The following is a 908911-nucleotide window of genomic DNA, read 5'->3' on the forward strand; positions in this document are numbered from 1 at the left end:
TATTGAATGAATGAAAGAAGGAAGGAATGCCTTTGCTTCCTGAGCACACTGTATAGTCCGGCACAGAGTATTTGTCCTCCAGAAATATTTACTATGTGAAACTGAATTCACAGAGTCAACATCCAGCGAATGAAGCGGACCTAGCAATTAATCATTAGAGTTTGGTTAAGTCTCTTCTGCATAGAAGTATGTCAAGGGGTAGTCATAGCATACGGGAGAAATTTATAGGTACGATTTACCTGAAATCTAGCATATTGGCAAGTTTTCCAGGCATTAGGAAACTTCATGGTAAGGTGGACATGGTCAAGTCATTGGCCACTTTGTTGTCAGTCCTTTGTGAAAGGACACCAGACCTCTGGGGTTGGGTGTAATACTTCATGGTTTGCTTCTGCCAGGAGTATACACTATCCTTTGTCCTGATCATTCAGAGAATATTCAGGTAGTCATAGATAGTTCTATTAAAGGTTTTATTTTCTCTGAATATAATCATTTTCTTTCTTGCTTTATATTTACTGTTTAATCAAAATTATCTGTGCTCATGGGATTAAAATAAAAGTTTTTTCTACAAGGCTCTTTCCACCTGCCTTTTTTTCCAGCAGCCTCTTTTCCCCTGCCTCCCAACTACTTTAACTTTTAACTACTTCTACTTGATTATTTCTTTTGATTATACTTATATTTATCTAAATAACGTGCTCATACTGTTTCTGTTACTTTTCCTTGGTTCTCTGCAGAAGACTAGAATTTAGGTTTTTCAGCCCCCCATCCTCAGAGTGCGCGTGCGCGCGCGCGCACACACACACACACACACACACACACACACACACATTCCCCTCCCAATATTCTTCTTATGCAATTAGATTGCAATGTTGATTTGGATATGTATATTGTCTTTTTTGTTACTGTAAGGTTGGAGAACACTATTCACATCTAGGTTCTGATAAACTATTACATTTCCTTTCTTTTATTCATTTTTATGTCTGCAGAGTTAGTAACTGTTCTGATTGATTGAGGGGATTGCTTAATTTTCTAGGTACCTATTACTAATTAATCCCCAGACTCTTTACCATAAATGTAAATCTCCTCTTAGCCACACACATTTGGTAAGTCATCGGTTTTTCTTTTTTGAGACATCCCTCCAGAGCCTTCTGACTTCCTGCTCCAATTCACAGTTAATGTTCTCTTTATTTACTGTTGAGATGTCTTCCTGGGATCTCTCTTCACCATCATCTTGGCTATTTCCTTGGCTACTCTTTGTGTCTGATGATTTGTTTCCTGGATCCAATGCCTTTTTATTGACATACTCCTTTGTTTTAGAAGATTCTCTCTTCCAGTAGCTTCCTGAGAAAAGGTACAAGGGAGGAAACTTTTTGGACCTTGAATGTCTGACAGTGTCTTTATTTTCTCCTCTCAGTGGATGGTGGGCTGGGTACAGAATACTAGATTGGAAATCATGCCCCTCAAAATTTTGAAGGCTTGTGTTGATCGTTTATCTCTACTTTCCCGTACGGTATTGAGAAGTTCAAGGCTATTCTGAATCTTGATCATTTGTTTTTACTTTCTGAAAGCTTTATGAAAATGTTTCTTTGCATCTAACGTTCTGAAATTTCGTGATGATGTGCACGCACTTGGGCCTTTTCTATTCATTTTGCTCACACTTGGTAATCCCTCTAATGTGGAAACTCACATACTTACATTCTGGCAATTTTATTTGTAACCTTTCTTAGATTATCTTCTCCTCTCTGTTTTCACTTTCTTTCTTTATGAAACTCTTGTCATTTTGTTCTGAGCCTCTTGGATTGATTATCTATTTTAAAATATTTTTCTCTTATTGTTCACTTATTTGTGTTTTCTCCTTTCTAGAGGAGAAAACTTTATCTTTCAACTCCTCTGTTGAGATTTTCCTACCATACTTGAAAAAAATTTTAAGATTCTTTTCTTAAATGTTCCAGAATGTTTCTTTATAAAGGCTTCCTTTTCTTGTTTCGTGAATGTAATAATCCACCTCAATCTTTTGGAAGTGTTCTTCTTTCTACATTGGCTTTTTTTCTTCCAAATTCCTTTTTTACTCTTTCTTTTTTTTTTTTTTTTCACTTCTGACTTTCAAGTTGGCATATTTCCTATTGCAACTGTTCATCTTTCACTCTCTGCTCACATATGAGTGGGTTGGTAAAGTGCCAATGATAGCTCTTTGCAGGGAGGGCTTGCTGTCAGGTGAAACTCATTATAGAGCAATCTTGTTGGTCATCTTATGAGGGCACTGATGGCCGTAAGAATTTCCAGGTCCCTCTTATCTCTTACCAACTAGTCAGATTCTCCAAGGGAAAAAAATTACAATATACTATCTATAATGTAGTATCCTGACTGTCTGAATATAGGCATCAAATAGTGAAGGGGATGCAGGTAGAGGTTATTTCATAACTCTGTGTGTAAAATTCCACTTATTTCCCCTATTTTGAGCATTCTTAGTGGTCCTGTAGCCGGCTTGCCCCAATTGACAAAAAGCTGATTATATGCCTCTCTTCCCAGTTCCACAATCAGAGACGTTATGTTGTTAGCTTGAAATTAGCTTTGGGGGGAGTATTTCTGCCTCCGAAGTTGGCAAGGACTACAAGTCGTCTCCCCCTCTATGCCCCCGAACCCTGAGTGATTGTTAACATAACCAGTGCGCTCTATGCAGCACACTAAGCCTGCCCCCAACTGTGTCTGGTCTTTCCCCATGCCAGAACTCCTCCGGTTCACCCCTTTAAAAATACACTTTAAGTCTCCTGCCAGGGTTGGGGGAAGGAAACATGTTCATGAGGTTGTGCAGAGTAGGAGAGAGAGCGGGAATCCAGCATCTAACTGCCTCTCAGATTTTCAAACCACTCACCTGTTTTCCACCCTCTCTTCACCCACTCTTTGAAAAGCACCCGGCACCCCCAGGCCTGAGTTTCTGAAGCACAATCAGGTTACTTCTCGTCTTTACGTGCTGCTGGCTGAGGTTTCGGCTTTCTGGGATCGGCCCAGTCAGTGGCCATTCATCCATCCGTTTTCCAGCGTGCAAAATTAGGTTTTTGTTTTCTCCTCTTTGTTTAGGGTTTAGACCGTTCTTTATTTTTCTCTTTTAACCTTTTATAGTCCATTCAGTGGTTTGAGGGAGGAGCACAGTAAACGCAAACTCAATCTGCCTTTTTTTATTTCAAAGTCAAACTGAAGAGTTTATGGTGTTTTAGGGGCAGGCCAAGAGTCAGAGTTGTCCTGAAACACTCCTCCTACCCTGGGCCCACCCAGAAGTACCTCTCAGGGCCATGGGCAGCCCCACAGCCAAGGTGGCCTTCCTTGGGCTCCAGTGAATAATAGGCGGGTCAGAGTTGTTTGGGGCAGAGCAGAACTGCATTAAGTGAGGATGCAGTCACCATGTGTTTGTTAAGTACTGGCTTGATGCTATTCAGGGCTTTGCCAACCGTTACAAACTTGGTAACTCTGACTTTCTGAAAACTCCCTCTGACTGGTCTTTGTAAAACACATACATATTTTCTCTTGGAAAAGTTTCCAAGTACCAGGGCAACCTGAAGAGATCCTGTGGATTTGAGCCATTACCTGTCGGTCTACAAATTGGTTAGGATTTATCTGGCAATTGAGACATAACTAATCTCGCTCCTGTTTCGTGCAGCCTGCAGGTTCACACCATTCGTCTTGTTAAATTCAGCTTTTCAGCTCCAAGAGGTAAGGAGGCATCTCAACACGAATAACTCCGGAGAACAAATGGCACTTCTGGGCAGATTACTTAACAAAAACGTGTCCTGGATAAAGCCTCGCTGATTCCTTTCATTCGGTTCCCGGTGGACCTAGTAGTGGCGAGCGTTGGATGGCTGATGATCGTGGGTTGAAAAACTTTTCCACTTTTGGTTACAAGATTGGCAACAATTTCTGAGACAAACACTGCTGTGACAGCAGGCAACCATGTAGCGCCAAAGTACAATGGGAAACATGCTCCAAAGTGTTGGCCCAGACTCCTGGGAGACCTTGTGTCTGGTGACTGGTGTGCAATATGGTGGGAGCACCTCAGGCCAGTTATTTCCATGCACTTCCTGATTTCACATCTGAGAGAACAACTTCCCCTCTGAGACGAGAGGGAAAGGGATCCATCCCCTCAAGGTTTATCTTTCAGGGACTTCCCCGGTGGTCCAGTGGTTAAGACTTCACACTCCCAATGCAGGGGGCCTGGGTTCAACCCCTGCTAAGGGACCTAGATCCTGCAATGCCACAACAAAAGATCCCACGTGCTGCAACTAAGACCTGGTACAGCCAAATAAATAAACAAATATCTTAAAAGAAGATTTACCTTTCAAGTGTGGGAACAGAGTTGATAAATGATTTGCATACGCATGTGGAGTTAGAAATATGTGGATTCTAACCTCTGCTCCACCAGTCTCTAGCCGTTTGTATTGGGGCAACTGTCCTTTTCTAAACTTCATCTTCTGGAAACTGAAGTGATAATTAGAACTACCTGGGGAAGTTACTGGGAGGGGTAGGTGCAAAGCCGTGGGCTGCAGGCTGGCTCATGAGCTCCCTAAGTGTTTGCTGCTGTGGGGCTGTTCCTGTGGATGGCATGTTTGCCCCCAGCAGCTGAGAGTCCTTCGAGGCGGCTGCTTTTTTTTTTTTTTATGCGGTACGCGGGCCTCTCACTGCTGTGGCCTCTCCCGTTGCGGAGCACAGGCTCCGGACGCGCAGGCTCAGCGGCCATGGCTCACGGGCCCAGCCGCTCTGCGGCATGTGGGATCTTCCCGGACCGGGTCACGAACCCGTGTCCCCTGCATCGGCAGGCGGACTCTCCACCACTGCGCCACCAGGGAAGCCCGAGGCGGCTGCTTTTGAAGGTATGGATCAAGGGGCAGGTTCTGGTCAAGAGCCAGGCTGCTCCCGGAAAAAGCAGAGAATGACTGAGTTGAAACTGAGGAAGACACAGAGTTGACATTAAATATTTACTGAGCGTCCAGAGCGTACCCCAAAGCAGACAGATTTATCTCCAGGAACGTTTCACTTAAGACAAGGCATTAAACATCCATCTGAAGCCTGAATATGTCCTCATTTAAGCGCTAATGAGAAGGTACCATAGGAAGCAGAAGATTACACTCTCTCCCGCCTGCCAGGGCTGCATCTTGCCCCATTCCTTTCTCTGCCCTCTGTTTTACACCCACACAGTTCAGAGGCCCCGCCCTGCATCTCCAGGATAAGGCGGCTCAGCCAGTGTGTCTTGGCTTGAGCACAGACAGGTTTCGTCAACTCCCTACACACAGCAAACACATTTTGTGGAAAGTTCCCAAGTCGCAAGCTGGGTTTGAGTACTTGCTCCTCTCTAGGCATTTTTCATTTGTTTTGAATCGTGAAACGTCCTCTGGGTGTGCACAAGTGTGTGTACAAGTGTGTGTGTGCACACGAGTGCATGTGTATTTCTACTAAGAACGGACCTAATTAGTTCACTTTTCCCTTTAATAATAGTGATTATCACTACAGGAAATCACTTTGGATTTCAGCACATCCTGTGGAAGACACTCACTAACTCTGAGCATATCAGGTATAAGGCATATACATTAGCATAAAAATCTTGAAATTTTCCATGGAAGACAGTAGGTAATAAAGTAATATTGACCTATATCTTATATGATGCTGCCTCTTTGTAGGATCATAGATTTTTGTTTTGAAAATAGACTTTATTTTAGAGCTATTTTCAGTTCACAGCAATACTGAACCAAAGATGCAGAGATTTTCCATAGACCCCCTGCCTCCCCCATTATCAACATCCCCACCAGAGTGGACATTTGTTACAACTGATGAACCTACCCCGACACATCATCATCACCCAAAGTCCATAGTTCATCTTAGGGCTCACTCTTGCTGTTTGTTGTACAGTCTATACGTTTTGATAGATGTATAATGACTTGTGTCCAGGGTTTATTTTAATAGTCCTTTGGGCTTTACCAGATTGAAAGAATAGGACATGAATACAGAGATTTTCCTTCCCAGGTTCCACAGACAGAATTGTCTCAGCTAAGAACATTTTCTAACGATAGAGCAAGGCTCCAACTTAAAAAATTTGTTGTTCTCTTCACAGAATTCTCAAATGAACATTGTCAATAAATGAATGTGTTTCCAGGGACAGAGCCTGCATGGTTATTCTTCTCCCTGTCACTAAGGTGGCCCAGCATCTCTGCTTCTCCACCATTTCTCCTCAGCCATGCCGACTCCTATTCTGTCCAAGGTCAAGCTCACACAGCGGCAGTTTAGGCTGACTGGAGCCTTGACCCACGCCTGACCCGCAGTCATTTCTCTCCCTTTTCTAGTTCCCTCCTGTAGCTGCCCAGAGCCAGGGTGTCTTCAGTGTCCCCTTCCCCTCCCCCCTGCTCCCCGCACGGTGCAGCTTTGTGTCACTGCCTCTGAATTCTGCCGTCTGCCCAGGCACCTCCTTCCTCACTCACTCTCATGAGTCTACAGAGATGTCTTCAAACTACGATTCCTTCTTGTTTCTCATCAAAACCGTGCCCTGGACATCAGAGGAAACAATCTCTGCCATCCTTCCTTGGGTACCCAAATGGATGCTGATTTTAATGCTGCTTCTTTTCTCTCTGGATCTTGAGGGCAGACAAAGCTCTAGTTTTCATTGGCTCTGTGATATTTTTACGGAACCATGCAGCTCCTGAGCTATAACCGGCGTGAGAAATGGCCTATTTCATCTGCAAGCTAAAACATCAGGTACGTATGAGCCTTTCTTTATTTAGTTAGTGGGGGAAAAAAATCATTCTAGATTGTCCATGTGGGACCATTCCTAGCTGCTGGTGGGCTATTGCTTTCTACTCAGCCAAAGTTACAGTACTGGACGGGGAGGCGTGGTTATGGAGACAGAGCTGGGGACAACTGCCAACATGAACATGTATTATATAAACACAGCTCAAATTGCTTTCATACAGTCTGAATTTAGAAATCTCACCAATCCACAGGTGAGAAATATTCCTGCAAGGATCAAAGTCTGGAATAATAAAAAGTGAGTGGACAGTGCCGTGAGTACTAGGAGTACATGAGGCATTTCTCATGCTTCCAGCAACTTGCCTACTTTGCAAGCAACCCAAGAAGCAGGAGAGCCAACCATAGTAGTTCATGTAACTTTTCAAATTTCCAGATGTTGTTCTTGTCTCTGCTGCTGTTTGGACAACTGCCATTGTGTTCCGTTTCCAATAGAATCTAGTGTCCAACACTCTCCTCCAGATACTGCTGCTTTCTACCTCCTTTTCACCAAATTATCCAAACCAAGTAGGGGTCTGCTGTGGTGCACAGAACAGCAGGAGTCCCCCTCAGTCCTGCTGCAGACCCAAGAGTGACCTTTCCACTGAGAGATGGTCAGTGTGTCTTTCCTATCCAAACCAGAAGTGGCCTTGAAGGCCTCATTTTGGTCTCATGCACGTCATCCCCAGAAGTTAATAACCCCTCTGATTGTTGGGGGACCGGCCAAGGTGCCCTGGGAACAAGATATATCCTAGGCATCCCTGGCAACTATTCCTGGCTTTGGGTAGCATGGGAGATTAGCCGTGCATGCTGATGAAAACGCTAGAAGACGACTTGGGGTTCTGAACAGGGAAAAGGCTTTCCGTAAGGTCAGAGTTTCACTCCCTAAACATAAAGGGTACTCCCTCTACAGGACCCTCCCTCTAGGTCTTTCATTACCCACTGGCCATTCTTAAGTCCCCCCCCCCGACCCCGATTAAATGAGATCTCTAGCCAACAACACTCTTCCATTAAGAAGTCATATTTTTAAACTGCAAACCTCATTTCATTCTCAATGAAGTGTTAATTTTATACAGGATATTGGGTGGAATACGAGAAGTGTGTGACATTTTGTCCATGATAGACTGGATCTGTTGTTAGAAAACTTTTCTTTTGAAATGAGAACACCTTCTTCAAATAAAATCTTAAGTAGAAGCCAGCTATACACATCAGATAAAAGTGCACCTGCGGGCTTCCCCGGTGGAGCAGTGGTTGAGAGTCCGCCTGCCGATGCAGGGGACAAGTGTTCGTGCCCTGGTCCGGGAAGATCCCACGTGCCGCGGAGCGGCTGGGCCCGTGAGCCATGGCCGCTGAGCCTGCGCGTCCGGAGCCTGTGCTCCGCAACGGGAGAGGCCACAACAGTGAGAGGCCCGCGTATCGCAAAAAAAAAAGAAAAAAAGAGAGAGGAGTGTCGTGGTTTTAAATGCATAATCTCTGGTGTAACACAATGATAGTCCTGTAGGCAGAAGAGAAGGCTGTGTCAGGACCCTATAGCTGCGGGGCCCTAGTTCAGGTTCCTCCTTCACTGAAAGATGCAGTCCTGGGGGACACTGGTCTTTCCCAGCAGTTGGTGCTAAAGTCATGCTGCTTAGAGCTCACTTGGAGCACACTCTCCCTTTCCCCATTCTGCATGACTCCATATTAATATCACTTAAGCAAACTCTCTTCCTCCATAGCCATCATTTAGCAGCCCCCCAAATAAGTCAGAGTAAAACCACTATACTTTACAAATATATAGCAAAGAATCAAAGCAAAAATACAGGGGGGAGGGTTTACTTAGTATCAATTGTAGTAAGCATGAATCCTAGGAAACAGCTACATTGTAAAATTACAAGGAAATCTCTAGGGTAAAGCCAAATCTCAGCTATCCATAAAACATTACCTGGGAGGTGGAGAAAGGCAAGTACGCTTTATTTAGGTATAAATGTTATGCATTTATACTGCTTAGTCAGCTGGCTCTGGGGACCAGAAAACCAGAAGCCAATATGCCTACTATCGCCAACCTGCTGAAGAGTCGTGTGTAGTTTTGCATCTTAGACTTCCTTCCTGGGTAGCATAGGGCCATTGAGGAATTTGTGAGGTGGAAGGAAGGTCCTTCAACAAATTCTATTGTGTTACCTTCAGGCTGTGACTCCAATCAGCTGAAGTCTGTGTGGTATGATGAGACACACATTGGTCTAACATTGGGAGTGTTTATGTGCAAATGGCTGCTTCTCTGAGGTGATAAAGGACACACCTTAGGAAAGGTTCTCAAGTGTCTCCCTCAATGTTCACTATGTACAACTAGAGGATTATTCCTTTGAGAACAAAGGGCTTTACTGTTTGTTTTGTTTTGTTTTTTTAGTTTTCAGAAGAACCAATAAAAAAACAACATACCTGGGAGGAAAAACACTAATTTTTAAGCCATTGTTGACTAACAGTATATTGCAAAGCTAATTGGCAGCATGAATCTGGACCAGGTAGCTACCTGGGAATTGGGACATGAAGAGTCCTTGGTCCTGAGCGGAGGTGGTTGGTGCTTCTTGGGAAACCAGAAGGACCAAAGACAAGACTGACCACCTTCTGAGTTTTCCTGAGGAACAGCTCTGATTTTTCTCAAGGCAAACTAGAAAATTTTCTATGATACAGAAACAAAGCTAAGTTTTCCAAAGCTGTGTGTTAGTCCTATTCCTTGGGCCACTAGATATATCCCAGATTTCCCTTTAGGGTAAGTCAATTCTCCAGGGATCGTACCTTCAAATTGTTGGTTTTCAGATGGAGGACGGGAAGCTGATGTGGGGTTAGGCTGGGAGGAGAAGCTCAGAGGGAAGCTACGGGCAGGCACGACCCACGCTGAGCGAGCCATTGGCTATTTCAAGCCCATGGGGTGTGTGGGGAGGTGTGTCTGGCTTGGTCACCTCTAGGTCCTGAGGAACTGAGACCTGAGAACAGTTGAGTTTTCATAGCAGTTCCAAACACTTTCAAAGACGTAACCGCGGTGGGAATTGTTTTTAAAGGGCTAGAGACAAAGCCCTTGCATTCAGCATTTGATGATTCTATAGACAGTTAAAAATCAGAGGTGAATATATTATTTCGATAAGACAAGCCAAGTTCCTTTCTTGGTAGGAAATCAAGGACTAATAATTAATGAATTAAAAAATGCACAATTATTAATACCTTACCTTTACTAAACTTTTCTATCAAATCAACCACTTGCTACTGTTTTGTTTACAATTAATAATAAATAGTAAAGTAATAATATGCATTAGTTCTCATTAAATGAGAAGGATAACATCCCTTGGGCTTTTACGTCTCTTGTTCTGCTTCCTCTTTTCCCCTTTGTCAATGTTCCATCTAGAATTGTTACTTAATTTTTTCTTTGTTTTGTAATTAACTTCTCTGGCTCAGTTCCTTAGGTGAAAAACACTGACCGGCAGTGCCTTATTTTAGGGAACCGGATATTCTGAGATATAAAAGCCCCACAAAAAGGTGACCAAGCGCTGGCTGCCTCTGTTGGAGTGGAGGCCCCCTGGTTCCTCAGTTACAGATCCTCAGCCTCTGCACAACGCTGCTTTCCATCTGCCTCCAGGACAAACAAACAGCCCCAGATGATGTAGTAGCTAAGGACTCCAGTTTTGCACCGGAGTGCCTCATGTCATGGGGAACCTGAGTCATTCTGTACTTAGCGTAATCATCGCTTTCCCTGTGCTCCATCCCCACCCCCATCAAAGCTTTGAGGACTTTGAAGTACATTAAATGGTCTATAGAATGTAAGAGAGGAGTGACACTGTGTGTGTAAATTGCAGTGGGCACAGAAGCTTCAAACGAATTGTAAGCATAATATATTTACATTTTAAGACAGGAGAAAAAACTACAAGAATACATGTGTTACTTTTAAGTGAAGGATATCAGCATAGAAGGTAATTGAAAGAATTCTAATATGTATGATTGCCTCTAAATAAACACTATTTCCTCAAAGGAATGGACACAGTTGGGTTTGAGGGCATTTTCCTACTCACATGAAGATGGTTTGCATTTCAGATTTTTTAAAATCACTGAACATACATCATGTCATCAGACCCATTCTATTAAATGCCATCTTAGGAACAAGCTCATGAGAGTTGCAGCTGGAAATTGAATCTAAATGTCAGATGTAGGACAGGTATAAAGACAATTTTGATCATCACTTGGGGTCAAAATGATTACCTTTGGGTTCTTTTCCTATAATAGTCCTTTTTCAGAGAGATTATGGTTTATCGGTTTGCTCTAAATAAAGCATATTATTTTTCATAAGAGAAAAAAACTGAGTTTTTATGATCTAAAGATGGTAACGTGTAGCCAGTATATGAGAAGTAAATATATTCTCTTTATCAGAGACAAGGCAAAAGCCTTTCCAGACATTATTTTTATAAGAATCCGCCAGAGAAAAAGAATGAGATGGACACAGGGAATATTTCTCAGAAGCCAAACCCAAAAGAAAACTCTTAAGAGAGATAAACATTATGTCATGTTTCTGAAACTTCCTGATCATCCTTAAAGTAGACCATCTGTCCTTGATGACAGAACTCACTGGATGAGACCTTGAGGAATGTAACTCATTATAAAATTTCTGAAACAATGAACTTGTTTCCCTGTATTCCAACTTTGTAGCAAATCTGTTACCCAGATGTAAATTTAGAAGCATCAGAGCTCTTGGCCCCCTGAAGGAAGAATTTCAATTGAGGAAAGACATTATAGACTCTAACAAAAGAAGAATCCTCAAAACCTAAATTACCCCAAACAAACCAGGGCTGGACATAAATGAAGTGGATGAAGAATTCGGCCATAGGGGAAGGTGAGCTGCTCTTACCACTGGGAGGAAAATACTGTGACAGCAAACAGAAATGAAACTCACCCATTGACCCAAATGCTAGGCAGATGGTGTGGCTTTGACAAGCGATTCACCTTTTGCAATCATCTTCCTAAGTGTCACTTAGTACATGAACAATTTCAAATCTGACATTCACCAAAGGTGTACGTGTATGCGTTTGTGTGTGAATCTGTAGGTTTATGACCAACTCTCTACAAAGAGGCAGATGGTACCAGTAAAAAAAAAAAAAAAGTTGTCAAACAGAGACCCGCAGTATAAATCATGATAAAATCCTTAAGCAGAGCAAAACCAGGATGAGTTGTAAAAATGCAACAAGAAAAGCTTCAGAAAGGACAAGCAAAACTGCGGAAGGCATCAGGAAGGGGCACCAACTTGGAAAAAGTGAGCAGGAAAAGTGCTAAACAGCAGATTTCTCTTCTACCATAAGAAGAGCAAGAGAATGGGTCCAGTCTCCATGTAAGAAAATTGATGAATGTAACACCTCTTGTGAAGACAGGAGAGGTAAGAGGGGAAGAGGACGAGATGCCAGAGGGCAGAACAGGAGACAGCATCCTCCCTCCGAGCTGTAGAGACTGCTACTCCTTGCTCTGAAGGGGCTGACCGTGGGCATTGTCCCATGTCTGCCCGGTGGAGGGCCATGCAGCCCTCTGGCTGTGGGTGTCCTCAGGGACTCAGACAAGGTTCCCTGTATGTGCTTCGTAAGCTGGACCACACCACACAAGAAGGCTCTTTCCGCTCTACTCCAATAGCCGCCTGAGGGCACTTGAGCACAGTGGTTTGGGACTCAGAAAGACTCACCAAAATGAATCTGACATATTCACAAAATGCCTGCCTAGTAGCCATTGGACATGCGGCAATTATCCCATAAATAGGTCTTATAACTCACTACGTTGCTTTTACACTGCCAAACCAAGGTGGTAATTTTCCATTTCATTAGATTTATCATAGTCACAATAGTATAGTGAAGCCATACACCCACCACCAAGACTGAACAATTATTAACATTCTGCCATGTGTACTTTATTATTTTTTGATGTCCTATTTAAAGTAAACTTTAGACATGGTGACATGTTACTCCTGAAGACGTCCGCAGCATCTCTAAAAACTAAAGACGTTTTCCTATATAATCACCATCCCTTTGCTACACCTACCAAAATTAACAATAATACCTGCATGTTATGCAGTCCTTGGTCCTTATTCAAATTTCCCTCATTGTCTCCCAAATATGTTTTATGACTCATTTATTCAAAGCCGCACCCAATCAAGGTCCACAAATTGTGTTTGGTTTTTCCATTTCTTTTTTTTTTTTTTTTGCGGTACAAAGACCTCTCACTCTTGTGGCCTCTCTCGTTGTGGAGCACAGGCTCCGGACGCGCAGGCTCAGCGGCCATGGCTCACGGGCCCAGCCGCTCCGCGGCATGTGGGATCTTCCCAGACCGGGACACGAACCCACGTCCCCTGCATTGGCAGGCGGACTCTCAACCACTGCGCCACCAGGGAAGCCCAGTCGTCCCATTTGTTAATTCTCTTTGAATCTTGCAGCGCTCCACCACACCTCCTGCCCGTACATTTTTATTTCCACGTTATTGACCAGCAGGGGTAACTGGCAGGGGTCCCACGGAACGCTCCGCCCTCTGGATTTGTCTCGTTACTCACTCCTTGAGTCATTTACCCTGGTTTCTAACCCCTCTGTCTCCTGTAAGCTGGAAGTTAGATAAAACCCAGTTCAAACAGTTTTGGCAGAAATGACTTCACTGATGATGCTGCCTGCTTCAGAGCATAGTGCAGCAGGATCCACGTGTTGTCCCACTTTTTGTGACGTGAAGATGGCTCATAGGTTAAGGTATGGTAATCTGAGCTCTGGCAAAAGCCCACTCTTTAACGGCCAAACCTGCTGGATGAATTGCCCCCAGCAGGCTTTTCTGTGCTTGCACCACACCTAAGCCTGGGCCGAAGTCTCCCTCAGCAAGTCCTTTCCAAGCTCACTGTCCTTCCCTTTCTTGGACCTGACCCATTGGGCTAGACCCTGAGACTTATTCTGTTTCCCGTGCTTGCCGTGTGATGGGCAAGAATAAGTGACAGATGCGAGCATTCATAGATTAAAGCACCTCATCTGCCAAGACAGTTATATTTAAGAATAAACTAACTGGGCTTCCCTGGTGGCGCAGTGGTTGAGAGTCCGCCTGCCGACGCAGGGGACGCGGGTTCGTGCCCCGGTCCGGGAGGATCCCACATGCCGCGGAGCGGCTGGGTCCGTGAGCCATGGCCACTGAGCCTGTGCGTCCGGAGCCTGTGCTCCACAGCGGGAGAGGCCTCAACAGTGAGAGGCCTGCGTACAGCAAAAAAAAAAAAAAGAATAAACTAACTAATATCAGCTAATCTTTGGTTGGATGGGAGGAGGGAGGACAGGAAGGCAGGAAAGAGAACACAAAGGAGTGGAGATTTTATGGGAAGTGAAGAGATGAAGAGACAAAATAAAAATAGGAATTGGGGGGAGACTTCTTCTTTAAACTCGTAGAGTGATATAGCCTGGTACCTGAGCATTTAGACCTAAATCAGGAGACTGGGATTCACACTCCAGCTCTCCTACTGTCTGGCTCTGTGCTCTTGGGTACCTAATTTAACATCACTGGGCCCTGTTTCCTCATCAATAACTACCGGTAATAAGGGCACTTCCCTGGCAGGGTTTCTGGGCAAATCAATGTGTACCAAGCACACAGTACCGGCCACACAGTAAGAGGTGATCAGTGTGTAGAGGTAGCTACTGTTACTAAATCCTGTAATGAGTTTAGGAACCGTTTGCTTGTCCTTTATTTTTCCATTGAACTCTCACAGGAGAAGGCTGAGGGAAAGCCATCAGAAGCTGTAGTTGTATGAGAGTCAGGAACATTGGTTGAAAATCCCTCAAGCCCAACCTGACCCAAGGATGGGTTAGGGATGGGGCTAGAGAGCAGCTAACGTGGAAACTGTCTTTCCCCGCAGTGCCACAGGGCTGGGGTCTTCTCAGATGCAGAAGTTCTTCCTACTCTTCTCCACCACCTGGCCACAGAGTTGAAGAGATTTAAGGGACCAGAAGCTCATTCTGCACCTCCAAGTTCCTTAGGGGACATGATCTGAATTCAGCAGGTGGAAGGGCGATATGGTTTAATGGGTAGTTTATGGTGCAAACTGACATCAACCGACCTAGGAATCAGACAAGATAGGGGCAGGAAAACAGAACATCACCAAATGCCAGGGAGACGCATCAGTGCACCCAGCGTGGGGTGCTCAGTGGATCAGGGACGAGGCAGAAAGCTTTCCCATCCTCCGAAGCGTGCGCTTTCTCATCTGCAACCACTGGCTCAGTGGGCGCCTCTCAGAGAAGAAATCTCGTGCTCCTTTGGGACTTTCCTAATGCGGGGTTTCATTACAATAATCAAGGCATTCTGCATTCCGTAAAAGGGAAAAGCGGTGAATTCTTCCACTTCCAGATTTACCCTGACAGGAATTAATGTGGAAGTTTCCCATTTTATTGAGCCACCCAAGAAAGGGAGCGGAGAAAGCCTGAATTCCTCTGAAAGCTCACGTGCAAGCAAAACAACCCAGATAAACACACCTCAGCTTGAAGGTCAATTCCCCCAAGTTCCATTTTTAACTTTTAGTGCAGAGACACCTTGTCAGGACCCTGATCCCCTTCGATTGGGGCAGGTGCTATAGGGTTTAGGCGTCAGCTCCCAGAGGAAGGAGTCGCTCGCTCAGCCCACACTTACTGGGCGGTGACTCCACCGCAACTTTTGTGCCCATCCTACACAAGGGACTTCAGGAGCTCTGCAAGGCAGCGGCATCGTGAGATATTGCCCCAGCCTCCCCAACAAGTGGGGAGAAGGACGAGCTCAGAGGAGAGAGAGGGGGATGCTACAAGTGAGGAACTCACTCGTCCCCGCCTTCCCCTCCCCACCTACAGCAGAAGAGAAAGGACCCATCTGTCATCTCACTAGCAACTCATCACACCAGTGCCACCAGGGGTCGCGTGGAGCAATGGACAGCATCCCACAGCTGGGAGCCCTGTGCTGCTCTCCTCATGAATGCAAGAGGGTGTGCACTGTGCACTGAAAAGGCTATTCCCACTGAAATCATTGTCAGGGAATGCTTGTCAAGTTTTAAAAACAATTACTATCTATTCTTGTCTCTTTTAGGGTTTGGGTCATGTTCTAGAGCCTCCTGGAAGCCTTAAGAGGTCCTACAGGGCATAAGCGTAGGCTCATTTGGCTTTCTGTCATCTCTCCGTCACCTAAGCATAGTACTGGGCTCATGGAAGGTGCTCAAACATTTCTTGCTGGATTGAACAGAAATAGTCATTAAAGAGCAGTTAAAGACTCTATAATACCTTTTGTTCATTGACTACTTATTGTGTGCCAGCACGTATATGTACATTCATTTCTTCACACGTTACGTCACTGACTTCTCTCAATAACCATGAGAAGAAATGAGTATCGCAGAGGTTTCATACAGGTAGAGGGTGGTGGAGCTGAGATTTAAATACAGGCCCATCTAGCCCCAAAGCTCAAATTTTAAACACGATGAAAAGAGAAGGAAAGGAGGAGGGAGAAAGAAAGAAAGAAAAATGAGGAAAACGCCACTCTTGCCCTCAAGAGATTGATAATCTTACTAGAGGGATGAGGTACATTCCCATGGAATAATTAAATAACAGTGCAACACAGAACACAATAAATTGCCTAAAATAGGCCCTTAGGGTCAGTTAGCAAACGCCAGGAGGGGTCAGAGTTGGTGTTGATTGACACTTGTGGGACGGCTGCTGCAGCAGTGGGATTTGAGGTGGGATTTGGAAGACGGCCAGGCTCTCAGCAGTTGGTGGGATAGGGATGAGAAAGAGGCAGTAAGGCTTCCCTGGTGGCGCAGTGGTTGAGAGTCCGCCTGCCGATGCAGGGGACACGGGTTCGTGCCCTGGTCCGGGAAGATCCCACATGCCGCAGAGCGGCTGGGCCCGTGAGCCATGGCCGCTGAGCCTGCACATCCGGAGCCTGTGCTCCGCAACGGGAGAGGCCACAACAGTGAGAGGCCCGCGTACCACAAAAAAAAAAAAAAAAAAAGAGAGGCAGTAGAACCACACTAGCAGATAGATGGCAGCTGGCCTCGCTCGGGTGTGATGTGCCCTGCGCGAGGAGTAGCAGTAGGAAATTACAGTAGGCAAGGGAAGAGGTGGTGAGTGGAGGGGCTGCAAAGCTTGGTAGATCTTAAAGGGTAAGATGAGGCATTTCTGAGGCAGCTAAAGCAAGCAAGTAGCGTGGTGAGACCAGTGTCTCAAGAAGGCTTGTCCAGAGGTGCTGGGCGGACTTCACTCCAGACAGGGGTCTGGAGATGAAGAAAGCACCTTCCATTGTTTCAGTCCCCAGAAGGACTGAGGGAAAATACAGTGTCTTCCTTCTTTTAGCCATTCCCAGTGGTTGTGGACAGCTCCATGGAGAAGGCCCAGGCATGTGCCGGGGCTGGGACCAGAGTTAGAGATGGGTAAATATTTGCTTTGTCTCAGCTGGAGAAGATGGGTTTTTAACAAAGAGGCCGCATGACTCATGTCACAGAGTGTACCGACAATTCAGGAAAAAGCCACTTCAGACAACGCCAAAAGGCAGGCAGTATCTCTGGATGTGCTCTCAGGAAGGACCCCCGCTGTCTCACACACATACACACAGAGATACACAGACCTACCTGCGCACACACACATATTTTCTCCTCCCAACAGCACGACCCTGTCCTTTGGTGCCACTAGGGGCCTGATAGAGTGTCTTGAGGACACCTGGGGTCTGGTTGCCGCAGTCACCCCAGAGCCCTTGCAGGTCCATCAGTGCGATGTGTTGAACTGTGGCTAGAGGAGGCTGATGGCCAACCAGGCGGTGCTCTACGACGCTCTCACCGTGAACCCCGCCACGGTTTCCGCAGAGAGAATTCCGAGATGGCCCCATGATCTCGGAGCCCCGGTATCACGCCCTATGTAATCCCCTCCCCTCAGGTGTGAGTGGGACCTGGTCGTGCTTGTAATCAATGGAATACGGCAAAGTAATGGGACGTCGCTCCTGTAATTATGTCCCATAACTGTATATACACGACTTGCTCACAGACAAGCAGAGACTCTCTCTGGCTGGCTTTGCAGAGTGAGAAGCTGTGCTGTGAAGGACCTGTGAGGGGCCAGATGGTATCAACCCTGATGGCCCCCAGCTGACAGCCAGTGAGAAAATGGACGCTTCAGTGCGCTAACAGTGAGGAGATAAATTCTGCCAGCAACTTGCGTGAGCCTGCAAGCAAATTCTGCCCTCTTAGAGCCTCCCTATGAGAACACAGCCTGGCTGACACCTTAACTGTAGCCTTCTGAGACCCGCAGAGGACTCAGCCACGCCGTGCCAGGACCTCTGACTTACAGAATTCGTGAGCTGATAGATATGCATTGTTTTAGGCCATTACGTTTGTGGTAATTCGTTATGCAGCGAAGGACAGCTAATCCAGCCTTCGTTTTCCTATCTCCCGAGAGAGCCATGGTGATACATGGGGAGCCAGAGACTCTTCTAAAACAAGCTGGAAGGAAGGAACATGGTACAGAGTTAAACAGCAGGGTGGCGTTAACAGGCTGTGTAATCTTGTCAAGTCATTTTCATTCTCTGGGGCCCAGTTCTCTCCTCTTTCATTTGATAAGATCAGCTGAGAGAGTCTTGGGAGAGACGTTTTCTCCCAACTTTAATAGATTCTGATTTACAGGATTGATGAATGAACGTGTTTCATGTTTGTTGAGCATCTGTCGATGTGGTGTGCTAAATATTGTTACGAGTCATCTCATTTAAATTTCACAAAAGGATCACGCTCGGGTTATTATTACAATTGCTTGCAAAGGCAAGTAAACTGAGGCTCAGAGAAGTTTAATAATTTGCACAAGACTACATGGCTTGAATGTGGTAGAGCAGAGAACCATACTTATGATCTTTTCACTGCATTATGCTGGAACAGAGCCCAAGAGAAAGTCTACTCAACTGTTTAACTGGAAGCAGTCAGGGAAAGAGAAGAGCAGAGAAGCCTTAGGAAGGGACTTGGAGTTGTATTACAATCAAGTAAGGGGCCATGCAAGTGGTAATTCAGTCTGACAGCTAAGACTGAATAGATTCCAAGTGATGGCCTTGAAAAAGTTAAATCATCAGGAAAGTTCATCAGAGATCATTTTAGAGTGGAGAGAAGGGAGAAATTAGGAATTTAGGGGGATATCTTCCAACATACACTAAACACTGATGGCTCTAAATTGCTTTTTGTGGCCCCGACATCTCTCTTTGACTCCAGACTTATCTCTGCAACCCTTCTGGTTGTCTCAATTTCCAACTCAACATGCCTCAAAACCACAGTCATCCTTGTGCCCAGTGTCACCTTCATTCTGGGTCCACAACTGTGGTTCAATGATTTACAATTTACCCACATGGCTTTCTTCCCCAGCAGCTCCCTTTGTCTATTCCTTACTTCTGGGTGGTCCCCTAGACCTATGGATTTCACCTCCTAAGGGTCTTGAATCGTTGTTCCCCTCATCGCCCTAACTCAAATTTCCATCACTTCTCTGCTGGGCTATTTCAATAGCCTCCTAACTTAGCTCCCTGTGCTGCTGGGCACCCCTCTACCCTTCCCCTGCATAGGTCCATCTTCCACATTACTTTCAAGGTGAACTTTCAAAAATGCAAGTCACTGCCATATTTAAAGTCTCTCCAGCACTAATTGGATGCATTTCGACTCCTTGCTGTGGCACCCAAGACACTTATTTCTGGCTTCTGCCTCCGTCTTCCACCTCATCTCCTACCATTCCTCCTCTGTGCACTGAACCCTAGTCTTACCATATCTATAGTTTACCCCCTGTCTGGGTCAATCCCTGCAATGTCCTTCTATGTTTTGTCCACCTACTCAACATTTGAAGGCTCAACTCAAGTGTCTCATCCTCTAGGCAGCCTTTCTGTGGCTTCTCCCGGGGCAGCCATGTGGCCCAACTCCGCGTATTACCTACAGGGTACCCAAGGGCTGCCATTCACAGAGAAAATCTTGCACGTGATCCTCCTGGAAATGCACAGCAGAGCAGCCACGTGCTGCCCTAAGGGAACTCGATCGCCCTCCCAGTAGGAGTAGGTCTGATACCCTATTTGTCTCCTCCTCCAGACATTAAGGTAAGCTCTTAAAACGCAAGGGCCGTGTCTTACTCATCTTTGAACTCCTAACGCCCAATACAATGTCCCACACATTGCAAGCTTTCTATACATCTTTGCTGGATGACTGGACAGTTGGATAAAGTCTTTCAATGTCAGCATGTAAAAGGACAAGAACTTAAACTAGACATTCAAATTCAGAATTGAAAAGAAGGAACAGGTTTCTTGGGCCGGCTTAGGTTGAGCCCTCCTGGCTCTACCCACCAAAAAGAACAATGCCAGCCAATTGACTGGAATGCCATCACTGACTATATTGGTGCAGAAAAATATAGCCAGTTCTTTCCAACTGTTTTTGATATGCACACAAGCTAATTTTGCTCTTGATGAAAAGTTTCAGTGGGCCTGATTCCAGCCACATGGAATGGATTTTTTTTTTTTTTTTTTGTCAACTTAGGAGAAAATTGGCCATTTTGGCACAGTTTAAAATGTGTCTGTGGAAGGTAAATTGGTGTCTCAGTAGCTTTCTGGGGAAATGTAGGTAAATATTTAGTAGTAGCTAAAATATCCAAATCTAGGACTGTAGGAAAACTTCATTTTATTTACACATTAAGAAATGAGGGTTCCCATCCCACTCTGTTTCCTCTAGCTGAACAGCCGGGTGCATGGTTTTAGACTGCAGTGGAGTCTGAGCCTCTCCAGGGATTTTAACTCAGCCACATAACCAGCAGCACAGACAGCAACATATTGGGAAATTGATGATAGTGTTTAGCCTTTCCCAGTTATTTATGGGCCACTTTGGGGTGTGTGTGTGTGTTCATTCCAACGCCTCAGAGCTGTTCTGGTCTAGAAATTCTACTACCACGTGCTCTGGTTCAAAGTAGACCTACTGTCTGGGTAGAACTTCATAACTGAACAGGATATACAGCTTCTCCTTCATTTCAGAACCCAAGACAAAGCTTCTCCGATGTCTCAGTTGTCAGACTCAGAAAAAAGAAACAGAATTCACAGTATAGCTCCAGTCTGGATCGTTAGGAATTAAAAGACAATTAAGACATGGCCTTTATTCTCAAGGAGCTTACCGTAACTATTGGCAAACTGTTTTCCCCACTTTATTCTGACATATTAGGACAAATCTCCAGGATGTGGATTTGGAATCTTCAAGGATAGCCTGGGTTCCAGCCTCCCAGGTCAGTGTGTATCTGAGAAGCATACAGTAGGCTGAGAATTTCTGGAGTTGAGGATTTGCAGGTCAGGAGAATCTCCATTAAAGGAAATCTCTTTTAAGGAAAATATTACATTACACACTGGGTATGCCCCTTGCCCAGGGATTCACAGGTCAGGATTAACTCTCAGAAATCCCCAAGCCCCTTTATATCTCTTTGTAAAGGCTGACAGTGCCAATACAACCACAGCTGACAGATCGTACTGACGTGGTCATTTAAGCTAAAGTAGCTGGGTCTTTGGGGGAGAGGTCAAAATAATTATGCTATTAAATACAAGCTAAAGTAATTGACAGATATGGTCAGTGACTTCGGGTACGTGGTAGAGAATACTGTGTGCTGAAATAAAACACTGTTCAAACTTCTGACTGCGTCAAGCATCACTGCTGGTTGGACAAATGAAACCTGGTTGATGTTATTACCTGAGATAAAGTTGACAGTTTGGGAGCCTGTGAGCTGTGGTGTTATTGAATGCAGGGAGAACCAAGGTGGATGTAAAGGTAATCCTCCAAAGAGACACCATAATTTCCCAGTGAAGCACGGATGCCTGTACGTTCTACAGGCATAGTGGCAAACACTGACTGGGTCACCTGCAGACAGCACCACACTGGGAAATTCTACTAACCATTGGCCCCCGTTGCCTAAACACATATTTGAAAAGGGCTGAGCTCACAAGCTATTGTATGTTGCATAGTCATCAGAAAGATCCTGATATATTGGAAAGTATTTAGGACTGGAAGATGGAAAGAGTAGGATTTTAACTTGGTTCTGGCGTTAATTACCTGGGAGAATTTGGGGTGAGTTATTTCAGTTCTCTGGGTCTCATGTTTTCTCATCCCGGAGTAGAAGTCTTGTACCATGACTTCCAAGATGCCTCTCAGCTTTCAATTTCATTATTAGCTGATTTTCTTTACCCTGCATTCTGTATTCATTATCCCTTATGTCAATATAGACAAGCCCAAAGGCTGAATCTTACTGCTCCAGGCCAGCAAAAAGCAGTATAGGAAGGATAAGAGGTTACCGATATATAAGGTAAGACCTTGAGGGTAAAGACCATGCCTTAATCATCTTTTTGCTGAATGCCCAGCACAGTGCCCCATACATTCTAGAAGTCTGAAAAAGTTAGCTTGTGGAAGGACGATTCCCAGTTAGAACTGTGGCTGGGAATCGGTTGCATAGGCCAGGATGACATTTCCCAGCCTCTCTCGAATTTAAGCGGAGTCATATGACTAGTTTTCCCCAACTGAATATGAACTCTGGTGATAAGTGTCCCTCCCAAGACAAGTGGCTGCCCCTTTTCCACTCTCTTTAAGAGACTTCCGTGCTGAAGATGACAGAGTTCCTGGGTTCCCGAAAGTCCCCCTACTCCATCAAACTGTTCTAAAAGGGAGAAACACACTTCTATGACATTAAGCCACTGAAGTTTAGGAGTTGATTTGCTATGACAGGTGTTTTTACTTTAATGAGTACACAGAGAGTAACAATTGCTTGAATGCCAAAGCACATTAGACTTGCAAGAGATAAGCTGAGGGACTGAGGAAGACAGAAAGAGAGGGGGATGGGAAGGAGAGGGAAAGGAAAAAGGAAGAGTTGGTTTTGTGTTGAAGAGAGTTTTGTTTGGAAGGTTGAAAGGTCAGGCTTGTAGGACTCAGACCATAGAATTTTTACAATAAGTCTAGAACAGGGAAATACCGAGGATGATCTATAAACACGATATAAGCAGTCCCTTCTGCACAGAAAGGGCTGGGCTTTGAACCAAGAGGAGTGTTGCATGGAAGAGCATTGGAATTGGATCAATGTCCCTGAGTAGCTTCGGTCCAGCCCCATTAGTCAAAACCGTGTTCAGGGGAAGGGGCAGATGAGAGGTTAGAAATACCCTCTAACCTCTTATGGAGTTAAGGGGGACTCCATAACCCTCAGGGCCTATGCCCACCATCTATCGGAACCCTGGAAGATTTGGAACACTTTGCATTATGCTCTGAGCAAACATGGTGTCCTTGCACACTTAGGTAAAGAGGGCCTGGGATATTCTCATTGATTCTTCTCCATTAAGTGTAGAGAAAGGCAGCCAAGATGCCAAGAGGGTCAGTGGTCCACAGAGGTCTGGGGTCAGGCTAAGAAGGGATACATGGGCCCCATGATTGGGGTTGCAGCAGAACTATGGACTCAGCAGCAGACACAAGTGCAGGGCACCAGGGACCAGCCACCCCAGTAGGTACAGTGGCCTTCACACAAAGCCCTAGCTGTACAGGACCCCCCAGGATGAGCTAGAACAGAGGACTCCTACCAGACCTCCCTTCCCGAGGCTGGTGGCGCACATCCACCCTGATCTCCCGGAGGAGAAGAAAACACAGAGGACTTCGACAGACTGAATTTAAACTAAGGGTTTCATCTGGAAACGTCTAGTCTTAAGCTGAACTGTCCTCAAGGGGCAAGCGTTTCCCCTCCAGCAGTGGAAATGAAGGCTCATGAGGGAATTTAATGCAGTTACAGAAAAATAAATTTACATTGCTCCGCGTCCTACTTACGCTGCGTCCCTTTTATACCCATTAAATGTACCCACTATCCTTCCAGAGATAACACAGATCTGGTTAAAAAGCCAAGGTTACTGCCTTATTCTGAAGTCTAGGAGAAGTTATTTGGAATTTGATGGCCTTTTCGTAGGGAAGATACCAACCAGAGGTTTGAGGGGTAAGAGTCAGGATCTCTCTTTCAATGACAAGGAGACTGAGGCTGAGAGAGGCTTGATAACTTGCCCCAAAACAGGATGAATAAGTGGCGTGACTACTATTTGAACCCCGTTGCGCTCCAGAGCCACCTCCCGTATGCCCCCCTCCAAGCCCCGCACCCCTCCGTCTACACACAGTGGTTCCTGGCTTCAGTCTTGCGGCAGGGTACTAGACTTAGAAGTCTTTCACCTGTGGGGCCATCACCTCCCTGGCTGGGCACAGGGGACTCCTTAACACCTATCCATGGCTCCCCGGGGAGGGGGCCTGCTGTCCTCCTCTCCAGGACCAGAGCAGACTTGGTTGTGCCCCCAGCCCTGTCTCCTGACTCCTGATTGCAGGGCATGGAGTTTTCTTGCTTTCCTGCTAGAACAGGAAAGGTGGGGTAGAACCCAGAGCCATCGGGACCCAGGGCTAATGTCCACAAGCTCATCACCCGAGGCCAGAAACGGGCCAGAGCCAGACCTGTTGGGGTGACCGTCTGTCCCAGTTTGCCTGGGACTAAGGGGGGACTGGGGAGTTCCTGGAACACAGGACTTCGGGTTAAAACCAGGAAGCTCCCGGGCAAACCTGGATGAGTTGGGTACTCTACTCTCGGCAGAAAGGCCAGGCCAGGTGGAGGGAAGAGCAGAGACCCTCCTGCTGGCTGGAGCATGGATGGCGGGGTCTTGGAGCCCTTCTGGAAGTGCCGAGTTACATAATAAAGTGAAGATGGGTATGATTCATCACTGCCTCCAGTGGAAGAACACACACACACCTAAATATACTTCACAAGTGGCTCCTCTTGATGGCATCGCACAACCAAATTAGCTCCTTGAAAAAAAAAACACCCACTTTAAAGCACAACAGATGATTTGTACTTATGCTCCCAAACAGAAGAATTGGCTCTGGTGGCAGAAACGGTGGAGACAAACAGGATGGGATTTGGTTTCAGTTCTAAGAGAACTGTGCTTATTACTGTACGTCACCCCATGTTCCCGGGCAGCACCTGAGATGCGAGTCCTGATCCAGCTTTCCTATGTCAAATGCTGGCCCTCACGCGTGCAGGGGATTCACGAGCAAGCCGAGTGCACCTTAATCCCTGCACCGCCAGGAAAAGATCGATCATGACTAAGGGAGGGAGAGGGGGCGTAGGCAGGGCTCCTGAAAGCTTGCATCTGGAATGGCAGAAATCTTGACTGTGTTTAGGGATAACGGATTCCTCCCAGGAGAAGCAGCTCAGAGAGGAGGACTGTAACAGTCAACGGGACTGAGGTTTCAAACATCGAGAACTGGGAACGGGGCCTGGCTCAGGGAGTCCCGGAGTGCTGCCCCGCTGAGTTTATTTTGGACGTTTGTTTTGAATTTACAGCACTGCCACTTTAGGAGGGTATTTTCAGATGCTCTGTCAATCCACGAGGGCTCCAAGTAGCTTTTGTTTCTGTGCTCACACAGATGAGGAAACTAATTGAGAGAGTGACCCAAATTTGTGAGCAACACAGACCTCACACTTGGCCTGAATTCGGCACCCTTTGCTCGGATCTGCAGTCATGTCCGTTTGCAAGTCGCTCTTGGAACTGTTGCAAGCAATCCGTCACCCCCATATAAATTGTCAGTGAATCAATTGTTAGTTCCCGCTCCTAAGTGGTGATGTCGCAAGGTCCCAAGAAGAATTTCAAGGGCTCAACTTGGCCAGAGGCTTTTGTTAATATAAACACAGCGTAGCAAAACAATGACTGTTTTCTTTCTTTGTTCAGTCGTGGCACGGTGCAGCTTGTGCTCAGATACCTTCCTTCAACGGAAATAATTTGGACGTCCTAGCGTTGATCTACCCAAGGTTGTAAGGGTAGGAGATTTGCCTTATAATCTTGGAATGTTTTCATTTTTATTCCTCCAAGTCTAGTTTTCTAGCCAAGAGCACTTCAAGTTGTCATCAGAATTTACTGAAGAAAATAAAAGGGAAAAAGTCCTCCTGCCCCTCGGGCTCCCCGCCATGCCTCCTCCCACCCTCTGTACACACAGAGAAAGGGGAGGAGCTATTCAAGGTAATGGACAGAAGTGCAGGTGCTGCCTGGGGGCCTGTCAGAGAAGCTTCATTTCAAATGGGCATTTTCCGTTTAGTTTATACATTTCTTTCTCTCGTTCCTTATTCCCGGCTTTCAATCTCCTTCATGATTAATAGATACGCCAGAAAGCTTCTGATTCTCTCTTTGGGAATTATGCTTATAACAAAGGCTAATGTGCAAAAAAAGCGAGTAGCTGAGGGAGGCTGAGCAAGGGAAGCTCAGGAGCAGGGAAGCAGGAACTGGGAGGTGGCACGGCACAGGCAGGCCGGTGTCCGGCCAAGCTTGGCAGCTGGGGGGAACAGAAGGCTTCAGATGGACACGTCCAGGTCCGGGCTGTAGACGCGCACTTACCTGCACTGCGTCAGCCTCCGCGCTGCCAAGCAGGAGTTTGCCTGGTGTCCAAACTCCAGGTCGACTCAGCTGCTTTCCAAACCCAAACCCAAAGTTCCTCACCCTGGCCCGCTATGGTTTTTTTTCTTAGGCGCGATTCAAATAGGGGTTTGGGAATGGTATGTTATTAAGGTGCACTGAGGGTAGGAAAAGAGAGAGTGAATCAACCACTGAATGGAGGAGAAAAGGAAAGAGAAAGGAAGAAAGAATGAATATTGAATATTTCTAGAGCCTTACTGTTCAAAGTGTGGTCCACTGGCCAGCGGCATGGACATCTGCCAGGATCTTATTAGAAACGCATAATCTCAAGTTTCAACCCTGATCTAGTAAAAAGGAATCTGCAGCTGAACATTCCTGCTGATTCACATGACAAGAGAATGTGAGAAGTGTTGACCTGAGATATCACTTGAGCTTTAAAAACTCTCCAACAGCAATTCGGCATCCCCGAGGTCCTGGGTCAGCTCGCCTGCCGTAGGGCACAGGCCTCGGCAGTTTTTGAAAGCTCCTCAGATGATTTGAATGGGCATCCAGAGTTGAGAACCAACAGTTCCGCAGTAGAACAAAGGTTCTCAAAGTGAGGTCTCCAGACCAGCAACAGCAGCATCACCAGGGAACCTGTTAGAAATGCATATTCTTGGGCCCCACCCAGACCTACTGAATCAGAAAGTTTGGGGGTGGGAGCCAGCAATCAGTGTTTTAACAAACTCTCCAAATATTTATCCAGAACCACTGCCGTAGAAGGATCCAAAACGGGAATAAGAGCTGCAAATATATTCAACTCTACTACTCAAAACCCCCCAGAAATATCCATTATCTGTGGTAGCGAGTACAGACTTTTCAAATGATACACCAAATTCTCCATGAATCAATCCAACATGACTTTCTAAACGTCTCTCCCATAATTCCCTTTAACACCTGCTGCTAAAATGAATGCTTTGGATTCTAGGGTCCCTTCCAGCTATAAAACTTCGTGATTCTATGCTTCCAAAGCTATAACTTTAGCCAAGTTCATTGTCTCCCTGAATATGACACCCTAGGTGCTCAACCTTCTTTGTCTACATAAGTCTCTCTTTCTTCCCATCTTCCCAGGTCAGATGCTGCTTCCTCTTTAAGGCCATGTACAAATGCTGCCTCATCCACGAATTGGTTCCCCAGCCAGAAGGAACCTCTCTCCCCGCATTTCTTATATCATGGCTCATTGCATTCACTTCATTGTTTTCTATTAGTCATTTGCCCAGTGCTTTGGCTCTCAGCCATATTTACTGTTCCTTGAAACAGAACAGTGGTTTATTCTCCCTTAACTACTCCCAGCTTCTAGCACTGCCCTCTGCACACAGAAAGTAGCACATAAATACGGATTGCATTGAAATGAATGGGATTGAGGGCTCTCAGGAGAATTTGGACCTAAGATGAATCATGACGGGTTTTCAAATACAGTAAACAAGCAGAGAATTCCAAACCAGAAAGAGCAACGAGAACACAGATATCATGAGTCTAATAAAGGTGACACTGTTCCAGAGATGTGGTTTCAAAATAAGTCTAAGTCACATCCTCAGCTACAATCCATAAAAAGAAATTATGTCGAATATTACACTGGCTGGCATGGATTAGTCATTCAAAGATTATTTTGTTGGATAAATTTTTGGATGAATATTGATAGAAAATTTTCTAGCAAAAAGCCCTAGAAAACTAAAAATGCTTTCATTTTGAAGACATATATATATATATATATATATATATATAAAACATGTATATATACATACATATATGATACCCTTTATTGAAATTTAATTTGGTTTAACCTTCTGCTAGACACATTACAAATTTTATCTCCTAATCTTCATAATCCTAAGAGAGAGATATTTTTATTCGCCCTTCCCTGGGTAAACTCAGGATCCGAGAGGTTAAATGACTTCCTCAAGGGCATCTGGTTAGAGAAGAGACAGGAAAGGACCCACACTCAGACTCTGTAAGTCCAGAACTTTTAGTCTCTCCAGTATATAAAGATGCTTGGTATTTCAAAGATCCCCGAAGACTTATTCATCCTATTGCGACTATGTAGACTGTGTGTCTGTGCCTCCTTTTATATCCGTCATTGACTGTATCCATTTGGATGGGAAGGCAACCAACATAACTTCATAGAAGTGATTCTTAATGAGCTGCCCTTAGTAAAGCAGAGATTAAAGGAGAGAGGAATAAGGAGGATGAGGCAGGAGCAGAGCCCATGTTCTAGGTAGAGTGTGATGGGTCTGCATCTGTGTGTCTGCTATTCCTCTAAGAACACTACAGAGAGAGGATTTGAATTGCACCTGGTGAAATAACACACACACAGGCATCAGTCACCCACAGCCACACGCCAAGGGGCTTCACAGAGGTCTGTTGCAGGGGCTGCCACCGATGCACTGAGGAAATCTGCAAAATACGTGATGATTTTGCCCCCCAACCTCCCTTCATAAACAGAGCCACCAGCTCATACAAAGTGCCGTCTCATTGGCTCAGGCCCTGGGACCCATCTCCCTACAGAATCATCTTCCTTCTTGCCTCTCGGTATTCCATATTTAAAAATGACCCCGCTTCTCCTCAATCTCCCACCTCTATCCAGGACTGCCAATTTGTCATTGAGTGATAAAGTCACTTTATACTATGGAGTGGATGACTGATAGACATTCCATACTGGGGAATGCATCTGAAAAAAATAAATAAATAAAGACACGTGATCGTAAATGAGTTTTCAATTGGTTCAACATGTGGAATTATTTTGAAAGGTAACCTTGAAATTATATATCTTTTGTGAGTGCTGTTCCCTGGATTCTTTCTTATCTAATCCTTGTTTTCCAGGGCAGAAAATTAATGGCCTTCTACAAGGCAGGAGACTCTTGATCTCAACTCAGTTCTCTGGGATGGGAGTTTTGTTCTTAGATAAACCGAATCAAGCTCATCAATATGTAAACTGAGCTCGGAGAGGCTAGGGTCAAAGTCAAGCACAATGTAAGAACAGAGAGGAACCAGGGATGTTTAGGAAAGAAGAGCTCAGTGCCACAAAGGAGAGATGAAACGAAGCGCTGGAGTCAACGCCACCACAAACAGAGGTTGTCATGGAAACCCCGTTGGAAAGCAGGCAGTTGGATTTTGGAAACTGGATAAAGCAAGACTTGATGGCAAGAGAGAGGGGGAAAGTCTGAAGCCCCAGAATGAAGTCAGACACTGAAGAGGAATGGGGTCCTCATGCTGCCAGTGTGCCCGTGAAAGCGCACATCCCTGTAGCATGACGGATCTGAGAGGCCAATCTGTCCAGTCAGGAGGTCTATGAGGAAACGTGTTAGAATCTCCCGTTTGTGGCATTACAGTGCTCATGACTCATCCTGCAGAACAATGTGATAGGTGGGTGGAATCTCTTTTACATGATTTCCAAGAAGAATAGGTGGTGTGTCCATATCTAATGTTTAGCAAAAACGATTTCTCCACTCAGATATCGAGTAGAGGCAGGTAAAACAATTGCTGCTATGGTTTCCTGGACTAAGTATCCTCTTTTGAATATGGACATGAGGGCTGTACAGGCATACCAAAGATTGATTTCTTTGTTTTCTGGCTGAAACGAAATCTGAAATTATATGATTACGTGGACTTATAACATTGGCACTCGTAATGCACATGGATTGGTTTTCCATAAATTACCTCTTAAAGAAGAGTCTGTAGCACTAAATACACACATGTGGTTACAAAAATTTTCCAGAGAGGAAAAGCAGAGAGGGTGCCAGAGAAAAGAAAGAACTCTTTCAGCAACACACAGCAACTACAGAAGGCTGATTCAAAAGCAGGGTATGTGTGTATGTTTTCGTACCTGAAAATGGAATAAGAGATTATTCAGGACAGCAAATTGTATGTGTGAGGAAAAAGTAAAACAAGTTGTCATAATGTCATATTTAGGGAGAAAAGGGCAGGTGACTTCAGTATAGTGAAGATCTGTCATGAGTAGTTCTGACCAGGCTAACTGGTCTATGCTTCTACGTTAAATAATAGCACGCCCTTTCATTTTGACCTTAGTGACTTCCTTTTGCATTTGTGAGTTATATCCTAACTTGAAGTTGGGTAAAACAAGGACTTGAAGTGCAACTAAAGGGATAGAAAAATGCTATACTTTTAAGCAACTGATACGTTGTTATAATACTATACCCATGACAGGTTTGATTGAAGGACAAGCTGGGACTTCAAGAATAGACTAGCAGTAGAAAGAAAGAAACTAGGACAAAACAGGGATAATGTAGGACCCAGGCCATGGAAGCACACTTGACTGCATGATTTGTCACCTGGAGAGATGGGGCAAACATTCAACCATTCACCAACATTGACTGGAGCCAAAAAGTGAGTAAAGAATGAGAGCAGAAGTTTCCAGGCAGTAATGAATATCAAAGTCAGGTGATGTCAGTCCTTTAGTTCCAGACGGGTTGTCTAATTTGGAGCACAAGTTTAAGAGGTAGAGTAGATAAGGGCCCAGAGTTAAGTTCCCTGATACGAACTTAATTTATTTCCAGCAGCATTTAGAAAATACAAGCCAAGTGGGCTTAATTCTTTAATTAATTATTTATTTATTTTTTTGGCTGAGTTGGGTCTTCGTTGCTGCACGCGGGCTTTCTCTATTTGCGGCGAGTGGGGGCTACTCTTCGTTGCGGTGCACGGGCTTCTCACTGTAGTGGCTTCTCTTGTTGTGGAGCATGGGCTCTAGGCGTGCAGGCTTCAGTAGTTGTGGCACTCAGGCTCAGTAGTTGTGGCGCATGGGTTTAGTTACTCCACAGCATGTGGGATCTTCCCAGACCAGGGCTCGAACCTGTGTCCCCTGCATTGGCAGGCGGATTCTTAACCACAGCACCACCAGGGAAGCCCGAGTGGGATTAACTCTTGCAGAGGATTCAGCATAAAACTCAGGAACTGCAGCAGAAGATTTATGCAACCACAGGTGGGACAGAAGCTTGTATCTCAGTGAGCTCGAAGCTGAGGCTTGGTTTAAACTCATTTCCAAATCATTGGCCCCCTGATTTGTGTTAGTCAAGGTTTCATCAGGAGAATAGAACCTACTCCAGATATTTCCAGAAGAAATGATTAAATGCAGGGTGTTAAAGGCTTGCAAAACTTTTGGGAGGCTAATGGAACACAAGATAATGAAAACTGCTTTTAGAATTTAGGGAATGAGGAAGTGCAGGAATTTCAGGAAATGTTGATTAATGATCTCAGGTGCCTGCACTCAGGTGCTCAGCACTACAGGTGACCTTCAGAAGCAGCCCTGGAAGCCTCACCTAGGTCTTCTGGGGAAGCCTCTAAACCTGCCGGTAGCTGCTCCAGGAACTGTTGAGGTCAAATTCTCTTGCTTGAGATTTTCTTTTTGGAACAATCTATGAGGGAAACCTCTGGAAAGGCTTCTGGGAAATACAGTTTCCAGATTTTACAGCCCACGCTATTTGCGAGAACAGAGAAGGGGGAAAGAGATGATCTGGCCTAAGTGAGAACACTAACAACATCCCGCTTGCTAATGGGGGTGTGATCCTGAAAGGAGTCCCTCAAACGGGGTCGGACTGACCAATGAACTTGATAGGGCTGAGTCTGGGTGGAATTGATGCTGGGCAGCAAGGTCCAGCAGACTCTGTAGAGGTAGCTGAGGGCTGCAGAAGTGCTTGGAAGGATTGCCTGAAGAGGGTGTGGAACCATAAGGGGAACACGGCAGGTCCAGTGTCAGGACCTCCAGGAGTGGCACCATCCCCAGTCCACTTGAGAACTTTCACTGGAGGATGGAGCAGAGATGGGAAACAGACAGCACACTTGACTGAGAGCAGCCAGGTTAGGAGGAAGATTCTAGAGTAACCCAGCCATGCAAGTGATAGTTACTGAAAATGTTTTATAAATAAAACATGATTCCAAATGAAGCAAAAGTTGCAATGGCCCAAATTAGGGCAATGGTGTTGCAACTGGAAAGTAAAAGGCAGCAATGTGAGACCTTGAAAAGGAAGTTGATAAGATCTGACAGCTCAGTGGGGAGCAGGGAGAGGAAAGAAGCCAAAGAAGACCCCCTGGTTTGTGGTCTGGGTAACCTTGTGAATGGCACTACTAACGGAGGTACAGAGCACAGATTAAAAATTGGATTTGAGTAGTTTTGTTTTGGGTCTGCTTAGTGTGAAGCATGTTAGAATGTTAATGGAGAGGTCCAGTAATTGACTGAAGATGGGAATGTGGTCCTAGTAGACCACAAGATAGGTCTTACGTGTAGATGCGAGTAGCAATAACCTACATGTGTAATTTTGGACATTCACTTGTCCTATTCCCTAACCCAGTTTGATGTCTGAAATCTGACTATTAGCACTCCACACCATTAGCTTAAAGTTAAAACCCTTTAAACTTCTGCGCTCGTGTGCCCCTGCAGCATGGGAGACTGGGATTGCCACCTTCATCACGACTTAGCCTGAAGATGGTCCTGAGCATTTATATGTCCCAGTTTCTACTGCTTTCAGATCTAAGGGTGTGGCCAGAAAGAACGAGAAATAGGGAGACTTTCCAATCCTACACAATGCAGTGATAGTCAGAGAGACATGGAGTTTTCGTAGATAGAACATCCCTGCACTTTCTCTTCTGTCTTCACAGGTTCCTTTCCTGCTTTAGAATTTTTATTTCTTTATTAATAACTTGAATGCTGAAATCTCAGGAAATTCCATGCCTATTTCTCCCATCAAAACGAGAGGAACTCATCAGATAGGATCATGAGTCCATAAAGCTTGAATGGTGCATCTCCATTAAACCATGATTTACATTGTAAAACAGATGAATAAAAATGAAAGCACTCTGTTGGAAGGAAACTATATAAAAGAATCTTTCAGGGCTATCGCAATTGCATGAAATAATATCGTGAGAAAACCCAGAGAGAAAGAAAATAAGAGACAGAGAAAGGTATTGACTGAGAAGAGCAGAACTGAAAACCCGCAGGCCTGTTAAGTGGTGTGACTCAGCTACCAGTTCTCCGTAGAGAGCTGAAGCTAGAGGACATTCGGAGCTGCAGACAAACACTTGAATTAGGTGTCCTGGGAGAGCAAGGGCTCCCGCTGCAAAGGCCTGTCCTGCAGCTCGTATGAGGTCATTATTCGTATGTTAATTGTTAGAGCTCCCAAGAGCTCCTCCCAGCCCAAAGCCACGGGTTTTACAAATGGTTTCAGGTAGACCCCAAAGTTGTTCGTTTTAATTTATTCCAAAGAGTTCAAGAAAACAATCACATGTCAAGAGCTATGTCATATGTTCTATAGGATTCTGATTGTTTCAAATCATTAAAAGGTGGGAAGAAACGGAAAGTAGTGATTCCTAGCGATCTCCATAGCTATAGGATGGTAGGGGGCCTAGAACTTTCCACAGTGCCTCAATCAGGCTGGCATTGCTTTGACAGGAAGACCTTTGGCCAAAAGACAGTTTGGAAACCACTGGCTTAAAGGATTGGTATGTCTGACAGAATTAGATGTTAGGTGGAAACAAGATACAGAAAGGCGCGTGAGCAAGGATCAGTGGTCATTCCCCTGAAGAGGGCTTACGTCAAGGATGTGCTGGGCCAGCTCGTGTGTACCAGCTCACGAGAAACGATCATGCCCATATATGTCTCCCCAACTCTGCATTCAGTGACTTCACCTTGGCAGCTTGAAATTGGCCACGGGGCAATTATTTACACCATTGAAATTGGCAAATGACACAAATCAGTCTTTTCTTTCTCTTTCTCTTTTCTTTTTCTCCCCAGAGAGCCAGCCATAAAATACTTATCAGCGTAGCACTGGAACTTAATCCGAAGGTATTTGGCTAGCAAAGCAGCCACAACCCTGTGAGCCTCTGACCCATGGCCTTCTGTGTATGGTCAAGTCAGGGACTATGTGGAAGTTTGTAGAATCTGGGAAGAGGGGAAGGAGTTCTTCTGGGAAAATACACCTTTGTCGTGCAATCGTAGACATGGCCGTAGACCAGGGATCTGACAGTCGATGCGGAAAAGGCCGTGTGGAAGGCACTGCTCGGGAGTGGACTGGGGAACCTTTCTCACTTGACCAAGGACTCCAGATAGAGAAACCGGCTGGGAAGGCCCAGGAAGCTGGGGCTCAGGAGAACTGGTGGACATGGCATTCTGACAGCTAACGTCTGCTTCCTCTGGAGTCCAAACGGAAGAAAAATGGGCTCTGACAACACAAGGCTCAGACACCACAGAGAATGTTCCTAGAGAAGGGTCAGCAAGCCGTTGGCTGAGTCCTGAGTGACGTGGCAGAAGCTCTGTCTGAGAGGTGCTGGGTAGATCCCACCTGTCTGTGAGTCTGCCGTTCCCGCTGGCTGAAACAAAGGTAGGGACATCTCTTCTGCTCTCTTCGTGGGCCCTAAGACTCATCTGGCAGGATGTGTTACTAGCCCTGAAGTGGCTTCCGACAGGCTGGAGGAAGAGTAGAAGTTGTCTAAGGCAGAAGAAGAAAGGTCCTGGAAGACCAGGGCAGGGAAGCTTCCTTCCACTTGGAGGGAGAAGTCGTTTTGTTTGAACGAGTCTGGGACAAGCTGGCCTTTGCCTGAAAAGACAGCCCTCTGTTGAGTCCTTTTGCACCGTATGTGTTGAAGATGCAGGGATCAGCTCGGGCCATCAACACATGCAGCACCGTAGGGCCGTGGAGTAAGCTTCCTCTTCAAACCGGCTGCCTGGCAGTGGTGTGTCATTGTCACTGGGCAGCCTGAGAGTGCAAGCAACAGCGCTTGTTCATCTCAATCCTGTGACCCAAGTTCAAAGGCAATGTCTCCCCAAGAAGGCTGAGAGCAGGCACGTTTTTCTTAGAGGGTGCCACACTTCCCTGATGGCTTAATCTGGAAGAGTAAACTTTGCTTCCTCAAGAAAACACTGACTTGGGGCTTCCCTGGTGGCGCAGTGGTTAAGAATCACCTGCCAATGCAGGGGACACGGGTTCGAGCCCTGGTCCAGAAAGACCCCACATCCCGCGGAACAACTAAGCCCATGCGCCACAACTACTGAGCCTGAGCTCTAGGGTCTGTGAGCCACAACTACTGAACCCGCGTGCCACAACTACTGAAGCCTGTGTGCCTAGAGCCCGTGCTCTGCAACAAGAGAAGCCACCATGATGAGAAGCCAGCACACAGCAACGAAGAGTAGACCCTGCTCGCCACAACTAGAGAAAGCCCGCGTGCAGCAACAAAGACCCAACGCAGCCAAAAATAAATTAAAAATAAAAATAAATAAATGTATGAAATAAAAAAGAAAACACTGACTTAATTATGAAAAGGATCAGAGTACATGAGGACAGCTTTAAGAGCCGATATTCAAAATAGTTAACAAGTATGATATGGACACGGACCAATCAGCACGGATGCTAACCTCAGTGCTGGGCTCCTGGAGACCTGCGGGCCAGCCTTAACCCCTTAGGTGCTGGATTGTGAGGAGGTCTGGAGGGCCCTGGAGCTAGAGCACAGGTCACTGGGCAGCAGGCGGACACCCTGGGAGAAAGGGGAAACACCAAGCACTAGAGAAATACTGCAATGTCTTGACAACCTGTCGAGCTGCTCCTGTATATCTGGCTATGAAAAATCTAACCACCCAGGGTCAAACGGGACAAGTCGGTTCCGGTTGTTTCAGTTTATATCGTTGGGAAGCTAGTACCTGACCTTGTGAGCTTTGAGTTGGAAAGCAGGAGTCCGGGATTTATATTTCTCACATACGTGTTAAATTTCAAGTAGGTTCTTCATTCTCGTCTCCCTCTTAAACTTTTCTGTTTTTTAAGAGCCCCCTTTGAATGTCACTTGGATGACATTTATCTATTATTTTCTCTAAACCTGCTGCGACACTGGTACCTTCAGTCACAATACTGATCCTTGCTTAACATTCTATATTTAGCAACTAGCTCAGAAGAGCTAAGTCTGCATTTAGCCCTAAATAGCTACAAATAAGGGAGTAGCAGCCCTTCAAAAACCTTTGTAGGAAGTGTCATGCCAGGGGTGGTAGGACATCCAGGGAGCTACAGGTGTGCAGAACAGCTACAGGGAAATCCAGGCAGGAGCTGATTACAGGAACCGAGCCGTGTACTATGAAGCAAATTCCCCCCTTTCTTGGAGATGGGTTGTAAGAAAATATTGCAGCGTGTTTGTCTGTCTGCCCAGCCCTATTTAGTGAAAAATGATTGCTCTTTACTTCTTGTTACCATGCTCAGAGGGTACCATGGCAACCAGGCTGCATAAAAGGGAGGGGGGAGGTAGGTGCTGCTTAGCAACTTGAAGATTTTTAAAAGGCAAGTACTCATTTTAACAGCAACAGTTTTTAAAATGCCAGTTTTGAGGCGAGAACAGAGAAGAACATTAGAGAAAGCAAATGGTAATGAAACAGGAGAGGAGTTAAACAAAAAAAAAAGAGAGAGAGAGAGAGACATCATCTGCACGACACCCTCTCAGAGCTCTTTCACATGCATCCTCGCAGAAATCCTGGGAGCCTGGCAGGGTCTCTGTCCACTGATAGGGAAACTGAGGCTCACAGGGGTGAACGGCATCTTACGGGTCAGCTAGTTAGTTAGGGGCAAGGCTGGTACTAACGTGCAGACAAGGCTGATTCTCCAAATTGCACACACTTTATCACACCAGGTTTTAAAAAAAAGATTCAGATGATCTGAGAAGAGGAAAAAAAAGAAAACCCCATGAAACTGTCAACAATGTGAAAAGAGACAGGCAACTGTTTTTCAGGTAGAAGCTCAACAAAAAGGACAAAATACATTTAAATATATTCAGAGGATTCAGTTCAAACTACGAGGCGGCATTTATTTATTTACTTGCTTATTTGGGGCACAAAGTGGCGACCAGTAGACAGTGTTGAATTGCGGCGTCCCTTGAATGAACTGGAGTTTTCTTGCTTCTGGAAACTAGAGCATCTGGAGGGATTCCTGGACCTTGCAAGGATTCAAGGCAGAGAAGGTGGAGAGGGAGGGAGGGGAGAGGGAGGAGAGGGGGCAAGACTTGCTCTGACTTAGGAAGAGACTGTCCAAGTGGCAAAACAGGCCTGAAAATAGATGATCACGTTGTTTCGACCAGGACCATGTAACCAGAGAGGGTTCAAGCACCTACCCCGTCCTCACTGACCAACACTACAGGTCACAGCTCCTCTGCCACGCCAGCCCTCCACTCTGGGAAACGAAATACTAGATGGTTTAAGAACCAGACAGACCTCCAACGTGGAGTGACTATGGTGTTCAGCTTGACCGCAGTGTCCAGTGACAAGGACAGCTGTGAGAAAACAATCGGTCGGGCTCACGAGCGTTCTCTGAGGCAGAACATGGCAGAACGAGTTTCTGTATATTATGCCCTTTCCTTGATATCCCAGGGGTTAGAGATGCCCCTCAAGGCTGAAGGGCTGAATCAGGACCTCGCTGGCGGAAGGTTTGCCCTCGTTTGGGGCGCTCTGTGGGCCGTGTAGATGGGGCGTGAGGGGCTGAAACAAGCTGTTGGCTGAGTTTCCTGCTTGTCACTGGTTCCTCCACGAGCATTTCTGGAGGCCTGCCGTGTGCTGGGCTCCAGCGCGGCCCCCCGCCTGTTCTCCTCACTCTCGTGACCTCAGCTGCCCTGAGAGGGGAGGACCCACAGCTCTGAGGGCCTCAGGCCCCCCAGAAGTGGCCACCGTTTCCTTCCTGCTTAATAACATGGTGCTGACAAGACAAGTCCTGTTTTGGGTTCCAGCGGTCACAACCAAGCTACATGCTGGCTCTTCTAGGCATTGTTTCCACTTGCTCTTAATTGAATGGCTGCAGAGGCAACAAGAAATAGTAAACGGGCTGCTTTCTCCTGTCCTCGTGGTAACCCAAAGGGTCTAGGTGATTCTAGCCAACCATATGTCACCAAGGATCAGTTCTAAAGGGCCAAGTGTTTGAAGGGTGTGGGCTTAGAGGGGCGGGACTGGTCTTCCTCGTGACACAATAAATATGGAATGAGTCGACTTCTGGGTTCTAGTCTAATTTTGCCATTGGCTTCCCCATCCAGCTTTTCATCATCCCCGTCCCCCTACTGAAGTTCCTTAACAGCCCCGAACATACTTCCCCGAATCCGTTCACACTGTCCATCAATCCATGCTAAGCCCTCCCACACAGGGCGACCCACGTGCCATCTTGGACACTGCAAATGGTGACAAGTTACAACTGACATTTGTATGGTATTTTCAAATATACAAATCATTTTCAAATTCATTGTCTCATTTATAGAAAAACAGCTTTAGTTGTTTAGATAGCAACATCCCCATTTTATAGATAATAAGAATCAGAGAGAAGGGGTTTAGCTGGACTCCTCCAGTGTCAACTCAGCCGGGTGACTAGTAGAAGGCTAGTAAGGTTTGGGATAAGGTCCAACTCCAAATCCTCTGCTCCTTAAGGATTTGGAAAACTTCTCTTGTGGCTTATGTTAATTAAACCTAAACCTGCCTTTTAGAGCAAAGCAAAACAAATACGTTCTCTTTTTCAAATACTGGCCCTCCAAATATTTGAAGTCAGCTGCTGGCTGCCCTCCAGGGCCTTGCTTCTCACATTTGAAAGTGCACAGAATTCACCTGGGGAGCTTGGGAAGCATCAGGTTCTGATGCAGCAGATCTAGGTTGGGGTCTGAGACCCCCATTCCCAACAGGCAGCATCGCCTCCCAAATCAGTTGCTCAAGGCAGAAAAAAAATCTTATAAAATTAAGAAGAAGGGGCTTCCCTGGTGGCGCAGTGGTTGAGGGTCCGCCTGCCGATGCAGGGGACACGGGTTTGTGCCCCGGTCCGGGAAGATCCCACATGCCGCGGAGTGGCTGGGCCCGTGAGCCGTGGCCGCTGAGCCTGCGCGTCCGGAGCCTGTGCTCCGCAACGGGAGAGGCCACAACAGTGAGAGGCCCGCGTACCGCAAAAAAAAAAAAAAAAAAATTAAGAAGGCTTTCCATATTCTTGTTTCCTGTTCCCCTGCATTTATAAAAGCTCCTAACTTGCATCGAGCACTTAATAAATGTCCAATATGTTTAGACAGAAGGGAGGTAGACACCGTTAAATCAAATACCTCCCCGCCCCTTCGTCATCCCAGCCCCATCCTTGCTTTAGAAAGAGCCTTTGCCTCTTATGCGTTACTCAACTCCTCCAAATGACACAGTCATCGTCTCTAAATCGGGAATAACTGTGATAATGGCTATCAGGTGCCTTGCACGGTGCCTGGTGCACGGGGGAGGGACGATGCCTAATAAATGCAGTGATTACCCCTCAAACGAAACCGAACCAACGGAAGCAGAAACTTTAAAAAAAAATTGCCAAAACATCGTGTGCTCACTGAAATGAGACAGGAAAAATGCTCCACTGAAAAGAACACGCTGCAAGGATTGATAGCTCGTTAGGCCTCTACGGAAGGGAAACAGCACGGCTCGCAGTGCGCAAACAAGGCTGCGAGGAGCCCGGCCCGTGCTCTGCTGCCCTCTGCTGGGCGGAAAGCCCGCCCGCGCCGGCGTGTCTGGTCGCATCACCACGGCTCCCAGGGGACCTGTATCCTCAGCCAGCAGGTTATGCAACACCAGACTGCAACCAGAGCACGTTGACAAAAGGAAATCACTGACCTCCTGGCGCTTCGATTAAATCGAAATGATAAGAGAAGGAGAGGGCAAGAAAATAGCCAGTGCCTTCCCAGCACCACCGAGCAACGTACTTGAATGTAGTCTGTTCAGGAACCCTTAGAAGCAGGGGGACCGCTCCTGTTTTGTAGATGAGGAACCTGAGGCTCAGGGGAGACTGGGGACATTACTGAAGGGAGCTTAACTAGGGAGAGCCCCGGCCAGGTTTGCAATGAGGGCCTTTCCGACTTCAGTATACACCTGTCTCTTTCGTTCCTTAGCTGTGGGGTTGGACCACATACTCAGTCGTGCTGGGCCTTGGTGCTCTACATTTTCCAAATGCGGGGTGACTGAGGTGAACTTTCAGTTCCGTCTCAGCTCTCACATTCTGAGTACAAGCTTTTGTTACTATTTGCTCTTGTCAAGTAGGAGTAGACTATGGGACCATCTCCCCCCAAGGGCATCATGCATTTCTCCTCAAGCAAAGCTACTAGAGGCTAGCTCCCAACTCCCACCCTGTAGCCCTCAGCATGCCAGGTCCCCGGACCTATTCTCCAGAAGCTACCTGGCTTCTATCCTCCTCCAAATTATATCAAAGGCTTTAGAGCTGTGTTCTCAAAACAGGCCTTCAAGTTTTAAAAATCTGACCATGGGTGAAATTTACCAAAGAGTCAGCCTTGCCCTCCCAAGATGCACGGTTTATGTTGCTGAGGAAGGAACACTACAAACTGAGCTGGTTCATCCCATGCCTGGCAGGGTCCAGGAGACGTGAACATTTTTATATTCTCTGGTCTGAGTTCCTGAGGTCCCACTTAATAAGCTGGTGGTACCTTTAAAAATTTTTTTATCTGCTTTATTGAGGTAAGATTGACATCCAAAAAGCTGTAGATATTTAATGTATACAACTTGATGTGTCTGGAGGTAAGTATATGCGAAAGAATCATTATAATCAATGCCATAAACTTATCTATCACCTCCAAAAATTTCCTCCCCCTCTGTTTTTGTGTTTTGTTTTGTTTTGTTTTTTTATCATTCGCCATTTTCTTCAAGCAAACTTTCTTTCAGTCTGAATCAGTCCTCAAGGAGTTTTAGTTTGGTTCTTTACTGGTAAGAAGTGGGTGGACATTTCGGTCCTGACTAGTTTGGATATTGACTTATGACATTCTTCTATTTCACTGTGATCTTCAGCTCATAAAATATTTCAAGGATTGCTTTATCGACATGGGGCTGTGAAGCACCTCTGCGTCTCAGACAATCTAATGGAAAATTTCAAACTTCCAAAACAAACCAACTGGAAGACACCTTAGAGATTATATGATCCCATTCTCTTATTTTATGGATGACAGTCTGAGCTATTTGTCCAAATGAGGATAGTTCTCTAGAAACAATCAAAGGAGATGGACCAAGCATCTTCTCCAGGATTTCAGATGGTACCTTATATATAGTGGGAGGAAGAAACCAGGAAAGCTGAGGCAATACAGAATGAGGGCAGCCGTCAGAAAGTTAGGATTCAGCCTGGTTATTATATTCACCAGCTAAGAAAGTCAGATCTACCGCCAAAAATAAATTAGCATCTTTCCCAGATCTCTCCCTCTGAATGTGGCACCTGGAGGGCTACTCTAGTTTCATGAAAACACTGTACCTCACATTATCTGAGAAGGCCCAAATGATATCCACTCTTGAACTGATGATAAAATACCAATCAAACGCTAATCAAACCTACTTAGTCAGAGGCTGCCAAGTTGCAGTCAGAGATGGTATCTGGCAGAGTTTCCAGACTGAGAGCACATGCCAAGCATAATTGAACGTGAGTATGATAAACAATGATGGGCCTCTGACAGACTGCTATGCTGTCAGGACAATGTTCCCAGCCGTTCTGGAGTTACGGTGAGATGCGGGGAGGTCCAGCTGCAACGCCCCAAATGCTGTCATCCCAGCTTAGAGAAAACTCCCGCTCCTATTTCCTTAAAAATAAATACATAAGTAACCACTCCATTCTGGTTTTCTGTTTGTTTATTGCATGTTTTTTGGTCCCATGCACTATTTCCCCTATTAACACTGAATTTCTGTGGCTTGTCTTTTATTTCATACCAGGTGGAGAAATAAAACTATACAGGAATGCACAGCCCCTGCAGGGTGCTTGGAAGTGAGGGGGCGGGGCAGGGGCATTCTTGAAGCCCCAGGATGAACTTGGCCTCTGTTCCAGGAACATATTTATAACTCACAGCTTTTATTTTTTGTGGGGGAAGGAGAAAGAGATGACACTGATGAATTACGGAGTAGCGAGTACATTTTACATGGATTCTTAAAACAAAGCACAAGATTTTAAGGAAATTCCTCGTTTGTAGCTGATGGCTTCTAGCTCTTGACCCCCTGAGCTCTTGGGGGACCACGTATGAAAAATATAAGATTAGACATTTCATTCCATCTACAGTTTTTGCCTTGGAAATACGCTTATCCCTACTGCTACCAGGACTGCTTCTACTACTTACTAGTCTTACTATTAGTACAACTACTACTTCTACTACTACAACTACTTCTCCAACTACTACCACTGCTCATAATAACATGCACGCCCATTTTCTTCTATTTTAGAATTTGGAGAAATCCCAGGTCTCCAAGAGGATAGGACTGCTGCTAAGTTCTGTAGAGCCTGAAAATACGATGCTTCCTTAGGTTTCCCTCCTAAAGACACGTCTACATAAGAACTAGTAATGGCTAAAAATAATAATTAGTCATACAGGCCAATCTGCCAACATAGTGGCCATGAGTGCTTGCAAGCTTGTTCAAACCCACCATAGACGTCCCATGCTAACGTTTGCGTGACACACTGGGGTAAGTAGATGAGGCTGTGCACGGCCGGCAGCCTTGGGCAAGGGTCCAGCTGCCCCAGGCCTTCTCACGCTGAACTGAAGGGGCCGACGTCACACCTGTAACCCATCTGTGGCACACCAGAGCATGATCTAATTTACCCTCCTCGTGACAGCAAACAATTTTAACAGTTTTTCAGTTAAGAAAACAGAAGACTTCGCTTTCGACTGATTAATCACAGATGTGAAGGCACTTTCATTGGGAGAAGTCTGCACGTGACGGCGATCACACAGAAGTCCGGGAGAAGTCTGCATGTGACGGCGATCACACAGAAGTCCGGGAGAAGTCTGCACGTGACGGCGATCACACAGAAGTCCGGGAGAAGTCTGCACGTGACGGCGATCACGCAGAAGTCCGGGAGAAGTCTGCACGTGACGGCGATCACGCAGAAGTCCGGGAGAAGTCTGCACGTGACGGCGATCACGCAGAAGTCCGGGAGAAGTCTGCACGTGACGGCGATCACACAGAAGTCCGGGAGAAGTCCGCACGTGACGGCGATCACACAGAAGTCCGTTGTTTTCTCTTCTGGGTCCTGAGATGCCACTTGCTGGTGTTTCCCAAAGGGCTCAGGCTGGGTCTGCTCTTTACTGGAAAAGAACATCATTTGTTCATTCATTCAGCAAACACTTATTGAATTCCCCCCACGTGAGTGAACAACCAGGACATGTTTCCTCCCTCCGTGGAGCTTTTCACTTAGAGAAGGACACGGATACACAAGCGATTTGAAGTAGAAGAAATAAAGAGGGATACGTGGCACGTGAAAACAGTGGAGGCCTGACTTTGGGAATCAGGAAAGACTTCTGGAAGGAAGTACCGAGCCCAAGCCAAGAGCTGGCAGCATTAGGCAAGTTAGATGAGCTTGGTGGCGAGAAGGTTGCAGGCAAAGATGGCAGGGGTTGGAAACCACTGGGGATGCTAAGGGTGGGAGGTCAGGAAGACAGCGGAAGGAGGTAAAGACTGGGGTTCTGGCAAGGGTGGGAACCAGAACCTGCATCATCAGTGTCACCCCAGCCCAGAGCAGCAGAGTCCGTCCTCACTGTTCTCGGCTGGGTAGGCCAGGCCCACCTCGCTGCTGGCACTTAATTTAACCAGGGGCTGTTCTACAGATACACTCCAGTTGTTGGGATCAGGAGACTTCATGTGAATAAATAGGTCTACTGGTAGCTGGATTAATGTTGGCCACTTTCCCCCCAAGCCAGCCATCCAGGCGAAGCCCAGGTCCAGGTTGTCACCCAGGCTAGACCAAGGGGAGGGGAAGGTGTGTTATCCAAGCAGAAACACGCTTCCAGAGCAGCAATGCACGTGGATAGGGCTACGGTGCTCCCTTTTTTGCTTTCTGAAACGTATTTCTAGATCTTCATGATCTCAAAAACTTTATCACAAAGTGGATATATGCGTGCGTGTGTGCGCGCACGTGTGCGTGTGTGTGTGTTCATTTATGTGACGTGGCCTTCCAGTGTTGGGAAGTATTGGGACCAGAGTCTCAAGAAGTCTGAACATCCCTGCTCCTGTAGATTCAGATTTGACTCCATGAACCCAAAACAGAAACCTGAAGGCTAAATAGAGAAAATCCAGCTTGAACTGGAGGGGCTGCGTGCCCAAAGCCATCCAGACATCGGTAGACTCTGGGTGCCGTAGCCTGGCCCCTGCCTGATGCTGGAAGAGCCACAGTCACACTCTTCTCTAAATTCAACTTTTTCACAGCCAACACGAACTTCTATATGAATGCCCATTTCCCTTTTCTTCTGGTCTTCCATACATATTTTTTGAGAACATCCTATGCACCAGATACTACGTGGGCAGCTGGAGACCACCTCATACATTGCTGGTGGGGATGTTCACAGTGGTGCAGCTGCTGTGGAAAGGGTCTCGCAGGCGGTAAGTTTGACTACATTAGAATGAAGAACTATTGTTCACCAAAAAACCCTACAGAGACCGAGACAAACCACTAGCTGGCACACATACACACACACTCACACACAAACCTACCTATAACTGGAGAAAGACTTTGTATCCAGAATATACAAAAAACACACATGAATCAATACGAAAATGACAAATAATGAAGCAAAATGGACACAGGGTTTTGACCAAAGGGGAAACATGAATATCCAATTAAAATCTGAAAAAAATGACAAGCTTTTTAGTAATAATGGAAATGTAAATTAAAACCACAATGAACTACATTTTCCTGCTATCAGATTGGTAAATATTCAAATGCCTGATCAATGCCAAGTGTTGGTGAGGACGGTGGGCTGGCAAGAGTTCATGGTACAAACAATCTGGGAAACAATTTGACATTATCTAGGCATCTGGAGACATATATCCCCTAAAATCCAGCCTTTTCACCCCCATATGTGAGAGGTAAGAAAAATTCTTGAATACTTGCATCAAGGACACATAAAAATAGTCATAGAAGCCTTTTCTGTAATAGGTAACACTAGAAACACCAAAACCAATGGTGGAATGAGTAAATAAGCGTGATGTATTCTTACAGTAGAATATTAGACAGCAGTGAAAAATTATAGCTACGCGCATCGACATAAATGGATCTTAAAACTTAATGTTGATTTCCAACACCAAATAATAAAGAAATATATGCAGTTGATTCAATTTATATAAAGGTCAAAAATAGGCAAACCTAAAGAATTTATGCAACATAGATGGTGATACAGAAAGGCAGGATAAATGGATCCTCTTTTTATTCTTTTCCGCACTTGGAGGTCCTAAAATGGGCATTCATTACCTACACAATAAGAAAAAAGATGTTTGATGGCTATTCCTCCAGAGGTGTCACTAGTAGGAGGACTTGGTCCTTCTGCTGTTCCACTTCTCAGGGCCCGTCTTCTGCCCCTGACCCTGGACGCCATACTAAGACCTCTTACCCTCCGTGAAGTTTCTTTCTTTTGGCCTCTACGTGAGGCTTTAGGATTTTGGGGAAATCTCAGTTTACACAGGACTTAACTGAGAGGAAGTGAGAAAAGACATGTGAAGTCACTCGTTCCTCTGATTTGGGGAATGTTGTAGGAATGAGCAAGGAGATCTCTTCCTGGCACAGAAACATGGATACACTCAGCGGTTGAGTTCAAGAGGACCCCAGTGGTTTCTGAAACTCATGCATCTGAAACACAAGAGAACACTTTGAAAATGGGGACACCGCTTGTTCTTCCAACTACACTTTCCATTTTTTCTGGTTCTATTAGGGTCTGTTTTGCATATCAAAAGCTTGTCCTGTTGCTTCAGAGGCAGGAACTCTAGGAAGCTTAAACTAATCTTGCCTTGAAACCTAACAGTTTGATTCTTTACTTAGCACTGATATAAATCCACATCAGCTCATAATGAAAGTTGTTTCATTATATAAGAAATGGGAACCCTTCACCCTTCTGTATCTTTGATCTTGATATAGTTTTGGAGTGTTTTTCAGATATTTAAATACATTTACTTTTAGTTATTTTAAGCACATCTTAAGGAATGCCTTTAATTTTTTAAAAAAACATTTTTTATTATTGCAGAAGTTAAAGTATTAAGGAAATGTGTGTGTGTAGATTAGGGGTTCGCAATTGGGAGTGAAAATGCTCCCCAGGGAACATTGGTAATGTCTGGAGACAATTTTGGTGGTCCCCACCGGGGAAGGAGTGCTACTGGCATCTAGTGGGTAAAAACTAGAGATGCTGCTAAACATCTGACAATGCACATAACGGGTCCTTGCAACAAAGAATATTCCAGCCGCAAACATCAGTAGGACAGATGTTGAGAATCGCTGGTCTATTTTGTTTTTTGACCGCACCGCACACCTGCAAGATCTTTAGTTCCCTGACCAGGGATTGCACCTGAGCCCTCGACAGTGAAAGTGTGGAGCCCTAACCACTGGCCAACCAAGGAATTCCCTGAGAATCTCTGGTCTTGATAGAGCTGATTGGTGTGCATGAGTTTTTTTTTTTTTTTTTTTTTCTGGTTTTTATTGTTTGTAAGAGACCCATTTTTTTTTAACACCTTTATTGGAGTATAATTGCTTTACAATGTTGTGTTAGTTTCTGCTGTATAACAAAGTGAATCAGCTATATGTATACATATATCCCCATATCTCCTCCCTTTAGCGTCTCCCTCCCACCCTCCCTATCCCACCCCTCTAGGTGGTCACAAAGCACCAAGATGATCTCCCTGTGCTATGTGACTGCTTCCCACTAGCTATCTGTTTTATATTTGGTGGTACATATATGTCCATGCCACTCTCTCACTTTGTCCCAGCTTACCCTTCCCCTACCCGGGTCCTCAAGTCCATTCTCTAGTGGGTCTGTGTCTTTGCTCCCGTCCTGCCGCTAGGTTCTTCATAACCCTTTTCTTTTCTTTTTTTTTTTTTTACATTCCATATATATGTGTAAGCATATGGTATTTGTTTTTGTCTTTCTGACTTACTTCACTGTGTATGACAGACTCTTGGTCCATCCACCTCACTACAAATAACTCAATTTTGTTTCTTCTTATGGTTGAGTAATATTCCATTGTATATATGTGCCACATCTTCTTTATCCATTCATCTGTCAATGGATACTTAAGTTGCTTCCATGTCCTGGCTATTGTAAATAGTGCTGCAATGAACATTGTGGTACATGACTCTTTTTGAATTATGGTTTGCTCAGGGTATATGCGCAGTAGTGGGATTGCTGGGTCATGTGGTAGTTCTATTTTCACTTTCTTAAGGAACCTCCATACTGTTCTCCATAGTGGCTGTATCCATTTACATTCCCACCAACAGTGCAAGAGGGTTCCCTTTTCTCCACACCTTCTCCAGCATTTATCGTTTGTAGATATTTTGATGATTGCCAGTCTGACTGGTGTGAGATGATACCTCACTGTAGTTTTGATTTACATTTCTCTGATGATTAGTGATGTTGAGCATCCTTTCATGTGTTTGTTGGCAGCCTGTATATCTTCTTTGGAGAAATGTCTATTTGGGTCTTCTGCCCATTTTTGGATTGGATTGTTTGTTTTTTGATATTGAGCTGCATGAACTGCTTGTAATATTTGGAGATTAATCCTTTGTCAGTTGCTTCATTTGCAAAAATTTTCTCCCATTTTGAGGGTGTCTTTTCATCTTGTTTATGGTTTCCTTTGCTGTGTAAAAGCTTTTAAGTTTCATTAGGTCCCATTTGTTTATTTTTGTTTTTATTTCCACTTCTCTAGGAGGTGGGTCAAAAAGGATCTTGCTGTGATTTATGTCATAGAGTGTTCTGCCTATGTTTTCTTCTAAGAGTTTTATAGTGTCTGGCCTTACATTTAGGTCTTTAATCCATTTTGAGTTTATTTTTGTGTATGGTGTTAGGAAGTGTTCTAATTTCATTCTTTGACATGTAGCTGTCCAGTTTTCCCAGCACCACTTATTGAAGAGACTGTCTTTTCTCCATTGTATATTCTTGCCTCCTTTATCAAAGATAAGGTGACCATATGTGCATGAGTTTATATCTGGGCTTTCTATACTGTTCCATTGATCTATACTTCTGTTTTTGTGCCAGTACCATACTGTCTTGATTACTGTAGCTTTGTAGTATAGTCTGAAGTCAGGGAGCCTGATTCCTCCAGCTCCGTTTTTCTTTCTCAAGATTGCTTTTGCTATTCAGGGTGTTTTGTGGTTCCATACAAATTGTGACTTTTTTTGTTCTACTTCTGTGAAAATTGCCATTGGTAGTTTGATAGGGATTTCATTGAATCTGTAGATTGCTTGGGGTAGTATAGTCATTTTTACAATGTTGATTCTTCCATTCCAAGAACATAGTATATCTCTTCATCTGTTTGTATCATCTTTAATTTCTTTCATCAGTGCCTTATAATTTTCTGCATACAGGTCTTTTGTCTCCTTAGGTAGGTTTATTCTTAGATATTTTATTCTTTTTGTTGCAATGGCAAATGGGAGTGTTTTCTTAATTTCACTTTCAGATTTTTCATCATTAGTGTATAGGAATGCAAGAGATTTCTGTGCATTAATTTTATACCCTGCTACTTTACCAAATTCATGGATTAGCTCTAGTAGTTTTCTGGTAGCATCTTTAGGTTTCTTTATGTATAGTATCATGTCATCTGCTAACAGTGACAGTTTTACTTCTTCTTTTCCATTTTGGATTCCTTTTATTTCTTTTTCTTCTCTGATTGTTGTAGCTAAAACTTCCAAAACTATGTTGACAATAGTGGTGAGAGTGGGCAACCTTGTCTTGTTCCTGATCTTAGTGGAAATGGTTTCATGTTTTCAACACTGAGAATGATGTTTGCTGTGGGTTTGTCATATATGGGCTTTATTATATTGAGGTAAGTTCCCTCTATGCCTATGTTCTAGAGAGTTTTTATCATAAATGGGTGTTGAAATTTGTCAAAAGCGTTTTCTGCATCTATTGAGATGATCATCTGGTTTTTATCCTTCAGTTTGTTAATATGGTTTATCACATTGATTGATTTGTGTATAATGAGGAATCCTTGCATTCCTGGGATAAACCCCACTTGATCATGGTGTATGATCCATTTAATGTGCTGTTGGATTCTGTTTGCTAGTATTTTATTGAGGGATTTTGCATCTATGTTGATACGTGATATTGGTCTGTAGTTTCCTTTTTTTTGTGATATCTTTGCCTGGTTTTGGTATCAGGGTGATGGTGGCCTCATTTAATGAGTTTGGGAGTGTTCCTGCCTCTGCTATATTTTGGAAAAGTTTGCAAAGCATAGGTGTTAGCTCTTCTCTAAATGTTTGATAGAATTTGCCTGTGAAGCCATCTGGTCCTGAGTTTTTGTTTCTTGGAAGATTTTTAATCACAGTTTCAATTTCAGTGCTTGTCATTGGTCTGTTTATATTTTCTATTTCTTCCTGGTTCAATCTCAGAATGTTGTGCTTTTCTAAGAATTTGTCCATTTCTTCCAGGTTGTCCATTTTATTGGCATAGAGCTGCTTGTAGTAATCTCTCATGATCCTTTGTATTTCTGCAGTGTCAGTTGTTACTTCTTCTTTTTCATTTCTAATTCTGTTGATTTGAGTCTTTTCCCTTTTTTTCTTGATGAGTCTTGTTAATGATTTATCAATTTTGTTTATCTTCTCAAAGAACCAGCTTCTAGTTTTATTGATTTTTGCCATTGCGCCCTTCATTTCTTTTTCATTTATTTCTGATCTGATTTTTACGATTTCTTTCTTTCTACTAACTTTGGGTTATTTTGTTCTTCTTTCTCTAATTGCTTTAGGTGTAAGGTTAGATGGTTTATTTGAGATTTTTCTTGTTTCTTGAGGTAGGATTGTATTGCTAATAACTTTCCTCTTAGAACTGCTTTTGCTGCATCCCATGGTTTTGGGTCATCATGCTTTCATTGCCATTTGTTTCTAGGTATTTTTTGATTTCCTCTTTGATTTCTTCAGTGATCTCTTGGTTATTTAGTAGTGTATTGTTTAGCCTCTATGTGTTTGTATTTTTTACAGTTTTTTTTCCTGTAATTAATACCTAGTGTCATAGCGTTGTGTTCGGAAATGATACTTGATAAGATTTCAATTTTCTTAAATTTACCAAGGCTTGATTTGTGATCCAAGATATGATCTATCCTGGAGAATGTTCCATAAGCACTTGAGGAGAAAGTGTATTCTGTTGTTTTGGGATGGAATGTCCTATAAATATCAATTAAGTCCACATTGTTTAATGTGTCATTTAAAGCTTGTTTTTCCTTATTTATTTTCATTGTGGATGATCTGTCCATTGGTGAAAGTGGGGTGTTAAAGTCCCCTACTATTATTTTGTTACTGTTGATTTCCCCTTTTATGGCTGTTAGCATTTGCCTTATGTATTGAGGTGCTCCTATGTTGGGTGCATAAATATTTACAACTGTTATATCTTCTTCTTGGATTGATCCCTTGATCATTATGTAGTGTCCTCCTTTGTCTTGAAGTAGTCTTTATTTTAAAGTCTATTTTGCCTTTTGCCTTATATGAGAGTTGCTAGTCCAGCTTTCATTTGATTTCCATTTGCATGGAATATCTTTTTCCATTCCCTCACTTTCAGTCTGTATGTGTCCCTAAGTCTGAAGTGGGTTTCTTAGAGACAGCATACATACGGGTCTTGTTTTTGTATCCCTTCAGCCAGTCTGTGTCTTTTGGTGGGAGCATTTAATCCATTTACATTTAAGGTAATTATCAATATGTATGTTCCTATTACCATTTTTTTAATTGTTTTGGGTTTGTTATTGTAGGTCTTTTCCTTGTCTTGTGTTTCCTGCCTAGAGAAGTTCCTTTAGCATTTGTTGTAAAGCTGGTTTGGTGGTGCTGAATTCTCTCAGCTTTTGCTTGTCTGTAAAGGTTTTAATTTCTCCATCAAATCTGAATGAGATCCTGCCGGGTAGAGTAATCTTGTAGTTTTTCCCCTTTTATCACTTTCAATATGTCCTGCCACTCCCTTCTGGCTTGCAGAGTTTCTGCTGAAATATCAGCTTTTAACCTTAAAGGGATTCCCTTGTATGTTATTTGTTGCTTTTCTCTTGCTGCTTTTAATTTTTTTTCTTTGTATTTAATTTTTGATAGTTTGACTAATATGTGTCTTAACATGTTTCTCCTTGGATTTATCCTGTATGGGACTCTCTGCAGTTCCTGGACTTCGTTGACTGTTTCCTTTTCCATGTCGGGGAAGTTTTCAACTATAATCTCTTCAAATATTTTCTCAGTCCCTCTCTTTTTCTCTTCTTCTTCTGTGACCCCTATAATTCGAATGTTGGTGCATTTAAAGTTGTCCCAGAGGTCTCTGAGATTGTCCTCAATTCTTTTCATTCTTTTTTCTTCATTCTGCTCTGCAGTAGTTATTTCCACTATTTTATCTTCCAGGTCACTTATCCATTCTTCTGCCTCAGTTATTCTGCTATTGATTCCTTCTAGAGAATTTTTAATTTCACTTATTATGTTGTTCATCATTGTTTGTTTGGTCTTCAGTTCTTCTAGGTCCTTGTTAAATGTTTCTTGTATTTTCTCCATTCTATTTTCAAGATTTTGGATCATCTTTACTGTCATTACTCTGAATTATTTTTCAGGTAGACTGCCTGTTTCCTCTTCATTATCTTGGTCTGGTGGGTTTTTACCTTGCTTCCATCTGCTTCATATTTGTGTGTCTTCTCATTTTGCTTAACTTACTGTGTTTGTGGTCTCCTTTTCACAGGCTGCAGGTTTGTAGTTCCTGTTGTTTTTGGTGTCGCCCCCAGTGGCTAAGCTTGGTTCAGTGGGCTGTGTAGGGTTTCTGGTGGAGGGGACTGGTGCTTGTGTTCTGGTGGATGAGGCTGGATCTTGTCATTCTGGTAGGCAGGACCGTGTCCAGTGGTGTGTTTTTAGGTGTCTGTGAACTTATTATGATTTTAGGCAGCCTCTCTGCTAACAGGTGGGGTTGTGTTCCTGTCTTGCTAGTTGTTTGTCATGGGGTGTCCAGCACTGGAGCTTCTGGTTGTTGAGTGGAGCTTGCTGGTTGTTGAGTGGAGCTGGGTCTTAGCATTGAGACTGAGATCTCTGGGAGAGCTCTCACTTATTGATATTACATGGGGCCGGGAGGTCTCCGGTGGTCCAATGTCCTGAACTCAGCTCTCCCACCTCAGAGGCTCAGGCCTGACACCCAGACAGAGCACCAAGACCCTGTCAGCCACATGGCTGCTAGTATTGGAGGGTCTACTGCAGAGGCGGAGGTGGGTGTGGCTCATCACGGTGACAAAGACACTGGCAGCAGAATTTCTGGGAATTACTCCTTGGCATGAGCCCCTCCAGAGTCCCTTTTGGTTTGTTTTGAATATTAGAGTCTGTTTTATGCTTTTAGGTTCCCTTCTACATAAAAGACCTTTTGTTATTGTGGTGGTTAGTCAAGTGGTTCAAGACTATGTTTCTGAACAATCAAGATATCTCTTTACCTAGTAGAACACCCTATTTGAGAATTTTTCCTTTTGTCCTACACTACTTCACCTGTTGTCTTAGCTGGGTAACCAAATTTAGCTGCATTAACTCTCTAGGAGTCATAGAGCTAAATGTGTTTCATTTTATATCACTGATGAAATTTAATTCAAAGACCTAGTGTGTATCAATGTCCCAGTGATTAAGGATTTCTCCTTTTTCCTTCAAAATCTAAGCATTTCCATTTCCCAAAGCAATCTAGTTGTGTTAATTTTGGATAATGCATGGAAAATATTCCAATTAAAAATAACCCAAAATCCATGTGAGTGTTAGTACTCAGGCTATAAGTAAACTAATCAGAGACCACAGCCGCTTCAGAAAGACAGTTATACTCTATGTAGCCTAAAATCAATTCTTTTATTTTGATTAACTCTTTTAGGGGGTCTGGTAGAATAGTCACCTGGGTCTCAGTGAGTTGAATAATGCAGATCATGGAAAATAGCACCAGAAAGACTTTAAGACGTTGTTTTGGACCACAGCCTCCATGTTAATCCTGATAAAAATAGTCTATGAAAGATTCACGGGACAGCTTTTTAAAACAGTGCAGATTTCCCGGCTTCACCTTGAGAGCCTCAGATTAGTAGGTCTGGGATGGGAGCCCAGAATACATAACAAGCCCCCCAAGGTGCTCCGAAGCAGGGTGAGAAGCCATGGTTTAGAACAGCGTGCTTAGGCTTCCTTTCTTTCCTGTCGGTAAGTTATTAAAGGCATTTCTCTTTCATGTCTGTCCTTTACTGCAGAGATATGTAATAATGATTTAAAAGAAGTAACCTTGATTTACCACTGCTGTGGAAATGTTTGGCCTCAGCACCACCTTTTTTGCCAAGGTAAAATAAAATTAGATGCTGCGTGTGAAAATGCTTTATAAATGGTAAAGGGGAAAATAAGCCTATTTTCATGCACTCAGCAAATAGCTTATATGTTGCCTCTCACAAGACAAGGTGTGTAGAGGCATGACTAAGCAGAGCAAGCTACAGGATATCGGGATGTGACGCTGCATTGTTCTCTCTCATTTAAACCTTCGGAAACAAGGAGTGGTCACAAGAGACTGACTGTTGATATTCAACAGCATGAAAGGAGCCCCCAGTTGAAAGAAGTTTTGAATCCTTGCAGTCTGTCAAAGTGGAAGGTCATCATTCTGCAGAAGACTCAGCAGAAATACGCAACCTTGCTAAGAGTACAACAGCAGATTTTTCCAGGAAGGCTCACACATTTGGATTTAGAATGTTCTAGAAGGCTTGGGGGCCTGGCCTGGCCACTTACTCTCTTCAGTTCCACTCAGAAAATTACTACATGTCTGACCTTGACAAGATCCTTAAATCCTCTAATATTACTTCCCCCTTTTGTGGCAATGAGGACGATTGTTTTTACCTGAGACAGTTGCTGTGAGGATTAAAAGAAATAATGTGTGATAAGAAACATCTACACAATACAGCACCTGTTTCCCTCTGCTTGAGACTATGTACCAGTGCATAGAATCAAGCAAGGCTCAAAAAGGACTGGGAAGCCGTGTAGTACCTCAAATCCAATTTATTATTACACATCATAGCCAGCTGTCATGGGAGTTTGACAGAGGGGTACTGAGTATATGTAGTGCTAAAGGTCTAAATGTCGTACTTGAAGTCATAATCAATCTACCTAGTCCATCTCGGTGAGGTCTTCTGCTCTACCCTTCAACACCCACAAACACACACACACACACACACACACACACACACACACAAACATGCGTGGGGAGAAAGGAGAGAGAAGGAGAGGGCTTTGGTCTCATTCTCCCCAGCAAAGTCATTCCACCTTTGCAGTAGTGTTCATTCTACCTCTGAAGTCTTGATTACCATCTTTTATCATCTTTTAGCTTCACCGAGAGGTCACGGCATCCTAAAACTTGTCAATAAAAACCTGAACAGGCCTATCCCAGAGGTCAGCTTCACTCATTCAGTCAATTAGCATAGCTGCCCTGGAATTAGCAAGGCTTCATGTGTGCTGTAAATCACACATTTTTCTTGCCTTTATTGGCAAAGGACAGTGGGAGTAAAGTGAAGAGTGGCACAAAGCAGCACACGAGCTGGAGGAAGATTGCCATAGAAAGCTTGCGATTAATCTTGCCAATTAATATGTGTCCATGAGCTCCGCCTGTGTAGGAGGGGGCTCTTCCCACCAGGAATCAGAACTGTAGCATTTATTTAAAACTACCTTCAGAAATAGCTTAAAATCAATAGGAAAATTGGGTCTCCTGATTCTACTTGCACCTCTTTTTTTTTTTTTTTTTTTGTGGTACGCGGACCTCCCACCGCCGTGGCCTCTCCCGCTGCGGAGCACAGGCTCCGGACGCATAGGCTCAGCGGCCATGGCTCACGGGCCCAGCCACTCCGCGGCACATGGGATCTTCCCGGACTGGGGCACGAACCTGCGCCCCCTGCATCGCCAGGCGGACTCTCAACCACTGCGCCACCAGGGAAGCCCTATTTATACATTTTAATGCACTGACATTCCCCTAAAATGGTTTACCCGCAGTTGGTAAAGAAGAAAATCAAAAATCATTTATGTTGACTAAATCAGAAGAATTTTTAAAAATCTTAATGAGAAATAAGTTAGGGGAGATGGTCAAAGGTTATCTCCCAATTTTCTAACCTAGGAGCTTAAAATAACAATGATATACTTCGAAAATGGTTTGTTGTAGGGAAAGTTGATGAGTTATGTTTTAGCTGTGTTGATAAGTGTAGAAATATGATATGTAGAAATATCATGTCAGCTTTTGGAAACAAAGAATATTAGTGAGAAATCATCTATACTTTTACTTATCACTGTCTCTTCTTATGACATCATCCTATTATGACATTATTGATTACCTAGTCTGTTTCAAACAAATGTTTTATCTCTGTAAATATGGTGAATGCAGGATCCATGTCTAGTTTACCTTTGTAAATAAAGTACTACTTTATCTTCCTCAAAATATTAGCATAGTGAATTGTACATGATAGATTTTCAATAAACATTAGTTCTATGAATGAGCAGATTGACAAATGTTTATCAGGGTTTCTCGACCTCAGCTGTACTAACATTTTGGGCTGGTTAGTTCTTTGTTGTGGTGCTGACCTGTGTATTGTAGGTCGTTTAGCACCATCTCTAGCTCCTGTCCACTAGATGCCAATCCTATCCTCACTCCCCAGGTTCTGACAATTAAAAATGTATCCAGACATTGATAAATGTTGTCCCCTGGGGGGTGACATTGGCCCTGGTTGGAGAACCCCTGGTTGAGATAGATGCTGGATTACATATATCAATTTAGGAGTCAACTGATTAAAGATTATGCTTTGAGTCTTGGTTCCAATAAGAAATGGAACATTGAGAAGAGATGGCTGGTGGCTAAGAACAAAGCTTTGTAATGAGTATGAAATTAGGTTTGGGGGCTCGTAAGGGGGTTTCCAAACAAATTGCTAATTCCATGATACATCTACCTATACCTTGTACTCAGTGTCAGCCAGCACTGTCCAATAGAAATATGTGAGCCACAAATGTAATTTTAAATTTCGTAGTAGTTCTATTTTAAAAAGTAAAAATAAACCGATGAAATTAATTTTAATGATTAGTCATTTCATTTATTTATGTATGTCCAGAATATTACTACGTCAACATGTAATCAATATGTAAAAACTATTAATGAGCTACTTTGCATTTTTTTGTATGAAGTCTTTGAGATGTGGTGTGTACTTTACACTTACAGCACACAATTTGATTGTCTGTTCAAGTGCTCTATGGCCACATGTGACTACGGGCTACCACACTGGATGGATCAGGACAATTCAGTCAATTTAAATAAATGTTCATTTGTCCCTTTAATTTACATTATTATCCTTTTCATAGAGGAAGCTACAAGGGCTAGTGATGTATCTGAAAATTTTTATAAATTTACTTTGTAAACAGCAGGTGTTACTTTTTTGGCATAAAGTTCTGTGAATTTTGATAAACACGTGGAAGCATGTGACCATCCCCACAGTCATATACCGAACAATTTTCTTACCCCAATAATTCCCTTGTGCTGTTCTTTTGTAGTCAATTTCTCCCCCACCTTTACTTCCAATTTTTTCTTTTCTTTTCTTTTCTTTTTTTAGGAGTAAGATTTCCCCCTATTACCACCAACAACTATATGTATGTATATATGGAAGAAAAAACAGAGGGGAAACAGAAACACACTAGAGAAGATAGAACCCCACTCCCCCAGGCATTGGGAACATACTGTTTCCAAAGCTCATTGCTCAAAGTGCAATAAGCCCTGCTTTACTTGTAGTCACAGGAGCCTACTCAGACTGGGGGCCATGTGTGCTCCCTTCCCCCACCTTCATCTGTCATTCCTCTGCAGGTTACTGGAATAGGAAGTTCTCTCCCAGAATACTGCATGACACATGACAGATTACTCCAGGACAGACCCAGAGGAGGAACACAGGCAAGCCCTCCACAGGTCGGGGGAGACCCCCATTGCCAGCTAGATATTCCTGACACTCCAGTTTATGGATTCTCAGCTATCTCCATCTTTCCATGGCCTCTTTGCTTTACTAAGGAGAGAAACTCATGAAAAATAGCCCTTTAGTGCAGGTGCAGCTCCTGTAGTGGACAGGCCTGGGCTGCTGCTCTCATCAAAGCATAGATGACCTGGGTTGTGCCAGACACCATGAGAGAAGGTAACCTTGGGCCAACTGACAGCAGTGGCCCTGGCTTTGCCATGCCTCTCAGCAGTCCATTCTGTTCACAAAGCCCAGGGAGCAGATGGGAAGAGGCATGAGGAAGCACCTCCCTCACATGTATGTCACCATTGGCATCCAGGTTGGGAAGGAGAACGTTGCCTGCTTGCTTGATGTCATTCCAGGAGCACATGCCTACTGTGCCGTCCTTAGAATCATGCTACAGAAATTGAGTTCTGCAAGCCACTCACACACCCGCAAACACACACAGACACACAATACACACATGCAGGCACATTGCCGTAGTTCATGTGGTTGAACACTTTGCAATTTGCGATTGTAACAATGCAATTATGGTTCTTAGGGTACCTATTCTTGGACAGCTCTTTAGTATTATCCATATTTTATATACTTCTCCTATTGCTTCTTTTTATCTCCCACCCTCCCTCACATAAAATTTTGAAAAAAAAATCAAGAGATTGCACTCACCCTTCCTCATATAAACATAAAGTTTTGAAAAAAAATCAAGAGATTGCAATGAAATAAAGGAAGGCACTGACCTAAATGTATATGCATTAATTGGCCAAGTTCTTTGAGTAATTATCTTGTAAAATTTAAGTAGGAAAGCATTTCTATCAGAACCAAAAAATCCTTTTAACCTCATATCTCATCCCTTCCACAATCTTCCAGTCACATGCTTATACTGGAAAACCTGGGGACCGTCTGAAAGCATGCTGTGTTCAGTGGATGGCTATCCACTAGTTTATCCAAGTCATTTCAGGTTTACCATGCAGTTCAGCAAAGTCAAGCATCCTCTTTGGCATGTACTTAAAAGGGGGGAATGTCGTGTGGTCGCTGGGACTTTGTAGACCAAGAAGAAAAAGAGGGAAGTAGTGGCAGAGGGAAGAAAGACTATGTGTTCACAGATTCTCATTTCATTTTCCTGCTGGGCATGTGGGAAGGCCACATTTTCCCAGTCTGCCCTGACAACTGAATTCTGGCTAGGACATGTGGACTGGAAGTGACCCATGTCCCATCCAGATCTAGCCCAGAAAACCACCTACCAAAATCTCCATGCACTCTCCTTGTGGGCCGGCCAGACACAAGACATACCATGAAGTCTCAGAGGCCCCTGGAGATGGTGGAGCCATTCAATGGAAGGAGCCTGGATTTCTGCTTGAGCAGAGCCTCTACCTCTAGTCCTCAAACCACACTGGACTGTGAGATGGGCAAGAAATAAAACTCTGTGAGTCACTGAGCTTCTGGAGTTGTCTGTAACAGCGTTTTTTGTTTCCTACAGTTACCAAACACCTGACTCCCAGCTGTCCTCACCTCTGGTCTCAAGATAGGTTCATTGTGCCAGGTGCTCCTTCACTGGGATGTAGCTATGAAGGATATGATGTTTATGACTCTTCGGGGACTAGGGCTTGTCTACTGCCCCATCCAATTTTACTACTGTTCAATTTACTACTGTCTACTGTTCAACTTTTATTTGCTTAGTCCGGTCTCCAGGGGAAATCACTAGTGACAAGCTGGGTCTCCTAACATCACCGGGGTAAACAGCAGTTACACACTTGTTGGAGCCTGATTGGTGGTGAGCTGTCAATGTTTAACAATTGGTTCTCTGGAAAAAATCACAGGCATATATATATATATATATATATATATATATATATATATACATACACACTATATATATATATATACACAAACTATATATATATACACACACCATATATATATGTGTATATATATATATATATACACTAGTCTATTATTAATTTTACCGATAATAATTTGTAGCACACAATTTATAAAAAATAAAATGTATAATACTTTTTAGTGTACGTTTTGTGTAGCCAATTGATTCTCATGGAATGCTTTCATCGCTTTTTGCCAAACTCTTGCATCCGTGGCAACCTATTATTGCAATTCAATCATGATTTGACAAAGTTATGTACCAATCTGCTAATTCTTTTCCTGATACATAGTCTACTACTTCTCAGACTCGAACAAATTACATTCACTGAAATGAAACTTCTTTCAACTTCAGCACTGCCTATATGGGAACTTCACTCATTTGTCAATTACTGAGCAACTTTTTTTGCTGAATTGGTTCATAGTTTTTGACTCCAAGAATATTTTTACAAGTTTTTATGCTAGTCACAATGTCATGGCTGTATGTTTGACCCTTATTATTGTCTCCATTAGTTTCTTTTCTTTTTTTTTTTTTAAATTATTTATTTATTTACGGCTGTGTTGGGTCTTCGTTTCTGTGCGAGGGCTTTCTCTAGTTGTGGCAAGTGGGGGCCACTCTTCATCGCGGTGCGCGGGCCTCTCACTATCGCGGCCTCTCTTGTTGTGGAGCACAGGCTCCAGACGCGCAGGCTCAGTAATTGTGGCTCACGGGCCTAGTTGCTCCGCGGCATGTGGGATCTTCCCAGACCAGGGCTCGAACCCGTGTCCCCTGCATTGGCAGGCAGATTCTCAACCACTGCGCCACCAGGGAAGCCCTCCATTAGCTTCTTAAATCTAGATTAGGGGTTGGCAAAAATTTTCTGTAAAGGGCCAGATAGTTAAAATTTTAGGATTTGTGGGCCAGATGGTCACTCTCACCACTACTCAATTCTGCCACTGTACAAAAGTAGCTGTAGACAACACGTAAACACCTGGGCATGGCTGTTTTCCAATAAAACTTTATAAAAACAGAACATAGGCTGAATTTGCCCCACTGGCTGTAGTTTGCCAAACCCTAAATCAGCGCTTGATGTGTAGCGTTTGCCAGTTTGTTTGGAGTAAGTACTCCCACCATGGTCAATTTCAGACTACTGCTATGACGTCACTGAATGCAGAGCTGTGAAGAGAGGCGCAGTAGCAGAACACTGTGGGATATTTCCACCAAACAGATACAGTAGAGATAACAAGACCATCAATAATACTAAAGTGTAATAAAATAATTAGGAAGTGACACTGGGTATTTATCACCTTTGTTTTTAATGCAATTAAAATGTAAGACTATATAATTTGATTTTTAATAATGGCTGCATTTAACAACTCGCTTACAAAATTCCTGAATATTTATTAATCAGATCTCACAAGACAGTATGAAATGTTTCCAACACAGCAGTTGATCCTGAACAGTTTCTCTTCTCCAAGGCTGCTGGATCAGAGTAGGGGCATATCTCCCACTGATTTATTTTCTCCTGAGGCACAGTTAGAGTTGTTGGCAAGTAACTATTATTGAAACAGTTAACCTGCTCAAAAGATAACCTTGTCAACACTTAAAACTCAAAGCACCCATCAGTTCTTACTCACATCTTCAAAATTATTACAGATTCGTTGCACATTTTAAACCAAAACATGCTCAATGTTTTCCTTAAACACAGTGTGACTTTAACCTATCTGTACTTAAAAGGGTAGATATGATAGATTATGACATTGCATGAAAAATCCTTATGCACAGCCTTTTACCCCTTCTATACATCCATCTCAAGGTGAGGAAATCAAAAACTCAAATGTAAATTCACTACAGCAAAAGAGATCCTTACACTGAAGGTCTATGCATGAGGCAACATGGCTAACTTGAAAAGGATACCATTAGAATCAGAAAAACATAGGTTCAAATCCCTGCTTTGATATGTGCTCACAATGTGATCTAAAGTAAAATTTCTAACCATTTTAAAGTCTCATTCTCCTATTCTGTAAAGTTGATCATGAGATTGTTACGCGGCTTAAATGAGGGAAAAAATGATGTGAAGTACCCCAGTGTTCATGTCTTACAAAGCACTCAGTAAATGGTAGCTATTAGTGTTATTCACTGAAATGTTCATCCCACCCCATTATGTTTTCTAATCATGAAGTTGATGATCACAATAGCTACTTAAATGCCAATGATTAGTCACACTTTTAATCGTTCAAAATTTGGATGGGGGGCCCTGTATTTCAGACACATATGCATCCATCATGCATTGGGTACCAGCAGTTGGGCTGAATGTTCACAATTTTTCAGATCTGCAAGGCTGAATTGGCAGTTACCAATTGCCCATGTGGTACACTGAGCTTCTTCTGCTTTTCAGCTATATATAAGAAGCCAAAAGTGGCATGCTACCATTGAAAAGAACGTAGTGGCTTAACTTCTCAATGATTTGTCCCTACTTGGTAAGGCTCTCTAAGGTGGCTGGCCATAGCTGAGTGGAGGCATTCAGCTTCGAATTAGCTTTACCTTTCCCATTCTGTCTCATGAATGGGTCACACTAGATATTAAGATTGAAGCCTCTGTTGCCTTTTGCACTTCTATAGGAGCATCCTAAACTATCTCCACAAATGTTCACATAATTCTTTAGGAAGATTTCTCTTACTAACTCCAATATGGGGAAAACATGATGCCATCATATGCACTTGAGGGTTCTAACCCAGTATTTAAGGAGCAGATAAGCATCTGTTGGTATTGCCCAGTATTGTCTTTCCCCAATAATCTCTTTATCTCCTACAGCTCTTAACGGTGATGACACAGCCACATTAAAATTTTGATTCACTATTGCACTTCGAATCTTCCCAAGTTCCCACTGAAATGTCCAAAAGTATAGAGGTGATCCCGGACTTCCAATACAATCATCTGATCTTATTAATTTAGACAACCCTGCAGTGAGCAAAACTCATATTCTTGGCCATTTAAGAGTGGCTGGTGACATCGAGCTTATGTCATCATAGCGATAAACTTGATACATTTGGTGAAAGTATTTTCTTCACCATACTTAGCACCCATAGTTGAGAAATAACTATGTGCTCATTTGCTTTGATTTCCTTTAACAGGCTAAATAAAACAGTCACCGGGCCCAATATTGGTCTAAGAGCTTTCTGAAAGGAAGGCGTAAGTGACTTTCTTTCTTTATGATTCTTTTCTTATTTCCTTTTTCCTTTCAAGCAATATGTACTTAAACATGACCTCTATTAGCTATATTTTGATAATCACATACCTTAAAGCAAAATATCTTTATTAAGCTGAGTTGTATTTTGCTCTCTGTATATTTTAATTCTCCAACTTCAAGCACATAGCAAAGCCCTGCCCTCAGCTCTTCCTGCACTGCGTGAAAACCTAAACACACAGAAGAGGTTATACTGGGCTTCCCAGAGGGAACTGGAGGAAATGCAGTACTTAAGAAAGAACATGGGCGAGCTGAACAGGGGAAATATTCTTTAGCAATGGGCTTTGTGAGACATTATCAGAAATGTTTAGTGTGGGCAAAACTGGGTTGGCAGTTTGGGGAAGACTGGTTTTCTTTCTTTCTTTTTTTTTTTAACATCTTTATAGAAGTATAATTGCTTTACAATGGTGTGTTAGTTTCTGCTTTATAACAAAGTGAATCAGCTACACATATACATATATCCCCATATATCCTCTCTCTTGCGTCTCCCTCCCACCCTCCCTATCCTACCCCTCTAGGTGGTCACAAAGCACCGAGCTGATCTCCCTGTGAGAAGACTGGTATTCATAGCCCCAGAGATGATTAGGCTGGAGCAAGGTCTCCACTAAGTCGCAGGGGTCCCTAATGAGAGCAGGGCAGTGGCAAACACAGACAAGAAACTGCTCAACAAGCAGTGGAATTCTCTTCTGAACAGCTCTCTTCACAGGCAGATGAAACTCTACCTAGGCAAAAAGATAGATGATAGATGATAGATAGATAAGATAGATAGATAGATAGATAGGCAGATTTTCCCCCTTCTTTAAGGATAAAAAGATTTGAATATATAAATACATATTCAATATATTCAATACATATTCATTTTCAAGACAACTTATTTAAGCTCCACATACTTGATGTATATAAGCATCTGAAAGGATAGGAAAACAAAGAAAACATTATACAGGAAAAAAAATCCTGTAGTTCAAAAGAAGGCATGCATCTGAGTTATCAGAGGAAACAGTCTATGAGGAAACAGATTATGCACCAGGCAAAATCCAGGAGAAAACTGTTTTTAAAATCTAATTTATATTCTCAATATGATTCCCTAAGATATTATATAAATGAAAAAAAATTGAGAGCAGGGAAGATTACTTTTGGAGGGAAATTGTTATACTAAAAGTGACAAATATAGCAGATGCCCTAAAGAACAGAATGAATAGTAAATCAAGAAATTAGATAAATAGCTCAAAAAATCCTGCTAGGGCTTCCCTGGTGGCGCCGTGGTTGAGAGTCCGCCTGCCGATGCAGGGGACGCGGGTTCGTGCCCCGGTCCGGGAAGATCCCACATACCACAGAGCAACTAAGCCCGTGTGCCACAACTACTGAGCCTGTGCTCTAGAGCCCGCGAGCCACAACTACTGAACCCACACGCCGCAACTACCAAAGCCTGCGTGCTCTAGGGCCCACGTGCCGCAGCTACTGAGCCCGCGTGCTGCAGCTACTGAAGCCTGCACCCCTAGAACCCGTGCTCCGCAACAAGAGAAGCTCGCGCACCACAAGGAAAAGTAGCCCCCGCTCACCGCAACTAGAGAAAGCCCATGAGCAGCAACAAAGACCCAACGCAGCCAAAAATAAATAAATATTAAAAAAAGCTCTGTTGGTAATATTTTAATAAACCTGCTGCTTCTGCACAAAGCAGTCCCCTGTGTAACCTAGAGACTCTCAAGATAAGCCTTGCTAGCCATTGACTAAATAAATCCCCTTTGCTTCTGAGCTGTTACATGAGTTGCTAACAAGAAGCTGCTCAGTTCCAGGTGTTGTCACCTCCACCAGCGACCTTGATTTGGGGACTGTGTCTGAAGATGCTGTTGTTTACCTGATCCATGGCCTCCCTAATTACCCTGGACTGACTTGGCCAGTTGGTAGTCACATCACTTGCTTTTTGCCTCACATCAATTGCAAATCTCTCTGATATGCTCCACCCCACCCCCAAACTCTAATAATGTGAATTTTGAGTATATTCAAGACCTATATTTTAAGTTAAATCAGCCCACTGCTATCTCCCAATTTTTATAAAATTTAGTATCAGGTAGAAAATTGTATTTATAGAGAATTTTCCCATTAAACATGTTTCTCCATTAAACATTTTGAAGAGTAAAAAGAAATACTCCCTAATATGATAAAATGGGTAATATCTGAGTGATAAAATTACAGATGGTTACTCCAGATTATATTAAATGTTAGATTACTTTAGTAATGGTAAGTTTGAATAAGTAAGAAAGCAACCTGGTTCTTTCACAGAAAGTTTTATGATTGTTAATAAATGAATTCTTAAGATTATATTTTATATATGCTTATACACACAAAAATGTGTTATATGTATATGAGTATGTGTATATCTGCAAGTGTATATATTGATATATATGTGCTTATATATGCATACATATATACATATCAAGTCTTAGAGCTAGAAGGACCTTAAAAAATAATCTTGCTTCCTTCACAAAATCTAAAATTATCTGCTGTGGCCTGTGGTCATTTTAAACCTATTTATATTTTAATTTTTATATTAATCAGCTGGTTTGCTGGGAATTGCAGAGAAGCAGGGAGTCATTGGATATTAGAGCCAGAGGAAACTTAATAGCCTCAATTCAGGCCCCTGCCAGGAAAATGATGAATTTATAATCATTAACAAGAGGTGACTAAGGAAATCAAGCCCAATTTCATTAACAGGTGTATCTTGGGAATAATTATGTCTGGGCCAGAAGCCCATTTCAAGATTACTCTCTTCTTCTAAGTAGAGTTTCACGTTCAGTCCCTCACTATGTTTTTGCAATGCCAAACTGACAACTGAACCATTTCAGTCAAAATGTCAAAATAGCATTCATTTCGTTGGTCAACGTGATACCAAACCATCACATTAAGAGATTTGTTTGCCCTAAATTGAACATGTTTTGGTGTCTACTGGCATAATCTTTCTACGTGAATATTTAGGACTTTCTCCTTCAGATGGCCTACACTCCAAAGTATTACCAGGTCAGTTTTAACTCATATAGATATGCCACTCAAAAATCAATTAGTCAATTTCAGATAGATTGAAGACTGACTTAACTGTCAGAGATAAAATAGTAAAGCTTCCGAAAGATAATGTGGGGGAATATTTTCATGACCCAGAGATAGGCAAAGATTTCTCAACAGTACACAAAAAAGCACTGATCAGAAGGTAAAGATGAATAAATTGAAAATTTCTCATCTAAAGACATCATTTGGAGTGAAAAGGCAAAGCCACAACAAGGATAAGACAATTATTTTCAGTGACAGAGAGCTCATATCCAAAATATTTGTCACTTCTATGTATTAATGAGAAATGAATAGATGACTTGAACAAAATACGGACAAAAGATTTGAACAGATACCTCACAAAGAAGGATATCCAAAAGGCCAATAAACATGGAAAGTTATTCAGCATCATTAATCATCAGAAAAATGCAAGTTAAAAACTAAAACACGGTAGCATCGCACATGTAGCAGACCGGCTATAATAATTGGATGACCTGACATTACCAGGTGTTGGTAAGAATGTGGAACAACAGGAATTCAGGCACACTGTGCACGGTGGGGGGGGGGGTAAATTGATACAGTGCCTTTTAGCAGCATCTAGTAAAGCTGCATATCGGTACACCCTATAACCCAGCAATTCCACGCCTATATGTGCTGACACATATACCAAAAAATGACACTTACAAAAATCAACATAGCAACAATATTCATGATAACCATCAACTGGAAGTAATACAAATGTCCAGGAGTAGTAAAACGGATAGATGAATTGTGGCATATTCATATAATGTAATACTACAAGGCAATGAAAGAATAAATGACAGCTATACACAGTGTCTGGATAAATCTCACAAAGATGTTGAGAAAATAAACCAAACACACACAAAAATACAGTACGGTTCCACTTATATAAAGTTCAATTCTACATCAATAAGCAATATTTACAAACAAACTAACACGAGCAATATGCCCAGGTATGTTATAGGCTTGGTCTCAACACAAACCACTTAAAAAGCATGGGTCGTATAAATACAGAACAAACGTATTACTTAGATCTATAACTCATTAATGAGGGAACCAGCTAAAAGGTAAAGCTGGCTCAAATAAGAATTAAAAGAACAGGATTATAAAATCCACCAGGAAAGACATACTGAGATAACTTTCTGAGTTGCAGACAAATCTTTCAATGTCCAACAGGGTAATAAAACTAACCTTTATGATGATCAGCTCCATCAGACTGAAATATGCTCCAGTAGGACGCTGAAGCACCCTGAGCTATCCTTTGTGGGTATCGGTGCTATTAAGCATTTGATTGATCATGTTGAAGGACTGTGTGAAAGGAAGTCAAGACTGAAGAAATAGATATTTTAAATATTTGGAACTACTATAGGTAGTCAAAAATAAAGTTGAAATTTGGTAAACATGGATTCACATTCCAAATTTTCTACAATTCCTCCTGGGCCATCTGCTTGCATATCTGAATGAGTGATATACCAGTAGAAAATGGTACTTGATAAGGGGGTAGGGAAAAATATGAACTTCTTGCTTTGCTGAGAAAGAAACATGAACTAAGTGGGCTATGCGATTTTTGTGGAGACAAGTGGCTGATGAGTGTAAAAACCATGCAGATCCCTCACCTCTCTGCATCCACATATAACTTCCATAAAATGTCTGAGGATGTCCTGTCACTTAAACTGTTTTTAATTTATAAAATTAGGTTACCCTTTCTGTGTGGTCTCAAGTCATTCAGTACTCAACAGACAGAGAATTCTTTCAACGTGGCAGGCACTGTTCAGACGCTGGGTGGCAGGAGTCAATACGTAAGAAGTGAGTGGATACAGTGTGGATATATTTTGATGGTAGAGGATGATTTTCTAATGGATTGAAAATAGGTGGATAGGAGGAGAGATATGGATTAAGTGATCCTGGGGTTTTCTCCTAAGAAGTTAGAAGAATGGTGTTGCAGTTTACCAAGATGGCAGAAAAATACGGGAAGATCAGACATAGGTTGAGATATTTGAAGCTCCCATTTGAACTCATTAGGTTGAAAATGCTTCTTAGACATCCACTGTGGTGATACTGATCAAGCAGGTACATATAGGAGCCTCAAACTTAGCAAGAGGTCCAGCCTGAAGATACAGACGTAGGTAGTTTTAAAGGACTGGATGAGATCATCATGCAGGTGTATATGGGCAGAGACAAGGACTTTGGAGTGAACCTTGGGGGTCCAAAGTTTAGGAATCTGGGTGATGATGAGGAACGAAGCAAAGGAAACAAAGAAGGGACCAAAGAGGTAGCAGGAGAACCAAGAGAGAGCGGGTCCTGGAATAGGAATAGCAGGACAGGCAGAGTTTTAAGACAGCTGCAAGCAGGTTGATTGAGGACAGGTCAAAGTTCTCTCCCGCTTGCTTCTAACTTTCGGTAAAACAGGAAGAAGGGTTACCTGCTAAGAGTTAGGATGGGGCAAAGATACATCGGATTTGGAGAGAGAAAAAGTATAAAATAGTCTATGAGAGTAGGAGAGCGAACCAAGGATGGCTGTGGTCCTAAAGGCACCCCCAAGGTTACGGTCTTGAATAGAAAGGGACATAACAACGTGGTTTTGTGTTTTTCTCCAGCCACTGCCAGATGCTTCGGTGAAGGTGGGGAGAAGGCAGGGAGCTGGATTTACCCAGGGACTGGCCTTTCCCAAATGACTACAGCAAAGGGAGAGAGAGAAGGGAGCTGAGGGTATGTGCAAAGCATATATGATGGACAATGGAAGCTAAGCTGGGTAAGGACAGTGACTCTATGAGGGGTGGGGGGGGGGTGGAAACGTCAGAGGGTCAGTGGATTATAAATCCCAGGGGGTGGTTAAGTTTTTGCGTTGGGGTGTATGAGGGAGTGAGCTGACACAGGATAAGGGGGTGATCTCAAAGTAGGGTGGTGAAATTGAGGTCAGGAAGGGACACAGCACTTAGCAAAGGGCTAGAGTACACTCTGGGAGTAGAGGGCAAGGAGAGGGCAGAGGACCCAGTCACCGGAGAAGAGGAAACCAAAAAGCTGCGACCACAGGGGGCTGGGAGGGTCATTATGATGACCTATCAGGAACTACTGCAGGACCAGTAGTGGGTCACAAACTACAATTTCCTATCAGAGAGGAGGGCCCAGGTCAACGTATAAGGAAACTTCATCCAGGTGGAGGACTTGGTGGTGGGGTCTGATACATGGGCATTCAAGATGAAAGGGCAGGGATGGTCTGAAAGCAACAGTGAAGAGGCCAGGCCCAGGACTGAGAGGACAGAGGAAGAGGAAACCACCAGAGGGGCTGTGAGCAATGCACCATCCTCAGGGGAGACTGTCGCATCTCCTTAGAATGACAGCTTGAGAACACAGTGGCTTTTGCTACTGAGTCGCCTGTTCAGAGGGCATAGTGGAGCGCAGGGGTCTGTGATGGGGTCAGGTTAGGGGGCCCCATAGGAATGGGGGTCCAGGTGTTGAAGAAGGACATGTGACCTTGGGGCTCAGGACACAATGGGCTTGGTGCTGGGCTCTACCCCTCTTTGGTGAGGCTGAGGGCTTGAGAGGGGCATCGAGTTAGAAGGCTCTGGGCCCCTCTTCACTCTGCCCGGGGCAGGGCTGCAGGCTAACGGAGCAGTGGAGTTAGAGGAATTGATTATTGATTATCCCTTCCTCTACAGAGAAGTAAAAATAGGCCCACTAAGTTTTCGAAAGAAGCATTAAGAGCTGAGAAAGAGGAAGAGCAGGTGTCTGCCCCAAACTCTACCACTGTCGCTAACATTTCTAGATCAGGTGGAAGTTTAAGCAGCTCACAGCACAATAAGCGCATGTCGTCAGTGACTAGAATGGCCATCAGGCAATAGAAGAGACGAGACTCCTTCCTGCTGGGGGCTGAGAATAGGGATGGGAATTTTAAACCTTTCCTGTTTGTATGAAAAATCAGGGCACTGGCGAAGAGGACTTTGGACACTGACCATCGGTCAAGGGGCGGCCATTGGCAAATGGATCCACCTGTTGTGTTTTCAACACATCACAAGACACGTGGAGAATAAATATCCTGCTTATGCAGAAGCCAGGGCGTTTTTATGGATGGCGAGGAAGAAAGGACACCAAATTCAGGTGTGCCCGTGGCTGCTGTTACAGAAAGTAAAACAGTTTGAAGCGTAATGGGAAGTGGTGAAAAATGGAAACTCAGCCAAGAACAGAAAACTGCACTTTAAGTGGATAATGGATAATGGAGACCACTACTGTCCTAAGATGCTCTCCTACGAACAGAGGCACCTTTTAAGTGATTTGATTTCACCACTAAATTGTTTGCCCGTAAGATAAGTGGTCAATTAAGGCAGAGAGGGAGCTGCATTTGAAGAGATTAATGTTTCAGCCTTTTAGATGCCATGCAGAAAAGAAAAAAATTAGGAACCAACTGTTTCTTTTACCTGCCAGAATGATGCTTCCTTTCCTCCAAGTAATTGCTGCTGAGAGAGTCCAGCCTTCCTGCATTAGCATTCAACCTGGACCACTTTCCTTAAAGATAATTACTGGTAGGGCAGCTTTGGAGAAGGCCTGAAATGGATTCACGGTGTTGCCTTACACGGAAGGCACACTTTGCCCCAGATAAATCAGAGGGTAATTTGTCTATAATACTTCTTGGCTGGCTGGAAATGTCTACTTGGTTTTTAAACCATAGGTCAGGTTCTCCAGGTCCTGGCATCTCATCTCTAGAAAGCAAGGTCAGTTTTAATGGTGGAAATTAGAATGAGGGAGAGAGGATGTGCTTCAAGGTGACAGGAAGTAGCTGTTTAAATATCTACAATGTTTACCTTTCCCTGATGGTTTCCCAGGCATGCCTGTTTATTCTGGGGAGTGGGCTGGAAATAGTCCCCCTGGCAGGGGTAATTGGAAGACACCGCTGCACACAAGAGTGCAGATATTAAATTCCACTTAAACACTGGATACATTAGTCTCCAGATTCTTCTGGGCACCGCTACCCCTGCTCCCTTGTCTGGGGAGCTCATTTTGTGGAAGGTCCCAAAGAACCATTGATTGTAGTGGCTTTCTTTGTGCTCACCCCTTGTCAAGGTGAAAGGTCAAAAGCAAACTGAACATTAGTGATGCTATGCCCCACCCATCAGGTTTCTATAGTGCTGGAGGAGGGCGAGTGGGCACGATGAACACATGTTCTGAGAACTGTCCAGATGCTGAGTGAGCAGGTGATTTATGCCTGCAGAAAGCCAAGAAGAGATGACTAAAGCGAGCAGGACCCAGGAGATCGGTGACTAAATGATTTCCTAATGACCTGAGACAGTGCCTTCCTCTGTACCTAACGTAATAGCAGGGATGTCCTTTGGACCGGGGAGAGAATCTGGATCATTAACCCTAGCTGGATGACATTTTTTTCCCTAGTTAGATGACTTTTAAGAGGAAAGAGGATGGAAGCTATGGGGAACTGCAGATAGTTGGGAAATTCATTTGTACCGATACGGATGCATCACTAATTTATATTTGTGGTTTCTTGAATCATGGAACACCTCCTTGCAAAACATAAAGTTTTGGACTCTCTCACATTCCAAGGGATGTGCATGAGTGTACATATACACATATCAGATTTGACATACAATTTCAGAGAACTTTTGTGCTCCTAAACTTACCCATTAAGCCCAGTTTAGGAAATTCTGCCTTATATAGAGTATGAGGGAAATGCTCTAAGAACAAAATTCCCCTTTTCAGAAAGTTTAAATATATTTAATTAAGGGGGGGATGGAGTGAGTATTCCTCATGAAAACAAATAGGTAAATATGAGTTTTTAATCTCTGAAGTTAAATTCCTTAATATTTGCTTTTAGTTTCTCTTCCAGCCTTCCCTTGTCAATTTGTCACTTTCATAATTAAATATGGGTAAAACTTACACATCTATTAACAAAGTATGTATTTAGCATTTATAATATTCAAACAAATACGCTAAGCGTCCTGCCAGGTGTGTAGAGATGAACACGGCACATTCTAGATGCTCAAAGAGAATCTGAAAATGCTGTAGAAATGAGATATTTTCAAAAGCAGCTCTGATACTACATAGAATGTGGCTACAAGACAGGAATCCAAGAAGATCAAAGGGGGAGGTTCATTTCTGGATGACATAAGCTGGGAAAGTTTCATAAATGACATGCAATTTAAACTGATGTTAAAAGTTGTTTTCAAACTCTTTTATCCTGAACCTTCAATGAGAAATACATTTCATATCACAATGTAGCACACACAGTCATATATCTATCTGAAATTAAAATTTCACAAAGAGATATTTTCTCTTATTGTGGGTCAGTATACTCTGTTATGTCCTGTTCTCTATTCTACTGTTCTCCACTTATTTTCGTTTAGCCAAAAATCACGATTGGAACCCATGAAGTTTATTTCACAACCCAACTGTTGTCAACAATTTGATAAACACTGCCTTAATGGATAGAAGGGGTGGGGATACTTTGCATGATTAATATCAATTGATATTTTCAGAAATCCTATGCTGGGTACCATGATCATCCCTAATGAGGAAACTGGGATTTGGAGAGATTAAGTAACGTGTTGGAGATCATGCAGCTCTTTGTTAGTGCAATAGGAACTGAACCCAGCTCAGTCTGACTGTGTCAAAGCCCGAGATCATGAAAAGGCCCAGAGGGAGGAAACAGTGTTTGGGGCAATGTTCATTTTGGCTGTAGTGCAGGGGTTAAGTAGGAAAGTTGGGAGAGATGATTATAAAAAGGAATCAGAGTATTATTTTTTTTAAATAATTTAAGTAAAATTCTTCTTTGTCTTTAATTCCTTGTCTCATTCTCAAAATCCTCCTGGAAAATCTCCCTGCAGCCTTAGTTTAATTTTCCCATGCTTGATTTGTAGTTACATCCGTTAAGAAAGACAATTTGACTCATAGGAGATAGTTGAAAACTTATGTGCTTTAATGCTTAGGAAAACAGAAGAAGAAAATATGACAAGAAACCTGTTCTCAAAAAGTCTTACTGGGCAGACAGAACTTACAAAGGTGAAACAAATATAGGTATATTAAACATACACACGTAAAGTGAAACATTATTTTTAAAAATAAAATGTATACGCTCTATTACAGGTACAGTCTGGTGTCAAGAAAGGGAGAAAACATTTTTAGCTGGCTGCTGGAAGGCTTTCGGAAGTAGATGGGATTTAGAAGGGCAATATAGGAGGAAGGCATTCCAGGTAAGGTGATGACAAGGTGAAGCCCAGAGAGCGCTTGGGTAATGGGCAGGGGTAGGGGTGGCAGGCAGAGCGAGAAAGGGGGTGAGAGGTGGAAGGAACTGCAAGCGATTAGAAGGGTGGTGAAGAGAGTCAAGGCTGGGCCCAGGCTGCTGAGGACCGTCAATGCCGTCTTCATTAAATTATCATCTTCTGTAACTAATAGTCAACGTAGACTATACATCTGATATATCTAAAGTGAGAATTTCATCTTTATAACAGTAGAGACAAAAAGTCGAGGATTAAAATCAAAACCCAAAACCTAACTTGTGTTTATCGTTTGAAAAGTTATCTATTGCCTCTTTTAAGTTATCATTAGTATTATTTAGATGAGAGCACCCACATCTTGAACTGATCTGGGGACACTTCAGAGTTAATATACAGTGATTGCTGTATTTACAATCTGAAGAAATAATGAAACCCTCTCATTTTTCCCCCCAATGTTTCACTAAATACCTTCTAAAGTAACGAAAGGCATATATAATGCTTTCAAAAGAAAGCACAGGACTTTGGATAGCTGGGTTTGGGTTCTTAATTATGACTATTACTGCAACGTTCATGATACCACAGATAACAACCCCCTTTCTACTCCAAAAGTAAGCATTTTGTTCTGTGTTAAAATGTGCTGGATTATTTGCCTTTTTCAAGATCTCAAATAGATCTCAAAATACTCTTTTTGATTATTTGTGCTTTACATTCAACATTAATATCATAGAAAGAATAATTCATGAAATAGATTCCACTTTGGCTGGCTATTTGCAGAAAGCAAAGGAATTCAAAAAGGTATCTTTAATATCATCCAAATTCTAAGACAACATCCTCAGTTTCAATTAGAAATATGTTTCCAATAGCCCAGTACTCTCCTTCCAGAACTGGTCCAGTAGAAAAGAGGCAAAGAAGGTTCTTAGCTAATATTAAAGCACTAATTTGGTTACCAGTTGGGGAGAGGGGTGTGTGTGTGCGTGTGTGTGTGCATGTGATTTTGAAGAAAGTAACTACCCAGACCTTATTTTATCTATTTTATATGAATACAGCTAAAAATGGTTGACCATCAAGTATTATACTTGTTCTCAAAATCTGCACCTGTCTGAAACACAATCAGTTCTTGTTTTATGATAGTTAATGATTTACAAAGTTCCTGTGAATACTGAATTAGTGAATACTGAATCATTGTTCCTAGGAGAAATACAGGGTTATGTTCCTTTGAGCCTTTGGTAATTTTTTTTTTAATAGTTTCCAATTTATTTTTTCTCTTCATATATAAGTTAAGCTTTATGGGCTAAGGTGTACGTCTCCTTCATGTCTATAGCAGATACCCCAAAGTCATATAGACAGGGTAGCTTAATAAGTATTGCTGAAGACTGACCAGATTTTATTAAAGAAAGCTATATTAAGCCTCTGGTAACATTTTTGTCAACTGATTAATATATAACTGTGTTTTATGTGTGTTTCTGTTTAAAGACATCTTTTTTTTTTTTTTGCGGTACGCAGGCCTCTCACTGTTGTGGCCTCTCCCGTTGCGGAGCACAGGCTCCAGACGTGCAGGCTGAGTGGCCATGGCTCACGGGCCCAGCCGCTCTGCAGCATGTGGGATCTTCCTGGACCGGGGCACAAACCCATGTTCCCTGCATCAGCAGGCGGACTCTCAACCACTGCGCCACCAGGGAAGCCCAAGACATCTTGTTTTAATATATATTACTGATTCATTAACATTGAACTTAGCCAATAGCACTATCACGCATGCCTGAACAAAGATTACTAAAGGGGTGTCCAATATACCTAAATACTGAAAACTGGAAGTTAAAGAATAATGTGTTTAGTGTATCCCTTTCTTGTAAAAACAAAAATATGTGTATGTATGTGTGTGTTTGGGTTTGCACAAGCATGCAGAACAGAGTTGAAATATAATAGCACCAGGCTGTTAGCATTATCTTAGGGCGGTAAAGGGGGAAATGGGGAGAAGAGTATTAACTTTTTCTTTATGCATTTTATATTTTTTACATGACACATAAAATAAACATGTTTTACTAATGTGTTTAAAATAAATTAAAATGTGTTTTATAAAATTTAATTCCAATTTATTTATTTATAAAGAATAAGAGTGTTAATAAAATTAATAAATCGCTGGCTCTCTTTAGTTAGGCAGAAGAAACCATAAATTAATCTGAAGAGGCATTGTATCTGTGACTACTAATGAGGGGTTTTAATGGTCAAATTAGAATTAGACTGAAATAATGCTAACAGATTTGCAAATCTTGGTAAAAATTCGGTTTTATAGAAAATATAAATGATCAAAATGACTTGAGAAAAAATAGAAAACCTGGAAAAGTAGTAACTTAAAAAATGAAAAAATTATCAAAGAATTACTTCTCCAAAGGGACTAGGCTCTGATGATTTTAGCAGCCAATGCTTTTAAACACATGATTTCAATACCATAAAAACAGTAGAGGGAAGGAAAAATCTATAAAACTACTTTATTCATTCCATTGAAATAGAAATACATATGTGTGTGTGTGTCAAACACACACACACACACACACACACACATTATAAAAAAGAATGCATCTATCACCTTGCTGGGAAAGAAGTGTGAAACTAGAGAGCTGGAAACATTGAACATTTGGAAGAAAAAGCAGACTGGATCGGAAGCGCATGGAAACCAGAGAAAGAAAAGTATCACACACGGAAAAGAAACGTATAGACTAAAACCATACTTTCCGTCCTTGAAGCCCTCAGGCTACTTAAACTTGGAAGGGCTCATGCAATTCACAGAGCAAAATTTGACTTTGAGTTCCAACCTGAAAAATGCAACAATTTTAATCCTGTATGCATTGAATAATATAGATTAATAAAATTTACAGAACTAATAATAAATAATAAAATAAATAAATACTAATTAAAGTGACAGAAGTATAAGGAGAGATTGACAAACCTGCCAAAACAATGGAAAACTTTTCACCTCAAATAATGGATAGACCACAGACCAAAAAACAAAGCAAAACAAAAAATCGGAAAAGACACACAGGATTTAAACAACACAACGAAGAAATGCAATCTAACGGATATTTTGATATTACTAACATACTCACCCACATATCTGTCAGTCAGGAGCCAATCAAGAAAAGAGAAGCCACATTAAGTCTTTAAAACAGGGGTGAGGGGATTTAGTGCAAGAAATGGGTAACATATGTGATGGAAGAGTCGCAGTGACAGATGTGTGTAGTTGAGCCAAGAGATGAGCAACACCAGGAAGCCACCACCACGCCAAAGCCAGGATCAGTAATAACACACAGCTTTGTCAAGCAGCTTTACCGTAATTATTTGGAGAAGGATTTGGGGTCAGGGTTTGGTTTGCTTTTGCTTTTTTAAGGGATCTCTTCCCTTGCCCCTGGAGGAAGAGGTTTTAGGGCTCCTCTTCGCAGCTGCTGGAGGCTGAGGTCCAAGGAGAGAGCAACTTAATAAAGAGCACGTGGTGGTCCAAGTCCGCTTCTTCACTTTCTCAAAAAACAAAAATGCCTAAATATATTATATAAGGATCATTCTCCGAAACAAATTTGCAGACTGAAGCAGCAACATACTGTGTTCCAAAAACACTGTCATGCAGAAAGCTTAACACAGAGGCACATCCTGGTGAAGTGGCTGAACTTCAAAGATGAAGGATTTCTTCAGGCATCCAGACAACAGTATCATACCACCAAAATAGAGAAGGCTGTCAGGCTGGCCTCCAGCTCTCCATGATGATGCTGAATGCCAGAAGACGTCGGTGCTGTGTTCTCAAGGAAGGAGTAACTAAGAACAAGCATGGCAACATGGATGGACCTAGAGATTGTCACACTGAGTGAAGTAAGTCGGACAGAGAAAGACAAATATTGTATGATATCTCTTATATGTGGAATCTTTAAAAATGGTACAAATGAACCTATTTACAAAACATAGATAGAGTCACAGATGTGGAAAACAAACTTATGGTTACCAAGAGGGAAAGTGGGGGGGGAATAAATTGGGAGATTGGGATTGACATATACACACTACTGTCCATACATAGAATAGATAACTAATAAGAACCTAGTGTAGAGCACAGGGAACTCTACTCAGTACGTTGTAATGACCTATATGGGAATAGAATCTAAAAAAGAGTGGATCTATGTGTATGTATAACTGATTCACTTTGTTGTACAGCAGAAACTAACACAACACTGTAAAGCAACTACACTCCAATCAAAAATTAATAATAATAAAAAAATAACTAGCATCACCAAATACCTTGTCTTTCAAGCCAACAGCTACATAATTTGAGGGGTCCCAAAGCAAAATGAAAATGTGGGGTCCCTTATTTAAAAGAATATTAAGAACTTCAAGACTGTGACAGCACAGCGTTAAGACAAGCACGGGGTCCTTCTCAGGGCAGGACCCTTACAGGCCCTGCTTTCCAGTATAGAGGAAACACTCAGGCCTACATACAAAGTACAGTGCGAACCCTCTTCAGCAAATTCCAGAGTGAAGTAAAACAAAGAAGTTAGAGATGAAGAGACTGCACTGGTGGGGAGCACTGAATTTATCTCTATGTAAAGCAAATACTAAACAACTTTGGGAATTATGGTTACAGAATATAAATATTTGACGATTAGAGGAAGGAGAAAGTGGCTAATGCACTTATCTAGCCCTGCAGGTAATCAGCTGATACTGCCTAAAATTGTATTATGTATTTAATGAGACATAATGACTCCACACTCTCAAGATTTTGTTTAGTACCTTTGCTTAATTTTAGAGGGATCTTTTGTTGGGAAATAGCTCATGGAATGAAGAAACGTTTAGGTAAAGCTTAAGGGATCTCCCTTGTTTTATTCAGTTTCTTTTTCTTCTCTTAAATTCAGATAAATTACATTTAATATTGTTTATTGAAAAATATATGACTGTTTTATGAAAGTCCAAGTGTTAATGATTATTCATAGATGATGGGATCTGAGTATTTAACTTTCATCTTTGCCTTTTCTGCAATAATTGAATTCTTTGTAAGTGGCATGTGTAAACAAAAGCTAAATGTATTTTGATTTTATTTATAAGATTTAGTCAGGGCTTCCCTGGTGGCACAGTGGTTGAGAGTCCGCCTGCTGATGCAGGGGACACGGGTTCATGCCCCGGTCCGGGAGGATCCCACATGCCGTGGAGCAGCTAGGCCCGTGAGCCATGGCCGCTGAGCCTGTGCGTCCGGAGCCTGTGCTCTGCAATGGGAAGAGGCCACAACGCTGAGAGGCCCACGTACCACAAAAAATAAATAAATAAAATAAATAAATAATAAATAAATTTAAAATGTAGTCAAATATTCTTCCAACAAAAATCTCCAGGCCAGAGGATTTTATTGGTAAGGTCTAAAACTTCAAGAAACAGAACTGCTATATTTAGGTTGTTTCAAAGCACAGAGAGCTAGAAAATTTCTGACTCGTTCTACAATATATCACTGACACCAAAACAAGACAATCTATTACAAAAAACTATACAGCAATCATTTTGAATATAAATATAAATTGCTTGGAATATAAATGAATATAATAATGCTAAATAAAATACTTCCAGCAGGCTGGACCCCTTCTGACCTGTGTGTGCGTGTGTGGTTGTGTGTAACTGAGAGCTATGCCACTAAGTTGGATGTTGAGACCGAAGCCTCCTTTGGCCTGGAAGTGATGTGATGGAGGTGTTCTCTGCACCCACCTGACCCACTGAAGGACATGGAGAGGGACATGAGGGACATGGAGAGCCATGAGCAACAAAGAAATCTCAGAGATGAGCAGAGCCTAGATTGGGTTCAAACTGTGCAGTCTTAATTATCACAGTGCTTCTTCAGAGAGGGGATACTGTCCTGCATTCCTGAAGATGGTGAATCAAGGAGAGGGGGTGGGAGCAATCCACCCAGAGTGCAGGCAAATAAGAGAGTGCGTTCTGCAGACTGTTTGAAAAACTATAAGAAAAACAGCTTCAGCTACAGGTTAGTCTGCTTTGTATTATCACCATGTGTTTCCAGTTCTACACAATGTAGCGATCAAATGCTCGTTTGTGAAAAAATCAGCTCCTTTCGGAACTAATTTTATACATATGTACATTTTAATTACCCTTCATTTAATAAACATGGCATTTTACATGGAATTTAAGTCAGAGATCTCCAAGTCAGCCGTAAACATGCAGAATTAGCTACCTAGGACTTTTTCAGAGTAAGCTTCTAATGGTCTGGAAACTTTGAGCTTGTTTCAGGAACAAGCTGTATTAACAACCCCGGTAGTGATATAGATCCCTATGTTTAAACAGCAAATTATAAATAAATAATGATACACAATGATTATGAAGACAAAGAAACAAAATGCTATTTCAATTCTATCAATCATGTGATCTCTTGGATTTTTGTTTGGTTTTAAAACTGTGTGAAACAGAGAACTCATTGAAAGGTGTAATATCTTTGGTAAGTGCACATTTTAATTCACATCTGAAATAAACGCATTTTTCTTCGTGATTATTACTAAAGATAATTTTCTAGTACAGAGATGGGGTGATAAAAAGGAATCTCTCTCAGTGTGAAACACTTGCCTGATACCGAAACCCCTGTTGCAATGGTGACATGACGGAGAAATTACAGCAGCAGCAGGGGAAGAGAGGGGAGGAGAAACGTCTCCAAGGCATGGGGCACATTTCCTGTTCTTCATATCTCAGGTGACAGAAGTCAGTACTGAGCCCTCTGGACTGAATAAGAGCCCCAGATTATTATAAGAAGGGGATCCCAGGGAAAAAAGAATGAATTTCTCTTGATTAGTTGGGTAGAGGCTGGTGTTCTTGTTAATTGGATTTTCTGTGAAGGCTTCTGCTTCAGCCATAATACAGGAACTGGAAATGAACTTGCTTTCCCACTATAACCAAGTAGAAAACCAGACAAAATGAGTAAGGCAACTGTGTTCGGAGACTGGACAGCAGGCAGTGCAGAACTGCGATTCCTGCAATTAGGGAAACAAATGACGTGAGCCTCAGCTTTCTTCTCGGAAAGACTTTCTGAATAACAATGCAGAGAGCGAGGATTGGGAGGCTGGTTCTAAACGAGAGCACAGGGGTCCCTCTGAGGTGAGGCAACAGAGATGGGAGTTTGGGAAAGAAGAAGCATCTGGAATTTGTGGGGAAAGTACGGAGAGGAAAGGGCTACATAGAATAAAAGCCCATGCGGAGGTTTTTCCCAGTGTCTGAGGATGAATATGAAGTTTTGGATGCATCGAAAATGCTATGAATTGACCAAAGAACTACCAGGGAGCTTTAATCTGAAGAAGTCTCAGAGCTCACAGAGTGAGAGAACTTCCGGTGCCAACCAGCTAGGCTGGAATGCACACCCAGGCATTCAATAAAGACACCAGAAGAGTCAAGCCTTAGTGGTGGGACTTAGCTGGACCAAGAGGAAAGACTGCTTTAAATGTATGGAAAAAATTGCAAATTCTATATCTGTTAAGGGATTTGTATCTAGTTTATATAAATAACTAACGACTCAATAATAAAAAGACAACTCAACCTCTGCTAAAGGATGAGCAAAGGATCTGAATAGTCATTTCTTCAAAGAAAAAAAATGCAAATAACCAATAAGCACATGAAAAATGTTCAGCATTATTAGTCACTAGGAAAAAGAAAATCAAAACCATATTGAGATACCACTTCACACCCTCTAGGGTGGATATAATTAAAAAGTTAAGTAATAACAAGTGTTGGTGAGGACGTGGAGAAATCAGAACAAAACTATTACACTTGGGCTTCCCTGGTGGCGCAGTGGTTGGGAGTCCGCCAGCCGATGCAGGGGATGCGGGTTCGTGTCCTGGTCCGGGAGGATCCCACATGCCGCGGAGCGGCTGGGCCCGTGAGCCGTGGCCGCTGAGCCTGCGCGTCCGGAGCCTGTGCTCCGCAACAGGAGAGGCAACAGCAGTGAGAGACCCGCCTACCGCAAAAAACAAAAAAACAACAAAAAAGCTATTACACTTATACTTTATACCCTGCTGTGGGAATGTAAAATGCTGCAGACACTTTGAAAAACAGTCTGGCAGTTCCCCAAAAGGTTAAAGACAGCCTAACATTTGACCCAGCAGTTCCATTTCTAGGTATATGCCCAAGAGAAATGAATGCATATGTTCACAAAAAATCTTGTATACAAATGTTTATAGGAGCATTATTCATAATATCCAAGAAGGTAGAAACACCCAAACGTCCATCAACTAATGAATAAGATCAACCAAATATGGTAAACTTATACAGTTGAATTTTGGAGGGTACACTCATGTTCACAGCAGCATTTATTCATAACAGTCAAAAAGTGGAAACAATGCAAACATCCATCAATGAATGAATGAATAAACAAAATGTAGTCTGTTCATACAATGGATTTGGCCAAGAAAAGGGACTAAGTAGTTATATGCCACCACCTGGATGAACCCTGAAAACGTGACGCCAGTCACAAAAGGGTACACATTGTATGATTCTGTTCAGATGAAAGTCCAGAGCAGGGAAATCTTTAGAGAAGGTGGATTAGTCGTTGCTTAGGGCTGGGGGAGGGAATGAGGGGATGGTGGGTTAGTGGGGTGATAGCTAAAGGGTATGGGGTTTCTTTTTGAGGTGATGAAAATGTTCTAAAACTGACTGTGGCGATGGTTGCATATCTGTGAAAATAGTAAAAACCACTGAATTGTACACTTTAAAGAGGTGAACTGTATGGTATATGAAATTATATCTCAGTAAAGCTGTTTTTTAAAAAGTCTGTTTTCTGAAGTCTGTTTTTGGAACCGAGGCATGTGTTGTCAGAGAAATAACACTCTACCTGCAAGTGTCAGGTTCCTACGCCACCTGCAAAGGACTCTGGCCAAGAAACAGCTGCGCCCCTGAGAAGCCAACATTGTACCCTGAACTGCAGCCTAAATCCTTGTTTTTATGAGAAATCATGTGAGGTCAGAAGTCAAGAAGCTGGGGACACCCTGACCTAGACTCCTTCCCAGGATGACAGCTGCCTGTATAGACGGGCACTGGGGGCTCAGAGGTGCCCCAGGAGGTGGCCTGGGTGAGATTCTGGGCCTGCGGTGCCCCCCTCCCTCACTGGGCAGCCTCCCAGAAGCCGGAACCAGGAGCCTCAAGGGCACCTCCGACGGTGTGGCCGGGCCACAACTGGCCTCTGGAAGGCCACACTGCGAGTGTCCAGTTGGGCGGAGACAATGGACGGTGAGGCTACTGGCCACGTGCTCCTCTCTGGGCCTCAGGGCAGTGAGCCGTGCTTGTAGCACCTGCGGGGGAGGGGGGAGCCCAAGCATATCCGTGGGTCACTTCCTGGGTCATATCCAACCCCCAGGCTCCTGCCTCCTGGCCCTTGAAGGAGAAGCTTCTCAGCCTGAGCTGCCAGGTCTCGCGCTCAGAGCCCAGGAGACTGGGGGATGGATATGACCCAGTGGTCACATCCACACATGGTCCACATCACCGGGCACACCCTGGACAGGAGGGGCACCCAGCTGGTGAACCTGCATTTCACCTCCTCCTAGCAATCTGGGGTCTGGTGGAGTCTGTTGAGCAATTCTAGAATTCCAGCCGGCCTCTGCGTGGTCCTCTAAGTCCCATTACTGGAGCACCAGATGCAGCATCTCAGGGTCCCCAGGGCTGACCACCTCCTGCAGGAACGCCCGGACACATTGCCACGTGTCCAAGTGAAACTGAGGGTAATTCTCAGTTAAATCCATCATGTCACCGCCAAAGCCCACTAAGGATGCAGAGGGAGGGTGGTAAACAAATAAGGTAGGTCTAACCTCTTCTCTTGAGCTTAGCCTAGTTTCACTTGCTTCTAGGGGGCTGGGTGCAGAGGCCTTGCACCTAACACGTCAGATTAGAGTTCCCAAAACAGAACCGCTGCACCCATCACCTCGGCCCAGGGGGCGTGTACAAGAGCGCTGAGCATGACACCTCAATTCAAGATGGTGGCAGCGGCAGACCACGTGCAGATGCTGTGCACGACACTGCGATCTGAAGCTTGAGCAGCACAGCTCCGCCCAGCCCGCAAGATCTCCGCCCCCTCCCCTGCTGATGAGACCCCATAACGCAGCCCTCCGCTGGCCTGAGGCGGAGGGCCTGTGCTCTAGAGCGTAGAGCGGGAGCTCCTACCGCCATTCTTTGATCACAGACTAAAGCTTTCCTTTGCTTCTGAACCGAACTGGGTCTCATTCTATTGGCGCCAGCGACACCGGCAGAAGTACACTTGTTGGGGCCTGACTCTGCAGGGTAGGTAACAATTAGACTTTAACCTGCCTTCCCTGATCAAGCTCGCTTTAATTGTGGCTACAAAAGACTTGCAAGTTCTCCAAGCCTCGTGCAGCCTAGGCAATGTTTGCCTGAGTTGTTTTCTAGGAACTTGGAGTTTTCTGTGTCCAGTTCGAGCTGGAGCCCCTTAAGACTGGTTAGGACCACCCACCCTCCAACTGGGCACGTGTGAGTGTCCAGTGACCTTTTGACATCAGAGGGCCCCAAACTCCACCCTCAGCAAACGGGGCCATTTTCATCAACCCCTCCTGCCCAAAAGACTCATACCCTTTCGCTATCCAGTGTCCTTGCTTGGCTGCCTCGTGAACAAACGTTTTCTCTACCTCAGGAGTCTCAGCGCTGGGCTTGCTGTGGGTCAAGCAGACCAACCTGGCTCCGTAATGGAAGGAGGACTCTCAGGGACTCCAGGCTCCCCAGGACACGGCCAGCCCAGCCCAGGAAGGTAGGCCCCCGGGGCCCTCTAGTTAAATGTCACACTGGCAGGCAGCTGTGCAGCACTGCCTCCAGCCCACAGTGCTGGTTAACCCATACCAGGAGGTGCAGCGGGAAGGCGGCCCCAGGGCTGGGCAAGCAGGGGAAGCTCGGCTCCCAGTGGAATATTATTTGACTGTAAAAGGAGTGAAGTAATGACACATACTACGACATGGATGACTCTTGTAGATGTTACGCTAAGTGAAAGAAAGCAGTCACGAAAGACGACATACCCTATGAGTCTGTGTATATGAAATGTCCAGAACAGGCAAATCTGTAAAGACAGAAAGTAAATTAGTGGTTGAGTAGGGATTGGGGGAATGAGATGGTTGGGGTAGGCGTGATAGCTAAAAGGTATGGGTTTTTTGGGGGGTGGTGACGAAAATATTCTAAAATGGATTGCGGTGATAGTTGCATAACTGTGAATATAGTAAAAACCACTGACTTGTACAGTTTAAATGGGTGAATTGTGTGGTATGTGAATTATATCTCAGTAAAGATGTAATAAACAAACATCAAAAAAAGAGTGGGTAAGAGTGTGAAAAAAAACGAGACGTTTCAGATGCTCTGTGTGTAAATTGGGACAGTCACTAGGAAAGCAGTTTCGTAGCACATAGTAAAATGAAAAATCACATACTCTATGACCCAGAAATTCCACTTGTATGTGTGTCATCTGCAGCACTACTCAATCTGTGTTTAGATAAAGGGCTTTGCACCAGAATATAAATCAACGCATCACTTCCGTTCTCTCAAGAGTCTTGTTGTGAAATGTCAAATGAACTAAAAAGTGTGCTTTCTGACATAGATGACCTTTTCTGTCACAGACTCCCTATCTTGCCAAGGACTCTAATAATTTGTGGGTGAATGGCCAGGGTGTGGACACACTTTAAGCAGCACCAGTCTGGAGACACTTGCTCATGTGCACAAAGAAATATTACAAACAATTACAGCAGTTATGGTAGTGAAAAACTAGAAACCATCTAATAATCAATAGTGAATGAATAAATAAATTGTGGAATATTGATTCAATTAAATACCATATAGTTACTGAAGGAATTTAATACATACTTATATACGAATAGGTCTCAAAGTGTGGAATTTTGAATATATAAAGAGTATAATGTCATTTATATTAATAAAAAAGTCCCACACAAATCAATGCTCTTTTATGTTCCTGGAAGCTTAAAATCATTTTTTTGATGGATGAGAAGATAGATAGTAAATTCATGACAACAGCTACCTTTGGAGAGGAAAGGAGAGAATTCAGGCTGTGAATAGAGAGCAAAATGACTTCAATTTTATCCATACTTTATTATATTTACTTTTTTAAAAAAAGATTTGAATCAAATGTGTCAAAAATATTAACAACTTTCAATATTGGGTGGTAGGTTCATGGATACTTGATATGTGTTATTTGTACCTTTCTGTATTTTTAAATTTCTCAAGAAAAGCAACACAATAAGGTGACTATACTTTAGTAAATTACAGTTGCATGTTACCCAGATATCTGCTCCAGTTATATTGAGAAACTGGAAGTGTGAAACTCCACCATCTGTTAAAGAAAGCTTGACATCCACGAAAAGCATGGAAACGTCAAAGGCTGACGTTTAAGCCAGGTAACAGAGCAGATATAGTTGAGGACATTTGGACAACTGTAACCATTTGGGCAACAAATCCGGGAAACAGAAATCAGATTCCGTCACAGAACCGGAAAGGAACATTTAGATCTTCAAGATGAAATTATCAATGATATCGATTAAGGTTTCATTTATGACTTTTCATTAATTTTCTGGCTGGGCGGGACTGAAGAGCTTTCTTTAGTGGAATTAAACTTGTTCAAAGTGCAAGCCCTTCCAAGGAATCCTTATGTCTATTCCAGTCTGTTATTACGGGATTAAAGTGTTAAGTGTGGGGAAGAGCCCAGCGCCGTTTGAAGAATCACAGCTTAAGCCCAGCAGCCCCCCTCCACTAGAAGTGAATTGTCTCTCTGACTCATCTTTGTGCAGACAAATGCGTTAAAAGGCACTTGCATGACTGTGAGGTTATTTCCTCGCTGAACTTTTGACCTGGAGACCTGCTAAGTACTGACCATGGTGCTTGCTAAGTACTTCCTTTGGTAAATAATTCCCCAGTTAAGAACTATTTGTTCAATCGTGACGTCTTCTTTTTTCCATTAAAAATATCCGATGCACTTATGTTCCAATTCCATCCATTGGTTTAAGGCAGACACATCTACAAATTATAAGTCACACTATTGTTCTCCATGAGCTCATAGATCTTAGAAATTTTAGATAAAGTAAAGCTTTGGACTTTATTTACTAATTCAGTTCAACCAACTTTTATGTAGTGTTTACTGAGTCTCAGGTACTGTGTAAGGCACTGAAAATAAATAAATGAAAATTACATTCCCTACCTTATACTGGTTGTCAAATAGTAAGGAAAACAGGTATGTAAACATATAGTTATAGTTCAATGAGATGCTAAAAGATAACTGTGAAGACTTTTAAGCCCCATAAGGACCACCTTTTCCTTTTTCACAGCTATATTCTCAGAACTTATCTTAACACCTAAAGCATTGAATATACTGAATGAATGTCTTATTTATTAAGGAGAAAAAGTACTGCAGAAGAGAAAGTGATTATGATAAAAGCTCTCTTTTTTAAATCAGATGTTATCAAAGACAGTTGGCTAATCAAAAAGTTTGGACAAAGTGAGTACTTAAGAAAAGAACACCTAACGAAACTCAAGCATTTTATTTGAAACAAAACATCCCTTTGGGGGTTGCTGTTGTTTTTTCTTTGTCAATCTTCTGAGAAAGGGTCAAGCCTTTTTCGTGTCTAAGCCCACAGTTTGGAAAACTGAGGCCTCCTTCTTGTGTCAAACCATGTTTCTAATGAATCTTCGATGATTCCAAGTTTCAGTGTTTTTACAGACCAGTGAACCCGAAATGACTCGTATGAAACATCCAAGTTCCCTATCCCTCTAGATTTTTTATTGTTTTCCAAAGATGCACTTTTTCACACTCCTTTTGCCTATTAGTTTTTGCATACTTTTTGTATTTTTGAAGACTTACCCTCAACGAGTCTTCTCAACAGGGCATCCAAATTGTTTTTCAGAGAGATATATCTTTCCCTATGCACATTCTCTTGGTTTGTGTAAGCTTTAATTAAATTACATGATTACAATAATGTGCACAACTGGTACAAGTGGTTTGAAGTGACTCTTGGTGAGCACATGCTGAGATGAAGGGAGAAACCAGCTGGAGCATCGAAGAGCATCCGGAAAGAAGGCTGCCCTGAGTGTGCTGTGGGCATTTTACAGAGCAAGGGACATGCTAGTTAATATGAAAAGCTAGGGATTGGAGAATGTTTAGAGAGACTAGTTAATGTCAGGTGAGTTGATGCCGCAGCCAAATTTAAAAGATGATTAAGATTTGCTAGACTAGGAAGAAAACCGTCCCAGACAAGGAGACGAGTCATGAGAAGATACAAAGATACAAAGGACTATGCTTAGGGGGAATCTGGTTGATTGAGATGTATCCTAATAAGAGTTTTTTTGAACCAGGAATTGCTTCTCCAAGAGAGCTACAACCAGGATTATCAAACACTCTTTATTAAGGTGATTCACTGAGATAATTAATATATCTGCTATCTGTATGATCCTATTATCAGACATACCCTCTCTGCAGAGTTAACATTTGACTTTGCATGGGGATAAAAGGGAGGAAAAAAGAGAAGAAGCAGGGGGAGGTAGGGAGGGAGTATATATAAATTGATTCAAAACAAAAACTTTCTACAAGAAATGTTCTGACTTTTCATTATGTCAGAACCTTACCCTGGTATCTTTATCTAGGGGGTCTTTCATTTCACTAAAATTGAAAGAGCAGCTTCCCAACATACACACACATTCATACATACATACTCAATCCCTTTTTAAAATATTATTTTATTTTAAAATATGACCGTAAGATCTATCATAACCTCATAATTTCAATATTATAGTATTGTAACAAATGATCATTATATTCCAATACCATATGTAAATTTCCATGAAGAGCCTTTCCCTCAGAAAAATGGTATTTCATTATGAGAGCTCATGAGATTTGTAGAATTATTATCGTCCAATCGTTAAAGAGCTATACAAGAGTGGAGATCATCCCTTAGTTGAAAGTTTTTCTTTCACTGAGAAGTTATAATTTTGTATTCCAAAATAGGAAGGTACATGAGATGACTGAAAGCTGACTGTACAGGTTGCTAGATTTTTTAAAGGTTTTTCCAGCAAATTCTTCTCTTACGGTGCTTAAATTCTCCTGTCACAAACCTCTCTCATGTTTCAAAACACCTAGTTTTTGTAGTGGGTTTTAACAGGCTCATTTCAAACTGTACAGAAATATTTTCTCAACAACCATGGAAACAAGCAAATAGAAAATAGAAAAAAATATCATTTTTGCTTTTAGAATTCCTTTATTGCAGCTAGAGAGGGTCTATCTTAATGCTTTCCTCAATTTTTTATGGATAAATATGTATTTTAGTTTCATTGTTACCAAAGTAAGACACACACATGCTTTTAAAAGTTAAAATTTCCATTGAGAGAAAACAGCTCTTCTGTCCATTTTTTCCCCTTCATTTAGAAATCGTATAGGCATTTTTTTCAGGGATTTACCTCATGTTGTTTGTTTTTTTTCTTTGAAGTATAGTTGATTTACAATGTTGTGTTCATTTCAGGTGCACAGCAAAGTGATTCAGTTATACATATATATGTATCTATTCATGTTCAGATCCTTTTCCTTTATAGGTTATTACAAAATATTCTGTACAGTTCCCTGTGCTATACAGTAGGTCTGTGTTGTTTATCTATTTTAAATGTTGTAGTGTGTGTATGTTCATCCTAAACTCCTAATTCACACCTCCTTACCCCTTTGGTAACCATAAGTTTGTTTTCTATGTCTGTGGGTCTATTTCTGTTTTGTATATAAGTTCATTTGTATCATTTTTTAAGATTCCACATCTAAGCAATAACATATTTGTGTTTTTCTGTGTGGCTCAGTTCACTTCGTATGATATTCTCTAGGTCCATCCATGTTGCTGCAAATGTCATTATTTCATTCTTTTTTATGGCTGCATAGTATTCCAGTGGTGTGTGTGTGTGTGTGTGTGTGTGTGTGTGTGTGTGTTTGTGTGTGTGTGTGTGTGTATCACATCTTCTTTTATTTGTTGATGGACATTTAGGTTGTTTCTGTGTCTTGGTTATTGTAAATAGTGATTTTCAAAAATATATGCTTTCTTTGACAAACATATTTTCTGACTGGATATGTAGTCAAAGTTACCGTTAAATTCTAAGGGAAAACAGGGAGGAAACCTCTTACGAGCCTGGAAATAATCATGTCACGTTAAAACCGGCTCTTTTTCAAGTTTTCTACTTGTAAGCAGCATGAGAAAGGAAGATTATGTTGTATCCCCACCTTGTGGCTATAATATGTACCATGAGGCATAAAGAGCTAAAATCCATGCTGGAGATATATATTTTTTCCATTGACTCAGTCTAAAATGTGTCACCCAAATCATCCCCCTTCACCAGACCCCTCATCTGGCATACACTACACCACACTCACACACACACACAAACACACACACACACACAAACAGCCTTAATTCTTGTTAATGACCTCACCGATTTATAGCTTTTCCAATTTTCAGTGGGCTAATATTTATACTTCACGCAGATTGCAATTTGGAATATAAAATTCAAAAGGTTACCTTAAGACACTCCTCTTTTCCACAAGCTTTTTTCCACCCCTCTCCCCACCCCCAATCTCCTGTTTTTGAAAGCTTAGGATTTAACCAGTTGAGTTTTGGAGTGTTTGAAACTTTCACCTTCTCAAAAATTGAATCTCCGACTTAATAGGTAGCTATCACAGGATAACGTAAATTTCAATCCTCTTCTATTCAGCGTTGATCAACTACTGTGCAAATCGGGAAACTCTCACTTTGTCATCCCTGAGCCTCTCACCATCACCAGGATGGGAATAGAAAAAACAGAGGGTCAGGCACCATCTGGCAGACAAATCTTAAAGGCTGTAGTCATGTACCTACCAAGCCCATTGATCAATATACTGAATAAAAATAAACATAGCATAGACTGTGTTTCTTTGAGAGAGATGTCGGAGATCTGGAGGTGCCTATCGTGCATGATACCCAAGAATGTGCAGATTATTTGGCTTAGATGTTCATAGCACCTCCTGAGGTCAGCAAGCACAGAGAGATCTGTAGCTAATGAAACCATAATTTTAAATCAATCTGAGTGATATGCTTTGGGTTGTGTGGAAGTGGGGAGGGTCAGGGGTAGGTAAGACAAGAATCAGTACAGTTTTGTATTTAAAAAAGAGAAAGGAGATTATTGTTTTGTCAAAGTAGAGCTTGAAAGGAAACTCTTTCTGGATGGCGGCTGTGAATCTCTAGGAAGGACTATAGATTTTGAGACGTTCATGTTTATCAAATTGAGCCAAGGATTAAAATCGTAATGAAACACTTGTCTAAGCATGGGGAACGCGCTCCTTACTTTAGGTTCCCTATTCAAAACATTCATTAGATTGGATAGATATTAGAAAGTGGGTTGGTGCCAGGTTCAAAAAGAGTTATTGGACAATAAACATGATCTCCTATTCATATTTACAAACTGCACAAGAAATAATTTAATGTTTACATGGCTTCCTCTGTGTTATGACATGTCTTATTTTAAGTCTTAAAACGCCTCTATGGCAAAGGTTTTGTGGGACAGACCTCCTTAAGACCAAAGCTGTTATAAAAAGTTATTTAAAAAAATATTTTCCATTTCACTTTTTCACAATGAAGGTAATAAGTACTTAGTATAAACAAATAAATTCAAACATTGATAAAGGGGAAAGTGAATGTCCTCTTTATGTAGGGTGAAGATGAGACATGCAATGAGGCTCAGGGCCTGGAGGTCAGAACACTCCCTACCACCATACACAAAAATAAACTCAAAATGGATCAAAGACCTAAATGTAAGGCCAGAAACTATCAAACTCTTAGAGGAAAACATAGGCAGAAACTCTATGCCATAAATCACAGCAAGGTCCTGTTTGACCCACCTCCTAGAGAAATGGAAATAAAAACAAAAATAAACAAATGGGACCTAATGAAACTTAAAAGCTTCTGCACAGCAAAGGAAACTATGAACAAGACCAAAAGACAGCCCTCAGAATGGGAGAAAATATTTGCAAATGAAGCAACTGACAAAGGATTAATCTCCAAAATTTACAAGCAGCTCAATAACAAAAAAACAAACAACCCAATCCAAAAAAGGGCAGAAGACCTAAATAGACATTTCTCCAAAGAAGATATACAGATTGCCAAAAAACACATGAAAGAATGCTCAACATCATTAATCATTAGAGAAATGCAAATCAAAACTACAATGAGATATCATCTCACACCAGTCAGAATGGCCATCATCAAAAAATCTAGAAACAATAAATGCTGGAGAGGGTGTGGAGAAAAGGGAACCCTCTTGCACTGTTGGTGGGAATGTAAATTGATACAGCCACTATGCAGAACAGTATGGAGATTCCTTAAAAAACTAAAAATAGAACTACCATACGACCCAGCAATCCCACTACTGGGCATATACCCTGAGCAAACCATAATTCAAAAAGAGTCATGTACCAATATGTTCATTGCAGCTCTATTTACAGTAGCCAGGACATGGAAGCAACCTAAGATGAATGGATAAAGAAGATGTGGCACATATATACAATGGAATATTACTCAGACATAAAAAGAAACAAAATTGAATTATTTGTAGTGAGGCAGATGGACCTAGAGTCTGTCATACAGAGTGAAGCAAGTCAGAAAGAGAAAAACAAATACCGTATGCTAACACATATATATGGAATCTAAGAAAAAAAAAACAGGTCATGAAGAACCTAGGGGTAAGACAGGAATAAAGACACAGACCTACTAGAGAATGGACTTGAGGATATGGGGACGGGGAAGGGTAAGCTGTGACAAAGTGAGAGAGTGGCATGGACATATATACACTACCAAACATAAAATAGATAGCTAGTGGGAATCAGCCGCATAGCACAGGGAGATCAGCTCGGTGCTTTGTGACCACCTAGAGGGGTGGGATAGGGAGGGTGGGAGGGAGGGAGACGTGAGAGGGAAGAGATATGGAAACATATGTATATGTATAACTGATTCACTTTGTTATAAAGCAGAAACTAACACACCATTATAAAGCAATTATACTCCAATAAAGATGTTAAAACAAACAAACAAAAAAACACCCAGGAGTTTCACACTCCGACAGGACGGTTTTGTGGCAACTCCAACAGAAAGCCAGTGTACAAATATTCACAAGGCCTGCCACAAGGGGGCAGAGAAGACTAACTTTGTGATTGAGTCTTCCCTGTGCCTACTTTCAGGAGAGTTTTTATCATAAATGGGTGTTGAAATTTGTTGAAACATTTTTCTGCATCTATTGAGATGATCATATGGTTTTTATCCTTCACTTTGTTAATATGGTGTATCTCATTGATTGATTTGCGTATATTGAAGCATCCTTGCATTCCTGGGATAACCCCACTTGATCATGGTGTATGATCCTTTTAATGTGCTGTTGGATTCTGTTTGCTAGTATTTTGCTGAGGATTTTTGCATCTATGTACATCAGTGATACCGGCCTGTAGTTTGCTTTTTCTGTGACATCTTTGTTTGCTTTTGGTATCAGGGTGATGGTGGCCTCGTAGAATGAGTTTGGGAGTGTTCCTCCCTCTGCTATATTTTGGAAGAGTTTGAGAAGGATAGGTGTTAGCTCTTCTCTAAATGTTTGATAGAATTTGCCTGTGAAGCCATCTGGTCCTGGGCTTTTGTTTGTTGGAAGATTTTTAATCACAGTTTCAACTTCAGTGCTTGTGATTGGTCTGTTGATATTTTCTATTTCTTCCTGGTTCAGTCTCGGAAGGTTGTGCTTTTCTAAGAATTTGTCCATTCCTTCCAGGTTGTCCATTTTATTGGCATACAGTTGCTTGTAGTAATCTCTCATGATCCTTTGTATTTCTGCAGTGTCAGTTGTTACTTCTCCTTTTTCATTTCTAATTCTATTGATTTGAGTCTTCTCCCTTTTCTTCTTGATGAGTCTGGTTAATGGTTTATCAATTTTGTTTATCTCCTCAAAGAACCATCTTTTAGTTTTATTGATCTTTGCTATCGTTTCCTTCATTTCTTTTTCATTTATTTCTGATCTGATCTTTATGATTTCTTTCCTTCTGCTAACTTTGGGGTTTTTAAAAATTCTTCTTTCGCTAATTGCTTTAGGTGCAAGGTTAGGTTGTTTAGTTGAGATTTTTCTTGTTTCTTGAGGTAGGATTGATTGCAATAAACTTCCCTCTTAAAACTGCTTTTGCTGCATCCCATAGGTTTTGGGTTGTCGCGTTTTCATTGTCATCTGTTTCTAGGTAATTTTTGATTTCCTCGTTGATTTCTTCAGTGATCTCTTGGTTATTTAGTAGTGTATTGTTTAGCCTCTATGTGTTTGTATTTTTTACAGCTTTTTTTCCTGTAATTGATATCTAGCCTCATAGCGTTGTGTTTGGAAATGATACTTGATACGATTTCAATTTTCTTAAATTTACCAAGGCTTGACTTGTGACCCAAGATATGATCTATCCTGGAGAATGTTCCATGAGCACTTGAGAAGAAAGTATATTCTGTTGTTTTTGGATGGAACATCGTATAAATATCAATTAAGTCCATCTGGTTTAATGTGTCCTTTAAAGCTTGTGTTTCCTTATTTATTTTCATTGTGGATGATCTGTCCATTGGTGAAAGTGGGGTGTTAAAGTCCCCGACTATGATTGTGTTACTGTCGATTTCCCTTTTTATGGCTGTTAGCATTTGTCTTATGTATTGAGGTGCTCCTATGTTGGGTGCATAAATATTTACAACTGTTATATCTTCTTCTTGGATTGATCCCTTGATCATTATGTAATGTCCTTCTTTGTCTCTTGTAACAGTCTTTATTTTAAAGTCTATTTTGTCTGATATGAGAATTGCTAGTCCAGCTTTCATTTGATTTCCATTTGCATGGAATATCTTTTTCCATCCCCTCACTTTCAGTGTGTATGTGTCCCTAGGTCTGAAGTGAGTCTTTTGTAGAGAGAGTATATATGGGCCTTGTTTTTGTATCCATTCAGCCAGTCTATGTCTTTTGGTTGGAACACGTAATCCATTTACATTTTAGGTAATTATCAATATTTATGTTCCTATTACCATTTTTTAATTGTTTTGGGTTTGTTATTGTAGGTCGTTTCCTTCTCTTGTGTTTCCTGCCTAGAGAAGTTCCTTTAGCATTTACTGTAGAGCTGGTTTGGTGGTGCTGAATTCACTTAGCTTTTGCTTGTCTGTAAAGGTTCTAATTTCTCCGTCGAATCTGAATGAGATCCTTGCTGGGTAGAGTAATCTTGGTTGTAGGTTCTTCCCTGTCATCACTTTAAATGTGTCCTGCCAGTCCCTTCTGGCTTGCAGAGTTTCAGCTGAAAGATCAGCTGTTAACCTTATGGGGATTCCCTTGTATGTTATTTGTTGCTTTTCCCTTGCTGCTTTTAATATTTTTTCTTTGTATTTAATTTTTGATAGTTTGATTAATATGTGTCTTAGCATGTTTCTCCTTGGATTTATCCTGTATGGGATTCTCTGCGCTTCCTGGACTTGGCTGACTATTTCCTTTCCCATATTAGGGAAGTTTTCCACTATAATCTCTTCAAATATTTCTCAGTCCCTTTCTTTCTTTCTTCTTCCTCTGGGATGCCTATAATTTGAATGTTGGTGCATTTAATGTTGTCCCAGAGGTCTCTGAGCCTGTCCTCATTGCTTTTCATTCGTTTTCTTTATTCTGCCTGTGGTAGTTATTTCTACTATTTTATCTTCCAGGTCACTTATCCTCAGTTATTCTGCTATTGATTCCTTCTAGAGAATTTTTACTTTCATTTATTGTGTTGTTCATCATTGTTTGTTTGCTCTTTAGTTCTTCTAGGTCCTTGTTAAACATTTCTTGTATTTTCTCCATTCTGTCTCCAAGATTTTGGACCATCTTTACTATCATTACTCTGAATTCTTTTTCAGGTAGACTGCCTATTTCCTCCTCATTTGTTTGGTCTGGTGGGTTTTTACCTTGCTCCTTCTTCTGCTGCGTATTTCTCTGTCTTCTCATTTCACTTAACTTACTGTCTTTGGGGTTATTTTTTCGCAGGCTGCAGGTTCATAGTTTCCGTTGTTTTTGGTGTCTGCCCCCAGTGGGTAAAGTTGGTTCAGTGGGTTGTGTAGGCTTCCTGGTGGAGGGGACTGGTGCCTGTGTTCTGGTGGATGAGGCTGGATTTTGTCTTTCTGTTGGGCAGGACCGCATCCGGTGGTGTGTTTTGAGGTGTCTGTGAACTTATTATGATTTTAGGCAGCCTCTCTGCTAATGCATGTGTTTGTGTTACTGTCTTGCTAGTCATTTGGCGTGGAGCATCCAGCACTGTAGCTTGCTGGTCGTTGAGTGGAGCTGGGTCTTAGCGTTGAGATGGAGATCTCTGGGAGAGCTCTCATTGATTGATATTACATGGGGCCGGGAGGTCTCTGGTGGTCCAATGTCCTGAACACGGCTCTCTCACCTCAGAGGTTCAGGCCTGACACCCGGTTGGAGCACCAAGACCCTGTCAGCCACACAGCCAGGTATGTGGTGATTTTCTTGCCTTTTGGGAAGTCTGAGGTCTTCTGCCAGCATTCAGTAGGTATTCTGTCAGAGTTGTTCCATCTGTAGATGTATTTTTGATGTATTTGTGGTGAGGAAGGTGATCTGTACATCTTACTCCTCCACCATCTTGAAGGTCCTCTGGTAATTTATTAAAATAAAAGATAAATAAACAAAGGAAAGCTGTGCTGTATATTTTCACTCATTTCATTAAAAACACTGACAGCTGTGCATTTTTACATGTATGCAGAAGAGCAAAACACACTAGTGAAATAGTGTCTAAGAGTGGAGATCCCAGGACAGCCCAGGGGGTTGTTTCTAGGACCCCTGTGCATACCAAAATTCAAGGATGTGCAAGTCCCTTATATAAAATGTGGTAGTATTTGCATATAACCTATGCACACCCTCCTGCATACTTTTAATCATCTCTAGATGACTTATACTATCTAATGCAATGTAAATGCTATGTAGATCATTGTAAATATCATGTAAATACTTGCCAGTATGCAGCAGCAAGTTCAAGTTTTGCTCTTTGGAACTTTCTGGATTTTTTTTTTTTCTGAACATTTTTGATCCATGGTTGGTTGAATCCAAGGCTGTGGAACCTGCAGATACAAAGGGCCAACTGTATAGGATGAGCGAGGTGAAAGAGTCAGGCAGCAGGGCACTGAGGACACTGTTGGAAGACAGTGTGTTGGTGTGAGCGGCCACGTGAGGTTGGAGAGGTAGTTGCCTTGCAAGATCTTGTAATACAATGTGACTAACAGTCCCTGCAATGTCCAGGTATTCCCCTTTCCCGCTGTATTGTTACCTTTGTAAATGGCAGTAGGCTCCTTTGGGAAAGGACAGGGTGATATTGCTACTGACAGGAAGCATTATCACAGCCCCTGCTGGAGTGAGAACACATAGGGTGACTTCAATGGAGTCCTGGTACAGGGCCAGCTCTCAGTGGCCCATGGACCACACAGCGACAGTTTCCTCAGTCCCAAATGTGTAATGGGAGTGGACACAGGTAGGTTGAAAGAAAAGATATGGGGAAAGTTATACCATGAAAATGCTAAGGGACTTCCCTGGCAGTCCAGTGGTTAAAACTCTATGCTTCCACTGCAAGGGACATGGGTTTGATCCCTGGTCGGGGAGCTAAGATCTTGCATGCTGTGAAGCGTGGCCAAAAAGAAAAGAAAAATGCTAAGAATAGGAATGCTGGTGTGACTACGTTAATGCCAGACAAAGTAGACTTGGAGACAAGGAGTAATGTCAGAGGTATGCAAGGAAATGTCATGAAGATGAAAGAGTCATTTCATCAGAACATAAAAATCATACGCGTATATGCCTCAATAACAGAGCTTCAAAGTACATGAAACAAAAAGTGACAGAATTAAAAGGAGAATAGAGACCATACAATCAAATTTCGGGACTTAACACACTCTCTCAGAAGTTGATGAAACCAGACAAAAAAAATTGGTAAGGATGTTGAAGATTTTAACAACATTACTAACTTTGCCTTATACTCACAATGGCAGAATATTCAATCTTTTCAAGACAACATAAAATATTCCCCAAAATAGACCACATGCTGGTTATTAAATACATTTTAATACATTTCAAAAGATTGCAGAGTGTGTTCTCTGACCACAACATAACTAAATTAAAAATCAGTGACAGGGCTTCCCTGGTGGTGCAGTGGTTGAGAGTGTGCCTGCTAATGCAGGGGACACAGTTTCGAGCCCTGGTCTGGGAAGATCCCACATGCCGTGGAGCAACTAGGCCTGTGAGCCACAACTACTGAGCCTGCGCGTCTGGAGCCTGTGCTCCGCAACAAGAGAGGCCGTGATAGTGAGAGGCCCGCGCAGCGCGATGAAGAGTGGCCCCCGCTTGCCACAACTAGAGAAAGCCCTCGCACACAAACGAAGACCCAACACAGCAAAATAAATTCATTAATTAATAAACTCCTACCCCCAACATCTTCTTTAAAAAAAAAAAATCAGTGACAATAATATATGTTAAAAAGCCCCAAATATTTGGACCCTATTGGTCAAAGAAGAAATCTCAAGGGAAATCAGAATATTTCAAACTGAATAATGATAGAAGTACAGTATATAAAAAATTGAGGGATGCAACTAAAGTAGTGTTAAGTGGGAAATGCTTATATTAGATAATGAGGTAAATTTAAAACCAGTGATGTAAATGCATCTTACAAGACTAGAAACAGAATAGCATCTTAAACCTAAATCATAAGAAATGAAATAGTAAAGAGCAGAAATCACAGAAAAAAGAAAAGGGCAACAATAGAGAAAATTAAAGCCAGAAAATAGTTCTCTGAACAGATTAACAAAGTTGAGAAATAGTAATACTCAGGACAAAAAAGAGAAAACAAAAATTGTAAACATTGAGAATGAAAGAGCATGTTACTACAGATCCTACAATAATGAAAAGGATAGAAAGGGAACAATATGAATAACTTTATGCCAATAAGTTTTAAAAACTCAGATGAAAAATAAAATCTCCCAAACCTGGTACAAAAGAAATAGAACATTTTATTAAAGATATTGGATTTGCTATCAAAAACTTTCTCACAAAGAAAACCTCAGGTCCAGATCATTTCGCTGGTGAATTCTATTAAACATTTGAAGATGAAATCGTGCCAATCTTACACGCTCTTTTAGAAAGTAGAAGGAATACTTCCTAACTCATTTTATGAGGCCACCATCACCTAGATATCAAAACCTTAAAAAAAAAAGAGCTTGCAAGAAAAAGAAGTTACAGGGCAAAATCCCCAAAGAACATACAAGTGAAAATCCTTAACATAATGTTAGCAAATTGAATCCAACAGTATAAAATAAGAATACTTATGAAGTATATATGCTTATACTCAAAAGTTTTCTTTGTTATCTGAAATCCAATTTTAACTGGGCATTACTGTAGTCTAAAGACCAAGGCAGGGCAGTCACAGTGAATCTTAAAATTTTGCTAGAAAATCATTCCACAAGGGAGGCATCACCCTCTCGTTTCAAACTATTTGTGACCTAGGAATTAGTGTTGCTTAGGAGATATAATTGTGAATCTCAGCTTGAGTTGAAGGGGTCCTTTTGCTTCCCTCACAGCACTGAGGGTCAGCCTTTAGCTGTCTTCTCATTACCAACCAGACTGACCAAAGCATAGCCCACATCCAGAAGCAAAGGCTGACGTCATATCCTTTTTGTCAATGAGCTTCCAAAATCATCGGACCAAGTTAGAAGAATGTGCAGATTGATCGTAGAAAAGTTTTCCATAATGACCTCCAAAACAAAATCTTAAAATTTAGCTAGAATATATTTCCCGACTACCACAGGCAAGAGAATTTACTAGAGTACGGTTGACCCCTGAACAATAAGGGTTTGAATTGCACAGGTCTACTTACACACGGGTACTTTTCAATAAATATGATACCTGTATTTTCATTTTACGATCTATATATTAACTAGGTGTAAGGGAAAGTTTGTGTTTGATTAGAGATTGCAATATGTGGAATCAAAAGAACTAGCGTTTGAGTCCTGATTGTATCCAAACTGTTTTAGCTTCCTGCCCTTGGATTTTTGACACAGAGAATGCAGTACCTGGATTTTGGACTGCATGGGTGGTCGGTATCTAACCCCCAAGTTTGTTCAAGGGTCACCTGTATAAGTAAACCTTTTTGAGGAGCAGATATTTTTAGCACCCCAAATAATTGATACAGCTGTAGACAATTATAATTTAAAAGGTATCATATTACTTGATTATGGAATCATTCAAATGGCTAATGATTTTATCCTAATGTTACTGAAAGCAATGATCATGGCAATTTTTCAGAGTAGCAGGATATTTTTTGGGCACGGGGGAATGCACAAAAGTCACAGCCATACTTTCTGGTTTGCCAGGATTGTTCGTGCTTTCCTGCTACCTTCAGGGTGAAGGCAGGGTGCAGAGCAGTGTTTGGTTACTTCTGCATCCCCAGACCCAGCAGAGGTGCTCAGAATGTCTTTATGCGAGCCTCTTGTGAGCCTCATTTCCATTGGTTTGCACACACACACACACACACACACACACACACCCCTCCCCCCGCCAATACAGTACCTCCAGCCTCTTCAAATTCTCTCCCAATTATTTCTAGGCATTGCTAGAGAGTGCCTTAGCATGTGCTCACCAACAAGTTCTGTTTACTACCGCCCTGTGACTCTGGCTTTCTGTTTCCTAGAACTCGTGCTTCGCTTGAGTCCTACTGGCCACGTGGAATGAGAATGGCTCTGTGCTGACTGCACAGGAATTCCTTCCACGTATGCCCAGCCTCCCTCCAGGTGCTGCTGCCTGAGGTAGCAGAGGGAGACCAGGTTGTCTGAAATCCACTGGGCTCTCTGTAAAAGTGTGGAAACACACTCCCTCCATCTTTTGTATAATTCTTGGTCTTCATGCCAAAGCAATATTGGCTTGTATCCAAAGACTTACAGAGATTTTAGTAAAATAGCTCTCATCCTCTCCATCAAGTTTATCGCCAGTGGATGGTAAACGTTCCGTGCTAAGAGGCAACAGAGACATCTGCTGGTGAAGGGAAACATTTTCAGCCACATCTAATTTTTTTTTTTTTTTTTCCCCATTTTTCAGCGTTTATGAAACTTTGTACGCTGGTCAAGACAACACTGACAAATACGAACAGGTCTAATCTCTGATTGGCCAGAAATATTTTATTTTTAAAGTGTTGTTCTGTATATTTCTTTTTTTTTTAAGATTTGTTTTTGATGTGGACCTTTTCAAAGTCTTTATTGAATTTGTTACAATATTGCTTCTGTTTTATGTTTTGGTTTTTTGGCCGTGAGGCCTGTGGGATCTTAGTTCCCCAACCAGAGATCGAACCCACACCCCCTGCACTGGAAAGTGAAGTCTTAACCACTAGACCGCCAGGGAAGTCCTGTGATCTGTGTATTTTCAGTGCTGAGTATATGATATTTACTATTTAAGTAACTTTAGGAGATTCTAACCTAAATGGGTGAGCAGGTCAGGGAATGGTCTAGAAGACCTCTCCTTTCTAGGATTTTTTAACATGGAGAAATATTAATTTGCCAGCTGTTCTCGTACTCTGGAGAGCAAATTTCCACCTCCAGTTCTACAAAGGCACAAAATAAACAAATGGACAACAAACCTGTATCACACTGAACCACGGTGATATAGAATCATGATTCGACATGGGACCTTTAGAGCTATGGAGCGTGGGTTCGAATCGCAACTCTGCCACTAGCAGCCATAACCTTGGGCAAGTAACTGAATTTCTCTGTGGCTCACTTTTCTTATCTATAAAGTGGGAATAAAGATAATAAAACCTATCGCATAAGAGGCAGTCTTGAGCTAGTGTGTGTCAATATGAGCAAATATGGTCTCTGGAATTTAGTAAACACTCTGAGTTTTTGTTTGTTTGTTTGTTTGTTTGTTTGTTTGCGGTACGCGGGCCTCTCACTGCTGTGGCCTCTCCTGTTGCGGAGCACAGGCTCCAGACACGCAGGCTCAGTGGCCATGGCTCACGGGCCCAGCCGCTCTGCGGCATGTGGGATCTTCCCGGACCGGGGCACGAACCCGCGTCCTCTGCATTGGCAGGCGGACTCTCAACCACTGCGCCACCAGGGAAGCCCAACACTCTGAGTTTTAAGGATTATTATGCTATTTAAGTAGTGTTATGAAATGCTTCATATTAATCCTGAATGATTTTCTGGAGAAGACTCGGGAGTGAAAGAAATAAAGAACTTCAGACATGTCAGATATTTCATCATAATCAACATGGAAGCAAAATGAATCCGTCAGGTAATCCTAAAATTTACAAACCTTCCTGCAAATTTAAAGCAAGAAATTTTTTGCTGTTTTAAAAGTTTTACCAATTGTTTTATTTTCACTAGCCATTGAATATACTGAAAAAAAAAATCAAGAGAAAAAATAGAAAGTCATCTTTGCATTAAGATAGAGTTCTCTTTCTTTTAGAATTCCAAATGAATGGTTTTATTTTAGAGTTTAAAAATAGCTTTATGTTTTAAGTATTCATGGATATTAAATCCTAAATGAAATATAAGCAGATCCTGCGCGAGGACTCACATGTGACTCACACGGTTGCAGATCCTGAATTACGATTGTCTACTTCTCCAGGAAAATAAATAAATATAAGCAGATCCCCAAGACTAGCATATTACATGGCATTACTTAAGCAGCATTAATTGAAACTTTACCTAATACTAACAACCACTACAAGAGTGTTTCTTGATTAAGAATATTTTGTTCCCTATATTAAGAGGCAAAAAATAAAAAAAATAACAATGACAACATAATACAAAGAGTTGCCCTGTGGTCAGTACAGATTCAGCCTATACCTCTTTACTGTTTTAAAACAGAGGTTTGGGGCTTCCCTGGTGGCACAGTGGTTAAGAATCTGCCTGCCAATATAGGAGACACGGGTTCGATCCCTGGTCCTGGAAGATCCCACATGCCGCAAAGCAACTAATCCTATGCGCCATAACTACTGAAGCCCACACGCCCTAGAGAGAACAAGAGAAGTGCACTCTGCAACAAGAGAAGCCACAGCAATGAGAAGCCTGTGCACCACAATGAAGAGTAGCCCCCGCTCGCTGCAACTAGAGAAAGCTCGCGTGCAGCAACGAAGACCCAACACAGCCAAAAATAGATAAATAAAATTAATTTTAAAAATTAAAAAAAATATAAAACAGAGGTTTGCACATCTTCTAGGGCCAGAACTATGTTGGAGGGACACAGACTCACAGGAAAACAAAGCGACATTAACAATTGGGGGAAAATTTTTTTTCGTGTTTTTTTTAATCATTAAATTATTATATAATTTAGACAGTAAATATGGTCTATTTTTGCTTCTTTCCAATAGAATACATTTGATCACTTATTTTTTTATATACAGCATGTTCTTATTAGTCATCAATTTTGTACACATCAGTGTATAAGTTTTTGTTTTGTTTTGTTTGTTTTGCGGTACACGGGCCTCTCACTGTTGCGGCCTCTCCCGTTGTGGAGCACAGGCTCCGGACGCGCAGGCTCAGCGGCCATGGCTCACGGGCCCAGCCGCTCCACGGCACGTGGGATCTTCCCAGACCGGGGCATGAACCCGTGTCCCCTGCATCGGCAGGCGGACTCTCAACCACTGCTCCACCAGGGAAGCCCAGTGTGTAAGTTTTTATCAAAAATATGCACAAGTAAAATTAGCAGAATTCCACATCTACACGTTGTCTAATGGAGTAATTCAGGTCAGTTTCAGAATTACTTTGAAAGACAAACTAACATAAGAGAGCAAGCATTGACGAAAGTTTGTATTAAAGTGCCTTCAAATCTGTTTCAGGTCAAAAAGAGGCGGCCTATCAAAAAAAAAAAACTTGTCCTATAAAAAACCTTAAATTTTAATGCGCTGCAAGGACATACTTGAACATCTGACTGATAAACTGAGGTTAATTCAATTTTTACAATATTTGGATGAAAGCAGGGGAATGAAGTACTAAGTGCTTTGCTGATTTTTGTTTTACATATGAAACAGTTTTGATCCATTTGCAGGGAATTTCATGGTAAAATACCCAAATATGTGAGTTGGTTGCCTGTTTCTAATTAAACTCATTTTCAAATGAGAAAAACGTAAGAGAGATTTGCAGATGGGGCCTACCTTGCATCAACACAGTCTACCTATCATTGCTTTCTCCATCAGAAAATGTCTCTCTTGATTTTTTTGGTAAATTCAATGGCTAGTAAAAACAGAAAAATTCATAAAACGTTTGGAAAGCAACTAAAAATATCTCTGGATGAGATGCTCAACTAAGGCTGTAAGTTCTCCTGCACATTCAGCCCAGCCCTGAAGATGTCAGAAGAGAGATGGGAGGTTGATAGAAGATACAGCCACACAAAATGCAGAATCAAAGAGTGAAATAAAGTAAAATATAATAGAATCTCTCTCTAGATATATACTTATCTATAAGAGAGATGAAATTACTATAACCTTGAAAATCAAGATGAAAAAGATAAATTTCTAGCAAAAATGTTTTTTTTTAATTGGCATAAGAAGACATAGAAAATAAAAATGGACTAAAAACCATGTTATATATTGATGCTGTAGTAACTAAAAAAAGCTCCAGGCCAAAAAGGTTGTACAGGTACATCCCACCAAGCTTTTAAGAGGCAGAGAGTCACCGTCTTCTACGGTGTTCTTTTCACTGTGCCATGCAGCCATCTTTGAATCTCAAATAGACATAACAAACAAAATAAATTATAACTTATATTGAAGGATTATCCCAATTTTCTCGACAACTGGTCTCTTAATGTCTGACTGATGTACCCTATCTGAGTGCCTACCACCAGCCTGGGCTTATGTCTCCTTTACTCAATCCTGGTCCACTTGAAGCACTGAGTCCTTGGCCACTCCCTGAACTGAGCTGCTGACCCAACTAAAGCCGATTAGATGAGACCACAACCTTCTGCATCTATCAACTTTTATTCAGGCACAGTTATTGATCTGCAGACAGACATGCTGAGAAGTTTCTTAGCAGGAGGATTTTATGGAATCCTAATTATTTCAGAAAACTGCACTTATGTACTATACCAGCTCAGCCTAACTTTCACAATACACTTGTGAAACCTTGGAACTGTGGGCTGAGTTCTTGCTAATTCATAGGTGGATCAATACAGACAATTTTCAAGTGGTCTTTGGTATAAAACACATTATCTAAACCACTTACAGCTGTGGCCCACAAAAGACGTGTGCTAAAATATTGCCTGAACCAAGCAATTTTCTTTGTGCAGAACTGCCCTTGGCCCTAATTCATCTAGATATGTAAGACAGTACTGTGCTATTACTAGCCATTAAAATGCCTTTGAAGTTATAAACATTTACTCACTCATTCCACAATCCTTTATTTGACCAGCTATAGACTAGATGGAGTTCAAGGTGCCAGGGAGAAACTGATGAACAAGACAGACAAGGTCCTTGCCTTTATGGAATTTGTATTCTAATGGAAGGAGACAAGCAAGTAGCAAATAACACAGCTTCATATAACAAAAAAAATGTAGAAAAGAAGCAGGGTGATGAGATTTATTGGGCTTGGGGGGAAGTTTAGTAGAGTGATATGGGAAGACTTCTTGGACAAGGCACTTGGACCAAACAGAATATGTAGATTAATTGGGAGATTGGGATTGACATTCTACACTAATATGTATACAATGGATAACTAATAAGAACCTGCTGTATAAAAAATAAATAAAATTCAAAAAAAAAAGATGCCCCCCCCCCCAAAAAAAGAATGTGTAGTACTTGAGTCATGGGAAGATCAGGGAACATTTCAGGCAGAACAAGACCTACTATATAGACAGGGAACTCTACTCAATATTCTGTAGTAACCTATACCGGAAAAGAATCTGAAAAAGCATGGATGCATGTGTATTTGTGTAACTGAATCACTTTGCTGTACACCTGAAACTAACACAACGTTGTAAACCAACTATACTCCCATATAAAATAAAAAGTTTAAAAAGAAGTTTAGGAAACATTAACCAAAGAATAAGGTCGAAATTATCAACATATTCAATAAATCTGGAAAGGCCAAATATTTATGAAGGATGCTTACAAGTTTGTGGTGATTAGTTAACAAATTTAAGCCTGTTGTTAAAAGATGCTAAAATATCCCAGAAAAAAAAATCAAAAACCAAAAAACCACCAAGCCTAACGGGCCTAAGATTGGAATGAGCTTGCAGTGTTCTAGAAACAACAAGGCCAAAGTACCTGGAGATAGTGGGTGAGGAAACAGGAAAAAAGGACAGAGAGGTAGATGGTGGTCCAGTCACCTAGCGCCTTGGAAGCCAAGGTAAGGAATACTGTGAAAGAGACACTAAGTAATGCTTTTTAATGAACACTTATTTTAAAACAATCTATTATTACTTACAAATTATTACAAGGAAGAAATGCTTCTTAAATTTCTTCCTAGGTTGAAAAGAATCTGCAATAGTCCTTTTATATGAGTTGGTTTTATTAGAGATGGATGAGGGAGGTCAGAGTGAAATGATTATCCCAAGGTTGTAGGTGAAAATCAATCGCCCATGACGAAACTAGTTAACAACCTTAGGTGAACAAACATTTTTTATTTTTACAACAAAACAATCTTGTAAGTGTGACATCTTATAGTAGACATTTTTAATCTTTTAAGAACACACGCCAACAGTCTCGGAACTTTTAAGAATCCTTTTAAGATTACAGGAAAGTTCTTTGACCTCCTCAGTAAAAAGACAAATGCAAATTCACCCATGAGTTTGTAGGTAGCTAGTATGTATATATACTAGCTACATTTTCCTCTTACTTACCTGACAACAAGTAATGAGAGTTGAACAATTTGTCTTCTCAAGCGCCCAAATCAACAGTCTCCCATTCTTGTAAGATTTCTTACGACACTCTGAAAGGAGGCCTGTGGCTTCTAACTTCAGTTACATTTTCTAAATGAACAGCTATGGGGTTTATAATTTACCTTTTCTACAGGAGTTTGATTGTATTCTAAGTGTAGCAGAAAGCCTTTGGAGGTTACCAAAGTAGAGGAGCAATAGGCTGTAATTCATATTTTAAAAAGAATACTATAGCTGCTGTGTGGAAAATGGATGTGAGTAGTCTAAGAGTGAAAGCAGAAAGATCAGTTAAGAGGTTGCAGTTTACTAGTTCTCAGATTGGTGACTCTGACGATGGGGCAGAAGCGGTGATAAGCAGTCAGATTTGGTAAAAGTTTTGGGACCGGAGCCAGTAGGACCTAGTGATGGATTGCGTGGGGACCTGCTAGAGAGAACAGAATCAGAAATGACTTCCAGGTTTGAAGTTTGAGCGATTGGATGAATGCTGGGATGATTATTTGAGATGGAGAAGATTTCCTGTAGGTGTGGAGCAGTAGAAGACTAGTCCTGTTGCGGGTAGAACTGTATCCCCCCAAAAGATGTATTAAAGTCATAACCCCTGGTTCCTGTGAATGTGATCTTATTTGGAAATAGGGTTTCTGCAGATTCATTAAGGTGTGAGATTAGATGAGGTCCTACTGGCGTAGGGTGGCCCCTTATTCCAATAGGACTGGTGTCCCTAGAGAAGAGAAGGGACACAGAGTCAGACACACACAAAGCGAATGCCATGTGAAGATGGTCATGCAGTGACGGAGACAGAGACTGGGTGATGCATGTACAAACCAAGACATGCCAAGGACTGCCGGCAATACCAGAAGCCAAGAGAAAGGCATGGGACAGACTGTCTTCTAGACCCTTCGTTGAGAGTGGGCCCTGCCAACACCTTGAGTTCAGATTTCTATGCGAGAGACTACTTTTCTGTTGTGTTAAGCTACCGAGTGTGTGGGACTTGATTAAGACAGTCTTTCGTAACTAATACAAGTCCCTGCTGCCTCTTGCAGCCTTGCTGCTCCCCTCCAGGGCTACCTGTTGGAAGGCAAAGGGGAAATGAGGCTTGTGGCGACCTCAGCTCACAAAGCAGGATAAAAAGTGTGAGCTAAGAAACATGAAAATAATAACTGGTACAGCCTCTGAGACCTTGGAGAAGTTGAAAAATTTCTGTGATGCTCAGTTTCCCCACATATAAGCTAGGGAGAATAATACTCTGGGACCTCGTGAGGATGTCCTGAAAATAAATGCAAAAATGCATGTAGCTGACTTAGTTTAGTACCTGCAAAAAGAAAGCACTTAATAAGATACTTCTTAATATACTGAACATTTTCAACATGAGTTGAAACGGAAAGAAAATGTGCTTTATTTCCTGAGGAGATTTATTATGCCCACCCTTCTTTTGGGGAAATGACAGCATGATAAAATTTCAAGTCTCATGACAATTTAAAACCCTTGCATTTGGAGATGCCGGAGAACACATTTGTAACCCCTAAAAATCTATCCAACCAAAAGATGCTACCTGTGAAATAACTTCGCAAATATCCAAATTACCATAAATCCTTAATCCTTTCAGCATCCCTACTAACAACCTGAAACTGAGGAGGAAAACAGAGCAGTCAATTAAAAAAAGAGAGAATTGGGACTTCCCTGGTGGTGCAGTGGTTAAGAATCCGCCTGCCAATGCATGGGACACGGGTTCGAGCCCTGGTCTGGGAAGATCCTGCATGCCGCAGAGCAACGAAGCCCAGCCACCACAACTACTGAGCCTGCGCTCTAGAGCCCGCGAGCCACAACTACTGAGCCCACGTGCCACAACTACTGAGCCCACGTGCCTAGAACCCATGCTCTGCAACAAGAGAAGCCACCACAATGAGAAGCTCGCGCACCGCAATGAAGAGTAGCCCCTGCTCGCAACTAGAGAAAGCCCGCGTGCAGCAACGAAGACCCAACACAAACAAAAATTAAATAAATAAAATAAATAAATTTTAAAAATAATAATGTTATATAACAAACATCAACAATGCCAATACCAAAAACACTGGGCTGCTTTAATTCTTCAAGGAAGTGCCTTCTGCTGCCTCTAACTTGTCTGGGTTGGAATTTTTTATTGCTCCCTGGTCACACAGCACATTTCTTACAAAGCTAAGGGTCATTGCTGAATCCATTTCATTCTCTTCTATTTATGTTAACAAGCTAAGTTTTAAAATGAAAAATAAAAAGTTGAAAACAAATTTGGACTTATTCTAGGAGACAGCTGGAGCAAGTTTGCTCAAGGGAACAACTTTAAAGAGGCTACAGAAATACAGATTCATCTGTGTTTTTCTTAAGCATGTCCATGTTCAGAATTCACAAGGGTTGACTCCAAGGAGAGGGGCAGCATGAAAATTTGGGGTCTACTAATGTACTATGTATATTACAGGGCAATTGCTGGGTCCTGATGATGCCTCACTTGGTCAGGTCCCATAGCTTGATCCCTAAAGACCCCACCTCCCGGCCCCCAAAATAATAACTCTGACTTGTTCAGTGGCTGCTGTGCACCAGACCCTGCACCAGGCATAGGGAAAACAATGGTTAACACAGACTTAAAGCCTAGTGGGGAAGACATGTGATGATTCTTTAGGACTTCCAGAAAGCACTTGTGTTCAGGTCATCCTGGGACTGGCCTCTGGTTACTTGTTAGAGCCTTTAAGGGTTTTCCTTAGTCCAAACTTATTCTTGTGGAGCACAGACATCCAAGACTTGGCGTGCACAGCATGGCTATATGCTGCAGAGTGTCTGGCTTCTGCTGGCCTCTAGGGGCTCTGTGACCAAATCCCTGGATGTCACATGTTGAGTTGCTCCAAATCTATTAGAAATTTACCCAAGAAAATGTTCTGCAAACGTCTGATTCTGAGTCATCCGGCTGTGATGCCTGGGGTTCTGAAGGAGAACTCTGCCAAAAGCAAAAATCTCTTAGGGATCTCTTAGAAGTCTAATGGTGAATGTCCACCAACACGTGGCCACCCAAACACACCAAGTTCAGCTGCACAGGACTGGTGTCCAGTGAGGAGTGCTGGGAGCCTGGTTGAACTGTCCACTCACTCTTCAACACTTAAACATCAAATGAAAACTCATGAGCAAACGTATGAAAAAAGCCATTCAGAGAAAAATACCCCATTTTCTGATATCAAGCGGAGATCTGTAGGGTTTCAGCCTTACTATCTCAAACTCTTAGACTATGGCCTCTTTGTTGCACGTGGCCATGTTGGGGGGGAGTCAGCTGAAATGAATCCAAGATAGTCATTAGCAGAGGCAGAAATAGGGGCAGGCACGTTAAGATTCTATTATTTTTGGATAGAAGTGTCAAAAGACATAAGGGAAGATTCACGAACCAGTGAGTTCTATCAGATTCGAAGAAGGAATAAGTTTGTCATTTTCTTCTCCAGAGCAGCCTTCTCACTAAGACCTCATCTTTTATTTTTCAATTGTGCTGCCCCTTGGTGTGTTTAAATTGCTCTTTATCATCTGACATATACTTTTGACCCTGCAAGAGCCAGAAATGCTATTAGATTCTATTTCATTTATGGGACCGGCATTGTTTCAAAGGAATGATGCAAAGTTCAGTTGTTTAGAGCAAGGGGCCATGAGGAAAGAGAGACATAAACTATACTAGCAAATATGGTGTCCTTGGCAGAATCAGTCCCATGTGTGGGCAGAGCTATTGGCATCTGTAGGACCTGCTTTGAGATTTCCTGAAAGACACCTTCTCCACTAGGCATCCAAGTCTCCTGTCCTGAGTGTTCCATAAAGACTTTCCTAAGGAGCTCTTCAATTTAAATAGACTGACGGATTTTGAGAACTTCAGAGGTGGGAGCGCATTAAGGAGGCTTAGTTTTTATACTTAGACTATTACTATGGCTTTTCATAAAGTTAAAAATAGAGCTCTGAGGGAAAGATACTCACAGAGGATCTTTGAAAGGATTACTATATTGATCTCTTCCATAACTAATTCTACATAATTATTGTCTGTACTAGATATTTGGTACCAGTAAAAGGAGATGGCATGGTGTCAAAGTGAAGTTTGGGCTCTGAAGTTAGACTTCAAGGGTTTCATATTTTGGGGTTTCTTTGTATTTTTTTTAATTGAAGTATAGTTGATTGACAATGTTGTGTTAATTTCTACTGTACAGCAAAGTGATTCAGTTATACATATGTATACATTCTTTTTTATATTCTTTTCCATTCTGGTTTATCACAGGGTGTTGAATATAGTTCCCTGTGCTATACAGTAGGACCTTGTTGTTTATCCCTTCTGTATGTAATAGTTCACATCTACTAACTCCAAACTCCCACTCCATCCCCCCCGCCCTCTGGCAACCACAAGTCTGTTCTCTATGTCTGTGAGTCTGTTTCTGTTTCATAGATAGGTTCAATTTTTAAATAGATCTTTATTGGAGTATAATTGCTTCACAATACTGTGTTAGTTTCTGTTGTACAACAAAGTGAATTAGCTACATGTATACATCTATCCCCATATCCCCTCCCTCTTGAGCCTCCCTCCCACCCTCCCTATCCCACCCCTCTAGGTGGTCACAGAGCACCGAGCTGATCTCCCTGTGCTATGCTGCTGCTTCCAACTAGCTATCTATTTTACATTTGGTAGTGTACATATGTCGATGCTACTCTCACTTCACCCCAGCTTCCCCGCCCCCTGCCGTATCCTCAAGTCCATTCTCTATGTCTATGTCTTTATTCCTGCCCTGCCACCAGGTTCATCAGTACTTTTTTTTTTTTTTAGATTCCATATATATGTGTTAGCATATGGTATTTGTTTTTCTCTTTCTGACTTACTTCACTCTGTATGACAGACTCTAGGTCCATCCACTCACTACAAATAACTCAATTTCGTTTTTCTATGGCTGAGTAATATTCCATTGTATATACATGCCACAGCTTCCTTATCCATTCATCTGTTGATGGACACTTAGGTTGCTTCCATGTCCTGGCTATTGTAAATAGTGCTGCAATGAACATTGTGGTACATGACTCTTACTGAATTATGATTTTCTCAGGGTAAATGCCCAGTAGTGGGATTGCTGGGTCATAAGGTAATTCTATTTTTAGATTTTAAGGAACCTCCATACTGTTCTCCATAGTTGCTGTATCAATTTACATTCCCACCAACAGTGCAGGAGGGTTTCCTTTTCTCCACACCCTCTCCAGCATTTATTGTTTCTGGTTTTTTTGATAATGGCCATTCTGACGTATGAGGTGATATCTCACTGTAGTTTTGATTTGCATTGTTCTAATAATTAGTGATGTTGAACATCTTTTCATGTGCCTCTTGGCTGTCTGTAATCTTCTTCAGTAAGTGGTGCTGGGAAAACTGGACAGCTACATGTAAAAGAATGAAATTAGAACAGTCCCTAACACCATACACAAAAATAAACTCCAAATGGGTTAAAGACCTGAATGTAAGAGCAGACACTATAAAACTCTTAGAGGAAAACATAGGAAAAACACTCTATGACATAAACCACAGCAAGCTCCTTTATGACCCGCCTCCTAGAGTATTGGAAATAAAAATAAACAAATGGGACCTAATGAAACTTCAAAGCTTTTGCACAGCAAAGGAAACCATAAAGAGGATGAAAAGACAGCCCTCAGAATGGGAGAAACTATCTGCAAATGAAATAATGGAAAAAGGATTAATCTCCAAAATATACAAATAGCTCATGGAGCTCAATATTGAAAAAACAAACAATCCAATTAAAAAATGGGTGGAAGACCTAAATAGATAGGTTCATTTGTGTCATCTTTTATATTTCACATATAAGTGATATATGGTATTTGTCTTTCTCTTTCTGACTTACTTCACCTAGTACGATAGTCTCTAGGCCCATCCGTGTTGCTGCAAGTGACATTATTTCATTCTTTTTTATGGGTGAGTAGTATTCCATTGTATATATGTACCACATCTTCTTTATCCGTTCATCTGTCAATGGACATTTAGGTTGTTTCCATGTCTTGGCTATTGTGAATAGTGCTGCTTTGCACACAGGGGTACATGTATGTTTTTGAATTATAGTTTTGTCCAGATGGGTTTCATATTTTGGACCTGCCATTTCCCCACTTTCCTACAGCTATATGACCTACAGAATTATTCAAGATCCCTGCATTTCATTACCTCATACGTAAAATGGGAAGATGAACTGAACCAACTTTATAGCGTGAAGTGTTGTTTGTCATTAGCAATGTATAATGTGGGGAACTAAAAGAGCACATTTGTACCATGTACAGAGTCTTTCCTCCCCACTAGGCTGTGAGCTTATTTCTGATAGGCATGACATCTTAGATACTGTGATTCCACATTGCCTGGCATGGTATTAGGCACTTGCGGGTAATGCCTGACTTTTCAATAGCTCTAAATAGTTTCTTTTAGGGCATATTATTATATGTGCAGTTTTAAAACTTGTTCAGTTTCCCCACGAACCATGAGGTAGGCAAGGAGGTATTTTCGTCTCTAATTTATTATTGAGAAAACAGTAGCCTCCGGAATTAAGTAACTTGTCTCAGCTCATCCAGTTAAAATATCCATAGTCAAACGCTGAACTATGGTTGTTGTTATTTCAAACTCAGTGGCTGCCCGTGTCACCGGGATGTTCTTAGGAGGCTCCCTGTGAATATCTGTGGCCTGGTTTGGTTGATGGATGGGGTCACAGGTCATAGTGAAAGTTGGGCGCCTGGGGAGGTCCCGTAAGATTTGCGAGACACTGAGGGTGTAATGCCTTTCTACTATGTTCTAGACGCAACCGTGCCCACTGGACTCACTCAGCTTCAGGCACGATGTCTCTGGCACCTGCTCCAGCCGAAGGGAGGAGAGAGGGCAGAGAGAGACTGACGGCGAGAGCAGAGGCACAGCCAAACTGGTCTTTGTTTACCCTGGCACACGTGTGGTGCTGAGGTCAGCGCCCAAGGACAAGGAGAGGAGGAGGGTCCTTACTGATCGCACTTAAGAACCGGCATACTGCGCCCCTGCGGGCAGCAGACTCGCTCTCATTCCTTGCTGCTAGAAAAGCGGCAGGGCGGTGAGGGTTCATTTCCTCAGCCCTCCACAGTACACAAAGAGAAAAATGTGACTGGAATGCTGTTTGCTAGAGAAACAGGTGCATTTGGCCCCAAGGTTATTTCTGTTGATATGCAGGTTCACTCTCTGAAATAAGTTAGAGAAATAAGGAGTGGTTGGCAACTTTCCTATTAAGTCTGAGGGGTCCAGATTATTGGCAAAGTCCTTGTCTCCAGTAACTTAATAAGATAAAAGTCTGAAGTGTGCACAGAGTCAGCTTAAAAAATGTCACTTACAAACAGACAACTTGCCATCTTCGTCCTTGAGGTGGGAAACCATGTTACTGCTTCCTCTCCCTCCTCGTGTGTGTGTGTGTGTGTGTGTGTGTGTGTGTGTGTGTGTGTGTGTGTGTGTGTGTGTGTGTTTGTACTCAATGCTGCATTTGCTTTACAAATTTAGGCAAATTTGTAAAGGTCTTTCTCCAGTTCCCCTTTTGCCTCTCACAGCATTATTATCTGTGTATTATCCCCGTTGTGGATGGAAGGCCATTACTGAAAACCTCTGATACATCACATATGTACAAATGCCATGTGCAAAAGACGGCATCACTCAAGGCTCTGAGCTAGAATGACCCAGCATAAATCGGAGGTGGAGGTTCTGTGGCCTGAGACTCATCGAGTTGAGAAGCTTAGGTGCGTGCAGTCGTTGAGACAGAAAACTCTACTAGAAGCTAGAGATAATCCAGCGCGTTCAGAGTTTATGAAATTATTTCGTGACATAGAACAGGGAGCAGTTTATCCTGATTAACTCAATCAAGAAACCAAATTTTGAAGTCTCCCATGGTTTATAAACACGGGGAATAATAACTATGTTTCTTCCCAACTGACACTTCTGAAAACTTCACATAACTTTTCCAAGGTTGAGTCTGTGTCAGTCAAACTAGTGATTTCCTAGTTCAACGGCAGGGCTGACTTCATGGGCATGTGACTCGTGTGGTAGCCCAGGGCCCATGCTCCAAAGACCCCCTCTTTGGGCTTCATGTTCGCTCTTCCTGTCTTGAAAATCTCCTCAATGTTACCTTTGAATTCATGCTTTGTGAGTGAAATATGACGGACAATGGAGTACTTGTCTGGGCAGGGGAGTTAGATGCGACGCGTGTCCATTGTCACTCCTTGCAGCCCATGAAACAGCATTCACGATGCTCGATAATCAAGCAACACTGGGGGACCTATGGGGCATAGGAGTTCAGTTATTCAAAGCAAGTGCAAGGTCAGTGTTACGTCTATGACTAAGTAAGAGGGGGCATTGAGAGCCCCTAGAGGCTATGCTTTCTGTTTGAGCCAGAACTTGCTTTGCACCCAGAAAGAAGGCACTGGTGCTCTAATAAACACTAATGAGCAAGGAACCATAACATGTTATTTTTTTAACTTGTGTTATTTCCCTGAGTGAGCCAGTGAATTATACTGAAAACGATGGCATAGGAAGAAAGGAAAAGATAGGACGGCCCATGATTACTTTCCTTTCAGTCTTCCCTTACTCATCAATATCTGCAGATAGAGTACATAGAAGGTGTGTGTGGAAAAGAATAAAGTAAAACAGCTGGGTTGGTTTTGTGTCATGCTTCCACGGTTACGGTAAAACCAAAATACACATCCATGTAGGTATGAGCTTTGGAATATGGCTTGTGTAATTTTTTTTTTTTTTTGCGGTACGCGGGCCTCTCCCATTGCAGAGCACAGGCTCCGGACGCGCAGGCTCAGCGGCCATGGCTCACGGGCCCAGCCACTCCACGGCATGTGGGATCTTCCCGGACCGGGGCACGAACCCGTGTCCCCTGCATCGGCAGGCGGACTCTCAACCACTGCGCCACCAGGGAAGCCCGGCTTGTGTCATTTTGAGGGTGCTTCATGTAAGTTGGATGCTCTTATATTTGCATTTAAAACTAACACTGCATCATATAAAGACGAATGGTACATTTCATGCTAATAATTTAACATGTTAATTTTTTCTTTACTTAGAATGACATTAAATAGCAACAACAACAAAAAACACCATGACATCAAGAGAGACTGTGGAAGAAAGGAAAAAGATTTATATTTTAAAACCTTTAAAGACACTTTTCTCCCGTTTTTTAAGCATGGAGCCCACATTTTCCTTTTGCAATGGCCCTGCGAATCATAGAGCTGGCCATGCTCAAGGGCTAATAAGTGCGTCGTCCATGGTACAAAAAGAGGCTGCATTAAGTGTCTACTCCAGGGAATAAAATCAGGCAAGAACACTGTTCAAGAGCTCAGCCTTTAAAGGGCAAGTGACTACAATCGCTGGGTACATGTGTGATAAAGCCTAGGCATCCCTGGAGCTGTTCCTTTATCATGACTGGTCTGCAAGGTTGCCTTTAGGAGGAAAGTCTACCAGCACTCACATCCCCCTCACACCCCCTGCTTTCCCCCCACCTGGGCATCACTGTGCTATGACCACAGAGACCAAAGGTAATCAGGTTGGAAAGCAGTTATGAGGCAGCAAAGTGGCAATATTTCTTTTTCAAATAAATGCATAATAACATAACCAAATGCAGATGTATTTCTTCAAAGAATATCACTGAGATTTGGGCAACCTATTTGCCCCTGGTTAAAAATAAAATAAAACAGAAAGCTCTGATATAAGGGCTCAAAGGACATCTAAAACCACAGAACCAGCGATCAGTATATTTTGACATGGGGAGGGTTAAGGGAAGCTTGCAAAGGTCAGGAATAAACCACCTTTGAAGATGGGGTAGAGGTGAGTGAGTCACTTTTTCTCCAAGTATAGGTTACCCAAATGGAGCTTACACTGTCTCTTCAGTTATCAATGGACAATTGTAAGAATTTCACAAAAGTCTGGGTACAGTTAAACTCACAGTTGGGATTAAAGCAGGATTTACAATTAAAGAGGTTTAAAATTTTTCCAATTTAATGAAATATCAGTTTGGTATAATTAGGAAGGGAGGAACAATAAACAGCTTAACGATTTTAACTGACAAGCATACATCAGACACAAAGCAGGAAGGGCAGACTCTGGAGGACTGTCTATGAAAAATGGAAGGAGGAAGACACAGCTGTTATCATTAAATTACTTATGTTTTCATTTTCTCCCTGAAAGTGAGCATGAAGACCAGCCACTCTAAGATTAGACACAATGCTAACTTTCCATTTTAGTTGCATTGCACTGCATTTCAATCTCCTTTTCTTCGTACCAACTTCTCCACACACAGAGCCTGTCCATCACGGAGATGAACTTGTCTGCCTTATTGTTCATAAAGCCCAGGCTAGCTGAAAAATATTTTGGTTCCCTTACTCAAGTCAGATTTCAACTTTGATTTTTCAAAGGTTAATAGGTTAGTACAGTGGTCTGTTGTGTCAACAGGGCCCTGGAAAAAAATTAATCGTGAAAGCAATACCAAAAGGTCAAAAGGAAGAGATTGAAAATGCTATAATAAAGAAATTACAGAGCCTGTTATGGGTTTTTTTTTTTTGAGGCATTTTAATTCAAATGCAGAAACATGACAGATATAATAAGATAGTATTGTGCAATGTGGTCGCTGAAGGGGAAAAGTGACATAAGACTTTAGCAGGGTAGAGAAACAAATTTCAAAAAATGTGAACAATCATTACTTCAGCACCAAAGAATTTGAATCCCTGGACTTCCATCAGCGTGTAAGAGGGATTAATCTTCTGTTCACATGGTGAATAGAACAAGGTGAGGTACAGAAGTCAAGGGCAATCCTGGAACAATTTTCTCCTATCTGCTTCAGACTTAACCATTCTGTCCTTAGTCATGTCATTGGGGCTCACAAAAGTCACAAGTAGCCTTATGGGGACCTCAGCAAAGGAGAGGGTATGGCGGTATTTTTACATGGTGAATGGCAGTGTGTGTGCATGATGGTGATGGAGGGGTGCATTCCTTCATGGTCTTAAGAGGTAAAGACAAAGATAATGTTTGTGTGACATGCTGGTATAATAAAGTTTCCCTTATGCTGGCAAGAGACTTGGCATTGACCCCTGAATCTACTTGTCTTTCATAAAACAAAAAGATAGCTTAAGGAACCATGTGATTCTGGTCCAACATTCTTTTTATAATTTCAAAGGTTCCAAAGAAAAAAATGAGGTAATAAAACCTTAACCACAAGAGTAAACAGCAGAAGATGAAAACCTAAAAACATAAAATATAATATATAATAAATATAACTTGATACATAAATAATATAAGAAATATGAATGACTAACTCTTTAAAGTAAAAACAAGGACAAAAAACACAAAGTTGGTTCTTTTTTTCACACGGTTTCCTGGGATTTCCTTGTTTCTTGGTGGAAACTTGCTGATCAACAATTTGAACTGAACACCTGCCCGAGAGAAAAAATAGTAGATGATAAGGTGCTGAGCACGTTTACTCCACTTCCCAGCTCAAACACTTCTCATGGCTCCCCACTGCCTGTGTCATTAGATAAAGACAGCTTACAAAATCTACGTCCTTTACCTGTTGCCGTATAACAAATGACCACATCTTAGTGGCTTAGAACAACACATGTTTATTATCTTATAGTTTCTGTGAGTCCGGGGTTAGGAGTCCAAGCACAGCTTAGCTGGTTCTCTGCTCAGGGTCTCACCAGGCTGCAATGAAGCTGTTGTCCAGGGCTGAGTTCTTACCAGAGGCTCAGCATGGAAGGACCTACTTCCATTCTCCCTGGGCTGTTAGCAGCAATGGCTTCCTTGGAGGCTGCAGGACTCATGATTCATGGCAGCTTGCTTCTTCAGAGCCAGGGCTGGAGAAAGCGAATTTAGTCTCACCAAAATGTGCTCCCATTCTACTTTTTAGGACTTACCTGTCCCTGCCACTACTCTTCTAGATGTAGTTTTTATTTAATATTTCAGGAGAACTGGACCTCAGGTTATTACCTGAACACTTCCTTCAATCCTCAGCCTCCGTATTTTTATATAGACTGACCTCTCTTCCTGAAAATCCTCCTTAAAAACATCTACCTTCTTATTTGGCCGCACTGCAGGGCTTGTATCATCTCAGTTCCCCTACTAGGGATTGAACCCGGGCCACGGCAGTGAAAGCATCGAATCCTACCACTAGACCACCAGGAATCTCCTCTGACATCTGCCTTGGTCTAAATCCTACCCAAAGTCCTTCTCAAATGTGTGCTGTATTCCTTTTTGAAATGTTAACACTTTGCTGATACTTCCCATGAAAATTGTCAATCCTGACATATATTTTTGGTTCATTTCAGAGGAATCAGCTTTAAGAAGCTCTGGCTGCTGTCCAAAAGGTACATCCCAAGAGGATCATTGGTCCAAGGGCTGAGCCTCAGACTCCAGAGCAGATCCATACTTTACTACTCCTTTTGTTTCTCTTGGTTTTCCAGTCTTGTTTTGTTTTTGCGTTACAGCTGCACATCACCTCCTCAACTTTATGTGGGTACCTGGCAGTCCAGATTGTCATGTGATTGGTTTTCCAAATACTTTCTCTGCTGCGAGTTAAGGCTGCCCTCCCCTGCTAGGAATTGCTCTCCATCCAATCCTCCTCTCCAGTGAAATGCTGGTCCTTTTATTCAGGAATTGCTGTAACTTTAGAGTATAAAAATCACCTGGAGAAAACTTGTTAATATGCAAAACCCTGGAACTTACTCCCAAAGTATGTATCAGTACATCTGCTGTGGGCCCCAGGAATGAACATTTTTTCAAGCACCGTAGGGGTCTCTGATGCAGATAGTCCACGGGCATACCCTGAGAACAAAGGTTGTACCCATTCAACCCACTTTCTAATTTCAAACTTTTCTCAAGGTCGCTTCTTCACAATCTCAATCATCTCAGCAGATGATTTAGCCCGGTGGTTCTCAAACTTTTCTTTATATTATAATCACCAGGGCAGCTTATAAAAATCCCAGTTTCCAATCCACTTCCCATACCAATTAAATCTTCCTTTGGGGTTAATTATTTTTTAATCAAAGTATAAATACATAGAGTATTCTCACACAGATTTTAAGTATCCAGTTCAGTGAGTTTTAACAAATGTATTCATCTCAGTAACCAACATCCTAATCAAGATATAGGACGTTTACGTCAACCTGGAAAGTTTTCTCTTTGCCCATGTGGGTCAACCCTCCTCTCCTTCCAGAAGCAACTACTACTGTAATTTTTATCCTCATAGATGTTGATGATGATGATGATGATGATGATGATGATGATGGTAATGATGATGATGATGATTTTTGCCTGATCTTGATGGAATCATACAAAGTGCGTTCATTGTTTCTGGCTTTTTCTTTTTTTTTCTCAATGTAATGCTTTTGAAATTCAGCCATGGTTGGCATGAGTATTTTTTAAACTTTTTAAAGTATTTACAATGTATAGTCAACTTTGAGAATCAAAATTTATCCTAATCATTTTCAACTTTGTATGGTGTGTTAACAATGAACAAAATGAGGTTTAAAGAAAGAAATGATACAGCTTATAAAGGTAGGAGCCAGAATTCAAACACGTTTATTATTTGCTGAGTCATACCTCACAGCCAGTATTATCGTGTCATGTTCTTGTCCATTAATTATACCAACTCAATCTTTTCTTCACCATTGGCTTTTTTATTTCCCTCACTCTACAATAATGCTTAGGGTTTCTCTAACCTAAAAATAAATAAATATAAAATCTTTCCTTTAAACATGTCAGCCTTCAAGCTACATCCTTGTTTCTTTCTTCCCATCCCTCCTAATTCACTTGTAACTTCCCTCTTTACTGCTCTACCCACTGCACAAACGAGCTTCAGCCCCTACCACGTGACGGAACTGTTCTCGGGCCAGCAGTGATTTCCTAATTGCCCCATTCAGTCTTTCAGCTTAGTGCTCATTCTGTTAAATTCTTGGCCACTCTTTCCCCACGTCCTTTTTCATATGTTCAACTGACTGGACAGAGGCCAGTGGGAGACAGCTTAGTCTCAACTAGTAACTAAAACCTATTTTAGTATTAATCAAGGTCAAATGAGGAATCAGATTCATGGTTATAGTAATAATTGCCTAACAACAGTAGGCAGTTGTAATAGTCTACTATACACAGATTGATGGTGCGGCAATATCCAAAGAGGAGAATATAAACTCCTCTCTCGAGACAGAGACAATTTTGTTGATTAGACAAGACTCAAGTTTTAAAACCATTGTAGTTTATCATACTATTAAACAGTTTCAAATGAATACATGCTAGACTGTATGGTACATACTATAAGTACAGTAAGTATTCAGAGAAGAAAATATATTTCTGGGCAAAGATAGTCACAGACTAGTGGTGTATTTTGTTAAGATTCAAGCCAGAAAGATGAGATGGGAAGGATGGTCCAAGCAGAGGACCCTGCACCAGCAAAGGCAAAGCGCTCATTTTCTTGTTGATGGTTTTCTCCATTCCCTGGCTTTTCTATATGACGTTTTCCTTAGTCTCGAATCTCCATTTCTCCCTGCTTCCATTGGTTACCATACTTCACATTAAAGCTCCTCCTGGTCAGACTGGGAGCCCCGTGCTTAGCTGTGCTCATCCACTAGCTCTACTGACCGCCTGGCTCTTTACCCACCTAGAAGACCCATGCCATCTTCCAGATTATACTGGGATTGGGTCTAAGGTTGGACGACCTAGTCCACCCCTTTCCTAATAGTTCTCTAAATTCCCCAGAAGAGCCTCTTTTCAAAGAACATATCATTGTGAAAACATTTAAAAATCATCAAAAATGTTCACATAGAAGCATAGCAGGGACTCACATTAGCACAGCAATATCATACATAGTGGTCTAAGCAGCTAAGCTTGGAGTTTCTCTTAAGTTTTCAAAACTGAGATCCCTTTAATCTGGAACTGACCTGCCCAACGTCTGCTTTTCCTAGATGGAGAACTAGAAAGGGAATTTCCTCTCCCACCTAATTGAGTTGCTTTCCGAACACTACAATTCAGGTGTCAAACTTCGGGGACTCTCTGCTGTACCATAAAGTCTTCCTCCGCACTGAAGAAATATTGTAGGAATCTGGAAGGCATTGCAATAGCTGAATTTGTTGTCTAGTATAGATCAAAACCTTGCTTTAGGGCTTCCCTGGTGGCGCAGTGGTTGGGAGTCAGCCTGCCGATGCAGGGGACACAGGTTCGTGCCCCGGTCCGGGAAGATCCTGCATGCCACGGAGCGGCTGGGCCCGTGAGCCATGGCCACTGAGCCTGCGCGTCCGGAGCCTGTACTCCGCAACGGGAGAGGCCACAGCAGTAAGAGGCCCGCGTACCGCAAAAAAACAAAACAAAACAAAAAAAAAACCCAAAAAAACCCCCTTGCTTTATCTAAATGACGCATCTTCACTGAGCAATCCATTTTGAAGGCATTAGAAAAAAAGTTAACCTTTTTTCTTTTTTAAATCAAGACAATTCATCTCATGAGAGTACTGCTATCCTACCAAGACGTATCATATTGTGGCCAAAGTTACAAAAAAGCCTGACAAGGCCATGAACACTGTTTCAAAATATACGTTTTGTTATCATTCAGGTGTGGTGAGACCAACATACCAGGGGATGATTGCCATTGAAAAGGTAGTTTGTTATACTCACAGATCCCAAGAGGAGGGGGTACACCACACCTTAGGAGGTCACACAGGGAAGCACCAGTGTGGGTCAGGAGGCAGAAGGAGAGGGGGAAATATGGCAAGAACCTTTACTGTGGTTTCCGTGGGAAGGACCAGGCAAGGCAGGGAATCAGGCTTAGGACTGGCGAGTTTGGATAATTTCAGCAGGCTCTGGGGAATAGGGGCTGACCCTAGTTGTCTGGTACCTGGTCCTGGGATGATTAGGGCAGGGGGATGGTGGACCAGAGTGTGACAGCCCAATAAAGAAGGTGGTTGGGCTATGGGCTCTGGACTGGTTGGTTTGCATTTGAGAGTACACTCTCTGATGAGTTTACTAACTCTAGGAATTGGCTAACTCTGGGAGAGGCAGTCTCTCCCCATCAGCAAAGCCCCACATATCAAAGCATCAGAATAAAAGAACAGAAATGGTTAATACAAATGGTCGGGAATGATGGGGAATGATAACCAGGGGAGAGAGAAACTGTAGGGCCCACATTATCACCAATGACTTTTTCCTTTCTCACTCAACCCTGAAGAAGAGGATAGTTGTAATATGTTACTCCTTCTTCTTCCTCCTGCCTTTGGAGGATGCTCCTTGAATCTGCCTTCTCTGCAGAGTCTCACAGCGCTTTTGGAGGTGCTTCCTAATTAGAGAAATTCTGAGTAGCCAGATTATCGTGGAGCTAAACCCCGTCCCCTGCTTCAGAGGAGCAATTGCAGCACACTGCAGGTGGCACCTGTACTGCTCAAATAGCTATGAATCTAAGTGCTGGAATTCTGTTCTATTGGGTGCTCATTTTAAAGAAGGAAAAGCATTTCTGAATCTGGGCAAGAGACCAATTTTAAAGGGAAGTTGAATTCTACCCTTATATGAGTCTTTGACTTAGGGTTGGTAAAAGACTACTTCCAGATCCAAAATTTGAAGTTTAAAACATAGTCTAAATTAGTGACGTCATTTTTCTAAGGCAAGTTGTTTTAAAGACGTATAAACTATATCATTCTCTTTAATCAGAGATGTTTAAGATCTATCAGTTAGTATTTTATTTTATTTTCTATTTTCCTGGAAATGACTACTTTATTGGTGAGGACTTCAAGTTGTAATAAGAAACAATATTTATAGATAAATATTAAAAGATAAAAAAGACAGTTGCTCATAATCACCTTGTTGATGGAGCCATTTTAGAGTGTTGGGTTAAAGCACGTTGTTTTCTGACAGAGCAATGGCTTCCATCAAGTGGTCCAGCTACCAACAGCACGGTGCAGTGAGAACAGAGGGCTGATGCCTTGGTCTTCCACAGGCCTCCCTGGCTGTGTGCTCAGGCTTGTCACCTGGACGTCTCTAATTCTCAGTGACCTCCTTTGTAAAGTGAGACCGTAACTATGGGTTTTTTAACAGAATTTTAAAAATTGTGGTAAAATACACATGACATAAAAGTTACCGTCTTAACCGTTTTTAGACGTACAGTTGAGTGGCATTAAGTACATTCACGTGTCATGCTCCCATCATTATCGTCATCCTCTGGGCATGAAGACCTATGCCATCTTCAGAGAGTTTCACACAGAACTGTTTTCATCTTTCAAAACTGAACTCTATACCCATTAAACAAACACTTCCCATTCCTTCTACTTCCAGCCTCTGGCCAACACCAGTCTATTTTCTGTCTCTATAAATTTGACTACTCTCAACACCCCATGTAAACAGAATCATACAGTATTTGTCCTTTTAAGACTGGCCTATTTTACTGAATGTAATGTCCTCAAGGTTCATCCATGTTGTAGCATGTGTCAGAACCTCCTTCTTCTCTAAAGCCTGAATAAGGGTCCCTTGTAGGTACATACTACATCTTATTTATCCATTCATCCACCTGTGGACATTTGAGTTGCTTCCCCATTTTGGCTCTTGTGAATGATGCTGCTATGAACATGAGTGTACAAATATCTCTTTGAATCTCTGACTTTGATTCATTGGGGAATATACCCAGAGTGGAATTGCTGGATCATACGGTAATTTTATTTTTAATTTTTTGAGGAGCAATCGTACTGTTTTCCATAGTAGCTGCACCATTTTACATTCCCAGGACTGGATATTTTTAAACGTCCTTTCCACATCTAAAACTCTAGGACCCAATACCTGTTTTTAAATAATCCCTCTAAGCCATTTCCTCTTTATATGGACATCTTGATCACCACGGGAAAATGCTCAAACATCTTTTACTCTGAAAGCTTCTTGTGATCTCTCTCTCTCTCTCTCTCTTACGACTGACTTATAGCACCTCATAGCACCCTTATTTTCCAGGGTCAAACCCTAATCACTTTTTAAATTAACTGTTTATTTTTTTCAGGAATACGAGCTCCTGGAAGGCAGAGATCAAGTTTTATTCTTCTTCAGCTCCCCAGTGCCTGATACAGAATAATCGAGCAGCAAATGTCTGTTGAATGAATGTGTGGATGGATTGGAAATAAATAGGATCAAATAATTCCAAATGAGGAATTGAGGAAGTGATTAAAGATAGTAAAATTGGAGAATAATTTTTCTCTGATGCAAAATATTTCCTGGGAGAGTCTGGGACTCAAATAATGATAAGCATACTAATAAAAATACCTAATATAGTTCTGTCCCAACCATCAGCAAGGGAGGATCTTCTCACTTGGGCTCTGGGATGCCTAGTTTAACATTTTTGCTCCTGCAGGCTGGCCCGCCCAGAGGATGGACTGGTTGCTTTAATGCCCATCAACATGATAGTGCAAAAGGGGCATTCAGTGCCCATTCACGGTGGAGCGGAGAGGGGGCTTTCTCCACGCGTCCCCATCATGCAATACAGAAAACTTGTCTCTGATGCTGTCAGGGACCCCAGGATCCAATGATTCAGAGCCCGGTTCTCTCGGATGGCGTAGCCGGGTTTCAGAGAAGGGAGAATGCTGTTCTCAGGTTATGGCAACAGGGCTGCGTCCTAGATCTGGAGATTCCGACAGGTGCTCTCCCCACACAGTTACAAACTATTTTTACACCACTTTGCTGAGCTGTGGAGGGCAGGCCTGTAATTGCATACAGTGAAAATACCCTCTGGCGGAGGTCTTCAATTTAGAGAGCCGGAATTTAAGTTGCTTCCACCCTATACTAAATGAAAGGCCGTGAACTGTGGACAAGCAGGTGATAGTTCTGGACCCAGACGACAGGACCCAGGACCGCAACTGCCCTGGTGCAAAAGCCCTCCTGCCAGGCTGTGTTTGCTCCTGGGAATACTGCCCAAAGGGAATACTCCCTTTGGGCAGTTTCGCGCAAAACAGACATGGAGGATGTCCAGCGATCCCCGGGAGAGGAAGCTGGTATTCCTGTGTTGGCCATGAAAGTGGGCGAGGGAGGATGCTGTCCTCTGACTGCTGGGCGGGACCGGGGCGCACCTGCTGCGTGGGCTCCGAGCGGTGGGAGGGGCAGGGGCGGCGCGCTGGCCTCTGCTCCTGACTGTCCGGCCGCCAGGGCGCAGCCGCGCTCCGACGGTCACTCGGGGCGCACGGCGGCCGCGCCTGGGGTGCCAGGTGAGCCGCGATCTGGGGGGAGCGGGCCCCGCGGGCGGGAGGGAGCCGGGTATGGGGGACCTGCGCTGATCCGGGAGCGGGGACCCAGGTTGCGGGACGCCCTGAGCCAGCGGGAACAGAGCCTCCCGTCCCCAGCTTCTTATCTCGGGGCAGCAGTAGCAACCCCGCATCCTGGCAGGGGGCAGGGGCGCATCTGGGCAAAATAAAAGCCTAGAATGGCCAGAGATTTACCTCAGGGAGGCCTGGAGAAGTGCCAGACTATGGATTTCTCCTACCTTTTTCACGGCCAAGCGTGGGGACTTTGGGGGCAGAGAGTTCATCTCTGACATCGATTGATTCCGCCCTCCGGATGCGTGCTTAGATCACACCGTATGCTTCTGGGCTTCATGGTGTTAGCAAAGCCCAGAGACGCTGCCCCACAAACCCCTCAGCAAGCACACCAAAAAACCATTTCCCTTTATTATGCCTTTATTATATCTTGTTTTGTGTCTTTGCTATAGATTAAGCGAAAAAGTTTAGGATTGTCTCTAAACCTCCAAATTGGATGTAAAACTTTTGTGTGTCTGTGTGTGCATTTCCATAGATTTTATTTGATTGGAGAATGTCAAAGATCAAATAGCTAAAATCATACCTTTGGGCCCCATCAATGTGGCAGGTCCTAAGACTCGTCGGGGTACCTGAGTTGCAGATTCTTATTTGAAATTTGGGTCTGAGAGAAGAGTTGGGGAAAGGAGTCCTTCAGGGTCCAGGGAGGACAATGTTCACTCTCTTCACAAGTATGTCTGGGCTGAGAACTGGTCCGCTTTCCACAAGTACAAAATTAAATTAGTTTACAAATAGGTAGATGAGGAAATCAAGATGAATCTTTGTGAATGAAAGGTCTATCCAAGGTTCTTCTTGGTAACCACATGCAACCCTAGCTGCGGGGTTTCCAAGGCCTCTGAGGGAGGGTGAGAGGAGCAGTGTTCCAAGTTTATCCCTCCCTGGTCCACTGGAAATTTGGGAAAAGGAGGAGAGAACGGGTGTTAACTTAGCCTTGGGTTTTCAGCACCAGAAGAGCCCAGGGTGTGGCAGGGGGAGCTGCAGAGCAGTTGGGGGCTGTTGGATAAGGAGTTTATTACAAAATTATCAGATACCCTAGAAAAATCACATTGCTTCATTAATCCCACCTGACTTGTTCCCACCAAGTGGGCAAGAATCCTCTATGGACACAAAGTAGCATCTGCTGCACCTGAATAGATACCACGTCCCGCGTCCTGCCATCTTTATCCTCAGAAGCTTGCAATCCCAGTCTGTGAGGTTCATATGCGGGCTGGCCTTAGGATGACGGTCCTGAGCTGTGCATCCCCAAAACACTGACGTCCTGCAGCTAGCCTCAAACACTCCCAATGTCTTCCCAATTTCAGAGAAAAAAGTAGAGGCTAAAATGATGGAGTTTTTTTTCCATCATAAAAAATTCCCAAATCTTTGGTCCTTGCTTTGATTTGTGTGGCATCTACTTTAGTGCAAATGTATCCATCTGGCTATGTTGAAGCTTCATAGATCATTCTTTCGAGTTCATACAGTAGTCCTCGGGGGTCTGTAACCGCCCTATGACTGAGATCCACAGTGGGGAATACAGCACATCGTTCCATAATGTCCTCTGAATGCAAATGGTGCCTTTGTGGTCAGCCGGTGCTCTGGTGGCAGCAGTGAATTGCACAGGACTCTGGAACTGTCGAGGAAAGAAACTGCCTCGTTCTACTTCGCTCACAGCCCTGACCAGTTTTTGTCTCCTGTTCTTAACTTCACGCGTATTTTGTAAACTCAAACCATTCTTTCAGTGAGGTTTAGGGGGAGGGGTGACTCTTCTTGGTCAACCCCGGCTCCCTTACAAGTGGTCAGTCATTGTTCAGTAAATGCCAAGCTGCGCTGTTGTTTTTCAAAACAATAAGGTGGTTGTTTCTACCTACAGCCTGCCTTTTCCTGATACGATTACGGTTTAAAATGGCCCCATAACATGGCAGGGGTTTATTTGCAATAACAGAAATTAATTTTGCACCTTATTTTAAAATCCATGAAAGAATCAAACTTTTCTTTTTTTGAATAACCATTGCTGCTTTACTAGTTTTGCGGCACAAGATATATTTTGCTGGTGTTACTCATGGTTCTTGTATTCAACAATATTTATTGAGGCCCACACAATAAATATGTGTGTCGGCCCCTGGGGTACGAGGTGACTTCCTGCTTCTGCTTTCAAGGAGCTGACGGATAAGCAGTCTTGAACCTTGACTTGCTAAGAACAGACTTCAGAAAGTGCTACTTCAGTGACTCCCTAACCCTGACCATTTTCTTTTGGGTTTAAATGACTGCCTTCTCTCCGTGCATAAGCCCATTATGGCTTTTGGTCAAGGGAAAAGCTCTCCACTGTGGTTTTCTGGCTTCACAGCACCCTTGCTGGTCAGCAGTGCCTAACTCCTGTCACCCTTAGTTCTGTGTCTGTGGTAGTTCTACAAATAGCGATACCAGTGAGAGTAAATTAACTGAACCAGGAGAGAAACATTCGCTTTTGATTGGTAATACATGGTCCCAGGGAGCGCTGGCCTCTCACGTGTGGGTCCTGACAGCTGCCCTCTCGGACTCTGTCACACCTCAGTGCCTGGCAGGCTTCCTATCCCTGAACTATTCTTTCCCCAATTCATTCAGAATAAAAGTAATAAATGTTTAAATGCATTCTGAGATTTCTCTTGAAACCTCTTGAACTCTGTCACACCTCAGTGCCTTTGCACTCGCTATTCCCTTTACCTGGAAGGCCTTTCCTCTCTTCTTGCTAGTTTCAGATGAAATGTTCCCTCCTAAATGATGTTCCTTTAGTGCCCTCTCCTATTCTCTAAGTAGCTGTTCCCTCCCTTCTTTGTAATATCAGTAGCCTTGTACTATTCATCTATCAAAGGACTTAGTGATTAACACCTAACATTTATTGAGCACTTATTATGTGCCCAGTAGTGTTCCAAGTGTTTTTCGTGTCTTTTTTGGGGGGGATATATTGACAGTTCCATGAGATAGCGTTGTATTTTGTTAAAATAATTTCTCTGTCCATCTCCCCGAGTAGACTGAGATAGTGGCTTGTACATCTGTGCATGTTATTCATTTGGTATCTGTAGGACCTGGCAGAGTGCCTAACTAATACACAGTGGGTGCTTCATAAATATGTAAGTGGATGCATTTTACCAACAGCGTTTACATCCGAATAATAACCTAATTGTAAGTCATTCTTCTTTTAAATGATCTTCATGCAGAAATTCACAGTCAAAATTTTAGAAAACACTGAGAAGCAAGAAGAAGAAAGGTTAAAATCCCACTCCTCTCAGCCCTGGAGAGCGTTAGCAACTTGCTTAGGGACACACAACTACTCTTTGGCTAAACAGAGTCAAGGTCAGGGCCTCTGGCAATAGCACCCTAGCTCTTAACACTGCATGAAGCTATTGTTCCTCTTCCCCCTGCAAACACCCCCCCCCCCCACAACATGAGCAAATTATGTTGCCTGTTAAAATGGGTTGGAAGAGCTGAAATTTGAAAATGAAATCTACCAGACATATGATGTTGGAATGCACGAAATCTACATTTTAGCAATGTCTGGTATTCAGTCCCAGTCATGCCTTTGCACTTCCCATTGCATCCCTCATTTAGGGTCATCCAGATTGAGAGGCAGCACAGTGAGGCAGTTTGGAAAGAGAATGGGTTCTAAGTCAGACAAACATAGGTTCAAATCCCAGCTGTGCCACTAGTTGTGTTACCAGGAACAGGTCGCGGTTTTAGTCTCTTCTGTAAAATAGAGATAATAAGAAATGTCCTCAGCGTTTTGTCAAGTTTAGAGGTAACACATTGGTGAGGTGCCTCACGCGTGATTAGTGGTGGAGCTTGCTGTGGTCAAGTCTCTAATGGTGACACTCTAGGGCATACCTCAACAGCAACCTGGCCAAGTCGTCTTCTACAGCTACAACGTGGGGTTTTCCACCCCAGTCCTTCATTTTACTTCTCATAGTATTTAACTTTTATATTATTGTTAGATGTCTTTAGTAACTTGCCTTACAGTCATTTTCTTTGAAATTCAATTTCTTCCTCAGGGTCTCTTTGGAGATTAAAGAGAAAGAGTGGCAAATTTAGGCTGTTAGAGCAATTTTCTTTGAAAAGTGGATCATTGTTTTCATTACCCTACCGTTAATGTTTTCTATTTTCCTTTATCAGCGAGTTACTTTCTCTCGATTCGTATCGCCAAACTGCACTCTCTTGTTTTCTTGCAAAATGAAAGGAGACAACCATGAATGAGCCACTAGATGATGTTGCAAATGCTTCTGATTTCCCCAATTATGCAGCTGCTCTTGGAAACTGCACTGATGAAAAGATCCCACTCAAGACGCACTACCTCCCAGTTATTTATAGCATCATCTTCCTGGTGGGCTTTCCCGGGAACGCAGTAGCAATTTCCACGTACATCTTCAAGATGCGGCCCTGGAGAAGCAGTACGATCATCATGCTGAACCTGGCCTGCACGGACCTGCTGTACCTCACCAGCCTGCCCTTCCTGATTCACTACTACGCCAGCGGAGAAAACTGGATCTTTGGGGATTTCATGTGCAAGTTCATCCGCTTTGGCTTCCATTTTAACCTGTATAGCAGCATCCTCTTTCTCACCTGTTTCAGCATCTTCCGCTACTTTGTCATTATTCACCCGATGAGCTGCTTTTCCATCCATAAAACTCGATGGGCCGTGGTGGCCTGTGGGGTGGTGTGGACCATTTCACTGGTGGCCGTCATGCCCATAACCTTTCTGATCACGTCAACCACCAGGACCAACAGATCCGCCTGCCTCGACCTCACCAGTTCAGATGACCTCACGACCATCAAATGGTACAATCTAATTTTGACGGCGACCAACTTCTGCCTCCCCTTGGTAATCGTGACACTTTGCTATACGATGATTATCTACACCCTAACACAAGGACCTCAGACGCACAGCTGCCTTAAGCAGAAAGCTCGAAGACTAACCATTCTGCTGCTCCTCGTGTTTTATATATGCTTCTTGCCTTTCCATATCTTGAGGGTCATTCGGATTGAATCTCGCCTGCTTTCAATCAGCTGCTCCATTGAGAATCAGATCCACGAGGCGTACATCGTTTCTAGACCGCTGGCTGCCCTGAACACCTTTGGCAACCTGTTACTGTATGTGGTGGTCAGCAACAACTTCCAGCAGGCCGTCTGCTCGATGGTGAGATGCAAAGCAGGTGGGGACCTAGAGCAAGGGAAGAAAGTCAGTCACTCAAACAACCCTTGAAACGTTTCACATGCTCAGCCAAAAAGAAATGCTGGTATTTCACCTGTAACTTCTACGAAGTCCAGACTATCTCCCTCGGTGGAACTCTTAGGACATACTGTGCACTCAGGTAATGATGTGCCGGAGCCAGGGCAGGGCTGCTGTGAGTTCTTTGCAACCTGTCTATTGAGATCCTCAATACTGGTACATGCGTATCAGTAAAGAATTCAGATGCAGAATTGGAACTGTGGGAGGAAATCTAGTCTCACCAACTTTATATATATAAATTTATAAAATTATATATAGTGTGTATATATATATATATAAATTGATGTTCACCCCCTCGCCCTAAATCTCTCAGTATTTAATGCCACAATAAGAGAAAGCCAATCTTTTCATTCACAGTTTCTTGCTTCTTTGTACGCAGGTCTATTTGTATTGAGGCCCTACACTACTCAAGGCATTATTTGTATATTTTTCAATATTCGCTTTTTAAAAAATTTCATATCTTTAATTTTTTTTCAAACTTTGCTTTGAGATTATTAAACTGTGTTTTTCACTAGGCTTTAGTCAGTTGTGTAGAGGAAAGCAACCCAGGTACAATACCCTTGAGACAATTCAAAGATGTCCATACAGATAGCTGTCCATACATAATTATGTATGGACATAATCGATGTCCATACATAATTCCCAAATAGGGGAATTATGTCTGTATTGTTGTAGATCATTTTTAAAATTGTTATTGAATTTATAAAAATGATCAAGTTGTACTAGTAATTATCAACATGTCCTGGGGAAGGAAGGAGCACTTTTAGGGGAACAGAAGTACTTTTCATGTATTTATTGGGTATTAAATAAAATCTAACATTGTTTTGATTTCTGTGGGAAAATATTCCAGGAAACACTAATTCTCTTTAGCTACCTTCTCTTTTGTGCCTCTCTTGAAAATATGTTCTCTATTATAACAGCCAGAGCTATTTTTGAACTGTGTGTATTTAATTATCATTAAATGTAAATATTTGAGAAAATGCCTAGTGTGGATATTCAAAACCCTGGTAAATATGTTGATACAATTAATAAACTAATTTAAAATCACCGAATAGGCTGGTAATAGTTTTCTCTGAAAATGTAGCTTTACCGCTATTATACTTACTGGAAGCTTATGTTCTCCATGTTTACAGAATAAAAATAATTTTAAGAATCAGTTATGGAATAAGGCCGGAAGAGATGATTTAAACAAAGAAAAGGGTATCATAGGAACTCTTCATGATTTTCAGGCTTTTCTAGGACTTAACATCTGACTTAGACCTAAGTGAGGATGCTTGGAGTCCGGAGACACCAGGCGTGTGGAGGAGAAAGACGAAAGCCAGCGGCTCTGTGCATGAACTTCTCTGGATGATGGCATTCTCTCTACCCACTACCTTCTGAGCTGTCTTTTCCTGGGCTTTCTCTTCTTTTTTATTTTTGGCCGCAATGCGAGGCCTGTGGGATCTTAGTTCCCTGACCAGGGATTGAACCCAGGCCCTGGACAGTAGAAGCGTGGAGTCCTATCCCGGGCTTTTTTATAGCATGTAGAATGAGCTCTTTCACTAGAGGGCCCAACTTGCCCCTCTGTGCAGGTGCACAGTGTGGAACTGCGTTCAAAATTCCACTTGGAACCGAGAAGCTGGGTAGCTCTCCTCCCCATACCCACACCCCTGATGCGCAGCTCAGCTCTTGGGCCATCACCAAAGCGTGGCCAGAATAGCCTTTATAGTAATACCACGGTTTTTATTCTAGCCCTTTCCTTTCTCTCTCTCCCTCTCTCTCTTTCTTATTCCAAAGATTTCACCCACCAGAGAAAAGCTGCCTCAATCTCCTTCATCCCAATCTCAACTTGTCACTATAGATTCTTTTATCCTTTTCCTTCTTCCCTCCAGTTTACAGACCAACAAATCATCTCTTTCTTTCTTTTTTTAAGAATTTATTTATTTATTTATGTCTGCGTTGGGTCTTCGTTGCTGCACGCGGACTTTCTCTAGTTGCGGCGAGAGGGGGCTACTCTTCATTGCGGTGTGTGGGCTTCTCACTGCAGTGGCTTCTCTTGTTGCAGAGCGCGGGCTCTAGGCGCGCGGACTTCAGGAGTTGTGATTCTTCCCACCGTGTCTTAGGTCCTTATTCTGCTCTCTTAGGGACTTGCTTCAACACTCAATCCTACTTTCTCAAATTTTTAACGTTTCTCTTACCCTGGATAGTTGACCTTAGTTTGGGAGCATGCATCATTTTCCTTTATCCTCAGAATACCCTCCCTTGACTCAGCAGTTCTGTCATTCTCTTATCTGACTGGTTCCCTGCACTCATGGGTCAGGTGCAGATGACTGTCTGCCCTCCTGCGTTCTGCTGATAGAATATAATAACAAAGATCCAAGCTAAATTAGATTCCAAGGGTCAGTTTTCTTTTCCAAAATAAAGACTTTTGGGCTAATTGTGCTGGAGGATGCAGTTTGGAACTGAGGCCAAAAAAGAGATTGATGATACTTCTGAGAATAGAGTGGGACCTGAACGCCCTTTGCCCAGTTCTCCCAGGTGTAGGCAGAGAAAGTACGAGAACAAAAGAGCAGAGCTCTGACTGTCTGCCAGAGAGGGACCTGCCTGTTCTGCTCACAGCCTAGGAACAAGAAGCAAGTCAGATTCCCTGAACCTGCAGGTGGGGAACCCAGACACACCTGCTCTGAACTTGGGAGACAGTAATCCCCCCACTTCATTTTTAACTTTATATCATGGAAGTTTTCAAATAATCACAAAATTAGAGAAATTAGCAAATGACCTCACATACCCATGGTCTAATTTTATCTATAATCAACATCTTACCATTCTTGTTTCCTCTATCCCTTCCCACAGTTTTTTCTAGAATATTCAAAAGCAAATCCTAGAAAACATAGTAGTTGCACCAATAAATGCTTCAACATTGATCTCTTTCAAAACATACGTAACCAAAACAAAATAAAACATGGTTCCCTCACATTCTTTAATATCTAATCCATATTTTCTTTCCACTGGTTGCCTCAGAAGTGCCTTCTACAGTTGCTTTTTTTTTTTTTCCTGAAATCAAGATCCAAACAAGGTCTATGTGTTACATTTGGTTGATATGTCGGTTAAATTTCTTTTAATCTATTAGAACTACCCCTCCCTTTATGTATCACTGTTTATTTACTGAAGAAATCAAGCTGTTTGTCCTGTGCGATTTCCCACATTGTAGGTGTGGCTGTTTGCATTCCATTTTGTTGTTTATCATGATCCTCCACACCTTGTATTTGCTGTAACTTGGAAGGCAGAGCTAGAGGTTAGATTAGATACAGATTAGATACTTCCTCCCTCCCTCTCTTCCTCCCTCCCTCCATCATCAGATTCTCCAGCCATTTTTGCTTTCATAGTTTTCCAGTCGTTGCTTCTTGTTGTCATGACCCACTAGGCTTTTCACAATGGTGACTTTGAAAATTCTAACGTTCTTCTGCTTTTGTTAGTCATGGCTTTTCTGTAAAGATCTTTGACTCGTCAACGACCTTTACCCCTTCCACTCTGAACATAGCTCCCACTCCTCCACCTTTGGGAAGACACAAGGAAGGGATAGAAAGAGATATGGAAGCTGCCTCTCCATTATTTCCTCCATGAGAGTGTAAGTGTTGACAGAAATTTCGACAGAATTTCCTTTTAATATGAGACCAAGTTTTGTCCTTTAACTCTTTGGGGTTGACAGCCATGCCTGTGATCTACAGGGTTGGAGCTGCCCCCTTGGGGAAGGAGGTTATCAGGGGAGCTTTCTTGCTGCTGCCAGGTTTCTCCTCCGTACCACCTGAGTGCCTTTGTGTGTCCTCTTGGGCCAGTGCAGGCTGTTTTGGTCTTCCCCCAGAGGTTCTGAGAAGGAGCAGAACAAGACATTAATAACTACAAGGCCATGTAACATTTGGGGTCAAACTTCATTTCCTGTTCTAATTTTATTCTTAAATTTTACCCGGCAACATCACTCAATATAATCTACCTGATATTAGATATTAGTGATAGAAGAATAACAACATAAAAATGCCTGAAGGGTGAGAGCCCCTTGTGTTACTGAGTTCCCAGGAAGAAATTAAATCATAATACGCACTGATCTTTTTATTTTTTTTTCAATTCTATTTTCTTTTCTGTGCTTCTAGCTGAACATTTTCTATTGATCCTGCCTTGTACTGTATGCAGTTTGCTACTAAGCCTATCCATTGAATTCCTAGTGTCAGATATTGCATGTTTTTCATTTATAGGATGTACATTAGGTTCCCTTTATTAATTCTACCATGTCAGTGAATTGCTTTGTCTTTTAATCTATGTTGTCCACCTATTCCAATATTTTCTAGAACTGAATAATCATGGTTATTTTAATGTCCTCATCTTTCCATATCTGGATAACCTTCAGGTCTGCTTCCACTGACTGCCATCTTCCTCTTATTTATTGGTCACATGATCCTGTCTCCTGGCATATCTATTAATTTTGACTAAGACAGAAATTGCATGTGAAAGAATCAAAGAGGCTTCCCTGAGAGGTTTTTCTTTCAGTTGTTTTACTTTTCAATTGTCAAATTTCTATTTCTCTCCACTGCTCTCTGAAGTTTGGCTACTCTTTTATTCACTAAATAAATCATTTTTTCCTTTAATTCTTTGAACATATTTAAATAGCTGCTTTAACATCTTTGTCTATTAAGTCCAGCATCTGGCTTGTATTACTTTCCTCTGGATGCTATAACAGTTACCACAAATTTAGTGGCTTCAGTGGCCACACAAGCCTACTCCCTTTCAGAGGTCAGAAGTCTGAAACCAGTTTCACTGGGCTAACGTCTAGGAGCTGGCAGTCCTGCCTCACTTCTGGAAACTCCACAGGGGAAACCATTTCCTTGTGCTTTCCGTCTTCTATAAGCTACCCGCATTCCTTGGTTCATGGCCCCTCTTTCCTCTTCAAAGCCAACAGCGTATCATCTTCAAATCTCTCTGACCTGGGCTTTTACCTGAATATCTCCTCTCTCTGACTCTGATTCTCTTGCCTTCGTTTTCATTGTAACTTTTGCAGTTATGCAGGTAATTCAGAATAATCTCCTCATCTCAAAGTTTGTAATTGAATCACGTCTGCAAAGTCCATTTTACTATGGCATGTAACATGTTTACAGGTTCTGGGGATTAAGATGAGGACGTTTTGGAAAGGTTATCGTGCAGCCTATCACAGTGGTTTCTTAAAGGACAACAAGTTAAAACAACAATAATAACAATATAAAGTGACCTAGAGGTCAGTTTCTAATTGCTTTTTCTTCCTTTGGCTGTGGGACACAATTTTGTTTTGTGTGTCTATCAATTTTTTACTGAATACTGGATATTGTGAATAAATCATTGTAGAGACTCTATATTCTATTATTGTCCTTTGAAGACTGTTGACTTTTCCTCTAACAGACACATCAATTACTTGCTAAGCACCTTGAAATTGTGTTGACTTGTTTTTACAATTTAAGGACAGATTTGTGAAAAGCCCAAGATGTTTTCCAAGCCCTTTTTTTTTTTTTTTTTTGCGGTATGCGGGCCGCTCACGGTTGTGGCCTCTCCCATTGTGGAGCACAGGCTCCGGACGCACAGGCCCAGTGGCCATGGCTCACGGGCCCAGCCGCTCCACTGCATGTGGGGTCTTCCCGGACCGGGACACGAACCCGCGTCCCCTGCATCGGCAGGCGGACTCTCAACCATTGCGCCACCAGGGAAGCCCTTCCAAGCCCTTTTAAGAAGCAGGACCCAACTGCCAAATTCTGTTTTTCCTATGGTTTTGTCCAGACTTGGTTTTAGAGTTTTTTTCAAAGCATGTCTAGAGTAGACCTTACTCTAGGGTGTGGTCTTTATTCCTAAGGTACAGTTTTCTGTTGTCTCTGCAAAATGAGTTCACGGGGCATTAGGAGGTTTTTCCTCTCTAGTTGGGCATGAACACCAATGTTGACCACTAGTATCTCTGATGCCATAACAGCCTCTTTGTGGTTAATCTCAAGAAGGTTCTCCATGCAAGCATGGCCCTTGGTCCAGGAGTCACAGGGAATCTCCGTATATTTCTACCCCTCCTCTCTCATCACTGGTGCTCTGCTTCAAACATTTTAGACACGCTGGCAATGTCAGACTGTGCCCTCTGCCTCCTCGGCTCAGTGGGACCACTGTGCTCTGGTTAGACTCCAGATCTCTACACCACGGTCAGGAAATTCAGCCTAAACGGCGCGCTGGGGTGATTGTGGGGCTCACAGTCTTGCTTTGTCTGTTGTCCCACGCCTGAAAACGCTGAGTGCATATACTTGGCCCAGTTGTATTTTGTCAACAGCAAGAGAACCTCTCCCTTATGTCCTACTATAGTCTACAGCAGCTGAGGGAGCAGGACCCACATGGAACGCTTCCTGCCTTTTCCACACCAAGAGAATGCTAAGCATTTGAGGTTGAACCAGAAAGATTCTTGACACGAGGACAATGTCAAAAAACCTATAATTAATACTCTCAGAAACATCCTTGAAACAAGCCAGGAGGTTCTAAAGGAATGATCATTCAAAGAACAAAAAAGAGCTCTTGTATTCTAAGCTGAAGGAGATGAGCGAGGTTATTCCAAATGCCCTCCACTAACTGCCTACAACTTGATACGTCCTTTGCACCTTTGCACCGGGGAGTTGGGGGTATTCCTGGCATCTTCTTTCAATCTATCCTAACTGTTGGATATCTAGAAGAAAGTCTTAGAGGCTGGTAGTATGATGCCAGAGTTGTTTCCTGATTTCAGTGCAGGTGAAGCATTCTCTGATTTTTATTATTTTGTGTGCATTTGAGTTTAGGAAAGTGGGATTTTTCAAGGTGCACTTAAACCACTGAGTTTCTTGGAGTTGCTCTGTTTCCTTATTCTTATTTTGTCTCTATGATTGCATATTATATGACACGTATAGGAGTATATGTTATATGATAACATAATAGCATATAATTTGTTCTCCATGATTTGGGAATGTGCCCATAGCCTGATCATATTGTTTTTCTTTTTGGAAATGCTTGCTAACACTACATTAATACTCCTAAATGAGGCTTTTTGGATTAATCACAGTACCTTCCACAAACATTTGAAAAGTAAATATAGATGCATAAAATATTCTCTATTCAGTTTATATCTTTGCTCATTGAATGCAGGGATTTAAAGAACAGAGGAACGCACAGCCTACTTGTTTAGGATTATTTTAAATTTCTATTCAGGTTAACTAACACCAGCATCTTCTAAAGCCCTACTATGTGCAAAGTACTGTGCTATGCCCTGGATATATAAACCTTAGTAATAAACAATTCTGCTTTCAAAGATACTACAATCTTGCAAACTAACTGTGTTATTCATATGTGCCTTTTAGGTTGAGTATTTATGTCATGCTGCAAGCAAACCTCAATGAAAAGTTTATCAAGTTCTTTTCACCATTATAGTTTAGCATTATTCTAGTTATATCTAAAGAGCTCAGCCCAAAGGGAGCATTTCAGGAACATATATAATTATCTAAATCCCTCTCACCAATAACCCTAAAGTGTGTTCTAAGTGGCAAATCCACAGAAATTTCCTAGGGTGCTAATTGTACATGGTTCAATGTCCCATTTATCTGTTTAAATCCACCTAGGAGATGAACACCACCACAGTATTTGGTATTAAATACTTAATGTTATCCCATTATTGGAGGCAACATTTTTTTTGGGGGGGGGGAAGGCAACATTTTAAATATCTTAATCTCACATCACAAAGCCAAGAAAAAATCTACATATGCACCACAAATGATGCCCTTGGTATCTAATAAGCTACCTCCATCTTGCAAAACATTTCTGATTCACATAACGCATCTAACAGTTTGAATAATAGTGCTGGTTTTTTCTCTAAACTCCGGGGCAAATCTGAATATTATTCCTATTAAAGAATTCAAACAAGGCCAATCTTAAAGCTTCTATTCAAATTTTAACCATTCACTGTATATATGTACCACATCTTCTTTATCTGTTCATCTGTCAATGGACATTTAGGTTGCTTCCATGTCCTAGCTATTGTAAATAGTGCTGCAATGAACATTGGTATATATATGCAATAGAATATCACTCAGCCATAAAAAGGAATGACATTGGGTCATTTGTAGAGATGTGGATGGACCTAGAGTCTGTCATACAGAGTGAAGTAAGTCAGAAAGAGGAAAACAAATATTGTATATTAAATATTTGTGGAATCTAGAAAAATGGTACAGATGAACCAATCTGCGGGGAAGGAATAGAGATGCAGACACAGAAAATGGACGTGTGGACACAGGAGGGGAAGGGGGGGATGGGATGAATTGGGAGATTACGTTTGACATATATACACTACCAGGTGTAAAACAGATAGCTAGTGGGACCGTGCTGTATAGCACAGGGAGCTCAGCTCGGTGCTCTGTGATGACCTAGATGGGTGGGATGGGGGGGTGGGAGGGAGGTCCAAGAGGGAGGGGATATCTGTATACATAGAGTTGATTTGCTTCGTTGTATAGCAGGAACTGACACAGCATCGTAAAGCAACTATACTCCAATTAAAAAATATTTCTTCTAACCATTCATGAAAGGACTGCTGAAGTTCAGCTTTCGTGAATTTTTCTCTAACCACTCATTCTAAGATAGTCAGTCCTGCCAATTCTTTTTCTTATTCATGAAGCCCTTTGGGCACTTTGTCTTATAGGACTTGGATTATCACTCTTCCGTGTCCATGTGTTCTTTTTCTCCCCAGTAAGATTATTAACTCCTCCAGCGCAAGGTCACATGTGTTTCCAGCTCTTAGCAACATGCTAGAAGGCATGAATATAGAACAACAACAAGCATAAGCCTCTTTTAGAATGCGAAGTACCTGCTTTTTAATCCCTATTCTTACTCAACCAATTTCTGGATATAGGAAATTCATGCTTAAATTGAGCCTTTGGGTTGCCTTTGAAGGCAAAGGGAAAAGACTTCTGTTTCTGGTAACATAGTAGATTAAATCTACTGCACAACCTTCCAATTGGAACTGGTGAAAATGGCTAAATAAAATATTTTCATAAACACCTATAAAATGCTCACTGAGCTGGTACGAAACTAAAGAAAAATTAAATATAAAAATGGAAAACTAGAAGTTGGCAGGCAGCAAAAGCAGCAATTTTCCAAATAGTATCTGCAAAATAGTATCTGCTTTTGAGGCTAAGTTTTTGAGCCTAAGAAATCCGTGTCGGGAAGAGTAGGGTGATCAGACCTCCTGATTTACCCAGGACAGTACTAGTTAGCTTCTGCTGCTCAGGTGTAATCATTCACTGAACCCACTTTCATTCTTAAAAGTGTATGGAATGATACATGCTCATCCTAGGTATAAAAGACAGGACATAATGTATGGAGCTCAAAAAGGTAGGGGTTCTAATAGGAGATCTTTGCAAAATTCTGCACATCAGTGTCAGGGGGAATATTAAATAAGACTACAGGGCTTCCCTGGTGGCGCAGTGGTTGAGAGTCCGCCTGCCAATGCAGGGGACGCGGGTTTGTGCCCCGGTCTGGGGGGATCCCACATGCCGCGGAGCGGCTGCGCCCGTGGGCCATGGCCGCTGAGCATGCGCGTTCGGAGCCTGTGCTCCGCAACGGGAGAGGCCACAACAGTGAGAGTCCCGCGTACCGCCAAAAAATAAATAAATAAATAAAATGAATAAATAAATAAATAAGACTACAAAGCAGAAAGGAACAGCATGTAAAATAGTCTGCATTTACTTTGACACTGGATGGAAGGAAAATGAATTTGCCCCTGAGAAATCATCGTCAGCATCAAGCGCTCATGTAAATTTGTTACCTGCATGTTAAAACTGAAGTTCAAGTGGAGAATTAAATTTAAAGTAATTTCCAGATGGGTAGGACTACCAGGCAACTGGCAGAAGCATATGCAACAACTCTCTGAGGGAACACGACTTTAACCTAGGTCTCCAAGAATTCCTACTGGTAAAATTTCCAAGGAAAATGAGAAGCACATGTAAAAATAAATCGCAGGAAGTGTCAACAAAAAGGCACAATGGGCGAAATACATCAGAATTAGAGGACAGAAGAAGCAGACTGTCAAAGATTTCATATGTGGGAAATATCAGACATTAATTGCAAGATGGAATGTTTATTTTCTGTAAAAAATTGAATCTTGAGAAGAAGAGAGATGGAAGTGAGACTATAATATTATTAAGCAAAACCCCCCCAGACTTCTAGAACTAACAAACATAATCAATTAAAATAAAAATTTTAGGGCTTCCCTGGTGGTGCAGTGGTTGAGAGTCCGCCTGCCGATGCAGGGGACATGGGTTCGTGCCCCGGTCCGGGAGGATCCCACATGCCGCGGAGCGGCTGGGCCCGTGAGCCATGGCCGCTGAGCCTGCGCGTCCGGAGCCTGTGCTCCGCAACGGGAGAGGCCACAGCAGTGAGAGGCCCGCGTACCGCAAAAAATAAATAAATAAAAATAAAAATTTGGATGGATAGGTAAAACAGGAGACCTGACACAGAAAAAGAAAATTAATAAATTGGACATGAAATAAGAAAAAAACTATCTGGAATGCAACCCAAAGCAGCAAGGAAATGAAAAATTTGAAAGAGTTTGGCCTCGGGGAGAAGGTGAGAAGGCCCAATATGTATCTGAGCAGATTTTCAGAAGGTGATGCCAAAGAGGCTGGGGAAAATAACAAAAGCAGTTGGGTAATGAGGTCACATGTTTATTGTATTAATTGACAAGCAAACCAATAGATTACAGAAAGGAAGGCTTTGTATAGAGCAGTGATGACAATCTAAATCATATCCTTCTAAACCAAGGATATGATTAATTCAATTCTGTTCACCTGGGAGTTATAAAAGATGATAGATATCAATTAATCCAAATGAAATCAAGAAAGAGGAAGGAAGAAGAAACAGAAAAGGGGGACAAATAAGGCCATAAAATACAATGGAAAAACAAATATGTCAATAATCACAATAAATGTGAAAAAACTACATATTCCAATCTAATGTGTAGATTTTCAGACCACACTTTAGTATAATCTATTCTCTTTTATTTATTAATTTTATTTTAATTAATAAGTTAATTTATTTGGCCATGCCGTGCAGCATGTGGGATCTTAGTTCCCTGACCAAGGATCAAACCCATGTCCCCTGCATTGGAATCACAGAGTCTTAACCACTGGACTGCCAGGGATGTCCCTCTCTGCTCTTTTAAAGAGACACATCTACAATATAAAACAACTTACTAACTTACAAAGGAATAAAAAAATGAAACATACTTGTAACAGTGAAAGCAATAGAAATTGTCCCAATACAATAGAAGTTCATTACTCATGTAAAAATTCATTATAGGTGTTCCTGGTCAGCTAATGTCCACACAGTGATTCAGGGACCCAAATGCCTTTCAACTCATTACTTCTGCACTGCCTAGGGCTTTGGGGTCTTCTTCTTAACTTCCCTTTTCTAACCACCTTTCTCACATTCCATTGGCAGTAACTCATCACAGCTCTTTTCCAAATGGTCTGGTTGTAGATCCTCATTATCTATTTAGGAATTAAAAGGCTAGTTATCTGGCAACTGTCCCAACCTTAATACATAAAGACAGAGCAAATGAAAGATAACTTCAATATAAAAGCTCCTTCAGAAAAAGGAAAGGATAGAGACAATAGTCATAAGAATTCTGAAATCCTGCCGTGGATACGTTGTAAAGGCCCTGTGCCTTCACTGTGGTGGACACTTCTTGATGAAAACTCAATTCTGCTCCTTAGAAGCAACTTCCTTTCCACTGTTCCCCACTGTCCTGGAAATTCTATTTGATTCTCCTCTAAGGCAGTGGTTTCCAGGTTTAGCAAGCATCAGAGTCCCCTGGAGGGCTTGTTACAACACAGATTGGTGGGCACCATCCCTAGAATTTCCGGATAATTTGTATTTCTAACAAGTTCCTGGGTGATGGCGAGGCTGCTTGTTTGGGGACCACGTTTTGGGAGAAACCACTGCCCTAAGTCTCCATCTGAAACGGGCTGAGGAATATGTCCTCTTTGAGGGCACACCGTTTTCACTACCAGCTTCCCACTGGGACAAGTTTGGACACATGAGGGCTATTTTATAGTCACAGGCTTTTTAAAGCCAGACTGCATTTTATTTAGCAAGACAGTTCTCACAGATGCTTAGCAGGCTTCCAGTAAATCCCATGTGTGGATAACCACGTTAGTGCTTTCCCAGACACAATTCTCACCCTGATTCGTATGTTTGCTTTCTGCTCCCCACCTCCCATGATTGTGTCTTTCACTGCAGTGGGAGGTGCCTTGGGCCATCTCATAAAAGAACCAACCTTGAGTCGGAAAAAAGTAACCTTAATCAGTTCTTTGGCACGAGATCAAATCCCTTCATGTAACTGAGAATTCCTAGTGGACTTTTGTTGCTCAAAGTTCTTTTCATTCTAATTTTTAAATCCTGGTTTAAAGTGCAGAAACAGTCAGCTTTGCCAATTCTTGTAACTCTATAGTTCTGGACTCTTTCCATTCCTTTCCATCTCTGCTCCCAAGCCAACCACTGCTTGCTGGGACTCATCTTTTCCTTTTTACACCTTGCTATAAGCAGTGAGTAGAAACCAACACATGCACTAACATTTCTAGCTCTTTCCAGATAGTTCTTGCAGAGCTATACATCCGCTAGGCACTTAATCTGCTTTAAAAATTACAGCAGGCAAATTTTTACGCTGCCATAAAAAAAAGCTCTATACTTCTGTCTTGCTTTATTTTCCCTTGCTGCCTGCCACCCATCCACAGTGCCAATGCTGCACATTTTAGAATTTGTTAAGGCAGCTTCCCACTTCAAGATACTAATTTCCGTATCAGTTAGGGTAATAGTAGCCGATGAAACAAAATGGCCCCGCAGTGTAGCGGCTCACGGAATAGAATTCTTTTCTTGCTCAAGCGACTGCCCAACATAGGGGTTCCTGGTTGGCAGGCTATTTACCTACGTGCAGTGATTCAAACATCTATGTTCTTTCCACCTGTGGCTTCACCAAAGAGTCCTTGCATCTCTGTGGATGAGGAAAGAGAGAAGGCACACACTTTTTTTTTTTTTGCGTTACACGGGCCTCTCACTGCTGTGGCCTCTCCTGTTGTGGAGCACAGGCTCCGGACGCGCAGGCTCAGCGGCCATGGCCCACGGGCCCAGCCGCTCCGCGGCATGTGGGATCTTCCCGGACCGGGGCACGAACCCGCGTCCCCTGCATCGGCAGGCGGACTCTCAACCACTGCGCCACCAGGGAAGCCCGGCACACACTTCTTCTGTAAGTAGCACACCACTTCTACACACAATCCATTGGCAAGAACTAGTCATGTGGGTCCATCTATCACTGGTTCTTTTTTTTTTTTTTTTCCTTTGGCCATACTGCTCAGCTCGTGGGATCTTAGTTCCCCAGCCAGGGATCGAACCCAGACCCTCTGCAGTGGAAACATGGAGTCTTAACCACTGGACTGTCAGGGAAGTCCCATATGGCTCCATCTAGATGCAGAAATGGATTAACCAATTGCTGACTGAGCAGCTGTTTCCCAACAACAATTCTATCCTCTGGAGAGGGGCAGGGGCATGGAATCTTGGCCGGCAGTTAACTTTCTTTGCCACAAATATGAAAGACAATACAGAAACACCTTAGCAGATTTAGGAGCCTATCTTTAAAATTTGAGGAAGAGCAGGATTTTTAAATAAGCCACAAAAAAATACAAACCATAAATAAAATGATAAATTCAACTACATACAAAATTAAGAGCTTCTGTTCATCAAAATACACCATAAAGAGAGCAAAAAGACAAGTCTCAAACTGTCTTTGAAGGCTGTCTGCCAAAGATTTTGGCTATATTAACAGCTGACCCTACATATCCAAAATATATTAAAAACTCTTACAAGTGAATAAAAGATAATTCAGTAGAAACAATAAGTAAAAATGCATAGATAGCTATTTCCAGAAGACATAGCATGAACGGCCAACAGATATATGGAAAGCTCTTTAACTCACTAGAACTCAGAGGAATGCAAAATTGAACTGCAGTGAGTTGCCATCTTACTTCTATCAGATGGGTAAGTGTTTAAAAGTTGGATAATAAGAAGTATCAGTAAGGAGATGTAGTGAAGTGAATTCTCTGACAGTACTGTTAGGAAAGGACATTTACACACTAATTTGTAAAACAGTTTGGCATTACATCTTAAAGGTAGTGCGTACAAGGGTGTTTGCTTTTTCATTATTCAATAGTAAACTCTGTGTGTGTGTGTGTGTGTGTGTGTGAGAGAGAGAGAGAGAGAGAGAGAGAGATCTATTTCACAATTAAACATTTTAAACAATAATCTTTTGAAATTACACTGTAAGAATTATGGAAAAGATGGTCTTGGTGGTCCCACCTTAATCGCATTGGACACATTCTGTAACATATTATCTTGCTTCTTCCTCCTGCCCACATATTTAGAAATGGTCTTCTGTTTCATCACTGTACAAGCAGTGGATAGCATTACTTCTTAGATTAACGTGAAATGCCAATCTGAACAAATCCACCTCATTATTTTAATCTTTTGAGGATTGGTAGATAAAGGGGTGTGAGGGTAGAGCAATGAAATCTTTTCCATCCCTACATGCTATCCTCTGGAGGAAACTCACAGAGGAAGCATACCTTCTGTTTATGTCAGAGGGGTTAATTAAGAAGAGTTGGTGTCATTTCTAATAATTACTAGGGATCAAAATTTACAGAAGGCATGATGAGGGCCTGGCAGCTCTACCAAAAATAAATCTTCCTTGAACCACACAGCCGCAGCTGTTACCTCTCAGAACATATTTTCCAAATCACCTTGGCTTTCTGAAAGCCCAACCATGAGAATAGCCTCATTTCTACAGGGTTCACTGGACAGGAAGAAGGGCCCCAGCAAATGCCATACGGCTCTACCCAGTGGCTTTAAAAACTGACACGACTCTTCCCATTTCTCCAGGAGTGAATTTTGAAGCTTCTTCTCTAGGATCCAGAATTTAAGGACAGAAATAGGCTCTTCTTTGTTAACTTTCAAAAGAAATAACCAATTCTCATAATAAACTATCAAGCATACTGTAAATGGGACAGAACTTCAAAGAGCTCCATGTTGGGAAGCACAGGAAAAGAGGTTGGAAAAATAAAGCAAAGTCTGAAACTGTCTTTGTGGAATGGGAGGTAACGTCGTCCGAGAATCCCCCTCTCTCAGAGAAGACATCCCCAGAAACCACTTCCAGTACTACAGTGAGTGCACAGCAATCCCCCTCAGGTGAAATTTTGCTACCTAATTGCACATGACCTTGCTTCCAATGCCAGAAACAAAACACTAACCACTAGAGGGCATAGAAAACCTTATTAGAAATAAAAGTGCCTCAGAGAAAACAATCAGTACCTGAAAACATGAAACGCTTGAAATGTTCTCTTAGCCAGGTACAGCTGGGAAAGGCAAAGTGAGGATGCATTTTTAAAAAGCAATCCCTTCTGGACTTCCCTGGTGGCGCAGTGGCTAAGAATCCGCCTGCCAATGCAAGGGACACGGGTTCGATCCCTGGTCTGGGAAAATCCCACATGCTGCAGAGCAACTAAGCCCGTGCACCACAACTACTGAGCCCGCGTGCCACAACTACTGAAGCCGGCGTGCCTAGAGCCCGTGCTCCGCAACAAGAGAAGCCACCGCAGTGAGAAGCCTGTGCACCGCAAGGAAGAGTAGCCCCGGCTCGCCACAACCAGAGAAAGCCCGCGCGCAGCAACGAAGACCCAGTGCAGCCAAAATTAAATAAATAAATAATTTTTTAAAAGATCCAATCTCTTCCTATAAAATCTGATTCTCCTTTTGGAATATGAATTAAATAAGCAAAATCAGTACATGTACCTATTTTCCCATTGATGTGAAGCAATTTCTAACCTACCTTACAATTTAGATTAACCCACAGACATCAGTGTCTTTTTCAAAAGAATTTCATCCAGAAAGGTCCTTTGTAAAAAGTAATGTAGTGGCTATTAAAGATTAATTTGATTGTGCCCTGCGCTCACTGGGCTATAAGGTCATGATCATGTGGCTGGCTAATCCTTCCACTGGTTGGTTTTTGGCCCTGGTTTGCGTTGTGATGCATAGGTGATGGTGGCTGTTGGTGATGTTTGTCTTGTCTGTGGGTCTCTCTCCAGAATGTAAGAAATGCATATCAGCTTTGGAGTCCTGCTTTGCAATAAAAATGAATTATTAGGTCACACTACAACTTCCTTTGCCAGCCACATTCCTCCTGTGTCTGCTGAAGTACCAATTATCTCCATATTACCAAAACCACTGGGCACTACCAGCTAACTCTTAATAAACACTGATGCACAAGGAAGACGTGAGCCTTCCCGGGGACCACACCTGCCTGGGAAAGGATGGAGAAGAGTACGTGGGCTGGAAGGAGACGCGGAAGGAAATTTTGTTTATTCCAACAGAACGTCATTAGTTTTAAACCTGCAGGAAGAAGTCAAGGGAGAAATTGTCAAGAAAGAGTAAAAAATTAACTTGTGAGTTATTTGGTTAAATGGAGCTTGTGGCAGATTCGAAGGAAAAGGAAGAGTGAAGAATGAACCAAATGAGATAACTCATTGTAATAGAGCTTATGTTGATAACGTTTCAACATGGACACTGCTGTTCTCTTTTATCTTTGTGAAAAGAGATGTAGATGAAGGGCCAATGGGAGCTTTTGGGTGACACGCTCATCTCTAGCAACAGGTACAGTTTCTAGACCAAAGAATTCAGTGGAATCTCATCCAAATTCCCTTAGGGGTCATAGGGATCCCGAGTTAGCAGAAGCTGTGAGAATTAAGCTCTCTCCTTGCGAGGCAGTCCTCACACTTATCTACTGTATACTTGCCTTGGCTGTGCTATGGTGGAGACATTGCAAACCAGAATTAAGAGAAACCATTAAACCATATGATAATGATGATGGCAATGATGATGATGATGGTGATGGTGACAGCAAACTCTTTATAATGCTTGATTGTAAGCACCTTACATATATTAACTCATTTATTCCTTACAATAACCCTGTGAATTAGTAATTATTATCAACGTCCCCATTTTATAGATAGAGTTGAAGCACAGAGAGTTTAGGAGACTCATCCAAGGTCATAGAAGTAGTAAATGGTGGAAATGGAGTGGAACTCAAATAATTCATCTCAGAATCTACAAATGTTAACCACTGGTCGAACTGGATAAATGGATAAATATGTTTTGCTAGCATTTTTATCGCCCATTATTTTATTTTATTATATTCTACAATTATATTACTTTATTGCCCATTAGCACTTATTATTGTACGAATGAAATGTAGAAATGAAGTGGTCTGTACACCCTTGTCATTCAGGTGTCCCATGCTAGCTACTTGGATCCCTGGTTAAGAAGATTTCCTCATATCACAGTGAGTGCTACAATCATGTTAGCTCTTGTTATCTGTACACTTTTTCATCCAGATTGGATATCTTAAAATATACTGTAGTACTTCAAATAGTTAATTTCAAGGAAACAAATCTCAACAGTGTTCTTCATGTGAAAAGGAAATCTTCCATGATTTTTCAGGTTCCTGGTCACCTGGGTGGAGTTGTTTGGAGCGATAGGAAGAAGGCAAGTTCAGCCACTGGTGTCTCCAGCTTAACAGCTCACCTCCTCCTTTCTCTCATTCCCCCTTTTTCCTTTTCCTTTTCTAGGCCTTTCCTCATACATAGGACTGTACAAAATTTGCTCTCACCAGGAAGTTCAGAAACCGTAATAGGACTGATACCGTGCAGTGTTGACTCTTTCTCTAAAGGTAAGTTTCCTCCCATTAAGAATTTTTATTAGCACTTTTATTTAATAGTTTTTATTAATTTAATTAATTTTAATGAAGAATTCTATGACTTTGATCAAACCTAAAGAAACTCCTCAACCGGAAAATACTGAGGACGTGCTCACGCAGCACTGCTTGAATTGGCATAATTTGCCTATTTATGTACATCCTGCCACGAGTGAAATAGTTTAAAATGTAGGTTTTATATTTAGTCACATCATGAATTCAGGTCATTTGCTTACCAAGTGTATCTGAGCAACAGCCTGAAATTTTTTAATCATTTCTTTCAGGTAATACTTTAGACATTAAGGAGGTCAGAAAAAAAACTGTAAAACAATGCCACTCTTCTCACAAATATTTTCTGCTTTGGTAAACATAGTTATTTTTCAGAAATATACATTATCTGTGTCAACATGTGATGGGTTTATTGTTGTCATTTTAAATTAATAAATAAAATGTTTTTCAGCTTTAATTTCTAATCTTCTACGTATTGAAAGATATTATCTACATAACCAAAGCTCTTTAAGTACTCAGTACTTTTTTTATGAGTGTAAAATGGTCCTGAGGCCAAAGAGTTTAAAGGCCTCTGCTTTGAACAGCTGGCCTTAGTGGCCACAACCTTCATGTCTGCTTTTAGGCAGGTGCCCTGCTGTAGTGCAAAGACCACAGGGTGGTCCCATCGTGACTCACCCATTTCTGAGCTCTGTGCTCTCCGCTAAGTAACTTAACATCCCTGAGCCCCCCGTCACTTCACCTGTAAGTTGCAGATAATAATAACTATTTCTCCGATTGTTAGAAGGCTTATATGAGTTGCCACAGGTAAGGTGCCTAGCCTGGTGTCTAGAATATAGTAGGCAAGAAATATGTAGTAGCTTCTCTGTTTACCCAGGTGCCTTGTGTCCATCCTACCATTGCATCATATTGTCTCTAATTGTGTAACAAAGAACACTTGCTTATCTCTTTCCTAATCAATACTCTTTCTAAATTTCTCCTCGTGACAAAATCTTCTAACAAAAATTATAGCTTACATTTATGTAGTGCTTGCTATGTGTTAGGCATTGGTCTACATACTTCATCTGTATTAATTCATGTAATCCCCACAACAAACCCAAGAGTTAGGAGTTATATATTATATATATATAGTTATAATAATATTATAATATATAGCTATATATATTATATTATATATATAATTTTTCATATTAATAAACTGAAGTGCAGATAGCAACTGAGATCACACAACCAATAAATGTTGGAGTCCAGGCTTGAACCCAGTGTCTGTGGGCTTAACTTCTACACATGGTGCCAAAGATTCTATGATGGTTCCTAAGGAACTCTGTCCAGGACTCCACTGGTTCTATGTGCATCCAGTTAATATATGACTAATGGCAAATTGACTTAAAGGCATCAATATTTGCTCATTTTAGAAGTAACAACCATGCCTTCTCTCACCTTGCCTCAGTCTCCCCACTTCAAAACAGGCAGAGCTACCATCGTTTAAATAGGTTCGAAACAACCAACCCACTCCTGTTCTTCAAAAAGATAGCTCTTCGTGACTGGAGTTTCTTAAACACAATCAGATAATCACCTCTAGCAGATAAACAGAAACAATTTAATATTTTCCTTCCAAATAATCGCATTTTAATCAATTGATTGGACTGAGCCTTCATTGTCATTTGCTACTCGATAGCTCGTGTTGACCACCTTTAAAGTGCCAGATATGGAGAGAATGGGATGTTGATATTTTTTGCTTATATTGGCATGTTTGTGTCCACAGACACTGGAAAGTTTTTTTAATCACATAATTACATAAATGTCTGCACACATTGTATATACCCCCAAGTAGTAATTTCAAAACACATCATAATTTTTAGAACAGATGCAACACAACTGCCAGATGAATCAGAACAAGCCATTGTTTGGTGCCATGAGCATATGTCTCTTAATTTGCTTTTTTTTCTCACCTAGGCATTAAACGACTGTCATTATTTGTGTCGTCTCCAGAGCCTAAACAAGCTCATCACAGCACGCAATATCCTTCCACAACAGGACATAACTTTTATTAATTTCCGTAAGCTTGGTGAAAAGCTTAGATTCATAGAATATTAAAGCTGGAGAGGCCCGGAGGGACCACCTAGTTTATCCCCCTAATTTTACAGGTGGGGAAATTACTGGTATATGGTTCACAGTGGGGAAGGGAGGCAAGGATCTGGAATGGGGGAAAGACGGTATTTCTATTTCTTTTTCTAACTTTCCTTGCCAATTCTGGTAACTCACTTTCTCTGGAATTCTTTTTTCTTCTATCTTCTTTGATCTCCATCCCTTTCTCTCAATCTTGGCATCAACTGAAATACGGGTCACAGATCTGTCTCCTTCATACTCCAAAAGTTCCAATCATATGATGCTCCCACCAGAGGGAAGAGATTTTCACTGGGGAGAAGTGGAGAATGCCATGGTGGGGTTACGTCTCCTGACCACACGGTAGATGAATTTAAATTGAACCTAAGATTCCTCTTTCATAAGAGTCTCTCTGCCGATTCTGGCGATGTCCATCTCCACTTCCCACCATACTCCCTTTATCTCTTTATCTCTTCAGCCCACTTTTGACCTCTCTCCCCTCTGTTCTCTCCCAGCTCTATATGTCTTTTTAGGGTCACTGTCTCTGTGTTGCTTTTGCTAACCCGTCCCCTCCGGGGCCTTACTTTCTGTTAGCTTCAGCTTTTCAGTGCATTTTCCTAAATAAAAACACTTCTTTCCCAAACAGAAACTCTGGTGCCAACAGCAAAGCAATAATAATTTTTTTTTTTACCCTGTTGTATCATAACTGAAATATATTTAACAGGCCTTTTGAATAACTAGGCGAAAGTGCTTAATTCTACTAGGGAAAGCTGGGTAAGGCAACATTTACCCTGGAAAATGAAGGAGGCAAGACTGGGGAGGAAATCATACCAGGCAAATAGAGCCATCTGGAGGTGAATACATACAGAACAAGTGGAAAACTGTAGGGCATGGAGGGTGCCTGGATTTCACATTTCCTGTGACAGTGCGAGAAAGTGATGTAGGAGCAGATAGCACAGGGACTTTTATATCATTGTAAAGTATTTAGATGGGTACCAGAATCTGTTCTTCTGGTTCTTTAACCCCTTTCTTAAGCATACTTACTCTCCATCCACTCTTGTACCACCATAGTCCAGGCTTCCATATCTTTTTCTTGGACTATTACACTGTTTTGAGGTACAGATACAAGTGAGAACATGATACATTAAGAAAATGAATTGTAAACTCAGGACAGAGTAAAAATGTGTGGAGGAGTGACAGTAGATAAGCTGAAGAGATAAACAGGCACCAAGACTATTTCCAAGGTCAACTTTGCATCTACTCAACTCTCTTTTAGATCCCAGCTAACTAATGATCTACCCAAATCTATCTATTCAACCTCTAGGAGGGAGCATTCCACCACAAAATCTTTTTCCCATGCCCCTCTGAAAAATACACGAATGAATAAAGATTCTAGTAAATTTCCAGTGTAGCATAAAGTTTATTACAAAAACAAATATCAAAATTACAATATTGTATTGATAGAGATCAAAGAAACTAGTAGAGACGCTCCATGTTTACGAGAACGGGTTGTAATGACGTTTAGTTATTCCAGGCCATCTGTGCAAACATGGAAATAGCCTCATTACATGTAAACACACAATAATAGTAGTTATTAAAATTTGATTCTCTTTGTAGTGTACTCAAACAAAATGAGAAACAGAGATGTTAAGGTACATTTTCTATGAATGCAGAATCAGGGAAATAATTAAATGCAAACAAAACAAAACAAAACAAAAAACCTAGAGTTTGAAAATTCTTTATAGGATATCTGAAATTTTTATTAGAAAATCCAAGATGCCCCATAGTTTAACCTAACTATTGGCCTAAACTTCATCACCCAGGGTTGACCATGTCTTACACAAGAAGGTCCACAGTCACTGAAATCAGCAGGCTGTCTTTTGAAGGGTTCTTTCCATACCTTGCTGTGCTGTTGTACTGATTGAGTGAGTCTGTCAAAGACCCTGACACTAAGCCCCTAATAAGTGGTAGCTTCCTGCCCTCGATTGGGTGGGGAAAGGGCTCTACTACCTCAACTGGATTTTTACTATTGCATGTTATGTTTTGATTCTCATGTGGTTGTGTTAAAATATAGCAACACTTTTTTGGGTCCCTAGTCTCTGCCAGGTACTCTGCACAGTATTTTTCATATTCAATTTCAATAACCCCAGCTATTGAATGAGTGCTCAGGACTATAGAATTAATAAGATAAAGAGCCAACATTTAGTTCAGCTTTCTGGTTCTCCAAAGCTAGCATTCTTCTCACACCTTCCTGTTCTCATGCCGTCAGGTTTTTCCATGGGACTTGTAAGGTAGTTGGAGCCTGAAAGACTTTTCTTTGACATACATTGAAAAAAGATGCCCAATAGTTTGAATCACCTAAGTTTCAGTTTCGTGGTTGAAGCACCCTTCCTACTCACTCATTCACACTTGAAATTCCTATGAATACAGGTAGTCCTGTATTTTGCAGATGCAAACTGAAACCATGAAAAGTGATTTTAATAATCAGAGAGGTGTACAGAAAGTCTCCTGTTCCCAGGAGACACACCAGGTCCTGCTCGGTTTCAGTACTCTTTTTTTACAGAGGTCCAACTGGTGATAGGATTTGGAGAAAAGGAGAATATACAGACCAGAGGACCTAGCAAGCTGTGAGGATGCAGGGTCTTGGTGCTCCGGCCAGGTGTCAGGCCTGAGCCTCTGAGATGGGAGAGCCGAGTTCAGGACATTGGACCACCAGAAACCTCCCAGCCCCATGTAATATCAATTGGCGAGAGCTCTCACAGAGATCACTGTCTGAATACTAAGACCCAGCTCCACTAACGACCAGCAAGCTCCAGTACTGGACACCCCATGCCAAACAACTAGCAAGACAAGAACACAACCCCACCCATTAGCAGAGAGGCTGCCTAAAATCATAATAAGTTCACAGACACACCAAAACACAGCACCGGAGGCGATGCTGACCACCAGAAAGACAAGATCCAGCCTCATCCACCAGAACACAGGCACCAGTCCCCTCCACCAGGAAGCCTACACAACCCACCAAACCAAACTTACCCACTGGGGCAGACACCAAAAACAATAGAAACTACAAACCTGCAGCCTGCAAAAAAGAGACCCCAAAGACAGTAAGTTAAGTGAAATGAGAAGACAGAGAAATATGCAGCAGATGAAGGAGCAAGGTAAAAACCCACCAGACCAAACAAATGAAGAGGAAATAGGCAGTCTACCTGAAAAAGAATTCAGAGTAATGATAGTAAAGATGATCCAAAATTTTGGAAATAAAATGGAGAAAATACAAGAAACGTTTAACAAGGACCTAGAAGAACTAAAGAGCAAACAAACAATGATGAACAACACAATAAATGAAAGTAAAAATTCTCTAGAAGGAATCAATAGCAGAATAACTGAGGCAGAAGAACGGATAAGTGACCTGGAAGATAAAATAGTAGAAATAACTATCACAGAGCAGAATAAAGAAAAAAGAATGTAAAGACTGGAAGACAGGCTCAGAGACCTCTGGGACAACATGAAATGCACCAAGATTTGAATTATAGGGGTCCCAGATGAAGAAAAAAAAATAAAGGGACTGAGAAATATTTGAAGAGATTATAGTGGAAAACTTCCCTAATATGGGAAAGGAAATAGTCAACCAAGTCCAGGAAGCGCAGAGAATCCCATACAGGATAAATCCAAGGAGAAACATGCTAAGACACATATTAATCAAACTGTCAAAAATTAAATACAAAGAAAAAATATTAAAAGCAGCAAGGGAAAAGCAACAAATAATATATAAGGGAATCCCCATAAGGTTAACAACTGATCTTTAAGTCGAAACTCTGCAAATCAGAAGAGTGGCAGGACATATTTAAAGTGATGAAAGGGAAAAACCTACAACCAAGATTACTCTACCCAGCAAGGATCTCATTCAGATTCGAAAGAGAGATGAAAACCTTTACTGAGAAGCAAAACCTAAGAAAATTCAGCACCACCAAACCAGCTTTACAACAAACGCTAAAGGAACTTCTCTAGGCACAAAACACAACAGAAGGAAAAGACCTACAAAAACAAACCCCAAACAATTAAGAAAATGGTAATAGAAACATACATATTGATAATTACCTAAAATGTAAATGCATTACGTGCTCCATCCAAAAGGCATAGACTGGCTGAATGGACACAAAAACAAGGCCCATATACATGCTGTCTACAAGAGACCCACTTCAGACCTAGGGACACATACAGACTGAAAGTGAGGGGATGGAAAAAGATATTCCATGCAAATGGAAATCAAAAGAAAGCAGGAGCAGCAGTTCTCATATCAGGCAAAATAGACTTTAAAATAAAGACTCTTACAAGAGACAAAGAAGGATACTACATAATGATCAAGGGATAAATCCAAGATGATATGATCATCTCAATAGATGCAGAAAAATGTTTCAACAAATTTCAACACCGATTTATGATTAAAAACCCTCCAGAAAGTAGGCATAGAGGGAACTTACCTCAGCATAATAAATGCCATATATGACAAACCCACAGCCAACATCATTCTCAATGGTGAAAAACTGAAACCACTTCCTCTAAGATCAGGAGCAAGACAAGGTTGTCCACTCTCACCACTCTTATTCAGCAGAGTTTGGATGTTTTAGCCACAGCAATCAGAGAAGAAAAAGAAATAAAAGAAATCCAGATCAGAACAGAAGAAGTAAAACTGTTACTGTTTGCAGATGACATGATACTATACATAGAAAATCCTAAAGATGCTACCAGAAAACTGCTAGAGCTAATCAATGAATTTGGCAAAGTAGCAGGATACAAAATTAATGCACAGAAATCTCTTGCATTCCTATACACTAATGATGAAAATTCTGAAAGAGAAATTAAGGAAACACTCCCATTTACCATTGCAACAAAAAGAATAGAATACCTAGGAATAAACCTACCTAAGGAGACAAAAGACCTCTAGGCAGAAAACTATACGACACTTATGAAAGAAATTAAAGATGATACAAACATATGGAGAGATATACCATGTTCTTGGATTGGAAGAATCAGCATTGTGAAAATGACTCTACTACCCAAAGAAATCTACAGATACAATGCAATCCCTATCAAACTACCAATGGCATTTTTCACAGAACTAGAACAAAAAATTGCACAATTTGTATGGAAACACAAAAGACCCTGAATAGCCAATGCAATCTTGAGAAAGAAAAATGGAGCTGGAGGAAACAGGCTGCCTGACTGCAGACTATACTACAAAGCTACAGTAATCAAGACACTATGATACTGGTACAAAAACAGAAATATAGATCAATGGAACAGGATAGGAAACCCAGAGATAAACCCACCCACATATGGTCACCTCATCTTTGATAAAGGAGGCAAGAATATACAATGGAGAAAAGACAGCCTCTTCAATAAATGGTGCTGGGAAAACTGGACAGCTACATGTAAAAGAATGAAATTAGAACACTTCCTAACACCATACACAAAAATAAACTCAAAATGGATTAAAGACATAAATGTAAGGCCAGACACTATTAAACTCTTAGAAGAAAACATAGGCAGAACACTCTATGACATAAATGACAGCAAAATCCTTTTTGACCCACCTCCTAGAGAAATGGAAATAAAAACAAAAATAAACAAATGGGATCTAATGAAACTTCAAAGCTTTTGCACAGTAAAGGAAACCATAAACAAGAAGAAAAGGCAACCCTCGGAATGGGAGAAAATATTTGCAAACGAAGCAACTGACAAAGGATTAATCCCCAAAATATACAAGCAGCTCATGCAGCTCAATATCTAAAAAACAAACAACCCAATCCAAAAATGGGCAGGAGACCTAAATACACATTTCTCCAAGGAAGATATACAGACTGCCAACAAACACATGAAAGGATGTTCAAAACATTAATCATTAGAGAAATGCAAATCAAACCTGCCATGAGGTATCACCTCACACTGGTCAGAATGGCCATCATCAAAAAATCTAGAAACAATAAATGCTGAAGAGGATGTGGAGAAAAGGAAACCCTCTTGCACTGTTGGTAGAAATGTAAATTGGTACAGTCACTATGCAGAACAGTATGGAGGTTCCTTAAAAAACTAAAAATAGAACTACCATCTGACCCAGCAATCCCACTACTGGGCATATACCCTGAGAAAACATAATTCAAAAAGAGTCATGTACCACAATGTTCATTGCAGCTCTATCTACAATAGCCAGGACATGGAAGCAACCCTAAGTGTCCATCGACCAATGAATGGATAAAGAAGATGTGGCACATATATACAATGGAATGTTACTCAGCCATAAAAGGAAATGAAATTGAATTATTTGTAGTGAGGTGGATGGACCTAGAGACTGTCATATGGAGTGAAGTAAGCCAGAAAGAGAAAAACAAATACAGTATGCTAACACATATATATTGAATCTAAAAAAAAAAAAACCAAAATGGTTTTGAACAACCTAGGGACAGGACAGGAATAAAGACACAGACATAGAGAATGGACTTGAGGACAGAGAGAGGGGGAAGGGTAAGCTGGGAAGACGTGAGAGAGTGGCATGGACATATATACACTGCCAAACGTAAGGTAGATAGCTAGTGGGAAGCAGCCACATAGCACAGGGAGATCAGCTTGGTGCTTTGTGACCACCTAGAGGGGTGGGATAGGGAAGGTGGGAGGGAGACGCAGGAGGGAGGGGATATGGGGATATATATGTACATATAGCTGATTCACTTTGTTATACAGTAGAAACTAACACAATATTGTAAAGCAATTATACTCCAATAAAGATGTTAAAAAATAATCAATGGGGAAAATTATGATTGCTTCTTGATCTTTAATACTTTTTGTTGAAACATTAAAACCTCTCCATGTCACTTGTAAACATAAAGGGAAATAGTGAAAATATGAATAGTAAAATAGTATGAATTTAGTATACTATAAATGAAAACACTAGACACATTGACAATGAAAATTTTTCATGTTTTTGTAAAAACGTATCAAGAGCAACTTGAACAGAGCTTACTTTCTTCTCATTGTAGAAGTTACAACATGCACGGAGAAAACATCTTTTCCATGCCTTGTTGAATTGTCATACTCCTTTCTAAGACTGGTTCACTTTTCAACATTGTGTTCTTTGTGCCTTCAGTGTCATGAAATATCACTGGGTTTTCTTTTTTGTTTGTTTTTTTTGCCAGCTTCACTTCCTCTGGGACACCTTTATCTTCAAAGAGTTAAAAATAGAACTACCATACGATCCAGCATCCCCATTTGGGGTATATACCAAAAAGAATTGAAATCAGGGTCTCTAAGCCATACCTGCATTCTTGTGTCACTGCAGTACTGTTCACAATAGCCAAGTTACGGAAATAGCCAACATTCCCGTCAACATATGAATGGGTACAAAAAAATGTGGTATATATACACACAACGGAATATTTCTCAGCCTTAAAAATAAGGAAACCCTGCCAGTTGTGACAACATGGATGAACCTGGAATAAGATAAGGCAGTCACAAAAGGATACATACTGTATGATTCCACTTCTATACAGTAGCTACATAAGTCAAATTCAAAGAAGCAGAGAATAGAATGGCGGTTACCAGGGGCCAGGAAGAAAGGGAAATGGGGAGTAGTTGTTCAGTTGGTATAAAGTTTCAATTATGCAAGATGAATAGTTCTAAAGATCTGCTGTACAGCACAGTGCCCATAGTCAACAATACGGTACAATACATGTAACAATTTGTTAAGTTGATAGATTTTATGGTGAGTGTTCTTACCAAAAAAATCCCCAAAGGTACATGAGGAATCTTCGGAGGAGTTGGTTGTATCTATTACCTTGACTGTGGTGATGGTTTTATGGGTATATACAGATATCCAGACTCATCAAGTTGTACATGTTAAATATGTAGTTTACTGTATATCAATTATACAGTTAAAAATTGTTTCTTTTTTTTTATATAAAATCTTCTAAGTTCAGAAAAGGAAAAATGAATTTTCTGGGGAATCTCAAAGCTTTGCTCCTGCTTTCAGTACCATGTGAAAGACTCACTTTTAGTCTTTCTCAACACAAATCTTTAAATCTATTCTTCAGAGAATTATTTCCATGATCATGTATTTGCCCGTTCTTGAAGTCAATGAGAAAACTGCTTTCACTAATATTTACTTACTACTGTTAACACATCTAACTGTTGAATGGCAGCTGGCCACCTCAGTATCCACCGGGAGTTTATCTTCTTTTAGAAATGAATTTGTTTGACTATGTCATGCCAGACTTTCTTTATGATAAGTCAAGATATTTGCTCACATAAATATTTTAGAAAGCAATACAAGGAGCTTCGGAAAGAATTCTTGAAGAGGAGATAGGTTTCAGTCCAGATTCTCCCTGTAAGGCACTTAAACTCTTTCTTCCTGTTCTTTAAACACTGTTCCAAAAAGTACTTCAGCAGTGCACGATCTCCAGATTTGAAGTATCTTCTAGAAAGGGTGTAAAATGTGCCCTACCCAGGGAAGACAGAATAGCTGTCCTTTCTGTACAATGTGGCATGACTTTCATTGTCGTGCAAGACTATGCTGTGATGGAACATGGGAGGAAGAATTCAAAATGATTATCTTGGGGTTTTGAAGAGCCTTAATTATGATAAAAGTGGTATTTTGAGGGCTTCCCTGGTGGCGCAGTGGTTGAGAGTCCGCCTGCCGATGCAGGGGTCACGGCTTTGTGCCCCGGTCCGGGAAGATCCCACATGCCGCAGAGCGGCTGGGCCCGTGAGCCATGGCCGCTGAGCCTGCGCATCCGGAGCCTGTGCTCCGCAACGGGAGAGGCCACAACAGTGAGAGGCCCGCGTACGCAAAAAAAAAAAAAAAAAAAAAAGGTGGTATTTTGACAATTCTTTCAACAATGTGGGGAAAAAAAGGAGGCTTTGTACTTAAATGACTTATTGCCTTAATTATTCTAAAGCTTCGCTGTACGTGAAGAGGGTCAACCCAACTCCCAGACAGTTTTGAGTTCCACAGGGCAGAACACGTCCTTAGACACAAGGACGTGCTTTAATAAAAGAAACAGTGGACCTCAAGCTGCACAGTTGTGATTGTAAACTTTATGCTTCCAAATTTCCCCACACTTTAGAATAGATGAAGTTCAGGGCCTGCTATCTGTACAACAAACAGTAATGGTTCCAGCTGTGTCCTCTCCTATACTACCCTCTTATTTCTTCAAAGAGCTGAGAACAGGAGTCATATTTCAAATAAAAAGCACATGTCCTCTTTTGATAGATTGGGGGCATCTTGGTGTGGTGGAGTAAGCCGTGTGCCTTCCCAAATGAAGTTATACAGCAAGCCTGAATTTGTTGTTTGGCAAATGGCAGTATAACCATCTTCAGGGAATTTAATTGTTAAAGGATGCTCTAAAACACTAAAAAGAAAATGTAAAGAGAAAAAGAGGATTAGCAGTAAAAGTATCAGTAAGTAAATGTCAAAACCAGGGATAATTAATATTAATTCAACAGCTGTTTAATGAGCAAATACTTTATGCCAGGCAGGGCTGCTATTCGTGCAGTGTGTAGACTGCACAAAAGTACCTGGATACACACAAAGAAACCATGTGGGCTAGAGTCCGGAAAGGTTTTCGACTCTGGGGATAACATGGTGAGCCAAAAAGACAAAGTCTCTCTCCTAACAGAGCTTACATTTCAGCGGAGAATGCAGACACATTAGGAGGCAATTACATACATACCAGTGTGTTGGTTGTTACGTGTATGGAGTGCTATAGGCACACACAAGAGGACCCTGATTCAGGTAGGGGATTCCTGGAGATGGTGGCGAATAGGCTGATACCAGAGGGTGAGTAGGATTTAGACAGACCCACACACAGACTCTGGGCAATGGGAGTGTTTCAGACCCAGGGAATGAGATTGGCAAAGGCCCAGAAGTGCTACTGTGGTTGGTACTTTCAAGACTCTGAATGAATTCCATTTTAGTTGGAGCATGAGGCTGGAGAGGTGGGCAAAGCCTCGCTCATGCAGAGGCCAGCTGGCCTTTGCGAAGCGGCTGGAGCAGTGAGCAAATGTTCTCAAGCAGGAGGGGAGGGGGCAGGGTGACAGCATTTGTATTTTGAAGAGACCATTCTGAGTACAAGGGCCAGACTGATTTAAGGGGAATGAGAGGAGAGGGAGCATATAAGTGAGACTGCTTTGAACATATCTCATGTTGTAGTTTTTACTTTGGAGCCATGTAAATAGTGTGTTTCAACAACATTTAAATAAATTAAAAGGTAATCACTTAGAATTGAAAGTAAAATGAAATGGACCACCTTAACTGTGTATCTATTTGGTGACAAAACCACACCGAGAAGAGTTATTCTAAGTGACTTTAAAAAACAATAGAATGGGGCTTCCCTGGTGGCGCAGTGGTTGAGAGTCCGCCTGCCGATGCAGGGGACACGGGTTCATACCCCGGTCCGGGAAGATCCCATATGCCGCGGAGCGGCTGGGCCTGTGAGCCATGGCCGCTGAGCCTGCGCGTCCGGAGCCTGTGCTCCGCAACGGGAGAGGCCACAACAGTGAGAGGCCCGCGTAAAGCAAAAAAATAAAATAATAAAATAAAATAAAAAACAATAGAATGATTGGCCCTAGTAGGATAGATGCAGAGGCAAAAGCACTGTGGAAAAAAAACTTACACTGTTTTCAGCAATTGTTTTGTTAGAAGAAATGTTAATATGATTATTCCGAGATTTTTCTATATGTTTTGTGAACAATATCAAATAAGTAATTACGTGAGATTTTCAGCAGAGTTGAAAGGATATACAAATATAAAATTGACGAGGTTAAATGAAAACTTTATAGGCTTAGATTTGAACTATAACTGTATTACGCTGTATTTTTTTGTCCTGAACATAGTATTTATTTATTTATTTATATTTTATTTAAGGAAAATATATTATTTCCTACTGTGTCCACTGAAAAGGTTAGAAACAATGCCCAGCCCATTTGCCACGATACAATTATACCCAGAATGTTGTCTGTAAATACTGAAGGGGATCAGGGGATCTTTTTCACACTGAAAGAGCCTGTCTGAACTGGCTTCTACCAGCCAAAGGTGAGAAAATTTGTCCATTAATAAGTACAAAGGATTAAAACACAGTACCTTAGTACGTCTCGGCTGCTGTAACAGAAATACCATAGACTGGACAGCTTATAAACAACAGAAATTTCTCACCGCTCTGGAGGCTGGAAATCCAAAATTGGGGGGTCAGCATGGGCAGGTCTGGAGAGCCTCTTCAGGGTTGCAGACAGCTAACTTTTCCTTGTGTCTTAACATGGTGGAGGACAGAGAGAGGAAGCAAGCTCTCTTGTGAGTCATAAAAGGGCACAAATCCCACTCATTAGGGTTCTACCCTCATGACCTTATCTAGTCCTAATTACCCTCCAAAGGCTCCACTTCTTAATACTATCACATTAGGGGGTAGGATTTCAACCTATGAATGTTGGGGAAACACATTCAGTCCATAACACGCTGTAAATATGTTTAAATCCATGAATTCACAATGATACCAGAAATAAACCAATATGGAAACAAAGGAAACAAAACCATCATTGGTCAGTATTAGAGGATGAGAATGACCGGCCTAGTGACCAAGTTTCCTTGAAGGTTTTAGCCATATCTAAACTCTTAGAGCCATACAGTGAGTCCCTGGATACAGGGTCAGACCTCAGATTTAAGCAGTATAACAGGTCTATGTGGTTTCTGTTTTGCAATGCTTAAAAATCCCTTTTACACTATGGGCCCGAGAGAAAACTCATTATTACTTAAAGCAATAGGCCTCGCTCACCAACGTGACACCACCTTTCCCATTATAAATGGGACTACAGCTCTCTTTGGACTGCTACCAAAAATTCTGTCAGGCACATCCAACACATAAAAGAAATTTCCTAATCGTTTACACACATTCTAAAGAAACTGATTCCTTTAAGTTTAAATAAGTAAATGTGTCTTTTAAAAAACATATAAACAGTGACAGCTACAGAAGTAAATATCAAACACAAAAAGGCATTTCTTCCACTAAGTAACTTCCAGAGATTGCCATTTTCTTAAAGGCAAAACAAACAAAGAGAAAGACTTATACAAATTTTAGCTAACTGGGAAAATCTCAAACTTTGCTAATTTATGACACCATTGTGTCTCTTTTTTTTCCTCTAAAAAATGACAGCAAAAATAAATAAAATTGTGGAGCTCTGCAAGATAAAATAAAAGTTACCAGGGAGAAACATATACAGAGTTGCAAATTCTATGCATTTTGTTTGGTTAATTGATTGCTTTTATTATATTTTTAAATGCAGGAAGAGTGACACTAACTTGGGGATACCATAAGACATCGGGTGGTAAACCTTAAAAGTGAGCCAGTTTATATCCAAAACCTCACATCTCCTATCAACCTTTGCTCTCTCTGGTTTAAGAGAATTAGCTACTTGCAACCTAAGCAGAAAAAGGACATCAACTTGCATTCTTAGTGCAAGAGAATATCGTCAATAATATTGTGATAACTTTGTATAGGACAGACGGTAACTAGACTCATAATGGTGATCATTTTGCAATGTTTAGAAATATCGAATCACTGCTGTGTACCTGGAACTAAAGTGGTGTTGCAGGTCAGCTTTACTTCAATAAAAAAAGACAATAGAATCATTTTTAAAATGCTGGAAGAAAAGCAAGATGAAAAGTAATTTGTGCACTTGGTATAAAAAAAATTAAACTGTGAATAGTAATGAAAAGTCAATCTCCACCTGATTGCATGATTATGTTATATAGATTGGAGCACTCATCTTGCTTGACTTTCTTGCTGGCTTTGAGGAAGCAAACAGCCATACTAGGGAACCCCATGTGGCAAAAAAAAACTGCAGGCAGCCTCTAGGAGCTGAGAGTGGCCCCCAACCCCCAATAGTCATTGAGAAATAAAGCCCTCACTCCTACAACCACAAGGACGTGAATTCTGCCAACAATCATGTGAATTTGAAAACAGACCCTTCTCCAGTCACACCTTCAGATGAGAACACAGTCCTGCCTGCCACCTGGGTTGTAGCTTTAGAGAGAGCCTAGCAAAGCCAAGCCCTGATGCCTGACCCACAAAAACTGTGAGATGATAAATGTGCATTGTTCTAGTCACTAAGTGTGTGATAACATTGTTACACAGTGACATAAAATTAATACAGTACCCTCCCACAAATAGGGTACATAAGCAAATGACTTATACTTATTTTCCTCCAGTCTTGGAAATTATTCAACATAGTCGTATATATACATCTGTTATCTTAGTTTTTAAGTCTGTCCTATATTCTAGAGATAGAGTTTCCAAATTTTATTTAACTAGCCCCCATTTAATGGACTTCTAGGTTATTTTCTTGGACCTTCAAAAGATCCCATCCTGTCACCAGGAAAAATATAAAAGTGGCTTCAAATGCCTAAGGACAGTAAACCAATTTTTAACAAACCTCTGCTTGAGTTCCTGGTTACCAGCCCTTTTTGTCTTTCTATCACTGCTTCCAGCTGAGGTTTTAACTAGAGTTACTTACCTTTTGGTTTGCTCAGGACTGATGTTTTTTTCTGGAATGCAGGACTTTTCAGTGTTAAAACTGGGAGAGTCCCAAGGCGAAAAAAAAATGGGATAGTTGATCACCCTGTAACCCCTAAACACCAACCAGTGCCAACAATTGCAGGTGACTTCCACAAACTCAGCCAACAGCGAAGGAAGGACTTGGAAGGTGGGCCTGCTCATCTCAGCTTGGAATTCCCTCTGAGGCTTCCGCTAAAAATGATAATGCAGTGTCTTTATCTAATGCAAGAATGAAAAGAAGCCTTTGAATTTTCCGAATAATAGTCTGCCTCTTATTATCAGAGCAATAAACCACTCAACCTGAAAGCACAGTATCCACACAAGGGCTTGGATTCACCCCTCACAGAACAGCAGGGTTACAGCTGCCGTCAAGCTGGAACAAACAGGCCAGGCAGAAAGAGCCTCTGAAAAAGGATAGGCTGCGAATTTCAAAGGCTTCAGAAAGGCGCTGCAGAGGGTTTGGAGTCAGGCTGGCTAAAGGCCTTGAGCAAATTACGTCCTGGGTCTGAATCTCAGTTTTCTCATCTGTAGGGCCTTGTATGTGGCAGGAGTTAATGCGTATAGGTCCCAGCCCTCTCCCTCTCCCTCTCCTTGGAGGGGACACCTAGGTCGTGCTGGGTGGACAGAGGTGGGTGTGAATTCCAGGAGGAACAGACAAGCACATTGTGACTTGATGCTGCCCCGCATATCAAGTGCCCTGGGAAGGAGGTGCTGGGGCTGAGGTGCTGACGTGGCCGTGCTCCCTGCACACAGAATGGTGAAGAGCGAGGTTCACTGAGCACCTATATACGACAGACCCAGGGACAGAGACATGGCTGATCTGTTCAGGAGCACATCTGGGTGTTTCCACAAGGAAAATTAGTTAGGAGATGCTTTCTCATGCCCACGGGAAAGATTCCCTGCTCTAAGTTTACTACTTCGTGTTTTGTTGTAGGTATTCAAAGCCATCCTTCTGCTTAGGAGGGAAAAAAAAAACCACTTTCAGATGCTAGAAGACTGTAAATTCAAGCACCTTTTAGTCTTCTCTTTCTTGGACTCAAGAAACGCAATTCACATACCATTTCCTCAGGAACAGCAGACGTATTTGTGCAGCAGCTTCGGGCCCTCCAACCACAGCTGTCATCATGCAGTCACTGTGCTCGAAGGCTCTGAGAGGAAGCTGTTACCTGCGCTTTTGCCAGTTTAGCAGTCAGGCTAAGGGGAAGGAAAAGGGGCCCCAGGCAACCGGCACCCTCCTTTCACTCACGATACTTCTAAACAGAGACACTGATGCCTATGTGTTTGCTATTATTTATTTGCGAGGGTCCTATCTGCAGAAGGGCATTTACAAACAAACAAACAAGGACTTCCCTGGTGATGCAGTGGTTAAGAATCCGCCTGCCAATGCAGGGGACACGGGTTCGAGCCCTGGTCCGGGAAGATCCCACATGCAGTGGAGCAACTAAACCCGTGTGCCACAACTACTGAGCCTGCGCTCTAGTGCTGGCGAGCCACAACTACTGAGCCCGTGAGCCACAGCTACTGAAGCCCGCGCGCCTAGAGCCCGTGCTCTGCAACAGGAGAAGCCACAGCAATGAGAAGCCTGCACACCACAACGAAGACCCGACGCAGCCAAAACTAAATAAATAAGTTTATAAAAAATAAAATAAAATAAAATGTATCCCTATCTCAGGAGCCCTTGGGGCCCCTCTAATGGAGGCAAAAATAAAAAACAAACAAACAAACATCTGTTGGGGAAGGAAAACAAAACTAGTAGTTGAGAGTAATGAAAGCTCCTGATGGTTTTTAGAATTGACAGGAATCTGGCGTCTCACTCATTTCACGTAAGAAGTTGTTATCAAAAAGGGAGATTGTTGGGGACTTCCCTGGTGGTCCAGTGGTTAAGACTTCGCCTTCCAATGCAGGGGGTGTGGTTTCAATCCCTGGTCAGAGAGCTAAGATCCCACACGCCTCATGGCCAAAAAACCAAAAACAAAAAACAGAAGCAATATTGTAACAAATTCAATAAAGACTTTAAAAATGGTCCACATGCAAAAAAAAAAAAACTTTAAAAAAAAGATAGAAGAGAGCTGTCATTAAACCACTGTGCCTGGGCTTCCCTGGTGGCGCAGTGGTTGAGAGTCCGCCTGCCGATGCAGGGGACATGGGTTCGTGCCCCAGTCCAGGAAGATCCCACGTGCCGCGGAGCGGCTGGGCCCGTGAGCCATGGCCACTGAGCCTGCGCGTCCGGAGCCTGTGCTCTGCAACGGGAGAGGCCACAATAGCGAGAGGCCCGCGTACCGCAAAAAAAATAAAACAATAAAAAAAACCACTGTGCCTGGGCCATGGGGCCAAGGAAAGGAGACAGAAAACTTGGAAAGAGCAGCAGATGAACTTCCATTTGGCGGTTAAGGCAGCAAAGAAGAAACAAAGTGGGGGAGGTGGTCCATTCTGATCCTTCTCTACATTTTGTCCTCTTAGGTCGCTCGTTCCCCACTCTCACACTCTGCCTCTGAGACCTTTTCGTGATGGGCTTCCTGACCCTGCAAACCTATAATTTATAAAGCCATTTAAGAAGAAGCTAAGATTGCATCCCTGAAAATGTCATTCAAGGTTTTTGCAAGAATCATTCCCGTCTCCTTGGTTACTTCAACCCATCCAGATGACGTGTGCTTCTTTCACAAGTACGTGCAGAGAAGGGGCACTTGAGAACTCCAAGCTTCAGGCAACATTCAATAGCAATCACAGTAGAAAAGGCAAACGTGTAGAGTTGATAAGTAACCCAATAATGATGCACGTTTCCACTTTTGAAGTTTTTTCTGTCCTAAGTCATTCATTCATTTACAGACATTTCTTCAGCCCTAGCCGTCTTCCCCCTCATGTGCCTGATTTTTGCACAGACACCTTAATTCTCTTGCTCCTCTGTACCGTCCTGGTCAATACAATCCTGGAGAAACGAAACATCCACTTATTTCTTTCCTGCAGCTGAGTAGCCAAATATTGGCTTAGCAAAGCACACAGTTTCATGTGTTTGCCTCACTCTAACGCATACATTTCCAATGGGCATACAATGCTGCTTGCTAATCTCATTATAGATCCTTAGCATTCCCTTTCCCACTCCCTAAAGTGACTTTTCGACACATTGCCCTCTCTGCTCAAACGCCTTGCTTCCTCTATGCCCCCTTCACTGTCAACAGATGACCTTGCCCTAAAGCGCTAAGAGAAATTAGGTACAACGAGATAGGTACTCCTTCCCCTTTCCTCCACTAAATTCACCAACCTACAGGATATCAACCTAAATTCTTTACCTGCCCTTCAGCTGGATGAATAATCTATCCCTGCTTCTATCAATCACATATCAACCATCCTCTTTTTCTTTCTCAAGAAGAACCTTACTCTCTGGGTAAGTCACTATCAGAAAACAGGGGTAATTCAATGATTGGGAATGTTTTGTTTTGTTTTGTTTTGTTTTGCAGTCCCTTCTGTCTCCTGCATCATTAATTTCTGCTTTGTACCAGATCATACCAACGTGAAACAAGTGGCTCCAGCCTTTAATACGATACAAAACAGAACCATAAAGACCTCTCTTGACAATTTCCCTATAGCTACCAATTCCTTACTTTCTTACCCTCCCCAAGCAAACATCCTTGAAGAGTTGTCCTGAGTTCCTATCTTCACTGTACCTTGACATCCAGCTAACACTGCTCATCAGAGTTCCCAGCGACCCTCACTTTGTCACATTCCTTTTCTCTTGCTGCCTCACTTGATTTCTAGGTAGTATTTGGGGCAGATGGATGTTCTTTCCTTCTTCAAACTCTTTTTCTCCTTGGCTTCTGTGATATCACTTTCTCGTGATTTTGCCTCTCCTTCACTGGGGCCACTCACTCATGCCCATCACTCCCAGTCTCTTGTTAACTCTTGCTTTTCTTTTTGGCTCTTAAATGTTGGAATGTTCCCAGGGATATGTCCCGGGACCCTTTCTCCTCCCAAACTATACTCTCCCTCGGTAGTTCCTTGTATCCCGTTTAAATGTCACTTATAGGGTGAAAAGTCTTGCAACATACCTTCTAGTCTTTCCCATATCAGTAAGTGACACTTGGAACTGAAGGTCAGAAAGGGGATGGAGTCCTTTTTGTTTTCTCTCTTTCCCTTATGTCTCATATCCAATCCATTAGAAGGTTCTGAGGACTCTTCCTCCAGAAGACGTCCTGAATCAATCTGCTTCTCTGAATGCAATCCACCATCACTACTTCTCTGGATTATTCCATAGCCCCTTAACGTTCTCCCTGCTTCCATGTAGGTATTATCTTTATTTTATGCATGAGGAAACTAAAGCTCAAAGGGCTGAAATGACTTTCTATGTTCATTCAAAAATATTTCTGAGCACCTGCTTTGTCCTGCTGGATGCTTGCCTAAGTTGCATGATGAATAAATGGCAGCTCTAGTTCTATCTGACACTAAAGCCCTATTCTCGGTACATATACTGTACTGCTATCAGGAATGTTCCAGAACATTCTCTCCACTGCAAGAAAGAAATACATAGAAAACAATCCCAGTACATTGTATACAAGTACACTGGTATGTAAATATATCATGTGTTTCCTAAAAGTGAGAACAGACCAACTCAGCCTGAGGGCTTTGGGAAGTTTTCTCAAGGGAGTCAAATTGATCTATGTAAATTTCTCCCAAGGAGCTTGACCGTTTCTCCTTTACCAATGTGGCTTCCTCTACAGGGAATACCTTGCAGGTCACATGCCTGTCTAATAACTACTCAACTCTGCAGAAGCATCACCTTATCTGGGAAGTCTTCCTTAACCTCAACAAAGGGAACAAAGGGAGGGAACAAAGATTCCCTCCCTTTGTGCTCCTTAGTTGTCTGAGTTCGCTGCTCTCATGATACTTATTGCATTGCATTGCATTTTGGGTTTATACCTGCAAATGACTTGGTCAAATGCTTTTAAAAATATTAGGTACAAATGATAAATCTAGATATAGATACTTGAAAAATCCATAGGGAAATCAGTCACTATACCAGGGTTGAAAACAAATACAATCGCTTTCCTTTGGTTTTTCCAACGAATCACTTAAGACTCCTTTGCCTTTCTTAGCAAAATGGCTGTAGGGTGGTGGTGGTGACATTCCTAAGGGCAAAGGATAAATCTGAAACACTTCTTCCATCCCTTCTGGGAAGTGGAGTCTCTGTAATTGTATTGCTAAACACAGAGCCATCCCAACCCTCAAAGGAAGCGGGAACTAGGTGTTTTGTTCTCACATATGGATATACAGACGTATTTTTTTTTATTCAGAATGACTTGAGGTTTAGTTTTAATGGCTGTTGAAACTCTTAATTCAAGGCTCTTCATCTGGAACGCATCTGCATTCTAAGTTGTTTATGGTTGCTTGGAGTAGCAAGGGGGACTACACACCATAGGGAACCGTGGGCTATCTCAGTAAGAGAGCGTTAGGAAGACTCCGTTACAGGATTTGGGCTTCTGTGAAGTGATTTGGGGAGATTCAAGGAAATAAGGTTACTCTCTGGGTAAATCACTGTCAGAAAACAGGGGTAATTCAATGATTGGGAATCTTAATAACTCTTATGTAGAAGCAAAAGGATGGAGTGAGGTTAAAGTTTTAACTGATAAAGAAGAGGTAGTCACTCAAGTTTGCCAGGAGAAACAGATTGCAATATTGCAATTTATAAGAAATATATATATCTGGTCACTCAGATAACCAAAATATTTCTCATATATACTTGGTGTTCATCTATAGTTCCTTGGATCCCTGCAGGATGGCGAGGAGGGACCCATCCCACACCTGAACTTAGTGGTTAGGTTTGGAGAACCACTGACTGAAACCACACGCCCTGGCCAGACCGGATAGTAACCGTTTGCATAAGGTGTCTTGTAACAGGAGACCCTGGCAAGGAATGCGGAACTAACGAGCTATCACTGACCAGCCGGGAAGAATTCAGGAAAGATCAAAAGGAGAAAGGAGACACCAGTCCATAAGTCCTACCAACCTCCCAGAATCCTCCTCGCTGGAATCCATCTCGGCTGAGCGATGCGCACACCACCAGGAAGGACCCTGAGTCAGAATGTTTGGCCAGAGACGACCCGGAAACTATCCCCATGTCCATAAAACCCGAGAATGTGAGCCCCGTGGCAGAGCAGTTCTCCTGGGTTCCCTCACGCTGCTGCTCTCCGCTCCCAGGCGCCCCTTCCCCATAAAGTCTCCTGCTTTGTCAGCACGTGTGCCTCCTCGGGCAGTTCATTTCCGAGCGTTAGACAAAAGCCCACTCCTGGGCCCTGGAAGGGGTCCCCTTCCTGCAACAGTTAGACAAACCCAGTTAGAGCTCCTGGGGTCGGTCTATTATGTAGTAGCTGTGGACCATGCAGGGAGCAGAGTCTGAATTGGTCCTTCCAGTCCCCCGGGCCCTGCAAGGGGCTGCCTCTAAGGCAGAGGTCTTGGGCCAAATGCAGATAAACACACTCTTGGACGTAGTGTACTGGAAGTACCATTTTCCCATGCCTCTTTCTCTCAAGTGTGTACTTTCACACACAATAGATCCCAATAAATCCTGCAAAACTACCACGATTTTCCTGTTTTAAGGAGGACCAGCTTCCAATTACAGGGAAGGGCTGTGCACAGCAAGCACTAATGCTGTAACTCACGAGGATGGGCTGCACATACAGGGACTCCTTGCCTATGAGCTTTTAATGTCTTCTTCCGTCACTGAGGAATATGTTCTGTATACTCTCTGCCAGAGCTTTGCCTTCTGCCCTTCCACTGACCATAAAAGTAATAGCCACTGTTTGCACACGATGACAAATCAGACAAGGCAAATATTATACCTACGGAGTACAAACCCACCTGAACTCTTTCTGATCCCTTCTCACGAGGTTATTTGGATGTGTCAGAGTAAGAGGATTTGGTTCTGTTTCCTTATCAGTGCAAATCCTACAAGCGGGTAGAGCAACTAGGCAAATAGAGTTTGATTTGAGAGTCATAGAGAATGGCCTTTGTCCAACTCCCCATCCTCCACAAAGTCTATCTCCCCCATTGCTCTCTTCCCTAATTTCAAATGCTTCCCTTCGTGGGTATTTGCATCCAAGTCTCGACAAGAGTTTAAGTTGAAGGAATACATTCTTGGTTGTGTAATTCTACATCAGTTAACCTGTGGTGGAGGTACTCGCTTCTGCATGGCTGGTTGAAGTCCAAGGGTATTGAGCTACAATTTACTCTGCATGTGATAGTAGGTTAGGGTCCACTTGGATCTAATAATATAGAAAATTCCTTTTAGACCATATGTTCCACTGTGGCCATTGCTTTATACTTTGGCTCCGTTGCCTGCTTATGATTCTATATTATGAGCAAAGAGCTACCAACATGGATCATGATGAAAATAACTTAATTAGCAGCTTGATAAAAAGGCAGAAATTCTAACATCCCACCTCTGAAGAACCTGTGGTCGTTCCTAGGAGCACATCCCCAAGTGGGTAGAATATCTAGGAGGTTGGAGATAGTTTCTCTAGGGCTATGTTCTAAAGGGAAGCCCATGCTCTTGGGAAAAGAAACCATGGATCAAGGTCAACTAGTAACCGTAGCTTTAACTCCAGGTGCAAGTGATTGCTTCACCATAGAGTACACAGTCTGCAGGCGGTCAGCTGGCTTTATTTGGAAAACGACACATTTCGGAAGCAGCTACTACATGTATTTCTAACAGCCAAACCTCAAGCGAGCTACCCTGTGTTCATTTGCATACTGAATGTCAGAGAAGGGTGTTTATCGGTGAAAAGTATTGATTTGTTGGCTAGTGTGAGGACTGTTAGGAATGGCATCTCATTGGTAAAATCGAAGTTTCTAAGATATATTAGAAATATTTTAGAGACCCCCCTCCCCACCTACCTCTCACAAGGCCACGGTATAAAACCTAGCAACGTCTGTAGCCTGCTTGTGTAGGCAAAACGCCTGAGGTCCCTAAATGTCCCTTGGCCTAGCCATTAGTTAGGGGGGTTTCTGAATGTCTGACTACAGAGCCCGGAATACTATCTCTGCAATGCTGTTGTGTTTGGCTCAAGAGAAACGTTCCTGCAAAGTAAGGCCAGAAAGCTTAAAAAGACTGAAAGTCAGCACTTCACTGAGCTACTGAATATTTTGTGCAAATCAGTGTTGCCTCCTTCCTAATGTTGATTTAATGGATGTCTTGCATGTGCATTAGCATTTATGACACGCTTCTTTAGAATCTGGTAGTGAGGTGAGTAACTATTCCTTATATATCTGAGTCATTTTTGGTAGCCACTATTCTCTAACAAGCAAACAAAAACACAAAGAGTTGTATATGACCTTTTTTTTTTATAACTGTTCAAGATGTAGTTTGACATCATTTTCTAGAAGTCTAATTACATAATATGTAAATATCTTTCTAAATATAGGATCTGTGGGAAATTTCTCTAGAGATATGGGGAACAGGCAAGTGATTACAAAATGGAATAAGAAGGAGATTTGAGTCCTTGAAGTGGAGATGGCATTCAAAGCAAAAAGACTGCTGGAAGGAGTCAGAGAAACAGATTTTTCCTTTGGTTCAGCCACCAGTTACCTGTGGTTGGATTCTCCTCTCGGACTTCATTATTCTCAGCCGCTAAATAAGGAAGATGAATAGCGAAACTTCAAGGGTTCTCAAGTTCTATGACTCTCATTTCCAGGAGTCCCACAGGGCAGAAGCAAGCAGGCTTCCCTACTTCTCTGGCAAGTCAGCAGGAAGCTGATTCTATCCCAAGCAGACTCACCCTTCTGCTTGAAGTTCAGCTAACTGGACCCACATGGAGACAAACAACCCTCCTCTTCAATATGGTATTATTGGAGGAGAGTGGGAAATTTCAAATATTCGCAGCTTAGTGGGAACGAATTTAACTGAATTGCTTTCTTTCTGATGATTGGTAGTTCATGAACAAGAACGTGGGTTGCTTTTCCCTGAGGGGGAGGAGAGGTGAGAAGGAAAAGAAGTGAGAGGTCATTTTGATCTATGGTACAGAACTCGTGATGGGAATGAGGGAGGGGGTGTGTACTGAGAGGTGTGTAGGGCATGTGTGAGCAGGAGTGGTGATTAGTCAAAGCTTGGACATCCAAAATTCACAGGTGTTTGGCAAGTGAGAAGGAAAAATTAGGAAAGGAGGGATAACAAAGGCACATGTAATTGATTAGGGGTCCCGTCTTCTTTCACGGGTCCAGGTCCGATGAACCTTGGACCTTGAGTTCTTAGGTTTTAGAGCAGAGAACACTGTCCAGGAGGGAAGCCTTCCCCAACCTTCCAGAAGCTGCTGCTTCTGCCCTCTCTACACTTTACTTTATGAGCTGACTCACAGGGAAGCCCCACCCAGGTTGGTCCTCACCCACTATGCATGCAGAGCCATTTTTTGTTGAGATCCTCTTCCCTTGTCTGCAGTTCAGGGGGAGCCTAGCTATCTCACCTGGGCACCTCCAACAGAAGCTGACATGGTGTCTTTCTTGACCTGCCAGTGCTTGTGCAACACTCCAAACACAATTCACAAATCTCGCTCAGAGAGCATGGGCTGACACTGCCTTGGAAACCCAAGTCACTGGAAAATCTTACAGTCCAGGGAGGGCAGCAACTGTCTTGTTTTCTTACTGATCATCCAACCAGTTGCCTATCACCTTTGCTGAGAACATCTTCCAGCATTTCTCCAAAAAAGGGAGTATGGGAGGGAAAGGAGAAACTTTGCCTGTCTGTGTTTTCTATTATGTTCCCTACTCACTCTTTATTGATCACCTAGTGGGTATAGAATTCTGGATTGAAAATCGTTTCCTGTTAGAAATTTCAAGGGGACATGCCACTGTCTGCTGGCTTGTAATGGCAGTGTTGAGAGTCTAAAGCCCTTCTGACTCCTCACCCTTTGCTGTTTGTCCCTGGAGCATTTCGGGGTGTTGAATGACACTGTGGTGTTTTGAAATTTGGCAAAGATACACACTGGTGTTCTTGTTTTAATTATGCTGGATACTCATTTTCTTCATTGCTTGGAAATTTATCATATTTCATTGATAACTTCTCCATTTTCTCTATCCTCCCTTTCTAAAAGGCATTTTTAGTTGGTTGTGGTTATGTGCTAGCCTGATTATCTAATTGCTTTTTTCTTCCATTTTTCCAACTTTGTTTTGTTGTTCTGTTTGGCGTTTTGTCAAGAGTATGTTTTCAAAATTCTTTATTGTTATGTTTTTATTCTCCTCAAAATACCTCATTTTAGAGTTTACTCCTCACTTTTCTACCTTAGTCTCTGCATGTTTCTTTTCAGTAGCATCGTTTCAATCAAGAGTCTTCAGGAGGATAAACAAACTAACCAAGCAGACAAAACCCACAAGACTACAAAAGTGTCTTAAAACTGTTGAAATAAAGATGACACTCTTCTTCTTCAGTCCCCCCTCTGTGGCCACGTGGGTTGAGGTACTCTTGTGGCTCTAGCGGCCCATGTTTAAGGTTTTTATCTTACCTCTAAGATTCTGATTCAACCAGAAGTTTCGGGAAAGAACTGAGTTGTCACTGAATCCTTAAATAGAAGTACACAATCCTTGTAGCCAAATCAATGAGCAAAGCCTTATAGTAACACCTTCAAAATCTAGATTCAGACTGTAGAAAATCAGCATTCCAGAGTGGGAAAGTAAACCACCATGATTCTTCTGCTCAGTTCCAGAACTATAAGCCAGGCTGCCTCACTTTCACCAACTCCAGAGGACCAGAAAGGCCATTTAGAATTATCCTTGCTATCAAGAACTTTCTGGCAACTCAAGGTCAAAGTCTAATTGTACCCATATCTCTGTACCTATACGCTGTTGAGATTAATTTTCACAAGGAAAATTTTTTTTCTGGTTTTTGTTTTCCTTTTGGGTATTAAGATCTGAAATTCCATAGTAACAGAGTAGACAATGCTAAAGCTTTTTTTTTTTTAGCACAGGCTGTTCCCTAATAGAAAAGATATATTAAAAGATATATTCCTAATTTGCATTTATCTCCAATTCCAGAGCTGGGGAGTGGGTAGCAGCATGTAAGTGCCCCCCTGCCGAAAGCAAAGGGTTCCTCGGGTCCAGGAGACCAGGAGAGATCAAGGACAGAGACTGGCAGTTTGGCTGAGATTTATGGAGTTTTAAATATGCACTTTTCTGTCCTCTTAGATGCAATGGTAAAAGAAGAAGTGTTGGAAAGGCCTCATTCTCTCCGAGTGGGAGGACTCTTCATGGATCATGACTTTGTCCACTGGGAAATCTGATTTTAGCAGATAAATCGAGTAGGAGGTGTCTTGACAACACTTTCTCATCCGTTCTTTAACTTTATCCCAGAGATACAAACTTATTAATTCCATCAAGATTAAATATTTCCATCAGGATAATAATCTCCAGATCCCATAACTGTGTTATCCCAGTTCTGGAATTTAAGGAAATAATTCTAGGCAAGAAAATATAATGTTACCTGTTCTTTATAGAAAATTATTTTTAATTGCAGGACCATTGAGCTCAACCTTAGTATCATACAAGAGAAATGATATGGAAACTGTGCTACTTCCCTGATGGATCACTGATAGTAAGAATTATTAAACCCATGTAACAGTAAGAAAAAGGATTTACAGTTAAATTTTAGTAAGAAAACAAGAATACAAAATATTATATATTATATTATAATTTATATTTATATTATAATTTATATATTATATATTATCATATATAATATATAAATATATTATAATATTATATTATAATTTATATATTATAATTTATATTATATTATATATTTATAATACATTTATATAGATATTTATAATATAAATATAATATATATTTATAATTTATATAATATAATTTATATTATATTATATATTTATAATACATCTGTAGCCATGCAGATGTATAAATTATATTTATATTATATTAATAATATATATTTATATTATATTATAATTTATATTATATAATTTATATTTATAAATATAATTTATATTTACATTATAATTTATATTTATATTATAATATAATATTTATATATTATATTATAATATAAATATAAATATTACATTATAATATAATTTATATTTATATTATAATTTATATTATAGCTTTATAATATAAAGCTATATTATAACTGCAAATTTTAAAATGTATTAATATGGACCAAGATGAGAAAAAAAAAAAGCCAAAACAAAACTATTTATCAGCAGCTGTTGTTGAATGTTTGGTTGACCTTTCTTTGCTTTTTATTTGTGCTGTGTGCTTACCGTGTAGTCTAATTCTGGAGCAGCTGCTCTATAGAGAAGCAGCTGAGAATCTCTGACCTCTAACAGTGCTCCCTAGGTGTGTTTCATGGTACACTAGTTAGGTCCGGGATGTTAAGGCATTCCATGAAAACAACACAAAGCAAAATAAAAAAGGTTTTTGACCAAATGCATGTTAAATCTATTTGCTCTCGAAACTGTCACCACAGGGCTCCTTAGAGCCTTTGATATGCAGAATATTTCGCAGGAGTGGCCGTTCCTTAAGGTTGAGAGCAACAGTGAGGTATGGGATTAAAGCAAAACAGAAAGCTAATCTTGGTAGGCACCAGAGGTCTTGTCATTCTTCCTTGTGTTCCACAAGCTGACCTTTTGTGTTCCTTTTCCCCTCATCTCGTGGATGCTCTGGTATCACATAGAATGAATCTCGCAGAAGGGAAATAAATATGCAGCTTTTTCAAGACCCCTCAGGCCACAGATGACAACCCCCTGCCCCTCCACAGTGTACACGCAGAGGTGTCCTGTATGACCCGGGTCCTGTCGAGAAAGCTGTGGGTAATTTCTGGTTCTGACTTGAGTTGTCCCTGCTTTGACAGAACGAAGCAAACAGTGCCGCAGTGTTCATAGCGTACTGTGGTAGCCTGGCAATTTCTTTTCCTCTTTTGAGGTCTCTCTTAAGTGTCGCATCTTCTGCGTAAACCTTCCCAACCCCTCCAGGCCAACTAATCCTACTTCTACTTTGTTCCCTTTCCACGTTGCCTTTTGCGAGAGCGCACTGTCCTCTTGGACAATTCTTTGTGTCTGCTCTTCAGCTAGAAGAGCGATTTTCCGTCCTCATTTGTGCCTCAGAATCAACCGGGAACCTTAACACAATACAGATGCCCACAGTACTGTTCCCAGAGTTTCAGTTTCACTGGGTCTGGGGTGAGACCTCGGCAAGGTCTGTTTGGTGACCAGAGAGAGCGGGTCAACTCCTCAAGGCCACGTGCAAGTTTTACTTACTGCTGTATTACTAGTGTCTGTCATTAGTGGGTGGGCACAGACTTTTGCTAAATGCCATCGAGAGAAAAAGGAAACGCTTGTTATGCTTTTGCTTAAGCACTGATTGTCTAATTCCTCCTCGTGAGCTAGATTCCTTCATCTGCCATTTTGGTGATGGAAAGATGGCTACCAGAGCATCCACAAGATGGGGGGAAAAGGAACACAAAAGGTCAGCTTGTGGAACACAAGGAAGAATGACAAGTCTGGTGCCTACCAAGATTAGTTTTCTGTTTTGCTTCAATCCCATACCTCACTGTTGCTCTCAACATTAAGGAACGGCCACTCCTGCGAAATATTCTGCAGTTCAACAGGCCAGGGCCTGGGCTGAGCTGGCCCTCCAATTACTACCCAAAAGGAAGATAGATCAGAGCTTGAATTAGGGCAAGGTGAATGTGGTACTCACCTCAGGGGCCAAAAAAAAAAAAAATCAGTAATCAAGATAAATACTATTTTAATGCAATATTTTAAAAAAACTGAAATGAAAACCAAAAAATCTATGATAAAAAAATCAACACTTTAACCATATCAGAACTTGAGACAAAAGAAAAAATCGGTAATACTGATTCTTCCTTTATTTAAAACTTGGAAAAGAATGTCTATATGTATATAACGGAGTCACTTTGCTGTACAGCAGAGATTGGCAAAACATTGTAAATCAACCAGACTTCCATTAAATAAAATAAAATAACATTTAAATAAAATCAAAACTTGAGTATTAAGTTCATCATTTTTGCATTAATTTTGATTAACAGGTTGTGTGCGTGCAAACTTTGACTATATGACCAAAAGTAAGGAGAAAAAATCCACTGTTGTGTTTTCATATCAGAGAGATCATTGAAAAGGGAACTACAACAGGACTGTCAGATATAGAAGTAGAATTAAAGATTGCTGAAACTATTTTATGTGAAACATTTTGGAATAAAATGAACTAGGGTGGCACAAGAGATTTACAGGCATTCCTGAAGTATTCCTACCAGTGAAGTTAAACTAGGATGAGGGCGTTTGGGAGGCGGTATTGGCCGTTTTTAGGAAAAATCCAAAACAGCTGAGTCAGCGCTAAAGGCCCAAAGCGCCATAGGAGGTAGACGTCATGGTGGGTAAGATCCAGCGACAGGAGACTGTGTTCCAGACACGGCGGGAAGAGGGGCTATGGCGATCTCGACCTCCAGTCAGGGCACTGTCCACTCTCCGCCAGACCTACGAGGCCAATGGACAGGATAGTTGTGACTCACTGGGGCCTCCCTCCTCTCCTACTTAGGAACCCAAGTCTGCACGCAGTAGAAAAATACATGGGAGCATAAGGACAGGGCTACCCAAAGCCTGGGGACTCAGCGTGGCGCCAGAGCTGGTGGGTTAGGGCTCCAGGTATGGAGAGAGCATGCAGAGCTCTGATGAAGAGTGCTGGCCTGGCAGAGCACCAGAGTACCAAGAGAACTGTCCTGCTCTCAGGGGAGTCAAGGAGAGCTTCCTGTAGAGAGGGAGTTGGCCTCTCCCTGCGTGAGGAATGCTCTTGGCTCCGAGCCCCACCTCCAAGTGGGGGCTGAACACCCAGCCTTCCCTCCCAGAGAACCTGCTGGAAACTCCCATTCAGTCCGAAACTAGGACTCCTGAGAAAGAAAGAGAATAAGAGCTGCGATAGAGGAGATCTTGCTTGGGGAGCGTGAGAAATTCGCTTCCTTAAATGCACTGCTTGTTACACTTAAATGCACGGCTCATGGTCTACAAAATACGGGTGATGCGCAGACATGGCTTGCTGTGTGTAGACCGTTTTCTCTTGGGGATCAATGTGAAGCATCATTCAAGTTCCCCAAATAAATGATAGGGTCCTGCCTTTCCCCCATTCCCACATATCACATCAGGATGAAAGTGTGAGCAGCATTAGATGCCCCTGCAGGGGCTGCAGAGATTCTGCTGAGAGAAGTATGTAGCAGAAAAGGAAAAACCAAACAGCTATTGGTGGTACATCGTCTGGTGGCAAACTTCCTTCCTAGTGGGATGAGGAAATTTTTTTTCTTGTATCCAGATACCTTGACAAGCTGTTCACGGCCTCGATAGTCAGGGCAAACCAGAGGGACCCACTTTGCTCTGCCTTCTGAAGTGGGAGATGCTGTGGGTTTCAGAAGTCGCTGTGATGGATGAGATGCCCTCGCTGGAGAATGGAGATGAAAGGAGATGTGATGGGGAGGTTGAAGCAGGGTGAGTGGCTGTGGGGCTTGGGGAGAGAAACCTACCAGGCAGAAACTCACTCTAGAATCGGGCTGTCCGATGCTCTATGCACAGTTACCTGCTGCAGGGGCTTTGCTGTCACCTACAGCCCCGCCCTCACTCGTCCCACCACCAACTTTGTCAGCAAAAGTCTCTCTAACCGCAAGTGGCTTTCACAAATGGTGCTGTGAAGGAAAAGCACAGCAAACCAGGAGGGTTAGTGTTCTGTATTTTGAGTTGAAATACAGTGGGGTGAAAGGGAAATGAAATGAATAGTCACAGAACGGGAGCTACAGGGGAAATTGAGAATGAAACTTAAATAAAACAAGGAAGCAAAAAAGAGAGGAGAAGAAACAAAAGCCCTTGAAATCCCTTGGCCCATGGGAGGTGGGAGATGGAGGGATCAGGAATGAAGTTCCTTCCTCCTGTGCGGGTGGAGCTCCAGCCACCTCATTTCACTATTGCAGTAAAAGGTGCCCCCGTAAGGCTGGCTGAGGTGAGGACTTCCAGGTGACTGACGTTGCAATGAGAGCTTAAATGCCATCACGTGTCACATAATGGCATAATAGTTTCTTTTCCCAGAATAATAATAATGCATTTGACAAAAAGCTTTTACATGAGTAAAGAGAACATAATTTCTGAATATTTCATGCAAAATGGCCATAGAATAAAATGATCATTAAATATGTAAATGCTATTAACACATGCTTATTACACTCATAACTCGTCTCTTATATAATCCGATCTCCGTGCCCTCATTTGTCACTTGGTCATGGGCTCCACAAATCAAAATGTGGTGCAGCGTCTCACAAAGAAGCAAGTTGATGAAATGCACAAAAAAATCTCTTTGTCCACTAACAGGAGGTTTCTACGTTTGGCTTTGTTGGTCTTGAGCAGAGGAGGAAAGACGGCGATCAGCCCCCTACAGAGGATTGATGTGATGCCAGGTGGTAAAGAGCCGTCTAGATGAAAGATAAGCCCAAGTATCCGATCTCAAGTAGAGACTGGTGGTCTCCACAGGCTCCTTTAATGTAGTACTAAGAAAAGATTAAGAAAAAATTTTAAATTACCCTTTGTTCATCATAAGTGAGCCGGTTTGCTAGTTTCTCGTGAGGGCTTCCAACGTGGTATTTATTACTTTAAAAATAAAATAAAATGAACCTGGCAAGAGCAGTCTCCCTTATTCTAACCCTCATTACTGTGCATTTTTTTCCACTTTCATTAGAGGAACCAAGGCCTGCTGCTCAAAGCGCAGTCTGTGGACCCACAGCCGTGGCACCACACACAGTATATTCAAGATGCAGAATCTCAGGCCCCACCCAGAGCTACTGCATCAGAGTCTACATCTAAAATTTTTTTAAATTTTATATTGGAGTATAGTTGATTTACAATGTTGTGTTAGTTTCAGGTGTACAGCAAAGTGATTTAGATATACATATACATGTATCTATTCTTTTTCAGATTCTTTTCCCGTAGAGGTTATTACAGAGTATTGAATAGAGTTCCCTGTGCTATACAGTTGGTCCTTGTTGATTATCTATTTTTTGTATAGTAGTGTGTATATGTTCATTTTAACAGTGTCCACGGGTGTGTTGTATGTACATCGGTGGTGGTTTTAACGACAGTGTCAATTTGGATAAGCTCGAAAGACATTGCTCCTGGAGGGCCCCCAGTTAGAGTGGCCAGAGAGGAATTTGCAGGAACTGGACAAGATGGAAGTGGAGCAGTTTCCCTCGCTCTCTGAGAATCCTCGTAGCCGCCGCGAGACACACAAGTGCATGTTGCTGGGTCCAGGTTTTCCTCACTCTCCCCCATTCCACACACAGTTCTCCTTTCTGACTGTCAGCCCTCCTAACCAAAGGAACTCCAAGCCCACATCCCGACACGGAGGCAACAGCCTCCCATAGATTCACCAGCATCCCTTCTCCTTCCCGCTGGCATCTGAGATATTCCTGAAAGCTCTGACTTGTCCACACAGACCAAATCTTCGGGAAGTTTCCTCAGTGACTTTCCTTTGATTCTTCAATTCCACTTACTGGACTTACTTCCCAGATCATCTCATGATTATAATAGGTTCAATTCCTAGACTAGACCCCTTGCTCCATAGTATTCAGGGTGGTCCTGCTTCCCTGGTGGCACTCTCATTAATGACACATTAAAGTTTGGGAAGCCCTGGTCTACGTTGCATATATGATTAACAAGGAACACTGCAAGTTATCCATTTTAAGCAAGCCCACTGGCCCTATTCCTTAGAGCGTTTATCTGAATGAATTATGTGCTTTTCAAGCAGTGATGTAGGGAGCTTTTGGAGTCTCTGCTAACTGTGTGTGAGTGCCCTTTAGTTGCATTATTACAATTAGTTAAGTGGGGACAGTGCAGCTTGGGGAACCTACTGAAGTCCCTTCAGCTTGGTTGAATGTTTTAGCTCAAAAGAGGTGGAAGGCAGGAGTGAGAAGTTCCCACTTTGGACACCTCCTTATCTGATTCTTATGAGTTTTCCTGGTGCATTTCTGAGTGATCAGCTGTGAGTGCTTTGAGTTCTGTATTGACTCCTTCTCTTTCATTTGCAAACAATAGAAACTGACTCAAAACCAGCCTAAGATGGTTAAAAATACTGTTTTTTCTCACTTGACTGATTCTTTTTTTTTTTTTTAGTTAGGGGGAGGAATCAATCTAGTTTCAGGTGTGAATTGATCCAGGGACTTAGTGATGTCATGAGGACTGAGTTTCTTTCCATCCTTCTGCTCTGTATCCTGTGTTGGCCTCATTTCTGGCAGGATTTCTTTCAGTGGCTGCTAGAGAGACTTCATAGCTCTAAGTCCAATGAAACAAACAAAGAGAACGCCTTCTTTCTGGTCACCTGGGCAAAGATTCTGAGATTAGCCTGATGGGACAAGATGGACTGGCTTGTGTCCCCTGCTTACGCATGACTCATCCACTTGGCCATGAGAAGGGATGCTCTGATGGTCCAGGCCTAGGTCATAGGCATCGGGCCACCCTAGCAGCTGCAGCTGGAATATCGCCACCTGAAGTACCTTACAGTCTTGGGGATTGAGTACCAGTATGGCACAAGGCAGTTCTTTGCAGGGAGAATAGGGAATAGCTATAGGCAGGCACAAATAACCACCACTACTGTACGGAAACTAATAGATAGCTACTTCAGGTCTGTGCTGTAAAACACGTCGGATTTTTTTGTATTAGGTTTTCAGAAAGCAAGTATAATAGGATATCATGGTTTCTAAATTTTTAATTCACTAAGTGTTCATTGTTGAAATTTTAGAAAGTGCAGGAAAGCATAAAATAGGGAGAAAAAAATCACAATAATCTCACCACCAAGAGAAAATCATTGTAATCAGGTAGGTGTGTAAACTTTTTTCCAAGTAACTTACTAAAGAGTATTTTCCATATCATTAAATGTACTTCTACACTGTGTTTTTCAATAGTTGCATAGTTTTCCATTGTATTTTTATATTATTCCACAAGTCTCATATTGTTAGACCTTTTTTATTGTTTCTAAATTATGAACACTGTGTTTAAAATACTTACTGTAAATCTTTGTGACCATCTATAATGATTTCCACAGGATAAATGCCATGCAAAGAACTTGCTGGGTTAAAAGACATGAACGTTTTCCAAATTTCCACCATTTTGCCATCCACAAATGTGTATCAATTTATGTTTCTATCAGATATGCATTTTTCTGCTTCCTCCATGATGATTATTAAAAATATATTTTAAGCTTGCCAATTTGATAAGCAAAAACATGGTCATTGTTTCCTTGGTACCGTTCCATGAAGTTAACACACATTTTTATGTGAATATTGGTGCTTTTATATCTTTTTTGCTAAACTACTTCTTTAGGTCGCTTGCCCATCCTAAAAATTGGAGTATTTATGTTCCTGATTGTTCTGTTGGACACTTTCTATCCTAGGGATATTACTTCTTTATAATATATGTTAGAAATATATTTCGCAGTTTAACACGTACTTTTTAATTATTTTTAATTGAAATTCAGATTTTTCTTTTTCTTTTTTAGACCAAACAATCTTTCTATTTATATAACTTGCCTTTAATACCATTCTTAAAAATGTCTCCTTCACTCCAATAAACAGAAAAAAACAGAAGAAAAAAAAAAGGAAATTCCAAAGTCTCTTCCAGGTATTCTGTGCTTTTAAAGAGATATTTAGTTACCGACTGGTATGAATTATACCAGTTCTGCTGCTGTCTCTCCCAATCTCCTTACCCGCGAAGGGGTAAGTTGTTGACAACCATTTCTGATGTAAATAATGTTATTTTGCACTGCATTTCCCATATGAATTTGGGTTTCTTTTCATTTGGATCATTCGTTTCCAATGATATGTGTGTCTGTTCTAGTCCCAGAAACACAATGTTTAATAACCACTGCTTGGTAGTGTATTGTATTTTCTGCAAGTGCAAGTCACCTCTTATTATTTTGATTATGTAAAATTTGACTATTTTATCATTTTTTGGGATACTTTGTGGGATAATTTCGTCCCACAAGTTCTTCTGAGATTTTTATTGAAATTGCTTTAAATTTATGAATTAACTTGGGGAAAAATATTTCTTCCCATCCAATAGAATGGCATGTCCCTTTTTTTTTTTTTTCTCCAAGAGCATCATCCCCCATTTTAAGCCCCACAAAACCAGGACACCCCTTGCTCTGACATTTGGAAATCTCATGCCTGGGGCTGTCAGTAGTGCAAAGGCTCATCTTTCTTCTTCCTGGATGACCCAATGATCCTTCTGGCATTGCCAAGGCCTTCCAGTGGAGACTGGGGGCTCCCTGGAAAAGTCTTCGCAGCCAAATGAGATCTGAACTTGGAACTCCAGCCCTGCCGTGAGAAAGAGAGAGAATTAATAGGCCCCTCCTATGGTCTTCGCCTTACAGGAAAGAAGACAATTTGCAGACACTCAGCCGGCAGCATTTTCCTCAAGGAAAACTGGCTAGAACTCACAGTGGCAGAACCGGTCATTTTCTTCCACCTCAGAGCAAATTCTTTTAGAGCAGCAGGAAGTGAAATGGTACTCACACTATCAATTACCCCAGCTGTTTACCTAACGGACTCAGCTGCAGAGACAGCCATTTTCAAGACCAAAGGAATATAATAAGCCCATAGTAACCCTGCAGTAACAAGCACCTCGGCAAATTCATGGTCTGAATTCAGGCGATTACAGTCTAGCTGCCAGGAAGATGCCATCCCATTATTGACTTATAATGCCATATTATTTATTGGGATAATTATGCTTTTCTACCCCTCAGGGGCCCAGAATCAGAGAGAGTAAGCAGTTTATTCTTATTCATTCAGCATGTGAACCAATTTCAATTTAGAATAGATCTCTCCAAGATCTAGTACACTATGAGGGGGCATCCTGCAGGCTTTCGTCCCTACCCCTAAAGATTACAGGGCCTTAGAAGGCATTGTGTGAATCAGTGGGAACTTGGTTCTCCTAAGTTCAGTGAAACAAATTTCTGTTTTGTCAGAGCAACTGTGCCGGAACGCTCACTCCCCACACCCGAATGTTAGCATCTTGTTCCTGCTCTCTGAGCTCCTTTATAATATTGTATGTATATAAATGAAAGTTAAAAGAGCACTGCAGGGCTTCCCTGGTGGCGCAGTGGTTAAGAGTCCGCCTGCCGATGCAGGGGACACGGGTTCCTGCCCCGGTCTGGGAGGATCCCACATGCCGCGGAGCGGTTGCCCCCGTGAGCCATGGCCGCTGAGCCTGCGCGTCCGGAGCCTGTGCTCCGCAACGCGAGAGGCCACAACAGGAAGAGGCCCGCGTACCGCAAAAAAAAGAGCATTGCATATATTCCACAGGACCCTGTCCAGGCATTATTATTGCAGCTGAGGAAAGAGAGGCTCAGAGTAGTTAAATGACTTCTTTGGTCTACACAAGTGAATAATTTTCTTTTCACTGAACATAATTCAATTATTTATTTATTTAATTTCCTACCAGGCTCCCATGTCCTTGAAATCAGACATCTTCTAGTTAGATCTCAAATGCCCCAGGCTCTGGTATAGTCCTGATATACAATGGGAGTTTAATAATTGTCTGCTGAATAGGGAGAAAATATTGGGCTAGAAGTCAGTAAAATGCTGGGATCCACTCTCAGTTCTAATAAATATTAGCCTTGTGAACTTGGGTCTATCACTTTTCTCTGACCTTCTCTTTCCTCATCTCTAAAGTGGAGGTAATGATACCAAATCCTACTAAACTTTTCTTCCTCTCCTACAGATTTGTTGTAAGAATTAAATGAAATTTAGTGTAGGAAAGGGTTTGAAATAAATTATGAAGTATAGATAAAATAAAAACCATCTTATTAAATACTTGTTAATGGGAACTGATTAGATAAGAAGAGACCTTGATGACTCATTGCTTTCTTCCCTCTTAGCATGCAGATCAGAGCTGTTTTCAGGACATCAGTGTTTACTGAGTCTATCCCAATGGATCTTTCTTTCTGACCATCTGATCTCTATGCTCTGGACCACTTTGAGTGATGCAGAAGGAAGATCTGTGAATACAAAGGCAAAATATTCAGGTTTGATCGTTGTTTTTCCAGCAATAAGCCATGTGATCAAGTTACTTAAACCCCGGGCTTCAGTTTTTATTTTCTTTCCTATAAAGTAGTGATGGTGATAGGGTTGCCGATGGTATATTTGGAGGGAGAGAGTGGGATGGGAGGAAGCTGACTCGATTAGCTCTAAATTATGCTGTAGCTTTATCATTCTGTGATTCTATGATATGTGTGCTTTGAGGTTTCATTGTTACGATCAAACTAGAGTTTAGAGAAAGTGGTGTGAATAAGATGGGATGCGAGGGTTGGAGTCGTATGTATAAGCACACAGGGTCACTGATAAAGAATGAATCCAGAATATCAGCTCACCTTCTGCCCTACAAGAAGGCGTTTTACATATGGCAGTAGGATGTGAATCCTGACCCAGCTTTGGATCTACTTTCCCTGGGGTTAGACTCCGAATCTATCATTAAGTACCATCTAATTGGATGGCTTCCTCCCTAAGGATCCACTGGTGCTTGGGCGGCCAGGCCAGACTATCAGAACTTGAGATGTTGACTTCTTCAATGGGGGGGCGTGATACCCACGGGGATGTTGTCACAGGCATCTGATGGGACGTTCTGTGACCAGCACAAACTGTTAGCCCACTGCTGTTTTTGTCCTGCTCTGTCCATTACTGCAGCTCTCTCTCCTCCTGGAGGTGTCCCCAGCTCCGACCTTCTCCTCCATGTCTCTAATGAGCATTGTCCAGAAGTTGCAATTCTCCTGCCATATCTCTGAGAAATTCATCACCTTTTTCTGGCAGGCTTTGAACTTTGCTGCTTATTCAGAGGATGGGATCTAAAATAAAACTGGCTTGCTTAGCAGTGAGAATAATACAAATTTCATAAAAATCGAAGTCCCATTTTCTCTGTTGTATTTCACGTGAGTTTCATGTGATTCACACGAGTTGCCATATTTTACGCAAAGAAATTGATGCTTCGTGTGGGGAATAAAAAAACCATGCGTTCACAAAGTTTTCAATGTCAGCTTTTCCTGTATCAACCATGTTACTGCACCTCCTCAGGACTAGCGAGTTACAGATCCTGCTGAGGCCTGATTCATATTCATGGAAAGAGAAAGCAAGCCTCTTAAGACATCCTTGAACTTTAGAGTGAAGAAAAATACCTTGGGGAGACATTTCAGCACCGGAGTACAGCTCAGAGGCACCAAATCTATGAGAAAGCTGATGATGAAAGACAAAAACATTTTCTAGTCATGGATTTTATAAGTTAAACCCTGGGGATTAGTCCTTGGTGCTGGAAGGCTGAGAGAAGCACATGGGCAAACAGAGCAATGAGCAACATTAATGACCTTTCCTATGAATAAAAGAGTTTTATTACTTTGTACCTTTGCTAAGGACAGGGGCCTAAGAAAAGGCAGGTAGGGCAGAGAAAGAGAGTTAGCTGTGACTTCCCTGGTGGAAAATATATTCCCAAAATAATTGCACTGGGTGCTGGCATGCCACTGGAAGGGACTATGTTTTAAAACTTGTGAAATACTGAGATCCAGACCCAACTGGGGTCTCAGTACTGCCCAGCAGTACTTCTATGTTTTTTTAGACTGCTGTCTTCCATTGTTCAGAGTGGTTATTTCAAGGTTTCTCTACTTATCTCCAAGCACCCCATGCCACCTCCTCCACAGATGCCCCAAAGATGACATTGGGTCCAAGTTCATAGTAAAAGTTAACAACCATCGTGTCAGAACTCCCTTGACTTCTTGCCTGTCACGTTCAGATTTACTGCCACTGGTACCCTATTAGCCAGCTAGGGCTGCTGTAACAAAATGCCACAAACTGAGTGGCTTCAGCGGCACAAACGTATTGCCTCGCAGTGCTGGAGGCCAGAAGTCCAAGATCAAGGCTTGCTTTCTTCTGAAGTTGCTAGTGAGGGACCTGCTCCAGGCTTCTCTCCTGACTCCTGGTGGTTTGCTGGGCATCTTCTTTTTTTTTTTTTGTGGTACGCGGGCCTCCCACTGTTGTGGCCTCTCCCGTTGCGGAGCACAGGCTCCGGACGCGCAGGCTCAGCGGGCATGGCTCACGGGCCCAGCCGCTCCGCAGCACGTGGGATCTTCCCGGACCGGGGCACGAACCCATGTCCCCTGCATCGGCAGGCGGACTCTCAACCACTGCGCCACCAGGGAAGCCCTGCTGGGAATCTTTGATGGCTTCTGCTGCATCGCCTTGATCTCTGCCTTCATATTCACATGGTGTACTCCTTGTACGTGCATGTCTGTGTCCAAATGCCCCTTTTTTATAAGGACGCCAGACATATTGGATTGGGGCCCACCATACTCCAGTATGGCCTCATCTTAACTAATTACATCTGCAATGACCTGTTTCTAAATTATGTCACATTCCGAGGTACTGGGGGGTGGGGTGTTAGGACTTCAATATATGAATTTTAGGGAGATGCAATTTAACTCATAACAGGTACCCTGCCTCATCGTTTCAGAAGTTCTGTTCCTATTCTGTGTGGCTACTCCTTCCACAGCTATTATGACGTCCAACCGTTCCTGTCTTTATGGAAACATGGCCCAAGGAGCTATCATTTTTATTTCCAATAACTACAATTGCTCCGTCTATACCAGCTCTTCCCAATCAACATACAAACAAGTTCACTGCTCTCCCAGTTCAAGAAACAAGTGCAACAGCACAAGCTCCCCATGGTCTTGCATCCCACGTCAGCTTTGATCCTGCATTCTTTTCCCTGCAGCCTCCTTCAGCTCTCTCCATTGCTAGCTCCCATTTATTCAGCTCACTCCACCCTGGCCGCCGTTCTCACCTCTTCACTGAAACTGTTCTTGCTAAGAACTGTGAATGACTTCCTTTTTCCTCCATACAATGGCCTCAACAGGCTTCATCTCACCTGACTCTTCATCATGACTTAATATCAGTGACCTACACTGACCCTAGAAGTGGTCACCTATTTCAGCCTCCACAGCTCCCCATTCTCCTGACACTGTGTTGTCTTGGTTTTCTTCCTACCTCATGGGCTGCTACATCACAGTCTTGCTTGCTGCCTCATCTTTCTTTGTCAATCCCTTAAAATGTCAGCATTTCTCAGAGTCCCATCCTCAATACTCTAGACTCAAACTCCTCCAAACTCCAGTGACCATGTGTATGCTGTGACTCTCAAATATAGTTCAAGCTTGGATGGCTCTCCTGAGCTCCAGACCTACATATCTAATATCTATGGTCATCTTCAGGTGGATATCCGCAGCCAGCTCAAACTCGGGTTGTTCCAAATTGAATTCATCACTGATTATTCCGATCTATTTTTCTATCTAAGCCCAATATCTCAATCCATGGTCCTGCAATTTTTCCCAGTGTCTAATCCAGAGGCCTTGGATTCTTCTTTACTTTCTTCTTTCCCACACACCACCTCCAACCACACCTATTCTTTAGATTCTCTTTTGTTACGTTTTGGATTCTCCAGTTCTGCTTCTGGCAGTAACTTATTTCAGGCTGAAAGTTAATGATTGAGATAACTGGAATACCATCCTGTGACTTCCTCAACCAATCAGAGGAGGGTTACACACCCTGAAGCCCTCTTCCCAAATTTTGCCTATGCAAACTTCTTCCCTGAAACCCATTGGAGTGTTCAAGTCCTTTGAGCGTGAGCCACCCATTCTCCTTGCTTAGCCCTTGCAATAAACCATTCTCTGCTGTAAACTCTGACATTTCAGCTTGGCCTCACCATGCATCAGGCACACAAGCTTGGGCTTGATGAAAAAACTACATTTAAAAGCTGTGCATTTTGTTGTGTACCTTTTGTATACCTCTATAATTTTAAAATATTTTTAAAGAAATGCCCCCTCCCCCCATCAATGAGGATGTGAAGTCATAAGATCATGAACTTGAAGCCACGGCATAAGAGGAACATGACGGGTGTGAATCAGGTTCATAGAAATCAGATAGATGATTATCCTGTCTAGATATGTGAACATCTTCCCTCTGGTACATATAAGAAAATGCACACAAGTTGTGAAGATTACTAATTATTGCCCAACGGGAAACACTGACATTTTTAAAGTTTCTAGGGGTTCTTACGTATAGGTTCTACACTTTGTATCCAAGAAAGAAGGGCTTGGGGCTGGGCAGATACTTGCCCAGCTGAGGATTTGATGAAAAATTAAGTGTCAAGCACTTCTTAGATGAGATATATATTCTGCAGCCATTTACTCTACAAGTATTGGCTGAATGACTACCGTCCTCTCGTAGGAGAAAGGGTAAGGTGTCCCTGAAGTAAAAGGAGACAGGTCGGATTTTTGAAACATGATGGTTACATGAGTCTAATATTAACCTTACATGTGTCCATGTGCCTTAAGTGCAAACAAGAGCACTGGCCACCAATTTTCAATAGTTCTCTGGAGGTTAATGCACTGGCTTTCAGCAAGATCGGACACAGCACAGAACAAGGTGTTGTGTTATTAAATACTTGATAATCACAAATAGGTTTATGGTAGAGAAGATCTGATTTGGAAACTACATAGAATGGAATGATCTGTAACTCGCATTAAAAACAGATATTAAGAAAACACTGCATTTGCCTATAGGCTTTGTCCTGAAGGTCAAATATATCGAATCCTTATTATCCCAGCTCTACCTCTGAGGCCCTGGGCCTTCTATAGTCAGTGAGTCTCCTATGTTCTGTAGTTAATGGGCATCAAACACAGGCAGAGGTAAGATGGAGAAACGAGCTGAGATGCAGAGCAGAGGGAATTCTCTGGGCTTCCCTGCTGAGGGGAGATAGTCAGTCTTTTGGGGGTGGGGTGGGGGAGACATGGCAACCAGCCTGCAGAGTTCTGTGGTTCCAATGCAAAAGCATTCTCTGAAGCTCCTCCCCTGTTTACAGCTATACTCTTGCAGATGCCCAACAGTATTCTCAAAATCCAATGTTCTCCAGCACTCACAGAAGACAAGCCCCAAACAGCTGCCGCCTTTCCCAGTATTAGAATGATCACCAATACGCCAGAGATAAGGAACACAATATAATACAAACACTATTTACATAAACTCTTGTGAATCAACTATATAACACAAGTAGTTCAGAGAAGCTGGACAAAGAATGCAGACAGATAATTGGCAAAAGAAGAAATGCTAGTCTCTAATTTACATGAACTAGATCCAAGGGTCACTAGTGAGCAATTTAAAGCAAAATGAGCTAGGGCTTTTCAGGTCTCAGTCTGGTGATGATTTGGAAAACAGTCGTGGGAGTACCGCAAGACAAGCCTCGCAGGACATTTCGTCCTGTCCAAAACATCCATAAGACCTTTGGTCCATGCCAAAATATCCTTGATATTTGTTCCTATCCAAAATATCCCTGAGCATATGTAGTCCATGCCAAGTCGTAGAAACAGACAGTGGTGGTGATTGTACATTTTGAATATAATTAATGGCACACTCAAAATGGTTAAAATGGCAAATTTTGTGTTATGTATATTTTAAGACAATACAAATTTTTTTTTAAGTCTGTAGACAATATATGTAAAAAAGGGTGTTGTGTCACAGAGTTAATATCAATATTGTGTTATTGTTTTCCTGGTTTTTGTGATGTTTGAGGTAAATTTTAGCTTTTAGTTTGTTGTGATTTCTCAATTTGAATAAATTTTAATATTGTTAAAAAAAAAACCTAGATAGAGCCAACGAGTAGCTGATATAGTTGTGGCCCATATGATATACTTGAGGAATAGCTAACTGTTCGACCTCCCTCTGTCTTGTTTAATCCTGCAGCATCCTTGGGCCGTGGGTACCAGTATCCTTTTTCAGTGATTAGGAAAGTGAGCTCAGGAGATGAAGGGACTTGCATCCAGTTCCCTCTGATTCAGAAGCTTGTGCCAATAATCACTGCATGACACTGCCTCTCATTTGAAAATTAGTTTAGGGTATAATATGGTTGAAGAAAATAAGCTCTGTGCACATTCTATAGTTTTATTTTAAGCAAATATATGCAAATAACTGAACATTTTAGACGGAAAACAATGAGCTTTCCCTCTGAAAGAAAAAGCTGCTGTCCTGTCCTGGCTTAGTCACTGACAAGTCGGGGAGCGCAGGCAAAGCCATTTAGCCACTTTGGGCCTCAGTGACGGCATCTGTAAAAGCCAAGTCGATAATATTTATTGAGTGGCCACAAGGCTCAAGACCCCGAGTGAAGATCTGAAGGATGCAGAGGCAGCGTCAGCAGCTCTGCTCCCGGCGAACTCAGGATCTAGTTGAAAAGACAGGATCTAGTTGAGCAGAACAGAAACACCCATGAAAGCTGCCGGGAGCCGGAGGACAGACCATCAATTCTGTCCGCGAGGCAACGCTTGATGAAGTGTGAGAAGGCAATTGATAGGATGTAACTGAGTCACCAGCCTTTGTTTCTTGGGGGCTCGGGGTGAGGGTTCCCAGAAGCAGTCAGTGAAATGGGTTTTTCTGGTTAGCTGTTTGGGTGAACCCTTGCTTTGCTCTCTTTAGTTCTCATTATCTGCGTTGAACGATCTCAAGTGCCTGGAGGTGATTTACAAGGGATGGGCGAGGGGAAGGTCTATTCTCCATTCTTATGCACAGTCCAGGGTGGCATACACTCGTGCGCGTGCACACGCACATACACACACACTCCAGAAAAGGTGAAGTGCTTTGCTTTCATTTCTCAGTAGAGGAATGGCACTGTACAGAGCATGAGAAAAGTAGGAGGCTAGCAGGGAGACCCTCATGCACACTCAGGTCCGTGCGTGTCCTAACCCAGAGCCTCCCTGCCCCCCACTACCCCGCTGCTTGCACCGACAGACTAGTATGTGGACTTTCTCTCACTTACAGGCTCCAGGGAGTAACTATCAGACTCTTTCTCTCTCCTCCCCTCTCTCCCTTTCTCCCTCCCTCTTTCCCCTTCATGGCCCCGCCCCTAAAACTTGCTTGCTTCCTCCTTTAAATCCCCTCATCCCTTGCAGTCTTGACCTCCAGCATTCTCGGGCTGGCCCTCCCTCACTGTTTCTCCTTGGTCTCAGAAAGCTTAGAGTGAGCTGTGAGTCACTCTTTTCCCTTTGCCCTTCGTTTCTGCTGTTGGTTTGGTGGAGGTAGTTGCGGGGGAACTTCGGGTCCTAAGAATGCACGAAGTTACAAGGTCATTTATAAAGAAAGGGATTCTGAATGGTACCCTTTTTGCCTTTCCCTAACCTTTAATTACACCTCACGTTACGTTATCTTTATTTGTCTGTTATTAATTCTTGACTTTTTTCCAAACTTGACAGCTCAAAGGACCACAGATAAAAGACTGTCCCAGCTCAGATACAAAGGAGAGAAAGGTTTTTTGGCAGAGAGAATAGACATGGCAAAGACGAAGAGATGGGAATGTACACAGTACATTAAAGGTATGGAAACAGTCTAGTCTCTGCAGTGAGTGGGGTCCTGGCGGATGGTGGTAGGAAATGAGTTCTCAGAAATACAGTAGGGACACCCCGCGAGAGATCGAGTATTTCAAGTCGACATGGTGGCTTTCACTCTGTAGCAAATGGGAGGTGACAAAGAAAAGTTTCTGGACAACTGATGATATGACTGTGTCTTTGTTTTGCTTAATTCTGATGGTTTTGTAGAATGAATTAAAGGGGAGAGAATCTAGGAAAATAGTGTTTTCAGTAATTCAGCAAATATTTATAAATTGCCTACAGTCTGCCAGGTACTGTGCTAAGTGCTGAAATAGATGGTGAACAAAATGGACAAAAATTCCTGTCCTCACAGAGTTGAAGTGTTATGGGTTAGAATACTGTGGGGCTGTTGTGGCCTAAATGTGCCCGGAGTTTGGGAGACAGGAGAGAACTACAGAGCTGAGAGACATCAGAATACAGGTGATAATGAAAACCATTAGTAGAGTCATCCAGAAAGAATATGTAGGGTGAGAAGAAGAGAAAATGAAGCTCAGAACTTTGGAGGAAATATACCTTTAGCATCAAAAAACAAGAAATGAATGAAGGACTGAGAAAGAGTCATCAAAGAAGTAACAGGAGAAGCAGGAGAGGTGGATGCTTTGGAACTCAGAGGAGGCAAGTGTTTCAGGAAGGGATGAGTAGACGTAAGTATAGGAGGGAGCTCAAGGCGGCTCAAGAGAAGGTCGAGCCAGGATAGAAGCCCTGAGCACGCAGCTTCATTAGGGGAGAAAAGGGCAGTGGCGATGCCTGATTGCATGAAAGGAGCAAAATAAGTGGAAGGCGAGGAAGTACTATAGGGCATTCACGAGCTCTGTACTTCTTAACTTGAGTTTAGGTGTATTAGAAAGAGTAGTTTTTAGGTGTTCTGTGACTGACTCTGTGACACTTACTTGACAAAGTTCCTTTTCTATAATTTGCCCCATGAACCCCAAGAGACTAAATGTAGGGGATGCAGAAGAATCGAACCTCTTCCCAAGGCCAGCAGGGAATGTTCGAGAGACGTCTTGCTCTCACTCCTCACTGAGTTGAGCCTGAATCCCTTCCCCACTGTCCATAGAAAGGATTTGAGAACTGCGGTCCCAGCATCTTAGGACATGGCATGGATGTGTTTCCTCTTTCATAGAGCTACAAGGACGTGGCTTCAGATCAAAGACAACATTCCAATAAAGGCTCCTTTGTGGTCAAGACGTCTAGAGGCTTTTTGACTTCAGAGCTCTTGAACATCCTACAGAAAACAGGGGCCCTTGGACATTTCAGCATCAGTATTTCTGAGGCATCAGAAATCAGTAAATAATTTTCTTTGGATCATGATAAACTGAGTGAACCTCAGCTGAGAGTTCTTACTTGGACCAGATTTAAGGGATCAATAACTCAGCCTTCCTCCCGTCCACAGGCTGACACAGCTTGATGCTGTCATAGGAACACCCAGCACCCCTTTTTGTTTATTGGCTTCAAATTGCCTCTTCTTTCCTCCCATGGCAGTTTTCAGTGAGGTTTGTGGCCAGCTCACACTAATTTATTTGTTCAAGTCTGTCCCCTTCAGTTTTCCACAGAGGCTGCAAAATTAAATGGTTCTGAAGAACCCAGGGGCAGGACAGGAATAAAGATGCAGACGTAGAGAATGGACTTGAGGACACGGGGAGGGGGCAGGGTAAGCTGGGACGACGTGAGAGAGTGGCATGGACATAAACACACTACCAAATGTAAAATAGATAGCTAGTGGGCAGCAGCCGGGTAGCACAGGGAGATCAGGTCGGTGCTTTGTGACCACCTAGAGGGGTGGGATAGGGAGGGTGGGAGAGAGACGCAAGAGGGAGGGCATATGGGGATATATGTATACATATAGCTGATTCACTCTGTTTTACAGCAGAAACTAACACAACATTGTAAAGCAATTAGACTCCAATAAAGATGTTAAAAAAAAAATGTCAGTACCCATAACCGCCTGACCTTTTCAAGTGGAAAAGTTCAGAGACTGGCTAATTGGGACTCAGAGGTAATTCTGCCAGGAGCAACTCTGGCCTCAAACAGTCAAGGTAAATATTTCAATAGCTAAATCATCAGTCAGAGAGCTTGGGCCAAAAAACTACAAATGAGGAGCAAGACACAGGATGTCACAGGTAGAGTAAATTTAACAGGAAAGTTACAGAAATGACATTTCTTAAGAATACAACTTTGGGGGCTTCCCTGGTGGCGCAGTGGTTGAGAGTCCGCCTGCCGATGCAGGGGACACGGGTTCGTGCCCCCCGGTCCGGGAAGATCCCACCTGCCGCGGAGCGGCTGGGCCCGTGAGCCGTGGCCGCTGAGCCTGCGCGTCCAGAGCCTGTGCTCCGCAACGGGAGAGGCCACAACAGTGAGAGGCCCACGTACCGCAAAAAAAAAAAAAGAATACAACTTTGTCAGAAGAGGAGCTTTGAAGTAGAATAATCTAAGACCCAATAAATGACTGTTTTCAAGGGAACGCAGGAGGATGAATGCAAGAATGTGTGAGGGCCTCCATTCATCCTGGACTTTGCACTGTAAGTGCTACATCATCACAAGGGTCAAATTTATTATTTAAAAATTACTCAAAAATTTTTTTCCATCTTATTGGATTGTTTGGTAGCACCAGTAGAAAACAGGCCAAGAAATGCTTTAGTGGATGAGAAAGGAAAAATAAAGTCATAATCACGTGGCTTGCAAAGCCCTCAAAATTCTAGTATCCAAGAGAAATAAACAAATTGGAACCGACTGTAGCTGAAATCCCCATCGTGAAAGTTCTATAAATATAGAGGGTATGAGAAGAGAGAGTGAAAATATTCCCATACATCCATGGCCAACTGGTCTCAACAAGGGTGCCAAGACCATTCAAAAAAGAAAAAAAGGGTCTCTTCAAGAAATGGTGCTGGGACAGCTGAACACCCACATGGAAAAGAACGAAGCTGAACACTCACCTCACATCATATACAGAAGTTAACTTCAAATGGATCGATGACCTAAAGAGAAGAGCTAAAACACTTTCAAAAAAAACATAGGGGTAAATCTTCATAACCTTGGATTTGGCAATGGAGTCTTAGATATGATACTAAAAGCACAGGAAAAAAAAAAGAAAGAAAAAATAGGTAGATTGGACTTCACCAAAATGGAAAATGTTCACAACAAAGGACATTATCAAGAAAGTGAAAAGACAACTTACACATGGGAGAAAATATTTGCAAATCATATATTTGATAAGGGTCTAGTTATGCAGAATATATAAAGAAACTTTACAGCTCAAGAGTAAGAAGATAAACAACACAATTTTGTAAACGGCCGAAGGACTCGAATAGATATTTCTCAAAAGAAGCGATCCAAACGGCCAGTAAGCACGTGAAAAACTGCTCAACAACATTAGTCATTAGGTAAATTCAAGTCAAAACCACAGCGAGAGACCACTTTTCATTCACTAGGATGGCTATAATCAGAAACAAGAAAATAACGACTGTTGTTGAAGATGTGGAGACAGAGAAACCCTTGTACATTTGCTGCTGGAAATGTAAAGTGGTACAGCTGCTGTGGAAAGCAATTTGGTGCCTCCTCAAAAAATTAAGCATAGGGGCTTCCCTGCTGGCGCAGTGGTTAAGAATCCGCCTGCCAATGCAGGGGACACGGGTTCGATCCCTGGTCTGGGAAGATCTCACATGCCGCGGAGCAACTAAGCCCGTGCGCCACAACTACTGAGCATGTGCTCTAGAGCCCACGAGCCACAACTACTGAGCCTGTGTGCCACAACTACTGAAGCCCGTGTGCCTAGAGCCCGTGTTCTGCAACAAGAGAAGCCACAGCAATGAGAAGCCCGCGCGCGGCAACGAAGACCCAATGCAGCCAAAAATTAATTAATTCATTAATTAAATTTAAAAAGTTAAGCATAGAATTATCATATGACCCAGCAATTTTACTCCTAGGTATTGATATATACCCCAAAGAATTAAAAACAGATACTCACAAATACAGGTACATGCACATTCACAGCAGCACTATTGACAGTAACCAAAAGTAGCCCAAAATTTGGGAAACAACCCAAATGTCCATCAACGGATAAGTGGATAAACAAACTGCGATGTATACATATAATGGAGTATTATTCAGCCATAAAAAGGAATGAAGTATGAACACAGGCTACAACATGGATGAACCTTGAAAACATTATGCTAAGTGAAAGAAGTCGGGCACAAAAAGTTACATATTGTATGATTCCGATTATATAAACGATTGAGAATAGGTGAATCTATAGATGCAGAAACTACTTCAGTAGTTGCCTGGGGCTTGGAGGAGGGGAGATTGGGGAGTAACTGTTGACTGAGTATGAGGTTTCCTTTTGAGTGATGACAATATTTTGGAACTAGATAGAGGTCGTGGTTGCACCATGTTGTGAATGTATTAAATGCCACTGAGTTGTTCACTTTAAATTGTTCATTTTATTTTGTGTGAAGTTCACCTCGAAAAAAGTTTTTTAATAGAGAGGTATGGTTCATAAAATTGAAGTCATGAATTCTATACAGAACGACTTGGACTTTCTCTTTCAGGAAGCATTCAAGCCTTGTAATGTAAAGAAACATGGTCTCATAAAGCTTGGCCCAGGGAAATATGTGAAGTAGCTTTTGAGACTTTTTCCTCTCCATTCCGTCCCACAGAGGCTCTGGGTGGTTTCCAGGACAGTCTTCCCCTCAGTTTCGTCCCCTCAGGAAATCTCACGCGTCTTCCGTGCTTTTAACTTGGGATTCCACGGAGGGACAGCGGATAGTAAAGGGCTCATGAAGTACAGCAGTAAATGCATTCCCACTATAGCCATGTGCTTCTTCAAGGAGTTTATTCAGACCCATTCTTCAAGGCTCAGTTACCCTTCTGGGAAGCCTGTCCAGTGTCCTTGGGCAGAATTCCTCCTTCTCTGAACTAGCTCAGCTTGTTCATGCCATTAGCCTCACTGCTCTAGGCCACCTGTCAAAGCTCAGTGTCTAGCCGAGTGCCTGATATACAAGTCATACCAATGCAATGCACTTAGATGGAACTATCCCTGTCGGATAATAACATGTCTCAAACTCAGTACAAATGCACTTGTTCCGTAGTAATATATGCATCAGTGCGAGTGTGTGCATATGTGTGTGTGCATGTGTGTTTGTGTAGGTGGTGAGCTGGGCAGAATATATTGGGTTGGCCAAAAAGTTCATTCGGGTTCTCTGTAGCATCCTGTGGGAAAACCCTGGGAAAACCCGAACAAACTTTTTGGCCACCCCAATATTTGCTTGTGGAAACCTCTTCAAGAACATGGGTCATCTCACCAGAGGACCTCCTGTCAATGCCTGTGGGCATATCAGTCTTGCTGCCACAGAATTTCTGTCCTTCAAAGAGTAAATGTATCATTCAGAAACCAATGAATTTAACCTAATTCTGCCTTCGAAATCAATGGGGAGCTACTTCACCTGAGGCTGGCTCTCTGAGATGGAGATGGGGAGGGACTGGAGAAAGGTGCTTGACGCATATCCAGTCACTGGTTTCTGGGGGACTGTGGTGACCAGGAGGCAAAGAAAACCACCTACCGCTACCGGAGAGGCTTGGGAGCCATCAGTCTCTGGCAGCATCCTTCCGAGAGGGGGAACAGAGAGAGGGAGTGGGGAAATGCAAGAGAGGAAATGCAATCACTAAAGCAGAAATATCTTTTCCTGCCCAGATCCAGAGTCAACCCAGTTACTTCAATTTTTTCATCGTATCAACTCTCTCTGAAAAATGTCTGTTCTGAAGGTGAATTCAGAACCTTGTGTGGAAGGTAGCTTGGTGGTGATGGGACTGGAAGAGTCTGGGGAGTGAGCTGGGCCATTAGAGCGTGCGTTCCCAGCACCCAGACGCCATGCTCCACAGGGCAGAGCAAGGGCTGATTTATTTAACCTAAAATTCCAGATGTGATACATTCCTATTTCACCGAACACTACTGCTGCTGCTACTGCCCACAGCACACTTTGCTTCTAACAGCTTCCAAGGACCTTGTAGTTTATCTCTTCCACTAAACCCTCAGGGGAGGAGTCATCTATCTTGTGTGTGTGTTTTGCTAATACGTTTGCAATTGTTTTCACTCAATTCTTGTGATGGGTCTTACCAGCTCAGACCACTGGAAATCATTTCTTTTTTTTTTTTCTAACATCTTTATTGGAGTATAATTGCTTTACAATGGTGTGTTAGTTTCTGCTGTATAACAAAGTGAATCAGCTATACATATACATATGTTCCCATATCGCCTCCCTCTTGAGTCTCCCTCCCACCCTCCCTATCCCACCCCACTGTAGCTTCCTCTTACCTCATCTAGGTGACTCTTCTGAGGAGAGCTGCGATGAAAAAACTTGACTCAAGTTTGTGATTTTCATAAGAAGAGATGAGAAGAAGTTGGCGTCTGGGGCATGGGCCACACAGGGTGGTGGGAGCTGCCGGAAAGTGGGTACATTGTTGCTACACAATTTTAAAACTACAGTAAAATCAACACAAAGTCAATTTATTACCACCACGTAGCTGCGATTCTCAATCATGTCAGTGTTATAATACTCCTTCCTGCCAGGGCAAACCAAACAATTGGCTTTGGTGTATGACCACGTTTAGCGTGTTCCTGAACTCCTCACTGTAAAATATTTTTGAATGTAGAAACATAGAGTATTAAGACCAAAAGGCAGCTTAGGTATTCTTTCATTCTTCTTTCATTACCTTCTTTCATTATTATGTCCACAGGTAGAGATCATGTTTGCTAAGACCTGCCCCTGCCCTTGAGAAGCTTGTACATCAAAGAAAGAGCAGCTAATGACTTTCTCAAGGTCACCTGAATGCTGAAAGGCTGAGTCAAAGCAGGATCATGATATTTTCAAATGACCTTCCTTCCTTGAGGCGTTTAGAGAAAGTAGAACCACAGCAATGGCAGGGCCTTGAAACACCTCCCAACTTGGACCCAACAAAAAAAGTTTAAAACTCTTGATATTCTTAATGAAAAATGTGTTCTGCGTTTTGCTTTTCCCCTTAGTATACAGATATTTCCCGGAACCTGGCAACGGGTCCTCCGGACACTTAGTATAGGGAGATTTCTCCAGCAGCACAATTGCATTTTGACGTTTCTGCCTCAAAGTTAGTACGAACAGTTGTCTCCCCAGGTGCCTGAGCTGAGGCAAGTCCCATCACAACACCGCCTCCAATGACTTTTAATTAAACCGAACTCAGTCGCTGGTGACTTATGCTTTTTGTGCTTCTGTTTTCTACAAGCGAGGTTCTATTTGTAAACCAGTTAGTCGTATGGGCCACTGGATGTGGAACCTGATTACAGCTGTGCATCACGGCAGGTTAATTCGTTGCCTGTGAAGTGCGGGCTGCACTTGCCTCTCCGGGTTTGTCTGTTGGTTCCATCTTGGGATGCATTTCCTCCAAAAGCCCCAAACCACACACCACTCTGAGGCCATTTCTCTTCGCTTAATGGTCAAAGTGTGTGTTGTGATCCAGGTAGGTGACGACAGCTCCCACACGCCAGCCAGCAGCCATCAGTGACTCGAGATGGGCTTTGGGAAGGTCCCTGGTCAGCACGCCGGGCTCTGATAACCGTACAGCCTGCTGGTGCTAACAGTCTTCAAGGTTAAGGCCCATTCCTCCTCCCATTTTGGATGGAAGCCAGGATTTAAATGAAAGAAAGAAAGAATAGGAAAAAGAAATCCAATAGAAATTCAACCGCGGGAGTCAAGGGCAAGTGAAACTGATTTTAAAGAGCTGGCTTCCAGCCACAGAAACAGAGTTGAGGCGGAAACTGGTCAAATCGCGGCCACTGCTGAGGAGAAGTCTGTAATGAGAACGTGGACAAAAATGCTTCATTTTTAGCTTGCCAGTGTCCTGAAGACTAAGGCAGTGACGCATCCTTTGAAATTAAACATTGCTCCCAGAGTAGTTCTGTCTGCCTGAAATGTAAGAAAGAGGCACTAAAATCAGGGCAAAGTGGGAGGGTGGTGGGAAGAAAAGCACAGCTTGAATTTTATAACTCCACATTACTCTTTAGTATTTGATTTCTCTAAAGTCATATACTTTGCACTGTGTAAATAGGATATCCAAATTTAGACATTATAAGCCCACTTACGTAACTGACTGCAAACAATGTAAGATTTATTGAGAGGTGACATTGCCTTGTGATTAAGGGGGTTGGTGCTAAAGCCAGAATGCCTGAGTTTGAGTGTTGGCTTTACCACTTCCTAGCTGTGTGATTTCAGGCAAATTGCTTGACCTCTCTGAGCCCCAATTTGTTCATCTGTAAAATGGGAACCATACTAATAGTACTTATGTCATAGTGCATAAAATGCCTGACATATGTAAGTGGCCTGAGGCAATATTTGAACATAGTAAGTCCTATATAAAGTGTTTTCTTTTTGGTATTAAGTGTTAATAACATTTTCTGCCACCTCTTTTAGTTACCTATTTAATTTTCCTCAAAAATCATCAACACAAAATATCCATGTGGGAAAAAAATGAATTTTGAGCCATATTAATATTATATACAAAAATTAATTCCAGGGCTTCCCTGGTGGCTCAGTGGTTGAGGGTCCACCTGCCGATGCAGGGGACACGGGTTCGTGCCCTGGTCTGGGAGGATCCCGCATGCCGCGGAGAGGCTGGGCCCGTGAGCCGTGGCCACTGGGCCTGTGTGTCCGGAGCCTGTGCTCTGCAACGGGAGAGGCCACAACAGTGAGAGGCCCGTGTACCGCAAAAAAAAAAAAAAAAAAAAAATTAATTCCAGGTAAATTGTAACTATAAATGCTAAAGTTTCCACATAAATCTCTTCTAAAGGAAGTTGAAAAATAAGATCTTCAGGACTGTGGTAAGGGAAAAACAATTTTAAGCAGAACATAAAAACACTAGCTATAAGAAAAAAAAAAAAAAACACCAGAAAATTAGACTACTTTAAAATGAAGAACTTCTGTTGGTCAAAAAATATATTGAAAGAGGAAAATACAAGCTGCAGAGTGAGAAAAGAAAGATGCAAAGACAGTTACACAGAGTCATATCCAGAATATACAAAGAACTACAATTCAACAAGAAAATATCAGACAATGCAATAGAAAATTGGACAAAAGACTTGCAGAGACACCTTACAGAACATAATATCCAAATGCCCCAGATAAAAAGATGTTCAATGTCACCAGACAAATTTAAATGTTAACCACATTAGGAAATTCCTTAGAACATTCTACAAACATGCTAACGTTATTTTCAAATAAAGTTTTATTCTTCTTTTCAAAAAAAAAAAATGTTAACCACATTAAAATCCTTTATATACCTAACCAGAATGGCTAAAAAAAACGCAAAACGCTGAGTGCTGGTGAGGGTGTAGAGCAATTGGGACTCTTACACACTACTGGTAGGAGGGTACACGGGAACAACCATTGTGGGAAACTGTTCAGCAGTATCTACTAAAACTGACCCTCTGTATATCCTACGACACAGAAATTTCACTTTTAGATTTTTAGTCACAGGTATATGCCCCAAAATGTATGTATAAAAATGTTTATACCATTATTATTATTAATAGCCTCAAACTAGAAATAACTCAAATTCCAACAGTAGAAAGAATGAATAAATTATGACATAGTCCTAAAATGAAATACTACAAAATAGCAACAAAAATGAACAAACTATTGTATGCAAAAATGGGGAGAAATCTCAAAAAACCAAACTTGAATGAAATAAGCCAGACATACAAAATAGCGCTTGTTGTATGGTTCCATTTATATAAAGTGTAAAAAACCCCTAAGTTATGATGCTGAAAGTTAGGATGGTGGATATCTCTAGGGAGAGGGGTTCGTTATCAGAGGAGACAAAGAGTGGGGCAGCACTGAGAGGCTAGTAGTGTTTTATATTTATTCAGTGATGGTTTCAATGACGTGTTCTTGAGAAAATTCATTGAAGTACACACTTACATTTTGTGTATTTCTTTTACATATGTTATACTTCATTAAAGAAATTTTACTTGAAATTATTAAGGCTATGGAATTCTAACAAGTAAATGTGCTAAACAACAAATTTAACCCTTCAGGTCTTAACACTTGGTTATAATCTATTTACCTCTAAATTGAGCTGAGCATGTGTAAGTATGTGTGTGTGCATTGCTAGAATGTAAATTCCATGAAGACAGAGGTTTTTGACTGATGATTTGCTTCTCCTGTCTCTGGCTGCTTCAATAGTGTCCGATACGTAGTAGGCACTCAATAAATATTTGGTGAATGCATGAATGAAAAAATACCTTGCATTTGATAAATTAAAGGAAAGTTCATTTAATACTGTATTTGTGGGCCTGGAAAATAGAATGGGTTACTTCCCAGGAGGTATAAGTATTATGATTGATCTACTTTTATGTTTCCTCCAGCCATTTTTTCTCAAGCAGCATTCATAATTGGAGAGAGTGATATATGAGGAACAGTCAAGAGTGGGAACCAGTGTGCAAGGCCATGAAACATGAAGGAAATTAATTTCTGAGCCCACCAAGATATCTCAGTATCTATCATTTAACAGAATACATACATTCCAGTAAAGACAACTCTAAAGCAATTTCTTTGGTAAAAGGAAATCTATTTTCCTATCGGAACTCTCAGAAGAAGTTGAACAGGTGTTTTTACAGGAAAAAATCCTACAAGAAATGAGAGTTAAGAAAAGTCTTCTAGTGGGAAAAGGTACAAGACAGCGGGCAGTCAGCTTCAAGACGTACTAGAGTAGACATTGTGGCTGCTGTCAGTCTCACCTTGTTTATTATTTGTTTGCATAGGTTTCCCAGACTCAGCATTCTCTATACCCAATCAGGGAACACATTTCTGCGAAATTCTGGCTTCTCGATCTTCTCTTTGGGTTTGGGTATTTTCCATATATAATGAAGCTGGGCTGTAATAGCATGCTTCCCCTGTATCAATAATGATGTCACATTTTAGCTTTAAAATCCCTCGAGTTTGAAGTTAAGGGTTGTGTGAAAGAAATTTCTAATTTGGTAAATTCAAAATCAGGTAAATCAACCTCAATTTTCCTACTGGCTCAACTTGTACAATTTGTGCACATAGATTCTAAAGCAATTGAGTCCGAGCGCCTGAGGGAGCCACGTGGTCCACAATGGTCTTAGCCTCTTAGGAGAGCGGGGGAGTCAAGCCAGAGTCTGAACCCATGTCTGCGGCTCTTGGTTAGGGAGTGACCATGAGCCTCAGTTTCCTCATTTGTAAAAAAGAGATTAAATTTCCTAGCTTGATGCTTTAGTGAGTTAGTGTATGTGCCCCACAGATTAGAAGCTCAGTGAGTGGTACCAGCTTCTTCATCATCATCATCACCATTTGCATCCAAACAGCCAGAAAGTAGCCAAGTCCTGTGAACCCAATGAACCAGCAGTTACTGCTGGTTGCAGTCTGGATGGCAGAGAACTTGAATTTAGCTTCGTTCTAGCTGAGTTAGTTTAGCAGCCTGGCCTGAGACATTACTCAACAGGAGAGACCAGCTATTAGAAAGGCTGTTTCTGGTTCTGTTTTTGAAGAGCAACTCATCACCGTGCTTCATCTGCAAAATGGGGATGAGAACCCACCTCCACTCACCCCAGGAAGCATTTCAACACTGCCCATCTTGGAAACTGGCTGTGGACTAAGCAGAATTAGCAAAGCAGGCAGCAGGGAAGTAGGAAGGCCCTTGGGTTGCTTGTTGGAAGCTGAGAGCTGGAAATAATTTTCTCTGATCTATTGCCTAGAGAGCACCATGAGCCAGCTGGCCCGAGAAGATAAGGGAACTGTTCTTCTCCAGCCTGGGTGGTACCATTACCTAACAAGGAGTTGGGAAAGATGCTTAGGGAGCGGTACTTTCACTGTGTGCCAAAGTCTGCCCGCGTTTCATCTGGATTCCAATTTTTATCCTTTGCCATGTTTAAAAAATTATTTTAGATCTACCCTGGAGGAAGGAACCACAATTTCTCCAGCTCTTCTCAGACAATTTGTTCTAAGTGTAAAGGACTGGAGGTGGGGGTGGGAACAGACATGGAATTAGCCAAATTTGAGAATTTTTAAAAAATGCTTATATTTTAAAAAATGACTTGGAATCACTTTGGAAATCACAGTAGCTTTGCATAAACGCTATAATGCCCTGCATCCCCTCCTTGTTCTGTTTGCATGCTTGTTCTTGCAGCCATATTCTGCCTTAATACAAGCAGTGTCTGGAAAACTAAGAGGAAAAAGAGGAAGCAATTGGTTTTCACCTCTGTAGGATGGTGGCATAAGAACGGAATTGAGCATTGTGATGGGCAATTTTGTGTCAACTTGACTAGGGCGTGGCGTCCATTTGTTTGTTTTAAGACCGATCTAGATGTTGCTGTGAAGATATTTTTTTAGATGTAATTAACATTTAAATCAGTAGATACAATTCTGACACCAGTTCCAATGTGTGGGTTTTCCAGCACCACCAAGCAATTCTCCAACACCAGCTGGGTGTCCTACAACTGAACTCAATTCTGATATTATCTACCAGGAGAGAGCAGCAGATCCCACAGGTTAAGGGCTTAGTCCCACAAGATGGCTCCCCGCACCTCCCCAGATGCCAATTGCAAGTTCAGGTTGTTACCTGTGCTTCTGACGACCCACTTATAGATTGGACGTTCCCACGACACCCTTCTTTAATACATTTGCTAGAATGGCTCATAGAACTCAGAGAAACATTTTACTTACTAGATTACTGGTTTATTATAAAAGAATACAATTCAGGGGCTTCCCTGGTGGCGCAGTGGTTGGGAGTCCGCCTGCCGATTCAGGAGACGCGGGTTCGTGCCCCGGCCCGGGAGGATCCTGCGTGCCGCTGGGCCCGTGGGCCATGGCCGCTGAGCCTGCGCGTCCGGAGCCTGTGCTCCGCAATGGGAGAGTCCACAGCAGTGAGAGGCCCGCATACCGTAAAAAAAAAAAAAAAAGAATATAATTCAGGAACAGCCAGATGGGGAAGAGATGTTTAGGAAAAGGTAAGGGGAAAGGGTGTGGAGCGTCCATGCCCGCTCTGGTGCACCACTCTACCCAGATCTCCACGAGTTCACCAACCCGGAAGCTCTCAGAACCACGCCCTTTTGGGTGTTTATGGAGGCTTCATTACACAGGCAAAATTGATTAAACCATTGGCCATTGGTGGTTGAACTCAATCTCTAGCCCTTCTCCCTTCACCAGAGTCAGGGGGAGGGACTGAAAGTTCCAACCCTTTAATCACACGATTGCTTCCTCCGGGGTCACAAGCCCCCATGACAAGCCCCCACCACCATTAGGTGGCATTCAAAAAGCTACCTCATCAACATAACAAAAGATACCTCTATTGTTCTCCTCACTTACAGAAATCCCAAGGGTTATAGCAGCTCTGTGCCAGGAAGGGGTTGAAAATCAAATAAGTATTTCTTATTATAAATCACACCTCCTAGGGACCAGCATGTCCCCCTTTTGCAGTAAGAGTGAGATGCTAGTATTAGTCAGTATTCTCCAGAGAAACAGAACTGATAGGAGATGATATATAAATAAGAGTTGATGTTACAGTTTCAAGTCCAAAATCTGCAGGGTAACAGGGAGAACTCTTTGCTTACTAATACCAGCATCTCACTCTTATAGCAAAAGGGGGACATGCTGGTCCCCAGGAGTTGTGATTGAAGGGCTGCCATAAGATGGCTCATCCCCAAATATCCCCCCTCCTCTCTTTACCCCCAAGTCTACCAGTCAGACTGCAAATTCATTTTGGAAAGTCGCCGAGAGGGACAACATTACCTATATAGAAGGCCATAGAATTTTCCTTACTATTAGCTTGGCAAATTGCTCAGATTAGCTAGCTGGGCATTGGACCCTGGAAAGAGAGACATAATAATATATTGACTCCTGAAAATGGAGTCCTATTCTGATACTCACAAACCCTGAGGGTCTGGGGCAGATAAGGGCGGTCTAAAGAGTGGGAGCTGGAGCTGGAAGGGATGCTGAGAAGGAAGGTGAAGAGATTCGAGGGAGACCATTTGTTATGTTTAGCAATATTATGAATCATCAGCATTATAATACTGATAAACCCCAGCCCGGGCATCTTGTCACTGGAGACAAATCTCGACGTTCACACCTCCGCAGGCAGCAGTGGCCAGCGGGGCACGAAAATGGCGAAGTGAAGGCCCTCGTCCCTGACCCTTCCGGCCCCCACTGCTCAGCTAAGCAAGGAGCCAGATAACCCCACCCCGTCAGCCACGCCCAAGGACTTCGCTTTCTTGATGTGGGAAAAGGCAGCTCAGAATCTTTCAACTCAACCATTTCTCCTCCCCCAGATCTCATCCCTGTGAACCTAGACCCTATACTGCAGTCGGTCCTTTGCTTGGCAGTAAAACTTTTCCTCTCCCTACTCAATCTTTGGTCTCTTAATGTTCTTTTTCTCCTTAAAAATAATCACCATTGATTCAGTTCCTATTCTCTTATCCTCATTTATAGCCCTTTGGTGTAAATATTGCTCCATCTTGCAAAGGAGGCAACTGAGGCTGAAAGAGCTTTCCCAAGTGTCAGAGGGCAGATTCAAGTCCAGCTTGGTTGAGGGCTGGTACTTAAGCTGACCCACAAGAGATTCCAGAAATGATGGTGACATGCTACAGCTGAGGCACCTTGGAACTGAAAGGGACTCCATGGTCAGGCTCTATGCACAACGGGAAGCAACAGGAGAAAGGAGTTATTTAAAATGAAAATTAAGGGCTCTTTATTCTCTGAATTTAAATGCAGACATGACATTTACAGCATGATAACCCAGGAATACTAACACGCTGCTCGTAATTAGACCTGGCGCGTCTTTACTCTTTGACAGATGCAAAGGATTTCAAAATGTAATTAAACCTTCCAGTACCCTTGTGAGGAGGCGGCATCATATTCATTTTACAGATGGGTGAACTGAGGCCAACAGAAGACAAGTCTCTGAAAGTTAACTCAGGAATTTGTAAGAAAACATTAAGGAAACCCCATGGTTCTCTGCTCCACTGTGCTTCAGCTCCAACCAGCCCAGAGCAGTGGTCTAGAATTTTTAAGGAAGGAATCAAGATTACATGTTGTCAGGAAAACTTTTCACCCATACTTATCCATCAAAATATCTAAAGCAACTAAGTGAGACAACAGAATGAAAATCAGTTCATAAGTGCTTTAAGCCATTATGTTAGTTGCAGTGGATTTATCTAGGATTTCTGCAGACATGCTTGGTCATAGGATTCTCTCATGGTCTTTGGTAATGATCTAGGTTTTCTGGATTCTTTCTTAGAGATTCTGATTCGGTTGGTCTGGGGTGGATCCTAGGAATCTATATTTTTTAGAAGTTTCCAGGTAACTTTTTATAAGCAGGCAAGTGTGGGAAATGCTGGATTAACCATTCTGTAAGTACTTTGCAAGCCTATAATATGCATGCCTGGAACTGTGTTAGGTTCTGTCAGAGAGACTCAGAGTATAAGAAACAACTTAAAAGCTCCCTTCTTCCCCTTACTCAATGTAATGGAGGATGCAACAAATGTTTATTGCACATCTATTCTACTGAAAGCCTTAGTTCCCATTTACGTTGTTATATAACATTGAGCAGAGTTCCCTGTGCTATACAGTAGGTCCTTGTTGGTTGTCCATCTTAAATATAGCAGTGTGTACCTGTCAATCCCAAACTCCCTAACTATCCCTTCGCCGCACCTTTCCCCCCGTAACCATAAGTTCATTCTCTAAGTCTGTGAGTCTGTTGCTGTTTTGTAAATAAGTTCATTTGTATTATTTCTTTATCTTTGCATTTTTAAAGCATGAAATGGGGATCCTCAGAGAAATCCCCAAATGGGTCTTGAAGTCCTATGAGCCATATGGCATTATTTTTTTCCCATTGTGCTTATAAGATCAGAGGCTATTAATATTGTAAATGTTTTTTTGGTCAAGGTAGGCCAAAATTCAGTGCCCCTTTTCCTATAAAATATCTGTGGGTTTACACTGGAGATAAATGAATAATAGATACAAATTCTTCCTTTGAAGTTACTTTGTTTGGGAAGCTTGTCCCCTTAATTTGCCTACAGACTTGTCCCTTGTTTCCCAAATGAACCAGAAGAAACGCCTAATGGAAAGTTGCCGTGAGCCTCATAGGATTAGGCCATGGGGGAGGTTATTAATAGAGTTCATTGTGGGCAGCAACCTTTGCCCCAGGAAAGTTTATTAGAAAAGATCGAGACATGCCCCCAGTTTATGGGAAGAATTCCCCATCGTTCCAGTGATGTGATGGTTGGAGATAAAACTTAGCTACACCCACTCTGGAGTCCAGATCAGTTCAAAGTCGCCAAGAATTTGACCTTTGTTAGAGAGCTGAAAACTGTACGTCATATTTAAAGAGTGACATTTTCGTCATAGTATAATTAAAAGAATCTAAGCCACTCTAGCCCGGAAAGGGGAGACATCCTTAATTTCGGCAGCCCTAAAACAGTCATCTTCACTCATTTGGAAGCTTTCGCATCACTGACCCATGTGATCCCCCCGCCAGGCTCCTGAAGCAGGACAGTGGGCAGGACTGCAATGTGTTCTGGTGACCTGAGGATCCTGAGGAAGGAAAGGGAACACGGGCTTCAGTCCTGGCTCTGTCACCAGGGCCCTCAAGGAAAATAATCTCAGTGGGGTCTGTAAGCAATAGGGCTACTCTCTCTCACTCCCAGGATTAGAGGAAGGGCAAAGTAAGAAAGTATATCCAAAATCATTTGAAAAGGAATAGTGTCCTTTGATGTTTTCTCAAAGGGGAAAAGAAGAAGATTTTGCTGATAATATTTGGGAGGTAAGGGAGGGTGGAACTAGCTGCAGAATAGGGGAAGTTTTGTGCCCAGAGGGAAATACAGATAGATTCAAAGCCAGCAGGCCTGGCTAAATGTGACATGTGACCATCTACAATGCTTTCCGATGGCCCCTCCCTTGATTGGTGACTTGCTTCTAATGACAAAAGATGGCCAAAGTGATGGGACGTCACTTCTGCGATGAGGCTCTAACACACTGTGACTTCCATCTTGCCAGCACTTTCTCACCCTACCTGCTCACGCTGAGGAAGCCAGCTGCCCTTCAGAGCGGCTCATGTAGCAAGAACCGGGGTGGCCTCTGGCCAACAGCTCAGGAGGAGCTGAGACCTGGAGTCCAACAGCTCATCAGAAACTGAAGCCTGCCTACCACTGTTGAGTGAGCTTGGAAGCAGATCCTGCCCAGTTGAGCCTGGAGATAACTCCACCCCCCAGGAGAGACACTGATGGCAGAGGCAAGAGTCTCTTGTGAGAGACTGGGGGCAGAGGCACCCAGATCGGCCATGCCCAGATTCCTGACCAGCAGAAATGGTAAGGTAATAAGTGGGTACTGTATTAAGCTGCTAAAACGTGGGATAATTTTCTACATTTTTTTTTTGTGGTACGCGGGCCTTTCACTGTTGTGGCCTCTCCCGTTGCGGAGCACAGGCTCCGGACGCGCAGGCTCAGCGGCCATGGCTCACGAGCCCAGCCGCTCCGCGGCATGTGGGATCTTCCCGGACCGCGACACGAACCCGTGTCCCCTGCATTGGCAGGCGGACTCTCAACCGCTGCGCCACCAGGGAAGCCCAATGTGGGATAATTTTTTACACTATAGGTAAGTAATTTACCAGTTAACCTAGGATTACCTGGAATGGTTCTGGAGGAAAAGAAACGAAACGTCTGACATAATGAACCTGCGAAGTTGTTAAACCCTGACATGGAAGAAAAGGGGAAAAAAATGCTCCAGTAAGAACCGGGGCAGAGAGGAGAGAGAGAGGGAAACGTAGAAATAAACAAAGAGCAACCAGATGAGAGAAGCAGAGACTATTGATTCAGCGCCTGCTGTAGCAGGGAGTCAGCCACTATCATTTGTGTTTGGCAGAGACTCAAGGGCAGGCAGGGCAGGGGGAGAGCTTCATAGAGGAGAGAAGGGAAGGCTCCACCTGCGCCCTGATTGGAGGCTATTGGCCTGCGGAAGCTGGGGGGCGGGACAACTAGGAAGAGGGCCTCTATGTGATTGGTTGGCGGGCATGTTCGGCTTGCTCTGATTGGCCCCAAGTTGGAAGTGAGGATGGAAATTAGGGAAGCTGGCAGTTATTAAGCAAGTCCCGGCCATTTTTGCCCAAGTGCTAGAAGGGTTATTGTTTAGCTTCCTGGACTGTTGCTAGAGATAGTAGTCTGACTTTCCACAAGTCTGGCTTAGAGCTGGCTGGCCTCTGGGGCTGCTTAGCCTGGATAATGGGCTGTTCAATGCAGATTGTGGTTCAGGGTTCTATTTTTATATATGGTCTAGCCATTGTCCATTTGTATATTCAATCTCTCAGAAGGAAGAGTAGTTATGAAGAAATGGGGTGCTTGAACTAAATTGAGGGGATTCCAGAAATGGACTTCAGATATCCCTAGTCACAGAAGGGAAAGGTATCAGAGGCATCCTGCTGCTTTTTCACAGACTTATAGATAAATCCATGATGAATACCACAGAGAAAGGTTCGTCCATAACATGCTTCAGAAATGTGGACATATGACAAGTCACTGGTCCAGTTCAGGTTCCTTGTGACCATGTTTAAGCCACACCTGTTTTTCCTTTCATTACCTGGATCTGAAAGCAGGTTTGCAAAGCCACTTCTACGGTACGATTTAGAGTCTTTTATATAGTTTGCTTTGCTCTCTGTCACGCTTCCCTCCATAGAGCCAGCATTAAAGTGGACTCTTACATTCCAGGTTTTTTTTAGAACCAGCCCCACCCCCCCCCCGGAGAGTCTTTACCTACATGATCCTGAGTTACAGCCTAGCTTTCTCTGCTGAACTCCTTTTAATACAATCTTTTTCACAGTCAGACTTCGGAGATGGGTTTTTTTTTTTCTTTTTTTTTTCTTCTTTTCGCTTTGCCTTTTTACCTGCTGTTTAACCAGAAAATTACCCTCCACATAGGAAGGTAAATGCTCTCTTCTCCTGTTGTTAGAATAAAAAATTCTCTTGTAACTTTGCACTGTCGGGCAAAACTACATTCAATCAACACTCCTTCTTAGCAAGCAGTGACTTTCAGAAGGGGGACCGGGGCCTGGATAATAACAGCAGAGCTTGTAATCTTCCGTGTGCTAATGAGCGTCACCTCCTACCTGACTTGCAGGCCTTCTGCAGAAGTTAAAGCTTCTCCTTGCTCTAATTAGCGATGGCCGATGGAGGGGGGGAGCCTGCATCTTTAAAGGTACCCATCCTGGCAATTTGAACAACGCAGAGAACAAGTATTTGCAGGCCCAATGGCAAAGATGGTTAATTAAAATAGTGATGATGCTGGTAAGAAGAATGACAAACAGGGGTCCCTCGTTAATGAGCGTGGTCGCATTCTCCGCTCCCTTCTCCCCTTGCTCATCAGGAAATAGCAGAGTGGAGCCCTCAGGAGACTCGTGCTCAATTAGGCCCTGCAGGCAGGGGAAGCTGCCACAGGCCCTGTGAAGAGAAAATTGAACCACCTAATTTGGGAGGGAAGGAGGGAGGGCATGGGCTTTAATGGATTATGCCACAGGCACCTCCAGGCTCACAGCGGATGGGACTGCCACTTGAAATCGTTCCCGAAAAGGCAGACGTGTGGCAGGAGGGAGAGACAGGGGTTTTGAAGTCACACAAGCCTGAGTTGGAATCCTGGTTCTAGAGATGTTACTCTACCGCTCAAAGCCTGTTTTCCCCGTCGAGTGTTGTGTGAGATTATGTGTGTATGTGTGGGAGGATGGCGGCGGGGGGGGGGGGGGCGGGGGAAGGGTGCAGATCACACAGGTGAAAACTGGAAGCCTCCCTTCCCACCTTCCCCTGGCCCAACACACCTGCCCCGATGGACCTTATCCCTCTCTGCCATCTCTGTTGCCCTTCACAGCTGATAGGACCTGTGTATCATGGGCTACACTTTTCCCCAATTCAGTGTTAGCTGGAAGGTTGTCCTAAAGACCTTTCTTGGGCATTATGTGTTATTCCTTCTAGAAGTCAGCCTTCTAAGAACAGGCCCTGTTCCTTCTCTGTCTTTGTCATCTTCCCACCATCAGTGCTCAGCAGACCACAGCGGTGGCACATGAGTTGAAACATCTCCCCCTCCCTACACTGCCCCTAACAAGGGAGGGTCCTTGGAGGGACTCAGGGAGCTAAAGAACCCGAAATCTCGCTCTTTCAGGTTGAGGGAAACCCTCCCTGGTGCTAACACCTACATTTGTAGAGCAGAATCGTCTTGCTATATCGATTTTGTTCTTTCCAATGACCCTGTGAAATTGATGGGCTGGGCAGAGGTTCCCAGAGTTTAATTGACTTGGCAAAGATCTAACTTTTAGGGAGAAGCAGACGTAAAAGCCAGATATTCTGAGGAAAAGCTGGAATATACTTGCCATTCTTCAGGAAATAACCAACATTGATTGGACTCTGTATCACTCAGGATAGGTTAGGAAACTCTCAGTGGCCTTAGACAACCCAGCTTGATTTCTCTCCCAGGGTGCATGTCCATCCCAGGCCACTTGGGGTCCTCCTCGCTCAGTCACCCCCTGTGATCGTCTGTACTCTGAGGGCCAGGCCGATGGAGCAGGCACTCCTCGGAGAATCGCTAATGGCGGGCGCAGAGGGCAAGTCGGGAAGGCTTAAGGACATGCTTGTTCCTAAAGCATCAGCCTGGGAGGTGACGCCCTTCACTGCACTCAGTCTCAGTGACCAGGCCTGAGCTCGGCAGGGCAGGGTGGTGTGACCCTCGCAGAGTGAGGGCTGGACACTTCTGAGGAGTGACACAGTCTCCCATCCACCCCACTGAGCTTTGTCTCCACTCCTGAGGGCTGTTGGAATGAGAGCCGGCTGGGAGATCTACTCAGCCTGGATAGTCACGGGACACTAGACGGAGGATTGTGGACCCCTCTTCCTGCCCTTTCTTGGAAGCAGAGACCCGGGAAAGATATCTACAATAGTGTTTACTTTGGAGGAGATAATTTAGAAGGTAATGTTTAAGCTTGACCATCAATAACATGCTTAAATCCTGGACCAAAAGTTAATATCTTAGCAATTGCAAAGGGAGAGGCTGTATGCCCTCTGCACCCACCTTGGCCTCTCATCACAGGAGTCAAACACTGTTCCAGGTGTGAGATCGCTTCAAAGCCTCAGGCAAAGGTTTACGGTTTTCTCTAAAATGTCCCACATTTTTGTTTGTTTGCTGAAAAGAAAGAGAACAAAGTAACTTGAAAAGAAAGAGAACAAAGTAACGTGCTGGTGACAAAGGCAACATTTCCGCCCTAAGAACAGTAGGAATAGCCTTTCCAGGGTGTTTAGTATTGCCACACAGAACATGGCCAGGGACCTCAAGCAAAGGACCCAGTGACTGGGCTCTCCAGGGCTGGAGCTCTCCCAAGACAGACCACACAGCCTCTCCACTTGTATTTGCAGTGCACAGTTCGTCTTCATCCTATAAAAATGGCTTGTTTGCAAAGAAACAAAAAATAAGAACCCACAGATTCTCCTTCTGGTTCATGCAGCCGGTTCCGTGTGGAAAAACATCAAATACATTTACTTACTGACTGAGACTTCCTTTTTCACCTACTTCCGGGAGGGTTTGTGGCAGGGTCAGCTTTAAACTTTGTGTGAACTAGGACAGCCAGAACTGAAACCAGAGCAGACACTGCGGGGTGGGAGCAGAGCAAGTAGAAGTTTCCACATCCCAGAATAGCCAGCGACCTGTCAAGCACTGACTTGCCTCCGTTAAGTTCTGGGCGCTGAGGTACCAAAGGACCACATCAGCCTCCTTGGAAGGGTCGTGCCTCTGACAGTGCAGGTGATTATGCAGGTGAAGTGTCACTTTGAGCGCTGGCCTCTCCTGCGTAGCTGCACGCGACTACCGGGCCCCTGTCTGGAGGCCCAGGCAAGGCTGGTTTATGACTAGGATAGATGTGCCGTGAAATCTTAGCGCCAGCCTACCCACCAGCAGTGTCCACTGCCCTCTCTCCACTCCGGCCCTGCCTTCCCTCCCAGCTACCTTTCTCGGGAAGAAAAAGAGTCTGATCTATCTCTGTGTTCGTATGTTAGCTGAGAAGACCTTAAGATATGACATGACCCAAGGATTTTTGTTCAATTACCTGTATCTAAAATCAATTTACTGACTAGCTATCAGAGCCAGGAAGTACAGAGATGAAGAGGACAGAGGGTCTGAGCATGAAAACCCTCGGGCCCAGGCCACCAGGGCTCCCAGGCTTAGAGGACCCACTCTGTTCCTCCTCCAATCCTGCCCCTCCCAGGCCCAGGAGGGATGTGCCAACTGAAGCTCGTGAACTTCCCTCCTTCTGCTCCACGTTCTGGGGATCCCAGCGCCCCAGATTCCTTGCCCAAACAACCCGCAACAGCATGCGGGGCCTGGGCAAGCCCCTCCCCAAAGTCCCACCAGGTCTGGTAGGAGTCCATCCAAGGGGTGAACGTTGGGGGAGAGATGACCACGGCTCGGACTTTTGGCCTGAGCTGTCCACAGACTTGAGACCATCTCCCTCTCAGTGTGGGATGGAACAAGGGGTGGGAGGGGGAGTGGGCTGGTCAGCAGGGCAGGGCCTCTACCAGAATGCTTATCCTGGTCCTGAAAACGCGGGGATGGCCTCGTGATTGGGCAATCTGGGAGGCGATGGTAGAGCAAAGGTTAGATGCCAGCAGATCCCAAATCTAGAATGGGTTTCTTTCTGCCAGCAAGGGGTTAATCCACGACCGTTACCTATTCTGATTGTTTACGGGAAGACTTGATCATGAACGGCCAGTGAAAATGTTCAAGAGTCTGATTCTTCTTGTCTATCTAAATTACTATCTCAGGAGGTAAAGCAAACCAATTTACCTTGAGGCTTTCATCAAAGAAATCCATAGACAGTCCCAGAACCACGTGCTAACAAGATAGTGAGTCCTAAAGCAGGAAAACAAACCAAAAAACCAAACTCAAACTAAAAGATATTGCTTCATGATAAACTCCCACTTGTTCAGGCTAAAGAATCCAAGGATAGCAGTATCAGGGAACGTGCAAATATTCTGGTTAACTGAATGTTAAGTTAGAATTATCTGTCCTCACAGAATTAACTAGGACAACATTAAAATTATACATAATACATCCCTCTTTCTGTCACTGAGTCAGTAATTTTGACAGATTGCCTTCCCCACCTCCCACCCTACCTCCAACTTTCTTTTCCTTTTTCCTTTTTTTTTTTTTAACTGCCAATATGTATTTAGGGTCTCTCCTTCAAAGATTGGCTAGGAAGTAGAAGTAGAACAAGAGGGTCCCAGTTGTCCCGTCCTTGTTATGACCAAAGACAGACCCACAAGAACTTTTCCTTAGGGGCCATCAGCAATGTCCCTACAGTCATGGCCTCCTGTATATAGTTTATGGCTTGACTGCTGTGGTGATGCCTCAATATTAGATAGGACTCTTCTCAACTGTTGTCATCAGAGAGAGTGGCACTCACCAGAGAATTCCCTTTAATTAGAGAATTCAGTCTTCTCCACTCTCCCTTCTGCACTGGGGGATGAACAATAGTTGCCTACTTAGCCAAAATGGCCGTCTTGCTATATGAGGTCCTCCGCCTACAGCATGTGCAAATCCCTGTTGTCATTTAATTTCTTCCTTTACCTTCTTGGTTAACTCCATCCTTATCCACTTGATGATCCCCTCAGGCATTTTCCCCCCAGACCATTTGAGAGATTTCTCCAGGAATCTACATAACTGTAGAATATAAGACAGATTTGATAGAGAGCAAGATGACAGCAAAGAGTGTATGTGGTGGGGATGATGGACTCTAAATGCCCCGCTACAGAGAATGTACTTTGACCTTAAAGTCAACAGATCACTATTCACAAGATTGAACGAGTAAGGGACATGACCTTGTGTTTGAAAAGGCAGAGTCAGGCCAACAGGGAAGGTTTTAGAGGTGGGGGGAGAATTCTTGCATGTAGAACTTGGGCTTTGTGTTGAAGTAAAGCTGACTTCAAATCCTACTTCCAGGGACTTCCCTGGTGGTGCAGTGGTTAAGAATCCGCCTGCCAAAGCAGGGAACACGGGTTCGAGTCCTGGTCCGGGAAGATCCCACATGTCGCGGAGCAGCTAAGCGCATGTGCCACAACCACTGAGCCTGCGCACCACAACTACTGAACTCACGTGCCTCGAGCCCGTGCTCCGCAACAAGAGAAGACACCACAATGAGAAGCCCACGCACTGCACCCCCACTCTCTGCAACTAGAGAAAGCCCACGCACAGCAACAGAGACCCAACCCAGCCAAGATAAATAAATAAATAAATTTATTTTTAAAAATCCTATTTCCAATATTTATCAACTACGTATCCATTAGGTGCTTGTTATTCACTTTCTCTCTATTTCCTAATTGGAAAAAGTCATAATGCCTCGCAGTATTGTTGTGAAGATTAAATAGGTATAAGGAGCTCCTACCGGCAAACAGGATGAGACAAGAGGCAGGTCTAAACCAGGGCAGTGGTGGTGGGCATGGAGAGGAGGAGATGGGCTTTGGAGACACCGTCACCGGGATGGGTAAGAGGAATCGAGGGTGGCTAGGTGTTGCATCTTGAGTGACCCGACAAATTGTACACCTCATGGCTGAGTGGGGGTTAAGGAAGGACAGAAGAAGAACAGATCTTTTTCAGATGGAAAAAGGGCAGACAATGAGTTTCATTTTGGACAGTTAAATTGAGAGAGTGAGTGGAAGACATCTAGGTGCCGGTGGTGATTAGTTCACTAAAAACAGGGCTATCCAGAGAGCACTGCCTATTCGGGACTCATCAGAATGTAGGCCCTTATGGTCACTATGGAATTTGCTTGGCTGGCCCAAGAGGACAAGTTGGATCCATTCTCTCATTGATTCTTTCACCTACTAATCCATCAAACATACACTGGGTGTCTCTTATAAGCCATGCTCAGTGATGTTAAACAATGGTGAACAGGCAGAAGTTGTCCCTGACCCTCAGAAACTTATCCTATCCTAGGGTAGAGGATCTGAGATGGCCACAGATACCCCAGCCCTTCAATCCTGTGTGGCCAGGACCCCAAGCCTGTGTGTGGACTGGATGCCAGGTTGCTGAGTGGGGCACAGGGTGGAGTATCACTTGTCTGTTGTTGTGAGTCATGGCACAAGGAGGAGGGAAGACAGTCTTGGCAAGAGTGTCTGAGAACAGAGCAAAATGCAGATCTGGAATAAACAAGGTACAACACAGGACCAGAAAGGTGGAATGTGCAGGTTGAGAGGGTTGAGGGTGAAGAGATTCCCTGATGTATTTCCGGTGAGGGGAGGCAACAGTCTTTTCTGGGGAACCTGTCACTTAGCTATAGGTGCTAAAGTGATTGCTGAAAACAATCGGAAATTAGTATTTTGGATCAGAAGGACCTTACTCTTTTAAATACCTAGCATTGTGCCTGGTAGAACATGCTTAGCGAATGTTTTATAGAATGGAAAGAAAAAGGAATAATACAATGAAAGAAAGGAAGGAAACATTGGAAAGAGTTAAATTACGAGTTTTAGAGTTAGAAGGTAATAAAGATATTGTAGAATGTCTACTGACACTATACTGAGTCATAGAAATTTTTATGGGGATAAAAACTTGATAATCTGAGTTTGGGGACTGCTGAAAATTAATGAAACCATACTCTGATGACTTTGAGTAAAACTGGTCACTAGTAACTCTGTGATGGGCAGCATCAGAATACTATGAGTTAATTGTGTACTTTTCTAAATTTCAGAATCTCACCTAGGGGTGGCTTTGTCTCCTAGAGAGCAAAGAAAATGACATTAGCAGAAGATCATGACTCTTCAGCAGTGACTGAGCTAATACATCGTCCTCAGTGGCTTCCACCTTCATGTGGGGAGTAGTGAGAAGATGGCTGGGGGGTTACTGGCTGTGACCTGCAGCTGCGCGTGTGAATGTGAACCTTCAGCAGTGGCTTCTTAGAAGAACAGTGATACATATGCTTCTGCTCAAGACTTAACTGGCAGGCTTCCTGGCAGAGCTTCTGGCAGTGATGCCCTGATTTGCAAGGACTTGATGACTTGTCATTTAATACCTGCAGGTACAGAGACAAGAGGGGAGGGTATTTGTACATGCCTGTGTCCCCAGAGAGAGTGAGCACCATGGATTTGTGAAGGCACTGTCTTGCCTTTCCAGAAAAGAATTCTTTATGCTATGTTTATTCAATAACTGTTACTTTGATATCAACATTCAGTGTTCTTACTCAGAAATATTTAAAAATGCTATTCTTCAATTTCAAAACTCCTGCTATGTACTACAGAAGATCATTTTCTTTCCTCTCCCCTCTTTTGTGTATATCATGATGGGTTTAGTTAGTCATAAGTTAAACTTGAAAACAATTGTACTTCTAGAGTTCTGATAAAATTTTCACTCCTTTAATTTTCTTTTTTTCCCTCATTGAACGAACATATTATTCACAGGAACAGATGACATCCTGAAAGCTAGATGTCCCCATGGCTTTCAAACACCAAGATGGGAGGTCCCGATTTCCTCTTCATCGTCATATCTTCTTTTCCCACATGCGACAACTGTTTGAATAATTTAAATGATCAGATATGCAAGCATCACCCAGAAGTGTGAGGACTTTGAGTTTGAAATAGCTCAGTATTTCCAGACTAGGATAAGAATAACAGTGTGCCTAATTTACATTTTCTTATCTCTTTTTGATATAGTTATAATGGTAACTGTAGTAATGGTTTAACAGCAGCAATGACAATGTAAATCTCAAGCCCCAGAGACAATGTAAATCTAAGCCCCAGATTACCTCTAATCCAGGGTTCTCACTTCAGGTAATTAAAGCCAACAACTGGAAGTAGGAAGAGGGAAGCATTTAAATGTAAACGACTTCAAATCACACAAAGGAAAGTCAAATAAATATGGTTGGATTCTTAATATTGGTTCCAAGGAAATCATAGCTTATCAGACAATAGAACATAAAACAGAAAAGAAGCATAAGTAGTAGAAATCAAAATGAGAACATCAGAGGATAGCAATCTAAAAGTCATAACAATTCTCAAACTAAAAGACAAAGACTCAGACCATGTGAAGAAAAATGAAGCTACACGTTAACTGCAAATTACAAAAATTTGAAAATAATGTTAAAATGAAAGGAAAATTTAAAACAAAAAGTATTACATGACACAAAGGGGTCATTTTATATTGGAAATGGTAGCCCCCTCAGTAAAAATATGGAAGTCGTAAACACTAAATAACAAGTCACAAAAATATATAAACTAAAACTTATGAAAGGATACAAGCACAGTTATAGTGGGAGATTTTAGCAGGCACTCTGTCTTTGGTAAATTAAATATTTATATATATGTGTATGTACACATATATCATAATTTAAATGATTACATACAAGGATATATATGCAATATATAGTTACCGTATACCTTACATATATTTTTCTATTATATGTAGAGAGATTTCTATAGCTATATAATTTAATAATGCAGTACATATTCTTTTCAGGTATCCATGAAATTTTTACAAAAATTGTGTACATACAAAGCCCCCAGAGAACCTCAGTACAGTTCAGAAAGTAGAAATTGTGCAGGCAGAACTACCTGACCACATGTTGATTAAGAAAAACAGGAATAGAACCAGTACCCACCTCTTTGCCCTGGAAGTGCACTTGTAACCTGTTTCTCCAGGACATCCATCCTTTCTTTCCTCCAGAACTGTTCTCAGGCCTTCAGATTTGGGTCTTGGACTGGAACTACACCACCAGCTTTCCTGGGACTTCAGCTTGCAGAGGGACTTCTCAGCCTCCAAAATTGACCATGTGGCTGACAGGGTCTTAGTGCTCCAGTTGGGTGTCAGGCATGAGCCTCTGAGGTGGGAGAGCCAAGTTCAGGACATTGGACCACCAGAGACTTCCCGGGCCCACGTAATATCAGTTGGTGAGAGCTCTCCCAGAGATCTCTGTCTCAATGCTAAGACCCACCTCTGCTCAACCACCAACAAGCTCCAGTGCTTGACGCCCCATGCCAAACAACCAACAAGACAGGAACACAACCCCATCCATTAGTAGAGAGGCTGCCTAAAATCATACTAAGTTCACAGAAACCCCAAAATACACCACCGGACGTGGTCCAGCCCATTAGAAAGACAAGAGCCAGCCTCATCCACCAGAACACAGGCACCAGTTCCCTCCACCAGGAAGCCTACAAAATCCACTGAACCAACCTTATCCACTGGGGGCAGACACCGAAAAAAACAGGAACTATGAACATGCAACCTGCGGAAAGGAGACCCCCAAACACAGTAAGTTAAACAAAATAAGAAGACAGAGAAATATGCAGCAGATGAAGGAGGAAGGTAAAAACCCACCAGACCAAACAAATGAAGAGGAAATAGGCAGTCTACCTGAAAAAGAATTCAGAGTAATGATAGTAAAGATGATCCAAAATCTTGGAAATAAAATGGAGAAAATACAAGAAACATTTAACAAGGACCTAGAAGAACTAAAGAGCAAACAAACAATGATGAACAACACAATAAATGAAAGTAAAAATTCTCTAGAAGGAATCAATAGCAGAATAACTGAGGCAGAAGAACAGGTAAGTGGCATGGAACATAAAAATAGTGGAAATAACTACCACAGAGCAGAATAAAGAAAAAAGAATGAAAAGAATTGAGGACAGGCTCAGAGACTTCTGGGACAACATTAAATGTTCCAACATTTGAATTATAGGGGTCCCAAAAGAAGAAGAGAAAAAGAAAGGGACTGAGAAAATATTTGAAGAGATTATAGTTGAAAACATCCCTAATATGGGAAAGGAAATAGTCAGTCAAATCCAGGAAGCGCAGAGAGTCACATACAGGATAAATCCAAAGAGAAATATGCCAAGACACATATTAATCAAACTGTCAAAAATTAAATACAAAGAAAAAAAAAAGCAGCAAGGGAAAAGCAACAAATAACATACAAGGAAATCCCCATAAAGTTAACAGCTGATCTTTCAGCAGAAACTCTGCAAGCCAGAAGGGAGTGGTAGGACATACTTAAAATGATGAAAGGGAAAAACGTACAAATAAGTTTACTCTACCCAGCAAGGATCTCATTCAGATTCGATGGAGAAATTTAAAACTTTACAGACAAGCAAAACCTAAGAGAATTCAGCACCACCAAACCAGCTTTACAACAAATGCTAAAGGAACTTCTCTAGGCAGGAAACACAAGAGAAGGAAAAGACCTACAATAACAAACCCAAAACAATTAAGAAAACGGTAATAGGAACATACATATAGATAATTACCTAAAGTGTAAATGGATTAAATGCTCCTACCAAAAGACATAGACTGGCTGAATGGATGCTGTCTACAAGAGACCCGCTTCAGACCTAGGGACACATACAGACTGAAAGTGAGGGGATGGAAAAAGATATTCCATACAAGTGGAAATGAAAAGGAAGCTGGAGTAGCAATTCTCATATCAGACAAAATGGACTTTAAAATAAAGAATCTTACAAGAGACAAAGAAGGACACTACATAATGCTCAAGGGATCGATCCAAGAAGAAGATATAACAATTGTAAATATTTATGCACCCAATATAAGAGCACCTCAATTCATAGGGCAAATGCTAACAACCATAAAAGGGGAAATCGACAGTAACACAGTAATAGTAGGGGACTTTAACTCCCCACTTTCATAAATGGACAGATCATCCACAATGAAAATAAATAAGGAAACACAAGCTTTAAAGGACACATTAAACAAGATGGACTTAATTGATATTTATACGATGTTCCATCCAAAAACAACAGAATACACATTCTTCTCAAGTGCTCATGGAACATTCTCCAGGATAGATCATATCTTGGGTCACAAATCAAGCCTTGGGAAATTTAAGAAAATTGAAATTGTATCAAGTATCTTTTCCGACCACAACGCTATGAGGCTAGATATCAATTACAGGAAAAAACTTGTAAAAAATACAAACAAATGGAGGCTAAACAATATACTACTAAATAACCAAGAGATCACTGAAGAAATCAACGAGGAAATCAAAAATTACCTAGAAACAAATGACAGTGAAAACACGACAACCCAAAACCTATGGGATGCAACAAAAGCAGTTCTAAGAGGGAAGTTTATAACAATACAGTCCTACCTCAAGAAACAAGAAAAATCTCAACTAAACAATCTAACCTTACACCTAAAACAATTAGAGAAAGAAGAATTAAAAAAACCCCAAAGTTAGCAGAAGGAAAGAAATCATAAATATCAGATCAGAAATAAATGAAAAAGAAATGAAGGAAACGATAGCAAAGATCAATAAAACTAAAAGCTGGTTCTTTGAGGAGATAAACAAAATTGATAAGCCATTAGTCAGACTCATCAAGAAAAAAAGGGAGAAGACTCAAATCGACAGAAATAGAAATGAAAAAGAAGTGGCAACTGACACTGCAGAAATACAAAGGATTATGAGAGATTACTACAAGCAACTATATGCCAATAAAATGGACAAAGTGGAAGAAATGGACAAATCTTAGAAAAGCACAACCTTCCAAGACTGAACCAGGAAGAAACAGAAAATATCAACAGACAAATCACAAGCACTGAAATTAAAACTGTGATTAAAAATCTTCCAACAAACGAAAGCCCAGGACCAGATGACTTCACAGGCAAATCCTATCAAACGTTTAGAGCAGAGCTAACACCTATCCTTCTCAAACTCTTCCAAAATATAGCTGAGGGAGGAACACTCCCAAACTAATTCTACAAGGCCACCGTCACCCTCATTCCAAAACTAGGCAAAGATGTCACAAAAAGCAAACTACAGGCCAATATCACTGATGAACATGGATGCAAAAATCCTCAGCAAAATATTAGCAAACAGAATCCAACAGCACATTAAAAGGACCATACACCCTGATCAAGTGAGGTTTATCCCAGGAATGCAAGGATTCTTCAATATACACAAATCACTCAATGTGATACACCATATTAACAAACTGAAGGATAAAAACCAGATGATCATCTCAATAGATGCAGAAAAATCTTTCGACAAAATTCAACACCCATTTATGATAAAAATCCTAAACAATATACTAAACAGAAAGTAGTCATAGAGGGAACTTGCCTCAACACAATAAAGGCCATATTTGACATCCAACAGCAAACATCATTCTCAATGGTGAAAACCTGAAACCGTTTCCACTAAGATCAGGAACAAGAACAAGTTCCCCACTCTCACCACTACTATTCAACATAGTTTAGGAGTTTTAGCTACAGCAATCAGAGAAGGAAAAGAAATAAAAAGAATCCAGATTGGAAAAGAAGAAGTAAAACTCTCACTGTTTGCAGATGACTTGATACTATACACAGAGAATCCTAATGCTACCAGAAAACTAATAGAGCTAATCAATGAATTTGGTAACGTAGCAGGGTACAAAATTAATGTACAGAAATCTCTTGCATTCCTATACACTAATGATGAAAAATCTGAAAGAGAAATTAAGGAAACACTCCCATTTACCATTACAACAAAAAGAATAAAATACCTAGGAATAAACCTACTTAAGGAGACAAAAGAACTGTATGCAGAAAACTATAATACCCTGATGAAAGAAATTAAAGATGATACAAATAGATGGAGAGATATATCATGTTCTTGGATTGGAAGAATCAGCATTGTGAAAATGACTATACTACCCAAAGCAATCTACAGATTCAATGCAATCCCTATGAAACTACAAATGGCATTTTTCACAGAACTAGAACAAAAAATTTCACAATTTGTATGGACACATGAGACCCTGAATAGCCAAAGCAATCTTGAGAAAGAAAAACAGAGCTGGAGGAATTAGGCTCCCTGACTTCAGACTATACTACAAAGCTGCAGTAATGAAGACAGTATGATACTGGTACAAAAACAGAAAGATAGATCAATGGAACAGTATAGAAAGCCCAGATATAAACTCATGCACATATGGTCACCTTATCTTTGATAAAGGAGGCAAGAATATACAATGGAGAAAAGACAGTCTCTTCAATAAGTGGTGCTGGGAAAACTGGACAGCTACATGTCAAAGAATGAAATTAGAACACTTCCTAACACCGTACACAAAAATAAACTCAAAATGGATTAAAGATCTAAATGTAGGGCCAGACACTATAAATCTCTTAGAGGAAAACATAGGCAGAACACTCTATGACATAAATCACAGCAAGATGTTTTTGACCCACCTCCTATAGAAATGGAAATAAAAACAAAAATAAACAAATGGGACCTAATGAAACGTAAAAGCTTTTGCACAGCAAAGGAAATCATAAACAAGAAGAAAACACAGTCCTCAGAATGGCAGAAAATATTTGCAAATGAAGCAACTGACAAAGGATTAATCTCCAAAATTTATAAGCAGCTCATGCAGCTCAATATCTAAAAAACAAACAACCCAATCCAAAAATGGGCAGGAGACCTAAATCGACATTTCTCCAAAGAAGATATACAGACTGCCAACAAACACATGAAAGGATGCTGAACATCACTAATCATTAGAGAAATGCAAATCAAAACTATAGTGAGGTATCACCTGACACCAGTCAGAATGGCCATCATCAAAAAATGCACAAACAATAAATGCTGGAGAGGGTGTGGAGAAAAGGGAACCCTGTTGCACTGTTGGTGGGAATGTAAATTGATACAGCCACTATGGAGAACAGTATGGAGGTTCCTTAAAAAACTACAAATAGAACTACCATATGACCCAGCAATCCCACTACTGGGCATATACCCTGAGAAAACCATAATTCAGAAAGAGTCATGTACCACAATGTTCATTGCAGCACTATTTACATAACCAGGACATGGAAGCAACCTAAGTGTCCATCAACAGATGAATGGATAAAGAAGATGTGGCACATATATACAATGGAATAGTACTCAGCCATAATAAGAAACGAAATTGAGTTATTTGTAGTGAGGTGGATGGACCTAGAGTCTATCATACGGAGTGAAGTAAGTCAGAAAGAGAAAAACAAATACCATATACTAACACATATATGTGGAATCTAAAAAAAAAAGTCATGAAGAACCTAGGGGCAAGACGGGAATAAAGACACAGACCTACTAGAGAATGGACTTGAGGATACGGGGAGGGGGAAGGGTAAGCTTGGACGAAGTGAGAGAGTGGCATGGACATATATACACTACCAACTGTAAAATAGATAGCTAGTCGGAAGCAGCTGCATAGCACAGGGAGATCAGCTCAGTGCTTTGTGACCACCTAGAGGGGTGGGATAGGGAGGGTGGGAGGGAGGGAGACGCAAGAGGGAAGAGATATGGGGATATATGTATATGTATAACTGATTCACTTTGTTATACAGCAGAAACTAACACGCCATTGTAAAGCAGTTATACTCCAATACAGATGCTTAGAAAAAAAAGAAGAAAATTAAGATTAAAAATTCAAGCATAAATGTAAGATTAATAACTGACAACAAACATTAAAAGTGGAAAGGTAAAGTAAAATATATAAAACACATGTGTAAGTGGGAAAATAAATATATTATTGAAGGGAATGAATACAAACAGGTTTTGGAGGAGATAAGCAAACAGAGGGCAAATTCCCTCTGAATAGAAAAGGAGTGAAAGTTAATTGTGAAAATCTGGAGGCTCAAAATAGAAAATGTGATGAAGGGCCGAATAATGGAGAAGCAGTAGAAGCACAGACTCAAAGGAGATTTCAACACTTAAAAGCAGACTCGTTTCTAGAAGCTTGACAGACTGAGCCAGCACAGATTCCTCTTACATCTACAAACAAGTAGAAACGTTGGATCAAATATGTCAAAATAACCTTCCAAAACATAGCTGAGCTCAAAAGATAGGAAGTCTGCAGGTGGCAGAACAAAGAAGAAACACAGCAGAAGGCTGCGGAGGCTAAAACTCGGGGGTCCGTGGCAAGTCTAGGTCCCCGGAGAGCAGAGTCCATGGTAAGATGTGTGTCAAAGCCTGACTGAGGTCACACCTGTGGGGAGAAAGGGCCACAGGATGGGTTGGAAGCAGCCCGTGAACTGAGATGCTTTGCAGTGCTGTCCTCAGCTGAGCCTACAGGGCGTTCTGGAGCTGAGATGTCGCCAGTCAAAAGACCTGACCTTTAGCTCCACAGAAGAGTCATTCTATATGACCTGTTCCCAAAAGGTGGCATGACCCTGGGGGAGGGCAGGTCCTTGAGAGACTCAGCTGGGAGCTGTCAGCCTGCCGCCAGCACCCCCAGCATCTTGGGGAACGAGAGCTTCACTCCAGGGCCAGGAGGGTGGTTTTGGAGACATGCATATAATTTCCTTTGATGCTATGGATAATTTTTATTTCTTTCTTTTATTAACCATTCATTTAGCTCCATCTATATAATTTTGACAATCTTGAATAATTTTTCTTTCCGAGTTCTTGGGAAGATACAATCAAGTGGCCCACTGTCCTCTCGCCAATGGGTGTACAATGACACTTAAATCGATGCCACTTATGTACAAATATATTCACTTCAGTGTTATTTACATTAGCGGAAAAATTGAAAATGAGCAGAATGCCCGCAAATATGGGAATGATAAAATTATATGCAGCTATTAAAATTATGTTTTCAAAGAATGGGTACTACGATGTTAACCTATGTATTTACATCGCACAGATTGTATGATTCTCATTTTCTAAAACATTTGTTATTTTAAATGTTACTCTAATTGCTGATGCATAAAAAATAGGAAAGAAAATAGATCGAAATAATGTCAGAGTTCGGCTCTATAATTTATGGACATTTCAATGCCTTGTATTTCCCAAATTATCTAAGATCATATATTACTTTATAATCATAAAAAACAAGTTGTTTATAAAATAAAGAAATAATTATGCTGAATTAGACTCCATTAATTTGCAAATATATATTTGATAGGAAAAGTGATCTCTGAGAGTGAAACAGTACTATATTGTGAGCAGATTTTCAACAGTATTTTTGACATTTTTTTCAGTCTTATTTTCAACGATATTTTCAAGGTGAATGAGAGAAAGAAGTAAATCTTGAGTATTCCTCAGTCCTACTCTAACTTGTGTGAGGATTTTCTTGGAAAAGTGCCCCATATGTCTCCATGTGTGTGTGTGTGCGTGTGTGTATTTAACTTCTGCTGTCTTTTGGAGCCTTTCGTAAGACGACTCCAATTGCACTAAAGTCAAGTTCCCTTTGCGTATGATTCTCACTAGATAGAGGAACGTGGTCGAATGACATTTTTCTAAGGCTCCAAATCTCACTAACCCACAAGCAAGGAAGGAATCCGCAGTTCCCGCTTTCACAGAACAAAAAGAAAATGATAAATTGTTTCAATCAAGGGATTTTTGAATGAACGAACTTCTCTCCTAGAAGTTAATTTTGTTTCTTTGCTTGTATTATAGGAGCTAGTCATTAAAAACAATCTGCAAACCATGCACACTGAAACTGTGGAGAGACCCATATTAGATTTCATTATTGCTTGTGTTTTCTTCCTCTCTGTCTCTCTCTCTCTGCCTTTCCTCCCTTCCTCTTTCCTCCTTTCTGTTACCTTGAATTCCAAACTCCTTTCCTCTAATTCCTGTTGTTTTCTTCCATCACTCTTAAATCGTTTCCCCCTCATCATCTCCAGGTTGTTTCCTGCATTTCACAGTGAATTTCCTTGTGCCGGGTGGGCAGTGACCAAGGAGACTCACTGAGAACCATGGTTTTAGAAGCTCATGTGTTTGAGAGCCTGTGAAATCCTGCCTGGCCTCAGAGATTTGAAATTGCTTCAATCTATATTTTCTCTGTCTTTTATGCTTTTAAAGTTTCACATCCAATATGCTTTTAAAGTTTCACATTTTTATCCAAAGCATGGATTCTGAGAATTTGACAAAGCTGATCCCCTGTCTGCAATTTCCATAAATCCCTTAAAGTATTTAACCCGCTCTTCTCCTTTTGTAAAAAATGTCTAACAAAATCACAGGGGAAAACAGTCGTTCTCGACATCACAACAGTTTAATACATTAACTTGTTCATTAAATTGTGCTTCACATCAATGGGAATCCTCAGTTCTACAAACTATCATCTTTAAACAGCAATAAAGGTTGATAATGTCACAATACAATCTCTGAGTACCCAAGTTCATACATATTATGGCACAGAAACAAAAAGAAATATCTCTTAGGAGAAATCATTTACTATCTATTGGATAACTATCTTTACGTCTAAAATGGGGCACCAGATAAAAGTCCAGATGCTTCTTTCCAGATGCTTTTTCATTCTGGATACGTTAAATGAAAACTGATGCAAGCAAAACCCAGAAAGTACTTCTGGGGAGGGAGGTGGGGAGAAGAAAGGAAAAAAAAATGACAAGTTGGTGGAAGACAAATGTGACAATGACTAAATCATACACATTCTGCTCCCTCAGACAGTTTTCCCCAGCAAGAACTGAAGCTTTTCAGCACTGACATCTGGCCCTTTGATGAATTCCCACAGTGCAACAGAACGTGCAACCACAGAGGTTCCACTTAATGTGCCAGAGGATGACAGTTGCAGTCTCGTCCATAAACGACTCAGAACACAGGCTCAAGAAACATCTGTGCTGCTGTGTTCTCAGATCCATAGTTTTGTTAGATGACCTCGAGTCCTGGCTTGGAAGTTCAGGGGCTTTTGTCTTGCAGATGTTGCTGGTGTTCATAGCGAGGCCAGTCCTCAGGAAATCTCAGCACCTCTCCAGGGTAGGTTGGTTCTGTAGATGTGTTGCGAAGATGGGTCCATGTGCATTCTGGTTACAAAACACACAGGTCTCAGAACCCGCCCACTTGCCCAGAAGGGCTAATTCAAAGTTTTATGGAGTTCGTTCAGATGCGTCCAGCTGAATGTGGTGAGGGAAAGCAGGCTTACGCCCAGTAGCGATGGAGGGAGGGGGTTAGAAGAAAAGCCGAAAGTGCTTTGGAGAAAGAACCGTTGCATGCTTCCCAGAGGTGGCACTATTGGGTAGAGTCGTCAGACTCAGCCAGCCCCAATACCCACCTGCAGGCTTTCAGCTGGAGCTCTGCTGACCGGTGGACGTATAGTAACTATGCAAAAGAAAAACCTTAGAGACACAGCTGTGATCAGATCACAGTGCTCTGCCTAAGTCTGCCCCAGCTTTCTCTTTGCTCCAACTCCAATTCAGTCCCTAAAACCATCGCAATGCTCTGGTCCTGTCTCACGAGCCTCATGCCTTTTCCTGCTGTTTTCAGTGGCCCAAAGAATCAGTCCACATGGCTCCAGACTGCCCTTGACCCTGAGGATAGAAACTACATTAAGTTACTTTTCTGTGTTTCCATATTCCCTGGCACTTACTTAATTCCTTATCTTTCCACCTTTGAAAGACCTGCCCCCTTTTAGAAGGCCTACTTTCCTCCACAGTTACCCCTACTCTCCCAAACCCCACCTCTGCATGATCCCATCCTACGGGCGATGCATCTCAGCTAGAGGTCAGGGATGGAGAGGAATCAGATGAAACCTCTCTGCGAAGATGTTAGCTCATGACGACTTAAAGCATTTCCTTTCCCGGGCAAATGTGCAAAGGGACTCATTTAACACCAAATAAAATCAAGAACCCAAACAGTATGTTGCTGATAAAATTCCACGGACCTGGGGAAGAAGTAGAGAAGAAGGGAGATTTTTTGAGCAGGAGTTCTAGTGATCTCCCATGAAGCTTCTCTATTCAGGCTGCAGGTGCTTGAGTGGTCGTGCTTCGAGATCTCCCTGCAACACTGTCCATCTCTTGGACATTTCACTCCTAATAAGAGGGTCTCTCCCTGGAGGCAGGGGGTTGAGAGCCAACTCTACCCCCTCCTTAGCACTTTCTAAGTCGCTGCAGCTCCATGAGAAGGTCAGAGAAGATATAAATCAATAAAGATTTAGATTTCATATTCTTGCTATTCTCGATCCCAATACTGATGATGAGCATGAAGTAGTAGAAAATATGAAGTCAGAAGACTGGGGCTCTGAGCACCTGTCTTGTTAGTAAGCTAGACGCTTTAGGAAATCGTTCATCATCCCTGAATCTCCACGTCAAACTGTTGAATGGGATTAATGAATAGAGGTCCTATTTTACATGCAAGAATGTAGTAAAGATCAAATGAGATACTAGATGTAGAAATGTTTTGAAAAGCATTAAATACCATACAAAGTTACAAATTTCAATCTTAGCCTTTGCAAAATAGATGACGAAATAGATGACATTGAAAAGCACTTGAAATATTTTTCAATTTCCTTTTGTGTCAGAGACTGATAGTTTTGATCAGTATTAATTTTCACATTGTTTCTTTAATAACAGAACCCTTATATGTATCAAGGCACATAGCAACCAATAATGATGACATTTCCTGGCCTTGTTTGCAGCTAGATGTATCTAATGGCTAGGTTCTAGCCAACGAGATGTGACTGGAACTGATATGTACAACTTCTCTCCACTTCCTCTCGGCTGTCTTAAATAAAATTGAGATGGCAGGAACTGCAGTAGCCATGTCGGACCTTGAGCTGGAAGCTGCACGTTAGTATGAAAGAGCAATGAGAGGGCCTGGGATTCTGGTAAGATCACACACGAGACCAGTTTGTCTTTAAAGCAAGCAATTGCTTCAATCTTTTGAAGTCACTATTATTTTGAGTTTCTCTGTTAAAGCAGCCAAGTAGGAATCCTACTTAATGGCCTTGTATTTATTTTTTAATGATCTTTGCTCACCTCCTTGCTAGGTCTATCTGGTAGATCTTCTCCCCCATATTCATATGACCTCCAGTCAGACTTTTGAACAAGTCCTTATATTTCAAACCCTTGATCAAACCATTTCTGACACAGTTACCTCCTTTAGAGGATAAGGAACAGATTTTTATAATTTTTAATAACATACGTGATAACCTTAACTGTTGCCTAACACTGATTGCTCATGTTAGCAGTTATTAGAAAGAGCATTCAAATAATTCTCAGGGCAGGTTTTCTCTATTTGTCAGAAGTAGGTTGCCAAAAAGTTAAAAGGAGACAGAATATATAGTATGTACCTCAGACCTTAATAATAATTTAAACACACACACACACAGACATCTTATCCCAGTGTGGTTACTGGAGTTGCCATTGCCAGAGGAGGAAAGGAAGGTCTATCTGGGAATTGTAGGAGCTGGTAGGACACGGAACTTAGGGATGATTGATTGACTGATTGATTGATTGCCTCTTCTTGGCTTTTAACACGAATGTATCTGGAATCGCTTTGGTTTGGGGTCTTAAGGCTGCTGGCTTCCCATGGTTAGGCCCAGAGGCCTCCTGCTGACTGACATCCCTTCCCTGAGCTGAGCATCACTTGGCATGTAGGTGTGCAGCTGACTTTCAGAGAACAAACTGCGTCCCCACCTCTTCGTTTCTATCAACATAGGACCCCAGGGAGAGGATGAGTGTGCTGCTTTAGAATGAAATGATACGAGGGAGGAAGCTCGTGTCTGTCTTTTTAATTTGCTCAGCACTGGCCTCGGGCCAATACAAAGAGAAGGTTTCTCCTCTGAACATCCTGATATCGGGTCTCCAGTGGAGCCCCATACATCACACCTTCAGCAGCAAGGCCGAGGAAAGCCTTTTGATATAAATCCCGAGGCGCCTAAGGAACGGCGTGAAGTTAGCAGAGGCGGCCGCCAAGTCTCAGCTATGCATGAATTCCCTGCCAAAAATGGAAAGTGAGTTTAAAGGAAACAGTCTAAACGCTTTCTAACTTGTTTTGATTTTCCACATGACAAAACACTGGATTGTTACTGTGCACGTGTGTATGCATGTGTGTGTATTCGTGTGTCTGTTTCACAGTGACAGTCAGAACGGTAATGTGCAGCCCTGCCGTTCTAAGCAGCATTAGATCCTAGCATGGAAATGGGAAGACAGAGAAAAGGCTGATCGTGAACCCCAGCTGCAACCCTCCTTCCCCCACTACCTTAGGAACAAGGCATCAGGAAGGGAAACGCTAATCCTCTGTGAGCCTCATCTCTACCAACTAACAAGCGATAGTTACTCGGCCCCTTTAACTCACCCCATCTACGGCTCAAAAAGTACAATTGCCGATGACGTCATCAGTGTCTCACCTCCTTGATGGGTCAGTGATTTGGAAGGGGCTGGACTCACCCAAGGCGACACGGCTCTGGGTCCCTGCTGGCTTGGTGCTGTCACAGCCACATGGGTTAGAGACAAACCCTTCTGGGCAAGAACAGGTGGCTTCTAGCATGATTGGCAGGAAGCTTTTATCCCATATGGAAAACATGATGGAGAAAAAAAAGAGCTTGCCCTTTGCAGTCTGCCAGACGTAGCTCACAACCTTGAGGAAGCTATTTATTGTCTGTGGGCTCACTTTCCTCACCTAATCGGGACTAATACGATCTACCTTCTTGTGACTAGATCTGAGGTATAAAAAGGGTCTCCCAAAGTTTCTGGCACAAGGGAGGCCCCAGGGATGCCTTTTCCCCCAAGACAGAGGAAGCCAAGGGTCGGGTAAGAAGTATCTAAGCCTCTTCTCCAGATCTCTCTTTGATGGAGATGCTGGGCTCCCCTCTGTGCAGGCGAGCACTCCGTGAACGCTTGTGAGTTGATTAACTCTCAACCCCAGAGAGAGTATTCTGGAGGCTGAGACGAGGCTTATGTAAAGCTGGCTTAAACATCAAACATGTTAGATATCAATGAAATAGGCTTTTCAATCTCATTTAGGGGTTTCACTCATTTTGCCTTCAGCTCCTTGAAGGGATTGATCAGATCAACCTGTTCTGAAACTTTCTGCTCACTCTGATCTCCTACTAAATGCTGGGCAAGGATTTTCTATTCCCTCTGCCATAGGCCTCCCCTTATTACTCGAAAATTTTGTGTTATTGTAGTTGCGACTGGGAAAAGGTGAGAGTAAGAAGCGCTTAAGCAATGCAGCACATTTTCCGGTCCTGTTGTAGCCACACTCTCACAGCAGATAGAGATCATGTGAGGAGAAAGTGTTATCAGGCCAGAGATATTCGAGCTATCGGGAGGTAGAGTCTTTCTAAACTCCTGGGATAACCACTCCACTGTGTTCCATGTCTCATGGCCTAAATCAGTTATTTTTTAATTTAGTGATCTTGACTATATTTTGTATACATGCTAGCTGAGTTCCTATTCTTCAGGCCACATTCTTTTTAAACGTCTTTTCCTCTGTGACAGCAGTGTTTCAAACGTGGTGGTCCTGTACCAAAGAAGATGACTGCTCCACAGAGGTCAAACTCTGAAAGAGTCCTTAGAAAACTAAGGCTCTGTAGCCAGATTGGAAATGCTAGACATGTAGTTATCCTCCTGCTTTCCCTGCCCCCGTTAATTTATCATTCATTCCTTACGCTGAAAATAAAAACTGGTAAATGGTGATCTCCGTAGGCATTCGTTAATAAGCACGTTTTCTCCCGAATGCCCCTACCAATGTTCATTTCTCTGAGGCATGCCTGTCCTGAATCTACTAGCCTTTCCTTAAAAGGTGGGGAAGGAAGCATGGCTCAGGGCTAAGATGCAGGGGATGTGAGTCTCCAGTGATGGTCAGTAGCAGGGTAATCTTGTTGAAAAACAACCGTAACAACAAAACATGTTTACACTACTTATGATTTAACCCACATTCAAATAGAGTCCAAAGATGACAGCCAAGTGCCAAGAGAGAGTTGGCGTTAAACCTCATCTAAAGGCTGAAAAAGCCTTCTCTTCCTCTCTCTTTAAACAGCAGTATTTCCATTAAAGAGGCAGTATGAACAGATCCGTTTCAGCAGAACATCCAAGCCATAATTTGGCTTTTCACGTGTGCCTTTGGTGGGTTCCAGTTGCCCAAACTATAACCTATGCCGCCACCGCCGCAAAAATAAAAGATCCCAAGGGCTCTTTCCTTTTTGGTGCTTCTCCCCTTGACCTTCTAAAGCGGTCTATTATTGGATGCATTCCTACCCTACTTAATATCACAGACTGAAAAATGTCAGGAGAAAAAGAAGAAGACGGATCATCTCCAGCTGGATAAAGGTGAAGACAAAGAGGAAGCAGGGGACCCAATCAAGCCACCTACAGCCAGCCAGACGTCCTCAGCATGGTCCCACATTCTCCAAGGTAGGGCAGTGCCCCGGTTAATGCTCCCCCTCCCGTGGAGAGGAGGGGAGGGCAGGGGGTCACCATCTCACCACCTGGCTGTTGTAGTCCTCCGTGACTGCCCCCTCTGGGTTCCCGTCCTGTCTGGGCCACCGGCGGCCCCTGTGCTCCCGCTGCAGCCTCCGCTCCCCGCGCCTCTTTTGCCGGTCCCTCTGGCGCTCCAGCTGCTTGGTACGGTGGTAGCGCTGCTGGAAGAGATCCTTCGCGTACGCGTACAGCTGCACGTCCAAGAAGTTGAGCTCCTCGATGCGCTGGCGGGCACCGTCGTTTATCTCCACGTTGGAAGCCCGCGTGACGTTGAACTGCGTGAAGGGGGAGATGAACTTGAGGTTGAATGTCCTCTCAAAGAGAAATTGCGTCTTCCGCTGGAACTCCGTGAGCCCGAAGAAAGCCATGTTCTTCAGGTTGCTCTTGGCGCTCTGCAGCAGGATGGCGTTCCTCTCGCTCTCGTTCATGAAAGTCAAATTGTAGCAGCCCACCAGGCTGAGGTCGGCCAGCATGCGCACCTGGCGGTTGTTAGCCAGGTTGTAGGTGCAATCCATGAATTCCCGTAGGCTGACCCCAGACCAGTCGTCCCCGGGGTAGCAGGTAGGCAGCTCATCAGGGGTGGGGCTCCTCCCATCGCACACGTGGAGGGAGGTTTTCCACGTGGCCCCTCTCTGGACGTGTTTCCACTCGCTCAGGTACCGGGACACCGGATCCCGCAACATGGTGATGTAATAGAAATTCCTGGAAGAGATTAGACGAAGAGCGTCAGTCCGCCGTAACTATAACCCTGGGACCCCGCGCCTCTGTAGCGTCTGTATCAGCATTGACTCAATGGGTTTTTCTGCCAGATGGTCACGTGACAATATCTGCCTGGATTTGCACCTGTCGGGCCATGTTCCCCTATGTGCGTGTTTCTACGATACAAACACGCATGAATCGGTTTTCAGTACTATTTGCTGGGTTTTTTCTTTCTGCTCCAGGGTGGGGAGGGGCGAAGTTGGGAGAATCGATCAGCAATAATTCATTCAGCAATCATTCACTGTTCAATCACTACCAGCAATAACAATACCTTACATTAAGAGAACACGCCACGTTTGTTGAACTTTATCACCCATCTGATATTTTATTTGATCCTTAAAAGGAACCTTTGTAGTAGACACGGGGGACTATTTGATAGGGAAACAGTGCAAGGGGGTTAGGATGATTTCCCCAAAGTCATGTGACTAGAAAGAGCAAAGCTGGAAGCCAAGTCTCCTTAATCTTTCCTGTTCACAGGGGTGTTCTGGGTTAAGAGGTGGGTGGGGTAGGGGAAGGATGTGTTGTGTGTGGACACTAATATTTACTGAGCAGTTACTGTGTGCTAGAAACTGGGCTGGGTACTTTATGGATACTGGCACAGATCACCTTCAACAGAACTTTGTAAAATGGGTTTTATCATGACTTTTTTAAAAAAAGCTGAGAACACAGAGACTGAGAAAGGTGAAAACTACAGCCCAAGATCCTAGAGCAAATTAATATTTGATGCAATAAAATTTAGGCCTATTTGATTTCAAAGCTTCTGTGCTTTCCTGGGCACCATATTGATATTTTAAAAACAAAAATGTAACTAATATTTATTGAATGCCTACGAATTGTCAGGTGTGGTGGTTATTATAATCACAGGTTTCATCTCATCTAATGGCATCTATTGGAACATTGAGAAGAGATACATTTTATAAACGGCTAGCTTCAGAATGATCAGGTAAAGATTAGGGCACCACTGGCTCAAAAGGGCAAGAGAGGTGTGAAGAGGCCAGAAGAGATGTGGAAAAGTCGACAGATAAAGACACAGCAGTATACATGTGTTAGCATACGGTATTTGTTTTTCTCTTTCTGACTTACTTCACTCTGTATGACAGACTCTAGGTCCATCCACCTCACTACAAATGACTCAGTTTCGTTTCTTTTTATGGCTGAGTACTATTCCATTGTACATACGTGCCACATTTTCTTTATCCATTTGTCTGTCAACGGACACTTAGGTTGCTTCCATGTCCTGGCTATTGTAAATAGAGCTGCAATGAACATTGTGGTACATGACTCTTTTTGAATTATAGTTTTCTCAGGGTATATGCCCAGTAGTGGGATTGCTGGGCCATATGGTAGTTCTATTTTTAGTTTTTTAAGGAACCTCCATACTGTTCTCCGTAGTGGCTGTATCAATTTACATTCCCACCAACAGTGCAGGAATGTTCCCTTTTCTCCACACCCTCTCCAGCATTTATTGTTTGTAGATTTTTTGATAATGGCCATTCTGACTGGTGTGAGGTGATACCTCATTATGCTAACACATATATATGGAATCTAAAAAAAAAAAAATGGTTCTGAAGAACCTAGGGGAAGGACAGGAATAAAGATGCAGACGTAGAGAATGGACTTGAGGACACGGGGAGGGGGAAGGGTAAGCTGGGACGAAGTGAGAGAGTGGCATGGACATATATACACTACCAAATGTAAAATAGATAGCTAGTGGGAAGCAGCCGCAGAGCACAGGGAGATAGCTCTGTGCTTTGTGACCACCTAGAGGGGTGGGATAGGGAGGGTGGGAGGGAGGGAGACACAAGAGGGAAGGGATATGGGGATATATGTGTACGTATAGCTGATTCACTTTGTTATACAGCAGAAACTAACACAACAATGTAAAGCAATTATACTCCAATAAAGATGTTTTTTTTAAAAAAAAGACACAGCAGTAGGCGTTAGAGGAAAGCAAACATTGATTCCAAGTAAGGAAAATCGTTCTCGTCCTTTGAGCAGCCGCCAATGGAATGGGCTGCCCAGCCCACCTTCATCACCAGCGGTGACACTCAGGGTGCCCCTGGGCAGACTAAAACTGTGCCACCAGGGAAGCCCCAGACAGATTTTTGAATGTTCAAATAAGATCACAGATGGGGGGGCTTCCCTGGTGGCCCAGTGGTTGAGAGTCCGTCTGCCGATGCAGGGGACGCGGGTTTGTGCCCCGGTCCGGGAAGATCCCACGTGCCGTGGAGCGGCTGGGCCCGTGAGCCATGGCCGCTGAGCCTGCGCATCCGGAGCCTGTGCTCCGCAACGGGAGAGGCCACAACAGTGAGGGGCCCGCGTACCGCAGGGAAAACAAAAAAGATCACAGATGGGAAATCTGTAAGTTCCCTTGTTAATTGGACAAAACGGAAAACACAAAAGAGGATTTAAACAAGAAAGATGATGACTATCGATCGATAAGACTCAACCCCATTTATGTGTCTCAAATTTAGACATAATCCAGATTTTAAAATAATCATAAGAGCTGGAGGATTTTAGGGCTGGGAATTACAACAGTTTGTGACATAAAGGGTTAACTGGAACTTGCTGCTGGAACCTGAGAGGCTTTGGTTTCACTTGGGAAAATTAACTGGCCATACAGTTCCCTGTGCTTTCTTTGCATTGGACTCCACATGGTCTCAAAGCTAACTGAAACTAGCTTACATTTTAAAATGATCTTGGTTTCAAATTTAACTTTATTCAAGGTAACACTGCATTTAACAAAGACTAGCTAAGTTGTAGAGTGCTGTTTACATGAGTAAAATAAGCCCCAAATGTCTGCAGGTTCTACTAGCCAAATAGGACAGAGGTCCATTTGTAACGAAAACAAACTCTGACATCAAGACACAAAAATGGACTAGGGCAACATTCATATTGATGAAGTACAAAGTTGTCCCATCTCATGGTTCTGGAACCAAGTGCCTAATGGCATTTGGGTATTGCTTTAGTCAGACATATTCTCATGTATGTTTTATTTGTTTGTCTCAATCTTGCAAAGCAGTCAAAATAGAAAGCTAGAATAATAGTAAAAAGAAACTAGGGTTGAAGAACACCTAATTATTGAAGAAGAAAACACAATTTGATTCATTAAAAGCATTTTTTCTCATCTCTATTTTTTTCTCTACTTTCATTTGCTCCTCTACTATCAGACAGAAAACTGCAAAAGTCATTGATGAAATGATGTCTACCTCCAGGCCACACGCCCAACCTTCACTGTGTACAATCTTCACTCCAGTTTCATGACTCTCTTCCCTGCTCCCTAACAACGGAAACTCATTTTCTTCTGCTCCCATAACTCCCAATTTAGTTTCTAAGAAAATTCTTTTTTTTTTTTAGAAAATACAAAATATTTTATTAAAAAATTTTTTATTTTACATTGGGTTATAGTTGATTAACAGTGTTGTGTTAGTTTCAGGTATACGGCAAAGTGATCCAGTTATACATATACCTGTGTCTATTCTTTTTCAAATTCTTTTCCCATTTAGGTAATTACAGAATATTGAACAGAGTTCTCTGTGCTATACAGTCCTTGTTGATTATCTGTTTTGAATACAGCAGTGTGTACATGTCAATCCCAAACTTCCAATCTATCCCAAACTAAGGAAAATTCTTAAAATACTCTGAAATCTGCAACTTTCCTTTTCAAACGTTAATTGTTCAACAGCACAATGGAGGGTAAAACAGAGACCAGAGAAGAAAGAGAAGCAGCTCCCAAGCAAAGGCCATGTGGCCACATACAGAGGCTCTCATCAACACCCGTCTCTTTTTTTTTTTTTTTTTTTTTTTGCGGTACGCGGGCCTCTCGCCGCTGCGGCCCCTCCCGCCGCGGAGCACAGGCTCCGGACGCGCAGGCCCAGCGGCCATGGCTCACGGGCCCAGCCGCTCTGCGGCATGTGGGATCCTCCCAGACCGGGGCACGAACCCGTGTCCCCTGCATCAGCAGGCGGACTCCCAATCACTGCACCACCAGGGAAGCCCAACACCCGTCCCTTTTAACTCAACCTCCTAAGCTGAGGCAGAGTCTCATCTGTTCCAACACTTGTCCTGGCAGTTAAACTTTCCCCAGCTTTTGGAAACATTAATAAGCAAACTATTATTTCCTCCTTTCATCCATCCATTCACTCACCTGGTAATTCTCCAAACATTGATTGAGCCCCTGGTATTTGCCACACACTGGGGCTAGGCAGTGGGGACCCCGAGATCACTAAGACATTGTCCTCGAGGAGATCTCAGGCACCCAGTGATTCTGGTAAAGTGGGAGAAATGCTAACCAACAAGTTAAGGGACTGCTCTGCCTGGACCTGAACGATCCCAAAGACGATAACTTTTTCTGTCTCAGGGACAGCGTGCTGACAGCACATCTTCCATTTGCCACCTGCTTCATTGAGAGTTTGGGCGAATTCATTTACGAATGTCTGAAACACAATTACAACTCTTTAGAATTGTTATTCTTGTGGCCTCAGGGTAATGATGGCAAAGCCCTGTGTACTCAGGGGCATTAGGGGACGGGACACCTTGGGTAGTTCAATGATTATTTTGTTTTGTTTTGTTTTGTTTTCGGTACGCGGGCCTCCCGCCACTGCGGCCTCTCCCGCCGCGGAGCACAGGCTCCAGACGCACAGGCTCAGCGGCCATGGCTCACGGGCCCAGCCGCTCCGCGGCACGTAGGATCCTCCCGGACCGGGGCACGAACCCGTGTGCCCTGCATCGGCAGGCGGACTCTCAACCACTGTACCACCAGGGAAGCCCAGTTCAATAATTATTTTAACTGATGATTATCACAGGGACCATCATGGCTTACAAAAACACAAATACACGGAACACACACTTTTCAGTCTCTTGCTCTGCAGTAAGGTAATCCTATTAAAAAATTCTAAACACAGCACAAGGACATGACTGCCTTCCCTCAGTCTTTGCCTTTTCCTTCACTCATCTGCATCCTGCTCGTCTTTCCCGGCCCAGCTCAAGCCTCATTTCCATCTCCTCTGACCTTTCTGGCCTCGAGGATTTACTGCATCACTTACTGTGCTTTTAACGTGCGTATGAAAGTCTTGGTCACATCTACCCTTTAAGTTCCTCTTTGACCACTGGACCTTAGGCCTGGTGTCCCATGACACCTCCACAAATCCTGCTCTCTGCAGGCATTCAATAAACGATGCTGCGGAAAAGAAGTGACCTTCATACAAGATAAGTGTATTTTAATGACTAAGGTTAATATTGCCTTTGATAAATAGACCCTTCTTTTCTCCCCTAAAAACTAATCTGACATTATTTTTGAATGTCCAAAATGTGTGAAAAGAATAAAAATGCATATAATCTTCTAATACATCCATCATTTGATTGTGATGGTTGATAGGCAGAGAGAGAGATAGAGAGGGAGAGAGAGAGACAGTCAATACAGACTTTGGGTAAAAAGCAGAGTATTTCATACACCAGATAATTAATAGAAATGAGTTTTTTTAATGTTAAACTTAGTAGTTTTCTTCCCCTCTGCTTCAAGAACCTGTATTTCAACAAGCAGTTTATTGTATAATTGCTCATTTTTTTAATTAGCAAGTCAGTTAATTAACACATGCTTATTGAGGGTTTGTTGTATGTAAGGAGCTGCTCTAGGAAATGTGGAGAATAAAAAAAAAATAGAACGTACTCAAGTATTGTAGGTGTAAAAGTGGTAGATTAGAAAAAGAGGCATGGATTAGCAAGTCATGGAGGTAAGCAGTAGACAAAGAATATTTAAGAGAATATTTCAGAAGGTACAGAGAGCAGAGTGGCCTAATGAGACCAGGAAGTTCATGTTGTGCATTTCACTGAAGGTTTGGTCAATAAATGACTGAATGAAAAGAGGGACATAAGCTAGAACAGGAGGCTGAGGCCCAATTGTCATGGGCTCTACGTGCACCTGTGAATTGCTAAAATAGGAAAAGTGTTGATTTAGGAAGACGCACGGAGCAACAGAGTTTGGGATGGATAAATGTAGGCAGAGACCAGGACAGACATTGGACAGCCATGGTGAGAGGCCAGCAGGGAAGAACCCAGAACCGTGGGTACTGATGAGAAAGAATCAGAACTGAAGAACTATCACACACCCAACCTTCACCATTTGTTCCTCTTCCTCAGCTTCCTCTAAACTACCTTTTCCTCCTCCGTATTCCCTTCTTCCTTCTATCTAATCCTTCCCTTTCAATTCTGTGATGTAAAACAGGCAGTGCTGGTATGCGCGTCATAGAAGTCCCTGGAATCACTGTGCCTGTGGTGATTAAAAAATATTCACTTCCATGAGGCTATGACATGCCTGTCCAGTGAGAACATATTTGAAGGAAGCTACAAGATGCCAGGTTCACAAGGAGGGTTAATAAGTATATTCCTTCCACCACCAGCTTACCTCTTGTAAAATCAAGTAACACAGTTAACATCTCCACAATCCACAGTTCGAAGCATTCCTAAAAACCAGTTCAACTAGAAACTCCTCCCATCAGCCTCCTTTGATGTCCTCAGCAGAAGGGATCCTCTCCCTCATCCCCACCTGCTGAAACATGTGCCGCTCATGCTTTTATCTTCATTCCGGGACCAGTGAATATCTTATCCCTTGAACTGGCTTTATGTCTTACTCATCCTTCAGCCTCCAGAGCATATGATACATCACCTTGTACATCATGGATGTTCAGTTGTCCAATGTTCATGGAATTAAAAACTAGATACATTTTATCAGCCACTGTTTTAGGAATTCTCATGGTGATTGTCCCCGGGAAACTTCTGTTGGTGCCTTAGCCAACAGAATTAGCCCAGGCTAATGATTTCCCTTAGCCTAGACCTTGTGAAATGTATAGGAAATAATCTTTCCTCCTTCCTCTTGCCCTGCAGACTTTGAGATGAGTTTTCTCTACATATAATCAAGTTTTGCCAAAGTTCAGCGTCTCACAAAAGAACACCACGAGTGACTGTAAGGTGGCCTTGGGGGCATCTGAAGGAGCTCTTTGGTCCTCACCAGGGAGTAGGCACAGACAACCAGTCCATCTTAAACACAAGCTGATGTGTGCATTTTTAAAAAGTGAAACTTAGCTCTCCCTCCACCCTGCTGTATTGTGTGCAGGAGTCATTTTCCAAATTCTCAGAATGGAATTAATTTCTTGACTCTCTTTAGAGCTGCACACTCATTATGGGCTGCCCATTCTTCATTATCTCAGTAGAGTATTATCTGCACTATTCTGTATCTGATAGGGGGAATCACGGCACTTAGAGCTTGGCAATCAGACTGCCCTTTGACAGAGCGATGAAAGGGCTTTTTATTCGAGCCTTGAAAACAAATTAAGGAATTTAAGAATGATGTTCTAAGCAAATGGGAAATTGGGGACGATGATTGTTAAGTGTTGTAATAAAGAACTTTCGGGGGCTGACAATGGTGTGTGTCAGAGCAATTGGTCCCAAGGATGTCGGGCATTGTGATGAGAAAATGGAAACATTCACATGTTCTTATCTTACTTCATCCAGAAACCCTGCATCCCCTACCAAGCTGCCGTCCTCACCTCCTCCCTGACAGTGACTGACTTACAAAGCAGCCAGACCCTTTTGACTAAGGCATGTTTTATCTTACTTATTACCCAGAGATCTTGACACTTTTCAGTTGGTAAGATATTGGGGAGAGGAAAGCCCATTGTGCTTCCCTCAGGAGGGGAGGGGCTCTCCATCCCTTTTCTTCCCTGTGTACCTGGTAACATTAAAGGGAGAATACTTTGGTTGTAGCTGGTCTTTTTTTTCAAATCATTAATCCCCACCCCCAAACCCCAGTGACAATTAATGCAACACACTGTCATTATGGAAAGTATGAGCAATGCAGAACCGTAAAAAAAGAAGAAGATGAAAATTACTTATAATTACTTCACTTGGATATAACCACAGTTAAATATCTATTTCTTTCTTTTACAGATTTGAGATCATACTGTACATTATATTTTTAACATGTATTTTAAACTTAAAAATACAAGGGGGATATATTTTCCATTTTATTTAATGTTCTTCCTTAAGAGCATACTATTCCAATTACGGATGTCCCAGAATTTATGTGACCCATCTCCCAGTTTTGGACAATTTAGCTGATTCTGTTTGCAGTGGGGGCTACTATAAACAATAATCTGATGAATCATCCTAAACCATAAGTATTTGTGCAGTGACTAAATTGCTAGGAACAGAATTTCTGAGCCGAGAGAATTGCCCTCATTTCATCATTACAATGCTGAAATATAGCCGACCACGGTCAGCATAGGTGAAGACAGGGCCCTTCCATGAGGTCTGACATCTCCGGGTGCCAGGAAACAAGTCTACTTGAAAGTCAAGGGAAGGTCATGAAACAGGCTCCTGGCTCTCCCTCCTCCCAGCTGGACCAGGAAGATGCCCTGTTCAGATCATGAGCCTAAGATGGACATTCCAGGACAGCCAGGCGGGGTTTGTGACGTGGTGGTGAGGAAACATACTTCCTAAAAGATTTATTTTACACTTAATGAGTAGCTGGAATATCAAATTAGAGGCTAAACATTTGTGGAATCAAATCCCACTCATCAACACTGCAGCTATATTAAAGCCGACATCTAGATCAGAAAGAGGGAAGTGCATTACCTGATTATGTTCAGGGCCGGTCCTCACAGAAACAGCCTCTTGAGATGGAGCTTTTCTGCAAGTCTAGGCATCAGCTAACTTTAATAATGGGAAGCTGCACATGTTACTAAACCAACCACACAAAAGCAAGAAATAGAGGTTTCCGGACGATACTGGTCATTTCTCCACGAGGATCAGTCCACCCCCCAAATTCCCCAGAGGAAGAAGTAGTATTTATCAATAAGATAACATTTTAAATCTTGTCACATTGCTTCTTAATATTGACACAAATCCTAGGGGCCTCAGACTCACAGAAATGCCATGATTTTCGTTGTCATGTTTGCTTTCAGTTTCCCCCAAGTGGCTGCTACAAGAATAAATTTCAGGAAATGCATGTTCCAGGGACGTGTTTCTGCTAGCTTGCTGAGTACAGTTCTCCCAGTACAGTTTCAAATGTGCCAGGGAGGGTCCTGCTCTCATGCATTATTCAGGCACTTCTGTGATTATTTGGTTCAGAGGCGCCCTGCTTTGCGTTGCCGCGCTGGGACTTGGGCACGAGGACGTTTCCAGGCGCTCTGCTCTGCAAAGCTGTGGTTTATGCATGCGGGCATCCACCTGAAGCCTGGAGCCGCCCCAGAGTGAGATAAGGCCTAATTCAATCTCACTCACAGCTCTACTCCCAGCCAGGCAAAGCAGAACACCAGATAGTACACTCAGATTGTGTTATTAGGCCGCGCGTGTTCAGTCGTGCTTGCTCTTTAGCTAATTGCTCAGGCGCTGCTTTTCGGGAATGTGAGAATTACAGGGTAGGAGCGAGGAGGTGTCTTCATTGCCATTGTTTTGTAGCAGCCAAGTTGGAAAGGAAAAGTAGTCAATCAGGACATTCAAGGACAAGGCACATGTTTTGACATTTAGGTTTATATCTGGCAGCTTTGATACAGGTGTTCCTAAAACATCACAAAACTGAAAAATAAAACTTCTGTGTCCAGATTTTGCCATATTCTGCCATGAGAGATTCTTTTGGGTTAGGATTTTCCTAGATTCTGCTCTCAGGACTGGGCAATCATTTTAGCATATTCAACAAAATACTTGAGAGATTCCCCACCTGATTCCATCCCTTGCCAGTTCTCAAAGAAAGAGTGCCTTGAAGGTCATCCCCCAAGCAATGATTAAAAGCAAGCTAACTTAAAATACGGAAAGTTCCGTGTGAAATAAAAATGGATATTAATAGCAATAATAATAATGGCTAACATTTATTGAGTACCTACTGTGTCCAAGTACAGTTCTAAATGCTTTAGGTATTAAAACAAAAATGGAAATTTTTATTGAATTTTTAAATTCAGTGTATCTATTGAAAGAAAAATTGGTACTAATAGCAATAATAATAATGGCTAACATTTACTGAGTGCATACTATGTCCAAGTACAGTTCTAAGGACTTCCACTAATCAATTTGGTCATCAAAATAACCCTTTGAGTTACACAGGCTTTTAGATGATATCTGAAATTTCACAAAGTGATGAGAGTTCCCACAGTCTCTTCCATCATCTTGTAAGTGGCAGGCTGTCTTAGAGATACTTTGCGACTTACTGCTGCAGGGGTCCAGGCTTTGGTTGAAGTCAAAGCTCCGGAAGCAAAATAAGCAACTCAGAGTGAGGGATTTGTGTTTGCCTGTGGGTCGATGGGAGCGAGGCAGCACATGGCAGGGGCCGGGGAGGCAGGCGTACCTGTCCCCTCTCAGGGTCAGAGGCTCTCTTAGATGCTTAGAACTTGGCAAAAGTCCTAAACACAGTTTTCCTGAGCTCCCTCACAACTACATAACAAATTCACGCTTGAGGGAAGGGTGTTAGAGACAAGTGGGAATTACTGCAGTTCCATGCGTTTTTAACACTCCCAGGTAACCTGGAAGCCCAAAGCTGCAGTCGTATCAGGACAGTAAAGGGTATCAGAACAGTAAAGGGTGGTTAGAAATAGCGATGCAAGGGAATCCAGATACAGCCAAACCTCACGCAACGCCATCATTCTGTTCCTGGTTTTAAAATAGGTCTTTTTAAACACAATGCTACAAAGACTCAGAACTGTGTCCCAGAAAGGTTACTGGATCCTGAAGTTGGCTGTTCTGATGCCTTTATTCAGGAAGAGAAGATTCGAGGAAAATGCAAGTCAAGCTCTACCATTCGAACGGAGCATGAACACAAAATTTCAGACATGTTGGGAGCATCACCTAAGGCGCTGTGGAAGGAAAATAAGTTTAAAGTTAGAAAGATCTGGTTTCTATGTCAGGTCCATCTCACGTTTGGGGTGAGCTGGTTAGCTTATATGACCTCTGGGGGCCTTAGTTTCCTCATCTAAATAGCCAGGGTATAAATGCTTACTTCATAGGGTTGTGGGACTTAATGACTAAACTAATGACCATAAAGGGTCCAGCAGTAGCTGAGAAGCAGACTCTCAGCATAGTGCACACCCTCCACTTCAAAAATTTCCCTTTCTCGGGCGTCCCTGGTGGCGCAGTGGTTGAGAGTCCGCCTGCCGATGCAGGGGACGAGGGTTCGTGCCCCGGTCTGGGAAGATCCCACGTGCCGCAGAGTGGCTGGGCCCGTGAGCCATGGCCACTGAGCCTGCGCGTCCGGAGCCTGTGCTACGCAATGGGAGAGGCCACGACAGTGAGAGGCCCGCGTACCGCCAAAAAAAAAAAAAAAAAAATTTCCCTTTTTCCATGAATGTCAGAGCCTCAGAAACTACCCAATACAGTGAAATTTTAAATATTGAACAAGCTGTGTTAATAATTAAAAAAACCAGCTGATAGCGCTTTTCTATTTGTATAACATACTTATGGTTTTCAAAACACTTTCCTCATCCATTATTTCACTTGGTTCTCAGTACAAAATCATATCAGAGGCAGAATTTACAGATGAAGGAACTGATGCTCACAGATATGAAAGGATGTTCCTGAGATCAAACAACTAGTGAAGCTGAGACTTTCCTTTTTCTTTCAGCTACTAGACTAGCTTATTTGTTTATCTAAAAATACCTGTTGATTATGTATTTGATGCCAAACACTATGTTAGATTCTCGGGGTGTAACGGTGCACAAGACACAGCCTGATCGCAAGAGCTGACTGTGGAGTCGTCTTATTTTGCCCAAATGTAGTTAAGAGTTAGAAAGAAAACATGTCATGAGCTCATTATTCTACATTTGGGGTTTCACTGGTTTGTACATTAGCTCATTTTCTCCTTGAAACCCACTGAAAAGGGGGACCCAGAAGAAATAGCCAGAAATGCCAAGACATGGATACACCCTCAGGTAGCATTTAAAGTTGTGGAAGATAATCATTCTGAAATAACAAGCTCGTGCTTCTACAGAGGCAGTGCTGTGCACTTCAATCTGGAGGCACTAATACCTGGTGGTCTGCCCTTTTGTGGTACCACAGCCATTGGTGATCATCCGTTAGAGGACTGCAAATGGTGACAGTCAGAATATCCTTTCTTCTTCAGTTTTCAGCTGCCACGCTTCTATGAAGACAAACTTCCCCCATTAACTATCTGATACTCCAAGGCAGATGAATGTTTGACTCGTTCTATGTACTGGTTTTCAAAATAACAGTTTGCTTTCCTAGAATCCTCCAAAGGGGTTTTTGTCAAGGTTGGTTTGCTTGTTTGTTTTAATATCATTACGAGCTCATGCATCTAAACATATAGAATGAGTTTCAATACACTGCAGTCATTATTCAATACATTCAATACATTATCCCTACTGATGTTCAAATTATCTAATTTTGGGCCAGTAGGAGCTTATTTAGATGGAACCTTGGTCCTTCTGATGCAATCCTTGTAGATTTATGCATATTCTTCTTATTATTATTTTTTCTTTTGTGGTACACGGGCCTCTCACTGTTGTGGCCTCTCCCATTGCGGAGCACAGGCTCCAGACGCGCAAGCTCAGCGCCCATGGCTCACGGGCCCAGCTGCTCTGCGGCACGTGGGATCTTGGACCGGGGCACGAACCCGTGTCCCCTGCATCAGCAGGCAGACTCTCAACTGCTGCACCACCAGGGAAGCCCGATTTATGCATATTCTTAAAGGATCTTGCCCAAAAGATCAAGAAAGATGGTGTTAGAGCTTGAAATTTTCTTCAGTTCCTGAAGAATAAAGTGATTCCTTGGCCAGTGTTACCTGCACACCACAGTCTTCTTTTTCACTCCTACAAAGCCACGTAACTGCAGTTTGTGCTAATTACACCTGTGCATCGAAGGGGAAATAGACTAGACACCATCTTTAACTTTCATAGGTTCTATCGAGGCCCAAACACCAGAGGTTTTCCCTTTCATTTTTCCTTTTCTTTTTCTTCTTAAGCTCACATGCATGACATTTTCCTTGGTGGTAGGAATAAAAGGCAGGGCTAGTGATTCATCTGTGACCAGATGCCAATGCCACTCCACAAACTAATCTAGGAGAAACCAAATTATGCTGGAAGTAACTCGGAGCCCTAATCAGGTTCTCTCCAAAATCCACTTATTCACAATAAGAGCCCGAGTTCCTTCCAGAAGCCCAGCTTACCACATGGACACTCAATGACATCTTTCAGCTGCAGTGGGTTCGGAAGTACAGCTGTAATTCTGCCTAATTAATAATGCAATGACAGAAATTTAGAAAAATATATGCACCATAGTTTAAATCTCCCAGAAAAGAAAATCAATCGGTTCTGTCTCAACTTTGCCTTGGGTGTTCCCTTCGCCAATTCAAGTGTGGAGCACAGTGACCTGAAGTTGCAAATATTTTTCTTGAGGCGTGATTGAAGCATCAGAGAAATAATAGCTTTCAGTATTCACAGAGATTTTAAAACACTCAAACAAGGATACTTATTTTCCCACTTTCCTCTGCTATATGTAAATCAGAGATAACAAGCTTTAAGATGTTCAAAATAATGTAGCTTGGGGCTGTGCTAGAGATGGCATCTCCCTTTGGGCGATCAATACCTGGATTAAAAATAAAGAGGAGGGGCTTCCCTGGTGGCGCAGCGGTTGAGAGTCCGCCTGCCGATGCAGGGGACACGGGTTCGTGCACCCCGGTCCGGGAAGATCCCACCTGCCGCGGAGCGGCTGGGCCCGTGAGCCATGGCCACTGAGCCTGCGCGTCCGGAGCCTGTGCTCCGCAACGGGAGAGGCCACAACAGTGAGAGGCCCGCGTACTGCAAAAAAATAAAATAAATAAAATAAAGAGGAGGCATCCCTTAAGAAATGGAATAATGCAACTGCAATTCCCTTGTTTTGTGAACTTTCCCAAACATGTCCCCTCTGCATTTATTATTTCTCTTGGTGATAAGAATCTAAGTTTAATAATCATAAAAGAGAAGTAGCCTGTCCTTTTAAAATTGACACCAGCTACCATCTCTGAGTCCTCCACTGAAATGATGTGGAATATGCTGATGTTAATCTAAAATTTAAAAAATTCAAAACCCTAAAGCAAGCAAACAAATGTAACCGAGAAGAAAGGGGAAAAAATGAACAGAAACGGCAACAAAAAACCAGCTCAAAGCTTCTTTTCATCTGTTTTCAGGTTAGGTTTATGCTAGCCACAAGGGGGACCTCAAAACTTTCCAAGCACAAGGTAAGAGCAAGAGCTGTTTTCCTAGTAATTAATTTCCACCAATCAATATTACTTATTAATGTACATTACAGAGACAAGCTATCGACTTCTGACACTTTACACTCAAGTTAAAGAGACTTTCTTATAAAAATTCTAGGTGCCCCGCAGTGATCGTAAGTCAAAACCAAAATGAGTTGCACCTGTGATTTCCTGCGTCTGCTCTAGCATAAAAATTTCCAACACTGCAAATTTCATCAAAGGTTAAAACTGAATCTGAAGCACTATGTATAGAAAGGAATGCACTGACCTCCAATGGATTTTAAAGGCTATTCTGCCTCCTTCTGTCACATCACGCACCCCCAGAACAGCCATGGAGGCTGACACACAGAAGTTAAAATGCAGACCCTCTCTTGGGGCAGTGGGAAGTTGCTGGAGCCATTAGCTCTGGAGGTTTTCAACTCATGCTGAGAGCTTGATGGTGTTGACGGTGTTTACAGCCTGCACCACAAAAGACACTTGGAAGAAAGAAGGGATTTTAATTTTCTGTTCAAGCTAGAAGATAGGGCAGAATAGTATAGGATATATAATAGATAGTGCTGCCCACAGGCAGAATGGAAGGTTTCAGCAATTAAGGACAGACTGGAAACGTAGCTTTCTCCAAAGCTCCAGCAGAAGACAGAATACCACCTGTCACCCCCTACCACAGGGAAACTATGGGAACAGAAGCACTCCCAGAACATTCCATCAGGTTAGCTAGCTATCAAAATCACCTTGTACAAACCCAGAAAGCCCCTCTGAGCTTTGACATGAAACGACTCTTTGCTGACTGCCTTTTCTCTAATGGTAAAATAATCCCAAAGAAAGGTAAGGATTGCTAACCCTTCTGTTGTCATAGGGCAGGAGTGCTCCCGTGGAATTGCGGGGATGTGGTCTTTCTTTTAGACAGCTCGCTGTCCTGGACCTCAGCACCAGGGGGAGGGCTGAGGAAGACGAGGGACACCGGCTCGGGCAGTGCAGTTGTCACTCCTGATCAGAGTCCCCATACATCATGCTCTCACATTCACTCGTTTCTGAAATTAAGAATTAGCATAGAGTAAACTCCTGGTTCCGAAAGGTCAGTGTTCTGCCTCTGACTCAGGCACCCGGGAGAGGTGTTCTGGAAAATGAAGTTCTCTCTTACGACACCCTACCCTGCTTGACACGTGCCCCCAGTACAAATGGAACCCAACCTTGGTGCAAACTGCGTGGATGTTTAACTTACAGTTTTAGAGCTGGTGCTTCCCCAAGTTTAATTTTCCATTTGAAAAGCAGTAGTCCCTCTTAACGTGCCTTAATCTTTCTTTTCTGAGAATTTCAAAGGGCGCCTTCTAGGAAGCATCGTGTTGTTTTCAGATCTAATCCAGACTTCCGCTTAGATTCTTCCTCTTCGATACTCTGCAAGTTACTTTTGTGCTTTCCCGCATTCATCCCATCTGCCCCATATACTTTTGCTCATTCGTGTACCCCTGGAATAGTGCCCTTCTAGTGGGACAACACTTGTTAAAGCATTCCGGCCATGACCTGGGATTTACGTTTAATCTAGGGATTCTGTGCACAGACAAGAGCCCTCAGCTGGGTCCTGACTCAGAGTCCTGCCCTGCCAGAAGGGCAGGTAGGACTGAGGTAGACCCTATGGAGGAGGGGGCATCAAGCATCAAGCAGGTAGAAACATCCAGATCCTTAACAAATCACGGGGCATTTTGGTTTTGGACAAAGCACATCTAGTCAAGTTTATATACGTATCTTTGAAATACATTTTGATTTGTGTGCTTAAAATAACTCAAATAAAGAGAAGGAATTTCCCACCTCTAAAAGGAAGCCAAAAAATGTTATAGGCTGCATGTTTGTGTCCCCCCCCCAAATTCATATGTTGAAACCCTAACTCGTAATGGATGGTATTAGGACATGGGTCCCTTGGGAGGTGATTAGGTTTAGATGAGGTCTTAAGGGTGGAGCCCCACGTTGGGATTAGTGTTTTCACAAGAAGAAAAAGAGACCAGATCTTACTCTCTCTGCCATGTGAGGAAACCAGAAGACAGCTGTCTGCAAACCAGGAAGAAGGTCCTCACCACACACGGAATCTGCTGGCCCCCTGACCTTGAGCTTCCCAGACTCTAGAACTATGAGAAATACATTCCTGTCGTTTAGCTACCCAGTATGTGGTATCTTGTTATAACACCTGAATTGATTATGATAGTAAAGGTGGGTGTTTTAGAGAAAATAAGGGAACCCTTTCTCCACCATCCTTCCTCTCTCATCTGGTTACAATAGTATATGACCACCAGCTCTCTAAAGAAATTAAATGACTAAATAATCCGCTGAGATGAGGGAGGTTGGGAGTGAGGCTTTGGAGGACTAGTTCTTCTCAACTAGTCTTTCTCAATTCACCAGACCAACTGCCAATCTTTACTAATCAACACAAAACCCGTTATTGATCTCCCACCGAGAGGTGTTATGGGTTGAATTGTTTCCCCCAAAGATGCTGGAGTCTTAGCTCCCAGTACTTGTGAATGTGACTCATTTGGAAATTGGATCTTTGGAGAGAATCAGGTTAAGATGAGGTCATTAGAGTGGGCCCTAATCGACTATGACTGGTGTCTTTATACAGAGGGTAAAGTTGGACACAGAGACAGACAGTGTGAAGACACAAGAAGATGGCCATCTACAAGCCAAGGCATGTCTGAGACTACCAAAAGCTAGGAGAGAGGCGTGGAATAGATTCTCCCTCGAAGCCCTCAGAAGAACCAACCTTGCCTGCACCTTGCTGTGGACGTCTAGCCTCCAGAGGTGTGAGAGAATCAGTTTCTGTTATTTAAGTTTTGTGGTACTTTAACCACAGCAGCCCTGGGAAACTAATGCAAAGGGAGATACTTATTGGAGAAACAGATGAACATAATGGCAGAGGAATTCTCCCTAGCTGCCTGCATTAATAAGACTAGTTTTTGTCTATAAATATGAATGGAACATTAAGGATTATTAAACGTTTGAGAAAAAATGAATAAACAGAATAACTGCCTAGAAGAAATCCACAATTTAAGAAACAAAAATATTATTATGACTATCCTGAGAAGTTACCATATCTATTAAATAAGAATAGGATTGGGCTTCCCTGGTGGCGCAGTGGTTGAGAGTCTGCCTGCTAATGCAGGAGACACGGGTTCGAGTCCTGGTCTGGGAGGATCCCACATGCCGCAGAGCAACTAGGCCCGTGAGCCACAACTACTGAGCCTGCGCATCTGGAGCCTGTGCTCCGCAGCAAGAGAGGCCGCGATAGTGAGAGGCCCGCGCACCGCGATGAAGAGTGGCCCCCGCTCGCCGCAACTAGAGAAAGCCCTCGCACAGAAACGAAGAACCAATACAGCAAAAATAAAATAAATAAATTAATAAACTCCTCCCCTCAACATCTAAAAAAAAAAAAAAGAATAGGATAGTAGGAAGCAAAACATGGAATTCTTAGAAATTAATTTATATTCATATATATCTTGGGCCTGAAAAACATCAGTAGTCGGAATAAAACTGCCAGATATGATGGGGAGGGGAAGATGTGGAAAATATGAGAAATTCAGTTAAGACAGAAGGAGATGGATTCTATAAGTCTAATGCCCATTTAGAAAAGATTCCCAATAGAGAGTAGAGAAAAACAAGAAATCACCGGGGAAAAATAATAAAAGTAAATATAGAATATTTCCTAAGCCTGAAAATACATGACTTTTCAAATTGAAAAAGCCTGTGAAATTCAAAGAGTGTGGATAAAATTTTAGAACTTTAAAGATAAAGACCAAAAAGCTTCCAGAGAGGAGGGACCTGAAAAGAGTTAAGATGGAATAAAAAGCAAATTGCAAACAATTTTCTTTTGTTGTTGTTCTTTCGCGGTACGCGGGCCTCTCACTGTTGTGGTCTCTCCTGTTGCGGAGCACAGGCTCCGGACGCGCAGGTTCAGCGGCCATGGCTCATGGGCCCAGCCGCTCCGTGGCACATGGGATCTTCCCGGACCGGGGCACGAACCCACGTCCCCTGCATCGGCAGGCGGACTCTCAACCACTGTGCCACCAGGGAAGCCTGCCAACAATCTTTAAAATCAGAACTCTGAAAGCTAGAAACATGGGATCAGTGACTTCAAACTCCTGTGGGAACATGATTTTAAACGCTGAATTTTCTACCTAGTCAAATTATCAATTAAGGGTAGAATCAAAAATATTGATATGCTCAGAAAATCTACCTCCTCTACATTTTCTGGAAAAAGAGAATTGTAGTCAAGAAAACATCCCAACATAAGTAAAAAGGAATCCATGAAAAAAGGGTGGGCTCTAAGACACTGGGGTTAATGTCTGCAAGGGAAAGATTTACGAGGATGACAACTCAGATATCTCCAAGAGGAACTTATGTGAGAGAAAAGGGGTTCACTCTCAACAAATACCAGGATTCTTAAATTGAATATTTTGGATAACAATGATGAAAGAGGCATAGAATTCTTCTCTCCACAAGATAAAAGAAAGGCAATTAGCAATTCCAAGAGAAAAAAGCTGAAAGAGAAAGTTACAAACAGAGGTGAAGCAAACAAAATGTGCATGAATTCCATTTTCCATAGTGGAGAGTCAAGACATCTCTGGGTGATGGAGAAATAGATAAGGCATTTATTCCTTGCATACAAGTACTTGTTGAGCCCTAGAGAGCAGAGGCAAGGGTAGAAGCAGCACACTAGTAAACAGGCTGTGGTTCAGGGGTCTCATTCCTCACCGGACAGTGACAATATCCATGACAGTCTAGATGGAGTAGATCCTTCTCAGGATGGAAGGTTGCAGGTTGATGCCTTTTACTACCCTTGCATTCAGCCCAAATTACACGACATGGGACAAACTCTCCTAATGCTGAATGTAGAGTTCCTACCATCCCCCTCTTCTGTATTTTTAACACTTCTGTATTTTTAACACATATTTTTGCTTTTATTCCTGTTTATCAGATCCTAGAATGGCTGTGGGGCAGGTAAACCTGCACTTATGCTTCAATCTTCCTGGAAGTAAATTGCAAAATTTATCTTGAGACCCAACCAGCCTCAGAAGCAAGGAATTTATATATAGCTGCGCTGCCGGACCAGAAATAAGATAAAAGAGCTGGCAGAGCTGATCTCACAGGTGCTGAGATCAGAGAAGAGGGACAGAAGGAATCAGGCCCCGCTATCACCTGAATCCTAAGAAGCTGAGAACCCTGTATCAGATTCCTTCAGGCTCCAATCTGCAGGAGTCCCTGACAACGTGGAACCTTCCAGCAAACCCTAAGTCAGATATCAAAGATATATCTCCAGTGTCCAACACCGATATCTCCCGGGTGTGTGTGTGTGTGTGTGTGTGTGTGTGTGTGTGTGTGTTCATTTTTAAATACAAAGGTAAGTCCTCATATTCGGAAGGAGAAAAGACACCATGATTGGCTGACAACTTTATAATGATCAGAGCTTCAGCTAATAGTTGGAGTAAGCAGTATCTCAAAGCTTAAAGAATGAAATGGGAAGGTTAGCAAGCTAATTAGCAGGAAAACCGCCCTTCGGTGTAGATCTTCATTGTTTTCATGTGCTCTCGAGGAGGGAAAACAATGTCGAAAGGTTGTCTTAAGGGTCAACTTCAGAATTCTTTTCAGGAGAACTGAATTTGCTGAGCAACTTACCTGCATTGGCATGTATTTTTATATAGCAGAAGCTCTGTGCTCAGCATGGAGGGGCTGGGGCCAGATCAAGTGAGGACTCGGACACTTTCTAGAAGAAGCTAACTTGAATTTGGAGTGAGGGGAAGTAGGAAGGAAAAAGAAGTTTCAAGAAAGAGAAAGACAGTGATGGGTCACGCATCAAGGTGGAGGCATGTGGGGAAATGTTAGCCAGCAGGAAGCTTCTGGTGGCACAGTGCTTGAAAGATTTGCAAAAGAGATGACTAATATTAACTTCTAAATTTATTTGAGTGTGATTCTGTCTTGGAAGTCCTCTTTGCTACCCCAAACCATCAGTAAATTCTGCTATACTAACATCTTGCATGGGTGGTAGATTGGGGCAATCAAAGAAAAGAATGTTTGATCCGGGCCAGAGCTGGGATGCCACTGAATTCCGACTGTCTGCCAAAGGTGACCTTGAAAAGGAATGCAGTCCGCCCTCACAGGGCATAGAAAATTTGGAGAAGGATATATGTGCCCTTGCCTGTCCCCCAGGTCCTGATTCCAACTCTAAGACCCCAGCCCATCTGGTCGACCCCAGCCTCACCCCAGCAGGTACATGCACTCTCTGGCCAAGACTCCTCCATTACCTAAGTCTGTTCTAAACATGTTCTTTCTGATCTAATAAAAATATCTCGAGACCCAGATATTCCTGGTTCTTTCATACCTCCATCCTGAGTTTCAAGCCTCAATATTCTTTGTATTTTAAACAAGGCTTTCTTTTGGTGGTAAAAGACTAAATCACAAAGGTAGGTACAAATGTTATTCATTATATGTGTTCAACTTTCTAATTTGTTTTTAATGAGGTCTCCTAGTCATATTTTTTATTCATTAATTCATTCAACAGATACTTAGAAACCTACTATGTTGCAGCCAGTGTATGTTCTATTCCATGAAGTAATTCCACCTTTTTTGTACACTGTAATAAATGTATTTGCTTCCTAATACAGAAAAAGTTGAATAATATTAAGCTTTTCTTTGATATCCTTTTTACAAATAACTTCATTTTTCCTGTTTACATAGAGCTCAAGACATTTATTGAACATTTTCCAAAGATTCTTTAACACTCCAGCCAAGTGGGGAAAAAAAGAATTGCTATTCTGACTCAAAGATGATTTAGGAAAAGGGCCCAAATTGTATCAGAAGTAGAAAAGCCGTTTAAAAATAGGACCATTTCTTCTGGGTCTCTGTGCCAAGGCAGCACAGGGCACGTCTCCTGATGAGGCCTTATCACTTCCTAGCTCACACACTGAATGGATATTTCCTTTGCAGCACGGAGGTCAGTAACAAAAATGGCTTTTCATTTCTGCTGTTGGTCTTACACGAGTAAAAATGTTCACTTTACTTCATTAACCAGAAAAAAGATTCACACTGTCTAGGAACCTGCTGCTCCTTCATATAGAGCATTGTTTTCTTATCACTTGTCCTAAACAGACCCCAGCGAGTTGGGAGGTCTCTAGAGAATGGGGTTCTGGACGGTCCCTATTATTAGTACTTAGTGTACTGTGCACAGCACAGAGGCTATAATTAAGCTGCAGGAGAACCTGAATTGTAATTTCTTCTTTGTGAGTAACACAAGTCATAGAAAAATTAACTAAGCTCTTCAGCTCTATTTTTTGTTGCTGTTTTGTTGTGCATCTCATGGACCGTTTTTCGTTAGACAAAGGCAAAGCAGATTCTCTCACCCCATGACATACACCCAAGCTTTAAGTTGGGAGCAAATTCTCCAAATTCAGGGAAACTCAAGTTTTCCTTCTATTTCAATTTAATTACTAATGCATGTTTAACATTGTCCTACATTTGCTCATTAGACAGAATCCAAGTTTTGACACCATTTACTTGAACAAATTATTTAACCTCTCCAAGCGTTACTTTCCCTGTGTCCAAATGGTGATAAAAATAGTACCAACCGGGCTTCCCTGGTGGCTCAGCGGTTGAGAGTCCGCCTGCCGATGCAGGGGACACGGGTTCGCGCCCCGGTCCGGGAAGATCCCACATGCCACGGAGCGGCTGGGCCCGTGAGCCATGGGCGCTGAGCCTGCGCGTCTGGAGCCTGTGCTCCGCAACGGGAGAGGCCACAACAGTGAGAGGCCCGTGTACCGCAAAAAATAAATAAATAAATAAATAAATAAATAAATAAATAAATAAAAAATAGTACCAACATCTCAGGGCTTCCTGTGAGGATTTGGTGAGACACAATAGGAAGAAATCTCAGCGTGGTCGACCACACAGTAAGCACTAAATAAAGATCAGCTACTCTCATCATTCACAAAGTTTTATGACAATAATGATAATAAATGATAACAACCCAAATAAATACCTTTGATGGGGAGGGGTCCTTCCATTGTGCCTGGTGAGGGGAGGAGATTGGTCTGCTTCCTCCTTCTCTCTTTACCTCTTTGTCTCCCTTCCTCATGGAAGGAAGAAGAAGGGATTTCTAATAATACTGGATAGAGTCCAGAACGTGACGGAGCTACATTTTTTTGATAGGAAAGGCTACCAAACTGTCAAAGTAAGCCTCCATGGTAAGAGCACCTTGTACTTGCTTTTCTCGTGTTAAGGAGTCAGGATGCCTCACTGGGTCATCCAGGTCTATATCACTTTCTCCGAATTAGCCCTTGCCTGATTTCAGCCTTGCGGTGTACTGGATGCAGTCTCAGCCCTGGACGAAGAGGAACTTTGATTCTATTTGGCAGTTCTTCCTTGGTCAGGAACCCCAATGGTAGCAGTTTTGTGTGCTGGTCATAATAGCATCATTACAGTACCAAGATCTCACTCCAAATCCCTTGCCCCAGGCACTGTGCCAAGCTCTGTGGAAACATAGCCTCACTGAAGCTCCGTAATCCTTAGGGAGGCAGGTGTCATTGTATTCAACATTCAGAGGACCAAGCCAGGTCTAGAGAGGTTACAGCCCCTATCCCAGAGCTAATAAGTCTTGCAGCCAGCATGTAAATCCAGGTCTATCCGACTGCAAAGCCGGTGTCTGTAAGTCTTATATAGCTCTGCCCTGAATGTGCTAGGAATTATAATAAGTTCAGGGATACCAAGATAATGAAAACACAGCCCTCCCTTCATAGAACTCAAGGATCAATATTGTGTCCCTCCAAGTGAGGTCTGCAGATGCCCTGAACATAAGGCCTGAGCTATTTCTTAATATGTAGGCTCTTAACTCCCTTGTCTTAGACTATTAGGGCTGCTATAACAACAATAACAACAAAAACAACACAGACTTGGTGGCTTAAACAGCAAGCATTTATTTCTCACAGTTCTGGAGGCTGGGAAGTCCAAGATCAAGGTGCTGGCAGCTTTGGTGTCTGGTGAGGACCCACTTCCTGGTTCATAGAGGGCCATCTTCTTGATGAGTCATCACATAGTAGAAGGGGTGAGAGAACTCTCTGGGGTCTCTCTTATGAAGGCACTAATCCCATTCATGAGTGTTCCACCCTCATGACCTACTCACCTCCCAAAGGCTCTACCCATACCATTCCCATTCAAGATTAGGATTTCAACAAATGAACTTGGCGGGACTCAGGCATTTAGTCTGCAACACCCTTCTTCCCCTATTTATGCTAAATCAGAATCCTTCTGGGGTGGGCCTGAGAATTCTGCATTTTTTAATGTGTCTTCAGGTGATTCTTAAAGTAATTAAAAGTTGACAACTACTAGTTTCCAGTTTAAAAGTAAAAGACAAGACAGAATAAGGTATATTCTCAGGAGATCCTCCTAAAACATTAATCTATAACAGTGCTCTTTTCACCAAACATATCTTTCTAAAATCTTAGCCTGAATATTTTTCTGAGGCTGCTTAAATCCACCAAACATAATTCTTAGAAAGAATCATGTTAGCATTGGATTACAATAAAAATTTTATTACTACACTTAACTTTAGAAAAAAAGAGGACATTATTATAGGGCTAAAAAGAAGCATTACTCAACTGTGACGAACGCAAAATCAGAGGTCCAAGAGCTCTTTCCTTGAGTCTAAAATATTAAGCCAATAGCTCAAATGGTTAGAGGTGAATCTATAAATTCTCCCCATATTAGCATGTATTTTGCTTTTTTTAAGTATTTAAAAAATTTTTAATTTATTTTATTTTTGGCTGCTTTGGGTCTTCGTTGCTGTACACTGGCTTTCTCTGGTTGCGGCAAGCGGGGGCTACCCTTATTTGCGGTGCGCGGGCTTCTCATTGCAGTAGCTTCTCTTGTTGCAGAGCTTGGGCTCTAGGCGCACGGGCTTCAGTAGCTGTGGCACACAGGCTCAGTAGTTGTGGCACATGGGCTCAGCAGTTGTGGCTCGTGGGCTCTGGAGCGCAGGCTCAATAGTTGTGGTGCACAGGCTTAGGTGCTCTGTGGCATGTGGGATCTTCCCAGACCAGGGATCGAACTCTTGTCCCCTGCACTGGCAGGTGGATTCTTAACCACTGCACCACCAGGGAAGCCCTAGCATGTATTTGGTTTTGTTCTTTTTTGTGACTTGAAGGAGAGTAATGCCACCAATTTAGGAAAACTTTTATCTACTCACATCTCATCTGCACCCTGCAGTAGTCAGACTGGGCTCCCTTCTTTAATTCCCATGGACCACTGCCTTCTTATGAATCATCAAATTAACTTCTCACATCTAGCCTCTATTCAAAACCAGTAATAGACTCCTAAAAGAAGTCCCCGCTTCTTACTCTGACATGCAAAATTCTCTGCAATCTGGGCTCTCTTTTCTTTATTTTAGAATCCACTTCTTTTCAAAATTAAGTTTTTTCAAAGAGTTAACCTACTTAAGATTCTACATTCCCATATCTATGCTTTCTCTTTTGCCTTTTCTCCTACAAGTGCTGAATCAGTAAGAATAGGCTGGGTTATCTGTAGTAACAAAACAACCCCTAACTCTCAATGGCTCAAAACGACAAAGGCTTATTTTTTGCTTAGGTCGCACGTCTGTTGTAAGTTAGCACGGGCTGGTCTCATCTGTCACACTACAGACTCAGGGGATGAAGCAGCCATTTTGGACATCGCTGGTTGCCATAGCAGAGAATGAAGACAGCTCAGCAAGATTCAGACTGGCAATAAATGCTTTGACCTGGAAGAGGCACATGTCACTTTCACTGTCCACTCACTCATCAGAAATAGCCACGGGGCCCCACCCAACTACAATAGAGTCAGGATGTACAATGCCACCAGTGGCTGAAATGGGAAAAAACAGTGGTATATAGCATTTCTGAGAGTACTGGTTCAAATTCTATCAGTACTAAAGGCTAAGGTAAAAACTCTCTCCTCTGTTGCTTTTCCCACAGAGTCCAGGTGGATGGCAGTGGTGTTTTTTCCCCTTCACTTTTAGAAACTTTATTTTTTGTTCCATTTATTTAGCGCTATCATATTTAAACATATTTTAAGTTATTATTTCATGCACACGTCTTATCTCCTCTGAGACCGGAAACTCTGTCATTTTGGAAATCATTCACCTGATCTACCACAGTTAAGAGCACATGATAGATGTTTAGTAGCATACTGAGGTATTGATTACCTTTCCAAATTCCATTGAAAATACAGCACCTATCACACTGCACTTTGATTTTGTACCACTGTACATTAGAGCTTCGAACTCCCTGTTTAGCCAGTTTAATTTTTACGATAATCATTTCAAATACTATTTCCTTAGTTGTTTTATCAAGCACTTATATTTTATCAAACACTTATTAAGTATTTCTGATGTTTTACATTGTATCCCGAACACATAGGATAGTGCCTGACAAATAATAATCACCCAATAAATATCTCATTGAATAATTCGTCCTGTGTTCAAAATGACCCTATGAGAGGGCTTCCCTGGTGGCGCAGTGGTTGAGAGTCCGCCTGCCGATGCAGGGGACGCGGGTTCGTGCCCCGGTCCGGGAAGATCCCACATGCCGCGGAGCGGCTGGGCCCGTGAGCCATGGCCGCTGAGCCTGTGCTCCGCAGCGGGAGAGGCCACAACAGTGAGAGGCCCGCGTACCGCAAAAAAAAAAAAAAAAAAATGACCCTATGAGAAACTGTCCTCATTTTACAGATGAAGAAACTGATTGAGGTTTAGGGATGTCTGGCAGATAAGGCAGGATAGTTTCTGATACAAAATAAAATTTGCGAGCTTTGTTCTTGATGGCAATGGGGAGAAGCCATCTTAGCTAACTTAGGCAGAAAAGGCATTTTGGGGGGCGGTGGTAAAGGAGAGCTTGTAGACTTGATGAACTGGTTAAATAATGGGTTGGGAAAGGAAAAGCAGGATTTAAGAGCAGCAAGGCCCAGTGGTACTTCCACAGCAGGAAGTTTGTTGAGGAAGCCCGCCCTGGTGCCCTTCCCACTGGCCCCTGGCTCCACTACTGCGGGACTTGACACTCTGCTGCAACCCTCTGTCCGTCTTCCACTCACCTTGAACCTGTGAGCCACTTCCTCAAGAACTGAGGGGCTGGTACAAGCCTGGTGGAGCCTTTGTACATGTTTGTACCATAGATGCTCAATTATGCAAGACGGGGCCCTACCTCTCTGCCATCTTGGGAGAGATAAGGACAGCAGCACACGAACCAAGATGGCAAATTTCCAATGAGTTATGTGGGGTTAATTAGACCCCATGAGCCGGATTGGCATTTCTGATCTCAAACCAAAAACTACAATCATCACACTACAGATAAACAACAAGGACCTTACTGTATAGCATAGGAAACTATATTCAATATCCTACAATAACCTATAATGAAAAAGAATCTGTAAAAGAATATATATATTCTGTGTGTTTGCATATATATATATATACACACACAACATATATATGTATATGTATAACTTCCCATATAGATAGATAGATCTATATATATATCTGATTCACTTTGCTGTACACCTGAAACTAACACAACATTGTAAATCAACAAGAAAAAACAAAAAACTATGACAAACCCTTGTATCAGACATGAGAGTGCGGAAAGTGTTTCCACATAAATGATCCCTTAGGGGTAGGGAGAACTGCTGTTCTCGTGTCACAGTGGGAAAACCGAGACATCCTAGGTTGCCTGACTAGAACAACAGCACAGTAAGTTAGTGGAGGCTGAGCCTAAGCTTATGTCTTCCTCTACCCAGACACTGTGTTCATTTTACCACATAAGACTATGCTTCAATCTATACTGGAATTCAGGGAAGATAAAATGTTTATTTATAAGAAATAGAACCAAATTTTCTTTAGTGAGAACACTGCTCCCCAATTCCTTCATGTAACGGCACATGTAGAAAACAAGCATTATGATACAGCCCTCTGGGATAAATGGACGAGGCTGCTCGGAGCTGACTCCAGTGAAATCCAGACCCTATCCGGCTCCACAGAAAGCTGAGGGCATCAATATTTTAGATTATACAATGTGGGAAGCTCTGATTTATAAAAGAGCTACATGAAAACAACTGGAGAAAGCATTTTCTAACCAAGGTACCTGGGAGTATAACATTAAATGATACAGCCCATGACCAGGGATAATCCCCCAAACACTGATTTCATATGTAACTATGGGCGAAACTGAGTGGTCAGGGCAGAGAAGACAGGTTCACACACAGGAAGAGCTCAGATTTTCAAAGGAAGCAGAAAATTTCTGTGCAGTGTGGAGTGGCCACAAGCCAAGGAATGCTGGCAGCCACCAGAAACTGGAAGAGGCAACGAACAGATCCTCCCCTGGAGCCTCTAGAAGGAGCATGGCCCTTGCCAACACCTTGATTTTGACCCAGGGATACTGATTTCAGACTTCTGCCCTCTAGATCTGCCAGTGAATTAGGCAAGCTAACTAGGAGCAGAGGTAGACTTTGAACCGAGATATTCAGATCCAGAACCCTTGCTCTTAAACTTTATGACATTCCTTCTGCAGGGAAGTCCACGTAAGAGGGGATCTAATAGGCAATTGTGTCAGGTGAAGATACAGACCTGGCAAATATCATCTTAGAAGAAGTGTGGACATCCTAGAGTCTGTCCAAATCTCAGAATATATGAAACTCACCTGCAATTAAATAGTCAACGTTAACCTGATTCATGGTTATCTTATCCTATGTGTACATCAACCCACCCAATTAAGACCACACTTCACAGCCTGATAACCAGGAAGACTGAAGGTGCAGTGCGTGCTTTGCTGGCACTGATTATGTTTTTGGTAAAGAATTTCATAATATTTACTTTAATATGTTTCCTCCTAAACTGAGATGGTGTGCCCGTAAGCTGACTAAATCCTAATATTCTCTTCAATTTCAGCTGAAATGCCATTTCCTCAGGAAAGTCTTCTCTCACCTGCTCCCACAATAAAGCCAACACCTATTAAGGATGCTCCCAGTTTGTGCACCACAAATCTATCTGATCACGGTTCTACTGGGCTTTATTTTAATCATTAATTTAGTTATCAGTATCTGTTAGTAGACGTACACTCAGTGATGAGAAAGGCTGGATCATTTTGTTTGCATGATGTCTCTAATACCTGCACATCTCAATAAAATTTCTATGAGTGCATGAATACACGCTTTGATTGAACTTTGATTATTCATTATTCTGGGACTTGGAAAAATTTCAAAGTTGTTTAATGAGGTACGTTCTGGTTCCACCCACGGAGATTCTCTGGGGGAATTTACAGTGACCTATTTGCTTATGTGTCTGTGTTGGTCTCTACCACATTTATAAGATGGAATCAATCCCACCTCTAGCGATGGGTGGGATTTAACAAGGGTTATAGATATCTACTATTCCAGGTGCTTGTCAGGGAGCATATTTTAAAAAGCTTGAAATAGAATTTGTGGAACATTGCTTTGATGCTAGAACTATTCATACTTCTAGGTACCCTAAAATATATCCTTGGGTTAGACAAAAGCGTTAGAGCCCTGTGTACCTGGAACAAAGGTGTATAGTTTTCTTACAGAACTTCTTTAACAAACTTGCACTTGGATAACTGTAGCACTGTAGCAACTTTATAGCTTTTCTAATGCTATCGAACTCGTTTAGATTCACCAGCAGAATATATTTGAGGAAACTGGTCACTACAGTTCACTGTGACTGCTTGTTGGTGACTCAGGTTCCATACTCTACTTCCGTTGGAAAATCTGTTTATTTTTATCATATCATCAAGTCTTGGTTTCCTTACCTGAAAGATGAGGACAATAGTAGTATCTACCTCAGAGAGTTTGGGACAAGATAAAATGGGGTAACACCAACAAAATGCCTACTTAGCCCAGTACTGGGTGCGTGGTAAGCGATTAATAAGTATTGTCATCATCATCATTGCCGTCATCCTGCTCACCATCACCATCACACTACTTTCTTGGCATCTATGATTGGAAAGCACCAACTCAACCACGTGAAATTTACTTCACGGACAAAATAACCCTTAACTTCGTTCTTCCAGTCCTACTTTTCCCTTGAACTACGTTTTCATTTACATATTTCTAAGTGCATTTTTGTTCATACTCTTAGATGCTGGCTTACAATCTTTGCGGAACAAAGTGAGTTTTTAGTACGTACAGACGTACACATAGCGGTTTTCAAAGGGCAATGATGTACCACAGAGAGGTGAAATGACTTGATTCAAAGTAGCAAAACAGGAAGAAGTCCTGTGTTCCAAATCTTAGCTTTAGGTCTTTTTTGGCTAGAAGGACACAAGTTTCCCTATGGCTGAATTTCCACGCAATCCCTTCAAAGAGTTTGATGCGGTTTTTGCCACATTCCAGGCTACTTATTGTTGAAATGAGAGCTTTCCCTCTTATTTGGTGCAGAAACTGCATAGAGAAGGACCCTGAGAGAACGGATCACAATAGCTGGAAAGGAAGAAAGGATTCCTGGAGTGTTGTGTACTGCCTAGGTAACCTAAATATCAACTAGTGAACTGATATAAGCAGGGATTTTCATATTATTAACATGAATCCAGCCAGACACAGAGCCCTTGAGGATTTATGGCTATGTGCATGTGATGAACATAAGTTTATAAATACATTTGTAATCCCCAAGCTCTACCTTTCAATACTGAAAGCATCGCCCACTTCCCTCTTGATACCACGTGGCCTTGTAAGCCGCATAAAGGACATTGGGGGCTGCCACCTGCCCTAAGTTTCTTTACAGAGATTGAATTTGTTCTGACCACTTCAGCTGCGTATCTGTCCTCCCTCCACCACTATCACTCCCATCTCTGGCCTTTATGCTTGTATCTTCTCCATGTGGATTTGGTAACTTGACTCCAAAGTATTTGCCTTGGCACAGAGAACCAGAAACCCCACGCGGAACGCTGACACAAGCAACTGCTCCAGTGCCCAGCCTTCAAGTTTATAATCCCAGGTTCCCAGGATTTGCCAGTAAGCATGTCCAGTCTCCTGCAGAGTCAGAGGGAGAGATGGTCCTAGATGTGTTTCCTTCAGATAAACTGCAGCTTTTTATTTTTTTATTTTTTTTTATTTTTTGCGGTATACGGGCCTCGCACTGTTGTGGCCTCTCCCGTTGCGGAGCACAGGCTCCAGACGCGCAGGCTCAGCGGCCATGGCTCACGAGCCCAGCAAACTGCAGCTTTTTGAAGGCGGGGCCCACTTCACTCCCACAGTCTGTAGGTTCTGCAGAGCAGGAATCTTGTTAAAATACCTTTTTCTTTTGGTACGTTCTGCCCCCCACAAAGCCATTTAGGGTTATATTCCACATGACCTGGAAGTGTTTATTTAAGCAGATCATAGGCTAGAAACAAAATCACAATTTCCCACTCCTGTTGTCAAAGGCTCCAGATACTAGAATTACACTCCACCTACCAACACACACAAAACTTCTTGTCTATCCACTCTCAACTGTAAACAAATAAACAAATTCTGGCAAGAGTTCAAATTTGAATATAGGCTGTATGCCAGAAAATACTGAGTTCCAATCCTGGTTTTAACTCAGAGTCTCTTTTTGGTCTTAAAAGAGAAAAACAAAACAAAACACATTTTCTCATCAATTTGTGCAAAGTCATTCTCACCTGCCCCTCCCGGCACAGTGAGGATTAATGACTTCTATTTCCTAACAATACCCCAGACCCTCCCTGGTAGTAAGTTAGGGATATGGACCCATTAACTGCAAATGTCGCTCTAGTGGCCTTAAAGGATTAATGTACCTCCCAAAGCCCTTAACTCACTGGGACAAATCTGGCTCAATGAGTTAATGGGCTAATTCGTTAATTGTCAACTCTGCAAAGATGAGAAGTATTGTTATTTTGCACTTTATTAAATTCTCAAGGATTACCAAGTATGGGGGGAGATGTTAAGAGGATTTGAAAGAGGCTGGATGATCGTGACACACCACAAACTCTTGTCCAGCCTCTACTGGGGGAGGGAGGGGACAACGCCTTTAATTATATCCCAGAGTGGCTGCAAAGAGATTGGAATCCACCAAATAAAAATCCTGTTGATGTGAGAATGCCTCTCCTAAAGTAAAACGAAGCATCAGGGTGGTAGAATAATTGTAAGCTTCTATGCTGTTGACTGAGAGAGACATTATGTAGTGATGTGTCAAGAGAGGCAAGGTCTGGCCTGCAGCATAACTGGATACGCAGAATGGTGAGGTACTTTATAGGGGGGCTTTTTCATGCCCCTTGAAAATATGGTTTACTTTAGAGCCAAAGAAAAGAGCACGGGGAAAGTATTTGAAAATGTGAATATTCTCTAAATAAGAATGAGGTGAGACCAGCACAGGGCATCTGAGTCACAGATACTATTAACAAGGGAAAGTCACTGGAAGACGTTCAAATGGTTAGTTATGACCAGAGATTATATATAGCTCAGGTGACTTGTTTCTAAGGAGAAAACTTTAAAATTGCATGAGCCTCTGGAAGATTTGGGGATGTGTTCAATCCTTTTGCATACCAGTACATTTTGAAAAATTGGAAGTCCTACACATAACAGTCACAGACCAAATGATGGATAATTAAGCATTCCTGGTACCATGGGAAGCATGTTTTATTTAAGGCTCTTGCCAAAAAAGTAGCTCATTAGACGTTTGGAACAAAAGTATGTACAAAGAACAGCTGAAAATGTCTTCTTATCAAAGTGCAGTTTTGTTCAAAGGGAAAAAGGCTTCAAAATGGAACATACACAAACACAAATGTGCAGTCACAGACACTGTGCCTGAAACGCTCCTTGAGGGATGGAGTAGGTTGTCGGTGCAATAGCCATCTTCCCTCTTTCATGATGCCCAAGTCCTGACATTCTGGTTTGCAATCCAATCCCCTTACCCATGAATCAGGTAGATTTAGATAAGTCTAAGGCATTAGTGATGGTTCCACTGCTACAAAGGTGGGCAGTTTATAGGTAGACATGTAGCCAGTTTTGTCAACAAGATGTGAGAAGATGTATACTGGAGAGCTTCTGAAAGTTTTCCTTCATAACAAATTTCGTAGGTAAAAATTATCTCCTTTTCTACTGCTGGATGGTGTTGTATGTTGGTGTGATTCTGTAACTACTTCAGCCATCTTGCAGTTATAAGAAAAAACAGCCTTTAGACGAAACCAACACAGAGAACAGCAAAACAGAGAGCTGGAAAGAGCTTGGAGGCTCCTTTTGAGCTCTGATCTCACTGTGACATAAGTAATAAGTGCATTGAGATGATAAGTTCCATTATTTATTCTAGTTAACCTTTCTCTGTAGCTTACAGCCAAAGGCACTCTACAAATCCAAAAGAAAGTACCACCTCCTGTCCCCAAATTCCCGTTTGCTCTAGAAATGCTAAATGTAACATTGTACATGTATTGAGAGTACCAGCAATAGAGTCAGACGCAGGGATGGATCCTGACTCTGCCAGTGACTGTATGAACTTGGATAAGTCACTTAAACTCTCTACACCTCAAGTTTCTGTCAATGAAACTATGTTGAAGAGCACTTGGAAAGATTATGTAAGAAAAGGCCTGCAAAGTGTACTCAAGGAATAATAACCAACCTAGCAACACACATGCATTCTAAAGGTAACTCTGACGGCTGTTGTCAAATAGGAAACATATCAAGTGAGAAAATAAACACCATTCAAGCAGCAGGATTAAATAAAACTAGAAAGGCATATGGGATTATCAGACAGCATCTGAGTATAGGACTTAAAGCCTATATATATATATATTTTTTGTGGTACGCGGGCCTCTCACTGTTGTGGCCTCTCCCGTTGCGGAGCACAGGCTCCGGACGCGCAGGCTCAGCCGCCATGACTCACGGGCACAGCCGCTCCGCGGCATGTGGGATCCTCCCGGACCGGGGCACGAACCCGTGTCCCCTGAATCGGCAGGCGGACTCTCAACCACTGCGCCACCAGGGAAGCCCAAAGCCTATTTTTTTGACACCTCGTGCAAGATGAAGTACAAAAATATTTGTATTTTTTTCTGATCTCTTAGGAACCTAGAATCTGATGGGAGGATCCCTTAGGAACATGGGGTCTGAGAGGTACTCAGTGTTTTAGGGCTTTGAGATTGTCAGAGAAGGATCACACAACGAGGCTGAGACGGAGTAGCCAGTGATATAAGTAGGGCAAAAAAAAATTGAACATACTGATGCAGAAGCCAAGAGAAGACAGTGTTCCTAAAAGATGGAGTGGACAGCGGTGTGGAATGCGGCTAAGACACCAAGTACAGTAAGAATACAGAAGGGAACATAGGGATTTCCAAGGAGGAAGATGATGAAAAGATGAGTGGAGTGGATTGAGGAATCCATGAGGGTTGAGAGTTTGGAGACAATGGCCATACATACCTTTTGTATCATATTAGGGCAGGATAAAAAGAAATAGGGCAGTAACTGCAGGCCACCAAAGGTGTTTTTCCTTTCTTTCTTTTAGGGTGAGAGATGCTAGGACCTGCCTGTATGCTGACGCAAATGGTGCACTAAAGGGGGAGAAGCTGTCAGAGCCAAGAGAAGAGGGGGGATCACAAGGATAAAGTTCTTGAGGAAGGATAACGATGAAAAATCTGGCCTTAAGTAGGAGCTGGGAAACTGTATACGTTACAATGAGGTAGGAGGTAGGATGTGTGCAGACGGATGCAGGTTCTTTGGTGGATTGGGGAAGATTTCCATCTGTTGGCTTCTATCTTAGACAATGGACAACATGATATAAAAGTCAAAAGATAAAGAACTTCCCAGAAACAGAAAAGTGTTACACATTTACCTTGTTCTGCATTTCAAAGTTTTGACCTTGGGTTAGAATTCAGAATTCTGAGACAGAGGAGCATTTGCCTCTAACTGGAGACCACTCTAATGATTCAGACGCTGAGCTGCCTGGATGAAGAGCTTCTTTGGAGTAGGTACAGTACAAATGCTTTGGGACAGGGTAGTCATGCATTTAACAGGAAACCTATTTCTCTGACTGTTGTCCAACGACTTGGTGGCAGCACAAAGTAGTAGAAAGAAAACAATTTGGGGTCAGAAGAAATGAGGGGCACTCCCAGCGTTAAATCTAACACACATCGAATAATACCGGGCCAGTGTTTTACCTTCTCTGCGCTTCAGTTTCTCTAACTACATAGAAAATTATTATGATGATAATTTGCCTCTGACGGATTTGATATGAAAATAAAATTATATGAAAATAATACGAACAATGTCCCTAATAGTAATAGGGACTATTACTTATTGAGCACCTACTATGATGCAGTAATTCTAAACTCTGCTCTCTCTATATATACTGTTACGGACTGAATCCTGTCCCCCGCAAATTCATTTGTTAACAACCTAATGCCCAGTGTCTCAGAATGTGACTGTATTTGGACATAAGGTCTTTAGGGAGGTGATTAAGTTAAGATAAGGCTGTTAGGGTGGACCCTAATCCAATCTGTCCATTCTGACTGATGTTCTCATAAGAAGAGAAAATTGGACATGCAGAGATATGCCAGGCGTGCACAGGCACAGAGAAAAAGCCATGTGAAGATACAGTGAGAAGGTGGTCATCTGCAAGCCAAGGAGAGAGGCCTCAGAGGAAACCCATTCTGTGGACACCTTGACCTTGAACTTCCAGCCTCCACAACTGTGAGAAAATAAATTTCTGTTGTTTAAGCCACCTAGTCTGTGGTATTTTGTTATATCAGCCCTAGCAAACTAATACATAGTATAGATAGATAGATAGATAGATAGATATAGATATATGTATATATAGGTATAATCTCTTGGCCTCACCTTAACTCTACTAGGTAGGCATTATTATCCTCATGTTATAAATGAAGACACTGAATATACTATGATAAACCATAATGGAAAAGAATATGAAAAAGAATGTGTATATATGTATAACTGAATCACTTTGCTGTACAGCAGGAATTAACACAAACTTGTAAATCAACTATACATCAATAAAGTAAGTTCAAAAAATAAATGAAGACACGGAGATTTAGAGAGATTAAGTGACTTCCTCAAGGTCACATATGACAGGTAATTTCTTACAAAGTGCATATTGACTATAGGATCCCTCTTAAAGGTAACTATAAAAACTGAAGTCATAGAAACAGAAATTAAAAAAAAAAACTGTTTCCCATAACCACTCTCTTAAGATTCCTGGCTTATATGCTACGATTTCATAGCTTTTTTCCCGTCGTTATTTTCAGAGGTCCAACTCCACTATCTCTTCAAGGTTATTAGAATTTTTAAACATCCTTCTTATTGCACCTTTTATTGGCCCCTTGCTGCAATTCTATCACTCAAACTCAATCAACCAGATTGTTTATTCCCTCGACCTTTGTTCCCATCTCAGCTGGATCACTCCAGGGGATTGCAGCTTGCCAGTTCTGAAATGAGGTGCTTAGATCAGAACTCTGAGCTGGACCCCATTTTCTGGGACAGCGTTGCAATCAGATGGCGCCTATGTCAGTGCAGCCTGGGACCTCGTAGCTTGGCCAAACATCTGCGCTCTCTGCTCTCCCCTGCAGCATTTTACTCCCATTAAAAGTGGAGCTTCAAATCTCCCTTGTGCATCCAGGCCTGGGCACTGGGTGACTTCCAGTTAAAGGGTCAATAAATATAATTAAAAGGCTCATCCAACTGGATCTCATGCTCTGAATATCTTCCCTTGGAGGGCCAACTCTCTCCCTCTCATAAATGGATTTTTCAAAAACTGGAGGGCTGTGAAATGTTGCAGATGTCCTCAGCCTACGGAGTTGCATGGCTTTGTGTCTGGCAAGTTGTCTTCGGGGTCCTCAGACTCATAAGAACACATCCGTATGTGCAGAGAGTTAACAGACAGTGTTTACTGCATTATTGCCTGTCCAATGGTCCCCTGATGAAGAAATGGTCATCCACTCAGATCTCCTCATAGACAGACAAGTAATAATGCCATGACCCACCAGGAACTATCAGTGAGACAACAATGGTCACAGCCAGTTTCTTGAGCAACTAATGTATGACAGAGCATTTCTTTGTATTCTGATATACCTTAGTCCTATTCCTTGCCATAACCAGGCAAGCTGTCAATCATTACTTCTCTCTCATTAATAAGGAGACCAGGGGGAATTCCCCCCTGGTGGTCCAGTGGTAAAGAATCCACCTTCCAATGCAAGGGAGGAGGGTTCAATCCCTGGTCACGGAACTAAGGTACCACATGCCACGGGGCAACTAAGCCCACATGCCACAACTACAGAGCCCACGCGCCCTGGAGAGAGAAAACCCGCATGCCACAACTAGAGAGAAGCCCGCACACCACAACGAAGAGCCCGCATGCCTCAACGAAGATCCTGCGTGCTGCAACTAAGACCCGACGCGGCCAAAAATAAATAAAATAAATAAATAATAAGTAAATCTTAAAAAAAAAATAAGGAGACCAAAGCTTGGCGAATATAAGTAATGTATCCAAGGCCTTATAATTATGTGTCTGAGATGGTCTCTCCATCTCCAAAGCTCACGTCTTTTCACTCTATTAAACTTTCTCTCAGCCAATCATCACTGGCACTCCCCAAATATGAGTTTTCTTTAAAAAGTTACCCTTTGAAAATTCATTAAGTTGAATGGTGCTTTCTTATACCAACTGTCTGAGCTGCTCTCCCGTTTTAGAAGTCTAGATGTTCAGTGATCCTTTGAATTATTGGTTTATTGCCATATCATTCAAAAGAAATGACAGTATGGTTCATTTAAAAAATTTCTTTTGCGTCTGAGGTTTTGCCAAGATCTGTTTATTGCTGTCATGTGGAAGAGGAAAATACGATGAGGCTTGAGATGTTCAGATGTGAAGTTTTCATTTTCCCATTCAAATAAGGGCAAGCAACAAATCAAAAGGCGAGGTTTCATTTTCAGTGACTGACTCAGACAAACTAAAGGCGGAATACATGTCAGATGAATTAGACGTGATGACTGCTGCTTAAAATACGTGAATCTTGATACTTTTGAAAGGTAACAGACAGATTGGAAATAGATCTTCTATCAATACTAATGGTGACATCAAGGATCATAATGACGGTAATTTGGGTTTGTGTTACTTTTTCCTTTGCACCATCTCAAAGCTGTCAACAGATGTATCAGGAAGCCAAGACCACAACTGGCCATGTAGAGTGAGCACCCCTGGGCTGGATTACTATGCCTCGTCTCCAACAAACAACAGCCCCTCTAGGATGTGCGGCTCCTTGCCATTTGACGGAGATTGCAAAGGAGAATTCAATCAGATATTTGTTGCTATGGGGATAAGAGTTAGGAAATGAGCTTTTCAATGAAAACTCGTCTCCCAACATAAAACCCTTCCCTTTAGATATGATTCTCTTTGGGGTGTCTGGGGGCCAAGCTGAAAATAATTTGCAAAAAAGTCAGAAACTTGAAGGAGTAACAGCATAATCTTTAAAAATATTTTTTATACTTACATTTCTATTGCATTTTTAAAAACTTTTAATTTTATATTGGAGTCTAGTTGATTACTAATGTTGTAATAGTTTCAGGTGTACAGCAAAGTGATTCAGTTATACATATACATGTACCTATTCTTTTTCAAATTCTTTTCCCATTTAGGTTGTTATATAATATTGGGCAGAGTTCCCTGTGCTATAGAGTAGGTCCTTGTTGGCTATCCATTTTAAATATAGCAGTGCATACCTGTCAATCCCAAACTCCCTAACTATCCCTTCCCCGCACTCTTCCCCCAGGTAACCATAAGTTCGTTGCATTTTTGTTTGAAGAATGTAAGGCAGATATTAATGAATGAGGAACAGAATTATCGTTTATACAATTTTGATAGCTTAGCAGTCAAGATAATGAGATTGGGATTCAAAGAGACTAGCTTCAAATCCTGCTTCTGCCACGTGTTAGTTATGTGGCCTTGGAGAATTTCCTTAACGCCTCTTGTCTTTAGTCTTCTCAACTATGTGAGGGAAACAATGTTTTACTTATAGAGCTGGTGGAAGACTTAAGAGGCAGAATGAATATCCAGCATATTTCAAGTACCTGGCACAAAGATATTAAAAATAGCAGATTTTAATATTAAAATTGATTATTAATATCATTATAGTACTGTGATGACAAGACTGGGTAATAATGTCATCAGTTAGTTAAAAAGGTAGGTTTATAATATGCATTTCCAAAGCTAACAAAGAGGATGAAAAAGAGTGAAGGGTTTGAGAGCTAATAAAAGGACTTGGGCTTGAATGACTTCGCTATAAATAGATTTCTTTGGAGGGTAGGCTATTTTAAAAGAAACTAAGCTGCACATTTTAAAAAACCACACAGTAGGGTACTAAGGTGGAAATCACAGGAGAAAATCAATATTCTTTGCCAAAATATAAATAAGAAAATTCATCAGCTGGAAGAAGCATTGCTACAATGTGCATGTTGCTTCCATCTGAAAGAGAAATGCCGGGAAGAAACTTAATATTCATGACTGACACATTTTCTTTGTACTGTCAGTCAGCTGGAACCAAAATACACAGCTGGTTAGAAAGCCCATCTCTACTTCATGTTTCATCTGATGACCTTATACATCAAATCAAGAATTGTGGGCTGAAACAACGCTCTTCATTCTCATTTATTTTTTTCAGAGGATGGTACAGTGACCAAAATCTGCCACAATGTAGCCTGTTTCCTTTCTTCACCTTTCAAGTTCTTATCAGAAATCAACACCAGAATTCAAAAATAGATGTCCACTTAATAAACCCCTAAAATAAGTGAGAAAAAAATACACACTTGGTCAAATATCTTCTTCACAGGCAAAGTAATTTGTCAAATAGAAGATTCATTTTTGTTTTCAGAGCACTGAAGTTATGTAGTGATATCTTAAATACATTTTTTTTGGGAAACTTGGCCATAAATATTCAGGAAATCTACATGTTGGAAAGATCCGATTGTTAAAATACGTCTATGTTTTTTTGTTGTTGTTGTGTTGTTTTTGCGGTACGCGGGCCTCTCACTGTTGTGGCCTCTCCCGTTGCGGAGCACAGGCTCCGGACGCGCAGGCTCAGCGGCCATGGCTCACGAGCCCAGCCACTCCACGGCACGTGGGATCTTCCCGGACCGGGACACGAACCTGTGTCCCCTGCATCGGCAGGCGGACTCTCAACCACTGTGCCACAAGGGAAGCCCCGTCTATATTTTATAGACTGTAAATTTCTGGCATCAAATTAAACCTTTTATTACACAATTTCCTGGATCTGTAATCTGCATGGAGTATTTATCAGAGAACTTTGCACGAAGTACAAATAACTCATTTACCAAATTATATAAGTTCAGGGCTATACATTTTCGCATTGAAAGGGAGTGTCAAAAGTGTTACTGTTTAATCTGTCATCAGGGATGGAAAGAAGCAAATTGACACATAAAGGATGACACTGAAGCATCTGGTCTCCTCAGAAGAAAATCACTGCCATTTGTCTGAGTCGAAGATGTCATAATTGCAAAATCAGTAGAAACAAAAGTAGTCCGCTAAATGTGCACCTAAGTCTTCCTCCAGAATTCCATTCTTTCTTAGCACGTCATTGTAACCGATCAATAAGAAGATATTTGGGTGATGATGAAAAACTAAAATACGTTATTATCTTTAAACAATATTTTAGGTGGGAGGTAATTCTTAGAACCATAATAATATCCTTATTCCCTTTCCAGGGTTAGCATAGAAGTCCCAGAGCACTGTCGTGGAAATAAATTCCTAGCACTCTGGCCTTCTGAGAATTTACTGCAGATTTATATATATTTTTGCTTGCAGATTTATATATATTTTGCTGCAGATTTATATATATTTTTGCTTGGAGCAGACTGTAAGATCCCAAGATGACAGAGTGTGGTTGTGATTCTGCGGTCCGAGAGATTTAGTCATCAAATGTGCATTGTCTAATGATGGTTGTTTAAATTATCAAGGCACACACTGTAATTCTCACGCCCACATGCCGGAAGATGCATGAGGTAAAAATCCAGTGAATTCCCCTTTGACATAATGGGATGCAGGGAAATACCATGTTACCACCGGCAGGCTCACAGCTCACCAACTTTCCTTCGCTAACGTCTGGGCTGTTTTGTATTTCACAGGTGATTGCTGCTTATTGTCTGTCTCCCAACTACCATGTTTGCTCACCATCACATGGAGCAATTTCGTACCTTGGCTAATTTCACCCTAGAATAATGGTTCTGTTTATGGAAGCCTAGCTTCTGTGGGAAGCAACAACTACTCAGGAGTTTCCAGGGAAGCAATGATAACAGATGCTGGAATGATGAGGAGAGCCTCCCCAATCAGAAACCAGCCCCCACTTGTACGCCCTGTCAGTCCTCACCATCCATCGGGAAGTGGTGATTAGAACCCTGCTGTGCGCAGCTGTACTTCTCAGTACAGCCTGTCGGAGAGTGGGTACAGAGAGGGCACCTCATTACCACGACTTTCAGACTGTAAGGTAAAGAATAATGTAAAATGAACCATTTCAGCTAAAGGTCAGGCGAGGCACAAACTCACTTACTTCTCAGGACTAAGCAATGTGCTTTATTTCCCTCCATCCCTCTCATGTAGAAGGCATGGACCACACGTGACGGAAGAGAAGCGACGCTTGGCCATCGCAATAAACTGGTGTCGTGCCAGGAGGGAAGGAATACTTGATGATCAGAGAAGGATTGATGACTGCAAGTGTTTTCCAGCCATAAACCATCTAGCCAGGTGTCTTTTTTTTTTTTTTTTTTTTTTTTGTGATACGCGGGCCTCTCACTGTTGTGGCCTCTCCTGTTGCGGAGCACAGGCTCCGGACGCGCAGGCTCAGCGGCCATGGCTCACGGGCCCAGCCGCTCCGCGGCATGTGGGATCTTCCCGGACCGGGGCACGAACCCGTGTCCCCTGCATCGGCAGGCGGACTCTCAACCACTGCGTCACCAGGGAAGCCCTAGGCAGCTGTCTTTTAACTAAGATTAATAAACATATGTCACCAGCAAATGTCTCATTACAAGACGCATGATAATGGAGAATCAAAATTTTCAAGTTGCCAAGCTGCCACAGAGTAAAATCTCTCCAGATAAACAAAGCCATGCCAGCTCGAATAGGAAGAACTGCCTTTCTGCACCTGGAATATTTTATGCCCAAGGTAAATAGTCCCCTTTCTTTCTGGAAATTGAACTTGGACCAGAGGTCTCTCTGTTCAGGCCACAACACAGGTTGGACCAAGGCAACATCCTGGCCTCTAAGTTAATGCCTGAAGCCAAGTAAGGGACTATGTTAGAGACTGTCATCGAAATTGGTAGCCAGGGGGCTGGAGAGAGCAACAATTTCACAGGACAGCTACACAAAATATGAAGATGATGGTGACAGGTGTAGGAAACGTTCCATGGAACACCAAAGGGAAACACAAGTGGCCAACTCAAAATTTAGTTTCTCTCGGAATGTCAAAATGGGCCAGGGCTGTGAGTTCTCAGGGAGCCATCTGAGCCATGGTTTGTGTTACAGATTCAGGATCAAAGTGTATTTCCATTCTATAGCTCATGTGTGTAAATCTATCAGTGAACATTAGTTTGAATCTTGCTGTGAAACTCTGGGCAAACTCTTTTCAGAGAGGTAGTTAAGTGCTTTGAAAACAGAGTATCTAAGCTTCTTATCCACAAAAGATAATTTTGCATTCTTCCACTTCCTTGAACTTGTTAGTGGAATGGCAATCCATTTTTCACTTGAGACTCAGGGTAAGGTGTATATAATATATAGTATAATATATTATGTAATATATAATAATACTAATATATATTCACATGTATATATGTATATAAAATATCTGTATACATATACATGTACATATATAAATGCAATATATATGTTACCATATACATGGTGAAGTATATATGTGTATACTATTTATGTATAAAAATATATACATAGAGGAATAATAACCATATTATTTTGTCTATAAAACTATTTTGTTGATGAGAAGTAGACAGGCAAGCCCTTAACAAAAACTTATGGGAATTCATCCTTAATTTAAAAGTTATCTTGTTATCTTCCCAGATTACACACATTATTGCTTTTTCTAGCCTGGCATAGTTATGGCAACTAAATTTCACTGCATGCATCAAGTCTGATGGCTTGCTATGGCTGCCTGGACCCCCTGTGTTGAGAAGGATTCTGAAGCTGCATCTGGGCTCAAGAAGACAAGGGATAATCAGTAAATAATATCTGCTCTGGCAGATGGTGAGTACATAACATATACTTGTCATGATTCACTCCGTACCTACCAGGTGCTTGTTAAATGTTTATTATTGATAACAAAGAATGGAATGTTAGCATGCAAGATGCCAAAACACCAAAGGTCAGAAGTTAGAGGATGGTGAAAATCAGCACAGCAAGGAGAAGCTTCCTCATGAAATAGAGGTTCAACAAGGTTCAATAACTTGAAGAAATGGACTGCTGCCTGAGGAAGTCATCTTCCAATGTAAAAAGAATCTATTTCACATTGCAAAACTTGAGGAGCTGGTACTAGAAACAGTTACCAGGAGCTAAATGAAGAAGCTTCTTCAGAACTGCATCTAATATCAGTGGGAATAGCAGGGAGGAAAAGACCTTTAAAAACACTCTTTCATAATAACAATTATGATATTGTTACCTGAATAACAATTCAGGTAATCAAAATGTATATGTACTTTTGTAATATTACAGAAATGTGTTTAAGGGGAGGAAATGGTACATTCAAGGGAAGGTTAGATAATCATTTATCAGAATTTTGTGAGGGAATTAATTCATGAGATAGCCAAAGTCACTCTGAATCAAGGTGGGGCACCAGAACCACCTGTGGAGACAGCTATCGAGCCATATTATACAAACCTCAATGCCTGGGACCCAGGAATATGTGTTTTATGATGTCCTCAAGAGATTCTGACACATCCTAAATTTGGTAGAAAATAAACTTACAGATTTAAGAAGCTCATAAATCCCAAACAACATAAACTCAAAGAAGTCCATACCCAGACACATCATAATCAAACTGCTGGAAACTAAAGGCAAAGCAACCAGGGAAAGTGTTGTACTATATACAGAGGAAGAATGATTCAAATGGCTATGAGTTTCTCATCAGAAACCAAGGAGGCCAGGGGGCAGCGCATTGTTTATTTAATATTGAAAGAAAAGAACCATCAACTTAGAATTCTATATCCAGCAAAATTATGCTTGAGGAATAAAGGAGAAATGAAGACATTCTCAGAAGGAAAACTAAGAGACTCCATCATCAGCAGCAGACCTGCTTTAAAAGACAAAAGTTCTTCAAAAGAAAGAGAAATGATATCGGTGGGAAACGTGGAACTTCAGGAATGAAGAAAAACAGAAATGGTAGATATTTGGTTGATATGGTAGACTATTTTTTCTCATATTAGTCTTTAAATATGAATGATGGTTGAAGGCAAAAATTATAATATTGTCTGACTGGGGCTTCAAGGTATAGAGATTATGACTACAATGCAATGAATGATGATGATAACATAGAGGGAGAAGGACTAAAGGACTCCTTTAGGTAAAGTTTCCACATTCCACTAGAAGTGACAAAACATTAATTATAACTAGACTACAAAAAGGGAAGTATGTACGTTATAATCTCTAGCCAAGCACTAAGCATTAATGCAAATAGAAATATTAAAAAATTCAATAGATAAACTAAAATGGAATAATAAAAAATTCAAACAATCTAGAAGAAGGCAAGACTATGGGGAAAGAGAAGAGTGTAAAACCAAGGGAACAAATGAACCAAAGCAAATAATAAAAACGGCAGACCTAAATCTGAGCATATCAATAATTACATCAATAATTACATCAAATGTAAACAGTTCATGCAGCAATTAAAAGTGAAAGATTATCAGAATGGCCAAAAACAAAAGACTGAATTATATGCTGTCTAAGACGACCTACTTTAAATATTACCAGGGATAAAGAAGGAATTACAGAATGATATATGGGTCAATTCATCAAAAATATAAAACAATCTTCAGGGTGTATGCACCCAACAGTAGAACTTCAAAAATCATGAAGCAAAAAAACTGATAGAGCTGAAAGGAAAAATGGACAATCCACAATTAAACTCTTTTTTTTTTTTTTTTTTTTGCGGTACGCGGGGCCCTTACTGTTGTGGCCTCTCCCGTTGCGGACGCGCAGCGGCCATGGCTCACGGGCGCAGCCGCTCCGCGGCATGTGGGATCTTCCCGGACCGGGGCACGAACCTCTGTCCCGTGCTTCGGCAGGCGGACTCTCAACCACTGCACCACCAGGGAAGCCCTAACTCTTTTGAATAGAACTGAACAACATCATCAACCAATGGATCTAAGTGACATTTAAAGAACACTCCAAAAAGAGCAGCAAAACTATATGTGAAAACTACAAAAGGCTGATGAAAGAAATCAAAGAACTAATAATTGACCTGACATACCATGTTCACAGATTAAATGACTCAATATAGTTAAGATACAAATTCTCCTCAAATTGATCCATGCATTTAATGCAATTCCAATCAAAATCCCAGGAGGACGTCTTACAGATATAAGCAGGCTGATTCTAAAATTTAAATGGAAAGGCAAAATAGTATAACCAAAACAATTTGGAAAAAGAAGATTAATGTTGGAGGGATCACACTATTTGATTTTAAGACATTATAAAGCTATATTAATCAAAACTGTGTAATTTTGGCAAAGGGATAGACATATAGATCAACAGAACAGAAAAGAGCCCAGAAATAGACCCATACAAGTATACTAAACTGAATTTTGACAAAGCTACAAAAGCGTTTCCAAGGAGGAAGAAAAGTGTTTTCAACAAATGGTGCTGGAGCAATTGGATACCTATAGGCAAAAAAAGAAACTTGACCTCAACCTGACTCCTTATACAAAAATTAAAAATGGATCATCAACCTAAACATAAATGTAAAGCTAGAAATTTATAGGAGAAAACATAGGTGAAAACCTTTCTGACGTTGGGTTAGGTAAAGGGTTCTCAGATAAAATACTGAAAGCATTATCCATAAGAGAAAATTGGAAAACATCAAAACTGAAAAATTTTTGACAGCGCAAACAACACTGCCAAGAGAAAGAATGGACAAGCTACAATCTGGGAGAAAATATTTGCAAATTACATGCCATAAAAATAACTTGATTACAAAATATATAAAGAACTCTTACAATGCAATAATAAGACACAGAACTCAATTTTTAAAATGGGCAAAAACATATGAACAGGCATTTCTGTGAAGAAGATATACAGACGAAAATAAGCATATGAAAAGATTCCCAACATTATTACCCATTGAGGAAATGCAAATTAAAACCAAATGAGATACCACTACACACCTGGTAGAATGGCTAAAATAAATTAGTATAAATAAATATGTATGTACATACATTGATACATAAATGATAAAGCCAAGAGCTTTAAGAATGAGGAACCACTGTAATTCTCATGCACTGATGGTGAGAATGAAAACTGGTACAGCCACTCTGGGAAACACTGTAGCAGTTTCTTAAGCTAAACATGCATTTTCCACTCTTGTGGTAAGAATGACCTGACCCAGCCATCCTACTGCTGGGTATATATGCCAGAGAAATAAAAAAACTTATCTCCACAAAGAAGACTGCGCACCATGTTTATAGCTGCTCAATCTATAATTGTCAAAAAATTGGAAACAACCCAAATGTCATCAACAGGTGAAGAGATAAACTGTGTTACTGTCATACAATGGAATATTGCTCATTAACAACACAGAACAAACAACCAATACATACAACAAATTGGGTGGCTCTTCGTGGAGTTATGCTAGGTGAATAAACGCCCATCTTAAAAGGTTACACATTGTATGATTCCATTTATGACATTCTGAAAAGACAAAACTCTAGTGATGGAGAACAGATGAGTAGTTATCAGTGGTTGAAGCAGGGGAGGATTTAACTGAGAAAGAGCGCCATGAGGATATTTTCATTCTGTGCCCTAGCTGTAGAGACTGTTTCAAGAATCTACACATGTGCTAAAACTCACAGAATTGCACATCTAAAAAAAGTTAATTTTACTATATGTAAATTTAAAAAATAAAAAAATTAGAAGTCTCTTTTGATCATATGTCAAATGTTCCTGTTTGTAACATTTTCATGCAAGTGTGTGTGTGTTTTATTGTGTGTTTTGCCTCTGTGTGTAACTCTCTATTTATCTACATATATACCAACTGGAGATCCTTTCAGTCTAATGGAAGAAACACATGCTTTAGGGGCAAATCTGACCTTAAATTCTTGCCCCCAAACTTTATCCATATATATACTGAGCACCTACTGTATGCCAGGTATGTGTTAGGTTCCTGGAATTGAAGGATAAATAAAACAGAGGTTTAGATATCAAGGAACTTACAGTCTTGTGGGGGAAACAAACAGTAAGCAGAAAAACACTAGAATAGGTAATTCAAGATGATTATAGACTGTGGTGAGTGCTACCCAGAAAATAAACAGGGTGATGAGCTGCAGCAGAATGAAGGAGGGGCCGAGGGGACATTTGAGGTCTGAAGGATGACAATGAACTGCCCACGGAAAGGGCTATGAGACGAGGCACTGCTGCTGCAGGGAACAGCAAGGCTAAGGGAGCAGAGGTAGGAAAGGGCTGGTGCATTCTGGGAACAACAAAGATGCTGATGGGGCTGGAGTGTTGTGAGGGGAAAAGAAAGAGATGAAGTAGCCACATCACAGAGGCTCGTAAGCCATGGCATGAAGTCTGGTTGATGTGAAGAGCAATGGGAAGCCACTGGGTTTTGTTGTGTTTTTGTTTTTTTTAAGCAAGGGAGTGGCCATGGTCTTCTTTATATTATCAGTGTGACCTTTGGAAAGTTCTTTTAACTTTGCATCTCAGTCTCCACATATGCTAAGTGGCGACCATCACACAACAAGCAAAATTTTTGCGAGAATTACATATATTGGTGTCTAGAATTGTGCGGGTTATACTGGGTGCTCAATAAAATTTGAGCTTCTCTTCTTCCATTGTGTGTGTGTGTGTGTGTGTGTGTGTGTCCTTTTATTGCTTTTGTTTGTGTGAACCTCTCAGTTCTGTCTCTTCTTTCTGCTGCTCCATCTTTTGCTTTTCTGTCTGACCTCCAGCACAAGCACAGCCAAAGCCTCTGGTTTCTGCTGTCACTGCCCACTTGCGAGAGTGGGCGGGGAGACAGGCAGCTTTGATTCTGTGTGGTTGAACCATACGAAATGGCTATTTGGTAGATCACACTGATTAAATTAGGGTGAGCCAATTTCACATGATTCAGCTTCGTAGCACACTTAAATGTGACCATCACCGTTCCGAGGTGTTTCTTCATCTGCTACAAATTAGATGATTTTTGAGACCCATTATTGTCCTAAATTCTGTGATTCTAATCAAGCCCATGTTCATCAAAGACATACCCTATCAGGAGCCTCAGAGGCCAGGGCATGGGTCGATCTACTTGAAGTGTTGAAGGAAAGAAGCTGTTAACCAAGAATCCTGTATTTAGCAAAACTGTCCTTCAAAAATGAGGGAGAAATTAAGACATTCCCAGTTAATAGAGAGTTGAGAGAGTTCTTAACCACCAGAACTGCCTGCAGCGGGGAGTCCTTCAGCCTGGGGTGAGGGACCCTGCACAGTAACTCAAAGCCTTATGAAGAAATAAAGATCTCTGGTAAAAGTAGACAGACGGGCGATTAGAAAAGCTAGTACGATTGTAACTTTGGTTTGTAGCTCCACTTTCTGGTTTCTGTTTGATTTAAGAGACTAATATATAATTAAAAACAACAAAAAGACATACCCTTTCTCACTAGTATAAGTGAGCATCCTTCTCTCTGGCTCACTGTCTTGGTGACCAACAGATTGCTGGGTTCTCTTTACAGTCAAAACATTAATATACAAAAGAGTTTTCCCAAGCACTGCCTTCTGTGTCAGAAGTCTTCAATCCTTGTCATCTTTTTATTAGGCAAACTTCATGGTTTCATTGCATGAAACATTATGCCATCACTTCCTTGAGGATGACCCTGACAGAAGGTACAATAAAATTAGAAAATCAAGACTAATACAGTCAGCTGATAAGTCCTAGTTTTCATGTTCTCTGTGAGGCACCCAATTTATAATTCCTTGAGGATGATATGTAACATCTGTAAAATGCATTTTGTACAATGCTTCTTAAGCTAATCTTCGTTTGAAATAGGAATCCATTCTCTACTGCTTTTTAAACAAAGCCAAGTCATTTTATCTGTCCACAAGCAGGAATAGCATTATGACCCTTACCCGAACACTGTCCTACAAGACGATGTGTGTGCCACATGTTAGATTTCAGCATAGGACATTTTATCCAGCTCTCTGCCTCTCCCTTGACAAAAATAAATAGATAAACATTTAAAAGTTACAAATCCTACAAGCTCATTTCCTGAAAAGCAGATTGCAACTCCTTCCCTTTTCTGCCCTTCTTTGCTGCATCTGCTGACTCCACTTTTGAAACACTGGCTTTCACCAGACTGGTCGGTTACGCAGGTCATATTAATTTCCGTAAGGGTTTTCATTCCCACCTTTAATCTTTCCCCAGATCCTCAGGAGGAGATAAAGCAGATATTGATACAAATAAACATGCAACTTATTTATTCGTATCAGATCTCCTCTCTTCTCAGCAGGAAGTGAATTTCAGCCTCAGTCTCCAATCTCCCAATAGTGATGAATCAAAAGGCTACAGCTAGAAGAACTTGAAAATATCAAGATGAAGAGAGGCCTTCAGGGTCTGGCTCTCCTCCGCTCGCTCTTTCTACTGAGTCTTTCTTCGGGGTGTTGTCATTAAGATCCTTGGTAAGTGCTGAGAAGCAGCGTGGTGGGAGTTTCTGAAGATCAATGATGTACCACATATGATGGTTTTAAGGCACCCTCTTCTCGACCCAATCAATAACAGCTTTGATGCGATCCCGTGATGCAAAGTTCTAACACACATTGCTGCCAGGTTCCTCCTAATCACATCTCATGTTGCTATTCAAGAGCTCCTACTGCTGAGAACTGCATTGCTATCTCCCAGTAAAAGGAATTGGTTTATACTGGCTCAAATTGCCTGACAAAACTTCATTGGTTCCATCCTGTCCATAAATCAAGGTACTGACGCCTAAGCCTCTGGAAGACTTTTTTTTTCTTTTCACAAGAGAGAAGAAATACCTTTATTTTTCTAATACCCCATAGTTGTGGGTGGCGGTGGTGGAATTTACAATTTCTTAATAGAAAAAAAAAACTATTTTGGATTTCAAACTCAGAGACAGAAAGGGAGACAGGTGGAAAATATCAGAGATTGCTACAGCCTGCGGCACGCTAAAATTGAATAAAAAATGAAAACTTCAGGCAGCCTTCTTGATGTTTAGCTGGTAGGCTATCAACGCCCTAATGGGACAAGAAGTAAAGAAAACAGAGTCATGACCCAGTATGGGGGCAAATAGCCAAGTTCGGGAGTACAAAGACCAGCTAAGGCTGTTGATGCCCAAGGAATGGTCCCGACACAAAGCCTTCCTGCGCTAAGCGTACGGGCTCATTCAGCGCCATATATTCTGTTTTTATATTCTGGGGGTCATATCCACGTATCCACCTAAGACTCTTCATTCCTGAGACTCTTCGTTCCTTCAATAAATAATATGCTCCGTTTCATTTGATCACATGGTCTGAAATAACTTACTCAACTTATGAATCATTTCAGGTCTGGGGCCTCTGCCTATTCTTACAGACCAGAATTCCTGGCCTCTCAGAGTTCATCTTTCCTGCCATACACAGTAACTGCCCATTTATTCTCTCCCTTCCTAACAGGGAACAGAAATTCCAGCTGGAGTTATTTGGAGGGCTTCTCCTCTCTCTACTTAAAAATGACTGATTTTAAATGAACATCAGATAAGCCTGTTTAAAGAAGCCTCTCAAATTCTAAAATTCCCTTTGTATGTTCACCATTTTAGAGCTGGCTTATGGCCACTTAGCGATTCACTGCCACACATCCATGTGCAAGGAAAGACACGAAAGCTGAATAGGAACAAAGAAAATTCATTCTATCTGGCAATGATGTGACATGTTCATGGCAACCATTCTGGAGACTCTGGAGAAAACTGGCAATCCTTAACTCTGGGATAATTTTACTGTCTTCAGTTTCCTAAATAAATCAATGGCCTTCTTTGCTTGACCATTAACATGTATAACCCGTGGAAACTGGGGGCAGCATCAGAGCTAGACGGGTAAATTGATTATATTCTCTGAAGAGAAGCATCAGACTCTGGGAAAAAAAGAAAGAGTAGCTGAGACAAGCTTGAAATTTCGTAATCAATACGGATGCTAATATATCACAAAATATTTCTATGCATTTTCTTAATAGATTTCTAAGTTACCTACAACCATTCCTGTTTCACAGGAAAAATCTATATGAAGGCTAAGTGGCTATTGGACGTGAGATAATTATTTGGGAATGTATTTATGAAAATAAGATTACTTTTTCAGGGTTTCAGTCCGTGATTTTTCCTTCAAGGTTTGACAACTAACGAACAGTAAGGCCAATGAACACCAGCAGTAACATATTTGTCATTCCACTATAATAGCTAAGTGGAAGCAATTTTAGCTAAACACGATCATCTCTTGCAAACAAGATTTGCATTCACAAGAAGTGAAAAAAGGGTTCATGTTTTCCATAATAATGGAAAAGAGATGATTTTTGAGGCCCAAAGACAACAGAAGTTGTTCTGAATTGGGCTTCATCTCATTATTGATATATTTTCATTTGTTGAACTGCAGCAGAGTTATGATCTGCCCTGGTTTCCTGTTGAGAGTTTTATCTTTCAATTTTTACAGTACATGCTTTTTCAAAAGAGTAAACTTCCAGAGCAATTTATTTAAGAAGATACAGCTACTGAATTTCAAGATCACTGAGCAACTGTCATGAATACACTACAGCTTTTCCTGAGAACAAAGCTTTGTCCTTGGCTCTTCACCTCTGATAGTATTTTAAAAAGACTTGGCTCCAGGCTGCTGTGTAGAGTTGGGCAGGTTGTTCACTGCACAAGAGCATCTAGCCAAGGGGCGAGCGGACTGAAATTCAGCCCATGCTCTGCTTGTTCAGTCGTGTGCCCTGGCATTGGGCTGCCTCCACTTGGAAGAAGGAGGGCCTTTTACTAATCTTCACAGAGGCATTTACATGCTAGTGGAGGCCCTTATTTAGCCTGGCAGCTGACATCGAATAGGAAAACTCCAACATGTTAAGATTAATGTTTGCTCTGCAAAGGGCAGAAGGGAGGGTCTCCACAAGCAAGATGGAGGAATCGGAGATATGGAAGGAAGAATTCCTCAGAGTCAGAAAGATATAGTTATCTGCCTCTGGATAAGTCAAAGCTAACTCCTTCTAGCCTCAGTTTCCTCATCAGTCAATCAGGTGTAATAATGTATACATGGCAAGGTAAAGTGGACCATATAGTGGCTGCCATTAATAGGCCTGCCTTGCTTGGTGGTAGCTGTTGCCACTGCTACTATTTTATTGTGCTATGATTAATATCTCTTCCTTCCCCCTACTCCTAGGAAGACTATCTCTCCACCAGGATCAGCTCATTCATACTTAAAGTGTGCAACAAGGAATAACCAAGAGGTAAGGACATAGCTCAGCTCTACTCTGTCTTCTGCCTGCCCCCCACATATAAGGGGTAGGCAGAGCCTTTAACTTTGCTCCAGAAGGATGCGCTGCAGGGGAGCTGACTTCTTCTCATCCTGGACTAGCATTCTTAGCAGAGGGCGAGAGCAGTCTATGAATCCTATAATTATAGGAAAACATCTGAGGGTCCGTGAGTCCTAGCAAGTCTCTGCTGAGTGAGTCTGTAGCATTCACTCAATTCCGAAAGTGCCTTCAACACAAAGTTTAAGGAGCTCTAGACTGAGGAAAGAAAGAGGGAAGGAATTAAGGAAGATTATCTCTCCCTTTCTCCAGGAAATAGAGTTCTTCTCTGGAATGAATGTGTCAAGAACTGCCTTGTCTAGCTCTTTGCATCCTGTTTATCTCTTTCTATAAGACTTGGCTGTTCACTGAAGGCTGCTGGTTCTTACTAACGCGGGACAATCACTCCTAACTTGAGCTGAAGCAAATACTTGGCATAGTATCAAGGGTCTATCCTCTTGCTTTCTATAGATGCTGTCAGTCTCTCTGCAGGGATCCTTACTCCCAACTATCCACCTGCTCTTGCCAGCTTCTTAGTTCTCGATGCCTACTTCTGTTTTCTTGCGGTATTCCATTCTCCCCAGTTCTAACTTTCACCGTTCCAGATCTGAGTCCCGCCTTAGGGATTGAGTTCCATGCCTGCCGTTGAGACCAATCTCCCCCATGCTTGCCTTCTACCTGCTCTGCTTTTCGATCTCCTGGTCCTAGTTCCCTGCCCTAGTGTCCTGTTCTACTCACACTGATCGAATCAAGCACAGACTTTTAAAATTAATCATGTTATTCAGCAATACATTCCAATAACTGCATTTCCACTCTGGGATTGAACAAAAGGTCGCTGAGCTCTGCAATTTATGATTCATCTTGGCTTCTTTCCAGACCCTCAACTTGAATCACATTCTTGGTGAGCCAGACAAGAAGGATTCAAATTCCCCTGCAAAAAGCAGTGTAAGTAAGATCAGAAGTTTTAATAAAGCAAATATACCTGCTTGATCTTGGGGCAAGTCCAAAAGTCAAAGAGTCATGAGTTATCTCACCTGTGTTCATTGATCTGACCCCATGTTTACTCTTGCACGGTGTGTGGCCCACTCCACAACTTTGGATTTTCATCTACTCTCTTTTTGCATCCTGTATTTTCAACAACTATCACATCCATCCACACATGGATGTTCTGTTAGCTCCTCCATACTCAAAATGTCCAAACCCTCAACCCACTGTTTTCCCCCCAAATGACCTCCAAACTCAGATGCATTTTTAACACTATAGTCATAATGATCTTTCCAACATGCAGCTCTGAGGTAGTTGTTGGCTACCTCAGAAAGTTCCATGAACATCCCATTCCCATAGAACAAATTCCAATAGGGGGAATCTATGAGGAATTCTCATAGAACAGATTCCAAACTTCTTCCATTCCTATAGGACAAATTCCAAAGATGACATTCAAGACTATAGTCTATATGAGGGGGAAGGACCATGCTTTAACCAACATTACAGTAACTTGGAAGGGATGCTCTTCTTATTGAATGTTCATTCTGCACCCACTTATAAACATTGATATACCTACATAACTTGACCTGTATAACTTGGTGCCCCTGATGCTATGCCTGACTCAGTGACGATGCTTAATAAATATTGTTTTATTTCCTCATACCTGTTCTCTTAGGACAAGAAATATTTAACTCTAATATTTCTCCCTATATAATGTTTATTATAAACATATTTATATTACAATATTCTGAGTATTTGATGAGTATTTGATGACCACAGCCCAACAACCAGATGGCTTTTTTGTTCTGGCGTCCATTTTCTTACTCTGTCCAACATAACATTGCTCTTTTTGTTTTTCTTTAACTGGATGTGCTTAAGAGTACAGAATAGTGCTGCAGTCTACCATCCATGTTCCTGGTATGCACTGAAATTAGGCATATCACAAACTCTATTAAAATAAGGTAAACCTTTACCTCTGGAAGGTAAATTGGGGATTGGCAGGGAACCAGCAACTGGTAGTCTCAGTAGCACCAATTCTGACGGCCTTGTTGAGTTTCACGTCCCCCTTGGGTCTCGCCCACCTTGGTCAGTATAGGCTGCGTCAACGTCTTGGCCGCAAATGTGTGCTATTGTCCATATAAACGCTGTCCTATGCATGAACCCAAATACCTTCCCTCATTATCCCTTAGCAAAGCTGGAACACCATGGAATAAAAAAAGAAAAAACAGACTTCGCCAAATACGAAAGCAGAACACAAAAACAACAAAGAAAGAATAAGAAGTGTAAACTCGGTCATGAGTATACCATATAGATTTGTAATATTTCATAGCTAGTATCTCACTGACACTATCCATTGCTCATGCTTGTTAGAACTAGAAGCTAGGGGAAGACGGTCTCCTTGCAAAACACTATATATATTTAGTATCTCCTGGTAGTCTTGCTTCAAGTTGATGCCTGATTAGTTGAGGATTTTTTTCTGTCAGAATGTGATTATGAGTATCAAAAGCAGGCATGTCAAGATCTTCTCTAACTGCCTGGGAGAGAATGGAACGCCTGCTGTGTAACAGGACACAGCTGCCAAAATCTTGGAAGGCTTGGCACCTTGATAGAGGAAACAATGAACATTTGTTTACTGCAACCTTCCTGAAATGTACATATGCTCTTCAACTGGGGGTTGGAATGATTAGGCTTCTCCTCTTGTAACCCCTCAGCCATTTGTGATCTGCTTATGTTATAGCTCTATGAATAGTTGAGCCATTACATCATTAGAATGCTTATTGAGATTTCCTGAATTATTTCAAAAGATGACTTGCTTTCGATATATCATCAAATTTGCTGATCCAGCAAAAGTCATCCTGCCAATGGATTCATTACCTACTACAGCACTACCCTCCTTTCAGAGACAATAACTGTTGAAACATGTGTAACCTCATCAAGACTACTTTTGATACGGTGCCCTAAACACCCCAAAAGTCCCCTAAAGGATGACCACAGACCTCAGATCCCAATTCAAGCTTGATAAAAGTTAGTACTGTTTCAAACTCTTCTATCGACTTCTCACAATTACTACCCAATAATTAATCAATCCATAATTTAATACCAATCTATTGAGTACTCACAGTGCCATAAAATCTATTTTTTTCCTCAACATCTCCTTCTATTTCATCCCCACCAAGAAATTCAAGTATGCTTTGCTCTGCCTCACCGTTTTCTATATATTGCGGCAAACAAATTTTTGCCTTACAAAACCACTATTCATATGATATATAATATTCAATTAAGAATCACTTGGTTCTTTAAGGCAGGCATGTACATAAAACATGAAAGTGTTAGGTCTCACTTATATTTGCCTAAGTTTCTGGTCATTTAAAAAATGAGAACATGTCTGCATTAAAGTTACACTCGAGAGAAATGATTGGAGAAGTGCTAAATGGTCAAAATCACAACCAGCATCCACTTTCAATTCAGCTCATCCACGGGAGCTCCAGTCTGGTGTCTATAAATAACTGAACCGCATTGGGCAAGGAAGCCAATATTTAGAGCCAATAGCTGTGCACACACATAGTTCTGGATAATTTATTATTCTGTACAGTAAATGGCTGGCCCATAATTCACAAGCTGAGAGTTAATGAGAATATCTGTCCCTAATACCCATAAGAAAGATAAGGACTGGTATAATGCGGTTTATCCGGGACTTCTGAGCCTTTCAAGGGCAGAAATGAAAGCCTCTGACAGCAAAATGCAACAAGAAATATTGCACTAACCTACATCCTTCCTGTTCTTCCATCAAACCAATCCATGTGTACATGCATTAAGGAGTAATTCATTCTGAATAACTCTTCCCAAATAACTTGATCCCTTTTAATCACTGGTATAATTAACTTAATGATATAATTGTGTAGCTCCAAATAAGAAAGGGGTAGAATAGGGATAGTAATTTATTTCTTCCTCATAACTCAGCTAGCAAAACTAGAATATATATATATATATATATATATACACACACATATATATACACACACATATATATAATACATATTATATACATTTAAAACTATATATAAAATACATATATTCTCTCTCTATATATATATTCATTCAAAACTATCTATCTAATCTACATGGAGGTATATAGGGGTGAGAAACAAATTAAACAGGGAAAAAGTCCCCCAAATGACTAATTGTTTATCAGTATAAGTGCTTTTATTACAAACTTTTAGAAAGTAAATATATGCTGGGGGTTTCATCAGAGTGGTAATAAATATTAATAATTACCAATTGGCTAGAGGTTTTAAATGGCCCTGCTAAAGCAATGTGTCAGTAATGCTGTGTTCCTAGGAAACACAGAATGGATGTCTGCATTCATGGCTTCTCCTCTGTTTGGGGTTTTAAAGTCAGGGATGTGCTCAGCGGTCTATCCTAATGGCCTTCTAACTCTTTCTGCTATTTCCTTGAAGGTAGTTGAAATGTAAAGAAGATGTGTTACCACTCTATCCTGAAATGAACCTACCAAATCCCCTGCCTTAAATAAAAGCAGATTGTGTGTGTGTTCGCGCGTGTTGTCTTAGGTGCTAACAGTAAGGGGTTCTCAGTGTGGGCCCTTTGGCCAGGATCAGTGCTCCCCCAAGTGGCTCATGGGCCAGCAGTAACAGCATCACCTCAGAAATTGTTCGAGCTGAAAATTCTCAGGCCCCTTCCACGGCCCCCCTATTACATTTCTGGAGCAGAGCCCAGAAATCTGTGTTTACAAGCTCTGCAGGTGATGGGTTCGCTCACTAGAGTTTCTGAAGTATTGGTCTAGAATTTTCCTGTGCTGTGAATAAAGTGGGTATAAGCAAGCAGATATTAGAGACTAAATAACGGGACTGCTGGCATTTTAGATTTTATATAAATGGCTCATAGGCTCAATGGCGTTGCTTGTACGTTCACGGAAGAGTGTGGAGGTTGCTTTTTATGAAGGGCATGTTTCTGGGATCCAAAAAAGTCATATTAAAAATCTTTTTTCCCCCACCTGTATTGTGGCTTACGTAGCAGGAAAGAATCCATTTTATTCTGAGTTTAAACATGCTTCAGTCAGAATAGAAGAAATGGTGTTTGAGTATTTATGTTAAAATTCTAGCCCCTTGAACAACTGTGTCTGAGGAGAAATGAAGGAAAAGCTAGAGAAGAATGCAAAACTGACATAGTTGGAATTCGGGATCATTTGCTAAGAAAGTCTTGCGTATGTACTCAAATGTTCTGCTTGCAGAAGGCAGGTCCCGAATCACTGTTGGCAATTACTTTGCTACGTGGTCAACTAGCTGAGGGAGTGATGCTAAGCATCTCTCTCTTTCATAGACAGTGTTCATTCCCCTTTCCCCTTAATCTATTGCCTCTAAGGCAGTTAAGAGTGGTGTCTGTATGCTGAGCCAGTGTGACCTACCTTCCAAGCATAAGCAAGGTAAACAAAGAGAGGAGGAAGCCGCTGCTAGTGATTGGAAAAATAATGAAAGCATTCTTCTTCCCAGGTCCTCAGAAAGACTGTGAGTCTCTAAGGCTCTACTGTGCCTGCCTGAATGAGAAGCGAAAAAAGAAAACAAGGTATAGGATGACCTCCAGGCTGTTTTCCTTTCCAGGCCCTGGCCTCTTTCTTCTTAGCTAAAACAAGAAAGCAAAACTACTATGGCTTCCAATGGGGGCAGAAGAACAAGGAATTTACCTGATTTTCATATTAGCTCCTTCCAAGGACTCAGGGCATTCCTGGCCCTTAACCAGGCCAGGGTGATGGGTATCTCATTCGATAAAGTTGTGTTGATGCTTTTTTTTTTTTTCACTTTTAATTCAGGGCATGTCCAATTTTTTGACCACTTAATAATTTCTAGGCTGATTGAGATTTGGGCAATATATGAAACTGGCTGGCTTCATGCCTCAACCTGCATTCCTCAATTCCCAGACTAATTTCTTCATCCTGATCCATTTCACATGGCTTTAGGCACTATTTATCACCAAATACCACCCAGACCTCCCACAAGCAGAAATTCTGTCAAAATCCTATCTGCCACCACGTGCATACACCCAGCTTTATTTCAGGGTTGCAATTCAAGAGGTTCTCAGACAAACACGGAAGCAGTGTACAAGATGTGTAACAGGTTACACAAACAGGCAACATTTTTAATGTTTTTGTATTCCCTCCCGCATTTCCCCCCCAAAGTCATAATTTCTCAATATCACACACAGATTGAGACACATCTGACCTTCATTTTCTTAAACCCTACCGTGGGGTGCATGTGTGTTAGTGTGTGCATATACGCATGTGTGTTAATCACAGTGTGCCACATGTCCTGCAGTAGATGTGAAACAAAAAGGCCATGGAGAGGATTTTGATGTGGGTCTGAGGATTCCAGGCCTGATGGCCTCACTACAAGTTTCATAACTAATGGTTATTTATTAACTACAACATAGGAAACTAGCTCAAAGAGTCTGATGGATAGATTGCTGAAAAAAGGTAGGGTAATAATTATACTCTGCACAAAAATACACTAAAGTTACAAATACTTGAGACACTCCACTCAGAGACTGGCTCAATTCAAAAGCAAGAGACCCGTTGTGCGACATTATGCCTAGGTTAACAACATTGCTTTGTACATTTAATTTGCTAAGAGGGTAGATCTCATGTTAAGTGTTCTTATGACACTAAATAAAAATAAATACATGAATAAATGTATGTTATTCATAACAATCATTTTTTTTTAAAGCAAGCTATCCCCGGAGTGAATTTGTTAAGAATGTTAATCCTTTCAGATTAGTAGGGTTCTGACAGGACAAAGTTAGTGCTATGTAATTTCTTGTATGAACCAGAAGAAGTCTCAAACAATCTCGTTGAAGGGCAAACATCCTAGCTGGGGATGGTCTTATAGCTATAAACTATATTTTGGTGACAAAGGGGGGATTGTTTTCATCAGAAAATAAACAGACTGAAGCTAATGCAAGGTTCCTCAGAAATATTTCTCTGTGACACCCCAAAGGAAGTTTATCCTTAGAGAAAACTGCAGTTCTTTTGCTGGGTTGCAAGTGAAAGGATTCCTTTTAAAGATGCTAGAGAGTCTCCAAGTCCCTCAAACAGTGAGCTGCAATCACGTCATCAGTCACCTCCAAGTGTTATCCCACCTAGGCTCATAAAACTTCTACTTAATGATTTTCTCAGGCACCTCCCTCCCAAGGGAACTTCTGCCTGAGGGAAGGAGGGGGAAAAATAGACATATGCTAAGAATCTTCCTAGTTAAGGGGTTGAAATAACAAGCAAAAGACAATTAGCACAGATAATCAGCACATAGGACATTGGCTGCATTCAAGGTTTTAAAATTCCCCCTTTTATGATGATTAATGCCATGTTGTCACAGTTACTTTTCCAAGGGATGTAAACAGAAACTCTGTCTTCCATGATTTTTTTAATCATTTGCTTTAGTTTATAAACCGAGGTTCATAAATGTTTCTCACTGGATAATTAAATGTTGCCCTTTCATTGGAAGTTCTGAGGAAAAAAAGGGAAATTCTAGTCTCTACTATTTTAACCCTCTATTTTTCTTGCTTTTTTTCTTTACTACCTCCGGGTGACAAAGAAGAATGGAACAGGGACCAACTTGTGGTTCTGATGGATTGACAACAGGCTCTACTGCCAGTTTATGCTCAGAAGGTATACATGGAAATTTGGAAGAATTTGCCTTGTACAATCAAATAAAAATCAGCTGCTACCCTGATTTCATTAACTGTAATAGCGTTTATTACAGTGTCATTGCTACATCTCAGATGAAGCTTTTATCTCAAAATAGAATGTGTCCTCATCTCTTCCTGAGACCTGTTTCATAGTAAAACAGCTGCCTACACTCAAAAGAAAAAAAAAAAAGCTCTTTAAAACTCTGAGGCTATATTTAGTACACAAAGCTTTTGTTGAATACATTACCATATTCTTTGCCAAGCACTTGGTTCCAACATACAAGGTGAATATAAGAGAGGTGCATTTTGCAAAATGGAGAGAGAGAGAGAGAGAGAGAGAGAGAGAGAGAGAGAGAGAGATTGGGAGGGAGAGGCTCTGCTCACAGAATCCAAGGCAGTACTGCCAAACTCAAGAAAAGTCCCTGGAAAAATCACAGAACGCTAGTGCCAGAGGGATCTTACCGTCATCTAATCCAATCTCTCCACTCTAGAGATGCGTAGGCTGAGGCTGCGGGAGATAATAGGTAGTGCCTGAAGCAAGGCTAGTGCAACTCAGGGACTGAATTTTTAATTTTGTTTAGTTTGAGTTCCGGCTTCAATTTCAATAGGCTCTTATGGCTAGCGGCCACCCTATTGGACGACCCTATCCTGGCTATTCCTATGTCCTTCTCTACAACTAGGTTTAAAGACATGGACGACGGGTTAAAACTCGAAAGAATTAAAAAGACAAAAGTCACTCACAATTCATGAAATCCCCAAAGCTTTCTGAAATCAACCACAAACATGACAGGCATTCCAAGCGGAAGTGGTCCATAAAACAAAGACCCACGAAAACCAAAACACTCGTGAGGACTTACAACCTTCCTCCGGAGCTGAAAGGATGAGAAAGTGTGAAAGTGGCACAAGGGAACAGGCAGGGCACACACGTGTCCCTCTCACTTCTTAACTAGCAAGAATCCTGCCTGAACAGAAGTGGTGTGAAGGAAAGCTTGCAGAGATGCAATCAATGATTAATAAGAGGGGAGCCACTAAGCAAGATGGCAGGGCTGGAAAGACGGAGAAGATCATCCTGCCCATCTCCTCTCCCCATCACGCGCAAAGTTGATGCCAAGAGGATGAGCAGGCAGCGGACACTAATCAAGTATATTGGATTTTTATCGCTATGTTAGCAAGTTGGAGTGTGACCTTGGGAATCACACTTAACTGGCTATCTCCCTTGCTTCACCTATTTAAAGAAATGATAATGAGACTTGGTTTCAGGTACCTTGGGAAGCCTAAGATGAAAGTGTAAGATATAATCATCACTTGTTCCTTTTCCATCAGGCCATACTTCTCTCTCCAGTTAATAAGACCAATCACTTTCAAACCACAGTCCTAGTTTCTTGTTATAAAAGCCTTCTTTGAAAACAGTCAGGCTTCACACTTTTTTAAGCTTTTTTTAAAATATAACAATCGGGGCTAAAATTAGTGTTGTTCATGTACTCAATAGAAAAGACTTTAAAATATTTAAGGATGGAGCAAAACCATGTGAGGAAATCCCTAGACTCTAAAGAAGTGGATGTGAGTAAACATTGTTCTTACACTAGGAACTATTTTTAATTAAAGGACAAATGGTTGTGATTCTGTAGGTATAACTGCCTGTCGTAATTTCTTTCATTTCTACTGTTTTCCTGCACACCACATTTTCCTTTGGAAATCAGCTTATTTTCTAACTTCAAGGTTATCCAAGAATAACTCTTCAAAAAAGCATATCGATGCAATAACGCTTGTAACCCTCTTGTCCAATTTTTTCCCATTTATTTATTTTTTATTTTATCTACTGAGGAAACTATATAGTGCTTGCTATATGTCCAACATTATTCTAAGCACTTTACAAATATTACCTCATTTAATCAAGTTACCACTATTACCTCCAATTTATAGAGGAGAAAAATGATGCAAAAGGAGGTTAAAAATCTTGTCCAAGCCATGCAGCTCCTAAAGGTGGAGCCAGAGTTTGAACCCTGCCAGTCTGGGTCTCTTAACCTTTAGGTCGTGTTACTTCATTTTAGATATATACTTATGTCAAATTTTAAAACAACCTTGGTAAAATTAACTGGCTTGGAAAACTTTTTAGTAAGCCACTCCCCCCCCCGCCCCCCACAATGCTGTTTACCCACACCCTGTTTCCTCACTTATACTTTACTTCCAAAGAATCTAAATGGGCAATGTGCTACATCATCTCACATTTGCAAATCATTTCTCTCGAAAGGAACTAAATCACCACTTGGACAAGGGTGGTATTAGGATGTGTCATACATTAACATCCCTAGTACTTATTTATCTTATAACTGGAAGGCTGTGCCTTTTGACCACCTTCCTCCAATTCCCCAACTCCCCTGCCCCCATCCTTTGCCTCTCTCTGGTAACCACAAATCTGATCTCTCTTTCTATGAGCTTGGTCTTTTGCTGCTGTCATTGTTTTTTGCTTTGTCTTCATTTTAGACTCCAAATATAAGTGATAGTGACTCTAATATATATAAAAAAAGATAATACATCATGGGCACATATGGTTTGTCAGGGAATGGAAGATTTGTTTAGCATATGAAAATGAATCAATATAATCACAATATTCACTAAAGAAAGAGAAAAATTATATTATCTCAGGTGAAAAGAATTGACAGTATTTAGTACCATTCATCATTTAAAAATTCCCAAAATTACAAAGGGGTTTGACAGTAGAAGTCTCTGCAGACAATTCACCACATTAATAGATAAAAGGAGAAAAAAAAGTCATATATCCTCTCAGTACATGAAGAAAAATTCATGATAAAATTGCTTTACTCCTAATAAATATCACGAGTAAGCTGGAAATAAAAAAGAACTTCTTGGACCCAGTAAAGAGTAGTTCCAACAACCTAGATCCAAAACATCCTTTAGAGTAAAATGTTAGAAGCAATCACTTTAAAATCAAGAGCAAGAGAAGTATGTCCACTATCTGCTTCTATGCAGGTTGTATTATGGGTCCTTGCTTGCATATTCACACAGGAAAACTAAATTTTAAAATATAATAACTAGAATGGAAAAAACAAAAATGTCATTTCTCACAGATGATATAATTATATACACAGAAAATCCAAATTAATTATTAAATTAATAAGAGAGTTTAGCAATCTGGCTAGAAATAAGATGAATACACAATCGCTATACCATCAATAACAATTTTAAAAATGTAGTTTTTTCAAGATATCATTTAAAATAGCAACAGAAATATAAAGTACCTAAAAAAATCTAACAAAAGATTTGTAAGACCACTATGGACAGATTTTTACAGCTTTACTGAAAGACATTAAAGAAGTCATAACTAAATAAAGAGAGTTAGCATCTTCAGGGGAAGGAAGGCTTCCCATCATAAAAGGTACATTCCTCTCCAAATTTATCTAAAGATCCAAATCCCATCAGGGTTGTTTTTTGTTTGTTTGTTTGTTTTTAAGAAATTTGCCCAGGTGATTGTAACATGTATATTAAAAAGCAAAATGGCAAAGGCTATTGAAAAAGAGAAATAGGTGGTGAAGACTTGCCCTACAAGATCAATTTAAGGCTCCAGCAATTAAAACTCTGTAGGATAATTACAGGGATAGACTAGGGAAAAAAAAAAAAACAACAATAAAACTGAATAGACACAACAGACTTATGACAGAGATGGCAACACAAATCTCTCGGAAAACAAGTGCTTCTTCAAGAATGTGCCTTGGGACAACTGGTGAGTGACATGAGAAAGAGATTAAATTTGAACACTACCTCTCACACCATTCACAAAAATCAATGTGAAATCTTTTAACTATAAAAGGCAAAATTTTGCAGCTTTTTGAAGAAAATATAAGAAAACATCTTTATATTCCTGGAGGTTAGAAACAGTTCTAAAAGGACACGAACAAAAAATTTAAAAATTAATAGGTGCATTGAATTCCATTACATTAAGCTTTCATCATCAAGAGATATTATAAAGATGGTGAAAGACAAGGCACAAACTGAGAGAAGATATTTACAACATATGTAACTGACAATATATCTAGAATACGTATAGAAATCTTAAATATCAATATGAAAAGACATGATTCAGTAGAAAAATGAGCAAAAGACATGAATAAATATCTCACACAGTGGGAAACACAAATGGTCTAAAAACTTATTTTAACATGCTCAACCAATTATCAATCAAAAAAATGCAAAATAAGATCATAAGATCCCATTCTGCATTTACTAGATTGGCAAAATAAAAGAGTTACACTACCAAGTTTTGGAAAGTACGTGGAGCAACAGAAAACATTCCTACACCACTGGCAGGAGTGTTAATTGGTGTCAACACATTGGAAAACCAATTTGGCATCATTTTCTACACCTAAACTTGTGCACATCCTGAGAACGTGCAAGTCCAGTACGCAGTGGTACATGCACAGGCATGTTACTTAATAGCAAATACTAGCAAATGCTGCATACAGCTCCGGTATCCATCAGTAGAAAACCAGATGCACAAACAATGAATGTAGCACATGGATCAATTGTAGAAATGTTCATTGAGTGATGAAAGCATCTCTGAAATGACTACATTGACTGTTATACCATTACATAAACTCAAAAGAAAAGCAATATAGTATTTAGGGAAACCTGGCTTTAAAACTTTAAAACACAAGAAGTGAATTTTTTTTTTTTTTTTTTTTTTTTTTTTTGCGGTACGCAGGCCTCTCACTGCTGTGGCCTCTCCCGTTGCGGAGCACAGGCTCCAGACGCGCAGGCTCAGCGGCCATGGCTCACGGGCCCAGCCGCTCCGTGGCATGTGGGATCTTCCTGGACCGGGGCACGAACCCGCGTCCCCTGCATCGGCAGGCGGACTCTCAACCACTGCGCCACCAGGGAGGCCCAAGAAGTGATTTTTTTAAAGTCAGAGTAGTTACATCTGTAGGCTATTCAGGGGCACGAGGGAGCCAGAAGACCACATAAGGAGCTTCATCTGTATTAGTAATAATCCTGTTCTTAAATTTGACGGTCAGTTAATGAGTCTTTGCTTTTAAATTATTTGCTTTAAAATTTTTCTGTTTGCATGAACTCCCTGGCCGTCCAGTGGTTAGGACTCAGCGCTTCCACTGTCGGGGCCTGGTTTCACTCCCTGGTCAGGGAACTAAGATCCCGCAAGCCGCTCGGTGCAGTCAAAAATAAATTCTATTTGCAAGTTATGCAAATGATTATAATCTAAATAATTATATATAATTCAATATGTATCTTAGATTATGTGTGTATATATGCAGTATATGTATGTATTATATGTATTATGCATACACATCACATTTTTTTAAGAGGGGACTTACAGTATACTCTCTCTCTCTCTCTCTCTCTCTCTCTATATATATATATATATATATATACACACACACACACAATATACAATTATACAATATATATCTCTGTCCTGGAAATCAGCTTTCCTTTTTTTTAAACACCATATTCAAGAGAAATCATTGCATTAGCTATGATTAGTTATATACTTACTCTTTTTGAACTACTGGAAATCCAGGCTCCACTTAAACATGTATCCAAATGTATCAATTTCCATGTGTACACAGGTATATTCATTTTCTAGGGCTGATAGAACAAATTACCACAAATTTGTTGGCTTAAAACAACAGAAATTTATTCTCTCACAGCTGTGGTGGTCAGAGCCCCACATCAAGATGGTGCTGGGTCTATGCTCTTTCTAGAGACTCTGGGGCAGGTCCTGTCCCTTTCCTCTTCAGCTTCCAGGGGCTCCTTGTCAGCTTTCCTGGGCTACATCACTCCAATCTCCACCTCTATCTCATCCAGCCCTCTCTCTGTGTCTTTCTCATTTCCCTCTGCCTTCCTGGTATAATGACAAAATTGGATTTATGGCCTACCCAGATAGGCTAGGATGACCTCATCTCAACATCTTTAACTTAATTACATCTGCAAAGACCTTATTTCCAAATAAAGTCATAGTCATAGGTTCCAATGGGTATATCTTGTGGGGAGGGGCATCATTCAACCCACGACAGTAGGTATATCCACATACATTTTATTTTAAATATTATTTATAAATCTGAGATAATATTCACAACATATTATGAGGGGGAAAAATGTTATATGATTCCCTTCATACAAATATACATAGATAGATATCTGAAAAAGTTATGGGTCAGATTATGATTCTCTCCAGGTGGTAGATAATAGGCAATTTTAATTTTACGTTTTTCTATATTGTTTGAAAAGGTGTTTCAATGAACCTGTAATTTTTTGTAAACAAAAAAGTAAGCTCTTTTCACTTTGGAACTAAAATGCTATTGACATGTTTCTTTTTTATATTTTAAAACCTTCACCTACATTTCAACTTAGGTTGACAGAATTTTAAAGGAAGCTAATGATATTTCACAGTAGGCTATGTCATGGCTGATCTCCTGCCTGTTGGGCAAAGTTTCCAGTCTCTCTTGAATGTCTTCATGGTTAATCGCTTTCTCTCAACAGAAGGCACACGGGTCAGACTCAGATCTGAGTTCAAGGCCGGCAGAGCAATTCTTCTTTTAAAAATAGCTGCTTCTTCTTCTTCTTCTTTTTTCTTTTTTTTTTGTCAAAGGCATACAAAGCATTTTGAAAGCATTATCTCATTAACAATAACACTCCTGTTGATATAATGAAAGAGTTATAGGAAGGAGGTATGTGGCATATACCTTTATCTTCACTTCACTGTCAAAGACAGACGGGCTTGTTGAAGATGGGCTGTGGCTTCCCAGTGAGGAAGGGGAGGTCTAGGACTGCACCCGGGGTCATGGTACCATTCCTGTATAGGCTGTAGCTGTAGAATATTGCATCTCTTATAATCCCTGATTTTCCCCAGGGCAGGTACAGAGCTAGGCAGCATGTATAGAAGCAATTTCAAAAGATGGTAGTTTTATTTGGGCCATGTAACTATCACTGTGTGATTTATTTTTTTACCGACTGCCTGCCTTGCAATGGCTGGTAACTGGTACAAGTCTCTTCAATGGTACCAGGGTAATCTAAATATGTAATTGAGGGAATTTGGAGCATCTGATTATTGTCTTCTAGTTATTATGGGCAGAACACTTGTGGGAGATTTCTGCAGCTATTAAGAACCCTTTACACAAAATAATATCTTCTTCCATTTAATTCTAGAAGAGTAGACTGAGAGCCAAGAATTTTAAGTTTGATGTGTTCTTATGCCCATGGAGTAGGGTAATTGATAAATCCATTTAGTCATTAACTCTGGATTATGATACCTAGGGATATTTTGAATTAAATGATAAGTAAAATAAAGCTGAAGAGAGCATAGAGGTAAACTTATAAAAGATAAAAGTAGAAATTAGTTAACTAAAAAACTAAGAGACAGTAGAGCTTAGTAAATATAAGTGTGAAATACACAAAGTTTTGACCAATCTGATAAAGCGGGAAATAAAAATAACATTAGAAAAGGGGCATTTCTGCAGACACAAAGATGATCTTAAAAGTTATGTGAGAGTACTAAGTACAAACGTACTCAACGACTTTTGAAAATATACATGAGAGGAGCAATATTTAATGAAAATATAAATTACCAAAATTGACTCAAAAAGATTTAAAATTCTTCATTGGACAAATGACCAGAGATGAAATAAAAATTTAGTTAAATTTCTATCCCTAATTTAAAGTACCAACCCAGATTATTTTACAAATGAATACCAAAAAAGAAAATAATGGCAATGAAGAATACCGGTCTTATTTAAACTATTCCAAAGCTTAGAAAAGGCTGGGAAGTTTCATGCTCATTCTACAATGATCATATAATATTGACCCAAAACTATAAACTAAACGTGAGAATATTAACAAATTAAATCTAGTGGTGTATTGGAAACTTAATATACACATGCATTTATACATATATTTGCCTATATGTATAATTATATATAATTACATATTTATATATAAAACAAGACAGATTATATATATTGTGCTTTTTCACTTAAAATCTAAAAGAAAAATCTTGACTTCTTATCATCTTCAACAATGGTACTTCATCAGTTGCACAGAATTCCATTAAAATCACCATTTTAAGGCAAAATAAAGAAATAATGTACTCGTGTTAATCACAGAGCATTTTTGCAGTGATACTAGGGAAAAAACAAACACCTGACAGTTACTCATTTTATGCTAGTCTCAGGAACTCCCCAAGTAACTGTGGCATCAACTGTTAATTTTCTATTTTAGTGAGAGATTAACACGGCAGAAAGAGAAGGTGGGCAGTGAGAGGTAATTCTAAAGATCCGGTGAACTAAAAGTAGTTCAATGTCTGGGCTATTTATTTCCTAAACTAAAAGGTAATAAGGGAGCCAGGGGGTAGGAGAGAGAAGGATTTTGAGGGAGGCTACCAAGTGCCAACTCAAATAAAGGCAATTTGAAAACGGCAAGAACTTACACTGTTACACAGCACCTAGTGCCAGACTCTACCAGTCTCTCTACAAAGGGAAGAAAAAAGCATGATAATTCATTTCGCAGACATTTCTGAGGTTCTACTATGAGCCAGGCAGAGTAATATGCAAGACACAATCATTTAATGAAGCCTGAAAATGTACATTGTAATGGATGAGACCAGGCAAAAGATTTATGAAAAGAAGGCAGGCATACAAGGAGAGTGTGTAAGGATTGCATGTGAGACCTTTGCAAGCTAGCTCAGCTCTGAGTAGCTAAATATAACAGCATGAGCTATATTGCTCGATTCTGCATAGGATTAGTCATGGTTAATTAATTCACCAGGACCAAGAGCTTTTCCTCTGTATTAATTGAGGACTTTTGCTTTTGGCTTGCGGTCTTCTTTTCCAGCCGTATTAGAAGCTTTTGCCCCAATTACTTCCCTTTTCATAAGACCTTACACCTCCAGGTCACAGGGGTGCACAACCCTGACCCAAGCAAGCACTGCATCTTTATTTCTCCATCCATAGTTATTGGACCAAGAGAGGATACAAGATCCAAGCAGGGCTACAGAAAATCTTGTCCTGGGAGTTGTATATGGGCTTTGTAAGACACAAGTTCTCTTTATTCTTCTTTGCTGAACAAGGAAGTTAGAAATCTGGAGATACCCATGGCCATCTTTCATGCCATATGGAGAACACATGTTTGCAACAGCAGAGGATGAAGTAAACATAAGGGTGAGAGAGACAAGCTAAGATGAGAGATAGGTCAAGAAAAATGACCTACATGTATGAAGTGAGATTCACCTCCAGCCTTCCCACTTGTATGAGCTAACGAATTTGTTTTTTACATTAGTTAAAATTTCTGACACGTAAAATTAAATGCTTCCTGAATGTATCTTCCTAATATCTGCCCTGCTTCTAAGAGATTTCCATATGTGAATGATTCTGGTGATACCCCCAGCATCACCATGTTTTGATTATACTGTCTCCATGGCCCTGAATCTTAATCTACTTCAAACACCATTGGGCCCTTGTCATTACTCAGAACTGCCACACTATGAAGGGCTATCCTCTAATAATTAGAGAGATACACATATTCATTAGTATCTGGATTACGAAAAATCAGTAGTGACAGATTGCTTAATATAATTAGGTGCTATAAAGTTTTTAAAAGATTCTTTCCTATTTGGGGTAGTAATATTAAAAAAAAAAAGCTCAAGTGTTCGATCTAATTTCTAGCTAAGCATGTGGCACATAAAAGAATAGATCTTGTTAATGATTTTCATGGCCCCTATTTTAAAACACATGGTATTCTTATATATTGATTGGTCTTTAACCAAAATAGACAAAAAGAGAAAACTGTATCATTCCAATCCTGCTGAAAGCTAAATATAATTGATCTTTTTTCCTTCACATTTATTTTAGCCTTATGCTGCATTTTTAGAAAGCATATAGAATTAATTGAATGTGATGAGCGACTGAAGTGTTCTGAGATAGCATTAGGATAATAGAGAGGTAAGGAGCTGGGCCACGGTTAATCATAACAACATCCCACTTAAAAACTGGAATGCATCAGCAATCTGCGGTTGCCATATTGATTTCACTTAGCCCTTCTGGATGGAATATCAGGGAGATTTTTCCAATGCAGAATCAAGACAGATGGTAGGGAGGTTGGGGAAAAAAATAGTCGCGCAGTGTAATGGGAGTCAAAGTAAAGCTTTCTGAAAAATATTATTATAATTCCTTGACAAACAACTACATCAAACTAAAAACATCTATTAGTACCATGGCAAGAATCAGTGGTGTAAGAACCTTCCAGTCTTCAGCGATGTTCACTAGCTTTTCACTTTTTATCAGTGAAGTTAGACTTTGCAGGGCTATCAGTATGACACTCTTATAGATGAGCTCCTCAGATCATTTTAAAAACCAAATGACATAATGCCATTAATTAGACTGGAGTTTCAGGGGAAATCTTGACCTGAAAATGGAATTTTCAAAATGACATTTAATTACAGAGCAAGTGTTTAAATGTTATATCTTTAATAAAAAGATCATATTCATGAATGAAACATTAATGTTGATGGCTCATGATTTCCTATGAGATCAATATAGAAGCCCAAATCATGTTACTCTTGTGATGCAAAAAAGATGGAAGTCCACTCTTATGTAGGAAGTGCCCAGTTTTCTTCATGTTATCCAAAGCTTTGGAAGTGACTACTTTAAACTAGTTACCTCTATATAGTTACTATACTCTACCTTCCTCATGTATATCTTTCACCTACTATCATTTTTTTGATCTTTAGAATTTGAGAGGAACCAAGGTAATTATTATTCTATGTACTTGCAAAAAGAGATAGCCTGGTGAAAAAAAATAGAATTCTGAGGTCAAGGGTTTTAATCCAATCCTACCACATATTAAGTTTTTGACCTTGGACAGTTTACTTAACCTTTTAAACCTTCAATTCCTCAATGCAAAATTGGAATGATATCAAATAATGTTAAACGTTATTAAGAAGATTAAATACATAATTATATAAAAGTGCCTGGATTAGTCCCCTTAACTTTCCCTCATTCTTGGCAAGAAAATCCACTCTCTCTTTAAAGTGGGAGTGGGGCTGGATAATTTTCAAGTGGAATTTCTTGCCTCTTCAATGAGTCTAACGCATTGCTTGGGTCTAGTCGTGATATTGGGGACTGACTCCCTACTTTTTTCTAGCACTGACAATTTATGCTGTAAGGAAAGCCAGTTCAACCAGAAATTGCTGCTCCAACTCATTGCTTGGGCTTCGTCTTTCTGCAGCAGTGGAAAGAGCTGAAGATAAAAGTGAGGCACCAGGACCAAGGCCAAAGGAGTAGAAGCCAAGTTTCAAGGGAAGTCTGCTTCTGCATCAGGCCAACTGCCAGGGGGCTGCAAGAGCAATCCTGGAGTCAAAGCAGAAAGTTCCAGGGGTGTGTATCCAATGGCCTCAAGTGTTGGTCAAGCCAGAGACCTAAGTAACTGAACGCACTGGAATCAGTTCTGAGAGATTAAATATACGCTAACTGTAGCAGACCTGCGCTGGAAACTCTTTGCTCTCCACAGGGAGGTGGCCTTGCCCTCGGCCTCCAAGCCAAAGCCAGTTCACTGAAGGAACTAAGGTGACTTGCACCACTTTTGGTGCATTGCCAAAACATAGCTGTCTCCAGCTCTGCTCTAATACCCGGCTCCTAGAGAGATTTGACTCATCTTTTTGAAAGGCCCTGGAGTCATGCATGTCTCCTGAGACGAGGTCATCGCTTTTATGACTCGGCTGGGCACTGCCTTAAATCCTAGCACATGCTGTCACGACCACTGTTTTGCAGTTTATTTGTTCTCTTTTTGCCTTTTGATCTCCTCCTACTTCCCCTAGAGGTAGGAAAGGCAAGTTCAATTAAGTTAATCGAGGACATAATGCTTGAGCTGGAAGGTGCATTAGAAAATATTTATTTAAATGTCCTCATTTTTACAAAGGCCAGGAGGTCAGGTGACTTGCAGTGGTCATATGATGAGTGGTAGAGACGAGAGTAGAACTCAGATGTTTGGAGTGATGTTTTGTTCTTATGAAACAACATATCTTCTCTTGGATACAAATCATGGAATTTGTCGGATATTTAGTAGGCCTTCAACTATAAATGTTGAATAAGTAGTTGCTTAACAGGTAATTGCCATGTAAGACATGTGATCAGTGACGAGATTCCTCTGTGAAGTTGATGTAAAGTAGAAAATCCGATTTATGTGTCTCCATTTTCTCCCTGTTTCTTTAGATTTGAGAATTGTAAAACACAGCACGAGTGAGTGGAAAGAGCTTAAGTAAACCGTGCTGGCAAATGCACGGGCAACAGATTTGGTTTCGATGGGCAAATGTGGTCATGTTTCCCCCTGTCATCTTGGCTACCTCGCTGCCTCCGAAAGTTCTGCCCTCTGGGCTACAGTGCACTTGCTTATGCGAAGTTGATGTTAAAAATCTGGTTCATCAAAAGAGGAAAAAAAGATGATTGTCACAAGGGGAAGGCTTTTTAGAACTGAAGACAAGCTGCTCCTTTCCAACTGAAAATGTCAAACACTTATTCATATGGTTCTTACCAGACTTGATTTATATGAGCAACTGCCAATCCTCAACTTCCCCCTCATGCAAGTGCAAGTAGGAAGGCTGTTCATTCAGCCATTAATATCACGTTAGTTTTGTTTGATATCCTGAATAGAAAATCACTTTTCTCCTCCATGTAGGAGTTATTGATTTACCCTGTCATTCGCTTTAAAACTCTCGTAGTTTCTAAATATGTTTGTTGTTTACCTGCAGTGTTGTAAAAAAATAGGATTATTTTTCTTATAGTTTTCTAGAAGTTTGGCTTTAAAAAAAAAAATGTTCCTTACAACATGACTTGTAAGTGAAATTCATATTCTCCAAGCCCAGTGAAAATTATACTCTTTATAGGAAGAGAAAAAAATCAAAAGAAGATAAAATTTAATTTATACCATGTTTCCCAGCAATAATATGGCTTATATACTGAAATCTATGCATTTTCTTAAGGACTCAAATATTTAAAATTTTTTACTTCTTTCATTTCTTAGATGAGATATGACTTTTATAGAAATATTCTCTAAATGAACATTCCCAGATAGTGAGAGAATTAACAGGAAAAATGACATGTACACGATTGGGATAGATGAAAACAAGGTTTTCAGTGAAAATAATAAAGAAATAAAAAGAAAAAGGAGCAAGCTTGGCCCTATAGAATGAGGCACTTATTTCAGAAGGAGAAGAGGGAATCAGAAAGCATGATTTATAGTACCATGGTCCAATAAATCACAGCCAGGAAAAAGAGTTGTAAGGTACAAAACATTTCCTGTGATATGCCTCTTCGAGCACCAGACTGACAAATCTTCAAAAATTAGTCCCTACCCCCAAATGTATATTACAACAGAGAACTCTCTTGAAATCTCCCGATTCACAACACCCTCATTGTCAAACTAACAAAGACAGGACCACAAGCTGTGTTTTGGTTTTATTTCATACAGCACAAGGACTACGAGCTCCAGAAAAACTGTAAAGAAACATGCCCCCGTTTCCCCACTTCAAAAAGAATAGAAAGATCAGTTATTCACTGAGCAGGATTTCCACTATTATGGGATTTTACTCACAGTATGTAGCGCTCCTACAAGAGAAGAACAGAGGGTGTTTAATGGCCATGTTCTCCAGGGAAAGCTGGGTCATCACAGAAGCTTTCTCTCCCAGTACAAATGCTCAGTCCAAAGGCTGCCAAAGAGGCGTCAATATCAGAATCACCCGAGTGACTGTTCGATCTCCTTGATATTTTTTTGTTTTGTTTTTTTTGTGGTACGCGGGCCTCTCACTGTTGTGGCCTCTCCCGCTGCGGAGCACAGGCTCCGGACGCGCAGGCTCAGCGGCCATGGCTCACGGGGGCAGCCGCTCCGCGGCATGTGGGATCTTCCCGGACCGGGGCACGAACCCGTGTCCCCTGCATCGGCAGGCGGACTCTCAACCACTGCGCCACCAGGGAAGCCCTCCTTGATATTTTTAAAGCACGAATTTTGAGCCTCTCCACTTTTTTCAAACTCACTTTTTCCACATTAAATGACTTTCTTTTGAGACATGCCTGATGCATAACTCAGAACAAAGAATGACTTGAGACAGCATAACTTAACCACTGGTTGGACCATAAGGAAATAAACCACCTCCTACAGGATTAATGAAATCAGACCCGATCATCCAAGGTTGGCAACGAAGCATGGGAAGGATTGGAGGTCTCTTTGGACATCTCGTACTCATTACTGCAGCCCTATGAGGAAATGTATTACCACGTAAAAAACCAACCATGCTTCTCTGTAAGTCCTGGAGGATAAGAAAAAGGTTAAGGGGGACACTACATATTTCCCGAAGAGATTCTCCCTCCACCCCAACATTGGCAATCTGAACTGGGTTTTATCAAGGATATTGAAAGTCATTCCCTCAATTAGCAAGACAGGATGCAATTTCCTACTGAAATCTCTTTCATATTGAGCGTGGCTTCTTCTTTATCTATAGCATTATAATAAGAAAATGAAATGAATATCGCCAACCATAGGAATGTAACTCTATTTTATGAACATAAACTTAGAAATTGGCATTTTCTAGGAAAAAATAACCCAGAATTTAAAACAAGCCTGAATACTCAGCTGAAATATCATGCACCTGAAACTGTGGTATTTAACTATGTGTTAAATTCCTTCAAGATGTGTAGGAGCTGGAAATCTTACAGCTACAGGTAACAGAATTATATGACTGCAGTGGCCTCAAATACATTTATTGTTAACATCCACCTGGTATATCTTTTTTCCTCCTTTCACTTGCAATCTTTCTCTGTCCTTATATTTTCTCTGTGTCATTTTATGTGTGTCACTTATAAACAGAATATAGTGAATTTCGGTTTTCTTTTATTCAAACTAATATCTCTGCATTTTAAACTAGAGAGTTTGTTCCTCTTATATCAACTGAGACTACTGATATATTTGGAATGAGTTCTAATCATCTTATTTTATTGTTCCCATTTGTCCTGATTTTATCTAGGTTTATTTTTTTCTCTTTTCTGCCATATTTTGGAATCAAATTTTAAAATTTCACTCACCTGCTTTCTGCCACTGGCTAGGACGTGACAAACTATTTCCATTCTCTAGTAGCCATTTATATTAACTAGGATTCATTCAGAGTAAGTGAAGCCCTTTGTACTTTTTTTTTTTTTTTTTTTTTGCGGTACGTGCGCCTCTCACTGTTGTGGCCTTTCCCGTTGCAGAGCATAGGCTCCGGACGCGCAGGCTCAGCGGCCATGGCTCACGGGCCCAGCCGCTCCGTGGCATGTGGGATCCTCCCGGACCGGGGCACGAACCCGTATCCCCTGCATCGGCAGGCAGACTCTCAACCACTGCGCCACCAGGGAAGCCCGCCCTTTGTACTTTTTAACATTATCATAATTACGGGCTTCATACACCCTCTTTTAGTGGGATGTTGGTATAACTTCAAAGCTGACAAGACCTAATCTTGCTTACAGAGACATGGGATATTTTGTTAAACTTGTGAACCACAGAATCACATGAAGGCAGAGCAGCACAGGAGAAAAGCAAGTACATCCACCGCGCTCCCACACTTGGTCTGTGCTGAATTCATTCATCCACTCAGCCACGTACGTAGTCAAAGAGCAGATCTTTGTTGCATGCCCTCATACTGTTGGTATATTACTTGATAATAAAACCAAATCGCTTTATATGCAAGGAGTTTGTCTTCACTGGCTATATTGTGCATTTCAAAGAAACAAAGACACGGTCTTCTATTCATTTTCCATCTTTTCATTCAGTAGTTCTCAAACCTCGGTGAGCATCAGACCCACAGGGGAAGTTTGACAGTCATGGGGGAGATCTGGGGGTCTGCATTTTTAACAAGCACTTTCTCAGATGGAGATGAAGCACAGTCACATGGTCTGTCCAGTCAATTCTGCACTTAGTGGTGATCCATAAATGTTTGCCACTGGGAGGTAGATTGTTGCACTAGAATTGGGGGAGGTAGGAGTCTACATTTCTATAAAACAGTAGTTCAGGTATTAGTTGACAAGGTCTTGATAGTGTGGTGTGCAGACTAAAAGGTAATCAAGAGTAATAATAACCATGGTTACATTTTATCTTTATATTAGTCTGACCCGTTTAATCCTCTAAAGTTGTACCAAGAACCTGATTCTTTCAAAACCATCCTTGGCGGAGAAGCTCGCAAAATAGATGGGGCCATGTAAGATGGCAAGGGAATCTTTGGGATTGCGAAAATGTTGCTCTGTGGCCAGAAAAAAAATGCACATTAAGAGAATTTCAAGACTTTAATAATGCCACGTAATGTCAAATGGCAGCCAATTATACGCTTTTCTAAAAGAAGACATATTTCTGGCGGCAGTGAATTGTTTTCCAGACCAAAAGTTACTTTGAAAAATAATAAAGGATGGATTTTTCCCCTTGTAAGCGTATATTTCAGTTGAAGGGGAAAATGCTTAACGTTAACAAGGTGACTTTGCTTAGCAGCATCATAATCATAACCACTACTTCTAACTCTTTACAGTTACGTGCTAGCTGGTATCTGGCAAAGGTTTGATCAAGCATCGTTTCCGTCCCAGTCTTGTTGCCAGAGACACTGGGTGAGTCTATTTTGTGAGCAGCTATCCATCTGCCACCCTAAGGTTGGTCTTTGTCTTCCTCTTAGGAGAGAAGAAGAAATAATTTTGCTGTGGCTCGAGCTAATTTGATTTTGATCTCAAGAGCCCTGGCAAGTTCTCTTAAAAAGTGGGGCAATGAAACGAGAAAGAAGGAACTAGTGATGGAGAATATCACCAACACTCCTCCTTACTGACTTTTATTAAACTACCATGTAACTAGCCCAAAGCAAAAAGAGCGATGCGTGACCCCAAATGGGGAGGGACTATTTCACACTCCTGGCTCAAAATCTATTACTCCACCCCCAATTTGCAGTTGAGATCAGAGCCTTTATCTAGTATTTTACAATTGTTTGTAAATGGTCTAGTTTGATTGTTTTAAATATGTAACGTGGCATACAATTCAAAGTTTGAAAATAAATAGATGGTCCATTTGTCCCCCAGAAATCCAATTCCCTTCCACAGAGAAGCCTTTGTCATCATTTGCTTGTGTATGCTTCCAGAACTATGCAATGCCCATATAAGGAATTAATAACCCTTTCAGTAAATATTTACTGAGCACTGAATATATGTCAGGCATTGAATATGTGCATATATAAATGAACAAAAGAGTCAATATTCCTTGCCTTCAAGGAGTCTACATTCTAGTGTGGGGAGACAGGCAATCAAATAAGATAAATGTGCTAATTTTGTAGCCTATTAGAACATGATAATTGCTATGGAGAAAATTCAAACAGCGAATGGGGGAAGAAAGTCTTGGGAAGATGTAGAAATGGGTGGTCAGAATAAAGCTTTATAGAGTGACACTTGAGCAGACTTAAAGGAGGACAGATAGTGAGTTCTGTGGTTATCAGGGAAGAGCATCCAGGAAGAGTGAGTTTGGAAGCAAAGAATGAGAAATGAGATCAAGGTACCCAGTGGACTACATCGGGCTGAGATGTGTCACTATAATAAACTTGGCTTTGATTCTGAAGGAAATAGGGAGCGAATGGTGGGGGAGGGGAGTTTGAGCAAGGAGTGACATGATCTGACTTACATTTTAGCAGGATATCCTGGATGTTCTGTTGAGAACAGCCTGAAGAGAAGCAAGACTTATGAGGGCGCTAAGAAGGACTTGGCAAGAATACAGTCAAAAGATGATGACTGGTGGCTTGGACTAGAAGGCAGCAATGGAGGTGGTGAGAAAAGGTCAGATTCTGGATAGACTTTGAAGGCAGAGTCAACAAGAATAGACTATGGCTTGGAAGTGGGCTGAGAAAGGAAGTCGAGAATCAAGAGCGAGTCTAGGGATTTTAGCCGGAACAACTGAGAAAATGGTGGTGTCATTACTGAGACAGGAAGCCTGAAGGGGGAGTAGGCTTTGAGGGGAAAATGAGAAGTTCAGTCTTAGCTACCCTAAGCCCGAGATGCTTATTAGACATCAAACTGGAGATGCTAAGCAAACAGTTGGATATATGAGTATGAAATCGCAGAACAGACCTGAGCTGGGGATACAAATTTGAAAGTCAAGGGCAAATTGATGGTGTTCAAAGCTGTGAGTTTGGAGGAGACCCCGACAGAAGTGAATGCAGGGAAGAAGGGAACAGGGTGGAGCCTTGGAATTCTCCCACAGTTCGTAGTGAAAACGATAAGGAGGAAAAAGCAAGCTGACTGAGAAGAAGCAGCAACGGAGAGGAGGAAAGCAGTGTAAGATGTCCTGGAAGCCAAGGGAAGGAACATATTTCAAGGAGGAGGCATGACAATTGTACCTAATGCTGCTAAACAATTTATCAAGACCAAGGTCAATGGCAATATTGATGAGAAGAGTTTTAGTGGGATCAAAACAAATTAGAATGGATTTAGGAGTTAGGAGCAGAAGAGAAACTTGAGAAAATGTGTATAGATTAAGTCTCTTGAGGAGATTTACTGTAAAAGGAAGCCAAGAAGAGAGGTAATAACTAGAGGGAGAAAATGTGATCAAAAGGAGATTTTTTTTTTAATGGGAGAAATAAAAAGCTTGTTTGAATGCTGATGGGAATGATCTAATAACAAGGGGAAGTGTGTGCGTGTTTACACATATTCATTCTGTTACACATGATATTGGGTTGGCCAAAAAGTTCCTTTAAACCCGAACAAACTTTTTGGCCAATCCAATACATAGTTACACACAAATCTGAACTTTTTTTTCCCCACTTAATGACAGTATTCCATCAAGTTCAAGTTCTCACTGACCAGAACACACACCATTATTATTTTACCTCTCTGAAAGAAACAAATATTCTGCCATTTAAATGTGACAGGCCATTATTTGAAAGACACATCCTGATTCCAGAGATGTTAAAATGGGAAAAAAGAAAAAGCACCTCTCATAAACAATGACATATGATCTGCATTTTGGTGATTTTTTCCATCTCAATTCAAAGAGAAAAGCATGTTTCATGAAAGCCTGAAGAATATTCCTTTTAATCAGTGTACCCTAGCTTATTTAACCAGTTCTTTTTGATGATGACTTACTTATTTTCAATTCTTTGATGTCATAAAAATGCTGCAGTGAGTACCCTAATATATACAGTCTTCTTTACCCTGTCTAGGTGAATCTGTTAAAGAAATTTCTGGAAGTGCAATTGTCATCTTATGGAGAATCCAAATGGCTGTGCATAAAGGTTTTGCCAGCCTTCAGCAATGTCTGAGCATGCTTTCTGACCCACCACCAGCCAACATATGGTGCTGTCAAATATATTAATCTTTGGCAATATTGTGTGGGAGACAGAATAGTGGCCTCCCAAAGATGCCTACATACGAATCTACAGAACCTATGACTATATTCCCTTACATGGCAAAGGCGACTTGGTAATTAATTTAAGGATCTTAAAATGGGGAGATTATCCTGGATTATTTTTGTGGGTCCCACGTAATCACAGGCGTTCTTATAAGTGAAGGAGGGAAGCAGGAGAGCCAGAGAAAGGATGTGAAGACATGTCAGAAAAGCAGAGGCAAGCAATATGATTGGTGGCTTTTTGAAGATGGAAGGGGCCACAGGACAAAGATGAATTCGTCTGGAAACTGGAAAGACAAGGAAACAGGCTCTCCCTTAGAAATGAGAGCTTCATTAAAATAACCTAGAAACTTTCCTCCACTGTTTTATACTCTGAAACAGAACAGCATTGGAATTATCTATTATTTAACATTTCAGTAGAATGGTGCTTTGAAATAATTTGTTATAGAAGTTGGTCTGTATAAAATTTCTATATATTCTATTCTATTTACAAAGTCATCCTCTTCATCCATATTCTTTATTATGTTTGTATAGAGCTGAGCAAAATAGACTGTTATGATTCTTTCAGTTTCTACTGCACTTGTACTCGTCAAATTTTTTTTTTTTGTATTTTGCTTTCTCCCTTTTCTCTAAGTCAGCTAATAATTTATCTTTTTTCTGTTACCTAGCTTTTAGATTTATTTATTAGTTCTATAATTTTTCAATTGTCCCGTTCATTAAAATCTGTTTTTATCGTTCTTCACTATTCCTTTGCTTTTCTAAGTTGGAAGTTTAAATTATTTTTCTTGTTCATTATTAAAGTATTTAGTGCTATGACTTTCTCTGAGCATGACTTTAGATGTATGCTATAAGTTCTGGCATGTCATGCTTTCATCAATTCTTCTAGATGTATTACAATTTGAGTTTTGATTTCTTTACGTCTCAAGGATTAAGAGAAAAATTTGAAATTTCCATATGACTGTTTTTGGTTGTTTTTAAATAGTTATATTTTCAAATTTCTCCTTTTATTGCAATTGATCAAAAAATGGTTCTGATTCTATTCCAGCTTTGGTGAATTTGCTGAAGTTACATTAATGGCCAATATATAAATTTTTGCAAAATTAATTAACTTAATTACATTTCCTGAGCAGCTAAGAAAGAAGTATTCTCTATTTTCAGGGTAGTGTGTCTGATATATATGTGTGTGTGTGTGTATATATATATATATATATATATATATATATATACACACACACATATATATGTATATATATTCCATCTTATAAACTGTTATTTAGGCTTTCTATACCCTTAATCCCTCAATTATTTTTTGTCCATTTGGTCTATTGATGACTGCAATAAGTAACTTAAAGTCTCCAATTTTGCCTTATATTTCTGGTGATTCTTATAATGATCTTGATGTTATATTATTTGGTGACTGGATAGTCACATTGTTTGAGCTTCATTGTGAGCTATACTCTATATCCTTATTAAGGGCCATTCTTTGTCTAGATTTTCTCCGGATTCAGATTCATCTGATAACAACACTGCAGTCAATGCTTTCTTTTTGTTCCTATCTGCCTGGGATGTCCTTGTCTATCCTGTGAGTTCCTCCCCTTGTTGGTCACTTGGTTTTAGGAGTCTGCCTTTTAAACAGAATATAGGTGGGTTCTGTGTTGCATGTCTGAGAGTCTTTCTCTTAGATGAGTTTGACCAGTTTAAATTTAATTATATGATAGCTATAATTATTTCATCGTTTACAGCTTTTACTTTTTAAAAAATTACTCGGAATATGGTAGGAGAGAATACAGGTTCCATTTATTTAGTGCAGAGAATTTAGGAAGTCTGGAGAAAGGGAGACTCTTAAATGCCAGAAATGAAGGTCTTGGTTTTGTCTACCGTTTGTTCCTCAGATACAAGGCAGTGATCTGACTCAACATCCTTTCTATGTTCTGAATACAGTTTTCACATTTTGTATTTAATATCCTTCTTCATATATGTCAACACTTCTTTTATAGTGAACACTTACAATGTATAAGAATTATTTAATTGGCAATAAGTATAGGTAACACCTATGATGAGTTATCGATGTGTTTCTTGATAACTTTCCATTGATTCTCAGCATTTCTAAACCTGCATGGTTTCCTTCCCATAGCTGTGTCCCACCTCTAACACAAAAGACACGTCAACCATTCTCTGATGTTTTAAAATAAAAATAAATTTGCCTTTAGAGATCCTGTGTGTTCCTATGTTTTCTTCTGTAGGTGATTTTCATCATGCATTATCCTGGCCTCTTAAAAAGAATTGTGCAGGTAAATAACACATTAGAACTTATCGGCTAATGAAATGCACCCAGCTAAGCAGTCTACTGAGTTGTTCAACTGAAAGCCCGATGACTTTACTTTCTTTGTCAACTTAATATATTATCTTCCTAACTTGACTGAGTAATAAATGGCAAAATCCTACATCCAAAATAGCCCTGCAGCATCTCAACCTTCAGCTTTTGGGGAGAATGCCAGAGTTTGTTCTATAAGATGATTCTTAACTGCTAATGATTAACACCTCAAAGCCTGGAGGCACTCATGACTCCTCACTGGAAAAAAATACCCAATAGCAGAAGCTGCACGGGTGTGTGTGAACGAAGAAAAACAAATTTCTCCAGACACAGTGTCCTGAAGAGAGAATCAAATGGTGGGTGAGCTGTCACTTGATCATCCTCTGTGTTAATGCTGCTGCAGGCATTGCACATTTTAGTTTTCCGTTAGCAAATAATCTTATTAAAAAGATGGTCATGATAACGCTGACTGATGGACAGGAAGCATGCCTGGTTTAAAATACTCACAGTTTATAATCAACTGCGCTTTAACAATGTAAAAATGTCATTTTAAATGCTGTGTATATTTAATCTACTTCTGAGGGAGCAATTACATCTATACGAAATTCTAATGATTTGAATGTAATGTTCATCAAAGGATTCTCCATTTTCATTCCAGTCCCCTTCTCTTTAACAAATAGTTACTTTCATCTATAAGAACTGCATTCTTGAATACTCAATGATTATGAAATGTCAGTGTCTGGGTAATGAAGGTGGGACCAATGTAGGAGCAATCATAGTTTCACCATTTCTCACAGCTAGATGTCTGAGCAGTCTATTTTAGAACACTGACTTAGAAGTGAAGGATATGATCAAGTTGGGAGAAAAGTCTTTTTCCCTTGCAGCAACAGGACAGAGTATTCCTTCATCCAGCAAATATTTGTGAGTGCCCCCTGTATATTAGGTAATGTGCCAGACAGTACCAGCTATGTATTGAAATGACTGGTTGGTCCCTGTCCTCTTAGAGCTTGTGGTCTGAGGGAAGCAGTCAGATCATAAGTAAATAAGGGGATTGCCTCCTTAGATAGGTTTATTCCTAGGCATTTTATTATTTTTGTTGCAATGGTAAATGGGAGTGCTTCCTTAATTTCTCTTTCTGATTTTTCATCATTAGTGTATAAGAATGCAAGAGATTTCTGTGCATTAATTTTGTATCCTGCTACTTTACCAAATTCATTGATTAGCTCTAGTAGTTTTCTGGTGGCATCTTTAGGATTTTCGATGTATAGTATCATGTCATCTTCAAACAGTGACAGTTTTACTTCTTCTTTTCCAATTTGGATTCCTTTTATTTTTTTTTCTTCTCTAATTGCCACGGCTAAAACTTCCAAAACTATATTGAATAATAGTGGTGAGAGTGGGCACCCTTCTTAATCCTAGAGGAAATGGTTTCAGTTTTTCACCATTGAGAATGATGTTGGCTGTGGGTGTGTCATATATAGCTTTTACTATGTTGAGGTAGGTTCCCTCTATGCCCACTTTCTGGAGAGTTTTTGTGTAAATGGGTGTTGAATTTTGTCAAAAGCTTTTTCTGCATCTATTGAGATTATCATATGTTTTTTATCCTACAGTTTGTTAATATGGTGTATCACACTGATTGATTTGCATATAGTGAAGATTCCTTGCATTCCTGGGATGAAAGAAATCAAAGACAATACAAACAGATGGAAAGATATACGATGTTCTTGGATTGGAAGAATCAACATTGTGAAAATGACTATACTACCCAAATCAATCTACAGATTCAATACAATCCCTATCAAATCACCAATGGCATTTTTCACAGAACTAGAACAAAAAATTTACACTTTGTATGGAAACACAAAAGACCCTGAATAGCCAAAGCAAACGTGAGAAAGAAAAATGGAGCGGGAGGAATCAGGCTCCCTGACTGCAGACTATACTACAAAGCTACAGTAACCAAGACAGTATGGTACTGGCACAAAAACAGAAATATAGATCAATGGAACAGGATAGAAAGCCCAGAGATAAACCCATGCACATATGGTTACCCTATCTTTGATAAAGGAGGCAAGAGTATACAATGGAGAAAAGACAGCCTCTTCAATAAGTGGTGCTGGGAAAACTGGACAGCTACATGTGAAAGAATGAAATTAGAACACTCCCTAACACTGTACACAAAAATAAACTCAAAATGGATCAAAGACCTAAAGGTAAGGCCAGACACTATCAAACTCTTAGAGGAAAACATACACAGAACACTCTATGACATAAATCACAGCAAGATTCTTTTTGACCCACCTCCTAGAGAAATGGAAATAAAAGCAAAAATAAACAACTGGGACCTAATGAAACTTAAAAGTTTTTGCACAGCAAAGGAAACCATAAACAAAACGAAAAGACAACCCTCAGAATGGGAGAAAATATTTGCAAGCAAGTCAACAGACAAAGGATTAATCTCCAAAATATACAAGCAGCTCATGCAGCTCAATATCAAAAAAACAAACAACCCAATCCAAAAATGGGTGGAAGATCTAAATAGACACTTCTCCAAAGTAGACATACAGATTGCCAACAAACACATGAAAAGATGCTCAACATCACTAATCATTAGAGAAATGCAAATCAAAACTATAGTGAGGTATCACCTGACACCAGTCAGAATGGCCATCATCAAAAAATGCACAAACAATAAATGCTGGAGAGGGTGTGGAGAAAAGGGAACCCTCTTGCACTGTTGGTGGGAATGTAAATTGATACAGCCACTATGGAGAATAGTATGGAGGTTCCTTAAAAGACTAAAAATAGAACTACCATATGACCCAGCAATCCCACTACTGGGCATATACCCTGAGAAAACCATAATTCAAAAAGAGTCATGTACCAAAATGTTCATTGCAGCTCTATTTACAATAGCCAGGACATGGAAGCAACCTAAATGTCCATCGACAGATGAATGGATAAAGAAGATGTGGCACATATATACAATGGAATATTACTCATCCATGACAAGGAATGAAATTGAGTTATTTGTAATGAGGTGGATGGACCTAGAGTCTGTCATACAGAGTGAAGTAAGTCAGAAAGAGAAAAACAAATAACGTATGCTAATGCACATATATGGAATCTAAAAAAACGGTACTGATGAACCTAGTGGCAGGGCAGAAATAAAGACGCAGACATAAAGAATGGACTCGAGGACACAAGGGGGTGAAGGGGAAGCTGGGATGAAGTGAGAGAGTAGCATTGACATATATACACTACCAAATGTAAAATGGATGGCTGGTGGGAAGCTGCCGCATAGCACAGGGAGATCAGCTCGATTCTTTGTGATGACCTAGAGGGGTGGGATACGGAGGGTGGAAAGGAGGCTCAAGAGGGAGGGGATATGGGGATATAAGTATACATATAGCTGATTCACTTTGTTGTACAGCAACAAATAGAAACCAACACAACATTGTAAAGCAATTATATGCCAATAAAGATATAAAAAAATAAATTTTTTTTTAAATTGGACTAAAAATAAATAAACAGGGAGTTGGATTTTATTTCAAGTCAGGGAGAAGTCCCTGCAAGGTTTAAGCAATGGAGTGTCAGGATCTAACTTGCACTTTTAAAAGGTTAAATCCAGCTTCAGCGTTAACTAAAGGAAGGCTGAGTTGAACCAAGGAGACTTCAAGTCCTTTGCAGTGACCAGGGGCCCGATAGTGAGGTGGCAGTGGGTAAATCTGAGAAAGTGGTAGTGAGACTAGCTATTGTTTGGATGCAGAGGTGAAAGAGGAGGCCTATCACAGGTCTCTTCTAAATTTCATGCTTGTGCTATGCGGCAGAGGGACCATATACTGTAATCAGGGAAAGGGGGTGGGGATAGGTCCAGAGCCCAACATATGCCAAGAGTTTTCCTAGTGCCTTATTATATTCACAAAACCTCATATGGTTAAACATGATCATCCCCATATCCTTGATGAAGACACCGAGGCTGAAAGGGGTCACATTACTTGCTTGAAGCCACTTATCTCATGAGTAATGGAGTCAGAATTCAACCTTATTCTAGCTTCTCCTCTCTTCTCTCTCCTGCCACTCTTGACATAGTTTAGAAGAACTTTAAAGGTATGTTTTCTTCCTTTCTTTCTCTTTTAATTGTGTCCTCTTTTGTCCTATGATAATTCGTTTTCGTCTTACAGTAAATCCAGATTTATTATAAGCTATCTCAAATCTCATTAGAGGAATTCAGTCCAGTTACAAGGACTTCTTTAAAACTGATTAATGGTAAACTGACTATAGAATATATATATATGTATATATACATGTGTATAAATATATACATATATGCACATATGTATATATATGTGTATAAATATATACATATATACACATATGTATATGGTATTTGGATATACCCCTTGTTAATTATCTATATTAGTACCTGGATTAAGATAGCATCTAAACTATAAAAAGAAATGGAGCATTCTTAATTATTTAAAAGGACTAGAAAAGTGCTAAAAGCTGTCTTAAAAAATCTGTTAAAAAAAGATTTATGTTCTTTTTTCTTTTTTTTTCCTTGGTAGGGGTGGGGAGACCCAAACACACTGAATAACTCAAAGAGCTGGCCTAGTGACCCAATTTACTTCTACTAATGTTTATCTAGTGCTTATTTTCTGCAAGGTACTCTACTAGATTCTGAAACAGTCACAAAATTAATTTAAAATGACTGGCTATAAGCAATATCTGGAGGATTGGAAAGTGGTTGGTGAATCCTCAAAAAAAAAACCCCACAAAAAACACTGATAAAAGGCAACATAATGAACTGCAAAAAGATGACCGGGGGGAGCCAGGGAAGTGAATGTCTGCTGCAGTTCGACCTACAACTTTATTAATCCTCTGGAAGGCAACGAACATTAATGAAATTTCCAGATGATGCTAAATAGGGAATTGTCAAACACACCAGTGAAAACAGAGAAAGACTATTATGTGCAAAGGCTAATAAGAGCAAGAAATAAAGGTCAGGCATACAGAAAAGATGTCACTGCATGTCATTCTACATTAAGAACCACTGTATTCCACATAAAGAGCAAAGATTCAAATAAATAAATAAATAAATGCTAATTGGATTGAGAATGTACCAGAGGTGACAGAGACAAGTAAAACAATAAAATCCAAGGAGAGCAAGGTGTTATATACACAGAAGATGACGAGGAAGCTGGAAAAGCAATTGCTAACCAAATAGACTAAAAATATTTTGGATGTTTTGAATATAGAAAGTATAAACGATTTTTATTTTATTTATTTATTTTGCGGTACACGGGCCTCTCACTGTTGTGGCCTCTCCCGCTGCGGAGCACAGGCTCCGGATGTGCAGGCCCAGCGGCCATGGCTCACGGGCCCAGCCGCTCCGCGGCATGTGGGATCCTCCCGGACCGGGGCACAAACCCGTGTCCCCTGCATCGGCAGGCAGGCTCTCAACCACTGCACCACCAGGGAAGCCCTAAACGATTTTTAAAAGCCTCAAACAAGCAGTGAAGCAAAAGGCAGCCCTGAAAAAGTTTACTGTCTGGAGCATCTTAGGCCATGCAGGTTCTGCCTCCAGCCTCTTGCTTTTCCTAGTTCAGGGTGCAGGATGGCCCACACCTTCTCTCTACTTCTTTGAAGGCAGAGCCTCTTTTTGCATCCTATCAGCTGAAATGATGGAAGAATAGCACTACTTTTTTAAGTCAGTGAAGGCTCTGTGTTCAAAGCACCTCTGGAGGGCTTCCCTGGTGGCGCAGTGGTTAAGAATCCACCTGCCAATGCAGGGGACACGGGTTCGAGCCCTGGTCCGGGAAGATCTCACATGCCGTGGAGCAACTAAGCCCGTGCGCCACAACTACTGAGCCTGCACTCTAGAGCCCGCAAGGCACAGCTACTGAAGCCCGTGCGCCTAGAGCCTGTGCTCTGCAGCAAGAGAAGCCACTGCAATGAGAAGCCTGCACACCGCAATGAAGAGTAGCCCCCGCTCACCACAACTAGAGAAAGCCCGCACATAGCAACAAAGACCCAATGCAGCCAAAAATAAATAAATAAAATAAATAAATTTTTTAAAAAAGAAGCACCTCTGGAGGTTGGTATTCTAGCCCAGAGTGTGCATTCTATTCATTACCCTAGAGGACAGATGCCCTGCCACACCTCACCCCACCATGGACACTGTCATTAACTACTAAAACCTCTTCTTGTTATCTCCTTCTCGTTCTCAGATATACCAATTTTATCTAAGGTTGTCTTTGGATTAGACAGTGAAAGGAGACCTCAAGCCTTGTTCCTCAAGCACCCAATGTGCATTCTCACAGATGAGTCACAGTGCTTAATAAGACATGTATTGCTCAGCTAAAGATGAAAACTCGCAAGTTGATATTAAGCAAATTATCTAGCTCTTTTGCTCTCTCTCTTTCCCATTTACACCAAATGAAGGAGGTAACTTCCACTACCACTACTACTCTGTTTTATAGTTTGGTTGTAGGTTGAATGGTACAAAATACTTTTTCTGAAAGCAGAACTAGCTTTCATTTGGCAATAACTATATGCCAGGCTGCTGGCACACATTAGCTCTTTTATGCTCCATAACAATCCTATGACCTAAAGATCACCAGCTCCATTTTTAGAAAGCACTTCTTTTAGCAAGATCCAGAAAAAAATGTGGCTCTTCTTTGAACATGATTATTTTTCATGTATCTGACCAGGAATGGTTGATTAAAATCATGATTGTAGAAAGGTGCAAGTTTCATTAGGTTCCCAGATAAAACTTTTCAACATTTGAGCCTGTCATACTGTGAATATGGTGACAAAAAAGGTGAAATCATCAACTCTATAACACTGAAAAGGACTCACTATTATATTCATATTTAGCATAATTCAGTAGCTAGAAAAATACTCAAGCAATGGGTGGCCTCCTCCTTCCAGAAGAAGACAATGTTAAATATTAGAAAAAAGAACATTGTCTTTATAAATATTTAAGGCATTCCCTGAGTTACATTTAATCTCAATTCTAAGGTATCTATTTTATCTACATTTTAGGAATACAGAATGATGCCATGGAAACATGAACAGTGAATTTTAGACATAAGTCTAACACAAATTTGGTAAATAGATATAACATTGGGCTTCCTTATTTTTTCAGTAAATATTTATTGAGCACCAACTGGAAGTAATCTCTCTCACATCGGAATTTATACACTGAAAGTATATCTCAGTTATTTATCTTGTATTTTCGGTATTTATGTCCTTGTCCTTTCTACTTTATTTATTTATTCAACAAGTATTTATTGAGTGGGTAAATTTTGTTAGGCTAAGTGCTATGTGGGACTGTTTTTGCCTTCAAGAAGTTTACAATCAGTGGAAGAGACAGAGAAGAAAATAGACAATTACACAACTGGAGTTATGGAGAGGACAATATATGTAAGGAAACTGTCCAAGACCAAGGAGACAGCCACTCTACAAGATTAGAGAAGACATCATTTGGCTTCTCACTCAGGGCTGGGGATTGTACCTGTTCCAGTAGTCAAACTAGATAAACTTAAAATTCACAGGCTATTGAATAAAGTACTATTTTTCTGGCCCCACTTCAAAAAATTAGATGAAAGACTTAATGAATCTATTTCCAAGTAGTGTAACTGAATCCAGGTAGAAGGTTTAAGAATATTTATAGGAATACAAAAATATCCAGCCCAACAAAGTAAAAATGACAATGCCTGGAAGACACTCAAAAATTATCAGACATGCAAAGAAGTAACAAAATACCACCCATAATGAGGAGGAAAATCAATCTAACAGAACCAATACTGAGCCAGATATTAGGATTAGCAGACAAGTATACTAAAACTATATTCAGGATACTATCACTGTATTAACATGTTCAAAAACTTAAGTAGAGACATTGAAATTATAAAAATAACCCCAAATGAAAACGATTTACTGGATGAGATTAATCACAACTGATAAAATATATACTGGATGGGATTAACCACAGATTAGAGACTGCAAAAAAAAAAGAAGAAAGAAAGAAAGATTAGTAAACTGGAAGATATAGTAATGGAAACTATCTAAATAAAACAATCCTTCCTTTTTGTTTTTTTCTTTATTTCAGTGAGAAGAGTACCATTGAGCTATGAGACAACCTCAGGAGGCTTAACATGTATGTAATTACAGAGCCTCAAGGAGAAGGCGGAGAAGGGGGAACAAAACATATATTTGAAGAAATATGGGCTGAAACTCTAAACACAGAGATCCAAGAAGCTTGAGGAGTACCAACCAAAACAAAACAAAACAAAAACAAAAACAGAAACAAAATGAAGAAAATGACACCAAAGCATATCACAATCAAATTGCTCAAAGCAAATGATAAAGAAGAAATCTTAAAAGAAAAAAAAAATCACATAAAACATACAGAGGGTAAAGAAAACAATGACCCTAGATTTCTCTTTGGAAACTATGCAAATGAGAATATAATGGAACTGCAACCTTAAGGTACTGAAAGGAAAATAAATAAATAAATAAAAGTGAAATTTTTTTCAGTCATTCTAAAGGTACAATAATTCATCACCAGCAGACCCTCACTCCAAGAAATGTTAAAGGATGTCTTCCAGACATAATGAAAATGATACTAGAGGGCAATACGGATTAAGAATTAAGACTTAGGAAGTAAATCTGTCTTTATTCTCAGATGACATTATTGTCTACACAGAAAATCTAATAGATTTCCTAATGGATCCAATGGAATCTGAAAGAAAAGCTACAAGAATAATTGAGCTTAGCAAGGTTACCTGATAAAAGTTCAATATTCAAAAATTCATTACTATCCATATATTAGCAACGAACACTGAGGATTCGAAATTTTAAAACATCACCATTTACAATAATATCAAAATATGAAATACTTGGGCACAAATCTGACCAAAGATGTGCAAGACTAGTACCCTGAAAACTGCCAAGTATTTATCAGAGAAATTAAATGAGAGTTATACCATGTTCATGAATAAGAATAATCAGTATTATTAAGATTTCAATTCTCCCCCAACTGAGCTATAGATTTAAAACAATTCAAATTAAAATTCCAGCAGGAATTTTTGTAGACATTTTAAAGTTTTCTAAAATTCATATGGAAATGCAGTGGACCTAGAATAGCCAAAACAGTTTTAGATTAAAAAGAAGTTTGAAAGAGTAGCATCACTTGAACTAACAATGTATGAATCTCAAAATAATTATGCTCAGAATAGAAACCAGACCAAAAAAAAAAAAGAAACATCTATAGTTACAGATAGCAGATCAGTATTTTGTCTGGATGAGAGTGGCAGGGAGGGGTGGAGTTAGGGCCAATGGAAGAATTTACAAAAGGGCACAAGGAGACTCTTGGAGTGAGGAATATGCTCACTATCTTGATTGTGGTGATGGGTTCATGATGCATACGTATGTCAACATTTATCAAATTGTATACTTTAAATATGTATAGTTTATTGTATGTCAATTACATCTCAATTAAACTGCCTAAAAAGTTACAGATGGAACCAAAGTCTCCTATCTTATGCCATTTCCCTCCCTGCTCCCATATATGTAATCACTACTAAAGTCAATTTCTTATGTACTCAGTGCATTTTTTCTTACTTTTTCCACATTGCTGTGTACCCATACAATGTATACTACTGTTCTGTGTGTTTTAAGCATACATAAATGTTAATATAATGTGCACATTATATTTTATTGGCTTTAATCTCTCCAGAGTGTTGTGAAGGATATATGAGCTTCACTTCTGAAGCTGTACTGCCTTCTGGGAAGAAACCAATATAATCCCGAGAGGAATAAAGCAATGAAGAGGAAACTTTTTCTGAAATGGAAAAATGAGACTGAAAAAAAAAAACAAAACAAAGAAAAGATGTGATGAAAAGTTTTGGAAGAGAAGAGGCAAAGAGAAAGCCGAAAAAAAAGTATTTCACGATGAAACACCAAAAGAGTTCTAGAATCGTAAAATAGGAATTAAAGGAATTTAAGATGAAACCATTAAAAAGATCTTTAAGAGGCTGCAGGAAACGAAAGTAGGATAAAGCAGAAATGGCATGGAAAATGCCTTATGTAATAAACTGCTGGTTAAATCAAGATCCCATTGAAGTGTTGGGGAAAGAAGGCATCTGACAGCCCAGGATATGGGGAGGAGGGACCCACAGCTGGGCTGTGAATGCACTGTAGGAATTAACCAGTAAGCCCAAACTGGTAGGTTCCAAAGACCTGCAAAGAGAGTTTATGAGTGCCAGTAAAAAGCGGACTGAGGGTACAGCTCAAGAGAACCAACATCTATTGAAAGCTTTATCAGTTAGAGTTAGGTTCAGCTGTAAGTGTCAGAAATTCCACAATAATTCCATATTAAGCAGAAGAGAACAGGCGGACTGGGCACAGAGTTAGCAGTCTTTATCACAAACTCTTTTAGGCTAAGTGCTTTTATACACATAGATTTTTAACTTTCATATAAACGCTACAAGATAAATATTATTACTCCCACTTTACAGGTGAATAAAATGAGGAATCAAGAGTTCAAGTAGCGTGTCCGGAGCCTGTGCTCCACAACAGGAGAGGCCACAGCAGTGAGAGGCCCGCATACGGCAAAAAAAAGAAAAAATTAAAAAAATTAAAAAAAATTTTAAAAATTAAAAAAATTAAAAATAAAAAAAATAAGAAAGAGTTCAAGTAAATTATAGAAAAGTCACAATAGGATTAAAACCTAGATCTATCTGGCTCCACAGCATCTTTTCACGGTTAAAAATGGGAAATTTAAGAGTCAATCCTGAGGATATGGGGAGGGGGAAGGGTGAGCTGTGACAGGGCGAGAGAGAGGCATGGACGTATATACACTAACAAACGTAAGGTAGATAGCTAGTGGGAAGCAGCTGCATGGCACAGGGATATTGGCTCGGTGCTTTGTGACCACCTAGAGGGGTGGGATAGGGAGGGTGAGAGGGAGGGAGACACAAGAGGGAAGAGATATGGAACATATGTATATGTATAACTGATTCACTTTGCTATTAAGCAGAAACTAACACACCAATGTAAAGCAATTATACCCCAATAAAGATGTTAAAAAAAAAAAAAAAGAGTCAATCCTGAGGGAAAGATTCTTGGGAAAAGCACAAATGTACATGCAAAAATGAGGCAGAAGACCCAAGCAGAATGATTAAAATTTTATAAGAAACAGGACAATGTATTGATAATTTGGGGAAATTGTTCTATGTGATGTCTACGGAACATTTTTTTGTTTTTGTTAGCGAAAACTTGGGCCTTTAACGTATATTTTGTATAGGTTCACAATCTCTTATTTATATGCCAAATCCTCAATTTCTGAAAACCAAATTTTTCCCCCAAATCATTTATTGGCAAAATCTGACTTAAACTGATGTGAGTTATTTTGTGTGACTATTCATAAGTTTCACTGCAGCAGTATCAATGAGCTTGACTATAGGGACTGCTATACATCCCTGGGTAATAATGGTATATGTACAATATTACCTTTCAAAGTCTGAAACTTTGTGTAAGAAATATACCTGGCCCCTAGGGTTCAGCTAAGGGAATATAGACTCTATAAAAACCTTTCTAACTATTGAAAATCAGATAAGGTAACATCTGTGAAAGTGCATGGGGATGACCTGAGAAATTCATAAACGTGTAATATATTATTATTAGCTCATGGCCAGACTGGCTCATTTACCTTTGGCTCGGCAGGTCAATACCTGAGGTATATTTTCCTCCATAGAAAAGAATGTGTCTGTAAATTTACTTTGAATATAAATTTCTTAGACATTATTATTATTAGATAAATATTGTGATTTATGCTAATATTCTAATTAGCCTGGTTCAATTTGGTTGTGGAAATATCTTCCTCAGAGACAACACTTTATGTGAGGTTAATCCCTGAAGGCTCCTGACTAGAACACAAATCAGCTGCAGAGGCAAATATGGGGTCATTAAGTCGAAAAAGATATAAAAATGCCGTGTCATGTTCTAAAATAACATGTCTGAGCACCTTGCACTCAGGTGACATGCACCAGAAAAACACATAAACAGCTTGTTTTTCAACAAGAGGAATTATCATGAGCCTCAGAACACAGGCAATCAGCATGAGAGGGTTTTGAAGAATTTAAAACTTTGCTGCAGTCTGCTTGTTAATTCGCAGCTTCTAGATCCCTACTCTCTGCTCACCATGTGTCTTCCTACAAATAGTATGACTTTTCTTCAGTTTCCTCAGTGGTTATCATTACGTTGTCTTTCACTGAGTGCTTCTGAAGAGATGCAATGAAGACAACAGGAAGATGTGCTAATGTGGATTGTTCTTTTAATGACAACCTTAAACATGCGAGACGAATGACATAAATACTATTTCCTAAGTAAGCAGCGAACTTCCAGATACCACAGGCATATCCACGTCATCAACTTAGGAGCCAGAGGCCTATCAAGATACAGGGATTATGAACAAAGGGAGAAAATCTTTATTTCCATAGGCTTTTCATCAGTAGAAGAGATATCCTTTTGCAGCAGATATTGCCTTTTTTTTTTTTTTTCCATTTCGGATGAGGATAAAAGCAAAGGATAGTGAAATAGCAACAAAACAGGAATAGCAGTGGTTCAGTCAGGTTCGAGAACCATAGCTAACCAGCTATGTTAGCTCACCTAAAAGTCAATTAGCGAGTACACAGAAGACCATGTCACTGAAAATCTTTCTGAGTTCATTCTTTTCCTGACCCCCCTAAACTCCAAGAGGTAAAAGAAAGCTAGTGGCAAACCCTCGGAAGGTAGAAGAATGGACAGTTGCTTCTCCAGGCCAAGCAGAAGCATCCTGCAGGGTTACTCTCTCCTTTCTGTATTCCATTACCACCTACTATTATGAGGAAGGAAGATCACCGTAGACCTTGTGGCGCTCGTAACCTATTTTTCTGAGATAAAAGTACAAGAACAAAACAAATTCTGTGGAAGGCAGTGCCCGTAAGTGACGGCTGGGTCTTAGAACCACTATACACTCCAGCCGTTGAGAGGAGAGAGAGATTATTTAGGACTTCCCCAGAAGCCAAGTGACTTCTTTTATCATTGTCTCCAGTGTCCCGGTGACCTAAAGAGGCAGGCAGGAAGGAGGAGGGGTGGGGAGAAACAGGTGATCCAGAACGAATGCTTTGGCATCTGGGGCCCCAGGGACACACACCTCCAATTTGTCAGCACCTTGTCAGCGAGGATGAGAGAGTGTCTCCTGGAATGCAAGGAGAAATGTGGCTGCCCGTGGAGGTATGAGGTCAGCAGCAGAGAGGGGAGAAGAAATAGAGAGAGAGGATGTTAGGAAGACTGGGATCTCGAGGTAGCGAGGGTTGCGTGGGTGCTCTTGTTCTGGGCTTAACCAAAGACTCTCGAGAACAACTTTGTGGACGTAGGTTCACAGTAATAGGTAACGGCGTAGGTGCTGAATTATTTAACCACATTTTCTTTAGTCCTGCAAGCAAGAGCACCAGTAAACCTGTAGAAAAACTGATCCACCAAAAAAGCCGAGTGCAGATCGCATAATGTAAAACAGTAATTATTCTGGCAATTACTCATTTTAAAGTCTAAGCAAGCTGGCTTTAATAAACCACAAACCACGTATCACCAATATTCTCCTTTTTATTACAATAAAATAGCACTTTCAAGCTTGTAATTGCTTTATAGACCTAGGAATAGAATGTTGATGAGATTATTTCCACAGGGTTCAAATAGTTATGAAAATCCTAATAATTTTAAAAGTCAAAACACAAACATTACCAAAAAAAAGAAAAAACCTCATAAAATGAAACAGCCTCTCTGTTGCATTTTCTGTTGTCTTTAAACCAAGAATTAACACTGGTCTCACACTTTCTGGCTTCTCCAAGTAGGAGCTTCTTAGTTACCATTTCAAAGAAAAGGTTTCATAGAGAAATTTGGATGGTATATGTCTGGGTTATTTCTAAAGGAACAAGCTTCTTTATAAAGGTGCACCTTTACTAAAGCTTTTTACTGAAAAGCTTTATTACTTAAAGAAAGGTTTATAGGTAAGAGAAAAGAGGGGATAAAAAGCGAAAGACAGAGGAGGTCCAGAGATGGCCGATGAGTGAAGTGGAAATTAATGGCCATAATTGCTAATGTGGGCATTTACCAAATGGGCTGTTATAAGAAACTGCCAGAGACTGGGTGGCTTATGAATAGCAGACAACTATTTTTCATAGATCTGGAGGCTGGAAGTTCAAGACCAGGGTCAGGTGCAGCTACTAAACTCTGCTTATGTCCTCAAATGGTAGAGAGCAGAGAGGAAGCAAGCTCTCATAACTTTTATAAGGGCACTAATCCCATTCATTAGGGCTCCACCCTCATGACCTCATCTAACCCTAAATACCTCCCAAAGGCCCTACCTCCCAATACCATCACACTGGGCCCTGAGTTTCAACATTTGAATTTTAGAGGATGCACAGATATTCGGTCCCTAATACCAAATATAGCATTCATTCATTCATTTGTTCACTCACTTAATTCACCTAATTAAAACAGGTTTTAATTAGGGCCTCTTCTGTTACCAGCACTATTTTTTGGAAGTTATATCAGTAGTTATTCAATATTTTTTCAAATTAAATCTCACATTACGTCTTATTATACAAAATAGATTGAAGAGGTATTTTATGAAGCTGGATTGTCATGTCATGAACTCAAGTTTATAATCTTTATTTTCTATGGTTAATCACCAAATAATATGGCTATTTTGATAAGCCCCCCAATTTGACATTGGCAATTATAGCAGTCAGCATCCAATTTATTTTTTGTCCTTCCCTTTTTGTTGTTGTTGGTTCCATTAAAAATCTTGATTCATGCCAGAAAGGAGTCACAGTTGGTAAGAGTTCCTTAACAGCATGACAGCATGTGTCCTGTAATCTCAGGGTACTCTTCAATTAAATAGAGATGAAAGAAAGGCTTTGATCTGAGGTCTGCACAAAAATGACTTAACCTGGTATTTATTTATAGACTCAATAAGTCACTGCTAGGCACATACTGGTGAGAAACTATCTTTGTCAGTCTTGTGAAATTTAAATCTGGTAGACATTAAACAAAATTAATTACACAAGTCATTATTTAATAATCATTGTAATAAATGCTACAGAGTGCTATCTGAGTATGTGGCTGGGATGCTCACTCTGACTGGGGATCCAGGAAATCTCAGGACTGGATGATTGGTTGGGTGTGGAAGGCTGGAATGAGGGAGGTACCAAGGACTGTTGAGTGGAATCTGAGTCAGGGAACTCCAAGGTGGAGCAGGTGTGTTACTCTCATTTTATTTTGCAGGGCAGGGGGAGTCATACATGGTGATCTCCAATGTGTTAAAATTTGGATATCTTACCTCTGAGTGTATTTTATTATATTTTTAATATACAACTGCCCCACACACATGTGGAACATAGAAAGCACCTCCCTAGGATCCTCATGCCGCCCTCCCATCAGAGTAGTTTTGAGGACATAACGCCAGGATTAAGTCCAAGTTCACCACCTCTAGCTTGACACCTGGAAAGTTCTGTCCCATTTCTGAGTGTTGATTTCCTCAGCTGTGAAATGAAAGCAATAGGCCTACCTTATGGAGTTGTGAGGAATAACTAAATGTAAACATGAAGGGCCCCTTGAACAGTCCTTAGTAACTAATAGCCATGTAACATATGTCAATATCAATTTCTTTAGCTCTCTCTTCTTTATACCCCTGCAAAACAGGAATGACGATACACACTTACCAGGGTTAATGTGAGGATAAAATGCCATGCTCCATGTGGAAGCATGTGGTACATAGTATACGCTCAAAAAGTATCAGGAAGGAAAAAAAACTGGAAAAAGCATGAGAAATACAGTACTTCACACTTGGGACTAGACACTGTTACTCTTCCCAGAACCTACTCCCTCTCAGCACATAACCTATCAGCTATAGAAGAGCCAATATGTTCCCCGTCACCTCCCTAAACACTAGTCCCTGGGATGCATCCTTGGAGATCTGCTTCACGCAAGTGGACGGCAAAAATCATATGATCTGCCACACGAGTATCCCTACTCTACGAAACTACACTTTCTCCCCCTTTCTGGACTACATCTCATTCAGATTTATGGGTTAAAAAACTGAGCGATGTACACTGTTCACAAATTACTCCTGGAAGTTTACTGACATCCCAGACACAGAGACTAGAGGTCCTCAGGCTGCCCGGCTTCCGCGCAATTTCCCATCCGAGCTCCACACTTCGGACTTCGTGACTTGAGGCTGGACCCCAACGTCCGGCTCGCCCGTATGGAGGTGAGTGACACCAGGTATTCTTCCATCACGGTCTGTGTTAGTTCGCTAGTTTAGAGGCTAATGGCTGCTCCTCTGTGTGGCCCACTTACCTGCATTAATGAGGGAGTCAGAGCATATTCTATCTTTACGCATGCTCTTCTCCTTTTGCTTGACTTTTACTGTATGCTGTTTTTTAAAAGTCTGAAAACCCCAGGAACAGAAATAAATGGCATAGATATAGGCATATATTTAGATAGATGGATGGCTAGATAGGTGCTAGATGGAGAGATGAAAAATAGATTAGGTAGGTAGGTAGATAGCTAGAGAGATAGATAGGAAGGAAGGTGAGAGAGCTGTGGACAGAATTCTAAAGGTGCCCCCACCTCCAAGAGTCTCCAAACCTCGTTTATTCAATCAAGCACTAATCTAGGTGCTGCTTTGAAGGAATTTTTACAGACGTAATGAAAGCCCCAGGTGGGTCTGATCTCATCAATGAAGCTCTTCAAAGCAGAGAGCTTTCTTTAGCTGGTAGCAGAGGTCAGAGTTTTGAAGTTGGAAGATGGGCAGACATGCAGGCAGCCACTAGGAGCAGAGAGCAACCCTGGCTGACAAGCAGCAGGGAAATGGGACCTCATTCCTAAAACCGCTGGAAAGAATTCTGTTGACCATCTGAATGACTTGGAAGCAGATTCTTTCTCAGAGCCTCTAGACAACAGCCCAGCCCAGCTCACATCCTAATTTAGGTCTTGTGAGACCCCAAGCTGATAACCCATCTAAGTCCACCCATGCTTCTGACCTACAAATCTATGAGCTAAATTTGTGGTAATTTGTTATGCAGTAACATAGAAATAATGCAGATAGGCAGACAAATAGATATCACTGCCAGCGTACTGCATTAATTAAAATATTGGAGAGTTGAAATTACTCAGTGACATGTCATAGGAGGATTATTTGGTGGTGAGTCTAGAACAAGTATACCCTGTTGGTTATTACTAGATCACAGAATTTACATTGTGCCCTTGGTTGCTATTTCTTCCAGAAAGATTTTAACCCCAGTTTAATATAAAACCAAAGATTCAAAAATTCATTGAACATGTCATTTAACAATTATGGGTTATGCTTTCAAGTAGTAGGCTTTAGATTTCTAGTAGGCTACTTCAGTCATCTGTCCAGATTCACTTTTACTTAAAAAAAACTTTCCTAATGGTATCAGCCCCTCACATGGAATGCTTGATATTATGGGACATTTGAACAATTTTCAGAAACAATAATGGTAGCTAATTCAAGAAATAAAAGCAATTAAAATTCCAAGGAAAAGCAAAAAGCAATATGAGAAAAGAAATAAAACCATGATTCACTGTTTGGATCTATTTTAAACTGCATAAAATAATCACAATAATATAAATATTCCTTTTTGATTTTGATCTTTTAGAATTAGCTCAAAGCATGGAGATTTAATTATGATTGTGAAACAGAATGCAGATGTTATTAATCTGAATAGTGTTAAAGCACAAAAGAAAAAGTCTCAAAGGTGGAAGGGGAGGAAAACAGTAAGAAGAACCCATGTTAGGAAGGAAAGGAGCAAGAAACACCATCTGTAATTGATGGAACACGAAATGTAAGATTTAAGTATACACATTTCTTAAAACTCAATATGAACCAATAAAGGAACTAAACATCTCGATATAAATATGTTTAAAAATTGTGGAGGGAAGGTAGGAAGTGGTATAAGTTAGTACAATCATTAACTTTCATCATGGGAAATAGGTAATGTTTCAACTGGTAGGATTTTCATCTTAACTAGAGATAGAGCAGTAACTGCTAGAAGGAATAGCTAAAGGTAGTTAATAACAGTTGCCTCTGGGAAGTGGCACAAGGAATGGAAGGGAGTCTGGATGAGAACCATTGTGTGTGTATGTTTTGTTGTTGTTGTTTGTTATTTTGTTTTGTTTTTGGCCACACTGTGCGGCATGCGGGACCTTAGTTCCCCAACCAGGGATTGAACCCATGCCCCCTGCATTGGAAGCGCAGAGTCTTAACCACTGGACTGCCAGGGAAGTCCTGTGTATGTGTTTTAATTAGAAATAGTTCAAGAATTCAAAAAAAGGAATAGATAATAACAGAATAAACATCAAAGTAAACACAGTTTTATCAAATTCAGTATTTTCCCACATTTGCTCCAGATTTTTTCTAATTTAAAAAGTGTTTAATTTTTTAAAAAAGTAAAATATAATCAAAGAACCTGATGTACCTCTCTAATCTGTCATCTACCTTCCCTCCCCAGAGTTAAAAACTAATTGGAGGTGAGTGTTTTATTCCCTTAATGTTTTGTTTTTCCCTTCATATGAGTAAATCCATAGCATACAAGTACTATTCCGCGTGTTTTGAAACTTGAAATTTCCAGTTTGCCATTTTTTTCTCCAACGTTACTTCTTGAAGATGTACCCATGTTTTCCTTGCTCTACTGCATTCAAGATGTTTGTTTTTGCTATTTAGTATATTTAGCATAATGCTATTTGCATTTTATGACTGCTCTACAATTTTTAAATTAATCCTTCCATCAACGGACAGTTGGGCTGTTTCCAAATCCTCACCATTATAAGCAATCATGAATATCCTTACACATCCACTTGTGTGTTGATTCACCCATGCAAGGGCTCTTCTAGGCTGTGTAGCTAGCAGTGAGTCCTTAGAGAGCAGGGAAGGCACTCTTTCAACATTATCACATCTAGCCAAATTAATACATCAAAAGTAGTGATGCCAATTAAAATTTCTACCATCAATGCATGAGTGTTCCTGTTGCTTCACAATCTTTCCGACTCTTGGTATTCCCAAACATTTCAATTTTGCATACTTGATAAAGTAAAATGGCATTGCTTTGCTTCATTCTGCCTTTACCTGGTCATTAGTGAGGGAGAGCATCATTTTTTTTTTAAATTGGGATATAGTTGCTTTACAATGTTGTGTTAGCTTCTGTTATACAACGAAGTGAGTCAGCTATATGTATACATGTATCCCCTCCGCTTGGACCTCCCTCCCCCGCCATCCCACCCATCTAGGTCACCCCAGAGCACTGAGCTGAGGTCCCTGTACTATACAGCAGGTTCCCACTAGCTATCTGTTTTACACATGGTAGTGTATATATGTCAATCCCAATCTCCCAATTCATCCCATCCCCCCCCTTAAAAGGAGAGCATCTTTTGACATATTTGTTGGACATTTGGGTTTCCTCCTTTGTGATTATCCTACTCTACCCTTTTCCCAATTTTCCATTCCATTGTTTGTTTTTTCTTGGTAATATGTAGAAGTGACCTATAGACTCAGGATGCTAACCCTCTGTTATACCTTACAGATATATTTTTATAGATAGTCTTTCCACTTCGTATATGGTGCATTTTATATAGATGTTACACATTTTAATATAGCTTAATTTATCCATCTTTTCCTTTAAAGTTCGTGGGGTTTTGTACCTTAAGAAATCTCTCCCTGAGGCAAGTTCAGGACATTGGACCACCAGAGACTTCTCGGCCCCACCTAATATCAATCAGCGAGAGCTCTCCCAGAGATCTCCGTCTCAATGTTAAGACCCAGCTCCACTCAACGACCAGCAAGCTCCAGTACTGGACACCCCATGCCAAACAACTAGCAAGGCAGGAACACAACCCCACCCATTAGCAGAGAGGCTGCCTAAAATCATAATAAGTTCACAGGAACCCCAAAACACACCACCGGACACAGTCCTGCCCACCAGAAAGACAAGATCCAGCCTCATCCACCAGAACACAGGCACCAGTCCCCTCTACCAGGAAGCCTACACAACCCACTGAACCAACCTTACCCACGTGGGGCAGACACCAAAAATAACAGGAACTATGAACCTACAGCCTGCGAAAAGGAGACCCCAAACACAGTAAGTTAAGCAAACTGAGAAGACAGAGAAATACGCAGCAGATGAAGGAGCAAGGTGAAAACCCATCAGACCAAACAAATGAAGAGGAAATAGGCAGTTTACCTGAAAAAGAATTCAGAGTAATGATAGTAAAGATGGTCCAAAATCTTGGAAACAGAATGGAGAAAATACAAGAAACGTTTAACAAGGACCTAGAAGAACTAAAGAGCAAACAAACAATGATGAACAACACAATTAATGAAAGTAAAAATTCTCTAGAAGGAATCAATAGCAAAATAACTGAGGCAGAAGAACGGATAAGTGACCTGGAAGATAAAATAGTGGAAATAACTACTGCAGAGCAGAATAAAGAAAAAAGAATGAAAAGAATTGAGGACAGTCTCAGAGACCTCTGGGACAACATTAAACACACCAACATTCAAATTATAGGGGTCTCAGAAGAAGAAGAGAAAAAGAAAGGGATGGAGAAAATATTTGAAGAGATTATCATAGAAAACTTCCCTAATTTGGGAAAGGAAATAGTCAATCAAGTCCAGGAAGCACAGAGAGTCCCATACAGGATAAATCCTAAGAGAAACACGCCAAGAAACATATTAATCAAACTATCAAAAATTAGATACAAAGAAAAAATATTAAACACAGCAAGAGAAAAGCAACAAATAACATACAAGGGAATTCCCATAAGGTAAACAGCTGATCTTTCAGCAGAAACTCTGCAAGCCAGAAGGGTGTGGCAGGACATATTGAAAGTGATGAAAGGGAAAAACCTACAACCAAGATTACTCTACCCGGCAAGGATGTCATTCAGATTCGATGGAGAAATTAAAACCTTCAGAGACAAGCAAATGCTAAGAGAATCCAGCACCACCAAACAAGCTTTACAACAAGTGCTAAAGGAACTTCCCTAGGCAGGAAACACAAGAGAAGGAAAAGAGCTACAATAACAAACCCAAAACAATTAAATGGATTAAATGTTCCAACCAAAAGACATAGACTGGCTGAATGGATACAAAAACAAGACCCATATATTTGCTGTCTACAAGAGACCCACTTCAGACCTAGGGACACATACAGACTAAAAGTGAGGGGATGGAAAATGATATTCCATACAAATAGAAATCAAAAGAAAGCTGGAGTAGCAATTCTCATATCAGACAAAATAGACTTTAAAATAAAGACTATTACAAGAGACAAAGAAGGACACTACATAATGATCAAGGGATCAATCCAAGAAGATATAACAATTGTAAATATTTATGCACCCAACCTAAGAGCACCTCAGTACATAAGGCAAATACTAACAGCCATAAAAGGGGAAATCGACAGTAACACAATAACAGTAGGGAACTTAAATACCCCACTTTCACCAATGGACAGATCAAGCAAAATGAAAATAAATAGGGAAACAAAAGCTTTAAAAGACACATTAAACAAGATGGACTTAACTGATATTTATAGGACATTCCATACAAAAACAGCAGAATAAACTTTCTTCTCAAGTACTCATGGAACATTCTCCAGGATAGATCATATCTTGGGTCACAAATCAAGCCTTGGGAAATTTAAGAAAATTGAAATTTTATCAGGTATCTTTTCTGACCACAACGCTATGAGACTAGATATCAATTACAGGAAAAAAACTGTAAAAAATACAAAAACATGGAGGCTAAGCAATATGCTACTAAATAACCAAGAGATCACTGAAGAAATCAAAGAGGAAATTAAAAAAAAAACCCTAGAAACAAATGACAATGAAAACACAACAACCCAAAACCTATGGGATGCAGCAAAAGTAGTTCTAAGAGAGAGGTGTATAGAAATACAGTCCTACCTCAAGAAACAAGAAAACTCAAATGAACAACCTAAACTTCCACCTAAAGCAATTAAAGAAAGAAGAATTTTAAAAAACCCAAAGTTAGCAAAGAAGAATTTGAAAAACCCCAAAGTTAGCAGAAGGAAAGAAATCATAAAATCAGATCAGAAATAAATGAAAAAGAAATGAAGGAAATGATTGCAAATATCAATAAAACTAAAAGTTGGTTCTTTGAGAAGCTAACAAAATTGATAAACCATTAGCCAGACTCATGAAGAAAAAAAGGGAGATGACTCAAATCAACAGAATTAGAAATGAAAAAGGAGAAGTAACAACTGACACTGCAGAAATACAAAGGATCATGAGAGATTACTACAAGCAACTATATGCCAATAAAATGGACAACCTGGAAGAAATGGACAAATTCGTAGAAAAGCACAACCTTCCAAGACTGAACCAGGATGAAATAGAAAACATAAAGAAACCAATCACAAACAATGAAATTGAAACTGTGATCAAAAATCTTCCAACAAAAAAAAGCCCAGGACGAGATGGCTTCACAGACAAATTCTATCAAATATTTAGAGAAGAGCTAACACCTATCCTTCTCAAACTCTTCCAAAATATAGTACAGGGAGGAACACACCCAAACTCATTCTATGAGGCCACCATCACCCTGATATCAAAACCAGACAAAGATGTCACAAAGAAAGAAAATTACAGGCCCATATCACTGATGAACATAGATGCAAAAATTCTCAGCAAAATACTAGCGAACAGAATCCAAGAGCACTTTAAAAGGATCATACACCATGATAACCCCAAGCGGGGTTATCCCAGGAATGCAAGGATTCTTCAATATACGCAAATCAATCAATGTGATACACCATATTAACAAATTGAAGGATAAAAACCATATGATCATTTCAATAGACGCAGAAAAAGCTTTTGACAAAATTCAACAGCAAGTATAATAAAAACTCTCCATAAAGTAGGTATAGATGGAACTTACCTCAACATAATAAAGGCCATATATGACAAACCCACAGCAAACATCATTCTCAATGGTGAAAAACTGAAACCATTTCCACAAAGATCAGGAACAAGACAAGGTTACCCACTCTCACCACTATTATTCAACAAAGTTTTGGAAGTTTTAGCCACAGCAATCAGAGAAGAAAAGGAAATAAAAAGAATCCAAATTGGAAAGGAAGAAGTAAAACTCTCACTGTTTGCAGATGACATGACACTATACATAGAGAATCCTAAAGAGGTAACCAGAAAACTACTAGAGCTAATCAATGAATTTGGTAAAGTAGTAGGATACAAAATTAATGCACAGAAATCTCTTGCATTCCTATACACCTATGATGCAAATTGTGAAAGAGAAATTAAGGAAACACTCTCATTTATCATTGCAACAAAAAGAATAAAATTCCTAGGAATAAACCAACCTAAGGAGACAAAAACCTGTACTCAGAAAACTATAAGACACTGATGAAAGAAATTAAAGATGAGACAAATAGATGGAGAGATATACCATGTTCTTGGATTGGAAGAATCAGCATTGTGAAAATGACTATACTACCCAAAGCAATCTACAGATTCAATGCAATCCTTATGAAACTACCAATGGCATTTTTCACAGAACTAGAAGAAAAAATGTCACAATTTGTATGGAAACACAAAAGACCCCGAATAGCCAAAGCAATCTTGAGAAAGAAAAACGTAGCTGGAGGAATCAGGCTCCCTGACTTCTGACTATACTACAAAGCTACAGTAATCTAGACAGTATGGTACTGGCACAAAAACAGAAATATAGGTCGATGGAAAAGGATAGAAAGCCCAGAGATAAACCCATGCACATATGGTCACCTTATCTTTGATAAAGGAGGCAAGAGTATACAATGTAGAAAAGACAGCCTCTTCAATAAGTGGTGCTGGGAAAACTGGACAGCTACATGTGAAAGAATGAAATTAGAACACTTCCTAACACCATACACAAAAATAAACTCAAAATGGATTAAAGACCTAAATGTAAGGCTAGACACTCTAAAACTCTTAGAGGAAAACATACAAAGAACACTCTATGACATGAATCATAGCAAGATCCTTTCTGACCCACCTCCCAGAGAAATGGAAATAAAAACAAAAATAAACAAATGGGACCTAATGAAACTTAAAAGCTTTTGCACAGCAAAGGAAACCATAAACAAGACAAAAAGACGACCCTCAGAATGGGAGAAAATATTTGCAAAGGAGTCGATGGACAAAGGATTAATCTCCAAAATATACAAGCAGCTCATGCAGCTCAATATGAAAAAAGCAAACAACCCAATCCAAAAATGTGCAGAAGACCTAAATCAACATTTCTCCAAAGAAGATATACAGATAGCCAACAAACACATGAAAGGATGCTCAACATCACTAATCATTAGAGAAATGCAAATCAAAACTACAATGAGGTATCACTTCACACTGGTCAGAATGGCCATCATCAAAAAATCTACAAAGAATAAATGCTGGAGAGGGTGTGGAGAAAAGTGAACCCTCTTGCACTGTTGGTGGGGATGTAAATTGATACAGCCACTATGGAGAACAGTATGGAGGGTCCTTAGAAAACTACAAATAGAACTACCATATGACCCAGCAATCCCACTCCTGGGCATATACCCTGAGAAAACCATAATTCAAAGAGTCATGTACCACAATGTTCATTGCAGCACTATTTACAGTAGCCAGGACATGGAAGCAACCTAAGTGTCCATCAACAGATGAATGGATAAAGAAGATGTGGCACATATTTACAATGGAATATTACTCAGCTATAAAAAGAAATGAAATTGAGTTATTTGTAGTGAAGGGGATGGACCTAGAGTCTGTCATACCGAATGAAGTCAGAAAGAGAAAAACAAATTCTATATGCTAACACATATATATGGAGTCTAAAAAACCAATATATATATATGGTTCTGATGAATCTAAGGGCAGTACAGGAATAAAGATGCAAATGTAGAGAATGGACTTGAGGACATGGGGAGGGGGAAGGGTAAGCTGGGATGAAGTGAGAGAGTGGCATGGACATATATACACTACCAAATGTAAAATAGCTAGTGGGAAGCAGCTGCCTCACATGGGGTGATCAGCTAGGTGCTTTGTTACCACCTAGAGGGGTGGGCTAGGGAGGGTGGGAGGGAGACGCAAGAGGGAGGGGATACAGCGATATATGTATACGTATAGCTGATTCACTTTGTTATACGGCAGAAACTGACACAACAATGTAAAGCAATTATACTCCAATAAAGATGTTAAAAAATTTTTTTAAATTAAATTTAGAAAGAAAACTCTTCCTACCAAGAGGTCATAATATATTCTCTGAGATTTTCTTCTAAAATTTTAAAAGTTTTTTTCATTTTCACATTTAATTCTTTAGCCCGCACGGAAGCTATTTGGAGCCTAGCGTAAGGTAAGGGTACGATTATCTCCTTGTGGATAACCAGTTATCCCAGCATCATTTGCTGATGTGTCCATTCTTTCTCCACTGGTTTATATGCTACCCCATCTTACCACATTTCCATACATGTGTAGGAGCTTTCTAAGGAGCTTTGTTCTGTTCCAGGGATCATCTGTGTTTCATCATCAGGTCTTCTGAAATATTTATTTTAACCATATATGTATATTAACTTCAAAATAATAAATATTAATAAAATAGAAAATCTAAGCGTTTTTTACTGTAAAGGTAGAGAATTTTCCCTTTTCTTTTGAGCCTCTATTTTTTTTTAAAGTGCTTTCAGTAAAACCATGGATGGCTGCTTCTATCAAAGCACCACTCAAAGCAAATTACTTTTACAAATAGTCACAAAATTGTTGAACGCACGTGCTTTGGAAAATATATTTTATTTAAAACATTGGCTAAATTACTCAGCAGTGTAATCTCCTCTCTTGGTATAAAATAAAATTCATATATGGGAGGTGTTCAGGACCTACTCTTGGAGAGGAGTTATAAACCGTCTCTAACGCATCTTCTGGAGCCATTAAGCCTCGCCAGGTAAATATTGTGTGTTTTAAACATCCCCGAATCTATATTTACAGTCATATGATAAATGGTAATGGCTCCAAAGAGAAACCTTAAGATCTAATGGGCATTTAAAATAGCCCTTCAGTATGTATTTATGCAGGGGATTCAAAGAGACTCAAAAGTGGCTTAGTTCTATTTGATCAATGGCGATCAATGGTTTTGAAAGATGTAGAATGTTTAGAGTCCATATTTAAAACTTCTATAACAAGCAGGCCTACAAGCTTATGGTTATAAATCCTTCTTTGTAGCTTGGGGCAGATGTGGAATTTTGAAAATATCCCAGTAACATCACACCAAAAAAAGGCCAAGAAAATTTAGCACAGAAAAAGATGACATTTCACAATAGTGAAGTTGTAGTACCAAACAAGAAAAGCTGGCTCATCCTTTTTATATCCTCAATTGGATTTTCATTTGAGGTTACTCAGTAGGAGTCATTTTGAAGACAATTTCTCCTGAAAATAAGCTTTGAAGCTTTCCTGTTTTTAAAAATCTCATTTGATTCAGTTTGCACAGGCCTTGGTTTCTATTTCCATTCTCTTCTCCCTTTAGAATCACTTACTTTTCCATTGTATTGTTTGAATCACACTTACTGAATCCTTTCAATGCACTGGATGTGTGGGGGAGGAAGAGGATGTCCCAGAAAGAGAATTTGCATCATATTCTTAGAAAGCCTTTATCGGCTAAATAAAGAGTGTCAGGAAAATGTGAGGGACATTCGGAAGCTACCCAACAGTTGCTTATCAACATATCACCTTGATTGACTTGGATGGTAAGCCAACACTTCTCACTCTAGAAAAATGGCTATTTGACATCTGTAAAGCGTTAAGGTGCCGTCCTGGCGGCTAGCTCATTCTTTCATTGTCTCACCACACACCACCCCTCAACCCTCACCCTGGAGTAACAGAAACTGTATGCTTTTGCTTGCGTGAGTTTGATATCTCATTGAGTTCAACATACGGAATTCCAATCCAACCCAGCCTATCACCATGGAACTCGAATCCCACAGCTCCAATCATCAGGTGATGCCCATGGAACTCGAATCCCACAGCTCCAATCATCAGGTGATGCCCAACCCACCTGTTCCCTGCTTTATTGGTATTCCAGGTTCTTACAAGGCCGTCACATCAGGAAGTATCTACAGAAATCCTGGTGCCAAGAAAGATATATTTGTACTTCTTAGTGTTCATGCCCTAAAACTGTTTAATTCTCTCTACCATTCACCTTAGTTCAATTGTGTTCAATTTAGCCATTTTTCACATATCTCGGCAGCCCTTACACAGTCCCTAAGCTATAGGTCATGGAAGGAAAATCCGAACTGGTTCACACAATAGACAAGAAATGAACTCAGACCATTCCTGGCCTGTAACTTTCGACAAATATTCCATATTAGAGTAAAGCATCTGTTATCCCAGAAAACCAAAGTTCCACATAAGTTATATATTTTATATTCTACTGGGGCAGAGAATCACAATAAAAAAAATCTTAGCTTCACATACAGAATACTAACTGGTCGGCTCAATCTATTACAATTATATTAGATACCATTCTTTATAATAGATATAACTGAGATTATAAAAAATTCAGATTGATCACAATCTAGATTATAAAATCACAAGGTAGGGATATAAATAAGTATGAAGTCATAAAGAAAACCCACAGAGAGAGCGTGGCACAAAATATATTGGGAAACACATGGAAAGTCTGGAATGAGACACGCAACGACACATAAATAGAAAATATGTGGGAAGGCAGCCTCTGAAAAAAGTCCTATGGATATGCAGGTGCTTAACTGATGCTTTAGATGGTGGCTTCATAAGGAGACATCCTTAGAAGTTAGGAGAAAAAAGATACGTATGCAAAGTAGAAACTAAGAGGTTCATGCGAAGTAGAAGCTAAGAGGTTCATAGAAGGACATGAAGTAACAAAAGCCAGAGAGAACGAAGACAGGCAAAGGCGTATCTTGTCTAATTGCTCATATTCTATTTTCATACAGAGAATTACTGAATGAACGTATGTATTTCTCACATAAAAAGGATTCATCTCAATGTTAAAGAGTTTATTTCTTCTTATTTTATTACTACTTATTACTTTATTAATAAATGATATACATCTTTGGGAATCATCAGAGTGCCCAGTTACTTTATTTTCACCATGTAATTATATGACTGACAGGTGCTCTGGCTGGTCAGGCTCTGAGAACTTGAGAGAGTGGGTCATTCAGCCTGGGTTATGAGGGGATATAGGCTGAGGTGTGGCCAACCAGGGGGAAGACAGGTCAGCCTGAGTTTACTGGCCTGTGCAGGTAACGGTCAAAGAAAGATGCCCAAGCTGAGAACGGAAAAGCTCAGTTTCTACAGTTTGCTCACCTCCCTTTGGACTGGGCAGTTTACACACAAGGCCGGTTAAGATGTAGGACAGACTCAGGACAAAAGGTAGATTTTTGTTGATGAGACCAGCGAACGACGAAAGTGTGGAATTATTGAGAAGTCTGAGAGAAACGTGCTATTCTGATACCAGCATAGTTCATTCAGGTCCCGCTGGCTACAAACTCCCATTTCATCTTCAAGTGTTGGGACAGGTCTCTAGGCCTGGTTTCCCCAGGGCACAGATAGATTCCGCTTCCATCCAGAATTCTCCAGCAGGTCCTCCTCGCCCCTGGGAGAGACATTTCTCTGCACACAGAGAGCATCTTATGCCTCATCAGGGGTCTCTCAGTCCGAATTTGGGAGGGGCAGTTGCCTGGGAGGCAGTGCCTGCCAGGAGATGGAAAGATGATGCGGGACCCGCTGCAGCGGGGTCAGCCTGGCAAGACGAGGCTGGGGGCTGGGACTGTGCCTGGCTTGGTAGGTATTTGATGGACATGTGTTGTGTAACCAAGGAAAGAATGAGTTATCTGCCTAATCTGTGCATTTCCTTACAGAGAGAATCCCCTCTGTTATTTGCATTCACCTACTAAATGCCAAGACCTCCCAGAGCCCAGTTTTATCACTTTAGTCTCTGGGACCTGAAGCAGCCAGCTCTGAGTGAGCTGTGCCCCCAAAGCCTTGCTGGTGGGTGTGGGGTTCTGGGGAACCCAGAGTCAGCTGCCTTCAGGCAGAACGCTGCTGAGTCAGCCCCCAAATGAACGTGGCCAGTTCAGGCTGGGACCTGCACTATGGTTTAATTTCTAAATTTATTGTTAAATGATACTGCTTAATATTTCATCCTGTATCTTTTGGCTGTCTTCTTAGCCTTTTTCAAAATCTTAAGCTGTACGTTTAGTAGGCTAATTATATATAGCAGGAGCATTAGAATAATACAAAATTACAATAGACATTAATAGCACAAAGTGATTCTTTACTCTGTACCAGAACTGTTTCAGCTACTGTGCCTCCCTTATATCTTGCAGTGATTGAGAAAGGGCACAGAGTTGCATTTAAGGACAGGGACTGCAGACACAGGTTCAAATATAGCTCTGCCACTTAGAGCCCTTTGTCTGAATTCTAAATTATTTTCTTTACATCTTCTCCAAGTTACAAAATGGTAATCATAATAAGGAAGATGGAGCTGTTTCAATTTACCACTTCACATGGATATTAAAATTAAACAGTATCTTAAAATGCTTCACCTTGAGTCATCTATTTGACATTTATTTATTGCTTACTATCTTAGCTCAGGCTGCTATAACAAAATACCATAGAGTGGGTGGCTTAAACAACAAACATTTATTTCTCACAGTTCTGGAGGCTGGAAGTCTGAGATCAGGGTGCCAGCATGGTCAGGGTCTTGGTGAGGACCCTCGTCTTAGTTTACAAATAGCCAGCTTCTTGCTGTATGTTTACATAAAATCCATCTCTCTCCTTTCTCTTCTTATAAGGGCACAAATTCCATTCCTGAGGGTTCCACCCTCATGACCTATTTAACTCCCAGAAACCCCATCTCCAAATACCATCACACTGGGGGTTAAGACCTCAACAAACAAAATTTAGGGGAATCACAAACATCTAGTCTATAGCACTTACCATTGGGAAAGTTTCCAGGGATACAAAGATGAATAAGATAAAATGCTTTCACCGAAAGAAACTGTACACACGTGCATGTGTGCTCGTATGTGTGAGTCTGAGAAAGAGAGAAAGTAAGAGGGAGACACACAGAAAGAGGGTGGTGATGAAAAGACAGTTTTTAGGAAAAGGGTGGGGGGATGGGTAGTCAAACATTATTTTTTCTCCTATCCTTTCTTTCATCCTATCAACAACTGAACAGCATCTACTTTGTAAAATTTCCTTTCCATTCCCTTGTGCCTCATTGATAGGCATATCATTTTGCATCTTTGTGGCAATGCTGGAGAACTGCTCCACAAATGAGTTGAAGGAGTGATCACATTCCCCCAGCTCAGTTGGCGTGGTCTGACCAGGACCCTTGGGTCCCACACCACTGGGCTATTCTCCCTTGGAGACCCACATCTCTCTGAAGAGAATCAGTCTCTGGGCTGTGTATGAGAGCTGCTTAGTTAAATAAAAGCCTGACCTATGTGTATAGAGAGGACAGGGGCCGTCTGAAGAAGGAAAAGAGAGAGGATAGTGTTATTGGCGATAAGAAAATAAGTGAAGGATATATTAGCAAATTGAACATTACTGCATCATTATTTTTCTGACCTTCCTCAGTGAGACAATTAGCCTAAGAGAGGCCAGAGAAAGACATTGGTGCATTCTCAAATTAGACTGACCATGCCTTGGGAAGTCAGAATACTATTATCGAAAATTTCATGTTACGTGCTACGAATATGAGGTCCAGACTTTTACATGGCCTCATGGTTTTCAGAAACTTAATCCAGTCATGAGCTGGTCTCAGATAATTATGGGCAAAAAATGTAAAGTGACTTCTAAGTGCAATGTTTATTCATTTGCCACAAACATACTGTGAAGTAGGGAACGGGTCAATGATTTCTGACTGCTGTTTTCTTGAACTCATGACACCAGCGCTTAGTGTTTTTCTGCAGGCTGGCTGAAAGGTTCACAAATCCAATATCCCCAGGAGCTATTTCATTAGATTTCCGAACTTTAAAGCCCATCTGGAATGCCCTTGTTCCTTTGCAGCTCTTATCGACTGACGTTGATTATGCCATCAGCAAACCTCACTAACTCAGCTTCTTCATTTAGATCATTAATGGTCAATAGAGGGCCTGAGCTGGTTTACTATCAACTGTTTTGCATTCAGAGGACCTTTCATTCAGAGGACTTTCCTTTGTTTTTCACTGCCTGCTTAGGTTGGCTCTCTATAGGGAGAGGAGAAGAGAGTGAAATGAACAAATCCTGGATTCTTCCTACATCCTTCCTATGTGGACATGAGCCCTGGGATTGTCAGGGCTCCTCATATGAGCTGAACATGCAGAGTGCAAAGGAGGAAGCATCAGGGTGTCTGGCTCCCAGTGCATGTATGTAGAAGCCAGAGGAGGCACGGCCAACATGCAGCACTGCCACAGTCGGCTGCAGTAGTTCTCCAGTGTCAGCTTTTTGGCTCAGGCCTGGCTGGATGCATCTCAATGTCATGGAAAGGCTTGAAAACTGCAGATTCCTGGGTCCCACCTCTAGAGATACTGATACAGTAGAACTGAAGTGGAGCTCAGGAATCTTTTTTTTTTTTTACCTTAAAGCTACTCTGGTGGTTCTAGTGCAAAGTGAAGTTTGGGAACTGCTGTTCAGGGAAGCTTTCAGCATCTCTCCACTGCCCAAAAGCGGCAAGGGTGGGAGAGAGAAGGAAGATTATCTGTTGGCGCTGCCAGAACTACACAGCCACGTGGGTACTCTGAGCAGGTTAATCATTTGCTACTCCTCTAAACTAACTTAAAGCCCATCTGGAATGCCCTTCATTGGGCATTGCCCCCAAAACTGCCCCAAGAAAACAAATTAAAAAATATTTTGGGGCTTCCCTGGTGGTGCAATGGTTGGGAGTCCGCGTGCCGATGCAGGGGACACGGGTTCGTGCCCCGGTCCGGGAGGATCCCACATGCTGCGGAGTGGCTGGGCCCGTGAGCCATGGCTGCTGGGGCTGCGCGTCCAGAGCCTGTGCTCCGCAACGGGAGAGGCCACAGCAGTGAGAGGCCCACATACCACACACACAAAAAATAAATAATAATAAAACACATCCAATAGTTGATTTAAAAAAAAAAATATTTTGTGTGTGTGGGAGAGACAGACTGTTGCGTAAGGAGTGGCAGGATTCTTGGAAACCGTCTTTGTCGTCCTGAGGCTTCAGCTCTGGTCCTAGACTCATAGTATCCCCCCCCAGCCCTGGAAAACAAAAGCCCTCCAGTCACATGGACCCCCTGTCCTGAGAAGAAATGTACTTGACCACTAGTTGTTATCAAAGCCTGCCTTTTGAGAGCCTCAGTATCACCCCATTTAACTCAGCACCTATATTTCTTAACCTACACAGCATTTTGCCTGCTAAATATAAGATATTTGCTTGCTATTATATTTGCACTGATGTTTTAGCTCCCAGAGATTTTTTTTTTTTCACACCTTTTTGTTTGAAGACCCAGGCCGCTAACAGTTCTGCCTGTCCCTCAGTCCAGCTCTGGGTGTAACACACGACCCGAACACAGCTTCCAGGGGCTGCCTGCTCAGTTTCTGGGGGGATGATCCTGGGTGAAGAGAAATGTGCTCATTTCCTTTTTGCTCTTTGGGGACGGATGTACTACAAAGAAGTCAATTTCCTTATTTGTAAAGAGTTAAAAAGACGACTCATTATATTTTGTGGAAAAGTACCACAAGGAAAGGAATCCATGGATTATTCCAAAAAGAAAAAAGATACCTAGATGAGCCTGGATTTGGCAAACACCTGTACTAAAAGTAGAGAACTAACCAGATATCTATGAATAAAAGAGGAAAAAGAGGCAGGAGCCAGTGAGAAGTTACCGTCATCTTCCTTTGTGTGGAGTAAGCAAGAGTTTAATGGCCCCTCCAGCTGGAGATTTGATGAGATCATGGTCACCTGGGCAGGTGTGCAGGTGACCCTTTTCTGCCCACCTGTTAGGTTCCTCATGTGCTGCAGGCAAAGGCTTTCTTTGGGGAAAGAATGCACAAAGCTGATCCCTGAGGATGCGAGTCATGGAGAGGATTCTGAAACCCACCTTTGGGTTTCAGTTGTGGGCCTGTGGGAGGACCATCAAGATCTGGGTGCAAGAGAGGAGCTGTGAGGCGGGGATGGCCAAGCGGGCTCTAGTGTCTTTTTGTGGCGCCCTTATGGAACTTCTGATTCCAGACATGGAAAATTTGCTAAATTGCACAGGAGTCCATGAATGATATCACCTGGAGGAATTTGAGTAAAAAAATCACACTGACAGAAGAGTTAACCTGAGTCATTATTTTGGCTACTTTTGTCTTTCTAAAAGTTATACTTACATTGGTTCATAGGCAATTTTAAAAAATCCTAAGAAGTTAGGGGGAGAGGCAGGATAAATAGGCAAAGCACAGAGGATTTTAAGGCAGTGAGACTATTGTATGATACTGTAATAGTGGGTACATGACATTATACATTTGTCCAAACTCATAGAATGTACAACACCAAGGGTGAATGCTAATGTAAACCACGGACTTCAGGGGATAATGACATGATGACGTAGGTTCATCTGTCGTAATAAACGTCCCACCCTGGTGGGTGATGCTGATAGTGGAGGGAGCTATGCATGTGTGTGGGCAGGGGTTACATAGGAAATCTCTGTTCTTTTCACTTAATTTTTTTATGAACCTAAAATTGTTTTTAAAACATAACGTCTATTTTATAATGCCGTAACAGAGTCTTTTAACAAATTTATTTGCGTTAACAGTTTCTGAAAAAAGGTCAGACAGCACCCCTATGGGATCCCAGGCAACCTGGACCCTTAACAGCTCCCTTCCCATCTCTGGTAGAGACCTCAGGGTGCCTATCAGGTTCAGATATTTAGGAACTCGGGAGAATTTCTCACTCGTCCAGTCCTGTGACTCAAGTCTCCCTGAGGCCTGGTGTCCCAGTTCTCAGTGTCCATCCTGCTTCCTCATACCTGGCTGCTTCTCTGCAAAGCGCCACGAGGTTGACTCTTCAGATGGCCTGGGTCTGCTTTCCTTCTCAGCCTGCTTGTAAGCCCAGGCCCCAGAGCATTCAACTCATGAGCACCATCTTAATTCTAATACAGGCATTTAAGTTTACCACTTCTAGAGAGATCCAATAATTTTATTTTCTGGTCTTTGCTCTTGATCAAACGATAGCATTAATCTATAATTATCTTTCCACTTGAGACGTCCACATCCATTTGCCCCATCTAACTGCTGACGTTTGTCCTTGGCAAGGTGACTAGGGCAGGCCAGCTTGGGAATGAGTCCTGTAAACCATCCAGACAAGATCCAGATCATTCCTAGAGAACCAAAAGCCTTCCAGGTTGGGATTTCGTCTGGAAAATACCTGGTGCGGAATCCCATCTGATCTGTGTGATATTGACCAGAGACAGAGCTTGCTGTCTGCTGCACTGACCTCTCTTTGCTTCAGGGCAGGTTGTGGAGTTGCCTGAGATACTCAGGGCTAATTAGAAGTACCACCTTAGAGCTACTCAGTCCTGGAGGACAAGAACTGACACCAACACGTTTAAGCCAAGTTGTTTGTTTGTTTGTTTGTTTTAATAACAGAAGACGTCTAGCATCCTTTGTTAAGTGCCCCAGGAGTGAAGTAAGTAATCCCAACAAATGCAGCAAACAGAACGTAAGAGAGAGATGATCAGTAAGTAGTGCTAACACTGATGTCTATGAATTTGCTGCATTTTCTCTGTTACCCCCATTCAGACACATGAAAATATTTGCAGCAATTTTATGCGGAACAAAAAGCAAGCGCTCGAGCAGGCTAAGTGCCTCTGATGAGAGCACACCATTATTTTCATTCTCCATTTTTAATTAGGATGCACCAGAAAATTACAGGTTGGTTACTCTTCTCACAACCTTAACAAATGCCGAGGAGCAGAGCTGCTTCCCGGGTTAGTGCTAAAAGTTCTCAATGCCATTTGTTAAATACAGTTCTTAAGCCCAGGGAAAGCCTCAATGATAGGCAATGCCGATGTCAACAGATCATTTAGGAAAGTTAGTGTTTAGTGGAAGCTATCTCATAGGTATACATCGTTTGCTATTTGGAAGCAGAAACTCTTCCTGGTAACAGAATTATGCCCAGTATTAGAATTTGATTTTAACATTAATGGAAGCAATTCAGAGAGCAAATAAGTCCAATATACATGAATGTTTTAAATCAGGACTTGGAGATCCTCAGTTCAACCATTTTATTGGACAAAGAAAGAAGTCTCAGGATAGTTGACTGGGGCAGCTCAAAGTTATAGAGCAGAAAACCCACAAAATAGCACCTAATGCTTTATTAAATTTTATAGTTTAAAAACACTTTCCAGTATACCATTCCTACTGTGCAAACTGAGGCTCACAGAAATTGATCGACTTGCCCCGGTCACTTACCCCCTTCATCTCTCAGTCCCTTTGTTCCGTGTCCAGCTAGCAAGTCTTGTGAACTCAAATATTCATGGTAATTCTTGGGAGGTATTTCAAAGCCCCTTAAAGAGACGTAAATCCAATGATCTTAGTATTTTTTCTCTTGGGACACTTTTCTGAAATTAAAACGCTGAACCCTCCAAAGTTTCTTTGTTCTGTATATATAAGCAAGTGATTTGTTTTGTAGGTTTTCAGTAGAGAATTGGGCAGTAGATTTGATACTGCCATGCTGATGCCCAAGCTGGTATCAGCAAGAAAGGCGTGGGCGATTCTCATTGCACCCTGATGGTTCCAACATTAAAAGTAAGGTAGGAATATGTCTAATTGGTTAACATTATCGATTTGGCTCATTTGTACGTACATTGACAGTATTTCCTTTAAAAAGTGCCAACTGAACTACATGGGAATATTGTCCCCAAAGGGCCATTCTGGATATGAAAACACCAGAACAGTCGGTCTAAAAGGCCCTAAAGACTCTGAATAAAGGCAGAAAAATCCCTATCAGATGCCTTTTGCATCATCTTACTGGGATGACTGCAGACAGCTTTTGCCCAAAGAGGAAGGGACCACATGTTCTTCAATGGTCTCATCTGCAACTATGATTCCTCCCCACAACTAACGTGGAGCAAACAACAAATATTGCCTCTAATTGACTTCACCTAGATATTGAATTCCACAGATTCTGCACAGCCATGCTTACTGCTCCTCTCATCTCCCTCATCACATCCTCTTTCCGTCCCCTGTGAATTCCATTGATCACCTTGATCCAGCCTCTTCCCTTCCATCCATTGTCTACGCTATGTATTGTTTTCTTAATACCCTTTTGCTTATAGGTAATTCTTACATTTTTTTTATCTTCCTCATTAAATTATAAACAATTGGATCATGAAGACTCCTTTTTAAGTCCACCAAGTACCCAGAATACAGTAACGTGCTTTGAGTATTAAATTTTGACTAACTTTTCTTCCCAGCTCTGGGAGTTCTGTACTGTTGGATTTTATTTTCGTGCCCAGAAAAAAAAAAAAATTAAGGCAAGTTAAATATGTTTATTTAACCACTTCCAATAGTTATTTAAAATCCAGCCTCTTCTAATTTTATTCTTAACTATCATCATTGGGATTTGTCTAGACATAATGTAGAATCTCAGTGAGCTACGATGGTATTTGATGAGTCATTCTCTACATCTTCAGACCAGTAATTAACATTTCACCTGTCTCTAATTGCGCAAGTGTCGTAGATGAAATGAAAACAAAGTGAAAGGCTGGCTTTAATAATACGCCACGCCAGTTGTCATAATAGAAATGTTGTGACTTTGGTAACTGAGGCTCCAGAATTTAATTGACAAAAGAAGAATAGTACTTCTTTTGTTAGATGGTAATTTTGATTGATAGATCAACCAGCTATTTAAAACAGCTGATGATTATCCAACATGTTTCTTCTCCCCAAATCAGCTAAAATAAAATTGTTCTGCGTATGATGATGATCAAAACAACTCTGTGAGTAAACAATTCCCCCCTTAGATCGTGACCATGTTATTCCAGGAGGTGAATTTCCATTGGTTGGATTGTTTCTTTGGATGAACTAAATGAGACCTGGATGTCCCAGGGCCCCTGCCATATACAAATAAGGAGTTTACACTCATTAAGTCATTATCTAGCCTAACGATCAAACCCAATGAAATAATAGTGAACCATTCGCTCTACGGGAAGTATGTCACCTATTTTAGGCCAAAAAGAAACGATTTTGCAAATGACCTTTTCCAGTGTGACAAGCAGTGCCTATGGAGCCAGGAAGAAGCCAAAAGAAGGCTTCTTGTTCTCTACAGTGGATAATTTTTCCTCTTCTCCTACACAGACCCAGATATAGTAGGACGACAAGCAAAATATTCAAGTTCTTTCTTTAGCTTTAGGAATAACAGATTTATTAGTTTAGGTTTCATAGGTTAAGATAAAAATCAGCATCTGCAAACATGTTGACAACGTACATGATGGGCTTGTTCGAATAAAAAGAATTGAAAAGGGATAATGCAAAGCTTTGGACATAACTACAAACAAACAAATAAGAAATAAATGCTGAGGTCCTGAGCAAGGGAGATATGTTTTAAGGATACAGAAAGGAAAAATAGTTTAGGGGCTTAAACTGCCAATAAGTTCGATAGGATTCCACAAAAGCTATTGTCACCAAAAGGGCTAATGCAATCTTAATCCACTGCTCAGGAGAAGTAAAGTATTTAAAAGGAGTTATGTAATAAACCTGCACTATTAATCAATGATTAGTCTGTATCTGGTATTTTGTGTTTGCTTCTATGAATCACATTTTTAAATGTATAAAAATATATTATGCTGGCCTCTGGAGAATATTAGAGTAGAATATAAAAATACTCCAAAAAAGAATGAGATAACCCATCACTCCACCATCCAAAAATAACCCCTGGCTGGTAGAATTCTGTGATCCAAACTATTTCCCCTTACAGTTTTAGTTTAAAGGCACTGTACCATTGTCTTCAAGCATGCATTGCTGCTGAGGAGACCTCTTTCAGAGGTTAGATTTATTTTGTTTAAATTTTCTCTTTTTCTGGAAACTTGAAGGATATTTTCTTTACTGTTGGTGTACTAAAATTTCACATGGATGTGTCTAACTCTGGTGTTATCTCATTTGTCCTAGTCAACACTCAGTGGAAACTTTTAAATGGAAGAATCTTGTCTTCCATTAGCTCTAAAAATGTTCTTGCACTGGCTCTTTCCCAGTTTCTCTGGCTGTATTTTCTCTTCTCTTTGGGTGGACCTTTTACTTGTCATATGTTGGAATGCATGGGTCGATTTTAATGTCTCTATTATTTTAGCTCATACTTTCCTGTTACTATTACTTTTATTATTGTTGCCATATATTTTCCTCTTTTTTACACACATACCCACATATTAATTTCTGAGGGACTTTTTTTGGTCCCTTTATCTTGTTCATGTTATCTTCTTCTTGTTTTATGAATGCATCATCTTCTCAAATCTCTCTGAATATAATAGCTGTACATTATCATCTGTTTCTTGAATATTATGTTTTTTTCTGGGGCAGTTTTTCCATTGTGTTTTCTTCCCTTTTCTCTTTTTTTAAATGCTGCATTCTTCTTCAAGTGCCTAAAGATTTTGACTGGCCATTTATATTTAAGGACGAGGAAACAGAGGGGCTGCCTGAGAGGTGTGTCTGCGTCCGTGGACACTTGTGTACTTGTTCGTTGTGTTTTGGTTTGATGTGAGCAGATCTTGAGCTCACTGTCAGGCTAGGGGCCTCTTCTCAACGCCAAATGATGCAGGCTTTACCCTCGTCTGCCAACACCTATGTCCTAATTCTTCCCAGATGTTAGTTCTGCTTCCTTAGAGAAAAACTCTGCAATTTTCCACTCGGCTTTAAAGGTTAGTTGTATGATATAGCACAAGAGCACAAGGAAGAAAGATGTGGGGAAATCAATAGATGTTCAGTAAATATCTACTTTTCTGCCTCACTTCCCAGTCCTGCCTAAAAACTGTCCCTGGGGTTCTGCCAGACTCCCTCCTCTGCTGTCGCCCTGTCAGTGTATTATACATGCTGCGACTTCCTCCTCTCTGATTTATCAGAAGACATTCTGCCGTGCATTGTCTATCTTCTGGTGTGACAGTCAGCTTTGTGTGTCAATTTGGCTTGACTACGCTTCCCAGTTATTCAATCAAACACTAACAGAGCAGTTGCTTCTGAAGGTGTTTGTAGATGAGATTTAAAATCCCCAATCAGTTGACTTTAAATAAGGCAGATTATCCCAGATAATCTGGGTGGTCCCAATTCAATTAGTTGAAAGGCCTATAGCAAAGCTGGGGCTTCTTTGAGAAAGAAGGTATTCCACCTGTTGCCAGCGGCTCAGCCCCTACCTGAGAGTTCCATCCGCCCTTCCTGGCAGCCTGGCCTGTGGATTTTGCAGCTGCCTAGTGAGCCCGGACAGTCATGTAAGCCAATTCCTTGCACTAAAGCTCTTAATATATACTTCCTACTATTTCTCTGTTTGGACCCTGATGGATACATTTAGCAATTTGTTAAGCTCTTCCAACCATTCAGAGACTCCTCCCTACTGTATAGTTCTGCTGTTACGGATTTATATTTTAATAAATTATTATGAAGAAGGTATGAACATATATTCTTAGTCTACCCCTTGGTGCCATTAACCCCTGAAGATTTAAGTCACTCGTTAGTTTTGGATAATCCAGTTTTTCCAAGTTTTCATTATTATTATTATTGGTGTTATTATTAATGTTGTGTTCCATATCACGTGTGTGAACCTTGTACCTCTCAATATTTTTCTACACTAAGTTCCTATAAGAGAAATTGCTGAATCAAAGAGTAAGCACATTTTAAAATCTTTTTGTTATATATTGCCGAATTGTCCTGCAGGAATTTTATGCCTATTTCCCTATCCCACCTGCAGCGTGTGAGAGTGACTATCAAACTTTCTGAGGGGCCATGGAACTGGAAAACCTTCAAATGAGATTGTCCATTACAAAGGAGAGAATCAGAAGTTGTCTTATATTCAAAAGAACTAGGGATGATTGACCTAGAGAAGACTCCGACGGTACAGGAGAACCGTCAATATCTTGTCTCAAAGGAGTAAACTAGGATCAATGAGTAGAATCTAAAAAGAGAGAGATTTTTTTTTTTTTTTCTGGGCAACATTAGAAAGAACATTAAATTAAAAAATTTAAAAATGATAATAATTAAAAATAATTTTAAAAAGGACTACAATAGTACCCTTAGATGAAATGGGTTTTCTCATCACCCATCCTGTTCAAGCACCTAGATGGATGCTATCAGTCATCACATAGCTGGGATTTTGAACCAAAAGATTTTTAAGGATACTTTTAAGCTGGAGTTTCTAGGTGTCTGTGTTTCTGGGCAGATGCATGTGTGTGTGTGTGTGTGCGTGCGTGTGCGTGTGTGTGTATGTGTGTCCCTTATTTTGATACATCAAGTTGGTTTTATTTTCATAAGATTTAATACTATGGACAGGGAAAGAAGAATAGCGGCCTGCAGAGGAGAGAAGGATATTACTGCTTAAGCTCGGTTGCTTTTAGAATGTTAGGTCTGTAGGTTACAAACCGTTGCTGAGAACAGCATGAATTTAAGGGTCAAATCGGGGCCTGTGTTACTTTAATTTAAAGAGGAGTCTCTGTGACAGGGCTAGAGCCAATTTCCAAATGAAAGATGTTTAGAGATTGAGAATGTGAATATGAAAGCAGTCACTCTGGCTTCAACCTTCCTGAGGGATGGTCTCACACTAGCTCTGCCTAATTCCCCCCAAATTGTGCTTAGAGCCAATCATCATTTTACCATGAGACTAAATAGCTGAAACAATTTGGATTATGCAGTAACTCCAATACAACTCTGAAGAATCTAGCTAAATTTTTTAAATGGCATAACAAAGTCGCATATATCTGACATTAGAGAAGCTTGTTCTATATTCAATAATGAGGATGGGATCTGTTTTCATAATTTTATTTATTTATTTTTATTTTTTGGCCGCGCTGTGTGGCTTGCGGGATCTTAGTTCCTCAACCAGGGATCGAACCCGGGCCCCCTGCAGTGAAAATGTGGAGTCCTAACCACTGGACCACCAAGGAATTCCCCATATTTTTATTAAAAACAGGTGAAACAGGACAATAAGCTTTCTGTCTGCAACCTGTAGAGAAAGCAGCCTTACCTGCACAAAAGCAGATAATAGATGAAGGGTGAATTCCATCTTAGAGAACTAAAATGAAATTGTAAATTGGGACTGTAGATGGACATCCACCTTTGGGAGTCACTGCAACTGAATATGAAGCTTAGTTTTTCCAATGGGGTTTATCATTTGGCCACAAATGCCCTTTTCAAGCAAAAATTCCAAGATGAGCTTGGTAAAATATAGATCAGGCCATATTCTTCAAATAGCACATTAAAAAATGCACCAGAGCTTCCCTGGTGGCGCAGTGGTTAAGAGTCCGCCTGCCGATGCAGGGGACACGGGTTCGTGCCCCGGTCCGGGAAGATCCCACATGCCGCGGAGCGGCTGGGCCCGTGAGCCATGGCCGCTGAGCCAGCGCGTCCGGAGCCTGTGCTCCGCAACGGGAGAGGCCACAACAGTGAGAGGCCCAAGTAACGCAAAAAAAAAAAAAAAAAAAAAGTGCACCAAACAACAACATATTTTCTCTTACACAGTGATTTTTGAGAATAGTAATTGGATTTGTATAATTCTGAATACAAGATATAGATAAATAAAACACAAAAGAATTAACAGGAGACCAAAATTAGTAAATAAGCAAATGGAAAACTATACATTTGTGTTTACTAATTTGACCAATAATAACTATGCCAGAAAAAGAAAAGATGTGAAAAATGAACATCTGTTATTCCATGAAACATTATTAATATTCATATAGAAATAGATGCTGCTGAGTCATTCAGTATGGAATCTTAATGCAGTTTAATTATTTTCATCTTCAGGATTTGTACAAGCTCCCTGAAAGCAATCTGTGATTAAAGTTCCCAACAGATTCGGGAATCAGTAGCTGCCTTATAGTATCAAGTGTCCTTGAATATACTGTGAAATCAGTGAGGCCCCCAAGGCTACATAATTCTGAAGAAATATGATTTCCCAGAAATATTTGTTGTTTGAATGAGTCTGAAAATTTCAATCTGAGCTGATTACTGAATGATCAATTTTCATTGTTCTAATTATTAGTCTTTCTCTGACTCACAGTAAACATGATTTAGTTCAGTTAGGGCAGTTGTAGTAAAAGGACACTGTATTTAGGCTTAGGCTCAAGTTTGAATGTCATTTCTCTCAAGTGCAAATTGACCTTGAACATACATTGTTTAACTTCTGCCACTGCTTTTTCTTCTGTAGGGTTGGAATATTAATATGTACCTAATGGTGATTAATTGGGGTAAGAGTTAAATGAGATGAAATAGTGCCTTGATTAAGAATTAGTTAAGAGTTAATTTCTTTAGGGCACACATCCACCAAATTTGCTATTTTTCTTTAAACTCTTCTCTCTGCTGAGTTAGTGTTCAGGTTGTTTTAATGATATAGGATGAGGAAAAAGAAAAAGAAAAGAAAAGAGAAAAGAACTTTTTAAAAAGCATAAAAAAAAAAAGAAAGATAAAAGGAAAGAGAAAGAAAAACTCAGCAGAGTTACCTGAGCTGGCTGTCAAACTCTCAAAAGACCAAATTTGCCATCCTACAAAGTCAAAAACTTAAACTATAATACGTTTATTTAAATTCCAACTAGTTGTTCCTTTCTTCAGTTCTTTCTATATGACTACCAGTAGTGGGAAAAGATACAACGGGCTTCTTTCATTGGCCAACAAGTTGAGAGATTATGAAGATCAAATGAGCCAGGAGAGGGGCATAGGGAAGCTGGCTACCGGTCTTAGATTTAACAGCCCACTTTAAATCCCTTATCTTCAGTAGCCTGTCACCGGCACAATCATTTACACATGACCCTCTGACAACGTATCAATCATGAGCCAGCTGCAAATTAAATATTTTGGCTGAAAACACCCCCTCCTTATGTCAGGACACATTAATTTGAAATAAACATTTTGCTGAGATGTGAAATGAAGCAGATCCAGTAAAGGCGACTAGTCACGTGTTTTGATTTATTACTTTCTGATGTAGGATTTGCTGTTGTGCAGACACAGTAACCGTTGACCAATGTGATGGACTTTCCATGGGACAGGAAGGGAACTGCAAATTATAGGAGGTGTGCTGCATGCCAAGGACAGTGTTAGACACTTTATTTTCCTATTTCCCGATAATAATCTATTAGGTAGGCACTTATTCCCAATTTAGGAGTTGAAACATTTGAAACCTATCACAGCTGAAGTGACAATAAGAAGAATAAAAGCCTTATTCAGATTTTTTTTCTTATATCTCTTGTGGGCATTCATTTCACAAGGTATAAGACCTTCCCATGTGCTCTGAATGGATTTTCTTGTTTCCCTATCCCTGAGAGTTTCCATGCAGAGTAATGGTCTCTGCACAGAGGCACTTTGAAAGTGATCCAGACATGCATTTCCACAATTTCGGAAGTCCTTGACAGTGCTTGAAGGGTAATCTCTATCCAGGTAAACGGAGGTAAAGGTTACCAGATGCCAAAGGCAAGAGTACTTCTTCGTCACTCCCTCCTGGCCTGGGAGATGACTTTCATTTCAGAGGATGCATGAAGGTCCCCAGGCGCACACTAGAGAAGTCTGTGTTGTATTTATAAGATATCCCACTTTCTGGTTTCAAATACCAAGTCGGAAGGGAGCCAGGCATGAGCGTCTAGAAAAGCTTTTGTTATGAAAACTCAAAATACCAATCTATCAAACAAAGATGACTTGATCGCGTTTTGAATAGTAAACCATACACAGTGTACTGGCTGCATATAAATGATAACCTAAGTAATGAAATGCTCTAGTATTCTTGTACTTTAGCCCAATGCTTGGAGTTCGTCTATTCTTTGTTTCCAGTTTTTTTAAGGCTAATTCTCTCCTTTGAATTTCTATTTCATTTAATTCAAAGGTTCATTCATGATTTTAAATCTAATATTTGAAAATGGGATGGTATGAACTTCCTTTGTAAGGACTGAGTCAAATATCTGAAATCTAGGATGCAACGAAGAGGTGATTTCTGTCCATGGATCCGTCACAGGTTTTCTTCACTGTAATTCAAAACATGAGCAATGAAAGGGCACCCAGGGCCTTTCTCAAAATGGGCCAATTTTCCCTGCTTATACCTTCTCCTCTGTGAATCTTTAACCTATCAGTTTATGATATGGCTAAATTATTAACATTGAAACGAAACCCAAACTGGAAGTTGCATATTATAATAAAGAAGGAGGTGTCTGTGGCCAGCATGATCTGAAGTTAATAATATATTTCTCGATAAACATCTACTGACAAATACACTCGTGGATGCTAAATAAAGAAGAATAACCAAGGAAGCAGCCTTCTTCTTTCTAGGAGGAAGGTGGACCAAAATCTGTACTGCATTTCTTTCACACTTATAGAGTAGGTGTATTTATATATTTATTTCTATATGTCAGTCAACCACACAAGTACCAAAAAAACCCAAAACAAACAAACAAAAAACCCTACAAACACAAATCCTGCTGACTAAGCAACAAATGAATTCATTTTGTTGGAGACCCTTTTACTAGGTATAAACTACAAAATTGTGCCTATTCTTACATCACTGGGGATACGGGGCATACATGTAAATTACACCAGAATATAGTTTCGAATAAAGCTAAATTTGCTACAGATCAGTATTTTAGGAACTTAGATGAGGGAAAGATATGGGAAATAAAGAAGAACCTGGATTTTATTGCCCAACAAATTTCAATCTAATTTCCAGTTCCTCCACTTAGTAGCTGCCCAAGACAGTAGTGATTCCTACCTTCCAGGGACCCCTCCGAGGACTGGGAGTGATAAGCGTGTGCCTGGGGCTGACTATGTACACTCAGCAAACCCTTACAGATGCCATTTTATTTAACCCTCAGAACAGTTCTAAAGGGTTGTAGAAGGTTGTATTTTGATTATCTCCATTTTACATAAGATAAAACTAGGACTCAGAGAAAGTAAATAACTTGCCCAGTCAGACTCATGAATCGATATCCACTGCTCTATACTGTCTCATCACCAGCTTACTTGCAGGGAGTACAAGGACCTCACACAGGTGGAGATTACTGGCATTCTCAAATACAGGGTGAGAGGAAAGGCTTCAAGGACAGAATTTCAGCTGGACTTTGAAGCATAAGTAGGGTTCAAATAAACAGGCAGCAATAGGAGGATGCTTAAAATGGGGAGGTTTTGCTAATAAGGACCTACTGTATAGCACGGGGAACTCTACTCAATATTCTGTAATGTCTTATATGGGAAACAAATCTTAAAAAGAGTGGATATATGTATATATATATAACTGATTCACTTTACTGTACAGCATAAACTAATACAACATTGTAAATCAACTATACTGCAATAAAAATTAATTTAAAAAATGGGGAGTCTTGGGTAAATAAGAATTGGCAAATCATCCTTGGTAGGTCCTACGCTGACCACCGTGGCCAGGCAAAAGATATATGCCAGGGACTAGTGGGGCCCTCTACATGGTGACGGACAACTCATTTAATGAAGATTATACATATATTTTATCACACTAAATAGGTCACTGCAGAAGAGAGAGAGTTCATAGACAACTGACAGATTCACAGGTTCAAGAAAAACTCATGAACAAAAGCACACTTAAATTCCGAGGTTGTGAATTTGACAGCTGAGAGGGTTAGAATAAACCTCTCTGTCAAGTAAGCATCTCTTCTCTATTACTCCTTCAGCCATATCCTTCAAGATCTGAAAAGGTGGGGCAGTAATTAAAAACAGAAGGAAGAAAATACCTTCGATCTACCATCCTTTGGCTCTGCACCAAACTAATCCTACCTCTTCATGCTACCAGCTGAAGGAAGTTACATCAATCACAAAGAACAAAATCCATTAAAAAATAAAAGCAAATTTTATTTGCACATAAAAGCATAGCGTCCAGCTGAGCTCCGCAGCCTAGCTTAGTACCACCAGAGGGAGAACCGAAAGGTTTTGGTTGACAAAATTGGAGCCAGAGAGGGTCAATTCATTTCAGAGGTCTATTATCCAAATGACGCAAATGAGGACTAAGCCGGTGTTTGACTGTCTCGTTCATTGTTTTAGCCAATTTTTAATGAGAAATTGCACTGTGTCAGTCACTGTCCCTCACCAGCTTTTTCTTCTTCATCCATTGCCCATCCCCCTAAAAAGACCCTGGGCCTCAATCCTTCCCAGCTTTCCTAACCTTTTACTACTCTGTTGCCAGGGCCACCAATCAACAAGCCTGCCCTCGTCCAGGATAATATTTAGACCCATCCAGCCCATTGTGGGAACTCCCTCTTGGATTGACATACACACTACAAGATCATTTTAGAGATAGAAAGTGTTTCACATTTTTCAGAGATTGGCTGATATGTGAGTTGGAAATATATAATCCTTTCTGCCCTTCATTTCCTGCAAATCTAAAATACCAAAGTGAGCTCAACTGTGAGCTTGTTTAGAGACATTCTGCATATTGTAGTCATTCTTAAAATTCACCCTGTCTAGATGTGTTACAAACATAAGTTGCCTAAATTCAAAGTAATTGACTTTCAGCCAACTGTGACCAAATCAAAAAAAAAGAACACGCTGTGTGTTACACCACGAAAACCCACCCCAGACTCAGAACTTTCCACCCCAAAGGAAACTTTTAATAGTCTGCCTTGAAATCACACACATATTCTACAGTGAATAAAAATAATGTGTTCACTGGGGGTGGAGCGTGTAAATTTGTCTCACTGCACAGATTATTTTTTAACAGAATTATTTTGTCTATTTGTTATACTGAAAATATTCACAAAAGGAACATTTTACCGTCATGTTTGTAAAAAAAAGAAAAAAGATAAATAAAGCCTCTTCTGGCTGTTTCAGAATAAATTTGGTATTTACTCCATGTTTCTTTAACGAAAAGGAGAAAAGAGCCTGGAGGACAGAAAGCAGTAAGCATGCATAAATTAATTGCACTTTTATCTCTGGTGAATATTAAATACCAAACCCACATTTTAATATATCTAATTATCACATGCATTGGACTCCACAATGGGGAATAGTGTAAAAAGTACCTATAGACAATAGATACCAAATCAAATGTATCTAAACATATGGCTATGAATCCCATTCCTCAACACCAATGTTATACACAGTCATCTTCTAAGTTGGTTTCCACGACGGAAAAATTAAGCGCTGGAGCTATAATTTTACATAGGGACAATGGTTAGAGGACTGGAACAAACATATGGCATTTTAACTTTCCTTGACTGTAAGCATGCTTGCTTTATCAAGGAGCCTTTTCTATTTTACTATTTAGTTGCACAGATCATGGGCTTCTTGATGGAAGGGGCTGTCTTGTACATTCAGTGTCTAAGGAATGGAAGTTATTAGATGTACTAAATTAAAACAACAACAAAGCAATAAAAACGACTATCAATCCTTCTCAGATGTGCCTAGACAACAGAAGATAGAACATTAAACCTGAATAGGTTCAGTTCCTTGTATTCGTTTGAAAACTACAATAACTCAAGACATTTTTTTAGATGGCTTTGGTCTCTGAGCTGGATGTACTGAGCACCATTTCAGCACTATTTACACAGGTAATAAACTATAATTATTAAAAGGGAAGAAACGCAGTGCTGTGGGCTAAACCACAATCTGGTCTTCACATCAATAAAAATGCCTTTTCACTGTGACAGTTATTTTCTTGGCTCGAAAGGTCATCATTTGCTGGAATAAATAGGCGAAGAGGAAGGTTTTCAAGCTGTGTTTGTAAGGAAAATGAGACCCCGAATTGGAGGAGACGTGTATGGTAATGAGAAAGTGTGATGATGAGTTGTGTGTAACTGCAGGCAAACACTTTCCTCCTTGTATGAAAATTTAATGATGGGTTACTTTTCCAATGGGAAAGTAATAACTTAGGTGAGTAACGTTGTACACTCCAAAAATGAAATTATTTTCAGTTTTAAAATATAACCCCAATGCCATATACCTGCAACTTTGTCTGCTACTGTCATTAACCGAGAATCTAAAATGAACGTCTCATTCTCTGAATTCCCTCTGGATCTGGCGGGGAGTTAGGTAACATGACATGGATCACGTCTCTCAGCTCCTTGGAAGTTCTGGGAAATTATTCTGGGCAAATGAGTGAAAACAGGAAGGAAATGCAGTCGTTGCCATCTTTCCCATGGTGTGTCTGTGTTTAAGAGGCGATATTTTATGTACTTGGGGTATAATTCTACTTCTTTTCCCTTCGAACCCCATCATGGAGCAAGCACACTGTAGGATGGGAAGGGGACAAAATTCACCCATGGCACACACCTACGGAGCGGAAGATTTCAGCTGCATAATAATACCTCAAATACTGCCTGACGTTCAGCATACGTTGATTGAATTAGTGAATGACCGCCACGTTTATTCTCTACGCAGTATCTCACGCAAATACTATGTGCCGGTTGTATGGAACTCATTACATAAAACAATTAGAAACGTACATTTGTGACGATGTAAACTTGTGTGAAGATACAAAATACAATATGGCCTTTGCCCTTCCACAGTCTTATGCCAGATATTTAAGAATTGACATTCTTTCCACAACCACAAGCATCCGTCCTATTTCCATCTCTTTATGACCAAAAAAAACCCCCAAAAGAATGAGGTAATGAGAAGTACACTAGCCACATATAAACCCTATTGCCCGAAGTAAAATAATCAATTTCTGGTCTACTTAGTGCCAAAGTGATCGGTTTGACCTGCCTTATCTTTTCATTGGATTGTTTTGGAATCACGGCAGAGAGAATAATGGTTAAATGATATTTCTCTATTAAAAATAGAAGACTGTCAGATGAAGAGAACCAGTCCCCTGCCAAATAGATCGATTCCGTGTGCTGTGTGCTGAATGCTCATTTTATGTATTGATCAGTCTTTTTCACCCATATGCTTTTGTTGAAAGCTAAAGAACCAAATAAGAAATGCCGTATGTTTTTGTTGCATATGTGCGTAATACACACACATATGTACATATATATGTATATACACACATATATACACACACCCACAGAGCATTTTTCTACTGTAACTGTCCTGGTAAGCAGCTCCTAAATGCACCTGGTAACTTCTTGCTTGGTTGGGTCTTCTGCTAGCGTCCTTGCTGTCATGTGCCACTGTGGAGTGCATTGTAATTAGCTGTACATTCCATGTCATGGAGCTGCACTATCAAGTGATAACAGGTTAGGGCTGTCAGTTCAAGCATCAGGAGTATGAAAGGATATTAAGTGCAGAGATGACAACACAATACGAAGATTTCAAATCCAGGAGTCACTCAAAATTTAGGCCTCTATCGATCAACAGGCTACCTTTGCAAGAGCATTTATTTGTAGCATCAACTGGTCCTTTTCACTCCCCTCACCAATATGTGCATACGGAGAACTTTAATCTCTGGCTTGAGTTTTGAAGAAGCCTCTAAAATTATACACACAAGTCTCCCAGTCCTATTTCCACTTATATTTCTGACTGCAAGTAAAAACTTCATTGCAAAAGTATTGGCTGCTATCAAATATTAACAGCAACAGTTAACTCAACTCCTTAAGATAGCTCAAAAATTAGAAATCCATTGGTCCTGCACATGGTGTCTCTGGATATACAGAAATGCAGTTTAAAACAGACCACCTTTTGGAGCATCCATGTAGAAACAAACAAAAAGGTACATTAAGGGAAAAAAAACTACACAAGAGAGATGAAGAGAAAAGATAATTATTTTACCCAGGTTCCTAGAAATTTTATATCATAGAAAATACAGAACTTTTTACTCTGAGCAAAATAGTTTATAGTTATTGGGACAACAAATGTATGTGTGAGTTCAGTGTTTAACCTGTGCTACCGAGACCTATTGTCTCCAAAACCACACCTGCTTAACTATTTCTAGGTAAGTAAATATTAACGGGCTTGTAGAAAGTGACTTAGCTCTCTGCTTAACCTTTCAGATTCCCCAGTATACAAAGATTGTTTCAGTTAGAGAGGTGTGCAGAGTAATGTGGCAGAGAAATGCCTATTTCTGTTAAAAACAAACACTAGGGGCTTCCCTGGTGGCGCAGTGGTAGGGGGTCCGCCTGCTGATGCGGGGGACACAGGTTCGTGCCCTGGTCCGGGAGGATCCCACATGCCGCGGAGCGGCTGGAGGGGCCGCAGCAGTGGGAGGCCCGCGTACCGCAAAACAAACAAACAAACAAAACACTAGGTTTCAAATCCATCCACCCACATTTCAGTTGTTTTCAGAGTCTGTGTGGTCGATAATTCTTACACTACAAAGTTTTTATAAACTGAAGATAGCACTAAGTGTGTTCTGTTATGCTAAACGACTTGGAAATTGTTTACATCTTGTTATTATTATTACTGAAGATTTTTCCCCTACAGAAAAATGTTGACTCTTTCTTATGCAAGCAAATAATAGTCCAGTAACACCAACAGAAATGACACATATGATACGAGGGTATTTCCCCCAAACTGAAGACTGTTTAACAACAGTGCAATGACTTCGCCAAATAAACCAAAACCTATAGGTACGAATGGCTACCAATCTTTTTTCCGCAGTGCTTTGGCTAGCACTTGCTTCAAACAAAGTGATGACAATAAAGGAATTATGAACATATTAAGCCAATGATGAAATATCTGCTAGGATTCATGCTCCTACAATGTCTTAATGAACATGCAATAAAAAGGAGAGTGCTTTAGGCAACTGTCTCCATCAGTAAAAATTCTGCTAAGGCACACCAAGGTTTAATTAAAACATCAAGATGCGCGGGAGAAACAATTTGACAGATAAATGTGAATATCATGGCATTGTCACTGAGCTTTTCTAATGAGATTAGATTCTTCTTTAATTGACATTTCCGACTGAGGCACAGATAAAACAGATTTAATGGGAGCAGTTATATATATAGCTGGACTCTAGCTGGATGAACAAGTGTTTGACATTTAAATACTGTAAACGATATATTATACGCTCCCCTCACTAACACACTGTCAATATTAAGAAGGATAAAGAGATATGTTAAATACATAAAGCACAGAGAATAGCACAAGTGATGCAAATAAACCTATGATGACACCGTTGCATCAAACAAACTTGCGTGAAATCAATTTCATTCCGTGCATGTAGGGTCTTCTGTAAGAAATGAAAAAGCCTCGCAAAGAATCACTAAAAGTAATTTAATTTTGTGTTTATAAAAAGGAATGGGAGGATATAAAGTTTCTTCTGAAAGCGTATCAAGGATTTTTTTTTTAAAAGAACGCGAATCAGGTGCTTTTCTGGAATTGTTTTCATTTCGTACGAACAAAAGACATGGGCAAAATCCATCAACTAATGCGAGGTTGCATCATGATCAAGACAAAAAGAAATAAACCCGTCATTTATTTTAAAATATCAATACAAGAGCTTCTTCCTTTATTGGCCTTTAAGCAGCGTTCCACCATGAATGCACCTGAAGTACTTTAGCTTAATGAAGGAAATGTGCGCTTATGAGGTCTCTTTTGTACCAGGCCTAGCGTCCAAGTACTGCAGCTCCAGAATCTATGTGTGATCCACTGCACTCAGTTCTCCAAGAGTCACTGGTGGCCCCTGGAGTCAAAGTCATTCTCCTCCATTTGCCCAATTTCTAGCTGGAGTTCCTCTGATAACTCAGCACGCATCAAAGCATCACTGTGTTTCTACAAATCCTTAACCATAACTACACGAGACCAAATGATAGACTGAACACGAAAAAAACATTCAGCCACAGGAGGCAAGGGTTTCCTAAGCATAGTGAATAGAAAGAGAATATAAATGATATGAAGGTTGTAAAACAGTTATTATGCCACCTAAATATTTATGCACAAGCACGATTTCAGTGAGCTTAATACGTATCTGTGAATATGAAGAGGTCATATATTCATGTATAAAGACATAAATGTTTGCCTATGGACAGGTATCCTGAACATCCAGGCTAATTAATTAATTAATGTTCTTGGAGAGGAATAATAATAATTACGTTTATACATTTTAGTTTTTTAGTTCCCCAAATATTTATGAAGCACACACTATGGTCTAGACACACAGATGAACAATACATGTCATTGGTCTCCAGAAGCTCAGTCTACGGAATAGATAAGGATATACCCAAACAAATATAAGAAACGGACCCTTGGTTTTGCTCGGGTAGTCAGCGCAGGCTCTGCGGAGGTGGGGGAGGATGCCAGATGGAACCCTGTACTAATGGATGAGGAGGTATTTTTCACACAAAAGGAGATTTCTCGATGAGGTGTGAGAACAAGGATTATTCAACAAAAGGCCACAAGTTAGCAAGCCTAGACGAGACGGTGTTTAAAAAATGGGCTACACAGAATCTCTCGGTGCAGGAGGAAAGGAAGAGGGGAGCACATGGAAGAATGAGTGTTGGGGGCTCTTGACCTCGACCCACAGATCAAATAAAGCAGTCTCGTTTCATTCATTTTTCATATCATGCTTGAAATTGGATTTCCTTTGAAGAAGTAGTCTGCTGCTAAGAAAATATATTTGAAAATCAATTCATTAAAAGTACATGTCCACAGTGGGATGTGCAGGGGGAATACTAAAAAGAATCTAGGTTAATGAAGCGCCTTGCGTGAACATCCAAGGGGTTTGGACTTTAATCTTGACAATGAAGAAAATGAATGCCGTAATAGGGTTACTGATAGGATCACTTTTGCTTTTTTTGGAAGGTAAGTGTAGCGGCAACAGGATGGAGAATAGTTCCTAGTGGGGGTAGAATTACAGAAGCTAAGAGACCGACCCATGAGAGTCTACAGCAAAGGAAACTGGGGTGGAGAAAAGGTATTGTCAAGCATTGTGTAGATGAAAGAACAGTCTACACCAATATCCCAGATTTGACAAAGGTGACTGGTTGAAAACAGGTGTCATAATTCCTTATTTCACAAAATATTCTTGCCTTGAGGACAACATAAAACATACTTTTTGTGCCTAGTTTTATTTCAAATAGTCATACATCTAATCGATTCAAACAAAATGTATACAATCAAGTGTTATTATTCTTGCTGGGGCCAAAATTGTGGAGAACCCTATGAAGTGGAGCCCAGTATCCCAACTAGGTGAAGGACGCAACTACTTTCATGGCACATTTTGACGATTTTAGGGAAAAAAAATTAATGATGGCAAGTAGTTTCCCCCCATTTTACAGATTTTAAACTGAGGCCCAGAAAACTTAAATGCCTTACCCAAAGTCATATAGCTAGTTAGTGGTGAAGCCAGCATTCCAAATCAGTTACGTAGCTCCAAATTCATCACACACTTTCTCTACCTTCTCCCACCCTACATGTTCCCAACTCTTTGCTATTATTTTTTTATGATGCCTGGGATTCCAGTGATGACTTTTATGAAGTACGGAATCTTCTAGAAATTTACATATCCCTGGAGTGGGAAGAAAAATATGCCTGGCCTGGAGGAGGGGACAGTTGAACCAAGATGATGGGTCATCTCCTGGTGCAAGAGTCTTCTTGACAAGTTGGCCACGACAGCCCATGCAGATATGACCAAGAGCTGTGGTCTAACAGGAGGATGGTGGTGCTGGAACCTTCCTCAGCAGTGCTAGCATACTCTCTATACCTCTGCGGAAAGACATTTTACTGCATCTACATAAAGGGAAGTGTCCTCTTCCCTGTGTCTCCAAACTGGTGTGCACTAAAGGGGTCTTATTTCATCACAGGGTAGGGGTCCTTAAGCGTTCCACTGCCTGGCTTCTAATAGCATTTTGTCCAAACCCACTCTCCCTACCCTCTCACAAACCTTAAAAATGTGCAGGAGATTTGCCAGGTTACACTCATCCATATTGTAGGGCTCTAACGTGGTGCAATATCTCTTGGGTTCAAGGAGGGGTTGCTGACCCAATGTGGTGAAGACATGACAAGATTCAGGGATGCCATCAAAAAGTGCAGAAATCACTCAGAGGTCAAGGGCTGTGTGGCAGCCTGCTTGGGTCAGTTGTCCTTCAGAAAGAGATGCTAAGATGGGCCTAGGGCCTTTCATAGAAATTTTTCCCATCCATAAACACTGGCATCTCACAGGCAGCAAATCCATCCTGGAGGTCTGTGCTGGGATGGGCTCAGGGTGTCCTTCTTCACAACCCAGGGCTGTATTCTATTTCCCTTTCTTGTACTCCTTCCCCATGTTTTTACCACCTCTGCTTTCAAGCTAAGAATAGGGCCTTTGGGGTCTCAGGAACCCCATTTCTTATTATGCCCAAACTATCCCCATGGATTCTAATGCTCTCTAGGCCAGGACCTAGTCTCTTGGACCTTTTGATCCCGTTATTGGATCCCAGTAAATACCAGATCCTTAAATGTTTGATGAATGAATGTCTGACATCTACCTCAAAGAAAGAAATAGCAAAAAAACAATCTGCTGCGTACAGCACGGTTGCCACAGTAACCAGTGGTTGACCTCCATGAAAGAAGGGGTCTGTGGAGGCAGAAAACTAGGGGAGAGCAACATTTCAAGTGTGCTACTCACAGGAGAACAAAAAGAAATCATGCTACAGAGACTAGTGAGCTGCATAAGCTAAAGGATTAACTGCCTTTGGCTGTGTCTTGCAGCGACTGCTGGGACAGGCTGGGGTCTGAAGGTTGCAGTGGGCGTGGGTGGTAGGCGGGATGAAGAATGGGGGAGTAAATAAAGGTGCCCAAATATACACGTGTGAATGTGTCTGCGCAATTGTTTTCCATTAAGCATTTGTGTGGTTGCTGGGGGGCAGGGTGATAAGGAGTCCCAGGTCCTATCTCCTGGGGTGAGGTAGGCAGAGATGCTGCTGTGGGCCTTGAACAAACCTGCTCAGAGCTTTTTAAGGAGATGCTCATGTTTCTCATCATTCATTGATTAATTAGTTACCTAGTTCAGCCATCAGTCAACTTTTGACTCTTATGTTAAGATGCTGGAATGTGAGCATCTTGTAGATAATATTAAGATGCTCAGAACCCAGAGATAAGTGCTGGTCCTACCCAATAGTCTAATATGGGAACAGGTTGATATCTGAAGATGATGTTGCCTCATGGAAGTGAAATAAGCACGGAGGAACCTGCCAGATGGATGAGGGTCCTGCATTAACTCCCTTTGTCCTGACAGGAGTGACTTCTTTGTCCTATGACCAGTTGAGAAAATACTTTTCCGATCTTCTCTGCACTCAGGGTGAATTTTGGGTTGACATTTTAATAAATTGTTTTATAAATAATAAAAGCACCCATTTGAAATCCTGCTTTCTTTGTTCCTTCTTCCTAATGCTGTGCAGGCTGCATGAATAGCTGAATTGATAAGAAAAGTAAATAAATGATGAAGTGCATAGTGTGGTAATTAGTAGGTGCACAGTTAATGAGGTAAATCAGAATCTGAATCCAAATGACTTGATTCAGAATTATTGTCGATTCTTCACATTGCTTTTGAGTTCAGAAGACCAATCTTGCTTTTATCTGCTTTTCAATATTAGCCAGAAAGCTATAATAATGTATTATAAATAGGAGTATTACCAAATATTGTAGGCCCACGTCCTAAAAAATATTTCTCTACATTAAAGAACTCAGTATGAAACAATAAATAAATAAACGTTTTGACCAAGTACAATATTCACTTAAATTTGAAATGAGATTTATGTGAGTCTAGTATGACTCAAGTTCCCGAGGAGAGGAAAGAGATGTAATCAAATATTTACAACACAATGTCATAAGACGTATAAGAGAATTGAGTGCAAAGTGATATGGGCCCAGATTTGCTAATAATATCCCGAAAATAAATCTCTTTTAAAAAGAAATATAGCGTGGGGAATGAAAATGATACGTAACCTTCTCTTTCACTTTAATTTTTCTTGAACAACAACAAAATATGTTTGATACATATGCGCGTACACACACACACGCACACACACGTATATGCCTAAGTGAAATTTAAAATGCTGAGAAACACTCATGACCATCGTAGGACGACCAGCCCACTCACGTCCTATTTAATAGAGAGGATTTCAATCCATCTAGATGCCACAGCTGCTGGCAAAAGTAGGGGGAGACACAAAGCCAGCCAAATGTAATCAACAGAAATCAGACTCATTCACCTCCCCTTTAAATGGTATTTCTCATTTTACATTTTATTTCATCTTTATTTGTAGAGAACAGGTATACTATCACAATGCAAACCAACCCAAACAACCTGCTTTAGTACAGAAAACTCTGACCCTCAAGACAAGAACATAGATAGATGTTCTTGTACTTTACCTCCATATAATGTAATTTAAGACTCAGTTAATGTGATGAGCAATTTTTTCCTTTAATTTGAAAATGTATCCGACCATCCATAAAGATGACCCATGCTCTACCTCAGAGATCTCCTGCACATATCACGATGCAGTATTTGACAAAAGGCAAATAGAAAGCCACCCGGTCTCTACTGACAATGACCATGACCCCTCTTCCATTTCTAGTTCACTTGGAGAGATTTTCTAACTAAAAATACCTGCTGATCACCACCCCCAAGGAGAGGGTGCTGGAAGAACCAAAATAACTTTCTGGGGAACAAATCACAGCCATCTAAATTACTCCTCTGACAGAGTAATGGATCTTACAGATGAAAGGGGAACAGAAGGTGTCATTTATCTTGACTTCACAAGACTTGTCAAATTTTCTTGGTCTTTCCTGAAGAACACAATCATAAATAATTTAGAAAATTATGACTTAGACCTCAAAAACTTTGAGCTAGACAACCACAACCTGGGAATGGGGACTTTCAAAAACATAGTTGTCTGCATCTCTGAGGGGAGGAATGGGAAACATGAAGCAATTTATCAGGGAAATGTATTTAGCCTGGCACTACCTACAATTGATAGGAGGGACTCCTGTCTTGGATAATTCAACTTCATTTAGTTCAGTAAGCATACATTTGTTTAATGCAGCTGTGATGAAGTTGAACATCGCACCGGGCATGTCAGTTATAGCGTCTGCACCTTAAGAGTTGGTTTCTGGTTCAAGCAGCTCTGCCCCCATAGACCCTGTTAAGAGTTGAATTCTGTCCCCCGAAAAGTTCAGAATTTGAATGCTAACCTCCAGTAGCTAAGAATGTGACTATACTTTGGAGATAAGAGTCTTTAAAGAAGTAATTAAAGTATAATGAGTTGCACGCTAATCCAATATTACTGTTTCCTTCTAGGAAATTAGAACACAGACACAAACAGAGGGAAGATGATGTGAAAACAAAAGGAGCAGATGGCCATCTACAAGCCAAGGAGAGAGGCCTGGAATAGATCCATTTCCTTATAGTTCTCTGAAGGAACTAACCTTACCAACACCTTGGTCTTAGATTTCTAGCCTCTACAATTGAGAGGAAATAAATTTCTGTCATTTAAGCCACCCAGTCTGTGGTACTGTATTACAGCAGCCCTAGCAAATCAATACAAAGGAAGACCTATCCTCAGTGAGGAAGACCTATACTCTGTGAAATAACCCAAATGCCCTCTTTTTAGAATGAAATAAAAATGTATCTTTTAGTATTGGAAATTGAGTATAGAGAATATATATAATATTTATTTATAATAGCATATATATATATAATATAATGATGAATTATTCCCCCTCAAAATTAGAAAATACTGTTCTTGATGTTCTCAAATCTGGATTTAGCTGTAGATTTAGGAAGATCTAAATTTACAGAATTACATTTATACTTAAATTTTCAATTTATACCAGTGTGTGTGTGTGTGTGTGTTGATCTTTTGTTTGCATTCTTGTCCAAGCACTGGCTTCCCAAAGATCAGGAGTGGAAACTGAACTCCTGCAGGAAAGGCATGCAAGTCTGAACTTCTCTCCATCTTACCTTGGAAGAAAGGCTGGGCACGGTGCAGCCAAAGCTGGAATAGATTAGGTGGATGCTACGTTTACTGTTATTTTACACTAAGGTTAAACATGGTAAGCTGAATCCATGCATCTATATTTGCCTTCTCCTGAATCATGACTTTTTAAATTAAAAAAGAAAAAAAGGGCATAAATTCACAAGGATATTTCTCTTGAGAATGGAAGAGGAGACAGAATCAAGTAAGAGACGTCAAGAAAAATGTGTAAAGCAGAGCTGAAATAGAAGTCTACAGTGCGTGGGGCTCGGGGAGGGATGGAGATGGGGGCTGGACCGAGAAGAAATGAGCCAGTGAGCACTTCTGAACCCAGGCTCAGAAAACTGGAAGCCATGTGCTTCCAAGGCTCTGCCCCATCTTGAAGAAGGACTGTTTACTTCTGCTGAGGCGAAATCAGAGTGTGAACTCAGGAACAGTGAGTCCACTTGAGGACCGTGGAAGACAGGCCGAATGGAGGGACTCAATGAAAGTCTGCTCATGAGTGGTGAGAAGCCTGGGTCCTTTCCCCACTCAGCTCCCACAATGCTAGCAGCCTGGCTCAACCCCCTCAGGAGGACGTTAGAGGGTTTCTCTCTAAGAAAAAGGACCACCTATATGAAAAAAAAAGAGAGAGAAATTGACACTTGGAAGTCACCCAGCAAAAAAAGCTGACACACTTGGGGATCATCTTATAAAATTTTATTCCCTCACTATTAAGTATGAGCAAATATCCAGACATTTGGAAAAAATCCTCCCATGTGAAAGAGGGAGGTAAAAGCAGACCATTATTTTTAAAGCACTTGGAAGGAAAAGAGATGATACAAGAAGTTTAAAAAAAACAAATGGAAAAATTCTAAGGGATGAGAAAATATCGTGATCACGAAACAAGAATTGGATGCTATAAAGAGGAGGAACATGATACTAGATATTAAAATTTTAATATCAGACATGTAAAATATTAATAGGAGAATCAGAAGACACAAGTTGAAGAAATCTCTCAGGAACTGGAAGAAAAAGTTCAAGAAACAGAAAACACAAGAGAAAATATAAGTAAATTGGAGGATTCACCTAGAAGGACTTAGGAGTGTCAACAACTGAGAAGTAGGGATTCTTGAAAAAAATAGGTAGGATATAGGAGAAATACATTCAAAGAATCAATAAAGAAAATATTCCTGTAATAAAGGACATGAGTTTCTAGATGAAATTGCCCACAAAGTGCCTACAAAGCAAGATAATTGACAAAAACTAACACCAAAACTCATCAGAAGTGAATTCCTGTTGTTTAAATCACCCAGTCTGTGGTTCTTTGTTATGGCAACTCTAACAGACTAATACGCTTGGGAACTGCGTCATGTCACTTGTTCTATCAAGGGCATGAATCCAGGACACATCCTTGCAGCTAGGCAGAGATTCAGTTGAAGGGAATTGCCACTGTCAGTCATCTTGGGAAGAAGGTAAATCCTGGTGCAGGCAATGAGCAGCCCTTGAAACACATAAGGGAGAAGAGACTTCTTCTGATTTGAGTTCTAAAGGATTTGGGAGATGGGGGAAATGATGGCATTCGGGCCTGGACTCTTACGTTCTGAAAACACTTGCAGTATTCCTAGTAACAGAGTGAGCTACCTGCCGTCAATCCATGTGGAAGCAGAAAGGGAGTTGACCCAGTAGAAATTCTCAGATTTGGAGAGAGGGGGTCCCTTCTTTTCAAAGTTACAAGCTACTCTCTGGTGGTGTACTTTCATTTTCCCTAAGCATTCAGTAAACTGCTCCTTAAGTTCATAGCTGTTCTTGTTGCAAACAGAGATCTGCTCCCAGGTATAGTAGGCCCAGCCAAGGGACAGTCAAAGAGTGGTCGACCCCCAAGGAAGACAGCTGTGCTCAGCAGAAAGCACTTATAAGACCTTTGGCTGCATAAACGACACAACATTTTCCATTTCTGTTAGCTGCGCTTTACCCACTTGGTACAACAGACTTTCAAGCATCCGTGGATTATTCAAAGGCTTGAGAAAATATTTGATTACCTGAAACAAAAATCTGATTCAAATGTAGAAATAGAGCAGTTCAATATTTTATTTAATGAGCCAAATCTCTAAACCTCCTCCATCTGTACCCATATATGCGACTTCTACCCAGCAACCACAGACAGCTCTCCCTAGATGGATCTAGGATCAATACTCCACCTGTGTACTGGATACCATTCCCTGTCTGGAAGTTCCTTTCTCTCTAGGATCACCATTTCTCTCACTTCTCTCTTCTACGGAATTATTTCCACTAGTATAGTCTTGTTGTAAGACCTCATTGCTTAAAAACATGTACTCTTGATATCACAGTCCCCTCTATCACCCAGCTCTCTGTTCCCCTTTATATTAAACTCTGGGAAAAAGATGTCTATATTCACTCATTTGGCTTTTCATCCACCATTCTCTCTTGAATTTACCTCAAATAGACCTTGTCCCTATTACACCACTAAAAATGACTTTGCCAGGGTCAACAAGGACGTCTTTTTGCTCAACCTCTAAGCAGCATTAAACACAGCTGGCGGCTCCCATGTTTTTAAAGCGTTTTCTTTATTTGGTTTCCAGGACACCACATTCTCCCAATATTTTCTATTTCATCTCTGACCTCACTTCTTCTGAGTCTTCTTTGCTGGCTCATTCCCCTCTTTTCAGACCTCAAAATGCCAGAGTGCCCCAAGGGCTCAGTTCTTTCTATATTAACTTCACTTGCTACATTTACTCCTTAGTTGATCTCATACAATCCCATAGCTTTGAAAATAATCCCTAAAGTGATGGCTCTCAAATTTAAATCTCTAGCCTCAATTTGTCTTCCCAACCCCACAATGGTGTACTCTATGATATTTAAGGCTCAAATTTCTATCCCTCCTCCCAGCCCCACTCCACTCCCCTATCTTAAGTTACTGCAGTACCATTGGCTGAGTCAATAGAACGGCTATGATGATAATTTCCTACTACTTTTGTCTTAAAACGAAAGGTCTTTATTATGTACCTCTCTTATTAGAGAATTTTTAATATTTTAAAAATAATATCACTTTCAGGGCAGGATCCAGAACAAAATAGTGATATGAATATCATTTTTTTAAGTGTTTTTAAAGTGACACTTAAAAAAGTTTTTAAACTTTTTTAAACTTTTTTTAGAGTTTTTAAAGTGTTTTTAAAGTGACAAATTAAGTGTTTTTAAAGTGACACATTTTTTTAAGTGACAAAAGGTTACTTCTATCCAAGTAGAGCAAAGTTGGAGAGCCATCAAATCATGCATATCCTCTGGTTACCAACTCTTCAGAGACGGAATAAGAAGATACAGGCTTAAACTACCGCTGGAGAGACGAAGAGAGGCATGAGAGAGGGCTTTCTGGATGTGATCCCAGATGGGTCCTGGCTAGAAATGGGCCACTAGAAAAGGGAGACACGTTATCCCTCCAAGTCCCCATCTGGAGCTTTCTTGGCCTAGGCAAACTCAGGAGCCATGTTTACACCCAAGGAGGTTTTCACATATGTATGCCTCCAGCATAGCTTATTTTATTTTATTTTATTTTAACACATAATGCCCTTCAAGTTTCCTTTGAAGTCTACTGCAAATAACAGGTTTTAGCACATCAGGTGATATGTTGCTTCCTGAAGCATTTAAATTAATTTTCTATTACCAATGCAAATGTGTACCTTCCAATTTACCCACTGCACAATAAAACCTAATTTAAAGCAATTAATGTTCATTAATGGCCCCATCTGCATGTTTATCGCTTTATCCTTAAATACTTGAGACACAGTATCCATATTTTAGAGCTCACTTCTTATCAGCAAGCATTCTTATCCTCGAGGGTAAATGTAAGACTAATGTGGCAGTATCTCAGATCTTTATAAGAAAACCACATTGCCTTTTTTTTTTCCCCTGGAAAAAGCTAGATGATCAAGGTAAATATGCATTATACCAAATGTAGCTAATAAAAAAAAAAAAGAAAAAGAGGGTTTGTAATGGTGTGCTTAGCTCCCTCCACTATGTTTTCTTTTTTTTCCCTAGAACTGGTGTGGCACAGCAGTTACAGGAAGTGCTCTCCGGCCAGTCCTGACAGGATTTTGCCAGGAATGGGTGGAATGCAGCAGCAGCGCCATGAGGTTTTCCTGCCTCGCCCCCTTCAGTAGATCAATGCCTTGTAGGGAAAGGGCAGGTAGGGGGATCTTCTGACATCACAGGGCATTCTGAGCATGCGCGTTAGCAGCAGCCAGGCCTTGCTTTGCCACTTGTTAGTTGCTTTAGTTGTGTAACTGGAGGACACTAGCTAAACTTTCTGAACATCTGTTTTCTCAGCCTGACTGATCAGGTTTTTCTCAGGACTGAATAAGAGAGTATGCTAAGAGATAAAATCATATCGTGATTAAGAGGGTAGTCTCCACCGGTCCAGACTTCCTGAGTTCAGCTACCGGCTTTACCTCTCTCCTGCCTCGGTTCTCTCATCTACAAAATGGGCATCATAACAGTATCTATCTTAAAGCGTTCCTGTAAAAATTAAGATGAGTTAATACCTATAAATAGCTTAAAATAGAGCTTGGCAAATAGTAAAGTCTTGGTGAACATTGGGAAAAAACAAAAACTGTAGATACTTTGGAAACCACAGCTATTTTTATTAAAGGCTTTTCCCTAAAGTCACAGTCTGTGGTGCTAAAATGTGACTTCTGGGCTTAGAGACAAGAATCCTGGCACAAGGAAACATGCAGGTGGCTGGTCTCACACCCCACCCCGTCTTAGAGGAAGGCAGAGTAAGTACCTCTTCTGTGACACTATTATGTCTTAAAGTCCTGACAGCCAATTGCATATGTAATTCTTGAAAGAGAGAGAGAAGGCAAAAACAGAAAAAAAGTTAAAAGTAAATAATATGTTTACACCATTGTAAGAAAAAAAGCAAATGAGTTTGGATGGGATTATTTTTTAATCCTGTTGCTTAACCAAGATAACCCATCTGATTTCTCTACTCCTAAAAAAAAAAAAAAAGAAAGAAAAGTTAATACACGTTCCCACACATGTGATTTCAATGCAGTTTACATTTACGAGTCATTATCATTTTGGTGGAAGGCAAAAAAACGATGTTCAGCTTCTACTGGAGGGGCAGATGGAGATGGAGTTTAGGAAGTTGACACACTAGCTGACAGAGATGAGTAAAATTTACGTTCCAACCCACCTAATGGCAAGCAATTATCTCTGAACTAGGATAACAAATGCGCTTTTTTATCCTCAAAAAGTTGACATGCATTATAGAAATTTCCAGAAGGCGTATTTTCTGTTAAGAAGCAACTGCTTCTGTATTCGGCATTTAGTACAAGAGTTTAATTGGATGCTGACCCTTTCAGAAGATTTTATGAATAGAAAAATCTACCTGAAGTTGTCTGCTACTTTCTATTATCTATTCCTCTGTTTAAATATTGCCTTACAAATGTACTTTTACTACATATTCAATACGATTGACAGATTTTGCCTTTAGCAAAATACAAATTGCTTTATGCACAACTATTTTATGAGTATCACAAATAAAAGTGGGAATTCGGTGTTTATCGTGGTTTAAAAGACCATCTTAGCATGAGAAAGACATTTTTGATTCCATGATTCCATGATTAGTTGACATCCTACATAACAAAAAACTTGGCAAATACAGTGGTGTAAGTTATCATAGGTGACATTATAGAATTAAAATGTATTGATATAAACGTTAAGACAATTTAAATGTCTTATAGTGTGAATTTTGACTCCTAAGTTTATTCTACATAAAAAAGCAACCAAAGTAGATGCAGTGTCCTATCTACAAATTACATACCTTGAAACAGGATGAAATGACTTTCGTTTACTTATTTTCATGAAGGCATAAAATATAGCTACTACATGATAAAAAGTAAGATTTTGAAAATTAAGTTACACAGAAAGACCAGAAATATGCATCCACAGACTGTTAGAAATGGAAATGACCATAGTTATTGTCTAGTTCAAATCCCTTATATTAGAAATAAGGGAGCTGAAGCTAAAAATATTGCCGTAACATTATAACTGTGGTGATGGTAAAGAAAAAATGAAAATATCTTCAGCCCTTTGAAAATTAACCATAGCTCTATTTTAACAGTATTAAAATCTTAATTTAGCAAATATACTGGAAAGAAAGGCATACCAGAAAAAAAAATCAGCATGAAGGTGATCTAGTCCAATGAATTGATGATAGTCCTGTCAGATCAAAGGAAAGTGTGAAAGAAAGGAATAGGAAGAAAAGAAATAACATTGAGTACCTGCTATATAACAATATCACATTAACATAACTTATTCAAAAGACTGAGTTTAAAATGTCTTAACACTTACTTGTCAGTGTCCTTGAGTGATTCAAGCCCTATCAATCTCTGATCCCACATTTCAAAGCGAAGGAAATAATGCCTAGAACGATGTGAGGACTACACAAGAGATGTCTGTTAAGCATTAAATTATCCATGCAGAATAGAAAGACCATCCTGTACTCTTGGATTCTCAGAACGGTTCTATCACTTAATGCTCATAACCATACCATGGCATAAAGTTAGTGGCAGAACTGGGATTCAAATCAGGCCTGTCTAGTCCCAAAGCCAAGCAATACTCATGTATTTGGCCTCAAGATATCTGTACATTTCTCTGCTGGGAATTCTTTCTCCACTCCCCTCTCCTAAATCTTCAACTGCCTGTTAAATCCTATTCATCCTTTACAGTTCATTTTAAATATAACTTTTTCAGTAAACTTTGCCTGGAGCTTCTATTACATGTTCTCTTAGTATTCTCTCATTTTTCCTTGGTTGTATTAATTAATAATTAAAGTTGTTAATTCATCTTCCAATTATTTTTAACTACTGTTTCTCTACTAGACCGTCAGCTCAAGCAGGGGCCATTTCTTTCTTTCCGACCATCATGTCTCCCATCCCTAGGAGGGCACCTGACACAATGCAGGCATTCAATAAAAATTTGTTGGATACATCAATTAATGATAAGTGAAGACTGAAAAAGAGTTTTGGGTTGGCAAATAGTTTTGTTTGGTTTTATTTATGGCCGTGCTTCACGGCTTGCAGAATCCCAGTTCCCTGATCAGGGACTGAACCCGGGCCACAGCGATGAAAGCCCGGAATCCTAACCACTAGGCCGCCAGAGATCTCCCTGGTTTTATTTGTTAATGACAGAATGTTAATAAGATCCCTGAGGATTTCAAAGAACTTGATCCAGGGCACGGAAGCAAGAGCTGCCCGAGAAAAGGAGGAGGAACAGTTCTGACACTGTGATAGGAAAGACAACTGTAAGATCATTGTAGATGCAGAAATATTTTCAAAGGAGATCCCTTCATAGACATTCTACTCGGTAGAGGGTGGTATTTACATGTGAGAATGAGTGACTGAAAGGAGATGGGGTTCTGAAGAGCTTAGTGAAGAGAACGGAAGAAGGTAATAAATGAGAGTCCAGAGCTGCCAGAAAGCATCGAGCATTCAGCCAAAGTTAGATTATGAAGGCTTAGCCTTGCCAATCTACACTGACTCGGGTGGCATTTCCTGCTGCATGGCTCAGCAACCAGGGTCTTGAAGACAGATGGTTAGACTCAGTGTAAAGATGATGATGATGGTGATGACAACATTGATTCACTGTTAACTCCGTCAAGCACTGTGTAAAGCAGTTTCTATGAATTGCTTCATTTCTTACACACACAAAGAATGCTGTGTACATCCATTTGTTTACAAATGAGAATGCTGAGACTTCTTTTTTACACAGTTTTATTAAAGTATTTTTACATGCTATAAAATTCACCCATTGCATATGTAGAATTAAATGATTTTTTATACATTTATACAGTTGGCAATTATCACCACAAGGCAGTTTTAGACCATTTCCATAACTCTAAAAAATTCCCTTGAGCCTGTTTGCACTCAATCCTGCTTCAACCCCCAAACACAGGCAACCACTGATGCACTATCTGTCTCAATAAATTTGCCTTTTCTGGACATCTTATATAAACGGAATCAAAGAATATAGAGATTTGGTTTTTTGTGTGGCTTCTTTCACTTAGGATAATGATTTTGTGGTTCATTCATGCTGTAGTATGTACTGGTATTTTGTTCCTTTTTTATTGCTGAATAGCAATTATATGGCTACACCACATTTTGAAATTCACAGGCATTTTAATTGTTTCCAGTTTTGGACCATTATGAGTAATACTGCTGTGACCATTCACTTACAATTCTTTGTGTGAACATATATTTTTACTTCTCTTGTGTAGATTCCCAGGAGTGGAATTTGGAATTACAACGCTGTGTGATAAGGTTACGTAAGTTTTTAGGAAACTGTCAAAACGTTGTTCAAAGTAGATGTACCGTTGTGTATCCCCACCAGAAAGGCATGTGTCAAATGTGCTTTCTGTGTCTATTGAGATGGTCACGTGGTTTCTGCTGTTGATTCTATTTATGTGGTTATTACATTGGTTGATATTCAGATGTAAAACCAACTTTGCATTCCTACGATAAATCCCACATGCTCATGGTACATAATCCTTTTTATATGCTGCTGAATTTGTTTTGTTAATATTTGTTAAGGAGTTTGCATGTATCTTTTTTTTTTTTTGTGGTACGCGGGCCTCTCGCTGTTGTGGCCTCTCCCGCTGTGGAGCACAGGCTCTGGACGCGCAGGCTCAGCGGCCATGGCTCATGGGCCCAGCCGCTCTGCGGCATGTGGGATCCTCCTGAACTGGGGCACGAACCCGTGTCCCCTGCATCGGCAGGCGGACTCTCAACCACTGTGCCACCAGGGAAGCCCAGTGTGCATCTAACTTTACAAGGGATGTTGGTCTGTCGTTTTCTTGTGATGTTTTTATATGGCTTTGGTATCAGGGTAATTCTGGCCCGAAAAAAAAATGAGAAGTGTTCCCTCTTCATCCATTTTCTCAGTTTATAAAAACTGATATTTCTTCTTTAAATATTTGATAGAATGCACTAATTAAGACATGAGAGAACATGGGCTTTTGTTTGTGGGAAGATTTTAAATTACTAATTAGATTTCTTGTTCTGGTCTCAAGATTTTCTATTTCTTCTTGAGTCCATTTTGGTAATTTGTAAACACAATTTTCTGCTCTAATCGTTATTATTTCCTTCCTTCTGATTACTTTGGATTTGGTTTTCTCTTTTCTAGTTTTTTAAAGGTGAAAGCTTAGGTTATTGGGATTGGAAACTCTTTTTTGGTGTCATAAGCATTTAGAGTTATAAATTTCCCTCTATGCATTGCTTTAGTTGCATTCCATAATTTTCATCTGTTTTTTTTTTAGTTTTCATTCAACTCAGAACAACTTTTGATCCCCTTTTGGTTTCTTCTTTGACCCATGGGTTATTTAGAAGTGTATTTGTACCCAAATATTTGGCACAGATTCTCTTCTATTGTGGATCTCCAATTTAACTTTTTTGTGGTCAGAAAACAACAATTGCATGATTTTAGTTTTTAAAAAATGTACTGAGAATTATTGCAGAGCTCATCCTATAGTCTATTCTGAAGAATATTTCATTCTAAAAATGTGTATTCTGCAGTCCTTGAGTGAAATGTGCAATAATGTCAATTAAGTAACATTGGTTGATAATGTTGTTCAGTCTTTTATACCCTTGCTGATTTTCTGTTGAGTTACCTGTTATATCAATTATTGAAGTGGAGTGTTGAAATCCCCAACTATTACTTCTTTAATTGTCTATTTCTCCTTTCAATTCTGTTAGTTTCTGCTTCAAGCATTTGGGTTTCTGTTATAAGGTGCATATACATTTATAATTGTTATATCTTTCTAATGTATTGATCCTTTTAACATTATGAAATATCTCCCTTTGTTTCTAATAATATTAATATATGAAGGTTTATTTTGCTTTATATTAATATAACTACTCCAGATCCATTATTGTTACTGTTTCATGGTATATCTTTTTCCAGCCTTTACTTTAAAGCTATTTGTGTTTTTGCATCTAAGTTGCATCTCTTCTAGACAGCATATAGACATCACAAAATGCCAAAGAAAACTTGATTTATTTCTCCTTAATTAGCACCTTAAGTGTTTAAATTACGAAGCTAATAAAGACACCATCTACCCTAACCAAGCAATTGTAAGACTAGGTAATGAGATACAGAAATTTCAACACTGTATTCTTAGGAAAGTTTGCACACATTTTCTTTTAGGTAACTCTGAAATTTGGAATTAAATGTTTAACTCTTCTGGGAGACCAGAGATGGATGATTTTGAGTTTCTAGTCACTTTTTGTCTTCTTTCACTGTGGTTTTGATGACTTCAGATACCCTATTAGTTCTAAGGATACAAGGAAAACTTAAAAACATTTCACTATTTATACTAATATTCCTTCACTGAAATTGAAGGAGAATGCAACTTTTTCTTATTGCTTACAATATTATCAACCAGGTAAGTGACTGATGGCAATAGAGCAGGTCTTTCACTTTTATCCTTAACGATTTCATGACTCTTCATAACCTGCCAGTTATGACTCTTTGCTTCTTTACAGCCAACATCACATGTAGATACTTTGTCTTCTTGCTCCCAGTAACACATACTCTTCTCCCAAAGTCTGTGCTTTCAAAACACACGTAATAATATATTGTATTCTCTGTGAATCCAATTGCATCCAATTTCTATCATTCAAGTTTTAGAAAATAACGCTGTTTCCATGTCACTTGGGTTATTATTTCCATGGGCTGACATACAACAGCAGGACACTGAGTTGACTATCACGTCCCAGGGCTGGGACTAGCACACTGAATAAATCCATTTTTCTCTGAACCTCAGGAGGGTGGGACTGAGAGCTGTCCAATGAGCTGAGTGTGAGGAGAAATATCTTGGAATGAGCAGAGGCAGACACATCTCTGTTGAGCTCCACCTTGTGCAAGCTGAAGATGTCAAGGTCATCACGTCTCCTACAGACCATTCTAGAATGTCTAAGAGGACCATCCTTCTGCAGTGTCATTGCTGAAATTGCTAGTGTCCAAGCAATGCATAATTATTATTATTATTATTATTATTTTTTGTGGTACGTGGGCCTCTCACTGTTGTGGCCTCTCCCGTTGCGGAGCACAGGCTCCGGATGCGCAGGCACAGCGGCCATGGCTCACGGGCCCAGCCGCTCCGTGGCACGTGGGATCTTCCCAGACCGGGGCACGAACCTGCGTCCCCGGCATCAGCAGGTGGACTCTCAACCACTGCGCCACCTGGGAAACCCAACACATAATTATTTGACTCCGACCATCCTAAATGTATGGACTGTTTTATTCTCATCATTTCCCTAGGTCTTTGAATTTATGTCTGAGACACCTTCATTCGTTTTTGCAATCTAGGCTGCCAAGTCTACCTACCACGCCTCATCAGGTGGATGAAAAGGAGCACAAAGCTCCTCTTGAAACTTCAAAATCATTTATTTGATTAACCCAACAATTACAGATTTAGGAGGGCTCCAATTTTGGAGATAGGGCAAGTACTTAATACTTAAAAGGTTACTACAATTTAAAGTTCCTGAAGACTGGAGATCTCTCCTGAATTAGAGGCTTGTCCCAGATAAGGTCTGTTTTCTTATGAACAGGCTAAAATGATTTTATGTCTGTCAACTAAGCTAACATGATTTTGTTTGTCGAACATTTATTATTTATCAATAACAAAAACGTTTTTATAACAATTTACATTTTTGAAAGCACTTGTCCATTAATAGGCTTTATTCTTATAATATTTCTGGAGGTAAGTGTTATTATACCCAAATTACAGCTGAGACCTATTCTGCACAGTTAATAAGGGGCAGAATCTTGATTGGAATTCAGTTCTTCTGATGCTGTATTAATATACTTCACACTATACAACAGAGGTTCTCTTCATTAAAAATTTAATTCCCTTGCTAGCCTTACTGCACTTGTATGGAACAAGGGTACATAATGGTTCAGTACATGTAAGAAAAAAAATTTAATAATTGAGTTCAAAAGCCATAAGGGATTAAGTAAATTTCAGTGCATCTATAAATTAAATCCTGTCCATTGAAAGGTACTGTGTTGAATATCATTATCATGAGACTATAACCATAATATACAAGCAGAAAAAATTTACAAAAGACTGTGTGTAAACAGAATGGATAGTCCAGAAAGAGACGCACACATATAGAGTAAACTGCCTTATGACAAAGATGCCAAATATTCAGGAGGAAAAGAATTTATTTTCCATAAATGGTTATGGAGCCACTGGGTATCTCTATGAGAAAAAAAAGAACTTTGTGTCAGTATTTCACATCATACTTAAAAATTAACATGAAATGGACCTTGAACCTAAGTATGAAAGAAAAAACTCACAAAATTTCTAGAAGAAAACAAAGAATATTTTCATACTTTAGGGTAGAAAATTATTTCTTAATTAGTACAAAAATTAATATACATCAAAGAAAAAATGAGAAATTGTATTGCATTAAATTTAAGGATTAATTTCTCAAAAGACACCAGGAAGAGAATGAAGAAAATAATCCAAGAATGAGAGGAGATAGTTATACAGTTGGTCCTGGGTATCCACAGGGGATCTGTATCAGGACCCTCCACAGATATCAGAGTCGGCAGATGCTCAAGTCCGTTAAACAGCCAAAGAACAGTCAGCGCTCCGTATCTCACGGATATGGAGGGCCAACTCTAATACATCTATCCAACAAAAAAGCTTATACATAGTATATCTCAGAAATTCCTTCACACTAATAAGGAAAAGACAAAGAAACCAATTTTTAAAATTGAACAAAAGATTTAAACAGGCACTATATAAAAGGGAATACGTAAGTGACACATTAGCAAAAATCAATAGAATCGTCAGTGTAATGCAAATTAAAATAACTATGCAATACCACTACATCCTCTTTAGAATAGCTAAACCCAAAAGACTGATAATACCACTTGTTGTCAAGTGGTATTATCTGGAACATTAACTGGAACATTCATAGCTTGCTGAAGGAAAACTAAACTGGTGTAACAACTTTAGAAAACTGTTGCCATTACCTATTAAAGCAACATATACCTTTACCCTATGATCCAACGATCACACCCCTACGCATACACCCAAGAGAAACAAGTGCATGTATCTATCAAAAGACATATGCAAGCATATCCACAGAAGCCTTATTCATAATGGCCAGAAACTGGAAACAACCCAAATAATATCAATAGAAGAAGAGAGAAGTAAATCGTGGTACAGAATAGAACAGTAGACAGGATTAAAATTTAACAAGTTAATGATGGATGAACTAATAAGCATAAATCTCATAGACATTTTGTTGAGGAGCCAGATGCCAAAAAAGGTTCATACGGTCTGATTCCATTTATACGAACAGCAGGAACAGGCATCCTATTGATAATGTTGATATGGATGTGGGTGACAGTTATAGGTAACTACAAAGTCAGGTGTCGCTTCAGCTTCAATGTACCTCCTTATGGCCAGTGCCTCTTAATTTTTATTCTGTAAAAGTCTGACTTCGGCTACTAGCTAAGGTGTGCTGTTTTTCCTTCCCAACTGCTTTGATGGTAATTTTGAACAGAACTTTCCCATCTTCCTCCCTTCACTTCCTTTTTCACATCTACAGACAGGTAAGAGTCTAAAAGATTACACTGAATACTTTTGGTGTTGGCGTGACCATTGCCAGGCGGCTTCTTCATGAAAGCTCTTTCTGCAAAAGTCACCAATAGTATCTTTAAACCTCCAGCACTCACAGCAAAGCACTTTTCAAACTTCTAAGACATTTCTTTTGAAATAATGATAACAGGATACATCTGGGCACACTGTTCCTGTATTAACATCTTAAAAGTGAGAGTTCTAGATAATGCCTTTTTCTTTTTCTTTTTAACGTAATCCTTATTATGTTTGTAACTTTGCTTTGCAATAACTAAAAATAAGGGAAGAACATGTATTTTTGTTTGTGCTGAATAAACATTAGAGCTGGTTGGAGTCTACTTTTCTTCTTTTCTTGGCCACACTAATGCAATTAGTGTGGCCACTTGAGGTATGTCTCAAAAAAACACAGAGACACATGCATTTTTCTCTCCCGCTCTGTCTCTCTCTCACTCACTCACTCACACACACACACACACACACACACTTGAAGGAAGTCAGAATAATCCATTTTGCCATGAAACATCTAGGTTTGGACAACTGGCACCCAGCGGAAAGGCATCCCAAATGTGGCTTTAAAGCAACCATGAGACTGTTTTAGGCATAATATACACAGAACCAATCTGTTTGCTCTGAAATTTAAGGTTTAGAACTCACACAAAGCTTGAGGCACAGACATCAGTCCTAGTTTCTGAGTACCTCCAGTTTGTGGGAGAATCTAACCAGGATTTGTGATTGAAATAAAATGACATTTCCCTTAATAAAGGAAAGGGTATGTGACATAATTGGGATTCTGTAAAACATCCTGAGAAATCATGGATGGAAAGCACTATTGGGGAATAAATCACTAATTGCATTAGTGTTCTGCTCTGCTCAACTTAGCATATAACTTTAAACTATACCTGGCATCTAGGTCCATGACCATAATTGACTTTCCTTGCATTTAAAAAATATTCACATGAATTATTTTTAACAATGCTTTTTTCAGATGTTCAAAGATAATCTTCATAATTCCCTTAGTTTATGAATAAAGACACAGAAATATTAATAAACTATGCTCAGCCCACTCCTTTGTTCTTGAGATGCAGGATCTCCTCTCAGAAGATGTAGAGAGACCTGAGCAGCCCGACAGAAGGTTGACAAGTACACAAGGTTAGGAGACGCATCTCTACTCTTTATCACACTGTGGTCTGACTGTCTCGCCATTTTTCCCCAGCCATCCCCACCCAACTTCCGGGGACAAAATGCACATCTGGTCAGTATGGAAGGAGCATGAGCTGTGGGTTTTGGGTATAGTTTCATTTTACCCTTTATCACCAATGTCTGGCTTTCCACAGCACTAGCTGTAGTAATATTCTTCAGCAAACAATCAGAATTTTCTTCCTGGAGAAGGCTCATCACAGATATACCAGAGGGTCTTTGAACAATCTTGTAAATGAAAGGAGTAGTTCTTTTATACAGGCTTCCAATAAGACTGACTATTTGGGCATAGATACAAATGAAAAAACCTAAGCAAAAATCAGCTGTCCTCCCATTAACAGCTCCTTCACAAGTTTTGAGTAAGAATTCAAAATGATGATGTCTTCTATGGCATTCATCCTCCTGGAGATGAGCCATAATCGTGTGCATTCCAAGTACTTTGGTATTCCCCGTTGAACTTGACTTTGAAGCACATTTTCCAACACATGTGAAATGTCCCCTGATTTAACCTCCTTAAGAAAAGTTGACCACCCACCTACTATCAGGGGTGGGGTCACAGTTTCTCGAGTCCCTGCCATTTTAAGTTAGATTGAGGAATTCAGTTGCACTGAAAAGCATGAAGGAAAGAACTAAGATGGTCATTTTGCTCTCCCCTGACAGATATTGGCAGAGAGAAAATATAAACATAACAATGTCCTAAGGGCTTAGGTGATCTTTTCCCTCCACTGATACACACCTCAAAAAATAACAAAAATTGCTAGTAAGCCGGCCAAGACAGCCAAGAAGTTCCCTGAACTCCTGACGGGGAAAAATTGGTACTGACCTTGTCAAATTAAATAACCACTTCAAACAGGTTAACTCTACTTTTTTTTCTAATAACGATAGCTTTCAGAATAGGCACATCTAGGATGTGTAAAAGGTAAAGATGAGATGTCTGTTCTTACACTAATGATTAAAAATAAACCATAGAGAGTCTGGTTCACTACAGACGTCATTAGTTACCATTAGGATATTTATTTTTTGCAAGTGGTACTTCTAAAAACAAAAATTTCAAAAGATTTTATACATTGCCTACTACCCAACCTCTGTTTCTTTGGGAGGGAGTGGAAGACAAGAATCAAATCCACCGTGAACAGACAATTGTGTTTTCTAATCCTCTTGGTTCAAGACCGGTATGAATAAAATGTGAAACTCCCCTGCCTTTGCATTCACCTCAGAAAAGATTTTAGCAAACACAAGACACCAAATAGCACTGGCATTAAAAAAATTGTTTAAAGCATTTCTATTTTCTTGCAGAGCAAACAGTCAGCCATCAGAGTTTGGTCATCAATTCATTGACAACTACTATGATGTGATTGGAATTTTGGAGCACCATAAGAAAATCCTCCCCATTTCCTTTATCAGTGCTGCATTTTTTAATGGCATTTCTAAAAAACAGGCAAATAGGAGGATGAAGATAGCCCAGCAACGCCTTTTTACATTTACAGTTTTAGAGTAATTACGAGCGCTATTGCTGACGGCAGCAATATTTTCAGAACCCGTATCCCCACAAAGTTCCTCAAAGACTGGATGCGTAATTCGCATCCAAAGTTACTAAGTATCTGTTTGACTGCATTTAGTCTTCCCTTCAAAGAAACACAGAAAACAATTTGCTCTAAGGCACTGTACAGTCAAGAACAAACAGGTGAGATGCTTTCAAATCTTAAGGCTGTACACCAACAATTCAATACAAAGTGACGATGGTTACTTTCATCATCAGCTCCTTTTACTGTGTGTACCAAGTACATCGAAGCAGAGTCATACCTTAAAAATAAAGAGTGAGAAAGCAACAAACAGACAAACAGAAGGGGGAAGGAAAGGAGGGAAGGGAGGGAGAGAAAAGGGTAGACAAGAGATGGACTAGAACGGGAAAGGCAAGGAAGCAAAAAGTGTGTTTGAGCATCTCTTCCATAGATACTCAGACCATAGATGGAGACTTGATGACGTGAAGACTGATTGGCAGGGAGTGGATTATCTGTGTTTGAAAGAGGGGGATTTGATTCATACTCAGAGAAGTGGGTTTCTCACACAGAAGAGCAACCAGTATGCCCCAGCCCTACCATTCCCAACACTCCAGAAGGTCTAATCTCTTCCTGGAGAGACAGCTGCTCCCAAGACGAAAAGGCAGTAACGAATAAGGGGGCTGACCCAAGAGGCACAGTGACCTCCCCATTGGGGAGGTCAATGGGACACTCTCACAGCTCACAGCATGTTTCCTGCGCCAAGAGGAGTCCAAGGGGCCTGTGCCGACATGTGTCACTGCTTTCACACACGTGGCCCATGTCTTGCACTCGATGGCCATGACACTGTCTTGCCTGTACTTCCTGCTAGTTAACGAGAGAGATTCCTCGATACGTTTAGCCCAAGGGAAGGTGATGGTATGAAGCTTCTGTTATTGGATTGCATACCAAATTTTATATATATATATTGGACTGCATACCAAATATATAATTTTATCCATTTTATATAATTATATACATACAATATATACACACACATGCAAATATGCATGTATATATCTATTATATTTATACATCAGTTATATACATACAAATGTGTTTACATATATATAAATATAGATATATATATATAGAGAGAGACTATAATATATGACTGCATTATATATACTAGTAGAATTTAATTATATATATGAAATTAAATATATATATGTATTCCTGAGACTATACACCAGGTATTAAGCTTCTACATATCTGATGTGTGTCATGACAGTAATATACGGAGCCAAATACGTATGCATTCTGGGCTTCCCTGGTGGCGCAGTGGTTGAGAGTCCGCCTGCTGATGCAGGGGACACGGGTTCGTGCCCCAGTCCGGGAAGATCCCACATGCCGCGGAGCGGCTGGGCCCATGAGCCATGGCCGCTGAGCCTGCGCGTCCAGAGCCCGTGCTCCGCAACGGGAGAGGCCACAACAGTGAGAGGCCCGCGTACTGCCAAAAAAAAAAAAAAAAAAGTATGCATTCATTCATTCCACAAAAACTTACTAAAGACTTTGTTATGAACAAAGAATCGGACCACATGCTGCTGGGGAAAGAGAGCCAAGGAGAATCTGGTTTCCATAGTCCAAATGAGTTCCAAGCTGCATAAAGGAAAAGACACATAGACAACTCATTGCATACCGAACAGTATGAAGCAAGTGCCCTAACAGAGAGAAAACCAGATGCTGAGAAGACCTGAAGGAAGGAGGGCTTATTATAATATGGTCTGAGGGTAGAAGGAGACGAGGAACTGTTGCTTGAAGGAGATGCCTTTTAGCTAATTTTAATAGCTGGAGAAGGTGTAAGAATTCTGCAAGCCATTAGAGGAATGTGAGCCAGGCCTGCCAGAAGGGAGGAATAACATGCTGAGGAATCACAGGGAGGTTCACCCACCTGAGAGGAGGGTGCAGCAAGGAAGCCATGCCAGGGACAGCAAGAGGGACAAGGTGGCCTATGATGTGGACACTGTGCAGAGTCTAGGTCAGAAGACGAGCAATTACTATACTAATTCAGTCTGAGATGATAATGGGGAAGACAGGGCATTTTAACTAAGTATTGAAAGATAAATATGACTTCTACAGTCAGAAGTGGGATGAAGGGGCTTCCCTGGTGGCGCAGTGCTTAAGAATCCACCTGCCAATGCAGTGGACATGGGTTAGATCCCTGGTCTGGGAAGATCCCACATGCTGCAGAGCAACTAAGCCCGTGCGCCACAACTACTGAGTCCGCGTGCCACAACTACTGAAGCCCGCGTGCCTAGAGCCCGTGCTCTGCAACAAGAGAAACCACCACAATGAGAAGCCCACACACTGCAACGAAGAGTAGCCCCCGCTCGCTGCAACTAGAGAAAGCCCGCGCAGCAACAAAGATCCAACGCAGCCAAAAACAAACAAACAAACAAATAAATAAAAGAAGTGGGATGGAAAAGAACATTCCAGAAAAACAAGATGGCATTAGGAAGGAACTGGGGATAAGAACATATAATGTGGACTTAGGGAATGGTGAATGTACACTTAGGATAAAACACTTTTGTTCATTCCTGACACATGCTAGGAGTTCAATAAATACGTGTTGAATGAATAAATAAATGATTGATCACAGGGAACTAAGGGAGAAAGAGGTTTCAAAATATGGGCTGGAGTTGAACCTTGAATTCCAGACTAAAATGTTGGGACTTAATCCAGTCGCCAATGGGAGGCGCTCAAGGAATTTCAAAGGAAAGAGTGACAGGGTCAGTACTGTGAGTCCAGAACCGAGATAAAGGATGGACTAGAGGGCGAGTAGAGGAAAGAACAGCCTGTCCCTGTATCGCAGACTCAAGATAACAGGGATTTAGGTAATGGTAGGAATTGAACGGATAGAGAGAGAATGAATTTAAGACACATCGGAAAGATGGAGCTATCTACCGCTATTACATAGCTTTCTCAGATGTACCCACTCACAACAGCACGGCTTTGCAGGCCAATATATACACACCACAAGCCCTTCAGGCTTATTTTGGCCATGGTTTGGGCCTTTACATTTTGCTTCCCCTCCAGCATCATTCTTGTATTTCGGTTTTCTGCCCCATTAGTTCAATTGCCTGTTTCCACACAAGCATCCACATCGCTCTTGGACTTATAGGAAGTTCTACTTCCCTGATTTGCGATTCAGCGTTCATTCTTGTACCTTTTTTGTTCCTGGTTGTTTCAGGTATCCCTCACCCCAGCCTCAGCCTTTGGAGCAAACCCCTAACGGTGACCCACTTGTTCAGAACGTTAAAATAAAAGGTTCCTTAAAATAAAATGTCATCAGGATATCTAAATACTCCAACACATATACCATTGGACTTTCCAAATGGTCAATGTGGTTTCCAAGATGTGCTCAAAAACATTTTTTTTAAGGTCATTTGACATTTGGTACAAGGCATTGCACCAACAGCCAATAGGCCTATTACACTGGTTAATACTAAGAAAAGGCACTAGAAAAAAGGTGGTACCGAGATACTTTATTTTGTGTGTGTGTGCAATCAACTTCATTAAAGAAGAACAGAATCAAAAGATGATGGCTAATTCTTAATTATTTAGAAACAAATCATGCTATAGATAACTAGACATATGTTATAACAATCAGACATATGATACGACTTTTTAAAAGCTTTATTTAGCTTTGAGGTACAGCATATGTATGCTAATCCCATTTCTAAAAATTTTCAGGACAATCTCACTATCCTCATAAATGTGTTTGTAATTGTCAAGCCATGTATTCTAATTTTTTTCATTTGAAAAACATGAACACTGTTAGCAGATTTGCTTTGGGCGAAACTAAATTTAGATCCCACCCCCAGTGTCTGCCGGAGGGTGGAGAGCAGCTTACCCAAATCTAAGAAATCCACTATCTAGGGGAAAACGCACCAGAAGCCTAACCCACATGCTCTTTGGGTCTACACTCTTAGGAACGTTCAGCTAGTCCCTGCTTGCTATAATGCTAAATGTTTTCTCAAATTGCTGTTGAATGTTTGCCCTAGTTCTTAGCAGCTGCTCTGATTCAAAAGGGCTCTATGTTCTCAGGACATTGAAATTACGACTTGAAAAGAAAAAAAAAAAAAAGCCCGTTATTGCATTTTTCCTGGTTTGAAAAATCAAGTTGAAGACAGTGACCCTCTTCCAAAGAGCAAGAGCATTGCCTCACGGTTTGGGGTCCTTGAGCAACGTCCCTCAAGGCCTATACATGAAATGAGGACGATACGGAGACCCGAGCGTTCACATAATTGATCCACTTTCATCCGCGTAAAGGGATGAGAAAGTCTCAAATTATTAACAGTCCAGTGCTTTTACAGCTCCCACCTACCACACACTTACTGCCTTCAGATTTCTCCTAATTGAATTACTGAGAGCAGACCAAATGACCTTAGTTGTCCAAGCAGTATTTATCACATTTTAAATGAATTTCATTATTAAAAGAAAACAGTCTCTTAATTCATTTTCCATCTTAGAGTAATTATATCCGTGGTGTCCTAAGTTTTCTGTGACTTTCCTTTTCAAGAAACAACAATTAACTTTCCACAGAGTCAGTGACCTTGTTTGGATGACTCTGTCCCCTCAGGTGACCTTGAGGCAAAAATTACAGAAGCATCAATTGGCAAGTTCGTGAGCATTCAGCAAATCATGAAAAGGGTAAGAGCTCTTCATTTCCCAGCACTGGTATTCATCATGGAAAGACACATAAAAAGAAAGGGCAAATTCCAATGACACGTATCCAGTAAATTGGAGACTCTTGTCACAGTAAATGCCAATTCAGCAGTTTATAATCACAATGCATAACATGCTACATTACTTATTTTTTAACCCTCTAAATTGGGCGTTTTATTACTGTTCCTCTGCGTCACCCTTTGTATCATTGAAAATCCTAAGTTTCTTCTGCTATGAGATCATCTTTCTGAGTCTGTTGAATTTCATCTTGGTTATCAGTAACAAGTCCTCTTCGCAATGGCATCCAATCAAGAATCACAGATTTTGAAGAAATCTGAAAGGTCACTTGGTTCCACGTAGACCATTGTACAAAATGAACTAGAAGGGAAGTAAACTGTAAAATTGTTTCTGAACTATTTGCAAATACAACAAACCACAGAACTTCTCTTAACAATTTGCCTGGCATTTCATCCCTTTTAAGCAGGTAAATGGAGTCCAAATTCTCTTGCCTGCATTGGAGTTAATTTCAAAACCAGCAATCAAGGTGAATCATCATTCCCAGATATATTTATTTATGAGCTAAAGGAGAGTAGTTCAATACAGATTGCACTGGTGTCAACAGTGTCCACAGTAAGTGATGTTCTCTATTAGATGTGCTTGAATTTTTTCACATGGTAAGAATACTATAACCAAAGTGCAGTTAATAAGGTCAAACACATTTCTGGAGATTTCCACACATGTTCAGGTATTCTCACCTCAATATTACATTTCACCTAAGTGGAATATGTGAGGTGGAGCAGTAACATGGAACAAACACTGGACAAGAGGTATCATGGGTATGGAGTTAAGGTCCAGCTCTCTGACTCATGAATTCCATTAGACAGTCACCCAAACTCCCTGGGCCTTAGTTTCCTCATTCATGAAACTATTTCTGAAGTCATATGATTCTACAGGTCGATGTCAAATACCAGATTAACAGCAGGCTTTTGATGTTTTCTCCTAAACCAAAACAAAGCAACGCAAAAACAAAACAAAAAACAGAAAAGGCAACGAGAACACACCTGGCATTAGTTTATACCTAGGTGGTGTTGAATTTCCATCTTTGCAGTATTACTCCCCCAAGCACAGTGAAGAGTATTTAGTATTTAGCAGCAGAGTTATTAACCTATGTTCAGATGTGTCACCATGATGCTTGAATCCTCTTAAACAATATATTTCTTTAAAAAAAAAGTCTCAGGTTTCTGAATCTCTTCACAGTTTATCTCCAGTGACTGAAGCACATATATTAGAATTGAACAGTTAGTATTTCTGGTAGAGGACTGATCCAGGTTATAAGGCAGAATCTATCCTCTACCTAAAACAGAATCTTCTTTGAGATCATCCTTCAAATGATTGCCATTTATGGAAGTATGTCATCTCTGCAGAAAGAGCCACAGAGGAAAACCAATTCCAGAGATTTCTTTTCTGAAGCATGTTTTGTCTATCTGCTATATCAACAAGCAAACAAGGTGTCTGAAAATTTTGTTTTCTTGAGTAAGATGCTCCTATGACATTACTGATCCTAAGGTACAGCCATGGGTTTCTGCTATTGATTTTAGCATCCTATTTAGAGTATGCTATACACCTGTTACAAAGCCAGTCCTCACAACATCCCACCAAGAATGTCAATCAGCTTTCCATGCTGCTTCTGCCCTTTGCACACCACCCCCCTGAGGCAGTGCCCTAAATCATCCCACATAAGCCCTGGCAGATCTCCAGGCCCACGGGCAATGGTGGACTCCAAACTAGACCACTAAAATGATTAACGTCTCCTGCCCATATGATGCTATTTCAGGCATCTCAAGGCCTTCCCTGCCTTAAAATCAAAATTCCACTTTTCTCACTGATGCTTCAAATTCCTTTAAAAGAGATGCTTTGACTCAGTACATCAAAGGAAGAGGAAACATATGACCTGAAATCCATATAATTGATTAATCTGACAAAATTGATTAATATAAAATCCTTTTCTGAGGACAGACATTGATGAGGAGCCTTACTGTAAGGCAGGTGGAATGGGAAAAGTGCAGCAAAAAGAGACGGAAGACACCAAATATTTTGCTTACTTTTTGCTTCATAATCATTTGTAACATAATAATAATGATATTCATCCCATGAGGTTGTTGAGCTAATAATTGATAACAATAAACACCATGTATCGAGTCTTTCAATAGTGAGAGGTAGCATCAGTGAAAATGCTGGTAAGGACATCCGAAAAGCCTCTCCTCTTTATGAAATCAATGAGAACACTGCCAAAAATTGTCAAAGTTGACATTTTTATAACTCCGAAAACTTGCCAAACTCTTGCAGCAATTCGTAGAGCATTTTTTTTAAAAAAGGATAAATTTCATTAAGAAGAGCAAGCTTCACGGTGTTTTAACTTGCCCTATTCCCACCCCCCACCCCCCAGATTTGCAGTACCCTTGAAAACCAAGAGCCACAATCACAGCTAAAGCCAGCAGTCTGGCAGCCGTTGGAAGGGGCAGAATGGGGTTGGAGCATCTTCACAGCCCCATTCCTAGAGAATCGGCCATTGTTTGACCCGGAAAGATCCCACTTGCAAGACTGTCTTTAAATGAGCTGACTTGAAGCTCACCCTATGCAAAAAAGTCTTTTCCCAGGGGTGTTGGAAATAAATCCGGGGCAATTGTTTAGCACTGCAACTCCCTGAAGCAGTGGGTAACAGTTAATACAATAGGCTAAACAAAAGCTTAAAAGGAAAAGATGGGGAATGAGATGGCCATAGGAGGCTTTGAAAATCCCTAGTATATTCCCAGTAATCTAGAAGCCCGTGCATGTGTGTCTGGCTGTGCATCCGGCCAGGACTGTGTGCGTGCTCAGGTGGGCCTAAAACACATTAACCTCTTGCTAAACCTGAGGTTCTATGCAAGCAGAAAACGAAGGCTAAGAAGCAACAGCCCAGCTGAGTGCTGAAGGTATTCTCCAGTTACACACACAGAGCCCTTGGCAAAGACTGGGGGACTTATTAATTACAGGCTTTTAAGGAAGTCTTTGTGGAATAATTAGCTGACCGTTAAGATAATTGAGCAGACTTCAGTGGCCACACACAAAAAAGAATACAGAATTCACAGAATTTGTTCAGAAAAGTCACTAAACAAACATCAAATAGCAACAGCAACAAACCCTGTGGAGGATGGAGAATCTGATTTCCAGAGTTTCCGTATTATATTAACTAAAATGTTTAGTTTTCAACAAAAAGTAGGAGACATACAAAGAAACAAGGAAAGATGGACCGTACACACAATCAATAGAAAAACTGTTCCTGAGGCAGGCCAAACACGGGCACTTACAATGATGAATTTAAATGAGCTTCTAAATATGGTCAAGGACGGCCCGGAGCCAACATCGGCACCCGGGCGGTCCCAGCGTCCCGCCCCCGCCCCCGGCCGCGACACAGTTTCCACAAACAGACACACACGGAGCCCGCGCGGGGGCGAGGCGCCACGGCTTCCCCGCCGGGTCCCCCGGAGGCCGGTCCCCCTCAAGCCGAGCGCACGAATGGGAGCCCGCTGCGCTTTCCCTCCCGAAAGCGGGCTGCAGGGACCCAAGCGTGGACCCTGAGACACGAACACGCGCACCACGCCGCCACGGGGGACAAGAGGCCGGGCGCCGTGCATTTCTGGAATCACCGGGACGCCTGTGTAAATTTCCGTTTGACCTGACATTTTCCAAAGGTCACTCAAGATCAGGGGACAAAATGCCTAGTCTCCAAGGGTCCAGCCAGCCTACCCACTGAAATTAGGGGACAGGATGCCTCCGTTCCAAGGGTCCTGCCAGCCCACCCACTGAAAAAAAAGAATTAAAACCAACTAACTAAATAAGGTCAAGGAACTAAAGAAGTTATAAAAAGGAACCAAATAGAAATTCTGGAGATTAAAAGTACAATAAGTGGGTCTTCCCTGGTGGCGCAGTGGTTGAGAGTCCGCCTGCCGATGCGGGGGACGCGGGTTCGTGCCCGGTTCCGGGAAGATCCCACATGCCACGGAGCGGCTGGGCCCGTGAGCCATGGCCGCTGAGCCTGCGCGTCCGGAGCCTGTGCTCCGCAACGGGAGAGGCCACAACAGTGAGAGACCCGCGTACCGCAAAAAAAAAAAAAAAAAAGTACAATAAGTGAAATGAATAAGCTGATTGATTTCTCATCAGAAGCCACGGAGGCCAGAATGCAGTGATATGACATAATCAAAATGTTGGAAGAAAAAGAATGTCAACTACGAATTCTAAATCCAGCAAAACTATCCTTCAAAACTAAAATAGAGGGGCTTCCCTGGTGGCACAGCGGTTAAGAATCCGCCTGCCAATGCAAGGGACACGGGTTCGAGCCCTGGTCCGGGAAGATCCCACATGCCGCGGAGCAACTAAGCCCATGCGCCACAACTACTGAGCCTGAGCTCTGGAGCCTTCAAGCCACAGCTACTGAAGCCCGCGTGCCTAGAGCCCATGCTCTGCAACACAAGAAGCCACCGCAATAAGCCCACACACAGCAACGAAGACCCAACGTAGCCATAAATAAATAAATTATATATAAAAAAAAACTAAAGTAGAAATTAAGATATTCACAGATGAAAACTGTGAAGAATTTTTTGCTTGCTGAGAGCATTTATTTGCTTGCTTTTCTGCCCTACAAGAAATACTACAGGAAGCCCTTCAGGCTGAAATAAAAAGATGCTAGATAGTAACTCGAATCCACATAAAGACATAAAAAAGCACTAGTAAAGGTACCTATATAGGTAAATACAAAAGATGGTATAAACTTTTGGGTTTTTGGCTTGTAACTCATTTTTCCTCCTATTTTATTTAAAAGACAACTGTGTAAAGTAATACTTGTAAATATGTGTTGATGGGCACACAATGGATAAGGATATCATTTCTATAAAAATAATAGCACAAGTCAGGGTGAAGAAATGGACTATAGGAAAAAAGATTTGTATACTATGGATATTATATTGGTATAAATCCAAAGTAGATTATTATATATTAAAGTGTTAATTATAATCCCCAGGGCAATCACTAAGACAATCACTCAAATAAAATATAATAAGAGAAATAACAAAGGAATTAAAATAATACACTAGAAAATATCTGTGTAATACAAAAGAAGGTTGTAATGAGAAAAACATTAAAGAGATTACACATATAGAAAACAAATAGCAAAATGACAGATGTAAATCATACCTTATCAGTAATTTTATTTAACATAAGTGAACTGAACATTCCAATTAAGAGAAAGAGATTGGCAGAATAGATAAGAAAAAAAAGATCCCATTATATGCTGTCTGCAAAAGACACACTTTTAAAGACACAAATAGATTGGAAGTATAAAAGATATATCATGCAAACAGTAAAAGAGAACTTCAGTGGTTATACTAACATTAGACAAAATAGACCTTAAAACAAAAATTGTTACTAGAAACAAATAAGAACATTTTATAATGATAAAAGGTTAAATCCATCAAAAAGATATGGTCATTATAAACATATATGTTAGGCATAAACATATACCTAACAACAGAGTCCCAAAATACATGTACCAAAAACTGGCAGAATTGAAGAGAGAAATAGACAATTTAATAATAGGTGGAAATTTCAATAACTCATTTTCAATAATGGATAAAACAACTGGTAGACGATCTCAAGAAAATGCAAATCTTGAACAACACTATAAACCTATAGACCTAACAGACATTTTTTAAACACTCTACTCAACACCAGAAGAATACAAATTCTTCTCAAGCGCACATGGAACATTCTCCAGGATATGCCATATGTTAGGCCAAAAAACAAGCCTCAATAATTTTACATGTATATTACTAAAATGTAATGAATTAAAAATCAATGGCCAGGGAATCTTTTAAGTGATTTACAAGCATTATTTTATTTAATTCTCAAAAGTATCCTATGACATATGATATGATTAGGTATAAGAAGTATGGTTAGGTATGGTGAATATCCACTTACTGCAGATGAAGAAACTATAGTAAAGAGGGTTATATACCTTGCCTAAGATTGCACAGTTAATAGGAAACAAAGGTAGGAGCTACAATTAATGTTCTTCTCATGTTTGAGGTCTCAGGGTAAACGTTTCCACCCAATCTGTACAAGGTCCCTTCTATAATTCACTCTGACAGCATCCTATTCTCTTTCTTCATAAAACTTTTCACAATGTGAAATTATAATTCTGGGTCTGAAGACAGACAAGTGGATAATATAAGTAGTGTGAGCAACCTGTTCTTGTTTGCCTGAGACTTTCCTGGGGTTGACACTGATAGTCCCAAGCACTGGAATTCTCTTAGTCCTGAGAAAATCCGGGTGGTTGGTCACACTAAGAAATAAATAAGCTACAAGTGTTAGCTCACTGATGCCACACAACTAGGTGTTCCCTTCGTAAGTCATAAGAGCTATCACCCAGGAGATAAGTGTGCTGCAGCCAACCTTCTTTCCCCCAACAGCCCTAAGTGTCTTATAAACCACAGGAGGGTCTCTGTTTACCCACTACAAAGCACCCTTCTCAGTCACCACGGAAACACCATACAGAAACTAAACAAAGATGAGATTTTTAACCCAGCCTTTGAAAAAAAAAAAAGAGGCTCTCCAAGAAAGCACTACCATTTTGGAAGGAAGGGAGATTGCATTATTGTTTCTTTACTTGTTTATTCTGCTTCTTTCCGGAAGCTATTTACTCCATAAGAGCAGGGGACTCACATTTTCACTCACCATCAAACATTCAGCATCTAGCAAATGCCTGACATCTGGTGCATATTCAATAAATATTTGAGCCAGTGATCATGTAACTTCTAAGTCTTACTCTTAATCACCATCTATTACCTGCCTTGATTTAATACTCTAATTTTCCTGCCTTAATAGAAATACAAACTAACAGTATGAACTATTCACAACATCGCAGGCATGATGTTATCCTAGTAAATTGACAGAATAAGCTTTTGAGGTAATTATCCCCATTTTCCAGATGAAGGAACTGAGGATAAGAGAGATGAAAGAACTTGTCCAAGACCTCAAAGTTTATCTGTATTTGTTCCACAAATGGGTGCTATAACTTCTCAATTCTATCATCCTTCTGGCAAGAAATATTTCTGTACCCACACAATGGAAAACACAGAATATCAGGTGTTTGATATATGCTGCTTTTTTTTTTTTTTTTTTTTTTTTTTTTGCAGTACGCGGGACTGTCACTGTTGTGGCCTCTCCCGTTGCGGAGCACAGGCTCCGGACGCGCAGGCTCAGCGGCCATGGCTAACGGGCCCAGCCGCTCCGCGGCATGTGGGATCTTCCCGGACCGGGGCACGAACCCGTGTCCCCTCCATTGGCAGGCGGACTCTCAGCCACTGCGCCACCAGGGAAGCCCTATGCTTCTTATAGAGACCACTTCTCCATGCCTCCAATATTGTTTATCATACCAATCTGGTAAGCTAAATATTTTTCATATCTGACATAAAAAGAGTCCCAGCCGGGCCCCTCTTCTATTAATAAAGTGCAAATTGACACAAAGTTATGTAAGGCTACAGTAGTTGTAATAATAACCTCTGAATTCATTAAGCACTGGCAAATTTTGAGTCCACCATCATATCTTGCCAAAATTTTTTTCTTCTTCTAGTTTTTAGGAGGCAACCAAAAAATGCAATTTCATTCATTATTTTATTTCTTATTTTATTTTATTGTCCATAACCAATATGGCTCTAAAACCTCTCCTTTTTTCTTCTTTTTTAAAGAGAATCCTCCAGTGTACATGCATGCTATTTAAACTAAGCTCCCTAAAGCTGAATACAATTTATCTTCAAACAGCAGAGAAGGAGGGCAGAAATCTTCAAATATATATAAATTCATAGCCAGCTTCTATCGAACTCCTGCCCTTGTCAACTTGTTTAGAACACAATTTTCCAAATGCCACTGCTTTCTGGGATTCAGGAGAGGATAAGAGAGCTCTTTCACTTCACTAGATTTGTGTCAACTCCATCCTGAGTTTCTAGCAATAGGGCCTCTCAGAAAAATATGCTGAGCTTCCCTTCAGGTCTGGGATGCTGTGATTCTGGCATCGCAAAGCACCGAAAGTAAATAAAATGGCTCACGTTGTGTTCCAGGCACAAGGGGGCCCAAGAGATAGGATGAGAAATCCAGCTGATGTGCCCAAGACCCTACCTCCAATTGCATGCTGCTGTTTTCTCAATATTCAGAGCTGCAGCCATGGCCAAATTGCACACTTGGAGCCAAATTCTCCCCTCAGTTCTGCGTACGCAACTTCATCCAAAGTCGCTAGGTGTAGAGCGCATATCTGAAAGTGACATTTGGCGATAGCGCCATGGAGTTCTCTTATCTGCCACGTACTAACTATGCAATAAGCGCGTTTCTACCAATTTCTGCACAAACATGAGCCTGATTGCTACTCTCAGATGGCAGTGCTTGCTGTACCATTTCCTCACTTTTTAAAGATTTTTGTGTTTTGCCAGTCAGGAACACATTTTGCAAGTCCCTGGCAAACACAAGTGTACTTTCTTCTTGGCTTCAACACTTATGGAAGCCAGATGAAAGGAACAGCTCGCAGGGAAAGCTTTGGATTTTATCAGTCCATCGATGAAGTAGTCCTCTGCCTCTCAGTCAGGTTTTTAAGGGATTGTGTTTCCTTAACTGAAGAAGTAGAAGTGCAGAAGAGGATAAGTGAAGAAAAGAGTTAAAGGTTTGCCTCATTTGAGGAGTATTTTTAGATCCTTCCCTCTACGCTCCCCCGCCCAGGCTAAGTTGGCGGGTTCCACATCCCATGTGCATCTCATATTTTATTGTGTGTGTGTGTGTGGATTTGCTAGGTATTGTCTGATGCTCTCTGAGTCAGAGCCAATATCATGTTTATCTCCATATTTCTAGCCTAGAGCAAGGAGTCTGGCAGTCAGGTCAAGACACATTTATTGTCCACCTACTCTGTGCTAGGCACCGAGCCTCCTCCAGAGATAGAATGTCCTCCCCTTGAGGAACTTAGAGTCTAGTTGGGACATGCATGCATCAGCATAACATTTATGCACAAGGTAACCAGAGGTTACATCGAGTATGACCAAGATGCCAAAGGGAACACAGCAGATGGGTTCGTAATCCTGGTGGTATAGTCAAGAGGACCGCTGGGAGAAGACTTTGCCAGAGCTGGGCCCTGAAAAGAAACAGGAATTAAGTCAAGAGCTAGCAGGGAGGGGAGGGAGTTCCAGGCACGGGCAGCAGCATGAACAGAGGCAAGAGGGCATAGAACGCTATGCAGTTTGCCCTGCAAACTTCAAGGCCCAGGCTGGGAATAGCAGGCCATTAAGACCAGAGAGGTGGGCAGTATCCAGGTAACCAAGGATTGTTTTTAACCTTATCATTTTTGAGAAAGTAGACATTGAAAGAGTTCAACCCTAAGGGAAGCAGGCTCATATCTATGCTTTAAACTGTTCAAACTGGGAAATTAATAAAGGGGCTGGCTTTTCTTTGTGAAAGATTGAAAACAAAGAGCCCAGCTGGGAGGCAATTTTAATCATCTTGGTGAAAGACCATGGGAGCCTGTATTAGGGCTGAGAGTAAGGCTACGCAAGAACTATTGAAAAGGCAGAATGGGAAGGACATTGTGCTGGGTTAGAGGCAGGAAGTGAGTGGCTTGAGATACTCATTAGACCTTGAGATATATGAGCTTGAAGCTCAGGGAAGTGTCAGGGATTAAGATTAAACTATGTGACTCCTAATTTTATAGGAGCTGAAATTACCCTTGAAAGTAGATGAGATTTCCCATGAAGAACTCTTGTTAAAAGAGAGACCCAGTAGCTGGGAATCTTTGGGGAAAAACTATCATTTAAGGGGTGAGCTGGGAAGTGGGTGCCCCTGAAAGTGATAAGGGGACATTTCAGAGACCTGCATGTGAGGCAAAGAGAGTGTGAGGCCCTGAAGGCTCAGGGACTTGCAAAATGTATAGAGATTTTCATAGAAAAGGCAGAAAACAGTGTCAATGCCCCATTGTGGTGAAGTCAATATAGAGTCATGTCCAATAGCTTTGGCAATAAGGAAGTCTTTGAAGACCTTTTCTGTGTCAGAGACACACATGCATATTGTTTAATAAATACATGAATGAATAAATGAATGAATGGATAAGACCAAGTTTTCAGACTCTCTTCCCTTAGGATATAAAAAATGAGGCTTAATTTGTTGGCTGAAGGTTGATTTTCAAAGAAGTCCAAATCTCTAGCCTTAAAAACTCTTAATTAGTATTTGGTGACACAAAAGAAGTCATTCTGTTTCAAGCCTTTTCTTACTGACTTTTCTTCTCCATACCCTTTGCCATGCATTTTAATAATGATAGATGGTAAAAGTATGAGATTAGATCACTCCCTAACACCATACACAAAAATAAGCTCAAAATGGATTAAAGACCTAAATGTAAGGCCAGAAACTATCAAACTCTTAGAGGAAAACATAGGCAGAACACTCTATGACATAAACCACAGCAAGATCCTTTTTGACCCACCTCCTAGAGAAATGGAAATAAAAACAAAAATAAATAAATATTTGCAAATGAAGCAACTGACAAAGGATTAATCTCCAAAATTTATAAGCAGCTCATGCAGCTCAGTAACAAAAAAAAAAAAACAACCCAATCCAAAAATGGGCAGAAGACCTAAATAGACATTTCTCCAAAGAAGATATACAGACTGCCAACAAACACGTGAAAGAATGCTCAACATCACTAATCATTAGAGAAATGCAAATCAAAACTAGAATGAGATATCATCTCACACCAGTCAGAATGGCCATCATCAAAAAATCTAGAAACAATAAATGCTGGAGAGGGTGTGGAGAAAAGGGAACACTCTTGCACTGCTGGTGGGAATGTGAATTCGTACAGCCACTATGGAGAACAGTATGGAGGTTCCTTAAAAAACTACAAATAGAACTACCATATGACCCAGCAATCCCACTCCTGGGCATATACCCTGAGAAAACCATAATTCAAAAAGAATCATGTACCAAAATGTTCATTGCAGCTCTATTTACAATAGCCCGGAGATGGAAACAACCTAAGTGCCCATCATCAGATGAATGGATAAAGAAGATGTGGCACATATATACAATGGAATATTACTCAGCCATAAAAAGAAACAAAATTGAGCTATTTGTAATGAGGTGGATAGACCTAGAGTCTGTCATACAGAGTGAAGTAAGTCAGAAAGAAAAAGACAAATACCGTGTGCTAACACATATATATGGAATTTAAGAAAAAAAAATGTCATGAAGAACCTACGGGTAAGACAGGAATAAAGACCTACTGGAGAGAACGGACTTGAGGATATGGGGAGGGGGAAGGGTAAGCTGTGACAGGGCAAGAGAGAGTCATGGACATATATACACTAACAAACGTAAGGTAGATAGCTAGTGGGAAGCAGCCGCATGGCACAGGGATATCGGCTCGGTGCTTTGTGACCACCTGGAGGGGTGGGATAGGGAGGGTGAGAGGGAGGGAGATGCAAGAGGGAAGAGATATGGGAACATATGTATATGTATAACTGATTCACTTTGTTATAAAGCAGAAACTAACACACCATTGTAAAGCAATTATACCCCAATAAAGATGTTAAAAAAAGTTTTATACAATTAAACTGTTCTAATACAAAAGAAAAAAAATGATAGATGAAGGAAGTCTTAAGGTGGAAATGCAGAATCCAAGGATACTCTCCCTTCATCACTCGCCACGAATAGGACCCACCTCCACATTACACGTGCACTTGGGGTCACAGGTCATCAGAGATGTTTGGAAGCATGGAAAACTAGATGCCACAGGGTCAGAATTTTAACACCAGCCCTTTCTTGGAGCAGCCCATGTCTTGATTTGAAGTAATAGACTAATGGGCTTCAAAACTTTCTTCCACTTTAAAGTTTTTTTCTAGAGTCTTCACCCTCAAATGTTTTGGAGCATCCTAGATTCACTCAGTAAGTGCTCAACAAAGATTTTGGTTGTTAATTCAGTCCTTTGAGACGAAAAGTTTTATCCTTTAGCAAACAGAACTGTTTGCTGTTTGTTCCAGAACCAAGCTGAGATTTACTTTGCTTTCCGCAGTTGCTCTTCATTTCTGCTTTCCCTGTTTGTACATATGCCTTCACTTTATATGCCTGCCTCTCTCTCTGGACGTCTGAGAAACCCTGGTCCCTGCCAATGCACACACCCATGCTGACGGGTCCATGGAATGGTACCAAAACCCACTCCTCCATATTTTGACTCACTGCAGAGAGGAGGCATACTGCCAACTTTGTATCTTCCTGTGTTCGAAGAGTGACAGGAAAGCAAGATGAAGGAGTACGAAAAGAAATAGAAGTGTGGTTACAGCTGATTAAAGTGTGGTTCCCAGCACAGTGAGAGGAGAAACACAAACAAATGACCTGGCTGATTTCACCATAAACATGCACATCTCCTTCACGTATTCCCAGATTTTTACATCTAGTGATGTCTTGCCTGGTGTATTCAGACGACGCACCATATGGACAGAGGCAATGTTTTCCTTAATCCTTAGTGTAGTGTACAGCCTGAACTATCAAAGTTCCACCACCAACACTAACAATAAAAAGAAATGGTATTGCCACTGCAAAACAGTGATTCGCTTTCAGTATGGAAGCTGCTAAGGGCAAAACTCCTGTGTACGTTATGTACTGTTCTCAGAGCTCAGCGGGCAGTGACTAAATGGCAAAACGAGGGAGCCCATCTTCTTTCACTGATATCATACATCTCAGCCCTTAATGATCACCTAAGTTCCCTGTGCTTCCGAGGGCTGGTGCTTCGGAACGGCTTTGCAAAGGTATTTTAAAAGATTTAATTGCAGGAAACAAGCAGGGTTTTGAAGTTCAGAAATCACGTTTTATTAGCTAATATTCTGGGGCCCCAAAGAAACAACTGTCCACCAGTTGATATTCTAGAAAGAAAAGAACTCTCTGTTAGGTTCAGTCAATGGGACAGTCCCTCACTCCTGTCTCCATAAACCTGAGCTCTAACTTGCATGGATTTTCAGATACATCTCCACTGAATTTGTCAAATGGCAGCCCTTTCCACTCTGGTTTGGCATGCAGAGTCCCTTGGTTTTCTTTCAAGGAGATTTTCAGGAGTCCCAGAGTAGTGATTCTGACATCCTATCATTGCAAGAAACGCTTAAGAAATATATAAAATCTCTACCAATGCAAATTAAAATTAATTGCCTTTTTGAGAAATTTGCAATATTATCTGGATATATCTAGAAAAAAACCTTGAGTTGATGTTTAAGAAATAAGACGAACAACCCAAGAATACTGATGTTAGTTGCATTTTAGGAATTTTGCAACATGTCTGGGATATCAGTAGATAACTGTAAGATGTTACAGACTGGAGCTGAGAACCAGTCCTTAACGATGACAAAATCTCCCAATAGAATTCCTGGTAGTAAGGGTTGATGCAGAGAAAAAGAAAAATGGAGTAAGTAGCTATTTCTTTTTCCAAATAAACAACATTGTTTACTCTTAGAACTTTCTTGTTTACCTCATTAAATTTTAAGACTGTTGGATAAAGTCAGTGTCTTACGTTATCAGTCTTTGAGAATGAAATTTACAGCATTCATAGCTGTTATTTCATGATAAAAACATTTATTATTGCTATGCCCTTTGATCTAAATAGGGCCATGGGCTGCTAAACCATTATTTTTAGAAATAGAGAGGAATTAAAAGATGACACCCAGGCACAAAGGAAAGGAAAGGTCCATAATCTATGTGAGAATAAAAGCACTCTGAAGAAACGTTCGAGAAAAGATGAGCTGTTTTGTATATGCCTGACCCTGCCCTTGAAACTAAAGGAGGCTGCCTGACATATTGCCTCCACCTCACAGCTCCTTTGATTACAGCCCAATTCTGTAGACCTTTATTTCCTCAGAGGAAATTAGCAACAAGCTCTATCTCATATGCATTTGCACTCTCACATTTACAATGTTTCTGCCTTGAATTTACATTTAAGAGTACTAAAAACCATTGATTTCTAATTATAATGGTGAGCTGCATTTCTAAAAAAATGTAAAACTCAGTAACATGAATGTCATTCATATCCCTTATTCCAATGGGCACTATTAAAAAAAAAAAAGCCCATTTAGAGAGGACTTCCCATTTCTAAAAGTATGGCAGGCTGAATTTTCTGTTTACCTTTGAAAGCTCCCAAAATGAATGAAAAAATCATTTTTAAAGCATAGCTTTTTTTCCTTAACATCTTTATTGGAGTATAATTGCTTTACAATGGTGTGTTAGTTTCTGCTTTATAACGAAGTGAATCATTTATACATATACATATATCCCCATATCTCCTCCCTCTTGCATCTCCCTCAGCCATCTTGGAAGTCTTGAGGAAAAAAGGAACCCCAGATGAACTGAATCCCCAAAATGAAGCAAAAGCCAGACCCCAGAGAAGTAAGGTAGCATCAAAGCCTCGATTGTCTTGAGGGTATTGGCCAAATCTTGTGACCTTGACTCTCTTTTTGGATGGATTGTCAGGGCATAGCAGGTAAGAGATAAGAGTCAAGGTCTGCAAAGAAAATATTTAATAGAGTTCTAAACAAAGCTGAGATTCCAAAGTGGAAGAGTAAATAATAAACAATCCTCATCCCAGGAAAGGAGAGTAAAGGAAGTTAAAAGACAGTGCCTGCCATAACTTGCCACTCGGTATGAGAAAAAATAAATCTCCCTGAGAATTCATCATCACAAGTCAATCCTTATGGACACTATGGAGTTTGTGACCCACATTTATGCTTTCTGTATGTATTAAAAAACGACAAGCACAGAAAATAATTAAATATGCATCCAGGTTGGTAGTAAGCTTGGACAGCTTCTCTAGAGGAATTCAACATCAAGTTGGAGCTCTAATAGTTATCACAGATAATTCTAAGGAAAACAAGGCAATCACAATAAAAAAAAGATCACCACACACAAGAAAAAGCACACCAAGAATGAGAGATGGCAGAATCATCTACAAATTTCTCAGATACTGAACACATAATATTCTTACTATAAAAGAATTATGTTTAATATGATCTAAGAAATAAAAGATTCAGAAGCATGGAAAACAAGATATTTTAAAAAACAAATCAATGTTTAAAAGAATCCATTGGATTAAATTTTTTAAATGAAATTTAAAACTCAGTAAGATAAATTAGCAAATTCAACACAGCTGAAGAGAGAGAATGAATAAACTTAAAGATAAATTTGAAGTAATCAAACCAGAGAGAAAATTATTAAAAGTAGAAAAATGTTGAAAAGATATAGAGAAGATAGGCTGAGAAGGTTTGAAGTACATCTAAATGGAGTTTCAGAGGGACCTAATGAATAAAATTGGGATAAGGAATTATTCAAAAAAATAATAACTAATACTCTCAACAAATTTTGGAAGATACTGAGCTCATATCCAAAAAGCTCAATGATTTCCAAGCAGACTAAATAAAAAGAGATTCACACCTTGTCATACTGAAAGTAAAATTATATAACAATAAAAATAAAGACCAGGGCTTCCCTGGTGGCGCAGTGGTTGAGAGTCCGCTTGCCGATGCAGGGGACACGGGTTCGTGCCTCGGTCCAGGAGGATCCCACATGCTGCGGAGCGGCTGGGCCCGTGAACCATGGCTGCTGAGCCTGCGCATCTGGAGCCTGTGCTCCGCAACATGAGAGGCCACAAGAGCGAGAGGCCCGCGTACCACAAAAAAAATAAAATAATAAAAAATAAAGACCAGATATTTGAAGGCAGCAGAGGAAAAAAAGAATATCATTTATAAAGGAACAATTATACTGATGACTGACTTCTCAGCACAGCAATAGATACCAGAAGATATAATGCAATACATTGAGACAAAACAACTATCACTCTAGAATTTCACACGCAGTACAACTAACCTTCAAGAAGAAAGACAAGAGCATTTTAGAAAAGTAAAACCTGTAAGTATTCATCATATACATGCTATCCCTAACTGAAACTCTAACGGATATGTTTCAGGAAGGAAGAAAATTAGTCCAGATGGAAGGTCTAAAATACAAGATAGGATTTGAGCAAAGATATTAGTAAATATATGATAAAGACAAACATCGATATACAAAACAGTTTATTGGTGAAGATTAAAAAATATAGAAATAATAAGTGGAAAAGAACAGTATGTAAGTTGAGAGGGTGGTGATGAAACCTAACACATTCAAAGGTTTTTGTACCATTTGAGATAAGAGTAAGGTTATTATTAATTTTAAACTGTGCTAATTAAGCATGTTAAAATATCTACAGTAGCCACTAAAAAAAAAGCACAGAGAGTAAACATCAAAAATAAGTACAGAGATAAAGTTCAAAAGGAAGCAAGATATTAGGGAAAAATGTTAAATAAATCAAGATGTAAATTGAACAAGAAAAGGTAAAATAAAATTCCAAAGAAATAACCTAGCCAGTACTTTTTTAAGATTATTAGAGTAAGCATACACATGATCATTATATAAATACACACACACACACACACACACACACACACACACACACATTCTAACAGCTGAGGATGCAAAAGGATTAGTTATGTCAAATACTAACTGAAAATATCACAAAGAGAAAAGATTTTAAGGTGGAAAAAGTATGAGCAGAGATAAATAAGGTCTCTTCCTAATGATGAAAAGTTTAACTTACCAGTCAGTTATAACAATTTTAGACTTATGTGAAACATACTAATGTATCTTGAATTACATACATTGAAAATTTACAGGTACATAAGGAGAAATTGAAAAATTCACAGGATATTGGAATCCTTTAATACCATCTCTCATAAATTGTTAGCTCCAATAAACAAAAAATACCGGTAAGGAGATGAAGGTTTGGACAGCATAAACTTGATTTAAATGGACATATATAATATAGAACACTGCACCAAACAACTTCAGAATATACCATCCATTTAAGAACACATGAGCTATTTTTGAAAATCGTCCACATAAGAGCCCATAAAATGGGACATCCCTGGTGGCGCAGTGGTTAAGAATCTGCCTGCCAATGCAGGGGACATGGGTTCAAGCCCTGGTCCGGGAAGATCCCACATGCCGCAGAGCAACTAAGCCCGTGCACCACAACTGCTGAGCCTGTGCTCTAGAGCCTGCAAGCCACAACTACTGAAGCCCGCGTGCCTAGAGGCCGTGCTCCGCAACAAGAGAAGCCACCGCAATGAGAAGCCTGCGCACCGCAACGAAGAGTAGCCCCAGCTCACCGCAACTAGAGAAAAGCCTGCGTGCAGCAACAAGACCCAACGCAGACAAGAATAAATTTTTAAATAATTAATTAATTTAAAAAAATGCTTTAAAGAAAGAGGCCATAAAATACATCTCAATATATTTCAAAAGTTGGTATCATATAGATCATATTCTTTAACGTAAATTAAGTTAAAAATCAAAAACAAAAAGCTGTCTAGAACAAGAACTGTATTTGGAAATAAAATACATGCTTCTGAAAAACACATGGATCAAAGAAGAAATCATGATGGAAAATTTTAAATACATTGCTGAATAATAATTAAAGTATACACACACACACACACACGCACACACACACACACACACACACAATGGAATACTCCTCAGCCATAGAAAAGAATGAAATTTTGCCATTTGCAACAACATGGATGGACTTGGAGGGCATCATGCTTAGTGGAATGTCAGACAGAGAAATACAAATACTGTATGATATCACTTATATGTGAAATCTAAAAAATAAAACAAACTAGTGAATATAACAAAAGAGAAGCAGACTCACAGATATAGAGAACAAGCTAGTGGTTACCAGTGGGGAGGGGAAGGGGGGAGGTGCAATACAGGGGTAGGGGATAAAGAGGTACAAGTTTTTATGTATAAAACAAGCTACAAAGATATTGTACAAAACAGGGTATACGCCAAGATTTTATAATAACTATAAATGGAGTCTAACTTTTAAAAATTGTGAATCACTATATTGTATGAAACTTTCATACAGTACTGCTGGGAAGGTAAACTGGTATAGTCATTTCCGTAAATGACTTGTTATACCTTGTGAAGCTGGACATGTGCATGCCTTAAAGCCAGCAATTCTATTCCTTAATATAGACCCAAAGAACCTTCTGTACACGTGCACCAAAATACTGGTTCGAAAATGTCTACAGACCCATTGTTTGATAGACCAAACTGGAAACAACCTAACAAAAATTAACAACAGAAAACCAGAAATTGTGTTATAGTCATTCAATAGTATATGTTTGCATAAATAAATAATACAGCAGCTGCCTGCACCAGCATGGGTGAATACTAAAAGCAATACTGACGAAACAAAAGCAAATTAGAAAAATATTGTATAATTCCATTTATATAAAATCCAAAACCAAGCAAAACTAAAAGAAATGTATTGCCTATGGTTACATATATGTGTGGAGGTGTAAAGAAACCCAATGGTATTAATAAATACAAAAATCAGCAGTGTTACCTCTGAAAGAAGTATGAGTTCTGAGATGTGATAAGTAGAGAGGGCTTCTAAGGAACTGATACTATATTATTATTATTTTTGCCTATTGTAGTTTTTTTTAACATCTTTATTGGAGTATAATTGCTTTACAATGTTGTGTTAGTTTCTGCTGTATAACAAAGTGAATCAGCTATATGTATACATGTAACCCCATATCCCCTCCTTCTTGCATCTCCCTCCCACCCTCCCTATCCCACCCCTCTAGGTGGTCACAAAGCACCGAGCTGATCTCCCTGTGCAATGCGGCTGCTTCCCACTAGCTACCTATTTTACATTTGGTAGTGTATGTATGTCAATGCTACTCTCTCACTTGGTCCCAGCTTACCCTTCCCCCTTCCCAGGTCCTCAAGTCCATTCTCTATGTCTGCGTCTTTATTCCAAGCTAGGTAATGGCACACAGTTTTTTATCTCCTTATTATTCTTTAAGCGGTATATATATGTATATGTGTGTGTGTGGGTGTATACATATATCCATATACATTATGCATGTATGTCTATATATTACATTCTTTTTATATTTGATCTATTTCAACAGTCAAAAAAATATTTCATCAATAATAACACATCACAAAAAAAGCCAACTCCTCTGTTTTTCAGGTACCTAACAAAATTTGACCTAAGATAAATACTTAGTGGAGGTGTGGTCTTTCCGATTTAAAAAAATGATAATTATGTGATCTCCACAAGCCCTGGGCTGTTTCCTGTCATGGAACAAATAGCACTAAATAAGTGTTTGTTGAATTGAACTAAATTAAAATGTGTATAATACAAGGGGCAAATGTGTGACATCAGCTATTTTGAATTGTCCATCTCAGCCATTCTTTGTAACAGAGCTCCAATTTTCACTGTATACTTATCCCTCAACCACACAGTCTATATGCTACTGGGGAAAGTGACCCCACTTTTAGCAACCAAGGTGGACTCTGATTGGCTTAAGTTATTTAGTATCTTCCAATTTTTGACAACAGTGTTTGGTTCAAAACAGTTAACAAAATATGAGCCAGTGAGAGACAAGAAATGAGATACAAGAAAATATTTATGAGAGGTTCGGGGTATGTGTGTGTGTGTGATTTGGGGGTGGGGTGAGGAATCCTCCTAGGTCTTTTGAAAGATACTCAGAGAGGCACTCGCTGTGTTTATTGAACATATGAACAAGACTGGCAACCCATCCCTGCCCCGAGAAGCTGCTAGAGCCACCTATGTGGCATCTGAGGAGCTAGCCTTAAGTGAAGCCCCAGGTAGGTCAGGGCCAGCCCTTCTGGTAATATGGTTGACTAGATAACCTAGACCACTTGCTACAGAACACTTAGAAATGCCAAATAAAATACAACAAACGTCCTTTTAAGTGCATGGCTGAGCCCAAAAGAAAGTAAGGGAAATCTCTCAGTCAGGCCAGTTGATGAGAGCAGAGTCACCTTCCCCAGCATATGTAGGCTGCAGAGGTGAGAAATGAAAATCCAAATGAAAAATAAAGTGGGAACTGAAGACCAGAGCAGGAAGGGTAGACTGGACAAGGGGCAGAGATTGGTTGCCACTTTCTATAACCAAGAAGCTTGCATTTTATAGCCCATGTAGGGACAGGAGATGGTGGCTTAGGTCTGCAAAAAGTCAGAGAGCTGCAACTGGGACCATATGTAGAGTTTAAGGCCTAACTCTCAGAAAAATGGTGGATTAAATATATATATGTCCTCACCCCCTGTAAAAAAAAATACACACACACACACACTCACACACACACACTCACACACACGTACCAGCAGCACAGGGTGATATACTGGTGAATGAAAGTTTATACAGGGTTTGTAAAAGTTTCCTCCGAGAATATATACTCACAAATGTGCTCTCACATAGATTTGCAGTCTGCATCTTTCCTACACCATGATACAGGAACCTACAACCCGAAAATTTAACATACAATACTCCTGCCAGTAATTCTCCTGAGATTCATGCCTCCCACCTCCACCCTAATGCTTAACCCAGGAGGCACGAGATTCCAACAAATAAACTCCCAAGAAAAATAAGTTCACCACCCAAAATTACCAAATAACCCCCCCAAAATTCATCATGTAAAAGTCAACAGATATATAGAAACAGATGTCTGAAAATAGATTTCAGATAATAGGACTACAAGATATAGAATAAAAATTTAGTATATTTTAAATTATTGAGGACATAAAAAGAGAAATTAAAAATATCTTAAAATTATGAGCACTATCACAAAGCCAGGGAGATTTGAAAAATTACCACCTGGAATTTCCAGGAGTAAAATAATTGAAATATAAAACCCAAAAGACAGATTAACAGCTAAATAAGACCTAGATGAAGACAAAATCAGTGAACTAAAATATAGAGATAATAAAATTATTAATAAAGCAGGACTAAAAAAAAGTATAAAATATGAAAGCCATGAAAGATAGAATATGAAGGACAACATTTATTCAAGTTCCAAAACAGCTATATATTTAAGATGTGGGCAGACAATATAGAGACCAATGGGAAGAGAGAGAAATAAGATATTTGGTGATTTTTAAAAGATGCTTGATCAAACCTTGCCTGAAGCCCTTTCCATTCCTCAGCTTTTATACTGTTAGTCTATACATTTTTTAAATTATTTAATCCCATTTATGTTGAGCATTTTGTTCTTTGCAAGCTAAGTTTTCCTAGCTGATATTGGAAGTAAGAAAATAAAGATTAGACTAAGAAAGTTTTTTTAAAAAGTACCTGACCATTAAGCATCTGGAAAAATAGACTCAGACAAATCCAGCTAAAAGTTAACAGGGGACAACACTTCCCCCATATTGCAGCTGTAAAGTATCATAAGGATCACCTCTTCGGGTGACTACTGCTTTTTTACTAAGATGCTTTGGTTTCTAAAATCATTAACTATCAAAAACTTTGTTTGTTAGAAATTATATCAGTAAAAATGAAACATCCCACTCTTGCCTAGAGGATTTAAGCCACTCTGACACAGAGGCAGCCTCAATTTCCAACCCAAGTGCAGAGCTTCTAATAAGGGGTTTCTGGATACAATATTCCACATTTATCTTAACTTTGTAGTTCCCAAGGAAACAGGACCTTAGATCCACTTCACAGTCCAGAGTTGATGTTAAACCCTTCGCACACAGCCCAGCTTTTCTCTGAGCCTATCCAAACACTGCTTTATTTAAATTTAACCTAAACGCCATTATCCTTCAAAATCCTGGGCTTCCCTCGTGGCGCAGTGGTTAAGAATCTGCCTGCCAATGCAGGGGACACGGGTTCGAGTCCTGGTCCGGAAAGATCCCACATGCCGCAGAGCAGCTGGGCCCCTGCGCCACAACTACTGAGCCTGTGCTCTAGAGCCCGCGAGCCACAACTACTGAAGCCCACGCGCCTGGAGCCCATGCGCTGCAGCGGAGAGGCCACCGCAGTGAGAAGCCCACGCACCGCAACGAAGAGTAGCCCCCGCTCACTACAACTAGAGAAAGCCCGTGCACAGCAACAAAGACCCAAGGCAGCCAAAAATAAATAAATAAATTTATTTTAAAAAATCCTATAATAACCTCTGTCTTTTCCTTTATTTGGTGAGATGCCCCACAGTTCCCCTGGCATGCAGTCTCCCTCATTGCAATGGTGCAATAGAACTGACTTTGCTGAATAAAAGGTCATTTCTGGTGACCTTAGGCTGATTAAGCTAGGACAGGAGACAGGGTGAAGCAAACCAAATAAACCAAAATATAAAATTATATTTTTAGCATTTGCCTAAAGATAGTCATATAGAGAGGAATGGAAAAGAGAGGAACAGAAAAGGTAAATGCTGGTTAGAATCATTTGGTTGGACTGAAACTAGAGAGGGTTTTCACTGATGATAGCTTCTTGGAGAAGGCCAGCCTTGAAGAGAGAGAGAGAAAGAAATTGCTTCATGTTCCATTAAGAACATGGAACTAGTGGCAGAAGTGCTTAAAGAAAAAAAGCCCCTTTGCTTCTCTTTGCAGCTGCACATACCCTTCCAGACCGGGACACTTCCTTGTTCCATGCGGGTGGCCCACGGGGCTCCCAGAAAATTGAGTGCAGCCTAAAACAAGTGCCAAAGCACACTCTGGGATCCAGCTGCCTCCCAGGTCTAGGGCTGAGCTCCTGGGCTGTATTTTCATCAGTGAACTGGCAGTCATAAATGTCAAGCCCTGATCAGCATAATCCCCTTAGCTCTTCCAGCTTAGTTCACAGCAAGGAAAGGTGGCATCAAGATTTCCTATTTTGGAAAAAAAAAAAATTGCTGAACTTGGGCTGGCCTAATATTAGCAGTGCTAACGTTCTACATGGCTTTTATCTCCAGTAAGTTCGAGATTACTTAAGCATTTGTGGGACTCAGATTTCTTTGTAATCAAGACAAAGCACAACATTTTGGTACCTTCTCTGATTGCTAAGGATGGCTGTTTTTCAGGTGGAGGAACTAAGGAGAACATATCTGGTGTAACGCTGCAGTAAAAATAAATTAAAAAGTGGGGGGCTTCCCTGGTGGCGCAGTGGTTGAGAGTCCGCCTGCCGATGCAGGGGACGCAGGTTTGTGCCCCGGTCCGGGAAGATCCCACATGCCGTGGAGCGGCTGGGCCCGTGAGCCACGGCCGCTGAGCCTGTGCGTCCGGAGCCTGTGCTCCGCAGCGGGAGAGGCCACAACAGTGAGAGGCCCGCATACTGCAAATAATAATAATAAAAGTGAAGCATCATGAAGATGTAGCTCTCTGCTAGCCTCTGTTTCAAGAAACCCCTGCTACCCCTCTTGCCTTCTTCAGGTCCTATGGCTTCAACCTTGAAAAATAAAGGTCACCCCCAACCCCACAATGCCTAGGTAGGCAGCTCAGAGTGCCTGGAACTCAGAGTATTTGTACAAGTAAACACAGAGGAAAACTACACAAAGACCAAACACAACTGCATTTTTAACAGCTTGAAAACTGTTCTACCCCTAACTAGATCAAATTTAGATTACTATAGCCTCCTGGGCTCTCCCAGTTCATGTGTATACTTTTCTTGTTTTCTTTTTTATACTAAGTATTTTATTGCTGCCAGTGTATATAAAACAATTACCCTTGTGAAACAGAAATTCATGAATATTCAGAGACGTAGATGTTAAGGACTGACAAAAGTACAAGTTTGTATAGTATGGCACGTGTTATAGAGACAGGCTTTTGTACTGGCTTCAAATTCAGCTTCCCGTTGAATATTCACCGGTTTATGAAAAGTGGTTTAGAAAATCTTGCAAAGATTCATTTTATTACAAAAAGGAACAGACTTTCTGGGGTCTGAAGGGATTTGAAGATATTCCAGTCAGCAGCGGGTTATGTTGAGCATTCTGCAGACAGAATTCTTTCAAATCTGCAGCTGCCTGGGAAACCTTCACAGGGTTGAGCCCAGCCTCCAGCCGGGCCTGTTGGACCACTTCACAGCAGCGACGCTGGAAGGACCAGACATGGCGCACGCGACGGCTGGGCAGATCGGCACGCCCACGTGTATGCTTTCCTAAGCAATTTTTAATGCCAAATATGTTGATTTTCTTGACTAAAATCATACTGAAGAAAAAGCATTGTAAAGTGTGTGTGCGCATGTGTGTGTGCATGTGTGTGCGTGTGTGTTGGGGGAGAAGCGTGTTGATTCTAAACTGAACACTGAGAGATTGTTTGAGGACACAACTTTATTTTATAGCAATAGTTTTTGGCATTTTAAATAACTCGATAGGTCATGCATGGATACCCTCTATCCCCAATGGAAAGCATCATCACCAAATTCCATCAGCTTTGCAGAAGCTGCAAAGCTCACCTCACCTGCCAATCTCTACAGGCGTCAGCCTTGCATGAAAACATGACAGCCAGCATCTCAGAAAGGAAAGAGACCTGCCAATTCACCTACCTTGTATATTTCACAGACAGGAAATCTGAAAAGGTTTCAAGTCCCAAAAGTTTGGTTATTTATACTGATCCTGCCACTGATATGTTGCCGGGGCCTGCCACCTGTCAATTTTGTCCAACCTACCCAAAGAAGGAAGCTGGAAGGGTGCGTGTGCCATTCCTGTAGAATATGGGATATTAAAATAAAAAATATTCCAGCTCTTTGATTTCCTTTGATTTTGTGGGTAATACAATAACCAGAATGAGATAGCTGAAACCAATAAAATCTGATTTATAGCATTAAAGGCAATCTTTATAGCACTTATTTATGGTACATTACATCTAAAATCCAATTGCACAGGCTGCTGTTTGAAACTTTCTGTTCAATCATACATACACTACATACACTGTACCTCAGTGCCATAGAGTTAGATTATATAAATGTCTGTACCCCCAGAGGTATTAAAATTCGGTTACCACGGTGGTGAGTGAGCTTGACAGTAATTTTCCTAACCAACTCTTCAACCAAAAAGATCCAGTCAGCACTTGATAAATACTGAAACTGCTAGCACTCCTATCATTAAACCAAAAAAAGAAAAGAAAAAAAAATCACTGCTCAGATAACTCTATATTCTGGAATGAAATTAATTGAAAAGAAGTCGTATAGAAATGCGATAATTGGTGATGCTGAAGGATACTTGCGTTAACGTTGTGGGGTATATTTTCAAGCCAATGAGCAAAAAGTACTTTCTTGCATGACATCATCGGTATTAAGAAAAGACACATGGCTAGGTCTATACATGCGACTTTGGAAATACAATCTGAAGTGTCTACATTCATACACTTGAATGTAGAAGGCTATATGCTCTTCAATTACTATAATCATTGTCAAAGAGGGGGAAAGTATACATGCTGACTTTCAGAGAACTGTCATTTGAATCTTAAGCAACTTCCCATTGATTTAAAAAGGGTTTTATCTTAAAAGAAATTCAACTCTCCAAACACTTCGCTTGCCACGCATTAGATAAACGTAAAGGGAGGCTGGGATCCTCGCCTGATCTGATGAGCAAGGGAACTCCTGCTCTGTGAGCGATCACATCCCTCAGCACTGAAGTTTTGTTTCCTAAATACATTTCAGCCTCATTGTCATCCAGAAAGGTGTACCATGCACCCATCACCTGGCTTATGTGCTATGCTGATAAGTCATCCGCGAATAAAATTCAGGACTCAAATATATCAATAAATGACAAAAAGTGGCAGAAACAGTGAATAGATTCAATACCCAAATAACTGCCCAGCATTGTCCTATTCCGGGAGTGCATTGGGATACTGTGGGGCTTGAAGCTAATATAATTTGAAGTCCTCCTTAAAAAAAAAGAATACCAACTTCAAACCTTAGTATCATTTATAAGGGACTTGTACAAGTGAAAGCCAGACACTTAAGCCTCATTGGCGACAAAGTAAAAGTATTTCTGGATCTTGTTTTTCCCATATCATTTCTGATCCTCACACAAGCCCAGCAAGGACAGCATTATTCTTCAGATGAGGACCTGAGGCTCAGATGCGTTGCCCCAGAGGACTCTGGTAGGGTTCCGTTCATTGGGACGCAAGCTCAAGTTTGTCTCTCTTGAAACCCATGCATACTGCTGCGTTTCGGTTTAAGTTAATTGAGGTTTGGGTTGTTATCACCTGTAGTATCCCGAGATGGGGTGGTGTTCTTGTTTTAGCCCCCAGAGAATTCTCTACAGCAAGGGAAGGCTTAAGCGTGAATCAGAGTCACCTGGAAGTCTTGTGCAGTCACAGATTGTGAGCCCCACCTCCAGGGTTTCTCAATCAGTAGGTCGGGGTGGGGTCTGAGAATTTCCCAGGTGATGTTGATGCTGTTCAGCCAGGACCACGCATTTAGCTGCTGACCTTGAGAAACTGAGCTAATTCCAGCATTCTGCCCATCTATCTTCTTCCTCCAGTGAAACCACAGTTACTGTAGTTCAGGGGTGCTTAACCAGCTCAGCTAAAATGGAGCTAAACCCCACCCCTTCATGAAAGATTTCAGCTGGACTAACAGTAGCTGGAATACAAAATAGGCTGAGAAGGAAAAATGTTAGTGAAGAATTATGTTGGAAGAAAAGATAGTATTAAAATGGAATTCAACAATGAGAAACTCAGTATATTTAAATTAGCCTCACTATAGCACAATTCAAAACTGTTACGTAATGGTAGTTAATGAAAACTCATATAAATACCCTAATTTTTCTGTAAACTAATAGAAAAATAGAATCAATGAATATGGTGAGAAGCCAAGGAAAGAGAATCACCAGGTGGGGGGGGCGGAGCTAAGGGACTAAGGGCATGAAATGTCATTTGAAATTGAGTTAGTAGGGTTTAATCAAGGTATTTAAATGCATTCTACAATAGAGTACAACTTACATTCTGTATTTAAGTGATATTCAATATAATGATGATGGACTTTTATTACAGGAAAGCTATTCAGTGATGCTTATGAAACGACTGTAGACAAATTATCTCTATGACATACTACAAAAGTCACATCCAGAAATTAGTTTAAGATGTGAGCACTAAGTATATTGAGGTTTGAAAGACTTTAGTTCACTCTGAACTCTTAATGACTCGAATATGTTTACAGAGAGAAAAGATGATCCTTTTGCCATTAGTATCTCGTGGATTATTCTGCAGTAAACAACCTGTGTATTTGCTCTTTGGTTGGAAGCCTAGGGGGCTCTTTGTTTATTCAACAAAGAATTATTGACACTTACTAGGTACCAAAGATACACAAATTAATAAGATACTTATTCAAAGAATTAGCCAACTACATTATCCTCTTTCTATTCTACTTGAAGAAAGGAAATAGAATTAATACAACTATCTAGTAATTCATCTCAGAGAAAGAAAAATAATTTGAGCTTTGGGTTCATGGACTTCTTCTTCTGATAGGTGTGCAATCTATAAGAATGGATGGTCAGAGATTCCATAGTTTTCTCACATAGTGATCTTTGTATTGGATAAAAGACTAGTTTTTAAGAAATAATGCGAATATCGGCCCCTTGTTATAATATTTTCTGCTTCCAGGAGCAGAGGTTCTTGGGCAGGGTTTGTGTGCAGTGGAGTTTACACAGGAATTGTTCAAAGAGTGGGAATTGATGGCGATTCTGATAAGGAGAAGAAATTAAGAGTTTTTCCAAATAGGATCACAGATTTTCAGAAAAGGAACCAGTGATTTTCTGAGGAGCTGGTAATAAAATTTGCCTTTGATCTAAAATGATATAAAAGAAAGTTCTGCATTTTCCTAGAAAATGTACCATGAGTGGCAATAAATCTTAGCTCTAACCTCCTGTCAATTATCTACCTTATGGATCAGTGCACAAGAAAACAATGAATTCCCAACAATGATCATGGGATACAGATACCTTCATATAAGAGAGATTTCATAAGAAAATAAATATATGCTCTATAATATCAACATTTAATACCACTCTTGCTTTCTAAAAATGACTTCTATAAATTTATTTTTCACTCCACATTTCATAGGCAGATGGTTGAAAAAAATACTCTAGCAAAAAAAAAAAAAAACCCAAAACAAGAAAGCCAGTTTTTCTTCCCAGTGTCAACTGTATTTCTATTAATTTACAATATCTGAAAATAATTATTTTAATTCTCTTTAACGTTGTTAGCAGAAAAACAACAATTTTCGTGTAGTATAATTAGGGAAATAAAAAATTCCTATTAGAAGCAGATCACTTAAATGTTGCAATTGCCTTACCAAGTAAATTTCAGGTCACATATATCAAATGGTGCTACGGCCAACATGGAACCAGCTTTTGGTACATTCCATCTGAGGAGATGCTGCCCATTTGCAGAATGCCTAGGATAACACGTCCAAATGCACTTCACAGGTTCACAAGGTCTTAAAACTTCCACGCTTCACCGAAATCTTCTAACCGATTCCTCTAATGGTTGTGTTTATTCTGCTTCATTTACTTTCAAGTTCACATCAAGTCTCAGAACTCTGAACTAGGAGAGACCATGGAGATGATTTAGTCTCTTCCCTTCCAAATCATCTTCACGTGTGATTAACTGAGACCTCAAAAAATCTAGTGAGATGTCCAGTGTCTACGTCTGGGTGATGAAAGGGCCAAGATTGATCGAAACTCTGGTCACATGACTCACTGTCCATCGACGTTGCTCTCACGGTGCCATTTGATCAATGATCTTCAGGGAGCCCTGACACCTTCTTTGGAATTACATGTTCTCAACAGCAATCTGAGTGCAGTGCATTTGAAGAGCCAGTAAAAAGAGAAGCAGGAATTTGTACGTGGAATTCTTGAAGTAGCTACCCTTTGTCTAACCCACAGAACTATTACTAGGATCAATTAATATAATGTAGGTAAAGTGATAAAGTGACAGGCTTTGTACATCAGAAAGCATGATACCGATAAAAGGAATTTTCAAGATCATAAAACCTAAGACGTTATTCTGTGAAAGTTTTGTAAAGAAAAACCTAGATGTCTTGCCCAAGATGTATGGAATACCACAAAATATCTATGCCACATTGTACCCACAAATAAAATAACTGGATACATTTTAAAGATATATTATAAACAAATGTTAAAAATAATCTTATTACAAAAATGTATCTGAGATGGAAACAAATCTGAAATTCAGCAAAAATTTAACCAGTGTTTGTAGAACTTTGGTTGCTTTCTAAAACTGTAACAAAATGTCAATTCTCAGAGGAAGAAGTTAAAAATAAAACCATAATCTCACATTTTCATAATTAAAAGGAAATGCATTTTCAACTGCCTATAACATGATAACATCATTTCCTGTCAGCAATTTTTATACATATGCAGTTCTGAGCCTTCAAAATTCTTAAAGCTATTTATAGCGCTAATAAGAAATTGGATTCTCACAAATTAACAGACCTTTTTCCCCGTGAAAGACCAAATTGAACAAGGATTTACAACATGGGAAGTTTCTATTATTCATGCTTTTTTTCTGTCTGGGAAGCCTGTAACCCACTATCATCACCAATACCCACCCCAGACGTCACTCCCAGACCTGAGACAGCTTTGCAAATACTCGCTAGCCTCGTAAGACACCTAACTTCCTCTCCTCCATCGAGCCTTCCTTGTCACCTCTCTGTCTTTGCCTAGTTCTCCAAACACATAACTCTATGTTCCTGCTGTCCCCTGCTAATAATCTTTGTACTTACTTACTAGTCTATCACAGTTCCCCGGACTTTGAACTCCATAGATGTAGGAGTACCTTACGGATCTGTGTACTCACAGCACAGCACAGTGCCCGGCACTTGTGATGATCAAGATAAGCTTGATTACTTTGATAAAGCTAACCTTCCTCATCAAACATCTTTTTATTGACTATTTCCCACAGTGAAATTAAAAAGAGGAACTTTTAGAGACAAGCTTTCTTTTGATTATTTTGCTCAACTCGGTACATGACCATAGAAAAGCAGTCAAGTATTGAATATTTAGTATTTACTGCTGAGTTTACAATAACAGTGTTCTAATAGAAAATGGCATCATGCAGGCAGATTAAAAAGAATCCAGAAAGCCCACACACAAAAAGTTAAGTGTATTCTCAAGATAAATAGTATACGGTGAAGGAACAGAAACAAACTTTCTGATTTTTATCTTTCTGTACTTCCACTGGTTTCTGAACACAGGAGAGATTCTGTACTACCACCTCAACGTAATGTGGTCAAAGTTTATTTATTCACTGAATACTGAGCCAGGCCACGTCCTAGGTACCAGCTCAACAGCGGACAAAACAAAGTCCCTGCTTCCAAAAGACAGCACAACTTAGTAGTGGTGAGGGATGCAGACCACCTGGGTTTGAGTTCAAGCTCCATCACATATGAGCTGTGACATCTTCTGTAAGTTACTTAACCTCTCTGGGCTGCAATTTCCTAGTCTATAAAAATGGGAACAATATTACCTACGTCATGGGTTGTTATGAGTATTCAATGAGTTAATATTTGTAAAGTTCTTTAAAGAGCGCCTGGAATGTATGATATACGTAAATGCTTGACAACATTTCAAGGTGCTTCAATTCTACCCAAAAGAGACAGACACAAAACACAAACATATGTAATTGGTCACGTGGTGATTACTGCTGTGAAGACAGTAAGAGGGGCCAGGGAACAGAGGATGGAGGTCCTTGCTCGCTCATACAAGGTGGTCTTCCCCAGAAGGCCTCTCTGATAATGTGACTTTTGAGCAGAAACCTTAAGAAGTGAGGAAGGAGCTCTGGAAATCTTGGAGGAGTGTCACAGGCAGAGGAACCAACTGAACTAGCTCTGAGGAGGAAGACAGCTTGGAGCATTGACAGAACCACAGGAGCCTAAGGAGAGGTGCTGAAGCAAAGCCAGTGAGGAGGAGAATGGCCAGGGGCCAGGTCAGAGCAGGAACAGAGAGAGGAACCCCGTAGGGCCTTGAAGGAGCTCACATTTTAACGAAAAACGACTGGAGGATTTAGAATGGAAGGGTAATGCTACTGGATTTTTTTTTTTTTTTTTGGTACGCGGGTCTCTCACTGTTGTGGCCTCTCCCGTTGTGGAGCACAGGCTCCGGACGTGCAGGCTCAGTGGCCATTGGCCTGCCAATCAGAGGAACCAAAAACAGCAGCCGGGGCAACAGTGAAGGTCCAGAAACCCACAAAGATGGGGGGAGTCAGAGAACCAAGTGGGCACTTTATTAACTTGGCAAAGGGGCAGCTGGGCAGGCCGAGCAGCCCCCTGCCAGACCCTTCGCTGTGCTCAGGGGCCACTGATAGAGGCAGAGCCGCAGGGCCCAAGCCCTGGACACTATGAGTCCAAGCTGGGCAAGGGCAAGGCTACGGGTGGGGCTAGAGTTGCCGAAAGCAGGCATCAAGTACCAGCCTGCTGCCCCTTCTGAGGCTGGGGGTGGGTCTGAAATGAGTCCCCTCTCCCGTTCCCCACTCCTTGTACAGCTCACGCTCTTCCTGGAGTCAGGAAGCCATGAGTCCCACATCAGCTGTGGTCTGGAAGGTGATGCCGTCCCCCTGGCAACGGGGAGGCCAGGAAGGGCCAGAGCCAGACAATGACCCAGCGGGGCCCCAGGGCCGCCTGCAGGTTGCGGGAGGGGCCCAGGTCGTAAGAGTGCCGCCCCGAGCCCACTCCCACGTGGTCTGGCCCCTCAGCAGCAACATCCCACGGAAGAGCAGTCCAGCCGAGCACAGCGGTGCACACGCCACACACGTGTCGGTCACGAAGGCCAGCGCGAACGGCGCCGCAGACACTGCCTGCGAGGCAGCGGGAGGAGGGCGGTGGTGTGCAGCGCTGTGTGGGCTCGCAGCAGGGCTGGGTCAGGGCCCGGCAGCGCACAGACGTGCAGCAGGATGCCTGCGGCGTGAAGCAGCAGACACACACAGCGCCGGTAGTTGCGGAAGCGCACGCGGCGGCCCAGCGGGCGGCCGTGGTGGTCCCGGCGCAGGATGCAGCGGCGCCAGGCGGAGCAATGCCCGCTGCGCGGTGGCCTCCGGCTTTGGCACTGGTAGCAGTAAGCCCAGCCCTGGCCCTGACCACGGCCGGCCAGCATCACAGCCTGGATGCTGGGGTCCGAGCACAGGAAGAGCCCCCCACGTTGCCCAGTAGGTTGAGCAGCTGGAAGGCTGCCGGCGCAAGCTGCAAGGTCCGGGCCAAGAGTCCCAGCGGGGGTGGCCCGGGACCCAGCACCAGCACGTAGGCCAGTTCCTGGCCCAAGAGGCAGCCGCGCGGACGCCGCCTCCGCGCTCCCCACCGCCCAGGGCTGCCCCATGGCCTGGACCCACTAGCGGTGGATCCCGGGTACCCCGCCGCTTCCCGCTGCTGGATTTTTGTGGTAAACGGATCACCGTAGCTGCTGTGTAGAGAAGAAACTCTAAGACGAGGAGTTAAGAGTCAACACAGGAGGATCAGTGAGGAAACAGCAGGCTAGGTGAGTGATGACGTATCTTGATGAAGATGGAGCGGAACATAAGATGTGGCCAGGTTCGGGTTATTTTCTAGGTTAGTCCCCAGCATTTCCTGACTGAGGGATGTTGGGTGAGAGAGAGAGGAGTCCAGGATGACTCCAAGATTTGGGGTCCAAGCTTCTGCAGGGATGAAGCTGCCACCGACTGAGATGCGCAAACTAAGGGGAAGCGTGATCCATCATAGGTCAGATCATTTTCCTCCTCAGAAATCCTCAGTGGCCGCCGCTTACTTTGTAAAGTAAGTCCCCTGGGCCTTCCATTCAAGGTCCTGTTGACACCACATGCATTTCGTCCATGCTCTTTCTGCTCCAGCCAAGCTGGACCCATTGTCTGGTCCCCAAACCTTCACAATTGGATGACTTTTTCATGATACTCCCTTTCCTGGAAGTACTTCCTCTTCTTGTATGCCTAAGAAAAGGTCACTTAATCCTTCCCTGATTAACTTGGATTTCCAATTCTCTGATGAAGGCTTCTCTGGTATTTCTTGGCAGGTGGCTTTGGGCTTTGTCCTTTTGTCACACATATTCCATTTCACCTTAAGCTATTTTATATAGTTGTTTGTTTCATCAAATAGACCGAAACCTCTTGGAAGGTAGAGCTCATATCTTATCTATGTCAGGGGTCTACAGTTCCTAACACACTGCTTGCATTAAATAAAAATATTTCTGTCCAAATGAAATTAACATGTGTATCACTTCAAATCTTTTGATCTGAAAACAATCAAGTGCTCTCTTTACAATATGTTAATCTTATAATTTTATTTTTCATTTCATCAAATGAAGTGAAATGTCTATGTAAAAATTTCCCTTCATTTATAAAACATTGATAGGTAAATCAGAAAAAGAAAAGAAAGTTATAAGAAAGGGAGAATTGATGTGTCTCCGTTTTTTTGCTTTTGTTTTGAAGCCTGATACGTTTCTTTGGCTGATTATGAAGGTAATACCCTTGAGCTTTACCTGATAAGGTTAAAAATGTCTCTATGATATCCCAGTATATAGTTCAGGCAATGTGCCTTAAGATTTTCTTTTTCCCTTTTTTTTTTTTTTTTTTTAGCACAGCTACAAGCTTCTCTGGGGAACCGGCTATAACACAAAGATTTGGTACTATCTGTCTCTTCCATTTCAGAAAACTAGAAATTATGTGCTTTGAGATACAAGGCAGTAAAATATTGATCGTATAGGACATTTCGGTAGAGTAGAAGGTATTCTAATTAACATGATAATCAACACAGGCTTTTTCATGGAACAGATTGTATAACCGAAAATTTTTATGGATTTTGATAAACATACGTCACTCTCAGAGGGATTTCAAGCTTCTGGTGTTATTTCTCCTTCCTGGACACCATGGTACACAATTAAGGCAAAGGAACAAAGGAAGTTAACTTATAAATCAGCTATCAGTGACTGACTGCGTAAGGGAATAACGCCAGTCCCTGGCATTTCTGAGAGCTATATCATATTGGGGGTGCTGGAAATCACTAATGCCCTGAGAGATTCTCTAGTATTTTTGATATTCATGTGTAAGCCTCATTCTCCATCCAAAATTTTTGCTTAAAAATAAATAATTCTACCTGGGACAGGAAGAGCTCAAGCTTTAATATATGACATAGTTACTTTTTTTTTTTTTTTGGAGCACAAATTCTGCCACTTATGGAACTGAATATTTTATATATAAAATCTTAATTTTCACAATAACCTAGAGGTCATTAACTTTATCCCCAAAGGCACAAACTGAAGCTTGGAGAGATTAAGTCATTTCCCCCAAGGCTACAGAAGCCATTAACTGTAGAAACTGGGGTTTGAACCCAGGCTATCTGATGCCGGAATCCATGCCCAGAGTCATTCCTTTATGTTACTGTCTGTGTCCTGAGATCCGCCTCTGAGCCTGTGTGCCCTGTACTGTGTTCTCACTAGGGATACGTTGGTGAAGAACAGCAGAAAATCTGCTATCATGCAGCTTACCTACGAGCTCTGTAGCAGAGCAAGGAAAAGAACTTCTGTCGTGTATGCTTTCTTGAAGATTTAAGGAGAAGGCTGTATTGCCCTTCCTAGAACACTTTCTATCAACATATTTTATTAGAAACATTAAAGTGTTGTATATTTCAAATTAAAGTATGTTTGAATGGAATTATTTCCACTAACCTCATGGGAAAATTTTCATAGAACATAATGATTTTTCCCCTGTTATATTCCCTCTTTGTCATTGAAGAAAATGTCCCTGTGATCTTGAAAATACATAACTGTGTCAGACATGACCTACTGAGGAATCTACTGGCACATACTGGGAGGCAGTGTCAGCTGAGTTCTGCTCCTGGCATCGCCATGATGGACTCAGTTCTCTACCATAGATGCACGTCATATGCATTTGCATTGTATTGGATTGTTGTCAATAAACACCCATCTATTATTTATGCTTTGTGGGTCATAGGAACATTTTGCACTGTCATCTGTCTGACCACAGATTCTCAGAAACATGCATAGTCTATTTTGAAACTAAATTTTACAAGGACATTAAAAATGAAAAATAAAAATCCTCCAAGGCATAACCACAGAGAAGTCCTCTCTTTACAGTTTGGTGCTATCTGTCCAAACATTTCTATATTCATATTCCTCCAAACAGAAATCCTTGACTTCTTATATTGAATCATTTAAAACACGGACTCATTTAATTTTTGTTTCTCTTTTGCCTGGTCTTTACATTTTAATGGAACCTTCTCTTGAAAAACTTCATAATATATCATTTACTTTATGCATCGGGATACAATAGTGCCAATTTTACTAGATACTCTGGTTAGTAATATGGGGAAAAGTGGCTGTGGGAGATCATATGAACAATATGTGAGGCCCAAGAGACTTACGAAAATATAAGTATGTACTATTTCATAGACAGGTCTAAGGAGTAAATAAAAAGCTATGGCTTTAATCCATTCTGCTCAGGAGAGAGAAGCTATAAGTGAAATACGGTGGGACTAAAACATGTGCTTCTAAGATGGTTCAGCTACTGTAGACCTGGTGATTGGTACGTTGTCATAATTTTCAGAATTTAGTCATTATTTCAAAATAATATTAATGTAGAAGAGGCTCCTATAATCCACAGGAACATCGTTACTAATTATTTTCCATTCCCTCTGTACAAAATACCCCTTATCTTTAAAGGGAATAATATATCTCTACTGATAGGTAAGAATACCCTCAGGTCCCCAAACCTGTAAGAACTGGAGTAGAGGCTTTGAAAAATCTGTTGATAAATTATTTAAAACTGATTGAGCTAGAAAACCACCAGAAGAGAAAATATTTGGTTAATGATGTAGAAATGTTAAAAATCGTCAATACTGGATTATTTTAAAGCTCTTTCCCTGTTCTTCTCCACCTCTCACCTCATCCATCAATTCTCCAAATGTCAGCTTGAACCCTCTGGCCAAATCCTGTTTCAGGGAATTTACTTGTGGACGTGGCACAGCAGGCATTAAAGATGCCATTAAGCTGACATCTGCTCCTGGACACGTGAACCTTAAGTGGCCTGAAAGCATATAATGTGTGCCATGCCAACTAAAGAGAAATCAAAAGAAAAAGCAAAAACAAACAAAACAAAACAAAACCCAGAAACAAATTTAAAATATACTTAAATGAAATTGTAATTTAAGTGTGTGCCTTTGCGTGCACTCACACATACATATATACACAGTCATATGCTCCACTTGCTTTAGATTCGTAGCACTGAGTACAGAATTGGAAAGCCATAAGCTCCATTCCGATAGTGACATATGTTTTACATTATTTTTAAAGAACTAATCCTTACACTCTTTTTGCCAAAGTGTTATATTATCATTGATGCTATTTCCATCTCAGCAACCTTTGGCTATACAGAGAAGGGTTCTCTCTATGTTCTATTCAAATAAGCTCAAACACACATATCTTATAAAACAATGATATGCATCACCCAATATGAACTGTGATCTCAAAGAACTGAAATTCTTTCCCCAGCACCCTGACCCAAAAGATGCTCTCAGTTAGCTCCATCTCTAAAACGCACTTGAAATTAATGGAAAGTTGAATTACACACACTGCCTCTATTTTTAAAAATATTTTTACAAAGTAGCAAATTGTTTCCACTCAGTAAAAATGATGGATTATTGTATAGTTTGAAAAAATTAACAAACAGATGGAATATCAACCCGTTATTCATTAAAATATTTCACTGGGTTAATTCAGCAAATAAAAATGGAGAAGAGAGCAGATGGCCATTTATAGTTCTCTTGATTTCTTAAACTACTTCTTTACAGCCAGAACTGCTCCTATATTTAACTTGAAATGCACAGCTCTCACCATATGCACAGTAAGCAAGCATTCATGTGACCTCATAAACTTTTCATATAACACAGCAATGATTTTTATGATTTAGTTAAAGGAACACTATACACTTACAAAGTGAGTTATTCCCATAGCCCCAATATTCTGGGGATAATGTGAATTTCCTAGACTCAGTAGATACTTACCATCATTATCTGGTCTGAAGTAGGTTCAAGTAGGCACATGGGTAAAATTTCACAAAAGGAAGTGATCAGTTTTGTTACAAACACTGAAGTATGCCAAGCGTGCATAAAATTATTACAGAGTAGGCAGTGTTTCTCTTAAGGCAATACTTTTTTTTCCCATCATATCCTACTCCTGTAAGTTACTGCCTTTTAAAAAAAATTCTATCCTCATGTAGAGCAAATGGGACTCTCACATATGTAAGTGGAATCAACCACTCTGGAAAACTGCTTGACTGTATCTATTACAGCTGAACATATACATACTCTATGGCCCAACAGTTCCACTCCTAGGTATACGCCCCACAGAAATGCATAAATATACTCACAAAAGACACTGATGTGAATATTCATAGATGCACTATTTGTAAAAGCTCAAACCAGGAAGCAATCCAGACAGAATCAATAAATAAGTTGTGACATATTTATACAATGGTATAATAAAGACAATGGAAATCAACAAACTTCTGCTATAAAAACAACAGGAGTGGATATTACAAACATAAAGTTGAGCAAAAGAAGGCAAACACAATAGCATATACTCTGCAATTCCATTTATGTAAATGTCAAAGGTTGACAAAATCACTGTGGTGACAGAAGTCAGCATAGTGGTCGCTTTGGGGGAAAAGTGGGGAACAGTGACTGAGTCAGGCAGGGGCCGGTTTGGGGTGCTGGCCGCGTTCTTTTTCCTGAACTGGGTGGTTGTTACATGGGTAGTTTCCTATTGTGAAAAGGTACTGCATTGCACACTTATGATTTGTGAACTTCTTAATATGTATGATAGACTTCAATTTTTTTTAAGTTTACTTTAGAAGATAAACACTATGAATAAAGAAAAGAGTCCTCTGTAGCAGTGCCAAGTGTAGTACAGAAGTGATACCATAATTAATAGCGAGAATTATATTTCATCAGAGTTAACCCAAGTGACATAATGCAAAAATATTCTCTAAATATTATTTTCATAAAGTTCTCCAACCTCCACATTCGAAGTCCTTGGTAGCCTCCCACTGATACCTTTCCCCTGTTACAGAAGACGTGTGTTTCTCCCAAGCACTGGACCTTCCTCCTTCCTGTGAAACTCCTTTCCCCAATTCCCCTCCACCTGTGCCCCATGACAATCTTCCCAGCTCTGCAGGTGAGGCACAGATGGCTCAAGCCTGAGTTTCTCTCAGACACAAAGTTCTCATTCTGGCAGGACAATTCTTTGTTTTATGGGATTGACCCAGGCACTGTCACAAGGTTAGCTTCCCTGAATCTGAACCCAAGATGCCTGTAGCCTGTAGGGCCTGTAATTCTTATTACATACAGCATGGCGTTCACGATTGGGCTTCTCTCTAAGACATCAGAGACGAGAGACCTGGCATGATGTCCTGTTCATTGTTATTCCACCTAAGCCCAACAGTGCCTGGGTGTGTTACCTTTTCAATAAAGGTCATTTGAAGGTATTTGGCATGTATTCAATAACTGTTTATTGAGCACCTTGATGTGCCAGGCACACCAAGGTCTCTATGAGAAGCAGCTAGGTTGCCCCTCCCCCCAGGACCCACCTGACCCCTTGCAGCCAAGCAGCTACCCCGCTGGGGTGAGGGTGAGGGACTGGACCAAAAATGGGGTTAAGTGAAAATCTACACGTGCTGCTGGGGGAGGGCAGTAGTGGGTAGAGTTGCCAAATAAAATACAGGATATCAAGCTAAACTTGGCTTTCAAATCAACAAAGAATGATTTAATTTTTTTTGTGTAACAAGTCCCCTGCAATATTTGGCACATACTAATATAAAAAATTATTTGTTGTTTCTCTGAAGTCCAAATTTAACTGGGCATCCTTTATTTTTATTTGTAAAAGCTGGCAACTCTATGCATGCATGAATGGACAGATATCTGCATAGGTAAACACAGAATCATATGTACTTGGGAAATGAGCCAACCTGCTATATTTCTCAAATGCAAAAATACAAGGTTTTGCATGAATGGTTTCTATATGTGAAAGAGGCATGTGTTCAAATATATATTGGTTATACAGGAGATCAATTAAGTACCTAATCAATTTTGACATTTATATCTCTCTCTCATTAGTTTAAAATCTCCAACCAGCTTCAGGTGATCCCTCTAGTATCTTACTAAAAGAAGGAACATATATTATAAATTGGTTCTCATTGCTCCCTAAGCTGTTTTCCGTCCCCATCAACCAGGAACCCCAAGTTCAAAATCTTGGGATAGGCTTCTTGCATGACTTTTATCTTCAAATGTGAACTAATAAAATATACAAGTTCTGTCACTTCTTTTACATTTATCTTAAACTAGATTCTCCTTAGGAGTATCAAAGAAAAGGGGGATTGGAACCAGGCAGAACCCTGCAGCACCCCCCAACCACGAAGTCCTCTCCATGTCCCCTGCCTCTTGTTTACAGAAAAGCTGAAGTTTCCCAGCGTCCCCTGAGTCACAAAGTGCAGGGTCAAGCGGCTAATGATTAGCACAATAGAGTCACAGACTCAGTGTCTGATGCACATTCCGGAGTTGTTTTACAGATACTGTAACTGCCACCAGAGGGAAAATGCTAACTGCATGATGACCAGGCTGCAGCCATGACATAAGGTGCTCCATCTTGATCAGTACTGAGTCTACGGCTAGCACAATTCCAAGAACAGCCTTAAGAGAATGGCATTAGCACTATTGCTCATAATAATCTATATCTTTGTGGGCATCAAAATAATTGTAGCTTGTTCTGCTGGTATATGTAAACAGGCAACTAAACTGTCAGCAAAGATATGTTACAGACCCACATAGACATCTTCCACTCTAAGAGTACAGCTCCCTATACAGCATGAAGAAGTTACAGAAGACGGACCTTCGCCCATAATCCCATAGAAGCAGAAAGATGTTCTGACAAGTGGGGATTTGTAAGCAGCTTTTGTCAGGAAAGAGCTCTCCACAGGGGGGCCCCTTTTGTCTTGTTAGTAACCTTAAACAAGTCACACCCATGCTCCACCGATCTCCAGCCCTAGCACACCTTTCAAGTCTTTTGATCACACAATACCTTGCCTAACCTGTTGGTTCTTCCCATAGATCAAAGAAGTAGAAATGAAGAATAAGTAATCAACAGATGACCAGATCTCCTCCCTAGCTTCCCTTGCAGTAATCTCGCGAACAAACCGTGTGAACAAGACAGCATCTAAGGAAAGGCCAGGAGGAGTCGGGAGTCGACAAGTCTGCGCACAGTGGGGCACGTCAAGGACTCTGACCTCCCGATCTCAATGGTTAACTGCGATTACTTCCCTTTTTCCCTTTAAAAACTTTCATGGCCGAGCAGAATCTTCAGAGGTGGTTTTTGAGGGACAACTGAGTCCACCATCTCCCCCGATTGTTGGCATTCTGATTAAAAGCAACTTTCCTTTCTACCGAAAACTGCCTGTCGGTTACTGACTTTCGAGTGGCGAGCACCGGACCTGAGTTCAGTAACACTCTCAGGTTTAAACCTTCCAGTCTTCCTTATCATTGTAAAGAATTGTAAATTGGTCGTTCTTAGGCTGTGTCAGGCTAGCAGATATTTTTAACTTGGCTCACATAGTAGGAACAAAGAATCAATATTTAAGGTTAAGATTTCTTTAAAATCTGGGTGTCTGGCTGCATCTGCAAGATCTGAAGATCTGGCCGCACTGGATCTGCATTTCCCCTTGGCTATACCAGCTGGAGTTGAATAGAAACTTTCTTCTTTACACAGAACATGTAAGTCCTCACCTGCTTAGGTGACTTGGTTGGCATCTAACAGTGTGACCAAAATTGCATTACATGCCAACGCCTCTGTAGCAAACATCAGAGACCTTTCAAAGCTCTTTCCCTGTTCCCCACTTCAGTCCTAGGTCCCAGTTAGGCCAACAGCCCCAAAAGTCTCATTTTTGTTTCCCGCTCCTTCACCACATTTTCTCTTCTTTAACGTAGATTGTTTTTTCTTTGACTTCCTATTTAAATTGTTTCTGTACATCTCACCAACGTTGTTCATTACCTTGGTTTTCTTTCTGAAAGTTAACATGCATATATTCTGTAGGTGTTTTGGGGCACTTGTCTTATCTCACCAAGACTCCTGTGTCAGCTCCCTAAGGACAAGAGCCTTCCTTGATACCTCTTTTAGTAATTCTGGGCATCCCCAAAGCACTCAAAAATTAGTGGTTGCATGAAATGACTACACTGCAATCTAATCAGCATATAAAGAGAAAAGTGGACCTGAACTTATTCCTTTTTTGAACAGTATACTAGTACGGTTTGAAACTGTTTATTTTTCCTGAAATCTACTAGTTTTAAAAAATAGCATGTAAGAAATAGAAACTAAGCAAGCTCTTTTAAAGTTGTTTAAGGTAATTTAATAAAGCCCCCCAATTAAACCACACTATCTCATTTTATTCCATAAATATATTTGATTCTATGACCAATAAAGACTAAAAATTTCATTCATTTTGTTCTTACTTCTCATGAGATTATTAAAACTCAAAGACCCAATTTTCCATCATTTTAAGGAGGCTGATTATTTAAATGTTAAAGACCTGAAGTATTCTCTGTGTATGTATCTAGTAAAACATAAGGGAATAGATGAGAAGCCTGAATTCCAAGAAAAATTTTCTAACTATACGAGCAGATACCAAAATCTATTTAAACAGCTTTGTAAAAAACAGTGAGTTTTAAATAATTTACTTTAGTTACATACCTTAAAAAAGAATAAGATTTAAAGAGAGAGGTCCAAAAAGCTAACATTTCCTCAATCAAAAAAAATTCTTTCCACACAATAATTACCTTTAAAGAAAATTTTAGGAAGGTTCAAAGGAAAAAAATAATTAGTAAGAAATCCACTCACAGTAGGAATTAGCAAACAATCTGTGTTTTCCTAAATCACCTCCTCTTGACGTGTTGTCAGGACCACGAGGCATGACAAATTTTAAGTGGGCTTTTGCTGCCGAGAACTAATCCATAAGGTACAACCATTTCATACACACACACACACACACACACACACACACACACACACACACACACTGCAAAGTGGTGAATAAAGTAGCAAACATGGATTAACTGCTTCCATTACAGCTAGTTAGTGAAGACGAAAATAATATTATAGACAAATCTTTTAGAAAAGGCTCATATGCCAATATGCTTTGCAAAATATGGATTGCATCGTTCATAAACGTATATATATATATATATATATATACACACACACACACATATATATTTCTTGGAAGATGCTTATGCACTAATAAATAAGAAAAAAAATCATTTCCCAGTCAAATTGAATCTTTGGAGGCAGTAAAAAGAATTTGGAAGGAAAAAATATATAAGGACATTAGTTTCTAATTCAATTATATCATATAGTGAATCAAAATTGAAAAAAATGTGAAAAATCACTCGACAGAGAAAATTCATTATCAACTCAAATATAAGATAGCAGTCCTCAATTATCCAAGGGAGATTATATTGTTCCTAACCCAGCACCTGACTTACTGATAACAGAGCATTTGCATAGAATCATATCATATTACATTAGCACTTGGCATCTTAATGAGTGCCTAAGACCTGTCACTCAAGAAATACCACCAGGGAAACCCCCTACAGTGCCTCCTGCAAGGTTGCTTAATTTGTCAGTGACAGAGGAAGGGCTAAAACGTGGGCTTCTTGCTTTAGAAAAAATACTGATGTTTTTTGAATTAGCTGAGGTTAATGATTTGCCCCGCTGAGATCTTGCTTGTTGTTTGTTGATTTTCTTGTTTGTTTGTTTAAACGAGAAACTAAATATTCTACCTGTTATATGAAAATTTGAAAGAGGTGTAAAAGGCTCTTTGGTGAGGGATATGAAAGCACTATTCCCATCAAGAGTAAACCGGGAGGGCTTCCCTGGTGGCGCAGTGGTTGGGAGTCCGCCTGCCGATGCAGGGGACACCGGTTCGTGCCCCGGTCTGGGAGGATCCCACGTGCCGCGGAGCGGCTGGGCCCGTGAGCCATGGCCGCTGAGCCTGCGCGTCCGGAGCCTGTGCTCCGCAACGGGAGAGGCCACAACAGCGAGAGGCCCGCACACACACAAAAAAGTAAACCGGGAAATAGGACTGGAAAGTGACTCTGAGAGATTCTCACGTTCAACCTTATATCTATGAGCAAAGTGAGGTCCAGAGAGGTGATGCAGCTTTCTCTGTGTTACACAGCTAGCTGGTGGCAGGAATCGGACTGAACTCAGTATACCCATATAGTCTAGGGTTCTCTCCTCTGCACCTTGACCTTGAGTTGTGTCTTCAGGGTAAGGCGTCACTATAACATTGAAAAGGAATTCAAATGGCATTCTAATGGCAAAGATAATCACATTAAATGTAAATGCAAACACCACAGTTGAAAATCTGAAATAGATGACGTTTTTTATTATATGTTGATTTTTCAACATATCTATTATTGCTCCTTGTAATTACAATGGATAAACAGTCATTGCCTTGGGGTGTTGCTTATGTGTCTGTAATGTTCATCACAGGCCAACAGGGACCCAGGCACGACCAACAGCTCACAGACTGTAGAATTAAAAGCTGTGTCAAGCACTGGCTGAACCGGTGCACTTAAAGCTTCATCGATTCGGACCATTTTGGGGAGAATGGGGTACAAGGTGGGGACAAGCGAATTGGTAAAAAATAAAGTCAGAAAGTAACTATTTTTGAAGAAATACATAACGATTATTTTTAAGTAAGTGAAAGCAACCACTTAAATACTGTCCAATATCAGTCCTGTAGGGCTTATTTTAATAACTGAATAACTCAACTGTAATTAGCAGATAAATTGTTTACATGCAAATGGCATCAGAAAGCATTTGAAAATACTTCTGCACATCAAAAATGTGCCATCTATTTATTCCAAAGTTTGCACGGAAAACATTTGACTACAGAGAGTAGAGAGGTAAATTTTAGTCTAGTTCTAGTTAAACGATCAAGAATTCTCATAGTGCTAATGCTCTTACTGAAGTGATAATGATAGTATAATGATTCATCTCCAACTCCTCATAGGGAGTCCATATGTATTTTCTAATTTGTGCCCAACAGACTTCTGTGATGTGAGGGTAAACAGAGGTGAAGGAACTTGCCCAAGATATAGTAGCAACTAAGTTCCACATCCTGGACCAGAACCCAGGGGTCCTCTGACCCCTGCTAAGTACTCTTTCACTCTTCCACATGCTCTCCAGGAAGAGCACAGCATTCTGGGTTAGGCTAGATGAGTTCTAATGTCATTTTTCTTTCATTCTCAGGGTCTATATTTCTTTACGTGCAGTGACCTCAAAGAGGAAAGTATACGTTACACATATGTGCGACTGGGGCTTAAATATACTGGATTCCAGGGACTCTGCATTTCCCTTCAGTGGGTTGTTTCAGTATTTCATGGATCAGTATGTGTGTTCAATACCTTAAATCCTTGATGATATGAGCGTAAATACTCAAACTATCTTTGGTTTCTCCAACTCTTTTTCCTAAACACTAGGTTTAATTTATAAATGAAACTGAGTCAAGTATCCCTTAGTCATTCTAATGGCAAGAAAAATGACAGCTCCTTTTCTACCATTAACATTACCAAGACCTAAACTCATGGATAATCTTCTCTTCTCAGGCAACAATTACTGTGAGCCTCACTTTGGTGGGGAGAGCAGAGACACCAAAAGAAAGAATCTTGGAGATTAATTTGTTAAATGGAGAAATACATGCATAATAAACGACTCTATGCTATAAACTTATTAATAAAGAGGAAGCTGAAATAAACATGCACTTATGTTCAACTGTAGAGTCTCTTTCACCTTACCCTACCTGTATGGCAATATCATGTTTATTATTGGCCTTATATTGCTATAAATACGAGCTTCAACACGGCTCAGTTGGGAGCTTCTTAGTGGTGAAATGTCACCTCTTAGTCTTCGTATATAATAGAAGGGAGATCTTTTGTGACTGATGTGTGTGCACATGTATAACTGCCCAGTGACAGCAGATTAGGTTGACCAGATGACTTATGACTGATCCACATGTAGAGCTGAGCAATGTACATGGAGAGGAGGAAAGACGCCTTGAGCTTTAAATAATGCTGTGAATGGATTAAGTGAGCATTCCTGCCATCACTCTAGCAGTCCTTTATCATTTAGAATATTCAGTTAGATTTCTCACCATGCATATCCTCCACCCCCAGACCTCCTGAACTACTTACTCATGGTTACTTCAACAACAATTTTCTGGCTAGTATTCCTTTGCAAATTATGTTTTCTTGGTTGAAATAGTCCCTTTCTCCCTTCGCTTCTCCACCTACAGAATTCTACTCATCTTTTAAATACCCAGCTTATATGTCACTTTCTCAGAGAAGACCTAAGTAAATGTACAGTGGTCCCTCGCTATCTGCAGGGACCCCCGGGGATACCAAAATCTACAGGTGCTCAAATCCTTTGTATAAAATGGCATAGTATTTTCATATAACCTATGAACATCCTCCTATATACTTTAAATCATCTCTAGAGTACTTATAATACCTAATACAATGTAAACGCTTTGTAAATACAATGTAAATGCTGTGTAAACAGTTTCCAGCTTGTGGCAAATTTAAATTCTCCTTTTTGGAACTTTTTGAAAATTTTTTTCAAATACTTACAATTGAAGTTGGTTGAATCCACAGATACGGAACCCACGGATATGCAAGGCCAACTGTACACTCATCTACATTCAAAAGTACTTTGGTCAAGCCATTACTATATCACCGACCATAATATGCTGTCATTACTTGATGAGCTACCTCACCCATTAGATTGCACACCCTTTATGGCCAGGGCTGTTGTGTTATTCCTTGTTATATTTCTGCCACTCCTTGGTCCCCTGCCCCTTACACCTGCCAATATGCTCCCCAGTTTCTTGCATACTGTGGGCATAGATTAAGTTCTATAAATGTTTATTGACTGAACTAGTGTGGGAGTGGCCAGTGGATAGTCAGGATCTAATGGGTCGTTAGAGTTGTGGGTGATGAAAACCTTCCTAAACATAATGTGTTGACCCAAAGGCTCAACTCCCTGACCTTTCATTTAGGCTGCGAACCAGAGTGCATGAATCTTTGTTCATCCTTTTAATGTGTTATCCACTTAGATTTCAGCCCTACATTAATCTGGGATATTAATTCCACCAGCACTTCTGATGGAAGCTATAATTTATAGCACTGAAAAACCTTTCTGTAGCTTAATATCCAGAGGTGTAAGAATACAAGTGACATTAAACATTAACTAGGCAAAGAGCTATGAGTGCAGAAACCGTGCTGTGTGAAAACTCAGAGCCAAAATGCAGGCTAAAACATTTCACAATTAAAATAGGATGAAAGGAGCAAGTGTCACAGGTCCTCCTGCATTAATCAGAAAGCATGTAAAACAAACCAGAGGCATATTTATTGCTTAAAAAAATCCTCAAATCTCTGAAGTACCTATAATTATTAATTATGTATAAACAACACTGGAAGTGTTGACATTGTATATTCCTATAAAATGAAACATAAAATAATAATGCCTCAATCTTATACAATCCTTTCAAGTTAATGATAAGTTGGGAAGGATTCTATGAAGTTTTAGGTGGGCAAGCACTCATGACCACCCAGAAATGGAATCTGTTGTGTTAATACCTAGGTCTCCACTCTTAATAACACACGCGCTCTCTCTGACACTAACACCATATAGAGAGAGTACGAGGTAGCCGATCCAGCCCTGAGATCTAATTTCAATATGCCACAAACTTGCTGAGTGACCCTGAGCAACGTTTGTATTTCCTTGGGCCTAAAGTTCCCCATTTAAAGAAAAGGGCTAGAAGCGCGTACCATTATGTCATTTCAATTTGAATATTCAATCATTCCTATTTCTAAGGTTTATTTGATGTGTTATCCCTGCTCTTACTCTTCTGTTAGAGGAAAATGTCAGTGGCTTGATAAAACATGTGCAATTTTTAGCATATTTGATAACTGCAAAGTTAGCTTATTCTAAAATGCTATCCATTGTGATGCTTCCAGCCTCAAGTACTATAATAGAAAGTCCAACATCGTGCAAAAGTATTATTTCATAAATAGGATATCTAGAGTGTGGATGGGCTCAGGGCTGGGTGAAAGGTATCATCAAGGACCCAGGTTTTTCCCATCTTTCTGCTCTGACTTCCTGGGTGCCAGTCTCCTCTTCAGATTTGTAGCAAGGTGCTTGTCCTAGGGTACAGTAGAGAATATGAAGACCAGACCTATAACGTCAAATCTCTCAGCAAAGCATCTTCTCCTCTCTGTCATATTATTAGTTTGGGAAGTAGCTGTTGAACACCAGTACGATGCTAGGAATTGTTCGTGATACAATAAAAAGAAGTATAAAGGAAAAGCCATTCAGTCTTTCATTGTGGGATCATGACATTCAGAAAATGAAGTACAGTTGCACCACTATTTGGATACCAAAATCGAGGATGCTCAAGTAACTTACATAAAATGGCATAGCGTTCACGTATAATCTATGCACATCCTCCCTATGCTTTAAATCATCTCTAGGTTACTTATAATACCTAATACAATTGCTATGTATATAGCTGCCATTGCATGGCAAATTCAAGTTTTGCTTTTTGAAACTTTCCGGAATTTTTTTTGTGTGTGTGTGCATATTTGCCATCTGAGGTTGGTTGAATTCATGGACGCAGAACCCGCAGATACGGTGAATCAACTGTAAATCTGTTTTAGAACCTTAAACCAGAACAGAAATACTCTTTCCATGAGGTTAGCCCAGCCCTAGCAGAATCTCCAGGTGTGGTTAGACAGTGTGACCTTATTCTTACTTCTGAAGAAAACAAATTCCTTACTTGTAAATTCCATACTTAAGGATGATTTTTCAAAGGAATTTATCATAGACTACACTGACCTTACTTTTTTTCGGCAGTACGCGGGCCTCTCACTGTTGCGGCCTCTCCTGCTGCGGAGCACAGGCTCAGCGGTCATGGCTCACGGGCCCAGCCGCTCCGCGGCATGTGGGATCTTCCCGGACCGGGGCACAAACCCATGTCCCTTGCATCGGCAGGCGGACTCTCAACCACTGCACCACCAGGGAAGCCCCTGACCTTACTTTTGAAGTGACTAAAGCTTGGCAAAGCAGAATGCATTTCAGATTGCAGTGGATTGCAGCCAAGGGTTATTTGAGATATTTAGACTAAGGTTTTCAGCAAGATAAGTATAGTGTAACAGTAAAACATAATCATAGCTGCTATAAATTAAAATATATGGCATATGGTATGTACAATGCATTCCTAAATCCACTGTTCTCAGATATACCCTGTTTTTGTACTGGTAATGTTATACTATGGTCTAAAATTGGACTGTGTGATGAAATAGTAATCATAGTATCCAGGTACTTGAATTTAGAGATTCACAGAGTCAAATGGTAGAAGCTGTTAAAAGCACTGTAGTAAGAATATATTACAGAATACCTAATTGCGTCCCTATTTTATATTTCCAACAATATTGTGGTAATGCCTTCTGCAGCCTATGAGTGACAGTTTCTCTGTGCTGGAGACCTGGTAGTGGAACTCCTTCTGGGTCACAGAGTATATGCACATTCTTCATTTTCATGAATGCTGCCAAATTGCTTCCAAAATGGTTGCACATATTCCCACCAGCTGCATATGAGAGTTTCTGTTTCACTACGTTCTCATAAACACATGATATAAGACATTTTAATTTTTACCAATCTGGTGGGTGAGAAATGGCATCTCATTTTTCTCCTCATTTGCACTTCTCAGATTCCCAATGAGATTAAACTTAAACACTTTCTTCCATGTTCATTAGCCACAATAAGCCTTTCTTCTTCTGAAAAATGCCTATTTGTTCTGTTTGCTCATTTTTCTATTGGGATGTTTTCTATTTCATATTGACATACGTTTTTTCTATATATGTTGGTTCTTGTGGGTTAACGCTTCTTTTACTCCTTTACTCTCATTTTCTTTTTCTCTTTCTTTCTTTCTCTCTCTCTCTTTCTTTCCTTCCTTCCTTTTCTCTCTCCCTCCCTTCCTTCCTTCCTTTTTGGCTGCATTGCGTCTTCGTTGCTGCATGCGGGCTTTCTCTAGTTGGAACGAGCGGGGGCTACTCCATTGCGGTGCGCAGCCTTCTCATTGCGGTGGCTTCTCTTGCTGTGGAGCACGAGCTCTAGGAGCATGGGCTTCAGTAGTTGTGGTGCATGGGCTCAGTAGTTGTGGCTCACGGGCTCTAGAGCACAGGCTCAGTAGTTGTGGCGCATTGGCTTAGTTGCTCCGTGGCATGTGGGATCTTCCTGGACCAGGGCTCCTTCTCATGTCCCCTGCATTGGCAGGAGGATTCTTACCCACTGAGCCACCAGGGAAGTCCATCTCATTTTATTTTTCCCAACTTTATTGAAATATGAGTCACAAATAAAACTTGTATATATGTTTAGGTTGTACAACGTGATTTTTAAAGGGGTACGACATGATGATTATATATATATATAGTGAAACGACTACCACAATCAAATTAATTCACACATCCATCATCTCACAAAGGAGTACTGATATTCCTTTGCCATACTGATTTCATTTCCTTTGGATATACACCCAGACGTGAGATTGCTGAAATATGGTAATAGTTCGATTTTTTTTAAATTGTGAGGGGAAACTTCATACTGTGTTTCATGATGGCTGTACCAATTTACATTTTTACCAATGATATACAAGGGTGCCCTTTCCTCTACACCCTGACCAATACTCGTTATCTCTTGTCTTTTTGATGATAAGCATTCTAACAGGTGAGAGATGATTATCTCATTCTGGTTTTGATTTGCATTTCACTGATGGTTGGAGATGCTGAGCACCTTTTCATATACCCACTGACCATATGTATGGCTCTTTTGGAAAAACATCTGTTCAGGTCCTTGCCCATTTTTTAGTCAGGTTACTTGTTTTACTGCGTTTGATTTATAGGAGATCCTTATATATTATGGATGTTAACCTTTTATCAGATGTATGGATTGTATATATTCCCCCTGCCCCGCTTCTGTAGGTTGTACTTTTACTCTGTTGACTGGTTCCTTTGCTGTGCAGAAACTTTTTAGTTTGAAGTAGTCTCACTTATTTATTGTTGCTTTTGTTGCCTGCGCTTTTATAGTCATAGCCAAAAAAATCATTGTCAATGTCAAGATTTTCCCCTATGTTTTCTTCCAGGAGTTTTACATTTTCAGGTCTTAATTTAAATTCCTTTGCATGTGATTGATGAGTTGTCTCAATATCATTTTGAAGAGACTATTCTTTCCACATTGTGTATCTTGGCACCACTGACCAAGATTAGTTGCACATGTATGTGTGGGTTTATTTCCGGGCCCTCTATTCTGTTCCATTGGTTTATGTGCCTATTCCCATACCAGTACCCTGCTGTTCTGATTTCTGTAGTTTTGTAATAAAGAAATAAAAGATATCCAAATAAGAAAGGAGGAAGTTAAATAGACAGGATAAATCTCACATACAGAAAACCCTAAATACCCCAACAAAAAACTGTTAGAACTAATAAACGAATTCAGTAAGGTTGCAAGATACAAAATCAATATACAAAAATCAGTTGTTTCTATACACTAATAAGGAACTATCTGAAAAATAAATTAAGAAAGCAATCCCATTTACAATAGCAACAAAAATCACTTAGGAATAAATTTAACCAAGGAGGTGAAAAATCTATACGCTGAAAACTATAAGACATTGATAAAAACAAGTGAAGAAGACACAAATAAATGGAACGATATCTCATGTTCATGGATTGGAAGAATTAAAATTGTTAAAATGTCCATCTACTGAGGGCAATCTACAGATTCAATACAATCTCTGTCAAAATTCCAATGGCCTTTTTCACAGAAATAGAAAAATAATCCTAATATTCCTATGGAACCACAATGGACACCAACTAGCCAAAGCAATCCTGAGAAAGAACAAAGCTGGAGGCGTCATACTTCATGATTCCCTTTATTCTCATTTTGTAAGTGTTTTGGAAGAGGAAAGAGATGAATGTATGTGGCCAACCCACGACGTCAACCAGAAGTCCTGAGCTCTCCGCACTTCATACTCTTCACTCTGTCATACGTGCTGGTTTAGGCACTGTAGCTGCAGCTTGCAATGTCACCATGGCCTCTGACCTTGTCCTTCTAATATGACACCCACCACAGCACTTCTAATTTCTCCTCTCATCAAAGAGACAGGTGGAGAGAATGCTTTTATTCTGCAAGTACACATGAAAAATGGGTATTTTCCCATGGATTTTAGTAGAAAGTTTAATTACTATGAGTTCTTTAAATAATTTGGGTTTTGTGTTTGTTCTATTCTTGATATGTTTGAGCATGATCCCAGAAGTTAATTGAGTAATTATTTAGGGTCATGAGGAATAGCTTACTTATTTTAAAACTCGGGATGGGGATGAGGGAAGATTCGGTGTAATGAGATAGTCTGTTATTTCTGTGAATTTAATTAAGAGCTCTTTATTTTAGATTTGCCCAGATCTTTTCATGGAGAAAGCATCCCCACACAAATTCTCATGACCTTGTGCTTTCTTTTCCTTTTATTTTCATGTGTATTTGCTATGGTTTTAAAGAGTCACTCCTAGTCAAATAGGGAATTTCTTCTGGTTTCATGACTAAATGGTGCTTAAGCAGTATGCCAACAAGATATTCATTATGCAAGGTACTAAGGCAAAGCACCCAATGATGTGTGAAGGAAACAGAACTTCATCTTTGGTTTTTTAAAAGTACTTTCCAAGACAGATTAGAGCAGTTCACCATAAAGGGAAAAAAAATAATCTCAAGTAATTTTATAAGACAAAAGAATAGTAAGTATGTACTTTCTTCACTTAAAAACACATAAACTGCACGCAGTCTGAGGTTTTTCCCAAAGAGTTCCTGAACAGGTAGAAGAAAAGTTCTACAAAATGCATCAGCCAGAAGTACTGTGCTAACTTCTCCAATCACTCATGCTCTAAAGAAACTTTCAAAATGCAGTTCACACCTCTTGCTGAACTTTTTAGTTCATTTTCAATTGCAAGGAGCAACAAAGTGGTTTCTTTTTCCTATTTCTGGGCGGTGAAAAATGAGTAAGGTCATAAACTGGATATGTACCATTATCATTTATATCTGAAGAAGCTACAGCCAATTACATTATTTTTTGTGCTATCTGCAGGGCAATAAATAGAGGCAGGAGAAAAGTCAAGATGTTGTTTGCACACAGGCTGGCCGTACAGATATGGCACAGACCTCACACTTGGGACCAAAGCAACGGGAAGGGAGCGAGTGGGGGGCATGCGTTAACGTCTCCTTGGGCTTACTTCTCTTACAGAAGCCCATCATCTCAGGAAGAGGCTGTATCATAAAGGAAGGTGATGAGTTTTGGCATCAGGCATGGTTGCCCAAAACACGGCATTAGCAAGTCACTTAACATTACAAGAAAAAAAGGTATGATAATATATACTTCGGAGGGACTCCATGAAGACATGGCCACACGATGTATTGCACCTAACAGATGCACAATTAAGTTCTTTCAAATCCCTCCTTGCATATTCCGTCCCAATCATTAAACTGGTGTCATTACCATGCTGGGATGCTACACTAAAGAGCAGGGCACACTTTCGAAACCGTTGAGCAGCTACATAAAGTGACGTGATTCTGTGGGACTATTACAGGTCCCCAATACCTGTACACCCCCTAGAGCATCTGCCAGTCAGGTCTGTGGATTATTACCTGTCCTCCTTTCCCTTTCTTATATACTTCAGTTTCTTCCTCCCAAATGTAACCTGAAGTGGTTTTTTTTTTCCCCACTGCTTTAAGACTTCTTCAAGCATAAAAGTAAATATTTGAAAATGAAGCAGCTTTAAAGAAATTTTTTTTAAGACTAATGGGTGTTCATTCTAAAGGAGCAGGGATCAAAAATAATAATAACTTTCAAAGCCAAACAAATGCTGTTGCTCTGTCACTATCTGAGACACCTGGGGTTTGATTTCTTTTTAAGTTTTTTTTTCAGTCCTTTATAATACACGTAAGTGTGATAGGTTCACCCTTTAATCAGGAACGGATCTGAAACAATGTGATAGAAAGAAATCCCTTGCCTAAGCCATGGCCAGACCTGTGTCACGGGATCCTTTTTATTAAAAGCTCTATGTAAGATCATCACAAGTTTGATTTATTAAAAAAATTAAATTGAGATCAAAAGAAAACATTTTATTGGTTGAATCGCCGACTAGCTTTCCAACCTGAGGCTCCTTTTTCGTTTCGTCTAGTTGAATCATGGCTCAGTACAGCTCCTGCTTTCTCTGTCTTAACCAGGAAACCTGAGAGTTTCTGTCTGGATCCCAGAGCTCCACTTTTGTGGCTTTCTCTCTCTGCTCCCCTCCTGACCATCTGTGAACCAAAAACAAGGTACCTCTTGCAGTTTCCAGAACTATAAGATCTCTGGAACTATAAGACTTCCTTGCTGGTGCAGTAGTTAAGACTCTGTGCTCCCAATGCACGGGGCCCAGGTTTGATCCCTGGTCAGGGAACTAGATCCCACATGCGTGCCGCAACTAAGAGTTCGCATGCCACAACTAAGGAGCCTGCCTGCCGCAACTAAGGAGCCCGCCTGCCGCAACTAAGGAGCCCGCCTGCCACAACAAAGACCCAGTGCAACCAAATAAATAAATAAATAAATATTTTTTAAAAAAGACTCCTGGGTACAAGATCAATATGCAAAACAATTAGCAACAAAATCACGAAAAAAGGTATTTAAAAAACAAAACAAAAAAAACCCTATAAGATCTCTTCTGCCTGAATACCACCTACTGCATGGAGAGCGCCTAGCTCCTTCCCTCTGGGAAATATGGTAATAGTTCTCCTGCCTGTTGTGTGTATACAATGCTACACAAGCCACAGAGGCCCTTGTCTGTAAAACATGTATCTGGAATAATATTGGGAGGAAAGTAAATAATTTTTTCCAAACGAAATAAAAGTTACTTTACTGAAATTCATTGGCTACAAGTTTTCTTTTTTTTCCTGTTATAATTCTGAAAGAAAGAGATTCAACTCACCTGGTCAGACCTTTGACTCTATATTTTTAAAAAATCTGAATGTCAAGAACAGTGTAATAAAGATTGTTTAGAAATTGTGTGGGAAATAAATCTAAATTTCCTGGTTAAATATTATCTGTAATGTTCAGCATCGTACTTATAAAAAGCTACCATTTATTAGGTACTTGCTAAGGGCTCAACGCTAAGGGTTTACTTAATACAAATAACCTCATTTAATTCTCACAAGGTCACATTGTTCTCAGAGGCGATTAAGTAATATGCCCAAACAGGTATAGCCTAGTACTAAGTGCACTGCACATCTTTGAACCCAAGCAAGTACACTCAGGAGCCCACACTCAAACTCTCATACCAACATCTACAACATCTACAATGAACAATGTATCTGTCCTTCATTTACTAGATTAGATAAACGTCAGGGTTGTTTCCAGCTATAAGCCTATGGAGGGCCTGCGCTGAAACTCTCCTAGATCTCAACCCTGGAATATGCACGAAGGAATCTTGAATACATGCTTTTTGATTAGGATGATAATAATTAAAAATAAAATTATATGAATGATCATAGGCAATACTGACTAGACCAATTTAATAAAATCCACATCACCATTCCACTAAAGATACATTTTAGAGTCTTGATGATTTAATAGAAGATTGTTACACTGCAATTCCCAGCTGTACAAAACCTATTCTCAAGCATGATCATTATAATCTCGTGCTTTATTAAACATCTGAGAGGAATGGCATAATGGTCCTTCAAGGACAGCTCCATTAGGGGAAAAAAAAATAGAATAATCTACAGTATAATGTGTTTAAAATGCTTTTTAAAATAGTGTTGTCATTAAGGTGATCAGCACCTGGGTTATTCTCATTGAAACAGCCTGAGGTCTGCTGATTAAAGAGAGAGCTACACCCCCTTTTCCTGGCTCATTAAATGAACCAAAGATATAATCCACACACCTCTTCCTATAGTCTAGTTTCATTAGGACGAAAATCCGCAAAAAACAGATATCAGTGCAATAAACTAGGTTGAGAAAAGAGGAATGGAAGGATACATAGTTTTATTGACCAATAAAATTTAATTGACTGTCTATATTCTCACTTAGAAATTGGTCAAAATGGCCCCCAAATTCAGTTTGATACTAATAGAGCTTCCTTTTAAAGTCAGAACATGCTTGTCCAAAAGCACAAGCCTACCATTCTTCATCTTTCCTTGGCCAAAATTATATCAGGTCTTCAGAATGCATCTTGTCCAAGAGTTAATTAATATTCCCCAGTCTACATCTTAAATTGCATGTGGAACCTACTGGTCTGAAAAATGATAATAAGATTAATAAAACTTACATATCTATTATAACATAAAGTCTACAATTTTCATGTCTGTTTCCATTTTTAAATTCTCACATCGACAATATTGATTCCCATTTTCCAGACGAGGAAAATGAGGCTCAAAAAGATTACATGACTTGGGCTTCCCTGATGGCGCAGTGGTTGAGAGTCCACCTGCCGATGCAGGGGACACGGGTTCGTGCCCCAGTCCGGGAAGATCCCACATGCCGCGGTGCGGCTGGGCCGGTGAGCCATGGCCGCTGAGCCTGTGCGTCCGGAGCCTGTGCTCCACAGAGGGAGAGGCCACAACAGTGAGAGGCCCGCGTACCGAAGAAGAAAAAAAAAAAAAGATTACATGACTTGCCTGAGCTGACATTGATCTTAAACGGCTAAAAGAGGATTCCAAGCCAGAACTTCCAACTGGCCCTGGGCTCTTTACAGGACTTGGTCTTTTTAAGTTAAAAATTTCCCCTTACCTGGCCCTTGCCATACAGCACAAATTCTCCAGAACATTATTATACTCTTTGTAAATGAATCTGTAAATGGTTTGTGAAAAATGAACCTCTTATGCTCAGCAGGCAGCAGACAGTGATAACTGTTACCTGCCTGCTGGGGAGCTGAAGGCAAGTTAGTAAATCTCTCTGAAACTTAACTTTCTCTTCTTAATATCAAAATAATAACATACTTGCCTTTGCGAGAAATCAACAAAAGAGCATGTCAGAGGAACTCAGAACTCCGCACGTAGTGAGTTCGCAAGTCCTATTTAATATGCATCTCAGGTTGAGCATTATCAGAACCTACGTGATAATTAAAGCTGTGAATGCAGTTTCTTTCTTTTCAAAGATGGAACTGTTGGAGGTTAAGTAAGTGGAGAGTAGACTTGATGGTTTGGTCATTTGTAAAATAGGAAATAAAAGAGCATTGGGAGGAGATTGAGATAGGAAAAGAGCAAAAAGGTAAAGGTTGAGGGAAGTAAAAAAGAAGAATTTAAAGAAAAATGATACTTACACATATATGCACATATCAGCCTCTGGATAATAATTGAATGACCCAAAGCAGGTATAGCATTCATATCCTTATTAAATCTTCTCACTAAACCTATGAGATGATTATTATTATTATTCTTGTCCCCATTTTACAGAAGAGTCAATTGAGGGACAGAGAGGTTAGGTATCTTACCCAAGGTCACACAGCTGAGATTCAAACCCTGGCTCTCTGACTCCAAAGTCTGCACTCTTATTCCATACTGTTCTGCTCCTGGTCTGAGCTGGGAGTCAAAAGCAGCAGAGGGGTAGAGTAGATGCTGAAAATACTCAATTACTCAACTACAGGACATCTGTGTTGAAGGCAGAAACCACCTGAGTGTGCTCTGGTTTGGACAGACCTGGCCCAGTGCAGCAGGTCACTAGGGGCTTGGGATGATGAGACACAAAGCAGACACTGTTGTTTGTGCACTTGCCAAGACTGTTGAGGGATCACTTAAATCGAGAGGCTGTGGCTGAAAGACAGTAAACTTCCCCAGCAATCCATTCTAAACGTTGAGCTTGTGAGGACTGTCCTTTCGCTGAAAGCTCAGGGAGGGCTGGGCTTCCCCCTCAGTGTGGCATCCTCAGGGCTCTTCTTAGGCTCCTCCCTTCCCTCCTTACTCATAAACACAGCCACTTGAGCTCATCCGTCAGCGGCTCCTTTGCCACACAGACCCTATCCGCTGACGCCCTGCAGTACCAGCTCTGCAGTCAGAGGCAGCCCAGGCCAGGCTGTACCATTGCTAGTTGTGTGACCTTTAACCTCCTTGATATTTAACCTCCTTGAGTACATCTCCATCTACAAAAAAAATGGTACAACAGGATCTAACTCCCAGGGTGGGTGCAAAGGTACAACAAAATTATGCCTGTAAAAGTAATCTGGTGTTCTATCAATATGTACTGAATATGGTTGTCAGTAGCAAATATTACTTATGAATGGCGGGACTGACTGTTTCTAGACCCTCATTGTGGGTGAATCCATCTCAACTTTAAGGATGATCTACAAATCACCTGGATTAAGTAGTTTGAGGAATTGGATGTGACATCAGATACAGGGCCACCTCTTTCCAGCACACCCGACAATGGTGCTTTGCTGTAGCTGCTGCTGCCGACATAACCGCATATAGCCAAAGTACCCTGAGCCATTATTATATATCATTAATGTCACTTTTAGCATTGGAAAACTGCTTTTCTGCCATTTTTATGAGTAATGACTCACCCGTGCCTGGGACACAGTTACTATTGTTAGCTCTTCTCTCATAGAAGTGGATGTTTGGAACACACAAAAGAGTTGGTATCAGAATCAGGATAAAAGCTGCCTCACTTGCATTGCAGAGTCCAATCCTCATTGCCCAGGATTAAAATACACTCATATTTTCAAAGCAAATTATTTTCTCAATTAGCCCAAAAGTACACCCAAGTAGAATTTTTTTTTTTTTTTTTTAAACTGGAGTAATTCCAGTTGACAAATTTAGGGATAATGAATTCTGGCCAAATCTGAGAATGATTATGGAAATTTAAAGGATGCCAGTTTAGATATCAATTTCTAGGAATGGATACCTAAGAATAATGGTAAAACTTAAATAAAATATTGCTTATGATGGAAAGGAACTTTATTTTAAAGCTAAGGAAATGGAGGCCATAACTCAAACGACCTAGTTACACACCTAGTTAGTATAAGAACTAGCGTTAAAACCAAAGTCTCGGGCTTCCCTGGTGGTGCAGTGGTTGAGAGTCCGCCTGCCGATGCAGGGGACACGGGTTCGTGCCCCAGTCCGGGAAGATCCCACATGCCGGGGAGCGGCTAGGCCCGTGAGCCATGGCCGCTGAGCCTGAGAGTCCGGAGCCTGTGCTCCGCAACGGGAGAGGCCACAACAGTGAGAGGTCTGCGTACCAAAAAAAAAAAAAAAAAAGTCTCTTTCCTCCAAGTCCAGTGTTATTTTTTTTTAAAGCATTATAAATATACGGGCATGAAAACCTAAGGCATTCCTATTACTTTATGAGCAACCAGGGCCCTCCTAGTCTAATACTGGGAAAGCCCAGATGTATTTCTCTCTAAATTTAAGAATAGCCTAGAGAGGGCATATGGTCCAGTAGTGGTTGATCGTATGGTCACGATCCATTTCCAATGTAGGAAGAATGGTCTAGTTGCAAGGGGTAAAGGCATAGAGCCACCTTGACCTTCAGACCCTTCCTGAAATTTTCCATTTCTCCTTAATTATATACATTAGGAGATCAAGATATAATAATCTATGGTACTAACTTAAGGTGGCTGAGATACTGGGCAAATAAATTGTTTGAAGCAATTTTACTGCTAAAAAATTGAGAATTTATTGTCTCTGTCTGGCATTTATTGTCATTGACATCTGTGAAGATTTTCAGACAAGAATGTATTGTCTTCCACATCCCACTTCAGTTCAGCGCACTGTATTCCATTCAGGACTTTTTTTTTAAGAACCACCTGTTTAAAATGATTTTATTAATTCCTTTCGGTGTATTTTTTGACACGTCTACAAATTACAGATCATAAATTTTCTAATAACAAATCGTTCATAGAGCTCTAGGCAGAACCTAACGTGAGAATCTAAATATAGAATTGGTATTCACCTGTGCACCCAAGTAACTCTTACATAATGGAAGCCACGTTTGCTATCACTGAGATCATCAGTAGACAAACTCCAGTAACACGGAATATAGTGCAGTGGGACAGTTTCTCTTAGGTCTAGTGAACTCTGCAGGAAGGCTATAATTTTACTCTCATTATAGTCTCTATCTTATCTCATTGTTTTCTTAAAAAATATCATATTTAGGAATTCCCTGGTGGTCCAGTGGTTAAGACTTTGCCTTCCAATGCAGTGGGCGCAGGTTCGATCCCCGGCTGGGGAGTGAAGATCCCACATGCCTCGCAGCCAAAAAGCCAAAACATAAAACGGAAGTAATATTGTAACAAATTTAACAAAGACTTTAAAAATGGTCCACATCAGAAAACTCTAAGAAAGATATCATATTTGACTTGAAGCTTAAGGTATATGTTTCCTGGGAAGTTTGCACTCAGACCATTATTCCTTCATTGTGAATTATTGGATCACTGGCCCACTTTCCACTGCTTTTCAGAAGAGCAGAAGGAGAATTAGGTGTAATACTGTTTGTTTACAAATATCTACGCAGCATCTCACTTTATTCTGCAGAACTTTTCGACCATCACCCGCCATTAAATCCCACAGCGCCTCTCCCAGCTCATGACTGGAAGTAACCAAGGGAGGCTGGGACTCCAGTGCTGGGCTATGAGCCTGCAAAAGGGCATGGCTGCTGCTGAAAGAGAGAGGGCTTTGCTGCCACCCTACAGGGCTCCTTCCTCGACCCAAGGCCCACATATAAGGAGACTGTGCCCAGACTCTTCCCCAGAGAACCCAAATAAAAAGTAATTTGTGCAGTGAATGCTGGTTTTGTTGTCGCAGAAACAGGGAACTTCGGTCAGCTATTTTTTAACTATTTACATTCTGAAAATGGATATTAATGGATGTATGTACTTGTTTGGCTATGATACTCTTATTCATCTTAATTGTTGACTTTTACTGTTCTGTCTATACCCCATTGCAGTTAATTACCCAAACATGTTTGTCATTTTAAAAAAGTTTTTTTTTAATCAAGAGCAAGCTATGATACCTTCTCCATGAAACTCTTATCTCTTGGCTTGGTGACACTTGTCCTTTCCTGTTCTCATCTATTCTGAATTGCCCTTTCTCTGTTTCTTTCTCTTCTCCCTCATTTTTCTTCTGTCCCTTAAATGAGTATGAATGCAAGGTTCCGACCTCTCTTCTGTCTTAATCCCTAACACATCCCCTGAGCTGTGGCACTACATTCTAATTACTGAACATGTTCACATCTATTTCCAGCTAACTGCCTAATCAGGCTATTTGTATTTCAGCTCTCGGCATTCATTCCATAGCCTAGTCAAGTGCACACACACTCACACACACACACACACACACACACACACACACACAAACACACAGGACCAACTCCTCCTTCTAATTTCCCTAATGCTATTTATTGTACCAATATTCTCTGAGTCTACCAGATTCAAACCTGTAGCCATTCTTGGTTCTTTTCTCTCCATCATGAAATTATTCCCATCATGCGTGCTTCGTGTTGGAATCAGGGTTGCACAAGCTTTCTGACATGGCTTTCTTCTTTGAGTCAACATTTAATTTACTTTGGATGAAACCATGCACCTCTTTGGTTGTATTAATCTCATGCATAAAATACTCTGGAACTACCCCATGAAGCTTCAATGTAATTTAGTGCAATTACAGGCAGACCTCATTTGATTGCACTTCACTTTACTGTGCTTCGCAGAAACTGAGTGTCTTACAAATTGACGTTTTTGTGGCAACCCTGCGTCAAGCAAGTTTACTGGCATCAGTTTTCCAACAGCATTTGCTCACTTCCTCTCTCTTCTGTCACATTTTGGTAATTCTTGCAAGATTTCAAGCTTTTTCATTATTATTTGTCCCAGTGATCTGTGATCAGTGATCTCTGATGTTACTATGGTAATTGTTTGGGGGTGTGTGTAAGACGGCAAACTTAATCGAGAAATGTGTGCTCCACGGACTGGCCGTTCCCCCATCTCCCTCCCTCTCCTGGAGCCTCCCTATTCCCTGAGACAGAACAATATTGAAATCAGGCCAGTTAATAACCCTACAATGGCCTCCATGTGTCCTAGTGAAAGGAAGAATCAATCAATTCAGCAAACTTCACTGTTGTCTTATTTTAATAAATTGCCCCCCGCTGTCAGCAACCACTGCCCTCATCAGTCAGAAGCTGTCAAGATGGAGGTGAGACCCTCTGACAACCAAAAGATTACATCTTGCTGAAGGCTCAGATGTTGGGTAGCATTCTTTAGCAATATTGTTAATTAAGGTATGTATATAGTTTTAGACATGATGCTATTGCACACTTAACAGACTGAAGGATAGTGTAAACATAACTTTTCTATGCACTGGAAAACCCCAAGATTCGTGTGGCTCCCTTTATTGCCATATTCTGTAATATTCACGCCATGTGGTGGTCTGGAACCGAACCCACAATATCTCTGAGGTCTGCCTGTAATCTGACACTTAAGACTCTATCAAATGTAGGCATGAGGCATGTCTGTGCAAGCTTACCTTCCCATTCTAACCTTTTGTGTCCTGTTCTCCTAAATGCCCAAGCCTTCCTATCTGAACACCTGCTCTTTCCTTAGGCTTATCTCTTTCCTCTACAGCTACTGAAATGTTACCCCCTTCCAAGGCTCAGCTCAAACGAGATTTCCTCCGAGAAGCCTTCTGTACCTACTCCTGGGAACCCCTTTTTCTGTCCCTGAACTGCTGCAGCACTGCAGACCACTTCGACTACATGTATTCCCTGACTTGTCCCATTTGCATCTGTGTCATAACTCACTGCCTGTGCGTCAGCATCTTGACACTGCACCTATCTGACCACTGTAGCTCCCAGGGCATCCAGCACATGGCCTTGTACACGTAAGGAAAGCATATGTTGAACCTTGAACAATGGGTATTCGAGCTCCCAGGAAGAGGGAAGAGGTGCTATAAACCAAGGAATAGAGGGATCACAACGTAGAACTGACCAGGAATGAGGAAAGTAAACTGTGTGTGTGGGAGCTGCATGGATCTCTTCAAATGCACTTTGAGTTTCATGAAGTCCGGTACCTTCAGTGACCCAAATGTCCACACCCCACGGAGGACTCTCAGATCCCTAATGTCAGGCGATCCTTTCCCAGCCCCTTCCTCACTCCTGTCCCTGTGCCTGGACACCTCAAACCCCTCCCAGATTCCAAGGGCCTTTGCTGCAAGTTTTGCTCTGAATCTTTATCCCAGACATTAAAACTGGGCTTACCTCTCCTTCCACCTAATATTCCAGGTTGGCAGCTGGATTCTTTGCATTATGCTGTGGCTACACCTTGTTAATCTTTCCTGTCCCCTGAGTTTTGGATTTTAGTTTGGGTTTCTCAGTACTGTCCTCATGCCTCCTCCGACATAAACTCCTACGTTGGAACCTCAGCCAGGAGCTGCCTACCTGCTGAAGGAGCTTTTGATACCAAGTGCCCACCTCCTGCAAAGCCCCTGCCAAGCTCCAGCCACTGGTCCACGTGCCCCTACTGGTCTTTACTGTGAACTCTCCCTTGCACTGGCTCTTGCTGCCCTGGATATTTACTTTGGCAGCCCCACTAGATCTGCTCCAAGAGTACGCAACTGGATATCCATCCACAGTGCCCAGAGCAGCCAGGTGAGAAGGTCTGAATTAGGCCCCTGGACCCTTGCTCTCTGACCCTTTCTGCTCTAGCTGACCTGGATCTGACCACAGATGTGACAAGTGGACAGGAGGCCAGCTGCAGAGAACCTAGAAACACAGAGCACAAACACCATACCACCGTCAGAGCAGTCGGGATTGGCTGTTGCCTCTAGCTGCTTCTGCCCTTGGGTGACCCTGTAAGGTTGTGGTCACAAATACATAAAGGAACCTGCTTCAGAGAAGCGGAACATTTTTAAGAGGAAAGACATCGAAAATATCATCCTAAGCTGCTATACTTCTGTAATAGGTACATAGCACGCGTCTGAGCAATAAATACTAGCACTTTGAATTGCTCCAAAACCATTGAAATAAACCAAATTTCACTTTTAATGCATGCAATAAACTTTTTCCCTAGGATATCAGTGAAGAGCGCTCCAACTAAAAGAAAAAAATAACAACTGACTTGTTCTGTATATTCCTACGGCTCAGAATAAATAGATCAACTAACTTTAATGCTGGCAGGTTTACAGTTCTCACAGAGAAGGGAAATTAAAGCCAAACTGAAGATAAAAAGTAAGTATTTTTTATATTTATGAAGTCTTAAAATTACAGAGCTGAACATATAAGGTCAATACAGAGCTGGCAGAGAGCTGCAGTTAGACAGCTCCTACGTTAGCTTTCTTTCCTAAAGTGAGAAAGTGTGATCTAGGGGGTGGAGATGTGGGCTGAGCGGAGACAAACGACGAGCTTTGGTTCCAGGGCTGCAGGCAAACTCTTCATCTTGAATAAACGTTTACAGGTAAATCCCCAACTCTCGGCTCTGGCTAAATCCCTTCCCAAAGATATGTCAAAATATGAATTGTGAAATGTAACACTCTCTACAGTATTTGCAAATAATCATCACGTCTTTATTTTGCAATTATTTTGTGTTTATATTCCTAGGCATTTGCGTTTCCTCACCCCCGCGCGGTAAGCTCCACAGGACAAGATTTCTGAGTGCCGAGAATAAAGCCTGACACGTGGCCGTGTCTCAATAAAAATTTGTTGAATGAATACATTTTTATTCTTACTATGACCCCCTCAAAAGACCTTACTAACCTTAGTACCTATTCAATGTCCCCCAAAAGAAAAAATTTGCTTGTTCACTAAATATATAAGGGCCATAGAAACACTGTAATTTAAGGTGTCACTTTCAAAGGTAACATTTTATTTTATCACTTTGAAAGCCTGTCTCTAAAGCATGAGAAAGAATATTAATCTTCCTTTTGTTTATCTCTCTGATCACTAGACGTTTATTAACATTTAATTGTCTTGAATTTGAATTTGTTTTCCAGGAAGCTTCAAAGAAATAGCACACTCTGAGTAAATCCTTGTAAGATATTAGTTTTTATTCTTAAAGGACAGTTAATTTAGCTTGTTTACATGACAGATTTGGACAGAGTTAAAGGTTAAATTCTACCTTGGAAGTCTAAATATAACTGACAGTTGATATTAATAATTTTATAATTAATGAAGCTATGATTAGAATTGTCTAAATATCTTGTGCTAGTAAAAAGTGTCATGATTCTGACTCATCCTCCTGGGATATGACCTGACTTTTGAATTTTCATTACCCCTAGAATTATCAGCTTCAAAACAGCATTTATGGAAAGAAATTAACATAGACCTTTAAATGAGGTTTTTCTGAAAAGCTACTTGCACGTATAAAATTGAAAGTCAACAATGAAATTACTTAAATTAATCATTCCTGCATTTACTCAGCACATAATTATTGAGTGCCTGGAGTGTGTTGTTTACTCTGCTAAGTTCTAAGGAATGCAAAACTAAAACCAAAGCCAAAACCAAAACCAATCCATGAGATACTATCCTTATTCTTGAGGAGTCTAGCGGAGGAGTCACTTTTTGTTGATTTCATAAGCATTGGTATTTACAAATACAACATGGCTTGGGTTCACATTAGGCTGGAAGCTCCGTGAGGGCAGGAGCTAGTCCGTGCTGCTCGCCATTGAATCTCTAATGTCAGGAGTATCAATAAGTATGTATTTCTTTGTGGCGCTTTCCAAGGTGCTGATGCATTAGAAAGACAGATGTGAAAACAGAGAACAACATACACTGTGACAAGTGAGATAATAAAAGAATGCACAGGGAGCTTTATTGCTTAATGGAATACCTTAGTTGGCCTCCAGAGGGCAAAGAAATACACACTGTTGGGCTGAAGCCCCATTGGGATGAAGCATTATCATGCCAGGCATGAGAGGGTGCTCGCGGCAGACAGACCCGCAAGTACCAAGGCATGGGAGCGGGAAAGAACTCGGCATACTCTAAATCCACAAATGTTTTGTTACAGCTGACAAGGAAATTTGAAGAGTACTGTGGACATAATCAGAATTTTTCTCAGGTTTCCTTATAAACTGTTACCTAAGCAAAAACAATGCTTTTGCAAGTAATCAAAATGAAAAATTATTATTGATTTATTATAATTATTAAATCAAAGGATAAAGAATCTTTCACTATATCATTTACAAAGTTGAAGAGTTTTCTTTTCCAATATTAGTATTTTTGATGACTTTCACAAAAAGAGTTCAACAAGTTTTATATAAGTCTGGAATTAAATCAGAGTTGCAGCTGTTCCTGATGCAATGAGGATTTAATATTCTAATCTTCTATACTCTGAATAAGCCAGCAGTGAAACCTCAAACCCCACACCACCATTTCCCCCAGTCTGATGAACTATCTCAACTGTATATGGAAAAACACAAATAAATTATTACATGCATCCAACCAACAAATAAATGATGATTCTTGGAGGCTGGAGAGTTTCTTTATTTTGTGTGCACACCCAGGAATAACTTCTCCTGAATGCCTTAGGAGAATAAAGCCAAAAACGCAAGTGAGGCTGGTCACCCTTGGAGAAATGGAGAAGGAAAAACAGCTCTTGTCCTTTGGGATAGGACTTCGGGGATGAGGGAGGGTAGGGACAAGACATAGTGCCATTCACAGGAGGGCAACCAGGGTGCTAGTGTATCTGAAACTCAGCTGTATGAGGAATGACTGAAGGTCTAGGGTATTTAGGTTGAAGAACTGCATATTGAAGGGAATAATGAACTGTCTTCAAACGTGGTAGGGAAAGTGTGATGGTTAATTTTATGTCTCAGCTTCACTGGGCCATAGGGTGCTCAGATATTTACCTGCTCAAACATTATTCTGGGTGTTTCTGTAAAGGTATTTTGGATGAGATGAGCATTTAAATCAGTAGACTGAGTAAAGCAGATTGCCCTCTCTTGTGTGGGTGGGCCTCATCCAATCAGTTGAAGGCCTGAATAGAACACAATACTGACCATCCCCCAATTAAGAGAGAATTCTCCAGCCTGACAGCCTTCAGACTGAAAAATATGCTCTTCCTGAAGCTACAGCAGCTTCCAGCCTTTGGACTTGAGCTGGGATACCAGCTCTGCAGATTTTGGACATGCCAGCATCCACAATCATGTGAACCAATTCCTTATAATAAGTCTTGATATATATAGAGAGAGATGGGGAGGGGGGGAGAGAGATAAATGTATCTCCTCCTGGTTCTGTTTCTCTGGAGAACTCTGACTAATATAGAAAGTAATAATGAAGGAGGAACAGCATGAGAAAACATGAAAAGTTAAGTTAGTATAAGACATTTTGGGGTGACAGTGGAGAGGACAGTTTATATAAGCAGAGTTCTTATAGCGGCACTGTGGAGAAGAAGATGGAACAGTTAAATTGGAACCATAAGCTTGATTCCTGCAGGTGTCCACATCACTGGATGTCTTTGAGGGGGTGGGGATATAATTAGCACAATGTTTCAGGAAGATGTGTCTGGATACAAGGCAGAACCTCCTGGAAGAGGAAGCGTCTGGAGGTCCTGGGTCTAGTCACATGCTGAGGAAGAGTAAGCTTCTCTACAGAAACCTAGTTTTCAATCAAAAGAACTGGAAAATATTTTCAGTTAAAAACTGGGTTGGCCAGGGAGGGAAGGGGGAGCCACAGTGCAATGAAAACAAAATCATTGAACAAAATGTAAGAAGACTGGGTTTTGTCCTTCTCTAAACACTACAATTTTGTGATTTTTGTACTTTTTTTGCCATTTCTCCTAAATAAAGCTTCACAGTGGAAGAGAATTGTCATGACTTCCTTGGGTGCTTCAACTTTCAAACAAATTTCTAGGATAAAAAAAGGATTCACAGGCCTTAAAACACCCCATGGTCTTTTAAACCAAAAGCAAACGACAGAGCAAGCAACACTAAGACCTAAAACTGGAACCTTCCCCATTGCAGCAGATCAACACAACTGCTCATAGGAAACACTGGCCAAATCCCGAAAAACCCAGACTACAAATGAAGACAAGGCAGAAACAATCATGGCGGCAGATAACGCAGTGAGACTGTATAAAGGGTAGAGTTGATTAAAATGCCTAAGTTGAGGGCTTCCCTGGTGGCGCAGTGGTTGAAAGTCCGCCTGCCGATGCAGGGTACGTGGGTTCGTATCCCGGTCTGGGAGAATCCCACATGCCGCGAAGCGGCTTCTTATGTGAGCCATGGCCGCTGGGCCTGCGCTCCGCAACGGAAGAGGCCACAACAGTGAGAGGCCCGTGTACCGCCAAAAAAAAAAAAAAAAGAATGCCTAACTCTCTCTCTCTCTGGGCCTTCCACTTTTTTGACGACAAGGAAACCACTAAGATTAATCTTAAGGAAAACTATTCTATTATATTTAAGTTTCAAAAGCAATACTAAGAAAGTAATAAATATCTCATTCATATAGTACCTTTAGTTTGTCTCTAATGAAAGATATCTACTGATGGTAGGCTCTGTTTCCAGTGACTTTTAAGGAATAAAAAATACTAGATAGAGGGGCTGGGCAAACCCCAAAAGGAGGAAAGAGACCCTAGAATGGCTGGTGGATTTACTATGAGCTGATTTTGGCACCAAGTTGATATCCTGATGTTAATAGCTGCCTGAGCCGTACGGGACCTTGCCTGAACCTTCACCCATGCCCTGAACCCCCAGCTGTTCCCTCCAGGTTGAATTTCTTCTAGAGGATGTTTACTGTACCCCTACTGATAGGAGCTCTCCCCAGTATCTCCCCATCTCCACTCTGCTCCCACAGAGCTTGTTAGTAACAGCAAGCTTTCATCTGTTTATTCCCATAAAATAGCCCAACTGTTGCCAGGGACAACCCAGACCACTGTAACTTTTCACTTCTGGAACTTACCATTTTCTCTCTGGCATCAGCCTCGGGCTACCCAGATCATATTCTCCTCCTACTATTACCTGTAAAGGAATTTGCTGGCCCTCTAGGAATTTTCCTTACTTGGTCTCAGGCCAATGCTGAAATATGTATTCTAGGGTAAATGCCCATTGTGACTTGAGAGTTTATTTTAAATTGAATCCTTAATATGCAAATGTGAAATTCACCTGCGGCACCATAAGAATGAAACCTATTGTCCATCCTGTCTTGCGCTCTTACATTAAAGGGAAGAAGAGTAATTTTTAACACACCCCTACGAAGGTTTTATGCAAATTCTTCAAGCTAGGCAAATTATTTTTGTGTTAGAATTTTTCAACGCCATTAAAACAGGAGTTAATTTACGTGGCATTTTAAAGTGATGTTAGGCACATTGTAAAGCTATTTCATCTCATTTATAAAGAAGAGTGAACATAAAAACAGGCCATGGCATAATTAATCGTGAAATGATTTATGGCATCAACTCTTTCTCCATTCATAGTTATGCATTTTCTGTAGCTGGTACAAGCTCCTCCCCTCAGACCCCAATCCCTGCCCTTACCCCAGGAGAGAAACGGTATCAGGCAAAATTCACAATATGGGGCTTAAACTCTCTAACATACCTGCACACATGTACACACACACACCTGCATGCATACCATATCCTATAATAATTTTTCAAATTTTGCTGCACACTAGAATTTCCTGGAGAGCTCTAAAAATAGTGATACCTGGGTTCCACTCCCAGAGGGTCTGCTTTAATTGGCTTGGTGAGCAGCCTGGGGCATTGAGATTTTTAAAAGTTCCCAGGTGAGGCTAATGTAAAGTCCAGATTGAGATTTACTACATTAAAGAATTTTAAGAGTATTAGGCAAATCTACAATATGGAATTTAAATCCCCCCAAGTGAAATAACTTGAAGAGTAAACTCAAAGGTTGTTCCACTTCTAATTCACCCTGAAATTTATTATAGCAAGTTCAACAAATATTTCATGAGCACCTACTATGTGCCAGGCGCTGCAGAAGGCCCTGGAGATACAAGAACAAATAAGACAGACATTCCCTGTCTTCACAGAGTATAGGGTTCAGCAGATGTTTGTGGGCAGCATTTTCTACTTCCTGTATTCCAGCCAATACCTGTTCTTGATATTTAAACTGTATCAGGTGATCCAAGTAGGTATTGGATTTTTCTACTTGGAACTTCTGTTTTTAAATTTCTTATGAATACAGATGAAAACTCGTGAACTCACATATCTTTATAACAGCAATAAGAACACAGGTCATAACATGATTTTGAAACTAATGAGCACTTCAAAGAATCACCCGAAAGATAAACAGGAAACATCTCTTTATGAAGATTTGATCCTCTATTGTGACGTTTGTAAGAGAAGCACAACTGTACTTCCCACTCTTGATAATAATGGTCTGATCTCCATCAGAAGTACAGTACTGAGTTGCATCACTCTTCTCCTTCCTGTGATTATTGACGTGGGTTTGAACATAATTTTAAATAAGCTCTAAAATATTTCTTAAACTTTTCAAAAGAGTAGTTTGGGCTATAAAGGGAGCACAGGACAGTAGATATGCCAGCATCATTTGTAGAATGTCGTTTTATTTCTCTTGACTATGTTCAGCTGAGAAGTCAGCTCACAGTGGCTGGATGAGGTAAATTGAAATAACTGCTTCATTCTTACATGGGAGAACATGAGCACAAGGGGCTGAGTTATCAAATTCATAATCCAAACACAGAGCAGAAATTTGAGCAGGAATTGATTCAAAAGTAAAACAAATTTTAGTCCTGCGTAGAACCCACCACAACTTTCTACACAGGCTGCATAAATAATGCCAGCGAGACTTCGAAAGCAGTATCCAGAGATGTTCTCAAACATTTCCATTACGTATTCACCAGACAAGGAGTGCATTTTCCATTTTGTAATTATCAAAGATTCGTATGATTCTCTCTAGAATACCAATTTTGAAAGAAGTTTCTTCACTGTTATAATTTCCAGATATTCCTCTTAGTACAAGCTTCATTGCAAAGCAATACATGTGTGAATTTCTAACAAGGTTCATTTTTCAATAGTATAATGAGCCGAAGTCACTCCCTGGTAGACTGCTGTGCCTTCCGGGCCATTAGGGGCCCACTTATCGCATTGCATCAGACATCCACTAGCGAAGACGGCATCGCAGCATTTGATGCAAACGTCATGCATGCACAAGAAAGCAGAAAGATGAGGGACTCAAAGCTGGAAAATATTCGTATTTTCATTTTGTGGGTCAAGAATGAAGACCAACAGAAGACAGTCTTGAAGATCATAACTAAAACAAAATAAAGATACCTAACAGTGATTTACACCTGCTCAAGCCCCTGCTTGATCATTTTCAGGGACAAAGCACTCACCAGTTCATTTGGAAGCTTATTCCACGGTTAGACTGTTGCAGTGAAGAATTCCATCTACCCACCATCAGTGCTCTCGTATAACACAGTTTCTATCTACCCATTCTGCCACATGCTAGCCATATAAATATTTAAAGAAACTTACCATGTTTATTATAAGCCTTTTCTTTCTGAATTCAGTTCCAGAAACAGTTCCCTGTACTATACAGCTTCAGATGTCCTTCCATTGGATTCAACCTACTTTGAATGCTCTGTGGTTTGCAGTTATCCCTGTCAGTGAGATAGTCTCCAAATTAGATACAATATTCCAGATTTGAGTTTACCAGGGCAGATGTCTATGAGAATATATCCTCCCCTGTTCTGCCCTTTTGTTGCTATGCCATGCTGTGGACATGGGGTAAGTTCACGGTCTGCTGAAGCTCTCAGGGTCTCTTTTAACATTAACTGTTGTCAAGTCATGTTGGGTCTCCCCAACGCTGAACTAATACAGATAAGGTTTTGAATTCAGTACTTTATATTTATTCCTGTCATATATCATAACCGTGGTTGAAATACATCATTCCATTCTGTTAAGGAAACGTTTTGATTCTGTCATCTATTCTTGGCCTTGGCCTGTTCAACATTTTTTTTTCTAAATAACTTCTATGAAGACATGTTTTAAAATGTATTTGCCATCCTTCATACTTCGTGTCTTACACAAAACTCAGAAGTGTGTTTTCCATGTGTAACTGAAGCACAATTTACCCACATTTTCCTAAAATTTACTTAGACAGAAAAAGAATAGATCCTGAAATTGGTTCCTCTTATACAATGATTATAGGAGAACGTCCTGGTCAAGAAATTGGCTTGGCTCTAAATTTAAGGGAAACTATATTAATTGCAAAGTTTTTGCTCGATATAGCTAAGAGCAAAGAGTTGGCCCACAGGGAATAGGTGGGCCATATTTTTATATCATTATAAATTTCAGTACAAAGAACAAACATCTGCAAATCAGTAATGGTCTTTCATGGGCAGAGGCAACTGTAAAGGTTATGCTTCTTTTTCTCAACATGTGTTTTGTCCTGTCGCTGAGACAAGATTCTTGAGTTTGGGTGTCACTACCCAATGGATGAATACCAAAATGAGTAGACCTATTATACCACAGGCTGGCAAGCAGACTTTGAACCAACCAGACCTGGGAGAGGAGGGTAGCTAAGGTCTCCCAGGGAGTTATTCTAGACTGAATAAATCAGGTACTGAGTAATGCACTGCTACGTCCCAGATTGTCTGGAGGGAAGATGGGAAGACAGACAGAATCCTGTCTGTGAGTAGGGGTTGCATTCCCCATAGGGAGTCAAACTATGGATGTGTGAAGATATGAATATGGGCATGTAAAGAATTAAAAACCATTGTGTCTCTTCCTTCATAACACTAGTTTCTAACTGAAAGCATCATGTTTATTTGATATTTTTTGAGTAGGGTTACCCATCACATTTTTTTCACTTGTGTCCTGGCACCTAGAACAGTGCCTGGAGAGCCTCTTGATGACTATGTGAGGCTACAGGGACATATTGAAAGACAGATCCGCACAGGGCAGGACTTGAAATTAGCAAAGCAAGAACCTAGACCGTGTCCCCAAGAGAAAATCTCTATTAAAGATTAACCTTATTAGTCCTTTTCCCTTTAGTGCACACCTGAAGAGGTCACATGAGCAGTAAAGGGATACAGAGGTAGAGGTCAATGTAGTCACCTCCATGTTTACCACTCTGCTAAGTTCATAGGAAGAAAGATAGAGCAAACATAGGGGACGGTGGTCAGGAAGTGAGAAAGGGACCAGGAATGAAGTGAATGCCCCTGATTGCATTAGCAATATGACACCAACCTCCCCTTTCCCAAATACACCCGAAAAAGTTGACTCTTGAAAGAGTGGGAAGCAGTTATTTTGTTTAATTATGTATTTGCATAATCATGAATAAAAACACCAAATGGGACTCCAGATTACCTTGCAGATGACATGAATCTAATACTTTGCATATAGGTGTTCAATAAGAGTCCATCTGACTCTGTTATCATGACATCCAATTTCTCCCTACTCACCACGAGCACATCCATACCAGTAGAAAAGCAGCTGGATATTGTAATAAAATAAAGATATACTGTATCTATGCTTTATGATTTTTTTCTCCTTCTGCCAGTCCAGTAATCCTAACCACAAATGGGAGAAAGTAACTTTGTCATGTCTTGTTCTTAATGAGCCAGGAACCATCTTTTTCTTATGTAATTGTTCAACGTAATTTGTTAAGTATTTGTTCCAGAGGTTTTGTGCCCCTGGGGATCCTTGAATCAAAAAGGTTTTAGATCTATAAATATGCATAGCGAATCCACAGGAGGTAAAAAATATTTTGATCCAATAAGACTGAGAAAAAAAGTAAAAACAAACCAAAAAAACTATCAGGAAATGCACACCATGTCAAATTTTATTCCTATAGTGTTATACTGGATTTCAACTGACATAAGAAGAACACTTTGTAAATTGTGGAAATGCCTCTAAATCAAATAATACAATGAGTTACAGTCTACCAAGAAAATCACTTCATGAATAATTTAGCACTGATGATGATACCTTATGTGCCGGGCCCCTGGGTGACTATTTTGGGCATCACAGTCGCAAGCCATGACTAATGGACAAACATTCCTAGAGGTTCCATGAGGTCACACGGCATCAGTTGATTGGAAGAGGCACCTCCCATCTGGCCCTGGGCAGACATCATATCATCCCATTTTCAGAGTTTTTTCAGTAAAGTTATTATTCCCATTACATTTTGCATTTTCACAGCCCCTGTAATCATAGCTCCCAGGCACTATCCATTGCTAATTTATTATAGTCATTTCAATTTTGCTAGTTAACTCTCAGGTCTCCTTACGTGTGCAGCCCTAAAATCGGTAGGAAGAACTGAAACTCTTAGGCACTCAAACCAGGGTACTTTCTCAGGAACCAGGAGTCCTGGGTTCTAATGCTGGATTTTCCACACATTGTCTCTGTGGCTAAGAGAAGTCACTTCTGATTTCTAGACCTCAGTCTTCTCATGGGTAAACTATCAGGCTTGGACTAAACAGCCTCTGATACCCTCTTCAGCTCTAAGATTTTCTGGTTTTGTACATCAGCACTCTCAGGAAGATGTATCTGACACGTATCTATGCATAGACATGGATAAATCTGTTCCTGGGGTCACTCTTACTCTATACTCCTTAAGTGCATTATCCATCCTGGTGCTTGCCAGCCTACAGCTCCCCGTGGAGGGCTCCATGTCAAATCTAATTCCTTAAGGTCCTCAGAACCAGAAATAAATAGGAATGCCTAGGGCTAATTTAGATGTCCCAAGCTAAGCAAAGAGAAGTGATTCCTTCATGAGATCTATTTTAGAACAAAAATGGTTTGCAGAGGGAAGTGAGGGAACGGCATTACGTCACAAGAGCATCTCAGTAACTGATGGCATAACTTAAAATGTCAATTTAAGAGGCTATCCTCAGAGAGGGATCCAATGACCAAATTTAAATACTGTTGACGAGGTCCCTTTGCCTGAGGAGGAATTGGGGATGCTGGGTTAGATAGTAGGGATCAGATAATGTCCCTAAATACTTCTTGACCTTTACGTGCTTATAATTTAGCAGCTAAAATGAATCAAACATTTAAGTGAAGGGACAAGTTAAAAAAGAAAAAGAGAGAAATGTATGAACTGACAGCACATGATAAATAGTTGGGAAAACTTGAGGAAGTTTTATACCCAAGTACTGTGACGACCTCGGGATGGGCATTCAGAGAAAGTTAGAATTCGTTTTGGAAAGTGGCTTAGAAGAATAACTACAAATCATACATTGGCAAGTACCTGGGAAGAAATGCAATACAGTTGAATTCACCAGAGTCCATCGTGTATCAAGGCTTAGAGCACTGCTCACCACACAGCAAGACTCAACTTGCCAGAAGATTTCTGAACTCTGCCCGGCCAGCCTAAAGGTAGTTTTCAATGTCATATCCCCATAAAGGAATTCTCCACAACCACTGGGTTTTAGCCAACAGCAACTACTGTTGTATGGCCCATCAGTGACCTATACTCAACACTCTGCTCTTGTTATCCATCAGAGAGACCCAGGGAGTGAAGGCATAAAGCAGATTCTCATACGGAGAAGGTCCAGTCCCTGGGCTACAGGAAGATAGCAAGCACATTTATGGTGTGGGGAGAGGGTAGGAGTAGGAGGTGTGTAATGCAAACTCACAGCACTAGTTAAGGATATTCAACCAGGGAACCAGTAGAACAAGCAGACATGTCAAGATGCGACAGGGAGCCACTGTGGCTTTCTGAACCCAGGAGCAGTTACATGAGGGAACTCAACATCTCTTATTAATCAGTTGATTATCCATCGTAGGGTTTCCCTTTTCAATTCCAGGAATACATTAAAATGGCAGGAAAACAATGAAGAGCCAGCTGGAGATAAACAGACTTTAAAATGAGCACCCAAACCAAGTTGGGCAAATGCCTTTGCTGGTTTGGATTTTATAGTCTTTGTAGTCATATGATAGATACAAATTTGGGCTCAGATTAAAGTTTATAGAGAAAACTAGTAAAACAATACAATGAATGCTAGAACAGGACATAAACTGATAGGGACATTTTTATTTATTTATTTATTTATTTATTTTTTGGTACGCGGGCCTCTCACTGTTGTGGCCTCTTCCGTTGCGGAGCACAAGCTCCAGCCGCGCAGGCTCAGCGGCCATGGCTCACGGGCCCAGCCGCTCCGCGGCATGTGGGATCTTCCCGGACCGGGGCACGAACCTGTGTCGCCTGCATCGGCAGGCAGACTCTCAACCACTGCGCCACCAGGGAAGCCCGATAGGGACATTTTTAAGTGTATAATTTCCCTATTTCCCAACGAGTCTGCCCAAAGTATAAAGAACCTATGTTGTGTCAACCACTCTTTTTTCCAGATGGTCTGGGCATCATTCTCTGTTGAGAAAGACCTTCTGAGAAACCTCAGAGGAATAAGCCACTCTCATGCCTTGATGATATCACAACCTACAGAGACATTGGGGAAGGCAAAATGTTAAGAATATGCAAAAAACACAGAACAAGAGACCTGCCCAAATAGGACTCACAGACCAGCTGGAGATGCAGGATCTCCTCTGCCCCAAGTCCTCTGTAACCTACCTTCACCAAGAAACAGTGAACTGGTTTAAAAAAAATCTTCTGAAAATGTGGAGCTGGTAAAAATTTAGAGGTAAGATTTTTGGTAATATAAGTCTTTAGCTTTTGTATGGTCTAAATATTGCTAAAAAATCAATTTCCACGTACTCAAATATTTCACTAAGACATCTCATAATATTTTAAAACAAAACTATTTTCCTCTTCAATTGTTACTAAGTTTATAATGCAAATGATCTCTATAATTAATATATAAGGCATGGAGAGAGGCATGACCACTGTCTTTTTTTTTTTTTCTTCAAAGTGTGATTAGAATTACCTCATAAATTATTCACATATTCTGCTAGAATAATAAAACGGCATCTCTTTCTACATAAATCACATCACTTATTTGGAGTGTGTAGTAAAATTAGCTCAAAATGTTGTTTTGATAACACAACAGCATCCTACCAGTCATTAGATAAAGACAAGGCACCTCAAGCTATGATCAGCGTTTGGTTCTTCCTATTTTGAAGTCCACAGTGTGAGCATCACACTTGCATTAGCAACTGTTTCATCTGCATCTGTTATACTTGGAGCATAACCTTTAAGGTATGCCAAGCCTTCAGCAGAATTGTGAGGTTGAGGGGAAGAGTTTCTTTATCTCACTCCCTCCACTTTTTCTGGTACCCTCTTTCCCATTTGAAAGCATCACTACCCACACACACTTCCCACCATGCCATACCTGGATCTTAAAATAAACCTCTACAACTGGAAGCAAACCTCTCTCTCTCTCTTGCTCATTTATCAAATATACCTGACATCCAACCTACTATCAAAAATGGATCAGTTCTACCTAGAGATCATCATACTAAGTAAGTCAGAAAGAGAAAGACAAATACTGTATGATATCACTTATGTGTGGAATCTAAAATATGACATAAATGAATTTATCCACGAAGCAGAAACAGACTCACAGACACAGAGAACAGACCCGTGGCTGCCAGGGTGGAGGCGGGGTGGGGAAGTGATGGAGTGGGAGTTTGGGGTTAGCAGATGCAAACTAGTATATATAGGATGGATAAACAACAAGGTCCTACTGCAGAGCACAGGGAACTACATTCAATATCCTGTGATAAACCATAATGGAAAAGAATATAAAAAAGAATATGTATGTACATGTGTGTATATGTGTGTCTGTATATATATGTGTATATATATATGTAGAGCTGAATCATTTTGCTGTATAGCACAAACTAACACAACATTATAAATCAACTATACTTCAATGAAATAAATTTTTTAAAATGTATCAGTCCTAGCATTGGTTTATTTATTAGTGCTCTGCCTTGAGACACATTAATGAAATTAACTGATCCAGGCTAAGATGATTTTTCTCTGTTGTATTATAATGAACACTTAACGATGTGAATAGCATCCTACCGGTCATTAGATACGTCAGTGATACAAGGTGTATAAAACATGCTCCCTGTCCTAAGAAAAGCTTATGATTTTATGATCTATAGGGAAGGAAACACACATGTATAAGTAATGGAATGAATGGTTTGAATGAGGGACCAGCACAGAGAAATAAATGCTCAATACAGGATGGACATGGAACAGGGGACGGGAAGCTCTTTTCATCACGGTTAGTAATAGAGAGCGTTACTCAGGTCTCAGAGGCAAGACAGAAGTGCTTTAGTCTCACTTCCAGGGTATAAGCTTCTCAACGTCTCCTCACATCATACACAGAGCAAAGGGCCTACAGATGTTGAAAGAATAATTTTTCAAGTGAGAAGAGGCTAAAAGGGAGGACCATCAAGTATAGGTAAATGGAAGAGTCTCTCCCCAGAAGTAGGCCATTAGCATCCTTCTAAAACAACACGACTTAGGTAGCACCCACATGGGATGGACGTTTTTTACATAATCATTCATGGAGAAAGTATTGCTCATCACAGACTCTTTGAGAGGCCCTAGGACCACATTCTACCCGGCTGCTTCAGATCTTCCTAAAAGGAGGATGGCAAGTACCAACGTGTCCCTTGGAGACCATAGTTTTCTACTTTGCTCGGCCAACCAAAGACAGCATGGCAGGCACTTTTTTGCCTCTCCTCCCCCCAGGCACAGATGGAGGAGAGCCACAAGTTCCAGCTGTCTAGAAAGAAACTAATGCCCTCAGAGAAGAAAGCCCTTTATATTTGATCATTCAGGATCTGCACAGTTTTTCTCTAAGCATCCCTGTGTGTGTCACGCATGTGGATAGGGAGCATCTTGTTTTTATGTTGTGTCTCTAATAAATTATAAGTGTAACAGCAGGAGCTTTTTCAATACTCTTTGTAAATGCAGCCAGAGGCTATTAAGTGATTGGTGTATCAAATAAATATAATTACTAAATAGCAAAATAACATGTTTGTAAACTGCCTTTGGAAATATGTGATTAGACCAAAGACAACAATTTCTGCCAAAGCTTCTAAGTGTTTCCAAGAGATACCAGAAAAAAATGCCTTAACAATTTCATAACAACTTTGAACATGTTCTATGTAAATCTGCTAAGAAGGTAGACAGTACATTTACTTAGTCCAAATGATTTTTGAATGCCTCGTGTTGAAAATTTAAGTGCAGGGGTATACTTAAGTGCACCATAATTTTTTCAGGGGAGTTAAGATGTGCTTGATTATTGACTCTAAGTTTTTAAATTGGCATTTGATGAGGTTAAAAAGAGTTATAAATATACCTCCACATGCAGAGTGCTCTCAGGCTGCAGAGTTATTCTCAATTACTAACACTTCAAATTATTCCAGCAAGTCAATCAATTTGGAGTGAGGGGAACTCATCTGCCTTTCTCTCTTACCAGCTTTATGAAAGGGAGTTTGCTCCCTGCCAGCAATGGGTTCTCACTGTTGGGCAAATGGAAACTGAAGAGTCATCCAGACCCATTTCTTCTTCCTCAGAGAAATGCAGAGAGATGCTCACGTTTGTCCCTCACTCATCTTTCCTTATCTCATCCCTGGTTTCTGCTGCAAACCCTGCCTCTTGCCCCCAATCCACATTCACTACTCTTTCAAGAACCTCCTTCTCTATGTGACTTCCTGGTAAAGGACCTAAAACAGATCTCTGTGCATATGTATCAGGCCACAAATGTAAACCCTACCTCTCTTTCAAAGCTCTCCACAATTGAGCTCCACCCATATCTATACAATTTAATTTTCTACTAACCTCCAATCAAACCTTCTACTCAAGTCAGGCTGGTCTCCTTAATATCCCCCGGGGCCCACCCACTCCCAGGTACATCTCCGTTCCTCACGTCATTCAGGACTCTCTGCTGCCGTGACTTGCCCTCTAAGACCAAGATCCTTTCTTACTAATGCATATTTCTCCATACACAGCTGAGCAGGCAATATGTTGAAATTCTGTGCGCTTATGGTCTGTTCCGCATTTCCCTGGTATGTTGTTCCTGTATATGTCTTTTCTTTTTTTGTCTTCCCAGGCACTTAGAAATCTCTTCTAGGAAAAGAGCAGATTTTACAAGTCTCTTACCTCCTCTACAACACCAAGACTGAGCTGAGCAAAGAGCATGTAAATAATAACTGTGATGAGGCTCACTTTGACCATGACGGCAACTAATGTATATTGAGTCTTTGCTTATGTGGCAGGCCCTGTGCTACCCAATGCTAATAAATGATTGCATTTAAATCTCATAACAACCACGTGGGATAGATATGGTTAGAAACGCAGTGGTTGGGGGTCCGCCTGCCGATGCAGGGGACACGGGTTCATGCCCCGGTCCGGGAAGATTCCACATGCCGCGGAGCGGCTGGGCCCGTGAGCCATGGCCGCTGAGCCTGTGCGTCCGGAGCCTGTGCTCCGCAACGGGAGAGGCCACAACAGTGAGAGGCCCGCGTACCGCAAACAAACAAACAAAAAAACCCACTTCATTTAAAACATGAGAAAACAGAGGCACATAAAGGTCAGTTTGATTAGCTAGTCAGTTAATCAAACTGAATTTCAGAGAGGCAGGTATACACAATTATTCCTGAGACACTGAGTAATACAATCAGCATACACACCTGGATCAAATTCAGAACTATACGGCTCCTAATCACAGCATTCTGCTGAGTTTCATAAGCATTTATTTACTATTTACTCATTCATTCAATATACATTAATCAAGCCACCTCCATGTGCCATATGCTAATTTCTAAGTTCTGGTGATTTAAAAAAATCAATAAAATATAGCTCCTGCCCTCAAACAGCTCACAGTTTTGGCATTCCACAAAATTACGTCTCTAGTCTTATCTCCCATGGGTTGCAGCCTGGGGGAGAATACTGTTAAATGCTAGAGAAGGAGCATTTTAAAAAGCAATCCGGGGCTTCCCTGGTGGCACAGTGGTTGAGAGTCCGCCTGCCGATGCAGCGGACGTGGGTTCGTGTCCTGTTCCGGGAGGATCCCACATGCCACGGAGCGGCTGGGCCCGTGAGTCATGGCCGCTGAGCCTGCGGGTCCCGAGTCTGTGCTCCGCAACGGGAGAGGCCACAACAGTGAGAGGCCTGCGTACCATTAAAAAAAAAAAAAAAAGCAATCAAGTACAATAGTCATTTTAGGGCCTAGATGATCAGTGCCTGGTGGGGTAAAGAATAATGAGAAAGGAAAGAGGTATATAAGGAAAAGACACATTGGGTAAGTGACTGGGAGAACTGTAATAGAAACTTATAGAAAAGCAAAGACCAAGTAAAGATTTCTAGAAAAATTATCTCTGGACCCCTGGGGCAGTGCACTAAAGCCCATATTTATCTGTCCATAGCAGGGTGTGAATGTGTGCAAAGACCTCAAGGCCATATCAAATGAGACTGCGCTTCTTTCCAGGCTGGGGGCCTCTGGGGATTACTTTAATACCGAGCACTTAGTCACCATGTTTGATGGCTTCGGCAGCCTCATTTATCAAGGATCTATAGTTAAATTTAATTTTCCTGTGAGTGGAGGACAGCCATGGCAGCTAGACTCCTTGTCGCTGATCTGTCCCGGGTGATGCCTTCTGAAGTGGAAATGATGGATTCCACAAGTTCTGGCTGTGATTAAATTTGCTTTGACAAAGCATCATGGAAATCTGATTTTCAATAGACTTCTGCATTTCACCTAGTGCTGAGTAAACAGATACAGAACATAATGCTTACATGGTTGTCAGGCCGATAGCTAATTCATTGTGCCCATCTAATCAGGCTGTTCATTAAATTATTATTTTTCAATAACATGCAGGATCATTTTTGAAGCTCTTGAGGAATGGGAAGCTTGTTTTTAAGTAAATAAACTTGGAGGTCTTGACACCGTCCGGGGATTTTCCGAGGAAGGGCCAAATAACTCATCAGTTTCCATGGCCCCTCTCCCCTGAAGAATCAAAGCACCATTTAAGAAGTTTTTAGTTTCACTTCACTTAGCTCCCATTTCAAATGCAAACAACATCATCCAATTACAACAGAAAAAGAAGCTACAAACATGGACACTTTAGCTCCCCAGTTTATCTTTAAAGGAGAATGAAGCAGAAAATCACATTAAGTATGCATCTTATGTTAGAGCTTTTAACCTCCCGCCTAGCAGCGCTGCGGTGCAGACCACCTCCTAGAAGAGCCTTCTACTTTGGGGGAAACACTGAGGAGAGCTGTCTCATCAGGCCAGTAAAAGTGGAAGAAAGTGTGATTGTTAATCCTTGTTTTTTCCTCCAATCAGTGGGGTAAGTATAAAATCTGGGTTCCTTGGAGTATTCAGAAAGGTTCTCTTTTTATCCTAGCACAACTTTTTCCCCTCCAGCCCTGTTCCCACTCAGACCTCTGCACTTTTAGTACTTTTTGACCTACTAAAATTCAGGCCAAGCATTTTCTCCCTCTTCCGTGAGTCCTTCTTAGAACATTGGGGCCTCCATTAACACCCTCCTTTTAAAATGACTCCTTGGGGCTTCCCTGGTGACACAGTGGTTAAGAATCCGCCTGCCAGTGCAGGGGACACGGGTTCAAGCCCTGGACGGGAATATCCCACATGCCGCGGAGCAAGTAAGCCCATGTGCCACAACTACTGAGCCTGCGCTCTAGAGCCTGCAAGCCACAACTAATGAGCCCACGCGTCACAACTTCTGAGCCCGCGAGCCACAACTACTGAAGCCCATGCGCCTAGAGACTGTGCTCTGCAACAAGAGAAGCCACTGCAATGAGAAGCCTGTGCACCGCAACGAAGAGTAGCCCCCTCTCGCCCGCAAGTAGAGAAAGCCCGCACACAGCAATGAAGACCCAACGCAGCCAAAGTAAATAAATAAGATAAATAAATTTTAAATAAATAAACGAATGAAAAAAATAAAATGACTCCTTGCCAACCACACCCATCTTCCTGAAATATATGTGCTGCTGGAACCCACAGACCTCATACCTTTCATATTACTAAAGGGCTGAAAGCGTGCAGCACACTTGCAAATCCACACTAGCTGAAAGGACTTGAGCAAGTTTCCTAAGTTCTCTAAGCGTCACATGTCTCATTGGAAAAATAATGTGTATATTCAAGTGCAGTGGCGAGGGTTAAATGGAACAGTGTATATGCAGAAGAACTCATTTCCCTTAGTAGTTACTCCTTGTGACCCATCAAATGGGAATTCCCCTCTCTCAGAAGTCCTGGGGAACTAGCTCTCAGCCTCACAGTCTTTGTTGCCTTTCCACAGAGAAGGGGTGACTGCAGTGTGAGGTCTGGATGTTCTCTGGCTTCAGCTGGGGCAGGTCCTACCTCATAAGGCTGGGGTTTCTGCAACAGACTGCAGTCACCTATCTGACTCATGGGCTTTGGGAGGCAGGAACTTTTAATTCAGGTGAGAAGGAGAAGAGATGACTCATGGGCTTTGGGAGGCAGGAACTTTTAATTCAAGTGAGAAGGAGAAGAGATGAAACACTGGTCTTGCGTCCAAGTTGTGTTTTTCCACCCAGCTTTACCTGCAATAAAACTGACATCCATAAGTTGTGTTTATTATTCAAAGGGGAAAGGACTCAGGAGAGAGGCAGCACGAACTATGAGGTACACACATTGCCCCGACGATGAAGACTGGTTCACAGCAGCTACTCCCTTCCCAGTGGCTTTAGCAATAAACAGGTCGTTCCAGGCTATACAGAATTATGGTCTTGCTTCTTCTCTCATTGAGCCCTCATGACACCCCAGGTAGGCAGGGGGGGCAAATAAAATCTTCATTTCCCATGTGAGGAGACTGAGTTTCCTAGATGTCTGGTGATTTGCCTACATTCACAAAAGTAGTAGAACAAGAACCACCAAGCTTCATAATGCATGGAGGGACGGAATCCAGGCAGCAGTCCTCTGGGTTCTGAAGGTCCCTTGGATCTCTCAGTGTAAGCTTTCTTCACAGTTTCCACGACCGCGGGCCACTGTGTTACTTTCCTTTCTCAAAAGCATTTTGTTGCCAAAATACTTGCACCCTCTAGGAAGCTGGCATTTCCGTACCGCTTACGGTAAAGATGGCCATGGATTCGCTGAGAATCCTCTCTCAGCCAGAAGGATGGTTCTAGCTGCGACAGCACTAACAGATCACAGCCCACCCTCTGCCCTGCTGACCTGCACTGGGAGAGCAATAGATATAAGAAACAGTTCCAGCTTTGATGTAATTATCATGAATTGAAATTTATGCTGATTAACACCCAGTCAACAATGAGATGTTCCCACAACACTCTTCTAAAGTTTGGGCTTGTAATGATCTCACAGCAACTACTTGGAAAACAATCAAATCCCACTTTGGGACTTCCCTGGTGGTCCAGTGGTTAAGACTTTGCCTTCCAGTGCAGGGGTTGCGGGTTCAATCCCTGGTTGGGGAGCTAAGATCCCACAGGCCTCGCGGTCAAAATACCAAAACATAAAACAGAAGCAATATTGTAACAAATTCAATAAAGACTTTAAAAAAATGATGCATATCCAAAAAAATCTTTAAAAAGAAAATCTACAGTTTCTCTGAAAGGCAATGAAGGGACATCTGTAAAACCATGTGGTTTTTTTCGTTTTCTTTTTTTTTTACTACGTGTATTTGTTTTTCATGAGTATTTTTTAAGTGAAGTATAGTTGATTTACAATGTTGTGTTAGTTTCTGGTATACAGCAAAGTGATTCAGTTGTATATACACACACACATATATATATATATAGATTATATATTCTCTTTCATATTCTTTTCCATTATAGTTTATTACACGATATTGAGTATAGTTCCCTGTGCTATTCAGTAGATCCTTGTTGTTTATCTATTCTAGATATATAGTAGTTTGTATCTGCTAATCCCAAACTCCTAATTTATCCCTCTCCCCACCCTTTCCCCTTTGGTAACCATAAGACTTTTTTGTATCTGTGAGTCAGTTTCTGTTTTGTAAATAAGTTCTTTTGTATCATATCTTAGATTCCACATACAAGTGATATCATATGATACTTTTCTCTCTCTTTCTGACTTACTTCACTTAGTATGATAATCTCTAGGTCCATCCATGTTGCTGCAAATGGCATTATTGCATTCTTTCTTATGGCTGAGTAGTATTCCATTGTATATATTAACATATACCACAGCTTCTTTATCAATTCATCTGTCGATGGACATTTACATTGATTCCATGTCTTGGCTATTGTAAATAGTGCTGCTATGAACATTAGGGTGCATATATCTTTTCCCATTATAGTTCTGTCCAGATATATGCCCAGGAGTGGGATTGATGGACCATATGGCAACTCTGTTTTTAGTTTTTTAAGGAACCTCCAAACTGTTCTCCACAGTGGCTGCACCAATTTACATTCCCACCAACAGTGTAGGAGGACTCCATTTTCTCCACACCTTCTCCAGCATTAATTATTTGTAGACTTTTTGATGATGGTCATTCTCACTGGTATGAGGTGATACCTCATTGTGGTTTTGATTAGTGATGTTGAGCATCTTTTCGTGTGCCTGTTGGCATCTGTATGTCTTCTTTGGAGAAATGTCTATTTAGGTCTTCTGCTCATTTTTCAATGTGGGTTGTTTGTTTTGTTGTTGAGTTGTATGAGCTGTTTGTATATCTCAGAAATTAAACCCCTGTCAGTCGCATCATTTGCAAATATTTTCTTCCAGTCCATAGATTACCTTTTCGTTTTGTTTATGGTTTCCTTTGACGTGCAAAAGCTTGTAAGTTTGATTAGGTCTTATTTCTTTATTTTTGCTTTTATTTCTATTGCCTAGGGAGACTGACCTAAGAAAACATTGCTACTAGCAAACAAAATCCAACAGCATATTAAAAGGATCACACACTATGATCAAGTGAGGTTCATCCCAGGAATGCAAGGATTCTTCAATATACGTAAATCAATCAACGTGATACACCATATTAACAAACTGAAGGAGAAAAACCATATGATCATCTCAATAGATGTAGAGAAAGCTTTCGACAAAATTCAACACCCATTTATGATAAAAACCCTCCAGAAAGTAGGCATAGAGGGACCTTTCCTCAACATAATACAGGCCATATATGACAAACCCACAGCCAGCATCATCCTCAATGGTGAAAAACTGAAACCATTTCCACTAAGATCAGAAACAAGACAAGGTTACCCACTCTCAACAATATAATTCAACATAGTTTTGGAAGTTTTAGCCACAGCAGAGAAGAAAAAGAAATAAAAGGAATCCAAATCAGAAAAGAAGAAGTAAAGCTGTCACTGTTTGCAGATGACATGATACTATACATAGATAATGCTAAACATGCTACCAGAAAACTACTAGAGCCAATCAATGAATCTGGTAAAGTAGCAGGATACAAAATTAATGCACAGAAATCTCTTGCATTCCTATATACTAATGATAAAAAATCTGAAAGAGAAATTAAGAAAACACTCCCATTTACCATTGCAACAAAAAGAATAAAATATCTAGGAATAAACCTACCTAAGGAGACAAAAGACCTGTATGCAGAAAATTTTAAGACACTGATGAAAGAAATTAAAGATGATACAAATAGATGGAGAGATATACCATGTTCTTGGATTGGAAGAATCAACATTGTGACAATGACTCTACTACCCAAAGCAATCTACAGATTCAATGCAATCCCTATCAAACTACCACTGTCATTTTTCATAGAACTAGAAAAAAAAATGCACAATTTGTATGGAACCACAAAAGACCCCGAATAGCTAAAGCAATCTTGGGAAAGAAAAACGGAACTGGAGGAATCAGGCTCCCTGACCTCAGACTATACTACAAAGCTACAGTAGTCAAGACAGTATAGTACTGGCACAAAAACAGAAAGATAGATCAATGGAACAGGATAGAAAGCCCAGAGATAAACCCACGCACATATGGTCACCTTATCTTTGATAAAGGAGGCAAGAATATACAGTGGAGAAAAGACAGCCTCTTCAATAAGTGGTGCTGGGAAAACTGGAGAGGTACATGTAAAAGTATGAAATTAGAACACTCCCTAACACCATACACAAAAATAAACTCAAAATGGATTAAAGACCTAAATGTAAGGCCAGACACTATCAAACTCTTAGAGGAAAACATAGGCAGAACACTCTATGACATAAATCACAGCAAGATGCCTTCTGACCCACCTCCTAGAGAACTGGAAATAAAAACAAAAATAAACAAATGGGATCTAATGAAACTTCAAAGCTTTTGCACAGCAAAGGAAACCAGAAACAAGACCAAAAGACAACCCTCAGAATGGGAGAAAATATTTGCATATGAAGCAAGTGACAAAGGATTAATCTCCAAAACATACAATCAACTCATGCAGCTCAATATCAAAAAAACAAACAACCCAATCCAAAAATGGGCAAAAGACCTAAATAAACATTTCTCCAAAGAAGATATACAGATTGCCAACAAACATATGAAAGAATGCTCAACATCATTAATCATTAGAGACATGCAAATCAAAACTACAATGAGATATCATCTCACACCAGTCAGAATGGCCATCAGCAAAAAATCTACAAAGAATAAATGCTGGAGAGGGTGTGGAGAAAAGGGAACCCTCTTACACTGTTGGTGGGAATGTAAATTGATACAGCCACTATGGAGAACAGTATGGAGATTCCTTAAAAAACTAAAAATAGAACTACCATACGACCCAGCAATCCCACTACTGGGCATACACCCTGAGAAAACCATAATTCAAAAAGAATCATGTACCAAAATGTTCGTTGCAGTTCTATTTACAATAGCCAGGACATGGAAGCAACCTAAGTGTCCATCAACAGATGAATGGATAAAGAAGATGTGGCACATATATTCAATGGAATATTACTCAGCCATAAAAAGGAATGAAACTGAGTTATTTGTAGTGAGGTGGATGGACATAGAGACCGTCATACAGAGTGAAGTAAGTCAGAAAGAGAAAAACAAATACCATATGCTAACACATATATATGGAATCTTAAAAAGAAAAAGAAAATGTTCAGAAGAACCTAGGGACAAGACGGGAATAAAGATGCAGACCTAGTAGAGAATGGACTTGAGGATATGGGGAGGGGGAAGGGTAAGCTGTGACAAAGTGAGAGAGTGGCATGGACATATATACACTACCAAACGTAAAATAGATAGCTAGTGGGAAGCAGCCTCATAGCACAGGGAGATCAGCTTGGTGCTTTGTGACCACCTAGAGAGGTGGGATAGGGAGGGTGGGAGGGAGGGAGATGCAAGAGGGAAGAGATATGGGGACATATGTATATGTATAACTGATTCACTTTGTTATAAAGCAGAAACTGACACATCACTGTAAAGCAATTATACTCTAATAAAGATGATAAAAAAAAAACATTGCTACAATTTATGTCAGAGAATGTTTTGCCTCTGTTCTCTTCTAGGAGTTTTATGGTGTCATGTCTTATATTTCAGACATTTGTAAAACATGGTTTAATCTAAGGAAAATCTTATTTTTCCAAATATCAGTTTGTCACCAAGCCAGGATAATTTGAAGCTCTCAGAGCCCAGCTGTGTGGACAAGATTGGGGGAAGGGGAGCTTGCAAACTTTTACTTTGTCTCAAATAAATTTACTGTTCATCAGAATAATAACTAGAACAATGATGAGGCCAGAGAGGAGGGAGAATGTGAAAAGAGATGTGGCTAGCAGTAGAGATTGCAGAGTTTCTGATTAGCACTGAATGCCACTGTGAAGACATGCCATTTATAAACCACATGGAGTGACCTAAACACTTGCTACTCATTGTGGTCCATGGACCAGCAGCATAGTGTTCATGTGAAAGTTGTTAGAAATGCAGAATCATCAGATCTACTCAATCAGAATCTGCGATTTCATAAGACCCCAGGTGATTCTAACACACATTAAAATTTGAGAAGCACTCACTGGTTATGGCTTTCTGGATTTTAAAACACGGATTGACAGCATCAGTTCGGTCTTTCAAGTCATGGGGGACCAACAAAAGTAGGGGGATAAATTATTAATAAGGAAAGACCACACCGGGGCAGCCAATTGGGATTCTACTGTGATAGTGCAAGTGAGTGATGATAAAGACCAAACTGATGTTGGAAATAGAATGGAGGGAATAGATTTATTCAGAAGACATATCAGAAATACAAAGAATGGATTTGGAGACTGATCAGATGAAGCACACCTGTGTAAGGGAAGAATTAAGATGAAGTTCTAAGGCTTCCATCTTGGGTCATTTGTCAAATAAGGACTTGTTCACCTGGCACAGAGAAGACGTGCATTTCATATGAGTTGGATGACTGCATGCACTACCTATGGATTTCAAATCATGTTCCACAAACACCTGGGGATCTGAAGAGGTGTTTCAGGAACCATCATGGTGGGGAGAAAGAAATGTGGGCAGTTCTCCAAGTCCTTGCTCCCAAAATTTATCTGTGAAACACACAACAACAACGACATATCTGTCGTGTTTTTCATAATTAACTTATGAATCTTTGAACCATGTAATTTGAGGATCAGTACCAACTCTAATGTCTGGACTATTACCTTCTGTATTCTTGGATTCATGTTATTTTTTGAGGTATTGAGACAAATAAAACTTGGACACGCTCGGCCTTACTATTGGCAACCTCCAGAATAACAGAGGGGAGAAGTAAACATCATTTAATTTGGCAAGTTCCTCTTGTAAACTTGATAACTAAAAGGTAAGGGTGATTCTATCTGAATTTATACTAAAGAAATAATTTGCTAGAAGAAAGCAATTGTTAATATATTCAATGTGATCTATCTATAATATTAAAAAAATAAAATCACCTCAATGTTTTACAAGGAAAAATCATGAAAGTTATGAACATCAGGCCTCTACAAGTGGAAAAAAGTTTATAATAAAATGATAACCAAATAATGAAGAATATAAAATGTAAGATTACTATGGTTGCAATTATATGAATTCATGTATGCATATGGTTAAAAGGTAGAAAGGCATATGGATAAATAAGGATGAGGTAGAGTATTATAGACATCTGAATCATCACTAAATGTCACAGGTTCTACCTTCAAAGTATACTCTGAATCCAATGTATTCTTACCACATCTACCATCACTACTCTGATCCAAGACTCCATCTCTCCCAACTGGCCTCCATACCCCCTCTTTCAATCTATTCTGATCTCTAGTAGCTACAATAATATTTTGCATATAAATTAGATCTTACACTTAGAATACAATCCAAATTTCTAACTCTGGATCAGCTGTTCTCAAATTGGCCTCAGGAGCTCAAAATTTATCATTAGCAGCAATTAAATTCCTAATATTGAGTATCTCAAGGAGCTTTTGAGGTAATATCTACTGATATCTATTGTATTTTACATTAAAAGTAAGGAATATTAAAAATATTAATTTACTAATATGTTTATAAATAGCAATAATAAATCCATTACATGTTAATATAAATAATGCATTTTTATGGAAACAAAGATACTAACCCACCTCCCAAAAAAATCAGTGAGAGGAATGGCATTGTTTGATATTTTCCATCTTTTTAATGGCTGGCTTAAAAAAGACAGTTAATTCTCATTTTTGCTTCTGGGATAATATATTATTTTGGTTGAAGGACATGAGAAAATCTGGCTTCCCACAAATATGTAGTTGGAAAAGGGAGAAATATTTTAATGTCATTTTCAGATAATTCTGGACATTTGTCTTTGGTACCACATGCAAACTTGATGGGTGGTAGTATCTTCATGTTTAGTTACAACATAGAATCTGAAGCTTTACCAGTGAACTTTTGTAAGGTATCATGGTAAAATATATTGGTCTATCTTGCACTTTGAATGAATCTTCTTCTCAGGTATGATTTTTGACATTACACATTGGTCACTGGAAACTATCAGTTTATTGAGTCATGTAGACCATCCAAATGTTGACATATTTCATTACATAATATTTTAAAAGTCACATTTGTTAATATTACTACCAATCTCATCAGTAAAATCTTAAAAGACTTCAAGTATTGGGTACCTGCCATGGAGACTGATACAGGTTTTCCAAAAGTTCTAATTTTCTCCTGAGAGCTCAAAGTTTATCATTAGCACATAATGGTCTTTGTTTCTTTTCAAGTGATAGACTCACTTTCAAAGTGATAGGTTCATTCTTGAGAAAATGTCTGCCAAATACCCAAGTCAGAATAAGCGTAAGTTGAAGACATTATATCAATCAAAAAAATGATGTTCCATGAGAAACATCGCCAGTTCAGCTCACCGTCAATTGCACCAGTGCTTTTCCTTGGGACAACCATCATATTTGGATCTGTGGCAAAATTCTTTAAAGTGTACTTCCCATTTCATGACAAAGAATGTTAAAGAGATGTGTGCTCACAGCTCAATATAATTAATAATTGCAGTGCTTTAGCAAGCTCATTCTTAAGTGAACTTGATACTATGTGCACTGGTCTTGAATGGCAATGAAGTATACAGTGACTAGTACTGTTTAGTGCTCCCGTCTTGATAGACACGAGGGCACCACCCATTGCCTTTCCATCAGGAGTGCAAATATATAAACAGTTAAATAGTTTTGACCTTGCAGAGGTCCCTGAAAGGTCTTGGGATCCCCAAGGGTCTATGAATCACACTTTGGGAACAACGCAGCCTACCTCTCCAAGGTATCTCTTAACCACTCTCCCACCTTACTCGGCCCAGCCACACAGGCTTTCTTGCTATTTCTTAAACACTCTGAGCTTGTTCCTGCCTCAGGGCTTCTACATTTGCTATTTCCTCTGCCGGTGAGGCTCCCACTGTGGTTGACCCAGCTGGTTCTTCCTCCTCACATCCGGTTTCTATTTCAGTGATAGCTCCTCCAAGATGTTTTTCCTGATGCTCCTGTCCATGTTAGGCTCCATCTTCCCCAACAGAGCCTCAGGAAAGTCTCTTACACTGTCCAAGTTCTTCATACAACTCAACACTAAGTAGAATTCCATTATGCAATTACTTGCTTACTTGCTGTCTGTGTGCCTCCCCAACTAAATTATAAGCTCCATGAGAGCCAGGATTTTGTTTTATTCACCACTACAGCCCTAATGCCCAGAAAAGTGTTTAACATATCATACTCAACAAATACTTGCTTGATTAATAAATTAATTTACATTTTAAAAAATCCCTTAAATGCTCTTCCTGTGTTATTTTTCAGTAAATAAAGGAAAGTCTTCTGAGTCATTGCTGTCTAACAAAAATATAATATGAGTCACAGATATAATTTTATATGTTCTGGAAGCCACATTAAAAAAGTAAAAAGAAACAGATGAAAATAATTTAATAATCTATTTTGTTTAACCTAATAGATTAAAATTATTATGATTTAAACATGTAATCAATATACAGTTATTAATATGCTATACTTTATTTTTCTTACTAAATCTTTCAAATCTGCGTCTGTTTTATATTTATAGACCATTTCCACTCAGATTAGCTACACTTTAAGTGCTCAGTAACCATTTGTGACTACAGGCTACTGTATTGGAGAACACAACCTAAGGAAAGACGGGGAGAAACCAAGTCAAAGAACTTTCTTTCTCCCAAGCCTAACAGAATGAAGAAAAATATTATAAACAGTAGCAAATAATAATAATAATTACCAGAAGCAATCAAATAAAGGAAGAGTCCAAGTTCATACTATGAGTTTTGCAAAATGGTGGCCATGAATGAGGCAAAAATTTTGTCATCGCTCCACACTTCTAACCATCCCCACCTCAATCCCCAGAAATGGAACTAGGCAAAGAAGATGAATTACCAACTTGTTGAGAATTTTCACTAATGCCTCCTGATTTGGAAAGAATTAAATGGAAGAGGTGAGCAGGCAGTCCTTAACTATCACTGCGGGATCTCAGCAGAAATAAAATAAATCCTCCACAGCGCCACACTGATTCGAGGGCAGAATTCTAAGTCTCCACACAGCATCCAGAGTGACCTTTCTAAAATGCAGTCCTGATCATGACACTCACCTATTTTAAATCCTTCAGTTGTGTACCTCATTCTTTGGAGAAGTTCCAGGCTCGTCAGCACATCTCTCAAGCTCATCGTGGTTGAGCTCCTGGGCCTCCCCGGTTCTTCATCCACTTTCATCTTAACCTTCCCATCTGCATGACACACTTTCACTACACCAAACAAGTGGCAGTTCTGCAAATCAGGAACGTCTGTGCCTTTCGCTGAGCAACTCCATTTGCCCAGAATATATTCTACCTTCCCTTTCCCTGGCTAACTCCAAAACCCCTGCAAATTCAACTCAGCAACTTACCAAAACCCTTCCTCATCCCCAAGGTTAACTAACCATGGGTCCCTGTGTTTACACGGTGTCCTTGGAAGCCTCTGGATTAGTGCACACACAGCACTATAATTGTGGCTCTGCGTGTACATCTTGCTGACTGAAGCACAAAATCCTTGAGCTCAGGAATGACGTGTCTCATTGCTTTGTCACCAGAGCCTAACACAATGCCTGGTTCATGGTTTACACAATACATAGTTGTAGAAAAAGTGAATTAATATGTTTAGACTTGCTGTCATTTACTGGTTCTCATCACACTTATAATAGGTACATTACAAAAGAAAATTGAGGGCTTCCCTGGTGGCACAGTGGTTGAGACTCCGCCTGCCGATGCAGGGAACACGGGTTCATGCCCCGGTCCGGGAAGATCCCACATGCCGTGGAGAGGCTAGCCCTGTGAGCCATGGCCGCTGAGCCTGTGTGTCCGGAGCCTGTGCTCCGCAACGGGAGAGGCCACAACAGTGAGAGGCCCGCATACAGCAAAAAAAAAAAAGAAAATTGATAATGAAACAAAAACATTCTAACTAGGCAGAATAATAATTCCAGTTGAAGTTCTTTCAGAGTCACAGATTATATATGAAATCATTGATAGCAAAACAGATCATTAAAGACCCCAAATTGAGTTTGGGGTGTGTGTGTGTGTGTGTGTGTGTGTGTGTAGGAGTGAGAGAGAGAATATGTGTGTGTTTAGTGCTGAAACATTAGGAACATGTTCAAAGCTTCTGTGTCAGTATATTTTCAGTAGCTGGAGTGCTCTGTTGCCTGTAGAGGCAAGAGTCAATATTCCTGGTGAATCCCCAGGTTTAGAGTCCACTGGTGACTGGGAGGGGTGGGGAGTGAAACAGAAAATGATATGGGTAATTTAAAAAACACATTAGTTCCCTAATATCACATCTCCACCCTAGCAGGTACTGACAGTGAGAAGCTCAGAATTCACCTCAAGGCAAAACAAGCTAAAGACCTCCTTTTTGACAGAAATTAATTTGCCTGTGGAAAACCAGTATGGGTTGAGAGAGCGATTGAGGGTCAATTTGCTAGCCTATTTCATACCCAAACACTCTCAATTAAATTGATGCTCAAGAAACATAATTCAGACAACAAAAGACAACTTTCAAAAGTGTCTTTTGAAAGTGAATATTCATTCAAAAAATGAATATTATTCTTGTAGATATTTAAGAAGATATTGCCACCATAAAATAAAAACAGAATGCTATGAGACAGAAACATATGTGAAAAGAAAATCATTATCTTTTATAATTATCAAAATAAAAATCCAAATAAAGAATTACAAATTATTTTTCTAGGAAATCTTCCAGAACAAAGAAGAAAAGCACACAGAAAACATGAGATAAAATTTAAGAGAGAAAAAGATTCAATCTAGGAGAGTCAACATTGAACCAATGGGAGATCCAAGAAGAGAGAACCCAAAACGAAGGGAAGCATATAATCAAATAAAAAACAGAAGAAAAAATTTAAGACCAGAATGAAAATAAAAAGATTCTGCACCTCGGCACATGCTTGTGAAACTTCAGAACAATCAAGACTAGCAGAAAATCCTCAGTATCTAGAGGAAAGTGAAACATGAAGATTATCTACAAAGTACTGAGTGCTACACTTTTCACTATCAACACTAGATGCTAAAAGGCAATGGAACGGGGCAACCAAAACACTGGAGGGACATTCCATTATCCTAGAGAACGATGCCAATACAAACTGTCAGTTAAGGATGTGGATAAAACACTCACATGCTTGGGCACTCAAGAACTCAGAAAATCTCCCTCCCAGGTATCTTTCATAAGAAGTTATTAGAGTATATGCTCCCACAAAGTGACCTGCATTGCGCGCCCGATTAAAAATCACAACCCTCAGTAAACATAAATGAGCTATCAAGCTACCAAAAGACATGGAGGGGCTTCCCTCGTGGCGCAGTGGTTGAGAGTCCGCCTGCCGATGCAGGGGACACGGGTTCGTGCCCTGGTCCGGGAAGATCCCACATGCCGCGGAGCGGCTGGGCCCGTGAGCCATGGCCGCTGAGCCTGCACGTCCGGAGCCTCTGCTCCGCAGCGGGAGAGGCCACAACAGTGAGAGCCTCGCGTACTGCAAAAAAAAAAAAAAGAAAAAGAAAAAAAAAAGACATGGAGGAACCTTAAATGCATATTTCTACCTGAAAGAAGCCAGTCTGAAAAGGCTACCTGCTGTATGATTCCAACCATACGACATTCTGGAAAAGGCAAAACTGCAGAGATGGTAAAAAGATCAGTAGTCTCTGTGGGATTGGGGCAAGGGAGAAAGGGTAAATAGGTGGAGTACAAGGAAGTTTTGGGGTGAAACTGTGTGATACCGTAATGCTGAGTATGGGACACCGTATGTTCATCAAAATCCACAGAACGTTCAACAAGAAGAGTGAACTTCAATGTAAACTAAGGGCTTCAGTTAATAATAATATATAAATATCCATTCATCAACTATAACACTAACTAATGCAAGATAAAACAGTAAGTCCCCTACGTATGAACGAGTTCTGTTCCGAGAGCATGTTCATAAGTCTAATTTGTTTCGTAAGTCCAACAGTTAGCCTAGGTACCCAACTAACACAATCGGCTATATAGGACTAACAGTTTTATAATACTTTTCACACAAATAATACACAAAAAACAAACACAAGAAATAAAGAAGATATTTTTAATCTTACAGTACTGTACCTTGAAAAGTACAGTAGTCCAGTGCAACAGCTGGCATGCAGGGGCTGGCATCGAGGGAACAGGCAAGAAGAGTTAATGACTGGAGGAGGGAGAGGAGGGGGGAGACGGTGGAGCTGAAGGATGGCCAGCAACAGGAGACGGAGGGCGAGCTGCAATGTCGCTCACGCCTGACGCTGACGGCACAGGTGCTGGTTCCTTGCTGGATTCAGTTCTATCTACCCTCTTGAAAAAACGATCCAGTGATGTCTGGGTAGTAGCTCTTTTTTTTCTCATCATAGATGATACGGTAGCACTGGATCGCATTCTGAATGGCTGCTGCAATCTTCGTGTACCGTCCTACGTTCCGGTCCTGTGCCTCAAAATCTAACAGTGCCGCCTCAAATAAAGAAAATCCTTTTGCCATTTTCTGCATCGTGAACCCCTTCGGTTCTTCAGTTACTTCTTCTTTCTCTTGTCTCTCTTTGTCCTTTCTCTGGGCCTCCAATTCCATCAGGCCTTCATTAGTAAGCTCCTCATGTTGCATGGCAAGGAGTTCAGTGAAGTCGTCCTCTTGCAGATCTAGCTCCAGCTTCTCGCTGAGGGTCACTAAGTTGCTGAAGACCTCTTGGACTCCTCATCCACCTTCCCAAATCCATGAAAATCGTGACCAAACTGCAAGCAAAGGTTCTTCCAAACCCCATTCATGGTGATGGCCATGACCTCACGCTAAGCAAAGTCAATGTTTTTTATGGCCTTGTAGATGTTACAGTCCTTCCAAAATTATCACAAGGCTGCTCCTGATTCGTCACTCACCTTTACTGCCTGACGAAAAGTGTGATGTAAATAATATTTCTTGAAAGTCGCTGTAACTTCCTGGTCCATAGGTTGGATGAGCGACACAGTATTCAGTGGCAGATGCACTCCTTTGACGTTGGGACGAAAGCTGTTCATGACTGGGGCGGGTGGGGGGAGGCCCGGAGCACTGTCGAGCAGCAAAAGAATGTTGAATGGGACGTCCTCCAAGCAACATTTCTCCACCTCCGGGATCAAGTGGTGGAAAAATCAGTCCTGGAACATGGCCTGTGTGACCCAGGCTTTGGGGTTCCTCTTCCACACAACAGGAAGAGAGCCCCTGGCTATGTTTTCAAGGGCTCTTGGGGTTCTCAGCATGATAAACTAAGAAAGGCTTCGGCTTCATGTCACCAGAAGCACGGCCACCAAACAACAGAGTTAGCCTATCCTTTGCTGCTTTATAGCCTGGCATCAACTTTTCCTCCTTCCTGATGTAACCTCGGTCTGGCAGCCTCTTCCAGTACAGTCCTATCTCACCCACGTTAAAAACCCGCTCGGGTCAATACGCGCCTTCATCAATAATTTCTCGAAGCATGTCAGGAAGTTCCCAGGCATCTACCGTATCTGCACTCGCTGCCTCGCCCCTCACTTTGACGTTGTGAAGGTTGGCTCTAGCCTTGAACCGACGAAACCTGCCATGGCTGGCGTTAGAAGATGCGCCCTCGAATTCTTCGCCGTGTTTCTTCTTCAAGGCTTCATAAAGGCTTTTAGCTTTCTCTTGAATCAGCATTAAGCTGAGCGGGACTCGCCACTGATGCTGACCCTGCATCCACACACTGAGAAGTTTCTCCGTCTCCTTCATCACTTTTCCACGCTTCTTTGATATTATTGTCGACATCATCGGCGCAGCAGACTTCACATGTTCCACAATCTTGTCCTTGTTCTTTAGAATCGTGCTATGGTTGAATGATTCATGTTATAAAAACAAGTGACGTCTACCATCTTTTCGCCTCGCTCCACTCTCTCAATTATTTTCACTATTGTTTCCATCGTTATCACTTGGAGCCTCTTAGCAGTACCAACTACATCACTGCTGCTTTTACTCTTACTTCTGGACATCCTGGGCTGGAAATAAAGATACTGTACTACTGTACTCTATACAGTACTGCACAGTAAAGTACACAAAAGCTCAACCACTTGTAGAGGATGTGCACACGTGACAATGTACGCCAGACACGTGAGCTAACTTAAGTGACTGGACATGAGAACCCAGTTCGCATCTTTGAAAGTTCACAACTTGAAGGTTCGTGTGTAGGGGACTTACTGTAGTAGTAAGGGAAACTGTGGCGGGAGATGGTATATCTACTTGCTTGGTGTCTCTCTACTTGCTGCTCAGTTTTTTTACAAACCTAAAACTGCTCTAAAGAGAAAGTCTGTTAATTAAAACAATAAATCGCAGCTCTGCTCCTCACAGGTCCTTCTAGCCTCCTTTACCCTGATCTACACTGTCTATTTTTTTCCCATAGCACTCACCACCTTCTAACATACCTATATGTTAGCTTTTTTCATTGTTTATTTTCTGTTTTCCTGGCTACAGTGAAAGTTCCACAAAGACAGGGATTTTATATGTTTAATCCACCAGTATATCAAAAGTACTCGGAAGAGTGCCTGGCATGGAGGAAGTACTCAAAAAGTACTTGTTGAATAAATATAAAAACAAAGTAAAACAAACAAAAAATAAAGAAAGAAAACTAAGAACAGGGATTCCTGGAAACAAGAGACATTACCCGGCATATCAGTGCCTCCTGCGTGACCTTGGGCTGCGGACCTAGAGAGAATCCCATCCACACAGGGGCGGAGGGTGGACAGGCCTTAAGAGAATGTCTTAAGGTTTAAAGTAGATTCAGAAAGAGGTTTAAAGTTTCACAGCTAATAACTTGCATAAGTGAGATATAAACTCACTTGGCCTGACTCCAAAGCTGTGCTTGCATCCATTACACCATACTGCCTGCCTCTTAAGCTATAAATCGACAAATCAACGTTGTCTCCCCAAGTAAGTTTAGACTGCCCAAGGGGGGAACTATTTGTTACTCATACTTATACACCTTTCTGTGGCCAGCTCACCACTGATCACATCGTCAGACCCTGCCCAGAAATATTCATTCATTTGCTCCTCTGTCCCCAGTGGTAGGTCAGCACAGGTAAGAGTTTAGTTTAGATGCAGTCATTCAAAGCACAGGCACAAGAGCTACCTAAAAATAGCCAATCTCTGTCCCACAATTTATGTGGAGTTTATACACGTCACTGACTGAAGCCACAGTTCTTATCTAGCAGACAGACTGTCAAGCACTGCCAATTTCCTACCAGCCAGCTAGGAACAGTCATTAACATCAACAGTTCAAGAAGAACTGGGACCACCAGTCATTAACAAAACGATTCAAATATGGCATTAACCATGTTTAAGCCCCAGAAGATTCTCTAGGTGTTCTCTGCCCAGCCCACTAAGAACACACCTTCTGAAAGCCAGGGAGAATGAACTCCATTACCTTGTGCTAAGTAAATAGCTTTTAAACAAGGGTTTTATCATTTTAGACAACTTACCGATAAAAAACAAAACGGAATGCACATATATGGATCAATAAACTCTCTATCTATTCTAAAGTCATTTTCAGTCAAAATATAAAAATAAATGTTTTCTAAAGGCTTGTACATAGGAAGGATAGGAATAATGTTCCAGAACACAGAAACCTGTCCTTTTTAGAAATAAGTGAAATGATTTGAGCATGAACACCACTATGTAAAACCACCCGAAAACTGTAAGATGACTCTGAATGAAGGACAGGCATTAGAAAATGTAGCATAGTAAATAAGAAGTGCAAAAATGCTATTAGACATTTTCTTTTCACAAGACAGTTTCATTTAATAGGAACACAATATAGAGGAATAATTATATTATTGCTGCCTTAATGCAGACATTCTAATTTCTATGACTTAAATATCTAGTTAACTACTCATTTAAGATAAATAGTTACTTACACCAAGCAAGTAATACAAAAGAATATTTGCAGACTTTATTTTTACCATCTGAGGGGGAGGAGAGGTAGTGGTGATGTACACAGGATAATACTGTCTTGTGTACTTTTTATAAATAGTTTCAAAAGTTGCATATAACATACCTAATATACTACATAGATTAAATAAATAGTACTGCTTCTCTAAATATCATGCTCTAAGCAACTGAATTAACTAGTACTATTCTAACTTCTTCCCATAAAAAAAGGAAATAAGAATTAATTTGCAGTCATGCCCACTGCCTCATGTAAGACATATTTAATTGACATTTGAATGGTCTTAATCAGAAAGAAATTCGTAATGGTCTAGGTCTCATTGCTTTTCCTTCAATAAAAATCTGTTTAGGAGATGGTGTCTTCATCATGGAAAAGGAAGAATTTCAAGGACACCCAAAATGACTAGAGAAAGGAGAGGCTTTAACAAAGGTCCGCGGGTCAGAACCATTACCTAAATTTCTTCATCAAGGAAAATTTAAAAGTCCAATGTGGTAGATTTAATTATTGCCCCTCTGTTCTGGTTCCCAACCCCAGCTCTGACCTCTATGGGTGGCACACATTTCTCTGCCCCACTGATATGGGGTTGGCCATAAGATTTGCTTTGGCCAATGGAATGTAGGAGGAAGTGATGGTATGCCAGTTCAGAGCAAGGCCTCTTGCCCCCTGGTTGCTTCCAATCACCGCCATAAAAAAAACATACAACTGGTAACCACTGGTCACAGAAGAAGGACAAATATGTGGAGATGACCTGGACTTCACCATGGCTTTGAACCAAGACCAGCTAAACCCAGATCTGATTACTGAACTCCAGAAAACCCACAGATCCATTAGTGTGAAAACAAAATGCTACTATTGCATGCCACTAGACTTGGGGGTAGTTCGTCACACCACCTTATTGTGGCAACAGTTAAGGTTAACACCTAATAATTTTGAAAACTATTTAGGTTGTCAATCCACCAAGACTAGAATAAATGTAATTCTTTTCAATGTGTCCACTGAGGTCCTAACGTAAATGATTATACTGAACAAAATAAGGGTTTTTCAATTTTTTCTTAGGCATAGGAAAAATACTGAAAATATAAATTAAATCTTTTTTCAAAAAATATGCAAAATCGGGCTTCCCTGGTGGCGCAGAGGTTCAGAGTCCGCCTGCCGATGCGGGGGCCGCGGGTTCGTGCCCCGGTCTGGGAGGATCCCACATGCCGCGGAGCGGCTGGGCCCGTGAGCCATGGCCGCTGGGCCTGCGCGTCCGGAGCCCGTGCTCCACAACGGGAGAGGCCACAACAGCGAGAGGCCCGCGTACTGCAAAAAAAAAAAAAAAAAAAAAAAAAAAAAAATATGCAAAATCAAGAACATTTAAATTTCATCAAAATATATCAGAGATGGAAAATGTTTTGCTATTGAATAGATATTTATTGAGTATCTATTAAGTGCTCAATAGATGTGAATACAGAGATGAGAAGTACAGGTTATGTAAGTAGAGTAGTGTCAGTCACATGGTAAGTATGTCATAAATATTAATGCTGTTACTATCTTCATCATCACCACCTAGACAAAAAATGGCAAATATTATAACAACAATGCAATACAATAATTGCTAAATGGAACTCCACATAGCATTGAAACAGGAGTATAGAGCACAAACAGCTTCTATCTGCTTTAAGGAACCTGACAGTCTCTTAGAGTAGGCAGCATTTAAGGTGAAAGGAGGAAGATGCCTAAGAGTTTGCAAATTCTAGAGCAAGGAAAAGGCATCTGAGCACATATAAAGGCACAAAGCATGCATGTACTCAGCATATGCAGAATGAATAAAGCAGAAGTGACTCTACTAAAAGGTAAACAAGGCCATCCCTTCAGGCCTACCACTAGCAAGGACCTCACAAGCTCAACTCCTCAACTGATAGTCTGATCCCTACAATTTGGACTAAGGGAACATTCCTACTGGGCTGCATGCCTATTAATTCAATAAATAGAATTGCCTTTTTCAATTCTTATAAAGGCACAAGAAATTCTATGGATCTTATTTTTATTAGAGCTGCATGTTAGTTATTTATTCAAGTTTACCAATATTTGGTATTCAAAAACAAATGCTCTATTATTCCTCGAATTAATGGGAACCCAAGTGAAGAAGTATAGCAAGGAGGCCAGCCGCCACACCAACTGCAAAGCTCCTTCCTCGGAGGCCAAGGAGCACATAAAGATAGATCGAATTCTTAACAGTTTTAGAAAGGATGCTTTGTTTTTAGTGCACAATCGCTATTGCCTTGAGGTAGCTCTGACTTTCAATTGCTATTCTAGTTTTTTATCATAAATTACTGTTCATTTACCTTCATCATTATTAACACTTTTCCCCTGAACTGCTTGCTACTAGACAACATCACTTGCATGTCTAATAGAATCTCAAATTTAACTTGTCAAAAATCAAACTCTTTGGTTAACAATACCATATCAAAATACCTAAGTAAATTAATAAAAGGGGCTTCAGTCAGAGCTTTGTTTTTAGTCTGCTCGGGCTGCTGTAACAAAAACACCACAGATTGGGTAGCTTAAAAGCCAGAAATTTACTTCTTACAGTTTTGAAGGTTGGGAGTCCAAAATCAAGGTGCTGGAAGGGTTAGTTTCTTTCTGAGACCTCTTCTCCTGGCTTGTCAGTGGCCACCATGTGCTTCTTTGCTCACATGACCTCTTCTTTATACTCTAGTAGAGAGATCTCTTTCTCTTCCTCTTCTTATAAGGCCACCAATCCTGTTACACTAGGGCCCCACTCTTATGACCTCACTTAACTTTGATAGCTCCTAAAGGCCCCATCTCTAAATACAGTCCCATTGGGGGTTAGGGTTTCAACATATGAATTTTTGGGGAGACAAAATTCTTTCCATAGCAGTTACTTATGGTAAACTGCATCACCATTCACTCCAATGATCAGGCCAAGAAAAACCTTGAAAGTGGACTCCTTTCAAACTTTTTATATCTCATACTGAAATTTATCACCAAGTCCTGCTGGCTCTACCTTCAATATGAAGTCCAAATCCAGTAAAGTCTACCCTATAAATCTACTGAACTGGGTGTCATCTAGTCTCAGAATTATTACAATGGCTTCCTATCTGTACCCCCCTTCCCAAATTCCACCCCTGCCCTCCCAAAAGCTATTCTCTACACAGCAGCCAGAGTGATCCTTTGAAAAACAACTTATGACCCATCACTACCCTGCTCAGATCCACACTAGCTTTGCATCCCACTGAGAATGAAATCCAAATCCTGACCACATCCCACAGGCTCATGAGCAGATTCCGGATCAACCGCCTCCTCCCACTAGCTACTCACTGGCCTAAATACAACCACACCATCCTCACTCTCCCCTACACACTTCAAGAACATTCCTGTCTCACGGTTTCTGTACTTATTTGTCCCCCTGCTTGGGAATCTCTCCCCCAGAGCATGGCTCTGTTTCTCATTTTATCTTACTCAGTTTAGGTCTCTGCTCAAAGATGTCCTCCTAAGAGATCACTTCCCTCTTCACCCTGTTTAAAATGTCTGCATACCTTAGTTTTTTCCCAGAGTACTTTTCCCATAGTACTTTGATATTTATGTTTATGTGTGCATTTGTTTATTATGTATCTATTCCCATGAGAATGAAAGTTTTACATAAAAGTTCTCCTTTCTCTTTCCCTCCACCCTTCCTCTACTTCCTCCTTTTTCCCACTGTATTCCCTCCACTTAGAAGAGTACCTAGACTATACTATCTGTTTAAATAATATATATTGGATAAACTAATGGATTTGGTTGTTATGGTTACTTAGTTCGCCTTACAATATGTGGTGATACATATTCTATCAATATTTTAACCTACAATTTTTCAAAAACTAGACTTTAAGATATTTATGAGCTATGATTCAAGTGTAAACCATCCTATTCCTCAAACCTACACTAAAGATGCCAACCTAACACTCCAAATTTGCTCATACCTCATCACTGTATTTTTGTTGTTGTTTTTCCACTGGAAAATAGAACCTGAGAGCATAGACCACAGATAAAATGTCTGAGAACCATTGTGCTAACCAGTAACAAACAAACTCTCGGCAAAAATGAATGAATAATCCTTGACAGTTGCACGTAAATGTGTCCTTATTTACACACATGTCATTTGTATAGAGCATGTAAATATGCAGTATACTTTATGAACACATCAATAATGCAAAATCCCTACCAAGATGCAGATGCACACTTCCTCAGATCTCACGCAGGACACAGATGTTCTCCAATTTACCTGTACAGTCTTGAAAGAAATATTCAGGGATCCTTGGATTAAAGTCATGAGAGAGGTCTAGAGTCATGGCCATACACATGAAAGGTGGGTGAAGATTCTATAAATCACAATTAGAGACTCTGGAAAATCAGGGAAAGATTGCTAAAGGAGAAACCATGACACATATCTGTTTCTATTGTTTACTATCTAGCTTTTCTTCAGGGAGACCATGGCATATAAAGCAGAGGGAATGAAGACGAGAGATATGCAAGAGCCACATGACAACAGTAAGATATCATAACCACAAGAGTGTTGCTCTGAGCCATGGAGGCCTCTTGAAGGCCCAGTCTGAGACAGATACCCTAGTGAGGCTGAATGACAAAGAGCTTTCAGATTGTTTCATCTCCCTAAAACACCCAGCTTTCACAGTCTACATGTGCTTTCCTTCAGTAAATAACCATCCCCGTTACTACAGAAGCAACCCCTTAAAAGGCTCCAGTAACACAATTACACATAAAACCTGGGAGAACAGAGGAATAAAGAAACATATACATACATTACAAGAGGCAATACCCGAGGAAACATGGGCAAAGTTCAGATAGCTGTCTGTTGCCTCAAAGAAATTATTAACAGTAGGATGGCTCTAAAGAAAAGAGCTCAGGAAAGAGATACAAGAGTTCAAAGAATAGTTAAGACAACGTAAGAAAATAAAATAAGCCGGTAGAGCTCAGACAAGAAGTGGAAAGGAAAGAAACATAAAAATTCTAACACAAAAATGAGGGTTCATACACATAAAAAAGTCAGAATCATGGTAAAAATCACACAAAATAGAAATTAGCAAAGATATTTACATGTTGATGGCAATGAGCATAGACAAGAAAACAAAGAAAACTGCAAATGAGTATTATTGGTATTTAGAAAGAAAAAACCAGGGCAAAAATAAATGAAAACAAAAAAGTGTTCAATGATACAAAAAAAAAAAATTCCTAAAATAAAGACTTGAATCTTTAGATCTTATCCCGGGGTGAAAAAAAAATGCACAGAAAGATCAAGTCCAAAATATACTGTGAACAGTCATTGAACTTCAAGAATAAGAAGAGATATTATATAGATATCTATATAATATAGATATTATTATATCCAATAAAGAGTGGTGGGGGGAGAATACATTTAAAAGGGAAAAAATACAGTTTGATCTCAGCAACACACACTGCTGTGTAATAGCAGCCCACAGAATTTCAAGGGGAAAGAAGATTTTACAATAATGTTACAATAATGTTAGAATCATCCAATTGGAGGAGCAGAAAGATAGTCTAAAGCTTACAAGAACAAAGGGAAAACAACTTCCATGAAGCTTTTCTTAAAACCACTGAGTAGTATTATCAGTGTTTCTAGTGGAAGTTCTGCCCATACTCTAAGAAACAAACAAACAAAAACCCCACAAAAAACAAACAAAAAAGAAATGAGAGCTTAAAGTTCAGGAAAACGAGAGAAAAAGAAAACGATACATTATTTATAGATGACGTAATTGCCCACACAGATAAAACCAATAGAATAATCCAACTGCTAGAATTAATAAGAGGGTTCTGTGAGGTTGACAGACACAAGATCAACTTTACAAAACCAGTATCATTTTTCTACCGCAATGATGAACTACTAGAAAATATAGTTAAGAATCAAGATACAATAACAATAAACTTACGAAATGTCTAGGAATTTTAAAAGAATTAATAAGTCCTTTATATAGAAAAATGTTAAACTTACTGTAGGACTTAAAGAAGACATAACAGATGAACAGTTTATACTCTTAGGGACACAATATTCACAAGAAGTCAATCAATCTTCCCCTCATCAATCTAAAATTCAATACAATCAAAATAAAAATTTGAGCTGAAATTTTGGGGGATTTTGATAAACTCAATATAAAACTTTTTTTAAAATATCAATAAAAATTCCAAGAATAGCCAGTTCAACATTGCAAAAGAAAAGCAGAGATGGGGGACTTGCCCTAAGAGATATTTTTAAAACACAGTGAAGTCATAGTAATAAATACAATATGATACTGGGGCAAGAAAAAGAGACTATATGTATAATCATATATCTTTGTATAACTTTGGTACCTTAAATATATTGATGGAAATTAGTCTGCATAGTCAGTAATGTTGAGAAGACTGATCCACCATATGGATGAAAAAAAATCTGTATTCCCATCTAACAGTGTGTACAAAAGTAGATTTCATACCAAAATGTGGAAATTAAAGCAATAAAGTTAACAGTCAATGAAGTAGAAGAAAACTTCATAACCGAGGGATACAGAAGGAATTCTTGAGAATAAGCCTCAAAGCACTGACATAAAACAATACTGATGGACTTGATTAAATAAAAAGTGAGAATTTCTCTTCACCTAAGGACACCATGTACAAAGTTAGCCACAACAAAACGACAGAGTGGGAGATGTGTGCAATCTAACTTCAGTAAGGGAATCATGTTGAGAATGCCCAACACATCAAAATCAAACAAACAAAATCAAAAGACACAATAAAAAATGGGCTGTGCAGATGTGTAGGCAATCCAATGGAGGGAGAAACTCAGAGGCTAGGAAGCTCAAACTCATTCGTATTTAGAGAAATTCAAAATAAGAAAAACATTGAGCCATTACTTTAAAGCTACTGGATTCGTAAAAACTGGAAAGCTGCAGAGTGTCAGCTGTTGGAGGGATGTGAGGATCTGACAATCCTCCAGCGCTACTGATAGTTTACACAGCTGCAGTCATTCTGGAGCACACCCTGGAGAGTCAAGCAAATCGGTCATATGTATATTTCTGACCCAGCAACCCCTAAGTGTAAATTCCTGAGAAATTCTCAAGTAGTTGCGTGAGGGACGCATATAAGCATATCCATCTCAGCATGGTCTGTGGTGGCAGAAAGCTGGATACAATCTAAGTTTCCATGAATACAGCTCTGAAAGTATAAAATGTGGAGAAGGTACACTAAGGATAAGGGGACCGTGCATCTCGGTGGCCTGTGTCAATCCCATTGTATGTCTATTGTGCTGGTATAATTTCTAATAGGGTCTTTTTTAGCCTCAAAAGTGCCCCATTTCGAACAATAAATTACACATAATACTATGCAGAGATAAAGCAACTAACTAGAATATAGACACCGAAACACGGATAAAAGCTAAAAATATCACGTTAAGTGAAGAAGCTAATTCAATGCCATTAGCACAATATCACTTACGTAAAATACAACAGTACGTGTTTGACAAGGAAGCAAACTCGTATGCATCAGACACGTGGGATATTCATCAAATACATCAGAATGATTGTCTATGGGGTAGGGCGAGCAGAATGAAATTAGGGAATAAAAGAGAATAAATAACAATGACAACAATAATAAAATAAAGATAATAATTTTTTTAAAAAAGAGGGATTGTGTCCCATGAACAAAGGAACAGGATTAACTCATCCTCTAGAACCAAAGTCCAAAATGACAGCAGTGGAGGGATGGCTATCGCTTAATGGATTCAGCCAATTATGAAATGAATCAAAGCAAAAGATTAAAAATCAGTAGTAGAAAGGCTTGAGGTGAGCATTCTATTAATTTAAATATCCCCTTACAATTATGAAACCTGGGCATTGCTATTACCCAGCAAAAGGTTAATGTTATAAACCCCAATAATGTAAAACCTAATCACGTAACTAATAAAAATAAGGGGTGGTAGGGATAAAAGGGAAAAAGTGTGCTAATTTCCTCATCTTTCATAGCAGGGAGTGTATAGATAAAGTCTAACTTTTGAACATGTCGGTCTAATAATCATTGTAATTTGAACTTAGCAAGTTCTTCATTAACTCTTATTCTCAACTTTGGATTCCTTTAGGTTCCAACGTTCCTTTTGAAGGACTTGCCTGAATTTCAATTCCTTTAGGTTCATTCAGCTTCTTTTGTTAACTTCACATAACATTCAACTGCAGAGTTAATATTAAAATAGTTTACATAGTATAATACAGTCTAAAGTTATTTCAATTTTATTTTTATCCATCTGTCTGCTTAGGGCAATATCTGGAATGTGCTCACCAAATGTTAGTGATGATTATACCTGAATGTTTATGTCCATTTCCTTGTCTTTTTTAGTTGTTTAAAATTTTAAGATGCTTCTAACAGTTTTACCCGAACAATAAAGTTATTATTAATAAAATAGAGGAAAAGAGTGAAGTGGTGACACTGACTACAACCCTTCTTATTAGCTATTAGGTGATAAAACTATATGGATGGAAAGAGAATTAAGCTCTATGTACCAAGGTTTTCCGGCACCATATACCAATCGTAGAAAATTGAAAGCAACAACATGGTATTTTGAGTGAGATCTTAGTTGTAAAACTCTACTCCCCTTCCAGAGATCAGATCCATCTTCTCAGGATTTCAGAAAGGCATAGCCCAATCAGAGTCTGGCCTTCCTCTACTTTTCATTACTGGAAAGGCACAACCCCAAAGGAGAGTAAAGAGCAATGTTGTCAGATTTGTCACTGACAACCAACCGCTCTCTGTTCTTCTCAGGATACACATCATTACAGTTTACGTTAAAAAGTGAACCAAAATAGTGCCCAGAACTGATGCACCAGATTGCCACGCAGAATTCTCCAAGAGTGGCTGCAGCGTAGCTGTTCTTCATATCCATAGTTGAGTTTAATGAACTCTGACATATTCCATATGACATATTTCCATATTCGTGGAAATAGCAAGGAGAAACATTTTTCAGTCTAATAAATTTAATTCATTGTGTACATTTTCCTTCTTTATCAGCAGTTCAAATTAATTTTTCTCATGGTCAACAGGCTGACAGTCTCCCACACCTTTAAATCCAAGCACACAGTATTTACCAAGACTATCTATATCCACGGGCATGGAAAACATGTTCATTCCATGAGGTCTTAGCAAGGCTCTAACAATTACACAAAATAATTTATCCCTCGATGAGCAGGTACAGCTGTATCTAACTCCTCCTGTCAATTTCCATTTCAGCAGGAGAAATTGTGATGTTCTTGGGAGCGGCTGGTTTTCGGTTACACACAGCTACAGGTGGAAGTCATCTGAAAACCATAATGCCCGCATACGGATAACCTGTGTGGCAGCATAATGACATTTGTACATACCTTACAAGGGCTCATCCAGGACTATAACCATGTGATCAGTTGCACAAGGGGCAGAAATAACACGGATCTCTCTGTTCACTGATTGCATCGAGCACTGAAAAAATGAATACCATCTAAATGGAAGGGCAGCATTCAATAGGAAAATAAGGGATACATGCAAAGAAAGATTTCTTATCCTATTGAAGAGATGAATTAATGACGGACACGACTTGTAGAGATAGCCTTCGTGAGAAGTTTGCCCAATCCTCTAGGGCTTGTGGTGGAAATGCGTTTGCCATTATGCAATCAGAAATACTGGAATCAGAAATACTGTTTCTGAAAATTAGTACTCATTCCAACATCTCTCTGCTTCGTTTTTTCACCTGCAAAATGAGAAAGCTGATACTTTCTCATTCTTACCTCTAAAGGGTATTTAGAGGACAAATGGAAGAAGAATATAAAAGTGGTTAGAGCTTTTGGAAGAAAAGTTCTCTGTTAATCCAAGCTATTACTATTACTGTCACTGCCAACTACAGAGTGGTTTCAGATCCTAAACCTGAAAGCTTTTTCAGACATCTATTATTCAAATCTTATAAAAAAATTCCTGCATTATTTAGCTCCTTATTAGAGGTGGGTAAACTGAGACCTGAAAAGAATAAGAAACGTCCTCAAGGTCACACAGGGGCAGAGCAGGTAAAGAAAGCAATATTGATTCTGTGCACAACACCCCATAGATGCAGTGGTGAAGTGAAGCTTAGAACCATTAATATCAGAAAGAGCCCGAAGCAGCAGCTTTTAAATTTAAAAAAAAAAATCCAATTAAAAGCACTAGTCCAGCAAAAATCTCAGAGAAACCTTTGCAAAAAGAATATGCAAAGCCACTTTTTTCCCTGCCATTTCCTTAGTTATATTTCTTTTTTTTTTTTTTTTTTTTTTTTGTGGTACGCGGGCCTCTCACCGTTGTGGCCTCTCCCGTTGCGGAGCACAGGCTCTGGACGTGCAGGCCCAGCGGCCATGGCTCACGGGCCCAGCCACTCGGCGGCATGTGGGATCTTCCCGGTCCGGGGCACGAACCCGTGTCCCATGCATCGGCAGGCGGACTCTCAACCACTGTGCCACCAGGGAAGCCCCTTAGTTATATCTCTTGATGTGACACATACTTTATCGAGAGCAAACAAGAGAGGTGCACTTCTATGCATGTAGTTTTTCTGTGTGCTTAGGAAAGGGTTTTTTAAAAGAGCTCTCAAAATTTCTTCATTGAATAACTCGAGGTCTAACCAGGTGAAGTTGTGTTGATTTGCAATGTATATCCAGCACAGATGAACTCAAGTAAATATCTTCCTGCAAATCTATTTCCCTCATTTCATTTAAATCCACGTGTTTCCAGAGTGCTCTGCACATGTCAGTATTCTCTGGGTGATGGAGAGGGCTGTTAGGCCAACAGGCACGTTTAAGCTGGACAGCTCCATGGCACAGACTAGACGACACTCAGCCCTACTCCATGGAGTACTCCAACTTGCAGCCTGAGTTGCACTGTGAGAATCCTTAGAAATGTCTTCCAAATGCAGCGTTCCGCCCAAAAGGGCTGATCACTGGGAAGAACAGTCCTAAAAGGGGGCTCCCTTTCATGACGCACTTGCTGTTCTTACTGTGCTTTTTCATTCTAGTGGAAGTCTGCCTGCTTGTATTTCTCTTGCATGTTTTTGATGGATATCAACTGCAGCCTGTCAACCTTTTGCGAATTCTCCCACGTGATTACACGGGATGCAAAGGGGCGATCACAGAGGAATAGATTTGTCCCACATTAAAGATATTTTCAGCTGTGTGGGGAGATCATTTAGAAAATTTTGAAAACATTTCCATCATGCTGGATAAACATTATTTACACCCTCATAGGGAGGATGTCACCAAAATTTAGTACTTAAGTAGATAATACAATACTTTGGGTCGGAGTTTTCTCATTTGGGGAAATAATTCCCCAAAGCGGCAGGCAGAAGAGCTGGACTTTTAGTCATTTATTATTTTGAATTTTATTTGTACATTTTGCAGTTTCACCTTGAAGTTCTGGCATATTATTACTGTTGCATAAGAATTATAGACAGAAGTTTATATATTCCATACGTTTTTGTAAGCCATTCTATCACGACTGAACTCTTTTGAAGTTGTGGCCTGACATTGTAACATGCTCAAAAGAAACACACTGAAAGCAAAAAATAAAAAATGAGCCCATTTTCTTTTTTTTTCTATTGTATAAGTTACAGGTGTACAATATAGTGGTTCACAATTTTAAAGGTTATACTCCATTTACAGTTATTATAAAATATTGGCTATATTCCCCACGTTGTACAACATATCCTTATAGCTTATTTTACACCTAATAGTTTGTACCGCTTAATCTCCTACCCCTACATTGCCCCTCCCCGCTTCCCTCTCCCCATTGGTAACCACTAGCTTGTTCTCTATACCTGAGTCTGCTTCTTTTTTGTCATGTTCACTAGTTTGTTGCATTTTTTTAGATGCCACATATAAGTGATATCATACAGTATTTCTCTCTCTCTTTCTGACTTATTTCACTTAGCATAACACCCTCCAGGTCCATCCACGCTGTTGCAACTTGAGCCCCATTTTCTAAGGGGGAAAGGTCGTATTTAATTGTGTCAGGTACTTTGGGACTATGTTAAGGCAACAGAGAACAAGAATGCCACTGACTGTCACTGAGGTGAAGGTTTGTGCCTCCCTATCATTCTGGGACAAGGGCTCTAAGCACTCTTCTCCCCCTTGCCCTCTCTGTTAACTTACTTTCTCTGTGTGCTTTCTTATTTCTGACTCTGTCTCTCTCTGTCCCTGGATGTTTCCTTCTCCTGTCTACATCCCAAGCCTTACTGCTTAGGATGAACTCTGCTGGCAACACGCGCTGCTAAGCAATTCCTAACACATGTTCAGAATCCGCTTCAGATATCTGCGGTGTCCAAGACTCCCACAGCACCACCAGCTGCCACAGCCACTGGCCATCTGAGGGGCAAAACCAGGCAGCAGTCACAGGAGTGAGTGTTCCGAGTCATGTTGCCCCGGTTCAAATCCCACCTCTGTAGCTCTGTGACCCTTGCGCGAGTTACTTACTTAGTTCATCTTCTGTGAAGTGGGAATAATAGTAGCGACTACTTCATAAGGTTTGGAATCAGTAAACGTATTCAGAGATATTCAGCACGTGGCATGACACATAATAAGTGCTCAATAAATGTGAGCTATTATTATTAGTCCGAACCCCCTCTAGTACCGCTTTCAGGTGGGTTTCTTTGCTGTTCCAGAACCTACAATATCCACACACACACCCTCCTCCACAGTGAACACTTATCCCACCAGGCTGGAATGCCTTCCCACGTCCTTCCAGTTATAAAGCCTACATTTCCTGTTAGGCTTACTTTCACCATGAGCTGCTCTTGGCATATGTCATATCACAGTGATTTCCCCCTACTTCTTCCATATCATTTACACTCTCATGTCCTTTCATTGTGAAATACTCTCGTGTGTGATTTTCTTATTGTTTTCCATGTATTCTTGTTATCTTCATAGCTTAAACGCCAGCACAGGCACTGCCCTGACCTACGTCTCATGCAGCAGATGCTGACCAATGGGTAGTTCCAAACAGGTGTAGATTTGGTCCTTTGTGAACATCCTAGAGGAGTTTAACCACAAAAAAAAGAAGCTTTCCAAATTTTCTCTTTCTTTTCATTTCATTCAATGTTAGCATTTAGAAAACAAGCTATACGTGCAGGAGGAATTCTAATCCTCACACAGAATGAAGCTCACTGAAAGCACATTTACTATAAAAAGCTCTTTTGTGTACAGCATAGATAGTAGGTGGATAGAACGGATGCGATTTAGTTAATTTACACTCAGTTGCAGTCAACTGACCTAATCAGGAATTCTCCCCCCTGGGATGGTAGCTCACACCAGTCCAACCACCCTATAGAGGAGATTCTGTTATCTGTACCTGAATCAATAGCAGAAGCTTTGCTAGTTAGTATAATGAATGTCAGAAATGGGTTTTCATTGGTGAAATTCATGGTTTGGTCACCCACGTTAAGGATGTTAGAAGTGAGTTCTCTTTGGTGTTTAAGATATGGGTTTGGCTAAAATATTTTAGAAATACACTTGACCCTTGAACAACCTGGGTGTTAATCCTCATAGAACTTACAGTTAGCCTTTTGTATTCCTCCGCATCTGCAGATTCAACCAAATGTGGACCGTGTAGCACTGTAATATTTACTATTGAAAACTATCCACATAGAAGTGGACCCAGGCAGTCCAAATCTGCATTGTTCAAGGGTCAACTGTATTCTCATCTTTGACTGAATAAGGTGTAAAAAGTACTGAGGCTCAGAATCTGCTCTATGAGGAGCAGTGCCTGTTCCTGTTTGCAGACCTGGCATTGGAAGACTTCCAGTTGCATAAAGCCACCTACAGAAACTCCTATAGAATCCTGACTTTGGAATACTGTAATCCGACTCCAGTGACTATTTCCGACAAGGTCATGGTTGCAGCCCTTAAAGGACTGAGAGCTGGGACTTCTTCAAAATCACAGAGTAGACTGTGTGTCTTCGTTGTCCCTGCTGGCTAATAAATAGGTTCTTTAATAATATTTCAGAAGCTCATTTGTGAGAAAGTGTCAGGAAGAAACGAGTACTTTAAACCATTTCCCTCTTCATGTTGAAACTTCAGATCCATTCCCACTTAGAGTGTCCGAAACAGCCAAATGAAAGAAAAGAAGGTGATATACATGTGCACACACACGGACAATGTAGGATATGCTGGCCCTTTCCTAACCAGAAAGCTGTGGAAATCAAACCAGTCAGTCACCCAATATTTACTGAGCGTCTGCTAGGTGGCCAGAACCGTGGAACTACAAGATATCAGAGACTGGCATTTCAGATACAACCTAAAATAAATCTCCAGTCTGGTCAGGTATAGTAAGCTAACCAAACAGTGCAGTCTACACAGTAAGGTTAGGGTCCCTGAGGGTTGCTAGGACATTTTTATTTATTAGTCCAGCTTTCCTTGAGGGGGAGAAGTTAGATATCTGTCATACAGAGGCTTAACAAATGGTCATGATTTATGGTCCATATATTTGGCTACTGGCCTAAGGAGAGAAGGAAAGAGTAGAACAAATGTAAGTAAGAATAAAAGGAGCAGCAAGAATTAAGTCTCATTTTCCTTGAAATTTTGTTTCATTCACCATTACAATTTTTTGCTAGATTACAAAAGTCCTGTGGTATATGTCAAAGGTCAAGTTCACAAATTGACTCCTCAACCAACAAATCCAATTAGACTTATTTGAGGCCTTACAGACTGTAGGTTCCTACATTCATCAGGCTTTCTTGGCATATCAGGAGTATAACAGATAAATTAGGAAAGCAGTACATCATGTGTAATGTGCTGTTCTTAGATGTGTTAGGAAGAGGAAGCATGCGAGGCAGATGGAAAGAACCTGGGAATGAACTTAGTTCATATGCCGGTTCATGAAGCCAGGTCCTGCTCTAAGTGCTTTGATCGTATTAATCCTCACAACTGCCCTATGTGGCAGCTTACTGATATTATCCCCATTCACAGGTAAGGAAACAGAGCACAACACAGTTACATAATGTGCCCAAAGTGGAATTTGAAGCCAGGGAGTTTGGCCCCAGAATCCTTTCTCTTAACCATGCTCAAAGGATGTAATGAAGGTTAACGTGAAAAAGTATACAAAGTAGTAGGCACTCAATACATTTTTTTTTTTTTCGGTACGCGGGCATCTCACTGTTGTGGCCTCTCCCGCTGCGGAGCACAGGCTCCGGACGCACAGGCTCAGCCGCCATGGCTCACGGGCCCAGCCGCTCCGCGGCATGTGGGATCTTCCCGGACCGGGGCACGAACCCGCATCCCCTGCATCGGCAGGCGGACTCTCAACCACTGCGCCACCCGGCACTCAATACATTTTACTTGACTTTCCCTTATATAGAAGCCAACTGTATATGCTGTGGGTGCTCAAAGAATAGACACCCTTCTGTTAAGCTGATCGTTAGGTTCTCAATAGTAGCACAGCCACAGTCTACTAAAGATCCGTCAACCTCGGCATCAGAACTCACCAGATGTGGTTGTGAAACCTCTCTCTCATCACCTCCAGAAGACAGTTTATCATCAGAAGATGTGTCAACGAACAGGTGGCTCTATTTTTTTCCTGTCTTTCTCCATCTCCTCCCATAATTCCTTCCACTCAAACTTTCACATTACCAAAGAAAAATAGAGATTGCCAAGATGTGTCATAAGTTGTAATGCATTTCATAGCTGAAGAAGACTACAATCGGCAAACGCATGTAAAAAATGGCCACAAATTCATTCTTCGCAAGCCAACTACAGTTATGTTTTATGGCTCTATTATTGGACTATTGTATTTTAATACATTTCATGTTGGCCCCGTACAATATCATTGGATCGATGAATAGAAAATCTCTCTAGAAAACTACAGAGTGCTAATCCATTAAATATGGGGCTTTTCACACCATTTGCAGGATGGCAGGCAGATTTGCTGATGTGTTGGGATGGCATTCATCCTGAGCAGTGGCTGTCACTAGGGGTCCACGGATCAGTCATCTCCTCGGACTTGTGGTTGGTCGACAACAGTTTATCCTGCAATAACCATCCTCGCTCACCTGATTACTGCCATAGCCTCTACCTTTGACTCTCTTCAGTCTATTTTCAACAGAGTAGACAGAGTGATACTTTTATTTTTTGTTTATTTTTTTTTAATTTTTAAAAATTTATTATTTATTTAAAAATTTATTTATTTTATTTATTTATTTTTGGCTGTACTGGGTCTTTGTTGCTGCACATGGGCTTTCTCTAGTTGCGGCAAGCGGGGGCTACTTTTCGTTGCAGTGCGCGGGCTTCTCATTGCGGTGGCTTCTCTTGTTGCGGAGCATGGGCTCTAGGTGCACGGGCTTCAGTAGTTGTGGCACGTGGGCTCAATAATTGTGGCTCATGGGCTCTAGAGCGCAGGCTCAGTAGTTGTGGCGCACGGGCTTAGTTGCTCCGCGGCATGTGGGATCTTCCTGGACCAGGGCTTGAACCCATGTCTCCTGCATTGGCAGGCGAATTCCTAACCACTGTGCCACCAGGGAAGCCCAGAAAGTGATACTTTTAAAACAGAAGTCATCAGTTCACAGGTATATTATCCAAGAAAACTGAAAGCATACATTCATACAAAAACTTGTACATGAATGTTCACAGTATTATTCGTAATAGCCAAAAGGTGGAAATAACCCAAATGTTCATCAACTGATGAATGGCTAAACAAACTACGGTATATCTTACAATGAAATATTACTTGACAATAAAAGAAATGAAGTACTGATATAAGCTGCAACATGGATGGACCCTGAAAACCTGCAACATGGATGCTAAATGAAAGGATCCAGTCACATAGGACTATATATTGTATGATTCCATTTATATGGAACATCTAGAATAGGTAAATCTACTGAGACATTCAACACCAGAAGACACCACGTGGAGCAGAAAATGCACAACCCAGCTGAGCCCATCCTGGATTTTTATTCATGTGTTTGGCATCTCACCTGCGATGACTGGAAAAGTTGGAGAGGGGTGTCGGAGCAGGCATATCTTTTTCTGCATGGCCTCTCCATGAGACTCTTTGGGGCAACACAGTCTCGAGTAATCAGATCTCTTACTTGACAGCTAGCTTCCAAGAGGGAAGAAGACCCAGGATGTCACAGCTGCCACATTCTACTGGTCAAAGTCAGTCAGAAGGCTAGCCCATTCAAGAAGGCAGAAAACAGACCTGCCCCCCTCATGAGGGGTAAAGTGGCAAGAGTGTACAAGGGGGAAAGAGCTGATAGTGGCATCTTTGGAAACAAGCTCTCAAAGCTTCAGAGTAATTTCTAGGAATTTCAAAGGTTCTCTCCCCACAGTCTACAACTCTATTCCCAGGAAGAATGGAATCTGCCCAAAGGCAAAGATGAATGTATTACCAGGCATAAAACGTGGCCAACGGAATCAGGGGTAGAACATTTAGGAAACGGATGAAATGGATTTTAGGTGAAATTAGGTTGGAGCCCAGCCCTGTCTTTGGAAATTTCTTTGGAAAGTTTCCTTGGAACTCACTGCAGTGAGCACTCTTTGGCTCACTGCCCTTTCTTCTCGCCCTCTTCCTGCTGTGTCCACCTCCCACTTAGGAGTCCTTCTGCCTGTGCCCATGGCCCACTGACAAGCCAGTTAACCTGGGTGGTCCAGCCAAGGATGTCTTGGACTCGGACCATAGAGCTCACATGTACCCTGTGTCCGGGCCTAATGCTGAAGGGATAAGAGGAACCACTGCCTGTTCATGAGGGTAGCAGGTACGTGAGAAGTCCAAACCTTAATGAGTTTTCTAAAAAGCATGCTTTGCTCCGTATGTATATTTTTCACAAATCGAGTGTTAGTAGTATACAAAGGGATGTATTCAAAATTACTAAGATTCAGGTCTTGAACACACAGGTACACAACGAACAAAGTGTGGCCCTATGAAGTCATACCAATTACACTCCCCCTGCCCCGGGGTGGAATGATATTAGAGTGTTCATTAAATGGCTCTTTAAGTAAAGAGACAATATGCTCTTTTCATTAAGCTGTTAATAATCTTAGCTTGAACAGGACTAAAGAAATCACTAAAAGAAGGCATCAACAAAACAAATACAATCTCTCCACTTACTCTGTGGCTATTTTCCTCATCAACTCTTTCCACCTAAGATGGAAAACCACAAGCTCTCAGTGTTGAAGTCACTGTTATAATTCTAAGGAGTAATGGTCAAGTAAACGCGTTTTCTCTTAATGAAGCCTATTAAAAAATATTGGCAATAGGGGAACTGCTAACTAGCAAAAAAAGAAAAAGAAGAAGCGTGGGATATTTCTTACAAGTCGCTACAGCTCTCAAAACAAAAATCCTCATGACATAGCATCCTCGATACTAGTATTGAAAGAGAAGGAATTTCTCATTCCATTAACAGACTCTGCACCAATAAATTCTTAAATCTATGTAACAAGAACTGGGTGTTATAAATGGGATGCGGAAAAACATAAAAATCTCCCCCAGGGTGATTGTGGAAGAAGGAAACAGTATAACATCAGTCAGGAGGAGAGAAAGAGAGATCAACACAGAGTAAGAAGAAAAGCAGGAGGCCAGCTGGGAGAAGGAAGAAGCAGGGTGAAAACATGAGAAAAGGAAGGGCTGGAGTATAGTAACCTGGCCCACTACTGTATACAGTCAAACTCCATTTGTCCTTACTGCAAAAATATTCCTAACTATTCTTTATATTGCTATAGCATGCAACAAAGAGAGGGCTCAAAGAAAGGTCTCCCGACAATACTAGCTACATTGCAGCTCAGCTTATTAGCGGGACCAGTAACAATATAGCAGTCAGTTTTCTGCCATTACCTCTTTGTGAATATCCCACACTAATGGGTTCCTCCAGTACGTGCGCTCGCGCACGTGCTCAAAAACACACTTTCTCTTTTTCTTATCCCTTTCCCCGTGGGTGTGTATGTGTTTTGGTGATTCTGAAACTTGATATTGCAAAATTTCCAATGGAGTTTGATAAAAGTACTAATTTCCGGACCCTATCTTCAGAGATTGTGATTTAGTAAATATACAGCAATTTCCGGCATCTCTAATTGTAATAAGCTCCAGAGGCTATTCTGATACATCACAAAGACTAAAAATCATTAGCACAGTAGAAAGACGTGAACAGGAATTAAGGATATTATGTTTGAGTCCTGACTCTGAACTAATTGCTTTTAAGTAATGACCATGAGATCTTAGGTAATTAATTATTGTGCAAAATTACAATATTTAGTCCCTATGTTAGTTTAAAAATATGAGATATTGACATTCATATTTTAATAAATCATACCATTTATCTCATAACTTTTGCATACCTCTCTCTTTTTATCATTCTACAACTCTGTCACTTCCAGCACATGGCATTTAAGTTTAAAAGACATGACCATAAGAAAAAATAAACAACAACAAAGAGAAAACTTACCCTTTTTTCAGAGCTTTTTGACAAAGAAAAATCAGAACACATTTCATACTTTGCTATTGAGGAAACATGTAGTTCAGTTCCTATGTTGGGATGTTAACTTTTTCCCCATGATATATAAAAGTCAAGAGGGTAACATTAATTTATTTAAACTATTGGCACAGAGAGAAAAACAACCTCACACTGTGCCACACAGTATCACAAAGATATATGATAACACTGATCTTGAGAATGGTTGTGAAGAATAAAATAATGAGTCCTCATTTAATAACATTAAACCCTGTAAAACATTCCAAAACCAAAATGACGGTCATCATTAGGCATATATGTAGCAAAGTACTCTGTTGTGATTTTTTATATATGCATTCTATTGAGAAAGGTGTCAGAGAATTACTTTGAACCCTTAAGGGAAACCTTCAGAAGGATGCATAGAGAGATACCCAGAGTCGTTCAGGTAACCTCCCTTAGAATGATGAACTGTCTGGGAAATGGGTATAGACAAACGTTTTGCGTTTTAAGAACAGAAAGAGAAAAGCTGCCCAACTTCAAGGTACAGGTCTCCAGGGGCATTAAGAAAACAGTGGTTTTAGTTCTGAAAAGGGATGAAATTAACTGAATATCGAGAACCATGACCTTGGGAAGCCAAGCAAAGGGCAACCTTGTCTGAGCATGGCTCTGAGAAATTAAAGTTGTCCTCGCTCAAAAGTCAACGCTGGCAGAGCGCCCTTGGCCGGTGTAGAGATGTGAATTAGCAACAGCTGTCAGAGCAGGGAGCATGATGTTGTCAACAGCCACCCGACTTGGCACCTGCAAGCAATACCATCAACAAACTGAAGAGGATTCAATCTCTCCTCTCTTATAACAGAAATTGAACTGAACTTTCAGCCCCCATCTTGATTGGCTAAGCCCTCAGGTTTCATGGAAATTTTGAGAGGGAGGCTCCCTGAAAGGGTAGCTACTGCACTCCTGTCACTATATAAGACTCAGATAAATTTTCATTTACACTGAAAAGTCATGGAGGAGTTCAAATTCAGTTATATACTCACATCGATGTATTTGGGTCTCAGTAAAGGCCATTCTTTAAAAAAAAAATTCCCTGTTAGAAACGGTGAAGATGTCTTAGGACTGATCGTCATCTCTTTGTAGACACTAAGACTGAGACTCTACAAGGAAGAAGACAGGTAATAGAATGCCCAGAAAGGCAAAGTACTCACTAGGGAGGAGTGAGTAAGGGATAGATACCTAGCATCAGAGCAGGTCAGGATCAGGGAGGAAGGTGGACCTCGGACACAGAGTTGTCTCACACGATCACCCTAAGGGCAGCCTCTGGACAGCTGGTGCACTTTGCTTAACAGAACGAGTTTTGAAGTAAAATGAGAAGCTAACCTCTCTAAAGGTGGCTGAAAGCACTGTGATCCTGTCCAGTTACTGCAGAAAGAGTGTCACTGCCTGGGAATGTGTGGCTTTAGCAGCAAAAGCAGTGAGACTGTGCCAAGGCCCTGGAGCATGTGGACTAACAACAAAATGGTACCATCTGCGAAGCAGGAGTTGAGATGCGGTGGCAGGACTGGGCAGAACACCACCAAAAGCAACCTAACCGGGCTTCCCTGGTGGCGCAGTGGTTGAGAGTCCGCCTGCCGATGCAGGGGACACGGGTTCGGGCCCCGGTCCGGGAGGATCCCACATGCCGCGGAGCGGCTGGGCCCGTGAGCCATGGCCACTGAGCCTGCGCGTCCGGAGCCTGTGCTCCGCAACGGGAGAGGCCACAGCAGTGAGAGGCCCACGTACCGCAAAAAAATAAATAAAATTAAAAAAAAAAAAAAAGAGTGAGATTTCTAGTGCTGGACGCGAAAATGTATGAGATTTTCAATTTAGTTGAAGTCCTTTGGAAGTCAATTCATTGTTATGCGCCAGGCACATAAAACGAACTATGGACCAGGTACTTTCAAAGGAGGCATAGACAAGGAAGAAAGACAAGGGGAGATTATAACTCGGGTGAATGTTGAACCCGATAGCCAATTATTGGGTAGAAGTTAGAGTGAGGCGTGACTCTAAGGAAATGTAAGATGTGTAGTTGTTTATATTGATTACCTGGATAAGGAGAATATTGGGGAAGTAGCATGGAAGAATCTATTAATAAACATTAATTCATATTGTACAATAAATTAATTCTCTGGAAGGGAGGCAAATGAAAGATAACAAAGTTGTCCAGGAGATGACTGAGACACATCTATTAGCAAGAGTGACTGGAATTGAAAGGTCTAGAAGTGAGATCAAAATGAGCACAGGTACTGTAACCAGGGTCTCACTGAAGGTTTAGCGTATGACTGAGTCCAGAAGAGGCCATGTATATATGGGTTGTCTGATAGGAGATAACACCAACAGCTAAAGTACAACTTATTGCCAGAACTGTCCCAGTGGGGCTCACAACATAGTAGTATACAAGCAGGTGGTGGCAGATAATGTAAATACAAACGATGTCATATTCTGCGGCAGACACCAGGGAACCCCCGGTATATCACCACGTTCTTTTCTAAGTCTCACAACCACACAGCTGTACTGTGCTGGGTGTCTTATGCACATTAATACTACAATTATAACGTCAGTGATAACTCTGTACTAGGACAATTCCCTTCTTCCCTTTGAAAACATAGTTTTTCCTCTACTTTTCCTGCTCTTTTATTAATGGTATTCAGAAATATGTCCGAGTCCCTCCAGCCCGCCACAGAGTACTGAAACAATGACCATGGGAAGAAATACCAAATGGTATGCGTATGGCTTTGGGGACAACTTTCAGCAATGGTCACTCTGGGGTTTTGGGGGTTTTGTTAGCTTTTCCAAATGTGTTTAGTTAGCAAAAAATAATAGGATAATTCCCTCAAAGAATTGAAATCTCCCTTGGACTTAATTAGCTAGAGTATGATACTCAGATTAAGGTGGGTCATCTTGGGAACTGGTCCAGGAAAGTAAGTTACGTTAAGAACTAACTTATACCCTATGGCCCCCCAGCATGATTATCGAGGAAGTCATTATGGCAAGTACTCAGAATGGCTCACAAGCAGCCCCAAGTCACACGCTCATGTTCTAAATACACAGGAGCAGGAAGGGCCCTTGTGTGGTTCAGCGTAGATAGCTCAGCCAGGCTGTCCAGATGTGACCCAACACTGACTGCTAGGACAACAAACAGCACAATATGCTCCACGATGTGAAGCAGCATAGCCTGACTGTGTTAGTACAATAATAGAAACAGAGGGTGGGGTTATCAACGAGCTTGCCTACTACCCTGTCAATGCTGTGAGAAGACCTATATGTAATAATTTACCACTCTGTAGATATTCCAGGGAGCTCTATTTATAGCCCAGATGATACAGGCGAGCCAATAAAATACGTCTCTCAAGTGACACCATGACCGTGAAATGCAATTGTTTGGTATTTGAAAAGACAGAGACCGTAACCACGTCATTTAAATATCCTCAGCGTTTTCAGCACTGCAATACATGCATTAATATTTTAAATGCGTTTGTAGTCTGGTCAATGCAAAATAGTCATTTCATAAACCTTTCAGCATTATAAGACTGTTTTCATTTTAGTCATATTGATACCCTTAAAATTCTGCCCCGCACTTTTATTTTTATTTATGACCCTTAAAAACACATTGAAAATATTTATTTATGCTAAATGACTTGTGACAATTCAGACTTCAGTTCATTCTCTGAGGTTTAGATTCATACACAAATGTTCTACTCTCCTCCTTAGGATCCTACCATGAAAAGAGATGCCCTTATTCTGTTGTACACCATAAACATGTAACAGTTCTAGAATTAAGATTCTGGGTCTAAACTAATTATGGATGTTTTCCTATTGAATTAAGCTCAGCTGCAGCTAAATCCAAATATGTTTTAAAGGATCTAACTCCATGAAATTATATGATTGATTATAATTATTGCCTATATAACTGAAAGACCTACTCCTCAGAAATTTAATATATTTGTCCCTATATGAAGCTATTGAATGCATCACTAGGTTCCTTTAATATGCAAAGGAAGGCTCAGAGCTGAGCGTGAGGGGAAGGATGGGATGAAACTAATTTGCTCTACACAAGAAAAGAGAATGGAACGTATTTCTGTACATGTGAAGGAAGGAGCAGAAGTGAGAAGAAGAGAGAAAAAAGATTGGCTGAGCTACATGGAGGAAGACATTTTAAGAATAGTATTATTTGATATGTTATGATATAAATGTACTCTTTCCCACAAACGTTAACAAAATGTGCTCCAAACACGTAAGAAGTATAGGAGTACGTGCATGTGTGATTTAAACAAGTTAACACCAGGGCCTGGCACTTGGGAAACTCAAAGAATATTAGCTCTTATTATGATGCATATTAATGTCATTTACCACTTAAAATATTGCTTAAAGATAGCGACGCAAATATTACAACACACATAAGCAGTGCTGTTAAAGGATGGGTTTTTTAGAAAACATGGAAAAATACTGGGAAAAAAATTTCACCAGGAGCTACAATGAGCTAGTTACTATAATTAGGGACAAATTTTAATTCTGAGTTTCTTAGCTGGTAGTCAAAAATAGAAACACTTTTTTTTGTTAGTATCTTTTACTAATTTGGGAAAGAACATATATGTTTATATATTCAGAAAAAAATTCCTGGCACAACATCTTGTGAGTTTATTGTGTGTCTTGATGAATTAAGAGCCACTGAGTAACATGAAGTGCTATTTACTCACTGTAGCTTGTTCTGTAAGTAGTCATTTTACAAAAAAAAAAAAAAAAAAAAGCCCGGATAAAAGCTGTTGGTATAACATTAAATCATAACTTCAAAGGCAGTTCTCTGGGGACAAAAAGCTAATAGAAGCTAGAAATGCTATTTCCTTTACTTTGATAATATAAAGATATATCTTAGAGAACATAAAGGAATGGTTTGGTTAACACGCCTACTGTGATATAATTTATAATTTACTATGTTCATGAATATCATGAGTATCACATACTTTGCTAATGTGCCTCCTCGGTAAGTAAACCACATACCCCTCAAAGGACACACATATTGTATTAGAAGTATAGTGCCATTATACATGTTTTCTTGGAATCTTTTTGTATATATTTTCCCCAAGAAGTAAAGGAAAAAATGCTTTTTAAGGATTCCAAAATTTTGGGGGGAAGTGGTGTGACACATATTCACATGTGCCCAAAGTAAGACTGATACGGAAGCCTTCAAAGTAACCAAGAATATTATTTTAATTACATGTGTGTTCTATTTGAAAAAGGAAAACTACCATACAGATGGTGAGATTATTCACGGTATAAAAGATGATCTGATGAACAAAACTTTTCACGGTCACATTCTTACTCACCAAATGCATTTTTCTGATCTTTATAAACAGCCATTACTTGATGGAGGTAAAGCTACGGAACAAAGGAAGCTCAGCTTTGAAAACATCAGGAAGTATTGCCAATGGACATTCAATCAGACGTTACAACAGAAGTCAACAGGCAATGATGAATCAGCTCAGTCTCATTTTCAGGAACTCATCCTTCTTACTAAAAATGTCTTGATATACAAATACCAACACATGATCTAATAACACTGGATAGTGTATAGCATCGATAATCTAAAGATTTCATCTTAGAGGCATCCTAAGAGGTATCAGATTTCAAGTTTAAGAAGATATTCTCAGCATATTAAAATACAGCAATGGAATGGATAAGTAATCTTTTGCACTAAATACAACTGAAGCACAGAAGAAAATAAAAGCAGCAAAATTGTCTCTCTTACCTGTTACAGGAGAGAAGAAGCCAAGTTAACAGGGTCCATATACATCCAAGGAGAGGAAGCCGAAGGGGGAGAAAGAAAAGATAAGAAGGATCATTTGGGGTAAAAATAAAGTGTGGGTAACAATAAAAATGAAACATTTTGCAAAGAAAACCATTCTCCTATTCAAAAAGCACCTGATTGCCTGGATTTGTTCAGTTAAATCATTTCTTTTTCTGCCAAGTAAACTGAAATAATTTGTCTGTAATGTGGCTGATCTCTTACACCAGACACTCTCAGGTGGCATCCAGCTGTGTCTACTCACAGTGAGAGATGTACAGAACCAGTATCATATTTATAACATAATTCTACAATACAGAAAACCCTACCAAAAACACTGAACATGACTTATGATATCAATGGGTACTCATTCAGTTGCAGAAATTCTGCAATCATGTTCAAAATCACAATGAAAAGGGATTCTGAGTCAAATGTGAATACGGTCATACATCAGTGACACTGCGTGTTAGGTTCCAGACCACAGCAATAAAACAAATACCGCAATAAAGTGAGTCACACATTTTTTAGTTTCCCAGTGCATATAAAAGCTATGTTTACACTGTGTTGTAGTCTATTAAGTGTGCAATAGCGTTATGTCTAAAAAACAATGTACCTACCTTAATTTAAAAATACTTTATTGATAAAAAACACTTAACCATCACCTGAGACTTCAGGGAACCATAACCATTTTGTGATAGTACCATCAAAGATCACTCATCACAAATCATCATAACAAATAAAATAATAATGAAAGAGTTGGAAATATTGCGAGAATTACCAAAACGTGACACAGAGACACAAGGGGTGCAAATGCTGTTGGAAAATTTGATGTGAAAAGACCTGCTTGATGCCGGGTTGCCACAAACCTTCAATTTGTAAAAAGCACTATTATCTGCAAAGCACAATAGAGCAAAGTGCAATAAAAGGAGGTGTGCCTGTAGCTTGAATGTAACCCAGGATTTAATTATTTTCTCCACTTTTTAAAAATACTGATTGTACCTCTAAAATATTCTAGAAGCCAAGACTAGGAGCCATGACATCTAGACTCCAAACTCCCTTGCTCCTTAACATCCAATATCCTACAGGAACATGACGTTCATGTAATGTAAATAGGAATAACTGGAGACCATCCATGAGTCCTAGATTTGACATCACCAAAAGGCTCCCCCAATATCTTCCCTGCCAGAAAGCATTAGTCCCTGTTAAAATTCATTTTTCACTCTACAGGAATATCACATTTGGAAATGAAATTTAAGCACAGAGCATATTCTAAGATTATTTAATGGTCACCTATCAACCTCTTAGACAGTGAGGTCCCACTCACAACCCCAAGCCAACATCATCTCAACATTGCTCTAGGAAACCTCAAGCATCCCCGTGCAATTTTATCTTTCAACATAGTTCTATTAGAATTTTCTATTTTTTTCCATTTTCTTAATTACTTTATGACATTTTGGGGGAGAATAGGAAAGTCCACATGTAAAAAGTCAGATCTTCCTTTAAGAACACTGAATGCAACTCCGGTGTATTTGAGTTACTTCACAACAAACTGATCTTAATTAACAGGTCCAACCTTATCCACCTTATCCCTGTTCACCTTATATGGATCCTTTCCAAATAATGTCTCACTCTTTAAGTTCCTAGTCACCCTGTCCCTTTATCCAACTTTTGCCAGAATTTGCATTCCCTAAACTGGAAATTCTGTCTACTTGTGGAGTCTGATTCAGTGGCATCTTTGCAACTGAAAAATACTAGTCATCCCAGTTTACTCCCTTTGTACTTGAGAATGTCATATATCAGATGAAGGCTGCTCTAATTCCAGGTTCCCAGTCACTGGTATGAATCACTCTGTATATCTAATCTATCTATTTAAGGGCTCCTACCAAACAGAGAATTCACAAGGAAGTATCAATACATATACTTTGAAAAAGAATCTGAGAGCTATGAAGTATCTTAGACTATTTGAGCTAGGTCAAACAATTCCATACGTGTTCATAACACTAATGTTTATTCATTCATTCAAACCTCTCCCCCCATCCATTCATTTACTCAACAATTTAACGATCACCAGTGTGTTGCAGGCACTGGGTGTTAGGTGCTAATGTATAAAAATATATGAGACTAAAAAATCCTTCTCTCAGGGTGCTCATTTGTTGAGTGAGACAAACACCCTCAAAGATACAAAATAGCGCTTCCCTGGTGGCGCAGTGGTTGAGAATCTGCCTGCTAATGCAGGGGACACGGGTTCGAGCCCTGGTCTGGGAGGATCCCACATGCTGCGGAGCAACTAGGCCCGTGAGCCACAACTACTGAGCCTGCGCGTCTGGAGCCTGTGCTACACAATGAGAGGCCGTGATAGTAAGAGGCCTGCGCACCGCGATGAAGAGTGGCCCCCACTTGCCACAACTAGAGAAAGCCCTCGCACAGAAACGAAGACCCAACACAGCAAAGATAAATAAATTAATTAATAAACTCCTACCAACATCTAAAAAAAACGTCTTATTTAAAAAAAAAGATACAAAATAATATAATGTGATAAATGATATGGTAGTGAGCCAAAGAACCACCTCTCCAAATTTCTCAGAATGAATATATTTCCTAATTATGAGAAAATACTCTATCCTTCTTTCACTATGAACAAGAACATCTTTTTTTAAAATTAAAAATCTGATTGTGTCATAGTCCTATTTAAAATGCTTTAGCCGGGGCTTCCCTGGTGGCGCAGTGGTTGAGAGTCCGCCTGCCGATGCAGGGGACACGGGTTCGTGCCCCGGTCGGGGAAGATCCCACGTGCCGCGGAGCAGCTGCGCCCGTGAGCTATGGCCGCTGAGCCTGCGCGTCCGGAGCCTGTTGCCCCGCAACGGGAGAGGCCACAACAGTGAGAAGCCCGAGTACCGCAAAAAAGAAAAAAAAAAAAAAAAAAATGCTTTAGCCGACTCACATGACCTCCCATAGTTGGTCTATCTGTCATCGGATGCACTGGCTGTATCCACCCCTCTCACCTCATCCCAAACCACTGCCCCCTTGTTCTCCGAGCTCTAAACACGCTGTCCTGCTTTCAGTTCCTCAAAGATGACAGACTCTTTCCACCAATGGGCCTTTGCACCTGCTGTTCCCTCTTAGAGGAACACTCTCCTCACAAGCTCCAGCTTTCATCTGAGTAATTCCTATTCCCCTTCACATCTCTAGGATCACTTCCCTGATGCCATCCCCTCAAAATCTGGTCATCGCCATGGTTAAATGCATTCATAAAACCATATCCCTCTCCTTCAGAACTCAGATCTCAGTTTGCTTTCATATTTTCATTAGTGTAATTAACTCTTTAATGACTAAGTTCTGTGACATGGAGATTATTTTTGCTTATTAATCTTACCTTCAGTGCCTAGTATCTGGCACGAAGTAACTGCTCAATAAACACTGCTTATTATCAAATCTGTTGATGGATTAAGACATTCTCTAGTCTATGGCATACTTAACGTAATACTAGGGGAAACAAAAGAATATTTGTTGGGGACATTATAGAAGCCAGAAAAAAGTGAACAGTACTTAAGTAATGGCCATACCTATACATTTTGATCTATTTAACAATTTTGCTTAGGCTCTCCTTTGAATGTAATGATATCAACAACCAAAAGGAACATACACATGTGGATTAATCTCTCTGTTTAGTTTTATACTTTCCTAGAGATTTCTATTTCACCTACATCCTTATATGTAATGTTTGATTGAACTTGAAATGGGGCAAGACAACTGCTGTACGGGATTGAAGGGAAGTCATTTTGAAAGCTGCTCAGGATATAGACAGCCTAAGCTTCCTCAGCCCAGGAAATGACCTTAATCAAGTCATTGGATTGTTACCAGCTTCTAACAGTGCTGGCAAGGAGACCAAATAGAGAGTTAGTCCCCACAGGATAGACAGCGCTATATCCAAGCTGAGCTTTACGGAAAATAAAAAAGCAGGAATGTGAATCCTACGATATTGAAAAATATTGTCATATGAGCAGAAAATACATTCTGTTTGGTTTCAAGGAGCCGGATTTGAAAGCTAATGATCTCAGTATCATAACCAGCCTCCCAGTCTCTACTGGGAGGTATGGGAAAGAAAGCAGATTGACAAGACCATCATAATGAGCCTACATTTGCCCCCGGAGAAAAGACCCTGAAGATCAGTGTTCTAGGTAACTAGTAAATATTATCGCTGGTATAGAAACAGATCGCTCTCTGGGTTATCATTAGTAGGAATATTTATAAAGCATCCACAGAGTATGAGAAGCCCTGTGAATAACACACTTGAGGAGAAGAAGGGAAAAAGAGAAAAGAGCATTTTGCTGAAACTTTCAGCAGTAGTAAGAGATTTTTCCCCATTTGTATTCTTTTATTTGGGGAGCTGATGAAGCACAGAGGGTGAGGATCTAAGAGCGAGGAAGTAAGCTTGTTGGGAAGAGGACAGAGGTGAGTAGGACACAGAGAGAACAGAGAAAGGAACAAAGAAACAAAGGTGAGCCAGGTGAGAGCATGGCCAGAGAAAGAGAATTTTGAAAAATAATTAGTTTCCCTTTAGAGCTTGTCACATAGTGCTTTCCAGTTTCCAAAGCACTTCACGCACACAACTTTACCCTGCCTCACGCCAAGCCTGTGAGACAGGCCAGGCAGGGATCACCACCCTGGTTCTTCTTTTTTTAGTTGATTACCCAAGGCTCAGAGTGGATGCAAGTTACCCAAAGTCTCAGGACCAGTGAGGAGAGGAGTGGGATGGATCTCCTTGGTGTTTCTGATAGCAGAACGCATCTGGGGAGGGAGAAAAGAAACTCCACATTTTGAGGTTGGTAAAGCGTGAGCCCGGGTGACTGCTGGTATTACACCAGTCTGGGAGTTAAGCAGAGATGCTTCTGGAAAAGAAGAAACCCTTTAAATCCTGTTTTTCTACTCTTAACTCATTCTACAAACGTTTGCTCCAAACCTACTCTGGAAAAAAGTGGGTCCTGAATCTTCCCTAAAAGGAATACACCACTTCCTTCTCTGCTTATGCAACAGGAAAAGCAAGAGGCACAGCTCTTGTTATGATTGCTTTCTGTAATCAACAGACACATTTACATTCTCCCTTTACATCCTAAGCTTTTCTCAACAGCCTTGACAAGAATTCTAGATCATGTGCTCTTAGATTTCAGAAAGTTCATCTGACTTTGACTTAATTGGTGTCTAAGCACAGGACAGAAATGTGCACGATATACTTGGTTGACTCAGATCCTGAAATTTATTATGTAAAGAAAATAAAGAAATTCTAAGTCCTGCTAAAACCCTGAATTCCATAGTCTAAAACAGAAAATAAGGGTTTTTAGGTGGAGAAGATATTGTTGTGATTAATCCGTCTCATTTATGGTTTGGAACGAATCTGAACAAAAGGCATCTAATTCAGTTAGTTTCTCTTCAGCGTGATGCCCTTTTCAAGTGCATGTAAACACGTCACAAGCACTGGACACTGTGGTCTCCAGGGTACACTGTGGCCACACTCAGACGAATCCACAATCTGGGGCAGTTAACACGAAGACGGAGGATTGATGATGATCCGATACTGCACTGAACTTCCCCATAAAACATTTTTAAAGGGAGACGTACACCATGATGGCAGTGGGTGGGCAGGAGTGGAGTTAGGAGTAGCAAGGTGGAGAAGGCAAGCCCCAGAAGCCTCAAGGACCCAGTAATGGGCCCTCGAATAAACACTGATCGCCTTTAAAACAAAGCAGCCAGGGCTTCCCTGGTGGCGCAGTGGTTGAGAGTCCGCCTGCCGATGCAGGGGACGCGGGTTCGTGCCCCGCTCCGGGAAGATCCCACATGCCGCGGAGCGGCTGGGCCTGTGAGCCATGGCCGCTGAGCCTGCGCGTCCGGAGCCTGTGCTCTGCAACGGGAGAGGCCACAACAGTGAGAGGCCTGCGTACTGCAAAAAAAAAAAAAAGAAAAAAACACAAAGCAGCCAAATTTGTGAAAGCCGTTAAGATCCGTACCCTGGCTCACTGAGGATGTAAGACAATTACCTGCGAAAGCTGCCTCGACCTACGAGGGACTCTGTATGAAAGAGAGAGAAGCTTTTGCTATGTCAGGAGAGTTGGGTGCTGCTTTTCATAGCAGTGTAACTTAGTTTAACCTGACTAATTCAGTCCCCTTGCCCATATTATTAATCACCAAGTTCTCTTTATTCCATCTCATCAATATTTCTCAAATCCATCTAATTCGAACCATTGTCACTACCTTAAATCAGGTTATCAGTCCCTCTTGGCTGTATTAATGGAACAGGTCTCCCTGCCTGTGGTCTTGATCCATTCTAATCCATTTCCTGCACAGCCAGAGTCATCATTCTAAAGTGCCAGAGCTTTTGTTTCTTTCCCTAAAACCATTCAATGGTTGCCCATTGCTCCCAGGATAAAATAAGAATTCCTTCAAAGCCCTCCATAATCGGACCTCTGTTTACTTCTCCAGTCTCGTCTCTTGACATTTCTCTCTCTCTGCTTCAGTCCCATAACTATCTGATCTCCTTGGAACTACCAAGGTATAGGCTCATTGTTTCTTCTTCCTTGCACACTGTTGTCCACCCTGCTCAACTTTCTCTAGTTAATCGCTTAGAAACCTGTTCAGATAATACCTCCTTTCTTGATGTCTTAAGGCTGGATTGAGTGTTCCAGAGTCAACCTCTGCTCACCCTGTTAGTGGTCACTTCTTCAGGGTATATAACTGCCTGTCTCCTTGACACTCCTCTGCAAGAGTGAGAGCTCCTTGACACAGGGACTGTTTTCTAGTCATCATTGCATCCTCAGGGCTTAGCACACAATAGACCTTTAACAAGTATTTTCAAATGAAAAATGAATGAATGAAGGCTTAAATCTAAGATGCCTCTCTCCCAGCTTCCCTTCCCAGTTTTCTCAGGCATAGAACAAAAGCAAAGAGAAGGGACTTCAAGTCTGATAGATCTGGCTTCAGATTCTTCCTCTACCACTTGGAAACTATGTGAACCCAGGCAAATCACTTAATCTTTCTTGGTCCCCAAATCTCCATTTGGGAAATGGGAGTAATCACATCTCCATTACACAGTTGTAAAAATCAGAGTCGTGAACATAAAACAGCCACGGAGTGAGAGGCACAAAGCAAATGCTAAATATAAAGGGTAGGTATAATATTATTCTTGTTATTATTATTATTGATCACATAAAAACTAGTCCGATGCCAGCGATGGAAATGCACTTACTTGGAAGTGAGATCGGCTTTCATTTCAAGCAGGAACAAAGAGTAAACAATTAGACTGGAAATGAGCCCAGAGAACTGCATGGGGGATAATGGACCTCTACTCAACTCTCCTGCCAGCATCCTCTGTCCTCAGCATCCTTCATATTTTTCTAAAAACATGAATTTTTAAGCTCCTCCCAATGTTCCTTCCTTTCTTGTCTCTTAGGACTCCTGTCATTACTCCCTGCATTCTCCATGTTCTCTTCCTCTGTCATCCTTAAAACTCCTCTCTGCAAATTTCCCTTTTTATATCCCTGGCCAAGAAGATGCAGGCTGTTAACGAGCACAACTGAGACTGAGCAATCCATCCTCACTTAAAATACTAAGTCTTAATCCCAAGTCTTCAAAAGTCCACATCAGTCATTCATTCAACAGATATTGCTCAAGCACCCACAGATCGAGGCCCGAGCCACTGAGCTGGGCACTATTTTTTTTCTCTGTACAAACATTAATTAGTTACAAACTACTGGCTATATTTAATTAGAATAAAATTTCTTGGAGAAAAGCCAGTCATCTTCCACGCTGAGGCCTCCTTGGTACTCAAGCAGAGAGAGGGTGTTTATTTGCCGTTGTTGTTGTTTTTAATAAATCATGTAGCAAATTGGTTGTACATATGGTATTTCATTTTGGCATGTATGGAAATTGGTAATTATTCATGAAAATTAGGCACTCCTTTGATTGAACCAAAGACATAAGGACATGCATGACTGGATAATGGTGCTGCTACTGAACCTGAATCTGAACCTAACAATACCTAAACGCATTTATCTCTTTAACCTAAAGGTGTCAATAAAGCAAAGAGCACTGTCATATATTAAAGGGCATGGTAATGTTTTTAAGTTTTCTATTGATTATATTTTGAAAGAATATTTGAATATATTCAGTAAAATATATTATTAAAATTAATTTCATTTAGTTTTTCTCTTTTTTTTTTTTTTGCGGTACGCGGGCCTCTCACTGTTGTGGCCTCTCCCGCTGCGGAGCACAGGCTCCGGACGCGCAGGCTCAGCAGCCATGGCTCACGGGCCCAGCCGCTCCGCGGCATGTGGGATCTTCCCGGACTAGGGCACGAACCCATGTCCCCTGCATCGGCAGGTGGACTCTCAACCACTGCGCCACCAGGGAAGCCCAGTTTTTCCCTTTTCTTTTATTGAAGTAGAGTTGATTTACAATGCTGTGTTAGTTTTAGATGTATAGCAAAGTGGTTCAGTTATTCATATATGTGTGTGTATATATATATTCTTTTTCATATTATTTTCCATTATAGGTTTTTATAAGATATTGACTATAGTTCCCTGTGCTATATAGTAGGTCCTTGTTGTTTATCTGTTTTCTATATAGTAGTGTGCATATGTTAATCCCAAGCTCCTAATTTATCCCTCCTCCCCTTTCCCCCTTGGTAACCGTAAGTTTGTTTTCTATGTCTGTGAGTCTATTTCTGTTTTGTAAATAAGTTCATTTGTACCATTTTTTTCGATTCCACATATAAGTGATATCATGTGATATTTATCTTTCTCTGTGTGACTTACTTCACTTACTATGATAATCACTAGGTAAGGACACGGTAATTTTTTAACTTTTTCTTTTGTGTAACTTGAGGTTGTCATTGCTAACAAGGTCTGATGAACAAAATAAAAAGTCATGGTTATACTGCTCTCTTCTTCCCCTACCCCATCCTCCCACACTGCCTTCTGTACAAACTAAATGAGGCCATAGCATCATGGAGAGTATGCTGGTCAGGAATTCCAAAGGCTTACCTTTCTGTACTGCTAGTTAGAGTGTGACATATGGGGGGAAACTGGCCTCTGTTAGTCTCAGGGTCCTCATGAGGAAAATGAAAAGAAATGCTCCATGACCAACATTTTCCTAAAAGGAGTTTAAGACAACAACAGCACACACAGGAAGTTGATGAGTTACCAACCTTTCTCAGTAGCTCATGTCCAATATTAAACAGCCCTGAGTTTCAGGAAATTCCTCCTTACAACTTATTCCAAACCTCAGTATGTGTGAAATGCTCTGAATGATTTAGAGGTACTCAAGAACATCATCAAAGCAAGGTATTGTCATTGTGAGCGCCAATCCACCATCCTTTGAAATGAACTCTTCCTCAGAGATTGGTTTCCCATCATTGACTGCACAGATACATTTCTCTTCCTATGATTCCAGACACTACACCACAAACGTTCCCTATCCTAGTGAACCACATTTGGCGACATTCACAAGATCTAACAATCTCAAGGAATGATTCATGTCTTAGTTCCCTCTCTCCTTGGGCAACCCATCCATCAGATCTGTCTAGGGACCCTGAGTACCTGTGGAAGGAAATTAACCTAATTATCTGTATTCTTGGAGTGTTAAGGTTCCAGCAAAGATGCAGACAGACTCTTCCTTTCATGTCCATGTCAGATGTATTCCTTACATTTAAGAGTTTTCACTAGCTATGACAAAGCACCACTCGTCCCTTTCAACAAAAGGATAGTTACCTGTTGTGTTCAGATGGTGATTGTTTTCTTCAAGTAGAAATCTACCAGCTGCCGAGGCCACTGTGCATCTCAGCAGGTGAGGGCGTGTTCTTCTAAAGCGGTTTGAATATGAGGGCTGAGAGGCCAGAATGGGGTTTCTTTGTTTTATTTCATGGTTCTTCCTTCCATTTTTGGATGAGGATTTTTAGATGAGATTAAGCTAATTATCATTAAGTTCCATTTCAACTTCTGGATTCCTCATTTTGGAATATGACCACAGATGTCTTTGTGCCTTACCAGGTTTACCAAGGGACAAAGTTAGAATGATTTCATCAGATCTTTTTTCCCATGGCAATGGTTGGATGAGTGAAGTCCCTAATTAACTAGTGCATACCATTAGCAAAACAAATTCAGGAGGGGTTTTTTCTTTTTGTTTTTTATCCTGCATAATACTGGTTGATGGGTGATGCCACTGTTTTCTTAGGGCTATATGCTAGCCAGATCGCTTCTGCTGACATGTGCCTTAACAGACTGCTAATGGTCAAGGAGCAGACAGAGGTTTCCAGGGAAATAAAAGAAAACTTGTGAAAACTCGCTTGAAGAACACATTACACATTTATTATCAGGGAACTAAACATCTGTATTAGGTTTATATTAGTGCCCAAGGCCTTAAGGAAAATGTGGAACCCATTTTAATAACTGCTATCAACCTCCTGTCATCCCTGGGGTGTGTGCACAGAGCTACATGAGCACTGACTGTCCTGTGAAGAGGCATTGCTTAGACCAGGGAGCAGGCTTTTAAGTCACTGCTCACCTTCTTGGTCCAAAAGCAAAAAATTATAAGACTGAAGAGTAATGATAGCTCAGAGAATTAAACACATTCTAAACCCAAGAATGTTCATGACACTTTGGTACTAGATATCGGAGCAAAAGTTTCCTAAGGCAAAATATAAATTAAAGGTCCTATGTAGACCTTAAAGGTCTATATAGGAACGAAATAAATAGCCTCACTGGTGAGAAGACAGGGTTGAATTTTAGCTTTGAACCTTGCCTTTCCCTACTTGGGAAAATTCCAATAAGTGTCGCCTGCCTCCCTAGAAGGTAATGTGTTTCAATAGCCAATCGATAGACAAAACGTATAGGATTTTGACTTCTTATCCAACCCTTGCATTTAGCTCCTATTTGATATTATGCAATTTAAAAAAATATCCTGTGCCTCAGTTCTCATCCAAGAGTTAAAAATATGAAGAGCGATTCAGTGATTATTTGAAAGAAATCACTAAAACAAATTCTAGCCAGAGACAGTAACTGTATGTACTAAACTTTTCTTTTCATCCTTTTTGTATTAATTTGAACAAGTCTCCCTTGGGCAAATACTCCAAAGAGATCATGATTTCTGGGTTTCTGATTTCTCTTCATTACGTGCAAATGATTCTTCTATACAGTGTGGTGACCAAAAACATGCCAAGAACTCCAAACGATTAACTTAATATATTAAACTGACATTACTGTAGACCAAATGCTTTTTTTTTTAGCATTCTTACAAAAACATCAGTGCAGTAACTTTGTGTTAAACCAAAGATACCTTCTAAGTCCTATAACTCGCCCCACTACTCACTTCTCTGGGCCCTATATTTGTTCTTCATCAATAGGAGCTGTTACCAGTCCTTTTTTTTTTTCTTTCTTTTAAATGTTTCCTATCCATTTCAATGCAATCCCTCCGGTCTCTAAGCTAATCTACTCAACCCTAATACCATGGCCCCTCATGCATCCATTGTATCAGACACTCTCTAATAAGAAAGGCAAGCATCATCTTCCCCAAGCCGCAGCTTCATCTCTGTGCTGTGCACCAAACTTAGCACGTTGCCATCACTAACAAACCCCTGTGATCCAAGGACCTGTCAGTCTTAGTACCATGCTGGATGGAGGGAGGTAACATTAAGACATGTCCAACAGGGAAAAAAAATTGAAGGAGGCGGGTATATAAAATGAAGATGATTCATTGACTAGCAAAAATCAATGAAGCAAAAATGGACCATTTTCCTCTCACTGATTTTCACTGCTCATTGTATGCTGACAGGCATCTCTGCAACTTTCCACTCCTCTTGGAGCTCCTGAGGAGGCCATGCAAGGACACAGGAACACTCACAACACCTGGCCAGGCTCTTCCCATTCCACCGAGTTATAACAACACACTGGAAAGAAATTCACACTGAGACACTACAGTTTCTCACGTACGAGTAAACTGCAGCCAACACGTTTGTGAGCAACGCTGTCCTCACTGGATTCTGAGGAGGTCACAGCAGGGCCTTCGCTCAGTGGCCTCTTGACTTTGTCTGGCCATGTTCTCAGTTATGCTTTCCTGTGAGAATAAAGACCGACTCTCTTCCGGACTCAACCTCCTAATGTTCTAGAGAAATCGCATTTTATAAAAAGTACCATCCATCATCCGTGAAAGCCAAGAGCAGAGGCAGATACTCCGAGTAACGGATGCTGCCTCTGTAATCTAACTGCCGCCAGCAGCTGGAGACCAGAGGGGAGGTGAGGAGAAACCTTCCCCCGGAAGAGGCTGCGAGCAAGGCCAGACACTTCAGATGCCACCGCCGAAGCATTCAGGTGTGTGTCAGACTCGCTACCTATTTTTAAACAGCACATGCATTCTAAAACAAGTCAGCATGTACTTTTCTAAGGAGTTATTTACCATGAGTCGTCACGCAGTCACTTAGGCTCTAGAGAAGCTCAGAGCTCAGATAAAGATAAACTCCTTTTTTTTTTAAACATCTTTATTGGAGTATAATTGCTTTACAATGGTGTGTTACTTTCTGCTTTATAACAAAGTGAATCAGTTATACATATACATATGTTACCAAACCTCTTCCCTCTTGCGTCTCCCTCCCACCCTCCCTATCCCACCCCTCTAGGTGGTCACAAAGCACCGAGCTGATCTCCCTGTGCTATGCGGCTGCTTCCCACTAGCTATCTACCTTACGTTTGGTAGTGTATATATGTCCATGCCACTCTCTCACTTTGTCGCAGCTTACCCTTCCCCCTCCCCATGTCCTCAAGTCCATGCTCTAGTAGGTCTGTGTCTTTATTCCCATCTTATCCCTAGGTTCTTCATGACCTTTTTTATTTTTTTTCCTTAGATTCCATATATATGTGTTAGCATACGGTATTTGTTTTTCTCTTTATGACTTACTTCACTCTGTATGACAGACTCTAGGTCCATCCATCTCACTACAAATAACTCAATTTCGTTTCTTTTTATGGCTGAGTAATATTCCATTGTATATATGTGCCACATCTTCTTTATCCATTCAGCTGTTGAGGGACACTTAGGTTGCTTCCATGTCCTGGCTACTGTAAATAGAACTGCAATGAACATTTTGATACATGACTCTTTTTGAATTATGGTTTTCTCAGGGTATATGCCCAGTAGTGGGATTGCTGGGTCATATGGTAGGTCTATGTGTAGTTTTTTAAGGAACCCCCATACTGTTCTCCATAGTGGCTGTATCAATTTACATTCCCACCAACAGTGCAAGAGGGTTCCCTTTTCTCCACACCCTCTCCAGCATTTATTGTTTCTAGAGTTTTTGATGATGGCCATTCTGACTGGTATGAGATGATATCTCATTGTAGTTTTGATTTGCATTTCTCTAATGATTAATGATGTTGAGCATTATTTCACGTGTTTGTTGGCAGTCTGTATATCTTCTTTGGAGAAATGTCTATTTAGGTCTTCTGCCCATTTTTGGATTGGGTTGTTTGTTTTTTTGTTATTGAGCTGAATGAGCTGCTTGTAAATTTTGGAGATTAATCCTTTGTCAGTTGCTTCATTTGCAAATATTTTCTCCCGTTCTGAGGGTTGTCTTTTGGTCTTGTTTCTGGTTTCCTTTGCTGTGCAAAAGCTTTGAAGTTTCATTAGATCCCATTTGTTTATTTTTGTTTTTATTTCCAGTTCTCTAGGAGGTGGGTCAGAAGGCATCTTGCTGTGATTTATGTCATAGAGTGTTCTGCCTATGTTTTCCTCTAAGAGTTTGATAGTGTCTGGCCTTACATTTAGGTCTTTAATCCATTTTGAGTTTATTTTTGTGTATGGTGTTAGGGAGTGTTCTAATTTCATACTTTTACATGCACCTGTCCAGTTTTCCCAGCACCACTTATTGAAGAGGCTGTCTTTTCTCCACTGTATATTCTTGCCTCCTTTATCAAAGATAAGGTGACCATATGTGCGTGGGTTTATCTCTGGGCTTTCTATCCTGTTCCATTGATCTATATTTCTGTTTTTGTGCCAGTACCATACTGTCTTGATTACTGTATCTTTGTAGCATAGCCTGAAGTCAGGGAGCCTGATTCCTCCAGCTCTGTTTTTCCTTCTCAAGATTGCTTTGGCTATTCGGGGTCTTTTGTGTTTCCATACAATTGTGCAATTTTTTGTTCTAGTTCTGTGAAAAATGCCATTGGTAGTTTGATAGGGATAGCATTGAATCTGTAGATTGCTTTGGGTAGTAGAGTCATTGTCACAATGCTGATTCTTCCAATCCAAGAACATGGTATATCTCTCTAGCTATTTGTCTCATCTTTAATTTCTTTCATCAGTGTCTTATAATTTTCTGCATACAGGTCTTTTGTCTCCTTAGGTAGGTTTATTCCTAGATATTTTATTCTTTTTGTTGCAATGGTAAATGGGAGTGTTTTCCTAATTTCACTTTCAGATTTTTCATCATTAGTGTATAGGAATGCCAGTGATTTCTGTGCATTAATTTTGTATCCTGCTACTTTACCAAATTCACTGATTAGCTCTAGTAGTTTTCTGGTAGCATCTTTAGGATTCTCTACGTATAGTATCATGTCATCTGCAAACAGTGACAGCTTTACTTCTTCTTTTCCTATTTGGATTCCTTTTATTTCTTTTTCTTCTCTGATTGCTGTGGCTAGAACTTCCAAAACAATGTTGAATAAGAGTGGTGAGAGTGGGTAACCTTGTCTTGTTCCTGATCTTAGTGGAAATGGTTTCAGTTTTCCACCATTGAGGATGATGTTGGCTGTGGGTTTGTCATATATGACCTTTATTATGTTGAGGAAAGTTCCTTCTATGCCTACATTCTGCAGTGTTTTTATCATAAATGGGTGTTGAATTTTGTCAAAAGCTTTCTCTGTATCTATTGAGATGATCATATGGTTTTTCTCCTTCAATTTGTTAATATGGTATATCATATTGATTGATTTGCATATATTGAAGAATAAAGATAAACTCCTTTTGATATGTGCCTAGAATATGGGGGAACTCAGCCTTGGCTACATTCCTCACAACTAAGTCCCCATTTCCTTATTAGCATTCCACCAGGGGTACTCAAGACCGTGCACCTAACTACATGTCAGTCAAACTGATATCAAGTAACCTCACCCACACTCATGCAGACATCGCTAGGCAAGGTAGGACTCACAAAATATTCACAGGAAACTGAGAAGGGCACAGACTTGGCTTTGGGAAGAGACTTATGGTCTAAGCATGTGCTTACAGTACTAAATATCTAGATGCTGTCAATGGAAGAACAGTGCCTGCAAAACTGAGCTCACTATGCTATATTGTTAAGGTCCAGCATCTCTCAATTATAAAAATAAGATATTTCTAACATAAGCTCACTGGATGAACCCAGTGAATGAGCAGAGCCACAAGTAACGAGCCACCACCTTCCTTTCCTTCCGTCTTTCCCCTCCGCCCTCTCCCTTCCACCTTCTGGCCTTTTCATTCTTCTCTTTTCCTTTCACAGCTTTGACTGAATGCCTTTAACTGTGAGGCACTGTGCTATTCCCTAGGGACACAAGTTGATTAAGGTGTTACCATAGTCCCTGAGGAACTTTCAGTTCTGTCTAGAGGAACAGAGGGTTACAGCAAAGTTATGGCACGGAGTGGGGGGATGGTAAGGACAGAGAGAGAGGGAAACACCAGATGATAAGCACAGAGAAGGGGCCTCAATGCCAGCTTAAGGCAATCATGGGTAGCTTCTAGGGGGAAGTCTTTCCTTGATCTTAGCTTTAAAGTTTAAATAGGAGTTAGCTGATAAAGAAGGGGAGGAAAGTCTGAAAGAATAGCCTATGAGAATGTGAAATACGTGAAATGTGAAAAAAATGTGAAATATGATGTGTAATGAAATAAAATATGAAAAAAATGTGAAATATGCCAGGTTCAATAGCAATCCTAATTGGCTTGAGCCACACTGTACATATATGAGGACAAATGAGAGAGAAATGAGGCTCATGACATCAACTAGAGGCAGTTATAGGCCTAGCAATCTAGCATACTGAGCTAAGGAATTGGAACTTTCCCTTAAAAACTGAAAATCCATTGAAATCGTTTAGGCAGTTTAAGACTACGGTAGCTGACTGCCTTGTCTCTGGCTTTAAACAATAGGACAGTTGGCACATCTGAGCCCAGGCCTGCAGAAGCATCCCTTACTCTTACTCAGGATCCCTCCCAGGAGGAGCAAACCCCAGGTAGCCTGCATCCCTTCAGCCCAGGTCCTGAAATGAACAGACCCAAATGCGTTCAGCTAAAATCAGCCAGATCTCAGCTCCTACAGAAGATCCCCAAGCAAAAAAAACCCTAACGCCTGTGGTGGTAAGCCCTAGAGAGTTGGGTCATTGCTCATCACACTCCATTACTGTAGCAATAACTAACTCATATAAGTACTGAATCCCATTTTTCCCACTTTTTTAACCAAAGTAAGAAGGTGATGGTCAACTCGGACTCCAGAAGGAACTCATTTTAGATAAAAATAGCCCTTTTGGATAAGGACAGTATATGCCACCGTGGGAATAAGAGGAGCGTAGAGGAAGGTTGTAGCTCTGCTGGGTAAAATCACTTTCTTGTCAGTGAGAAATATTAGTGTTTTGAGAGTTTAGATTGCTTAAGGAAATGAGAGAAGACTGGGAGACAGATGTTCAATCATTCACCCGATTTTTAAGTGAGAGCTGAAATGGGCACATTGGAGTGCCTGCCCAGCTCGTGTGAGCAGCCCACACGCCCTCAGGGGGTGTCTTCCACTCATTCCCACTTCCCTGGCACAGAGGACAGGAGCTGAGGACGTGTAAACTCAGAGGAGCGAAAGGGAAGCCGATAAGCAGAAAAAAAATGGGACCAAAACAGAGAAAGAAGCAGAAGCTCATAGTTATTTGGCCCCAGAGGGCAGGGTACATCTGAGATAAATTGTCTTGGTTCCTACAGTTGTCTCTTCCTGTTCGCAGCCCCCACAAGGCCTGGTGGTACTTCCTGCTTTTTGACCCAAGATGTAACCCCGAATCACAGTAATAAATCCTCTGTTTGCTTAAGCTCAAGAAAAGATGTGCTACTGAACTCAAAAGAAATTTGAGGAAAATAGGTATCTGTTATGTGTCATACATGTGCTAGGCGTGGGGGGTACAAAGGAGGCAGGACAGATAAATGAACAGACTTTTTTGAACAGTTCCTAAGTTATGATGGAAATGCAGATGCTACGGAAGTACCTTCCCAGACTCGGAAGAGTCCAGCAAATCATCTTGGAGGAACTGGTATTTAAGCTGAATATGAGTTGGATAGTTTACCAGAGAGGGTGTAATCAACAAGATCAAATTCCATCTAGGTGGCCAGGAGGAGTCTGAGAAATGGCCTCTCAGTTGAGCAATAAAGGTCATTGGCTAATATTGAGAGAAATTTTGCGAAGTGGTCAGGACAACAGCCAGACTGCAGTGAATTGAAGAGATGAGAAAGTAGAAACAAGGGAAGACAACTCCACACACCACTTTCAAGAACCATGGCAATGGAAGAGGCAGGGGGTTAGGTGGAGCGGTAAGCAGGATGGATTGAGAAGTTGTTTGTTGTTGTTGTTGTTGTCTAAGCCAGAAAGGCTTCATACCCCAGATGTGAGTAATAGATGTCACAGGCTGCAACTCTAGAAGAGGACATCTTTTGTGGGAAACAATGAGCACAAGGAACAATACAATGAAATTGGGAAATGATGTATCAAGAAGATAAAGAGAGTCCACTCAGAATGTGTGAGTTTAGTCAAACTAAACTCTTCTTACTATAAACCAACTGCTTGGGAGGAAATTATTTGGGGGGAAAAATGCATTGCCATCCTCAAATAGAATGTCTGAAAACTAATTACTGTTCCTAACTTATTCATCCCCAATGCCTCACCAACATGATCCTTCTGTAATAGACTCATATTTCAAAGTGTGGAATGAAAAAAATGTGCCAACTAGCAATGACACAGAGACAATACCCTCGGGTATAACAGCAATTGGAAAAGTGAATATGGGGAGATTTTTAACACTACTAAACTTACAGGGTTGGTTTCCTTTTTATAACTCTCATTCCTCAAGGGTACTAAATGGGTACCAAACAAATAATTGAAATTTCATTGTGCTGACTTTGAAGAATCTTCTATACGTATATAGCATATTTGATAAAGACTTCCCTTGTGAAAATTAATTGTATTTTTAAATACAGAAAAATTTTAGCATAGAAAGAGGACCACCTGTTGTGAACTGAGCACAGCATAGAAACAGTCTTGCAGCAACCGTATTTCTTAGAACCTTAACTGGGATGCTTTTAAGTCACTGCCATACCTCCGCCACTACCAGAATCACTACCATTACTATCAACACCACCATCACCATCCCCACCATCACTGACACCATCACCACCACCACCACTACAATCCCATCACCACCTTCACTGCTGCCACCAGCCATCTGAATGATCATTCCTTCCCCGCTTCCATCACCCTCACCACCATCACCTCTATCAATATCATCACCACCAGCTAGTTTCCCAGTATAATTTCTGAACCATGGGTTGCTATTTGAATCAGTAATTTTAGATATGGCTCATGCAGTGGCAACAAAGTTCTGTGCCACTTTTTTCTCCTGAAGCTCCTTTCCTTCTCTATAATTACACAAATGCAAGCCAGTGACCGGGGCAGAAGTGGAGAATGAAGCCTCAGGATGAGAGGAGGAGTAAGATACCCAGTAACCAGGCTGCAACAATGACTCGGCTCTCAACACACGCTGATGGATTTGGGTTAGGAACTTACAAAAATAGCTTGTGCAGCCAGGGCTTTATTTGAAATGTCCCAGCATTGATCAGGAAAAAAAGGGATTCAACTAAGCCAATGATGGAGAAAACTAATTTCATGGTAAAATAATTCTAGAATGTATTTAAGGTGCACTGGCAAGACCATTGTCAAAGAAATCTGCATTACAAAACATGCATGGGAATTGAAGACTCCATTCAGACAGCCTCCAGCTGCTAAAGAAAAACTGTTATTCTTTAGCTCTTTCCCACTGTTTCCTGTAAACAATTTTATGGGGGAGAAAAAGCTTCCTTACCACATCTGCCCTTGTCAAAAGAAAGGCACAGCATGTGTAAATATTTTGTTCTGTTTCTTCCATTAGCAAATATTTCTTTTCTCTAGTGAAACACATGAATAAACAAGAAGAAAACAGTGGTGCTGAACTTATTTACTAGCTTCCTTGAAGGAGATCAATATGGAAAAGTGATCAAAAATGGACTTTTTTAGATCTTGCCAAAGAGAGGAACTCAGTGAAGCCACCTCTTCCTGCAAACTGTTGTATTTTACATTTAATGCCCAAAGATCCAAGATAAATATTTTACCTCTTAAAAACATCTAAAATTCTAAATTATCACTTCATAGCCTCTATAAACAGGGCTCTATAGTACATACACAGATTTTTCTTTTTAAGATGATAGCACCTTGACCCAGCATGTATATGTTGGGTAGACTTAAACTTTCAGTGGGAGCTATCACGTAAAGCAGCTTTGTGTTAGCATGTCTTTTACTTTCAGTTTTCCTATTTTCCTTGCAGAAAAAAGAGATGTGATTGACCACATAATGATGGGTGTGTGTGTGTGTGTGTGTGTGTGTGTCTGTTAAAATTCAAATGATCACACAAAATCATTCAATTAAATGACCACAGAATCAAATAAGTGTTTCATCCGTTCAATTTCTGTGTTCTTACTCACACTTTTTTTCAGTTTAAAGACATCCAATTTCTTGCTTTCCGTACTTTCTCATAATTTGTGAGAATTGCCCATTCAAGATGCCTAGCATATCATTCCATACATTGTTTGTACATTTGTTTCTAAGTCTGATTGGTCATTTTTTTAAACTTAAGGCATGAAGTTTTCATTTAGAATTGTGTGCAGCAATTTCTGACATTTTGAAGTGCACATAGTTGCTGGGAAAAGTCAATATTAAGGTATGTTTAAAGAAAACAGAATTTTTTTGTTTTTTTGTTTTGTTTTGCGGTAGGCGGGCCTTTCACTGCTGTGGCCTCTCCCGTTGCAGAGCAAATGCTCCAGATGCGCAGGCTCAGCGGCCATGGCTCACGGGCCCAGCCGCTCCGAGGCATGTGGGATCTTCCCGGACCGGGGCACGAACCCGCGTCCCCTGTATCGGCAGGCGGGCTCTCAACCACTGCGCCACCAGGGAAGCCCGAAAACAGAAGTTTTAATCATTAGGAAGACACAGACCTTGGATGTCAACATAAAGAAACACAGGACTGAATAACACTGACTACACCACTCCGGGAATGGGTGTTTAGTAAAGTCAGTTCCAAATTCCTAGGTTTCAGTTGGAATCTTCACACTGACTCGTACTGTTCTCAGTCCATACCTAGTCCTTGTACCAAGCTTGTTCTTTGCTTTATTTTGCAGTGAACTTGAACACCATGTGTGTAGTGGGTACAGACAGTGGGTCTACAGTCAGGCTACCTGGTTTTTAAATTTTGACTACCCTTCAGTAGTACTAAAATTTAGGGCCTGTGATTTGACTTCCCTGTCTCAGTTTCCTCATCTACAAAATGGTACCAAATTGCAACCAGGTGATATAGTTGTCTGAAGACTAGATGACTTAATATATAACGACTGTTTATATAGGAAATGCTAAATTAATTCTGTGGTTGTTATTCTCATCATTTATGATAACAATTATTATTATTATTTTAAATAAATATTGTATATATTTGAGGTGAACAACAGGATGTTTTGATAAATACATACATAGTGAAATGATTAGTAGAGTCAAACTAACCTTGGCTATTATGAAGGATGCTACTATAATGGTACCAAAAGCTCAGGCACCAAAAGCAAAAATAAACAAAAAGAACTACATTAAACTAAAAAGCTCCCACACAACCAAGGAAACAATCAACAAAAGGAAAAGGTAATGTATGAATTGGGAGAAAATATCTGATAAAACCTAATATCTGATAAAAAGTTGAATTCAAAGTATATTTCCAAAATATATAAGGCACTCCTATAACTCAACAGCACATACACACACAAAAAGAAACTCAGTTAAAGAATGGGCAAAGGTCCTGATTAAACATTTTTCCAAAGAAGACGTACAGATGGCCAACAAGTACGTGCAAAGGTGCTCTACATCACTAATCATCAGGGAAAGGCAAATCAAACCACGGTGAGATATCACCTTACACCTCTTAAAATGGCTATTATCCAAAAGATAACAGATGGTACATGCTGGCCTTGGCAAAGATGTGAAGAAAAGGGAACCACAGTACGCTGTCTGTGGGAACGTAGATTGGTGCAGCCACTATGGAAACCAGTAAGGAGGTTCCTCAAAAAATTAAAATTAGAACTACCAAATGACCCAGCAATCCCACTTCTGGGTATATACCTAAAGGAAATGAAATCAGTACCTCAAAGAGATATCTGTGCTCCCAAGTTCATTGCAGCGTTATTCACATTAATTACTATTATTAACATGACTGCCCATCCCTTGAGATCATGGATTCCTTGAGGAAGAGGAGCAGGTCCTATATATTTGTATAGTTTGAACAATGCCTTGTATGAGGCAGGTGCTCCATTACCTGTCCAGTCTCTGGTTTTTGCTAGAAACTCTACTGAGGTAAAGATAAAACATGACCAGGGGCGCAATTATAAAAGAATAATGAGAATTCCAAAAATGTCCCATTTTGCAACATGATCTCACTTCTCTTTTCCCATGAGACTAATTAAAGGAAAATGGGACTAAGGAGAGATTTAAGCAGAGGATGGTGCCAACTGCTAATATGGCATTCCTGCAAGTAGTCCTGCAGTCCTTTTCTCTCACATCATATCAAATGGCCATGTTTTGAGAAAGACCTTTCCATTTAAAGACGCAGACATAGAGAACGGACTTGAGGACACAGCAGCGGAAGGGGAAGCTGGGACGAAGTGACAGAGTAGCATTGACATATATACACTACCAAATGTAAAATGGATGGTTAGTGGGAAGCAGCTGCATAGCACAAGGAGATCAGCTCGGTGCTCTGTAATGACCTAGAGGGGTGGGATAGGGAGGGTGGGAGGGAGGCTCAAGAGGGAGGGGATATGGGGATATATGTATACTTATAGCTGATTCACTTTGTTGTACAACAGAAACTAACACAACATTGTGAAGCAAGTATACTCCAATAAAGATATATAAAAAAAAATAAAGGCAAATAGAACAACACAAGGAGAGTTGAAAGTACAATCACATTTTGAAACTTACCATAAACAGCAAGGATGAGATCCATATGTAAGATACATTGCATTCTAGCAAACATAATGGACTCAGAGTTAGAAGACAAGGTGGTAAGTACAAACACTAATGTGCAAACAACCCCGTAGACAGACCACTTGATGTCTACGTACCCAAAATGAAAAGCATGATGTCAAGTTGAGGGAGAAAAAGCAAAAAGCCCAGAAAACAATCTCACCCCGAGTTCGATAAGCTTGTCTTCCATTTAACTTGCAAATGGGAGTAAGAAAGAAGAAACTGAAAATATACATGTAAAGATGAAATAACTGAAGCAAAGGAAACGAGCTTCAAGTGATACTGCATATTTTTCTAACCTTTTTCCCTAACATGTCTTGCTAAGAAGTATAGAAAAATCAAATTCTACTCAGGGGCACCACCCTTTTCTTCTATGACCAGGAAGTTTTCATACGTGATGCATGTGGCCCCTCTCATCAAATAATTTTTTTCCAGTTTAAAAAATGATAACATGATATGTGTCATTTCTTTTGTTTTTAAATTTTTTTTCATGTGGACCATTTTTAAAGTCTTTATTGAATTTGCTACAATATTGCTTCTATTTTATGTTTTGGTTTCTTGGCCAGGAGGTATGTGGGATCTCAGCTCCCCAACCAGGGATTGAACCCACACTCCCTGCACTGGAAGGCGAAGTCTTAACCACTGGACCACCAGGGAAGTCCCAGTGTCATTTCTTTTGATTATCATTTGCACTTGAAAATTTTAAGACACAGAAACACTCCAAGAAAAAAATCAAAATTATCTGTAATTCTATAGCTCAGAGCGGAGTATTGTTAATATTTTGGTTTATTGTTTCATTTAAACATTTTTATTATTGCAACATTGACCACGATATATAGATCACAATATAGAGAGAACGTATGAAGATTTTTTAAAATTGTAACAAAGTAAGCACCTGTGGAAGCACCACCCAGATTCAAAAGTAGCAAATTGTACCACGCTTTAGAAATTCCTTGCTGCTCCAATCCCAGTCACCCTACCCCATGCTTCCTCATCACCCGCATCCTCTCTCCCTGAGCCTAGCGTTTGTTTTACCACCTGTGGGTTGCATCCCTAAAAAAAGATTTAAAGTTTTGTTTGGTAAGGATAAATTGTACAGAACAGGGAATTATAGCCATTATCATGTAGTAACATTTACTGGAGTATAATCTGTAAAAATACTGAAGCACTATGCTCTGTACACCTGAAACTAATATAATATTGTAAATCAACTATACTTTAAAAAAAACTAAAAGTTTTGTTTGTTAACTTGACAGAAATGAAATTATACATATGCATTATCAGAGGCTCGCTTCTTTTCATTCATCGTTACGTCTGTGCAAAACTCGTCCATGTTCAGTTATTTTTATTGCTGTGTAGTATCCCACCGAATGAGTAAGCCCCCATGTAGATTTCGATTCTAATACTGATGGCCATTTGGGTTGTTTCTATGTTTTGATGTTAAGAATATCTTTATGCGTGTGTCCTGGTGAAAATATGCCAATATTCTCGAGGGTTTCCACCTAATAATGAGTCTGCTGGGTTCATAAGTTAGGTGCAGGTTCAAATTTACTAAGTAATACCAAAGTGTTTTCCAGAGTAGTTATACCAATTTCTACTCCCAATGAAGTGGATGAGAGTCCCCATCTACAACCTAACACTTAGTGTTACCAGCTTCTTAACTTTTGCCAATCTGGTGGGTGTGTATAGTTTAAATACTTAATACTACTGAGTTGGAGCATCTTTTTCTATCAGTTTTGCCATTTGAGTTCCTGCGTGTGTGTGTGTGTGTGTGTGTGTGTGTGTGTGTGTGCACGCACAATAGTGTGAAGTGTCTTGCCAATATCATAGTATATTTATAATGGATACTGTGGATAACCACCTGCTGTTTTCAAATTAAGAGAGACAGGAAGCACTTCTCTGGCCATTCATGCCTTTAAAACTTAAAATAAATACAGAAATTATTAGAAAAAATATCATGGTCAATGGCACCACTACTGACATAACTGCTCAAATTAGAACCAGAAATCACTCACCCCTTGTTTTCCATTACTCCACCTTCCTTCCAGAAAGTAGGTTCTCCACTACGTTCTGGTAGGTGATCAAATTCTACTGAGACTACTTCTAAACTACACAGTTAGTTCTAGAAAACCTATGATTCCTCTCCTTCCATGATATAAACATATATGTACTTATTCACAAGCTCTACTTTTGTCTCTAGACTAGCTATTACAATCTATGATGCTATGAACACTTTTGTACAACCGTGTGTAAGCATTTCTCTAACATGTATATTAAAAAGGGGTATTTAGAATTATGGGAGTGTATGAATGTTTAATTTACTAAGAAATGCCAAAAGTGAATGAGGGTTCTCCACTGCTATCACAACTTCACAACACTTTTTTTACCTTGGTAGGTGTAGTGAGTGGGTAATGGTATTTCACTGTTTTTAATTTTCATCTCCCTGAGTAATAATGCTACTTCACACCCTGTCGTATGTTTGTGAGTCTTTCAATTTTCTCTTCCTTTTTTAAATCTTTTTTATTTTTTCTATTGGACTGTATTTTTCTTACCTATTTGCAGAAGTTCTTTTTGGTATCTGGGTATTAGTTATTTGCCAGTTGTACCAGTTTGTGGCTTGTCTTTTCACTCTGTTTACCAGTGTCTTTTGATAAAGATAACAATTTTAATATGGTCAAATTAAATCCTCCCCTAATGGTTTGCATTTTTGTGTCTTGCTTTATTTGTGTCTGTTTTAGAAATCTCTTTCTGCCCCCATGGTCATAAAAACATACTCCCATATTTTTTTCTAAATGTTTTATAGTTTTCTCTTTCATTTCTAAAATTTTAATCACTTTTACGTTTTATAAGGAGATGGGCACCCAATTTCAATCCTGTCGTACAATTAACTAATCATTTGCCCCATTGCTATTTACATTTACCCCCGTTCTGCAATGCTACCTCTATAAATAAAGTTTTCATATATGCCTGAGTCTGCATTTTACTCCATATTTCTACATATCCAAACTTGTACATTGTCTAAATATGGACAGTGGAATATAGACTTGAATAAACCTGATTATTTAAAAGAATATGCCTCGCCTTGTTCTTCTTCATGGGTGTCTTGGATATTCCTTGTACTTTCTTTCTTCAAATAATTTTATCTATTGATAGTTACACAAATACACACCACTCTGTTGAGGTGTTTCCTAAATTGACATTGAATCTATAAATCAACTAGGGAAAAATTAATGTCTTCTGACCTAGGACTCTAATATATGGCTCTCTATTTATTGAGACTTTCTTTAATTTTTTTGCAATAAAATTTATAATTGTCTGTATTTGCTCCTTGGTTCTATTTGTCTAACCTCACACATTGTTTAAATAGGAACACTGTATTACAAAACTGCTGTCAGATTTATTTCTTGTTACTTTATATATATTGTTATACTAACTTCTCCAGTGTTAGCATATAGAAATGCAACTCACTTTCATATATTGATTCTATATCCAGCAACTTGTTAAACTGTCTTATTAATTCTAGTAATTTATTAATATATCTTTTTGAGGTTCCTACATATATAAGCTTTGAACAATGACAGTTTTGCTTCTTGTTTCCAATTCTTATTTTTTGTCATATTACACCAGCAAAAACCTCCAGTACAATATTGAATAGAAGTGGTGACAGTGGGCATTCTTAACTTGTTCTTGACCTTAAAAAGAGCGCTTTCAGGGCTTCCCTGGTGGCGCAGTGGTTGAGAGTCCGCCTGCCGATGCACTGGACACGGGTTCGTGCCGCGGTCCGCGAGCATCCCACATGCCGCGGAGCGGCTGGGCCCGTGAGCCAAGGCCGCTGAGCCTGTGCGTCCGGAGCCTGTGCTCCGCAACGGGAGAGGCCACAACAGTGAGAGGCCCGCGTACCGCAAAATAAAAAAAAATTAAAAATAATAATAATAAAAAAAAGAGCGCTTTCAGTATGTCACCATTAGGTAGATATTTGCTGTAGGTTTTGTATAGATTCCTTTTACTAGAATAATGAAGTTTCATTATTCTCTTAGTTTGCCAAGAATTATTCTTCTAAAGTCAAAAATAGATGCTGAAATTTATAAAATTCTATTTTCCTGAATCCACTGGGAGTTTAAAAAGATTCTTTATTGTGTTTTGTGTGATATATTACATTAATTTGTTAATATTAATATAATTAATTAATATTAATATAAACTCTGTATTCCTGAGATAACATTACACATACACTATCTCTTTCAGATGTATCTGGATTTTGCGTGCTACAAGTTTAGATATTTGCATATATTTTCATGAGGAGAGTAGCCTAAAATTTTTCTTCTAATCTACTTGCCTCCTTGCCAGGTTTCTGTATCAAGGTTATGTTTGCTTCATACAAGAAGTTTGGGACTGCCCTCTCTTCCTTCTTCTCGGAAAGAGCTTATGCAACATTGGCATTACCCTTCCCTGACTATCTGGAGAGACACTTGGCCCTGGTGTGAAAGTTCAAGGTCTCACAGATTTGGCAGAAAGCTCTGGGGTGTAAGCCAGCTTTGGAGCTCACCCAACTTGCAGAATTCCAGCTCTCGCTTGAGTTTTGGTCTCTTCAGTTTCCTTGTCTTGTGTTAACTCAGCAATACATTTTAAAAAGATTTTAAACTATTTTTTCACCAGCCTGTGGTTATCTTAATCCGGTGGTCTTTCATACCATCAGAAATAGATATGCCAGTGGCTACATTCTTCTAATAACATTTGACCTGTCCTTACTTCTGAGACCAGGTCTACTCAAGCCCACCTACTATACGCCATGTCCACCCTGGCATATAGTAGAGGCTCAAGTAATATTGATTAAATGAGCAAATGAATATTACAACTGTGTTCCACATATTTTGTTATTGTCCTTTTCCCAATACATTATTATTTTTACTTACATGTTTATCACCCAGGCAGAACTGCCAGCTTTTGAAGAATATGAAGCTGTTTCTATCTGTTTATATGTGTTCTTATCCCCAACGTTTAGCACGTAAATTTACTGAATAAATGAGTGAATAAATATACAGATAAATCAATCACTGTACTTAATTCAAATATATGTAGGTTAAATTTTACCCAGATGCTTTTTAATCTGCTAACAAATAGGTAATTAATGCAATGCAGGGAAACCGAGATGTAAATCATTGAATTCTGCAGCAAAGTAAATTTACTGTCATCTAATTGGGTGTATCTCCCATTTCATACAGTTGCTTATGCAAATCTCAGATAATTAAAAGCCTACAGTGAGCTGTTCAATAGCACTCATGATGCTTTTTTCGTTTTTGCCCCCAGGCAGCTTGTTTTTGGCAGGAGATGTCCAGCCCACATGCATTATTTGAACATAAGTTATACTTCTTGACAAGATGCTCTGAACCTCATCGCTGAAAGAGAAGGGATACAAGTAGATGGTGCAGAGCAGGCACGCTGCCAGACCTATTTCCTTAACTGAAAACTACCTGCAAATACCAGTTAGAGTCATATGAGCTGTCTAATCCTTAAAGCCTCTGTTATGTGAAGTGATGGCCTCCTACAGTTTACCACTAAGTATAAAGATATGAAAAATCAATATCAATGCACATATAGTTCTCTGCAGAAAAGCAAATGCTCCTGCAATAACTGACAGCAGCCAGTCTTGAACTGTGTAAAGACCAGGTCAATGGCTGATTGACCCTGCTGCATTCCGAGTTGGAAAACAGCAACCTGCTTCCTAAACCTGAAGTTCAGAGAATATAAAACAACTAAATATATATTTAGAAAACATTATGGAGTCTTACAGAAAAATCCATGAGCCCTAGAAGGAAACTGTTCCAGGATGAGGCTTAGTTACCAAACTAAAAGAAACTTCTTTTCTGTACACAAAACCATCAACAACTTAAATAACAAGTGGAAGAATTCCAAACAAATCAACTTACTTTCACAAACTCCTTTCATTTATTTAAGTTCTTGGTAAATGTCTGAGAGTCTGAAGCCAGCTGTGGAAAACAACATCGTTTCACAGAAATCATTTTTTTGGCTCGTGTCATGTACAATATCTTGGCTCTATCTTGAGCTCCAATTAAAAGAATCTAATGAAAGTCTTGCCTTTAATAATTGCAATAGAGTGAATTTAGCTACTCGAAAGTATTTAAAATAAACCAATTTGCTCATTAATCATCATTACAGTTACAAAGAGAATCAAGTAAATAACTTTTAAAAATGTTTCTCGGGTCGAACTTCAAATTACTCCTGCAATTTTCAAACACTGAATTACAAAGATGGTTAATAAATATATGCACATATGATAACCAGTTAATTAAAGCAGATCTTAATTATTCCACTATCAATTAATCATTTTTAAGTTGCAAAAGCAAATTGAACACCGATCTATCCCTTTACAGCTGGGAGGGCATCATTCTCAGAATGAACTTAGGGTCGTTTGTGTGCCTAAAGCTAGGAAAAGAACATACTCTGCAATCTTACCAAGAATTGCTGGAAACAAGAGGAAAATTAAAATCACCCTTTTACCCCAGTTAATATGCATGAATGAACACACTGCAACGCTACGTCAAGGGGCACATCAGAGTTCATCTTTATTCCAAAACTACATGACTAGTCCTGATATCAGGGATATAAACTGACCTACTTAGAACTGTACCTGTATTTTTAGATATACCCAGTGTTTCTCCTTATTGCTTTATACTCTACCCTGAAAGCAGTATGACTTCACAGTTTGTTGGACTTTTCCAATGCAATGACCAAGATGATCTTCATTACAGGCAACTCGGTGATGATCCTGACACCCCTTTCTCGAGATCATTCATGCCTGTCGGGTTCAGAACAAGATAAAATGTATATCTTTTCTTCCTTTGCTTGATGACTACTTGAGAAATTTGTTTGTTTTCTCTTCCTTATTTATCATAAAATTAATAAAACTCAAAAGAGTATGAATTATAATCTCACAAGAGCACTGACGACAAGGTTCCAGTGTCTCTCCTGTCAAGACCAGTTACAAAGCATGAATGTTCTCCCCCTTTTCACAGCACCTCTTTCTTAAAAATCTCTTCATTTTTATCGGTGTCTACTGCAGTCCTGACTTCCCTGATGATATATATATTTTTTGGCTATACCACACAGCATGCGGGATTTTAGTTCCCCGACCAGGGATCGAACCCACGTCCCCTGCATTGGAAGCGTGGAGCCCTAACCACTGGAACACCAGGGGAGTCCCAATTTCCTGATGATTTTAATAATGTCCCATCTCCCTCAGAATACGTATAGCAGGAAATGGAAATACGATCTGGGAATTTTAAATCTCAAACTGCAATTCAAAGATCTTTTTTTTTTTTTTTCCTGTCTTGAGAACCTGACAAATGTAACAGATTGGGGAGGCCAGTCTCTTAGACTCTTTTCCAACTGCTAAAAAAGAAAGTTACATCAGAGCCAGAGCACCTTGAGTCTGAAACGCAGGTGCTTGCCAAGGTTTTCTCCCTTCTTGATCACTTCCTACTCCTTTGAGTGAGTCTGAACTCTATCTCAGCACTCAGAGAAATGACTCCATTAGAAGAACTGAGCAGAAAACATCTAGAAAAACTTCTTTGGGTATTTTGTTATAAGATGGAAGTATCATAAATCAGAAGTCACATAGACAATCCATATACCTTATACAATTTTGTTACTGCAAGTGCGATTATGTGAATAAATGCTTAAAATAGAAAAATATAATTTGGCATTCCTAATATGCAATGCATTCTTGATTCCAAGTTATCAACCAGTTACCCCTGAGCATAGTAAGGCTCAGTAAATGGGTTTTGAATGAATAAAGGTAAGATGGAAGTATGAGAATACAGAATACAAAACAGAAGTGTGTTAACTGGAAAACAATAAAAGAGAAAAACACTATCACGCTATTAGCCAAATGGTTCTTTTCTTTAAAAATTCGATTTTCTCCCAGTTCCTAAAACTATATGCAATACTACAGAAAAAAGAAAAATGTTTCCATCCTAGCAGAATAGGGTGGAAAAGGAGTATTATACACTAGTTAAGGCCCTCTTAGCATTTTTATTCAGGAAACAAAAACCCCAAAAAACCTCAAAGAATCACCTGACATGTTAAAAAATAAAAGAAGAAGAAGATAAAAAAAAAATTTACTGGTAAAAATGCCTACATGCAATTTATATCTTAACTAAAACATTTTAAATCTTCTTACTCAAGAGCATCTAAGGATGAGATTTCCAGGCCTAAATTAACAGAGCTACTTCTCCTTGATACAGAAATAGGTTCCTATTGATCAAATGCAGCAGAGGGCAAACTAAGCAATCTTGTCTGCCCATCTGTATGTGTTTCGCCAGCTCAGACTATCCCTAAACAGAAGTGCTTGGAATCAATACTGTCCAATCCAATTTTTTTTCATGGCTATCAAAAAGAGTTCTGTAATTACGAAGCAATCCCATTAAAATGTCCAGCACCTATACTATAATCAACAGGGACTTAGATGATTCTCTGTTTCTGAAATACTGTTTATCTGTTCACTTTGTACATCACATTTATGGAATGTTGGCCGTATTGTCACCAAGCAAATAACTGTTTTCTGTTTCTACCACCTGAGCTGCCAGAAGTTGCAAGTTAAGGGAAATCATTTTCTATTGTTTGAGGTTTGAGAGTCTTTTAAAGAGGCCCACCCTGGGATTCTAACGCTTGTGATGTTAAGCATTTCTGCAACTTAAGCTAAGTGTTTCCACTACCTGTGTTAAAGATAAATCTCAATTGGGCCACCTTCAAATGACAAAAATTTCCCATTAAAAGAATAAATAAGTGTTTGACCCTTGAAATATAAGTCAGATCAAGGACAAAACAAGAGGAGAGATTCTAACCAGGGCCATTAATCTAATTGTATTCGGCCTCCATGAAATTGTTAGAATTTAAAGTTATACCCATCAACATTTTTTTGCCTATTATTTTGCTACTTTATTAAAATATTGCAATGATAAATGCTAAAGATTAAAAACTATTTGCATATACTAAGGACAGCTCTGGTAATAATTCAAAAAGATTAATTTATTTCATAAATATGCCGTCATTATAACTATATACATTGGCTGCAGTTTCCAAAGAAAAACTCTAGACAGCAACCAAATACTTAACCTGAGACTGAAAAAAAATATTAAAAATCAGGACTGCACAGTCAAATCTATGATTTATGCCAAAAAAATGAGTTGCAAATATAAGTAAAGTTTTAGAATTTCATATGAACTAAGTTATAGGGAAAAGCAGATTAATCCAAGAAAACCTCAAATACCACCATCACTAGGGCAAAAAAAGCCTGCACAAGTCTCTAACTGTCACGTTCTCAGATGACTTTAAAATAAATGAGACAGAACTGAAACTGTCTTCTGGGAACTTAAAATCTAAGACCACCAAAGCTGACAAAATTAAGGACATGTATAACAGATATACATAATAAATGTATACAGAATATATACTGATAAATACGATTAAATATTGTATAACTCATCACTAAGAAAAATACACTTGCTTATCACTTACAAAAATATAATGTGTGTAATTGGAGTGGAGGGCTGCTGGACATTCAAATCTGGATATAGTGGGCCACTTTGCCTCATCTGTAAACTGATTACAAATGGATAATGCATGTTCTGATTAATCTACTCGTCCTTATTTTTACACAGCAGAAATGATTTATAACAAAGGGTCAAAATGCTGATTATATAGCTACATCAATCTAGTATCTTCGGTTTCACATAGCAGTAATCATAACAAAAGGATCAAAACACTGATTATACAATAACTATATACATGTTATCCTTACTGTATTCATCCCAACCATATCTAGATAATAAGAAAGAAAATGAATTTGTTCTTTCAAAAATTTACCTATATTTCAACCACTGTATACTTCAATAAAAAATAAACAAAAAATTTACCTATTGATAGAAAAGCCAAGGTTGTGTAATTACATTGAAGTCTCAGAATCTAACTGAACATACACATAATAAAAAGCGTTCAGAGAAGTTGACTCTTCCACAAAAGATAACACAGTCTCATTACTCTGCCAGGAATAACTCAGAGATTATACTTAACTCAAGAGGCCAAGGTTTAGCCATCAGCTTTAAAAAGATATTTTTCTACAGTAATTCCACTGGCCTGGTTACTTCTGTTTCACAGAAGTACAGGATTTCTGTTTCCACTATAACACCAGCATTAAAGAGCTTTAAATTGACCTAAAATCCAAGAGATAGCCTGATGGGTAAACAGTTCCCACTGGTTTATAATAAAGACAAAGTTCACAATGATCTAGCCACTAAAATTTTATTTCAAAACTATACTGAAAGTACTAAAAGGAGCCAGTTATTCGAGTTCAAACCCTACAAACACCCAATTTCTTTTAATCTTGTTTCATCTATCAAGTGCAGGGAACTCAAATGTGTCACCTGTACATTCGACACTCAGTAAGTATTTAAGAGACTGGTGGTCAGTCATCCCGTTTCAGTGGTGAAGACATTATTCTTTGGAGCTAATACTTATTGGGGCTCCTCTTACCCTGTGAAGATGATTGCTTTGTTTTACTTCATTCTAACTCGATGCCACATTAATAAATTTTAAAGCAAAGTGGTCTTGGTTAATATACATTGGGAATATTAGTAGTCAGACTGACAAAAATGTAAAGAAGAATACTAAGTCCTGACTCAGAAAGCAGGAAAGGGGGAATTTATATCACTCATCCTCCCACACACAGTTAATTCCTTGAACTTCAATTTATTTCATCATATCAAGGATACTGTATACTTCTCTGCTTGGCCGGCATGAAGGTAGACATCATATTATTTAGGGTTCAATAATATCATTCCCCAGTAATAGCAGAAGTGGCAGAAATAAAACAAGAGGAGGACTAGATAATTAGCCACTAGACTGAAAGTCTTAAAACGCCAGCTCCCCTGCTATTCCTAACCTCTGTCCTCAAGTTATGAGGATTCTACTGTCCATAGTGACCCATAGTTAAACTGTCTACAGACATCTTTTCCAATGCAAATGAGTCTCTCCATCCATTAAAAGACCCCAAAGGGGACTTCCCTGGTGGCGCAGTGGTTGGGAGTCCACCTGCCAATGCAGGGGACATGGGTTCGAGCCCTGGTCTGGGAAGATACCACATGCCGTGGAGCAGCTAGGCCCGTGCACCACAACTGTTGAGCCTGAGCTCTAGAGCCCGCGAGCCACAACTGCTGAGCCCACGTGCCACAACTACTGAGACCTGTGCTCCTGGAGTCCGTGCTCCGCAATGGGAGAGGCCGCCGCGATGAGAAGCCCGCGCACCGCAGTGAAGAGCGGCCCCTGCTCGCTTCAACTAGAGAAAGCCCACGCGCAGCAACGAAGACCCAGTGCAGCCAAAAATAAATAAATAAATTAAAAAGACCCCAAATGTTTTAGGTTGTAAGCAGAAAGCCCTGCTACTTACTTTAGTAGACGCCCATCCAAATGAAGATGGAGTATCATGCAGAGCAGATTTCAGTGTGATAATCAATGCAACTTAAAAACATTGATCTGACACATGTATAACATTATGAATAATCATTGTGCTGCCTGGTAATTAGGGACAAATGCTAAGTCAGTCACATAAATGACTAAAATTAATGTTAGGTTTGCACAGCAAAATCAAATGTTCATAGTACTACAATTTTCATTAAATTATCCCAAAAATCAACGTCTGCTATCACATACAGTAGCTCTCATACCCACATTGAAAGGGCAAGGGTCTCAAATCCTGGTTCCTCATCTACGGTGGACACCTCCACCCTGCATCACCACAGATCCCACTATGATTTCCTTAACGGCCCAGAGCTGAGGCACATTCATTCCCTAACACACGCCCTGACCTCCAGACCCTTGATCCACCTTGAAAGCACCTAGTGTAACACAGTCAACTCTTGACAGCACCTACTGACCAAAGATCTCAGCATAGTGGTGTCAATGGTGATGCAGGATGGAAATATCCACCAGCCACCAGGAACCACGGCAGAAAGCCTGAGCTCAGAAGGCCAAGAGTGAGCTGGCTGGGGGTCAGAGAGTAGGAGTGAGAGTAAAGAAGAGACTCCTCCCCTTTCCTATCACCATATTTTCAAAGATCTTATACAGTTCTTTCCAATAATACTCAACAGGGTAAGATAAAAAGAATAAAGTTAAGGGGAGGAGACCCAGAAAGGGAAGTGTAGTTATCCTTAAGATACTCACTTCTATATTAATGTTTCCTGTTGCTGATTTCCAGGTGTGTGATGACTTTTGAGGCCTTTCAAATGAGCAAAGTAACCAGTGGCCAATGAGATGACTTGTGACTGAAATAAAAATATTATACTAGAACCAGTTTTCTTCTATCTCCTTTTGCCACTGAAAGAACGCCACTGATACACTCTTTGTGGAGTGGATGCACGCAAGGCCCAGACATTTTCCCTTGGTAGTGTTGAGAGACAATTCTCCAAGGTGTTTCTGTATATGTTGTACCAGCTTTTGTCCAGCCTAACTTTTCAAGGGTGTTCGTATGGCAAATAGCCCTAGAAGATAAAAATAATGCTTCCCTCCAGGGCAAAGATTGGTGTGGTTTACACACAGTCCATCATAAAATATTGGATTCCCTATACTCAAGGGTCCTCAGCTGTGCCACAAATCCACTGTGTACACAGCACCTACCTGGTCAGCTCCCCATCACCCCCATGGGGAGACTTGGAGCCGAAGAGGTGGGTGGAGGAGGGGAACAGAAAGAGGGGAACCAGAGGAACCAGGAAGCTCATGCCGCTTGTTGTGCTGTAATCAAGTCCTGTGTCTCTGAGCCAAGGGTCTCACATCTTTGGCCAGCATCCATGAAACGGTGGCAGGCTCACTCGTTAGCATGCCAGTAAAGTAAAAATCTCATCCCTATAGGAGTAAAGTCTCACCCCTGGGAAGATGAGATTATCCTCCCAGGTATCACGGTAGGCAGGTAATTGCTATGGATTCTCAAAGGCCCCTGGGAAAAAAATATAGGAGTATGTCTTATCCCAGCATGGGTAGTTCTAGTGCTAAAGGGAGAATAAAGAGCCAGGTAAAAAAAGAACTTCTCCAAGACCTGAGAGACAGTCACATTGCTTGCCCCAAATAATCGAACAATTTCCTTTATTGTACATTAGAAAAATGGATATTATTTTAAGACACAGGACACCTGTTTTGATACCTGATAGAGTTAGAATAGTAGGTAATTCAAATAAAATTAAGACACATCCAGAAAACAAAGATAATCATCTTAAAACTCATTTTAAGGGCTTCCCTGGTGGCGCAGTGGTTGAGAGTCCGCCTGCCGATGCAGGGGACACGGGTTTGTGCCCCGGTCCGGGAAGATCCCACATGCCGCGGAGCGGCTGGGCCCGTGAGCCATGGCCGCTGAGCCTGCGCGTCCGCAGCCTGTGCTCCGCAACGGGAGAGGCCACAACAGTGAGAGGCCCTCGTACCGCAAACAAAACAAAACACAAAAACTCATTTTAAAAAGAAAACTACAATAGCACTAAAATCAGATATTTTATTGCCCTATATTATTTGCAGCCTTCCCACAAAATATTAACCTTAAGGTCAGTCATTTTTCTGTCTCTGTTTTTTGATAACCTTTTGATGTAGAAAAGGGGAACCTTTATAATTCCCTGGAATATGAAAAAATGTCTCCTTCAACACTTGAGTTTCTGCTGTTCAGCTGTGTCATTTGGTTGCAGCACAAACTCAATGATATTATTTCAAAACACAGGTATTTTACCCTCAAGTTCTGAGCCTCTATGATTTCACAGGTTTACTATATAGATTCTGCTGATGATTATAGTTCTCCTTGGTTAATTAACGCTCTGCAACATTTAATTTTGCATTACATAAATACCAGTAAAGAGACTGAAAAATAAAACTAGATGCAAATTTTATGCTCATTGCTATGCACAAATTAGGCCATAGAAAAATCCCTGGCTGGATTCAGAGTTTTCTTGTGCCAGCTAGCCGCCTCGAAAAATAATCTTAAATTATTTTTCGCCAATTCAACAGAGGTAAAAACGATCGAATAAAAATCAGACTAAACAAAAACAAGGCAATGAGGCTGCTACACATAGAGCTTTATACAAATGAAGTACTGTCAAACATTTCAAAATGTCAGACATTCATTTAGAAATTTGTCCTTTAAAAAAAAAACCCTCCTGGTATAAATTTGCTTTTCTGTAAATTTAGTCCCATCCTCTCATTAGCACAAAAATATCTGTCTTCTCAATTTCTAGAACCGCATCTATAATGTTAATTTGCAGAGTACAAGTGGTCTGCCAGTGTTATGTCCCAAAGGTGGCCTCCCTGATCAGAGTGTTTAAAGAAGATGGCCTAGAAGGACAAAACCATACACAAGAACAATCAACCCTGCACAAGATGGCTTTTCAGAATCGTTTTTAGACGTGCATAAATCAGAGATGCATTTGTGTCACCTAATCACGACTAATGAAGCTTGAACAGAGAATCCAAACTTCAATATTTAGCTAAAATTTCAAAGTGCGGCATCTGAATTAAACTAATACCATTGATTGGAAAGCTAAGATAAGGTATTCTTACATTTTCTAGACAAACACTCAGAGCCGGATAATGGGACCATGTGTGTTACCTTTTAGACTAGAACAAAACTAAAACACAAAGAGATATAAAACCAGCTTTGCTTAATTTGGAAATTCAAAATAAAAAGATATTTTGGCTTTTTAAAATTAAGGATAAAATTATGTTATCTACATCAACAGCATTGAGGGTTTTGTTTTTTAATTGTAGAAAAATGGGTAATGTGACTACCAACTATCCCCTTTCCCCTCCGCCACTAAAACATCAGGTGATTTTTGATATGTTGGAGACAATCATGTTCTATGAAACATGAAAAAGAGCCAGAAATAAAACTGCATAAGTATAGTTGCAGCCACAAGAGACTAAATCTGCTTTCATAATGCTGGTGGGTCTTTTGACGGGGCAAAAACTGGCTCTTGGTTCCACTTGGGTCCTTCACACGGGGTTTGAAGGGTCCCCATTATGACTTCACAAGCTACAACCGAGTGTTTGTCTAGTGCCAGCATACTTGATACCTGCCCAGACTGTTTTGCCAATAACATAATTTTACCTCTTTAGCAGAGATGCCAAATGCTCCATGACAGTCTACAACTGCACTTTTGGCCACATCTATTTCCTAATGTGCAAGAACCGTCACTGCCTTTCCCTCAGCAGAGAAAATATTGCTAGAGCATAATTTCTCATTAATCACAGGCACTGTTTCTAAGGACAAGTTAGCCAGAAACCTCTTGGGAAATTTGTATGCTCAAGACAATCATCTCAACTTCTTGTGGAATTGGTAAATATTTGTACTGAAGGATGAAAGATAGATGGCTAGCCTCCAGGGTATGGAAAAAAATACTCACTAGTCATTCCAATCCAGCTAGGAAAAAAAAAAAAAAAACTTAGAGGTAGGCAGGCAGGGGTCTCTATTCAATACAAAATGTTTAAAGACATCTTTATCTAAAACTAAGCAGATCTCACAATAATTCTATAAATAGGCAACTATGGTGAGATATTTCACAAACACCAATGTTGTATTGAGATGAACAGACAAGTGTTTAAATGCCTCAAAACAAATCATAAAAGTTCCTACGGCAAATACCAGTGGGAAAACAAGAAAGTAACAGTCTATCAAAAAGCCTCATAAAACTGATAAAAAGTCAATCGTACACCCCCAAAAATATGCTTTTGCTATATGACAGATATAAACATTTTGTATGTACTATACACACACAGGAGTATGGTCTTCTGAAGATAAATAAATATATGCATGTGTGTATTTACATATTTCGGATTTAACATGGGCCCGTCCTATAAGGAGGTCTGTTTAGTGGTGGTATTTGGTAACAACAGAGCCTTGTCACGAAGTGGAGGTGAGTAAGGGAGCCAGAAGACTGAGTCACAAGAAGCATCCTCTCTCACAGAAACTCTACAAGAACAGGAATCATGCAGACTCATAGCAGAGGCATAACTTTTATTTCTCCTAGCTTCCATGGTAGATGCCATAAAGAGCATTAGCAGTGTCTTCCTGGGGTGAAAGGAGAAAGAGAATCTTTTTGTACAATAGTTCATACTCAGCATGACCTCTCTAAAGGCTTCCAGACTATACCCATTCATCCCAAAGTTGGGGAAAAAAGAAGTAAAATTATACATCATCCAAAAATTATGCTCATCCCCTACCTGCTAAATTGCTGGGCATGACATATCATATAAAGATGAACAAAACAAATATTCTCATAGTCTAAGAGAGACAGGCAATTAAACTGAATTGCAATACAACCTAAGTGCTACAGAAGAGCTGGAAATAACAAGGAAGCGCACTCTGTCGGGGAGGGCTTGGGTATTGGGTGGGAAGGTTCCCCAGGGGAGACCCCCTAGAGTTGAGTCTAGAAAGTCAAGAGGATGGGGAGGAAGAAAAGCTGCAGGAGCATTAGATGGAGGGAAAAAAGGCACAGGAGCGAAAAAGAACATGATTCATCAGAAGCACAAGTGATTTATTTAGGATGGATAAGAACACGTTTAGCATTTCTTAGGTACCATGCCTTGTAACAGACATGGAAATATCCAGAACAAAGCTGTGCTCAAGAGACCAAGTTAAGCCAGGGCTTCCCTGGTGGCGCAGTGGTTGAGAGTCCGCCTGCCGATGCAGGGGACGCGGGTTCGTGCCCCGGTCCGGGAAGATCCCACATGCCGCGGAGCGGCTGGGTCCGTGAGCCATGGCCGCTGAGCCTGCGCGTCCGGAGCCTGGGCCCCGCAACGGGAGAGGCCACAACAGTGAGAGGCCCGCGTGCCGCCAAAAAAAAAAAAAAAAGTTAAGCCAGAGGTACAGTGGGATGAGCACTAGATGCCGTTCTAAGTATTTTGGTCTTTAGTGCAGGTGATTAAAAAACCATTGACAAATTTTAAGCAAGTGGGAAATATGATCATATTTGCATTGGAAAGAGACATTTTGGTGCCATATCTGGGGATGGTGACAATGGTTGATTCTCTAATAAATACATACAAGTAAGTGGGTCTATCTAAGAAGCATAGAATTTAAGACTGTAAAATGCATGTTTAGTGAGCTGATTTGTAAAGGTAACCCAGTAGCTTTGTGCCAAGAGAGAAAACAAGTTCTATAATCCTCAAGTTTTTAGGCCAGAACTAAAGATAAGAGGATGTGGGAAGAGCAATAGCTCTGGTTCAACCAGCTGCATTTACTGTACCATGGACAGTTCCATAATGGGAAACTGGATCTTCAGGAAGAAGAGCGCTCCCTCCTCATAGGATAATTAGATGGAAACGAAGATAACACTTTGGAGATAGGACTGCACAAGGGAAGGCCTTCTGAGCTGAGAATTGAGACACAAAAGGGAAAAATGGGGGAGAAAGAAGAGGTGGAAGGGCAGTCGGGGCGTTATAGGCAGTTATGAATGAGGAGAATGCGGGAAAGCTGATGACCCTGTCATGTCAGTGATACCTCCAGGTCTCCCTCAGCTGGTAAACTTGTTGAGTGGGAATAAAGTAGAAGTTGGGGTTTTCCTGAGCATCCTTATCTAGGGACCAGGGGAGGCCCATTATGGAGCACAGAGTATGGAGAATGGAAAGTATGATTATTGCAAGAAGACACGACGCGTGATTACTGCAATAGTCCAGATATTGAGGGCTGTAGTGAGGAAATGGACAAGTAGGAGATGAAAGAGGTAGAAGAAAAGAGGACTTGAGGAACACCTAGAAAAAGACGTGTGGAAATGACAAAGGACTTCTAGGTTTCTGGCTAAATATGAGGTCAATACTAGTCTCACTAACTGAACTAAGGAATGCAGAAGAAGTCCACATCTAGAGGGCAAACTGCTTGCCTTTCTGGACCTTGGTGTCCTTCCCACATGTGTAGAATAACAGCATGGTCCTAGTGGACCCTAATGTCCACACCAGCATTGGCTCTCTCTGCAAATAAGAATTCAACAAGAACATTCCACTTTCAAATAATAGATCTCACCCACACAACCTCTTATGGATCTATGAAAATGCTTACTCTTTTCCACTGCCAAAGCTGTGTATGACTTCAGTATCAAAGAAACCCCTGGAATAGAAATAATGAAGCCCAGTTCTAGGCAGTTGGGAGTGCAAAGTATTCATTTTTAAGAAGGAGGTCATACCACAGACCTTGTCAATCATGTTCCATTACCATTATGAAAGGAGAAAAATACTCACACTTGTAACCCTGCACCAGCCTTCTCCCACATAGAGAATTCTTTTATTATTAAATAGCAGCTATTATAGAAAAGCATACATATTTCAAGGTGTTACTATTGGATAGGTCAATATGCAAAGTAAGATGTTGCTGATTTAATTTAGCTTCAGTTCCCTGGTCTAAAAACAAATCCTAAACATAAAAAAAAAAACTTCCTCTGGAACTCATTTTTTATAAAAGGTATAGATATTAAGATTGATAGCCATTTTGCATGAATTCCACAAACAAAATATTTTTTAATTAAGAAAATCTAACACCATAATTTTTAAACTATTATTTCTACCAAAGTGATATGAAGGAAAACATAAAACAGAGTACTCTCACAGGGTTAATTTTCAGTCTTTAATAAGTAATGTTTTGGTAATAATGGATTTTAGTTGCCCATTAAAAAAGGCATTTTAGATTTAACAAAATATAATATACAAGATTTCAAGCTATTTTTTTAAAAATCATAAATGTTAAACATAAGCGAACAAAACTTACTTGGTTATCATAAACTCTGGTTACCAACACTGATGTCAAGCATCCCTCTAACATACTTTTTGCCCAACTGATTGTTTCATTTCATAAAAAACATAATTTTCTTCTTCAGTAAACACTGGGTGACAGTGGTTCAATGCTTTTCAGCACAAAATTACACCAAAGAAAGGCCAATGTAATAGGTTTGACCTATTATTTTTACCTATTTCTTTCCAGTTTCCACAACCTATTGTAGCAGTCAGCATCTCTAATGCAGGGTGATTCATTTCTCACTCCACAATTGATCCCTAACTGTGCTGAGGTCATTCACTACATTTGATACCCCATTCTTTTTACAATTTCTCCTTACATTTAGATTATGCTTCTATTTAGACAGAGTAGAGTATGCTCTAAATCTTCTGGTCTTCAAAGAACATGTTTACAAGCTTCAAGTGCAGTTTGAAACGAGGGAAAAAATCTTTAAAATGCTGTTTCAGCGGACACCATCCATTCGGTCTATTTTTAAGAAATTACCAGATGAAACCCTTGGTCTCACATCACTATTCTGAGAGATGTCACCTATATAAATAGCAGAGTAACAATATCTGTTTTATATACCATATAACTGTATACTTGATCATGTTCAAATCCTTTTATTGCCCATAAAAAGGTGAAGTCTACTAAATATATTCCTACATAAGAAGCCGTATCATTCAGGTGTCATACTGAACCCAGAAAGTACAGTTTAAAATGTCACTTACATACAAACCTATGTATTCTATATGAAAATTAAAATTTCAAGATTTTAGCATTAAGAAATTAATACTGATTACTTAATCATTAGGGTGTTCTTGATACTTAAATTTTGTTCAGTTCACACACACAAGAGTGAGACCTCACTGTTGAAGTCAATTTTAATTAAACATGCAAATGTCCATTAGTGGGAAGGCCTCGTTACAACACAACTTCCTTTTAGGCCTATTCCCATCTCAGGGCCCATTCCAGAATAACTGGTTAGTGTTCTGAAATCTATGTGCCTTGCGATATAGGCTATCATTTTGGTGATTCCGAATCCATATGGTCTAACTGCATCAAACTCTTTAGCGCTTCCCCTCATACACCCCAACCCCATGTACCCACTGCATTAGGTAATTCACTTTTCAACTTTGGTCAAAGTGCACACGCCCACGTCTTAGAAAGCAAGCAGCTCAGAAGGATCTATAATATAAAGAAGAGACCCCTGCCCCCCACTCTATTCTTTTCTCCACCTCTCCTCATCTGCTTCTCCCAGCTGTTACGGAAATCTGTAACGTGGGAATAATTACAGTGCAACTAGTTCAGAGTGAGGGGTAAATGAGTTTATCTATGTAACTACCTAGAGCAGGGTCAGGATCATAGTACATACTGATTAAATATAATCTGTCATGATGATGACTTTTTTCAGTATCAGGACTGACAATGTCAAGATCTACGACAGTTATATTCTGTCCTATAACTAGAAATAAGTCTTTGGCTACAGGTCGACTCCAGAAGCTGAACGCTAGTAAAGAGCACTTACTTTATTATAACTGTGGGGAGATTGTTTCTTTTCCATTCAAGCTGCACATGTTTTCTGACTCCCTACTATGGGCCAGACATTCTTCTACCTACTGGTGAACTAGACCAGCACGTGGTGCTTGCATTCTAGTCAGGAAGAACAATAAATAAGTAAAAAAATAAGTAACACAATTTTAAACGGTTATTTATTTAAACAATGGTTCCGCATCATGCCTTGTGACTTTTGAAAGATGTTCAAAGAGCTTTTCTTTTTTTTTTAACAGTCCATGATTGCTCAAAATTAGCCAACATTCTAGTTTGCTTCACATTTGCACATGCTTTCCTCAATATTTTTCCATTCTTTGTGGGTTTTCTTAACAACTGATTACCAATTTATTAAAAAGCTTGATTTAAGCATCTGCAATGGTGACTTCAACCCTGACTCCTGGCTCAGTACTGATGGAAGTGATCTGCTTCACAGTCTCAGAAGGACTGGGCAGTGAATCCTCAGTGAATCACTGAGGATCCTCATCTGAAAACCATTCCAAGTCTTAGAACCTTTGTCTCACCCCTTCCTCTTAAAGTCTCTAAGGCTACAGTCTTGCTGGGGCTCTTGAGGTCAAACCACTGTCACCTCTGCTGTTCTAGAGGCCACATATAATCATAATACTTTACATCAGGAAAGGCAGCAGAATTCTGAACCACCGGACCGACCATACAGATGATTTCTCAAGATTCTTGAGAAGTTTCATTAAATCACCTACAGGCATTACTGGTCTGGAACAATCACGAGGTCTTTGAATGGAGTCAATATATTTTTTATTGAAGTGGTGCTCATGGTAAGCCAACTCCTCCGATTAAGAAACGGGAATAACATTGGAATGGCCAAGGAGCTACTCTATGATGAGCTAAAGGGGGTCAAACAAGAACCGAATAAGAAAATGAGAGAGAGAGAGAAAGAAAAAAGGAATCACAAGACTAGAAGTTACGAGATCTGGATGTGGATTCTAGTTCCATCCCTACGAGATGAGACCTTAAATAGGTCACTTCACCTTTCCGGACCTTATCTGTAAAATAAGACTTCACGTGAGAAAAAGCAGTATGATGAAATACCAAGTCACGCTCCAAGATTTTTGTCAGAACATGGTTAAAACTCATGCATATATTAACCCTTAAAATGTGCTTGTTCTATATACCTAAGGTGAAGGAGGAAGGGACTCAAATTATTATAGAATAAATAGAGTGTACTGATACACAAGAACCAGCTTGAAGTGAAAACAGACACCAGTCCCTTGACACTATGGAGTATGTATTGAATGAATGAACAAGTGGCAAGAAACAGACTTTTAGGGCGGTGAAACTCTTAAAAGATGGATGTTGCTGACATTTGCAAAGAGTAAAAAGTCAGACATCATAACAGAGCGTCCCCCAGCGAGTTCACTGTTAAGTGTTACTCCTCCCTAAGATGGGTTGGAGATTTCCAATGACATTTGTCCGTGTCTCTGACTGTCAAAGGAATTTATTGTGTATTTACACAAGCAAGAAAGAAAAATTAGAAAAGAGACCAATTCTCATACTTTTTAACGTGAGAAGTATCCCCACTAGAGTTACTGGGAAAACAAAAGTTCCCCTTAAATAATGTAAGCACCTTTTCATCAGATGCACTGAAGCATCAGTAGCAGTTTTCTTTCCCCTAGCATATCATGAACTGACTACAGCAAGAAAGATCCTGGGCGAGAAAAGGCAAAGGTTCCGTCTAGCATAATAAATCTATCTTTGCATTCAAACATTCCATCATTTCTCAGATGTGGATAATTCCTACCAGCCTTGTTTCTGATCACTTGTTTCCACCCTAAGCAGTCATGAGGAATCAGGGTTGTCAAATCCTCTGAACTTAATTCAAGAATTTAAAATAGATAACCAACAAGGACCTACTGTATAACGCAGGGAACTCTGCTCAATATTCCGTAATAACCTAAATGGAAAAAGAATTTGAAAAAGAATAGATACACGTACATGTAAAAACTGAATCACTTTGCTGTACACCTGAAACTGACAGAACATTGTTAATCAACTATATTCCAATATAAAATAAAAATTTAAAAAAAGAATTAAGCATCCGCCCTGTGTTCAGTGGTCCACTAGCTCCTTTGGGATGCAGACATGGCAGAGATGGTGGGAAAGAGTAGAAATGAGAAAGAAACGATAGCACTTTCCTTGCCTCCAAAATATAAAAAATCTTCACAGCAAAGTAGATAAAACATTGAAGAGGTAGAGTAAGGAAATGAAACTGACAATGATTTCAGCCACTGATGAGCAACCTCCATGAATAACAGGAACAACAAGGAACAGAGGGCGAGAAGGAAGAGATCAGTGACTACTCAGACTGGGCAGTCAGGGCGATCTCCAGAAAAGAGGGTAAATTAACATTATGCAGGAGAACTCGCCTGGGTTTCACGTGTGTGAAGAAGCAGGGAGGCAACCTGAGTTGGTAAACTCGGCACTCAAAGAGCAGAACCTTAGATTAGTAAAGGGACACACAGGGAATGGACCACAGGGTGGGTTAAGTCGCTTGAGAAACACTCACGGCATATTTGGTAACTACGTTGGCCTTCTAGAACACTGCCCTGAGGACTGTTCCCACAGAGAATCTGAGGATAACAAGAAGAGCTAAAAGAGATATATATATATGGAACTGTCCATGGTACAGTAAATGCAGCTGGTTGAATCAGAGCTATTGCTCTTCCCTCTTTAGTATCCTCCAACTTTATCAATAAGTATATTTGAGTGTTTACTCTTGCTACTGGGTTATTAGTTTGCTAGGGCTGCCATAAAAAAATACAACAAACTGGGTGGATTAGGCAACAGAAACTTATTTTCTCACAGTTCTGGAGGCTGGACATCCAAGATCAAGGTGTCAGCAGGTTAGTTTCTCCTGAGGCCCTTTCTCCTTGGCTTGCAGACAGCCACCTTCTCACTGTGTTCTCACATGGCCTTTCCTCTCTGTGCCCCCATCCCTAGCAGCTCTTTGTGTGTCCAAATTTCCTCTTCTTATAAGGACCCCAGTCTGATTGAATTAGGGCCTTTCCCAAAGGACTCATTTTGACAACTAAGCTCTTTAAAGATCCTATCTCCCAATATAGTCACATTCTAAAATACTGGGGGTAGGGCTCCAACGTATGAATTTAGGGAAAAACAACTCAGCCAATAACATTTATAACTTACAAACATTTTTGTAAGATTTTTAATCCTAAGATAAATGACACTATAGCTATACACAGTACTATAAACACAGCATGATAAAATGGGCACAGTTATAAATGTGAAATGTAATTTAAAAATACAGATTTATATAAAAGTACAGATAAATACATTACAATTTAAACAATTAAACTCCAAAATCTTGCAAGATATGGGAGTTACAAATTTAGACCAGGAAATGATAACGCTGACCTTTGATTCCCCTTCCTTCGGGCTGACAAAATATCTCAATAGATACATTTGGTAGTAAGGCTTTTTGATAAAACAAATGACTGTGTCCTAGAAAAATGTAGGGCAGGAGTAAGTAATGCAGTTGAAAGAGCCATAGATTAGGATTTGGGGCATTCTGGATTCCAGTTCAAGAAAGAAAAGGCATCCAAAGAGAATGATAAAGAGAAAAAAGAGGAATTAGGAAAGAGCTACATTTTAGAAGCAAAGAAAATATAAATTGTAAGAAGTCAGCAAGAATCCGCGGCTGTGAACAGATCAGACAAATAAGGCCCAAGAAGACTCTAGTGACATTGCACTTTGGGGTTCACTCATGACCCTCAGAAGAGCAGTGCCAGTAAAGTTGAGACAGTCAAAGGCAGATTTCATGGATTGAGAAGTGAATGGGAAATAAGGTATAGAAAATTCATGATTTCTCTTTTTATACCCGGCTGTTTTTGAAGCCTGAACACTGGAGAAATATGGTGGTGGTTCAGGGGAAAAACAGACAAAAGGAGTGTTTCCTTTTTTTCTTCCTTTTTTCTTTTTCTGCTTTTTTATTCTTTCTTTCTTTTTTTGGTTTTAAAGATGAAACTGGGTTTGTTTACAAGTTTAAGGAGAGGGCTCTGCTTAGAAGTACGGTTTAGGGGATCAAAGGAGAGAGGAATCCTCCATGTATTCCTTTAACCCACGTGTGAGAAATCCTAGTACTGTGTTTATCATTCTCTGCCTTCAGAAGCTTTTGGATTAGCTGGGATACAGATAATTACCCTGAGTTGTGTGTTTTAATGGCCATATGTCCAACTTTGAAGAGGACACAGAAAAAGGAGCATCTAAGTGTCAGCCAGGAGTCTGGGAAGAGTTCTCAAACAAGGAAAATTAGAGCTGACGTTTACCAGGTGGTCAGCGTGTCAGGTTATCACAAGAGAGGGGGCATTTCACACAAAAGTGTCTGTGCAAAATCAGAGTCATGGAAAACTCAAACAGACTCCAAGGACGGGTTCACCTTGAAAAGGAATGGAGACACTTCTCTCACAGAGGAAGGAAAAAAGGGAACATGGAAATCCATATGGTCAAGTTTTGCGAATGAGTGGAGGGAAAATGAGGGCCGTCATTTTCTCAGTTGTCTTCTCAAACAACATTAGCTGTTGGTCAAATTTAACCACCACATTTTGAACTTTCACTTTTAAAACTACCAAAGTGCTTCAAGGCATTGTTTAGCATCGAATATTGACACCCCCAGAAACAGAGAAAATAAGATGGATTGGGGTTGAGGGTAGGTTTGAGAATTTACCTAGAAAGAAAGGCAAAAAACTCAAGGCAGGCAGACAAAATGGTTCTGTCCATCAAGACAAACAGCTCAGTTACAGGTATAAAAAGGCATTATTTGATCACGAAGGGAGGCTTCAAGTCTAGAATTCTTTCAATTAACCTTTTTTATAATTCATATAGAGAATTAGTTAAGGGACTAATAATCTTACAGGGGAGATAAAACATAAGCAAAAAATGTTGGTGTAGAAATTGGAATATGATAAGTACATAAAAGATAAGGAATGTTCAGTCTTCATAAAAGCAATCAAAGTAAAGTTAATTCTATTTAGAGGCAAGGTCACCCACAAAAGCTCAAGAGGAAGTGTGGAAAGCTTGGGGAAAAAAAATCATAGATCTTGGTAGAGCTGGTGAGGTCAAGATTTGGCAATGTTAGAGGCAGGGCCACCAGCAACAGGGAGAACCGTGATATGGAGCCATCTGGAACATCTCCAGGCACCCTTCAGGACTAGTCTTCAAGTCTGGTGTTGGAAGGGGTTTCTTCTGAGACATCTCTTCATGGACTATAGATGGCCATCTACTCCCTGTACTTTCACATCATCTTCCCTCTGTGTATGTCTATGTGTTCAAATTTTCTCTTCTTGTAAGGATACCAGTCATATTGGATTAAGACCCACCCTAATGACCTTATTTTAATTTAATTACCTCTTTATAGACTATGTTCAGTCACATTCTGAGGTACTTGGGATTAGGACTTCAACAAATGAATATGGAAGAGGGACAACTCAGCCCACAACGGGTGTTAATTATAAAGTTCTTTTAAAAATGCACCTGGTTAGGGCTTCCCTGGTGGCGCAGTGGTTGGGAGTCCGCCTGCCGATGCAGGGGACGCGGGTTCGTGCCCCGGTCCACGAAGATCCCACATGCCGCGGAGCGGCTGGGCCCGTGAGCCATGGCCGCTGAGCCTGCGCGTCCGGAGCCTGTGCTCCTCAACGGGAGAGGCCACGACAGTGAGAGGCCCGCATACCGGAAAAAAAAAATGCACCTGGTTATCAGTCTCCTGGGCAAAATTTAGTCATAGGTATACTTGCCTAGCTTTGGAAAACACAGCAATATTTGGATGACATTCTCGACTATATAAAGATGTCTACCTTGCTTGGTTGAGGTACTAGAACACTAAGTACAACACTGTTAAAGTCTTTTTCTTATCAGAACTGAAAATTTTATTACCATCAAATTATTTTACCTCAAATCAAAACAGAATTAGTGGAAAACGCTTTTAAAAAATTTGAATAGTCTGTGGCTTTGGCTACTTCCCAAATTCATTTTTCTTATCATTTATTAGCCAAATAAGACTACTTAGGATTTAAAGTCAAAAAATGGAAGGGAAATTGCCATGCACTCTTCACTTATGATTTTCAATGTTTTAAAAAGAGCTTAAAGACCTTTTATTTTATACAATTGCCAGTAATTGTCTTTATAGTTTTATTGGTATTAATTTCATACAGCTCATTTAGAATGTCAAGCCACATATGCAACATAGTAATAAAGTTATTATTACTGCATAGAGATATAATTATAAGTAATTTTGATTCTCTCACTTTTGTCCTCTCACATTCTTCTCATTCCTGCCCGTGTTTTATAAGAATGAAGATGAGTTTGCTGACCTTTTGCTAAAGAACATTTAGTATGAAGAAACTGATGATTTCATCCTGACTAAGGAGGTCAAAACTTTTATTTTCTAGCTCCATTAGCTTTTTCAGAGTAAGTCTGATTATAATATTGCTGCATTACAAATAAACTTCTAAATTCGGAGGAGAATGCAAATGCTACAAAACAGTGAATAATTCAAATAATATGGAGTCTTTTAGCCAATGAACCATAATTCAATACAATGGTTTTCTCCCTTATTAACAAGATACTAGAGAAGATATTATTTAAAAGAAAAGAACAGAGGGGTAAGAGGAAAAATAAAATTTCTCATTATTTGTTAAAGATGCGATAACATACATCATGAAATATAATAAAGTCACTCAGTATCTGGTAAGTAATTTAAAATATGTAGTAAATGTAATCTACGCCCACTGAGGCAATTTGCATATTTCTACAGGCTTCATTAGCCATAAGTTTGAAGGACTTTGTGGATCTATTAATTCTTACATAAAAGAGCACACTAGCTGGCCAAAGGTAGGGATAAGGTATCATTTGGGCAAATACTTTAGTCCCAAATGTAAAGGGAAAAAGGCAAAAAGAAATGGAAAGTCCTATTTCCAGGCCATGTGCAGGGGAGGGGGCAGAGTAATGCTCCCTTCTGGGTAACCTGGAATCTTAAGAGGGGAAAAAACCCCATTAATTTCAAAGCTTGTACCAAGGGGGAATGAAATGGGATGAGTAGAATGTACTTTAGTGCTGACCATGCCTTTGTTCTGAGAAAGACACAGGTGTAGACCATTAAGTTATGCAAATGTAAAACAAAGGACGTTGCACAGTGGAAAGTTTGAGAAGCTGGGGCTATGAGAAACAAAGTCAGCCAGCAAGAGATAGTTCTGTAATAGGCAAGAGTTGAATCTCTACACACAGTCTTCTAATTGGAGAAATAGTGCTTGCCAAACATTGTTTGTTCTTGTGGGCAAGTATATGTTTTATTCAAACTGTTTGCTCCCAAGTTAGTAGAGCCCGAGAACATTCAGATGCTGGAAGATCTTTGAAAAGGAGCTGAACTAGGCTTGACAAAACTCAGCCTAGAAGTCCAACACATGGCGTATGTAAAAATGAAATCCACAGACACTGAGACATTTCTAAATTAAAGGACCTGTCTTGGGCTTCCCTTCCCTTCGCAATGGTTGAGAGTCCGCCTGCCGATGCAGGGGACACGGGTTCGTGCCCCGGTCCGGGAAGATCCCACATGCCGCAGAGCAGCTGGGCCCGTGAGCCATGGCCGTAGAGCCTGCGCGTCCAGAGCCTGTGCTCCGCAACGGGAGAGGCCACGACAGTGAGAGGCCCGCGTACCGCAAAAAAAAAAAAAAAAAAAAAAAAAAAGGACCTGTCTTTGTGCTTGTAATTTAGAAGGAGAAGGTATAAGGAAGAAGTTTAGTATTACAGGATTATAGCCTTCTGGCGTGTTACTGTCTTTGGGGAGGGAAAGGTTAAAGCCATACCCCTGTGAATAGAAGGTGGGATGGGAAGGGATTGGGCACTTCTGCTGTCAATCACCCTGGAGAGACAGACAGTGAGACCTGGAGGGTGGGACCAAGCTGGTAAGAGGGGAATTCCATCCTCTCTCTTGGTATGATTTTCTTAGGCCTGGACCCCAAGTAAGATTCCTCAAGGGTAGACATAAATAGTGGAGGAACTATGCCTTTGAAAGATGGAGAAAGGCGGGGTGGGGGGGTTTGGGGGAGTGGGGTTTGGCAAAAGAGCACCCTGTGATCAAGCAGGGCAGTATTATGTGGCTGAGCAGGGAAGAAGCATCAGATAGAATGGTTGGATAGACCTGTAAGCTATGAGAGAAGCCATAGCGAGTGGCCAATGAGAAGTCTGTCTGGGTGGTATACTTCCCCCGGGCCATCTCTGAGCTGCTGCTGTGGGGAATGTCTGGACGTCCAAGGTGGTAAAGAGAAGAGAAGAGCCCTCTGAGACCACCATAGAGGGCAGCAGGAGCCCAGGTGCCAACACAAGCAGATATTTGGGATGGAGGCTCTAATCATGGCAATGGTGAAGACAAGGGCCGTAGCCCCAGGAGAGCCTGAAGTCATCTCTCTGCAGTGGAGCAAAGGGCCAGACAGTGCCCAGTGTGGCATCACAGGCTTACAGAGGCACTGTCAGGGAAAAATACTAGACAAAGGAGGTAATCCTGAAGAATCCAGAAGGAAGAGGTTTCGCCTACTGCAATTTCCTAGGCAAAGGGAGCAGTGTGCATTTAACTTAGATGTGACATCAGCTGTATTCCTCAAGCTGGTGAGACCCGGGAGACATCCGAATACACTTAAAATCAATAACTCCTATGAAGCCAGAAATTAGGGCTATTCTAAATTCATACATGGGAAATGGAAAGACTGAGATTTTCTCAAACTCAAAAGTGTAACACCCCAAATTAGAGCCCAAAGCTAAGCTGAGACCCTAGCTGCGATGTTGTCTTGGAGAGTGGATACACGGCCGGCAAACTACAGCAAATTGTGAAGTCCCAGTGATCAACATCAATTTGGATTCTATGAATGAGTGCCTAGAGTTTACCATCCCTTTCTGTCAGGGTTTATTATCTGTTAAAGGGTTTAAATCTACAATAGAATAATATTTCTGTGAAATCCAGTAATACACAGTGGTTAACCATAACTGAATTTTGTAAACTATGATTTGTCAAATGATTCATGCTTTTTCCCAAACAAGCCCCGCATGATTCCAACAGCAAACCTAGTCCCTATAATTTTGCATTGAACTGACGGCCTGTCTGCTTTACCTGGATTCTGAGAGGGTTAGGCATTTAAGCCCCAAAATCACTTTGTGATAGAAAATGTAAAGTCTTAGAACTAAAAGCACTGGAAATATCATTTCCTTGGACTTCAGATAATATCATACATGCCAGTTTAGGCTTAGCAGAGAACACTGGCTGCACTCTTCAGACATGTCTAAGAAATGAAATTATACATGGGAGTAACAATCAATCAAACTAACAATGACTGAGTGGCAAGCTCTCTTCTCCATCTGCTAAATTTACATTAAATCTGCTAAAATTATTTATAGTAGCTCATTTCATCCTTAAAAATAAGGAGTCTGATAGTGTTATCATAGGGGTTAAGTTCTTCGTCCAAGATCATAAAGCTGAATGGGGGAGCTTGTAGTTAAAACAGAGGTATCGGGCTTCCCTGGTGGCACAGTGGTTGGGAGTCCGCCTGCTGATGCAGGGGACACGGGTTCGTGCCCTGGTCTGGGAGGATCCCACGTGCCGCGGAGCGGCTGGGCCCGTGGGCCGTGGCCGCTGGGCCTGCGCGTCCGGAGCCTGTGCTCCACAGCGGGAGAGGCCACAGCAGTGAGAGGCCCGCGTACCGCAAACAAAACAAACAAACAAACAAACAAAAAAAACAAAAACAGAGGTATCTAACTCCAAATCAATGTTCTTTTTATAATATCATACTTCTTCCATCTGTAAACTTTCTGGTATTTAACCATTGTTTCCTCATGAAAAATTTTATTCTATTCTAATCTCTCATTCATTGCCATTCAAGCCTGTTTACTTGAAATCTGTTCTTGTAAAGTTTTGAAACAGCTGGTCACTGTCCTTGGTTTAAGAACTCCCTCACACACAGTACTCGGAGATAATTAAATCCCCTATCAGCAATTTCTTCTTCTGGCTGAATAAGCCCTTTTCAATGTTTCCTTAAAAGGATTTCTGTCCCTTTAAATATCTTGCAGCATCCCCATATCATGTTGATTTTTACAGCTGGAATACTGGCACATGGGTTTTTTTTAGACTCATTTATAACTCCAAGGACCAACTCTTCCTCCCATCCCCATAATGTTCTTTAACCAACTGTCTTCTATTTAATGCTTAAGCAGCTTGGTTCTCCCATTGAGCATTTTGTCCTCATTGAGTTTCATTATGTTTGCTGTGAGTTTCCTCCAATTTGCCAAGAAGCTGCTTCTATTTCGAAGGAGGACTGCAGATCATTTACCATTCTGGTGAAATCCTTCGCCTCTGCTATTTCAGTGTATGTCCCTGCTTGAGAGGTGCCTGTTATGGGCTAAAATGTGTCATTCCCCCCATCTCGGAAAATCCATATGTTGAAGTCCTAACCCCCAGTCCCTCAGAATATGACTGTGTTTGGAATTAGAGCATTTAAAGTTAATTAAGGTTAAATGAAGTCATTGGGATGGGCTCTAATCCAATATGACTGGTGTCCTTATAGGAAGAGATTAGGACACAGACATGCATAGAGTTAAGACCATGTGAAGACAATAAAAAAAGCCACCTAAAAGTCAAGCAGAAAGGCCTCAAAAGAACCCAACCCTGCCAACACCTCAATCTCAGACTTCTAGCATCCAGAATTGTGACACAAATTTTTGTTGTTTAAACCACCCGGTCTGTGGTAGTTACTATGACAGCCCTAGGAAACGAATACAGCTCCCTATAATGTCTCATTTCACTAACTGTATTATTAATTATGTAAAGAGCCCTATATATACCAATATCATGTACCCCTAATACTGATAGGGGCCTATCACTTTGGCGGTATTCATGCCAAAAATGCATCAACTCTACCCATAAGTAGGCATAAGACAATCTTAAATTGTGAGGCATTCTCCAAAATAACTGACCAGTGCTCTTCAAAATGTCAAAGCCATGAAAGTAAGGAAAAATCAAGAACTGCCACAGAATGTCCCAGAATGGGAAAAACTAAGGAAACAGGACAATTAAATGCAACGTGGGATCCTGGATTGGATCCTGGCAGAGAAAAAGAATGTTAGTGGAAAACTGGTGAAATTGCAATAAAGCCTATTCTTTAGTTGATAGCATTTTACCTATGTTGATTTCTTACTTTTGATAAAAGTATTATTGTTGTGCAAATGTTTACATTAGGAAAAGCTGAGCAAAGCGTATATGAAAATGCTCAGTTCTATCTTTGTACTATTTTGGCAATCCTAAAATTGTTTCCAAATGTTTTAAAGTAAAATATAAATTCATAATAATAAATAATATATAATATAAATAATGCAAATCATAAATAATGTTTCATAATATTTTATAAAATTACATATTATAAATATATTATAAAATGAGACCTAGTACAAATAATAATATAAATAAATAAAATATATGAAGCACTAAATAACCACCAGGAAAGAAAAAACACATTTAATCATTGAAGTATCCTCTGAAATAAACTCTGTATTAAAGAAGGGAGGAGAGAAAGAAGCAGCTAATATTCATTGAGATCTGTTGGATGACAGGCCCAAGCACTTAATCCTCACAACAACACTGTCACCTGTGAAATGTGACAACTGATGAAACAGAAGCTCAGAAGTATTTGAATAACTCATCCAAGGTCACATACCAAGTGAGAGACCTGGATTTCAGACCCAAGACCATTTAAATCCAACATACCATGCTTGTTCTTACGGGTTGGGTAATAATTTATGTCCTCACCCACTAAACATTTATCTAGTTATCTGTTCTAACTCCGTGGTTCCCATTCTTGGCCGCACATTAGGAATCACCGGGGGAGTTTTTAAAACTCTTGAGGTCCAGACCCCACCCCAGGAGATTCTGATGTAATTGTTTTGGGGTTCAACCTGATCTCAGGATCTTAAAAATCTCCCTAGATGATTCAACAAGTAGAGAATAGTAACTCTACTAGTTTTTCAATGTTACGGTCATACAGAACAGAACTGAAATCTTCCCAAAGATAGGGCTGTCATATCTATCATTTGTCTAGGAGTAAGCACGTAACATCAAAATCAATTAAATTCGACTTGTGCAACATATTCCTTATGGTAACAAGAGAAGAAGAAATTCTTTAAAAAACACGTGGAGAACAGGGACCAGCTGTAGAAGTGCTATCATCAGCAAACTCACATAGTGCCAAGAATTTAGAGGCAGCTGACTTAGGAGAGAAATCTCAAAACCCTTACAAATACAGAGAAGAAAGTAGCAATCTTTCGACTAGAAGTCAAATGACTTATGTCCCTGATTTTAATTTCCTCGGGTCCCTTTAAAATGGCAGAGGGGAAGTATCAAGCTACGTAAGACTCTAATTGAAAATAAACATTTTCCTACTTTTGAGCGGAATTAAAGCTGGAAAAAACTGAATAGCTTCAAGGTGAGGAATGAAATGGGAACGCACCGTCAAGAAGGCTGCAATGAAGGTATTTGGAAACCATTCCATTTGCTGAATTGTCAGCCATGCAAGCACTTATAGACAATTACAACCTTAGAAAACAAATAAAAAGTGTGTAAGTAGGCACTCTGATACTTCTTCCTAATTATAGGGTTTAGGAGATTCTAAAAATACAAATAGAGGCAAGGCGAACGATAGTAACCCTGAAATGAGGTTATAAAGCTTATTAGCTGTACATAATTACACAGCTGTGACAGGTTGAAGAGACCCCAGCCTGAAGCACAGTTCCTTTCCTCTTCACTATGGGGTCTTAGAGCAAGGGTGCCACCTTTTCATTTTAGCAGAATTTTTGTACTTAAAAAAAATACAGTTTAGGTTTAATCATATGGGACTGCCGATATCTGACCTGCGAAAATGGCAATTCCTTATTCTGAGTGCCAGTATGAAGCTCTCCTTCATCTCCCCTGCTTTTCTCGGGGGCACAGACTTATTTTTCTAGAGGCTTCGAAACATCCACAGCACCAACCAACCACAGAGCTGTGAATCCTAGAGCGCGCTCACTTAGGAAAGGCATATGCGGTAAATGAAAGGAACTCAACTACCTGTAGAGAAAAGCTGCATTTTCTAAAATCTAACCGATTGAAAAGCCCTGGAAACCATTATTTGTGCTATTTAGGCCAAATAAAGTTTCATTCTGGTAATTGGCCTGGATACCAAATTGCACGGGCAAATCAGCCGACTGTCTGGAGTTGAGAGAGAATGGTTATTTCCTGTCTCTCCTGATTTTTTTGTACAAAGCTTTGGAAAGTCCCTCTCTCTTCCCCCTGCTTCAATCTCTGTCACACACATGCACACACAAAAGAAGGCTTGTAATTAACAATTTTACATACCATGACTTACAAAGGCTAATGATTGACTTCTCCTTTTTTTTTTAGATACAAGAAAAAGGAACCTCAGAAAAAAAAAAGAGCAATCCACAAGAAAGGCACAAACTAATTCTGAGTTGTCCATTTTTTTGTTCTTTAGTAATGAAAACCTGTGTATGAACTCTTATGTCACACAAACATTTTATCTCTGAAAAGTCAAATATGGGCTTGGCAGATTTTTCTCATATATGCCAAAGAGAGATTTACCTCGGAGGTTTCATTCGAAAGAAGAACTGCGAAGTTCTTCAAGACTTCGGGCAGCAAACTGCAGGACAGAATAATAGAAGCTCACATTTGTTTCGTGCTTGCCACGTTTGCTGTTCTAGTGCTTTAAACATATTACCTATTTCATCCTCACTACGACCATGTTTATTCCATTTAGTGGAGACATGAGAGGCGTCAATAGGTTACTTGCCCAAAACTACATGCTTCTTAAAAAAACACAGCCTGGGCTCTGTCCCGGGTGGCCTCTCCCCAGGACAAGTGTTCAGACTCATGACTCTCCTGCCTCACTTGGGGAGTTTATGGCAGCCAACCTGCTGCCATACATCCACAACAATATGCCAGTATCACATAACCCAGTTGTGTACTATTTTGATGCCTATAGCAGGTTATTAGCATCTCTCTTAAGTATTGTTCAATGAAAAAAAAAAAAGTGAGAGGCATTAATCTTCCAAAGAGGCACACATTAGAAGTTTCTTTTATTATGCTTATTGCAAGTTCATTGTGTAAAACACGAGGATGTGCCCAATGCATTTGTGTTTCTAAATGAAATGCTAGCAAACAACTTTAGACTTTATAATTATTGTAATTTATTAAACAATGTTATTGTTTTGTGTTTGAAAACCAATTAGTTGAGATCACTTATAAGTATAATCATTAAATAAGAATTGGTTGGACTCATGTTTTATCAAAATAAGAGTGAATATAAAGTGAGACGCCTTCATTTTAATTGGAAATATTCCATCGTTCTGGAATTCATTTGTTGGGTAATGTCAACAATGGGAAAAAAACTTATCTGTAATAAATGTGGTCAGTGTAATTGGATTTCATGATACTGACCTAGCCGGAGAATGATGATGCTTTATGGGCAACATACTCTTGTAATATGAACATGGGTAGTCCCCGTGGTAGCTTTGAATCTAGTCTTCACGAAGTGCAAAATTGGGATAACAGGCTTAGAGTATTTAATGCAAGTGAATAATCTGGATTATTGCAGCCAAGATACAACTGCACGTTTGGGAATGAAGTAAGTTTGGAAGCCCACAGGTTCTGTTACCATGCAGTCACCTGGAGGGCTGCAGCAGCCTTCTAATTAGTTTCCCTAATTCCATGTTGTTCGCCCTCTGTAGCCGACTCTCAACACAACAGCCAGCAAAATGCAAGTTACTCCCTTGAAGTGTACCATCACAGGAAGAACACGATATAAAATCCTGACCATGGCCAACGAGGTCCAGCCTCCTTTCTGCTCCACCCACACTGGCCGCTTGGGCATTGGTCCTCACACTCGCCTCGTGGGCTCCCACGAGGAACAGCAGCCTTTGCACCTGCTGTTCCTTCTGCCTGGCATGCTTTTTCAGAAGAATTTCAAATGGCTGGACTCTCACTTCATCCGGGTGCTCAAATGTCACCTCCTCAGAGGCCCTGCCATTCACCCCATCTCAGAGTTTGCGTCACTCACCCTAGCATACTCTCCAGGAAGTTAACTCATTTTATTTCTCATTTACTTTTCACCACCCGAGGGCATGTACCATTTGTTTGTTTGTTTGTTTCCTATCTTTCCCCCTAGGAAGTGAATTCACTGAGAGCAAGGGCTTTTTTCTGGACCCAGGACCCTGCTAGGTATGTAACAGGCACTCTCTAAAAATTTTTGAATAAACACATGAATCTAAAAAATTGAGTGAAAGCCTATGAATGAACAGCCCATTTTGATTCAAAGTGAAATATGAGAATTCGAATAAAGATGGGGGCCTCATCCCTAAAAGAAAGCAGAGTTTGCAAATTCATCGATTCTATATGGATGTCCACTTTCCAAAAAGCTATAAACCTTGGAAAAATATATGTGTTCCTAAAACATAAGCAAGGGAGATTTTTTGTATTTTCTCTATCAATCATTGATGATTTTTGTTTCAATTATACATTTATTTCATTTTAGTGCTACTACTTACTGTTAAGTATGTATGCTTCTCTCAATGTCCACATTAGCCATGTATTACCTATAACGTTATGACAGTACTGTATAAGCTAGGTGGTAGGACCAGATGCTTAAGAAAGCAAGTAGGAAAAAACATGCTTTAAAAATAAAAGATAAATGGGAGTGTTACCTTCTATTATTACCTCTTGCTCGTTTGTTATTTTGGGTCCCTCCTATCATACACTTGACTAGCTTGCACTTGATTCCAAGAGTATACACTCACCTCATTTGGAGGATATAAGTGGGGGGACGGTGTGTGCATTCCTAGATAGGGCTCAAAGAGAATCAGCAGTAATGCAAGTCACATGACAGGAAGTCCCCATGGAGATGCCTCACACAGTGGCAGTTGCTCCTTCACCCTCCTCCAAACTCTCCTGGAACCATGAAACACTTTCCTCTATAGATTCCTCCAGATGACATTCTCAACTGTTGAACATCCTGCCTAGTCTGCAGTGACGCACATGGACCCTTCCTAATGTCCAAGGACTTCTACCAATCCCTAACTTACTGACAAATATTATCTTTTTATTTTCTAGAACAACACTTGGAGGACTCTCATGCCACTTTTATAAAACCCACATTTCAACGTCCAAAAGAAGCTCCTGTTTTGCAGAAAAGTTCGCCAAAGTACAAAACATGTGACAAAGAGGGAGAACACTGCAGACCAAAGTTCATGCGTTGCAGAACCCACAACTCAGAACAGCACGGGGGGCTCACTGGCTGGGAGCGTCTGTAGTATGATGTGCTAATGCCGCCTGGCCGGGAGCGTACGGTACAGTCTGCCGTAGCTCTCAGAGTACATGGCAAAGAGCACATATTAAGAGTGTGCTGTAATTTTGTTTTAATTACAAAAATACTTCTAAGATAAATAGTGCTAAAAGAAATCAGTGTTAGGCAGGGAAGCATGAAACGTGCAATATATTTAGAAGAAGGTGATAATTATTTCACAAATGATGAAACAAATTATGTAAAGATATGAAAAACTGAATTGTGGAGAAAGTGAGCCAACGCACAAAAACATGCATTCATTCAATAAACATTTACTTATCTTCGTGCCAGCGGGGGGCACTCAGCCAATACCTGAATTTATAAACAAGACATATAAAAACATCTGTAAAACCTTGGGGAAAATATATGTGTTCCTGAAATATAAGTAAGGGAGATTTTTTGTCTTGTTTTCTGTTACTCATTGATTATTTTTGTTCTTGACCTTGAAGAGCCTGCAATCTAGCCTGTTAAGACAGATATGCAAACAAACAATGTGTTGATTGTTTTACTAGAGCTGTTTGCAAAATATTATGGGAACATGGAGGTGGAAGACATCAAATTCCCTTTGGTGAGTCAAGGACACCTTTACTAAAGATTACTAAGCCAGAACCTAAGGAGATGAGTGCCAGCAATTGGGCAAATCAGGCACAGAACGCTTTCCAGGTAGGAGAAGCAGCACGTAGAAAGGTGAGAAAGAAAATGGCGCATACGTGTGACTGCGTGCCATTGAATGTAGCGGAGGTCGGTCATAAAAGGCCTTATGTACCATGCTAAGGAGGACCTTGGTCTTTATCTTGAGTAAAATGGAGAGGCATTGAAAAATTTTAAATAATGGAGTATTATGATCAGATTTTCAATCCAGCTGTAACAGACTATAAAGCAGTATGGTCCTTTTCGTTTCACTGAGAATTTGGGACGTTGACAGCACCCCGAAGTTCTCCACCAAGGAGAGAGGAAGTCATGAATGAATGGATGACTTAGTATTTTACAAACCTCTGCTCTCTTCTGTGGTAACAAAGCAATCCTAATTTTATAGCTAACCTATACAAGGGTGTTTTGTGCAATAATTCAAAAAACTGAGGTTTTAATAATTCAGTGGTAATTAATATTAACATTTGTTATTAGCTTTCTGATGTAACTCTAATTTCCACCCATAAATAACCTCCAGGGCAGTTGACATAACAGAGTCTAGCATCTGTCAGGAACTCTCAGTAAAGCATCACAAAGAGTAAATTATATGTGGCTAAATTTCCTCAAAAGTGGCAGAAAAACAAGGGTTAAATTGCGTGAAAGGTGTTAGTTTCTACTGTACAGCAAAGTGAATCAGCTATATGTATACATATATCCCCTCTTTTTTGGATTTCCTTCCCGTTTAGGTCACCACAGAGCACTGAGTAGAGTTCCCTGAGCTATACAGCAGGTTCTCATTAGTTATCTGTTTTATACGTAGTATTGTAAAGCAACTACACTCCAATAAAAATTAATTTAAAAAAATAATAAAGTCCCCAAACATGCTGGACACTAGAAATGCACTTTGCATTGCATTGTGGAATCTGAAATAAAAATTGCACGAAAGGTGATAGTGGGGTAGAAGAGAAGACCAAACTGGAACTAAAATAACTGAGGTTCAGAACACAACCTCATTCACTAACTGTGAAAACGTCAGCAAAGGGTTCACACAGACTCGACTTCGCTCCATCCAGCCAAAGTGGGAATGACAACACTACTCTCTGACTGTCCAGAACTGTTTCCCAGACCAAATGAAAGGCATGCTGATAGGTCAAAAGCACCACACATCCATCTACATGGCCTTCCTAGTCTAGGTTATGAAGACCTGCTTATCACATCCGTGTACAGAACATAAGGTGGCATAAAAAGGGCAAATATGGGTTCTGCTGTGATGAAACTGTCAGAAATCCAATACTAGTGCATATTTGATCATCAAGTATGAGCTATTTTTAAATATTTAAGATGTGTATTTGTTGGTTTAAAGATAGCCCTTCCTCAAATAGTCACCTACTGGCAAAAGAAATAAAATAAAATTTTCAAATACAATTCCTTACCCAGCAGAGTCCTTCCCAGTGTTATATTACAGTGCATTCAGTAAATTTCTCATGAATCAGATAAAGAGACAGGATGGGAAATAATGAAGAGGAAGATATACAAAGATCCCCAGGAAAGCAGACATAACACAGGGACCCTTTCAAACTCAAAAATTGGACTTTTTTTTTTTCACTTAAAGATGTGTCATGAATCCTTTTATGTAAATGCAAGTACTCATCAGGTAGTTTCCAGCACCCTTCCCCTGCCCAGACAGAATGAAGTTGATGAGAGTATAAAGTTCCAGGGCAGGCAGATGTCAGCTGTGTGTGGACTGCTGCTGGTGGCTGGAGGACTTGAGGAAAACCCCCAGCAAGAGAGGAATGGAGAAGCAGGTCACAGACAAGCTGATGGTGCCCCCAGAGTTATATACAAGATTGTCATGAATGATACAGCAACCCCTCTGATATCGGTTGATTTGTGTCCCCCAGAAGATATATTGACATTCTAACCCCTGATACCTGTGAAGGTGACCTCATCTGGAAATAGGGTCTTTGCAAATGTCATCAAGTTAAGAGAAGATCATTAGAGGGGCCCTTAATCCAACATGACTGGTGTCATAAGAAGAGGGAAATGCCACATGGGCACAGAGACACAGGAGGCAAAGACAGCCATGTGACAATGAGGCAGAGGTTGGAGGGATGACTCTACAAGCCAAGGAATGCCAAGGGTGGTTGGCAAACACCAGAAGCTAAAGGAGGCGAGGAAGGATTCTCCCCTACACATTTCAGGGGGAGCCTGGCCCTGCTGACACCTTGACTTTGGACATCTGCACTCGAGGCCTGTGAGCTAATAAAATTCCGTTGTTTTAAGTCACCCAGTCTGTGGTACTTTGTTAAGCAGCCTTAGGAAACGAGCACACCCTCATATACAAATTCATCTATCTAGCGATCTATCTCTCTACGTATTTATCTATCTACCATCATCAAAATGCCATGCCAAGTACAGCTGGTGCTTTTGTAAATACTATACCACAGAACCCAGCTATTCTCGGTTCAGGCCCAATCCAGTGCAAACTGATCAAATTTACTTGTTTTTTACATTGGTTGTTCCATTTTCTCCCTCTACTTTTATGCAGTTTTAGTATTAAGGTCTCCTCCTGCTACAAACACTTGAAGGATGATTTCATATCAAAATGGAAAAAGAACTCATAATTAGTAATTTACATTTGTTGATTAATTACATTTTAACTGAAAAGCATTCATACTAAATTGTTACAACTGAATATTTTTATGATCTTTTCCTTGCCTCCATAATTACAGAATGAAAGGCTCTTCTCCTCAATAAAGGAATTTCAGCATCTGCCTATTCAACTGACACTTGAAAAAAAGTCTGATTTAAAATCTGTAAAAAACCTCACGCCAGTTAATCGATCAAGAAGGCATTTATGGGGGCCCTCCGTGCCCTGGTGCTAAGCTTTAGGCTTCCAGAGATGCAGACCAGTGTCTTTCAAGGCACTCCTGCCTTGAAAGGATTGCCAGTCAGCTGGGAAGAGTATGGTCTCCAGGAGGCTAGGCCAGCAGGATTCTGAAGCGTGTGATGACTCAGGGAAGCCTGGAGTTGCAGCTGAGAAACAGGAATCTGACCCAAAAACAGACAGCAAGGCCCTGCTGCTGCCTGAGAGTTCAAACAGTACATTTTCTCGAGTTTCCACGCACTGTCACTGCTTGCATCCTCTCTTCAAGCCATTTCTTCTCCACTTCAGAATTCAGGGCTCCTGGGAAGTGGTTGGGAGTCACCAAACCATTCGCATCTCTTGTGGCGCTTACCGGGGATACAGGCAGAGAGGGGAGGTCTGGACTGCTGAGCCCTGCACTTGGAGAGAGAGGGGCTTATCTTTCGTCCCGGCTCTGAGCCCGAAACTGCATTCCCAGCTTTGGATTACAATTCATCCAGAGCTAAATCCACAGCTCAGAGCTCACCGAGAAAGACAGAAGATGCAATTTAATGTATATCTCTCTATATAATCAATCCTCATTATCTGCAGATTCCATATTTGCAAAATCACCCACTCGCTAAAATTTATTTGTAATGCCAAAATCAATACTCCTGGTGCTCTTGCGATCATTCATACTGAATGCTCAGAGCAGCAAACATTCTGAGTCACCCAATGGGCATGTTCCCAGCTGAGGTTGAACAGGCGACATTCTGCCTTTTTAGTCCAGCTCTCACACTGCAAATAAGCGTCTTTTTCAAGCTCTATTGAATGCCATGTTTTTTTGGTTTTTGTTTTTACAGTTTTGTGCTTTTTCTTGGTAATTTTACTGCTTAAAATGGTCCCCAAGTGTAGCGCTGAAGTGCTGTCTAGTATCCTAAGCACGAGAAGCACAAAAAGGCTGTGATGTGCCTTATGGAGAAAATATGCGTGTTAGATAAATTTCCTTTCGGGTATGAGTTATAGAGCTGTTGGCTGTGACTTCAATGTTAATGAATCCACAATAGATATTAAATAAAGTGTCTTTAAACAGAAACTTACATAAGACACGGTTGTGTATGGATCAGCTGATGAAAATGCTGTGACCAGAGATTTGCAGGCATCTAAACTTGCAATTAGTATTCACTAATTCTAGGAGCAATTAGCATTCACTAATTCAGTGTTCACAGCAACTTTATAGAACATAACTACCACAACTAATGAGAATAGACTGTCTGTATACATATGCATACACATATATGTGAAATCGACTCTATATACACATATAAACATACTTATATGTGTATATATTTATAGTTATATATTACACGTCATATACAGGTTATGTTATGTTCTATGATGCTCTATTTTTTCACTACACTGGGCCCTATATAGATGGTGGCTAACAAAACAGATATGGCTCTGCCTCTCATGGACCTTAAAGTCTAATAAAGGAGTAAAATATTAATTAGCAAGGCCCTTTGGGCTGCCAAATTGAAAGACATATTCACTAATCAGCTTCATCAGTAGTAAAAGTTGATGTGTTTATCTTCACTGTTTGATTCCTCTCCCTCTCTCCACTGGCTGTGAGGTAAGGGCAAGAAAGAAGAGTGTACATGAGGATGTAAGCTCAATGTGGCAGGGATCTTTGTTCATTTTGCTCTGAACGCCCAGCTCCTAACATAGGTATCTTGTACCTAGTGGTCACTCAATAAATGAATAATATTATTGGCCCACCAAACACACCAACAACTGTAAGAAGGAGAAGCAAACTGCAAAATAAAACTACAAAACGTATTCACGGATCTGATAATAATTCTATTAATTCCTGTCCCTTTCTAAGAATTTATGAATGTGAGCTGGCAGAAGAAAAGTAACCCCATGCCTCTGCTAATAAGCAAGAAGGTCTGCCCTCTAAGGACGGTGGAAATCAGTAAATGAGCTATCCAAAAACACACTTGGCGAGTTTACTCTTCTAAAAGAGGATGCTTCTTTGTGACGACCTAATACCTTTATGTTCTCCAATCAAATTATTGAGTTCAGTTGCTCAATAAATTTGGCCTGCATAACCAGCAATGAAAATACTTTAAGCACTTCAGAGATGATTAATAATGGTAAATGCCATTAATGAAAAAAACCCATCCATAAATTTTTGTTGTTTTTTTTAAAATCATAACCCTCTGCTTACTGACTGCAAAATTTGTACCATTCCAGCTATTAATCTTAGTATTATGCTAAATAGGGTATCCCCCAATCCAACTCTGAAAATGATTAAAAAATTTAAGAAAGAAAACTATTTTTTTCAGTTGACTGCAAATGTATTTTAATGCATGCATCCCAAGATATTGGCAACACCAACTGGATGAAAAGAGGCAGTTTGGCCAGGTGTCATTTTGCCAGTAACTAAAAAAGCCAAGGACTGCTTTGCAAATCTCCTAAATAAAAAAGCAATCTAGTTTCTGGCAAGGAGATAAGCAACGGCCATTTCATATAAATGAATCTGTCGTGATTTCATCTGCGCACAAGCTCGATCATCCCAAATAGCAGAAACAACAGGCTGTGGTGTGGCTTTTCTTTATCTGTTTTTGATAGACGGCATCTCCCTCTCCTGTCCCAAATGATGACTGCCATCAATGAAAAACTGTCCTGTGAAATTGCACGAAAATTATTCCCAATTTTAATAGTCAACTGACTGATTAGCAAAGAGAAACTGTCCCTTTTATTTTGTTAGTGCTTTACAGATTCCTAACACAAGATCAAGTACAAATGAGATCTTCTCTTTATACATCTTCATCAAAATAAGAAAAGTGGAGTGTGACAGACTATAAAGCACATTCTTTGCTTATTGGTATGCCCACCTGTTCCAGATCATTTGCAGGGCTGCCAGGAACAGAAGAAGTGGTGTAAATGAAACATGTCTTTTATCATCAAGATTCTCTTGCAAGAGCCATAGAGAACATCAACCACTATTTTCTAAAGCCAATCAAAGGTCTTCTGTGCCCATATGCGCAGCTCGACAGCTATGCAAAAGCTGGTCTTATTTTCCCCAACTCAGGCTATTCCAGTCACATGGTACCTAAGCTGCTTCATTAGGCAGAACCAGCAAAGACAGTGTTCAGGAAACGGTGTGCCCTTCATTCCCAATAAAAGCAGAGCACTTTATTTTTTCTTTCCTTTAAAAGGCAATGAAAATTGCTGTAGCTTAGCAAGAGGATAATGGAAGTGCGTCACTGGGCTATGGGAGGCTTAAGAGTTGTATTATACTGTGTCCTTTTTTTTTTTTTTTTTGCGGTACATGGGCCTCTCATTGTCGTGGCCTCTCCCGTTGCGGAGCACAGGCTCCAGACGCGCAGGCTTAGCGGCCATGGCTCACGGGCCCAGTCGCTCCGCGGCACGCGGAATCCTCCCGGACCGGGGCACGAACCCGCGTCCCCTGCATCGGCAGGTGGACTCCCAACCACTGCGCCACCAGGGAAGCCCTATACTGTGTCCTTTTTATCAACATGACTTGGGAGCTCCTCACCAATTCCTGAGATTTCCCAAGCAAAGGAATCAGGTGACTGCCCCCTCCTCATCTGCTCCCACCCCATCTGTACTGAACATCATGTTCCCAGACAACTTTCCTAAGGAGCTGTAATTTTCTGATTGATGTTACACAGTGAGAAGATTCAGAATGGTTGAGCAGGTCACCCCATTCCCTAAAGAGCCATAACTGCAAGACAGAAATATCCCAGCCTGAGTTTTTTAAGTTATGTATAAAATATTCTATTTTTAAATCTACCTTTTTGAGTAGTTAATTTTTTTGTGTTTTTTTTTTTTTTTTTTTTGCGGTACACGGGCCTCTCACTGCTGTGGCCTCTCCCGTTGCGGAGCACAGGCTCCGGACGCGCAGGCTCAGCAGCCATGGCTCACGGGCCCAGCCGCTCCGCGGCATGTGGGATCTTCCCGGACCGGGGCACGAACCCGTGTCCCCTGCATTGGCAGGCGGACTCTCAACCACTGCGCCACCAGGGAAGCCCTGAGTAGTTAACTATTTATAACTATGAAGGCTCAGTTAAGAAAAAGAAAATTTGTTGAATCCTCAAGTAATGTTTGAGGTTGTGTGTGTATTTTTTTTAAGGAGGGGGAGTTTACTTTCTTGCTCAAATATCACAGGGTTCTAAGAAAGGCTCCATCACTTCTTATAAAACACACTATTTTTTTTGGAACACCTAAGAGTCAGTTCTGTGCAAAATGAAAACAAGCCCATATTTACTCAGCAAGAAGTAGCACTGGGTTGAGAAAGAATACTGAAACAAGAATCAAAGGATTTGAGTTGAAATTGAAATCATGAAAGTAGCTAAAATTTGGCTTTGTGTCAATATACCTTTTGGGACCCCATATTTTGCATACATAAATTAACGGGTCAGACTAAATGATGTTAAGATCCCTTCCAACTCTAAAATTCCACTATTCTAATCAACTAAGGAGAAAAGTGATTTAAAATCATGTCTTAAATTTGCTATATTTAACACTTGGTAAGCCACAATGAAATAAATTTTCTCTCTGAAAAAAATGATCTATGTGAAAATTTTATTTTTTTAAACTTATCTCCTTCATACATATTATTAAAACACCTTATCTCTTAAAGGTAGGACTAGGATTAAATAAGGCCATTAGTGGAGAATTAGACGAACTGTAACAAAATAAGCAAAACTAAGTCTCTTTCTTATTTTTTGACTTTGCCATCCTCTGCAGGAAATTTGGCTATTGTCCAGTTTAATTTATGTAACACTTTGTTGCTGTGTTTAACATAACTGCAGACATGATCTGCATTCATAATTGAAACCTAAGCTCTAACAGTCTATTTTTCATCCTATCAAAAGCTAGCTGTTAGAAGAAAGGAATCCCACCATGGATTTTGGTAAATCACATGCTAGTCGGCCACAGGATCCAACATATTCAAAGGACAACTACATGGGGCATCAATAGCTGATAAGGTGCTAGTCTGATGACGTTTACAAATCTTAAGAGATGGATTTAGACCCAAAACACAAATCATAACCATTATCCCATGACATATATTCAGGCTTTCAATATCCACCAAATACGATATCATCTGCACAACTGTAACCTTCATAAGCCAATTCAAGAAGGATTTGAGAAGTAAAACAAAACCAAACATGCAGTGAATACCTGAATGCTGTTGAAATTAAATAGTAAAGATTCCTTCGGAAAATTAAGTTTTGCTGCAATATCCTCTATAAATTCTCAAAATTAAAATGCTGCAAGAATTCATGGATGGCTTGAAAATTCTTCAGTGATATTGTACAAGATAATGCGTTGGTTTTTCCATCTCTTTCACCCCCAATTTTCTCTGACCACATTTACTAAGATTATCCTTCATGCCCCGTGGGACCAGGTTTTTTGCTGCTCATTCTAAAGATAAAATTGTATGCCTTCACCTATTGAAGTTCATACTGTGCACACCCATTTGCTTTATTTCCAGAAGTGTTCAAGATACTGTCATTCATAAATTTAAGAAACACTTTGCCTAATCAGTGAATAATATTCATGAAGAGATGAAGCAATATTGAGTCCGAGGCTGGAATCTCAAATTCCAATTAAAAACAGTGTCAGCTGATGGTAAGAGTGAAACACAGAGAACATCCCTTCAAAAGGCCCTTCAAATAAGAGTGGGCTTACATAACATGCTCATATGTCCATGTCTCCACAGTGCATGGATGGACATGTTCTCTGGGCCTGAAACAAAGATAGTCCATTTTCACTCTCAGTGAGAGAGAGAGAGAGAGGGACTTGGAAAAAGGTGGGAAGAGGGGATACTGCATTTTTTGTACTTTCTTTCTTCAATTGTTTATTCAGTAAATATTGATTAAACACTATGTCTAAGGCTTATATTTACATATATACATATAATTTACATATGAAAAACATATTCTGAATTGGAAATTTGTAGGATTTAATGGGATTTATTTTCTATAAAAACTCCCTTTCAAATTGAGCTGGAGATGTTTCTACTGAGTGCCTACAAATTACTGCAAGAAAGAGATCCAGTCAAAACCGTACTTTTGCCACAGCAGTGAGAGGCCCGCATAACGCAAAAAAAACCCCAAAAAAACAAAACCGTACTTTTCTCACTCATCATCTTTGTGGCTTTTCACACTCTCTTCTTGTAGAAATTCTCTCTTTTATGACTTCCATAATAGAGTCTCTTAATGCTCCTCTTAGCCCTCTGGCCATTATGCCTCACCATTTCTATCTAAGTATCTTCTAAATCCATCTTATTCTCTAAATGTCAATGTTTCTCAAAATTATATCAGCCACCCCCTTTTCCACAAAAACTCTCCCTAGGATGTACTCTCATTGCCACCTTTGACTTAGAATCTTTATCTCCGATCTAGATTTTCTTCCTGGGCTCTAAAGACATTTTTAGTCCACTGCTGAACCTCTCATCCTAGTAATTCCTCATGCTTGACCAAGTCCATCACCTTTCTGTTTCCTAATCCGTTTCTCCTTCTACATTTCCTGTCCGTAGAAAGAGCTCCACCACCACCGTGATCCAACCTTGAAACTTCAAGTTATCTTCTTCCTTCCTCTCACTCACCCCTCCCTTATTCATTTACCACCTAGCCTTGTTGTTTCTACCACTTTTTACATTTCAAATGCATCTTCTATCCATCCCCACTGCCACGTCCTTTGTTTTTGTCTTTATTATTTCCCGTTTGAACATCTGCAGTAGCTAATTGATCGTCCTGCCCCTAATCAGAGTTCCCACCAATCCCTCTTCCAGGTTGGTAGTGAAGCAGCCTTTCTGAAACATAAATCGGAGTGTGTCACTCCTGTTCCCTAAAACCTAAATTGGCTCTTGTACTTTGCAAGATGAAATCTTGGCTCAGCACAGGAATCAGATCTTGTTCACTTTTTGGACTCATCTCCTACCATTCTCTCCACCCCAACCTCTTGGTTCCAGCCCCACCAAAATTCTTGCAGTCCCCAAATTTGCCCTATTACCTCACCCATCTGAGCCTCTGCAAATATCTTGCCTTTGCTTAGAATGGTGTTCTCCCCATTTCAGCCTATTTAAGTCTTAAAATATTTTCCATATTGGGCGGGGATTTTTATTCTCATCTTCCCCAAATGAAATCTTTTGCCTTTCATTAAATTTTGAAACTAGCTAAGATCGTCAACATGCAGATTATTATTTAAAAAAATAAGTTGTATTTAATTGCTCTGGAATAACTTATCATGCATCTCAGTTTTAGTCTTGAACTCTAGTTGGCTTCACTTGGTTGCTTCTTTTGCCTAAATCTCACCAACAGTGGTTTGTGTGTTCTCTGGCAGTGAGGTCAAAGAGCTTCAATCCAGAAATTCAATATCCTCATTCCTAGCTTTGAGCTCCAAGGTTCACATAAAATTTCAAATTGTGCAGCAAAGCATTTCTCACTACTAATTTTTTTAAGATTTACTGTTTTATTCTCCTGTCATATCTTAATTGTAGTGAATTTGGAAAATATGCCCTTTATAATGTAACTATGATTAGCATTTACATGTGTTTGCTTTCAGTCTTTTTATCTACATTCCTATTTTAACAAGGTGATATTATTCTCAATGTATGTGCTATTTGTTTAACAGTATGTTATGTGGCACCTTCTGTACCATTAAATATTATATCTAAATGTGGCCAACTAATATTCCATTGGCTATAATTGGATTAATTTGATTAACAATGACTAACAAACCATAATTTAATACTTTCCTATTACAGACATTTAATTTGTTTTTCAATTTTTCACTCTTAGAGGTGACAATGCAACAAATATTCAAACACTTTATTAGAGTGCTTTTTTCACAATTTCTCCCCAGGACAAAGTTCTGGTTTGTTTTTTATAATCTTTATCTATTTGGTAGATAATATGAGGCATCTCCTTATGGCTTTAAAATTTTATTTCTTTGAGTATCAGTGAGGTTGTACATATTTTTACATATATATTGTCAATTTGCATTTCTTTGGAAAACTGCTTGTTCATTTCTTCTGCCTATATTTAATTGAGAAATTATAATTTTCTTATTGATTTATAAAACACTTATATTGTATAGTATCATGAATCTTGACCTACTAATGCATATATTGTGTTTTGCACAATTTGTCACTTGCTTTTCAACTTTTGACTCTTTTGATTTATAGAAGCTGTAAATATTTACATAGTCAAATCCATCATTATTTTCATTGCTCTTTTTACAGATATTATACACAGAATATCTTTCTACATATGAATGTGACAAAAAATATTAACCTTGGGGGCTTCCCTGGTGGTGCAGTGGTTGAGAGTCCGCCTGCCGATGCAGGGGACACGGGTTCGTGCCCCGGTCCGGGAAGATCCCACATGCTGCGGGGCGGCTGGGCCCGTGAGCCATGGCTGCTGAGCATGCGCGTCCGGAGCCTGTGCTCCGCAACGGGAGAGGCCACAACAGTGAGAGGCCCGCGTACCGCAAAAAAAAAAAAAAAAAAAAAAAAAAAAAAAAAATTAACCTTGTGGTGCTTTTATGATATCTTTTTTACTTTTTTCCTCTTTTTTTTTTTTTTTACATTTAACTCTATAACATCAATACACCTGGCATTTACACTTAAATACTGTTTAAGGTAGGAATGGAGCTTTTTTTCCCCACTAAAATTAACCTCATTACTACCTATTGAATAAACTTTTATTTTTTGCACTTGTTTTTAAGACTATATTATCATAAACTATTCTATTTTGTGTAATGAATTCTTTTAGGAGCTTTCTGTTTCTAGACTCATTTTCAGGTCTTACTAATTTTGTGTCCTTGAATAAGTCAGTTCACTTCTTGATGTCTAATTCCATTATCTGTAAAACAGAGCTAGACCTACTTGCAAATCATTTTAAAGATCAGAGATGATTCATATGAAATGCTTATCACAGCACAGAGAAATTTAGCAGCATTCAATAAAGAGAAGTTCCTATTTATTATTATTTTTTAATTAATCTATATCTCATCTTGTGCCAGTGCACGATGACAAACACATTTTGAAGTTTACCATATGCTCTGACATATCAGCCATGGGAAAACTCTGACATGTTTACTTACCACATAAGCCTAATTATCAACACCCTGCATCCAGCAGTCATACATTTAACAAATATTTGGGCACTTACAATGTGCAAAAACCACTGTATTAGGCACCGTAGGGGATACAAAGATAAATGAGAGCTAGGAGTTACTGTTCAGTATTTTTCTAACCTCAATGTGCTTCTGTTATGCACAATATAAATGCAATATTTATTTATTCAACCAAATGTTTATTAGCCCCCGCTATAATAAGACAGTGCTAGGAGCTGAATACTAAAGCATAGAGTATTCTGTGCAGGATTCCCCATATAAATCTGCACATATCAGATGTGAACAAGCATCTCCAATTTGGGGAATTCATTGAGATAATCTCCCAACAATATTCAGCTTGAATACCTTCTCCTTCATGAAGTCTTCCCTGATTTCCCCATTAGAGGTCATTACTGTTCACTCAGAATCCTCTTGTTTCTCTCTCATGTATCACATTCCTCTGGCCTCCCAGAGTTTTTTTTGTTTTGTATTGTTTTGGCTGCATTAGGTCTTCGTTGCTGTGTGCTGGCTTTCTCTAGCTGCTGCAAGCAGGGGCTACTCTTCCTTGCGGTGCGTGGGCTTCTCACTGCGGTGGCTTCTCTTGTTGCAGAGCACCGGCTCTAGGTGTGCAGGCTTCAGTAGTTGCAGTGCATGGGCTTAAATGCTCCATGGCATGTGGGATCTTCCCAGACCAGGGATCGAACTCATGTCCCCTGCATTGGCAGGCGGATTCTTAACCATTGTGCCACCAGGGACTCTCTCCTCCTCGAGGTCAGATCTATATTTTTTTCACCTTTGCATCCTTAACAAACACACTGCCCATTCAGTAACGAACACAAACAAATGATGTTCAGTTTCTTTCCTTACTTAGTATATGTTAGTTGAATGAACTTATACTGCATCTCATAGTTAAGTTACGTGCGTATTTGTACAATATGCTCCAGGTTAGGGAACATTTTTCATTCATTTTTGTGTATCCAATAGGCCATGTTGGTCCTCATACAGTGAAACATAAATATTGCACTTTATTTATACACTATATACTTTGACATATGAATACTGGTGGGGGGAGGATAGAACATACTTACCATTATCAGTATTAAAAATGCATAAAATCCCAAATGTTATCAATATTGAAGTTCTGAGTTGTAACTAAATCTTCCCTGAATTCTGAGACTTGAAATTTCATTTAACTCCTAAGATTCTCATTATCTCCAGCACTTACTAGAATCTTTTTTTTAAATCATTTTCATTAATCATTCAACTGTTATTTAATTCAATATTAATCTTAAACTTTTCAAATGTTCAGGTATTACCCTCCCCACTTAGAAAGTAATGTAAGTTCCTTACAGACAAGGACAGCTTCTTACTCTGCTGTACATACCCCACGGTGTCTTGATCTTGCTAGGTCATCAAAAATCTTATTTACTGATTTAAGTAATTAGCACTTTACTCACGAATACATTTAATAGATTACCAAAGCAAATATAATTTATCCAGCCAGGTGTTTCAGAATCAATTTTGTTCTCAGAACCCCAAAGGACTTATTTATTCAATAAATAATTTGAGCATCTGCAAGACACTGTGCTAGGTCTGAGATATAAAATATGAACGTTTATTGAGCTCCTAATACGTGCTTGATATGGGGCACTTCACACCCCGTCCTGTTCATTGAAGCAACACAACTCTCTCAGGTGGATATTATTATGATTCCCATTCCACCAGTTTAAAAAAAACAAACAAACAAGGTTTTATAAAGCTGCCTAAATATAAACAGGTAGTGAACAGCTGAGCAAAGATATAATCCCAATCTATCCAAGAGCCAAGACTAATGTCTTAACCACTGTGCTACACTCCCTGGAGAAGTATATAAGGATTTATTGCTGAGGAGAAAAATGATGGCTTATCTTTGTTTTTTTTGTTCTTTTTTTTTTTTGAGGTATGCGGACCTCTCACTGTTGTGGCCTCTCCCGTTGCGGAGCACAGGCTCCGGACGCGCAGCCTCAGCGGCCACGGCTCACGGGCCCAGCCGCTCCGCGGCATGTGGGATCTTCCCGGACCGGGGCACGAACCCGTGTCCCCTGCATCGGCAGGCGGACTCTCAACCACTGAGCCACCAGGGAAGCCCTATGGCTTATCTTTGATCACATGAAATTGATAGAAACTTTATAAACAGCTCTTCCCTTTTAAGCTCAAAATTTCACAAAGAATATTTTGTTTCAATATTAACAAATTATTGCAGTGAGTTTCAATATTAACAAATATATCCATTTTAAAGAGATTCCTAGATTTGAAGTCAAACACTTGAAAATAACGTCACTTTTTAAATTCACTACATTGTAGAATGTTAATACAAATATCTAGAGGCTGAAGTGAAGAATAATTATTAGGATGCAACTTCGGTTGAAAACAAGAAAACTCTACTTCAAGTACAGTTGTATATGTATCTTGTCTACAGAAAAGGCTTCATAAGTGTCGACCTAATGAGTCAATCTGAGAACACAGGAGACTTCCTGTCCATTTTCGTCTCTCCTCCACACATCCCAAGAAAACAGTATGGATGATCCAAATCAAAAGTCTATTTAGGGGCTTCCCTGGTGGCACAGTGGTTGAGAGTCCGCCTGCCGGTGCAGGGGACGCGGGTTCGTGCCCCGGTCCGGGAGGATCCCACATGCCGCGGAGCGGCTGGTCTCATGAGCCATGGCCGCTGAGCCCGCGCGTCCGGAGCCTGTGCTCCCCAACAGGAGAGGCCACAACAGTGAGAGGCCCGCAAACCGCAAAAAAAAAAAAAAGTCTATTTAGAGTAACCTCTGACAACAAAGATTCTAAATACCTGAGATGCACTTCTATCTGACTCAGAGATCTGCACTCTCCCCACCCCCTGATTCAGGAAAACACACTAGGCTTAAATAAGTTGTAGTGTTGCTCTCGTATATTGTACGTTCTTTCACCTGAAAAGAACACATGCCTTTTTAAAACTGACAAAACATTCCAAAGAAAATTGAGAATAAATATAGAGCCAATGCCTACCTTCCTGTTAGATTTGTGTCGGTTGAACATCTCCCTGGCTGTGAAGTGCAAATGACAGTTAAAACATTCTGACCCGAAGGTTCCAAAGCCAGATGGATCCACAATGCACTTCTGTGCTCCAGTTTATAGCTAATGGACAGCAGTGGTATTTTCACCAATATGAAAACAAAGTACTATAATTTCATGAACCTAAGCAAAATGTACACGAATAAGTAATGGCTGTATTCACTAGTATTTGAGAATAAAGAAATCAGTATCACTGAGCCTGAGAATTATGGTACAAAGTCTTACACTCTTCAAAGTATTAGTTGAATTTTTTTCATATTAAGGAGTGTCATAATTATCTGGGTGTAATAGCAGATTAATGGCTGAATAAAAATATAAAACGGATTAGAACAGGCTGAAATTATAATTAAACTGAACTAATCCAAAATAAACACAACAGTTTAATGCCATCAGTATCCCAGCTCTTTAAACAGTGGTGGAACCTAGCGTAAAAGGATTACAAATTTCAAGAAAACTAAATTAATCACATAGCTGAAAAGTGAACTGGGAAAACATTTCCCAGTCTTTCTTTTTTTAAATTAATTAATTTATTTTTATATTTATTTTTGGCTATGTTGGGTCTTCGTTTCCGTGCGAGGGCTTTTCTCTAGTTGTGGCAAGCGGGGGTCACTCTTCATCGCGGTGTGTGGGCCTCTCTCTATCGCGGCCTCTCTTGTTGTGGAGCGCAGGCTCCAGACGCGCAGGCTCAGTAGTTGTGGCTCACGGGCCTAGTTGCTCCGCGGCATGTGGGATCTTCCCAGACCAGGGCTCGAACCCATGTCCCCTGCACTGGCAGGCAGATTCTCAACCACTGCGCCACCAGGGAAGCCCCCAATATTTCCCAGTCTTATTGAACAGACTTGAGAATTTTATTTTCTATTGTTTTTAAATATTTTTTATTGACATATAGTTAATTTACAATGTTGTGTTAGTTTCAAGGTACAGCAAAGTGACTGTTATACATTTATCTTCTATTGTTTTAAGTTTCTCAAGTTGGAAGGTTCCCTTTCTTGCTTGAAAAGTAAATTGGTTCAAAACTCACCTGAGAGTTTATGAAGGTGAATGACTCTTTTTTGAAAAGTAAAGATCACATCAAAGGCACTTGCAAGAAAATGTAAATAATATTCTGAAATTCTACTGTTCTTCCTAACTTGTCCTTTTCTGTACTGCCAGGCCATTTAATACCGGTAGGTGGAAACAAGCATTCCAAAGATTCTTGTCTTGCTATGCCACAGGTAATCTTTTTGCATCAGAAAAGCAATTTACAGCAACAAACGAGGTAGACAAATGTAGCAACACTGTGGATGCACTTAGAATTTCAGAAAAAGGGTTTACTGCATTCTATCAAGAAAAATCACTATTAATAATTATAATGTCATAATTATTATACTTATAAGTATTATAAGTACAATTATAAATATAATAATTATAGTAAGATATAATACTTATCATTATAGTAAGTACTAGGGATGTAATGTGCAACATGATTAAAATAATTAACACTGCTGTATTTTATATACAAAAATTGTTGAGCTCCCATCACAATGAAAAAACATTTTTTTCTTTTATTTTGTATACTTATGAGACGATGGATGTTCACTAAACTTATTGTGGTCATCATTTTATGATGTATGTAGGTCAAATCCTTATGCTGTGCACCTTAAACCTATACAGTAGTACATGTCAATTACATCTCAATAAAGCCAGAAGAAAAGAAAAGAAAGGTCATTATTAAGAAGTAGCCAAGTCAAGTAGAAAGGTCCTGAACCTGAATTTATTTCATCAACAGATGTTCCTCGTGTATCTAGAAGCAAGGATGGCATCAGACCCAAAAAATACAAAAATAAAGAGATATGGCTCCTTCTTCCAGGAGCGCCCATCAACCATGACCAAACATGGTCACATCATTTTTCCACATAAAATAGATAAAATCCACTCAAAATAGAACATTAACATTTGTTAACAGTACAAACGCTAATCAATTAAAAATTTGCACAGGGCTTCCCTGGTGGCGCAGTGGCTAAGAGTCCGCCTGCCGATGCAGGGGACGCGGGTTCGTGCCCCGGTCCGGGAAGATCCCACATGCCGCGGAGCGGCTGGGCCCGTGAGCCGTGGCCGCTGAGGCTGCGCGTCCGGAGCCTGTGCTCCGCAACAGGAGAGGCCACAATAGTGAGAGGCCCGCGTATCGCAAAAAAAAAAAAAAAAATTTGCACAGTTGTCTGGATGAGCTAAGTTTTCAAATGCTTATACAAATGATGGTATATATGGGCATAAAATATAGAAAGATCCTGTGGACAAAGAATGTCATCTGCCGTATCAGTAAACAAAGGATGTTTGGACCATCAAATCATCAGCCTCTGCAGACACCCACAAAGGCGCACCCTGAGGGGATTCAGGATGGAGGAAAACAGGATACTGGCCCTAACTGGCCCAGTTAAGGTGCATATCAAAGGAATTATTTTAAACCCAGACTCTTGCATCTTCCCATATATAGAAAAGCACTAAATTCATTCACTTGAAATGTCTGGTTTTCCTTCAATTAGCAGCAATCTTTTGATGGTTCACTACCTGTCTTTTTTTTTTTTTTTTTTTGGCAAAAATTCCTATATATCCTGGCTTCTCCCTTACCTTTTCAGAACAGTCCCTCAAAGCTATCTGAGAGGCTTTTCCTGGGCTTAAGTCCTCAGTAAGTCCACCAAATAAGTCATAATTCTCAACTTTTAGGTTGTGCATTTTTTTCAGCCTCTTGGGGAAAAAATTATATATATACATAATTTGGCTACTCAGATGTTCCCCGCCCTGGGGTCTCTGTGGACATGGTACCACATTTTATGACCTGACCTCCTTGCCCCCAGTCACCACTGTCCTTCTATCATTCACTGTGGCTTTACTGTGAGGTACTGGCTGCATTGTCAGTTTTTAAGGTGCTGACCTTTTGCGAGCTTCTTGGCTTCTTGGCCCCATTTGGTACTGAAGAACTCCCCAACGTTTTTTCCAAACTTTTCTTCCTAAATTGCTCTTAAAAATGTCTCCCATGTCTCTCCTGCCACAATTCTCACTTACTCTAATTTTTTTTCCCAATCCTTCATCACACTGACAGATGAGAGACAGCAACAAAAGGTTCAGAAATATATCAGCCCACTCTTTAAAATGTTAAGTAATTTCTCTCACTGTCATCAAGTAAAGAGAAATATTGAGCGGGGTCTTTCCAGGACAGGTGTTGCCTCTTGAGAGCATATTAGGCTCTTCTGGAAACTACCTTAAAATTTTTGGGTCATGGTAGAACACTAAATTGTATCCTGGGGGCATATAAGGCACAGAGCAGCCTCCAAAGGAATTCATCTTCTTCCTAGGGAATAGCTTTTTTTTTTCCTTAAAAAATTAATGTTATTTAAAATGAAATCATTGGAGGATGACTTCTCCAGTCCTTCATATGGGATTTGGAAACAGAGTTGAGTGTTAAAAGGTATGGACTTTTAAAAATGTTTTATGATTGCAAACTTTCTCATATGAACAACAGATGCTGAAAAGAAATCACTGTTCTGCACAAACAGTTTATTTTCAAATAAATCAATTACAAGACGTTACTGAAGACAAATAAAAATATCGATATATTTCTCATTTATATTCAAAGCTAAGGATTAGAAGAACAACCCAATTACTCATCCAATCTGCCCATTTAAACACCTGTCAACTAAAGGGATTAATATGCCTTATGTTTATGGAATTAGGGGCAGCTCTGTCACATTCTTTGCCTGAGAACCACTAACAAACACATTTTCTAAGTATGTATTAACATTTCTTAGCTGTCACTACTGTAATGACCCGATACAAGCTAATGAAAGCATTCAAATTTCAGTTACCTTATTGTACATAGAAGGTAATGTGCTCTCCCCACCCCGGCAAAAAAGAGACAGTTGCTCTCCCTACCTAAAAAAAGGGTATGTCTCAAATACCCAATTCATAGAAACTAATTATTCTCATATTCTCACAGGGATTTTTTTTTTCTCCTTAAACAGACAAATTAAAACAAGTGTAGGAAGGGGATGATTAAGTCACAAAAGCGTAAAAACGGAGAGAACTACATACTGTAGAATCTGAGGTACTAGAGATACCATATGTAGCACCTGCAAATGATTATCACTCTCAGATGGTAACAACACCTGCTTTGGCTCTGGTTTTGGTGTGAAACTCTGCAACAAAGGTATTGCTACTTTACTGAGTCTATTTGAGGATAAGTAAACCACTCTGGCAGTGATTTCCTCCCATTGACAAATGGATTAAATACATAATTAATGTGCTGTACATATACAAATAAGTTGTTATATAAGTATTCAAATTACATTAAAATAATTAATAATGAAAGCAAACGAATTAAACATTGGCAAAAGAGTTGAATAGACACTTCACAAAGTTAGATGTATGAATGGCCGACAAGCACATGAAAAGAAGCTCTTCTTCATTTGTCAACAGGGAAACAATGGAAATGAAAACTATAATGAGATCCTCTTCACACCCATGAGGACGGCTGAAATGACAGATGGAGATCAGTAAACGCATGGAACAACTGGGAATCTCGCACACTCCTGGAAAGAATATGAAAATGGTAAAAACCATCTTAGAAAATGTTAGTTTCTTTAAGAGCTGACATGTGCCTACCCTGCGATCCAGTGGTTCCACTCCTAGGTGTTACCCAAGAGAAATGGAAACATACATCCACAAAAAGATGTATATAAGAATATGCACTGCAGCTTCATTAAGAGTCCCCAACTGGGGCTTCCCTGGTGGCGCAGTGGTTGAGAGTCCGCCTGCCAATGCAGGGGACACGGGTTCATGCCCCAGTCCGGGAAGATCCCACATGCCTGGGAGCGGCTAGGCCCGTGAGCCATGGCCGCTAAGCCTGCGCGTCCGGAGCCTGTGCTCCGCAACGGGAGAGGCCACAACAGTGAGAGGCCAGCGTACCGCAAAAAAAAAAAAAAAAAAAAAAGCCCCCAACTGGAAACAACCCAAATGTTCATCAATAGAAAAGTGGATAAACAAATTATATATTCATATAATGAAATGCCACTCAGCACATGTAACAACACAGGTTAATGTCCAAAATATGACAGAAAAGCAACAAGACACAAAAGAGTACATACGCTATGATTCCATTCATCTGAAGTTCTATGACAGACAAAACTCATCTTTGATGATAGAAATCAGAATGATTTTGTTTTCTGCGAGATGTGATTAACTGTAAAGAGGCACAAGGAATTTTCTGGGGTGATTCAAGTTCTATATCTTAATTGGAATGTGAATTGCATGAGTGTATACAGTTGCCAAAAGTCATCAAAATGCACATATAAAATTATCCATTTTATCGTATATAAATGATGCCTCAATAAACAAATACAGACCTAAAAATGATCAGACACATTTACATTGACCACTTCAAATCACCTAATGATAAAAAACTAAAACTTATATAGCGTGCATATATGCCAGGCTGTTCTAAGCAGTGTATGTACATGATCTCACTTAATGCACCTAACAATCTTAAGAGCTAAATGCTATTTGGTATCCCCATTACATAGACGAGAACCTGAGGAACTAATAGACAAGTACATCCATCCATATCTTATATAGACAGTTAATAAGCCTAAACATATATTGCAACAGCTCTAAACAGTCCTAAGCAGTTCAGAGTTCGGGTTGATGAGCTCTTTAATTCACGAACTACTGAGTTATTTCACAAGGTTATATGGTAAATAAAAAAGGTCGTTATACAGCATTTCTGATTCATGAATATATATGCTTATGACAAATATAACACTTAAGTAAAGATATAGGAAACTGAGAAAGGATAATATTTTACCAAGATTCACCGAGTACATTCAGGCACTATCAACTTATAGGGGCAGGACAGATGGGCACAGCTCTGGGAAAGTTATCAATTTACTCAGGGACATCCAATGAGGTTTTCTGGGGCCTGATACAGCTGGTATTTTGAAGGGTAACTTGGATGATGAGAAAACAAAGAATGCTTATTAAGGCTGTATTGACATCCAACTTGAGGGCTTAGAGGGTCGGACACAGTTTCAAACAACCCCTACAAGTTGGAATTAAAAACAGAATGATTTTCAATAGTAACAAAGGTAGGTCATTTCAATTAGGAAAAGAAAGAAAAAAAGTCCAAGAGAAAAGGAAAGTCTTCTGTTGAAGATTCCCAGTACTAGGAGGGTGCAGTGCTCTCCCAGTCGCCACACCATTTTAATTACTTTGATGTCTTCCCTATACTTGCTTAAAATAAACATTTAATAGTCAATATATTTTAAATTAGGGATATTCAGTCTCACATTCAAATAATTTCATTCCAGAAAGGTAAGCTTAAAGTAATTTTTTCTAGATTTTAGTTCTTTACATGGTCCATTTCTCCCTTCATTATCTTCAAATTAACACTCTGGATCTAGAAACCACGGGGTAAGGTTTCTCTTAGGAAGAGGAATATAAATGCTCTATAATCTTGATGGAGTATATCTCAAGGATATTATAGTGATAGATAGATAAAGGGAGAGAGAGAGACACACACACAAATAAACACACAGATATATAGATACTTGCATAGATACATATAGATAGATGTGAGGGAAGAAACAAATCATATACAAACCACAACACATTTTTCTGCTGCCGAGGTTGTCAGAGAAACATCCTACTCTCCCAATTCCAAAACCGCAAAGCCCTACACCATTGGTGGGATATTTCTTCAGCCTCAATGCCTCTTCTCTTGTCAGTTCTTCCCTGTGGCCTCATCTTCCCATCAGCATCCCTTTCCTGATATGCTCCTGTTACTAGGTCTCTAATTACAGCTATTACCAACTTCCCACTTCCCATCAACTGTGATACGTTCCCGTTATCAGCCCTCTAATTATATCCAATACCCACTTCCTATCCATACTAACCAATTAATTAATTAATTTAACATCAAATTAATACCTATCAAGGCACATTACTAGATACAGGGGGGGATAAAAATTGGTATAGGACACTCTTCCCTGAACTCAAGGAATTTAAAGTCTGTTTAGGGAGCCAAGAGTAAAAGTTGTGTGTGTGTGTGTGTGTGTGTGTGTGTGTGTGTGTGTGTGTTTGTTTGATTTCAGCACTAAATCAAATGGAGCATGCCAGTGTGTTGATATGAGTGGAGATGGAGCGATGGAGAACTCGAGCTTCCCTGTCTGACGGAAGAGCAGAGTTTAAACTTGTAGTGAGTTGTGTGAACAAAACCCAGAGGTGGAAATTTTAAGGCCAATCTCCCTTGGAAAGAAAGTTTGAGTCCTGCAGCAGAGGGTCACAGAGCTGAAGCAGTAGATTAGGCCTGACCACTGCGGAAAGACCTTACATAGCAAGGTGTAGAGTTTTTACTTATTCTACAGGCATAGTGAGTCATCGACTCAACTAAATACTGCATCCTCTACAGTACACAGCAAATTAACTTATTAAACTTGGGTCTCCCAGTCCTACATCAGAAGCCAATTTATTGATAGCCCATGAGAAGAGGCATGGCATGACCGATGGTACCAGACAGTGAATATGGGTGATCCTCTGATAAGTCTATGCCTGTATCCACTCCGGCAACTATCGGTAATCCTCTGTGATGGGCAGGGCTCTGGCTAACATTAAAGTTTTTTTTGTATTTGTACAATGCCATTTCGGGCATTTCCTCATTTCTATAAATAAACAATAAAAAGAATATTATAAAAATCTCAGTGAAGGGCTTCCCTGGTGGCGCAGTGGTTGAGAGTCCGTCTGCCGATGCAGGGGATACGGGTTCGTGCCCCGGTCTGGGAAGATCCCACATGCCGCGGAGCGGCTGAGCCTGCGCGTCCGGAGCCTGCGCATCCCGAGCCTGCGCTCCGCAACGGGAGAGGCCACAACAGTGAGAGGCCCGCATAGTGCAAAAAAAAAAAAAAAAAAAAACCTCAGTGAAAATTTCACAATGCACAGAGGCAATGGAATGTAGGGTAAAGGTGATTCAGTTTTCTCATCCATAAAAGAAAAGGGTTAGACTAACATGTCTTTGATTCGAAAAGTTTCTGTTTTAGCTCTGTAATCTCACATTTAAATCAGTAATTATTACTACCCTTTAAAACGTGAAAAAACTAGCTTTTATTTTGCTCTAACTACAAATGGAATTTAAAATATACATTAATGTTGAATTCTAATGTGGCAAAAATGAATCAGTTAGACATGTATTCAGAAACTTGAACAGATGTGTGTATTTCATATCAACTGCTGCGTAACGAAGTACCACAAATGTGGCAATACATGGGGCTTAAAACAACACAGTCTGGGCACAGCCTATTGGGTCCTCTGCTCAAATTCTCACAAGGCTGTCATGGTATCAGCCAGTCTGCATTCATTCCTGGAGCTTGGGGTCCTCTCCCAAGTTCATGTGGTAGTGGGAACATCCAGTTCCTGAGGTCCCTATCCACTTGCTGAATATCATCTGGGGGTCACCATCAGGTCTTAGAGGTTTCTGCAGCTCCATGCCACGTGGTGGTGTTCTCTGTTGCCCAGCGTGACAACTCACTTTTTCAGGGCCAGCATGAGAATCTGGTATTCCTGTCCACTAAGAGAGTCTTACATAATATAACATAATCCACAGGAGGGATAAACCATCACCTCTACCAAGTCTTATTCACTAGAAGCAAGTCACACTTCCATTCACTGCTCAAGGGTGGTAGGTGATACACGGGCACGACTCACTGGGGGTCATCTTAGGGTGTGTTTCCAAAATGTGGAATGCAAAACAATTGTGTTACTACAGCAACCTAACTTCCTTCCATCAATTAAAAGCTTTTTTTAATGGATAGTTAAGAACTAAAATGAGAAAAGAAAGACACTACTTATAATAGTTGCTATTCTTATAATAGTTGCTATTCTTATAATAGCAACCATGACAATTACAAGAGTAGAAAGCTTATGTGCAGCACTTCTAAGTAATGGGCATTGTACACATGCTATTACATTTAACAGTCACATAAGCCTATGAGGTAGATTATTACCCTCATCACACAGTAAGAAAAGTGAGACAGATAGGTTAAGTGGCTTGCACAAGTCCACACATCTAGAAAGAAGCAGAACATGCTCAGAACCCGTAATTCAGTTCCATGTACAGCAGCAAAGGGATTGTCTGCTAGTTTTGTAAATCTAGTAACTAGATTACTCGGCAAATCATAAAAGCCTTAGGCCTCAGTTTTCTCATCTGTCAAATGGGGAGGATGATACCTGCTGTAGAAATTTCCAAAGGTTGTTGTGAGAATAAAATGATAATAGAATGTGTAAAGCACTTCACTCAAAAACTGACACTTGCTAAGTGTTTAATATGTGGTAACATTTCTGTTCTGTTGTAAGCCTTGTATAAACTCTAACGTTTTATATGTATGAAAGTACAGGCAAGGATGATGAACTTAATGGATTTTTTTATGTTTTATTTGTTTCTATTGGCAGGAAATTTTCAGGTTCTTCAGTAATCAGCCCATTACTTTTCTATGGTTAAAAGGCCCTCAAGGAATAAAGAGGAATTCCATCTATCTTTCTATAGGAAAAGCAATAAAACTCTCTTATCCATAAATAAACTGAAATGTAAAAGACCTTTTTTAACAATTCATTTTGGTGGGTCAAAGACATGGACTGACTACATGCTTGTTAAGAATGGTTGAGTTAGCCTCTGTTAAAATGTAAAGTATTAAGACAGACAAAAAGGGAATATTCAAAAGAATGAGTGGATCAAAGAGAAAAACAAGATATTCAGAAATATTTAATGATGATAATAGCATTATAGGACATTATATAAAGTAAGTCGTTCTTAATAAATCTACAACGTGCTTAAAAAATTAGATACCCATATTGTTAATTATCTAGTCTAAAAAGGTAATTATTTCTGAGACATGGGATGACTTATATTTCTCCTTGAATTCCTTGGCTTTGTCTTTGCCATATACTTGCCTTCATTTTTCATTGTTACTGTCAGATCACTGCTGTCAACATGTACAATGTTGAATTAACATAAGAGATATTCACAAATAGGACACCCAGTGCCCATGCCCAAGAGCCACCTACAGGACAGAGGCAGGAAAGACAAGAGTAGTGCTGTGCTGGTAAATGTCTAACATCCAATCTCTGGGAGGAAAACATGTTGGTCAATTTCTAAGCCAATTTCAATCTACCAATAGGATGTCACTGATCAGGAGATGGGAAAAGGGGGCTCCAGCATACCACATGGCCCTCGTGGAAAGATGAGAAGGAAGCCATCAAGAGAACATTAAAATTCAGTCTAAAGTAGCATAACCTATATATTTACATGCCGAAGCCTTGGAATTTTCAAACTGGGCTGGGCAGGATACATTTGGGAAAACTTCTAGAGGACGTACAGGATTTTTCAAAGGGAAGGACTGGAAAGAATATAATGAACCATACTGGATATTCTACAAAGGTTCTCTCAGGTACTCCCTGATTAACCACAAAAGGTAGGTGTCATTTCCCCCATTTGACAGATAGGAAAACAGACGCTCAGGCAAACAACCCCATGGCTAGTAACTGGCAGACCCGTCCATCCTTTTGTCCCTTCCATACCTCTTCCCTACTTTTCTTCCTTTCTTTCTCCTTCCATTCTTCCCTCCCTCCCTCTCTCTCTCCTTCTCTCTCATGGCCCTCCTTTACTAAACACTCATCTAGTATTTACTGTGCCCAAGACAGTGTGCCTAGAACTAAGTATATAAAAATAAACAAGTAAATATTTTAAAAGTTCTATCCTCAAGGAGTCAGCACTATTGAGATCAGGAGACGGCAGGGGTCAAGACAGATAGAAAAATATAGTTTTAATGAGATAGGTGCTATGATAGCAATGTGAATAGGCACACTGGGGTAAAGCCCAGGAGGTGGGAGTCACTACCTAAGTCAGTATGCAAAGTCTGGTCCCTGAATGCTTTATGTTGATGTGGTGATGACGGTAGTTTGACACGCTGGGAGGAAAAAGCCATACGGGACCCAAAAGAGACAAAACATATTCACGTTATAAGAGCAGACTTAGCACTAGATGACCTACTTAGAACTGAGAATAGATTTTAGTCTGCTATTAGAGATAAATTTTACTTAACTAGTTTGTTTTTTTACAAAATTGGGATGATTATAGTTGCTAGAAACTTCACAGGGATGCTAAGAAACACTCCTCTTTGTTGTTCTCCAGAAGCACTATAAAAATTCTACAATAGTATTATTTTTACAAAAACACCATTTATCTTTTTTTTTTTTCAGTACGCGGTTCTCTCACTGTTGTGGCCTCTCCCGTTGCGGAGCACAGGCTCCGGATGCGCAGGCTCAGCGGCCATGGCTCACAGGCCCAGCCACTCCGCGGCATGTGGGATCCTTCCAGACCGGGGCATGAACCTGTGTCCCCCGCATCAGCAGGCAGACTCTCAACCACTGCGCCACCAGGGAAGCCCAACACCATTTATCTTTAAACTCAGATGCTGGAAAAAGGACTAGAGTCTCTCCAACATCCTCTGGAGCAAACAGAAATCTTCCAAACTATGTGACTGCATTAGCCAAAAGTTTTCCTTTTGAGAAGACCACAAAGCAGTAAATGAACAAAGGAAGACATAATAGAAAGATCTTCTGAGTACAAATAGGAAGACACAGTGATAGTTTACTGCTTTTGTCACTTTCACCGCTTAATTTTTTTCCTACAGTTAGTAAAATAAAATATGTCCATTAGTTTTCACACAGTATATAAAACTGAATGATTCTGAGTATTTGATATTACAATTCTCTCACTTTTGTGTACGTTTTTTCTTTAAAAGATCTAAGCCTCACTTTGTCCAAAATGAGTTTGAATTTGTAGTTTGCTTATGCTATTCTGTAGCATAGTACTAAACAAAGTATCATAAGGCAAGGAAAATTCAAATAATAGGCTCACACTCTAAGCTCCTTATTACAAAGATTATTGGCAAAAAGCTATATTTATCCCTTTCTTCACGTTCTGCATAATGAGGATTATACAATTTTATGCAAACCATATTTCTACCAGACATGCATGGTGTCACCTCTAAAGTTAATTCATCAAACTTCAGGCATAGCTTTACAAAAATGATACCATGCTGATTTAAAACTGAGACCACAAAAGATAGAAGAACCCCTTCCCTGTCAAGAGTTAAAATGAAAGCAGGACAGGAGTTAAGACTGGAAGATAATCTTAATCCTTGGTAGAGCCTGTAAGAGGGGCCATACCCCTTGCCCCAAGATGTGTTAGAGCTCTAAATACTACTGAACTCCTCATTACCAGCTGTGGCCACTGCATTCTAGAACAAATCAGGAAGACTGGCTGAGCCTGTCACCAACTAAAGCACTCCTCTCAGCAGGCATTAAGGATCAAAAGAACAGCTGTGGAGAAGCTGAAGCAATAAAGGAGCCACAACTACAACCAGACATCTGGTATACCCTGCTTCCTCTGTGCTGACAGTAGGGACAGGAAGCTAAGAACACAGAGACTACAATCTACCAAGACAGGCTGAGAATAGCAGAAAAAAGCATATTTCTCTACATTTGCCTAATCATTTAAAATTGATATCTTATTTAAAAAAAAAACTTCATAGGACGTAGGACTGAGATCATTCCTTCCCCCACAACTACTTTGTGTTGAATAATTTGCTGGCATCACAAGCTCTAAATGGTTAGCAGCATCTGGGATGCTAACATGCTGTCCTCATCCACTAAGAAGAAATCTTGGCCTGTTTAAACTCTGTCCGGCTCATTTTCCTCACCCCAACCCTAAAAATGTATTTTTAACTTGGAAGTTCACTACTAATATTTTATAAGGGATGACAGGAGATTCTAGTCTTGCTGTCTCTCTAAACAAGCCCATCTCCCTTCCTTATCACAGGTTCTGCAGGCTGAGTTCTTTTTCCAAAAGAGTAACTTCAAATTCACTATCACAACCAAAAGGAGCCACAAATTTTAAATTCTTAAGTGCTTAGCTTTTCTATCTTTAAAAAGTGGAATTATCAAGGATTTTACTGGCAAGCAAGCAACCTTTTAATACACTTCAGGTATTACCAAACATACATACTTGTCTATGAGCATTATTTCAAAATTTATAGCATCAGTATGAAGGTAATAATTATTAACTCAGCTTTTGAAATTTAAGGTAAGAAAATGTAACTTTATTTGAACCACTCACTTCCTAAGTTATTATAAATTTTAGAGCAAATCCTGACACATTTAGTAGTTTCCTGGATGATTACAATAGCCTCCTATGTGAGGTCACCTGTAAGTTACTCCAATCCTCTAAGATCCAGTCTCCACCTGGAGGCTGAGTGATCCTTTCAGAACCCAAGTACATTTATGTAACTCCCATGTTTAAATCCCCTGAATGGCTTCCTACTGCTTGTAGGAGGATGACCAAAACCGTCAACATTGTCTTCGAGACCCTGTGGATCTGCTTCCTCCTTATCTCCAGCTTCTTCACCTATCAATCTCCCATGTACTTACTGCTCTTTGGCCATACCAGTTATTTTCAGTTCCTTAAATGTGTCATGTTCCATCCTGCCACTGGGCCTTTGCACAGGCTGTACACCTATTTGAGACACTCAAAACTCTCTCCTCTCTCCATTGCAACTTCATTCACCAAGTTAGCTCCCACTAATTCTCTTTGGATTTCAGATCACGTGTCACTTCTTCAGGACACCATCAACTCCTTCAAGCCCACTTCTAGGTAAGCTGTCTTTCCTCTCCTTCACTTCCTATTTGTTTCATAATCATGGCTAATTATTGAGTCCACCCCTGCTGTGGATTAGGACAGGGGCTTCACTCTCTCCCTGCTCATCACTCCATCTCCATCACTGACCATCATGCCTGGCACAGAGGAGATGTTCAATAAGTATTTATTGAATGGATCAGTGAGTCAATCTGTCTTTTCTTGTGTGGTTGGACCCAGGTCAAAGGATAACATAATAGTAGAGCTCCAATGGAAATCTGTAAGGCAGTCGGCCTAAGGCAGTCAGTATGAATTGAAGTAAACTGCTTACGCCACACACAAAATGCTTAATGAAGTACTGTTTCTATGAGGGTAGTCCTTCTTTTTTTTTAACATCTTTATTGGAGTATAATTGCTTTACACTCTTGTGTTAGTTTCTGCTGTGTAACAAAGTGAATCAGCTATATAAGTATACACATATCCCCATATCCCCACCTTCTTGCATCTCCCTCCCAACCTCCCTATCCCACCCCTCTAGGTGGTCACAGAGTACCGAGCTGATCTCCCCGGGAGATGCAGCTGCTTCCCACTAGCTACCTATTTTACATTTGGTAGTGTATATATGTCCATGCCATTCTCTCACTTCATCCCAGCTTACCCTTCCCCCTCCCCATGTCCTCAAGTCCATTCTCTACGTCTGCATCTTTATTCCTATCCTGCCCCTAAGTTCTTCAGAACCATTTTTTTTTTTAGATTCCATATATATGTGTTCGCATATGGCATTTGTTTTTCTCTTTCTGACTTACTTCACTCTGTATGACAGACTCTAGGTCCATCCACCTCACTACAAATAACTCAATTTTGTTTCTTTTTATGGCTGAGTAATATTCCATTGTGTATATGTGCCACATCTTCTTTATCCATTCATCTGTCGATGGACACTTAGTAGTCCTTCTTCTTAAGCAGAGAGAGTGTGAATAAAGATGTCAGAAAAAGAACGATGAAGGGAGAGGAATGAGAAAAGTTGGAAAAGCAGTTGCTGTACCAAAGACTGAGCCTTATTCATTCCAGTCAAGCTGTGAATATGTGGTATAATGTGTCTTCACATGTATGCAACATAGTTCAAGTTACACGTCAGTTATTTCACTTTTCACTCTTTCTTCTCAACAATATGGTAAGCGGGGCAGGGTAGGTATTATTCACGTCCATTTTATGAATGATTAAACAGTCTTAAAGAATGATTTATCCAAGGGAAGAGATGCAGGGCTTGAACCAGATCTTCAGTGCCTGGTTCCCTTCTCTTCCCATGCACTATGTTAATTCACAAGTGTGTCTTGTTACTTAATCCGAGAAAAATGTAAAACGACTATCAGTATTTGCAAAAAGGAGTTTTAACAGGTTTCCTCATTGAGATTGTTAGAATGAAACTTGTCCTCTCATGAACCACTAAACTTGGAGGGAGGAGAGCTATGGATGGGACGCATTTATTCATTTGGACTTCCACCAAATATCCAGAGAGTTCTCATTATTCACAGTTCTGTTATATAGTCATTACAAACACTGAAATAGCAAATATTGAATCATTGCTCCTAGGAAAAATACAGGGTTAAGTTCCTATGAGCTCCAGGCACAACATTTTCAACTAAACTACACATAACTTTGTTTTATGTGTGTTTCTGTTTAAAGCCACCTCATTTTAATATATATTCTTGATTTGTTAACTTATGAATTCACAGCTAACAGCGCTATAGATCCTGCCTGAACAAAGCTTATTTTAACACACATATTTTTCCATAAGGTACATCATAGCCTCCTTGTGTTAGAAACATTAGGTGGTACTTCCGCATTATGTTTTGGGGGCCATTTTAAACAGCAAAATCGCCAAGAAAATGCACAAAAATGTGAAAAGGGTGGCACTGAATAGACTGTTCAAAGGACATGCGTTTACAGTATGAGAGCTGAACCAAGAATGCAGAGTGTCCCCTTATTCATACCGAGCTGGGGATATGCACTTCAGGCCACTCAAATTTTTGCCACTTTGTGCATATCTGTGAATGACCGTGAAAGCACCGTGAGTATTTGTTTTGCAGTTTCAAATAAATTCCTGTGAGTAGGTGAATTCTCAAATACAGAATCCACAAATAACGAAGATCCACTGCATTTGAGCTCCTCAAAATACAAGATGAGGATACGTAGGCAAAAAAATAAGTTCCTGAATTTATATATACTGAGAGAAAAATGTAACAAATAAGAATGCAATTATACCAAGTGAACAAAGAGGAAGATGTGCATCTTAAAGATGAAGGCATTTGCCGGCTTCCTTGGCGGGAGTGAGGATGAGGGGGAATTGGAAAGAAAGTCCAAAGGAACAGAGATGCAGGGTGGGGCTGGGGTGTTAGATATTGGGGATCAGGTTGGGGGAAAAGGTACAACAGGGAGTTAAAGAAGCAAAGAATGTTGTGAGTGGATGCAATGGTGCTAGAACTTTAGCCTCTCGATGGTGGGAGCAAAGGACAGATTTTAAGCCATGCAGTGACTGGAAATTTAAAAAAATAACTCGGTGATGTTAAGAAAGCTGGATTGCATGGGATTAAAAGAAGAGGACAGAGACTGGTGGTCAGTTAAAAAGCTGTTGCAGAAGTCAGCCTAGAGGTGATACAGCCTGAATTATAGCAGTTTGCAGAAAAGCGTAAGGAGGGGGGTATATGTTGCCACATACTTAAGAGGTAAAAACTAACAGTTTGGTGACAGATTGAGTGTGGTCGATGAGAGAAAAGGAAGAATGATCTAAACATATTGCATGGTACCTTTCACGATCTACAAATATTTTTAACACCTATGAGCCCTTGTAAGTAGATTGTGAGCTTCTCATAGTGGAAGATCGTTCAATTCAAATTTATTGGACTGAATTAAATATCCTATGCAGTATTTTGACTAATACTAAAGTTACAGATAACTTTAGATCAATCTTTAAATAAAGTTTGTATCAATACTAAATACATTCTTACATTTCACTGAATTTAAAATGACAAAGAAAAATACATTGCTTCAGCGCTGAAGAAATACTGTTATCCACACTACAGCAAAGGGTAGGAAGCGAGGAAAGACATTATATCATAAGCCAAGTTCGAAATGACAGTTTGGCTTTGGTGATCTCTACCTGTCTCCTTGCTGAGCTGGTCCTCGGTAAGCATAAAATTATTTAAAATGTTCTGTTATCTCCTGGAATGTGCAAAGAATAATGGTCTAAGAGACAGGAAAACAGAGCTCAAATCTCAACTCTGTCACTGTTAAAATCTTGGGCAAGTCCCTTCAGCTATCTAGTGCTGAGTTTCCTCACCTATAAAATTAAGGGTTTCAGGCAGATGGTTTTTAAGATCCCTTCCATTGCTAACAGTCTTTGTGTTACTTTAGAGCTTAAATATTATATACTCATATTCTCATACATAGTGGCTTTTTGTAGAGAAAAGGTGAATTTAGGGGACTAAAATTCACTAATTACCTACTAAATAAATGTCTGAATATATGTATTTTTAATGCTAGGTATCTATATCAATGTGTTCCATACAGGGGAGAAAAAAAATCCTATATATATCCCCTGGGGCAGGTTTTTAAAGTAATTAACCATTATTTATATCAATTTAGTATACATGTTTATTTTTAACCTCCAAGCTTATCGAATATTCAACAAATACTTAAGATTTCCGCAAATCTCTCTCAGCTATATTAGGTTAAGGATGTAGCCAATTATAAAAAGAAATCAGATCTGTGGTTATCAGAGGTGGGGAGTGGAGGGAGGGGGATTGGAGGAAGGTGGTCAAGAGGTACAAACTTCCAATTATAAGTACTAGAGGTGCAATGTACATGATAATTATAGTTACCACTGCTGTATATGAAAGTTGTTAACAGTAAATCCTGAGCGTTCTCATCACAAAGAGAAATTTCTTTTCCTTCTTTCTTCTATTCCTTTGTATTGTATCTTTAGAGATGATGTTAACCAAATTTACTGGGGTAATAATTTTTATATATATATGAAAGTCAAACCTTATGCTGTACACTTGAAACTTACACGGTGATGTATGTCAACCATAACTCAATAAAACTGAGGAAAAAAAGGACTGTAGCCAATGGTAAGACGTTTTAGAAACTTTTAAAAGGTATAAGATGAGGGGCTTCCTTTGTGGCACAGTGGTTGGGAGTCTGCCTGCCAATGCAGGGAACACGGGTTCGAGCCCTGGTTCAAAAAGATCTCACATGCCGCAGAGCAGCTAAGTCCGTGCGCCACGGCTGCTGAGCCTGCACTCTAGACCCTGTAAGCCACAACTACTGAAGCCTGTGTGCCACAACTACTGAGGCCCGCACGCCTAGAGCCCATGCTCCGCAACAAGAGAAGCCACCGCAATGAGAAGCCCACGCACCACAAGGAAGAGTAGCCCCCGCTCGCCACAACTAGAGAAAGCTCGCGCGCAGCAATGAAGACCCAACGCAGCCAAATATAAAATTTAAAAATTAATTAATTACAATACAATAAAATAAAGGGTACAAGATGAATGACATTTTTTCTTTTTCTATTGTCAGAAATTTTAGATATGATCATATTTTTCATCATCTCTAGGCCTATGGGCCCATTCTAATTCAAAGGTTTGTTTATACAATGCGCTTTCTTTGCAGAGGCCTTTGAAATCATCGTAGTTAATTGTTCCTGACAGCCACCATCTCATTTAGTAAATTAATATTGCCTTAGCCTATTCACGAAGAATATATTTATTAGGCATCCACATGATGGCAATCCTTCAGAAACTATATGCCACACCATCCTTGTGAATATTAACCTCTTCTAGTTACAATCCATGGACTCACTGCTCTTAAAACCACGTCTAACTTATTACTCAAATAACATGGCTATTTTGACTAATTCTGAATATCTGCATAGAATATTTTCACACCTGCTCCATGATTACGCTCCATAAATGCAACTGCAACACTTACTGTTTGGATGTAACCAAAAGTATATGATTAAATACCTTGAAGTTTATTTTCCAGCAAACAACCACAGATGAATTTGTGGCAGTCAAGGCAGACCAGAGGGTAGTTGACAGTTTAAAGACCACCAGAGTTGGCCAAATGCTTGTTTTATACCAGAATGGGTGTTAAATTCACTGCTGGGCGCTCTGTGGCTCTAAGACTCGGAAGCCAAGGCTGTACCAGATGGCCAGCAATAGAGAGACCTGGCACAGTCACCTGCAAATGGCCCCTAATGCACAAAGTGGGAGAAAATACAGGCTTTATGGAACTCCCTGTTCAGAGCACCATGCAAAGCTCCTGTGCATTGATGGGTCCAAAATAAATAAATAGATGAATAAACAAACAAGCAAACAAACAGTAAAGCATGAATGTTTCACTTTTAGTAATTGATTAGTTCTGCATGGAGCAGACCATATTGGGGCCTTGGGGTAACTGGAGTGATCCAGTTGGCCCATGACTGTAAACATGTTTTTCCCCCAACGTAGAATAATAAAGTACAATACAAAATTTAAGAACCCTTTATAAAAATACCAGCCTCCCCACTGGATTCTGTTCAATGTGGATTGTGGCAATATTATAATTCTCTACATTCTGAGCTGTCTTTTTGATTTCCAAAAGAAAATGTGTTAACCAACATGCCCAGACAGATGATAAATAGCTCCATGAGAAGACTGATCCCTGTACAGAATAGCATAACGATTCAACCATCTAATCTTACATGTAGACAAAGGGTTTAAGTGATTAATTTTGCAGGTGCGGATTATTTGCTTTGATGATCACCCACGGTTAATTTAAAAATCTGAATCACTCAACACACTCCTGATTATTATGTTTCCACAGTGTTCAAATGTATACTCGAGGAACACAAACTGATCATGGTCCTAGGCAAACATAATAAGGATGATATAAAAGGATGATTTTTCAAGAGTCCTGTCATGCATTCCAAAGCTATATATTAATGCATTATCTATGCTACAGCTTCTTTTCAATGCAGAAGACTGCTAAGAATTACCTTCATTTGAAAAGGAGGCAAAAGGCTTTCAAATGAAGAAGGCATTAGAAAAACAGAATCAACTCACGAATGATTCTTAAGCACTTGCCTTTGGTCTATCACAGTGCTGAGTTCTGTAACTGACAAGGAAAAACGGCAAAAGGCATACATCTGCCTTAAGGGAACGTCGAATCTTATTGGACAAGAAGACTTGTTCAGTACATTCATATGCACTAACACGTTACACCGTATTACAAGGCTGAACATTAGTAATCCAAGTAAGCTTACAGTTTGGAGACCATAGTGCTATAGAAATTCAGGAAGATAAGATCATTGTAAACAGGATTAATCAAAGATTCCTGGGAGGGTGTGGATCGTAAGGCTTCCCTGGAAGGACACTCTTCTGCTTCCTTCATACACCCAGATCACCTAGCACAGTACGAGGATCACATAACAATTTTCTGAATTTAACTGAAGAGAGTAGTAGGGTTTGCAATAACAAAATGGAAGTAGCAGAACTTTCAAGCCAAGAGAGCAACATGAGGAAAGAAGAAGTGAAAAAAGTAACAAGTCACTATCACATATATAGTATTTTTGCTAAAATGTTTAACTGGAACATAATCATAAGGAAACCATCAGACAAATCAAAAGAGGGACATTCTACAAAACACTTCATGTATACTCTTCAAAAATACCAATGTCACAAAACATCATCCAGGAGTGTCCTATATTAAAGGACACTAAAGAGACATAACAACCTAACACAATGCAATTTTTTGATTAGATTCTGGAGAGGGGGACAAACAGACTTTTTCCCCCCCAAATTGGAGAAATGTGAATATATACTGTATTTTAGATAATATTATAGATCAGTGCTAAATTCTTAGATGTGATAATGGTTATGTAAGAGAATATCCTTATTTTTAAGAGATGCAACTGAAGTATTTAAAGGTGATGTATCATGTCTGCAATTTAGTCTCAAATGGTTCAGTAAAAAAAAATGAGACAAATCTATAAATAAACACATGCCCAAGAAGAGAGAGAAAAAGCAAATATGGCTTCGGTGAATCTCAGTGAAATAAATAGTTGTGGGGAGAGAAATAATGAGTCAGATGGGAGCAGATTAGGTGGATGGATGGTACTGTGAAGTGATGGAACTGGGGTTGAGATCTGTGAATAGGGAAAGAGTAAACAACTGATAGAGATCTTTGAATTATGAATTGAGGAACTTGGCCTTGACTTGGAAAAACAATAGGGACACAATACTCAATAGTCTTTGGCTGAAAAGTGAAACAATGACTTTTACATGTCAGGAAAATAAATACAGCAGCATTTGGCAGAAAGCACTAAAAAAAGAAGTGATTTGAAGGCCATCTAGAAGAGTCTCTCATAATAACCAAAGAAAACATAACGAAAGCTTGGACTCCATGGAAGCAGATGAATGAAAAGGCAAGGATGGATCTAAGAGCCAGTAGGAAATATTGGTTGTGGATGGACGGCTTACATGGATGATGAATTCCTCTAGGATTGTTTTCACTACCAGCCTCCCCTCAATTCTCAAGGCAGACCTCATCACCTCTCCCGATTCCACTAGAATTTGACATCACCTCTCCTGATTCCACTAGAATTTGACAATAGCAAGACCCCAATCTGGCTAAGATTGTTCTGACAGCATTCACAGCCTCATCCAAAAGTAACCCCCAATAAACAGCAAGCTTCAGGAGACACGGTCTGTGTCCATCTAGTTCAACTTTGATGCCCAGCATCTACACAAGAATTAAAAAGGAAAGTGACAAACAGGAATCAAAGGAGAGAACAGGGTCAAAAATGCCTGTGAGATGTCCAACACTGTAGCTGGGAGAAATGGAGACATTTGGAAGGAGAACTTCTTGGGGAGAAGGTGTCATTCTCTATGTCATTTCAGAGGCGAGAGTATCTCAGTGGACTGGAGAAGTCCCAAGTTACATCAGGAACTACCTGCAGTAGCAGTTTTCTTCCCAGCTTGTTTTTGGCGCTGCTTTGCTTAAAATACAGTAGATATACTTACTCACATAATTAGTTTGTCTGACTTCCTGTCAAATCAATATTTAGTCATACAAATCAATTTTGTTGCTTTGTCCCTGAAGGCATTTGGTCAATCTGTGTCACTAGAAAGCAACTTGCCAGGGATTTTTCAATAGATCTTTTTTTCTTTTTCTACACAATTTACTCCTGTTCCTCTCTACATATTACCTAATTCATTTTTGTTTAGATTTCAGTTTCTTTACAGCCAAATCATGCTAGAACTTTGGTTTGTGTATTTTTCTACATGCACTGTATGTACATGAAAAGAGCTAGATAAATGACTTAACTTACTTAGTCTCCTGTTAAAGACAAGTTACTTAACTTCCACAAAATGGATATACCAACACACACTTCATAAACACCTTAATTAAATAAGATAATTCATGTAAATTACAGTAACATTGAAAAAATAATTATTGTTGTTATTATAGTTGTCATTAGTATTAATTATACCTCACTATATAAGATAATAATCCTGTGACCAACAATAGCATTACTATACATTTACAAATTAAGAGATGGACAAAGAATTTCAAAGAATAAATTTTGAGGACCATTGTCCAAACCCTCTAATTCCATAACTGTCCATAGAGATTAAGTTACTTCTCTGTAGTCACACAGCTTATAAGTGGTAAGATTCAGTCCACCCAGCGTCTTCTGTCTTCCAAGCCAATTGAGTGCTCTATCCACTTTCTCACAATGCTATCTGGCTGGTTAAAAGCTGGAATTACTACCAATGTCCATTATGATTCTAACATATTTGTACAACTAACGCTGTGCTGCAGTGTGAACAAGGCAGCAAAGAGGAATGTTAATTGAGGTCTTATAGACATGAAACAGTTGCTGGAGCAGAAGACTTTATTTTTTTAAGGGTAGTGAAATGTCTTTTGACAAACATCGACACATTCTTTTTTGGAGCTAGAGCTTCTCCTTAGGGACAACATTTTAATTTTGAAAGAACCACTTTAAGAGAACTTTTTAATTATACGAATCCAGAGCAAGTTCCCAATGCTTTATCTCTGGGGTCTACAACAGGACTTACACTTAACGAGAATCTGAGCTTGAGTACTAAGTTCATGGAAGTGCTCACCCACAGCCTTCGGTATATGAAGACTAGAGGCTGCTGGAAGGGGGTTGTACATATTTGCATCTTAGGGGTCTTCTGGGATGGAAGGTACTGAGCCTTCTCCCTGATGCTCTGTCGAGTCAGCCCTGACTAAAGCCAAGTTGGAGAAGTCCCTGAGATCAAATTCGCCATCAGAAAGACGAGCACCTCTGGCAAGGCTTAACACCAGGGTAGGGAAGGCCCGTTCCCACCCATAGCCACAGCAATGGACAGGGTTGCTTAGCAACAGCCAACACTCTCATTGGCAAAGGAAACAACACTCCCAACTTCCTGGACTCAGGAGAAGACAAGACTAACGAAGACTGGCCTTTGGTTTTCAGTTACCACCCTTGCCAGTCTTGGATATAACATCAGAGGAGTTCCTGAGGAGAAGCAACGTTAGACTTAACTGAAAGTAACGTAGGAGCTCAGAGTTATCATTTGAATATTAAAATAAATGTAACTTTACTTGTAGTCACAGGCTGAAAGACTCAGCACACCTCACTGTAACACCATGCAAGGCTATATTAATAAACCCAACGATGGCTCAGGCAGAGAACTCTTTCCACAAACATGACTTCAGGGTCTCAAATAGCCTCCACGCTTCATGGTTCACTTCTGCCTCTGGTAGCTTTAGCAGTTCTCAAAAGGTGTCCACCATGTGGTCCGAGCTCCCTCAGGAGCTGTCTCAATACCACCATCTGCCCTTGACTATCTTCCTTCCCCCAGTGTTTCTTCCTGGGTTGCCCTGGGGCATGGGAATCTTTCTCCAGATTGTTGATGCCCTCTCAGACTGCACTGACCTGCCTGATAAGGTTCCTGGGCTCCATCCTGACCCCTGACCTCCCTCAGGTACTATCTGTCCACTGACATTCATCCTGAAGCCAGGACTTCATCTTGACCTTTGGTCTCCCTCAGACACTCTCTGTCTACTAACATTCACCCCAAGGCCAAGCAGCCGCTGTCCACTACTTTGTGTCCCCCTCTCTTGGCCAGCTGGGAAATGCACCTCTTCCTCTGCGTTCTCCTCTCTTTGAGAGGTTGCACTGCAGAGCTGTTCCGCTCCCAGGATTTGGCCCTTTTAGGGTTCCCACCAATAGGTGTTCACCCCTCAGACTGTTCACACACTATCAAGGGCCTGACAAAGAGCAGCATCGGTCAATAACCGCACACCTGACCCAGAAACACAGCTCCCCTCCGAGCTTCAAACTCAGTTGCCAAGTATGACTCATTGTTCCAGAAAATTCTTCTTCCAGGATGGATTCCTGTAGTCTCCTTTGTAGTTGGGCTTTCCTGAGTCCCTCTCTCCCATCCTCACTCCATCCATCACCTCTCAGACTTGCGTCTATGTGGGGCCCTTAGCCCACAAATCAGCTGGTACTAATTTACATCACAGTGTAGGGGTGGATCCTTAGCCTTTCATACCTAGTCTGTATTCATCAAGGATATGCTAGTACATAGGCAAACTCAAACACACACAGCAAAATGTTTTTAAATATATGTATGTGTTATTTCACTTTTGTCTGACTATTCATTCCCACTAATACAATGTATCAAAAAAGAAAAAAACTCAGGGCTTCCCTGGTGGCGCAGTCGTTGAGAGTCCGCCTGCCGATGCAGGGGACAAGGGTTCGTGCCCTGGTCTGGGGGGATCCCACATGCCGCGGAGCGGCTGGGCCTGTGAGCCATGGCCGCTGAGTCTGCGCGTCTGGAGCCTGTGCTCCGCAACGGGAGAGGCCACAACGGTGAGAGGCCCGCGTACCACAAAACAAAAACAAAAAAAGAAAAAAAATCAAGTTATAAATTCATCCTAGTTTGAGGGAGGTAGATAAGTAGAGAGGAGAAATGCCCTTAATTACATAGCTCTTCATAACTGTGACATTATTTGTCAGATACAAATATTGATCTGAGAAGTAAACCAGCATGATCAGCTGGAAACATTAATGGATGTCTGCTATCTACAAGGTAAATGTTATTAAACTCACCCTTTTCTAGACGTGCATGGTCCTTGGGCTGCAATTACTAAAGTGATATGACTAAGTTTGACAGTTATGTTAGTTACATTATCACGAATCTTACTAAAACTCATTAATTTTCTATCTTGAAACATAGTCCTTGACTCTAAAAGAAAGAAAGGAAGTTTCAGTAAGAATGTGAGAAAAACCTTGACTTATGAGGAGTTTACCAAGATATTTTTTTCAAAGCATTATAATCAGCATACAGGCAATACTTTCTAAACCATATTCAGTAATAGCTTATTTAATAACACTGCATATTTGTGGAGTATGTAGTTAATAAGACACATTTACTTTAAGTCATATCTCTTTTACAGAGAGAGAAACATAGTTACAATGAGAAGAAAGTGAATTTCTCAGAGTCAGAGTGTGGCGTAAGACCTAAAATTAAGGTTCAATATCACATGCTGCCTTGTCATCTGGTAAAATCAAGAGGGGCTTGAACGGCTTCACTGCAAGTTCCCCTCTCCTCTCTGCATCCATAGAAAACTTCCTCTAGCCAAACAGCCCTCCTTATCAAAGGGACCGAGCACAGCTCTTGCTTCTCTCTCAGTAGCAAGTTTCAGTTTCCTGCCAGCCCACAAAATTATTCAAAAAGGCCAATCACATCCTCCATGGGAGAGAGGAGACACCCCACCCTGTTGATACTACAAAGCCTGTCTCCCAGAGTTCCTGACTGTTCATTCTGTTCCTGAGTGCAACCCCGTGTGACTCTGCATAGGGTACTATCCTCCTCCTTGGGCTGTGAGTATATGTAACTAGAGAACTGCTCTCTGTCTCATCTGTCCAGTGTCAGGTGTCCTGTGTTCAGCCATCCCAACAGCCCTGGTTGAGGGGTCCTTCACTCACCAACAGGGTGAAGCAGAAGGTGATCAAAACACAAAGCAAGCACATGGCAGAGAGGATGCCCCAAGTCAGCCTTTCTGACTCCACAACCACTGCTCTTCCACTCCGGCAGAGCTTTCCCTGCCATACAATGACCATTAGCACTGAGGGAGAAATTTCTATGTTCCACTCTCTTTCTGGGCTTTTTACATGTATTGTCTCATCTAAGCCTCACAACTCTCCTGCCCGGTAGGTACCATTATTCTTCCCAATTTACAGACGATGAGACTGAAGTACAGAGAAGCTAAGTAACCAGCTAGTGAGTGATGGAGCTGAGATCCCACTGTCACTGCCAAACCAACGACCAAAGAACTCTTGGCCTCAGAATGAATGAATCCTCTGATGAAAGGATTTTATAGAAATAGTTTGTCATCAGATGAAAACAGCTGAAAAATATAAGCTTATGAACACAAAATTGAGTTCACAAAAGTCCCTCTGATTTCAGTTCTGTTAACCATCACTAAGTAAACAGTGGTGTCTATTGAGTGTACAAACTGGAGGATAGGTTTGCTTCAAGCATGGTTTAGAAAGTACAGCACACCAGATAGTATTATCCTCTACAGTAAAAATTTTTATTAAGAATTTGAAAATAGCTTAGTATATTTTAGGTCCTCTCTTTTTCCTACACTATACTCATTTTCAAAAATAGATAAATATACACAATGACATTTCTAGCACAAGCTACCTCTGCTTAGATTTCTTGATCCAGCTTCTGTCCTTCCATCTACCTGCTGAACATCTCAGGACAATGTAGTACATTTCACTATGCCCTATCTTTCTCCGCAAACTAGAATATGATCTGCTTATTAGTAGTAACCAAGTCATGCATTCCTTTTTTACATGGCCAAAATCTAGCTCAGTCTCTCCATGTTTTTTGAAAATAAACAAATAAATGAATATAAAAGTAAATATAGTCAAACAAGGAACCATTTATTTTAAAAATGTCAAAATGTTAGTAGCTACTTTATTTTATCCAAAACTAGTTCTTCACTTAAAGGTTAGATATTTTTCTGGACATTTTGACAAATGTTTTGAATAGAATTTACAGTTTTCATACAAAGTGATAAAGTAGTTCCCTAAAAATAAATTTTTGAAAACTTGTCATCTTTTAAACAAGTGTGATAATTTGGAACTAATATTTATTATACAATTCATATGTCATTTATGAACACAAACACATGCACATATGCACATGCATGGTCGAACTGTTGATGACCAACACTGAAACAGAATCGTCTAGGGGGACTTCCCTGGTGGTGCAGTGGTTAGGAGTCTGCCTGCCAACGCAGGGGACACGGGTTCGATCCCTGGTCCAGGAGGATCCCACATGCCGCGGAGCAACTAAGCCCGTGTGCCACTACTACCGAGCCTGCGCTCTAGAGCCCGTGAGCCACAACTACAGAGCCCGAGTGCCACAGGTACTGAAGCCCGTGTGCCTAGAGCCCGTGCTCCACAACAGAGAGAAGCCACTGCAATGGGAAGCCCGCGCAGAGCAACGAAGAGTAGCCCCTGCTCGCCGCAACTAGAGAAAGCCTGCGCGCAGCAACCAAGACCCAAGGCAGCCCAAAAATTAAAATAAACAAAATTAAAAAAAAAAAAAAGAATCGTCTAGGATGTACCGAGCTCCTCACTGAAAATAAAGTGTTCGATGACCACTCATCAAGGATGTGGAAAAGAACATTTCTGCCTGAGTAAAGGTTGAACCAAATCTCTCTCAAAGCAGTTTTAATCACAAGACCATGGTTTTAAAAAGAAACCACAAACATCTCACTATTCTAATATAAACTGGTTTTAGAATATTTTCCTTCTTTCCCCTTGATTACCTGCTCAAAAAAAAAAATTTTATTCTTTTATGTACTGTGCTGTGTCCGAAAATTCTAGAAACTTTCCTTGCAAACTTTTTAATAAATTATAAACTCATTTTAGGCAATAATTACCCTCAGTTTGTAAGAGTCCCCTAGGGAAGTTATTAAAATGCAGATCCTAAATCTCACTGCAGCCCCCCCCACATACCTCATACCAGAGACTGTAATTCAGTAGATCTAAATGTGGTGAAGAAATCTGCATTTTTATTGGGTACTGCCTGATTGGGTGGGAAGGGGGAAGAGGGCTCATGGGAGCCCTCACCACCTCAGCTGATACTAGGTCAGATATTACTGAAGTAAGGATCCATTTGGGGGGAAAGAGGGGTCTTCGTTGTGGGATTCACAGGTAACTCCCACTAGACTGCAAGATGGAACAGGGCAGAGATGGTGTCTCACTCACTGCTGTACCCCCAGCACCTTGGACAGCACCTAGTACATTGTTATCATGATGCCTAAAACCCATCCTTCAATAATATTCTTCATCTCATTTGTGGAAACATGACTTGAGGTTCTCTGTTCTTATTCTAACCTTCCCCAAGACTGTAAAATGGCATGAACAAGACTAACTTTATAAGTGACAATTCAGTCTATCAAGCCCATCAAAACTCAACAAATACAGTAAAAGGGGTTTCCTTTGGAGATTTCCCAACTGTAAGGGAAGACAAATTCTACCAAGCATTTTATCGTACGTCTCTTTCTGTTAACCCAGGTTGCATGTTATTCTATAATAAAATGTTTGTCCAATGTTGACTGCCTTTGGTCCTGTAACATGTTGCTTTGTATACCTGTTCTGGATTTTCTCTTGCTCTTTAATAGTGTCACTTGTTTTGTCATATTCAATTTCCTTGTTCTTTTTAAAACAATGCTTAAATTGTTTTGTCTGAAGACGTGCATCAGAAGGAAACAGCACAGATGTCAGCACGTGTATGCTAAGTCTGTGCCTTAATGTATCATTTGGTTCATTATTTTATAGATTGTACATCCATAGTAGGAACTGTTGCTTCTTTATTGAGAGAAAATATCTGAGGAAATACTGCTTTCGTTCCTTTTATAGGACTCCTACTATTTGTTAGTTCTCATACTCTACACCTAGATCTCATTAAATATAGCAAAAATACGAGATCTACCACCAATAATTATTTATGTATGTGTGTGCTTTTTTTTTTCTTTTAAAGTTAAGCTCCCTTTTCTTAGGAAGAACAAATCCTTAATTTTCAAAAGTCAAAGTTTCTAGGGAAAGGGAAAAGAGGGAAAAAAATAAGCATTTATGTACCATATTCCAGGAATTTATAATACTTCTCAAAATATTCCCACAATAATTCCTCTATAAAATGTTCTCCCCATTTTATAGATAAGGAACGTCATAAGGTCTAAGGAACTTGCTGAAGATCACAGATAATGTCACAAACTATAAATGTCAAAGATGTCGGTAAAAGGCAGATCGAGAATTTAATCCCTGATACGTCAGGCTCTTGCCAGGTTACCAGTCTTGGACATTTTTGAAGCAATGCAATTTTCCCTAACAAAACATTACAGTCCATTTTGAAAACATGACATATCAGTGTCATGTGAATTTAACACTAAAGAACAAATTTATCTCTGGGTTAAATTACTTTGCTATCTGACCCTTGACATGAAGGATAACACAATGGTTCCCAAGCATTTGTCTATTTACCAAGAGTCTCTTACAGGAGATAACAGTAACATATTAGCATCTGTAGTTAATAACGCCAAAACAATTTTAGATATCAATCCATAAAAAAGCACAAATGGTACTTGTAGCATATGTGCACATTATGTTCTATAAAAGATAAAATACACTTGTATCTTAGGCCATGAAGGTAAATTTATTTTTCTTTACTTAGCTTAGTCTCTAGATATTATTATCCACCCTTTTTAACTCCATCTGCTCTTGACTCAAGTCACACCACCTACTTGGTGGAAGCCTAGATTATGTTGATCATTCGCGGTTCCAGATGCTTCTGAGGGCATGGTTACCATATTGCCTGACTTGCAAAGCTCAGGAAACAGAGAATTAAGGAAATTAAATGCCAGGAACTCAAAATACTGAAAACAAAATATGTAAATAAATCCAGAGAGAAATGTTGGCTGAAATTATCATTGAAATATAGCCTTAAAAATATATACACAGCGGGCTTCCCTGGTGGCGCAGTGGTTGGGAGTCCACCTGCCGATGCAGGGTACGCGGGTTCGTGCCCCGGTCCGGGGGGAATCCCACATGCCGCGGAGCAGCTAGGCCGCTGAGCCATGGCCGCTGAGCCTGCGCGTCCGAGGCCTGTGCTCCGCAAGGGGAGAGACCGCGGCAGTGAGAGGCCCGCATACCGCAAAAAAAAAAAATATATATATATATATATACACAGAGAGAAGCTTTTATCTTCCCAGGGCTTCTCGGAAGCCCTAATTAGATGCTAGTGCAACAAACAGTAATATTCATTAAAAAAAAATCTTTACCAGTAACATCTAAGTTGTTTAAATCCATAGGATATATTTTCCACATCAAGTAAATACCACCATTCAGTTTTCACTCAAGGTCAAGCATGGTTAGTATATTACAATTTTCTAGAGTTTAGGTGGCACATGTTAATTGGCTTTTATCTTGTGTTGACAGATAGCAATAAGCAATAAGGACAAATAATTGAGAACCAAAATAAACACCCTGCTATACACATTGACCCAGGTCACAGGCTTGAAGATAGAGATTCTTAGAGAGATCATGATAATTTATTAAATGTGCTTTATTCAAGAGCAATTTAATCTACTCAGGAAAATTAAGTCATTCAATGAATTTTTTTTTTTTTTTGGATACCTATCCATATACTCTTCTTGGCATTGGGATACAGCAGAAATAACCCAGAGAAGATTTCTACCCTTTAAGTACTTATATGCTTGGGTGTAGAGTAGAGGTAGACAATAAAAAGGAAACAAGGAAGCAAGATCATTGCAGATCATGAGAAAGGCTATAAAGAAAATTAGCAAAGTGATGGGAAGCAACTAGGAGTCAGAGGTAAGTGGATGAAGGGGCAGGTCTTTACAGAGAGGTCAGGCAATGACTACGAGAAGGCGGAGTATTTGCCAAGTCTTGTAGAAAGAGAAGAAAAAATGCAAGATAACAGCCAAAGAACAGTGTGTCGAGCAGAGGAAAGCACAAGTGCAAAGACTCTGAAGCAAGAAAGGGTCTTCTGGGCTTCCCTGGTGGCACAGTGGTTAAGAATCCGCCTGCCAATGCAGGGGACACGGGTTCGAGCCCTGGTCTGGGAAGATCCCACATGCCGCGGAGCAGCTAAGCCTGTGCGCCACAACTACTGAGCCTGCGCTCTAGAGCCCCTGAGCCACAACTACTGAACCCGCGTGCCACAACTACTGAAGCCCGCGCGCCTAGAGCCCGTGCTCCACAATAGGAGAGGCCACCGCAATGAGAAGCCCGCTCACCGCAACGAAGAGTAGGCCCCCCTTGCTGCAACTAGAGAAAGCCCGCACCCAGCAATGAAGACCCAATGCAGCCAAAATTAAAAACAAATAAAATAAAAAAGAAAGGGTCTTCTATGTTAAAAGAAAACAGCGGGTGTCGGGGGGCTAGAGTGTGATGAGCAAGGAGGAGTTTGGCCTGTGATGAAGTGGAAGAGGTGGGCAGGGGCAGAGCTTCCTGGTGTGACAGGAAAGACTTGGACATGGTAAAGAGAAGTAAAAGGTCCTTGTGACTTAGCTCACCATATAAAATTAATTCAGTCTACCTGGGATAGCTAGTGAGTTAGAAGAAAATAATAATAATAAAATTTTAGAATTGGAGGGGAATTTATAGATTATCTGTGCCACTCCTTGTCTCATAGATGTTGACCGTGAGGCCCCGTGGGGTCAGTGAAAAGGGGAGCCAGAACTCCACATTCTTTGACATCTAGTGACCTTTTCATGCCGTCTGCAGGCTCCCATAGCAAGCATCTGGTGAAGAACACAGCTACTCAAGTTCTTCTCTGAAGATGGAAGTTAAAAAGAACAAGAGAGCAGTTCTACTTGCTTAAAGGAGGAATGTCTTGAAGGCCCTTGTGATTTGCTCTTTCTTAGACAAACTACATCTTTGAGCAGGGTCTATAGAAAGAGACAGGGACAAAGATTCAGCAAGTACCACAAGAAGGAGAAAACTGATGAAATTACAGAGAATGGGGAATCCCACAAGGTGGAATAGGCTAAAGTAGCAGATACCATACGTAAAGCTGGAGAGGACACGAAGTTTGCCAGAGAAGCAAAACAGACATAAAAACCCATTAAATAATAACCTTAAAAGTTCAATATTAAAAAAATCTCCAGGGCTTCCCTGGTGGCGCAGTGGTTGAGAGTCCGCCTGCCGATGCAGGGGACGCGGGTTCGTGCCCCGGTCCGGGAAGATCCCGCATGCCGCGGAGCGGCTGGGCCCGTGAGCCATGGCCGCTGAGCCTGCGCGTCCGGAGCCTGTGCTCCGCAACGGGAGAGGCCACAACAGTGAGAGGCCCGCGTACCACAAAAAAAAAAAAAAAAAATCTCCAATTATTGAGTGTCACTTAGGTCAGATTCTCTTCCCAATATATTTAAAATTTCTCTTCAGTTCTTGTCTTTTTTTGACTAACCAAAATAAACAAATAAAAATACTATACAGAGTAAAATGATAATATAATAATATAAGGACATATGATAGGATACATACTTGAGGAATAGCCTAATAACGATTAAGACTGGCCCTCTCTTTCTGGAGAGACAGAGCTTGGACGGGCCTGGTCAAGGTGTTTGCCTGCTTGGGGACAGAAAGCTACACTAAATAACTTTGTAATTAATGCTCTCCTAACAAAACTGAATCATTTTGTTCTCCCTAAACACACAGCATGATTAACAGGGTCAAAATTCTATAAGGTGTGGAGAAAAGGGAACCCTCATACACTGTTGGTAGGAATGTAAACTGATATAGCCACTACGGAAAACAGTATGAAGATTCCTCAAAAAATTAAAAATAGAACTGCCATGTGATTCAGCTATTCCACTTCAGAAGAATACAAAAACACACACACATACAATGCAATACTACTCAGTCAAAAAACAGACGAAATCTTGCCATTTGCGACCACATGGATGGACCTTGAGGGTATTATACTAAGTGAAGTAAGTCATATGGAGAAAGACAAATACTGTATGATTTCACTCATATGTGGAATATAAAAAACAAACTCAAAGACAAAATAAATGAACAAACCACACAAAAGCACATTTATAGAGAACAGAGTAATGGTTACCAGAGGGGAAGAGGGAGGGAAGAGAGAAACGGGTAAAGGAGGTCAGCTGTATGGCGGCAGATAGAAACTAAGCTTTTCGTGGCGAACACACTGTAGTATATACAGGGGGAGAAATACAGTGTTGTACATGTGAAATTTAAATAATGTTACAAACCAACATTACCACAATAAATTTTTTTAATGTTTTTAATTCTGTAAGAGAGAAGGAAAGCAGATTTAAATTAACATCATGACAAAATAAGATAACTGCAACTTAGAAGTTGTGATAGACATAGCGGTGTTTTTAACGTCGATAACAGCGTGTCAGGCAAACTGTGATTTGTACACCTCCAGGATTACATTGGGAAAAACCCTGCCACTTATTCCAATCAAATTGATGAGAACAGACATGATTGAAATAAGCAGAGGACGCTTGAGGAAGATCCTGCTTAACATTCACAGCTTCAGTCCTCTCACATCTCCTTAAATCATATATTTGTTAACAACATGAACAAAAATCTCAATGGCCCTGCTTTCAAACTGGTAAGGAATGCAAGTAAACAGACAACAGAAAATAGAAAGCTTATCCTTCATCAATGTTGGACTTATAAATTAAGGCACAATTTCTATTTATAATCATTCTTGTCCTTTTCATAAAAATAATACACTGCCAAAACTCTTTTTGAAATATGTTGTCTTAAATGTATATATAGTGCTATCCAATTTATGTGTACACTGTGCATGATCTCCAAATACTGAAATATGTCAAGATATTGTACTTTAGCTTCAGGAAAGTACGTGTCTTTAGTGGGTTGAATGGTGACCCTCAAAATGATATGTCCACGACCTAACCTCCAGGAACCAGTGAATATGATCTTATCTGGAAAGAAGACCTTTGCAGACATAATTAAGGTAAGGATCTCAGGACGAGATCATCTTGGATTATTCAAATGGGACCTAAATCCAATGACAAGTGTCTTTAGAAAAGATACATGGAGGTAAAACATGGGGAGAAGAGGATGCCACGTGAAGATGGAAACAGAGACTGGAGTGAAGCAGCCCGAACGAACGTCTGGAGCCACCAGAAGCTGGAAGAAACAAGGAAGGATCCTCCCCCGCTTCAGAGCCTTCAGAGGAAACACAGCCCTACCGACACCTTGATTTTGGACTTGTGGACTCCAGAACCAACTGTGAGAGAATAAATTCCTTTTTTTTAAGCCACCAAGTTTGTGGTAATTTATTACAGGAGCTCTAGAAAACTCATACAGCATCTTCCTTCCCTTTTCTTTAATGACTATAAAAGTATGGCAGCATTAAAGGAAGGTTTGACCAGGAGATGAAGACAAATCATCTATATGCTCAATAATCTAATTAACAGATATTTTCATCTTGGCATACTCCTATTGACTTTTTGTCCATATTGTACCCAGACTGAATACATGATATTTTATTGTCCTTTATTCCCTAATAGCCTTCAAATATATTTTAATTCTGTATAAATTCCACTGAATTAATACACCACATATTACTTAAACATTCTGTATGTTTTAAAGATCTGGGCTGACCCTTATATTACTAATAAATGACTTTCTACTAGAGTCAGACATGGTCCTAGATATTTTTGATGCCATATATATTGCTTGAATCATGCTTAGGGAACCATCAGTCAATCCCCCAGAGTATTTCTTGAGCAGCTACTACATACCAGGCACTGTTCCAGGTCTTAGGAATGCTGCAGTAAACATGAAGAAAGTATATGGGCTTTTTGTTTATATCACAGCCGAAAGGTAAACTGATAAAACATGGCCAACGTGTTTTATAAACATGGTAAAATGATAAATCAGATCAACAAAGAAAGAAAGAACTCTTAGAAAACTAGAAAGGGAAAGGAATTTCCCTAATTTAATAGAAAGCATCTCTCAAAACTCTATAGCAAACATCACGCTTCATTGCTGAAATGTCAGGAGTCTTTCCTTTAAAATTGGTGACAAGAAAAGGATGTCACGTGTCACCATTTCTATTTAACATCGTACCAGCAGTCCAAAAAGCACTAAAAGACAAGGAGAAGAAAATACAGGAAAATGTAGGGAAAATGGAATAAGATTATCATAATTTGCAAATGATATGACTATCTATACAGGAAAAACTCCAAAATACCTACAGACAAATCATTAGAATTAATGAATTTAGCAAGATGACTGGATATAGGGTACAGGACAATTTCTTTCTTTTTTTTCCTGCTCTTTATTTTTATTATTTTTAAATTAATTTTTATTGGAGTATAGTTGATTTACGATGTTGTATTAGTTTCTGCTGTACAGCAAAGTGAATCAGTTATACATATATATATATCTCCACTCTTTTTTACATTCTTTTCCCATATAGGTCATGACAGGGTATTGAGTAGAGTTCCTGTGCTATACAGTAGATTCTTATTAGTTATCTATTTTCTATATAGTTGTGTGTATATGTCAATCCCAATCTCCTAATTCATCCCCCCCCTTCCCCCCTTGGTAATGATCTGAACAATTTCTTAAAGTACAGAAAGCATAGAAAAGATTGATGATTTTGACTGTTAAAATGAATCACTGCTCATCAAGACACCATAGAATGATATTTGCAACATACAAAATTGATATTTCCACATATATTGCTTGCTAGGAATTAATATTAGAAAATGGGTAAAGAAGTAATAGCCATTGATAAGGAAATAAAAACAACCGTTAGAAAAATGGGCAAAAAACTTGAACTGAACTTTCATGGAAATAAAAACTCAAACAGTAAATAAACATGTTAAAAGATGTTTAGTAATCAGGGAAATGCCAATTAAGACCATCCTGAAATACCAGTTTATACACATCAGATTGGCAAAAATTCTAAAGGCTTACAATACCATATGTCCATGATATTCAGTGGAGTAGGGTAACATGTTACCCAATATTCATGGCCAGAAGGATGACTTATCAAACTGTGCTATGGTCACACAAATGGAATATTACACAGCAATGAAAATGAATGAAATACAGCTATGCACAGCAGGAATGACTCAAAAACAATTTCAAGAGAAAAAATTGCATAAGATAACAGAGTATATCATTTTTATAATGCTCAAAATCCAGCAAAAGTCAACGATACAGATATTAGATATTTTTTAGAAATACATGCATAGAGTAATAATAATAAACATTTTTTAAATAGAAATGATGAAGACAAAATTCACAACACTAATTACCCTTGGGTGAATCAGGAGATATAAGGATTTAGAGGAACATATAAGCAAGTTCAAAACTAATGGTGGGACTCTAGTTTTGTTTTTGTTTTTGGGGGTTCTTTTGGCTGCCATGGCTTGTGGGATCTTAGTTCCCCAACCAGGGATTGAACCTGCACCCTCGGCAGTGAAAGCACACAGTCCTAACCACTGACTGGACCACCAGGGAATTCCTGGGACTCTACTTCTTAAGTTGGATAATTTGTTCATGGGTTTTCATATTACTGTTATGCTTTGTAACTTACACGTTACAAAAATTTTTCATATATTACAAATATTATACAGAAAACTTTCTAAAGATAATGTAGGAATAAACAAAAGAACTGACAAAATTGTATTATTCTAAGGGGAGAAAGAAAGGTTGCAAATAAACAATTGCAAAACACTGCAGTTGAAAATATCTTTAACTATAGGTCTCTGGTTTTCAACCCTAGCCATACATTAGCATCACTTGGGGTGGTGGACATTTTTAAAAAGAGCAATGCCTGAACCTTATCTGAGATCAAGTAAATCAAAATGTACAGGGCTGGAAATCAGTCATCAATTTTTTTGTTGGTTTTCTTCTATGTTTGCCTTCACCATTTGCCAGATGATTCTAAGATGCAGCCAGGATGACAGATCACTGATCTAGACCAAGCCTCCTATTTCCTGTTGAGAAACTGAGGCCAGAGAGAAGTGACTTGCTATATCAGTATTAGTGGAAACCCCAAGTTTCAAACCATCCATTAACTCATCAACATAATTATACTGTCTGGAAATTTTTACCAAACTTTTAAAAAAAAAATTTTAAAGAGGTGGAAAGAGGACAACATTTAAAAAAATCTCGTTCTGAAAATAGTCACCAGGGCCCTGGCATCCTAGCTCTCCCCACATTTCCTCCAGGCAAAAATTATATAAAACCTCATCTTTTTTCCTTCCCTTTCAATGAGTGGGAGGAGGGAACCCACCTTGCTTCATATCCTTTGCTCCACTTTGTACTTATGGAAGGGCAGTGAAGCCCTAGAAATCACCCTGAAGAGGTGTCTAACAGCCTCATCCCTGCACTCATCAGTCTTCTTGTGCATCCACTGCCCAGATGACAGAGGCCAGTGAGGTCCTGACAAATGTGCAGGGCTGGCTGGAAGGAGAATAGATTTTAAAAATTAACTTTCAGCATCTTCCTTCCCCAGGCTTTGCCAGAAAGGCTTCTGTGTCAGCTCAAACGATGGTCATATTGCAGGATCCCAGATTATACTCACGCGGAGTCATCAGACATCTGTTAACAAGACCTAAGGCAATTGGGTATGCTAAGGCGTCTGCTTTCTGCTTCACTGTGCAGAAAACTGGGCAAGGAGGGGGTGATCTTTTGATTCAATCACCAAATATCCTTCTGTGCACTCCCCTGCAGTTGGTTCTGACCAGGAATCAGTCAGTCTCTGCTTGGTAATTTTGCACAAAGAACTTTTGGATCCTTTCTCTAATATGCTGCAAGAGGGTTAGCTCCTGCTAACGGAGGATTTGGGTTTTGTTCTAGAGGAAGGGATAGCCGTGCTGAAATGCCCTGGGTCCTTACCCTTCATGATTATGAGTGACACACACCCCCACTCCCACATGCCCCGCTTCAAAAGCACAACTTCAGGAGGCACCATTTTTCTTTCACGGATTTAATCCTCCCACAGTACGCTGTGATGGAATTGTACACCTCTCCTAGATCCCAGTGATATCAAGATCAATGTTTCCTTGGGGTGAAACGTGTCCTTTACACATGTACACCAAGAAATGGAGTTAGGGAGTTCATAAAGACTTAGATTGTTAGTAATGATAAACACTGGTGTGTGTCAACAGTTTTGACACATCCTGCTCTTGAACCTTTATGCAACCCTTACAATATCATAACTTACTCGTTATTTCGTCTCCTTTCATTTCCCTGGCAAATTCAGAATGCTTTGTCTAAACTCAAACATAAAAGAGAAAGAGGAAAATGGATGGAACAATCCCTAATGTAGACAAATTCTAACTAATTGATAGTTGACTAAGACAAGAAAATGCATAAATATGACTGGCAAAAATCGAATTTTTACTCAGTTTTATTATGTTTCTGTTCAAATGAAGAATTATACTGTAGATCCTGAATGATACCATGTAATTTAAAACAAAAGAGTAAATGACGGTTTTTTAAAAGCTCTGAACATCAGGCTTTCTGGCTCGAGTCTGGATTAACTCTTATGGTGTAAGAAGTCCTTTTTTCATTGGAACATGTCTACCAGCTGGATGGAAAACACATCTTCTTCAAATAAAGCTTAATCTAATAGGCATTCAGAGAAAACATTCTTTGAAACAAAGCAGCCGTTCTCTCATGACTGAGTCCTGAAAATTTTCTTATTTATAAGCACCACATCTTCAGTCCAAATAGGGGAGCCCCCTAACTGGAGAGCCCTGGATTTTGGAGTGGGTTATAGGTTTCAGCCTGCAAGCGCAGAAGAAGAACCTCAATTTAATGAACTATTGATATTATGCATAATAAAGTAGAGAAAGTTGTGTCCGAGGAAAGTGAAAAAGACGTAGCAAGCGATGTGGGGTGGGATGAGCACGCAGGGGTTGTTGAACAAAATCATGTGGGAAATGTAGGAGTTTGGAGTGAAATATCGTGCTCTGGACACTCTCCCTTTGACCTCATACATTTACGGGGGAAAGAACTAAAATTCATGACACGAGTTTTCAATGAATTATCAATAGAAATTTGCTCAGTATGGAATGGAGGTAGTCAGAGCAGGTATCAGGGGAAAATAAAAGAGGGGAGTGGGCCACTGGTAAAGGGATTAGATTACAAAGCAAGATCTCAAAACAAGCCCTGTTAATCAAGCCAGATATTAGCAGCTTCTCCTCCTCTGTCCTTTCATGTGACTGAGTCCTAGGACACTCCGAGATGTTTGCATCAACAATAATAATGAGTGATGTGGTTTTGTTCTTACATTTTGCAAAGAGCTTTAACGTTATCTCATTTACATCCCTTTCATTTTCATCATTGTTAACATCTACGAAGTAGACAGGTCTTAAAAGACAGGAAGAAGGGCCAGTAAGAACGGAGAAGCAGGAAATTAAGAGTTTATCTCAGAAAGTAAGCATAGCAAGATCGTACCAGCATCACAGTCAACAGCTATGATTTTAGTAAAGTGGGGATCAATATTTAATTAAACACATTAAGCACAGGGAACAAAACATAGAGACATCAGATTTGCAAAAATATATCTGAACCCTATCATCCTATAACCAAAAGGTTTTAAAATGCAAATCTTTTTATTATTCGTTTCTCAATACATATTGCTTTTATAATATCACCATTGTCTAAGAATATAATCTTAGAGTTATATGAAGTTTTGCCATACAGGATTAGAATATTGATTTTACTTCAGCTTTTCTTTTAAAAGTACTTTTAAATATTGCTATTAAGTCTATGTTATAACAAGTATGTTCTTTTACACAGCAGGAAAATACAAATTGTAATTATTTGAAGGTCAATTTAGCAACTTACTCTTTAAAGCTATGTTTCTTAAATGATGGTTCTTAGACCACCCACACCGGAATCACCTGGGGTACTGATGCCTGGGTCTCAGCCCCAGAATTCTGACATAATAGGTCTGGGGTACAGCCTGGGTGTGGGGAGTTTTTTAAACTCCTTACATGATCTTGATGGGCATTCAAGATTGAGAACTACTACCCTAGACTCACCAAAGAAGAACGCCTGGGCCTGGGCCCTGGAATTCGAGGACCCAGGTGATTCTTAAACACAATAAATTATAAGAATATGAAAAAATGTTTTTGATTCATGTGTACCTGAAAAGTGTTCCAAGATATTCAAGTGTATAACAAAATTCAATCTCCTAGAGAAGGAGCAAAACTAATTCAGTAATAAATAAGATCATGTTAAAATAAGCATAGTAAAGCTAATGCCTCTTTAAAGTACGTTAGTGATTTCAAAGTCTCTCCTTGTAATTTATCTCATTTAGGATGATAACGACCTTGTCAGGTAGTCATATTAAGATCCTCACTTTGAAATATTAGCAAATTTAGGTTCAAGTCTTTTGACTCACCCAGACTGAATAGCTAGCCAGTTGTCAAACTGAAACACAAAAATCCCAATTTTTCCTGAAATATCTGCTCTTTCCTCTATAAGCATGATGACCATATTTTTTAAAAGGAAATTATACTTTCTGGCCTGATAAAGATACGAAACTTGAGGGAATTCCCTGGCGGTCCAGTGGTTAACACTCCGAGCTTCCAATGCACGGGGTGTGGGTTCAATCACTGGTCAGGGAACTAAGAGCCCACATACCATGTGTGATGCGTGACCAATAAATAAATAAATAAAAGATATGAAACTTGAAAATACACTTCACACTCACAGCCTCTCCTTAATCTTCTTATTTAGGTAATTACATATATTAGTTTTAGAAACAATAGCATTAGATAATGTATGCTACATGTCACAGTTGACAAGAGAGTTTTCATAAAGAAGAGTCTTACAGGAGAAATAGAATAGTGCAACAAGTATGATTTTGAACTCCTTATTACATACCTTTTGTTTTTACCTATAACTCTCCAATGCCTAACATACAGTAGAAAAAGAGAGACAACCCAATCAATACTTGTTAAATGAGGTCAGGCCTAATACTGGTACCCCTACCTCACACCCTTCCCATGCCAATGTGACAGGCTGGCATGGAATACTTGAATAGAACACTATGAGAACATTCATGCCCACAAACCACATCTTTTTAGATTAAACCACACCCAGAATCTCCATGTTCACTGTCTCATGTGGGACAGGGGTGGAATATCTGAGGGTAGCGTAAGAGGGAATTCCGCCTCCTAGCCCCAGCAAACTACATATAAAATATCTCTGCCCAGACTTCTGTCATTCCACAATGGACATTCTGACCCAAAACTTGACCTAAATTGACCAAGCAAAAGAGAGTGCCTAGCCCAACCCTGCTGGATCACTTTGGGTGGAAAGGAAGAATCTATTTCAAAGAATTTGAAGCATGTCTCTTTAAATAGGTACTTATAAAATTTAAAATCATAGTTATTCAGTCCTTGGCAATTCTGCAGTATGCAATGTTTACTTCAGAATGGAGATTATGATGACTTTTAAAATAAATGGAGATAATCTATTCTTTCCTCTTGGTCTGACAAAATCCTGTGTTACATATAGGATGAGCACAAACAGTCATTAACTTAAAGTCTTAAAATACTTTCCTTCCAATGTTTTTCATCATATTTTTTTTATTGTGGTAAAATATACATAACATAAAATTTACCATTTTTAAGTGTACAATTCAGTGGCATTAAGTATATTCATGATGTTGTACAACCATCGCCCTATCCATTTACAGAACTTGTCTATCATCTCAAACAGAAACTCTGTATCCATTAAGCAATAACTCAGCCCCCTCTCTCTCAACCCCTTGTAACCTATACTTTCTGTCTTTATGAATTTGCCTATTCTAGGTACCTCATAGAAGGGGAATCATACAATATTTGTCCTTCTGTGTCCGGCTTGTTTCATGTAGCATAATGTTTTCAAGGTTCACCCACGTTGTAGTATTTTTCAGAATTTTTTCCTCTTTAAGGCTGAATAATATTCCATTGTATGTACATACCACATTTTGTTCATCCATTCATTTGCAGATGAACATTTAGCTTTTTCCAGCTTTTGGCTATTACGAATAATGCTACTAGGAACATGGCATACAAGTATCTCTTTGAGTTCCTAAATTCAATTCTTTTGGGTATATGATTAGAAGTGGAACTACTGGATCATATGGTAGTTCTATGTTTACTCTATGCCGCCAAATTGTTTTTCACGGCAGCTACTCTATATTGCATTCCCACCAGCAAGGCACTAGCATTACAGTTTCTCCACATCCTTGCCAACATTTGCTATTTTCTGTTTTTTAATAATAGCCATCCTATATTTTTATAATTATTTTCTTATTTCCAGCATGATGAGCAAAATAAATTCTTGACTCATTTAACTTATCCACCAGTCACCAAAATAAAAATTGTAAAGGTTATTTTATGAAGGTGGATTTTCTTTTCATATATATATGGGTTGTATTACCAATCCCTACACGAAAGGATCCCCAAACAGAATGGCTCATTTGATTTCTGTGTTTCACATCTGTCTTCTTCTAATACGCATTACTCTTCCACTAGATTTAATGTGCAGCTTCTACTCTCCTATTACCTAGCAGAGTGGTTCCCAAACTTAAGCTGTATCAGGATCACCTTGAGGGCTTGTTACAACCAGGCTTCTGGTCCCCACCCCCAGAGTCTCCGATTCTCATTTGCATTTTCAACAAGTTTCCCTGGTGATAGCAATGCTGTTGGCCTGGGAACCAACCACTGACCTAGAAAATCAGGAAAATAAGCTTCCAATGTCTTTCCAGAAAGAGCAGCAAGCCCAGATGAGTGTGTCTCTAAGGAGCGAGGAAGTTGCATTAAGCAGCCAGGCTTTGCAGCATCTACTTTGGCTTCAGAGGAACTGGGTTTTGTTGTTCCTGTTTGTTTTGTTTTTCACTTGCTTCCAATTTCTCATGGAATCCTGGCAGTCAGACCTTAAAGGTTATCTAGCTTAACCACTTCCCAAAGCAAGAAACTCCTTTACATTCAAAACAAGTGAGCAGCCCCACTCTGTTTTGAGCCCTTCCGGGGATGGGTAACTCACCCTCGCATTGTTTTCAAGTACAGGTGGCCCTCGAACAATGTGCCGACCCTCCGTGCACCGGAAAACCCTTATAACTTCTAGGTGGCCCTCCACACATACGAGGTTCCTCATCTGGGGATTTAACCAACTTCGGATGGTATAATACTGTACTATTTACTACTGGGAAAAAGTCCCTGTATAAATGGACCCTGGAATTTCAAACACCTGTTGTTCAAGGGGCAACTCTAATTGAGACTGTCAGATAAGAAAAGGCTAGTGAGGTGTTACTTTAAAATGATATGACTTGGGATCCAAACTCAGACACAGGAGGATGAAACCATCTTAGCTTTCCCTAACAGCTTTTATAAAGGAATCTTTAAAAATTTCTTACTAACATTTTTTTTCTATTCCACATCATTCAGAATAAGAGGAAGTAAAGAAAGTCATTTAAAAGAGAGCCAAAACCATTTTTTAATAGTAGGATCAGCAGAGCCTTGTGATAAACTAAGGCATCACAAGATTAGACTAGAATCATAGTCTTTTCCTGATAAGTCATGACATTTAATTACTGTTAGCCCAAACCTCTGCACTTGCAATATGGAGATAAAAGTGTACCCCTTACTACTCACAGGTGCACCACATCTAATAATGTACAGGAAAGCACTCTCTAAACTGGGATAATCAACTCGTTAGCTATTAATAGCCTAATTATTCATATTATCTACTTTTATTTAACTAATATACCATTCTTACATAGTATTTCCAATAATATTTTAGTCCCTTGGTTAAGCACTCATAAATATCTGGTATATAAATGCCCTTTTGCTTCCTCTTGCGTTTTTTAATTATACAAAAACATCATAAATCAAGGTTGCTCTGTCTCCTGGGAATTTCAAAATAATCATGACATTCCCTACCTCTTTTGACCTCCTCACAGCTGTTCATAATGATGGCTGTCCCCATCTTAAGCAACCTTGGTATCAATAGAAGCCGAACCTGACAGGATATTGGCAGCTCTCTTTCTGATAGCAGGTGATTGACATTTTCTCAGCGCCCTCCCCTGGCTCCTCCTACCTGTGTTAGTAACAGAGTTGAGTTTTGCCTTGCTTCTCTGCTGGTTTCCCACAACCAGCTTGAAGGTCTGATCATTCCCAAAGCCCTAGAGGGCATTCAAAATTAATCCCACTTGTCCTGCACCCAAGAAAGGAGCACTGAATAAGACATTTCCCCCTCCCCTATTTTTGTCAATATGTCCTACAAAATACCCAAAGGGTACCCACACTTTTGGCCCAGAAGCTAAGATACCCTGCGTCTTTTTGTTCTCTCCCTACAAAGTGGAGTCTCTTTTAACCTGAAACATCAAATTTCTTTTAACTTCAAAATGGAGTCTATTTTAACCTCCCCAGGGAAGTCCCCAGCTGCTTCTCTTCTTGGACTGTGCCAGCACCCAGTCCTTCAACAATGGGTCCAGCTCCTGCTCTCCCAAACTCTTGTTTGTTTAGGAGCAACTCTGAGCTGGCCAAGCACACTGTACACTTCGTCTCTGCCCTGTCCATCTGAAGCGTGTCCTCACTTTCTCTCTGGAGGACCCAGCCTAGGTCCCTTTCCAGACTGGCCCCTGGCCCCTGATCAGTGGTGGGATGGGATGGCTCTAGCGTGTCCCTGTCCTTCCACCCCCATGCCCACTCCTCCTTTACTGCTGGCTACTCCTCTAGCAAATCTTCCCTTGGCCCAGGTTGGAGGGGATTTTCCAACCCCTGCTGGGACAGGAAATGGGCAGAATTGTTTGGCAACCTATTCTCTTCAGAGGTATTAATCCACTTTCTGAAGAAATCAAAAAGGAAATCAAAAAATACCTAGAAACAAATGACAATGAAAACACGATGACCCCAAACCTATGGGATGCAGCAAAAGCAGTTGTAACAGGGACATTTATAGCAATACAATCCGACCTCAAGAAACAAGAAAAATCAAATAAACAAGCTAACCTTACACCTAAAGCAATTAGAGAAAGAAGAATGTTAAAAACCTGAAGTTAGCATAAGGAAAGGAATCATTCATAAATATCAGATAAGAAATAAATGAAAAAGAAATGAAGAAAACAATAGCAAAGATCAATAAAACTAAAAGCTGGTTCTTTGAGAAGATAAACAAAACTGATAAACCATTAGCCAGACTCATCAAGAAAAAAAGGGAGAAGACTCAAATCAACAGAATTAGAAATGAAAAAGGAGAAGTAACAACTGACACTGCAGAAATACAAAGGATCATGAGCGATTACTACAAGCAACTCTATGCCAATAAAATGGACAACCTGGAAGAAATGGACAAATTCTTAGAAAAGCACAACCTTCCAAGATGGAACCAGGAAGAAATAGAAAATATAAATTGACCAATCACAAGCAATGAAATTGCAACTGTGATTAAAAATCTTCCAACAAACAAAAGTCCAGGACCAGATGGCTTCACAGGCAAATTCTATGAAACATTTAGAGAAGAGCTAACACCTATCCTCCTCAAACTCTTCCAAAATATAGCAGAGGGAGGAACACTCTCAAACTCATTCTACGAAGCCACCATCACCCTAATACCAAAAGCAGACACAGATGTCACAAAAAAAGCAAACTACAGGCCAATATCACTGATGAACATAGATGCAAAAATCCTCAGCAAAATACTAGCAAACAGAATCCAATAGCACATTAAAAGGATCATACACCATGATCAAGTGGGGTTATCCCAGGAACGCAAGGATTCTTCAGTATATGTAAATCAATCAATGTGATAAACCACATTAACAAATTAAAGGATAAAAAGCATCTGATCATCTCAAGAAGAAAAAGGTTTCAACAAAGTTCAACACCCATTTATAATAAAAGCCCTCCAGAAAGTAGGCACAGTGGGAACTTACCTCAACATAATAAAGGCCCTATGTGACAAACCCACAGCTAACATCATTCTCAACAGTAAAAAACTGAAACCATTTCCACTAAGATCAAGAACAAGACAATGGGGCTTCCCTGGTGGCGCAGTGGTTGAGAGTCCGCCTGCCGATGCAAGGGACGCAGGTTCGTGTCCCGGTCCAGGAAGATCCCACATGCCACAGAGCGGCTGGGCCCGTGAGCCATGGCCGCTGAGCCTGCGCATCCGGAGCCTGTGCTCCGCTATGGGAAAGGCCGCAACAGTGAAACGCCTGCGTACCGCAAAAAAAAAAAAAAAAAAAAGAACAAGACAATGTTGTCCACTCTCACCACTATTATTCAACATGGTTTTGGAAGTTTTAGCGACAGCAATCAGAGAAGAAAAAGAAATAAAAGGAATCCAAATCAGAAAAGAAGAAGTAAAACTGTCACAGTTTGCAGATGACATGATACTATACACAGAAAATTATAAAGATGCTACCAGAAAACTACTAGAGCTAATCAACGAATTTGGTAAAGTAGCAGGATACAAAATTATTGCACAGAAATCTCTTGCATTCCTATATACTAACGACAAAAATCTGAAAGAGAAATTAAGGAAACACTTCCATTTACCACTGCAACAAAAAGAATAAAATACCTGGGAATAAACCTACCTAAGGAGACAAAAGACCTGTAGGCAGAAAACTGTAAGACACTGATTAAAGAAATTAAAGATGATACAAACAGATGGAGAGGTTCTTGGATTGGAAGAATCAACATTGTGACAGTGACTCTACTACCCAAAGCAATCTACAGATTCAATGCAATCCCTATCAAACTACCAATGGCATTTTTCACAGAACTAGAACAAAAAATTTCACAATTTGTGTGGAAACACAAAAGACCCCAAATATCCAAAGCAGTCTTGAGAAAGAAAAACGCAGCTGGAGGAATTAGGCTCCCTGACTGCAGACTATACTACAAAGCTACAATAAGCAAGACAGTATGGTACTGGCACAAAAACAGAAATATAGAGCAATGGAACAGGAAAGAAAACTCAGAGGTAAACCCATGCACATATGGTCATCTTATCTTTGATAAAGGAGGCAAGAATACACAATGGAGAAAAGACAGCCTCTTCAATGAGTGGTGCTTGGAAAACTGGACAGCTACATGAAAAAGAATGAAATTAGAACACTCCCTAACACCATACACAAAAATAAACTCAAAATGGATTAAAGACATAAATGTAAGGACAGACACTATAAAACTCTTAGAGGAAAACATAGGCAGAACACTCTATGACATAAATCACAGCAAGATCCTTTTTGACCCACCTCCTAGAGAAACACAAATAAAAGCAAAAATAAACAAATGGGACCTAATGAAACTTAAAAGCTTTTGCACAGCAAAGGAAACCATAAACAAGACGAAAAGACAGTTCTCAGAATGTGAGAAAATATTTGTAAATGAAGCAACTGACAAAGGTTAATCTCCAAAATATACAAGCAGCTCATTGAGCTCAATATCAAAAAAACAAACAATCCAATCCAAAAAAAAATGGGCAGAAGACCTAAATAGACATTTCTCCAAAGAAGATATACAGATTGCCAACAAACACATGAAAGGATGCTCAACATCACTAATCATTAAAGAAATGCAAATCAAAACTACAATGAGTATATACACTACCAAACGTAAAACAGATAGCTAGTGGGAAGCAGCTGCATAGCACAGGGAGATCAGCTCGGTGGTTTGTGACCACCTAGAGGGGTGGGATAGGGAGGGTGGGAGGGAGGGAGACGCAAGAGGGAAGAGATATGGGAACATATGTATATGTATAACTGATTCACTTTGTTATAAAGCAGAAACTAACACACCATTGTAAAGCAATTATACTCCAATAAAGATGCTAAAAAAAAAAACTACAATGAGGTATCACCTCACACTAGTCAGAACGGTCATCACCAAAATATCTACAAACAATAAATACTGGACAGGGTGTGGAGAAAAGGGAACCCTCTTGCACTGTTGGTGGGAATGTAAATTGATACAGCCACTATGGAGAAGAGTATGGAGGTTCCTTAGAAAACTAAATATAGAACTACCATATGACCCAGCAATTCCACTACTGGGCATATACCCTGAGAAAACCATAATTCAAAAAGAGTCAGGTACCACAATGTTCATTGCAGCAGTATTTACAGTAGCCAGGACATGGAAGCAACCTAAGTGTCCATCGACAGATGAATGGATAAAGAAGATGTGGCACATATATACAATGGAATATTACTCAGCCATAAAAAGAAACGAAATTGAGTTATTTGTAGTGAGGTGGATGGACCTAGAGTCTGTCATACAGAGTGAAGTAAGTCATAAAGAGAAAAACAAATACCGTATGCTAACAAATATATATGGAATCTAAAAAAAAAAAAGGTTCTAAAGAACCTAGGGGCATGACAGGAATAAAGACAAAGAACTAGAGAATGGACCTGAGGACACGGGGAGGGGGAAGGGTAAGCTGGGATGAAGTGAGAGAGTAGCATGGACATAAACACACTACCAAATGTGAAATAGATAGCTAGTGGGAAGTAGCCGCATAGCATAGGGAGATCAGCTCGGTGCTTTGTGACCACCTAGAGGGGGGGATAGGGAGGGTGGTAGGGAGACACAAGAGGGAGGGGATATGGGGATATATGTATACATATAGCTGATTCACTTTGTTTTACAGCAGAAACTAACACAACATTGTAAAGCAATTATACTCCAATAAAGATGTTAAAAAAAAATACCCCTCTTCTCACATTAAATAGGACTGACCTGTGTAACTAAGAGGATATTGGAGAAATGACACTGTGTGACATTCGAAACTAGGTCTTAAAAAAACATTGAGGCTTCCATGCTATCCTGTCTCTTGGAGTACTCACTCTGGTAGAAGCCAACTACCACGTTGTGAAGACATTTAAGTAGCCTCTGGAGAGACTCACATGAAAGGAACTGAGGCTTCCTGACGACAACCATGGCCATGAGGATGAACCATCCTGGAAGCAAATCTTCCAGCCCAAGGCTCCCCTTCAAATGACTGGAGCCTCATGAAGGACTCCAGCCCCAAACCATCCAACTAAGCTGCTCCCAAATTCCTGACACACTGAAACTGTGTGAATTAATAAACATTTATTGTTGTTTTAAGTCACTAAGTTTGGGTTAATTGGTTATGCAGCAATATATAACTAATACATCTTCCAACTAACAATTTTATTGGGAAGGCATTGACTTTATAGACTCATTTATAAAGAACTGACCTCTTCACAATGTTGGACATTTCTATCCATGTAGAATTCTTTCTATCCATCAAGTCAAGATTTTTTTTTTAAAAAAAGTAGATATTTAAAGTCTTGATCATCGATGTCTGGCACATTTCTCTTATTCATTTTGTTGCTATACTTCTATTTTATTCTCTAAATTGTACTGATACTATCAATTTTAATGCTATTACTCTTCTATTAATTTTGTAACCAGGCAACTCACTGAATAGCATTTTTCTAGTAGCCAGATAACTGATTATTTTGGATTTTTCATATGTGTAATTATATCATCTAAAAATAATGATAATTTTGCCTCATATTTTCCTTTTTATAGCTATTATTTCTCTACAGCTATTATTATTTTATAGCTATTATTTTGTTCTTGCGTTGGCTGAAGTAATAAATATTAGCTCTAAAAACATATGATGGCTGAAGATATTATATACCTGCAATATTTATCAGTTTGATTTCTTCCATTATTCTGAATATTCTTGTAGTTGTAGACTGCCATATCCCCCAATTTGGCTGAAATGGTTAATATTTTTAGTCTATAAAATCTCGTTTTTAATAGAAATATTAACAATTAATTTTTAAATTATACCAAATCAAACCTTGTTTTCAAGTTTTTATCAATACAATAAAAAATACTTTAAAATGACTAAAAGATGACAGTCACTGTTGTCATGGTTCACTATCTTTCATTTCCTATCTTTAAACCTCCTTGACCTTTAACCAAAAGACTTAATTATCTTCCTAACCCAAGGAAGGTGGAAATCGAAACTACATAAACAAATAAAAACATGCTTCTAAATGACAAAGGCTAAAATTGAGAAGGAACAAATCTTGATATTGCTTAGGAAAATAAAACCTCTCCAAATAAATTTTCCTTTTTATAACTTTCAAAAGAAAGGCAATTTTTGAAATGTTTAAGTTTTAAAAAAATTTTCAAGGTGAAACAGGTAGGAAGGAAGCAGTGGGGAGTATTTTTGAGGCCCAGGAAAATGAGAACACTACAAGGTAACTGATAAATTGATTTTTAATAACGTTAGACAATTGAAAACCCTCTCTCTTCATTGTGCTGCAGGAAGAGAATACACTAGCAGGTGTTATAACACCCTCCAAGGATTTTCAATTTCATTATTATATCCACGTGAAGGAAAGGAAAGCCAAAATAACACCTAGGTAAGTAAAAGTTCATTATTACCTTGAGCTGTTTAGTGTCCATTTTTTTCCTTATCTATGTCCAACAGAAGAACATCTAGCAATTGATTCAGAGGCAAAATGAACACACAAGTCTAGAGTTGGACTGCTCACATTCTACAGATTCTAATCCTAGAAACATTATCTTGCCTATAAATCATAATTCTGCTCCAGAAGACCCTTTTCTGTGCTTTTCAGATGAATCTTATGCCAAGACTTTCCAACGTGACGTATCACAATGCCAGATTGATAAGCAAGTTTGATCAACACTAGCGGAATCATCTCACACCAAACATTACAGGATTTACCAGAGTACAGACCGTGACGGTAACATGGAAGCTGGCTTTTTCTGTGCTTAACTTGGAACGGCAGACGTGTTCAGTTCCAACCTTTTCAAGTCTTAACATCTGTTGTGAACGTGATGAAAAACAATAGACTTGGGAACTTGCATTTATTTCAATACTAATTTCAGTGGCCTGACTCAATGTAGCTACAGGATTGACATGAATAATGGCAAAAACAAGAAAGACTATTTCATCAGGACAAGGAAATCTGGGATTGTTGGGACTCTGCAGATTTGGATCCACCCTTAGGATGCTGCAAAATACTGTTTTCAAATACTCCCTTCAGAAGCACAGTGTAAGATGTGTTACAACAGCCTAGACAACAACCAGGGAGAAAGGGTTTCATCTTTACTTCCTGTACCATCTGAACTGCGGTTGTATGATTTCCCTTGAAATAAATACTTTGTTGATTTTCTGTATCCCTTATTACAACTCCAGTCATCAACAACATTATTTGGTTTTTATGTATAATAGATTCTCCTTAGTCTTTGCTGAACAAACGCATCAAGATCTTGGCATTAAAAATTCAACCACATTTTCTTTGTAAAATTTTCTCTTCCTCTTTTACTTCTACTGAACTGAAATGAACAAGGTGGTTTAAACAGTTGTCTTATGTTGCAATAAAGTCCAACAACACATATTCAAAAACTAAACTTGCTTTAAAGAAAGGCGACTGGCAAGCTAAACCTTGCACTAAGCTACACTATCAACACACTCTCAGAGGTGGAGTGAATCTCAGTCTTCATGGGGTTGAAATATAAAACCGCTGGATATTTCCTTTGTCAGGAGGTGTGACATTCCATTTATATTTTTGAAAATGGTATATAGCACTTTTGGAGAGAGTTGTTTGGAAAGGGAGACAAATAAACTTAATCAAAGAAAAATATGATTCAAAAACAAACACCACCACAATAAGTTCCTTAAAAATCTAATATAGGGCTTCCCTGGTGGCGCAGTGGTTGAGAATCCGCCTGCCGATGCAGGGGACACGGGTTCGTGCCCCGGTCCGGGAAGATCCCACATGCCACGGAGCAGCTGGGCTCGTGAGCCATGGCCGCTGAGCCTGCGCGTCCGGAGCCTGTGCTCCGCAGCGGGAGAGGCCACAACAGTGAGAGGCCCGCGTACCGCAAAAAAAAAAAAAAAAAAAAAAATCTAATATAGAATACACAACACACCTGACTCTTGACTTACTTGTTTCAAATATAGAGAAAAGCTAAAATCCTGAGGACAGATTGTTTTACTTTTTTAACTTAGCAGAGCAATGGCCATCAACAGCAGCAAACAGCTGAATATTGTATTAATACTTGAAGATTATTGCAAATTCAGAAGAAAATTAAAATCAAACACTGGATCGCATGTGAAATCAAATCTTTCATTTAAGTTTACAAATTTCTATTTATAGGGAGCATAACACTTAGGGTATCGGTAATCAGTCAAGGAGAGACTGTTGCAGGATATAAATTGTCATGAAATTTTAATTTTGTAAACCCTAAATTTGTTAAACCTCTTTCCCTGTGTTGCCTGTATTCGAAACATCCCTGACTTTTATCTATAACATAATCAGTAAAAACCAACTGCCACGTGTGACAAAGGACACTTTGATTAGTTATCAGGCTTTTCTTCATTTTTATTCCTCTCTGAGCAAAAACTCTAATCTTCAAGAGCATGTGTGACCAAAAGAGATCTAGACATGAAGAGACTGGCTGTTCCTATAAGTGCCCATCACTTTGAAGAGCGCCTTAGGAAATCAGTTAAGACCTTTCTGAAGCTGGGCTATTCTAACTGACAACAATGCAGGTTCTCTGGATGACAAAACAGATGCCTGCAGTCCTTGTGAAGACAAGTGGAGGTCCCTCTGTGAGAGAACTTTTCACAGCCCAACATTTAGAGATTGTTCATTGAATCCACAAGTTGGTTTCAGTAATCTTGACAAATAGTTCTTTAGGAAAAAATGATATGGAAGGCGTCTTTGCCAATTATGTCACAATCAGAGTTACGTTTCATCTTACATGGTTAGTCATTGATTAGTATGATTTCCAAAGCTGAAGTACTTTCAGGCACGTTCCTCAGATCCTCTAAATATGATACAACCACGGCTCTCAGTGTTATGTGAATAGCCAATACCTCCTGATGCTGGGTAACTGGAACTACAGTAATAGGTCCTCAACCTGACTCTAATGGATTTTGAATGTTACACCTCCTTAGATGGCTTTCTCTTTGCAGAATCTATATCCAATGTTCTTGAATTTTCCAGTAAAGTGCTGCTATAATACTGCAGAAAAGCAAGTGTTAGTGGTTCTCCATGACCTGTAGATTTTCTGGGACAAGTACCTCCTCCCACATTTTTGATGATTCCATTGGTAAAAATTCTCTGATTGCATATTATAGATATGTATTTCTTCAATAAATACTTACTGAGTGCTTACTCTATACCAGAGAGGATGCCAGGTGCTAGAGATATGGGATGGATAAGAGCTGTATGCTCCTTGCCTTATGGGGCCTGAAGCCTATTCAGAGATACCAACAATTAAACAATAGCTCTTCAGCACAAGCACTTTAGAAAAGAAGGCACATAGTGGGGGCCCCTAGCCTAGTCATGAGGAAGGGAAGTGAATAAGGGAGCCAGGGAAGGTTTTTGGAAAAGGTGTCATTTAATTGGGATCTAAAAGATGATTGGAAAAAAGATAGCAAAAAGAGGCAGAGGATAGGAGTGGAATTTTTCCTAATCATGGAACACGTATAATATGTTCTGTTCCTCTGAATGCTAAGACCAAAAACAATGTGGTATCACTGTCCAGCATCTATTCTGATTGTATTATTAGTTTCTATTAATGTTAACTGTGGTCTAGTCAGAAGGAAAAATTTGTTATAGATTCCAAATATTAGGCAATCCTGCAGTATAAAATTCTTAAATTCCCCCAAATTGCAAAGTTGAAATATGTACACAGGGACGCTTTGATCAGGCTATCGGTTTCACTTATGAGATTTAATTTTCTGAACAATGACTGATGAAACAAAGATAATTTCCTCAAGCCTGAGTCTTAGGAAAAGAGATAGCAAAAGAATGTAATGAGGCATGAATATGGTTGGGATGTATGGTCAACCGTTACATGCTTGTGCTGGCAATGCCATCTTATGTTTCATGACAGAATGGAAGTGTGAGCAAATAAACCCAGGGAAGCAGGCTATATCAGTTATCTATTTCTGCACAAAAAGTACCACAAAACTTAACAGCTTAAAACAACAATGCACACGTATTATCTCATAGCTTCTGTGGATCATGAGTCTAGGCACAGCTCATCTGGGTCCTAGGCTTCAGGATCACTTGCAAGCTGTAATGAAGGCATCGGTGTTGAGTCTCATCTATAGACTTGACTTAAGAAGAACTCACTTCGAGTTTATGTAGTTGTTTACAGGATTGAGTTCTTTGCTGGTTGTTGTCTGGAAGCCACCCTCACCTCCTTACCATGGGGACCTCTCCACCATGATAGCTTGTTTCATCAAAGCATACAAGCAAAGAAATCAATAGAGTTCATTATCAAGATAGAAGTCATGAGCTCTTGAAAATGGCATTCCTTCGATGCTACCATATTCTATATGTTAGAAGAAAGTTACTCAAAGGTAGGGGATTATACAAGGCCACTAATACCAGGAGGCTGGGATCACCAGCAGCCATCCAAAAGGCTGTCTGCCTTACAGGCTGACTGATGGTCCATGTTTGGTATGTCTCTGGTCAGTGTACAATGTGCTCAAGTTTTAGCATAGTTCCAATTTTCTAGCAATAAAGTATCTTTTTTTCTTGAATCTATTTTTTAATTAATTTATATTTATTGTACAAGTCAAGGTCAGAGACAGAAATTACATATTTAACTTTGCTGTGTAGAAGAAACTAACACAACATTGTAAATCAACTATACGTCGATAAAATAAACTTTATTCTTATTTATTTTTCTTACTTTTTAATTAATTTTTAGTGGAGTACAGTTGCTTTACAATGTTTAAAATAAATTTTCAAAAAAAGAAATTACACGATTTACTTGACCAGAGAGAATTTACTTGACCAGAGAGAATTTACTTGACATAAATAATTGTTAAGTATAAAGTCGTTAACCTGGTAACTAAGAGGTTAAAAAGAGAGAGCGAGAACTTTAAGGTATCATGGAGGTAGCAACTGCAGAATGTAGCTACCAGCCCAAGGGCTGGGGGAAAAAAGGGAAGAGCTTGGAATTATAAAAACGTAGAAATTGAGAGGAGGAACCCCATTCAGGTGAAGCTCAGACCTCTGAAGAGGGGACATTGTTCAGCTGGTGCCAGTGTCTTGGGGGCTGGGGGACAGAGTTGCCCAATGAAGCTGGTCCTGCCAGTGCTGGAAAAATCACAAAATGGAGAGGAAAGAATTGCCACGGCTGGGGTGAGGTAGAGTTCCCAGAGTGAGGCTCATGAGAACAGCTAGGAGGCAGGAAGAGGCAAGTCCTTTCTTCCTCCTCCAGCCTCAAAGCATCTCTCTTGGGTCCCCGTTAACAGACACTAAGAGGGTACCAGCTGAAAAAGCAGAAATGTGGTTGGGGAGTCCCAGGCTCAAACTGGCAACAAAGCAGAGGACAGAAGGACCGATTTGGAGCTGAGAGACAACAGCTTAATAACCAGCACAGGCAGGTTATCGACATGGGAGGAAAATAAGGAAATGTGTGTGGCAGGGTGGCTTGGGAAGGGGCTGGGTTGTCCAATCAAAAGAGGAATTTTGTATTAATGTCAATAAATTGTTTGGCTCTATTTTTTTAAGTAATATTTAGTATGGTCACAAGCATAGCTCGTTCCAACAGAAAATTTTATTATAGATAAGGAATCAAAAACACCTTACTCTTTCCATATAGGATTCAAATGAATGACATGGTAAACAATGTCCTCTAGCAGACATGAAGGAAACAGGAGGAAATGCAGATGGTAAATATGGGTATGGCCAAAATGGATTCTACTAGCCAAATAAACTTCTTGCACACCTAGTGGTGTTTGAAATCCACTGGCAACATAGCATCCTCAGACTGTTCCAGTAAATAATACTGGGCACTAGATCTATGCACACTCACTTAAAACTTAATCTAGTCACTGAGACAAACCTTTAGAGAAAAAGCTATCTAGCCTGATAACAACAAATCTCTGAAACAACATGAATAGGAATATTTCAGGTAAAATTGCTAGAGGCTATGTTTTGTTTTCTAAGTAATTGCATTTCTCAAGGATTGATGATAGCCTTATGAAAAACAAGGCACTGGGAGCTCACTTTAGGGAAAATTTCTCCTGAAGGCTGCCTAATTCAATGCAAATATATCTCTAAAACAAAACAAATAGCAAAATGCCTCTTATCCCTCATTCTACTGTGTTTCTCAAATTCTGCCTTAATCTGAGCGGTGGGGTGAGATTATTACTAACCCAAATGTTTCTTCAACATGAAACCTAAAGATAATTTTACTAGAAAATGTGACTGTGTCCTGTTACTTTTGTTCAAATCTGATCTTCACACAATTGAAAAAGGATTTTCCTGCCCTTATTACTTACATGTGGACAAGCAAATAATAAGAAAGAAAGCCAAAAGATAATGTCATAAGATTCCTCATCTATCTAAGGGCAAAACAGGTTTTTGTATAAGACCTCAATCAGCAGGCTCAGCACACTGATTCTTAGGGTAGTGTTCTAGAAGATCAATGACATTGTTCACAAGCAATGACCTTCACTAAACAGAAACATTTAGTGTGAAAGTAACATCAAAAGGAGGATGTGAAATACAAAGCAAACACTTCTTTATAGTAGAGGATAGTTCAAGGTCAGTGTATGTTACTAACTACCACAGGAGAGAGTACAAATTTGATAAACATACCCAAATACAATATGCCTATCACCATGTTTTAAAAGTAGTCATCAATAACAAAGAGAAAGAGCAGTGGCAACGCATAACCAAATCTATAAATATTCATTAGGCAGGATAGTGTTATGCGATACAAAGATCATAAGCTTGGCACCCCAAGTACCTATAAACTACCAACTGTCTGTCCTTGGGCAAGTCTTAATTCTGAGACTCACTCTACGAAATGACAATTATACCTACCCCTCAGTAGCATCCATTCCTTCCTGATTATTTCTATGGATTTTTCTTTTTTTTTCATCATAAGTAAAATGTATAAATAAGAAAGGGTTATATTGATTATTGAAGAATTTGTTAGACAGACTGCTATTTCTTTAAGTCCCAATTTCCTCATCCATAAAATAGGGATGAAAATAGTGCCTGTCATAGGACAGCTTTGTAGAGTCCTTATGAAAATTAAAATGTTAATATTTTTAAAAAGGCTTCATCTACCTACATACACACACCTATATAATATATACTATATAGGTGTATGTTAAATAAAGTAAAAATAAATAAAACATAATAGATGGATGAACAAAAGCTACTATGAATAAGGAGTGACAAGGAAGAAATAAGGGGAGTGGAAGGATAATGAAAAGTCTAAGAGTTAGAAGGAAAAGAGAATGGGAGGTGTGGTCATGAAGATAATAAGCCTGCCCCCTTCCCCAGCAAAGATGTCAATGCCCTATCTCCAGAACCTATATGAATACGTTATGTGATATGGCAAAGGAAAATTAATGTTGCTACTCAGCTGACCTTAAAAGAGAGATTATTCGGGATTATCCAGGTGGGTCCAATGTAATCACAAGTGTCCTTAAACTGGAAGAAAGAGGCATTAGAGGAAGTCAAAGCCATGCAGTGTGAAAAGGACTGGACCGTCCACTGCTGGCTTTGAAGACGGAAGGCAGCCACAAGCCAAGGAATGCAGGCAATTTCTAGAAGCTGGAAAAGACAACAAAAATGGATTCTCTCCTTGAGCCCCAAGAAAAGAATGCAGACTTGCTGACACCTCGATTTAGCCCAGTGAGACAAGTATTGGGCTTTGACCTGTTTTGTTTTAAGCCATTAAATCTGTAGTAATTTTGTACAGCAGAAACAGGAAACTAATACAGGAAGGGTGAGGAAGAGCAAGATAGCTTATCTCTCAGGCAGAAAAGAAACAGACTAAGGAGTCTGGTTGTCATTGATGCTGAAAAGTAAGAAACTCCTTCTATTAGGACATAATTCCTTTCAGATGAAGGGAAAGTTTCTATGACTCTTTGATTAGTTTGGCTATTATGACAAGTCTCTTTAAGAGAAGTGAGAAGCAGTATAATATTGAATACAGAATACAGATGTGGAATCAGAAGACATGGCATTTAGCCCTGAATACTTAGAAACCCTTTCTGAAATATATCAGTGATCTCTAAATTAGAGTCACAGATGGAAGCATTTCTTCTTGAAGAACACAAAACCCAACAATAGTGAGAACAACAGAAATGTACCCAGATAAATGATCTGCACTTGACACAGCATGGCTTCTCTCCAGATAGGGTAAAAAATTTAGCTGATAATTAAGCACCAAATGAACCATCTGAAAATTTCAGTGCCATGAGCAGAAGAAAATTAAACTAAATCAAAATTAACATATTAGGTCTGGGTTGAGTAAAGAGATTATTGCTGTGTCTGGATTCTGTCTTGTTAAGGAGAAGCTATTCTTTAAAACATCCAAGTCTAAAATACAATGATAGGATGGCATTAGCAAGTAAACACGACAACTGAATCATTTAAGTTCAAACTAATGTGCAACACAATGTGCTACTGGTTACAAGGGCAGTGCTTCAGGGGAACTATGTGAATGTGTTTGTTATTCAGTTCAACTCAACACCTACTGTTGAGCCAGGCATAGTATTAAATGCTTAGACTTTAAAGCTAATAAGACACAGTCCTTACCCTTCATGGAATTCATAGTCTAGAGGACTGAGATGTGGGTGGTAAACAAGTAACTAAACTATAACAATATGCAGAGAAATATAAACTGCCATTGGATCTCAATGAGTCAAAATATGAAAAGTAACCATTTGCTTATAGAGGCCCCATTCTTTGAATGACGAAGTTAAAAAAAATTTTAATCAATGAGTTCTTAATATTATTTTTACCATCAATCCTTTCATAAATCTGATGAAAATCATGGACCTTTTTTGGTTGGAAGACTAAGGAGTCTGATTGGCACTGATGCTGAAGAGTAAGAAATTCCTTCTATTAGTACATAATTCCCTTTAGATAAAAGAAAAATTCAGTGGTGGAGAGAGGGTAACAAATACAAACGTACTTACACATGATGTGTTTAATTTCAGGGCGTTCATCTGAATTCCTGATTTAGAGCAAAATATATCAACCAAGACATGTAAATTACAAATCCCTTGCAGGACATTTGGTCCTGTCCAGAATGTCCATAAGACATTTGGTCCACGCTAAAAGGTCCTTCATATCTGCAGGACCATTTGGTCCTGTCCAAAACGTTCATAAAACGTTTGGTCCACTCCAAAAGGTCCTTGATATTTGATCGTATTTGGTCCTGTCCAAAATATCCATGGAGACATTTGGTCCACACCAAAAGGTCTTTGATATTTGGTCCTGTCCAAAACCATTTGGCCTGGACCAAATATGCTCATGGCTGTTTTGGACAGGATCAAATTTCAAGGGCCTTTTGGCGTGGACCAAATGTCTTATGGACATTTTGGACAGGACCAAATATCTGCTAACCTACAAATCACTTCTACATATGGTAACTAAAATAGACATATTCAATAATTATTTTTAGCAAAGTTGACTAAAAAATTTATAGTAATCGTAGAGGAGAATGAAAAATGCATCTCATAGAGTTTGGGGACCCTATTCTTAGCAAGCAAGACATATTCCCTAAGTCTCCATTTTTAGTTTTAAAAGTCCATAGAATTTTTATCCAATTCCACAATGTATCTACTTTTTTATTATAAAAATATTTTAATTACTTACCATTGAAGAAACACTTAATATAGCCCTTCAACCTCCATTTCTTAGCCTCTATATCTCTCAAAAAAAAAGAATTCCAATAAAGATGACACCCCAGGTAGATATGCCAAGTGTGTATTCATCCTAGGGCTTCACAATAGCCCAGGGCACATTACAGTATATCCCCAGGGTAAGAGTACCTCAGTTTGAAAAGCACCACAAAGAACTTGCTAGTTATCTCTCCACTGAAAGGAATTTGTACATAATATAATTTATAAAATATAACAGATTTATATATGGGCTGCTTCTGATATATTGAAAACTATCTACATATATATATGCACATATATTTATAAATTTCTTCAAGATTCACATAGTGCAAGGTTGTCCACACTGAAGAAAAACTAGCCCTATAGGATGAAATAAGAACCCTTCCCAAATGGCAGACAAGTATCCCCAAGAAAAGTATGCCTCAAGTTTAAAATAAAGTGATTTTCTAATTGGTCTACATTTAAACATTTATTTTATTGTTTTAACCTGTACATTGAAAATGCCATTTAAAAATTAATACCACTAATATTTTAAACCACTTTTTAAACATAGTAAATGCTTTTCAAAACAATGTTTCAGACTTTCTCTTCCCCATTTGAAAATAGGCCAAATTCTGTGCACAGATCTAAATAAAAAGAACGTTTTATAGATTATTTTTATTCCATAGAAAATGAAGGCCATTTCCCTCCCGAGCTGTAGAAGCTTACTTGGGAATAAATGGCTGATTTTCCCATATATACCCCAAAAAAGCTTAATTTCAAAGACCTTTTTAATGTTTGTTACTTTAGCCATTATATCTGAGAATAATAAAACATCCAATACTTCTGTAAAACATAAGCTGGAAGCTAAGAAAATCCAAAACATTTTTTTTGGCAAATATTGATTTAAGAATGGAATTAGTGATAAGTTGATATTTATTCAAAAACCATTTACTGAACATCTGTTATACAGCACTGTATTCGGCCCTGAGACTAGAGCTCAGAAAGGCTTGGTGACGCACAAAGCAGAGTACAGGGTTTGATAGAAACAGACACGGACAGGAAAGGACACCATGGCAGAGGAGCTGACATGCTTAGGAAACCTTAGACTGATTCCTACGACTCCCAAGCATACCCACCTAGTTCTTCATATCTCAGTACCTAGCACGCACAGCAGCATGCCTGCCTCTGCGGCGAGACTGTGGTCAGCATCCGATCGGATTGAGGCAGCTGACACGGACTGCATGCTCCCTCTACGCCAGACACGCTGCGAAGCGCTTCAGGTAAGCTACTTCATGGAATCTTTACATCAACCCTGTGAGGCAGGATTATCATCATCCCCTCTTTATCTGAAGAAAATGCAATTTAGAGAGGTTAACGCGCCTAAGGCCACACAGTGTAAATGACGGAGATTAGATTTGCATATCCTGGTCCTTCTGACTCCAAATCCTTGGCCCTGAGTCAGCCAGCAACTGCCCCTGGTATGGAAGGTGACCTTCGGGTTGTGTTGCTTTTGGTTTTCCCACATTGAATTCATTTCTGAAACCCGCTCCAAGTCCAGGACCTCTGGGTGACGTGTTATCCACTTCTTAGACCATGAGAACGTTCTCTACGATTTGAGAACACACCAACATAGCTCATATACAATCGTCAGTAAGGACCCAAAAGCAGCAGCTAAAAAAAAAAACCTAATTCAGGAAAGGGGAGACTGGGAAACACTGCACCGGGCTCCCTGGTTCACATTATAAAACATACCCAGCTGGACAGAAAGAGCCAGGACTCTGTCCTGGATGTGAGAGTTAGTTCTTCATCAGCAAACTTGTCAACCCCTGTTCTGCTCTCTGGAAAGACTTTCTTGGGTCCCTGTCTCCCAGAGTCTGTGGTTATACCCACAAGGAACGTCATCCTTTTCCACTGTCCTCCAAATCCGTACACAGATGATGATTAAGAAGCCCCTTCTCCAACCCCTCCTACACTGTTGGTGGGAATCTAAATTGGCGCAGCCTCTATGGAAAACAGTATAGAGGTACCTCAAAAAATTAAAAATAGAGTCGCCATATGATTCAGCAACCCCACTCCTCGGCATGTATCTGGAGAAAACCATAATTTGAAAAGATACGTGCACCCCAATGTTCATAGCAACACTATTCACAATAGCCAAGACGTAGAAACAACCTAAATGTCCATCGACAGATGAAGGGATAAAGAAGATATGGTATATATACACAATGGAATACTACTCAGCCATAAAAAGAATGAAATAATGCCATTTGCAGCAACATGGATGGACCTAGAGATTATCACGCTAAGCGAGGTGCATCAGAAAGACAAAGACAAATACCATATGATATCACTTACATGTGGAATCTAAAATAAGACACACATGAACTTAGCTACAAAACAGAAACAGACTCACAGATATAGAGAACAGACTTGTGGTTGCCAAGGGGTAGGGGTGTTTATATAGAATGGATAAACAACAAAGTCCTACTGTAGAGCACAGGGAACTATATTCAATATCCTGTAATAAACCATAATGGAAAAGAATATGAAAAAGAATGTATGCATATGTATAACTGATTCACTGTGCCGTGCCGTACAGCAGAAATTAACACAACACTGTAAATCAACTATACTTCAATAAAATAAATGTAAAACATAACATAAAATTAAATAAATAAAAATAACATAAAATAAAAAACAAACAACAAAAGAAACCCCTTATCAAGATTTGAATAACAACAGTAACACACTGTTCAGTTTGAGGAGGGGTTGTGAAGGGAGGGCCGAGGATTGTCATAGGAGATGGATACTCATAGGCTATGTGTAACCTACTCATTTGAGTTTCTTTGGCAATCAATTCACTTCTTCAGTTTCTTAATAAACTCCTGGTCTCTTTGATTCCTGGACAGACCTTGCTTCTGGAAACTGCAGTCTCCCTGCCCCAGGGCTCTGGGCCCTGCCCACCCTTGGCTTTCAGTTTAAAGGCCTCTGCTTCTAGGTAGTTACAAACCAGAGCCTTGGGCAAGGAAGCACCACCCATAATGCATTCTCTCCCTCTGGTCTGATGACTTTGCAGGTCCAAAAGCTTAAGAGGAATTTGGGAGGCCCTGACAGCTCAGGCTCATTTTTTGGCCCCATTTCATCTCCTGTTAAGCATCCACCGCCCTACCTCTGCTTGCTTTAGGGAGGGAATTTGACTTTTTAATCAACTGACACAGATTTCAGGCCCTAGCCAAAGTCCGTATCTTTTAGGAAAACTGATTATTCTTGTGCCTCTCTTTTTTTTTTTTTTTTTAAATAGACCATTTTCAGCTCAGTCTTTTGTCCTTGTAAATTATCACCAAAGGCTTCACGGAGGAGCCAGCATGCTCCACAATCTAAATTTTCCCTACTATTCCCCTAAATGCTAACTTTGATAGACATGACATCAATATATCCCCAGGTGGAACAGGCAGCAGTTTGAATGACTTCTGCAAACACATAACAAGACCACCAATTTCTGACTTACCCTTGACTATCCAAGACCCCAAAAGCGAGGAGCCTGGTTTTGAAAAAAGAATTTCAGTGTAACATGGTCCCTCCAGAAATACAGATGGAACTGCAGTGGTATCACCACTCTCTCCTGAGTCCCACCAAATGACGAGAAAGGGGTACCAGTGGTGTAGCCTTGCCACTACAAAGAGTGGGGAAGAAACACGCCAGCTTAACTGACAGCTGAGGAAGCCGACACCTAAGCTGGCAGGACGCAGCCCCGAAGTTGGAGATGTCATACCCTCAAACCCTAGGAATTAGAGGCACCAGAGACTCTGAAAGCTGGGACCATCTAGACAGCTGACAGCCATTGATTGGTAAGATCGGTTGAAGGAAACACTCAGGTCTCCAGATCATCGCTCCAACTTTTCCCAGCCTCTCTCATGCTCCAGCAGAAAACTGGAAGGTTATACTGGGGGCAGTGAAAGAGAAGGATTCTGAGCTCGGGAAAGTACTGTCCCCTGAAAGCCAGAGATACGTGAAACTCTACAGAGAACTGTGGGCAGCCCCCAGAGCCCTCTCCCCTCACTAGCTCCCGAACACTGCCGTCAGGCAAACACCTACCCTGTGAACTGACGAACTGGGAGAAAAAGACCTATACATCCTGAAAGTTGAAGTCCCACAATTCCATGGCTCATCAATCATTTTTAAAGTTTCTGATTAGCTTTTCATGCCTTGCCCTTAGACTGCAATTTCAGCCAAAGACCATCAGACATTTGAGGAATGCCTCTAGAAAAACTGAGGTCCGAAGCAATCAAAATAAAATAGGAACCCAGAGGTGGCAAAGACAGTGGAGAATAAATCTTTAAAATTCTATTATAAATATCCTCAGAGAGATTTTAAAAAGGTATCACATCTATAAAATTGAAAAAGGTAATAAAGTGTTCCCAGTGTCCTGATGTCCACAACAGAAAAGAATTCTCAAAAATTGAAATGTGATAGCACAAATGAAAAAATTACTTTAAGGGTTGAAGGATAAAGTTAAGAAAATCCTCCAGAAATGGAAGTCAAGCCAAAAACTTGGAAAATAGGGGAGAAATCATAAGGCAATTAGGTAATCAATGCAGGAATTCTACTTCCAAATGACAGCTGCTCCGGAAAAAAAAAGAAGAGAGAAAGTGGAGGAGGAAGAAATTAACAAACAAAAACAAAAACAATATTTTTAAAGATTGTTCCAGATTTCGGAAGATGAATTTTCAAAGTAGGAGAACTCAATGCACATCATTGTGAAATATCAGAACACCAAGAACTACAATGTTCCAAGTGAGAAGATATAGGCAAATTCACAACATAGGCTCAGAAAAGAAAATTTCCTCACATATCTCAATAGCAACAATGGAAACATGTCTTCCAAGCCAGAATCGATTGTAGCAGTAGAAGAAAATTTTATATACCATGAACCCGTTCTAAGGATGATACTAGAGGATTTGTTCCACCAAAATGAGGAAGTAAGCCTAGAAAAAGGAATCCAGAAAACGGGATTCAAGGTAAGTGATAGGTCATGGGCATTGCTGGCATCATGGAAAACAAAGACTGCAGTATGAAGCTGACAGCAAAATCAGAAGAAATTTTTTCAAGAGAAAAACAAAACTGATCAATTATTTCATATATATGGATGTATTGAAGAAAGATGCATATTTCTGTCAGAGGTGAGAGTGAAGTAGTGACTGGTCATAGCAAACTGTTCAAATAAGAAATGAGACATTTATTAATTTCAGGAAGAACAAAATATTATATAATTATACTTCTTGGTTGACCTGTGAAGAGTAGCTCTTATAATCCCAAACACTGACTCCATCAAATTATAACAATATCATAATTTGATTTGTATACATAAATTTAGGATGGGGGTATAATGCTAAAATCTTATCTTTCTTTTACACAAGTATACATATTGATTTGCTAGGGCTGTGTGAAATAATAGGGAAAAAAAGTATATAGACAGATCGATCGATTGATCTATATCTATATATCTGCCCCTGGTCCTGGCAGAGCTCCTAAAACGCTTGTAATATCCTACTGGGAGCATCTTTTGTTCTAATGTTTGGTCTTTGACCCTGGTTCCTGACATAGAGCTTCTAAACCCCTTGGAATTCCCTGGGTGATGGGAGGGTCTTTTATTCTTATGAGCTCAGGATGGAGGCTGGTCACCAGAAAGACCAAGCCATGATTAGAAACTTGGAACTTTCCATCCTACCCTTCATCCTCCAGGAAGGAGAGAGGGACTGGAGATTGAGTTAATGATCAATCATGCCTGCACGATCGTCTCCATAAAAATCCCGGAAGTATGGGGTTCGGAGGGCTTCCAGGTTGGTGAACACACCCATGTACAGGGAGGGTGATGCACCGCAACTCCACTGCAACAGAAGCTCCTGCTCTTGGTACCCTTCCAGACTTCACCCTATGTAGCTCTTCATCTGGCAGTTCATCTGTATCCTCAATCGTATCCTGTATTACATAATAAACTGGTAAATGTAAGTAAGTGTTTCCCTGATTTCTGGAAGCTGTTCAAGCAAATAATTGAATCCAAGGAGGGGGTTCATGGGAACCTCTGATTTGTAGCACAGGAGGAGTATGTTTTTCCTACTCAGGCTGCCTTAACAAATACCGCAGACTGGGGGGCTTAAACAATGGAAATTTATTCCCTCCCGGTTCTGGAGGCTAGAAGTCTAAGATCAAGGCGTTGGCAGGGTTGGTTTTGTTCTGAAGCTTCTCTTCTCACCTTGAAGCTTCCTCCTCACCTTGTGGCCATCTTCTTCCAGGGTCTTCACATGATCTTCCCCCTGCGAAAGTTCATGCCCTAATCTCTTCTTATAAGGACACCAGCCAGATTGAATTACGGCCCATCCTAATGGTATCATTTTAACTTAATTACCTCTTTAAAGACCCTATCTCTAAATACAGTCACACTTTGAGGTACTGGGGTTAGGGTTTCAGTACATGAATTTTGGAAGGGCATAATTCATCCCAAAACAACCCACAGGTCAGTAGATAATAACTTAAAACTGAAAAATTATGTTATTAGAAACATGAAAGAGTAAAAGTTCAAATAATTTAAAGTAGTTGTCTCTGCAGAGTGAGGCAAACAGAGGATGGAAGCGAACTTTTTTGTTTAAGTCTTATAGACCTAATTGTGTTTTTTAAAAGCACTATCTAAATACAATAAAAATAAACAAATCAGAGCTTTTCAATATAAAATAATTTTGAAAATATGAATAATAATTTTAAAATGTTATTACCAATTAGTCAAAACTTTCCGTTTATTACCAGGTGCTTGAGGGTGCCACAATTTATGACATTTAAAGCCTAAATAACTAAGGGAAATGGTGATAAACTAACCAGAATTCACAGTGTTTTAAAATGTCAAACACTTAGGTTTATTACTTCCCAGGCACCAATAATCTAAAGAAAGGCCACATTCATAAGACATCGTGAGCCTGATCACAGAAGAGATTATTCGACCACCGACACATACAAGGAGTACTTTTCTTTGTTTTCTATACATCTTTTGAAAAAAAACAAGAGTGAATTATGCAAGCCGTTAATATCCTATCAAAGGGGACTCTATCCAAGGGGCTGGAGGAAATAAATCTAGAGAAGAGCGTTACACCAATCCCCCTGTGATTTATAAAACTATGCTCCACAGGCAGCAGTTCAGTCAACTGGGACTATGGGGACCAGCCCAAACTGCCCCCACCTCAACGCCTTATTCCAGAAGTTAGAATCACCATGGAAATCTTTACCCCAGCTACTGCTAAAGGAGAGCTGGTGTGGGCAGTAAGTAGAGTCCTATTTACCGTGGCACCAGAGAACCAAAGACACAAGGCATAAAAAGAGAGGCCAGCGCTATTAGGACAAGCTGTTGTGCTGCTCAGTTGGCCGGTCAAGCACGTCACTGGGGCCACAACACCACCCAAGCTGATCACTGAGGTCTGTGCACACCATTGAATGACTGGTATAGCATTTATGCTCAATGCACCATCACTTGGGACATGCCTTTGGTCAAGAACAGGCTTGGGTGAATCCAGAGACTTCTCAACCCCTTTCAACCTGCAAGTATTCCAGCAACGGTTTACCCCGAATATGGTTTCTACTCTGTCCATTGGCATGGTCCCAAGGCTCTCCTGCTTATGTAGATGGCCCTCAATAAGCACGTGACACCTCCTGCCCCCCCTCCAGCCACCCCCAATTAGCAACAACCAGACCCCTCCCATGTCGCCAAGATCCTCAGCCTCCACGGGATGGCAAGATGCCCAAGCGCCAATTCACACACAAGTTTTGAGTGGTGTTGGTTGGTGCTCTCTAAGGTCTTTCAGTTCCCTGAATACCTGTCCTCCCCCGACACCCGCTAACCCATGGCAGAGCTGAGAAGCATCAACTAGGTACTCAAACAATTAAAAAGGCCCTACACCTATTGTAATATAGTTTCTTTCTTTCTTTCTCTCTTTTTTTTTTTTTAGTGCCATCTTGATCTTTTTGAGGTCCTGGCTAGAGGCCAGGCAGCTCTCATCCTTGCCCAGCTAATTAAGTCCACATCCCCCACAATTTCCCTTATCAGACTCTCATGCCATGGGCTCCAATACACCTGCCCTAATTGCTCAAAAGCCAGGTACCAGACCACTAAGGACAGACCCCATGCCCTGGAGCCCGCAGAATTGTTTGAATTATCAAATCCCCAAAGAAGCCCTGACATCTAGCTAACCCCATCCCAGATGTCATCCTGCAGCTCCAGCCGCTGCTGTTCTGTCCCTGGGAACAGCCTCTTTTGTGGCCCCGCCTGGCAGCCTGATTTTGTTGGGAGCTGTAAGCAACAAAGAGTTCTGCCTTCATCTATCCGAAAGTCAGTGTGCTGGGTCCCACCGTCAAAAGAAACTTTAAATCTTACGAAACACCTACCCTAAAATCCACATCTTGCAGAATTTGCTTATAATGGCACGCTGTATCTTTCTAGGGCTTCCACACTTGTCAATTTCTCCTGCAAATCCCGGAACCACTGTTACTCCAAAAGCTTATCAGCAGCTGGAGGATGCTACAAGCTTCCCCAAAGCCCTCAGTACCATCCAGCACTGCAGGACTCCAAAAAGAGAGGAGGCGCTTGACACCCAGATGGCCACCTCCCTCCCCCGCGCCCCCTGCAGCCCCGTCACCTTTCCTTTGCTAGTACCTGATGTTTACCACAAGTCCTAACAGCACACAACTCTAAAGAGTTATCACCTTAGGTTGACGATCTGTCAAGAGAGGACCTAAGTGTGGAAGCCGCCCTGCACTCTGGACCCAGAATTATCAACATGGACTCTCTGCAGAGAACCTCCTCTGCTGTTTCTGAGCTCAGCTGTCATACATGCAGTTATTCTCCTAAATATCAGCCTGTGACCCAAAATGTGCTATGGGCCTGCATTTCCATTTCCTTTCCTCAAGCAGATGTTGTCAAATGCATGTTTACCCCTGTGTTACTGCCGGAACATTTAAACAGACACTTTGCAAGTCAATGCATATGTTAGACACCAAGCAACCCCCTGTGCAAAATGTGAAGGGCCAGCAGGTGTGTTTCTTTGCAATCCCTTAAGTCACAACAGTAGTCTCCAAATTCTCAAAGATTGAGCAGTACATTCTCAAATGAGATGTCCTAAGAGGGCCTCTGCTAATGAAGGGACACTGAAGCCAGTAGCAGAGCAAGACACAACACCCACCTAAACCAGGAGAACATTTCAAAACAGTGCCATGCAGTCTCTAAATTCTTGGGAGAAAGAGCCACACACCTAAACTTTGTCAGGCTCCACAAAGACGTCAGGAGGCAAATTAAACAGATTGTTAGAGTTTTATAGATGCCAAAAACAAAATCAAAAAGGTGAAGAGACTTTCCCAAGGTCACCAGTTAGCTGGTAGTAAAGCTAAAGCTGGAACTGGGATCCAAACTTTACAAGGCCTACAAGAGTCATATATACTCAGACCTTCGGTGCTTTTCTGTATTACACAAAACTGTCAAGTACCTTTAAGTGGAACAAAATTGAAAACTGTGATATAAAAATTGGAGGAAATAAACCTGAAACATGAAAGAAAGTCATCGAATGTATCAGATATGCTTCAAATTATGGATCTTCACAAATGCAGCCAATTGGATAATATTCAAAATTATTACTTGAGTACATTTTTCCCATTGTCTCTAGCCTACAATTCACTTAGTATACAAGTTTCCCTCCAAGTTCATTATCACTACGGAATTTTAAGCCACTGTTCTCTTCTTAGATCTTTTCTCTCTTACAATAATTTCAAACTAAATTAAGTATTTAAAAAACATAGTTCTATGTATATATTACCATATCTTAAGATGCATAATGAATACAGGAGGGAAAAGATTTTAACATAGAAAACCACTTCCTACTAACATTAAAGTCTGTCAATTTAAATGAATTTCACAATGTCTTAAAAATTTTCTCAACCAATTTAAATGACAAAATTTAGCCCCTCAAAGCGTAAATAACCCTTTCTTCCAGACTCCACTCATAGTCCCGGTAGTTAATGTTAAATGTTTAAAATTCTGTGAAAACATTACCTTACCTCAGAAAACTCTGAAGGGGTATCATTTTTTATGAATTGCATTTGTAAAGCATTATTTATTAAAAAGACTTCTTACTGTCTAGCATTAAATAGTTAAACATAATGTGTCCTTTAATTTATAAAGTCAGCCCTCTAAATGTTGCATTTAAAAAGCAGTAAAATTATACTTCTTTTCATTAAATGTCCGAGAATGTTACCAATACACACTATGATTTTACTAGTGAGTAAGTGATAGATGGAAATTTTCTCTAGATAATTAAAATCTAAAGCTCTGGGATTTAAATAAATTATCAGTCCTAAAATAGTATGTCCAAGCTATATACAGTAATAAAACAAAAATAATGTATTATTGATAGTTTCCTAGGGCTGCCATAACAAAGTACCACCAACGAGGTGGCTTAAACAACAGAAATCCATTGTCTTACAGTTCTAGAGTCTAGAAATCTGAATAAAGGTGTTGGCACGGTTAGTTCCTTCTGAGGGCTGAGTGGGAATCTATTCCAGCCCCTTTTCCTAGTTTCTTGTGGCCTCAGTATTCCTTGGCTTGTGGATGATGCTCTCTCCCTGTGTCTTCACATCATTATCCCTCTGTATATGTCTGTGTTCAAATTTCCCCTTTCTATAAAGACATAGTCCTAATGTTTCATCTTAACCTGATCATCTGCAAAAAAAACCTGTATTTCCAAATAAGGTTCCATTCAGAGGAACTGCAGATCAAGGCTCCAATACATTCTTTGGAAGGGGACATCATTCAACCCATAGCAGGACTAACTACCCTGCTATGGATAGATACTATCACTCAGCATTGCCAAACAATTCCCTTAGAATTTCTTACTTTACTAAAATTAAAATTAGTAAAGAGGAAGGGTACTTTATGTCCCTATCCTGAAGCTATTTATAAAGCCCTCAACCCTATCGGTGAAGCAGATAGCCACACGATAAAGTTTCTGAAGATGTCTAGAGAAGGAGTTTCGGCAACTTCTGCCAGCCCATTTGTGCTTAGCGGCTGCCTCTGTCCGTTTCCTCCTGGAGTCTAGTCTTCTACCTTCTAGTGCTGCAAATCTCCATGGCTAGCACAGGGGACTGATAAAGTATCCTTCAGTTTCTCAGTGTGGTTCATTTAAAGGAGTTGTCACCTTGTATCGTTTGTGAAAAGAAGTTATGATAAGAAAGAAGGCCCCATTTAAATCCACATGGTATTCACATAGCAAATATTTATTGAGTTCTTTTTATACCAGGCACTGTTCTTGGCATTGAATGAAATGGACAAAAATCCCTGCCCTTATGAAGCTTATTTTCTACTAAGGGAGTGGGGAGAAAATAAACTAGCTGCAAAATATACAGCATGTTAGATGGTTATAAATGTTATACAAAATAAAGAAGAAAGGAAAATAGAAAGTACCAGGAGGCAGCAGATTGTAACTTTAAATAGGTTCTTTAGAGAAGATGATGCCATGGAAAGAAGGGAAGGAGGTATGGGAACACAAGGTAGCAAAAACAAGTAACAGGGGCGAGCTGGTTCCTTACGTGGGCTGAAGGCAGAGGCGGATCCGTGGGTCAGGCCAGAACGGTGGCTTCAGTGGTCTGCTCACCCTCCGGTGGTGAGCAAGGGTCACGCACAGTACCCTGCTTTTGTTCGTGACACCTCCCTCAGAAGTGGCCGCTAGTTTTTGGCCTTTTTGCATCGTATCCGTCATAATTTGCCCCAACTGCACACGCATTCAGTTATTTTTAGTCCCTTATAGTTTCTTTGTATTTTGTTGCTTGAGGAGACGTTTGTCCAGGTTCAAGTGTAAGCAGGCTGGTAAAGGGTTCCAGGTCCCAGCCTATCTCATAAGGAGTGATGGAAGGATGTGCAGGCTGGAGATGCTGATTTGGACATGTAAAACACAGACGGTATTTAAAGTCATGAGCCTAGATGAGACCACCAATGGGAGAAATAGAGGAGAGGTCCAAGGACTGAGCCTTGCAATGTGCCAATAAAAGGAGGTTGAAGAGGTGAAGGGGAACTAGCAGGGGAGACCAAAAAGTATCAACTGGGAGGCACAAGGAAAGCCATAAGAGTATGGTGTCCTGGAAGCCAAGTGAAAACGGTGGTTCAAAACCGAGCAAGTGATTGACTATGTCAACTGCACTGATATGGGCCAGAGGTCATCAATGGCCTTAACAAAGCAATGTCAACGGAGTGGTAGAAAGAAAGACTGACTGTAGTGGCTTCATGAAAGAATGGAAGGAGTGGGATGGAGACAGTAAATTCAGGCAACACTTTTTAGGAGTTTTGCTATAATGTAGAAAAGAGAAGAAGAGCAGATGCTTGAAAGACATGCTGAGTCAAGGGAGGGTTTCTTTTTTTCAATAGGTAAAATAAACAGTATTTTTATCTGTTGATGGAGATGACCAAACAGAGAGGGAAAATTGCTTATGCACGTCAGAAATTCCTGGAGTTCTTGAAAAGACTAAGCATTAGAAACTACTAAATAGGTTGAGAGATTGGCTCGGTTTAGGTGCTAAAGAGTTTGCCTATGGTCGTTGTTACAAAAGCAGAGTATGTGAGTAGGTAGATGAGATGATGGGAATCTGGAAGTTCTTTTCTGATTGCTTCCTTTTTTTTCAGTTAAGTAGAAATAAAGTCATCAGCTAAGAATGAGGACGGGAGGAAAGGTATTAGGGGTTTGGGGAGGAAAGGTATGAAAGTTGAGAAGGAAATAGACATTGAATGGACTACGGAAGCATGGTACATGCACATCTGAGGTTCATGGTCATGACTTAAAGTGAAACTTACCAGTATGATTGTTTTTCCCTGGTCACATTCACCTGCATGGGCACAGATGCAGAGAAGTGAATATACCCAGGACTGTGGTTTTACCAAGCAAGTACAATGAAGTGATACAGGAGCCAGATACTGAGGCAAAGGCAAGGGAAAAAATACAATAACTGATCATGGAATTTACTCGAGTATTAGAGGGAAGGAGAGGCATGAGGTGGGTGAGAGACAGTGAACAGATGGTGGTCGATGGACTGTTGTTCCTGAGAGGTTGAAGAATTACTGGAGTCATGTTACAGAGAAAATAAGTTAGAAACGTAGGACATGGTGATCAGAAAATGGGATTCTTAAAATTAAGATGCGGAGGAGTTGAAATTAACAGTAATAATGACATCCAGGCTGGACCAGATGAAGAAGACTAGAGGAAAAAATCATCATCATCGGAGGAGGAGTGGCAAGGGAAGTGAGAGGCAAGAATATAGAAAGAATCATCCTCGTGGATACAGAGATCACCAGAAAACATGACAGCAGTAGTGCTGTAAAGACAGACAGTGAGGTGGAGGCTCAGTCTTCAAGGATTGAAGAGAAATAATCTGGGGATAGGGAGACAACTTCAACATGGGCAGATCATGAATGGTTTAGTCTAAGAGCAGGAGATTCAAAGTAGAGGGATTAAAGAACATTTTTCCTTAGTATTTTATGTATTAAATAAGAAAGCCAAAAGAACACTGGCCTGTGTTTCTTTGCTTAAAGGTTGAATTTATTAGACGGAGTCAAAAAGAAAGTATACCAGTTATCCATCATAGCCAGGAAGGCATGAAAAGAGTAATTGTGGAAAACATAGGACCTGGACCAAGGAAATCATCCTTGCTGCACAGCCCAGCCCTAGGTAGGGGGCAGAAATCCACATTATAAAATCCGAAGACATGAGGCAAATGTTGGTCTGATCTGGACCAGCATCAATACCAAACCCGACCTACCATGATGGGCCTTGGCACAAAGGCAGCAGTCTCTACCCAGAAGCAAAGTCACCAAGGCATCAAAGGCTTTAGACCAGATTGATGCAAGATCCCACTCACTACGAGAAATTGGGGTCCCAGCATCTGTTCCCTGACTCAGGGATGCCCTCCAACCAGCTGCAGGGCTGCACTGGGGCTACTGGCTGCTGACAGTGTTGAAGTCAGCTAAATGCTGTCCCGAACAGAAATAAGTAAGACACACTCTCACGTCAGAGAAAACTTAAAATGGGAAATAGCTCTGTGATAAATCTCACCCCAATCTCAAAGACGGCAAAGTTCATCTTCAAACCTTCTGTGTTTCTTTGTCAGTTTCCTGTACATATTTATGCCTCAACACAGTCTATTTCCATAACAACACTGCTATGCACAATTGTGAGGAGTGTGGAAAAGTGATTTGAAATGAATGTTGTCACATCTCAATGCAAACTTCAGGGTTGGAGACAATATAACACCAGAGGCATTGTGAAGCTTTGCGATCTCTTCCTCCAACGTTCAATTTTGTGTCAAGAAACGTGCTCCAATGTACTTGGAGCTTTGAATGAGAAATAAACAACAATTTCAGAATCCAAATGGGGAAGAGCATAAGACAAGCATCTAGCTAAGAAAACAGTGAGTAAAAGATTACAGTGTTCACTTAGGCATAAGAATGACTTTTCAGGACGAAATAAGGAGGATTTCACATGAAGCTGAATATTCATTCTCCAATATACACAGGCCCAAGGCACTATGTCAGGGAGTGCTCTGACAGATTCTTTTTTTTTTTTTTGAAAGGAGTCATTTGAGGAGTAACCGAAAACCCCACTGCCATTAAAGCCCTCAACAGCAAACCTCATCAGAAGTCCTAACCACAGACTCATATCTGATATCCTCAGAGAACAAGGAAAAGCAATTTCTGGGGTAGCACTCATTTTTCCAGTGTTCAGAGAACTCTAGTACTGGTAACTTTTCTGACTCCTAGCAAAGAGCTCTAGGAAGACCATTCTCAAGTTATGTACAGCCAAATCTCAAAATGTACCTGCAGAAGTCCTAACAAGTTTGATAAATATTGGCTCTGGTGTTGACATTGTACTGTTGAGGCTAAGCATAGACTTTTATTCTAATGTGCCTCAACAACAAAAAAACAATTAAAAGTTCAGGACAAGGAGCCCCTGGAACCCTCATACACTGCTGGGGGGAATGGAAAATGTTGCAACAGCCTTGGGAGACAGTTCGGCAGCTCCTCAAAAGGTTACACATAGAATTACCATGTGACTCAGCAATTCTATTCCCAGGTATAGACCCAAGAGGAATGAAAACACAACACCCCCACAAAAACTTGTACATAAGTGCTCATGGCAGCATTATTCATAATGGCCAAAAACATGGAAACAACCTAAACATCTACCAATTGATGAACGGATAAATAAACTGTGGTATATCCATACCGAGGAATATTATTCAGCAATAAAATAAAGTATCAATATACACTACAACATAGGTGAGCCCTGAAAACACTGATAAAGAAGCTAGTAACAAAAAATTTCATATTTTCATTCCATTTATATGAAATGTCTAGAATTGGCAAATCTATAGAGACACAAAGTAGATTGGTGGTTGCCAGGTGCTGGGGGAGGTTGGAGGGAAATTGGGAGTGACTGCTAATGGGCACAGGGTTTCTTTTGGGGCGGATGAAAATGCTCTATTTGTCGTTATCGCTGTAAAACTGTGAATATACTAAAAATCATTGAGTCGTAAACTTGAAATGGATGAAATGTATGATGAGTGAATTATATCTCAGTAAAACTATTATTTTAAAAAGCTAAGGACAAATATTAAGCCAGAATTAACATCTTCCTTTATGAATATCTCTATGCCAAATATTTTTCTTTGTCATCGTTAGAATTTGGAATTCACAGGTGACCAACATCTAAAGAGTGATTCTTTGTGATTTCAGAATGCCTGTCCATTTATTCCATGTTGCTTTATATAGAATATAGAAAGTTGTGAAAAAAGAGAAGAGGGGTAGGTGTGTTTGTTCCTATGAGGAGGAGAAATGTCCAGGAGCCAGAAAAGTAGCATCTGCTCCTGCTGCCTGTGACTAAAATTAAGCTCTAATTTAGCTTTCAACTAAAATTATCATAATTGAAATAAAACTAACAAACTAGATGTGACTTGCAATTTTCTCACCATTTAGGAGAGAAGAGGCCAAATGGTAACCTGAGGATAGTGGGCTTCTCCCCTGCAGGGTGACCTTATGGTTTTGGATAGACGAAGACCATTGATAGAACTGTACTTCTTCCCAGGTCCTCCCAATCCATGATAAATAAGTTGTATATGGAGAAAACCAAAGGAGGCAGTGGAGATGAGCACCTTGAAATTGCTTGGAACTTAGGGAATTTATGGGGGCTCTTTTCTTTATTTGATTGTTCTTCGGTTCTTTCTTAAAGAGAGACTTTCACACACAATCACATACACACACACACACACTACACACACCTGGGGGTGGGGGGGGTATGTGAGTGTATATAATCTTATACCTCTAGTGGTCCACAAGTACTGATTTAAGAAAACAAAACAGCATTTACCGCAAAAATGTGCTCCAAATATGTGTTTAATACAAACTGTAAATATTAACACAATGGAGATAATTTAAAAAATACAACCAGAAGCGAGCACCCCAGGGTTCTGGGAAGAAGCCAAGTGCTGAAGTATGTCTGGTTTGCTCCATAATAACGTCAACTCCTGTCTTTCTCACAAAAGGAAAAAAGGGAACATGGTCTTGTTATAAAGAAAACCCACTGACTTCATGCACAACTTAGGAGAAGTCACGTCTCCGTTGGGTATCGATTTTACCTATTCAAAGCACTAGCGAGCTTCTATTGAAAATACAGAGGGATAGAAATACCCTCACCTGAAAGGTACCAAGTCTGAGAAAACACATATGATTGTATGACTAACACAAACAGTCCTTTATAAACAAAATGGCATTTTCATGTGTCCTATTGGTCGACAAGGAGGATCAAGTAAAAAGAAAAGCTATTAATGTATACAAATGGGGAAATCACACTCCATGTTATATAAAGCAGTCGTTTCACCATGAGCTTTGACACATTCTGCACAGAAAGATTTACCAGATTTTTCTCATTTTAGATCTCTGACAGGGGATCCTATCAAAAACCTAAATGTACATGGTGGCAGTTATCGTTCTGAATGTAAAGATAGTGTTTAAAAGCATATTCTTGCACTTCAAGTAATAGATTCCTAGCTACCAGGTTAGATAATGTGTTATGTTTATCCTTATTTATTCTGCAACTATTAAGAATAATTGGCTATATTTTAACTTTTCTATTTCCACAGAAATGATGATGGTCTTTTTCTTTCTGTTTCTCTGGAATGGCCTGGGTCATAACCAACCAATATCTGTTGTCAAGATCTTAGAGAAATATGTCTGAGCCTCCCAAGAATAATTAATCTAAATTCTTTGTGCAGACACTGGGTGTAGTATGATATGAGTCACTGATTTTCTCCTCTACAGTTGATATATTCAGCAAGAAAAAAGCCTTTTTGTTTAGTAGCAACTGTATTTTTTCCCAAGGTCAAATACAGTTAGGTAAGATTTGTTCATCCATAGATGGACCTAATGCCAGACTTCGGAAATTTAAGAATTCTGATACAATCTGCTTTGTTGATATAGGTGTGTTGGTGCACTTTATTTGTTTTATGCTTCTGTTGTCTAACTTATGTCTTTTGTATACTTTGAAGTACAGCATACATACAAAAGAGTATGAAATGTATAAATGTAATTGTATAGTTTAAGGAACAGTAATAAAATAAAATACTTGCATCTGACTTTCAGACCAATAAGTAGAATATTCCCATACATTCCCAAATTATATTTACTACTTTTGTATGTAACATTAAACAATTCATAGTTTGGTTTTACCTATTTTTATACTTTACTTAAATTGAATAATACTAAATATATTCTCTTCTGAGATTTGTTTCTGTCACAGTATTTTTTTGAAATTCATCTGTGTTGATAAATATAGCTATTGTTCATGATGTTGGTTTATTTTTCACACAAATATCTACCCCTTCCAAAGACATATAGACTGATTTGCCTCTTTGGAATAGAATAAGCATTAGATGAACGGGCCTAGTCTGTTGAGTTACATAATTTCAAAGACAGGAAGTATATAATTCTCCATTTCTTTCTTTCTTCCTCTTCCTCTGCACCCCACCCTCAGATTCCCCTTCCAAAAAAAAAAAAAAAAAAGCCACTTTTGCAGCGCTATTCCAGTTTTTACCTTGGAAAGTTTAGAACAAAAGGTACAGCACCAGGATTCAGAAAACAGGTAGAGTCAACTGAGAAAATGCTGAAAACATTTTTGCTGCATAGTTCTTTCCTTCTGCTCAATCATGCCGCCAGAAATAGCTAGCAACAGCTGCATCTTGCCACCTGGGTTCTTACCTCCTAGTGACCACATAGCTAAAGGAGGGCTTGCAAGAAAGCACAAAGCTAGCCTCGAGCCACTAGAAGAAGACAGGTTTGAGCTGCTAGGGCAGAAATGAATGAAAATGCTATCATCTTAACAGCTGCTCCGGAGATTTAGGTTTAGAAAAATACACTGGTAGTTTACTTGATGAATTAGTTAGAACCTTAGAGTGTGGAGCTACAGAAGTAAAGGGGAATTTTTTTCTACTACTTAGCATTAGAAACAACCAGAAATTTGGAGCATTGGAAGAGTTGGGGAAAAGAAAGAGAGAAGCCAGAACGTTGATGTAAGGCTGCAGCAACATTTGGGGTGCAGGTAATCAGGAAACTTACTCCTGATGATGGGATATATGAGCGATTTTTAAGAAAAGATATGGAAAATAATATAGTTTAACTGATTTAACTTTATTTTTAAAATAACGTTAAAATAGTAAATTGCCTTGCATTGCTGGATACAAATCTCCCAATCTCTAGTAAAGTGTACTGTAGACAATAACTGCCTTTACGTGAGTGGGTTTCCTTGTAGAAATTAAGAGAATGAATTTCATATCTGGATTGATGTGGGGAGAAAAAAAGCAGCAAGTATGGCATGTTAATGTGACCCATAAGCAGATAAACCTGTGAGAACAGGAAACTGAAGACAGAGGTGAACTGAAGAACCACACTTCTACTCCAGCCTGAAAGGCGAACAGCTTGGGGAGGGTTTTGGACATATGCTCAGTGTGCGGTGGAGATTCAAGTCCATCTTACCTACGATTCAAGAGGCAAGGAGGCTCCAACCATCTGACAGGGTAGGACAAGAATATATTAACCTCCTTCTGGTTTCTATCTGGGAACATCATAAAATTAGAGAATAAAGCAAGCTATGAACCATAATGTGCTCTTTCTGTGACATAAGGTAAGAAGGTAATAGGAGTTCACAAATGAAATACATCAGCAAGGAGTAGAGTATTTGAAACCATCACGTGGGATATGAAATTTGTACCAGACTTGGGAAGAATCTATGGCATTTAGGAAGATGGGGGGCAGACAGAGGGAAGACCTTGTTGGAGGGAAGTGGGGAAGAATTGCATGAGCTAAGATATATAAATGATAAGTGACTACAACTGAATGAAAACAGTACTAAGTGAAGGTATAAATAATATGGGGAAATTCAGAGAAAGGATGGTGAATTTTGTCTGATGCTGAAAAGCTCTCTAAAGAGGAAGCTTTAGAGACTTTAAGAATAAGGATTTTTTTTAATAGATCTTTATTGGAGTATAATTGCTTCACAATACCATGTTAGTTTCTGTTGCAAAACAAAGCAAATCAGCCATATGCATACATGTCCCCATATCCCCTCCCTCTTGAGCATCCCTCCCATCCTCCCTATCCCACCCTTCTAGGTCATCGCAAAGCACCAAGCCGATCTCCCTGTGCTATGCTGCTGCTTCCCACCAGCCAACTATTTTACATTCGGTAGTGTATATATGTCGATGCTACTCTCACTTCGCCCCAGCTTCCCCCTCCCACCCCATGTCATCAAGTCCATTCTCTTTATTCCTGCCCTGCAACTAGGTTCATCAGTACTTTTTTTTTTTTTTGGATTCCATATATATGCTTTAGCATACGATATTTGTTTTTCTCTCTTTCTGACTTACTTCACTATGTATGACAGACTCTAGGTCCATCCACCTCACTACAAATAACTCGATTTCATTTCTCTTTATGGCTGAGTAATATTCCATTGTATATATGTGCCACATCTTCTTTATCCATTCATCTGTCAATGGACATTTAGGTTGGTTCCACGTCCTGGCTATGTAAATGGTGCTACAATGAACATTGTGGTGCATGTCTCTTTTTGAATTATGGTTTTCTCAGGGTATACACCCAGTAGCTGGGATTGCTGGGTCATATGGTAGTTCTATTTTTAGTTTTTTAAGGAACCGCCATACTGTTTTCCATAGTGGTTGTATCAATTTACATTCCCTTTTCACCACAACCTTTCCAGCATTTATTGTTTCTAGCTTTTTTGATAATGGCCATTCTGACTGGTGTGAGGTGATACCTCATTGTAGTTTAGATTTGCATTTCTCTAATAATTAGGGATGTTGAGCATCCTTTCATGTGCCTCTTGGCCATCTGTATGTCTTCCTTGGTGAAATGTCTATTTAGGTCTTGTGCCTATTTTTTAAATGGCTTGTTTGCTTTTTTGATATTGAGCTCTATGAGCTGTTTGTATATTTTGGAGATTAATCCTTTGTTTGTTGTTTCATTTGCAAATATTTTCTCCCATTCTGAGGGTTGTCTTTTTGTCTTGTTTTTGGTTTCCTTTGCTGTTCAAAAGCTTTTAACTTTAATTAAGTCCAATTTGTTTATTTTTGTTTTTACTTGTTACTCTAGGTGGTGGGTCAAAAAAGATCTTGCTGTGCTTTACATAAAAGAGTGTTTTTCCTATATTTTCCTCTAAAAGTTTTATAGTGTCTGATCTTACATTTAAGTCTTTAATCCATTTTGAGTTTATTTTTGTGTATGGTGTTAGGGAGTTTTCTACTTTCATTCTTTTACATGTAGCTGTACAGTTTTCCCAGCACCACTTATTGAAGAGGCTGTCTTTTCTCCACTGTATGTTCTTGCTTCCTTTGTCATCACTTAGGTGTCCATATGTGCATGGGTTTATCTCTGGGCTTTCTATCCTGTACCATTGATCTATATTTCTCTTTTTGTGCCAGTACCATACTGTCTTCATTACTGTAGCTTTGTGGTATAGTTTGAAGTTGGGGAGCCTGATTCCTCCAATTCCGTTTTTCTTTCTCAAGATTGTTTGGCTATTCAGGACCTTTTGTGTTTCCATATGAATTGTAAGATTTTTCAGTCTAATTCTGTGAAGAATGCCATTGGTAGTTTGATAGGGATTGCACTGAATCTGTAGATTGCGTTAGGTAGCATAGTCATTTTCACAATATTGATTCTTCCAATCCAAGTACATGGTATATTCCTCCATCTGTTTATGTCATCTTTGATTTCTTTCATCAGTGTTTTGTAGTTTTCTGAGTACAAGTCTTTTGCCTCCTTAGGCAGGTTTATTCCTAGGTATTTTATCCTTTTTGTTGCAGTGGTAAATGGGAGTATTTCCTTAATTTCTCCTTCTGATTTTTCGTTGTTGGTATATGGGAATGCCAGAGATTTCTGTGCATTAATTTTGTATCCTGCAACCTTACCAAATTCATTGATTAGTTCTAGTAGTTTTCTGGTGGCGTCTTTAGGATTTTCTATGTATAGTATCATGTCATCAGCAAATAGTGACAGTTTTACTTCTTCTTTTCCAATTTGTATTGCTTTTATTTCTTTTTCTTCTCTGCTTGCTGTGGCTAGGAATTCCAAAACTACGTTGAATAACAGTAGTGAGAGTGGATATCTTTGTCTTGTTCCTGATCCTAGTGGAAATGCTTTCAGTTTTTCACCATTGAGTATGATGCTTGCTGTGGGTTTGTCATACATGGTCTTTATTACGTTGAGGTAGGTTCCCTCTATGTCCATTTTCTGGAGAGCTTTTATCATAAATGAGTGTTGAATTTTGTCAAAAGCTTTTTCTGCATCTATTGAGATGATCACATGGTTTTTATTCCTTAATTTATTAATGTGGTATATCACATTGATTGATTTGTGTATACTGAAGAATCCTTGCATCCCTGGGATAAATCCCATGTGATCATGGTGTATGATCATTTTAATGTGCTGTTGGATTCTGTTTGCTAGTATTTTGTTCAGGATTTTTACATCTATGTTCATCAGTGATATTGGTCTATAATTTTCTTTTTTGTGATATCTTTTTCTGGTTTTGGTATCAGAGTGATGGTGGCTTCGTAGAATGAATTTGGGAGTGTTTCTCCCTCTGCAATTTTTTGGAAGAGTTTGAGAAGGATCAGTGTTAGCTCTTCTCTAAATGTTTGATAGAATTCATCTGTGAAGCCATCTGGTCCTGGACTTTTGTTTGTTGGAAGATTTTTAATTATGGTTTCAATTTCATTACTTGTGATAGGTCTGTTTATATTTTCTAATTCTTCCTGGTTCAGCCTTGGAAAATTGTACCTTTTCAAGAATTTGTCCATTTCTTCATGATGGTCCATTTTATTGGCATATAGTTGTTTGTAGTAGTCTCTTATAATCCTTTCTATTTCTGCAGTGTCAGTTGTGATTTGTCGTTTTTCATTTCTAATTTTACTGATTTGCTTCCTCTCCCTTTTTTTCCTGATGAGTCTGGCTAAGGGTTTATCAATTTTATCTTCTCAAAGAACCAGCTTTTAGTTTTATTGATCTATGCTACTATTTTCTTCATTTCTATTTCATTTATTTCTGCTCTGATCTTTATGATTTCTTTCCTTCTACTGACTTTGGGTTTTCTTTGCTCTTCTTTCTCTAGTTGTTTTAAGTGTAGGGTTAGATTGTTTATTTGAGATGTTTCTTGTTTCATGAGGTAGGATTGTGTTGCTATAAACTTCCCTCTTAGAACTGCTTTTGCTGCATCCCCATAGGTTTTGGGTCATCATGTTTTTGTTGTCATTTGTTTCTATGTATTTTTTTATTTCTTCTTTGATTTCTTCAGTGATCTCTTGGTTATTTATTAGCACACTGTTTAGCCTCCATGTATTTGTGTTTTTTACAGTTTTTTTTCCTGTAATTGATATCTAGTCTCATAGTGTTGTGGTCAGAAAAGATACTTGATATGATTTCAATTTTCTTAATTTTTCCAAGGCTTGATTTGTGACCCAAGATGTGATCTATCCTGGTGAATGTTCCATGTGCACTTGAAAAGAAAGTGTATTCTGCCACTTTTGCATGGAATGTTCTATAAATATCAATTAGATCTATCTGGTCTATTGTGTCATTTAAAGCTTGTGTTTCCTTATTTATTTTCTCTTTGGATGATCTGTCCATTGGTGTAAGCAGGATGTTAAAGTTCCCTACTATTACTGTGCTACTGTCGATTTCTCCTTTCATTATTGTTAGCATTTGCCTTATGTATTGAGGTGCTCCTATGTTGGATGCATAAACATTTATAAATGTTATGTCTTCTTCCTGGGTTGATCCTTTGATCATTATGTAGTGTCCCTCCTTATCTCTCGTAACAGTCTTTATTTTAAAGTCTATTTTATCTGATAAAAGTATTGCTACTCCAGCTTTCTTTTGATTTCCATTTGCATGGACTATCTTTTTCCATCCCTTCACTTTCAGTCTGTATGTGTCCGTAGGTCTGAAGTGGGTCTCTTGCAGACAGCATATATATGGGTCTTGTTTTTGTGTCCATTCAGCCAGTCTGTGTCTTTTGGTTGGGGCATTTACTTCATTTACATTCAAGGTTATTATCGATATATATGTTCCTATTACTATTTTCTTAATTGTTTTGTGTTTGTTTTTGTGTGTGTTTTTCTTCTCTTGTGTTTCCCGTTTAGAGAAGTTTCTTTAGCATTTGTTGTAAAGCTCATTTGGTGGTGCTGAATTCTCTTAGCTTTTGTTTGTCTGAAAAGCTTTTGACTTCTCCATCGAGTCTGAATGAGATCTTTGCTGGGTAAAGTAATCTTGGTTGTAGGTTTTTCTCTTTCATTACTTTAAGTATATCCTACCACTCCCTTCTGGCCTGCAGAGTTTCCACTGAAAAATCAGCTGATAACTTTATGGGGATTCCTTTGTATGTTATTTGTTGTTTTTCCCTTACTGCTTTTAATATTTTTTCTTTGAATTTAATTTTTGTTAGTTTGATTAATATGTGTCTTGGTGTGTTTTTCCTAGGGTTTATCCTGTATGGGACCTTCTTGTGCTTCCTGGACTTGGGTGACTATTTCCTTTCCCATGTTAGGGAAGTTTTCCACTATAATCTCTTCAAATATTTTCTCAGACCCTTTCTTTTTCTCTTCTTCTTCTGGGACCCCTATAATTCGAATGTTGGTGTGTTTAGTGTTGTCCCAGAGGTCTCTGAGATTGTCTTCAATTCTTTTCATTCTTTTTTTCTTTATTCTGCTTCTCGGCAGTTATTTCCACTATTCTGTTTTCCAGCTCACTTATTCGTTCTTCTGCCTCAGTTATTCTGTTATTGATTCCTTCTAGTGTATTTTTCATTTCAGTTATTATGTTGTTCATCTCTGTTTGTTTGTTCTTTAGTTCTTCTAGATCTTTGTTAAACATTTCTTGTATTTTCTCAATCCATGCTACCATTCTATTTCCGAGATTCTGGATCATCTTTACTATCATTACTCTGAATTCTTTTTCAGGTAGATTGCCTATTTCCTCTTCATTTATTGGGTCTTGTGGGTTTTTACCTTGCTCCTTCATCTGTGACATATTTTGCTGTCTCTCTTTTTTTTTTTTTATGAGTGGGATTGTGTTCCTGTTTTACTGGTTGTTTGGCCTGAAGCTTCCAACACTGGAGTTTGTAGGCTGTTGGGTAGAGCTGGGTCCTGGTGCTGAGATGAGGAACTCTGTGAGACCTCACTCCAATAAATATTGCCTGGGGCCTGAGGTTCTCTGTTAGTCCAGTGGTTCGGACTCGGAACTCCCACAGAAGGAGCTTCTGCTTGACCCCAGGCTCACAAATCAAGATCCTACGAGCCGCATGGCAAAACAAAAACAAAAAAAGAACAATAACAAAGTAAAACATAAAATTAGACTAGGAAACTAACAGGTATGTTAGAAAGAATGTAAAAATAAAAATACAGATGAATCAACAACCAGAAGGTAAATCAGTATACCACAATAGTAAAAAAGAGGAGGAAGGAAAAGAAAAAAAAAAAAAGGAGAGGGGGGGAAAGGCCTTGGCTGTGGAGAGTGGGGCCTAAGCAAGGGCGAGGTTTGGGCAGTGGGCAGGGCCAACGCTCAGGACCCGCAGGGCTGGAAAAGGCCCTGGGGGTGGTGGGGGGTGGGGCTTAGGCTCAAGGAACAGAAGAGGCCCAGGCGTGCCCCCCACCCCTGGTCTCTGAGGGCAGGGGACCTCACCTGGGAGCCCAGCAGGCTTCCTGGGCTCGAGTGGGGTGGCAAACGCCCTCCTCTCCTCTCCTGCTCCTCCAGTCTGGGGTCTGGGAGGACCCCTCCCACCTTCCTCTCCTGATCTCTCTTGCCTCCCTCCTATGCCCCCAAGGACCCGTGCAGCCTGCAGGGGGCTTGGAGGGCAGGGGATCAGCCTGGAAGCTCAGCAGGCTCCCCGGCCCAAGTGGGCCAGGCAATCGCCCTCCACTCTTCTCCCTCTCTTCTTGGAGAGTCCCTCCCACCTGCCTCTTCTGATCTCTCCGGCCTCAGGGGTGCCGATCTTGTCTGGCCTCCACTTCTCCTCCCCCCATCGGTCCCCCTATGTCCTAGTGGTTCACTCTGGGGTTCCTCCCATCTCCTTGGGGGTCAGAGTCCCCCACCAGCGGCCAGCAGGCACCCTAGTTGTGGGGAGATGCTAACTCTGTGTCTTCCCACACCCAGAATGATAAGGATTTAAATGGGCAGATAATGGAGGAGAATTTCTGTTTCTCACAAGATAGAAGATAAAATAAACTTCCTAAAAATGTTAAATACAATTATTTTTTTAAAATCTATTCTAGTGCATGGCTGAGCTTGCAAGACCATAAGAAAATAAATGAGATCCTAAAAAGATAACAGAAAGAAAGTACAAGAATCCAAGGTGGCAAGCAGTCTCTCAATCCAGCAACTCCCTAAGGCACTTGCCAATTTCCAGTAATCCAGATAGAAAGCAATCTATAGGCAAACACTACCCAAAAGGAAAGTGATATTGCTGTTTATATTAACTTAAAATGCACTTACATTCAAAGGCAATAAGAATTTTTAGTGAAAAGTAATATAAATACCTAATGCTAAAAGATTCAGTCCTCCAGGAAGATGTAATAATTCTAAACTTGTATACAGATAATAACAAAAATTCCAAATAAATAAACCAAATTTGACAGAACTAATAAGCAAACTTGAAAGACTCACTATAATATTTGGAGATTTTTTAACAGAGAGCTTTCAGTAACTGTCTGATGACACAGGACAACAACAGCAACAAATAAGCTAAAAGAGATATAAAACAACTTTAATGGAATTAACAAACAATATAAACTATAGTTATAATTTATACACACACTTTCATCTGTGGCACATTTATGAATATTGACCATACAGCAGACCATAAAACACGTCCGTACACATTTCAAATGTTAGATGTCATACGTATCACATTCTCTGACCATAATGATTCAGTCAAGTGAGAAACAAAGAGAATTAGATTAAAATATTATGATTGGTGATTTTTTAAATCTATATATAAATAACTCATGGGTCAAAAAATGAACCATAATGGAAATTGGAAAATGTTACATATCAAATTCTGGGAAGCCCACGGAATTCCCTGGTGGTCCAATGGTTAAGACTCTGCACTTTCACTGCCAAGGGCCCAGGTTCAGTCCCTGGTCAGGGAACTAAGATCCCGCAAGCAGCGTGGAGCAGCAAAAAAAAAAAAAAAAAAAAAAACAACCCTGGGAAATCCAACTAAATCATTACTTAGAAAGAAATGTGTAAACTTAAATGTTTGTATTTGAAAAGAAAGGCTGAACATTATTGGGCTAAGCATCAATTTAAGAATTTAGAAGCTTAACAAGAAAAATTCCAAAGCTGAAAGGCAGCATTGGGTCAGACTCTGCAGTGCTGCTATGGAACATGAGTGTACTGTCCAGCTAATATAGAGTCTGTGCACTTTTTAGGAAAGAACAGGTATTGTATTCATCAGGAAAATTTGTGTTGTATATGACCAAAAAAAAAAAATTCAAATTGGATTAAACAAAAAAGGAACTTAGTGGCTGATGAAAATGAAAAAGCTAACAGAGATTTACTTAGGAGTTCAAACAATGTCCCCAGAACCCAGTCTCTCTCCATCTTGAAACCCACCCTTCTCCACATTGGATTTATTCTCAAGCTTCTGTTGGCGGCTAGACTGTTCCCAGGAGCTACAGACCCACATCTTCTGTGGATTTACCCAGCCCCAGAAAAACTGCATTGCATCTCATGCATCTCATGGCATCTCATTGCATCTCATGTGCCACCTCTGAATCAATTTCTCTGCACAGGACATTACAAAATGTTCTATTTGTGTAGGCCTGAATCATATCCACCTCAAATATATGATATATGTGCAGAAGAGTCTGGTTTCTCAAAGGAAATCTAGTTTACTTCTACACGACGAGGGGTGAACACCTTCCAGCCAAAACATGAACAACCATTTCAATCTGCTCTCAACCCGTGTTTCCTGGGACAAGTCTGGTGGTAGAGGCAGAGAGGGGTTGAGCCCATGGCCTCCCCGCTCTGGCTAACACCATCTCCTACCTGCCGTCTTCAGTTAAGACTTCCAGAAAGTGTCTCCCCCCCATCCCCACCCAGCCAAGTGCTGAAGTTTAAATTTCGTGCTTTGATGACTTGATATATATACACTGCCGCTCCACTGCTCCAGAGGCTGTGGGCAGTGAAATGAGAGGGCAGAAATGAAAGAGCACATAGGAGATCAACATTACCAAGGTGCTTCACTAAGCCTTATAAATCTGTCTTCCCTGATGACACTCTGACAATGGGGTGGAGTTCCACCAAGCGCTTACCTGGCCATGCAGATACTTAGATTCCTTTTACAAATATGGTACATAATACGGTGACATTTTACAGTTTAAGGTCAAATTCATTCATTAGGATACTTTTTGTTCATTAGTCCTCTCGGTTTCATTAGAGTTGTCTGGATCCGAGGTAATAATAGTTTTGAATTTCCACTTATAAATCTGGTTCCATGATTTTGAGGGGGCTTTTCTGGGTTTTTTTGTTTTGGGTGGGCACTGCTCAGAGGGACCCATTTGACTTATGCTGGGAAGGTAGGAAGGGCAAGTATAGCACAAAGCAACATAATATTTGCTGGGAACTCTCCAGCTTCCAAAAAAAAAATATTTTTTAAATTAAACTATAGTTAAATGAATATCCAGGGTAACCCTGTAAGGGAAAAAAGACAGGAAGAACTCTAAAAAGTGTTCATGCAATGTTGAAGGATGTGGAGCATGTCCTTGCTGATGGTATGAATAATAATGGGAACCTCTCATTTCATCACTGGCTGGTAAAGTTAACTTACTTTGTCCAGCCCATCTACTTTCTGAATTCTTGCAACTTCCAAACTGTGCCCCAAAAGTTGAGACATCCCTTCAGCCTGATGCAAACCTAGGACTTTTAGGCAAAGGATAGATTCATTGACAATGGAAGCATAGGGTTCTCAAAACACAGCGATAAATAAAATTTTGTTTCAATGATGTTTAAATTATTCTAATGTCATTGAAGAAGATTACTCCTCTGTTTGGTTACATGTATATGTATATATATGTATTTGCATACATGTTTGTGTAGAAGTACATGTTTATATTTATTTTCAAATACTTAAAGAAAAATAATTAGCCTGACAAAATGCAAAGAACAACTTCTAAGAGAAAGACCTTCTAAGAGAAAGACCTAGTCACTATATACATATTTTTAGTGGTGAGGTACTTATAAACAACAAAAATTTATTTCTCACAGTTCTGGAGGCCAGAAGTTCAAGATCAGAGGGCCAGCATAGCCAGTTCTGGTAAAGGCCCTGTTTCGGGTTACAGACTGACAACTTCTCTCTGTGTCCTTACATGGTAGAAGGGGTATATTTTTTAATAAAATCTGAAGAGCAGATTTTAAAATACAGATTTTAATAGCCAAAAGAAAAAAATTAAATCCTACAAGATTCAGCACCTAGGGGGACTTCCATAGTGGTTCAGTGGGTAAGACTTCGCCTTCCAATGCAGGGGGTGTGGGTTCGATCCCTAGTGTGGGAGCAAAGATCCCACATGTCTCTGTGGCTAAAAACATAAAACAGAAGCAATATTGTAACACATTCAATAAAGATTTTAAGAAAAAAGATTCACCACCCAGGAATAATCTCCACAGATCTTCTGAGGATATCTTCCTTGTCTTTACACATTTAGACACATATTTCATTTATGTGAAGTATATTTAATTATATACTATATACCTACTGTACATAAGTTTTGTAACATACTTTCCCACTTAATATATTTAGCTGTTGATTTTCTCTACCAATATTCCTCTGGTTTAAAGTCTCTTCTTATGGTTAAAAGTAAGGGCATTAATGTGTTTTTAAACTTTAAAACATTGAATGCAGTGTTGAACAGGAACATATGTTTTAAATTTTTTATCGAAATTTAATTCAATGATAAAGCACAGAGAGAACATGTGATAGCTGACAAAATCTGGACTGTTCACCAAAACAACTACTCTTTTAACTCAGTCTTTTTCTTTTTCTTTTCTTTTTTCAGTACGTGGGCCTCTCACTGTTACGGCCTCTCCCGTTGCGGAGCACAGGCTCCGGACGCGCAGGCTCAGCGGCCATGGCTCATGGGCCCAGCCACTCCGCGGCATGTGGGATCTTCCCGGACCGGGGCACGAACCCGTGTCCCCTGCATTGGCAGGCGGACTCTCAACCACTGCACCAGCAGGGAAGCCCCAACTCAGTCATTTTTAATCTTGTTTAAGTCACAGACTTCTTTAAGAATCTAATAAAAGCTTTGATCCTCTCTGCATAAAAATGGACATGAATGCAACATTTGCAAATTATTTCAAAGGGTTTCTATTAATATTAAACCCCTCCGTAGAGCCCCAGTGGACTACAGAACTTGGCTTAAGTACCCTGATATTTGTGAAATTTTTGCTGCTAAAGAAACTAACCTTACTCAGAACAGGAATTCAAATAAATGTTTCTAATAAACAAATTAGCACCAACCTCTTAAAATGTTATATTTACATTCTTATCACAATAAAAATGAAGACTCCTATCATTTTGATCATCACTGATGTTTACTATCATCTTTCAATTAAACAGTATTTATCGAGCATGATCTATGTACCATGCTCAGCATGGAACCAAACAGATGCTAAAATAAATGCCCTCTCCCTCCAAAATGTATGACTAAGTGAGAAAAATAAATAATGAAAACCAGAAGGTGATAAATGCTAAGTTAAGAGTAGATCAAAGTACTAGAGCATCCCAGTGCCTAACCTAAAACAATATAAGAATAAAGTTTGAGGAAAATAAGTATTTGCAAGCCATGCTAAGTATATATTTGATCAGAAAATTCACTTAGAAAATATTTTAAATCAGTTTTTCACAGTGGAAGGCAGTGTAAATATTTTGTACAAATAGAAGAGAAACATGCCAAATATAATTTTTCTTTCTTTCCCTCTAGACAAAGGTTAATTTTCCTAATCTTCCCCGGAAATTCTTAAATTCCTATCAGTAAAACTCTATTCAGTCAACATGTGTATGCAATTTCCCCATTGTAACAGGCTATATCATGCGTGCCACAAGACAGCAAATTGTCATGGACAGAATCTTTGCTTCCCAGAATAGCATGCATATTTATGAAGCTGTGAACTTGAAAAGAACAAGCTAATCTTAACCAAACACGGCTGTTGAGAGCGGTTCTTGCTGGATCCCAGAATTAAGAGTGTACAGGAAGAAAGGAATAGAATGGAATGGAAATGGCAACAAGAATGAAAATGGCACCCCAGAAATTACTTTCACCCCTAACTTCCCAGAGTTAATAACACAGACTTAAATAAATCTTGCTATCTTTTATGTAAGTCTGATGCAATACCTACTAATTAATTATAGAGAAGAGGAAATAATGTTGATTATTTTAATGACCTTTATTTCTAATTTTTAGACTGTCTACAACTCAGGGGCTTATTTTGGATATTGCGCTGCATGTACTTTCTGTTTTCCTAATGCTTCACATCTACAGCATTGTCTTGGTACCAGCAATAAATATTTTCTGTCTCATTACAATTATTTGACTAAGAAGAACTGAAACGAATCTCAATTACTTTTCTAAGTAGGATAATGAATACCAAATTCAAAGATCATCACAAATGCTTTCAAGGAAGCAGTACATAAGGAATCAATTGTGTCCCTTTTAATGTAACGTCTAATGTTGTCAGTTAAATAAAATGAAGATCATCTAAGAAACCGGTCCTCTAAATATAAGAATAACTATTTTCTTAAAGATTGAAAAGTATCTACAAAGTGACATACTAACATTTTAATAAATGCTTTCTCTCCTCTTACTGATCACCACATTAGAGTAGTAGTTAAATGTCATTACTTCTCCATATTGATGCCCTCAGCTCTTCATCTTATCTCTCTCTTTAAAATAAATTACTTCTTCATTTCTCAACAACTGATGGAAGTAATGTAAATCCAAAAAAGCAGCAGTTATGCAAAAGCTAAACTCAAAACCGTTTTCTTTCCCCCGCCCCGTCCCCCCCCCCCCCCGTCCTGCAACACCTTGTAAGCATAATTAATCAAATCAAGCTTCCCTCTCATCCTGGAGAGCTGTAATTTCAAAAAGCAAATTGCAGCATTCTTGCAGCAGTACATATAAAGTATATTAAGAAAATATGTATATGAAGTAGGAGTGTGCTCTTGGTGATAAATTTAATTTTATTAAATTTCACTCTGTATCAGGAATTCATATTCATATTATATATACTGCCCATTGAAGGAGCTATCTTACTATTAGGAATTTTGAATAATTCAATATACAGTAAATTAAAATATTTCCTATGCCACAATAAATCAGTCAAAAGAATATAATTAATGGACATGCCATCCTCAGGAATAATGTCAAACATATGTAGCCAATTATATTGATAAGTACACCTTGGCAGTTCAATTTTTAACAGACTCATCACACACATCTAGAAAATTTAAAAGTAGCATTTTTTAAACTGTCTATAGTGTTCCAAAATGTCCACAATTAGGATATTACCCACTTCTAGTGAGATAAGTATTTTTTTCAATTTCTCCAGGAAACTGCCTTTAGAAAGAATAGAAACTCCTATTCTTTGCAGAAAGAATGGCTATTACTCCCTCGTTTTGAAGATTCACTATGGCTGTGCATCTAAATAACTGCCCACGATTATGAATGCAAACAAAACACTGAAATAGTAATTTCCTACCCAAGATATGATATTAGAAGGAGCACATTCTTTCACTGAAACGTATCTTAAAATCCTTCCTCTTTCTTAAAGCTTCCCTAGACTAACTGAATGTGGAAGACTAACAGAAATTTCATGGCTTACTTTCATCCTTTCATATATAATTATTCCCCTGGGAGTTATAATGCTATTAAATCACCTATTTGATGTACATGTTTTTAATTTTAACACTGATTGAGCTGTCTGCCTCTTCCTTGTATTTATTTGAATCAACGTTGCCCATCAACTTTGCACCCAACCCAGGACCCGCTCCAGATAAGGCACTTTCAAAGACTGCTTGGTATAAATGGTGACAAAAATTATTTGTTAGAATCAAGATTTCTTATCAACTGGAATCCAGTTGTATAAGGAAGTAAATGCATTTTCTCTTAAAAGTTAAAAGGTTATTTATTTGGTTAAACACTTCCTGTCGGAAGTCCTGGAACACAAAAAGAAGCTATCGACTTGCACACTGAAACAAGAAGGGCATATGTGCAGAGCAAGCACCCAGGCTTAGAAACTGACTCAGTCAACGGGACTCCTCTGGTCCTCCTGGAAAGGAAAAACTACTAACTAGCACTTTCACTCTAAGAGGGACAGTATTTAACTCATCTTCATACAGATCATTTGAAGCAACAATAATGTGGGCTCACTTTAACTAAGGGGGATCAGTAAACCATGAACCTGACAACAGTTCATATGAAGGCAAATAACAAACTGATCTTGAGCCAGGCATGTATATCCAAGGTATATTATGTATATTCTTGTGAGATACATGTAGATTGAGGTATAAATCACTGATAATTATTTTTATGTATAACAATTGCTAAGGATATTAAACTATTAATGATTTATATGGGACTTGGTGTTAGATACTAAAATTAGTTATATATCATTTTATATAAATATGATAATGTGAAAGAACTTATTTTAAAATTTTTCATGTATATTAGAAATTCTATATGCAATATATATATTTACAAGTAGAATCTGTACAGATTCTAAAGCATAAACTGTATAATTTGTGTAAATACTGAGCTGTCTAAAATTTGACAAGAAGAATAAAGAATAATGCAAGTTAGAAAACTCCATAAATGATGCATTTTATATGTTGTTTGTAGTTCGAGAAAAATTTGCTATCAAAGTATATCATCTATCAAAGAACATAAAAATTAAAACATTCATGAAGTACTTTAAAACTAAATGTTTACTTAGGAGATAAATGTGGATTTTTCAGAAATATTTATAAATATATCAAGCAAATATGAATGAGAATACTTGACAACCACATTTATCACTGTCAACGGTTTTCCCATAAATTTATTTTTTCCAAATAAAAATGCCATTAGATTTTCCAGTCATAATAATGCCCACAATCTAGAGATGGTAATGAATTTCAGAGGAATCATTAGAAACCTCCGTTCTCTTGATAAATAAGTAAACGTGGAAGGATAAAAATATGGAATAGTCAGAGCAGGAAAATCATTATAGAAACACCCAGTAGTGACTCTCACGTGGCTGAGCTTTGAAGCCTTCCAACATATACACTGTCTACATGTTATTCTCTCTCCTCTTCCCTAGGCAATCAATGAATTCACAGTGCCTTCCAAAGACATCTCTTGCTCCAAAATGATCAACCCTCCACTCTCCCACCATCATCATTCCCGTTAACTAAGGCAGATCTTCATTAGATGGTCACTTGCTCAGACGTTGTCACTAATGTGTAACAAATAATTTAACGTTCCTTAGGTCTAATCACATCTAAACTTCTCTGACTCTTCAATATGAGTCAAGTTGGATCCTGATCTTTCCTGGCCTTGTGAGTTTAACATTCACAAAATTATTTAAATAATATACAGATCCTTACAGAATTTTAGGCATCAATATTTACCTGAAATAATAATATTTATTAAACTATGTTTTAACTGAGTTAGTTTTTTTAAATGATGGTAATGTCTGATGCAACATTGTAGAAAACGGGTCAGAAAACTTTCTTAAAGGGCCAGAAAATAAATATTTTAGGCTTTGTGCGTCATACAGTCTCTATCAAAACTACTCAACTCTACCACTGTAGCAGGAAAATAGCCACAAGTAATATGTAAACGAACGGGCAGGGTCATGTTCCAATAAAACTTTATTTACAAAATCAAGTAGCAAGTCTGAGGACATAGTTTTCTAACATCTGTTCTAAAACAAAATTATAGGATTCTAGAACCTTAGAACAAGAGCTAGCACTATAAATTATCTAGTTTAGCAACTTTTTTATAATCAAAATTATTATACAACAATTATTGTCCTTTGTAAAATACATAAACAACAATTCATTTTAGAAAATTTCTAACTGCAAGGAATAAAGAAGAAAGTGAAAGTCACCTCTACTCTCATGACACTGAGATACCTACTGTTAACATTTTGGTGTTTATTCTTCTAGTCATTACGTATAAATCTGATATGTATAAATTTCATATTTTTCATATTATATATGTACTTTCTTGCAAAGTAATTATCATACTATACATGCAATTTTGTGAACCATTTATCTATTTAACAACTTTACATAAGCATTTAGTCATGGCCTTAAATATTCTTCAAGAGTATAATTTGAAAGGGCTACATAATTTTATCATTAGCTGCATGTGCCGTAAGCTATTTAATCAGTCCCTGAATACTAGACATTTCTTTCCAGTTGCTATGTTATTATAAATAACTAGACAATGGATCTTGTTGTGCATAAATCTGTTTGACAATCTGATTACTTCCCTATGGCAAATTCCTCGAAAGGGAATTCCGAATCAAAAAGCATAAAAACATTTTTTTAAGTTTTGTGACTTTTGATACATATTGCCAGATTGCCTTCCTGAGTGGATTTATCAATTTACACCTCCATCATCAGTAAATTGCAATACTCCCTGCCATGCAATCTTGTGATGTTCTCTCTTCTTCTTCTCTTTGCCACCTTGATGACCTTAAAATGCTATCAATAGTTCAACGTGCATTTCTCACATGAGTGAAAAGACTGGGCATTTTTCCTAACTTTGGAAAATTATTTTCTTATTTTGTGAACTTCGGCACTCATTTGAAAGACAAGAAGGATACTGAGGTTCAGAGAGGTTATGTATTGTCTCATGGTCACAAAGCTAGAGAGAGTCCTTTCCACTGACTGTGGTATTCCCACATTACCCACCTATAACCTTCACATTTGGATCACTCTAAGAGGGCTCAAAAATTATTTCTGGTGCATTTTATTACCTAGAGAGTTTAAGGGCAAGGTAACCAATAAACTTTCTTTTTCCTTTGTTCTTTCCGCTTGCCAAAGCGTTTCAGACCAAGTTCTTGCTGTAAAGGCAAAGTTTATAGTGTGCTGTTTAATATTTTGTTTTGTTTAATTTGTACATTGGAGAAGGATTAAAAGCTACCATTGTGAACACCAAATATATCAAATAAAGTGTATATTTCCAATGCTATATGGGTTGTTCTTAGAGGTGAGAATACGTCTTGGTTTGGCCAGGAACTACCTCAGTTAACACCTCTTATCCTGCATAATAATTAACAGGATCCTCTGTCACTCTCAAAAATGTTCTCATTTGGAAGAGAATGCTAATCATAGGGGTACTTGGGAAGCACTGCACAGAAATAGCAAGTGTCTCTTTCTTCTAGAACACCAGACTTTAACGAGTTCTTTCTAATGGTGCTCCTGGTATTTTTCAACATCTATGCAAAGTATAGTCCAGTCAACTTCCTAAAAAATATTTCTCATGAAGTCACTATCGTTTTACAATTATTAAAAATCTTTCAAAGTAAATTAAATGACACATTGTTATCATTAAATAATTTTTAGTTTTACAACCTAACAGAGCAAATACAACTATTGTGTGAACATATTGAGGTGCATACGTATGCATATATTTATACACATTTTTTAATATAACACAATAAGTGACTTTTAAAACTACCCCAGATAGTCAATAAATATGTGTCTTGTCTAAGTTTTTCTTTCATGAAAGAAAGACTAATCTGTTCTCCTGAATTAGGAGTTCTGGAAATTTTATCTCTGTAGGTGAGACTTCTTCATGTCACAATTTAGAATATTTTAGTTGTCTGGTCTGCATTATCCCATTATCACCTTCCTTCAAAATATCAATGTCACAGTGATTTTTTTTTCCTCAGTGCAAACCTGAGTATGTCACGCTGCTAAAAATACTTCATGGACTCCTGGTAGCCTTCATACCAAAGTGCAATTTCTAGCTTATCTTCTAAGTCCTTCTATAATTTGGACTTGCTGCCGCTACAGTCTTATCCTGGGACAATCCATCTAACACAAGCATTGCAGCTTTCTCATGCTATTGTGTTTTCCCATGCTGTTCGGTCATCCTGGTATGCCCTTCAAAATCAGTCCCATCTGGGGGCCATTTTTTCTACGCATGGTGACATTTACATATCCTTCTAGACTCCACTCAAGTAGCACCATCTGTGGGAAGCCCTCTATGAACTGGATCAAGTACCAGTTCTCCAAGTACTTCCTCTGCAAAATCCCCAAAAGTATCTAACATATTTCTTCGGCTTCTGCCACGTACGAGTCATTGTGCTTGACGCCAAGGAAAGCAGCAGTGAATGCAACAGACACTACTCTGCCTCTATGGAGTTTTACATCCAAAGCTTACATTATTCTCATCATTGCTTTATTTGGTTACCTTCACCAAAAGATTGCAAATTCCACGTAAGTAGAGACTGTCTTATTTGTCCTTGGATTTTCCAAGGTCTGTATTAAGGCTTGGAATTTAGTAGGAGCTCAACCTACCATGAGAAATACCCCAAAGAAACATGACATCTGGATTTCTAGTTTTTCTAGGGTAACGGATTCAGAAACGATCATTAAAACGTGAGAGTTCGATGAATTAAGTATACTGAAATTTCTAGCTTACTTTAAAAATGAAATATTTTCAAAATATATTTTTCTCTACCACTATTAAACTTATGATTCAATAGATTGAAAATGTATATTATTTTCCCCTGTCTCCAACAGGTATTGCTAATCTTCATTTTTTTCCTACAATAGGAAATTTCTTCCACTTAATTGCAGGTGTTTGATAGAAGTGAAAGCTGCCACGGCAAAGGATAGGTACGGAGCCTCCCTTCTGCTGAGCTGTTAGTTCCTGCCCTTAAAATAGGCAGAGGACACAAAGGTCAAGCACCGTAACCTCATTCCTTGTGACAGGTCAACTAATATCTATAAAGTTGAAATGGAGCTCAGGAATAAAAACATTTTTGCAATTGCTGTAGAACAATCTGGGCGCTGCTTCATCTTGATTTAGGTAGCAGACTATTAGAGATGTCTCTGGATTCAAAGAATGTGCACAAGAAGAGGGCAAAGTGCCCAGGCTTAGAGGACCCCCCGGGAAATGAAAACATACAAACCCACGTGTCTGATCTCAGAGCCAGTGTGCTTTGCCATTGAGCCTAAGGAGAAAACTTACGTTGTAATACTCATCTTAGCACCAAGCCTTCTAATAACCTGTAACTATAATGTCTTTCCCATTTCTCCGTTTCCTTCCTTCCACCACGCACTATGTGTTTTGTCCGTGTACATGCCAAACCATGGTCGTATAAGTGCAAACGTACCTCTGTTCACCTCATCATAAATCCTGACATCTTAGCATTTAAGCACACCAAAGAATTCATGAAATAAGCACTGTTAAAACAAGATATCTCCCTATGTTTGAATCTAACAAACTTGACCCCTATCAATAATTGTCTAAACCCACCATATCCAACCAGCTAAAACAAGAAACTAATCACTTCCCCATCCTAATCCGGAGTTCATTAATGCAGCAGCCAATACAGCAGGTTTCTCTAAGAAATTTTCATTTAAAATAGATATAGCTTTGTAAATAACACAATAAAATATTTAGGCTTGGCAATAAGTGATTCAATTCATTTATTCATTCAAAGTACATTTTGGAGCATGCACTGAATACCAGGTTATGTGGTGGGCATTATGGGGAACTGGGAAAGCAAAGTCAGTAATAAATTGTTACCAAGGAGCTTCCCCTCCAGTAGGCGAGATTAAGAACGTCAGTGGAAGTGATGATAAAGTGTTCTAGGAAGGCAGATAGGTGTGAGCATCGCACACTGGGGGGAATCAGAAATGCCTTCGTCTGGGACACAGCTTTTGTCTGGATGCTTAAAAATCATTATGGATGAGGGAGAAAAACACGACATTTAGAAGAAAAAGCATCAGACGAGGCCAGGGAGTAAGCAAAGCAAGGCACAGAGAATTAATTCCATCTACAAAAACCACTGCGAGGACTAACCCTGGCAAAGGAGGTTTGAGCCAAATCATGTTGTACCTTGAACGCCAAGCAAAGAGCTTTATTTACTTTAATCTACACTCCATGGGGCAACCACTGAAGTAAGGATTCAGAGTTTGGCTTCAGTTCAGTTATTTGGATAAAAGAAGAGATATTTCTTCCTCTGAGAAGAGAGAAAGGAAAAGAAAACAGACAAAATATAGAGAAATTTAGAGGTAGAAAAGAAGGAAGTCGAGAAAACCACCTCAATTTTTACAGTAAAATAATATTCACTGCAGAGAGCAAGTAGACGCAGATGAGGTTGGGAACCTATGCAGAAAAAGGGAAAAGAGAAACGCTGATTATAAAGACCTTTGCATTGATTTAAAAAAATGTTAGAATAAGAGGGAAGGAAAAAGAGTTTGTTGGAAACGTAGTTAGGAGGTATATGAGAGCCAGGCTGTGACAGGCCACTGGACAAGTGCTAAGGACTCTGACTCTCATTCAGCCAGCCATGGGAGTACAGCAGAACACGATCGAATGTGCATTTCAGAAAGACAATCCTTATAGCAGCCTTGAGGATCCACCGGAGAGGGGATAAACTGGAGACAACAAACCACTCTGTAGGCTAATGCGATAAACTAGGTGAGAGATGAGGCTATGCAATTAATTGTGTTAATAAAGCAAAGACTAATCAATTCATAATATGGAGAAGAGTAGATCCAGCCCAAGGAGTGAAAGCGTACCTTGTAAAACATTTCAATGAAACCATATCACTTGAAAAGGTATTTCGTATTATAAAAGCAATGCAAGTTGGAAAATTAGAAAATACTTGAACCCATTTACTCAAAGTAGGTTAAAAAAAGTGAATTTCAGGGTAAAGTGATCATGATCTCATCCATTTAAGTCATTTGAATAGCTATGTAAATAGAATATTATTAATTAAATAACGTACGAAAAAAGCCTAGAAAATTGTGGTATTTTCTGAACACTGGCAATTTGGGGCCAGTTTTTCTCCCCACAGTTCTGCATGGCACAAAGACATGCAGACCACCATCACCTCAGAAGTCCCTTGTTGAGGGCTGTCCAAGTTTCTAAAAAAAAAAATAGCTATTCCAAGAATTCATTCTTAAATCTCTTAGTATAAACTCTCATCCAAGGATTGAAATATTAAGCTAAAAGAAGTGGGAGCTGATCATTCCTCTAGGGAAAAGCTGATACTTTTGATTTTAATAGTATAAATTTAAAGGAAACACAAACCCATTGAAGAAGTCTTTTTAAGGATACAGAGTATAAGTGGAAATTCTGTAGCATATGGGTCAGTCAGGTATTTAAAGGTCAGAGCAATGCTGCCCAGTAGAATTTTTTGCAATAATGGAAATGTTCTATGTTTGCATTACCAATACAGTAGCCATTTGCCATAGGTAGTTACTGAGTACTTGAAATGTGACCAGTGTGACTAAGAAACTGAATTTTGAATTTTATTTAATTTTTATTTAAATTTAAAGAACTATTTTTGGCCAGTGGGTCCTGTGTGGAGGGCTCAGAGCTAGACTAGAGTATGGACACACACTTGGAAACCCAATCCCAACAATTGGATAATAGCAGAAAATTCTACTAACACGTCTCCAAAGGAAGCAAAGGAGGTCCTCCATCAGCAACTTGTTTATGGAAGTCAGAGCCCCTCTTATTCGTGTAACTACTGTTATTCTTTCATGACAATCAGCTCATCAAACCATGACGGTTCCCATTTCAAACTCAAGTCAGCAGCGAACATCACACATCCTTGTTAGCGTAAGCTAATGCTTTCCATTTTCTACTTACTAGGCACCAAAACTGTCCGTAGAACACAAAGTATAAACACAAGGTTCAATAAAGCCTGGCAGGCTTTTAATAAGACACATGGGAACATACGAATCCAGATATCTGTAGGCAGATACTTCATCAAAAGTTAATCAAAGTGCTGGGCAATGTGGGAACATCTGTATCAGGCTCAGCACTATTTTTTTTTTTTTAAAGAGAACTCAACATCTGCAATCGGCCAGGATCACTCCTTGGGGAAAACCCTGAGCCTTAAAACGGCAAGATTTGCCACTGCATCAACTGTTGTTATGTTAACATGGCTTCTCTTCAGCCATTACTTCTAAATCACACTGACACCTGGGGGGCGGGGGAGAAAAATGAAAACACCTCGACATTCTTATATTGAATGTTTTTCTTTGTAAAACTAATAAATAACTTCAGTGAGCATAACCTATTAAATACTAAAGATACATTATCACTGTTAAAAAACTAAAAAAGGAAAACATTTGAGATATTATCATCAACTTAATAAGGTCTAAATGGCAGTATTTTCGTTCTATTATATGTATCCTGCTTAAAAGGTAAAAATACCTGGCTGTGGCCACCTGGTGAGACAGCTGAGGAGTACAACCTGCCCAGCGATCACCCTCTGGCGACTGTTACCACAACCCTAGTTTTCACCACAGACTAGTTATTTTTTTTAATTGATTATAAAAATCCAATTGTTTTGTTTCTTGCTAGGACTCCTTTGAAATAACTTTCATTTTATTCATACAACTGACAAAGGGAGTTTTAAATTACAGAGGATTCACAGCAATGCTCTTAAGAACCAGGTATGGCTTCTATCACATGCTTTCATTCTATGTGGTATTTATATAAAGGCACACTCCTCATTCAGAAAAAAAGCCCATTTTCATTACCAACATTCACATTTTTACAACCTAAAACACACAGTACGTATTTAAAGAATCTGAAGAGTAAATTAACCCTTCCGGTCACAGAATGAAACAACCTCATTTAGGCTATTTTATATAAGAATCTAAGCTTACAGTTGCAGTATTCTTTCACAAACTCTAATATGAATACTATTTCCACCCATCTATATTCTTCTATTGAGGTTAACTCTACTGGGACAAGAAAATGGTTTTATTCTTTTTCTTTTAACTTAAGGTATTTCTTGTGAACTAAGAAATAATGGTGTAGTAACTTCCGCCACCTTGAATTATGACTTTATACCATAAATTACGAAAATAAATGCACAGACGTATTGCCTGAACTATCAACAGAAGGGGCTCAAGATACATAGGAGCTGTTCTGAAACTAACCTAAATGCTGTATTAGTAACAAATAACTATCATAATATCAGTTCCCTAAACAACCATTCACGTTAGAACAATGTAAGTATATAAGTAATTCCCTGTATAGAATTCTCACTGTATAGAATCTTGCCTACAGAGAAGCAGGACAAGACGCCAAAACAGCATTACCAAATCCATCTAAGTTTGAAACCCCAAGAAAGGTAATGTCACTCCTCCAGACATTACTCGTCCTTAAGCCACAAAAGGATTTCTGTCTTGAACAATAAAATTATTATTATTAAAGACACTGCCCCACCATGGAACCTCAGGAGTCCTGAAAATGCCAAGAAAAGCGTATGGACAAGCAATATCCTCTATCGCCATCTCTCCTCAACCTGGGGAATTTCTAGTGGAGATGATGTGGGTATCATTTTCCTGTGAACACCTTACAGTTCGGCTGCCCCCTTTCTGCATCACAGAGACAGTGGTTTCTGGACAACTTCCAGTTTATTTATCAATACTCTCCAGCAGTGATACCAAAATTAACCTTTAACTACTTAAGAGCCGGTTGTGACATAAATATCTGAGAATCATGTCCCCGTAATATTGTTAAAGGAAAAACATTTAATATTTATTGAATATTATATGAATGACAAAATAGTGACCCTGGATAAATACCTCTATATAGGCAAACATGTGAGTGGGGAGTATATAAGAGTATGTGTGCATTAGTGGCTGATTTGAGCTTATATGCCTTATATGTATATATGTATCTGTGTACACATATGGAAAGTTCTTACAAGAGTCATCTAGAGATCAGTTCACCTGAGATCACTATATGAAAATATGATGCTCTCTCTCTCTCTCTCTCTCTCTCTCTCTACCTGAAGGAGTCACTGAAAAGGTAAATTGGATATAACCAACTGTTAAGTGCTAAAATCTATAATGACCCTTGCTCTGAGCGTCAAAAATAAGGCATAAAATTATAGATAAGCTCTAAAGCACCAGTACTGGAGTAGAAGACCATCAGTAGCCCTGACCTTTAGAAACTGTTATAAGAGTTGCTATTTTTTTCTGAAAACATACCAAATAATTGTTAGATAAAATCCCCAAAATATAGTGAATGGTTAAGCTCCTAATTGAACTTAATTGTTTTATAATTTTACAAGTTGTTCTTGCTCCATTTCAAGGAACTGTTTATAAGAGTTTAGAAACTGTTATAAGAGTTGCTATTTTTTTCTGAAAACATACCAAATAATTGTTAGATAAAATCCCCAAAATATAGTGAATGGTTAAGCTCCTAATTGAACTTAATTGTTTTATAATTTTACAAGTTGTTCTTGCTCCATTTCAAGGCACTACTGTTATCATAAAATACCTGCATTACCTTTTATTAATCATATAAATCTTGACTGGAGGGAACGGCTTCATACCACCTTAACAGCTTTACATTCTCCCAGTTTTAGAGAGAAACTGCAGGATTCGTTATTACTGAAGGTCATCATACATTAGTTGTAAAATAAATCTGTGGCTTGAAAATTAGAACATGATAACACAGCATATAAAAGCAGTAATCCGCGTTTAGCATAAATTACTTTGTCTAAGAAACATTTTAAGTAATTTAGAATTTTCTGTTTAAAATTTGGAATCATTTGAAATGGAACAAAACAGAAAACTTGTTTTTCTATTATAGATAATAATTATGAAGAATATTAAAGTTATTCTAATAATCTTGCTATTTATTCACCAAGATGAATTCTGCAGTAGAATGAATTCACCTTGGGGACAGAGATTTTCTCTTTCTTCTTCCCCAGTGCCTATATGGTACCTGGCACAGTGGCAAGCTAAGTAAATATTTGCCACTCTATTGACTATTAGCTGAAGTACTGTATATACAGTTTCGTACCTTTAACATAAGTTTAACTGAAATTATGAATTTGAAATACATCCATTTCTTCCTATAGATTAAAAAATGTCCTGAATAATGAAAAGTGGTTTGGTTTTAATAAAGCATTTTTAATTTAAATGGGCTTTTTAAATAACAAACATATGAACAGACATAGCACTCCGTCCCGAAATCCATGATGAATCATCCTATTGTTTGGACGAGGATGAAAATTAAAATTACTTTACCAAAACTTAGTTTGCTAAAATAAAATCATCAGACTACCACTGTCTTTTAGAATGGTCCTAAACTGACTTGCATAGAATACCATTCTCAAGTAAGTTAAATGTTATATAATAAAAGTATACCATGATATGGGAATTATAACATATTTTAGAAGTCCTCTTAGATATTTCAATCTCAGAAGTAAAGGTTTTCTAAACATGCATAATCACAGAAAAAATTTTTTTTGAAGCACAGCTCTTAGCTTCTTGCAATACAGCTTTCCACGGAACATCAGTTTGACAAGTGAGACAAAGGGTATGTACCCAGTACTCCACGGTAGGAAGTAGAATGTGTTTTTTGCAAAAAAAGAAAAAAAAAATCATTAGCATCTTTCCTGGATGCTGAATCAGATCATTATTTTATATGGGTTTCACGTGAATGGAATCCTGCCTAGATGAGCTTTCCAAAATCAATCACGTTTTTGTTTTGGTTTTGCAAGCAGCACTTATCTTTTTAAGTCATTAACAGAAAGCTCCGTTAAAGCACAAAACGGTATTTCAGTAACTCTTCATGTCATCAGATCAAGAAAGTTTTTTCTCTTCGGAGAATATAATCTTTTAAATAAATACATTTATCTTATTTGCTTGTCAGGACCATCGATATTTTTATTAAAAACGAGAGTTTAGTATCAAACTGAATCCCAATCAGACACTTTATCTTCCCAACAAGATTTTCCCCACCTTCGCCCAACACATAGATTTTCCTTGTTGCCTAGTACATACCTAAGAAGATAATAGGTCCTATCATATTGCAAAACATGGGCCACACCAGGGATGCTGAGAAGTCAGGGGTGCCTCTTCACACAACCACCAATCCTTGCCACCATAACTTTGTCAGACTTCTTCGATTATTATTATGATTATTGTTTACATATACATTGGAATATACATTGGAAATATACATTGGAAATAACTTCTCAAGCTATGGTCTATTTCCTTTGTAGCATCTGCAATACTCAAATTGTTCATCTTTATGTAGCCAAAAGCTACAGAGTAGCTTCTAGATATCTTGTCTCCGTTTTTAAGGTCTTCACAACCTGTATGTTACTATATGAGCTATTAATTTTCTTCTAGAATTTTATCTTTAAACTTAAGGCTTTTACTCAGCTGAAATTAATTTATATATGTATGAAGAAGTGATAGCCATTTATTGTGATTTCCAGTTGTGTGAGCACAATTTATGAAATAAACCACTCTTTTCATAGTTAAATAAAATGTCAGCTTTATCACATATTAAATTTCCCCATCCATTCCCACCCCATATTGTTCTTATTGAGGTTGTTTTTTAGCATGTTTTGGTATCTGATAAGAAAAGCAGCTCTGCATTATTCTTTTTCATATTCTAATTTTTCTCAGATATTCATTTTTCCTAACCTTGAATTTTAAAATTAAATTCCAAAAATAGCTTGAGATTTTAAAGGAAATTACATCAAATTCATATATTATGATCAGGATATTAGTCCTTCTATTTGTTTATGTCTTGCTTTATATCCTTCAATACTGCTTTGTAATTTCATTTATACGAATTATGTGATTTTCTTGTTAAAAATTATACTTAAGTATCTTATATTTTTTGTCATTCCTGTGATTGAGATACTTTTACTATTTCCATTTCTAAGTGGCTATTAGTAGTATAAAATTTTTAAATTATTTTTCTTATAACTAGACTCCTTATAAAGTTCCCTTATCAATTCTAGGCATTTTTGCTAGTATATCTTGGGGTTTCTAGGTACAGAAAAAATATCTTCAGCCAAAAAAGACATTGCTTTTTCTTTATATTTATAGCTATTATTTATAGCTATTATTTTGTCTTCCCAACTTTTTGCACTTACTTCAACCTACAAAGCAATGTTAAATAATAAAAGCAATAGAAGACATCTTTTTCTCTGTTCTGATTTCAGTGGATATGGAGTTAGTGTTTTATAACACTATGTAGGATGATGTTTGCTATTGGGCTTAGTAAATAGTCTTTATCATACTATAGTTCCTTTATTCCCATTTTGCTTAATTTTTTATGAGGGCTGGCTGCGAAATTTGTCAAAAACTTTTTCACTGCATGTAGGATTTTTTCTCCTTTAGATTGCCAACGCAGTAAATTATATTAAGAGTTTTCTAGATACTGATCCATCCTTATATTCCTCAAATTAACCATAATTGGTCATAGTGTATATTTTTTAAAATACATTACTAGCTGGATTCTAGCTGGTAACATTTGGAGTCATCTAGTCCAAAAATACAATATCATTTCTTAAATAATCACAGGAATAAACTATAAGGAATCTATTTAAACCCAAGAGTTTTCAATAATTTTTTAAGAGGTAAAATAAAATGTAAAACAAACTGCAGGAACAAATTCAAACACATACTTATAACAAAGGGTAATAAGCATGGATGAAAATCACTGAAAGGACTTGTTAGAACACAAATTGGCAGGTCCCACCCCCCAGAGTTTCTCATTCTGTAAATCTAGGGTGATGCCTAAGAATCTGTGTTTCTAGTAAGTTCCTAAGTGATGCCCATGCTACTGGTGCAGAGACTACATTTGGAGAACCGCTGCAGCACAGCACTCTAGCCTTTAAACTTTGAAGCTTCCACCTCAACATCTGATAACCAGCATTCCTCATAGATTACTGTGAGAATTAAATAATCTAGTGTAGGCAAAGGATTTAAATGGAGCCTAGAACTTGGTAAACATTAAGTAAACTTTCGTTGTTATTTTTCATTAAGAAAGGAATAAAGAATAAAAAGAGAGAGGGAACAAATAAGAGCTAAAAAGGCAAACCCAATACCTGCCATTTTATGTCTATATCTACCACATGAAATTCATGGCAAAATAATTAAATTAAGAAGAAGAGTTGGAACACTCATCCCTGTATGCAGTGAGGATAAAAAATATTGTTCTGACTTTCAGCCACTGACTCTTAAATGCCCTGAAGAGAAAAATAAAATAAAACATCAATGTTACTTTAAGTTTGATGTTAGGTATTATTCCATTTTGAAATTTTCACTAAATGACTTTTCACACATAGCTCGATATTAAGTAATGACATATGGAGCTGTATGTGGATAATGCTCTTTAATGATCTTAAAATATCTCTAAAGAGATAATGCTCCTTAAGGATCTTAAAATAGCCAAATATTCAAATATTTCAAAGTACTAGATAAAAATTTCCTGTATATTTTTATGCTTGAAACTACTTAAAATGAAGTAACTCAGATTTACTTCCTAGATATTAAACATTTGGAAGTATACCTTAATAAAAAAGATTCATTTCGATTTTTAATTAGGAATTGGACAGGACTTTGTAGGATGTTATATAGACGCTCATCTGATTTACTTTACTGAGACACATCGGGGATTAGGGAATATGATCACTGGAGTCAATTTCTACTACATTGTACCCTGGCAACAAAGATCTCTGTGTTCTGAGGCCCTCCAGAGGAGAGGCTTGGCCCTGGGGAGCTGCCAGAGGGGCTGGGGAATTCGATTTCTCTCCCGGATCTCTGTCCCCGCTTTGCACAGTTCAACCAGGCACTTCCCCCCACATACATGCACGCACGCACACACGCACACACGTGCACACACACGCACATACCCCATCTCTCTTCAGGCAGAGTTAAGGGCAGGTGCTTGTACCATCCTGAAATCAGAAGCATTAAGTGAAAGTTTACATACCCAGTATTAAACCCCCCCAGTCTTCCTCTCCACTCAGCTCCTAGGGTAATGGAACCAAATATACAAGCGTATCTTCCACTAAGAGAGTGAAGGGACCTTTTCTGGGAAGTGTGAACTGTTCCAGAGAAAAGACTTATGGCTACTAAGCTAAATTTTTGGAATTTACTTGGCTATAATCAATGTTAACTCTTTAGAGTATATCCTACTGGATATCTTTGCCGTTATTTATATATCATTATGCCTATACATCTAGATATTCTACTTGTGTTTTAAAAGATATCATAGTCTATAGCTATTTGGGAATCAGCTTTTTTACTTATAAATTGTGAACATTTTTACATGATATTATATACTATTATATAATAGTATGTTAAATGGCTACATCAACACACACTATCTCTCCCTAGCCACACACACATCCAGAGCTTTCAACCATCTTAGGTACACAGAGAAAGAGAGGGAGTAATTAAGGAAAGAAACAGAAAGACATTGTAAATGAGAGCGATTTAAGGGCCAAAGGATTAAGAGTTAAATAGTTAAAGGAGAAGAAGAGAAGAGGTTACCACAAAGGACAAGACGGAAAGCACTAACTGGTTAAGCTACTCGGAAAGCAGCTCACTCCGCTCTCCGAGGTTGGCACTTAGCAGACAATGCCAGGCTCAAGCTGTGGACTGCAGCTTGGCCACTCCCCGGGAAGAATGAAGCCAACACCAAGGAAAACAGAACTGAGCTTCTGAGAGAGAGAGCTGATAACTTGCTTAAGCCCTGGATCTATCTGCCCCTAAAGCCGGAGAAGCGTAAGAATTTACCAGTCATATGAGCACAGACATTCCCCTTTGGGCTTTTGATTTGAGATGGGTTTCTGTCACTTGCAATAAAAAGACACCTTGTCCTTTAATTAATTTAATTAATTAATTAAAATTAATTTAATTATTTTAGAATAATGGTAAATACTGTGTGAAGTAATTCATGACTTTTCCGTCACAAGGCTAATTTCTCTCACCAAGGCAGACACCCATTAGAGCCAAAGAGCCCAATTCCCTATTCTCTACCACTTAAGTAACAGGAAATATGTGCCCATACCTTCCATTTCTCAAAGGCTGAATGGCTCTTCTGAAAGTGGAAGGTGATTGTAGATTTACAGTCTAACGTTGTGAATTCAGAAGCAGAATAAACAGCACTAAGTAACAAGAATCTTTTCGTCTCTCTGAAAGTAAAATTATGGCTAACTAGTATATCTTTAAGAGGATCAGAAGTGGCAGCTGCTCCTTGAAATTCGTGCCCTGGGGAAAACAAGGATGATCAATCATCTGCCTATCAGCACTGTGGATCTCTCAGCTGAATCACATTGAAGAGGGGCTCAAAGTTGTGTCACACGGCTTTCTGTTCTTCCCTTCCAGGTTGATTGTCTTATACTATTAGGACCTCACCAAAGGCAAAGATTCATGGGGTGAGTGCATGACTAACAAGTAAAAACATACCTTCGGTCCTAAAGCCCTTATATATCAAGCCATACATAGCCAGCACACATTATAATTGCCTGAAAATCCCAGCTTTCAAAATGATGACCAGTATTCTCCCTACACGACCTGTGATAGAAAAGCATCCAAGCAAGCAACCACAGGGGGAAACTTGGTTTAATGTTACCCAAGTGGTTTTTAGACAAGGCCACTGCTCATCATTGTGCTTAGGTCAAAAGGAGTCAGCCCCATAATTCTTTTCACAATAACCATCTTTCCACTAAGGTTTGGGGGAGAAATAAATGTAATGAAAGTGTATGTTTTCAGACAGATATGCCTAACCTTATTTAGAGTAAGGCACCATCTATTAATTGGGAATATTCCGTGCCCTCTATAACTTTGTTGATCGAAGTGTAACACAAACCAGCAGCATGAACAAGACCTGGCAGCCTGTTAGAAATGCAGAGCCTCAGGTCCCTCTATGAATGTACTGAATCAGGACCCCGACGCTAACATGCTCCCAAGGTGAGTTGTGTGCTTGTCAAAAAGCCCTGCTCTATAAGGAGCAAATCATGGAGGTTTCTTAGAAACATAATTTTGTTTAAGAAATAAGCAAACCATAGAAATTACACACATCAATATCCATTTTGAGATTAAATGAAACTAAATGGTATATTGTTTAGAGATTCAGACTTATGCGATAAAAATAAATAAATTACAAAGCAATTTAGGACATTAGCTACCTCTGGAGGTAGAGGAGGTACAGAGGTAGAGTAGGAAAGGAGGACAAGATAAGACAAAACAGTGTCGTTCTAGTTCATAATTGAAAGGGTGGATTTACAGGTGTTTTTTTATTATTATGCTACATATATTTTGTATATTCAAATATTACATAATAAACACGTACTAAAGTGAGAAAACATAACCTCAAGTAGAATGAAAATCATGTTTTGCAGTCATAAAATAACAGCTTTTGCACAGGCCAGGTCTATAGAGAACTGAAAAGGACTTACTTAACAGCGTTGTAGGGCATTATGAAGCAAGAACAATGATTTAATTCAGGTGAGTCATAAAGAATGCTTTCTTACTGAAGAATGGAAAGGTAACAATGTAAACTGATAGATCAAACATTTGTTTGTATTCTTCTTAAATTAAAAAAAAAAAAACCCATCCTCCATCACTAACATCTCTCTGAGACATGAGAAGCAAATGGCACGTCTGGAACAGCAGATGTTTGCAGCACAGTGAGAAAGAGATACTCAAGAGATGCTGAGCCAGGTTATCCATCAGGGGCTTTTGGAACTAGGGACAGCTGTGGAGCAAACGGATTTTTCCAGCCAACGATGATGCCCTCAGGTAACCAGGCATGTGTTCCTTATTTGCGATTTTGCGTTAAACAATAACACATTTTAAAAATTCATGCTCATAACAGCCCTTCATGCAAATCCTAAATTCTAACACTCTGCTTGCGAGGAAAGCAACCTGAGTAAGCAACCATGCAGCCTCAGGTTTTCATGATACACATCCTACATTGCACATTGCTTCACAACACTTGCTTTCAGCTCTGGTATCTCCTGAGAAAGTGAATCTTCAAACCATGGATCCCAAGTTCCTCATAAAAACTTTACATGAGAATTTACATATTCTTTAACATCCATAGAGTACCTTAATCCTGACAGTGAGAGGTAGAGGAGAAATTAAATAGATACTGTACTCAAAAGATGTAGGTTTAATTCTTGGCATCCCATTTCATGGGGAAGAACACCCTTGGGTAAGCTGGTTGACCCCACTAACCCTCACGTGTTCCTGATCGGTTAACTGAGTAAAGCAAGCTTTTTCTGAACATGTGGACTCCACATTCCTTAGACATAGCTATATCTACTGACGGTCCGGGAAGATCCCACATGCCATGGAGCGGCTGGGCCCGCTAGCCATGGCCGCTGAGGCTGTGCGTCCGGAGGCTATGCTCCACAACGGGAGAGGCCACAACAATGAGAGACCCGCATACCGCAAAAAAAAAAAAAAAAAACATCCACCAGGTTTTGTGTTATGTGATACAAGACAGACAAAAACATAATTCACTTTATATTGATTACAAAATATATACTCCCCCACAGCTCTCTGATTGTTCAAACAATTTAGTAGAAATCTACTTTCTATTTCATTTGTTGTTGAATGGAACACATCCTGAATTTGTCATCTCTTTTTTCTCTACTCTAAGTCCCTCATGTTGAAGGTAATCAATCAGTTAGTTTACAATATAATGCCTGATAAATTACAGCTACACATCACTTCATGGATAGAAATAATAAACATAGAATGGAGAAATGGTAGATATTTTTTAAATGAACAGAAAATAAAGAACATTTCATTGGCAATTTTTGGCAAATATAACATCAAAGACTAGAATACACAGCCAAGAAGAAGTGCTTCATTTCTTGAAGGAAAAATATTTCATCACAACCATTAACCACCAGGTAAGAGACATGTCAAAAAAGAAAATTTCAGTGACACATCACTTTTGCATAACCATCCAAGAGCTAACACTGAGCACAAAACAAGCTTGTGTTGACAGACGAAAAGAACCTGCCAGTATAGAATGCTGCCAAGCTATTGAGGCCACCAAGGCAAAGAACTGACAAACCCAGAAGCTACGTCCTCATACATTTGAAGCCACAAGAGCAAAAATTCACATTTTAGGGAGCTGTCATTCCCTGTCATTTTTTATACAATGTAACCGCTTCCAAACTGTATTAGATCTCTTAGAAAAGTGAAATATGAATAACGTTAAAAAATTAAAATTAAAGTAGCACAAATATATGAATGAGGTGACACTGAGAAGAAACCCCTAAGCACCAAACAACTGCAGACACAATTGAGAATTTCTAGCCACTGCCAAATTATGCCCAACACAGGATGACAGACACATACTGACTGAATGCCGATTACTACCTTTTTTTAAATTGGAGTATAGTTGATGTACAGTATTATGCCAGTTTCAGGTGTACAACCTAGTGATTCAACATTTAAATACATTACAAAATGATCCCCGCAAATCTAGTAACCATCCTGCAGCATATTAAGTTATTACAGTATTATTGATTATATTCCTTATGCTATATATTACATTCCTGTGATATTTCTTTTATAACTGGAAGTTTGTACCTCTTAATCCCATTCACCTGTATCGCCCAACCCTCCACCCCTCTGCCTTCTGACAGCTACCAGTTTGTTCTCTGGGTCTGTGAGTCAGTTTCTGTTTTGTTTTGCTTGTTGAAGCACTATTTACAATAACCAAGATATGGAAGTAACCTAAGTGTCCATCAATAGATGAGTGGATAAAGAAGATGTGGTATAAATATATATATATATATATATATATATATATACAAAACTATTACTCAGCCATAAAAAAGAATGAGTTGTTGCCATTTGTGACAACATGGATGAATCTAGAAGGTATCGTGCTAAGTGAAATAAGTCAGACAGAGAAAGACAAATGACTACCCTTTTATGTGATAGTCAAAAGACAAAAGGGAAGTTATGAGATAAAGAGGACAAGAAAGGAGACTAGAGCAGGGAAGAAAATACACTGGCAGCTAACAGAAGCAGCAGAATTCATTGGAAAGAACTGCCACACCTGGGGTCTAGACAAATCCGACTTGGTTTTAGTTCTCAATTTGGCAATGTACTTTCTGAAACAAACCTTTTCTGGCCCCTCTACAAGAGATTAAGTTTTCCACATAACACTTTCAGGATGCTCTCATACAACCTGAAACCTACCCTTTGTATCACTTGTAATTTGTATAATTATTTGTTTAATGTTTATAATCTTCTACCCCTCAATTATAAGCTCCACAATGGTAGAGACCATACCTATCTCCAAATCCACAGTATCTAGCATATAGTGTATATGTTCAATAAATATTAGAATACATGAATTAAATATAATCATTAATGTAACTACTTGGAGAGGCAGCATAGCATAATAATTAAAAGCAAAAACTCTAGAGCCTGACTGCCTGGATTTGAATTCTGTTTTTTTTTTTTTTAAACAAGGTTTTTTTTTTAACATAAATTTATTTTATTTTTGGCTGCGTTGGGTCTTTGCTTTCTCTAGTTGCAGCGAGTGGGGGCTACTCTTCGTTGTGCAAGCTTCTCATTGCGGTGGCTTCTCTTGTTGCGGAGCATGGGCTCCAGGGGCGTGGGCTTCAGCAGTTGGGGCTCGCAGGCTCTAGAGCGCAGGCTCCCTAGTCGCGGCACACGGGCTTAGTTGCTCTGCGGCATGTGGGATCTTCCCGGACCAGGGCTCAAACCCGTGTGCCCTGTATTGGAAGGCAGATTCTTAACCACTGCGCCACCAGGGAAGTCCCTTAAATTCTGTTTTTGTCATTCACTATCTATATGAACTTTGGAACGTTTTTTTTTTTTTTTTTTGCGGTACGCGGGCCTCTCACTGTTGTGGCCTCTCCCCTTGCGGAGCACAGGCTCCGGACGCGCAGGCTCAGTGGCCATGGCTCACGGGCCCAGCCGCTCCGTGGCATGTGGGATCTTCCCGGACCGGGGCACGAACCCGCGTCCCCTGCATCGGCAGACGGACTCTCAACCACTAGCGCCACCAGGGAAGCCCCTGGAACGTTTTTTAATCTACCTGTGACTTTGCTTCCTTAGTGCAAATGAGGTTAATAATGGTATTTTCCTTACAGGGTTATGAGAATTAAACACATCAATATTTGTAAAGTGATTAGAACAGTAAACAGCCGTATTAATCACTAAATGAGTATTAGTTAAGTGATTATATTTGAACGTTAATAAGACATATTTGTAAACAATATGAATTGAATTTTTTAATATATTAACTCTAAACCCAAATTTGGTATTCCCAAGTACAATGGACTACTACTGCCAACAACATATGTTCTACCCAATATAATTGTAAAGAATAAAAGTAAAATTCCTCCAATGAGATTTCAAATGACTTGTGAAAAATTACCTCAATATGCCCAAACAATAATAAGTAATACCCAGAAAAAGCCATAAAAGTAGATGAGAGGGTGACTGTAGCAAAAATGGTAAAGACTTCCAAAAATTCTCTCTTCCATAAAAGTAATGAGAAAATTGGCAAAAAATGTCAAAAATAACTTTCTCAGAACTCTGCAAATTACCCAAATGCTCACAAGAACATGGAAAACATTTCTTCAAGAACAGCTGAATATCAGTAATAACTTTGTGGCATTTTACTTGCCATCCCCTGCCCTCCATTTGTGACAACATGGATGAACTGCCATGTTGCAATTCCCCAACATGGGGAGGTCAGGTCACATTTGGGTTGAAAATCAGCAGCCTGGCAGCTACCAGAGGAAAGCTGGAGCTCATTCAACACCACATTTCCAAAGAATTGTCCTTATGTGACCGGGGTGGTGCTTCCCTGGAAAACCCACTTGAAAATCTGTCTTCTGTATTTGATCTGACTCAAAACTCACTCAGAGGAAAAAACTTCTCCCCCAAATTCTTTTCTTTTGAGGATGTTTTTCAGCAGTTACAGAAAATTGTTCAACTTTGTGGCTGTCTGAAGTGGTGGACAACAACTGGAGCAAATAAGAGACTAACTAAAAAGCCTAAAAGGATAGTCTGGGGAATGAGGTGCCCATAGGGGATTTGAAAAGCTCCAACATATTCCTAGGAAACTAGAAGGCCACGGACATAGGTAGAGCTGTGCGTATGTCCAGGGCTGAATGTGTGCTCAGGAAACACACATGAAGATCTCACTTCTGGCTGATCTGGAGGCTCTAAGCAAGCAGGAAGTGAAGACTAAGGCAGAGGTATAAACTGCTAGCTGAGTGGTGAAGGCATACCCAACACGCACGCAGACCACCCAGGCAAAACCTGGGAGACTCATTGATTCCAGGGATTTAAGAAAATCTCTGACCAATCGTTTGCTGATGGCTAAGCTAACGAGGCAGAAACTCCAGAGAATGTACATCACAAAAAATACAGTTTACAGAATTCCTTCAGAAAAATCACTAAACAAACAAATACCACAACAAACAATAACAACAATAATTCCTGGGGAAGGCGGAAGGAATCCAATTTCCTGATTGGCCATATTATAATATATAAATTATTCAATTTTCAACAAAATGTGAAACATGCAAAGAAGTAAGAATGCATGGTGCATACACAGGACAGAAGTCAATCAACAGAAGATGTCTCTGAGATAGGCCAGATGTTGGACTTACTACAAAGATTTTAAGTCAACTATTATAAACATGTTTAAAGAATCAAAGGAAACCATGTTTAAAAAATTTTTTTTAATATGAGAATGATGCCTCACCAGGTAGAGTGAGATCAAAATTATAAAAAGGACCACACAGGCATTCTGGAGGTTGAAAACTACAATAACTGAAATGAAAAATTCATTAGAGGAGCTCAACACTAGATTTCAGCAGAAAGAAGAACAAATCAGTGAACTTGAAGATAGGTCAAGTGAAATTATCCAGTCTGAGTAACAGATAGAAAAATAACGAAGAACAATGAACCAGAGCCTCAGAGACCTGTGGGACACCATCAAGCATACGAACATGTGCATATGGAGTGACCCAAAAGGAGAGGAAAGGGGGAGAGAGGCAGAAAGCATATTTGAATAAATAATTGTTTAAAATTTCCCCAATTTAATAAAAAATATTAATCTCCACATGCAAGAAACTCAACAAATTTCAAATAGGATACATGCAAAAAGATTCACACCTAGGGCTTCCCTGGTGGTGCAGCGGTTGAGAGTCCGCCTGCCGATGCAGGGGATACGGGTTCGTGCCGCTGTCTGGGAAGATCCCACATGCCGCGGAGCGGCTGGGCCCGTGAGCCGTGGCCGCTGAGCCTGCACGTCCGGAGCCTGTGCTCCGCAACGGGAGAGGCCACAGCAGTGAGAGGCCCGTGTATCGCAAGAAAAAAAAACAAAAACAAACAAACAAAAAAAGATTCACACCTAGACACATCATAATCAAACATCTGATAGACAAAGACACAAGCTTGATAGTACTGAGAGAAGTAATTCCTCACATATTTACAAAGGAGACTCAATAAGACTAACAGCTAATTCCTCATCAGACACCATGAAGGCTAAAAACAGTGGGGTGACATATTCAGTCAGTGTGTAAAAGACAAAAAAAAAAAAAACTCTATCAAACAAGAATTCTATGTCCAACAAAACTATCTTCAAAAATAAAGTTGAAATTAAGACATTTGCAGATAAACAAAAACTGGAAGGATTCATCACTAGCAGATTTGCCTTCCAAGAAACACTAAACACTTCAGGCTGAAATAAAAGAAAGAGTAACTCACATCTACATAACTAAATAAAGAATACTGGCAAAGGAAACTACATAAGTAAATATAAAAGCAGAAATGTATTTCTGTTGGCGACACATTTTTTCTTATCTGATTTAAAAGCCAAATACATAAAGCAACAGTTATAAACCTGTGTTAATGGGTACAATATGTGTGTGTGTGTGCACGTACACGCACACGTGTGCATGTGTAGATATATGGAGAACTGCAGAAAAAGGGGAGTGGGAAATGGAGCTATATAGAAATAATAGGAGTAAAGTTGTTTTACAATATTGAAATTAAGTTGGTATTAATCCAAATTAGATTGTTATTAATTATGATTTTATAAGCGTAATCCCCAGGCCAACCACTACAAAAGTAACTCAAAAATATACAGTAAAATAAATGACAAGGGAATTAAAATGGTACACTAGAAAAATACTTAACACAAAAGAAGGAAGTAATGGAGGAACAGAGAAACAAAAATGACAAGGCATATAGAAAACTAAAAACTAGAAACAATACTTGCCTTTATTTGGAGGATTCAATCCACTTACATTTAATGTAATTACTCATGTGGTAGGGTGTAAATCAAAAGAAAGCTGGAATGACTATACTAATATCAAATAAAATAGATTTAAAACAAAAACTGTTAGTAGAAACAATGCATGATATTTTATAATGGTAAAAGGGTCAATCCATCAAGAAAATATATGAAATTATAAGAAATTACACTATATAAATATATGAGAAATTAGAAGCATATATGAACTTAACAGAGCTTCAAACACATGAAGCAAAACCTGACAGAAGTGAAGGGAGAAATAGACAATTCAGCAATAACAGCTGGAGAACTCAATATCCCACTTTCAATGATGGATAGAACAACTAGACAAAAGATAAACAGAAAATTTTGAACAATACTGTAAACAAACTAGACCAAGCAGACTCTACAGAACACTCCAGAAAACAACAGCAGAATACACACTTTTGCCCAGTACAGAAGGATAGACCATATGTTAGAACATAAAGCAAGTCTCAATAAATTTTAAAGGATTCAAATCATACAAAGTGTATTCTCTGACCACAATGAAGATAAATAAGTAATAACTATAACTTTCTTCACTCTTTAACATATGTAAAGACACTCTGAGGTAGGAAATAATCCCCATCCAGGGTCTCTGTTCCTGCTGTTTGCTTACATGAAATGTGCCCTCTATTGTTCTGATGATCTACATTCTATCCATCTATATTGGGATATAGGGTTGGCTACTCTAATAGGGAGACCCAAAATAATAATGGCTTACACAAGATATTCATTTATTTCTCTTACATATAAAATTCCCAGCTTACTTGACAATTCTGTTTGATGAGGGTGACAGGGGCTCAGGCTCCATCTTGTTCTCTGCCGTATTCACATGACTCTAATATCATGGCCTGAGATGGCTGCTCCAGCTCTAGCTATTTTATCTGTGTCCCTCCCAGTAAGATGGACAAAAAGCAGTAACAGGTGGACATACTTCTTGCCTTAATGGCATGATCTAAAATTTACATGCTGTTCTGCTTACAACTCACTGCACAGAACTTGGACCCATGGCCACACATATATGCAAGAAGCCTAAGTGTAGCCTTCCTGGCCAGCTAGGTTCTCTTCCTACCTAGGAGGGAAGAACAGATATTGGGGGAAACTAGCAGTCCCAGCCACACTACCCCTCAAGTATCCACTCAAGTTCCATGTCCTCCAAGGAACTCAAAGACTACTCCAGCTTCCTTACTTTTCTGAAATTATTTTATCTACTATCAGTTAACATGACAGTTTGAAAGTCAGTTATTCTCTGATTATTTTGTATATGTCCAGTCTGTCTGTTCCTCCATTTATATTGTACGGTCTTTGAGAATAGGTTCCACACCCTATGATGCTTTTGACTCACTTCTCTGCCTCCATGGTATCTGGAAATACACTGGATACTACTATTTTATTCCTTGGCAGTTAAAATAAAACAGGTAAAATACCTGAAGAACACAAAATTACATTAACATTTCAATAAATATGTTCTGCAAAGGTATTGAAAATGTGATTGCTGAAACTCATGAGTAAACTGATAAGTTGTAGTTTCTCCAAAATACAGCTAAAATCATTGACAAGGCTTTGAATAAGGTTAGATAACCAATGCCTTCTATCATTGTAGCTATGTTTTTAAAAACTAAGGTTAAAATTACAGCTGATTCATTTTATTCACAGATGATTAATTATGAGTTGATCAAAATTAATCAGTCGATGTGAAACTTCAAAAGAAATTATTGATTCTTCTCATGAGTAACCACCAATTAAAACAGTAAGGTGTAAGACTGCTCTAGTTCTTAGTAGTCTAATTCTGGATTTTTTCTCTTCATATTTTTTAAACAAAGAACATTATATAAAGGCTTCAAATTAGCTCTTGGCTTTTCCTATTCAATATCAACCACTTACCAAGTGCCAATCATTTCGCTGAACCTTCTTTAAAAAAGAGTTTTGCCAGTGGCACCGCACATGAAAAGAGATGATGAGATAATCATAGCAGAATCTTACTCCAGTGTGCTGCCTTTTCTTCCCTGTTGAAAACCCCATAGGACATTGTTATGTGGGGAAAGAACATGATGATTCAAACACTGGAAACTGTTTCTTGCCACACAAACAAAATACAAGAGTCCTAAAAATATGGGGATCTTGAACAAAAGAAGTTGAAGTAATTAAGATTGTCATAGGTCTTGAATTTCAGATATCTTACTGGCAGTTCTACTTTTGGGGGGAAATTGAAATTGGAGTTATTATATAAATGGCAGGATTACCAAATGGATCTCCTAAGACATGGTAACCATGTCTTTAAAATATCTCCTATATTGAGTGTTCATTATTGGTTAAGATTAAAAACTAAAGCACAAGGCTATCAGACTTAGCTCATGCATTGAAGGCTCTTGAAGTCTCTGTATAACTCATTTTATTTTCCATTTCCAGAAACTGAGTATTTTTTCTCCATAGCTGTCCACAATCCAAACTATCACTGTATGTTTTTTAGTTACTATGAAAATAGCACCCCAGTATTAAAAGAAAGTAATTTATCCATTAATCTATCACCTAAATATAACTGTCTTCATATTTGCATTCTCTCCCAGCCTTTATTCACGTTTTTCCATAGCTGTAATTCTAGTATAAATATAATTTTATGCACTATATTCTTCACTTAAAATTAAAATAGAATCTGTGAAATTTTCATGTTAATATATAACCATCATACTTATAACTTTAATGAATGCATATATTCCATTTTATTAGTACAATATACTTTATCATCAGTCTTTTCCCAGGACACTTGGAAAATCTGTCACCTTCCTGAAGACTTCAGTTCTTTGAAAGATGGTGTTTGCTGAGCACCTAATATAGGCTCCACATTATAACAGAAGTGGTGAGAAGTACCCAAAAGGCTAACACATGATCCCTGATTGCAACCAATTTATAATACAGCAGATGAGATGAGACAAAAGCAGAGGAGAAAACACAACCAAGACTTCAGGGGGAAGCTAGATCCCTTGAGCTAGTAAAGAAAGGCTTCGCTGGGTAGGTTGAAGTTGCGTGGAGCCTGGAAATATGAAGAGAGTGTGTTTGCATGGGTAGAGAGATATAGGAAGGGCATTCCAGAAGGGGCAAAGGTTATTTGAATATGTCAAGACAGGGGCCTTGGCAAGAGTGGTGAAATCTGTCCCAGGCTGAAGCAGAATTGGACCGGTAAGTGGGCATTTCATCCTTTCCAGTTGTGAGGGTTAATGGGACTCAGGGACAGAAAACTGGGTTGGTGAGTAAACCCACTCTCTTGGCAATGTTTGTCCAACAAAAGTGGGCAGGGAGGTAAAGACTCACGAGCAATTCCTCCCCAATTTCTCAGGTCTTTCCCTTCATTGTGTAGTTTCATTACAATCACTGCAATACATAGGCATAACTCACAACACAATTAGGGTACAACCACCTGATGGTCTATTTTTTAGGCATTAAAATGAAGAATACCACAACATGGAAAATATTCATCATATATTGTTAAATAGAACACAAAATATAAAATGGTGTATAAACTGCTACCACATAAAAGTAAAAATAGACATAAAAATCAAAATGATTATGTTCGGGTCTTGGGTTATGACCTAACCTAAGGAAGGGGGTGAAATAAGGAGAGAGCCCTTTCTCTTGGAGAGCTGCCCCCATCTCGTTTGATTCTTCCCCAGTTCTCCTGTCCTCTTCCCATTCTGTAGGACCTACATCTCTTCTGAGGCAAGAAAAACTTGGTTTCATATCATAACACATTTTTTCAAATCTATTGTTTCTTTCATATATTTACAGACAAGTCTTTCTAATTATTATATCTTCCATGATTTTCCAATGCCTATGTGTCATCTCTCCTCAACTGTAACAGCCCTCTTCTGAGGCACCCAGCTAAAAGGCTCTAGTTACTTGGCCTAGGTAGGGCCATAGCGTGTGAGGTGGTACATAAGGAGAAACACTTAGGGTATGTTTTAGGTTGAATTATGTCCCCTCAAAATTCATATAATGAAGTCCAAATTTCATATGTTGAAGTCTGCCAGTACCTCAGAAGGTGACATTGTCTGGAAATAGAGTCTACGCAGATGAAGTTAAGAAAGGTCATTTCTAATTTAAAAAAACAAGTCTGGCATCTATGTGGCATACAGATTATCAGATAAAAAGAGTCATAGAGGGGGAACAATTTGAAGGTTAATAATATGGTCTGAGATATTGGTGGCCTAGACAAGTTGAGCTGATGAAGATCACAGTTGATAGGAAAGATAGGGTTCATGGATCAGACCAAGGATTTCTGTTCTGAGCAGCTTGGTGAATAGTGGTGGCATTTTCTACTATGTGGACATTGAAGAAAGCCTGTTTGAGTTTGGGGGTTGACAATGAAATATCATAACCATACTGTTATGTGTCATGGTACTCCTTTTTTTTTAACATACAGACGAAAGGTGGCATAGAGATGTTATAAAGATTGACAAACAAATACCACATGATCTCATTTATGTGTGGAATCTAAAAAACAAAACAAACAAAAGAAAAACAGACTCACAAATACAGAGAACAAATGGGTGGTTACAAAGGGGAGGGGAGTGGGGGTAGGCAAAATAGATATAGAGGATTAAAAGGTACAAACCTCCAGTTATATAATAAATAAGTCACGGGGATGTAATATACAGCATAAGGAATATGGTCAATGATATTGTAATAACTTTGTATGGGGACAGATGGTTACTAGACTTATTGTGGTGATCATTTCATAATGTATATAAATGTCAAGTTATTATGTAGTACACCTGAAACTAACATAATATTCTATGTCAAGTGTATTTCAAGAAAAAAAAGAAAGATCATTAGGAGGGGCCCTAATCCAATATGACTGTGTCCTTATAAAAGGAGGAAATTTTGCACGTCAGGAGAATGCCACGTGAACAGGAAGACGGAGATTGGGGTGATACACCTGCAGGCCAAGGAACACCAAAGATTGCCAGCAGAGCACCAGAAGCCAGAGCAGAGGCCTGGAACAGATTCTCCCTCACAGCCCTGAGAAGGAACCGACCCTACCAACACCTTGGTCTGGGAACTTCTTGACTTCGGACTGTGAGACAATAAATTTCTGTTGTTCAAACCACCCAGTTCATGCTACCTTGTTGTGGTAAACACAACAGGAAACAAATCTCCACGGTGCTTGTTAAAAATTCATGTTTCTGAGCCCCAAGGCAAACCTAACACTAGAATTTCTGGGCATGGGACGCTGGGATTTACCTCTATAAAGCACCCCAGATGATTCTGATGTGCATAAAAGCATAAGAACCTTCTACATAACGTATGCCAAATGTTAAACTATAACACCAGCATACAGTTTTCTAGGAGAAATGACCTGATCAAGATTAGAGATATTATTTTTCAACAGAAATCTAGATGTATACCTCCGATGAAACAAAACAACTAACCTCTATACAGCAGCTTATACAAGATATTTTCACATGGTTTACTGTTTGAGTCCTTACAACATTTGTTGTGAGGTAGATAAGGTGAATGTTTATATTAGTCCCATTTTCTAAATATGAAAACTAAGGTTTAATTTGCTGAGCATCACACAGCCAGTAAGGTGCTGAGCTAGAGCTCCTAGCCAGGTTTGGGTACATGCTTAATAAATGTTTGTTGGGTGTTGAAGGTCAAAGCTAGTCAGTGGGAAAAATTAGGTGATGGGATCAGAGCGTGGCATTATGGTTCCTGATAACTGACCTCATGGGAGTAAGGTACCAGTCAAGGTAGTTTTCTGGGTCCTGTCAGCAACTGAGGGCATCAAGGCATGATGGAACCAGTGGGCTGATCCTATCAGAACCAGTCCAAGTCACTCCTACCCCACACCCACAAGGCTATATCTAGGCTGTGTTTAACAGGCATAAAGAGACTTTGCAGATCTAATTTTATGTGTGTTTGAGAATTAATTCAGAACCACCACCACCAAAAAAAAAAAAGAAGAAGAAAAAGAAAAATGTTACTGGCATTTTAGGTTAAACTTCACAGCTACTGACATTTCAGAAAAGCCATGATTGTCACCTTGAGCCTCACATAAAAGCTAGGGAAAACAAAGGAACACGACTTCAGGAAACAAAGACGAATGCTTTTAACCAAAATAATAGCTTCTGGATGTGTGTTTCAGTCCTTTTACATGTTGAACTTTTACTCTAGATACATAATCCATTCTTATCATGTAGATATCTAGAGAAAGTACGATGTAATACTTTTACTTGAGAAACATTATTCTATTGATTAAAAATTTTAATGGAAAGGGAGGGAAATGAATACACAAAATACTCTGAAAATTAGAATGAAAATGCACTGCCTCTTGCTGTATGGCTCAAATTCCCCAAATAATTATTGGTAGGGTCCATTGCCATCTAGTTGTATAAACATAAATGAGCCCAAGATAACACCCAAAGCTCAAAGAGTAATGACAAAGGTGGAAGATATGGTCTAGTCAGGCATGAAATTAATTTTATAATAACAAATATCCGTTGCCTTCCATGTGCTTAAGTAAATAATTCTGAAACAGGGGGTTAAGATAATAAAAACAAAATCATTAACTGCTTCCACTAAATCAAACACAGAAAGAAACCCATTGTCATGTTGACCCCGGAGCCTGTTTAACGGCTAATTAAAGCAATTATTTTCATCATGACACAGACCTTAATCATAGGTACCTTCAGAGCCATAGGAGACTTTGGCTGGTAACTTTGTTGGGAGTAGGCTTTCTACTGTACGCCTCAAATTTACATTGAAAATACGAATGTCACTGCTCAGGTGAAGCAGAAGAGGAGGACAGTAGGTCATGAACCTAGTGCTGGAGCTTTCAACTGAATCATAAACCCCGTAATCTAACCTTTGAAGGCAGACTTAAGATGATGTAATCTAACTCTTCAGTTTTTTTTCCTTTTTTTTTTTTTTTTAAGGACTAAGTTAGCTAATTGTAGATAATAGAAGTTTATGATCAGTGACCACCTAGGGGGTGGGATAGGGAGGGTGGGAGAGAGGGAGACGCAAGAGGGAAGAGATATGGGGACATATGTATATGTATAACTTACTCACTTTGTTATACAGCAGAAACTAACACACCATTGTAAAGAAATTATACTCCAATAAAGATGTTTAAAAAAAAATAAAGGTGATCTCAAAAGTTTAGAGAAAAAAAGAAAGTCACTTTGAATGTCACTATGTCATTTATGTTCCCACAGCTCAGCTTGGTTGATTAGAATATAATTCTACCAAGAGCAGAACTTCTGGTTCAGTGCCCAGATGGGTCAGTTAGTTTGACTCAGTCCCTTGGCCCTACAACTCATCATTTTTCCACCCAGCTATTTTCAAATGTGAGGCTTTTATCTGAGGAATCACAGAAGACAGTAGGGGAGTAGGGGAAGAATGCCAAAAATTTTTTACAAGTTTCGGCAATAACCCTAGAAAAGCTCTAAGCGTGTGCCTTACTAATGGTGTCTACCCACATCCATGAGTACAATGAAGTTAAACATCTAGTGTGTTTGTCTTCCTAGCACCCCGTTCTTCTCAAAGCTGTTCTCTCCTTATCCCAATGTAGTTCTCAGGGATACTGCCCTGGTCCTACATGACTCAACTTTCTGGTCTCAGCTGATTGGTTAAAAGGCTGACACCTTTCCAAATCTGAGCCAAACAGAAATCCTTGCTTGGGATTTTTGAAACTGGCTTCAGAGAACATTTGTAAGTCTTTCCCTCTTGATGATGGAAGCAGTCAGATTTAGAATTTAGCAGCCGCTGGTGGCCATGGTTTGCCCTGCAATGGAAGAAATTTGGCTTCAGTGAAAAGCAGGTAGGCTCCACACACAGAGAAGTAGAAACAGAAGGTGGAGGTGAAGGGCCTGACAGCATCCCATCCCATCCCCCACTCTGGGTGTGGCTGAAGCTCAGCTCCATTTGTACCCTAGTATTGTTTTCTTTTTTAGTCTTCCTTGGATTTCGAGTGCTACAAAATTCCTTTGCTTTGCCGCAATGAGTTTCAGTTTCTGTCACTTGCAATCCAACTAACACACATATACTCATTCAAATGCAACAAATCAAAAATGAGATTGTCATTTTCAGTTCTGGCATTGACTCCGTGTATCATTACGCTGCAGTAACAAACAACCCCAATCTCAGGAGCTTAAGATAACAGAGAATTAGTTCTAAGTGATTATGTGTCTCTGTTTGCTTAGGACAGTTCTAGTTTACGTGTCTTGTCTCAGCCAAATTATTAACAGAGCCTCCTCTAAGTCTCGAAAGTGATCTGGTTTGAATGAAAAATTCTGTGGTCACATTATTTATTTCTCATTTATTTTACTTATCCATCACATAAGACCCAGGCTGATAGAATGGTCACTATCTGGAACATTGTCAGTCAACACAGTAGAAGGAAAAGAAATTTCTAGTATCTTAAACCAGACTAGAAGCATCAACTAGAAATGTCATGTCTCCTAACAACTCATTGGCCAGAGCTAGGCACAGCCCCATCTCATGGCCTGGGGCCAAGAATTCAACTCTTGTGGTGAAGAGCATTAATTACACCCAAACTCTAACTCCGTACTTATTGTAAATCAGTTTTCCTATTTGTAAATCTACAATTCTTACTCATTTTTTCTGATGGTCTATTACATGGGTCCTGAGATTAGATTAGATTATTTTAATTTACGCTTCCTTTTCTAAGTTTATCTCCCTGACAACCTGCACTATTTCATTTGACAATCACTGTATGCCTGTTTGTTAAACATAGTGCTAACTCTTGAAGGATAACACAGTGATTAAGGCATGATCCCTGCCGCCAGAAACTTAAAGCACTTTTTTGTATTCTTTAGAGTATATTTTAGTTCATCATACTAGTAATTTACTAAGTGATTTCTTTAAGAACTACCAGAGTTAATAACCCCAAGGTATGGTTCACTCACCTGTTAGGACCTACTATAGAAAATCTCTATGCAAATTTCATACAGCTTATTCTTCCAATTTAATTTTAATATAGCTTATATTCTTTTGCAATGAAAACTCTGATTTTAATTAAATAAGCATAATACAGAAAATCCTAATATAAAGCACTTGCTTTGCTCTACGTAATATCATAGTTCTACGTAAAGTCCCTTACATAGAATTTACTTTTCCATTATAGCCGCTAGAACTCTCTCCTCCACACAGAATTTCTATCTCCTATGACTAGGAACTCAGAACTTAACTTTCCTTGTCATGACTAAAGCTGAATGTACATCAAGATCTTCCTATTCCTGTTGCTTAAAGTCTAAAAAGGAATTGGAGACGAGTAATTCCTATACTTGTTGCCAGAAATGCAAAATCAGAAAATGTGGGTCTGGGCACCATAACTGGAACTTGAAGTACATTTTCTCACAGAATACTCTATAAGGTGGTGAGCTATTATATTATTAGTGTTACATTTCAGCAACATTATATAAGTTGTGTTATATACTTTCAACACCTGGGAGTTAATCATTTAGCCAACACATACTGAGTACCTCCTAGGCATAAGAGAATATTCTACGTGCTGGTGATATGCAGTGAGCAAGAGAGAAAGATAGAGCAACGTGGTGTCCTCTCTGCTCCCTTCTGCAGATTCTCTGCATTGCAGAGGAGAACCCTGAGGCCAGATTCTTCAGCCCTTCCCAGCAAGGAACCAGGTTAGAGTCATCCAGTGAGAGAAGCCCACGTGGGATTTGGTCATCTCTGCTGGAAGCTGCAGGAAGACTCATGGGCAAAAGGCTAGTTCTTGAGAATCCCTAGGATCAGCAGTAGCAGTTCCCACTGAGACTGGGAGAAGTTGAGACAGCTTCTGTGTAGGTTCCTGGGAGTCAACTACACCCAACCATCTGCTTCCATGACCTTCCAAGGTGGTGTAAGCCTCTAGTTCCTTGCATAAAGCCCCTCCTATTTAGATTCCTAGGTGGCTTTTGTTGTCCCTTCTCCAAATTACTGACAGAGCAAGGCAAACACAGTCCTTGCCTTTACATGCTTCCATTCTCATGGAAAAGACAGACATTTAAGCAACCGATTACACACAGAACTATGTAATGGTCAGTGGTGTGCAGAAGCCAGCTTCTGCCAGTTGTCAGAGCTGTTTGCTAAATTTTTAGAATTGTGCAAGCCAGTCATTAAACACAGTCAATATTAGAAATTAAACTACATAAACTTTCAATTAATTATATGAAAAACAAAAGTAATAAATACTTTAAGCTCACCATTTTCTAATTTACTGTTTTCTACACTCTTGAAATTACTTAAATATATATTTGCACCTTTCTCGTGGAAATTCGACATCACAGTTTGCTACTGCACATCTTCTCAACTCCACTTTCAATAACATCGCAGTGGTAGCTTGATATCGCTGAACTGAGAGCACTTACATCACTGAAATCAGCAAACACTACAAACCAAAGCATCCCCTATCCCACAGAGCTGGTTGTTAAACATTTACCAAAACACCACTAGTAACTGTGATAAGTACCAGAAATATAAGTACGTATTAGCCCACAAGGAAGTGATACCTGAGTTGAGCTCTACCAGTTGGTTAGGTGAAGGAGAGGGGAAGAGCACTGCAGGGAAAGGAAAAGCATGTCTGAACTCTGTGACGAGGGAAAGATCTTGGTCCTGGCAAACATCTGAAAAGCTGATGGAGAGACAATGCAAAGAGAGAGGGTCTGTCACTTAGCTCCATTCTGTCCAGACTTCCTTCCTTGCCAGTCACCATGGTCTGCCACATGCTGCTGTTACTTGTGCATTTCTTTTCCCTGTCACCCAGCAGACAATTTTGTTGAAGACAGAGACCATGTCTTCTTCATTTTCCCATTGCCAGGTGCCTACCTCAGCTTCTTACCTCCCCTGAGAGTATTTCTAAGTGAGTGACTGGATGAATCCTCATAACACTAAATTCAGTAAACATGAATAAATTCCCAGAAAAGAAGACAAAATTCATATTTCAACTTTTTAAATTAAACAAAAAGAATAGGTTTCAAGTGAAAAGAGACAATCAAATATATATAAGCACTAATTATTTATAAGTTAGAAAAATAAAAACTGAACTAATAACTTAAACATATTCAGTGTTAAAGGACGATATGTACTTTAGTCTGCTTGGGCTGCCATAACAAAATACCATAGCCCAGAGGGGCTTAAACAACAGAAATCTACTTCTCACAATTCTGAAGGCTGGGAAGTCCAAGATCAAGGTGCTGAAAGGTAGGTTTCATTTTGAGGCCTCTTCTCGTGGCTTGTAGCAGCCACCTTCTCACCATGTGCTCATGAGACCTCTTCTTAGTGTTTATGCACAAGTGGAAAGAGAGAGGGATCTCTGGTATCTCATTCTCTTTTATAAAGACACCAGCCCTGTCCACTGGATCATGGCTTCGCCCTCATGATCTCATTTAATTTTAATCACCTTCTTAAAGGCCCTATTTCCAATACAGTCACATGGAGGGTTAGGACTTCAACATGTGGATACTGGTGGGTGGGGGGGACATAATATAAGAACATACATCAGATTATTGGTTCAACAATAGAAAGAGATTGCTTCTAAAATTACATAAATAATCATGATAGCTATTACTGGATATAGATATAAGACATTCTTTATTACACAAAACTGAAATATGCCAGCTTGAAATGTTATAATTTAGTTTTTATATTATATATACTACATCTTTTATATTATATATAACATGAAAAATCTGAAGTAATACAACCCTACACACACACACAAATACACACACACACACACACACACACACACTTTAAAAACATCACTGAGGGCTTCCCTGGTGGCGCAGTTGTTGAGAGTCTGCCTGCCGATGCAGGGGACGCGGGTTCGTGCCCCGGTCCGGGAGGATCCCACGTGCCGCGGAGCGGCTGGGCCCGTGGGCCATGGCCGCTGAGCCTGCACGTCCGGAGCCTGTGCTCTGCAACGGGAGAGGCCACAATGATGAGAGGCCAGCATACCGCAAAAAAAAAAAAAAAAAAAACCATCACTGAATCACGTCCCTTCAAAGCTGGCAGTAGGCTGACCACAAACAGCATCTCTTTCATTCCCACAAGGCAGCAGCACTTTGGCTGGTAAGCAGAAATATCAGAAATAAAAGTACCCCATGTACAACACTGGGATTTATAGCCTGGGGACATTCCTGGATTTATTTTGTGACTACTGTACTATTCTTTTAATGTTCCGTGCTATTATAATTTATAATTGTTTTTATATCCCAGAACAGCATCCCAGAATGCATTGAATGGTGATGCTGTTAAATGCAGCCCTCAAATCAAAAGCCATGGAGCGGGAACCTCCCTGGTGGCGCAGTGGTTAAGAATCCGCCTGCCGGTGCAGACAACACGGGTTCAATCCCTGGTCCGGGAAGATCCCACATGCCACAGAGCAACTAAGCCCATGCACCACAACTACTGAGTCTGCGCTCTAGAGCCTGCGCACCACAACTACTGAAGCGCGCGTGCCAAACTACTGAAGCCCGTGTGCCTAGAGCCCGTGCACTGCAACAAAGAGTAGCCCTCGCTTGACACAACTAGAGAATGCCCGCACGCAGCAACGAAGACCCAACGCAGCCATTAATAAATAAAATTAAAAAACAAAAGCTATGGAGTGAAATTAGATGTGATAAAAAGTAAAATTACACTAGAAATGTCATTGATTTATGAAGTCTGGGAACATATCCCCCCACGTTACACATTTATTACAATAGGAAAATTAGCGTTGAATTACGTGTGTTTTGAAAAATGCAAGGTCTTTATGAACCTATTCCTCACGTAAGATATGACTGTCTCGTGCATGCATACAGCTGAGAAGCATGGACCTCTTGTTAACCCAGAGACAGGGCGGGGGGAGTCATTGTGCCTCTTTTCATAAAACATTTGTACCTGCCTGTTCAGAAGTGTACATCTCTGTGATTATTTAAATAATCTATAATAGAAAAATTATGTCCATTTCCTTGAAGTAGCACCAGGATGGAATCGACAAAATGATATAGGAAATATAGACCCACAGGAAAGTTGTCTGTAGCTCTAGCTGAGCTTTTGTTCTAAAGTCATTTGATATGTGAGACACACCTCCTTCCAGAATCATTAATGTGCAATTTTTTGCCAAGAAGCAAGAGGATAAGCGAGATGATCTGATGTACTTTGCAGTCTGATAAATGAAGGTAATTCTTGGCAGTTCAACACACAGCTATGTTCGATTTTATCTTTTGTTGAGGCTGCCCCCTCTGCTCTCATCAACTACCTCAGCCGCTCAGAGAATCACTTGATAAGCCTTGTTGGTCTCTGGCTCCCTGTACACAATCCCCTCCTCCCAGCAAGAGTTATCAAAATGCAGCCAAGGGCAACCAGACTGTGTTCCTAGGTCAATGGCGGGAACCCAGCTATACCTGGTTATCTGTCTTAAAGCCTGATTCTCTCTCTACTCTCACCCTGTCTCTTGATAAGCCCATTCCCTTTGACTCCTGGACCCAGAATCTGCTTCATCTCCATTCCTTCCTATCAGTAAGGTCCTCACATGATCTTTGCAAAAGTAACCAATCTCCTAGCAGGGACACACACACACACACACACATACACACACACACAATTCTTGATGTTTCCGCCTACACAATTTCTCACACTAACTTTCCTAGCATCTTTCAAATGTTACAATATAGCGCTCACAAAATCAGTCTCATACTCTAAATTTTATAAAACTGTTTATATTAGCATGAAGAAAATTAAAAGATGCAGCCTAATAGTTGAGTTCATTATGGTACTTAAGGTAATCACATGGTATTACACAGTGCAGTGCCTTGACAAAGCCTGACAGATTTTTACTAACATAAAAGATATTCATGTAGTCAGAAGAGCAGATTTTCTCCTTTCCCGCTGAGAAAAAGCAGAAAGAAAAATACTTAAGGAGAAACCAGAAGAGTTTTAGTTACATTTAAAGATTTAGAAACTGTTATATAAGATTAGATGAAGAAATCTAAAATATCCTGTTGATGTATAAGAAGAGACATGCCTGTCTATCAGAAATGCTTAGGAAATATAACTCAGGACAGCCAGGCTGACAATTCCTTTGAGGCAGGCATCATATTTACTTTGTTCACTTTTGATTTATCAGTAACTGGAGTGTATTTGGCAGACAGACATTTACTGAACAGACATACAATAAACATTTGTTGAATGAATAAAGGCCTATTCAAAATCTAAAGTCAAATATGTTGGTTACAGTGTATCCATTTTAGCCAATTTCATAATTATTCAAAGTGAGAATGATCTCAGAAATCTCAAGTGATGTGCCCATAGTCAAACAGGGAGATAGAGGCAGACTTGAAACTTGAGTCTCCCAGTCCTAAGTTCTGTAAATCAAACAACCACGGAGCTCTGTCCAAGGAAGAAGAATTAACAACTTATATTTTCTCTAGAATATCAGATGAATCAACATATGAGTGCGCTGAGTCCCAATAATTGGCAGTAGATTCAGACCAACCAAACTAAAGCACTTTGTGCCCACTACTAGCCAAGCATTACTGTGGTGTTCTTGCATACATGCTTACTTTGTAAATATCTGGACTATTCTATGAGGTAGGGATTGTTATCTCCATTTTAGAGATAAAGAAAAAGCCACAGAGAATTTAAGCAAACTGCCTCGTGTCCCTCAGTAGAGATTAGAAGCCAGAGAGTTTGATTCTACTTCAGTTCTCCTTGTGAAACCATGGAATTCATTGAACAATTAAATGGGACGACCGTCTTTTGGGTCGGCCAAAAAGTTTGTTCGGATTTTTCTGTAACATCTTATGGAAAAACCCAGACGAACTTTTTAGCCAACCCAGTATTTCATCACCCAAATGAGGACACTTTTTGAGAATGAAAGAACTGTGACAACAAGCTTAAGCTGGCTCTGTCCTGGGCAAAACTGGAAGATCACCCTGGTCCTGCCCCTGGATCCCTCCCTCCAATACAGCATGTCTGCGAGTTCCCCATAATCTTAAGTCACTCGATCATAAAGCTTTACTGCTTCTGGTTCAGGCTATATGTCTGTAATTCTTAAGATTCCTAGGTACAAACTTTCCCATTGCGTACTATAAAAGTAGCTGGAGTGTTTCAAGGGATTCTAAGTGAATTAGATCAATAGTGTTGTGGTGTATTAATTAAATTAGAATTGCTGAAAGAAAGTCAATTTCTATTTAAAATTTCCAAGAAACGGTAAACCGTTTTTCTATTTAGGGTGATATCAATAGTGCTCTGCAGGTGGACTGAGAGAGGGGTGGGAATAGGTTAGATGCTAAGACCCCTATTTCCTACCTGGCACCATAATGCCATTCTATATTTATATAGTGGCTTTAGGTTGGGAATTTGAAAAGAGGGGGTTATTAGCTGGGTAACTTCTCAGTGAATGGTAGAAAATGTCAATTCCCACTTATTATTGCTTAATTAGAACTTTTTAAAAGTTCCTTTCAAATTTCAGCATTTTGAAATGTCAACTTGTAACACTTGCAAATAATTTCTTTGAAGCTGTGCAAACTTCAAAGCCTTGTATCTTCACCTTTTAGAAATAACCCATGGTGACACTGGTTGGCTCTGGAGAACTGGAAAGCCTCTCATCTCCCCAGAGCTCACTTCCCTGTACTGTAAAAGAAAACTGAGAAAAGGGCCCAAACTGGAGTTCCACTGGTTTGAGCTCGGAGTTCATCAGTTTACTTTCTGTTTCCAGCCATCCATGAGGGTCAAGCTCTCCTTTACAGATAGGGTGTCTTTAAAGAGAGACCAGCTTGTTCATTATTTGGGGGGACCAGAAATAGAAGTAATCTAATTGGCTGTGATCTATGTGCTTTGTGGATTGCCCCTCAGGTGTGGACAAGCCAGGACCAGTAGAAACACTTCCCTAGAGATCTGAGGGTTTTCTGTAGCTAGGGAGAAGCTGGCACTTGGAGGTACAGCCTTGGGAGCACCTTTCAGTGCAAGTGAGTTTTAAAAAATGTCTGCCCATGAACAGAAGGCACATTTCCTTCCACGATCTTTATTCTGGAGATCTCACACATCTCCTCACCTCCACGCCTCTTCGAGTTATTTGTACAGCCAGTTCATGGAGCGATAATGATATTGGTATGAATGTGGAAGGTGGATTCTTAACATTCTTTACTAGGAGAAACTGCATTATCTGAGATTTTAAAAAATTATCATAGGCATGGGTTTGTGTTCCAGGTATGATGTCCACCCCACTACACCTCATCCAACCACCCAGATGAAGCCACTAACTCCCCAACATTCTCAAACGGCTAGAGGTGAGAAGGATGGAGATGCGTCTTCCACCCTGGCTGGCTCACAAAGCGGTTCTCTTCCACAGGACACCAGGCTCCATCCTGAGCCCTGACATGTGGCTGTTACCACAGGGAATTCTCCAGTCTTTCACCGACTAGGAGCTCTTTGTCAAGGAATACATTCCCCTTGGGAACATATTAATCAAGACAACATTGTAAATCAGAATGAAGTATCCAGACCTGGACCTAGGTCAGTGGCTGCTCTGTTCTTGTCCAGATCTGTTGTTTGTAAGCCAATAGTCTACCCCATGTAATTAATGTCTGAATCTTGGCTCCTGACATCTATAGTCTATATCAAGTCTTCTGTGATTCATTAAATATTAAAGAACTATCCGTCAAATGCAAGAAAGAAATCCTCATTTACTGAAAGTTTGTTCACAGTGTTTTTAATAGCCCAAGCTATACTGATGGTCTTGTATCTTAATGAGAATGTTAGGAATAGGGAGGTATACCTAACCACATCAACATTTTCTGTCAGGATCTAGTATTCTGATTATAATAAATAGTAACGGATTGGGCTTCCCTTGTGGCGCAGTGGTTGAGAATGCGCCTGCCAATGCAAGGGAAGCAGGTTCGAGCCCTGGTCCGGGAAGATCCCACATGCTGTGGAGCAACAGAGCCCGTGTGCCACAACTGCCAAGCCTGTGCTCCAGTGCCCACGAGCCACAACTACTGAAGCCCGCACACCACAACTACTGAAGCCCGCGTGCCTAGAGCCCATGCTCTGCAACAAGAGAAGCCACTGCAATGAGAAGCCCTCGCATCACAACGAAGAGTAACCCCTGCTTGCTACAACTAGAGAAAGCCCACACACAGCAACGAAGACCCAATGCAGCCATAAATAAATATATTTTTAAAAAATAGTCAAGGATTGATTTACTTTCCATTTATTTTATTAATGTGGGCATTTATACCCACTTTCCCCTCTTCTGTGAAAGTTAAGTCAACTGTAGAGTACAGACTGGGAAATCTTCTAGGCGAATGGTTCTTAACTTGGGGTCCTTGAATTCTTACGGGGTACAGGGATAGAAACCAGGAAATCCATTGATTTGGATAGGAAAACAAAAATTACATCTTTATTTTCTCTACCTCTGGTGGAAATTTAACATTTCTTTCCATTATAAATGTAGGCAACACATCAGCACAGTGTTAGTCAATCCTATAACTGTGTCACCAGTAGAATTCATGTATATTTTCATAACATATTAGGTTGTAACAGCTGTCTCACAATACCAATTATATTATCATTACTTCAAAATCATGGTACTTAAAAGACATCTACCCCATATCACATTTTTATTTTGTACAATATTTTTTATTTATAAATTTTTATTACTTTATAAAAATAATTTTTTAAATTTGCATTTTTATTAAGGTGTAATCAGCATATAACATTAGTTTCCAGTATAAAATATAATAATTTGATATTTGTTTATATAGATAAATGATCACCACATAAGTCTAGTTAACATCCATTACTACACCTAGTTACAAATTTTTTTCTTATAATGAAAACTTTTAAGATCTACTCTCTTAGCAATTTTCAAATATTCACTATAGTCTTACTAAATTTAGTTACTTGTTTTGTACATTTTGAAAACAATATTTTAATATGTAATGATTTCTTTTGTTATCCTGTGTTTTTATTTTATGCCCTTGAAAACATTATTCTGAGACATCTATAGACCAACACAGAGATCCAAGGTACGGAACAGGTTAAGAATACTGTTAACCACTCATATTTAATAACATAAATAAATGCAGGGAGATAATGCCCAAAAAAACTTTCTATACTCAAATGCTTAAATGAACAATATTTGATAATACCTTGGGACCCGTTATGAGTTAATTGCAGATTTCAATTCTCTTTCGTTCTAGTTCTTTTCAGAGGTATTCCCTCTTGAAAGTTGAAGAGAGACGGACCTTCCCAGCTCTCTGGTGGATGCATGGTACAAGTTAGGTGGGTTGGATAAGGATAAATTTCTGCCGTGATAAACTCAGGATGGGTAAATGAATACATAACTGACCACTCTGCTCATAAAGACTATTTGCAGAGAATCTTCCTCTTGTATTCTTTGCTGCCTGATTTTTCATTTCATTAAAGCTGGTTGAGGACCAAATCACTTATTGTGTAAAGGATCAATTACAATCAAGGTTTGGTCATAATTTCCTTGATGTTTCCCCCAATGAAGCACCTGCTATCCTCAGACTCAGAAGTCACAGAGGGCAAAAATGTACACCTTGACTCTCCATGGGTATCAGAATTACCCAGACGCTTAAAAGCCTGTGTCTGATTGTTCAACCCAAAATTCCAGACTAGGACAAAAGGTCCTCCTGCCCTAAGAGTTAAAAAAAAAAAAAAAGAAAGAAAAAAAGAAAATGTTTGCCTTCTGTTAATCCTATTTTTCTATTTTTCACCTACTAAAAATTTTTTTTCTTCCTCACCTTCATTTCAGTAGAGCCAAATAGTTAACTGGCCCTAACGTTCTGGGAATGAAGGTACCTAGTTGTGATGTTGACATCTTACTTCTGAAACATGCCTGAATGACAGTTGTGCTTCACCATTCTGATGACCTCCATTCACCCCAAATAAACATATCAAGGGATAAATCTCACTGTCATGGTAATGTACACTTACTTTCTAAGATGATTCCAGGACTTCCAATAAAGCTTTATAAATGCAGTTGATCCTTCTCTCAGTTTCTTCTATGAGATACTTGGTTCAAGCGACCTCTGTACTTGCTGTAAATTCCTAGCACATTTACCAGCCCTAGCTGAAGTGGGTTAGTCTAGTACCATAAAATACCTCTTTTTTTCATATTTCAATGTCAAAAAAACCCACCAGGAAACATTTTCCATATAGATCCATAGCCTCTACGTATTTCTATCTTCATGCCACTTACCAAGCTTTGAAGAAAAACATTTTTAAAGACCTTAAAGTTCAATTGTTTCATTCTCCTGATTTCATGGACAAGAAAGGTCGCCCTAAACAGCTTGAGTGACTCATGCAAACTCATTCAGCTGCCACAGCTGAGGAAAACACACTTCTGAGCTTTTTGCACTTCACCATGCCATCTCCTCGCCCTCAACTTAGAACCACTGTGTTTCCTTATATTCGTGCACATTTAATACAGAAAGAAACTATGTATCAAGGATATTTACTAACATTTTAAAAACCGCAGTATATAGCCAATTTTCTTTTCTCATTCACAGGTCCTACCCCCTTTTTTCGAATGGTACTTTCCTATATCTTATTTTTAGCCCCAGTTTGAAGCCTACCATTACTTACAAATATATACCTAAAAAGTACGACTTTAAAGTGTTTATATTAGCTGTTTACATTAGCTTTCCAACAACAGAGAATCAATTCCTGTTATATTTTATTAAAACATTCGCATTTACTAACAAATTTCTGTGAAACTGAATATAAAATTTTTATGATACAACTCAAAGACAATTTTGAAAGTAATGGATCTGTTAAATCAAACCATCTTCAAGACATAATAATATGTCCAAATATATGAATTTCTGTTCTTACAATTAAATTCCATTTGGCTTTTACTGTAAAGCCCAGGAAGTAACCCACTGTAAATGGGATTAAAATAAGAGGCAAACAGGCAAAAATCTAAGAGAATTCACTCAATGAAAAGAAAATGTTTAAAAAGTCACTCAAGCTAAGATCCTAGCAAAGTGGCAACCAAGTGATTTAAGCAAGGACATTAAAGAATATTCAGATATAGTAGTATTAGTAAAAGATCTGTTTTGGTTTTGGTGGTAGTAACAAAAGATACAATGAATAAAAGGCTCAGATTCTTGACTCTTTTTGTGTATGTAGAGGACTCAGATGGAAACAATATAGTCATCACCCAAGTGAGGGCACCGCCAACAGGACAATATTTTATGGAAAATATTGCTACATATCCAAATAATAGTTTAATATAGCCAACAGTAAATGTTACTGGAACTAATACATGAGAAACAAAAATTTATCTTTCCTCCTTGTCTATGACTACTCTCTGACAGAGATGCTAATCACTGATTATTATTCCCAATCAAACAACTACAGGTAGAAAAAGGAAAAGTAAGATGGATAGGAAAATCCAAAATTAAATGATCAAAGTTAAACGTCTATAAAGACATGAGCTAGAAAGAACCAAAGAAAAATTAAAAGGAAAGGTAGCACAAAACAGCTTGAGTGACTCATGCAAAATCATTCAGCTCCCAGAGCTAAGGAGAACACATTTCTGTGCTTTTCCCACTTCACCATGCCATCTCCTCACCCTCAACTTAGAACCACTGTGTTTTCTTGTGTTCGTGCACATTTAATACAGAAATGATAAGAGTGGTGGCTTCCGGACGTTAAAACACTATCTTGATAGTTAAATTAGAAAATCTTAGATATAAAATATTTTCTATGGCTCTTAAAGTATAGAAGGATCTCACTTGGCACAGTTCAAACCACAGCTGGACTTCTCTAGATGTTACACGCAATCAGTCCCCAAATCCTATCATTCTTGCACCCTAAGATCTTTTGACTCCTACCCCAATGCTCCTCCCAGAGCCACTGCAGCTCCCATATCCTCCTCCGTCTCACGTGGAAAACCACAATCGTCACCTAGCTGACCCTCCGTGTGGCAGCCAGAGGGCCCTTTCTAAATCTGGTCCTGTCTGTCCTGGCTTGAAATCCTCTGACGGCTCTCTCCATCACCTTTAGGATAAGGTGTTCAGGTGCCTGAACATGTCTTACAAGAGCTGTCATGACTTGCCCCCCTGCCTAGCTTTCACCCCAGATTCCACCACGTTCCCACCTTCCCCAGCCCCCAAACACACACACTCTCTCTCTCCTTTCCAGATAAGTGAAAACACCTGCAGTTCACAGACCACAGCACGCTCTTTCCTCCCCAGAGTTCTTGCACGTGCAGTTCCCTCTGGGTAGAGCACCCTCTCTGTATCTGCTTGGTGGACTTAGGTCAAATATCTCATCTTCTGTGAAACTTTCCCAGACTCCCCGTGTTAGAGTAGGGTGCTTCCTCATTTGTACACCCATAGCACCTTATACAAACTCTACAATGCACTCACGACAATGTATATTCTCTCTTTCCAGCCAATAAGCCCCTGCGGGGAGGGGACCACACCATGTCCATCTCTGTTTCCCAAGTCCTTAGCATAGTCACTAACATAGAGTGGTTACTCAATTAATGGTTGATAAATTAATGGATTTAGTTAGACCATTATTCATTCAGTATTGAATATATATACGTTTAAGATCTACTATATGCAGACATTGTGTGGGATGTTGGAGATTACTAATAAAAAGACATGATCTCTATGATAAAGAAATAGTCTAGTGAATGGTAGGGAAAAGGAAAATGCCTAAACCAAGTGCCACACATGAAGAACAGCTGCTTTGACATATATGATCTCATTTAATCCTTACTCTGACTATATGAGGAAGTGTCAATCCCATTTCAGAGATAGGCTCTAAAAGCTTAACAAGTTATCTAGGCCCATACAATCGATCCCAAAGCCAGCATCTGAATACAATTCTACCTCATGCCAAAGCTCACAGACCTTTCTTCTGTGTCTTTGTATCTTTCTAACGTTTAAGCTTCTTGGGTTCTTTGTTGTTGATTTTTTAAAATCTGACATGAGAACTGGGAACTTGATAATAAAATGACCTTGTTCAGCTCACTCTGAAGCAATGATTCTCGGATCATTCTATCCAGGATTTAGAAGCAGTCCATTGCCAGATTTTGTGCTGTGCTGTCAAATCTATGAATGTTTCCATTTTCTTGTTTCATTCAGAGAACTCAACAATAGACACACTATATCCGCTATGGCTCATCCAGACTTCAGTAAAGAACTATCATTTCAAAACCTCTGAGTGCTGAGGCTGGAGCACTGTATTTAAATGATATAGTGGATTGCCAAAATCCAATAAGGTTTAATATTTTATAACTGATTAAAATATTGATGATGACAATACTAACAATAACAAAAATGATTTCAGTGGCATCCCTGCAAAACTCAATGGCACCCAAAGAATAAAGCAAAGGAAAAATTACATTTGATTCTCAGGTCCATTATGCCCAATAATATACTGGGTCTTCTCTCAATTACCCCAGTGCTATCTACAGCCCTCACTTTCTTTTGTTCTTTCCTTTACTCCTATATGTATGCCTGTGAGCATCTCAAGCTTAGTATCACCAGCACTGCATTACATGTAGAAGTTTTACTTATATTTTTTGCTTACAAACATTTATATAGTTCTTGCTCGGTATCACACTGTTATAAGCATTTTGCAAGTATTAATTCATTTAATCCCTGCAACATTGCTATGAGGTAAGTACTATTATTATCCCCATATTATTAATGAAGAAACTGAAATTGAAGGGGAGAAATTAAGTCACTTGCCAAGGGTCACAAAATTGATCTGGGCAGAGCAAGGGTTCAAACCCAGGCCATCTGGCAGCTAGAGTCTTGGTTCTAACCACCAGGCTAGTCTATCGCTTGGATAAATGTGCTAATCCTGGAAAGGAATATTAATATGGATCATTGGAAAACTGCAAATAATATCTGAATAATCTTTGGCTTTGAATCATGGAGCTTTATATTCCAGGTGCTACTGCAAGACTAATATACATCTCTAGTGGATACACAGGAGTTAGATGAGGAAGGCTCTTCAGGGACCAGGGGTATTAGGATTAGGAGAGGGGAATCCTCTGATCTCCTGATAAACTCATTAATCTCAAGGTCCTGGTACTATTGCTCAATTAAGAACAGTCAAGCAGTGCTAAACATTTACCTCCAGAAAGATCACAAACACTTCTGAGAAACACCATCCTCAGGAAGATGTCCACTCATGCTTAGAATGTAGTTATGACATTAGTTCAACGGAAGCAGGAGGTGGTTTGGAGAACTGCTCCACCTTAAATTAAACAAGATTCCAAATGAAGAAGATCACCCACAAATAGAGTGACCATCTATCGATCTCTGTTTGCCTGGGACAATTCCTGATTTCAACAGCAGTCCAGGAGTAAATATCTATAGCACACTCCTTCACTCTGAAAAGCATACCGGTTTGGGTGATAAAACACATTGCAACCCTCACCAAGAATAACCAAGGGTTGGTTGTAACTCAACACATCCACACAAAAATTAGCTCTGCAGATGAAGATGTACAGCATACTTAAAAATCCCTAAACTTACGATATCTGTTTCACAACTCTTCATCTAAAATTCAATTCAACTGCTAAGTCACCTTACATATCCTGACCATGGAAAATAATAATAAAAAATACTTCTTAACTATGTAACGACCTGTACAAAGCCCCATACAGAGATGAAAGATGTGGCACCTGCTCTACAGGTGTGCAACATCCCCTGGTTGAGAAGAGGCTGAGGTTCCATTGCCGCTCGCCCCACACAGCCAGTACTGTCTAAACCCTGTCGCACACTACTCAGTCCTCACAGCAACGCTGAGAGATAGCACTCAGTACTCTCTTTAGAAAAAGAGAAAAACTGAGGTTCAGAGGTCACTGTTGAACTGATAAAGTAAGTTAATAATTTGGACCACAGTTGAAATAACATGAAATTTTTAGCTCCCATCCCTACTGCACTGTTGAGATGATAGAATACTTTAATATACACATGACAAGAGTCTTCAAGATTCATACCAACCTCTACTTTCATTTATTATACAATGAAATTCCATTCCCTCTCTAGCACCAATTCCATATATAGATCACCTGATGAAACACCAGGCAAAGATATGGCCTGATGGCACTACCACTGTCCGTACAGGAGCATTCGTGTATTTGAATATTTAGTTGCTTTCTTCTTCTCTGTTTTTATCCAGTAGACTGGAAGACAGAAAAATGAAAATTCTGATCCTGATACTAATACAATTTATAAAATCTGTGTTATCAGTAAGCAAGCCAAAAGCAAGACATCAAAAGCTCACAAGACATGAACTGGTCAATTATGAGTTTATTTGTGAAGGAGACAGCAGTGATTCAATGACATACATAAAACGATGGAAGTTAGGTCAAACACTGTGTCTACAACTTGAGGTGCGGGGGTAAAGAAAATGGAGATATTTGTAAATTTGTGGATTACGAATCAATACCAGGAAAGCATTTAAGCGATTCAGAAATTGCTAGAGCTGTTGATACGGATAAAGTTTTCTACAGATTTCTTATCAAGGGAAGAAAAAGGCTAGTTTTAACCTTTCTTTGAGCAAATTTTGTACAAAAGTTGGTAAATCCTCAGTAAAGGCAGTATCATAATTGCCTGCTGAACCCCCCGACAAATTACAACCAAAAAGCCTGCCCCACTGTTAAAATACATTTCCTCTATCTTCTAAAGCCATGCTAAGTAAGTTGAAAGACCCAAAGCCTTAGGTAGAAAATTATTTTTTAAATACATTCACATACATGTACTCAATATTAATACAATTTTTAGTATATTTGACATATATATTGTAAAATTAAAATTTTTAAATTTAAATTTAAAAAGAAAAACATATACCATACTTGATGCCACAGTTAGGGATTTTATAACATTTTCACTTCTATGGGACTGTTCTCCACAACTCCTTACTCTTAACCTGCCGGTCTATGTTACTCAGCTTTTTTACATGATTTCCATCCATGTTTTCAGAAGACATTCTGTAATAAAATAGGATAAAATGAAAACTGTTTTGCTTTCAAAGCAATACTGTGGTAGGGGAGGTCCCATTGCCCTAATTTTGACCATAACTCCCTGTGGATGGAGATTCGCTTATCTCTCAGCCTTCAGCATCTCGCCTGTTCCAGCTAGGTGGCAGATATTAATTGCTTCTTGAATAAATTTTAAAAATAGTCTAAAAAGTTAAGAATCTTTACAAAAGTAAGAAAAATAAAACATCTCTTTCTAACCTAGCTTTCACCATTTACTTTGACTCACTCTTCCCGCAACTGGTTTTTAAACAGCTGAAATCCACTTATAATTCTCGCTGAAAGTTGGCTTTCTATTCACTCTGTAGAGAAAGCTACAAGGTCAGGAATGAACGTAGTCAGCTTTTTTCTTTAGGTCTTCAGAACATACAACCTTCGCTTTTCTAGAACAACTTGAAGTTCCTTCTTGCAATTTTTCTTTTCCTTTGAGGCAAAAAAGTCTCCTTTCTTTGGTTCCTCTGAGCTAGACAGTTTCTGAGCTTCTCTCTGGAGTCTGTCCATCCCTTTGAGCTTTTCCACATCTTTATACCTTAGAGGCCCCAAATGACATCACCTTCTTAGGCAGATTCCAGCTGAGCTCTTCCGGCAGGAACTGTGAAGATTAACTACAAATTGTAAAGGGCCAGGGATTTTTGGAAATCATAAGGTAGACCATAGGACTAATCAGGAGGGCTGTCCATGGTGTATTTAAAAGGAAAAAGTATATTGCAGAGTAATGGGCCCTTTTGTGGAAAAAATATGTTTATAATAATCTATATACATCCAAAAAATGGAAGGATATATTCCAAATGATGGAATTAAGGGCAAAACTTGCCCTTTTCACTTTCTATACTCATACAATGTTTGAAATTTTAATAATAAACACAATTTGTGTAATTCAAACAATAAAGAAGAATGGTTAGGTTTTTCCAGTATGCGATGTCTTCTTTACAAAGGCCCTGCCCTAGAGATCAGAGATACAGGGATAAATTAAATGTGGGCCCCCCAGGAAGAGCTCAAGGTCTCAAGGAAACAGACACACACACAATGAGCAACACAATCATCATTTTGGTCTGGAACCCAAAGAGTAAATAAATATTAGCTATTTAAGACCTAGAAAGAAAACAATTCATTCACTGGTGCCACTGAACCCTATAAAGGAATTCAGAGTGAAAAGAGAGATGAAAAGTCAGCTGGTTTTTGGTGCAAAGGATATGCTTTCTAGACAAGTTTTCAAATCCTCGCTGTATCTGTTACCCACCATTAGACATCAACCAAATCACCTAATCACTTAGCGCAGTGGTTCTCAAAATCTAATACATATGAGTATTATTTTAAAAAATTCAGCTTCCTGGAGAATATCCCCGGAGTTTCTGCTTCATCAGGTTTTGGACCTAATGAAACAACAAACAAACACCACAGGTGATTCTGGAGCAGATGGTCCACGGGTCACACTCTGATGGGTTAGCCTCTCCAGTTTCCCCATCTGAAAACACACATGTTGATGCCTACCTTCTCTGGGTTTTGGTGACACATGAATCAGACCTAATAAAACTGGCTCGTTCTTCTTTTTTTCTTTAACCTAGAAGTCAGTAAAGATGCCTTCAAGATGCTCATGGTTTCAGCTGGAAGCCAGCCTTCTCTGCCATGGGAGCTCTTGCAACTGCCCAATGACTAGTCAGATCTTCCACAGCACGGAAGGGCTGGAGGGTATTAGTTTCCTAGAGCTGCCATAATAAATTACGACAAACTTGGCGGCTTAAAACAATAGAAATTTATTCTCTCACAGTTCTGGAGGCTGGAAGTTCGAAATCAAGGTGTTGGCAGGGCCACGCTCCTCTGAAGGCTCTGCAGGAGATTCCTTACCTCTTGCAGCTTGGTGGCTCCAGGCGTTGCTTGGCATCACTCCAATGTCAGCCTACATCTTTACTTGGCCTTCTCCTCCGGTTCTTCTCTTCTGTCTCTTAAAAGGACACTCGTCACTGGATTTAGGGCCCAATCAGGTAACCTGGTGATCTCATCTCGAGATCCTTAATTTAACAGTACCTGCAGGACTTCCCTGGTGGTGCAGTGGTTAAGAATCCACCTGCCAATCAGGGGACACAGGTTTGAGCCCTGGTCTGGGAACATCCCACATGCTGCGGAGCAACTAAGCCCGTGCACCACAACTACAGAGCCTGCGCTCTAGAGCACACGAGCCACAACTACTGAGCCCGTGCGCTACAACAACTACTGAAACCCACGCGCCTAGAGCCTGTGCTCCGTAACAAGAGAAGCCACCGCAATGAGAAGCCTGTGCACCGCAAGGAAGAGTAGCCCCCGCTCGCCACAACTAGAGAAAGCCCGCACGCAGCAACAAAGACCCAACGCAGCCATAAATAAATAAATAAATAAATAAATTTACAATAAATAAGTAAATCAAAATAAAAATAATTGTATCTGCAAGGACTCTTTATCCAAATATGATCACATCCATAGGTTCCAGAGGTTAGGCCATGGACATATCTTTTGGGGGCATCATTCAACCCACTACAGGGGTTTTGGGGTTTTTTCTCTCTCTCTGGTTCTGTAACCTGACCTCTGCTGAGGTCACTTAGCTTCTAGATCATCTTTCATCCTGCACAAACTATAGGGCCCCTGACATAGCATACAGCCTCTATCTCCACATTAAAAAAAAAATGTTTTTCCTGTAAAAATATATTTTACAGTAAAATATTCACAATATAAAATTCACATTAGCCGCTTTTAAGTGTACAACTCAGTGGCATTAAGTACATTCACACTGTTGTGCAAACATCACCACCATCCATCTCCAGAATTTTTCCATCATCCCAAACTTAACTCCTTAAACATCTGTACTTCTTAAACATTAACCCCACACTTCACCCTCCTCCCACCTCCTGGTAACCTATAATCTATTTTCTGTCTCTATGAATTTGACTACTTTAGGTACCTCATATAAATGGAATCATACAATATTTGTCCTTTTCCGTCTGGCCTCTTTCACTCAGCATAACGTCTTCAAGATTCATCATGTATAAGAATTGTATAAGGATGTATAAGAATTGTATTGTTGTAATATGTATAAGAATTTCATTCCTTTATAAGCTGAATAATATTCCATTGTATGGCTATACCACACTTTGTTTATCCATTCATCTCCTGATGGACAGTTTGGGTTGCTTCCCCCTTTGGGCTATTGTGAATAATGCTGCTCTAATTTGTCTCTAGATTCTGACATGGAAAACTTCGCCCATAGAAGGCTGTTGCGTGTGTAGCAGATTGTACTGGAGAGATGAAGACATTTATACTGCAAAGAATATAAATAAACTAAATTTGACTATCAAACCAACCTGTCCTTTCAAAGTCCTTTTCTACTTCTCTGTAAGTTTTCCAGCCTTTCCCTCTCTTTAATCTCTCCTACTATTCCTTTTCTCTCCCTCCCTTCTAACCTCAAATTCCTGTTCATTATATATCCAGGGTGATTCAGCTACCTTTTCTCACCTTGTCAGCTACCAACCTTTTCTCTCAGGGTCTCAATTTGCAGCATCAATTGGCTTACAGGGCATTTTTCTAGACAAAGTCCATGGCCTCCCAAATGGAATTTCTGGGGCCCACTGTTACGTTCATATATTTCCTCCCTGCTACGTTACATTTGAAATGGCATTGGGACACAAATGCAGAAAAGCCACTAGTTGAAAAGGCGAGACAGGAGGATGAGAAAGAGAACAGGGTTCAAGATGAAGAGTTCAGCAGAGGAATGAGATCAAAAGTTGTCTTCAGGGGAGAGAGGAAAGAGAAGACCCAAGGGCACTGACCCTTTAGAACACAGGTGGAGGGAACACAGCCAGAGATCCAGAAAATTTTCAAGAAATACACAAAAGGTTACAAATGTACTGTCTGATAGAATCGGAAGCCACATGAATTAAACTAGATGACAAACGTGAGGATTTGTCATGCAAAAGGTTTCAAGATAGAGAAAGTACATGCATGTCTGCTTGGAACAGAAATACAGGCATCCCTCATCTGAATCAATTCTTTTCTGAAGACATGTTACACAGCAGTTTTCAGGTGGTGTAAGCCTATCACTCTATTATTTTTTTTCACTCTATTATTTTAATCGGGAAAATTAATATGTTCCCAACCCACCCAAACACCCATCCAGTTTCCCCAAATATCAATAAAACACCTGTAAACATCTATATAGCAATCCAAATCCACCCAGGATTTCTGAATGTTATAAATTAGATCATTTGAAACACAAATTACCCCATTCTTTAACACATAATGAAGTGTTTGGAGGGTATGTTTGTATGCAGTACATAAGGAATCCCTTCTTACAATATCAAACAGGAATTATATTTTCCTTTGACATGTGCAAAGATATATACCGTAATGTAAGTAGACAATGACATAACATGTTAGAGATACTAAAGATCCTATCTAAATTAGACCCTGGTTAGAAGTGCTCCCAGATCCTGGCAGAAAGGAACTGAGACTCAGGAAGGGGCAAATACTCAGGCAACAGGATGAGAAAGATGGTTAGAGACAACGCGAACGCTTTTAAACAACCCGAGCAAAGGACTTAAGACTGCAGCCCACTCACGCTCCATCCTCCTGCCCGATCTCAACAACAACAAATGGTTTTTTATTATACACACAGGTATACTGATTGTGGTGAGATGTTGATTTTGATGGTAAGTCTAGGGTAAAAGTGTCTACAAATTCTCACGGCAAATATTTGAATAATGAGAGTTTACATACACTTGTATACCTTAAAAGGAAAACAAAACTCTAGGGAATTAGGTGATACTCGTAACTGTTCTCATCTTATATCAATTCTGAATTAAATCCAAATTTCAGGTTCTGTCTCTAAAGGATTAATGTTACAGAGTTGACAGAGTGAGAACGCAGCTGGAAGTTATATTAGAAACACAACTATCCCTATTACTATAATCTTAAGAGATTACATAAAATTAAAAGTTCCCTCAAATTAGCTAAATATACTGAAATATGAGGCTGTAGTATGCAGTATGTACTTTAGATCCCCAAATTCAATAAAATTATGTACTGTAGATTCCCAGATTCAACCATATTAAAAATAACCTCTGTTACAAATGAATGGATAAAGAAAATGTGAGGATATGGGGAGGGGGAGGGGTGAGCTGTGACAAACTGAGAGAGTGGCATGGACATATATACACTACCAAACGTAAAATAGATAGCTAGTGGGAAGCAGCCGCATAGCACAGGGAGATCAGCTCGGTGCTTTGTGACCACCTAGAGGGGTGGGATAGGGAGGGTGGGAGAGAGGGAGACGCGAGAGGGAAGAGATATGGGAACATATGTATATGTATAACTGATTCACTTTGTTATAAAGCAGAAACTAACACACCATTGTAAAGCAGTTATACTCCAATAAAGATGTTAAAAAAAAAAAGAAAATGTGATACACACACACACACACACACATATATAGAAAACTGGAATATTATTCAACCATAAAAAAGAAGGAAATCTTGGCATTTGCGACAACATGAATGGGCCGTAAGGGCATTATGCTAAGTGAAATAAGTTAGACAGAGAAAGGCAAATACTGTATGATCTCACCTCTTATATGTAAAATCTATTAAGCTGAACTCATAGAAACAGAGAGTAGAATGGTGGCTGCCGAGGGCTAGGGGGGTGGGGGAAATGGGGGAGATGTTGATCAAAGGGTACAGACTTCCAAGCGTATGTTGAATAAGTTCTGGGATGTAATATACAGCATGGTAACTATAGTTAGCAATACTGTATTGTATACGTGAAAGTTGCTAAGAGAGCAGATCTTAAATGTTCTCGCTACAAAAAAAAAAAGGTAATTATGTGAGTTGATGTGTGATGTATATGTTAACTAACCTTATTGGCAATAATCATTTTGCAGTATATATGTGCATCAAATCATCACACTGTACAGCTTAAATTTACACAATGTTATATGTCATTTATATCTCAACAAAGCCGGGGAGGGGAATAGGCTCTATTATGATATCACGTTATTTGATGTTGGCAGTTCAAAGTCATTCACTTCAAAACAGGAAGGAAAGGAGGGAGAGAGGGAGGGATGGAGGAAAGGAGGGAGAGAGGGAGGGAGGAAGGGGTTGGCTGCATTCAAACAGGTGCTTCCCCTACCAAAAAAAAATCCTGTTAAATAGATATACTGCCACCAAAAGGAAAGGAGCCAAGAAGTGGGGAGGTGTCCTGGGGTGCAGAATGAGAAAGAAAAGTTCTTCTGGAAGATTTTTCTTGAAAGCTATAAGATTTTAAATATTACCATAGGAAAAAGGAAGTGTCTGATTGGCTTTCCGAAATGTATCTCTCTCCACCAGGGAGTAATGAAAGACAAAATAATCTCTCTAAAATCTGTCTAAATCTCTACACATCCTCACAAAAATGTGAATACTTTGCTCTAGATTTTTCTTTTTTATGCAACTCAGTCTTCCAGGTTTGTTTTTAGCAGACACTAAGCAAAATCAATTACCATTGCCAAGAAATAGTCCCACTGAAAAATTATTTTTGAAGCCTGTCACATCTTTTACACTACTTGGCCCATAAAGTTATAAATCCTCTCCCAAAGCAGCCCAATCTTCTCCAGGGATCTGAAGACAATTTCACTAGTCTGTTTTTAAACATCTTGAAAAATCCTTACATTTGCTTGAAAAGGCAGATTGATGTTCCCTGCACATACACACACACACACACACACACACACGGAGGAAATAAACACAGTGAGTTTGGAGAAACTGCAGGGGCAGCTTCTGTGGTAAATATTTCAATCAAGTCTACATTTATAAACCTTTTCTGAAGTATATGCCTTAAAGTCATGTAATCTAAAAACCAGGGTAAAGAAATTGACATCAGTAAGTCACATCATCTCTGATTCCACAGGACTGTCCCCAGGCCAGAGCAAAAATGTAGCTGCCTAACGATTTTTTAAAATAACCACTGCAAATGTCCTTGATAATGTATTTCTGTGTTTCAGCCTATTAGTATCAAAAAGTTCATCCTGATAGCTAACCCAATTTTCTTCAATTGCAAAGTAATATCATTCTCAGGCAAGGAGGAAAGAAATGAGCAAAGATTCTGAGTCAGAGGAAATGGCTTCACATCCTATATTTGCTGTGTGGCTTCATGCTAGTTGTGGGTCTCTGTTTCCTAACTGTGAAAAGAAATTACTGCACTGGATCATATTTACAGACACGGTGCTACTCTAAGAGACAGTAACTAACTGGTTAGCAAAAGCCAAACAAAACAGTCATTCATATATGTATTATGACATATATAATTCATATTTTAGATAGCTTTCTTTTACTCTGATTGACTAATCCTAATCTTTTTTTTAACATTTCCTAAACTCTATTCATTGTGTTTGTTCTTGTAGAGAACAATATTTTTGACATATTAACTGATGCAGTATTTCCCTCTATACAGTCGATCCTTCAACCAACAGGGGTTTGAACTGTATAGGTCCACTTATATGCAGACTTTTTTTCAGTAGTAAATACTACGGTACGACACAATCCCCTGCTGGTTGAATCCAAGGATGCAGAATCCAAGGAATACACAGGAACCACAGATAAGGAGACTGACTGTAAGTCATACGTGGATTTTCAACTACATAGAGGGTCAGCACCTCTATACTCTCCCCAGCCCACTGTTTTCAAGGTTCCGCTGTATTTCCTATTAGCCCAGGACACTCCCCCACTCCCATGTTATTGCAATCTAGGAGACAGGTAGGCATTCGGGAGTTTCTATTTTAGAGAAGAGCCAAAGAGGCAAATTCTTGACTTTTGCATATAAAATGCCAAGAACCTAGCACGGACAAGAGACTTACTTGAAAAAAAAAAATATGCTGTTTTCCAAACCAACCAGGAGACTCCTACAGTTTGCACGGGGTGTTTAGGAACCCTAGATAAGCCCAGGAAGCACTGGACGGGTGAGGAAATGGGAGACCTAGACCCTATATTCCTTACAATCAAAACAAAGGTTTGCAGCAAACTCTAGGGACCAACACATACGGTCCACAAACAGGACCAGAATGGATCCTCCTGTCTTGGCATCTGTAAGGTTGCTAGCAATTAGTTGGAACATATGAGAAAGCAGAAACCATAGACTGACTGGGGAAACTCTGAATTGACAGCTATTACCCTGAATTGTCAAAAGACTTGAAATGGAAAAAAATTAAGTTACATCTATTGGAGACCCTAAGGTGGGGGTCTTAATGCCATACCGCTTACACTCTTCTCTGATAGATTCAATTCTCTGAATCTTGCATAAGCAGTAAGGTGCAAACTAGACATGATGACCAAGGGGCTGGCTCTAAGACGAATCCAAAAATCACTTCCTTGTTTGCAATGTTATGTGTTGATTCCAAATCAGCACTGAAAGGCTGATTTCAATCATCTGAGATGATTTGGCAATAGCACACAAAATTAGCGCCACAGTAGCTGATCTCATTCATCTAAGTGGCTTCTGAAGTACAATTTTACTGCTGCTGGAAGAGATTACAATTAATGCTCAGTACATGCGGTGACTTCCTAGCACAGACAAGCGAATAACATTTAAAGTTAATAAGTATTAGCAGCAACAACAATTTTATTTTCAAACACAGTTATACCTACCTTAGAGAGAAAATGCAATATATCCAGATTTCCCTTGAGGGAAACTGACAACAGTTCATTATCCCTGTATGGAATATATCATATATGGCAGACTTCTGTTATGGGCCACTCACAGACTTCAGTCCCTAGCAGAATGCACCTCAATAATGAGCGCCAGAGGCTTCAAATTTCAATTCAATTTCTTCTGGTAAAAGTTTAAAACTAGCTTGTATAATCCTCTTCCTATCTGTCCATTACCTACAACTAGATGAAGAACACAGTAGGGTTTTTTCCCCTTTGATTAATACCACAATAGATGGAATGCATAACAACTCAATTTGCTTTGTATTGTGATAGGATTAAGCATTTCTGATTAATCACAATGACATCTCCTATCGCACCCACCCTCACCCCCCACCCCCCGGAAAACTTTTAGGAAATCAATTGCATCAGTTAGAAGTAAATCAGCACACCTTCTTGATCGCTTTAACACAGTGGTCACAATTACAAAAAAAAAAATCCTTTCTCATGCAGAAGATCTACACTCTGCAATTGCTGCAAGGATTTCTATTACAAAACTGATTTTGAGATCATACGTTTATTTTAGCATAAAGTTATTGGAACAAAGTGATCACTCTTGTCAACCCTCCTCCCTATGCAGTACCCCTCAAACGTTTTCTAATGTCATAGAGCTGTAGTTCAAAAATTTGCAAGACTGAATTCATACCCCTGCAATCACAATGGTGGAGGCTGAAAAAAATTCCTGCCACTGGGAATAATTACTGTTTTTTCACTGACCCTGCATGTAAGGGTGATGCAACTTCCCCGAAGGAATAGTTAAAGTACTATGCTAAAGTTCAGACTAGCTTTTTAAAACAGCTTTATTATCTTCCTACATTCATTTTAGTTTGAACAAATTAAGATTCTCAAGGGGCCCTTTTTCACTTTGTTTATCCTGAAGGCCATAGCTCTCACTGTAAAGGCTTATCGGAAGGAGATAATGACATTTCCAGAATCTAGGCAAACCCCTCTACTCCACCTCCCCTAAGAAAAATGAAAACTTTCTAAGGGACTAGTTGGTGCAGCTAAGCCAATTTATTTTTAACCTAGGTTCTCAGAGAAGTCAAATACAAGCATGATAATATTAACCAACTTAGCAAGTACCCCCGGGAAAATTTACACTCATAATTTTTTTAAAGAGCATCTAATACCTTCCAAAGAACTATTAATTTGCATGTAAAGATGTTCGTGCTTAAAATAAAAGCTATTGTGACTGGATGTAGCTTAAAAGACACCACAGTCCCGCCACCAGGATGCTCACAAATTTGAAGGATTATCTAATTACACAAGCAACATCTATTAGCAGCCTTGTCAATTATTTAAAACTCTGACAGCTTTGTTGTTCCAAAAATAGCTATCCTATTCCCAAAGGGCCAGCCAACAGACTGGTATCGTCAAAGTGGTTTAACTTTGGTCAAAGTGGTTTCATTGGTCAAAATAATTCAACAAATGTGGTAGATGTAGATACCGTACTATACCTGAGCTTAACAGCTGAGCACCTTAAGGATATCAAAGAAATGTGAAATAGGATCTCTGCCCTTAAGGATCTTACAGTCTAAGGAAACCAAAAACATCCAAGAAAGAATCAGCAAGAAAAAATGGAATTTTTAGCACTAATATTTGTCGTATAGATTTTCACTCTCCAATACAGTAGCCACTAGCTTCAAATGGCTATTGGCACTTGAAATGTGCCTAATTCAAACTGAGATGTGCTGTAAATGTAAGATACACACTGGGGTTTGAAGACAGTACCCAAAAAAACCCAGGATATAAAATATCTCTTTTATAATTTTTGTGTTGATCACATGTTAAAATGACACTATCTTAGATATAATGGGTTAAATAAAGCATATTAAGATTAATTCCAACTGGTTTTTTATTCTACTTTTGTAAATGTGCCTACTAGAAAAATAAAAATTATATAAGTGACTTGCATTTGTCATTTGTATTCTTTTTCTCCTGGGCAGGGCTAGTATAGGGCATAAGCGTCACACTTGTACTTGTTCGAAAAATTCACAGAGGGGCTGGCCTTTAAAGGATCCAGACGACTTTGAAGGTGGAGTTAGGAGGGAGACGTGTGCCAGGCGGAAGCTGGAATATTAAATTCTAGGGGGTAGAAGAGAGATTGGCCTGGAAGTGCATTTGGGGGGTTTAGACATCTGGGTTGAGATCGAGTTCTGAAGTCAGACAGGGACACACACACACTTCCTAACTTCTCATCTCACTTCTGCTGTGCTTTATAAGCAAACTCGGTGAAAGAGATACCACAGGGAAGTTCAAGGTAAGTTTATAAAATCTTCAGTGTGAAAGCAAGAAGCTGAGATTCCATTTGCCATTCCTGAAAGTAACCTTGGGTAGACAATTTATCGTCTCTGCCTTGGATTCCCCTTATTGTCTCTTATTACGTAATTTCTAGTTTTTTTTAATGTCTATGTTATCTATTGACTTTAAGAATTTCTTACCAATAAGTGCTTGAATAATACCACATACCAAAGAGGTTGATATTACTCTAGGATCGTGATCAGCCAACCTCCAGACTAACTTCTCAACCACTGATGGAAGCTCCCATTCTCCACAACAGCTAATTCAAACAATAAACTCTCTTTGGACATCTTCCCGCACCCAGCCTGTGCTCTCATAGATGGCTTAATCCCAATCCTATAGAGACAACCTACAAATTTACACTTAGCAAGCCTTTTCTTGTTACACTGGTGAAGGTAGAAGGAGCTCTGAATAATGATGCTTCTGGGGACCTAATCTCCTTTCTCTTTTCACCCTAGACCAAGTGGTCCTCCAAACTTTATTCTCAGATATCCGCTAAAATGATTTTGAAAAACCTCTCTCATATTTTTAGGTTGACATCCAAAAGTTACCATCTAATTTGGTGTAGGATATCACTGGCAAAGGATATAACTGCCTCTATTTTGTAAATTTTGTAACAACGTTTAAAAATATAACTGTTACTTCATTCTTTAAATATGTCCAACATTTAAAACGTGTGAAATCACTACTGATTTTATTCCTACCTTCATCCAGTTAAAAAATACATGAATAAGCTCTTCCTTAACATCAGAAAATGTTATATCGTTCCTTCTACTCTTGGAACTCATTATTCTGTTCTATTTCTCCAACAAAATTTCAACCCAATGTAATATATTTTATGCTTGAAAGTCTTTTATTGTTCGCCTTATCATACCTCTCTGCAAAAAAATATGTCAGTAAATTTAATTTTTTTAATCTCCTGGGTCCATAAGTTTCTAAGTGATAACATTTTTCTTCTGGATTGAGTTCTCATTAAATTACCATTACATCCAACTGATAAACACAATGTAACATATTTTATATTTTGACAGATATTTATTAATTATAATAAACAGTATTTAGATGGAACTATTAATTAATTAAAATGAGTTTTTTTAATTATTCCATGGGTCCATGGATAATATAACTTATTGCCAAAATTAGACAATGTTCTGCATCAAGTTTATTTCTGTATTTCATTTTTTAATGTAAGTACGTAGAACATTCTTTACATAAATAGGTAGATAGAAATGGAAGGATTTATTATAACAATGTCACTCAATTCTTTAAACTTCTGAGTTACATGCCGAAAGTCAAATAGTTATCTAGCAACCAAAAATTATTTTTAATGATCTATCAGCTGACAGTTCTATTAGGCATTTCTTTCATTTCGTGAAAAGCAAACAAAAAAAAACTACTTGAGTTGCAAAAGGATTTATAACCTTTATTACCCATTTGGGTCGTTCGCTTTCTCCATATAAATGCTACTGCTTTTGTGTGGGGCTCACGGAGGCACCATGGTCAGTAAGAATAAATTGCAGGTCTGCCCTTCTTTCGTCAATGGGAGAAGAACTCTGTGAAAGGAGATGGATGGAACTGACCACAGAAGGATTCTCAGGAATATTGATTTTAGGAAGACAACGTATGGAACTTGAGGACCTAACAACTGAATTCCCTTAAAATTACATTATTTGTGTGCCCACAGAAACCTTGGGGTCTTTATGTACCTACACAAGTACAGGTACCTTGGCTTGAAGACCACAGTTGTAAGCCTTTCATTGATTCCCATGACTTCAACTACAACGTGTCTAAATGCTGATAACTGTCAAACATATGTCAGGTTAGCCCACACTCCGGAGATTCAGAACCACCTACCTACCAACCTACTTGCCATTCTAACTCATCAGCATTTCCTGAATCTATCCACTTGCCTTTATCTCCCCCTGCCCTTGCCCAAGAAAGCCACCGTGCTTTCTTGACTGGATGCCATATTAACATCCTCCCTCACTCATCTCCCTGCATCCGGTCTTATTTCCTTCCCACCCATTCTCCACACTATAGCTAGAATAGTTTAAAGGATAAAAATGAAAGTGGATCACATTCTGACCCTCCTTAAAATCCTTAGCGGCCTCCCAGCATTTAGATTAAAGTAAGAACTCCTTTATTATGACTCACAGGGCAATCCAAGTCCATTCTCAATCCATCTCCTGGGCATATCTCTGCCACTTTTCCTCACACTCTAAGCTCCAGCCAGTCTGGACTTCCTTCCATTTTTCAAAGGCTCCAGGACCTAAACCTACATACATGTTGTTTCCTCTGTGCCCTTTGCCTAACTCCTACTTAAATGAAAGGCTTAGTTTAACTGTTACTTCCTCCAGGAAGCCTTTCCTGATCTCTGTGAGGCTGGACCCTCACAGATGAATGCTCCCCCGGTACTCCTAATTCCTCTCAACAGCATATATCACATGTCACTGGAGAAACTTGCTTTATCCTTTGTTTCACCTTGAGATTATCAACTTTATACTGCAAGGACCATATCTATCTTATGTACCTAGTACTGACCCTGAAATATTTTCTATATCTAGTACTGAGCCTGAAATATTGTAAGTGCTACATAACTGGTTGGTGAATAAAAAATGTCTACTTATTAATTCATAACCATAATTTTATTATAGGTATAGTCATCATTCCCTGACCCAAAATTTCTTTGAAATATGTCATTCTCCATTATCACTTGAAGGCAAGTTCATAGTTCCTTTCTGATGACTCATAAAAGCATAAAATATTCCAAAGTGACTAAATATAGAGATCTAAGTACCAAGAGTTTGTTCGTCTATTGCATTAAAGATGCTGTTAAGAAAAAAGTCAGCTTTCTTGAGAGGACCCTGATTGTAGCTTTCATCACTATTCCATTTAGATAGAATCATGTCAGCCATCGACATGGACCCAGGTAGGAATTTCATTAATTTAAAGGTTTTCCTTCCCTGAATGCCTAAAGAGACTTAAAATAGAAATTATTAATTTCTGACAAATTTCCATATGCTATATTCATGTCTGCCTTGCCTCTTATATATAAACTTGGTGTGATAACGTTCATTATTTTTATCTGCATGCTCACAGTTAATTGACTATTAAGTATTTTAAATTTCTTTTGTACAGTAAAAATGAACAAACACAAATGTATAATTGGCCTTAATAAAACAAACGAGTGCATTGAAAGTAGTATTGTATTTGCTAAGAATACAGCTACATTGTATTCTTTAGCAGTGTTTGCCTTATGAAACCACACATTACAATTGCCTTTATGGACAGCAGCTCTCGTATAAAGTAGTGCAATATGATCAGCCAACTGCTGCTAAATGACTGATTTCATTTATGTAGCCAGATGAAGGGATGTCTTTCATACCAACACTCTTTAAGGCAGAAGACAATCACCAAGGGAATTCTCTGATAATCAATAAGCATCAGTCATGAAAATAACCTTCCTCTTAACCACTTCCTTAGTGTGTTTTCACGTACTCACTGGTATATGTGTAGATACCGAGGACCTAATATCCACACGACCTTTCTCAAGTTTAACGTCTTCGTGGTTTCTGTTCTGTATTCTATCCTGGAGAGTTCTGTGAGTTCTATTTTTGAGTCAGGTGGCCTGAAGAGATTTTTTAAGTATAAGATCTCCCACAAAAGATAGAGAATACCAAGCTCCCAGCGTTTTTTCCTCAGACCTTTCCACTGCCCTATTTCCTTGTCCCCAAAAAGATATAATCATTTTGCCATTTTTCAAGTTCTAAACCTGGCTGTTACATTTTTCATTTCCCCATATTGTGCTGTCAATCCTTACCACTTATCCTGTGTCACCTGGGCATCACAGTAATCATCTTACAACCTGGATCACTTTTAGCCTTTCTCTTCCCATCAGCACCAACTAGAATCAACACCTGGCAAACATTCCATCTATTAATTCTGTTCACAAATACCTACTGAAAGCACACTATCTACTATGCACAAGCACTGTGCCAGGTTCTGGGGTAAAAGAGGGACCAGAGGAGACTTCAGTTTTGACCTCAGGGGGCTTCCAGCCTAGCAGACGAGACACACAACAAACATGTAAATATACATAATTAGAGATCATGAGTGTTATTGAGAAAACTAAAATAGTTCTGTGCTGGAGAATAATAATGGAAACAAGATCTACTTTTATCAGGAGGTAGAGGAAAGCCTCTTGGAATTAACTACATTTAATCTGAGGTCTCAGCAGCAAAGGGGATAGAGGCACAAAATGAGGTAGGAATGATAGACCAAAGAGCCTTATTGCCCACAGTACGGAGCTCACAGTTCATCCAAGAGGCAAAATCAGATTTAACTTAAAAAAAAGAGAAGAATCAGTCAATAAAAGATGGAAATTTACTCAGCCATAAAAAGGAATGAAGTACTGATTTATGCTATAACGTGGATGAACTATAAAAACATTATGCTAAGTGAATGAAGCCAGTCACAAAAGACTGTACGATTCCAACTATTCAAAATGTCCAGAATAGGGAAATACACATAAACAGAGAGTAGATTAGTGCTTGCCAGGGACTGAGAGGATGTGGGATGCAGAGTGACTACTAATGGGGATGGGGTTTCTCTTCAGGGTGATAAAAATGTTATGATATTAGATAATGGGGATGATGTACAACTTTGTGAATATACTAAAAACCACTGAATTATATGCTTTAAAAGGTGGATTTTATGGTACATGAATTATATATTAATAAAGCTATTACAAAAAAAAACTTAAAAAAGAAAGCACTTTCAGCTGAAGAATGAGTAAAAGGTGCTAATACTGGAAGCGGGGAGAGGTAGGGGGCTGTGGCAGTGGTCCAAGTCAGGGACTGTGTGATGTGGCTTAGAAAACTGGACAATAGAAATGGACAGTAGTAGACGGTTTTGAGATACATAGAAGGTGAAAGCTATAGATTTTGGTGATAAATTGGATGTGAAAGTGAAAGGAACAAATTAAGGACGACTCTCAGTGTTTATCTCACACAACTGGGTGGATGGCGGTAGTCCTTATGGAGATAAGGAATACTGAAAGACGGACAGATTTGGAGGAGGACGAAATCCAGGATTCCATTTCAGACATGATAAGCTTGAAAAGCCTGTAAGACAATCAACTAGAGACTTCAAAACGGCAGGTGGAGACAATATCAAACTCCTGGGTAGAGACTGAGATCTGTAAAAGAGAGAAAGCAGAGAGAGAAAGGAGGGGAGAGAGGCCCATGTTTAGTTGAGAGGAACATCAAAATTTTGTAGCAGAGGAGTGATGAAACATCAAGGGGGATAAGAATAAACCAGAAAAAAGTCCAAGGTTAGAGAAATCAAAATGAGATCGTATTTCAAAAAAGCAAGTGGTCAATGGAACCCAGCGCTGAGTGAAGCCTGAGATCAAAAAGAGCGAGGCTGCAGCCACTGAATTAGGCCAAGTGAAGGTCATTCGTGACCTTGACAAGAGCAGTTTCAGCTGAGTGTTGGGTTGAAAACAAGACTGGAGGTAAAGCGTTAGAGACAGTAGGTGTAGACAATTTTTTAAAGAAGGTGATTACCAAGAAAACAGGAATGGAGCAAATGATCAAGAGAAATTTGGGGCCAAGATTTTCAGTTTGATTTTATACACTGATTGGGGACTGGGGAAAAGATCAATGAGGCACAGTGAAGGAATAACTTAGAGAAGCAAGTCCTGCAGAAGGCAGAAAACTAGGACTAGGATCCAGTGGAAAGGAAAAGAACTGGAGTTGATAGGAGAAGGAGGGTATTTCCTCCATCATACTAAGAGGGATATATGCACGTGTGTTCATATATTTGGTAATGAAGACAAGTAAGTGTCTTCCTGATGGCTTCTAACTTTTCAGTGATGTAAGAAGAAGGTCACCAACTACAAGAGACGCAGGAAGTATTCTGAGAGATTTGAGGAAGGCAGGTAATAGGAAATAGTCATTTCAGGAAGTGAGAAACTGAGTCTGCTAGAGAAATACAGTAGGATAGCAGCTGAGCACTGACTGGCTATTGGAGATTTGTGATCGTGCGTTTAAAATTAAACCAGGCTGGGACTTCTCTGGTGGCGCAGTGGTTAGGAATCCACCAGCCAACGTAGGGACACAGGTTCGAGCCCTGGTCCGGGAATATCCCACATGCCACGGAGCAACTAAGCCTGTGCGCCACAACTACTGAGCCTGCGCTCTAGAGCCCGTGAGCCACAACTACTGAGCCTGCAAGCCACCACTACTGAGCCCGCGAGCCACCACTACTGAGCCCGTGTGCTGCAACGACTGAAGCCCACGTGCATAGAGTCCGTGCTCTGCAACAAGAAAAGCCACCACAATAAGAAGCCTGCGCACCACAACAAAGAGTGGCCACCGCTCACTGCAACTACAGAAAGCCCGCACGCAGCAGTGAAGACCCAACACAGCCATAAATAAATAAATAAATTTACTTAAAAAAATTAAACCAGGCTGCCCTCCCGTGTGCTTTTTAATCTAGGAATATTCAGCTGCTTGGGCACCGGCAAGGAGACAGTGAATGGCATATTCATAGCCTCAGAGTTTTACTAGAGATAAATAACAGAGGGAGAAACGTAAAAGAAGTTGAGGGATTTTTTCAAGAGAGTTATTCGGGTACACAACCATGGAGTCTAAGCTGAGTGAGGAGGAAAATGAAGAGAGTATGGTGGAGGTGATGAGTGGATAGTGAGAATGTATTCAAACAAGAGATGACTGTTTGAGAAGGTAGACAAACCAAGCTGGATGAGCAGATGGGTGTTCCAGTCATTGAGGAGAAAATAATGACAGGGTTCAGGGAGGGGAATAAGGCTATGAATTAGGAGCTGAAACCTTCAATGAATGGAGAAGGGTGACCAGGGGATCGACAGATGACAGCATGGGCTTGGGGTGAAGGTGAGATATCTATTTTGTGTAACACAAAGGATCAGGGGTTTTGATGTAGGGAAAGGGAAGGATCCGTCTAAAAACAGTAAGACAGAACAAGGAAAAAGAACAACGCATGCCTCCCCATCGTTTTTGTTTTGTTTTCTTTTACATTTTATTGAAAAATATTTTTTGGTCTTTGGATAGAAACAGGAATTTATTTGCCACAAAGGATGATCCCACCATACCTCTGCTGGAACCAGGACATGGCCTCCTCTTTCCTGATTCTGTGTTTAGTGAAAAAGCAGTTTCTGCTTGATGGGGCTGTAGCCCACCTTCAAACATCAACTGAATGTCTACCCTACAAAGGATGAATGCTTGTTATCTTACAGCTCAACCACAGGACTTTTTAAAAGCCAGATTTCCAGACAGTCCTCTAATATACATTTTTCTATTGGTAACCATACAGACAAAATATTCAGTATCCATCCATACATTCAGATATATATTTTTTTGCCATATTGTACAAGCAGTATGGGCTTGGGAAACTACTTCTTTTCCACTTGATAGCCTATCATAAAGATTTTCTAACAACATTAAATATTTTTCTACAACATGATATGAATAAATGCATTGTATTACATTGGATAAATCAGCTGAGATTTATTTAAGCAACATGCTATTCTTATATGTCTAAGTTGCTTCCAAATTTAGGATACTATAAATAATGCTGTAATGAACATCCATAGGCATAAATCTTTGAAGACATCTCTATCATTGCCTATAATCAACCCCTTGAAGTAGTATAATTTGGTCATAGAAAATGGATGTTTTTAGGGTTTTTGAGACATATCATTCAATCATCTTCAAAGAAAGTTTGTATTACAAGCAGCATCTAAGACTTCCCTTGTACCTTGTCAAGCCTGTCTATACTCTTTGTTTCCTTTCTTTCTTTTTTTTCTTTTTTATTTTTTACTGTAATATGTATTTTTTAATTATTATTGAAATATAGTTGATTTACAATGTTGTGTTAGTTTCAGGTGTATAGTAAAGTGATTCAGTTATACATATATATGTATATATCTGTTTTTTACATTCTCTTCCATTGTAGGTTATAACAAGATACTGAGTATAGTTCCCTGTGCTATACAGTAGGTCCTTATTGGTTATCTATTTTATACAGAGTAGTATGTATATTTTAATCGCTCTCCCTCCCTCCCCCCTTTGGTAACCATAAGTTTGTTTTCTACGTCTGTGAGTCTAATTCTGTTTTGTAAAAAAGTTCATTTGTATCCTTTTTTTAGATTCCACATATAAGCGATATCGTAAGTTTTTGCACAGCAAAGGAAACCATAAACAAAACAAAAAGACAACTTACACAATAGGAAAAAATTTTTGCAAACGATGTGACTGACAAACGATTAAACTCCAAAATATACAAACAGCCCATGTAGCTCAATATCTAAAAAACAAAAAACCCAATCCAAAAACAGGCAGAAGATATAAAGACATTTCTCCAAAGAAGACACACAGATGGCCAAAAGGCACATGAAAAGATGTTCGACATCGCTAATTATTAGAGAAATGCAAATCAAAACTACAATGAGGTATCCCCTCACACCAGTCAGAATGGCCATCATCAAAAAGTCTACAAATAATAATTGCTAGAGAGGGTCTAGAGAAAAAGGAACCCTCCTGCACGGTTGGTGGGAATGTAAATTGGTATAGCCACTATGGAGAACAGTACGGAGGACCTTTAGAAACTAAAAATAGAGTTACCATATGATCCAGCAATCCCATTCCTGGGCATATATCCAGAGAAAAACATAATTCAAAAAGACACATGCATTCCAATGTTCACAGCAGCACAATTCACAATAGCCAGGACATGGAAGAAACCTAAATGTCCGTCAGCAGAGGAATGAATAAAAAAGATGTAGTACATATATACAATGGAATATTACTCAGCCATAAAAAATGAAATAATGCCATTTGCAGCAACATGGATGGACCTAGAAATTATCATACTAAGTGAAGTAAGCCAGACAGAGAAGGACAAATATCATATGATATCTTTCTTTTTAATACATGAATAAATAAGGACGCAAAAGGAAGGGTCTTGTTCATGAGTCAGAACCTGGAGTGCTGACATGCCAAGGCCTTTCGGTTCCAACATGCAGTAGGTAACATCTCCTGTACTCACCTCCACTAAGATGCCTTTCTCCAGCCTTTTCCTGCTCCTGTAGCCCGAATGCTAATTATCTTCCCTGCTGTTATTTTGACCAGACCAGTCCTTTAGCACAAAATCCCCCCAAAGCTCCCTGGATTAAATTTAAATTGCTTCCCAATTTTTATTTCCTGTTTACAGACTTGCTTAGACCTCATACTTAACCTCCTAGATCCAAGTCATTATTAGCTTGTTCCCAGCCTCTCCAAATCCCCCACTCCTATCAAATTTAATTTCTGGATGAAAACTTCCAGGTAAACACAAATCGCTATCATTTCATCTTTTTCTATTGGGTTTCATTATCTCTTTTATTCTTTTCCCAATTTCCTTCTGTGTTTTCCCTCTTCCTCATAACTGGTTTTATTTTGATTCGTTAGGTATGTTTTCCAGGCCTCATCACTGAATCTCTATCTCAGATTTATTGTGCTGGAGTTCTTCAAGCTATAGCTTCTTTCTTAGGTGTTTCAAACGCTGGATAATAAAATGAATGCTCTATATTTGTCAAGTGCAAAATTACATTTCTCACTGGCTATTGCTTTCAATAGGACAATACCACACAAAACTAAAGGAATAAAAAGAACAGAGAACTAATATTGCAAATTGCAATATTCTACCCATTCTGTAGACATGGCAAGCCTTTTGCATGTGGTATGTTTTATAGTTTCAAAAGAAAAGGGCCTTTTTCTGGATGGAAATTCGACTCTTGATAGCCTGACAGTGGTCCCACTTAGGGCAGGAAGTTAGAACTTCATTCTACTGTAATTTTCTCTTTTCCAGTTTGTAGGAAAAAAGAAATGTGTTCAAGGAGAACACATTATCTAAAAACAAGACAAAACAAAAAAACCAAAAAACCAATGCTTTAATTTAATAAGGGAAAACAGATGTATCAATCAAGCAATAGATTGTTTTGCATCATCATTCAAAAAATCATAATATGCTTGTCAAAATTATAGAATTTATCCTTTACAGTTTTCTTGCTTGTTATGCATAAAATAAACAGACCTCTTCTTTACCCAACCAAGACCTCACACCGTATGGAAGATACTGGACCTACACACCCCAACACATCTGCCTTGGGATCAGGTTCGCAGATGCCCTTCCAAACAACTCTACCCCAAGTCTCAGTCAGAACCCCAAGACCAGTCAACAGCATCTCTGTCCCTTTTCCTTGCTGTCATCTTTCAGCACTGCCCCCAGGTAATTGTCTTTAGGTACCAATCATTTCTCCCCTTCTCATCTTCTTAAGGCTCCTTCCTTCCTTCTAATTCCTGCTGATTCTTCCCACAGCCAATGCCCCTACAATCTTTTTCTCTGGGCTCTCTGGAAACACCCCAGTCCCTCCTACACACTCCCATTCCTGTATTCTCAAGCTCATGTCAGAATGCTCAGATTCTTCCTTACCCTAAATAGATCCCGGTTTCTGAGGATTTGTTTTCCCTTTTTAGCCCTCTCTAGGGGAGCCTGCTCATTTTCTCACACCCATCCACAAGCATCCTTGAGTAGCTTTTTCTCTGCCATTTCTAAACCATGACTTCTCCGCCCTTGTACCACACTTCTCCTCTTCAGAGGCTCCTGGCATCTGCCCATCCCATCCCCAGCCCCTTTACCTCGTTACTGTGATCCTGTGATCGCTCTCACAATCGATGAGGGTGTTGGCAAGTGTCTTTCTCTGGTCCTCAGTTCTGCCATCCCTCTGAACGATTCTTTAACAACCACCCTGAGCGCCACTCTTGGATGTTGTCATCTTTCAGGCTACCCCACCTCTGTCACCCCACGCTGCGAATTCATACAGAACACAATCCCCTGACATTCCATCTTCTCACTCTTACACCTTTACCTCCATCCGCAGGCTCTATATTTTTCCAAATCAAGAATACATCAACGTGGCACATTTCTTCAAATGTCCTACCTCACCTGCCCCCTTGGGTCCCACTATCTATATTTACCCTACTTACACCCAAGAAGACAAACTGCTGGATACAGCAGGCATTCCCGTGGGTGTCATCAATGTTTTAATTTCCAGCTTTAGGGAGAAAAACAGCTTTTATGTGCCCTTTATGACTGGGTCGAGGCTGGTTTTAGAGGGCCCTAATCCTCCTATATTCTCTAACAGCATTCCTCACCAAAGCCCATACCCCACGTAAACACATGATCTAAGTAAAAACAAGTGCAGCTTCTAGAAAATGCCCAACTTTCCTTCTACTCAAAGTTTGGTGTGTGGACATGTTGCATCAGCTCATATGGGACTTGGTAGCTTGAGAGAAGTTCCTTGACTTCCATGTAGCTCCTCTGCTCATCCCTCGATACCCACCTTCACCAGGGTTTTATCCTTGGACCTCATCTTCTCACATGACTCACCCTCCCTGCATAGTTTCTTCAGCTCTAAATGCTTCATCTATAATTTCATGCTCCCCAAATCTACAACTCCAGACCCATATTTCACCCAGGTGGCAGGATACTCGGAACCTCGAATTCAACATCTCCAAAAACTGAATTTACGTTTTCCCCACCGAATCAATCCACTGATCCCCATCTGGTTGATAAGCACATCATCTACACCGTTACCCAAACCAGAACTTCGAGAGCTTTCTAAGAATCCTCAGTCACCTCCTGCTACCCTCTTCATTCCTATTCTCACCACCTATTTAACTTCACATCACTTTTCACATGGATCAAAACAACGGATTCTTAACTTGTTTCCCTTACCCACAGGATAAAGTACAAACTCCTCATTATGACAGGAAAGACCTTTCGGAATCCTAAGCTCAGATACCTTCTTAGACTCCTTTCCTGCCAATCCAACACATTCTTCCCATGCTCTAGCCACGCTGAGTTTTCTTGCATTTCCTGAATGTGAACATACCATATGCTTGCCCAACTCTGCCCCTGATGCTGAGAATATTCTCTCCCACCTGGGTCACTTGTACTCATCATTTGAGACACGTTCCAAATGCTGTCTCTTCTATGAATTGTTTCCTTGTCCTAGCCTCCCAAGCACTTTTCCCTATGTGCTTCCCTTGCAAATTATATGTCCTTTTATTTTAGCCCTTATCACTCTATGGTACTAAGAGCCTAAATGGGGTCTCCCCTTGAGACAGGAGCTAAAATTATGTTATATTCTACTCTTTATGTTCCTAGTAGCCAGTTATTATGGACTGAATTGTACCCCTTAAAATTCATGTTAAAGCCCTATCTCCTCCCCAGTATGATGGTATTTGGAGATGAGGCCTTTGGGGGTAATTAGACTTAGATGAGGTCACAAGGATGGTGCCCTCGTGATGAGATTAGTAACATTACAAAAAGAGGTATCAGCGCTCGCTCTCTCGCTCTCTCTCCCTCTCTCTCTCTCTCTCTCTCTCTCTCTCCCCCTCTCCATTCCCCTCTCTCCCTCCCTCCCTCCCTCCCTCTCTCTCCCTCTCCCCTCCCCCTCTCTCCCGCTCTCTCTCTCTCCCTCCCTCTATCTCTCCCTCTCCCCCTCCCCCCTCCCCCTCCTCCCCTCTCTCTCTCTCCCTCTCCCCCTCTCCCCTCTCTCTCCCTCTCTCTCTCTCCCTCCCTCCCTCTCTCTCCCCCTCTCCCCCTCTCCCTCTCTCTCTCCCTCTCCATCCCCCTCTCTCCCTCCCTCCCTCCCTCTCTCTCTCTCTCCCTCTCCCCCTCCCCCTCTCCCTCTCCCCCTCTCTCCCTCTCTCTCTCTCCCTCCCTCCCTCCCTCCCTCCCTCTCTCTCTCTCTCTCTCTCTCTCTCTCTCTCTCTCTCTCTGCCATGTGAGAACAGGGTACTCACCAGGAACCAATCTACTGGCGCCTTGATCCTGCACTTCCCAGCCTCCAGAACTATGAGAAATAAATATCTGTTGCTCAATCCACTCAGGCTATGAGCCGCTGTGGGATTCTGTTGCAGCAGCCTGAGCTGACTAGCGCACCAACAGCTCTTAGCTCACAGAAGGTAGTGTAATGAGTGATTACTGAACGGCCAAATTACACACAGGACTGGAAAACAGCATGTGCTGCCCAACAAAAAAAACGAAAAGCCTTACAAAATCAGAGGGGAAATCAGGATCTCTCCTGGATTTTACAGCATAGATCACAGCACACAAAGTGAACTTATAATTAATCTTGCCTTTTCATATATTTGCTGCTATAGAAAGGAGCAAAACTAAACTTTGAAGTAGCTTAAATTCTGGTTCTCTCACTATAACCTCCTGAAACTCTTCCTAAGTTCAAAAAGCATCTTCTACCAGTTCTTGTCTGAGCTGCATGTGTCTTAGGACCTCTGCCTTCTCCAGGTTCCGTCTCCACCCACACTGCTCCCCTCACACCCACTGCCATACTCCCCTGTGACAACGGTTTCTCCTTAACTCATCCTCTCCCTTCCCTGGTCCCTCTTCCTCCTTCCTGGGCTGGCTAAAGAACTACTATGGTTTGGAGTTCAGCCTTTAATTACTTTCTGTTTTATAACATTGATATGTTTTTAAGCAGTTGATGTTTTCTCCATCTGAATGAAAAGTTCCTTGAAGGCAAGGACAACACAGTATTTTCTGTGTGACCACTCCAGCACTAAACACAGCACTAGTTACGTAGCACAGTTTCACGAAATGCATTACAACAGGGTTGACAAGCGGGCCCATGGGCCAAAATTGGCCCACTGTCTATTTTCATAGGACTCACAAGCTAAGAATATTTTTTACATTTCTAACTGGTTGCAAAAAGTAAAAAGAAAAGAAAAGAAGAAGAATACTCATGGTCTGTGAAAAGTATATGAAATTCAAACTTCAGCATTTATAAATAAAGTCATATGGGAACACAGCCATGCTTATTCATGTATGTATTGTCTGTGGCTGCTTTCACATCACAACAGCAGTTAAGTACGTAGTTGAGACAGGGACCATATGGCCCACAAAGCCTGATATATCTACTATTTGATCCTTTACGGAAAAAGTTTGCTGATCTCTGCATTAGAAAGTTGAAGCAATTGAATTAAGTTCACTGGATTATTGAAATATTCCCCCAAAATACCTCCCCGTCAAAAAAAAAAAAAAACCCAAAATGAATAAGTAAGAAAAAAATAAAATCACAAGTCTTCTCTTGGAGTCCCCAATTGCAAAACTGTCCATGGCATAACCTGATATTGTGAGAACACAAAGCAACATGAATTCAGGAGATAAGGCCATGTCCCTGTATCATTTTGCACCAAAAGCCTTTCTAAATGGGAAGCAGTGAGCAGTGAGGGCATCCTGGGCATTCTTTACCTGGACAATCTATATCGCAATTAATGTAAGAAGACATAAAAGAGCTTTGTTTCCAGCTTTTCAAACCCATGTTGTGCAGAAGGAATATGAATCATGGATTGGAAACAATGAGGCTTCTTGTCTAATTAATCATGTTTATGCACCTGTCTCTCACTGCAGGCTAGGGATCAGGAAAAAAATGACCTGAAAGAGTGGAAACTTCCGTAGCTGCCTTTCTCTCGCACAATACTGCAAATAAGTGAAAGTTAAAGCCAGTGGTGTCGCAGCACAGAGATGCTTCGATCAAACGATGGGCAATGCAAAACTTGGAGGCTTGACTACGTTAATCAAGTGGTGTCTTTACCCTGTTGTAACATCTGTACTTGTCAGGTCATGGCCACATAGGTGCCCACGCATTAACTCAATCGGCTTCCCACCTGAAGTCTCCGCTTAATTAGGACCATTTATCAAAATGACACCTGTTTCAGAGGCCAGATCAAATTGATTACTGGTGTTCGGCTAGAGCCCCGCAAATGCTGTTAAGTACCTACTTTTACAGCAAAGATGGGTAAATATTTATCCCAAAGACTGTAGTAAATACAGTATGTTGACAAGAAGAAATACATCTGATACGTGAAGAACAGCCACACTTAAAGAGTAAAACCATACTTTTACTCTTGCATGGAGCCTGCAAAACACGGGGTCCTGCAAAATCGATGTTTTAAGGCTTTTCTTTCAAAGAGATCGGCTAAACACATTTCTGGTTTGTATCAAGGTAAAGGGACGAATCCCAACAACCAGGGATTTCACTAGACACAATCTTCAATATAATAAAAATACGTATGCAGAACACTAGCCAGATAAAGTCACCATGGAGCACCAGGAAGCGACTGACCCGCTAAAGATTAATCAGTTAATGTGAATGACGTCGAGACGAGCTGGCTCCTACAGTAATATCCATTGTTAAAAGGCTTTGCCTATGATGTGCCTAGAAAATATATCCTTTCATATCTTGGTTTAATATTTCATTTTACTTTATGTATGTGTCACTTTGGTGCGGGATAAGTGTGCATTCACACCAAGATGTGCAACACAGATTCAGGCCTCCAAGCCCATAACGGTGCCACTATATTTCTTTAAACAGAAAAATATTGCAGTATATATGACAAATATTGAAACTAGAAAGTGTGTTGTTCCCTTTAAATAGTATGCGTTTAGAAGAGAGCTCACTTTTTGACAAAAATATAAATAACAACCAAACAAAAGATAATGTCTTAATTTCTTCATCTAAATTCTGAAACTGTTCAAGGTATTTCCCCTATGAAATAGATATAAGTCCAGTTGTTAGTTGTTTTTAAATGCTCTACATTCTTTGGGTTAGTCCATCAAATCCATTTTTAAGAGTGTCATTCCCTCTGCAAAACGAGTCATCCTCTACCAAAGCGACACTTCTGGTTGTGTCTTCACTTAAACTTCATTCCCAGTACCAATGAGGGGGCAACAGAAGCCCAGAGACTCAACAAAAAGCACTTATCAAGATCAGCCAGGTAGTGGCAAGACAATAAACCAAATTTTCTAAGATATTATCTCAGGATTTGCCACAATTAATGATGACATGCTTATTAGGTACCTTCCTACAAAGTCTCCTTGCTCTTTTAATTTTTCTCCCCAGCTGAAGTACATTTTCTCCTCTTTCTTAAATCATAAGAGACTTAATAATCATTTAATAATAACAGTATTATAATAATATATAAGAAAATATAAGTAAATACGTAAGTAAAATAACTTAAAATGTAAAAATATAAGTAAAAATAACGTATAGGTAAAAATGACACAATAATAATTTTAGTTGTTCACAACGACAAGATAGAGACAAGAAAACCAAAACATCTGGGTAAATAGAATTGCCAGGCAAAGAGCTAAAATGAAAGAAAAGTACCAATCAATTCGTAAAATGATCAGTTATTAAAACAGGGAAGTAAAGTTCTTCAAATGAAATGTTCTATCAGTGATATCCTGTTGCAAGTAGAGATGGATGTATAAGAACTTTAAGATATATTGGGACTTCCCTGGTGGTTAAGAGTACGCCTGCCAATGCAGGAGACATGGGTTCGAGCCCTGGTCTGGGAAGATCCCACATGCCATGGGGCAGCTAAGCCCGTGCACCACAACTACTGAGCCTGCGCTCTAGAGCCTGCGAGCCACAACTACTGAAGCCCGTGCACCACAACTACTGAGCCTGCTCTCTAGAGCCTGTGAGCCACAACTACTGAGCCCACATGTCACAACTGCTGAAGCCCACACGCCTACAGCCCATGCTCTGCAACAAGAGAAGCCACCTCAATGAGAAGCTCGCACACCACAACGAAGAGTAGCCCCCACTCAGCGCAACTAGAGAAAGCCCATGTGCAGCAGCGAAGACCCAATGCAGCCAAAAATTTTAAAGTAAATAAATAAACTTATTCTTTTTTTAAAAAGATATATTACTTTGCCTTTTCCCAATATTGCTCCTTCTGTTAAAAAATTAAAGGCGAACACAACTAACATGATTACTTAAAATACTCCTATCTATGCAGTGAGGAAAATATTAAAAAGTATTGATGTTCATCTCCAGTAAAAATGTTCCACTTGTGGAAGAAGAATGTTGAAGTCTGCTGTTTCTTAATTTGTGAACTTTGGAAATTATTTGATAATTCATGAAGAGGTTTCCAAGTCCCAGAATAACTCATTGTTTGCACCTCCTAGTATAAATAATTTGTAATGACAGCATCAGTATTTCCACATATGTATGTCCCCTGAATAATTTAGTTACGCCAAACTCCATGTGGTACACATTCACTTCTTTTTTTTTTTTTTTTTTTTTTGCGGTATGCGGGCCTTTCACTGTTGTGGCCTCTCCCGTTGCAGAGCACAGGCTCCGGACGCGCAGGCTCACCGGCCATGGCTCACGGGCCCAGCCGCTCCGTGGCATGTGGGATCTTCCCGGACCGGGACACGAACCCGCATCCCCTGCATCGGCAGGCAGATTCTCAACCACTGCGCCACCATGGAAGCCCCACATTCACTTCTTAAATAGCCTTGTATATGGGTATATTTGTCAGGTACGAGAAATTAAATCTCCTGTCTACATAGGATGTCTGTGACGAAAAATCACATTTTAAGCTCCCAAAATACTTACGATGCTTGGAGGAAATGTTTTATTCTCAGTGACTCCCTCAACTGCCAACTTACAAGCTAATATATTGCTGTGCGTAAACCATGCATTCAACTTGAGAATAATTCAGTTACCCTTTGGAAAAATTAAACTCACTTCCAGTAATAAGGCAAACATGCTCCACTTAAACCAACATAAAAGTCTGCCCAAATTATTTAAGAATAGCCTAAAAGAAATCTAAGTAATGGATGACCGAGAAGATATTCATCTTTAAAGAGTGTTAAGATTCTCACCAGAAGAACCCTGTAGGAAGATCACCGGTCTAGGAAATCAGGAAACAATTAGCGGGTCCTGCAAGCTTGGGTCAAGCTAACCCTATCTGGCTATCTTTAACCCTATATTCTTTTATCCTAAAGCAAACATGATTTATATTCTGCCTAGAACATAAGACTGTGAACATATATAAAAAGACAAGGGTGTTTTCCTAATTTCTAATATATACCAAAGAGCTAATCTCAAGTTTTTCATGTTAAAATTTGGTGCAAGCTTCAAAGTTTTACTCTTCCTTGTCCAAACCAGCAGTGCTCACATTCATGGAGCTTGGGAGTCTCATTTGCGATCATTAGCCTGAAGAAACACAGCATAACTGAAAGCACCACAGAAGCTAATATCCTGACATAGAAATGAGAACATCTTGAAAACCCACAGGTAAAATGTAGAAGGAGGTATGTGTGTGTCACTAGGATACACAGCTTGCCGCTACTGGGCTAAGTCACGCTCTTACACATTCAGTTAATTTATATTTTGCCAAGAAGGAGAATAAAAGAGGAGAAGACAGGAGAAGGGAGGGGAGGAGAGAGAAGAATGAAAGTGATTGGGATATTCTGCTTGAGATTATATAGGAAACTAGCTTCCAACTGAAAAAAATTGCCATGGCTTAGAGAGAGTGGAGACCTGGACCAGTTATCCAAGGATAGCATTTTTTAAAGTATTTTAAGGAACTTCCATACTGTTCCCTATAGTGGCTGTATCAATTTACATTCCCACCAACAGTGTAGAAGGGTTCCCTTTTCTCCACACCCTCTCCAGCATTTATTGTTTGTAGATATTTTGATGATGGCCATTCTGACCGGTGTGAGGTGATACCTCATTGTACTTTTTGATTTGCATTTCTCTAATGATTAGTGATGTTGAGCATCCTTTCATGTGTTTGTTGGCAATCTATATATCTTCTTTGGAGAAATGTCTATTTAGGTCTTCTGCCCATTTTTGGGTTGGGTTGCTTTTTTTTTGTTATTGAGATGCATGAGCTACTTGTAAATTTTGGAGATTAATCCTTTGTCAGTTGCTTCATTTGCAAATATTTTCTCCCATTCTGAGGGTTGTCTTTTGGTCTTGTTTATGGTTTCCTTTGCTGTGCAAAAGCTTTTAAGTTTCATTAGGTCCCATTTGTTTATTTTTGTTTTTATTTCCATTTTTCTAAGAGGTGGGTCAAAAAGGATCTTGCTGTGATTTATTTCAGAGTGTTCTGCCTATGCTTTCCTCTAAGAGTTTTATAGTGTCTGGCCTTACATTTAGGGCTTTAATCCAATTTGAGTTTATTTTTGTGTATGGTGTCAAGGACTGTTCTAATTTCATTCTTTTACATGTAGCTGTCCAGTTTTCCCAGCACCACTTATTGAAGAGGCTGTCTTTTCTCCATTGTGAATTCTTGCCTCCTTTATCAAACATAAGGTGACCATATGTGCATGGGTGTATCTCTGGGCTTTCTTTCCTGTTCCATTGATCTATATTTCTGTTTTGTGCCAGTACCATACTGTCTTGATAACTGTAGCTTTGCAGTATACTGTGAAGTCAGGGAGACAGACTCCTCCAGCTCCGTTTTTGGTTCTCAAGATTGCTTTGGCTATTCGGGGTCTTTTGTGTTTCCATACAAATTGTGCAATTTTTTGTCCTAGTTCTGTGATAAATGCCATTGGCAGTTTGATAGGGATTGCACTGAATCTGTAGATTGCGTTGGGTAGTGTAGTCATTTTCACAGTGTTGATTCTTCCAATCCAAGAACATGGTATATCTCTCCATCTGTTTATATCATCTTTAATTTCTTTCGTAAGTGCCTTATAGTTTCCTGAGTACAGGTTTTTGTGTCCTTAGGTAGGCTTATTCCTAGGTATTTTATTCTTTTTGTTGCAATGGTAAATGAGAGTGTTTCCTTAATTTCTCTTTCAGACTTTTCATCATTAGGGTATAAGAATGCAAGAGATTTCTGTGCATTAATTTTGTATCCTGCTACTTTACCAAATTCATTGATTAGCTCTAGCAGCATCTTTAGGATTCCCTATGTATATATCATGTCATCTGCAAACAGTGATAGCTTTACATCTTCTTTTCCAATTTGAATTCCTTTTATTTCTTTTCCTTCTCTGATTGCTGTCGCTAAAACCTCCAAAACTATGTTGAATAATACTGGTGAGACTGGGCAACCTTGTCTTGTTCCTGATCTTAGTGGAAATGGTTTCACTTTTTCATCATTGAGAACAATGTTGGCTGTGGGTTTGTCATATATGGCCTTTATTATGTTGAGGTAAGTTCCCTCTATGCCTACTTTCTGGAGGGTTTTTATCATAAATGAGTGCTGAATTTTGTCAAAATCTTTTTCGACATCTATTGAGATGATCATATGGTTTTTATACTTCAGTTTGTTAATATGGTGTATCACATTGATTTGCATATATTGAAGAATCCTTGCATTCCTGGAATAAACCTCACTTGATCATGGTGTATGATCCTTTTAATGTGCTGTTGGATTCTGTTTGCTAATATTTTGTTGAGGATTTTTGCATCTATGTTATTCAGTGATATTGGCCTGTAGTTTTCTTTCTTTATGACATCGTTGTCTGGTTTTGGTATCAGGGTGATGGTGGCCTCGTAGAATGAGTTTGGGAGTGTTCCTCCCTCTGCCATATTTTGAAAGAGTTTGAGAAAGAGAGGTGTTAGCTCTTCTCTAAATGTTTGATAGAATTCGCCTGTGAAGCCATCTGGTCCTGGACTTTTGTTTGCTGGAAGATTTTTAATCACAGTTTCAATTTCAGTGCTTGTTATTGGTCTGCTTATATTTTCTATTTCCTCTTGGTTCAGTCTCGGAAGGTTGTGCTTTTCTACGAATTTGTCCATTTCTTCCAGGTTGTCCATTTTATTGGCCTATAGTTGCTTGTAGTAATCTCTCACGATCCTTTGTATTTCTGCAGTGTCAGTTGTTACTTCTCCTTTTTCATTTCTAATTCTGTTGCTTTGAGTCTTCTCCCTTTTTTTATTATGAGTCTGGTTAGTGGTTTATCAATTTTGTTTATCTTCTCAGACAACCAGCTTTTAGTTTTATTGATCTTTGCTATCCTTTCCTTCATTTCTTTTTCATTAATTTCTGATCTGATCTTTATGATTGCTTTCCTTCTGCTAACTTTGGGGCTTCTTTTGTTCTTCTTTCTCTAATTGCTTTAGGTGTAAAGGTTTAGGTTGTTTATTTGAGATTTTTCTTATTTCTTGAGGTAGGATTGTATTGCTATAAACTTCCTTCTTAGAACTGCTTTTGCTGCATCCCATAGGTTTTGGGTTGTCGTGTTTTCATTGTCATTTGTTTCTAGGTATTTTTTGATTTCTGCAGTGATCTCTTGGTTATTAAGTAGTGTATTGTTTAGCCTCCATGTGTTTGTATTTTTTACAGATTTTTTCCTGTAATTGATATCTAGTCTCATAGTGTTGTGGTCAGAAAAGATACTTGATATGATTTCAATTTTCTTAAATTTACCAAGGCTTGATTTCTGACCCAAGATAGGATCTATCCTGGAGAATGTTCCATAAGCACTTGAGAACAAAGTGTATTCTGTTGTTTTTGGATGGAAAGTCATATAAATATCAATTAAATCCATGTTGGTTAATGTGTCATGTAAAGCTTGTGTTTCCTTATTCATAATCATTTTGGTTGATCTGTCCATTGGTGAAAGTGGGACATTAAAGTCACCTACTATGATTGTGTTACTGTCGATTTCCCCTTTTATGGCTGTTAGCATTTGCCTTATGTATTGAGGTGCTCCTATGTTGGGTGCATAAATATTTACAATTGTTATATCTTCTTCTTGGATTGATCCCTTGATCATTATGTAGTGTCCTTCTTTGCCTCTTGTAACAGTCTTTATTTTAACGTCTATTTTGTCTGTTATGAGAACTGCTATTCCAGCTTTCTTCTGATTTCCATTTGCATGGAATATCTTTTTTCAGTCCCTCACTTTCAGTCTGCATGTGTTCCTAGGTCTGAAGTGGGTCTCTTGTAGACAGTATATGTACAGGTCTTGTTTTTGTATCCATTCAGCCAGTCTATGTCTTTTGGTGGGAGCATTTAATCCATTTACATTTAAGGTAATTATCCATATGTATGTTCCTATTACCATTTTCTTAATTGTTTTGGGTTTGTTATTGTAGGTCTTTTCCTTCTCTTGTGTTTCCTGCCTAGAGAAGGTCCTTCAGCATTTCTTGTAAAGCTGGTTTTGTAGTGCTGAATTCTCCTAGCTTTTGCTTGTCTGTAAAGGTTTTAATTTCTCTGTCAATATTAAATGAGATCCTTGATGGGTAGAGGAATCTTGGTTGTAGGTTTCTCCCTTTCATCACTTTAAGTATGTCCTGCCACTCCTTTCTGGCTTGCAGAGTTTCTGCTGAAAGATCAGCTGTTAACCTTATGGGGATTCCCCTGTATGTTATTTGTTGCTTTTCCCTTGCTGCGTTCAATATTTATTCTTTGTATTTAATATTTGATAGTTTGATTAATATGTGTCTTGGTGTGTTTCTCTTTGGATTTATCCTGTATGGGACTCTCTGCACTTCCTGGACTTGATTGACTATTGCCTTTCTCATATTAGGGAAGTTTCCAACTATAATCTCTTCAAATATTTTCTCAGTCCCTTTCTTTTTCTCTTCTTCTTCTGGGACCCCTATAATTCGAATGTTGATGCAGTTAATGTTGTCCCAGAGATCTCTGAGGCTGCCCTCAATGCTTTTCATTCTTTTTTCTTTGCTCTGCTCTGTGGTAGTTATTTCCACTATTCTATCTTCCTGGTCACTTATCCGTTCTTCTGCCCCAGTTATTCTGCTATTGATTCCTTGTAGAGAATTTTTAATTTCACTTATTTTGTTGTTCATCATTGTTTGTTTGCTTTTTAGTTCTTCTAGGTCCTTGTTAAACGTTTCTTGTATTTTCTCCATTCTATTCCCAAGATTTTGGATCATCTTTACTACCATTACTCTGAATTCTTTTTCAGGTAGACTGCCTGTTTCCTCTTCACTTGTTTGGTCTGGTGGGTTTTCATCTTGCTCCTTCATCTGCTGCGTATTTCTCTGTCTTCTCATTTTGCTTAACTTACTGTGTTTGGGGTCTCCTTTTCGCAGGCTGCAGGTTCGTAGTTCCCGCTGTTTTTGGTGTCTGCACCCAGTGACTAAGGTTGGTTCATTGGGTTGCGTAGGCTTCCTGGTAGAGGGGACTGGTGCCTGTGTTCTGGTGGATGAGGCTGGATTTTGTCTTTCTGGTGGGCAGGACTGTGTCCGGTGGTGTGTTTTGGGGTGCCTGTGAACTTATAATGATTTTAGGCAGCCTCTCTGCTAATGGGTGGGACTGTGTTCCTGTCTTGCTAGTTGTTTGGCATGGGTGTCCAGCACTGGAGCTCTCTGGTCTTTGAGTGGAGCTGGGTCTTAGTGTTGAGACAGAGATCTCTGGGAGAGCTCTCATCAACTGATATTACGTGGGGCTGGGAGGTCTCTGGTGGTCCAATGTCCTGAACTTGGCTCTCCTACATCAGAGGCTCAGGCCTGACAGCTGGCCGGAGCACCAAGACCCTGTCAGCAACATGGCCAGGTACGCAGGAAGTTTCTTGCCTTCTGGGAGGTCTGAGGTCTTCTGCCAGCGTTCAGTAGGTGTTCTGTAGGAGTGGTTCCACACGGAGATGTATTTTTGATGTATTTGTGGGGAGGCAGGTGATCACCACATCTTACTCCTCTGCCATCTTGAAGGTCACACCATTACATTTCTGATGGCAAAAGAAGGGTGATTCACCATCCTCTTCGTCTCTACTTCCCTCCTCCAACTTCACTCATGATTCATCCCATTCTTGTCCTGATTGGATTTCACACCTCACATACTAACACTAAACATTCCACCAGGAAAACAATTTTTTTTCTTTGATGAAATAAAATATTTCAAAACAAGTCTGGCTTACAACAATAAGTGGGTACTTACCACACAAAAGCATCCCACAGATCATAAACAAATAAAGGGCATATTACATGGTTATACTCCATTTCTACATCAAAACACCGCATACCTTCAATTTTGCCTTTTCAAGACATAACAGTGTCACAGAAGTTCCTGGTTTGACACCTTTTACCAAGCTCATATCCATAAACCCACTGAAATAGATACACAGGAAGAACTAAAGGAAGAGATGTCCCCTGCACAAAAGAGTCCTATCATTAAACTCTGTGAGCTAAAGCATGCTTCAGATAAATGAGAAATTTTTGAAAAGAAGGGATGGAAATCCAAGAAATTCATGACATGGAGGTCCCAAGTTTTAAGCTGCCTAATTATTCATCTAAAATTCACTAACACAGGGACTTCCCTGGTGGCACAGTGGTTAAGAATCCGCCTGCCAATGCAGGGGACATGGGTTTAAGCCCTGGTGCGGGAAGATCCCACATGTCGCAGAGCAGCTAAGCCTGTGTGCCACATCTACTGAGCCTGTGCTCTAGAACCCATGAGCCACAACTACTGAGCCCGTGTGCTGCAACTACTGAAGCCCGTGCTCCACAACAAGAGAAGCCAACGCAATGAGAAGCCCACGCATCACAATGAAGAGTAGCCCCCACTCGCCACAGCTAGAGAATGCCCATGTACAGCAACGAACCCCAATGCAGCCAATAAATAAATAAATATATAAATAAATTTTAAAAAATAAAATACAATTCACTAACACACACAGTAATTCTCTGTAAATACATTCATTTTGATTATTCCATTACCGATTCAGCCATTGGGACAATTACTAATTGTTAGGCCTGAATAGCATACTCCTGTTTAAATATTAGTGCTCTAAGAGTGAACTCCTCCAAGAATGAGGTAAAACCTACCAAGCCCATTTACCTGGTAGGAGTTCAGTGGGCGATTTTCATTAATAATACCTAGGCACTGGTGTTAGCTATCACTGATCTTGTTAACTCCTTGCTTAAATATTAACCTTCCTTCAGCTATTTTGCCTCTCTGGTTTTCTCTGAGCTTTACTACACTCTTTAATTTCCTGTTATTAATCTTCAGCCCAGGGAAAATTAAGCTGATGTACCACAAGAAATGTTGCTCATCACCTTTCCACGCAGACATCTGTACCATCTTCTAAGGCCTGGAAATTATTAAAGTCCATTTCAAGGCCGTTACTCCTTTGTCTTATGTGATTTGTGCCTTCTTAGAAAGGAAATCAATTTATTCACTGTTACATCATAAAGTGCTAAGAGGAAAATCGTATTTACTTCAGCATCTCCAGATTGTCTTAGGAAGTTCTAAATAAAGAATTGAGATGGGTGTTTTACAGTTGCCCATGGAAAAATAACCTTGATTTTATCCCATCATACTGTCAATTTCACCATCTGTATTTCAGAATGTGAGCAATGTTAAAGTTGATGTGCTGCAGTTTATAGTGCAACCATCTAGAATCAATTATAAAATTAAGGATAACCGTTTATTATCCTAAAAGGAAATTTAATAGTATCACTAAAGTTGATTTTTTTTCCATTTTGAGGGACAGACAGAGGTTTGAGCTGCACAGGTACACTTAGACGTGAATTTTTTCAATAATAAATACTACAGTACTGCACGACCCACGGCTGGTTGAATCCTTGGATGAGGAAATACAGATACGGAGGAATCGCAGACAGGAAGACACAACGATCAGTTTTGCTCAGAATTTCGACTGTGTGGAGAGGCAACATCCCTAACCCCCTCTTGTTCAAGGATCAACTGTAATAGTTTTTTTCAGTCATCCATGCTAAAGAGACAAAGAGCCGAATACAAGGGGCTATGCCATACCACCTTTATATCGCATCACCCCAGTACCTGTCATCTGCCAGGTTGCTTCCATCTTACAACCTGCTGATAGACGTTCCAGCTGTCTAGAGTTCCAGGCGGGCAAAAGCTTACGGCCTCTTTCCCTCTGGCCCATGAGATTCTCGGAACCACCTCTTACTTTGCTAGACTCTGAGCCACAGTTTACCCAGGCCACTCCTTGCTATCTGCACCATATCTCCCCTCTACTGTTTGCTGCCTGTTAGATGAACTTTATTGAATGCATTCACCCGAGTCCGTTCCCCCATGTCCTGACTCCCACTATAATACTGCGGTTCAACAGAAGGTGGATAACAAATTCACTTGACAAATTGAATTTATTGGAAGCTATCATGAGCATTCTTCTCTGTGTCTGGAACACTGTACTATTTAAGACCATCACAATCCCTAGTTTGAACTCTAAGATGGGAATAAGGCACAAGCAATGAAACTAATAAATAAGTGACAATTTCAGCGAGTAGTGATCACCTAGCAATGTTCCGGGATTGGCACTGCTTTGCCCTGACCAGTGATTTGAGTAAGAGTCATATCTGCCTTGCACAGAGAGATGGTAATTTAATTATTATTTCCCCAAAAGACTTCCGCTGACCCTAACTGTTTTCCAATCAATCAAAAGGGAAGAGTGTCACAAACTGGTTTCCCATCCACAAAGCAGCATCTACTTTCCCACATTAAAAAAAAAAAAGTTTTTGTTTTTCTTTTTGTTTTTTTTATTGTGGTGGGAGGAGGGCAGGAGGAGGATTTGAGACACAGGAAAGGTAAATTTTCTTATTATTAGCTATTTCTGTCTGTTCATGTCAATCTAATATATAATAATATTTCAAAAGTTAAAAGGTTTTAAATTAAGTGTATCGCTCAGGATTGTAGCAGGCAATAGAGGAAATAATGTGAGGGAAGTTGAGTAAAGGGATTTCTTACAAAAATGAATCAGGGCGTGGGACAAACAGGGAAAGCACAGGGATTGCGGTATCCTGAGACCAGTAACTACAGGACTGTCACCACCACTAGGCCTGAAGGGAAGGAGATGCAGTGGTTACAACAACTGGAGTGAAAGGAAGCATGGAGAGGGCTGACTGACAGGCAATGTGACCTTGGGTCAAAGGGCACAGCAAGCCCATGACAACCCTTGACTTCATTTCTCTCCCTCTCTCTATCTCCTCCTGATACTCCCCATTGGCCAAACTCAACAGTAAGCCAGAGGCAAGGAGTGCCTTGATGTGGGCTGTACAGCTTCCCACCCCAATTCATATGTGAAGCCCTAACTCCCAATGTGATGGTATTTGAAGACGGGGTCTCGGGGAGGTAATTAGCATTGCATGAGGTTATGCGGGCAGTGTCCTCACCATGGGATTAGTGCCCTTATGAGAGGACACACTAGAGAGTCTGCTCTCTCTCTCCATACACACGCACCAAGAAAAGGCCACGTGAACACACATTGAGAAGGCTGCCATCTGCAAGCCAGGAAAAGAGCTCTCACCATACACCACACCCTCCTGGACGCCGATCTTGGACTTCCCAGACTCCAGACTGTGAGAAAATAAATCTCTGTTGTTTACACCACCCAGTCTACTTTATTTTGTCATGCAGCCCAAGATGAGTAATACACCAGGAGATAAAGCAGCTGGAGGAGGGGAGAAAGGAGACCTCGAGAGGCAAGTAGACAACACTCAGCATGCTCAGGTAAGTTCTATAAGTCAAAAGTTATCCATAGCATTTCTCAAAGAACGGGTTGGTTGCTACTTAAATTATTAATTCAGTCAGATAATATCTTATGGCTAATATGCTCTGTACTGAGTTTCTTTTAGCCACCTAAAAATTGAAGGCCTCAAAGTTTTTTGGCCAGCTTTCAAACACCAGTAATGGTCAAGTAAAAATTTTTAGAGGAGTTGACAAAACAAACGTTCATTTGTGCTCTAGAATTATTCTGGTTTTAAGAATGTTTTTTGATGTTTAATTTCTTAATGAGATTAGTGTCTGGTAGTGGACTGGCATGGTTTCAGTAACAATACATTTACCCTGAACAGAAGGCTTCAACCCTGGGGCATGAAAAGTAGGAAAATCATGACATTGTCAGACCACATTAATATCAACAATCACAGAATTAGATTCATGAAGCCAGTGGAACAGTCTTAAATTTTTACATCGTATGGCTTAGCTATCTAATACATGAATTTATAGAATCCTTGGGCCAGATGAATGTCACAGACTTATTAGGGGATATAAAATTATGAGACGGGAAAGAAGTTAAAATAGAGTTTCCTTAAAGTTTGTTGTTTTTTTTTAAGATAAAGTGTCTGCATAAAACAGATCATCACAAACAACCTAGCTAGCTCAAATAAGCCGATGGTTGAGAGGAAGGAAAAATCACCACCATTTCTAATTAAAGCTCTTTAAGTGGCAGAAAAAAGAAAGGTGACTTTAGATGTCTGTGAGATAACTCCTCTACCTTACACCCTTAAAAAAATGTGTCTTACTTTACAACTTAAAAGCTAAGGAAACAAATCAGAAAATTTAAAGCCTTAGTGATGCTTTAAAATCTTCTATTCTTAAAAGTCTTTCAAAAATATTTTCCCTCCAGATGATCTTTTGCAAGAATCTTAAAACTGTATCTAATATCAAGTTTATTATCCGCAGGGAAAGGATCACAAATGAGATTTATGAAGCAACTACTGTGTGCGAACTTCCATGCTGGTTCCTTTACATATATCGTCTCATCCTACCAACCACCCTCTAGGATAGACATTATTTTCATTATCTCATAAAGGCATCTGCAGTCTGCTTTGTCTATCTCCAATTCGCCAAAGCCCAAAGAAAAGTGCACGGCACCTAAGAGGCATTCAATAAATGTTGCTGGAATGAATGAACGGTGCTACTATGCTAATGTGAGCTCAGGTCTATCTATGTCCACTATCCATGCTTTTATTAACATGCTATGTTGAAAGAATAGCGTTCAAAATACAGTTACAGGAAATAATCACCACAAAGTAGTATTCTCGGGAAATGCAACCTCTATCACACACAGCAATTCGTTCATGTTATTTAGATGATGTTCCACCTTTAAAATATGGTCACAAGGATGATAAAACTATATTGGAAGTTAAAATGGACAAGAGAGAAGGAAAGAAAAACGCCAAGAATCTCACAGGGTGATTATCCAAGGTGGGAACTTTAAGTGAAGGTGAAAGAGAGTAAGACCACTTATGAGTCAGGCAAGCCATCCAAGATCTGAACACATATACTTGTATGTGAGGGTCTTAATTTAGGTAGACTATTCAAGGGGAAGATGTACAGGAACCTTCCAGAGGTCACAGCTGGTCCCCAGGGCACCTTTGTGTGAAAAGATACAGCCCTGTAAAGGGAAAGCTTAGGGAGTCGTTGGTGCCTTTGTGGGAAAAAGAAAATGGCGCACCAGACCCAACCACGAGCAACAGCTCTAAGCTCTTCACTAAAAATGTCTCCTGAGAAGTAGCGTGGGCTGGGGACTGGAGGGAAGAACAAAAGTGGTGATAAAGACCACTCCTGCCAAGAGCAGTCAGAGCTGTGATGAAGACAGAATGGTGCATATTCAGGTTTGGTTGAGCACCAGGAAAGCCCATCTGTCAAGTGATGGACAGCAGTAAGTAGTATGAGACGGCACAAGACAAAACTACTCAGAGGCTCTTGAATCCACAGCCCTTTCTTTAACAGATGCCTTCCTAATGAAGTGGGACCATGCTGCATTTCGTCCTTGAAGTCTCCATCACTGGCCAGTTCCTGACTTACGCTCTTAAACAGATCCCAAATGCCTGTCTTCTCCCCACAAGGCAACAGGTGGCTTGGGTATCTGATATTCAGTACCTGGCATGTTCCTGGAAGAAACACGAGGTCCTAGAAATAGCCAGATTAGTAGAGAGAAAGACACGGTACACAGCCACTCTCGGCCAGATCTCATTCCTTGGCCCATCCAGGTCTCTCCCCGCTTCTCCACCTTGCTCTCTGTCCTGGAGGCTCACCTGTGTGGACTACAGCAAGGAGGCCCCCTCCCCTGGCTCCCACTTGGCCTTAGCAGGTGAGGAGCCCCGGCAAAACACTAGAGAAAAGGGAGCAGAGTGAGGCCTGGGGATTTATCCTCCTGACCCCTTCCCTGCAGGGTCCCCTCTAGCTGCTGTGTTCCTCACCTGACAGTCATTGGTTCTCTCAAGTTGTCCTGCTCTGTGCAGCTCTCTCTCCTCTGTCTCAGTAAACCCTTTCCTCCCATCCCTCCACCCTCCCTACCTGGCTTCTTATCACAGTGGACACAGAGATGGTGAAGAGCATGGCTATTGCCAGTCCTGAATCCGCAGATAATCCATGGCTCTTCTATCCTGTATCTTTACAATGAGTCATTTCTTTCTTTCTTTCTTTCTTTCTCTCTCTCTCTCTCTCTTTCTCTCTTTCTCTCTCTCTCTCTCTCTCTCTCTCTCTCTCTCTCTCTCTCTCTTTCTTTTTGGCTGTATTGGGTCTTCGTTGCTGCACGCAAGCTTTCTCTAGTCTCAGCGAGCAGGGTCTACTCTTTGCTGCGATGCCTGGGCTTCTCATTGCAGTGGCTTCTCTTGTTGCGGAGCACGGACTTTAGGCATGCAGGCTTCAGTAGCTCACAAAAATGCTGAGTGTGAGTAGATTTCTTATAGAAATGGTCCACGGGTGGAATTCTGGATCCTGGCCTGACCAGTGCAGACTTATATACTGGTGACACATGATTCATATTATAAAAGTAGAACACCATCACCAAAAAAAAAAAAAAAAAACCTGCAGAAACGAAAGTTCAGAGAGTAAAGTTCTAGGAAAGTTTCTTAATGTCCATGTGTTAGGGAGTGATTTCTTAAACAAGAAACTAAAAGGAAATGATTGATAAAATAGATGAATAAAATGTAAAAATTACACTTCATTCTTTAAAAATGAAGAGAGAAGCTACAGGTGAGGGAAAAGATCTTTGCCATGCATGTAACAAAGGATTAGAACCCAGAATATATAACAAAGTCTTACAAATCAATAAGAGAAAGATCACCTGAACGGAGTGAATACTTGTGCCTCCCCACCAAAAAAATTCATATGTTGAAATCCTAACCCCCAATGTGATAGTCGTGGGTGGTAGAGCCCTTGGGGGGTAATTATGTCAAGAAGGTAGAGGCTTCATGAACGGAGTAGTGCCCTTTCAAATTAACCCCAGAGAGCTCTCTAGTTCTCTCCACCAGAGCAGGAAAAATGAGAAGTCAGCAGTCTTCAACCCAGAAGAGAGTCCTCACCAGAACCCAACCATGCTAGCACCCTGACCTCAGACTTCCAGCCTCCAGAAATATGACAGATAAATTTCTATTGTTTATAAACCACCCAGTCTATGGTATACTTGTTATAGCAGCTTGACCTAAGACAACCACCAAAAAAAGAAAAGGCTATTAAAAAATAATTCACTGAAGAAAAAACTTAAATGGCCTTTATGGAAAGATGCTTAACCTTATTAGTTGTCAGGGAAGAGTGAATAAAAAACACAATGAAATATTATTTTATATGCACCAGATGGACAACTAAAATTAAAATTTTAAAGTCTGACAATACCATTGCTGGTGAGGATACGGAGAAACTAGAGTTCTTATACACTGCTGATACAAGCGTAAATTGGAGAGCAATTTGGCAATACCTAGTAAAGTTAAAGTTATGTATGCCTTACGACACAACAATTCTACTCCTACGTAGATGCCCTAGAGAAAAATCTCAGACTTGTGCACCTGGAAATATACAACACATCAACTGCCTGCATTGGGAAAATCTAAATGCCCATCAACAAGGGAAAGGATAAATAAAATCTGGTAAATTCATACAATGCAAGTGCATAGTGCGATAAAAATAAACTATATCTATATATATTAATGTGACGTATCTCTAAAACACAATGTTAAGCTAAAACCAAATTGTGACAGTATAGCAGGCATCATGATACCTCTTCTATAAAGTTTTTTAAATATGTAAATCATCTCACTTTTGTTTATATATGCATGCAAGCGTAATACAAGCATAAAAATATGCAAAAATGATCACACCACACTTAAGCCACTGACTGCAAACAGGAAAAAGATCATGAGACCTGGGAGAATCCACAGGGATCTTCAACTGTATTTGTTAGGTATTATTTCTTAAACCCAGGATTTAAGGAGAATGCTATGTTATTCTCTGTACTTTTTTATAAGTATAAAATATTTCACAATAAAAATCAGACAGCAAAAGAACCCCACCAATCAAGGTAGGTATAATGAGTGAAACAAGGACATAAAGGTCTATGACACACATACTCTGTAATAATATTTCAGTATCGGAATACCCAAACTTAGCATTTGGGACCCATCTGCAAAAGTGAGTACATTTTGCTTCTCTAGGAAAACAACTAAATATACGTAACTTGAACACATATGCACTAGATCTACACACAAAAGTGATTCCAGGAATTGTCCTAAGTTCCTATTCTTTTTAAACAGGTATTGTTTTTGAGAGAGACAGATACACACTAGGATCCACTATTCACTCATATCAAAAGGCCCTGCACTGAGGCAGGAGTCAGTGGGGACATTAATTCATCCACCCTGGTCTTCACCTCACCAGTCACAGGTAGGAAAAAGGAGACCCCACAGAAGCACAGTGCACAGAATCTTTAGGTCTGGATGGAAGAAATGGATAAGAATATATCCCCAGCAAATGCAAAGAAAACAGCAAAGGAACACAGGGGCCACAGAACGAGTAATATGCGTGGACACAGCAGGGGTGGATTCCAGTACTGAACTGGGCTCTGTTTATGGCTACATGATGGGAAATAAATGACAAGTGCAGGTACAGCGTGGCCAAAATTTTAAGGAAAATCTGTGACTGTGTTATGAAAACCACAATGGGTTAAATTAGATTTTTTTTTCCTTTTGAAAAGTCAATATTTGGATTTGTAAAGTCCAAGGTAAAGCCAGTACAAAATAGTATAAAAATCCCTTGACCTATCTCACAGTTTATACATTAAGTCAAACTGAAAATAAGTTATCAGCTGCTCTGTCAGTATAGAAAAATCAATATTTCCTATCATACCATCTGCTTTAGCGGTGCAAGTTAATAAATTTAGCTGGTGAAATTTTCTTCTCTCTTTGGATTCTGGAGAGAGAAAATATATTTTCAATAGTTAATCTAGTCACTTACTGTATAGAGAAATGAAAAATGAAATACTATTATTCGAACCTGTGAGTTTGCCATGTTCAGTAATAGAATTCTTCACTGAAATTCATCACCTGTATTACATCTATGATTCAGTGGTTCCTACACTGGTCCTCCTGCCTCCCAGCTTCTTGACCTCTTTGGCCTCAAAAAGGGAATCAACCAGTTGAGAGAATAAAATAATCCAAACTCCGGAAAGTAACTTAGCATTTGGGACCTGTTTTCAAACCTGAATATATTTTGGGTTTTCTCTGAAAATACAAAATTGACTACCTTTATATAACTTGCACACGCATGGACTAGATCTACAAACAGATTCAGAGATTTTCCCAAATTTTCTCAAATTTTGTAGGGAGACATTGTTATTGAAAGAGACAGACATATGCTGAGATTCATTATGCCCTAATAATACATATCTTTTAAAGAAAATAGGCTAAACATGACTTCAACTTTTAAACAACAGTGAAATACTGCAAAACAGAAATAGGCTTTCAAAGGAATTTTCAAAACAATGAAATACGTATTTAGTACCTACTACATGTCTAGGGGGTATAATGACTTCATGTTTTCTTGTATGTATTGCTATAATACCCACGCATTAAAACCAATGCCAGCATTTCAATTCAATTCTTCTTTTATAATATTCCAAAAATTCTACAAAAACCCTTCTTTTAATTTTTACCCTAGAGATATTTTCCTATTAACGTGCCTGGCAGCAACTGACCAGTCAGATAAAAGCTCCTTTTGATGTAAGTTTTTAAGTTAGTAGGATACTTCCAAATTGGTAGAAATGCTAATTAGGAAATACTCTGGTTTGAGAAATTGTGAAATTAATAAAACTTTCTTGCTTCTGATAAACTCTATGATGTCAGGAAAACTGTCTATCTCTTCTGTAACTTTCTTCGCAGTTGCTATTTGTCTCATCCTCTGGGGTTGTAGAGAATTAATATCTATAAAAGGTTTTGTGTTTTCTTGACCAAAAGAGGGTAAGTGAAAGAAAGGCAGCAGTATATCACTGCAATGTGTAGACATTTAGGTGAGTTCCAGGCAACCAGGATGAAAAAAAAAAATTTTTTTTTTGAATCACCTTAATAAACATTTTTTTAAACATCTTTATTGGAGTATGATTGCTTTACAATGGTGTGTTAGTTTCTGCTTTATAACAAAGTGAATCAGTTATACATATACATATGTTCCCATATCTCTTCCTTCTTGTGTCTCCCTCCCTCCCACCCTCCCTATCCCACCCCTCTAGGTGGTCACAAAGCACCGAGCTGATCTCCCTGTGCTATGCGGCTGCTTCCCACTAGCTATCTACCTTACGTTTGGTAGTGTATATATGTCCATGCCACTCTCTCGCTTTGTCACAGCTTACCCTTCCCCCTCCCTGAATCCTCAAGTCCATTCTCTAGTAGGTCTGTGTCTTTGTTCCCGTCTTGCCCCTAGGTTCTTCATGACCATTTTATTCTTCTTTTTTTTTTAGATTCCATATATATGTGTTAGCATACGGTATTTGTTTTTCTCTTTCTGACTTACTTCACTCTGTATGACAGACTCTAGGTCCATCCACCTCACTACAAATAACTCAATTTCGTTTCTTTTTATGGCTGAGTAATAATACTCCATTGTATATATGTGCCACATCTTCTTTATCCATTCATCTGTTGATGGACACGTAGGTTGCTTCCATGTCCTGGTTATTGTAAATAGAGCTGCAATGAACATTTTGGTACATGACTCTTTTTGAATTATGGTTTTCTCAGGGTATGTGCCCAGTAGTGGGACTGCTGGGTTGTATGGTAGTTCTACTTTTAGTTTTTTAAGGATCCTCCATACTGTTCTCCACAGGAATCAGGCTCCCTTACTTCACAGTATACTACAAAGCTACAGTAATCAAGACAGTATGGTACTGGCACAAAAACAGAAATACAGAGCAATGGAACAGGATAGATAGCCCAGAGATAAACCCATGCACATATGGTCACCTTATCTTTGATAAAGGAGGCAAGAATTCACAATGGAGAAAAGACAGCCTCTTCAATAAGTGGTGCTGGGAAAACTGGACAGCTACATGTAAAAGAATGAAATTAGAACACTCCCTAACACCATACACAAAAATAAACTCAAAATGGATTAAAGCCCTAAATGTAAGGCCAGACACTATCAAACTCTTAGAGGAAAGCATAGGCAGAACACTCTGAAATAAATCACAGCAAGATCCTTTTTCACCCACCTCTTAGAAAAATGGAAATAAAAACAAAAATAAACAAATGGGACCTAATGAAACTTAAAAGCTTTTGCACAGCAAAGGAAACCATAAACAAGACCAAAAGACAACCCTCAGAATGGGAGAAAATATTTGCAAATGAAGCAACTGACAAAGGATTAATCTCCAAAATTTATAAGCAGCTCATGCAGCTCAATATCAAAAACACAGACAACCCAATCTAAAAATGGGTAGAAGACCTAAATAGACATTTCTCCAAAGAAGATATACAGATTGCCAACAAACACATGAAAGAATGCTCAACATCATTAATCATTAGAGAAATGCAAATAAAAACTACAATAAGATATCATCTCACACTTGTCAGAATGGCCATCATCAAAAAATCTAGAAACAATAAATGCTGGAGAGGGTGTGGAGAAAAGGGAACCCTCTTGCACTGTTGGTGGGAATGTAAATTGATACGGGATGAAAAATTTTAAGTTTCCCAGAAACACAGTATAAAGAAAGCCACCTCCAGTGCCAAACTTCCACAAGAAAATAGCATCCTCTTTATTATCTTTTTTTTCTCCTATAGGAGAAGAAATAAAGATTTTTGGAGTAAGCAAGTATCTAATAAAATAACAGAAAACAATAAATTTAAAGGGTTTCAACATTCTCTCAATGCAAAAGACATTTAGACGACACATAACTCTGTTCTCTGAAAATTGGCGTAGCTAATTCAGTCCTGCAAAGTACTGAACTGGGATTCAACAAGTCTGTTATACAGCTATTTATACAAACATAAAAGAGTAAGCTGAGAATTGTAACCATGGTGTAGTCACTAGGAGTGGACACTGGTGACCTAACTCCAGATGGACCGTGGACCATGGTCTGAAGTGGGGTAGGTGGGGAAGACAGGACTGGTTGAGGATTGCTAGTGGTAAGGTTTCCAGAAGCCTAAGCGTCAGAAGTCTGTCTCACCAACCAAATAATAACCATAATGATAAAAATAGAAATAAAAACAGCAATAAGGATAACGATGATATCAACAGGCCATTAAGTTGGTGTCACAGAAGAAAAAAAATACAGGAAGACAACATTTGTCCACCTTGACTTCTGCTAAGGCTAAGGGTATGTGAGCAGGGAAACTGGTGAATCCTCCTGGGACCAAAAGCACACCTCGGGACATGCCAAAGATGGCAAAGTTGACTGTGACTCCACAGTGGCTAGCCGTGAGGTGCACTCCCAGGAAATTTCTAAGGAAAATTCACTTCTCTTCCTGGTAACCACAAGCTGGGTGAAGGACATTCAACATCTGAAAGTTTAACAACATAAAAATAGTTTGAAATACAAGCAATCTGGCTTACATTTCTCACTTCCTTCATTCCTGATATAAACTACTTTCTGTTTTGGAAACTTTTTCTGAAAACTTGTCCCGAGTATTAGCAAGGGTTTAGCATATCATTTGTGACCTGCATAGCCAAACAGTACGTGTAGAGGCAGAGTGCTATCCCAACCAAAGCAGTATTCCATTAAGACCATTCGTTCAACCAAAATTTGTTGAGCACCTACTGTTTTCTACAGCAGTAAACAATACCAACAAGGGCTGCTCTCACAGAGGTACAACCTACTAAGAAGAGGCAGACAATTAACAAACAAATAAATAGACCTGATATTTTTAGTCAGTAATAATTCAACAAAAGAATTTAAGAAGAATAATGTGATCGAGTCTGGTAGGAGGAAATGTCACTGTTACAGTATATAGGGTGGTCACAAATGCCCCTTTAAATTGGAACCAAGACCTGAATGTTGAGGAGGTGGCAGCCATGCTGCCTCTGGGGCAGAGTATGGCTGGAAGTAGTAACAGCAGGTACCATATCCCTAAGCTGGGTCAAGGTCGGGGTATTTGAGGACATAAAAGCCTGGGTGGGTGAGCGGCATGAGAAGAGGTCAGGGAGGTGGCACGAACCACATGGAAAACTGTAGAAGAGCCTGCTGACACCCCTACAGCCAATGTCACTTATTTGCTACAAATTCTCCCCCAAAGAAATCAACTACTTTCAGTACTATCAGACCCGCTATTCCTAAATCCATCTATTCTCCTGGATTTTTGTCCATAACAGACGATGGGCTTGGGGATAGTCTAGGGATAAACAATAACCAAGTAATTTTTTTCTCAAAGGCAACCAGAAAATAGTTGGAAAGCATCAACCACGTGTTACACAATGGTGCCCTAATGTAGCATTAATTCAATGACCTCAGGCCTTCCCTTCAAAATCCAACATGGTTGGGTGGCAAAAACACTGGTTTAGGAGTCAGAGACCGGGTTCTCGTATGAGCTCCACCACTGTCTTTCCATCTTTATTACTATATTGACTTCGCCATTACATCCCTACTGCTACAGTCAACTCCATACCCAAAACTTACTTACTTAGAGTTGGAAGTCTCTGGTAGTATGGTATCCCCAGCCAAACTAAAAAAATCAAAAATGATCTGTTATATAATTCTGGAGCGTGTGTAAACTCATGAATGTAATAAGGCACTCAGTGAAGCAGTAACTTAAAAAATGGTAGTTTCACTTCCCAAAAAGGTTTCTTGCTAACTTCCCTACATGTACTATATTTCCAAGAAGATGCCTGTACGTGGAAAAACTCTGCCTTATTGTCTGTGGTATAAACAACTAATCTCAAAATAATGGGAATAAACAAAGGACAATGATAATTCTCATTGTGCCCTAGTGCCCTTTTAGCTGAGGATATCAAAGTACGTAATTTATAATAATAGCAAATAAAAGGATTGCCACCACTTAACACTGGCTAATCTTGTGTTTTGAGTAAAACATCAAATGAAAATCGCATGCTATCCTTATACAGCGGTTCCTCCCAAACTCAACCACATTAAATAAAAAATACAATTACCCATTCTTAGGCCTCAACAATAATCAGCCTAATCATCAAAAGGAAAGAAAATATTTCCTAAAATACTTGAAACTACTTAGTCTCTGAAGAATCAGTTGAACCCTAGGAAATTAGGAAGGATATTAAAATGTTAAATGTACATTTCTAGCAATCCCATTTCTGATACTTCATCTTACAGAAATAATTGTTTAGATATGTGCAAATCTAGAGACAATGATGCTTTGTGCAGCACTGCAACTGCCAGCAGAAATTTAAAAACGGCCTGAAAGTCCATCAATCGCAAAATGATTCAATAAAGTGTGACACACACATATAAGAGATGCTTTGTAGCCAGGAAAAGAATGGGTTTTAAGGGGAAGATGTCTATGACATATTAAATGAAAAATGCAAGTTGAGAACCAATATATTTAGCATGGCTGAGTGTTGGAGGAAAATAAAAAAGAATATGTGGAAGAGGGTGCTTTAATATCTTATTATTTTAGAATTATAAAAGTAATATAAACTTCTGAAATATTCAAAAAAAAGCAAAAGATAAAACTATAGCAGTTGTTTGGTGTGTCTCATCTATCCTTTTTTACTAATGATTTGCATTATATGCACATTTTTAACCAAAATTAAATCTTATGACACATATTAATCTGAAACTTGCTTTTAAGCCTTAATACTACCCTCTTTTTTCACATTTAATTTTTTTTTATTGAGGTATAGTTGATTTACAATATTCTGTTAGTTTCAGGTATACAGCAAAGTGATTCAGTTATATATATTTTTCAGACTATTTTCCATTATAGGTTATTATAAGAAATTGAATATTGTTCCGTGTTTTATATAGTAAATCCTGGTTGCCTGTCTATTTTATGTATAGTAGTTTGTAGAATACCACCCTCTTTTAATAATCACACAACATTTCATAGTAAGAATGTACTCAAACTTACTCAACTGGTCTCCTTTTGATAGATATGAATATCTAGCTTGCTTCCTTTTTTATGCCTTACAATCATATGTAACATCTTAAGATATGAGTATAAATACTATATATAGTATTTATAAAATATAAATACTATATATTAAATATAAATACTATATTACTATGTATTCATAAATACTATACACAGTAACCTCCTGAGATGTGAGATTAGAGGGATGTATAGAGACTCTGGCTTATTTCATTTCTTTATCTAATACCAAAAAAGAGGTGAAATTCTGTGTAGTATTTCCTACTTTTATGTATTTTGCAGATACTTTAAATTTGAACCCTACTTTGAACTCAGCTTCACTAGGAAAGTAAGAAAGACTAAATCCACTGCCCGTGTTCTCCTCTAAGCGTCATCCAAGGTATTTGACATACATGGCTCCCAGCACCCTTCTCACATCACCAAGCTAGCTCCCAAGAAAGGAGTCCCAGTAAGAAGGGGTATGAGGCTCTAATTTGGAAATATAGAAAGCAGATAGTAGAAATGAATTAATTTTAAAATAGACTAAATCTAGTCTAAGATAGTGTAATAGGATTGGGGTTTACATTAAAAGAAAGGATCAAGCCCAAAATGCCTGTATAAGGGGAAATGTGGCTGGCACCATAAGTAAGAGACAAACGGTAAATGAATGAATAAGGGAGTGAATGAATGAATGGAATGAATGAATTGGGTGAATGAATGGGATGAATGAATTGGATGAATGGTAAGAGAGCTTTATCATTGATCCGTCTCTTGAGTCTTCTCCGTAACCCACAGTGAATTTGCCTCCTAATTTCATCTTGGAGCTTACTACATGCCAGAAAAGATCTCTGAAAAGTCAGAGGCACGACAATAAAGGGCAGAACTGAGTATCCTCCAGAAACTGTTCCAGGCTTTCTATGCTGGTGACCTGAGTAATTCCCACAACAGGCAAGTCAGTTCTAAATCCCCAGCAAATCAAGCAGGATTACACCACCTAACCTTTGAAATTGGTTCCTAAAATTCTGAAAGGTGAAAACTTCCTGAGAACTCTTGGGATGGAAAAGATGATGGAAAGAAAGTAACACAGTTCAGAGTCATCTGCCTCTTAGGGGAATCCTGGAAGGAGCAGTTGTAGGTGAATGGGAATGGTTGCTCCCAATTCAGTATCATAGGGTTGTGTCAGGGATGCTGAAGCACAGCTTAGCACAAGGCAGTGAGCAAGGTGCCACAGCACCACGGGATGGAGGAGATGACACGTAACATCATTTGGAGACGGGACCCTGGTGTTGATGGTTGCAGATGATGAGGCTAGGGAATAAGGACTGAGGCATTTGAAGCAATCAGTGCAGTGACATAAAGAAGTGGACTGCAGAGAGGATAGTAGGTAGAAAGCATTAAAACCTTGGATGAGGAATTTCAAATGGATGTGAGAAGTACCTGAATAAGGAAAATGCATTTCCCCTTCACCCCCTCTAATCGTTTCACGGGGCATCCAGGCATTAAGATGCAGCTCTCTGATGTGATTCATTATAACAGGTTTCATTAGTGTCAGATCAATTCATTTTTTAAATGACGTTAAAAAGAGGATTTAGGGGATGAAACAGTCTTTTATAGCCACTGAAATGTGTCACGGTAACCCAGCAATATGCAGGTGTTAATCTTCGAGGGCTTATTTTAAAATGGATCTATACTGAGATGGTTTGGATGTTTAAACTCATCACAATTTTAATTTTAACTAAATGCTTCACTTTACTTCACAACATACAAATTCTTAATTTGGAGGTCACAATTCCTTTGATACAAGCATGCAGTATTTGGCACACATAATCTATTTGACAGATAGATAGAGAGATGTGTATATACACATACATATTCAAACAAGTATTTCAGTGCATTTACAGTTCAATGAATATATAGATAGAAATCTATTTTATACTGAAACCTGAAATGAGACTGTGCTACTCTTATTACCTAATAAATATTAAATATCCACCCTCATCAATTCCATGAAAAAGCATTCGTATAGTTTCCACATGGTGCTTGCCAAGTGCTATAAAAGCAAGGGATACAGAGTCCTCAGCTCATTATTTAGTCGCTTTCCATTCATATCTGAAGCTCACACTCTAAGAACAGTGCTAACACCAACATACTCTACAGTTCATAGAGCCATGTACCTTGAGCACTGGAGGGATCCTGTGCAACAGGAATTACAAATGAATGCAGCATTATTCATGCAACGGCCCCAAAACACATCTCTCCATAAAAATGATGGATTTTCACGTTCCATATCAATTTCTAAATGTTTCTCTTTTGCTAAATTTCTTGTGGATTTCACAAGTAAAGACCAATATTAGTCACAGAAACCTGGGGTGGAAGATATCATTATTCCAACCAGCCTAATCTGGGATGGCTTCCTCCATGCGAGGGATTTAGAAATTTGAAATGGAAACTAATTGGAAAGCAGATCAGCTCTCATCTGAAATTCTGATGATGCCATTTTATAGGCCAAGCTTCCGTTTAGACAAGAAATTTTGCCCCTTACATCAGGTCCCAAATCGCTCCATCTATTTAGTTACCATCATCAGAAATTCTGAGACACGCCAGAGCTCAGAGTGAAACAGGTGCATCTGCACAGAGCCGTCTGACGGATGCACACCCAGCCCCATGCACAGCTGGGATGTAGTAATAGATGCTTGGCAGGCTGTTATTTATCAACTGTGTCTCTAGCCTCAGAGATACCCAGGCAGAATACCATGGCCACCTGCCATGAACTCACAGCCATAAGTTTTCTGGCCTAGGCTTTGTCCTCCCAGACCCAGAACACACACAAAAAGGGGGATCATGGGGTTAAGCTGGGAATGAATGAAGGTTAGAGTCCAAAGCAAAGTCAGATCACATATCAAACAAAAGGTAACTTGTGAGGAATTCAAAAATGAGGCATCATGGATGGGAATAGGAAGTATACTCTATAGTCTTCCACTCAGTAAATACAGCCAGGTGATCTTCTAGGTACCTGAGATGTATTAGTGAGCAAACCAAAGATCTTTGCCCTCATGTAGCTTGGGGGAGACATATAAAAGCAGGAGATATAATAAATAGGAAAATAATATAGTTATAATATGGTAATATGGCAAAATGAAATAGTAAAGCAGAATAAGGAAGATTGGGTTTGGCAGGGCTTGGGGAGAGGGGAGGAAGATGGCAAGATGTAACTATAGGTAGGAGAGTCAGGGTCAGGGTAGGCCTTACTGTGAGAATGTGACATTTGAGCACAGACTTAAGGAGGACTTAAGAGAATTAGCCATGTGACTATGAAGGGGAAAAGCTTTCCAGGTAGAGGGAGCTGCCACTGCAAAGTCCTAAGGCAGGAGCATGCCAGGACTGTTGAAAGAAACAAGGAGGCCTGGGTGGCTACAGTCAAGAAAGTAGGCGGTAGAGTGGTGGAAGATGAGGTCCCATAGGTAACAGGAGTCAGATCAGGTGGGCCTTGGGAACCATAGTAGGGCTGTTGGATTTTACTGTGAGGGAAATGCGGGGCCACTACAGAGTTGACTCTACACTGTGTCCCAGTGGTTAAGTCTTCTTGTTGGCTCCAAACCCCAAAATATGGGAGACATTTGGGGGCACAGAGATGAAACATCTGTGCAAACTCCGGTTCTCATACTTTACCTTAAGGGAAATGGATTTTACGTCAGAGTATAGAACTCAGCATGGTCTGTAGTTCTCAAAGATGTTTTATTGGGAGACTTGAAACAGGTGGATATAATTCATTATCGGTGTCAGAAATATGTTTGCACTCCTAGAAGGGGAATAGAAGTCTGCTACTCGGAGAAAGCTTAATTTTAATCCTATTCTCATTCAACCTACTAGCAAGCTATTCCAATAATCAGAGGAAACCAGAAGCTGCGTGTCTTTTGACTCCAACACTGACCAATGGGTATTCCTAGGCTTTTCTCTACCAGAAATGAATAAGACTGTCAACGGGTTGTTTCCTGGTAGGCGTAGTTTCTACACATCAAGTAATGTGTATTACAATTTACGAAAGCCTCAGCCTTGTCTTAGAACAAGTTATAGGCCAGCTTTTAAAATTAAAAATAAAATGATACACACAGAAGCAATGCAGAACAGACGCCGAATAATCCATAGAGGTTAATGATTGTCATTTCTTTATAGCTACATAGCTTCAGTTATGAAAATGAATTAATGTTATGAAAATGAATTAATGCTGACTAGGCACTTGGCTACATAATAGCTCACTAATTCCCATCCAGTGAGCTTATAATTAATTTTTAAAATAATATAATTGAGATCCCAGGGAAAATACATAACTATCAAGAGATCCTCTGTGGTTGTTCCTTTTTCAAGTAAAGCAATCTCTACCCTACATACAAAGTCTCACCTTCACTGTAACTGTTCGGCATATACATGAATACATTTTCCTGTTGCCAAAGCCCTATTTTAACTCAATAAAGTAAATTAATTTATAGACTGTTTGTATTTAGATGTACTTTAGCCCTAAAAGCCAAAGGTAGTTTATATCCTCTACTTATCAAATATATTAGATTACCTGCCATATTGTTGTCAATGAACCAGTCCTGCATGAATCATACAGATCCACCTGGAGGTCACACAGAGAAAGAGTTAACAGAGCCAGTGACATGAGCCTCAGGACAGTGCAGAAACACTGGTCAGAGAGTTGCATTTTGGAGCAAAGAAGGCCCTTCCTAACCCTGAGAAATAAAGGCTGTGAGATGACTGTCAGCTGACCATTGAGAGGGCTGCAGAGAAGCCATGACCTTGGGGACCAGCCAGGTTTCAGTTCAAGTCAAGGAGATGAGGAAAACATCTGGAGAAGGAAAAGGAATAAGAAGAGAGAAGAGTGGAGGGTTGGTTCATGAAGATGATAACTTGGTCATGGCAAATGACCAGAAGCCTCGGGTTTGTACCTCTGATCAAAGGAAAATAGGACTGTGCAGCATGAAAAAACTTAGCCCCATAGTGTTTGGAAGTGCTGGACAGTCAGACTTGAGGGGACTCCACTGTGGCCCACACTGGGTGCCCACCCAGTGGCCACAGTGCAAAGCTGGGCTTTGGTTTTCCTAGTGTCCATGGCAATGATGGTCAGTAGCAATGAGCAGATACAAGCCACAGGGCCCTTTGCCCAAAACGTAGGTCGTCTGCACATCTGGTTGGTACTTCCCAAAGCTGGGCCAGCTACTGTCACTCTCCGTGGTCTCAGGAATCAGACATTGAATGGGTGAGCCTCTAGCCCAGAGCTGATTCCTATGTCCTGAACACAGTGGTGGCGGGTACAGGAAGCCTGCTCACCTATCCCCTTTATGTCTAGGACTCCTGAGTGGCCAGAGCTCCTCTGTCCTTTCCTCAGGACGCTCGGTCCTTGGGCAGATTTTCTGGTGTTTCTTTGGCCCTTCATGCCTGTTTGCATTGTCCCTTGTGCCTTTTCTCTCCTAGCTTATATTTTGATAGTTTTTTTCTAGATGCTGTTTTCCGTAACTGTAGTCTTAACACAGACTTAACTGTGTTTTGCTATGTATATTTAGTGACAACAAAGACGGAAGTGTCCTTTCTTACATAAAAGTAGTCCAGAGAAGCCGTTCAGGGCTGGTAGGACAGCTTCATGGTGTCACCAGGAACCCAGTTTCCTAGGGCAAGGCTTTCACCCTCAAGATCATCACAGGGGCTTCCCTGGTGGAGCAGTGGTTGAGAATCCACCTGCCAATGCATGGGACACGTGTTCAAGCCCTGGTCCGGGAAGATCCCAAATGCTGCAGAGCAACTAAGCCTGTGCACCACAACTACTGAGCTTACGCTCTAGAGCCCGCGAGCCACAACTACTGAGCCCACATGCCGCAGCTACTGAAGCTCGTACACCTAGAGCCCGTGCTCCGCAAGAAGAGAAGCCACCGCAATGAGAAGCCCGCTCACGCAACGAAGAGTAGCCCCCGCTCATCACAACTAGAGAAAGCCCACACGCAGCAACGAAGACCCAATGCAGCCAAAAATAAATAAATAAAATAAATAACATACCAAATGTAAAATAGATAGCTAGTGGGAAGCAGCCGCATAGCACAGGGAGATCACCTCAGGGCTTTGTGACCACCTAGAGGGGTGGGATAGGGAGGGTGGGAGGGAGACGCAAGAGCAAGGAGATATGGGGATAGATGTATATGTACAGCTGATTGTTATACAGCAGAAACTAACACAACATTGTAAAGCAATTAAACTCCAATAAAGATGTTAATTAATAAATAAATAAATTTTTTAATCCACGCTACATCATAAAAATAATTGATTTTTTAAAAAAAGATCATCAATGTGAGTTGCAGGCCAGCAGGAGGGACATCAGAAAGGAGAAAGGCATCCTGTTCAGTCAGGTACCCTTAGACAACGTTCTCAACAGGCTCACACAACCCTTCACTCACAACTCACCAACCAAATTGTGACATGGCCACATCTAGCTGCAAGGAAGGCTGAGAAAAGCCGTCTGTCTCAGATGGAAAAATGAGTAACTAAAAATTGGGATCCTATAACAAAGAAAGGAGGAGAAATGATTACTGGGTGGGAACCAGCTGTGTTGCCTCATCTGTGGCGCTCCGCTTCACTTGTGTTCCTCTTGAGAAAGGTCCCTCCAAGATCTCTGGGGCTCAGCCAGGACAGCTCTCCCCTGATTGGCACCACCATGTTGTGAGGGAACAGTCACATCATTGTCTGCCTAAGTCCCTGCTCTGAGCTGTACAGTTACCAATCACCAACCATCATCAATATGGCCCTCAAGACCCAGCAAAATCATTCATCAGGCCTATGGCCGTGGGAAGTTATTTATTCTCTCTATGCTGTTTAGCATCAGCTGTACAAGAGGATAATAAATGCCTACAGCATAGGACTGTTGTAGGAATTCTGGTCAACGCAGTGCCTTTCCGCTTCCTGTCTGATCTACCTTCCTGACACTAGAGAGCCGAAGGGACATTCTGAGGAGGGTTTTAGGGAGATGCCAATCAAAACCCCAACAGACAATATACATATACATGGGCCATAATCCAAATAGGTGAGGCAAACAGGGACAGAGCAGCTAAGAAACCAAATGGATGAGGACAGCAAGAGACCAGATAAGGGACAGATTTAAATACAAGAGTGGGTGGGTGGCCCTAGCAATTTTGTGAGCCCCGAGCGGTGGCTTTCTCAGCCTTCTACAGGGATCGCAGAGAGGAAGCGGTTAATGTGCTGACCCAGCGTGACACTCCGCACTAAATGACTCTTCACTTTCACATCTATGCTCTCAGAAACTTACTGGAAGACACTAAAATTACGCCTTCTACTTCAGGAAAAAGCACACAAGTCAAAGCAGATCTAAAATAGAAAGAAATCATTTGGCTCCTGAGATTGATGAACTTAAGCCTATTCTTAAGAGCAAAGAAAAAAAATCGCTTGAAACTAACACTCGGGAGCGTATTTTATTATGTGCCATGCACCGCTCAGGATGTCCTGGGTGCTTTATTTCATTTAATCTCATAATAACTTTATGTGAGACGTACAGTAATATCCCTGTTTGGCAAAGGAGGAAACCGAGGCACAGAGGTTAAATTATGCTGTCTATGAACCCTTGGAGTTATTGGGGAGTGGAGGAGAATTTATGGAAATGGACCAAGGGATGCTTTTCAGGCACCAGCTCTACAATGAACGTTCAGTGATGGTTGCCAACTTGGCGAGGAATTCACATAGAACCTTATAACCCTAAAAAACTAAGTACAGAGCAATCACCCAGGGCCATGTTTTACATCAATCCCCACAAACAGTGCTCCTTGCAGTTATTCACAACGAGGTTGTAGTTCCTTCCTGACAGAATTTATGCACACACTTGAAGATATGAAGGGCTGTGAAGATGGATTAAGCATGCCACTGGGAGTGCACTTACGCACAGAGACGAGAAGATGCTCTGGAAAGGATGAACTATTTCTGCAAAGAGTTGGGTTTTTTTTTAAACCTTCGAAGCTATACAGTAGCTCCTTTTTATCAAGCAGAAGCTCAAAGATGGCATTGAAGATTTTCTCTGGTATTCACTGCTATTTTCAGGAGGCAGGGAAATCTGCAAAAAACATGTACCATCTTCCAATCTGACACCCTCAAATAATATAATTTCCTACGTGGGTCTGTTAATGTTATTTTTGTTTCCCTTTTTAGTTTTGACATTTCAAAAAGAAAATCCTTGAAACCGGCAGACAAATCTTGAACTAGTAACAGTGAAGGCATCATTTTTCACCCAGCACATTGCTCTCTTGAAGGAAGTAATGGTTTTATATCTGAAATCAATAAAATTGAATTTTAAAATAACCATCACACACAATAGTCACATTAATTCCATGAGTAGCACATGACCTCTAAGTTTGATCAATAACACACTGTTAATTAAAGTTAGGAAATGGGATCAATTTACCTAATAAGAATGATCGATAACTGTTATAAGGAAGGCTAAGGGGAATTAAAAGAAATAAGGGGAACATAATAAGATTAATTTTCTGGGCGAAAAGATAAGTATAGAAAATAAAGATCTCCATACTTCTCTGGGTTTATAATTGACAAAATATATCAAAGGAATTGTATGAAAAATTCAGAGACCAGGACTAAATATCTTCAAATGTATTCTGTCTTTTCTACTTCTCTCTTTCTGGTTTGGTTTCATGGCCATTGGGTTTAGGCAGACACAATACACAATTTCCTGCAAGCAGATTTCTGGGTCCTCTTCATTTTACAATTTCATATACATAATGAGATGAGGACGCCAGGGAAACAGATGCAATATGTCTGTAGCAAAATGGCAGCAAATAAGGGGAACAAGGCTTTGGCAATGGGCTGGGGAAATCTTCCAAGTAAGATTGTTGTGCGGATTAATGGGGAATTGTATAAAGCTCTGAGCACAGTACCTAGCACGTTGGAAATGTCAATAGCTCACCTCTACTGTTATTATTACTGAAAAGCAACAAACTTATTCCTAGAATACACATTATGAAGCTTCGGGGGCTCCTCAAGGATTTCCACTTAATGAAGTAGCAGATTACCAAGTGTATTAATTAGCTCTGGTGTCCTGAAAGAGCTTATTCAATTTCCAAAATAATAAGATGGCTAGGAAGGGGCTTAATGAAATCCCATAAGAAACTCCACTACCCTTCTTTCTAAATGCCCTGTGCACTCAGTACAACGCACACTCAGGAAGTACCAAAGCAACTACCAACTCAAAGACATGGTCTCGGTCATTACCGTTTTCGGCTCGCTCTCTCTCTCTCTCTCTCTCTCTCTCTCTCTCTCCCCCTTTTAAAAATCTGTAACATCTTCTCCAGTTTTGAAGAGTATTCCCATACTCAGTACCAGCTTACTTTTTTTTTTTTTTTTTGCGATACACGGGCTTCTCACTGTTGTGGCCCCTCCCACTGCGGAGCACAGGCTCTGGACGCGCAGGCCCAGCGCCCACGGCCCATGGGCCCAGCCGCTCCGCGGCATGTGGGATCTTCCCGGACCGGGGCACGAACCCGCGTCCCCTGCATCGGCAGGCAGACTCCCAACCACTGCGCCACAGGGAAGCCCCAGCTTACCTTCTGACACACCCACAACACAGTCTCTGACCTCTTTCAATCAATCGCCATTCAGAGAGTTCAGCACCTTTTTTACGCTTAGCTTTACCATCACTTGTTTCACAGCTCTCTTAGAAAACTTACACCAAAGCTCCCTTCACTTTTTGTACCCTCTGCTTTTACTAAACCACTTTTTCCCTCCCGTGCTTTAGTTATTTACACGAGCTTACTGACATCTGGAAGAAATACTGAATCAAGTTCCCACTGGGAACTTAAAAATGCTGGAATGGAATTGAACTGTCAAGCAATGTTCCTTCTGATTTCTGTAAACTCTGAGCAGATGATTCTACTCCAGCATTAAAAACCTAAGCATCTTGACAGAATAGAGGTGGGAAAATCCATTGGGTTCACCTAAAACCTAAACAGAGAGATCTCTGGGCCACGGCAACCTCTATTTCTCTTGTTTGGCTCTAAACAGAAACCTGGAGCCAAAGGCATCAGAAGGACCAGGGGGTTACTAGACACAGGGCTGGAGTGGAGGAAGTAATGGACTTAGCATTTCTGCAATCTGCTGGAGAGAGAAGCAGCACTGAAGGCAGGAGGAAGTTCAAGGCTTCCCAGAAGACTCTTGAGTGCTGTAATACTTCTAGGAGAGCTCGGAAACACTTTCCTTCAACCTTGCCATGTATTGTCCCATTCTTTACTTCTTCCCAACCTTATACTCATTCTAACTGAATGTATTTCTATACTAATTTACTATCACTGCTGCCTTTTTAAAAACTCATCATATTTGGTGGACATTCTAACCCTTGATGAAAATATTCAAATCTCTATTTTTACTAATGATAATAGTAGTAATCATTATCAGGCACTTTTCTAAGCACTTTCATTATCTCATTTAATCCTCACAGCAACGCTAAAGTGAAATAAGCCAGACAACAGAAAGACAAATACTACATGGCATCGTTTATATGCAGAATCTAAGAAAGAAAAAAAAAAGTCAAATTTGTAGAAACAGAGAGTAGAAAAGTGGTTGCCAGGGGCTGGGGGTGGGGGAAATTGAGAGGCGGGTAAAAGGGTATGAACTTTCAGCTATGAGATGAATATGGTCTGAGGATCTAATGTAAAGCATGGGGACTACAGTTGACAACACTGTATTGTATAAGTGAAATCTGCTCAAAGAGTACAACATAAATGTTCCCACCAAAAATAAATAGATAGACAGATACATAGATAGATAGATAGATAGATAGATAGATAGATAGATAGATAGATATGTGAATTAAGTTAAAATGGAAAGGAATAACACAAAAGGCCATAAGCACGCATAAGAGAGATAATTAACCCTGACTGAGCTGTCAGGGAAACTAGGACTTGGAGGGTGAATTGAAGTCATTCAGGTATGGGAACGTGGAAAAAACAGAATGCACAGGTTCTAACTGTACCTAGTCATGGAGGTTAAGAGAGACTGTTGATACCTTTAGTGAAGGAGTATGCAGTAGGGTGAAAGATACAGCTCCTGAGCGTATCCGTGGGGTGCAGGTGGCGGTAAAGCATAAGGCAGTGGAAGCACCGAAGGCCTTTATGCTGGGATTGACTTGACTAAAGTTGCATTTTAGAAAGATCGCGCTAGCAGTGAGGGGGATGCAGGGCTAGCTCTCGAGAGCTGTCTGGTATGGAATTTGTCTAGGAAGTCCTTGTCTTTGAGGTCCATGCTCCTTTACTCTCATTCCAGAAGCATATATATTCCCTTTCATCAACTATATCTAAATAAGAAGCATGTATATTATTTCTGTTTTAATTATAAGGAAAATGACTCAAAAAAGATTAAGAAACTTGACTAAGAAACTTGACTTAATTTTCTAGAAATTTTACGTTGATTTTGAAACAAACACCATGTTATATATAAATTATAACAAAGACCGATATCAACTTTATCTGAAAATTCCTATGAACATCATACTTACTAAACTATAGCCCTATATAACACACTATGTCACGTTCTCTAGTTTGTTAGATGAAATAGAATACGTGGTAAGCAGCACTTAGGATAGGTGATCACCCCAGGGACATGGACCAGATGCAACTCCCATGACCCAGTGCTACAGAGGGAAAGCGGCACACCAGAGAATAGGTATATACTTGTTTTCTACCATATATACGGTAAGTAATACACTGTATAACCAGCAGCACCCTACAAATGAAATGATGAGAACTTGAATTGCTAAAAGCTGGCGGTTGCCCGAAGAAAATCAACATAGAGACCAACCTCTGCTTAGGAGACTGTACAACTCATTTACAGGTGTTGATAACCAATGGAAAGAAAGAAATGGTCACTGAATTCTGCTACCTAGGGAACAAGCTCTTTGACAGATAAAGAAGTAGCCAGCCAAATCAGAAATGTCAACATGTCCTTCAGCAGGCTGGCAGACAGACCAGGGCACCAACATGGCAATGATCTACCAATCAAAGGGCACTTCCTGGTGTCAAATCCATGATGCATCAGGGAGGTGGAGATCTGCCATAAATAACACATTTAGTCTTGCAAACTGGTCATGCTTAACTACAGAGAGTCATATAGCCAAGACTCAAGGGCCAGAACCCATCACGTAACCCATAAGCCATAGGGCACTGTCACCATGGAAAATCTGGGCCCTGGCACCTGACACATCTGGGTCCTGAACTGGCTTTGTAAGTATAAGTGTACTAACTGGAAAATGTTGAGCAAACTGACACTAAAAGTCTCCATTTCCTCATCTGTAACATGGGGATAATGCCTTGCCTTCCTGGCAAAGAATAAATGAGATAGCATAGGTAAGATGCCTGGCATTTAGAAAGTACTCAGTAGATGACAGTTATTTATGTTCTAATCATTTGATCAGCTTGGAAGTGGTGTTCTCAGCAGTATACTTACCCTTCACCAGATGTGGGATAGAAATGTGATATCACAAAATTTGCTGCAAGGTGAACAGAATTCAGGCATGTACAAAAGACAGCAGAAAAGTGTTTTAAAAACGCACTGAAGTACAGCCTCAAATAATATGCTTTTCCCTGCAAACCGCTGATAAGTAGCCACTGCCACCGCCACCAAGCCAGAGGACGTGTTAAGATGCCTCCCCCGCAGCGACGGTACTGGACAGATCGCGAGAATGAAAGCCAGGGCCCCCAGGAAATCAGATCTGCTCATAGCTAAGAGTGCCCTGCGCCACAAACCGAAAAACGGTTTTCATAGCAAATTACATCGCAGAAACTGTTCATCACAGTGGCCTCTTCAATCACATCCACCCCCACCACGAGCATCATCACGGACAGCAGCATCCTTGAACCTGAAGGACAATAAACTAAAAAATGCTCCATTGGTCCAGTGTGAATAAAGGTGAAGTACACATGCTGAGAGTTATGAGTATTCACACTTAGACCTAAAAAGCAGTAAAAGGGACTGATCTATCAGAGAGGCTGATTAGAAATAGATATTTGAAGAAACATTCGGGGGGGGGAAGGTAGCTTTTCTCAGAAACGTATTTTACACATTGGCCCTCCTCAGAGTCAAAAGTTAGTAGAAAATAGTGAGTCTAATGTGCACAATTTACTTGGATTTTCAAGTATCTTTAGATAAGGCTCTAAGTCTGAGGGTGTTTTATACCCACACACAAAGGTCTCCAGAGTGGACGGCATCCAGGCATTACTTTGAATCACATCAAACTTTCAAGACCTAGGCACATACAACCACTGGGTGCGTGATAATGTAAAGCCAACGTTGGGACTTGTGGACGTGTGCCATGGGGCTCCGCAGGAGAAAGGTCACCAGAGCTAGGTTAGAGAAACATTCAATCATTGTCTACAATCACACGAGCTGTCTCACTCAGGATTCCTGCTGGTCCAGGAGACCCAACAGGGCAAATTCTAATGAAATCCCCGGAGCTTCACCTTTATTAGACGGACAACCTTAGATTATGGAGCTCATATTCTTTGTGCTCTAAGCCCTCTTACTTTTCTTCTTTCACTTTTCACAAAGGAAACACACTTTGGAGGACCTCGTCTGTTTTCACTGCACATATGAAAGGTGATGCCTCAAGAAAAACAGCAAGCCTAGGAGCTTCCCTGGTGGCGCAGTGGTTGAGAGTCCGCCTGCCGATGCAGGGGACGTGGGTTCGTGCCCCGGTCCGGGAAGATCCCACATGCCATGGAGCGGCTGGGCCTGTGAGCCATGGCCGCTGAGCCTGCGCATCCGGAGCCTGTGCTCCGCAACGGGAGAGGCCAAAATGGTGAGAGGCCTGCGTACCGCAAAAAAAAAAAAAATAGCAAGCCTAGTTTGTTCATTGTCAGGAGGAAAACTATATATATATATATATATATATATATATATATATATATATATATATATATATATATATATATATATAGTATATGTATATGGGTGTACACACATACATATGTACATATATCCATATATATATGCATATGTACGTGTGTGTATTTGTATATATACATACACACATTATATACATATATACAATATATACATGTAAAATATATATGCACACGTGTGTATGTGTATATTTGTGTATATCATATACACACAGTATATGCATATATACAGTATATACACACAAATATGTACACGTATATGCATATACACACACATATACATAGACACACATATACATACATACACATAGTATATGACTTCATTGAGATTTACTCCACTTTTTTAGCATCTCTGCCCATTTGGGGAGGAACAGATGGACTATATATGTGAATAAATGTTTCCAATCGCTAGCATCACATGGTAAATACCCTCACATGGCCAAAAGCATGTGCAGTAAAAGCAAACAGAAAGAGACATAGAGTCAAATTCAGAAAGTTAAATGATTTCACGTGACTTTTTCTCTTTATTTTTCTCTAAATTCAAGCAAAATATACAATTCGGCAGTTGAACAACTCCTGTTGAAGAAATTAGATGGAGCATATGTTTGTGTGTTTTTGTATACTGCTCAGGTGCGTAACCATTTAGCACACCGTAAGAAAACACAGCAAACTTATGCAGGCAAAACTCACCAAGATTAAAAACCCTAATGATACGACTCCATGTGTTTATAGCACTTCCGAACGGTCTCCATCCCTCAGCTGGGGTACAGAGAGCAGGCAGCTGTCGTGCCAAAGACAGAATAACAGACACGCAGCCGGCCAATGGGCCTCGGCTTGAGCCCACCCTTGCCACTCGCTAGCTCTGGGATTTCAGCAATGAAGTTCCTCTTCTTTAAAAGGCAGATAATGATACCTACTTCACCTAGTTGCTATGAGGCATAAATAAGAAAACACTTTATAAATGTTAAAGCACTTTACTAACAAGAAATAGAAAAACATGATCTTTATAACTACCCTAAAGTGGATGGGATAGGTATCATTATCCAAATTTCACAGTAAAGAGACTCAGTGTGGTCGCTCATGTGCCAGACGAACTTAACGACCTGCAACATCCAAACTGGTGACTGGCAGAGCGCACTTTGCTTCTCTGAAAACACCATTTCTCATTTCTATAGTTATTAGTTACTAAGGTCACATATTTTAAATACCTTTGAAACAAACTAAAAACATGATTTCTTCAAATCCATGATATCACGATGAACTATGTAATATATCTCAAACATTTAAGGAAATTATTTTTAATCTGTGAAAGTGAGAAACGTACAAATATACATTGTTGTTCATTCATTCAATAAATTCATAGACTATCTGCCATGTTCTGTACCCTGTACTGGGGCTCTGGGTGTTTAGTAGAGAAGATGAGATCCCTGCCCTCACAGAGCTTCTAGTCTTCTGGAAAAGATAGTCCGTAATCAACCAAAGAAACAAGAAAAGGACATCATGTGATAAGTGTGCTGAATAAAATAAACAGGGATTAAGCGAGCAGCTACGGAAGAAGGGGAGAGAGGAAGGACATGTAGAAGGGATGGTGAGAGAGGCCCTCTGTGAGATGTGACCTTTGCAGGAAGACCTGAAAGGCCAGCCTAATGAAATGATGGAGAGAGAACATTTCATGCAGAAGGAGCACCCAAAAGGGGCTGGAAAAGACTTAGCTGGAGACCAGTTAGGAGGTTGTAGCAGGAGCCCAGGGGACTCCTATCTAGTAGGACAGTATCTAGTAATAGGATCATTGTGACACAGACCAAAAGCAGCTGACAGAACAGAGATAGATATATTTCAGGAGTAAAAAAAATCACCTGGACTTGGGGATGGACTGGATGTGTGGGATGACAGAAAGGGAGGATACAGGGGCTTCCCTGGTGGCGCAGTGGTTGAGAGTCCCGCCTGCCGATGCAGGGGACGCGGGTTCGTGCCCCGGTCCGGGAAGATCCCACGTGCCGCGGAGCAGCTGGGCCCATGAGCCATGGTCGCTGAGCCTGCGCGTCCGGAGCCTGTGCTCCGCAACGGGAGTGGCCACAACAGCGAGAGGCCCGCGTACGGCAAAAAAAAAAGAAAGGGAGGATACAAACTCTGCATTTGAGTACCTGGGTGCATGTTTTGTAGGTAACAATTAGAAAAGGTGAGTTTATCTAGTTGAGAAGAGAAATTCTAGATACAATAGATGGCATGATAGAAGATTTTTTTCATTATTTTTAATTGTGGTAAAATACACGTAACATACAACTTATGATCCTAACCATTTTTAAGTATACAGTTCACTGGCATTAAGTACATTCACATGGCTGTGCAAACATCATCACTTTCCATCTCCAAAACTCTTTTCATCTTGCAAAACTGAAACCCTGTACCAATTAAACACCTCCCATCTCCTTCCCCCCTGCCCTGACAACCCATTCTCCTTTCTGTCTCTATGCATTTGCCTACTCTAGGCACCTCATAGAAGTGGAATCAGACAGTTTTTGTCCTTTTGTGACTGGGTTCTTTCACTGCAAATAATGCCCTCATATTTCATCCATGTTGTAGCATGTGGCACAATTTTCTTTCGAAAACATTTTTATGATGTGTGCATAGAAAGAGTAATGGAGCCTGGAGCACAGTCTACCTGGGTCTCAAACTGGGAATTTAATGGAAGGAGGATGGGGGCTAATACATAACCCTTAGGACAGGGCAGAAGAATTGAAAAACATCTCCAGGTATCCACAGTAATTTCTCCTAAGACACACTGAGTAAGGTGAAGATTATTCAAAGATTTTTTTCCACCCGAAGCATCTAAGTTTCTCTTAGTCACTGACACTGGGGTGGGACCCTGTGGAAATCAACATGCTTCACTTTAGTTTCTCCCACCAAACATGAAACTGGACCCACACAATGGCAAAGGTGAAGAAAAATCAACTTCTGTACAAGTTCCCCCCCTCCAAAGGCTTTAACATAGACCTCCGTAATTTCCAAGCTTATATTTTCAATTCAATCATTTTCCAAGAAAATGGACGGTATCAAAATGATTGTTATTATCCACAACATTCCGTAACAGAAAAACAGCAGGGCCACGTCCCATGCGAGTCTCTATTGCCATCTAGAATCAGCTCTCAAACAATTTCTATCACTTCTTTAATTCACCCAGGAGGAGCCTCCTGACAACAGCTCTCCTCCACGAAATGGAAATCCTTAATCTCCAAATACTGGATAAAGAAAGAAATTGCAGAAGACTTTGAAAGGAAGCTAATAATTTAGGTTTGAATGACTGGGCTGGCTATTTTTCTGCTACTCTATTTTATTTGATTCCTAATCTCACAGAGTTCTGTAGTTCAGATGGGAGCCTTCAGAGATAAGAAGGTAAGACTATGACACTATTTTGCAACTACTAGTAAGAGGAGTTTTGTTAAGGATTTTATTTGCTTACTCACAACAGGTATATTACATTTGCTGTTACATCAGCTGCAGAGTGCAAAGAATTCTATGCCTTTATTCACAACAGCTACCGAACAAGAAGCAAAGGCAAAGTAAAAATAACAAGTGCTGGGCTTCCCTGGTGGCGCAAGTGGTTGAGAGTCCGCCTGCCGATGCAGGGGACATGGGTTCGTGCCCCGGTCTGGGAAGATCCCACATGCCGCAGAGCAGCTAGGTCCGTGAGCCATGGCCGCTGAGCCTGTGCGTCCGGAGCCTGTGCTCCGCAACGGGAGAGGCCACAACAGTGAGAGGCCCGCATACCACCAAAAAAAAAAAAAAAAAAAAAATCAAGTGCTTTACAATCTGCAGCAGATATAACAACAAATGTAGTATAAGTAAAGTAAAATAAAATCAATACCCCTCCTCATTAACATTCTACTTCACAAAATTACGAATATTACCTATGAATATCTAGTTGCAGTTTTCCCTCATGAAGTTCTATTTTGAAACCTCTGTCAAACTGAAATTGAGCTCCCTGATCACATTAGTGAGCAGAATTATTTTAGGAATAAAGGATTCTTGTCTTAGATCATTAAGACATTGTCTTTGTGGCCAAGCATACTTTTAGAAACTGCTGGAATCACCGTGCCCTAGAAGTCATAATGAATTGCAGGGTTCGACATCATTTTAGCAAAAGTCAATGGGTTGACAATACAGCAAAGCCTCAGAAACTCAAGTTAATTGAAGGGATCAATTTACAAAAACTGTTATTCTGAAAGCGTTTTATATCAACAGCGTGGTCTAGTCTCAAGACCACTAGTTACAAATTCTAACTTCTTTCGCCAACTAGTGTGTCATTACATGAGTCCCTGAAGTTCTTCCAGGTTGTAGTTTCTCATCTAGTAGAATTTCTTCTACTAACTCACAGGCTTATGGAGCAGATAAAACAAAATAGGGTAGGTGTAAATGCTTTTAAATCCAGAAATTACTAAATCTATAATGTATTATTAAGTAAAAATAACTACTGGGTAAAAATCATCAAGTAAAAAAATATGATAGCCTGTGTAAGATTCAACAGATGAACTGAAACAAAGCAGGAGAGAGGTGTGGGTATAAATCCAGAGGTTGTTTTTACTCTAGAGAAACAGCTTTCAAGGTGTAGGAATTCTAGCCAACCCCCAGCCATTCTCAGTCTGAAAGAACCTAAGGTCGGTTCAGAGGTGTGGATTCTGTTCAAGGAGAGGGTTGGGTGGTCTCCAGAGCTCTGAAATGGAAGTGAACATCTCCATCTAGGACCAGCCTTCCAGAGCGTATCTCGCCTCCTGGGACGGGGATTGCCAGCAAGAGGCTCCGAAAAGCAGACCGTCTGCTAAAGAAGGTCTGTGAGGAGGCTGAAGGACAGCCATATAACCTGGAAGCTTCTGGCTACTGAGCTCAAGCCAGGCAGAAAAAAAAGTCTCTTCTTTCCTGAGGAAAATATTTGGAGGGAAGTTCTTCCAGTGATTGCTAACTATGATAATTGCATTTGACATTTTAGGAGCACAACTCAATAGCTAAAACGTGGAAATGTAAATGACTTGCAGTAAGAAATATAAATGGGCATACATTCAAAACCCAACTGCCCCTCCGCTGAGGAAATGTGCTTCCAAAGTTTCTCATGGTTGCAAGTTAAAAAAATTATGTAATATATCATGAATGTTGAGTAGGAAAATTTTTTTGAATTTTATTAAGTGTATTATGAAAAATAAAATCTCTCAATTCAATTGTGTTGAGTAACTTATGTAATACAATAATGGATGTATTTCTTTACTACATGCAGAGTAAAATTTAGCAACTGAAAGCCAGTCAGCTACTACTGTTCACTGAATAATAAATGCATGGGATAATATTGATAGAATATTAATATTATTACCTTAATCTGAATGTTATTTTTTTTAATTAAGTATGTCATGGTTAAATGTACTCTCCAAAACACCAGAAGGAGGGAAGGGAGGGAGGAAGTGAGTTAGGAAAGGAAGGAAGGAAGGAAGGAAGGAGGGAGGGAGGGAGGGAGGGAGGGAGGGAGGGTTATATGTGATACAATTGTTATGGTTAGTTCAAATGTCAGACTCACCACGTGATAGCTATGACCATATTATTTAATGTCTTTAAGCTTCAGAGTCTTAATCTGCAGTCAAATGGAGATAGGAAAGGTACCTGCCTCACAGAATTGTTGTGACGACTAAGTAAAGTACACCATATACAGGACTTGGCTCCGTGCCAGGGACATACAAGTACTCAATCATTCTTATTGTTTATATGTCAGATGCTACAAAGCAATCTCATGGTTTTCAAGATTCTACTGATATCATTTAGAACAGCTGAAACTTTTTTATAAATATTTATTAACCCTTTCTGGTTTCTGTCTTTCCAAAAGGAACCCCTAAAGTTTTATGAATAAAAGCATTCAAAAGCAAAAAAAAAATTGTAATTTAGGTGGAAGTGTTCTAACAATAACACTCAGTATAAGAGAAGGGAAACAGACATCATTTTCACTCCCCTCCAGGTAGGAGGCTGACAAATATGGAAGAAGGCCTCAAGCTGCCAGCTGAGGGTCTCACAATGTAGCGTAGGCATCTGGCCACCTGCTTTGGAGCCCCTCACTACTGCGCATGACGGGGTTCTGTTGGTTGGCTGGTGTGGGGTGTGTGTGTGTGTGTGTGTGTGTGTGTGTGTATGTGTGTGTGTGTGTGTGTGTGTGTGTGTGTGTGTGTGTGTGTGTGTGTGTAGCTAAGAAGTCACATAATCGTATCCTAATACCAGGAAACATAAAACATATAAACAAGCATTTGGAAGGTGGCAAAGAATAATACGTAATCAATTAATTCTACTCCTAACCTAATGCAAGAGATAGACACCTAACTATAATCTAAGACAGACTTTGATAAGTACTATTCTAGACGAGCCAAGTAAAAAGCGAAAAAATTGAGAGAGACTGACTTAGTAGAAGTCACCTGTACAATGACCCAAGAGAGGAGAAGGGCCATGGTGGTCTCTGCAAGCTCTTTATTCCATGAGTGCAAAGACCTTGTTTAGCTCATTTACCACAGTGACTCAGCGCCTAGCATAGAGACCGGTAGATGTAGGCAGTGATAAATATATGGTGAACAAATGAGTGAATATATAAATTATTTCAAGATGATGAGCCCAAGGTGTGAAAAGACAGCATTACCAGGAACTTCAATGGAAAATACAAACATGATGCTAGTTTGCAGCAGGGAGAATGCAAAAGATAGATTTCAGTTATTGACGCAGCAAGCTTCCTAATGTTTTTGCAGAATACAGAGTTAATGAGACCTGCAACAGTACCATCTTCAACAGCGCAGCGACAGAATCCAGATTAAATGGGATTCAGAATATTAAAATATAGGCTGGATTTCTTTTTTTTAACTCAACTCACACTTTCCTAACCACTCCCATCAAGACTTTCTCCACCTTATCATTTTACTACTTAGTGGAGATTGTCATTTCCCAACCTGAAATTCCACTGTTCAAAACTGTTTCTTGATTGCCTTTGTGAAAATCTAAGAAACTCTGCATTCATATTTTATTAATCTGTTAACCTCATCCACCGAAAGACTCATTTATTTCCTTAGTGTTACCCACTATCACCATTGCTTAATATTCGGCCCGAAGCCAATATAATTCAGCTTTTCAAATATTCCTCTATATTAAAACCTGGTCAATACCTTTCAGAAATCCAAATAAAAGATCCAGCTTTAGTTTTAACTTCATCAGACATGTACTTCATGAGACAACAGTGTCTTTTCCCAGAGAATTCCAACCTTCCCTATTCTCTGCTCCTGCCCGTAAAGAAATATTCCTGGTCTGTAAAAGAGTAAGGGCAAAGCCATTTACCAGCTGTCTTATGGAATGATGCTTGGAAACAGAAAGATTCACTCCAAACTAAGAGATCTCGGGTAGAATGCATCCCCAGTGGGCTATATAATGGTAAGCAAGCTAACTCACTGAAAGACTTATTTTCGGAACACTGCCACCCTCACCTAGAGACCTATAGCCAGACACTTGCTCAAAAATGAAACCTAAGATCTTCTCTGCAAGGAATTTACCAAGGCAGACTATAGTTCCAGGGCAAGAGTGGGGGCCCCCCCAAAGTGAAACCCTCCTTCTTTTGGCCTTTGCATATGCCAAACACCCTCAAGTGCAGTTTGCCAATTAAAACTCCCCACCCACCTACATGGAGCTCAAAGTCAGCCCACCTCACAGGGAAGAGACGTCTGATGGCTAATACGTACCAATCAATCACCAAAGAAATCCATGCAGCTACGTATTTTTAACCCAAACAAGTTTTCCATTCTCTGGTCTTTTATACTTGTAGTTATGAAAAATTCCAAACATACAAAGGTAGAGGATAGTAGAACGCACCCCTCCATGCACACGACACCCAGCTTCACAAGTATTAATTCAAGAATTCATAGCTAATCTTGTTTTCTTTATAACCCAACCTACTTCCCCAGTCCACACAATTGTTTAAAAATTCCCAGACATTATGCTACTCCAACATTAAACATGTAGGTATGTATCTCTAAAAGACAAAGGTTCCCTTTTCCAATCATAACCACAGTATCTAAATCACAGCCTCCAGAAAACAACAGTTCCTTGATGTCATGACTCAGTGTTCATATACTTGGTTGTTCTAAAAATGATGTTTTTAGGGGCTTCCCGGGTGGCACAGTGGTTGGGAATCCGCCTGCCAGTGCAGGGGACACGGGTTCGAGCCCTGTTCCCGGAAGATCCCACATGCCGCGGAGCAACTGGGCCTGTGCACCACAGCTACTGGGCCTGCGCTCTAGAGCCCGCGAGCCACAACTACTGAGCCCGTGTGCCACAACTACTGAGCCCGCACGCCTAGAGCCCATGCTCCGCAACAAGAAAAGCCACCACAATGAGAGGCCCACGCACTGCAACGACAAGTGGCCCCCGCTCACCACAACTAGAGAAAGTCCATGCATAGCAACAAGGACCCGATGCAGCCAAAATTAATAAAATAAAATACATTTTTAAAAAATGATACTTTGAAAAATGCAATTTGTTTATTTGAATCAGTACCAAAACAAGAAGTATACACTATGACTGGTTGACAAGTCTCTTCATTTCTTACAGGCTATAGATTTCCTGTCTATTTTTGTTTCTTTCCTGCCATTTAAATTTGTCGACAAAATCACACTGTTTGTCCTGTAGAGTTTCTCAAAGTCTAGATTTTACTGACTGCCTCCCACCATGGAGTCACTTAACATGGTCCTTTATTGTCGGTATTTCTTGTACATTGATAGATTTGTTGAAAGCTTGGTCTGCTACTGGTTCTTTTTTTCTGTGGGGGTTTTTTTTCTGTTTTTTTATTTTCTTGGCAAGACCACTTCAGACATGGTGTGCGTGCTTCCATCAGGAGGTATAAAATGTCTGCTTGTCTCCTTTTACAAAGTTAGCAACCACTGATAATCACTGCCTACACCAACTCATTCATTAGAGTCGCATAAAGATGATATTCTCATCCTAGCATTCCTTCTTCACTTATTATCTGGAATACATCTATAAAGATAAGCTTCCTCTCATCAAATATTTGATTATCGTGGTGTACTTTCTATATAAGAAAGTCAAGATAAATGCTAAATTCTTTCCTTTATTCATCAGTTTCCCAAAAAAAGAGTTTTGTATCTTACAAAGGTGATCGATGAATTTGGGGGATTTTTGGTGGGGACAGTTGTTTGTTTTATTATGAATCCATGGATTTAAACATATGTGATGTATTTTAATTCATTGCAGCTTCTATTTTTGATGCGTAAACCACCCCAGCTTTGTCCACCAGGAGCCTCTACAAGTTGGCTCCTAAACCCTTTTGACGGTCTTTGATAGTTTCCTTGCTTTCTAGAATGACAAGATATTGTAGGTTATCTTGTACATTTCTTACCCTTGACCAGGAATCAAGCTTTTTTTCAAGGAATTCTTTCATTTTAGTGAAAGACGGTATTTAGAAACAACAAGCTAGGCGCTGAGGTTGTTCATTGCTCTTGGGTTGGTCCTTGTTTCCACAGTTTTTCACAGAAGAGGGCTCGTAATACATATATATATACACACATGCATAAATACACTTAATACATGTATACACATACACACAAAACACCTCAGAGTTCATAATGATACTTCCACTTCAAAATCAGGGCCACAGAGCTTTAATTTAATCGCATTGAACTTATATGTCTCAACACCCATCCTCCATGTCAAAAATCCCAGTCCTTAAAAACACCAACATAATTACTACTTTTCCTAATTGTATATTACATAAACAGCAATCTCAGAATACACATTTGGAGACTACCATCAACAATATAATCAGTATAATTGCTGAAACAGTTTAGGATTTTTTACAATTCTTTTTTTCCTTGGAGCACATCTCTCTGAGGATATACAAATCACGGTGTTTTAAAGCACTTGGAATAGTTCATCCCTGTTTGGTTATATTGCTAACTGAATATACAATCAGATTCATTTATTTGTTTTTACTACTGATGTGGGGGGATTATCTTTTAAAATTTAATTTTTTATTATAATCATGTAAAACATGTACATGGTGCAAAGTCAAATTTACAATTAGTATAACCTTATTTCCTCTCTGCCCAAAAGCTAACATTCTTTTTTTTTAGATTTCATGGCTTACCCTTCCATTTCTTAAAATATAAGCACATGTGTATATATTTATATTTTTATCTCCCCTTTCGCAGTATATAGTATCATACTATACATACTTTTATCCACCTTGCTTTTTTTTACCTAACAATATATCCTATAGATCACTACATAAATATATATAGATCTTCCTAACACCTTTCTAGCATCATATAGTATCCATTCTGAAGATACTTCATTGTTATTCAACCAATCCCTTATTGAGAGACATCTGGGTTATTTCCAATGTTTTTCTACTACAAATAGCGCTGTAAACAATAGCCTTGATAATACATACTTCCAGAACTTTGTCATTTCCTACAAGTGGGTAGCCCTCTGGTTTTAAAAGGTAAACAGAGAAATAAATGTCATCCAAAAAATTGAAAATAAAAAAACGAAACACAAGAACACTGAGGGACAGGGAGAAAAACTGGCTCCAGTGGAAGTGAAAATAATATGAAAACCTAATTAGTATCCTCAGAGAAATCGAGTGAACACTGCAGGCAGAAAATAAGAATAAACTGCTTTTAAAATGTGAGAAATGAGAGAAAAGAGTAAAATACAACCAGAAGGATGTATGAGAAAGATTCTTCTTTCATGATTGGGATTCAATAGATACTGCCTAAAGTTGATAAACGAGAGGACAAATAAGTAACCCATTACATACCTACAATATTAATGTATAAACAGAAAAATCTGGAAGCAATTGCCTCTGGGAAGTCGTGCTGGAATTAGGAAATTATGTACTTTTCATTTACTCTCATTCTGCATGCTTAGAATTTTTTCATAATAATGTTTTAATTAAACATAAAATATGAGAATAAGTAAATAAATGTGAACCAGTATTTATATGCTTTAATTTGCAACGTTTCCCAGAGCACTGAGGAACTGAAGACTATTCTTATCTGCTGAAAATCTTCCAGGAGTAGTGTTAACAGGTGATAATTTATTCTGATGCCCGAAACACAGTTTGACAAGTGTGATTTACCTATAGCTAACACGTTTCCCTTGGAGCTTTCTCAGTCTCCTTCTGTCCATCACTCTCTTGCTCTATTTTCCACTTTACTGGTCAGAAAAACAATAAGTAAAAAATACATTACTATCCCTTATAAGTCGTCTTTCTTATATGGTCCCTTTTCTATACTGAACAATTCAGGTGAATGGAATATTTTACTTTTCTTTCACAGAAAATAAAATTAAGCTGTTTAATTTCAAATGTGATTCCCAATTAATGTTTCTCTTATTACTAGCCACCAATCAAAATGAAAATGCTCTCTCTCTCGAACTAAATAAATATTATTTTCCTCCAGACCTCATTTTTTTTTCCACCCTGAGAATTTACCTCTTCAAAGAAGCCAAGTCTTGTTTGTCCTCAGAGAAGTCATTTTGCAGTATCACACCAGGCAATGTTTGCTTGTATCCAATGATTCCACCCTCAGGATAATAGGTTTTATCTCCCTGATCAGTATGTAAATGAGACTAATCTTTCTGTAGTTCTCAGTTCTTTACAGGTGGGAGTTAATGTTAGGCTATCTCAGGCACTTATTCATACAATGATACATCAACTCACACATTTTGACAAGAATGTTAATAATTTTATCTTTGAATTCATCCAAGACCCTTGGCTTCATTGTCTCAATTCCTTGATTAGACATATTTGATTCCCAGCTAAAGTCTTTATAGCTGTGCTACCATAGACAAGTCACTTAACCTCTCTGAGATTCGGTTTCATTCTCCCTAAAATGAGGATAATACCACCTATTTCACGGTTATATCCCTGAGCACTCTATCTAAAATAGCATCTCCATCATTCTCTTTCCCCTTTATCTGATTTATTTTTCTTAACCATTGACCTTATCTCCACATGCTATTTATCTATCTATTCTTTCCTTTGTTTATTACCTGTCTCCCATACTAGACTGTAAGTTTCTTAAGGATAGAGTTCCACCTGCTTCGTTCACACCTATAACTTCGTTCACACCTAAAACAAGGCTTAGCACACAGCAGCTGCTCAATGAATGTTGTTGAATGAATACTTGAATAAAGTGTATTGCTGAATGATTAAAATGAAATAACGTATGTAAAATGCTTGGCACTTTGGCAAAAAGTAACTACCTAATGAAAGGTAGCATTAATTTTTTAAATAGCCACAATTGCTAGGACATAAATACTCACTAAGTTGTCTGAACCTAACTACTTAAACAGAATCATTAAGTTTGTTTATTTGGTTGTTTTTGCCTAAGGGCTCCAGGAACCAATGAAGTTTGGGAACCTCTGTTATATGAGTTACAAGCAAACCACATTATCGCATGTAGAAAACAAAAGGTGTAATATGTCAAGAAGTTCGAATATACTGCGAGGTTGGCTGGAGGCCCACGAAGAGAAGAACACTGTCAAAGAAAAGATATCCAAGTAACCAGAGAGGCCTGAGCAAGCTTCCTGGATGCTGAATCACTGTGTGCAAATGAAACTCTCGGAGGGTATTTATGTTCCGTAAGAACAACCCCTGCAGCTCAGGCTGGGCTTCCCTAAGACCAAAGAAAGAAAGAAAAAACATTTGAACACACCGTGCCAGCTCTGAACTGTGAAACTCATGCAGGACAGATGCAAGGGGTGGGAGATGAGAACAGATAAATGGAGGAAGGGGGAGGGAGGAGGCTGATAATAAATTTGTGGAAATTCAGGATTTTGTGTTCATTGCTACTCTGCCCTCAACTACCTTCTGTAAGGTTTCCTATTAATGAAATAATACTGGCTCTTTAATTTGACATCTGGGCATTTCCTGTCATACTCAATCCTAAAACTGTGAGTTAGCGGTCTTAACCAAAAATCTAATTTCTACATTTCTTCATTAAAAGGTATGCATCTAATCTATACTTAAAGTCCCTTTATTACAGCCTAGGCTGAGATTAAAGTTCTCACAATCTTTTTTTTTTTTTTTTAAATAATTTCAATACAATCTCATTGGCCTCTGTGCGGGTGTGTGTGTGTGTGTGTGTGTGTGTGTGTGTGTGTGTGTGTGTTTTCAATAATATAAACTCCTTAGTTTATCATTCCTATTTTCAGAAATTTAAGAGTTCCCTCTACCTAGTTTCTGTGCTCCATCAAGGCCTCACTCTCTGTCAATTGTCTGATTAATCATTTCGGGGTTTTTAGGCTTCCGGGAGACCAAATCCTTTCTGCCACTTGCCACACTTACCAGATAGGCAGTTCAGTGGTTGCACTACTTCCTCATCCCAATTTTCCATCCCCATCTTCCTCCTCCAGAGCACTGAGTTCCCCCTGATGGTGCCAGTGAGGCCTTTATCAATCTGCATCTTAAGTTTTTCCCCACTCGTCGGCTTTTCTAAAAACTTGTTAGCTTTTTTATAAAATCCACTCTCCCACCACTTTTAAACTTTAAGAGATCTGAAAACTTAAGAAAATTCCTTAGCTGCCTCTTTGCTCTGGCAGGAACAGCTAACTAAGAGGATCACATGAAACGACCGACTTTTAGGCAAGAGGAAGAAAAGGTAAGTAGGCTGAACTGCACTGATATCAAGTTGCTCTTCTGTTTGACGTCTTCTCCACAGACCCGGAGGCAGCAGGCCAGGTTCAAATCCTGCCGTCACCATTTATTAATCCTGCCACCTTAAGAAGGACACAAAACTTCCTGATTCTCAGTGTCCTCATCTGTAAAATGGTGACAATAATACCTTTTTCACCTGATGGTAAAGATTGAATATAAGTGACCCACAGACAGAACACAGCACACAGTGAGCGTCATTCTTCCCTTTTCCCGTCTTGTGTTGTTTACTCTTGATATTGTTATTAACTGCTAATCAATTCAACACTTAAGTTATCAGGATGGGTTTTGTGATGGATTATGTGCAACAATAAAAGTGGAAAGACTAAAATACAAGCCAGATGCTTTTACTTTTATCACAAGCAAGTGCTAATTCTTCCTCATAGCCATGCTCCCATCCTTCAAAAATACTATGGGCGAGCTTCCCTGGTGGCGCAGTGGTTGAGAGTCCGCCTGCCGATGCAGGCGACGTGGGTTCGTGCCCCGGACCGGGAAGATCCCACATGCCACGGAGCTGCTGGGCCCGTGAGCCATGGCTGCTGAGCCTGCGCGTCCGGAGCCTGTGCTCCGCGACGGGAGAGGCCACAACGGTGAGAAGTCCGCGTACCGCAGAAAAAAAATAATAATAATAATACTATGAGCAATAATCCTAAATAAGTGGGTTAACAAAAATGGGCTAAATAAGCAAAACAGCTTTGTTTTTACACAGATTCCCTTGCTTCTGAGACCTGCTGTCCTCACATTGTGCCCCACCCATTTTGGGAGCTCACCGTCCGGAAGGGGATGAGCAGAGTGCATGCATGGTATTAAGAGCACTCCTGTTGGAGCCTGGGGCCGGCGTAATGGATTATACACTTGTTCAAGGTTCCTTTCCACTCTGTGATTCCATAACTCTACCAAGACAACTTCTAACATTCCAACGCTACAGAACAATTTTCCTACAGTGGTGGTATTTCAATAAGGGACTTTGATTTACAGGGAAAAGGCAGGACTGTCTTCAGTCGCCACCAGAATGAGAGAAAAACACTACACTGGAAATCAGAAACTCAGAACTGAAATGCCACTTCGCTCATCATCGGTCACGTGATCTGAAAAATGTGGGCTGAGCTCAGCAAACACTTATGTTTCATTTCAGCTTTGAAATTCTGATTCTGGGATAAGGCTGCCGCCACCGATCACCGGGGTAGGTACGGCAGCAGGCCTTAAATAAACATGTGGGAACCGCTAGCTTTTCAGAAGTGATCTGTGACCATTGCCCCTTTCGGCAGGTTATCTCTGAGAAAGGGGTGAGGGTGGAGAATGATAATTAAAGAACAAATCCACAGGCGTGGATGACGATCACTGGGTGCTCCCTGCTCTATTCTAAAATAGTAACTTTAAATACCGGGTCAAAGATGTGCCTTTGTGCCCCAGAAACGTTCAGAAAAGGACTCATGTATGTCAAAGATAAAGATCCTCCATAGCAATGATGTTATTGTCTTTTGGGCTCAGAAATTAACCAAACTGCTGGCTGCCACCGCCATCCTTCCTTCTAGACAGCACGTACATTTCCCCCTTACCTGCCCTAGAGAGCGGTTAATTAGTACCACCACAGCCGGAAATAAGTAGGAGACTAGCCCTCACTACCTAAAGGCCCAGATTATTTTAATATTCCAAGAGTAACCAAGGCAACCAGAGTTTAAGAAACAATATTACTTCCAATAAAACTTTCCAATTTGTTCAATTTTGTAAGTTTTCTTTAAAACTGAAAAAAAAAAAACGGTGCTACGTTTCAATGACACTTGGAAAAATTTTTGGTATTCACTTCCAGCTTTATAATCTAACTAAACCCACACCGATAAAATCTTAATCCTCATCAAGCACTTCACACACACACACACACACACACACACACACACACACACACAGTATATTTATATATCAGAGATACCATATCTTTAGGCGTATATTTATAAATAGAGCCAAAGAGAAATTTTCATAGAAATGTTAATAATTTCCATAAAAAGCTTCACATACTGCATGGCACCTGCATATAACAGTTTAATTAATTACCTATTCATGAACCACTTGGGTACCTGCACAATTCAGATGATTAATGAGCCCAAGTGTGAGGACACAGTAAAGATTGTCCAATAAACCCTCCTTCCTCAAGATGCTTCCTATTTGCAAAGCACTGCGGCTCAGTAAATGACCCAGTGGCCTGGCAGAAATGCTCCAAAATGTTCTGCCCAAGATCAGGCCTCTTCTGGTCCTATTTGACTGAGGCCAGGCGAGTGGCCAGGGAGATCCTTGGGCTATAAGGAAAGATTGAACAAGAGCACATGGCATTCTGCAGCCCCCAGAAGCCAATTCAAAAATAGACCTGTGTTCCTTCCTCCTGAACCAATACTGGAAATGTGACTGCTATGGGGAAATAACTCTGGCAGAGGGAAAAGAAGAAGAGTTAGAGATGCCCCTTTCCTAATAATCATTACCATTTATTTGTTCCTACTAGGAGCTGTGTGCTCTATAGACATTATCCGACATGTTCTCTAAAACTCCTTGCAAAATATGCATGAAAACCCCATTTATCTGATGGGAACCTGGAGCGCAGGTAGGAAAGGGAAGGAGATCTAAGCCCTAGTTTTTGCAACTTCAAAGACCACCCTCCGCCCTCTCCTTTAAAGGAACTGTTATAAAAATCTCTCTTAAGAGTACAGACTTCCTATTTGTACTTGATAAACATGAGAGGTTTTGCAAACCTCAGTCATACATTCATTCCATCTTAGTACAAGGAGCTTAGAGGAGAGAGAGCTCTCTCCACAGGGTATTAGAAGAGCATTCAGAGACCTGCGAGGCTGCCCTGGTGAGCCAGGGGGTTCGAGCAGGAATTGGATGGTCAGAGCAGTCTAGTGGTTTGTTGGCCATCAGAGGTCCCACAGAAGAGATAGGAAAGAAGTGGGGAGACAGTTGCCCCAACTTTCTTCACAACCACACCATCCTTCAGGTGGTGGACATTAGTGGTTACATGTTTCTTCTGGGTTTTGTTTTGCTTTGTTTTCTTTTGTTTTGTCCATCCAACCTTCCCTTTGGGTGGGTGGGAAGGAGGTTATCTCCAGTTATGTTTGGTCTTGGTGGAACTCATTACCCTATTTCCCATTACCAAAGCCCACGTTGGGGCTCACTCCCTCCCCATCACTCAGGGGCCAAGGCCAGGGTGTGTGAGAGAGATAACCCCCCCCTCGTTACCCAAGGTGTGTGGCCTTGGCTCTGCCAATCAGATATTCCAAGCCAGACTTGGCTCTGGACCAAAACTGAAGGAGTGCCCAGCCTTTATTTCCAGCAGCTACAGCAGTGAATGGTGGTGGTCACATCTCTGCCCAGTGGTGGCAAAGTTCTGGCTGTATTGTCCCTGCCAAAAGATGGGGGGCTACCATCTCATGATCTGCCATGCATGTTTTTCAGATCTGGTTCTTCAACTCCCATCAATTCTGTGAGCCCCCAATAGTTTATAAAAAAGGCATTTTTCTGCTTATGGCAGTTAGTATTGATTCCTGTTGTTTATCATCAAGCAAAGCACACACACACACACACACACACACACACACACACACACACACACGCTCTACGCTAAGATAGACTGCGTTATTGTTCTTAAATGTTCACCAAGATGGCCTTAACATTCTCCTCAGCTTCAATAAACTTTACACAGGCTTCTTACTGACTCTAGGCCCCTGACCTTCTGTTACTTACACACATTTAGTTTAGAAAACTTGTAACTGTAAGTTCTTTCTCTGCCCCTTTGAGATGTAAACCTTTCTAAAAGCCTCCTGCCAGTTTTGAAACCCAGGAATGTTTTCTCCAGGGCCTGGGAGCCATCTCTTTGAAATGTAATCATGAGGGAAGACAGGGCCCCTTCTCCCAGTCTCTGGGGGAGGGTAGAGGCTAAAGTCAGTGAGTGCATTGCTCCTCGTTGTAAAAGGACCTCCTGTCATGAAGATATGGGAAAATTTACTTCTCCTTTTGTAAGACCAGTTAACAAACACAGCTGGCCAATGATCCCCTACCCACAACTCCTGCCCTTTGTTTCAGTGGAAATGCCTGCAGACTATGTTCGGGTCTCCTTCTCCTATCTCAATAGCCTTGAATAAAGTTTTCCCTGCCTGTTTAACTCTGCCCAGTGTAAATTTTGCTTTGATAATATTGGCTGGCCCTCCCTAAGAAAGGACCATATTCTTCATCCCCACTGACACCAGGTTTGGCCCATGAACTTGCTCTGATCAATGAAAAGTGAGTTGAAGGCCATGACACCCCAGGCAAAAGCTCTGGGACCTAACCTGTAGTTGGCCCCCTCCCCTCTTTCCCAAACAGAGGCTGATCCATCTACCTGAATTCTCAAGTGAAGATAACAGAAACACAATCACAGCCGACCCATATGTGCACATGCAGAATGAGCAAGGAATGCATCTTGGCTGTTGTAAGCCACTGAGATGTTGGTATCATTTGTTACCAGAGCACAACCAGCAGTCTTGACTAGTCACATACCCTTTCTGGAACTTGGCACCACAAAAGAGAAGCTCTGGAAAGAACCAACTGTCTCTGGGAAGGCTGCCCTCTGACACTGCCTTCCATCAACTAGCAGTGAGCTTCAGAAGTCCTCCTGGATGAGATATCCCAGAGGAAACACAGGGTGAACAGTGGGGCTGTAAAAGCAGCAAGAATAATCCACCAGAAGAGGTAAGATTGTATGAACAACGGGCCAACTGAGGCCTCCGGAGAATCCCAGGTGATGTTCAAGGAGGCCTTTTTTCAGTGTTATTCAAAATACTCTGCTTGCATTCCCCTTATACAAATTTTGAAAAAAATATGCACCTCCTTTACACATTTTTTAACTGTCACCCCAAAATTCTCATCATAAGTTTAAAAATTAATTTTTTGTTAGGAGGAGATATGAAATATTAAATGTTTTATAAGACAAAATAAGATGAGGATCGACTTTGAAATCTAATTTCATGACATGCTTTGATAAAACAGGTTTTAACTATCATATTGAAAGCTGCACTGAATCCAAAAGCACCACATGAAATATATATTTGTGGTTTTATCCAATGTATCTTTCAAACTTTGGTAGTCCTGGAAAACACAGATTTTTAAAAGAACCGGCCCCACTCACCTATGCACAAGGCCCAGCTTACCCTTATCAGAATTATATGTAAGATGCAGAAAGGCAAGAAATCCACCAGGTTTAAGTTTCCTTGATTAATCATTAAAGGAGTCCTCCTTCAAAATGAATATTTCTAATTATCCCTTTTTTTTTTCTTTTGAGGCATGGGAGGTTTCTAATGCTGGAGCAAATGTACTATATTTACACATCAGAGGGCCCTTCTCTGTAAAGTGAGGGAAGAAATGTGCAAAGCAGACACTTTCTCAGGCAGTTTTAGAAAAGAATACATGTGGAAGTTGATCATCTTGAAAGTGGCATGTTACTGCAAATCCTGTGAACTATCCACGCATTAGTACCCTTGGAAGGCGTGCGTCCCTCTGTTGCAAGAGTATGTTTCACGCGCCTATAAAACACAGTTGGGGTGCGTGTGACAAAGAAGTAGATGGACAGGCTACCTCTCCTGGGTGCTTTCTGGATTCACAAAGCAAGTCTGAGCAGAAAGCCTAATCCCAGGCGAAGTTACTTTTCCCCAAGACCAGGGGACGATGCCTCAATGTGCTGATATTAGCAGCAGTTATAGGAAAACACTGGGAATCATCCCTAGGGCACCGCGGAAGACTAAGAATTGTGTTCCCCGGTACCCAAACCATGTATCTTAGAAGGCCAACCAGACCATAAAATGTTTTCCCAGTTTTATACATATTTAAGAACTTATGGGTAATATATCTAAACTCTTCTCCTAAAAGGACCCCTGGCAGCAGCTACACTTTGGAATAAAGAACTGTCAACACTGGCAGATTCAGAACTTCTGCTGAGAAGAATTTACCACAGCAGAATGATCTAAGTACATCATGTCATGCAGTGGTAGTTTAATAATGATATATTCCAAGGCTAGAGGGGAAAAAAAGGGTTTTTTTATTAAGCTTTGGATACATTAAATGTCATTATAAATTAATCCTCTACTATTATTTCGATGGCATTTTTGGAACATACCACCTGAGGAGGCACCAAATATATATATATATATATATATATATATATATATATACTGTGTACTGGTCTGGTTTTTTAAAAAACTATCTCAGAAAGACTTACATACCAAATGCATTGAAATGGCACAGAAAAAAATTTATATATGCCCACTGTCCCATGAAAGCATCATTTTACTCCAAACCCAAAAGCGCAACTTCATAAAATCAATATCTCTCCTGTTTTCTTTAGAATTGATGAAGAAAGTTCTATTCAGTGTGGGGTGAAATCCTAAAATTAGGTTGTATATATGTTATATACATCAGATTTGGGGGTAAGAACGCTTTTTTGAGCAATTTAGTAGCTATGATGATTTAAACACATTTCTTTTGGAAAGAGAGTGCTGGTAGAACAAGAAAAGCCATATTACTGTGTATATGGAAAAGCATTAATAAAAATCAAACATAATGGTTAATTAACATATCAAACATAAACCAAACAACATAATCCAAACACAAAATATGAAAAAGAACTGCCAGATAACAAAACACATTGCTTTTCATCTTCCCTGTGATACATTTTTAATGAGACAGACCTCTTTGTACCACCATCAACTTTGATTTAATAAAGTAAAACCATACAGTACAACAATTGTATATCAAACAGCACATTTTAGCGCATTTTCCATTATATTATGCACTTGAATTCCTTCAAGTACTGCCTCTGTGATCTCTTCCCTACCTCTCCTCTGAGCTTCCAGACTTGGTTTCTAGTACTGGATGAGCATGTCCACGGAGTTATTTTTCCTGAATTTCCAAACCTAATTGAAATATAATTTACCCACAACTTTCTTTTTCCTTCCTAAATTCAGTAGCATCATCACCTGTTTACTCCCCTTAGGAGCCTCTTCAACTCTTCCAGCTTCACACTCTATATCCAAACATTTGACAAGTGCTCCAAGTTTCTCATATATTCAACCATTCAAGACAATGATTCAGTTCATTCTTTTGTATTCCCATACTCCACTTTTCCTCCTTTTTTTGTCTTTTTACCTTCCGTAACTTCATACCATTATATGGATGTTGGAGTTCATGAATTCATCCTCCATGTCTCTTAAATTTTAAATTTTCTATCATTTTTCCATAGCTTTATCCCTGCTGTATGCTAGGGAAATTTTTTAGGTTTATCTTCTAAATCACTGGTTTACTATTAAGCTGCGTCCAAGCTATTATGTAGTCTATCAGCTATGATTTCATTTTAATAATTTTATTGTTTATTTCCAAGATATCTGAATGTCTATTCTTATTTTACAAATACTTGTTTTGGTTTTATAAGTGTGAAGACATTTATCGCCCTGAAGATGTTCAATATTTTCATTTTACCGTCTTTTTCAGACTATTCAATTATCTCTATTTCCTCAGGAGCAAATCCTGTGTATGTTAAGTAATTGTGAATTCTTTCAGGATGGAATTCTTTCCCAGGTCTTTATAATTCCCTACTGACTTCATCTTTTATGTGAAATAATCTTCCCTTGTGCTCTTACACTTAACCTCATCTACTTTCTTCTTTTAGCAGAGATATATAATTATTGGTTTTATAATATCTTCTCTTTTACGTATTTCTGAGTATTGTGTGGGAAGGGAAGATTTCAATATCTGCTTTCTTCATCAATCTTGAATTAAAGGTCTCTCATCACCCATTCAGGGTATTTGGGCAGTAGCCTCCTATCTCATCTCTCCTCCCCAAGCTTTCAAATCACACTGCAACCAGTGCTATTCTTAAAGGTTCTGCTAAGGACCTGATCATTGAGTCTGGTGTTATTCCTCTATCTAAAGTATAGTAAAACAGCTTTTTAGATCCTTCACTCTCAAGAGAAAAAAGAACTCTATAGTAGAGATCTTAGCAGAGGCTACAAAGGGTAAAACCCCTAAATTTTAGCCCCATCTCCTTTTCCAATCTACTCCCCCACTTCATCTTTTCAAAATCACTACCCTCTAGTCATCCCTACTACTCAGAGAATCTATGCAATTTCATGCTTCCCTGCCTTTGCTGAAGCTCAATTCACTTCTATGTCCCATTCACTTGCAAAGATCCAGATAAAATCCTACTATCTATTCTATGAAACCTCACATATGCTGTGGACATTTCATTATCTCAGCCTCATATAGATATTACCCATATCCCTATAGGAGTACTTATCTCATTCTGCCGTAATGCATTAGAATCCCTAACTAGGCCATAACTTCTTAAGGGCAAACATTATTAACCACTTCTTTCCATATTTCAAGCAGCACCCAACATAATGTTCAGCATATAATAGACACTCAACAACATTTTTGAAATGAAAGATGACGTGACCCTTGTTCCAGTGACTAGAAGTGCTATTTGGCAAATATATATTCATAAAATTAAATTCAAGGAATTAAGGAATTAAACTTGGAAATGAAGACATTCAAACTAGGATTCGGTATCATAGCTTTAGATTGTAGGAAAAAGAAATTTCTGCTTCTTGAAATTCTGAACCTATACCAGCCTCAAGTACCACATCCCTTTCTAAAAAGCCCCCAGTGATAGCCCAGTCCTCTGGGTTCTATTGCATGCCTGCATGCCCCTTTCATTGTTTTTACCACCCAAAGTTCAACTGTCTGTGTATCCGTCTACCCTACTAGATTATATTCCCTCTGAGAACAGAAATCAGATACGGTGTTTATCAGAGAATAAATTTAAAAGTGTTGACTAAATAAATGCTTAAATACCACAGTTTTCCCTTATTTGTCCTCAGAATAGTCCCAAGCTAGAAGGAAAGCTGTCATTCTCATTTTCCAATAAATAACCAAAGTAAATGAATGTTAAGTGAACTCATGGTCACAGGAGAAAGGAACCTGGTAGAAGAATTTAGGTCTCCTTGAAATTAATCACCACATTTCTAAATATTCCTATATAATATGAAGCGCCCATGGTCAGGAATATAAGAAAATGGACAATTTGGAGCTCTTTAAATAAAGGAAATAGCCCTCAATAACACAGTAAGTAAAACCAACCTTTAAATAACCCCCAGAGCTCTGTTCAGAGAGCTTCTGGCACATAACTAATATTATAAACGAAGTCGTCATCCACACACTGATCAGCACGGCAGCATTATCTCTAGGTGCCCAGGGCAACCGTATTAATTTAACCTGTTCAGAAGGACTTTAAAAAGCTATAAATATCACCAGATTTAGTGTATGTTAATTTCTACCAATTCAGCATTTTCATTACACACAATATCCTCTACTACAAACAAGCTGCTTCTACTAAAATTTCATATAGCTACATAGATTCATTTTATTAGCTGTTTATTGAGTGTTTACTATGTGTCAAAATGGTCAAACAGTTCAACCTAGTAGACTGTTAATATTCTATTCTAATAATATCTGCAGCTTTTGGTTCCTTGCTAATGTACTATTTTCTCTTTATTTTGTATAGTACATGTATTTAATGACTCCTAAAATTATTATTATTACAAATTATGGTATAACCAATAAGATACAAACACCAGTCAATCCCTTAAGTAATTCCTCAATTCTGATCGAAGGTTGATTGTATGAGAAACATATTGAAAAGATGTGGCCAGGAGCTCTCCCCCTAAGTAAACCATTTCCAGATCAGCACATTCTAGAGCTTGGACGATGTATGATTTCTGCAAACCTGCAAGATTTATCGGTATGATATCTCCATTTCCTTTAAAATGCAAACAAACCAAAAAACCGAAACAATTCCAATAAAACAGAATAAAATAAAATAAATGTTAGCAAACACTAGCATCTGGGAGCAAATGCTCCCTTTGGTAAGAGAGTTTAGAAAGCAAGGCATTTACAGAATCCACTCTCCTCTTTTTCACCTTCATTGGTCTCTGTGTCTTTCCTTCTTGTCTTAGAGGAAAATGTGTCCCGCTTCTTCAAGAACTAATCCTCCCATGTGTGCTCTTGACCCCAGACTCTGTCACCTCCTCTGGAAACTTCCTCTGTAAATTTCTCCCTCTCTGTATCCTCACCTGCTCCCTTCCTGGCTGCAGCTCTCAGATCAAACACAAACATGTGCAAATCTTCTGTATCTACTGCACTCCACACCGTCCCCGCAGAACTCTCTCGCCCTCCTTTCTTCTCTTCTCTGCCAAAGGACCAGCAAAGGGATGTGTTCTTCCTCCACTTCTTCACCTCCCACCCCCCACCCATCATTCCAAAGTAGCCTGGCTTTTAAGAAGTCATTCTCGGCAATGTCACCAGTGACCCTGACCTACTGGACTCTCACTTCTCATCCCACTTAATCTCCCCCTAGTTTGTGCTAATGCCACCAGCTCCCTCCTCAAATGCTCTCTCTGGGATTCATTCATGCTACACTTTCCTGGTTCTCTTCCTACCTCTAGGATGGTTCCTCTCCAGTCCTTCCTACTTTCTCTGTCTTATTCACGGGTTTCTTCCTTGGCCTTTCCTTCCAAGAGTTCAAGCTTCTCATTTTTCTTCTTGCTCTGCTCTCCCCAATACATACTTCAAACTACACAAAGCCATGGTAGCTTTTCTCTCCTCAAACCCACTCCTTCTTCTTTTTGCCCAAACCTAGATCCACTCCATCTCCCAAACAGAAACCACCCATTTTGAAATCCTTTCCACACCTTCTCCTGCAGCCTCATCTCTTATGACTCCTCACATGCAGACAAGCAACCACAGAGGCATACCAGGTCCTCATGCTGGACGGCCAATAGCTTTTCTTTTTTTTGAAAGGAGGTCATTTTTCTTTTCACAGATTGTCATATTCCACAAAATCAGGGAAATTAAAAACGGTTCGGAGAAAAGGGCCAAAACTGTTGTCCAATCTGCCACAGCTCCAGGAACATCCAGACTTGTATAACGTAGACGAGATGGAAAAAGGAGTAAGAATTACATGATGATTCTTTCCAAAGGTTTGTAAGACTAACAAGAGTCCATGTTTGTCAAGAACCAACCTAGAGATAAATGAATTTAAGCTTTAGCCAACCCTTCATCTTCTACCCCTTGACAATTAGGGCAGTGGCAGTTGGGGGAACGAAAACATTGGTTCTGGAGTTCTTTCCAAAGAGGATAGTAAATAGAGCAGATATTGTTCTGAGTTTCTGATACCATCACCTGCCTGAGAAAGAAAGACACGCACCAAAATTCTGCTGCTCTTGCTATGCAATTCTCAGTTTTTTATTCTCTCTGATAGCTTTTATACCTTTATACAAATTGTTTCCTTCACTTGATATAGCCTTTAGCCTTCAGATTTCTGCTCACGTGTCACATACTTTGTGAAGCTTTCTCTATTCTTCCTAAGAATATCCAGTTCTTCCTCAATGTTCCCAGAGTACTCTGTATAAACCAGTAATTTATAGTATTTACTGCTTTGGTACCAGGGTAACTTTGTAAGATCCTGTCCCCCTTCACTCCTGTTCCTGTCTTCATTGTTCCTAGAAAGAAAGGACGGTGCTGTTTTCCCCTCTGTACCTCATGTACTGCTGATCAAGTGCCTGGCTCGCAGTAGGTCTTCGAAGATGTCTATTTCGTTAAGTTGATCCATCCGTCAGGTCAGGTTTATATATAATCCTATTCAAGGGTACGGGCTTTTATGAAGTGATTTTTTGAGTCTCTTCGCACTCAAATAATTCATCACGTAAGACACCAAGAAAAATTCAAGAGGTAATGAACATTGTTTTCCTCCTGAAATAAAAAACGTTGTCACAAAATATGACCCTTTAAGGTTCTTGTTAAGGTTACCTCCACTGAATGAAGAAAACAGATTCTCTGAGAACACCAATCAGTTTCCCAAGTCAGCCAACTGCTCACTTGTGCTTTTTTAAGTCCTACTTGAAAAGTCCAAAATGACAAATTATCTCACAGGTCTCTGGGCAAATACTTCATTGCCTTCTGAAATGTCAGTGCTGATACTTATTTCTACTCAGTTTTGCCTCATTTTAAAACAATGGAAATATCTCTTCCTGCCAGCTTACATTCTGTTTTATAATCCTTTTTCTCCTCTCTTATTTTTCAGGATATCATTTCTTTGATAAACTTCCCCTAATTTCTAAACTTGGGGGAGTTAAAATCTCTATAATTTCATGACCCCATTGAATGGCAGAAAGAAGAAACAGAGTTCCAGGTAAGGTGGCCATAAAATGAAAACTGGAAAAATTCACAGCCAAAGACCTTTCCATAACATTTACTAACATTTACTAAATTGCTTCAAATACTAAAGAAATAAGAAAGTAGGTTAGCGATTAAAGACATTATTATCTAACTTTAATCTTCATCAAAGTAAATGTCATTATCCTTGTTTAACAGATCAATGAACTGAGGTTCAGAGAGGTTCAATTACTGTCAAAGGTTACCCAGATAATAAGTGGAAGCCTTTTTTTTTTTTTTTGCCATATGTTGGAGTGACATGAAGGAATTTTCTCAGGAAAAACTGACCTGCTTAAAGCTCCCTGCCTCTGGGTTCCTGGTCAGTCACCATTATTTCCATGAGAGAACATCAATCCTATGCTTTGCCTGCATTTATGCTGTGTACTGTGCTAAAAGCCTTTATACGTTTTTCATGTAAGTACTGAATGAGTTATGAATGGGACAGTACGATGTATCACCTTGTAAGCAAATGAAGGTCAGGACCTGAAGTTCAGAAACAAACCCAATGTCTCCTAGTTAGTGAAGCTGGCTATCCATGCTCTCAAAACCAACTCTGCTGTCTCCTTTGACCGTCACATGGCCAGTGCTGCCTTAAATCAGCAGGACCTTGTTTGGAAACAGCACCAGGAATTTGGCTCTCCCATTCTGAAATTTAGTTGTAAAAAGTCATACTCAATCCTATGGGTCTTCCAGGGGTTCTAAAAACGTATCTTCCTATCACATCACCCAATCAGAAAGCCATGTACCTTTCACTCTCTGGGTTTCTCATAGCAATGCCTGCCCTCGCTGAGCCACCTCTGGGTTTTCAGCCACTGAGGGGCACTGTTAAGAAACGGGGTGCAGTGGTAAAGCACCAGGCTCTGAAACCAGGGGACCGGGTTCCAGTCCCAGGTCTCCCTCTTACTGTGTAACTTGGGTCAGTCACTTAGCCTCTCTGTGTCTCAGTTTACTCACCTGTAAAACAGGGACAATAACCCTACCTACCTCAAAGGCTTCTGTGATTACTTAGAATAGTACTTTCTACATAAAAAAGTTCACTAGATATGTGTTAGATATTTTACAGATTGTTAGATGACTCCATATTGTGAGAAGACAGAAACAGAAGGAAAATCGTGAGAATGTAGCTTCGTGGAAGCTGAAAGGAAGGCATATTTAAAGGAAGGAGAAATTATGTGCCTGTCCTTTCAAAGGTCACTGTATTAGTCTGCTTGAGCTGCTATAACAAAATACCACACACTGAAATTTATTTTCTCGCAGTTCTGGAGGCTGGAAAGTCCAAGATCAAGGTGCCAGCAGGGCTGGTATCTGGTGAGAGCTCTCCTCTTGGGTTGAAGTCAGCCACCTTCTCTCTATGTGCTCCCATGGCCTTCCTTTTGGTGTGTTAGTGCAAGGAGAGAGAGTTCCAGTTCTCTGTGTCTCCCCTTATAACACTAATCCTATCAGACCAGGACCCCACCCCTATGACTTCATATAACCTTAATTACTTCCTCAGAGCCCCCATCTCCAAATACAGCCATACTGGGAATTAGAGCTTCAATTTATGAATTTGGGGAAGACATAAACATTCAGTCCATAACAGTAACTGAAAAAGCAACCTTTGCATTTGGATTAGAGGAGGTCTTCGGTGAACATAAAAAAAAGTTTTCATGACTCAATGACTTATTCACCAAACAATGTAGTATGTTTACAATTCTATTTATTCAGGGGAACATTGTTGGAAGATTAAACGCAATCCTAAGTCTCATATGTTTTGACAAAAAAGTAGTATGATAAATTACAGACCAAGATAAACTAACTGTACTTATGTTGTTGGCCATGGAAAATAGAAGTACTTGGTATATATACAGAAACCTTTTTTCTGTTGTCAGTTTTTCATTATTAAAAATTACTACCATTCTTAGCTTTAAAAAAACATCCTCAAACTTTTTTAAAGGAAAAATTGCCAGAATAGCATAGACATGAATTTTCATTGTATACATCCTCCCAGTCAAAATGTGTATTAACCTTTGACATCTTCATCCTCGCCTACTGCTGAATCTAGGGCTCATTAATACCTATTTAAGCATTCAGCTTTTGCCCTGGAGGCCAAGATAAACGTGTCCACAAGGCAAGAGTATATCTGCTCAACAGTCAATCTCTTTTTTTTTTGTTTCATAAAACATTTGTATAAAATATATAAAATATATATATATATAAAATATAAGTGCTACAGCAAAGAAAATTTGGAGAATATGCAAAGGGAAAAAATTCATGATACCACCTCTAGTAGGTAATCACAACTGCAATGTGGGCTTTTCCTTCAAGTTTTTTTTTATGCATATTTTTATAAAACTTTAATTATGGTGTACATGTAACTTTATATTCTGTTTTTCTCCATTAACACTACTATTGGAATATATATGTGTATACAAGTAATATACATGTTGACTACACAATATATAACTAAAATATTAATTTAACCATGGTAGCTGACATTAACATTGTTCCAGTCTTCACAATTTTCAATAACATTTTGATGAACATTTCCTGCATATACCTTTTCCCAGCTTTAAGGCCCCTGATACATACTCTCAAACTAAGAGGAAATGGTTGCACCAATTTTACTGCCATCAATAGTCTAGGTGACTAATTAATTTCACTAGATCCCAATTCTCTGTAGCAAAAAGTTTTCCTATCACAATAGGCAAGAAATAAAATAGACACTTTGCTGTATTAATTTCTACTTCCCTTATTACAGAGAACATTTTTCTTCTCATGGTTATTTTCCAGTTTTCCTTTGTGAGTCATCTATTCATCATCTTTATCTGTTCATCTATTAGAACTCTCATTTTTTTTCATTGATTTGTATGAGGCCATCTCCTTTACTCATAAAATTATTTAATACTACAAGTAAGAATATTAGAAGGATCCTTGACATTTTGCTGATGTTACACTAAGTCAAGTAGTGAAATCACGGTCACTAATAAATGAAAATTAAAGTATATTAGGAACACTTTACCATCAAGTTGACATTACTTGAGGACAAGTTGAAGGCTTTAAAAGTCTTTACCTTCTCTGACACTTACCTGTTATACTTATCTTTTGAAATTAAAATAAAGGGCTTTTTCCCAAACATGGCACACCAGCCAATTAAAGACAAATTGTCTCATTCCCTATCCTTCCCTTGGCCTTTTAATGCATTGTTGAATCAATGAATGCAAATAAAACAGATGGTTCTGCCGCTCTAAAACTGATGCTTACACTAAGTCTCAAATTATCTGACATTATTTAATACTAACATTATTACTGATCACCTCCCTTCACTGAAAAATTACTAAGCACCAGATAGTGTGCAAAGTGGTTTAGATAAATTATCTCATTTTATTCTCAAAATAAACCTTTCAGATGGGTATTGGCCTCTCAACTTTACAGTTGAGAAACACGGGTTCAGAATGGCTACCCACCTGGCCAAGACCAGTAAGCTAGCAGGTGATGGAGTGGAATGCAAACCCAGGACCTGTTCCCCTCACCACTAAGCATGTGGCCTTATACGCATGCAGCCCTTACCATGGCAATATTGCGTACTCACCAATACCGATGAAAACAAACTTAGAAACAGACATTTTATCAAGTGCATTTAGTCTATGTATTCTGGTTGGAAATTCCTCAAGCGATAACTCCATTAATAAGGGTCAACACCACTGATTATATTTTTAAAGTTTAGTATACATAACTTACTAAAATTTAAAACAGGATTTTTTTTTTTTGGCAGGGGGCTGCATCAGGTCTTAGTTGCGGCATGCAGGATCTTCGTTGTGGCGCACGGGCTTCTCTCTAGTTGTGGCCCACAGGATCCGGAGCACGCAGGCTTAGTTGCCCTGTGGCATGTAGGATCTTAGTTCCCCGACCAGGGATGGAACCCATGCCCTCTGCATTGGAAGGTGGATTCTTAACCACTGGACCACCAGGGAAGACCCAAAACAGAATTTTTGAATACTAGTGGTTATCATAGTAGAACTAAAATTTATGTAAATATTATAAAATTCTCAAAATTAAATACTTTGCTTGTTTTTGACACAGGATGGCTAGCAAATGCCAGAACCCAGAAGAGGCAAAGGAGTATCAGCCCTTGGACACCCTGATTTCAGACTTCTGACCTCAAAACTGTGAGACAATAAGGTTCTAATGTTGCAAGCCACTCACTTTGTAGTAATTTGTTACAGTAGCCCTAGAAAACTAATAGGTGATTTTTTTTTAATATTTACTGGGGTTTTTTCCCTAAGTGCAAAAATAGTCACCTATAATCCCTCCATCAAAGGATAGCCACTGTTGACACTGGGTACAAATTCACCCAGACCCTGTGTGTGTGCATGTGTGTGTGTGTAATTTTTAAAATGGAATGTGCATTGCTCACATTATTTTGTGTCCAGATATTCTTTATTTAGCAGACTGGCTATCACAAGGATGTCCCATAACTTAATCACTTTCCTACTGAGGGACATCTTCAATGTCTGAGGCATCTACTTAGAAGTGTGTTCAAACCATTAACCTACGTGCCAAAGGAAAATGGTAATAGATCTGCTATCCACATTTCCTCATTCAACTTCCCCTTAAGAATATGGAGATAGATAATACACACACACACAAAGGTCTGGTACATTTAGATCTTTTATGTACATTCTTTACCACAAATTTTCAAAGAGAGAATTCAAAAGCGAATCAGAGTGCCTGAGAGAGTCCTTCATGGGCACGTAGCCTAGGGCAACAGGAGGACAGAAAGTTGGAGTGTCCTGGCCAAAGTCACGGGAGAACCACCCAGACAGGAATGCACACTTCTCAATGTGCTGCTTTTATGGCATAGGAACTACTTTAAAAACCGGTGTGAACCTTCCTCTAGAGCTTCTAGATAAAGTGTAGACCTTTACCAGAAGCTAAATATATTCAATCAAACTTCCACCGCTAGCAGTTTCACCGCTAGTAAAACTAGTTGCCTTCAGGTAACAGGTGTTATCCTCCACGAGACTGATTCATTCTCAGACATCTTAAGGGCAAATACATATCAATATTAAGTTACATGTACAGGCATTATTCAGCTACTGATGAGTAATCTTTGCAGCTTTTCATGGAAGCTTGCCAGGTTCTTCAAATCCCTGTAATTGTAAAATATAAAGTTGTACGTTCTATTCTGTTATGGACATAATAAAAAGCTGTCTTTAGAAGGGAGGATGATATAATTTTTTAAAATAGCATATATTATATATTTTCTTTAATTGATCCAAATAAGACGTTTGCTTTTTAAAAATAAGACTGGAGTGTGAGCCATTATCTTGTAATAATTTATAATGGAGTATAATCTGTAAAAATACTGCATCACTATACTAAAACACCTAAAACTAATATAATATTGTAAATCAACTATAATTTTAAAAAATGTTTTTAAAGACGGGTGCTGTCCCGGGTTCATCTTTTGGCCCACTCCTCTCTGATGCCCTGGCAGCTTTGGGACACACTGATTGGCTTTTCTCACTTGAGACCGATCTATAATGCTTACTGTGAACACAAATCACTTTAAATGAGGTGAGCTTTTGTCCCATCGTATGCTGATACAGGAAAATGGGGAGTCACACTAGGTTACAAAGGAAAAAGCTATAAAAATAAGGCGCTTAAAAAAAAGACCATGAACTACGTTCATAATAAAAAAAAAAATTCATTTGTGTCCTTTGACATAAAGCATAACGAAGCAGGCACTAACAGTTCGCAGTGATCTAAAAATCACTAAGAATAGTTTCCTACTGTAACAAAAAGGTGTTATTTTTAGCACCTCAGGGCCAGAATCATCAATAATTGGCATTCTAATTTGAATGTCATCAGGATCTGTTTAACTGATCTCTGACCACTCCCTGGCAAGTCTAGTTTGTTTCCCTGCCCTTCAACCACAGTTTCCGATTCCATTTTCCAAATTATACACTATATTCTATCACAAAGGTTAAATTTTCTTAAATAACAACTGAATTCTGCTTTCTGTTTTGGTACCATATCTCTTTTTCTTTGCATCTAATAGAGGATATGTTTTGCTCAGTCTTCCCTGCACCTCATACATACCTAAAGAATTTTTTTTTGTCAATTGGTGTATTTCAGTTCTATTCACCATAGGTTTCCTGGTTGTATTCTTACATGCCATCACCGATATGCCCTGTTTCTGGTCTAACACTCCTTGCTAATCCTTACTCTTTGGCGCCTTTTTAATCTGCAGCTCTGCGTAGCTACCCACGTTTCATCCTGCTTTCCTGTCCTCTTGCTACTTTTACCAGCGCTGCTTTCAGAAATAATCTCGTTTACGTGGATTCTTACACTTATAGATCCTCTTCTTATAATTTATTTAAGTTGACTTAAGTTGACTTTCCTGAAATTCATTTTCTTTACGTTGCCGTTTTCACTTCTTTGAAGTTTACACAAAGATTACCAAACTTTAAATGAAGTTTCTTAATTAACCGAAATGTTCATTAAAGAAATAGCTTTAGTATTCAGGCCAAAAATCAAGAATAGCTAAATACAGCACAATCTCACCTCTCTTTCTGCTCTCTCTCCCCAGAGCCTACTCAGAGGTGTTTCTACCTGACTATGCTCCAGATATACTCTCCTGCCATTAATCCACTGAATGTGCTATAATTCTCTTGTTAAATAAACAGTTATGTCCAATATGCACTTAGGATGATGGTGAGTCTTCAATCTCATTATGACTTATCCATCCAGCTGAAACTTGGCAACATTTGTAAGAGATAGTTAATAAACTGGTCAAAGGGTCAGTAAGTGATTTTTCTTTTAGTAACCTGAAAAATACAGGGTAAAATGGGGGAAGCACACAGCTTTAGTGAAAGTGGATTATTTATGAATGACACTCCCTACAGTGATCAATAATTAAGCTAATCCTTCATTATGTGCTCAGTTGATCACTATCAAGAATGATAAAACACATTTGCCCTTTCTTCCAGTTAAAATAGGGGGTGTATGTACAGTAATTTGAGAAAACAGAAGTTTTACTTTAAAAAGGTCCCTCGGGCTTCCCTGGTGGTGCAGTGGTTTAGAATCTGCCTGCCAATGCAGGGGACACGAGTTTGAGCCCTGTTCTGGGAAGATCCCACATGCCGCGCAGCAACTGGGCCCGTGAGCCACAACTACTGAGCCTGCGCGTCTGGAGCCTGTGCTCCGCAACAAGAGAGGCTGCGATAGTGAGAGGCCCGCGCACCGCGATGAAGAGTGGCCCCCGCTCGCCGCAACTAGAGAAAGCCCTCACACAGAAACGAAGACCCAACACAGCCAAAAATAAATAAATAAATTTATTACAAAAAAAAAAAAAGGCCCCTCAACCACACTGAGTCACTCCATTGGCTTTTCTGTGTCTCTCAGCATTTCAATTCCTTATCTGGAAAATACAATGAACTCTTCTTGTGTCATTGATGATAGATGGTAGAGCAACCTTCTCCTGCAGCATGATTCTCCCAGTCAACACCACCTCCTGCCTGATTCACGGTTCAACTCCATTTAACAATTCAACACTAGTTAATGCAGTTGTGTCCTTTACATTAAAGGAACTAAGCCCTGTGTTCTCTGAATTTTTTAAAATAACTTTAAATAAACTACAACACACTTAAGCCCGTGCACCACAACTACGGAGCCTGTGCTCTAGAGCCCACGAGCCACATCTACTGAGCCCACATGCCACAACTACTAAGCCCACGCACTACAACTACTGAAGTCTGCATGCCTACAACCCACATGCTCTGCAGCAAGAGAAGCCGCCGCAGTGAGAAGCCCGCGCACAGCAACAAAGAGTAGCCCCCGCTCGCTGCAACTAGAGAAATCCTGCGCACGGCAATGAAGACCCAACGCAGCCAAAAATAAATAAATTTTTTTAAAAAAACTATAACATACTTGAAAAACAATTTTTCCGACAGATTTCTTCACAAAGTGATTACACCTGGATATGAATTAGTTTATGAAATTGCTTCGATCCCAGGCAAGCATGAGAGGCCTGGGAAGCAGAGCCTGGCAGGAATGGGAGGAATAAGATGTAAACTCTGTGACATGATTTATAACTGCATCTTGAAGAAACCCAAAAATATACTCGGGAGCATCTATCAGAAGTTTCTGATTTCTCTGAACATCAGTGTTTGCTAATATATTTAAACTTCTTCTTTTTAAAAGGAATTTTATATATAACCAATTCCAGGATCACATCTAGTCCATAAGGTACATAAAGTGAGATCTTTTTATACATGTCTATTTGACAGTGAACACAACCTGAGGAAAAACTGAGGTCTCTAGCGTTATCAATTTGAATGTCCTCTTCTGTGTTTGTCTAATTCGCGAAGATCTTCTATACATTAAATAAAACTGGTGCGTGCTTTTCTATGACTTAGAACTGCCATCTTCATAGGATTATGTGAATAATGGGTCATTACGTTTATGTGTTGAAACTTTGGTCAATGATATTTCTGATAACCACTTTTCACAATATAGTTGGCCATCTTAATATAATCAAGTAACGTGCCTCTGGTATTGAATCTGCTCTAATAAACTGAGAAACACAACAGGTAAAATTGTGAATATGCTATGTACCAGTTTTTAACATAAATGATTAATAATTCTCAAAATAGGTCTCTATGACAGCTATCTCATCCTCCATGAACTGATGAAGAAATAGAGGCTAATAAATTAAATTATCTTACCATGGTTATTAATGGCTAAACTGGGATTTGAATCCCACTGTGTCTGATTTCAAAGCTTTTCACTATATCGTGCTGCTGTTATTTTTCCATTAAGTTTAGGATTCCCTAAGTTAATGAAAGACACATATACCATAAACTAAAATCAACAGTACATGGAAAACCTGATTTTAACTAACAGCTTTTGGAAAAAACATTTTGCTAAAGTTAAGAAGAAAAACACCATGCACATATGGTCACCTTATTTTTTATAACAGAAGCAAGAATATACAATGGAGAAAAGACAGCCTCTTCAATAAATGGTGCTGGGAAAACTGGACAGCTACATGTGAAAGAAGGAAATTAGAACACTCCCTAACACCATACACAAAAATAAACTCAAAATGGATTAAAGACCTAAATATAAGGCCAGACACTATCAAACTCTTAGAGGAAAACATAGGCAGAACACTCTATGACATAACTCACAAAGATCCTTTTTGACCCACCTCCTAGAGAAATAGAAATAAAAACAAAAATAAACAAATGGGACCTAAAGAAACTTAAAAGCTTTTGCACAGCAAAGGAAACCATAAACAAGACAAAAAGACAACCCTCAGAATGGGAGAAAATATTTGCAAACAAAGCAACTGATAAAGGATTAATCTCCAAAATATACAGGCAGCTCATGCAGCTCAATATCAAAAAAACAAACAACCCAATCCAAAAATGGGCAGAAGACCTAAATACACATTTCTGCAAAGAAGATATACAGACTGCCAACAAACACATGAAAGGATGCTCAACGTCACTAATCATTAGAGAAATGCAAATCAAAACCACAATGAGGTATATCACCTCACACCAGTCAGAATGGCCATCATCAAAAAATCTACTAACAATAAATGCTGGAGAGGGTGTGGAGAAAAGGGAACCCTCTTGCACTGTTGGTGGGAATGTAAATTGATACAGCCACTAATGAGAACAGTATGGACGTTCCTTAAAAAACTAAAAATAGAACTACCATACAACGCAGCAATCCCACTACTGGGCATATGCCCTGAGAAAACCAAAAAGAGTCATGTACCACAATGTTCATTGCAGCTCTATTTACAATAGCCAGGACATGGAAGCAACCTAAGTGTCCATCAACAGATGAATGGAAAAAGAAAATGTGGCACATACATACAATGGAATATCACTCAGCCATAAAAAGAAATGAAACTGAGTTATTTGTAGTGAGGTGGATGGACCTAGAGTCTGTCCTACAGAGTGAAGTAAGTCAGAAAGAGAAAAACAAATATCGTATGCTAACACATATATATAGAATCTAAGAAAAAAAAAATGGTCATGAAGAACCTAGGGGCAAGACGGGAAAAAAGACGCAGACCTACTAGAGAATGGAGTTGACGATATGGAGAGGGGGAAGGGTAAGCTGGGACAAAGTGAGAGAGTGGCATGGACATATATATATACTAACAAATGTAAAATAGATAGCTAGTGGGAAGCAGCCGCAGAGCACAGGGAGACCAGCTCGGTGCTTTGTGACCACCTAGAGGGGTGGGATGGGAAGGTGGGAGGGAGACACAAGAGGGAGGAGATATGGGGATATATGTATATGTATAGCTGATTCACTTTGTTATAAAGCAGAAACTAACACACCATTGTAAAGCAATTATACTCCAATAAAGATGTTTTAAAAAAAAAAGAAGAAAAACACTGACTCACTGACTTCTGTTTCTTTAGGCATTTCCTCTCAATCACCCAACCCAATTAGGATGGTGAAAACACTAATATGAACAGAAGGTAGAAAGCAGACAGAAAAAGAAGAGAAACAGAGTATCTGAATAACCTACAAACTGGGTAAGCACCTTGCAAACCATCAGGAGTAAACTGCATTAAATGGTTTGTGCAGAGTGTGTCTAGAAAGGGAAAACAACTCATTTTCAATGCAAAGCAGTCTTCATTATTTTTTCAGTAAACTGTACTCATTTTGAAAGTGAATAATGACCTCCAGTAGTTCTTAAATCCTACTAAGTATTTTTTTTATACATCTCTTCAACTTAAATAATTTAGGGATTCAATTCTAGTCACTTGGCAGTAAACCACATCCAAGTATTTAAGGTTATTCTTGAAACTATCCTGTCTGCTAATGTATACATATAGGATCATCTGCGTAAAGATAAAGCAGTTAAGGAATATTGATGTATCACTATTTTTACTCCACGTTTTTGTTTTGACCTGTGAAAGGTCTGTGGGAGCTCTGTACATTCTGAAAGCTCATTATCTCACTTCATAGTGATATTAGCTCCATTCTGCAAGGAGAGTGAAGCATTCAGTCGTTGCTATCAAGAGGATCTGTGTTCATCCATACAGACATTTCAGATAAAGTGAAAAACATTTGCAGACTACATTATGTTATGATAGTGAATGATTTTAAAAGATGTCAAGTTCTGCTTAAGGAGTTTTATATGAAATAGCATTTACATTAGAAAAAGGTTTGGGGGAGGTGAAAGATATAAGTCATCAGATTTTCATTTATGTTTAAATACAATTAAGCTCTCAGAGAGCATCAGCAGTTTAACTCTGAAATATCTTTTTTTAAAGACATTACCGAGATATCGTATTCCTGTTTCTTGATTTTCTAATGCATCCTTCAAAATGAGTTCAGTTTAATAAGTGGGAGGATTTGTGAAGAAAACCAGACCAGAAGCACAAAGGAAGGAGAAAATGTTTAATTGCATTAACTGTACTTTCATGATATGCCTCTGTTTCTGACATATATCTTTACCACATTTATAAACTTCCAGAACAATTCTATGATAAGACATGATCATTTGCATCAGAATTGCCCATAGTCATGATTCACACACCTTCTTGCCACAGGTAAGCGGAAGTACAATACATACCCTTCCGACTGTGCAAAGTATCAGCCATTTCCTTGTGTGTATTACATTGTGTGTAATATTGGTTTACACTTTGGTTGAGGACTGAAATAACTGCCTTAGGAGTTCCTGACCCAGGAACTCCTGAATCTGATCCCAGATTCAGTCTGGTTTTACCTATACTAATCTGGAATTTGGATGCAAAATAATAAATTATTACTCCTCTGGAAAAAGTGTTTTCCAGGAGAATGACTTACCCAAAGTAGTAAATAATAACACTACTAAAAATAAGTGAGTAAAAAAGTGTGTTGTGATTTTCATTTATTTTTTTATAGAATGCATTCTTTTTTAATGGCCTAAACACTAAATTTTAATAGAAATTGATAACCGTATTGATCTATGCTGTCACTTTTCACTTCCTTCTGGTATACGAACGGATGAAAATAAGACTTGTAAATACTCGTTTTCTTCAAGCTCAAAATACATACTTGGCTTAAAGCCTAAGTACGACACCCAAAAGAATACACTAAATTTTATGTGTCTTGTGACCAGGGATACTAGTTGCTCATTTTTGTAATTTTCATAGCACTGAGCAGAAGCCTACTAACACTTGATAGGTAATTACTAGTTTGTTAAACTGAGAAGTAAAAATAAATATACAAACTTTATAATTTTTATTTATGTTACACATGCTATAAGCCCTATGGAAAATTAAAGAGGAAAAATTACTCTTTACTACAAACATTATTTATAAAACAATGATAATTTGCTTATGTCTAACAACTTATTTTAATTTATGTGTGCTTTTTTTGGCTGAATCTTTCAGGATTTCAGGAAAAAAGTTTTTATTCCCAACTGACAGTCAGAAACAGCAGCTCATAATTAATTCATTAAGTGCCATTGTTTACCTGCTTACTTTTGTCAAATTACAGGATTCATTACAACAGGGACGTAGAGTTATGGCTTTAGCTCTTTTTGTTCTAATCCTTTTTTCATATATTCCTTCTTTTGATTTGTGACCCTCATTACCAAAAGAGCTCACTTAATGCTTTCAGTTCACTTCCAGGAGGATAAGCGGTCAGATACTGTAGGAATTATTTTACGTACCATAGTTATTAACATGATTACTCAGAGAAATTATATTAATATGCAAGGCACTCCAATACTTCCCGGAAAAAGAAAATGCTCTTTACCAGAATTTTTCCTTTAGCATAGAGAACACATTTTCAACTATTTACAGTTTAAATCCCTAAGTAAAAGCTTACTCCGCCAAACAGAAATGCATTATAGAGTTCACTGGAGACTCAGATCACCTTGTTCATAGATTTCTTTATTTTGACTTTATTCTCACTGTAAAATAATGTATTCTGATTATACTAAATTTAGAAAGTAGACAAGTAGTATAAATTAAATAAAATCACCTGTAATCCCACACACCCAGAAATAACCATCTCATTTTAATGTTTCTTTCATCCTTTTTCTATTCATGTTATTTTGGGTGCGTAAATTTAAGATGATTCTATATTTATAATTTTATATCATTTTATCACCTAGTTTATGAGTACTTCCCCTATAATTAAATATTCTTCAAAAGCATTATTTTAACAGAATATAAATGTACCATAACTTATTTTAACAACCTCTTACTAAAACTCAATCAAAGGCAAATTAATATGTAGTGACAGAAAGCTAATCAGTGGTTACTGAGGGTAGGAGAAAGATAGGGCAAGAGAGGAAAATGCTAAAGGGGCACAGGGAAACTTCTGTAGATAATAGATATGTTCATTATCTTGGTTGTGGTGATGGTTTCATGTTGCAAACGTATGTAAAAATGTATCAAATTTCACAGTTATTCACAGAACTAAATATTCACAGTCATTGTATGTCAACCATGCTCAATAAAGCTGATAAAAATAATTTTTATAAATTCTCTTATTGCACAGTAGGTTGGTTCCACTGTTTAGCAATTATAAATAAAGTGGTAACAAATATAACTCACCACTTTATTTCAAAGAGAACATAACTTTGTATATTTAAAGCTTATTCGTGGATTTGATGAAGAGATTTCAATTCCTGTGCAATTCGCAACAGATTTTATTAAACTTTTCTGAGACTTATTTAACTAACATATTTACTACACCATTAAAGTTTAGGACTAAAAAGTATTTGGAGCAAAATTAGGTAAACTGCTAATTGCTGTCACTAGAGCTCACATTCATTGAAGACTTTCCATAAGCTAGAGACTGTTTTAGCATTTTATATTACACAACAATTATCTTGTTTCTTTCAATAAAAACAGCCAAAATGAAGTAAAAATATGACAATATTAAGTAATGAGGTCAGGAGGAAGCTTACTACAGAATGCAAAGTCTTTTGGAAATGTTCAACATTGTTCCTCCAGGTTTCAAAAAACAGAATCTCCGGAGGAGCAAATGGTCAATGAAATACAATAAAAAGGAACAAACTATTGATCCTGTATTAACACGAATGATGGACCTCCAAAACATTATAGTGAGTCAAGAAAGCCAGACACAAATGGTAACGGTTCTATGATCCATTTATATGAAGCCCTAGAAGAGGCAAAACTACAGCTACGAAAGTCAGAAAATGGTTGATCTATGGGAGTGAGGATGGGGAAGAAATCAATTAAAAAGGGACGTGAAGGAATTTCCAGGAAGTGGCTACACAGGTGTAGACAATTGTCAAAATTCATCACACTAAACATTTAAAATCATGCGTTTTATCATATGTTACTTACCCTCCTTAAAGAAAATTGAGACAAAATAAATCTCCAGATAGCTAAAGATTAGCTCTAAAATTATTCCAATCCAATGCTAGTATCTTTTGCCTCGTATGACCTGAACTTAAATTCAATGCATCCTACTGGATATCAGGACAACGACCACAACCTTGGCGGCATAGAGCCAGTGATGATGCTGAGAAGAAAGATTTCCTCCTCACTAACAAAAGAAATAAAATTAGATGAGGAGGGACTTCCCTGGTGGCACAGTGGTTAAGAATCCACCTGCCAATGCAGGGGACACAGGTTCGAGCCCTGGTCCAGGAAGATCCCACATGCCGTGGAGCAACAAAGCCCATGTGCCACAACTACTGAGTCTGTGTTCTACAGCCCACAAGCCACAACTACTGAGCCCACATGCTGCAACTACTGAAGCCCACACGCTCTAGGGCCCGTGCTCCACAACAAGAGAAGCCACCACAAGGAGAAGCCTGCGCACCGCAATGAAGAGTAGCCCCCGCTCACCGCAACTAGAGAAAACCTGCGGGCAGCAACGAAGACCCAACGCAGCCAAAAAAAAAAATCAGACGAAAAAACCTATTTCAAATTCGAATACTGTGTTTGAAATAAGCTAATCAGATCATTTAAAATCTAATTTAAGGCCAGAGGTAAAAAATGAACATAAGGCCAAAGAGTCACAGAACCTTCTAACTTCCCTCTCGAATTAACCTGTCATGATCCATTTTGAAGCAGTATGGTGTGTGGTTGAACAGTTTCCATATTTAAATTGTTTTCCTTCGACAAACACAGTCAAAGCTGGCTCCCTGTAAATTTCACCCACTGCATCTACTTCTGCCCTAGTTAGCAACCCCCTCTTCCATGGCAGCCCAGGGATATCTGCCAATAGCAGGCAAATCTCCTTTAAGGTCCTGTTATAATTAAACTAAACAACTCCCTCAACTATTCCTCATGCAGCATGCTTTTTAAGTCGCCTCACCATTCTATTTAAAGTATATGTCCCAGACCAGATTAATGATTCCATATATGGTCTAATCAGAACATAGAGCAGTAGAGTTCTATGAGACTATCCAGCTCCTTCATAAACAATTGGCCAATATGAGATTCAAGGAAAGAAAAACTTACTAATTTTAATGTAAAATGAGCCTCTTCCATAAGGAGGATCATTACTACCTTTGGATAATAAATTTATCATATGCAATTCTGCAGGTATCAACGATAATACTATTTTTCCTGGAGTAACAACACTGAAGGGAAATGGGGAGATATTCTACGAAGGCAAAGGAGCCACTATTAGGGACAGTCAGAAGAACAACATCCGAACTCTGATTACTAAGAAAAATTTCTTAGAATTTTTGTCTCCAACAAAACGCTTATGTGTCTGTAATTTTTAAAAAAATAATAATAAAAGAAATTAAAGTACTATAATAGGAAAATAAGAAATAGACAAATAATGTGAAAGGATTTGGAAGATTACAATGCAAAGAATTGCTAAAATTAAAATCTATAAAATAGATAAAATCAAAACCTCAAAATAAAAAGAGAAAGAAATATTACACCGCTAAAAATATAAATGGGTGAAAAAGTAATAATCAGGAGAAAAGAGCCAAAGACAAAAGTATCCAAGATACAAAATTAAAGGAAGATAAATGACAAAAAAAACCCAGAGCACCAAGAAAAGAGGGGGTAAAAAATAGGACAAGTGAAAAATAATAATTATATAGAGAATATTGAAAGAATTTAAAAAAGAAATTCAAACATTAAAAATACATAAAACCATAAGCTGAGGCATTTAAGAGTATAAACGTGCTAAGCTAAATATAAAAGAGATTTTGACTTTTTAAAAATTAATATGATAAAACTCTCAACAAACTAAGTATCGAAGGAATGTACTTCAACTTCAATAATAAAGGGCATATATGAGAAGCCCACAGCTGACATTATACTCAATGGTGAAAAATTGAAAAGTTTTTCCCTTAGATCAGAAAAAAGGCAAGGATGCTCACTCTCACTACTTCATCATTGTACTGGAAGTCCTAGCCAGAACAATTAAGTAGGAAAAAGGAATAAAAGGCATTTAAATTAAAAAGAAGAGGTAAAATTGTAAAAAAGTAAAATATACATATGTATCATATGATGTTATACATATGACATATGATATATATGATATGTACAATGGAATACTATTCAGCCTTAAAAAAAATGAAAAGTCTCCAATATGTGATAATATGTATGAACCTTGAGGACATTATGCTAAGTGAAAATAAGCCCATCAGAGAAAGACAAATACTGCATGACTCCACTTATATAAGGTATCCAAAACTGTCAAATTCATAGAATCACAGAGCAGAATGGTGGTTTCCAGAGGCTGAGGGGAGGAGAAATGGGGAGTTACTAAATTAATAGGCATAGTTTCAGTCAAACAAGAGGAAAAAGCTCTAGTGACCTGCTGTACAACATTGTACCTACACTCACCAGTAATACATTGTACACTTAAAATTTGTTAAGAGGGTGGATCTCATGTTAAGTGTTCTTTCTACAATAAAATAAAATAACAAAAAATTAATATGATAAAGAAATAACAAAATTAAATGGCAAGAAGATTTTTTAAGTTAAACTAGGAAGTTTTTGTTTTAATTTTTAAAGAGAAAACATCATAAGCATTAAGTGGAATAATTAAGACAAACAATGCTAAGGAGAATAAACAGAAACAGTTCAGACAAATAGAAGAGGCTCTTTACTAAAGTAAGATATACACTTCTCTTGGATGCAGTTTAGAACATGTTTTGAGTTCAATGCAAAGGTAGCAGGTCTCCTACAGATTTGACTTTCCAAGACTTACAGTCCCTGGCAAAGGATTTCAAGGTGGTTCCAAGGGAAAGCTGAGGTCAGTGAGCTGAAGAAGCACAGATCAGAAACAACACACTTTTCACTGCAGATGCTGATCCAGGCCCCGACGTCATCTGCCCCTGAAATACCCTGCTTGGGGGTAAGAAGAGGGAAATGAAGGAATGACTTTTAAAATTCAGGGAGCTGAGATGGGCTGCAGGGAAGGTGTTTTGGGGTTTGGTAAACTTGGTAAAGCTTGAACATTTTGAGTAACTACAGGGAATAAGGCACCAGAGAGGAGAAGGTTGAAAATCCGAGAGCAGTGATAATTGAAGGAGGAAGTTCCAGACTAGATTGGATAGAATAATGAGCTCAGTGAAAGCTGCAGAGAAATTCATTAAATGTAAATCCTTTTATAAGCAGTTTTTAATGCAATACTACAGAGCTCACTGAAAAGCACAAGGCTTAACCAATAGGGCCAATAATGAATGAAGATTTGGGGATATACTTGCTCCTGGCATAACTTCAAGAAAAAGGAATCAAAGAAGGACAAGTTCACAATGATCGGTTAGTTATTTCTCCCCATGATATTCACCCCATGTTTCAAAGACCCTAAAAGCTTCCCCAACTAGGATCTGGTAACCCCTCCCCCATTATAGCATATATAATGAATCGCTTTCCCAGAAATAATATTTTGCCTATAGGACAATGTAACTTATTTTAATGGCAGCAAATCCTAACCCATGCAAAGAGTCTAATTAACCCCTCAGGCAGGGTTCCTTCTGGGTCAATTCAAAGTAGTAGCCAAGCGTAGTCCCACTGTTTCTTTTTTACATCTTTATTGGAGTATAATTGCTTTACAATGGTGTGTTAGTTTCTGCTTTATAACAAAGTGAATCAGTTATACATATACATATGTTCCCATATCTCTTCCCTCTTGCATCTCCCTCCCTCCCACCCTCCCTATCCCACCCCTCCAGGTGGTCACAAAGCACCGAGCTGATCTCCCTGAGCTATGCGGCTGCTTCCCACTAGCTATCTACCTTACGTTTGGTAGTGTATATATGTCCACGCCTCTCTCTCGCTTCGTCACAGCTTACCCTTCCCCCTCCCCATATCCTCAAGTAGGTCTGTGTCTTTATTCCTGTCTTACCCCTAGGCTCTTCATGACATTTTTTTTCTTAAATTCCATATATATGTGTTAGCATACGGTATTTGTCTTTCTCTTTCTGACTTACTTCACTCTGTATGACAGACTCTAGGTCTATCCACCTCATTACAAATAGCTCAATTTCGTTTCTTTTTATGGCTGAGTAATATTCCATTGTATATATGTGCCACATCTTCTTTATCCATTCATCCGATGATGGACACAGCCACTATGGAGAACAGTATGGAGGTTCCTTAAAAAACTACAAATAGAGCTACCATATGACCCAGCAATCCCACTACTGGGCATATACCCTGAGAAAACCATAATTCAAAAAGAGTCATGTACCACAATGTTCATTGCAGCTCTATTTACAATAGCCAGGACATGGAAACAACCTAAGTGCCCACTGTTTCTTAAAAGGCCCAGGGTTCCAGATTGCTTAATGGGGAGAGTGGAGTCGGGGGGGCGGGGGGGGAGGCAGGGGGGAATCACAACCAACAAGCTCCCCCCCGATACACACACATGCCCTTTCAACCAAAGCTAAGCAGTTCTGCTATTATATCTCCTTTAAAGCTCTTAAAAAAAAAAACAGAGATTCTCTGCCAAATAAACTTTAGAAAATCCTAGGATAAGTTACTGAATTTACCGAAATTTCTCCATCCTTCTCCCCCAAATTACATACCCTTCATTTTTGGTGGAAATAGTTTTTAAACTTTGGTTTTTCCTCCCTCTCAAACTACAGGGCTAGGTTAGGCCATCGAACATTCTGCGTAAGGAACCGTAATTTCAGCCATCCTCCGTTAGTCTGTTAGGGCTGTCATAACAAAGTACCAAAAACTAGGTGGCTTAAACAACAGAAATCTATTGCCTCACAGTTCTGGAGGCTTGAAGTCTGAGATCAAGGTGTAGGGAGGGTTGGTTCTTTCTGAGGGCTGTGAGGGAAGGATCTGTTCCAGGCCTCTCTCCTTGGCTGGCAGATGGCCGTCTTCATGATCACATGGTGTTCTTCCTGTATGCAAGTCTATCTCCAAATTTCCCCTAATTATAAGGCCACCAATCCTATTGGATTAGGGCCCACCATAAAATAACCTCATTTTAACTTAGAAAAGACCCTATCTCCAAATAAGCCCACATTCTGAGTCTTAACTGGGGGGTAAGAATTGCAGTATCTGAATTTTGGGGGAGACACAGTTCAACCCGTAACTATTGTACGTATGACTATTACTACTACTCATGATATTAATTCAGGTGAATTTTTTAAAGATAGAACTAAATGCTCCAAATTAATTTTGATGCTTGGTTCCCAGTCATTCTTGGTTTCATACGAACTAATGAAGATACAGATCCCGGGGACTTTAAATGATTTTACTGTAACATAACCACAAGAATCAGAATAGACTGTGTTTCGACAAGTCAAACTCCAAATTATGTAAAGCAAAACTTTACGCTGCAGCTTCCACCCTCTGTAATTTAGTCATCAGATTATCTGGATGCATGCTTGCCTGCCGCAGCATCCTCCTTGAGAAGTAAAAAATGAACTTCCTGCAGAAATGGAACAATCATGGCCAGAATAAACCATTCACAATATTGGCTATAACACCACTACAGTTGTCATGTTTAAGAAACAGCTCTGAAGGAGATGTCTTAGAAAGTGAGAGAGAGAAAATGTTATTTCCAGAATTCCTCTTAGAAAGAGAACAGGAAAAAAAAAAACTCTGAAAAGCCTTTTAGGATGAAGGGAAAAGTCCCAAGCACACTCAGATTTTTAAATGACCATTATTAAGCTGCATTGAACAAGGAAGGGAATGTGTAAAGCTCTTAGCAGATAGATGGAACAGGATTCGGGGAAGACAAAGAAGGGAGAAAAGCAGGGAAAGGGGAGAACTGGGAGATTAGAAAGGCTGCAGGGCACAAGATGGAATTCCCACCTGAACCCCCAAAGCACCAGTGAACTCGCAAAAGCAAGCAGGGGCTCTGGAGCTTGAAAGGAGCTGAGCTTTGCACCCACGTGGGGCAAAACCATTCAGCACTTTCCCGGAGGAGCCAGGGAGGTCAGTTCTTCAGCTGACTTCTGGGTTATGGGAAATAACCGTCCAGTTATCTCTGGATGCACTTTAAGGCTAACCTACCCTGGGTGCATCACGATCCAGCACTGCTCCAGGTCAGCGATTGCCCGTGAGAGGACATCTACGGGACAATCAGAAAATCCCTCTGTCCTCGAAATATTCTGGGACACCATACTGCTAGTGCCTCATGAGATAGAATCTAAGACGTAATCAGTTCTACTAGTTATAAACACATTCGAAACTGGAAATGGGAAGAAAGGGGGATAACCTTGATGGACCTGATCTTCTTGATGCAGCAGTAAAATAATGTCATTTACTGAGAGTGAGAGGTAAGAGCGAGAGGGAGAGGTTGAAAGGGGAGCCTGAAGGGAGAGGTAAGACTCTGGGCTCATTATAAATGACAGAACAAGTATGGATGATTTGAAAACACAGAGGCTCAGCTGAGACAGAATCCCATGATAATATCATGGCAACAGCCTACACAGTTGTGTGGTTTTCTCTAACAGGGCTCAGCATCAACTGTAGCATCAATCCTGATTCCAGATTTTGCAGCGCTGGGTAAGTCTAAGTCTACTTCTACATTTTGCAGAAGCATAAGGATAGCACAGCTAAAGTTGCTGGTGAAAGAATAGCTTGGATGACAGAACACAGGGCCCGTACTAAGCTGGAAAGGAAGAGAGGTCAAGAGGGAACTGATTGGTAGGTGCAGAGAAAGGAGAGAAGCTAAGAGATTAATGGTCTACTTGAAGTCAAGGAGCAGGCATAGTGGGAGTGGAATTATGAGAGATCAGGAAGGAAGGAAGTACACGCCCTTTCAGAACTAAAAATAAATAGCCATGGTCATTGGCCAAAACGGCCTAACAGAACGTTGACCACATGCTGTTACTTGTGTAATTTTATAGTCAATTATAAATGACCACATTAAATGATTCTGCATATATTAGAAAAACTGCAATTGAAGACCCTTCCATCATGTTGCTTATCTTTATTTTGTTTACACTGTACCTTAGGCTATGAGGGATTTGGACGGTTTACAAAGTTATACAAAGCATAATAGAATAACTTTAAGATAAGTAACAGAGATAATTAGCCACTGGACCTTTACTTAAAACTGCCACCTCCATAATTAATTTCATACACTCAAAATCATTTCTCAATTTATCCTATTCTAAAATCTTTTTTCTTACCTTTCTACATACAGCAGAATGTGACATGGTGAAATACCCTGCATGAGTCTAGTATGGGGTATCCCTACATTTATCAGTTTATTTTCAGAAGTGGAGGATCATTGATAACATACTATACATTAGACCTACAATAAGTTGTGCTGCTTCTCAGCACTCTATACTACCTGCCACTATTTATCTGTGTCCTGTCATCAAAAGCAAGAATCTTTAATAGCTGGTAGTAAGACAGGCGAGTTAGGAAAGGAAAGTGCTTATTTATACCATCTCTTAATATGGATGACTCATTAGATCAGCAAAACATGTTCTTTACCTGGTTATGCCCCCAACGTGTAACCCACGGGCCTCTGGCTCAACAGCAGAAATCCAAGGTAACCCCCAATACTACACCAAAGCATTATCCATCATCACTGCCGTTAGATGCTTACAGGCCTTGTAAGTCAAAGTTCCTTACACATTCCATTATTTAAAGGGAGTAAAACAATAGCTACTTTATTTTTTCTATCTAATTTTAGTTATTTATTTTATTTTAGTAATTTTAATGAGCCAATAACAAAGGACCACATTAAGTGATTCTGCATTTGCTATGAAAACTGCAGTTGAAAACCCTACCATCACGTTGCTTCCTTTTATGTTGTTTACACTGCATCTTATGCTGTGGAGGATCTGGATGGCTTTCACATATGTTCAATTAAACGAGAAATGAGAAGTGTCAAAGTTAGGAAGCAGACTGGTGGGGCCCGTCTGCCAAAGAAGCCTGGCTAAATGATACTGTCCACTGGGACCTTTAATGCCGGAAAGCAGTTCTCCAATTCAAGTCCCCAGTGGTCTCCTTAGGCTAAAGGATAGCCCTCTTGAGATGGTTAATAACGTCCCACCTAAAATCGCTGTTCCTGGCAATTCAGTGGAACAACGGGCTAGAAATGGCCATCAAGAGGGCAATAAGCTCCGCTTCTAAACACTGTTAAGGAAAAGCTCCTGAACGTTTCACTCTCTTTTCTTTTTAATATCTGGGATGATTCAGTCCCTATATGACAAATACGAGAGCTTAAATCCATGATCTTCAACAGGCTTAACCTTATGGTATCAGCCAAACCTCCTAATCAGCCCAGGTATGCAACAACTAATATTTTGATAAGCTCTGCGTTTTTAATTTTCTAAAACAACCAGGTGGTCCTTTTCTATAATGTTTCCAAGAGGGAGGCACAATAAAGGATCCTTATCCACACTATTTTGAATTCTCAGTAAACCAGCTTTTCTGGAATAAGCTTCAAAAGGATTTTTCCATATAAATCTTTTATCTGCACCCTTCACTCGTGAAAATTAAGAGGTAGCTAGGTACAAAGGCAATCAAAACCCTGACTTTGCCCTTTTCATAAAAGCTGTCATGCCAAAACTCCTTTGGTAATAAAACCCAGTTGATAATTCCAGACCCCTTCAAGGGGAGAGAATTTATATGTACTCTAGTTATACTCAATGCCAGATTTCCAGAAATGTTTTTCCTCAACAATCAAAACTAGTTGAGAAATTTCTTTAACAGGTGTATAGCTTTCAATAAGGGGGACAGAAGGTTTTCATGAGTTGACATGAAGCAGTTTAAAACAAACTAACCAGTCTGAAGAGCCTAAGCATCGGCTCCAATTCCCCTTTTGCAAAACCTTTTCTGATATTTCCACCAAAAATACCATTCATCCACAAGACCATTTGTCTAATGGTCACTCTGTTCAAAGTACTTTTTACTCACCAGCTGTTGGTAGGAGAGAAAATCTATTGCACTTGAAGAATATGTGCTTGCCCTATTATTTAAGAATACTCAATTCTTCTAAAGAAGACAAGCAAAACAAGCAGAATGTATGGAACTCAAGAAATGTTATGCATAGAAAATAAGTAAGCTAATAGCATAAGTGAAGAGGCAAAATTCACAGGATGCACTAAATATAGATAATGAGGCGCTTATGAGACACAGGCAGATGATGATATAAACAGGAAGTTAGTAACCTGTAAGACATGTTAAAGATAGAATAAATGGAACGTATGATGGAACAAACAAGAGTGTTACTTTTGGATTGGAAGGTTCAGAAAGCCCAAGTCTTAAGGTAAACATCACACCATTCTGGTCTAACAATTATGTTATCCTTAAATCAGCTGCCTAATATGGTTCTATTCTAGCCCCACAAGTGTTCTCTCCAAAAGAACACAGATAAAACCCAACACTGTTCAGCAGGCTAACTGGCGAGCAAAGTTGTTTGCAGGTGTACTTGCCCTTGTGTCTCTTTGACAGAGCAAGTGTGTGCCCCCAGACACCTTCCATCTGCCTGTCCGGGCCCCTTTCTCAAAACACACTCATCCTCATTAACACGCCACCAGTTTGGAGGCTGATTCAGCAAAGAAAGAGATAAGATATATGAACATGGTGTAGCCCCGAATTCAGGTTGTGGATTTCCTTTCACCCCAACTGAATACTATCCTAAGTGCATTAACTTACCCCACCTTTTTCCTCTTGATTCTCATTATTTATTTTATTTTATTAAAATTTTTATTTATTTTATTTATTTATTTTTGGCTGCACTGGGTCTTCGTTGCTGCACGTGGGCTTTCTCTAGTTGCGGCGAGCGGGGACTACTCTTCGTTGCCGTGCGCGGGCTTCTCATTGCGGTGACTTCTCTTGTTGCGGAGCATGGGCTCTAGGCGCGTGGGCTTCAGTAGTTGCGGCATGCGGGCTCAGTAATGGTGGCTTGCGGGCTCTAGAGCACAGGCTCAGTAGTTGTGGCGCACGGGCTTAGCTACTCCGCGGCATGTGGGACCTTCCCGGACCAGGGCTCGAACCCGTGTCCCCTGCATTGGCAGGCGGATTCTTAACCACTGCACCACCAGGAAAGCCCTGATTATTTATTTTAAATTGATTTAATAAACCATGTGATTGCATCATCTTAATTTTTATCCATGAACCTTTCTGTTCAGTGGTCTCTGTAGTGTATTGAAAGGCTACAGTGTAATTTCCCATACAACAATGTGAGGGGGGGAAACAATGAGGTTAAGCAGAAAATATATATAATATATTTGGCTACAGGGTTTGTAAAAGTATAATCATGAGATTATGTTAATAGAAATATAATATACTATAATAATAGATTTAGAAGAATATGTCTATATCTTGTAACATCAGAAGATGATGGTCAAAGACATAAGTGGATAGAAACAAATACATATAGCTAAGTTTCTGGGCTATTAAGATGAAACACAAATGCATATAGGTAAATGTACAGGCTCCTGAGATCAAATCCTGGCTTCACCACTTCCTATCTTTTATGGCCTCGGGAAAATTTCCTCTCTGTGCCTCAATTTCCACACCTGAAAAATAGGGACAATGATAGTAATGAAATAAATAATAGTAACCCTACCTGAAGGGATTATACTGATGATTAAAGGAATTACCAGCATGTAAGTCTCTTACAATAGCCAGATCATGGGAAATGCTTTGAATTTTTTAGCTATTGAAAACGAAAGGGTGAAAGTTAGAGTGTGACCAAAAGGAACAAAATCTTGGGTGACAATGGGTTGCACAAACATTACTTCCCATTGACAAGACCCTCTTCCATGCTGATGTCATTATAATGAGTACAAATCACAGCATATAAAGCAATAGTAAGAAATTAATACAGAGTAACATGTAGTCCTGTGAGTTCCTCTTCAGGGTTGGGTTGAATTTTGGGAGAGCATGAGTACCGGACAAACAGCAAGTTCATTTGGGGAAGAGCTTGCGTGGCAAATGAAAGGTGATTCAGGGAGTCTAGCATCTGCAAAATTTGGGGGCCCAGGGCCAGCTGCTTCTCCAAATAGAGTGACTGCAGCCAATAAAAATAAGCCAAGTTTTCATGAATATGTAATGTCCTACTCTTAACCATTGCTACCAGGAAGGGACCTTGGACTGGAGGAGAACTGAGCTCACTCTTTAGGTGGCTGTTATGAACTGGCCTGCGCCATCAGCGGTTGTGGCCACCGGCTGCCTCATTTGCTTTCTCCATTTCTTGGTGGCATCAAAGAGGTTCTAGCTGCCCAAAGGGAAGTAGAGTGGCCACAGAGGTCACCGTACATTGCCTTTTCTACAGACATCTCCATTCTGTACCCCTCAGGGCGACACTCACCTCACATATCCCAGCCTTTCTTTGCATGTGCTTGACTCCTTAATGAACCTCTCATAAACTGTACCAGGAAGTCCATAAAACCTACCTACTTGGAGATATCTCAATTCAGCTAAATTAAATTGGTCCAAATTCAAAATGTGAGTAAATCAGTAACTCTGAAATGGTATACATTTAAAACCCCAAAGGGAAATGAAGGCATTTTTAAAACCTTAGGGTGGTTGGGAACACACTTAACAAATAACTAAAAATATTCTTCAGATAGGTGTGCAAACGAATTTAAATCCTCTGTGACCAGTTTTAACAGTATCTATTTTTAAAAGGTCTGGGATTTGGAAAACGAAATTCTCAGTGCCCAAGTTTTATTAGGCACTTTTCCTATCCAGCCCAGGCCAGCTCATTTCATTACAGGCCAATCAATCTCCATTAGTTTCAGAACCTCCTATATTCATCCCAAACTTACCCAGTTTCCAGACAAGACTGACCTGCTACGTCTTAATGTATAACTTTCTAACTTTTTTTGTAATACATGTTCTTTAGATATGTCAGCTTCCTATATTTTATACATTCTAAATGATTTGTTAGTTTAGGCTTCCTGCGTGCCTGAGCTGGTAATAGCTCTGCTGAGCTCCATGCATAGAAATTTAAATTTTAAAAATTGCTTATAGTTCTGTATTTTTCATGAGAGAGCACACTTGCCTAAGTCACAGAAAGATAATACCAAGTAAAAAACATTTTTCTTCAAAAAATTAACACGTACAGATTCTTCTCTCCTTATAAAATTTGAAAACTTCAGAAAAGTATAATGAAAAAAAAATTGTCCTAAATGCCCCTTATCAGAGAAAACAAGTTTTAACAATATGATGTATAGAATAAAAACTGGAGGAATATACATAATCCATTTATGTATTTTTTAGATAATAGGAGTTAGAGCACACAGAATATTTTATAAACTGCCTTTGCAGTGATTACTATATTGATTACTTTTCAGTGATTACTATATTACTATAGTGATTACTATAGTTGATTTCTATATATACAATGATATCTATATTTAGCAACATGAGTCATTCATCTGGTCCTTCATATTTTTTCCACTCATAGTCCTGTGGCAAGCATCTCTAAATACTGTTAATTAGGAGTATTGATAGAAGGCAGTTCAACACTTTTCCTAGTTCTCCTTTCATAATTTCTCCTTTTCCAGGTTAGAAGAAGTCTCTACTTCCTTCCTACGGTTTTCATCATCACTTTTCTTTTGGTGTCTGTATTGGTTTGCTAGGGCTGCCCGAACAAAGTACCACAGACTAGGTGAATTAAACAACAGAAATTTATTTCTTCACAGATCTGGAGGCTAGAAGTCCAAGATCAAGATGTTGGCAGGGTTGATTTCATCCTATGGTCTTTCTCTTTAGCTTGTAGATGGCCATCTTCTCCCTTTGTCTTCACATTGTCTTCTCTCTGTGTGTATCTGTGTCCTAATCTCTTTTATAAGGACACCAGTCATATTAAGTTAGGGCTCCCCAATGACCTCATTTAGCCTTAATTACATCTTTAAAGGCCCTATCTCAAAATACAATCACACTTTGAAGTACCAGGATTAGGACCTCAACATATGAATTTGGCGGGGGGGCGGGGGGACACAATGCAGTCCATAACAGTGTCCCTATTCTTTACAGATTTATCTCCATCTATTTTCTAGATTCATGCAGTCTGTTACATATTTTTAATTCAATCACATAGTGTTACCGTTTATAACTAATGTAATCTTTACTCCAGTGCTCTAAGCCTATCCTTTGCATCCTGTCTTGTTTTTTTGGTATTTCTGCAGCATTTCCATGTGCTGCAGTCTTTCATCATCACTACATGTTTTTATAGATATTATACCTTCTTTTCTGTCTTCTCAAGCGGATATCATCATTCAATCTTGTCTCCTTGTAATTTTTAATATTTGTTTTCCACCTCTACCAGTGCAAATACCTGGTCCTGCAAATATGTTCTTCCTCTATGGTGTTAAAATATTTTCACACTGAGATATGGTTGTTTTTAAATTTTTATTTTAAATTTTCATTTACTGTTTTCAAAGGTTATTTTCCCTCCATGATACTTGTTATGATTTTTGTAATTCTTTTGCTATTATTTTGATATGCTTAGACCACAGGGGCATCTTACCATGTTAATCCTTTTAGCATTTTCCTGCAAGTCCTTGTCTTATGAAATATTCAGGCCAAAACAGTCTCTTTCATGCTACAGAAATCAAGACTCTTAAGACTCCTTTGAGAACTCTCAAAGCACTTAAGAAGGTAAGAAGCAAGGAGAGAAAAAGGGAAGGGAATTAAATTATTAACACCTACTACATCGTAGAAAATTCATTTCACAATCTCATTTAACATTCAATCCTAAAAATTGGATTAAATTATCTATTTCATTTTACAGATGAGTAAATTGAGGCTCAGAGAACTTAGTGACCTTCTCAAGTACATATATGTAGTAAATGATAAAGCCCAGGTCAAAATTAATTTGTATACTCCAAAACCCATGCTTTTCCCATGACTTCATACAAACTCCCTTTGATCCCTAAATACATTTTGACCTACCTCCAAGTTCCCCTAAGCCTTTCTGCATAAGGGGAATGATTAGAACACAAGTCAGGTGCACCAAAATCACAACAGGACAGGGGTTCTGCCACCTGCACCTCTCTAGATTTCCTTTTTTTTTTTTTTTTTTTTTTTGCGGTACGCAGGCCTCACACTGTTGTGGCCTCTCCCGCTGCGGAGCACAGGCTCCGGAAGTGCAAGCTCAGCGGCCACGGCTCACGGGCCCAGCCGCTCGGTGGCATGTGGGATCTTCCCGGACCGGGGCACGAACCCGTGTCCCCTGCATCAGCAGGCGTACTCTCAACCACTGTGCCACAGGGAAGCCCAGATTTTTTTATTTTTAAACTTATTAATTAACTTGATAAAAAACTTACAATATTTACGATATTCATTCTTCCATTGAGAAAACATTTCTCCATTCATGTTCAAGTATATCTCCAATGAAGTGCTGTAGTTTGCTTCACATGGTTCACAGGGATCCCTAATAAAGCTAATTCCTAAGTATTTTATGTCTTTGTCAATATAGTGAATAAGATTTTTTCATTATATTCTTCAGCCACTTACTGCTGATATACCAAAATCTTTGTTTTATAGAGTTGATGTAAGTAACGGCCTTTTGAAGACTGTTCTGTATCTTCTGCAAAACTCTTGTGAAAACATTGTTCCTGGTGTCATCACATGTCCCTTTAAGCAATAAGTTCCTTCCAGAGGTCAGAAAGAAAGGTTTTTATCCCTGAGAGGAACTTAACCCAATGACAAAAGCTCTCTAAGTATTTTGGTTTTTGTCTTAGCAGGCAAGATATTGAAAGCTTAAGTTCATGTTTAACTGCACAAGTGAACTAAACTTACATACCTGGCACACACATTTTTCTGCTCCTTTTAAATTGTTTTGGTTTTACTCCTATTTTTAATTGTCCTATTTTAATTCTGTAATCCACCTTAAATTGTCTTTGGAGGTAGGCAGTTGGCCTAGGAAGGTTATGCACCTTAATATTCACATTCAAAAGTAATTAAGCTATATGCCAATTGAATAGTATTGTTCATCTGTTCCTAATTATATATGCTAAAAACGGAGTAATCAACCTTTTTCCTTCAGGACGCACTATAAATCTACCCCTTTATATCCTGCTCAAGAAAGTATTACAGAATACGAGAGTAATCCCACGGGTCACCTTAGGTCTTCTGTAATTTAAAAGAAAAATATAATCATTTTTCATAAACTTTGGTACTTCTAACATTTTGGGTAATAAATCACTTATGTAACTGGTCGACGTGCAGCAAACAGCATGTCATCAAGACACATCTGGACACAAATGGGTGAAGAATGGTGAGAAAATGATTTTGGAGAAGCTCCTTGACAAGGTAAAGTAAGCCGTGTGCAGTTCCTGAATCATAACTTGTGAAGTCTTTACCGTCCCCTTTAGGCAAAATCATCCACTCTTTATTCTGAGTTCTGATGACTCTTTATAGTTGCTCCATTCCCTCCAGGGAAGCCTTTCCTGCCGTGCAGGCTGTGCCTTATCCCTTTACTGTGCTTGCACTGCACCTACCTTACAGCCCATCCCTCGTTATATTACAATTGCCCACCTTTTAGTCTGTCCACGGTAAGGTCCTTGAGAAAAGGGACCATGTCTCAGTCATCCTTTATCTCCAGTGCCCAGCACAGGGCCTAAGCACTTCCCACCTACTCACATTGTATCCTAGTTGTTCATACTGTTGTCTTCCATCAGGAAAGAAAGATAAAGACCTTTTTTTTTTTTATCAGCAGGGCCTTAGCCACTTCTACATGACCAAACCTGTCATATTACTGAACATCAAGGGGAAGGGCTTAATAAATACTGAGCGCTGTACCCTCCGCCATTTCTACCTTCCTATTAAGCTTTCTTGGGCCATTTTTGGATCTTATTCCTAGGCCCGTCCTTGGTCCCTCTAAACCTTTCTGATACCTCAAAGTCATTAACACCAGTGTAACTATTGTACCACCTCCATCCCTTCTCCAAAAGAGACCAAGAGGATAACAGATTCTGAACAAATGTCGGTAGTTCTCCAAATGGGGAAAGAAGTCAAGCTTTAGAAAAAACACAAGCCAATCTATCTATGAACAAGGCTCCTTCCACGTATAAGCAATGCGTGATCTTTTGGAAACCATAATAATCACCCCTTAATGCACCCTTCTCCCAGTGCATCTCATCAAAACCTCTAGTGGGGGCTTCCCTGGTGGCGCAGTGGTTGAGAGTCCGCCTGCCGATGCAGGGGAAACGGGTTCGTGCCCCGGACGGGGAAGATCCCACATGCCGCAGAGAGGCTGGGCCCGTGAGCCATGGCCGCTGAGCCTGCGCGTCTGGAGCCTGTGCTCCGCAACGGGAGAGGCCACAACAGTGAGAGGCCCAGGTAGCTCAAAAAAAAAAAAAAAAAAAAAAAGCTGTCAGACAGCTTACTTCCCTAGGAAATTTGTTTCCCCAACTTCCGAGATAATTATTCATACGTTCTCTGTTCTCCTCAAATTTCCAACATTCCTTCCTCTCCTCCCCACTCTCAGCTAATGACCTTGCTTCATGACTCACAGAGAAAAGAGATGCAATCAGATTAGAACGACCTCATCCTTCAACTATCAATTCACCACCCTTCCTGTATCTGGTACTCAAATGCTCTGCCTTCATTTCTGTTAAAAAGGGAAGAAGCTAGATGAGATCCTGTGTCCTGTAATCAGATAATCTCTCATCTTCTTAAAAACACCTCTCCTACCATCACCCCTCTTTGCTTTAGCGTTCCTGTGAGCATTCAAACAGGGCTCAGGGCCCCTCGCAAAGTTGCAGTCGAGCAGCTGGCCAAGGCTGCAGTCTCTGAAGACTAGAGGGGGGCTGCCAAGCTCACTCACAGGAGGTTTCGGTTCTTTGCCATGTGGGCCTCCCCATAAGGCTGCACAAAACACGGCTTCACCCAGGACAAGGGATCCGAAAGAGAGAAAGAGGAACACCTACACAGAAGCCATGGTCCTTCTACAACCAAACCTCAGAAGTGGCATCTCACCCTTTCAGTTGTATTCGATTCCTTAGGGTCAAGTTACTGAAGTCAACACTGGGGGTGAAGACAGGCATTAGGCTTCACCTCTCGAAGAGAAGAGTACCAGAATTTACAGACATATTGGTAAAACCATCCCTGTTTATGAATTTAAAGTCGTTCTAAATTTGGTACTCAATCAAGATCATTTCCTCAGCCTAGCATATATTCAGGGCTCTCCATACACTACCACTCACCCATTCCAGTATCCCTCAGCTCTTCAGCCAATTCAAACTCTTTATTCTGTGCCTTATTCACTCCTGCAGACAGTCACACTCTTTCTTTTAGCACACCTTCTTCAGAATTTCTAGGTCTACTTCTAATTATAGTACCATGAATTGACTTAAAGGTTGTGATGTAAATATTTCCAGTTCATTTTATCTATGACTTACATACACTGTGATTTCACTCCTTGAGAGCCAGGAACAAGTCTTCTCCTCAATCTGCATCCTCTGCAGTGCCTGGTATTAGGCTATGTATAACCATGAATGAACCAATCAATCAAGCTACCTAGCTATAGAAAGAAAATGACCTCAAAATAAAAGTAGATACGTTATATCTCTCTTGTCAACCAGGCAATGTTTTTACAACATTGTTTAAATTATAAGGGATTGGCTGTCTCAGGTTTTGCTTGGTGTTGCAACCCTTCCCTTCTCTCCCTGCCTCTGCCTACATCCATGTCCACCTACAGCTCAGAACCATTTAGCTTGAAGACTTGCTCCCATATCTATAACCAATCCGTGATCCTGACCATAGATGTGTGGGCACTGATTAGTTTAATCCTGGACCTCGTCTCAACTTGACCTTGCACCTGTACTCCGAACAACTGGTTTCTACACTGATTCAGAATCCACTTTTTATCACTTGTGTGCTTCTGATTAAGTAGATTCATGGTCCTATGTTTGAGTTCCATTCTTGGTGACTGTTTTAAGGATACCTGGGATTTGTTTAATCAGGTATGGTAGGACAAGCCGACACAGAAACGACTGTCACGAAGAAGTTGTTTATACTCACAGATACCTAGAAATAGGAGGCACAGCCTGCCACACAGGGCCACACAGGGAAGCAGCAGGTCATTCAGGAGGCAGAGGAAGCAAGGGGGAAATGTGGGCAAGAGGCCTTATTGTGGATTCCAAAGGAAAGAACAAGTGTAGCAGGGTAAATGGGTTCGGGACTGGCTAGTTTGAATAATTTCTGTGGGCTTTGGGGAATAGGGGTTGTCCCAAGTTGTCTGATACCCGGCCTGGGGTGATTAGGGCAAGAGGGATAGTGGTCTGGAGTATAAGAGCTTGAGAAAGGAAATAGTTGGACGTATGGGCTCTGGATTGGTTGGTTTGCATATGAAGGCATGCTCACAGTCATGCTCATTTCCTACCGCAAAAAATTAGCTAACCCTGGGAGGAGCAATCCCTCAAGCATCAGCAAGGCCCCAGAAGTCAAAGCACAAAATACAAAAACTAGAAAACGAGGCTATTATAATAGTAGCCCCCCTAGGTCGACCTCGGTCCTGTGTTCCTCCTGCTGATACTCCTACTACCTACCCAGACAGCTGTCAAATACACACAGCATCAGCACAACCTAGGGATAAGAGAGATGGTCCTAAAATCAGATACACCTGGGTTAAAATACCTGACTGCTCCACCAGTGATGAGTTCTGCAACCATGGACAAGTCACTTAATATCCCTGAACTTCATCTTCTCATCTGTACAATGGAGATGACAGGAGTACCTACTTAATTCAGGTACTTACATCCATAAAGCACTTTGCCTGGAGCAGAGCAAGCAATCAAAATGTGTCAGCAATAATTACTATTTCTTCTCCCTCTGATTTCCCTAAAACTGTAGTGTGATTGATACATAGTAGATACTCAATAAATGTATGTTGAAGTTGACTGAACCAACAAAAGAAGGGAAAAAAAATCAATAAGTAATCCTAGCTCTTGAACCAATCATAGAAATGCAACACTTTCAGCAGACAGGTTAGAATACTCGACAGGCTAGAACTTGGAAGTGAGACCTGGGTTGGAAGTCTAGCTTTAATATTTAATCCCATGTGACTTTCTAGGACAGGATGGAGATGCTACTGGTAGCCTCTCCAACATCCATCCCTCCTTCCCCTTGCTTGGAGAGCCCCCATTTTGTTCTGCGGTCCCCATGGGACTCGGGAGGGCAATCCTATCGCCATATTCAGGGACAAACCCTGGAGGGTCCATTCCTATTGCCAGTGACTGGTTTCCAGATGGGAATGTGACCCTTTCCACTGTAGTCACTGTTCATTTGGCAAGGAAATTCTGCCTGGGTAGCTGTAGACTTCTCGCAACCATGAGGGAGGCATCCTACGGCCCAAGTCAGCAAGCGCAGGGTGGCAGAGTAAAACCACCTGGGTCCTCAGTACAATAAGAATAGCTAACATCTAATAGGTGCTTACTGTGCTTCAGCTATTCTCCTAAACGTCTGTGTGCATTGACTCACACAATCGTCCTCACTGATACCCGGCAGGAATGTTTTTATTACTGTTTCACACAATGAAAAACCTGAAGAATTTAGCAATTTGTGCAAAGTCTCGTAGCACTACATGGTAGAGTTGGGATCTAACCTATCGTTGGGCTTCAGGATTTATGTTTTTGCTTACCTGGATCTGGAAAATGTGACTAAGACAGAATCAACCAATTCCCTCTGGGCTTGTTATGAGATTTTAAATGTCTTATTCAGGCAATTTGAAGCGTTTTTGCTAAATGCAGCTGATGGCATCCTAACACCTATATTCAGATTCTTCACCTTTAAAATGAAGATACGTCTCTCTGTCTCCTAGGGTTGCTGTTAAGATTAAGAAGAGTTCCATAAATGAAAATACCAGCCTCAGTTCTGAGGACTCCGACCACAGTCATCAACAACCCTTTCACGGTTGTCCATAGGTTTACTGAATGGAAAGTCTTATTCCGAGACTCCACCCTAGCCCAGGAGCTAGGTGTGCTCCTAGGTCTCTGCCCATGCTAATGTATATATCCTCCGGGAAGTGGCCAGGCATTGTCTCATGTATAAAAACTAACTCATTACCAGGGAAAAATATTCTCCTAACAGATATGTATTATAATGCAAACTCTAGACGCAGGAAGATTTTATTTTCTATTCTTTTTTCATAATTAGCTGCAAAATCAAGTTACGTAGTGAACAGCTCAGTGGATTATCACATCCTAAATCAGCTCAAATGAAGAAGAGTTACATTCTGAGCTCACTGTCATGACACAGTATTAACTGATAGCTATAATTTATAGCCATATGAAAATAATGAAAAAGTATGAATACAAAATGTAAAATATTAACTCCTGGATAACTTTCCCAAAAGGGTAAAGCCATGGAAAAGAAAGAAAACTTTCGTACCTTGATCTGTGCCAAATCCCTGGAGAAAAAGGTCTCCTGATGGTCTAAGGAAAAGACTTATACATTTTGACAAGTCTTTTAAGATCTATTATGTCCTGTTCTAAAAGAAACTGCTCATTCCTTTAACAAGTTGTTCAGCTGCATGTGTATTCTGCATATTTTTCAACTGCATCTTTGTCATTCCCAATTTTTGAAGATGTCTATAAAAGGTGAATTATCTATGCATTGCACTTTCAAAATCCAACTTCCCTTCCTTTTCCATTCTATGTCAAAAGAATTCTCACTGTCAATGTAAATTTAAATTTGTAGAGTACTTTATACTTTACGAAGTACCTTCGTAGTCATTTTCTTAATCCACAACAACTCTAAAAAAAGAGATAGGACATACATTCTTATCCAAATTGTCCAATAAATTTGTGGATTTATTTATGCTTGTTTTCATTTATTCATTTATCTGACAGCCATTATGTACCAGGTACTATTCTAGGCACTGAGGATGCAGAAGGAAACAAAACAGTCACCATCTTCAGGAAACTTAAATTTTGGCAGGAAAGCCACACAATAAACAAGTAAACAAATCAATGAGGAAGCCTAGATTCAAACCCTGGCTGCTTGATCAAAACTTTAGAGCTCTTTACAGGATACCAATCTGCCTCCCTGGTCCAAATTCACTGATGCAAATGTTCTCTTTGCCATGAATTTTGGCAGTTTGGACTTGAATCTCTTTGGGTTTCCAAAAGGTCTCAGATGTTTTCCACTCCCCTAAAGTAATCCAATGGACAACAGTCAAAATGGCATTTAATAACCAACACATTCAGAGCACTATTATATTCCCCCAAACAAGAGAATCGTGGAGGGAGTTATAATTGAATTGAAAAAGAAACATATGGGGGCTTCCCTGGTGGCGCAGTGGTTGAGAGTCCGCCTGCCGTTGCAGGGGACACGGGTTCGTGCCCCGGTCCGGGAAGATCCCACATGCCGCGGAGCGGCTGGGCCCGTGAGCCATGGCCGCTGAGCCTGCGCGTCCAGAGCCTATGCTCCGCAACGGGAGAGGCCACAGCAGTGAGAGGCCCGCGTACCGCAAAAAAAAAAAAAAAAAGAAAAAAGAAACATATGCACACGTAATTGTTTCTGTGCATTAACTCATATGATCTTCATCGCTAATTCTTGGAGGAGGTCAGCTAAAGGATGCAACAGCTGGCTGACCCAAAAGCGGGCTCGGGCAATCGGAGGCTCTTCCCCCCCTCCCCTGTCCTTGGAATGAATGCTCCATCTACTATTCCCACACTAGAAGCTGTTTCCAGAACGTAGCCTTGAGAGAATAGGGTGCTGTTGAGACCACCTGGAGAGCCTACATGCCTGAACCTCGTTAAAACCTCTATATAAACTCCTAAGATTCTAGCAGGTGGGTGCAGAGGTCTACCTTCATGTGTAAGTTCCCTTGTTTATTACACCTGCCACCTACCCACTTGGACTGATCTGCGTCTTTCTTCCGTCCCTCCCTGCCCCCTGCGTACGGAGCTACCTTCACATTTCACCAGGGGAGTCCCCAAGGTTGCAAACCCACACTAACACCAGGTAGGAATGTTTTATCACCATTTTACAGATCGAGAACTGAGACCTTGGAGAATGCACGCAATGTGTGCGAGGTCACATAGTAATACATGGTAGAGTCAGGACTTAAACCCAAAGCTGGGTTTCAGAACTTAGGTTCTTTGCCTCTATGCTTTACTGGATCTAGAAAATGCTGCTGAGACAGAATCAGCCAGTGCTAAGACCATTTTTTACCTGGAAAAATAGGTTCACATTAAGTTTTGAAGTACAAATTAATATCCTGCAAGAGTCTGCCCATTTAGTTATCAGCAGTTGTCCGGCTACACAAGGTTTCTACAGGACAGCATCTCAAATGACTGCCCTTGCCTGTTTTCCATCTCACAGCACTCACGAGCAGGTTAACTTGTCCCATGTATCATTAGTAATTCATGACTTATTTGTGAAAGTGCAGGGACAGCACTACTACAGGCCTAATACAATGAATATCTTACTAGGAAGAAATTAACAAATGAATTGTTGCTGATCAATAAGTGTTGAAGAGAAAATTACAATGATAGTAAAGCCTAAATAATTTATACACGATATTGATTTTTTCATTACATTAATTATTCTTTACAGCACACATAAGGAACTAGGAGAATAAAACTTTCAAAGCAAAGAAATTTATCTACCGTGTTGTATTGTAGGCTTAAGTCTGAGTTTAAAAGACAAAGAATGGACCAGGATAGTTGACAAATATTTTTAGACTAAAAATGCATCAGGTAATCAACTTGACACTTCCAATGTAGCTAAATTCCTTTGTGTTGCCCAACGTTTTTATACACAATACTTTTAATAGTTATTTATCAAGAGAAGTACTGATAGAAATGTTTATAAATAGAAATATTAGAAATAGAATAATCCATTAATCCACCTCTTTCGTGGCTTATATGAAAGGCACAACGACAAATTCGCTGAAGCCACATGGGAAAGAAAACGTTCTCTGAAACCTCTCCCAGAATCTTTACGTTAACTGGACTTAAATCTAATTGAACAGAGTGCAGGTTCCTTATTGCTAACACCTTTCATAGCCAGCAGAAAACAATTCCCTAAGGCCATTTTCTCACAGCAAGTAACTTTCATACGGAGGTAAGGGCCTGAAGATGACCCTCCTGTTTACACACTATTGCTGACTTTAACCTTGTCACAAAATGCTGTCCCAGAGAACAACAAAAAAGTATTGTGCATAAGAAGGGCTGTGAAAGAGGACGGAGGTTGCTGTGTTCTTCATGGATGACGGTGTTCCCAGCAACTCAAAATCCCCTCCTACAGATGGGAGAAACGAATTGAACACATGTGCCCCAATCCCAATGGATGTTCTAGGTACAGACATGGCACTCAAAATTGCTTTTGTCATTCATATGTTGAATAGCATCTTGTTCACGGAGTTTTGACTCTAGAAATTAAAGCAGTGAATCGATGCTTCCTTTCTTATCTATCGGAGTTTTCTCAGATACCAACTTCACTTAACTATTTTTCAGTATCTAATATTAGGAGATTCCAGGTTCATAATGTTTTATACAAAGTTGCATGAATATATACTTTCAAGCACATCCTATCTCCCCCCAAATAAAGATGGAAATAGTGTTTCAAAAGTCCTTTAAAATTAAAACTAAAAACATGAGAATAGTTTCAAGTGTGATATAATTTTTTTCTTCCCTCACCTGTTACCTTCAGTGACTTAAAGCCACATTAATATTATTTTTAATGTGCTTAATGTTCTTGGAAGAAAATCTAAGCAACAGAAAGCATCTCATCTCGTGAATATGCCTTTGCAAACTAGAGCCAGTTTTGCAAATTATTTTGTCATGTCTTAACTAATATTGTTATATAACTTCAAATTTATAAAGTACCTCACACAGATAAAATATACTGATAAAATGTATATTATCCACTCTGTATCAAAATACAGATCCAACTGTCCAAATGTGTCACTATCACCAGTCAATTCTGGAGCACTACGGGGACAAAACACCCAAATCTAAGATCATTTTTATTACTCAGTGAAAAGTCCCTTGTTATGGTGACGGCTCCACTGCTGAGTGTCCTTTGCTGCATCCACCATTCTTTGGGTGGAGACTAATGGTCCATACAGAAAATATGTGGTACAGGTACTAAAAGAAAGGGTATTCGTTCTTAGTCTCATATGTAGAATTGAATTGGGCATTCATAAAATGAATTAGAGGAAACTTCAAACTATTTTAAGTCACTGTGCAAGTTCTTCTCCATTTTCCTCCCTTCTACCCCTGCAACCCCAAATCCAGTCTCCACCTTTCTCTGCCTTGGTGAACCATGTGGAATGAGGAGCTCGCTCGTCCTTTAGCTTCCAGGTAAATCCAGCCACTGGAAGACAATGGGAGGAGACGGACAGGTGGGAGGAGAAAGGAGTCAAGATATTTATTTCCTTCCCCCCACCCCCCTCAGCTCCTTACTGCTAGCAGTGGCTGCCTTCTACAAACAGCTCCTATGGGGAAGCCCTTCCTACCTCCAAGACTGTAGCTCCTGTCAGGTGCCTGCAGACATGGAAGGCTGACACTGCCTGCCTGGCTCCACCACTTCATGCCCAGGGTGGTTAACTGCTTCCCTTGATACTAGTTGTAAGGAACCTCATGTTCAATGTCGGTGCCCTTACTCGGTCCATACCTCTGTAACTAGTCCACTGGCAACACCAGAGGTGGTTGGTACCTCTGTTTGCTGCCAGGACCTACAACACAGCTACTAATGTTTGAAACAGCAACCTGGTACAGAAGAATAATGTATAAGTAAATAAAAGAACATCGGCCACATTCAAATACACCAGCACTGCAAATCAGACAGCCTCTTAGATAGGTGATGACTTCCCATAAACGTACTAATGAGACAAACCATTGCATACAAGATGCATTTCTGACCTCAACTCTCAATATCACCATGTTTCTGATTCAGTTCTTTAAGGATTTCATTCTTCACCTTGACTACTTTTGTCCTTCTCCTCTCCCTCCTCCGTAGCATCCTTCCAATTTACTCTCTGCATTATCACTGTCTGTTCTCTCTTCCTTGACATGTCACCTTGTTCTTTACTGTGTTACATGGATCCTACCTGCAGATTTCCACACACAGGCCAAGTTACCACATACCTCTGTTTAAAGTCATGTTTACTTTTCCTTCTGGATCTATGTTTTCATTTTTTTAAGAAAATCTATACAATTCTACAAGTTCCTAATTAGAGTCCACAAAATACAGAAGCTATCATCCAGGTTTACAGTCATACATCCATAACCTTGAATTCTTTGAAAGAAATACTCTGTAAAATGTAATAAATAAATATGGAGGACATCAAGGTGTTTAGCTTTTCTACCCTCTTACGTTTATAAAAAAACTAGAATGCAGGGGCATCTGTGAACATATGGTGTTAAATGCAAGCTTCTGACAATAAATGACCCAGTACTTACCAAAAAAGCATGGTACTATATTAATAATAGCAATGAACTACAAATATTTATGTGCCCACAGGCGACTAATGCAATTTCACTGCAGGACTGCTTCATTTATGAATTTAATTGTACGTGTTTAAACATTTTTGTTGCTGTTTCATTAATATCCCATAAAAAATAAAATGACATGCTGAAGAAAAGGAAGAACGCAAGTTTCTATTCACAGCATTAATTAAGTGACCACTGAGTGCCCATGGTATCCCGAGTATTAACATTTACTTTTATTATTTATGGCTTTTCTTTTGCATCACACCTTGCGAGTTCATTTTTGCATTGTTCAGGATGAAAAGTTCCAGATTCAAAGAGGGAAGTACAGCTTTACATATCATTTTATTTTCACACAAAACAATGCAGATGTGTAGGATGACTCCCATGAGAGAATTAAAATAGTGACTTTGTCTGTGTCAGGCTCTGTTTGAAGAGTGCCACATGTATTCTTAGCACTCACCATGAGATAGTACTATCATTCCTCCCATTTTCCAGAGAAGGAAACTGAAGTACAGAGCAGGTAACTGACTTATTCAGGGTTACGTGACAGCAAGTGGTTGAACTGGATTAAAATCGAGCTACCTTGACTTCACAGCCCACGCTGTAAACATGACCCTAATCACATTCACAAACTGGGCATCAGCACGATTTTCAGGAATATTCAGGGGCTGATATATTGGTCATTTTCTCCAATTTCTGTTGAGGACTTTTTTCCTTACTCGGGGTCTCCTTCCACTACTCTCCAATATCACAATCCTTAACCACAACCGCCTCGACCATCGGGCTTTGACCAGTAATAATCCAGAGTCTACGTTACTGGTACTTTTCTCATCCTCCCATCCTACATCAGAGTTCTCACGCTCCTGGTTTAGGCTGATTTTTCCCTGAAATGAGAATGAATGATGAGATTAACCTTCCCAAGAGGCAAGAACATCTGTCTGTACCCAAATGAATGTCTGATCTGTGGCATACTGAGAGGAGAAAGCTTCTAGAATGTTCTAAGAAACCTTGGGCTTGATGCTTACTTTGACTCTTCTAGTGAACAAGGGGAGTTGACATCTTGTTAATTATGAAAGGCAATTATTAACAATTCGAAATTGCACGACAAAAGAAGAGAGGGATGACACCAAATGTTTGATAATCCCATCTTTCAAAGAACCAAAGTCTTGTCAAGTTATGACGATATTTTTTAAAGGTAATCTAGAACATAGAGCATATTTTTAGCCAACACTGATTGAACATCTATAGGTCAGTCTCTGTACTGGGAACTTTGCATATGTTTACTGACTAACTGTATTTGCTAGAGGAAGATGTAAACAAATAACACTTGTCTAGGTTCAACAAGTATTTAGGATAATTCCCAACACATAGTCAAATGCTTAGCTATAATTAAAACAAAGTTATATTAGCCAATTAAAATCATCAGAGACTTATCTGTGATATCCATAATTTAACAAACTCAAAAACAAGATAATTGATTACTACAAGATATTAATTTGGGTTCCGCATTTACTTGTTTTCATACTAAACCTATTTCTTGCCCTAATAATTTAGTTCATGACTCTTAAAATCACATTAGGATTTGCCAGTCTCAATTAAACCTGTTTAATTCATTATCAAGCATAAATAACTTTCAAATGGCATAAGCTTCTGATTGTCCTTAGTCAAAATGAGACGATAATAATTAGCTTTGGGGAATAATAAGAGTCTAAGATGAAGCAAATCCATATCGCTAGTGGCTAAATTTACCTGCCTTCCAATTATTACATGAACATTTCTATTTCTCTGAAGTCAACCCTTTCAAAAATCCCAAGGTAACCAGCAAGAAAAATGCAGAAAAATAAATCATCTCTTACCATCTACCACTTCCAGTTTTATCTTCACAACTCAAAAAAAAAAAAAAATTGAATGGGTTTAGTTCAACCTCCTTCTGATTTATAGCAAATATCAGTGGTTTGAACCAGAAGCAATACTTTAAGAGACCCTGTACTGAACATATAAGTGGATTTGGCATATAGACAGAATAATCTCTTATCTCCTTGGTTTTATACTGCACACAAACCTGATGGTGAAAATTAACCTTCTTTGCAGTTCCACATTTCTAATTAGAAGAGACATCAAAAAGATTATCCCTTAGAAAGCAGTATGGGCCATAATATTCTAGATAGCCTTGAAACAGAGCTCTGCAGCCTCCTTATATATTTTAGCCTGCTGTCTAAAGGAAAAGTAATAACCAGATGGTGTTCCAAAGTGGTTATGGCTTTTTTGTGGCAAGTTGTGTTATATTTTCTCACCTTACCTTTTCATACTTATTATGAAGAAGCAGACGTTTTAGTATACAGGACCTATTTATTGCTTTTGGCCTTGAACGTGTAAAATAGTCTATACCATCAGACTGTGCTATACTAAAAGTTTCCTTGGTAGAAATGCTGAGAAATCTCTGAGAATTAACTAGCTCGTTTTTATAATCCTTTCGTGTGTGTGTGGTGGAGGTTGTTTTGTTTTCTCTGTACAGGGCAAGAAAGAGGACAAGAAAGATACTGTGAACTCAGCTTAGATTAGAACATAGAACCTTAAAATAAAAGGCCACACAGGCTAAGCCCTTCCCCAGGAAGAAACTCCTTCTACAACATCAGTGGTTAATTAGCTACATCTAAAATGTTTACTGCTGGGGAGCACGCCACTTCACAAAAGAGTTCATTCTCATTGTAGACAGTTATAAATTTTAAGAAATTCTTTCTTACTCTGAGTTGAGATCCTTATCCCATCACTTCTATCCTACTTATCCTAATTCTATCCTTTGGAGAAATACAGAACAACTCTCCTGCACCTTCCACATCTTCCCTCTCTGAGTATTTGAAAGCAATTTTTATGTCTCTCCTATTTTTCCCATCTCCATATTAAATATTACCAGCTCCTTCAATTATTCCTCATACGACATGATTTCCAGATGCTGCGAACAAACTGGAGTAGTAGCTTGACTCAAAATTTTTCTTAAAAGTTTTTTAAAAGAGATCTGAAGGCTTATTTACAACTATAATCGACACAATTACAAGGACTATGCAGAACTCAGTGGTCTTCCAGAAGCTGTATGCTAGCTCTCCTTCTTGTGATACACACACACACACACACACACACACACACACACACACACTACTGATGGGATGGTTCTGTGATACAAAGTGGGTCAGAGACCCTCATTTCCCTGGCCACACCGATTGGCTGAAAGAATAGTCACAAGTTCCAAGCTGGGCTAATCTGAGTCATTCCCCAAGGTTTTAAATTGGAACTCAGAGAAGTCCTGCTTTCCTCTTAGCTGGTGGAGCTATTAGATTTGATAGCCATTTACTCATTTCATGGAATAAGCCAATTTGATATAATGAGTTCAATATGAAAAGGGGTGTGGGGAGAAAGTTCCCAAATCTCCAGTTCCAACCATTCTTAAAACCAACTCTACCCCCATCTTTCCTGTGTTCTGGTTAGTAAGTCAATAATTCCCCTCTGCCTGAATTGAGCCTGAGTCAGGTTTGTATCGTCTGCAACACAGAGGGTCCTATCTAACACCATGCTCATAAGGTTCCTCTAACAGGACCAATAGAATGCGGTCATAAAAGGGAACAACTGCCATCCTACCCTACAAAAGGTATGGATGGACTCTCTTTCCATCATTTTAAGAATGAGAGCGATACCCACTTATTGAAGAAGAGCAAGGCCCATCTTGCCTAATGGCCCAAGCTCAGAGGGCTGACACTATTTGTTCAAAACTGTGTTCCTAGACCTATCACACAGTAGGTGCACACAGTAGGTGCTTAAAACACTCTCCAGTATAGTTGTCATAGTGAACAGAAGAAACAGTAGGCAAAACATTGAATGTAAATTATCAAAATGAAGACACGAGTTCCCTGGGGAAACTTTAGACATATTACACCTCCTTAGTATTAGATAACCCATTTGCCATATAAATTATGGAACTAGATTATCTCTTCAGTCTTTTTTTTAGCCATACAATGCTACGATTTTACCCACACTCAACAATGGTAAAGAAGAGTCTTCCAAAGACCTGGGTATGCAGACAAAAAGGGGAAACATACTGCAATGATGAAGGAAGGAGAAAGATAAGGAGAAAGAATATCCTGCCAAATAAATAACAGAGAAAAGAAAGAAAAGGAATGGGAAGAAATCATCACTAATATGATAAAAGAGGTCATTCAGATAAGCCGTCTTCCTCGTAGCTTCCTATCTTACTCTAACCAGTTTCTGTGGTCAGAAATGCCCTCTGTACTGGACCCAAACTGCCAGCCCCAGAGCCTTGCCCCTTCCCAGCCCCTTATAACCCCTATGACAGTTCCTTCCGCTCTACCACAAACCTCCTCCCAGAGTTGGCTCCCTGCTTCTGCCTTTGGTCCTAGATGTTCCCAACTCCTCTCTCACCATTCCAACCAGTTTTTCTTGTCACCAACAGAATGTGTACTCAGTTATATTGTGTCCTCCCACCCCTGTTTCCCATCCTGTCCTCTGCAATGACTGATGCCCAAATGGCCATCCATAATTTTCGATTTATTGCTTAATGTTTTGAACTTAGAATTCCGTCTCCATACAAATAATGATAAAATGGCATCTCTACGAATTAAGGTGACCCATTTACACTGAGCTGCTCTAAGGAACTGACCTCACATCCTTTCGTGGAAGAAGGCCTTGATTAGGGGAAATACTGCTATTACAATGAGCAACTAATATTTAAGTATTACTGTACACCTGCATAGTAAGTATTGAGTGCTGTGTACCAGCATATTATACTATGCACAGATACTATACCAAGTATTTTACATGCATTTGCTCATTTAATTCTCATAACACCTCTAAGAGGAAAGTACCAATATTATCCATATTTAAAGATGAAGAATCTGAGGTCAGAAAGGGCAACTCACTAACTTACACAGCTAGTAAGCACAAGAGCCACGTCCATCTGACTCGATAATCCTTGCTCTTACCTATAACATGACCCACAAGGACACTGATCCCTGTGAGAAGTGGGGAAGGAGGGGACATTGGGGGAACCAAAAGCAAAGAGACTAGGGCACCAAAGTCAACATGATCTACTTCTTGATTTTGCTCAGAGTCAGCCCTATTTGAAGTAGAACCTTGTTCCCATTACGTAGCAATAGATTATCTGTCATTTTGCATTGTGGAAATGGACCCTCCATTATCCAAGCTAATCTAGTTGACTGTAGAATGCTGTACACAGACATTCTCATGACAGACAACTAATTCAATCTTCTCTGTGAGGAAGGTGCAGCTGAACATCTCTTCAACTTTTTCCCTATCGCTTTTGATGCAGGGCACTTCGCATAAACCACAGCTATTCCTTCCTAAAGTATCCAGAGAAGAAAAGTAACTGAGAATACCAGGAAAGAAAGAGAGGGTGAGGACGAAGAGGAGGAAGGATTATAAAAAATGGTCCCCCAAAAAATACTACCACAAAATTTTAAAAATTTTTTAAAAAGCAAACCAGTGCAGGTGATTATCTGATAACTTCTGATTCTGAGAGAAATGAGTCCATCACTAAACAAAGAAAAGCACTTGACTGTGCAGTAGAAACCATATGTTCAAATAGCCAAGGTGGCATTTTCCCACATCACACAGCAGAGAGACACTGAGTATTTCCTACAGAAGTAAGACCTCACTGCTGTAATCTGCGCAGGGTCTGTAGCAGCAGCAGCATTTCATCACTAAGCAAAAATCCAATTATTTTTAGATTCCATAATCTCTAATTCCTCTAAAATCTTCATCTATTCACTAAGTTTTATATACATTGATAGAAAATAATGCCAATCCCTACTGAAGAATCACTAGATGTTTCTATGTGATAATCAGTCTCTAGTTTAAGTGAAATGGAAGCTGGGAATCAGACTAGTAAACTCTTTGGGGTCACTCAGGAATTAATACATAAAGGTGTAAATACAAAAAGTACCATTTGGGGGGAAATGTAGCAGAGACTCTCTGTCATGAAATAATAATGTCTTTTGGTAGAAAGTTTGTAAGTAATTATCAGTTGAAAAATTGTCTTAAACTAAAATAGAAGGGCAGGATCTAAAACACTACACAATTAGAAATCTTTAAAAGTAAAAAGTCCTAAAACCTAAGGAAGGAGCCTAATGCTTTCATTCCAAGTCCAACCAGTTTCTTATTCTAAGCAATTTCCATTAAACAGGGAAAGGAGGAGAGAAAGTATTTGAAAAACTGCCAGAGTAAAAAAAATCCCATAATGAAATTTTGCTCATTCTTGGAGAAATGAAGTAGAATTAGATGCTTCGGTGGTGGTGAATTCCAGAATCTGGGTAGCTTCCAGTAAAGGAAGCTTTTCCATAATGTCAGGTGCAAAAGCTATCTGATATCAACATGCTGAGCTTGAGTTTTTAAAGTCCTATTTCCTTGCACCAAATTGTTTGAAACCTTTGAGACAAAAACCTCAATAAACTAGTATTCCAAGCTTTTAATATTTTAGTCCTTTGAGCAAGCATGTCAGATTAATCTTCAAATTGCAATGGGCAGAAAGAACATTCAACCAAAATTCTTAAGCCCATGCGTCTCTCAGAGGATGTTAATAAGGTATGCAGTTTCATTGGCTATTAAGATTTCAAACTTTCCTAATTCTCAGCAGCATTACTATTTAAAAGCGGGTATGGATGGGGGTGGGAGAGGAAGCTAGTCTATCCTGAAAGGAAGGGATTTTACTTATTAAATCTTTGAATCCACCTAGCATTTACCACACTTCCAGGCACACAGTAGGCATTTAACACATACTTTCAGAACGAGTTGATGGATCGGCCTGGGGGAGAGTGGAAATCTTGCTGAGAACAGCATGAGTCCAAACCCTGGCGCTGCTCAGCAACAAAGCCCATCTCCAGAATTAGGGTTATAGAGGTAGAGCAGGAAATTGAACGTGTGTCTTCAAAGTGGCATCAAGAGGACTGTTTCCTGAGCTGGAGAGCAGCCACCCAAGATCCACTAGACTCGTCTCTGGCTTCCCCATGCCTGGAAAACTCCTGCCCTGCCTCTCTACCTCCAGCTCCCCCTGCCTTTTACCGGGTTTGAGTTTCCACTCACAGCACTTAGGTACAGGATTCGACCTCGCTAGTCTAACCCAGGCCTCCTGGCCATTGCGCGGTTCTCCGAGCATCGGCTGGGAGGGAGGCCACACCGTGCTAGGCAAAAGGAAGGACACACACACGACGATTGTTCCCATCACCTTTGGGGGAGGGGGGGCGGGAATCGACGGGGGGGGAGGGGGGAGCGAGTTCAAGGCCAGGGCACCATCCAAAGGTTCCTTATCGCTCTCCTAGAGCCTCTGGCCGAACCGCTGGAAGATGCTGGGGAACCAGCAGCACGCCGCCCAGTGAGTGCGGGGCCGCCGGGGTCGGGAATTGGGGGAGCTGCGAGGGGGGTGGCAGTTGGCAGGAAGCGAGACGCGGCAGGGGACAGTACCTGGTATGGCTGTGATTGCGGGGACAGTCTTTCTTCTCCATGATGGCCGGCACACAGTTGGTGAGCTCCGTCCAGTCGGCGTGCAGCCCGCAGCTCCAGCCGGTGGAGAAACGGGAGAAGAGCCACGTCTCCTTCTTGCCGGGCCGGTGGCAGGTGCACTTCTTCTGGCCAGCTTTGCAGCTGCACGGCTGCTCCAGCCGGATGTTCTTCACCAGGTGCCGCCCGAACGTGGTGCCCCCGGTTTTCTGGATGTGCAGGAACACGATCACGTCGCGCCCCTTGATGTTGAAATCCACGAAGCGGGTCAGGTCCTTCAGGGTGAAGTTGAAGCGCGGCACGAACCGGGGCAGCGACCCGTTCTCCGGGGCCTCGGGGTCCGGCTCTTCTTCCTCCTCCTCTGCCTCGTCCTCCTCCGGGTCCTCCGGCTCCTCGTCCTCGTCCTCCGGCGCCGCGGCCCCCCGAGGTCCCTCGGGCGGCCCCCGGGGTGGCGGGGGCAGCTGGGGCCGTCGCTCCCAGTCCTCGAGCGGCGCCTGTGCCGGGCGGGCGGGACCAGGGGCGGCAGACTGGCCGGCCTCCCCGGCGCGGGGCTGCTCCCCGAAGTTGGCGCAGGAGCTGGTGCAGGAGGGGGACACGTACTGGTACATGATGACCACGAAGAGAAGAGTGAGCACCGGCGTCAGCAGCCACTTGTTGAACCTTTCATCCATGGTCCCGCTCTCAGGCCGGCAGGCTAAGCGGCGGCGGCGGCAGCGACGTTGTCGGGCTCCCGCTCGGAAGTTTCGGGGGCTCCGGGGCGCGGCTCCGAGCCCGCCGCTCCTCCATGCCCCTGACGCTGAGGCGTGCGGCTGGCTGGCGGCCCCGCGACACACCGGCGCTCCGGGGCTGACAGAGCCGGGCCTGCGAGTCTAGCGGGGAGGCGGGCGCCGGCGCGCGCGGTGGCGGCTGCGGCGCGGGGCGCCCTGCGCTCCCGGGGGCGCCCGGCTCCGCCGGCTCCGCCGGCTCCCTGCTCCCGCCCGGGCGCGGCGCGCGCTCTCAGGCGGCGCGGGGCACCCCGCCGCCGGCGCTCAGTCGCTGGGGAGCGCGGCTCGGGTCCTGGACCTGCCCCGGGGCAGCCAGGCAGCCGGGCAGCTGCGGCCGCGAGCTCGGGGGCTGCATGAGGCTCTCCAGGGCTCCGGCCAAGGGCAAAGGCGCGGCCCGGCCGCCCGCGGGCCCTGCGCCCCGCACGCGCGCCCGGCGCCTCTGCCCTCAGGTCGCGAGGCGCCGGAGCCGCGAGGACGGACGGCGTCCGCCGCAAGTTAGCAGAGGAGCTCCCCGCCCCCGTCCCGCCCCGCCCCGCCCCGCCCCGCAGCGGCTGCGGACTAGGCGCGGGTGCGAAGCCGCCTCCCCGGGCGAGGCGCACTGCTGCTCCGGGTCGGTCCGCCCAGGCGCGGGCACGCAGACACACTCGCACACACTGGCTGGCGCCGCCACAACCCTCCAGCCGGTGTGACAGGAGCCCTGCTACCCGGAGCGAAAACCTGCCCTAGGTAAGGAGCATGCGCCAAAGCCTTCCCCAGCCCCCGAAGAGTTTCCAGGGGAGGAGTCCGCGGCTCCGCGGGGCTCGGAGCAGGCAACTGGGGGTGGGAATCTCTTCAGCCTAGAGCCAGGAGAGATTCGGGAGAAAGGCAAAGGCGGAGCGAGGACAGGATCCGAGGAGATCGTCGCTGGCCCTGATCCGAGACCTCCAAATCCTCAGCTTTCTCAATCTGAGAGTGGACAGAAATCTGGCCAGTCTGTCTGCAAGGATAACACCTGCCCACTGCTGGGCAGACTCACCTAGGCAAGACTTGGCAGGAGTTGGCTGGTCCCTCGCCGGCAGGGGATGTTGGCTCTACACTGCTTTTAATCTCGACACAAGACGTTGTAACTGGTGCTCAAGTTTTATTCTGGTCCTTCCGCACGTACAGACTCGGTGTGTTCAACTCTACAACTTTATTCAACCAGCATCCACTCATCAATTACCCATGAGGCGCCTACTGTCTATCAGGCTCTGTATTCGATGCACACTTCGTTTCTTCCAGTACCAGATAAGTCCAGCCCACAACCATGCAGCACTTAGATCATAAGAGGAGTTTAGGGGTCACCTCGTAAAATTCATCCTGCTAACACACGCTGAGCTCCTAGATGTGCGAGATTCACCCCCTCTCCCCGCCCCATTGCGGACAATAAGACCTCTACTTACCTGTATTTCACAAGCTAAAAAGCTTTTGATTATGTGCAGATTTTAACTTTATTTTTCAAACATCTAAATTTTGCATTTTTCTGAGAAACAAATCTTTAACAACAGTTTCTCTTCTTCAGATAATGAATGGAGTAAAAATTAGAAGTAACTACCCCTCCACAATTCCTGGACTTGCTTGACCCAGGTTGAGAGTGGCAGCGTATTGAAGGTGGACACAATGCAGTTTGATTCCCTGACTCAGGTCAGCATGTCCCTCCTGGGTACCCTGCCAGTCCTAGTTTCCCACACCCAACATCCCAGTCTTCGTAGCATCCAGCCTTCCCACCTGGCCTCTTTATGGATCTATGCGGTATTTGTCTCCATAATAAGTAAATAAATAAATAAATAAATCACTGTGCTGATTTATTTCATTTGTCAGACTGTCCCCTTCACAGCCATTAGTTAAGATCCAGATTTCTTTCAAGGATGCTAACGCTTGCCCAAAGGAAGTTATTTTTATTGTTCTAGGCGGGTTGGATTCTTCTAAGAAAATGTCCCTCCTCTGCTTCCTTTCCTCTTTTCAACTCTATAAACAACCACCATGTCCTTCCTGAAACTGTATGAGACTATATTAGTAAGAAAGGTGTTAGGTAAGATAAATCAGTTTCCTTAAAGCTTACTTGATTCTATTTCTCTTTTTCTCACTTAAAGTTTAAAATCCTATTAATGGCATCACATCACTCTCCAAAGCAGGAAACTGTGATAGAACAAAATCCAATAAAATCCAACAATTATTTCCTGAATGCATCTAGTTAATGGTGTTACTTATTTTTTAAATATGCCTTTGCTTTAGCAAAGTAAAAATCTATTATACCTTTTTGTATTACTTTATTTGAGAAGTTTCTTGTTTTCTATAAAATCACTTGATATCCAATGGATCAATACAACCTCATTAGCTACCCAAATGTATAACCTGAGTACTAGTGGCAATTTGTATAGTGGAAAGCACTTTCCCAGCCATTATCTCATTTGCTCCTCAGAACAACACTCTAAGGAGGTAAGAGAAGTACAGTCCTCCCTTTTTTATGGCTGGGGGGAAAGGGACTGGTTTTAAGGTCCCTCTCCCAAATCCTGGGATGCTCAAGTCCTTTATATAAAATGGTGTAGTAGTTGCATATAACCGATGCACATCTTCCCATATACCTTTAAATCGCTCTAGATTACTTATGAAACCTAATACAATGTAAATACTAGGTAAATAGTTGCTGGCACACAGAAAATTCAAGTTTTGCTTTTTGGAACTTTCCAGAATGTTTTTGCAAATGTTTTCTGTCCTTGGTTGAATCTGTGGATGCAGAACCTGGGATACAGAAGGCCAGCTGAATAATATCCCATTTTAAAGATGAGGAAACTTAACCAAAGAAAACTAGGTGAAAGCAGAGACAATTAGAAACCACTTGCATCCTTGAAATACATTCAAATCGCCATTTAAGAAATCCAATGAACATCAACACAGAGCCCATAATTTCTGCTCTCCTCTCTTGAGATCCTTTGAGTCAAGAGGCAGGAAGAGACACAGAATTGCAATAGAACAATTAAATTATTTTCCCTCTCCCTCTGGCTTTACAGGCAAAGCTGAGAAATCGCTACATCCTGCATTGTTTTGGAACCTAGTCTGTGACTTTCCAGATAAACAGGGGAAAGACAATGACAACCTTAACATGATTATAATATCATTGTTAAATTATTTAGGAGAATTTCAGGAGAAGATATTATAGCAAACAAATATAACAGCTACGTTGCTAACAAAATGTATGTTTCCATAAATAAGTGCACTTTTAACTTTTTTCAAAGAACATTATCCCAGAAGATCTGTTTCTGCTTTCAGTAAAATAACTAATGGAATGCCATAATTTCCTTGAGGTAAATACAAGGAAAGCAATTCATAGAATCAAGCAATTACGTAGATAATTCAGGGATATACCCAAATATTCTTTTTTTTTAATGATAGGTAACTTTCGTTGTGTTAACGGTCTGCCTCAGGTGTGCTCTTCCTATTATAGTTGTGGAACTTGGCGTGAACCTAATCATAGCTCTTAAATCACACGCAATAAACATGCTTCCTTATCTACAAGGGCAGACCTCACGTTCAGGTGAAAATGAATAGAAAGTTTCTAAAATTGAATGCTCTCCAGGTAAAAGGAAAAACATGTTTGCATTCAGCTCACTACAGTTACTCCACAATGACACCAGCAGGCAATTGTTTCTGGCTAATAGATTGCAGCTACTATGATTCCTACACAAATTATTAAAATAATAAAAATAATGTTTTCAAAGAGCTTTCTTCCACTTCCTTTGCCAGTCTTGCGATGAGGTTGACGCTATCTGCGAAGCAATTTCTTCACCTAATTTTATGCCTTAATAAGCTGTACCACAATTACGTTCTTGCCTGATTCCTTCTCTGCCTTAACTTCAGTACTCTTCCTCCCTGTTCTTCTCAAATATTCTCAAACGCATTAACAACATTGCACTCCCCTAGGATTCAAACTTTTGATTAGAACAGTCCCCATTTAATCAAGTTCAGTTGGGAGATGAAATTGCATCTCAACTTCTCCACTTTCCCTTTGGTGCCAGAAACTGCCTTTGAGAATGCTGAGGAAACCCTGGAGAGATTCACAATCCAAACAATCACAGAGAATAGTTTCGGATCCCCTACATTTGCACACAGGAGTATATGGATATGAATGCCCTTCAGTACAGATGAAAAACAAACTAGATTGTGTAAGTCATTGGCGGCGTAAACCTCTCCTTCAGGGATACAAAGTGCTCTTATACACTGAAATGACTTTTTGGTTTCATTTTTGTAAACAAACAAAAAAAAGATCCCCAGGGTAAGCAGTTTTGCAAATAACCAGCAAAGCAGTAGCTTTCTTTTTCCAGGGGAAGTTAAGCAGAAGAGTCTGTATAGACAGGGCAAACTGCAGAAAGAATGGCGATATTTACTGAATGTATTCCAGTTCACTACATGATTGTAACTTTGGGGCAACCATAATCCTACATACTGCTTCCCATAAAGTTCCATTTATATGAACAGTTCATTCTTTGCTTTATTGTATGATACTCTTCATCCACCACAGATAGCCGCCTAAAAGTGATGGATGGAAGCTATGCTACCTGTATGCACAATGTATTCATTAAGTCAGTATTGTGTAAGCAGATACAATAGTCTTTTCATAGTAGATATTCACTTATTTCTTTAACAAGAACTTGTTAAGCACTTAATATATACCAGGTGCTCTTCTGAGTGCTTTGGATACTGCATTAAACAAGACCAATAAGTGTAGCTTACATTCCAACGGTGGAAAAATAAACGATGAAAAAGGAAACAAGATTCATCCATTTACTTCAAGGACCTCAAGGATATTTATTGAGCCCCTACTATGTTACCAGCTACTTCTAGGTACTTGGGATAATTTGGTGAACACTAGAGACTATAATTTTTGCCCTCAAGGGTTTAAATGTAAGCAGGGTTAAATAGTTGGGCCTTGTGGGCTACCGTACGTCATTTACTGTGAAAGAAATGGGGAGGCACTCGGGGTTTTAACAGTTTTTAAAGGGTCATTTTAACTGTTTTGTTGAGAATAGACTGTAGGAGGGTCAACATAGAAGCAGGAAAACCAGTTAAGTGGTGTTCCATAACCAAGAGAGACGATATGGCTCAGACCAAGACAGGAGGCACAGGAGACACTGGGAAGTGGTCAGATTCCGTCCATTTTCAGGACAGAGCCATCGGTGTTTCCTGCTGGATTGAACGAGGGGTGTTAGAGGAAGGCAGAGCCAGGGATGATGCCAAGGTTTGGGGCCCTTGTAGTCAGAGGATGCAGCAGCCATCAACCGGGATGCCAACTGGGACCATTGCAAGTGCTATCCGGGTAAATAAGGAGAGTGATGTTCAAAGCATAGATGACAGGGATGGAGAGAAGGAGGCAGTCATTTCCACTGGGCAGTCAGAACAGACTGTTGCTCTGCAGAGACCAAGGGGCTGAGCCCTGAAGGATTAGAAGGAACCAGCCATGCCAAGCGTCCTGGAGAAGAGCTTTCTATGCACAACAACATGTGCTAAGGTCTGGAGTGGGAAAGACGTTGGCAGGCTCAAGGGAGGAATGGGACGTTAGGGACAGTGGTTGGGGCAGATCATTCAGAGCCATGACAGCGGTGCAAAGGAGCCATCGGGGGAATTTTACAGTAAGGACATTATATGACTGATGGATGTTAAAAGCTCACTCAGTGTAGTTTTCCAAGCAAGAGATGATGGAGACTTGGAAGAGGATGGAAGCAGTGGAGGAAATAATTTACAGTCACACAAACTCAGTGTGAAAAGAAGTACCTTTTTTCATTTTTTAATAATAGAAAGAAATTTCGCCTTAAAGATTCCATTTCCTGAGATAGAGGAAAATGAAAGCATCCAACTTAACTCAGTCACTGCTCAGTTACCCTCTGTCTCTTTACGGTAAACAGTGAAGTTGGTCCTTCTCCCCTTCCCTTTCTCTTTGCCTCTCTCTAGGGTGGTCTGAGCTGCGGGAGTTTATGTAGTATCTTCACACTGGCTGCAGGAGATGTGGTCTGTGGGGAGTATCCTGTTTCCACAGCCTTTCCTGACAATGTATAGTTAGTCTCCCCTGAACAAAGTGTAGGTCTTGATTTCTGCTGGGTCTCCTGCTGCCCTTTTATGACCTCAGCTGTCATGTCCACACGATCTGTATCTTACTCAACTGCTATGGGGCCCTTTCTGTCTGTCAGCCCCTTTGGCTCTTCTATGGCCTTTTCTCAGGGACACATTTGCATCTAAATCAGTGGTTTTCAACCCCACCAGACCCAGCGCTCATTTTTATTGAACAGATATTTTTAAATAATCCCTTTAATAATCCAAACTTAAATATCATAGATAATAGAATCTACCCACACACATAATTAACCAAACTAACCTAAAATGCCCTAATTGTAATGTTGAGATACAAAAAGAAAGTACTTAATAATAGAACACTGTATATTTTCACATGTAAATGCTCAGACCTGACTACAGTATACAACATAAAGAAGTAGTCAGATGCTTGTGTCTCTTAAATATCTTGTTTGAATACACGAGAAGTAAAATCAGAAGCCATCCCTTTCAAGAAGAATTTGAAAGAGCAGAGATGTTAGTGGATACTAGAATTTAAAATAATGTTAGAATAAGTAAGAATACTCCTGATTTATAAATATACATACGATAAGAAAAAGAAGCAAAGGTAATACACCAAGACAAACTGCAGATTTTTGGAGGGAGGAAAATAGGGAAGTGTGGTTTTCATAAATGAGCTCGGTTTTCTTTTTCAATGTTGGGCCAAAATACTTCTCTATAATATCAAATATCTCAAAATAACACACTTTCTATCTTGAAGTCATGCTACACATCAAGGCTAATCCGATTTCTGAATGTAGTGGAATATTTAAAAGTCATGTGGAAGCAAGACAGTTCTATCCCTGCAACCACCAAATAAATGCAGTAGTCTCCCCGTCATTGTGAGAAGCCCAAACACCTCCCTAAGCCTTGTTACTGCTCCCACTGAGAATCTAGTAACGCCCTTTTCTTTCCCCTAACAATATGAATCAGTTTGGGGGAGATAAAGAGACCAAATCAGCACTCATTTTTTCCTCACTCAGTCAGACTTTGGTTCTTGATAGGTAAAGCCACACTTTTAGAATTTTTTTGAAATGATACCTATTTTTTTCTTCAGAAAGGATGGTTTTGCATTTGAAACCAAAACTTGCAGACATTAATTACCCAGGGTCTCACAGCTAGTAAGTGATGGTACTTGGATTTGAACCAGGTGGTTTGCTCCAGCTGGAGAAAGTGACTGCATTCCAGATGGATGCTGGGAGCCAAGTCAATAGGACTTGCTAATAGATTGCATAAGGGGGAGTGGACAGGGGGCGGCTCAGAGATGATTCTGAGGTTTTTCATTGGAGCTACTAGAATGCTGACATTCTATTTACTGAAAGGCTAGAAATTAAGGAGAAACCAGTTGGGAGGCTGGGGCTTCAGGAAAGGTGAATTCTAATTTCAGCTTTGGATAAGTAAAGTGTAAAGCACTAATGAGACAGCCACATGGAGATATTAAATAAACGGCTGTATATAGGATCTGGAGCTCAGCTATGACTGGACAGGAGATAAAATTGTGGTGGTTTTAATAACATAGGTAGCACATAGCCATGAGTGCTCTGTAAATATTTGTTGAAGGAATCTGTGAAAGACTAAGTAAGCAATTACTGTAGTCCAAGAGAGAATTGAGACACAAACAAAAGGAATGGTAGTGGAACAAAAGAGCAGAAATTTGAGAAACATTTCCCAGGTAGAATCAACAGGATCTAGTGACTAAGTCTGAAGGTGTGAGAGAGGAGGAAATTGAGGATGACTGAAAGTATCCTAGCTTGGAAAGCTACAAGGATGGTAATACCATTACTATGAGAGCAGAAATAGATAAAGGATTGGGAGTGAAATCAGTGTAGATAATTATTAATTCCTTCAGCAAACTTAAGTGTTTGCATTTTTGAAAAGGGTTTGAGCCTCAAAACATTTACATTCCATTTTAAGGAAGAAGGCTTTAAAAATTTACTTTCATTTTTCCGCAGTAAGCCAGATAAACTTAGTTTAATTACTAGCTTTGGAAACTAAAGTCTAGATAGAAGTGTATTTTGTAAAGACTATTTTCTCTTTCCTAATGTTTCATATGACGAATCAGGATGCAATGCTCCTTTTTTCCACGTTGACAATGAATTATTATCTTCAGAGCATTTTCTTAAAACTTTCAGTTCTTCTCATTATTGTTTTAGTTTTATATTTCGTCAAGAAAGCATATTCTAAGTGCAAAAACCAACTGTTTAATGTAGCTACAAACCTGCCTACCGAAACCCAAGTCAAGGTCTTACACACAACCTCAGAAGCACATATCTATTTTTATTCAGTTAAAAATATAAGTATTTGTTTTTAAAATCATGCTATGAAATGCATGGGGTTTTATCAATTAATTTTTTTTTTACATCTGTATTGGAGTCTAATTGCTTTACAATGGTGTGTTAGTTTCTGCTTTATAACAACGTGAATCAGTTATACATATACATATGTTCCCATATCTCTTCCCTCTTGCATCTCCCTCCCTCTCACCCTCCCTGTCCCACCCCTCTAGGTGGTCACAAAGCACCGAGCTGATCTCCCTGTGCTATGCGGCTGCTTCCCACTAGCTATCTATTTTACATTTGGTAGTGTATATATGTCCATGCCACTCTCTCACTTTGTCACAGCTTACCCTTCTCCCTCCCCATATCCTCAAGTCCATTCTCTAGTAGGTCTGTGTCTTTATTCCTGTCTTACCCCTAGGTTCTTCTTGACATTTTTTTTTCTTAAATTCCATATATATGTGTTAGTATACAGTATTTGTCTTTCTCTTTCTGACTTACTTCACTCTGTATGACAGACTCTAGGTCCATCCACCTCATTACAAATAGCTCAATTTCATTTCTTTTTATGGCTGAGTAATATTCCATTGTATATATGGGCCACATCTTCCTTATCCATTCATCCAATGATGGACACTTAGGTTGTTTCCATCTCCTGGCTATTGTAAATAGAGCTGCAATGAACATTTTGGTACATGATGCTTTTTGAATTATGGTTTTCTGAGGGTATAATTGTGCTCCCAAATTCAATATACTTTTTTTGCAGAAAAAGCCATTTCAAAACAGTTGCTCTTTCATTTTCCTCCCTCCATGGAGTGGAGCTGTCTACTGATGATTCTTTCCAGTGAATTGCTCTTAAGCATTTAATGCGAATTCTTCCCAATCATTGTTAGTTAAATGTTGTTCTTGTGATTTTATAAGGCAATAATGCATCATTTAAGTGTCTAACACTAAAGTGCTGTCCTATGTCCTAATGTAGCAAATGCAGAAACATCTCATTCCCCTGAAAAAAAACAAAATTAAAACATCTGTCTTTCTGGGTCTTTGTTGTGAGAAGTTCTATTTGCTAAAAGCACAAAATGGCAGAGCAAGATAAAACGATCATGTGCTTCACACGATGGCTCCTTATCCAAACCGAGTGCCTCACCCACGCTTTGAGAGGAGTGGGCTGGGAGCTTTGTTGTGGAGAGTGAAAACAAACTCTAGCTCTTTGACTAGGGCTCTTCCCTGGGTCTGCTTTACCAGCTCCTGTTCTAGCACTTACATGTTTACGTTATCTGTCTAGACTGGACCATCATCTCCCTTGTCTCACCTCCCCATCACACACACACACACACACACACACACACACACTTCTTGGCAAAGGTCAATCAGGAATGCTCTTCCAACTCAGGATCCATCGCACCCTTCCACATTCAGCTGAAACATCTCTTCCATAAAGCGATTTGGACACGCCACAAGCCCTCTGTTGCAGGTGAAATTAATTGCCCCTTCCTCTTTTCTACCTGGCTACAATTTTGTAGCTCTAGTATTGTACCATTCTGTATTTAAATTATGTTTATATGACTGACTTTTAAGTGAGATCGTGAACTCCTTGTAGGCAGGCACTGTTGATTACTGATCGCTCTATCTATGTAGTTGAGGTAGGCAGAATTCCAAGGTGACCGCCAATGACCATTGCCCTTGTATAATCCAGTCCTGTTGAGTGTGGGCAGAAGCTGTGATTCTGTTATGTTATATGGCAAAAGGGAGAGATTTCGAGTTAGACCTGAGTCCTCTAAAAGCAGAAAGTTTTCTCCAGCTGGTTGCAGAGGAAGGAGTCAGAAAACCTCATTCCCACTGACCTGGAGGAAGCAGCAGTAATCATGTTGTGAATTGTCCATGAGGAGCCGTGTGGAAAAGAATTGCAGGCAAACTCCAAGAGCTGAGAGGGTCCCTGACCAATAGCCAGGGAGAAATCAGGGACCTCAGTCACACAGCCTTAAGGAACCGGATTCTGTCAAAACCTGAATGAGCTTGAAAGCAGATTCTTCCTCGGTCAGGACATCGACCTAGCTGACACCTTGATTTCAGCATTGTGAGATGCTAAGTGCAAAATCCAGCCTGGACTTATTACCTACAGAACTATGACCTACAAACTGTCTTGTTTTAGGCCAGTATGTTTGTGCTAATTTGTTACATTGCAACAGAAAAGTAATACACTAGCCCAGTGCCTGGTACATAATAAAATATTGGCTGGTTAGTTATTAGGTGGATGGTTTCAATTAATGAATGAGGTTATGGAAGGAAGGAAGGAAGGGAGGAAGGGAGGGAGGGAGGGAGGGGAAGGAAGGGAAGAGAAAGAAATATACTAATTAGAAAAAAGGCTTGTAGGGGCTTCCCTGGTGGCACAGTGGTTAAGAATCCACCTGCCAATGCAGGGGACACGGGTTCGAGCCCTGGTCTGGGAAGATCCCACATGCCGCGGAGCAACTAAGCCCGTGTGCCACAACTACTGAGCCTGCACTCTAGAGCCTGCGAGCCACAACTACTGAGCCCACGTGCCACAACTACTGAAGCCCGCGCGCCTAGAGCCCATGCTCTGCAACAAGAGAAGCCACCGCAATAAGAAGCCTGCACACCACAATGAAGAGTAACCCCCGCTCGCCGCAACTAGAGAAAGCGCACGCACGGCAACAAAGACCCGATGCGGCCAAAAAAATAATAATAATTAATTTTTTAAAAAAGGGCTTGTATTGTGGCCCATTCAAGGACAAGTGAATTTTCAGAGAATGAATAAAGGAATTTCTTAGAATGATTGATGGGCCTTTCTGAGCCGAGCAAGTGTGGCAGACATATTATGTCTGTTTAGATTAGATTTTTTTTCTATTTGTGTTTCCTGACTTCCATCCCATTCTTCATCCTTAATCTATCCTTGACCATTTTGTCATCCCTACCCTGATCTGACCCCAACTTGTCTGGTGAGAAAGAAAAACAGCGCTGAAACCTGTCAGCCGGTAGCTGGCTTAATTGCTACAAGCTAGGCCTTGGTGTTTTCCTGTTTTATATAAACAGCTTCCCATAATATCGTCAGATGAGGACTCTGTGATTACAAACAAGACAAAAACAAGACCACCCCATAAACAAGCCTGAACAGAGATCAAAACAAAGACACCGTGCAACCACAAAATGACCAAACATCTCCTTCTCCCAGAAAATACAAATGACAGCTGCTTCTTTTCCAGTGACAGCTCTCCCCTCAACTGCACCTGCATGTAGCCACTGCCTTCTCAATATTTCTATTTGGTTGTTTTACTAATATCTCCAACTCAACATATCTATAACCAAATTCATGATCTTTCCCTTATGGGTGCCCCAAGTCAGTGGCACAATCACCTCAAGCCAGAAACCTGAGAGTCACCCCTGATAATTCTCACCCCTGATGTTCAATCCATTTTCAAGCCCTATAGACCTTATCTTTCCAGTATTTCTCAGAACACTTTTGCTTCCATTAGCATAATAAGGTAAGTCCCATTATCCACTCCTTTGGTTCACAATTCATCCTAAATGGTTTTCCTGTTTCTGTATCTGTCTGACAATCTATTCTTTACCCTGAAGTCATAATATTCTCCTTATATATCTGATCATATCATTCCCCTGTGTACAGTGCTTCAACGGTTTCTCATTGCTTTTAGGATAATGACCTAAATCTTTAAAATAGCCCTCAAGACCCTTCTCATGCCCACCTCACTCACCCCCCTCATTATTTGCACTATAGTCACACTTTTCTAGAATGTACCATGGATATTGTATTTTGCCTCAGGACATTTGCATATACAGTGTCTCTTCTAGAACATGGCACCCCACCCCCAATTCAGCAAGTTAATTTCTGCTTATCCTTCAGATCTCACTTCAAGTGTCACTTCTTCAGAGAAGTTCTTCTGGATTCATTCCACCACCATATCTTCTAGCACCTCCTCTTCTAGCACCATGTATCTTCATTCCACGGCATTTTAGCTGCTTTTAAGTGTACATTTATTTGTACGTCACTCGATTAATTTCCCTTTTCTTTACTAGACATATGTTCCAAAGGGCGGTGATGATGCTTTTACTCCTCATTGTAACTCTGTTGGCTAGCACAGTGGACACTCAATAAATATTTGCAGAATGATTGAATCTAGACTTTCTGAATATCCTTACCCTGCTAGTCTAGAGAGACAACTTTTACTCTGTCTTGAGGTACATACATTAGGAAGACTGACATTCCCTTTTTTGGCAAGAGACAGCTCAATTCACATTTGGATGAAGGACTTTAACAAAGTCTTTCTGCATTTTAAGGATGACTGTTTCTTGTGTCCTAAAGTCTCCTTTTCCTTGCTGATGGCTCTTGTGTCTTAGGTGTGTTATCTGCCCCTATAAACTCTCCAGAATCCCTCACTCACTCTGCTAGAAGTGTCACTAGTATGTCACTTGAGAACTAGAGGCTGATTTATTACTGTATGCCCAGTAACCTCTAGGGGGCACCAAAAATAATAGCTATTTCAGCAAAGAACTCTAAAGCAATTTGCTCAGTGTTCTCTAAAATAGCAAAAAGGAAGCCAGCTTGTGTACCACCATATGCTACAGGGTTATATTTATGAATACCCCTTTGCTGTGTTCTGAGACAAGGCACGAGTCTACTCTCCCTGCTGGCTCCGGGGACACACCTCTCTTTGACTGCTTGGAACTTCCCAGATCGTTCCCCTGCACCATCCAATACTATGGAGGGCAATGAGTGAGCATCTCACTTAGCGTGGATGGCTCACTGCATACAATGACTTTCTTGGCAAGACTTGTATTTTATCTTTGAAACCTCATGCAAATGCTTTGTTTCGTGCCATAAAATATTCCAGTATACTTTCATTTGAAAATGTTTTGCCCGCAACACTTTGACTAAAAGTGATATTGCCAAATGCTATGTTGACCTTGTACTCCTGCATAGCCCCTTAACACAACTCTCTACTAAGCTGCTATATATACACCAATTTTGCAACAGGGCTGTGAAGTTACAATATATATTTATATTTAAACATTAATAATATCATATACACAAAAGTGTACATAACATATAAGTATAGTTTTACAAAGCCACCCCCCAGCTTAAGAAAGAAAATATTATCTGTATCTTTGAAGCCCCACGTTATTCCCTCCTAAATTTGCCTTCCCTTCCACCCCTTCAAAAAGGTATAAGGTTCACTTCTTCAACTTGGCATTCACATTCCCTATTTTCTAAGTTTTAACACTATAAATATATTTCTCAACAACATATTGTTTTGTTTGATCTGCTTTTTAACTTTGTGTACGGGGACTCATCCCGCGCATTTTCTTCTGTGATTTGCTTTTTCACTAATCAATGTGTTTTTGGAGTTCATCTGTGTTGATATATATGGCTGTCGTGCATTCATTTTCTCTGGGATCCTATTATTTCTTCACAGCAGTGTCTCAAGTCAGAATTTCTCTTCTTACTTTTTGCCAGAGGGCACAGGGACGATATGAAAATGGAGAAATGTGCACAGCCGTAAGCATCCATTCTTTCCACAAGGGAAATATGAAAACCACCTCTAATTATCACCTCAGGTTACTTACATTTTCTGACTCTGGAGTACTTTGCATTTTACAGTTCTTCTTTTAATTTAAGACAAAGATAGATAACAGCATAAACCCCCTTCCATTCTCATAAAAATCTTTAGAATGACAGTTTTGCTGTCTTTCACTTCCACACAATTCTACTTTGTAAATACATTTCCCAAATGGATGAACACCTATTATAATTTAGTTATTGAAATACAAATAGTATCGTCTAAAGGATGCCTGTTTTAGAACTATATTGACTATTGCCATTTGTGATTGCCAATGTTACCTTTCAGGGTTGTACTCTGGGAAGGAAATTTTACCCGCAAAAGAGCTTTTAAAAAATACCCGTATATTATAAAAGAAGATGCAGGCCAAAAACTATAGTTGGTGAACCAGGCATGTATTCTTTTATAGATGTTCACTGAGCATCTGCTAAGTGTACTGATCCAGGATCTAGGTGGCACGTGGATGCATAGAACAGGATCCCTTCGTAGGAGGGGTTCACATGCTCAGCAGAGAAATGACCCACCCGTGTGGCTGTAATACAAGGCAATGGATGATGAGGGAGTTAAAAGAGCTGCAAACAAAGGATAGGAATTAAAGAGGAAAATAATTTCCAGCCATGGAGTCAGAGAAGGCTTTAAGGGAAAGAAGCTGTTTAAACTTTGTTAAGGTTAGTAGGATTTTGACAGCCTACTGGAACGGAAGTGACAGGATATTAAGGCTGAGAGCACAAGCACCAAGAGTGCAGAGGTAAGAAGTGGCAAAAAGTTCAGGAAGCAGTGAGTAGTCTCATTTGACTGCAGTAGGTAATTTAGAGCAGGCGGTCCCCTACCTTTTTGGCACCAGGGACCAGTTTCGTGGAAGACACTTCTTCCACGGACGCGGGGGCGGGGGCGTTCGGCTGTAACGCGGGTGATGGAGAGCGATGGGCAGCGGCAGGTGAAGCTTGTCTCCCTTGCGCGCCGCTCACCTCCTGCTGTGCGGCTCCGTTCCTAACAGGCTGCGGACCGGTACCGCTCCGGGGCTCAGGGCGTGGGGACCCCTGAAATAGAGGACAGTAAAGGAAGGGATTCCTATATTTAAGTAACTTTTTCATACCCTGTCTTCCTTGGGTCTTAGTGGGTCAGCTCTCCTCTTACCTAATGCTTAATACCTAATGACATAACAGATACACACACACACACACACACACACACACACACACACACACACACACACACTCCTCTCTCTCTCTCTCTCTCTCACACACACTCACACACAAGCAAAATTCAGTAGTTTGGCTGGATATACAGATATGGAGATTACATCACACATCCCATAGCAACAAATCTTTACCGTGCAGTTCCTTTCCCCCCAGAAGTCCCGTCTGCCATTTAGCTCCACACTTCTGTAGACCTCTGCACCTGAACCTACCTCTTCTTCCCTCTCCCTGCCTCCTGTTGGCCCTCTCTCCTCTAGCCTTCAACCCCTGAACTAGATTTTCCCTTCTGAATTTCTCCTTCCCTTTTTATCACGAAGACCCATCCGGCTCTCATTTTCTCCAGGTTTTCTTCCCACCCAGCCGCAAAGAAGGCCTCGTAGCTTCAGAAAAAAGAAGAGGAAGATAAGTAGAAAAAAGAGGAGGAGATGGAAAAGGAAGAGAAAAGGAAGTAAGGAAAAAAGAAAGAAAAAGAGAGACAAGAAAGGTAAGTAAAAAGAAAGATGATAGAACAAGAATACAAAAACTTACACTTTCTTACACGAAACTTGGTTTCGTCTCCAGCGTCCAGACAATGTAGATGAATTGGATGTCATCAGGGTCCTCCAAGTATCCAAAAGCGCTCATTGATATAACTTCGACACTGGCATCAAGATTTCATTTTGTAAAGACAAGACTTCATTTTGTCTCTACCATTATTCTAGTTTGTCTATGCTTAATTCCTACCACTCCATTTGCAATAGCCTTTGCTGCCCATTGCTTTCTACCACGTACGTCTCTTCTTGTTGATTTTTCCCATGGGTGGCATTGTTGGGCAGACCATGTTTTGAATATTCATGGCTCAACCTGTGCAATGAAAACATAGAACAAGGAAAACAGCTGTCAAGAACTCTACAAAATTCTGTTTCTGGGATTAAGACCGCAGGATGCACCTGCAGATAAATGTTATTACATCTGTTTTTTCCTTTTGTATACACCTATTAAGCAAAGAGATATTGTAGTCATTGATTCCACAAACTCTGTTAATAACCAACAGCATCAGGTTCATGTAAGTAGAAGGTAGTTAAGCACAACCTGCTCCTGCCAGCAACAGTCCCCTGGAGCCCCTCCTGCCTAATCGTTAACTCCAACAAACACACGAGACAAGAAAGTCAGTACAGAACTAATGTAAAACCCAGGGGGCGGAAAGTAATAGGAAACTCAACTACTTAAGCTGCCTGGATCGCTGGAGAAAATCACTTTTAAACACTTACAGTATACTTTGTTAGCATCAACTCCTCCAAGCCTAGAAACAGAATCGTTTTTGATTAATAAGCAAAAGGAAAAGTGGATACGGTAAAATTATAATAGCGAAGTTTGCACTATATCTGTTGATTAAATAATGATCTAGTCCTTTTTCTATGATGAGCTTACTAAGATTTTCCAAATTCAAAGGGAGTGCTTCATATAATATCAACTTTTAGATAGCCTCAATGGGATCCTTGTCATGATTGGTAATCATCGTTTCAAAATACGTATCATCCAGCTGCTATGCATAAAAAGGCATTCATTGGCATAAGCTGACTTGTTAAGAATATCAAAGGCACCTAGGAAAGTTGGAAATCACCAATTAGCAGATTGTTATCACTTTTATGACTTGTTGGGGGGGTATGTGTGGGCGCATGCGTGCGCATGTGTAACTACCCTAAGAAAAGGGGTCTTAGCTGTTGCAAGATCTAAAGGGAGCAGGATATTTATGGAAATTGTTAAACAAAAATCATTTTGTCCCTGAATAAATATCCTCTTAATATGAGAGTCTGGGTGATGTACTAGAAAAAGCAACTGGCTTGGAGTCCGAGCACGCTCTGTCACTGGCTGAGCGATCCTGACTCAGTAAACACCTTCACTTCTGTAACATGCAGATACTCCTACTCCCTATGTATCACAGTAGGATTGAAAGAATTACAAGAATTGACCTTTGAAAATTATCTGTTCCCCTTTTTCCCTCTCTTGCCTGTCCTTGACCAGTCATGCGCATTTCCTTGGTGAAGAATGAGAACCTCGTCTCTAGAGTGGGACTAATCTCTGCATAATGTGAGAAGATGCTCAGACGAGCACAGGAGCATTTAGTACAAGAATTTGTGTTTGTTGGCTTGTTAGTTGGTTTGTCTGATATGGGGGCAAATGTTACAGGTTGGTGCGATTTTTATTCTACCAAAAGAAAACTAGAGGATCCTTTATCTTCCCTTCTCCTCATACAGGAATCAAGCTTATGTCTAATATTCAATTATATTCACGCGAATGGGACATTCAGAGAATGGGACAAAGACAGTTCGTGACAACACTGAGGTTTCCACCTTTGTTTTGAATCCTCTATTTAAGGAACAGACTGGCACCAGGGATACATAGGATGCACATAGGCTAGAAAAGTTAGATTCTTTTCTCATATTTCAAGTAAACGGATGCATATTTCAGGTAAACACTATGGAACTGAGTTCTGTGAGTTGTTTTAGGCAAAGTATTAAAAAGTAAATAAGTACTTGATTGTTATCTCCTTACGTCTTTTATAATTTCATTTCCCCCAATATTTCCAAAGTATTAGATATAGTAAGACACTCTCCATTTTTTGAGCTATTCTATAAAGAGCATAAAGATTAGATGATCCAAAATTTTTTTTCCATTCCCTACTAGGACATTTCAGCAAAACATGCATACTACAGTAATAAAACTTCCATAGAGACAAGTCCTTCATTGGTCCAACAGGTCACATTCAATGGAGAATACGAGGTCTTTGGCACAGATCTTGTTCCAAATTCAGCCTTAAATATTCACACATATAATCCTCAATACATCCTTTTGCATTTCAAATAATTGTTTTTCTTTACTTTTTTTTTTTTTTGCTTGACTCATAATAAGCTGTGCTTTTATTTATTTTTTTAAATTGTGGTCAAATGCACATAACATAAAATTAATGCGACCTTGAGCAACTCATTTAATCTCTTCTATTTCTCAGATTTTCTCATTATGTAGATTCCAAACTCTGCCACTTACACCCTAAATTCTTACATGGAGATATGGACTAATCAGGAATTCAGCTGACCCTGCAATCCTACAGGCCTTTGGGACCTAGTCTTTGGAGTTACAAAAGCCCTCAAAGACTTGCCTTTGGTGTACATATTATCTAAGTATCTAGAGATAGCAGGTTATGGCTTAATGAATTCTTCCATCACCACAGAGTGCAGGCTACCAGCACTTCATCCGTGATATGGAGGGAACTCTCACTGCTGTTGCGGTCCCTCTTCACCATAACCAGTTCCACGTGTCCTTCGTTTCCCATCAGCCTCTGTTGTGCACAGCCCTATTCCTGATTCCAACTTATACTCATATTTTAGTTGCAAGGAACTTAGAGCCATGTTTGGTGGGATTCAGAAGTCAGACAACCAGTCTTCGTGAGAGGACAGGAAAATTGACCGAGGTGACTCCAAGAGACTGATTGGTTTCCTAGGGCTGCCAGAACAAAGTATCACAAACCGAGTGGCTTAAAGCAGCCAAAATGTATCATCTCATAGTTCTGGAGACTAGAAGTCAGAATCTAGGTGTCTGAAAGCGGTAAGGGAGAATCCTTCCTTGCTCCTTCCCAGCTTCTGTTTGTTTGCTGGCCATTCCTGGCCTTCCTGGGCTTGCAGCTACAGCATTTCAATCTCTGCCTACATCTTCACAAGGCAATCTTCCCTTCCTGTGAGGACACCAGTCATATTAGATTAGGGCCCACCCTAATGACCTCATCTTATCCTGATTACATCTGCGAAAACCCTTTTTCCAAATAAGGTCACAATCGCAGGTACCGGGTGTTAGGACTTCAGCATATGTTTTGGGGGGGAAACACAATTCAACTCATCACAGAGTCTGACCTAGAAAGTTGGGTAGGACCAGTTTTAACAACGAACTAGCTTACCTTGCTGCCACCTCAGGGAACAAAATTTTATGGACCCCCCTTGCAGTATTCCACTATTGACATGTTTCAGCTTCTTTATTCTCATGGTTTTAATAATTTTGTTCCACCTACCAACTGCTCAGCTTTCTCTGAATCTCACATTCAAAATCAATGAGAGTATATGATTATTCTAATGAGTTATCTGCTCTTCTCTCATGCAAAACCCTCAATTCTAATCACCACTCAGGCCTTTGACAAGTCGATTCATTGTGGAAAGCTGGGTAGGGTGCCCACCCACCGTTTATCTCACCTGTGGCCAAGGGAACAGGGTCGAGAGATGTCGCTATAGCCATTTAAACTTATGCAGTCATCTAGAGCTACTTTGCTCGGCAGGGGACCCTGTGCAGGAAATGATTGGCTGTCTAGGACACAAAGAAAGCCTGTAAATATAGAATAGAATTATTAAACGTAGAAATCTATGCCTAATACTTTAAGAATGTAAGTTATGAAATTTAAAGAATTCACCAGCTACACCATAAATCCACCTTGCCACAGAAATGTATTGTGATATAAATTTAACAAACAATGCAGTGATTCATAACTCTCTGTATGTTAATGCTGTTTAGGGAATCATAATTTTTAATTACCTGAACTTTACACATTTAAATTTGCATATATATTGTTACATTATTTCAGCTTTAAAGACTGTATATGTACAATATATATATGTGAAACATTATAATGTGTATGTGTGTAATTATAATTGAACTCAAGGGATCCCTATAATGATTCAATAACAGAGAGGAAAAAAAAAATCAAAGCCAAAAGCAATAAATCCGTTTTAATTATATGTTTAATAGCTTGTGGCTGCAGTTTTTTTATACTTATTCATGTGTAACTTTTATATTTTGCATTGATTTTAAAGCTGTTTCTTGGCCCCATGACCCCATGTAAATCAACTCAGTCAAAAATTTTACATATTCAAATTAATGGGAAAAGATATGACATGTTCAGTTACATTATGGAAAAGTAATTTTTACATGTTCACCATAGTTATGCTCAGTATAAGTGATTGCATGGACTCGATTAAATGACTGTAACTTAAATGCTATGTTTAGAATCATGAAAATAAGTTGTTATATAGACTCAATGTTTTTGAGAAGGAAGTATTTCACTCAAAACAGATTTTTCAGTCTACCAATTTGAAACGTTATAATCAGAGTGTGATTTACTCTATTTCCCAAAGCATGAATCATATATCCTGATTGCCTGATAATGTTTTGGTCTTAGTTATCAGTATATTTTTTGGTTTTATCTTACTACATTTGAAATATATGAGGATTTGACTTTAATAGGGGTGTGAGCCTCAATCCTCATTTAGTTAAAGCTGAATATAATACAAGAACTGGGGCAATATGTCTTTCTTATACTCACTGGAAATTCAGCACCCAGAAATCGCAGTGGTGAATTGAATAGCAGCAAATGGAGAATGATGTTATTGCTTGTTTTTGCTTGAGTCTGGTTTAGTCTCCATTTATACATGGCATGAGAGAGCCATCTACAGAAAGTTAAGAAAAGAACTGTCTCCTACAATAAGACCAAAAAGTCTGAGGATGTCTGTTAGAGACATTACCTTGTGGTGACATGTTAAACATTCCATCACACAGCGGACATAGAATTGGAACCTGGAGTGGGCTCAGAAGTTATTAGGTGGCTCCTTAGAAGGATTTAAAACCACCATGTCATAGTAATACAGGTCAACATTCACGCTGGTCTAAAGTCCAGAAAGATCTGATGTCAGGCCAGGGACAGCAGGCGGTCACAAGGAGTCTGGGATAGTAAAATCAGGAAGCAAGTCATAGGTTTGACACAGGAAGCCCTGGGCAAGCATGAAAAGGACTGTTTAAGACTCCATCTTATCTTTGAAGCAGTATCCTTCTAAGATCAGGAAGCCCCACATTCTGAGGCAGTGCCACTTTGCTTTGGTGGAAATGTGAGTACAACTTCCTCGGAACGCTGGTAGCTTCTCTGTAACGTATCACCTGCTGTCAGCAGCTCTCTCCTGGTTCCCTGAGACATTCAGTTGGGTTTTGGAGAAGTGACTCTGATCACATTTGCTTTATTAGTTATTTTTATCACTGGCTATTTATCTTTTACCCCAGCTGGACTGAACTCCCTGAAAGGAAGAGTTTTTGTATTTGTTTGGTTTGGTTGTTAGCTTGTTTGTTTATCTATGTGGTTGGTTGGTTAGTTGGTTGATCATTGAATCCCCATGGGTTTGCTCAGGGTTTGTAGTAGGGACTCAGTAAATTTTGAATGAATGAATCCTTGCAGCACACGATGGAGGTGGCTCCCTAATATGTCTAAAGCTCGAGTGATCCAGGACCTAGACAATTTGACAGGGTAGGCATGATAGCAGTTCCAGATAAACTAAAAGGTAAACACACACAAGGCCTTCTCTGTAAATTCATCTTCCTGTCCCCTAGTTCTGCTTCCAGCCAGATTGCTGTCCCTCTGCCCCTTCTATGTAGAAACTCTAGAGGGGCAGAAATAATCAGAACAATGCTATTTATTTTAAATGATAGTGAACACTTAATGAGGTTTATGTGCTTGAGGTAGCAACTATTATTTTGCCTATTCTACAGATTCATTCATTTGAAAAGTATTATTTGATGTAGATTATGCATTTTCAATGTTATTTACCTGGTTTGGATCATTGTGCTATGGTTTAATAAGAGGTTAACATTTAAGGATTCTTGGTGAAAGGGTAAATGGAACTCTATTATTTTTGCAACTTCTTTGTAAGTCTGAAAAATTTTCAAAATTAGAAGTATTTTAAGTATTATTTGAGCACTCTCTATGGGCCAGGTGTGTTCTAAGCCCAGGGGACACAGTAGTGAAGAGAACAAAGTCCTTGTTCATGGAATTTAGAAACTGAAACAGAAAAGTTACTCCAGAGCCTGCATGCATAGTCATTAAGCTACAGTGTGCTCATAATACCGTATAAGAAACATTTAGTATGCCTGTGAAGGAAAATTAAGTTGTGCAAATAGAATTCAAGAAATAACTGGTATGGATAGATGTTATGGTTCATTTATAAACATAATGAGACAGAAATGGCACCAAAATGATTTTGTTAGGATCAAATATCATTTTAAGCTCTCTCCTAGTTTATAATACTTAAAAGTTTTATTTTGAAAAATTTAATCATACAGAAAACTTGAAAGAGCAGTGCAATGAACTCCTATAAACCCTCAATTTCGTTTCAACAGTTTTGCCAAATATACACCTTCTTTTGTTGAATCATTTGAAAGTGTGTCACAGACATTTTAAACGTCATGCATCTCCAAAGAATAAATCTATTATCCTATATAACCACAGTTTCCTTATCACAACTAAGAAAATTAACTATTTTACAATATAACTAAATATCCAGTTTATATTCAAATTTACTCCCAGTTTTCCCCAAAATGTGCTTAATAACTATTTGTTTTTTTAACAGGGATCCAATCAAGGCTCACACATTGTATTTTGCTGCTGCCTCTCTTGAGCATCTCTTTTAATCTAGGACAGTCCCATCATTTTTCCCCATAAGGCATTAACCTACAAAAGTTCAGGCCAGTTTTATTGCAGAATGCCCCCTCGTCCTGAACTTGTTTGATTGTTTCTCACAACATTGTTTAACTTGTTCCTCTCTTCCCTGTACTTTCTATAAAGTGGAAATTAGGTTGAAAGGTTTGAATAGGTTCAGGTTTAACATTTTAGCCAAAAATACTCCATAAGTGATGTTGTGTACATCTGATTGCACCTCATCAGAAGGCACATGACATCACATTGTCTAACTCTGTGAGATGCTAAGTGTGATCCCTCAGTTAAGGCAGTGTCCCCAGATCACTCTTATAAAGATACACTTTTCCCTTTGTAATTGATAAGTAAACTCTGGGGTGATACTTTGGCACTGTTCAAATACCACATTCTCCAAAATCATTTTATGCAGTGGCTTTAGCACCTCTTCATGAGTTGTGTCTGAATGGAATATTACACTGGGGGTTTAAAATGTTGGTTTTCTGGTGTTACCATTCCTTTTACATTTTATAGCTTTCTTTCCCCCACCACTTCCACTCCTACCTCTTTTCCCCTTCTCTCTTACTTGAGAATCATTGTGAAGCTGAGGGTATTTTTTATTCAATCTACTACTATTAATTACTGTCATCTTTGACCTGAGGTTATCATAAATCTGTCTGGTAGGAGCCTCTCCAAGCTTTCCTGCCTATTTGAATTCCCACTCATCTCTCCACCCATATCTCATACCATTTTATCTGTCACGTGTTCTTTACTGGGAGTGTTACATGCCCTCTTCTTCTGTTCTCCTATTGTATGTTGCTTGTATCTCTGTTAACATAACTAATACTTTTGCATGGTAATTATTTATAGGTTTGTCTCTCCACTAATGTATATGGACCCTGAGAGAAGAGACATATTTATACTCAGCATAGTCTCTATGAGTATGAATTCTGACTGGTGGAATGAATCAGTGGTTTCTCTTGTTCAGTTTATCATTCTTCTCCAGGTTTGCTCTTTTTTTTCCTTTTCTTTTTTGCTATTTCTTTTACTTTAGTTTTATTGATGTATAACTGACACATAAAATTATAAGATATTTAAAGTATACATCGTGGTAATTTGATATATGTATACATTGCCAAAGGATTCACCCCATCTACTTAATTAACACATATATCACCTCACATATTTATCTCTTTTCTTTTGGTGAGAACATTTAGGTTCTACTCTCTTAGCAAATTTCAATTATACAGTACAGTGTTAAGCTATAGTCACTATGTTATACATTAGATCCTCAGACCTTATTCATCTTATAGCTGAAAGTCTGTACTCTTTTACCAACCTCTCCCTATTTCTTGTGCCTTTTGGCAACAACTTTTCTCCCCTCTGTTTCTATGAGTTTGACTTTCTTTTTCTTTTCTTTTCTTTTTTTAGATTCCACATACAAGTGATACCATGCAGTATTTGTTCTTCTCTGTCTGGCTTATCTCACTTAGCATAATGCCCTCAAGGTCCATTCCTGATGTTGCAAATGGCAGGATTTCCTTCTTTCTCATAATTGAATTTTATACATATATATATATATATATATATATATATACACACATATATCCTATATAGAAATATCCTATACATACATTTGAGGTCAGTCTAAAACAACTAGTGATGTTCTTACAGAGATTTTTCAGATTGCTCTATTTAGTCCAAGCACTTCAAACTCAAGCACTACACTGCTTTCTTATTGACGCTTCCGTGGTTTCCAGGTGAATCACCAGGATCAGAAAATGAAGGTGACAACAATGTCCTATTCTTAGTTTTTTGTGACATAGCAAAAACTTTTTTTTTAATAACAGAGTTTTTCACTCTGGACTATAGAAGAATTCTCAGTTCCAACAACTTACTGGCTCAACTACAGGCATTTCTTAGTGCCACAGTTAATAGTAACCAATTTTAGAGAATAGTAACCAATTTTAGAGAATAAATAGAATAGTAAATAAATAGAATAAATAGTAAATAGCAAATAATAGTAAATAGTAAATAGTAAATAAATAGAATAAATAAATAGTAAATAAATAGAATAGTAACCAATTTTAGAGAATAAATTAGTATCCCTTTCTTACGGAATTGAATTGCCTCACAGTTAAAATTTAGGTGAATAATTTCTGACGAACACTGGCTAAAATGGCTTCTAAGACTGGCACGATGCCATTGTTATTGGTGACAAAATGCTGATGTCTTCTTTTACCTCCACAAAACCACAAATGATGTTTCTCTTCCAGCAATTAATCATGGACTGGACTAGTTGGATATCACATTCAGAGCCTTTTTAAACTGCGTCAACAAAAAATAATAGCCAATAGTAATCTGTGGCGCACGCTATACTTTCCAGAGTGGTTTAAAATATCTTATTTTAATCTTCAAAAAATAATCCATGTTTCAAGCGCAGATCTATATACCCAACTACCCATATCCTATCTCTATTTGGATTCCTCACAAATCCCTCAAACGCAGTGTGTCCAAAACTCATCAGTTCTCCTGGCTCAGTGATTGTCAACTTGCCCAAGCCAGAGTCCTGAGGCTCAGCGCTCACATAGTTATTTCTTTAACGTGTTCTCCCCCACACATTCAACCAACAAAGATTTTGCATTCTAACATCCTAATATCTTGAATCCTACACACCTCCTTGCCACATTCCACTTCAAATTCAACATGTCCAATACTGAACTCGCTTCTTGTCCCCTAAAACCTGCTCCATCTTCTCAGGTGACTAGAAACCCCTCCATCTAGTTGTCAGAGCTAGAAAACTGTAGGTCAGTCTGGATCCCTCACGCTCCACATAAACCGGACACCCACCGTTTCCCAGCCCTACTCTACCACCTTACTGACCCTTCATCCTCTCTTACCTGCACTATTTCAATCATCTTTTTCCTGATCTTTGGGGCTCAAGTTTGTTCTTCATATTGCTGCAGAATAACCTTTCTATTACATATGTCTGATAATATACTCTCCACTTTAAACCACTCTCAAAAGTGGCATAGAATTATGTTCAAAAACAAATGAAACGAATGTACTGTGCAAAAATTCAGGTTAGTGGCTACCTTTGGAGAGAAAGCTGTGGGGAATGAGTGTTAGGAGGCAGAAGGGCTATTGTCAATATGTACTATTTTTTGATCCTGGTGGAGTTTCCATGAATGTGATAGATATATGAAAATTTATCGACCTGTACAAGTATGATGGGTGCACTTTTCTGTACATATGTTTTCCTTCAATTAAAAGTTAATAAAATTAAAAAATAATTAATTAGCCAGTTACCTTCCTATTATGGTTGAGCAATAGTTTCAGTTTTTTACAAACACCTTCATCATGGTGAGTTTCTTTTTTTTTTTTTTTTTTTGTGGTACACTGGCCTCTCACTGTTGTGGCCTCTCCCGTTGCAGAGCACAGGCTCTGGACGCGCAGGCTCAGCGGCCATGGCTCACGGGCCCAGCCGCTCCGCGGCATGTGGGATCTTCCCAGACCGGGGCAAGAACCCGTGTCCCCTGCATCGGCAGGCGGACTCTCAACCACTGCGCCACCAGGGAAGCCCCATCATGGTGAGTTTCTGTTTTAATCACACTCAAAATCAAAAGTGTTCTGCTCTCAATAGTTAATCATCAATGACCAGCAGAAAATCAAATGCTCATTTATTATAGATAGTTGGGATCTAGTGATTTGTTTCATGTCATTGTGATAATGAACCACCTCACCGTGAAACATTCTCTCTTCCAACGGGCAACCGTGCATCCACTCTACGGGATGATTCTTATCCACTCCCTTTTGTCACCACACTGTTTAATGCCGATGTGTGGCAGTTCTGTGAGACAGAGAGACATTTTGGTGTCACTAGCATCAATATGCTGACGCAGGAACGTCAATATGCTGATACAGGCTTAACTCTATGCCAGCTGGTATTACTATTCTACTCTTCCAGCCTGGCTGAACTCGAGATAAAAATGAAAGCCAAATGCTTAAACATCAATCCAGACAGAACAGCAGAAAAACTGGTGGGCAAAGAGACACCTTCTGAGTCAACGACAGACATTATTCTGACATTTTGAATTATAGGAACTTGGAACATAAATTTTAGATGAAGGTATGACTTAAAATTCTCAATAGGATTTAATAAAAATCCACACTAATGTAACCACTGATTAGGGACATGTATGAATAGAAAACTCTGCTATGGGAACACGAAGTTATAACAATAAGAAACTGAAAGTCTCATAAAGCACCTATTAATGATGAAGTGATATAATGCATTATAACATGATATAATTGTAATATAATATGATAAATATATAATAGGATAATATGTTTACTTATATATTTGCATTTTAGTGTCTGCCATCTGCTAGGCATGCACAAGGCATTTTATAGAGATTATTTTATTTAATGAAGTTTTACACATACTTCTTGTGATGCATTACAATGAGGTAAACAACAGTGAGAAGCTCTCCCAAGTCAATGCCATTGTTCTTAGAGTTTTTATCCACTCTTTATTGTTTTTTGAGTACCCATAAAGTGCTCACATTGGTAGTTTAATCTTCTCTATAATCACATAAGTTAACATATTAACATAATGCACAAAAATACCTAAGTCCCCAGTAGCCAAGTGTCGGGAAATTTTGCCACACATGACTGATGGTCTCCACCCAGCCAGGGTGTACCCGCTGATCCGTATTTACCTACTGCCTAGCGCCCTCTAAGATGTTTCTGAGAAGTACATTCATATGCATCTCACCTATCTTTAGAAGTCCCAGCCCCACATGTTCTGGATGTAAAATGATTCAAAATAAAAAAAAATTCTGGGGCAAAAGACAAAAGTGCTAGTCCACTGGGTGTTTATACAGTTTGCAAGGAGGAAGCGGGACCACTGAGCTAAAGGTGTTGATGTGAGGAGAGAAGCCTGAACTACAGGGAAAAGCGTATAGAAGCCAAGGATGGATAAAGCGGGGACCCTGTAGAGCAGAATAACCTGTGCCCTCTCAGTTTGTGTCCAGGTCCCTTTTTCTTCCAGCATAGCCGTGAGCAGGGGCAGTGAATGACCTTCGAACACAGCGAACAGCTCTTCCAAATAGCCCTCTGGCAACTCTAGCTTAGGTTTGGAAATGCATTCACACTCAATTAAAAATGAGTAATATCAGATTAACAGTAGAAGGGAAATGAAAAGAGGGAAGAGGAAAAAAAGACATGGGGCCCCAAAGTGGAATGGAGGTAAAAAAGCAAATAAATAGAAAGGTTAACAAGCCGAAAAGACAACCCTCAGAATGGGAGAAAATATTTGCAAACGAAGCAACTGACAAAGGACTAATCTCCAAAATATACAAACAGCTCGTGCAGCTCAATATCAAAGAAACAAACACCCCAATCCAAAAATGGACAGAAGACCTAAGTAGACATTTCTGCAAAGAAGATATACAGATTGCCAACAAACACATGAAAGGATGCTCAACATCACTAATCACTAGAGAAATACAAATCAAAACTACCGTGAGGGATCACCTCACACCAGTCAGAATGGCCATCATCAAAAAATCTACAAACAATAAATGCTGGAGAGGGTGTGGAGAAAAGGGAACCCTCTTGCACTGTATGTGGGAATGTAAATCGATACAGCCACTCTGGAGAACAGTATGGAGGTTCCTTAAAAAACTAAAAATAGAAGTACCACGTGACCCAGCAATACCACTACTGGGCATATACCCTAAGAAACCCATAATTCAAAAATAGTCATGTACCACAGTGTTCATTGCAGCTCTATTTACAATAACCAGGACATGGAAGCAACCTACGTGTCCGTCAACAGATGAATGGATAAAGAAGATGTGGCACATATATACAATGGAATATTACTCAGCCATAAAACGAAACGAAATTGAGTTATTTGTAGTGAGGTGGATGGACCTAGAGTCTGTCATACAGAGTGAAGTAAGTCAGAAAGAGAAAAACAAATACCATATGCTAACACATATATATGGAATCTAAAAAAAAAAAGAAAAACAGGTTCTGAAGAACCTAGGGGCAGGACAGGAATAAAGACGCAGATGTAGAGAATGAACTTGCGGACACGGGGAGGGGGAAGGGCAAGTTGGGACGAAGTGAGAGAGTGGCATGGACATATATACACTACCAAATGTAAAATAGCTAGCTAGTGGGAAGCAGCCGCATAGCACAGGGAGATCAGCTCAGTGCTTTGTGACCACCTAGAGGGGTGGGATAGGGAGGGTGGGAGGGAGGGAGACGCAAGAGGGAGGAGATATGGGAACATATGTATATGTATAACTGATTCACTTTGTTATAAAGCAGAAACTAACACACCATTGTAAAGCAATTATACTCCAATAAAGATGTTAAATTAATTAATTAATCAATAATAAAAAGGTTTACCAAGTCGGCTAATATTGTAAAATCTCCTCTTTCTTTCCATCCCTGTTTCCTTCTCAGTATCTCCATTGGACACAATATACACATCATATAAATCCCCTATTTGATGTGCTATTGGAAGTGCCTCCATGCTTCTTTCTTTTCCTAATTCTAGAGCTGAATTATACACTCAGAATAAGATGAGGAAGTAAATGGGAAGAATGAATTTCTCTGGTCTTCCTTTAGCTCGGCAAAAATAATCCTTTTGGCTTTTGAAATAAAACAAATTGTTATTTAGTTATATCTAGATTAGTTGCTGGGTCAGGAGGATTTTAAACCAAAATAACACAAATGACGTAAGTTTTCTTGGCTCATGATACTTGATACAACTAATTTTAGACAAAGCGATTTTTTAGCACTTGCAGCTGCAAATATAACCGATTCAAGATAAAAGCACTAAATTTTGATATTTTGTTACTTTTCAATTGTAGTATTTTTAAAATAAAGGCATGTCTTAACTTACTGCATTCGACTTTCAAGTGTTTCTTCAACAAATTAAACCCACATTATGGTACTTATATTAGGCTAGAAGGTATTTACTTATGGCAGACCGTCCATTTCCTGATGTTGCCTTACAACTTGTCCTTTGGCTTCTAGAATCTAACTCCCCATAGTTTCCAGGTTAATCCATTGCCTCAAAATGAAACCAGAAGGGATACATGGTGTAGCGAACACAGCCAGCTGTCGACAGGATGCATATGATGTTCTGGTTCCTTTGTAACAGAATCCCAATTTAGTTGGGAGAAATAGGGAAAATGTGCCCAACATTTCCGACACCAAGATGTGACCAGGTGGCAGAGAACTAGTTAATAGAGGTCAGAGAAAGTCATTTGCTAGGGCTTCCAGGAAAGTTTATTAAATATAGCCAATTCGGTTGGCATCCAGGTTTTACGTTTTGTCCTTTCTCTTTCTTCTTCCTCCTGCCAAGAAAATATAAGTGATGCCTGGAGACATAGGAGTCATCTATGACGGGTTAAAATCCACACAGTAAAAATGGCAGAACAAAAAGACACAAAAGATTGGGCACCTTTCAGCTGGCAAGTAGCTCTAGATTGCCTACTGCCAGTTTTATGAGAAAAAATATGATCTCTTACTGCCTTAAGCTACTCTTCTGGGGTTGTTGATATTGTCAGCCTAACTCAATCTCTTAGGTGATACATTGAGAGATAATCTGAGTGAAGCATTGACAGAGGGACAAAAACAAAGGAGAGTGTCTTGTGCTCACACAATTATGGAAGTTACTTACTTGGGTACTCCTAAATTAGCTCTCGAATTAGTGTCAAACCTTATATTTCAAAAATACTTTGACCGGTTAGTGAAATGTAAATCAAAACCTCAGTGAGTTATCACCTCATCCTCGTTAGGATGGCTACTATAAAAAACAAAACAAGCAAACAAGCAAAAAACCCAGAAACCTTTGTGCCCTGTTGGTGGAAATGTAAAATAGTTTAGCCACTATGGAAAAGAGTATCAGTTCCTAAAAAATTTTAAAATAGAATTTCCATATGATCCAGTTATTCCACTTCTGGGTATACATTTATATGTTCAAATAAATTGAAAGCAGTGCATCCAAGAGACACTCACGTTCGTAGCAGCGCTACTCACAAAAGATGAAAGCTTCCCAAGTGTCCAACAGATGAAAGGGTAAACAAATGTTGCACGTAAATACAATGGAATATTATTCAGACTTGAAAAGGTAGGAAATTTTGACACATGCTGCAACATGGATGAACCTTGAGTACATTAATGTAAACCAAGTAAGCCAGCCATAAGATGACAAATACTGCATGATTCCACTTATATTAGGTATCTAGAGTAGTCAAATTCACACAGACAGAAGTAGAACGGTAGTTGAGAGGGCCTGAGGTGGGGGAGAAATGGTGAGGTGTGTTTTAATGGATAAAGAGTTTTGGTTTTCCAAGATGAAAAAGTTCTGGAAATGGGCTATACAACAATGTGACTATACTTACTACTAAACTGCACACTTAAAAATGGTTGAGATGATTATTTTTATGTATGTGTATTTTACCACAATTAAAAAAAATACTTTTACCAGTTGTAGCATCTGATAATGTACATATCCACTGAAGTGGACTTTCTAGGAGGTTTGTTTAAATAGGAAAATTCTGGAATGTTTGTCTGAAAAATTAATTTAATTGCTTTATGGTCATTTTGTGTAGTTATTTCATTGAAAGCACTGAAAATAATTGACCAAAAGAAAACTGAAATATTCTAGAGAAGTTACAATTCTAATCCATTCCTCACTTAATATTCAGAATATATTAGTTGAGCACTTATTATCAGCTAAACCCCACGCAAGGAACTGGAGATACATGGTGACTAAGACGTTATCTCTACATCCTGGTATAATAGAAAAGGCATGGGCTTTGCTGTTACACCAGATGCAAAAGAATGAAAGTGAATTCTAGCTAAAAGGTATAACATTCACATTAAACAGAGTACACAAAAGGGCCTAGTAAGCCAAGGAAAGGGAAAATAATTTTAAGAATAAGGAACATGGTAATGAGATTGAGGACAAAGGTGTATGGGTACATGGGATCAGAGTGTTAAATATTTTTAAATGTTTGTTTGCTTTTTAAACACAAGGAAAGTAAAAGAGCCATAGAAAGTTTCTCTAAAAACTTAGCCATTCCAACAGAGGGCATTTCTAAACAACACTGCAAGATTTAGAACATCGGCAGAGGATCTTCCAGGAAATGAGGAAACCATAGCCAGTATTCAATTAAACATTATCAAAATCTAAGTGTTTCAAGCAGTATATACATAAGGAATTTCATCTTAATTCTGTAGGCAGTGGAGAAGCATCAGGGTTTTTTAAGGAAGACATGGACATAATTCATTTTGTGGCTTTTTATTTCACTTTGTAAAAATTATGAACCACATCGCCGGCAAGTAAGTTCCATGTACCCACCACCTTTCCTAAGACTTAGACTACTACCAATATCTTTGAAGCTCTCTGTGGGTCCATCTTTGATCTCATCTTTTTTCCTTACCCAGAGATAATAAATATACTGAATTTTGTGTTAATCATTCCCTTACTTTCATTAGCGTTTATATGTCTCCCTAAAGTTTATATCATTTGGTACTATCTCTTTTTGAACCCCATGTAATAGATTCCTAGTACACGTATGCTTTCGTGACTTGCTTTTTCACTGACATGTTTTCGAGATTCATCTATATAGCTGTGACTATTGTCACTTCTGTTAGTATTCTATTGAACGAATAAACCACAATTTATTTTGTTATTCTACTTCAATGGATATTTGAGTATTTTGTTATTCTACTTCAATGGATATTTGAGCTGCACCTAGTTTTGTTGTTGGTGTTATTATTATAAACAATAATTCTATGAGCTTTCTTGCATAGATTTCCTGCAAAACTTTCTTAAAAGCAAAGGTTGGCATACTATAGCTCATGGGTCAAATATGTATAGCCCAAGAGTTAAGAATGTTTTTTTTTAATTTTAAAAAAAGCAAAAGAAGATTTCATGATATGTGAAAATAGGGAATTGGTGTCCTTAAGTAATGTTCTTTGGAACACATTCACATCCATTTCTTTACATATTGTCTATGGCTGCATTCATGCTGCAATGACAGTGCTGATACCTAAGTCATCTATACTTTCCTCAAAGTATAGTCACACTACCTATTCTTTGAGGCTTTTCTTAAGACAGTCTCCTCCTTTAATTCCTCTCACAGTTATTGTACTGTGGCAGACCTTCAGATCTTGTCACATAAAACTTATGTACTTTTTATGTACTGTACTACCTTCCTAACCAAATGACAGTGTCACTTAGGGTTTGAGACCGTGTTTCATGACATAAATGTAAAGTAGCTGCTTTACACATGACTATTTTTGTGGTCAATAATCATGACAGTATTTTTCAGATGCTTCCCTAGGGATTGAAAGAATTTGTACAGCTTCTCAAAGTGCTAGATTTAAACTCAGGAAATAATTTTAATGAGAAAATTTGCTTTTCATTGGTTTATTGGTTCAACAAGATTTCTTAAAAATGTGTCTTCTTCTGGATTTTTATAGAACTTTATTAACTTTTCTCTGTAATAATATATTGATATAAGTTCTTATGTTCTTACTACACTCTAAGGCCTTTGAAGACACTAACCATTTTATCTCAGTATTTTTCCCAGTTTTTGATACAGTCTTCTTCCCATAGATGATATACAATATATTTTGAAGAAAATAATGTTTGTGCACATAACTATACAAACTTCTACTAGAGGATGTAAACACAGAATATACTTTTCTTTGTCTTCTACCAACACATTTCAATCCTGGGTGTTTTGCTGAAGAAATAAAACAAATAATAAAAGCAGCAGAATAGTGACTTAGCAATCTTTGAATGCATAATTATAAAATACTGACCACGTATATAAGAACAGAAGGTTGTTACATAGCAGATTTAAAGTTCTAATATCATCCCAAATAATTAATTTAAAAATTATGTATTTCACATAGTTAATTTGCTATTTGAAAATTTCATCAAACATACCTGGAATTAAAGATTTGTGAGGCATTTGTAATCTATTTTAAATAAAATACGCAAACCTAAAAAATCAAGGTTACTGCTGATACGTAAAGGAAACTAAACCATTACTCTTTGGTTATGATTTTGGGGTAATCTGGCTAAGGGAGGAAAAGCATAACAAATTACTTAAGCCTATAAATTCTTCCCACGTGGAATGAAGAGCAGGATTTTCATGTCCAGTAGCCCCCTCTTATCTGTGGTTTCACCTTCTGAGCTTTCAGTTACCTGCAATCAACTGTGGTCCAAAATATTAAATGGAAAATTCTAGAAAT

At 40.2% G+C, this 908911-nt stretch overlaps 2 protein-coding genes and 2 pseudogenes across 4 annotated transcripts; 1 reads left to right on the plus strand and 3 right to left on the minus strand.

Moving 5' to 3' along the window:
* Positions 1-128925: 128925 nt before the first annotated feature.
* OXGR1 (oxoglutarate receptor 1) lies at positions 128926-129939 on the plus strand (the record flags this gene model as incomplete). The annotated part of the gene is made up of 1 exon (XM_082675512.1): positions 128926-129939. The coding sequence occupies one exon, from the start codon at positions 128926-128928 to the stop codon at positions 129937-129939; it is 1014 nt and encodes a 337-aa protein (XP_082531638.1).
* Positions 129940-235165: 105226 nt separating this feature from the next.
* On the minus strand, positions 235166-874854 carry HS6ST3 (heparan sulfate 6-O-sulfotransferase 3; the record flags this gene model as incomplete). Its single annotated transcript, XM_082675813.1, has 2 exons — positions 235166-235874; positions 874148-874854. 2 exons carry the CDS (start codon positions 874852-874854, stop codon positions 235166-235168), a joined length of 1416 nt encoding a protein of 471 aa, XP_082531939.1.
* On the minus strand, positions 420311-420507 carry LOC309836052 (guanine nucleotide-binding protein G(I)/G(S)/G(O) subunit gamma-5-like; annotated as a pseudogene). Its single transcript has one exon. The product of its transcript is annotated as a guanine nucleotide-binding protein G(I)/G(S)/G(O) subunit gamma-5-like (transcript).
* On the minus strand, positions 427926-428734 carry LOC309836051 (putative palmitoyltransferase ZDHHC24; annotated as a pseudogene). The gene has a single exon. The product of its transcript is annotated as a putative palmitoyltransferase ZDHHC24 (transcript).
* Positions 874855-908911: the final 34057 nt, after the last annotated feature.

Source organism: Grampus griseus, assembly GCF_964374135.1.
Source record: "Grampus griseus genome assembly, chromosome: 18".
Taxonomy (NCBI): Eukaryota; Metazoa; Chordata; class Mammalia; order Artiodactyla; family Delphinidae; genus Grampus; species Grampus griseus.